General features: G+C 44.6%; 1 protein-coding gene across 4 annotated transcripts; it reads left to right on the top strand.

Annotated features, from left to right (window-relative positions):
• Positions 1-101,150: 101,150 nt before the first annotated feature.
• On the top strand, positions 101,151-931,441 carry XYLB (xylulokinase). 4 transcript variants are annotated; one of them, XM_069211089.1, is made up of 20 exons: positions 101,151-101,300; positions 143,325-143,407; positions 184,867-184,936; positions 232,832-232,912; positions 243,410-243,496; positions 247,184-247,312; positions 261,523-261,588; positions 264,578-264,650; positions 300,470-300,588; positions 340,589-340,670; positions 342,469-342,509; positions 348,985-349,100; positions 403,752-403,867; positions 417,054-417,127; positions 431,109-431,205; positions 665,783-665,841; positions 711,292-711,379; positions 738,226-738,320; positions 753,891-753,968; positions 929,427-931,441. In XM_069211089.1, exons 1-20 carry the CDS (start codon positions 101,253-101,255, stop codon positions 929,499-929,501), a joined length of 1,677 nt encoding a protein of 558 aa, XP_069067190.1. In that variant the 5' UTR covers positions 101,151-101,252; the 3' UTR covers positions 929,502-931,441. The 4 variants fall into 4 exon arrangements, 3 of the variants coding, with proteins under 3 accessions (XP_069067190.1, XP_069067192.1, XP_069067191.1); XM_069211091.1 differs by lacking the exon at positions 243,410-243,496; XM_069211090.1 differs by lacking the exon at positions 753,891-753,968 and having other exon boundaries at positions 929,427-931,439.
• The last annotated feature ends 54,842 nt before the right edge of the window (positions 931,442-986,283 follow it).

The raw sequence follows: 986,283 nt of genomic DNA, 5'->3' as shown, positions 1-986,283 counted from the left end.
CGTCATAAGAATATTGTTGTGGAGGAAGGCTAGCTGATTAATTCTACTCTGCAATAAGAGTTTCCTTCAGAAGTTGGAGGATGTTCAGTTTATTTCAAACTCTTCTACATAAGGACCAAAGATTCATGAAACTGCAGGCGCATCTTTGAAATGATCAGTGTGATCATCGTAAATGTGTCAGTGTAGTTTCCTGACATACAGATGCCACTTCACAAACAAAGACTGGGTCCTGGTGAAATGCAAGCTTGGCAGGCAAGTGATGCACATTCTGGTGCTCCAGCATGATTTGGCTTCTGTGAGCCATATGCTGATACGAAAAAGCCTGTTGAAGTTACATGGTGCCTAATTTCCTGGCCCGGTGGTAGAAGAATCGCATTTCCCAGCAAGAGTTTGGAGGGCATTGTTAAAAATGGGGTCTCTAGTTGGCAGTTGGTTTGCACCCTGTCCAAGTAGGCACCCTCACTCTAATCAGGATAAGGGAGATACCTGCTCAGATAACCCCTCCTCGCCCCCTTGGTAGCTTGGCATGAGCAGTCAGGCTTATCTCAGAAGCAATGTGTAAAGCATTTGCACATAACACACATCAAGACAGTGAAAACACTACAAAAGGACACCACACCAGTTTTAGAAAAATAGCCAATATTTATGTGTGTAAAACAAGACCAAATACGACACAAATCCAACATACAGTAATAAATATATGAATTCTGCAAGACTTACTCATAAATTACAATTCCTTGAAGTTGATAGCTCCACCTGGGGCTATCACGGCATCATGATCAACAAAATCAACAGTTCAGGGTGGGTGCGGCGTCACGGGCCTGCTACCATGTCGGGAAGACCTGCAAACAGTACCTTGAATTTGCAGGGTGTTCTGATCCTCGTGGTGAAGTCCGTAGAGAAGCATCACTGGCATCGCAGTGTCGGTTCCGGAGTCAGTGCGGGAGTCATCGGGCCCTTGAAGTCACACGCTTTGCAGGTCGAGCTCTGGGCTGAGGAAGTCAGGAGTGCTGGTGTGGATGGTGTCAGGGCTGAGGTGTGAAGTGAGACGCTGCATCGTGTGATGCACACAGTTCACGGTGCAGGTAGTGGCTCAGTGACGGTCATCCAGCGGTGTCGGTGAGACCAGGGCTGAGGTGTGAAACGGGACGGTGCAATGTGAGGTGTCACCAGGTCACAGTGCAGGCAGCATTGTTGTCGTTGCTGAAGTTCTGTCGTCAGTAGGCCCAAGTCGGTGGCGCGGATCGGGACGGGCTCTGTGCGGCATCCATGGGTCGCGGTGCAGAAAGGGCCGCTTATTGATGACACTGGAGTTGATGGTGCTGGTGATGGAAGGCTGGGGCTGTGCTACGGGATGGGACGGTGCTTTTTGTACCTCACAAGCAGGGTCCACAGGCCATGGTGCAGGCAGCAGCGCCAATGTCCGCAGGAGCAGCGTCATCGGGGCTGCCCAAGCTGTGGTGTAAGCAAGGCGATGCCGGAGTGCGGGGCCCACAGGTCAAGGTGCAAGCAGCAGCTTGGTGGCGTCATCAGATGGCAGCGGCGGTGAGACCAGGGCTGCAATGCAAAGCAAGGCAGTTTGACTCCGTGCGGCATCAGCAGGTCACGGTGCAGGCCAGCAGCATAGTTGATGGTGTCACATGGTTTTCTTGAACAGCACAAACACACAGTTCCCAGTGCTGTAGGCAGATGAAACTGAAATCTTTGATATCCTTGAGACTTCCAACAGGAGGCAAGCTCTACCCCAAGCCCTTGGAGAACTTTCTCAAGCAGGATACACGCAAAGTTCACCCTTTGCTCTCTTTTATGGCAGAAACAGCAACTGCAGGCCAACCCACCAAAGCAACACAGCAAAGGGACAGGACTCATCTTACAGCGTTTCAGCTCTTCTCCTTGACAGAGATTCTTCTTGATTCAAGAAAGATTGTAAAAGTCTGGAGTTTTAGGTCCAATACTTATACCCCTTTCAGCCTTTGAAGATCCTTCCTTGTCCAGGCCAAGCCCCACACACACACCAGGGGTTGGAGACTGCATTGTGTGAGGGCAGGCACAGCCCTTTCAGGTTTGAGTGACCACTTCTCCCTCTACTCTAGCTCAGATGGTTCATCAGGATATGCAGGCTACACACCAGCTCCCTTTGTGTCACTGTTTAGAGGGTATTCACAATAGCCCAACTGTCAAACTGACCCAAACGGGGAATCCACAAACAGGCAGAGTCACAGAATGGTTTAAACAAGAAAATGCCTACTTTCTAAAAGTGGCATTTTCAAACTAATGATCTAAAAAACAACTTCACTAAAAGATGTATTTTTAAATTGTAAGTCCAGAGACCCTAAACTCCATATTTCTATCTGCTCTCAAAGGGAAGCTGCTCTTTAAAGTTATTTAAAGGCAGCCCCCATGCTTACCTATGAGAGAGATAGGTCTTGCAACAGTGAAAAACGTATTTAGCAGTATTTCACTGTTAGGACATGTAACACCAATCAATATATGTCTCACCTATAACATACACTGCACCCTGCCCTTGGGACTACCTAGGGCCTAGGTTAGGGGTGCCTTACATGTAGTAAAAGCGAAGGTATAGGCCTGGCAAGTGGGTACACTTGCCATATCGAATTGGCAGTTTAAAATTGCACACAGAGACACTGCAGTGGCACGTCTGAGCCATGTTTGCAAGGCTACTCATGTGGGTGGCACAATCAGTGCTGCCGGCCCACTAGTAGCATTTGGTTTACATGCCCTGCGCACTTCTCGTGCACTTTACTAGGGACTTACCAGTAAATCAAAGATGCCAATCATGGATAAACCAATCAACAGTACAATTTAGGTAGGGAGCACTTGCACTTTAGCACCGATTAGCAGTGGTAAAGAGCGCAGAGACAATAAACCATCAAAACAGAGTCCAGTACACCATACAAACAGGAGGTTAGAAGGCAAAAAGACAGGGGAAACGCACCAAAAAGCTGCAAGGTTTAAAAGGCACGCTAACTCCTAAGCTTGGGAGAGAAATGCATGCGAAATAGTGTACAGCCCACACAGTAAACAGGAAATATTGCACCATATTCTGCAGCAGTCGCAAGCCAAATGATGATTGGCAGAGAAGTGGTGATGGCCAGAAAATGGGCAGATGGAAAGTGTGTCCCTTTGTGAATGATAGATGTGCCTGCATCTGTGCCCTCCACAACTCTGTCTGCATCGCCCTGTGCAAATTTTGTACATTCCAATATCTGTATGCAGAATATAATTTGCGCACAAGCAGGATATTTCCCTAAAGCATTTTTCTGGCTTTTGGATGTGTAGTGTTTTTTTGTTTCCTGCGTCCACACAGGTTCGAAAAATATTTTTGGGAATCAGGCCACAAAGATTTAAATCTTTTTCCTTCAGTTGAGCTCAAAACTCCTCGATCACTTAGAGAATTATAATGTCCTGGGGGAAGGGTACTTCATCATGTTTGTGTTTTAAATATGTGCTTATGCCTAGGTAAAAATAGATATTTGTGAGCTAATTAATGTCTTGCTTCCCGAATGTTCCTCTTTGTGAGGAGCAACAGCTTGGAGCGCTCCATCCACCATAATAATGTTGTGAGCTCCAGTGTAGCTAAAGATGCTGGTAGTTTTTCGGTATGGTATACACAGGCAGCATCTTAATATTTACATTGAAGTTCATTCAACGCAATTATTTATTAAGAAGTTTATTCTTTAGGTTATTGTTTTATTTATTCTAAGTAACCTGCTCCCAAATTATAGATAACTTGGGGCCTGATTTACAAAGCAGTGTTTCGGTCATAAACGTTCTATTGCAGAGTTTCTAACCGAAAAACGACTTTTAACAATGTACTAAATACATTTTAGGAGTGGTAACTTTTTACCAACTTATAAAATTTGTTTAGAAATATATAAGAAATTGCTGTTTGGAAGAGGTGTGTTGTAAGTGGCATTTCTAAATACCTATCAATGTGTATTAATGGTTATTACCGAAAAAAGAGAATGTAAACCTCTAAAAAAAAGTGTTAACCTCCGGTTGGGGTGGGAATCCATTCGCAAAAAGTGAAGTGATCCCTTGATGGCCTCTTTGTTTTTGTGAATTTTAAGAAAAGGCTGTTTGGAAGTAGGCAATGTTCCATGGGACCACTGAAAACTCTCAAAGAAACAAAAAAAAAAAAAAAAACGTTCATTTTAGACGTAGCCCTGTTGCCTCACAGGAAAATGTGCTCCGTTTTTAAAAATAAAAAATGCTACTTTATTGAAAGGCAACCACAGACTTGGTGGTCGGTTGACCTCAGCAGGCCAGCATCCCTGTAAAGGCCTGCAAATGGAGTGAGTTGCAATTTGCAATCCACCTCATTAATATCCATGCGGTAGTTCGGATAGCGAGACACTCCTATTTAGAATTCTAGTATATAGGTCGATTTTGAGACTCTCTGCTGGGTCCAAAAATACTGGTCACAAATTGCGACAAGTATTTTGCGACAAGTAATTGGTACATCTGGTCTTTGGATACGTGTACACAACACAGACAGGGAGAATTTCTGTAAAGAGGATCATCAAATGTATTATTGGCCTTGGTGATGCAGCTTAATTTTCTATTGAATAGAACATGTTTGAGCTTAGAAACTGAATGGAATAAAATAATTTATTGCAAAAACTTTAAATATATACATGTACACCTTTAAGAAGGGAAGGAGTTGTCAGTTAGAAGTTGCTGCTCACAAATCTTTGGGGATCAAGTCCAAGATATTGGGAGTTGTGGCAGAATGGATAGCCACATATTAATCTATGAGGTGGAATTACTGTTTAGTGAAAAGCATTTTCAATAACTTTTGAGAGGCAGCTTGTTTGCTTCAACCATGTTTGCCTTACATTTAGGTGCCCATCTCCTCTCTAAAATTAATTGAGTTATCTGACATGATATTGGTATTTAGGGAAGATACATCACAGTATTGTTATTCAGGAAGGGTTGGTGTTCTGGGAGGACTGAGGCCCTCATTACAACCCTGGCGGTTGGTGTTAAAGTGGCGGTATTACTGCCAACAGGCCGGCAGTAACAAAAATGGAATCACGACCACAGCGGAAACCGGCAACACATACAGCCACTTTAACACTCCAACCGCCACGGCGGTAGCAACAAACACCGCAGTGGTAACCGCCAACAGACAGGCGGAAGCCAATGTACCACCCACCCCATTACAACCCGCCCTTCCGCCAGCTATTCCGGGGCGGTACCAAAGCCACCAAAAGCACGGCAGAAACAGGAATTGGAAGGGAAACCACTCACCTCTTGACACCCAAGGAAGAACCAGGACACCATGGAGCCCGAACTATAGGTGTTACCCATGCTGGTGTATCTTCTCATCTACCAGGAGAACCAACGGCGGCAGCGACGACCACGGTGAGTACTGCACCTAGCACATGGGGGAAGGGGAGAGGAAAAAGAGAGTGACACACACGCATGCAATACACAACACCCCCACCCTCACCCCAACACCATACGGAGAGAACCATGCAGGGGCATCAGGTCAAAAACACACAGGCACCTAGGGGGGACAGGGAACGGGGGGCACCTCATCCGGAAGATGGGACAACACCACTGCTCATGGAGGGGCTCCATGCCCACAGCGATGTCCTGGGGAGTGGAAAGCCACAGTCTCTCAAGTGGGTGGGTTGCCCACTGCTTGGTCCTGGGGAGTGCAAAGCCACAGTCTCTCTAGTGGGTGGTTTGCCCACTGCTTGGCCCTGGGGAGTGCAAAGCCACAGTCTCTGTAGTGGATGCCTTCTTCCAGTGGTTCTGGAGGGGGCTTTGTGCCCAGTGTGCTTCATCCTGCCAAGGATAGGGTGAGTGTATGCATTTCTCCACTGGTTCTGGAAGGGGCTTTGTGCCCAGTGTGCTTCATCCTGCCAAGGATATGGTGAGTGGATGCATTTCTCCACTGGTTCTGGAGGGGGGTGTGTGCCCAGTGTGCTTCATCCTGCCAAGGACAGGGTGAATAGATGCCTTTCTCCACTGGTTCTGGAGGGGGCTTTGTGCCCAGTGTGCTTCATCCTACCAAGGATAGGGTGAGTGGATGCATTTCTCCACTGGTTCTGGAGGGGGCTTAGTGCCCAGTGTGCTTCATCCTGCCAAGTATAGGGTGAGTGGATGCATTTCTCCGCTGGTTCTGGAGGGGGCTCTGTGCCCAGTGATGCAGCACTTGGGGGGTGGCAGGTCACAGTCCCTCACCTGGGTGTCAGAGCCATGAGATTTGCAGTGACCAGGATGCATGATAGTCCATGGAGGCAGGGCTAGAGTCCATCTGGCGGCGGCTACGGCTGCACAGTGGTGGTAATGCCGGTGGGTGTGCTACTGTCAGCGGTGCAGGTGGTGGTGCTTGCGGCGGGGCTTGCGGCGGTGCAGGTCGCAGTGCTGGCTGCGGTTCAGGTGCCGGTGCTGGTGCTGCCAGTGGTGGGGGGAGGCTCCAGCCCTTATCCTGCTGCCTCGGACGGCTGCCCACTGGGGCTGCTGCTGCTGACAGTATTGGTGCGGAGGTGCAGGTGGCGGTGCAGATGGCAGTGCTTGCGGTGGTGCTAGCGGTGGTGCTGCTGGAGGTGCTGGCCGCGGTGCAGGTGGTGGTGCTGGCGGTTGTGCTGGTAGCCACCAGGCCTTCACCTGCAGGCTCGGACGGCTGAAGTGCCTTGGCTGGTGTTTTGTGCCCCTTCCTGCCCTTGGCAGCTGGTGGTGTCACCTTGGGTCTGGCAGCTGGAGTCTTTGAGGTGGCCTTGCTGGGTGGTTGTGGTTCCTTCCCCTTGCTGGATGCTGCCCCCTTCTTCACCTTGCCAGGTGGCAGAATTGTCTTTGCCTTGGAAGGGGTTGGTGGCACACTGGCTGGGCTGACAGGTGCCCCCTTTGAGCCTCTGATAGCTGCAGGAACCACCGCAGACGTGGACTTGGTGGCTGAGGTGCTGGGCTGGGTTTTGGCAACCCTGGCCCGAGGCAAAGGACAGGGGGGAGGGGAAGGGAAGAGGTCAATGTTTGGCAGGGAAAGCGTCTTAGATACATTGGGGTTGGAAGAGGGAAGAGGCAGTGGTTGTAGGAGGTGTAAGTCTGCTGTGTTTGGGTGGAGGTGCATGAGCTGGATGCTGTTGTGAGGTGGATGGCTGTTGGGTGGGTAAGTGCTTGCGTTTGTGTAATTAGAGCAGAGGGGTCACAGACACAGTGGGACACAAGGGATGTGTGCATGGATGTGGGGGTGGTGACTGCATGTGAGGGTTGTGTAGTGATGGGCGTGCTGGTGATGGAGGTAGTGGATGAGGATGTAGTGCATACAGGTGAGAGGGAGATGCAACTGGGAGGGAGGTGGACAATGAGGAGGAGGGGGACACAGTGGAGGCAGTGGATGTTGGTTTGTCTGCATGGGGATGGTGCTTGTGTGAGTGCCTGTGAGATGAAGTGTGGTGCTTGTGTTTGCCAGAGCCACTTCTGTGTGTTGATTTGAGTGAATGCTGGTCTGAAGGTGTGCTTGGGATAGGCTGGGGATGAGGGGATTGGGACTGGGTAGAAGAAGTTGGAGGGGGGAGGCTAGAGACAGGGACAATGGCTGCCATCAGTGCGGAAACCAGATCCTGAAATGCTCTCTGTTGGGCCGCCACATCAGAGTGAATCTCCTCCAGGTATGCATTTGTTTGTTGCAAAAGCCTCTCGAAACCCTGGATGGCATTCAGAATGGTTGACTGCCCAACAGTGAGGGATCTCAGGAGGTCAATAGCCTCCTCACTAAGGGCAGCAGGGCTGACTGGGGCAGGGCCTGAGGTGCCTGGGGCGAAGGCGATGCCCACCCTCCTGGCTGAGCGGACACGGGAAACATGCTGAGGGGCTGCTGGGAGGGCGGTGCTGGTAGGGAGATGGCGGCTGTACCTGTTGTTGGGGTGGGCACAGAGGTGTCAGCCACCGCCAGGGAGCTTCCATTGTAGGAGGAGTCGCTGTCTTTAATGTCCCCTCCTGTCTCCGTCGTGGTGCTCCCCTCGCCCACCCTCGGTGGATTCAGCCTTCAGGCCCATGTGGGATGCAGCTCCCTCCGTTGCCGGTGCCTCTGCTCCACCACCAGATGATGCTAATGCACACACGGACAGGGTGACAAAACAAAAAGGGGGGGATACAGAGGATACGCTTGGTCAATGCCAGCAACAACACTACTGTTGACATACACAACTCACAGGGAACAGCCCTATGCACTATTCCATGCACTACCAGTTATAAAGCTAGTCACCAGCCCATGGGGTACAATGCCTAACGCCATTAGCTGGACACCTGAAACCAACAGGACCCTGCCCAGTAGTTGATGCCTACTAATACTATTTGGGTTGGAGTGCTTCAGAGCCTGCCCAACAAGGGACCTACCCTGGCATGTTCGCCCTGGCCTAGGGGCACCCACAGTCCGCATCCCCACCCAGGTAAAACCTTAACACGTGCTAAGTCATGAATCTGAATTTGTACTCACCCCGTTCTGGCTGCTGTGATGCCCTCAAGCACCAATCCAACTCCGGATAGTCCACCGCCAGGATGCCGAACATCGGGGGTCAGGGTAGAGTGGCACCCCTTTCTTGTTGGAAAGCCAGCCCCAGCTAGGCCTCTGCCGTCTTCCTTGCCAAGTGGCGCAGGTCCTCACACCGTTTGCAGCAGTGGGTGCTCCGCCTGTCAAAGACCCCCAGGGTCCGCAACCTCCTTGGCGATGGCACGCCAAATACCCTTTTTCTGATGGGCGCTAACCTGCAGGAAAAATACAGCAGAAAAGGGATTAGTTGACCGTCCAGACCATCACACTCATGGCTAACCATATCCCTCCCATCCCCTGATGCACATATATTGACCACCATACATGCAGCACTCTGGCCAGGATGCCTTAGCCCCCCACTACATGTGGCTAACACACACAGCACTCCATACATTAATGGCCCACACATCATGCTCACAATGTACTCACCTGTTTGTCTGGAGGACCGTAGAGTAAAGTGTACTGGGGTAGGACCCCATCCACCAGTCTCTCCAACTCCTCTGCAGTGAAGGCAGGGGCCTTTCTCCAGACACATGAGCCATTGTCGCTTCCAGACACAGGTCCCTGCAGCACTTGCAGTGTAGTTCCTCTCCTGTTGAAGGTCAGGTAGCAAGTGAGTGAATACATAGAAAATGGAGGTCACGTACACGGCGGTGAGTACTGTCACCGCCGGCGTCCATCGCCATTGGCTCCTGGAACCCATAGGGCCCAATGATAACCAATGCGAGGTTGCGAGGCGGTCATCGACCGCCTACCGCAACAGCGCACAACGGCAGTGGAAGTAACTCATTTCTACTTGTCCCTCCTCACAGGTCCGGTAGCCGCCATTTAAGTGGGGCGCAGGCCATGGCACCTAACTGTCACATCAGACATTGCCACAGCAACTGACTCTCGGATTCACATACTGGTTCTGTAAAGGAAGAAATGCATCATTATTGCAATAGATGTGCGAATATGACCCTCTGCTCACTGTTTTCCTCTATAGGCTTCAACCGCTGAGGATGAATAGGAGATGGTGACATCCTCCAGTGTACAGACCCCTGGTGGACCTTGCGACAATGGAGGACAGACACATTATACTAACATACAGACTTGATCAGGCCACAATGCAAGAACTGTGTGCCCAATTGGAGCCAGACCTGATGTCAGCTATCCACCAGCCCACAGGTATCCCCCCTCTAGTGCAGGTCCTGTCAGTGCTCCATTTCCTGGCAAGTGGTTCCTTCCAAGCAACAGTGGCCATGGCTTCAGGGATGTCTCAGCCAATGTTCTCCAACGTGTTGACCAGAGTGTTGTCTGCCCTGCTGAAACATATGCGCAGCTACATAGTATTCCCCCGGGTGGAGGTATTGGCCACCATGAAAGCTGACTTTTATGCCCTGGGACATATCCCCAGCATCATTGGTGCCATTGATGGTACACATGTAGCATTTGTCCCCCCCTGGAGAAATGATCAAGTGTTCAGGAATAGAAAAAGCTATCACTCTCTGAATGTGCAGATGGTGTGTTTGGCGGGCCAGTACATCTCCCATGTGAATGCCAAGTATCATGGCTCTGTGCATGATGCCTTTATCTTGAGGAATAGCAGCATCCCATATGTGAGGGCCCACCTCCAGAGGCACCGGTGTGGCTAATAGGTGAGCCCAAGGTCCCTACCCAGTATATGTTGGTGTCTGGATATGGGGGTTGTCCCTAAGGGTTGGTGTGTGTCTAACAGCTATCCCTCGATATTTGCAGGTGACTCTGGTTACCCCAACCTCTCATGGCTACTGACCCCAGTGAGGAATGCCAGGACAAGGCAGAGGAACGTTACAATGAGGCACAAGAGAACCTTGGGCCTCCTGAAGGCCAGGTCCGGTGCCTCCATCTGACAGGTGGATCCCTGTACTACTCACCCAAGAAGGTGTGCCTTGTTGTTAGTTGTGGGGGAGGAGGTGGGAGCCCACCGCCAGTCCTCTGTACAGCTATCTGGTGTCTTGCAACCACGGAACGACCCTTCCCCCGTAGGTCGTTCTACCTCTTCCTGATGTCATCCCTTGTTCTGGGGTGCTGTCCCACGGCGTTGACCCTGCCCATGACTCTCCACCATAGCTCCATCTTCCTTGCAATGGACGTCTGCTGCACCTGTGATCTGAATAGCTGTGGCTCTACCCGGATGATTTCCTCCACCATGACCCTAGCTCTTCCTCTGAAAACCTGGGGTGTCTTTGGGGTGCCATGGATGTGGTGTGAGTGGTATGTGTGAGGATGTGTGGGGTGATGTGTTGGGGTGTGTACTGTGAGGTGCGTGGATGGTGTATGGGTGATGGTGTTTTGTGGCTCTGATTGAGTGGGTGCTCCTGGCTTGCCTCTCTCTGTTTGCTATCTTTTTTTCTCGTAGAAAGGGTTGTGGGTAATGTGGGTGTGTGTTTTATAGTGTTGTGGGTGTGTGTATGTGGTGTGTGTATGTGTGTCAGGTGAGTGTGGTTTGAATTATCCAATGTGGTGTAGTTTTGTTAGTGTGTGAGCGCGGCGGTGTGTACCGCCAATGGTTTACTGCGGTTGAAAGACCGCCGCAGTGATTCGTGGGTCCTGATACTGTGGGCGTATTTCTGTTGGCCTAACGGTGTGGGTTTTGCTTCTGACAGTTTATCACTGACCCTTGGTCTGGCGGACTTGTGTGGGTGTCTGTATAGTGGCGGATTTCTCTGTGTGGGTCATGATACCCGTAGTGATATACCGCCACTGTCATGGTATGTTGGCGGCCGTCAGCACGGCGGTAGGCGGCATTTACCGCCAAGGTTGTAATGAGAGCCTTAATTCCTTCTAAACTCTAATAATTTGCCAAAAAAGAGAAAACAGGTGGCCTACAATGATGCAGTGCCATTAAAATGAAGGAGTGCGGCGTTCAGAAACTAGATCACGTGACTAAGCTGCTGACCCCAAAACTGAAGACCTAGGTTAATATTCCTTGTTTCTATTATCTGGTGCCAACTAGACCTGTTCTATGTTGAAAATGTTTTCTCTGTTAAGCATTCCCCTGCTCCTTGTAAATGGATCTGTGGTATAATAAATACCTGAAAAGTTGTAAGAAGGTCAGGATAGGAACCAATATTTACATGTGGCACCAGTTTTTAGGCCTGGCTTGAGACAAGTTAAGCTGTTTTGCAGAGCTTCCACCACCAATGCAATAGTATATGGAAAGAAGGGTAACTGGTCAGCCCCCTTAGCCATTGTTTAGTAAAAGAGTCATTCACATTTTGATCATTCTACCTTACCGCCATTGGGTGCTGTTTCATTCATGATGTAGTATTACTATAGTAAAGCCATTTCTTTGGAATAACAACTATATAAGTTCAACTAGAAGGGCATGCTCTTTGCTTTATTAAACAATGGAGAACCCTGTAATGAAATGTCTAAGGATGTTTTGAGAGAACGTGTTGGTAGTGAGAAGGTGATGGGTGATGCTCTGTATAATATGGTTGAGATGAGGTGTGGAAATTACAAACAAAGAGTACTGTGGGATGTCATCACCAGGGAGTTTAGCCTTATCCTGGTAGCAAGCCCTTTGTGTTTTGCTCATGGGCTAATGAATGTTCTACAATGTGAATGTTAAAGGATAGGATCCTTTACTAGTGCCTCTCAGACATTGGTGCACATGGTAGGAGAGAGCTGTTGTCAGTGTGTGACATGGGAACTCCATCACAACCTAGCACTGTGGAAGCCTATGAAGCACTGCAGGAAACGGAAGGACCCCTGCTATATGAGAACATTTGCAATACTCCTACAAGCTATGAGCTGGAACATGGCTCTACCAGCTCTCTCCCAGGCTTTCCCCAGCTCAACAAGTTGCTCGTACAACATGGTGTTGAGTAGTCCAGACAGACATTTCTCTATCGCCAGGAAGAACAGAGCAAAAAGCAACAAGTATGGAGGCCTTTAACTTCTTGGTGATCTCTGAAGCAGAAGTAGTTTATGTTTCCCCAATTTCAGAGTTCCAGTGTGCCCCTTTGTCCTAGTGAGAAGTGCAGATTGAGTGATGTCTCCTGTTTTTTCCACTTTTTTTGACAATTGTATTTTTTTTTAAAACACCTTTATTTAGGCATTTTTATTCAGTAGCATAACATAGAGTTCATGGTAATAGGTGTCAGAATCATAAGTTAGAAAATTAGGGACGCAATCGCCGATTAGCCAGGCATACATAAGCAATACATTGTCAAGATAGTAAACAGATTGTAAATGTTGTAAATGTTGTAAATCCAGATAATTCTCACTCAGCACTGTTATCTCTCTTATATAGTGCAGAGTAATAACTCCTCATACCTCCGGATCCACAGAGTCCATATCTGTGTCCCTGTGTTCATTAAATGAGTCCAACATTGCATCCTAGGTTACCAAATCCCCATGACCTTATCATCTGTACAAGAGAGCCTCATGTGTTGTTCTTCAGCGACCCCCCCCATTCTACAACATCTTTCACTCCTAAGATCTCACTAGGAGCCCATGTTTCCATCAATCCTATCGCTATTCTACGCTTTGCAAGACGTAATGCCAGCTGTGAGAGCTTATATGAGATATTATGTCCTTTGGGCCTCCGTGCACCACTAGCAAGCTTATTTCACCAGACTGCATGCATGCTCCCAGTCTGAGTCTGCAATAGGTTCTCTGAGGTCTGCCTCCAAAGCCGCCCTCGCTTTATATTCCTGGTTTGTGTGATCTCTTGGAGTGCTCTGTAGAACAGAGAAATAAGGTGTCTGCTGACCTCCTGTGAGGCAACCCCCCATTGTCTTTGAGGTTGTAGAGGAAGCTGGTTGTGTGTACCACAGTTCCTTTGCAGTGTTTTCCAATTTGGCATGGTGTAGGAAGAGTCCCTGCCCTAACTCAGATGTCGCCTGTGCTTTCTGGAATGTGATGGCTTTTTCCCCAGAATATAGAGCCCCTGCTATAAGACATCCACCCTCTCTCCACTGCTCCGTGGACATGTCCGGTCAATGGAGCGGAAGGCCTCCAATTCCCATAGTGGTAAGTCCCTGTCGAAGGGGGCTCTAAGCAGTACACTCTTCACTACTGTTTCCCATAGGTGTAGTGTATGTCTAATCAGATAGGCTATCAAGGTGTCTGCCCGAACTCCCCTCATTAAAAGATGCAGAAGATGTCCTCTCTTGTCGATCCCTGTATGAGACTCTTCTCCCAGTTAATACCATTGGTAAGCCATCTGGCAGCATGCTGTGGATGCACTGCATAATAGTATAGTCATATATCTGGGACAGTTAGGCCACCCTCTTCTATGTCCTTTTTCAGTACTGATAAGGCAACCTTGTTATGTTTTCCTGCCCATATTAAAGAAATAAATAGACTATTTAGAGTCTGAAAGAAGTTTTTGTACAGTGGAAAGAGCGCATTTTGTATGACATAAAGACATCTGGGAAGGAAGACCATTTTTGCCACTGCTGCCCTCCCCATGACCAAAGGGGGAGTGTATTCCAGAAGGTGACAGATTTAGTGAGCTTCCGTACTACTCGGTCAATTGTAATTCGCTGATGCTCCATCGGCGTCCTGATGACCATGATGCTGAGGTATCGGAATCTCTCCTGTTCCCATCTGATTCCCAAGTCTGGTAATTGGTCTTGAGGTACCCAGACAGCCTCCCAAAGGAAATAGTAGTGTTTTCTTAAGATTTATCTGCAAGCCCGACACAAGTCCAGAATTCTCTAGGTGCTGCATTAGTACAGGTAGTGCCTCAGTAGGAGAGTGGACATACACCAGTACATTTTTGGCATACAATGGCATGACGTGACTTGTCTTGCTCACTCGTATGCCCCATGCCTCTAATTCTCTCTGTAATAGAATGGCCATAGGTTTGAGTGCCCGTGCAAATAACAATGCCCGTCTATACTGACAAAGCCTTGGAAATTTCTCCTCCCACCTTGACACAGGTGACGGGCCTTGTGTATAATAATGTACCCATTCCCGGAAGACTGGGCAAAACCCCATCTCTTGGAGCACTCTCAGGAGATAGCTCCATCGCACCGTGCCAAAAGCCTTCTTGATATCTAATGAAACGAGGCAAGGTCCTGATCTGACCCCTCAGTCTCATAAAATATGTGTGTTAAGCGTCACAGATTGAAGGTTGTGCTGTGTGTGGGCATAACACCACATTGGTCCTCATGGACCAGGGTAAGGACAACACCTTGCAGCCGTGCTGCCAGTACTTTGCAAAGGATTTTAACATCAGTATTGATCATAGTGATGGGTCTGTAGGAGGAAGGGTCCTCAGGGTCTCCCCCTGGTTTCAGCAGAAGGCTAATGACACTTGCGCACATAGTTAGGGTTAGGGTACCGAGACTTCGAGCTTCTGAAAAAACCTGCATCAATTTTTCCCCAAGAACATCAGGGTATGCCTGAGAAAACTCGGCGAGGAAGCTGTCACCTCTGGGGGCTTTAGTCCTATTCAGGCCATGGAGTGTTGCCCGCAGCTTCTCCAGGGTAAGATACATATCAAGGTCTCACGCATTGTCTGGTGCAATTTTAGGTGGTACCACTTCTGTGAAAAACCTTTCCGTCTTATCAAGACTGACCTCCCGTCCTGATATACAGAGTGGAAGTGGGGCACCAAGGCTGTCAGTATTTCATGGCGCTGCATTAGTTCCATTCCCCCCGAATCGTAAATCCACGAAATGGGTGGGATCTTCTGCTTTCACAGCAGTATCCATGCAGGTAGTTGACAAGACTTATCCCTCTCCCTGTGCAGTCTCTGTCTGTAGGAGGTGAGAGTATATCTATCTAGAGATGCCCATAGCCCTTGTAAATCTCATCGGATCTACATCACCTCACTTCTACTGGCAGCCGAGTTTCCTTTGTTAACTAGCTTCCGCTCTTGACTCTCAATATCTGAGACAAGTTGTTTCTGGATCCCACATGTCACCCTGATACAGGTGCCCCTCTGCTTTAAGGGCCTCCCACTCTATTGCCCGAGACCCGGTCGATCCTCAGTTATCATCTATGTCTGGAGTGCCTCTCTCAGTATCTCTTGAACAGGTTGATTACGTTAACAGGTACAGAGGCATGCACCAGTGTCGAATGGCATGTGGGTTGCCCCCCAACTCAAGGAGATCAACACCGGAGCATATTCGGACATGTCTCTTCCCAAGTGTTCCACTCTCTGCAGCGCCCTGGGTCGAGCCTATCCATTTGTTTGTGGGTGTAGTGTGCGCCAGCTATCAAGCATCCTCAGATTCTGCATGACTTGAGTCAGTGATTCAGTCATTCTGGGTTTGGTGCCAATTCCAGTGTTCATCTTGGATACAATTAAAGTCACCTGCCCATACAATGGGGGATCCTATACTATCTTCCAGTAGCCCTTGCAGTTTGATATAGATTTGCCCATCGTCTACATTGGGGCCATAAGTGCTCAGGATAGTTATGTCCTTACCATCTAACGTCCCCAGCACCCCTCTAGATCTGCTTCACTGTAGATTTGACAAAATGGTACCCCTGTGGCCACCAATATTACCACCACCCTGGCAGAAGAGGAGTATATTGTGAAAAATGTCTGTCCTCTAGCTTTTGCACTTCTGTGCCCACAAGGTGTACTTCATGTAGACAGGCTATTTGGACTCTGTGGTGTTTGAGATACGAGTGGACTCTATAACGCTTTATGTAATCCCACAGGCATAGGATATTCCATGTGAGAATACACAATTCCTCAGCCATAGTCATCTGTAATCCAGTGCAGGGCCACCCCTTTACAGGGTAAATCAATTGGAATATTGCTCCATTAAAGGAGCCAGCTATATTCGCACCTACCCATGCACAGTAGCAAGCATCATCCTCAAACATAAAATGATGAAAAAAATAATAACCAACCCCGGACAAGCAGCACAACAGCAACCCAAAATACTGTTTATCCATAGATCTTGATGCTGTCAGAACTAGCAGCCTAATCCTACACCCCCCAACTAATTCCTACCACTAAAGTGGGAAGGGATCCCCACATCCCCGCTCTGTCATGGAAATTGCTGCAGTGTACATAATTTGCTACTTCAACAGTATCAATGAACATTTGTAGCATACAACTGTACCTCCTCATACTAGAAAAAACAGTGGTGAAGAGGAGAGAACACCAGACAGATAGCTCTAACATCAGTCACTGGAAAATCCCCCCCACATCATACAGCAAGATCTTCTGTCATTACGGTCTACACCTGGGCCAATTCAGCATCTTCTGCCCCATCCAGTGCCACTGGGCAGCTTGTGCCATGGTGCCATCCTCCTGCAGCACAATACATCCAGAATCTTGGATGTGCAGGCTCTGGACGCCATCCTCTGTTGATCTTTCCCTGGACCTCCAGTTTGGGCCACGTCCCACGTGCGGAGCAGGCCATCAATTTCTAGGTGCTCACCCTAACCCGTGAGACCTTATCCCACAACCAGCGATCACTGTACCTCCTCTGGAGAATTGAAGAAGTGGGACCTGTCCCCCTAGATCACTCGGCGGGGAGCAGGATATAACAACATGTATCTGAGTCCCATTGACCGCAGTTTGCTCTTGACCGCTAGGAAACGTTTCTGGTTGCCTTGCACTTTGTGGGCATAGTCAGGATAGACAGATATCTTGTGATTCTTGAAACAGGCTTTTTTTAAACTTCTCTGGTGCACAAACATCACAATCCCTATCTCTTTAATTAAGGATGCATGCTATGATAGCCCTTGAAGGGGCCCCAGGCCAGGGAGGTGCCACTAATGCACGATGTGCCTGCTCATTGGTAAAGAACAGTGAGAGGCCCATGGGCTGCAGAGTCTCCTGGATCCAAATTTCTCTGTCTGTGTCCCCTGCGCCCGTGCAGGGAACCCAAACAGGCCAAGGTTATTATGGTGCGACCTCCCCTCTGCATTCTCAGCATGAACCTCCAGGGTCGCAGGTTTAGCTGTGAAGTGACCAGCTGTTTTTTGTGTGCCGCTATCTCTGACTGTAGGTCTGAAATTGACCCCTCTGCCCCCTGGACCCTGTCCGATACCTTCCATTGATCGGCATAGATGAAGTTTACTGCCAGGGCCCCGTCTCGATTTTTCTGTCCAGTTCACTCAGGATCCCTGAATAGCCACCATGAGTTCCTCCCTTGATGGTTCCTCCACTGAAGAGGACTCCAAGGGACCTCTTTGGCTAACCCTCTGGTGTGTTGGGCATTGTGCGGGCCTTGTCTGCACTCCATTGTGCCTTGACTGCTCCATTGTGTTCCCCTGTGGGGCTCCAGTCTGCTTAGTCCTGCCCATGGGGAGACTAGCTGCTCTGTGTCACCTGTCCGCCGCTGCACCAATGGGGCACCATGCACCTCAACCGAGTCTCACCCCCTCACATCTGTCACGCAGCAATATTATTGATCGTGCTCCTTTCTTAGGGGTCAGGTCCCCAGGACCACAAAGCACAACCAGCCTCTCTGGAGTAAATGTCACAGTACAGACCCCTGGGAGGGCTCCACTCCCTGGCCAGAGCCATGCAGCACAAACCCCAAGTGGGGGAACTCACCGGGCATCTGGAGGCAAGAAGTCCATAGGGATTCTGCAGACTACTGATGGGACTAGGGAGGGGCGGCATCAGTCAACACCTCTGCTGCTAGGAATTGTTACCCCCCAAACTCCTTAAGGTGCTTCTTTTTCAGAGGGATCCCTCCGGGCAGTTTCCCATTTCAGTACAGGTGAATATCCTATCCCTTCTTGCCCAGTAGGAGCCCCCTTTCCTCATCAGCAGCGGGGGACCCCCACTAGGGGCAGCGCCACCTCGACGAGGTCTGGGCACTTCTCTGCCCAAAGTGGTCTTTCCTCTGGGCACTCTCCCGATGTGGTAGTAGTCACTACTCTAACTTGGGGCCCCCTTGACCAGCAGCGACCCGAGGGCCCCACACTGCCCAGCACCGACATGTCTGCGTTCAGAAAATCCGCTGCCTGATTCAGTCCCCAGTTGGTGTCTGCTTCCTTGTCTCAGGGCCTAGAAGGCCGGATGCCGTTGTGTTGCATTGAGCTGCAGGCTAAGCTGCTGTGCAGCAGGAAAGTATCTCACAGTCCTGCAGCAGAAGGGAAAGGCAGGCCAGAGGATCCATAGGTTAGACCCTCTCAACAAGAGGCCCCGTAATTCCGGCCTCAATGAGGCGGCTACACAGACTGTGTCCCCTGCCGTTTGTCAACCCCCGACAGGTGGGACGGCTCTGCACAGGTCCAGGGGTCAGGTACACCATACGTCTGCTGCCAACCGGACCTTGTCCTCTGGGGCTATTGCTGCTCTTCGGACCACGTTGGCACGCAGATGGCAGACCGCTCTGCAAGAGTGGATGAGCAGGAGGCAGTCCTGTAATCCGCCTGTTGTTTGGGTCACCACAGCCGGAGGATTATGTAGGATTTAGCAGGGTAGCCGCAGGGTAGCCACAGAGCTGTTTAGGAACGAGTCCTGTCGGCCATCTTCCGTGGCCACACCCTCCAACAATTGCATTGTTACATACTGTTTTTCACTAAATTATTATTTATTTTCCTGAACTAACATGAGTTAAAACAAGAAAAAAATGTGAATAATTGTGATTCTCAAAATAGTAGTATGTAATCTAATTTCTCCCACAAATAATAGTAGTAATAACTATTCAAATAAAACATTTACAGCACCACGACCAGCAGAGGAGAAATGAAATTTACAAAAAGAGCCCTCTACTGGGGTCTAGGTCGTTCTTGTAAGTACACATTTGCAACTGTGTGTATGTGTGTTCTTGTAAGAAAGAAAGCGCAGGGGCAAAGTTTGTGTATGAAGGTGATGTCCAAGCTCCTTAGCATTGTAGAATCTGACTTAAATAATAGTAGTAATTTTCTGTATAATATTGGCATCCTTGGTATGATGGTTCACACCCCTTGCACAATGCTCACACAGGCCTAATAGTGATAATTCTTGGAATGATGTGGGCATCAGTGATATTATGCTGCTCACCTTTGGCACAATTCTGACCCTCATAAAATGATGCTAAATCTTGATTTGATACGGGCATGCAAGGTACCCACTTTGGCATTATACCGGCCATAGCATAAAGATGATAATTATTACCATATTGTGGGCATCCTTGACATGACTGTATCTACTCTTGGAAGAATGCTGCTCCTTGCAACTATGGCAGAATGATAGCTACTACTGGCACAAGGCCTTACCTAACATCATGATTGCAGTTCTTGGCATATGGTTGACATACATTTGCATGCACTACCAGTTACATGATTGTAAAGCTGTGATTGGTGGGAGATGACCATAGTTGATGAGTTAAGGAACAGAGATCACTTGCATCTTACTGTTTCTAGCACATCACAATAATTATTCTATACACTTATGCCCTCATTTTGACATTGGCGGCTATAGCCGCCAAAAGACCATCGCCGCGCCTACCATCCGTCCGCCATAATATGACCACTGCCGGATTTCCGCTACAAGAAGGGAAAAATCAGGCTGTGGCCATACTGGCAGATGGCAGTAAGGTGGTGCTGCTACCACCAGCAGCACCACGCCAGTAGACCGCCACCAGCCGTATTATGACAAATTATACGGTCTGGCGGTGTTCTGCTGGCGGGCAATGCTGGTGGTAGCAGCGCCCTGTCTCCTGCTGGAAGACCCCCTGGATCCAAGTAAGTCGGTTCTCTGACAGGGGAGGGAGGTGGGGATGTTGTGTGTGTGTGTGTGTGGGGGGTGTGTGCATGTATGTGTGAGTGTGTGCGTGAATGCGTGTGTGTGTATTTAGTGTTGGTTGTGTGCATGTATGAATGTGAGTGCGTGTACGTACGGAGGTGTGAGTGTGTGTATGTGTGGAAGTGTGAGTACGTGTAAGTATGGACATCAGAATGTGTTTCTGCATGTATGTTTTGAAGTGTGTGCGGATGTGTGTGTGAATGGATGAATGCATGTGTGTATGTATGTGTGATGAGGGTGTGTCTGCATGCGTCAATGGGGGCGTGGATGTAGGGGGGTGTTTGGAGAGGTATGGGGGGCCTCCTATATAGGGCCTACCGCCATGCGCCACTAAAACCATGGTGGTAGACAGGGACATAATCCCGTCTGGGGCACAATGGCGGCCGCCAGGCTGGACATAGTTATCTCCAGCCCGGTAGCTGCCCCCGCCATGGCGGTCAGAGTGGTACATTGGCGGGTTGGCTTCATCCAACCCGCCAATGTCATAATGTGGCGGTAAGTACCGCCAGCCTGTTGGCGGTACTACCGCCACATTAACACTGATCTCCGGGGTCATAATGATCCCCTTAGTGGCCTATTCATTCATCCTTTAAATTGTGCATTCACTCAAGCACTTTCATTCATGCCCTCTTCACCCATTCATTCATTTATCCATCAACTCATTCTAGCATTGTCCCAAAGCCAAGCCTGTTTTCTACAAGTCACCCTCCCCATCAAGACCTCAAACATCTGAACCACCCTCCAAACACCGGTTTTACTTGATTAGCATCAAACTATTTTTTTCACCCCAACAGTAATTTATCTACATTGACTTCATTAGCAGTACCTTCTCACAAACATTCATCACCCTTTTAACAATAGTTCACCTCCACTGATTTCAATGAAACCTGGCTACCCTTTCACTCTGACGTTGGTTCACCTCATTGACTACAACAGCATCACCTTCTCAGAACCTATTCATATTTCCAACAATCATGTACCTCCACTTACCTCAATGGGACAATCCTCTTAACAATGTTTTATCCTGATTTACTTTATTATCCTCCAAGTCGATACTACAGGCCTGTTAGTACCGGGTCCACTCCAGGCCTTCACTGTTTCATCATTTCAAAAATGGTTAATCGGCATTTACATAGTGGCTTTAACAGCAAAACATTTTTAGATTTGTCCTCAACTGCGCACAGCAGAATGTGTAAATGTTTCACCTGATTTTTTTCACAGGAGCGAGAGGAGGACGGGATGCTAGGTCCCAACGTCCCTATTAATCAAACTGACCCAACAGAAGCCAAAGCCAATCTCAATCGAAGGGGAAGATGGGAAGAGAAAAAAAACAACATCCGCTGATGACTGCGCTGCAGGATTGCGTCTATCAGGACAGTTCAGGCTCTTCCTGTGTGAATCAACAAATGTGTATCAGAAACAGTACTTAACAAGGAAGCAACTGTGTTGCTCAATTGTACTATACTATGTGCTATCTTCTACCTGTGTAAAACCCCTCTTTCGGTAAATGTAGCAGGTAGTGAGAACAACTGGTAAAATCATATATCTAATGATAAGACAAAAAAGGAAAAGAGAAATGTGTGTATAAATCAGAACAAACGTATAGCATTTCCTGTACTATCTCATAACACTTCATGCAGCATACCTCTGGTGTACCTTATGTCTTCTTCAATGTAGAAGGCTTTGGGGGTCATTCTGACCCTGGCGGTCATGGACCGCCAGGGCCAACAACCGCGGGAGCACCGCCAACAGGCTGGCGGTGCTCCCATGGGCATTCTGACCGCGGCGGTACAGCCGCGGTCAGAAACGGAAAACCGGCGGTGTCCCGCCGGTTTCCCGCTGCCCTGGGGAATCCTCCATGGCGGCGCTGCAGGCAGCGCCGCCATGGGGATTCCGACCCCCTTACCGCCAGCCTGGCTGGTGGTAATGGGTGTCGCGGGGCCCCTGGGGGCCCCTGCAGTGCCCATGCCACTGGCATGGGCACTGCAGGGGCCCCCTAACAGGGCCCCACCAAGATTTTCAGTGTCTGCCAAGCAGACACTGAAAATCGCGACGGGTGCAACTGCACCCGTCGCACCCCTTCCACTCCGGAGCCGGAATCCTCATGGAAGGGGTTTTCCCGCTGGGCTGGCGGGCGGCCTTCTGGCGGTCGCCTGCCAGCCCAGCGGGAAACTCAGAATAACCGCGGCGGTCTTTTGACCGCGCAGCGGTATTCTGGCGGTTCCCGCTTGGCGGGCGGCTCCCGCCGCCCGTCAAGCTCAGAATGACCCCCTTTATGTGGCATGGCTGGTGAGCTCATAGGAAAACAAACAACACATTACTATAATGTATATATGGTTTTAAACAAGTAAATTCAGAACCTAACTATAAAGTTCATGTTACCTTTGTTTTTTCCTAAGGTTTTTTTAAATTCTGTTTCCTAACTGTAACGTCCCTGTAACCTTTGTTTTTTTCTGTGAATTTCTATGTTTTTTTTTAACATATAGTAATTTTAATTTCTATACGTTAATCCAACCACTGCAGCAGATGGCCTTTGGCCGTGCGCTGCATCGATTGGCCACAGGAGGCCAACCCCTATAAGCACACAACCGTGCACGTCCTTCACCCCTGCGCAGAGGTGGTTGCCCGCAAGACCTGGCCTGCAGCCAGACCCCGCGACCAACACTCCCCAACCACCCAAACCCACGCATTGCACAGACCTTTCCCTGTGCACGGCAGGAGTTAGCCGCAGCTTCTCTGGGTGTGAGAATAGATGTGAGAAGGTGTATCTTGGGATGAGAGTGGCTGTCAGATTGTTTGTCTGGGTGTGAGAGTGCGAACATCAGTGTTTTAGTGGGTGAGTCAGTCTGTGCGCGGGACTCTGAATGGCTGCATGAGGGTGTCAGTTGGCCTGTGAGTGGGTGCGTGAGTGTCTAAGTGGGTCTGTGAGTGGGTGCGTAAGTGTCTAAGTGGGTGTGTGAAAAATTGATTGAAAGAGAGACACAAAGAGAGAAAGAAAGTGAGAGAGAAAGAGATATTTGTTTAGGCTTTAATATTTCATATACTTAAAATTAGATATTTTTGTTAGATTTAACAAAAAAATGGATTGAATATATTTTATAAAGTAAAAAAAAATTAATTAAAAAAAAAGGAAAACGAGTCCAGCTGGACTCAAACCCCCATAGCTCAGTGTGAAGGTCTACCACCTTTACACTGAGATATGGGGGTTTTCTAAATAGATTTGTTTTAGCCCTTTCTGGGCTTTGTAGAGAACAACATATATTTAAAAAGTAGAGACCCCGAGGGAGCCTTTAAGAGCTGCAGAGCTGAGTCCAAGCCACAGCACACAGCTATGTCCTGGGGTTGTGTAGGACGCTGGCTCTGTATATAGTATACTGTATATTCCTGGGGGAGGTAAGTAAAGTACAGTTTTTGAGGTAAGTAACAAACTTATGGGTTCAGTCTCCGGGGCATAGGTAGCCCACTGTTGGGGGTTGAAGATAACCCCAAACACCCAGCACCAGCAACACAGGGCCAGTTAAGTGCAGAGGTCAAACAGAAGCCAAAATAATATGGGGCCCCTATGGAGACAGGGGGTACTCAGGTTCCAGGCTGCTTGCAGGTAAGTACCTGCGTTGTCGGAGGGCAGACCAGGGGGGTTTAGAGGAGCACTGAAAGGGCCCCATGTAGACACCAAACATACACCCTCATCTACACTGGGGTGGCAGGGGCAAGCGTGCAAACAGGGTGTCGGGTTCCCAATGGAACTCAATAAGCAGGCCCGCAGGTCACTTAGGCGCTGCAGGCAGGGCACAGGGGGGCTTCTCGGGCAAGCCACTGACTGGTCGGCGAGGAGGGCTGTCTGCTGGTCACTGCTGCACCGGTGGTTGGTTTCTCTCGAGTCTGGGGGCTGCGGGTGCAGTACTTCTCCAGGCGTCAGATATCATCCTCCCTGGAAGTCCCGAGCAGGGGGCTCCTTGGGATTCCCTCTGCAGGCATCATCGTAGAGGGGTGGAGAGGTCAGCCCAGGGTGGGCACTTGGTCCGAATCGCCTGGGGGTCCTCTCAGGCTGGTTGGTTCCTCTGGACACCGGCCAGGGGCATCGGGTGTAGAGTCATTTTGGACTTCTGGAGTGAGGTGGGAGTCCCTTTAAAGATGGTTGCTTTTTCTTCTTGTTGGACAGGTCCGCTAGCCACGGGAGTTTCTTGGTCCTCAGTGATGCAGGCAGTCACCTGGAGGCTTTTCAGGGGTCGCTGGTCCTGCAGACCGCATTGCTTCTTCTTTTGCTGCTTTTTGAAGCAGGAAACGGGCCGGTAGGGCTGGGGCCGAGCCAGTTGTTGTCTCCTTCTCTTCTTTCCGGGGTTTTCAGCTCAGCAGTCCTTCTTCTTTCTTGAGGTTGTCAGGAATCTGAAGAACTGAGTTCAGGGTCACCCCTAAATACTAAATGTAGGGGTGTGTTAGGGTCAAGGGGCAGTAGCTAATGGCTACTGTCCCTGAGGGTGGCTACACCCTCCTTCTTCCCACTCCCTCTGGGGAGGGTGGCACATTCCTATCCCTATTGGTCCTACTCCTCCCAAGCAAGATGGAGGATTTCTCATGGAGGGGGTCACTTCAGCTCTGGACACCTTAGGGGTGGTCCTGGCTGAGGGGGTGACTCCTCCTTGTTTTTTTATTATCCCTCTGGACTTGCCGCCAACAGTGGGAGCTCGTCTGGGGGTGGGCATTTGCACTGGCTGGAGTGCCCTGGGCACTGTAACACCAGCCTGAGCCTTTGAGGCTCACCACCAGGTGTTACAGTTCCTGCAGGGGGAGGTGTGAAGCAACTCTGCCCAGGACAAGCTTTGTTTCTGACCACAGAGTGCACAAAGGCACTCACCCCATGTGGTCAGAAACTCGTCTGGAAGTGGCAGGCTGGCCTAGACCGGTCAGTTCTACACTACCAGGCTGGCTGACATACAGGGGGCATCTCCAAGATGCCCTCTGTGTGCATTTTTTTAATAAATCCCACACTGGCATCAGTGTGGGTTTTTTTGTGTTGAGAAGCTTGATACCAAACTTCCCAGCATTCAGTGTAGCCATTATGGTGCTGTGGAGTTCGTAATGACAAGCTCCCAGACCATATACTCAGTATGGCTGCCCTGCACTTGGAATGGCTAAGAATTGACTTAGACACTGTAGGGGCATATTGCTCATGCAGCTATGTCCTCACCTGTGGTATAGTGCATCCGGCCTTAGAGGTTTACGGCCTGCTAGAGGGTTGACTTACCTATGCCACAGGCAGTGGTTTAGGGGCATGGCACTCTGAGGGGAGTGCCATGTCTTTTCTCCCAACCAGCACACACAAGCTGCCAGGCAGTATGCATGTACTAAGTGAGAGGTCCTTTAGGGTAGCATAATACATGCTGCAGCCCTTAGGGAATTCCCCTGGCCACAGTGCCCTTGGTACCAGGGGTACCTTCTATAAGGTTCTTAACTGTGTGCCAGGGCTGTGCCAATTTGGTAAACAAAGGTACAGTTTTGGGAAAGAACATTCATGCTGGGGCCTGGTTAGCAGGGTCCCAGCCCAATTCCAATCAAAGCTGGCATCAACACTAGGCAAAAAGTGAGGGGGTAACCATGCCAACAGTGGCATTTTCCTACAGGTTGGCACCCCAGGACATTGTAGGAGCCTGCCCTTGGGGGTGGTGGTCCATAGGGCCATCAGAGACTCGAGGGGGGCCACATGGCCCTCCTCCAACTAGATCTTAGCCCCAGTGGGTGGTAATCCCCAGAGCGCGGGGGTCCCATAGGGACCCCCTTTATTTTTAAAAACATTTGCTCCAGGGAGTGGTGGTCCCTGGGGTACGGGGCCACGTGCCCCTGCTCCAACTACAGTCTTGCCCCAGGGGGTGGTGGTTCCTGGGGCAGCGGGGGGGCCACAGGGCCATCCGCTTTAATTACAAGTTCACCTCAGGGAGGTGGTGGTCCCTGGGGCAGCGGGGGGCCACAGGGCCACACACTTTAATTACAAGTTCACCTCAGGGAGTTGGTGGTCCCTGTGGCAGCGGGGGCCACAGGTTCCACACGCATTTTTTACAAGATCGCCCCAGGGAGGTGGTGGTCCCTGGGGCTGCAGGGGGCCACAGGTTCCACCTGCATTTTTTACAAGATCGCCCCGGTGAGGTGGTGGTCCTCGGGGCAGCTGGAGGGGCCAGGAGGCCCCCTCCACATATCACAATAATACCTTATTCCATTCAGTAGTTTCTGCACTATCGCTGTTCAAAATCTCCATGGAAAAATGAATGGGGAAAATGTGTTTTGGGTCCCCCCTTTTTTCTCAGCCACCCCCAAACAGATCACCCCGAAACTTTCCAGGCAGCAGCTGAAAGAACTGGCAAATTTGTTTGGAAAGTTTTGTGACGATTCGTCAAGCGGTGCCAAAGATACAGGCAACTAAAAAAATGCTTTTTGTATAGAAACGTATTCCTACCTATAACTACCAATTAAGACCGCCACTAGTTAATGCGTGTGTGTATATATAAATATATATATAGATATATATATGTATATATATATATCTATATATATATATTTACCACAAGCGGTGAGAAACTGCTCACCAAACAGCTGCACCAAAATCAGTCATCGATCGAAAGAGGCAGAAGAAACCAATTTCTCCAAATATAATTCATCAGTTTTATTGTCACTCCTAATCAAATCAACGCTGTCTCCACTAAAACATCTACGCGATTCGGCTAATTCCTTCTACTTGACATTGACAGCCCTCTTCGACACACCTACGAATACAAACCTAGACCCTCATTTGTTTCAATGATACACTAGTGCAAACTAACATGGCGCCCATCTTTGAAAATGTATATTGTTGAATGCAAACTGTAATGTCTATTGTTATGATAGTATCCATCTACATACCCGTGATGAAGGACGGCACATATTTAAAATAACAATGCATTATGGCCAAACGTTTTACATATATAGTCACAATGATAAATAATATTTAGTATTTAAATCAGGCCAATTCAAACTTATTCAGAGCTCTGTAGCTGTTGCAATGTTCCTAAAGGCAGAATCAACGCTTCATTTATACCAAAATGATCTTTTCGTTCACAGCTAAAGTGCCTAGTGCCTATTATGTCTATAAAGATATTAGAAAAACAATATGACTGGTAGCAGCAATATATCAATAAATGTCCATCAATGTATGGATTTGTCAATAAATAGATCACTGTTCATCATAACATATATACATATATATTCAATAAAGTTTTTAAAAACAACTGTTGCATTATCAAAGTGTGCAAAGTCGGTCATGTAATATAAGGTGCCTAGTGCAAAAGTGCTTACCCATCTATCTATATTGTATATTAAGACCAAAAATGCGTTATAAAAGAGAAAAATATTTGTAACACTTCCAGCATCTACATGTAAAAAGTCTACATATTATCAAATATTGTTCAGTAAAGCGAACTGTCTTTATATGGCACGAATGTGTAAACCATCTGGGATATCTTATGTCATAACTTGAGGAGATAAAAAAGCTAAATATATAACTAAAGGGTAAAGTCTTATTGATGTTGAATTGATTTCATCATGATGAATCATCATAGATGGACATGTAGTTCTGCATCAAGATTATGTCCCCATGGGTTTTCTGAGCCGAGCAATAGTATCATGTCGGATTCCATCCGTCTCAACTCCAGTGTTCTATCACCTGCCCTCGGACTAAGTCTGATCGATTTAATTCCATAAAAAGTCAAAGTACCACAATCTCCTGCATGTACATCCCAGAAATGTTTAGCTAAAGGGTAAGATTTATCATGAATTTTGATTGCTCTAAAATGTTGTAAAAATTTGATCTTAAGTTTATGAATGGTGCTGCCTACATATTTCTTCTGGCAGCCACATTCAATGACATATACAACATATTCAGTTTCACAAGTAATCCGATCTTTGATCTCACAATTTTTGCCATCAAATGTTCGGTAATTCTGTGTATTCTGTGCATATTTACAAACTTTGCAATGACCACATTTTCAAAAACCTAAATTTCTTTTTGTTAGCCATGACGTACTGTCCTTTATAGAAAAAAGGCTCCTAGTCAAATGATCTCCCAATGAGTGAGCCTTACGATAGGTAATTTGGGGATGTTGACCAATACTATCCTTAATATGAGGATCTTGTTGCAAAATGTGCCAATTACGTTGTAAAAGTGTCACATGTGTTACATGTTGTTGATCAAATTAAAAAAATAGTAGCAGAAGAGATCTTTTGATGTTCAAATTATCCTCACTGGGTGAGTTCTTAAAAAGCAATTCTTCTCTAGTTTTACTCTTGACCCTGTTCTGTGCATCAATCAAAATTTTAAGAGGATATCCCCTCTTCAAGAGTCTTTGGGTCATTGTGATGATTTCTGCTTCAAACCCATCATCCTCTGAACATATCCTGCGAGCCCGCAGGAATTGAATATAAGGTATGCCTTAGGATGCCCACTATTCCCATGCAATATAGAATTGTATGCAGTGGGTTTGCAGTATACTGTGGTCTGCAACTTATCATTCTTGGCTTGCAATAGAACATCCAAAAATTCAATAGTGTGTCTACTATATATTAATTCAAGATGTATATTTAGCTCATTATTATTTAACACACCAATATATTCCAACAGGGACTGTTCATGACCATCCCATATAAGAAAGAGATGATCAATATATCACACCCATAATACTACTTTATCCATGTAGATATTGTGGGCCTCAGACCAAGCTATTTCTTTCTCCCACCATCCCATATAGAGATTCACGTAGGTCGGAGCAAAGGATGCCTCCATAGCTGTACCCTGTTTTTGAAGATAATATTCATTATCAAAAAGAAAAACATTGTGTGTAAGACAAAACAGTAGCATAGACATGAGCATATTTGTATGATGAGAGAACTCAATAGTCTGTGTTCTTAAAAAGTATCTGCAAGCTTTAATCCCATATTGATGTTTAATCAATGTATACAAAGAAGCTACATCCATGGTGGCCAACAGATAGTTTTTGTGACACAGAATATTGTGTATTTTGGATAAAAAAATCATTGGTATCACATAAATAAGATGGTAATTCAGTGACATAAGTGCATAAGAAAAGATCCAAATATCTCGAAGTGTTTTCCAACAGGGATTGATTCATCCTAACAATGGGTCTACCTGGAAGATTAGATTTGTTCTTATGAATTCTGGGTAGAAAATAAATGCATGGAATTTTTGGAAAATCGATTTTTAAATATAAATACTCATCATGATCAATGAGACGTTCTGTGAGCCAACCATCTAACATCTCCCGTTAAATTTGTTGATATTTTGCAGTGGGATTAATACTTAATTTGTCATAATGATCAACATTGGTTAGTTTCCAATTGGCTTCTTTGACCTAGTTTTGTACATCCATGAGTAACCACTCTTATCAGAGGGCTTAATGATAATGGTAGTATTGGATTTAAGGGAGTTCAAATCTTTCCAATCCTTAACTGTGAAGTTTGTTAATCTAGATTTCTTAGATTGAAAGTTCGTGCGAAATTTGTCAATATCACCAACTACCAATTTGTGGAATGTGTCAATCAAATTTCCACTTGGTAGCTGAGGATTAAACTTACTCGAAGGTTTTAAGGAACTGGTAGCATGAAAATTAGTTATAAAACCCATCCTCTTTAACTTTAATATAATGATATCTGTACATACATTCTCAGTTATCTGTTGTTCGCCTACTGCCACTGCATTTGTTAGATCATTAATCAAAACCAATTCAGAAGAATCACCGATCTTAAATCCTGAAAAATGTACCTCACTAGTTTCACTATTAGAATGTGAAACCGGGGTTTTGCTGGAAAAGTGTTTAATCAAACGCAATTTGCGAACAAATTTGTATAATTCAATATGTGTCTTCACATTATCCCAATGGATAGTTGGACAAAAGCTAAGTATATATATAGTGCGTTACTACATGCACGCAGTATATTTAGCCATGATGCCAGAGACACAAAACAATAAAAAACCAAAAATATGCCTAGTCAAAAAATAAACAGAGGTGCATTAGGAACTTGTAGAGTGCAGTTTGCAGCAAATAACACTGTACTTTGTTTTGTTCCCTTGCAGGGAGAAGATCAGGAGAGTTCATAACATCCAGGAGGAAGGAAAAAGCATAAGTCAGATAAGTAGCACAAATAAGATGCAGGTTTTGCATTAAATAAGCGCGCTAGCGCATTACCAGGATTGTGTGCTGACTCGATACTTTATTTGTCTTTGTTTTTTCTTTTGCAGGAGTGTCGAAGAAAGCCACAGTGTTTCACCAGGATTCTAGATTCAGGAAGGTGTTCAAATGCGATTCTAGCAAGGCTCCTATCAAGATCCAGCCAGACAAGAGAAGGAGTGCAGGATGCAGAGAGTGGCGAGGAAACTTGAAGCACAGGCACGCAACGCAATGCAGGAAGCGGCTGCTACAGCAAACAACTAGAATGACAAGCAGCTTCCTGCCTATCGTTGCGTGGCACAGATATTCCGGCATGGCTCTGCCCCTGCCTTGCTTGGCTGGCCACACACAAGACCGTAGGCATGCCAGAATGTTGGGCATGATTTAATTGTGGACAGCATGTTAGTGGCAAAATAGTATAAGTGTTTTCTCTGAAGTAACTTGCAAGGGTGAACTGTTGATCTACTATCAAGTCACAAAAACCATAGGAAATATTCTTGTTGGGGAACCAAAGGCTACAGGGCCTCAAGGGTGAGCTGGCTTCTCAACAAAACTCGTAAACACAAAAATGCCACCGAGTGATTTTTTAAAAACATTTTCTTAATCTACTTTGTAATTTCTCATGGGTTCCAGCCTACTCCTAGACAAACACAAAAGTGTGATGAGATGCCCTCACACTCCACCAGGTGTCATGTTGCATCAGAGGAAAAGCTCACGCTCTTCAAAAATGTGGTTTGATGAAGAACGGGCCTGCCCCCTGAAATCACGGCAGTACTTATTATTAACTAAAGATTTGTGAAAGAAATTCTTAAAAACAAATGTGGTGCCTAAGACTGTCTTTTATACAATATAGGGTATCACTTGGTATTAAAAACTAAATTTGGCAAATAGAGGAAATAGTACCCCAGCCCCACTAAACCATCAACATGTTCCTGCCCGTGGGCTCAAGAGAGTTCATGGCATTTGTCAGGACGGACAGTGCCTCCCTGATTTCAGGGTGCAGGCCCGTTCTTCATAAAACCACGTTTTTGAAGAACATGGGGATGTCCTATGATGAAGCATGCATGACATCTGGTGGTGAGTGAGGACATCCCAGTACACTTTTGTGAATGTCTTACAGTAGGCTGGAAAATATGAAAAAATACAAAACATGATTGATTAATAATCATAAAAATCACTTGGTGCCTTTTCTGTGTATACCAGGAACTGCTGATCCAGACAAACCTTGGGCAAAAGAAATTCTTTCCACTGTTTTATATACAAAAGGAAAATATTAATCCGCAGTGGTGCAGGCAGGAATCCTTCTGTTGCAGTCATGCCAGACTTTCTGGTTAAACACAAAGGTCAGATTTACATATAATGAAAGTCAATGTAACTAATTTATTTAATCTGAGGTTATAGTGAAAACTGAGTATCACTCCAGCTGCCTGTATGTGCATTGGACGTTCCTGGCCCAGAACCACTGATGCAAATACTGTCTGAGATCATTGATGGATATTGTTTCCTGGCCCATTGATATGGGGAAACAGCCATTACAATGAAGCCTGAACCCAGCATACCATCACAACGAAGGCTTTATTCCGCATGCGATTACCACAAATGTATATATACCATTATGTTTGTATATATATATATATATATATATATATATACATCATTATGTGTGTGTACGTATATATATATATATATATATATATATATATATATATATATATATAACCAAGCTAGGGCCAGTCACATCCACCTGGTGAGGCCGGTGCACCTGCTGGGAATCCCCACTAGACACCAGGGATTTTATTTTCAGTATAATTTTTTGGGGAGCGACCCCTTGGGCAAGGGTCGCTCCCCTTGGGGGCATAAATAATGCTTTTTCCGCATCCCCTGGGGGCAGACCAGCTGTTTTTCCAGCCGATCCACCCCCTGGGGGGGGGTAAAAAACCACTAGATACAGAGGATTTTATTTTCTAGATTATTTTTTGGGGAGCGACCCCTTGGGCAAGCGTCGCTCCCCTTGGGGACCATAAACAATCCTACTTTGCCCCCTGGAGGCAGATCGGCAGTTTTTTCAGCCGATCTGGCCCACGGGGGGTCGAAAACCACTAGACCACCAGGGATTATGTTTACTTTATGTTTTTGGGCAGCGACCCCTTAGGCAAGAGTCACTGCCCAGGGGGCAATAATCTTTTATATGTTTCAGCCACCCCCGGGCTAGATCGGCCATGTTTTTGGCCGATCTCGCCCCCGGGGGGTCGAAACCCACTAGGGTGTGCCAGGGATTGTGTGGCATGTGTGTGTGTTTTGTGTGTTAGGGGGCACCCCTTGGGCATGGGTCGTCCCCCCAAAGGAGGGGAAATTAATATTGGCCATTTCTGCCTATTTTTTTAGGCCCATCTGTCACCGAGGAGGGCAGAAACCACCAATACGCCAGAGATTTTCTTTTTTGTTCCCCTTTTTTTTGTTTTGTGCTGGGGGTGCCCCCTTTGGCAAGGGTTGCCCCCTAAAGGGGGTACAGAGTTGTTGGCCATTTCTGCCACCCTTGGGGGCAGATTTGCCTATATTCTTTAGGCCCATCTGCCCCCAAGGGGGGCAGAAGCCACTTAGGCACCAGGGACAATTTCTAAGTTCTTGGTGGCGGGGTGTTTGTCAACTGTCGAAGTATTTGTGTTTGTGATTATAACAGTTTATTTTTTATTTTTGTACTAGTTCAAAGCTTTTGCTTCCTTTGCTGTGGATCCTTGCGGTTTTGGCAGTAGTTGTCCTGCGGTTTGCATAGTTGCATGTTTTAGGTAAGTGAAAGCAATTTACTCCAAAGGAGTATTGTTGACATGCATGAATGACATGTTTGTAGGTGGTGTACTAAATGTAGTATTGTGTGTGAAATTGTCCTTAGATTTGGGCACAATGATATTTGTGTTGTCATATGTCTAATTTGCTTTTTTCTTTTTAATGGGATATCATTGGTGATTGCTGTGTTTGTGCAGAGTAGTTGCTGGTGAGTAGCTTTTTCAGGCAAATAAATGGTATAGTTTTTTAGTACATAACTCTTTGTGATAAAGCTACACTTTGTTTATTACTTATTATAGTCTAGAGCTACTCAGTGGGTTCCCACATATCTTGAAGAGATGAAAAAGATTTTAGGTTTGACTTTTTTGATGGGGTTGATAAAGAAGCCGTCACTGGATTCTTATTGGTCTACTAGTCCCTTGATGGCAACGGCTATATTTCCTGCAACTATGACTCGTAATCGCTACTTGCTTCTTCTTCGTATGCTGCATTTTGTAGACAATGCTTTAGCCTTGCCACGTGATCACCCTGATTGTGACCGTCTTTTTAAGATTAGGCCTGTCCTTTATCATTTTGTAGATCGGTTTTCAGAGGTCTATGTTCCAGGCAAAGAGATAACTGTGGACAAGTCTTTGGTCCTTTTCAAGGGGCATTTAGTTTTTAAGCAGTACATTCCTAGTAAGAGGGCACGGTATGGGATTAAATTGTACATGCTGTCAGAAAGCAGTACAGGATACGTATATAATTTCCGGGTCTACACTGGTAGGGATTCCAGTATTGACCCTCCTGGTTGTCCAGCCACTTTTGGAGTTAACGAAAAAATTGTGTGGGAACTTGGTAGACGACAGTTTAACAAAGGTCACCATTTGTACGTAGACAATTTCTACACTGGAGTGCAGTTGTTCAAGGAGTTGTTTAGAGTGGACACTGTTGCTTGTGGCACAATCCATTCTAATCGGAAAGGCTATCCAAGGGAGCTTGTCTGTAAAAAACTTGAGAGGGGACAGTGCAGCGCCTTGTGGAATAGAAAGATCTCCACTTTCCAGATCACATTCCTCCCACTCCCAAGAAAGACTTACCCACTAAGAAATGTAGAGTATATGCCCGAAGAGGTATCTGGAGGGAGAGCCGGATGTACTACCCCGATTGCCCTTCAAAGCCTGGGCTGTGTGTGCCTGGCTGTTTCAGAAATTACCACACCAAGAAAAATTTTGAGGAAATACCGTGAGCGTAAACTGCCTATTTTATATTTTTGTATGTTCAGTTTCACGGTTGGCATTACTGTCATGTATTTAGTTAGAACTTTTTTGTTTGTAGTTTTGTACTTATTTTATAATTAGTGGTTAGTTGTTTATAAACGAAAAAAGTGATGGCGGTGTGCGTGGGGTGGCGCTTGGCTGGCGGTGTGTGTGGGGTGGCACTTGGCTGGCGGTGTGTGTGTGGGGTGGCACTTGGCTGGCGGTGTGCTTGGGGTGGCGCTTGGCTGGCAGTGTATGTGGGGTGGCGCTTGGCTGTCAGTGTGCTTGGGGTGGCGCTTGGCTATCAGTGTGCGTGGGGTGGCACTTGGCTGGCGGTGTGCGTGGGGTGGCCCTTGGCTGGTGGTGTATGTGGGGGGGCACTTGGCTGGCAGTGTGCTTGGGGTGGCGCTTGGCTGGCGGTGTGCTTGGGGTGGCGCTTGGCTATCAGTGAGCGTGGGGTGGCACTTGGCTGGCGGTGTGCGTGGGGTGGCCCTTGGCTGGTGGTGTATGTGGGGGGGCACTTGGCTGGCAGTGTGCTTGGGGTGGCGCTTGGCTGGCGGTGTGCTTGGGGTGGCGCTTGGCTGGCAGTGTGCGTGGGGTGGCCCTTGGCTGGCAGTGTGCTTGGGGTGGCGCTTGGCTGGCGGTGTGCATAGGGTGGTGCTTGGCTGGCAGTGTGCGTGGGGTGGCGCTTGCATGGGGTGGCGCTTGGCTGACGGTGTGCGTGGGGTGGTGATTGGCTGGCGGTGTGCGTGGGGTGACGCTTGGCTGGTGGTGCCAGCCATACGTCAGTCCACACATTCCCATCAGCTAGTGTGACTGCTGTATCAGGTATGTGGGCGTATGTAAGTGATGGGCCCTTGAGTGGCGCTGTCAGTCGATGCAAGTGTTGTAATGTGCTGGGCCCATGGCTGGTGGCGTGAATGGTCTTGTGCATGTCATGTATGAAAGGTGTGTGAATGGACTGTGAAACGGATGGTGCCTTGAAGCGGCTTTACAGCTCACGAGCTGTGAGTCATTGGTTCAGTTTTTGGCCTATCAGTTATTGACAGTGCATTTCACATTTGTGAAATCTCTTATTTATAAAATGTAATCTACTGAACCATCACTCACCCTCGTGCCAAATCCAACCAGTATGTGTGGTACAAATGACAAAATCTGCTCCGCTGTAATCAGACATCGCAGCGCACTTGTGACACGCTAGGTGTTTCAGGTGGGACGCTGATGATGAAGCATGCCACCAACTTGGTTGGTGGGTGAGGGATCTTTTTCACATAACCTAAGTGCGTTTCTTTTCACAATTTTAGTGTTTGGCACATCACGGACGTACGTGGACACATCAAAATTATATATTGCAAAACTACCTGTGTTTGGGGGGAGGGGGCACCTATGTTTTTGGTCGTGGGTGCGGCCTTCATCTAGGAAAACCTACCAAACCCAGACATTTTTTTAAACTAAACACCCAAGGAGTCCAGGGAGGTGTGGCTTGTGTGGATCCCCCAACATTTTCTTACCCAGACTCCTCTGCAAACCTCAAACTTTGCTTAAAAAAGTATATTTTCCTGACTTTTCTTAGTAGGATCACCGCTCCAGGACAAAATTCCTACTCCCCAGCGTTCCCCTCAGTCTCCCAAATAAAATGACACCTCACTTGTGTGGGTCCCCAAAGTAGAGTCAGCCTAAAGATGTATAAAAGAAGAATATGTCCTTATCAACTCGCTGTGCTATCCCCTGCATCTCTACTAGTTTTTGGCCTTATTCTGTTGCAGGCACCTGGCCCACCCACACATGTGTCCACGTTGTGTGTTGGAGCATTTTCTGTCGCGAGCACTATGCCTACCCACACAAGTGAGGTACCATTTTTATCGGGAGACTTGGGGGAACGCTGGGTGGAAGGAAAATTTGTGGCTCCTCTCAGATTCCAGAACCGTCTGTCACTGAAATGTGAGGAAAAAGTGTTTTTTTACCCAAATTCTGAGGTTTGCAAAGGATTGTGGGTAACAGAACCTGGTGAGAGCCCCACAAGTCACCCAGTCTTGGATTCCCCTAGGTCTCTAGTTTTAAAAAATGCACAGGTTTGGTAGGTTTCCCTAGGTGCCGGCTGAGCTAGAGGCCAAAATCCACAGGTAGGCACTTTGCAAAAAACACCTCTTTTTCTGTAGAAAAATGTGATGTGTCCATGTTGTGTTTTGGAGCATTTCCCATTTCCCGTCGCGGGCGCTATGCCTACCCACACAAGTGAGGTATCATTTTTATCGGGAGACTTGGGGGACTGCTGGGTGGAAGGAAATTTGTGGCTCCTCTCAGATTCCAGAACTCTCTGTCACCGAAATGTGAGGAAAAAGTGTTTTTTAGCCAAATTTTGAGGTTTGCAAAGGATTCTGGGTAACAGAACCTGGTGAGAGCCCCACAGGTCACCCCGTCTTGGATTCCCCTAGGTCTCTAGTTTTAAAAAATGCACAGGTTTGGTAGGTTTCCCTAGGTGCCGGCTGAGCTAGAGGCCAAAATCCACAGCTAGGCACTTTGCAAAAAACACCTCTGTTTTCTGTAGAAAATTGTGATGTGTTTACGTTGTGTTTTGGAGCATTTCCTGTCACGGGCACTATGCCTACCCACACAAGTGAGGTACCATTTTTATCGGGGGGCTTGGGGGAACGCTGGGTGGAAGGAAATGTGTGGCTCCTCTCAGATTCCAGAACTCTCTGTCACTGAAATGTGAGGAAATAGTAGTTTTTTAGCCAAATTTTGAGGTTTGCAAAGGATTCTGGGTAACAGAACCTGGTGAGAGCCCCACAAGTCTCCCCGTCGTGGGTTCCCCTAGGTCTCTAGTTTTAAAAAATGCACAGGTTTGGTAGGTTTCCCTAGGTGCCGGCTGAGCTAGAGGCCAAAATCCACAGGTAGGCCCCTTGCAAAAAACACCTCTGTTTTCTTTGAGAAAATGTGATGTGTCCACTTTGTGTTTTGGGGCATTTCCTGTTGCGGGCACTAGGCCTACCCACACAAGTGAGGTACCCTTTTTATCAGGAGACTTGGGGGAACGCTGAGTGGAGGGAAATTTGTGGCTCCTTTCAGATTCCAGAACTTTCTGTCACCGAAGTGTGAGGAAAAAGTGTTTTTTAGCCAAATTATGAGGTTTGCAAAGGATTCTGGGTAACAGAACCTGGTCAGAGCCCCAAAGTCACCTGTTGTGGGTTCCCCTAGGTCTCTAGTTTTAAAAAATGCACAGGTTTGGTAGGTTTCCCTAGGTGCCGGCTGAGCTACAGGCCAAAATCCACAGGTTGGCACTTTGTAAAAAACACCTCTGTTTCCTGTAGAAAAATGTGATGTGTCCACGTTGTGTTTTGGAGCATTTCCTGTCACGGGCACTATGCCTACCCACACAAGTGAGGTACCATTTTTATTGGGAGACTTGGGGGAATGCTGGGTGGAAGGAAATTTGTGGCTCCTCTCAGATTCCAGAACTCTTTGTCAGCGAAATATGAGGAAACAGTGTTTTTTACCCAAATTCTGAGGTTTGCAAAGGATTCTTGGTAACAGAACCTGGTGAGAGCCCCACAAGTCACCCAGTCTTGGATTTCCCTAGGTCTCTTGTTTTAAAAAATGCACAGGTTTGGTAGGTTTCCCTAGGTGCCGGCTGAGCTAGAGGCCAAAATCCACAGGTAGGCACTTTGTAAAAATCACCTCTGTTTCCTAAAGAAAAATGTGATGTGTCCACTTTGTGTTTTGGGGCATTTCCTGTCACAGGCACTAGGCCTACCCACACAAGTGAGGTACCATTTTTATCGGGAGACTTGGGGGAACGCTGGGTGGAAGGAAATTTGTGGCTCCTCTCAGATTCCGGAACTCTTTGTCACCGAAATATGAGGAAACAGTGTTTTTTAGCCAAATTTTGAGGTTTGCAAAGGATTCTTGGTAACAGAACCTAGTGAGAGCCCCACAATTCACCCCGTCCTAGATTCCCCTAGGTCTCTATTTTTGACAAATGCACAGGTTTGGTAGGTTTCCCTAGGTGCCGGCGGAACTAGAGGCCAAAATCCACAGGTAGGCACTTTGCAAAAAACACCTCTGTTTTCTGTGGAAAAATGTGATGTGTCCACGTTGTGTTTTGGGGCATTTCCTGTTGCGGGCACTAGGCCTACCCACACAAGTGAGGTACCATTTTTATCGGGAGACTTGGAGGAACATAGAATAGCAAAAGAAGTGTTATTGCCCCTTGTCTTTCTCTACATATTTTCCTTCCAAATATAAGACAGTGTGTAAAAAAGACATCTATATGAGAAATGCCCTGTAATTCACATGCTAGTATGGGCACCCCAGAATTCAGAGATGTGCAAATAACCACTGCTCCTCAACACCTTATCTTGTGCCCGTTTTGGAAATACAAAGGTTTTCTTGATACCTATTTTTGACTCTTTATATTTCAGCAAATGAATTGCTGGATACCCGGTATAGAATGAAAACCCACTACAAGGCGCAGCTCATTTATTGGCTCTGGGTACCTAGGGTTCTTGAAGAACCTACAAGCCCTATATATCCCTGCAACCAGAAGAGTCCAGCCGACGTAATTGTATATTGCTTTTAAAAACTGACATTGCAGGAAAAAGTTACAGAGTAAAACGTAGAGAAAAATGGCTGTTTTTTTACCTCAATTTCAATATTTTTTTATATCAGTTGTTATTTTCTGCAGGAAACCCTTGTAGGATCTACACAAATTATCCATTGCTGAATTCAGAATTTTGTCTACTTTTCAGAAATGTTTAGGTTTCTGGGATCCAGCATTGGTTTCATGCCCATATCTGTCACTGACTGGAAGGAGGCTGAAGGCACAAAAAATCGTAAAAATGGGGTATGTCCCAGTAAAATGCCATAATTTTGTTGAAAAATTGGGTTTTCTGATTCAAGTCTGCCTGTTCCTGAAAGCTGGGAAGCTGGTGATTTTAGCACCGTAAACCCTTTGTTGATGCCATTTTCAGGGGAAAAACCACAAGCCTTCTTCTGCAGCTCTTTTTCCTTTTTTTTTTTTTTTTTAAACTACATTTTCACTGTATTTTGGTTAATTTCTTGGCCTCCTTCAGGGGATCCCACAAAGTGTGGGTACCTCTAGAATCCCTAGGATGTTGGACAAAAAGTTATGAGGGCCTAAGCGAGAACTATTCCAAATAGGCAAAAAAAGGCCTGGCACAGGAGGGGGAAAAGGCCTGGCAGCGAAGGGGTTAAGGATGACCATGTCAACTCCATAAAATGACAATTCATAAGTGTTTCTGTTGTGCTCCTGGGAACAATGTCTTGCCACAGTATGGCTTTTATCACATTTTTGATGGCCCGCATATGTTCCAATACCCTCTTGTGAACCAGAAAAATCGTACTTCCTACATACTGTACGCCACAAGGGTATACGAGTCCATAGACACCAAAGTCACTACTACAAGTCATAAACTTGTTAATATATCTGACTTATCCAGTACGTAGAGAGTAAGTCTTAGTGTTCTCGCTTGCTCTACAAGTTTTACAATGGCCACATTCATAGAATCCATGTTTTTCTGTGAGCTACCTGCCCACATCCCTCCTTACATTCAAGTTGCTATGCACCAACATGTTGCTAAGGGATGGCGATTTCCCATATGTGACTGAAGGGTTTGTTGATAGTTCACTGCCATTCATTTGAGCTGAGTGGGATGGTGGCTTTGGCCATGCACAACACTATTCCCAGCCGAGGGTTTACAGTACAAAGAAGTTTGCATCTCTCCATCTTTAATCTGGATAAAAATATTTAAAAAATCAATTTCCTTTTTTACCTATTTTATACATGAATACCAAATTTAAATCATTGGTGGAAATGTATGTAAACAAATCAAATGAGGCATCTTTGGTACCATCCCAAATGATGAATACATCATCAATATATCTGGTCCACAAAACTAGGTGTTTACGGGGGCGCACCTTAGGGCACGAGTTATAGTTGCTTTAGATAACTCTAACTGTAACAGGTAAATTTCTATGGTTTTGTATGAGTAAATTCAGAACCTAACTATAACGTCCCTGTAACCTCTGTTTTTTTTCAGTGAATATATATATAACTGAAACTCCAGCCCTCGCCATGCACTGCTAATTACCCCACAAATTACGGCACTTATGACATCTTTGATAATATAATTTATGATATCAATGTAATATTTCCAGTAAAATGTTTGACAAAAAAACTGTGCACGGCGGGGGCGCAAGCTATAATTACCTTAGGGCACAAATAATAGTTACTTGAGATGCCTCTAACTGTAACAGGTCATTTTCTATGGTTTTGAATTTTTAGATATGAGCCTAACTATAACGACCTGCACCTTTGTTTATTTTATGAGAAGTTCTATTTTGTTTTTTAATTCTATTTCCTAACTATAATGTCCCTGTAACCTTTGTTTTTTTCAGTGAATTTCTATGTTTTTTTTTAATGTAAAGTGATTTTTATTACTATACGTTAATCCAACCACCGCCTTGGCCACAGGGCCTGGCCTGAGACCAGGTCCTGCGGCCAACCGCCCTAACCACCCAACCCCACGCCGCGCATGGCCAAAGACGGTACGTGGCGGAAGTTCGCCGTGGCCTGTATCTCTGGGTGTGAGAATAGGTAGAAGGGGGTTATCAGGGTGTGAGAGTGGCTGTGAGAGTGTCTGTCTGGGTGTGAGAGGGGGTGCGTCAGTGACTTAGTAGGTCTGTCAGTGGGTGTGTCAGTGTCTCTGTGGATCCAGGAATTGGTGCATGAGGGTTTCAGTGGGTCTGTCAGTGGGTGTGTAAGAGTCTGAGTGAGTCTGGGAGTGGGTGCGTGAGTGTCTGAGTGGGTCTGTGAGTTGGTGTGTGAGGGTCTGAGTGGGGCTGTGCGTGGATGCGTAAGGATCTGAGTGGGTGTGTGAGTGGGAGAAAGAGATTGAAAGACAAAAATTGAGAAAGAGAGTGAGAAGGAGAGAGATAGAGAGTCTTTTAGGCTTTGATGAATGATATACTTAAAATGAGATATTTCTGGACAAATTGAAAAGAAAAATTTATTTGTCAATTAAAAAGAGTGAGTTCACCTTTCAGTATGAACCTTGAACGTTTGAAATTTAAAAGAAATTAAAGAAAATAAAATGACCACGGACACACCTGGAACAGAACCCTCATCTTTCAGTGACCTTAAAGTCTAGGCTATAGGTGACTCCTTACTGTGATGCTTCAAGACACACCTATGGCAGTCAATCCATGAATATAACTGGAAAAAACTTCAATGTTCCATCACCAGGAATGTTTAACAGTCAAAACACTGGTAAATAAACAAACACACTGCCAAGCAATACTAGGATGTGACCCTTCAGCCTACTGAGTGACAGCACAAGACCTTGACCATTATGTCAGAAGTGGCTCTATTCCGCTCTGCATCCAAAAGTAACTATAACATTTGTCCAAATATCTTGAAGTAATTCTATGGAAAGATAATTGCAATAACAATCTCTCTCTTCCGTCCCTTCATGGGATGGAAGAGAGAGATAGAGAGTGATAGGGCCCTGGTGGTACCCTGAAGCCCCGTGGTCCTAGCCTGCTTCCCACATCCTGCAGGAGCCGACATTGCTCCCACAAGCAGGGAGCTGCTTTAAATAGAAGCTCCCTGCTTGCAGGAAAAACATTTATATCTGTATCCCAGCACGCATATTTGTGTGCAGGAACACAGATGAAAACTCTGCTTTCTGGCAGCAGGAGCGGTCTGAATGTTCCCGCTGGCAGAAAGCGGAGTGCTTGCTCTGACTTGGCAGGAGTAGTAAAATCTCTTGTGAAGTCAGAGCAAACAGCTATGACCCGGGGGTGGGCACTCCGGGACACAGCAGGAGCCTGCCCTGGGGAGTGGCAGTCCCCAGGTCCATCATTGGCTCCTCGAGGGGGGCGCACAGCCCCCCTCCAATGTGTATTGCCCCAGTTGGATCAGTTGGATCAGCGGAGGACCCAAGTCCCTAGATATCTATATATTTTGTCCTTAAATATCTCTAAAACCACTGAATGGATTTACACCAAATCACACAAAGCATGGTTTCTGGACCAAGACCTAGCTTTCTGCCAAATTTTGTGTAATTCTGTTCAGCGGTTTGGGCTGTAGTCATGTTCAAAAATTTGAAAAATCCCATTGACACAGAATGGGGAAAAGGTTTTGGGACCCCCACCTCCTTTCTCTAGGCCCCTGCTTGACAGATCACCCCGAACCTTTCAAGGCAGCAGCTGAACCAACAAAAGTATACATTTGGAAAATTTCATGAAGATTTGTCAAGCAGTGCCAAAGTTATTGGCAAAACAAAAAACGCTCCATCTATGGAACAAATGGTTCTGATTATAATTACCTACCGGCAACCGCCAGTAAGTGATATATATATATATATATGTATATATATATATATATATATATAGAGAGAGAGAGAGAGAGAGAGTGAGTGATATATATATAAATAGATAGATAGATGTACATGTAGGGGAAATGTCATTTTTAGGGTTTAGGGTGGGTATGGGTTTTTTCGGTGGTCATGGGTTTTTAGGGTTTAGGGTGAATTTCTATGGTTTTGTACAAGTAAATTCAGGACCTAACAATAACGTCCCTGTAACCTTTATTTTTTTCACTAAATTTCTATGGTTTTTTAACATAAAGTAATTGTAATTACTATACTTTACTCCAACCCCTGCCAAAGGGCATGCGCTGCAGTGGTTGGTTGCATGACCTGGCCTTGCAGCAGGCCTTACAGCCGAGTGGGTGTTTGAGTGTCTGAGTGGGACTGAAAGTGGGTGTGTGAGTCTATGAGTGGGTCTGAGTGGGTGAATGAGTGTGTGAGTCTGTGTGTGAGTGGGTGCCTGAGCCTCTGAGTGCATGTATGAGTGAATGAATTAGTGTACGAATGAATCTGTTTTTTTTTTTCAAATGTTTCCATAATTGCGTATATTTTGCAAATAATTCACAGACACTCGGGAATTTTCATAAATATCGTGAACCATGACGCACAATTATATTAAACTTATAATTTGTCCCTTAAACACACCCATATCACACCCCTGGGGTCAGGGTACCCTCACCCTGTGTCCTTATGCCACTTTCAATTTGAATTTTCACCCCCGCGGACACCGTGTCCCATGAAATAAAATGTTGGTTGTAGCTTTCTAGTCAGGTTGCGGTCAGCCAATTGCAATGCTTCTTTTCACATGCGTATTCACAAAAATCTGCGAATTTCGCAAATTATTCGCAGACAGCGATATACAAATGTATTTGCCTTTAAATATGTCCTAAACTGCTGAATGGATTTACACCAAATAACAAAAAGCACAATCTGCGTACCAGCAGCTAACTTGATCCCAAATTTGGTGTAATTCTGTCCAGTGGTTCAGGCTGTAGACGTGTTGACAGTTCCTATGGGAATTAACATGAGAAATGCAATGTTTTTTTAGCCCCCTTTTTCTTGGCCCGCTTGACGGATCACCCCAAAACTCCCTGTGCGCAACAATAATCACTGGGCCACTTTTGTGGAAAATTTCACGAAGATTTGTCAAATGGTTCTGAGAGCGTAATTTATATAATCTATATTAACATGAAATGTTTAGGAATTAATGTGTGATAATGCTGCATAAAAACTATAATAATAATTTTGCTTAAAACGTGCACCTGAAATGTGACCACGGGGAGTGGCCGCCAATGTATACGTAGACTAATAATGAGGTCTAAAATGTTTATATTGTGTTTGAATAAGTTTGTACTAATGACTGCATTATTGAATCTGTGCTGAAATTCTCATAGGCCTTAAGTTAGCATGAGCCGAAGCCTAGTCGCTTGGCTCTCATATTAAATGTATTTTCCTATTTTGAAGTGTGGTGACTCATAAAAGAACACAACCCTGCATGTTCTTTTTCCTTCAAGACGAATGTAACCATGTTAGATCCGTTCTCACAGCCTTTTCTTGTTTTCAGAATAAATGTTTAAAACAAACTGAAACAGTGTAGATTAATGTAATGTACAAGGTCATTCAAACCGGTGAAGACAATGGAACTGCTGACCAAAAGATGTGCAAAGAATTACAAAAAGATGAAATCATACCGGACGTGCCACCTCTGAAGACGTCAATTATGAAGACCAATCAAAGACATGTAAAATAATATGGGGTGAAGAGTTAGGTTACCTAATGTATTGTCTGATAGGTTAAAGATAGTGGGGTATAACAGATGAGCAATAGAATTTTGGGGGAATGTACAATGGAAAAGGGATAAAAATCCATGTCACTGGGAGTCATTTAGAATTAGGTAGGGAATGCTATTGATTTTATCCAGAAACTTTGTCACTCTGCTTGGTGACTTGTTGCTTTACTCAAAACCATCATCGCCCTTAGATTTGTCCATTTTACACTTTGCCTCCTTATGAGGAAAGTGCCCTTATGCCCTGGAGCTGAGTTCTGACTGACGGTGAATTGACTGATGTCCTGAAGACGAAGACTGAACCTGTGCGCTGACCTAAACTTTGGAGGGTAATTATGACAATGCAATTGTGATTTGTCTGTTTGCTTTTCCTTTCTTGGTATCAACTGCTTACTTTTGACAGAGACCTTATTTAGATGTTTTCCAAATTAGTGTTCTAAATTGTTTTGCATGAAGCCCAACATGCGAATACTAATCAGTGGTTGGACAGGTGTTCACCAAAACTGATGCAAATAGACAAACAACCAAGACTATGCTTTGTTGAACTGACGCGTTATTGACACTCTGTTAAATTTGATTTATGTTCACGCCGTGTTATGTTCTGATGTTTGTGATTCTCGCATTAATGAAATCTTACCAAAGTTGCCATATCGTGACTATGCTATTGTGTTTCTTGGTATTGAAATTAACGCATCTGCTTCTAGATTGTAATTAATAGGGAATAAAACTTATAAAATTCTATTAAACTGGTGTGATTATTCATGGCTGAAAGGTCATGGTGGCGTCTTGAAATTATTAATGACTTTGACTAAAGTGAAATGCATTGTTGTGATAAATATTGATGACATTATTGATGTATTGATTGACATATTGATTAGTTATCTCGTCCTAAGGTGTCTCTCAACTGGGTCAAAAGATTCATTGCCTTAAAACGAGTCCTGATGTGTAATAAATTATCATAAAGGGACGCGTTAGCAGTTCCAAAGAGCAAGTCAAAAAACGTTTGGAAACATGGCCCTTACTATAACTACCTAGTGGCGGCCTAGTGACGACCGCCACTAGGCCGCTGTGGTACAACACCACAATGAATGCTTGGCCATCCAACCTGGACTGTTCTCTATTTAGATACAGCACACTGTCCAAGTTCTTTATTTCTTATTTCATGATTCACAACTGTCAATACATAAATTACAATTAGCATACTTTTCGAAACTGTGAAGACTAACATAGAATTTTGTCAGCGTTATGGTCCTCTGGTATACTGGAGATCTGTTCAATTTTGAGCTCTCCAACACTGGGGGAAATGTTTCCCTCAAATGGGCTGTCTCTGGCTTTGGAAGAGCTCTTTTACAGGTAACCTTTGTGGAAAATTCCACCAGTGCCTGTATTGTGTAGTGTAATTTCCAGCACCAGAGAGGACACTGGAAAAGTACCCATACAGGGATCATTGTCTGTGCCCATATATCCTTTTTCACTAATATGCTGGGGGTATATACTAATATGTTGAGGACACACTACACAAAACATTCTGTGAAAATCTGGAATATCCATTTGGAGACAACTCCCAACAGAATGATTCCATTGCCAGAGGTGTAGGCTGATGCTCTCCTGGATTCTTGATTTAGCCGCCTCCACTTTAGGTCCATGGTGTGTTGGTGTTCTAATTTGAGGGTTTTCTTCATGTAGACTGTATCATGTACTGGGATCATTGTAGTAACAAAGCATATCAGTTAATTATTTATCGGTGACTATGCACTCTAATGATATATATGTATATATATATATATATATATATATATATATATATATATACACATTGGGCATATTTCTCAATCTTTCATGCAATGCAACTCAGCAAGCCATCTTGCTGTGCTGCACTGCATGAAAAAGCTAGAATGCATTGTATTTAACATTATACCGCACATTCCTGTCCTTTCCTAGCACTGGCGTACTTTTGGCTGCCCAGAACCAATGCAGACACCCTTGCGTCATGCTGCAAAGGTGCCTGAGTTGTAGCCAGGATTGTTTTTGTGAAGGAAAATATACCTTCCTGTAAAAAAACAATCCTGAGAGGCATTTTCCATTTTCTACATGTACTGCAGAACATGTAAAAAGAGGGAATTTTTTTTAGAAATGAAGATTTTCCTCCTTGTTACGACTCCCCTGGGGAGGAGTGGAATTGTGATGCATCCCCAGGTCTACCACTAATGGTACATCTGGAAATCCGTGAGTGGTTGCGTGGGAACACCTCCCGGGGCAGGGTAACAAAAGGCAGTGATTTGTGCTGCCTTGGGTAACTCCAGATTTATCAAGCCATTCAGGGCCACACAAAGGGGCCTTGCGTGGCTTGATAAATATGACTGCAGTGTTGTGTTGCCCTTGCGCCCCCTGGCGTGGCTCAAGCTTGACACAACACTATAAATAATGTGGGCTTTTGTGTGTTGATCTCTGTGTATGTCAACAATTCATAGAATATGACTACCAACCTAGTAAGTGAAATTTCTCAAAGCACAGGCTAAATGTTTCTCTTCTTTACAACGTCTGTGCTGTGCAAAGTGGAAGGTTTTACAGTTATGAAACAGAAAATTACAATTCATTAGAATGCTGGACAAGGAAAAGGGGAAGTTATCAGCCACAATATCAACTATATACATATTGTTGTACAGAAAATATCATCATCTAATTATCGTAGACCAAAATATTGGCTTTCTGAACATATACAATGTAAAGTATCAAAAACAGCGACACACAAGAATGGACGAAAATAAACAAAGCAATATAAATGTTTAATGGCACCTTTAACATGAACCTTCTATGTATACAAACATTCACTTAATTAGACAATTAATCTACAATTCAAAAGATTAATTCAAACTAATGCATTCAATAAAGACAAGGTTCACACATAATTGCAAAACTAGCAAAACTAAATAAATAAATGAACAAGTTACCAAAACAATCACGTTCATAATTTCTGCAGTTACACCAGAAACACAATAAAAAAAACATACTCACACTATAAAAAATGGATATAACAAACACCACTTGCTACTGCTGCCAAACCTATACCTTTGAAGATGAGCTTACGATTCTCCACCAAAGAAGCACCCACAATTATAACAGTATACTTTTTTACTTTTATATTATAATAAATAAAAAGAATCAGATATTTTAAAATCAAAATTAAATATAGAAACATAAATATTTATGCATAATATATTAATACTGCAAGTTCACCATCTCAAAAACAACCAAATAAGAAAATAGAAAAAACAGAAAGGCTATTTGTGAGAAAGTAGTCTCTTTCTAGCATGGTTACCCCCACCTTTAGCCTGTTTGTGAGTGTGTGTCAGTGTGTTTATAATGTCTCACTGGGATTCTGCTTTCCAGGATCCTAGAGCTCATAGTTAAAACCCTATTTGTCAGTACGTTTTGCCTGTCTCACTGGGATCCTGCTAGCCAGGACCCCATTGCTCATAGTTTGTGGCCTAATGTGGGTGTTGTCAGTAGTGCTTAACTGTGTCACTGAAGTTCTGCTAACCAGAACTCCAGTGCTTATGCTCTCTCCACTTCCAAATAACTCACCATAGTTTAGTGACTTCATATTCCTATTTCAGTTGGCACACTGGACCCCCCTTACAAGTCCCTAGTATATGGTCCCTGGGCACCCAGGGCATTGGGGCTCCAGGAGATCCATATGGGCTGCAGCATTTCTTTTGCCATCCATAAGGTGCTCTGACAAACATTTCTTCGACTGCCACTGCAGCCTGAGTCAAATAGTGCACACACTATTTCACAGCCATTTTCACTGCACTTAAGTAACTTATAAGTCACCTATATGGCTAACCTTCATTTACTGCAAAGTTACTAAGTGTGAGGGCACTCTTGCACTAGCAAAGGTGCCCCCACACTGTCCAGGGCCAATCCCTTGGACTTTGTGAGTGTGGGGATACCATTACACATGTGCACTACATATATGTCAATACATATATGTAGCTTCACAATAGTAACTCCGAATATGGCCATGTAAGGTGTCTAAGATCATGGAATTGTCCCTCCATTCCTAATCTGGTTTTGGGGGCCAATCCCATGCATCCTGGGTGCTCCACCATGGACCCCCAGTACTGCCAAAGCAGCTCTCTGAGGTTTTCACTGCAGCCCCAGCTACTGCCACCTCACAGACAGGTTTCTGCCCTCCTGGGGTATGAGCAGCTCAGTCCCAGGAAGGCAGAACAATGTATTTCCTTTGGCAGTAGGGTGTTACATCCTCTCCCTTTGGAAATAGGTGTTACAGGCTTGGGAGGAGTAGCCTCCAGAACCTCTGGAAATGCTTTGAAGGGCACAGATGATGCCCTCCTTGCATAAGCCGGTCTACACCAGTTCAGGGACCCCCAGTCCCTGCTCTGGCACGAAACTGGACAAAGGAAAGGGGAGTGACCACTCCCCTGTCCATAACCACCCCAGGGGTGGTGCCCAGAGCTCCTTCAGTGTGTCCCTGGCGTTAGCCATCTTGGATTCCAAGGTGTGGGGACACTCTGGAGACCTCTGAGTGGCCAGTGCCAGCAGGTAACGCCAGAGACCCCTCCTGATAGGTGCATACCTGGGTAGGTAGCCAATCCCCCTCTCAAGGGTATTTAGGGTCTCTCCTCTGAGTGTTTCCTCGGATTCAGCTTGCAAGACTCCTCCAGGAATCCCCTGCATCCTCTGCTTCAGCTTCTGACAGTCAGATCAACCGCAGACTGCTCCAGGAACCGCTGTAACTGCAACAAAGTATCCACGACGACTCCTGTGACCTGCAACCTTAGCTCCAGCCAGCATTTGCAACAGTTTCCAAGATGTGCACGCTCTGAGGACTCCCTGCCTTCAGCCTGCACCAGAAAAACCAAAGGAATCTCCTGTGGAGTGACTGAGTTACTTCCCTGCTCACGCAGGCACTCTTCTGTGACGACGACTGGTTCTCTGGGACTCCTCTCCTGACAAGGAGCATGCTCCCTGGAACACAGGTGGTGGACCAACATGACCCAGACTGTCCTAAGGTCCAGCTGTCCATATTTGGAGGAGGTAACAGCTTTCCTTCCCGGTTTGCGACAGTACTCCTGTGCACCACGTTATCTCCAGCTCCTTGGGCTTCTGTGTACTTCTTCCAAGAATCCTTTGTGCACGGTGTAGCCCAGGTCGCCAGCACTTTGGCGGCGTGGGACCTTCTTTTGTTGTGCTGCGCCAACCGCACTTTGTATCTTCTTTGTCCCCATGTCCTGGGACTCCCATCTGTGCTGCCTGGTCTTCTGTGTGCTCTCTTCAGTGTTGGGAGTCCCCTCTGCCTCCGCAATCCGAGTTAAGGCCCCCAGGTCCCTCCTGGGTCCCGGCAGCACCATTTTGACACAAACCGCGACCTTGCTTGAACCAAGGCTTGTTGGACGAATCCAGCAACGCAAGCAGCCTGCATCCAACATCTCGATGTGGGACATCTCCTGCATCCTACAGGAACCCGCAGCCATCTTCTCTGGTGCTCTTCTGCAGACTTCTTTTAACCGGAGAATCCACTTTTGCACCATCTTCTAGGTTGGCAGGGGCTCCTGTCCTTCCTGGAATCTTCTGTGACTTCTGGACTTGATCTCCTCTCTTCACAGGTCTTCAGGTCCAGGAATCCACCATTTGTTGATTGCAGTCTTGCTTGCTTCTTGCAATATCTATTATCACCTCTTGTAGTGTGTCCTGGGGAAACTTTCAGTACTTTACTCCTACTATCCTGGGCTCTGGGTTGGGGTATTTTACTTACCTATGGTGCTTTCTTGCCCTCCCAGCACCCCTCTACACACTACACTTGCCTAGGGGGGAATTTGTGATTCACATTTATCTTTCTTAGTATATGGTTTGTTTTGCCTCTAGGCATATTGAATTATATTGTACTTTCTACTGTTTGCACTATTCTATGACTATTTACTTACCTGATGTTGGTCTCTACTGTATATATTGTGTATACTACTTACCTCCAGAAGGAGTATTGTCTCTAAGATATTTTTGGCCTTGTGTCACTAAAATAAAGTATCTTTATTTTTGGTAAAACTGAGTATTGTATTTTATTGTGTATAAGCACTGTGTAACTATAGTGGTATTGCAGGAGGTTTGCATGTCTCCTAGTTCAGCCTAAGCTGCTCTGCTACAGATTCCTCTAGACAGAATAGGCTGCTAGAACACTGCCTACATTTCACTAATAAGGGATAACTGGACCTGGTATAAGGTGTAAGTACCTTAGGTACCCACTACAAACCAGGTTTGCCTCCATTGGTGGTGCAGCGGTGGGATAAGTACTTGCAATTGCTTTACCACTTTGTTACTAGTGCTTTTCACAAGAAAAGTGTACTCCAATACTTAGAGCTATACACAATTGTACCTAGTAGTAATATTTCACTTTCTAAAAAGTTCTTTAAAACTTTCAAAATAATTCAAAGATTTCTGAAAAGTTTTTTTTCTTTTCTCTTAAAATTAGGCCAAATAGTTTGCTAACTTTTTACTCTTCTCCCTAACCTCTTTTTTCACTATGTCTGTTGTAGAGGATACCCCATGGTTGTAAAAACAACTTATGAAAGTTTGAATTTCAAAAGTTTGAGGGGTCTCTGCTTAGAAAGAAGTTTAGGGATTGGGAAGAACCCCAACAAGGAATTTCTCTTTGCTCTTACATCTCCTCCTGCAGGATGACCAGGGACATACCACTGGTCAGGTAGAGTCAGAGGGGGAAGTAGAGGGAAATTCCACCCAGGTAGATTTAGGAGATCATTCTGAAGATCCAGGGGAGGGTCCTTCCACAGATCATTCCATGAACAGACGTCCTAGTGTAGCTGGTACTGGGAAGGGGTCACACAGAAGTAGGGCACCCTTCATACCTAGAGGCCAGGTAACTAGAGTTACTCAAGTTAGGGAAAGATCTGCCTCTGCCAATTCCCATGTCACCTCCGTCTCAGAGGTGTCACACACATCCAACCCAGAGGACCAGTCCCTAGATAAGGAACTCAGAAAGCTGAGGTTGGAAGAGGCCAGACAGTGTGTCCCTGTTGTTAGCCATCCTGGATTCCAAGGTGTGGGGACACTGTAGAGACCTCTGAGTTGCCAGTGCCAGCAGGTGATGTCAGAGGCCCCTCCTGATAGGTGCATGCCTGTGTAGGTAGCCAATCCCCCCTATCAGGGCTATTTAGGGTCTCTCCTCTGGGTGTTCCTCAGATTCAGCTTGCAAGACTTCTCCAGGAACCACTGTAACTGCAAAAAAGTATCCAGGACGACTCCTGTGACCTGCAACTTCAGCTCCAGCCAGCATTTGCAACAGTTTCCAAGGTGTGCACTCTCTGAGGACTCCCTGTCTTCACCCTGCACCAGAAGAACCGAAGGAATCTCCTGTGGAGGGATGAAGTCACTTCCCTGCTCCTGCAGGCACCCTTTTGCGACAATGAAGGTGCTCTGGGACTCCTCTCCTGATGACGAGCATGCTCCCTGGAACACAGGTGTTGGACCAACGTGACCCAGACTTTTCTAAGGTCCAGCTGTCCAAATTTGGAAAAGGTAAGAGCTTGCCTTCCTGGTTTGCGACAGTACCCCTGTGCTCAGCATCAACTCGAGCTCCTTGGGCTTCTGTGCACTTCTTCCAAGAATCCTTTGTGCACAGTGTAGCCCAGGTCCCCAGCACTCCATCCTGTGAAGCACAACTCACTGAGTTGTTCTCCAGCGGCATGGGACCTTCTTTTGTTGTGCTGTACCAACCGCACTTTGCATCTTCTTTGTACCCATGTTTTGGGACTCCGGTGAGTGCTGCCTGGTCTTCTGTGGGCTCTCTCCAGTGTTGGGAGCCACCCTTGCCTCCTCAGTCTGAGTTGAGGCCCCAGGTCCCTCCAGGGTCCAGGCAACGCCATTGTGACGCAAACCGCAACCTTGCTTGAACCAAGGCTTGATGGATGAATACAGTTACACAAAGAGCCTGAGTCCAACATCTCGACGTGGACATCTCCTGCACCATGCAGGAACCCACAGCCATCTTCTTTGGTGCTCTTCTGCAGTCTTCTTCTAACCAGAGAATCCACTTTTGCACCATCTTCTAGGTTGGCAGGGGCTCCTGTCCTTCCTGGAATCTTCTGTGACTTCTGGACTTGGTCTCCTCTCTTCACAGGTCTTCAGGTCCAGGAATCCACCATTTGTCGATTGCAGTCTTGCTTGGTTCTTGCAATATCTCTTATCACAACTTGTAGTGTGTCCTGAGGAAACTTTCAGTACTTTACTCCTACTTTCCTAGGCTGTGGGGTGGGGTATTTTACTTACCTTCAGTGTTTTGTTACACTCCCAGCGCCCCTTTACACATTACACTTGCCTAGGGGGGAATTTGTGATTTGCATTCCACTTTCTTAGTATATGGTTTGTGTTGCCTCTAGGCCTATTGCATTCTATTGTATGTTCAACTGTCTACACCATTCTATGACTATTTACTTACCTGATTTTGGTCTCCAGAAGGAGTATTGTCTCTAAGATATTTTTGAAATGGTGTCACTAAAACAAAATACCTTTGTTTTTGGTTACACCGAGTATTGTCTTTTATTGTGTATAAGTATTGTGTAACTATAGTGGTGTTGCAGGAGCTTTGCATGTCTCCTAGTTCAGCCTAAGCTGATCTGCTACAGCTATATCTAGACAGCCTAAGCTGCTAGAACACTTTCTACATTTCAATATTAAGGGATAACCAGACCTGGTATAAGGTGTAAGTACTTTAGGTACTCACTACAAACCAGGCCAGCCTCCTACACTATTGAATAATTTCATAAGAACACGTGAAACATAAAAACTACAAACCAGTAAGTATACATAAAACGATTTATTGTGTTTCAAATAAAAGCACTGAATTGTTAAAAACGGCCACATTTAAAATTTGACTTAAATATTTTTTACCTTAAACTATTTTTAGACTAAAGAAATCACAAAAAGCAGCCCAGATTATTTCACAAAAGATGAAACTTTTACTAACATGAGTGGGTTATAATTATTCCAAAAAACATACAATACATAAACATTCCCACAAAACAAGCTCAAAATATTATACAAATCAGTGCTACAGTCATCCCTGAAAAGTTACTGAACAAATTGAAAATGTGACAGACCATATTTACATGCCATCAATGACATTATCTGATGAGCGAGATGTGGTACAAGACTTCAAAACCTTTGCCTCTACTTCCTCAGTATCTGAGGGACTGCCATATAGGAATATGACCCCAGAGTTTCAATTTGATCGTCAGGGCAAATTTCAATACTGACAAAAGTTAAGCCTCACAATACATAGAAAAAAGAAAATGGAAGGACAAGTGACACCTGCTACAAAGACACTTGACAAGATAGACAATGCCCCTATTCAAACCCATAGCAAATGAAAGAAACAATGAACAGTGATGGGATTGAAAAAGGACTATTATTTTCTCGACAGCAAGCAGTGTAGAAGCTCTCACCCAGTCCCTAATATAGCACAGTACCCACTAAGGACCTGTATTATCACAAAGGAATTTACTTTGGGACTTTAGTTAGATGGCCCGGAACTAGTTGTTTTAATGTTTTGTATGGTTATAGGGTTACAATGTACCCCATATGCCCAGTGATGGAAAGCACCTTCTCATTCACCCTGCTGTTTTAGCTAGCTCCTCTTTAGGGTCGAGTATGCAAGTGCTCAGATTGTACTCTCTCTGTGGGCTTTTAACCACACCCATCTCATGCATATCAGTTTGGTTGGTTTGTGGGCTTGCCTTCTAAAATTCACGTCATTTCATTAGTGAAAAGCATGCTGCGTCATGTCTTTTCGGTTATTTAGCCCTCCTCAAGAGCACCGACAAACTACTGAAAACACGAGGCTCTGTGTTTTCCAAATAGCTTCTGAACTACTTTTTCTTTTTAAATCCTACGCAGCGCGATCTCGCTGGGCAGTAGTCAAGAGTTTTGCATGACATCGACCCTGTTACATGGATAATTGCACTTTTGCCGATACGTTTGACCGTGAGTGAACTTCTGTTTCCTTTTGTGTGTCTCCTTCACGCTCATAGCACCCATCGGCTGGCTTACTTAAAACTGTTTTACTTTTCATTTTCAGTTTATGTGACAAGAAAAGTCCGGTTAGGAGTTTACAATGCTAATAGCTCTAACTAGGTCTAATGCGAGATCTATTGCATTGCAGTTCCTTGTTTGTTTTTTTGTTCAAGGAAGGGACCCTCCACTCCCAGGCTTTGATATAGTTGCATTTCACTTAATCTCTGCATTGAGAGACACTGCAGCCCTTTAGGAGGAAAACCCATCAAAATGTCCTGCACACCCCGAGCCTACCACTTGCTGTGCAATTTCAGCTGACCTGCATGACAGTGGCCCCCATCCCACTGTGCTGTGCAACCAGGCAACTCCCCCATTGGAATGATGGTCCGAAGATGTATGGCAGTGGCAAAATACTACTGAGAAGGCCAGGAGTGGCCAACCATCTACAGGGGATCCAGCTAACAGCCCCACCCAGCAGTCTCTCACCTAGAATCTGGGGTTGCCATTCACAGGGGATGGGCATATCATACCAGCAGCCCCTGGCTCAGGCAGTGTATCACCACAGAAGCAGGCCTGAGCTCGGCCAAGCCAAACCCAGGCAAGCGGCTTCATCCGCTGTGAGCTCCTTTACCGGCTTGTGTGTGTTTTTTAGGGCTTGTTGGAGACTAATTTGCTAGGCAAATTTGCAGGAACTAAGCCATTTGGAAAAAGTGAAAAAGTCACAGACCTGGCTATACACTACTTAAACGTGTTCTCAGGAAACATGAGCAGTAGCCAGTAACACATATATAAACCCCAAACAAACAATTCAAATTCGACCAAACAAAAATCTTAATAATCTTTAGGACCCATTATATAAACCTACATAAAACCAAATGTACCTTATCTGCACAACAGATATCTGAGTACTTGCACAGTGTATCTTTAGAATGGGTCAAGGGTCACATTAGAGAACTGCATAACACTCACTTGCCACGTAAAATGTAAGCAAGGCAAATCACTGGCCAGCAGTTGGTCTCCCAGCTGGAATGGGATTAGGTCTCTAAACAGTAATTAGGCTAAGAGACACGACACCTGCTAAAAATGCATGATAAAGCCTTGAAGACAGGAGTTTTGCTTCTAATGATACAAGAGGCAGTTATGTCGGTCCTACTCAATCTGGCAAACCTCCCCTATCATTATTTTAAAAAAAACAAAAAAAACTTTATTTTGTTTTTTTGCTTCATTAGACAACAATTCAGGGAACAAACCTGCACCTAAAACAGAAATAAAACAGCAGAGGAGGTAGGAATACACATGCATCTGTTTACATAGGACAAACATATGGCACAAAGATATACATTAGGATTTTAAGTCATGTTGAGGTATCTGCAGTATTCCCTGTAGTATTTTAGCCATCTCCTCCAGACCCTGAAATATTTACCTGGGCACCCCTATTCCTATATGTGACCTTTGCAGCTGCCATTTGTGGGTCCAGCCCCTTCTTCCATTCTGCCAAGATAGGAACCTCTGGCACACCCCAGTGGTGCGCCACCTCCCAATTGTCTCCCACAAACAACAGGTAACATGTATTTAGGTTTGAGAGGGATGCTTCTCCCAAAACGTAACTGAGCAACATGTGACTAAGCTCCCTCACCAACCATGATCAGTATTTCTGACTGAAGAGCAGGGTAACTCCATAGTGTAGGAATCAATGAATCCCTTGCTTCCATGCAGCAGACACAGTCCGCGGACACCGCCTTCCTCATGTGATGCGGGTGGTCTCTATCATAGTAGACCCCATGAGGTATTTTAAGCTGGAAAAGGAACAGTCGGAACTTTATGCCCACTTCTCTCAGGCACATTATGGCTGCCTCCCAGGCCACGTCCTCCAGCTCACCCATGTCAGGTTAGTCAGTGTGCTTGGCTCTCAGCTTTGTCACTGTTGTGGGGGTCATTCTGACCCTGGCGGTCTATGACCGCCAGGGTCGCGAAGGACGGAAGCACCGCTGGCAGTGCTTCCAAGCCCATTCTGACCGCGGCGGTAAAGCCACGGTCAGAAAACCGGGGCCGGCGGTTTCCCGCCGTTTTTGCCCCGGCTGGGCGAATCCGCCATGGCAGTGCTGCAAGCAGCGCTGCCATGGGGATTCTGACCCCCTTACCGCCAGCCTGTTTCTGGCGGTTGTCACCGCCAGGAAGAGGCTGGCGGTAACGGGTGTCTTGGGGCCCCTGGGGGCCCCAGCCAGCTTTTCACTGTCTGCCTAGCAGACAGTGAAAAGCGCGACGGGTGCAACTGCACCCGTCGCACGCCCGCAACACCGCCGGCTCCATTCGGAGCTTCTGTGTTGCAGGCCTCCTTCCCGCTGGGCCTGCGGGCGCTAACATGGTTAGCGCCCGCCGGCCCAGCGGGAAGGTTGTAATGCCGGCAGCGGTCTTTTGGCCAGACTTGGAATGACCGCCTGTGTCTGGCATATGTTGTTTAGTGTCTTGCAGGGGAGGGAGATAGCCTTCAATTCTGACTCTTCTAGCAACAGTCTGCCCTTTAGGGTGACATGCTGAGGTATGTCCAAGCCCTTCAATTTCTTTGCTTCACAGGCCTGTCTCAGCTGCGCACATTTTTAATACTGGTTCTTTTTCTTGGAATACTCCCTTTGCATGGACAAAGAGGTAATCAATTCACCCTCTTCCAAGAGATCACCTATCTGGGCAATTCCCAACAGGTTCCACGCTCTGATACCATCTCGTACATCCATGCGTCTTCCTAGACTGGAGTTGCCTGCTTTATCCCTCCTTCCCAGCCTATGCTCCTAGTAACTTTCTTCCCGGCATCCAATGCCACATATGTTGCCGGTAGCAGCTGTTGAGCGCCCTTCCCAGCGTAGAGATAGTCAGTTAAGACAGGCTGGCAAACTGCATTCACTCCAGTCTGTAAGTGTAGTGATCTTGCGGTGCAAATAACAAGTCATTTATGGCTCCATGTGAGCTGCCCAGTAGTAGGCCCTTATGTCTGGGAGATCGATCCCATTGTTGTAAGGGTCACAAGCACTATCCCGGGGTGTTCACCACATCACAGCAGGGTTCTTAAGTCGCCCTCTAACTTGACAAATGTTGCCTTGGGTAGTATGCGGTCTTCAGGGGGTAGACTAGTTTAGGGAGTGTAATCATTTTAAATATAACTGCCCTCCCTAGCAGGGTAAGAGGCAGCCTATGCCATCTCTCCGTATCCGCCTGGAAATTCAGCACCACCTGTACCAGATTCCTGGTCAGACACGTCTCTCTGTGGGGAGTAGCGTAAATGCCCAAGTACTGGAAACTATGGGCCTCCAGTTGGAGCATCCACTGAAGAACTGTCAGATCTAACAGGCCAGAAGAATGGGAAAGCACTAACTTGCCCCAGTCGATATGGTAACCAGAGTGAGCCCCATATGTCTCAAACATCTGGAGGATCGTGTTCACCAGCTTGGTGACATAGAAGATTATGTTGTTCGCAATAGCACGACTTTTTCGTCACCCTCGTTGGTACCGGAGATTTTGAATCCTTGAATGGCAGGACAGGCATTGATCATAGCAGCTAGGTCTCTATGGTGAGGGCAAAAAGCAAGAGGGACAGGGGATAACCCTGTTGGGTGCCCAGTCTTATCAGGAACACAGTCGGCTGAACACTGTTTACTCTTGCTGCCACTATGCAGGATTGGTAGAGTAGTGAAATCCATTGCCTATATTTAAGGTCAAGTCCAAACTTTCTCAGCATCTGGTGAAGGCTGGGGCAGTGGATTGTGTCAAACGTCCTTTTTTAATCTAACGCTAAAACTGCATGGGATTCCGCCTCATGGCAAACCTCTGTCATCCAGTTATAGAGACGATGGAGGATGAGTCTGTTGGATCTGGAAGGCATGAAGCCCGTCTGGTCTTTGTATATAAGCAGGACTATCACCTTCAAGAGTCTGGTGGCCAGAATCGTGGCCATCACTTTTGTTTTGATATTTAATAGGGAGATAGGGTGCTCACCCTTGTATTGGGCCTCTTTAAAGAGGTGAGTCTTATATGGACCCAGCAGCCCAGAGTATCACTTCAAGAATTCAGCCGGGAGGGTATCTGGCCCCAGTGTCTTCCCTAGTTTCAATTACACGATGGCCGCCTGAGCCTCCGGAAGTTTAATTTCCTCTTCTAGCACAAGTCAGACTTCTGTAGGCACCACTGGCATGTCTACCATTTCTAGGTAGCCTCTATTTGTTTTGTGTGTGTCAGGGATCGGGCCTTAAAAAATGAGGCATAAAACTGTGCAAAGGCCGCTGCAATTGCCTTATCCATTGAGTGGGGATTCCCTGTCTCATAAGTGATACTCTGCACCCAGCATCTCTCTACCTCCCTCATACTTAGGAAGGCAAGCAACATGTCCGCTTTGTCCCCTGCATCGTAAAGGCAGTGTAGTGTGGCAGATTGCTATTTTTTTAACCTTCTCCTGTGCCAGGTCCCAATATTACCTCCGGAGCACCTCTAAAGTGTGGAGAATATGCAGATCTGTTCAGGCCCCCGGGGACTCCTTAAGGTCTTTGAGCTAAAGCTCAATCTCCTCTGTCTTTAAGTTTCCAGCCCGCACCCGGGGAGGGCACTTCCCTCCCACAGTAATCCAGAGAGGTGAATGATCTGACAGGTCTTTTGCAAAGTAGTCTGTTCTGTCCACCCCATTCACCTCACCTGCAGCAGCGATGACATAATCGGTCCTGGAAAAGACCCTGTGCATCCCTGAGACATAGGAGTAGGTCCTGTCCCTCGGATGCTGTCACCGCCACAGGTCAGAGAGACCCAGCAAGTTTGAAAACAGCACCAAATGAGTGGTCCTTGAGGGGACCATATCTGCTCCCAATCGGTCCAACCCAGGTGACATTACATCACTGAAGCCACCTCCCACTATATGTAAGGTGGCACCGACTTCCAAGTGTCTGTGTCATAAAGTGCAGATGTGGCCATGTCCAGACTACCACCCAGATATGGTCTTCCTTATCATGATTAAACTCTGATAAAAACATTCTAGCATATATCATAGCTAATAGGTTGAAGCCATAAAGTTGCACCTGGTCCTACCCGATCAGTCAGAATTTGTACCTTCTAAATCAACTCTCTTTGTCATTCATACCTTAACAGCAATATTGCAGCATGAAGATCTGAAACTCTAGCCCGCCATCTTACGCCTCGATGCTGAAAAAGTGTTCAACTCACTAGAATGCTAATTTATGTTTGAATTCCTGAGATGTACTGGATTGAGGAAAATATTACTTCCATTCATAGGACTAGTGTAGTATTGTGTAGTTGTAGTTGTGTAGTAGTAGAGTGTTATTGTATAGCTTATTTTCCCTTTCTATTATGTGTAAGTTATCTTGTGCCATTCTTGGTATGCTCCTCTACCCCCCTCCTTGGGTAGCATTGTATTGTGCGAGTGGAGATTCTAGAATAGAGAGGAGTGGAGAGAAGTGGAAGTCGTGGGGAGAAGGATATATTGAAGGTGGATGGAGTTTCTTTTATGGAAAACTTAAATAAATATATATATTAACATCCAAGGAAGTCCAGCGTTTATATTTTCCAGTGATTTAAGCAAGAGACACTACAATTTTGGTGACGAGGATGGGATGAACTCACAGATTATCTGCTGATTATCCTGAGCCCATGGCTAGAGTCAGTATCCATGGCCTAATCTTGGACTTTTTTTATTATAGTGTGGAATCGCCAAGGATGCCCACTTTCTCCCCTTCTATTTGCCCTTTTAATAGAATAATTAACTTGTACACTAACAGAATGCTAAGCACACTGGAGATTATGTATTAACTGCCACCCTCTAAAAATACCACTTTACATGAATGATCTAATGATCTACATTCAACATTCTGAGGAAAATGTCTCCCACACTGTCCATAAGGTCATCCTGTTTGGGGGTTCTCTGAATTACATATTAATTAGGACAAGTATAAACTATTCCCCTTAACATCAGTGATGAACCAGGATGAATATTACTACCCAATTCGGTTGTCACTAGACTCCATCAAGTAGCTGAGGAGACATATATCTTGCTATACTGATGAAATTCTCAAGGAAAACTTTGGTAGACCACTAATATATTAAAAACCAAAATTGAGAAGTGAATCTTTTCACCAATTTCAATGACAGGAAGGATATCCATAATTAAAATATGAATGATATAAAAGTTCTTATATTTATTTCTTAATATTCTCACATTACTCCAAAAGGTGCATTTCTGACAACCTAGATCTTGTCTCTGTCTCAATTGTGCAGGTAAAGAAGAGTGAGTATAATAATAACAAGACACAGGAAGATCCTTAAATCCTCATGCATACCTGTTTCCATCAACAAAAGAAAGGTATGGGTGAGCCACTATGCACTCTGAATTAATTCAGTTTTAAACTTTCCTGTCTTTTTATCCCATACGAGTGCCAGATAGGGGGGTATTTGAAGGTACTCGGACATTTCCACTTTGTATAATAGAATTGTGTACTTGCAGTAATTTGCACCCGTACTTTCAAGTTTGCACTCGTAGGTTCTGTGTATTTAAGGAGTTTCTTGTGTCTCATGATTACAATACATAATCTGTGAGGTTATCTGTGGTGTCTTGAATAAACCTTTGTGGGTCCCAGAAGACCCTCTATCAGTGTGACATAACCGCTACGATGGAATGTAATGAAAGCTTGGTTTGGATTTCTGGAGTTCACAGGTAGACACAGAGGAATAAAGACGTGTGATTTACAACTCATTGGCAGGTACACAGGCTGGGGGAAGACGCTACAGCTGTTGATGGCGATGGGATAATTAACCCGTAGAAGAAAGTGTTCTCCTGGAGAGTTTGCCTTGGTCCAAGCAGACTTCTTGTGCATGCCACGTGTGCTGGGTCCTGATAGGTGAAGCACTGGGTGGGAGACACAAGAAACAGCACTGGGGTTGTGCTTACTGAGCTATCCTATACCTGAAGTGGCACAGCATCAAAGTAACCAGGTGGGGGCTAAGAGCAACTCCAGAGGTCTCCAAAAGTGAAGAGGCTCCAATGGAGACCAAGAAGAAGGTCACAGCTTCAAAGACTGTCCTAGATGACCCGAAGGCTCAACCATCGTCAAGCCTCCGTGATGATGCAGATTCCCAGGGACAACCAACAGCATCTGACAGAGCTCCACCTCAATGTCAACCACTCCCAAGAGCAGTTAAAATGCTGCCACCTTCCTGAAACCACCATCACCTTTCTATACTGCCACAAAGCAAAATATTGGAGATAGATGGACTGTCTGGATAGAGACATTTGAAGATTTCATTGATGCACTTGAACAGACTTATAACAAAAAGATTCTCAAATATCTCAAAACTCTTCCTGGTGTGAAAGAAGTCATAGAAAAGATGCAGAGAACTGACTAAGAAGTCACATACCTTCAGATGAAGAATGTGTTAAATCTCAAGTTCAATACAGTATAAAACGTTGATTATGAATGATACGTTGTCAGTCAAGAGCGTCAAAGAGTTGGTGAAACAATCAATGAATTTGTGTAAAGACTCAACACACTCATCAACCACCGCAAGTTCAATGAGGTTAAAAATGGAGAAGCCATGAGGCTTAGAGGTATTGATGGATGCTAGTCTGATTCATTCAGACGGCAATTCTCAGAGAAACTCTTTGGGGCTTATTATGACATTAACTGAGGGTCCTCCTCCATCACAAATGTGACGGATATCCCATCTGCTGTATTATGATCCCATTACATTCTATGGAGATAATAATACGCTGGACGAGATAACTGTCACATTTGTGATGGCAGATACTTCTCCGCCAGGGTCGTGATAAGGCCCGTAGCCTGGAGCAAGTGCTAATGGCTACCAGAGCTGAGGAACAGCTGAGAAGCAAGCCACTGACATGGAGACCAGAGGTGCCCAGAGCAAATCAGTCATGAGCGTGAAAAGTAATTCGAAACAAAAGACAAAGTGGCACAAAGTGATGTCTACACATAAAAAGAAGTTGTGTTTCCTATGTAGATTATTGTTTTCACACAAAGGAAAGTATCCGGCCATTGGACAGATATGCATAGGCTGTGGTAAAGAGAACCATTTGGTGACAATGTTTAAAGCGAAGGAAAAGTATGTGCATCATGGCGCAAAGACAAAATGGCTGCCAGAACTTTCCAGAACCAATGTTCGATGCTCGCCCACAAGGCCAAGCGGTGAAATCAGTTGAGGCAAATAGATACTAAACAAAGTCAATCATCATCTAAATAATCGTCAAACTGTTCTTCCACCTTAATAATAAGTGAAAGTCAAGAAAGTGATTGTGCTATGTTGGTTTACCTCAGAAAAATGTGCACATTAGGGATGGGTCGCATATGAGGAAAATAATCAGTCAAAGAAAAAGTCGACATGTCAAAACAACATAATCATACAAACACTGCCCAAAGATTACATTAAAAATAAATGGATGTTCATTACCTTTCATTATCGATAGCGGTGCATTGATTAACATAATGCCTGAAGAGAAGTGCAATGGACTGTCCCCTTTACCACAGCTTACGACATCCAAGACCAAAGAGTATACTTGGGCTGCATCGACACCCATGAAGAGTAAAGGTTCATTTGAAGTGACAGTGAAACGCAAGAACACAAAGGTACAAGCACCAATCCATGTGCTTCAAAGTACAGCAACAAGTGCCTGCTTGCTCAGTTTCAACAGGCTGCTGACAAGGGACTGATTTCTGTGAATTACAACATGAATGTTCATTACAAAATAGTAAGTCAATGCCCTTGATTATTTCCTGGTTTAGGAAAGTTAACGACTATGAAAGTAAAGCTGCATATTAATGAAGGTGTCCGCTCTATTGTTCAGAGAAACGGACAAATTGCTTTTCATTTACAAGAAGCTGTTGAAAAAGAACTTGAATTGTTACTTAAGCATGATTGTTCCACTGGTCGAACACCAAGGGTTTCTACTATAATAGTAGTGTCTAAAAAGGCCCATGAAGGAGCAGTGTGCATATGCATTGACATGTACCAGGCAAACATAGCAATTGAACAAGAACAACATCTAGATCCCCACATTGCTGACATGATAACACAATTGGATGGACCCAAGGTCTTCTCTTGACCTGATTTAAATAAAGGTTATCATCAGTTAGAACTTGAAGAAAACTGCAGGTGTATAACAACCTTTTCTACATATGTTGGTCTGTTTAGATATGAGAGACTTAGGTGGTCATTCTGACTTCAGTGGTCTTTACCGAAGACCGCCGTTTAAGCGGGCGCTGAAAGACCGCCAATGATGGCGGTCTGAAGAACGATGTATTATGAGTCACCAACACAATACCGCCAAAAAAATACCAAAAAACGACACCATCGGCCTGAATGACAGCATGAAAGAGGCGTCTGCACCACCAGCACCGTCAAGCCGAGAACATCACGCCCTCCAAATCATGAATCACAAATCAGCACTGCGGTCTTAGCACTGTGGCAATCCATTGGAAGTCTGAACCGCTGCAGACAAAAAAGCACCTCTACCAGAACACTGCACCACATTGGACAATACCCCACACTTGATACACATACACACACCACACATACCTGACAACAGTCCTATAAAACACCTCCCCACACATACCCAGAATCCTTTGCACCCTGAAAGACTGACATAGCGAGGCAAGAGCACACTGACAGAAGGCACTGCACCTCGATATCACACGCAACATCACAATGAACATGCATCACACAACACACAAAATCAAGAGCAACGCAACATGCTCATCACCACTGAACACAAACACCACAAACCACAGGCACATCCTAGCACTCAAACTCACACCAACAAACAGCATACCCAGCATCGCTGCACAGCACACGCCCCACCACCCACAACACAGCCACCATGACACCACAAAGAAAAATACGATTCACAGACGAGGAGCTGTGGGTCATGGTTAAACAAAATTGGCAGAGTGTGTAGGAGGCTGGCCTGGCTTGTCAAACCAAAGGGCATTACTGTGAATTGATAGTGTCCTCCTATAGTAGAAAGTTATAGTAGTAGCAGTTTTTGCTTTAGCATTCTATGCCAATTTGATCTGCCAATACCCTGCAGTCAAATCAAAGGTGCTTAGATACTTGGCAGATGCCAGTGTATCTATGAGCTCATCTGCCCTGGGTATAGGGTGAGCGTCAGCTTTTGTTACCTGGTTGAGACCTCTGTAATCTACACAAAACCTCATCTCCCTTTTTCCATCTTTTGAGTGAGGGTTTGGTACAAGCACCACAGGAGAGGCCCATGGGCTTTCAGAATGTTCAACCACTCCTAGATCAAGCATTTTCTGAACTTCTTGCTTTATGCAGTCCCTGACATGGTCAGGTTGCCTATAAATTTTACTTTTGACAGGCAAGCTGTCTCCAGTATCAATTGTGTGTTCACACCAAGATGTGGTGCCTGGCACAGTTGAAAAGAGTTCAGAAAACTGCCCAAGGAGATTTATGCAGTTGTCTTTCTGCTCTGCAGTAAGACAGTCGGCCAAAACTACACCTTCCACTAAAGCATCATCTTCAGTGGAAGAGAAGAGATCAGGGAGAGGTCACTCTCTTCTTCCTGTCCTTCATCTGTTGCCATGAGCAGGGTGAGATCAGCCCTATCATAGTAGGGTTTTAGGCGGTTGACATGAATCACCCTAAGGGGACTCCTGGCAGTGCCTAGGTCAACCAAGTATGTGACCTCGCCCTTTTTTTCAACAATGAGATGGGGTCCACTCCATTGTCTTGGAGTGCTCTTGGGGCCACAGGCTCCAATACCCATACCTTCTGTCCTGGTTGGTACTAAATCAGAACAGCCTTCTGGTTATGCCATTGCTTCTGGAGCTCTTGGCTGGCCTGAAGGTTTTTACTGGCCTTTTTCATGTACTCGGCCATTCTGGATCTTAGGCCAAGTACATAGTCCACTATATCCTGTTTGGGAGCTTTTAAAGGTTGTTCCCAACCCTCCTTCACAAGTGTTAGTGGACCTCTTACAGGGTGCCCAAATAGGAGTTCAAAGGGGCTGAAGCCCACTCCTTTCTGGGGTACCTCCCTGTAAGCAAAAAGGAGGCAAGGTAACAGGACATCCCATCTCCTCCTGAGTTTTTCAGGGAGTCCCATTATCATTCCTTTGAGAGTTTTATTAAACCTCTCTACCAGTCGATTTGTTTGTGGATGATAAGGTGTGGTGAATTTGTATGTTACACCACATTCCTTTCACATAGCCTTCAAGTATGCAGACATAAAGTTGCTACCCCTGTCTGATACAACCTCTTTTGGAAAACCCACCCTGGAAAAGATTCCCAGGAAGGCTTTTGCCACTGCAGGTGCTGTAGTGGTCCTTAGAGGAAGTGCTTCAGGATATCTTATGGCATGGTCCACAACCACCAAGATAAACCTATTGCCTGAAGCAGTGGGAGGGTCAAGGGGGCCAACTATGTCAACCCCTACCCTTTCAAAGGGGACCCCAACCACAAGTAGCGGAATAAGGGGAGCCTTTGGTGTGCCACCAGTCTTGCCACTGGCTTGGCAGGTCACATAAGACTTACAAAAATCTTTCGTGTCCTCTTACATCCTATGCCAGTGAAACAGGGGGACAAGCCTTTCCCATGTTTTGATCTGGCCCAAATGCCCAGCCAAGGGAATGTCATGTGCCAGAGTTAGGAGGAACTCTCTCTACTGCAGGGGAATGACCAATCTCCTGGCTGCTCCAGGTTTTGGGTCCCTTGCCTCTGTGTACAAGAGGTTGTCCTCCCAGTAAACTCTATGTGAGTCACTGACATCCCCATTTTGCTGCTTGACAGTTTGCTGTCTGAGACCCTCTAATGTGGGACAGGATTGCTGTGCCACACTCAGCTCTTCCCTGGCAGGCCCCCCTCCACCCAAAAGCTCAGCAGTGTCTGTTGCCAGCTCCTCTGGTGAAGGTTCTGCACAGGGAGGACATTCTTCTTCCTCAGAAGTTGAATCATCTGTAGAGGGAGGGATAGTGGGTAGGGATTTACCCTTGCTACCCCTAGCTTTAGGGAGCACTTGGTCCATTGTTCCAGGATCCAAGTCACCCTGTCCTTTTTGCTTTTTGGCCTGAGTCCTTGTCAAAGCAAACATATGCCCAGGAATGCCCAGCATTGCTGCATGAGCCTCCAACTCCACTTCTGCCCAAGCTGATGTCTCTAAATCATTTCCTAGTAGACAGTCTACAGGTAAATCTGAAGCAACCACAACTTTCTTTGGACCAGTAACCCCCCCCCCCACAGTTGAGATTCACAACAGCCATGGGGTGGCTAAGAGTATTGTTATGAGCGTCTGTCACTTGGTACTGGTGACCAAGTAGGTGTTGTTCATGGTGTACCAGCTTCTCTATCACCATGGTAACACTGGCACCTGTGTCCCTGTAGGCCTGAACCTCAACACCATTGATTAGGGGAAGTTGCTTGTACTTATCCATATTAAGGGGACAAGCAACCAAGGTGGCCAAATCAATGGCACCTTCAGAGACTAACACAGCCTCTGTGATCTCCATAACAAGACCAACCCCAACTAAATTACCAAAAGTGAGCCCAGCTACTCCCTTGGATTGGCTATTAGTAGGTTTGCTCCCACCACCACTGCTATTACTAGGGGCACTAGAGGTTGCAGTAGGGGTTGTGGTAGTGGGAGGTTTGGTGTTTTTCTTTGGAAAACTGGCATCAGTTGTCCAATGGCCTTTTACTTTACATAAATAACACCAAGGCTTTTTTACTTGATTAGAAGAGGATTTGGACCCACCACCCCCACCAGAGTGTTTTTGTGGGCCTGATGAAAACTCATTTTTAGATTTGTCTCCACCCTTGTCAGAAGACTTACCATCCTTCTTCTTGACATCCTTGTCACCCCGTGTATGAACTTTTCTGTTCACTCTTGTTTCTGACCCATTTGTCTGCCTTCTTTCCCAATTCTTGGGGAGAGGTCCGATTTGAGTCCACTAGATATTGGTGTAACAAGTCAGACACACAGTTATTCAGAATATGCTCTCTCAGAATAAGATTATACAGGCTTTCATAGTCAGATACTTTACTGCCATGTAACCACCCCTTCAAGGCCTTCACTGAACAGTCATCAAAGTTTATCCAGTCTTGTGAGGACTCTTTTCTGGTGTCTCTGAACTTAATCCTGTATTGTTCAGTGGTTAAGCCAAATCCATCCAAGAGTGCATCCTTCAAAACTGCAAACTTATTGGCATCACTTTCTCTAACAGTAAGGAGCCTATCCCTACCCTTTCCATTGAAAGATAGCCATAGGATAGCAGCCCACTGCCTTTGAGGGACCCCCTGTACCATACAGGCCCTCTCAAGTGCAGCAAACCACTTGTTAATGTCATCCCCCTCCTTGTAAGAGGGAACTATCTTGTGCAGATTCCTGGAATCATGCTCTCTCACAGGATTACTATCAGGAATACTGCTGCTGCCACCATGGGGTCCAAACCCCAAACTCTGTCTCTCCTTCTCCAGGTCTATGGATTCCCTGTCTAGAGCCAGCTGTTGCTGTTTAAGCTTCAGCCTGGTCTCTTCCACTCTCAACTTTTTGAGTTCCCTTTCTAACATGTTGTCTTCAGAGTGGGTGTGTTGGGAATGCTTGGACACTGACGATATATTGGACTCAACCGAGGGAGACCTGTCCCTAACAGCTTGTACTCTAACAACCTGGCCTCCACGAACAAAAACATCCCTACTATGATGGGAGCTTCTATTACTACCAGCATTGCTAGGTGGTCTGCTAAGGGGCAGATTTGGAATAGAACCCTCCATGCCTCCCTCAAGAGGCCCCCCTGAGTCAGAGTGTGAGCTATCTACCATCTTCTCAATTGAAGTGCCAGCTAGGGACTTATCATTCTCAATGAGCAAATTAAATAGAAATTCTCTTGAAGGATTCTTTCCTATCACTAAACCTCTATCAATTCAGAGACTCCTTAGGCTCTTAAAGTTTAGATTGTCATAAGTAGTATTGCCCATTTTAAGAGAAGTTCCTACATCAGACATGATAGAAGAAGGTTTAGAGACAGTTAGAAGAGAGAAAAAGTTTCAGCACTTTTTAAAGAACAGGAAAAAAAAACGGTACTTTATTTTTATGACAATATGCCAAAAGTATCTCAGTGAGTACCCTCAGTATGAGGATGACAAATATACACAAGATACATGTACACAATACCAAAATTATGCAGTAATAGCAAAAGGAAGTAATGCAAGCAGTGTAAAGTTACAATAGATTGCAATAGGAGCACATAGGTATAGGGGCAACACAAACCATATACTCCAAAAGTGGAATGCGAACCACGAATGGACCCCAAACCTATGTGAGCTTGTAGAGGGTCACTGGGACTGTAAGAAAACAGTGAGGGTTAGAAAAATAGCCCACCCCAAGACCCTGTAAGGTAGGTGTAAAGTGCACCTATAACCCCCAGAGAGCACAGAAGTCGTGATAGGGGGATTCTGCAAGGAAAACCAACACCAGCAATGCAACAACAGTGGATTTCCGGACCTGAGTACCTGTAAGACAGTGTCGAGAGTGGGCAGGAGCCCAGGAAATGCCAGCTGAGGGTGCAAGGAAGCTGCCACTGGAAGGTAGAAGCTTGGTGTTTTGCAAGAACGAAGAGGACTAGGAACTTCCCCTTTGGAGGATGGATGTCCCACGTCGTGAAGGAGCTTGCAGAGGTGTTCCCACGCAGGAAGACCGCAAACAAGCCTTGCTAGCTGCAAGGGTCGCGGTTAGGGTTTTTGGATGCTGCTGTGGCTCAGGAGGGACCAGGATATCGCCACTTGGATGAGGAGACAGAGGGGGCGCCCAGCAAGTCAGGGAGCCCTCACAGAAGCAGGCAGCACCCGCAGACGTACCAGATCAGGCACTTAGAAGAGGAGTGAACCGGAGTCCACCCGAAGTCAGAAAAGGGAGTCCCACGATGCCGGAGGACAACTCAGAAGGTTGTGCACTGCAGGTTAGAGTGTTGGGGACCCATGCTTGGCTGTGCACGAAGGAAATCCTGGAAGAGTGCACAGGAGCCGGAGCAGCTGCAGATCACACGGTACCCAGCAATGCAGTCTAGCGTGAGGAGGCAAGGACTTACCTCCACCAAACTTGGACTGAAGAGTCACTGGACTGTGGGAGTCACTGGGACAGAGTTGCTGAGTTCCAGGGACCACGCTCGTCGTGCTGAGAGGGGACCCAGAGGACCGGTGATGCAGTCTTTTGTTGCCTGTGGTTGCAGGGGGAAGATTCCGTCGACCCACAGGAGATTTCTTCAGAGCTCCTGGTGCAGAAAGGAGGCAAGCTACCCCCAGAGCATGCACCACCAGGAAACAATCGAGAAAGCCGGCAGGATAAGCGATACAAGGTTGCTGGTAGTCGTCTTTGCTACTTTGTTGCGGTTTTGCAGGCGTCCTGAGCAGTCAGTGGTCGATCCTTTGGCAGAAGGTGAAGAGGGAGATGCAGAGGAACTCTGGTGAGCTCTTGCATTCGGTATCTGAAGAATTCCCCAAAGCAGAGACCCTAAATAGCCAGAAAAGGAGGTTTGGCTACCTAGGAAGGAGGATAGGCTAGTAAGAAAGGTAAGAGCCTAGCAGAAGGAGTCTCTGACATCACCTGCTGGCACTGGCCACTCAGAGCAGTCCAGTGTGCCAGCAACACCTCTGTTTCCAAGATGGCAGAGGTCTGGGGCACACTGGAGGAGCTCTGGGCACCTCCCCTGGGAGGTGCTGGTTAGGGGAGTGGTCACTCCCCTTTCCTTTGTCCAGTTTCGTGCCAGAGTAGAGCTGGGGGATCCCTAAACCGGTGTAGACTGGCTTATGCAGAGATGGGCAGCATCTGTGCCCATCAAAGCATTTCCAGAGGCAAGGGGAGGCTACTCCTCCCCAGCCTTCACATCTATTTCCAAAGGGAGAGGGTGTAACACCCTCTCTCAGAGGAAATCCTTTGTTCTGCCTTCCTGGGCCAGGGCTGCCTGGACCCCAGGAGGGCAGAAACCTGTCTGAGGGGTTGGCAGCAGCAGCTGCAGTGGAGACCCCGGAAAGGCAGTTTGGCAGTACCCGGGTTCTGTGCTAGAGACCCGGGGGATCATGGAATTGTCTCCCCAATGCTAGAATGGCATTGGGGTGACAATTCCATGATCTTAGACATGTTACATGGCCATGTTCTGAGTTACCATTGTGAGGCTATACATAGGTAGTGACCTATGTATAGTGCACGTGTGTAATGGTGTCCCCGCACTCACAAAGTCCGGGGAATTTGCCCTGAACAATGTAGGGGCACCTTGGCTAGTGCCAGGGTGCCCACACACTACGTAACTTTGCACCCAACCATCACCAGGTGAAGGTTAGACATATATGTGCTTTTTTCAGAAGGGAAGTATGAAAAACGGGGTGAATATGTAATGGTGTGGGTAAAAGTAGTTTGTATTTCACTGGATTTATCTGCTGAAGTACTGTGTAAGGACCAATGTATTTAGGATGGAACATATGTTTTTTCTTAAAGGTGATGTGACGAGTTGAGAGCCACACTTTATCTCCTGGCTTGTATTGCGGACCTTCACAATGTTTTTTATCATAATGTCTTTTATATTTTAGTTTCACTTTTTCCAGGTGTTGTTGAATTTGCTTTTGCACCTGATGTAGTTGTTGCATAGTATCTGAGACTGCAGGAGTAAGTGAGGTTTCTTGGGGTATTGTGATAGGTAATGTAACTGGGTGATACCCAAACAACCCATAAAAAGGTGTTGATCCTGTGGATGTATGGTAAGAGTTATTATATGCTAATTCAGCTAGCCAAAGCATTGATACCCAAGAAGTTACCGCCTTTTCTGCATAAGCTCATAAATATTGCTTTAATGATTGATTTAATCTTTCGGTTTGTCTGTCTGTTTGTGGATGATGACTGGTGGTTAGAGTGGATGTGACTTGTAATGTTTTACACCATGTTTGCCAGAAACGTGAGGTCAATTGTGATCCTCGGTCAGAGAGTATCACTTTAGGCAGTTCATGAGGGGTGAACCACTTGATTTAGAAGTATAATTGCCAAATCACTGGAAGTAGGTATTTTTTTGCAAGCAATGAAGTGTGCATATTTAGTGAGACTGTCTACAACTACGAGAATTACGGAATGATGTTGTACTGACGGTAATCCTGTAATAAAATCTACAGATATATGTTCCCATGGTTTATTTGGAGTTGGGAGAGGTTGTAAAAGTCCTTTGGGCTTTGAATGACTTGTTTTTGTTTCGGCACAGGTTTCGCAGTCTGTTACCATTTGTTTAACATCTTTTACTAGGGTAGGCCACCAAAAGTATCTTTGAATTAATTCAAGTGTCTTTGGGATGCCTGGATGTCCTGCTATGGGGACGGTGTGTAGCCAGTGAAAAACTAACTTACGTAGGCTAGTTTTCAGGGCAAACAAATGAGATTCGTGGAAGGGCAGGGCTTGTTTGATAGTTCTATCACGATTTGCTTGAACCCACTTCTGCCATTTCTCAATGGTAAAATAGTTACGGATGTTTTTAAAAAAGTCTTCAGTTTTTATAATACATAGAACCTTTTCTGGGGCTATTATGGCTTGTGGTGGTTGAGTTATGGGTAATATGGTAGAATCTTGTCTGGATAAAGCATCAGCTTTACGATTGTCTTTACCAGGGTGAAAGGTTACCACAAAGTCAAATTCTGCAAAAAATAACATCCATCGTAATTGTCTGGGTGTTAAGAGGCGAGCTGCGCTCATGAATTGTGGATTTGGATGGTCTGTGTAGACTGTGGTTATATAGATTTAGCACCTAAAAAGTAATGTCTCCATTCCTTAAAGGCATTACAAATTGCTAGGAGCTCTTTTTTGCTATTAAATCATTTTGATCTGCCTCATTCAACTTTCGCAAAAACAACAGAAGATGGACGGAATGCAGAACAAATCAAACATTTACCCCCAGTCACAGATCTGGGTTTAATCAATCAGTTTTTTTGCTTGCCATGCCATTCCAGCTCAGACCCAGCCATATGCAAATCAGTCTTGAACCTGTTCCCCATGGGAACCGTTGAGCCCGAATTGCCAGGCCAGGTCTTCCCTGGACCAGAAACAAGCATCCTGGGACCGGTTTCAGGGTTTCACCCTTTATCAGCCAGGCTATCTTTAATCTGGTGGCATAGCAAGCACGGGACCCACATCTCGGCATACCCTATCCACTTGGAGCGCCAAATGCAAAAACAAAAGAAGATGGACAGAATGCAGAACAAATCAAACATTCACCCCCATTCACAGATCTGGGTTTAATCCATCAGTTTTTTTCCTTCCCATGCCATTCCAGCTCAGACCCAACCATATGCAAATCAGTCTTGACCCTGTTCCCCATGGGAACAGTCGAGCCCCAACTGCCAGGCCAGGTCTTCCCTGGACCAGAAACAGTCATTCTGGGGCCGGTATCAGGGTATCACCCTTCATCAGCAAGGCTATCTTGAATCTGGGGGCATAGCAAGCACGGGACCCACATCTGGGCATACCCTTCCCACTTGGGGCGACAAATGCAAAAACAACAGAAGATGGACGGAATGCAGAACAAATCAAACATTCACCCCCAGTCACAGATCTGGGTTTAATCCATCAGTTTATTTGCTTGCCATGCCATTCCAGCTCAGACCCAGCCATATGCAAATCAGTCTTGACCCTGTTCCCCATGGGACTTTCACTACATAAGAGCCATCGGATGAAGTTGACCAGTTTCTTTATTGCATTGAGAGAGTACTGCACTTATTGCTCTATCAGAAGCATCTGCTTCTACAACAAATGGGCATTCGGTATCTGGATGAGCTAAGATAGGCGCTGTAGAAAAAGCTTTCTTTAAGGTCGAAAAGGCCTTATCAGCTTATGGGGACCACAAGAAGGGTTCTTTTTTCCTCAGCAACTTGGTAATGGGTGATACTGTTTGAGAAAAATGATCAATAAATCTGCGATAAAAGTTGGTGAAATCAAGAAAACATTGCACATCTCGCACAGTTTTAGAGATTGGCCAATTGGTGACAGCTTGAACTTTTCTTTCGGCCATGGTCATTCCTTGTGGGGTAAGTATTACACCCAAGAATTCAACGGGAGTGACATGAAACTCACATTTGCTCAGTTTGCAATATAAATGATGTTTTCTGAGGGCTAGAAGAATCTTTTTAACATGTTGCTCATGTTCCGCTTCATTATCGGAATAAATGAGAATGTCATCTATATATACTGTTGCAAAAAGATCCAAATATTCTCGCAGGACATCATTTAGAAAGAACTGAAAGGCTGCTGGGGGCATTACAGAGTCCAAATGGCATGACAGTGTATTCGAATAACTCAGACCGAGTTTTAAAGGCAGTTTTCCACTCGTCACCAGTTCTCATTCTGACTAAATGATATGCTACTCTTAAATCTAGTTTTGTATAGATTGTCACCTTTCTTACTTGGTCTAGAAGGATAGGAATTAAGGGTAACGGATACTTATTCTTTATCGGGATTTCGTTAAGCGCCCTATAGTCTATGCAAGTTCTAAGATCTCCGTTTGCTTTGGAGACAAAGAAAAGAGGAGAGGCTGCTGGAGATTTAGAAGGGCGAATGAATCGGTTAGCTAGAAATTGGTCTAAGTACTTTCTGAGATATTGATTTTCCTGTTCGGATAAGGCATATATATGACAACTAGGAAGTACGGCTCCAGGCATGAGATTGATTTGACAGTCATATGGTCTGTGCGGGGGTACACTTTCTGCTTCCTTTTCATCAAACATGTCAATAAATGATGAATATTGCAAGGGTAATACTATATCCTTCTCAGCGGCTGTGGCTACGTAGGATTTAATGGGAGTTTTAATGTTCATTGTCTTAAGACACTTCGCTTTACAGAAAGGAGATCAAAACTTTATCTTTTTTCTTTCCAGTCTATTTTGGGATTATGATAACTCAACCATGGCATTCCAAGAATCATCCCATACTGAGGAACATGAATCACATCAAATGTTATCAATTCAACATGTTTACTCTTTTGCATCTGTCCATCACAAGTTACTGACAATGGAAGACTTTGTAGGACCACTGGTCCTCCAGATAGTAGTTTGCCATCTACTGCTTGCACCACCTCTGGTGTTTTCTTTTTCTCACACAGGATATTCCATGATTGAACTATCTGTGTGTCTATGAAATTGCCAGTAGCACCAGAGTCCACTAAAGCCTTGCCTAGATGAACTTGATCTTGTACCTGTATCTCAAGGTCGATTCTTAAAGGTTGTGACCTTGTTAATTGTTGATTTTGATTTGTGTCTTGGGAAGGGTTAATTACTACACCCAAGAGTAGCCCTTCGTTACACCTTGGGTGTTCTAGTTTTCCTTTTTGATATCTACACTTGCTACAGTTCTTTTTGTTACAGGTATCTTGTTCTTTGGTTTTACTGGGCATTCTTTTACAAAATGACCCTTAAGGCCACAATACAAACATTGTCCATTTTTTCGGCGCTGTTCTTTTTCCTCTTTAGTTAAAGGTTGCCTGACTGCTCCTATCTCCATTGGTTCTGAGCTAACTTCATTATTCGGTTCTGGACCTTTACTCCTGTCTGCACGCCAAGTGCTTCTCTCAGGTTTTTTCCGTTCTCCTCTCCTTTCAGCAAGGCGATGATCCAATCTTAAAGCAAGGTTGATTAACTCTGAACAGCCAGTTGGTTGAGGATCAATTTGTGCAAGAACATCTTTCAACTCGTCTTTGAGACCTTGATAGAAAAGAGCGGCTCTTTTCTCCTCTGGCCAAGCTGCTTCCACCACTAACTGATTGAAATTAGCCAAATATGAAACTAAATCCCTATTTCCTTGGCGTAACTCTAGCAACTCTCGATCTGCTGACAAGGTAATTGCTCTTTGGTCAAAGACATTTTCGAACTTTTGCACAAACGTTCTCCAATTATAGAGTAATGGGCTATCTTGGCGAACTAAGGGAACTGCCTATGTGGCAGCATCTCCAGATAAATAGGAAATTAGAAATGCTACTCAGGATTGTGGATCTGGAAAGGTATTTGGTCTACAAGCTAATGGAGTTCAACTTGTGAAGAAAAGTCTGAACTTTATTGGGATCACCAGAAAAACACTCTGGTGCAGCTAAAGGAATTGGTGTGGGAACAGTGAGTGAAATGTTAGTTGGGGGATTCACTCCTGACATTTGTGGTGGAACAGAATGCCAACCCATTCCCAAAGGACTTTGTTCCTTCTTTCCCACTTTATCTTGTAGTTGAGCAACCTTTTCAGCTAAGGCGGCAGTGGTGTTCCTCGACTCAACCTAATCAAGTTGAAGCTAGAAACCACCATCCGTTTAACTGCCCTGAGTGTCTGCTACTCACTGCTTCAAATGCCTCAACACGGGGAAATCCCAGGTGAACAAGCAGGAACATGGAAACACCAGACTTCAAACAGAAAAGCTCCGGTCCTCACGAGATCGTCAGAATAGTGAGCAGTGAGAACTGGGCGGGCTCACTTAAATAGACTTGTGCCCAGCCCCATGTGCCACACCCAAAGTGCCCCACCCCAAGTGCCACACCCAAAGTGCCCCGCCCAATGTGCCATGGCCAAAGTGCCCCACCCAAGATGGCTGCCATAAAGATACTTGGGACCAATGCCATGAAATAAAGACACTGCGCACAGCGCGCTGCAGCAGCCACTAGACTTTGCAAATAGCAGTCTCTGGACCAAGACTGTGTGGTGGAAACAGTAATGCACGGACTCTGGCATCAGGCGGGCCCTAGAGTGCACGTGCAGCCATGGTGTTGAAAACAGCAGAGGATCCCAGTGACAGAAAGCCCAGCCCCGGAAGCAGGTCCACTAGAGGAGGAATCCCCTGGATGTCTGGATAGGGATGACGTACCTGGCCCATTAGGCATAAGTGGCCAGTCCACTACCATCAGCCTCACCCTGCCCACAACTGAAACCACCTCCCCTGTGGCATCCATTGCACAGCAGAGCCCACTTTCCCAAACCTGTGTCCCAAGGTCACATCAAACATCAGTGTGCCCCACAGTACAGGCGCATGAGTCAGCATTTGAATCCCAAGACAATGATGGTCCTGGTGTCAGTGGAAGGAGGCACACTGCACCAGGGGTACAGGCCCAGGGGGCAAGGGCCAGTGGGATGGCAATCATGGGCCAAAGGACAAGGCAACAACAGGACACAACTGGCCAGGAGGCCGTCTCCTGAGTCCTGGGAGCCTACCAACAATCCCAGGACAAGATGGGCCAGACACTCAGCATCTTGCAGGAGACCCAAAGGCAGCAGTGCAGCAGTGGCAGCTACTCAATGCCACCATGGTCTCTTTGTTAGGGGAATTCAAAGAACTCAACACCATCCTGCGTATGTACTCCACCCAACAGCATGCCCCATCCAGTAGTCACACAACACCACTATCCTCTACATCAGTACCTGCTACTGGAATGGAGGCCCAGAAGGAGGACCCACAGGCCACCAGCACTCCTACTCCTGCAGCTGAGGGACCCCCCCCGTAAAAGGGGTCAGCCATCCAGACATCCTGCAGGTCCTGAGGCAAAGAGCAATCCCCCCACCAGGAAGTGATCCCTCTCCTGAACTGTCACCCTTGTGTGCCACTGTTACACCCTGTTGGCTGTCCAATGCCAAGTTCCCACCATCCCAAGACTAATGGATACAGGACCTGTGAAAGATACAGCTGGACTACCTACTCTGATCTTCACCTAAACCAAGTCCCCACTCCTCTGGACTGTAATGTGATACACTCAATAAACACCAATTAGCACAAGATATGGTGCATGTGTCTTCATTGTTTAAAGTGGCATTTCTGTTTACAAGCAACAATCAAATATACATATCAGCACTACAAGAATGTCAAAGTGACAGATGTAGTAGGAATCTCCAGAAGGTCTGTAAGTACATCCAGATTGAAGTTACATCCAGTGGCAAGGGTGCCAACAGGCATATCAGTAATGAGCTTGCAAACAGACATGTGACCTGAAGAGGAAATATGACATGGAATTAAGCTCAATGTTGTAAGGCATGTAGTCCATATCCATACATCAAAAGCAGTAGAACACAAACACAGGATGATTGCCCCAGGAGCTATTATACCACATATGTAACGGCCTACATTGTCATTCACACATGTGTAGGGAAGTGAAGATATCACATAGGTGACATCCTCTACTGGTCTCCTCGAGTAGTCAGGAACAGGTAGTTGCCACACAGCAGCTGACAATGCAGCATGATAGGCCTACACAGAAGGACAACACTGATGAGTGACCCTTACATTAACCTAAACAGTCAGACTGAGGATCCAAAAACTCTGGTACAACCATATGGATGTTTTGTTATGGCACCAGCATTTCACACGTCATTGTTGGCAATGCATTTCCACTATCCCTCCTGGTACGTCAGCTACCTTTCAGGTTCAGAAACCAAGATGGAAGGCAGTAGTCTCCACACACACCTTCATGCATACAAAGTCTGAGTACAGACTAGTTTTACCAATACATAGTACAAGTGTACATGACATCCAAATCACACATACCTGTTTATCATCGAAAGTAGTGACGAATCAGGTCAGTCCTGTTGTCATGTGCCTCATCCTCGTCTGCCTCCTCCTCAGTATCAGAGTCAACAGCCTCAACCACTACTCCAGCATCAATGCCTCCCTCATCCAACAGTGAGATGTGCCTTTCCCTGGTTGATATTGTAGGGCACCACAGGACAAATGGAGGCAACTAAATCTAGCTTTCAAGTGGCTGAAAGTCTTCTCAATCACCCGCCTCGTCCGGCCATGTGCCTCATTGTACCTGTTCCACCCTCCTGTAGTTGCTTGTCTAACAGGTGTCATGAGCCAGGGCAGGTTTGGATATCTGGAGTCACCTGTGTGGAAAAGGAGATATTACGATAGGTAACAATGCTAGGAATAGTGCAGACTGTGTAGGGAGGGATATCAAAAGTCTGACATGGAGAGCAGTACACATACCTATTAGCCAGGTCCTTTCTCCCTGTAGCTGTAACATCAATGCAGGGCCACTGCTGTTCCTCAGGATGTAGGAATCACATACTGAACCAGGGAATTAAGCTGTTCCATGTGTTATGTACTCATCTGCAAGACACACCACGTATACATTGAGCGAATATGTACTCTTCCGGTTTCTGTAGACCTGTTCATTGGCCCTCAGCGGTACCAAGCTGATGTGAGTCCCAACAATGGCCCCTATTAAATGTGGGACATGTGATATGTTGTAGAAGGCTGTTTTAACAGTGGGCAATTCAGCACAATTTGGGAACCTTACGTACCTGTTCACATGCTTGAGTAGGGCAACCAGCACATCCCGTAACACCTTACTGAACTTGGGCTGTGACATCACTGCAGCCAGTCCCACAGTCAACTGAAACGAGCCACTGGCCAGAAAATGCAGGACTGCCAACACCTGGACTGTTGGAGGGATGGCATGGGAATTTCTCAAAGCCAGCACCAGGTCTGGCTTCCACTGGGCAACCAATTCCCTGATAGGCACATGGTTCAGTCGATAGGTCATGATGATGTGGCACTCTTCCATGGTTTCAAGATCTACTAGGGGCCGGTAGACTGGTGCATTCCTCATCACTCCATTTTGGCGGTATCTAGGCAGGGAGACACACAACAATCTAGGCACATCTCACAATTTTGTAAACTATATATGATGTACGACAATCATAAAATATTGGTCATGTAAGTTGGCTGTCATGTTGTGAAAAGACACATTACGCCACACTCTATTCCTACCCGGAAAATGCCACATAATGCCATACCTGTGGCAAGGGACATGTACAGAACATGTGGCGGTGTATAAACAAAGACTTTCCATCTGTTCCACCATACAGATTGTCTATAGAAACATAGGAAGTGACAAGTGTGGTGATTTCACCTGACAACCACTACATATGTGATTGTTCACAAAATATAACCTACATGAATCATTTTGTGACAACAGACAGGTAATGAGGCAGTGTGAACCCAGGACAGTCATGTAACATACTAAAATGGCATCTGCCTGTCCTGCATGCATAGGACAGATGGAAGTGACCTCATTCCACCGGCAGCAGTCGTCATGGCGGAAGGCGGTCCGAACCACCGTGCAACTCCTCATTGGTTAACATTGACATCTATTGGAAACTGGGACCAATGACGATCACAGCCGGGGCTGATGGTCATGACCGCTGCGGACTTGACTGCCATTTTGTTGGGGCAACCCCACTTGACTCTTGGCATTCAGGCAAGGAAGACCTCCACTTCGTGTGCTGCTGTGTCCTGAATCTTGGTGCCACAATGGCATGCACTGCAGGGAATAGGGACTCAGCCTTCACAGTTGAGACGCTTGAGAAACTGGTGGAAGGGGTCGTACCCCTGTATTGGAGGTTGTATGAGGTTCCAGGGCAACAGGTCATTACAACGTCTTTTGTCCAACATTTAGGGTGGTGTTTGACGGCGATTGTGTATGCACAATGACATGTGATGACTGATTTGGGGTTCTGCATGCCAGTATGTGTGTGGTGTGTGGTATATTGGCAATGTGCCTGGGCTATGCATGTTGTGTAGGTCAAAGGTTGCAGCTGTACTGGTATCATTTACATCATGTCCTCCATTTTCTCAATGTTTCCCATGCAGGTCAGTGCTCACCGGAAAAAAGGGTTGTGGAGAGCTATCACCAAGGAAGTGTGGACCCATGGGAGGGGTGCCCGTCGGACCCTGACCGCCCTAATGGCCCACCTACTGGCAGTGGCCTACCCAGAGTTGGATGGCGCTTGAGGGCAGCACAGCAGCCACAAGGGGGTAGGTGTAGACTGTTAGGTGACTTATGCATGGTTGTCTACTGTGACCCTCACTGGACTTGGGATTTACGTGGTCAGATGAAATTTGGGGAGTGTACAGTTCTGGTTGTCACACCAATCATGTTGAAGTGTGATACATTAGCTAAGTTAAGCCATGCAGGAACAGACGTGGTGGTACTGTAACACACATTCTACTGTACATATGAGTTACTCAAATGTACAGGCATTTTACTGGCTTCATACTCCATCTCTGTGTATGCTGTAGTTTCCCAAAGTGATCTTGTTGGCATTGTATTTGTGTATTCACAGGTATGTTTAGTTTACATTACAATTGATTTAATTGCAATATCAATGTAATGTAAATGTAAATGTAAATTAGCAGTTGTATAGCGCACTACTCACCCGTTAAGGTCTCAAGGCGCTGTACTCATACCGCTATGGAACCCCTCCTGGCTTTTCCCTGTGAGGCGCCCACTCCTGAGCACCCCCAGGGTGAAGCCAGGCATCCAAGCGCTGTTGGGGCCGTTGTGGAGATTAAGCAAGCTATTGCCCAGAGTTGCAGAGTGGGACCCATGAATTAGATTAGGCACCGAGGCGAGAATTATCTGGTCAAGGGGAATTGAGCCCAAGACCTGCCGAAGCAGGACTTGAACCCTGGTCTTGAGCCAGATCTCTGCTTCAGGGTCTGCCGCTCTAACCATTGAGCCACACTTCTCCACTGGACATCACTATCAATGGACATCTGTACCTAATGTAATCCACATATACCTGTAATTTTGGTTTGTGTGCACAGTTCCTCTGAGGTCAGATTTGTTACATTCTGTCATGACTGACAAGTAATTGGGTGTGTTCGTGGATTAAATTGTTGGATTAGTCAGTTAGCCAGTTGACAGGCATGTAGGAGTTTTCCATCAGGTGTCTATGTTGCAGGGATAAGGTAATTGGTGATAATTTTGGATATGGCTTGTAGGTCTCTATTGTTCAAGATTGCAATATAGGCTCTTGTTTTCCAGACAGGTGCAAATGTGTGTATTGTTTGTATGTGAAGTGGGTATGTAGGTTTTTACCATTTCCTCCCTTTCTTTTGCTCCCACCCTCCTTCTCTGTCCACCTCTGTCTGTGGGTGCATTAGCATCATCTGGTGAAGGAGGAAGGGCACTGGAATGCAGCAGCCCACAGGACCCAGGAAGCTGGCACCAGCGAAGCTGAGGGGACCAGCTGGATGGAGGGGGAGGGGAGCACCACAGGGAGACTGGGGGTAACATGACATCTGATTCAGATTCCTCCTCCGATGGCAGCTCCCTGGTGGTGGTGGAGCCATCTGGGACCACCCCAGCACCATATTTGCGCACCACCCCTTTACCAGCACCACTCTCTCTGTAGCTCCCCACCCAGTTGCCCATGCCAGCTCAACCAGTAGGGTCGGTGTCTCCTTTGCCAAAGGCACCGCTGCCCCTGCCCCAGTCTATTGTTTAAAACGTGGACACATCTTGAAATTTTAATAATTTTAGGAGTTTGGTTGTTTTACAATAGTTGGTTACAATTATTGACATAAAATTGGGTTCCGTTTTTTATGTTTTCTATTGGGGTCGCACATGACATTCGCTGTTTGCCTATTTTGGTTAATATACGAACAATTTTTACTGAAGCAATACTTATGGAGATAAATATTGCCATGACTAGTTCCATATGGGCATTTTAAATTATATAATCGAGTTGTCCGTTACGTTTATCCATATAAATGGTTCCTATTGGTGGTCAATCTCACTGACAGATTGGCAGAATTTCTGTTTTGAAGATATGTTTGGTATTTCCCAGATAAGTAATTAACATCTATTACTAAGCCACAGGCTGGAGATTTGTTGAGCATATTATTAGCATATTTGTAGATAGATGAACATTATTGTTTTGATTGTCATCTTGGTGCATGAACTACATGGGAACATGTCTTTTCCTCATCTAGGATCGGAAATATCAAGTATAACTGAACAAAGAAGTAGAATTGGGTCCCATTGAGAAGACTCCTTATGAATATTTTTGTTTGCAGTAAGGTTGGTGTAAGATTTAATATATCTAGTGTTAAGATATCATAATGATTTTCAGCTTAGAAATTCATTTGGCTCTCTTCTCCCCCCTCTTTTCTCTTATAGCTATAGTTATTATTGTTGGACTTATGAGTATATAATTGAGTAAGGTACTTATTTCTATTAGTAATGAGCATGAATACTTTGGGGATGATATGAGACATTATATTAAGTTGATCACAGTGAAATAATATATGGAACTTGGGGACTCATTCAAGTCTATACTTTATGCATGGTTGGATTAATTAAAAACACATTTCTATTTCTATCTCCTGAGCACGTGGTGGCCTTATTTTTTTATGCTAATTGATTACTAACTTTTTTTGTAATAATTGAATAATATTGATAATGGACATTGGCTGTTGGTTCTTTTTTCATAATTTAAAATTATTTATACTTATTCCTGGAGATTTTATATGTTCCTATACATTTTCTGTAACGTTTATAGATAGTGTACATATTGTGTTTGGGCAGTTTTGTAAATTAAGTTGGTAATACAATGTTTTGTGTTAATAATTTATCAGCCCTGAACAAGTCCATATTTGGACAAAACACGTGTTGGGCGAAGCTGCATATGGGCTGAAACTCACATTTTGTGGCCACCTTTCTGCAAGATTGGATTACCTTAGAAAGGATATATAGTGTTTTTCAGTGGGAGATACAATTTTGTGATGCACTTGTCTTTGTATTGTTTAGATTGTATATGTTGTCTCCAATAAAATGTTGTCGTGTATAAAATAATGGTTTTGTATGTTATAATAGAACCAACACCTCTGTTATGTATGTGTACATTAGAATTATAGATGAATAGGAATTTATTAGGCTTCCTCGCAGTTGAAATTGATTCAAAATACGTTTAAGCAAATCATAATTAGTGTGCTCCACTATTCCCTTTGTTTTTTGTTTATAGTGCTGGTTTTCCTTTATGGAATTCCAGTATGTGCGTTATGGCAATGATGTACTTTAGTGTATGAGCATCTGGAATCAGTATCACGTGTATAAAATTGTAGGAATGTGCATTCTTTGATTATTCAGTGTTGCCAATTGTCCTGCCCCAATCAGCCCTGCTGCCCTCAATGAGGAGGCTATTACCTCCTGAAGTTCATCTCTGTGGGGCAGACAACCATAGTGAATGCCATTCAAGGACTGGCATCCCAGATGCAGCAGTCCAATGCCTACCTGGAAGGCATTCACGGTGCTTTGTCTGGCCTACATAGATCGCTTCAGGCTCTGGACTCCTCACTGATGGCAGCCAGTGTCCCTTCATCTTCCATCCACCCTCCAGCTACCTGTTCCCAATCCACAACTTTGCGGCCTTCACCCATCCAGGGCACACCTACAGACCAGCATACATCCACTACAACAGACAAGCTGCGCAAAGACAAACATAAGCACCACAAATGAACCCACAGGCATGCACACAGACAACACACATCTGGATACACACCAGACACTTCCCGCACTGCCTCCCTTACAGTCACATCACCACTCACACCTGCCAACACTGCATCATCACACACTGGTCCTGCTAGCATTCCTGTCATACCCTCAGTCACCACAACAGCAGACTCACAGAAACCCACCCCACACACTGCACCCACACTCACCACGACCACCTTCTCGCCACCTTCAGTACACCCACCTCACTTGCACACACCACCCTAACAGTCACTCACACATCTTCCATTCCCTCTCCCTGCATCTCTACCCCCTTCCTCCCAAGACATAAACATGCACCCACTCACCCACCCACCATACACACACCACACACATGCACACATTGCACACACAATAATCCATGTACAGCATACCAATACGTCACACAAGCACTCCCTCTACCTCCACTCCCATCCCTCATTCATGTGAGTGCCCTGTGTACCTAAAAAAGTCTTCCTTGCCACCCTTGACCTCTTCCCTGCTCCTGTCCCACCCCTGTGTTGCCCCTAAACGTCATGACCCTCTGCCCCTCCCAGGCCCTTCCACCTTCCATTCCTCTAGTGCACCCTCTGTTTTTTCCCCTGCTCCTCCACCCAGCAATTCCAACCCTCCCAGAGCCAAAGCCTCCCCTCCCAAGCCGAAACAGGGACATCTCCCTTTCACATCCCCACACCCACCCCCAAATCCCAATGTCCAATTGATGCCCCTATGACGTGGAGGCCTTTTTGCTGTGGGACGTCAAGTTGGGGCCATGATATGTGGACTATGTGTTGTGCAGTTCTGCACATTGGACTTGCCATTTGGCACCCACTGTATATAGTTCATATTTATTATTATTTTTCTATTACATCTGCCTACATTGCTGTGGTTGGCAAGATGAGATGATTGTCCTGGTTTCCTTCTACATGATGGTGTGACATCTGTGCGCCAGGGTGTGTAAGGTCTGTGTATGGGTTGTGTCTGTGTTGTTACATGTGCTGGATAGAAGGGTTGTGCCATGTACACGTTGTTATGTGTCTGACTGTTTGCTTGTGGGATTGTATGGGGTGTTGTGTGCGTCCGTGTGTGCGGTACTGCATCTGTGGATTTCTTTGTATATTGGTTGTACGTGACATGACACCCGTCATTGTTTGTATATGTGTTCACTGATATTGATTGTGTGTAAAGGCTACATTCAACTTTTTGTGTGTGGATGTGTGGTGTTTCACGATGTGCCTATCTATGACTGTGCTGAGGTGTTTGTGGTCAAGTTGTCGTTTTGTGATTATGGGGTGTTGTGTATGGATGTGTATGACTGTGTTGGTGGTGGTGTTTGTGTGCGTTGGGCTGGGTGTTTGGCATGTATCTGCTTGGCTTTGTCTGTGCATTGGGTACTTGGCTTTTTCATATTTTGTGTGTGTATATGTGTGTGCTGGTATGGTATGTTTGTATGCGTGTGTATGTGTGTGTGTGGCCTTCGATGTCCGTGCCGGAAGTATGTGTTATGTGTGGGTGTGTATCACTGCCATTTGCTCCACTATGTGCTAGGCGGACTTACGGTTGTCATCTTTGTCGTTGTCACTGGCCCTGAAGGTGTATGCCGAGATACAATGCTGGGAGGACTTGCAGTTCGTTTGCCATGGCGGCCGCGGACGCGTCTGTGTAACTGGAGGTGAGTGTCTCCTTTTGTACTTTCTGTTTCTGACAAGATTTTTGACGCAGTTAGCCCATCCTGGATATCCTGGCAGTCTGGTGACTCATAATATGGTGGGCGAGACATTGGTTCCCGCCAGCCTGAAGTTGGCTACCGCCACCGGATGCTGCTCATCAGCAGTGGCGGTACTGGCGGTAAGTTGTCTGTGTTGCGTTGGGTTCACCGCCTTACTCGTTATATGGCGGTCTGCACCGCCGGCGTTGTGGTCCAGTTACCACCAAACTCAGAATGACCACCTTAGTTTTAGTGTGTCCTCAGCTGCAGTACTTTTCCAGGATGTTATTCGACGTGTCATACAACCTCCTGTTGTAAATGCTTTCAATTACAGCGATGAGATCTTCGTTCTAAAAGCTGCACAAAGGGAGCACGGTAAAGCTCTCAAGCAAGTATGTCAATTACTTAGTGATGCCAGTTTGACTTTGAAAGCTGACAAGTGTTAGATCAATAAAACAAAACTGAATTATTTACCATATCTTTCCTGATGGGGGCATGACGCCAGATCCTGCCAAAGTAAAAGCTTTGACAAACGCTGAACCCCCACAAGATGTTTCAATGGTACATTTATTTCTTGGAATGCCCTGTTACTGTTCAAGATACTGCAAGACTTTGCCACTGTTAATGCTCCATTACAAGAGTTGATGAAGAAAAATGTTTCATTTCAATGGTCAAAAGAATGTGAAAAAAGTTTCAAGAGAATCAAACATGTAATTGAGAATGTACCAGAAATGGTGTACTTTAATCCAAAGCTTCAAACAGAGATAGTGGTTGATGTTAGCCTGGTCGGGTTAGGCTCTATACTTACACAGCATAGTGGACGCCCAAATGCTAGACTGCATATTGTGGTCTATGCTGGTAGAAGTTTATCTCAAACAGAACGTGCTTACTCACAGCCTGAGAAAAAAAGTTTGCTCTGGTATGGGCTTGTGAACATTCCCATGTGTTCCTGTATGGAAAGCTGTTTAAGCTGGTGACTGATCATCAAGCTTTTCTGACTAACTTTAGCACTTCAAAAGCCTAGATGCCTCCTTGAATTGAACGGTGGGGATTTAGATTGCAAGGGTATGATTATACAATTTTGCATCATCCAGGAAAGGGTGAGAATTCTGCTGCCTACTTTTTGAGAATACCTATACAAGGTCATGGTACTCCATCCAAGACGTCTGAGGCCTACATCAATTTCATTGTCAAGTCAAATACATCAGCTGCTGTATGGTTAGCCCAATTTGTCACCGCCACAGGTCATGATGGTGACCTGCTGAATTTAAAAGACGTAATTACATTTCAGTCGTGGAACAAACAAATTCGACCTCTCAGTAATCATGTCGAATATCAAAATACAAAAATGTCAAAGATGATTCGTCCATAAATCAGGAAGGAGCTGCTTGCAGAGAGTTTGTGTCAAAAAGTGATTGAAGTGGCTCACAGAAGAACACTGGGATATTGTTGCCACAAAGGGAGCTTTCTGAAATCGAGTTTGTTTTCCATACCTAGATAAAAGAGTTGAAAAGGAACTCAAGGCCTGTCACATATGCAATTGTCTGTCAACCAAAGTTATGCAACATACTCTGAACATCTCAGAACTCCCTAAACATGTTTGCAAGAGAACAGTCATCAATTTATTTTGTCCTCTTGATAATGGACATAATTTAATAGTGATTGTAGTTGAATGCTCAAGGTTTCATTTGGTTGAAGATCTCTCATCCACAACTCATGAGCGAGTAATCGAAGAACTTGATGGTATCTTTGCAACATGAGTCATTCCAACCATTGTAAAATTTGACAATGGTCCTCCCTTTAACAGTTAAGAATTTAAATAATTTTTGGAACATCTGAACAAAAAGCATCAAAAGATCGCACCTTTGTTGCCACAGGCCAATGGACTTGTTGAGTGTTTTATGAGCACACTAAATAAACCAGGGTAGTGAGCAACTCCTGAGAAGCTCAATTTGAAAACAATATTGAATTCTCCTCTGAGCTTATTGTTCGGCACCTCACTCAACCACAGGTAAAAGTCCTGTGACTTTGATATTTGGGAGAACAATGACAAAATGTTACTCCAAAACGAGGTAAAGATGAAAACATGCCTCGTACAAGGGAATTGGTTAACACACAGAAAATGAAAATGTATGCAGAGAAGAAGCAACATGCAAAAGACATCTCATTCAGAAAAGATGTGGTGATCGCCAGACAGATACGCAAAAGAAAATCTGATGCCCCTTATGATCCTGAACCTTTTCAAGTGGTGTCTACCACAGGACACATGGTGACTGTCAAGCGCCCTAGGAAGTCTATTACCAGAGACTCTTAGACTTTAGTCCTGTGTTTCACTGGTCTTCAACTTGAGATAGTGAAAGAAAGACTGATTTTGAAATCTCAGTGACTGTTACTGGTTTCTTACCATCTTTAATAATCTGTGACCCTAAAGATGACTGTCTGCTGCTTTCAGTAACCAGATCGGTTTGGAGGACCAAAGCACCAAGCACACTGATCAAAAAGATATATATATATATATATATATATATATATATATATATATATATATATATATATATATATATATATATATATATATATATATTTGTCTTGCATGATTTAGAATGGACCCTTTCTGGCTCCCAGCAGGCTCCGTATCACTGTGATGAAAGCTTGGTTTAGAATGTTGGAGTTCACAGGTACATGCAGAGCAATAAGGATGTGTGATTTACAACTCCATGGGTGGCCTAGTCATCGTTGGGTACCAAGGCTGCAGGAAGAGGCATCACTATCCTGATTGAAATACAAATCCTTCATCCTTGATACTGTAATCAGTTCTTTATTGTTAAATTTAGATTCAACACTCAAGAGGAACATTTGTTTACATTTACCTTTTGTAATTACATACAAGTGTGATTGAGAACTTGGAAATATAAGTCTCTAATGGCCTAATGAGATTCACTGCAATCTATTGTGACTTGAGGTGAGCCAGCAGACCTAGATTGTTCTGATTTGATTTTTTCTTCCAAACACTAACGAAAGATAAGGTGAAGATATTGTGTGCACATACCATTAACTGTACAACCTTAACAATGCAGGATTCTTTTGGTTAATGCCAATCTCTGAAACATGGAGCAGTCGTGCTTTCCTGCTATCCTCACTTGTGGCCTCATTACGAGTTAGGCGGTCCGTGGACTGCCATGTTGGCATCGGGGGTCAGACTGCCATATTATGAGTTTGGCTATGGTGCCGCCAAATACTGCCAGTAGTCCATGCCGGACCCACCATACTTACTGTCAATCAGTATGGCAAGACCATGGCAGTCCTTCACCGCCGTGGTCAATGTCAGAGATCCCAACATTGGGATTGCCATCGCTATTACGACCTGCCTGACAGCAAAATTTTAAATGAAAATCTCATGGCCATGGAAAGCTTGACAGTCTGGCAGATAGGGGGCTCCAGGGAGGGCCCACGGGGTGCAGCCACACGGAGAGGGAGGCAGGGCCTATGTAGCCCCCCAAAGAATTGGGGTTCAAGGGCGCATGTGTCCTGTGCACTCATTGATTGGTGCATGCGAAACAGGCTGCTTATCGTGCTGACAGGTAGGAGAGCATGGCCAGCAGGAGCTCCATTTTACTGCCCCATGCCTCCATCCGCCTGTCACTCCAGCCCTGCATAGAACTCGTAATATGGCTGTCCTAGGACCATCTGCCAGGCGCCGTTCAAAGGACTGCCACCATGGTGGTCCCATGTTCGGACCGCCAAACTCGTAATGAGGCCCTAGGTGTTTATAATTTGTTGAATTTAGCTTACGATCACCTGGGACATCACTTGCACTACTGAGAAGAGGGATTAGCGGGTGATTACAGCAAACTGGTGGTTTATCTTTCTTCACTGTATGATAACCCTAGACGTAGTTTGCACTAATGAGAAGAGGGAAAAGTGGGTGACTCGCAACATTGCAGTGTCCACAACTCATTTTTAGATAGTTTCTTTCTCCTGTGCATTATATCCCACCATTAAGTTGATCACTGTCCAGCGAATGGGGTTTTAAAAACTGAGGGCTTATATTAGAGATGCTATATGTACAATTCCTTGGATTGACTTCGGTCTCTTTCCTTTTCCAGTTGGATATGACTTAGGCACTTACTGTATGATTAAAAACAACTTTTCTTGAGGAGAATGGCATATCATGTAGAGGACCAATATTATTAGGTATATATCTGTCCAATGGGAATGTAGTTGAGATACATGCTCCTCATGGTAACTAATGATTATGGGGTTCACTCGCAACTAATTTTTTTTAAACTATCAGGCATCTGACCGCTTATTGTCCACGGAATATGGATTAGTTCCACTAAATTTAGGCTCCTTTCCTTTGGTGCATCTTCCACTCAAAACTTTTGGAACTTTGAGTTTCCAGCATGTTTTCTTTCATGTTGTTTTGAAAACTTCTCCCCACGTTTTAGTTGGTCATCCTTAGTGCCTTGATGCTTAAAATGCCTGTGAATGCTCAACAGGCCTCCTGCATCAACTCTCTTCCTGTCAAGGACAAAGATTCTGTCAGGGAAAGATTTTAAGATATCTTCTCCTTGAGCCTTTGAAGAAGAGATTGCTCAAACTTGGCCCCGGAAAACATTTTAGTCCATGTTTCTGGATTTCTGCATGACTGGTGTAAATGTGCATTAAAGATTGTACTGTATACCCCAGGTGATCAGTTTTGGTGCACTTGCACTTTGAATTAGGACCACTACTGATGGCACCTGGTTTGTCATTTTTCAGTTATATTTGTTTTCAATTTCCACATGATCACCACAGTGTAATCAGTTCTGATAACTCTGTGCATGTTTAGGTCCTGGTAAATGCCATGGTTTCCATTCCGATCAGAGAGCTGTCTGTTTCTTGTTTGAACGTCCTAGGTTTTGCTGCCTAGTGCTCATTCCACCTCTATGCTTTTGCAATCCCAATTTTGAGTATTAGTATCAACCAGTATATGTAGAACATGACAGAAGAAGAGTCTTCATTGACAGTACCAATATCTACTAGAAGATTTTAATGCACAGCACTCTCCGTAGTGGCAAAGCACAGTGATGAATGGGTCCACTTGTCAGCAACTTGTAATATAGATCTCCGTCATTGTTATACGTTCCTATTATATTGCAGGAAGTGAGCTTTTTTTTTTGTTTGTTTGTTTCTTGATGTTCTCTTACTCTCCTACACATAATGCCCATGCGATCTGTACACTAACATGACAGATTCCTACTATGATCTGCTGGCCATTCCTACCACAATATACTACATGTTCATAAATGTATACAAGAACCTATATTTGTGTTATTTTTGCTTCATAGGCAATGTAGTACTGAATACAATGAAAAACTGAACTTGAGGTGACAAGGGTGAGTGGCGAGTTTAAGTTTAGGAACCAAATGGCTGTTCATCAACCCATGTTCGATGAAAATGTACTTTACTCACAGGGTCAGATGCTGGATATTAACTCAGAAGGGATTTATCCTCATTCTATTTATCCTACCAAATGTAGGTTGGCATTTTGTGGTTGTCATGGGTTGAAAGGGTGCAAAGATTTGGGAATAGATTCCCTGCATTTGGTATGATTTCTCCACCTCTGTGATCTCATTTGTGGGAGTGGCATTCTTGAGATTTTTTTGAAGGAACAGGGAAGTTTGTGCTTCCTTTGTATGGACTGGATATGGGGTCACCTGCATTAGACAAAGCAATTGTTCCTGTGGTGTACTTAGACTGATTGGAAGCTTACAGTAATAGAGTTTCCCATGAACATATATGAACAGGCATGATTTGCAACACAAATGGTTAATCTATTTAGGATTTCAATTTTCTTATATTCACATATCCTTGGGGATTAACAAAATCCCATGAGGGAATGCATGGAACTCTACGCAAAGATATTGATGTAGAGTTTGAGTAGTAGTCTTTGTACATGATGCATACTCCAGAAGATTGTCTGCATGCTCAACAATCCCCCGTAGTGTGCAAGGCAAAAACATGCAACAGAAGAATTAAAAAGAAACACAGACCCAGGACAGATGCTTACACTACCCTTTGCAGGAGTAATTCTCTAGGATGCAAAACTACCTGCAAGATATTTGTGCCCACACACAAACATGTGAGTTAGGGATACAGCATCACTCCCACAACCACACCCTACCCTGTGGCTATTCAAAGAATGACTAAAATAAACATTCCATCATACTGGCAGGATGTTGGAAGCAGAAATGTTAATCTGTAGGTGAAACTGCCAGCTGATGTTGATCAGCATCAGTCAATTTCTGTCATCAGATCAATTTCTGTGCATAGAAGTTTTATTGTATGTACAAATAATTCTGAGAATCTGGTCCAATATGTCTAATCCTAATTGTTTTGACAGGGAATTATTTGCAGATCCTAACATTATGATCTAAGACACGGCAGTCTGGGAGTGTTCAAACAAATGCTGCCCACTTGTGCTTCTAGGTACTTCAATAACCTAGAGAGATTTTAAAAAATGGGATACATTGCACAAATATGTGGAAAGAGTACTTCAATGTGGTGCATGTAGCTTGGGTAAGAATGTTGACTGCATGGATTTGAAAATGTTTAAGGAACAAGCCATTTTCTGCTCTTTCCTTCAACTGACATGAACTGGTAACCCCCATTTCTCCTTAAGATGTGGGAAAACTGCTATTTGAAGCTGGTGTCTCTGTCAGAGGTCAATCAAATGTACTGATCCTTCCATCACTGAGGAAATCTCCAAGTGTGTCACAGCCATTGCATCCCTCTTTGAGAGTTTGCTTGTAAAGAATAAAAAAGAAAGGTAAGCGGACCAAAATAAAAAGGCAATGATGCGGATTAATTCCCATGGGTCAAGAGTTAAAACTAGTGTAAATTTTACTGGGAAAAAAATGAAGATTGTCATTTTCTATGATGGGCTAGTACCACAAGTTATCTGGCACTGTTTCAGTGATGTTACACAGATGGCTAAGTGCAACATAACATGTTTCTATTGGTTATAGTTTTGGAGGGGCACATAAAGGACCTGCATTTGGAAAGAAATAATGCTCATGTATACTATGGTAGATTCTGAATGACAGAAACATAGTGGGAGTTCTCCTTTTGTATTTTGACAGATATAATCAGTACCTAATATTAGCCGGTGGTTGCAGGTGGGGCCCTATGTCACTTATTTTTGTGGACTGGCCCTTGTTTTTCCTCAACTGACTTTGACCCAAAGCAAGAGAGACAAATACAAAAAGGGGAAGAAGAAGAAAGAGAAAGACATAAAAACAGTGGCAAAAGGTGAACGCAGGGACAAAAGAGAACCAACAAGAGTGTGATAAATGGCAGGGATTGTCTGGTGGTGGGTGAAAGAGGCATCAGGTGGAATATAGACTATGCACCCTTGACATTTAGCAACCTGGCCTTCGATCGCACCGGTTTTGGGCTTCTGACAAATCTTTGGGCACAGGCACTTATTATTTTATAAAATAAGCCATGGATATATTTAGAACGTTATTGGGCTGTAGAATGTAGTACACCAGTCATAATTTTGTCTGATATAAGTATTGTGTCCTAAGAATTGTTTACCAAAATGTCACTCGATTGGAGCTAATGACAGAAAATCAACACCAATGGACAGCTCACAGTTAAAGAGGCTTCTTTGGTGAGCGCCCCATACACTTCTGCTGTGGATTGGGCTGACTTTAATGGCTCTCACACTCAGTGAAATAAGGGTCTACTAGTCATCTCACACCTGTTTCAAAGTGTATCATCCACCAACGAGTTAGGTGTTAAGGACAGAGTTGACTCAGTCCCCCTCTGAACTGGCCAGGAGTTTGGTGAGGGTGAAGTATTCATATACTCAAAAAAGTAGTCATCTTATCTTTTTAATTACACAAGCAAAAATAAATAATTAGAACATAAAACTAGTAACTAATGTAAATTCTTGTGTGAGGTGTTGACATCCAAAATTTCATAAAATTATTCATGTTCTTGGTTTGCACCAGTAACATTGACAGTATGCCTCAACTTTGAGTCGATAAAAGTGGTCCTTTTTCCAGAAGTTCTTTAGTCACTGACAAGAAATCTTCTTGGTCTCCCGCCACTGGTGGTGCCTAGCAGCTCATCCATTCCCCCCACATTAGCCCCTCACTCCTCCTGACTGAATGTTCCTCAACCTTAGGGCTCAGATTGCCGCCTTTGTCATCTGCAACTCACAGTGAAGCATTACCATCTACCTCATGTGCTCCCTTTCCCACCAACAGATCCAAATTGTGGGGGATCAACCAGCATACCGTTGTTGGAAGAAGTGCAAAGAGAGTTTAACTGACAAAAGAGGGTGGGGGTAACATTCCTGAGCCCTACTGTGAGCAAGTACTACATTGCTGTTTTTTCAGAGATTAAGGGCCAGATGTAGGTAGCAAAAAAATTGCGAGTCGGAAATTGCGAGTCTTTGCGACTCGCAATTTCCGACTCGCAAACAGGTATCCAACAAGAAGAAGCGACTTCATTTTGCGACTCGCAAATGAAGTCGCACCACAGATTGCGAGTCCGCTGTTTGCGGGTCGCTTTTTGCGACCTCGCTAAAAACGAACACGCAAATTGCGAGTGGGTGTCGCAAATTGCGACTGTGCCGCAAATTGCATGCAGGTGCAGCAGAACACTCTGGAAAACACTTCCACGCTCTTGATGATGACATCACTGCCAGGAAGTTGACAAATATACCTGGGAGGAGGGAGGACCACACCCATTTCCAACTGCTGAACAACCAACAGAAGGAACAGCAGCAACAATGGAGGAATCAGGCAGAAAGAGGAAAATCTAATTTTCTGAAAAGGAACTGGAGGTGCTGACAGATGAATGCTGCCAGCACCATGATCAACTTTTTGGAACAGCATCCCTCAGTGTGCCTGAGTTAGACAAAAGGAGGATTTGGATGGAAATCCAGGAGAAGGTGAATGCAATTGGGGTGAGCCACAGGAGCATAGACGAACTGAAAAAAAGATGGTATGACCAACGCTTCAGGACCAAGGAGAGGGTGGCAGAGTGCCTCCGGGAGATGAGGGACACTGTAGGAGGCCCATCTACTGTCCCACCACCCACACTCATGGAGGAACGAGTGCAAGAGACCCTGGAGCCAGAGGCAGTGTCTGGAATAGGAGAGCTGGACACGTCAGCGCCAGGACCATCAACCAGTGAGTACCATGAAACATGCATGTACACCCATATCTGCCATACCCCCACCCACCTAGTACACAGCAGCATGCACAACCAAAATAGCTCCATTTCAGAGTAGCAACCACCAGATTGGTGCATCATGGGCAATGTAGTCCAGTAGGCAGCTGATAGGCAACAGTTTATTAGGAAGTATACAACAGATGGTATATACTGACAGTGTGTTCCCTATGTCCCACAGGTCTCCAACAAGACACCACCACCAGCCACACCGTCCAGGGTGCGGAGGTCAGCCACCAGGCAGCACAGGACCCAGGAGCAGCCACCACAGGGACCTGCACCACCCGACCACAGTCCCCTCCAGATGCACCAGTGGCCATAGTGGAGATTGACCCAGCACCCGGATCCAGCCACAGTGCCAGCCAACAGGACACTGATGCACCACTGCGTCGCAGGCAACGTGTCCATGTCCCTGCAGTGTCCCAGGGAGATGTAGGGGACTCCTCCATGTCCGCCGCCGAGGCAGCACTCATCGAAGGTCAGTGCCTGCAGACAAGGCAAATGAGACTGATATCAGGGGCCATGCGGCGAATGAAGAGGAATGAGACAACAGGGCTGGCACAGGTCCACACAGAGCTTCAAAACCTGTGCAGTCATGTAGGTGACCTTGCACTCTCCATCAGGCAACTAGTGACTGAACTTGTTATGGAGAGAGAGAGTGCAAGACGCCGTGAACGCCAACTAATCCACCGTCTAGACCGCATGGCTGCCTCCATCGTCCGCCTGGCTGTGAATACTACAGGGCTGTCACGCCGCACAGTCAGTTTACAGGTCGACATGGGCCACTTTGCCAGCGATGTGGCTCGCGGCCTGGGACGGATAAGCCACGCTGTGGACATGATGGAGGCACGACAGGTGGCTAGGGGTGCGGCAGACACGCCGCAAGACAGTGCGGAGGGCTCTACTATCAGTAGTGCATCTGCCACAGACACCAGGGTCTTGCGTAGTGGCAGTGCATGGCAGGGATCTGCAGACGCTCCAGGCAGTAGCCATGCTGGGCGTCCCAGGCGTAGGATTTGAGCTACGCACTTACAAACAATTGAGGCACATGAGGTTAATGTGTCCTCATAGCAGATGAACATTTAGAGCCCCTGATCAATAGTTCAGTTGTATAGTTTTTTGGTTCACTTCATTAAAGTTCTTCTTTATTCCACTTCACACCTGGGCTCTTTGTGTGTGAAATTCATGTGTGTGGTGACAGGCAGCACATACCTTCCAAAGTATTGGTTTGCAATGTGGTTCCGTCTCTGTCTGCCTTGATTTGCAATCCTTCTATCCCCATGATGGCGATGTGGTAGCTCTTGCTCGTCATCCTCCAAATCTGGGTCTTCAGGGGTGAGATGTAGCCCACGTCTGGTGCCAATGTTGTGCAGTATAGCGCATGCGCCAACGATCTTGAATGCTGTTATTGGGGCATACTGGAGGGCACCTCCACTTCTGTGGAGGCATCTGAATCTTGCCCTCAACAGTCCAAAGGTCCTCTCTATAACATTTCGGGTCCTCCTATGTGCACTGTTGTATCGCCTCTCTGTCTCATTGCTGGGTGTTAAGTACGGGGTAAGTATCCATGGTCGTAGTGCATATGCACTGTCACCTGTTTGGCAAAAATGAACAATGTTAGCTGGGCATGGATGGGTTCCACATTGACCTGTGTGTATGTCAGCAAGGAGTATTCAGCTATACCTAGGAGATATCCGTCTCCAAACTCCCCACATTCTAGGCGTTGGTGTATCCCACTGTGCCTGAAAATGTAAGAGTCATGTGTACTCCCTGGAAATTTGGCTACCATGTCAGTGATGACATAATGGCCGTCACATACCACCTGGATGTTTAGTGAGTGGGTACACTTCCGGTTGCGGAACAGATATTCCAGATTTGCAAGAGGGCATATTTGTATATGTGTCCCGTCAACACACCCTATTACATGTGGGAAGTTGGCAATCCTGTAGAATTCCAACTTTGTGCTGTTGATTTCTGCCTCATTCCTGGGTAGGTATATGTATCTGGACATGTGTGTGAGTATGGCATCTAGGAATGCTCTGAAGAACCGTGAGAGTGCACTTTGAGATACCCCACCTGCCACAGCAATAACCCCCTGATAGCTACCCGAGGCCAAGAGGTGCAGTGAGCATAGCACTTGCACATGTGTGGGGATGGCGCTGCCGCGCACAGTCTGGCGTTGAAGCTGCGGATTGAGTAGATCTATTAATTCTAATATTGCTGCACTGCTGAGTCTGTATTTATCATATATCTCCTCCTCAGTTTGTTGGAAAAGTGTGTGTCTGGTTCTGTATATCTTCTCCTGTCTCTGGCTCCTCCTCCTCATCTGCTGTGCGGCGTGGGCTCACCTCCTCCTTGCTATCACATATATCTCCGCCATCTTGAGTAACCCAGGTGCCTTCTGGGTCTCCTTTTATACTTTGGTTCTGGTTACCACTTGCTCTGAGTTAGTGGTAAATTGGAAGTGCAAAATGGGCTTTTTGCGACTAGTCGCAATTTGCGAGTGGCTTTTTCATATGATTTGCGACTCGCAAATTGCAACTTCCTATTTGCGGGTCGCAATTTTTGCGAGTTGGTAATGGCTTGCGGCGCAATTTGCGATTCGGAAATGGGGTTTTTGCATCCCATTTCTGATTTTCCGGGGTCGCAAATTGCGATTCGGGATGTTTGCGACTCGCAAAATTTTGCTACATACTAATTATATTCCCTTTTTTAATGAGTGTTCATGAAGAAATGTATTGTCCATAATATTTATGCAGTTCACGACCGTGTCTTTTAATATTAATTTTTGCAGGGCATATGTACTTTCACATATTTACACCTCTTCTTGACAGTATGAAAACAGTGTGCCTTGAAATTACGTTTTATGTTTGGGTGTGTCAGTGGGTGAAGTACGGTAGGTGGGACCCAGCTCCATTGTCCACATGGAAGCCCCATCTTCAGATTTGGTGCTCATAGGGTTTTGTTACCAGGAATTGACATGCAAGTGTTTTTCTAAACTCACTAGCGAAGAAGTCTCCTACAGAACAGGGTTGGGAATCCTGCACAAAGGATCCCTGAGGTAATGAGGGCCTCAGTCTAATAGGTGTTTGGACAAAATATCAATTTGAAATTATTGGGAGTCAGAAAAATCGGAAATTAAATATTGTGACACACAAATATACTGATGCACAAATATCGCTAACAGGAATATTGTTTTTGAGGTTAAATAATATCATTGTAAATAACTTAAATGTTTGTAATATCACTTTCACTAACATAGTGGTTAAAAATGTAGATTTAAAATTATTTTAATGTGTTTTATTCAATACATTAATTTTATACTACTGTTGTTCTTAAAATATACCTTACATTTTTAAGTGATTAAGAGTTTTTTATTCATTTGTAATAGTAATTTATAGTGTCATAGCAGGTTCTTGGGTGGATAGGGTGGGAAGTTAACAGGTAACAATTAGCTAAAAATATTTAATACAGTTTATTTAATTATATGATTGATATTGGTCATGTAATTTATGTAATACTGGTTTATTTTTGTGATATGTTATTTGTGGGTTGCTAGGTTTGTATGGGATTAGAAGTTAAGTAATAATTAACAATTAATTATTGTTATTAAGTTATTTGATTTTAATTATGTAATTTATGGAATACCTATTTATTTTACTTATATGTTAGGTGTGGGCTGCTAGGTTTGTAGGGTAGGAAGGTAATTAAATAAACAATTTATTGTTTAATTGATTTTTAATTATGTAAAATATGGAATATTGATTTATTGTTACTAATATTTTAGCTGTGAGATGTTAGGTTTACAGGGGTATAGGGTGGGAAGTTAATTAAGTGCTAATTATTTATAAGTAAAATATTTAATTGAATTTTAAATATATAAATTGTGGATTACTTATTTATTTTCTATTATTTGAGAGGTCATCAGTGATGTCACTGACCATGTCTTGAGTGATGTAATATGTGAGGTCATTAGCCGTGCACTGCAGGCACTTGAGTTATAATTAGCTCAGGTAACTTTAACAGCTGAATTTCTATGGATTGTGTGTGTAGAATCTGAGCCTAGCTATAACATCCCCATAACCTTTGGGCTTTTCAGTGAATTTCTACGTTTTTTTAAATTCTGTTTCCTAACTATAATGTCCCTGTAACGTTTGTTATTTTCAGTGAAATTCTATGTTGTTTTAATGCTATTTCTTAATTATTACAACACTGCAACTTTTGGTTTTTAGTGATTTTTCATGGTAAATTTATAACTACATTTTTTCACATATTAACTCTTATTATATATTTTAAAACTAAAAAATTAAGTTTAAGTAACTTATATGGTTATTCTATAAATGCAATGCACTAAGTCTTTATTTTTATTAATTCACTTTATGGATCTGCAGATCCATTCTCAGCCAAAAGCGCACATTCAGTGCTAAAAAAACAACACATGTAATACAAACATATGCAACTGCAATTTCTATAAGTGTTTCACTACCTGTGTGTGGGTTTGTGAGTGGCTGTGTGAGTGACTAAGGTGGTGTGTGAGTGGCAATATGGGTGACTGCGTAAGTGGGTGTGTGTGTTGTTGTGTGAGTGTTTTTGTGGGTTTCTGGTTGGGTATGTGAGTGGCTGAATGGGTGTGTGAGTGGTTGAATGGATGTGTAAGTGGTTCTGTGTATGCATGCGAGCTCCCCAAAAATGTTTTGGGCAATTGCTTGCCCATGAAGAACATCTCAGAGACCCCTCCATCAGTCCCATGGGGTCAGGATACCTCTAGCCTGATCCCTTATATCCTATTTACACGTTGTCCCCCCTCCTCCCCCGGGCACTATGTCCCGATTTAGAAAATGGCAGCCACAACTTTTCTTTCAGGTTGTGGCCAGCCAATCATGGCATTGCTATTGGTGCGTGGATCACTCTGAATCTTCCCAGACAGCAGCTGATCTGACTGGTGGAATAGTTTTGTAAAACTTGTGAAGATTTTCCAAACGGCGCCAAAGTTATTGGCAAAACAAAAAAGTGCTTTTCCAATCGAAACTAGGTCCTAACTCTCTCTATATATATATATATATATATATTTTTTAACATGTTTAATGAAAATGCATATTTTCCACTAGTTTAATGTTATTCATGTCTACATTTATTACTGCAAATAGAATATATAATGTAAAGTGTAAAATAAATGTTTATAATTGTTATACTATTTATATTTATATGAATACAAACACATGTGTTTGTGTGTTTATATAAGTATAGATTTATATACAGTATTAAAGGGGAATATATTTAATTTACATTGTATTGATTGTATATATTTACATATTTAACATTTACTACTTTAAACTCTATAATAAAAAAAAAAAATCTAACGTTTTTGTCTATTTTTGGATGTTATCGTCAATGATATTTTTATGCTATTTTGTACTTACCATTATAAGTATAGGCGCACAGGATTGTGATAAATGATATTTCTGACACAATATTTGCCACAATATTGTATCAGAGATCCTTTAAAAATTGATGGTAATAGAAAATAGTTTGAATTTTTGACGAAATGCTAATAATCCATCAGAGGATTTCTTGCACATTTAACAATTGCTCCAAAATTTAACGCTATTCCATCCAGCTCATAATAGAATATTGCCAAACCAAATTTACCGTGTAGCCCTCAGCGGAAGCACTTCAGTTATCACAGATGCTGCTGATTTGAAAAGTTACCTATAATTTCCTGAACTGAGTCAGATGTCTGTGTTTTCTACTTTGGCGAGTGCTCTCAATAAAGTCATTGCTGCACTTTCTTCCACTTTTACGTGAACTGTGTTGGTTATAGCATTTTGCTGATGAACACCCGTCACGGATTGCATTACTTTCAATGAGTGATAAAAGCATAAATCTGTCGCAACCATATTAACTACATTTTTCAATCATTAGCGCATGGCTTTAATTGGACAGCAATAAGGAAAATGGTGTTTGCTTCTAGCTTGCCTTGGACTAAAATATACGCGTAAGGTAAACGGAGGGGGCTAAAAAGTTAAACTTTAAAAAAAAACAATATGTATGAAAGAAATGTAAAGGTCTGCTACAGAGAAAGAGCTGGCATGAAAATAATACACGTCTGATAATAAAATGCAATCAACAGACTTTTAAGTTTACACTGCGAGAAAAAAGGCGCAGACTGCTTTAAAAAGTAGCAGGTTTTGCTAGTTACTAATTTACTTCGAAAACATCCCCAGCAGGAAAACCGGGTGGACTGCAGTACACAGTTTGCTTCGACTTTCCGGAACCCAGTAGCAGCCACAGACTCTCGGTAGAGCACACAGACTCCACATCCTGCTTGGAACATGGCCTTTTCTGCCAAGTACCTGGGCTTCGACTTCAGCACCCAGCAGGTAAACAAATATGTTCTGAAAGCCCGGGTGAGGGACTCATGGGTCGTCTGTAGCCTGACGTGGCGATATTTGGGCAACACGCAGGTGTATTTAGTGGCGATTTTGAAAATAAGGCACTCAAAACCTTGTGACAGTAATGTCAATTGTTTAAAAAAAACGAGGCGAGAAAGCCGAGACATCTTGTTAGGGGCACTTTGTAACGTTTACTTCCTGTGCAGGAGAAGTCGGCGCGGGTTCTTAGTTTCAGTTTCCCATTCAATAAGGTAGGGCGGGGATACCAGGTTTCTTCCCTGCAGCTAGTGAGAGGAGTTTAAATTCTGAGTTAGTCCAAAACAACTGCCTATTGAATTAAGGGTAGAATAACAGAAAGATTCACAGAAATTAAGTGACACAAAGATCTATTCCGAAATGCGGCTAGCTGCGTGAGGGACGAGCTTCCTGCCAGCGTGGTTCTTTCCTCTGTTGACTCTTGCTTTTTGCTTCCTGATGTCTGGCGGGAGAAAGCACCAAACGACTGCACTGCGTGGAGTAGATCTGCCCTCTGCTGTCTCGAATACGGCGTATTGGAAACATTCAGTGCAGTCCGGCATATTTGTTTTTTGTCACATGATACATGAGATACTCAGAGAACGCGCATCACGTGACACGTCGCGTGTTTATTTTTTCGTTCACAAAACAATTTTTCAAAGTCCACCTTCAGACGTATTTTTGTGTTTGTCTGAAATATGCAAGTCATTCATGCGTTTGAAGTTAAATTCACTAGTAACTATTTTTTCTTTCTGAGCATTAATGTTTAAATGTCATCATTACCTTTTCCTCTTCAGACACAGTTACCCAGTTTTCAATTTGCTTATGCATGCCATTCCTGTGGCTTCAGGGTGCACAGGGTGCAGGAGTGACATTCTAGACTGTGAAATGTGTAGCACTCTGAGTGACACTTTCGTACAAATGAAAGTAATAACAAAAATTTGAGTAGTTTTCTGTGAGTGTTATAATATTGTATCTATATATAATCAAAAAATGAACATGCGACTAAAACGAGCCAGACCTACTGGTGTTGCCAGTGCATGTTAACAGTATCATGAAAGAGCACTAACGATATTATTGTGACTAATTAGACTTGAACATGTAGCGAGGACCAGTGCCTCATGGTGGTATACCGTGCGCTACGCTGCAGTAAAAATTGTGCTTAGCAGTGCTGCTGACGAAGCACACACTCACCAGATGCGTGAGTGAAGACCACAAGCGACCTCACACTCCTTTATTTATCCCTTTTTTGGCCGACCCCTGCCCTCAGGGTGAAATGTTGCAACATTGTATACTAGAGCCCAGGTGGGTTTCTTTCTATATCTCTCCCTTGTTTTAACAGGCCAATCCCAGGACCAGAAAAGAGGACAGAAAAAAACAGAATGAGAGAGAGAGAGAAGAATATGACATGGAATTCAGTTCACACATGACAAAGTAAGTCTCTTAGCTGCTGGTTGAGGGCTGGGTTAGGGTGAAGGCCATAATTCTGGCTTCAGAGATGGAGCTCCCCTTGGCCATCACAGCAGGGTTCTTGGGGGTATCTGACGACTTTTGTCGCTGAATTTACTTTTCGGATCCTGGTGGTGAATCTGCCCCAGCCGGTCTGACCTGGGGCCTGTTGGCCATCTCCTCCTCTTCTCTCTCACTGGGGATGTCTCCTGTCTCGATGTCTTCAGTAATGTCCACACGTTTAAACCACAATATGTTTCTGGTTACAGTACTTCCGCCCCTTTGGACGGTTACCATTGTTCCATCCATGTCCACCACCTCCATATTTCGGGTTTATACATAGTTCGGAATTTCCACCCTAGGTGTCGATCTTTTACAATGACTAGGTCTCCAACGTGGAGTTCAAAGGCCCTAGCTTGCTGCTTCTCACTCCCCTTACTGTTGGTGATTCGCCTCTTCTTCTGGGCCCTTTCAACGTTCAGGGTTTCCGGAAACCAGTCAAAGTCAGCCAGAATGCAATCCCAAGGTGGTTGTTTGAACAATAGTGCTGCTGGAGCACATCCAGTGGTGCTGTGGAGAGTTTGTCAGTATGCCCTTAGAAATGTGTGCATGCACCATTCTGCGTCTTCTCCCTGGTCTACTGTATCCTTAACACCTGGTTGAGAGTCCTCATAAACCATCCTACATCCATGTTGGCTTGGGGTCAGTGAGGGGAGATCCTTCGGTGTCGAACTGTGAGGGACGCAAGATAGTCTTGTAACTCTTGACCGTGGAAGGGAGGCCCATTATCCATATGGACCTCTTCGAGCAGACCAAACATGGCGAAGGTCTTCTCCAACACTGGCTTGACATGTTCGAACGCTGTCAATGTGATCAGCTCAACTACTGGGAATCTAGTTCAGGAATCAATCAGTACAGCGGTCATCCGATCGTTCGGGAAACTCCTGAAGTCCATGCTCAGATTTGACCATGGTTGTGTGCAGGGTTCTTTGGTCATTACAGTGGTCTGGAGCTGGTCTCCTGCAGTAATCTTACACAGATGACATCTCCTCACCCGTGCGTCTACCAGAGCGTCCATCCCTGGGAAACACATCTTGCTGCGTAGTCAAGCTTTAGTCTTGGTTGGCCCTTGATGTTCCCTGATGAGCCAGCTCGACTACTATGTCCAAGAGACAGCAGGGCACCTCTATTTTTGGCCCTGTGAGTAGGAGGCCGTCCCGGCTTTTTGACAGCTCACTCCTTACCTTCCACATTAATTGGCTTGCCAGGCGCACTTCGTGAGTGAGTGTTCAGGATCCTTCCAGAAACCGCTACCACTGTCTCCTTGCCAGTGCCTGTTTCACCTTTAGGAGGAGTCCATCTCTGCATCTGGGCTCCATAATCTCTGCCACCATCAGTACAAATCCATCTGTTCAAAGTCTTCTGTCTGCTCTTCATCCTCATCCGACCCCACTGATGCTTGTTGTTGCGGGTGTCTTGAGAGGTAATCCGCCCGGTTGTTGACCCCTGGCTGATAGATGACTTGGAACCAGTAAGGTTGCAGGAACACACCCCACCTCTCAATCCTCGTGGGTGGCAGGGTGCGAGTTGGGCTGTTCCTGCAAAGAGGGAAACCAGTAGCCTGTAGTTGTGACCTCTCGAAAGTCGTGATCACACAGATTCAGGTGGAAGTGTTGGCAGGCTCACCGGATTGCAATATCAATCGGGGCGTATTGCGTTTTTATTGCTGAGAGGGCCCTGCTTGTATGTGCCACCAGTGTCCATTCCTGATTTCTTCTCTTTTGCAGAAGAACCTCCCCAAGCCTGCATCCACTACCACCTCTGTTTTCCTCTGCGGGTGGAAGTAGGCCACGGTGGCTTTGTCCAACAGCTCTTCCTTGAGGGGCTGGAAGGACTTTCCACCGCTGGGCTTCATTCCCACTGGGCATCAGTCCGAGCGAGTTGTCTGAGGGGTTCCGCCATGGTGGCCAGGTTGGGGATGGATCTCCCACAGTCGGTTGCCATCCCCAAAAAGCTCCTCATTTTGGTGTGGTTCTGCGGGGCCGGATCATTTCAGATGGCCTCTGCCTTTTTGGGGTCTACTTGCAATCCCTTGCAAGAGAAGATGTATCCGAAGAAGTCAATTGAATTATGGTAGAACAAGCACTTTTTTCTGTGAATTGTCAGACCAGCATCGGTGAGTCTTTGCAGTGTCGCTCTTAGTCTGCCGTGGTGTTCCTCAAGAGTCTCAGAGTAAATGAGGATGTCATCGCTCAGGTTGATGACTCCTACCAGGCCAGAGAGCGTTTCATGGATGGTGTTTTGGAAGACTTTGGCAGCTGAGGAGACCCCCAAGCTCAGCTTTTTGTAGTACCTGAGTCCCAAGTGGGTGGAAAAGATGGTGATGTTGCAGCTCTCTGTGGTCAACTCCAGGTGGTGGTACCCCGAGTTGAAGTCCAGCTTTGAAAACCACTTGGCCCCCTTCAGGTCGGTGATAATGTCGTCCATAGTGAGGGTGATGTGACACTCCTACTTAATGGCCCTTTTAGAAGGTCACGTGCCCAAGCACAGGTGGATGGCGCCTGGCTGTTTCAGCTTCAGGGCAGTAACCAGAGGTGACACCCATGTGGTGGGGCCAGAACCCCTCTCAATCACCCTTGTTCTTCTAGGGCCTGTAGCTCGCGCTCTGCCACGGGCCTTAGATGAACGGGTACCCTCCGATGCCAGAGGACTGTTGGTCTGATCGCTGGGTCGACAAGAAGTTGGAATTGTTTTCATTTGAGCTTTCCCAGTCCTGTGTCTAGACCTGGGAACTCCTGCAGCACGGCGTTGGCATGTGAGTCATGGATCTCTTGTGGAAAGAACACCAGCTCGATATCCTCAGCAGTGAGGCATCTAAGAAGGGTTCCTTTCCCTCCTTTGGCTATGTGGAATTTTGCTTTCTTCGAGTGGCCGTTGCACGTCAAATCTACTTCGATTGTGTCATGGAGGGGCAGTGGCTCAGTCCCCCCCATAGGTGTAGGTCTTTGTTTTGCATGGTAGAAGGGGTGAGGGTGGGGTTGGCGTCAGTTGGTCATATTGATCCATGTTCACGATGTTAACTGAAGCGCCGGTGTCTATGAGTGCTGCTACTTGAGTGCCATTGATGTGCACATCAGAGATGGCCTCTTATTCTGCCCAGGCCTTCCTGCAAAGGATATAACAAAGATGTCCTCATCCTCTTTGTCTTCATACTGGGCGCCCCCAGGGTAGACCTCAGGGTCTTCAGCGGGTAGTTCACTGTCTAGGGATAATTGATGCAATGTTGCCGCCACTTTTCTTGGTTGTCCAGTGCTGGGCCAGAGTCTTCCACCCCTGCAGACTTTGGCAAAATGATTAGCCTTCCTGCACCTCAAGCAGGTTTTACCCATTGCTGGGCAGACACTAAGCGTCTTGTGTTTGAGCCCACAGTTCCAGTCATAGGGCTTCTGGGTGGTGGTTGGTGGCTGAGGTGCCCGGCATCCTCGGATGATGTCCAAGTGTTGTTGCTTCACCAGTGTCTTTTTGAGGCTTCCGCAGCTGCGGTGGGATGGCCTAGAGCCACTGCCAGGTCTTCAGTGCAGCTGTTGGATAGCTCGTGCAACCTGGACAGAATCAAAGGGTCATAGAGTGAAATCACTGGTTCCCGAAGGATCAGCTTGCGCATCAAAGTCGAACACCAGCCTTGGATGATCTGGGCCCGCATTTCCTTGTGTTAGTTTAGGCCCACATAGAAGCTCAGCAGCATCTGCAGCCCTGCCTAGAACATGTCTACGGATTCGGTGTTGGTCTGTTGAGCTTGGCGCAATTTAAAGCGTTCATAGTCTGGATTGAGTTGTGGGTCAAAGTATGTGTTTAGGGCAGCCACAGGTGCGTCGAAGTCATCATCCTCTCCTGTGCTGGGCAGTGTTTCGAACAGCTCATATAGTTAGTCGCCCCTAAAGTGCATCATTAGTGACCTTCTCAAGGCAACATCTTCCTCCCTCATGGCGCGGAAGTAGTGCTGCAGTCTTCTTAGCTAGTGGCTCCATCTCGATGCAGCTGTGGCAGGGTCGCTAGCTGTCTGAACAGTGGTAGTGGTGTTACAGAGGCATGGGACCCCAGGGTGTGCGCAGGGCGCGCCTGCTCATGCTGGGGCAGTGAGCTTATGTCTTGTCACAGTTCTCTGCTGATGTCCCTGGTGCCTGAGATCAGCCTTGAGGCGTGCAGCTGATGGGCCTTGTGTGTTACCTAAATGCCACGCCCCCCTGACTGGGGTGATTTGACCGCAGTGTCCCAGTGTCTGAAGAGGTCTCCAGCTATGCACAGTGCTTATCAACCGCACAGAGCAAACTGTCCTGCTGCCAGTGCAGCCTGCCTGTCCCTTCAGGGGGAGCCAGACCGCCTTTAAGGGCCTATGCAGCTTGGGTATGGCCCACAAAGTAGGCAGCGTTGAGAACAGAGGGAGTGGGCAGGGCCACGCGGACTGTGTGGAGGGCCACGTGGAGCTGAGGTGGCTGGGATTGCACACAGCTGTGTGCAGTGCTGTTGTCGGCTGTGTGGTCCTCGTTGTGCGCCAGCAAGTAACAGCCCAACCCTCTCACCAGTAGGCTCGCTGATGGTGGACGGGCCCTCTTCGGGCCAAGGTGCTGCAATGCCTGCAGCATAGGCAGACCTCCGCAGCCGCTGATGTCAGGGCCCGCCAGGAGAGCCCTTGAGTCAGCATCTCTCCACTGGAACAGACGAGCAACTCTGCCAATGCCACCAATGGGGAAATGTAGTGGCTCCAGCAGGCAATGGGCGTAGGTGTGGTGTCGCAGGGTATCCCTCCTTGTTCCCAGTATAGTGAGGGCCAGTGCCCCGCGTTAGTATGGCGTTCGGTAGGCCACAGTGAAAACTGCGCTTAGCAGGACTGCTGTCAATAAAGCACACACATTCACCAGATGCATGTGAGTGAAGGCCACAAGCAAACTCATGCTCCTTTATTTATCCCTTTTCGGCCAAGCCCGGATTTCTCGTGAAATGTTTGGCTCTCTACACATGTTTTTGTGAATTAAGCTTGACTAAGTTAAGATATGTGGAAGTTTAGTGGTCTTCAGAGTTTCTCAACCTGATCACTGCTTTTCTCCCACTCACACTGCTTTTATCTGTAGCTCTTTGTGTTAGCTACTTCTGCCCTCTTTTTCTTTGCATGTTTCTGAAATCCTCCATCTGCATATTTCACATCATCACCGTACATGCGAACCCTCCCAATTCAGGCGGTAGACTGCTGATTTCAAGGCTAGTCTGCTGCTTCCCGATTCCTGCATTCAGAAACCGGATTCGGAGATTGTAAAACTACCAAAAATAAAATGTTAATGTGTGTCATGCATGCTCCAGTCTCACCATACAAGAATTACCTCTGAAATCAAAGGTTAAAGCTTTGTACTTAATTTTTGGAGTGGGAGATAAGAGCATGTGACAGGATTCAACAATTTTATTGTCTGCAATGTTATTCAACTGCCAAACATGAAATGCTGATTGTTTGTTGCCATATATACCAATAGGCAGATTCAGGAAAGTTGTCTCTGCTCCAAAATAAGTCACTGGGGAAAATATATTCTCCCGACAAATGTAAAAAAATCTCCCACTTCTCCCTTCTAAAATGTTGGCATGTATGCATCACCCTCTTCTTCATAGCTGTGTTATCACACTATCTTGCATGTACTTCCTTGTATTTCCCCATCACCACACACCCATCTACTCTCTTTTTCCTCACCTGTAATCACTCCGTTTTCTGTTCTGGCTCTGTTTTTACTGTCGATATTTCAACAGCTTCACACACTTTCTTATAAAATGGAATTTACAGTTGCTAAATATCTGAACATCGTTGTGTGTGCCCTGCAGAGAGCCAAGGGTTTTGAGTTCTTCAAAGAGGCCAAGTGTTGGTCTGAACTCTCTCTGCTTTCAGTTTCAGCCATAGAGCTCCTGATCATGCTCCATAAAAAGTACACATCTATAACCTTGTCCAGACACTTATAGCCGACTAAGTTCAACTATGTACTTCTCAAAAGTCATAATGTTTTACAAAAATATTATAGAAATAACTTAATCTGGAAAATGCAAATTTATGCCCACAAGAGAGCATGGCCTAGAGGGCCGGGAGCCGCGGCACCAGTATCTGCGGACCGCATGCACGCCTGCCCCTACTCGGCCTATGGGGTGTGAATGGTCAGTAGTCGAAGAGCCGGACCTGGGGAAAAGCTACCACGGTGTTGACCCTTCGCCCCCCCATCCGTTGCAATCCACCACCACTAACGCCTGCATGCACACCCAGAACGTGGACAGGGAGGACAGAGAACGGGAGGGGCCCACCAACACTGCCCACAAGTGAGGTCTGACTACGGCCTTTGGCCTCATCCACGGTCCCAAGCACCCATCATGGCCACCTCTCTTGGCAAGGTCTCAGAGACGGTGAGAGACCAGATCAGCAGCCAGAAATATGCCCCACCAAAACATTGCTAACACTCCAGATTCCTGTAGGTAGTCACACCCGTTGCCAGGAGCCATGGACGAGGGGGTTGACTGAGCTCCTCTCAGATGGTACGGCTGTGACCAACCCCTGTTCGACAAGGACCACATACTAGAATCTCCGGTCTCATAACCATCTACAGGTGTTACACCAGCCACTGCAGCACCGTCTTTGTGGGAGGGGCGGTCGGAATATTGGCGACCAGCTGAGAGATGCCCTCAGGAAAATCGCACAAGCCCGCCAATAAATCCACGTGACAACTTCTATTCTCCGAAGCAATACAACAGCCTGGTGCCATGGCTGCGCCAGGAGGAACGCCACCACCAGATCACATGATAGCCCCCTCTGACATGGCACAGGGCCCAACTATGGAACGAATCCTGTAGGAAATAACAGCAGTGAGCTGCAGACTAGAGGGAAGGGACACTAACATCTCTGCCCTAGTGGCTGAGACCAAACCCATACGCCAGGACATTGCATCAGTGAAAGACCACCGCAATGTCATGCCAGACTGCGGCCAGGAACTTCTCTTCTTGTGTAGTAAAGTTATAGCTTTAGAGGTTAGGAGCCGAAGGAACAACACCCGCTTTTTCGGCTTTCCTGAGCAACTGGGGGGCACGAACATCGCAATGTTTCTTCAACAGGACCTTCCAGAGATCACAGAACTCACGTTCAACTCTCCATTGGAGTTCCAACGAGCAAACCGCATAGGCCCGAAGCACCCCCATCCTATCATTGCCTGCTTTTTAAGACAAGAACAGGTACGTCATCTCATTAATGTGGCCCGCTCCCACAGCCTATACAGCCACAAGGGACATGAGATACGCATCAGAGCGGACTTCTCTAAAAAAAACAATGATTGACGCAAGGCATTCCTATGCCTCTGCCCCCAGCTCCGCCAGCTAGACATAAAGTATGGCCTATTTGAACCTGCAAAGATGTGGATTACTAGCCAGGGCAAATCAAGAGACTTTTGTGACCCGAAGGATCTGCGTCTTTTCCTGGGCACGCTCCTGACTCAACATATGGACACGGAAGTGATAGCAAGCCCGACACCTCCTACTGCAACCTCTCCGCTGGCTCTGCTCCACTCGGTTCCCTGGGAGACCCACAGATACAACACACATGACTCTTACCACAGGGGTAGGGATCACCGCAAATCCTCCCGCCCTAAAGAGGACAGGGATCATATTGTTGACAGTGGCTACCCTCACCCAGCCCCAAGACAGGGACAAATTCCGCTCGCCTCTCAAACCTGGCCTGCCCTCGGACTGAGGCAGCAATGCTCTACTACAGGCTTCCTTAAACATCCCTGTACACCACAGAGGACGGCCTGTATCCTGGAACAACACCACAGCACATGGATACGTTTTATAATGCCTACTCTAAGGGTCACAGACCCTCTGCTTCTATGTTTTCTATACTTTACATCTGATGTCTACCATTTCCAGCTAGCCGAGATGCTTGTGACTCGCACTGCTCTTCTTGTTGCTTGCATGCTAAAGTGTACCCTCATAGACCTCCTGCCTGGGGAGGTGTAGAACTAAAATAATTGCATAAATAAGTTAGGCCATAAACCACGTATAGGAACACCAGATGTTCTCAGAACTTAAGCTACTGTTACTTACAAGTTACACAGATATTGAGAGGTCACAGTAAAAGGTAGACACATCTATCCTATATTTATCTACGAGGCAGGTCCACCCCATTGAGACCTATGTAGGTACTGCTTACGACACAGAGGGCGCCCGTATCTATGTCTGTGACAGTGACTCATGTCCTTAGGGGATGTAGCCTGCCCTTTAAGGAACACTTAATGCTGCATACCCCGTCTGTTACTATAGTTGCTTGTGCGGAATAGTAATACATAGTTGATTTCTAGATACACTGTACTGCGGGCAACTTGCACGTTGACCACACTAATGTCTGCTGCACGCTACGGCAATGTTCTATGCAGTTCTAAAATGTTTACTGTTAGGTTTACTCCAAGGTAACTATTAACCTGTGCTCCTCACCCCATTCTCATTCTCATTCTCATTCTTATCCTTATCCTCATCAATTGGGCACGCCTCGCCCCTCCTTACGACCCCCTCTTCCTGAAACACCAAATCCAGCCAATATATATCTTTGGGGTGCCTCTCCCGCTGGGCTGGGCCAGCCCGAGGCTCTGACTCCTCCAAGTTTGGTCCCGCAGACTACAGATTTGAGCCCAAGGGGCTTGAATTTGACTAGTATCGAACTACGTACCCTTTCTTCCCTCACATTCTGGCAGCTCCCCTCCCTTTCTCTTCTATTTTTTTTACCCAACCTCATCCTTTTATACCACTAACCACATCTCAAAGTAGACATCCACTCAACTCCTCTGTGCCTCTACAGTCACTAGTCTTACTTGTACTCCCTCGACCGAGGTCATTAGGGATCACCCTAACACACCTACGCCCCCATAACCACTATCCTTGTTTTTGCCCCCCCCACACACTTAGGGGGTCATTCTGAGCTTGACGGGCGGCGGGAGCCGCCCACCAAGCGGGAACCGCCCGAATACCGCTGCGCGGTCAAAGACCGCCGCGGTTATTCTGAATTTCCCGCTGGGCTGGCGGGCGACCGCCAGAAGGCCGCCCGCCAGCCCAGCGGGAAACCCCCTTCCATGAGGATGCCGGCTCCGAATGGAGCCGGCGGAGTGGAAGGGGTGCGACGGGTGAAGTTGCACGCGTCGCGATTTTTAGTGTCTGCTTGGCAGACACTGAAAATCTTGGTGGGGCCCTGCAGGGGCCCCCAGGGGCCCCGCGACACCCGTTACCGCCAGCCAGGTTCTGGCGGTCAAGACCGCCAGAGCCAGGCTGGCGGTAAGGGGGTCGGAATCCCCATGGCGGCGCTGCCTGCAGCGCCGCCATGGAGGATTCCCCAGGGCAGCGGGAAACCGGCGGGACACCGCCGGTTTTCCGTTTCTGACCGCGGCTGTACCGCCGCGGTCAGAATGCCCATGGGAGCACCGCCAGCCTGTTGGCGGTGCTCCCGGACCGCCAGGGGTCAGAATGACCCCCTTAATGCCTTCTTACTTTCGAAAATCATAGCCCTCTGCCCTCCACTGCCTCATGGTCAAAGTCCAGACATGATTTCCCTCCCTAAGCCCCGCACTGCCCACCAACTCAAAGTTCTGACAAGTAATGTTCATGGGCTCACCCCATTAGGTGAAGCACCAAAAAGTGCTCCCCTATCTTCAGTCGAAACGTGTTGATGTGGTGCTCCTGCAGGAGACACACTTGGATGACCTTGAGCCCCAAAAGTTGTGGCGCAACTGGGTGGGGAAAGTCATACACAGTAGCTACCCTAACCCCTCACAGTTGCAGGTTGAGATGGTTAGAAAGTGTGGAGTGGTGCTTCTGATGCACAAAAGACTACCCATAACTGTAGTCAGGACATGATCTGACCTTGAGGGACCGTATGCCTTTGCGAAGCTGAAGATAGGGGATAACTCAATGTGCTTGGGATCTATCTATGCCCCAACAGGCCTCAAACGTCCATTTCTACTCCATCTTAACTGGCTTCTTATAGAGATTGGAGCTTCACGCTATGTCATAGGCAATGACTGGAACCTATGATACATAGTACGGCACACCTAACAGAAACTTATTATGAATAATCAATAAATAATTAAACAAAGTCAAGCATCAACTTTTAATACATATTAGAAAAATCCATTCTTATTCAGTGTTCTGAATAGTTGTTCCTCATAAGTATACACATGTCTCCATAATGGTACAACTCAAGCCGTGTTTGACAACACCTCCATAATGATACAACTCAAGCCAACACGTGTTTTGTCTTGGGAAAACTCCAATCCAATCCCAAACGACTTCTTCAGGGCTCCTAATCCTCAAAAAGGTTGACCAACTTCAACCGTCATCAAACAAAGTCCATGAGATACCAATTGGTAAGTAGGTAGTGATCTATTGTCACACGGTTTATATACTCCAATGTACGGTTTCACACATCAAATGCAGGTATCGGATCCATGAATCAGTAAGTATCCGGTACACCAGTCTTTATTACACTTCCAGATCGTATCGAAATTCGAACACCATGAGCTCCACAAACCCCCAACAACGGAGAGAGAGAGAGAAAAGCGAGTACGCAAATCATTACGCCATGCGTTTTGGGGTGTAGCCCCCCTGGCTAGACTATCAAACATATCCTCTGCTATTTTATTTCTATCCATAATAAAGTGTCAAATTGTACCTAGGCTCCAGATCCAAGCAGCCCCCCCTAATTTAATGGAACTTTAATAGTGGGGTGAAAGATTGGGGTTATGTAGGCGCTCAGGATCATAAATGGCATAAATTCAGGTCAAGTAAGCAAGAAAGCAAGGAAAACAAGGGTGCCTGCACAAGGGAACACCCCCAACCCTTACAGGTTTGAACAACCCAACAAACAATGATACATAGTACGGCACACCTAACAGAAACTTATTATGAATAATCAATAAATAATTAAACAAAGTCAAGCATCAACTTTTAATACATATTAGAAAAGTCCATTCTTATTCAGTGTTCTGAATAGTTGTTCCTCATAAGTATACACATGTCTCCATAATGGTACAACTCAAGCCGTGTTTGACAACACCTCCATAATGATACAACTCAAGCCAACACGTGTTTCGTCTTGGGAAAACTCCAATCCAATCCCAAACGACTTCTTCAGGGCTCCTAATCCTCAAAAAGGTTGACCAACTTCAACCGTCATCAAACAAAGTCCATGAGATACCAATTGGTAAGTAGGTAGTGATCTATTGTCACACGGTTTATATACTCCAATGTACGGTTTCACACATCAAATGCAGGTATCGGATCCATGAATCAGTAAGTATCCGGTACACCAGTCTTTATTACACTTCCAGATCGTATCGTTGGGGGTTTGTGGAGCTCATGGTGTTCGAATTTCGATACAATTTGACACTTTATTATGGATAGAAATAAAATAGCAGAGGATCTGTTTGATAGTCTAGCCAGGGGGGCTACACCCCAAAACACATGGCGTAATGATTTGCGTACTCGCTTTTCTCTCTCTCTCTCCGTTGTTGGGGGTTTGTGGAGCTCATGGTGTTCGAATTTCGATACGATCTGGAAGTGTAATAAAGACTGGTGTACCGGATACTTACTGATTCATGGATCCGATACCTGCATTTGATGTGTGAAACCGTACATTGGAGTATATAAACCGTGTGACAATAGATCACTACCTACTTACCAATTGGTATCTCATGGACTTTGTTTGATGACGGTTGAAGTTGGTCAACCTTTTTGAGGATTAGGAGCCCTGAAGAAGTCGTTTGGGACTGGATTGGAGTTTTCCCAAGACGAAACACGTGTTGGCTTGAGTTGTATCATTATGGAGGTGTTGTTAAACACGGCTTGAGTTGTACCATTATGGAGACATGTGTATACTTATGAGGAACAACTATTCAGAACACTGAATAAGAATGGACTTTTCTAATATGTATTAAAAGTTGATGCTTGACTTTGTTTAATTATTTATTGATTATTCATAATAAGTTTCTGTTAGGTGTGCCGTACTATGTATCATTGTTTGTTGGGTTGTTCAAACCTGTAAGGGTTGGGGGTGTTCCCTTGTGCATGCACCCTTGTTTTCCTTGCTTTCTTGCTTACTTGACCTGAATTTATGCCATTTATGATCCTGAGCGCCTACATAACCCCAATCTTTCACCCCACTATTAAAGTTCCATGACTGGAACCTAGCCTCTGACGACATCCTAGACAGGACACACCCATAGAGACATGCAATAACTCAGACAAAGCACAACTGAGGGACATCATCTCAGACCATGGCTTAGTTGACCACTTGAGACTTACCCACCTTGCAGACAAGGAATACACCTTTCTGTCCCTGGTCTGTGGTTCCCAGTCGTGCCTGGACTACTTGCTGACCTCGCAGTCTCTGGTAGCCTCAGTATTGGACTCACGGATACTGGAGACAGCGCTCTTGGACCATGCCACAGTCCTAATAACATTGAACCTTGGCCTCACTTCTCCGGACCGAAAACCCTGGCGACTAGCCACACATCACTACTGAACTCCACATGGTAAGGCACATCTCCAATCCCATGTCTCTGCCTATTTACAAGATAACAAAGGCCCCGTTTCCTCCCAGAGAGCTCTCTGGGCAGCAGCAAAGGCTACTATGAAGGGGCGCATGGTGCAGGACTCTGCTGAGGCGAACAAACAGGCAGTGAGACATCAGCGAGAACTCGAAGACCAGATCTCGTCTTTCACCCTTCTTTACACGACTAGCCCCTAACTGCCCATACGTCGTAGACTAGAACAAGAGCGAGTAGCTCTCATTGAATTATATACAACAAAGGCATATTACGCAGTGTAACGGCTCAAGGCCTGCCACTATGAACAGGGCGAAAACGCTGGATGCCTTCTGGCAGCCCAGCTCCGACTTCTGGAGGTGGCCCAGGCAATGCCTGCCATCACCTCCTCCCAAGGGGAGATTCTCACAAAGCCGCAGGAAGTTGTAAACAAATTTGCTGACTTCTACAAATTACTATACACCCCAGAGTCAGTGGCTAGTACACAACAAATAGTGGCCTTCCTGGAAGCAGTGCAACTCCTTAAGTTATCGGCCAAAGGGCGGGCTCTACTGGAAGGAGAGATTAGCAAAGATGAAATAAGAAAGGCAATAACCAGCCTCACCTACCACAAATCCCTTGGGGAGGATGGATTCCGGCGCAATTCTACAAATGGACGGGGGAGGGGGCAACTGATTCCCCCTATGGGGCCCTTCTAGAGGCCTGCGGTGAGGGATCCTGGAGACCCTTCTCTAACAGAGCATTGATAGCAGTGATACCCAAACCTGGGAGGGACTCCCTTCACTGTGGTAGCTACAGACCCATCTCTCTCTTGAATAGTGACATTAAAATCTTAGCCAGTGTCCTTGTGGCCCGCCTCCGCATAGTCATACCCTCCCTGATACACCATATGTAAGCGGGATTCATCCCGGGACGAACCTCCAGGAATCACCTCAGGAATCTAACCCACGCCTTATGGGAAGCCAGAGACAGACCGGAGGAAGCCGTAGCCTTATCACTGGAGGCAAAAAAAGCGTTTGATCGCATTGAATGGAACTATTTGTTTGCTGTCCTTCAGAAATTTGAGCTGGGGGACCAATATACAGCCATGGTCCGTCTTCTATACGAGAACCCGACGACGCAGGTAAACTGTGGTGGCTTCCTCTCTGACCCCTTTCTGATATGCAGGGGGCCGAGGCAAGGTTACCCACTTTCACCCCTCCTATTCCTATTGGCTTTAGAACCGCTGGCGGCCACGCTCCGACTGTCACAACCCCTTATGGGAATCTGAGTCTTGGGGGGCAATCTAGAATCTACCTATATGCAGATGATATCCTGCTGAGAATAACGGACCAGAATCGATCCCTTTCAGTTTTATTGAAGATCATAGATGGCTTTGCGCTCCTCTCAGGCTGTGCTCCTCTCAGGCTATCGAGTAAATTGGGTCAAAAGTGAGGCACTGCCCCTCTCCACTTCCACTACAAAAGCTGCGGTCCACAGATACCAATTTCAATGGACGCCTTTGTGCCTGAAATACCTGGGTGTATAAACAGAGGACTCGATAGTATGGTAGCGGACAACCTGGATCCACTTCTCACACATCAGACCCACTTCAAATAACATCTGATGCGCCACTCGACAGGCAAAGGCCTTACCCTGCTATACAAGGGGCAACCACCCCAATCTTGACCACCCAACCTCATGATCCAAGCCATGCAGATGGCCTGGTGCAGGGCGCATAAACTACTGGGGACACATCCCCGCCTGCACAAACAGCCTCCCCTGTGGGGCAAGGCTGGTTTACCTATCTGTGGTTCGCCACTCTCAAATGGCCACTGTGGAAAGCGGCTGGTATATCGACCCTTGACCCATTAATTACGGAGGACAGGTTTGTGCCTTTTGAGCGCCTCCGAGAGAAAAATGGTCTACCTCCCCATCAACAATGGATACACCTACAGCTAATGCATTGCCTACGCCGTTGCCTCAGCGTGATCCCTGGGCCCCTGGCATCTTCCCCAGTGGTGTCCTATCTCACAACTTGGGGACGATCCAAGGGGGTGATTTCGGGTCTCTGTGAAGTCCTAACCAACCATGCTTTCTCAAAACCCCTCCCAGAAAGGTTACGCACGAAGTGGTCCACCTGACTGAACATAAACATAGAGGAGGAAGAATGGACGGACCTCTTAGAGGCACTGGACGTAGGACTACGAGAAGTGAGGCTGAAATTTTGCCTATTTAAGACCCTACATGATTGGCACTGGAAACCAATGAAACTACACAGGGTGGGACTGCTACAGCATGCAAATTGCTGGAAATGTCCGGCCCACTGCTGGGATATCACACACATTCTCTATGAGTGCCCCTTTGTTTCAGTCCTTCTTGGAGGAAGTTGGCAACATACTAAGCACAACCATACCTGTCCGATCTCCCTTGACAGCCCGCTTGTCTTACTCCATGACACTGGAGACACTCCAGAACTGTTGCGACCCCAACGCCGGCCTCTACATACGGCCCTCGTGATGGCCAAAGCTTGCATTCTAAGACACTGAAGATCCGCCATCCCCAGAGGAATGGCTTATAGCAATGATATGCACCGCAGCCCATGAAAGAGTCATATACGCTCTTCAAGATCAGATGACCCTTTTCACACAGACCTGGTCACCTTTCATTAATGAGAACTCTTAAATGCAACTACGGCTGAATACCCCACCCCTGCTATCGGTCAGTGGGAGAAGGAAGTTGTTAATCAGACCTAGCTCTAGCCTCCACCGGTTTCACTACCCCATCAATCTCACCATGCCCCTCCCCCAGCCCACTGACTGCATAGAGTGAGTCGCTCTCGAATGCGCATAGATAATTCTGCAGTTAAAGGACTCCCTGAGAAACAGAGACCTCCATGTATTCACTGCCTACCAAGCCACTCTTCCCACTACTTGCCTCAGCTGGCCTCCCCAACACCTATGCACCTAGTGGCTGACCATGAGCCCCACTCAACACAATCTCGGTAAGCTGAATCAATACCCCAATAGCAACTTCCCCCACCCTAGGCTATGTCCTATGACTGGACCACTCACCACCCCTTCTTCCATAGTCCTATTGATGGCTGCCCTTTGCTCATGAAGGGGGACCCGAGGTCTGAGTCTGAAGCTATGGACCCTGCTGCGGACACACAGCCCCCCACAACTGGACTCCGAAGTCTCTCTCTCACTCTCCATTGCTGGCTTTCTCTACCCAGCCGCCCCCAATCCCCCCACTTACCTTTTTTCTCTGAATCCCATTCTTATGCAATGTAAGACTGTTATTTCTATGGTCAATTTCCCCTTTTGGGGATCACTATGTAACTGTATTGTGAAATACTGTATATTCAACAAAAAATTACGACACAAAAAAATACAGTGCATATGATGCAAACACAAGCTTGATGAAAATATATTAAAACAACAATTTAGAAAATTCTAATACTCTTCGGTAATGTGAGCGAAAGTAAAACATGATGGCATTGCTGAAACATTACCTTGAGGCTTCTGCGCCTTTTAGCTCATTTCAGCCCAGGAGCTAAAGTGCACATCATCATCACAGCCTGCGACTGCAGTCTGATCCAGTGATGCAAGGGGTGCAGAGGCAACACCTGACCCCATCGTCTGATCACCCAGAACAGTAAAATATTCAAACTGTGCAAAATCGTTCAGACCGTGATCGATACCCAAGTGTACAGTGCGGCAATAAAAGACAGTTGCACTGAATCTCTCATACGAAGTGGACTGTGGCCCCTTCACAACACAATGGATCAGTGAGTGAGACGAGGGTCAGGAGGCAGCTTTGTCTTTGATACTTTGTATATAACTTAGTGGAAGCATCAGACCCTAAAAAACAAGCTGGGCCCAGGCTGAGACGGATTGATAACCAAAGCAACCAGTTACCCCTCCTCGACCTGGGCCTGGCCCACCCTCGTACTGCTTGCGAGTGCAATGCAGACCACATCCTCTCTTAGCCCTGGGGTGCCTTGTGCAATTCAGAGGCGCTTCACTAAGCATGACATAGCATTTTATTGCAGTGATGTGGGCACCAGTGCAAACATGCGTTATACTAATCCGTGATATGTGGCATTCGGCAGGGCTGCCTAGAGAGGCATTGATCAAGCAATCAATGCGGATTTGTAAAGCGCAGCTAATAATCTGAGAGGGTATCCAGTCACTAGCTTCTTGTTGGAATCAGTCAAAAAGCCAGGTCTTAAGCCCCTTTCTGAATTCCAGGAGAGAGGATGATGTTTGAGGTTGGAGGGGAAGGTCATTCCGGGAATTGGTGGCAAGTTAGGAGAAGGATCGTCCTCCACTGTAGCTTCAGTGGATGTAGGGAGTGTGTGCGAGGAAGGTGGAGCGCAAGTGTCTAGAGGGTTGGTGGAAGTTAATGGAGTGGTTGATGTATGCCAGTCCTTGGTCCTAGTGGGACTTGTAGGCTTGTATCACTAACTTGATTTGGCATCTCTTCTGGATGGGAAGCCAATGGAGGTTTCTGAGGTGTGAGGTGACATGGGTCTATTTGGGGAGGTCAAGAATGAGTCTGGCTGCTGAGTTCTGTACGGTCTGGAGTCTCTTCAGGAGTTTGGTGGTGATTCCTGCATAGAGCGCCTTGCTGTAGTCGAGTCGATTGGTGACTAGGGTTCGAGTGATGTTTTTTGCTGCTGCTGATGGGGAGACATCCGAAAATCCTTCGGAGCATGTGTAGGGTGTGGAAGCAGGCGGAGGAGACTAGATTGCGAGCGTGGTCTGTTGGCGTGGGTGTATGTCTGAGTTCGGAGGGCTGCCAGGTGTCACCCCATGGCGAGGTGTTGTTACCAAAAATCAGCATTTCTGTCTTATCCGTGTTGAGCGGCAGACATTTGTCTTTGATCCATTCGGAACACTCATCATGCAGTTGAGGAAGTTAGTCCTAGTGGTGGAGGGGTCTTCTGAGAGCGAGAGGATGAGCTGGGTGTCATCTCTGTAGGATATGCTGTTGAGGGGTTCTGACTATATCCGCCAGGGGCATCTCTTGATGAGTTTTTGGTGGAATACGGTATCAAACATTGCTGAGAGGTCAATAAGGATCAGGGCTGCTGTTTTCCCCCTGGTCAAGGAGGATTCTGATGTCACTGGTGGCACCAATCAGGGCTCTCTCTGCTGTGGTTGGTGCAGAAACCAGATTGGGAGGTGTCCAGCAGGTTGTTTCTTTCCAGGTGTTTGGCGAGTTGAAGGTTGATGGCTTTCTTGAGGACTTTGGCAGAGGAGGGGAGCAGAGAGATGGGGCGGTAGTTCTTGGGTTTGCTCTGGTCAGCGAGGGTTTCTTGAGGAGGGTTCTGGCATACACATAAACATAGAACCCCCTTCTCATATTTTATTTCAATATCTACATTCACTATACTCTATGAAAAGTAAGCATCTGTCAAATTAGTGATTAACAGAACGACCATTCTTATCTCACGTTATAAAAATATACTGAAATGACTACTTGCTTAAAACCTGTATCAACAAAGCCAATAGGTCTGGCTATATTGCAAGTGAATGTGTTTCTTCATTGACTTGGTGTGTATGTGATACTGCATGGCATACATGCCAACATTTTAAAACAGGAATGTGGGAAATTTGAAAATAAAATCGAAACATGTATTTTCCTCATTGAACTCTGTTGAAGCAAAGGAAATTCCTTGTTGGGGACAGCTTCTCTTCCCCTCAGAGTCCTTGCCTAGATGAGCAGAACAGCCCCCATGATTAAACAAGGTCTGACTTTCAAGGAATATTGTATGGTAATGTGAAGCATTACAAGTAAATAACATGGGAATAGATATGTATTTGTGTGGAAGCAAATAACTGTAGAGTAATATTGATTTAGGTTAGACGGTCAGGTGACAGTTCTACTGTCAAAGCAGACCTAAAATTCCATGTAGGCCAATGACTGCCCTCCTCCTATCTGTGCTGCTGCCAGAGAAAACTAACCTAAATTATCTAGTTATCTAATGCACTTTAATAGCATTCCAGTGTTATGTGTGTGTCCCAAATGTTCAAGCTTAAGCAGCTGGACACATAAACAAAATGATCACAGCTGTGTGGAGGGCAAATACTTTTTGTGGAATCACACAACTTCTGTGCAATCAAAACGTACTCCTGGCTGCCAACATATGTGCAGAGCTGAAGCCCCTCTCTAGTGATGCTCACATAATGATCCTCAGGTCCCCCTTGTCCTCGTCCCATTATCACTACTGAGGCATATTCACCTCGCCTGACAGAAAATAAATCAGGAAGAATGTGGTAAGTATGCCCCTAGGAGGGAGCCAATAAAGACTACATTCACCCAGCATTATGCCTGTTCTTCTTTTCTGTCTTGCGTCAAAAGAAGATAAGGAGAAGATGGATCCTATGGGGCTGGGTTCACAGCAGTATGGAGTCCGTCTCCAACAGTGCAGGAGGTGAAGGACAGATGACAACAATCTCTCTCCCTACTAGACTGGCAGTCAGGAGAGCATGGGATGAGAGGAAGACACAGCAGAGAATTGCTAAGCAGCATCTTCCTGATTGAGGCCATTTCTGAGTCAGTGATGTGCTGACGCATGCACGGACACTAGGCTAGGCTGCATGTGCGAGGAGATACCATTTTTCTCCCTTGTAGAAGGAGTGGGAGAGTATAAAGTCATCATAACTGAAGGTAAGTCCACGTAGCGGAATCTTGCTGGGCTTGATCTGCTATTGTTGCAGTGATTGATATGCTGTTTCTGTGACAAAGATAGGGAAATATTGCAGGAAAAGGACTCCTCTTTGTCAAATTTTCCTCCCCCTCCTAATCGATGTTCAGAAATTGAGGAGGATAGGTTGAAGAGACCCTGTTGGCGATGGCAACTCGGACACCTGTGACTCCTGCTTAACTGAGATCACTGTGTCTCTTCTGATTTGGAAGAAGAGGTTCAGGTTCTAGAGGAGCATAATAGAAAATATGTACTGTGTGAGATGTTGCCTTCACTGCTTTACCATGTAAAGAAGAATATGGGAATTCAGGAAGAGGAGCTTCCTTAAATGTCTGCCAGTGGATTGTTACAGCAGTTTCAAAGTGCCTCCCAGTTGGATTTTCCCATCCATCCCTTTATTTTTGGAGTTTTGAAATGAGAGTGGAAGGCTTCTGATAAATTTATGCTGCCATATTTTGAGGCCACATTGCATCTTTTGAAAGACACGAATCAGACTGTACCAGTCTCTTTGTCTATTGATTCTTATGTTGCTAGCCAGTTGTGCAGAACTTCCTTGAGGGAGGATGCCGTTATTAAGGATGTGGTTGAAAAGAAGATGGATTCAGCACTGGAAATGTTTTATTCTGGGGCGCATTTGGCTCTTGGAGCGGGGATGTATAGGTTTTGTGTTTCCCAAGCTCTCATTACAGACATTGAGGATTCTTCACACAGTGTTGCTTTTTTGGAGCACATTAAGAGACAAGTAGAATTCATGTCCGACATTGCTTTTTTAATTTTTTTTTTTTAAACTTTATTTTTTGTAAACAATCAGACAGCATAATATATCAAGGCATTTACTGGTGAGTTACATAGGCCATAGGAGTAAAGTAAACAGGATACCCGTGTGCATGTTATGATTCAAAGAAAAGCAAGTAACACAAGGAGTGGCATATATTAGAAATGAAATGAAATGTGTAGATTTATATAGTGCAGCTTATCAACCATGAGAGTATCCAGGTGCTGTCCATGGGCACGGAGAGATTAAGTTATTTGCCAAGAATCACAGGACATTGCGTTGATGTCAAGGCTCGAACTTGGACTGCTGCGCTACATCACCTCATAGGAGACATGGAATTGTGCAATACAGACACAGCAACCGCTCCGGCTACTAACACATGAGGAACCTAGGCAGACAATTACCCCGCCATCATCACCGCATAGTATCAGCCAATGCCAGCCATTCAGGGAAACGGTCCAACCAAAGAGCAGCAATATGTCCAATGTTTATCTCTGGTTACTACTTCAAGACTTCCTACCAGGCCAGTCTTGCCCTGGTGGCACCAGCGACTGGGTCTCTTGTGTATGCATATAGTTTAGTGATCATGCGTTGAGGGGACAATGTTTGTAGCAAGTACGTTAGGGGAGGTATCTCCTTGGGCTCTGCCAGTGACTTGGCCAGCAGGTCCCGCATTGTGTGGCAAGCCCGATAGCAGTGAACCCGTGCAAGCACATTAGGTGCCTCATGCTGAGTGCTGCCCTATTCCAGCTACGACCATTCACAAAGAAATCGCCCATGCATCTTACACCAAGCCTGTGCAGTTCACCCACCGCAGCTCTCCCCTGTCCCTGGGGGATCCACATGCACCACTCCTGCGGAATTGTACAGAAATAGAGCAGGGACCTATCTGGTGAAGCAGCAAACTTCTTCCACATGCACTGTGTTGTAGTGAGAAGGTCTACAGTACGAAAAGAGTGTAGGGACCTGGGAAATAAAATCCTAGGCAAAGACAGCGGGTAGTCTGTATCCCGCTCCAGCCCTGGCCGTGCAGCTAATAATGTGCAAACAAGCATTACGCAGCTCTATATTAAGCCTCCTGATCTGGGGCATTCAATCAACCAATTGCGTAAGGAAGAGTATGTTCCAGCATACCCTCTGTTGTTTACCAGCCCATGCCAGACGCACCAACAACGCTTGCAAAGTCCAAAAGAAGGAAGTAGGTAACAAAATAGATACGTTGGCGAAGAGAATCAGAAAGCCGTCTAGCACCACCAATTCATAATAGACACATGACCGCAGGGAGCGAAAGAGGTAAACGGATCCAATGCTCAACTGCCTCCGTTAGGCGCTGCACTGCTATACCATAATTCTCTAAGGTGTGTATGGACCTGCACGTCTAGATACCTCAACAAATCTGTCCTCCCCTGGAGTAGGTACTCCATCTGCACTCACGCCATAGCTGAAGTAAAAGGGAAAGTAAGGAATCAGTCATAGTTAATTCTCAGCCCGGACGGGCTACTGAATAATACAACCTCCCTGGTTATGTTCCAGAAGCATGTCATAAGCGTAAGTGGACACAATGAGGTTGTAGTGCGGGAAGTGCACACCGTGATGAGTATAATATTTGTGTAGTGCACAAGCCAATAGCTCCGCAACAAGTGCTTAAAGGATCAGTGACAGGGAACAACCCTGACAAGTCCTTCTTATAATGGTAATATGGTCCGACACTGTGCCATTGACATGCATGCAAGCCATCGGCTCAGTATAGAGCACCAAATCAGGTGTAGGAAAACATCTTCCACCACCAATCACCATAGAACAAAAAACAAAAAGCCCCATTCAACCGAGTCAAACACTTTTTTTGCATCTAAGAAGACTGCAGCAGCGTGCACTTCATGGTCAATGCAGGAAAGTGCCCCAAAGACAGTCCTGAGATTGAATGCATGACACCTGCCAGGTATAAAGCCAGCCTGCTTGGGGCCAAAAATAAGAGGAAGCAGGGGGTGCCAACGGTTCACAAAAATCGTAGTATTCAATAATGACAGGGTCTGGTAGGACGAACAGCAATCAGCTGGCTTGTCGGCTTCAGCAAGGTGACCAATAGTGCTTCCTGCATCATAGGAGGCATGTGTCCATCCTTAACCATTTCCTCATAAAGATTAACCACGTGAGGGACAAGCCTGTCCTGGTAGGTCTTGTAAAAGGCCACTGTCAGCCCATCAGTTCCTGGTGCCTTCCCGCTTCACCCTTTGACCATTGACTCTAATAACATACAGGTTTGAATTTGGCTTTTTTAGGTCGACACATGGATATTAGATTAGGCATGCATGGGACACAGCAACATAGCAGTATTATAATACAGATTACCATAATTATCCCACCTAAAATAAAACAAAGCTGACTAAAATCAGGAAGCCATCTGAAGAACCAGTCCCACCACCATTTTTTTACATCTTGTTTCATCCCATTTACCAATTCATACAAGGCTCCAATGTGAGACTAGATAGATTTAAAATGGTATAACAAGTTAAAACAACACATTCCTTTAAATTCTGAGCATCCATAATTGTATTTTAAAAGCAAATAAACAATTGCAGCCCTTTTCTGCAAGGCAGCTTTTCTAGTTCCCTGTATATTTAGTAATAGTTCTGCCAAAGCAATAGATGTGTGATTAACATTTTTGACTATTAAACCTGCTCGTTCATGAATAACCCAAGTATTATAGACAGCTAATCCGGAGACTCCTACCATAGAAAGACCTAAGCTCATATATTCTGATTTAGATAATAACTGAACTCCAGAGTCACGGTCTTCACTTAGTTGAACTGTTTCCTTTGTGTTTTGAGTATGTAATGCTGAATGCAATGGAAACCTCATGAGTCCTAACCACGTGAAAGCACAGCGCCCTCCTGTTATATTTGCTGGGATATAGGTGTAAGAGACATTACCACAAGAAAATAACCATCTGAGAGGGAATTTAACGTGCTTGATATGACTTGCAGCAGACATTACGTTGTTGCAGAACATACTATTATTTACATTTTTACACATTTTGTCAGTTCTACTCTGACTCAGAGTGCTTTGTTCCCATGAGGTTGCTTGAGTCTTTTTGAGTCACATTTGGTCATATTTACCAATGTTGTTGGCATCACAAGTTAAATTATAATAAACGTCACCGGCGGTGACACTGTAGGTAGTCACTGGGTTAAGGTATTCCACTTATCATCAGTTGTTTCTTGCCAAAACTGGCACTACTCGTAGAGAGAGAAATGAGTCAGGGCGTCACTGTCCTCGACCGCCCCATCTGGGTCAGTATCGTTAAATATTTGCAGCAATACACTAGCAGGATTTGGAATGGCAACTAGGCAGGTGGAAATGACATCGGTGGTGCTTTTCATATCGTCATGCAAAAATCCGACCTGTTAAGCACAGTTTGTGCCAGGTATGTACAGACGTTCTCTGATTTCTGAACCAGAGGTGTCGATCGGTGCTATCGGTTGGGCACTTCAGGGTTGGGGGCCAGCAATCTCTCCCGACCCCACTCAGACCTGCCTGAAACACTTCACTGGCTATAGTCAGCACTAAGGCACCTTATAGTATGATCTGTGAAAGAGACAAGTATGATTATTCTCGTTAGTAACATCAGCAGGTACATGTTCCCACTTTTACTTTACTGGTTTCATGACTAACAGAATATTGTCTTTTCCTTTTGCTATTATTTCCGCTGGTTCAGGGGGACAATTTGGGGATTCTACCCACACCTTAGCACCATGTTCTTATCAGTGGAGCCAAAGCCTCCCTCCCCTCGCACAGTAAGAAGGGCTAGGGCAGTTGCCTTTTTGACTATTCCTCCATTCACTGACTAATCACAATTTGAGCAATTCTGTCTCCAGCTTGTATTATCAAATCAGCTTCTCCACTGTTCAATAAGATTACCTTGATCTCACCTTGGTAGTCTGCATCGATTGCTCCCCCAAGACCTGAAAACCCTTGATTGCCAGCCCAGATTGAGGAGCAATCAATCCGAAATGCTGTGGAGGAATTTGTATTCCGACTCCGGTCTCAATAAGCACCATATCTCTTGGTTTCAATCGGTACATGTTCAAAGCATGCAAATCCAGACCTGCAGCCTCTAGGTTGAGAGCTACAGGAAGTACTGTCATTCTCCAGCTCCCATCAGGTTTGCGCCCGGGACACACAGGTTTATTCCATGCATTGGTGACCGGGGCCACCACCCCCGCTTCTACCAAATCCTGTATGGTCTTACTTATCTCCTCATGCCGTCCTGGGATCCGATACTGCTTCAAATGAACCACCTTGGTGGCTGGGGGCACCTTCATTGGAGGTATTTTCAAATGACCCACCCTCACTGCTGGCACTAAGATGTATCTCTTCGATCCAAATTGATAGCACCCATCTTGCAAATATAGAATCATCCCCGTCAGTATATCAGTTCCAAGATTATATTCAAAGAGGGACACTATCAAGACAGTGTATTCACGTTTTGTCGTTCTCCTTCTTTTCTTATGGACCTTGGCCTTACACTCTATAACCGCTAATTGTAACAAACTAGTCATACGTTCATCCTCCTAACCCCTAAATTGCTCCTTTATAATGGGGTCAGGGCTAAGTGTACAGAACTTCAGTGCTTCTCCTACATCCAGCATCGCTCCAGAAGCTCTTGTGCCAGACAATTGCACCATCCATGTAAGCAACGCTTCCCGAGGTCTTTGTCAAAACCTATTGATAATATCATTTATTTCTTGCTGAGAATAATCTTCTAGGGATTGCATCTCAACCCCATTTGTCGCATAAATATGGGCTGTGTACAAACCACCTTCTGCTCTTCTGACTCACCCTGACTATTATTTTGACAACACTCTTCCCCAGAGTCTGAAAACTCTGAAGAATCCCAAATATTACCATACCATTCTTCAGGATTCCAGTCTAGCCTTGCTTTGGCAATGGCTAAATGAACCTTCCTTTTATTAACTCTTACCTGTCTTTTCTTTTATTTATACTGTGCCACGCACACTGTGGCTTTCTCAGCCACAGTCTGGTAAATGTTGAGTTTGTCTTGCAACAATTTATTCTGACATGATAACATTGTGTAAGTGTTTTTGTCTTCCATTAACTGCTTTTCCATCTGTTCACGTTCCTGTTCTAACTGAATACATTTATCATGCATTTTACGATAAAGCACATAAGAGAATCCAGCCTCTAAGGCCTAAAGTACTCAATTCTCTTCCTTTTTCAATTGGCACTTTCTGCAATAAAGCTTATACATTTTCTGGCTCTGCATCTGCCATACACGCATTCCAGTTTTCACTCAAGCCAGCACAGTGAGACCACTCATTCGCAAGCATACCGTAAGGTGCTGTTTCCCACACCGGGATTCCATTTGGTATCTGGAAGACTGCTTTTGTCTTTTTGCCAAACGTTTTTCACTTTAATATTTTACTTTGTAACCTGCAAGTAACGCCAAAATGTATTGCTCTCAGTTAAACAAAGACACAATGCCAAAAGAATTCAGCAATCTTAGTCTAAATAATGGATTTATTAAGGCACTTCCCAAATATCAAATAAACGTCATACAAATATATGTGAATAAGCATATAACTCAAATGCAGCACAACATGTGTATATATAAAGATAAATGCATATATCAAGTGGTCAAGACTTAGAAAAAAATGTACAATGCATCAACAGAACATTAGCACATGAGCTAAATAATCAAGATTTAGAATACTTCACCAATTGGGGTTGACATCATCCTTACAAGCATGACTGGGGAACCCTTGGTTCAGTCAGGTGGGGACCCGATTGGGATCACAAATCAGATCCTGGGAAGCTCGTGCTCTCCACAAGCAAGCTCCTACCTTAGTGCCAAGTCTCCCCGTCTTTTATAGCTTAACCACCTCAAGAAGAAGGTTCTAGAAACCCCCTAAGCTCTGAAACAAAACGCTGGCTCTACTTCATCTGCGTCAAAAACACCCATAGAAACTGGCCAGGCTCCCAATGTTTGTTCTGAGACAGATCTACATTCTTCTGGTAAAAAAACTGTTTCAGCCTTGTGAACTCTTATCAAGTCTGCATCCTACATAATATGTTCCAGCACTGTTCGACTCTTCGCTGGTGAAGAAAAAAAACAAGTTTTGTAAGGAAAAACACCTGTGCTGCCCTGCAGCTGCAGCAGGGAACAAAATAGAGTCACTTGTACAAAATAGAGTCTATGGTCAAACAATGGTCAAATCTAAATAGCGTCACAGCACCATACTGTCTTCGTGGCAAGGCCTGATAAGGGCCACCAACATCGCACACGGCTGTTCACACTCGCCATAAATCCTCACCATTGCATATTTACCCACTCTGAGTGACATCATTAAATTCATCCAATTTAGTCCTGATTTCCCCCAGCAGAATCTGCTCTGCAGTCTCTCTGTGGGAATGTTCTAGGTCCGCTATTACCTACTCCAACCGCGACAAGTGGTCCTGGATCAAACAAAGTACACCAGCATGCTTGAAGATTATGACTCCCCTAATAGAGGCCTTAAAAGCTTCCCTGATAGTCACAAGCTTGTCGACAGATCCTACATTGACACAAAAGTACTTGTCAATCGCATGTGCAAGTTCCTCGTGAAACAATGCAACCAGAAAGTGGTCAGAGTACGTTTGCGGCATGTGCTTCCATTGTTGGACCCAGGGCGCAAAGCTCGTAGACAACAGCCAATGGTCAATGCGTGTCTGAATGTCATGCACCGTGGATAATGACCTAAATCATCAAATATCCAGCAATCGGCACTGATCAACCATATCCATAATAGCATGGACTGCAGCTGAGGGCCACTGGGGCAGGCCCCATGAACGATCCTGGTCACCACATAAGACACAATTAAAGTTGTAATAGAATTGCAGGTCGTCATAATTGGGGCCATATACCCCCACCAGGAGCACAGCTCAGCACTACAAAATGGCCCAATAGGTCTGCACAAACGTCTTGAATCTTAACACCAGAGTTGCACTAGACCCAAACCAGCACCACATGTGCATGTGCAGTGAGACCCACCATGTAGCAGTCGCTCCTCATGCGTGTCTGCATGAGTAACCTGCTTCTCCTGAGCCAAATGTGTTTCCTATAAAATGGCAACATCAGTGTTATGTCATTTTAAGTACATTACCACCTTGCAACCTTTCCTGCAGTTGTTCAATCACCTAACATTCCAAGTGAGGAAATTCAGCAGCAGGGGGCGACCAGCGCCAGTAACAACATTGGATGCAGTTTCAGCCATATCCACTTTGTGCAATCCGTACTCGCCAAACACACTGTGAACCATGCAACACCATCAGCCTTTGCCATTCTGGAATTACCGGTTGTGTAACACCCCAACCTTCCCCCACCATGCAGTGCCCCCTAACAAATAGCACAGCGAAGCAGCACCGCCCCCATACCAACCCAAAAACAGAACTCCAAGGAAAGCAATGTGGTGTACACATGGGGACAGAGTGTGCCTGGCGAGCGCCCCTGCTACACAAAGTCACAGGTGGCCACTCACAGGTATAGAATGTGCCAAACTATTCATAACTAAACTCAAGTGCATGCCACCATCACGCAGCCTACTGCAAAGCACAAGTCTAATCTATAATGCCAAGAGTGTAGTGTCAGTAGCTCAGGAACGACATTCAATCAACAGGAGCAACAGACATACCCACACATAAATGACTCACAAAAATACGGAACAGCTGCAATGCACCAAGGCTGATATCTGCAGGCATCCTAATAGCAGGCTAACCCACCTCCACTCGGCAAGACAGAGGAGATAGGCAGCAGGGCATTTTGTAAAACATAGCCAGAAGGGGTAATAACAAAATCAAAGGTATGAGGCAATGAGGCAATAAGGGACTCATCCCAGCCCCTCTAGATCCTGAGGGATCTCTGTCTCACAATCCTCTGACTTCGGGAAGTGCCGGTGAGCACTCGCTGATGCAATCTTCTTGAAGAATTGTTGAAAGTGTTTAGGGTCACTGAAGAGCTTGCCCTTCCCATCTGCTGTCACGCATAGTTGTGCAGGGTAGAGCATAGCATATCCAATTTCCGTTCCTGCAACTTGCATTTAGCTGGCAAGAATTGTCCCTGTGACTCCTGGACCTGCTACATGAAATCCAGGAAGATGGATAGTTCTGCGCCCTCATGGCGAAATACCTGCAATTCCAGAGACCGGCACAGCGTGGCGTCCCGGTCTCTATAGTTAAGCAGTCGTGCGATAATTGGGCAGGGCTTGGCCTCGTGGACCGGGGGGGTGCGAGGGAATGTTAAGCACTCTCCACAGCAAAAGTATTGGACAATGTCTCCCACTCTGGTAGGTTAATGAGTAATTGTTCCACATATCTCTCCATGTTCCTGACATTTGTGGTCTCTACTAGACCCACTATTCGGAGGTTCTTCTATGAGAGTGGGCCTCCACATCTTTAGTCTTAGCCTGCAAGGAAGAGAGCGCCTTCTCAAGTTGCTTCTGCTGGGCAGAGGTAGTGACATCTTCATCCTCTGCCTCCAGCATGCATCGTTCTACCATGTTTAGGTGCTCTGCAAGTTTGTCCATGCATTCTGAATTGTGGTCCATTCAAAAAGTCATGGCATCTTTCTTACCATCAGTCTTGGTGAGGCTAAGTTGCATGGCGGACAGGATCTGATGCAACTTGCAGTCCACCTCTGACCCTATAACATCAGGACCAGCCTCAGACGCCACCGTGCACTCCTCATGAGGCCTAAGGGCCTTAGCAGGTCAAATTGAAGCTTGGGCTGAGTCTTATCCATTTTGCCCATGGTGGCTAATTGCGCAAGTGCTGCAGGGAAGTGCAATGATTACAGGATAGCCACTACGCAGGGCAAACAATAGCAGCCAAGGCTGGAGCACATCCCACGCTGACATCCGGAACCCAAAGGGGACACAGAGCATAGGCCGAGGGGAAGGGAACCAGCAATTCGGTAATGAGCCCCAGCAGAGTGCACTAAGTGCTAGGAATAGCACAGCGAGTACAGACAAAGTCCTCACCTGTCCGAACAAGGTCCAAGGCCCCACACCACTACACAGGCCAATGTGAACCACCCATCAGGGTCCAACTCCCGCAGGCAGTCCTGCAGTTACACAGTGCAGGGAGCGTCTCAGATGGTTACTCTACAGTCCACGCCGCTCACCTCTGAGTTAGGACATTTCTCCCCGCAGGGGCCTGGCAGCTCCCAGCAACCCCTCCGCTTGATCGCAACTCCCACACACACCTTCAGTGGACCCCATGCTGACTGGCATGCCCACAGCAAGGCCACAGGACCCCGAGAGTAATATGGTGCACGCCTGCCCTCTGGCGTGTTATGTTGGAAAACTCTAAAGCCTAAGCCGATGCTCCAGTCTGAAGGGCGATCACCAGTGCCTTGTCGCAATGCCGGTACTCCACTATTCTGCCACCATCGAGGGGCCCAGACAAGGCTCTGATCTGACACCACAGGCCCCTTCGTCTATTCAGTCAAAAGCACATACAGTGCACGAGGGCAGAGACAGGGTAGCAAAGCCCCCTCAAAGAGCACAGAATCTTTCGGGAGGTGCAGGTGTGGCTCCGCCAGGCTCACAGTTGCTGCAAAAGGCCCTGCAAGCTTGCTCCCAATGCCGACCTCTTGGCGAGCTGCAAAAGGCAGCCGCAGGTCCTCATACATCATTTCATGGCAGAATTTTGGCAGCAGCAGTTGTACATCCGGCAGCCCTGTGCAGATGGATGTCTGTGGCGGCGTGAGGAGGTCTTGTGGCATAGGATGTTGCAAGGATTTTGAGAGTGGCCAAAAAAGCTCACCTAAGTGGTAGCCATCTTCATACCAAGCAAGCTCTACCACCCATGTCCTACATTGAGTTTGACGTGGTCAGATCCACTGCTTTATCGCAAGGAGCATGTGTTGCAGCACAGTGCAATCTAGTTTTTATAGACTGTTGCATGGACTCTGCGCGGAAAGCGTCTGCTTTATGGTTACCTTTTCAAGATACGCCAATATTTCTTCAGATTTGGGGTTCCTGTCCTGGATCTGTGTGCATCAAGGCACAAAGCCCAGCTTCCCAGGTTTTGCTCCTGGGATGCTCAGCAAGAGGCATGGGGAGTGGATGCATTGACAATTCCTTGGATGTCCTTCTTTCCCAATATATTCCTTCCAATATCTCAGACTCCCAAACTGTTTCCCTAGTTACTGGGGGAATGTAGGTAGATGATTGTAGTAGTTCCTTTTGGCTGAGAAGGGTGTAGTTTCCCCTTCTGAAGCCTCTGGCAGTTCACTGCCCTTTGTTCCTGCCACTCTATCCCTCACTTCCATGAGTATCCTATTCTCTTTCTACCCAGAGTCTTTATTTGTCAGTGTGGATATTTAGAGGTGGGGATTAGAGAGAAAAGGCCTGGCCAGGCATCTAGCTGTCTCAGTTCAGCAGTCCCAAAAGCCTTCTACCTTACTTTATCTTCTATTGTCACCTTTGAAATGAAGTTTAAATATTGTTCTCCAATTTCTTTGAGAAGGGTTTCAGAAGCATCTCTCTGCATCTACTTTGCAAGCCCAATGAGTGACAATTGGAGCTTTTCTGGATCCTTGGGGGAATCATTCAGACTCAGAAGAACTAAACGCTTGAGTGTGGAAGAGTTGTTTCCATTTCCAGGTCTATTGTGCAACCTCTCTATCCTTTGTTGGACCTTCCTTTGGTTCTGAAAACTTTGATTACTCACTCTTTTAAGTTCTTGGAGTCAGTGGATTTTAAACTTCTGACTCTCAAAGTAGTCTTTCTTGTTGCTATCACTTCAGCAAGGAGAACTGGAGAGCTTGGTGCTTTGTTGGTTCAAGAGCCCCTTCCTTTCCTTTCCTTTTTTGAGGATGGGGTTGTGCTCAATGATATCCTTCTTTTATGCCAAAGGTAGCCTCTCAATTTCACAAAGACCAATACATTATTATCCCTGCTTTGTCGGAAGGAGTAGAATCATCTTAAAGTTTTCAGTTGCATCTGCTGTTAGTTATAACGAGAGCTCTGTTGGTTTATATGGAACTATCTAAATCCTTTATGAATTTTGATTCTTTTTTTGTGTCCTTTCCAGATTCTAACAAATGGGAAAAAGCTTCTTTGTTGACCATTAGTCAATGGCTTAAACAAGCTGTTTCATTTGGGTACTCTTTAACAGGCTTGCCTCCTCTGGCAGAAATTCAGGGTTGTTCAACCAGGGGAGAGTCAACTACTTGGGTGGAGCTGAATGATGTGTCTATTGATTAAATTTGTCGAGCAGCCACTTGGATGACACTAAATACTTTTGTAAAACAAGTTGCAGAATGTGTTGCATGACAGTACTAACTTTGGAGTGGGGATACTGAGTTCAGTTGTCTCATAAACCTGTTGTGTTGTTCTTTAATAAATCACTATTGGATGTTGCAGTTGACGTTGGTTTCATGTAATTATTTTTCTGGGCCTGTTTTTCTATGAAGGCCAGCCAGGGTTGTTCTGGTATTCCTTATTAGTGATGAAGGGGTGTGAGGACAAGTGGGGAGTGGGTGTACTGTCTCATTTCTTACTGGTAATCTTCATCACTCCTAGTCCTGTTGTCCTCGTCCCATTCATCATGCCCTTCCCTCCTGCCCTGCTGGCCTTCATGGTGGCTTGGTAGTGCAGAAGGAATGCTGGGTGAGTATAGACTTTATTGGCTCCCTCCTGGAGGGGAGGGGCGGGGCATACTTAATGAATCATTATTGTTCATTTGTTTATGTCTGGCGAGGTGAATACACCTCATTAGTGATGAATGGGACGAGAACAAGAGGATCAGGAGTAATGAAGATTACTGCTAAGTTATGAGACTTTGTCTGGCAACAGCTGTGCTGTTGAGTCAGACCATAAAAACGAAGTTTCCAATTCCTCCCTGATGGTTTCCTTCCTTTTCTCACTTCCTGCTATAAAGGGGAAACCACACCCCCTTACCTCCTGTAACTCCTTAGCTACTGAAGCCGAGAATCAGTGGGAGGGAAGGATGTGAAACTGAATGTGATGGGGAAGAGAAGGTTTTGGAGTAAGGAAGTTTATCTGTAAGTAACCACCCATTGCCTCCTTGCCTCTCTACCTCGTCAAAGTCCTTACACAGATGAGCTGATACCAAAGCATGACATCGACTTCAATCAGACCTAATTTGAAATGCAGAAAAAACACAAAGTTTATTATACCAAATAAAGTACACAATATGATTATTTCATCAGTGTTTTGTCTACTGCACTCTTCACTGCCAAACCAAATTTAGCTGAAGTATTTCCAACCAATAGTCTGTAATGATGCAAAAAGGTGTTCGAAGAAGCCCAAATGGCAGCATTACAAACGTCCTGCATTGAGGCTCCCTTAAATGCAGTCCAGGTTGCTGCCATACACCTGGTTGCGTGTCCCTGATTTGAATTTGGAATATTCTCCACCTGGAACTGATATGCTGAAATTATAGCTGATTTAAGCCATGTACTTAAAGTGGAAGCAGAGGGATTAAGCCCCTGTCCGTCCATTCCAAATGTTACAAACAAGGCATTTGTCTCTCTGAAAGACACCGTCTTTGCCAAATAAATTGTTAAAGCTCTCTTCACATTCAATGTATGCATCTTATGCTCCTCCTTCGACCTGTGAGAAGGACAGAAGACTGGTATGGCAGATCCAGAGGACACAACTTTTGAAACTAAATGAGGACTCAGATGGAGAGTTACCTTGACCGGGAAGAATCCTAAAAAAAGGATCTGACACTAATAAAGCCCCAAATTATGTCATCCTTTTGGCTGAAGAAATGGCTATCCAAAAACTACAATATTTGTGAAAAATTGTAGATCCACCTGATCCAGTGGCTCAAAAGAAGACTCTTGCAAGGCTTTCAAAACTAATGGCAAATCCCATAATGGCACAAGATCATGACAACAGCCTATATAAAAAGGAGCGACACCCTCAAAATCTGGGTCTCTGACCGCTCCCGCTGCTCCCCATTGAGCTTTCAAAGTTGAAATGGCCAAAGTAACTCAAACCCTTTCTTAAAAAAAACTCGGGATAGAGATTAGTTGAACTAATTGTCCTGAGAACTGTTTCTTTGAACACAACTTGTTGAACATTTACCAATGACTAGTGTATGGTTTTAAAGCAGAGGCGCAAGCTCCTGTAACACTGGAAGGGGAAACCCCAGAGGTTTAAATCTACAGAAAATCAATGGTATCCACCAACATGAGGCGACTGCAAACTGGAATAGTTGAGGGAACCATGGGCCTCCATTCCAACATGGGACTACTAGAAGAGGCTCTGCCTTGTCCTTCCTTACTTTCTGCAATACTCTTGGTATGAGGGGAAGCAGAGAAAATACATATAGTAGACCCTCTGCCCAAATGAAGGACATTGAATCGCTTTGACAAGCCTTCTGACAGGGCATAATTGTGTAAAAGATGGAAGGAACCTTGTTCTTCTTCGAAGCAAAGAGGCCCACTCGAGGGAGGTCAGATGTCTTCACCAGCTGCTAGTATATCTGTTTCCTCAAAGACAGGGTTGACACTGACATGCAACTTGCTGAGATAATCTGCTGCCATACTTTCCCTCCTAGGAAGATAAACTGCCACCAAAGAGAGCAGGTTTTGTTCTGCCAACAAAAAAAACTTGTTGAGCTAACAGGTGTAAGGCTTTCACTGTGCAACTCCACTGATGATTGATTTGGGCTATATTATTCATGTTGTCTTTTCTCATCCGAACAGACCTACAATCCTCTGAGCAAAACTGAGAAGGGCTAACTGAAAATCTTTTAGTCCAATCCCATTGGATGAGGCCTTTGATTCTAGAGTTGACCATTGACCTTGAACCAGGGATTGATCTAACAGTGCACACCATCTCACTAGCCTGGCATCCGCATCACTATTTGTTAATCAGAATCCTGAAAGGGAACCCCAGTAAAAGATTTCCCTTCTTCAACCACCAGTGTAACTCCTGAGACACCATGGGAGTCACTGGAACCTTCTGCTCGTAATTCGCTGGTACTTGCCTCCAGTGAGCATGGATATGATTTTCTAAGGAGAAACAAATGCAATCTGGATCACGAACAATCATCACAGTAGACCTCATTAATCTCTAAATTCTTAATTAGACTGTGGCTGCCCTACCTGAGATGTTACAAGTCTCACCATGGCATCATCAAAGTTCTTGGGAAAGGAAAAATGTGCCCAGTTCTCTTTTAAAATCAGCTGTAGTGAACTGAAGTTCCTGTGTCGGATTCTAATTACATTTTCCTTGGTTGATAAGAAATCCATGGTGTTGGACCAATTTGTACACTTGTACACATGTGTTTTGGAGAATGAAGAAGAAGAAAGCCAGTCATCAAGTTATGGAAAAACTGGATACCTATAGAATGAATAAACCCCCACCAACAGTGCTAGAATCTTTGTAAACACCCATGGCAAGGATGAAAAATCAAAAGTCAGTACCTGAAACGGATAGTGCTCATGACCGCACAAAACGATAGGAATTTCTGGAATGCTACGTACACTAGAACGTGGATACCAAAAGGTTCCCCTTGTCTATGAGTGACAGAATCAGCTGGTGATTGTTTATTTTGAATTTTATGTGAGGCAAAAAATAAGTTTACACACCTCAGATCCAGAATTGGCCTGAAATCTCCTGTTGGCATCTTTACTGATACAGAATTGAATATCCTTTGTCTCTTTGGCTGACTGGCACTGGAACCGTTGCTTTCTTGTCCAACAGCTTTTGAACAACATTTAATAAAGCCTTTTTTTTCGCTGGAAGTGGGGTAACGCAGAAGAATTCCGGAGGCACTGAAAGGAATTCCATCCCATATCCTTCTTGGATAACTTGAAGAACTCATCAGTTATGAGCCGTGTCTTCCCATATCTGCAGACAATATTTCAGCCTTGATCCAAGCGGTAACACCATGTGTGTCTTGACACAGTCGGGAAATAAATGGTGGTTGACTCTGGCTTGAAAGTTGTTTCACCCAGGACGTGTCATATGTAGGGAGCCCTGGCTGCGTCCCCTACCCTGAAAGGGCTGACTATTATCCAATTCCCATGACTCATACACAACTGGTAATGTGCCACTATCGAAGAACCTGTGGCTGACTCAGCTGTGGAAAGAGAATCATGAGACACAACAGAGAGGAATCTGATGTGCTGTTCCATTGTTGCCAAAATCACAGCCATATCACCTCCTTTTTCCAATATCTCTAACAAACCCTGAAAATCCCTAATTAGAGACTGCACTCTTAGCTGGTATTAACTGCTGCTCGAATGGCAAAATTAGAGGCCGCATAAGACCTTTTTGGTGCCAAGACTATCTGCCTGTTTGCAGGGTCTGATGATGAAACATCCTCCAAGATTACAGCTCTCTGAGAAGAGAGCCCTACCATTAAGGGAATCCCTGCAAACTACAGAAGGACATCTCTCTGCAAATCCCTGTAAGGGATATGTCTTGGAGAGAAAGTGAGAAAAATGATGCCTACCCACCTATTTCTATTTAGTCATTATCACCTTTTTCACTGAATTTCAGAGATCCTTTTTATGATAACGTTGTGAGAAACTGGGTTGTTGTTTGGGGGTGTGAACCATTATCAAGCAACAGGCACAATGCTTGTGAGGGTGAACCACAACAGCCACTTAACTCTTGGATAGCTTGGCACAAAAGCAGTCAGGCTTAACTAAAGGCAATGTATAAAGTTGTTATGCTGCATACAAACAGTAATATAGTACAAACTCAGCACAAGAAAAATCCCACACCAATTTAGAAAAATGGAGTAAAAATATTTGATACCAAAACAACAAAAAACAATTTAAAAAAACAGAATTATGATTTTTTAAAGTTTTAAATGAAAAATAGTGCCTAAAAGATCAAAGCGCCAACCACAGACATATAGTCACACAAGAATGTGGCCAAATCAAAAGGAATAGCTGAAGGTGATCGAGTGCGATCCAGATACACAAAGTGGATTGGGCCTGGTCTCCGCTTAGTAACAGACTTAGAAGTAAAGTTGAGGAAAAATGTCTGGGAAGGTAAAGTGCAGTGGGGAAAAGCAGCCGGCAGTGTCTGAGGAGGAGGCAGCGTCGTCAGGGAGTCTTTGTACAAGGTTGCATGAAAATGTCTTTGTTCGGACTTAGTCTGTTTTTGGAAGTCGAAGATCACTAGGGGGACGAAGCTGCAGGCTATAGCATCACTTCCTTAGTCCAGGACTTTAGGGGTACCATTTGGAGCATCAGGGCTCACTGAGGCATGTTCCAAGTGTGTGTTCAATATGATTGGAGCCTTTTCTGTCCCTGAGGCTGTGATCAGGAAGCCAACCATCTAGCTTTTGGAGTCAGGCTGAAAGTCTTGGGTTGAAGCAGGAAAATAGGTCTCTAGCAGGTCTCCAGAGGACACAGGGCAGGCTTCAGGAAGGAGGGCGCGCTTCTGAAGTACACAGCAGGCCACGGGCAGCAGGTTAGTCCTCTGGGAGCCCTTGTACAGAGCTAAAAGTGAACTGAAGAGTGGGTTTGACAGCTCCATTTTTATACTCGGTTTACACACTGATTGGGAGAAAATTCTGGAGTTTTTCCACTACAGAGGTGAACTGGGTTAGTGTCTTTGAAGTTCAAGCAGGGCTGTGCACAGCTCAGCCCCCTCCATCCTGCCTTGGATGGCCCATCCTGCCCATCCTACCAACACCCAATCTCTCTATAGTGTGGTTGTCTGGGAGGAATAAACAAAGGCCAGCTGTCAGCTACACCTAGTCTTGCGACCCGGGTCAAAGGCTGCGAGCCCCAAATGGTTAGGACGAGAAAATGGAAACTTTCGAAAAGAGCCATTTTCAAAATTATGACTTAAAATCTGACTTTACCATTAATGAGAATTTTTAATTACAATTCCTATGACACCAAACAGGAAATATCTTTCTGCTCCCAATCAAAAGCTATCTTCTATTAAATGTAATAAGGTAACCCTATGTTATCCTATGAGAGATGTAGGCCTCAAAACATTGATAAACAAGTTTGTGAGTTTTTTACTACCAGGACATGTAAAACGTAAGAATACATGTCTAATTTTTTAAATACAATGCCTTCTTCCCTATGGGCTTTTTAGATCCTACCCTAGGAGTGACTTATGTGTACTAGAAAGGTTTTAGGCTTGGCAAAGGGTTTATTTTGGCAAGTGAAAATGGCAGTTTAAAACTGCATACAGGCTGAAATGGAAGCCCAAGACATTTTTTAAGTGGATGGCACAATAGGACCTGCAGGCCCACTAGTAGTATTTAATCTACCAACCCTGGGTATACGTGTCACTTTACTAGGGACGTATGAGTGAAATAAATATACCAATCAGGTTTAAGCCATTTTACCAAGTTTTAGGGACACTTTAGCCCGGGTTAGATGTGTGTAAAGTGCACAGAGTCCTAAGATCAACAAAAACTTAGCAGAACAGGAGCAGAGTGGGCAAAAAGTTTGACGGAGGACTACCCGAAGTCTGACAGGGCTAACACTGGGGAAATAAGTCCTCAGATTCATGTGCTACAGGGTGATCTGGAAATGCTGTATTAGGTCTTATGTAATTTAGGACTTCCTTCAGTCAGCCCCTTGAAAAACCTTCAGGTGATCTTGCTACCCTCATGATCATCAGGAGAATCTAAAGCTTTTTAGGGGAAGGAGGAGAGTTTCTGTCAGTGCCGTGTCATTTCCCGCAGCTATGCGGCTGAAAAGTAACAACGGAGTCTGACCACTCAGGGTCCTATAGCACGCAGCCGTGCCTCTCCCTCCCGCCCATTCACATTCCTGAGCGTCATTCAAATGGCATCCTACTCATAAAAAATATGCGAAGGATAATATTTGTGTTTATAGTGTGGTATTGGAGGAGCATGGTCCTAGAGATTATATTGGAGTGTGTTGTTGGAACAGGGAGGCACTAACGGTCTGGTTAATGAGTGACTTTTACTCCGAACAAAAACACAAGGGTAAAATACATTGTCATTTACAGCGCCAATAGCTCTAGCTCTCACAAATGCAAGACCTATTGCATTGCAAATGCTTGTTTAGCCTTGGGGACTGTCCTGTGGGAGGAGCTACTGCTCATCTACTTAAGGACTGTGACGGAAAAGAGTGGCAAGGAGGTAATGTGTATGGGTCAGTGTGTAAATGAATCAGTGGCTTTGGTGCATGAGTGAGCGCATCAATGAATGAATGAAAACGTGAATGCATAATTAATGAATGAGTACTGCATTACTCCACAACACCGAATGAGAATAAATAACTAAAATACTAAACATTGACTATGAGCAAATTCAGAGTAAGCTACTGAATAAGCAGCAATTGGCTGTAGATATAGTCGGTACTGGAAACAGTAAGGTATATCTGAAAATAATGCAATATTGTTCTAATGGAAAATGAGACTCACTTTCGTATTGATTGCACCGAAATAAAGCATCAACCAAACACTAGATCAGAGAAAGACTTTTAAAATTGTAAGTGATGATTCAAACTACAAATCCCTCTAGCTGAAAACTGGGGACAGAAAAGGCGACTTAAGACCCAGTAGTGTGTCACGTTGCCGTCTTGAATTTTTTAACAGCCTGGCCTGTATTTTTTAGCCCATGTAGTTAAAAATATGGTGAAAAGCAATGAACTCCTGTTTTTTTTCTGTGAACACATAAAGAAAATAGTTAAAAAGGACTTCAGAGGTGTCTAAATAATTTCAGAATTATTATTCGAGCGAACAGAGTGATAATTAACATGTTACAAAATAATCCTAACCGTTCTACACACTTTTTCCATCCAACAGTTCTTGAATGTACCGGAACAGCACAGCAAATGTCTAGTATTTTTTCCTAAAAAATGTGTCAACCCTAGTAGTGTGTGTTTTTTTTAAGGCGCTCAGAAAAGAAAAAGGGTTGTATATCTCTACCAAAAATAGTATTACGTAATATCACAACTTTGTAACAATGAACCAGTTCCATTTCTTCCTTAATGTGTAAGCTGCAAATTATTTCTTGAAAATATAAAAAGGACATTCATATAAGGACCCTTCCCTGCAGCACTTCTTACCATCTCAGGTAGTTTGCTCCTCCTTCAAACTGCAACCTTGAACACTTCCTTAGCTCTAAAAGAGAAACTCCGTGGAGCTGCTCTAAGCCTTTGCAACATCTTTCCTCTTTCCCTGAGAAGCCAACGGGATTTGGACACATTGCAGTAGCCAATAAAAACACATTTGTTCTGCGTATGTATCAACTAGTCTGCTTATAAACGTTCTTTGCTCTCCTTCCCTACGCTGTACAACTATAACATAGTTATGCTTTCAAATGGCTTCTCTTGCGTTGCATGAATTAGATTGTTTTGTAAAGCACACTTCACACCTTCATGTATAACTGTACTGTAGGAAAGGGTAAACAGTTAAAAAGTAATAAAATATAACGGAAATACTCTAAGCAATAGAGCTTTGGCTTAACGTGTGTTCAGCAATGCAATTACCTCCTCCTCCCTCTCACTTGGCTTGCTCACTGTGTGAGGATTCCATACCCTCACTCACCGCCACCAGTTCCTTAATCTAATAAAAGCCCCTCCCTTCCTCCTTACCTCCTGTTTTTCTTTGTTATCTCCTGAAGGGCAGATGTGGTGCGCCCGCCCCAGAATCCACAAAGCGAGTTTACCCTGTCTGTGGAGACCCCATGCAGGTGGGGCCCGGGAGCTGATGAGCTTTGTGGCAGGCGCCGCAACAGGAAGAGAGGTTTCCTGAGTGTTGCACTGCAGGCCTGTGCTTTGGAGGCCCTGCCAGGGTCAGTGGTCCTGTCCCAGTGCATCATCGGATTGCTGTGAGGTTTCCTGTTTTGAAGGGAGCAATTCCTCTCTAGAGCAAGGATTATGCAGTAAGGCTGTGAGAAGAGTTAGGGGCCATCCTTTTGCACATTTAGGACAATTCATTTGATTTAGACCATTTCTCAATGGACTTGTGTTTGTACTTCTTTGAAGCTCTCTCAAGGCTATTTTCCACAGTGCAGTACATATGATCTTGCTCCGGATAATAACATATAACGAGCTCAAAAAAACAATAAACAATAAGAGCAATTAAAGATTGCGAGAGGAAACATACGAGTAAGCTAATGGTTTGCAAAAGTGCATGACGAAATGTACACAGAATAAAATTATAATATAACTAACAACAATAGCAGAAACATTATTTATTAAAAAGAAACTATGTGTTTGCAGTCCACCACCTAAATGAAGACCCTTCTCTTAAGCGATCTTAATTACAGAATTATGATTTATGCAGTTAAATCAAACCAACTATTATGTTCGTCTGGCTAAGTCTCTAAACTTTGTTTTTCAAATGTCATTTCCAACTACTGGGCTGATACAATCTGTGAACTATGTGTCATTGTTTGGACACAGGTATTAATAAACTTATGCTGACTCATAATGATACATTTATTTAATGCAGAATCCACGTGTAATTAAGTCTTGTATCTTGCAGCTGAAAGTTACTGCCGTGGATGAGCATCTTAAAGTTGTCTACACCGACAGTGTTCATTTTGACAAAGATCTTCCTGAGTTCAGGTGAGGCTTACACTGCGTCAATCAAAATATTAAACAAGCACTGGCAAAGCCTATAGGTCTTGCCTTGACAGTGCGACTGCAAAGCTGTTGTCTTTATTTATTTATTTGTGTATTCATTGAAAGTGTGATCTAACAAATTGTGTTTACCTATGTATTTATTAATGAGTTTGTTGAATATTATTCAACACGTTGCAATCACGTCTGGTGACTGTCTTACAGTGTGTCAGCAAAGCAATTTTAATAACACAAAGGGCATTACTTGGGACACACAGATCATATAAGTTGTATAATATATCTGCAATAATCATCTGAGGACGACAGAAAACCAATTTACTAGCCTCTGCCTTGAACCGGCCACCTGCTCACTTTGCTGGAGGCAAGAAGACATGGGGTACGTGTACACGGAGGGGAAGAATGGCTCCACGAATCGTCCATTCTGCTTTTCAGGGGCGTAACTTTAAGGGGAGTGGGTGTTTGGGGGAGTTAGAGCCTCCTAATAAGTGCATTTTTTGATGAATCGTTGATTACAGGTGGTTTCAGTCAGCTATTGTGAGGTGTTTGTTGGATTTCGCCTGGAATTTGTACATACACACAGACAAAAACACACATACACTCTCCTTCTCTGTTTTCAAAGTCGCCATAAATGTTGGTTATTTTAAAAAATATTGTGTTTTCTCTCACTCAGTCTTCTATCAATCCGCATTCCTCTGTTTCCACTGCCCTTAGGCCCCTCTTATGCACCCTGCTTGTCCTATAATGATACATTATATAGTGTGTGATTGTTGGGAAAATCGAAGCTCTCACCCCCCAGTCTTACTGACCAAGCTATGTCCCTGCTGCTTTCAACAATGTTAGGGTTGACTTCTGGGGTACATCTGACTTTCTTGATGTCTGTGCAGTACCTGTTGTCTTTGTGAGGCTAGCAGGCATTACTGCTAAGTGTACTATAGCTGTTTAGTCTTAAAGGGAAACTCGCACCACTTCTACTGTACAGTTTCTGTGTTTGAGGGAAAACTTGCCAAGTTGCTGGCCGTTCTGCACCAGTTATTTGTGTGCTACAGCAGTCCTGTGTCTCTCATGACCGCATGACTTTAATATCAATGTGGAAAGTGGAGGCACGTGCATGTTTATTTTGCCCTCTGAATTTAGCCATGAACAAACAACTCATAACTTCTGACACGCTCTGCTGGTCGTGTTCAAAGTTCACCATTAAACATTTACCAGGTTTTGAAGCATTAGGGGGCACCTCCACTTCCCCATTTTGCTCAAAGCAGGGGGGAGCATATAACAATGTGAAATCCACTGGTGTAGGGTAATGGGAAGGGGACTGGTACGGTGTCCTATTCATTGTATGGGGGAATATACTCCTTTCACCATCATACAAGGAGCAGATTCTAAACTGTGCAACATCCAGTTGAGATATGGAGGCGAGATTACAGCATTTTTGGGAAGGGCAGCGCTCGCACTGTGCAAGTGCTACAATGGGGTGAGTAGAGCTGGTACAGTGTTCTTTGGATCTGTAAGTGGAAGGTGGGATTTAGGCATATATTGATTACCATATTTGGAAAGGGGCTGCATCTCTAGCCCAGAGGGAGCATGGGTGCTGAGAGAAGAGTGTCAAAGGGTAAGCCATGTTTAAGGGGATGAGAAGAGAGATGTAGTGAAGGAGAGTTTCTGGATTGCCGTAGGCCAGAAGGGAATCTAAAAATGGGTGGGTTTTTTGAAGGTCTTTACAGGGGTTTTTCATGGGGTTTCTAAGCGAAGTTTCTGCAATAGTTTCTTAATTGCCGTGTGCTGGGAGGCTTTGGGGTATGTAAGTTATTAGGCCTGGCGTGCTGGGAATAACTGCAGGGTGGAGGGCGGGGTGAAATAGTACCATTGTGAAAGAGCAAACTTAATCCCTTTATACCAGGGGATTATGTCTTTTGTAATGTAAGCCTCGGAAATATACAACCTAATATCAAGACTGTTTATGATTAAGACTCCAGGGTTTCCATTTGTACTGATTTTTACAAATAAATACAGACAGAAAACAATATAGTTTTGTCTGCATTTATTTTTTTTAAGTGTTGTTCTGACCATCAGACTCATAATCAGGGACTTAGATTGTCCTGTTTGGGAGCCTTCAGAGGCATGTCTCGATTTTAAGTGTCGGGGACGGTGGCATTAAGGAAGGAGGCAGCTCTAATTTTTCATGTCTAAGGACACCGAGCGGAGAAGTGGGTTGTGGATTTCCACATCTATGAAAAGCTGTAAATAGAACCGCTTGGTAGCCATATACATGTGGATTCTTGGACCGACTCAAAACTGTGAAGAATAGAATCGCTGCGATCTGAATTCACTTCTGAAGCTTAGCTGCAGTAGTGAATTGATCTGTATGGAGTGTCCTTTCAGCAGAAGGTAAATATTATTACAGGAATAATCTCTGCCTTACCATCTCCGCACTGCTCCTTCTTGTTGTTTTACGCATGGGTGCCCCCCTTTGCCTATGCTAGTTGCTAACGGACCACTCCGCACACAGTCACGCTGGGGTGGAGGAGACTGAGTGGTGAGAGCTAAAGAGCATCCTTCTGTGTGCGGGCATCTCACAGTTCCTACACCTTGAGCTGAGCTGATAAAGTGTTGAAGTTAGGACCAGGCAGAAACCGGCTTCCATTTAAATAATACATAATATAATAACCACGCCCAACATAATTCCCATGCTGAACAGCATTGCTGGATTAAAATAAAATAAAAATGAAGTGTGGTGGCCATCACGTGTGCAGACCAATTAAAAGGCGCGCAGCCTCCCGAACTGGCCACCATAATTAAGGATGAAGTGTGGCGATCCACTCTTCTCATCACTCTCACATCCTGCAGGGACCTCTGTAACTGCTTGGCAATGTAGACATGGTTAATCAGATTCTTTGTTGAATGGTCTGTATACACTTATGTTGCCTTGTGTATTCTTTTGTGTGGGAATACTCAACTGCCCATCACCAGACTGTTCAGGGCACAGAGATCTGCAAGCCTTTCATCATTCTCGTTCATGTCGCCATGGCTATGGTTGCCCATGAGTTTTTCAGACACAGTGTTGTAGCTTTTAATCTTGGCATTGAAGTCGCTAGTCAGTATGATGATGTCTCCCTCAAGGCATTTCTCCAGCTGCTGCTGTAAAACTGTTCTTTTTCCACTTCTTTGCTGCTGTCGTTTACAGGTACATAGTACTGGATAACATTAATGTTAGTACTCTTTTTCTTCGTGCGCATGGTCGCTGTGATGATTTTGGGCCCATGGGCTTCCCATCCAGTCAGAGCTTTGTTGGCATTAGCATCAGTGCTACTCCATGAGTGGGTGGAGCTTTCTCTTTCTCGTGACCAGAATACCGAAGCATTTCTCCTGGAGCCAGTCTTTTGTGTTTCGGACTGTGTCCATCTGGTTTCACTGACCAAGCCGGGTAAGGTTGTATTTTTTCATCTCTGCTGTCACTTGGGTGTCTTGCCTGTCTTGTACATGGTCCTCACATTCCGTGTCCCGATGGTGATGATCTTGGTTGAAATCAGGTGGATCAGCTTTGTGGCTTCCATTGATCTCTGACTTTCATCACCAGGCATCATGGCTCTCCGTGAAGAAAATTCTTCTCTCTTTTAGTCTTTTGGTTAACATTTCTGTAGCAAGGACTTTTTACATGGTGGGGTAGCTAGCCCCATGCCCCAACCGTCCTCCTTTCACAGCTGGGCCTGGGACGGGCCATGGCGGAATTCATTACGAGTAGCCTCTTAATTCTGATGGTGACCTTCCCCATTGGAATTATGAGTTCTGTGGGAACACCACACCTCTCTTACCTTTACTGGAGAATTTAACTGCTAAAAGCAGTCAAATCTCTAGGTAAAAGTCATGGTCGAATTGAGGTATTACTGGGGGGACTCAGAGCCTGAATCTCCAATTCCCCCAAAGATTCCTTATATCCAAGAAGGACCTCCGTATCAGATGCATAACAATCCCCTTCCCTGGGGTAACCCTATTTACCAGGCATTACATAACAGGGCCTATGTAGTTTTTTTGTTTCTGGTGTCTGGTGAAGAGTAGTGTATGCAGTTATAGAATAGAAATTCATCTTACAGGATGTATGTCAAATCTTCAATCCATGGTATTTTGACTGACTATTACATTGACTTGGTCAATTTACTATTTTAACTCCACTCCTACCTACTGTGGACACAGAAACAATAATACAATGAACTACTGGGTTGAGGTAGTGATCATACTCAGTTAGTGCCCAATCAAGGTAGGTGTCAGGTCAAATTAACATACCTCAAATTAATGGAGTTGGAGTCATGCCATGCACCTTTTAACAATATGAGTTGCAGAACCTATTCCTCACTCCTTCTCTAAGCTCAGAAAGTGAAGATAATTAAAATTGAAGTCAAATGTGTCTTGGTATATACAGTACAATCTATACATGCCTCCTAAATATTACATTGGGCATCTATTCAATCAATCTCATGATGTGCCAGTCCTGAACCAGGCACATGATAGACCATTAAAGAGCTGTGTGTGGAGTAGAGCGTCAGTATGGGGAGCTTCCATAGAAATTGTGGCAGGGCTTGCTTTGCTTCTGATATTCCTATTAAATATCATGCTGTAAAGTAAAGGATGAGAAAGAAACGTTACCATTAGTGTGTTGAAAGGGCAAAACATGCAAGAATATAAGGCAGCTATGGAATATAAGCATTATGAAAGGTAGAGTTAGTATCTTTGATATATGTAACAAGAAGTATTATAGTTATGCTCATATCCTTTAGCCATTCCTGCAGTTGACAAAGCTCTTCCCCCTATACCACTACAGCCTCCAAAGCTGCTCCCACTCTTTATCTCACACCTCCTCCTGAAACCATTCCTTGCCTCTTACCCTGCCCCATTGCTCGACCAGGCCACTCCATGCCTCTAACTACCAACATTCACCTCCCATCTTCCTTGTGTAACAGGATCTACCTTTTCTCTACCTTAACCTCATTAGATGCACCTCTGCTTCATCATATCATAATCATCTAAGCCCTTCCAACCCTTCATTCTTATCTCCTATATGTACAACAGTGTTTTGCTTTATAGCTCATTGGAACTAAGTTACATACATACTTAGAATTAATAATATTTGAAGAAACTCCTCTTGTTTTTGTAAAAAAAATGTAGATATTGTTTCGTAAGTTTATCCAAAGTTGCCAGTTGTTTGCTAAACAATTTGTGCTTATTTAACTTCTTCACATAGCACTGGCCTGACCACCAATTACATCAATGATTCACCAAGAACAGTTAAATGAGCAATAAGAGAAATTAAAATGTGGCAGGGATAGAAATTTAAAAGGATGAGACTCACAGGTCTCTGCATTGAAAAGCTGCCATACTTTATCATAGGGAGATCTCCAACCTGGTAGCAGGGATCTCCGCATTGTAAAGTATAGAGAAAAGTAAAAGTTTTTTCAGCGTAGAAAACATTTATAAAAATAGTGTTATGTTAATTATTTTAAACATTTGTTTTAAATGTTAAACCAAGGAAAAAATGCTACAGCACTATTAACTACATTACAAATTTTTAATGAAATACATTTAGATTATATTCATTTATAATAAATTATGTTTTGCAAGGTTACATTAAAAAATAAATTACCACCTAAAGTAAAAAAAAAATGTTTTATGCATTAATAATTATTAAAAGTGATGCATGAAATTAATTTACATTATTTGACATATGTAAAACATGTGTTGTACATTAATTTTTGAATGCAAAAAGGTTATTCAAATATTTTATAATTAATTTAAAATGCCCATTCATTTTGTGGATTTTCTAATATTAAATTATATTTGTTTCAATTTTAAATATTTTAAATCATTTTTTAAAAATTAACAATAATTTCTAAAGGTTTTACACTTAAGTCCCTGTCTTCATTATTTTCTGTGGGAGGGTGTTGCACTACAATAGGCTGGCTGTCTGTGGTGCTAGACCTACTACTGTGATTTTTCTGTAGCAACTTATGCTTACAAAATAGGCTTCGGCCCTTTTTTAGGATGCAGAGACATGTAAATCTACATTTTTTAGTAACTTTGCACGTGCATTTTGTGAATAGTCAAAACTAATAAAATTACTCAAAACTGTAAAAAGAAATGTACACATGAAGCTCACTCACAAGTGTAATTTACCTTTGTAAACAACTCCATATGTTTTGTGACAAATATATGGATCTGGCAATGCTTAAAGAGGACGTTTGCGGGAAGTCATAGGAATCCTAATTTATAAATATTCCAGGGGTTGGTTGCATTCTTTGATTGCTTGCAGAGATTGAGGCCTGCTCGGAACAGCTGATCCACATTTCTCTATTGACAATGGATAAGTGTGGACAATATGACCAAAATAAAATAGCATGTTGCAAATAGGCATCATGGTGTGCCAGCAATAGTCGATGTGACCGCTGTCTCATTTCTCCAGTGCCAAAAGGTGCAACTTCACATAGTGAAAGGTGACAGCTCTCACTTTGTGAATAGTTTGCTTGTGACAGGGACAGTTGGTGAACTTTCAATGATATGCAACCAAAGGTACTTTGAGAAACCATTGCTACTGTACAAATAAGAGGGTCTGCTCATTTGCCTCCCCCTTTTCCTTGCAATATGCCATTTCCCCACAATGATATGTGGGTTAGAAGAGTTAAAGCATAACCTCTTTGCTTTCCTTTCTGTTTTCCGTTACATTTACGTTTTTCGATGTGAATCCCAATTAATCTCGCTTTCAATTCCAACCAAAAATATTTCCTTTTGCTTAAGAGTTAATAACGACTATGTTTAAATAACACTTCCTAGCAATCTGGTATCTGTGTTCCACCTCTAAAGGAATAACCAGCTTTACCAACACAATCACAGATTATGAGTCGTGCAGAGTGACAATAACATGTTTCTGCTTGCCAGAAAAGCCCTTCCTGTTACCTTTCCTACGTCCATGTCCTTTTCGCTCACCACCACCCCACTCACAGGTCTCTGCATTCTTTTTATTGCCCAGAAAATGTTTGCATTAAAACCTCATGGAACTGGAATTTCCATAAGGTTTTAAAATCGGAAAAATCATGCAGTAATTACCTATGGGCTTTTACTTGTAAGTTCATAGTAGTGGTGTGGATTTATCGCACTTTAACAGTAAATTCACTTGCAATTTTACCACTACCGCACTACCATATAAATTGTAATCAGGCCCATTAAGGATTAAAAAACTGTGCCTTTTACATATCTTTCACTCAACAAGCCACATGCTTCTTTCTAATGCACTGTTTATAATTTTAGAAACTAATGAGAAGACCTGTTCTCCTTCTAAAGATCTTTGTACTTGATTAGATTTTGTGATCTCTGCTGTACCACTCCTCATCCCTACAAATTTGTTAAAGTGGATTCTCCATTGGATGTTGAATTTGTTTACAGAGACCAAAAGTGTACAACCATTGAAGTGTACAGTATCAAAACTCACCATTAGTCAGTCCTATGATTAAACTCCTTAGTAGTGATTGATTTTGGATTATAATACCCCAAATAATTTATAATTAACCTTTTTAATAGTCCAATCTACCAGGTGTCAATCTTGATGATCATTAACTAATAAGGTGTCCTTTCCTCGCCTCAGCAATCAAATTTGTTTGCTTTTCCTTGTTACCCTTTCGATTTCTGTCTCTTTCTACTTTTTTTCTTCTGTAGGGGGGCACCGCCAGCCTCACGGTGGCAGTCAGAACCACTGCTGCTGGGGTGGTCTGACTGCCACATTAGCGCCTTAGCGGTCGGACCTCCAGAGTTCTGCCTTCTCCGCCAGGATCAGTGATCCCGACAGGTTGATGGAGAGTGCAGGTCGGACTCAGCCAGGCCGGAGCTGCATGCAGCACCACCCTGCTGTTTATGACCTGGTTCTCTGCCAGTCTTTTCATGGCGGTTTTACTGCTGTGAAAAGGCTGGCGGAGAACAGATGCAAGGGTCCCCCTGTCCAGCACCCTCACAATGTTCACTGTCTGCTGTGCAGACAGTAAATAATGTGAGGGTGCTGGCTCACCCTGCAGGTGACAGCATTGCTTCTGGCTCGATTACGAGCTGGAAACATTGCTGCCGCCACTTTCCCGCTACCAGTCAGCCTAGCGGGAAAGTCTTAATGGGTCTGGCAGAGAGGTAGCCAGTGTGGCGGCAACCCCCCCCCTTGGAAGTTCGGTGGATGGGTCTTCCCGTCTGCCGAACTCCTAAGGAGGCCCTAAATGTGAATTCCTGATGCAGACTTTAAATTGGGACCTCTAGTTTAGCCAACTGATATTAGTATTTGAGGACAACATTAATAATAAACTAAAGAGATACACTCATCCCCCTCTTGAAAGACTTCTAGTATTTTGCATGCATTTGAGAAAATTGAGATTGAATATTTTGTTCTATTTCCTAAATCTATAAAATGCCTCTGTGATTTAAGATATATAATAATGCCATGTAACATCTAATAAATTATTAGTATTAGTGCATGCACATATTCAGATTCACCCTTTCTCAATTTTTTAAATATTTAGTTATTGATTTTCTGCATGACTGCAACTAAAACAGGTAACTTGCAGCCAGAAAACACACTCTGCCGAATAGGTACGCATGAGGTCTCCATGGGGTGAATTGCACCATCCAGTGCCACCTCACACATTCCTCCATGATCTCTGCGCCCTAACTCTTTCAAAGAGAAGCATGCAGGTTCTAAGTAGTCTGCACCATCACCCTAGGCAGATTGACTTCAATCCAGGTGTCTACCTAGAGGGCAGATCCTGGCGCCCTGGTTCTTGGTTCTCTTGGCCATAGGTTCACCCGTATCCTGGGGATATCACTGCAAAGGTGGACCATATCTCGTTAGTCAGGGGTGTGGAATTTATTAAAATATCTACTTGTCCAGGGGATCTGTTGCTTCTCAAATCTACTTGTCCTTTAAAAAGATCTACTTGTCCCTCTGGTGCCATGTAGTGTGGCAACAAATTATGGCAGCAATCTCATTATGTAAGAGCTCTGATAATAGCCTCTCTGATTATGCCAGGGTTACTACCATAGTAGGGCTTGAATACTTGCAGTTTCAATCCCTACTGTAGCAATTTCCTTATTTTGCCACCTTTCTGCAGATTTGCATACTGGGGCTGGAGGAAGCAGTAAGCAATAGTTCCAGGGCTGGAATGCCTTTGAGTCTGCAAACCTACTAACCTGCATGTTTTAAAGATTTTCACCAGCTTCTTTCTAATATTTTCCCATAATAAGAAAGGTTGGAAATTTACTCCTGACAATGGCAGAATTAGAACTTCTTCCAGGGTTGGGAAGAAAGTGGCCTGAGGGAAAATGAACTTGCAAACGCTCAATAGATTTTCACACTAGCAAATCTACACATGCGTATTTACCCATGCTAAAATACAGTTCACACATATTTTTTTGGGGTACGATTTACTGGTATACTTCTCTTGAAAGCCACTAATTCAAAGACATATACCATGGGTGCACTTTTGTGACTTTCTTTATGAATTTGGGGCCACATGTAGGTAGGTTCAGATTGCGAGTCGCAAATCCGAAAGTAGGATGGTGTCCCTGACACCATCTGCGATTCGAAAGGGGGTCGCAAATGCCCACCTCATGAATAATCATGAGGTGGGTTGCAATTTGCAACACCCTTGCAAATGGCGGCCCTCACAGGGATGGTGGCCTGCTGGAGACAGCAGACCACCATGTCTGTGACTGATTTTCAATAAAGCAGTTTTTTTTTTTTTGTAATGCAGCCCGTTTTCCTTATAGGAAAACGAGATGCATTACAAAAACGAAAAATTAAATGTTTTCGGTTCATTTTTTCAGAGCAGGCAGTGGTCCACAGGACCACTGCCTGCTCTGAAAAAATGTTTACAGTGACATTCACAACAGGGAAGGGGTCCCATGGGGACCCCTTCCCTTTTGTGAATGGGTTAGCACCCATTTGAAATGGGTGCAAACTGCGATTGGTTTGCGCCTGCAGTCACCAAACAATCCTACATTGCACTGCGAGTCGCAATTAGGAAGGGAACACCCATTCCTAATTGCGAGTCGCAAACCTGTTATGCGATTCGGTAACCAGGTTACCGAATCGCAAAACTGGGTTTGTGCATCGCGATGTGCTTTTTGCACGTCGGAAACAGCGAAATTCGCTGTTTGCGACATGCAAAAAGCTACCTACATGTGGGTCTTGGTCCCTAATTAGGTCTGGTGTTAACAAAGACATTTTGTTTTTATTAAACTTCTATTTCTCTCTCTATCGGCTGGCTTTACTGTGAGTGATCGCATTCTGATCTTCCACAAGGAGCATATTGGCACACAAAGTAGTTTTGTTCAGTGTCAGGAACTACAGTGGCAATCAGTGACGTAATGAAACTGGAGGGTGCCCCTTTGCAAAGAACATGGAGGAGCCCCCTCTTCAGACTCACTCAGGGCAGGTGCTGAAGGGGTCCGCTGGAGGGCGGCTGCGGGGCCTTTGTTATGCCACTGGTGGCAACGTGTGTTTTTAGAGTTCAAAAACTTTTGGGGGGGTTTTGGCCAGTGTTTGTTACAATGTTGAGGGCCTGGTAGCTCCCACAACAATAAAGTGTCACAAAAGCCATGTCAAAACAAGACACGCATTGATGAAACTAAAAGACTTATAAAAATATGTCAGATCAGTTGACTTTTTTCAGTGTTTGTTTATTTTCATGCTTCCCATAATCGTGTTGAAAATGGTGACACTGATTTTCCATTAGAAGTATTTTTGGGAAATACTAGCATGCATCAACACATTTTACTAAATGACACTGCAACGAAATAGCACCTAAAATTTCATGGTAGCAAAACTTTTTCCCTACTTGCATTTTTTCTGAACATTTTATTTTAAAAGCAAAGACTCTTCTCTCTTGCTTACAAGCCTCTGCAAACATTTGCATCTAATCAGAGAGCATTGTGGGAGCATTATACTTAGCCTCTTAGCCTAAACTTTTCAAACGTGTGTACACATTTATTTTTTTTGTACTGGAACCAACGTCAGTAGTGAAGCGTGACCTTAAAACATTTATTTACAGCACTCACCCTAATAATGAAGGCTTTCAAATAATGAACCATAAATACAAGTTACAACAGCATTATCTTTTGGAAACACATTACCTCAACAGCAGAGAGTTCCACTCTGTGTAAACTGGCAGCCAAAGGGTTTGTGCTGCAGAGGGTTGGGCCTACTTGTGCATTTATTATATGAGGCAGTTTGTGACTTTCAGGTGGGGGTTCTCACTCATCTCATCACCACCCTTTGCTTGTCCAGCAGGAGGTCCAGTGCTTGGAACTTATGACTGGCTGTGGGGAGGTTTATTCACATAACCAAGTAGGGCATTGTAAGTGTCTGTGGGACATTAGTGTCAATCAAATTTATGAGTGCCCCCAGGATATTATCCCAGTATTAATGGATTGGTGGTCATTAACATGCTAAGTGTATGAAATTACCACCACCTGCCCCTGACCTGGGGCAGCAAGACAGTAAATCTTATGAAGAAATCTAAAACGTATCAGGCATAGCTTATAATTAGAGGATAATTTTCCTGTAAGTTGGCAACAGAATGACAATTGTGTATTTGTGAGGGACTGTGAGATGTCAGAGACCCATGTTTGTCTGGCACTGGGATTGCAGTTTGGTGATCACAATTGCATTTTTCTATAGTGTCTGGAGACCAATTTCTTAGGTGTAGGCTTCTCAACTATACTCTCAAATGACCAAACACTGGCAGAGGCATAGGAAGGTGTGTGAAAGTGGGTCTGCATGCTGCTTGGAGTTGGAAATAGAGGAATGTATCTAGGAGGGTGTGCTTAGCATGAGCCGTAATTGCTTCCAGTGGTAGAAACCTGCCCTTGGGGGCTATAGCCGGGAAGTGCTAGAGATAGGCAAAGTGTGCCTGCACACACAGGTGGTATAGCTTGAAGTCTGGGGCTACCAGGCCACCCTGCTAATACGCCTGTGTTATGATTTCCAATTTCAATCTGGGCTGTTTGTCACCCCAGGCGAGTCGGGCAATGTGCATTTTTACACAGTAGAAAAATGGCTTATGGAGTTGAATGGGATTATTGCTGAACATATATAGAAGCTGGAGTAGAACCACCATCTGGCCAAGCTCAGGCTACCTACCATTGACAATGGTAAGCTGATCCATAGTTCAACCTGGGATTGGATGCGGCTCATTGCAATCCCATAATTTCCTTGTAAGACCATATTGATGTCCCTGCTAACATGGATGCCCAAATATTTCACGGAGGTTCTCAGCCATTTAAGGTGAAATCTAATACGCAATGCACAGTGCTTTGTGTTCCAAGAACACCTCTGATTCTCCCAGTTGATATAAATACCTGACAGGGCCTAAAATGTAAGGGATTCGCACACTAAGGAAGGGATGTTTGTACTAGGATTTTTAAAGTACAGGGTAATATTGTCTACAAATAGGGCAACCAGTATGTGACATGAATGAAAATGTAACCCTTTGTCACCATGCTGTTACCTAAGGCATGTGGCTAGGGGCTAAATAGTATAGTAGAAAGGGGGCAACCCTGTTGTTTACCCTGCTATATTGTCACAGGGCTTGACACTAAGCCTTTTTATCTATTGCGGATGAAGGGGCCTTAGTAAGCAGTCTAACTCAGTGCAGGTAGATGGGACCAACCCGTAATCTTTGCAGCAGGTAAAGCATATAGGCCCTCATTACAACCCTGGCAGTTGGTGTTAAAGTGGCAGTAATACCACCAACAGGCCGGCGGTAATTACCACCAAATTTTGACCATGGGGGAAATATCTCCGATAGACAGCCAATGTACCACACCGACCGCAAAGGCGGAAACAACAGGCACCACGGCGGTAGACACCTACAGCCAGGTGGAAGTCAATGTTCCGCCCACCATATTATGACAAGACCATCCGCCACCTTTTCCGGGGCAGTACCAATGACATCAAAAGCCTGGGGGAAAGAAACCTCAGAAGGTAAAGGACTCACCATTGGAGACACAGGGAACAACCACTCCTCCATGGAGCCTGAGCTTCATGTCTTCCCCATGATCTTCTACATGCTGCTCCACCACGAACACCAATGCCGGGGAAGACGACGACTGTGAGTACAGCTGCCTAACACACACGGGAGGGAGGGAGGGAGGAAAAAGAGAGTGACACCATACAGACAATCAGCTGCATTACTAATACATTTTTACCCCCTACTGTGGATGAATAATGCAAGGACAAAACAATTTTGAAAAAGTGAATGTAATGAGAGCAACACATCAAGATAAATAAGTGAGGCAAGATAATTGATTTATACATATGTACATAAAACGGGACACAGCCCAGTTCACAATGTACGTAGTCCACATGGCAACTGGCCAAAGTCCAAGGCCACACATGGCACCTGCCTCAACACAGAGAGAACACTTCAGGGGCATCAGTTGGGAAATAGGCAGGCACCTCAGGAGGATGGGGGGCACCTCAGCCGGCAGACGTAACAAGACCACTGGTTCTGGAGGGGGCAACATGCACTGTACTTGGTCCTGGGGAGTGCAAGGCCACAGTCTCTCGAGTGGGTGACTTGTCCACTTGCTATGGAGGGGACAACATGCCCTGTGCTTGGTCATGGGGAGTGCAAGGCGACAGTCTCTCAAGTGGTTGACTTGCCCACTTGCACTGGAGGGGGCATTGTGCCCTGTGCTCTTGATCCTGGGGAATCTGAGTTAGGTGAGTGTCTTACCCACTGGTTCTGGAGGGGGCATCATGCCCTGTGCTCTTGATCCTGTGGAGTCTGGGGTAGGTAGGTGTCTTACCCACTGGTTCTGGAGGGGGCCCTGTGCCTTGTGCTCTTAATCCTGGGGAGTGCAAGGTCACAGTCTCTCAGGTGGGTGTCATACCCACTGGATTTGCAGGGGGTAGGCCGCACAGCAGCCCATGGAGGCAGGATTACATTCTGTCTGCCAGTGGTGACAGCTGCTCACCGGAGGTGGTGGTGCTGCTGCTGGTGTGGGGAGGCTCCTGCCCATCCCCTGCAATCCTGGACGGCTGCTCACTGGAGGTGGTGGTGCTGCTGCAGGGGCTCCTGCCAATCCCCTGCAACCCCGGACGGCTGCTCGCTGGAGGTGGTGGTGCTGGTGCTGCTGCTGGTGGGGGGAGGCTCCTGCCCATCCCCTGCAACCTCAGACGGCTGCTTACTGGAGGTGGTGGTGGTGGTGCTGCTGCTGCTGGAGGGAGGCTCCTGCCCATCCCCTGCAACCTCGGCTGGCTGCACAACCATGGTTGGTGGTGGGGGCTCTGTCACAGTTCCTGGCCTATGCTCTTCCTGTCTGCTGATGCAGGCACCTTCCTCCTCCTGGCAGCAGGGGCAGGCTCTTAGTCTTCCTGTCAGCTGGGGTAGGCTCCTTTATCTTCTTAGCAGCAGCTGGGGCAGTCTCCTTTGTCTTCCAGGCAGCAGCTTGAGCAGGCTCCTTGCTCTTTCTGGCAGCTGGGGCAGGCTTCTTTCCCTTGAGGCTGCCTGGTGCAGGCTCCTTCACCCTCAGGACATGTGCCCTGGATCCTTTCCCACCACAAATGGGTGTGCTGACAACTGGGCCCGTGGACTGGGTGGCTGAGGTTCTTGGCTGGGTTTTTCCCACCCTGGCCAGATGTGCAGGATGGGGGGGAGGGGTAGGGAAGAGGTCAGTGGTGGATAGGAACAGTTTTTTAGGGACATTGGGGTGGGAAGAGGGAGAATGTTTGGGAGTGGAGGAAGAGGGAGTCTTTGTTGGAGGTGTCTGTCTCCTGATTTTGGGTGCAGGTGCACGGCCTGGATGCTGTTGTGAGGTGGATGGCTGTTGGGTGTTTGAGTGCTTGCGTTTGTGTACCTTAGGAGGGGGGACAGACACAGTGGGAGAGGACACAGGGGACGTGTGCCTGATTGTTGTGGAGGTGTCTGCCAGTGAGGTGTGTGTTCTGCTTGGTGTGGTGGTGATGCTGGTAGTGGATGATGATCTAGTGCATGCAGGTGTAGACAGAACTGGAAGGGAGGTGGAAGTTGAGGAGGAGGAGGGGGAAACAGTGGAAATTGTGGATGTTGGCATGTCTGCATCTGGATGGTGTTTCTGTGAGTGACTGTGGGATGAAGTGTGGTGCTTGTGTTTACGTGTACCACTCGTGTATTGTCTTGTGTGGATGCTCGTCTGCCTGTGTGCTTGGGATAGGTTGGGGTTGAGGAGAATGGGATTGGGAAGAGGAAGTTGGAGGAGGGAAGGTGGAAACAGGGGCAATGGCTGCCATCAGAGAGAAGGCCAGATCCTGAATCGATTACTGTTGGGCTGCCAAGCCAGTGTGAATGCCTTCCAGGAATGAATTAGTCTGTTGCATCTGGGCTGCCAGCCCCTGGATGGCATTCACAATGGTTGGCTGCCCTACAGAGTTGGATTTCAGGAGGTCAATAGCCTCCTCACTCAAGGCAGGAGGGCTCACTGAGACAGGGCCTGAGGTGCCTGGGGCGAAGGAGATGCCCACACTCCTTGGTGAGCGTGCACGGGAAACTCGATGAGGGGCTGCTGGGAGGGCAGTGCTGGTACGGGGATGGCGGCTGTACCTGTAGATGGGGTGGCCACAGAGGTGTCCGCCACCACCAGGGAGCTTCCATCGGAGGAGGTATCTGTGTCAGAACTGTCCCCTTCAGTCCCCGCTGTGGTGCGCCCCTCGCCCTCAGTCCCACTGGTGCCCTCACCATCAGTGGACTCTGACTCCTGGGATCTGTGGGATGCAGCTCCCTCCATCACCGGTGCCTCCACTCCTCCGCCAGATTACGCTAATGCACATAAGCACAGAGTGACAAAACAATAAGGGGGGGAAGAGACAAAGGATACACTTGGTCAATGGCTGCACCAACACCACCGTTGGCGTGCACAGCACCCTCACACACAGGGAACAGACCTACGCACTATCCATTGCACTACCAGTGATATTGCTAACCACCAAGGCATGGGAGGGGCACACACCGTCAAATGTAGCACACTTGGGACCCACACAGCCCTGACCAGTAGTGGATGCCTATGAGCTAGGTAGCAGGATTATCCCTTCAGAACCCTAGCCACCAGGGGACCTATGCTGCAATGTCAGGCCTGGCCTCGGGGCACCCACTGGCACACATCCACCACCCAGATACCACCCCACCAGGCGTAAGTAGTAATGATGGGCACTGCACTCACCCCCTTGTGGCTGCTGTGATGCCCTCTAGAGCCCATCCAGCTCTGGATAGGCCACTTCCAGTATGCAGGCCATCGGGGGGGGTCAGGGCTCGACGAGCACCCCTTCCTCATTGGGAGCCCATCTCCAGCTGGGCCTCTGCCGTCTTCCGTACCCAGCATCTCAGGTCCTCCGTCCTTTGCGATGGCACGCCTTATACCCTTCTTTTGATGGGTGCTGACCTGCAGAGGAAATATACACAGGATAATAGTATTAGTCAAACAGTCTTGCCTGTTACACTTCTGGCCCACCATACCCCTTCACATCACCATTTACACACACATGGCCCAGCACCCAACCAATACGCTGCCCAGAGGACATCCACCCACCCCTCTTAGACGAGGCTTTCACACACCACTCCATGCATTCATGCCACATGCATTGTGTCCACAGTGTAATCAACTGTTGGCCTGGAGGCCCATACAGCAGTCCGTACTGGGGTAGGACCCATCCCCCAGTCTCTTCAACTCAGCTGAAGTGAAGACTGGGGCCCTTTTCCCAGTCACACAGGCCATGGTAGGTTCCAGACACAGGTCACAGCAGCACATGCAGTGTAGAGCCTCTCCTGTTGAAGATCAGGTAGCAAGTGAGGGATGAGATAGAAAATAGCAGTCACGTCCGTGGCGGTGCATACCCTCATCGCCGGCGTAGATCACCATTGGCCGCTGTAACCCATAGGGACCAATGTTAACCAATGAGGAGTTGCACCGCCGTTCACGACCGCCTCCCGCAGCGGCACACAACGTCAAGGGAATTACCTCACTTCCACCTGTCCCTTCACACAGGACAGGCAGACGCCATTTCAGAGGGGGAGCAGGCACTGGATATTTGCTGCGTCACTGCTGAAATTTGGACATACTGGATAATTCACACTTACCCATTACAAGTTAACAGCATGCAAAGTTCTGTTGTAGCCCCATTGTTCAGTTTGTGACCGGCTCCTCACTCTTTTGCCCCATAGATTGCTACTGCTGCGGATGAATAGGCAATGGAAACATACCCCCGTGTACAGACCCCTAATATACTTGGCAACAATGGAGGACAGGCACATCATCCTCACCTATAGACTTGCCAGGGTCACAATCACAGAGCTGTGTGCCCAATTGGAGCCTGACCTGATAGCTGCTATCCATCAACCCACTGGGATTCCCCCTCTTGTGCAAGTTCTATCAGTGCTCCATTTCCTGGCAACTGTGACAGTGGGCTTGGCAGCAGGAATGTCACAGCCAATGTTCTCAGACGTGCTGACCAGAGTGTTGTCTGCCCTGATTAAACACATGTGCAGCTACATTATTTCCCCAGGGTGAAGATTTGCCCACAGTGAAGGCCGAGTTCTAAGCAATGTGACATATCCCCAACATAATTGGGGCGATTGATGGAACACATATTGCATTTGTCCCCCCCACCAAAATGAACATGTGTTCAGAAAGCATAAGAGTTTTCACTCTATGAATGGACAGATGGTGTGCTTTGCGGACCAGTGCATCTCCCATGTCAATGCTAAGTATCCAGGGTCGGTGCATGATGCCTTTGTTCTGAGGAATAGCAGCATCCCAAATGTGATGGCCCAACTACAGAGGCACAGGGTGTGGCTAATAGGTGAGCCCTGGTCCCCACCCAATATATGTTGGTGTATGGGTATGCTGTGGGCCATATGGGATAGTGTGTGGCTAAATGTTGTCAGTCAATATTGCAGGTGACTATGGTCACATAGCCATATAGCCATATCATGGCTGCTGACCCCTGTGAGAAATGCCAGGACAAGGGCAGAAGAACATTATAATGAGGCACATGGGTGAACCAGAAGGATAACATAAATTACCTTTGGCCTCCTGAAGGCCAGGTTCAGGTGCCTCCATCTAACAGGTGGATCCCTGTGCTACTCACCCAAGAAGGTCTGCCAGATAATAGTGGCATGTTGCTTGTTGCACAACCTTGCCCTGAGACACCATGTGCCTTTTCTGCAGGAGGAGGTGGCTGGAGATGCCCGCGTGGACCCTGTGGACAGTGAGGATGAGGAGGCAGAGGATGAGGATGAGGACAACAGAACATCAGTCATCAGACAATACTTCCAATGACACACAGGTGAGACAGTGTTACTTCACATTTCAGTGAAATTCTTTGGAATTTCAGTGGCACTGGTATGCTGTTATTTCCTACTTCTATGCCCAGTTACTGTACCCTTTCGCAATTCATTTTACAGATGTTGGTGACCTCACATATGCTCCTGGTGTGATCACTGCAGCCAGCTACAGGTCATTAACCTATGCTCATTTTCTGTACAGTTGAATTGCAATGTTTGTACCTGTTTAAATGAATACATACTTGAACAATTTGGTATACTCCATACTTCTTTTTTTTCAAGGGTGTTTATTGAAGTGCTAAAATATTGAGGGGCAAGTGCAATGGGATGGGGTGATAAGGGAGGGAATTCCAGGGTATTATTCCAGGCTGTAGCACAGGTGCATTGTCCAAGGGGACATAGGAAGAGGAGCAATGGAAGATCAAGGTGGACAGGGTGACAGGGTGGGACATAAGGGTGACAATCAGGAGAGTCTAATTTCCTGGCGGGGGTCTTGGCAAGTGTCTCTTGCTTCTGTCTGGATCACAGGGAACGTTTGCGGAGTGGTTCACCTTCTGCAGGGGGATGGGTGCTGGTGGCCTGTTGGTCCTGTGGCGGGTCCCCCTGGCCACTAGTGGCAGCAGAGGTGGAAGGCTGTTCAGATGTCTGGCTAGTGGCAGGGGCCTGCTGTTGTGTGACTGCCTCCATCACAATATTGGCCATGTCTGCCATCACCCCTGCCATGGAGACCAGGGTGGTGTTAATGGCCTGCAAGTCCTCCCTGATCCCCTTGTACTGTCCCTCCTGCTGCTGCCTGTTCTCCTGCACATTGTCCATGATCTGGCCCGTCGTGTCCTGGGAATGTTGATATGCTCCCAGGATCTCTGCAAGTGCCTCCTGGAAAGTCGGTTCCCTGGGCCTCCCCCTAGCACACAGCAGTCCTCCCAGTGCCCCTGGTGGCCTGTGCCTCTGTCCCCTGAACTGTGTGCCCACTGCCACTGACCCCAGGTCTTAGATTGCCTTGTGTGCGAGGTGTGGTCTGGGGTCCTAGTAGAGGTGGACACACTGCTGATTGACGTGTCCTGGGGACAGAGGTGTGGCTATGCTGGGTGGGTGCTGTGGTGGTGTCTCCTGATGGGGAGGCTCTGTGGTGGTGTGTGACTCGGCCTAGGTAACCGGCTGTCCAGAGGTCCCTGATGGGCCAGGTTGGTCATCCAGATCCTGAAGACCAGAGTTGCTGTCATCACTGTGGGCCTCTTCTGTTGAGGGACTGGATAGTGCTGGCACCTCCTCTCTGGTGACATTGGGTGGGGTACCTGTGGGGATGTAAATGATGTGTTATTGTTTATGTGTCTGACATATTGTGCATCCGTGGCTTGCCCTCTTTGGTTGTATTTGCCCTGGCAGCTTTCACTTGTGTAAATTGGTATATGGTGGGATAGCTGATTCTCTCTAGTGTACATGCTTTACTGATAGGTGTCCATGCAGGGCTGTGAGTGGTGTCCATGCATTGGTATGGCATTCAGGGCTTGGCATTGGGATGAGTGCGATGTGATGGTGGGGTGTGTGGGACGTGGTGGAGGGTTGGGAGTGAGGGTGAGGATGAGGTTGGAGGTATGTGATGGCATGCAGGTAGGGGGGGTAGTAGTAGTAGAAAGTTGACTTACCAGAGTCCAGTCCTCCTCCTACTCCAGCCAGGCCCTCCGGATGCAGGATTACTAAGACTTGCTCCTCACAAGCTGTTAGTTGCGGGGGAGGAGGTGGGGGTCCACCGCCAGTCCTCTGTACAGCGAGTTGGTGTCTTGCTGCAATGGAACGTACCTTCCCCTGTAGGTCGTTCCACCTCTTCCTGATGTCATCCCTAGTGCTTGGGTGCTGCCCCACGGTGTTGACCCTGTCCACGATTCTCTGCCATTGCTCCATCTTCCTGGCTATCGATATCTGCTGCACCTGTGATCCAAATAGCTGTGGTTCTACCCTGATGATTTCCTCCACCATGACCCTTAGCTCTTCCTCTGTGAATAGGGGGTGTCTTTGTGGTGCCATGGGTGTTGTGTGAGGTTTGTAGGTGAGAGTGTGTAGGGTAATGTGTTGGGGTGAGTGATGTGGGGTGCGTGAGTGGTGTATAGGTGTAAGTATTGTGTGGCTCTGGTTTTGTCTGTGATCTTTCTGCCTGTCTCATGCCATTGGTTTGTAGTCGTAAAGGGTTGTGGGTAATGTGGGTGGGTGTTTTATAGTGGTGTGAGTGGGTGGGTGTGGTGTGTGTATGGGTGTCAGGTGTGTGTTATTTAAATTGACCAATGTAATGTTGTTTTGTTTGTGTGTGTCCATTTTGAGCGCAGGGGTATGTACTGCCAGTGGTTTACTGCCATTGAATGTCTGCCGTGGAGATTCATGGGTCATAATGTGATGGGCGTTGTTCTGTTGGTGTAACGGTGTGGGTTTTGATACCGTCACTTTATCACTGATCTTTGGTGTGGTGGAAATGTGTATGTGGCTGAATAGTGATGGATTGGTGTATGTGTGTCATAATATGGTGAGCGGATATCCGCCACAGTGGCGTTAAGTTGGTGGCAGTTAGCATGGCGGTAAGTTGGATTTACAGCCAAAGTCATAATGAGGGCCATAGTCCCATTCCAACATATCAAAGGCTTTAGTGGTGTCCAAAAGGACACCACTGCCTTGAGTGGAGGGGCGCATTCATGTATTAGGCCAAACATAGTGCAGAGGTTGTGTGTAGTGGATTGCTTGGGTATAAACCCTGATTAATCTGGTAGGACTATCGTAAGGGGAAGCAGACCTATTCAGGTAGCGAGAATCATAGCCAATATTTTATTGTCCATGTTTATTAATAATAGAGGTTGGTATGAGTCATATTTATCAAGTGGTTTGTTTGGCTTAAGGAGAGTTGTGATAAAGGCCTCTATGCAACAGGGGAAATTTGCATTTCTCTAAGGCCTCTTCATACATAGCCATTTGACCCCGAAGCCTTGTGACCCGGTAGGCTCCTGTCGTAGTTGGACTGTCGCTTCTAGGCGAGACTGCTGGTTTAGGAATTACAGCACTTTTGTTTGTAGACGACCAGGCCAATCCTACAACAAGTTGCAACTGGTGGCCCAACCCTCCTGGCTCACAATCAGTACCTCACCAAAAACCCAAAGAGTAAAAGGTGATTTCTAACAGCCTTTACGCATGGACTCTAGAGTGCGACATCTCAGGGAGTTGTAGTTAAACTGAGATTACCCTCTTCTCACGTGAGCAACAAATCTCAGTCACACCCAGGCAATGAAGTAGATGCAGTAAAGTTTTCAATAGGTTTTATTAACAAGACTGCAATCTACTGTAAAATGCTTGAGCAACAAAGATTAAGATAATGAACAAAGCAAGAAGCAGAATGGTAAAGGTGAGAGTTATTATTACAAGACCCCGACAATACTGCAATAGCATGAGATGTAAAATATCCCTCAAACCCTAGCATGGAGGACCTAATCTCTAACCTAAAGAGAGCTAGGTGTGATAAACCTAATCTGCCAGTACTGTGTCCATGAGAAGCCTCCCCAACCTTTGTTGCCTTGGAATGAGGCCTCTAGATCAGACTCTGTAGTGACACGAAGGCTGGGTCTGCTTCAAGGTGACATGCAGCATAGATGGCATCAATAGCATCTGGTTGGAATCCCTCTGATAACCATGCCTGCGTGTGATTAGTTTATACAGATCTTGTAGGAACCCTGACACAGGTATGTTCCAAAACAATAGATAAGGCGGCATGCTTGGGGTAGCAATTGTATAAACAATTCCCTCCAAAAGTACATTATGTTCCTGTCACACGTAAGTGGGAAAGGGACATGATGTGAATACCTAAGTATCTCACTTAACTTTGACGCTGATAGTGATGCCTTTACAGAGTGCCACGGATAAACTAAAATCAAAACATTTCACTAACTATAAACATAGCAGCCATTTTGAAAGAAATAATTAAATAAATTGGCTAAGTCAGAGCAGGCTACGAAAGGTAAAAGTCACAAGGTGAGGGGATACAGGACTGCAAGCCAGAAGCCTAAGCTAAACTCCTGATTCCCATTAAGACTAAATAAGATCCACTACACCCTCCCCATTGCCGGAACAAGGATGACGGCACAGTGATGATGCCAGAGAAGGTTTATGAGTCCAAGCTAAAATGCTCTGAGCTAAAAACTAGTTAAAATCTTTTTCAAAACTAGTTAAAACAGTTAAAAACATACAAAGAGATAAGAAAGTCTACAATGTCAAGCACAGCAGACCAAAGCCAATCTCATCAATAAATCAATTTGACGTAATACTTATAAAACTTTAGAATAAAGCCAATGGTCAAATCAGTAAACAATAGTCATGATATTAACCCCTTCGCTGCCAGGCCCTTTCCCCTCCTGTGCCGAACCTTTTTTTGGCTATTTGGGGCAGTTCGCGCTTAGGCCCTCATAACTTTTTGTTCACATAAACTACCCATGCCAAATTTGCGTCCTTTTTTTCCAACATCCTAGGGATTCTAGAGGTACCCAGACTTTGTGGGTTCCCCTGAAGGAGACCAAGAAATTAGCCAAATACAGTGACATTTTTATTTTTATTTTTAATGGGAAAAAAGGGCTGCAGAAGGCAGCTCGTGGTTTTTCCCCTGAAAATGGCATCAACAAAGGGTTTGCGGTGGCAAGATCACCATCTTCCCAGCTTTCAGGAACAGGCAGACTTGAATTGGAAAACCCAATTTTTCAATACAATTTTGACATTTTACTGGGACATACCCCATTTTTACTATTTTTTGTGCTTTCAGCCTCCTTCCAGTTAGTGACCAAAATGGGTGAGAAACCAATGCTGGATCTCAGAAAGCTAAACATTTCTGAAAGTAGACAAAATTCCGAATTCAACAAGGGGTCATTTGTGTAGATCCTACAAGTGATTTCTACAGAAAATAACAGCTGAAATAAAAAAATATTGAAATTGAGGTGAAAAAAACAGCAATTTGTCTCCACGTTTTACTCTGTAACATTTTCCTGCGATGTCAGATTGTTGAAAGCAATATACTGTTACGTCAGCTGGACTCTTCTGGTTGCGGGGATATATAGGGCTTGTAGGTTCATCAAGAACTCTAGGTACCCAGAGCCAATAAATGAGCTGCACCTCGCAATGGGTTTTTATTCTATACCGGGTATACAGCAATTCATTTGCTGAAATAGAAAAGTGAAAAATAGCTATCAAGAAAACCTTTGTATTTCAAAAATGGCCACAAGATAAGGTGTTGAGAAGCAGTGGTTATTTGCACATCTCTGAATTCCGGGGTGCCCATACTAGCATGTGAATTACAGGGCATTTCTCAAAAAGACGTCTTTTTTTACACACTGCCTTACATTTGGAAGGAAAAAATTTAGAGAAAGACAAGGGGCAATAACACTTGTTTTGCTATTCTGTGTTCCCCCAAGTCTCCTGATAAAAATGGTACCTCACATATGTGGGTAGGCCTAGCGCCCACGAAAGGAAATGGCCTAAAACACAACGTAAACACATCACATTTTTTCACAGAAAACAGAGGTGTTTTTTACAAAGTGCCTACCTGTGGATTTTGGCCTCTAGCTCAGCCAGCATCTGGGGAAACCTAGCAAACCAGTGCATTTTTGAAAACTAGACACCTAGGGGAATCCAAGATGGGGTGACTTGTGGGGCTCTGGCCAGGTTCTGTCGCCCAGAATCCTTTGCAAACCTCAAAATTTGACCAAAAAAACACTTTTTCCTCTAATTTCGGTGACAGAAAGTTCTGGAATCTGAGAGGAGCCACAAATTTCCTTCCACCCAGCGTTCCCCCAAGTCTCCCAATAAAAATTGTACCTCACTTGTGTGGGTAGGCCTAGTGCCCACAAAAGGAAATGGCCCAAAACACAACGTAAACACATCACATTTTTTCTCAGAAAACAGAGGTGTTTTTTACAAAGTGCCTTCCTGTGGATTTTGGCCTCTAGCTCAGCCAGCACCTGGGGAAACCTAGCAAACCAGTGCATTTTTGAAAACTAGACACCTAGGGGAATCCAGGATGGGGTGACTTCTGGGGCTCTGACCAGGTTCTGTTACCCAGAATTCTTTGCAAACCTCAAAATTTTACCAAAAAACACTTTTTCCTCTAATTTCGGTGACCGAAAGTTCTGGAATCTGAGAGGAGCCACAAATTTCCTTCCCCCCAGCGTTCCCCCAAGTCTCCCGATAATAATGGTACCTCACTTGTGTGGGTAGGTCTAGCTCCCACAAAAGGAAATGCCCCAAAACACTATCTGGACACATCAAAATTATCAAATACAAAACGACCTGTTTTTGCAGGGGTGCACCTGCATTTTTGGTCCTGGGCTCAGCAGCCTTCTAGGGAAACCTACCAAACCCAGACATTTCTGAAAACTAGACACCAGAGGGAGTCCAGGGAGGTGTGACTTGCGTGGATCCCCCAATGCTTTCTTACCCAGAATCCTCAGCAAACCTCAACTGTAGCTAAAAAATCGCCTTTTTCCCACATTTATGTGTGGGATCACCGCACTGGGACACATTTCATACCACCCAATGTTCCCCTCAGTCTCCCGGTAAAAATGATACCTCATTTGTGTAGGTGGGCCAAGTGCTTGTGAAAGGGAAGAGCCAAAAACATGTCGATATTGAGGGGGAACAAAGGAGGTCCAAAAGGGCAGTTTGCAAAAAAACATTTTTAGGCTGACAAGTGCAGCAGAATTTTTATCGGTATAGATGAGACAATGCTGGGTGGTAGGAATTTTGTGGATTCCTGCAGACTCCGGAAGGTTCCATCACAAAAACGTGGGAAAAATGTGTGATTTCCAGCAAAGTTGGAGGTTTGCAGGGGATTGTGGGTACAAAAATGGTGCGGGTGCATGTGAAACACACCACCCTTGAATCACCCAGATGTTTAGTTTTCAGATGAGTCTAGGTCTTGTGGATTTTTCTACATGGCAGCGTCCCAAAGTTCATAAAGTGCAGCCCTCACCATTCCAAGTGGGACGATTTTGAGAGTAAGCCAAGTTCTCATGGCCCAAATGTAAAAGTAAAACCCAAAATAATCAAATGTCTTCTTGCTTGCTGTGGGATAAGATGTTTTAGAGTGCGGGGGAGATCTGAAAGACTGTTACCCCCTTTAGTTGAGGTGGGGGAGTAACCAGGTCCATACTGGTTGGTAGCCACCACCCCAATATTATTATTATTATTTTTTGAAAATTCTCTGGCATCTAGTAGACTTTCTGTCCCCCTGGGGTGTGGATCAGGGGTAATTGCCCCATCTACCCACTAGTGGGCAGAATAACTTTGGCCCCATTTATTTTGGGGTGGGGTATGGCCTTATGGTCTTACTTTTGGAGAAAAAAAACTTCCCTGGCCTCTGGTGGGCTTTCTGCCCCCCCTTTGGACAGATTGGCCTTCCAAAAATAGGCCCAGCTGCCCCCAATGGGGCAGATATGGCCAAGAGTAATGTGCCCCCATGGGGAGTGACCCTTAACCAAGGGGCTGCCTCCCTAAAGAAAACACACGCATACACACACACCAATTCCTGGTGCCTAAGTGGTTTCTGCCCCCATGGGGGCAGATTGGCCTAACAAAAACTTGCCTGAATACAATTTGCCCCCAGGGGAGTGACCCTTGCCTAATGGGTCGCTCCCCATCTCTAAAAAACCAACCAAACAAAAAAAAACATTAAAAAAAAATGCCTGGGGGCAGATCGGCCTAATAACAATAGGCCGGGCAGAAATGGCCTAAAATAAATCCCCCCCCGAAACCCCGGGGAGCGACCCTTGCCTACGGGGTCGCTCCCCTTGCGTGACATTGGCGGAAAAAAAAGATCCCTGGTGCCTAGTTGTTTCTGCCCCCCTTAGGCAGAAATGGTCTAAATACAATTTGCCCCCCAGGGGAACGTCCCTTTCCTAATAGGTCGCTCCCCATCTCTAAAAAAGCAAAAAATAAAAATAAAAAAAACACTAAAAACAATTTGCCCTGGCGCCTAGAGGTTTCTGCCTAAGGGGTCGCTCCCCGTGCGTGAAATTGGCGCTAAAAAAAAATCCCCGGTGCCTAGTGGTTTCTGGGGCAGATTGACCTAAAATCGGCTGATGGTGGCAGAAATGGCCTAAATACAATTTGCCCCTCCAGGGGAGCGACCCTTGCCGAAGGGGTCGCTCACCATCTGTAAAATAACAACAACAAAAAATAATCCCCAGTGCCTAGTGGTTTCTGCCCCCCTTTGGGGGCAGAACGGCCTAATTAAAATAGGCCGATCTGCCCCCCAGGGGGGGAAGAAATGGCCTAAAATAAATTTGCCCCCCACACCCCGGGGAGCGACCCTTGCCTATGGGGTCGCTCCCCTTGCGTGACATTGGCGCAAAAAAAAGATCCCCGGTGCCTAGTTATTGACCTAAAATCGGCCGATCGGCCCCCAAGGCGGGCAGAAATGGTCTAATTACAATTTTCCCCCCAGGAGAGCGACCCTTGCCTAATGGGTCGCTCCCCATCTCTAAAAAAACAAACAAACAAAAATAAAAAACACAAAAACAAATTGCCCTGGCGCCTAGAGGTTTCTGCCCACCCTGGGGGCAGGTCGGCCAAAAAACAATAGGGGGGGGGCAGAAATGGCCTAAAATAAATTCCCCCCCCCCCCACCCAGCCCCCTTCGGGCGCGACCCTTGCCTACGGGGTTGCTCCACTTGCGTGACATTGGCGCAAAAAAAAAAAATCCCCGGTGCCTAGTTGTTTCTGCCCCCCTTGGGGGGAGATTGACCTAAAATCGGCCGATCTGCCCCCAAGGGGGGCAGAAATGGTCTAAATACAATTTGACCCCCAGGGGAGCAACCCTTGCCTACGGGGTCGCTCCGTTGCGTGACATTGACACAAACAAAAAAAGATCCCCGTGCCTAGGGGCAGATCGGCCTAATAAAAATAGGCTAATCTGCCCCCCAGGGGGGCAGAAATGGCCTAAAATAAATGTGCCCCAGGTGAACGACCCTTGCCTAAGGGGTCGCTCACCTTGCGTGAAATTCACAAAGAAAAACAAAAACTCCCTGGTGTCTAGTGGTTTCTGTCCCCCTTGGGGGCAGATTGGCCTCATAAAAATAGGCCAGTCTGCCCCCAAGGGGGGCAGAAATGGCCTAAATATAATTTGCCCCCTAGGGGAGCGACCCTTGCCTAAGGGGTCGCTCCCCACCTCTAAAGAAACAAAAACAAAACAAAAAGAAAAAATGATCCCTGGTGCCTAGAGGTTTCTGCCCCACCGGGGGCAGATTGGCCTAATAATAGGCCGAACTGCCCCCGGGGGGGGGCAGAAAAGGACTTTAAAAAAAATGCGCCCCCTGGGAGCGACCCTTGCCCAAGGGGTCGCTCTCTCATGCCAATTTCCTAAAAAAAAAAGTAAATCCCTGGTGTCTAGTGGGCGTTTTAGCAGTCGGATTGCTTGCAATCCGGCTGCTAAAATGCTCAGAGAGACTTCAAAGGGAAGGAAATTCATTTCTCTCTGGCCTCCTCCACGTGATCGGAAGAGAGATGCTTTGCATCCCCTTCCATCCCTGCCTTGTGGGGGTGGGGGGAACTCTGTGCCCAGGACATAATGGTTGAGTCCTGGGAACACAAGCACTGTGCCTCAGGACGTAAGCATTACATCCTGGGCACAGAAGGGGTTAAAGAATGTCTCTGAAATCATGGAAAGGAAGTGCATCCAGGAATGACTCCACAACATCAGATGTCAGATCAGTCACCGGATTGGCAGATGGGTCTACAGAGCAGAAGTACGCAGCAGCCTCCAGTGCAGGATCACTGCAAAAGCAGTACCATACAAAGTGCCCGAAGGAGCCAGATAGTTGACAAGAGGTGGCTCTTAGTTGCCCTCCCGAAACAGCCTCAGTCTCATGGGACATGACTGTAAATTAACCCTCATCAGGAACACCAGCAGCTCTAGGCCATAAGTAGGCGCTGGTGGAACAGCAAGGCACACCGAAGGTACACATTCAAAGAGGCACTAGGTGCAATTGAAGACAGGATGCACACACCATAGGATTGTTCAGAATGACAATGACTAATCATGCTCCAGTTCTTCCAGCAACGGAGCACAAAAGAACTGTACCATGCGATCACGGCACAGCTGGGCTGGTGGTGGTAGTTCCATTACTCCTCTTAGTTGAGAAGGCACATCCAAAGCGTGTCAGGAACAGCAGCAGCAGTATCTCACCAATCAATGTCAAAGTCACCAGAAAGCCGCCAACACACACCTGAAAAGAATGAATGGATTGTCAATGGAATGACTCAGAAAACAGTCTGAAACAATTCCATACCCCACAGCCTTAAAGAAGTGCTCAATCCCCATAATGCTCAAGGTGTTTAATATTCTGGAAACTAGCACTCCAAAGTGCTTGGGAAGTTGGTATTTAACAGGGTTTGTAGCTCGGCTGATGATATTGCTATTTGGAGAGCATACGTTTCTCCAGCCGATGTCAACGCAACTCGTTCATGGAACAGTAGCGCATTTAGTCTGCTCAGCTTGTCATCATTTACATTAATAGTGTCAATGTCAGGTCACATTTATGCTATTCTTATTTCTTGTGGGGGGGGATATAGAATATGTCTGCAACAAGTTACAATCATAGAGACTGAAATTGCTTAGGCAACTCCCCGGTCTCCTACCGCAACAGCTCAGTTCGTTCAGAACCACATGACTTCCATTCGAAAGTACATGAGATGCTGGACAAATCAAAAGGATGAGGGTACCCTTTAGAAAACAGGCCAAGTTCGCGACCCCCGCATTGCAAAGGCCATGAAAGGACATCTGTTTGCAAATCATTGAATGACTCACAGTAGTCTCGCATTCACTTCCATTAAGAAAGACCTCTGTTTCGCCGTTCAAACGCTTGTAGTCAGAAGGCAACTCCCACTCTTCTTTAATATAGCTATCTCTTAGCCACTCCTATCTGCTCACAGAATGATGTTTCAATCATTTCATAAAACAAAAGTTGGAAATGGGCAGAATTATAATGTCATACTCTTGATGGACTTTCTGCAATTGTGAAAGGCAGCTTTTCTAACTTTTCTGTATGAAGCAATGTGAAACTCGCTTCCCATTTAGCCATTATCTGCTGTTCCCTGGATAAATTTAAAGCAGCAGACACATCACTACTGTTAATTTATTTCTGTGGAACGCAGCCATCTTTCGGAATCTGTGACATCCAACCTAACTGCATAGTGGAACGCAGCTGATTTTGTCCATGATGGAGAAGGAACATGTCATTCTGAATTGTGTTAATCGCAGATGACACTATGTTATTGAGTGTGTATATTCTGTGGACAGCATATTGATGCCATTATCCACAACAGCTAAAGCCTTTTCCAAGTTTTCCTTATCTATCTGCCTTAAACATGAAGCGGCTTCTATTTCCGAAAGCTTCCAGATCTCATTGTATATGGGTACAATAATCTCTTGGAGCAGGGCTTTCTGGGAGCTAGCAAGAAATCCTGCAAGTTCATTTCCTCTGAAAGGAGATAAAGATGTTCTTTAACTGCTACTAAATTGTTTGTCTGTAACCATTGTTGGCACAGTTTACCCAAACTGTATGTAGTAACTATACACAAATGTTGACCCGAGACAAAGCGAGGGTCAGGCCGGCTAGTCTTGAAGCCCCCTGAGGAATTAACAAAACACGCCTGACACCCATTTGTGTCCAATAACCATTTGCCTGGACTGGAAAGTGATGAAATATAGGTACTAGCTTGAACCGGTGCATCAAATTCTTCCTCCATGACATTTAGGAAGGATTGCCAATTGGTGAATTTGGCTGGTGTGGGATACTGGGCACATTCATTTCCTTCATTTTTGCTAACCTTAGGCAGGATGTCTGCTGAACTGTGTCATTTAAAAATATAATTTGAACAGGAACAAGGCATGCTCTAAAGAAGCCCTCCCTACACTGAATTTGCCAATCTTGTGTTCCCCGTACACTTTTCACATCAATAGTGTTTTTCCAGGATTCATATCCTCCAGCTGCAAGTCGGGACACAAAGGAATCTGAATGGATCAATTTAGTGTTTGTTAGCAAGATCTTCCTAATTTTAGGAGGTGGTAACTTGAAGCAATATGACTCTGCATTTGTAATGTCATGCCCAGAAAAGTGTGCACATTTATCTAAATGTTTTGGGTACACCACAGGTGGAGTTGAATAGTGTTCCCAGTGTGTGTAATTAACTACTGATCTGTGTCCGGTAGCTCGGTGGAGGTAGTAATGTCCCCAAAACTGAACATTTTCCCATAATTCTTCACTTCAATCATCACTTTCAAATACAGTGTAGTCTTACAGCTCAGCAAGGATTGAGTCAACTGTTTGAACATCCCAGTCATCAGAAACAACACTAGGTCTAATTATATCCGTCATTGAAAATTTGAAGAGATATGGAATTTGAATAAGTTCAATAGACCCTTATACATCAAAGGGAACTTTATCCCAACCAATCCCATCTGGAATTGATACTGCTGAAAAATACACAAGGACAAGTCTCTTTGGACCTTATGTTAGGAAAGATAGGGTGTTAAAACTTCATCCACTGGCTCGACCGTGGAGCTTTCAGGAAGAGAATTACCATTTATTAATAGAAACAAAACAGTCATGAAACCAATCCATAACAGAAAGGCAAGCAATGTCAGAAATATCCACAGATAGTTCCATGGATAAACTAAATAGTTATTTTAGAGCCATATATACAGCTTAATTTTCTTTGAAACAGTTTCAGTGCAGATGAAGTTGAAGTGAAGTCATCAAGGTTGCTGAAATAACCAGAAGCAGTCTGTGCAAACACAGGAGCCGGTGCATTACTGGAGGATGGATCCACTTCGCGTGGAGGCTCATGGTAAACAATGTTGTCTGTTTGTATCGAGTTGAAGTAGAAGACTGCCACATCTTGGACAGTTCTTGTTGGTGACGTGGTAACAGGAATCAGCAGAAGCTCATTCTCCGCCTTCCCTTGATCGAGGAGGCATTTCTAGCATTGTTGTACTTGCTGGTGTAGTCAGAAGCGTTGTTGCTTCTTCTTTGAAGATGTATGTCCTGTTGGGTAGTAAAAGGGGCCTGGGAACTACTCAAGGGACCTCGTGGTCTACTGTGCAGGATCGGCCACATGGTGTAGTTTGATGTTGTCAATGGAGACCAAGTGTTTTGCTTTCGAACCCGGGAGCAGTGATAGAATGACACTCCTAGTACCTTGTATTCCCAGGACTTGGACTGGTGCTTTGTATAATGGGCTGAATTCCTTCTTCACAGCAATCTTCTCACAAACCGGATCCTCAACTTTAGGAGTCCAGCCTGTAGATGTTGTTGTTCCTAAGGTGGCAGCATTGGTAGATGAATTATCATCACAAAATTGCTGAAGCTCTTGTAAGACAGTGAGATGTTCATTGATGTCAAAAGTTGTGTCTGCTGCCACCAAACCAGGACCATCTAGATCTACAACATACATAGGTATCCCAAAGAGGACCTCATAAGGAGTGGGTCCACCTAAGGACCATCTTGACAGATTTTTCAGTGCTCTCTGGACCCCACATAGGTGATGAAGCCAACAGCGACTTGAACCTAATACCCTAGCTGTTAAGGACTGCTTTCGAATTACCCTCGGGATGGTAGGGTGAGGAGTAATGGAGTTCAACACCCATTGTCCTAATGGTATCCCTGAATGCCTTAGAGGCAACAGCAGGGTTCTGGTCCAATGGAATGCTGTAACCGCATATGTAGCAATAAAGATCAGCAAGTCTTTTATAACAGTTTGAGCGTTAGCCGATTGTTGCAGCCATACCCAGAGGAGTCTATAACAAGAATCTACAGTTACTAAGATGTATTTGTATGCACCATCAGGTTGTAAGGGACCACAATGGTCCATGTACACACATTGTAGTGGCCTATTGGACAGTAAGAGGAATGTCTGCAGTGGGTGTTTGATGTTTGAGCCTTTAATTTGCTGGCAAATGTCACAGCAAAGGACATATTGCTTGGTCTGTTTGTATAGACTGGGCCACCATAAGCTTTTCTACAAAAGTGTTATTGTGGCCGCAACACCAGCATGAGCAGATGCAACACCCTTATTTGCTGCTTTGATGAGATCTATCCTCTGTTCTTGGTTGGGGATCATTCGATCTCCAACCACAGGAATTGTTACAAAGGCAACATTGTGTGCACTGATGTGCTAAGAATACTTTGTAGGGTATGCTTTTGATAGAAACTTGCCTTCCGCCGAAGATTTCACAGTAGCCAGGATGTCATTCCCCAGTCTCGTGTGCGAACGAGTCACTGCAGCAACAGAAGGCATAGCTACCTCGGATTTGGCCGCTTCATCAGCCAAAGTGTTTCCAATAACGTGTACTCATACACGCTGGTGACCCAATGTATGGACTACATGGGCCTCTGGTAGCTTATTGTTAAGTTCAGCCACCCTTCCCCACAGAGTTCTGTGTTTTATGGTGATCCCCTTTGAATCTCTGAACCCGTTCAATCACCAATTATTAAGATAATCATTGTAGGACTGGACACAGTAGTACGAATCACAGACAATCAATATGAGCTGTCCTGGTTCTCTATGTTCTAGTGCTAGAATCAGGGCTTTAAGTTTAGCCAGCTGAGCTGTATAGTCCCCCAGGGTCTGCTTGTAGGTAGTGTGAGGGTGGAATACACCATCCTTTGTCACTCTGCTCACGGCTGCGCAAGCGGCTGAATACTGATGTTTAGTACCTACAGATGGTTGTGCTAAACCATCAGTGTAAATGACAATATGGTCTCTGTCAAGTGGCAAGATGTTAAGAGGTGCAGGGTACTCCTGTTCATATTGGAGAAATTCCTCTGTCTGAAGTTTTGGATCAAAGATGTAATCAACATCAGTGGCAGTCAGGGAGGTTGCCCATTTAATCCAACGTGGATGCAATGCTTTAGCTTTAGGAACACTTGCTTTGGTGACAGCCTCTAGGGTGGGCACTGGTGTAAAGACAATAATGGGTTTCCCTTGGGCAAGTGGCCTGTCCTTGATTGCAGTCATCTGTACAGCAGTCAGAATTATTTCTGTGGGTGCAAAGCATTATTCTGCATTGGAGTATAAATGCGATTTATATGCTGTGGGCACTGTGTTGACTTACTAAAGGTGACATAGGTGAACCCAGTGGCACCAGCAATTATTCTGATGATCAAATTTGTTTTATTGTCACATGGGAGTAAGTGTTTTGCTTCTAGCATGTCTTGCTGCAAACCACTACGGATGTTTGTGTGTTCAATTGTCCATTGTCTGCTTGAGAAATCTGGTTAAATTAAATCATAAAGTGGCTTGATGCGTCGTGCATAGTCAGGAATGTAAGTTCCCAAAGTTAAAGAAACCAAGTAAAGACTGCGGTTTCTTTATAGTGTTTGGTGGTTGGAGTTGAGCAAATGTTTCTAAAAAGTGTGGGGCTGGGCTCTTGCCCTCGTGTGATAGCTTGCATCCCAGGAACAATACTCCGAGAAAGGCTATTTTAGTTTTCCTAAAATTTAATTTGTAGCAAAGGGCTGCGAATCCTACAAAGATCCGATCGACCATGGTTAGATGAATGTTGAGGTCAGCATCTGTGAGATAGATATCATCTATGTAGGGCAGTGCCTTGGTGTGAATATCATGCAATATGATGTGACACAGGCTGAAAACAACCCTGCACTATTCTTATGGCCTTGGAGCAAATAACAGAAGTGTTTTTTTGAGCCAAGTGAAAATGCACTCAGGTTCCGACTCTTATATGCTAAGTTCTGGCAGAAGAAACAGTTGGAAATATCCGAGGTTGTTTTGTATTTTGTACGCACTATGTTGTTACGTAGTGCGGTGCTATGTGAATTTTGAATTGCATAAGTGCATCTGTGACTGTTTAGATGTCTGTAGTCTAAGACTATTCTCTATGAATGATTTGGTTTTGCAACAGGTAATAACAGGTTATTCATTGCAGAGACAGAAGGCTCTATTACTCCCTGGTACTCACGCTGAGTGAGGATCTCCCTCCCTGGAGCTTTAGCCTTATGCTTAACAGGTTATTGGGGCTGAGGCTGTGGTGTAGACCTGATCGGTATTACATGGTGGGGGTAATCTCTATTCCATCCTACAAGGTTGCGGTATAGCACAGGTGCCTGCTCCAAAGCACAGTTGACAGTGTAGGCTTGTTTCACTGCCTCTGGAACAAGATCAGAGAAAGACAGCAAAATTAGATCTTCCCCGTGTGGTAGCTTACGGACGTGTTCCGGAGGCCAGACCCTTTTGGCTAATAGAATATCACAACTCAGTTCATTCCAGAATATTACACTAATGATGTACTCTATGTATCTCTCAATTGGATATTTAAATCATAAACCCTGTCGGGTGGAAGAACGGGCCCGTCTGAAGTCTTGACTGCAAGAAAGTTGCTAGTTGCTGTGCATCTAGATGATGTTTCAGAATCTGCGAACATATCGTGACATCTGCCGCGCTGGCCAGCAGGGTCACTGCCCATGTCTTGTTGTTCAGCAATGTTCTCACGATTGCTGGCATGTTTAATTGAAATTGCTTCCACCTTTTTCTTTTTAAATTGTGGCTTTTGTTGTGGAGACTTGTCTTCTTTCTTGTCTGAAGACCACCGTGAGTCTTTCTTCTGTTTCACTTAGTCAGGACGTTGCTCTGACTGGCCCGTTCTCTCGCTACATCTATCCGGTGTGTCCTGAAAGGAACAAGAGGGATGTGAATCAGTATATCTGTCAGGGGCTTTTTACTTTTCTCTATTTCTGAGGTTATATCTCCTTTCGGAGTTCTCCAAGTGTGGAGAGTCTGCCTTATGACTTTGCCTGACTTTATTTTGTTTTTGTTTATCCCAGCGCTTTTTAGAACACTCTTGTGCTTGTTTGGTACCTTCCTTAGGGGTGGTACTCTGAATTTCAGGCTTTTTTGTCTTACCTCCCAAACAATCTTGTCCTATACTAGTATAGTAGTAGTGTCGGAAATAAGTTTTGGTAGCTGTTTCTCCTGTTCCAGGTGTGGAATCTCCTAGAGCCGCTGGCGTATGGCCAACACTATTGCTTCCCCTTTAATATTACTGAGGAGATTGTGTTAAAGTTACACATCAGTTCATCGCCAGATGTAGGGATGGAGCAGCCCTGAGCCCATTTTGAATTTGTTTTAACACTACCAGCAAATTGGCAAGTGTTGGGGTACCATGTGTGGTAGTATATATGGCAGTGAAGACTGTACCGCATGTAGTGCAGTCGTCCACTGAGGGGACCATTCCGAATGACAAACACATTGTGAGAATTCTGTTTCTCCTATGGTACGTATGGGGAAACACAGCTTACAGCTGATTTGTTTTCTGGGCTATCCATAATGGGATTTCTCTTGTTTCATGGGACCTTACCCATGATAGAATGCACTGTTTGTGGGTTACTCCCAGTAACGGGCAATTGGTATCCAGCGGGTGCTGGTGGTGCTGGATGCGCTGGTGTTGTGTTCAAAGGTTGCATTACGAACGGAACAAGTCGAAGTCGGCTATATAATGTTACTTGCTCATTTTAAAGATTATGCAGATCAACTGTCTGTATGTTTTGTACACCGGGGTGTGGTGCATACGTGGCAAGCATTGGCCACGTTGGTCCGTCATTACCTAAGGGACCTAATCTCACGGGTTGCATTACTTGTGGTAGGGCACCATTAAACCAGTTCTGATGTTCCTGATAAATAATTGATATTTCAAGATACTAGTATGTTTGGTACCACTGTGGTACGTTTGCAACTCTGTATGTGTGGAATGTGTATGTTCTAGAGTCTTCTTCTGGAAAGTTAACCCAGGAATAGAATGTTTTGGTTTTGTAAGCTTCATTGACTTCTACAATGAGTGTGACATTCCTGTCCTCATGTGTTAAGCCATACCTTATTAGATGTAGTGTTAATGCATGTCTGACATTCTCTGGAATGTCGATGTCGTTAGCCATATTATGAAATGGGTCAAGATATGGAACACCAAAAAGGGGAGAAAAAGTCCTTTTAAGAGTTCAAGCTCGAACAAACTAGTTAGGTGCTCTGTGTTCAGCTGAGGAGGATTTTCCCAAAACCATGGACGTCTCTGTATAATGGTACTTAGGGTACCTGTTGTGTGTATGACAGAGATACTCAGGGCATCTGTAAGTTAGTGCCAAAAACACCATAATTGGTGGCACCTTGTCATAGTTGGATTTGCGCTCTTGGGCAAGACTGCTGGTTTAGGGATGACAGCACTTTTGTTTGTAGTCCACTAGGCCAATCCTACAAAAAGTCCCAACTGTTGGCCCAACGCTCCTGGCTCACAAGCAATACCTCACCAAAAACCCAAACAGTAAAAGGTGATTTTTGGCAACCTTTGCGCATGGACTCTAGAGTGCGACCTCTCAGAGGAGTCGTGGTTAAACGGAGATTACCCTTTTCTGACATAAGCAGCAAGTCTCCGTCACACACAGGCAATGAAGGAGATGCAGTAAAGTTTTCAATAGGTTTTATTATCAAGACTGCAACCTACTGTAAAATGCATGAACTGCAATGAGTAGGATAATGAACAATGCAAGAAGCAGAATGGTAAAGATGAGAGTTGTCAATACAAAGACCCCCACTATATTGCAATAACATGAGATGTCAAATATCCCTAAACCCTAGCATGCAGAACCTAATCTCTAATCTAAAGAAAGCTAGGTATGATAAACCTAATCTGCCAGAACCGTGTCCATTAGAAACACCCCCAACCCTTGTTACCTTGGAATGAGGTCTTAAGATCAGACTCTGTGGTGACAAAAAGGCTGGGTTTGCATCAAGGCAACGTGCAGCATAGATGATGTCAATAGCATCTGGTAGGAAGCCCTCAGTTAACCTTGTCTGCGTGAGATGTATATATACAGATCTTGTAGGACCCCTGACACAGGTATGTTCCCAAACAATAGATAAGGAGGCATGCTTAGATGGCAATTATATAAACAATTCCTTCCAAAAGTACATTATGTTCCTTTTGCACATGCGTGGGAAAGAAACCTTGATGTGAATACCTACGTATCTCACTTAACTTTGACGCTGATAGTGATGCCTTTACAGAGTGGCACTGACAATGTAACATCAAAACATTTCCCTAACTATAAACATAGCAGCCATTTTGAAATAAATATTTAAATAAATAGGCTAGGACAGAGCGGGCTAAGTAGGGTAAAAGTCACTAGGTGACTGGGACACAGGACTGCAAGCCAGAAGGCTAAGCTAAACTCCTGATTCCCATTAAGACGAAATAGGATCCACTATACTCCCAATGCCAGAGTGGATTTCTTCAGACTTTATGGAAGAACGGAGGAATTGCTGGTGAGCATCCTCTAATCACTCCAGAGCTATGGGGTCAAAGTAGGAGGCATTGTGTGCTGTCACAGGGTTAATCTGCGGACTATTAAGGAGGGTGTAAAACTGATAAAATTCTTGCAGTATAGCCTTAGGATCACTTAGAGGATCCTCTGCACCAGTAATGAGGACAGAGGTTTTTGCAATTGCCCAGGGAGGTTGCATGAGGTTAGCTAAGGTACAACTTGGCCTTTAACCCTCTATAAATGTTCTTACTCTGTGCTGCCTACCAAGGAAATTGAGCTCACATATTGTCCATTTCCTCACTTTAGTGACTTTAGTTAGTACCTGTGTCAGTATATCACAGGTGCCATTTCCCAATGCCTGTGTCTCAAGTGCCTTGATTTCTTCCTCCAGTAGATCCAGCTGGTGTTGTATATCCCAAAGGATACTTGACTGTTTAGCAATACACACTCCCCTACCCAATACCTTAAATGCCTCCCATAAAACACTTACACTCTGAACTGACGTCATATTCTGTGAGGAATATTCCCCAAAATCATGTCTGTGCATCTCTCTAAACACTTGGCATTGGATGGCAATCTCCAGATCTTCATCATTGGGCTAATATCAGGAACCTGGTTAACCAGGAGAACAGACAAATGATCAGATGGGATTGTAAGTAGACGGTAAATCTTAGGGACCCAGTGGTTTGAATCCTTGGAGCCCAGCCCATAGTCTAGACAGGACCATGTTTTGTGGATCGAGAAATAGCATGTTCCATCCTTAGTAGCGCGGAGTGTGAGGTGCATCGACTAATGCCCTGTCCACCATAGAAAACAGGATGGGGCCTATAAAGAAACTCCCAGTAGATCAGCATTGGGATTCAGGACGATATTGAACCCCTACCCAATTAATTCGTTTTGGAGGCCACCTGCATTAAATTGAGTGGATTTCTTTAAGCAGCATGGAAGCATGACCCTCCCCCAATCCACAAACTAAATTGAGTAACCCTAGAGTTATAAGTTGCCGTGTAGGGGAACACCTGCTCGGGAGTGAAGGAGCAAGGCAGACCAGCTCTAAGGAACCCAGGCATCGGGATGAATGTAATTGGCAATCACGTCATACCTTGGCAGGGATATCAATAACTAGGCTTATCTTTGGCAGCCTTCAACTTTGTTTCTCAGAGTAGGTACATTTCTGTACTAGCAACTACCAGAAAGGAGCATCAGTCTCACCTACTGGGCCTACAGCACAGCAATGGGTACCTACCCCCTCTTCAACCAACACACATAGAAAGCCCCTTGATCACCAGTTCTGCAGAAAATAACAGAGTAATCAAAAGAGAAGCCATAGGGTTTAATCAGAGTCATGCGATGTGAGGGGTGGTCAAGCATTGACCCAGTCTTCCTTGTGCTTTGAGGCCAATCAGGTGAATTCGCTAGCCTTTTTTAAGTCAGTTAAGCACTGGGATTTGCCACTGATCATGATGTGCAGCTTTGCAGGATATAAGGGGGCATACAGGATGACCACTGTTTGCAAGGATATTTTTGCCAATAAGAAATCTTGGCATGCAGCCTGAACAGCCAAAGTGAAGTCTAGGTAAATTGAAACCGCATCACATCCAAAGTTTGATCTTTCCGCTCCCTGATTAGTGTGAGAAACAGGTCTCTATCATTTTAGATAAAGAGCCTGGCAATGATAGGGCAAGCAGATACTCATAGAGGGAGGCTAGGGCCCATTAATCTTTGCACCCTTTCCACAGAGAATACCATATATATACAGCTGCAGCAATATGCTTTCAACATAGTCTTTCATCTTTCCCATATTGCCGTGTTCTAGGATGACAATGGTATGGAGGCTGTTGCGCTGGAGCCAGATTCCAGGATCTACATCCCCTTCCCTGCTCCCCTCAACTTCAGCGGCTCCAGTGGTCCTCTCCCCGGCCTGTTGGCCATCAGCTGTCATACCAAGCCTCCAATCTGGGCCTCAGCTGCTCATCCACCAAGCCACTTCTCTTACCCCTCACGTGCTGTCGTAGTGGATCTTGAGGAGCCTCCACAGGAGCCAACAGGAACTCTCGCTCTTCTCACAGTCTCGGCCGCACAGCTCTATTTCATGGCCATGAGACCCTCTGCTCCTGGTTTTTCTGCTCTTACAAGGCAACAAACACAACAATCTCTGCACCTCAGTGTACCATTGCCCCTGCTCTTGTATTTCAGTGGGATCGGCGATGTTAACAAGGATTCCAGATGGATTTGTTCCTTCGGCAATCAGAGCCTCACCTATCTATGGCCATCCTGAAACTGCGCTCTTTGGCGCCCCCTGCTGTCTTCCAATTTACTAGCAGGCCAAGCATCAGCACACTAACATTAGTCTATAGTGTGAATAGTGTGATGAGCGTGTATACTGCATTAATACTGTGACAGGATAAATAGAACAACATGCTTTTCTTAATTTGCAATGTGTTTGAATCAATGGGTCATTAAATGCACTGTTGGCATTGAAGATCCCCACCATGGCTTCAGAAGGTTCAGGTTAATCATTCATAAATCATACAAATGAATGGTAAGTGAAAAAATAAGTAAACAGCAACATTTGCTCTCAATGCTATAGAATTATACGCTTTATGTGTCAATTTGTATACTTCTCACTGGCACCTTGTGCATGGGAGAATGTTTATCTTCAATGTTCAAAACTTTCTGAAAACATTGATTTACCACAATGTGACTTACGTTTTCCTATTTGGCCATTTCCCGTCATGAATTCTGTTTCCCGAGAATAGATTATTTTTCAGAGAAACAGTTTTTTGAAGAATCACATAGTTTTTAGTTAGTTGGTTAGTTGCAGTTCTCTTTCATTTTCTTTTTACTTTGAGAGTAGCTCTCGGAGCAAATTCACTTTTTAAAGAATCAATTTAAATATTTTCAAAGTATTCGGTAAGAATCGATTTTTAGGCCTCTTTCTGTTGGCAGATATTTTTAAAGGCAAAATGTGTCTATTTTGCCGTTTGCTGCAGAACTATTTTTGGCCCAGAAATCTCCCAATTCGTTTTAGGGGAAATCAAGTTGACAGCATGTAGCAGGTACCACATTATTTATTCGAGCGTGCTTTCAATGAGGTTGCAGTTTGTAGGCACCCTGAAGTAGAAGAAAGAAGTGATATGTTGACATTTAATTTAATTCTGTATTCCATTTTCTGTCTTAAGCCAAAGTTCCCAACTATTCAAGCAATACATAGTGTTAGTAGTCTGTATTTTGCTCACTTATATGCCTTCTATTTTTAGGTAGTTAATGGCGGTAAGTCTCAGGAATGCAGTAGACTTTGCCTATGTGTTTGATTATGAAAAGCACAACAAGAACTACCCTCATCTTTATATCACTTTTCCCCAGGGAAACACTGCCCTGCCCAAGTACTTGGCATGAGCAGTGCAGGGGTCCCCCTGGCCAGCACCATCGTAGTGTTCACTGCCTGCAAACTGCGAGGGTGATGGTGCACCCAGCATCCTACAGCATTGATGCTAGCTTGATTAAGAGCCGGAGACAATGCGATAGAGTGTTGTCTCCTAGGCCAGCAGGTGGAAAATTAGGTTTCCGCCCGCTGACCTAGTGGGAAACTCTTAATATGCCCAGCAGGGAGGTAGCCACTGTGGCCGCAACCTTCTTGTCGGAAGTGTCCGCCGTACTTGTATGAGGCCCTTAGTCTGCTTTGGATCAAAGTCAACCCCTTGTTCACTGATGTAATTATAATGTTTACGTCCTTCTAATGAAGTTGATTGTATTTGTTCTGCAGAACTCAAGGTGGTGTTCATATCCATGAAGACAAATTGACAGTGACGTCTCCTGTACTAATGTGGATCAAGGTTAGCATTTGTTTTACTAAATTGAATGAATTTAAATAATTTGCTTCTGCAAACTGTATTGGTTGTTTTAAAAATAACACTTGTTTTAGTCAACTGGGGTATTAAATTAGCAAATATATCTTTAAAAAGTTGGCTTCCTTTTACTTAATTTTCTATAAGCTAATAAGTAAAACAAGGAACTATAGGCAATGTAACCTCCAAAATAGTAGTGTTTCAGGAACATAGAGCAGAAGAAGCATACCTAAAGAAACATAAATATTGTAGCGGTTTCTCAGATTAAAACTCTTCACGTCTGCACAGGTGACTGCAACTACGGAAAACTGCATTTTTGTGGTGTAATATTTAGGTATGTGTAGGTCTTGTTTTTTGATATGTAGTAGTGAGGGTTCTCAAAAGGGGTTGTAAAAAGAAAACTATAATTTAACTCGTTTAACCTGCTCAACTTTTAAACTTGTTTACTGAGGGGCGTAGTTATCAGTAGTGCAACTGGTGTAGTGGCACCTGGCTAGGTGGATTGAAGCGCTCAGTGCACCTCAATTATCATCATGTTTCACTATTTAACTAAGTGAAGAGGAGCCAATTGCCCTTGCATTCTTAGGGCCCTTAGAACCCCTACTATGCTACTGTATGTACCTCCGATGTTCAGTGTATTATGTACTTTTTTGTACGTGTATAGTTCTTATTTGAATAGTGTATCCAAACAAAGCAGTTTTTGTTATAATGAACTGTATTTGATTCTTGGTTCATGTAATACCAAAGAATGATATTAAAATTATATAGTAATCTACGTGATAATACATGTCATTATGTTATTTATTAAGTTGTTACTTAACACCATTACAATAAGTATAGTGTGAGGCTCCACTGATATATATAAAAGTTAAAAATGTTGAATGATCAAGTCAATCGATCAGAATTCTTCTTCATACAAAACTCGAGTTCCAATACTGTGTCCAGTTTACTGAATACAAAAGATGTAATGTCACAGCCTTATGGCTTCATGATTAAAACATTGGAGTTCTTTAAATCATTATCACAATTATCAGTACAAATTAGTAATATCCAGAATTACCCATATTAGTACTCATAGTCTGTAAAAACCATGAACCGCCCTCCGAACACAAAAAGTATAAAATAGTAAATCACGGTTACATGAGCACACGCTTAGAAAGTTTGCCGTTCTATATTCCACTGTCAATGTAAATTGCGTCAATATGTCCCTACAAAGCACATTTCCCAAACATCTTCAGTATTATAAATGCTAACTTTTTTAAGAGCTGCAGTTTTCAGTAAAACATCCTCTCTGACATTACAAAAGGGCAAATTCAAAACAAAGGTTAATTGGCTAAATTTGTATGAATGCACTGTCTAGAGTTTCATGGTTCACTCATTGTCTTTCTATGCTTCAATAAATTCCTCAATATGTATGAACAAAAAATAAAAGCATGAACACTGCTAACTCATATGTATTGATACCTCTCATGTACAGCTGCAGGATAGATACATCATACGATGCAGTAATATATTTAAATACCTTCCTGAATTCTAAGATTCAGAAATCTTGAGAGAATGAGTATTTAGCCATCTGGGTTTTAAATACTCTTTTGACAAAGATAATTGGTGAAGTGCTAAGATTTCTTCATTTTAGGATTATTTGTAATAAGGTTTATATAATAATTGGCCCAAGGAATACTTTTAATAAGTTTTATATATTAATTAGCACTAGGAATAGGTAAACAGCCCCTTCCAAATTAGATGTCTCAGAGGGTTGTCCTGGGTGATTTTTAAATTCAGAAAATTTATTCCATAGGCCTTATCAGCTAAAAAGTATAGGATGCTAGGCCCTAATTCTAAAAAGAACTGAGACTGTTTCATTATTTGAGATAAAGAGAAAGTCCACTGGAACATTTCAAACTTCAAGTTCGGTTGTCCTTGCATAGCTACCCATGCATAGTGAATCAAAGGATTAAGTTTAACTACATTTGCTTTTAGTGTCAGTTTCTCTTAGGGCCCTTACATTTTTATTCAGTTTCACAAGTGCAGAAGTCAATAAACTGACTTTTGATCACAAAGCTTATAGATACTGGAACCCAGACAATGGAGTTCTTTAAGGGGACTCCCAAATATTTACACATATTAAACTGGACAACCTCTGCATTTCCAAAATGCCATGGGACCAAATGATTATCGTAGCCCAAAGGTTACTACTTCAGTGTTTGAAATATTAACTTTCAGCCTGTTATTTATGGTTATGCCTCAAATGTGTTCAGCATAATTTCTAGCCCTATTGACCACTGATCAAGTATTACCATGTCATACGTTAGACAGTGATTGTGATGGTTATTCAATTTGAGGGGCAACACATGAGGTTCAGCCAACTTCTCAAATAAATCATACGTATTTGAAATAAACTTCAGAGGGCCAAAACACATCATTGTTTTAATCCATAGGCAATCTTATTTCTTATTGAGTGTAGTGTGTATCGTCCAACCCTTACCCGATCCAGGTGTTGATATGTTATTAGCAATGCCTCATCTAGCCACCATTTGCCCAGGTTGTGTCATATTAGTTTTCTTTTGAGAGCGTCGAATATGAAGGCCAAATCAATCAAACAAGTATTCAGTTTGTTTACTCTTTTACTTTAGTGTGTTTATGGACAAATATTGCAAGTGTGGATATATTATCAAAAGTGAAATGCTTTTTCCTAAAACCAGTTTGTGCATTATGCAATAATTCTTTCGATTGTTATTAAAACCATTTTTTGAGTAGATGACTAAATAAATCATACAAAGGAGTTTGCAATGATCACTGACAGCATTACTCTCTTATATAAATGGTCCTGCCAATATGACCAACATTTTGGTCTTACTTTGAACATCTCCCTCTGAAAGCCATTAGAGCTAGAACCCTACTTCAATGTAACTCCTTTTAGGCAGTTATCCACCTCTGATATATTATGAAGAAATACACAAGAGGGATCGAAAAAACAATGCAAGCCTCCAGATTCAGAGTTTACTGCTTCCTGGAATCATTTGTCATCCTTATGTTTTATTAGCTGGTGTATTCCAATCCTTTTTTTATCTTTATGGTGCTGTTTTGGTACCCAGACTGCTGGTATATAATCTTTCTTCATCACCTTCAACAGAATATTAGTATTTTAACTTGCTGGTGTTTTTTCCAACAGGGATAGTTTTTTTTTTTTTTACATAAGGCTGTTTTCATATTTGCCAATGACTTATTGAACCAAGTATTATTTGCCTCTATTTATTGAATTGAGATAATGTACGAAAGTAAGGGATTTTATAGTTAGATAATTCAAAATTGTGGCTAAAATTGCTTTCCATGTGGCAGCCATTTCTAATGATTTCAAGTGTGAACAAATGTTTTTCCAATTTGCAAGTACCCATCTGGTGGTTCCATTGATTTTAAGTGTGTTCTTTAAAAATGTACTTTGAGAACTAATACTCGAAAAAATATTATTCATCCAAAAATAAAACTGAAAAACTGAATAAAACTGAAATGTTGTGCCATCGGACCATTTAATCAATTTGTTGGCAACACCTGAAGTGATTACCTCTATTGCCAATGTATTGTTTAAATATGCCTAACATTTTAAAGAAGAAACTCAAAGGATAATGATCACACTAAATTATGCCTTTATTTCTATTTCACTTAAGCTTTCAAAATTAATTCCAGATATAAATGTATAATCCAATACAGCTGATCCACCACACGGATGGTGAATGTAACGTGCTGGGGCATCTGTCAATCATTTAGAGTATATAGAAGACATTCTTGCCATGTTGACAGCAAAGCTAAACCCTTTTCGTTAGATAACTGTCATTGGAATTAACTGGTGGAATCTCTAACTTAAAAATAATCAGATATTATCACCATATCATGTGTTTGTAATAAATTAATGTTGAAATCTCAAGTGATTTATAGTATATGCTTATATCTGTAAATAGGTGCTAATAACTAATCCATGTGTATTAGAAAGTGCAGCAGGATTTAGGGTTTGATGGATAATACTCCATCAGTCAGGGTGGCAGAGGATAATACCTCTGCCACCCTACAGTCGGCAAATTTAGAAGTCATACATGGCCAGCAGTCATATCTATACTTTGAAAGGAACTGTCATCACAGCTAAAAATAGTACCTGTAGCTCTTCCTTTTGGATCAGATTGTGCCTGTTTCCTATAACATTCAAAACATGGGATGCTAAGATCAATTGCATACCATGCCTACTGAAGACACAATTATCAAATACTTTCGTAAAACCATGCACAAGCTACAAAATCCAACTTGTAGTTCAAATCTCACTCTTTTCTACACATTTTTGGTTATTGGATCTCAATGAGGAATGATTAGGGGCATATCTCTGATCTCGGCTGAGTGACATGCAAGCATTATTTCTTCGATGTAGTTATCCGGTTTAGTTGGTCTAATGTGCCTGCTAGGAGGTATGCATTTTTAATACGCTCCTTTGTTCTATGTACTGTAGGCTAATGTAATAAAAAAGGTGCTGAAAATGTTATGTATATTTGAACACACAATTCCAAACCCCTACTCTTCAATGATTAATATGTTGAGGGAAAATAGGTTTGTTCTTCCAAATTACATTTATAAATTCCTTATTGCCACCTGTGAGACAAAAAAGCAGTTGATTCAATATGATCAGCTTGAAATTGCACCATAGGTTTTTGTGTGCAAAGTAATTAAATAATCTTCAATTTATTGAAAGCTTTCTGTGAACCTCGAGTTATATTGAGGATTAAAGTGTGTGATATAATTTTGTTCCCACCTAGATGGTGGATGAATTACTGTTTCAGTAAAAAAAAAAAAAAAAAAAAAAAAAGAGGAAAGAGGGTCTGGTGCATATGTGAAACTGTACAGTACATAGTTTTTATGGACAGATCTTAATTGTAGACGTAAGGCTACAGAGACTCTGTCCGCAAGGTATCTTTAAAGTGTCTGCAAAGGAATTTCCTTTTGGCAAGTTTCTGGAAGCTATTAGTTTGTGCAGAATTTTGAGCATTTCAATTCCTGTTACCTAGAAAGCAGCCTGTGGGCCTCATTATAAGTTTGATGGTCAAACCGCCAGACCGCCATGTTGGCAGTCCTGAAAAGACCACAATGCTGGCAGTCTTTCAGACCGTCCTATTATGAGTTACACAGGCAGGACCACTCGCTAACAAGCAAAAATGGCAGACTGCCAGCAGTGTGTCAGCCTGGAAATAGGTGGTCTGACTACCAGTGCCGTCAGCACCGCAACCCACCACCGAGCATATTATAAACACACAGTCGCTATGGCGGTCCTTCCATGGCGGTCAGCCAATGGCAGTCCGAACCTTGGCGGTTTGGGGTTAGCAAAGTAACAGACAACTGCACATTGGATGAATTTGGATGCAACACCGCTGACACACATTGCCACTGTGGACACACCTGCAAAGGACACTATAAAACACACCCCTTCACAGATCACAATGCTTTGCATTTCCACTGTGCGACGAAGAACATTGGCCACCATTTTCCCATTTTTCCATATTATCGGCACCCCTATTTTTTCTGCCTTCCCATAGAACACCCTGCACACACCTTTGTCCATTTACACCCTTTTGCACTTCCCCTGTTTAGTAAGTCACTTTCACTTTATTGTTTTTCCCACCATGTCACATTCTAAAAATCCACATTTTTCAGAAGATGAATTAAGGGTCATGATGGATGAAGTCATAAGAGACACAATTGTTTGGAGCACAGTTCCCCCATACTCCTCTCAGTAGGAAAATGTAAAAGTAGCACAGAATCTTTGACAGTATGAATGCTGTAGGCACCACCCTGAGCACAAAGGAGGACATCATGAAAAGGTGAAATGACCTCAGGGACAAGGTCTATTCCCTGGTCTCAAGGCACCAGCTGCAGGCCAAGAAGACTGGTGGTGGCCCTCCCAGTGCCTCATTACATATCTCTCCCTGGGAGGAAAAAGTATTGTCCATCCTGCATCCTGAGGACTTAACTGGAATACATGGGGGAGTGGAGTCGGGTAAGTCACAACACAAAAAAAGTCACAAAAATGCCATGTCGTGCATGCTCATAGCTCACCTATACCCACAGTCTTGTACCCCACCAACATTCAAGTATCTGGATGTTGACACTGTCAATCTGCATTGTTGGACCCAAGTACTAAGGTCCATCACATGCCATTGGTCCATATGGGGTCTGTATGTCTTTCAATATACAATAATAATCCAAGGACTCATGGTATGTCTCAACAGGTAAATGTATGCCCAAACCTAAGTGCAGTCTGCATGCTGATACGCAATACCCAACATTTGTATAGTGTTTGTAGAAGAATGAGTTACCTGACTGCAACTTCCAGGAGGCACTGTTCCTCTAACTCCAAACACCATGCCACTGTTCACTTATCCAAATACTCCTGCTTGGCAATGCCCAATTGACGTGTACTCACCTGGGAGGATACTGTTTGTTAAGTGTGTGAAGTAGAGGGACTGACCTGACTGCAACTCCCAGCAGGCTCTGTTTTTGTTACTACAAACACCAGAACAGTGGTCACTTGCCCAAATACACCTGTTTGTTGACTCTCAAATACTGTACTGTTTACTCACTTGGGAGGATATTTTTTGTCAAGTGTGTGACGTAGAGGGACTGACTTAACTGTACCTCCCAGCAGGACCTGTTTCTCTTACTGCAAACACCAGAGCAGTGGTCACTTGTCCAAAGACCCATGTTCCTTAACTCTCAATTGAAGTGTACTCACCTTGGAGAATAATGTTTGTCAAGTGTGTGAATTAGATGGACTGACATGACTGCAACTCCCAGCAGGCCCTGTTTTTGTTACTACAAACACAAGGCCAATGGTCACTTGTCCAAAGACCCCTGCACCTTTACTCTCATTTAAGGGTACTCACCTGGGAAGATACCATTTGCTAAGTTTTGGGAAGTAGATGGAGTGACCTGACTGCAAATCCAATCACGAGCACAATGGCCACTTGTCCGAAAATCCTTGTTTGTCAACTCTCAAATGAGGTATACTCACCTGGGAGTGATCAAGAACAGATCATGCCCAAATCAGAGACGTATCTGTCAACATAGCTCCATCTTGACTTGCTATCCCAAGATGACATTTTTGAAGACAAGAATGACATCTTACCCAGTGTAAATAACAAGTATTCAGAAGGCCTCAAGATGCCCCACCTGATTGGTATTGGCCGCAGACACAGTCACACTGCACTGCACATGATGACTTTAGTCACATATACAACAAAGTCCTGGGTTTGCTTGCATCACACTCAACTAGGCCTCCAAATAGGCAAAGCTATATTTTGCCTAGCCACTGTTTTGCCTGCACTGGTGGTAAGATGTCGTTTTCAGGTCATCCTCCACAATGCAAATGATCTGCACATTTCAGCAGCTGCTTTATTCAAAATGAATTGGCAAGCTTCATACATGTCATGTCAATGCACCCAATACCATGATTACTTGGCACAATAGGATTAATTGCAACTTAACTTTGTACAAGTTCTTTGCTTACTGTAAATCTAAACCGTTAAAGGTAGATTTCACAATACAACCAGTAACGTTTGTTTTACATCAACTAGTGGAGCTGCCACTGGACACACAGAGGCCACAGGACAGATTTCCACCACCCCCTGGATGAAGCCCTCAGTGAAGAAGACACTCCTGGATATCTGGATGTGGAGTACGGTTCTGGCCCATCTGGCCAACCTGGTCAGACGTCAACAGTGAGTCTCACTGTGCCCACAACTTCACCTCCCAGCCTGGTTGCCTCAGCATCACAGGTAACCATTCACCCCCCAACCTGTGTACCTAGCACAGTGTCTACCATCTCATGTCCCCCAGTCCTGGATCCTGAGTTTCAGCGCAACACTTCTGACAATGAGGGTCCAGGAACATGTTGGAGAGGGCACCCTGGCAAGGGCACAGGCCCATGAGGGTAGGGTGCATGGGAGGAATGCTGTAGGCCAGCAGGGTGAGGCCACTTGGGCTGCTCTTGGCCAGGACACCATCAGCCACTTCTTGGGGGTCTATCATGAGTCCCAAGATGTGATGGGACAGGGTTGACGAACTCCAGGAAATCAAGCAGCTACAGAGGGACAAGCACAGAGACATGCAGGAACATATGGAGGCCCACAATAACAACTTGGCCTCCATAACAGAAGTGCTGAAGGACATATATACCACCCTGAGCAGGGCTTTTCCACAACAGTCTACCCCTTCCTTTGGCTCTTCAACACCAGGCACATCAACACTGGCGCCAGCCAAAGAAAGCAAGGCCCTGCCAGAGGAAGAACGAGCCCCAAACACCCTTGCCTCTGTAGCAGCAGATCTCCCTCCCCCTGCCACAAGTTGGGACGTCCAACAAAGAATCCAGGAGGTGTGGATGGCAAGACACCTACTACTGCCAGCAAGTGGCCTCTTCTTAAAGGACATCTTTTGCATGCCACACATTCACTCTGTGGACGGTTCCTGAACCACCTACCAGTTCTTATGGGAGGAGTACTCTGGACTCACAATGGTGTGGCATCTACTCCAATGATTTTATTCACTATGACTGATCCTTCACTTAACGTTTTAGTTTGTTTCTGTCCAAAATGTATTTTCTTTATTAGCATTGTAATAAATTCACCAATCACTAACTCATTTTATGCTTACCTAAATTTCCCATTTAGCTATGTAGAGGTGTAAGACCATTTGAAGCATACAATTAATATACAAGATACTTGTGCAAGCAGGGATATGTTACAGGTACCAGAGTGTCCAGCTCAGGATTACAGCCATTACACGCCAACACATTAGTACAAGTATCTGGTCAAACCAAAAAATGTATTACAGTGTTCAGCACATAGACTGTCAATATGCCTGCAGTATTGGAAACCAAAAAATGAGTGACTCATAATGAGTAAATTAACATATTTACAGGTACAGACCTCCAGACCACGTAAGGTAGAGATTTGCCAGACATTGTCCTGTACAACAGGCAAACATTAAAGTGGTTGATGTCAGCAGCTTGAGCCTTATCACATACAACACCAAAGTAACCCAAAATCACATAATCCAAGATACTGACAGATGGCAGTACAACTGTCCCTGATCACAGGGACATCAAAATCCAATTCCCATGCATCTGGTTGTATGACACAAACATATGTCAGTGTTGTATATACAGGTCATACAAAAAGAATGTTTAGCCAATGTAAAGGAAACATGATGTGGTCAAAGGCTAGGACTACATATTTTATGACCACACGATGACACACATGATGCATCAGACACCCCACATTACACAAAACAAGTGCAATGGCTACTTCTGTACCTCCACCCAAACACTGTGCAAACTGTCTTGGTACAGGTCTCATACACCGAAACTCTGTGACCTACAATCCAAAAATAAAACAAAGAATATAGGATTGAAAACATACCTATGACGCAAGTCATAAAGCAAGCAACTGGAAAACAAAGCACATTGCAAGGAAACTGCCACAATGCAACATCATCAAGGTAGGGATGTGTCAAAAGCTATCTCATCCGGCAGCCTTTAGCTGAATATTGCAGAGTATCACCTCTCTGGCTGTTTCCAAAATGCTCAACTCAAACATTCTCACAACTACAGTCCATTGTAAAGTCACAGTCATAACATCACATCACATACACTCATGAAAAGTGTCTGTTGACGATATCTCCTCTAGTCAGCTCCTTCCTCTTCACCACTGTCATCCTCACTTGGCATTTCAGGAGTTACACCCGGTGGCACTGCAGGCTCCCCCTCCTCTGGGATGTATGGGATATTCCTCCACCGAGCGATGTTGTGGAGCATGTAGCATGCCACAGTGATCTGACACACTTTCCTGGGTGAGTAGAGGAGGGCTCCACCAGGTCTATCTAGGTAGCTAAATCTGGCCTTCTGGATGCCAGAAGCCCGCTCCACTGGCCTCTGTGATCTTCCATGGGCCACATAGAGGTGGACTCCCCCGGCATAGTTGGATTCCTCACTGATGTCAGCAACCAAGGACGATTGGGATATGCTGAGTTTCCCATTAAAGAATGGGATATGAGTGCAACAGTGAATCACTCACTTCATGATTGTAGCAATGCACACAAACAATCAGGACAGACGTGACTTACCAACCAGCCAGGACTTCTCAGGGTGCAGTTGTGACATCAGCTGGGGTATGGTGCTGTTTCGCGTTTTGAAGGAATCGTGCTGATCCTGGATAACGGGCACAGACATGTGAGATGTAGAGATTTGCCAAACAGACAACTTGCACGTTGATGGAATGGAAGTTGTTTCTGTTGCAATAGACTTGTTCAGTGGCCTGTAGTTGCACCAAGCCAACATGTGCGCCATCAATTGCCCCCACAACATGTGAGAGGCAGGCAAAACCATAAAAGTCAGCCTTCACATTGGCTAAATCCTCTTGTCAGGAGAGCCTGATATAGCTGCCAATGTGTTTCAACATTGCTGAGAGAAAATCCTTCAACAACAGACTGAACATGGGTTGGGACATACTAGCAAATAGGGCCACTGTATGTTGGAAGCACTCTGTGGCCAGGAAATGCAAAACTGACATGACTTGTACAATGGCTGGTATGCAAGTTGGATGACTAATAGCTGCCATCAGGTCTGCCTTTAACTGACAACATAAGTCCACTATTGTTTGCCTAGCCAGATAGTATAACATAATTATATGCAATTGCTTCATGGTTTGAGGGTCTGACAGTGTATGGTAGACAGGAGGTTGTTGACTCTTCCTCTCTCAGGGTACCTATGTGTGACAAGACATGATTTGTATTATTAATCAGTGTGTCCACAGCAACATACATTAAGCATTCCAATAATATCATGTGACAAAGCATTTCTGACTGGATCGATCTGACACATAGCAATCATTAGAGCTGGTAACTCCACAAGGTCACATGTGACCCCCAAGGATGTCAACACATGTGTCCACGACACGGATTTGGACGAAACTCAAAGATGTGCTACACTATTGCCCCATAAAATGTGACTGTATTTTCTGTCCGCCAAAATGACCGTTAGCAGTGGTGAACCATGCACTACTGTCAAAGGCCATCTGTGCTCTGCAGCACACTACACTGGGGGTTCTGTAGAAGGACCAACATGACAAGATCGAATTAGGATGTTTGCAATGCCACATTACATATATTGTAGCTGTGACGCAGTTTACAAAGACAAATACAGTATTTCAGGCGACCCAAATGGCGGATGCCTGACCTACTGCGCTGGACATTAGTAACCGCCTGTGACTGCCGATGGAAGTCGTCAGGGTGGTAGGCAGTTCCAACCGCAGCCGACACAGCCATAGGCTAATGTTGATGCCTGTGGCGGTCGAGGCCCAATGGCTGTGTCCGCCGGCAATGATGACTGTGTATGTGACCGCCATGTTGTGCACATTCGCTCACTTGACTCCTGACACTACAGCCAGCATCATCTCCACTACCTGAGCTGCTGTGTGCCACCTCTGGGAGAATTCATGTCACGTCCAGCAGGTAACAGGGACCCTGCCTTCTCTCCAGAGGAGTTGGAGAGGCGGGTTGATGTGGTTCTTCCCCTGTATGGACAGCTCCATGGCTCACCAGAGGAGCAGGTAAGAATCTCATAGGCACAATTGATTCTGTTCAACACCATCCTTTCCCTCCTCACAGGCTACAATGTGCCCCTGTGTGCCAGTAAGACTTCTTGTGTGCCTGTTGTTACAGTTTGTGTGACATCAATGGGATATACATTGTGCAGGTATTGGTGGCCTGTACTGTATGTTAAATTCAGTCACATTGTGTAGTGTGAGGTTTTTTGAGGTCCTAGATCCTCCTTGGGTTGGATGAATACAACTGCCATCCAATGACATCCCTTTCTTCATGATTGTTGTAAATTTTGGACAACATGTATGTGCATGACAGCATGAGCCGTGTATGCATCTTGTATGAGTCATTTGAGGATCTTGTAAGCAATGTATATAGTACCACAGATCTTCCAACTCACATCTGGCCTTGACAAACTGGTGTCTGGAATCCACATCCTGACTCACTCTGCCCTTCAGGTTGCCACACAAACCACATGCTGAATTGATGATGGCCACATGATGTTCTGTCATGCATGGAAATGTGAGTGTCATGTTTGTTCAGTATTCTCAACCTACAGAGACCAAGGGGTGCCAGTTGTATCTAGGCTGTGTGAGAGTCACTGTGGCTATGCAACTGTGGCACTGTGCCCACTCCCTATTGACCAGCAGATCCTGTCATGTGGACAATATGATGCTCTAGTGGCAAAACCTGCCCTGAATTCCTCAGTCCATTGACTAGATTAAGAATGGGTACTGAGGTACATCCCAGAAGTAGTCCATATGTGCATTTGGCCTCATTGTCAAAGTGTGTCTTTGAGTCTTGGCAGGTCCCTTACTCCCACAGCTCTCTTGTCACCTTCACATAAGTCATATTTGTCCTGTACAGTCTTATTGCACCAATGACAGTCCCACAGTGCAAACAGTGTGTTGATTCCTGGGAGGCCTTGATATTGGAGTCAGTACCTTGGTCACATAGCAGAAATCGTGCAGTGTATACCTTTGTGTGTTGGATGCCATCTCTGTAGGATAGACACATATGTCCAAAGGATTGTTATGTGATACAGGTACATACCACAGAACCCACCCCCTGAAGTGGCATGAGTCTGCATTTGGTAGGCCACATGTCCGCACCATGCCAGCCCCTTCATTGCAACTCATGTATAATGATAAAGTCTGTACTATGGAAGTTGCCTGTAGGGACTGTATGCAGTGAGTCAATCTTGCAGAGTATGAATGTGTTGATCCATTTAGGCCTAAGAAGTTTACCCTTCAGAAGCCACATATCTGTGTAGTGTTTCATTGTGGCCCACACAACAGTACATGTTGCTGGGAACATGGGCTACCTGATGTCAGAAGGCTTGTTTAGTTATTGTAGGCCCTGAGCAGGGTAGTGGGTTTGTCTGCAGATGTTTATGAATGTCTGTAGTCATGTCCCTGTACTTATTGGCTGTGTGCTTTACACTTGTGGTTTGTTAACAAATTGAACATTTCTAGCTTGGTGTTTCTGATGTGTAGGACTCAACTATCTGTGTGAAAACTTGTGATTGTAATCTCTTGATTTGTCTTTTGCATCCATGCAGGTCAATACCCGTCAGAAGAAGGACGTATGTAAAACCATCACCCGGAAGGTGTGGATCCTGGGCATCCACAGCTGAAGGAGTGCCCACAGTCGCAAGAGGCGGGAGGTCCTGAGACGCTGGGCCCGGAATATCACCGCGATCCTGCTCAGTCTGTCCTTCCAATGTGGGTGGGCCATATTTGTCCACCACCCAAAGTTCTATTCACACCCTCCCTGTTGTTCCCCACACAGTTGGCCATGTCTGCTAACCCAAGAGGGTCGGTGTCTCCTTTGCCGCAGAAAACTCACCCCCAGCCCCTACCACTGCTTCTCTGAGGGAGGAGGCTTCTGACCTCCTGAGGAACATCTCTGTGGGTCAGACTGCCATTGTGAATACCATCCGGGGGTTGGCCAGCCAACTTCAGCAGACCAATGCTTTCCAGGAAGGTATTCATAATGCCGTGTCTGACCTACGGAGATCTTTTCAGGCTCTGGCCTCCTCACTGATGGCAACTAGTCACCCCCCACATTCCGCACCCCTCCACCTCCTTCTTCCCAATCCGACCCTCATTCCTCTACCAATTCCAAGCACACAGACACATCTGCAGGCACCCACCTCAACAGCACACAAAAACACAAACACCCCAAGACACACTGGCACGCAGGCACTCAACCTACACCCACAAACACAACATCAGCCACCACTTCAGCAGACACCCCACAACCTCCACCGACCTACACACCAGATCCAGCATACCCACAGACACCACCACAACAGCCAGTGCATTATCCACCACACTCACCATACCCGCAGACACCACCCCAACAGAGACACAGACATCCACCACATGCCAGGAGATTATCCATTAAATCAAACTTCCACAGGAGCAGATGCCTCTTACCCAACTCCCTCCAACAGATGAGTGCTCAGACTTTACTGATTATCTGAACCCTGCATCTGCTAGGGGGAAAGGGGAATGGGAATAGAAAAAGAGCGACCGCCTCCAGATCCAGTTCCAGCCTGTGTTTCCCACTTGAAGATAGGATATTCAGTGTTTGCTTCTGTAACCCGCACCTTTCTTTTTGTTGGGATTTCCTTAAAGGAAGGACCTGCAGTAGGGTGATAAGAGCATAGATAAGTACATTCCTACTGCGCATTCAACTGTTCCGCCATTCACATTCACCCAATTCTATTGTTCTCCTAACTTGGATCTTTTGAGGGACTAGCCTCTCTCTAAGAGAACAATGTTAACTTAATATCTTCTTTTCTCCAAGAGTCAGAGGTATCAAAGGTTCTCTGGAGAACAGTTCAAAGGTTCACAAATATACAATCTACTAATGTCTTTTACAGGAAACGCAAACTCCTTCTCAAGGTTCAGTATTCTCAATCACAGTCTATAGGAATTAGTCTGAGCACTGAGGTTTGTCTCTGACTGGCAAGTCTGCAAGGCCAAGAGTTTTTGTATATATATGTACATATATAAATTGGCAAGTCCGGAAATCATACAAAATCATTCCTTACTGCAGTTGCTTGAAGTTCTGTTAAGCCAAAACAAATTCTCCTCAGTTGTTGGAAGAAGGAAGAAATTCAGCTTCTCCAAAAGGGAAAAAGTAGCTGGTGTGCACACCGTAACAAGAAAAATAATTACTCAAAACTGGAAGAATTCTCTAAGAAACGAAGCGCCTCAGGAACACTGTTCATTCTCTTCAAGATGGTAGTTGAAGTGCACAGCTCCCAGAGAGAAACAGCTGGAGGGAAGCTTCAGCATGAGACTAAGGTAGAAACACTAGAGCGCTGACCTCACAAGGATATGCGGCCACCATCTTGAGTGGCAGTTAAACCTGAAGAAGCTAGTTCTAAGAACAGCCTCTGCAACAGCCACCTGGAGTGAGGACACTGCTGCAAACAACGTGAGTAAAAGGAAAATGGGAATCGTTTTTGCTGAGGGAAAAACTTAACAACACTGACAATAGTTTTCCTGACACCACATCTCAAATACCTGTAGAAACCATCCCAACAGACACACAGTAATCCACCTCATCCATTATACCTGCAGACACCATCCCATCACACAGACATCCACCACTACAACCATACCTCAGACACCACCCAGCAGACACACACATCCACCACTCCATCACGCAGCACATCCAACTCCCAGCCCCGCAAGACATGCAAATGCCCATACTCACACAGACACAACCCACACAGAAGCATACCTCACACACCACACACTCAAGGCGTCTACACCAACAAACCAGACAACTACTCCCTCAATCTCTAAATCCCCAACCCCTTCTGCATACCCTCCCTGTGTTCCGAAGGAGAGTTTCTTTTTTGACCTTGCGATTTCCTCTGTTCCCTCCAAACGCCCTCCCAAACCCAAGAGGCCCTGGCCCACATCCCAACCCATCCTTTTTCACATGCAGGCCATCCCATGTCACACCTGCCCCCCTCCTGCAACCATCCATACCCCTCCCCCTTGAAGAAGCCAACTCCTCATGAGAAACAGTCCACCCCCCCAAACATACCCATCCCAAATCTGACCCCCGGATGATCCCTGAGGTGCCTGCCTGCTCACTTGATGCCCCTTCCTATGGAGGTTCCCTGGCAGTAATAGGAGTCAAGTGTGGGCACAGTACTGTGCAAAGACTTACAAACAGACTGGCGAATTGCCTTTCCTATTGTGCATTACCACTTCAATAAACCTGAGTTGTTGTTTTTCTGGGTACACATTTGTTCTGCAACTCATTTTCTACCTTTTTGTTGTTCCTGATTAAGTTATGTTGTCTGCCAACAGTTGTGCACGTTTCAGCCTGATTGCTAATCCATTTGCTGTTGTTATGCAAACCTGACTGTGTGGCAAGTGCTGGTGTCACCCAGGATAAGGGTAGGCGTTGACTGTATGGATGTGTGTTTGTTAATGCAATTGGGGTGTCATTGGATTGTGTTCTGTTTGGTATGGTAAGTATTTCATCTTGTGTTGTCCAATGTCAGCATGACTTGCCCCCCTGATATGGACTGGATATTGGTCTCATGTGTGGCAACTTGAGGTTTCTTTGTACAGACATGGAGGGTATTCAATTGTTCTAGCTTCCTTTGCATTTGACTGTGCATGTGTACATTTTGCTGTGTGTACCTTGGAGCTACTTCATCCAGATGTATGTCCAATTCAGTTGCAGTTGTGTGTGCTTTCTTGTCTTGCACTTCCACATTCTACAGATAGGCATGCCACTTGGCTCTAGTATTGTTTGTCCCTGCACTACCTGAAGGGCCAGTTCCTTTGCAAATGTTGTTTTAGGGATGAGTGCAAAGAGATATGTGTCCCAGTGCAGCATTCTTCCCTGAGCGTTCTTGATGCCCCCATCCCTATTGTGTAGGTATTGTTTGCATTGTGGGCGATATGTGGGTCCATTACATGGAAGTTTAATGGGAAGGGAGTTTGTGTTAAATGACACATCCATAGATATGTGTTTTGGATCTGATGACAGTCCATGCCATGTGTGCAATGTGAGGGTTTTCATTGTATTGGTGGATGTGATGTTGCTGAGTTGTTGGTGTTGTGCGACGCAATGTTGTATACACTTCACTGTCCCTGTGCCTAAGATGTGCAGATGTGTTTTTGTGTTGTGTGGCAGTGCAGTGTGAGTAACTTGCCCAAAGGGGGCGTTTAATGGCGGTGTATGTGTCCTTCTCTGTGAATGACTCCGACTGTGGATACAATTCACGTGTACTTGGAGCCTATAGGGTGAGCCCTGTATCATGTGGATGGCGTCGCAACGATCTGTTGTTGAGCGTAATGACACAGTAGGTGTGTGTACTTACTGTCGGTTGCGTCCACGGAGGTCTAGATTTTGGGCTCCCTCAATAAGCAGTAGCAGCGACTGAACATGTGTGAGGGCTCTCCATGATGACACAGAATGTGTAACGCTGCCTAGAAGTGAGTTACTCCCTTTATACTCTCTGTTTCCACCTGCTGGGACATGGTGGTTGGACCCCCACAGTCACAGGCTCCGTCGGCATGTTTGTCTTGCCTTGTTACCGCAGCAATGCCTGCGGAACCGCAGCAGTCTTTACTCCATAGGTCCTCATGTTTTGTATTACGGGGATTGGACCTCCAAACTTGTAATGAGGCCCTGTGTCTTTTTGGATTCAGCACTTTTTTTCTCTCAGTTTGGGTACCCGTAGTGGAGTATGCATCAGCTTCTAGGAGGACAACACTACCGATGTACCAGGACCAACAGAAATATTGGATGCCAAAATCTATCTTATATTTTACACTGTTAATAGAATGTATGCTGTATAGTAGCAGGCAACATCCACGGAATTTAAAGATATAATTAGAACCACTGGGTGTTTTATTTGTATTGTTTTTTTAATCAGGAGAGACGTTGTTTAGGTCTAAGTGATATACTTGATATAAGGAGATTACTACAGTAGGTTCACAGTTAGGATCCTTGATGACGAAAAAAAATCCTTTGTTCAATTATTGAGCAATAATCATAAAAGAACATTACAAAAGGAAAATCAGTGCAAGTAAACAAAGAAATGGACATCTAAAACTCATCACATACAGTAAAATCATCTCAGTACCGCTTATAATTAAAAACAAGTGCATACTTTGCTGATGTGGCAGCTTTCAAAATGTTGGTTATCAAAAGGGCCCAAAAAGGCATATTCCCCTTATGAGGGCCCATGGGAACCCCATCAGGTCTAGTGGCCTTGTTAGAAGGACTGGCAATAATATCGGAAGATAGTTCTTCATGCTCAAAATACCCAAAGGGAATAAACTGTCCCTCTCTACAGAAGGTAATGTCTCCTAGTTTCCTAATGAGTAAATCTGCTCAAAATGAGCCCCCCATTGTTCAGGGTTAATGTTGGAACCTAGACCCTCAGACACGGTCAAGGATAATTGTTTGCCGTTGACTATCTCCCAGAAACCATTAGCATTTCTGATATTGCAAATTTAGACCAGACCCACCCATGTTTCATCTTTTATAGTTAGCTTCCTACTCCTAATAGCCTTCTAGCAGGCTGCCCTTGGTAAGGTAATATTAAGCTAGTTTCTTGGCAGCACGTTAAGAGATTCACAAAGTTTATGATTGGTGATCCTACAGGATCGCTCTGGTAGAACAATTTAGAGCTTGAAAGGCATCTAAAATAACGGGTCCATGGGAGTATCAAAGATTAACAATTAATCCATAATCAGGGCCACGTTGGAGCCCACTAAGAAATTTAACATAGTTGCAATTGATATGCCTCTCCATTTAATCCCAAGGCCCTTATCTTTTGGGATCAAACCGGTTAAGCCAGGAGACGTGATCGGTCACTATTGGCGGGTAATGGCAGAAAGAGTTCAGTGGGATTATGGTCGCAAAAGCAGGATTCCAAAACACTTCCAAAACACTCTTATAACAGACTAGGGCCTGGATATAAAGATATAACCAATGTTTGTCCCTTTTCCTCAGCCTATGAAAGTAGGACGTTGGTTTGAGGGGTTCCCCATAATGTCCATCACATTAAGAAGTCCCGCGTAACACAGGGCTGTAAATGACCTCCTCCCCCTATGGTCACATCACATAGTGCAAGTTGGAATGTCCTTCGTCACAAAAGGGTCAGATGTGGTAGGGTTCGAACCCAGTTTGTCATTAAAATCGCCTCCCAATATCACATTGAAACAATTGAACTTGGAAAAGGATCTGGCCTCCAGGACCGACAGTACCTGAAATAAAGCCTCAATCTGACAATCAAGGTAATCTACAGGATTCCAGACATTAACAAGGAAAAAATTTAAACCCATTGAATAAAACAATCCACAGAATCTGAATTCCTCTGTTTTTGGTGGGAATGGTGATAACCGTGAGACATTTAGAGATATGGATCATAATGGCTAATCCACCCCGAGCTCTCTGTCCCAGTGAAGCAATAGGAGGGACTATAAAACATTGAAAGCCATCCCAGGTGATGGTCTCCCAGGCCCAGATTTCTTGGGACGTAACAATATCAATGTCACTTGGGATCCAACATCTTGGCCCTGATGCCAGCAATATTCCAGCAGATAAGCCTTAGAGGTACATTTTAATTTGAACCGACAACTCTAGGAGGAATACTAGCTAAGGATGGCCGGCCAATAGCAGGGCAACTAGGAGAATAGTCTGGGAGTTAGTCACTGTGATCCATTTCCGACAAAGGGAGAAATCTATTGGTGGTAGGTTCACATTATATCTCAGTATCCCCACCACTGGGGGAGATCTATAATGCCCTGTTTGTAATATGGGTTGTAAATGTCTACAAAAGAAGCCCAATGAAAGGACATTGACACTGTCCTCCATGGGGCGCTGCTTGTTTACATTATAAATTAAATGTCTGGCCAATCTTGGATACTTGCAATTAATCACCACACAAACCCCCCTCAAATGTTTAATTGTAGTGCCCACCTGCCAACCCTCCTCACATACAAAATATAATTATGTTCACTGAAGTTGAACTTTGAGTTACAACACAAGGAATTACACACTTTTTGTCAGCTGGAGGGTAAATTCCTTACTATTAGGGTTTAGTATTGAAACTCGTGTCAGGATAGCAACATAAGGGCAACATTCGGGGGGCTGATTGAGACAAGGCAGTGTCTTGACAGTCTGAGATCACACACTCTTCCCTTGGGCAAGACCCATAACAGAAGGAGTATGCAGACCCTCCTCAGTTCCCTTCTCTCCAAATGAGGGTGCCATGTTTTCAATGTGTGAAGGGGGCAGCTGAGGGATAACAACTGCTGTTTGCAAAGCGCACAAGGGTGACCTGATAGTTTTGGCAGCGGGAAACTTAGCCAAGCTATCAAGAAAGGTGAGAGATGCCATTTGTTTTGGCTGTAGTGGGGGTTTAAAGCTGGTATTAACAAGTTGTTTGATTAAAGCAGAGACAGCCATTTCTAGGTTATGCAATCTGTCCACTAATGGAGTAACCATGATAGTGCCCCAATCCAACCTCACAGGGATCCTGTTGGTTACCGAACAGGTGGAGCTTGCTTGAATTACAAGCTTGAGATTTTGCCTTGTCAGTTCGTTTAGGTTGGCGCTTCCTTTTCGTCGAATGGACATAGTCTCTACCATTAGAAATGTATGAACCATTGTTTGCTGCTAAAGGCTCAATCAGTAGGTGGCGGACTAGGTAGGGCTGTTGAATCCAAGGTACCAGGACAAGATCAAAGGCTAGTTGGATTTACTGGGGGTAGACTAGGGCCCTCCCCTACTTCCAAAGATAGTCATCTCTCCACAGGGTTGATTTCCTTTGATATTACCTCCACCACACATGCTAAGAAAGAATCCAATGCAGTACTGCTCATCTCTCCACAGGGTTGATTTCCTTTGATATTACCTCCACCACACATGCTAAGAAAGAATCCAATGCAGTACTGGTAGAGGGTTTACGAGAACTGTCCTTATCCCCAGGTAATTTATGCTTACTCATGCTACTCACTGATTAATTAAATCCTGCTTTTGGGGTAAAGCAGAAGTGGAACAATGGGCAACCCCTTATCGAGAATCCTCGCCTAAATAAATAAATGCGAACTCAGTCAAAAAATGTCAAGCAAAGGCCCTCTGGAAAATGGGGCTCACTAGTCATTGTTAGGAGCCAGGGCAAAGAAGAGTGGGCCAGCCTGACCTCTTCCAGTTGATGATAGGCGAAGAAGGGCCGGACATGGCCCAAGTGTGTCCAGTGCTGCAGGAGTTGAAACTCGCTATTAAGTGCTTATAATTGCATGCAGCTGCAGGTGGCCCCTAACTCCAGCTAAGGGCCCTTGGTGATGGTGGGGGAACATAGTCCCACCCCAGCCATGTGTCGGCAAAGCCCGGCAGTTTGTCCTGCCCTGCTGGAGTTGAAAAGTGCTTTCAAGCACTGAGAATTGCAAGCAGCTGTGGGTGGCTCCACCTCCTGCTGAGGGCACCCTGGTGATGCTGGAAGATGTAGTCCCACCCCAGCCAAGTGCAGTCAAAGTTGGGCAGTTAGCATCCTTAGTTTGAAAAGCTATAACCGGGGTGTGGAATTTATTAAAATATCTAATTGCCCATGGGACAGGTTGCTTCTTAAATCTACTTGATCTGTAAAAAAATCTACTTGTCCCTTTGGTGACATGTAGTTCGGTGACAAGTTATGGCAGCAATCTCATTATATAAGAGCTCTTAATAGTCTCTCTGATTTTGCTAGGGCTACTACTATAGTAGGGCTTGAATACTTGCGCTTTCAATCCCTATTCTAGCAATTTCCTTATTTTGCACCTTTTTGAAGATCTACATACTGGGGCTGGAGGAAGCAGTAAGCAATAGTTCCAGGGACAGAATGCCTTTGAGTCTGCAAACCTACTATCTTGCATGTTTAACAATTTTCACCAGTTCTTCTCAAATTTTCTCTCATACTGAGAAAGGTTGGACATTTACTCCTGACAAGGGCAGAAATAGAAGTTCTTCCAGGGTTGGGGGAAAAAGGTGGTTGGAGGGAAAGTGAACTTGAAAACCCTCAATAGATTTTCACATGAGCAAATCTACACATGCATATTTGCTCATGCTAAAATACAGTTCAAACATATTTTCTAGGAGTATGAGTTCCTGGTATTCTTATGTAAGTTCTTGTGAATTCATGAAAACCACTAATTCAAAGACATATACCATGGGTGCACAGTTTGCACAGTTGTGACTTTCTTTAAGAATTGGGTCCCTAATTATGTCTGGGGTTAACCAAGATATTTTGTTTTTATTTAACTTCTATTTTTCTCTCTATCTATGGGCGGGCTTTACTGTGAGTGATCAAAATTCTACTCTTCCACAGGGTGCATATTGGTACACAAAGTAGTTTTGTTCAGTGCCATGAACTACTGTATCAATCAGTGGCATAACAAAACTTGAAGCCCCCCCTGTAAAGAACATGCAGGGCCCCCTCCAGACTCACACAGGGAAGGTGCTGTGTTGAGGGGTCCCCTAGAGGGCCCCCCCGCACTGCAGGGGTTGTGGGGCCTTTAGTACGCCACTGGTGGCAATGTGTGCTTTTGAAACAAAAAAACTTTTTTGCTTTTTGACCGGGTTCATTACAGTGGTGAGGGCCTGGCAGCTCCCATAACAATAAAGTGTTACAAAAGCCATGTCAAAACAAGACACAAATTGATGAAACCAAAAGACTCACAACAGATGTTGGATTGGTTGGCTTTGCCAGTGCTTGTTTATTTTCATGTTTCCCATAATCTTGTTGAAAATGGTTACACTCATTTACCATTAGGAATATTTTTTGCAAATACTAGCATGCATCATCACATTTTTTTCTGAACATTTTATTTTGAAAGCAAGGAATCGTCATTCTTGCTTACAAGCTTCGACAAACATTTACATCTAATCAGATAGCATTCTGGGAACAATATTCTTAACCTCATATTGTTAAACTTTTCAAACAAGTGTGTACACTTTGTATTTTACTCAAACTACTGTCATTAGTGCAATGTTACCTTAAAACATGTATTTACAGTTCTTCCCTACTAATAAAGGCTTTTCATTAATAAACCATAAATACAAGTTCAAACAGTATTAACATATGGTGCCACATATTATCTCAACTGCAGACAGTTCCCTTCCCTTCCCTGTAAACTGGCAAGCAAAGGGTTTGTGCTGCAGGGGGCTGTGCCTACTTGTCCCAGGGACAAAATAAACATGAAAACGTGTTGCCCTTGACCCCAAACAATATATCCAAGGCGTTGGTGTAGGAGGCTGGCCTGGCTTATAGTGGGTACCTTGTGGTACTTACACCCTGTGCCGGTCCAGTTATCCCTTATTAGTAGAATAGAGGTGTTTCTAGCAGCTTAGGCTGATAGAAGGAAGCTATGGCAAAGCTTAGGCTGAACTAGGAGACATGCAAAGCTCCTACTATACCACTTATATCATGTAGCACAATATCATAAGAAAACACAATACACAGAGTTACTAAAAATAAAGGTACTTTATTTTTATGACAATATGCCACAAGTATCTCAGTGAGTACCCTCAGTAAGAAGGTAAATAATATCCACAAGTTATATGTACACAATCTCAAAACAGGTAAGTAAGAGTAAGAAAAGTAATGCAAACAGTGTAGAATTACAATAGGATGCAATAGGTGAACATAGGTCTAGGGGCAACACAAACCATATACTCCAAAAGTGGAATGCGAATCACGAATGGACCCCAGACCTATGGGAGCTTGTAGAGGGTCGCTGGGACTGTAAGAAAACAGTCAGGGTGTCCAAGATACCCCACCCCAAGACCCTGAAACGTAGGAGTAAAGTACACCTACTACCCCAAAAGGGCACAATAGTCGTGATAGGGGGATTCTGCAAGAACCACAAACACCAGCAAAGCACTGAAGACGGATTCCTGGACCTGAGGACCTGCAAGGCAAGGGGACCAAGTCCAAGAGTTGTGATAGTGTCCAGGGTGGGGCAGGAGTCCACGAAACCCCGGATGAAGGTGCTAGGAAGCGTCCTCCGGATGGAAGAAGCTTGGAATTCTGCAACAATGAAGAGGACTATGAACCTCTCCTTCGGAAGGAAGATGTCCCACGTTGCAATGAAGGTTGCAGAAGTGTTCCCATGCAGAAATACCGCAAACAAGCTTTGCTAACTGCAAGGGTCGCGGTAGAGGTTTTTGGGTGCTGCTGGGGACCAGGAAGGGCCAGGATGTCGCCCTTTGGAGGAGGAGACAGAGGGGGCGCTCAGCAACTCAGAGAGCCCCCACAGAAGCAGGCAGCACCAGCAGAAGTACCCAAACAGGCACTTAGAAGATTTGTGAACCGGAGCTGGCTCAGAGTCACAAAGGAGGGTCCCACGATGCCAGAGGCCAACTCAGAGGGTTGAGCACTACAGGACGGAGTGCTGGGGACCCAGGCTAGGCTGTGCCTGAAGGAAATCCTGGAAGAGTGCACAGGAGCTGGAGCAGCTGCAAATCACGCAGTACACAGGCTTGCAGTCTAGCATGGGGAGGCAAGGACTTACCACCACCAAACTTGGACTGAAGGATCACTGGACTGCAGGAGTCACTTTGATAGAGTTCCTGTGTTCCAGGGACCACGCTCGTCAGGATGAGAGGGGACCCAGAGGACAGGTGATGCAGTCTTTTGGTGCCTGCGTTAGCAGAGGGAAGATTCCGTTGACCCACAGGAGATTTCTTCTTGGCTTCCAGTGCAGGGTGAAGGCAGATGACCCTCAGAGCATGCACCACCAGGAAACAGTCAAGAAGGCCGGCAGGATGAGGCACTACAATGCTACTGGTAGTCGTCTTGCTACTTAATTGCGATTTTGCAGGCGTCCTGGAGCAGTCAGCAGTCGATCCTTGGCAGAAGTCGAAGAGGGAAGTGCAGAGGAACTCTGGTGAGCTCTTGCATTCGTTATCTGAAGAATACCCCAGAGGAGAGACCCTAAATAGCCAGAAAAGGAGGTTTGGCTACCAAGAAAGGAGGATTGGCTACCAAGAAAGGTAAGAGCCTATCAGAGGGGGTCTCTGACGTCACCTGCTGGCACTGGCCACTCAGAGCAGTCCAGTCTGCCCCCAACACCTCTGTTTCCAAGATGGCAGAGTCTGGGACACACTGGAGGAGCTCAGGGCACCTCTCCTGGGAGGTACTGGTCTGGGGTGTGGTCACTTCCCTTTCCTTTGTCCAGTTTCGCGCCAGAGCAGGGCTGGGGGATCCCTGAACCGGTATAGACTGGCTTATGCAGAGATGGGCACCATCTGTGCCCATCAAAACATTTCCAGAGGCTGGGGGAGGCTACTCCTCCCCAGCCCTTCACACCTATTTCCAAAGGGAGAGGGTGTAACACCCTCTCTCAGAGGAAATCCTTTGTTCTGCCTTCCTGGGCCAGTGTTGCCTGGACCCCAGGAGGGCAGAAACCTGTCTGGTGGTTTGGCAGCAGCAGCAGCTGCAGTGGAAACCCGGGAAAGACAGTTTGGCAGCACCCGGGTTCTGTGCTAGAGACCCGGGGGATCATGGAATTGTCCCCGCAATACCTGAATGGTATTGGGGGGACAATTCCAGGATCTTAGACATGTTACATGACCATGTTCGGAGTTACCATTGTGACGCTATACATAGGTAGTGACCTATGTATAGTGCACACGTGTAATGGTGTCTCCGCACTCACAAAGTCTGGGGAATTTGCCCTGAATGATGTGGGGGCACCGTGGCTAGTGCCAGGGTGTCCACACACTAACTAACTTGGCACCCAACCTTCACCAGGTGAAGGTTAGACATATAGGTGACTTATAAGTTACTTATGTGCAGTGAAAAATGGCTGTGAAATAACGTGGACATTATTTCACCCAGGCTGCAGTGGCAGGCCTGTGTAAGAATTGTCTGAGCTCCCTATGGGTGGCAAAAGAAATGCTGCAGCCCATAGGGATCTCCTGGAACCCCAATACCCTGGGTACCTAAGTACCATATACAAGGGAATTATATGGGTGTACCAGTGTGCCAATGAGAATTGGTAAATTTAGTCACTAGCCTGCAGTGACAAATTTAGAAGGCAGAGAGAGCACAAACACTGAGGTTCTGGTTAGCAGAGCTTCAGTGATACAGTTAGGCACCACACAGGGAACACATACAGGGCACATACTATGAGCACTGGGGTCCTGCCTAGCAGGATCCCAGTGACACAGGGGCTAAAACATACATACATACAGTGAAAATGGGGGTAACATGCTAGGCAAGATGGTACTTTCCTATTGTCGGCCTATAGGAATGCCACATTCCTGGTGTAACCTTTTTCCAGTCAAATATCAATGACTGTAAAAGTTTAGGTTGTACATTTTATTTAGAATTGTATTACAAGTACATGTTAACGTTGTTACCAGTTGTCCTTATTTATCGTTATGCCAAGCAAGCAGCAGGGTGGAAACATTTTGTTGATTGCCAGTTTAGAGTCGTAACTGCAATATGTGAGGTTTTGCCAATTTAGTTCATTAATGGCAACATTGGATATGTTGGCAGAGTTTTATTACATTAATCAAAAGGGAAATTAAAGTTGGGAGAGGAGCAGAATGTTTGCTTTGAACTAGCATTGAGATTGCTCAGTGTAGGTGTTGTTAAATGATTCCTCTCGAGATAACCACTCACATACAAATTTTGTTGATTCATGTCAATAATGTCATTCACTTTAACAATTGATTCAATCCCATTAATGTTGCTAATAGACTGTAATGACCTCTTTTGATCAATCCCTTTAAAGTAAACATCATCCAGAATGCGTAATAGAGATTTGTTGAATGACAAGGGTAATACATTTGTAGCAATTTAAGTGTCCATAATCAGATGAGATTGGTGAACTTGTACCAAAAGTTTGAGTTTATGATTATCCGGGTGACAAAATAATTTTATTTTATATCTTGCTATGTTAGTATCAGTGATACTTCCTTACTTGCTATTTCAATGACATCATAATGGGAGATTAATGATTCTATAATTTTGCCTCCGTATGTCCCCGTGTACTTTTTAAAGTACTCCAGTATGACTTTTATCTGTTTATCAGTGCCTGGCAGGGAGAAGTAATGTTACCCTCTAGCTTTTTTGTGCAGGGTTATTCTTACAAGGCCAAAAATGAAAATGAACCTCTGAGAGGTAACTTTAAAGCAGAACAAAATCTTTTGTAATACTAACACCAACTTATCAGGGGAGTATTGGAATACAGTTGCTTCTCCTAGTGCTTAGTCCTGAAGGCACAACGGTGTTGAACTTCGCATCCACAGTGTATAATGCTGTTGTGCAATTTCAGCTGCTGCTTTAAATGTATTCCTCCAGCTTTCCATTGACTTGATAAGTGAGTACTACTCTCCTTCCTGCACTCGTGTTGGAGTCTCCTATTCCTGGAATCCAGGAGGTAGCAAGTAGAGAGACCCCACCAGGCTGTATCACAAACCAAGACATGGACCGAAGACTCAGGGCCTGATTACGACATTGACGGTCTAAGGACTGCCGATGCTATGGCGGCGGTCAGACCGCCGTGGTTGCAGCGGTCAGACCGCCACATTACGAGGTTTGCAGGCAGACCCACCAACACCACCCCCGCCAGGATCTTTGATCCCGATAGGCTGATGGGGGATGCAGGTTGTAATCAGTCAGCACAGCTCTACTGATTACAATCTTGTTATCCCTCCAGTTTTTCATGGTGGTCCCACCGCCATGAAAAGGCTGGCGGAGAACAGGTGCAGGGGGCTACAGGATGAATGAATGAAATATGCATTAAATAGGCTTGCTTCAGTAAAGGCATTTATAAAGGATACCACCTTCCAGGTAGATATTACTATCATCCTCGAAATATCAACCTTGTTATATCATTCATCTTTTAGAATTTATTGGATACTTTTAAGTAAGCTGCTGAATCAGGGAGATTGTTTGACTTTACCAGACCTGTTTTGGCAAGGGCCTGTAAAGACCGTTGATAAATGTAAAACTGATTTTAGAGTGGGAGAAAAAAGAGATTGTAGTATTTGCAACTCAGACACTGACCTGTTATTCCCAAACAAAGTGTCAGTAACTATGCAGTTTGCATCCCATGGGCTAATTAACTAGAGTATACTTACAAGCCTCTGTGCATTTGGATGTGCTTATAAAAACAAATTGTATTCAGACCTGTAATGGGTTATTCCCAACGCTTACAGCACCATACCATATAGGTGGTCTGCATGTGAAATTATAAATCAGTAGTACATCACACATAAAATTCCTACATCTAATATATCCTGTGGCCTCAGAGAGACTCTGTACATACATGGATGAGAGGGATTTCTTTGCATACCTTTGACAGAAATGTTCTTTCATTATAATGTTCTGGAAATAGTCGTGAGCCACCTTGAGGGGGTATTGATTCCCGTGGAACCGGGTATTAGGACTATCAATTACGTATTATGTATTCATGGGGATTGAATTTATTTCGGCATGACAGGAGGTTGTGGTGTCATTCGGGAGTGCAGTGATGCCCTTTACTTGAATAATTACATTGCTTTACTTTGCAAACTGGGAGATGTGCCATAGTGTTGGGTTGTGGGTTATGAATATGTTTTTATATGATAACAGCTCTTTCTTATCTTAACCTTCTTTCAAATACATTCCTCTTTCTAAAGACAAATATGGTGGCATCATACTTTTCGTCCTCTGTTTGACAAACGTTTTACTTTAGTGTTATTCCAATAAGTGCATTAAACGTATAGTTTCTCTCTGGAAGTGTTCTGTTTTGTAAACCTGTGTTGTTGATTAAATCACAATTCTAGACTTCTCTCCTCTCTGTGTTAGAGGAGTCTAAACATGAGATATAATCATCAAAAAAGGCCATAAAGTTGTTACAACTGTATAGAGGTGCTTAAGATGGATTAGAATGCTTCAAAAAATAATCTTAGCAAAATTGAAACCTAGTGAAACCTAGGGGCTGATTACGAGTTTGGCTGTCCCAACGCAGGACCATCAAACTCAAGGGAGGACACCACTGCCATGGTTGTGGTGTACACCCCCCCCCCCCAAGCCTATTACAAGATTTCTGCTGGTCTGACTTGGCTGACTGGTGGAAACCTTGAAATAGAACATTCCATCCAGTCAGACTGGCTGGAACAGTGCTACGAGATAGCACTCGGCTCCCTTAAAGGAGCTGAGTGCTCTCATGTAGCACAGAGAGGGCAAGCCAGCACCCTTGGAATGGACAGTGCCCATTCCGAGGGTGCTGGGCAGGGTGGCCCCTGCACTGCCCATGCCCTGGGCAGTGCAGGGGCCCCCCTGTGGCCCCCAGTCCTTGTTATCCACCAGCCTTTTCATAGTGGGGAAACCTCCATGAAAAGGCTGGGGGAGAACAAGGTTGTAATCAGCTGCACTGTGTTCAGCACCACCCTGGCTGATTACAACCAGGACCGCCGTCAGCCCATTGGGATCTTGCATCCTGGCAGAGACGGCGGTCTGTTGGTGGGTCCGCAAGTCAAACTCATAGTGTGGTGGTCGGACCGCCACCACGATTCTGGTTGTATTGTGACTGCCAGACTCCTAATCAGGCCGTTAGTAAAATAGTTCATGCTATGGAACAATACATCATACGTTTCTCTTTGGTCCAATAGTAATTAGAGTGACTGGGGCAAACTAATATGAGTGTGCCCAAATATTTTGCATTAAAATTGTTTTTACTAGTGTCAATATTTTCAAATACCAGCAATCTGTTATTTAAATGTGTTCTTCCCAGTTGTACAGTGGAGCTGTTATCATTTTTTGCCTTAATTAGGCTCTCTGACAGAATGAGAAAAAGTGAGTGCCCAAATTACTACAGCAGTTCATGCAAATCAAATAAATGGAATCAACCAAATCCCATTATTAGTCTGTTGTGTTTTACATTACTGCTCACAGATGAATGCACCAACCAGATTCACTCATTTGGATGCCCTGAAAATTAACCTGACAAAAAAGAAAGTACTGTCAAATAATACAAGGACAGGGTCATGACAAATCCACAAATTTGAGAGTTCTGCTAGCAAGCTTACAAATACTTAAATAACCTGGCCAAAAGCATTCAAGAGCTCAAATTCACAATGTGACCCTTTCCAAATTAGACGTTTCTCTGCCTTACTAATGCCTTCCGTCTTGAAGTTTCATTCTTTTACAGAACAACCCCTTTAATCTAGAAATCTTTAATCCCAAATAGACCTCTGACACCTACAGAAAACTACTGAAACATAGCCAGAAGCACAATTTGCAGCACTCGTTCATAGAAGCAAAATGAAAGTGCTGTGTCTGTGCCTAATTCTGAATCCAGTACTCGTACAATGTTACTAAAGTATTTCACCATCAACCAAACCTGTGCAGACCCAACTAAACATCAGTCCCACCTTCTGTTGTTCACATCCTCAGCATATATATAGCCAACCTTACCTACTGATCATTAGCAGCCACATTCATATAAGTAAATAATCTCATACAAACCATGCAAAATCACTCCTCTATAATTGAAATGACACACCACAACAAATTGGCTGACTGTCTAAAGTAAAATAACCTTGATACCCTCATCCTCAAAAGCCATGGATTAACCATAAAAAGTCTTCCTGCCCCAATGGCTTCTTATTTATGTCCCTCAACCATGGCAATAAGATGGAAGATGGAGTAGCTCTCTTTCACAGAAATTCTCTCACCAACCAACAAGTACACATCTAGATGGTCTGTAACTTTTTATGTCTGGTATTTTAAGTGAATTCCGCTACCCCAAAGGGTGAATGCCCAAAATAACATATTAAAAATACCGCATGACATGAATTTTGTGTCAAAAATAGTGTTACCAAAATATTGTGGAACAGACTATCTAAGGTAAGAATATTTTATTTTGGTAATTAATTTAGTTGTAAAGAATATTGCCATATTTAATATCATTTGCTTTAATAGAATTATAATATATTGTTTTTTATTAATTAAATATGCTAAGTATAATTGTTATACATTTTTAATGTCTATTTTTCATTTTAAATGCGTAATTTCTTTTTTAAGTGTAATTAATAATTAAAAATGTGGAAATGGGTTATTTGGTTTGTAGTGGAATAAATGTGGAAGCTTATTATATTATAATCATTTTAATTGTAACTAGTTTTTATTGTTAAATATGCAATTGATAATTATGTAAATGTGTAACATTTTATTATTTATTTGTATTTCATTTGGTAATCTTAATTTTTATTTTTATTTCTATATTTATGTTAGTCATTTATATTTAAGTTGTGGGTTGTTGGGTTCACAGTGGATCAGGATCAGAAGTTAATTAAATTATAAAATAATTTATTTATATGTTATTTTTTTTTTTTAACTAAATATTCAGTTGACTATTTCTTAACTGTTTACTATTTGATTGTTATTTTATTTATTTAAGTTTAATTCTAAAATTACATTCTATTTTTACATTTTTATACTTTTGTCAGTAATTTATATTTTAGCAGTGGGTTGTTGGATAAGTAGTGAAATAGTGTAAGGAGTTGTTGAAATTGTATATTTTTAAAATAGTTGTTAATTGTAATTATTTTATTGATAATTATTTATATTTTAAATGGTTTATTATTAAAATTGTCTGTTTTATTCGACTTATTTATTAATGTATTCTGACATGCTTTTAATATTAGTACTTGTAAAATGTATGTTCTAATTTGTATTTAATTGTATTTGTTTAATTAAAGTAATATTTTAATTGAAATATGTTTTATTTTTTGGGGTGTTTGTGTTTTTCTGGGATGTAGATAGGGAATTGATTTTAAATGCATTAATTTAATTTAAAAACAATATTTAATATTTTTAAGCTTATATTATTTTAAAGTTTTGTATAAAGTAATTATAAGTTGGAATGGAATACATTTTCCGTAGGAAGATCAACATTTTCCCTTCTGTTACATATATCGACGTGGGAATAGTAAAATAACCCCTGTGAAGTTCATCACTTTCCCTGCTGTTGCTTACACTGGTGTGCAAATAGTAAATCTTACCTCTCCAAAGTCCTGCACTTTTCCCACTGTTGCTTAGACGGGAGTGGTAATAGTAAATCTAACTCCTCCAAAGTCCAACACCTTCCCTACTGTTACATACTGTGGAGTGGGAACAGCGTTGAACTGCCCTATCAGGAATTCAGGCACTGCCTTATGGGCCGCCTAACTGGGCCTGTCAGTGGGCTGGTGTTTTGTTGCTTCCGGCTGGGGCAACATAGGCTGACAAGTTAATATCAGCCTGCTGCTTGCAGGGCAACATATCGGATTGACAGTGGTGAAGTAGGACAGGGAGAGAGATCAACAGTGATGGGCAGCACTCATATTTAAAATTCTACCAGGAGACTTAGGCGAGGCAACTACAACCACCACAATGCTATGTGACTAATCTATGTCACTGTAATTGGACTGAGCAGTAGTGCACAACACATTTTGGGCAATGTGGCTTATCCAATCAGAAGATCCAGTGCTTCTGCGACTTTATGCTGGAACTAGTCATTGGTTTCACTTTTGGACGAGCTCGACTGAGTGACTCACCAACCATCCTCAGTGCTTTCACGTTCTACTTGACGGCTCATAATTCCTTGGGGGTGGGCAGGGTGGTTGCGGGGAGGGAGAGGGAGAAGTCCAGCTGGTGTGTTCTGATTGGCTAAATGCAGCCTGCTGGCAGGAAGGACGTGCTTTCAGTGTGTATAATAATTATTAAAATTAGAACAGGTATTGCTCATTTCACTTAATCCTGAAAACAACCATCTTGAAAGGGACCTGCAGTTTCTTTGGCTGATTATTCTCTTTGCTGCATCTGGTGCTTCCCTGCCTTGTCCAGCTGCTCAGCTGCTCAGCTGCCCTATGCTAGTGCAGCGGAGTCACAGGTACGTCACAGCTAAATAAGTAATCTATGGACACAAACCACTGACAATCATACTTCAGGTGCTCTGATAGTCATTAAGAGGCGCTGGGACTAAAAAGCTGTGCACATGCAACCATTGAAAATATTAGCCAACGCATTTAAATCATGCAACAAAGATATTGTAGAATGTGATAAACTGATGTCTTCAAAATTTTAAATAGCATATTCTTAACATGTGAAGCGCTTCAGCCCAAGATCTGTGAATTTATTAAACGTTGTTGTGAGAGCTTTCAAACATAACTTGAAAGCATTCGTTAACCTAAACTAAGAAAGATGTCAGGGGTCATCATGTAGACCTCAATTGATATCGCAGATAAGCACTGATGTAGACTAGTAACTCAATCACTAGACGTTATTGTACAGCGCACACCCTGAACTCCTATTTTTGAAAGTGCTCTCATAAACAATGAACAAAAAAAGAACAGGTTGGTTCAATAAAGTATTTGCCTAAGTTACACTATTTTGTCAAGCAGGGAAGCCAGGAATAAATCCCGATTATCCAGTTACATTGTATGTGCTATTCAGAAAGCAGATGAGCATCTTCGTCTGTCTTCTTTTGACATCCAAGATTAAGGTGGTCATTCCGAGTTTGACGGTAACCGGACCACCATGCCGGCGGTGGCAGTGAGACCGCCGCCAGGATGGCAGTGCAGACCGCCATATAACCAGTAAGGCGGTGAACCCAACACAACACAGACAACTTACCGCCAGTACTGCTACCGCGGACGAGCAGCAGCCGGCGGTGGTAGCCAACTTCAGCCTGGCGGGAACCAATGTCCCGCCCACTGTATTACGAGTCACCAGACTGTCAGTATATCCAGGGCGGGCTGGACGGCCATGACGAAAATCTTGGCAGAAACTGAAAGTACAAAAGGAGACACCCACCTCCAGGTACACAGACGCATCTGCGGCCGCCATGACAAACGAACTGCAAGTCCTCCCAGCGTTGTACCTCGCTATACACCTTCAGGGCCAGCAACAACGACACAGACGACAACCCTAAGTACGCGTAGCACATAGTGGAGGAAATGGCAGTGATACACACCCACACATTACACACACTGCTTTCACAGACAGTGAATGCCACACATACACACATATAAATGTACAGTACCAGCACACACATATATACGCACACACAAAATACTTAAAAGCCAAGTACCCAATACACACAAAGCCAAGCAGATACGTGCCAAACACACAGCACAGTGCACACAAACACCACCAGCACAGTCATACACATCCACACACAACACCCCATAATCACACAATGATGACTAGACCACAAACAATTCAACGCAGTCATAGATAGGCACGTTGTGAAACACCACACATCCACACACACCAAAAACTGTCTGTAGCAATGACACACAATCAATAGCAGTGAACACACATCCAAACAATGACACAGGTGACACATCACGTACAACAACATACAAAGAAATCCACAGATGCAGCACCAAATACACACACACGCACACAACACCCCATACAATCCCACAAGCAAACAGACAGACACATAACAACATGCACATGGCACTACCCATCTACGAGGTGCATGCAACAACACAGATGCAACCCATACACAGACCTCACACACCGTTGCACACAGATGTCACACCACCATATAGAAGGCAACCAACACAATCATCTCATCTTGTCAGCCACAGCAATGTGGGTAGATGTATTGGGAACTATGAAATTAAAATAAACTATATATAAAATGTGCCAAATGGCAAGTCCAACTTGCAGAACTGCAGGACACACAGTCCATATATCTTGGCCCCAACTTGACTCCTGACAGCAAATAGGCCTCCACGTCATAGGGGCATCAATTGGGCATGCCGGTACCTCAGGGGCTTGGGGGTGGTGGTGGTGGTGGGGGTGGCTTGGATTTAGCAGTCGAATGCCTCTGTTTGGGCTTGGGAGGGGGGACTTTGGCTCTGGAAGGGGTGGACTTTTTGCTGGGTGGAGTAGCAGGGGAAACACCAAAGGGGGCACTAGGGGAATGGGAGGTGGAAGGGCCTGGGAGGGGCAGAGACACATGACATTTAGTGGCAACACAGGGTGGGAGAGGAGTAGAGAAGAGGTCAAGGGCAGCAAGAAAGACTTTTTTAAGTACACAGGCGGTCACATGAATGAGGGATGGGAGTGGAGGTAGGAGTGCTGGTGTGACGTGTTGGTGTGCTGTACGTTGATGTTTGTGTGTGCAATATGTGCATGTGTGTGGCGGGTGTATGTAGGGTGGGTGAGTGGGTGTATGTGCGTATCATGGGAAGAGGAGGGGTGGAGATGCAGGGAGAGGGAATGGAAGACATGTGAGTGAATGTTGGGGTGGTGTGTGCAAGTGAGGTGGATGTACTGCAGATGGCAGAGAAGGTTGTTGTGGTGAGTGCGGATGTGGTGTGTAGTATGGGTGTCTGTGAGTCTGCTGTTGTGGTGATTGAGGGTATGACAGAAATGCTAGCAGGACCAGTGTGTGATGATGCAGTGCTGGCAGGTGTGAGTGGTGATATGACTGTAAGGGAGGCAGTGTGGGAAGTGTCTGTTGTGTATGCAGATGTGTGTTGTGTGTGTGCATGTCTGTGGGTTCGTTTGTGGTGCTTATGTTTGTCTTTGCACACCTTGTCTGTTGTAGTGGGTGTATGCTGGTCTGTAGGTGTGCCTTGGATGGGTGAAAGGAGAGGGGTTGTGGATTGGGAACAGGTAGCTGAAGGGGGCTCGGAAGATGAAGGGACACTGGCTGCTGTCAACAAGGAGGCAAGAGCCTGAAGCGATCTCTGTAGGCCTAGGCAAAGCACAGTGAAGGCCTTCTAGGTAGGCATTGGACTGCTGCATCTGGAATGCCAGTCCCTGGATGGCATTCATGATGGTTGTCTGCACCACGGAGTGGACCTCAGGAGGTCAATAGCCTCCTCATTGAGGGCAGCAGGGCTGACTGGGGCAGGAGCAGAGGTGCCTGTGGCGAAGGAGACGCCCGTTCTTCTGGGTTGAGTGGTCATGAGCAACCGGGTGAGGAGCTATAGGGAGGGGGGTGCTGGCAAGGGGGGTCGCAGACAAGGATGGTGCTGGGGTGGTCCCAGATGAGTCCACCACTGCCAAGGAGCCACAATCGGAGGAGGAATCTGAATCAGATGTGGTGGTAGCTCCAGTCTCCCCCATGTTGCTCGCCTCACCCTCCGTCCCACTGGTCTCCTCGGCTTCACTGGTGCCAGCCTCCTGGGTCCTGTGGGCTGCTGCATCCCCACTTGCGGGGTGCCCTTCATCCTTTGCCAGATGATGCTAATGCACACATAGACAGAGGTGGAGAAAGAAGGAGGGTGGGAGAAAAAGAAAGGGAGGAAATGGTAAAAACCCACACATCCCCTTCACATACAAACAAGAACCCATTTGCAAGCCATGTTCAAACGTATCACTGGTTACCTGATCCCTGCAACCTAGACACCTGATTGAAAAGTCCTACATGCCTGTCAACTGGCTAACTGACTAATCCAACAATTTAACCCTTTAACATACCCAACTACATGTCAGTCATGACAGGATAAAACAAATCTGACCTCAGAGGAACTGTGCACACAAACTAAATGACAGGTACATGTGGATTACTTTTGGTACAGATGTCCATTGATATTGCAGTTAACTCAGTTGCAATGTTAACTAAACATACCTGTCAATACCCAAATACAGTGCCAACAAGATCACTTTGGGCTACTACAGTATACACAGAGATGGAGTATGAAGCCATTAAAATGCCTGAACATTTGAGTAACCCATATCTACAGTAGAATGTGTGTTACAGTACCACCACTTCTGTTCCTGCATGGCTCTACATAGCTAACGTGTCACACTCCAACATGATTGGTGTGACAACCAGATCTGTAAATTTCATCTGACCACATAAATCCCAAGTCCAGTGAGGGTCACATTAGACAACCATGCAGAAGTCACCTAACAGTCTACACATAGCCCCTTGTGGCTGCTGTGCTGCCCTCAAGCACCCATCCAACTCTGGGTAGGCCACCACCAGTCTGTGGGCCATTAGGGGAGTCAGGGTCCGACGGGCACCCCTTCCATGTTTGGAGGCCGTCCCCAGCTGGGACTCCGTGGTCTTCTGAGCCCAGCGTCTCAGGTCCTCACACCACTTCCTGCAGTGGGTACTCTGCCGGCTATAGATCCCCAGGGTCCGCACCTCCTTGGCGATGGCTCTCCACAACCCATGGTTCTGGTGGGCGCTGACCTGCATGGGAAACATTCTGAAAATCGCGGACATGATGTAGATGCTACCAATACAGCTGCAACCTTTGGCCACACACAACATACACCACCCATGCGCATTGCCAATATACCACACACATAATATGCATGCAAAACCCCAGTCATCACATGTCAATGTGCACACACATTCTCCGTCAAACATCACACGAAATGTGTGGCAAAGGACGTTGTACTGACATGTTGCCCTGGAGGCCCATACAACAGCCCATACAGGGGTAGGACCCCTTCCACCAGTTTATCCAGCTCCTCAGCTGTGAAGGCTGGGGCCCTATCCCCTGCAGTACGTGCCATCATGGCTCCAACATTCAGGACACAGTAGCACAAGAAGTGGAGGTCTTCCTTGCCCGAATGCCAGGAGTCAAGTGAGCTTGCCCATACAACATGGCGGTCACGACCGCAAGGGTCATGCCCTTCAGCACCGGCGGTGATCGTCATTGGTCCCAGTGTCCCATAGGCATCGATGTTAACCAATGTGGAGTTGCATCGCGGTCCAAACCGTCTTCCGCCATGACGACTGCCGGCGGCGACATTAGGTCACTTCCATGCAGGACAGGCGGATGCCATTTTAGGATGTTACATGACTGTCCTGGGTTCACACTATGTCATTACCTGCATATCGTCACAAAATTATTCATGTAGGTTACATTTTGTGAATAATCACATATGTAGTGGGTGTCAGGTGACATCACCACACTTGTCACTGCATATGTCTGTATTGACAATCCGTATGGTGGAACATATGGAAAGTCTATGATTACATGCCCTTGTCACAGGGATTATGTGGAATTGTCTGGCTAGGAATGGGGTGTGGAGTAATGTGTCTTTCCACAACATGACAGCCAACTTAGGTGACCAATACTTCATGATTGTTGTATGTCATACTTGGTTCACCGCTTTGTGAGAGGTGCCCAGATTGTTGTTTGTCTCCCTGCCTAAATACCGCCAAAATGGAGTGATGAGGAATGCACCAGTTTACCGGCCCCTAGTAGATCTTGACACCATGGAAGAGCGCCTCATCATTCTGACTTATCCACTGAACCGTGTGTCCATCAGGGAACTGGTCACCCAGTTGGAGCCAGACATCCTGCTGGCTTGGAGAAATCCCCATGCCATCCTTCCAACAGTCCAAGTGTTGGCAGTCCTCCAATTTCTGGCCAGTGGCTTATTTCAGGTGACTGTTGGACTGGCTGCAGGGATGTCACAGCCCAAGTTCAGTAAGGTGTTACAGGATGTGCTGGATACCCTACTCAAGCATGTGACCAGGACCATAATGTTTCCACAACGTGCTGAATTGCTCACTGTTAAAGCAGCCTTCTACAATATATCACATGTCCCAAATGTAGTAGGGGCCATTGATGGGACTCACATCGCCTTGGTACCTCTGAGGGCCAATGAACAGGTCTACAGAAACTGTAAGAGTACATATCCGCTCAATGTACAAGGGTGTGTCATGCAGACAAGTACATAACACATGTAACAGCAAAATTCCCTTGATCGGTACATGATTCCTAGGTCCTGAGGAACAGCAGTGTCCATTCTATGATGTTACAGCTACAGGGAGAAAGGGCCTGGCTAATAGGTATGTATACTGCTCTCCATATCAGATGTTTGATAACCCTCCCTACACAATCTTCCCTCTGCCTAGTATTGTTACCTATCGTCATATCTCCTTTTCCACACAGGTGACTCCGGATACTCCAACCTGCCCTGGCTCCTGTTAGACATCCAACTACAGAAGGGGAGAACAGATACAATGAGGCACATGGCTGGACGAGGTGGGTGATTGAGAGGACATTCGGCCTCTTGAAAGCTAGATTTTGTTGCCTCCATGTGTCCGGTGGTGCCTTACAATACCGACCAGGGAAATTCTGCAAGATGGTGGTTGCATGCTGTATGCTCCATAATCTGGCCCTCAGAAGGCGCATCCCACTGTTCGAGGAGGGGGCATTGATGCTGGAGCAGTGGTTGGGGCCGGTGACTCTGATACTGAGGAGGAGGCATACAAGGATGAGGCACCTGACAACAGGACTGACCTGATTCGTCACTACTTTCAATGATAAACCGGTATGTGTGATTTGTTTATCATGTGCACTTGGACTATGTATTAGTGAAGCTAGTCTGTACTCATATTTTGCATGCATCAAGGTGTGTGTGGAGACTATTGCCTTCCATTTTGATTTTCGACCCTGAAAGGTAGCTGACTTCCCATGAGGGGTAGTAGAAATGCATTGCTGCCTATAACATTTGTGAAATGCTGGTGCCATAACGGAACATCCTTATGGTTGTACCGAAGGTTATGGATCCTCAGTCTGACTGTTTGGCTAAATGTAAGTTGGACTTATCAGTCTTGTCCTGTTGTGTAGGCCTATCATGCTGCATTGTCAGCTTCTGTGTGGCAACTACCTGCCTGTTTCTGACTACTCAAAGGAGGTGATCGGTAGAGGATGTCACCTATGTTAAATATTTACTTTTCTACACCTGTTTGTGAGTGACAATGCAGGCTCTTACATATGTGGTATAATAGCTGCTGGGGCAGTCATCCTGTGTTTGTGTTCTACTGCTGTTGATGTATGAATATGGAGTACGTGTCTTACAACATTGAGCCTAATTCCATGTAATTTTCCCTCTTCAAGTCACATGTCTGTTTTCAAGCTGATTACTGATATCTCTGTTGGCATCCTTGACACAGGATGTTACTACCATATGGATGTACTTGTACACCTGCTGGAGAGCCCTACTACATCTGTCACTTTGACATTCTTGTAGTGCCGATCCGTGTATTTGATTGTTGCTTTTAAACAGAAATGCCACTTTAAACAATGAAGACACATGCACCATGACTTGTGCAAATTGGTGTTTATTGAGTGATTTACATTACAGTCCAGAGGTTGGTTTTGGTAAAGATCAGAGTGGGTGGTCCAGCTGTATGCTTCACAGGACCTGTGTCCCTGATGGGAACTTGCCATTGGACAGACAACAGGGTGTAACTATGGCACACAAGGGTGACAGTTCAGGAGAGGGATCCCTTCCTGGTGGGGGGGATTGCTCTTTGCCTCAAGTCCTGCAGGATGTCTAGATGGCTGACCTCTTTTAAGGGGGGTCCCTCAGCTGCAGGGATAGGGGTACTGGTGACCTGTGGGGTCCTCCTGCTGGGCCTCCATTCCAGTAGCAGGTGCTTATGTAGAGGGCAGTGGTGTTGTGTGACTACTGGATGGGGCCTTCTGTTGGGTGGATGATGTATGTAGGATGGAGCTGATTTTGTGAAGTCCTCTAACATGGAGACCATGGTGGCATTGAGTAGCTGCCACTCCTGCATGGCCTCCTGGTGGTATTCCCCCTGCAGCCTTTGGGTCTCCTGCAAGGTGGCGAGTATCTGGCTGGGTTTGCTGGTAGGCTCCCATGACTCTGGAAACGGCCTCCTGGCCAGTCGTGTCCTGATGCTGCCTTGTCCTTTGGCCCACAGTTGCTCTCCCACTGGCCCTTATCCCCTATGCCTGCGCCCCTCCTGGTGCCACCAGGACCGTCATTGTTTTGGGATTGCAATATTGACTTATGCCTCTGTCCTGTGGAGCACACTGATGTTTGATGTGACCTTGGGACACAAGTTTGGGAACGTGGACTCTGCAGTGCAATGGGTGCCACAGGGAAGGTGGTTTCAGTTGTGGGCAGGGTGAGGCTGGTGGTGGTGGACTGACCACTCATGGCTGGTGGGCCAGGTACGTCATCCTTATCTAGACATCCAGGGGATTCCTCCTCTATTGGACCTGCTTCAGGCCTGGGCTTTCTGTCACTGGCATCCTCTGCTATGTGGCAGTACTTGGGAGACCTGTGGAATGAGAGGAATTGTTTCACATGATGGTATTGTACAAGTGATACACATGGTTGTATGTCATCATTGACTGGATTTGCAGGGATGTAATGGCATTGACAGTCATTAGACTACTGCTTGTGTTGCCATCAGTGGAATGTTGCAATGGTCCTATTTTGGCCAATAGTTGGTATTGGTCTTGCTACTGTCATTGTCATGTACTGATGTGCATTCCAATTGCTTGTTGGTGAAGGGGGTGACATGGTTTAACATGCAGGTGCAGAGATGTGAAGTGGATTCATCAGTCATGCAATGGTAGGGGGTGTTGCATTCTGGTGGTTGTAGTAGTTGCTGCAGTGTGGGGTATGCATGCACTAGGTGGGCCTGTGGTGTTAGTAGGGAGCTGTGGAATGCAAGTGTGGGTATTGGGTCCATGCTGGATTTGTGCACATTAGGGTGGTGTGAGGGGGTGAGAGTGTGGTGTGGGTGCATGCTGTGCAGGGGTACATGTTGGCCGGGGAGTGTAGTTGACTTACCAGTGTCCAGTCCACTAGGTATTCCCCTCAGTCCCTCTGGGTGTAGGATGGCCAAGACCTTCTCCTCCCACAATGATAATTCTGGTGGAGGTGGTAGGGGACCACAACCAGTCCTGATGATGGCGATTTGGTGTCTGGAAGCCATGGCCCATACCTTCCCCCCATTGGTCGTTCCACCCCTTCCTACTGTCCTCCCTTGTGCGTGGATGGTTTACCACAGCGTTCACCTTGAAGACGATCCTCTGCCATAAGTCGTTTTTCCGGGCTATGGATGTCTGCTGGACCTGTGCTCCAAACAGTTGCAGCTCTACTTTGATAATTTCGTAAACCATGGCCTCAACTCTTCGTCTGTGAATCGTGTTTTTTTTTGTGGTGCCATGGTGGTTGTGTTGTGGGTGGTGGGGTGTGTATTGTGCAGGGATGCTGTGTGTGCTGTTTGTTGGTCTGAGTTGGTGTGATATGATGTGCATGTGGTTTGTGGTGTTTGTGTTCAGTGGTGATGTGCATGTTGTGTTTCTCTTGATTTTGTGTGTTGTGTGATGCGTCTTCAGTGTGATGGTGCCTGTGATATCTCGGTGCAGTGCCGTCTGTCAGTGTGCTCTTGCCTTGCTAGGTCAAACTTTTTGGGTGCAAAGGGTTCTGGGTATGTGTGGGAGGGTGTTTTGTAGTGCTGTGGTCAGATGTGTGTGGTGTGTGTATGTGTATCAAGTGTGGGGTATTGGTATTGTCCAATTTGATGCAGTGTTCTGGTGGAGGTGCTTTTGTCCTGTGGTGGTTGGGATCGCCAATGGATTGATGCCATGCTAAGACTGCGGTGGTGATTTGTGATTCATGATTTGGTGGATGGATGTTCTCCGCTTGGCGGTGCTGGTGGTGCAGAAGCCTCTTTCACGCCATCATTTAGGCCGTCAGTGTTGTTTTTTTGGTAATTTTTCGGCGGTGTTGTGGTGACTCGTAAAACGGCGGTGTTCAGACCCGGTGTTCAGACCTCCATCACTGACGGTCTTCCAGCGCCCGCTTACACAGCGGTCTTCGGTAAAGACTGCCGAAGTCAGAATGACCACCTAAGGCTTTGTCTTGAATTCTTTAAGGATTTTAAGAGAGGTGGGAAACAGACAGCATTATCATTTTATTTTTCACAGTTTCACATAAGGCAAATCTTATAAGTGTGCCTCACTGGAGGCATAGCTTCTAAGAGTGCAGCTAGTTCAGTGGCACTGGATCCCACACTCCCACACTCTTGTGAGGGCCCCACCAAATCCTGATTATTGCTGCATTTCATGATTCAAACAGTGGCCAGAGGGCCCAGTTCCTTCCTTGCACCAGGGCCTATTACACACTGGCTATGCCACTCTGCTTCACTACAGATGTTACATATTTTTTTGGCATAGGGAGATTTGCCATGATTCAGAGAATGCTGACTCAAGCCTGGGATGCTTCCTTAAGTTTTCATGGTCAGCAGGTGATTCACCTTGGCCATATCACCTCCATGAAAGCTTGGCTTGTTTTGTGCTCGAAGTTTCAAATGGATCTTGAGCTGAGCCAGAGCCAGGCATGTGGCACAAGGACGGCTTAAGGTTTCAGTGGTGAGATTTGCCATGATTCAGAGAAAGCTGACTCAAGCCTGGGCTGCTTCCCTAAGTGTCATGGTCGGCAGGTGTTTCACCTTGGCCTTATTACCTCCATGAAAGCTTGGCTTGTTTTGGGCTCGAAGTTTCAACGGGGTCTCAACCTGAGACAGGCATGTGGTAGAAGAATGGCTCAAGGTTTGAGTGACTTTCCCACCTTTATATTTAGCCATCATCCATGAAGCATCTGCAACTGTCATTCTCACTTTCCAGGAGGGAAAGAGGAAAATGCCGTAGATGTAAGAAGATAAATCTATTAAGTAGGAGGACAAATATGGGAACCAGTAGGCTAGTATCAGCTCACACTCTACCAACCATGACAGCTTCCACAGATATAATTCCGCATCCACACCAGCTAACAACAGTTGGGACTGCTAATATTTTCCATTGCATATATTTGGCCTTTGGATGATCTTATAATGTATATGCTTGGTATAATGTTGTTACTGCTTGCCCTATGAGTATGGATTTGTTTAGAACTGTATCAGTAAATATTAATTGTTATGGTGTGTTATGGTGTGAGATTGTTATTTTTAGAACAGATGTACTGCACCTGCAGTCGGGGGTCTTCAACCGTTCTGTAATAAGAGCTGCTTATGAATGAATATCACCCCAAACTACTAATATAGTTAAAGTTGTAATTGTGAACACATTAAAAAAGATTACATTAATGGTCACTAAACACAAGATTACCAGCAATCATCATGTCAGTTTATCTGGCATGATTACCAGCATTATTCTAAAATAAAAAACTTTTTTGTCAATGTGGAATGCCTCTCTATGGTTAATACATAACAGCCATACTGCAATGCAGCTGACACCAAGGTAGTAATATTAGTGCTTTGTCTCCCCAAGGCCACATGATTTATCAGTGAAATGTCAGTTTCAAATGTATTTTTTAATTTCAACCATTTTTATCCACAAATCTGTTTATGAAATCTGAACTTAGACACATTTTTGTTTTGCTTTGACACACTGACATTTTAGTATAAATATAGTACTTTCACCAAGCAAAAGCGTCTTATGTAGTAAGCTGGGCTGCACACAAGAGTATTACCTACAGTTAGCCAGAGAGATACCAGTAGCTCACAAGCTACTAGTTTGCAAAACCTTCTCCAGATGAAGCGAAGCATGCATCATTCAATACGTACAGTTCAACAACAAGGCTGTCCTGGGAAACACTCTTGAAATATAAGTAAGCAAACTGTCAATTTTATAAACAGCATTGAGATGTTTGGTGTCTCAACATAGGAGGGATGTTGGCTTTGGTGTGTCTTCATTTAGTTGATATATACTTGACAAGTATAGATTTGTGCCTTTTGCTTCCATTGACAAACAATAAATATGACAAATATTAAGTAAAATAGTTATATATTGACTTGGGTTTTGGGTTGGCAATAGCCTAGGTTGTGACGAGGAACAAGATATGATTGAGAGCATGAAGATGCCTTAAGCATGAGAGTGCCTCACTGAAGGCACAGTCGCCAAACCAATAGCACAGAGTGTGATAAGAAGAGCAGGCATGTGTTGTATTATTTTTAAAAAGGAGGCAACATAATGAATTTCCGTCATGCATTTCCCTAACATTTCAAACCACGCGAGCAGCAATTAGAAGCCTGTATTTCCGCTTCCTCAAACACCATCAAGTAGATATGTCACAAAAGTCTAAGCTGCCAAGTGTACCAATGAGGGCCACATTTTCTTTAGTGTGGTGCTCTAATTTTTTAGTAGGAGCCACTTTTTTTGGAGGCCAGGACACTTTTATGTCCCAGTCTGACATTGAATGTGAATAGTAAATATAACCCCTCCAAAGTCCAACCCTTTCAATAATACTGGTTAGACCGAAGTGGCAGTAATAACTGTAAGTTCTCTGAAGTCTAATGCTTTCCCTTCTGTTGCTTAAACTGGAGTGGAAATAGTAAATCTAACCCCTCTGAAGTCCAAGACTTTCTCTACTGTTGCATACATTGGGATAGGAATAGTAAATATAACTCCTTCTAAGTCCAACACTTTCCATGCTTTTGGTTAAACAGATCTTAGATCTTGCTTAGATTGGAATGGGACTAGTGAATTGATCCCCTCCAAAATCCAACACCTTCTCTACTGTTGCAGTCATTGAAATGGGAATAGTAAAAGTAACCCTTCAAAAGACCAACACTTTCCCTACTATTGGTTAAATTGGAGTGGGAATAGTAAATCTAATCAGTTGTCGAATGCTTTCCCTATTGTTGCTTGGATTGGAGTGCGAATAGTAAGACTCACGCCTCCAAACCCCAACTGATCCTCTATCGTTAGTTCGATTGGATTTATATTGTTTTCATTATTGTGGTTTGATTTAATTTTATTTTTAAATACCTGTAAGCATTTATTTTAGAAAAATAATTGTTGATTCTTTTTGTACACTGATTACATTAATTTAATATATGGAACACATCTCCTGATATCCTACTAAGAAAATCTAAGGCACACTCAAAATTAATATCACAACCTATCCCAACAGGGTTATATGTCCATTATATACATAAGTATTTCACATAGAGCATAAAGTCCTTATTGATCTACAATTCATTCATCCATGTTTTTGATGGACAACACTTGCACCCATTAGCTGGACCCAGGCTGTACAAAATTAGGTAGACAAGTAATATGAAACTCACCTGCTACTATGTAAACTATAAAACAAACTAGCACAGTCATTGAATTATGTCATAAGTGATGCCATTAGTGGTGTAATTCAAGATGTCACCAGTGATGACATAGAAGATAACATGAATGATGTCATATGTAAAGTCACAAGCAGTGCATGCCGGGGGACACAAGCTATAGCTATTGCTGCTAATTATAATTTGTGTTTTTTAGTTCGAAACGTTAATATTGTCTTTGACAAATTCATCTAACGGTAATGTTATTTTAACCTTTGGTTTTTTTTCAGTGAATTTATAAGGATTTTATTTTTCAAATGAAAACAACTCTTTTTACCACACCTCAGTGCAATGTTACTTTAACCTTTGGTTTTTTTTAGCGACATATATATATATATGTGTGTGTGTGTATATATATATCTATATATATATATATATATATATATATATATATGTATATATATATATATATATATATATAGATATATAATTCACAAAAAACAAAGGTTACAGGGACGTTATAGTTAGGTTCTGAATTTACTTGCACAAAACCAGAGAAATCCAGCAGTTATAGTTATTTCAAGTAACTATAATTCGCAGCCTAAGATAACTGTAACTTGCACCCCCAACCATGCACAGTTTTTTTCTTCAAAAAGTTGACTTCTAATGTTTCATTGATATTTTTATTGATGTTATAAAAGTAGGCATGAGTGCTGTAATATCTGGGGTAATTACTCAAACTATAACTGCTGAATTTCTCAGGTTTTGTGAGAGTAAATTCAGAACCTAACTATAATGTCCCTATACCCTTTGTTTTTCAAGTGTTTTTCTTAGTTTTTTCAAATTCTACTTCCTAAGTATAACCGCCTTGTAACCTTAGTTTTTTCATTGAATTTCTATTTTAACGTAAAGTAAATTTAATTTCTATACATTAAACCGACCACTGCCATGCAAGACCTTTGGCCATGTGTGGCGGGGGTTGGCTGCAGGCCAGGTCCTGTGACCAACCCCCTGTGGCCATGCTGTGGTTGCAGGGCCTGTCTCTGTGAGGATAGGTATGCAAGGATGTCTCTGGGTGTGAGAGTGGGTGTGACAGTGTCTGGGTGTGACAGTGTGTGAGAGGGTCTTTGTGGGTCTGAGAGTGGATGTGAGACTGTCTGGGTGCCAGAGTAGGTGTGAGAGAGTGTCCCTGGGTGTGAGAGTGGGTGTGAAAGTCTTTCTGTGAGTGGGTGTGTGAGTGTCTGTGTGGGTCTGTGAGTGAGTGTGTGGGAGTGGGAGTTGGTTTGTGAGAGGGTGCGTGAATGTCTGAGTGGATCTGTAAGCAGTTGCATGAGTGTCTAAATGGATCTGTAAGTGAATGTATGAGTCTCTGAGTGGATCTGTGAGTGGAGTACATGAGTGTCTGAGTTGATCTGTGAGTGGGTATGTGAGTCTCTGATTGGCTCTGTGAGAGGCATGTGAATGAGTGGATCTGTGAGTGGGTGCAAGAGTGTTCAAGTCGGTCTGAGAGTGTCTCTGATTATTTTATGATTGTCATTTTTCTTTCTCTGTTTTTCTATCGCTGTTTGTGTGCTGGTATCAATTATTTAAACTGGTCTTGCTTGATTGTTTTTATATTTTCTCTATTGTTTTCATTTTTTCCTCATGATTGAAACCTGCATCTCTGTTTTGTCTATCTTTTCCTTTCCTATACGTGTTCATCTCTGTGTAGTTTTAACCTCTTCACAGAATGGTCCTTTTAACTGTATTCTGTTTTTCACATGTTGTTTGTTGTTTTTTTTATACATTATCAAACACTTTTGTGAAGTAAAGTTTTTCAAATTGTTTTAATGAGAATGGTCACTTTCTATGGGTACTTTTTCTGACTTTATATGACCCTGTCATAAGTGGCCACATAAAGAGGTACGGTAACAATGGTTCGTGAATGAGAATGCTTTTAGAATCTTTTGGCTTTTGAGTTATCTGGACCTTCATTACCAATTGGCCAGACTCAGGTATGCCTGTAGCAGGGGCCTTGAATATCTGATTCCTGTCTGTATCCACACACCTATGGATGGTGAGCTTCGAATGCTGGGTTAATATCTGCATGTTTTTCAAATCTCTGGGACTATTCTGCTGATATTTACTATCTTCTCTGAGTAAGTAGGTGCAGAGCTGCACCAAGTAAAACTGGGTGTGGTGTTTTCGGATTTGGTAATTTCGAGTCTGGAAACACCAGATCACATGCATTTTCCCCACTGACCCTGGGGTTTTCGTTTTGCCATACTTGTGATGAGGGCACTAGTAATACCATGTTAAAAGATATGACAAAAGCGTTCAGGTTCTTCATGTATCAGATTAATTCTTGTGAAAAGATTTTATTTTCAGAACTGCATACTGATTACACCTGATTCTATTTAATAGCCCTGTCTTTTTGTTTTAGTCATTAGATATGATTTTGGAAAAGATGAAGTCGGTTGGATTCAATGTTCAAGACGTCAGAGCAGTATCTGGAACAGGCCAGGTAGTGCACAGTACACCAGAATTTGTCAGTATGCAATTTTTCCGAAGTTTATTTTTCGTTTATACTTAAAAATAAAATAAAGAAAATGCATGAGCCAGTAAAATGTCAGCATATCCTGAAGATAATATGAAACAGGAATATCTCTTAGATTTTCTCTTCTGTTTCTTCATCTCATTCATTAGTCCTGTTGGAATACCACCTGTTGTAAACTTAGATTTTTGTCTCTGTTTACTAAGTGTACATTTTATGCCACACAGATAAAATACAGCATTCATTACAGAAGATTTAACTTTTAATTTGAAAATGCATATGCATGAGGCTCACATTCTCATGCATATTTACGTTATTACTTTGCTTTTAACAAAAGATTTCAGTATTCCATAAAATGGTTCAGGAAATGTAAAACAAATAATAGTTGCTATATTAAGATACACTTAACTGGGGCATGGCCAAGATGGCGGCTGGAGCGGACGCTTTGTAAGATCTCCCGCGGCCTGATAAATATTTGACAGAATATCTGGCTCTGCGTGGTTTTGGCACCTGTTTGTGGGTGCTCCCCTGGATGGTAAGGAGTTGATGAATGTCCGAGGGCAACACACTGCCTATCTTAAGGCGCGGACCCTGAGGTCGGGCCCACATGCACCAGGGCCCTCTCCGAGGCAGTGAGACGTGGCTGGGTGGAGGAGGAGCCTCCTGCCGTGCGGTGCCGGCGTTGCTTGCCAAGGATCGATTGGGGCCAAGCGGGCCAAGGAAGGAACGAAGGAAGTCCCCGCCCGGGAGAGAAGCAGATCAGTGTCCGGCTTCAGTGGGCAGGCTCGGTGGGGAACATGGGAGAGCGTTGGACGGCGCTAGGGCGCGCGCCTATGCCCGAATGTGCTGTAGGCCCAGTGAATATTGATTGATTACGAGGAGTGATCGAGACATCGCACTGCTGTACCGGTGAGCGAAGGAGGGTCTGAACAGGCTGAGGAGAACCCCTTGAGAGTGCAGCGCACTGCTGAGCCGGCTGGACCCCAGGTTGCTTGGTCGGGGTGATGGTGGAGCCGGCAGCGAGGGAAGGCTTTTCTGGTACTCCCCTGGGGCTGCAGAATCGGCAGAGGAGCTAGATTGGAGCAGAGCACCAAGTAGGGTTGCACTACAGTAGAAGGAGCTTACCAGCCCTCGCGGGCGGCACACATGAAGGATTGCAGTGGCAGGGGCTACCCTCTCCCACTCCTCCTCTCGGTGGGTCTGAGGCCTGATTGGACGCTATGTCCATAGAACAGTGAGTACTAAGTACCACCACCACAACGAACATAGCACTACGGCCAGGAGAAAGGATAGTGAGGTCCCGCACACCAAGCTGCACAGTCTACAGTAATTTGATAGCTTCTTCAAAAGACATATGGTGTCCGCAAGAAGTGCTGTGCCATCAGCAGGGCCTTCCCTTGGATTGCGCTACGTGAAGGGTCTGAGTGACGAGGAGACCCGCCCAGGACACAAAGGGCATAGATCCTGGGACCGTCCTGCTCTGACCGAAGACAAGTGGCCTAGTCTGGCACAAGAGTGAGTGCTAGCGCATATTTCACTGTAGACTACATTGGGGGTCGGATCCTTGGTGTGGGGCCAGGGCAGTGCGCAGAGTTGCTGTATACCACCACCGCCTGTGATCATGGTTAAGCCAAGGCCAACCAAGGTGCAACACAACGCCGAAGGGGATGTCTCTCCCCCCGTGGGTAGGATGGATGTCCAGGCCAACACCCTACTTCAAGTGAGTGAAACATTGCGCGCTCACTCAACACAGTTTGACAAGTTGCTACAGGCGGTGATGGACACTAAAACTTCGTTGGAGGGGAAAATTGACTCAGTGATACTGGAAGTAAACTTACTTCACAGGGGATCACCGTAAACTAGTAGATAGAGTCACCCTCATTGAGACGGCGCTCAGCACAGCTCAACCTCACATTGCCATCATGAAAACTTAAATACAGCGGATGGAGGAGGAAATCATCCATCTGCAGTGCAGGGCAGAAGGTGCAAAGGGCTGTTCGCGATGGAATAACGTCAGATTCCTGGGATTCCTGGAACGTGTAGAGTCACTTAATGCTGAAGTGTTTCTGAAATGTTGGCTGAAAGACACAGTGCTGCTGCACAATGCGCCCTCATCACTTGTGGTGGAACGGGCTCACTGGGTGCCTGGATGGCTGCCGATCCCGGGGGCTCCCGACCACTAATCGCATGTTTTCGCAACTACTGCGATAGGGACCAGATCATTCAGTGCTTCAGATCGCTAGGCCCATCCGAATGGACAACAGTGTCATCACAGCGTATCCTGACTATACTGGGGAAGTACAGCGTAAACGGGCCTCGTTCACGAAAGTTAAACAGCTACTTTGCGAAAGCAACATCACTTACTCACTTCTGTTCCGGGCTTGCCTCCGGGTGATCGATGGGGAGAGGACCCTCATCTTCCCGACCCCGGAGGACGCCTGGACCTGGCTTTATGCCAAGGGTCTGGTGGACCCTACTAAAGAGGATACTAGACAGGAGGGTCAGATCACCCCCTGTCCCCAAAGGAAGAAAAGAACTGGAACAAAGGCACACCCGTCAAGATCACAAGCAGAGGAAGATCAAGCACAAGTCCTAAAGGAGGCTAGTTTATTTGTGGGGCCGCAATCCTCAAGTCGCCGAGAGATTAGAGCTATGGACTCATGCTGTCTGCAAAGCAGCTCCAGCCCGCCTGCTTCTCCATTGATATGCGGTTCTCACCCCGCGCACAGCTGATGATATTTGAAGCTGCCTACTGTTGTGGCTAGGGTGTAATTTCATCGGACAGAGACTCACAGTAGAACACAGATTGACACATGCTCGCCCACACAACTTCTGGTGGAAGATCGCGCCTGGTCTTCTTGCTGCTCAGCTCTCATGGGCTAACACACACTTTCACCAGTCCTACATACTTGGCTAAAACCATATCAGATCACTGCCCTTTGATAGCTTCCATCCAATGGGGTAGAATGCCTACACGTGTCCCCTCCTGACGCCTACAACTGAGCCTGCTGCTGGATCCCCCGTTTCGTACAGAACTAGCAGAGCATATTACTTCTTACTTTACACTTAATGGGGGGACAGCGTCCTCACGGGCCATTGAGTGGGATGCACATAAGGTGGTGGTGAGGGGGGTGTGTGGGTCGGTGGCTGGGGAGGTGCGGCGCACATTGGCACGTGATCTGCAGAAGCCTGAGAAGGAGCTGCGTGATGCGGAATGTGGGATGGCATCGGGTATTGTGAAGCGGGAGGATCTCGGTGTGATACGTGAGAAATGGACTGAGGTTGATTCACGTCTGCAGCAGTTTGACTACCGCCACTATGTTCCTCGTATGCATTCTGAAGGGGACCGCTCTAGCAGGCTGTTAGCCTGGCTGTTAAAGGGCAAACAACAGCGCACTCCCATAGGTGCTATTCGACTAGATACTGGTGCCATAGTTAATACACAATCAGAAATCAACGGAGCTTTCAAACAATACTATAGTGCTTTATACATGGCACGCCCCCCCTCCATCAGAACAATTGGAGGATTTCTTTAAGGTGCTCCATCTGACTCGCCTCACTGCATCGCAGGTGCAGGACATGGAGAAACCCATAGACCTAGATGAGATTCAACAAGCTTTACCCCAATTAGCCCATAATAAAGCTCCGGGCAGTGATGGCTTACCTGCGGAGTACTACAGTACATTCTCCGTACAGACTCTCACACCATACCTGGACATGTTAAAAGAGGCCTTCAGCGTAGGTCGACTACCAGAATCACAACGGGAAGCGGTAATAGTGGTTCTCACTAAGCTAGGTCGCAATCCACTGGACGTCCGGTCGTATCGCCCTTTATCACTGTTGAATTGAGATTGTAAGCTATTGGGGAAGGTGCTGGCTAACCGCCTACTCCCATTGGTGCCATCTCTGGTTCACTCAGACCAATCAGGCTTTATACCTTCATTAACATACGATGCCTACTAAGGCTGATGGGGGATACCCCAGAACTAGAATACAAACGAGTAGCGGTATCGTTAGACATAGAAAAAGCATTTGATACTCTAGGCTGGCCCTTCTTAATGAAGGCATTGAATCGCATGGGTTTTGGCAAAATATTTATGCGGTGGATAAATGTCTTATATTCCGACCCGACAGCAAGGGTAAAAACAGGTGGGATCATATCGGACAGGTTTAATATCGTAAGGGGCACGACACAGGGTTGTCCCCTCTCGCTGATATTGTTTGCACTGCTGATCGAACCCCTGGCTGCGCGGCTTTGGAGTGCGGCTATAGAATGGGGCATACTGGAAAGGAATACACAGCGCATTGTCTCCCTATATGCAGATGACGCATTGATATACTTGCAAAATTACACTGAGTCCCTTCCGGACCTGATAGACTGTTGGACTTATTCGGGGACCTCTCTGGGCTGCATGTGAACTGGACAAAGTCCGTTGAGATTGATCCCGGAGTCTTAGCGTCCTACCGCTTTGGCCTGTGCTTTGCCGTGGTGTTATACCACTTGCAAATACCTCGGGATAAATATATACCATGGTGTCACAGACCTTAAACAGGGCAATCTGGGGCGAGTGATCAGGTCCATTAGAGGCTCTTTTCCCTTTTGGTGCTCACTCCCACTATCCCCGTTGGGCAGAGTGGCGATCGCAAAGATAATCATACTCCTGCGGCTACTGTATTATTTTTCTGCACTGCCTCTGATACTTCCTCGGTCTTTTTTCAGAGTCGTAGCTAGCCTGTTGACCGATTTGGTGTGGGGTAACGGACGTCGATGAATATCCCTAACCAAAATATACTTACCATTGACGCAGGGCGGATTAGAGGCTCCGCATTACGAGTTGCACTACCCAGCTGCGCAGATACATTGGATTATGCGCTGGTTGTAAGACCCCCTAGGCTCAAAGGCTCGGATGGTACATGCTTCCCTGGGTCACACTAATGTGCTGCAATGGTTACTTGACTACGACGGATCACCGCATTTAAGCAATATCCTAATGAACGTGGCTCGGGGGACATGGCGTCGGTATATGTCACTGGGGAACCGGACTACGCTATATTCACCTAGGATCCCCCTGATGGCCATCCTGAACATCGGGATGGTGGCTGGACAGCACAGACTGACTACCTGGCCCGCAAAAGGCATAGAAACAATAGGAGACATTTTTATGGAGGGTCACTTCCTGCCCTACGCGGCTCTGGCAAGTGTCCACGATCTAGGGCATGGATGGTTCATAGCATACGGTGCTCTACACCAACTAATACGTTCCCCATGGAAATGCGGGGAGCGTGAAACCCCAACTGCCCCTATTCTACATGAATTACTAGACGGTTTGGGCACAAAACTTAATATATCAGGGATGTATAGAACCTTGATGGCAAGACCGGAGCAGGCACAGGTACAGGCATAGACCAGGTGGGATGGGGTCTTGGCCGCGCCACTGGCACAGCGGGCATGGAACACAGCACTTGCTTTGACGCATGAAGCCTTCCGCAATCCTCGATTCAGATGCACGCAGTTTAAATATTTACACCAAACATACTTATCTCCGCACATGCTCCGATGTATGTTCCCTCAAGCTAGCCAGGAGTGTCCAAGATGTGGTGATCCCGATGCCACTTTCTTTTATATGACATGGGTGTGCCCCCAGTGCTGCGCGCATGGCAAAACATAACTTCAGTGACGGCCGATTGGCTTCGTCATCCACTATCTCCCGCACCTGAATCCTGTTTACTGGGGATCCGCCCAAGACCCAAAGGGGGGAAACAGGTGCACAGATGCATTGATTTAGAGTTCGTGTTATTTAAGTGCATCCTTGCGATGCAGTGGAAGGCGCCAAGTGTACCTGACGCGCACCAATGGGCGAGAGAGTTATTGCATTGGACTAGAGCGGAGGCGCAGGTGCTGCATTCCCTCCAAGATAGAGGGGTGTTGTTTAAAGGGGTAGACACATGGGTTTCCCTCATTATCCGATTGGAAATAAAGATGACACTCGACCACCTTGAGGCTCCAGCAGTTTTGCCTTCATATGGCAAGCATGCTCATAGGATGGTGTAGCACGGTGAATATGAAGTACACATTGGAGGCACCTAGGATGTTAACTAATTACCACACAGATATTGCTTTACATTTCACACATTGGGAACCATTGTAATTGTCCGTATTTGTAATATATACATTAAATGGGTGAAACGAAAAAAAAAAAAAAAACAATATATATCTATATATCTATATAAATATATATATATATATGCACATTCCCCGGTCCAGACCATGAAACAGTTTTCACTCTATCTGTGAGTATTCATGATGTGTTGCCCGCTCTGCCGCCCTGTCGTGTCGCCCCTCCTGGTCTCCCCCCCCCCGATCGCTCCTCCCTATTTGGAATGTCACTGCCCACCCACAGGCGATCTCTCTTGAGCAGTTTCTATATTACATTTCTGTATGTTTCTATATTTCCTTTTCTCTCATTTTTAGTTCTTTGATTATAGGAATTTTGCTTGCTACGGGTTGTATTAAATAATGCTGGTACGATTATGTGCACAGTAATGTTGTACCTGGACGAATATCCGGACTGTTATGTGATATAAAGCAATAAACAGATTTAAAAAAAAAAGAGACACTTAACATGTCACGGCAAATACTGTGTTTCTATCCACATTCCCAAAAAAGTAATTTTGATCTAATTACATTTCTTCTCTTCTCCTGTGTTAAACTGTCTCAAACATGTAGCAACAATTAATTAATTAAATGAAAAAAACAATCACTGAAATATTTACTAAGACATACATTGGTCTGCTCCATTTGAGTATGCAAATCAGGGCTTGATGCTAATACAATTAAAACGTCTTTCATAGATCTGCACCTGGATGTGCAACTGCAAGGGTGGAATAGTATGCGGTGTATGCTTATGTAACTTGGAGTTTTTAATGTGGGTATTACAAAATACCTATCACATTCACACATACTAGGTAGCAATAAAAATCTAAAACACACAAATAGAAGCAAGGCTCACAGCCCTGCGCCCATCCCCTTGCGGCCCTTTTCATTATGGTGTCAAACAACCTCAAGACTGCTTGAGATGCAGACCATCCCCCTCAAAATGAAAAATAACTTCACTGAGAAGGAGACAAATATTGTGATCAGTTTTGTTGCTGACTCTTCCATGCTGTGCTTCTGCACAGTCTTAGGCCCTCAATACCAGTGGTATGTTCATTCCGGTGGATCCAATTATAGCACTTACCAGCCCGATTCAAATTATGAGATCTGCGGTATTCCTGTGGGTCCATTCATGTTCACATAGTTGAGAAAATCTGGTGGAAAATGAGGAATTACTTGGGGAACTGGACCCAGAAAAACTGATTCTTCTGCTAATTCCTAATTTTTACAGAGGCAGACCTATCACAACCAGCTGAGGCCCCATGGAGGTACACATAGGAGAACCCCTTGTAGAGTCTCACTGGGTGTGATAGGTAAACAGACAGGTGATTAGTCATGAATGGAGTGGTAATGGCTTCCCAAGTTCAATCATGGCTCAACTTCTTCGAAGGGAGATGCCTGCAGTGAACACCTACTTGTTGGTGTGCCCTCTGCATATTTCTGTTTACGGGGCCTACTCCATAGTGTTGACTGGCTTGCTCAGAGACAGCCGTGCACTGTGCACAGCATGCTATCAGTGTGCGCAATGGCGCAACACAGTGTGACACACGGGAAGAGAAGTTCCTTCCCATCAGTACATGTCCAGTGTGGTGTTGACTATTTGGAGTTCCTGTGCTGTTGAAAATGTTATAGAATATAATCAAACTCATAACTTTAATTGAGAAAATATATCAATTAACTCTGTTTGCTGGCTGACTTGTGTAATGGTATTTGTGGTCAGAGAAGGCACTGCTTCCTCCTCTGTTACCCTTTCCTCCATGTACAAGACCAACCTTAGCTATGTTCTTATTGATGGTATGGAGTGATACACAGAATTGTGCTTTAGAACTTAACATGGGGGCAGTGTTTTGCTATAGCTTCCTTATGATGAAGATGGACATGTTGTATGATGTTAGGGAGAATGGGGTCCTCTCCATGGTTGATTGGATTAGTTCAGAAAGCAGATAATTTTGGGCTACTGAAGGGCACATATTTAAAGCCCTCCTTGGGTCTAAACAGTCCTCCCTGAGGAGCCATGAGAGAACAATTGAAGGACAGGCACTGCCTAATTCTTTTTCTGTGCTAATAGTAAAAGACATTTCACAGCAATCATGGCTTTCTATGTTGCTTTCCCCAGCACTCTCCACATGAGGCATCTTAGACATAAATTGAGAAGACAAGTCTTTCTGGAATTCTTTGGTTCATATTTTCTAATCTCATCTGGTCTATCCAGATTCCTATGAATGAAGCACACCCTGCTACCGGCAGGTTCTTTTTACTGCAATATTGTTAGACCCCCCCAACTCTTCCCCACGTGCAGTACTGGAAATTTACCCATTAGCCACTGGGTCTGCAATCTTCTCTTCTTCATATTTTTTAGAGCAATGTTCTATGCAATGCAGCAAAATATCTGGGCTGTTTAAGTTGGGGAGCGACTTTTCATTGATCAGTGGTGTTCTCTTTCCACTATTGTTGCCTACCGAACCCAAGAAAATATTTTCACCATGGTTGGCATTGTTTCATGGTTTTATACTAAAAGGAGCCATGACAGTCCTTCAGAACAGGGTAGTGGAGAGTTGGAAGATCTACGTCTGGTAATTCAGTGCATGTGCCTGATGGTATGCTTAAATAGTGGAAGGTGGCTGATTAAACGCTACTTTTGCCACCCCACATTTGGATTTAGCAGTACCTGCACTATAGACATTGTGCTGTGGCTGTGGCCACACTCCCCCGAAAGGTTTCACTGTGACATGTCCCTAGAGGAATTGTTTAGTACTTTACATTGATCATTAATTCGTTGTCGTAAGGGTCTGCTTAGTTCTGCACACACCCTAGCATCCACTTTCTCTGGAAAGATGGGGGTCTGCAGGTTCAGATGGGGGATTGAAAGTCTGCAAACTCCATAGGGGCTTGGTAGAAATTCCTTACAGGGTCTTAGATGTGGGTCTTTGGCTTTCCCACTCCCTCCTTACGTCAAAGTCCTAGAAATTCATGGTGAGTGTGGGGTTCAGAGGGAACAAATCAGCAACACTTCTGGGAAATGCCACCTTAGGGCCTGTGCCCGCTACTATCCATTTTTATATCGACCCTTAATGTTATCTCGTCAGGCCAGGGTTTCCAGATGGGCGACTGGCAAGAGGTGAGCAGGGTGTATATACTGGAATACTCAATGCCACTCTAGATAGCTGGCTAGGGACCCATCAGTTAAGATGAGAAACAATTGCTCCAGTGACTGGCAAGGTAAAAACAAAGGAAAGACATGGGCATACACAGGTCATGGCAATGCAGCACAAAACAAAGTAATCAGCATGACAGAGTTGAACTCTCAGTGCAGTTAAGAAGGCACAGATATAAAAGAACACCTACAGCATATCAAGTAATTTCTACATATCTTTTTAGCTTAGTGATGCTTTAGGTATGTCAAGGATGATTATCTTGACAGAACCTCTGAGCCCTGGTTCTTATCTATGTCCCTATATTTGCTTTACTATATCTGTACAGCTCTAGCAAGGCTAACTCACCTTTATGCATGGACAGATTTAAATCATTCATTAAACAAATGCTTTATTTGCTTATAGAAAGTTATAATATGAAAGAAGAATTACCTAGGGAGAGGTAAGGTTGTAAACAATTTCTGAATAAATGAAAAAGACAGTCAACCAGTGTTTTTTCTGAGCAAGCCTGGCTTTTAATTGCCTATAAATTGCTCCATAACCTAGTGCTAGAAGTATGGTCTCTTATCCTTTTACATTTCTGGTTTGAATTCTTCAAAATCTCTTTCTGTATGTTTTTAATGTACAGTTCCTGTTGAATGGTGGACAAAGCCTTTCATGAATAAAAGGTAGAAACAAGGATTACAAAGACTACAAATCTTGCACTAGCTGAAAGTGAGGACTTTTGCTTGTTGGAATCAAAGCAGTTGACCCAGTTTGAAGTCCTTGAGACCCAGTAACATTCTTCCTATTCAAAAATCAATTCTTAGAGTGAAAACATACATTGTTTCACATTTACAAAAAATGAATATATTGGGATGACATTTCTAGGCTTGTATTACATATCATTACTAAAGTACTGTATTTTTGGACAAAACTAAACACCGTCACCAGTTTCTAATTTTCCACTTTCACATCTATGTACATAATCCCATTATATGACGAGAAAGTGACTACCCTCTGCTTTAATGCCAATTGACAAGGATAGAAGTTATTTTTCACTATTTAATGTTTCTTTTTTGGAACGTTATGTTAGACTGCATATTATATGCTATGTAACCTATGTTTTAAAATATAGAAAAACAATGGTAAAATGTGAACAATATTTTATATTGCTTACAGCAACATGGAAGCGTATACTGGAAAAAAGGAGCCAAAAGAATTTTGACGAATTTATCCCTTGAACTTCCTTTACACATGCTTTTAAAGGTAACATGTTGGATCATTCCAACCAGTTTAACACATTCAGCTGTGATAACACCAGTAATTCACAGTAAATAATTCAAATAATACTTTGTGCTTCATAGCACTAAAAATGCCAATTAAAATAGCTCACTGATGCATTGTGAACAGAGAAGCATATTTTGTCGCTTTAACGTGCTTTGTAATGTTTATGCCAATGATTGTTGCTCTCAGAGATCATGTTCTAGTGATTAGGAAGCTATACATTTCCCATTTTAGTAATTGTTAGAAATGGGGTCTTTGGTTAGCACTCATTTTACCTCTTGTCTAAGCAAGTACCCTCACTATAGTCAGGGTAAAGGAGAATCACCCTTAGCTAATCCCCACTCACCCCCTTGGTAGCTTGGTAGCTTGGCACAAGCAGGCAGGCTTAACTTCAGAGTCTAGGTGTAAAGTATTTGTACCAACACACACAGTAACTCAGTGAAAACACTACAAAATGACACAAAACAGGGTTAGAAAAATAGGTACTATTTATCTAAACAAAACAAGACCAAAATGACAAAAATCCAACATACAGAAGTTAAGTTATGAATTTTAAAAGAATAAGAGTCTGAAATCCTTAGAAAACAGTGAGAACACTGTTAGCTTGAAAATGTACCTGGGTTGCGTCAAAATAACACCGCACGGGTGAGTGTGCGTCGGAAAAGGCCAGCGATGCATCAATTTCTTACTTGCAAGCAAGACCGTGTGTCGTTCCTCCTCTGGTCGGGTTGGTGTGCGTCGTTTTTCCCCTCCGCAGGAGAGCGATGCGTCGATCCGGACAGGCACCTCGGGTCCGGGCAGGCTTTGTGTTGTTTTTCCATGCCCAGCGATATTGTGTTGAAAATCCGGTCGCACGGTATCCCAAAACCATGCTGTGTGGGGTTGCGACATTATCAGCCTCCGGATTCGGGTGTTGCACATCGTTTTTTCCAGACGCGTGCGTCGATCTTCCAGCTGCAATGCAGGTGGAGTGTTGACTTCAGCCATGAAGCCGGTGGCGCTTTGTTTCACCGCCGCATCTCGGAAGGTGCGTCGAAAATGTCCCCGTACGGCGGTCTGTGCATGGATTTTCAGTCTTTGTCTGCCAGCTTCACCTTTCAAGGGCCCAGGAACTGGATAGGGCACCACTTGGCAGGGCAGGACTCTCAGCAGAGAGTCCAGGTGCTGGCAGAGGAAGTCTTTGATGAGACTTCAACAACAGGAGGCAAGCTCAGGTCAAGCCCTTGGAGATTTCTTCACAAGCAGGAATGGACAACAAAGTCCAGTCTTTGTCCCCTTTCACAGGCAGAAGCAGCAACTGCGGGATAGCTCCACAAATCACAATCACAGGTAGGGCAGCACTTCTCCTCAGCTCTTCAGCTCTTCTCCTTGGCAGAGGTTCCTCTTGAGTTACATAAGTGATCTATTTTACAGGTGTTTGGGTGCTCTTCTTATATCCATATTGGCCTTTGAAGTAGGCCTACTTCAAAGGAAAGTCTATCTTGTTTGTGAGATCCTGCCTTGCCCAGGCCAGGCCCCAGACACTCACCAGGGGGTTGGAGACTGCATTGTGTGAGGGCAGGCTCAGCCGTGTCAGAGTGTAAATGACCACTCCTGCCCTCCCTCCTAGCACAGATGGCTCATCAGGATATACAGGCTACACCCCAGCTCCCTTTCTGTCACTGTCTAGAGAGAGGTGCAAACAGCCCTACTGTCAAATTGACCCAGACAGGGAATCCACAAACAGGCAGAGTCACAGAATGGCTCAAGCAAGAAAATGCCTACTTTCTAAAAATTGCATTTTTAAACACACAATCTCAAAACCAACTTTACTAAAGGATGTATTTCTAAATTGTGAGTTCATAGACCCCAAACTCCACATGTCCATCTGCTCCCAAAGGGAATCTACATTTTAATCATATTTAAATGTAGCCCCCATATCAACCTATGAGAGGGATAGGCCTTGCTCAGTGAAAATCGAAATTGGCAGTATTTCACTGTTAGGACATATAAAACACATTAGTATATGTCCTACCTTAAACATACACTTCACCCTGCCCCTGAGGGTTCCTAGAGCCTACCTTAGGGGTGTCTTACATGTAAGAAAAGGGAAGGTTTAGGCCTGGCAAGTAGGTACACTTGCCAAGTCGAATTGGCAGTTTACAACTGCACACACAGACACTGCAGTGGCAGTTCTGGGCCATGTTTACAGGGCTACTAATGTGGGTGGCGCAACCAGTGCTGCAGGGCCACTAGTAGCATTCGATGTACAGGCCCTGGGCACCTCTAGTGCACTGTACTAGGGACTTACCAGTAAATCAAATATGCCAATCATGGAAATCCAATTACGCATACATTTTACACAGGAACACTTGCACGTTAGCACTGGATAGCAATGGTAAAGTGCCCAAAGTAACAATAACAGCAAAAACAGAGTCCAGCACACATCAACAACCTGGGAAACAGAGGCAAAACGTTAGGTGAGGCCACAGCAAGGGTGCCAAGTCGAACAGTCATGCAAATAGTATGATGCACCTTTCACAGCTTCTTCAAGCTACCTTAAACAGTGATGTGTGACTCAGTTAGGATTCAAAACAAACACTTGATAAACATCTAGTGAAAGATATTGTTTTTCAAGTTCCTGAAAAATGATAGATTTCACCCCTTTACAGAAGTAGGCCAAATAGTTCTAGAGGCAGGGTCAAATAGTCTGACTTTGTTTTCTAGTTGAGAGTCAGTGGGTTTCTATTCATTTCTTTTTGTGAAAGTCTCTAAATTTGTTCATTATCCGTTGATGAATTACCCCAACCTTTGTTTCCATTGTCTAGAAACTATTGTCATTTACATTGCACCTTACAGATGTTGCCAAGAACTAAATCATTTAGTGGTCATCGCTATATTCTAAGAGCATAACATGTTGTAGTTTAAATTGTAATCATTTTCTCATGACAAATAACAATCAGGAGTGTCTCAGAAATGATTATCCAAGAAAAAGGAATTTATTTTTCACTCGCTTAATGTTTGTCTCTCCCTACTGACAAATTGTTGTAGATAAAAGCTGCCAATGAATGTTTTGTTCTCTGGGCCGCCTTTGGGTGGTTCTTAATTTCAAGTTTACAATTGATTAAAAAATAAATGGTTTTATGTTTGCCTTTGACCGTGTACAGCACTCTTCTTCTGCCTTTTGGCTAGGTCTATAGAAATACCACATGCATGCATGTATACTGCTTACTTTTAGGTATTCAAAAGAGATCATAACACATCTTTTCCAATCTTATTTTCTATAACCAAGTACAGGCACAGACAGCAGATAATAAAAGCCCCATCTCTGTGTCATTACCCTTTTCTCTTTCAGAATGTAATCATTAATGCTACATGGATGTCTTACCCATTGTTAATTATAGGAATTAGGTTTGGAATAGTGAAGGTAATGAGATCCATGTTGAGTGCAATGAACTACAATGTATTGCCTCTGAAGAAATCAAGAAGATGATTGTGATACTGAAATTAACATTAGATTAGTTCATTAATATTGTATGACTTTTGGATTTTTGGTTTTATTAAGTTATCACTCTTTCGCAAAATATTTTTTGTGAGAGCAACAATAATAGAACGTTGTAAGCACTATGATGGTAGCAACATTATTATTGTGTATTTTATGTTTCTCATTGTGATTTTCTTCTTTGACAGTCTTCTTTTGCTATCAATGACAGCCCCATCTGGATGGATTCCAGTACCACAGCAGAGTGCCGGTTGCTTGAAGAAGCTGTTGGAGGTGCACAAATCCTGTCGAATCTTACTGGTTCACGGGCATATGAGGTATGATTTGCATAAAACGCACAAAATGTAATGTGAGTAATGCTTACAATAATTCTAAGTACTGGCAATTCCTGAAGATAGCATTCCAACCCACCGTTCTTGAGTTGGTTGTGTTCCTTTTCAGTGAGGTCTAAGTCTGGTAGTTCAGGCTAGACTGTTCGCATTGGAGAAGTGTTGAGTTTGATTTGCATGTGGGAGGGACCAGGCTGAGGTGCATTAGTGGGCAAAAGAACAAGGGGTTAGAATGCTGGCACATAAAAGTGATTTACAATGGTTAGACTTATTGCAAACATTCTCCCATTACATTTTGTGTGTTTCATGTAACGCCCTCACTGGCCAAGGACATAACCAGATATGGGTCCTGAGCTCACTATGCGACTGGAACCAAGCTGTACCTGGCTGAGGTGCATCAGTCAGTTTGAAACCAGTCTTGGGTTGCTTCTGGTCCAGTTTAGGGAGGACCTGGCCTGGTAGCTTGGGCTGGACTAATCCCAGTGCAGCAGTCAAGACTGATTTGCATATGGTTGGTCCAAACTAAGGTGTCATGGTGTACAAAAGAGTGATGGGTTAGAATGCTACCCCAAGCAATTGCCAATGGTTAGACTTATTGCAAGCAGTTCACCAATCACATTTTGTGTGTTGTGTGATCTGTATAAAAACACAACTGTTCAGCATTATCATGTATTGTCCTCTGTAATGATTTTTAAGTGAATATTTCATACTTCAGTTTTTCTAATCACTCTGGAAAACACAACCCATATGTAAATCTGCATCAGTGGCATAGCAAAGGCACCTGCAGCCCCTGCGGTGCTTGGGGGAGGAGGGGAGATCCAGGGGGCCCCCTTAGCACAGTACCCTGGCCTGAGAGCTCCTGAGTGAGTATGGTGGGGGGGCCTCCATGTACTTTGTAGGGGGGGCATCAAGATTCATTATGCTTCTGATCAGCATATTTTTTCTCTCATATCCTGTCAATTTGTCTTGAGGCCAAAAGGTTAGTTACCCTTTCTTTCTTTGTCTGATAACAGTATTTACAATTGGTGATTATTTGTGATTTTTATGTGACTGTGTTTAATATAGACCCACCCATTGGAAACAGGACAGAGATTATTAATGAGGGTGACAGCTATACGATACATTTTTTATAAATATGGGAAACATATCTCTCTTTTTTTAACTTAGAGTACTTAAGTTTGGCATGCATAATAATAGCTCTACCACTTTGCCATAAAAATGTATTCAGAGTCCATATTTTTAAAATCGAATTCTGGCAAGAAGACCACAAGCATAGATATTTAGCACAAGATAAATGTCAACAGCTTTAAGTTGTATAGATTTTAACTTAACTTTCTCTACAAGTATCGAGTAGACCTTTGAGTTGCTCAGTCCACTATCTTTGAATTAACGTTAAATTGCTATACAAAGTTTCCATTAGAAACAGGCCAAAAAACAAGCCTAAACACATTTTTTTTTTTTTTTTATTCTGCTTGCTATCCCAGGCCTGTAATCTGAAAGTCCTCTTTAGGTCTTGCCTACAGACAGCTTTAGCTGTTTGTTATAGAAAGACCTATTGTCTACAATTCAAGAACTTAATGTGGACTTTGGGTCAGCCCATTGCATTTCATTGGTGGCTTTCTCCTTAGTCTTCCTTTCACATGGCCTGCCTTTTCTTCCCCTATAGCATTACTTCTTTGCCATCCTTTTAATTGGATGACTTTTAGCCTTCCACTGCTTACATTCAGGAAATTATTGGTAATTGCGCTCCATGTGAGTGTATGTGTTTCCTGTTCTCTCCCTGTGTGCTACTTCACCCCTCATGACCCTGCCACCAGGCGCTTCCAGTTGCATTCCCCCAGCTTGTCCATTTCGTCCTTATCCCACCGCATTCTTCCTTTTTTGCATTTTTATCACCCCCACCAAGCTCCTAAATGGCTCTCCGACCCCTCCCTGTTCCCCAATTTCGTAGACTGTGTCTCCTGGCAGCTATCATCTTGCCCCTTCCACCACAATTGTTCCTCCTCCTCCCTTTTTGTCAGATAGCCCCGCAGCTACAATTCGCTGCTGGCATGTCTAAGTAATGCACTTTTGATGTTTTTTTATTCTACTTCTCCAAGACAGGTGTCCGAGATTTTGGAAAGGTAAATTAAAAAGAGAAACAACCACTGAGTCATGACGCATATGTGCATGCGTCACGAAGCATGCACACTTACACATTGTCACTGGGGCTTTATTTTTGTGCAGATACTAAGTGTCGGCAATAGCTATCGGTAAAGCCAAAAGGTGAGAAAATGGCTTTGACAATGTTTGTTTTCACACATGAAAATCAAAGACACACTATCAGTCTTTTCATATTTTTTTGCATTCTAAACCCTTGGATTTAATCTCTAGGCAAAGAGAGAACAGTTTACTGGAGATCTTGGTTCTGTTGTTTTAATAGACAGTCAGTAGGGCTGAAACTTTGAATTCACATTTCTAAATTTGGTTTTCTTTCAGATTTTAAATTGAGTCTGATTCCTTCCAGTAGGGTTTCAGTTGCTAAAAATACAAATAGGACAGGTGACAACCATCTCTTGTTCCTGTAGATAATTGAATGTAGGGAAAAATGCACCGTTCACAGAAGTACAAACCGTAGTATTTCTGAAAGGAATTCCAACAATTTAAATGAAGTGCGATCCAATGCCTTGCTAAAAAGGTACTTTTATAGAAAACTAGAATTTGAAATGTCTTCTCTATATCCAGGTTATCTACAGATTAAGGAGCCTGTGTTCTGTGAGCCATGCTAAAGATATAATACATATCCTAAATGTTTGTAAAGAATACCATAGCAAATATTGTGTGCTTAGCTTTCGTGAACAGCGGTACAAAGGGCATTTGTTTGGTTGCTAAGTATGACTTTCAAGTATTTCAAATATTAAAGTCAATTTTACCTTTAGGAAGGTTCCTGAGAAATTTTGGATAAAAATTTCTAAAGTATTTTTTATGATCTTTCGATTTCAGAAAGCATGTTACTTAACTTTTTTAACAGCCTTTTTTTTCTAAGCAAATATTGTCTGATCAGCTCTAAAGGGGCTCTTAGATGGATGTCAGAATTCAAGGAAACACCTTATAGACTTCCTTTTATTGCTCCTCTAACTGCGGAAATATTGATTCATATGTATTTTATACAGATTTCTGTATTGTTTCGGAGAGTCAACTTTGAGTCCAGAGTATGCAGCAGGATTACAGTAGCTGGACAAGACTAGAACGCACATAACTGGATAAAAGGAGTAAAGCTTTTCCAATACCGTTTAGTTATTGCCTTTTTTCCGGCAGACTTTTAGCTGAATATCAGCTCCATTTTCAGGGGTCCTGTGCATCACAGATGATTGTTATTTGCCCTCATGCTAAGAATATTAGAGATGGCTGTTTAAAGAACTATAGCCGGAGTATAATGAGTTAGCAATTTATAAATGTTTTGATGGCTACCCCGTCCACCGTATTATGATCTCCATAGACGATTTGGCGGACAAGATATTCGTCATGTTTGTGTCAGAGTATTTCTCACGCCAAGATCTAAATCAGGCCCTTAGACAGTTGCACCAGTGTGCCTTGTGCTTGCGCCCTTCAATATTGAACTTAATTCTTGACTACCTCAGACGCAAATTGTGAGATTCCAGGGCATAACTTACTGTGTCTTGTTGGGGGAGATTTAGGCATAATATGCCTGTTTAATTAGGCACTCTGTCTTATAGCAATAATTTATTGAATAGTCCATTGTAGATGACGTTGCTTGATGGAGGTACTCTATTTCCCATGCTTCAGTAGTCTCAGCTTGGTACTGGGTTTGCAGAGTCTGGAGGATTTTTGAATACATGGAAAGCTGGAAAGTGATATTCTTTAACACTATATTTATCTGAGGAGTAAAGATACAATCTGTATTTGGAGGTGACCCCCAGTATTTTATTTTCAGCGACATGGTCAGAGACCGTAGCTTGCCTAACTGCATTAAGAACTTAGTTTTGGCTCAGTCTAATGAAAGGAAGCTGTCTTGCTTTCATCAGTAGGCATTGTGAAAGCATTTGATGAACTTTGCTTGCCTATCCCATTCATTCTCCAGGTGAATGTGAACCTGGGTATAGTCTGTGTCATGCATATATTTGAGAGTGCTCTTGGTATTGCTGTAGCACATCACTGAATGACAGCATATAGATATTGATCAATGGTGGTGACAGAGAGGTGTCTTTTTAGCACTCCAAATGTCACTTTATGGATAGTTGGTGGAAATTGAGTGAATATATTTCAAGGCAATATCTGTGTCAGTGTCTATTCTGTTAGATTATGGGGAGGACAACATGGTTCACAGTATCATAAGCCGCTTAGAGATTGATGAGTATTAGGATGGCTTGCTTGTATTCATCATGGTGTTGAGGACCTTTTCTGTGTTGTTGTGAAACCTGACTATTGATCATGAAGGAGCTTTTGTTTGTCAAATTTTTGCTGGAATAATGTTGATTAGTTGGTAGTTCTCTAAGAAGTGCGAGTCTGCTCTCAGTCTCTTAAAAAGGTAAGTGACAATACTATTCTTAATGGGCTGGTACTAGTGCTCTTTACAAGGGATGCATTGACCAGGTTTGTTATTCTGCTTGTTCGAATTGCTTCATCAACTAGGGAAGTTTTGGCTCTCATAGATGGTGAGATGGGAAATGGAGAATAATGGATGGGTGTTTGTTCATGGAGGTACTAATGAGGAAGAGGGACTAAAGTTGCATAGAAGGTGTCAGTCAACATGGGAAGGGACATCGAGTTGCTTGTACATTTTATGAAGCACAGGAGTTATCCAATCTGTCAGGGGCATCAGTTGCTTCTGAGTAGTCATTTGACGGTGAGTTGGGTGGAAGCAACTGAACACAAAGAAAAGGTAGATGCTGCAGTTCGGCTGCATAGGTATCTCAGCAGAGTGTGGATTGCATAGGGATTTGAGGAGTTGACAGCAATGATTGGGTGGGTGAAAATCAACACCCTTGATTCAAATTTGCAGCAGTGAATAATCTATTTGGATCGGATGTAAGATCTATTTAGCTAAATGGTGGATAACATCTATAGTCTATAAACCTGACCTGGTGACAAACACTGAGAGAATAAATAGAGGCACTCTGTTGCCCCTGACTGAAGTAAGTGGGAGGAGGTGAGCACACTGCTGACAGAGCCTTTACAATCTTAAATATGAGTTAGCAGTTTACAAGGGATTTTGTGATTGTGTGACCATTTGCGCCAGTTCCTCTCTGCATCCACCTTGGGTTTAAAGTTTGTTGGTCCTGTGCTGTGAAAATCTTTACGTCAAAGACGTTTTGCAATGGATAATTAATCACATACTGGTTGGGCGAAATGCACTCACCCCACTTAATACTCTGAGGGAGAAGTATTCCTCTCTGAAAAAGATAGGGAATCGGATGGTGGTATTTATTGATGTGTAGGTAGACAAAATTACTGTGATCTATTAGCAGCAAAGAAACCTTCTACCAGTCCAAAGTGACAGACTGGGGGAAGTAAGGTAGTTTTTAATGCAGTTTTTTGAATGCTTTCAATAAACTATATAGAGATGTGTGCATGTGACAGTTCCACTGAAAATATATCTCGTTAGTATGTTCAGGAAGAGAGAGGATGAAGTCCCATAAGTGACAATGCATCTTTTTTTCCTAAGATAAATTCAGTGTGTGCCTGAGCCTTGTCAGATAGTCTAGTACATGGTTCAGCATTTTAACACTAACAGGAGTGAGACAACACATCTACAAAGATGTATTCCAAACAAGAACAGAAATCATGAACAGGCAAATGATACTGTGGAGCATCCTCCATGTTGTGTGGTCCTCTAAGATTATCCTATTTTAGGACAGTAGTTCAACTGCCATGTTTTCATTTTGTTCCCTGGAAAACTGCAAAACAGAACACTCCTAAAATTCACAACAATCCCTGTCAGAAACCCTTTCAGAGGGCAAAGGGGCAAGCAGGAGTTACTTTGCCATTCTGTGGTGGTTGAGGCCTTTTACTCCTTATGACCCAGGGCATTACTTACTATGAGCTCTGAAGCAACTGGGCTAAGTACTCCTTCAGCACTTGACTCTCAGTGTTAGTGTGGATCGAGCAGTGGATCGATCAGTCCAGTGCTTCTCAGGAGGAGGTAGGAGCAGGGTGAACACAAGCCCACAACTTGAAATGCATTCAGGAGTCCCCAATAAATGAATGCCCCATCAAGTGCATGGTAATATATAAAAGACAGCATCTATTTACAAACACAAAGTATAATATGGCGCACCACAAATAATACACACAGTCTTCTCAAGGCAGGCCCACTACTGTTCCCCGGGTCAGCTTCCCAAGTCCCTCTCTTCCCATCTAAGGTTGTGTTTTTCCCCAGCTAAGTGAGGTAACGTCCAAGCTAGGCCCCGCTAGTAAGTTCAAGTTTTAGAAGTTCCACAGTGGCGTGGTGAAAGTCAAAGTATCCTCATGCCCTTGCTCCTACGTCAGAGCATGTTCCGCCGATGGCCCGGTATTCAGCTTACTCACTCTCTTTGGAATGCCGGGTTGGAGGGTACAGGCGGAAATCTACAGCCTGGCGATGAGCAGAGATCTTGGATCCTGTGGTCAGAGCTGCAGGCTTCCACAGCGCTCCTCCGATTATACGTTGTCTTATCCAGGTGGCTGATTGACACCTGATCTGTTCGATATAAGTCAATAAGGACGCTCAATGAAGGACCACACGCCAATTATGAATACAATTTAGCTTTACTAGAATTTCAGGTAAATGTATGCATTTGGCACATCAACATGGTAGAATAAAAATAGCAATGAAAAGCATCTATTTATATATGAGTACACTACAAAGAGCATCCATGTATATATGAGCAAAGAGTTAATTGACAGATATAAGCTTTGATTAACTGTATACCAAAATGCGTCACACTACGATGTTCAGGAAGTAAAATATAAACAAGCTGAATACTTCAGATAAGCTTTGATTAACTGCATACCAAAAATGCATGTTTCAATTACTGCAGCAAGCTCACACTACGATGCTCAGAAAGCAAAATATAAACGAGCTGAATACTTCAGATTATAAACACAGTGCAAGCATAATAATGGAGCAGAGAAACAAAGGACTTTCATCCCTGTGTGGAACTTAACTTGGTCCACGAAATGCTGGGAAGCCCTCTACCGCCCGCTTGGACCTCTCTCCCCCTCAAGCATCACGGTCTCTAAACAGCAAAAACAGGGAGGCAGCGCTGCGCTCTGGGCCTGGAGACGGCAGCTTTCACAACCCCATCTGCGAGCTTCAAATCCCTCACCCGCAATTCAGTGCTTAAATAACTTGAAGCTTGGATTCTATCCCTTTCTGGCATTTTCTAGCTATGTTATCAGCACTTTTCTCTTGGCTGCTCTGCCATTCCCTAGCCATTGTTTTCATTCCATCTTCTCCCTGTACTCTCGTTCTCAAGGTTGAGACGGAGTCTCCTACACAAACAAGCTTGAAAATAACATTGTGAATTTTTCCACTTTGTTTGGGTTCCAGCAGGCATCACGCTCATCTACACTGCTCAAGCTAATTAACCCTTCGCGTCACAATGTCTTCCGCACCTTTCCCTATACTGATCATACGGTAAGGCTTCCTCAATCTGGCAGCAGGTCTTGGGTGCTGCTGGATTTGGGAAGTTGAATTGTTGCACCTCTTCCATGGGTCAGTGCCCTCTCCACAGCTGCATGCTGCTTTAAGGCAAAAGCCATCTCACTTCACCTGCCCCTCCTGCTGGCATATGGGGGATCATGAACCGTGGCACACAGGGCGACAGCCCCTTCAGGTCACAGAGCTGCACAAGGTGATGGTCCTGCTCTCATCATAGTAGTGCACAATGGCAATAGCCCTCAGTCTTTTCTTCAACCCTCTCCTGACCCGAGTCATGAGAAGTACCAATAAGGTTATGGCTCTCCTATGTTCATGGCGCTGTACCGGGCAACGGCTGTTCTCTTGTCACAGCAAGGCAGCTTATTCTTTACCGTGGGCTCCACTTGACATAAAGGAGTTGCAACAGCACACATGGACAGACAGCCCTATCGGTGCAGCAGCCCTGACGGACCTGAATGTTACACTCAGCTCCCAGGATACACTCTCCTGGATTCCCACTGGACCTTGGTCTATCCAGGCAATCTCCTTCTCCTCAAAGGGTCCTCTTGCCTTGGGTCAGACAAAAGGTGGTGCTCCAAGCTCCAGGCAAGTATTTTTGGTTATCTAGGGTGATGTCCCATCACCAAGCATGGAACACTGTCAGACCCTTGATCCTAGTCCTGATTACACCAGGTAGAATGTGTGCTGAGCCTCTGCATGCTGATGTACAGCTCAGGTTTGACAATCTGGGAGTCTCAAGCTCCCGTTTTTTTATAATCCATTTCCAGACACAAATGTAATTAAGGGCCAGATGTAGGAAGGGTTTTGCGACTCGCAAACGGCGAAAAACGCCGTTTGCGAGGCGCAAAAGCCTCTCCGCGATGCAGAAATGCATTTTGCGAGTCGGATCCGACTCGCAAAATGCGTTTCCGACTCGCAAATAGGAAGGGGTGTTCCCTTCCTATTTGCGACTCGCAACGCTATGCAAGTTCATTTGCAACCGCAAAAGCGGTCGCAAATGAACTCGCAGTTACCATCCACTTGAAGTGGATGGTAACTCATTCGCAAATGGGAAGGGGCCCCCATGGGACCCCTTCCCCTTTGTGAATGATCACAAAAACAATTTTTTAGAGCAGGTAGTCGTCCTATGGACCACTGCCTGCTCTGAAAAATACCGAAACAAAAGGTTTCGGTTTTTTTTTCTAAGTGCAGCTCGTTTTCCTTTAAGGAAAACGGGCTGCAGATAGAAAAAAAATAAACTGCTCTATTAAAAAGCAGTCACGGACATGGTGGTCTGCTGTCTCCAGCAGGCCACCATCCCCGTGAGTGCCCATACTCGCAATGGGGTTGCAAACTGCGGCCCACCTCATTAATATTAATGAGGTGGGTCTTTGAGACCCCATTGCGAGTCGCAGAAGGTGTCTGAGACACCTTTCTGCATGGCAAATTGCGAGTTGCAATTTGCGAGTCGCACAGACTCGCAAATTGCAAGTCGCAATTTCCCTTTTTCCTACATCTGGCTCTTAGTGTCTCTGTTTTGATGTTCATGTTTTGGGGTCGAGCACTCTGAGGTGCCCACTCCTTTGTTGTGCAGTCTGTCACAGCAGGACAGTCTCCCAACTTGATAACCCAACACACATGCCATGGCAGTGACTAAAAGTTCATACCTGATTGTCAGCCTCAATGATACTTGCATCAAAGGGGCACCTAAGAATTCCAGCCCTACTTCTTATGATTCCTTCATGAGCCCCATCTCCTTCCTGGGACATGCACAGGCCCCCTTTTATCAGTGACATTTTTCAGAATGAAAGTGCCCCTTTTGAAGTATTCCAAAGAACCTGGCTCTTTCTTCCTCCACTGTGTGTCCTACTCAGCTCTCAGGGAAGCCGTAGTCCACAAATCTATCTGGGGGAATCCTCTGCCTCCACATGTTCCACCAGCTAGTCCATAGGGTTCGCAAACTAGACCCACAGGCCTCATGCACTGTACCACTCCCAGACACTTGCACATCCTTAGCCCTGCAACCAAACCTGTGTGTAGTTTTAAAGGCACTGCTGCCTGGGCACACATGCATAACAGCACACCATGTAACAACATTCATGCAGGCCTCCATTCACTGCTGCCAAAGACATGTTAACAAGCCTTCATGCACTGCTGCCATAAACCTACATACATAACAGTGCTCCATGTTTGAAGACATGCACACAAGCCTTCATGCATTGCTGCCACAGGCCTAAATGCATAACAGCGCACTGTGTAAAGATGCATGTGTTTCCAGTCCTCCACTCATCCTGAACAGCTTAGCACACAGCAACAGAACTTTGATTGAGTGGGCCAGTAGGCCCCACTCCTGCAGAACTGATAAACCCGGCTTGGCCATGCTACCGACTATTCATTAAAGAAGTGGTACGCTGCCACCATTGTGCTCAGGATACTTTGCTTTTGGTAAAGGCAGTACCCCTTCACCACTTTTGGAAATGGCCCTTTCTGCAGGGTTGTCCTCAAACTTTTTGCCTTTCTCCTCCTATTTTTCTGACCCTCTTTTTGTTGGCTCAAGGACTCTCGGTACTTTACCACTGCTAATCAGTGCTTACGTGCATGTGCTCTCTCCCCTAAAACTTGATATAATTGGCTTACACCAGTTTGGCTCTTTTAATTTACCTATAAGTCCCTTGTAAAGTGGCATACCATACCTATGGCTTGTAAATTAAATGCTACTAGTGGGCCCGCAGCACAGATTGCGCCACCCACAAAACTAGCCTTTCAAACCTGTCTCAGGCTTGCGACTGCAGAGACTGCATTCACAGTTTACTGCCACACTGACTTGACAAGTCAAACTACTTGCCAAGGCCTAAACTCCCTTTTTGCTACACCTAAGTCTGGAGAGAGGGGTTGGTTTGAAAGGGTGTTGTGCTTCACTTGAAAGGGCTCTTTTGAAGTAACCCCCAGAACAAAGGCATTTCTTAGTATAACTAGAGGGGCTGTAGCCCCTTAATTTTTAGAGCACTTTTGGAACTTGGACCGCACCTCTGCCAGAGGAACTGCTGGGCTGCACAAAGGACTCATCTCGATTGCTTTTCTGCTTGTTGCACTGCTGCCAGCCTATTCCCTGAATTTGTCCCAGTTAAGGCATTGCTGTGTGTGCCCAGGAAGAACTGCCTGCTCCTAATGAGGATGGTTGTTCCCCTCCCACCCCCCACTGTCCGTGTGGGGGACGAGGAGAAAGGAGAAGCGCAGCAAAGGCCGGCAGGCAGGCTCCTCCTGGTGCCCCTGGGGGACAAGTGGGCACTCGCAGTGGAATCCAGAACCCCCCCAGGCTTTGTGTTGTGCTGATAAGATATGGGTCTGTTCACTGTTGGGCCCCGGAGCTCTGTACAGGGGATCCTGCAGCCCGGAGGAGAAGTGGGCCAGATTTCCCCTGTGACTCGGAGAAGAGCGGACAGCAAATAGGATAGGGCCAACCCTCCCCACGGGTACTTGGAGGAGTACCCCAAGTCAGGAGCTGCACCACGTGGATGTGGGTAGCTCTCCCAAGGTGGTCTTGCGCAGGGGGACCCAGAGAGGTCTCCCCTCCGATGAGAGAGGCGTGTGTGTCTCCCCCTGTGGCAGCATACCTTCGGGGGCATTTTTGTTTACACCAGCCACATGCGGGACAGGATATAGACCTCATTGGAGGCCAGGTTCCTGTGGCTGGGAAAGGGTACTGCACCTTGGAGCTCCTGTGTGGACGGGGTGTGCTTTACTTACCGTACATCGTGGAAAGAAAGCGCAGTTGCGCTGTGATCTTCATTTGGAAGGTGCATCTGGACGGCATGACATATTGGCCTTGGGTGCTTCTGCCCTCATTGTGATGTTGCATCTGTCATGACCTAATGTATACCCAACACCATTTTGTATTCTGTTGGGATTGGGAGTGCATGGTGGAACCTATATTAATATGCACTGAGTGGGTAATAATTTACGCTATAGGCACTATGGAAATGTTTCATTATGTTTGCGTTCATGATGCTAATGGTTTGACTACTGCCTGATTGGTACAGTATTACTGGTTCATGCATTTGTGATTCAGGTCGTTTTGGCCTAAGTAAGTGTTTGCAGTATGAGACCTATATATTTATATAACCTTGTGTGGAGTCTCTTTTGTGGTTTATTTATTGTCACTTTTGTGTGTGTCTCACACAAATGCTTTACACATGACCTCTGGGGATAAGCCTGACTGCTCTGTGCCAAGCGACGAGGGTAAGCATGGGTTATCTTTGGTGTATGACTGACTTGCCTGGACTAGAGTGGTGGGTTCTGCCTGACTTAGGTACATACCCTAGCCAACCAGAAACCCTATTTCTAACAACCACAATGAGGGTAGTATATTGTACACCCTTCCTGTTCTAACCAGACTGCAATCTATGAGAAAGGCCTAGATCATGGTGCACATGCATGAGCAGTGTTCGCTCACGACCAGAATGTATTACCAAGGATCCACATATCACCCCAGCTGGGGCACTTCAGGCAGGGATACACGTCTATTACCATGCGAGGGACTTTTCCGACCTAACAATCCCTAAAATCTGTGTAGCACCAAGAATAGTTTTAATTGTGATCTAAATCCATTATATTTTTTCACATGCTACTTTCTTATCATTAGATCCTCAGTTATCTGTTCCAATTCACATCAATAGAAATGGGATGTTGCTGTAAGTGGACAAATGGCAGAACCTTTTCACCAAAAAATATAGCATCCACCCTTCATGTAACTTTCCACTTAAATAGAACCATGAAAACTACACATCCTACAAAACTACACTAAAAATGGCAGAGGTCTGCTTTACAATAGCAATCATATCAAATTAAGAGGGCACTCCCAGGTAGTTATTCACCACGATCAAATAGAGTCTTTGATTTTACCAGGGGCCCTGTGAATCCACTTCAGTCAACTACCTGGAAGTGCCATCCCTCCTGCATAATATTGGTTGATTAATGCCTAACAGCAATTAAGCTGTCAGCACCTGTCTGCAAAATGTCACCCAATATAGATAAACAAGCCCAGCCTTCATCTCTGCTTCTGGTCACTGTTTCTCCACTGAGCTTAATTTACAGCACAGACAAAAGTCAGTAGTTAGTGTAACAGATCTAAGAAGTGCGATTGGCTGAGCAAATGTCAGGATTTCAAAGAGGTCACTAAGTATTATTATTATTGTGCTAGCCTTCTTTAGTATCAGGAAAAATGCACAGAATGAGATGCTTGCTAATCTCTGAATCTATCATAATATGGGAAATAGATTCCAGCCAATAATTTGCTAGGAGTTTATCGTGTGGCATTTGGTACCTGTATGCAAGTTTAATTTGGTTTCTTGGGACTTGATTACGAGTATTGGCACGGTGCAAACTCAACATACGGAATTTACATTACTGTGCGGTAACAATGCACCTGGACCCTACGGTTATAATTTTAAATCCTTGGAATGGTGAAGAATTGCTTGGGACTTGATTTGCCAGTCATAAAACCTCACTGAATTCCCAGTTTCTTGGGGGTTTAATGCATACATTTTCCGCTTGCTATGAGCAGGTGGTAAATGTATGCTGCAGTCTCTGTGTGGGGCAGGTTATACTACTGAATATCCACTCCCAGAATGTTGTGGTATAAGAATAGCAAGGACAAATATCGACAAAAAATTATAGAAAGGTCAGTGCATATAGAGAAGCACAGATTTACTATTCCTAACTCCACATCTTTGTATCTTGAATATATATATATATATATATATATATATATATATATATATATAAAATTGTAGGCGAGGTGCATATATGTGGAGTTAGGTATAGAAAGTCTTGACATACTTACCCGTCGATATTTTGCCCTCAGTATTGTGCTCCATCGATGTCAATATTCAGGGTACACACTTTTGGGGTAGAGGTGGAGGGAAGGGAGGTTGGAAGTTGGGAGGGAAGGAGAAGTTAGGTTCTAGTGGGGGAAGGGGGCAGCATTGTATGCTCCCCTCTGCAGGAAAAAAAAATATAGGGAAAGAGGTTTGGTGGCTGCTGCAACGAAATCCTCATACGATTTGTCTGGGCGGAATTACTGCCTGATAAAATCATTGCTAAAACACCTGTACAAACCAGGTGCGGCAACACTGGCCCACTCTGAATCAGGTAGAGCTGAATTCCATACAGAAATTCTGCTCCATGTAACTTGGTCCGCCTGACTTAAAATCAGGGGCCTTTAAGTCTAGTGCCTGGTAGGACAAAATAAGGACAGGATCAGCCGCCTCCACTGATTCTCCATTGCTTATTTATTCTGGAAGCAGATTTGTATAAGGAAACACGTCACGAGATCAGATCCATCACTGTTCTTAGGTAGAGACAATGACAAATTGGCCACTAAAGTCTGCAGACTCGTTTGCATGAAAATTGCCTTTTCGTGGAGTTGGGTGGCCCTTCTTGGAAATGATGAATGGTCCCATGTGTACTGCTGACTTTCCTTCTTCTGACAGACAGAATATCCGAAGTGCAATGCGTGGAACTTATTACCGGGAATAAATGAGACTTAATTCTAAGTGGATTTGCATTTCTTTTACAGCGTTTTACAGGAAACCAGGTTGCAAAGATCTTCAAGCAGAAACCTGACGCCTATGCACAAACCGAGGTCAGTCTTGCCATTTATAGAAATGTTAAGCTAAGTACGCCATTTAATGTAATCTTTAGATAACTAGGTTTTCACATAGTGCTTAAACTCGACCAATGCCTTGTTAGAAGTCAGGCCGCAAATTTAGATCACTGGGCAAACGAAAGTTTGCACAGGAGTCCGAAGCTTGAGTTGTGCAGTTTTTCCCTGACATATGTGACATATTTCCTGGGATAAAACTGGAAGAAAATCCTCTGGAAGGAGACATAACACAGCCATGCAGAGTTGCATGTTGTACCTCACTTTTGGTGGAGAAATTCATAAACAGGAGAGATTTAATGTATGGGGAACATATCCCACCAAGGGATAATTTTATTCAACGGATGTGGTAAATAGCCAAAGGGCTCTGAACAGCATGGAACAGAATCCAAGTCTATCTAGTGGTTTGCAAAGTTGCAGATGTTATGTTTGCAATCTTCCCAAAGGTTGATGGAAAACCTTTGCAGCTTCACAAAGTTTGTGACGTTTTTTGCTTTGGGACTTGCACATACAAACATGACTTTTCTGTAACGTCTATCTGTTTAATGCTGGAAATATGGTTCTGCGGGTGTAAGCTTTGCAGAGGAAGTTTAGGCCTCGTCCAATCTGCCTGCTCGTCCCATTTTAGTGCAAACACCCTTTTGTAACCGAAACAGGATTTCAAGCCAGGCACAAGTTGCATCTGACACAGGATCTTACTTGATGCAAGTGTTAGGTGCAGAGTGAGTGCATGAGGACTTTGCACATTCCATAACTGATGCGTTCATACGCAATTTATGTGTAATTCCACGTTACCAGGTTACAGCCTGTTTTAGAATCCTATGCAGATTGCACATTCACAAATACTGCCCCCTGTGGTAGGCGTTAATATTGGGTATGCGGTTTTCTATCAGGATTGTGGGTAATATTCGTGGCTTTACCGTTCTTTTCTTCCCATGTCCATTGTATCTAGCAAAGCGGTCCAGTTTGTGATCACACGAAGTTAAAGTCCACATACTTTTTCCAGCATGGAGGGTTGTTGCACATGTGCAAGTAAAGTGATTGTTCTAGCTTAGCTTGGTTGGCCTGTCTGCATGCCGTTAAGTGAAAACAATCATGCAATGTGGAAAGAAAATGTGTACAGGCAAAGGAAAACTGGGGGAAAGGACGAAAATTAAAATTGACTCATCGTAAGGCATATGTGGTACTTAATTTCTCATCCAATAACATCACAGTCTTTGGCATATGTACTCACGTTAACCTCCCCGGCACACACCCTTCCCTCCAAATCACAAAAAAGTCTACGGGCTCCCTGTCAACAAAAGACCATTTATTCCACCAGAGTACAGTTCAATTCTGCTTTGGTGTTGGAATGCTTTACCACATCCAGAAGCGCAGCTAATAGCCGCTCAGGGTAAAGACAAGTCACCATCACCTCTCTTTCTAAACGGCCAAGTTCCTGATCATTCCAATAGTAATGAGCAGCGATCGACTGGCTTGTACTTTCCTTAAATGGATTGTCCCGGATGACAAGATTGGCAGGCTTGCCACCCAAACCCTATCTGATCTGCCGAGAGAATCATCACGCTCACTTCTTCAACACCAGGTGTGTCTGATACTGTTCAATAGCAAGCGGTAGTGCAAAAAGCTCAGTTGGTTTTCATAGCAGTTCAGAAAACCACCCTCTGAACCCGGGGCTACTCACCATACTCCTCTCCGTGAACGTGCACCGCCAAGTGCCCACCCCTGTACTTATGTCCTGCTTCCGTGTATTTGCTCTGTTTAGCACTGCTGTTACCAAGACTACTGGTTCACTTCAGTAAGTATGAATTATAAACTGCCGACCTTAATCTGTAAAACTGTTGATGGCACTGCTGTTAAACTGCAGACCTTTAATTTAACAACATCTCTTTCCCACTGCCTTATTAACCCCTGCACCAACCTTTCTTGCCTCAACCCTCTCCTCTAATAACATCCAACCCCCATGTACTTCTCCAAGGTTCTTCTTCTGCAAGCTGTGAAAAAAACGTTCCGTTGTGCTGTGCCCCCCACCCACATTCAAAACAGCTCTGAAGGCCCCTTGCAGGCTGAAAACCTAACCTGTAAGAAAACCGCTGTTCAATGGATTAGTGGCTTAATTGTTCCTCCATAGAAACCCTGATGTGAATAAAGAGTAATCAAATTTCTCGTACACCAACAGACGTTCATTCATCTACCTAATTATATGATCACATCCAGAACTGATACTGCGCCTAAGTCGAGCTGATTGATTGCTCTCTGGCAGGAATATGTTTATATTAATAAATAAAATAGAAATACGTGCAAATGAGTACAGCCCTGCTACTGTGTTAACATAGGGCCTGATTTAGAGTTTGGTGGACGGGTTGCTCTACAACATACGTGATGGACATCCCATCCGCTGTATTACAAGTCCATTATATCCAATGACACTTGTAATATGGCACATGGGATATCCATCACATTTGTGTCTGAGTAACTTGTGTGCTGAACTCTAAATCATGAACTTTGTCTTGAATACTTGTTTGGGCCCGCCCACATTGCTAAGCCCTGTCCTGTTAGTGCCATAGATTGAATATGCGCTAAATTTAAGGTGATCATTTTGATGGTATTGATTTCAAGATCAAACATCAAATTGAATTCATTGAACGTCCTTGATCATTTGCCTGGGCATTTAGGTCCTGTGCCTATTTAAATATTGCTTTGTTTAGGGAATCTGAATGTTGTTCTTTCCTGTATTGTACATCTGCAATTCATAAACATTTTCATGATAGGACCACTCCTACATTAACACAGTCCAGTGGATTCCAGTTAGTATTTCTTCAAAATGTCTGCTCATGTTTCAAAATGTAATTTCACCCTGTATTAAGCAAGATATACTGATGTCAAATATTTACATGTTAAATTTGTCTGCATCTAGGAATATTAACAATGAATTTGTGCATTTCAGTAATGTGTCTGTTTTCCCTCATAGAGAATTTCATTAGTCAGTAGCTTTGCGGCTTCCTTGTTTCTTGGTGATTACGCAGCCATTGATTATAGTGATGGTAAGTCAGTCTATCAGATGTTATGTGTCATCATATTCTTTACTCCCCAGTATACAGCAACCCTACCAAATTAAACTGAAAGCCAAAAATGCCATTGTCTTGAAATTGCTGTGGAAGTGTGAAGGGCTATAGCAATTGTGCCCACAAACGCCCTAAGCAGTTGCATATCAGAGACTTTGAGGTCAGTTTTATTTTTTGGCACTCAGTTCATCTTGCACCAGGACGACAGAGCATTTTACTTTATCGCCCTGACAGAGGTCCCTACTGTCAAATTTATAAATGCCCGTCGAGCTGGAGGACATTTAATGCGTTGACAGGAACAGCCACAAAAATCCTACAGGCCGTTGATGAGGCACTTTTTGGTGGTATATGACTTTTTTGTAGCTCTCTACTGTTCTAGGTTTGGAGGGCCACCAAAAATGTTGAATCTGCAAGTATATAGTCCTTCTTTCTCGTGCATGTCCTTCCCCTGGGGACTCACAACACAATTGGATGGTTTTTACTCTGCTTTCAGCTGTAGGCAAACTCTTCTCATGAAATAACAGACTATCTTGATATTTTCTAACATTCAAATTAACTGAGAACCAGTGATGCACGTCTCTGGTTTGCATGCACCTTTTAACTTAATAAAAAAATTCTTCCTTGTCCTGTGGCCACAAGAATGAAATCTACCAAGATCAAAGGAGTTTGTTTTTTATTTCTAGCTCATCAGGTTGTCGAGAAAGGTCATCTGCTTTACTGTTTTGTTTCCCAGGACTGTAGAAAATAATGTGCTGAAAGCAGGAAAAAATAATGATCACCTAGGATGGCAAGGATGGGCACTCTTCATGGACTTAGGAAATTGCAGATTTTTATGATCCATCCAAAAGGCACTAATACCTCCAGTGAGCAAAGGCTTCTTTGATGACCAGAAGCTCTCAATTTTAAATAGTTTAATTCTTCTCTGAATTCATGCGGGTCCTGGAGTAGAAAGATACTGGGTGTAAGGCTGCTTTCTTCAGTTTACTGAAAGCAGCCTTTTTTTCTGGCCCATATTAAAATGGGATTCCTTACTCGGCGTGGTCCTTTATTGGCTTAATAATATCAGAAAAGTTTGGTACGACATTTAGGTACAAATTTAAAAAGCATGCCAATGTTTTGCATTTCCTTCACATTCTTAGGCTGGGCCATTTTTGCACTGCAATTAGTTTGTTAGGGACCATGCTGATACATTTTTCAGAAATACTAAACCTAAGAAAGTTACTTCAGAGACTACAAAAGCACATTTATCTAATTTAGCTTAGAGACAATGTTTTTTAGACACTATCCTGCTTCATGGAGTTGTATGTGATACTGCTATTTTCTAAGAAAATTAAGATATCAAAAAGGTAGATGACGACATAAGCTTCTGCCATAGGACTCTTACTATGGGGGTGACACTGCTGAGTTTAGGGCGGCAGCACCACAGCGAATGGGTAACTGAGTCAGTCCCACGCCGGATGGAAGTTGTCGGCCTGACTGCATCGGTGAGCTAGCAGCTCCTCACCCAAACCTAGAAGTAAAGGTGATTTGTGGCAGGTTGGAAACATGGCACTCTGACTCCTCAGAGAAGTCATGGTGGAACAGATCATACCACTTTTTCTCAGTTGCACAAAGTCTCATACATGCGAAGGCAGACAAAGAAATACAGAATAAGTTCCCATGCAATTACTGAAGTAACTGCATCCTATGATAAAAGACATGAGCTGTGATTAGTAGGAAGATGAAACACAATGATTTGAAGAATTGTTACCTACACCCTAATGTCAAACATGAAAGCATAGTAGTGTTAGCCCTTCTTCCTGTTCCAGTCTGTGGAAGGAGCCCTGAACCCAAACCTTTAAGAAGGCAAGGGTCAGCCTGTTGTTCTCATGGCAGTTCTCCCGGTTGGCTGGAAAGACAAGGTCAAGATCAGTGAAGCTGTCGACGAAGTGGCGCACAAAATGAGATGGATGGCTGGAATGCCCCCTCCACCTTTCTTTGGCCTATGTGGTGTTTATATAACAAAACATGTGTTATGAGAACAAGCCAGACGTGATAGTATGTCTATGGTTAGAAGGTTGACTCCGTAACTCTTGGATCGGCAATACTAGGTAGACTATTGTGTATAGACATGACAGCCTTGAGCAGGACACAAAGTGAAATGCGTACAAAGGACAGATTAATGTAGAACACAAACAAATATGTTTTCTAAGAAAGACTATGGGCCTAAGAGCTAACATATGGGTGCCCAATCTAGGTGCTAAAAGGAACACACAACACAGCCAGTATGTCTCAACTATGTTAATTATTAGCTGTTGATAGGCCTTCAAGACAATACATCACCCAAACACCATGACTAGATACACAAAATGTCATTAACGTCTGTTAAAGTTTATCCATCCATTGTCTTCCACCCATCCTCTCTTTTAATATTTACTATATTATAGGTTCCTTAAATCCAGTTGGTTAAAACTTTATCCGATTTGATTTTCTCTAGTTAAACAGATATTAACAGCAGAGGATAACAGTAGCAAATGGTGATTGTGTTTAATTCCCCATAGTTTATACAAGGCCTATAATTTCCTTCGTGTTTAGGAATAAAGAAGATAGGAGCCCCAGCAGGAGACTTCTTGTCACGATCTGTACGATGCTTCTCACCTTTGACTGATGAATTTGAATGAGCACACATTCTTCTGCTGGTTATGGATAGACCAAGATAAGGGCGACCCTTTCTAGTAGCCACGCTGCTGCTTGTCAGAAAAACGCCTAAGCAGACCGTACCCTCGAGAAGGAGTCCCAGAGGAAGAAAAAAACCAAAATATGGGAAAAAAACTCAAAACAGGAACTCCTGAAAAATAGGAAAATACTTGAAAAATACTTGAAAAAATCTCAATCAGAGCAACAGGAACTGGAGAAAAACACTACGAACAGGAGCGAAGATCACCACCAAGAGGAAGTGTTTGCAACGCAAAGCAGATCAGGACTGAGTGACTCATATACTGGAAGACAGGAAGTGACAACACAGTAAAGAGGAAAAACACAATATTGGATTGGGAAAGACCCATAGAAAAGAATGGTAAAAAAGTAGCAGTATAAGAGAAAAAGTCATGCTGGGAAAAAAGAACAGAAGAGGACAACATGAAACCCAGCAAGAAGACAGTATAAACCAGGAAAAAAGGAAAAAAGACAAGTGCACAGAAAACAAAAGAAAAGAAAAAGAGTCCACAACCGACAAGCAAGAAGAAATGCTATAGAAACAGATAAGAACGACACGACCAGGAGCACGGAAAATGCTTCCTGGAACGCATTGTCAATGTTGAGCAGAAACGCGGAGGACGGCGCTCCGATAATCGTAGTCGCGGTCAGACCTCTGCGGGAAAAAGTGACACTGTCGTTAAGAGGGGCGTCACACTTCTAGAACCTACTCTAAAGTACACCTGTATATTTACCCACTTGTATATTTAGTACTACACCTAGGTTTAAATGTATACTTTATTGGATTTGTGAGTCTAGATTTTTATGTCTCAACCACCCTCCCCAAAATCAGAGGGTGGAGCCCCTGCCACAAGATTTATGAGTTATCACTTGTAACTTTGCACAAGTAGGCGGAGGTGCTCACCGTGGCCCATGTGTCTCAATAGGAAAAATATATTAAGTCAATTATTAAATTGTATTAGTCTTTAAAATGATTAAAATATTTAAATCTACGTTATGAATGCAAATTAATTTTAGTATTTATTTTTAACCTAGAACTAATATCTTACACTTTTAGTGCAAATTAACCCATTAAATGAAATGTGATTTAAAAATAATTTAAATATATTACTTTAATTTCTAACTACATTTTAGCAACAATTAAACAACTAATTCTCCTTCCTCAGAAATATTTCTATTTTTGCTTAAAATGTAGTAATGTTTGTTGATTTGACTTAATTTATTTTGAACATTTTGAGAAAAGTTTAAAAGTTTAATCAAATTTGTTTTTAATTAGAAGGTTATTGTAAATCTACTAATCCAATGCTTAAAAACTGCTAGAAAAACAGACATTTGTTTGAGGTGAGCAGTTTTGTAGTGTCAGTGGTGTAGTAGAGTGTTCCCTGTAAAGGACCTATTCTCCACCTAAAACTTGTGAACTGCCCAAGGTTCGCTACTTCCTTTTTTTGCAAACAGACACAGACAGTCAGATACACACACACACATGTACAACTGTAAGACATAGTGACAGTCGACCCTGTGTAGTTATAGTTAGCTCAGAGTTTCCACAGCAAGAGTGTTTTCTGTTTCACTACTAAGTTTTGCTTAGTTTGGTTAATCTTAGCTAAACTTTCCAAAAACATCTATCCACCCCAGCTCCTTTCTGAAAAATGTTGTGCCGATTCTACATGAAGGAAAGGCCCCAAAACATCGATTTCCTATAATAATTCCCATAGAAATCTTTTCTCCCCAACTGAGGGAAACAGCTGTATGGAATTGCATCAAATTTGGCAAAAAATTACAACTTTACTAAGAAAGCATGCTTTTTGTGATTTGGTGTAAACCTGTTCAGTCGTTTTTCAGAAATTAATATTTGAAGAGGGACTCGGGTAGTGAATGAAAGGGTTAACTCTCCGAAAAAGTTAGGTATAATTGGACGGTTGTTCCTGCTAGAGTCCAGCAGTATTGCATAGATCGTGTACTGCAGGAGCTGGGCTTTCCCAGGGGGTTGGGCGAAGGGCCTAACCATAGACCAGGCTCTGCTAACAAAACCGGATGGTTGGGGTTAGGGTATGGCTACAGGCAAGGCCCTGTAGCCACCCTCGCTGCACACAGCTGGGGTCCTGGTGAGTTGGTCACATGACCTGGTTGCCTGCCAGGCTCTATGATCAACTCCTACAGTGCACAGCTGAAGGCAGTGGTTATTGGCTGTCTGTGATAGATCGGGTACAGGGCCTGGCCACAGGCGGGGTACAGTGGGGTTGGCCACACCTAGGGGTTTGTTACTGAGTTTTGCGATAGAAAATAAATCCTAAATAAACATTTTACACCAGTTTGCATCACCTTTGTGACTGAAAAGTGACACAAATTGTTACTACTTATGACATTGACGCTGTTATGAACATAAACAAAGTGGAACATTTTGTGTAGGGAACTGGGCCAGAATTACAAATTTTCTATTTGTTTAACAAAGACCCGACGGAAAGTATTGGGTTGGTATTTACAATCCAATGCAAATCGCAGTTTGCATTGGATTGTAATCCCAAATACTGCAGTGCAGTGCACTGCTTTGCATTACTTTGCTTCAAGGAGGTGTTCAGTTGGTGGCACGTGGGAGTTCCTGCGCATCCACTCATGGGTTTTTAAGAAAAATCATATCTACAAAGACCTGCAGACATAAATTTGCTCCAAAATCTAGCAACTCAGCTAAGGCTAGGGTAATGAGAAGAAATATTTGTTTTCTTCTTGTTTTTTTCCTCTTTGCATGTGTGTGCACTCTGCAGTAAATATGTAAAGAGGAAATTACCATTCATCATAATGCTGATCACAACGATGACACCTTTGCACTATAGTGCAAGGGTGTCTTTGTTGGCACACGGCAGCATAAAGCTTGACAGTGCAGGGAGAGAGGAAAACAGTGCTTTGTAGATATAGCATTGTTCTGCTCTCTTACCTTCACACAATGCAGCTTAGCAACTTCACTTGCTGCACTGTGTTGCATGATTTATTTGTAAATCTCTGCCTTTCAATAGAGGTCATGATTTTAAGGGAAATCCTTCAATACTAACATGTATACCCTGGGATTTGACTCAAAACATTACACTTTCTGAATGTAAGCGTAACAAGGAGAAATGCTTTTATTTCTCCACAAATAGCCAACTTTGTTTGTGTTCTGCATTTTACTACACAGTTACAAAAATGTTAAAGCGTTGTGATTGCACTAGAAAGGTCCCCTTTCAATGCAGACACATGCTTAAACCAATGTACACTCTTCCGCTATGATGCAAGGGTATCTGCATTAGTTAATGGCACCCAAAAATCCACCAGTGCTAGGGGAGAAAAAAAGGTAAAGTATCTTGGTAGTTATGATGCCTTCTCTCTTTTTGACTTTGGCGGAACACACTGCACCATGTTTGTATGCTGAACAACATTGTGCCAATATATTTCCTCTTTAAAATTTGCTAACAAACTTTAGCATTATGACTCGGACATGTCAAAAAGATAACTTGTTTTTCTATTTTTTAACCAAAAATTGTGCTTCTAATAAGAGCCTCATTTTTCTTTTTGAACTATGAGCCATAAGCACCGAAGTACCGCTTTTTTCTAATAACACATTTTATTGTTTTATACATGAACAGAAACACAAAAACAACAACGCAATTGCGTCTGCTGCCCGAATGAACCTGGGTTCGAGCACAGGGCTTTAGATATGAGATATACAATGGTGCATTAATACAATACCATGACATACAGCATCTAATCAGGCCTACAACAGCACAGAATGCATCTCACTGATAGAATATATTTGCTCCGTGACAACCCAGAGGCAGATAACCAGCCCAGCGCACCCTGAGATGTTCAACTGAAGAGCCCATCACAGTGTGCCCAAATGCGCTCATATTTATGCAGAACCTCACATGCCTTGTATACCAGTTTTTCTATCTCTGCACAGTAGTCCATGCCCCTTAGTCACTGTGAAACCATGACTCCTATGAATGCAGACATTTTAGGATCTTTTGAAGTTCCTAGTTATTTGGTTGTGTCAGGAATCCCCTCTTGAGAAGAAAGTAAAGGCCCTGGGGATGTGGTTCTTAACCTTTTGACGTCTGTGGATCACAATGTATTAATTACTGGAGCAATCACTGGTATTATTGGAAGCCTGAGAACCTGACCTAACAATTTTCAATGATTCGAAAGGCAAAACAATACACAAAATATATAGAAATAAGGATTCATCAAAGAAATACACAGATGATGAAATGTTTCATTTCATTCACACCAATATATATATATATAAATCAATATTTGAATTTCCATGGGAAGTTGGAGGTTTTCTAAATTCAATTGAGGTCAATCATCATCCATATTATATTCTGTTTTATTCACTTACGCTGTTCAATGTGAATTGTTACCCTCCAATTTCAAATTTCTTCATATTTATAATACGTTTAAAAATTTCCAGTTTTACATTCTGCTTCTTTATTTATAGGCACTTAATTAATCTGTAAATATGATTTCACTTTCTAAGCAGTTGTAGCCCCCTGAGTATGATTTGTGAACCCCCAGGGGTGCCTGGACCACTGAGTAAGAACCACTGCCCTAGAGGAATGAAGCAGTACCCTGACATTGGTTATATGAGTACCACAGGAGTACTGTGGGACCAAGGAGACACCAAAAAATAATAATACAAATGAAAGCAACCATCTGATTGGCAATTCGGGAAACGCTACTCAAAAAATAAGTCCACACTGTTTAGAAAAAGGATCATTGGTGTTCTAGAGAGGCAGTTTGGTGTGAAAAAAAATCACTATACATCATTGCTGCATGAAGAAGTGCACACCCTGGGGCACTGATGATACCACCTACATGCCCTAGCACAGTTTCAGCATCTCAAGGTGATGACATTATTGTGGCTAAACATCTGCAGAACCACAGTTACCCAAGCCTTAAAAAAGAGTAGATGGTGTGGCAGTTTTTCTGGCTGTCACTTAGGCAAAAAAACATGTGCAAAAGAAGTCATGTGCATCTATTGCAAGCAGGTGCTCTATATAAGTGAAGCTGGCTAGTAATTAATGGAAGCGAATGGGTTGCGGAAGCACCCAAGGGCTTTGCATTCCAAAAGCATAGCTTTTGATGGGGTGCACAAATGTGAAGCAGCAGATGGGGAACAGACTGTAGCAGAGGAAGGCCTGCATCAACAGCAAGAAGAAGAGAATGAGCAGATGGAGCATTCTGATTTGCATGCACCTCCTAAAAGTTGTAACCACTGGAGAAACCCATACAATATTTTTTCCAAGGCCAGGGAAGATCACCTTAAGAAAAAACACAGATGTGAAAAATAAGAAAAAGCATTGCATAAAAATATGCAAACTTAAAAAAAAAGTAGCTCAAACAGTAATAGAACATTTAAAAACATTTTTCAAAAAGTTAAAAACTGTGTAAGCTCAGTTCCACCTTATTGAACTCAAAATACTGCACCACACGTACCTTACGAGGACATGGCTATTCAAACTGGGGCTGACAAGCTCAGGGAGTTTCCTGCGGTGCAGCAGTGGCGTAGCGTGGGGGGTGCAGGGGGGGCCGGCCGCACCGGGCGCAACATCTGGGGGGGGGGGGGCGCGCTCGCACTCGCGAGTGCTAAAATCCACGGGTTAGGGGGCGCAAATTACTTGCCTTGCCCCGGGTGCTGACAACCCACGCTACGCCACTGCGGTGCAGTGCTGCTAATGTGGACTTACTATGCACCTTCTGGAACTGTCCAGTCCTATCACACTTCTGGGAGAGGGTGCTGAGGACTCTGGGGGCAATGCTGGACTGGAGGCACCCCTAGGGAACTGAAACTTGTCTTATTACATATTGCAGAAAATGTGGAGGGTAAGTGATGTCAGAGGACGCTGCTCTGATTGGGACTGCTTGTGGCCAAGTGTGACATTGCAAAGGAGTAGAAGAATGCTGGGACCCCATCCTGGGAAGGATGGACAAAGGGCATGGATTTCTGGATAGGGCTAGAGCACCCAGTATATCAGGTTAGGGGGTGGCCCAGGAAGTATATAATGATTTGGAAATACTGGGCGGAACACCAAGGGGTTTATACTGAACCTTGCCAGTCTAGGCCTTGGACCATGGACAATGTGTTACGCTCCTTTGAGATCGTACCACACTGAGGCGTAAAAGCTGGATTTTACTGACCTAATAGCCAATTGGCTTTTATGATAATATGGTTGAAGGGGCTATTGCTCTCTGTATTTCTGGTGACTAGGTATAGTGCTCGGAGCGGAATTGTATAGTGATGATGATGATTGGATTGTTTGTTTATCTTGTGTGTTTTGTGCCAGACATGGCACTTGTTTTGACTAAAATTCCTATAAAAAAGTTTTATAAAAAACTGTGTAAAAACAACACAAAATAAATATTCTGATATACTCTGTATCCAGTCTCCACTTCACGCAACCACAAGAGTAGGTCTGGTTGAATGCTTGCTTAGTTTTGGGCAAAATGTCTAGCCAGAGATCACACCTTGTGCCCAAACCCTACTGCATATGGCGTTACACCATGTGCAGTGGGGTACCCCACGTGAGGAAGCAATTACACATGGTGCATTTAGAGCACGATCACAACACCCCAGAAATCTACTCAAAAAACAAAAGTTAAAGTGACCTTATTGTTAGGTAAGAACAAATCCTTTAAATAATGTAAAGAAAAAACTGAAATTCAGTGGAAAGCAAAGGATAAAGTGATCTTGTCGTTCTGTACTAAAGTGACTCAAGAACTAATGTTTAAATACCGAGAAAACACAGAATGTTGCCAGTAATATTTTACTTAGCTAATTGTAACTTGTCATTTGAGATGTCATCAGTGAGCAGTCATCAGTGATGGCATTTAACATGAGTAATGTAATATATGATGTCATAAACAGTGCATGAGGGGACGGTCGCACTGAGTAGTTACAGTTAAGACCATATTTCCTTAGAAAACTGATTTTTTATTTTGCTAATATCTTTGACGGTGTTTCACGAATCTCTGCCAATCTTTTTTTTTAAAAATAAGACTCATTCACCTCAGCTTCTTCCTGGAAAATTTCAGGGTGATCTGTCAAGTGGGGGCAGAGGAAAAGGGGGAGTCCCAAAGCGTGTTTTCCCCATGCAGTTTCCTTTGGAAAATTGAACAGCAATACTGCAAAAATGGCTGAATGGAATTACATCATTTTTGGCAGAAAGCGAGATCCTGATCTAGAAAGCTTATTTTTGTGATTGCTATGAGTTGGTTCAGTTGTTTTTGAGATTGAAATGTATGTATATTTCACACCTCATAGGATCCATTGAGCAGACAGTTCAAAAGATAAGATCTGATTAGGTGCCATGACATCAACAATGATGTTGCGGCAGCCATTTTAGGACTCAGACTCAGTCCCCTGACCTAAAACAAAGGTACAAAAATATATAGGTGGACATTATAGGACTAGCCTGAGCCCCCAGGGCCCCCGATATTTAATATGACAGGACCACAGATCCGCGGATGATATAGCTATAACTCATGTCCTAAGTAACTAGAACTCGTGCCCTCTCCATGCACTGACAATTATCTCACATATTCCATCACGCATGACATGTTCTATGACATTATTGATAACACCACTGCAACATCTGAATGACATAATTGATGACAACACTGTGCATGGTGGGGCGTGAGTTATAGTTAGAACTTGAGGTATAGTTATTTGACATAACTATAACTGATGAATTTCATAGTAGTCGCCACTGGGTAATTATAATTAGGTCAGCACTTCCATAGGTAAGGTGCTTTTTGATTTGCTAAAAACTGAATAGTTTTGCTAATACATTTGGCGCTGATTGAGGAAACTTCACAAAACTTGCCAAAAAAGTTTCACTTCAGTTCCCTCCCAGATAGATTTGGGGTGATCCATCAAGCAGGGGCCGAGAAAAAAGGATGATCCCAAAAATAAATTTCCCCATGCATTGTCCATAGACTTCTGCCCGAAGCATTTTTGCAAAAACTGCTGAATAGAATTTCGCCACATTTGGAAGCTAGATCCTGGTTCATAGATTGTGCCGATTATTGTAAAGAAGGTGTGTCCCCCCTCGTCTTTTTTAAGTGGATTTGGCCTGAGGGGTTGGGGTCACCTGAGGACTATTAAAGCTCAAGGAGGGGGCAGCATGGGCTTCCTCCCCTTTTTATTGCATTTAACCCTGGTTTGGGGAAGCGTCCTCCCTCCTCTTTTTTAATACATTCGGTTCAGGAGATGGTGTCCCCAGTGCCTGTGAATGCTTGGTGAGAAGGGCTGCGTGGCAACCTTCTCCTTTTATTTTCATTTGGCCCTGAGGCATGGGATCCCTGGGGCATAATACGCCTCTGTAAGGAGGAGTTTGCTGCCCCTCCTCTTTCTACTTGAATTTGGCCCTGGGCGGATGGGTTCCTCTGGCCTAATGAGTCTCAAGGATGAGGGGTTCATCCCCTCCTCTTTTTAATGATATTTGGTCTGAGGAGATGGGGTCTTTGGGGCCTATTGAGGCTCGGGGAGGGGGGCTCTGTGCCCCCTCCCCTTAATATATATGTTTTGGCCCTGGGTAATGGGGTCTTTGGGGGCACTGTTGGCTTGGGGAAGGGGACTGTGCACTCCCTCCCCCAAGCATACATGGTTTGGCCTTAAGGGATGGGATCCCCAGGGCTGCTATTGGCTCGGACGGGGGGGGTGCATCTCCTCTTAAAGGGCCTGTGAGATTGGGCTCATGGGACACCTAATTTCTTGGGTAGCTATATGCCTCCCTCCTCTGTACAAATATAATTTGGCCCTGGGGAATGCAGTCTCCAGAGCCCAGGGTCCAATGACCAACCCAGCGCCACTCATGTGTAAGGCCATGTGCAGCATGGGGTAAGCTGCAGGGCCTGTCTGTATGCTCCTTGGTGAATCCCCTACTGTGCATGGCAAAAGTTCATGTGCAGTGGGGGTTGGCTGCCTGTGGGGGGTTGGGCACAGGGCTTGGCTGCAAGATAGGCCCAGGGGCAAACCCCCCTACATGCATGACCAAAGCCCATGCACAGCAGGGGTTTGCTTTACTTCTGGTAACAAAATTGTACTTTACGTAAACCCTAGAAATTCACTGCTGTCATTTGAGAGTTCATCATTGATGGCATAAATGATGCCACACAACATGTCACGAGTGAAGTAATATGAGGTCATAAACAGTGCATGGCAGGGGTGCAAGGGAATCTGTGTGGGTTAAACACAAGCTTTATACGATCAATAGATCATCAAAGCGAATATACAATAAATAATAAAATCAGAAAGTTGAAAAATACAAATCATTAAAACCATGTAAACAATACACAATAGAACAGCTGGACCCCACTACGACAGTTAAAAGGAAGCTTAACCACTCAAAATTAAAACACATTGCTGATAACAGAGTTACGTATGCGTCATGCTGCTAGCAAATACTTGCTGACAGCTTGTATTAAAACCTTAGAATGGTGAGTTTTTAAAATTCTCAATGCAGAGGCACAGTCTCTTATTCCCATTTCCCGGCAAATGTTACAGATCCACTTAGACCTGGGGGAAGAATAAGCGGGGCAAAAAAACATAAAATGTTCAACTGTTTCAGGTGTTGTGCCACATACGGGACATATATCGGTTGCTGTTTTTGTACCCCATCTACACATCAACGACTTCAGCGGCAACAACCCAAAACGGAATCTGGCATCTAAACTTTTGCCTAAGATGTCGGGTATGATGTCTAGGTATGGTTCAAATTGGGGGTACCATTTAAGATCTATAAAGAGATCAGCGAGTAATGTAGTCATACATAAGACCAGTACACTCGCTTCAGCATTTTGGAGTGGGCTTTCTCAAGTTTGTGGGGTTTTTCCCAAAAATCTCCAAGGCCCAGGTTGCTAAACCATTTAGATACATGTTTTACCCAGGGAATAGAGATTGAATTAGGGCACTTTAGCAGGTCTAAAAGTGAGGACTCATAGACGTCCAGCTCTGGAACGGTCCATAGCCTCACCCAGTATAGAAGTGTTCTTAAAGTGATTAGGTCGGCTATCCGTCTCAGGCTGAAATTTAAAAACAATGGAATCAGCGGAGTGCTGGAAGGGCAAGCACATAGAGCCCTCACAAAGCTATTCTCTCCAATGGTTAACCTATTGCAGTCAGAAAAGCCCCAGACCTCCGCACCGTAAACAGCAGCACCCTGCGCTCTGGCAGTATAGATCTTAATTGCCGGGGAGACAGTTTTTTATGTCTTACCTCGAAGAAAACGCAGGATAGAGGCTGCACCGTGCTGCAAACAGCCAACACTTTTATTTACCTGTTCTGCCCAGTGCAAGTTATCAGTGAGCCTTACACCCAAATAGTCAATAGAGCAGACCTTATCCAAAAGATCGCCTTCTAAGCGGATGATGCATTTCTTCCGCATCCCAGAACGGAGTGCCATTAACTTGGTTTTCTTGTGATTCAACTCTAAGCCGTAATCTCGGCAAAAATAGTTAAATCTATTGATAAGAATTTGTAGGCCCATAGGGGATTTGGAAATAGGGAGGGAATCGGCTGCAAAAAGAAGAATCGGAATTTTATGAGCGCACAGGGAAGGAGCATCATTTTGGCATGCCATTAGGGCCTGTACCACCTCATTAATAAAAATAGAGAATAAAAACGGTGCCAACACACAGCCCTGGCAGACACCCCTATTTATGGGGATTTTGTCTGTTAGTTCGCCTAGGTTGCCCCATCTAACTTGCGCATATGTGTCTTCGTGCAGTCTTTTCAAGAGTTGGATTATGTTAGCTGGAGTCCCTATTTTATGTAGCACCCTCCCATACCTTCTCCCTTGGAACCAGGTCGAAGGCTGATCTCAAATCAACAAAGGCGATATATAGGGGTTGTTTTGCAAGTGCTGTAGATTTCCAATACAGCACGGCCAGCCTGAAGACCTGATCCACTGTACTGATCCTGGATCGAAACCCTGCTTGAAGAGGAGAAAGGATCTGTTGGTCCGTGGCCCAATTAGTTAATCTGCCTAGAAGTTGCTTGGCGAAATGTTTTTGAAGATTGTCTATGAGACTAATCAGCCTGTAGTTTGCTGGGAGGTTTGCATTACCCTTTTTGTAAATGGGAATAATTTCAGCACCCTTCCATGTCGGGGGGATCTGCCCCCTTCAGTAATTTTGTGGGAGAGTGCATTAATATACCAGGTCCAAATTGCTGGCTCGGAAGTATACAAGTCCCCCAGAATTTTATCTGGACCTGGAGCTTTCCCAGATTTTAGCGAGCGGATGGCCTCAGCACTTTCTTCAATAGAAAAACAGATGTGGCCCTTATAAGTCTGTGGGCCCCCTTCTGTGGAGACCAAGCCGGGAACCACATCCAGGGTGGTGGGGGGATTACTACCCTCTTCCCGGCTAACGGGGGTCACAGGGGTGTCAATTTTATCATAAAGGAAGTGTTTGATCCATCTTTCAGGCTGTATATGGTTCCTTAGGCTAGTCCTACCCTCTTTCCCTCGCTTACAGAACAATTCCCAGAACAACTTATTATTGTTGGATTGTGTGGCGTCCAACAACTCCTGCCAGGTTGTTTCTTCCCAGGATTTTTTAGCTCGGGTGGTGGATTCCTTATAAGCACATCGAGCTAGTTGTATCTCCCCTGGGATCCCTTCCATAATGGCGTTTTTTAGTCCTGTCCTTGCCCTATGGCAGGAATCATCAAACCATGAATTGGTAGGCGAGGTGCCTCCTTGCTGTCTTGCTCCGACCTTCCTATAGAAGATACTTTGCAATCTGGTGACCATATGTTCGTGTATACATAGAAGTGGAATATCATTAGAATCACAGTCATGGAATGGGGCCAAGTTGTCTATAAAAGCTAGGTAGATTTCACATAACAAGTAGGGATTCGAGAGCACCATTGGCCACCTGACCTTCTTGGATAAGTTATTCAAGGTGGGAGTGGGGACCATAGTAACTTGGTTATTCAAGGTTCTACCAAAAACATCCCCTGATATGGAAAGTAACAAGGGATAGTGATCACTTTCACATCTAACATCCACCTTCATATCTCTCAACAGGGGCCACAATCTCACATCCACTAAAAAATAGTTGAGTACGCTTGTGGATGTGCCTCGTTTAAAAGTGGGGGCGGTATCCAAGTCAGAGGGCATACGACCATTACAGGCCCTAAGATCGTACTTCAGACAAAGAGAAGCCAACTGAGTGGCAGCACAAGAGTGACGACAGAAACGATCACTGGTCAGCTGTGCGATCCCCCATGTTTGATCTTCTTCCTCTGTGAGACCAGTTAATAACACAGAGGGTTCAAAAGTACAATTTACGTCCCCAGCTATTATCAAGTAAGATGTTGGTTGTAGAGTATCTAAAAAATCAAGTAACTGGTTTAAAATCTGAGATTCTACCCCTCGAGATACAGATCGGGCATAGACATTGATAAAAATTACATTAAAACTCTGTTGAAACGTAATTTGTAAACCCATCAGATCTGGACAGTCAAATTTTAAAATCTTATATTCGCATTGCACGTTTTTGTTTAATAACATCAGGAGACCCCCTTTTGCTCGACCTGTCGCCTTTACAGATGGTTGGGCAGCCAAGTTGAAGGAAAGAAACCCATCAATGGTGATCTTCTCCTCAGCCCACGTTTCTTGGAAGAGGCATATATCTTGGGTGTTTATATATGAACACCAATCAGTATCATCTAATTTCCTCCCAAGACCAGCTAGGTTCCATGGCATAATGGCTAAGCCTTTTATCTTGGAGACAGCACTAGGTAACTGGGAGTCGGTCTTCTCTGGAATTAACTCATTTGTGGTAGATCCTTCGAAGTTTGTCAAGAATGAGTCCTCTGGATTGACCCCTGAGGTTACTTCCTGAACTGTGGCCAGTCATACAGGATTGGTCTGAGTGGAATTACCACACCCCAGTTGGTTTCTTGTAACATTGCAACATATGTGACTATCATCTGGAGCCTGATCTCCTTCCTCTAATACTGTCTCTAGGGTAATACCACCCTTCCTTCGTCCCATTAGAAGGTGGGTACGTTCATTAAATGCAATGAGGCTCTCGACCAAAGTTCTATCATGGAACTCAATTGAGATTACATTGTGATTCAGCCCTAGGGGGCTCCACCGATTAACTTTGAAAATATCCGTGCGTATAACCGATAAGCAGTTCCGTTGGTGTCGTAGCCAGTGAATAACCTTGTTAACCCTGGACTCATGGTCCTCAATAAGCCCCGGTACCAGCTTCGGGACATAATTCAGGAAAAGAGTGTTGGACCCATACTTGGGGCCTTGAGCATTTGGCAGTATAAATGAGCCGCAAGGGGCTCTCTCTGAGGGAGTATCACAAGTGGAATCAGAGGGGAATATGGGTACGAGTGGCCTGCTAACATTACAAGGAGCACAGACCCCCTTGCATGGTAAATTGTCAGACACTTTACACCTCTTGGTTGACAAATAGTTTGAAGAATCTCGGGGGTGGCCATTGTGGGCAATGTGAATTGTCGTAGTGGTCCCCTCAATGGATACATTTTTATTGCCTAATTGCTCGGATGAGGGGTTATCTACAGGGCATACCAAATTCACGTCTGGGCCAACCCTGTATCCCCTTTTCCTTTGATGGTCGATAGCTTGACCCCCTTGTGCAGGCCAAGTGGATGAATTTGAGTCAATTACTATATGTCCACCCTTTGCCCCTTCATCTCTTGAGAAGCATTTGCATCTACACACTAGCCTTTCCTGGAGAGTTTTTGCCAATTGCAGCACCAGGGACCTAACTTCATCCACTCTCTGGAGAACGAGGGAAACATTGGGCTCAGTGGGGAGATGCTCCAAGGGGGAGCAGAGATGGGAACTAATGAACAAGGGGGATCCACTATATTAAGGTCAATTGCAGGTGGTTCGTGGGCCCTAGGTTTTTCATCCTCTTCAGCTAGGACCTCGAACCGATTCCTGCAGAGTAAATTTGGAATCAATTTTATAACAGGGCTCAATGGAAAAGCTGGAGTAGGTGTACTTCCCTCCACATCCGCTTGGAGGGACCCACTTCTGGATGAGGGATCGCTGGCCATAGTTAATAAACCTTTGGAAGGGAAAGGAGTAGTATTATAGGTTGTTTGTGGGACCACTCCACTGTTGGTCAAAGCAGGATCTGCGACGTGTTCCTTCATCTTTTTTTGAAAGAAATCTTGGATCCTCCCAGGGTGAACTAAAACGTTTTTTGGAGGCGGGGCTCCATTATTGCCCACTGTACAATTTAAGATTGCCTCCACCTCTTCAAATAACTGGTCAATCTCCTCAAAGGGTTTGTGGCTGTTTCCTTTGGTCTTAGTAGCTAGTTTTAAAGAGCTCTTTTTCTGCTTTTTACAGTCAGTTAAAGGATCCAAAGGATCCAAAGCTTTCCTCTTCCCCATGTTGCCGGAGAGGTAGCGACTACACAGTACCAGACAAGATATAAAATATTATGAATCTTACTTGGTGAATGAGTCAAGGAAGAAAGAAAGTGGGCCCAGCCCAGCCTCAGTCAACCGTAGACGGGCCCGTCTTGGCCCGGTCTTGGCCCGGGCACGCGCCTGCGCGCATCCCTCATCCAGCGAGGGGCGTGCCTTTTTGTAGCTGGAGTGGAGGCGGGCCGTGCAGGATGAGGCGTCCGTGGAAACCAGGCCAGTTTCTATGCGTCCCGCGAGGGGTGCGCCTTTTTGTAGCTGGAGAGGAGGCGGGCCGTGCAGGAAGAGGGGTCTGTGGCAACCGGGTCAATTTCAATGCGTCTCGCGAGGGGCGTGCCTTTTTGTAGCTGGAGTGGAGGCGGGCCGTGCAGGAAGAGGCGTCCGTGGCAACCAGGCCAGTTTCAATGCATCCTGCGAGGGGCGCGCCTTTTTGTGGCTGGAGTGTAGACGGGACGTGCAGGAAGAGGCGTCCGTGGCAACAGGGTCAATTTCAAGGCATCCCGCGAGGGGCGCGCCTTTTTGTAGCTGGAGTGGAGGCGGGCCGTGCAGCAAGAGGCGTCCGTGGCAACCAGGCCAGTTTCAATGCGTCTCGCGAGGGGCGCGCCTTTTTGTAGCTGGAGTGGAGGCAGGCCGTGCAGGAAGAGGCGTCTGTGGCAACCGGGTCATTTTCAGAAAGAATCTGTGTGTTTTTTTGAGTTTAGAAGGTTAAGTTGGCACCAACATAGGCACCTAACTACAATGTCACTTTAACCTTTGTTTTTTTCAGTAAATTTTTAAGATTTCTTTTAATGTACAGTAAAATATAATAACAATTCCTAACTATAATGTCACTTTATCCTTAGTTTTTTTTCAGGGAAACTATTTAGTTCAAAACTTTAAGGTGGCACTGACTTATTCACCTAACTATAATGCCATTTTGGGGGGCGGAGCTAGCCTGCTGGAAAGATGGCCATCAGTTTGTGAGGCTCTGCCGGACTTAGGGCTTTATACGTAAATGTATCCTGACGTGGCGGTGTTAGGGAGGCCCCCTGTACCGGGAGCCCTCCAGATTACTGAGGTGTCTTCGCCTGCTGCCGGATTTCAGTGGGATGACGCAGAGCGGGCTGGGCTGGGGCGGACCTGCAGTGGAGACCTGCCGTGGAGGCCTGTCCGGCCACGAGGACTGCTGTGCGCTCATGTGGGCAGCTGAAGGAGGCCTTGGTGCCCCGCAGTGCGGGGTGTGTGGAGGGCGCTTCCAGGGGGAGGACCATCAGCGGTCGCTTCGGGCCACGGCCCCCCGGAGAGAATTCTGGCCTGCCCTGGGCTCAAGGTACGCGGCCTGGAGGTGGCAGCCGCGTGGCCTGGATGGCTGAGCCTGGCCCGCGTTGGAGAGGCGCAGGTGGCTGTCGCGCTCTGCTCCTTTGGTGGTGGCTGGCGGGGAGGCCTAGGCACCCCGCGTGAGTGGGACGTGCCGTGAGTGCTGCCTGGGGGGGGACCTTCGGCGGTCGTTTCGGGCCACGCCCCCCGAGTACGTGACTTGGCCGGCCCTGGGTTTGGGGTGCCTAGTGGTGGCGGCCACGCGGTCTGGGCGGCTTGGTGGCGGCCGGGGGGGGCCCTAGTTCGGCGCTCATATCGGGGTGCGGGCCCCCTGTCATTCCATGCTGTGGTGCTGCTCGGTGTGGCCGGAGGCTGGGTCCTGAGCATTGGTTGCCCCGTTTCTGGACTGCTTGGCACTGGGCTTTGCTGGTGGGCCCTGGGGCCTTGTTCGCCGGCTGAATCGGGCCAGAGGGAGCGGCTTGGGACACCTGGTGCCGCCTTGGCCTCATTGAGGGTTTTTGAGGCCTTCTGTCTTTGGACTGTGGTGTGACCTTTGCTGGCTGCGATGATGGAGACAGTTGAAGATCTGATGGTAGTGTTGGTGGTGTGGTGGAGTTCCTTGGCGCCTTTGCAGAGTTTATTGAGTGTTTTGAGGACCTCTGACGCTCACCTGGCTTTGACTGGGCGCTGCCTGGTTGGAGGTGGTTGAGGGTTTTGATGGTGGCCCTGACTAGGGCCTGAGCTGTTCGCTTGAATTGGCTGGGCACTGAAGCTGACGATTTGCTGGTGGCTGGCTCCCCGGTGCAGTACATTATGGGTAAGGTGGAGCATCGGCAGGCGAAGCTCTCTTTTGATGGTGGTAAGCATAAGGGGGGCACCCCGGGGCCATCAACTGGAGAGGCCATCAACTGGAGAGGTACAGATGGAGGAAGGGGCCTCGGATACTTCGGTTCGGTCCATGTTTTTGGATCTCAAGAGTAGTTTGCCGGGCATCAAAGCCAAGCTGGACCACTTGACAGAGCAGATGGATCGCATCCGTGCCCGGGTGGATGAGCATGATGCCCGTTTTGAGCAGTTTGAGTCGCGCACCTCAGAGCTGGAAGACCAGGGACATGGTCAGAGAGAACGATTGCTACAGATGGAGCGGGTCCTGGAGGTTACCAGGAATAAGAATGAGGATTTGGATGCGCGTTCCAGCCGCAATAACGTCAGGATGCTTGGTCTTCCTGAATCTACGGACATGGGTAGAATGGAGGACTTCATGGAGAAGCTGCTTGCTGACTTGTTCCCGGGCGAGCTCTCTCGCATGCTGGTGGTGGAGAGGGCTCATAGATCGCTGGGTCCTCGGCCTCCCCCTGGGATCCCGCTGCGTCCTGTTATCTTCCGCCTCTTAAACTATCGTGACCGGGATAATGTGCTGCGACTGGCCCGTGAGCGCCGCCCAGTGCTATACAGTAACACAGAGTTATCTTTTTTTCCTGCTTATACTCCGACTGTGCAGGTGGCACACAAGGCATTTTTGCCGGTTAAGCGCTCATTAAGCTTGACAGTGGCTCGTTTTTAGCTTATTTACCCGGCGACACTTCGGATACAGTATGGTGGCACTCTGCATTTCTTTACGGACCCGAAGCTGGAGGGCAAGTTTGTTAAAACGCTTCCGTGGCGGGCTGTGACTAAGGGGACTGGTGATGCTGGTCCGGAGCGGGCGAATCTCAGTGACACTGATTGACTGCCTCTGCGCTGTGACACTGCTGGAACCTGGCTCCTATTTGGAGCGTTTGGTGTATTGGTTTTCATTTCCTTTTTTGAAGCTGCTATGTCTGCATCTTTGTTTTTCTTTTAGGCCCTTCGTCCTTTCCGGCCTGCCTGCTTGCAGATGGTCAGGATGGCTAGCTCACAACCCATGGATGAGTCCCTTAATCATGTTGTGGACCCCTGCATGTTCTTTTTGGGGGTTGGGTGGGGGTGTCTCTGCTTTGACCCAGTTGGGGGGGTCAGTGTGGGTGGGGGGTGGTGAGTTCTTTGGTTCGGTGTTTCAGTGTTGAGTGGAGATATTGTTCTTGTCTCCTTGGAGCGAGCAGGGTTGGCAGGCGGCGACGAGTGACACGCAGGTGGGGCATTGGGATAGGTTGCTGGTTCATGGCAGGGACTGATGGCGACAGTTAATTGTCTTATATGGAATGTGCATGGCTTGAACGATCAGCGTAAATTGAGGCTCAGGTCAGCGTCACCAGATCGATATATGTATGCTCCTGGAGACGCATTTGGATAGTTCTATGATGCATCAGCTGCGGGCTGGGTGGATTGGTGAATGCCATGGTGCGGGGTTTTTGAGCTACGCTAGAGGAGTGGCGATTCTGATATGTAAGGGGCTGCAGTGGCGTAATCATCGAGTGATCGTGGATCCAGAGGGGCGGTATGTGTTGTTGAATGGCACCCTGTTGGATCGGCCTTGTCGGCTGGTGTCAGTGTATGGCCCGAATGTTGATGACCCTGGGTTTTTCTGCGAGGTGTGGTGCCTGATTGATACACTGGGAAGTGGGTCTGTGATTTGGGGAGGCGACTTCAATGTTGTTTTGGATCCTGAGCGTGATCGGGAGAGTGCGACTAGGCCTTGACATTCTGCTGCTGCGGCTGCGGCTGCGTTAAAGACTGCCATGTGTGATGGTGCCCTGGTAGATTTATGGAGGGTGAAGCATGGAGATCATAGAGAGGGCACGTGCGTTAACTATGTTCATAATAGCTGGTCTCGCTTAGATCGATGGCTGGGCGCTCGGATGTGGAGATGTGGACGAGGTCGGAGGATCATTTGGCTCGGACCCTCTCGGATCAGTCCCCGGTCAAGCTGCGGCTTTACATAGCTGGAGCCCCGAGTGCTGCGTTTGCCTGGCGTCTGCCACGGGGGGCACTTCGTGACGAGGTGTTTCGAGAAGAGATTCCTGAGGCCATTGTGAAATTCCTTGCTGAGAATCGCGGGTCGGTAGATTCTGCGAGTAACGCTTTGGGAAGCCTTTAAGGTGGTCATTCGGGGAGAGTGTCTTGCCAAGCAGCATGGGGTGCTTCGTGCTCTGCGGCGGGAGCTAGCCTAGTTGGAGGTGCGGATTTCAGAGCTGGAGACGAAATTGGTGGCAGACTGGGTGAGCGAGACGGTGGCAGCTCTACGTGAGGCGATCTCCAGATATGAGGAAGCCGCTCACCGAGAAGTCTGTTTTTTCGATAAATATGCCTGGGCCCGGCGTTATGGGGAAGGGGACAGGGCGGGTCGGACTCTGCCGAATATGCGGCGCAAGCCTTGGGCAAGTGGGTATGTGACCGGAATTGACGGGCAGGGGGGTGAGCGGGTACTAGGTACGGAAGGTGTAATGCAGGTTTTTTCGCAATATTTTGCGGATCTATACTCTGCTCCCTCTGAGCACAACCTTGATGCGGCGCAGGCTTACTTCTCAGAGATCAGTTTGCTTTGGTTTGAGGAAGCTCATAGGGCTTATTTTGAAGAGCCTTTCTCAGTGGAGGAGGTCAAGGCAGTTATCAGTGGGCTTATTTTGAAGAGCCTTTCTCAGTGGAGGAGGTCAAGGCAGTTATCAGTGGCCTGCCTGGTGAGAAGGCCCCGGGTTTGGATGGTTTAACTCCTGCCTTTTATAAGGAGAATGCTGATATTCTGGCTCCTTATTTGTTGAAGGTCTATGCTGAGGCTTTGGAGGCGGGATCTCTTCCTGCATCCTTGAGGGAGGCACTGATTGTTTCGATCCTTTAGCCGGGCAAGGACCCGTACAGTTGCGATTCGTACCGCCCACTCTCCATGATCAACGTGGACAATAAAATTCTTGGCAAGCTGTTGACGTTGCGCTTGCAACCCCTGATGTCGCGCTTAGTGCTTCCTGACCAGTCTGGCTTTGTGCCGGAGAGGTCGACGATGCATAATCTGCGTACCTTTTTCGCGGTGCTGGGTGGCCTTTCGGCAGACGATGAGGCTGCTGCTGTGTTTTCGGACGTGACCAAGGCGTTTGATTCGTTGGCCTGGCCATATTTGTTCGCGCTATTGGGCAGGGTGGGCTTGAGTGCCCGATTTATTAAATTGATTCGCTTGCTGTATTCGGATCCGGTGGCACGGTTGAGGCTGAATGGTTGTATTTCAGAGCCCTTCCCTGTGGCTCGGGGGACTCGTTAGGGATGCCCTTTATCCCCGCTCCTATTTGCTATCGCTATGGAACCGTTGCCAGCTTATCTGCGGCAGCATCATAATCATAGGGGTCTGCAGTTTCGGCAGCGACCGATGTTGATCTCGCTGTATGCGGATGATATCACGCTGTACGTGCGGGAGCCAGGTGTGAATATGGATGTCCAGCTGACTGAGGTCATTCGATTTGGCGGCTTTTCGGGCATCACGATGAAATGGTCTAAGTCGGTGGTGCTTCCCCCTACTAGTGGTACTGTCCGCTGCTCGTTGCGGTATCCAGTCGAATGGGCGGAGGGCCCGGTCCGGTATTTGGGAGTGTGGCTAAGCTGCGATGTAGAGATGTTGTGGCTTGCCAATTATGGTAGGTTTGTGGCCTGGCTGGAAGATAGACTGGAGGTGTGGCGTACGCTGCCGCTTTCACTCAGTGGGCGCATTGGCATTGCTAAAATGGTTGTCTTGCTCAAGTTTCTGTATCTTTTTGTTAACCTGCCACTGGTGCTCACTGTGAATTTCCTTAGGAGGCTTAGATCTGCTTTTGTGCGGCTGGTGTGGGTGGGCGCGCAGCCTAGGATTGCCTGGGAGAAGCTGACGCTGCTGTTCGAAATGGGGGGCCTTGCTGCCCTCGATCTGGAGCTTTATTATTATTGCGCGCAGGCCCACTTCGCGTATTTTTGGATTCATCCTATAAGGTATCTGCCTCAAGTCGTGCCTGAGAGTGATTTGGTCTGGCCGAATCGCCTGCCGAGAGTCCTCAGATGTATGTCTCGGACTCGTGCGAGAGGGATGGATACCATGGCGTGCACTTCTATGGCCTGGGCTGCTTTGGTGCGTAGATCTGGGACAGGTGTGCCTTTTGCCCCTGCGATGCCGGTGCGGGACGTGGCAGACGAGCGGATGTCTTGCGATGTTCGACTGAGAGAGTTTCTTGAGGCATCTGAGTTGTCATTACTGGGGGACTGGTTTGTGAATGAGTGCTTGCTCTTGCCGGAGGAGGTGCTGTGGGCTGGTGCTGACAGTCCGGTGCACAGGCTATATTTACCGCAGGTTTACACGATGCTCTGTGTGCGGTATCCTGGTCTCCCGGCCGTGCCTGAGATTTGTAGAGCGCTCAAATTGATATGGCGGGGGCAGTCTCCGCGAAGGCTTATTACTCGATTGTATGGGTGCATGCAAGAGCAGCGGAAGGTAGTGGCTGAGGTTGCTAAGGCTAAGTGGGAGCTGGATGTGGGGGAGGTGCTTACAGAGGAAATGTGGAGGAGCTGTTGTGCGCATATGCGGATGCTGCCGCCCAATTACAGGCTGCGGCTCATCCACTTTTAATTCCTGCACCGGTTGTACTACACTCTGCGTAGCTTATGTGCTATGGGTCTGCGGGCTGATGCATGCTGTGAACGCTGTCATGTTCCGGATGCTGATTTTCTGCATCTAGCGTGGAACTGTGCTGAGCTGCGTGCCTTCTGGGAAGATGTGATGCATGCAATTGCCGGAATGACGGGCTTGGTTCTGCCTTTCTCTCCTGTGTTGGCGCTGCTTGGGATGCTGGATGGGGTACCATCGGCTTGGAGGCGTCTGGTGGGCATGTTGCTTCTGTTGGTAAAGAGAAGGGTGGCGATGTGTTGGGGGCGAGGCAGGGCGCCGCGTAGGGATGACTGGTTGGGTGATGCTGCGTTCTGTCACGAACAATTGTAAATCTTTTGGGAGCTGGCCCCGCAAACTCTCGTCCTAGAGATATTTGGGCACCTTTCCGCGCTTTTTTGAACTCTCAGGGCTGAATGGTGGGGGCTGCTGCGTTCTATGTCACGCCACATTCTGACATTGCTTGGATTGGTTGGGATATCCTGCGTGTGATGTATGTACCGCCTGATGGTGAACCCTGCTGTTTATGTTTGCTCTGCCGCCTCTGCTTTGTTGGTTGATTTGTGTTGGTTGTGTTTGTACCCCAGTGAATGCTCGCGTGGTTCTTCCTTGTGGTGTGCTTCTTGCGGCTGTATTTCTGGATGGCTGGGAGGCTGCTGGTCTTGGTTGAGCTAGATTTGCTGAGATTCTTGATAATTGTAATTTGCCTCTGGCGGTTCCTTACGATATTATAGCACACCACTGTATTTCCTTTGTTTACTGTACTGCTCACAGGGCGGTTACTGGTGTTGTATTGTAAATTTTGCATAAATAAAAATAAAAAAAACTATAACGCCACTTTAACATTTAGTTTTTCCAGCAAATTTCTAACGTTTTTTTTAATGTAAAGTATATATATATATATATATATATATATATATATATATATGTATCTGTGTGTGTATGTATGTATATATATATACAGGGAGTGCAGAATTATTAGGCAAGTTGTATTTTTGAGGATTAATTTTATTATTGAACAACAACCATGTTCTCAATGAACCCAAAAAACTCAGTAATATCAAAGCTGAATATTTTTGGAAGTAGTTTTTAGTTTGTTTTTAGTTTTAGCTATGTTAGGGGGATATCTGTGTGTGCAGGTGACTATTACTGTGCATAATTATTAGGCAACTTAACAAAAAACAAATATATACCCATTTCAATTATTTATTATTACCAGTGAAACCAATATAACATCTCAACATTCACAAATATACATTTCTGACATTCAAAAACAAAACAAAAACAAATCAGTGACCAATATAGCCACCTTTCTTTGCAAGGACACTCAAAAGCCTGCCATCCATGGATTCTGTCAGTGTTTTGATCTGTTCACCATCAACATTGCGTGCAGCAGCAACCACAGCCTCCCAGACACTGTTCAGAGAGGTGTACTGTTTTCCCTCCTTGTAAATCTCACATTTGATGATGGACCACAGGTTCTCAATGGGGTTCAGATCAGGTGAACAAGGAGGCCATGTCATTAGATTTCCTTCTTTTATACCCTTTCTTGCCAGTCACGCTGTGGAGTACTTGGACGCGTGTGATGGAGCATTGTCCTGCATGAAAATCATGTTTTTCTTGAAGGATGCAGACTTCTTCCTGTACCACTGCTTGAAGAAGGTGTCTACCAGGAACTGGCAGTAGGACTGGGAGTTGAGCTTGACTCCATCCTCAACCCGAAAAGGCCCCACAAGCTCATCTTTGATGATACCAGCCCAAACCAGTACTCCACCTCCACCTTGCTGGCGTCTGAGTCGGACTGGAGCTCTCTGCCCTTTACCAATCCAGCCACGGGCCCATCCATCTGGCCCATCAAGACTCACTCTCATTTCATCAGTCCATAAAACCTTAGAAAATCAGTCTTGAGATATTTCTTGGCCCAGTCTTGACGTTTCAGCTTGTGTGTCTTGTTCAGTGGTGGTCGTCTTTCAGCCTTTCTTACCTTGGCCATGTCTCTGAGTATTGCACACCTTGTGCTTTTGGGCACTCCAGTGATGTTGCAGCTCTGAAATATGGCCAAACTGGTGGCAAGTGGCATCGTGGCAGCTGCACGCTTGACTTTTCTCAGTTCATGGGCAGTTATTTTGCGCCTTGGTTTTTCCACACGCTTCTTGCGACCCTGTTGACTATTTTGAATGAAACGCTTGATTGTTCGATGATCACGCTTCAGAAGCTTTGCAATTTTAAGAGTGCTGCATCCCTCTGCAAGATATCTCACTATTTTTGACTTTTCTGAGCCTGTCAAATCCTTCTTTTGACCCATTTTGCCAAAGGAAAGGAAGTTGCCTAATAATTATGCACACCTGATATAGGGTGTTGATGTCATTAGACCACACCCCTTCTCATTACAGAGATGCACATCACCTAATATGCTTAATTGGTAGTAGGCTTTCGAGCCTATACAGCTTGGAGTAAGACAACATGCATAAAGAGGATGATGTGGTCAAAATACTAATTTGCCTAATAATTCTGCACTCCCTGTATATATATATATGTATATATATATACATATATACGTATGTCCCCTGTGCACTATAGACATCCAGAAAGTCTTTATAGTCATCAGGCAATCCTGTTTCGATAGGGTCATATACTTATAAACAAGTTAGGGGTTGTTGCATCAGAGAAAAAGAACAAAGGTGTAACAATGGTGCCGACGAAGTGAAGAATTCAAGAAGATCATGCCTTCTGACCGCTTGATGGTTGGGTCATGACAGTAAAGCCAGTAAGTCCTTGGATAAACCTCCGACCATTCATGATATTACACTAGACGTCTTTCAAATTACTGATTGTGTTACCCTTACTAGAGTTTCAGTCATAGAGATTACATTTTTGGAGGTGAAAGCAGTTCCATCAACCCCAAAAGTATACTCAAATCACCTCTTTTTAATGAATATATTGTGAATATATTGAAATGTCTAACACTTTTGCCTGAAGGACCAGAATCAACTTATGCTAATAGGCCAAGAGGATATGTTTAGTGAATTCAACAATTCCAAAGAAATAAATGTGATTTCTCTGAGGCAGATCTTTCTGAAACAGGAGCATTTCATGCTGACCTGACTTTCAGGACTGAGCAAACCTCATTTCCTTCTAAATACTAGCAATTTCATACAAAATGACCAAACTGTCAACAATATAAACACAATCTTTCCCAGTTTCTTTTTTCTTTTTCAGTTTGATACAAAGGTTTGCCCATGTTTCCAATCTTCATTGGTTCTTCCTTAAATTCTTCCATCAAAAATGTGTTGGCCTTAAACAATGAGGGACGTTTATGTCTGGGTCTTCGGTGTAATTCTAATCAATTTTTCATTGAATGTCTATCTGTAAAATTAGGTCAATCAAAGCCTGGGATGATTCACCACCAATAACTGGGCATTTTTTAGATCTTCCCTTAAACCTTGATAAAAGGAACCAGCTACCTTCTCACCAGTCCATGCATACAGTACATTCAGTGATGAGTTGCTGAAACTGAGATACATAGCACACAAGATAACTGGAACCTAGACGTACACTCAGCAGCCCAGTTTGAGCTTATTGCATAGTTTGGCTTGTCCAAATATAGTCTGGATGTTTTTGATTAAAAATATTACAAAGTTCCAACCAGTGACTTCCATTAAGTATCAAGGATATATCCCACAGCATAGCATCTTTGTTCATTTAGGACAGAATAAAGCCTACCTTTGTTTTCCAGCCAGAATATATTGTGGCTGACCCGCAAAAGTAGGAGTACATTTTGTGAGGAAAGCCTGGAAGGTATGTGGGTCACCTCCATATTTATCCGGGGACGCTAGTAGAGTGCTACCCTCCAGTAACACCAAAAGTTTCCTTCCAGAAATCATATATATATTTCCCACCTTTGCCATTGGTGTTGGTGATAATACCAACTGATTAATCTTTTTTAAAAGAAAGCTCATACCTTGCCAAGCTATTTCTAAGTCATCTGGATTTTAAGATATGGCATGAGCCACAACCTTTAAAGAATTCACATTTGAATTAATTTGGGCCTGACAAATTGTCAAGGACCGAGTTGTAAATCTAACATGAATCCAGCCATACCTTCACTGCTGTAAGTGTTGCCAATATACTGCTAAAACACAGTTGACAGTAAGGCGAGGATGGGAAAGGAAGAGAAAAAACACAGCTACTCACTCCATTGTCTCTATAGGTCTTGAGCAATGGCAAAATGGTATCAGGAGAACTTCTTCATGGTGGATCATGGCATTCAAAAGGTAAATGTATACTGCCTATCAGGAGACCTCTCTAGTGGTGAATGGCATTCAAGAGGTACTTTTACCTATGAGGCTGTGATGATTGTTGCAGAAGACCAGGAGACATTCCCACCAACCAGGCGAAAACAACGGGTACAATTATCTGTACCTGCAGAAAAAGTAACAGAAACAGAAACAGTCACAACACCTGCCAACCGAATAGGAGGAATAGGGATCGGAGAGTCACACAAAGGGAGAATAAAAGAAATGTATAGGACTGAAAGGCCAGGTGTAGAACTTTAAGTGGTTGTGGAAAACCACAGCAAAGTGCACAGTTATCAGACAGTGAGCTATTGAATTATGCACCTTCTTGTTCAGACCACCAGAGCTGATTGGAAAGCAGGAGTTAATGAGAAAGGAACTCCTACTACGGTGTTGTAACTCTAGATTGCTAACCTATCGCTTTAGCTGTCATCTGCTTGTCATCTCCAACTTCTTTGTACGTATATAGTGATGTCTGACCCTTCAAATTCCTGACATCTCCCAACACAATAAACTGTGACTACCATAGAAATTTGTGATATTTCGTGGAACAAAATATCTGTCAACAGGCTTTATCTTAGCATACTAATAATCAACCTTTAGGGCCTGATTTAGATTTCAGCGAACGGGTTACTGTATCATCAAGGTGATGGCTAGCCCATCCACTGAAATATAAATTGCATAGGAAATAGTGTAATTTATATTTCGGCGGATGGGATATCTGTCACCGTTGTGTAATTCAGACCCTTAATGTCTTATTGGCAATTAAGTGTGTTTTTCACTAGAAATAGGTCACCCCTGTTGTCTTAGCCATAACAATCAACTTATGAGACGTGGCATCTAACTTATCTTTTCCCGGTGACTCAGTCATACCTATAAACTTTATCATTTGGCTTGGCACCATAACCATCTCTGGTCAACTGAACATAGACTTTCCCACAAGGCAACCTTTGGCCTACAGTCAAAAAATGAAAAATATGCATAAATTTACCATTGGCGAAAGAATAAACACCCCCCTCCTGAGGGGGTCTACGTGAAATTCTCAGAGTACAGATTTTGTAAGGGTTTGTTATAGAGGTTCACTAAAACAACAACTCTTGAATTTTATGGTAGTGTGCGCTAGATCTTGTAACAAAATACCTGTTTAGTTTTTGAACCTGGTGTAATTATTCACTCTTACTGACTCATTGACTTAACATATGCTGTTCATTTTAGATCTACTGCCTTTAGTGTAACGTTTCATAATAACAGATAAGACCTATGGCATCTGATAAAATACATAATTGGCCATAATGCAAGCCTACTGTGCTAAGCATAAGCTTTCCAACAAGATATAAATTGTTGTATAAGCAATCTTTTCATTGGAAAATCACCACATCTACCCAATGAAAATGCTATAATTAAGAATTTCAGCATCAAAAGGGGTCAAGGCCACTTTCCAATAGTGCTTGATAAAGATGTTCTTCTGTTGATCACATAAGGTTTGGCGACAGCTGTGCTGTAAAGCCAGGCTAGTAATAGCTAAGTAATAAAATGAATCACGAGTAAAGTGGAATAGAATAATGGAGAAGGGTGAAAGAATGCATAAGAGCATTTTATTGCCAGAATAAATATAAAGGAAGTGGGAATTGGGCTTTCAGTGTTGATCGCAGTAAACAAATAAAATAAATGTGCTGAAACATGATGCCTCTTCAGGAAGAGGGTATTTATTTGAGGAAGGAAGAGTTTACTGTCCCATGTACATCATAAGCAGATGAAGAAAAATCTAAGCAAATGAAAATTCAAAGTAATGAACAAAGGGAAATGAATATCTTTTGCTTATCGCAAAATTATGGACTCGTGCAAAATTTGATTGATGGGCAGTGCTTAATTTGTAAATAACATTAATAATAAAAATAATAATTATATAAATAGAAATAAGTACAGGGGTCCAAAGTTTTTCTCTGAAACCTATTGCTGGTGCTGTTGAATGCTGGGTTGTTGAACAGTTGCCTAGTTTTGATTCTTCCTCCTGCCTGTTTCCTCCACACTCTTACACTTCCTGTCTCTCGTCAGATTATTTTTCATCCCTACTTTCTCCCTTTCTCACTTTTGCACTATCCTATTCTTCCCCCATCTTTCTTCCTTTTACATCTTTCTTCCTTTCTCTGTCATAATCAAAGTCTAATGATAAAAGGTCCTAATGATCTGAAATGAGTCCAGTTGCCTACCACTTGTAGAGCCCTCCACAAGTTAAGCACTGATTGATAAAGTGTGCTCGGGACATCAAATCCCTAATGCAGTTTTAATGATTTTTTTATATTACTGTGCTGATTTTATCTTGTTGATGAATTGAAAATAATTATTGATTTTATTAGATTTAAAGGGATGGGATCTAGTGATCTCAAAGGTTTCCAAAATCAGTGCATTCAGGGCCAGGTGTACAAAAATGTAGAACTGAGATTTCCTAATTCCAGAATTTGGTTGCAAAACAGTAATACATACCAACTTGATTCGGTATTTGCAAAGTACACCGTAGTCACACCCCTTCCAAATACTGAATTGCTAACGCAAATTGTAATTTGGTACCATGTTACAGAATCACAATTTGTGCTTTTGTACATTTGAAAAGCATTTCTGTGAATCGGTTCATTTCCGACCACAAAAATACTTTGTACTTATGGCCCATAGAATTATAGCTGGGTAACAGTGGAGAACTGGATGTTTTACATCAATGAGTTTTGAATGACATTAAATAGACAGTAAGAGTGAAGTTCAAGAAGTGTATGGCACTCAAAATAATCGAAGGTGAAAAAATCTGTTATTCACTTTTTACCCACCACAATGTTATAATATGTATCCCCACCCCCAGATCATATGGCCCTGCGTTCTACAGTTGTTTGCAGCTGGACAGAGGAACCATACATAGGGAAACGTCCTAAACAACGCATCCTCAACAACGTGGGCATTTCCCATGCAAGCGTAACAACTCTTGCCTGAACAACGACTGCCTTTTTCTCTGCCTTAACCATGCGTGTGCCAAACTACGCATATGCATTGTTAAGGCAGAGAGCAGTCTAGTGGATCGGAAGAGGACACGATGAGGTAAGTGGGGCAGAGGCAGGGTTGGTGGTAGATTTTAGGACTGGATTAAGGACTTGGGGCCAGATGTAAAAAGCGTTTTGCATGGTGCAAACTGCGAAATTCGCAGTTTGCGCCATGCCAAATGCGCATCCCGATGCACATTCCCATTTTGCGAGTCGGTACCGACTCGCAAAATGGGAATGCGAATCGCAAATAGGAAGGGGTGTTCCCTTCCTATTTGCGATTCGCACCGTGATGCAGAATTGCTTTGTGACCGCGAATGCGGTCGCAAAGCAATTTGCAGTTAGCCCCCATGTCAAGTGGGTGCTAACTCATTCGTAAAAGGGAAGGGATCCCCATGGGACCCCTTCCCCTTTGTGAATGCCGCCAAAACTATTTTTTCAGAGCAGGCAGTGGTCCAATGGACCACTGCCTACTCTGAAAAAACGAAACCAAATGGTTTCATTTTTTCTTTTGTATTGCAACTGCAATACAAAAGAAAAACTGCTTTATTAAAAAAGCAGTCACAGACATGGAGGTCTGCTGTCTCCAGCAGACCACCATCCCTGTGAGTGCAGGTAATCGCAAGGGGGTCGCAAATTGCGACCCACCTCATTAATATTAATGAGGTGGGTCTTTGCGACCCCCTTGCGATTCGCAGAAGGTGTCTGGGACACCATTCTGCATATGATTTTGCGACTCGGAAATTGCGAGTCTCACCGACTCGCAATTTCTGATTCGCAAAATCAATTCTTACTACATCTGGCCCTTAGAGTGGGTGGGGGTGTCAGGTAGTTTTTTTTTTAGGGGTGTAGTAGTGGGGTTAGGGAAGTTTATTTTTTAGGGCTTAGGGAGGGTGGGGGGTTGGGTAGTTTATTTTTAGGGGCAGAGTGGAGGGGCGGGGTCGTTTATTTTTTGGGGTGGGGTGGGGTGAGGTAGATTATTTTTTAGGGTTGGGGAAGGTTTAAGGAAGGGCAGGAGGAGGGAGGAGAGGAGGAAGGATTGGGAGAGGACATGGTGACGTAAGTGGGGCTGGGACAGGGTTGTGGTAGTTTCTAGCGGTGGGGTGGATTTAGGGCTAGGGTGGGTGGGGAGTCAGGGTAGTTTACTTGTTAGGGGTGGGGTGGAGAGGGTTGGGTAGTTTATTTTTTAGGGTTTAGGGTGGATGGGTGGGAGGGTCGGGTAGTTCATTAGGTGTGGGGGAAGGTTTTAGGGCTCAGGGTGGGTGGAGGTTTCGGGGTTGTTTATTGTTTAGGGGCAGGATGTTGGGGTCGTTTTTTTTAGGGCTTAGGTTGGGTGGGGGGTCGGGTTAGTTTAGTTATTAGGGGTGGGGGAAGGTGTTAGGGGTCAGGGAGGGTGGGGGTGTCTGTGTAGTTTACTTATTAGGGTGGGGGTAGTTTTGGGGGCCTCAGGGCGGGTGAGGGGGGTTGGGGTACTTTTTAAAGGTTGTGACACAACCATGTGTGCTGTTTCCACATATGCCTTTTCTAAGCATGCTTTTACAACAAAATTTGTTGTAAAGGCATGCATGGAAAACTCACGGTCTTGGCTCCGACCAGGTTGTTAAGGCATGCGTGGTTGTGTCATACAACCTCATACATAACATAGCCATCCATCATGGCCTCTTCTCTCCTTTGGAAATATAAATAAAATCCTGACCTACTGCCACCCATCCCAAACATCTTTGCATTAACCCCACCCTTCTAAAATTGATATGTTACCTGGGATCCCAGCCACACCTACACCACCCTCTCCTCAACTCTCCCCTTCCCCTCATCCAAGTATAAAAAAAATAATACCTGGCCTTCTTCCACCGACTCCAAATGCCCACTGTACCTTTTGCACCTAATGCTGTGCTTGCACTCTTACATTGAGAGCAGAGAGAAGGCTCTTGCTAATAGCCTGTCACCATTCCGCCACTTTGCTTGGATCTCTGGAGACCAGGACAAGGCGGTAGAACTCAGGGGTGATGAATGTTTCCCTGAGTGATGTCATAAAAGTGGGAAACAACTTTTGTTTTCATCTTTTCTTAGGTTGTAGCAGTGAACAACTGGATGATGGTTTAGATATTCATGCTAATGACCCACAACAACTGCATTTTGAAGAATGACTACATGAACGGGAAAGCAAGATAATTGTTTATGTCCTTGTTCTAGGTGCTGTCTGACTTAAAAATCAGTTTGTGGTATTGTTGTTTTAAGATTACTGCTGCCCAGCATGTGGCTTTCCTGACATGTAAACCGTGCTACCTTTAGCAAGACAAAGCTCTTGGCTTTCTGCAAACACTGATATACTGATTAGAAGCTGAACGAGCTAACAGGTCCTTTCAGTTTGGATGTGTGTTTGTCTAGTGTGCCAAAAAACGGAATTAAAGAGTTTATAGTTATACCAGTTAAACTAGGTTCTGCTGCCAAAAGTCTGACAGCTACTCTACAGCATCCGGGACTTTTTTAATAGCAGCTAGTTGAGAATTTTTTTATGTAACCTTTTCGTAGTGTTAGGGAATACATTAGCACTATGGGCGTTATGACCAGGGCTGTCTTGAGACCGGCAGGGTTGCAGTGGCAGTCAGAGCGCCGCCAATGTGGCAGTCCGGCAGCCACATTTCTCCTCTGGTGGTTGTGCCACAGTCAGACTGACAGCATCACCAGAGTCCCTTCCCTGCAGGCGATTACATGGCCGTAGCACCGCCATGTAAAGTCTAGTGGAGATGGGGTGCAGGGGCCCACCCCTGCACTGTCAATGCACTTGGCCCCCATGGCCAGCCCCATCGTTCTTTTCACTCTGCTTTGCAGACAGTAAAAAGTGGTATGAGTGCTGGTGCACACTGTGCATTGCAGCATTGCCGCTGGCTCAATTATGACCCAGCATCAATGTTGTGGGCTGTTTCCTGCTGGGCCAGCGGGCGGAAATTCTGTTCCCGCAGGCTGACCCAGCGGGAAAGTCGTAATGGGGCCTGCGGAAAGGGGACAGCACTGGCAGTAACCTGACCGCTGGAGTTTGGCAGACAGTCTTTTACATCCATCAAACTCATTAAGACCCCCTTTATGTTGAGAGCGAATATGTTGTTCTAGAAGAAAACTGCACTTTTGATTCCAGCCACTCCTCATGAACTGTTAAGTATTGCCAATTCACCACCATGAGAACATGTGAATTGGGAAAGGATCTAATTATATAGAGCCACATTAGAAATGCCCCAGTGTTGTGTGTGATAATTATTACACTTGATAAAAGCTGATACTGAAGAGTTCGGAATTTATCCTGTATGATAAATACCACCTATTCAGTGTTTTACCATGAAAATTGACATAATACAAACACTTTTGATGCTTACCACATAAAAATCTGTGTGTCATGTACTTACCAGGCATTTTTCACCAATAAGATTCCAGCCTGGTTTACCTGTTGAAATGTATCGCACCTGGTAAAAACACGGTAAGGTAGAGACTACTACGGGCCAGATGTAGCAAAGGTTTTTACCAATTCTGTGTCTATGGGAAAAAGTGTTTGTACATATGGCCCCAGGTCACATAAAATTGCAATTCCTGCTCAGACAGGTATTTTCGCAGTGATTACAATTTATAATGCCCATGGATTGCAGTGATGCTAGTGCAGTTTTGCACTGACAATTGTGGGTTACAAAGATTGCATAGATACAATTTTGGAGCTACATTTTCATTAATTTGACGGTCCCATTGGGGCAAAGTGTTGTTTTTGCATTGGTCCTTATTCAGTGCAAAAGTAATTTTTTGCACTTGTCAGGAGATGGTGGTGAAAAACTGTGCTGGCTGAAGTGCAAGCTGTGTCATCTAAAAATAGTGGTGCATAATTGTCCTAGGACCATTTAAATGAACGTTATGTTAACAAATTGGCACATTTTGGGATAATTTAGTCTGTATGCGAAACAAAGAATTAGGGACTAGCCCAGTGGTTGGGTAAAAGTACCAAAGATCACAATGCAAGCAAATACAATGGGCCATTAAGCTTCTGGTGAGGAATTAAAAGGCAGCCATAATTCGAGTGTGTAGGTCCCGCAGCTCCTATGGACCCTGATACCACTGCAATCACTACACTGTTGATAACTGTACTCCTGGATTACTGTTTTTGTTTCCCTTCCCATTTTTACACAGTGCTAGTTCAGGTCGTTCAGTGGTCTAAGGCATCTACTCCTTCAATGTGTGTTTGATCTCCTAGTCATAGGTTTGAATCCTGGTATGCCGATTCAGCCATTCATCCTTCTGTGGGGAATAAAATGAGTTTCGTTTTGTTGGATAACAAGTGTACTTTACATACACACATGGTATGCTATGTTATGTTTGGTACTTTAAAGACGTTTATAGCAACAAAGATAAACGCCGAAGATTTACCAAAGTAGACAAACTCTGTTCAGGTCTATGCATATACCCTTTGTATTCGTATTCATCCGTACACACCTGTGATATGCTGTGCTATGGTATTGCAGGATCTGGGATGAATCTATTGAAGATTCGTGAGAAAGTGTGGTCACACGATTGTCTACGCGCTTGTGCAGAGGGCTTGGAAGAGAGACTTGGACCGGCTGTTCCATCCAGTTCCGTTTTGGTAAGTAGGAAACACACATGTATCTACTACAGCCAAATTGTGTGTTCAAAACCATACAATAAACATCAGCTGTAACCCAAAACGTTCACGATTTGTGGCTTGAAAAGGCATAATATCAATTTCATAGCAAAACTGTTTTCATGTGCAGCTTGACGTGGGTGAAGGGCTTTAGTAAAAACGTTTTGAGTATTTCATAGCAGGGCAAACCGCAGTTGTGTAGCAAGTTCGCCATCTGTCTGTGCAGCTGGTTCTAACCGCCGCAGTCTCTCTTCAGGTAGATCCTGTTCCTGCTGTTCCAGTTTGAATAGAGGACATCTGTGCCAGCTAGTCCTATTTGAGTGATATTAGGCAACTATTGCCACTGCTATTCATTGGGTGGAAACTGTTCTTGGCGTTATAGCCTGCCATGAAGACAATTGTGACTAACAGAACTCATGTTTGTACCAGCAAACCAAGTGCCAGACTCATTGGGGCCAACAGCTGCTAGTTTACCGCTGTACGGTTGAATGAATTCTGTGAGTGTTATGATCAAGCGCTCTTGGACCCCAGCCTTATTTAGGTACAGGGCTATTTTGTACATTTCTGAGCGGGTATTAGGTGCTTTCCTTTATGTCTGCTCAGTGTGGCTGTTGTCTCTCTGTTTCTGTATCGTTGTTAAATCTCATCTTTGTCGCCCTGTGAAATGGATAACATAATTGACTCTACAATCTTGTGACACCCTCGCACTATTCAAGTGCATTGTTTGTCGATGTGATTACCATGAGAAACATATCATTGTAAACTGGTAGCACCAGGGCTAAGGTGACACCTGGAAACACACTAATGTGCATTCACACATTGTACATTTGTAGATGTATTTATTAGTTTTATAGTCATGGGCCGGATCTGATGGTTGTCCGAGCACTGGGAAAAACTGGAAAGAACCCATGAATCAAAGTAATCACATCAGATAGGGTACTAGTGACAGAGAAAAGACAAAGTTGACTAATGGATAAATTGGTTAATCCGGGGTGATGACTGAGGGTTGAATCAGTAATGGAAGTTGCTGGAACTTCAGTGATGAATCAATCAACTGTTGTGCTATTTAGGGAGACTCACTAATGAGAAAAAAACATTTAATGGGGTAGAATATTGTGAAATGCAGGGTGGGCACTTAGATCTTTTGTACTTTGGCAAAGGGAGAGGGCCTGGAGTGTGATACACACAGTAACCTCAATAGATCAGAGATACCATTAGGCTTCGCTTATGTGAGGCATAGCTTCCAAATAAATATGAGCCAAGGTGTTTTGAAGCAGGAAGAATTCATATACGTTGAAGTAGGCCTAGTGAGAGTAGTGGAGAGTTGGGAGAAAGAAGTGGGGAGGGTTGGTTATCCATTAAGGGAATTCCCTTTTCTGATGTCAAGGGAAAGTATTTGAATGATTTTACCTAGAGACTGAGCTACATTGGTTAAGCATCTCATGACAAAAAAATATTTATATTTATAAAGAACAGGTTGATGATCGTGGCTATAGATGTGCTCATGTAGACACACACACAGGCAACGTTTAAATGTCTGTTCTTTTAGATTTTGATTATACTGCAGTATGCCTGTGACTTTTGATATTTTAAGCTTCTGGCTACATCCCGGTTTAGCTGACTGTAGTGAAAGCTGATGTCATCTTTACAGGTACACAGCATCTCATGGATGGCTTTATACTCGCAAGTATCTTCTTCAGGCATTTTCATATGCTTGGAATATTGGCACCACCATGTGCCTAATTATGTATATCAAAGGCATACCTTAAAATGTAAGCCGCATGTGTTGGCCTTACCAGTGTTTGGAATATTTGATGGCGTGTACACTGCATGTAAATTAATGGTTTTAGTGACTTGTATAGCCCGACACTGGAAAGTGAATCACCACACAGCTCTTACAATTTTGCTCTCTATATTGCCATCCAAGTGCCTATCCTCCTCTTTCCCTGTTACACAACATGCATGATCACCTCTTTTTCCTCATCAAGCTCCACTCCCCTCCCCATCAGTGACTGATCACTTACTTTAGTCTCATTTTTTGCCCAATCTCTCATCTTTGTGCCTCATCTTTTCCTTTTTACTCTGTGTGGTCGATGTTCCTCCCATTCTTCCTACCAACCTGATGTTCTTTTTTTCTCCACCATCCTTCTTTCCCTCCTACTGCATGTATACGTATATATATAGAGCGCACATTATGTCCAGTTTCTTCTTTCCACTCTCATCTGCTTGTACAGGAGGGTTTTCGTCCACCATTCCTCTTCTGTTCTAACTCCCTCAGAAGATAGAATATGCACATGGGTTATACTTTAAAGCTCTTTGTGACTTCAGTTTGGTCAAAAACAGAAAACGTCTATTCTAAAATGAGATTCAGGCATTCACCTCAGTTCTTTATAAAATAAGCCAAAAACGTATGTTAAGAACATTAAGAGTCTAGTGCTATAAAAAAGACAGATCAGATGTTGGTACTCCTTTATCGTTTTCGTACATCGGTAATTGATTGGTGTTCTGCTCTGTACTCGGTACCCATATGAATTGGTTTCATGTCATGGACAGCGGGTACTGAGGACGTGGATGTTTCACACGTTCTATGGTCACAGACAATCCTCTGTTGAATCAATATTGTGGTATTGGGAAGAGCTCTTAGTCATTCCTGGAGGCCTTTCCTTGCAGGCACTGTGGGTAGGGTTACTGTGGTCAGGATCCGGCCACAGAGAGGTTTATGTGTATTCTGCAGTCATAGACCAAAGTCTATGATTACAAAACGTAGGACAGTCACTAAAAAATGGTCACCGGATAAAATGATTCTATAATAATATGAGATACTGACCCACGTTGCTAAAAAACATAAATTGCTGGGAAAACATTCTGTTGAAGGTACATTATAATTACCATCCAAAGTGCAAAACTCATTGCAAGTCATCAGTTGTGGTTAGGTTTAATTAAGTCCTAGGAACTCCTATAGCTTGGAGATTCAGTGACCAAGCTTACAGGCTGGTTCTCACTGTCCCTGAGTTCCATTGAAACCTAGCTTAAACTCCCATCTTCATGTTGTGACACTTATCCCCCTTGCCCCCAAATACTTAGTGTTTGTTGTCAGTATTGTAGAGTCAGCAGGAACAGATAAACAGGGGCTGGCTATGACTCAGGGGCAGAGCCAATGAGGGCAGTCTTTTAAACAAGAGGCAGGCTCACTTGCCTCATACCTGAGCCCACAGTGCACGTGTATTCTTTCAACTGCTCCCCATGCCATTCTCCTCACATGAACTCCAAGAAGTTGACTCATGCTCAAGCAGATCACAGACTGCTGCAATCCATAAATGCACGAATTTCATAATCAAGCTGACAGAGTTTGCTTGGGTTGAAGGAGCTCAACCACATCACATGAGAGCTTCAAAATTGTTTACCAATTAAAAAAAGATCATCACAGGAGGAGGACAATCTTAGTTTTTAAGGGTCAAGATGTAAGGCATTAGAAGAAGACATCTAAGAATTGACGAGTGACAGATGGAAAGAAAGTGACAGGTGAAAATGAGATGTTATTTTAGAAAGACCGGTAGTGAAAACTGAAAAAGCAAGGGGGTAAGGAAGGTGCATTGGGGAACCCAGTACCTAAGCCAATTACAGAAAAAATGACTTAGCCTAAGAAGATTATTAACAGTACAAACCATAGTGCAGGCTATGTAGTGCCTAATATGTATAACAATTAGTGCCAGGGGCCTTGTAAGGAGGCTGCTATCTCTTGCGCCACCCATTCCCTCTGACACCGCTGTCAACGACAACACCAACAAAACTGCTAACCATCACACTCATACAAGTGTGATAATTCAGAATATTCCAGACCCCCCAGAGCTATAATAATAGCTTGGGGCACAGGTAATAGTCATTTTAATGTATATTGTATTAATAGACAACTGTTGTTGTGTTCATCTCTAAATTAGACATAAAAGACCACCAGGTGGCAGACTGTCATAAGTGCCAGTGTTGACAATTAAGTGCCTGTGCTGAGCACCAGAAACCACTGGCACATATTGAGCACTGAGGTTATGCAGCAACCACAGGAAGAAATTACTTAGCCCAAGAACATCGTTAACAGTGCAAATGATAGAGCAGGTTATGCAACAACCTCTGCTTACCATAGGGGCAGAGGATGGGGAGAGAATGCCTGCCCAAAAATATGGGACCAAGTTATGCTCTTTCTAAGGTTAGGCGCAGCCAAGATTGTGGTGCTTATGGTCCATGGTGTTTACTCATAAAACTCAATGTGCTCTGAAGTTTATTTTGCTAACAACTAAAAGGACCTGGCTAGACAAGAGGTATTGGGCCTGTTTGTTCTGACATTCTGGCACTTCACGGATGGGTTATGCAACAGCTTCGGAGCTGGAAGGGATGCTGTAAGATAACCATGCTCCCAGTGTGCCAATGGTCTCCTTTGCTTTAGAGTTGGGTTGAGCATTTTTGCCAGGGACGATTTTGGTTTCCAATGCAACACCAAGTGCAGTTCTGCCAGTTCCTGAAAATGACACATTTCCATCTGGCATCTAAAAATACCAAACAGGTCATACTATTGTAAACGTCCAATGTACCTACATATATTCATCCTGAAACCATGAAACTGGCAACATCCATTTTCCTGTCCTTAACCCATACATTACTTTTCCATTGCTCTTTGGGAGCTTATTTATTCAGAATACAATAAAGGCAGTCTGTTAGGCAGCAATAAAAAAGTAGAAATGCTTTCCATGAGTGATCGTATAGGAGTGTAGCAGTTTCATCTCATATTGTTTCCATGGTGATCACTGATGACATATAGACCTGCTTCTGCATCCCCAGACACTTATAGTTGACTTTGTTCTTTTTAAATATTCTTATTGCTTTTCCAGAAAAGAGAAAGAAACATAAACAAACAAAAAAAGTGGCAGGTTTCAAAACATCACACAGTAGGCATTATTTGTGAGGGATAATTAAGACAAGCATTCAGAGACAATTGATAATGGACATCATCATGTACTGTCCTGTTATACATGGTGTCACAATAGTGAGGTCCGAGGTGACTGACTTTCACATTAATCCTCTATACTCTCGCAAGGAGACTAGATTTTTTCCTATTTTTGTGGCACCTTCTCCTGTGATAGATTGTTTCTTTTGCTAGCATGTACCAGTCCATGTCATTACTCCACTCCGACACTTCGAGGGCCCGGCCTGCCCTCCATTTCCTGGCTATGTTCAGTTTAGTTACTCCCAACCCCAAGGATAACCACAGCTTACCATATCTAGTTGGGGGATCGTCGCCCCAGATATTCAACATGCAGCATTTGGCTGAATCGGGCACAGTGTATCCCATTACATCTTTCATGATCTCCTTCATTGCCGTCCAGTATGGTCGTAGTTTAGAGCAGGTCCACAGCACATGGAGAAATGTACCCACTTCCCCGCACCCGCTAGCACATTTTTGTGGTGCATCTGCCCATGGCATTAAGCGCTGTCTGGGAGTAGTAGTATTAATGCAAAGTACACAATCGTTCTAGCCTAAACCCACTTTTAATGGTATTCTCCCGAAATGCACCCGTGGCCTCTTCCCATTCTCCATCCTCAAATACCCATCCCAGATATCCATTACGTTTTAAGCTCCTGTAGGATATCAGGAGAGCTATTAATCAGATTTTTATGTATCAGTGAGATGACCCCCTTATGGAGTGGCTCTGACAATATATGACCTTCCAAAGGCGAGGAGTCTTTGAGCAAACTATGTCTAGGAATATGTGCTGCTAGTGTATGTCTGAGCTGAAGGTACTTATACAACTCTGTGTGTCCTAGTTTATACTGACACCGCATGTAGGTGAATGTGAACATGTCCCCACCTTTCCAAACATCAACTAGTTTGGATATCCCAATAAGATCCCACTTTGAAAACCCCTGGAGCTTACCCACTTCGATAGGCTGTCGCACGTCCAAAGGGGAATTATTTCAGTCAGCCTTCCCTTGCACCCCAGAAAGGCAGTAGCCTCCCTCCAGGTATGTCACCATCTTGGTGCATGGTAGCAGTTGCCGCAAATTTGTCGCCTTATATAGTGACCCAAATAGTCCTCCTGTCCCCCAGGCTAGCCTCTCCAATTGGATCGCTATTCATCCCAGGCAGCCAATGCCCAATCATTAATTACAGTTAATGACGTGGCTCAATAGTATTTTCATATATCGGGAAAACCGATCCCACACTCATACACCCCACGCATCAGTTTCTGTAGGTTTATGCACAGCGGTGCAGTATCCCAAAGGAGGAGAATGAGTAAGGCCCTTTTTCTTGAGAAACAATTCCACAGGGACTTGATAAGGGGTATTTTGAAGGGCATAGATCATTCTGGGAAACATCATCATTTTGAACATCGTCATTCTTCCCAACAGGGAGAGCAGTAAGGCTTCCCAATGCTGTACGTCTGCAGCAAAGTAGTGTAGCATGGGGCAAGGTTTTTACCAGAGAATAGTTTGGGGTCTTTCATCACATATATCCTTAAGTACTTAAACCCTTGTTAAGTCATTGGCATGGGCATATCCTCTCGCAGGCATGGTCTATGGCTGGTGATCTACTGCATAAGAGTCTTCCCCCAGTTAATGGTGTATCTCTAGTATTTCCTTAAGATTTGTAGGAACTGCATCATTGTTGATATGGTTGTGGGGTCAGTAATGGAAAATAAGAAATCATCTGCATAGTAGGAAATGAGCTCTTTCCAAGTATCCCCCTACCCCCAGTTAATTCCTTGTGCTAGGGGCTCTTTCCTGACCCAGGAAGCTAACGGTTCAAGAGCAAGGGCAAAAGTCAGAAGGGATATAGGTCAGCCCTGTGTGGCCTCCCTTTGCAGGGCAAATTTACAGGATATCACCCCACTCACCCTGATTTCTGCTGTAGGACTCTGATAAAGGAGACATATCCAGCCTATGAAATTGGGACCGAACCCCAGTCTCTCCAGTACCACAAACAGATAGTCCTATTCAAGCATGTCAAAGGCCATGTTAGCGTCCATTGCCACTACCATGGTAAACACTGTGTCATTTGTTGCCCCTGCCATCACTCCAAAAACTCGACAGGATTAAGTCACTCCAATTTGACATGAAGCTAGATTGGTCTCGGTGTATAAGAGAAGTGATGATCTGAGGGAGTCTGTTAGCTAGCAGTTTGGCAAGGATTTTTATCTCTGCGTTGAGTAGTGATACCGGCCAATAAAAGTTACATCTGTCAAGGGGCTTTCCTTCTTTGTGCATGACCACTATTGTGCCTTGCCGCTGATCCTCTGGGAGCAGACCAGATGCTGTGGCTGGAAGCAAAATCTTAAGCAGACGGGGCTCCAATTTACCTGAAAACCCTTTGTAAAGCTCAATGGGGATACCGTTGGGTTGCTGTCCCTGATTCTAGCAAATGTAGGGCTTGGTTTAGCTCACTGGGTTCAAAGTCACTGTCTAACATCCATCTATGGTTGTCAGATAATTTAGGGACATTGATCTCACTGAGAAAAGCTTTTATATCAGTTATCCAATGGTTCCCCCCTCACGGAATAGAGGTCTTTGTAATATCAGGCAAATTCTTCTGCTATGTCGTCAGGGTTGGTCTTCGTCTATCCTCGGTCATTAGTTATCTGCAGGACCCAGGTATGGTCTTGGTCATGCTTTTCCAGCCAGGTCAATAAGTTTCCTGCCTTATTGCCTACATCATATAGTCTTCTCTGGGACATTTTGAAGGATGTCTTTGCCCCCTTCTCTGCTAGGTCCCTATATAGCCTCTGCTTCAGTCTAAGAGCATGTGTAGCATCTTCAGTCTTGCTGCCTGTTACTTTTATTTCTACGTTCTTGATTTTCTCTTCTAGTTAGTCATTAGTCAAGTTTTGGTCTTGCAAATCTCCCCTCTGTAATTAGGGAGAAAGTCTGGCACATGATTGCAGTTTTATAAACTTGTCACAATGTCAGTTCTGAACCGACTGACCCATGATTAATTTCATAATATGCATCAGTCATTTGGTGCAGCGTCTTCATGAGGGTTTGATCATTTAGGTGCCAGGCACTGCTAGGCTGCGGACCCGTGTTCTTCCCTGAGTCCCACCAGAGTTCAAGTTATACTGGCGAGTGGTCAGAGATTCCCCTGGCCAAGTGTTGAGCCTCAGCAATTCTGACCATGGTGAAGTTTTGTGTGAATATGTAATCTAGTCGTGAGAGACTGTGGTGTATCCGATACAAAAGATATATTGGAGTTCCTATGGGTGCTAGAGGCACCACATGCCTACGAGGCCAAGAGCAGTCATAAAGGAGGCAAGGGTGGTGTTAGCCCTGGCCATTTGTGTAGTTTTAAGTCTATTTATGTCTTCGGCCATAACCGTGTTATAGTCACCTCCCATAATTAAGATCCCTTCCAGCATCTGTAGCAAGAGGGTGCTCAACACTGGGAGCGTGATCTTCTGGTGCCTCAGTGGAATATATTTCGAGCAAATGCTGATAGTCAGGCCATCCCATGTACCAGTTTGTACGACATATTTACCCTGAGGATCACCCCAAGTCTTATGTGGAGTGAAAGGAGTGCTATTTTTAAGCAGTATCCCTACTCCTTGCGAGTCGGAGTTGAAACCCTTTTGAGCTGACATCTTATATCCACACCTAGACATGGTTTCACAGTAGTTACTGAGGCAATTAGTCTCTTGAAGTAATACGATGTTGAGGTTTTGCCTTTGAAGGTATTGCATTATTATCCTTCTCTTCTTAATCCCTCTCTTCAGCCAGTCTCCCAACCAATTCACATTCCAGAACAGTACTTTTGAACAGTTACTAATGCGCTGCATCATTGAAGTCTCCTGCATGTGTCAGTTGTCTTGTCCCAGCTTGTAAGTTCCAGTGCCCTGCATAGTATCTCCATAAGTTGGATCGTACCTGCTCTTCAACATGAACATTGAACTTCCCCCCACCCTGTCACCTTTGCCCACTTGCAAAGTGCCTGTCGCCCCTTTGAACGTGTTAGTAAAACTTTTAAGTGGAAGGGGGGAGTTTTACCAATCAGACAAAATTGTTTGTAGATCTCACCCATACCGAATGTGTGTTTGTGGTTGCCCCCACTCAGGGCGTGTATTATAGTTTTTGGTGTCACCTCCGTGGGTTAGTGACAGCCCCCCCCACTGTGTTTGACACCACACAAACCAGAATCCAAACAATGGCAGTGTTCAGTCTTCATTATTTTCAGAGTTCGGCCCAGTGTGTCCCCAATGCTTCCCTATTTCACTTGTGCTTTATGAATCGTTGTGGCAATGCACTGGGTCACATCTGCTGCTCTGCAAGGTCATGGAGAAGCCAATGCGTTTTCAGTTGCGGGATGCTGGGCACCAGCCTTCCAGCCATTCCCATGCCTCCTCTGAGGTGGCAAAGTGCCAGGTTTTGCCCTCAGCGACCAGTCTCAGTTTAGCTAGGAAATGCATCAAGTATTTCAGTTCTTTGACACAGAGTGTGTTTTTTAACCTTATTGAAGCTTCGTCCCTACTGTCGTACTTTAAGTGTTAAGTCTGGGTAGAGACTGATCGTTGTGTTTTCAAACTTTAAGTTTGGTTTTCGCCCAGCTGCCTGGAGTAGAGCTTTGTGGTCCCTATGGTTAAAGATACAGGAAATTATCATTTGTTGTGGTGCCCCCTGTCTGGGTAGAGGCCTGGGCTTCCTATGGGACTGCTCTACAGAGAAAAATTTGGAACGCCTCTGTGGTGTAGAGTGTTGAATACTAAACGGTCCACGAATAGGTCCATGCTAGGGCCCTCCCCATAGTCAGGCACTCCCATCAAGCATATATTGTTGCGCCTGGCCTTTCCTTTCACGTCTTCCAGCTTGGCTTGCTTTAGGATGTTGTCTTTTTGTAGGCAGTTGACCTGAAGTATTGATTCTGTCACTTTCATTTCAGTGTCTCTCAAGCAGTCATTTGTTTTGTTGACATTGGCCCGTAGCAGAGATATCTCAATTTGAAAGGAATCAAGGAATTTTTGGCTTCATAGTCCCTTTTATCCCTTGGATGGGTGCCTTCATTTCTTTGAGGGTCAGTTCCGGCATTGTTGCAACTGGGTCTGGTGCTGCATCTGGGGATGAATTCACAGATTCCTGCTGTGAGGGTGTGGGGATCCCATATTTATCCATTTTGTTGTGCTGAGTCAGCTTGCACCCCTTGCCTCCCACCATGGTGAGAGCAAGTCTGGGGGTAGTTCTATTCCACGGCTGAGTCTGTAGGGGGGATGTATGATGGAGCGGTATGCACCGCTGCATGCCAGGGGAAGGGGAGAGGGGCAGGGCAAACGCCCTTTGTGAATGCCCTCCAAACCTGGGACCTTTCAGAATTTGTGCCTCTCCCCCCTTCCCCTGCCATGCCTTAGCCTCTCAAGCTTTTTGTACTTGTGACTGGTCTACAGGCAGGCCTATTGAGTTAGTGCAGTGTCTAGCAATGCATCTCTCTGGCTCATTACCTCCTCAGTGAGGCCCTTTTGCTCCCTCAAGATTGCAGTGACAGGGCGGATGGACTGAGGGAGGCCCCTTGTGTCCCCCTGTAGTCATTGCACTTAAGCCAGTGTCTCACTAATAGTCTAGGCCCATCAGATGTAAGTAATAGTCTAGGCCCGTCAGGTGTAACACCACCGCCCAATAGTGAGTCTTTCTATCACTCCCCTTCCTTAGTGATTTGTACAGAAGACAACATGTGTGTTTCTGACCTCACCGTTCTGACCTAACAATAAGAGGGTTCCCAGCGGCCTATATGAGCATTCCAGTGCCACACTCATGCAGGACTCCAGTAGTCTCCTGATGGCCTCCACTTCACACTGTTCACAAAGGAGGAGAAGGGGTTGCTGCACTGAAGCAAACAGGCTATGCCCAAGCCTTTAGCAGTTCCTGTGGGCCCTCACCTCAATGTACACCTCCTTTGCGGGCCAGTCTCATCCGTGGCTCCCTTTGCTGTCTCTCGGTGACCGCATCTCGTGATCTCCAAATTGGTGGCTGTGGTCTCTCCCATTCTCAGGTCGGGCGCTGCTGTCAGTGTATGTAATGTTCAGCCCGCCTCTCTCGTACGGTCCTTGTCAGCTGGGTGTCCCCTTTGCTCCTCTCCCCGGGCCGTCGCCAAGTCAAACACAGCTGCCATTGCCTCCCCGAGCCTTGGAGCCAGTCAAGGCGACACAGGCAGGGCCACCTCCAGCCCTGAAGTCCCAGAGTTCACCCACTGCCTCATTGAGGTCCCCAACCACAGGGAGCCACCTTTCTCATCACGTGAGTCCCTCACTGAAATCCCGCAAATCTGCAGGGCTCCATGCACCTCAGTAGTGCCCACCTCTGCAGCATCTCTGGTCTGCAGTATTGGTCGGCATCAACCCGTTCAGCCCTCTTACATTGCTGGCATTTTTTTAAAGGGGCAGCAGCGGATTGAGGGTGGATTGTCGGACTAAAGGTTTAGTGAATCAGAGCTTCCCTAAAGAGCAGTAAGTTACTGTTGGAAAATGGGTTATTGGTAGGGCAGGTAGGTACCTACACCTAGCAACAAGCCACAAACCTCCACAAAAGTACAATTAGGTCTCAGTAAATTAATCCCAGCTCTACCCTTGGTAGCTTGGCATCGAGCGTCAAGGCTTAACTTAGGAGACAAAGTGTAAAGCATTCAAATATCACAAAACAGTAATTAAATAAAACACAGGAAACAGTTTAAAAATCCAAAACCAATTTATAAAAATAGCTTATATTTTTATCTTTAAAATGACACAAAAACGATTAAAATCGGTTCAGGGGAACCGGAGATATGAATTTTTAAAGTATTATTATTTTCTAGCGCATAGAAACAAAAAGTGCCAATCGGGTCATCTGGTTGCACCAGGACCGGGACAAAGTCAAACTTTCAGGCCGACCGCGATGGAGCCCTGCTCGGATACAGGTCGCGGGAAGCCTCGGTTAAAAAGTTACCTTCTGACTTAGTCTTTATTTTGAAGTTTTTCTTCACCGGGACGAACCTGCCAGTTGGATCCGACCTCCTGGAGCCCTTGTCCGGATACGCGAAGTCGGTTTCCTCGGTGGTGATTTCTACCTTCGGACTTAGTCGTTTTTTCGAGATGAAAATCCTTCGACCGGGGTAAACCTGGATCTTGATCCGACGTCCGTGGAGCCCTTCTCGGATACGATGGCTGGAAGGTCCCGGTCAACTTTTTACGTTCGGACTTAGTCTCTTTTTCGGATGTTTTTCTTGACCGGGACGAACCACGAAGTCAGGCCGGGTCGCGGTTGAGGCAAGCCGGCTAGAATTTCCGCGTCGAGTCGGTCACTTTATGGAGCTTTTTTCTAAAATTTCTCCAATCTTTTCCAAACTTCTGGGGCTTCACCCAGATGTTCTTTTAAGGTTCTTTTGGGGTCCACAGCTCACCCCAAGGGTCCAGAAGTTCTGTGATGGTCCTTGGGAAGTGCGGACTTCAACTCCCAGAGTGCACCTGGCGCAAACTCCTTTTTGGCCACTGGGCAGTGGTCAGCTGGTCACTTTTTCAGGAGTTGGTGCAGGGGACTCTGGTTAGCAATTTTTCACCTGTAGCAAACAGGGAGTCCCTCCTTGAACCAGTGGAAGCCAGGCAAAGTCCTTCTTGTGGTGAAGCCCAAGTGTGCAGCTGGTGCAGTCTTTCTGAGTGCAGGGTCCAGGTGCAGGCCAGGGGTCCAGCAGGGCAGTCCTTCTTCTCCTTGTAGTTCTTTCTTCTTGAAATTTGGTGGGGATCTGAGGCGTGGGTGCAGGTCTGCCAGTTTTATCCTTGCTCCTGGGTGAAAAGCAGGGGGGCCCTGGTCCTCCAATCAGGGACAGGGTCGTCCCCCTGTGATGACCACTTCCTGGGAAGTGTGGCAAAAATCCATCCCAGAAGGCAATAGTCTCTAAAAATCCAAAATGGATGAATCTGATTTTTGGAGGAGAGATCTGGCTGAGCCCACCCACTGGTGTGGCTAAAAATCATAAACACACCCCTCTCCTGCCCTCTCCTAATCTAATCAAGGGGGCACCTAGCTGTCTGGGGTTGCAGGATGTGGGGGTGTTGCTGGGTGCTCCAGATGTCCTTCTCTGCCTTTGAAGACCAGTTTGGCAGCCCTCCCCCTTCCTGCTTCCCCATCTGCTGAGGGGAGATTCTCTCCCCCAAGCACATTCCTTTGTGTGAAGTCAGGCCACTTCACACCTCATTAAAGTAGCCTGGCAGAAGCTGCTGCAGGCTGGCCAATCAGAGCACAGGAGCAAAAACAATGCAGAGCTGAAATTGGCAACTTTTTAGGTAAAGTCTAAACTTTTTACCTGCACTAGTTATATTAAATCCAACAACTGGAAGTTGTGGGATTTATTATAACAATCAATTTGATACCAAATTCTTGGTATGTAACATTTAAGGAGACTTTAAAATTTAAAATAAAGTCTGCCCATTCTAGCCTATGAAGGCCATTTACTTCAATGAGGGAAAAACGAATTTGGCTGTTTTTACCTCACCAGGGCTTATAAATCTATTTTTATAAAGTCCCTGCTTATAGTTACATGGCACCCAGCCCTAGGGGCACATAGGGCACACCTTAGGGGTGACTTATATGTAAAAATAAGGTAGTTTAAGACTTTGGAAGTACCTTTAATTCCAAAGTCGAATTTGCATATAACTTTAATTTAAAAGCAGCCAGCAAGGCAGGCTTGCTTTTAAAATGACACTGGGCACCTCAGCAATGCACCTAGGTGTGCACCACCTATGCTGTGGTCCCTAAACCTACATGCCCTACCATATACTAGGGACTTATAGGTAGGTTAACTTAGCCAATTATAATTAGCCTAATTTGCATATCCATTTTACACAGAGCACAGGCCCTGGGACTGGTTAGCAGTACCCAGGGCACCAGCAGAGTCAGGAAAACACCAGCATAAAGTGGAAAATGGGGGCAAAAAGTTAGGGGGCCTCTGCAATCAGCCCCAGTTTCTCACAGTTACACCCCGACTTTGACATTGTTTGCTATATAGGGCAATGCTGCCACTAGTGTGACTTCAATGTCCTAGACTCCAAATAAGTAGCGATTGTGATGCCTTCATTTATCCCTCTTGTATGAAAAAAAGTATGGGCACAAAGGGACTCTCCAATTCTAATTGTTTTTATATAGTGCTTCCTTCCCCTGATGGATTGCTGAAACACATTACGAAAAGGATAGCACCTTGCACCATGAGAGAATACTTGATTGGAAGAATGCTGTGTTTGCAGAAGGACCTATGTGGAAAGCTTTTTGTTCATGCGCGACTTGAGTGGTGCTCTTTTTTGTGTCCTGAGTGACTGTGCATACTGGTAAGGTGGGGCAAAGAAGAATGAGATGGAGTGCACAGTTTACATTAGTATTTTAATGTGAGGTATTTTGTAAGTCCCTTAAGGAATCTTTGGGTGACTGCCGAACCAACCACCTACAGCCTGCCCTGGATACAGCAGTCTAGAAAGAAGCTCTTTAATTTTGAAGGAAATGTTGAGGGAGAGGAGAGAAGAGATATCTCATGGATGCTCTGTAAAGTCATCTTTGGTATAAGCAGTTGTTGTAGCGAGAGAGTTTAATGCTCTAATGTGTCAAATCAAGAGGCTGATGAGGAATAATACTGGAACCTGCAGGTATGGTCAGTATCAGATCCCCTTTCGGAGGGCCAAGGGTCAAGCATGGGTTACTAGGCACAACTGTGCTGGATGTGGCTTTTTACTCCTGCAGGACCACGGCGCAACCTACTGTGTGTCCTGAGTAATTGTGCCAAGTACTACTCCTTTCAGCATTTGACTCTCAGCAATAATGTATGTTGTGCAGTCCAACACTGTTTGAGTGGGATGTAGATGTGAAGCACACAAAGGTGCAAGAATCAAAATACAAACAGAAACCACTAGAAGCTGATTGCCCAGTTGAATACTTGCTTTTATGAAAAAGTAGTATTTTAATATAAGCACTGTGAGGAAAGTGGTGTATTTTATAGTGTTGTTGTGAAACTTCACTGTGTTATCCATTCACAATACCAACTTGGGTTCAGTCAGGCTTGGTTGTAAAACCTTCAGCTCAACTCTGGGTAGCTGTAACTTCAGGCAGCAATGCTTAAACAAAGGAAAAATGTGAAGCATTTTAAAGTATCAGAATAACAAAATAAGGAAGTGACACATCACAAAGGAAATCTGACACCAACTTATAAAAATAGATCTTATTTTTATGAATTGTAGACACCAACATGAACAAATTCCAACAAAGGGTTCTGGCAATATAGATTTTCAAGTAAAATGTAAATCACTGTTTTTATTAAAAATGTCACCCACCATGGGTAACTACCACAGTTACAGGAAATTGGAAACTTTGTAACACTTTTGTAAAGTTGTGTCTGGCTATTCTGGTTCACTTTGGAGGTCAATCTCTGACAAGGAGAAGGTCAGGGAGGCCAGTAAGGAGTTTCTGGACAGTTACCTTGTCACCAAAGCAGTCTCAAGTCTAGTTGCAAGCTCTGTGCCCGAACCGCCTTGGACTATAATGGAGTGGTCCTGATGCAAGGGTACAGTATACTGAAGATGCTGATGATGCTGTGCGATTGATGGGGGACTTCTGGGCTGCTCCTCTAACCATGGTCTTGGTGGGATGACTCTGACCACGAGGAATCAGTGTTCCTCAAAGTCCACCAAAAGTCATGCTGCCACTGGATTGCTGGTCTCTTGTCACTGCAAAACGAGCAGTTCCCTAAGGTGAAGGCTAGTGTCCATCTTGGGCGACCAAAACTCTGATGACTCTCCCAGGTCCAGCAGACTAGAGTGCAACTTTTGAGCTTTGGAACTTGGTCTCCCTGGCTGCACGTCAGTGGTCAGTGGCAAGCAAGTGATTGTGAGCCAGGATGAGCTTTCTCAGCATTTGTGACCCTAGTGCTGTAACAGGAATTTAGCAGACTCTTGGAGTTCACCTCTTCTGTCTTTGCCTAATGAGCTACTTTTCCACAAGCCATGCAACGCAGGCACAGTACTCTCTTTGCAAACCCAAGGATCAGCAGATGCAGTCCTGTAGTGATCCTTTTTTGGTCCTCTCTCCACTCCAGATGTGATCTGATGTCTGGATTCTGCATTTATGTCCAGGAAGTGCCCTCGGGAATGCAGAAGTTACTAGCTAATGAGCTACCAGGTCCTTTCCCCCTGATGATGACTTCATGCAATGTGTGTTGGTGAAGAAAAGCTGTAGCCAGTTGATAACCTAGCCCAGTAGTCTGACTGCTTCAAGATGTTTGGCTAGTTTGTTATGGCCGATGAGTTTGAAGGCTCTCCACAAGCCCAAAGGTCCAGGACCCTTGTATCACCTGCATCAATCTTGCATCTTAAATCACTCATTGTTAGAAATGGGGTCTCTAGTTGGCAGTCGGATTGCACCCTGTCCAAGTAGGGACCCTCACTCTAGTCAGGATAAGGGAGATACCCGCTCAGATAACCCCTGCTCACCACCTTGGTAGCTTGTCACGAGCAGTCAGGCTTATCTCTGAAGCAATGTGTAAAGCATTTGCACATAACACACAGTAGCACAGGGAAAACACTACAAAAGGACACCACACCAGTTTTCGAAAAATAGCCAATATTTGTCTGTGTAAAACAAGACCAAAATGAGAAAACATCCAACATATAGTAATAAAAATATGAAATTAGCAAGAATTACTTCAAAGTACAGTTCCTGGAAGTCGATAGATCCACCTAGGGCTATCATGGCGTCGTTATCAACAAAACCAATAGTTAAGGTGGGCCCCGGTGTCACGGGCCAGCTACGCTGTCGGGAAGACCTGCAAACAGTGCCTTGGAATTACAGGACATGGTGATCTTCGTGATGAGATCTGGAGAGCGACGTCACTGGCATCGCTGTGTCAGTTCCGGAGTCGGTACAGGGGTCGTCGGGCCCTTGAAGACACACGCATTGCGGATTGAACTCTGGGCTGGTGAAGTCAGGGGCGCTGGCATGGATATCGTCGGGCTGCAGTGCGAAGTGGGATGATGCAACGTGCAGTGCCCGCAGGTTCCAGAGCAGGCAGCGGCTCGGTGAGGGGGTCCAGCAGCGTCGGTGAGACCAGGGCTGCGGTGTGAAGTGGGGCGGTGTGACGCGCGGTGTCACCAAGTCATGGTGCAGCAGGGGCATCGTCATTGCTGAAGCGCTTTCGTCTGTAGGCCCAAGTCGGATTGTGTCATGGGACGGGCTCCGTGTGGCATCCACGGGTCGCAGTGCAGGCAGGGACGTCTGTTGAAGACACTGGAGTCGATGTCATGGTGCAAGCAGTGACTCAGTGGCTCAGTGGCAGCATCAGTTTGTGGTGTCGGTGAGACCAGGGTTGTGGATCGAAGTGGGGCAGTGAGGCTCCGTGCGGTGTCTGCTGGTTACGGTGCAGGCCAGCGGCATTGTTGGTGGCGTCGCAGTGGTTTTTCTTCTTGAACAGCACAAAACACACAGTTCCCAGTGTTGTAGGCAGATGAAACTGAAGTCTTTGGTGTCCTGAGACTTCCAACAGGAAGCAAGCTGTACTCCAGACCCTTGGAGAACTTTCTCAAGCAGGATACACAGCAAAAGTCACCCTTTGATCTCTTCAGGCAGAAGCAGCAACTACAGGCCAACCCAGCGAAGCAACACAGCAAAGGGGCAGTACTCCTCCCCCAGCACTTCAGCTCTTCTTCTTGGCAGAGGTTCCTCTTGATCCAAAAATATTCTAAAAGTCTGGGGTCTTGGGACCACTACTTATACCCCTTTCTGCCTTTGAAATAGGCATACTTTAAAGGAAAGTCTCTGTTGTTGACAAGATCCTACCTTGCCCAGGCCTTGCTCCAGACACACTCCAGGGGGTCAGAGACTGCATTGTGTGAGGGCAGGCATAGCCCTTTCAGGTGTACGTGACCACTCCTCCCTCCACTGTAGCTGAGACCTCTACTTAGTATACATACTACACAAACTAGAATTAGATTATTATTTTGGAGGAAGTTTCTACTGCATTTAAATGCATTATTATGTTTCCTATCATTATTGTGCGTTCATGTGGTCAGGAAAGCTCTGTGTTGATGTACTTTTCTTTAAGCATGAAGATAGATACAACAGGGGTAACATTATCAACCGAAAAGACCATAGCCCGATTCAGGTAAGTTGGATTTAGGTTCTTAGGTTTCGTGTGGCCAGAAATAATCAGTGCTTGAAATGGAAAAATAGAAGTGCAGGTACTCTGTAGCAGAGTGCCAGCTTGATTCTGAGAAGTGTCAGTACTCTCTACTTAATGAATCCACCAGGAATGTGGAAAAACTGTGCCGACCCATTTTTCTCCAGGCCAATTTATGCATGGGATTTATGCATGGGATTTTCACTTCTGTTCTGATTAATGCTCCTGATTAATGATCCCTGATCCTATATACAGTCACAGGGTGTCAGGGATCTGAGACCAGGTTGTGTTTTCAGCAGTGCTTAATTCGAGCCGCTGGTGTCCTTTGCGGGGCACCGGCACTTACATTTGACGGCCAACACTTATTTTTGTGTGTCAAGACGGAAAGACGGAGGAAGAGGAAAACGAAATCTATGTGGAGAAAGGGAGAAAGCAGAGAGCTGCTAGAGTGAGCTGATGCGACAGAGAGTGGCTGTAAATGCATTAAAGAGGCCCGATAAGGCTTCAGGGTTACGCTGTCTCTCACTCAGTATTCCGTGCTCGTACATTTAATTCCAATAGCCCCGTGTTTTAGAGGAGAGCTTTGGACACCTGCACGTTGTTATTTAAAATTTAAGCAGTGGTTTTCAGCCTGGTCCTCATGCGATTTTACCGCCCTGTAACATCGGGCCAAGTGATCTCAAACCGTAGAACCCCACCTAGATATAGGTCATTTTTTCGTATCATTTCATAATCGGAGTGTGCTGAAATAATTGTGCTTTAAACCCATACGGTTTGAATTTAAAATGGTGACTGATGGGAAGAAGCCTTTAGACATACCGCAATAAGTTATCGGTATTTAAGCAAATGCCCCTTTCACTTTCCTCCATGTGTTTGTTACGTTATTGGATGCTCCTTCGTAGAAGGCATTCCATGCAGAATTTACATGAACGTTGCAATCTACGATTTCACCATTGGATGGCACTACCTTTCTAGTTTGAAAACAATGATTTAAACTATTGTTGTTCTTAATACATGAAATTAATTGAAGTCATACTCTCAAAACCACAGTGGAAGGAATGAAAGAGGAAGCTCCTGAGAGCAATAAAGAATTAAGAGCTGGTTGCTCAACAAACAATGTGACAGTAAACAGAAGAAACAAGTAAATTTCTAGTGGCCCTGCTGTTTTAATGTGGTGCAAGTACTAAATAAAGGAAACATTGTTTTGGGTCCTGCCCACTTATGCGATTAAGCTTGCCATGTGTGATTGGCCGGCAACTCTAGCTTTGTGAACTCTCTATGCGAAAGGTCATCAATATCCCTAAGGTACAAGTAAGTCGTTAAGGCTCCCGGGGAAAGAGCGGGATGCTAACAGGAGAGAATCATGGTTAAACAGTGCTTAACTTGAGTAGGTATTTTGCGGCCGGGGTTCAGCACCGGAACTCATTTCAGACCACGCAGGCTTAAATGAAATTCTTGTATTTAAGACTGGGCAGTGGCCTGACTGGTTCACATTTTACATGAAAGAACTGCTGCTACTGTTGAGACATTGCTGTTTGTGAAAGACTTGCCCGCTTTTTATTTCAATAATGGCAATACTGCCATGGCAAAGGGCATTTTCACACAAGGCATCTCTCAGACACTGCCATAGCCCAATCAGAAAGAGCCACTGCCTTGTCTCTCATTGGCTGTCTTGAGCCAGAGAAGGCTACGTCACCATGATGCTTTCTGTGTACCTCATGATGAACTAGTAGGGATTATCCGAATGGATTGGCAATGGCATTGTCAGATTTAGATGGTTTAGAACACCTGCCTTTTCAATTCGAAACTCAGGAAATGACATGTGACAGGGAAGTACTGCGTTGTGTCACCTTTCTTAAGTATCATACCTATATTTTGTTTTCTTTTGTAAATACTGGACTAAAAGTACCAGAATGCAAATAGAAAAAGCACTGGATAGGATACTCATGCAAATCATGGAATAACTCTAGATCAATGCATCTTTGCAGGCCTTCTGGTGCCTTACAGGAGGACCTCTTAGTTTTTACCACAATACCCCACTGCATCAATCTGAGTTAACATGCCTTTACTGGACAGTTGCAACACTCTAGCAAAGAAATAACATACTATAAATCATGGGTAATCTCAAAAAGTTTCCTAGGTGCCAAAAAGTTTGGTCTGTGATGTGACTGAGGGCCACATTGAGTCCAGCAGTGACAGGCAGGCATGGGTGAGGGGTGTTTGCAGATAATGTTGATGTAGTAGAAGTTAAAGCATATACATCTAGTGACTGAATAGCACAAGAAAAACTGGGATTAATACCAGCTTCCTGACTTTACTACCTTGTGTGACCCTAGGCAACAGTTTTATTTTACCCCACCTTTTCTTTATTATCATATATAAGAGGACCTCGAAATACATGATTGCAGGATGGGTGCTGTACAAAAGGTTTTCCTGTGTTTGATTTATAAAAGCTTAACGTTATAGAATCAAGAAACTAGGTTCCTTATGGTTCAACTCTCTCGTTCTGAAATGCCCGTTCACGTCAATTTCTCATGACCTCATTCAATACTGATTCAATCTTTATGTATACTTTACAGTCTTGAAAAAGCCCCAGGCAGATCTGCCACAAGGGGCGAAACAGGTGTTGGCTCTCAGATTCTATATCCACATGTCATTGCTCAAAACTACAATAAAAACTTCCTTGAAGCACCCTTTTTGACTCAACGTGAAATATATCACTATATATCTACAAATTTGGAATCTCACATGAGAATACATTGTGGGTTACACTTCTTTCTTTAAAAGCATAATGTTGTTCATGTATATTAAGAAACCAGGCCACACAAAGAATGCACATAACAACTGACTTGACACTTATTTCACTACTGGTATTTTCTAAATTTGTTTGAAAACTATCACTTTAAGAAAAATACTTCTCAATGCGCTAATATAACCTAATGTACTAAAGTGAGGCAGTTCTTTATGTTGATGAAATACACTTTCTGAACTCTGATGAAACTTTATCATATGTTTACACTTTTGCTGCAAGATGTCATGAAAAATTAAGGTGTTTTTAAAGTGGTGCAGGACTCCCTAGTTAATTCCTTTTTAACATCAATTAGCCTTTAAAAAACAGCTTGACTGTTTATTTATAATCTTTTTAACGTTTAGTGCGGAGTCAAGTAAATAGCAGTTCAGTGCTGCTGTTGAACTGGGGGGGCACATGTAAAGTTCAGAAGGGCCACATGCGGCCCCTGGGCTGCAGTGTGAGTATCAGTGCTATAAATGGAACAGTACCAGTCATTTCTGCATTGCTAACAGACTGTAGATCTAACAACTCCACTTCGAAGCATTGATTTTCAAGCCTTGAACAGTAAACTGTTTCTCCCCATGGGTTCACGCACGTGCCTCCCCACTCATTCTAGCATCCTAAGAATCTCCTCGAGGTATACTGAATCAAAGATTTATACATTGCAAAATTGTTCTTTTTAGGGAGTCCAGTAGCATGGTACACAATCTCTCCAAGTCAAAGTTTACCCCCAATAGTTTAGCCTACTATAGTTGTCAGACATCCCCAGAGGGGATATCCGACAGATTGTCGTAGGGTGGCACATGAAAGTCACTTGTGCATCCTGACTTCCTCAGCAAGGATGAAAACTGTAGAACATTAAAAAAAATACAACACATTTTCATAGCTGAAACAATTACTTATGCACTAAAATTGTAAGTGCAAAGTAAATACTTGTGAGAAATAACCAAACTGGACCCCCATACCGTAAACAATTTATGGACAAGACACTGCACACGCAAAGGATACACATACATTACACCTCAATTAATAATGAAAAAAACCTCAGTGGTTAACAAACAATTTTAAACAAGATGGTCCGGATAGACCCTTCAGACTGATTGACCGACTGGTCACGCTAGGTATGGTAAGGTATATGGGAGACTTTCCAACAGTAAATGCCCCCCCTATGAAAGTCTACGTTTCTGAGGAGATTGCAAGACCACTGAGTGAAGTCCCGCTAGGAGACTAGGAGTCATATTCATGTGGGAGATTACAATGAGGTTATGGAGAAAGATGGAGAAAGAATGGGCAATGAATAATGGGGTGGTTCAAGTCTGACTAGAGTGAGTGAGGCAATGGGATTGTGGCACATATGGAAGAAGAGACATCCACCAGAAAAAGCACATTCAGATGACTTGCCACTAACTCACTACTCCATGCTTAATCTGTACAGATTATTTTTCACCTTGTCAATGAGCAGACAACATTTCTGAGGTGGATATTCTAACTTGAATACTATAAAATTGTTTACCCATCTAAATGATAATAGGTGACACTAGAGGAGTAATGTCAAGCAGTAGATTGAACTTAGATTTGATATTAAAAATAATTTTACAATTTCTCACAACACTATTACATTAGATTACATTGCAGGGCGTCTTCAAACATTCATTAAAAGGTAGGAAGACTCCTGAGACAAATGAAAAGATCTAGAGAGAAGTCCAGTTTGACCCTGGAAATAACTCTGACCGATCTTGAGAGTAAATACATAGAGAAGCCAAATGAAGGATTACTTATGGAAACAGAACAAAATAAAATAAGGAATGTAAGGGTGCATTGACAAGGGAAGGGAGGAAGCCAGACAGAGTTGGATGAGGTATAAAAAAGCCTATTGGCTTTATGTAGAGTTTGTTGTACAGATTTTTCCATTACAAACATAATGGATATCCGTTTTGCCTTATTTCAAGTTACCATAGGATATAATACACTTGTAATAAGGTGGATGGTATATCTGATCATTTGTATTGGAATAATCTATCTGAAAAACTCTTAATTAGGTCACATGTAAAGCTAGGGACAAGAAAGGGAAGTTGCCAAATTGCTTCAGTAAAGAAGATGAGAAACCATAATGTATATGCGATTACTTCTGGGCAAGGTAACATTATAGGGCGAGGCTAAGGAAACATAGTTTATTTACCAAATTTCCACTCCAAACTGTACACTTTTGTGTGAGGCATTCACATCAAAGTCTGTAAAGGGTTTGAACCTTTCTAACAAAGAGGATCTGCTTAGATAACAGTAACCTAAGAAAAGAATGTTTGCGAAACATTTACTAGTTTTTAAATTAACATGAACTAACCTGAACAGAAGTGGATCCCAGAACACATGCAATGCATAAGTAGAATTTGGGAATGAAAAACTGCGAGGAGTTCTAACAGAAGCAATGATAAGGGTGATACCCAAATCTAAAAAAACAAACAATGGATCCTTTGTACCTTTTTAGAACCATATCATTAATCAGTGGTGAGAAGAAGATCTAGGCAAAGCTGTTGGCAAGCATGTAAACAAGTGTAATTTCAAAATGTGTACATTAAGTCCAAAGTGAATCCATGGTGAGTCACTCAACACAAAGGAGTGTCAAATGCTGCCTGAATGCCATAGTTAAAGCATATGCAATTGAAAGCCCACTGGGGCTACACTCCTTCATTACAGAAAAAGTCATTGTCTATACAGAATTTTGCTATAGGGTTTTGATCCCTTGATAAGGTAAATGTTGGCTTAAGGTAGCAACAGTTGTTTCTACTACTGTACATTGAACCTTTAGCTTATGTTGATGTCAATTGTTGAAATATGGAAAACGTTGACTTTGGCAGAGGACTAATACAGTATGACTAGGATTATATGGGCATGGAGTAGACAGGATCACATTTTTCTGCGCACTGGCGATAGGGCAAACCATATGGTAGATGCCATGTAAACCTAGATTTTCACTGAGTATTTTGGTATCAGAATATATCAAGAAATGTATCATTTCTATTCCCAATAAAGGATACGTTTCTGCTAAGATGAACTGACTACAGTGGAAGATAGAAACTGAAAGCTACGGATATTTGGCCATATACATAACCAAACAGACTGACCATTTCTCATTATATGACAAACTGAACTTTAATGGTTGTCAAGTCTAACAATGGTTATCAAAATTCAGAGGAGACATGGTCAAATATAGGTGAGCTTCCATTTTCCTGTTTGGTGAAGTTGCTCCATTCCAAATGGCTGTGCTGCCCAGGTTCCTCTATTGAAGTTCTGATGCAATTGTTCAATAAAATACAAACATTTTTAATATGAAATTAGAAAGCACCTAGGGTGTGCTAGGATTTTTTTTTATCTCTAATACATGGATTGGGGCGCGGGCTGCCTTGAAGATGTGACACTCTTTCTGGACAATGTAGCTAAAGCAGATCAGTAATTGGATAATTGCATGAAAAGGTGACTTTGCATTTAGACCAGCAGGAGATCCAATGGACCTCAATGGGACATTCTGTTTGGAAAGAATATCCTGGGAGGGATCCAGGGCAAAATGTATCAAAGGGTTTTATCCATTTTGTGTCTATGGGGAAAAAGCTTTAGTACATATGGGCCTCTGCCTGCAACACTTGCAGTAGACATAGTATATAATACAGCTAACAGAGCCTTGAAATACAATCAGCAGACTAAGAACAGTAAATAAAATAAAGGTTTTCGGAAATGGGACCTGGATGAAGTTCAGCCTCTCAAAGGCTGAATTACTGTTATTTGCCAAGAGCAGCAAGCAGCACCTAGTCTATAAGTGGCTGAATGACATGAACCTGGCCAGATTTAAACTCCACTGCACCCAATGCCAAGTCACTTGTATTCAGCCAGGATATCAACCTCACCTCAAGGAACGCTGACAAGAAATCAAAGATGACCCAGTAGTAGCTCTGTTTGCTAAATGAGTGAAACTTTTTTCTCCACAAATCAATTTCAGAACTACTGTGCAAGTCCTCATACTCTTGCATCTTGTTGATTACAGAACCATGCTTCATGGCCTTCTGGATTCCAAACTGTCCCTTTAGTTGAATCATATTCGCTGCAGCACGTCTCATCTTGGCTTGAATAATTATAACCACATCACACCCATAATTCTACTAGAAATCTACCCCATTCCACTGGCTCTTCTTGCCTACATGCACCATCTTCACAACCATTGGCATCATTTGCAAAGCAAATACGATGATCACCCCGCTTATCTGCCTGACAGTTTCCCCATCTTTGGTGAATCTTGGCATTTCTACAGCTAGGACACCATCAGACTGGAGGCAAAGAAGTGCAAAAAATAAAAAAAACAAGGAACCATGCCTTGTCCATCAAAAACACCCAGGATCTGGAACCACAAACCTATAGCCATCGGAACAGCATCGAGCTTTCTTCAGTTTTAGAAGTAGATGGTAATGTACCTCCTTAAAGAACACTTTCTTACAAAAAAGTAACAGTCCGCATCTGTTCCCAGAAGCCAGCTACCTTTCTAGTCATTTGTTCACTGTATAGTTGCCTTTGACAATGTTCAGCACTCTGCTGCCTTTTAGCTAAGATGACTGTTAGAAATTGGGTCTCAGGTTGGCAGAGGTAGCCCCCATGTCCAAGTAGGGACTACAATCCTAGTCAAAATATGTCAGATACACACTTTAAATTAGCCTGGCACAGAGCAGGCAGGCTTAACTTAAGAGGCAATGTCTAAAGTATTTGTGCAACACATACACACAGTAACACAATGAAAACACCACAAAAAGATTACATGCAGGCTTAGAAAGATAGGGACTATTTATCTGATTGAAACAAGAGCAAAATGACAAAAATCCAATGTATACTTTTCTCATTGTTAGCGTTTAAAGTGTGCAGTGCTTAAGGTTCTGAGTGTCAGGGGAACACTCACATTTTGCAGGTCATTTACAGTCACATCGACCGGGATGCATTGAGTGAGAATCAAGCAGTGGATTACTAATTATGCAGCTGTGAACTTATCTGTAAATCAGTGTCCAACCCCAACTAACATCGGTAATCCTTGACGGTTCCCTCGAGAATGGGGTACTGATAGTCAGCTGCCGATGAAAGAGTGCATGATGGCGACGGGGACCACATGGGCCCTACCTTGTACAGTTCCTTCTCAGGAGAAGTAGCGGGGCCACGGTTGAGCTGCCTGTGCCAGTGACCTTGAGGAATGGAGTTTTGGAGATCACAATCTCCTCCTCCAAGCCAAGGGTGGGGACTGTGATGAGTCGCTTGGGCCTGGTGTTGTGTGGAGCTGGAGCAGTCTCCTCTTGGGGTTGTAGTCGGGCCCTTATGCTGTCTTCACCACACTTGGTGCCTGAAGGCAGTTGATTATAGCAGCATGCTTCTGTCAATAAGAACTCTGCCACATTCATCCCTAAAGCGCAGGCCCTTTGTAGCAGTTGAACACAGAGCGGTGGCCCAGCTGGAGCTCGGGCAATCGCTGATTTTTACAACATGGAATCCTTGGTTAGTACAAAGCAGATTGCTGGTTGTTACCCCACGGGACTGTTCTTTTTTGCAGCTGATGCACTAGTTCTCTCAGAAACGGGTTCTGCAGCAGTGTAATTAAAAATGTTAATGAAGTCTTTGAATGCCATGAGACTTTGAGAAAAGGGGGCAAGCCAACATGACCTTGGAGATCACTTGGTGTAATTAATGCAAAGTCCAGTCCTTCCTCAAGCAAAATCAGGGAGCACCGTGCAGCAGGACAACAAGCAGAAAAGCTGTCATTTGGTGAAAAGCAATCCAATTGAGTCCTTTAGGCAGCTCAGCAGCCCTTCTGACAATGTCTCAGTCCCAGGTCGAGAGTGTCTGGTTAGATGGGGACAGGGCCCCAGTACTTATACCAAAAATTGCCTTTGATGTGGTGTTGACCTCAAAAAAGGGTCTTTGAAGTGCACAGAGATCTGTTCTTCCAAACCCTAGCTTCAGACAACCAGTAGGGGGTAATCATCCCTTTATAAGGGGACAGGCTTTTCCATATTGGAGTGTAAGTGTCAGTTCCCTTCCGCCCTTCCTGCCAAAAAAGGCCCATGAGAATGCAGGTGAATGCAAATGAGTACTTTGTCACACCCACCCTTCCTGTGTTTGTAGCTGTCTGTGGCTGTCTAGACGGAATGCACAAACTGTAGCTGTCGCCTAACCCATACATGTATTGGAGACAGACTGCAAGGCACATAGAGCAGTAAGAGCAGAGAAATGCCCATTTTCAAAAATTGCCATTTTTAAAATAGTAATGTTCAATCCATCTTTGCCAGCAAAGATGATTTGTCATTAAGATTGCAATTTTATAAAACCTGAACTGGCTACTTGTTTCTGATCAGGAATTACAGTTTAAAACCAAATTAAGCAATTCCAAGTGCTGGCCTTTAAGAGTAGTAGGGCTGACAACAGTGAAAAATGAAGTTGGGAGTTTTTCACTACCAGGACATGTAAAACCTAATAGTACATGTCCTGTCTTTTACTTACATAGCACCCTCCCCTACGAGGTAGCTAGGGCCTGCCTTAGGGTTGACTTATATATAATAAAAGGGGAGGTTAAGGCTTTGCAAACAGTTTTCAATGCCAATTGGAAGTGACAGTGAAATTGTATACACAGGCTCTGGAATGGCAGGCCTGAGACAGGTTTAAAGCCTACTTGTGTGGGTGGCGCAATGAGTGCTGCAGGTCCACTAGTAGCATTTAATTTACGGGCCCTAGGTATATTGTATACCACTTCACAAGGGGCTTAAAATAAATTAAATATGCCAATTGTCAATAAAACCAATGTTACCATGTGTAGGGGAGAAATGCACGCACTCTAGCACTGGTCAGCGGTGGTAAAGTGCTCAGAGTCCTAAGGCCAACAAAAAGATACAGCAAAAATGTGAGCCAAAAAGGTCGGGAGAAGACCACCCTAAGGTTGTCAGGTCTAACAATGACAAATACGTGACACATTTGTGCATACATACAAAATCTGCCAAGTTCCTGTTTTCTACAGGTGGCATATTTAGCATCTAAGGAGTTTTGTACACTTTTTCAACCCATCACTGATAATTTGCCAGGCCTTGTGTCTTGTCAGTTTTGTGAGGTACCTGCATTCCCATCCCTCTGACCCACTTACTCCAAAACAGACATTATCCAAAGTCAATACTAGATGTACTGGAAAAATCACTGTTGGCCACCCCTTCTTAAAAGCAAAGACAGGCACCTGAAATCTAAAAAATGACTGACTATATTAATATTGGTTAGGAGGATGGATAAGAAAATGGTCCTAGTAGCATCTGCTAAAATAGAACAAAATATAAAATAATGCCTGCGAATACCTTGTAGAGTCATGGTCTCCAGTATATATGTTAGAGTCACAGATCTCTAACTGGCCTTTACAGGAAAAGGGTTATGGATAAAGCAAATGCAGCTTTTTTGATACGTGCTCAGGGTGAGAAATTGGGTTGTTGGTTGAGGGTTGACACAACACTCACACTTTATTGACATTGCACCAACACACAACACAACCACAACAATTGACCCAACTACAAACTCAGCTACACAAACACACTCACACACACACAACTGCACACATCATGACAACGACCACCACACAACACTCACCTGAATGTTGCACACACCCAAACATACACAACAACATCAAACTCACATGCACGTTGCACACAGGAAAACACAACCACATCACCCACTCCAGCTTCCTCCACCTCGACCATCCGATCCAATCTCACATGCTGACTCACATACACAACTGGACTCACAATATCACAGGTACAAATTCCCTTGCAATGTGCACACAAAGATATTGTGACAAGTGTGATGCCATTGTTATTGTGATGCCAGCATTCATTTGGAAATGAATACTGACACCACAATTCAATTGTGTATGTGTGCAATATGTGTACAGTACCAGTATGTCCCCGTCAATCTCTGGTACAAATGTGTTCCCAACATATAAAATACCTGGGACATATATATATATATTATATATATATATATACGTATGCAGAGGTCCCAAGCTCATGTGGATGTGGAGTGCCCACACAATGTACAAAGTACATGCAGTATCCCTACCTTTGAGTCTGTGATGGCAAGGTTGTGTGTGCTTCGTGGTCAAGAGGCAGCAGTGATGGCAGGTGATGTCAAGTCAGGTCTAGTCCAAAACAAAAGTGGAAATGTGGGCAAAGCTATGTTTTGTGCCCCCCTTCCCCTCCAATCAGTCAACTCAGGTTTGGAGGTTGCACCACCACAGTTATCCTGGTGGTAAGGCACATCCAAATGTGCTCAGTGGTAAAGATGGCTGGGGTCCTGCTGTCAGCCCCTATTCCCAGTGCCGCTGTTGTGGAGGCTGGAGATTCTTGGTGGAGTCAGCGAGACTCGGGCGCTCTTTTACCTATGGTTGTGCCAATATCTAAATCGGGCAGATGGACCACCAAAGTGGCAGACGGGTTTCCGATGGAAAACCAGTGGCAGGACCGTTACCGCCAAGATCTAAATCTGGCCCATAGCCTCTTTTTTGGAAGTCGGGACAAAGCTGCAGGCTGTAGCTGACGAGAGCTCCATGAGGCCGGTTACCTGTTTTGCGCTGAGCGCTGAGCAGGATTTGCTGCTATGGAGAAGGATGTAGCAGGAGAATATAGCAAATTCACTACTATCGGTGAGCAGGCAGGTCTAGGTCTCCTCTCAGAACACTTTTTACTGAAAATTGTCCAAGTTTCAACTTTTTAATTTGGGCTATCTGGGTACATAGAGCACACTTCTAAGGGTCCAGGACTGGAGCGGCGCCAGTTGGAGGGTCAGAACTCACTGAGGCTGGGTCAATGTGGAAAACCTAGATTCAAGCAAAAAAGCAGGTCTCAAGCAGCATGGCAGTCCTCTGAGGGCACGGGACAGGCTTCAGCAGCAGGACAGTCCTCTTGGTGCAGTAGGGCAGTCCTCTGAAAAACAGTAAGCCACAAACCAGTCCTCTGAGAGTCCTATGCATGTCCAGAAGTGAACTGTGGGTTTTAGGGTTCTAATTTTATACCTGTTGCGAGCTTTGAAGTGTAAGAAACTTCTGCATTTCTATCCCACTGGTGTCTGGAATTTCCTGCCTCTCTGCCTTGGTGCCAGGATGCCTGGGAACACAAAAGGCTACTGTGAATTTATTTTTGTGAGTGCTGAGGCAGATGCTGTGAAAGGCAAGTGAGGCTGTGCATAGCTCTGCCCTCCTATCCTGCCAGCATGGCCCATCCTGCCAACATCCAGTCTCTCTTTTGTGAGGCTGTCTGAGGGGACTATATAAAAGCCATCTGCCAATTACACATAGTCATGTGACCCACAAAACAGGCTGCAGGCACCAAATGAACAGGATAAGAAAATACCAACTTTCTAAACGTGGAATTTTCAGAGTTGTGTTTTAAAATCTGCTTTCAACATTAAAAAGGATTTTAAATGACAAGTCCTTAGACCCCAAACATGAAATTTCTACCTGCTCCCAAACAAATGTGATCACGTACTAAATGTAATAAGGTAACATTGTGAGTTTTTTTACTACCAGTAACCGTAATATGAATATGCTGCACTTTTGTTGTTTGCGTCACAGCACATCTTTGAAAAAGTGTGGTCTGTGAAAACAAGAAAAGTGTGCTTTAATTGAAAGAATGCCCTGCCACCAGAGAAACCATGAACTTGGACTGCCTCCAGGGCAGCACAGTCAAGTGAAATATTCAGGAGCTGTTCCAAAGCTGCTCTGTGTAGGTGGCAACCCTCTTGCACGTTCAAGGTGTATTAAAGAAATCTGTGCTGTCGGTGCAGTGAGTGACTGCAACCACCTGAAGGAGGATATCTGGGTGGTCCATGGGACCCATTTTCTCCTCCCCAGAGGAATCTTCTTACGAGATGCACTTAAAATGTGTGCCACCTTTTTGTGGTGCACTTTCAGGGCGCCTCTTAAAGGCTTGTTTGCCTCTGAGCCCATGTTGGTAATACAGTGCGGGCGCTGAGGCAAAGTGATTCCCTCATTTGCATGGGGCCAAGCCCCTATGCAAATGATGGAACATCCTCTCATGGTAGCGCTACCTGTGTACCAACACTATCAGTATTACAGAACGGTGTAATACTGGGACACCCTTCTGTAATACCATTGGACTTCTGGGTGCCCAAAGCGGGGGCACACAGCTGCTGCGCCCCCATAGCAAAATGTATAATACGGCCCCAGGGCATGTAAAACTTAAAGTACATGTCCAACGTTTTAAATACAATGTTCCTATGGACTGCTTAGGACCTACTATGGGGATGGGTTATATGTATTAAAAAATAAGTTTTAGGCTTTTCAAAAGATTTAATTTGCCAAGCCGAATTGGTAGTTTACAACTGCATTCAGGCTGCAATGGCAGGCCTGATACCTGTGTTAAGGGGCTATTTAAGTGGGTGCACAATAAGTGCTGCAGGTCCACTAGTGTCAATTAATTCAATGGGCCTGGTTATATAGTATACCACTTTACTAGGGACTTGTGAGTAGGTTAAATATGGCAAATAGGTGCAAGACAATTTTACCACGTTTTAGGAAGCGAGCAGTATAGCACTGATTAGCAGTGGTAAAGTGCACTGAGCTCTTAAAACCAACAAAACGGGTTCAGAAAACAGGAGAGGCAAAGGCAAATTTTTTGGGGGTGACCCAGAAGAGAGGACCAGGGACGCCCACTATCATAGATTAACATGTACATTGAACATCTAATAAAATGTTTTTCAATAAAAGAACATTGTGTATGTACTTCATGTGCATAATTTGGGCTTGTCAATAAAATATAAACGGGTCAGTGCAGATTTTTTATTGCCAGCATCTTCACATCCAACCATTTAAGTGCTGGAAATGCGGTGGGACATAATTTCAGAAAGTACTTAGGGGTCATTCTATATGTTGCTGCATCAACATAAGTATGTTATTAAGTTGTCTGATTACAATTTAAGTCCCTGATCTAGATTTCGGTGGACAGGCTACTCCGTCACAAAGGTGATGGGTATCCCGTCTGCTCAAATATAAATCCCATTTTTTCCTATGCGATTTATATTTCGGTGGATGGGATATCGGTCACTGTTGTGACAGTTTAACCTGGCCCCCAAAATCTAAATTAAGCCCTAAGTCACGTACAAATCATATTGGTGATAAGTCGCAATATTCAGTCTATGGTTAATTTATTTGCAGATGTTGTTGTCAGCAGTGGATTTCCATCTGAGACAGGGTCTGGCAAAGGAGGTAAATCATGTCTTCTGAAATCTATCAGTCTCTAGAACAATGTGGCATTAGTCATAATGAAATTACTTTGTAACACTGCTGGACAAATGATTATGTTCGGAGGTTTAACAGGATAGTTTCACTGTCAGAGTATTTTCTTTTGATTATCAGTAATAGTAAGGATGCGTAAACCACACTAGGCAAAGCGCAAGGAAATTTGCTCTGGAGTTTCCTCATTTTTCTAGTTAATTTCAACAGAGCTCATAGACGTATACAGTTGTCAGAAAGCATCAATGGAGATTGCCAAAATTCAGCGGTCACTTTTGGCATATATGTGATCAAAGCAGAAAGGAGCATTTTATAGCCCCATCACACCACTGGAAACAGTGTTTGAATTGTTATCTCAGATGTTGGTGTTCACCTTGGCTTGTCCCCTGTAAACGCATACATCAGTTAATCATGAGCTGCTTCTTAAAAAAGTGCCGAGATTTTTAATACTAACATGATCACTGGATATGTTTGTATAAAGTACTTTAGTATTGGAAAATTGGCAAGTATTAGTGAGTGAAATCTTGCCAGGAGTGCGGTGGGCAGAGTTTGCAAGTATGGAAATCATATGCGAATAAATGTAATGGTGTGAGAGTTATTTGAGACCAATACAGAAATATATAATATGTGTCTAAGATATCTGTTGATTGGGCGAGTGTGGCTTCAGAGACATTGGTGGTCATTATGGCCCTGGCGGTCTTCTGACCATCAGGGTTAATGTGGCCGTATCACCGCCAACAGGCTGGCGGTGAGGCCGGCCACATTATGAGTGTGGCGAGTTGGACGCTGCCAATCCGCCACATCTCTGACCCGGCTGTCCACAGAGGACCACCAGCGGTATTAGGTCCCGGCCCACCTCCATGGTTTCCACGCAGGGTGCACTGCCACAAAAACCATGGCAGTAGTGCTACCTGTCACTGGTAGACAGCTCCCCACCCCCCAGCAAGCACCTGACCCCCCCCATCACCCCTCTACTCACATAGCACCCCAACACCCTGCTCACATAGTGCCTCCCACCCCTCTCCCTGCCTACATGCAGACACCTACACTCACCACGCATACATCCACTCACCTACACTTCCTGACACGCATCCAGTCACACTCATCTATACACACATTCACTCATACGCATACCACACATACACCACAACACTCAGTCGCATTCACACACATACACACACACATGCATACGCAGACACCACACATAACACTATCCACCCTCCCACCCCACTCCCCTGTCGGACGCCTGACTTACCTTGTCCGGCGAGGAGGTTGTCCGGCAGGGAATGGGAAGGACACCGCCAGGCCGTATTAATGGTCTTAATACGGCTGGCGGCGTCCTTCTGGCGGGCAGTGCAGGTGGTAGTAACGCCAGTGCAACACCGCCCGCCAGCATGGCTACTGCTGGATATCTGCCCAAAGTGTGGCAGAAATTTGGCAGTACCCATTATATGGCGGTCTTCTGGCACCTGTGTCTTTGGCGGTCTCGCTCAGAGGGCACCAAAGTCATAATGAGGGCCATTGTGTCTTAGGGTTCGGGCAATGAAATTCAGCAAGTCAAATATTCATCATGCATTGATATGCATAACAGTCTGATATCTGAAAATATCTTGATTTCATTTATTATTTCTTAACTTCTTTAGGTGATTTTTGTTCCAAGTTGGTTGTGTTTTGTTGCATTGGATTAAGGTGGATGATGTATTATTTTTCACTAATTTGGCCCACAATGCTAAGTTCTCAAGTTTAATGGTTCCATCAAGAAATATGCTAGTAGTGTCTGTTTTCATATGTGTCTTAGTTGGCTGTCTGGTCTTGGGTCGTACTGGTGAATCTTTGATCATCTTTGTTGGACCTGGCCCTTTCTGCAGGTCATCCCCAAAATGTTTTGCTTTCCTCCTTCCATTTTTCAGAATTAGTTTTTGTTGTCTTTAGGACTCTAGGCTCTTTACCACTGCTAACCAGTGCTAAAGGGCAGGTGCTCTCTGCTGAAAGCATGGTAATGTTGGCTTATCCACAATTGGCATATTTAATTTACTTATATATCCCTAGTAGAGCGCACTACCTGTGTCAGGTTCTGTAAATCAAATGGTCCTGGTGGGCCTGTAGCACTGATTGTGCCACCCACTTCAGTAGCCCTGCAAACATGTCTCAGGCCTGCCACTACAGAGGCTGTGTGTGCAGTTTTACCCTGCCATGTCAACGTGTCAAGTTAACCCCCTTGTCAGAGCAAAATCTCCCTTTATGATAAATATTTCACACTGAAGGTATGCCGTAGACAAGGCTTCTCCAACCAGTAGCTTGTGAGCTACTGGTAGCTCTCCATCTGCCTGTGAGTAGCTCTCTTGTGGGCAGGTCAGCTTACCAAATTAGAAACTTTTGCATGGTTGAATTAATATGTGTATAACACAATTAAAAAGTGTGTATTTGAGGCGAAAATATGTGTATTTTCAGAACCCATAATTTCAAACATACATTTAAAGCTGATATCGAATGATAAACCATGCAGCACTGGGAGACTTATTAGTGACATGATTCCCTTTGCTCTAGGGGGCATTGCAGCCATGGCTGTTATGTATTTACTCTTGTAGAGTTATTTCAAACTGACTAAGCTTTTTTTACATTACTGCTGGCAGTCTCATACTAAGGTAATCACGGGTGGTAATCTTTCATAGGTCGTTGTATCTAGGTCCTTGTAGCTGACCCGTGACCACTAATGTACTCTTGTCTTAAGTGTACAACACTAATAATTTTGGGAGCTAGGATGATTTTTGGGAAGCAAAAGTAGCTCTCATTAGTAAAAAGGTTGGAGACCCCTGCCGTAAACAGTCCAAGGGCAGGTTGCTGTGTATTTAAAAAGTAGGACCTACTTTTCAGTTTTACATGCCCTAGTAGTGAAAAACTCTTTTAATTTGTTTTTCACTACTATGAGGTCTACCCCTCATAGGATAACAAGTTGTAAGCTGTAATTACTGATTCAGAAGAAGTAGAGTTGTCATGTTTAGTACCTCTGGAATTGTAATGATAAATACTCTTTAATGGTAAAGTTGGATTTATTAGTACAGTTTTGAAAGTGCCACTTTTAGAAAGTTTGCATTTTTCTGGTCTTTGCCTTGTGTGCCTGCAGCCTGTCTCCAATACATGTCTGGGGTGACAGCTTGGCTTGTGCATTCCCTCTAGACAGCCATACACAATGGGAGCTTAGGTGTGACTTGATGGGCCCTACTTGGCTATTAACTGGTTTGATTGTGGGGGGCGGAGCTAAGCACAGACTCGCACTTACACCTGAATGGACGGTACTCTGTCCACTCACAAGAGGCCTAATGATCCTGTATTTTCACTCCATCCAGCTTGTAGCCAGGGAAGTGGAGGGAGGGGAGTCCCTGAAGTTCATAGCCACTGTCTAGCTTCTCCCACCTTCCAGAACCAGGGCACCAGATTATAAATACTGAACCTCAAACACTACCAACTCAGTACACTTATGGACCTGTGGATACTCTGCCAGGAGGAAGGACTGCTGTACTGCCAATCTGCTGAGCTTCTCCTCTGCTGGACTGATACACTGAAGGAGCTGTTGCTTTTCTGTTTTGACCTGCTGCCTGCTTCCCTCCTGCCTGGGGAAGAAGAAATGGGTCTGCATCACCATCTTGCTCCCAGGACCCTGGAGTGACTCAAAGGGCAAAATCTGCTGGCCACTGGATCTGAGCCTCATGGACATAACAGGCTCCCCACAACTCCTGAATCCTTCTTCAACAAGCTCCTGACCCCAAGAGGCACATCTTCAACCTTCTGATATCAAGCTTTTGAGCACTTTATGATCATGCATGGCCCACTTGCACCAGGACTGTGCCACTCTCATGTAGAATAAGCGTGAGCTGCCACAAGTTTGTATCTTGGCTCAGCAAGCATCGAGTCAGTCAGTTCACGAAGCCCGGTCGAATATTAGTGCCCACGAACACCACCAGCGATGCTCTCCTTGCTCCTCTCAAACTTGTTCCCCGTGAATGGGACTCTTGGCTCAACTTTGAGAAGGTAAAACTTCAGCAGGACTTGTCTGGGACTGTATCCGACCCACATTCCATTACGGTTGGCCTGAACGTTTTGATTTAACCTGTTCTAGCGTGACCAGATACCCCCAGTCCGCGCTTTTTTACTTTTAGGCACTATAAGTTTAATCTCAAAAAATTCAAATTTCAACTTCTCCTTATTGGATTTGTGTTGTTTTGCTCATTTTGTTTATTAAACTAGGGTATATTTTTCTAAATACGTGTGATATCTTTTTGTGTGGTGTTTTCACAGTTTTATTGTTTGAAGTGTTGCAAAAATACTTTACAAATTGTCGCTATAGTTAAGCCTAACTGCTCACTGCCAAGTTACTAGGGGGTAGTAAGAGGTCAACTCTTACTGTGTATCTAACGTAGCCTGACTAGAAGTGTGGTTCCTGCTTGGACATTGTGCATACCTCTGCCAAGCAGAGACCCAATTTCTAACAAACGTTCATAAAGATCTTCACTACTCATCTCATATTGTTTCCTCTATTTTCAATCTCAGACAGTGCCACTAGTGGAGCATTGACGAGTCCTGCTATGACTTTAGCTTACTAAATCTTATGTAGCGTAGCTATGCAACTGCCTCTGAAACTGAAGCTGAATCACTTTCAGCCATATAAATTATCAGTAGAAGTTGGCCTTTTCTCCTGAAGCATGTAAAAAATATAAGTGGACGGTTCTTGTATCAGTGTTAAAAGAGTGGAAAGCAAATGCCATGCACCCGATTTCTTCCATATCGTACTTAGGTTTACTAGATCAAATACAGTTAAGAAGTTGACATAGGCACAGTTTAACAGAATTGTTCAGTTCTCGACTGCACCATGGTCCAACAGAGCTAAGAAGAGGGTATTAAGAGTAGTAGTTTTTTTTGTTCCAAAACATGGTTTGGTATTTTGGAATAATATAGTTAAAATCAATTGATGTTGATAAAAGAGTGTCAAAAATCTTTGCAAATATTTCCTTTTTGGGCCTATCATTGTTCGTAATTGGTAGTCCATTGGCACATTTCCCACATATTTCCTAAACCTGGGATTAGGATACTGCCTTTCTGTGACTATGGAATAACTTGTTTACCACCAGTTGCTCGAAACAAGGGGTAATGAATTAAGGCCTATTTATGGCAAAGTGGAGCAGTGAAGCTACCATGATACAAGGTGGCCTGCATTGCAATCAGGATTGTTTTGTGCAAGAAGAGGCACCTTCTTGCACAAAAACAAGGCTTAAAAGCATATTCCTCTATCTATGTGTGCAGCACAATATCCTCTCTAGAGGAAGCATATCTTTTTGTCACATTCCCAGGTTTATCAGGTTTGGTAAATCTAGGAATGCGTAAAAACCATGGGAGTTGCTTAAAACACCCACACAATGCCCATGTAACGCCTCTCTTGCGCCGAGTAATTCAACACAGCAATTTGTGCTGTGTTGCATTACTTCAGATTTTTAAGCCATTTAAAGACACGCAAAGTGGCTTTGCATGGCTTCAAAAATCTGACAGAGGTTTGCGTCACACAAGTACCACGTTGCATGGTGCATGACGCACCGCTCTCATAAATATGCCCCTTCATCTCCATCAATGTGCATACCTTTTAGTAGGTTGGGCCAACCTGTCATAGAGTGTATGTAAATAGAATTTTCTGTGGTTCATTAGTATCTACAGAGAGTGAGGGGTTTGGAGACCCCCAATCGTGTTGCCTGTTAGAACGCCTTAATGTTTCATTACTGTAATAGTCTGCATTCTGTATTATTTTTCCCATCCTATTTCTGTTCAAATTTCTATTACTTTTTTTCTTTACAAGTTATTTATATTTTTGACAAATCCTTCTACTTAAATTTATTTTGGCATCCAATTTCAGAACCCCATTTTATTTCCAAGAGCTTATGAAGGTAACAATTTTGGAAGCCTAACTATGAAATAATGTAATGAATTCAATTAAATATAGATCATATTGTTTGATTCTTTCTAAATATTGCAGCTCTGCTGAAAGGAACATCTAGATTTTGTGAATATCTCAGGCTTAAGCAAAGCTTTGCTATATTAAAATCTCCATTTGATTTGAATGTTCTCTGGAGGCTGGTCCTCCATATCTGCCCGTGATCTTTGTATACCACTGTCTTTTAATGGGTTTGGAGGTGTTCATTATTAATACAATTGTGTAACCAAAACCTAATGATTAACAGGTACTAAAAGGCCTAAATAATGAAACGTGTGTTAGAAAAATAAAACGTGCACGTTTAAATTGTGGCTTACACGGTCAGCCACCATTCAATGTGATATAATAAATGACTATGAAAATGTATTTTGATTAATTATAACTAGAAACATTGACAAAGCATGACTAATATTATTGCACTAAACAACTAATCGCTTGATATTATTAGAAATATTTTATTTTATTTTTCATGTTTTAGCATTAATGAAAAAGCCTACGTTTTAGTATTTTCCAGAAGCACAATGTTTGAATGTTATGCTGATTTTACTGAAACACTTTGCAAACATTGTTTATTAGATATCCTGTTAAATGTTCACAGTGGAAAGCTACTGCTTTCTCTGTTCTGCTTGCACTGTACTTTCTTGTGATAAATGGCGCAAGTTAACAATGTGGTTTAGTTTTTGAAAGAAAGCAACCTTAGCTAAATGTTCTGTGTTGTTTTTAACAATGTTATTATTAATCGGAAACTGCCATCCGGAGAGGAGCGTAAAAACAACGAAGAAAGACACAACTGAAACCAAGTTAAAATTTATTTGGCTGCTCACTAACCCATCTCACAGTCTTGTCCAATAGAAGCTTAGCTAGTAACTATTGGCCCTTTAATTTAGCAAATTTCAGATGATGTCAGTTCAGTTCTATCTAGAGTTAGGTTCCGTTCAGTTCAGCTCTTTGCAGTTCTTATGTTTAGTCACATATGATTTTAACAGTTCAGTTACATTAGGCATACCATTACTGAACTGTTTTCCCTTTCAATGTTCCTAATGCTGATCTCTGAAGACCTGCTGTTTCTGTGCTCAGCTGATGAAGAATTTGCAAGCTGCTGTCTCTTTTAGGAGAGGTATAACCAATGTGCATTTTTTTAGAAATCCAACCGCATTTTTGTTAGAGCTATAGTTAGGTGTTTTTCCAAATTATTTTTTGTCTTATTTTTAATTTTTGCATGTGCAAAGCCCAGCTCACACATGCTTTCCAAATTAGAATTTGATAGGTAGGATGTAGAAACGTTTGTGCTTTTAAGTAACTAAAGGCCCATCTATTAAATAAAGCAACGGTGGACTAACTCCTTATCAAACTTGTGCAATTCAGCATTTAATGATACTGTTTGATTACCAGTTTTGCTTTGGATTGAAAATTAATTTAGAATGGAAAATTAATTCATGAATATGGTTTATAAAATGTTTTTTTTTTTCTACCTGCACTAATTCCTACAGAAGAAGTTGCCTATTCGGTGTTTTGTTCACATTATGACAAGTGCTAATATAACAGCATATGAAAACTGATCATGCAACTTTGAGTGAAATAATTCAAGAACACACAGTTACTAAGATGATCATCACTATTATGATTTAAATGTTTTCTTTGCACAAAGCAGGTGCTAAATCAAAGCCTTTTTGTCTGTGCTAATACATCTCTTCTGCAAAGTTTTTTTGAAAACAAAGGTTGTAATTTAAAGTCTACAACTATAACGATATTCCATTTATTCCTTAGGGATCCATTTCACCATATCATGTTCAACGCTATAACTTTCATCCCAACTGTAAGATTGTTGCATTCACAGGAGACAATCCAGGTGAGCCACAACAAATTTAATGTAACAGGTATTGGTGGTGTATGTATGTTTTTTAAAAAACATTTTTTGGTTTATTTTGCTCTTGACAGTGTAAAACAAAAACATTGTGGTAACACTGCCTATCTCGCAGGATAGTATAGCAATCAGTACTGACGTTCCTTATACATATATAAGCCCTCTTTCATACAAAGTAATTCGTGAGCACCAACATCATTGCCAACCCGACCTATTCCCGCTCTGGTGGGGTGTCTAACAAGCCCTGATATGCCCCTCATGTATGTTTTAATTTGATAAGAAAATTGTAATTCCATCAGATATTTTTTTCAGTGGCCTTTTCATCAATCATAACATTATCTCCGAGGTTTAGTTAATGGTTTATAATCTATTTAATTTTATATGTTTCCTCATTTTTAATAGCAGAAAGATTGCCCTCTTCAAAGAGGCATCATCATACCTGGATTCAAATCTTATCAGTCCCATAATTTATAATATGTTTTCGCGTTTACTGGTTACTTGTTTGCTAAACATGAATTACTAATAAAATATGTAAAAAGAATTTCAATTTCATAGTGATATAATTTCCCAATTACTATATTTAAAACAACGAAGTGCTATTTAAAAAAAATATCTAGTAAATGTTCCTAATGCTCGAAACTACAAGTACTTTATATTTAGAGACGTAGAAAATGGAGTAACGCCATTTTAACCTAGTATGTACTTACAAATGTCTAGCTTCCATATAACGAACCCTTTAAACTGCTAAGGATAAATGAAGGACAGTTATTAACTCAATGATTTTACTGCAGATTTGCTTTACTGTGCATGTCATACTTTTCAGAGTAAAGGTTTGCGCAGAGACAGTTTTCTGAATGGGGAGGCTGATCAATTGTGTCAACTTACAAAAATCTTAAAGGTTTTGACAAATCCCAGTTGCTGATTAAAGGAGTTTAGGGAAAACCCTCTCAGTAAGTGAATGTGGTGCACAGGAATTTCCTCCGGCTCATTTTTTACAGCAAGCTTCTTTTGTATATTTTAAAGCGTTTCATCCTTAATGTACCTATGAAATGTAGTATAAATGTGATGTGGAAGAGTGGGGTCATTTATAGTTAAAACATTTAACTCCAGAATGTCTTCTGGGTGTTAAAAATATTAACAAATATGGCCCAGGATCTTATTATGAAGTGAGGGGTTCTTTATTACTCTTCGTAAATTACAATTGCCTTCTTTAAAGATATATCTGATAAGGTCCCTGTGAAAGCATACTAACATTACACAATTTCGACATTAGCCAGGTACAGGAATGTGTGTATTAGGTCTCAAAATGTCTGCCGACCTGCTTGCAATGACCCATACGATTTATTGAGGCTGAATGGTATGAATCCATTACTTGACCAAAGTGGCGTAATTATTGACTGCTAAAGCATCCCTTTGAAGTATGAGCAATTCAATAGGCTTTAAAATCTTCAGATCTAGTTGTCATTGATGTGTTTGATGTCCCTTTAGTGTGTGTTTCTTTCTCTTGCGCTGAGAAAAAAACAAATCTTTCAGTGCATCCAAGCTTTAAAGTGTAATGCTGAAAGTTGTCATTCAAGTATAATTTTAGTAATGCCTGCGTTCAATTAGGGAACACTGTTCTTCTTCTTAAACTGATACATTCCTGGCATGTTACTCATCCTGTTTCTGAAGAGTAATCATTAGCTGTGGGCTACCATGTTGGCAGTTTTCAGTATAGTGGTCCACTACATATTGTTGTGTGATGTGCCAGCTTACTCCTAACCACCTCTGTTGAATTTTGCAGCATCACTGGCTGGAATGAGGCTAGAAGAAGGAGACATTGCAGTAAGTTAAAGTACTCTATGTTAATTGCCATACTCATCTGTTCAAACGTTGCTTCTTCCTAGCCGTGGAAAGTATTTAAGTGCCCAGTTGGTAACTAATGCTTACGTCCGGCTGTTAGTTTTTCCTTAGTACTCCCAATTCATGAATTCATTCTGACACTTCCACTAAAGCACAGTATCCGTTGATCACCTAACTCGAGGCACATGTAAAATTGCGAAAATCGACTCACTAGAATGGATCACTTTCCACAGGGATAATGCAGAACTTGCAGATGACAATAACACATATTAGATAAAATATCACAATACATGAGCTTCTGTCCACCAACAAGCCCATCTCTTGGGAAAACTCACCAGCTGATGACTGCAGTCTACAGATCGAGACTGCCAACAGCATCAAGAGGTCAAAGAATTGGCAAAAGGTGCACTGCACAAGAAATGATTAACAAGAAAGCACATCAAACAAAACCTGCACACTGACCTAACGAAATTATTGCCTTACTCTGGATTAGGAATTGGGGATGGGGTTAGAATGTAGCCCCCAGCTCATCCACATAGGATGATTCCTAGGATTTGAACCAGTGGCATTTATGTAAAAAAAGTACAATTATTACAGGCATTCATTGGCACCAATTAAAGTCTGAAACTGCCTTACGAATTGTTCTTACAAACTTACCCAATCGCTTCCTTATCTGAATATAAGTTAGCTAATTCATTCACCATCAATACATCAAGAGCATTGATTTTCACGTTTGTGTACCAAAACCAGCATAAATGTAATCTTTACATACTTACACTTAAACGTTTAACTGTTACATAAAACCAAAAAATGTACAAAAACCACTTTGAGGTGCAATACAAAAAAGTATACCTTACGACAGTGGCGGCCGGCAGCTTTAGGAGGGAGGGGCAGGAAGCACACCCACACACACACACACATTCTTTCACACACAGACACGCATGCACGCAGATCCATTAACAACACTCATAACATTCAAACATGCACGCACGCACCAAACATTCATTTTAAAAGTTCACACACATTCATTCTTTCACACACATGCATGCACGCACATCCATTAACAACACTCATACCATTCAAACATGCACGCACGCACCAAACATTCATTTAAAAACATCACACACACACACTCATTCTTTCACACACGCACACACATCCATTAACACTCATAACATTCAAACATGCACGCACGCACCAAAGATTTATTTTAAAATATCACACACACACACACACACTTACCTTCAGCCTCGAGGTCCCAGGAAGGCTGGGACTGCTGCCTTCCGGGAAGGGAGCAGTCCCAGCCTCGTCACAGAGTGGGATGGGTCAGTGAGACTGCTGACCCCACCCCACTCTGTGACGAAGTGTCACTGATTGACACTCACCCTGGGCGCTTCAGGGCTTAAACCTGAAGCGCCCAGGGTGAGTGTCAATGGGTGAGGCTTTCCTCGTCACCCAGGGAGGGCCTCGAGGCACCTTTGCTGAGCCGAGGAGGTCACGCCCATAGGAGCTGTGACCTCCTCAGCCCAGCAAAGTTCAGCTCAGGCAGCCAGTAGTCTGCGCAAATCGCACATGTCTCACTCCTGGCTGTCTGAGCTAAAAATGAAGAGTGTCTGTCAGGCTGACCTTTGTTCAGCATGACAGACACTCTTCATGAGGGGCAAAATGTGGGTGGGTGTGGCCCCTCTGCCCTAAAGGATGGGCCACGCCTTCCTTACGATCCCCTACAGTCCGCCAACCTTCCCTCCACTACTGCCACATATGAAGAAGGTTCACCCCAGAAACGCATCACATGCAGAAACTGTAGGATATTCCTAGGGGAAATCCACTTTAAGCTTCTATAAATCCAAACAAACATTCTGAGTAATGCATGGCATTGACTGGGCCTCGACAAAGACTGACATCTCTTAAAGATGGTCATCAATCACAAGCATGTTTCATGTTGTATTGGGCTCATCACTGTAATGAAGTGGCCTCTGTGTCTTGAAGACTGCATTCAAAAGATAGTGTTCTTGTCCTAGGATCTCCTTAGAAATAGGCGGCCTGACTTCCTGGACTTACAAACGTAATTAATAGCATCTTCATCACTGCTATAGTTTTAAAAGTGCCTCTCTTTCCAGGTTCTGGAGTGACCCATCATAGGTGATGTAATCATGTAAATCATATTTTTGTGTTGAACAAACAGGGTTTATCACCAACACATCACTTCTAGGAAAGGGTAGGCAGAGTAATTAATCGCAGCCATGATGGGAGAGTGAGCCTTCAGGTGCCTTGTCCCTTTTGGGCATATAATAGTCATGCATATTCCTTTTGTATGGAGTCAGTCTCTTTTGATGTTGTTGACTACATGGACTTGTTTGCATCCAATGCCAAATCAACATACATCTGATCAGAAGCTGATATTATGGAACTGTGTACATCATATTTCTCCCACACTCCAAAGAGCACGCTGTTGACTTCTGTATCAATTTCAACTCTGTTAGCTTTGGAAACCATAAGGCCTAAACTTGGATTGTGTCTGAATATGTAGTGTTGCCTTCAAGTAAAAGACACATTTATTTGAGTTTATTCTCGGGTTGACAGAATTTATTTTATTATTACTTATCAATACTATTTTAGGCCGTTATTAGGAGTGCCTCATCATTAAGTTTATACTACACCTTGTAAATATGGATACCATAGATTGTGCTATTTACCTGGTGTTGTAACCTGATAATAATGCATGCCTGACCCACAAAACCCACATTGGATGATATTGTCCATGAACCAATCAAAGGTTTTACCTGGCACTATTTGTGTGGAAGAGGATACAGTATTACTGCAAAAGCTAAGGGGAAGGGAGCACACTGCCTGGCATACCATCACACAATTCGCCCACCTGGGAGCAGCACTGCCAGAACACCCACATATGAAGTGTTATACTCTACTGAAGAATGACCTGCATTCTTAAACACGTTTCTAGAGATACACAACACTAGCTACACCAAAAATGGTGAAAACTAAAGACTTTTTAACTGAAGTGATTGTAATCAAGCTCTGCATTTACCACAATGCATTTGGCAGATTGTATGCTGATATGCAAGGCAGTGTACTCACTCCCTTTTTAAAACTGGAAAAGATGTAATCCAGAATCAGATGCCGACTGGATTACCAGCAATGTTGGAAGGAGGGTCACTGTGTTTAGGAAAACGTATGGTTCATCTCCTCCAATCCTCCAGAAATGTAAACGTCTGGGTGGGGCATTCTTGCATATTATTTACAATATCCGCCAGATAGGTTAATATGAGTGATTATATTATTCCATTAGTGTGAATGTCCCCCGGGTATCCATGTAACATAACTGAATCCCAGCTGGGATAACTCATTCTTTTTTGATTAATTGATTACTTAATTTATAAAGCTCATAGCTACCCAGTGGGTTTCCCAGCACAAGCCAAGCTACGGTAACCAATGACTAGCTCTCTCAGGACTAAACTAAAGGGGATAGCCACATTTTCAACAGCTTCCAGAATTCTAGGTGGGATTTACATTCTTTCAGACGTGGTGAGTGGTTGTTCAATAGTTTAGGACCGAAAATGCGGAAGGAACAGCCACCTTGCGGGCCCTTCTGACACTAGGGACCACAGCAAGGTTCTGATAACTCGACCTAAGCATACGCTGCAGTACATAATAGGTGACTGTGGAGCTCAGGTAGGAGGGGGCAGTGATGTGGAGACATTTATACATAAAGCAGAGTGCTTTCAAATGCACCCGTTTGTCCACGGGCAGCCAATGGAGAGAATAAAGTAAGGTGGCAGAACTAGTGAACTGAGCCGGGCAAAGTACGAGACATGCTGCTGCATTCTGCACTATTTGCAGGCATTGTAACAAGGTTCTTGTCACTCCAAGATAGAGAATATTACCGTAATCCAGCCTTGAAGTAACGAATGCTTGGAGTACGGTCTGCTGTGCTGTAAATGGAATACAGTATTTTATTATTTTCAGCCATTTCAAAATGCCAAAACAAGTAGCAGCCACCTTAGTTAGATGTAGCCACATTTACAGCTCCTGATCCAACCATACTCCCAGACTTTTCACCGACGCACCAGGGAGTGGGGGAGCAGCTAAGGATACTGACCAAAGGTGGGGGCATCTACAATGTAGGAGATTTACAACCAGGAGTACTTCAGATTTGTCCCCATTAAGCTTCAAAAAGTCTGCCACTTGCTGAAGACAGAGGGGAAGTGCATCCGCAGTAGATTGGTTCTTCGAAGACAGAGAGACCATAATTTGAGTCTCATCTGCATAAGAGAGAAGAGTGAGGCCAAAACTCTCAACAAGGCACTCCTGACATCAGCGTACCTTGCTGAGCTCTGGACTGATTTGAGTGAACCTAAAAGAAGCGACCAATCAAAAAGGATTCTATCCAAGCTAGCGCTTTGCCTCGTATGCCCAGTCCATCAAGTCTTTTAACTAGTATTTCATGATTGACAGTATCAAAGGCTGCACTCAGGTCTAAAAGCAGGAGTGCAGCTCCTTCTCCCTCATCCAATTTGTGTCTAAGGAATTCAGTGACCCCAAGCAGTGCAGATTCAGTGCAATAATCTGCCCGAGAGCCTGGCTGAGAAGGATGAAGTAGGTCATTCTGCTTTATAAGTTGTGTTAGTTGCACATTCACATGTTTTTCTAGCAGTTTCAAAAATATGGATAAAAGGGATATGGGCCTATAATAGGACCATAATTGTGAATCAGCATTAGGCTTTTTCAGCAAAGTGGTAACTAAGGCTGTTTCCCAGCAACTAGGGACTACTCCATTCAATACAGTTAGATTTAGAAGATGGACAGTTAATTCTAAATTTTGTTGAGAGAGCTTGCCTAAAATATCAAGGGGACACGGATCTAAACGGGAGCCAGATTTTGAATAGGTTCAAAGTGGATAATCAAAGTGGATAATTAGAGTTCTCGTACTACGGGTATCCATAAATTTGTGGGCCTTATGTGTGGTTAGGAAAGTCTTTCTAATGACCTTGACTTTATTGATGAAAAAATATCTTGTGATATCAATAAAATTAGTACCGTTGAGTAGAGCAGTAGTAAACAACTATTATTCAAGCACCTAGAGCTAGTTCAGTGTGTGTGTGCTATATAAATAGTTACCATCACATTCCTTGGACTCTTGATAGTGCGACAGCTCATCGGATGCCTCCAAATGAAATCCATAACTAGCACCTGGTGGCCTACACTGACCTGCGTTTACCTAGGAATTCTAGACCTGATGTTCAAAGGGTTTTAGTGATAGGAACCCTTCCGAATTGGTATATCACATAGCTTACAAACTCAAAAGCCCCTTTTCCTATATATGAAATGCATTTAGTGATTCAAAAAGTGTTTCATGAGGTAGGTCAAATTGTGACCCACTACAATTAGGTATTTTGTGGACCAACCTATTAGTGCTTAGATCAGTTTGCAAATTTCCAAAATAACACCATAGTTACAAAATACTGGCCACAAATTTCAACCAGTGTTTAGTACATCTGGCCTTGTATGATTAGCCCTTTGCTCTATGCAGTGATTAATTTGCACAAAAATAAATACAGTTATTCTTCAGGAGCCTGCCCTCAGCACTGCCGAATACCATTAGTTCAGAACACCAACCATGCAGAGCTTAATTTGAGCCAGTGGGTACCGATGTTTGGACACACACTTAATTGTCAACAAAGACACTTATGACAGTCTGCCACATGGTGGCACTGTATATCTAATTTAGAGGTGAGCACAACATCAGTTATTTTTGTACTTCATTGTACATTCAAAATGACTAATACCTGCTGCCCAAGCTACTCTTTTAGCTTTGGGGCCCAGATTAGTCTGAACTGTCGGAATTGTAGAAGTGTGATGGTTAGTATTGTATTGGTACTCTCAGTGGCACCACTAGAAGGGGCGATGAGTAGCGCAAGCTGCAGTGGCCTCCTCATATAGGCCCTGGCACTTTCTTTTTTTTTTTTTACAAATTAAACGCTGCAATCATGTCTAGTCTTTATCCCACCCAATGTCTATGTCTTTCACCACTCTACACTTCCTCTCTCTTTGGGTCACTCTTGCAGGTTCTTTTTCTATCCATGCTTTCTCTCTTTGTCACTGTTGTCCTATATTTTTCTTCCTTCTCCCTTCTATCTTTTCTGCCTTTCTCTCTCTTTTCTTCTGCATCAAAGTCTGATGTTGAAAAATAAGTCTTGTGTCCCAGAAATGAGTACCAGGGGTGCTCACCATCTGAAACGAATGGCACACATTAAACAATGGGCCAATTAAAGTTGTATTTTGTTCATGGCAGAGCACAGTGTCCTATGTATATTGCAGTTGCTATTATGTGAACGCATGTCTGTGCCCAGACTTCCACTTCCTTTGCCTTTGATCCAGGCTAACTTGGCACAGGGTATGTACAGAGAGAGCATAATGTATCATTTCATTCTCTTGGCAGGTCAGCCTGGGCACAAGTGACACCCTATTTCTCTGGATTAATGAACCAACTCCTGCTCTAGAAGGCCACATCTTTTGCAGTCCTGTGCAAACGGATTCCTACATGGCGCTCCTCTGGTAATGTCATGAACTATAGTAGTTAAGCGCAGATAATTCATTCTTGGTGTGTGTGAGCTGCTGGACTGTGAAGCGTCAGCACTTACACTCATCCCTTTGCAGATGAAGATGTATGGCTAACGGACATTCGGAGGGGGGCGTAAGTGAGCAGGGAGATGTGTGAGCAACACCTATCCGTCAGCGTCCTACCTCTCTGCTCCAAGTCTCCAATTTAGGAAACTCAATAAGGAAATCTCATGGCATGAGGCATAGTAGGAGGGATAAAGATTCTATAGTATTGGTATTAGAATTTAACAACACTGCCTTTTATCCCACACTAATAAACTCACCACTGTATAAATTTATATATATGTTAAGTAGTCACACTATAATAATTTATCTGCCGCCCATTATACCTGCTGTTTCTTGTTTTGTTTATTTTCTCAAAGTCACACCTATTTATTTACTTTTATGTTCCAGTTTCTCTTGTTGCCAAATATTTACACAGTACATTTTAATAAATGAACATTTAGTTAAAGAAAACTACATCACAAGTAAAAAAAAACTGTAATGAGCGGCAAGACAAAAGAGTTGGGGGCCCTGACGTATGAGTGCAGCGTCACTTTGCTTTGTTGCATCACTTGGAAAAGACAGGAACAGCTGCAGCCCGTCCTTTGCAGCTGAGGGGCCATGCCCCCCCCCTTTTGTCCCTCAAGAAGATTGTCTGTCAGGCTGAGCAAAGGGTAGCCTGACAGACACTCTTCATTTTCAGGTCAGGCAGCCAGGAGCTAGACATGCACTATTTGGGCAGGCTCCCGGCTGCCAGAGCTAAACTTTGCTGTGCTGAAGAAGTCACAGCCCTGTGGGCATGACCTCTTCAGCCTAGCAAACGTGCCTCGAGGCCCTCCCACTCATGATGATGAGGAATGTCACCAGTTGATTCGGATCTGGGTTCTTCAGTTTAAAGTCCTGAAGCGCCCAGGCCGAGTGTCAATCAGTGACACCTTGTCACAGAGTGGGGTGTGGTCAGCAGTCTCACTGACCCCATCACACTCTGTGATGAGTTGGGACTGCTGCCTTCCGTCATCGGCTGACCTTAGGTTAGCCAGTGAGGAAAGGCAACACTCCCAACCCTCCTGGGATCACCGAGGCAGAGCTGAAGGTGAGTGTGTGTTTTTTTTTTTTTTAATGAATGGTGCATGCGTGCATGTTTGAATGTTTGATAATGAGTATTGTGAATGGATGTGTGTGTACGCACATGTGTGAATGAATGAGTGTCAGTGTGCATGTGTTCCTGTGTGGCCTGCCTGCCCTCTCCCTCCTGTCTTTTCGTCCTGTGCTGGTGCACAATGGGCTGCCTAGCACCAACTCAGGCACCCTTGCATCATGGTACAAGGGTGTCTGCATTGCATGCAGGGTTGTTTTTGTGCAGGAAGGGACACCTTCCTGCACAACAACAAACCTGGGAGGCTTTTTTTCCGGTATGTGCAGCACATTCTGCAGAGAACAAAATACGAGGAGAGATAAAGGTATTTCTCCTCCTTGCGCCTCACCTGGGGAGGTGTAAGGTTTTGGCACATCCTCAGGTTTACCAGGGTTGGTAAATCTGGGGACGCCTCAAAATCTATGGCTGTTGCGTGGGAACACCCACTGCAATGCCCATGGAATGCCTGCCTTGTGCAGAGAAAAGCAACACAATGATTTGCGCTGCCTTGTGGCCTTATAGATATGCTTGCAAGGAATGTACCTCTGTTGCGTCACAAAAAGTGACGCCACGGTGGAGCAATGGGGTCATAAATATGCCCCTTTGTTTTTTAGTACACTATCACAAAGAACAATAACATTGTACATGCTATAACATATCAACTGAACCAGCAATTAACAAATGACAACTTAAACGAATGTAATAATAAATGTTTTTTTATTTAGCACAATTCTGTGTACCGTAAATGTCAGATCTTAATTTTACCGAAGGTAATGGCCCTAAATGTTTTGTCTTGAGAGGGTGAAAGGGTGAACGTGGACTGTTCGGAATGTAACTTGTGACATGCAGGTCTCACACACACCAATAAGTGCTTGACTCAAAGCGTAATTTAGCTTGCCACCGCGGATGCTACTGTATTAAAGGTTTTCCAAACGTGCTTCTTTCCCAACCTGCAATATTCTTAGCTTTCCCATTATTGAGACATCGAGAGATTTTGAAAATAATAATAACAAAAGTAACCTATTATGTATATGACTATCTAGAACATTGTATATGCAAATATTATTTTCCCGGTTGAAATCGGCACTCATTTTATCGACTCAGGAAGGATGAAAGGCTCAGTCAACCTCAACAGGATTTGAATTTGCTACCTGTAGATCAAAGAAAGAGCTCAGCAGCAACTGCTCATTTTACCGAGCAATCTTTCTAACATAACACATGGCTATTGTGACCTACATCAGTCATTCACATGGGTCCCAGAATGTAACTCTCCACTTCTCTGCATCCTGCACTGATGTGCCAGTTGAGAGAAATACACGCTGCTCTTTCGGTGGAGGTTTATAAAGACCTTCACCATGCATCACTATCCAATTAGTGACCCTCTCCACAGAGCTCTCTGGGCCCCTCTGTCTTGTCTTTCGCCATGCATTAATATCCTAGTAGTGAACCATTCACAGACCTGTGTCAATGGGCCTCTTTCTAGACCTGCAAGACACCCACATCCATTGAACTCTCATGATAAACCATGATACTGCCTTTGCATCGTGCACTAGCATAATGTCCACGAGACGTGCATGGAACTCTGGCAATGCACCTATCTTGATTTGCATCATGCAGTGCTTTCCAAGTATTGCGTCACTTAAACAGTTCTCACAATGCACCGCTATCCTGGCCCAGAATATGGATATGCATCCTATTAGTCAAAGCTGATTTGCATTGCACCATTTTATCTCAGTAGACGTTTATATGGCTCCTACAGTACGCCTTCTCACCCGTGTCATGTACTGATATTTCATCTTGCACTGGAACATTGTGGCTCCTACGGTATCAGTGATTCCTACATTATGCTTCTCTACGTATATCCTGCACTGGTACATCATGGCTCCTACGGCAGACCTCCTCTTGTCTCCTGCACTGGTACATCATGGCTCCTACGGCAGACCTCTTCTTGTCTCCTGCACTGGTACATCATGGCTCCTACAGACCTCCTCTTGTCTCCTGCACTGGTACATCATGGCTCCTACGGCAGACCTCCTCTTGTCTCCTGCACTGGTACATCATGGCTCCTACAGACCTCCTCTTGTCTCCTTCACTGGTACATCATGGCTCCTACAGACCTCCTCTTGTCTCCTTCACTGGTACATCATGGCTCCTACAGACCTCCTCTTGTCTCCTTCACTGATACATCATGGCTCCTACAGACCTCCTGTTGTCTCCTTCTCTGGTACATCATGGCTCCTACAGACCTCCTCTTGTCTCCTTCACTGGTACATCATGGCTCCTACGGCAGACCTCCTCTTGTCTCCTGCACTGGTACATCATGGCTCCTACAGACCTCCTCTTGTCTCCTGCACTGGTACATCATGGCTCCTACGGCAGACCTCCTCTTGTCTCCTTCACTGGTACATCATGGCTCCTACAGACCTCCTCTTGTCTCCTTCACTGGTACATCATGGCTCCTACAGACCTCCTGTTGTCTCCTTCTCTGGTACATCATGGCTCCTATGGTACACCTCTGTACTTGAATCCTGCACCGGTATATCAATGATTCCTACAGTACGCCTCTCTCCCAGTATTGTGAACTGATATATCAAGGCTCCTATGGCATCTCTCTCTAACTGAACTTGCATCTCATGGCTCTGTACCTGTGTTAAGAACCTGCACATCATGGCGCAAACATACGTTTAGCCTGCCCTGGTAAATCATGGCCCCTAAAATACGTCTCTCCACCTGGATCATGCCCTAGTATATCATTATTGAAGCATCCACTGGTTCTGAAAGGATACCTCTGACCTGATTTGCCAAATGCAATGATATCTCACTACTCCTCCTCATCTCCAAAAGCACCTCTGTTCTGACATGCCAGCGCGTTTGAATCCGAGTACTGACTGCGACTCTCAGAGCACTTTTAAAAATCATTTTGGCTCAACACATTCCTTATCTCTGAGTACAGAAAAAGATATTACCTGTTATTACCATTGTTTTTAACTGTGCTCTATAAAAGACGTCTATCTACAGACTTTAAGTGCTTGTATTAACCAGTCTAGAATCGGTAAGAAATAAAGTGAAGCTGTCGTACGTGAGTTGACGTACTAGACGCGGGGGACAGGGTTTGTCCTTCCTTAATGTTTATAGCCTCCTGACGTCGCGGCCAATCCGCATCGAGGATAGTCGTGATGTCAGGGGGCGGCGCGAGGCACAGAAAGAAAGCGGCGCGCGAAGACGCGACTCGGCGGTGCTCTCGCCGGCTCCTCGTGGGCCTTGTTGTTAGTGGCAGGAAAAGAATAAAGAACGGTTTGAACATAATGCAGCTGCCTCGCATCCTTCATTCTTGCCACTACAAATGGCGACGAGGGTCACAGCTTCTAACATGGCCCACGAGTGAAGCCCTCCATGCCTGATGGTTCCTGATGTCAATGGGGCGCGCTGATGTCTCCCCGCCGATGACCACGTGCACTGCTCTCGGTGAGCTGATGCTGGGGAGCTCCAAGCGACGATCTCTGACGATCCCTGCCACGTGAGGACCAGGAAGTAGGCCTGTGCCCCGGGTTTCCTGCCCACTTGTGCACACCTCATTGGAAGTGGCCCGTGTACTGGTGGTCCTCGGCTGTCCGACGTGTTGGGATATCCTCCCGCGCCGCCTAGGAGACTTCCATAGTTGCTGCTGCACCTATATCAAGTGGTCTCTCCGGGAGCGGAGCCCACTTTTCCGTCATGTCGCAGACCGGTCATATCTGCGTGCCTCCTCTCTTCCTGGACTCTCCTGGTAAGCCGTGCATGAAATGGAAGGGATGGCTGCGCGCATTTGAGAACTATATCGTCTCCATTGATGGTAAGGGGTATAGCCCCGAGCGGAAAAAGTCGCTGTTATTCGGACTGTTGGGGAAGGCGGGCCAGGAGGTTTTTGATAGCTTGCCGGTTTATGTGAATGCCCCTGGGGCTACAACTCCTCTAAATGAATACCAGGAGGCCGTTAAGCGACTTGAGCTGCAGTATGCTGAGGAGTGTAACATCATGGTGGGGCGCCATAAATTCGCACTGCGGAAACAGGAGGAAGGAGAGACTATCGAAGAGTACATTGCGTGCCTACGAGTTTTGGCCCAAGACTGTGAATTTGCGGAGATGACTGATACGTACATCAGAGACCAGGTGGTGTTCTACTGCCATTCGAAGAAAGTGCAGGAACGGTTGCTTGCATGCAGGAATCCTTCACTGAAAGAAGTGATGGCCATTGCAAAGGCAGTGGAACGCTCCATGATGTCTTCTAAGGAACTGGCGAGCACTAGTCAGGCTTCAAATGTGTTCTATGTGCAGGACAGGCATAAACATGCGCCCAAGACTCCAGACAGGGCGGCGAGCGATAGAGGGGGAGGCAGGAGGTCGCTCACTTGTTTTAGATGCGGGTCAAGGGACCACTTAGCGGACAGCAGGACCTGCCCTGCCTTGTCCAAAAGCTGTTCTAAATGCAGGAAGATGGGCCACTTTGCGGCCGTATGTAAAGCCAAGAAATACAGTACGGGCATGAGAGTGAGCTCGGTGAGCGAGAGTGACATGGATGCGGATGCGGACATCGTGTTGTCCATTTATGATGAGGACGGAAGAGTGAAGGGGCCCATTGGCTCCGTCATGATTGGTGCGGTTGAATTGCCATTTACGGCTGATTCTGGTTCCCCCCTTACCCTGATCTCTGATAGGACATTTGATTTGAAATGGCAGGATGTACGACTGCATGAGACGGATGCGAATCCAAAGGCCTTCGGGGAACACGACATAGTGATGAGGGGGTACTTCTGGGACTCCCTCACCTTTCGAGGGCGCACGGTGAGAACAAAGATATATGTAGCTGAAAAAGGGAGGAGCCTTGTGGGGTGGAAGGACCTGGCGAAGCTGGGTGTGATGCTAGTCCCTAGGGCAGAAGATCCCATAGTTCTGAGAGATGATTGGGTCAATTACGTGCAGCCTGAGGATTTGCATGAAGGATTAGCTGAGGTTCTCAATGAATTTGATTCCGTGTTCGAAAACAAGGTAGGGTGTGTAAGAGGTTTTGTGCATGCCATACGGTTGAAAGAGGGTGCCATACCAATTAAGCACAAGGTCAGAACGATTCCTCTTTCTGTAAGGGGCGAGCTGAAAGCTGTTCTGGATAGGCTGAAAGTGGAAGGAGTAATAGAGGAAGCAGGTGCATCAGAGTGGGTGTCCGCAATCGTGGTGTCCAAGAAGAAGAGGACAGGGGACATTCGGTTATGTGTTGACCTGCGATCCTTGAACAGAAATATCCTGGTGAATTGCCATCCTCTGCCCAACATTCAGGAGATATTATCTTCCACATCAGGATCGAGATTTTTCACCCTGATAGACCTGAAGTCCGCATACCACCAGGTATGTCTCACGGAGGATTCCAAGGAATTGACCACCTTTATTACCCCGTTTGGAGCATACCGATACGTCCGTCTTCCGTTCGGCCTTGCATCGGCCTCGGGCGTCTTCCAAAAGCTGATGGATCTTCTCTTCTGCGATATGAAGGGAGTTGAAGCCTTCCAGGACGACATTCTGATACACACGGAAGATGTGGAGGGGCACCTGGAACTGCTAGGCAGAGTGCTGGAGGTGCTAAAAGAAAGGGGGATGACGGTCTCCAAGGACAAATGCAAGTTCATGGAAGGGAAGATAGAATACCTAGGGCATGTGCTTACTCCAAATGGCATTGCGCCTAAAGATGATTTAGTGAGGGCCATACGAGATGCCCCTTGCCCAGGAGACAAGGACGCCTTACGATCGTTCCTGGGACTCAGTGAATACTATTCCAAGTTCATGCAAGGATACGCGACCACCGTGGAACCTCTAAGGAAACTGCTACGGAAGAACGAAAAGTACACGTGGGCGCAGGAACAAAGTGATGCCTTTGAATCCGTCAAACAGGCAATCGCCGCGGCTCCAATATTACAGCCTTACAACAAGGATCTCCGGAACGTAATCACGGTTGACGCTAGTGCCAAGGGCATCGGCGCAGTGTTTTGCCAATTTCAAGGGAAGAAGGAGAACACAGTGGCATTCATATCCCGATCATTGAACGAAGCAGAGAAGCACTACAGCACCATCGAGCGGGAGACGCTCGCATGCGTCTGGGCCGTGGAGAAACTGAGGAACTATCTGTGGGGCAGGGAGTTCGAACTGGTCACTGACCACAAACCCTTGATATACATGATGGACGGGGAAGGACGTGGCAATGGCAAAGCCAGCTCGAGGCTCCTACGTTTACTGTCCAAGTTGCAAGAATATCACTTCAACATCAGACACATCAAGGGTGGCCTCAACTGCAGGGCGGATTGCCTATCGCGCATACCAGTCACGGGTGAGGAGGACGCTTCCCTGGATGACACGGAATGCGAGGTGGCAATGGTTGACGCTACAGCCATGTGCGAGGGATCTATATCGGAGGAAGAGTGGTTGACGGCTCAGGAGAAGGACACGACTATTCGAAGGGTGATGGACCACATGACGTCTCGTTGGCCCCCGGTCCGGAACTTGCACGGAGCACTCAGGAGTTTCCAACAGGTCAGCTCAGAACTCACCATTGAGGGCGGCTTTGTGAAGAGACACGAGCTGTTTGTACCTCCGGAAAGTTTGAGAGACAAGTTAATCAGGATTGCCCATAAGGGTCACCCGGGCAGTACCGCTACAAAAAATCTCCTCAAACAGTACTACTGGTGGCCAGGGATGTGCAGCGACGTCTGCAGCTTCATTGATCGGTGCGGACCGTGCTTAAGGGCCGACAAGCATTGGAAGACGGCAAAAGGGGAGCTGCAACTGGTGGACATTCCTGCCGGCCCATGGAACAAGATTGCCATTGATTTCGCGGGCCCATTCACACTGCTACCAGACGAGTGTAGACATCTCATCGTCCTCACGGATTACTTCTCCAAATGGATTCACTACAAGTTCGTCAGGGAAGTTACCACTGAACGAGTGATCAAGGCATTGACGAAAATTTTCGCGATTGAGGGGCAGCCAAAGATCATGGTTTCCGACAATGGCACCCAGCTAGTGTCCAGGCAGATTACGGATTTTCTGTCCAGGTTAGGGATTAAGCAGGAGAAGACCCCGCTGTACAGCCCGAAGAGCAATGGGCAGGTTGAGCGGATGAATAGGTTCCTCAAAGAGGGCGTGCAACAGGCAGTCGCCTCCAATATGGATGTGAAAGCGTTTCTAGCAGACAAAGTACACACTTTTCATAACACGCCCAGTGAAGTTACGGGACACACTCCATTCTACTTGATGAGAGGGAGAAGATGCATGAGTGAGCTTACCCCCAAATTCAATAAGTGGTATGACATGAGGGAGGAAAGTGAGGGGGCATCTGATGAGAGATTGAGAGTCAAAGAAAGAATAATGGCTAAACAGGAAAGCAACAAGCGGTATGCTGACAATGTGAATAGAGCCAAAACTAAAAATATAGTGAAGGGGGATTGGGTATTGGTGAAGAAACCTAACAAGGTAATGAAAGGAGAGTCTGTGTTTCAAACCCCTGTACGGGTGCAAGGAGTGACAAGAGGGGCAGTCTGTTTGGAAGGAAGGGGATGGCGAAGCAAGGACGACATCATCAGGCTCAAGGCTGGTCAGGAGGAAATCATCATGAGAGGTAGTCGTGCGTGTGGGGCCGAAAGCACGGACGATGAGGATGAGTGGCAAGGTCATGGAGCCAGGGATGTAGTCAGTAGTGATGAGGAGTGTGTGAATACGCCTCCTATGCGAGAGCGAATCGGGCATGGAAGTGCAGAGCGGTGTGAGAAAGCATGGCGCGGCTTGACGGATGCCGAAGGACAGAATGGTAGCAGGCCCGAACCTGCGAAGAGCGACAGTCACAACGTGATGAGTTCTGATCAAGAGGATGCATGCGCCGTCAGGGTGGGTTCACCCCAGTATAATACTCCGAGTAGGCCAATGAGGCATATCCGAGCTCCCAAGAGGTTCGAAGATTTTGTTATGAGATGAAGCTCCATAAGTTCTTGTTCTGTTAAAAGGGGAGATGTCGTACGTGAGTTGACGTACTAGACGCGGGGGACAGGGTTTGCCCTTCCTTAATGTTTATAGCCTCCTGACGTCGCGGCCAATCCGCATCGAGGATAGTCGTGACGTCAGGGGGCGGCGCGAGGCACAGAAAGAAAGCGGAGCGCGAAGACGCGACTCGGCGGTGCTCTCGCCGGCTCCTCGTGGGCCTTGTTGTTAGTGGCAGGAAAAGAATAAAGAACGGTTTGAACATAATGCAGCTGCCTCGCATCCTTCATTCTTGCCACTACAGAAGCCTATCCAACCATTCATCAAGTCTCTATATTTTTAATACAAAGAGCTCAAGGAGGTGCAGGTGCCGATCCTCGTAAGACTGTGTGCTTGGTTACTGAATCTGCCCTGTGATTTCCCCTGTTCACTCCTTTAAATTGTAGTAAGTTAGCTAAGGGGGGTGATTTATCAGTTAAAACAAACCAAGCACAGAGATGCGTATTTAATATTTAGGGTATGTGGCCCTGTGACACTAAAATAGTTCGATATATTAGTAATAGTAATATCCTTACTGCAATGTCTGACTTATACTGCATATCACAGTTTCCACGACAGCAGGATGACGGCGAGGGAGAGGACATAATGTGTCTGCTGCACAGATCTACTTTTAACTTGAATACTACTAATTGCAACCCCAGTACGTTGTCAGTGACGTAACATGCTGATGAAAAATGGGATGCCCACCACAGCACACAATTACATTTCTAGAGAACAACTCATCTTCATACCCATCTTTGGTTGAAAATATGAGTATATTTAAATAGAGTTACAATAACCCCTGTGTCTCAAAGTGGGTGGCAGAACTCATAGCGCTTTTCGGTGCACTACATTCTAAGTGTTCCTCCCTCAAAAATGTAAAATATGTACTCATTTGTCACAGGAAGGTGTGAAAACCAGTCCCGCCTTGCTATGGAGGGACTGTTGGTTACTATTGTCAAATATAAGGAGATGGTGGAGCAAATGTCTCCTTCCCTGTTTAAAAACAATTATATAAAGGCTGTCATGTACTTGTATTCTACACTCTTCTGCTCCACATCCCAAGAAAAAACACAAAACAGTGCTCAGTAATGGAGGGGGAGGGATGCAAAACTCTTTTTTCTTGTGACTTTCAGGCTGTTCTGTGGAAAGAGTTGCAACTTCATGAAGTTTTGAAGTCTCATGCTTTCCGCACCTTTGCACAAAATTGTGACCTTTGTGACAAATTATGGAGCAAAAGGTAAATTTGCAGATAAATAAATCTACATAAATTTCATATTCACCATAGAAAAACTCTACAAACTATAAACTTGCACACTAAAGTCTTTGTATATTCTCTGCTTTGGCTGTGTTGATTTGTAGTGAAAATTGAATCACAATGTGATTAAAATTTTCTTGCATTTGTTAGAGCGTCTGACCTTATTTGGTAATTTGACATTAATTTATAAGGGGAAGCGTTAGAGGTTCAGTGGACCTTTTGACTACTCTCAGAGTAATTCCCACCATAAACTCAGTTCCGGTACAAATCAATAACAATATCAATCAATAACATCAGTAACTTTGGAGTCAATAATTTCCACGCACCATGACCCCTTTGCTATGAATAACCACACCTTTATGTAAAGCTTAGAATGTTTATTTCCCTATATTAACAATGCTAATAACACATAACTTAGTCTCAAAATCAAATGATAAGCATACAGAAACAATACAAGTTGACTGAATCTTCCAAAGAATCTCAATTTAATAAAAGCTTTGATCGCCACACATTCTAGAGTTACAGTACAAATCAATGGCAAAAATAACATCGCAAAAGAATTTGGCATACATCTAGATTCAGCAAAGAAAAGACATCAACTGTTGTTAATCTTTAGCAGGCATCGATCAGAGAGTATCCTAACTAACCTTCAAATTGGAATAGCATGTTTGGGCTTCATGCAAAACAATGTAGATCAACACAAACTTGGGAAAACAACTAACTATGGCTCTATCAAAATTAGTGGTTGGTACCCATGGACAAAGGCAAATAGACATATCAATCAGTAACATCATCTTATACCTTGCCTCAGTATGGTTCAGCAAGCTGTATCTGTCTTCGTCAACTGGACATCTGTTCTGTCAGCATAGCATCGGAATTCAGCATTAAAGTTCAAGATAGGAAATGTCTCTTCATGCAGTTCGTAAAGAATAATAACTATCCTCGCAGGACGGTTAGGAGTGTATGGGGAGAATGGCCTCTCTCCTCTTGGTGCAGTCTGGCTAAGTAAGATTCCCTAAAACTGCTTCCCACGTTGCTATTTGTCAAAGAATCGTACGTTTACGTATAGTCCAATGAAAGTAGAACCTCAAATCTAAGAATTTACTAAACCATTGTTCACATGTAGATGATTGGCTCCTCTTCCCCTGTTCCTGTTGTTGGGCTCGTCAGGTAACAAATTTTTATCAGCTCATACTCCAGTCAGTGCATCCATTGTCTGCTCCTGTGAACATTGCCTTTACACACACTAAGTTATATGAAGTATCCTTAGCTAGTACAGCATATTCTAGAAAGCAGTTCTCATGGGAAAGGATTCTAACATTCAGTCAATGCAATGGAAAATTACAATTTAATTCTCTAAGCAGCCATTTTATGATTCGTCTAAGCAATGCAGTTTGACATGAGGCCGTGCAACTAGGCCCAAGACCTTGCTAAATTAAGGCCTATGATTAATAAAGCAAATTCATAATACATAATACATAACCATTAACTGACATACTACTACATTGATCCAAACATAAGTTCGACATTTTACATTAATAAGCTGTTAATAAGTAACCTTCGTGATTATTGATGGTCACTCAAATAGGCACATTTTCAAACTCATGTATTATTCTTCTACGATAACTCATTTTCTATGCAGATTTAACACTCAAATTACATGAATATTCATTAGTAAAATTTCAGCGTTAGCACAATGCACACGAAAACATTGCGTAGGCAAAGGAAACTTGAACCTGGAAACTTCAGGAAAGGCAAAAATTGAGACCTTTGTATAAGATTCACCTTTATAAAAGACATTTTTCACACCCTTATGGAGTACCTTGGTATTCACCCTACTTCCCATCACCCGTATGGCAGCAAATATATTTTGTGACTAGCTGAAGAGAATAGATTTCACTTCAAGTAGCTTGTCACTGAGGCAAAAACAAGGTCTGCGTGCATGTAACCACGCCCTATGTTTTCTCCCTCCTTGCTTGAGTCGCAGGTCAAAGATGTCAGAAAAACTTTATCAAAGGATCAGGAGGGCAGGTAAATACCTGTTTAAGAGCTGGCCCAACATTATCTAAGAACACAAACACTGCCACACCTAACTGCAAGTCTTGGAACCCTCCTATTGACCCAGGAATGCACTTTTAAGGGGGTAGTTGAGGTTTCCCACACCAATGGATATGCCTCTGGATAGGGATGTGAAACTTTCTTCAAGTCTCCATTATCATCTATTAAAATAGGTGCACATGTAGCCCAGTCAAAATCTTTAGGATATATTATTATTGGAGTCTGTAGGTATTCAGATAGTAAAATAGCTGTCAGTTGATACTGTATGTTTGTATTTGGGCGGGAATGATTCAGCCTTACAAATCCTATAAACATGAATGTCTATTCATTGAAATGCCAGGGGTAGTTGAAATTACATCACACACCCTTTGACCTCCACTTTCATTAACACACATATACTTACACATACACAAATTCACACTCACATACCCTCTCTTTCACATAAGCACCCTTTATCCGTAAGCATGCACACAACATACAGCTAATTGTACCCCATTTTTATTACACTAATAGTAAACAATGCATTATTATTTACTATTAGTGTAATAAAAATTGACAGAAAGCAAAGAGTGTGGGACTCCAGCTAATGTGGCAGTGATTTTGCCACCTTTGAGGAAGGGGTCACAAAGGCAGTGCCAGGGGTCACAAAGAGTAAGCTATGGGTTGCAGCAGCAACCCCCACCCCTAAATTACACCCATGCCTATAAAGATGGTGTTATTACATTGTGTAAAAATCATGATAGTTAAAAACTTTCCATTTACTTTTATTTCTAAAAATTATTCTATTTGTGTGATAAAACTCAAAAGGGTATGATACCAGAATACAGAAACCTTTTTGTTGACAAAAGTATTGTATGCTAAATACAGTTTAGAAGCATAACACCCCACTGGGGTTATTAATAGAAAATCTACAATCAATGGAGTGGTCATTTTGTTGAGGATAGTTAAGCCAGTATATTTATGCCAAATAATGTTTTGGTTATTGATATTCATAAATACAAATCATCAAGAGGCATCAAAACCCTGGTTAGGTATTATATTAGCCTCAAAATGGCACCCACAGCATGCCAACTTTCTAGCATCACAAATAATATCACATATAAAGCACAACATTACATTATCTAGAAAGCAGACAATTGAAATGACTATTCTTTACAAATCGATAGAATGGAACCTCGAAAGAGATAAAATTTGAAATTACAGCACCCAATGTCTACACTACAATTATACAGAGTTACATAAAGAGTATTTTCATATGTTTGTGGACCATACTTAAAGAATGCTAAGGAGAAGTGCAATAATTCAATAAGAAAATATACAAATTAAGCATAAACAATAATCCAAGCAGTTACATTTTCAATCAGTGAGAAATTGGGCTGTTGGTTGAGGAGGGTGTGAGCCCTTCTCAAGCAGACGCCACAGTCACTGTCAGGGTGAACCATGCACGGTCATGAAAGTAAGCTGTGCTTAACCCTCTGGTTGCTTGGCACAAATCAATCAGACTTAATTTAGAGGCAATGTGTAAAGTATTTATGCAGCACACAAACAATTATGAAGTGAAAACACAACACAAGCAAAATCCCACACCATTTGTTTGAAAATAGATTACATATTAAAAACGTATTTGACACCAAAACAACAAAACGTCTATCAATAAACTTTTTAAAGTTTGAAGTGAAAACTAGTGCCTAAATGATCAACGCACCAACCATGAACCTCTAGTTGCATGAGACCAGGGCATGTTGGAAATAATGGCCGACCGTGAAGGAGCGAGGTTCTGATACACAAAGTGGATTGGGCCTGGTGTCCTCTTACCTTTGGATTTTGAAGAAATTTCAAGGAAAAATGTCTGAGAAGGTGAAGTTCAACAGGACAAGTCAGCTGATGGTGTCTGAGGAGGAGGAGCCATCATCGGGGAACTGCTGGATGAAGTTGTGATGAAGATTCCTTTGTTCAGACTTCTAAACCTGCGGCGGTCGGACCTCAGACATTGCACATTATGAGGTTGCTGGAGAGCGACAACATTGGCCTTGCCTCCCTTACGGGAGCTGAGGCGAATGCCGCCGCACTGTTTCTGCTGGTCAGCCTGGTGGAAACATCATAATACAACAGGGGGTAAGGCTGCCGGTATGATGGCAGCCGCCCCCGGGCTTGGCTGTTCGACGGTCAGACACCAAACTTGTAATGAGCCTCTTAGTCTTTTTTGGACATTGAAAATCTCCAGCAGGATGACGCTGCGGGCTGAAGCCAGTGCGAGCTCCACCAGGCCGGAAACCCCTTTTGAGAGGAACTGCTGCTACTGAACAGGGTTTGCAGCAGCAGAGAGGAACGTAGTGAGAAATGCCGCAAACTCAGGCTGACTGGCAGTGGACAGATCTGCAAGTAGGTAGGTCCTAGCCTAATCTCAGAGCACTTTTTAGCTTAAAAGTTCTTAGGGCCCAGGTTTTAGATTTAGGCTATCTGGCACCTTTAGCATCACTTACAAGGGTCCAGGACTCAGCAGGCACCACTTGCAGGGTCAGGTCTCACTCAGGTAGGGTCCAGTTGCTGTTTCAAGAAAGTTGAAGCCTTTTCTGTCTCTAAATCTCTAATCAGGAAGCCAACAAACTAGCCCTTGAAGTCACTTCTGAAAGTCCTGGGTTCAAGGAGAACAGCAGGTCTCAGCTGCAGGGAAGACCTCTGGGGCTCAGAGCAGGCTTCAGGCACCCGAACAGTCCTTCTTGGTGCAGCACATTAGTCCCTCTGAAATACACAGGAGGCCACAGTAGCAGACCGTCTTCTGAGAGTCTTTCAGCAGGTCCATGAGTGAACTGAAGAGTGGGTCTAAAGGTCCCTTTTTAATCCCTGGTGCCTTTTTTGAAGTGGGAGCAATATCTGTAAGCTTCTTGACAGACGTGTCTGGAATTTCCTGCCTCTATACTATGTATCCAGCCTGGCTACAGGAACAAAAGTCTACGGTGAAGTTGTGTGTGAGCAAGACCCAGCCTATTGATGTGTCAGTGGGGCTTTGCACAGCTCTGCCACCAATCCTGCCAGGATGGCCCATTGAGACATGTCCCTCTATTGTTTGGCTGTCTTGGAGGAGTATACAAAGGTCAACTGCCTCTCACTTCTAGTCTGTGACCCAGGAACAGGCTGCAGGCACTAAATGGTTGCAATAAGAAAACAATATCTTTCTAAAAGTGACATTTTGAGAATTTTGACTTAAAATCTGAATAGCATTAAAGAAGATATTAAATTACAATTTTGTATATACTAAACATGATGTTCCTACCTGTTCCCAATCAAAGGTTAGCGCACATTAAATGTGATAAGGTAATCCAATGTTATTCTATGGGAGAGGTAGGCCTCACAGTATTGAGAAACAAATGTGTGAGTTTCTCACTACTTTACCAGAGCATGTAATACCTTACAGTAGATGTCCAACTTTTTAATTACGATGCATTGGGAGTCTAAACTGTATACAGGCTGCACTTGCAGGCCTGAGACAAGTTTTGAAGGACTACTTAAGTGGATGGCACAATAAGTTTTGCAGGTCCACTAATAGCAATCCATGCCCTGGTTATATGGTTTACCACTTTATTAATTAAATATGCCATTCTTAGGGGTACACCAATGTTACCATGTTTTAGGGAGTGAGCACAAGCGCTTTAGCACTGGTTAGAAGAAGTAATGTGTACAGAGTCCTAAGGCCAATACATACAAAGTCAGAAAAATAGGAGGGTGAAGGCTAAAGGTTTGAGGAAAGACAACCCTGAGGCTGACAGGTCTAACACAGTCCATTAATAAGGTTGAAAGTGAAATGAATATGAGAATCTGTCCTATTACATCCAAACATAACAAGTAGCAATAATTTAGCCAAACTGTGTTATATGTAGAAAGGGGAAAGTTTGTACTTATACTTTAGTTGTAAAGGCGAAAAGCATTAAAAAATAACAAAAATGAAAAATTAGAAATGAGGAACAGGAGAAGGATGAAAGAGAAGAGAAAGCAAGAGAAAGAAAAGGACCAGCTAGCAGGGTATATTAAAAAAACTAAAATAAAACAAAACAGTGGAAACAATTGCAAATACGATATCATCAGATTGATGCTCCTGTGAAGCACAGAGAAAAAATATAACAGCATCAATACTGTTGATAAAATAGCTCACGTAAGAAAGAGAGTGATAAAAAATGCAAGCTCAACACATTTATGGAAGATTGACCACACTGTGCATGCCCTAGAATTTAGGAATTTAACAGCAACTGTGTAGATAGGTGATAATTAACCCTTTGATAGAGGGTTAACAGTGGCCTCCAATAGACGAAGGGTAAATGGAGTGTGTTATCTTACTGAAGTTTACAGAGTGATCACTGAAGCAACAGGGGAGTTGTTGCCACTTCTAGACATGAATATGGTCTGTAGTGCCGAAGTATAGTAACATACACGCCCAAATGTTCTTGAATTTAAGACAGCACTTTCTCTCAGAGGCTAGCCAACTTACTAGGAGATGAAGTACCACAACCTGATACAGCACATAATGCAGTAAGGCTCGGAGGGCGCTAATGGGCGCTATTAAATCAAGCGATAAGTCAGCAATTCAGGAAACTAGATGGGTACATATAGACATCATATGGCCTGCCAAGACAGAACAGGATATTAAGAAATGGGAGGGTCTCCTTGTAGCAGTTAAGAGAAAGGATTCCTCCTCTTTTTTGGAGTATTATAGAAACTGGCTCATGTGAGGTCCTTAGCCCAGTTGAAAATCATGTTACAATGACGGAATGGGTTGCTCATTTCACAAACCTGTACTCTCCTGAGGAGCAGCCTGAACAGTCTGGGCCAGGCACCTGTGATGTTACCACACAGCCCACCACCAGAGCATCCTCTCTGATATAAGGCCATCAGAAGAATATTAGTTTTGGTTTTGAAGAAATAAGACACGCCATTACTAAGATCGTGTGAAGAAAGCCACTGGGCTTAACAACATTCATGGGAACCTTTTCGTGGATGAGATCAGAGTATGGACCCCTTACTTCACCATTTTGTTCAATGCCATATTGCATGGGGCCCTTATTCCATCAACCTGGGCTGGAGCCAAGATTGTACCTGTCTGTAACAAGAGTTCTAGAGATATCCCCTCTAATTCTAGGTTGATAAGCCTAATTGACAGCTTAAAAAATATTCTCCAGGGTCAGCTTGAGTAGACCTCAAGTTTGGATGAATGCCTCAGTCATATTGCCCCCACTGCAAGCAGGGTTCAGGGAGTGCACTAGTACCCTGGATCAGGTGTTTCATATTCTATTATTTCTATTATATTACTATTATACTGGAAGTTCCTACAGTTAGGGGGCTGGCGATTATACTTGTTTGTTGACCTTAGGTAAGCATTCAACCTTGTTTCCCGCTATAATTTGTGGCAGACCTTGGCAGATGTGGTGTCCCGCTCTATCTTCTAAACATGATTATGACATTCTATGATAATTTCACACGTTAGGTAGATGGGGGAGCTGACTGATACATTTATGGTAAACAGGGGAGTCAGGCAGGGGTGCCTCCTTGCACCTACCTTATTTTCACTGTTCATAAATGATCTGGTAAGTATGTAGATTTGACTTGAATTGAAGTTTGAAAAACACATATTCTCTATTTGTGTTACTAACATTTTCAGATAAAGTAGGGCCTTGGCAACCATATTAGATCACATTTAATAACAACTTGTTTTGGTACAATATTATCTGTCTAGCCTATATTTATAACAAATCATATTTCATCATGCATTAACTGAAATATTCAGTATATTTTCCAGTTAGACCTACTAACCTGTAATGCAAATGCTATTCCTAAATCAACTACTTTGCCTTCCGTGTAGCATTTTGACCAACTAACAAGAAGACTTTCTATAAAACATATCTAGAATAGAAAAAGTTATAATTAGTGCATAGATTTAATAAATATTTGCCCATACCTACAAACAGAACTCTTTAAATTATTTTTTTTTTAAAACAAATGCATTATATGGCCCCTTTCAAAACCACAAGACCAAACAGTTTGATTTTCAGCAATTTTCATTTTATAAAGCCCTACTGAAATGAGAAAATATCTGTTATAAAGAAAAACAAAGTTTGGGTTGTCATAGCATAGCAGGCGGTAGAATGCAACCTCGACCAAACGTTACCCAGAATTTTGATTGTAATACCTGATCAAGCTCTGCCTACAAATACATTTGGCATTTGATCTATCTCTAACATCTAAGCCCTTACGTAGTGTGTATATAGAATTCACTTTCATACCCACTGAAAAATGTAGTGCAACCGTAATAGAAAAAGTTGAAGTGTCATTGATAAAATTGGACTCTAAAGCAAATGTCAAGGAAGATTAAAGCTTGATATAACATGTAAGGAAAATTGCAGGAAGGTCATGAAGTTGCTTTACCTCTTGGAACTAAAGTATCATAAAATCAATGACCAGTTGAGAAATTAAGCAAGTTCCTTTTTTCCCAATCCCTCCCAAAAATATTTCATTGTATATATTTTAATCATGTTGTTATACTATATAGGCAACATCATACATTTTTGTCAGTTAGAGAGCTATGTTAAGGTAATAGGCTTCACCACTTGACAAGATTAGACGGTCATAGGTGATGATATAATCGTCTGGGACAACAGTCCAAATTTATCTCAAGCCAAAAGCAGAGCAATAACTAGCAAACTCCTGAAAGTTTACTCCTCCAATAGCGTTTGGTCTTTTAAGATTAGTCAGTGAAATTCTAGCTTTGCTACCTTCCCATGAAAGGTTTACCTCTCAATCCACCATTTTTGTAAAGAAACCGTTTGGATTTCTAATAAATAATATTGATAATGGAAAATTTAAAACAGAGAAAATCATTATTGTAATTGCTTCCAATTTACTCCACCATATTAGGAGCAAGAGTAACCAAGTTTTCGTCCACTCCCTAACTTTATTTTGAATAGAACATAAAATCACATTTTACTGGATAAAAGTCCTTCTCACTACATACCATAATTGTAGTCAATTAAACTTTATTTCTTGATGCTCAATGAATGGCATTTAAAAAGGTTCTAGAGTTATTAGTATTTTAATGCCCCATCACCAATGTAGACTATTCTTGATCTGCCAAATCAGGAACCAAAGTATCAACATGCATTGCCAAAATCTTTCTATACATTTTGTAATCAAAATTAATTAAGGTGGAGAGTCTGTAATATTTACACAGAGAAGGATCATGGTCTTTATCAGTAGTAAGCACAACATAGTCTCCAAATAAGATCCTTCATTTCTACAAATAGAATTAAAATCTTCATATACCGACCAAGGCCTTTGTGCAAAACATTTAGGAAGATTAGACTTTAAAACCATCAGGATCAGTGCCTTACTTTTGCGAAGCTTGTTGAGAGCTTCATGTATGTAAGACAAATTTTAGGGCCTCATTACGACTTTGATGGGTGGGATACTCCATCACAAACGTGACGGATATCAAGTCCGACGTATTACAAGTTCCATTATATACTATGAAACATGTAAAACGGCGGGTGGGATATCCGAAACATTTGTGACAGAGTATCCCACTGCCAAGGTCATAATTGGACCTTATTTATTTTTCCAGTAACATCAAAATGTTTCTAAAAAGAGCCCGCAGTTTAGTGTTATGCTGAGGCCACAATCCAGAGAATAGAATACTTCAGAAGATTTTGTAAATCATGTAGAAAAATAGAAGTAGAAAAATCAGCATTTAAAAAAATGTTATGCCCCGTAACAAAAATATTCTTAGTAATGAACTCTTAGTATAAATACTCTTATTTTTAAATACTTAGCTACCAATTCTCCAGAGCAATTATGCAGAGTGATTACATCACCCTAAAATCTAAATTAATTTTCAGTTGAAAACTACAAGCAGTTTCCCTGGATTTGCTACTCAATTCCATTTTTCTCATAAGAGGCTGTTCAAGAGACTCGTTGTTGACTGTGGTAAGCACAGTTTTAAAAACAATATTGTTTAGTATAACAGTAGATCACCTCTCAACTGTCTTTTCTTTATTAGCATCAAGATGAATTTTAAACCTACTAGCAGCAGCACTGAAGGAGCCCATGTTGTACTCAGAAGGAAGTCTTTTTTATATAAAGTATTACATTTAAACAAATCAATGGTAAACTTTTGAAATTCTTCTTTAAATGATTTGTCATTTAGCAGGGAAATATTGAAGTACATCTTCCAGAATTAAAAGTATCAGAAGAAGTATCAAGGTCAACCATAATTGTAGCTTGAGCTGAAAATATGATCACTTTAAGTTCAGCGTTAAATACATTCTGGGTATATTTGCTTAAGAAAAAATGCTCAATATTCAATTGAAAATAATGAACTGCAGACTAGAAAGAGTATTCCCTAACCTCATACTGAACATACTCTATGCATCCACAAGTCCCAATCTGTAGATAATCTCTTAAATGTTTTTTGCACCAACTTCAGGAGGTACTTGTAGAAAACTAGTCAACAAAGGTGAATTGCTGCTTTGCTTAATTGTTTGATAAATATGGGCCTGGATGTAGATCAAGAAGTTCATTCCTTTTGTTAAAAGTCATTCTAGACCCATCATACAGGAAGAAAACATTTCCTTATTTACAAAGGTTGCTACTAGTAACGTTTCCTCTTTTGGTCGATATCTCCATCACTGGGGTGGAGATCTCACTATAAGAAAATATAGGGAAATTCAATTATGTTAATTATTAAAAAGGTGAAAAGCGTGTGTGTATGTGTATTAAATCAATACCCTTTCAGGCTTAGAGTGCAGCATAAATTATGCAAAAAAGAAGCAGAGAACTCTGGCTAGTTCCCATGTTTAAGTGGAAAACAAATCCATAGAGCACTCTACAACACTAGCAACACTCTAAATATGCTCACCTCAAATGTCTGTTTTCTGGCAAAGTGTTTCAGGCATAGGATTAGCACAGTGTCATCCAAACCAAGTTAGAAAGGGACAGAGGGCCTTATTACGAGTTGGGCAGTTGAACCACAACAATTCCAATATAGCAGTAGTGAGGCAGGCGTCAAGCTGGCATCCTCACCATTGGCGTATTATGATGGTTCCACTGCGCAGACTGGCAGAAATAATTGAAACTGGTCAGCCTGGTGGAAACAGTGTGTCGGCATTGGCTCATGCCGTCGCACACAGCACCCTCAGAATGCACACTCTGCCATAGCAGACAGTGGACGTTCTGAGGGTACTGTCAGGGTGGCCCCTGCACCACCTACGACATGGTCTTGGGCAGTGCAGGGGCATCCTGTATCCCCCAGCACTGAGATTCCACCAGCTTTTTCAGGGTGGGGTCCCCGCAATGAAGAGGCTGGTGGAAAGGGAAGTTGTGATCAGCATGGCGGTGCTGAACTCATCACCTCCGTGGCTGACCACAATTTTGACTCCTGCCGACCCATTGTGATCCATGATCCTGGTAGAGGTGGCAGTCTCCTGGATGACCGACCACCAGGATCATAATCTGGCAGTTGGACCGCCAGGATTGTGGCGGTCTGACCGCCACTGTAAGTTTAGTGGTCCGTGGATTGCCAAACTTGCAATTAGGTTCAAAATCTTTTGCCACTTACACAGCAAAGTGTTTAAGCAGAGGATTAGCAAGTGCTATCCATGCCAAACTGTAAAATGGCAAAAGCCTTTTACTTCTCCAGTCACTGAATTAAAACTTTGGATTGGTAAAATACCATCCACCAGGATAACCTGTAATGAATGAATGAAACAACTGACACATGTTTCACAGTCATTACAGCTCTTCAGAAAGGGGTATCTTTGTTCAGACACAAGGGAGCACTAAGTATAAGACAAAAGAATACCCTTTCAGGCTTATAGTGATGCATAAATTATGCAAAAAAGAAGCAGATAGATCTGAGTAGTTCTCAGGTCTAGGTGGAGAGCACCCTACAACACCTGCAACACTACACTTTCAGGCTTATAGTGCTGTATAAATTATGCAAAAAAGAAGCAGATAGTTCTGGGTAGTTCTCAGGTCCATGTGGAGAGCACCCTGCAACACCTGCAACACTCTAAATCTGCTCATCTCAAATGTCTGTATTTCTTGGTTGCACCCCCCCCCCTTAAATAAATACTGCGCCCTCCCTTGCCCTCTCCATTTTTTTAAATTCTCAGGAGCCAGTGCTTTGTTTTCTTTTAAATGTTTGACACAGATTTGTGGACCTTCCCTAAATTGACAGCAAAATGAAAAAAAAAAAATTGACCCCAGATGGGGACCTTTTGGGTCCCGACCACCAGGACTAGGGGATCAGAGTATCTGTTGCCTTTCCCCTTATGTCTTTTTTGTGTTTTATTAGGACTCAGGACAGATTCCCAAGTCCTAAGATGGCTGCCACCACTTCCTGGTTGAGGTGGTGGCAACCAATCAAATCTCAGTGGATCCTCAACGGTGTGATATATACAATTTATTTGAACTTTAATTTCTCCAAAGCTACTAAATGAATTTCCGCCAAAACATAATAAACACTCTTTCGGGACTAAGATCTAGGTTTCTGCCAAATTTGGTGGAAATCCCTTAAGCCGTTTGGGCTGTAGCGGTGTCTAAAGTTCCCATAGCAAAATGAATGGGGAAAATGCATTTAAGGACTCCACCTTATTCTAGGCTTCTGCTGGACAGATGATCTTAAAACTTTCCATCTGCAAACTAGCCAAAAAGTAGCACGTTTTTGTACATTTTTGTGGAGATTAATCATACGGGCCAAAATTATTAGCAATACAAAAATTAAAAAATTGCACTTTCTTTATATATGTGCAGGGTCATCGGCTCCTACTATGAAGGCAGTTTTGTTTGATGTGATTTGTGGATTTGTGGAGCATGACCTGCTTGATTTCACATGAGGAAAGGATTTCCCTGGATATTATTGACTGTGGGGGCTGAGAAAGGGATTGGGAGATGGGTATGGTACTTCTTCCCGTTGATTCTGGACCCTGGCGATTTCAAAGACTATAATGCACTGAGACAGCACTGTGCACAAAGGTATAACTAGGCCTCAAAGCTTTCAAAATATGGTTCTTTTAGTGGATATTAAATGAGTGCACCTGTGATCAAGGTTATCGAAGCTGAAACGTGTGTGGAAAGTGGAGTGCTGCCTTCTTTATAATTTAGTGAATTGCTGGGTGTTTCTTGGGATTTGACTACAGTGCTTTCTTTGTTTTATATATATAAGTAAATATATATATGTATATATTTATACATATATATATTTTACACCCACAAAACCATGGAAATTCAGCATTTATAGTTAGAGTTATTTCAAGTAACTATAACTTGTACTCTAAGGTAATTATAACTTGTGCCCTATCCATGTACTTCTAACTACCCCTCTAGTTGCACATTAGAACTCTGTAGAGAAACTACTGATCACTAAGGAGGTAACTGGCAGTGAGCTGCTGATGTTGAAGGTGCATGTTTCAGTCTGCATGTCAGAATGTTTTAATGAAATAGAAGAGGAAGATATTTGAGAACTGGTTTAAACCATGTCCTATTTTTTTTCTACAGCACTAACCATAATTTCTATGACAAATGAACCCCTTCATCTTGTTCCTTTCTAAATTAAATGTTTTAAGTTTTGCCAGTTTGATTCAATCAAGATGGCTATAGGTGTGCCACACTTTTGTCATAAGTTCGCCTGTTAGCGCTCTAGTTGTTCATTAGAACACTCTGGGAGGCTGCAGTAGAACACAAGGGAATCAATCAACTGACAGGGTGCTCTGGTGGAAGTTCATGTTTTACTGAGAATGTCAGCTTCATTCTCATATGGCTGAGAAAGATTGTGTGAATTTACAGAAAATCTCTTAACTTTTAGAGCACCTTCCATAACCTCTATGGGAAAGTCATGAGAAAACAGTTTTCTATCAAACTTGATTCATTAAATCCCAGCAGAAGGCCCTTTCATGGGGTAAAATCACCTTAGAACACACCACAATTCCTAAACTTAGTATGGTACCATCAACAAATGATTTATATTGTAACTAAAATCTGTTATCACCTTTTATACGTTCTCCTTATTGTGAACCTCAAAACCTGCCATTCAATACAATGCATTTCAAAGCCTGCCATCGTGTATATTGGCCCCAAGGTGGCTGCCAGAACCTCCCGGCTGAAGTGCTCACCATGAGATCTGTGCTTAGGCTCCGCCCAGATATCTGTATTCATGTTTCCTTTAATAACTCCAAAACTACTGAACAGATTTACACCAAATAACAAAAAGCATGATCTCCTCACCAAGATCTAGCTTCCTGCCAAATTTGGTGTAATTCTATTCAGCGGTTCAAGCTGTAGTCGTGCCTAAAGACCCTATGGGAAAATGCTTTTTGGGACCCCCTTTTTGTTGACCCTCGCTTGATGAAACACCCCAAAACTTTCAACACAGCAGCTGAACTGACTGTAGTACTAGTTTGTAAAATTTCATGAAGATTCAGTAAACTGCGTCAATGTTATTGGCACAAAAAAAAAACCTTTCCTATGGAAACTAGGTCCTAGCATGGGTGACCGCTCCCACAAAGCAAAAGCAAATGCAGTCTGCTTTCTGACAGCAGGACCTGTAAAATTAAAGGCAAATATGTGTGCAGGGAACAGAGATGAAAACGCTGCTCCAGCGAGCAGGGAGCTGCTATGAAAAGCAGCTGCCTGCCTGCCTGCTGGAGCAGTGCCGCCTCCTGCAGTAGGTGGGAGCCGGTTGGGACAGCGGGGATTCTAGAGGCTCCCCTCATGGTCTCAGATAACCTGAAAGGGCAGAAAAACAGAAAATAGGCACCAGAGCCAGCTTTAGCACTGGTGGCACCCCCTTTTTAGCAGCATTAGAAATAGATAAAGAGAAAATAGGGGAAAAAACATAACGTCCTAACCAATTTTATTCAATTTACATGCAGCTCCTTGATGACAGTTCAACACTCACTCTTCTGTATTAGTGTTGTATCTTATGAATCGCTGTAACGAAAGGATCTCTGTGATAAAAGAAATGAAACAGAAAGACACAAACAGTGGGCAAGAAAGAAGCAAAAAACTGGCAGAAAGCCAGAAACAGAAGGCAGTCAATGAGCAGAAAGGCAGAAACAGAGGGCAGGAAACGAGTATAAAATGACCAGAAAGGCACAAACAGAGGGCAAGAAATGGACAGAAAGGCATAAACAGAGGGCAGAAAGGAACAGAAAGGCACTAACAGAGGGCAATAAATGAGCAGAAAACGGGCAGAGAGTCAGAAACAGAGGTTAAGAAATGATCAGAAAGACAAAAACAGATGGCAAAAAACAAGCATAAAACGACGGAAAGGTACAAACAGAGGGAAGAAATTAGCAGAAAGGCACACACTGAGGGCAAGAAACAAGTAGATAAATGGGCAGAGAGGCAGAAACAGATGACAGGAAATGGGTAGAAAGGTACAAACAAAGGACAAGACTTGAGCAGAAATGTACAAACAAAAGGCAAGAAACAAGCAGAAAACGGGCAGATAAGCAGAAAAAGAAGGCAAGAAATGGGCAGAGATGGACAAAAAGAAGGCAAGTAACAAGCAGAAAGGCAGAAAAAGAGTGAAGAGGATGCAGGGTTTGGTGATTATAGGGGCTCTGCCGCCAACCCCCTCTGTTCACGGCAGGTTGTTTGTTCGAGGTTGGCTGAAGGGCCTGGCCACAAACCAAGCCCTGTTGTCAATCCCCAGCAGTGGTTGGATTAACTTATAGTCAGTAAAATTACTTTACGTTAAACAAACATAGAAATTCACTGAAAAAAAAAAGAGGTTACAGGGACGGTATAGTTTGTTCTGAATTTTCTCATAGAAAACCTTAGAAATTCAGCCATTATAGTTAGAGTGATTTCAAGTAACTATAACCCACGCCCTAAGGTAAGTATAACTCGTGCTCTTAGCATGCCCTGCTAATTACCGCAGATTTTACACTCATGCCAACTTTTATAACATCATTAAAAATATCCATGAAATATTGGCAGTCACATTTTTGAAAAAAAAACTGTGCATGATGTGAGCGCGAGTTATAGTTACCTTAGGGCGCTAGTTATAGGTACTAGAATCACATGGGCATTGTTTAAAAAAAAGGAAGGGGTCGCACAGAGCCCCCCCCCCCCCTTACTGAGGCTCATTGAACCCCAGGGTCCACCACCCCCCTGGGACTAAACATTTGTTATATGGTGCTGCCTGGACCCCCCCTGAGGCCCAGGGACCAACACTTCCCCAAGACTGAATCTTTTAAATAGGGGGGCTTGCAGCCTCCCCCAGATCCTGGGGACCAACACCTTCCCTGGGCCAAATTATTGCTAATAGGGGGTCTCACGGACTTGGGGACCAGCACTTCCCCGGGGCTTTATTTGAAACATTGAAGGTGGGCCACGCGGCACCCCTTGTGGAGCCATACATGGCTGCGTGGCCTGCCCCCCCCAAAAATATATTGTAAGGCCGGAACCCGGGGATGGGGTCCCCAGGCCAAAATCAACTGCAAGAGGGAGTGCCTCACGCCCCACCTACCCCAATAACATATAGGGCCTCATTATGTGTTTGGCAAGTGGCGGAGGCCATCTTCCCACCATCAGGGCCTGAACCACATTGCCGCATGGTGAACAGGGCCTTAACATTGCATCCGTCTCCTAATGTGGCAGTGCAGCGGGTACAACAGCACCCGTCGCACATTCCACTGCCTGTAATTTGGGCAGTAGAATGTACGACGGGGCTGTGCCAAGTGCATGGGCAGTGCAGGGGCCCCCAGGGCCCCCCGATACCCCATTCTGCCAGCCTTTCCATGGCGGTGTTGGTGGTCGGACCGTGGTGGCTCCGCCACGGTCATAATGTCACGGGCAGACCGCGACCGTTACCCTGGCGGTCTGGTGACCGCCAGGGTCATAATGAGGCCCATAATATGTATTAAGACCAGGCCCCCGTGGATGGGGTCCCTAGTGCCAAAATCAGCCAACTATGAAATATATGTGGAAACCTCCAAAAAATAAAGAAACATTTATGTCATTTAGCTAAGAGGAAGGACCCTGGTTTGGTGAAGATTTACATCTTTGTAGTCTTGTTGGACTTATGTTATCACAGAATTTTGGAGAAAGACGCACAAATAGCAGTCACATTGCCAAACGCACACAAGGTCACTCGAGACATTTCCTTGTGGTCCTCAACGCACCTCTACTGTAGAATACACACTGGACATTTACCCAAGGAGTCATAAAGAACGCCACTTGGGTGGATATTTTGTGCATAACTGTGGACCCTTGCTGGATAAAAGGGCAGGTGAGGTTCCTTTTTGGCCGAGTCACTCCCACAACTACTAAAACATCCGCACAGTCACTCAGATGCACTCAGACACTCATGCAGCCACTCACAGACCCACTTAGATGCTCATGCATCCACTCACAGACCCACTCAGACATTCAAACACCCACTCACAGACTCACCCACTCCCACATACCCACTCACAGACACCCACCCACTCAGAAAGACATTCTCATACCCATTCTCACATTCAAAGCCTCCCTCTCATACCTATTCTCACACCCAGACACTCTCACACCCATTCTCACACCCATAAAGACCCTCTCACACCCGTAGATTGTCACACCCACTCTCACACCCAGCTACACCCTCTAACACATATTCACACATCCAGAGAGACAGGTGCTGTGACCGTGCGCTGTGAGGGCCTTGCTGGTTATGGTGGTTGGCTGCACGGCCTGGCTGCAGGCCAGATCTTGAGGCCAACCCCCATTGCGCATGGCCAAAGCAGTGCGTTGCCCTGGGTTGGGTGGTTATAGGGGGTTGGCCGCTGGGCCTGGCCACAGGCAAAGCCCAGCAGCAAACTCCCACCGTGCATGGCCAAAGGTGTGTGCGGCAGTGGTTAGGAAATAGAATTTAAAAAACATAGAAAATTATTAAAAAACAAAGGTTACAGTGGTGTTTTAGTTAGGAAATGGCATTAAAAAAAGCATAGAAATTCACTTTAAAAAACAAAAGTTACAGGGAAGTTTTAGTTATGTTCTGAATTTACTAGCTCAAAACCATGGAAATTCAGCAGTTATAGTTATTTCAATTAACTATAACTCGCATCCTAAGGTAAGTATAACTCTCGCCCTCACCAAGCACTGGTAATTACCCCAGATATTACAGCACTCATGACAACTTCTATAAGGTTAATAAAAATATAAATGAGGCATTGTAGCAGTCAAATTAATGAAGAGAAAACTGTGCAGGGCAAGGGGGTGAGATATAGTTACCTTAGCATGCAAGGTATAGTGACTTGAACTAAGTCTAACTGGTGAATTTCGATGGTTTTGTTTGAGTAAATTCAGAACCTAACTATAACGTCCCTGTAATCTTTGGTTTTTTAAGTGAATATATATATATATATATATATATATATATGTATTCAAGAGAACTGGTGCATTATAATCGCACACCAAGGGCTGCACATCATCCAAAGACAGGCTCGTAAAAATAGTGAAAGACCACTAACGAGTAATTTCATTGGCTGCTATTTATTGAAAAGAATTGAAATGCATGTAAAATCGACCCGCAAAAAGTGGTACATAGGCACAAAAAGAAAATCAATAATGTGCCCACCATAAACAAACAAACACACGCTGTCCCAACCAAATGTCTACGCGTTTCGGCCGAAGCCTTCAACAGGACATTGGCAACCATTTTTACACTCAACTATTTAAACCACATGGTCCTTCTTTGTTGTTAACTGCATGACTCAAGAGAAGTACAAACAGAGCGGCCATTTTGTAACGTGGCAATTCTAGGTTTGAAAATAAGGGACTGCTAATCCTGTGCTCTGATTGGGATAGAGACTTCAAATATGACATTATATATTTCTTTCATATTGTACTGCAATATCACATATATGGTCTGGTCGCCTATAAATATATAAAAAGTAATTATAATCACAATTGATGATTGTTAAATACAAGGAAAGGAATATCCTATATATGAGTTTTTTTCTATTTTTCTCTTCCTTTTTCCTTTTTGCTCTTAATATCAACATGTTATCCATTTTTACCTAATAGTTTTAAAAGCCTGATACATAAATAAATAAATATATAAATATATATATTGTCAATTAATTACAATATATTCAATCTATATACAAGCTATAAATAGGTATCAATGTAAATTGGTGTATATATATATATATATAAAACTAGTTGCGAATTTGCACTGACCACTTGCAGGAGGAGCGCTATCGCTGAAGGATAGCATCAGATGGTTAATTCTTTTAGTAAAGCAAGCTACAGTGCTGACACAATGGGGTAATACTAACCATTTATTACTTTCCCTGTGTGAGCGCTGTTAACACATATTCACCCCCCCAACATTTATGTTTTTATTAAAGTGTTAGTAAACGTTATTATTAAAGATATATATATAATTAATTTAAAAACTGGGCGTGTTTTGCAGTACCAGTGGTTGTACATGTGTGATGGTTGACCTACTCTAAGGCTGAGCTAGAGTATCTTTAAGTCTGCTTTATACATGTAGGGCTGTATTAACCTTGGAAGTTTATTATTTTGTAAATTTCAATTGTCTTACCCTTTTCTGGGTATATATTTTGTATTAGTATGTCCCTCCCTCTCAACTGTGCAGGGAGGCATTCTAGTGCCCAAAAATCAAACTAGGTGATGCAAATTGTCACTCGCGCTCGCCAACTTAATGTTGCATGTGGCTCGCCAACTTAACGTTGGCAAGCCACACGTAAAAAAAACTTTGCCATGCTGCGGTCGTTGGAGTTTTCTGGAACACTACACTCCAAGTGGAACACGAAGTAAGCAAAACTCTGCAAACTCCACCTGAAGAGTGGATTTTTTTTGCCTACCCCTGCTTTGAAGTGCATGAAATATCCTGCTTCTCATTGCCTGGCTCCATGTTGGCTGGAGTGACAATGCAGGGAAGTTAGGCCCTTTGTGTGAAGGCAGATCACAGACTATTCCGTTGCTGCCTCTGGGGCTGTGATCACCTCTGCCTCTGATACTGCCAGCAAATGGCCCATTCAGGCACATCAAATCTCCCTATTGTGTGACTGTCTAGTTTCAAAATTGTAATGAAAAATTATACTTTACCATTAAAGAGGGCTTATCATTACAATCCATAGACACTAAACATGAGATAACCACCTGCTCCCAATTGAAAATTACAGCTCATTAAATGTAAAAAGGAATCCCCGAACTTCTTCTTTTAGAGGGGTAGGCCGTATAGTAGTGAAACAATTTAGAAGCTTTTTACTACCAAGACGAGTAGAAATTAAGAATATATATCAAACCTTTCAGTTACACAGCACCCTGCCCTGAGTGCCTAACTTAGGGATGATTTATCATAAAAGGGGAGCTTAAGGCTTGACAAGCGGGTTTAAATACCAAGTCAACATGGCAGTTTCACACTGTATTCAGGCTGCAATGGCAGGCCTAGGTCATGTTTTACAGTGCTTCTTAGGTGGATGGCTCAATAGGTACAGCTGGCCCATTAGTAACATTTAATTTACAGGCCGTTGGTATATGCAGTACCTCTTTCCTAGGGACCTATAATATGCCAATTGGGTATGAAACAATGTAACCATGTTTAGAAGTGAGACCAAATGCACTTTAGCAGTGATAAGCAGTGATAAAGGGCGCAGAGTCCTAAGGTCAACAAAAACAATTTCAACACACAATAGGAGGAGGAAGGCAAAAGGTTTGGGGGTGACCCTGCACAGAGGGCCAGATCCAACAGATTTAAAAAGAGCCAGTGCACAGAAACCAGTGTAGGTGCATGGGGATTGTACGTAAAACAAACAAAACAATTTAACAGTTCCGTATTGCAATGAATCAGCAAAAATATATAGTGATTGAGCCTGAGCCCGTACCGCTTAATGTGTTTTATAAATACAGTGGCTATAATGGTGTAGGTATTAAGGCCATCTGAATATGTTGAGCAGGGTCAGAATGTGCAGGAATAACACTCACATGAACAAATCAGGTGAAGACAAATAGGGGTTGACTACTGTGAAGAGCTGATTCTACATAGGACATTTAAAAAAATATATTATTAGAATTTTGCATACGGAATACATCAAAGACAGAACAACAATAACATCCCTGACACAGGCTTGTAGCTAGATTATTGACATTTGTAGCCATGGCACACAAATTTGTATAAGAAATAAGAAACAACACAGAGCACATCTTGAAGAGAGATAAGATCACAATCAGTAGTGTAGTAGTAGCCAAAGCATGTATAATCAGTGCACATAAGTTATATCTGAGAATGTGCCAATAAGGGGTAAAGCGATACTATGAAACAATAAACTAAACAAGGCAGCATAAATAAATTGCCACTGGCATGTCATTGCAGACTGGGATATTGTCTTAGAATGGTGTGTTCAGTGAGAGGCTGGGACTTCAAAGAAGCTATAGTGTGACACCAGCATCCACACCATGAAACAGGGTGTGGTACCCCGATAAGGGTAGGGCTGTGTAGGAGCATCTCATCATATTCTTCTACTGAGGATTCTCTGTTGAGACAGGGTCACCTTCCGCAAAGAACTGTTAATATTGTAATCTTCAGATCTATCATTGTGCATGTTAGGCATTGCACCAACCCCTCTGCTCCACCAATTTCAACTGGGCACTTTCACATTTTGACTATTTGTGTCTCCACCCTGAAGGGTAGAGCCTGTTTGCGACTTACAGTACATGAATATTTGCCGTTGGGCCAGGACACGGGCCAGATCAGCAAACTTGGAGATGATTATCTTGGTTTTGGATTTAGGAACCAGTCCCAATACAGAGGCTGATGTAGTCTTATCTAGGGTATGTAGCAGAGTCAATGAGGTGCAAAACTGTTTCCCAGTAAGACATGAGGGATAGGCAGCTGTTGGACCCAGCCCTTTTTACAAGGTCATTCCCAAACGTTTTGCCTTCCTACTCCTTCTTTTTTTTGAGCTTTTCTGTTGACGTTAGGACTCTGTGGACTTTACCACTGCTGATCACTGCTAAAGTGCATGTCCGCTCCCTTCTAAACTTGGTATGATTGGCTTACACCTGATTAGCACATTTAATTTACCTGTAAGTCCCTTGTACATCGGTATCCCTATACCCAGGACCTGTAAATTAAATGCTGCTAGTGGGCCTGCCACATAGCTTGCGCCACCCACAGAAGTAGTCTTTCAAACTTATCTCAGGCCTGCTACTGCAGGGCTTGAGTGCGCAGTGTGCTGCCACAGAGACCTGACATCTAAACTTGCCAGGCCTGGAACTCCCCTTTTACTACATTTAAGTCACCCATAAGGGAGGCCCTAGCTTGCCCTATGGGCAGGGTGCTGTGTATGTAAAAGGTAGAACATATGTCTTTATGTACTACATGTCCTGGTAGTGAGAAACAGCCTATCTAGTTTCTCAGTACTGTGCGTGCTGCCTCTCTCATAGGACTGCATTAGAAATGCCCTAACATATTTCTGTGTGGTATTATCTGATCTATGAGGGGTGGCGTAGGCATGTTTGGTATGGCTGTAATTGTCATGAGAAATGCTGCTCACTGGTGTAGGTGGATTTTTATTACCATGAACGAAATGCCACTTTTATAATGTGAGCATTTCTCTGTGCTTATGACTGGTGTTTTGCAGCTTACTTCCAATCCACGTCTGGGGCAGAGTGACAGGTGGGCTTTGTGCATACGTTTCGGACAGCCTGTACACAGAGAGGGTGGAGGTGTCACAGGAGTGCCCCTGCATACTGTATGGTCTTCTGGGCTTGGAGAAGGAGAAGTGGGGCAAGCCTGAATTTGTAAAGGCTGTGGCCTGGCCTCACACAAAGGGCTCGTTTACCCCTGCTGATATCTGGAGCCAGTGCTGGAGGAGAAAAGGGACATCCCTGGAACTAGTTAGTGCTTGTTAGAACCCTTTATCCCCCTTTATGGAGGCTGCACAAAATAAATATAAGTACAGTGGGTTGCCCCCCTACATGGGGAGGGCACTTTTGGACCAGGGACTGAATCTCTGCTGTAGGGGCTGCTACACTGAGGGACTCATCTTGACTTTTCTTCTGTTGTTGCCTTGCTGCCTGAAGCACTGGGTGGCCTTAAGGACTCACTGGAGGGCTCTTCTGTCTGTTTTCCTGTTGCCAGCTGCTCCCTGATCCTAATCTAAGTCAGGACCCTGCTGTGGGACTGCTAGCAGGAACCACCATATTTGCCCTATTGTGCTGGCCTTCCTGCCCACTTGCTTGTGTGTCCTACACCTAGAGTCCTCCAGGGGCTTGTTGGCTGGCCCCTTCCCTGTTCTTTTGGACTCTCAGAGGTTTAGAAGAGTTCACTGTTGCTTAACCTTGCCATTTGTCCCTGAAAATGGCAATTCTGGCCTTCAAAGTTCAACGTGTGTGCATCGCCTCTTATGGGACAATAAGAGTGAAGGGTGTATTCACCTCCCGTGCTGATCACAGCACTGCAGGAATCTCTAAGGTTGTGGCCCGACCAAAAATGTCTTTTGAGTGCATTGAATTTGTTGCTCCCTAAAAAGAGTGGTGTCTTGTCTCCTGCACTGTTGCCCAAGGGAACTCCCTCCCGTCCAAGGCCCTTCTTACTGGTGAGCTGCTGCGCAGAGGAGTGGTAGCCGTGCTGAAGGTGCATGTTCGTGGCTCTCTCTCCCTAGCGGTAGCCCCTCTGTGCCTGGTGCTCTGCTGTCGGCTACAGGAGCAGATGCACAGAGACGCGAGGACCCCTCTGAGAGCATCTAGAGAGAGCCCCTGAGGAGACACGGCCATGCTCTTTTAGGGGCGGCCTGACTTGGGAAAGGTCCATTTCCCCGTGATTGCCGGGAACTGCTACCCCACATGTTCGCGGGCAGCTGCTGCTCTATTCAGTCGGCCCGCAAAGGACCCAGCAGGGTCTCCTCACTGCATCATGTGCGTTCCACTCCCCCCCCAAACACATATCTGGGGGACAGACATTTTAATTTCTATGAGCCTCGAAGGGGGGGAGTCACTCTTCCTCCCTGCCGTACATTCACGGGTAGCGCTGTTTCCTCCCACCAAGGTAACGTGACCCGCGGGCCACGGAGAGCACTGGGTTCACCTACATTTGGGAGGCCTAATCCTAATCTTGGCCCACAAGAAGTTGTGCTTTGGGAAGGATTGCGAGCTCCCCCCTTTACCATATAATGCCTTTCTAGGCACGCAGATGCTTCTGTGCCCGATAGAGAACCCAGAATTATCATATTCTAGATAATAGGAGCACCGGAGCTCCTGGAGTGGGGTGGGTGAATCCCTGCCTACCGTGGGACCTGGAAGAGAGCTGCATATATTTGGGTGATAATAATAATACCCTGGCGGTTGGGAATGTTTCCTGTTATGTGCATTCACTATGCTGTCTTGGTCTCTCTAATAATATGTTTATTCTGCGATATGCATTTTTGGTGATAATGATAACCTGACTACTGCTTGTGTTGCAGAATACCAATCACCTATTCGCTTTCCTAACTACTGCTTAGTTTTGCATAGTACTAGTAACCTGTGTGATGTTCTGTCAATTGCTTGGGTAGCAGGATCTTATGGTTATGTGTCGTGTTTGGTCTAATGATGTTGTGTGCAATATAGTTTGTTTTTATATAACTTGTTGCTGTATTTTCTTTGTGGTGTATTTATTGTGTCACGGGTGTTGTTAATGCTTAACACATTGCCTCTGGGATAAGCCTGATTGCTCGTGCCAAGCTACTAAGGGAGTGAGCAGGGGTTATCTTAGGTGTGTAGCTCCCTTATCCTGATTAGACTGGTGGGTTCTGCCTGGCTTAGGTGCATACCCTAGCCAACCAGAAACCCCATTTCTAACTGCTGGTCCATGCCGTATGGTAAAAGCCCACATTAACCCATTGAAAAAATTTTGGCAGGCAGCTTCTGCTTCCATGAACATGGTATTAAGGTGGGAGCATGGCCAAGCAAGTGAACATGTATGGCATTCTGGCTTAATGCTCCTATTATCTTGTGCAGATCCTGGTCAAGAGCCGGCACAGAGGGGAGAAAGGGTTGCCCATACCTTCTGGCAACCCTCCTGACACTCCAGGCGCACTTACTGGCAAGTGACCTGTCTGGTGACACCCAGTTCTCCGACACCACTGCAGCCATGCCTCTGTCAACATGGCGGCCATCCGGCCTTCATCACCAACTACCATGGCCTCCTGAGAGGCTAACGCTTCCCCTACCCATGGCCAGTGCTCACCCGTCGCATTGAGAGACGCCTTCCTGCCGTCCCTGTTGATCCGGCTAATGATATGGGACACTGGAGTGCTTGCATCCATCCTGGTCGCCTGAAGATCCCCTCTACCCTTCGGGAATCCACCTGCAGCCCAGTCAGGGCTCCCCCCAAGGCTGTCCAATCGACACCTGAACTGGAGTCACACTTGCCCGGATGATATCTCCTCCTGTGTGACAAAACGCAGCGCTTCTGGGAACTCCACTGGAAAACCCCACAATGCCTGACACTTTATTGTTGCTGGACAGTGCCTGGGGGGCCATGGGCCTACAGCTGCAGATTGCCTGAGGGGTGTGACTGACGGAGGGGGACTGTATGTTGGGACTCCCCCCTTCCTTCGGTCTTCCTTCTTCCAACACTAAGGCCCCAACAACCATGGATCTGCCTTTCAGGGAAGTGATCCTCTGGCTGCCGCCCAAACACCACGGCTCCCTGGGAGGTGGCCGCCTCTTCATCTACTGCCTGCTACTACCCCTCCCCTCGAGAGCCTCCACTTGCTGCCCCCCTTGACCCTGACAATGCTGTGAAGCCGCTGGAGCTTCATTCGGCCGACCACGCAATCTACCCTTGGGGATCAGTCCATGACCCAATCTGGATTCCTTCTAGACCTCCTACCCAGCACTCACACCTGAGCTGTGCTCACCCGGGTAAGGACGCCCACAGACACCAAAACGCAGCGCTTTTGTGAACCCTGCGGAAAACTCAACTCACTTGGCACTGTATTCTCTTCAGTCATTGCCTTAGGAGACCTGCACCCCAGATCCATTTCAGTGGATTGCTTGGAAGGGCTGGTACAAGGGAGGGGACTGAGAGTGGAATCTGTCTCTCTCCTTTGGACTCCTTGTTCCCAAACCTAAGGCCCCCAACAACCACGACTTGGACTTTTGGGTGGGGGCCCTGGCTTCTGCGATTACTGCCCCCATGCTTCAGGCTCCAGTCAGAAGCCTACACACCCTGACACTGAGGGACTTCCCTGATGTGAAAGCTCCTGGGAGATGCAAGATACTGACTGAGGAGCCCGGCTGCTCTTATTCCTACGAAGCCACCCCATGCATTACCATCCCACCCATTACCACGCCATTACCACGTACTTCCATGGCGGCTGGAGCTGCCTGACTAGCCTAGGGAGACAATGTGAAAATCAACCCATCTACAGTAGCGCCATTCACAGAGTCTAGCCGGAACTTCCTATCAACTTTCTGCTACCTAGACTCCCTGCACTACACCCCCATCGGCACTGACTCATTGACGTACTCGGCTGACCCCGTCAAAAAGGAGAGCTCGGAAACCTCACAAATGTCTACACCAATTGTAGGAAAGTCACTCTTTTTGGCATGGTTACCCCCACTTTTTGCCTGTTTATCAGTTTGTTTAGACTGCCTTCACTGGGATCCTGCTAACCAGGACCACGATTGTGCTCTCGCCTCTAAATTTAGTTGCTTTGGTACCCTTCACACCCCACAATTAGCATACTGATGTACACCTGTAAGTCCTTAATAGAGGGTACTCAGGTACCCAGGGCATTGGTACACCAGGGGTCCCCCATGGGCTGCAGCATGTATTATGCCTTCCATGGGAACCCATGCAAACGGTGTCTGCAGGCCTGCCATTGCAGCCTGCGTGAAAAGGTGCATACACCCTTTCACTGCTGGTGACTGCACCAGGTCACTCTAAGTCACCCCTATGGTAGGCCCTCCAAACCCAGAGGGCAGGGTGCAGGTACCTGTTTGTGAGGGCACCATCTGCATGAGCAGAGATGCCTCTGCAAACTCCAGTTCCAAAGCAGTGGACTATGTAAGAGCGGGAAAGCCATTTTACCTGTGTACTGTCCACAGGTGGTCCACTTGCGGTCCAGCTACCAAATGGTAACTCTGAACCTAGGCAGGTTTGATATCAGACATGTTGGAATCATACCCATTACTAATGCCAGTATTGGTGGCATGATTCCATGCATTCTGGAGGCTCCTTAGAGGACCCCTCAGTATTGCTCCTAGCAGTCTTCCAGGGTTTGTGGGATCCCACGCTTCTGCAGCCCCTCAGACAGGTTTCTGCCCTCCTGCTGCTTGACCAGCTCAAACAGGGGAAAGCAGAACAAAAGATTTCCTATGGGAGAGGGGGTGCAACACCCTCTCCCTTGGAAATAGGTGTTACAACTCTGGAGAGTGGTAGCCTACCCACGCCATCTGCTTGCTTTGAAGGGCGCATTTGGTGCCCTTCTTGAATAATCCAGTTTGCATGAGTCCAGGGACCACTGGTCCCTGCTCTGGCGCAAAACCACACAAAGGAAAGGGGAGGGACAACTCCCCTATCCATCAACACTCCACGGTTGTGCCCAGAGCTCCTCCAGGTGGGCACTTGATTCTGCCATCTTGGAAACAAGGTGTGCAGGGGCCCCTGGGAGCATTTGGTTAGTCAGGACAGTTGTCTAACATCAGTGACCCCCTCTGATAGGTGGTCACCCTGCAGAGTGACCAAGCCCCCTATTAGGGCTACTTAGGGACTCCTTTGTGGGTGGGTCCCCAGATTCAGCATGCTTGACTCCACCAGGACTCATCTACATCGGCCTCTTCTGCTCCTGGCCACCAGAACTGCTGCTGGACTTCAAGGGAACCTAACAAACCTGCAACTCCCAAGATGACCTCACCTTGCAACATTGTTTCTTTGGCTCTTTCCAGTAATTTAAACATTTCCATGGCTTTGCATTCTCTGGGGTCGTCAAGACTTCAGCTGCACCAAAGAAGCAAGAAGGAATCTTCCTTGTAGTGAAGGAGTCACTCCCCTGGATCTGCAGGCACTTAGGCAATGACGACCGACTGCAGGGATCTTCTGACATCTGGCTCTAGGAAGAATCTCCAACAAAGGTGGTGGTTCTGAGTGGTCCTCTTGACCAGCTTTCTAATTGGCAGACGGTGAGCCCTTGCCTCTCATTGCAGGATGGTACCCCTGTGCACTGCAACTCTTGCAGCATTGAAGGCTTGTTGACTCCTGCTCTGAGGGATCTTCAGGCTCCAAGTAGCCCCCAGTCTCCAGCACTTCACCCTTGCAAGGTCCATCCCTCCTTTGCTGCTCCAGCAACGTGGGACTCCTCTCCAAGTGTGCTGACTGGGCCTCACTACAACTTACTGTGCCTGCTGCCAGTGGGTTGCCTGTGGGGGCTGCAACTGCTTTTGCTGGCTCTCCCGACTGCTGAGGGTCAGCCTGGACTCTCCTCCAAGGGTCGAGTCCCCTGGATCTTGCTGGTCCTCTTCTTCTCTGAAATCTTCTTCTGCTCAGATTTGCATTTGCCAAGGCCTGTTGGTGGTCCTCCTGACCACTGACCATCTGCAACCCGGTGACTGCCATTGGACATCATCTGCACGACTCCAAGGACCTCTCTGCAGCTCCTGGGCTCCACAGCTGATCTTCCTCTTCCCCATCGATCCGGATCTTCATCCACAGAAGGGTTGTTAGTGGCTCTGCCCCACCTGCACACTCCTGTGTGGATTTGACTCTTTATCCTTCTCTTGCACGTCTTCTTCTTCTGGAATTAACTGTGGGTTCCACTGGACTGTTCCTGGTCTTGCAATCTTCCTTTTCCAAGTCTCCTTGTTAGTCCTTGGGAAGACCAGGTAACTTACCTCTGCTCTCCGGCTCGCCATCTACGTACTCACCTCTTGGGGTCCGAGTACTCCCAGCTCCCCCCTAACTATTCTGCATCCTTGGGTGGTGGACCTAACTTCACATTCCATTATTTTAGTATATGGTTTGGTCCCCCTATAGGGCCCTAGCTATTTTCTGCTATTTCTTACCAATGCTTGTTGTTTCTATATGCTAATTCCAAATAATAACTGTGTGCATGTATGTATATCTATAGATATATAGATAGATAGATAGATACATACATATAAATATTATATATATATGTATCTATCTATCTATCTATCTATCTATCTATCTATCTATCTATCTATCTATCTATCTATCTATCTCTCTCTCTCTATATATCTATATATATATATATATATATAGAGAGAGAGAGAGAGAGAGTTTGTACTTACCTCCAGTTGGGGGACTGCCTATAAGTTATCTAGTTCAGTGCTATTGTAATAAAGTACCTTTATTTTGTAACATTGTGTGGTTCCTTTCATGTGTGATAGGTCCCTGTGTGACTTCTATGGTATTGCAAGTGCTTTACACTTCTCCTAGGTAAGTCTTGGCTGCTCACTACAGCTACCACTAGAGAGCCATGGCTTCCTATGCACTGTCTCACTAACTAAAAGGGGTTTCCTGGACCTGGTATAAGGTACAAACACCATACATCAGGCCAGCTTCCAACACCAATCACAGGGGACATACAGCAATTCACCACTAGCTCCATGAGAGGGCTGAAGTCCTCTGCTTCACCACACAAGAGTCCGTATCTGGACCCCCCTCGGCAATCCCAGACACTCTCCTTCAGTCCTCCTCTGCCCCCCTCCTGCAGCTACCACAGGACCGCCTAGATCAAATACTAGCAGTCATTGAAAATTCACGCAAATCCATGGAGACAGCTCTGGGGACACTGCAGCTGGAGGTCACAGAGTCACCCAGTCCTCCCGTGCATCTCCTGAGCAAAAGCACAACTCACCATCTAGACATTCACTGGGGCACCCCTCACCCTCTAACTCCCACATGACATCTCCCCCGTGAGTGCCTGGAAGATCCTGAATTCTGGGAAACTCAGGCTAACCATTTCCACGATTATTTGTAAAGGAATGCTGGCACAGCCTCCAACAGACTTCTTGAGTGGGATGTGTTCAGGATGGACACCTGCGGTTACTGTCTTCAGGCGATTGTAGGAGTATGCCAGGTATTAGACAAGGAAATTGAAGAAGTAGAGCATTGCATATCTTCATTGGAGTGCCAGGCTGAGTGGGATCCCTCCTTTCAACCCGCACTGGTAGACACTAAGCGGCAATACCCCTCCCTACGGGAACTCCTCTGTTCCTATACCGTTTCTGCCTTTGCAACTAGAATGCATATTAAGGGTGACAAGTCGGAGTGCCTCCTTGCGTGGCTTGTTCACCAGGAACAGAGAAAGACCCCCATCTTCGAACTGCAATCCCCTACTGGTACTGCATTACTGACACAATCAGATATTTTATTTGCTTTCCACAAATTTTACTCCTCTGTATATCACACACAAGGGAGGACCTCTGAGGCAGTGATCACAACATTCCTAGACCCCCCTCCCTCTGCCACAGATTGACTCCACCACCCAGGCAGCATTGGGTACTCGCATTACCTTTGTTGCCTGTTTCATGTACAAGGCCAAGCCCAGAACAGGTTTCCACCCTCAGTCTGCCTGATCCTTGACCTGGAGAAGGCCTTTGACACGCTAGAATGGTCCTACTTTTTCCACGTCCTGAAATGGATGGGTGTAGGTCCCCATCTGCTAGCCTACATGTGACCCTTAAATACTGAGCTGTTGTCCAGGGGGGCCGACTTATATTTGATGTACATGAGATCAAACGCAGCCCGTGACAAGAACGTCCCCTTTCACCGCTGCTTTAGGCGATAGCTATAGAACCCGTAGCAGCCCTTTTTCGATTGAGCAGAGACCAGTGAGTTATACCCCTGTTGGATAGGGCACATGCAGTGTCACTCTACACGGACGGTCTTCTGCTGTACCTGCGCAATGTCCGAACGGCCCCCACCTCGATCCTATTTGTCCTGCGGTCCTTTGTGGAGGTGTCGGGCCTCCGGGTAAACTGGAGTAAGCCATTGGCGTATCCATTCCATGCCAGCCTCCCTCCAGCAGATCTGATCATTGATGCGCACCCCCCTTCCCTTGAATGCTTCCACGGTGTGCTATTCGGGGGGTCTGCCTATATCATTCCCCTGCAGATCTATATGAGGGAAACCTATGTAAAGTGCTGACTTTGCTCAAATTCCTGGACTCCTACTGGATCAATCTGCCCCTGGCCGCCACGGAACGCATTGCTGTATCCAAAATAATAATGCTGCCCATCTCCTCTATATCTTTACTACCCTTGTGGTGACCCCTCCCAAGACATTCTTCAAGAAACTAGACTTCTTATTGAAGTTATTTGGAGCAGTGGACAATGGAGGGTCGATCTGAAGAAGCTACGACTGCTGACCGGGAGGGTGGACTGAGTGCCCCCTCTTTGAAACTTTATTTTCTAGCTGCCCAACTCCAATGGGTGACTAGGTGGCTTGTTGGTCACAACCTTAGAGAGACAGGCCATCAGTCCCCACCCCTGACCTCTACATTCATTGGTCACCTCCTTCTTCTAGGACCCACTCAAGACTGCCATGCTCCCTGCAAGTATATGTAGCCCGCAGATGTATTCATAGACTTTCTCCTCTCATGAAATGCTCCCCCCCTATACACAACTAGTTTCCCTGTGGTGAGCCTCCCGGGCTACCCAGGCACTTACACTACCAGTGTCCTACAGGAATGGCACAATAGCACGATCATTGCAGTCGGGTTCCTCTTTTCAGATGGCCATCTCCTCTTATTTCCTCAACTTCAGACTGACTATGACCTGCCTCTGGGCCAATTTCTCACACCACACCACCATCACCACCTTCACCACACCATTTTTGATTATGGGAAACCAGAGATGAAGAGCCACCCACGCACGCAGTACTGCACACTTTGCTAACCATGGGGAACGGACTCCGCATATTAAGTGGCTCTGCAAGGGCCTTCAGAGCCACACTAATATTTCACTTTCTCCTCTCTGAGCTAGCTGGGAGGACAAAGCAGGGGGGGTTTTCACAACAAGGAATTGCCAAGGTGCTGAAGTACCCACACACTGTTTCCAGGAACGTGTGTCATAAGAACATACAATTCCATGTACTCCATAGGGCATATCTCACCCCACCGCAACTCAACAAACACTTCCTCTTGGTGAACCTGGCCTGTCCTCATTGTCACGCAGTAGACTCCGACCTCCGACACATGCTGTGGGCATGCCCGGCACTATCGGCCTTCTGGCGCAAAGTCCATGATACCCTGCAGGAGATCAGAGAACTCACTAACCGCGACACCTGGAAGGCCTGTGCCCGTGGTGTCTTTAAACATCGAAAGAGCCAAGTTGTCCTTGCTCGCTATGCCAACTGGGCCACCATACTAGCTAAACACACACTAACACTAGACAGGAAGGCTCCTGAGGAACCCTCGTTGGAGGCCTGGCTCGGGCAATGTGAAGTGAGGGACGGTGGAAGGTGCTGCACTCTTCCAGGAAGAGGCCCCCACCCCTTCTTGCTGCATCTCACCATTCAACAACACTACCTGGACTTGGCTTGCCACTGAATCCCTAGCTCTCTTCTCCCACCCCCACTGTTACCTGAATGCTGTTACTGTTTGCATCTATATGTACTAATGTTCAATATTCCACCCTTATTGTAACGAACTCAGTTTCTCAGACCCCATAATCGAGACTGTATAATGCAACATCTGCTATCAAGGATCTAACTTGGGTGATGCTTGCTTATAATCCTTTCTTTTTTCCTCCTCCCTTCTCCCGTTGTTTATAAAATCAATAAAGAGAATGTTTAACAAAAACATGGTATTAAGGCACTTTGCAGTCAGGTACACCCTATTGAGATAATAGTACGGAATCAGCTAGCAGCTTTTGTTATGGGAAGTATGAGAAGTGTGAGTCAGTATATTCATCCAGTCATCGTACTTAAGTTTCCCAGCCCTTTGTTAGGGGCACAGCACTCTCAGAGGCCAGAAAAATTGCACTTGGCATGAGAGAGTAGAGACCTGTAAAGAAAGGTAATCGCTTGTGCCCTTCCAAACGTAGTGCAAATAGTCTTCAAGCAATTATGTTCAGGGTTTCTAGTTCCTCTCTGCCACACACCCCGAGAAAGGCATCCAAGAGTGCACCATAGAGTAAAAAATGTCATGGGGAGAGAGTGAAGTTTTCCATTAAGGCCTGGAAGTTTTGCAGCCGCCCATTCGGATACCAGTCACCCAAGGTGGCCATGCCCCTTTACTCCCCGTCACTCAGGCCCGCCAGTCCACTCGCCTTTCTGTGGAAGATGAAGTAGGGTCGTCAGAGGGAGGTCCCCCGCATAGGGGAGTTCCATCGTTTAGCATTGCAGCCCTCAAGCTCATGCAAATCGATGGAACAGAGGAGCGGCCCCTCCGAGCTGTCACATAAATGAGGTCCAGGTGTAAACAACAAGGACAGTGGGGTAGTGCGTTCTATTAGTTGACCCACCCCCGTGCGCATCCCTCCACTAGGGTTCACATTTCAGTTGTGCATTGAGGTAGTTAAGTTCAAAGTCCGGAAAAGCTAAATCACATGTGTCTGCACTTAGCTGTAATACACTGAGCGCCATCTGACATCTGTCGGGCCCCCATATAAGGCGAATCCACAGGCTATTCATTTTCGTGGAAAACAGATTTGGAGAGACAGATTAGGAGGGTGGTAAAATAAAAAAGAAGGTGAGGAAGGAATGTCATTTTCGATAAGGCAGCTTTACCCGTCACAGAGAGTGGGAGAGTCAGCCAGAAATGTGTGATTGGGCACAAAGAAGAAAAGGCTGCCCTAAACTTACCCTCTAACAACGGAGCTTCAGTATGGTACATGTTGATGCTGAGGTATAGAAGGTGGCTGGTTCCCAGCGGAGTGTCTGTCCTACTTTGGGGGGAGGAGTAGGGGGAGAAGGGCCTGAGATATTAGAGTCGGAATGCGTTGCATTATATTCCAGTTAATGCAGAGGCTCGAGTATTTCCACACTCCTCTAGCACTCCAATAGCTCCTTCAATATCTAACACTCCCACCTGGAGATAAAGAAGGAGATCATTTACATACAATTAAACATGGTATGTTGTTGCTAACCCTCGGGAGGTGGGAACCAATGTGAAATGTGAGGACCTGAGGCTCCATCGCTTTAGGAAAGAGCAACGCCGAGAGGAGAAAGCCTTGTTGGCCCCCCTTCTCTATTTGTCATGAAGCCAAGATAATAGAAGCAGTCTTCCCTCAAGCCAGTGGATTTTTGTATAAAAGGCATATCCATCCAGTTAATCCACATCCCAGTCCCATACTGGCCATTCTAGTGTATAACTAGTCCCAGCTTAAAGAGTTGAAGGCCTTTTCACTGTTGACTGCAATCATGAGGGCCTTTGGGAACGCATCCGGGGGGACTGCATGAAGTGGACCAGCTATCGGATATTGGGGACAGTATTAAAAGTGGGTATGTAGCCTGATTGACCCTCATGGACAAGAGTGCTTATATTGGCAAGGAATCTGCTGACAAATATTTTGATGAACACCTTATAGTCTACAATAGGACAGAAAGTGGTCTATAAGAATTCATTCCATCACTGGCTTATCCTTTTTTAGGAAAAGAACAAGGAAGGGAACAAGAAGGGCGTCAATGAATAGTTTGTTCAGGCTATGGGCAAGGGTGCGAATGGACATTGAGTAAAACTCAATGGGCTGACCATCCTTGCCATGTTTTTTACCCCTGGCAAGCTGCTTAATGGCTCCTCGCACTTCCCGAACCATTATTTCTAGCCCTGTAGAGGTTGCCTCGGAAGTAGGCAGCCTGTTGTACTTGGTGGAAAATTGTGCATGGAAGGTTAATGGGCTAACATGTTAATACAGCTTTTCACCGTTTTGCAGTATGGCCACACAGAGGGCATAGAGATGGACTATAATGTATTAGAAAAAAGGATATCACCAAGAAGGTAAATGAAGAGGGGTTGATCAATCAATCAATCAGGATTGAAAAAGCACGGCTAATCACCCGATAGGGTATCCAGGTGCTTGTAGGTCCCAGAGGTTTATTTGAACAGCCACCTCTTGAGGGCCCTGTGGAATTCCTGAAGTGAGGTTATGGTCCGGAGGTGTGTGGGGAAGCTGTTCCAGGTTTTTGCTGCAAAGTGAGAAAAGGAGCATCCTCCACTTCTGCTTCGGTAGATGTGGGCAGTATAGGCAAGTGAAAGAGAGGCAGAGCGCAGTCTTGTTGGCCGTTGGTGGAAGTTCAGGCGGTGGTTAATGTATGAGGGTCCTTGGTTGTGTAGAGCCGTGTGTGTGTGTGTGTGTGAGCAGCTTGAATTTGCATCTCTTCCGAACGGGGAGCCGGGGGAGTTGCCTGAGGTGGGGTGTGATGTGGGTTTGTCGCGGAAGGCCTAGGATGATTTTGGATGAGGTGTTCTGTATGGTCTGAAGTCTCTGTAGGAGGCATGCTGTGATTTCTACATGGAGGGCATTGCCGTAGTCCAGTTGGCTGGTGATGAGGGCCTGTGTCATGTTGCATTTAGTGTGTGGAGGTAGCCACTTGAAGATTTTACGTAGCATGCGCAAAGTGAGGAAGCAAGTGGAGGAGGCAGCGCTGATCTGTGATTTCATGGTGAACTTGTCAAAGATGATGCTGAGGTTTCTGGTGTGGCCGGAGGGCGTGGGTGTAGGTCCTAGGTCTAGGAATTTGTCTAGGTGGGTGTGGGTACTAGGTCTGATGGATGGTCTCATAGGCCCCTGATCGATTTAACTGAACTAAAGCCTCAACAATGCCATTATTTACTTTCATCCTTAGTATACCCAAGGACAGTAGAACAACAGTTCCATGCGAATTGCTGTCCTGAAACCATCGTATTTGTAATCAGGTATACTGTTTCATTCCAGGTAAGACTGCAGCTCTCTATTACCTGTAGTTTGCACTATAGAAGTACCACTACACACATACGTACATACAAACATACATACAATCATTACCTACATGCAGCAGTGAAATGGCAGTTGACAAAAAATTTGCCATTAAGGAAATTTTGTTGAGGAAATGACCAACCACTACTGCTTTTCATTCATCCAGGTATATATGCAAGGAAATGGAAGCGTCTCAGAGACCTCAACACTATCTACAGCTGGCAAAGCTCAAAAGTGTGAGGGGGCACCGTTTTCTGAAACAGTAAGCGACTTCAGAGAAGTTTAGTTTGTCACTCCTTCTCTGACAGGGAGAAATTCTAAACTTGGACTCTTGGAGGCTACCTGGACAGATCCGCTCACCATATGAAGAAGCAAGTAGAGGTTTTCACAGATATTGCTTATTATGAATGTCTTCATCTCTAACAAAGGGATTGTTATGGGGTAACATCAGTCTGGGTGGCCCCAGGGGTGTTAAAATTAGTTTGCACATGGAAGAGTGATTTTGCTTGATTACTGGCCTTTATAATATACTTGATGATGCGACATTTCTGTGTTGCCATAGTGAGTTCCTATAAGATAGAAGGTCAGTTCGATATGGTTCCTGTTTTTAGAATTTGAACACATCACATTCCGTTTTCATGTTCTCTCAATTTGAGTTCTTTCAATGCACTGGAAAACATTTGTTATAGGGCTTAGTTTTACTGTTTTACTCGCCTTTGAAAGATTTTGTGAGGATAGGGAGTGGTCCAGGTCTTTTATATTCTGTTCTAATATTTGTCTGAACTAATTAATGCTGTTACAGTAATTTAAGTGCGTTTTATCTCTGCTATTCTAAAAGCAATGCACAGTAGACTGTCATCCAATTTTGGTATTTTAGGATGGTAGATCCAGTCACGGAATTCTACCTGTTTGATAATGTGGACTAAAAAGGGATAATAAAATGGTCGCTCATATTGGGTGAAAAGAGAAGCCTAACTTCATCACGTTTAGCAGAGAGATCAGCTCTACACGGAGGCCTTCTTTGTGCTTGAGGATCTGACTTTGGAGGAGCAGGTTAGTTGCTGCAAGATTATTCATTTGCTACTTATTTGATTCGGAAGTAATGACACAGACTTGTGCGCGCACACACACACACACACACACAGCATGACATACCTGTAATTATGAAGGCCAGCCATTGACCATAATGAAGTGTGTATTTACTATTCTAAGTCCACCCGCGCTTTGTTTGTATGGAAGGTTATAAAGCGGACCAAGGCAAATATAACTGCACTTTTAGTTTTTGTATGCACTCGCTCGAAACACACACACACACGTATATGTGTATATATATATATATATGCCCCAAAAGATGCTTGCTACAAACCCTGGCAACAGCACAAAGAGTGAAGCATTTTAAATGGACAGAGGCCAAGAAGGTCCTTTGAGATTCAATAATGCTCTTTATGAGCTAAACATTGCCTGTAATAGCATTCTAATTGTAAGGAGATGAGTGATTGATTGTGCTGCTCGTATAAATCTTATCTAGGAATAGAAAAAGAGTGACAGAGTATGTTGATGATATCTAATCACTCATTCCATTATCTGATGTTAGTGGTCGATCATGCTGTCAGCATTTTTGGATAATGGATAGCTCTGTTCCCTCTAGCCAGAGGTTTGAATAAATACATACCATGTAGTTCTTTGAGACATCATTTAAGCCATAGTACCTGAAAAAAGCGAGCAGCGAACTTATCTGTGGAAAGGGGAGAGAGTAGAATAATGAAGCAGAAAGTTACAGGGAAAGAAAGAGCTCAGGCTGTCGCAGCAGCATTCGACTGATGGGAAAAATAATTCAGGACATTTTAAAGATCAAGCAAGTGAACGACACATTGTTCATTATAACAACGGCGTCACCCCAAATAGGCATTAGCACAAAGGAAATGGTAACATGTCAACTGTTAAGACATTCTTACGGAAAACATTACCTTCATGAGCTCCATAAGGACATTGGAAAGAGCTACATCGCTTCCTTCACACAAGCAGAAACATAGAGGCAAGTGCAAGGTACCTTCCATCACAGAACAGATAACACAAGGATGTCAACAGTGCAGTCTTCCTCAATATCAGAGCAGGTTCTGAAGTTGCACCAGCAGAGCACGTTTCTCCCCTCACAATACAGGTGCAGCTTGGACGTCAGCAGTGCAAGGTTGCCTCACTCACAAAATGAGCACTAGAATGGACCTCATCTATGGAGATAGGTCTCTCCACAGAACAGGTAAAGCATGTGTCAAGCAGTGCAAGATTCCTCCCTTAGCAGAACAGGTCCGGCATGGACATCAGTGGATCACATTTTCATCATATGTATAGAATGGATACTTCAAGGGCATAAACGTGCCAGGTGGTGTTCCTCCCCCTTACGGAATAAGTTCATGTTGGGTTCCAGCGGTGCAAGCCTCCTTAGGACACACACAACTCAAGCAAAATGGTTATCCTTTGTATTCGTTTTCTTTCCCCACAGCACTTGCAATGCAAGCTTTCATGTTTCATACAAAAAAAGCACAGCAAGGGCACCAGCAGTGCCTCTCTCGCAGTACAGATACGTCATAAATTAGATCAGTGTACGTTTTACTCGTGCACACCCAGCAGGTAGCCCATGTCCAATAGCAGTGCAATGTGACCTTCTTCACTGGACAGGTACAGCCTAGGCATCAGCAGTGCAAGCTTCCCCAGTGCACACAGAATAAGATTAATAGGTGCTTCAGCAGTGTAGTGCTTTCCTCTTATCTAGTTTCTAAGCACTAACATAACACAACAGAGATGCACTTCTGAGGTCAAAGAAGACTTTTATTGTTGTTAATTCTTCCCCAACCACAATATTTATGAATGACGAATTAGTAGCTTTCAAGTCCGCGTTAATCAAACAAAATATATCAGTTTGCAATATACACAGCAGGTTATATTTATAAGATATTGAATGCAAAGCAAAACAAATACTTCACCGTGTGGGAACTATCTACAGCTTCATCTTTCTAAGGTCTGCAAGCTGATGACCCCTGTCAGCCGCGAGAAAGAGAGATTCATCTACCCACACGGGATTGCTGGCAGCCTGCGCCAAGCTCCAGCACGAGGTCCGGCAGATTCGAATCTGACTCTCTGCAGCCTGTTACATTCGTTACAAAGGTGTGCCCCCTCCTCTCAGACCTGGGAAACTGAGCAAGCCTTTTGGAGACTGGCCAGGTCTCCAAGACTACTCCTGTTCCCAAGCTCAAGCGAAGAAAACAACACCCATGTACTCTCTCTTATCATGTCTAGTCTACTGTGAGAAAAACATCTTGGTTCTCTTGTGCAAAAACACAGCTTGGAAAAATACAGCTTGGATTCTCAACTGCAATGTCTAACTCCACGTTAAAGGCAATGGGCAGCTAACCTAAATATCAAATGCAATGTCTAGTGTCATGTCAAAGCCAATAAGCATCTAAGCTGAATACAAAATGCAATGTCTTATATCATGTCAAAGCCCATAGGCAGCTGAGCTGAATACAAAATGCAATGTATAATATCATGTCAAAGCCAATAGGCAGCTGAGCTGAATATAAAATGCAATGTATAATATCATGTCAAAGCCAATAGGCAGCGGAGCTGAATACAAAATGTAATGTATAATATCATGTCAAAGCCAATAGGCAGAATATCTAATAGCATGTCAAAGTCAATAGGTAGAATACAGAATGTAATGCCTAATGCAATGTCAAAGCCCATAGGCGGCTAAACTGAATACAGAAAGTAATGGCTAATGCCATGTCAAAGCCAATAGGCAGAATACAGAATGTAAAGTAATGGCTAATGCCATGTCAAAGCCCATAGGCGGCTCAACTGAACAAAACATACCATGTGCTACTGGTGAACATTGAGCAACTAATATGCGCAGTGGTGAAACACAAAGTCATTGGTCAAAACAAACTCCATCAAATGGCAGTACAAGCAGTCAAAGTGTCCTTCTTCGCAGAACAGGCACTGCAAGAAAACAATAGTCCAAACTGCCTTACTACACGGAATGGCTACACCCTGAGCATGAGTAGTTCAAACTGCTCTCCTTCTCAGAACAGGTCCAGCCCCAGCATTATCAGTGCAATCTTGTCCTCACTCAGACACTTAGTGGAGGGGAGATTCTGGCACAGTGCAAACTGAAACTCAGCGCTCCCTCTAGTTTTGATTGTGTATTACCTCATGGCTGTAGACTGTAGTCTGTTTGTTCAGTCTATCAGAATTAGTTTATTGGTAGTGCGTATGTTGGTGCTGCGGAGCCTGCTCTGAGCTCCATTTTCCTAGTCGGAGTTGTGTTGAGCATGGTGCTGTGGAGGCGAGGCTGTCACTTGGAAGCATACATTTCAAGATAATTTTTGGATTTACCACACATCAAACTTATTACCTTGGTGGTAGAAATGGCTGTTAACTTGATCCTAACTATCTTCTGTGAGCCCAGAATACCACCATCAATCTGATCTCTGGTTTCGGCAGAAGAGATCACAGGCCAGAAGTTCTCGAATCTCTACACAGTCTTCCAAGTAGGGACAGAATTTTGATTAAATGAGCCATTCGGATGTATAGATGCAACAATGCTGTAGATCCACCCAATACCTGGTTAAGCGGATTTCCTGTACTAACCAGTCAAAAATATGAGAAGCTGAGACAAAAACCTGCTAAGCTTCTCCTATGTCAGACTTAAACTAAATTCATTTACAGCCTTCTCTGTCTTGGGCAACTCTCGCTAGAACACCTTACTCCAAGACGTGTGAAATGCAATTAATCTCTCAACCTCCAGAAAGGCCCCAGAAACCTTCCTGTTTTAAGGCCACTGTGTAAAGCCCACACAATGAGATTTTCATAGGTGTTCTAAATGAGTCAATAAAGTAGTTAATCAACTAAACGAACCTTATTGCAGTACTGTACTGCATCATTCATTGTCGTGAACTTTATCAGTTCACATAGATGATGACACACGTATTTCAAAACATGTACAACCTATTGGCTGGTACATGAAAGTAAATTAAATTACTGTCTAATTTATTGTTTCATGCCAGGCTTTGCTCTGTGATATGACCATTAACGTTTTAAAGGGTACAGCAGCATAGGTGCCACTTGGGGGGGGGGGGGGGCATTTTAAACTGCTTTTATTGTTAGCAAAACTTTAACTATGCTCATTACAATTCTAAATTGCAAAGTTTGATAACCAGTTGTTCTGACTGGAAATAACATTTTGAAATTATTCAGCAGCATCTTTAATGTAAGGTACTACATGGTTGTGGAACCAATTTTATTCATTTGTTAAGATGTGAAAAGAGTTAAAGCCCCATGTGTATAGATAAATTACTGTGACACAAAGTACTTTTTGGCTACCGTATCTTTAGGTTGCATGGTCAAGAGTAAGTTATATGAGCACAGGATCTATGTGACACATCCAAACAGTAATGTGAGGTTGACACATGATATATCATTTTTTCTGTGCAGTCCACGTACAAATTCGTCATCTATCAGTTGCATCCATTGAAACAAATTTGTTTGCTTGCTAATACTTTGTAATTTAACTATCATTAGTCTTCCTTAGAAACTCTTGTTGCCAGAGTGGGCATTACTCCTTCCACTTCCGAAGCACATGTTATGGATACTCATTAAAAAATGAAGCAAGCTGATTTACTATCAACACCTGAAACCAAACAAATATACCTAGAACTACTGGATACAGTAAAACCTGCAAGAAATCCAATCTTTACAAAAACTTCACTGATACGATAAAATATTACATAAATAGTATTCTTAATTATATACCTAATCTTTGATGGGATTTTCAGATAGTGAAATAAAAAAGAGATGGTAAAGATTCAATTTCTATCAAAGCTTTGCAAGTTCTTCTTACCAAATCACCTTGCTTAGCCTTGAAATTAGAAATAAGTAGAAAGTCTATTTCCAAGTATATCTTGTAGCAATTAACTTCTAGTTTTCTCACAATTAATTTGAAGCAAACCTTCGAAACTGAGAAAGCTCACACAACACCTTCTGAACATAAATATAACCAAATAAAAGCAACAACGTAAGTACCTAAAGATTTCATTACTGTTAGACTTAAACCAAGAGAATGTGGATAATAAATACTACTACATTCAGAATCTGGAATAACAACACAACAAAACTTTCTCAAATGCCGGCACCCTTTATAGCTTATTTAGAATGAAATACCCTCCCAGAGATAGACCTGCAGGTTTCTAAGGAGAGAAATTTATGTATTTTACGCCGTGTGACATTTTCCGTATTCTATGAGTAACATGCTTTTTCAGCAAATGTATTTTGTTATTTTGACAACCTTTCACTATCTAGTTGTTTACAGTCATTCCTAGGGGAGATAGCATAGTGATTGTTTAGATCTATCATTTGAATTACTGTGATTGGAGTATGTGTTTCCCTTTTAGAGTTATGTTTTGTCTTTTTGTTATGTAAAGGTGTGTTTAGTTTACACAGAGGAGATAATTCATCATATACCAGCAACTATAAAGTTCTATTGCAGTTACTAATCCAGGGAATACTAAAGCTACAGATATGCGTAATTGTTCAAGGATCACAGCACTGAATGAAGAGGAAGAGGGAAGCTTATTAGTTTATTTGTTGATCGATAAAGCTGATATTTGCCTATTATAACACAATTAGCCACAAGGATTTAGTGAGAAGATTATGTAGTTGGGTTGGAAGCAGTGTGTCATCCACTTAAGAAGATAAAAATGCTGCAGCATGGGTTTTTGCTGAATGTATTGAAATACAGATTTCAGGCCACCATAATACTTACGAAGGGAGACATATTTGATTAATTCCAGCACAGCTAATAGGCTGCGTGGCATTTTTGCTGAATTTCCAAATACCTTTTATTCATTAATTCCTTTGTTTTGTCTGTTGCCAATGTTTCTGTAATTTCTGGATCTTCTAATTGTTGAGACTGCTTAGTCTGCTAATTATTGCATGTCTGCCCAAAACTATAGGCCAGTCTCTCTAATTACTCACTTTAAAATGCATGTCAAAATGTTTGCACATCCTATTTCTGAGTAGAACATTTCTCTTTACTGGCCAACCTGGATTTTTGATAGGTAGACTATCTTCTGATAATACTAAGCTTGTTTGGAATGTATGATCATTAACAAATTAAACTTCATCATCAATTTGCAATTGGTGATGAAAAAACAGCTAACAAAATCTCTTGAGCAATTTTCATTTGAACATTTGCAATTCTTCCACCCATGGGTCAATTATAAATACTTCATATGCACCTCCCTTGATTAGATGAAGTATTATTGGTTGGTCTTCCACCTTCATTAATTTGTTTAGGGGTATGGCATGGTTGTCCTTTACCTGCTCTTCTTTTTCTGCTATTTCTTAAGCGATTATTACTACATATATAATTTAGCATCAATACAATACTTACAAATAGGTGATTACCAGAATCAGTTCATTCTGCTATCTTATTATTCAGTAATGAATCAGATGTCAATATACGGAAAGTCCTTATGGATGTGCTGGTCTTTATTGTGAACCTAGATGCAAAAGGTTTATACCCTCAAATGTGCCCTGGACGTCTTGTATGCTAAACAATAATGACACTGTTGAGTGTCAGTCCCAAAACAAAATACTTTTAACAAAATATATTAAAGAGATACTTGAACTGCTCAGTACTGATATAATTACTTTACTTAAGGTGAAAATGCAAAAAGTATATTTATTCATATTTGGTGAATACAGACTTGGTTAACAAGAAGGGGGGTAATTTATCATTAACAAATTTACTAGTTATTCTTTTATACCAGATATTTTTGCTTTTAAGTGGTGCATTGTCTATGATATTATCTAATTATCTAATAATCAAATACTGATCCTCTAGCTGTATAATATATGATGTCTTTTGTATGTAACTTTCAGTGTTGAATTGATATTATATTGTCAGTAATATGATAATCTGTATATTCTATATTGCTTGTTTACTTAGGTAATACAGTATGTCTCACTTTACTATTTTTAATACTTAGTATCACTGACCTTAATGTATTATTCATGAACTCAATGTGTATTTTCCAATGGTAAAATTCAGTGTAATATATTTCAAAAAGAGTGCACTCATTATAGAATGTATCCAGTTTACATATACATGTGCACATTGTCAAATATTTATATAATTTTCTTTTTCTGACTTTAGTTACAAGAATGGTTCCTTAATGAGAGAAAGGATCAGAGATGATTGTGCGGAGGGTTCCTGGGATGAATTTTCTAAAGCCCTTAGAGCTACCTGCTCTGGTAACAATGGAAACCTCGGTAGGATCCTAAAAAAGAAGCATCCACTTTAAAGATAACTTACATTTAAGTGCACTGTTTCTATAGATATTTGTATAGGGCTTATCATAGAAGTCCGGCTATCTTATCAAACTTGACTGCATGTTTACCCAAGTTGGCTTGACTCAGTACAGATTCCATAAGTGTTATTTATTTTGAAATGCTGATAACTTTTTCTGGCTGAGAACTAAACTGCAGTGAGCAGAAGTGTAGGACTTCGCAAAAGATATTCTCATTTGTCAAAAGCACATTTTGCAAGGCTAAAAAAAGAAAATTACCCATTTAATTCTGATGGAGTAAATTAATGGTATGGTATGAAAAAGTATTATTGAACAACCCAAAAGGAGGAGGTAAGGTCACTGCAGAGTAAAAGTCGAAATTTAGATTTAATTTGAATTAAATTTTCAGCTAAAGGCCACATTTACCTACAAAAGCCAGAGTATGTGTTTCCTTAGTTTCTTTCAGTGCCAAAGAGTTCTATGGTAATGTGCGTTTTTTTAAACCAAAAACTGATTTTGCTTTTAGGCATTATTTAAGATTGAGGAGTGTCCAGCAATCACACCAACAGTAAGAAAACATATCAGGCATTGGCAAAGCTGTTTTATGGCATCCAACACCCGACCTATCTGCTTTGCCAGTGATTGGTATGTTCCGGTCTCTAGTGTAGGACCTCCTGCTTTAAACACTGGCTTTTTTGACCAGCCTCTTTCAGCAATTGACTTGAGACTTTCTCTTTCTTCTGATACTATTGACTGGTAGCCTCTATCTTTATACCACTGATGTAGTGCTTAAATTGAACTGCATGAGAGACTACCTTTACAACTTTAGGCTATTCTGTCCTTCCCTATGGCACCATCTGTATGTGTTTCTCCTGCCCACCACCCCCTACCCTTCATCCCTCCCAAACCTCTCTCTTTTACCTTATCAGTACCCCCAACTGCCAAACCCTCTTGTCCCTTCATTCTATTTTTCCTCTCTTACACTCCCTACTATTCCTCCTCTGTGCTCCTTGCTCCTCCCACCTGGTCTCCCCCCACTCCCACAGTGGCCCTCAGGGATGCATAATTCTTGTTTCTGGAAATGAAAAGCAGTCTATATTGAAGGATCCCTCGTCTTCAATACTATCCTCTTTTTTCCTGTTCTATGCCAATAGAAGGTGTGTTGGCAAGGGAACCTTCAATGTAGTCTCTCCTTTCTTTCTCTGTTATAAAAACTAAGGGACAATTATGAAGGCTCTATCAAAGGCAAATGAGGCATCTAATCAAAGCTATTGGCCTTCTTAGTGCTAGCTTCAACTGAAATTATCATCCATAGTGGCCACTGCTCTCAATCAACACTGGATATTTGTAATTGTTGGGGTATTTAGGGGCCCAAGTCTTCCAATGTTTTGGTTATTGTGCCTTTGTGCTATTTGGTTTTTGCCTTTTTTCATATTTTGTTTTTATTTGAGTCTACATCTGCAAGCCCTTTGTGTTGCTTGAATCTATAGTACAGGGAGAGAGTCATTTTTTGCATACTCCACTTGCATCCATGTACATTTAGGGTTCTTGTATATTGGACCTAGAGATGGTCCCAGTCCCCCTATAATTGTGTTCTAACTCATGTACGGCGGCCCATTCGAAGAACATTATCTACTCCTAGAGGCTGCAAAATAGCTCTTTATCCTGTTTGAGACAGATTGCCTACACTGGGATCTTGTGCTTGCATGCATCTCCCCACGGATCACACCTGATCCCACAGGCAGGTTTTTACGCAATTCATCCACACTCTTCTGACCATGGTTGACAAAAGTGCCTCAGCTGTTGTGATGACATTGTAGCTTAAATTCTTAGGACACCATCACTATTGGGAGCTGATGGAACCACCCCATCAGGCAGCCATAATGAATACTGGAACTCTATTACTGCTCTCAATAAACAACATCTAACAATAGCCCTTCATGGAGCAATCATGACTGAATACCTCAGAGCCAACATCTCTCCCAATGGCTTGCTAGTGACAAATGCACCACGTATCTTCTTCAAAGACGCCATCTTTAGACTTGAGTGGTTCCAGATCCCCTGGAAGTGTACAAGAGACTGGTTGCTCTTAATAATCAATACAATAAAACTCCTCTTTGAGGTTTTGATAATCAAGATCAAGATCGCAGCAAATGCCCTAAGAGCTGGATTACTGATCTCAGCCTACAAATCGAGACTTGTAGAGATCAACACAGAAATCAATGAACATAAAGATTTTATGAAGCAGCAAAAATTATCAAAGCTCAAAAAGGACAACAAAAAAATTGAGAGGGAGAAAGCCTACCTCTACATTAAATAGGATTTCTCAGTAGGAAGGGGTGATACCTTCTCAGATGAGAGTAGCAACTACCAATGTAAGAACACTTCATTCATTAAATGATGGCCGACTGGGCCCTCCCTCCACCACCTCTATATGGGTACCCTAAGGCCCCATATCTTTGTCTCTAGCCAATGTGTCCCTCCCACAATCCTGTTTCCCCAAGCCCTCTATTCTCCCTTCCCTCAACCCTTTAACCAACCTTTTTTAGGCAGAGGTTAGAGCAGAGGCTGAAGAAGAGGGGGGGGGGGGCAGAAACAGGTCCAGGGGCAACAACCAGAACCTCACAAGCAGACGAGGAGTCATATAATAAGAAATTGATTGTGAACCTATCCGCCAAGACACTCACAACAGAGGAGGGTTTGGGCATTGTTCCCACACCCAAATAGTATAAATTCCCGAAAAATTGTGAGTTCCACAATTTCTTTATGAAAATCAGGCTTCACGCCTTCTTTCATGACAAATCCATACCTGAGGTGACAGATACTGGATTATGCAATCCATCCAGATTCACTTCGCCAGCAGGGTTGACTCACACAAAATCCTAACTTTCGAATAGTCAGTCCTCAAAGACATAGGAGTATGACACTCTAGGCATCCTTCTTGCAACATGTTGAATCAGGAACTGGCAGCAGTAATGCATTGACTAATGATGATTCAATCACAATCAAAACAACTGACAAAGGCTGTGCAGTTGTCATCATTTCCACATCAGACTTCAATAAAGAATGTCTCTGACAACTGGCTGACCGGTGATATTACAGCCTGTTCAGCCAGGATCCCTTTTCAAGGCTTACTACTCCAGTCAGTTCCTTAGTGCTGACAGCTGAAACCCAGGGCTGGATAACAAAATTGAGGCAGAAATGTTGGTTAACACCCACCCCAAGGTCCTATACTTCTGCGTCCTGGCTAAAATACACAAAGGGGTTACCCCCCCTCCCCTGAGTAGACCATTGTATCAGACATAGGAACCGCTGTCTAAGTTTTGCAATCATTTTTCACAACCATTGGTTATGAAATGCCGCCTTTTTTTAAGAACACTAGGGATGTCATTAATGTAATTGAAGAATCAAACAACATCAGTAACATTGATCTCCTCATGAACCTTTACCCCAATATGCAACACTTCAAATGGTAGAAAACCCACCCCTGTCAGAAACCTGGTCCTCATCCATTCCCATAGGTTTCATTACCGTGCGGCCATGTCCTCACCAAACACAAGGTACTCCCATTGAAAGTACCTTTTCACCAAGTCTGGCATGTCTCTATATAGCTAACTTTGAAAAAAAAAACATTTATTGAGAAACCAATCCTCACACCAACAACATACTCCAGTGGCGTCGCTATATTAATGACATTTTGATTCTCTGGCTGGGAGATATTGATGAATGCCACAATTTGCTACACAGAGTAATTCCCTCAATCCATTTCTAAGGTTTACAATAAAGATCTCTGACAAAGGTATTCCCTTTCATGATTTACTTATCACCATCACTAATGGGAAACTCATGACCACCACATACAAAAAGTCAACTGACTAAAATAGGTTACTACTGTACGGCAGCCACCATCCCAAAGCCTTATGGGCCAATTTGCCCTATGGCCAGTTCCTGTGACTACATCGCAACTGCAGCAAGATTGCTGACTATGACCTACAGGCACAACAACTGACTTCGAGCTTAACAGCACTCCACTACCCACCATATTCTGTCATTATAGGACAGAAAAGGGCCAGGATCAACATCCAGGTGGCACTATTGGAACCCCACAGCAGATCACAGGACAACACCAACACCTGTGTTACTACTCTTACGCCTAATTCAAACCAGATACAGAAAATCATATGTAGCACTGGTCCATCCTACTGACAGTCTCACATTTGCGCTCAAATGAACACATAACAGGAAAGATATGATCGTCCATACCAGACCACGAAGGACACCTTGGTCTGAACAATGTGTCCTCGGGGATCTATCCCTGATCACAGGAGACTATCAATTTGGCCCCTTTGAGATTTGTAATCTGACTGAGTTCACAAAGAAGATTGTCCTTGACCAGACCCACAGAAGGACACAGAAAAATCATACAAATTGTAATGTCAGGAACTGTGTATACATTATCACTTGCCCCTGCACTAAAAGATATATTGGAATGATCACCACCCCTGTCAAGGTGAGAATTACTGAACATCTGAGTGGTATCCAATGCAAGAAATCTCCCACAAAAATTAACACCCAACTTCTCACTCCCTACCAAACACCCGATGATGTACACTGGACCATCCTTGAATCACATCATAACATAAACAAACAAAGCCTCTGTCGACAGGAACAAAATTGGATATTCAGTCTATCCACAAACAAAACCAGCATCAATGAAGATATCCCCTTGTGTTAACTTGAAAATTGAGGCACCCTGTATCTTACACCTGCATTATTGCAGTCATGACAAGGCAGCATCTGTGGTCCCATACATATCTTCCTTTAGTTATATATGCCATCTCATCGTAGGCTTTTCAATCTCGAGCCCTGTCCTGGATCGCTCTTGGGTACAATTTTCCTCCAGTAGGACCCATACTACCCACCCTCGACTAGAGTACAAAGGCGATACCCTCCCATTAGATAATTGCTGTAATTCCAAACCAAACACCCTCAATAGAGATACAGTGAGGCACCATACTTGTATGCGTTCCCCTTGTTTTTGGTCGATATCCCCACACCCACATACTTGTGTTAACAATTTCTATTCAGGACCAACCTGTGACAATTATGTCCTCTTGGTCTTTATTTTGAATATGAGGATTTGTTTAATTTTTTGGGAACTCAGTTTCTTTTATCGAAGTGATAGCCTCTATGGTGTTCTTTCTATTTTGATTTCAATTACGGCTCAGTTTCATTCTTCCCCACAGAGATCATTCCAATTTGGCCTCTGCTGCAGCAAGGATTCCACTTAGTTAGTACTCTGCACCCGCTCACTTTATGATGAGGCCCAGTGATGTGTCCCGACCTGCTTTCTCTTCCAGCGACTGGCCAGGAGCAGGAGAGTGAGAGCATACACAGCACCTGCTGGCCCCCGAGTGGGGACCTCCATGCATTTTACTAATAAGAGTCATTGTGAGATTTCACTTGTGTCCTCCCCAAGATGACGGCATACTTGGCACATCGAGTGTCAGATTTAAAATCTAGCTTGACACTGAAGACAATCACCCACACCTGTGCCTCTTCTCCAGGGTGGCTGAGAGGGTTAGGTTTCAGCTTTCCTAGTGTGCTGGATGCCGTGAGTACTTTGAATAGTTCTTACTTTATGTACCTTTCTCCACTATTCTAGTGCTGACTGTTACTTCTCTCTATTAGTTTCACTCTACAGCTAGCGCGGTGTCTGCCATCACCTATGGGGCCATTTACTTACTCAAATTGGGTAAGCTGTACCCCTTATGCAGGATTTTACTGCTTTTTGCATTCAAGATTAGCTACAATAGTTGTTATCCACACTCACATGTGGATGATGGGGCTTATATGTGTGTGTGTTTTAGTTATATGTCACATGTGTATCACTTGATTGTTGATTTATCTGTTTGTTCTTATATGCATTTGCACGCTTACTGACAAGTGTGATTCCACCTACGGCACAGATTTTCTACAATTGCCGAATGCATTGCTATGTGACAGTGGGATACAGAAAAACTTCCTTATTTTTAACTCTCACTGTCTATAGGTCTCTTTTCCATTGCAGGTTGGATTTTAGATATCATAAGGTATACCCTACACTTTGACAGTGACTTTTTGAGATAGAGTTTTGTTGCTAATTACCACTACCATAACCCCAGTCTTTGGTTGATTAGGTTACATGGTCCTGACGAAGTTCCCAGATCTGCAACGACTTTACATGGCACGAAACATGTTGATCCATGTTCTCACTTTCCTGTGAGCTGTATCAGATCATTGACAGTCACCCCTTGATTTTATTTGTAACAAGAGGTCCTACGTATTAAAACATTCAGGGTCTCTCTTAGTTATTGTATGCCACACTTACACCCATCTACACACAGCTCCTCCACTTACACTTCATTACAGCGTATTATTTTAAAAGTCCTACTGCAAAGACCCCCCCCCTTGAGGGGCCTGTTGGGCATTGCAGCACCGGCCCAACGAGGAGGTGCCCAATGATGAAACAGGACACCCATGACACCCATCTGGATGCATGGGGGCTCTTGTTTCTAAGCAATTAGATCCCCCCGACCTGCTTACTCAGACCAATCTTGGCCTACTGCCTGTTATATTTCCTTTTCTAATTCTTTTAGGAACTGCATACTGTACGTATATACCCGGGAAATTAGATACCTTGAGAGCTGACCTGAAACAAAAGACAAAACAGAACATGTCCACAGATATGTGCAGTGACAGCACTAACTTGCACATGAGATCTGTCATGTGCCTGCCCGCCTGCCTGAATATGTGTGCTGGCCATTGACACCTCCCCTCTTTCTGTTGCACAGCAAGATACCTAGGAGCAGCAGAAACCCCACTGAGTATATCTACATTTTGCCTCTTGATTGCACATCCTGCTTTCCAGTTAATACTTCCTCTACCCATCAAGTTTTTCTTCCAGTGCTTTTAGTTTGCCTTACACTTGCCTTCTAGAGCCCAAATGTCTTATTTGTATGAATGCCTGAAAAAACTCTATGGTACTCTATGGCTGGGAGGGATGCCTGACCAGGAACAGGAATTGGAAACTGATTTTCCTATCAAGGCTGGAACCAAGCCTAGTACACTGGGCAATAGTTGCTTCTCTGCCCTTCCTGGAAGGCAACCTTGTGGACTGCCCTGGAGAGAATAGGAGCTGCCCCCACTGGAGGACAAAGCTAATTTTCTTGAGATTTTAATTGAGCAGGACTCTAGCAAGTATGCCTGCCCCTCAGCCACAATAATGTTTAGCCACATTGGCTTTTCCTGAGTTTTGAGGTTGTGCTGGGACCATTCAAGGCCAGTGCATGACTGTGAGTCTACACATGACATTGACCTGTTTTACTGTACAAGGGCTCTTCTCACAGTTCTTGAGCAGACAAAGTTAATACAGCTTTTTTCATTGTACATGTGACACTTTGGGTATCTTGGGTTGCTGAGGCAAGGTAATTCTGGAGCTGTATGAAATGTGCTCTTTTAGCTGAATTCCTGGAGATTGTATGATCAGTACTTCTGGTAACCTTATACCTAGATATGAAAAGCATGGGTTTGTAAAGAGAGATAAGCCCACCTTTGCATTATAGGAATTATATATATAATTATGTATCTTCACAATATATATATGTGGATTTAGGAATAGTAAATCTTTACCCAACTCTATGCAGTTACCACCTCGATATTTTGTTTTTCAGTATTCTTGCCACTATGTTGTGACCTCTCAATATTCAACCTGTGATATTCAAGACTACAACTGCATCTGTTTAGAAGACATGGTTGTTTTCAGTCATATTAGGCAGCAGAACATGAGATACCTTAATAGGGCACTGGAAGCACTGCAGAAGGCCAAACTGACTATCAAGTCAATTGAGGGAAAGATAGGGTATTCTTATGTAGTGCAACCTGCTCAGTCCCTCATAGAAGGGATCTTTTACTTAAACATGGGTGCTCCTAGTGGGTTGATGTGTGAGATATGCATGTTACATTCATGGGCTATATGCTTGAGTGATCCTGTGATGTGTAAATGGCTTATGCCCAACATAAGGTGAAGGTTCTTCTCCAGGTTGTCTTTGCAGTTGTAACAATTTGGGTAGAGCTTCCCCTGGAAAGCACTCTAACAAACTTGGAAAGGGTTGGAGGATTTACATTCACATCATGATAGGGATGTATAGTTCACCTGGAACATAGCAAGGACCAGCACCAGTTTGAATGACTTGTCCCTGTCCTTTTACAGACCATATGACCATTTCTACCTCCACTTTATGCCCATATTTGCCAGTTAAGCTGTGTGCGGTCAATTTTACTGTATAGTAACATGGCATGTGATTGTATCATTTATGTGCAGTAAAATCATCCCAGTACATGATATCTGTATTTTGTCTGTTGAATACCAACACTGGTTGGTGCTTCTCACATGCCTCCAGCATCCAGGAAAGCTGTCCCCAGCACTAGTGGGCGTATGGTTATGACACACCTTTTGGTTGACCCAGGCTGCACTAAGTGCTGCCAGTATAGGAGAAATACTGAGGCTATCTCTGAACTCGAGTAGACTTTCTGGAAGTTCTGGAGAATCAGGGTTGTGTGAAATTGAGGTTTGTGTCCCCTTCTCTCAATGGTGGTGGGACCAAGCCTAGGGCACTAGAGAAGTCATTCCACTGTGCTCTATCTGGAAGCTGGTATGATAGTCTTCCCAGCAGTGGATAGAAGCCGGGCCACTTGTAGGTCAAACACAATAGAAAACTCACTAAGAACTGCTTTAAGGATGACTTGGGAAGCAAACCTGCATCTGAGCCAATAAGATCTGCAGGCAAACAGCCACATACAGCAACAGTTTTATTACCTAGAATCCACTGGGACCATTGGTGAGTTGGCACTGCTCAGTGATCTGCCCTACTTTGTTGGATCAAGTCTCACCCACCACTTTAGCCATGTACTGTAACGTGTGGATGTTACCTGGTCATCTGATTCCAGAAATGTTTTAAACATATCTCCAAGATTTACAGTTCCAGAGATAAATATATTCCTGGATGACAAAGTATAAACCCTTGATTTTTCCACTTTTGGTTCCCTAGTCTTGTAGGTACACCCATCGCTTGACTATTTTCCTTTTGCACCAACCAGTAGCAGTGTAGCACCTGTAAACATGCGGGCTGTGAGCCATTTAATTTCTGGGTGGTGGGCTATTGTGTTTTGAGGCACTATCACTGGAGCACAGTCTGAGATGTACTGGAAGAATTTGCTTCAACTCAGAGATACAGGAGTAACTGAGATCCAACCCCTGGTGTATTAGAGCAACAACGTTGACATGTTGAAACTCCTTAACTGAGTTGTGATGGATCCCTCTGTCAGAATCCCTGGGTTGCCAAAGGGAAAGAAGCTTGATATATAGAAGACCCTTACAATTAACTATCAGTGGAACTTGTGATATTACTTTTACGATTTTCTACTACTCATGATCAGATTTTGTAAGCAAGAGAAATATTGCTGCTTTCGTATGACACCTAAAAGCTACTAGCACTTTCTGAGTTTCTTTAATGCATCACTTCCCCGTGAACAAAGCTATATTTTGAAAGCCGTGTTTAGACTTTTATAAATTTGTGATTACTGTCCTGTACTTGTATCTGTTTCTAAGCTTGACTAGGCCTTGACTGGTCAAAGCAGTTACTCTTGGAGATTCAGAATTACAAAGGGAGGACTAGGTTATCCAGTTGGATTACATTAATACTTGAGTCTTGGGATATCATTTGTTGATTTCCGTCATCACCATGAATGACACACATTAACTACTGGCTGCCCCATGACTCAGAATATAGTCCTCACAGACAGAGATATTTGTAGCACACATGGTCAGGTGCACAGGGCCTTTGAAGTATTTGTTATCAATGTTTCATTCAAGCAGGATAGATTTCCCATTAGACACTACAATCATATGTTTGGGAGACCAGTGCCCATTGGGTACAACATACATGGGTGAAGGCTTGGACTTCATTATAATTGGTGTCCTAAATCCATGTATCTACTTAAATAAGAATGTCAGCATTTACAGAGTCCCATTTTCACAGCAATAGTATCACATACTCATACCACTACGTTGTTAATCTTTACATATTCATACCACTACAGGCATACCTTTACATGAAAAATGCATTTACACTATTAAAACAGCTGCATCCTAACACTCATCCTAACCCTAGCCTTTACTGTAAGTCTACCCCAGCACTGCGTATAGCCCTCCGGCACCAACCCTAATCCTAATATTTACCTAAACCTAAGATCAACTCCAACACTGATGCTTACCCTATTGTCAACTCTCAGGTTTTCCCTATCTTCACCTCATACTATTGTTATAAACCTAAACGTACATATTACTCTATCCTAAGCTTAAGCCTAAGACTGACCTAAACCCCACCATGAATTAACTCTCTCCCTTAGCCTATTCAAATACATACATCTGACCCTAAATGTAACCCTATTACTCCACCAGTAAGCCTGACCCTAACACCGTTGCAGGACCAAAAGTTTTCCTTATGAGCCTGCTATCAACCCTGCCCATTGCTTAGTTTATCAAATACCAAGGTTACCTAGTCTTGTTTCCACCTCATGCCACGTTATTCCTCCACCATAAACTTCCTGCCTCTTCATCTCACTCTTCCATTTTCTTTTCCATCCCTGTTTTCTCTCTTTGTCACTGTCTTCCTTTCTTTCTCCCTCTTCTGCCTTTCTCTTTCTTGCTGAGGGTTCAAGGTTTTGTGATGTAAAAACTAAGCCCCAGCCTCCAAAACCGAGTAAAATTAAGCACTGCAATCACAGTGAAGCATAGCCAAATCATAGTTTTACTTTACAGTGTGTACTTCTTAGAAACAGGTGGAAGGGTTGGTAAAAGAGTCAGTCATATCAGTCCTGTGGACACAACAGTATGTTGGATAGCCTGCCATTTTCCTGTAGTCTAGTCTGCCTCTGATTGCCTCCTAAATGCTATGCACATTGCTAGGTGGTACATCACTTGTACTGAAACTGCTTTAGTTCACCATAGGAATTTGCAATCCTCTGCATTGCAGTACTGTTTAATTTGTGTTATTGTTTCACAAAAGCAGAGTAATTTGTGGTGCTTTTCTTGGAGCAGCTGGCAACTGTTACAGAGTACCATGTCTGTCAAACCCTCACTCTGCCCGCCTTATTTAGAGACAGGTGAACTAGCAGCTTTCTGTCAATGGAGCCCCAATAGCCCCTGTCAATAGAATGCATCCTCCAACAGCCTGACTAAGTAGGGTCCATTAGAGGAAGGACATTAAAGCTAAACCCTATTCATGGTAGAAAGTGTGATTCCCTTTTTATGTGGAGCCTAGGCAGCCCGCATGCGCTGTCTACAAGACACGCTGTATTCTGTCTATGGACTTTAACCACATCCACTATTGCCATTCGTTCTTTGTTTTGCTTGTCTTAAATGCTTCTTTTTTTATAGTTGCATTTTACTAAATGTCCCTCCGTTGTATGCTTAGTTCCCTCCCACGTGATTTCACTAAGTGAACCTTTTTGTTGGTCATCATTCTAGGTTCACGCTTCCTCCTGTTATAGAGTTTGATGGCTCCTACTCCCTCCTCCTGTCTGGGTATTGTAGCCTTAATGGTCTTTTGAGTAACCTTAAGTAACTCTAACTCAAGACCTGAGGTAACTATAACTTATGCCCTCGCAATGCACCACTAATTAACCAACAAATTACAGCACTCGTGACATCTCTGAAAATATCATTGATAATATCAATGTAATATTTACAGTAAAGTTTTTGATGAAAAAACTGTGCATGGTGGGGGTGCGTGTTATAGTTACCTTAGCGCACAAGTTATAGTTACTTGAGGTAATTCTAACTATAACTGGTGAATTTCAATGGTTTTGTACATTTAGAATGTGAGCCTAACTATAGCGTCCCTGTAACCTTTGGGTTTTTAAGTGAATTTCTATGTTTACAAAAAATATGTTTCCTATCTGTAAAGTCTCTGTAACCTCTGTTTTTTTAGTGAATTTCTATTGTTTTTGTAACATAGGCAGTGATTGGCCACAGGGCCTGAGGCTAACACCCTATAAGTACCCAACCTTGCACCATGCACAACCTTCACCCATGTGCAGCAAAGTCTGCCCGCAAGTCCTGGCCTGCAACCAGACCCCACAGGCAACCTCCTAACCACCAAACCCCATGCTGTGCAGGGCCCTTTGGGTGTACGCGGTGGGAGTGGGCCACAGCCTCTATGGGTATGAGAATAGGTGTGGGAAGGTTATCTGGGGGGGGGGGGGGGGGAGTGGCTGTGAGAGTGTCTGTCTGGATGTGAGAGTATGTACATCAGTGTTTTCGTGGGTGCATCAGTGTGTGCTTGGGTCTGTGATTGGATGCATGAGGGTGTCAATGGGTCTGTGAGTGGTTGAGTGAGAGTCTGGTTCTGTGAGTGGGTGTGTAACTATCTAAGTGGGTCTGTGAGTGGGTGCGTGAGTGTTTGACTGGGTGAGTGGGTGCAGAAGGGTCTGATTGGGTCTGTGAGTGGGTACATGAGTGTCTGAATGAGTCTGTAAGTTGGTGCATAAGTGTCTGACTGGGTGTGTGAGGGCGGGAGTTAAAGTTACCTTGGGCGCAAGATTTATTTATTTGAAAGAACTCTAACTCTAAGTATATCTGCTAAATTTCTATGGTTTTGTATGAGTGAATTCAGAACCTAACAATAACATCTCCTGTAACCTTTGGTTTTTACAGTATATATATATATATATATATATATATATATATATATATATATATATATACACACACACACTTAAACCACTTAATACTTACCTGTACTTAACTTCAAAACCTTTACCACGCATACACCTTTACAATTCATGCCTTTAAGAAAAAAAAAAAAAAGAATACCTTAAAAACCTTTACTACGCATTTTTCTTTAACACCCATGCCTTTAGAACGAAATTAGTTGTAACGGTATGCGTGGTAAAGGCATATTCGTAGTAATGGCATAGTTGTAAATGATGTTTCCCCCACCAAACTGACCGTACTCCGTCTGTCAACCATTAAATCTGGCTTTCAAACCTAAACAATCATAGAACTAAAATGTGCTGTGAGGCTGAGTTAAATTAACATGTATTTTCGGTGTTATTTTTTTTTTTAGGTTTTTATTTTAATGTGATGGAGATTACCCCTGAAGCTATTGGGATTCACAGATTTAATGCTGAACAGCAGAAGGTAAATAATTTGAAATGTGTATGTTACTGTGTTTTGGAAAACAGATTTGGAAAGCACACTTCAATCTCCATAGTATCCTGCTAATTGGCAGTGAGATACATTTTGGGAAGCAATTGACTGTCTCGTTAGTTGGAAGGGCAGCATATTCTAATTGGACGGCAACACCATGATTATAGCAAGGAAGTGATCTTGAGCAGATGGTGATTGTGTTTAACAAGCTGAAATACCATTTGCATACCAAAATAGCCCAGTTAATAGGTAACTATTTTTAATGTTTCCTCATAAAATAAAAACAGAGGAACATAAAAAGTGTACATGGTATAGCCAGTGAAATGAGAAAGTGTAAGTGTGTGAGATTTGTTTTGTGGCCGTACCCTTCCTTCCTCCTCGGATAACCACTTCCTGAACAGCTCCATCCAGGTTAGAAAGAAACTGAGTTCTGTATAGTAGGGAGGCATGTAGATTTACTGAGGCTAGAATGATGCTTCCAAGGAAGATTCCTCATGTTCAGTTGAGCCATGGTACAATTTCCAAAACTTATGATTCCAATAACTTACATCCCATGGTGACAGGAGCATAGGTTTGGGGGAGGTGTGTGGTGTGTGACACCTCCCACCCTAAAGAAATACATTCTTGGCTAGAGAGTTAGATCTTGGGCTCAGAGTCGGGTATGCTATGTCTGTGTTGATTTCACTAAGTGGTTTTAACTTGTTCAGTTTTGGATCAGGAGCCTAAATATATATGAGCCTAGATGAACAAAGATTGTGTGTCTGTGTTGCATCACATTTTTGACACAGGCCAATGTAAACTCCTTTACGGTATATACAAAGCTATGCAAATATCAGGTTTAATAAGAAATAGTAACACAATGCAGTGCATTGCGCTGCCTTGCATTACCTTGCATCAGGTAGACTTACCCTGAGTGGTGCATGATCGTTTTTGTGCCTGCACCCATGGAGTTCGACACGAACCCATATATAGATAGGCCTAGATTTCCACAGATTTAGGACCTCATTATGAGGCTGGCAGGTCACAAGACTGCTAGCCTCGCAGTGACAACAGACCGCAGCTGTGGCAGTCTGACCGCCACATTACAGGTTTGGCAGTTGTACCGCCAACCGACCGTCATCACTGTCAGGATCCAAGATAGAACCTGATGAGGTGACGACAATCTTGGCACCCTGCTGATTACAACCATGTTCTCCGACAGCCTTTTCATAGACGGTTCCTCACCATAAAGAGGCTGGCGGAGAACAAGTGCTGGGGGCCGCAGGGGGATGACATTGGTACTGCAGGGGCCCACCACCCAGCACCATCAGAATGCACACTGTCTGCTTTGCAGACAGTGTGCATTCCGAGGGGTCTGGTCGACCCCCCTCTGTTCTACGAGGTAGCACTCTGCTCCTTTAAGGGAGCCGAGTGCTGTCTTGTAGCACTGTTCCCACCGGTCTGACCAGCGGGAACGCTCTATTTTAAGGTTTCCGCTGGTCAGAGGAAACCTTGTAATAGGGCGGGGGGATGCCACTGCCATGGCGGTGGTGTTCTCCCTGTGAGTTTGGCACATTGCGACTTCCAAACTCGTAATGAGACCCTTATTGTTAGGGTTGTGTCACTTTTTTGATGCAGCCCTGGCTCCCCATCCTTTTTGGTATTTATAAAGTCCCACAAATGTTGATTTGCAGCCTTAATTTGAGGCAGATCAATAATCAGTCAATCAGGATTTGTAATGCATGTATCTGGGCGCTTGCTGGTCCTGGATAAAGCAGTAAAAATGGGAGAAAAGCAAGGATAAAGAGTGAAGACTAGGAAAAAGCAAGGAGAAAGCACACAAAAATGGGGGGGAAAGCAAGTAGAAAGCAATGGAAAAGCATGGAGAAGGCACACAAAAAAACAGGGGAAAAGCAAGGAGAATGCAGTGACAATGAGGGAAAAGGAAGGAGATGGCACATGGAAAAAGGGGGGTTGCAGCAAGGAGAACGCAGTGAAAACTAGGGAATGCAGGAAATGGCACACATAAATGTGTGGTAAAACAAGGAGAAAGCAGTGAGAATGAGGGAAAAGCAAGGCGAAGGTACAGAAAAAATGGGTAAAAATTTAGGGCAGAGCAGTGAAAAAAATGGAAAAGCAAGGAGGAGGCACACAAAACATGGATGAAAAAGTGAGGCCATCTAACTGTATACTCTAAATAGGGCGGGCAGTTGGATGGCTTTCTTCAGATGGCATCTACTCTGTTGGGCCATCAAAGGAAGCTGTAAACTGACAGAGTAAATTTTACTTCATCAGTGTAAAAGTTGGCAATAGAGTACCTGTTCTCCAAATTCTAAATGAGCCCCAGAGGCCCAATTAATGCAATTTATTGCTGACCCTGCTCGTCTTAGGAACAGTTCATTCCAGATCTTAGTCACCTCACACATTCATCCTGTGGCTCTCTGCTTTGGTAGTTGGGAAATTTGAGATTCACACCCCCTGTGTCTCATTGACTAAGCTACTTCCATGCAGATTGGATGGCTTCTTCTTGACCCTTCCCAATACTGGTTCCAGTATCATCCCTTGTTCTCATTACAGTTTGTTTGGCAGGGCCTTAAAATCTCAGGAACAGTCCTTGAAAGAAACTGATGTTATCTTATGCAGCCACTGGTAATGATGACGGATCTGGTAAGCGTAGAATGTGCACTCATCATAGAGGTACCTTTTAGTGATGACTAAGGTGTTTCAGGAGAAATGGAATGCACTTGCAAATAATGAGAAAATTTATAATCTGGAGGCCCTTTTATCTCCACAGTGCGAATCAATTAGAGAAACAAACATAGGGTGTTAGAAATGGGGTCTCTTTGTACTCTGTCTGAGCAGGGACCCTCACTCTAGTCAGTACAATGGAGATACACATGTAGATAACCCCTGGTCACCCCTTGCTTGGTAGCTTGGCAGAAGCAGTCAGGCTTATCTCAAAGGCAATGTGTAAAGTATTTGTACCAAAACACAGTAATACAGTGAAAACACTACAAAATGAACGCCACACCAGTTTAGAAAAATAGGCAATATGTATCTAAATCAAACAAGACCAGAATGACAAAAATCCAACAAACACAAGTCAAGATATACATTTTTAAACAAAAAAGAGTCTTCCCCATAGACAAAAATGGAAACCTTGTTGTTACACAAAGTACCTGGTTTGTATAAAAAATAAAGCCACCCGGGCAAGCGTGCATCAAAAAAGTCAGTGATGCGTCATTTTCTCACCCGCAAGTGAGGTTGTGCGTCGTTTTCTGGATGGGACACCTCAGATCCATGCAGAATTATGTTAATTTTGATGGCCAGCGATGATGCATGTGAAATCCAGCCGCAGGGTGTTGTTTTCAGCAGCCACAAGCGGGTGTTGTGTCATTTCTCCAGCTGCGATGCAGGTGATGCATTGATTTCCCATCTGTGATGCAGGTGGTGCGTCAAATTCAGCAGTGAGGCGGGTGGCGCGTAGCTTTTACAGCCGCGTTGCAGTTGGTGTGTCTAGCTTCCTGTGCGTGGAATATAGTCCTTGTTCTACCAGCTTCTCATTTCAAGGACCCAGGGACAGGAAAGGGCACCACATGACAAGGCAGGAGTCTCAGCAGAGAGTCCAGGTGCTGGCAGAGGAAGACTTTGATGGCCCTGAGACTTCAAAACAGAAGGCAAACTCAGTCCAAGCCCCTGGAGACACTTCACAAGCAGGAATATACCACTAAGTCCAGTCTGTGTCCTCTTTCAGGCAGAAGCAGCAACTGAAGGCCAACCCAGCAAAGCACAGTCCCAGGCTAAGGGGCAGTACTCCTCCTCCAGCTCTTCAGCTCTTCTCATTGGCAGAGGTTCCTCTTGGTGTCAGTAGTAATCTGAAATTTGGGGTTTTGGGTCCACTACTTATACCCTTTTCTGTCTTTATGGATCAAATATGTTTATTAGAAATTTTAACACACAAAACAATACAGCTCTGTAGTAATCCTCCAATCATTTAATTAATGGCATGCCCCAAAGGTCCCATAACGTGCATTGAGAATTATTTAGCAGCATCCTCACTCACCCTGGAGAAGAACTTCCTCCAACCTACCGCGGCTCACATTGACCTCTGGGCAGGCAAAGCACAACAGTCTGGATCACACCGGGCAACCACATAAGGAATAACATAAAATAACCGTGCTTCCTCGCGTGCATGCTTCACCCTTCTATAATCCCCCACCATCACTGCTCCATTCACCATAATGCCCCTGCCCCTCCCATGGCCCCATGGATCAAGTCACTCTTCTAGGCCTCTCGGGTCAGCCCCAAAACTCTCAGATATGCTGGCCACGTCAGCTTAGTAAACTCTGCAGATAAAATCTGAACGAAAAATCTCCACAGCGTACAAATGTCACCCACTCTCTGTTTGGAAGCCAGAGTAAGCTTCTCCATCGCCAAAATGAACCACAACTTCTGTAGCCAAGATCCATACGTCGGTAGACTGTCCGAGCCCCAAAGGGCAAGAATCGTCTGCAAGGCAGCATTGAGAGCTAAAGCCATCTGTCGCCCCCTCAACGAACGAAGGGGGAAGGTGAGAGGATTGGGCGAACCCAGCAATACATACGATGGGAATCTAGGAATCTCCGTCTGGAACACCTTATTAGTGTCGTCTAAGACACTCGTCCAATATCTCTGTAGCTTGGGGCAGTGCCAAAGGAGATGTACCAATGTACCCGTGTTACCGCACCCCGTCCATCAAAGGTCTGGCTTATCGGGGTCCCATGCATTTATCCTTGCTGGAGTATAGTACCAATAGGAAGCTACCTTATATGCCGTCTCTGTCCCTGCAGCACAATAGGCCGAATGGTGTGTTCTATAGTATATATTGTCCCACTCCTCCTCTGTGAACTCCCTCCCCAGTTCCTTCTCCCATTTCTGCTGTCCCTTAGATTTCGGCGGGTGATCCCCACCCTGCAGAAATCGGTAAAGCTCCGATATCACCCGCTTATCATCCTTCTTTGTGATTATCCACCTCTCAAACAGGGTAAGCGGACGATCTATCAAAGCCCTATTCACCGGCATGAGGGCGCAAAGCCGCACTTGGTAGTAAAACAGTCTATCCGCTTCGGTTAATCGATACGTTTCTCGCATCTGATCAAAAGGAATCACCCCATTCTCATCAAAAAGGCTCCCCACCCTCTTGCAGCCCCCATCATAGCAACAGCGAAAACTCTCGACCTGTAAGCCGGGCGCAAAGTCAGGGTTCTCACCAATCGGTGACATAGGGGATGGAAACGTTGTCAACCCCTGCCATCGTGCCACTACGTCTCATACACGGAAAGTCGCTCCCGTGATCGGGGAGGAGTAGAGCCTGGGCGCCCTGTGCCGACGTCGGAGCCAGGGCTCTTTCCAGATATGAGACCCCACCACCGCCTGATCCATAAAACACCAATGTTTCTCAGAGAGCGGCCTACTCCACTCCAAAAGAAAGCGCAGCTGAGCAGCCTGGAAATACCGCAGAAGACAGGGAACGGCCAATCCCCCCCTCTTCTCTGGGGCGATAAAGTACATTCCTCGGAAGCTGCGCCGGTCGTCCATCCCAAATACATTTCAGAACCGCAGACTTGTTCGAGACAGAGGAGTCAGAGGAAGCGCCTGAAAGACATAGAGTATGCGCGGCAGCACAGTCATTTTCACCGCCGCCACCCTGCCCAACCAAGAGATTTTATGTTTCCCCCAGTTCCCGAGGTCCCGCAAAACCTCCCTAGTTAGGGTGGCATAATTCAAACTCGCTGTCTTTGCCGCAGAAGTCCCCAGTTCAATACCCAAATAGGGTACCTGCGACGTCGACCAAATGAAGGGATAGCGGGCCTTCAAGCTTTCTACATGGTCGGGAGAAGTGGACAGACTGCGACTTCAGCATATTCACACGAAACCCAGAAATCCGACCAAACTCCTCAAGGGCCCTCATAAGGGCTGGCAGCGAGATCATGTGCTCCGCAAGGTTAAGGATCACATCATCTGCATATAGGCTAATAAGGTGATGATCGCCCCCAAACTTAATGCCAGAGACTAGGGGGTTGTCACGAAGGTGCTGAGCAAAAGGCTCCATATACAGCGCAAATAGTAGAGGGGGAAGCGGGCACCCATGATGTGTTCCACGACCAACCGGAAATGGCAAGGACAGAGTTCCATTAACCCGCACGGCAGCCTTGGGTGAGCGATAGATGCATTGAATCCAGGTTCTGAATCAAGGCCCCAACGCATAGCGCTCCAGCACCTGAAAAAGATAGGGCCAATGGACCCTATCAAATGCCTTCTGTGCATCAATAGAAAGAAGATGCGCCTCCCTGCGCGATCTGCCAGTTTTATCTATTAAATGCAGAAGGCGCTTCGTATTGTCACTGCATTGCCGGTGGGGTATAAAGCCCGCCTGATCCGGATCTATAAGGCCCGGCATGTAGGGATTGAGGCGATGAGCCAAAATACCAGTAAACAACTTGGCGTCTATATTCAGAAGCGAGATGTGCCTGTACGAAGCTCACTCTTCTGGATCTTTCCCGGGCTTGTGGATGACCGTGATGGTAGCCTCCAGCATACTAGGCACGAGTACCCCGGACACACAAAAGGAGTTAAAGAGCCGCGCCAAAACCGGCACCAACTCCGGACAGAAAGTTTTATAAAAAAGTGCTGTGAAGCCATCCGGGCCAGGGGACTTCCCGCCCTTTAGACGTGATATCGCAGAAATAACCTCTTCCACCCTTATAGGCTGGTCCAAGGAGGCCGCCTCACGCTCCCCAAGCGGGGTAATTGTAATGTCCGTGAGGAAAGCAGCAGGATCCACATCACACCGAGCGTCCGCGGCGTACAATTCCCTATAGTACTCAGCAAAGACCACTGTCATTTGGTCGTCCGTTCGCACTTCCCCTTTAGAGGGGGAGCGTACCATCTTTATCGCCGTAGCGGAGCGATGCGCTCTCAGCCGGTGCGCAAGGAGCCTTCCACATCTATTGCTCCCAATATAGTATTTGTGTTTAAGCTGCACTATTGCATATTCTGCCCTATCCCAGTCTAGCCATTTCAACTGCTGGCGCGCCCTCTCCAGCTCTCTCCATACTCTAGGTGCACCAGTGTATTTATGGGAGCATTCTAAGGCCGCCACTTTTTGCTCAAGCACTGCTCTTTGTTCCTTCTTTGCTTTCTTATCGTTAGCTGAGAGCGACATTACTTCCCCTCGGACTACTGCTTTGAGAGCCTCCCACAGTGTCTCCAAACTAGTACTCCCATCATCATTAAGCCTAATATAGTCCACTATCGCGCGCCTCTGCGTCTCCTCAGCGGCTCTGCTCTGCAATATGGTATCTTTAAAGCGCCAACTCGGACTCCCCACACGCCCCATATCAAAACTGGCCTCCAGAGTAATAGGTGCATGATCCGTTAGGGCCCAGGACTCGATTGTGGTCTCACTAATTCGAGAGGTGAACTCCGCAGAGGCCAGAAAAAAATCAGTACGTGTATACGTCTTAGAGGCCGCAGAATAAAATGAATAGTCCCTAAGTGTAGGGTGTGCCCTCCTCAAAACATCCTCCAGACCACATTCAGCCAACCACTGCCTCCTGGCCACAGATTTTACCCCAGTCTGCCCAAAGCGGTGCCCAGACCTATCCAATTCATTGTCCATGAGCAGGTTAAAATCTCCCCCCACCAAAATAGCCCTGTCAGGGGTAATAAGCATTGGGGAAAGGCCTGCCTCATAAAGGTTTCTTGTTGCACATTAGGAGAATATAATGTAGCAATAGTAAAGAAAAAGGCCCCCACCCACATCCTGAGAGCCAGGAACCTACCCTGTACCTCATGTAGCCTAGCTACCACCTCACCAGGGAAGGCCCTTGACAGGAGCATCGCCACAACCAGCATGTTTCGTAGGGGCTGTGGACCAAAACTGCCTGGGGAACCACTTTGAACGCATTCTATATGTATCCTTGGACAATAAGTGTGTCTCCTGCAGAAGGCAGACATAACTTCCCGATCTCTCAAGACCAGACAAGACCGCCAGTCTCTTAGCTGGGCTGTTAAGTCCCCAGACATTCAAGCTTAAACACTTAAAGGACATATGGAGTTAAACCGACTACGCTTTGAGGGCTTGAGCCACTACAAAGGGGCAAGGGCCAAACCAACACTGGGGCGAATCCCACTCGCAGGGAACCAGCATGTTCAACATCTATATGAGTTCCAGAGGAAGCACACCAACACACCTTAGCGCACAACAGGTGCGTACAACAAAGAAGTCCTCCGACACACATCTCCAAAGAGGTAAAGTCTCGTCGGGGCAGTAGATCCACCAGAGTTCGTTGCATGGGATCCAGCGACTCCGCCACCCAAGCCCCTCTCCTGTGGTCCTAAGACCGAAGGTAAAACCAACACGACCCCAGACAACTGCAGCAGCACTGAGTCACCCATTATCTAGGTAATGGTCCCCGCAGCCAAGCTGCTCAATACTGGTTGTCTTTCCAACGCCTGCTCCGTCGTGGTGGGCCGCTGTTGTTTTCTCTTCCTCTCCTTCCTCCGCTACCGAGGGCGCCCCCCTCCAGCTTCCTCCAAACGTGCCTCCAGATCCCGCTCGGCCTCCTCCAAGTGCAGGATCCTCCTTGCCTCCAGCACCGTTTTCACCTGATGCCATTGGTTCTCCCACCGAAACGTAAGGCGATAGGGGTGACCCCAGGAATAAGATGCAGAGTGAGCCCGCAAGTGCTATGTGAAGGGTTTAAAGTCTCTCTGCCTTTGTAAAGTCCGCAGCGAGAGGTCCTGGAACAGCTGCAGCGCGTGCCCACGAAACTGGACCTGGGAAAGGTAACGGGTTCTCTGTAAAATGTTTTCTTTAAGTCCATAATTATGGAAACACGCTAAGATATCAGCCGGGTGACCCCCGGTCTCCCTGGGACGACCCACATGGTGAACGCGGTCCAGCACAATCTCCCTTAGGTCATCAGTGCCCAGAATCGAGCGGAACAACGCTGTAACAAACTCTCCAATATCTTCCTTCTCCGCTCCAGTCGGGACACCCCTAATACGTATGTTATGCCGCCGCGACCGATTCTCCAAGTCCTCCACTGTAATCTGGAGAAGATCCTGCTGCTCACGAAGACGTGTTATCTCCTGCTGCACATGTTTGACCTCCTCAACCCCGAGCGATCTCACCGTCCTCTACATTCGCCACTCGATCGCCTAGGGATGTGACCTCCGTACGCAGCTCCTTCATCTCTTGGGAAATGTCGCTCCGAATCTCTTGCAGATCTCTCTTGAGTGAATCAAACAAGGAGGCGAGAAATCCTTTCGTTACCGGGGCCTCGCCATCATCTTCCACCTCTCCACGATCCTCGAAGCCCCTCATCACCACCGACCCCTCAACCGATCCACTCTTCGTCGGATGGGATCTGGTCAGCATGCCCCTCACCGACTGATCCCTCTTGGATTTAGAGGACGCCATGGCACTTCTGCTCCTGCACCGACTGACTATTGGCCCCGGTCTCAGGCCTCATCCACCTCGTCACAGGCCTTGTCGAGCTGCAAGCACGTCGCACTCCCCAGTGATCTCCTCTAACTATTCGCCTCAACCAGAGCAGCAAAAGCAAAATTTCCAGGCCTTTACCTGTCGATCGGGTCCGTGTGCCATCGCTGCAGGCCACCTCTCTCAAGCCACGGCCCAACCTGGCCACACTTACCATGCCCCGTCTCGGGCAATTCCACCGCGGGCTGATCGCACCGCCGACTGGGAGCCCCACTACCTCATATCGGGGCACCTCCACCTGTCCTGGGCCCAGGAATGGCCGCTCTGGGCTCTGGAGGCCGGCCCCACCAGGTGCGTCCCGGAACCCGGCCCTCAGGCCCAGCGGCACCACCGCTGGACCCCGCCAGGCACCTCCGTTGGCCGCGTCGGGCTGCCCACGGCACCCGCATCTGCCGGACCGCACCACGCAGCCGTCACCACCGCGTTCCTCGCCCATCAGAGGCGAGCGCAGGCCAGGGCCGAAAGGCCAGATGCTACAGGCTCCCCGCGTCCGTGCTTGCTCTCCGGATCCCCTCCCTGGGACGCCCTTGGTCTCTCGCCTCCCCCGATGAACTGGGGGGGGCCCAGAGGACAACGATCCGGGGTCGCTATGCTTCTGATAAGGCCAGGGCGGCGGAGCTCGCGAAAACGCATCCGCTCACGCCGCCATCTTGGCCGCGCCCCCCTTTCTGTCTTTAAAGTAGGCAAACTTCAAAGGAAAGTCTCTGTTGTTCACAAGATCCTGCCTTGCCCAAGCCTGGCTCCAGACAACCACCAGGGGGTTGGAGACTGCATTGTGTGAGGGCAGGCACGGCCTATTCAGGTGTAAGTGAATACTCCTCCTGCCACTCCAGCCCAGATGGCCCATTAGGATATGCAGGCTACACCCAAGCTCCCTTTGTGTCACAGTCTAGTGGAGATTCAGAAACAACCCAACTGTCAGTCTGACCCAGACAAGGAAAACACAAGCAGGCAGAGTCACAAAATGGTTTAAGTAAGAAAATGCCCACTTTCTAAAAGTGGCATTTTTAAACTGACAATTTAAAAACCAACTTTACCAAAAGTTGTATTTTTAAATTCTGAGTTCTGAGACACCAAACTCCAAATGTATATCTGCTCCCAAGGTAAACTACACTTAAAAGATATTTAAAGGCAGCCCCCATGTTAACCTATGAGAGAGCTAGGCTTTGCAACAGTGAAAACCGAATTTGGCAGTATTTCACTGCTAGGACATATAAAACACACCAGTACATGTCCCACCTTTAACATACACTACACCCTGCCCAAGGGCCTACCCTTGGGGTGCCTTACATGTATAAAAAAAAAAGGTTTGGACCTGGCAAGTGGGTACACTTGCGAGGCTGAATTGACAGGTTAAAACTGCACACACAGACACTGCAGTGGCAGGTCGGAACCATGTTTACAGGGCTACTCATGTGGGTGGCACAATTGGTGCTGCAGGCCCACTAGTAGCATTGGATTTACAGAGCCTGGGCACCTCTAGTAACTATGCACTTACCAGTAAATTAGATATACCAATCAGGGAAAAAACTGTTACACTTACAATTTATCCAGGGAGCACTTGCACTTTAGCACTGGTCAGCAATGGTAAAGTGCCCAGAGTACAAAAAACAGCACACAGTCAAAACATGGGAAGCAGAGGCAAAAAAGACAGGGGAGACCACACCAAGGATGACAGGTCTAACACAGGGGCTTTTGTAGAAGATACACTATGAGCCAGCTTTTTACAAGTCTCTGGACATAAAATCAGAGATTCCAAGGGTGACAGTATTTGTGTTACTGGGAGCCCTAAATCTCTCTGTGTTGTGCTAAGGGTAGCCTTCATGGTGGAAATGTTTGTGTTCAGCTTTGGTAAGGAGCGTGCGAGCATAAACTGCAGATATCATGTGAACTCAAAGATGCTGCTACATGGTTCATGAACACTTATATGTGCAACATTGTGCTCTGCTGTGAGCAGATCAATGCACGTTAGATGTGGACTCATTTTTAGAAAAATAAAAACATATCCTTTCATAGGTGTTAGATATCATGGGAATGTAGAAAGAAGAGTTGTGACAGTAATTTCCAATGGCGGGCAGGTGCAGGGGCACATTCCAATCTGTGTCATCATGGCACTAGGGCATCAAAACACTAAGGGGGTTATTCTAACTTTGGAGGAGGTGTTAATCCGTCCCAAAAGTGACGGAAAAGTGACGGATTTACCACCAGCCGTATTACGAGTCCATTATATCCTATGGAACTCGTAATACGGCTGGTGGTATATCCGTCACTTTACCGTCACTTTTGGGACGGATTAACACTCCTCCAAAGTTAGAATAACCCCCTAAGTTGGTTACTCTTCTTATGGGTGGTACTCTTAGAGAAAGTTCATGCCTATTACGTTCTAAGTATCAGAATAAGAGAATCAAACTGCAGGCAAATGTACAGAGGTCTTCCTCTTTTGTGTTAGGCCCTTACCACGGCTTTTAAACTCACCAGGATATAATTGAGTAAACACAGTGCATTGATAAGCTGAGGATTCCAGGGTGCAAAGGAGGTCTTTTTCTCTTGAAGGGGAGTAAGGTGAAGATTCTTGCAACTATTTTCAACTGATCAGCTGAAAGTTGAAGGAACTGCTAGAAAGGAGATATAGCAAAGAGAATAGTATTGTTAATCATTAGCTTCTTCTATGGTGTCCCTTGAGAATATGATATAGAAGAGGATTAGAAACTATATCTAGTCCCTGGTGCAAATACATATGCAGCAAGGATGTTATGCTGTATTGACATGCTGGAATCAGAAAATAAGCCTCTGGAGTATTCAGAAATTGTAGGAGCCGTCTCAAGAGTGTTTCATGTTGTAGTTCCCTTGGGCACTAAAGGATACTTTCTGCCTGGAACTGCAGCAAAGAAAGATAGTTGCAGTGATTTTTTATATTCTACAAAGATCTGCATCTCACTGTCAGGTTTGAAAAACATGCTATTTATGTCTCTCCATCCCTTCTCGAGAACTTGTGGTTTTCCACAAGGAGGTCTGCAAATTTGCGAGTGAGGCTGGTAGGCTAGGTGTCCTTATTTTCTGATGTTTCTTTTGATGACTAAAGAGGACTATCCCTAGGTGTGGGCGAAGGATTGGAAATAAGACGCAGTCCAAACATATTCACATTCATGGGCAATAGAAATGGAAGGACAAGGGTTTTCTCATGCATTCAGCTCTTACATTTAGAAGTGCACATTACTATTTCCTATTAATGACAAGACAGTAGCTTCCTCATTCATCCAGGAAAAATGCATCATCCTGACATCAAGAATTTTTATCATTTCGTTCTTGCTCCTCTTAACACACTATGAACCACTTGAAAGGTTAGCCCCATGTTTTATGGTAAAGGAAGGACTGCTTATCTTCAAAAACCTTTAAAGTTAGATGACTCAGCTTATGTGACAAAAGGGAAGATTTTATTTTACAGATGCCTTTGTGTAGCTTAACCCATGCTGCCCCATGCTTGCAACTGAGTTAGCGTGCTTATTACAGTGGGGTAGGGGGATCATGCCCCTGTTCATTAGACCTTTTTGTATTGGCCTCTTCCCAGGGGGACATGAGGACAGGGGCCTGGCTTACCCTCAGTGCCACCGGTATCAGTCAAGGCAGTTCTTAATTTGTGAAAAAAAAAGTCCCTGGGCCCTTGTCAGGAGGCCACAGCAGCTTGCACCACCCATTGCTCCCACTAGTGCTGTCTATGACAGTACTTGCACTACTAGCCATTACACTCATACAAGTGTGACTATTCAGACTTTAAATATACATTAAAATGGCTAATACATGCCACCCAAGTTACTCTTATAGCTTTGGGTGGCAGGTATTAGTGGTTGTAATGTCCATTTAATTAGTAAACAACAGCTGTTGTGCTCTTCAAAAAATGAGACAAACAGCATCACCTTTTGGGAGGCTGTCACAAGAGCCAATGTTGGCAATAAAGTGCTGGTGTCCAGAACTGGAAAACACCAGCTCAAATTAAGCACTTGAGTCAAGGCACCCTCTGTTTGTTCAGTCCTGGATTGCTCCTCTTGCCTGAAGGTGTATGGGTGGGATCAAGTGGTCTTCGTTTCTTCAGCCCCCCCACTACTGATGTACGATGTTGCGGTGATGCCTGGGGACAGTCTCAGGCTCTTTTTGTCCTTTCTTGAGCAGATGGAAGGAACATTGGTCAGATTTAGGTAGGGCTCAGGCCTTGGAAAGGAGAACGTTCTCAGTTTGTGGTCATCTTGGTCAGCTATTGGCCTGCCCCGATCCTATCTTTTTTTCCCCAACCCATATCAGTGCTATATTAAAGTTTCTAAAAAGGTGTCTCTTTTGAAATATAAAACAAATAAAATATTATCTCCCATGTTTCCTTTTTATAACATGCAAGGGTCTAAATAGACCTCATTGTAACCCTTTTTCTTACATGTTCCTGTCTGTGCTCTGCAGGTTCCTAATTTTCCAAAGGAGGTGGAAGTGCGGGCAGTAATTGAGAGTCAGTTCATGGCAAAGAGGATTCATGCTGAAAGCCTGGGATATAAAATTAGTAAGTTTGATTGTTTTCCACTTTAACTTTTATTGGTAAAGTAGCAAAACAGACAGCATTCTACCATTATGGGCTTGGCATGTTTGGAGTTAGTGTTGAACGTTTGAGTTAAGGGTATAAAGATCATACTCCCAGTTGCTACTGGAGCCAATTAAATGTTGCGACTCATGAGAAGTTTGCCAAACCGTGTGTCAGCACACAGCAATTACTACAATATGGCTCCACTACATCTTTCTATTGTAAAGGCAAAGGGTGTGGCTTACAGCCAGGGATGCCTACTTTGGAACTGCGAAACCATGTTTTAGACTCAGTAGTGGCTCAACATCCCGTGATTCTGGGCAAACCACTTAGGGTCTGCTTAGAGTTGACCAGACAGGTCACAAACGTGACAGATATCCCGTCAGCCTTAAATACATGTGCCACTGGATATAATGCACTTGCAGTACAGTGGACGGGATACCCGCCACATTTATGACGAGTAACCCGTCCACCGAACTCTACATCAGGCCCTTAAACCCCATGTGCCTAAAAGAAAAATATGAATGTGTCCTTCTGTAATGTAACTAGTGCTCATGTAAAGCGAAACAATATGAATGTGACCTTGTGTAATGTAACTAGTGCTCATGTAAAGTGATCTAATACTCTCGGGTTGATTTTGTGCTATATAAAATGCAAAACATATCAACCTCTCCTTGAAAAAAAGATGTGGTGAGTTCAACATCTATGTCCTTGAAGCAGCTACTGATTTGTAGAGCTTCGGTTCTGCAGATAAAATGGTCCTGTTACTACTGTTGTTCCAGCTAAAATGAGGCATTGCAGCATTTTCAGGATTAGATATTGGCAAACTGTACCTAAAACATTTTAAAGGTCTATACAGATTAAAAAACAAATAAAACCAAACAATCATGACTGTGAGGCCCGTAGCCTGGATTTTTCATGAGATCCCCTTTAACATTCAGTGACAGGTGGAAAATAAATTTAATGATGGGTAAATAGGCATAAAGATTTTTAAACTCAGCATCATGAGCCCAAAGTGAGGTGCGTATGTCAAGTGCTTCCGTTTGAATATTTCTGATTACTTTTATGGGGCTGAAGGGTTGAGAAATGTAACTGTATAAACTCACAGCACTATGTTTCACACAAACAATACAATGAAACAAATATTTTTCAATATAGAAATATGGTCGTCATTGATATAAAGCATTATTATATACTTGTATCTAAAAATAAACATGGTAGGAATGTTTAGAAGATGCGAAGCATTTATTTTAAATGATTATTAGGTTTAAAAGATGTGTGGAAATTCCAGAATGATTTTCATGCAAAATGTCATAAAATGCATGTTTGCTTGAATGTATAGTTAAAAAGAGCAAACCTAGCTGTAAACGAAGGTGTGCTGTACAAGAGATGGTGTGGATGGAATATAAGAAAGGTGGTAGCTACAATGAACTTGTAGGTAGCTGAGTCATTCTTGCAACAGAATTTATACAAGGGAGTGTGCTTGTTTCTGTCCGGGCTTTGCTCTGAAGAGGTGTCGATTTGATCCCTTAGGAGGTGGAAGAGAAATGGAGATATACAGATCAGTATAACGATGAAATTCCAGATATGGCATATTTGGCGAGAGAACAGTTGTCTTCTAGACTAGTGCTCACACCTATTGTTTTCAAGTTGTTGATGTCATGGCTGCATGTGTTTCTTTGAGCATCAATGATCTAGTTCTTGTCTGACAGGAATGTAGTGTAATGGCATTATTTAATGCAGCATATTTTAAAAACGATGCAGGCATGCTGGGTGAGCCAATAGAGTTCCTAAAAAGCATAAGTGATCTGTTCATAGTTTCTGAGTCCCTTGATGAATCATGCAAATCTGTTGAGAATGATATTCAATGGTGTCTAATGATTGTCTGGGGTATCTTCAAGTAGGGTATTTCCTCCGTCCAAGTGCAGAAGAACTAAGGGCCTGATTTAGAACTTGGCAGATGGGTTACTCTGTCACAATAGTGATGGATGTCAGGGCCACCAAAATCTAAATCCCATTGGGTATCATGGGTTTAGATTTTGACAGACAGGATATCCGTCACCATTGTGATGGAGTAACCTGTCCGCCAAGTTCTAATTCAGGCCCTAAATTTTGAAAGGCTATTCTAAAAATAATTTTGGGATATATCCCTTAGTGACCTGCACAAACTCCTTTTTACAGGGGTTCAGTGTTCTGCGTGCTTTCTATATCCAGGTTTGAATGGTGAAGACCTTCAAGCAGTCAGTGTTGTTACCACGTTTCAACTAGAACTGCATGTCAATGTACAAAGTGATGGATCTCTGACTGTTGAGCTTTAGTCTCTCCATTTTAGAGCTTGGAGATGAGCAGTGACAGAATAGAGCTTTGGAGAATGCCACAGGTCAAGGGTGTATTCTCTGATCATTAGAGTTCTTTAGGATGAGTTGCTGTCAGTTTGTAGGCTGCGTACCATTGCTAGACTATGTTATCAAAATCCATTTGTGATGTGATGGTATTGATAAGGGTTTCTGGCAGATGGTGCCAAATGTTGCCTAGTGTTGGTGGAGTATGGGAAGATAGGAACACCATTATCAGTGATATGGAAGGAATATTCACCACCTGGATGGTTGCTGTGTCTGTGTTACACTGTGATCTGAATGCTAACTGGTAGTCATGAGGGAGGTGTTGGTCTTTATTTGTCATGCAATTCGGTAGTGGCTGCTTGCTCGATGCTTTTCAGGAGATGGGTGATTGAATGGTAGTTCGACTGTGGACGTTGCCATTTTATGCAGAGAGGGGATATATCTGCCTGGAGTTTTTGTAGGAGGCTGCTGAAGACAACGTGGAGATGTAAAATGGATTTTGTCTGTTAAGGAACTTGTATTGCGGAGGAGTTGCCCTGTTTGTTTTTCACCAATCATGAAACTGGATGGAATGCTTTTTCAGAAGCTACTAAATAAATTCAAGCTACTTGGACACTGGGAGCAACAAACTGCACTATACTTTTAGTATGGCGAGTATTTATAACTGGCACTTTAAGCGTGGTTTTCTTTTAAAAATCATTTTTCTGCAGAAACTGCTTATGAGAAAGAATGACTATTAAGTGCATCTCACCTATATTTAGAGCCACAGTTAAACATCAGTTTTATCTTTTGTTTTTCCAATGTCAAGCAACACCAAATAGTGAACAGCAGTGCCTTACAAAGCATTACTTTGTCTACATTTTTAAAACAATTTTTGATAGTGGTTACATTAGAATGAAGTGTAAAGAAGACAGTAGAAACATTTAGTTAGGAACCATCACCCTCTTGTGTGGGAGCGACTCCTAATCCATTGGAAAAGGTTTTAAGTTTATGTCTGTAGAGTTCCCACAATGTTTATTTGAACTCTGCGTTCACGATACCCGTAAAGGCTACAGGCAAAATCTAATATTAGCTGGTGAACTGGCCTGTTTCACTGAGGTGACTTCTCCTTTATTACTAGAGCCTCTTACGGCCAATAAGATTGTGGTGACAGGCGCACCATACTATATCTGAATGGTGTCACTGACAGCTCTTTTTTCCAAAGATAGACCCACAAAGTGGATGCTTTTTTCGGAATAGGCAAAAGCAATGTTCATCATGGACTAATGAGTTTCTTCCCATTACATGGGAGTCACTTGTTATCTTTTTCTGTCTGTGACTGCAGTGGGGACCCCAAACAGAAGAAACAGCAGTGGATATGGTGTTGGAGAGAGTGGTTCCCCTTATGCTATTTCCACCAATGTAGGTTCTGGACAGTACTTTTCTGAACAGCGGAGAAGTGACTTATTTGTCAAATGCACTGCTTACCCCTAACCTCTAATTGAGGCGTGGGGCTGGCAGGTGAGTGGACAGGACATCTGCCAATATTTAGCAGATGCCTCATTACCACCCACTTTGAAATAGGGCCTAAGTATTAATTAGATATTTTATTTTTTATTAATCATGAAATCAAGATTTCTTATTGCTTTGCATGTATAGACTAACTTATGTTAAAGATTTTTTGTAAAGAAGAAACTTACTGTCAAAATGTTTTTAAGCTCAGTAAGAGTCATGCTTTATCAGGAATACTCATATCCATTCTCTATATTTGAATAAATCTACGATTGATGGATTGAGGTTATTGGTTGTTTTTGTGTGCTGCCATAATGACCTCTTTCATACTCGATTTGGAATCTAAGTAGCAAACAAATATAAACTGCTTTCCTTTAAAGTTTGGCTCATAAGTACTCTTGAGACCAAGGTACTGATCCAGATAATATGGACAAATATATTTTGCGTAAAAGGATTGACCAGTTGAAAACTTCAGCTTTACACCTCTGGAACAGTAGTGTACCTTACTGTGATTGAAAAATTGACATTGAATCAGCGCAAGATTGAAAATATAGAGGGCCTAACCTCAGAGATAGGTACCCCTATTGTAGAGCTTGGGAGAAGAAAAAAGTTGATAGAACATTAAGTCAAGAAAGCTTTGGGGTAAGGGAGAGACGAGGATGTTTCTCCACATTTCTGTCAACTCCTCACCCGTAGCACCATCACCTTCACTATGATTAATCCTGTGCAGCTTCATGAAACAATCCTTGTGCAAATTGGTATTGTGGAGTACATTTAAGTAGATGATAAAAGCATGCTGAAAATTAGTACCCACCCATTCCCTTACAAAAAATGAATGGTAGCCTACCTTTGAATTTTAATAAGCTGCAGCATTTGAAACCCCCATTACTTGCGAATACTACCATTTTAGCCTGTAAATATAACTCCTTTTACTAAATCACTTTTGTATTCCTCTGATGCGCAAGTTTTTTTTGATAGAAGTGCTCAAATGAAGATTTGGTGTGACAGGAATATTCTTTTTTAAATAACAATGTTTTATTAAAGGTTTAGTCTGGAGTAATAACATCATTAAATCAACATAATGAAGGCAGGATAACATAGGAACTAAACAGTTTCAACTATCACTGCTTAAGTCTATGTAAAATGTCGTCATTTGTTATTACAAAGAACATACTCATAAGGACAAATCAAAGTACAGCCTGAAATGTATATAACAAACGTAAAAAGATACTAAAATAGAAATAGTATATATCATTTAAGAGACAGCAGAAACAGGCGAAGGAAGAGAAAGAAGTGAAAACAGGAATAGTGTCATAATTGAGAAAAATTTGTATAGTAAATAAATTAGTAAGAAATATGGAATGAGATACAAAATAGATTTCAAAATTAATACACAAAAGAGATCAGTAGCACATCTGTAGGAGGAAATTCCTTTCTGGAGGTTCATACACTTCATTTTATAAATTTTAATATTGAGTACAGAAAGATACATACAATAGAGAGTTAGACCTAACCAAAAAATATGTCCTTTAATATGTTTCGGGATAGACGACGGCATATTCCATGTTAGTACTGTGGTTTGCACAAACACCATTCCACTAACATTTTTTGGATAGTATAGAAAGAAAACTCTTCCACCATGAAGTGATTTGCTGAAAAGCAATGGAAATAAAAAGATATAATAACCTATACACGTTAAAATTGTTAGTACTGTCCACAGAGATAATTGCAGTCAAAAATAAATTTGAAAAAGTAATAGGTAGCTTTATTTAAAAATATAATTTTTTTAAACCAAGCTAGACTCCAAAGCTTCAGATATTATCACAGGATAATATTTGAAGGAGATCCACTTTTCATGACATCACCAATGTAGATCATCACCCATATTTATAATCGTATGTAATTTACAGGTAATCTAAACGCAATTTAAGGGCAACAACAATCTATTTTAAATTGAATATAATTTTGTTTCTAATCTTTAATAGAACAACATACAGACATGTCCTCTTCTCAGTCTGTTGTGACAGATGGTTTACATATTGGGCTAAGAGAATACTGTTGCTCTCTATAAACAAAGGAAGCTTTAGAATTGGTTTGCCCAAATATTGAGCCAGACAACATCAAAGAACAAGGACAAGATCTAGAGGAGGATCCCATATGAGAGTGAATTAAGTTTGCTATTGCTTTAACTATCGTGTATCAGCTTATGTGAAAAATCAAATTCATACAACAGCTCCTTTAGTGGCAAGACTAAATTACTTTCAGAGAAAAGTATTATACACCTGCCTGAAGCTTTTCATAAACAAAATAATTTTGAACCTGTATTGATTAATGGTATTATAAAAAGATGTTTTATTCGCATTCAATAAATCCACAGATGAGAAAAACAATGAGACATTAGTTATTTTCATGGTACACAGGACATACTTTACATAAATGTGCTTGATACCTCAGTATGATATACAGTCGAATATACAGTCGAAAAAACAGCCAACATGTGTTTCGTCTTAAGCAAGACTTCCTGAGGCCTTCTAATATGTAAAGAAAAATATATCATTGAATATCTACCAAAGAGAGGATCACACTACAAAGTAGGCATTCTTATCAACTGAAAAAATGAAGGATTAAACTTAGTTTTGCCAATAAGATGCGAAGTAATCATTTTCCAATAAGTAATAGACATACCAAACTGTTAAGTACAATATTACCAAGCCTCCCTGATAAGCAATAAATTTAGCAGATGTTCCAGATGTCAAAATCCACATCCGTAAACCCCAAGTAGGTTCGGACTGCATAGTTTCCGAAACAATATTTTTACAATACAATTAGTAAATACAGATTCACAATTATTTTGTTTACACGGTGCTCCAGACTAGTGTATATTGCTTTGTATGCTATTGCTTTAGGGCAGTCTCCATGATTTTACAGCAGGAGTGATGTCTGTTGTAGCAAGCACGCTTTGTGACCTTAAATTGACCACACTTTGGGGGGGATTTCAGTGCTGGTTGTACTCTTCCACTGGTGCATTTTGTAATAGTTTTAGAGGAAAGTATCATAAGCAATGATTGGGTTTGCAGTGGTTCCTAAAAATTTTACTTTTCAGATAATTGAAGTAATTACACTTTAGCAACATGTATTAGTTGGTCTATCAGCAGAGTTTTTCTTTGTTTGTTTTCCGCGTACAAATCAATAAAAATCCGGTTATTAAAAAACATTGTGTATCAGCGCTGCCAAGTGACATGAAAGACTGTTGAAAGTTGTTAAATGAATCAATGTTATAGTCATTCAATAACTCTGAAGCCCACAAGAGGTACAAACGTTCCTGAAAATGGATCTGTTATTTATTTTTGGAAGTTCAGTATGCCAAATATGGAAAACTGAAAGATTTCCCAAGTAGATTTTTTAGTGAGTATAGATTGATATAATTATACAAAGTTAAGAGAGTACTCAAGTTCAAGCAGTAGGATGTGGGGAAGAAGAAACAGGGAGATCTGTTACTGACTGGAAAATCATTTGAGATAAACCACTGCTTTCGGACCAGCCCTGATGTGGAAATCCAAAATTTGGGCTTTTCTGATCTGAAAATATTAATGATATATCTGACAGTACATAACATCATAATCTCAACATCTGCTTTATATAACCTACCATTTAACGTCCTGGTGCTTTCATATCTGAAAAAGTACCAAATAAAAAATGTATATCAATACCTTTCCTATGGACCCTGAAACATTTCACTCTACTGTTAGCTAATGGAGGTTTTTGCTGTGATGGCCATCAACAATTAATCCACCATGGCAACCTTCCCAGAATAAAAAGGGAGGGGGAGGCATTGACATTGGTGCCAGCTGACAACCACTGCAGTATTCCTGCTGTTCCTAATGTAGGCTTTCCTATTATGTAATGAAGATCACTCTAAAGTAAATATCTTCTTGTCAGAATCTCAAAAACGTTAATCTGTCCAAAGGGAGGATGTGTAAGAAGGAAGAAAATATTTTTATTTTCAGTTATTTGTATGAAGAAGATTTCCATTCATACAGTTTGGCATTTTACTTTTTAATTGCTATGACAAGGTATGCATTTATAAGTACCAAAATCATTTCCAGTTAAGGGTGAAACTGGATTATGATCTTCTCATTTGACTGAAATGTACTAAACAATAATGGTCCTTTAACATGGGACAGTACATTCACATGTGTCTAATTGTCTTGTAGATATTTATACATTTTCTGCTGTATACCAGTAGCACATGGTGTAAGGCACAGTATAACTGAGCTGCGGCTTAGTGCTTTATAAAATTACAGTTGTGGAATTCATCATTTTGATATGCAATTGCATAATAGGTATGTGGGTTGGAAAACTGATGAGCAGACTGTGGTGTGTGAATCCATTAACAGACCAGCCAATAGACAGAGTAGCCCACCTTTTAGCCGTATACTTTATACTTGAATGTACGTATAGACATTATACATCAGTTTTTCCTAAGGGCAAAGACTTACTTTTCAAAAAATGCTACAGACCAATCTTAGAGTGGTCTTATTGCTTCTTAATCCCTTTCTCTTTACTATGTACCTAGGTAGTTACGATGGGCCAGGCTAAAAAAGCAAAAGTGGGTCTGAGTCGTAAAAAGTAGTAAAATATATTCCATGAGATCAAGATGCCAATGACAATGTGACCTAATATTAAGAAACAATAAACAGATATGCTAGATCACATTATAAAAGTCTTCATCAACACTAAGGCCCTCATTTTGACATTGGCAGTAAAAACCCGCCTACTGCCGCGTTGACGGCCGCCAAAAGACTGTTGCCGCGGCTACCAGCCGTCCGCCGTATTATGACCACAGCCAGATTCCACCACAAGAAGAGCAGAAATCTGGCTGTGGCCATGCAGGCGGATGGCGGTAAGGTGGTGCTGCTGCCACCAGCAGCGCCACGCCAGTAGACCGCCGCCATCTGTATTATGACCATTAATACGGCCTGGTGGTGTTCTGCTGGTGGGCGCTGCTGGTGGCAGAAGCGCCCCGTCCTGTCTCCTGCCGGAGGACCCCTGAACGCAGGTAAGTTGGGGATCTGACAGGGGAGGAGGGGTGGGAGTGTTGTGTGTGTGTGAATGTTTGTGTGTGCGTGGATGCGGGTGTGTGTTGCGTGTTGGATGAGTGTGTGCATGTATGGAGGTGTGAGTGCGTTTATGTTGTGTGATGTGAATGCATGTCTGTGTGTATGTCTGAAAGTGTGTGCGGATGTGTGTGTGAATGGATGCATGTATGCGTGAAAGCATGTGAGAATGTGTGCATGCGTGTGTATGTGTGTGAAGGGGGCGTGAATGTATGGGGGTAGGAGGGCTTTGGAGGGATAGGAGGGCTACCTGGAGAGGAAGGGGGGAGACCCCTATCAGTGACAGGGAAGGAATTCCCTGTTGCTGATATGGCCTACCGCCATGATTTTTGTGGCGTTACGGATGGCACGGAAACCATGGCGGTAGGCTGGGTCATAATCTTGCAGGCAGAACAGTGACGGCCGCTGGGCTGGAGATGGATATCTCCAGCCTGGCAGCTGTTACCGACGTGGTGTTCGGAGTGGTATGTACCACCAGCCTGTTGGCGGTACTTTACTGCCATATTAACGCTGACTGCCGGGGTCGCAATGAACCCCTAAATCTCTCTGACTAAGGCAGGAAAGAAGCAATTGCAAAAAAGCCTATCTTTGAAGAAAAATCCCCTTTTATTTAATCAAAGCTTGATTTTGCTATAAACCATCCTGAAAAGCTTTTTGAAAAATTGAAAAGCACCACAAAACCCTGGGCAATGGACAACATTTTACTTACGAAGGAATGAACGATGTGAGAAGTTTGCTACTTTCCTCTCAGAACATTGAAAAATATTGAACTATCACCCAGAAGCTACCAGACAATACAGGTTTGACTAAACATCGTCCAAAAATGTAATACTTTGGGCCCTTCATTCAAGGAAGTATGATCATGGAAATACTTAAAACTATTGTTAAGACCAGCCACTCTTACCACTTCCTAGACCCTATCAACTTGCAGCTTCTCAAGGAGATTAGCTCAACAATTACTCTTTTTCACATTAACATTATAAAGATTTCTCTGGGAAAGGGACAAGTACCTGACTTTTTGAAAATCGGCCAGTAAAGTCATTACGAACATGGCGGAGTAAATGGAAGACCGCCGCAGCAGTGGCCGTCAAGCCACCTTCAAGATGGCGGACATATGTCCGCCGTATTATGAACCACACAGTAAACATGATCACAAAACAGCCATTTATTCGAAACTGACAGAACAATAGATGACTGAAAAGAGGCGGACCCACCACCAGCACCACCAGCCTGACAAAAATCCACCCATCAGATTACGATCCACAAATCACGAAAGCTGTACTTCCATGATGGAAAACCATTGCCACTGTGCTCGGCCGCGGTCGAATCTCACTTCGTTCAGAACACAACACCGCATTGGATAGTATGAATACCCCACACTGTCAGTGTCATTGCTGTGAATCATGGGTAAGCCACTATCTGCATTTCACAAAGCTGCAACAATACAAACATTAAAAACTAACCTCTGTGTCACACCCTGCAGAGTTAACCTTACCTAAGCCTACATCTGCAGGACACCAGAGACTGACACACCCCCTCTGGATGCAGGCCCCAGTGAGGACAAAACCCTTGGGTGTCTGGACATGGATGACAAACCTGGCCCAGCTGGGACCCCTGGTCAGTCCTCCACTTCCAGCCTCACCCTGCCCACATCGGCACCTCCCAGCCCGATGCTGTCATCATCTCAAGTAACCACTGGCAACCAAACCTGTGCCCTGAGGACAGGTCAATCAGTAGGGTGGCCCACAGTACAGCAACCAGAGTCACACCTCACCACCTCAGACAATGAAGGAGCTGCACCCACTGGGAGTGGGCACACTGTGCCAGGGGCACAGGCATGTGGGAGTAAGGTGTCTGGGAGGGGAGTTGTTGGCCAGAGGATGGGGCAACCAAGATCATCAGCAGACCAGGCAACCCTCTCCCAAGTCTTGAGAGCTTATGAAAGTTCCCAAGTAATGATGGGCCAAGTTATCACCATGTTGAGGGGCCTCATCAAGCTGCAGAGAAACAACCACACAGAAGTCATGGGGCAGTTCCAACAATACAACGTCCCCATGGCTTCCATAGCAGGGGTGCTGATAGACTTGAATTCCACCCCAGTTAGGTTTTGTCAACAGAAACTAGCCCTTCCACTAGCACTCTTCCATCTGCCCCTTCAACATCTGTGGCCACTAGGGGGATAGTGGCCCTACCTAGGGAAGGGCAGGCCTCAGACACACCTCCCTCCGTAGCTGAGGAACCCCCCGTAAACGTGGTTGTCCATCCAGACATCCTGCAGGAGCAGATGTCGAGTAAAAGTCCACTGCCAGGTAGCAGTTACCTGGTAGATTTCATGCACTATGACTTCACCCATCACTTTTATTTTACTCCTTTCTGTCAATCAATTATTTTTTTCACATGTGCACAATAAACTACACTGTAACACAGTTCCATCGTATGTCTCTTTCATCATGCATGTAAAGTCGCTATGCATGTCAATTATTGTCTTATTATCTTCAAATGTGTACACAACAGTAGTTTTTTATTGAACTACACTTTGCCAAGCTAGTGACCATGATGGGTTAGCATACTCGGTACAACCCATCTCTCTATCTGATTCCACATTTACATCACAACAATGGTAGTCCTTCACATACCCATTAGTCAATTGAAGCACTGATTGATGAGGTATGCCCTAGTGTTTCTAGCTTCCTATTCCTCTAATTCATCATCACTTGGCAAATCAGCATTTCCACCTGCATGGCCTGCTGCCTCCCCCTCATCTTGCATTAATTGTATCTGATGTCTCAAGGATAGGTTGTGGAGCATGCAGCAGGCAACTATGATTTGACAGACCTTGTTGGATGTGTAGGGAAGGGCTCCCCCTGACAAGTCAGTGCACCTAAATCTTGCCTTCAGGAGACCAAAAGTCCTCTCTGTCACATGCCTTGTTCTCCCATGGACCTCACTGCAGCGGACTTCCCCTGGGGTGGTTGGGTTCCTCACTGGTGTCAACTGCCAAGGACAGTTTGGATAGTCAGAGTCACCTGTGAGTAAAATAGATGTGCAACACAAACATGTATGTGGGACCTGCAACATAGTCAAGACAGAAGTCAGACACTGATAACACACATTACTAATGTTACTTACCAACAAGCCAGGCCCTTTCTATGTAGAGTCGTGTCACCAGCATTGGGACATTGTACTTCTGCATAATGAAGGAATCATGGACTGATCCAGGATATTGGGCTGTAACTTGAGAAATAAACGGGTCTGCCAGACACCACTTGAACATTGATCGATTGGTAGTTTTTCCTGTTCCTATACACCTCTTCATTGGTAATGAGAGGAACCAAAGCTACATGGGTGCTATCTATGGCTCCTATCACATGTGTAATGTGTCCCATAGCATAAAATTCTGCCTTCACATAGGCTAAATCCGCTCGTAGAGAAAACCTAATGTAGCTGTCCGGGTGTTTTGACAATGCAGACAGTACATCCTTCAAAACCATACTGAACGTGGGCTGAGACATCCCTGCAGTTAAAGTCGCTGTATTCTGGAATGGACCCAGTAGCCAGGATGTGTAGTACTGACATGACTTGTACTATGGAAGGGATGTGGTAGTGATTCCGATTTCCAGGCAACAAATCAGGCTCCAACTGTTGACAGAGATCCTTGATAGTGCAACAATTCAGATGATAAGTCTAGATACAATGCTGTTCTTCCATTGTCTCCAGGTCAACTAGTGGACTATTCACTGGTGGCCGTCTTGCTCTCCTCTTAACTATGAGTAAAGAGTTAAACACAGAATATAGAATGCTGCTTTTGGCCTATTCCATTCTCCTCTACCACCCCGTGATACCCCACATGATCTGTGTCAGTCCCCAGTTCCGGATCTTCCACCTCCCAACCCCCCGCAAGTACCCATGCCCCCCCCCTGCATAGTCATCCACCTCTCCCAGGTGTCTCCAACCCACCTCTTAGCCTAAGACTTAATTCCCCCCTGCCATTGTCAATACCATGGGTCCCCCTCCCACATCAGAGCCTAAACCAATCCCTCCGTCACCCCTCCAAACCCTCAGGTGCTTGCCTGTCCCATTGAAGCTTCTACCTGTGTTGGTCATCAGGAGCCAAGTAGTGGGCACACATTTGTGCACTATGTGCATACTGCACAGTAGATACGGACAGACCATGGGCTAGATGTGGTGTCTTAAATTCTAACAAGTTACAAGCAAATGACAGCTACGTTTGTCATACATTAATTTCCCTAGTATGGAGTTGGACCTGCCTGACATGGATTGTGTGCTTTGAGTAGGCAGTTTATGAGGGTGTGTGCAGTTACATTGTACTCCAGTGGTTTCATGTGTGTTGTAGGAAGAGAGTGTGTATGTTGGGTGCCTGTGGTGGTGATGCCATTACTTTGGTGTGTTCGCAGTTGTGGTGTTGTTGTGTGCGTAGGTGGAGTTGTGTGTCTCATGACTCATCCATGTCTCACTCTCACATATATCTCACACTCAAGTCAAACAGAGGCAGAAGATATGGCAAAAAAAATTATTAGAGTAAATACATCCCTGACCTCGAGGCATGACTTGCCAGAACTTGGATAATGCGACACACAAAGGACATTTTTGTGACGTGAAGAGTGTTCCACACTCCTCCCCTTGCTGCAGTAAAGTATGAAAAAGTCTTTGATACACATGAAAGCTACTAATAGCTAATCTATGACGCATAACTTATGGAACGCCAATACTGACAAGTCCAAACCACACGTGAGTTTGATGAGTCTACATGCTAAAGGAGTGGTCCATGTCACACATTCCTGCCAGGAACAGTTTGTCTTAAATGTCATTGTCATTGGTAAAGTCACCCATTATACCAGGCACAATTGACACCAGTAACTGTCCAACTTCGGCTGGTGGTAAGATCACCAAATCATCCCCACAGATCTCTAAATCCTGTGCTCCAGCTGAGGCGGCAGAATCTTGTGTTGTGGCCATTTGGTGTCCAAGGGCAGCCTGATCCACCAATGGCAGCTCATAGTCCGCTTCACGTACAAAACGCATCCTCATCAGACATGACTCGGAATGAGCCCCCACAGAGAACATCAAAAGATTAGAGTCTGATGTGAGTAAACGTTGCATGATAAGACACACTTTTACTGCACACTCAAACTGACACCAGTTGTATCAGAAAATGGGGTGGACACATTCCAATACCAGTCTGATGGCAATGACCAGTTGCACTACAGTTCTTCTAGGCGTGGTGCTCCGAAGTACAGCATCATCCGTTCACGACAGAATTGTACTGGCAAAAGCACTTTCTGTCCTCCTTGTCATGATGGTACAGCCATTGCGTCGGTATAGGTTCCAAATGCAAGATGCCATCCAAGCTTGCCAAGGTAATAGGGAATCCCCAGTCGGGCCACTATCTTGTAGCCTTTCATAGCTGCCTACTGGAATGTGATGCACACTGGATGTTGACTAAAGTTTTGAATGTGCCATATTTTTCAGCCCGTGAGGCTCACATGACACACATTGCATTTGTGCTAAAGTGAGGTATCTTTGTGGCATACAACATTGTCATGGAAAAGTATTACATTACACTCACAGTTTGCAATATGCACTTCCAAATCAGCCGGCACTGTAAGTGTGGAGCCGTGTAATTTGCAGTGGGACACTGTAGTGTGCCTTCAGATGGCAGCCTCCAGTCCCACTTTTGTGGACATGTGGAAGTGTCTTTACTCCACCAGCGGCTACGGTCCAATGCCTGGCTGGCGTGCCCAAGGTGGGTAAGTGTCTCCTCTGCTGCAGTCTCCTCTGCCCCTGCCCCTGTCAGCCTTGGTCCCCTCAATGACAGGGTATGTGTTCCTGTCTAACCCAAAAAAAATGTGAGTCTGTATGTGTGTGTGTGTGTGTGTGGTTTTTGGCCTACATGTTTTGGTTTGGCAGTATATGTGGTTGTGTGTAGTGCGTTATTTCCCTAGTGATGGGTGTGTGTTGTGTAATGTCCATGTGTGTGCTGGGGGCATGTGGTTGTGATGGTGTTGTGTGGTGATTGTGTTGCCTTGTGTTTGTTGCAGGGTTGTGTTTTAATGTGTGCCTGGATAATGTGTTTGTCTGTGTGGTGGGAGTCATATCAGATACGCTGTGGTGTGTTTGCTGGGTGGGTTGTTGGCTGCGTTGTGTCCTTTTGTGTTTGAGTGTGTGCGTTCCCTGTTGGTGGTACGTTGTGTTGTTTGTGTGACTTGTCGGATGGGTGGTGTGTTTTGTGGGTGCATGCCGATGGGTTGCTGTATATGCGGTTTGTGGTAGTGTTGTGTAGTTTGGTGGTGTTGGGTGTGCTTGTGCCGGAGGAGTGATTCTTGGGGTAGTTGTGTATGTGTTTTGGTGAGTATGGGATGGCCGTAGTATGTGAGGTATGTTTGTGCAGGTGTGTTTGTAGCTGTGTGTGGGAATGCAGGTCTCTGTGAGGTTAGGTGTGTCTAGCACTCGTCCCCCATTTCCAACTGGTATGTAGTGTGTGCATACGTACTTGGGTATTTCGAACAGTTGCAGGTAGCTGTGCGTACTTACAGTTACTGTTGTCCTGGGGGTCGCCTCCGCTGATTCCGGTGTCTCTGGACGAGCAGGAGCAGCAGGAAGACGTATAGTTCTGGTTCCATGTCAGCTTCGGACGAGTGTGGCTTTTGGAAGGTGGGTGTCTCCTTTAAATATGTTGGTTTCCACCTGGGTTTAGGTGGTGGTGTGACCAAAGCAGAAACCTTGGAGGGGTGCAACTTCGTAATCTGACCGGCGTCAACATAGCCTCCTCCAGCCTGCAGGTGGCTACCATAGTCCGCAGTGCTGTGTCCACAGTGGCGGTGCCAGCAGTGCATTGACTGTCTTCCGTGGGGAATCCTGCCCTGTTCATAATTTGTTGGTCTTCTTTGCCAGCCTGTTGGTGGTATTTCCACCTCCTCTGACATGATGGGATTTGCACCGCCAAGTTCATAAACAGGCCCCAACCCTTCCCATACGGAAAAAACTAAGGTAGATCCTGATGATCTAAATAGCGTACATTAGATGTCCAATTTATCATTCACAACAAGGGCACTTGAAAGCTGCAATGAGTCACCTGAAACGATTTGAATGAAAAATAACCTACTGGACAATCTGCAATCAGGTTTTAGGAGAAGTTGCAGATTAAACCTGAAAACAAGAATGGCGATACATGATGCTGTCCTTAAGTACTTCACATCCTATCGGGTAAATCATTCCCAGTGCATCAAATTGATAAACGTCTTGCCAGATCCATGCACTCTTCTCCAAGAAGTCCCTCAAAGCTGCACTCTCTCAACAACACCCTTCAAAATCAACATGGAACCACTTGCTACACACTCAAGCTGTCCAACATATCCTACATTTTTTATGCAGATGATACACACCTTTACTTCCAAATCACCCCTGCTAAAACATATTGTAGGAACAACCATAGTTATAGAGGAAATTCACTGTTAAATGACACTCAACCTCCTTAAAACTGAGTTCCCTCTGATTACTCCATGTGTTCTATGCCTGAACGAATCATGGCTTAACTCAATCTCTGTGCTGGACTACAAACCCTCCTTCGCGATGTGCGCTAAATCCTTTGGCTTTTATCTAAACAAGAACCTGAACTTAAAATCGCCCATCACAATAGCCAAAGGAGCACATCACCAGCAAAACTTACTACGAAGTATCAAAACATTTCTCCCTGCAAATGACTTTAAACAAGTGTTACAGTCTGTGTTGCAATCAAAACTATACTTTGACAACTTAATACTTATTGGAATCTCAAAGGTTCATCAAGCACTGCTGAAAGCATCACTACACTCTGCAGCAAGGCTGGTAGAAGGCGTACAAAAGTTTGAACGCATTACCAATAAAGCCCTTCACTGTGGTTCCCTAGTTTACTTAGTTCAGAAACTGATTATCTCCAAAGGATGACAACTCAGGCACACTAACACCCTCTTGTAGTGGGAGTGCATCAAGGGTTTCAAAGTCTTTCCCTGCTAACATCAGAATAATAACTAAATAATTACAAATACCCCTATTTCAGCGCCATCTTTCTCCCTGATAGTACAAGTTCCAAACCCATACCAGATCTAATACAGAGTGATAACTCTATCTAATCTTTGGTATGTATTGTAGTCTTCACCAGTGCTTAACTAGAAACGGTGCTCGGCACTGGCCCTTAATTGGCAACACCAGCATTTATGACAGCTGCCACACGATGGCGCTGTTTGTGTAATTTTAAGATGAGCAAGGCAACAGTTGTCGATTAATGCAATATACATTAAAACCATCTAATACCTGCCGCCCAAGCCACTCTTATAGTTTTAGGGGCCTCAAATGTTGTGAAATGGCGCACTTGTAGCAGTGTGATGGTTAGTAGTTGGGCAGGTCCTGTCACTGACAGCTCTGCCAGGGGCAATGGGTGGTGCAACCTACAGTGGCCTCCTGATGAGGGTCCTGCCACCAACTTTACTACAAATTAAGCTGTGGACTTAACTATAACCCCATCATGACTATCTTTCAGCTGCAATATTCTGTACAAAAGGGCCAACGGTTTGGAAGAACCTATGTAGAATCTGGTGACCATTCATTAATCGGTTTTTATTATTGAGATTGTCATTAGGTAGTTTTGTTTATCATGAGAATATTCACCAAGTGGCTTTTTAAATAATACATGTTTTTTTATTATTTTGAGTTTAAAATGCATTTCTGTATACATTTGTCTCATTTCCTCTTTTTTCCCCTGATACAATTAAAAATAGAAAATCTTTCTAAATTATGGTATTTCCCCCATATTATATGTATTTATAATGCGAATTTCAACCTGCTTTTCTACCTGAGTAAAGTGTTCTGTGCCTGATCCGGTCTTGTCCGCGCTGCGGGTGGACGGACAGACAGACGGGCGGATTGCAGGCGCAGGCTCTCTTTGAATGTCACCTTTTACACCTCTGTTGTGATATTCGAAAGTTATTGTTTGACTTTTTAAACTGTATAAAAAGAATGAAGGAACATATAAGGATTACAGATAAGTAAATAACATTAAGTTGAACGCAAAATACTGGATTTGTAGGGCTCAGAATGGTATTAATATTTTTCTTGCTACGGTTTGATTGCAAACCCTTCTGGATGTATCGTCCCCACGTAGCTGCACACTCTGTCCTTTTTTATATTGGCTTTGATGGATGAGGCCTTGTATTTATGAGGACAGTAACATGCTAACGAGCAGAATGCCAGGTGGTAAAATGTTAGGTTTCCTGCCATATAAAAGTAATAAATATGGTGCATGGATATATATGTTGTCCTGAAGGCTGTTCACATAATTCATAAGCACCTTTGATACACTTTGAATTTACTGTTGCCAGAGGTGAGCATTTAATTTATCCATTGCAACAGGCCACCCGACTGCATGCTTGTGAAAGCTGTTGGAGGAGAAAATAGATTTTGCATTTAACAAGCCATTATATCATCCCTGCAATGCCTGCTGCCTAGGCTGTGGTTATAAGCAAATGCCTGTGCCTGTTATGCACATAAATACTCGTAATGGATAAATGCTTGTATTTTTAAAAGAATGCTTTAATCGCCTACACTGACCATTGCTCGTTGAAATAATATTTATAAACTTAGCTTTTTAGTTAGTGGATAAATGAAAAAGATCACGCTTTGCAGGAGCACGTTCAGTCATTCACAATATATCTCTCTTAGCTTTGAGCCGTATATCCTGGCAGTGGTACGTCTAACAAATCCTCCTGGCCTGCCAACATTTCCTCTTGACCTCTTCACCCTTCCACAGCCCCTTTCCCTCCCTCTTTAAGTGTTTAGCTGTCATTAGTGCCCCCACTTGCAGTGGTACCTGCAATCACCCAAGCCCAATCACTACACTCTTAAACTATCCAACCAGGGGGCAGAGAGCCTCAATTTACTGGCCTGCATTAGGGTGTATGGCATCCTCTCCTCGAGGCGAAACACCCACACCCACCTCTCCTTCCCTTCGCTGTCCGCTTTGCCCTTCCTTAGACCCGTTACTCCGTGTCTCCATGTCTTGTGCGGTCCATTTTTATCACTGGATTTGAAAAGCGTAATAGATCCCCCCTGATGGTCTATGTGGATCCACAGGTGGTATACTCCTGGGCTGCATGCTAAAAAGACAGAATATTAGGTAAGGACAATGTGAATGTTAACCAGATAGGTGCAAAGTGTGCATATGAAGGGCAATAAATCCATTTTATTTCGTGTTGTTGAGTTGGTAGCCTTTAGAGATCTTGTGTGCCTCAGGAAACAGTGTTCTAGGTTTTGTCACACTGTGTGGGTTGAGGAGGTTAATGGTATCTTTGTGAGGGCTTTGCCTGATCAAAGTGGAATTTGGAATGTGTTGCCAAGGTGGACACTGTTTAGGAGTGTGGGGTCGATGAAGTTTCAGAAGAGGTTAGTGAGTACATTGGTGAAGTGTTGGGTGAGTGAATAATCGTACCCATAGCATTCCCAAATGATGAATTTTCACCTAATCACTTACATTTTTTTAGTGATTATTTCTTTATGTTTGTTTGATCCGACAGTTGTTCTTAGTTGTTTTTTTTTAATTGCATGGGCTAAAGGGGAAGATGTCTAAATCCTACATGGCATGTCCTATGACTTCAGTCTTTGAACCAGGGTGTTTATTCATCCCATATCCGTGATTTCCTTCTTCTACGGTCTGTTTTTGTCAGTTGGATGTCTGGTCTAGGATCTGGCTGATGTGTCTTTGATTGAACAAGCCTGGAAATCAGGTAGCAGGGCTGTCCCGTTAGTGGCATCTTAACATAAAACATTAAGCTACTGACAGCAGAGCTGTTTCAATGTCTCACACCACAACTAAATTTCTCCCAAGCCACACAAATCTCACAGGATGAGGACTGAGACAGAAGGGCTAACCGTCATATTGCACATCTCTTGAATGCACGATTAAACATGGCATAGATTACTCCAATTGTCCAGGATCACACTGCAAGTCAGAACCCCTCAGTAGAAACTGAGTGTGAGTGTGGAAGCCAGCCCTAAGCAGAGTGGCTGGTGGAAAGACTAGAACGTATCCATCAGGACACTACATCACTCCCAAACTTTATTAAAAAAACAAAACAACCAAGTCAAACCTGTGGGAGAGAACACATCAACCATAAACTATCACTGAGTCTCTTCAGGCAGTCCACCTGACATGCTACATGGAACAGGTACAGCTGGGCACTTGGCATCATGGCACCCCTCAGTTGTTTAACTAGACTGCTCTGGACACGAATAGCAGTGTAGATGACGTCCGGATACTTCAGTCGCCTGTCCATTACAAAGTTCGATGCAGTGGGGAGTCCACTTTACGCATCACTGGAAGGCATTCCGGCATTCCGGCTCTTGGGACGGCACACCTCTAAAGACAGCAGATGACCTAAGTGAAGAAACATTGTCCGTGAAGGGCTGTTGGATCCGGATGCCTAATGGCAGAGCAGCGCCATGCTTCCCTCTTGTGCCAGAACACTATCAGATAGGAGTCTCCTCAAGACCCTTTGGCGGGCTGCTATGGGACCATGTGGACTGTGCCGGGCCTATCGCAGGCCAAGCGAAGGCATCACTGAGGAACTGCCAACAGGACCACATCCCAGTCGTGCATGGAACGCAAAGGTAGTTGTCGTAGGGTCAGCGTGCTCGGCCTTCAGCACTCCAGTTCTCTGGCCTTAGTGCACTAGTCTTTGGGTAACCAGTCTCTGTTGGTGACCTCCGTGCTTTCTGGTGTCTTTCGCGGAACTGCCTCAGATTCATCTCTTGTGGCGGGATTCCTCTCTCACTGGAATTCCCTTAAGGCCCTTGCCCCTGGATTGCCACAGGACCATGTCCGAGCCTCGTGCATCACCAAGGTTAGATGATTTGAATGGTCTGGTCTGCCCTCGATGGAAGGTGTCCGGTTCATGGGGGCTCATGGCAGGTGTTCAGTTGTTCAGCCTCTCACGGTGTTGGGGAAGCCTTTTGAACATCGGACGTTGTTGCTGACTTTGGCTCCACTCGGGTGGTGCTGTGCTTCTTCAGTGTTTTGGGTGATGCACCTCATCAAGATGATTTCTTTTCATCTTTTGGCAGATCAACAGGTGGCGGTGTCTTCTCCAGCGAAAAGGTGTGGCCACCTGCGGTTCTGGCCTGGCATGTGCAGTTGGGACTAGGGATGCCTTCGTGTTCAAGCAACCGATGACAGGTGGCAGAATGGTAGCACTGAGAAGCATGGGACCTGGAGGCGGGTCGCGCATGCTGGTGGCTTACAGTTGGCCCACCCACGGATCTGTCTCCAGTGACGTCTGCTCACCCCGGTGGCTGTCTTGTGGTGATGGGTGCCCTCTTGTCTGCTGTCACGAGTCCTCAGTCCCATAGCTCTTCTCCTTTTGCTTGCGCACCTGTGGTGGTGTTGATCTCCGGTGTGACCGGTCTGTCACATCCTTTCTCCTCTTCTATTCACATTGTTGCATCGTGCCACATTCTCTTCTCCTGTTTCCTCCTCGCCGTGGCATTGTGCCACGGGTCGCATGCTGCACCTCATAGACCTTTCACTGCACCTCTGCCAGTGCATATTGCTCTATCGCAGCCTCTCGCAGGCTGAGTCCTGTCAGTAAGACTTGATTCACTCGCCTGACAGACCTCTTGCAGGTCTGGTCCATTCTGGGATGTTCTTGGTGAACCGCTCTCTGACTGGTGGGTCACCGTCTTCTTCTCTGCGTTTTCACTCGAGGGTGCTGCTGTTACACCTCGCGACTGCTCTGTCGTAGTGCTCGCTCCTGCCTCTGTCTCTTTGGCAGGGTCAGTCAGTTCTGCTGACCTGCTGAACAATAGGCCAATGGTGGCCATATTGTGCTGTGGCCGGCTGGCATGGCCTCTTCTCCCTGATGTTGCGTCACACTCTTGGAGGGCTCTCTGTCACTCCTGCTCTTGCCCATGTTGTCAGGTTTGCCAGCGCAGCTCTGTGCGCCTCTGACATTGTGTCTTTCCTTGCGGGTGAACTTTGCTGTTACCTCGCGTGCCCCTCTCCTGTCTTGCGGGGATGTCCATCACTGCTGGGGGCATGTGGCGCTCTTTCGGCAGTGGCGGCAGACAGACGGTAGGGGCTGCACAGGCCATGTGCGTTCTTCTTGCGCCTCATGTGGCGCTTGCCTCCATTTCCCACTTTTGCCGCTCGGCTGGGGTAGCTGCAGTCTGATTGCACCCATCGCTCTCTCTCTTCTGTGCTGTCACATTTAGTGGGTGTGCTGCTGCTCTTGTGCAGTCACTGTCTAGTGGTCCTGCTGCCCTTTCATCTGCGGGCACGGCACCTATCTCCGTACTGTAGTCAGTTTGGTTTGTCCAAAGCTTGTTGACTTTGAAAACACTAAAAGGGTGCAGTACCTCAGTTTAACTAGTGGATGTCACTGTGGCGCTGTTTTTCAGTTTAACCTCTTCTGTGCCTTGGACGAGATGATCTCGTCCAAGGCTACAGTTCCCCTGTGCCTTGGACGAGATCATCTCGTCCATGGCACAGGGGAACTTGGGGGCGCGCTAGCGCGCCCCCCGTGCACCCCCCTTCCCCCCCCAAGTCAAGGATGGAAGGGGAAGACCTTCCCCTTCCACCCCCGACCCCCCCACCCCCCCCCTGTGACGTCAGCGCGCGCGCGCGCGCGCTGATGTGTCACAGGGGCCTCCCTCGTCGCGCTGGAAGCTCTGCTTCCAGCGCGATTGAAAAAGAAATGCAAAAGCATTTCTTTTTCAATCACTTGGGAGGCCCGGAGGGGCTTCAAAGGGAAGGAAAAGTATTTCCTTCCCTTTGAAGTCCCTCCGAGGGTTTCAAAAGCCGGATTGCTTGCAATCCGGCTTTTGAAACCCCACTAGACACCAGGGATTTTTTTTTTTTTCATTGAAATTGACAAAAGGGAGCGACCCCTTGGGCAAGGGTCGCTCCCAGGGGGGCATATTTTCGGGAAGGCCTTTTCTGCCCCCCCTGGGGGCAGATCGGCCTACTATTAGGCCGATCTGCCCCCAGGGGGGGCAGAAACCTCTAGGCACCAGGGACCATTTTTTTTTTTTTGTTTCATTTTTTTTTTTTTTGGTGGGGAGCGACCCCTTAGGCAAGGGTCGCTCCCCTTGGGGGAAAATTATATTTTGCCCATTTCTGCCCTATTTTGATGAGGCCAATCTGCCCCCAAGGGGGGTAGAAACCACTAGACACCAGGGAGTTTTTTCTTTGCGTGAATTTCACGCAAAGGGAGCGACCACTTAGGCAAGGGTCGCTCCCTGGGGGGGAGGGCAATTTATTTTAGGCCATTTCTGCCCCCCCTGGGGGCAGATCGGCCTATTATTAGGCCGATCTGCCCCCAGGGGGGGAAGAAACCTCTAGGCGCCAGGGCAAATTTTTTTTTTGTTCTTTCTTTTTTTTAGAGATGGGGAGCGACCCATCAGGCAAGGGTCGCTCCCCTGGGGGGCAAATTGTATTTAGACCATTTCTGCCCCCCTGGGGGCAGATTGGCCGATTTTAGGTCAATCTGCCCCCAAGGGGGCAGAAACCACTAGGCACCGGGGATTTGTTTTTTGGCGCCAATGTCACGCAGGGGGAGCGACCCCGTAGGCAAGGGTCGCTCCCGGGGGGGGGGGGGGGTTGGGGGGGCAAATTTATTTTAGGCCATTTCTGCCCCCCCGGGGGACAGATCGGCCTATTATTAGGCCGAACTGCCCCCGGGGGGGGGGGGGCAGAACACTCTAGGCGCCAGGGCAATTTTTTTTTTGTGTTTTTTTTTTTGTTGTTGTTTCTTTTTTTAGAGATGGGGGAGCGACCCATCAGGCAAGGGTCGCTCCCCTGGGGGGGCAAATTGTATTTAGACCATTTCTGCCGCCCTGGGGGCAGATTGGCCAATTTTAGGTCAATCTGCCCCCAAGGGGGCAGAAACCACAAGGCACCGGGGATTTGTTTTTTGGCGCCAATGTCACGCAGGGGGAGCGACCCCGTAGGCAAGGGTCGCTCCCGGGGGGGGGGGGGGGGGTTGGGGGGGCAAATTTATTTTAGGCCATTTCTGCCCCCCCGGGGGACAGATCGGCCTATTGTTAGGCCGAACTGCCCCCGGGGGGGTGGGCAGAACACTCTAGGCGCCAGGGCAATTTTTTTTTTGTTGTTTCTTTTTTTAGAGATGGGGAGCGACCCATCAGGCAAGGGTCGCTCCCCTGGGGGGGCAAATTGTATTTAGACCATTTCTGCCCCCCTGGGGGCAGATTGGCCAATTTTAGGTCAATCTGCCCCCAAGGGGGCTGAAACCACTAGGCACCGGGGATTTGTTTTTTGGCGCCAATGTCACGCAGGGGGAGCGACCCCGTAGGCAAGGGTCGCTCCCGGGGGGGGGTAGGTGTTGGGGGGGCAAATTTATTTTAGGCCATTTCTGCCCCCCCGGGGGGCAGATCGGCCTATTATTAGGCCCATCTGCCCCCCGGGGGGTGGGGGGGCAGAAACCTCTAGGCGCCAGGGGAATTTTTCTTTTTTTTCTTTGTTTTTTTTTTTTAGAGATGGGGAGCGACCCATCAGGCAAAAGTCGCTCCCCTGGGGGACAAATTGTATTTAGACCATTTCTGCCCCCCTTGGGGGCAGATTGGCTGAGTTTAGGTCTACCTGCCCCCAAGGGGGCAGAAACCACTAGGCACCGGGCATTTGTTTTTTGGCGCCAATGTCACGCAGGGGGAGCGACCCCGTAGGCAAGGGTCGCTCCCGGCGGGGGAGGGTGGGGGTTGGGGGGGCAAATTTATTTTAGGGCAGTTCTGCCCCCCCCCCCCCTGGGGCCGGCTGAGCTACAGGCCAAACACCACAGGTGCAAAAAACACCTCTGTTTTCTGTGAAAAAATATGTTGTGTCCACGTTGTGTTTTGGGCCATTTCCTTTTGTGGGCGCTAGGCCTACCCACAGAAGTGATGTACCATTTTTATCGAGAGACTTAGGGGAACGCTGGGTGGAAGGAAATTTGTGGCTCCTCTCAGATTCCAGAACTTTCTGTCACCGAAATGAGAGGAAAAAGTGTTTTTTGGGCCAAATTTTGAGGTTTGCAAAGGATTCTGGGTAACAGAACCTGGTCCGAGCCCCGCAAGTCACCCCTCCTTGGATTCCCCTAGGTCTCTAGTTTTCAGAAATGCACAGGTTTGGTAGGTTTCCCTAGGTGCCCGCTGAGCTACAGGCCAAAATCCACAGGTAGGCACTGTTTTCTTCCAAAATTTTGGTTGTGTCCACGTTGCGCTTTGGGGCGTTTCCTGTCGCGGCCGCTAGGCCTACCCACGCAAGTGAGGTATCATTTTTATCGGGAGACGTGGGGGAACGCTGGGTGGAAGGAAATTTGTGGCTCCTCTCAGATTCCAGAACTTTCTGCCACAGAAATGTGAGGAACATGTGTTTTTTTAGCCAAATTTTGAGGTTTGCAAAGGATTCTGTGTAACAGAACCTGGTCCGAGCCCCGCAAGTCACCCCTCCTTGGATTCCCCTAGGTCTCTAGTTTTCAGAAATGCACAGGTTTGGTAGGTTTCCCTAGGTGGCGGCTGAGCTAGAGGCCAAAATCTACAGGTAGTCACTTTGCTAAAAACAGCTCTGTTTTCTGTGATATGTCCACGTTGTGTTTTGGGGCATATCCTGTCGCGGGCGCTAGGCCTACCCACACAAGTGAGGTATCATTTTTATCGGGAGACGTGGGGGAACGCTGGGTGGAAGGAAATTTGTGGCTCCTCTCAGATTCCAGAACTTTCTGCCACAGAAATGTGAGGAACATGTGTTTTTTTTAGCCAAATTTTGAGGTTTGCAAAGGATTCTGGGTAACAGAACCTGGTCCGAGCCACACAAGTCACCCCTCCTTGGATTCCCCTAGGTCTCTAGTTTTCAGAAATGCACAGGTTTGGTAGGTTTCCCTAGGTGGCGGCTGAGCTAGAGGCCAAAATCTACAGGTAGTCACTTTGCTAAAAACAGCTCTGTTTTCTGTGATATGTCCACGTTGTGTTTTGGGGCATATCCTGTCGCGGGCGCTAGGCCTACCCACACAAGTGAGGTATCATTTTTATCGGGAGACGTGGGGGAACGCTGGGTGGAAGGAAATTTGTGGCTCCTCTCAGATTCCAGAACTTTCTGCCACAGAAATGTGAGGAACATGTGTTTTTTTAGCCAAATTTTGAGGTTTGCAAAGGATTCTGGGTAACAGAACCTGGTCCGAGCCACACAAGTCACCCCTCCTTGGATTCCCCTAGGTCTCTAGTTTTCAGAAATGCACAGGTTTGGTAGGTTTCCCTAGGTGGCGGCTGAGCTAGAGGCCAAAATCTACAGGTAGTCACTTTGCTAAAAACAGCTCTGTTTTCTGTGACATGTCCACGTTGTGTTTTGGGGCATATCCTGTCGCGGGCGCTAGGCCTACCCACACAAGTGAGGTATCATTTTTATCGGGAGACGTGGGGGAACGCTGGGTGGAAGGAAATTTGTGGCTCCTCTCAGATTCCAGAACTTTCTGCCACAGAAATGTGAGGAACATGTGTTTTTTTAGCCAAATTTTGAGGTTTGCAAAGGATTCTGGGTAACAGAACCTGGTCCGAGCCACACAAGTCACCCCTCCTTGGATTCCCCTAGGTCTCTAGTTTTCAGAAATGCACAGGTTTGGTAGGTTTCCCTAGGTGGCAGCTGAGCTAGAGGCCAAAATCTACAGGTAGTCACTTTGCTAAAAACAGCTCTGTTTTCTGTGATGTGTCCACGTTGTGTTTTGGGGCATATCCTGTCGCGGGCGCTAGGCCTACCCACACAAGTGAGGTATCATTTTTATCGGGAGACGTGGGGGAACGCTGGGTGGAAGGAAATTTGTGGCTCCTCTCAGATTCCAGAACTTTCTGCCACAGAAATGTGAGGAACATGTGTTTTTTTTAGCCAAATTTTGAGGTTTGCAAAGGATTCTGGGTAACAGAACCTGGTCCGAGCCACACAAGTCACCCCTCCTTGGATTCCCCTAGGTCTCTAGTTTTCAGAAATGCACAGGTTTGGTAGGTTTCCCTAGGTGGCGGCTGAGCTAGAGGCCAAAATCTACAGGTAGTCACTTTGCTAAAAACAGCTCTGTTTTCTGTGATATGTCCACGTTGTGTTTTGGGGCATATCCTGTCGCGGGCGCTAGGCCTACCCACACAAGTGAGGTATAATTTTTATCGGGAGACGTGGGGGAACGCTGGGTGGAAGGAAATTTGTGGCTCCTCTCAGATTCCAGAACTTTCTGCCACAGAAATGTGAGGAACATGTGTTTTTTTAGCCAAATTTTGAGGTTTGCAAAGGATTCTGGGTAACAGAACCTGGTCCGAGCCACACAAGTCACCCCTCCTTGGATTCCCCTAGGTCTCTAGTTTTCAGAAATGCACAGGTTTGGTAGGTTTCCCTAGGTGGCGGCTGAGCTAGAGGCCAAAATCTACAGGTAGTCACTTTGCTAAAAACAGCTCTGTTTTCTGTGATATGTCCACGTTGTGTTTTGGGGCATATCCTGTCGCGGGCGCTAGGCCTACCCACACAAGTGAGGTATCATTTTTATCGGGAGACGTGGGGGAACGCTGGGTGGAAGGAAATTTGTGGCTCCTCTCAGATTCCAGAACTTTCTGCCACAGAAATGTGAGGAACATGTGTTTTTTTTAGCCAAATTTTGAGGTTTGCAAAGGATTCTGGGTAACAGAACCTGGTCCGAGCCACACAAGTCACCCCTCCTTGGATTCCCCTAGGTCTCTAGTTTTCAGAAATGCACAGGTTTGGTAGGTTTCCCTAGGTGGCGGCTGAGCTAGAGGCCAAAATCTACAGGTAGTCACTTTGCTAAAAACAGCTCTGTTTTCTGTGATGTGTCCACGTTGTGTTTTGGGGCATATCCTGTCGCGGGCGCTAGGCCTACCCACACAAGTGAGGTATCATTTTTATCGGGAGACGTGGGGGAACGCTGGGTGGAAGGAAATTTGTGGCTCCTCTCAGATTCCAGAACTTTCTGCCACAGAAATGTGAGGAACATGTGTTTTTTTAGCCAAATTTTGAGGTTTGCAAAGGATTCTGGGTAACAGAACCTGGTCCGAGCCACACAAGTCACCCCTCCTTGGATTCCCCTAGGTCTCTAGTTTTCAGAAATGCACAGGTTTGGTAGGTTTCCCTAGGTGGCGGATGAGCTAGAGGCCAAAATCTACAGGTAGTCACTTTGCTAAAAACAGCTCTGTTTTCTGTGATATGTCCACGTTGTGTTTTGGGGCATATCCTGTCGCGGGCGCTAGGCCTACCCACACAAGTGAGGTATCATTTTTATCGGGAGACGTGGGGGAACGCTGGGTGGAAGGAAATTTGTGGCTCCTCTCAGATTCCAGAACTTTCTGCCACAGAAATGTGAGGAACATGTGTTTTTTTAGCCAAATTTTGAGGTTTGCAAAGGATTCTGGGTAACAGAACCTGGTCCGAGCCACACAAGTCACCCCTCCTTGGATTCCCCTAGGTCTCTAGTTTTCAGAAATGCACAGGTTTGGTAGGTTTCCCTAGGTGTCGGCTGAGCTAGAGACCAAAATCTACAGGTAGTCACTTTGCTAAAAACAGCTCTGTTTTCTGTGATATGTCCACGTTGTGTTTTGGGGCATATCCTGTCGCGGGCGCTAGGCCTACCCACACAAGTGAGGTATCATTTTTATCGGGAGACGTGGGGGAACGCTGGGTGGAAGGAAATTTGTGGCTCCTCTCAGATTCCAGAACTTTCTGCCACAGAAATGTGAGGAACATGTGTTTTTTTAGCCAAATTTTGAGGTTTGCAAAGGATTCTGGGTAACAGAACCTGGTCCGAGCCACACAAGTCACCCCTCCTTGGATTCCCCTAGGTCTCTAGTTTTCAGAAATGCATAGGTTTGGTAGGTTTCCCTAGGTGGCGGCTGAGCTAGAGGCCAAAATCTACAGGTAGTCACTTTGCTAAAAACAGCTCTGTTTTCTGTGATATGTCCACGTTGTGTTTTGGGGCATATCCTGTCGCGGGCGCTAGGCCTACCCACACAAGTGAGGTATCATTTTTATCGGGAGACGTGGGGGAACGCTGGGTGGAAGGAAATTTGTGGCTCCTCTCAGATTCCAGAACTTTCTACCACAGAAATGTGAGGAACATGTGTTTTTTTAGCCAAATTTTGAGGTTTGCAAAGGATTCTGGGTAACAGAACCTGGTCCGAGCCCCGCAAGTCACCCCTCCTTGGATCCCCCTAGGTCTCTAGTTTTCAGAAATGCACAGGTTTGGTAGGTTTCCCTAGGTGGCGGCTGAGCTAGAGGCCAAAATCTACAGGTAGTCACTTTGCTAAAAACAGCTCTGTTTTCTGTGATATGTCCACGTTGTGTTTTGGGGCATATCCTGTCGCGGGCGCTAGGCCTACCCACACAAGTGAGGTATCATTTTTATCAGGAGACGTGGGGGAACGCTAGGTGGAAGGAAATTTGTGGCTCCTCTCAGATTCCAGAACTTTCTGCCACAGAAATGTGAGGAACATGTGTTTTTTTAGCCAAATTTTGAGGTTTGCAAAGGATTCTGGGTAACCGAACCTGGTCCGAGCCACACAAGTTACCCCTCCTTGGATTCCCCTAGGTCTCTAGTTTTCAGAAATGCACAGGTTTGGTAGGTTTCCCTAGGTGGCGGCTGAGTTACAGGCCAAAATCTACAGGTAGTCACTTTGCTAAAAACAGCTCTGTTTTCTGTGATGTGTCCAGGTTGTGTTTTGGGGCATATCCTGTCGCGGGCGCTAGGCCTACCCACACAAGTGAGGTATCATTTTTATCGGGAGACGTGGGGGAATGCTGGGTGGAAGGAAATTTGTCGCTCCTCTCAGATTCCAGAACTTTCTGCCACAGAAATGTGAGGAACATGTGTTTTTTTAGCCAAATTTTGAGGTTTGCAAAGGATTCTGGGTAACAGAACCTGGTCCGAGCCACACAAGTCACCCCTCCTTGGATTCCCCTAGGTCTCTAGTTTTCAGAAATGCACAGGTTTGGTAGGTTTCCCTAGGTGGCGGCTGAGCTAGAGGCCAAAATCTACAGGTAGTCACTTTGCTAAAAACAGCTCTGTTTTCTGTGATGTGTCCACGTTGTGTTTTGGGGCATATCCTGTTGCGGGTGCTAGGCCTACCCACACAAGTGAGGTATCATTTTTATCGGGAGACTTGGGGGAACATAGAATAGCAAAACAAGTGTTATTGCCCCTTGTCTTTCTCTACATTTATTCCTTCCAAATATAGGGGTGTGTGTAAAAAAGACATCTATTTGAGAAATTCCATGTAATTCACGTGCTACTATGGTCACCCCGGAATTCAGAGATGTGCAAATAACCACTGCTCCTCAACACCTTATCTTGTGCCCTTTTTGGAAATGCAAAGGTTTTCTTGATAGCTATTTTTTACTCCTTATATTTCAGCAAATGAATTACTGTATACCCGGTATAGAATGAAAACGCACTGCAGGGTGCAGCTCATTTATTGGCTCTGGGTTCCTCGGGTTCTTGATGAACCTACAAACCCTATATATCCCCGCAACCAGAGGAGTCCAGCAGACGTAACGGTATATTGCTTTCGATAATCTGACATTGCAGGGAAAAGTTACAGAGTAAAAAGTAGAGAAAAATTGATGTTTTTTTCACCTCAATTTCAATATTTTTCTTTTTCAGCTGTTATTTTCTGTAGGAAACCCTTGTAGGATCTACACAAATGACCCCTTGCTGAATTCTGAATTTTGTCTACTTTTCAGAAATGTTTAGGTTTCTGGGATCCAGCATTGGTTTCATGACCATTCCTGTCACTGACTGGAAGGAGGCTGAAAGCACAAAAAATTGCACAAATGGGGTATGCCCCAGTAAAATGCCAAAATTGTGTTGAAAAATTGGGTTTTCGGATTCAAGTCTGCCTGTTCCTGAAAGCTGGGAAGCTGCTGAGTTTAGCACCGCAGACCCTTTGTTGATGCCATTTTCAGGGGAAAAACCACAAGCCTTCTTCTGCAGCCCCTTTTTCAAATTTTTTTGAAAAAAACGAAATTTTCACTGTATTTTGGCCAATTTCTTGGCCTCCTTCAGGGGAACCCACAAAGTCTGGGTACCTTTAGAATCCCTAGGATGTTGGAAAAAAAGGACGCAAATTTGGCTTGGTTAGCTTATGTGGACAAAAAGTTATGAGGGCCTAAGCGCGAACTGCCCCAAATAGGCAAAAAAAGGCCTGGCACAGGAGGGGGAAAAGGCCTGGCAGCGAAGGGGTTAAAACAGTCTTTCCTCCTACCAGGCCTCGTTGGTCAAAACAGATGCTGTTGAGGAGCCATGCTGCCTTGGAGCAGCTCGTCAGGCTGATGTGGCCTTTGATTCCCAGTGTCTGGAGCTGCAGGTAAGTGCAGTTTTCTCTTTTGCAGTCTTCATTTCTTTTTTTTCCAAAAAACAGCCTTGTGGTGAGAAGGCAGGCACCAAGCTGTGGGGGGTCAACTGTGTTGATGCAGGCCATCGCGGGCCTGTGCTACGGGCCTCCCTGGCATCCCTTGTGAGCTTAGGGGGGCGGCCCTGGGCACTTTGTCTGTTCTTTTGTGCATGACAGCGCCATCTCACCTTCTTCTCTTCGGTGGGCGCAGTCTTGCCGGCACAGGGGGCACCTTTTCCATGTTTGTTGCTTGCTGGGGGTGGGGGAGGCATTACCTTGCAGCAGAATTGCCTCCTTTCCATCGGGTATGTGCCCTGATTGATGCACCCCTTGTCACTGTGAATCTCCTTACTTTTTCTTGCATCTCTGCATTACAGGCGGGGGCAGGGCTCTTCTATGCTGCCTATCGCGGGCGGGCCTCTGCGCAGCGCTCTTCCCGATGGGCGGCAGGGTCGCTGTCATCAGTCTGCAGGAGTCATGGCTCCGACCGGAGGCCTTGGTGGTCACACACTTTGCAGGCGTGGGGGTGCTTCAGTGTTGCTGGGGCAGACCATCTTGCCTCACTGGAGGTGTGCATCTGCACCCCTCCCTGGCACCACGTTTGTAGGAAGTGCAGTCTTTACCGTCTCCCCATGTGCAGGTCGGGCTGCGACGCGCCTTCCCCCTCGCAGCAGTCTATGTACCCGCAGGCTGCACAGCCTCTGGAGGCATGCAATGCCGGAGGGTGCTTTCCTTATACTCCCGGGCTCACTTTGTGCCCGGTGGGGGATTGGACAGTGCTCCCGTTCCCCTCTGTACTTTCAGGGGTCGCAGCGGGCGCCTCACCGGGGATGCTGACCTCTGCACCAGGTGGCCGTCCTGGTGCACCGGTGATCTTCGTGCTCGCCGTGGATGCCTTAGGCACAGGCTACTCCCCCCCCATGAGCAACGTTAAAGTTGCTGCCAGCTGCCATGTGGGGTCAGAGGCACTCGTCGCCATTGAAGTGTTGGGTGCCCTTCGCCCTCATGCTACTAAATAAGAAGACACGGATACATAGTATGGGTTCTTACTAATTGGCCTCCGGGCATGTGCGCCTGGCCCTTTTCATTAGCAGGGTCACATGACTGGTGACGGCTGTGTTGGATGGGTGTGGGGTGAGTGTGGAAGCCAGCCCTCAGCAGAGTGGCTGGTGGAAACACTGGAACGTGTCCAGCAGGACACTACTACGCCCTTCAACATCATGCAGAAACTTACGGTCTCGCTCTTTTTTCTCGCCTCCCACCCCTCTCCTTCTCCTATTATTACTCTCTCTTCCCTCTTGATGTATATATTTCTCGCTGTGTCTCTCCCTCTCTCTCTATCTTTGACTGTTTTATTAATGAAACTCTATACTGCAAAGGGGCTTGAGAGGGACTCTTTGAACAGGGCACGTTTGACCCCGCAAGCACAGAAAACAAGTACATTTGATCAACACTTTGATTGAAGGGCTACTAATAGCGTCAGCAAGAGCAGCCACTGAGGTTGTCACTAAGTCTAAAAAATATGTCAGCTGCTGGGCTCTAAGCAATCAAGGAGTGCCAGGAGTAGCGATTGGGAACATTGGGAGCAATACACAGGAATTTGTGAGTTTTCACAAAGATTAGCAAGCTTTTACGTTCCCACTCTAACTGTAAAAACTACTCCAAACATGGTTGATTTAAATATGGGAAGGTTCCCGAAATACCCCTCGTTAGAAATGTGGTCTCCGTGGGCAAGGTTTTCCACGAGGTGAAAAAAAAAAAAAACAGAGAAAACTATTTTTCCTTCACTATAGCCTTCGTATTCTACAAGTTTGTAGATTTTGATAGATTTTCTATTCTCTTCCAGGGGATTTTTAGAACCCAAAAATGTGTAAATCATGAAAATCATAGGCATACATGCATGCGTTTATAAGTTGATCATGTACTCATTTTCCAGGAATTTCCAGTGCGAATTTGAAAAGGAACACGATTTGCTACAGATGTCCAGACGAGGGCAGTAGATTCAAGCCCATTCAATTGTTTTTACTGCGAGCCCAAACATGATTTTCCTTGATATGGACCTAGTTAAAAATAGCACCAGATAATCTTTCTTAGAAATGATAGAGCTTATGATTAAAGTCTTATTTACTGTTCTATTCTCTTGACGTCATTTGGTTTGAGGGACAGTTATTCAGGAAAACGGTGTATTAATCATTTCCTCTTTGTTGGTGGGCACCGTGAGGGATTGCTTACTGTGGTAGGAATATCACAAACCTTTATTATCTTAGAAATGGGTGATTTAATTATGCAATGATCCTGTGAAATACCTTTTGTGTGGACCTTCTTACTCTGTGCATGCCTATCTCTGTTCCTTTCATTTTTAAAATGTCTAAATGAGTCACTCACACCTGCAAGCCATCTTTCCAAGTTTAAATGTGTCAGCGTTAAGATCTTAGTGAGGTTGTCACCAATTCAATAAACATGAGTGTGGGAAGGTGGTTAATTTGCAAAAAAACACAAAACAAAACAATAAAAAGTACAGTGGTCCGTATTTTGCACTGCTGGATGCATGAGAAGCCAAATGCCAAAGCTCCCTAGCCTGGATCTCACCTCATGTCTCTTTCTTCACTACCCTACTTACTCTTCCTGTCTCTTTATCTCCCTCCTACAGGGTCGTATTCATATCGACTTTCTCCCTTTATCATTATTTTCTTCATTTTCTCTCTCTCCCTTCTCCCTTCTCCTTTCTTCCATTTCTACTTGTCTGTCTCTCATTCTGGGCCAAAGTCTGATTATAAAAAATAAGTCGGGGTCTCCAAACATGAGTGCTGATCATCCCCGGCTGCCACCACCTGCACCCGTTGCCGCTTCTGCTCTGGCTCAGGAGTGTGTGTTTCTGTTTGGTATTTTTGCTCACACATTAATTAACTTGAAAGAAAGAAAACATAGGGCAGACAATGCTTCTTTCTTTCGGAGCTCTTCTGTCAGCAAAACATCCACTAACTGGGAAACATTTCCAGTTAATGTGTGCGCTCAAGGCGCCAAAGGAAACAGAAAGGTCCCGTCTGCGCTGGCACAGCACAGGCAACGCATTATGATAGCGTTGGTGGTGAGCGAAGTTACAAAGTACCTGAATCACAACATCATGACATTTTTTTCAACTTAGCAACCATCACAAATACGAAGGGGCACATTTAGCAACCAGGGGCGGCTCTTTCACAATCGTGAAGGAGCGTTGCCCCCCGGCTAAGAGCCAGGAGCTATAAAATAAAACAATATTTAATTATCATTTTATTTTACAGGCTGAGCTAGCAGCATGTGCAGGGAGGGGCGGGGCTGGAACACAGGAGGCTGGAGATGGGAGGGGAAGGAGATGAGAGTGCACCTAAGTGCGCATGTGTGTTTGGCCGGCTTGAGAAAATGCCCCAGGGTTGTGTCTGAGCGGCAGTCCATGCTGCTCAGACCAATCCTGGTGCTGCTTTCATGCTAGGTTTAGCATGAAAGCAGCACCAGGATTGCTGGGGAGCCTATGCTGGTGTCCCAGTGAATGCTGGGACACTAGAAGAGAAGAGGAGCATAACGCGGCTGGTGGCGTCCATGAAAGTAAGTCTTTTTTTTTTTTCAAATATAATTTGTTTTATTCTCCCCTCGTTCCCATCCTCCACCCACCTCCCCCCTTGAGATTTGTAGCGACCGCCGCTGTTAGCAACACTTTGTGTCGGTATAATACAAAGTGTTAATACAAACTATTTACATTACAGAGCAAAACTTTATTTGCACAGGAAAGTTGCCTGTAAAGTAACACAAATGCTCTTCAGGCTACATTCCAGTGTAAAGTAGTGCCGTTTGTACTACTTTGCGTAGGGTAGTACATGGGTCTTCCCACGTTATCACTCATGGGTTTTGATGCAAACCTCTATCTATTAACAATGGTAGATGAAGCTTTGCACCACAGTCTTTCTCAGTGAAGGCACTAACATTATATATGACACATACAATGTGAGAAAATATTTAAAGTATGGCTAAGAAAAGTGTTTTGTACTGGGAGGGATGCCTTCCAGAACAATACCTACACTAGACATCATGCACTCATGCTTGCAAATGTTGCAAATGGGTTTGTGTTGAGCTAAGCAGCCTGAAAGTGCGCCAGCGTTGAGGAAGAGAGCACAATGTCTTAGTATGTATGCTGCTGCTTTGCTCTTTCCTTCTAGCATATTTTTGAGCTGTAAATTAGTCAATCTCCCCTGCATGTGTGATGCACTATATAGTCTACTTCCACTTTATGAAAAGGTTTTAACTCTGTCTTAGCAAACCTATACTAGACATCACACACACTTGCATACCTCCTTGTATTATGATGTAAGGGTATGTGCATGGTGCCAGGCCGTCTAATTGTGCTCTAGCGCTGAGAAAGAGAGCGGCAGCACCTAATCTTCGTAGGTATAGCTCTGAAATGCTGCTTCCTCTTCGCACAGTGCGCAGCAACTTTGGTTCCCACATTTTGTTGTGCTAGAAATTAGTAATTTACTCAAAAATGACCCTTCTCAGCAGTGGAAGACGTTGCTCTAAATGCAAAAGACTGCAAAGGGTGGTCTGCTGCTGCTGCTCGGTATATCCCCTTCCACCAGCCACAAACCCAACCAAATCACATATCACCCTTCCCTCGGACAGTAAAACAGAGCCATCTATTAATTCTCCCTGACATCGTCTCTTTTTCACACTCTCTTTCCTGCTGCCCCCCACTAATATTCCTCACTCCATTCCAAGGCGTCAACCCAGCTTCTTCAAACCTTTATCTTCCCCGCGTACCCTTCAAGACTGTTCCCAAATGAAGAATGTCCCGCCCATAAGGGCATGGCGTCCCAGTATTTGGACAGTGTGTGGGTAAAACTTTGTCTTGGTGATGTTTCCCGACTTTACAAGTAAACACAAACCTTTAATTCACTCTTTTGAAGAATGAAATACTGATTTGGCCAGCCAGGATTCATATCACTCATTTGCAGGTTAGATACAGATCTCTGCAGCAGGTATCCAAAACTGCCACCCTCATTTGTCGAATGGTGTTACTTCAATTAATAACTGTCCAATGTGGTAACACACTTACTGCATTCACAGCATGTGGAAATGCCTCTTCATTAAAGCATTATCACCCAGGCACAGTAAGAAAATGTGCCCTAAAACATAGGATAGCACTGCAGTGGCATTACCTTTGTTTCAGCACTCTTTAAACCTGTGCCTCAGTGGTAAGCTTCCCTGACACCCAGTGATAACATTTGAACAATGTGACAGTAGCATAGATACCCACAGTATGGGCTAGTATTTTGTAATGCAGTGGTAATACTTCTGTTAGGGATACTGGGCTACTGCATTTACCAAGAACAATAATTTGTACCATTAGTTCTTAACCTTTGGTCTGGGGACCCTTGGGGGTCCACAAAGTCTACTCAGGAAGGTCCATAACCGTTCTGAAGATAAATTACTATCAACAGATTATTCAAGTTTATATCAATATAGAAGAAGGATATACAATTGACTATTTAAAAACGTTCTGTGAATGTGAGTGAATTTTAAATTAGAGCGTAAAGACAAGTTAGTATCCTCGGCTTGAGTAGTGGGGAAGTGCACGTCGATTAAACACATATAGTATAGAATTTCAGAGGTCTCAACTGAATTTAGAAAAGCTACAACCTTGCTTTTAAAATTTAGATTCTGTTTATATTTGTGAATTAAATCAAATACTTAATCGTTTGTGTATTTGTTTGATGATTGCTTATTGGTGTATTTTGTTGTGCATTGTTTTGTGGTCCAGATCAAAAATGCTTAGGCTGGGGTCCTATGCTCCAGTGATGACTTAGTGGGGGGGGGTCACCTCATTCGAATAATGAAACAGTTGGGTCCCCTGGTTCCAGTAATAATTAAGTGGTGGTCCACAGAAGTCAAAAAGTTAAGAAACACAGTATTTTACCATCATTTGCAAATTTGAAAATGTCACTATTTGACCATTAAAAGTAAACGAGCAGCTGTAGTGATGTCAACTGTTAGCGGCATCTTGGTGCATTTTGTTTCAGGCTTTACCTGATGGTAGCAAGTGCTTACCACCAAATTTTGGTTGGTAGTATTTTTATGGTGTATTTCCACAAGTTTAAGTGCCTCAGTGGATGGACCATGGCATTATAGGAGGCAATCAAACATCTATAACTGATTAAGTTATTTACTATGTTCGGCTTTGCCTTCCTATTCTGACTTTTTTGCCTCAGAATGCTGGATAACACAGCAGTAATGCATGTTTCCCCCCTTCAGCGTTGCAAAATTTGGAATATGAGGCATCTGCTTTTAGTGCTTTAAATGGAAAGAGAGGAGTACTGGTAGACACTGTCCAGTGCACCTGTTTGCTCCTTGAAAGTACCACTACTCTCCCATTAAATGTATTGTGGCAGTGCAGGCATCCTCCCTTTCAAATTAAAGAAGTACAGGTACTCAGTACTGGACAATACCTTCTCATTTTAAGCACTGTTTCCCCTCCATGAATTACGTAAGGTTTATCTGGTGCAATTTGTAGGTCAAAAATTGCCATATTTACTGATTTGTGCTTAAACTCTTATTTGCACAGGAATTCTGTTCACTTTCGCATTTAGAATACGGGTCTTACAAGTTCTAGATCCCGTGCATGCCTAAAAAATCTACTGCATGCACATTCCTAGTCAATGTGATCCCTCCCTCTTAAGCCTTACAATCCTAGAAAAAAAGTGGTCTATCTTTTCCTTTGTGAGTATTTGCCTTTCATAATACTATAGCAGTTATGCCACTTGTCCGACAATGAATGCCTTAATAATGGATAGTAATTAAAATTCTCCTGATATTCAAAATCACCACTGTACTTTAAATGGAGGCTCTGTCACCTGACCATGTCTTGACTCTTTCGCTTTTCACTTAACCGTTTCGCTGCTAGGACTGCGTTGCACTCCATGACAGGGAAAAGGCAGAAATGTGCCATATTTAGAAGAATAGGGCACATTCCCGCCTTTTACCCTGCGTTGGTGCAAATGTTGCAATCTAACACATTGAGTTTGAAGACCTAACAGGATGTAGGAATTTAGGTTTAGTTTCTGGGCTAGCAGTGGCAAATGGTGTCTTCTAAAAACATACTGAAACAGCTGCATAGGCCTCACTATAATAGGGATTATTAAAAACAAAGTTGAAAAGACATTCCGGTGCCTGTTCTCTAAGTTGTGTTTTGGAAAAATGGTGATAAATTGTGCTAGTTGGTCACGTTTCTTTGGTTATTCTGTTCCTAGTACACCTACAAGTACTCAAAACTTTCAACATTCCCATGACCACAGTGCATGATGAAAAACTATATAAATAGAGTCTGCAGAATTTTTAATAATCCTAGAAAATTGACAAAATAGAGTCTAGATTTTTTGAGGCGGACATAATGAGTGAGACATAACATAGCTCATGCCGAAAGAGTGGTAAATGGAGATTTTCTTAGCTTAAGTGAAAGAAAGTCTTGATTTTACTAAAGACACGGAGGCGAGTATTATGCTATCTTCTCTTGCTTTAATTCCAATAGCAGCCAAGAAAAAACTACAACTCCCAGAAAACCTGGCTGGGAAATTACCCAGTACATGTCATAAAGGAAACAACCAATCATGATAACAGGTGAGTATAAACATCTTGACTGAGAGCAACAAGTCATCTTTTCTTGCAGAGCAGTTAGTCAACTCTGAATAAAGGAACGATCAAAAGTAAAATAATGCCAGCCAACAGAAGTGAAAAGAAGGCCTCCAAACGGTATATGATGTTGAAAGTCTTTTCATCAAAGTTTGGATTAAACATGGAGTGCTGGAAGCATTGAAGTAGCGAACTCTTCTGCACAAAAGTAGATAGACCCGTCAGATCATCAAGTTTCGTTGTAGGAAAACCTCTAAGATGTCTGGTTGGTAGAGGTAGATGGACCTGATGAAAAAACAAAGGGAGGGTTAAAAGGAGAAAAAAGTGGTGGTATGATATTCGCCTCCGTGTCTTTAATAAAAGCAAGACTTTCTTTCACTTAAGCTAAGAAAATCTCAATTTTCTTACAAAACACGGAGGCTCCTATTATGCTAGTTCAAAGCATAGAAATCACTGAACTGGCAACATGAGAAACAGGTTTGCAATAGAACGTTCTGAAAGTTGAGACATTAGACCAATCTGCTGATTTGAGAATGTCAACCAAACTCAATCCTGCCCAAAAGGCCTTGGAAGCCAAAGCTCCTCTAGTGGAATGAGCCCCAAAGACAGCAATGTCAATACCAGCAAGGTTCATAATCCATTTCACCCAACGGGCTAAGGTAGTGGATGAGACAGGATTGTGAGGGGAAGTAAAAGAGACGAGGAGTTGAATTTCAGAAGGCTTTCTCAAATCTTTTGTTCTTGATATATACTCTCTCAAACAACTACCCACACACAATTCCGCATGACCAGGGAAATACGGATAAAAAACTGACATCAGATTAGTCTGTGTTCTTCTTCGAACCTGAAAGAAAACACCTGCAGGAGTATATTGTACAGAAGTTACATCCAAAGCTCTAACATCAGAAATGCGTTTGAGAGAAACCAGACAGAGGAGAATGGTAAGTTTAGCCGAAAGGAATTTCAAGGATAGGAGAGAATTAGGTTGTTGAGACAAAAGGAACTGTAAAATCACATTGACATCCCACATAGAATTAAACTTAGGTAAAGGAGGTTTGGCAAAACGTACTCCCTTTAACAGTCGTCAGATCAAAGGATGTTCTCCAATTGATTTGTTGTTGACTCGAACATGTTCCGCAGAGATCGCAGACCTGTACATGTTCACTGTTCTATATGCTTTACCCTGGGCAGCCAGGGAGGCTAAGAAATTAACGATAAAAACTACATCCGCTGAAAAGGGATTGCCACCCCTGACCAGACACCAACTATGCCAGGCTGACCAGGCTGATTTGTACACCTTGGTTGTGCCGGGAGCCCAGGCCTGCCGGATGAAGCTAGCAGCTTCTTGAAAATTCCTGGGGTTCTCCAGGAAGACCTGAAACCATCCATGCGACTAACTGAAGGGAGTGGTTGAGTACCAATTTGTGAGGTTGACCCTTGGGATTCAACAAAAGAGAGGGAAAGAGAGGAAGAAGAACAGGGAAGTATATCAGTAATTCGAGAGCTGATGGGAACCAGGGTGTCCCTGCCAAAAGGGGGTGATTAGTAAGATTCTGGTGGATTAGCGGCGGATCTGAGCCAAAACTCTGGATATCATAATGAAGGGAGGGAAAGCGTAATTCGTTTGGTTGGACCAGTCCTGTTGAAAAGCATTGAAAGCCAACGCTTGAGGATCCGGTCGCCAACTGTAGAATTGAGGGAGCTCAGAATTCAAACGAGAGGTAAAGAGGTTGATAGAGAAGGGACCGAATCTGGAAGAAAGGTGTTTGAAGATAGAAGGGTGAAGCTGCCAGTCGCTGGAGTCTTGAAGATACCTGGAGCACCAATCTGCGATTGTGTTCATGTTTCCCGGAAGGTACTCCGCTCGTAGGGAAATTTGATTCTGAAGACAAAATTCCCACAGACTTTTTGCTAACTCGGCGAGAGGTTTTGACCGTGTACCTCCTAGATGATTTATATACCGAACAGCCGAAAGGTTGTCCATCTGGAGGAGAATAGAACAACTTACCTTGTCTTTGGCGAAGGCTTGGATTGCAATGGAACCTGCAAGAATCTCTAAACAATTTATATGCAGTGATTACTCCTCTCTTGACCATAGACCTCCAGTCGAGAACTGAGCACATCTTGCGCCCCAACCAGTCCGACTTGTATCGGATTCTAAGACAAGGTCTGGTGCTGTAGAGAAAACTGCCTGGCCATTCCATGCGTCCAGGTGATCGAGCCACCATTGGAGTTCGATCCGAGAATGGTGATCCAGCAACACTAGATCCTCGTATCCGAAACCTTTGAGAAGATGTCAAATTTGTAACCGCTGGAGCGCTCGATAATGAAGAGGACCTGGAAATATGGCCTGGATAGAGGAGGCCAGGAGACTGATTATCTGGGCTAGACCTTTGATCGTAAGTTGTGATTTGTTCAGAACCGACAGTATTTCCTTTTTTATATGGGAAATCTTTTGAGCTGGAAGGTGAAGGGTAGCTTTGATAAAATCTATGAGAAACCCTAGAAACTCCATCTGACGAGACAGAATAAGATCTGATTTTTCTCTGTTGATGGGAAATCCTAGGCCCTGAAGGAGGGAAATACATTTGTCTAAGTGTTCCATCAGGATGGATCTGTCCTGATGTAGAATGAGAAAATCGTGTAAGTAGACCATGATCCTGACACCCTGAGCTCTCATGTGTGTCACCACTGGTTTTAATACCTTGGTGAAACACCAATGAGCTGAAGAGAGACCAAAAGGAAGGCATGTGAAGTGAAACAATTGGTCCTTCCATTGAAACTGAATTTCCTGAAGGGCTGATGGATTGGGATGGAAAGATAAGCATCTTGCAGGTCTAAACGAACCATCCAATCGTTTGCCAATAGCGAATCCCGAAGATGGAGAATAGTTTCCATCTTGAAGTGATGATAAACTACAAATTTGTTGAACATTTTTAGGTTTATAACTGGACGAATTTTTTTGTTCTTTTTTGGACTAGAAATCGCATACTGGTGAACCCTGAGGGATGAGGGGAGCATGACTCTATTGCTTGTTTGAGAATGAGGGAATGAATCTCGTGAGACAGCAAACTGTCTTGTTGTTTTAAAAACATTAAAGGTTTTGGAATACAATAGCCTGAAACCGTCTGCAGTACCCACGGGTCTGTTGTCAACATCTGCCAATTTGTTAGAAATAAGGCTGTCCATCCTCCCACTGACAATGGACAAGAAGTAGGAGCGCTTACCTGAGTTTTGTGAGCCTCTGGATCTGAAGCCACGTCTGAAGGAACGATTTCTCTGTGGGTAGAATTGTGGCTTGAATTCCTGTTGATAGGAAGTGGAGCCTCTGGTTTGGTTGACCGCACCCCTGTGGGTGTATCGGCCGGCAAAGCGGCTCCTGCCTTTGCCGGCTCTTCCAAAAACACGTGAGTGAAACAACTTTTGCATGGAAGACTGTGCTTTGTCCATAGAAGTAAAAGTGGCCACGTATTTACTGAGCTCCTTGATAAAGGAGTCCCAAAACAGCAGTCCGTTGGCCTCAGGTCCCACCTCCTTGGAGGCAAGGTTGTTTAATTTTGGGTCAATCATAAATAAAAGACGTTTCCGTCTTTCTTGCGCCATGGAAGCGTTTGTGTTGCCAAGGAAGCAAATCACCTTTGGGCCCAATTGGAAAGGATAACCGGGTCAACTTTCTTGTCCTCCATCCTGGCTTCTTCGGCCAAATCCAAAATTCTCGAGAGAGGACCCGAGAGATCCAGCAATCTGTCCTGGCAGTTGGTTCAGGCCTTGTCTACCCCTTTCTTGGGGCCCTTCCCAAACTTTGTAAAGAACATCAACATATTGGGATCAATAAAAGGAGTGGCTGTTATATTGTTGGGGAGGGAAGGTCTGGGGCATTCCGATTTGAGTCTATTACGCACTAATTTGTCTAAAGGTTGTCGTAAATTTTTTGATTCATATGCCACCACATGGTCACAGGGAGTCCATTCAGTGGAGTTAGGGTGACGGATAAGCGTTGGGCCAAACATCGTTGACCCGCAAAATCCAGTAAGGAATTATTGTTGTCATTTGACGTGGATGACTCTCCCAATAAATTCAGAGAAGTTTTACGCCTCTTCTCCACAAGTCCTGACCAGATCATTATGTCTGGGTCCTCCTTATCCGTGTCTGTATCACCCATGTCATCGTCTGTATCTCCCAGGCTGGTAATTTGAATGGGAAAGGAAATGTTAGAGGAAGTGGACGGTTGAGTGGAGGTATTTTTTAACGGAGAGTCCGCATTAGAGGCCACATTGTCTGCCCTTCTTTTCCTAGTTTTCTTTGAAGGGGCAGATGACTTATCAACAGACAATAATTTCCTGACAGAGGCTTCAAAAGTCTTAGAAAAGTCAGAAATTGAATTTGAAACCGCTTTTTGAACGGAGTCCTTAATAAAGGAATCCAAATCATCTTTAAAATGTTGAGCCTCTTCATCATCAGAAACATTTTCCATAATGAACTGTACAATAAAATGTAAACACTAATAATAATAACTAACGGTGAGTAATAAGAAAATTAACACAGGAACAAAAAGTGTCCAGAGAGGAAAGGGTTAAGCTGTGCACAAAGGCAGAACCAGGAAGTGGCTGTCCGTAAGAAAAAAAGCTGCCTAAATCAATAAGAGGCATGGCTGAGCAAACCTCCGTGTGATGAGGCTGGAAGCTGGAGAGGGCGAGGCAGGGTTTCCCCAGACGGAGCGAACCAGAAGGGAAACAGCTGACTGTGATACCGCTAAATGGAAGGGCTTGGAAATGCCCGAAGTGGTCACGCTTGAGAAGGTGTGTCGGAGACGAGAGAACAGCTGACAGACGCTCGCGAAGGGTAATTTATGTTGAAGCGGACGCGCTTGACGAAGCGTGACCGATCCTGAGGCACAGCTGAGAAGAACAGCAGATCGCTCAGAGCGCCGTGGATAAGCGTGCAACGAACAAGCCAGGCCTTTACGCAGCGCACGCTGAAGGCGCTCGCTTTAGAATGTTGACAAACTAAACACGGGGCAAGGAAAAAACAATGTTTTTTTAAACTAGTACAATTATAAACACTGTATAGCACAACAATACAGTTAACATGGAAATATAACCCTGAAAAACTTATATAATAATAGAAGTAGTAAGATAGTACATATCTTGACTGCGAGCAGCAAGAAAAGAGGACCCGTTGCTCTCAGTCAAGATGTTTATACTCACCTATTATCCCGATTGGTTGTTTCCTTTATGACATGTACTGGGTAGTTTCCCAGCCAGGTTTTCTGGGAGTTGTAGTTTTTTCTTGGCTGCTATTGGAATTAAAGCAAGAGAAGATAGCATAATAGGAGCCTCCGTGTTTTGTAATAAAATCACAAATCTGGCTTCCAGCAAGTGTGGTGGGCCAAACAGAAACAACGTTTTGAAGGCTTTTGACAAACATGATTAATTATGAGAAAAGTGTGATTTACAACATTTTAGGGTGTTTTGTAGTTGTCGAGAAGGAAAGCAAAAAGTATAGCCATGGATATCTGATTTTCAGGGCCAGGGTACTTCTGACTGGAAGTGGACACTCCAAGAGAGCAAAACCTGTGTTTGATAGTTTCTATTTTAGGCACTGCCACACCAACTAACTCTTAAACCATGGTTAAAGATTTGGCATTTCTAAACCCCAAGGTGTCTGTCCTCTAAGAGCTCCTCTATAGTCCTCTCCATCTTGAGCTGTGAGCGGACAAGGAAAGATACCTTTCAGCAAGAAGCTTGTGCGGGGTCCAACTATAGACCTTGTAGAGTGGATGGACAGTATGTGGCCTCATAGAGGCTCTCTCTAGCCAGCTCAAGAGTGTATTTCAGAGTTGAACAGTACCTGTGTGGGTACTATTCATGAGCCACAGGGCTAAAATAGTCTACTGTGCTCCTGTTGTAACAGTTGGGTCCACTTACCTGTGTTGTCCTGAAGCCTTCCTTCTGATGTAACGAAAACGGAACACCAAGTACACCCTTTTGGGACTTAACCCCAAGCACAGCTAGGCAGAGCAGTGCAAGGTTTTGTCATGAACGTGACAAGACCTACACAAAGTGCAAGGTATCAAAATATTGTTTAATAAATCAGTGTTAAGTCGGTGCTTTATCTTAACTAAATAAAAAGTCATCTTTTCTACACACAAAATGTAATACTCTATAGGGAAATATGACAGTGTGAATCACTACCTTTAAATGTACAGGGAAATCGCAAGCAAGGTTTCACAATGGTCTTACAATAACAAGGTTGTAAATACCTCTTTTAATACCATTAACCGAGGGCGAGATATTCACCGCATATGGTAAATACCTTCTAGTCTGAGTTTTCAACAGAACAATGAGGCATAAAATGCAGAAGTGTTTATCATAGTAAATTCTGTATGTTTTGCGTTTTTTTCGGGTCCTTTTCCCCCAGTGGATTTAATCAAGTTTGACTTATCAGAATTTATCGGGGAAAACTGCGAGGTCAATGTAGTTATTGCACATCTCGTAATTTTGATCCACTTGTAAACATGCTTGCACAGGGAATGGAACTTACCCCCTACTGAGAATCAAACAGAACCCTGCTGTTTACACATACATCCCTGCAGAATGTGGTTTACTGGAACACATAGCAATAAATATATGCTAAAGCAATAAATATATGCTAAAACCTACAGACATATTCTTGGTTGATACTGAAATTATGTGATCATGAGGTCAGAAGCCTGATTCCAGCAAGGTATCCTTTTGAGGTAGGTTAATTTAATACCCTTAAATTGCGTAATAGTAATATCTGCTATGACCAGTGTTTACAAGCAGCAGAAATGCAATATGCGGCATTAAACAAAATAACACTCCAGCATTTTTTGGCCAGATGCAAAATTTTGTGCGCTGTGTTTACATTTAAATAGCATTGCCGGTTTTGAAAGGCATCGCAGTACTTGCAAATAAAACATATTATTAGAAATCTTCTAATTTCAATTTTTTTTTTTTTTTTTGAGATGGCAGGATCCTTGCAGGATAGAATCTGCCACATTTTGATTAAACAAGAATGCTGCTGCTGAATATCACATGAACCTCTTCCTGTTTTTCTTTTTAATGAACATTGATGGCAGATCAGCAGCTTTCACATCTGATTGCTGACACATATGACACATTGCTATCTGAATGCGTTGGGGGGAGGGGGAAACATTTAGGAAGAGAGTGGGGCTTTAGCAATTGAAAAAGTAAATGCTGAAAAGCTTGTGTACAGTGTAACTGGAAACCACCTTGTTAGGACTGGACAAGCAGGAATAGTTTGCCTGAGCAGTCAGGCCAGCAACCCCAGTCCAGTCAACCTGGACCCAGCTAGCTGACGGGGAGGGCTAAAGCCCTTTTAGCCCAGTTGGCTGTGTGCGCCTGATACTAGCATGTGAACTAGAGGACATTTCTCAAAATGTCTTCTTTCTTAGACACTGGCTTACATTTGGAAAGCACAAATGCAGAAAAATACAATTGGAAAAAACACTTGTTTTACGACTCTGTGTTCCTCTAAGTCTCTCGATACAAATGGACCCACCCCGTTGCGGGTAGGCCTAGTGCCTGCAATAAGAAATGGCCCAAAATGCAACATGTGCAAAAACAACCAAAGATGGACGGAATGCAGAACAAATCAAACATTCACCCCCAGTCACAGATCTGGGTTTAATCCATCCTTTTTTTTGCTTGCCATGCCATTGCACGTCAGACCCAGCCATATGCAAATCAGTCTTGACCCTGTTCCCCATGGGAACTGTCCAGCCTGAACTGCCAGGCCAGGTCCTCCCTGGACCAGAAACAAGCATCCTGGGACCTGTTTCAGGGTATCACCCTTCATCAGCCAGGCTAGCTTGAATCTGGTGGCATGGCAAGCATGGGACCCACGTCTGGGCATACCCTTCCCACTTGGGGCGACAAATGCAAAAACAACAGAAGATGGGCGGAATGCAGAACAAATCAAACATTCACCCCCTGTCACAGATCTGGGTTTAAGATCAACAGGCTGTCGGTAATTACCGCCAAATTATGACCATGGTGGTGAGACCTCCCATAGACAGCCAATGTACCACACCATCCACCAGGGCGGAAACAACACTCACCACAGCGGTTGCCGTCAACAGCCAGGCGGAAGACAAAGTACTGCCAACCATATTTTGACCCTTAAATCTGCCATGTTTTCCGGGGTGGTACTAACGCCATCAAAAGCCTGCCAGAAACGCATCACAAAAGAGCAAAGACTCACCATCGGAGACACAGGGAAGAACAAGGCCGCTATGGAACCGGAACTGCAAGTCTTTCAGATGCTCATCTACGCCAAGGTCCACCTGGAACACCAACGCCAACGACGACGGTGAGTACAGCCGCCTAGCACACAAGGAAGGGAGGTAGAAAAACGAGTGACACACACACGCACAACACACACCCGACACACACAAACCATAGACACAACCAGCTGCAGACGAAAAACAATGGCACACGATACATGGCACAATAATGCAAGGACAACAAGAAAGCAGTAATGAGAATGTATCGATATAAACAGCTACTAAATAAACAAATTGTACGAGAAACAGATATGCACAAATGTACACAAAGGGCCACTGCCCAGTCCAATGTACTAAGGGTTCACATGGCCACAGGGCACAGTCCAAGGCCCAACGCGAATCCTGATGGTATCCGGATAGAACTGTGCAGGGGCATCAGTTTGCAAGTAGGCAGGCACCTGAGGGGGATGGGGCGTGGGGGGTACCTCAACCAAAGTCGGGAACAAGCCCACTGATTCTGGAGGGGGCTCCATGCCCATTAGTCTGTGCTGGGGAGTGCAAGGCCACAGTCTCTGTAGTGGGTGTCTTTCCCACTGGTTCTGGAGGGGACTACATGCCCATTTCTCTGTGCTGGGGAGTGCAAGGCCACAGTCTCTCTGGTGGGCGACTTTCCCACTGGTTCTGGAAGGGGCTCCATGCCCATTACGCTGTGCTGGGGAGTGCAAGGCCACAGTCTCTCAGGTGGGAAACATGCCCACTGCTCCTGGAGGGGGGGGGCCTTGTACAGCAGTCCCTGGAGGGTGGCCTCCATGGCTTCTGCTCGTGTCGATGGCTGAACTGTGTCACCTGGAGGTGAGGGCTGCACAGTGCCAGCAATGGAGGTGGCTCCTGGGGAGTGTCTGTTGGTGGTGAGGGCTGAACTGTGGTGGCAGGTGGAGGTGCCTCCTGGGCAGCCTCTCCTGGTGAGGGCTGAATTGTGGTGGCAGGTGGAGGTGCCTTCTGCGCAGCCTCTGCTGGTGGTGAGGGATGCACTTCCTCAGCTGGTGGTGGGGGCCCGTGACCAATGGTGGTGGTGGAGGTGTCACCCTGACAGCCTCCGCTGGAGTCAAGGGCTTCTTCCTCTTCATTTCAGGAGGTGTGGGATCCTTACCCTTCATAGCAGGGGTTGAGGGCTTCTTCCCCTTCATGGCAGGTTGTGTGTTACTTAGCCTTCTGGGCAGGAGTCAAGGGCTTCTTCCCCTTCATGGCAGGAGGTGCAGGCTCCTTCCCCTTCATGGCAGGAGGTGTGGGATCCTTAACCTTCCTGGCTGGTGGAGTGGGATCCTTCACTGACTTGCCACCACGACTAGCTGGTGCCACCACTGTCCGCATGGACTGTTTGGCCGAGGTGCTGGGCTGGGTCATTGGGACCCGGCTCTTACGGGCAGGACATAGTGGAGGGGAAGGGAAGAGGTCAAGTTGGGCAAGGAATAGCTTCTTAGGGATGGTGGGGTGGGAGGAGGGAGGCGGGATGGGAGTGGAGGTTGAGGAAGTAGTTGGAGGTGTATGTCTGCTGGATTTGGGTGCAGGTGCATGGGTAGTGTGCTGATATGAGGTGGATTACTGTTGGGTGCATGAGTACTTGCTTGGGTGTCCTTTGGGGGGACAGACAGGGTGGGAGAGGACACAGAGGACGCATGCATGGATGTTGTGGAGGTGTCTGCTAGTGAGGTGTGTGTGCTGCTTGGTGTGGTGATGCTGGCAGTGAATGTTGATGCAGTGCATGCAGGTGTGAGTGTGGACGAGATTGTGAGGGAGGTGGAGGAGGAGGAGGAGGGTAAGACAGTGGAGGCAGTGGATGTGGTTGTGTCTGCAACTGTCTGGTATTTGCGTGAGTGTTTGTGGGATGAAATGTGGTGCCCATGTTTGACTGTGCCACTCTTCGGTTTTGTCTTGTGTGCATGCTCGTCAGTGTCTGTGCATGGGATGGGTTGGGGTTGAGGAGACTGGATCTGGGAAGTGGTAGTTGGAGGGGGGACGCTAGGAACAGGGACAATGGCTGCCATCAGAGAGGAGGCCAGAGCCTGAATTGATCTCTGTTGGGCCGCCAATCCACTGTGGATGCCCTCTAGGAATGAATTGATTTGCCGCATCTGGGATGACAGCCCCTGGGTGGCATTCACAATGGTTGACTGCCCTACCGAGATGGATCTCAGGAGGTCAATAGCCTCCTCACTCAGGGCAGCAGGGCTCACTGGGGCAGGGCCTGAGGTGCCTGGGGCAAAGGAGATGCCCACCCTCTTTGGTGAACGGGCACAGGCAACTCACTGAGGGGCTACTGGGAGGGCGGTACTGGTGTAGGGGTGGCAGCTGTACCTGCAGCTGGGGTAATCACAGAGGTGTCCGCCACCACCAGGGAGCTTCCATCGGAGGAGGTGTCTGAGTCCGTGTTGTCACCTCCTGTCTCTGCCGTGGCGCTCCCCTCGCCCTCCGTCTCACTGGTTCCCTCGGCGTCGGTGGACTCTTCCTCCTGGGTCCTATGGGATGCAGCTCGCTCTGTCGCCAGTGCCCATGCTCTTCCCCCACATGATGCTAATGCACACATGGACAGGATGACCGAAGAATAAAGGGGGGAGAGAGAAAAAGGTAACACTGGGTCAATTACTGCACCAACACCACAGTTGGCATACACAGCAACGTCACACACAGGGATCAGGCTTGAGCACTATGCATTGCACTGCCAGTGATTTGGCTAGATGCCACGGCAAGATGAGGGCCACACACAGCCAACTGTGCCCCTCCTGAGACCCACCAAGCCCTGAATGACATGGAATACTAACAAGCTAGGTTACCTGCATTTGCCATACACACATTACCCTAGAGTTGATTTACGCTGCAATGTCTGGCCTGGCATTAGGGGCACCCACTAACTCACTTCCACCACCCATATCCCATGCCACATGCCAATTATTTTAACAATGCCCACTGAACTCACCCCCTTGTGGCTGCTGTGATTCCCTCAAGCACCCATCCAGCTCTGGGTAGGCCACCACCAGTATGCGGGCCATCAGGGGGGTCAGGTTCCGACAGGCACCCTTTCCTCGTTGGGAGGCAATCCCCAGCTGGGCCTCCGCGGTCTTCCGTGCCCAGAGTCTCAGGTCCTCCCACTGTTTTCGACAGTGGGTGCTCTGCCTGCCATAGACCCCCAGGGTCTGAACGTCCTTGACGATGGCATGCCATAACACCTTCTTTTGATGGGCGCTGACCTGCAGAGGTAATACAGACAGGAGAACACCATTAACCATACAATCCAGCCTGTCACACATATGGCCCACCAATCCCGTTTCCGCCTCCAATGGCCCACACATCGGCCGGCACACACCATGTACAGCACCACAAGACATTCCTCCCAATGACACGATGCTTGCACACACATCTTCATGCATCCTTCACAAATGCATCCTGCCCCAGGTGTACTCACTTGTTGGTCTGGAGGCCCATACAGCAGTCCGTACTGGGGTGGGACCCCATCCACCAATCACTCCAACTACTCTGAAGTGAAGGCAGGGGTCTTTTCCCCGGTCACACAGGCCATGGTAGGTTCCAGACACAGGTCGAAGCAGCATACGCAGTGTAGGTGTTCTCCTGTTGAAGGTCAGGAAACAAGTGAGGAATCAGATAGAAAATGGCAGTCACGTCTGCGGCGGTGTACACTGTCAACACCGGCGCAGATCCCCATTGGCCACTGTGCTCCATAGAGCCCCATATTATCCAATGAGGAATTGCACTGCGGTGCAAGACCGCCTTCCGCCACGACACCCAGCATCGGCGGAGTTACCTCGCTTCCACCTGTCCCTACATACAGGACAGGCGGTCGCCATTTTATGGTGGCGGACAATGGTCATATCAACCTTAACTGCATCACAGCCTAGATTAGCACATACCTCGCCATTCCCACTGTCCCATCACATAAATGCACTATGTACACTGAAGTTGTGGTTCAATTGTTCAAATTGTGACAGCCTACTCACTCTTGTGTCCCTTAGATACCTACCGCTGTGGATAAATAGGAGGAGGAGACATACCCCCGTGTACAGACCCCTTGTGGACTTGGCTACATTGGAGGACAGGCACATTATACTCACCTATAGACTGGACAGGGCCACAATCACTGAGCTGTGTGCCCAATTGGAGCCAGACTTGATATCTGCTATCTGTCATCCCACTGGGATACCCCTCTTGTGCAAGAGCTATCAGTGCTTCATTTCCTGGCAACTGGTTCTTTCTAATTGACAGTGGGCTTGGCTGCAGGAATTTCACAGCCAGTGTTCTCAATTGTGCTGGCAAGAGTTTTGTCTGCCCTGGTGTAACACGTATATCTACATAGCTTTTCCCCAGGTGGAAGATTTGGCCACAGTGAAGGCCGGATTCTATGCAAGGGGACATACCCAATATTATTGGGGCGATTGACAGAACACATATTGTGTTTGTCCCCCCCCCCCGCCAGAATTAACGGGTGTTCATGAATCGGAAGAGCTTCTACTCACTAAATGTGCAAATGGTGTGCCTGGTGGACCAGTACATCTTCCACGTCTATGCTAAGTATCCTGGGTCGGTGCATGACGCCTTTGTTCTGAGGAATAGCAGCATCCCAAATGTGATGGCCCAACTACAGAGGCACAGGTTGTGGCTAATAGGTGAGCTATGGTCCCCACCCACTGTATGTTAGTGTATGCCTTTAGGTGTCATCCACATAGCATGGTGTGAGGCTAAGTGTTGTCCCTCAATACTTGCAGGTGACTCTGGCTACCCAAACCTATCGTGGCTGCTGACCCCTGTGAGGAATGCCAGGACAGGGGCTGAGGAACGTTATAATGCGGCACATGGGCGAACCAGAAGGATCATCGAGAGGATATTCGGCCTCCTGAAGGCCAGGTTCAGGTGTCTCCATCTGACAGGTGGATCCCTGTGCTACTCACCCAGGAAGGTCTGCCAGATAGTAGTGGCATGCTGCATGTTGCAGAACCTGGCCCTCAGAATGCATGCACCCTTTCTGCAGGAGGAAGAGATGGGAGATGCCTCTGTGGCAGCAGTAGACCCTGAGGACAGTGAGTATGAAGAGGCAGAGGATGAGGATGAGGACAACAGAACATCAGTTTTCCGTCAATACTTCCAATCACACACAGGTGAGACAGTGCAACTGACCATTCCTCTGACTATTGATGTGTTCTGTGTGGCTGTAGCATGATGGCATTAACTTGCTTTGCATCTCAACTTATTGTCACCTATGGCTTGTCATTTTACAGATGTTGATGATATAACAACTGCGTACTGATGTGCTGACTACAGACAGATACAGGTCATTATTTCTATGCTCTCACAGTGTTCAGATCATTTGCATTAGATGTGACTGTTTCCATAAATGCAAATTTTCAAAACATAAAATACTAGTACTCAAGTTGTGTTCAAGGGTGTTTATTGTAGCGCTACGAAATTGAGGGAAAAGTACAATGGAATGGGGTGATGATGGAGGAAGGTCCAGGGTATTGTTCCAGTCTGTTTGCAGCACAGGTCCAGTGTCCAAGGGGAGCAAAGGCAGTTCAAAGTGGACAAGATGACTGCGTGGGACACAAGGGGGACCACCAGGAGAGTCTCATTTCCTGGTCTTGGCAGGTGTCTCTGGCTTCTGTTGGGTTCGTAGGGAACATTTGTGGGGTGGTTCACCTTCTGCAGCGGTAGGGGTGCTGGTGGCCTCTGGATCCTGTGACACGGCCTCCTGCCCACTAGCTGCAGCGTAGGTGAGGGCTGGTCAATAGACTGGCTAGTGGTAGGGGCCTGCTGCTGTGATGTTGCTTTCCTCATGATGTTGGCCATGTCTGCCAGCACCTCTGCTATGGAGATCAAGGTGGTGTGAATGGCATGCAAGTCATCCCTGATTCCCTGAAACTGTCCCTCCTGCAGCCACCTGTTCTCCTGAATGTTGTGAAGGATCTGGCCCATCGTGCCCTGGTAATGTTGGTAGGCTCCCAAGATCTCTGTGAGTGCCTCCTGGAGAGTCGGTTCCCTGGGCCTGTCCTGCCCCTGGCGCACAGCGGCCCTCCCAGTGTCCCTGTTGGCCTGTGCCTCTGTACCCTGAACGGTGGGCCCACTGCCACTGATCCCAGGTCCCTGATTGTCGTGGGAATGAGGTGTGGCCTGGGGTCCCTGTATAGGTGGGTGCACTACAGATTGAGGTGTCCTGGGGACAGAGGTGATGGGGGGGGGGCTCTGTGGTTGACTGTGAGTAGGCTTGGGTGACTGACTATCCAGTGGTCCCTGATGGGCCTGGTTGTTGGTCCAGATCCAGAATTCCAGAGTTACTGTCATCACTGGGGTCATCCTCTGTTGGGGACTGGTTTGACGTGGCATCTCCTCTCCGCTGACATTGGCTGGGGCACCTGTGGGGATGTAAGTGATGTATTATGCTTCATGTCTGTGACATATTGTACATCCCTGGCTTCCCCTCTATCGTTGGTGTTGCCCTGCCACCTTTTGCTTGGTATGGTGATGTATTGTGTGATTATTAGTTTCCCTTTGCTGTGCATGCTTTGGTGATGGGAGTCCATGCATTGGTATGGCATGCAGGATTTGGCATTGGGGTTAGTCATCTGCATTGGTGCAGTGTGTGGGGTGGAGTGGAGTGATGTGAGTGATGGTGAGGGGGTGTGATGGCATGCAGGTATGGGAGATGATAAGTGGTAAATGTAGACTTACCAGAGTCTGTTCCTCCGGCTACTCCCTCAGGATGCAGTATTGCTAAGACTTGCTCCTCCTATGCTGTGAGCTGTGGGGGAGGAGGTCGGGGTCCACCGCCAGTCCTCTGTATGGCAAGCTGGTGCCTTGCTGCCACAGAACGTACCTTCCCCCGTAGGTTGTTCCACCTCTTCCTGATGTTGTCCCTTGTTCTTGGGTGCTTTCCCACGGCGTTCACCCTGTCCACAATTCTCCACCATAGCTCCATCTTCCTGGCAATGGATATTTGCTGTACCTGTGCTCCAAACATCTGTGGCTCTATGCTGACAATTTCCTCCACCATGACCCTTTACTCCTCATAAGTGAAACGGGGGTGCCTTTGTAGGGACATGATTGTTGTGTGTGTTGAGGAGGGTGTGTTGAGTAATGTGGTGGGGTGTGTGATGTGGGATGTGTGAGGGATGAATGGGTGTATGTGGTGTGTGTGTCTAGTTGTCTCTGTGCTGTTCGTGTCAATCTCATTGCAATAATTGTTGTTCGTGTGGGTGTTTGTTTTATAGTGCTGTGGGTGGGTGTGGTGTGTGTATGAATGCCAGGTGTGTGTTTTTAGTATTGGCCAATGTAGTGTTGTTTTGTAAGTGGGTGTCCATTCTGAGCCTAGTATGTACCGCCAATGGTTTACCGCCGTTGAATATCCGCTGTGTTGATTTGTGGGTCATAATGTGGTGGCCGCTGTTTTTCTTGGTGTAACGGTATGGGTGTTGGTACTGCCACTTTAGCACTGCCCTTTGGGCTGGGAGATTTGTGTACGTGGCAGTATTCTGTCAGATTGGTGTGTGTGTGTGTGTGTCATAATATGGCGAACAGATATCCGCCACCCCGGCGGTATGTTGGCGGCCGTCACCGCGGTGGTAAGTGGGATTTACTGCCAATGTCATAATGAGGGCCTACATTTTTCCACTGAAAACCAAGCCTTTTGTCAATGTGCCTAACTGTGGATTTTGAGCCCTAGCTCACCTGGCACCTAGAAAAACTTAGCAGCCTGCACATTTTTGAAAACTACACACATAGGGGAATCTAGGATGGGGTGACTTGCATGACTCTCAGCAGGTTGTGTTACCCAGAATCCCTTGCAAACCTTAAACTTGACTAAAAAAAACACTTTTTCCTCACATTTCAGTGATGGAAAATTCTGGAATCTATTTGGAGCAATAAACTTCCTTCCACTCAAAATGGTATCTCACTTGTGTGCTTAGGCCTAGTGCCCGCAACCGGAAATGGCCTAAAACGTAACATGGACACATCAAATTTTTCAACTGAAACTGACCTTTGTTTTCTATGTGCCTAGCTGTGGATTTTGGGCCCTAGCTCAGCCGGCACCTAGAAAACCTTAGCGAACCTGTACATTTTTGAAAACTGCAAATCTAGGGGAATCGAGGATGGGGTGACTTGCATGGCCCCAAACCTTGATAAGAAAGTTAATTGTCCTTCTATTTCTGTGATGGAAAGATACTGGAATCTGTGGGTAGCCACAAACTTCCTTCCACCAAGAATTCCCCTATGTCTTCTGATAAAAATGGTACCTCTCTTGTGTGGCTGGGCCTAGTGCCTGCCAGAGAACTGATCAAACCAACGAGGGTCCCTTTGTGAGGACTCCCATTGATGTTAGTTTGATCCATTCCTGTTGCAGACACTAGGCCCAGACATACAAGTGGGGCAGCATTTGTGTTGGGACAAGTGGGGAAATGTTGGGTGGCAGGATATTTGTTGATTCCTTCTGACTCTGGAAGAATATTGCACAGACATGCAAGACAGATGTGTGATTTTCATCAAATGTTGAGGTTTGCAGGGCATTTTAGGTAAGAAAAATGTATGGGATACATGAGAGGCACACTACTCTGTACTTCCCTGGGTGTCTAGTTTTAAGAAGTGCCTGGGTTTGGTAAGTGTTCCTGGGTGGCCACCAAACACATATCCAAAAAACTGCAGCTACTCCTTGTGTTGATGTTGCCGCATTGCGTCTTGGGCCCCATACTTTTGCAGGCACTATGCCCACCCACACACGTGAGGTACCATTTTTGTCAGAAGACTTCGGGGAATACTTGGTGGAAGGAAATTTGTGGCTCCCTGCAGATTCCATTACTTGGAGAGATCCACACAACCCACCCTGGAGTCCCCCTTGTGTCTAGTTTATGAAAATATCTAGAGTTTTTAGATTTTCCCTAGAGACAATGTACACCCTGACCGAGAAAGACAGAAAAGACAAATGTTACTTCACAGACTTCTGTTTCTCAAGTGCACACGCATGATGGTTGGATTTGGCACAAGTGTGAGTGAAAGGTTCAAAATGTAAATTCTATTAACAAGAGATTTCACAAAAATGAAATACACTGTTAAAAAAACTGAACCAATGACTGACAGCTCATGAGCTGTAAATCACAATAAGGAACCAACCGCTTTACAGACCATTCCCACACCTTTCATGTCTGACTTACACAAAATCATTCACACCGTCAGCCTCAGGCCCAGCACATTACAACACTCACATCAACAGACAGTGCTGTTCCATGGCCCATCACTTTCATACGCCCACATGACTGACACAACAGGCATACCGCCTGGCAGCTTTTGAAGTGTGTGGACTAGTGTTTGGCTGGTGAATTGTGTATAGTGACCAGCAGCAGGTCACTACACACCCATCGCTGTCAACAGGGGGGGGCACAAAATGGCAAAACAATTGTTCTAATAATGAGAAGTGACCAAAAAGGGCGTCCCCGCACTCACACAGTTCAGTAAAATGGGGCAGGAGTTCATGGGGGCACCTCTGCTAGTGCAGGGGTGCCCTCACACACCGGTACCTGCACCCTGTCCTCTGGGCCGAGAGGGCCTACCAAAGGAATGACTTATAGTGACCTGGTGCAGAGACCTGTAGTGAAACCTGATGCATGCACCTGGTGCACGCAGACTGCAATGGCAGGCCTGCACAACCCTTTGCATGGGCTCCCTATGGTTGGCAGAATAACTGCTACAGCCCATTGGGATCTCTTGGAACCTCAATGCCCTGGGTACCTAGGTACTATGTACTAGGGACTTATATGGGAGGACTAGTATGCCAATTGTGGGGAAAAAAAGGTTACTAGCAACCACATTTAGAGGAGAGAGCATAATCAATGGGGTCCTGGTTAGCAGGATCCCAGTGAACACAGTCAAACACAATGACAACAGGTAGATAATGGGGGTAACCAAGCCAAGAAAGAGGGCACTTTGCTACAGTATATCTGTAGTCCAACTAAAGTGTTTTAAAGCGAGTAGTAAAGCCTCAATTTAGGCACTGTGATTTAGAGGATGTAGATGCAAGAACAAAGTTGTCCCATTTACTGTCTACTGAGTATGGTGGTGCTCTACAAATTTATCTGCAAGATAGTAAGAGCTGTATGGTTAGAAGATGGTCACTTATGAGTAGACTTGGCCAGGTGCCAGCCTTTAGAAATAAGGGGACACCAAATTATGTGAGAATGGATACTGTCCTATACCCTTTTTGTAATCACTATCTGTTACCTCTTGGTTATCAATTTTTTTCTGCAATACTTTTGTTGAGGAAAGGAAAATTCTACTACTTCTGATTTTTAGAGTTTTAAATATTCGCTGCATTTACGACCTGTTAAAAACAATTTTAGAATGTAATAACATGAGATTATGCTATGGGATAGGGACAGCGTTAGTGACTGTATTCAAGTGAACTGTTTGTGGCTTTTTACCGATTTTTATGAACCTAGCAATGACTGCAGAAGGTTGTAGGACTGCTGAGTAATGTATTGTCATGATAAAGTTGTACTGAAATATTTTTGAGTGTGGGAGTTAGGCTACTATAGAAATTTAATTTATAAATTGTATAGTGTATTTTTGTGTTTTGTTTGTGTTTTCTTGTTGGCACAACATCAAACAAATACATGAATTTTATATATATATATATATATATATATATATATATATATATATATATATATATATATATATATATATATATATATATATATATAGGGAATCTTCCCCTGGGCAACTTAATTTCGACTCTTTGGAAAAATCTTCATTTGAAAAATAAACATTATTGGAAAAATGGAGTGTACATTAATCAAAGCACAACGAGTGGGCATATTAAGAATAGCAGCCCCTGTGACTACAAGTAGTCATGTATTAGTGTTGATCCGGGACTGCTACCAAAAATTCAACTACAGGCGTCAAATGTGAGAAACAACCCAGGAAATAAAAGTTACTAAATATCTTCTGACTCAATTCCAGAATTCAAAGAATAATAAAAATATATGCTTTTAAGAAGGTTTTAATCACTTGGGATTATGAAATGCAAGAATTTGTATCATATCCATGTTTAAAAACGAAACAGAATGTTTGTGATCACTTAAGTTCCTCTGCCATGAAGGAGTGGGAATCATTCCTGCAATTTTCATACCCTGGACTTCGGATATGAAAAGAGAATATTAAAAATCCCCTTTCTGATTTTAACAAATAGCCTCAGCAGGCGTGTGAACAGGCTTAAAGACAAGTCGAGCTGGTGCCGTACCTAAACAATGAAAAGTGTGGTGAAAGGTAAAGATCAGAAAGAGAGGCTTTTCTGAAGTGCTTATTTATTAGCCACTTTTGTATGGTGATGCATATCGCCTTTCGGTAACTTCAGAGTTCTGATATTTAAGGAAGTCCAGCTTGGTTGGTAGAAGTGGAAGTCACCATCCAATTTACCAAACTTAGTAATTATGTCTGAAATTCTTCTGCACAACCCTTATTCCATGTAGATCTCAACTGAATGCTAGCCTGCTGGGCTTCATGTGGTTCATCGCTTAGGTTGGACTCAAGGAAGTTCCCGAGTGTCAGTCCCTACGCATACACATATCTGCCACTGTTTCATCCTCTGGAAAGACCCCTGGTTGCTTGATCCGATGGGTCAACTTCATTCGAAATGTATTGTATGAGCTGATGCCTTAACCCAGTCTGCATGTTACTGTGAGGCTCTGGTGAGAAAATATGTAACTGAAGAAGTCTGAGATCCTGTTGCTGCAAGTGATTTCTTTTTAACCAGGATCCATGTGTATCATGATGGTGTTATAAAACCTCCTGAATAAACAATGTGAAAATAAACAGTTCACATTCTGGAAAAATGACAATATGTTTTTAACTCAATGCACGATTTGCTAATCGTGGCGAAAAATGTAAATGTAATATTTATCCAGCCTTACTGAAGATAAACCACAATGCTGTTGTCTTTTTAATCCTGATCCAAACCAGCGTTCTAATAGTACCTCCATGCAGCAGTCACTTTAAAAACATCACTGCTCTTGGCAGCAACGTAAAATAAATGAAAACTCAGTATTTAAAATAGCTAGGAACAATTTTATTTGAGACGAAATAGAATGGTACTCAGACACAGTACATTTGAAACTCTTTGAAGAAAAGAAAATGTCTCATATGTGACAGTGCCCCTGCCATAAACAGGACCATCTGGAACATCACAGGATTAGTCCAATATAAAGTTGGAAGATTTACCCACTTCTGTGCTGAGGGCAGCTTGGTCACCCTCACACCCACTCGTTTTGGCTCCCCCGCACCATGCCCTCACCAGAGATGGCAATGAAAGTGCTTCCACTGCCACCCCTGACACCTCCATTGGAGATCTGATGACATCAGCATGCATGCCTCGTGCCAACACCATCAAAACACGCCAGGTAAGCCATTTGCTTACAGTGTGCCAAGGAGGAAGATAAGCTTTTCTCAAGGGAGGTATCGAGGAGGGCAGAGAGGCACCAGGGGGAAAGGAGGGAGATTTGCTTTCCCCAGTGCCTCTCTGCAGTGCATTTCTGCAGCAGGATGAGGCCGCGATCCTGCAGCAGGAATGCACCCACTAGCCACCAGGGATTTTCTTTTGTTTTGGGGTGCAGCCCCTTGGCCAAGGGTCATTCCCTTTTATTGGGTAACCTATTTTGGCCATTACTGCCCACCCTGGATGCAGATCAGCCATATTTTCAGGCTGATCTGACCCCCACTGGGGGCAGGAAGCCACTACACACCAGAGTAATTTTATGTGCATGCCCGGGTGAGGCTCCTTGGGCAAGAGTCACTCCTTATTAATGGACATTTATTTTGGCCCTTTTCTGGCACCCAGACAGGTCCAATAGTTGAGAATCCTTTCCTGGTACTTATATACTATATTTTTCAAGCCTAACTCCAACCTCAGCACACTATTAACTGTTCTCCTTGGAAGACTTATGGCCTCATTTAGAGTTTGGTGGATGGGATTAGTCCACCACAAATGTGACGGATATCCTGTATGCCATATTACGATTCCATTTTACCTATGGAAATTGTAATACGGAAAATGGGATATCCGTCACGTTTGTGACAGAGTAACTTCTCTGTCAAACTCTAAATCAGGCCCTTAATCATCTTTTCCAGATATTAAATTCTATAATCCTAAAGCAGTTAATATCTTTCTCCAGGAGGATTTCACAGGAACAATTGTACTATTTTCACATTTTATGTCTCTTTAAGCACTTTTACGGACTTATGCCCCAATTTCAAATCCATTTTAAGCAATGTACCACAATCGACCACACTCTGCTTCTGTTGATCATGATGTGTTTTAAAGTCCAGACTGTATTTAAACATGAGACCTAAATATTTGTAGTCCTTAATCCCATCTAATTGTACGATATCCAACCACCATTTATGATTTACCTTCTGTATAATTCTATTCGAAAAAAACATAATTTTAGTCTTAGAGACATTTATTATCCACTAATTTCTTCTGAAGTATTCTGCTAAAACATTTGGCTCTGAAGAACTGCAGCATTGAGATCAAATATAAGCGTGTCCTCTGCGTAAAACAGTGAGGAAAGAGCCTCCACACCCAATTTCATAGGAAACGAGCAAACCTTGGTTAAGGCTATTGATGCATCAGGTAAATAAATAGAAAACAGGGGGGCTAGTTTACACCCTTGCCTTAAGCCATTAGGAGCCTGTATCCTCCTTGATAGAGCACCATTGCTTCCCATTTCCGCTCTTCTCCATGACCCTTCATTAAGCTTGGTTATACGTTTTAGCAATCTGGGTGGAAGGTTCAACTTAGACATATATTCCCACAGAAGACCCCAATTGACGCTGTCGAATGCCAGCCATTGACAGATCTATAAATAAAACATAAAGAGGCTGTTTTATTTTAAAAGCATAGTCTTCAGCTAACAGTTTTAACATAAGACTTCCATATACTGTTGAGTGACCACTGCAGAAGCCCAATTGTACCTCAGGGAGTAGGCCCTCCTTTATTGTCCACTCCTCAAGTATACATAACAGTTTATGGCGTGCCAAATTTGGTAGAAGTTTGAAAATCTGTCTTACAATGAAGCAAGCTATTTTTTGTGTAGTTTGCTTCTTATATATATATATAACTCACATGGCCAATTTTTGACTTTGCACTCTGCCACCCTTACCACGGGTCACGTTTGGTGTGACTTCACAATCCTCAATATATTCAGTAATTTAAAGTCATATTACATGTGTACTTTTCGACCAGACCGTTCCCTCCATTCTGTGTTGGGTGCATTTCTTCATATTATTCTTGAAGAACAAAGACATGTCTCAAGGTTTCCTTAGTTTAGTGATTTGATCCTGTTTTTTTGTTTGCCAGTGTTAGCTCTTATGTGCCAAATGAATTGTGAGGATCATTTTCAGGCTATAACACATGTACTCTGGTAACCTGTCCTCATTTGTTGCTATGCCATTTGTTCGATGTGCACACAACAGTAAATGACATTCCAATAAATTCAAGCTGAAAAACTTGATCAAGAATTGTGACAATAAAATACCATTTGAACTAGAGCCAAATGATTACATCTGGCGCATCTGGAAGGTCACCTTATCCTCCACAATTTCGACCATTTGTGGCTACTGAGTGGAGGCACGATCAACATCAACAGTACAGAAGGTCAACTAATTTACATTGCATCTCTCTATAAATTAAGTAGCTGGAATACTTGTTTGAAGTAAGATCATTAAGCCAAGGTCTAATGAGGACTGAAGATAAAAGGCCTAATTCACAAAGGTAACTTACACTCTTGAGTAAGTTCACTACTTTTTGGTATTCACAAAGTGCCCTAATGTAGTAACTTACACTTTTGTGTTATCTAACACTTTTGTAGTTAGTCTAGAACTACACATGGCCACCCACTGATACTGTGTTGACCCACCTATAGAAAATAATGGCGATAGGGACTGACACCAAAAGTGTAAGTTACTAGAAAAGTTTTTGAGTTACTACAAAAGTGCAGTTTGTGAGTACTGAAAACTGCAGTTTATGGTTAGCACTTTGTAGTACCTTTTGTACTTCTACTGTAGTTCTGCAAAACGTATTAAGAAGTACAGATTTGGAACCAGGCCCACAGAGTGTGCCCTAAGAAACAAGATGGATGACAACTGAGTCTTGGGGCACTGAACAAATAGTGGAACCAGGAAATTTTTTAATGTTAAGCAGGAGAGATGATACAAGGAATGTTTACTTATTTTGAAAGCATCTACGTTTACTCTAATTGGTTTTCTTCTAATACTTTTTGTACAGTTACTCCACTCTACGTCATTATTTTATGAATACCTCTATTTTAAATTAAGCTACAATGCTATCCAGGGCCGCTGAAGTGGTTGCTGTACCTCCCATTTCTGCCACTCATATAAGCAGAAAATCATCAGATAGAGCAGTCTGGACTGCCAGGACCTACTATCATGTAGGTATGGATGGTGCTTGTTTTGGGTAATTGGCAACAGCTCACATGCTCTATAGGTGTGCTCCCTGAAAGGGAAGCATAAGGAGGCTTATTACTGCTCTGGCAGAACCCTGTGGCATCACTACAAGAACGCCATTATAGCCTTAGAACCCGCCGTAGCGGGCTCTACGAGCTATTAAAGGCCCGCTCCCCGCGTTAAATGCCCGAGCCGAAGGCGAGGGCATTTAACAAGGGAGAGGGACTTTAATAGTCGGTAGAGCCCGCTACGGCGGGTTCTAAGGCTATTAGAACATTCTGCCACTCAGGGCAGAATGTTCTATTAAAAAAAAAAATGTTCACTGTGCTTCTGTGAGGCTTTGTTCACAGCTGTTGCTGTGAACAAAGCGAACATTGGAATGTTGGCGCTGCGGCTTTTACCGGCCAGTAAAAGCTCGCAGCACTCCATTGTTTTCAATGAAGCCCCCAACATTCCAATGTTCTAATAAGATGATGAAATTGCCTTTTATTTGGCAATGAGGAGGTTAGTTTGCAAGCACAGATGTAGTCCATCAGATTTATCGAAAACCAGAGGTACTTGTAGTTTAAAGCAGGACTGCAGTGAAAACCGCTGGTAGGTTGGAGGACAAGAGCTGCACTCAGGTCTGGATAAGCTAAGAGGTCTTCACTTTTTGAAACCTTTCAAGGAACTTAGGTTGGGCTGCACATCATTTTCTTATATGTGCACATATGTTTTGCTACAGTTAAAAAAGTATCTCCTGAGTACTGTGCCTGACCCCGAGGAATACTACAAGCATATCGAATTTTAAATACCCTATTACCAAAGTATTGTAGCAAAAATACTGACTACCAAAGTGTTGACACAGCAACTACACATAGGTAAGTATAGATGTACTATTCTTAACTGCACGTTTGTGCCTTGTATTCAACTTATGTCAATGTTGAGGTGAGAATAGACAATTTATACCACCCAATTTTGATATATTTACCTTCACACTGTTTTACTTGTCAATATTCTGGATACAGTTTTTTTGTAGCACAGTGATATTCCTTAGCTTGTTATTCAGGTATGCAACTAGTCCTGAAACACTGAACTATTCCCCTGGAGATAGTTGATACTACTAGTTGTGTTCAGTCAGTGCAATATGGGGCTGGTAGCAAAGCATTTTCCAGCCCTGCTTTTAGCTCCTAGTTTAGGTCAACATTAGGATAAGCAATACAATAGGAGGGTGGTAGCCGGAGATCAGTTTCCCTCGCTGTACCTCTTCAATTGTTGCCTTTCCTGGTTGCCATTTTACAGCGGCATGTGGTTTTCTATGTAAAGTACATCAATGGCATAAGAATGGGTCTTGGACACTGCTGCGCATTGTTGTAAGGGTCGTTTGCAGCTTTATGCCATCCCTGTTTGCCTGGGAAAGTTATGTCTGTATTAGATTGTGGCGTTGACTTTAGAAAGGCCTTAACGGTGCCCTGAATTCATATGCGTGGCACCATCCTTGTAAATCATTGATGGAAGCTGAAAAGGAAAGGTTGGTGAGCCACCATAAATACTGACATCTGCACCGAGCGCGTGGTCTAGAAAGCTAATGTGCAGCAACATTCTTTCATTTTTATATTGAGTCAATAAAATGTTTGACACCCGGTAGAGAAGGCAATCCTTCTGACACCAACAGGTCAATAAACAGCTTGTTGTTTCCTCCTACGCATAAATGTAGAAATGTGCCTCCGACAGGCATTATCTAGAGTCCGGCGTGCTCTGGAGCAATGTTTGTGTTGCGCTGGTTGTTGTCTTGATAGCAGTAGTCCTTCACAACCACTGGCAAAGCCAAAAGGACTGGTCTTTGCAAGAATGCAACGTGTGCAAAAAAAAAAAAATACATAAAAAATAAAAAGTCGATCCCGCAGCGCAGGCACAGGAGCCCTGGCACTGAAGTACACTTCTTTTCAGGAGGTTGTGCACATGGAATCACACAATATAGACTCTCTCAAAGTGCAAGACAGATAATGGAGAAAGTGGACTTTCCAATTGCCACATGCTGTATGCAGCTGGGTGTGAATGATATTAAAGGCCACTCCTAATAAAGAGTAATCTAAATATTTGCTAAAAGGTGTAGATGCCTTTGTCTTTAATACCATCTACATTAATAGTTGTTATTGCACAGAATTACTTGTCATGTTTTTCCCTGCATAAGACAAAATAAAATAAACTGTTTCACTAGTGACAGCAGCGAATGTAAGGAAGTAATAAGTGCTTTTCTAATAACTAGCTGTTCAAGCAGTGACAAAACCAGGATGTCTGATTTTTTTAAAGTATATTAAACTGTTTTTTATTGATTGGGGATAATATGTGGGTTTTATAGGATGGCTGTGTGTTTAAATGTGGGAGTGAACCAATGACTGGACGAATTCCTGGATGAGTGAGTTGATGAATGAATGATGAGATTTTCTAGAAATGTTATACAGCTAGGAATTTGGCTCTCAACAAATTAAGATGCAAAGAGTCTGTTCTCCTCACCTGATCAAATACAGTAACAACTCGCCATCGTCATTGCATTTAACTCTTAGTGAATGCAAATGGAGGCTTGCAATCTGCTAACAATTGGCACCAAGATGCCAGTACTACATCAAGGATAAACTACATCATAACAAGGGTGATCTTTACACCACTAATGACAATGATTAGGCAAAAGACAGATATATACAGAAAATGGGTGATGTCAAGACATCAGTGTCCTCAGTGTCCTCCCCAGCCTGGGAGCATGCACAAGAGTACCCCACACACAGAGCTTGTAGTCAACTTCTTTATTCATCAGCGTACAATATTCAACTGTCTTCTCACTATCCCATACCAATAATGACCACAATTGAACACTTCCCAAATGATTGTGTAATCCATTCATTTAGTCAGTCAGGGCCTTGGGGTCCTAATGCTCACAGTCCTAAGACACTACATCTCCCCCCTTGTTAATCAAAAAGACACAAACAAAAAGACTTGAACAAATAGCAGCATTACATTTCTTCCATCAGCAGTCTAGGTGGTCGCACAGTTTGGCTGGACCATGTGATATGAGGTAGTTGAGCTGTACCCGGGGTTGACCCCGAGGGTACAGGGTCTAGTGTCTGATCAGGGATGTCAGGTGGAACAGCTTCTTCTGGAGCTTTAGAGGTCGATGACTGGCTGGACAGATGTTGGAAATGTGAACAGTCCCTTGTGATGGATTTGCCAGGATGGTGCACCATTATCATGTGTCCCTTGCGCGTCACAACTTTCAAAGGTTCAACATCAAATGGAGGATCTGTCTTTCAGTTGTGTTTTTTCTTGATGAGAACCCAGCCGCCCTCATTGAACACAGTCTCCTGAGTTCCACAACGTTGATCAGCATATGTCTTCATCTGATGTTCCCGAGCAGTCTCAGTTGCACAAACCCAGACACCATTCAGGTTCATTCAGGGGTCTACTGCAGCAATTTCGTTCTTATAGCCCTCCGGAACATCAGGATGGCAGGAACTTCATCCGTGGGAAAGAGAGGGGTTGATCGATAGGTACAGTGGGCTTGACATAATGTCTAACTGGGCTCAATTCCCTCCATTGATGTACGTTGGATCACTCGTTTCAGGGTCCCCATAAACCATTGTATGACACTGTTAGCCTGAGGCCATCAGGGTGTACTTTTCTGATGCTTGATTTTGAGAGTAGTCAGAAACTCCACGCTGTTATATGGCATACCATTGTCTAACATGAAAGTGTCTGGTATGCCTCACACTGCAAATATGTTGTCCAGCCGCTCAATAATTTTGTTGTGAGTTGTTGATGAAATGTCCTCCACCAGAGGAAAACGGCAATGCCTGTCAATGACCACTATAATATGGGGTCCGTTTGGCAGGGGCCCAAAGAAGTCTACAGCGACTCTTTCCCATGCATGAGCAGGAATATCAGACATGTTTACTGGATGCTGGGTCACCTTAGGAGACAGGCAGTTGCATAAATGGCACTCCTTTAATTTCCTCTCAACTTTTTCATCCAAGCGAGGGAACCACACTCGATCTTTCAAAGCCCTCTTAATGGCTACAATGTCACGATGTCCTCCATGAACGAGTTCAATACCTTGCTGTCTCAGACGCGCATGTATGACAATCCAGACCTGTTAGCACAATGCCTTCTTTCGTGACATACAGTTCACGTTGGACATTTCAATATTTTTGTAATTCAACATCGTCACTTAGAGGTTGAACACTCTATCTCCATGATTGTGCTGAAAATATGTTTATTAAGGCAAGTATGTCCTGATCGGCATTTGTAGCAGCAGCAGTCTGCTCGATAGACAGAGCTGCTGGTGTGCTTTACTTTACAATGAAGTTGATGTATTCCTCAGCAGTTTTCAACTTTGACATGTGCCGCTGTAAGGGTACTCGTGAAAAATAGTCTACGGGATTTTGATTCTTGCATGCCTTGTGCACAACTATAGAATTGTACTCTTGTAAACGCAACCCCCGCCTTTTAGTGTGAGGGGTCATCTTGACCTTTAGATTCCTGAAGATGATGAGCAGCGCTTGGTGGTCGGTGACGATCGTGAAATGCTTTCTCTACAGTAACACATGAAAAAGCTCATAGGCCCATACTACAGGAAGATTCTAATTTTCTGGCTAAAAATAGGCATGTTCTGTATCTGGCAAGCTTCGACTGGGGTATGCAAAAATGTGCCACCGAGCATTTGGATGCTCCCAGCCTCACTAGGCTCACATCAATCATGATCTCAGTGTGCAGTTTTGGATCAAAGTAAGCCATCTCAATTGCGTTTTCAATTCCATGCTTTATGCTTTTGAAGCTGCGGTCCCATTCAGAGGACAATCATCTAGCATCCTTTCTCGCCTGGATTTTCGTAAATAAACACAGTACACACATAGCTTGGTCTTACACATATTTATTCCTCTGTGTGCAAGCACAAACTCAACATTTTAAACATGAAATCTATTCACCACACCTTCTCACTTACGTCACAGTTCTATGGAGTCCATCAGGAACCAAAACGGCCCTGTCATCGCTAACTCACAAGACACTATGAGGGTCATTATGACCCTGGCGTTCTTCTGACTGCTAGGGTGAAGGTGGCGGTCCGACTGCTGACAGGCCGGCAGTGTGGAGTGCTGTATAATGACTGTGGTGGTGAACTGGCTGCAACACACCCAGTTCACTACCTCTACTGCCAGGGCAGTCAGACCGCCGGGCCGGAGATTAGCATCTCTGACCCGGCAGTCCTGCAATGATCGCCGGTGGTATTATGAGTCTCCTTTCTGCCAAGGACTACGCCAGTAGACGACTCCCCACCCCACTCCCAACATGTAGGAGCCCCCACCCTCACCATCCAAACACTAACCCCCACTCCCATCCAAACACTAACCCACACCCCCGAACCCTGTACTTACCCCCGCATACACGCACACAATCCCCACCCTCCCATTCACGCACAGACCTGCAGAAATGCACATACTCACACATTCACACTCACAACACCCATTCATTCACATGCAGACACGCTCCCACCATACAACACCCCCACATCCATACTCGCACATAGACATGCACACATGCACTCACATCAACACCCCTCACCCCCACACCACTTTATACATAGCTCCCCCTCTTCTACCCCCTTGCATACATGCATACGCACACAGACACCCACACGCACCACGCATACACTCATTCACCTACACTTACATTCACTTCAACAATCATACAGGTATTCACACTCATGCATCTATACTCGCATTCACCCACACACATTCACACACATATCCATACTCGCATTCACTTCAGCATTCATACACTCATTCACCACAACACTCACACTTGCATACAACCATGCATACACACATTCACACACACACACGCAGACACCACACACTCACACTTACACACACACTTCCAACCTTCCCATCCCCTTCCCCTGTGGGACGCCCACACTTACCTTGTCCGGCAAAGAGGTCGTCCGGCAAGGAACAGGAAGGGGTGCTTGCCCCGCCATCAGGACATTGCCAAGCCGTATTACTGGTCATAATGTGGTGGGCAGTGTCCTACTGGTGGGGCGCTGTGGTGATGGAACCACCACAGCGCCTCTGTCCACCAGCATGACTGCCGAAGGATTTCCTTCCAAATTGTGGTGGAAATCCTTCAGCAGTCGTGATATGGGGCGGAAGACCGCCAGTACCAGCGTTCTTCTGTCGCCCGTGGCATCGGCGGCCTTAGGAAAAGACCTCCGATGTCATAATGAGGGCCTATATCTTCCCCCTTCGAGAGATATAACAATTCCTCAATTAATCTTCTTGGAGCTCTGAATAAATGACTAGCTCATGTCCTCCGAGGGTGGAAAGAGAAAAGAGAAGCATCCATGACTGATGCTGGTGATGTAGGGCTGGACCCTGTCAGAGGGCGCTTTGCAGTCTCAATCAAACAAGTCTAAATTTTGACATTAGGAACTGGTGAATGTTGAGGCACATGTCTGAAAGTCCACGCAGATGCGCACTGCACCTCCACTGTCCTTTTTTGCCACCATTACTATTGGCAAGACCCATGCTGTGGGACCAGTAGACCGCTTGATGATGTAGTGTTTTAGCAAGGCTGTTAGTTCCTTCTTCACTGCTCCTTGCAGATGAAATGGTGTTCTGCGATGTTGCTAGGCAACGGGCTGGATATCTTCATTAATGTGGAGTTGCACCTTCATTTTTTTGAGTTTTCCTATGCCATGAAACTGGGACAGGATCTGACTCACAATTTCAGATTGTGTATTTAGGTTGTAATTGATAGATATCAGTCCCATGTCTGCAGTGGTTGCAAAACTAATAAGGCACCCATTGGATGTAGTACCTTGAAGAATGTGGATTGGGGCCTGCACAGACGTCTTTTTATGCTGCAAGGTTCCAGTAAACGATCCTTGAACCCACAACCGTTTGGAAGCAGCACAGGTGTACACTTTTGTATTGGATGCTGTGAGCCTCTCCCCATGTGAGAAACTGTTCACCTGGTGAACTGCTATGATGTTGATCCATGCACCGTTGTCAATTACAAAGGTTATGAGCCAACTGTTTACTTTTAGTTTGATTTTGGGACAGTGTCCATAAGAGTTGTTTCATTGATTCACTTGTTTTTTTTGTTTGTCCTCTTTCTACGCAGCAATGCCGACATGTGCATGTCGCTCTTTTTTAGACATCATCATTGCACATTCACCTTCTTCGCTGTCACCCGATGATGACGTTGTGTGATCCTTGCAGGATGAACTTGACGATAATCTACTTTGTTTAGTTTCCACCTGTCGCAGCTGAGGTTGCCTTTTGTATTTGTGGCGTGATGAGAGTACTTCTAGAATCTTCTGGCATCCATTTTCTCATCTCGGCATCGCACACTTGGATTCTCTTTTGCTTTTTAAACTGCTGTGAAGTAGTTCTCTTTTCTGCAACCTTTGCAGATCTGTCCAGAGGCTGGACAATTGCTTTCATTTGCAAATAAAAACCCTCATCGGAAACACAGTCTTTCTTTCTTTGAAGATGTTGACTTACAGGCATCTGCTTGGTGTTTACTCTTCATAACTAGTGCCGATTCACTTGTAGTGGTTCCTGCTTCCATGTTGGTGCTTGTCGATCTGCTAGTTCCTAGGCTTTGGCAGGCATCGGAACCTTTTGTAGACAGTGTCTATCGCAACATGCATCTTGTGAATAAGTCCGACAAGCAACCATCAATGATTCTGAGGTGCATGGCTTCTTCATTGTTAAGTTCACTGAACTTAGAATGTTCGATGAGCACATCAAGTCTCTCAATAAACTCATACATCGTCTCACCAACCTGTTCTCTCGCTTGATTGAAAATGGACCTTTCATAGTCGACGTTCGACATCAAATTGAACTTGGCTCCTAATGCTTCTTTGATCTGACGGTATGACATTGTCTCAGTCTGTGAGATTTTCTTTATCACTTCTTTCACTCCACCACCAGCAACATTTTAAGTATTTAATGATTTTCCCATCATTTACTTCTTCCAGGGTGTCTATGAAGCCATCGAAAGTCTTGATTCACATGGTCCATCTGGTGCCAATATTCTGCTTTATGGCGGTGTTGAATGGTGGCTGAGGTTTAAAAAATGGGGCAGAACTGTATTCCATGCCTCTGGTGGCAGCTATGGGATTTCTTTGCTCTCTTGAAGACTTTTTGAGTTGTACTGATGTTCACCAGCTGTCGACTTCCCCTGTCTTCTTGCTCTCACTCTTGAGTCATCTCACCCAATTTTGAGGTTGTACGGCCGGTGAGTAATTTCATTTCTGGTTGTTGGTGCTTTTGATATTGTACCTAGTTATCACTGAGTTTAGCATTCTCTTGGTATGAAGAATGGGTCGCCATTGGTGTGCAACACTGTGTTCTTTAATCCTAGCCAGCAAGTCTTGGTGGGCTTTTCCAATGGCGCTTCTCTGTTAGGGCTTCAACTTCTCCAAATGGCCTCTTATGGACTGGAGTGGAGCTTGCATTCCACATATGCCAACTGCAGGCTTCTTTGCACCACCCTGGGTGCATGTGGCACACACAAGCAGCTTGCTATTTTCTTGCAAACTCTCAGGGAGAGCAGTCTTGTTTATTCAGGGCATGTATCCCCTACTCATCGCCAGTTGTCTTGTCCTCCTGAGCCCGGGAGCATGCCCAAGAACATGCCACATACAGAGCTTGTAGACAATGTATTTATTCATCAGCCTACAACATTTAACTAAATTCTCGTTATCCAATAACTGTTAATGACCACACCTTAGCACCTTCCAGAATCATTGTGTAATCACTTCATTGTCCTAATGCTCACAGTCTTAAGACACCACACGCAGTATGTCAACAGTAACCACCATGCAAAGAATTATGAGTTTAATTTGAGGGAAAGCATTATACCAGAAGTGGGGACTTTCACACAATTGGTGTTTCCTGCATGCCAATAAGTAGCTCCATTACAGCCAAGAATTATCAGCTTTATGGCAGGAGGAAACATTATGTAAGGGTGTGTTACAGAATGCCCTGTGTGTCCGCAGTTTGCCAGGCCCAGTGTTATGGTAAAAATGCAAACCATCAAGCAATGGATTCCCACAGTATGATATGACATAGTCCCATTTTGGTAGGACCAGCAGTATGTCAGCAATTGGTGCCACCCATGCTATGGTTTGAGACAGTATGCCACAAGCTATTACTTTTATGCAACGTTAACATTATACGTACTGCTCACCATTATACCATAGGTGCCCATATTACACTAATAATTACTATTATGCCAAAAATTAGCACCATTATGCTAGGCTAATCCAGTGCTTAATTTGTAGAAGAATATGTTCTGGTGCCCAAAGGTGTGCTCAGAATCCCGTGACCGGCACCAGCGCATGAATACATAGGTTGCATAGCTTATAATCCAACTCAGGCCTCTTAAATCGACTACCAGACACTCCCTACTCACTGATGTAGTTTCCTCTTTCTCCCTTTGTGATGTTTTTTTTTTGTTTTTCTCTTCGTCTTTCTTCCACCATAATGCTTGTTACCTCTCTTGCTAACGGGATGTGTCTGATGAGAGACAATAAGTGCCATCCCCAAAAATGAGTGCCGGTGGCCCCCAAAGGCAACCACGAACTCACATTAAGTTCTGTGCCCAACATAATTCCAGTAGTGTGATTAATCCAGTCACTGCTGTCCATGGTATCTCAGGAATTACCACCAATATGCTAGCATCAGGATTACATCACGGAGTCACTACTCTTATACCATGGATGCATACATTATGCCAAGAGTAGCCACTTTCATACCAAGAAATAATGCACAAATGCCAGAGGTCGACATCATCATGTCAGAGATGGCCCAGGATGCAAAGAGGAGGTGTGTCACCAGATGCTAAGAATTGTACTGGCATGGGTTGCCTGTTACTGCTGAGTCTGTGAGACATGAGATGTTAAAATAGTGGGGCATGGCAGAGAACACTGTAGCTGTGCTAGACGGTGCACGGAGCTCAGTGATTCGGCGACTCAACAGCCTGGTTCTGGTCCTGAGGGATGCTGTTGGGGCCTGGCTGCTAGGGAGCCACACCAGCAGCTAACTGTACTGGCCGGGCACGGGCAATTGAGAAATTGGCGGCAGCGAAGGCAGCAAAGTAAGTTTAGTTAGCACAATTTTCCTCCTTGCTCGCTGCTTCGCTCGCTGCCTTTGCACTCTTTTGGCCCACCCACGTACCCGCCAATGCACCACCATGCCAAAATTTAACATTTAAATCTATTCTCAACCTGTCATCTGAACTTGGCCAGGCCTACTGTGACACATGGGGTAGAGAGGAACGCAGCACTAAGGCCAATACCTAAGAGACTGCGGTGTATTGCCAGAGGGTGTGGAGGCAGCTCAAATTAGTCAGGTACGGTTTCCACTCTCCTAGCATTTAACTGCCCATCCACCTATCCACTCCACCCTCTTCGGTTCTGCCTTCCAGCCAGCTTCTGCCCACAGCACCACCCCAGTGTTACCAGCCAAGCCTCAAACTGGATTCCATTGGCTTTCAAGTGGGCCTATCAACTGCTAACCTGCCAACCGCTAACCTGCATATGATTTTCCTGCTTTCTGCCTTCATATTGAACCAGCTTCCGCAGCTTTCCAAAATCTCACAAGGCTGCAGGCACAGTCACTAGCTAACCTTCTTGCATCAGGCAGCATGTGCAGAAGAACACTTTCCTGCTCTCAATATGAGATCTGGTAGAACCAGAGGCCATCTCCCAGTGGTATGAAGAAGAATAAGAAGGCAAAATGCCCCTCCCAGTGTGGCAGCGAAGGACTAGCCCACCATTACTAGTCACACTGCGCTCTTATGCCCAGAAGAAGTCAACCCCAACACTTTGTTGTAAATACCACTGACTCACACTAGTTAAAAGGACTCTTTTCCCTTTCAAAAGGACTTAACAACCAAAATGCACCAACCCAAAATACACACAATAAATTATTCTTTCTTACAGAGCAAGCAGCAGCTATCTTCACATCGAATGCTAATATTCCAGGGTTAGCATCTCCCCTGGAACCAACTTTCCTCAAACAAATCATCTCATGTGGCTTTGCACAAGGAGTGTGTGACAAACTTGCTTTCCCACTACTAAATTCTAACTACTCAACTGGCGTAGTAGAAGCCGAACAAGTTCCTGATGCATCCATCAATGGAAATGGATCGATGAGCAGAATCACCCCTTTTCAGGACCCTACAGGATCGGAAAATCTTTTTTGTGCCTCAACAATCAGAACAGAAAAGATCAACTGCCATTTACAGCTTTTGAGCAAGTACTTACATGCACAGATCAAAAAGATGTCCTATTGCAGTCACCTGACCGAGAGGACAGTGGAGAACTTTCCCTCATAATCAAAGCTATGGAAGCCATGAAAGCCACAGAACTTGAAATGATCCAACACTCATGCTGTTTGCCTAAAACTCCCCTTTGGAGTTAAGAAATTGCAGCACAACAAGTCCCCAGCCGGACTAGTGTACTAAAATGAATTTCCAAGAGATAAACATTAGTAGTACTGTCCCTGGCAGACTAACAAAATCAGGTATTCTGAACCTAAAATTACCTCAAAACTCATCTTTGCTAACGCCAGCAGAATGGGAAGCAATGATAGCTACATACAGTGGAAACCGGCTAGAACTGCCAACCTTACCCAAACTGAAACTCCTGAACTGCTTTATGTTAGCACCATGCAAAAACCAACTGAAGCAACAGACCTGGGCAATTTTGCTAAGAACACTTCCGCTAACCGTTAAGGCTCTCAACTCTCAGTCCATGAAAATGGACACTCAGATCAAGTTAGTTAATACCATGGCAATTTTTACCTCCGGGATCGACACAAAGATAGCAAATCTAAACTGTTTTATAACTAAATCTCAAAATCCAGTAGAAATTGTGCAACCGATTGGTTCTTGTGCCTGTTAAAAAACCTGGATAAACTGGAGTCACTTCCTGCAGTCGTAAGTGGTATCGTCAGCGACCTCAAGAAGGCCTCACAGCCTGCTAATCCGGCAAACTATTCCACACCGGAAACATCTTTGGCCATAAAAGGCCCCAAGGGACTAGTCTGTTCCTCTATCAGCACACGAGGCAAAAGAAAGCACGCCTAAATGCTGTCAAAGCTGCACCTCCCAGGAGCAGCTAGCTCCCTTAAGCACTGTAGCCCAGGCAGAACACATCCCAGGAGCCTCAGCAAATCATCTCTAAATAGATGGGGGTCATCCCTGAAATAAGTAATAAGATCTCTGACATGAAGCAGGAAACAGAAGTCATTCATTCTTGATCAACAATCAGTAGGTCCATGGAGGAAGACTCAGCGCAAAGCACGAAAACAGAAGGTTAATTTTCCTGTGCAGAAAAACATTTACTCCTTTATCAATAATTCAAATTGCAATTCAAACCTATGCAGCAAAAGCACCCCTGAGAAAAAAGTAATAAACTCTGACCAAGATTCGGTCAACCACTTGGCAACTCAAGCAGCTAACTCTGGAACCGAAAAGCGACACTGAGGTATTATTGCAAAAAAGGAGATAAAAAGAGTTTGAAGAGCATATGATCAAACATCAACCCAAGCAGGTTATCTGGATACTACAAAACCTCTGATGGGTATCATTACAGAAATAGAAGACAAGGAAACCCTCAGCGCAGGTAACCAAGCAGCACTACAAATACCAGGCTGCCCCTCTGACCCAGCAACAAAAAAGGAAGCGCCCGCCCTGTGACTAACAACAAATCACTAGAGGCAGGAAACCTTAAAAATAAGCTTGGAAACAGAAAAGGAGATGCTGGAGCCATTCGTCAACCCCAAGGGGACACTTAAAGCCCAATTCAAGAAAAAATAGGGTTCCAAGACAGTACCAAGCCAGAACCAAGAATAATTGGACACTAAACTGCCACCTCCTGGAAGAGCACCTCCGCAGATCCAAGTTATCCAGAGCTATGCCAGTAAAATCAGGGCCTCACTGTATGGTTCTAGAGATTGACAAGTTATCCTAATGTACCCAGAATACCAGTCGAGAGGTCTCTTCCACTGGGTCAACCATGGCAGCATCCTCAGTTTGCTAAGGCAAATTCCAGACACTGAATTCAACCTACATTAGGACACAGCAACAAGTCCACTGAGGTAACGTAGACAGCATCTGTAGCCGCTAACAAGGTACTAAAGAAAGCGGAGACATTCATAAACTGGGGGATACTGGTGTCACCCAACAGAGAACCAACATATCCCCACTTTCTATAAAAGCACACAACAAACGATTGCCCATCTGCCCCATATGCACCCAAGCTTGGTTCTAAGAAGCACGCTTAGTAAATCACCTAAGCCCCTTCCTTCTTACTATCTCCCAAATAATCAGATTACCAATAGAGGGCCAACACAAGTCTACGACTGGAGCTGGATTTCTGGAGCCCTAAATCAACCCAAAAGGCAAGCATGAATATGCTCTGCAGCAGGAGTACAGACTAGTCAGTCAGGCAAGCTCAAAATCTGCTCATGAAACATCAACACCCTGTTGGACAAATTAGCAGATAATGAGACTTTAGGCTTCTTACTCTCTTTTCAGATCTTCCTGCTGCAAAAAATATGGCTGAAAAAGGTTGTCAGGATACTAGGTTACTTTGATAACATAGTCCCATCCACAAAAGAAGCAACTTACAGTCATAAATGTGAAGACCTAGCAATTTAAGTCCAGGCTGCCCTGAAACCAGCAACACTACGAAGCTGTCAGTATGGAACGGCCTGCAAATTGTTCAAATCATTTTAAAGCAAGGCCCACGGTCACTCAATCTGGCGCTTAGACCACATTTTGGTTGGTCCAAGAACATTCTCAAAATTCTGCCTTTAAGTGTGACAAAATGGGCCGAGAGTTTATTAAAGAAATGGAGTTCTTCAACTTATGAGCTATCAACAGCCGCTTTCAAAGTGACACCCCACCCTCCTTTAAATACCATAATAATAAGACCTGCTCCCTAATAGACTTTACAGTGCTCTATGTTCCACTTAGTCATCTTGTTTCTAGCTTTCCAATTATGCCAAGGAATGAAAGCAATCACCCACTGCAAGTGCTATGCCTTGCTCTCTCTTCGAACAATCGTACACCAGAACAAGCAACACAAGGCAAGTGTTTTATATGGTAAATAATAAGAAATTAAAACGGTTATCGATAACAATCCATGATCTGTCGGAATCAGCTAAAGGCTCGCTCATGAGAAAAGAGCCCCCTGCACTGTCTGGGAGCAATTTACAACACAATATGCTCTGTGCAACAAAATGGCTCCAGGAAGAACCAGGAGCTGCTTGGTCGAGAGTCTGAAAGCCAAATTGACTAAGGCTAAGTCTTCCTACAGAAAATACTTCTGGGATCAAAAAGGAAAAGCAAATAAAAATCTGAGTGCTAAACTTCAGCATGACCTAAACTACAAAAACGATGAAAAATTCTGGAAGATCAAACAACAGTTAATATCTAGGAGGAGAGCTGGTATGAATATGTTTCAAAACACTTTGGCCTGCAGGGGGTGATGTAAATGCTGCACCTGGGTAAGACTGCAGAATACCAAGCAATGGCTCTATTAGAACCTCAAAATACTGCAAGTGAAGCCCAGGTCTCAAGTCTTCGATCATCTGGGCAGAAGCAATTGAGCATGAAATCTCGAGCAGCCACGGAGACGGAGCACCAGGCCCAAACAGCATTCCAGTAGTTGTCTTTAAGGAGAACACATAGGTGGTCATTACAACCTCGGCGGTCTTTTAACAAGACCGCCGAGGGACCGCGGTGCGGAAGACCGCCAGTAGTGGCGGTTTGCCGCTCAGCGTATTATGACCGTTGGCTGCCCTCCGTCGTTTTTCCAATGGAGAGCCGCCAACAGCCATACTTGCGGGCGGCGGGGAAGTGGAGGTTGCTCCACCTCCACGCCAACAGAACACCGCCCAGCTAATCACGTCCTGTGATTCTGCGCGGCAGTGTTCTGTTGGCGGTGTGGTGTCGGCGGAGCTGCCCCCATGGCTCCCGTCCCCTCCCGGCGGATCGACGGAACAGGTAAGTCGATCGTCCGTTAGGGGAGGGGGGTGTTGTGTGTTGTGTGGGTGCATGGGGGTGTGCGTCTGTGTATGTAGAGTGGGGGTGTGAGTGCGTGGATGCTTGCGGGTGTGTTGGGAATGAGTGCGTGTATGTCTGTATGGATGACTGTATGGATGTGTGCGTGTATGTCTGTATATGGGTGTGCGTGTCTGACTGAGTGTGTGGATGTAGACATGTATGTTGGTGTGTGTGCGTGTATGTGTGTTGTAGTGCCTGCGTGCGTGTCGTGTGTGTGTGAGTTATGTGATGTTGGGGGTCGGGATGGGGAGGGGGGCCCTGCCACCTTTGGGGGGTGGCAGGGGTCGTGGGGGTGTAGGGGAGGGAGTCGGGTGGGGGTGAGGGGTGGGGAAGACCTCTATGAGTGCCAGGGAAGGAATTCCCTGGCACTGATAGGGCTTACCGCTATGGATTTCATGGCGGTTCCTACCGCTGGAAATCCACGGCGGTAAGCCGGGTCGAAATACCGGCAGCAGTATTGTGACGGCCGCCGGGCTGGAGACCCAGGTCTCCAGCCCAGCAGTCGTCTCCGCCCTGGCGGGCGGAACAGTGAAGCGGCGGATGACCATGGCGGTAACCGCCATGGTCATAATACAAAAAAAAAGACCGCCAGCCTGTTGGCGGTCTTACCGCCGCTTTACACCATCCGCCAGGGTTGTAATGACCCCCATAATTTTGGGTAAGACACCTACAGCCAGTGTATGAGAGCATAGTCACTTTAAATACCTTCCCATCCTCATAAAAAGGCCCCACCATCTCTCCTCTCCAAATTATAAAGGCTGCAATGGCTCTGACCCCTCAAACAATTGACTCATAGCACTCCTGGACGTAAAGTCAAAATATTTCTATGGATTTATCCTTGAGGAGCTATCATCATGAGCAATGGAAAGGAGTCTGATTCCATTCAATCAAACTGGGTTCACTAAAGGAGTGGGAACAACAACAAACCTGCTGACTCTATGATCAACACAGGATAACCAACCAGCCACCCAAGCTCTGCTTTATAGATTACGAGGCAGCTTTCGATCTAGTGGATAGAGGGAAGCTGTGGAGCAAACTTGCAAGGTGGAACATACCAAACCCATTGCAGCAAATCCTAATCCTCCTTCACACTGACACTAGGGTCAGAATTAAGGTAGGTGATGGCACTCACCTGCCTAGAAAGGTCCTGAATCACCAAGGGCTAAGGCAAGGGTGCATAGTAGCTCCCACTCTCTAACCTTTTTTTGGCAGATCTCCTCATCGTTCTAGCTCAGGTTAACTCATATGCTTCTGAATTGGGTATCACCTTGCTGCCATGCCTGATGTACATGGACGATTTAGTGCTGCTTAGTGGTACAATAAATGGCCTTCGGAGGCTCCTGAATGCCACAACTTAGTAGTCCACCACCAACGACATGGATAATAATTTGAAGAAGTCAAAAATCATGATCCATGGCAAATCATCATTGAACATCCATCAGTGGCTTTTGGCAAAAGACAAAGAAGAGGTGGTACCAGAATATAAATTTCTGGGTATGGTATTTGACAGATATTGCTTCTTTAAACTACATTTATAGCTTATGTGTCTAAAAGCTAACTCCCTCACCACAGCCTTAAAATGCTTAAAGACAGCCCTAACATCACCCACACTTTTACCTCTTCTGAAAATAATTCAGGCCAAATTAGTTCCAACCATTGCTTATGCAGTGAAGCATTAAGGGGCAGAGACGCCACCCATCTGGACAAAGTAATCATCAGACCCTTTAAGTCAGTCTTTTTCTTGCTGTGCCGTTCGTCCTCAGACCATCTGCGTCTGGAAATTGGCTTAATCAAGCAATCTATAGCAATACAAGGAGCCTTCATCAGACTTTGCTACAAGTTAAAGGAGCCAGCAGCGGAAATCTGAACTGTCATCTTTGGGAAGAAATTTGCAGCAGAAAATCAGCCTCTGGCCAGAGATTAACTTTCTTGTTCTCTAGGTACCCTTGGCCTAACTGCTGAATGGGAGACATCTACCAACTACTCCCTAGTTAAGGCCATCATCAATAAAAGAATCAACCAACATACTCTGCTGGCAGATAAGGACTCATTTGTGCTGAGATGTCACGCTTGGCTTACAACAGCGTCAGATGAGATGTTAACTCCTCAACTGTATCTGGGAACAGCCGTCAAAGCCCAGACTAAAGAATTGTTTCTGAAATATCGTTTGTGTCGACCATCACTTTCCACCCTGGAAATGATCTTCCTGGAAATGATCTTCCTGGAACTGAGGTTTGACGACTTTGCGGTAAATCCCCGGAGACCATGGTTCACTAAATCTGCATATATGAAGTAAATCTGAACGATCGAAGAACAATATTAAGACCAGCACTCAATTATAGGGGATTACGCCGCTGTAGGCTGCCAATTATAAACTGTTTCAACTCTTCAGATATACAGCTCAAATGCAGACTGACTAATTATCTGATCAGACTCTGTTGGAAATGGCTCACTCTACAGGGTCATCCCCAAGCCTTTTGCCTTCTTACTACTTTTTGCTGCATTGTTGCTTGTTGCCCTTAGGACTCTGTGCACTTTGCCACTACTAACCAGTGCTAAAGCGCTTGTGCTCACTCCCTTAAACATGGTTTGATTGACATATACCTGATTTGAATATTTCATGTATATGTAAGTCCCTTGTAAAGCAGTATACCATATACCCAGGGCCTGTAAATTAAATACTTCCAGTGGGCCTGCAGCACTTATTGTGCCATCCACTTAGGTAGCACTTTAAAACTTGTTCCAGGCCTGTCATTGCAGCCAGAAGGCAGTACCCCACTGCCAAGTCAACTTGGCATTTAAAGCCCCTTGCTAAGCCTTATACTCCTCTTTTATTACATATACGTCACCCCTAAGGTAGGCCCTAAGTACCCCATAGGGCAGGGTGCTGTGTAATTCAAAGGTAAGACATGTACTTGTTAGTTTTACATGTTCTAGTAGCAATTCCCAAATCTGTGTTCTTACTACCGAGAGGCCTACCCCTCTCATATGGTAACATTGGGGATTCCTTATCAAAATTAATATGTTGTAATTCCTAAATCAGAGGTGCTAGATATATCATGTTTGGTACCTATGAACTTGTAATGATAAACCCTCTTTAATGGTAAAATCGGATTTTCATCACACGTTTGATAATTCCACTTTTCCGAATTTGGCATTTTCCTGCCCTTATCCCTTTGTGCCTGCAGTCTGCCTTAGGTCACACGACTGGCTGTAACTGACAGTTGGGGCTTTGTTAATTCACCCCAGACAATTGCACAATAGTGGGAATAACCAGGCCTGAAAGGCCTTTTCACTGGCAGGATGAGGGAAGGGGGGTGAAGCTGAGCACAGCCCCACTCACATCTGAAAGGCTTGGGCCCTGCTGCGACACAGTAGGCTTAAAACCCGGCATTGTCAGGGCTGCCAGCTAGGAACCAAGGTGGAGGAGGCAGGAAAGTCCTGGAACTTCAGAGAACCCTTCTGAAAACTTTGCCCAACTTCTAGGAGGAGGGCACCAGGGTTTAAAAATAGGGCTCTTAGGTCTGCTCCTCAGTTCACTAGTGGACCTGTAAAAGGACTCTCTGAGGACTGTCTGTTGCTGTGCCCTGCTGTGCACTCTGCCAGACCTACTGTGCACTCTGCTGCTGTACCTGGAAGGACTGCTTTGCACCTAGAGCCTCCATGGAACTTTCAGAGGCTAGCCCTGCTGAAGAGTCCTGCATCACCACCTGCACCCAGGACTTCAGAAGTGACTCCAAGGGTTGTTAGCTTCCCTTCTGTTCCCAAGTCTCAGGGACATCAAAGACTTGAACCATCTGCACTTGGAATCTACAAGCTGTGAGTCTGCCCTGCCTTGGAAGTGGGCCTAAGGTACTCTACCTTCTGTGGTGTTCCTCGGAACTGCTATGAAGCCTTACAAAACCGTGCCACGCAGCTACCTGCCTCACTGGACCCAACACCGGGCAGCACAAAGCCCTGCAAAGCCTTGCCACGCAGCTGCTAGTCCATCGGAACTGACACATAATGATGGCAAGCCCTGCAAAACCTCACTGCACAGCTCACCAGGATCGATGCAAAGCAACACTAAGCCCCTCAATGCATCACCAGACAGCTTTTCGGAGCCAGATGACGCAAATCCTTGCAAAGCAATCCATGTTCCAGGATTTAAGGTACTGAGTTCAGCTGACCCAAGTGGGTCCCTGAGTTCAGCTGACCCAAGTGGGTCCCTGCTCCCCATGCTCTATAGTGGATGGCCTGAACGTGTGACTTTGTCCCGGTCCAGCACGAACAGATAACCACAGTTGGCACTTTGCACTTCTATGCGCTATTTTCACCTAAATATTTAAAATTGCATATCTCGGGATCTACATATTGGATTTTTATCATCTTGGTCTTGTTTTATTTATAAAATCATAATCTATTTTTCTAACCTGGTGTGGAGTCTGTTTGTGGTGTTTTCACTGTGCTACTGTATGAGTTATTGCACAAATACTTTATACATTGCCTTGTAAGTTAAGTCTGTCTGCTCTGTGCCAAGCTACCGGAAGGTGAGCACAGGATAATTTGGGTTGTGTTGTGACTTACCCTGAGTAGAATTGTGGTCCCTACTTTGACAAGGTGCATACATCTGCCAACTAGAGACCCATTTCCTAACAGACTCAACCAGAAAATGAATCACCTAACAGACTGCCCAACATCTGTAGAGAACCATGCACTCTGAATATGCTCCCAACACAAATCAACATCAACCTAATCTCTGTATTGTGACCACTAGTGTCACATAAAAAGGCAGGAGCTAATGCGATGGAGCACATGAGTACAATGATCTTCCTCACACAAAATCTGGTCTGCGCTGCTACCTTATCAAAACTGAAAAGACTCATGTTGATGTTGCTTTGCCTTGGTATGCACACCAAGCACTTTAACCTGACTCTATTTTTTTCAGTTGCTCCTGTTTGCACTTACATGTCGAAAGTTTGCACAAATGTCTCCTTTTTTTAAAAGTTTTTAGGAATGTATTTTTAGTGAAAGATTTTAGTTAAGTAGTACTTGAATGAAAATAAACTTGAAACTTGAGATGCTAAGAGGGCCTCACTATAATAGTGGATCAGAGGGATAATCACGGATGACTTTTAGGGGTCACAGCTGCGACCCCTGACTTGCCCATAGCGATCCCTGGCATTTCCCTTGCGACCACTGGCCTAAGAGGAAGCAGTGGTGCAGAACATCATTACATGTGGAAGATAAATAGGACTTCCAGCCCTATTCAGCTTGAGCGCTGGATTGACTGGCATATGCTTCTGGGAGTACCATGAAGCTAACACCCTCTTCCACCTTTGTTACATATGGACATTGTAGTTTGTAGATTGTCTCCTGCTCAGAAGGGTTGAGGAAACCGATGGGACAGATGGTGGTGGCAGAGGGACAGGAGTCTGCTCTGAAATGTATTTTAGCTAACATCTCCTGCTTCCTAAATTAATTCTCTACGAAATACTCTGCATTCTGCTGCAGGGAAAAACAACAGTAGCACTAGAAGCGAAGATGGGAAAGACAGTAAATAAGATTTAGGCCCTCATTATGACCTCGGTGGTCGTCAGAGAAGACCGCTGAGGTCCTGCCAGACCGAAGACCGCCAGTGTTGGTGGTCTTCCGCCAACCATATTATGACTGCTGCTGACCCTCCGCCATATTTTGGTCGGAGAGCTGCCAGCAGCCATACTGGCGGTCGACGGTGCAGTGGAGGTTGCTCCTCCGTCACCACCACGTCATCAGAACACCGCCCACCGAATTACATTTCAGTATTCGGCGTGGCGGTGTTCTGGTGATGAGGTGCTGGCGGCGGAGCAGCCCCCATGAAACCCATTCCCTCCTGGACGAGCACTGAGTCAGGTAAGGCGATTGTCCGACAGGGGAGGGGGCTGGAGGGGTGTTGTGTGGTGTGTGCGTGAATGGGGGTGTGAGTGTGAGTGTTTAGAGGGGTTGTGTGAGTGTGTGTATGTATGCAGGGGGTGTGATGTGTAGGGTAGATGTATCGTGTATGTATGTTTGCATGTGTGCATGTATGTGCGCGTGTATGTGTATGAGTGGTGTGTGCGTGTGTGAGTGGGGAGTATGTCTGGGGGGGCCCATGGAGGTCAGGGGGAGGGGAGAGGGCCCTACCACCTTTGGGGATTGGGAGGGGGGTCGTGGCTGTTGGGGGATTACTCTGGGGAGGGGGAGGGGAGCGGGGTAGACCAATATCAGTGCCAGGGCAGGAATTTCCTGGCACTGAAAGTGCCTATTGCCATGGTTTTCGTGGCGGTACAAAAACCTCGGAAACCATGGCGGTATGCAGGGTCATTATCCCGCAGGCGGGCTAGTGACGGCCGCTGGGCTGGAGACCGTTGTCTCCAGCCTGGCGGTCATCACCGCCGTGGCGGACGGTGTGGTACATTGTCACAATTTGGTGGTAATTACAGCCAGCCTTTTGGCGGTGCTACCGCCAACTTAACACCGTCCGCCAGGGTTGTAATGAGGGCCTTAATGTTTTTAAACCTATCTTAACCTATAACTTTGCTGCTGAAATAAAAAATAGTAGAGCAGCAAATTTGGCCCCATTAAATATTTAATTTGCAAAGCCTTGCACACAGGAACCCCATCCCATTTCCCTCTCCAGTTCTGTCACAGCAGTTCATCATGTGGGCAGGTGCAATTGTTACAAAACTGTAACAATTTGGAAGTCTCTCAGAGGGCGTGTGAGGGTTCATATAATCATACTCCAGCATACCAAGTGCCCACCCAGTATACCTGCAGCTGCCGCTCAGTGAGAGTGATCACCATTTTGTACTAAAACTGAGAGGTAAATAAGGGGGATAATTGAAGGCGAAAGTCTCGAACCTAGCACAGGCTAGACATAGTGTAGATCCTGGAGCATGACTGTACTAGTATCTTTCTTGAGCTATTAAAGCTCTGCAACTAATTTAACTCACACTAGGCAGGATTGCTGTTTTTATTTTTATTGTATTCAATTGAATCCCATCCTACTGAGCGAGTGGGAAACACAGGTGTGAGAGAAATAAAAATACAAGTGCTTTAGAGGAAAATTGTGCTTAACAAGCAGAGATGCATTTCTGTAGAGGGATTTTTTTTACAGGAGGGATGAACCTCACAGAAAAATGTGCTTTACAGTAGGGAGTGGATTGCAGGAGGGAGGTACATTGCAGGAGACATGCTTTACAGGAAGACGAGTGCAGGCTCTTTAAAGAACATTAACTTTACAGGAAATTGTGTTTTAGACAAGAGAGGTGCTTTACAGAGAGGGGTGCTTTACAGAAGAGGGGTGCTTCAAGTAGAGTGAGGAGCTTTCGAGGAGAGGGGCACTTTAGACAAGATGGATTCTTTACTGGAAGGGGTGGTTTAGATGTCAGAGTTTATTTACAGAAGGATGATTGGGGAACTTGACTTTTCCTGAAAAAAGGTTCCATATTGTACCTGTTATGTGGGAGAGAGGCAGGCTCTGTTGCTTCCTAGAAAATACCAGTTGTTTTATGTTCATATGTCTTACACAAATACTGCCCATGCTGTATCTTTATGCACCAAAAAATCTGTCACTTGTGCTTCCTGAGTTATGTATTTTCATTTTGTGAAGGAAACATTCTCAGGTGCTGCTTGTACAACGCCTTCTTGTGTCTGGAAATCTTGCAATGCTGGTTTGTGCTCGGTGTGATGGAAACCTGCAATGCTGCCCCTGAATATGCTTTGTATGGTGAACATTTGCACTTGCACAGCCAGTAGTGTACTTGGACTAGGTCTAAGAGGAAAGCTTACTTTACTGATGCACGTAAATGGCCTGTATTTTATCTAGGGCGATTGTGCCCACCTGCCTGTGGTTTGCCTATTCTGTGTTTATATTAAACTTGGATCACTAACTGTGCAGTTACTGTTGTGAAGTTTGTACTTTCGTTGCATATGTCATACTTATTTTCTAAGTGGGAAACCTCCTGTGTTGTTACCTTCACCTTTTCATTATGATGCAAATGGCCATATATTTTTGCGCTAACTTCAGCAGTAATATCTGCTCTCAGGTTTAGGATCATACATAATGGGGAAGAGGGACTGAACCTTCAGGGCTGAGGTTCAAGGGACTGGATGTCAGCAAATGACTCAGAAAGATGGCAGTGAATGACACATGATGAAAATGAGAGAAATGAGGAATGGTGAGGCAAAGGAAGAAAGAGGAGTATAGAACAAGGAACAATAGAAAATACTAAATGTATGAAGGGGAGGGAAAAATTGAGAGTGAAAAGAAAACGTAAAGGGAAGAAAAAGAATTGTAGAGTGAGAAAATAAAAGGCAAAGGAGGGACTAGGGGAAAGGCATATAAATGGAAAAGGCAGGACATGAAACAAAAAGGTGGTGAAAAAGCAAGTTAGAAAGAAAGTAGGAGAGAGCAAGATTCTAAAAAGAGCTTTTTGTACTGATATATTAGTGCACGATGCAAATTAATACTGAGTTGCTCTGCTTGTTTTGTTACTGTATTTTCAGGGTGTATTTCAAGGTGCATTCTCAAAACTCTAATGAAATCTACTTACTTTACTACCTGTGTATGCTGTGGCCACGGAGGTGTGAGAAATCATTAGGTTTCAGTATATAGGATAAAATAGCTGTGCATTATAACAGCTCTCTGAGTGTTGCAACAATGTGTATACAATTCCTGACGTAAGACCAAGTGAAATGAAGACTTCTCAGCATACAATAGTTGCGTCAGGGAATTTGATGCATATTTAGGTATTTTCGTGATTGTCCGGCATTTGGAAATAGTAACTGAGCATGGTTGCCGGTGGTAGGCTGTTTTTCGGCACATAATGGCTAATCCCAGACATTTGAACTCTCACTTGGACATTCCAAGTTCTAATCAGGCACATATGTTTCTATTTGGTCCTGTTGTCACTTTCTAGAATTTTACATCTGGACCTGGAGAGGTTATTCATTTAATCCTAGTATATCTACACAGCTGTGTTTGTAATGTTTGAGCAGCAACTAATCAACTCTTCAGTCCAATATAGTTGCTTTTTTATTATCTAATATTTAAATGAGCTTTCATTATTGTAGGTTTTTATCAGGGAAGTCACTTCTGTGATACATACCATCAAGGACAAAGGTCATGTGATGTCATCACTTGAAAAGATGTATGATGTCACATCCTATGATGTCATTGCTACCCCAGGCATATTGCTGAATTGACGTCCATGGGGATAATGTGAGGGTGAGGAACGCAACAACATGAAAACTCACTCACAATTATCCTCTCTCTCCCTCTCTCTCTGGCTCTTCTCTGTCACTCTCACACACACGCACAAATACACACACACATACACAAACACACCCACACTTTGCAGTCTCAGGCTTTAGAATTTTAAAGGACATTAAACTCAAAATCTGCAAAAAGAAAGCAATCTCACTAGACAATACTTCTTTTCAAAACAAGGTCTTCAGCATTAGCAAAGTGGCACCAATAAGTAAATAAAAATACACAGAAACGAGAAATGCAAAATAGTAACTCCAAATGAACAAACTGTTATAACAACACTAAAATTCAGCTTTGCTTTAAAGACACACCTACTCAGATTTCATGTAAAAAATACAACCCTGTTTCCTACAGTTAGAACCCAACAATCCGCTTTATAAAATATAGTCTTTACCACCAAAATGCATTCTTTGTCATGGATATTAATATTTTCCTATTTCCATACACAAAGTGAAGGAGGTAGCTAAAATGATAACATGCTCCCACAAGCACCGCATGCATGAGCACGCCCTTTCCAAAAAACAATGTACAAGTGGGCCAGCACACACCGGAGCCCACACAACCCAAATGTCACTGATCTGAACAGTGGCCTACATAGATGAGCCCATGTGAGACCACAAACCTGATGTGCCCAGTGGGAGAAGTCCCATCTTCCAACAGACATTTACTAGCTTCTCAGTCCATATCATACTCCTGAGAAATATGTATAAAACACAATAACCAGTAGCTGTGTTGATTGTATTAGTTCTGGTCAAAAGCTTAAGCAGTCTCCTGCCAGACTCAAAAACTACTTGTTTTCACGCTACTGCTTCTTTGTGTTGCTTTTCTGTTTTGGTGAATTTACGTTTGTTATGCACTACTTGAATCAAGTCAATTGGTACTCAGTGTGATTCTGCACAGTGGTTAAATTACATGTTTGTGAATAATGGCCTTTGTGTTAGATCACTTGTGCCAGTGTCAGTGACTTCTGGGGGAAGTTTTAAAACTACATATTAAGATAAAAATAATTCTGAAATTATTTGTTATTTGGCAGATCAGAAGTTAAAACGCACTGCACCTCAAATTTGAAATAATGTAATCCACAGACAGTGACGTAACGAAATTTGAGGTGGCCCCCTTCAAAATGCATGGAGGGGGCCACCACTCTCCAAACCCAGTCAGGAGCACTCAGCCAGGGGTGCGCTGTCCATGCACAGTGCTGGAGGGGGCCCCTCTGGAGCTCGGGGGCTCCCCTGCACAGTAGAAGCTGTTGGGGTTATTGCTACACCACTGTCCAAAGAGCTTCTTTATACTTAAATTACCGGGGTATGGCCACCTTCCGGTATTCCTAGCTTTGCCCTCCCTTAAAAGGTAGTCACATGCGATGTTTTGCAGTCTGCTCAAGGTTGCATAAAGCATTGTCAATGTGAGCAAAGGAATAGTTTCACTATTACAGAGTGCAGCCTTAGCTGCCTTGTTGTGCTATTCTATATCTTCAAATGTTGGTGCAGGGACCTTCCTATATTTTTGGATAAGAGTACTTGAGGGGACACTATGTAAAAATATCAGGGCTAAATCAGAGAGTTTTTCATAATTTAAGCCTACTGTAGCTTGTTGTATTCCCCTTAAATCCATCAAGAAAATCATCATTCAGAGGAAGTTAAAGTTCCAATATCAATTACGAATGCTCGCAATTTTAAAAGACCTAATAATTATATTTTCAGTGAATACATGTGTTGTTCAGAGTCATGAAATGCAAGATATTATCAGCTAACATGACATGAAAGCCAATTACATCTTAATTAGGCTGGGCATTCACGTGCACTCGTCGTCCCTGTGGTTCACTAGAAAAAAACTGATCAACATGAATGTTATATTTCGGAGCACAGGTACACAGGAGCGGCTCGCAGGGCGCGGAAGAGGCGGGCGGTGCATGGGGTGGGGAAATAAACATTAAATGTATTAAATTTAAAAAAACACCTACCTTTTCCGCCGCCATGCCGTGCTGTTCCTTTATTTGCAGGCAGCCACAAGCTCCCAGCCAGCTCTGCTCAGAGCAGCATCAGGATTGGCTAGGAGCGCCCAGCCAAGGTGCTCCCAGGCAGATTGGGAGCCTGTGCAGGCTCTCTCCAGCCCAGCAACTGGGTTGCTGGGCTGGAGAGAGCCTACTGCCCATGTGTGTTTGGCAAGCCTGAGATGCATGAGACGGCCGGCCAAAACCACATGCACTCTAAGGGGGAGTGCTGTGCACTCCCCCTCACTGATCGCCACCCCCGTGACCCCGCCCCTTTAAAAGGAAACGATAATAAACAAAGTTTATTATCGTTTCCTTTTAAAGGATTTGCAGCTGCCGTGGCTGGCGGGGCCGACTCTCCTTCAACCTAACGGGGGTGCCGCCCCTGTTGGTGCATTGTTCGATACTGAAAATATTCTACACCGTCAATGTATAAAGAAGTGTTTCTTTTCTTATATGTTTTGTTTTCTGTTTACACTCAGTGAGTGCCTTCTCCACAAATATCTAGATCCTGCCAACTTAATGCCCTCTCTGCTTTTTTTATCGTCACATGGAATCCTTTGCGACCTCTGTTCTCTAGCCATACTTTCACCTACTTCAAAAAAAAGGTTTTGGCCTTTGCATTGTATTGTATTTGTGTTTATAAACTGCCAACCCTGATAATATGCTGCTGTGCTTTGTAGAAAGGTAGAATGCTCCTCCATGTGGAGTGGCATGGATGGAAAATGTAACTGTCATGTGGCCTATATGGGCAAAGTCTATGTTGTGAAGGAATACCAAAGTTGTGCTCTTACCTAGTTTTGTTGCTGCTGGAGGCCAGGTCCTGCAGCCAACTCCCTGCTGCACATGGCTGACCATGTGAAACAGTAGGTTGGATACCTGCAGGAGGGCTGGCCGCAGGGCCTAGCTGCAGAACAGACCCTTTAGCCAACCACTCACTGTGCACAGCCAAAGGCAGGCAAAGTTGGGGGGGCCTGAGGGAGTTGGCAACCGATGGATAGTTGGGTGCAGGTCCCCTGAGGTTGTTGGGCATATGCTCAACGTAAAACATGATCAAAACATCTAAGGAATTCACTGAAAAAACAGTGGTTAAAATGACATTATCACTAGGTATGGTAATACGATTTTAACAAGTGTATGCCCAGCTTAGAATATAATAAAAACACTGAAATTCACTGAAAAAACAAAGGTTATGGTGAGGTCATAATTAGGTACTGTAGTAGGATTTTAAGATCCGTGTAAAAAATACAACGGTACAGTGGAGCTGCAATGAAATAGATGTACTTTATTCCAGGTATCTCTTATGCCATCTCGTTGCTTCGGTCTCCTTCGGCAGAATCCCCCTAACCGTCCCGAACCCTCACCACCTTCTTATTCCCCACATTCCATAATCGCACTCACAAGATAGCCTAGATATAACACATTTCCCTTCCTAAAATAAAAAGGATAAAAAAACAAAAACAAAATGAAACTACATAGGCACAAGTATACAGAAGAAATAAAGAACAATGACAAACAATTAACATAATTACAGAGTATGCAAAGCAACTTTTAACATGTATAATATTTATTTTCAATTACACAATGTCTCTAAGTTTGAATGGTAGAACACGTTTCTCGCATTAAATTTCACTCTAGAAGCGACAGAATCCCTGTTCGCTACATTATCCCCATAATTCCTTTGATCTCCAGCCACCATTACTTCTTCATAGGTTTCTTCCGATGCCTCATCAGAGACAGGCTGTCCACACTCACTCTCATTTCCCACACTCTCAACAGGGTGCTCGACTTCATCACCAAACCTACTCTAACTTGTTACAAGGTGATCACAAAATTTCCCTTCCTTAACATCACAACTGTTACCACAGCATTTCGCCACCCTTCTCACATTCCACACTTTGCCATCCTGCGTAACCACACTATTCCATAACACCTTGACTACCTTGACAGCCCTTCCAAACTTGCTTTCAATCTTTCTTACAAACCCTGGCTTACGTATCTTAACCCAATCCCCAACCACAAAGTTGGGTTTTTTCACCTTCCACTTTCTGTCGTAAAATTCCTTAATCTTTTCCTGTTTGTCCTTGACCCTTTCTCTGACTTCTTCCAAAGATACATTTTCCCATTCTTTGCTCTGCTTCTTCTTGAACCACCATGGACATAATTTCGACACAGGATTTCTACCCCTCAACAACCTGAAAGGACTTACACCTGTTGTGGATTGTGGAGTAATCCGATAATTCCATAACTTTTCTCTCAATTTTTCCTTCCACAAACCTCCAAAACTAGGTGCCCAAATAATACTGTCTTTAAGAACTCGATTAAATCTCTCCACTTGTCCGTTGCGTTGAGTCTCATACAAAGGAGTAGTAATATGTTTAATGTTGCAATACCTAAAAAAACTCTGTATTTCAGCAGCAATCAATTGGACCCCATTATCCGAAATCAAGACTTCTGGGTAACCCTCCCTGGCAAAAATCTCCTTGAAAAATTCTATTACAATACCCGCTGATATACATGGAACCATTTTTACCTCAGGCCACTTGGAAAAATAATCTATAAGCACTAAAGCATACCGGGCATCAGCTGGAAGAGAATAAAATGGACCTGTAATGTCAAATCCCAATTTCTGCCAGGGAGAAGTCGGCCAGGAAACAGGTATCAGAGGTGCAGGTACAGTTCTTAACATTTTTTCTGCATTTACACAAATGTCACATTCTCTGACCACCCTGTCCACCATTTTGTCCAATCCCGGCCCCCAAAAACATCTGCGTACCAACCGTTTCATATGTGACATACCTGGATGCCCCTCATGAGCTATACTCAAAATGGTCTGCATCAAATCTCTGGGAGGAATGCACTTCCCTTTCTTGAACGATGTCTCGTTTTCTACTTCCAGCTCATCCTTAACCTTAGCAAACGGTTCCAATTCCACAGCAAACGTACCTCTACTGGGCCAACCATCTCTCACATACTTTATTACCTCCTGCAATGTCTTATCATTCTTCACGCAATCCATCCATTCTTCCTCCTTAATGCTCCCAAACTCTACAGTCATGTACCCTGACACTGTGGAAATTACTTCATTCTCCAAGAGCCCACGAAATGCACTGTCCTACTTAGTTTCTTTCTGTGGAAGTCTTGACAGACAATCTGGCACAGCATTGCTTCTTCCCGGCACATATTCAACCTCAAAACAATATTCCTGCAACCTTGACACAAGTCTGGCAATGCGAGCTGTGGCATTCCAACCCCCGCCTGGAGAAAGAATACCCACCAAGGGTTTATGGTCCGTTTGAAGAATAAACTTCGTACCCCAAATATAGTCCCTGAAGTGTTCAGCAGCCCAAATACACGCTAATAACTCCTTCTCAATCACTGCGTATTTTCTCTCCGTGTCACTGAGAGTGCGTGAGGCAAACAAAACATTCCACCTGTCCCTACCACATCTTCGAGATAACACACCTCAAATCCCATACATGCTCGCATCCACCGTTACCACACATTGCGCCCCCACACTGAAAGGTCTCAAAGTTGGTGCCCCCACAATTTCCTTTTTAATTCTTTCAAAGGCTTCACTTTGTTTCTCCGCCCATATGTACTGGGCCCCTTTCCGCGTGAGTTCTCTCAAGGGTTCCATCTTTGTAGCAAAATTGTCTATAAACTTACTGTAGTACTCACATAACCCATTAAATGACAGTAATTTCTCCTGATTATCAGGAGCAGGAGCATTCACAATAGCATTCACTAAAGACTGTTTAGGAACCACACCATTACCAGATATGGTATGACACAAATATTCCACCGATTCAGCAAAGAACTTAAATTTATTTCCTTAAGAGTCAACCCATTCTCCCCCAATATCTTACACACACTCACCACATGTTATTTGTGCTCTTTTTCATCCCTGGAAAATATCAATATGTCATCTTGAAAACATTTAACATATTTGCCCATGTCTTTAAACAAGTGAAACATTGCCCTTTGAAAGACTGATGCCGCAGATGCTAAACCAAAAGGCATCCTCTTGAACTGGAATAAGCCCTGTGAGGTAATAAAAGCCGTAAGATGTCTTGAATCCTCTGTCAACTCTATCTGATGGTACACTGATCTTAAATCTAGAGTGGTGAAAATGTTGGCTCCTTCTAACAGGCTGATCACCTCGTTAATTTTAGGCAAAGGGTGACAATTCCGCGCATAACCTCAGCGATTTGTCGGGTTTACGGGTCAACACAATTGGAGAAACCCATTCGGAGGATTTGATTTCTTCAATTACATTATCCTCTACCATCCCTCCCAATATACATTTGAGTTCTTCTCTAACACTTATAGGCACATTCCGGAGTTTTTGTATAACAGGTTTAGCATTAGATTTAACCTTTATCTTATGGCTGTAATTCACCAATTTGCCTAACTTTTCAGTGAACACAAAAGGAAATTTTGAGATGATCCACTCCTTGTTTCCCAAACTTCCTAGTGCCAATACTGGTTCCTTGCTTCTGAGGTTCAAGATTATGTTCAATTTTCCTTGATCCTTCCAACCCAGAACATTCACACCTTTTGTTGCCACATACAACTTAATATTCTCTTTCCTTTCCTTAAACACGATTTCCAACAAACCCCATCACGTCAGTCGTCGTGCCATCATAACACTCAGCCACAATGTCAGGTTCATTTAAAACAGTCATGTCCCAAATTCCTTCAAACATATGTTCAAAATAATCTTTCACCACAATTGTCCATGGCGACCCCGAATCTGCCATAAGCACTATCTTTCTTCCTGCCACAAGCACCTCACACATCGGTCGTTTGAATTAATTTCCATTTCCACTTCCACTATCACCACTCTTCAGTGACAACACTGTGCCACAAAGTTCATCACTTTTCACCTCACTACCCCATCCCTCCATTTCACGTCTCCCAGCTTTCACACACGCCATTTTCCCTCTCGACATACTATTACGTTTTTTAACATCTCTACATACCCTTGCAAAATGTCCTACTCTACCACAATTCTTACACTCCTTTCCTATTACAAGACACTGAGATGACGAAGCCAAGTGACTCAAACTACCACACCGAAAACAAGTACATTTTTCCACTCTGTCATACTTTTTTTTTTTTCTATCACACTGCCGCTGGTACTGAAATTACTATTGGAATTCACTTTCATAGCTCCTACAACATCCACTTCTATATTACCAACTTTGTCTGACTCTTGCACAGTTTTTATCCATTTTTCTGATTGCTCTAACGCCTTAGCTGTTGTAATAACCTCTTGTAATTTAGGATCCCCCATAACCCACAAATGTTCCTGAATCTTCCTACTCTTTACGTGCACAATAATTTGGTCTCTGATAATTTCATCAGTCATTTCTCCAAAATTACAGTGTACCGATAACCCACGCAGTGCTGTCAAAAAGTCATCAAAAGATTCTTCAGGATACTGTGTCCTTGTGTAGAATTTATATCTATTCAAAGCAATGCTTGGTGTCGGTATGAATCTATTCTCCAATCTCAATAACGCTTCTTTAAACACATCCACCTCTCCATCACCTTGTCCCAGCATAGCAACAGGTGGTAACGTTCTGAAAATCATTTGTCCCTCCGAACTTAAACAATGTAGCAAGATATTTTTTTTTCTTTTTTGGGACATGTTTACATCATCCATCGCCTTCATATAGGTCAAGAACTCTTCCTTCCATCTGGACCAAGGCATAGGAGGATCTCCTTTTGTTTGCAAAAATTTCGCCTGCGGTTCAAAGTGCATCATCATTTTTTTTTTAGAGCAATTCAAAAAAATAAAATATTTAAGTGTGTCACTTTTAACTATCCTTCTTCTTTTTATTTTTAATTTAAAAAAAAATACAAAAAAATGTATGCGTAAACTCAAATTCAATTACAAATTATTAACTATTGTTCCACTTAAGAGTCTTTCTTCGACTTGGATTATAGTGCACACAGTCCTCTTTCTATTTTCATTTCAACAGGAAAACTTAAAAACAGGAAACCGGAAGCTCCACACCGGAATCTCATAAGCTCCACACACTATTCAGCTTCAGATGAGGTAAGCCGCTGCCATTAAGTTAAGTCCAACTCACGGCTAGTATATGTTAAAATACGCGCACAACAGGGCAAGTTGCTTTTAAATACAGATCTTGTACAGCAGTGTGTGTCATAAACACTGCAGCACATGTTATTCGAGCAGCGCGTCTTAAATTCTGTGACACGTGTTAGTATAACAGCACGTGTCTGACTAAGCGCGCTACACAGCCACAGAACAAGAATGCTGCTGCGCAATGAACCACGGTGTGCGTGCAGCGTATTTTAAAATTTGCTTCCTGAACGGCTAACACACTGCCGGTAAAACAAATAGTAAAGTAACTATAATTATAGTTACCCAGTCCTTCTTCAAATCAGTGTCCTCCACGTCCAAATATTATCTAGAGCCAAGCGCCTTCCGAACGGAATAAAAACAAAGAGTGAGGCAAAAAAAAAAACGTCAATGACGCGTTCAGGTCCGAAATGGAGATACAGTTATAAAAATATCTCCAAGTACTCGTCGCCACTGTAAAAAATACAACGGTACAGTGGAGCTGCAATGAAATAGATGTATTTTATTCCAGGTATCTCTTATGCCATCTCGTTGCTTCGGTCTCCTTCGGCAGAATCCCCCTAACCGTCCCGAACCCTCACCACCTTCCAATTCCCCACATTCCATAATCGCACTCACAGGATAGCCTAGACATAACAATACGTAAAAAAAAAACTAGAAAATCACTGAGAGGCTAATGTGATGTTATATTTAGGTGTTGAAATGAGATAAAACCTAGCATTTAAAAACTAAAAACCACAGAAATTTGCCAGTTATAGTTTAGTGAACTCACTTTAACCTGCGCCCAAACATGTACTCTTTATGACATCACATGTTAAGTCACTCGTTGCATGTTTAATAACATCATTGATGACATAATTGGTGACATCTCAAATGACATAATTGACATCACTGTTGACTCCATTCATTGATTGTGAAAGTGTGCTATAGGTGTTGTGGATTGGAAGTAATTTAACAAGCTTCACCTGTCCCAAATTTTATATCACCAATCAATTGATAACGAACATAAACTTGGTGAGCATTCAGGGCACATAACGTATCTGTCCTCTCACCCACATTTGGTGGAAGTTACACTCTTTTTGATGGTATTCACAGACCTAACAAATAAAATGCCTCCATAGACTTAAATGTGGTCACCCTTAAATATCCTCCAAAACAGTGTTAATTTTTTATTCACCTTAAGAGGATAGCTGTCTGAAAGACTTGCCGTGACCTGCAACTTTGAGTCTAAAGGTTGACAGGTATGCATTTGCAACTGAGTAGACAAATTCAGCCAGACCCTATGGATATCCCTCCATAGTTTAGTAAATTACATTACACATCTTCCTGAAAGGAGCAGAATGGTGTACAACGTTAGAGCCAAGCTTAGAAACATGCTGTAGGTTAAACCATTTGTATATGGGTCACCTCTACATTCAGCGTTATTCAACAACATGTAATGATTCAAAATATTTAGGGAAGTGCTGCAAATAACATCCATGCCTTATAAACCTACACATTATTCATAATTTGCCCATAGCTCTGTGTGACTCCTTTTTAACGCAAGCATGTGCCCATCTATATTCTATTGTCAACAGAAGCGTTAGTTATTCTCACCGATTTTTGGTAACAGGCATTAGTTTTAATCCACAATCTATTTTGAAATGTGCCACTGCAACCTACACCACGCACATCCAGCCTTTGCCTTTTTTGACATGGAGGACTGCTTGCACACAAATCTTTACTGGTAGCTAAACCATGAACTATATAATTTTTGCCAACCTCACCCTGACTTGCCTGCAGGGGCTTCTCTTTTTCCATTCTATATAGTCACAGGATACTTACAGTAATTGTATGCTGCATGACTGTAGGCCCATTACTACCAACATTCATTTTTTAAATTATGTAAGAGTTGTAGGAGGGCATAGCAGAATCATGGATGTGATGTCCAAAGTACTATCATTTCTGATGCCATCTAAGATGTCATGAGTGTAGGAACGTGGATTATTTGTATGTGGGGTAGTCACCTTCAGCTAGTAATAATACCTGTTAGAAATGGGGTTTTTGGTTGGCAGTCAGGTTATCCTCTGTCCAAGCAAGAACCCTCACTCTAGTCAGGGTAAGTCACACACAATCGAAATTATCCTGTGCCCACCTTCTGGTAGCTTGGCATGAGCAGTCAGGCTTAACTTAGAAGGCAATGTGTAAAGTATTTGTGCAATAAATCATACAATAACACAATATAGCACCACAAAAATACACCACACAGTGTTTAGAAAAATATAGAATATTTATCTGGATATTTGTAGGTCAACACAATAAAAGATGGAATAAGAATGTGTAGAAATATCACTGAAAGGTGATATAAAGTGTCTTAAGTCTTTAAAAAGCAAACAAAGTCTCTTTCAAGCACAAAGTACCTGGTTTGAAGTGGAAAATCCCAGCAGAAGGCAGCAGAGGAGGAGATGCGTGGAAAAATGGTGTGCGCGTCGGTTTCGCCCCTTCACACACGGACTTGCGTCGTTATTTTTCACGCAGGGAGACGTGCGTCGTTCTGCGGGAAGAAAAATGGTGTGTGCATCGGTTTCGCCCCTTCACACACGAACTTGCATCATTATTTTTCACTCTGGGAAGACGTGCGTCGTTTTCCGGCACTCGGGGCGACTCCATCTATGGTTCGCGGGATTACCAGATGCCCCAGGGTCTGTGCGTGGATTCCTTGCGTCGATCCGGGAGGCTGTGCTTTGAATTTTCTTTCTCACGGCAGGCGTTGCGCCGATTTCCTCTCTGGAAGTCGGGCGGTGTTGTCCATGCGAGGCCGTGCGTCGAAGTTCCGGGCGCACCGTAGGTATCGCGTCGAGCGGCGTCTCTCTGGATCGGCGTGCGGCAATTTTCTCACTGCGAAGCAAGCTGTGCATTGAATTTTTCAGCGCACAGGGAGTCCAAATGAAAAAGAGAAGTCTTTTTGGTCCTGAGACTTCAGGGAACAGGAGGCAAGCTCTATCCAAGCCCTTGGAGAGCACTTTTGCAGACAGACAAGAGTTCAGCAAGGCAGCAGGCCAACAGCAAGGCAGCCGTCCTTTGTAGAAAGCAGACAGGTGAGTCCTTTGAGCAGCCAGGCAGGTCTTCTTGGCAGGATGCAGGTTCTGGTTCAGGTTTCTTCTCCAGCAAGTGTCTGATGAGGTAGGGCAGAGGCCCTGTTTTATACCCAAATGTGCCTTTGAAGTGGGAGAGACTTCAAAGAGTGGCTAAGAAGTGCACCAGGTCCCCTTTCAGTTCAATCCTGTCTGCCAGGGTCCCAGTAGGGGGTGTGGCAGTCCTTTGTGAGAGAGCAGGCCCTCCGCCCTCCCAGCCCAGGAAGACCCATTCAAAATGCAGATGTATGCAAGTGAGGCTGAGTACCCTGTGTTTGGGGTGTGTCTGAGTGAATGCACAACTAAACCCAGACAGACGTGGATTGTAAGGCACACAAAGATTTAAGTGCAAAGAAATGCTCACTTTCTAAAAGTGGCATTTCTAGAATAGTAATATTAAATCCAACTTCACCAGTCAGCAGGATTTTGTATTACCATTCTGGCCATACTAAATATGACCTTCCTACTCCTTTCAGATCAGCAGCTACCACATCAACAATGTATGAGGGCAGCCTCAATGTTAGCCTATGAAGGGGGCAGGCCTCACATTAGTGTAAAAATTAATTTAGGAGTTTTACACTACCAGGACATATAAACTACACAGGTACATGTCCTGCCTTTTACCCACACAGCATCCTGCTCTAGGGGTTACCTAGGGCACACATTAGGGGTGACATTTGTAGAAAAAGGGGAGTTTTAGGCTTGGCAAGTACTTTTAAATGCCAAGTCGAAGTGACAGTGAAACTGCACACACAGGCCTTGCAATGGCAGGTCTGAGACAAGGTAAAGGGGCTACTTAAGTGGGTGGCACAACCAGTGCTGCAGGCCCACTAGTAGCATTTAATCTACAGGCCCTAGGCACATACAGTGCACATTACTAGGGACTTGTAGGTAAATTAAATATTCCAATTGGGTATGATCCAATGTTACCATGTTTAAAAGGAAAGAGCATATGCACTTTAGCACTGGTTTGCAGTGGTAAAGTGCGCAGAGTCTAAAAGCCAGCAAAAATTAGGTCAGAAAGAGAGAAGGAGGAAGGCAAAAAGTCTGAGGATAACCCTGCAGAAGGGCCATTTCCAACAATACCCCAATCACTAATAGGTCCAGTCAAGTCTCAATAAATTAATCCTTGCTAAACTCTCGGTAGCTTGGCAACGAACAGTCAGGCTTATAATATCACCAAATCAGTAAATAAGAGAAAGATACAACACAATTAAAATCCTACACAAATTTATAAAAATAGAGAATACTTATATTTTTAAAATGACACCAAAATGACAAAACTCCAATGTACTGAACCGAAGATATTAATTTTTTTAAGATTACATTTTAAAAAGTACATTCTAGTGCCTAAAAGTCTAAAGTGCCACTCATGGCTATTCGGTGGCACGTGGGTCGAACAAAGTGAGCGTTCGGTCCTGGTCAAAAGTTGACTTTCTTACTTCGTCTTTTCCTTGGATCTTTTCTCTCAATGGCAAGTCCTCCGGTTCCTTGCATCTGGTGTTCGATTCGACGATGGCAGCCTGCTGCAGCACAATGCTGCGGTGAGCCCCTTGGAGGCTTTGTTCTTGGTGATGATGGCGAAGGACTCCTGAGCTTTCAGCAGGACAAACCAGTACAGTCAGGGCGATTTGTAGCTTGACTCTTGACATCAAGCTGGTCTCCTACTGGAGCTTTGTAGCAAAACTTTGTAGAAAGTTTCCAAACTTACAGAACTTGTTCTGTCTGAGTTCCTTTGGGGAAAGTAAAGGTCCACCAGCTTCAGCCAAGGGTTCAGGAACTCTGGATTGCGTCTTGGTGGCCTGGACTCAGTTTCCCACTATGCACCTTACGTTCCAGGAAACATCCAGTTACCACTGGCAGCTGGGGTGATTCTTCTTTTGGGCTTTGAGGTGACTTCTTCCAGCTCTGTTGTACCTGTTACTGATCAGGGAGTCCACTCCTTTCCCTTTGAATCAGGCACAGTCCTTTTGTTGTGGATCCTTGAGAGTTAGCAGGTGTAGTCCCGAGTGCAAGTCTTCTGAGGTGCAGTCTAACGGTCCAGCAGGGGAGTCTTTCTGATGTTCCAAGCAGTGATCCGAGGAGCTCCTGCAGCTCTGCAGTATTTATCCTTCATTCTGGGCTGGCATAAGAGGAGACACTCCAACAAATAGGTTCAAAGTTACCTCCTTCTGTATGACCATTTCTTGTGAAGAATGGTATACTTGTGACACAGAATGCACTGTTTTCCCAAAAACCACAATATAAGAAATTCTCCTCTTGGAGTGTGTGACTGTGCAACCCAACCCAGAGGTGTGGCTAATATCTGACTACACTCCCCATCCAGCCCCACTTCTAATCTAATTAGGGGGCTCCACCCTGGCTAGGGATCAAGAAAGTGGAGGATGGACTTGGTCCTATGACCTCTGTTCCCCCGTCTTTGAACTCCAGCTTATCTCACCATAACCCCTCCTCTCCCTGGCTTCTACAGGAAGCAAATCTCCTCCCACAAAAAAGACTGTGTTCTTGCAGCCCCATACCTCTTCACACCTACTCAGGCAGCAGCTTGGTTCAGGCTGTAAAATGCTGACCAGTCATAAGGGGCTGCTACAGGGCTGCTTTGTGTAACTTTAGGATAATACGTTCTACAACCACTTTCCTGTACCAAGTTGTTAGATTTATTGTACCCATTATTTTGAATTATATGTCTAGCTAGCTCCAATCAAAAGTTAGACTTTATTTAAGTTTAGTAAAGCCTACCAATGTTAACCTATGGCGCTAGCTGCACTACAATAGGGAAAATGATGTGGGCTGTTTTTCCCTACCAGGGCATATGAAACATATTTTATGTTGTCCCTGCTTTTCATAATAATGCACACAAATCTCAGAAGTACTTTTAATTCCAAAGTTGAATTTGGAAATATTTGTAAGACACAACAGCAGTGCACACCTAAGTGCATTAAGTCCACTGCTGTCTCTAACCAGACATGCCCTACCATCATCATCATCAACACATAGCTTTATTCGGTTACTTTCAACCATAAAAGCAAAACAACCAACAATTGAATAAAAAAGGAAATAGGAATTAAGTTAAAAAAGGATAAGAATAAAATAAAAACATATATTTCAGCCTTAAAACACATAAAATTATTTTCCTTAGAAAGAGCACCTAACCCCCTAATACCTAACATTTAAAATAAACATGGGGTTTTATTTCAGTCTAGGTGTATAGTTAAAATTTAGCAACTAAAACACTTTTTAAAAAAAAAATTGGTCCTCATCATCATTTTTTCCCCAGAAAATTAGTACGTATATGCCAAGCAGCTACAATATACTTGCTAACCGCACAAGATAGAGGGAGAGAAGTTTCCCTCATCATGATCCTTAAGGCAACAATACAATGTCTTACCCTCATATTCCTGCACACCGGTCGTAACCACTTCCGTCGCGCAATCAAATAAGCAGGGCATATAAACATAAAATGTACAATAGATTCTGAAATGTGATTACAACTTGTGATTGGGGTCGCGCTCCGTGTACTGCCATAGGATTTAAGAGTCAGACAACCATATCTGAACTGAATATATAGACTCTTACTTAATGGGTCAAGAATTGTATCCATAAATGGTTCCAGATACGGGTACCATTTGAAATCAAAAAATTGTGAAGTCAATCTGCCGTGTGTTGAACACAGCAGGTAGTTTTCCCTGACATATATCCAGTAAACAGTTTTCAAATGACTGCTGATCCTTCCTTATACTTTCTGGATGACTCCAAAACTCACTAAGACCCAATCTGTGAAACCATTTTGAGATGTGGTTAAACCAGGGAATGGTAAGTACATTTGGTCTATCTAGAATGTCTTGAATAGACTCCTTGTATGTGGATAGCTCTGGGGTGGTCCATGCACGGACCCAGAAAAGCAATGGTCGTAGGGCAATTACATCAGAGATGCGTGAAAGGCCAAGGTCCCAGAACATAGGCAGCAGTGGGGTACTGCGAGGACAGGCCAAAGTTGACCTTACAAAGTTGTTTTCCCCCACTGCAAGCTTGCCAGTGTTCGAGGACCCCCAAATTTCAGACCCGTAGACCGCAGCGCTCTGTGCCTCTGCTCGGTAAATTTTAATAGTTGGAGTAATCACTCTCTCAGAGGTAGACTTGTGAAAGCGTAAAATGGCCCCAGCTCTCTGTGCCAGAATAGCTAAACTTTTATCGATTTGGGCCCCCCAATGCAGGTTGTTACAAATTCTCACCCCAAAATAATCTATGGAGCTTACCATACCTAGGGGGGTACCATTATGAAAAATTGAGTATCTCTTAGTGGGGCCACAACCCAGGGTCATAAATTTAGTTTTACTATGGTTGAGTTCAAGCCCATAGTCACCACAAAATGAACTAAACTTATCCACAAGTACCTGGAGACCCATAGGAGTTCTGGAGATCAGGAGGGAGTCATCAGCAAATAGCAAAATTGGAATTTTGTGGTTGTTCAAGGATGAAGCATCATTTTGGCAGTTGGTAACGACTTGCACCACCTTGTTGATAAACAATGTAAATAGCGTTGGGGGAAGAACACAACCCTGGCGTACTCCTCTCCTGATATCTATTTTGTCGGTGAGTTCCCCCTGCTTACCCCATCTGACTTGTGCAAATGTTTTTTCATGTAATCTTTGAATTAAATGCACTAAATTTCCTGGGATACCGATTTTATTTAATACTCCCCATAGTTTCTCTCTTGGGACTAAATCGAATGCAGATCTTAGATCTACGAAAGCAACATAAAGTTTTTGCTTAGATAGGGTGACATACTTCCAAAATAGTAATAACAGCCTAAAGACTTGGTCCATGGTGTTAGTTTTAGGCCGAAAACCGGCCTGTAAGGGGGATAAAATTTGGTTGTCTTGGATCCAATCGGTAAGCCTATCTAAGACTTGCTTAGCAAACGTCTTCTGAAGGATATCAATTAGGCTGATTGGTCGATAGTTTACAGGTGAACCCACATCACCCTTTTTGTGAATCGTTATTATTTCTGCGCCACGCCAGGAATCTGGAATAGGGCAACCAGCTGCTATAGCATTAGACAATAAATTGATGTACCATGCCCATATCTTTGGTTCTGATTTAAACAGGTCCCCTGGGATCTTATCTGGACCAGGGGCTTTGGCTGGCCTCAAAGAATTAATTGCAGCGGTTGTTTCGGCTAAGGTAAAAACAATGCTCTCAGTTGAGGTCTTGTTAACAGCCCAACACTCATCATATCCAGGGTCCTTCAGAGATTGTGGTGCAGGTAGAGCATAAATTCCAGAAAAATAGGACACCCATCTTTCGGGCTGTATGTACATACCAATGTCATCATTGCCCCTTTTCGAACTAGAGGTCAACAGCCTCCAAAAGGAACTATCATCTTTGTATTTGACTGCTGCAAGCAGCTTCTGCCATATCTCATTATCCCAGTCTTTTTTTGCTTGTTTCAGGGCATTAACATACCTACGTCGGGCCTCTTTAATAGCCACTTAGGTAGAGTTTTTTACAGCCTCGTTTAAATTAGATCTTGCTCGCACACAATCCTGAATATACCAATCCCTACGAGGGGTGTCAGCGGGTCTCGGTTTGGAAGGGATTTCCCTATAGAAGATACCCTGTAGGGAATCCACCAATTTATTGTGGATAGCCATAATGGGAATATCAGAGGCTTCTTGTTCCTCATAATCTGCAAAGAGTTTTAAAAAAGATGAATATATTTCCCCAATCAAATACGGGTTGGATTCCACCTTTGGCCAGCAGACCCGAGAACGTCTATGATTCAGATAAGGGAGTGGGACGTTAGTGGTCGTTATGTGCTGGACTCTTAAAAATGCATGGTTGGTCAGTACAAGGCACAGAGGATTATGATCGCTATCCAAGCGAGGTAAGATTTCCATGTCCAGTGAACTTGACCATAGCCTAATGTCCACCAGAATATAATCAATAGTACTAAAGGAAAGCCCTCGCTTAAAAGTGATGGCTTGCTCTGAGTTAGATTTAGTGCGGCCGTTACATTCTCTCAGGCCATATTTCAGACAGAGGGAAGACAACTGAGATGCAACACAGGAAGCGGGCAGAAACGCCGTTTCCTTAGATTGGGGAATACCCCAATATTCGTCCTCCTCAGTAGTCAGATTGCTGATGGTGTTGTCCAACACAAAAGAACAATTAAAATCACCTGCTATAATCAGAAGATCTGAAGGGTCCAGAAGCTCTATATAATCCGTCAGCTGGGTGAGAACAATTGATTCTGACCCACAGAGAACGGATCTTCCATAAGTATTCAGAACTATCATCCTGAATCCAGGTCGGAATATGAGTTGGACACCCAACAGATCATAGGAATTAAACTTTATCATGGAGTGGTCACATTCTAGCCTATTGTTCAATAAAATCATTAACCCTCCTATCTGTCTTCCAAAGCCACCAGAAGCAGGTTGGGCAGCCGAAAAATAGGTTGTAAAGCCTTGTATGGATAACTGTTCTGCAGATCAAGTTTCCTGAAAAAGACAGATATCTTGTTTATTAACAAGGCTTACCCAATCCGGGTCATCCAACTTTGACTTAATTCCTGCAACATTCCAAGATATAATATTAATTTTGGGAGGCGTAGACATTGACTTAGTTCTCAATAAGAGGGCAGGAGATGGAGTCCCTGTAAGTTGACACTCATCATTTACTATTTTAGGAAGTACTGTGCAGGGGGCAATCAGTCAGTCTAATTCAGGAAGTAAGGGGGAAAGATTCACGGATTTAAATGTTGCAGAGTTATCTAAAGAAGAAATAACCCCAGCTACAATAGTTCCAGATGTACAACATCCTCTACATAACGGGGCCCCAGGCGGCTGACTACTAAGTCTAAGATTCGATTCCCTACCTGTACTTAATATACCTGTCCGTGTATCAAAGGCCAGGAGATCATTAACTAGACTACTATCGTTAAAAAGAATCGAAATATAATCAAATTCCGACCCTAACTGATTATATCTATGGGCCTCACGTATATCAGACCGGATAACAGAGAGACAGTTCCTCTGGGAGCGTATCCAATGAATGACTTTATTAATTAGAGAGTCACTCGACTCTCTGTTACCCTGAGGTAGCTTTGGCACCCTAGTCAAATATATAATGGTATCTTCCCTCCTCCTTCTTAACCTTCCCTTGAGGTCACAGGGCTGCGAGAGTGTCAAATAATCAGGGTGAGTGACTGAACGGGGATTAACACAACAACTTGCTGCAGAGGGCGTTCCTCCTGGGTTTAACTGAGAAGTTTTTGGGCGAGGACTACCTTTGTCCCCCCGTCCAAAGATGGATCCACACTTGTTTACACCTAGTTTTGGAACTTGCTCCTGGGTAGAAGACATGGTCTGACAGGCAGACCTACCATGCCTTGGGGAACTTCCGTTACTTCCCTTAGCAAGGTTATGTGTAGAAGAAGACGTCAATTTATCACCTACGGTAAGAGGACTAGAGTTTTTTGTTTCCATCAATAAATCAGAGGAAGGAACAGACTCATATGGCACAATGCAATTACAACCAGACTTTTGAACATAGAGTCCAGCGATTTTGTTCGTCAAAGATATCAACAGACACTTAACGTCATCTAATTTCTGAGAAATGATATCCAACTGAGAAGCTTCGTTGTTGCCCATCTTTCCATCCAGAGAGTCTTTGTCAGTTCCTTCTACAAGTAAGGTTTGTAAAAGTCCAGGACTTACAGAATTAGAGGACAAAACCGAAAACCTATTTGAACAAGGAATGATAATAGGAGGCGGAGACGTGCACCTCAGGTGAGGTGCACCTTCTACAGGTAAACATCCATTTGTTTCCACCGAGGATGGTTAAATCTCCAAGAGTGAAGGAATTACCCCCTGGGAGTGGGGAGGAGGGTGTAAATCGGCCTTGACCTCTACTCTATGCGTCTGTATTTTTTTATTAAAGAGATCAGGAATTTTTTTGGGAGGAATGGTACCCGGTATAGAAGGGCCAACAACAGAAGGGCTCCTCAGTATAGCCTCAACCTCTTTAAACAATGAATCAATTGTTTTGAATTGCTGTAGATTTGTAGTAGAACATCCCTCCACTTTCCCAGCAGAACGTTTCTTGGGTTTTTTAACCCGAGACTGGGGTGCTGATACATCATCGGCCTTCCTCTTCCCCATATCGACTATTCAATCGCCCAGCTAAATTGTTTCAAACACCTACCATATACTAGAGTCTTCCAGGTTGGTTGTCTTTGCCAATTACATTTTTACTAATTACCATATACCTTTAAAGGACAGAGCACTGGTCCTGGGCCTAGTTAACAGATCCCATGGCACTTTCAGAGTTAGTAACAACCAGCACCAGTCAAACAATTGGGGTGATCATGGAAAAAATGAGGACTTTCCTACAATGGGTAATGCCATCAATTATGTTATTTAACATGTCATGTGTGATTCAACACGCAAGGTCAGAAACAGTGCTTGAAAGGGGCCCAAGTTATGGTTAGTTCACTAAATTACAACAGGTGAATTTCCATGTGTTTTTATTTTTTAAACATTAGTTCTTATTTCATCACCTACTTATAACGTCACTTTTATCTTTGTTTTTTTTTTAGGTAATATATGTTTATTGAGACAAAAGGGAAAAGGGTAAAAATGTGTAGGTTTAATACTTACGAATCTTTTATTAAATGTAATACTAAATACTAAAATCATAAAAGAAAAAAAAAAGAAAATGTAACAAAGTTGAATGAAAGGTAGAGAGAAAACATATGTTAACACTTCCAGGTTGACATAAATGTAATCCAAAATTAGGGCCAGATGTACAATGAATCATTTTGCAAATAGTGGTCACAAATCGCACATTGACTTTTGTGAATCAATTCTGCAAATCAACCTTTGTATTAATAGGCTGGTTCACAAAAACACCATTTGCAGTGGGTCACAATTCAACATTCCTCATCAATATTCATGTGGTAGGTCACAAATTACAACTCACTTCCATTGGATGCCATCACAGTGATGATGGACTACAGAGGTTAGCAGGCCACCATGCCTGTGATCGCAATTAACTAAAGTACATTTTTAAAACACTGGTTTTCTTGAGCGGAATGGTTACGCATTTAAGGAAAAAAATATTTTTTATAAAAAGTTTTTTTAAGAGTTGGCAGAAGTCCTATGGATCACGGCCACTCCCAACAAAGTTTTTTTTCACTTACAAAGACGAAGGGGTCCCTATCCCACAGGAATCGCTTCCCCTGTGGGAAAGGGTTACCACCTATTTTGAGGAATCAATAACCTATCAATGTTTTTAATCCGAAATTGCTGTTGCAAACATTGATATATGGCATTATGAATCACAATTCAGAATGAATGCCCTAAACACCCACTTTTGAAGTTGCAATTCGGAATGCATTTCTAAATCCATTTTGTGATTCAGTAACCTATTGCTGAATTGCTGAATTAAAAAAGCAATTAAATGATACCAAGCCCTCTTATTTATCAAATCACAGGCTTAACGACTGCTAAATCACTTTTGTACATCTGGCCCCAGGTGATTAAAAAAAATTACATCCAAACGTTGTTACGTAAACTGATGTATAGTAGCAGATATATGATGGCTTGGTAAATTCAGAAAACACCAATGCGATGACATTATGTGATACTTTGTAATAAGGTGTTCTCATTTTTTAAAATTTTTCACTGCTCCATTAGATTTTCAAAATTCATAATATCACCTTAATTTGTCTTAGGTTCCACATTTATGGGAGTTGCAGGCCTCAGATGCCTATATTGTGGAGTTGAGAGACCATCCCATGTGTGCATGAATTTCCATTCTACCAATGTAATGGCTGTTCATTCTAGTGGAAGTTCCCTGAAAGAGAGCAGATGGGGCTAATGACTTCTCTTTAGAGAATACTAACAGGCAAGATGGAACCACTTATGCAGTATTTTATTGTGTGCATTTATCTTGGGAGAGATGGTAGTAAGCAGAGAACACACATATGATCCTTACTGTATCGTGGGGATCGAGAGAGAGGCGTCATCTGGACCCCCATTGTGTATCTTGTAGTTCTACATTATAGCTGTTGTGCTCTATTTAATTGAGTTGGGATTAGGTTCGATGAGGATTCCTTTACTTTGCCCTGAGCAATCAGATTACATGAAATATCAAGGTGGCAGCCCATCAATTAGAGATAGTTGGGTGGAGATATGTGTGACACTATGACAACTCACTCTGATTTACTCTGAACACTGTGCTCACTCTCAAGGAGCTCATTATCAAGAAAACTAAGCCATCTTGGTACCAGCTGTCACTCTAAAGTAAAACCATTAATCCCTGAAAGCAACTTCAGAACTGCTTTTTAGGCTCTATTACTCTTGCATCTCGATGTTGGCAGTGCCCTTCACCATGACTTTCCAAACTCCACATTGGCACTCCTGAAGTGGCAGCATGCCTCATTAAGTGCCTGAAGAAATATGGTCACAAACCCGCATTGATTCAACCCCACTGACTTCCTTTGCCAGTATGCACCATCTTATAACCAGCAAAATCATCTTCAAAACCATCACCCTCAACTCATCTGCCTAAATGTCTGACAGGGTCACCATCTCTGTTGCTTCTTGGCACACACACAGCCAAGACACCATCAGACTGAAGATGAAGAAGTACAAATAAAAAAAAACAAAGCAACAGGCCATTTCCCTCTAGGAGCTGACAGACACAATATGATTAAGTAACACTCAGCAAACCAGCTACTACTCCTATCATATGTTGACCGTGTCTTTGCTATTGACCTTTTACAATGCTCTGCTGCCTTTCAGTTAAGTTTGCTCTATATAAATACCACATATCTACATACATGCATAACATGTTGGGGAGAGAGCACACTTCACTTAAGACCTTTTCTGTGAGAACCAAGGTGATCTATTTTGGTATTTACAGAGAATCTTCTCCTGTTGTGAGTGAATTACGTAACACCATTTAATGGTATCAATGGATTAATACAGCATTGAGTAAGCACGACATTACACACTAGAAGCCAGGGACAGGTTAGGGTTGTGTGACCGGTGCATCTACACCAGGCCAGACCTCGGGGGACAGAGTGTTTAGACATAAAATGAGTTTAAAAAGCACCTGCCCAGAGTTCCATGTGTGTCCAGCAGTTTCCAGGCAACAATAAAAATGTCAAGATAACTCTGTTGATTAATGTTCTGGCAGTTTCCACTCACAGTAAAGTAGCGCAGAGGGTTAATATGCCTGCAGCAAACAACGTATACCTTGCAAATAACCCAACTGTATTTTATGTGGATCGCTCAGTAGGTTACTGGATTTGTCATAGAGATCTTTTTGTTACTTGCAATTCATAAGCTACAAGCCTAATATAGCATAGTGATCTATGGCCTGTCATCAAAGAGCTGCGTGCAAACTGCATGGTATAGGTTAGAATAGTATGCCCCACCCCCTCATTCATTATATTAATGTTGCTAAAAAGGTTAATTTGGGTAGAAGTACATTCTTAATATTAAAGCCAACCACTGTGACACGTTTAAAATCCTGAGTTTGTGCTTCTCCTGACCAAATACTTTTAAAATATACTGCCTACTAATACAGATGACATGATTGCTACACCTTTTAATCATCGTTTCATGTCAGCATTGCCTAAAGAGTTATTTATACACGTATGGTTCACTGGCTCTGTGTAATGTTTGTGATGTAAACTCCTCTGACATCCTACACTGGTATGAACAAATTAAATGTATGTTAGAGAGGGGCTATGGAGGGGTGAGGCGCATTGGTGAAGCATGGTAGTGAGGGAATTCATGGAGAAGGAGTTTTTTTGGGGAGGGTGGACAAAGATTGTCGCCCTGCTAGGATCTAAAGAAACAAGGTAAAAGGGCTATACATGCAGTGATCGAAGTTACTAAAAACTGACCTATCTGCATATAGCATCATCTCAGCTTCCTCTTTAGCATTACTAAATTAGCAAAGGTGTCATGTCTTTTTTTATTGCTGTATTATATTATATACTCATCATAACAGGAGCTTCTTTGCTAATTTATGCTCATAACTTATTAGAACGCTTCTGTATCTTACTTGGGAGCACAAATTTCATGTTACAATGCCAATCGTTTCTCAGTGTACGCTCTTCTCAACAGATACGAAAATATACATTTTTGTAAGCATTTTTGTGCAATTTAATATTTTTGCTGGCTTGAAAATAGGAAAGAATTTTTAATTAGAAGCACATTCAGAACAACCTTTTTAAAACGTGAAGAATTAATGAGCCTTGCTAAATTATTTACTATAATCCAAACGTAAGTGCTTCACTAAACATGAACATTAGTGATTTGGAGATAATATGTAATCTGCTTTATAAGCTTTTTCCCGCAAATCTAAACCAATTTATCTTTGTGAGGCACAGGAAACCAGAACTAATTTGCTTTGAAATAATATAGCAAAGGCAAGTTTTCCACAATATGTTATTTACTGCATCAAAACTGACGGGAAAGAAACTCGTCAATATTCCTGGTTGCTGAGGTTGGCACAGCTGTAACGGGGAATATGCGTGAAGCTGTTTGACATGGGGGCATCTGGCAATATCTGGATGCTTTTAATGTGCAACGCATGAACTGAATACTAGAGCTGAAGCTATACACTGGATGAAAGGTTCAGGCTATGGCCGAGCAATGGATGGAGTCAGCCACCTCGGCGATACAGCTGATTGGTTAATCTCCTCGCTCAACATGCCCCAGTATCTGCCACTAATTAAAGGCGAGGTAGTCTCGACTGGATTCATGGAATACTGGCCTAGTTCCTTCTGTCTGTTCAGCATCGTAGTGGCAGCAAGACTGCTACCCTAGTTTATATCGCTGGAGGCATATTTATTATTATTTTGCGCAGCGCTACAGAAAGGGAACTCGCTGCTCTGCATTACGTGATGGGGAGAGAGCAGAAATGCGTCTTTTTTTTACAAATATGTGGAGCATTTCTGTTCTTTCCTTGTGCTGGTGCATTGTGTGCTGCCTAGCACCAATGCAGGCATCCTTGCACTATAGTGCATGGTGCCTTTGCTACGGGCAGAATTGTTTTTGTGCAGGAAGGGAACCTGGCCAGACGCCACCTCCCCACTGCACAGAGGTGAAGGTTATGTGCAGCTGGGAGTTGGATGGCTGCAGCAGTAATAAGCCCAGAACCTGGCCACAGGCCGTGCCCTGCAGTCAGCTCCCAGCTGGGCATGGGCAAATGGTTGGGTGGGATTAGGCATAGGGTCTTGCAGAGGGTTGGGTGGCTGTGGAAGGTTGGGCACAGTGCCTGGCCAGAGATCAGGCCATGTGGCCAAAACTCATTAACGTTAAGACAGACATGAAAAACAGCAATATTATTTATTTAGTATCTAAACTTCGATCAAAAACGAAATGCTGCAGTTTGGTTGGTGAGCAGCCAGCTGTTGATCTCTCGCTGCCTCAGTTTGTTTACCAACAGAAATATTTATCCTGCATTTTATGCAATTTAACTCAATATTTGCATAAATAGAGTTGACATCTCTTGCTTGGGTGGCAGCAACTTCAGGAGCAGTGTGGGAGAGTGGGGACCGGGTTAGAAGATGTTGAAGCTCTCTCATCTTCCTGACATCTTCTCCTTGCTTATTAAAAAGAGAGGAGTGCCAAGCATTAAGATGTGTTATCAAGCCCAAAGTTCCAAAAGAGTAATGTTTTAGGTATTCTGGGAAAACTCTCTATGGCACAGGTTGCAGGTTACTACATGTGCTGAGACTTTCTTTTCCCCTGTGCATTGGGAAAAAAGTCACATACAATGGGCTGAAGAGAAGTTCTTGGCTCCTCCTGTTCTTCCTGGTCCTCTTCGGCGCCTCTCTTCTCCAGATGCCATTTTTAATACTTTTTAAGTGAATCTCCTAAAGATTAGAGCAAACACTAAAAAAGTGTCAAGAGACTGGAATGATGTGTATAGACACAAGTCAAACTTGATAGCACTAGTCCTGGAAAGTCCTCAAAATGCATCAATACAGTAGTTTGAACCAAACAGATGTGCTTTTATTGTAAGTCATAGATTCTGTGATACAATTTTCTGGCACTGTGAAACCTAAAAATGCAGAAACCTTACTAAAAACTACACACAGTCTTGGTAATTTGTGCCTTTGAGGAAACCCCTAGTTCAAACTGATAACAAAAGGACCACTCCATTGTAAACTCAATTTTTTGTAAATCATCCGGGTCTGTTGGGACTACTACGGGGCCCATAAAAGAAAGTAAAGTCCCACAGGAGGATGAGTCACTCTATTATTGGCTCTATAGGGTCCTGCTGGAGACTGTGGTATCTTTAGGGCATGAAAAATAAAGTGAAAGCAGACCTTTGATTGGCCATTAAGAGAACACTACCTAAAAAACAAACCCACACCCTTTCAAAACAGCCTCAAATAGTTTTCCTCACCCCCATTACCAGACTGATGTTTGAAAGAGGCAGTTTGATGTAAATATAGTCACAGTCCATTTTAGCCTCACAAAAACCTGAACACCAGGAAGCATCAAACACATCATCCACCAGGCTTATCACAGGTGCAACCTCAGAAGTTGACAACATTATTGTCATTCCATCCACTTCTTCAGCACCACAACAGCCAAGACCCGAGAAATAATCAGTGGTGTAGCGGTTTTTAGAGCATTCAGTTGGGCAAAAAAAATGGTAGCCTATGCTTTGTGCAACCAGATGCTGCTTAAAGGAAAGTATGGACAATATTCCATAGGACCCAGTGGGATATGGAAGTACCTAAGGGTTGACTGTGCATCCAAACACCATAGTGTGTGATGAGATGCAGAAGAATCAAGGAGTTGAAGGACAATGGTCTGTTCCACAGTAAGTGTTGCATCAACAACTGGAGGAAAGTGACAAGAAGATGCTGCATTTTTCAATGTACTGAGGTTACTGCCTTAAGATAGTGGCCTCTGGGGAAACTAAGAGAATATTTTCTTTTTTATAAATATATTTTATTCGGAAAAGAAAGATAATTAATTACGAACTATGGTGAAAAGAGAGATCAAAAAAACCATTATCCCATTCATAACAATTAAAATGCTTGATGCCTTACATACCTTTTCACTAAACCATTACCAAGACCGCACATACAGAGCTACCTCCAGATGATAAATAGATAAAAGTTTGCCCAGCCACTGCTGACATGAAGGGGGCCATGGATCTAGCCATGCAGATGCTACACAAAGTCGGTATACAGCCATTAACATGAAAATGAAAGCCCTTTGTGTCTTCCCCCCTCTCTCTGAAACCCCTAAAGCCATAATGTCAGGGGTAAGCTCTACATTGTATCCTACCACCCTCTTTAGCACCTGCTGAATCTCCTCTTTCACTGACGAAAATTTAACACAGGTAGCGAACATATGTATGATATCTACTACAAATACTCCACATGTTGGGCAGTGGGTTCCCTCCAGCCTTCCCAATTTAGCTATTTGAGCGGGGGTATAATATAAATCATATAGGGGGTCATTCTGACCCTGGCGGCCGGTGACCGCCAGGGTCACCGACCACGGGAGAACCGCCAACAGGCTGGCGGTGCTCCCAAGGGCATTCTGACCGCGGCGGTTCAGCCGCGGTCAGAAAGGGTAAACCGGCGGTCTCCCGCCGGTTTACCGCTGCCCCATTGAATCCTCCATGGCGGCGGAGCGTGCATGGGGATTCAGACACCCCCTACCGCCATCCTGTTCATGGCGGGAAACCCGCCATGAACAGGATGGCGGTAGGGGGTGCTGCGGGGCCCCTGGGGGCACTGCAGGGGCCCCCGTAAGAGGGCCCCACAAAGTATTTCAGTGTCTGCTTTGCAGACACTGAAATACGCGACGGGTGCAACTGCACCCGTCGCACCCCTGCAACTACGCCGGCTCAATTCTGAGCCGGCGTCCTCGTTGCAGGGGCATTTCCGCTGGGCCGGCGGAAATGTTTGAATGGCCGCCGCGGTCATTTGTCGGCGGTACCTTGGCGGACGGCCTCCGCCATCCGCCAAAGTCTGAATGACCCCCATAATGTCTTATAATGCTCTGCTTGTAATGCGGAAGGCATTAGCACAGTATATCCAAGCTCCAGGGATTCGTAAAATTGAATACCCCCTAATTAAAATTGCTTTCCCACTTCTTACTATACTTCTCGAGATTGTTAGATTGTTCTGACATAAACATTGAGTATATGAACCTTATTGTTACTCGAGTCCTTTCTGTTACATTCTCCAGAAGTGAGTTCTTTGGAAACCCCTGTATCCTCCCAGCTTTTTTGCTAAAAAAATCTATTATCTGCAGGTACTTGAAAAAATCCCTTTGCTCCAGTCTGTACTTCTCCTGGAAATCCTCAAATGTTCTAAACCCTGACCCCTCATAAAAATCTCCGAGCCTTCGGACCCCTTGGATGGCCCACTTGGCAAAATAATAATCTTTAAATATCTCTGGCAGGGAAGGGTTATTGTCTATTAGCGTATAGGATTAAACCTCCCAAGTCCTGCTTTTTTCCGCCAAGGACGCCAACATTTAAAGGCAGCTTCTAGTACCTTAAACCAAACTTTCTTATAATAACGGAGTTTCACAAAGACCAACAGTCCCCCGTTAGCTATTGGACCAATTAATAATTCTTAGATGTTTGGGCAATATTCTGCCCCTGTCTTACCATATTTCCCCACCATCAACGGGCGCATATATTGGATAGCCGCTGCCATCTGAAACAGTTTTAAATTTGGGACAGACCATCCCCTTTCTCTCTAGGCAAAGACATTAATTTACTCGCCCTTCTACACTTACCATATGCCCATATAAATCTAGTTACCAACTGATCCAGGTCCATAAACCAAGATTTTTCAAAAACTAGTGGAATTGCCCGTAAAAGATACAACACCTTGGGCACAAAAATCATTTTAATCATATTACATCTTCCCATTATAGACATATGCAGGTTATTCCATCTGCTGAAGTCCTGCTTAGCTTTCCCTAAAATCGGGTCCAAATTTAAGCTGACTATCTCCTCCACCCTGGGGGCAATATCTATACCTAAATACACAGCATGGTCCACCTTGCGAGAGTCTTGGGAGGTCACGTATTTATTCACCAGCAGCTGGGTTTTCTCTCTATTTAATAAATGCCCAGAAAACTCCCCAAATGTACTCGTCTCCTTCTCTATTTCTCTTAACACTTCATCCGGATTGGCGGTTTTAACATCTATATCGTCCGCATAGGCCAAAACCTTAGTGTCCCATCCAAACCTATGAACTGGCAAGATGTCAGAATTCCCTTCTAGATGCCTGAGCAAAGGATCAAAATATATTGCAAACAACGATGGGGAGCATGGACACCCCTGCCTAGTGCCTCACCCAATTTGGATACAATCAGATTGCCCTCCCATTAACTGTATCCGAGCAACAGGAGATATATAAATGGCTTTTATTTCCCCTAAACATTTTTCCCCAAGACCATAAATTTCCAATACTTGCCAGAGGTAATCTCAATTCACCCTGTCACAAGCTTTCTCCGCATCCAACAATGCAACCGCCATAGGCTCTTCTGCCACATCTGTTGCATCAAAGAGCGTAATGACCCTTCTAATATGATCAGTGGTGTCCTTCCCAGGAATAAACCCATGTTGATTTGGCACCACTAACTTCTCGATAACTGTAGAAAGCCGAACTGCAAAAAATTAATTTTAACATTGCTATTTATTTATGTAATTGGCCGATATGAACCCGGATTCTGCAGCATCTTCCCCTTCTTCGGAAAAACTATAATATTGGCCGAAGCCCAAGACGGAGGAGCTTTACTGCCGTTTTGCACCTGGTTGAATATTTCCAGCATCAAAGGTAGCAGTAGAGCTCTAAAGCATTTAGCGAACTCTAAAGGAATTGCATCAGGTCCGGCGGCTTTTCCCATAGATAGTCCCTGTATTGCCTCTTCCAGGTCCCCCTTACTAATTCCATGCCCCCAAAACTCCTGTCCCTTTTTCGAGAGCTTACCGGTCTTTATAGTGCTTAAAAACCCAAGCATTATTTTCTCCTCTATGGGGGGAGTAGGTTTACAAAGCTCAACATAATACCTACGAAAAACCTCTCTGATCCCTTCAGTGTCTGCGATAATCCATCCTTGTTGATCATTAATTTCTCTAATAACCCCAGCCACCATCTTGTGGCGCACGCGTACCACCAATAGACGACCGGTCCTCTCACTATATTCATGACTTTCAGAGCGCTTGGCAAGGTATTTTTCCGCTACTTTTTTTGCTAAGATCTCATTAATTGCTGCCTTTGCTGTAGCGATGTTCTCCAGAGTGATATTCGGATCCCCCCGATAACGAGATAAAATGACTTTCTGCCTCCCTGAGTTTTGAGTATGCCCCTTTGACCAGTGCTTGGACACACTTCTGTCTACTGAGGCTAAAGCTCAGGGTAGCCCCCGTGTCCTAGCCTTTAAAGTGTCCCAGACAATCTCCACCGGAGCAGTCCCCCAGTTGATTTCCAAACATTCCTTTATCCAAATATTCATATGGCAATGATATTCTGGATCATTAAGAAGCCCTCTCTCAAAGGTCCACTTCCTCTTCTCATATTCAAAGCCTTCCAGATTTACTTCCAATATTAATGGGTTATGATCTGCCATAAACAGTGGATATATTTCCATGCCAGCCCCTATTAATATTTTGGGGGAAATTAAAAAATAGTCTAATTGAGCCAACATTGCATGGGGGCAGAATAATACGTATAACCAGGATCAGGTTCACAGAGCTTTACCCAAGCGTCCACTAGCCCTAATTCCTTCTGCACACTAGAAAGAGCCTTATACACCCTGGGTTTGCGGCTGTGCTACCTATTAGGGGTGGTATTTAACATATCAGTTAGCCCATTCCAGGAATCATTAAAGTTCAGATCTCCACATAGAATATAGGGGGGAGGCCACTCTGATAATTCCACTGACAGATAGTCCATCAGAGATGGATCATCCACTACTACACCATAGATAGAACACAGGGTATAATGCTATAATGACGCTCTACGGTCACCCATTTTCCATTTCTTTCTGCAGTCTACTTTGTAAACTTCAGTTTACTACTACCATCTAATATCACAACCCCCTTGGTATAGACATGCCGTTCAGTGCAGACTACTACCTTCATACCTAAAGAACCTAAAATCGATCTATTGCTACATTCTACGTGCGTATAGGCAATATATGTCTGCCCTAAGGGTTTTCAAGTCTTAAGCAACTTTTTGCCTTTTCCGGGGATTATTTAACCCGCATATATTAATTGATGCAATTCGCAATCTAGCCATTTATCCATTAAATCTCCTTGGGCAGAGAATATTTTCAATGACCAAGGAAGAACATTTCCATGCAGAACTTAAGGATTTGTGGAAAAAACAAAATTCAAAAGGATAAAATAAGTTAAGACAAACAGTAGTCCTAAACCGAAAAAAAAACTCAAACCTATGAAAACAAGTCAAAAAATGTATGAAAAATACAAAAGCACAAACAAATAAATCATCCAATCTCTTCTACACATAACTAGAGGTTGTGTGTTGACTGGGTCCAGGTGGATGATTTGATCTAGTATCATAAGAGATTCATAAGAGATCAGGCTTTTGCCCACTCATGTGCTGCATACGGTTGTATGCCATCTGCAGAGGTTCTCTTTACCTGCAGAGCAAGTTACACATCCTGAATGCATAATATGGCCCCAAAACCCTGTAATCCAATGGAAAAACTAAGATTAAAATGATGTTATAGTTAGGAATGGTAAGAAGACCGTAGCTTGTGTAAAGAAAACCGTAAATTCACTAAGAAATGACAAAGTCACCCACGAGCTAATGTTTAAAAGTGAAAAAACACTGAAATTTACTAGTTTTAGTATAGTGAACTAGCCATAACCTGCGCCCCCGTCATACACTACTTATTATATCAGTCAAGACGTTAAATGAATTAATTAATAACTTCACTGATGACATCTCAGATGACATTCTGTGAGTGGGATCATATAAGGCTTCAGCCCCCACTTTCCACAGCCTGGTCTTTAAACTTTTTAATGTCACAACCCGCCCCCTGGGAAAATTTTAATTGACTGCCCCCAAACTTTTCACAAATATTCTATTAAATTGGCAATGTTTAAATATGTCTAGACTTAGTTAAACATTGCAGTTACGTTATTTTACTGTTTTAAAAATACAATCAAATACATGATGCCAAACATACTATTTTGGTCAAACAGGCCTTACTAAGTGAGGGTTTTGAAGAGTATTTGGAGTCCCTTCTCTTTTGGCACATATTCCCAGCTTGAATATAAATGACAAAATGTATTATTGATGCCCCATTACAGAGTGGTTCACTGCTGCTCATTTTTTTCAGCTTAAAAGAAAGCCCTTTTCTCAGCAAAATGCTTCTCTAGGCCAGTGCCGGACACTTCCACTAGGATCACTTGAGGCCCCACTATGGCGCCCCGTTCCCACATTTTGAACACCCCTGAAGTAAATGCCTTGTGTACAATGAGATGATATATTCTTTACATGTTAATATAGTCCTTCAGCCATTGAATCAAGCTCTTGTTATTAAGTTGTCCTCTGTCTAGGACCTGGATGGCGATTGTAAAACTCTCTTGTGATTACAGCTTCAGTTTGATATGATATAGGCCATCTGACATCAAAACCGCAGCTTGATGTCGGAGAAAACACAACTTGTGAGTCTGATAAGGAATAATGTCCTAATATTAGCAATGGACAGCTTTCACAAATATTAGGTCTCACTTGTCCTTATTCTGCATCATCTGATTGTACACTAGCAATATGGATTTATGCAACATACCTAAATCAGAGCTGTGGATGCAGCCTCTACAGAGCCAAACAATGCTGCATACAGGCCATGATTCCAGATAATTTACCCCAGTGAGTAGCTTGTCATAATCGTTGAATAGAAATATAAAAACCACAAACCTCTACATAATCTGAATTGGGCATGACCATTGGTATACCTTTGGGAATCTGATGTTACCTGCTGAGTTGGATACTGCTGGAAAGAAAACATTTTGCTTATAGGTCTTGCATGTACAAGAGCTATTGGCTTTGCAAATGTGTTTTAGTCATGTTGTTCATCACTGTGTCTGCTGTTCATTGGAGCAGCGAAGAGAGTTGTAGAGTGCTGTAGAGTGGAGTGAAAGAGAAAGTCATGTATTGGAGTGCCATAATGTGGAGATGCGTAGAGTGACGTACACTGAAGTGGCACAGAGTAGAGTGGACTGGTGTTGAGTGCATTGGCGTAGAGTGTTGTAGAGTATAGTGGCATAGAGTGCAGTGGCATTGAGTGTAGTGGCATTGAAATCAGTGGCATTGTAGGAAAGTCCTCTTTTTTGCCCTGGTCACCCCCACACTTTTTGGACAGGTACTGGTGGTTACTGTCTCTTGGCTGTGCCCTGGGTACTGCTTACCAGTCCCAGGGCCAGTGCTCTGTGTAAAGTGGATATGCAAATTAGGCTAATTATAATTGGCTAAGTTAACCTACCTATAAGTCCCTAGTATATGGTAGGGCATGTAGGTTTAGGGACCACAGCATAGGTAGTGCACCCATAGGCGCACTGCTGAGGTGCCCAATGTCATTTTAAAGGCAGGCCTGCCTTGCTGGCTGCTTTTAAATTAAAGTTATATGCAAATTCGACTTTGGAATTAAACGTAGTTCCAAAGTCTTAAACTACCTTATTTTTACATATAAGTCACCCCTAAGGTGTGCCCTATGTGCCCCTAGGGCTGGGTGCCATGTAACAATAAGCAGGGACCTTATAAAAGTAGTTTTATAAGCCCTGGTGACGTAAAAACAGCCACATTCATTTTTCCCTCATTGTAGTGAATGGCCTTCATAGGCTAGAATGGGGAGACTTTATTTTAATTGTAAAAGTCCCCTTAAATGACAGATACAAAGACTTTGGTATCAAATTAATTGTTATAATAAATCCCACAACTTCCAGTTGTTGGATTTAATATAACTTGTTTTGTAAAGAGTTTTAAACTTTACCTGAAAAGTTGCCAATTTCAGCCCTGCATTGTTTTTGCTGATGTGCTCTGATTGGCCAACCTCTGGCAGCCTGGCCAGGCTGCCTTGACGAGGTGTGAAGTGGCCTGGCTTCACACAGATGTGCCTGTGGGAGGGAATCTCCACTCAGCAGATGGTGAGGCAGGGAGGGGGAGGGCTGCCAAACTGGTCTTCAAAGGCAGAGAAGGACATTTGGAGCAACCCAGCAACACCCCCACATTCTGCAACCCCAGACAACCAGGTGCCCCCTTGATTAGGTTAGGAGAGGGTAGGAGAGGGGTGTGTTTATGATTTTTAGCCACACCAGTGGGTGGGCTCAGCCAGATGTAACCTCCAAAAATCATTTTCAGCCATGATCGATTTTTGAAGAATGTTGCCTCCTGGGATTGATGTTTGCCACACTTCCCAGGAAGTGGTCATCACAGGGGGAAGGACGCTGCACCTGATTGGAGGATCAGGACCCCCCTGTTTTTCCCCTAGGAGCAAGGATAAAACTGGCAGACCTGCACCCACACCTCAGATCCCCATCCGATTCCAACAAGGAAGAACCAAAGGAGAAGAAGGACTGCCCTGCTGGACCCCTGGCCTGCACCTGGACCCTGCACTCTGAAGGACTGCACCAGCTGCACACTTGGGCTTCACCACAAGAAGGACTTTGCCTGGCTTCAGCTGGTTCAAGGAGGGCTCCCTGTTTGCTACAGGTGAAAAATTGCTAACCAGAGTCCCCTGCACCAACTCCTGAAGAAATCAACCAGCTGACCACTGCCCAGTGGCCAAAAGTGGAGTTTCTGGGAGTTGTAGTCCACACCCCCAAGGATCATCTCAGAGCTTCTGGACCGTAGGGGTGAGCTGTGGACCCCAAAAGAACCTTAAAGGAACATCTGGGAGAAGATCCAGAAGTTTGGAGAACTTTTGAAAAAAAGCTCCATAGAGGGACGACCCGCTGCAGCAACTCTAGCCGGCTTGCTTCAACCACGACCCGGCCTGATTTGCAGGTTCGTCCTGGTGAAGAAAATCTCCAAAAAAGAGATCAAGTCCGAACGTACAATGTTGACCGTGACCTCCCAGCCAGTGTATCCGAGGAGGGCTCCAAGGACATCGGATCAAGATCCAGGTTTGCCCCGGTTTAAGGATTTTCACCTCGAAAAAACGACTAAGTCCGAAGGTAAAAATCTCCACTGAGGGCTCCCACGACGCGTATCCGGAGAAGAGTTCCAGGAGGTTGGATTGGACTGGCAGGTTCGTCCCGCTGAAGAAAATCTTTAGAAAAGAGACTAAGGGGGTCATTACAACCCTGGCGGACGGTGTTAAAGCAAACAGGCGGGCAAAAAAAAAAAAAGGAATTATGACCGTGGCGGAAACCGCCAACAAAGACAGCCACTTTAACACTCCGACCGCCACGGTGGTACAGACAAGCAGCGCGGCGGTCACCGCCAACAGACAGGCGGAAGACAAAGTACCGCCCACAGTATTACAACAGGTCAATCCGCCACCTTTTCCGGGGCGGATTCACCGTGGATAAAAACACGGCGGAAACAGCCATTTAAATGGGAAAACGCTCACCTTAACACACTCCACGAGGAAGGAGGGCACCATGGAGCCGGAACTCCAAATACTCCCTGCGATAGTGTTCCTGCTCCTCTACGATCATCAGCAACGCCGCTGCCGAAGACAACGGTGAGTACTGCACCTACGACATAGGGTAGGGGGAGGCAAAAGTCAGGGACACACACACGCAACACTTCCACCCCCACCCCGACCCTCGCACACTACAACACACAAACCAATGCATTTCCAAACATCACAGTAACAACCCCCAACCCCCCCGGAAGAATGCAAAGACAAAAGGAAAGGAGTACAACCATTGTAATGTATCAAAATACAGTAAGCTAATATATACAGATATATATCCTCATTCAAAAATTTATACATCACGATTAGTAGTGCAGGTATGCACCATTCAATGTACGTGGACCACTGGGCCCAAAATGCATTTGCGAGGCCCACACACGATACCTGTCCAGAAACGGAGAGAACACTGCTGGGGCATCAGAGTGAAATACAACAGGCACCTCAGGGGGAAAGGAAGGGGGGGCACCTCAGCCGGATGACAGCACCACGCCAGATCCACGACGGGGCTCCATGCCCATTGATATATCCTGGGGAGTGCAAAGCCACAGTCTCACAAGTCTTTTCAGTGGGTGGTTTGCCCACTGTACCATCCTGGGGAGTGCAAAGCCACAGTCTCACAAGTCTTTTCAGTGGGTGGTTTGCCCACTGTACCATCCTTGGGAGTGCAAAGCCACAGTCTCACAAGTCTTTTCAGTGGGTGGTTTGCCCACTGTACCATCCTGGGGAGTGCGAAGCCACAGTCTCACAAGTGGATAACAGTCTACACTGGTTCTGGAGGGGGACTGGTGCCCAGAGTGCTTCATCCTGTTAAGGACTGAGGTAGTGGATGCTGTTCTCCACAGGTTCTGGAGGGAGACTGGTGCCCAGAGTGCATCACTCTCCCCGTGACGGTCCCAGTTCCGTCACTGGCCCTGGCGCATATGGGCTACCGTGCTCGATGTTGCAGTGCTTGCCCTGTTTAGCGGTGCTTGCCATGGCGGTCTTTGCCCTGTTTAGCGGTGCTTGACTTAGCAGTTTCTGACCTGTTCAACGGTGCTTGCCATGGCGGTCTTTGCCCTGTTCAGCGGTGCTTGCCCTGTTCAGCGGTGCTTGCCATGGCGGTCTTTGCCCTGTTCAGCGGTGCTTGACTTAGCAGTTTCTGACCTGTTCAGCGGTGCTTGCATGGCGGTCTTTGCCCTGTTCAGCGGTGCTTGACTTTGCTGTCTCTGACCTGTGCAGCGGTCTTTGCCATGGTGGTCCCTCATTGCCCAGCGGGGCTGTGGCTGCCGGGGCCCTCCTGGGTACTGACTCTGGCGTGGTCTCCTGACCAGTGACGATTGGACTGCAGTGACGATGGGACTGCCCTCCTGGACACTGACTCTGGCGGTGGTCTCCTGACCAGTGACGATTGGACTGCCCTCCTGGGCACTGACTCTGGCAGTGGTCTCCTGACCAGTGACGATGGGACTGCCCTCCTGGGCACTGACTCTGGCGGTGGTCTCCTGACCAGTGACGATTGGACTGCCCTCCTGGGCACTGACTCTGGCGGTGGTCTTTGACCAGTGACGATGGGGCTGGTGGTGGCGTCCTGGGCAGCGGGGATGATGGCGGCCTTCTCCGCCGTGCTGCTCTTCCCAGACTTTGGTGCTTTCTTCTGCCCCTTCCCCACCTTGGGAGGAGTCACAGCTGACTCAACACTCCCCCCGGGACCCTTGTGAGCGGCTTTGCCGGCAGGAGTCTTCCCCCTCTCCCGTCGGGCACTGTCCAACTTCTGGTGCTTCACAGGGGGGGGGACTGGCTGTGCTTTGGCTCCGTGTCACACTGGCTGCCCTGGTGGCCGGTGCACTCCACATACCTCTAACAAGCACCACTGGTACCTGAGATTTTTTGGGTGAGGTGCTAGTACGGGACCTATGAATTGGAGGGGGGGGTGGGAAAGAGGTCAACGTTGCTCAGGAAAAGTTTCTGACGAACACTGGGACGGGTAGCTGGAGGGGGTCTGGGACTGGAGGAAGAGGAGGTGGTTGTAGGAGGTGTAACTTTTTATGATTTGGGTGCAGGTGCATGTTCTGGAGGCTGTCTTGAGGTGGATGGATGTTGGGTGCGTGTGTGCCCGCGTTTGTGAACTTTGGGAGGGGGCGTCACAGACACACTGGGAGAGGACACAGGGGACGTGTAAATGGTAGTGGGGGTGGTGAGTGCAGGTGAGCGGGGTGTGGTGGTGGGTGTTCTGGTGCGAGTCCTAGTGGCTGTAGTGGTAGTGCATGCAGGTGAGAGTGTAGACGACACTGGGAGGGAGGAGGGAGACGACGAGGAGGGGGACACAGTGGAGGCAGTGGATGTTGCTGTGTCTGTATGTGGGTGATGCTTGTGTGAGTGCCTGTGGGATGTGTGGTGCCTATGTTTGCCTGAGCTTCCCTTGTGTGTTGAGGTGTGTGCAGGCTGGTCTGATGGTGTGCTTGGGATAGGCAGAGGTACAGGGGATTGGGTCTGGGTGGAGGAAGTTGGAGGGGGGAAGCTAGACACAGGGACAATGGCTGCCATCAGTGCTGAGGGCAGAGATTGCAGGGTTCGATGATGGGCAGCCTGACCAGAATGAATGCCTTCCAGGAATGCATTAGTGTGTTGCAACTCCCTTTCTACACCCTGGATGGCATTCACAATGGTAGACTGCCCAACAGTGAGTGAGCTGAGAAGGTCAATGGCCTCCTCACTGAGGGCAGCAGAGGTGACAGGGGCAGGGTTTGAGGTGCCTGGGGCGAAGGTGATGCCCACCCTCCTGGGTGAGCGGGCACGGGCGAAGGCTGAGGGGCTGCTGGGAGGGCGGTGCTGGTGGGGGGGGGGGGGGTGGCGGCTGTACCTGTAGAAGTGGGGGGCACAGATGTTGCCGCCACCAGAAGGGAGCTCCCATCGGAGGACGAGTCCGTGTCGCTGGTTGCTGATCCGGCGACCACCGTGAAGCTCCCCTCGCCCTCCGTCCCACTGGTGTATTCAGAGTCCGTGGTGTGGCCCTCCATGGCCATGTGGGATGCAGCCCCCTGGTGCTCCGGTGCCCCAGTACCTCCGCCTGATGATGCTGATGCACAAAAGAACAGGGAGAGCACAAAAAAGGGGGGGGGGGACGACGACAGATGAAAGACAGGTTGAGTGAATGGCTTACCGCTACCGTTGGCGGACAATACAGACACAGCAGCCCCCTGCACTACGCCGCGCTGTTGGGCTCTACAGATGCAGTTCCTGGGATATGGCCTACATGGCTATGGTGGACATCTGCACACATAGATGACACAGGGGCATGTATACCTGTACTTGGCACTCTACAGAGGTGGGGTGGAGTGCCACATGGCCTGCATTATGGAGGGGCCTAGCCTACGGAACTCGCCCTGGCCTAGGGAATCCCACAGCCCTCCTCCCCCACCCAGACCCCTCCACTGCGCGCAAAGTCAGCAGAATGAGAGTGTACTCACCCCCTTGTGTCTGCTGTGATGCCCTCAAGCGCCCATCCAACTCAGGGTAGGCCACCGCCAGGATCCGGAACATCAGGGGGGTCATGGTGCGACGGCACCCCTCCCACGTTGGGAGGCCATCCCCAGCTGAGCCTCCGCTGTCTTCTTGCTCCAGCGGCGAATGTCCTCCCATCTTTTACGGCAGTGGGTGCTCCGTCTCTGGTGGACCCCCAGGGTCCGGACGTCCTTGGCGATGGCACGCCAAATATCCTTCTTCTGGTGGGCGCTGACCTACATGACATGTACAGGGAAAGAAGAGATGTCATTAGCAACTGCACCGTCGAAGTGAGTGGCCCACATCCCTACCCTTGCCATGTGGCACATGCATTCACAGTCCTTTGTGCTCGCAGAACTCTGCCCCCTTCCTTCTTACATCCAGCCCTCTCCACCCAGCCATAGCCCATACAACTTGCACCCTGTGTACTCACCTGTTGGTCTGGAGGACCGTAGAGTAGCGTGTACTGGGGGAGGACCCCGTCCACGAGCTTCTCAAACTCCTGTGCAGTGAAGGCAGGGGCCCTTTCCCCAGACGCACGTGCCATTGTCTCTTCCAGACCGAGGTCACAGCAGCACTTGCAGTATAGGTCCTCTCCTGTCGAAGATCAGGTATCGAGTGATTGAACAGATAGAAAATGGCGGTCACATCCGCGGCAGTGACGTCCGCGGTGGTGCGTATCATCACCGCCGGCGCACTTCGTCATTGGCTTCTGGGACCCATAGGGTCCAATGTTAACCAATGCAGCATTGCGCAACGGTCTTCGACCGCCTACCGCGACGGTGTACAACACCAGCGCAGTTACCTCACATCCCATTGTCCCAGTTTAGAGGTCAGGCAGCCGCCATTTCAGGTGCCCACATGGCTTCATTTTCAACTGCGTCACACATACCTAGGCCTGGACTCAACACACATACAGACAACTTTTTGGATTTTGTTTCGTGTTCTGTGTAGCTGTGGGTACATACCTCTGAGTTGCTTGACTCTGTGGTCGCTGTTGTCCTTCCTAGGCACCATCAGCTGGGACATGTGAGGAGATGGCGGAATCCTTCGGTGTACCGACCGCTGGTGGACCTGTTGACAATGGAGGAGCGACATTTAATCATCACCTACAGGTTTGACCGTGCCACAATTCAGGAACTGTGTACCCAGTTGGAGCCAGACCTTATGTCACCAATCCGCCATCCCACAGGAATCACCCCTCAAGTGCAGGTGCTATCAGTGCTCCATTTCCTAGCAAGTGGGTCATTTCAAACAACAGTGGCCATGGCATCAGGGATGTCCCAGCCTATGTTTTCCAACGTGTTGTCCAGAGTGTTGTCTGCCCTGCTGAAACACATGAGGAGCTACATCGTTTTCCCTCAGGTGGAGGATTTGGCTACTGTTAAAGATGACTTCTATGCCCTTGGACATATCCCTAACATCATATGTGCCATTGATGGGACCCATGTAGCTCTGGTCCCCCCCACAGGAGTGAACAGGTGTACAGGAACCGGAAGAGTTTTCATTCCATGAATGTACAGATGGTATGTTTGGCAGACCAGTACATCTCCCAGGTAAATGCTATGTTCCCTGGCTCAGTGCATGACGCCTACATCCTGCGGAATAGCAGCATCCCTTATGTGATGGGTCAACTCCAGAGGCACCGGGTGTGGCTATTAGGGGACTCTGGTTACCCCAACCTGTCATGGCTATTGACCCCAGTGAGGAATCCCAGGACCAGGGCAGAGGAACGCTACAATGAGGCCCATGGGCGGACTAGGAGGGTGATCGAACGCACCTTCGGCCTCCTGAAGGCCAGGTTCAGGTGCCTCCATATGACAGGTGGTTCCCTATTCTACTCACCAAGGAAGGTGTGCCAGATCATCATCGCCTGCTCTATGCTTCACAATCTTGCTTTGCGATGCCAGGTGCCTTTTTCTGCAGGAGGATGGTCCAGATGACGGTGTTGTGGCAGCTGTGGAGCCTGTGGACAGTGATGAGGAGGAAGCAGAGGAAGAAGACATTGACAACAGGGACTCAGTCATACAGCAATATTTCCAGTGACACACAGGTGAGAACACTTTCTTGACTACTACATTTACTTTCACACTTCTACCTTTATCCTGTCTGTCTATTTCAAGCAGTATTTGGTAACTGAGTTGTACATTTCCATTACGGTTTCACAGGTGTGGTTATCAACGTGTGTCATCTGCTTGCATCCTTCATGGACTTGTGATGTGTGACATAGGTATGTTGACATTACATTTTGTAATGGATTTTGTCATTGTCATAGCTAATACACATTTTCTAAATCACAGACTGACTCCTGAGATTTTTGTGCTTCAAGGGGGTTTATTGAAGTGCTAATTATTGGAGGGGGTGGTAAAATGGTGATGGGTGATGGTGGAGGAATGTCCATGGCAGAGTCCAGTCTATTAGTCTCACAGGTGCATTGCCCATATGGGCATAGGAAGTGGAGCTGGGGCAGTTCCAATATGGATAGGGTTACAAAGTGGGACAGTGGGATGACAATCAGGGTGGTCTTATTTCTTGGCGGGGGTCTTGCCATCGTGCTCTGTCCTGTTCCTGGATCTCAGGGACCGCTTGCGGGGTGGTTCTCCGTCTGCAGGGGGTGGGGTGCTGGTGTGGTGGTCCTGTGGCGGGGCGTCCTGTCCACTAGCGCCGGCGGAGGTGGTGGCCAGTTCATCGTCCATGCTAGTGTCAGGGGCTCCTTGTTGTGCCACGGTGTCCCTCATGGTGTTCTGTATGTCCTTCAGCACCCCTACGATGGTGCCCAGGGCGGAGCTGATAGTTCTGAGTTCCTCCCTGAACCCCAAATACTGTTCCTCCTGCAGACGCTGGGTCTCCTGAAACTTGGCCAGGACCGTAGCCATCGTCTCCTGGGAGTGGTGGTATGCTCCCATGATGGAGGAGAGGGCCTCATGGGGAGTGGGTTCCCTTGGCCTGTCCGCCCCCTGTCGCACAGCAGCCCTCCCAGTTCCCCTGTGTTCCTGGGCCTCCGTCCCCTGGACCGTGTGCCCACTACCACTGCCCCCAGGTCCCTGTTGTTGTTGGGGTGGTGGGTTATCCTGGGTTCCCTGTAGTGGTGGACACACAGCTGATTGACTTGTCCTGGGTATGGAGGTATGGGCCCGCTGGGTGGGTGCTGTACTGGTGTTTCCAGAGGGTGGAAGGTCAGTGTTGGGCTGTGCCTGTGCGAGGGGAACCGACTGTCCCGAGGCCCACGATGGTCCGGGCTGGTCATCTGGATCCAGTTGACCAGAGCTGCTGTCATCACTGTGGGTCTCTTCTGTGGGTGGGGTAGAGATGTCTGGACCCTCCTGTCTGGTGACGTTAGGTAGTGGTCCTGCAGGGGTGTAAAAGCAAGATTATTGCATCTGTGTGTGTCATGGTGTGCAATGGGTGGGTGAGCGTGTACCCCAGTGCTAGCATTCCTGTGTGGGGCCTTGTGTGATGATGATTAGGGGGTGTTATGGGTATGTGCAGTGGGCATGCTTTAGTGATGGGTGTCCATGCTTTGTTGTGTCATGCAGGGCTTGGTGTTGGGATGGGTGGTTTGTGTTATTAGTACATTAGTGAGGAGTTAGAGTGATAGGGGAGGGGGTGAGGGTGGGGGTGTGTGATAGCATGCAGGTAGGGTGGGGGATATGATAGTTAAGATTTGACTTACCAGTGTCCATTCCTCCACAGACTCCACCGAGGCCCTCTGGATGCATAATGGTCAAGACCTGCTCCTCCCATGTTGTTAGTTGTGGGGGAGGAGGTGGGGGTCCGCCGCCAGTCCGCTGTACTGCGATGTTGTGCCTGGAGACCACGGAACGCACCTTCTCCCGTAGGTCGTTCCACCTCTTCCTGATGTCGGCCCGATTTCTTGGGTGCTGTCCCACTGCGTTGACCCTGTCGACTATTCTTCGCCATAGCTCCATCTTCCTTGCAATGGAGGTGTGCTGCACCTGTGATCCAAGTAGCTGTGGCTCTACCCGTACGATTTCCTCCACCATGACCCTGAGCTCCTCCTCGGAGAACCTGGGGTGTCTTTGCCGTGCCATGGGGTGGTGTAGGTGATGTGTGGGATGGTGTATGTGGTGATGAGTGTGGTGATGTGTAGTGGTGTGTGGTGTTTTGTGAGTGGATGTTGTGTGGGTGATGGTATTGTGTGCCTCTGTTTGGTGGGGTTGCCTATGCTGTGCTCTCTCTGTCGCCTTTGTCTATAAATTTTGGTCGTAGGGGTTTGTGGTTGATATGGGTGTGTGTTTTATATTGTAATGGGTGTGTGGGAGTGGTGTGTGTATGTGTATCAGGTGTGTGTAAATCGAATTGTCCAATGTGGCGGTGTTTTGGAGATGTGTGTGTATTTTGAGCGCGGCGGTGTGTACCGCCAATGGAATACCGTGGTTGAAAGACTGCCGCTTGGATTCGTGGGTCGTAATAGCATGGGCGTGTTTCTGTTGGCGTGACGGTGGAGGTTTTGTTTTCGCCAGTTTATCACTGACCTTTGGTGTGGCGGACCTGTGTGGGTATCTGAATTTCGGCGGATTCCGAGATGTGGGTCATAATAGCTGTGGCGGATTTCCGCAGCCGTGGCGGTGTATTGGCGGTCTTCTGCACGGCGGTAAGCGGCTTTTACTGCCAATGTTGTAATGACCCCCTAAGTCCGAAGGTAAACTTTTGCCCGAATCCTCCCGCGGGCTGTAGCCGAGCCGGGCTCCATCGCGGTCGGCCTTAAACTTTGACTTTGCCCCGGTCGAGGTGCGACCAGATGACCAGATTGGCGCTTTTTGTTTCGAGGCACTAGAAAACAATAATTCTTTAAAAATTCATATCTCCGGTTCCCCTTATCCGATTTTATTTATTTATTTATTTATTTGTTTTTGTGTCATTTTAAAGATAAAACTATAATGGGTTTTTAAGCTGTTTCCTGTGTTTTATTTAATTACTGTTTTGTGATATTTGAATGCTTTACACTCTGTCTCCTAAGTTAAGCCTTGCCGCTCGTTGCCAAACTACCAAGGGTTGAGCTGGGTTTAATTTACTGAGACCTACCTGGACCTAAGTGGAGGTTAGTGGCCTATTGCTAAGTGTAGGTACCTACCTGCCCTTACCAATAACCCATTCTCCAACAGGCATACAATGCAGTGTCGTAGGATGTAGTGGCTTACATTAGAGTGATGCATAGTAGAGTGCAGTGGCGCAGAGTGGAGTGGCGCAGAGTGGAGTGGCACAGAGTGGAGTGGCGCAGAGTAGATTGGTGCAGAGAAGAGTGCCGTAGAGTAGAGTGGCATAGAGTGCAGTGGTGTAGAGAGCAGTGGTGTAGAGTGGTAAAAAGTAGAGTGGTGTAGAGTTGAGTGATGCATAGACAGTGGTGCAGAGTAGAGTTGAGTGGCATAGAGTGCAGTGGCGTACGCTCAGAGTAGATTTGAGTGCTATAGAGCACAGTGGTGTAGAGTAGAATAGCATGGAGTGATGCAGAGTATAATAAAGTGCCATTAAGTGCAGTGACATAGAGTGCAGTGGCGTAGAGTGGAGTAATGCAGAGTAGAGTGGTGTAGAGTTCAATGGCATAGAGTGCAGTGTTGCAGAGTAGAGTGCTAGAGTGCAGTGGTGTAGAATGGAGAAAAGTGGAGTAGAGAGCAGTAGCATAGAGTACAGTGATGCAGAATAGAGTGCAGGGAAATAGACCGCCATTGTGTAGAGTGCATTGATGTAGAGTGAAATGGTTACGATTAGAGATTACAAAGAGTGCAACGGCATAGAGTAGATTGTTTCAGAGTAGAGTGAAGTGGCGTAGAAGGGAGTGGTGCAGGATAGAGAGCAGTTGCTTAGAGTGGCAAAGAGTATAATGGCATAGAGTAAAGCGGCAGTGGCATAAAGGAAATTTGAGTGGCATACAGTTGATTGGCGTAGAGTGCGGGGGCATAGAGTAGATTGTTACAGAGTAAACTACATTGCGTTGAGTGTATTGGCCTGGAGTGCAGTGGTGTAGAGTGCAGTGTTGCAGAGTGGCTTAGAGTACAGTGGCACAGAATGGAGTTTTGCAGACTTGACTGGTGTGGCCTATAATGAAATGGTGTAGAGTACATTGGTGAACAGTTTAGTGGTGCAGAGTAGAGTGACAAAGAGTGCATTGGCATAGAGCAGAGTGGTATGGGGTAGGGTAGGGGCGCATAGCATGAAGTGGCATGGACTAGAGTGGTGCAGATTGCAGTAGGATTGAGTGGTGTAGAGTGGAGTGGTATAAAGTTGAGTGGTGTAGAGTAAAGTGCAGTGGTGTGGAGTGGTGCAGAACAGAGTGGAGCGGCGTAAAGTGGAGTATTCATGATGTGGTTGCACACTTCCTTTATAGACAACACATTTTCAATTGAAATGACCATTGTATTTGCACAGACATACAGTTTTCCCAATAACACTATACAGTGCACAGACAAATATGTCTGGAGCTTGCATCACCTAGTTTAATGATTTATTTTGATCATATTAAAGTATTTGTTTCCAAAACACTACAAAAATAACAAAAAAATGTGCTTCATTTGTGCGTTCATAATTCTGATGTATTCTGAAATACTTACACAGTTCATTTAAATGTTGCTGTGTGCTTGAAAAATACTCTTTCCTATCCCTAGTATCTAGCAACATTGTCACATAAATCCTCTCACTTTGAAGTCAGAGAAAGAGAAGTAAACAAGCACCCATGGAGGGCAGCGTCTGACATTTGACCTCAGTCTTTGAATGCACAGCAAATGTGGTGAGATAAGAATAAGGTTTAAAGGCCTGTTTAAATAAATCAAGTGCTTGGAAGAATACCATAAATATGGCTTAGATAACCAGACTGAACATGGAGAACCTAAAGTAAATAAAGCCACCAAATCAATCAAATGAAAACCCATAAAGTGTGAGTTCCAAACTACAAAGCTAGTGGTAATCAATGAGTGGAATGCATTCCTTGGTTAACTTTCTGAAATATTCCAAGATGTCTTTTGCAAACCAGACAGCAGTCTGGTAGGATGCAACCTAAAAAGGACTGCAACAGCAGACCTGCCAACTCACACGGGGCCACTGTGTGTCACATGATTTCGACTTCCTTCACCTGTCACTGGGTGAGGAGCCGAAATCACACAGTGACAGGGGAAAACGAGCTGAAAACCACTGTAAATAGTGGAATTTCAGTTTGTTTTTGGAGGCAGTAAGTAGCCGATGTCCTCGTCAGATACAGTAAGCGCTATATAAATATAATTACAGTTAGGAGGTGTGAAAACACACCACAACCATTGATGTTAATTCAGCAAAATGCCAGGGGTAGCGGAAGTGACATCACATGTTCTTTGACCCAATGACGTCACAGGATGTGGCATCATATATCCTTTCAGGTGGTGACATCACATGACCTTTGTCCTTGATGGTAGGTATCACAGAAGTGACATCCCTGATAGAAACCTACGCTAATGCAAGCTCATTTAAATATTAAATACCAAAAAAGTAACTATGTCAGACAAAAGAGTTGTTTAGTTGCTGCTCAAACATTACAAATAGCTGTGTAGATATACTAGGAGTAAATTGATAACCTCATCAGGTCCAAATGTAAAATTCTGGAAAGTAATCACAGACCCAAATAGAAACATAAGTGCCTGATTAGAACCTGGAATGCCTACGTGGAAGTTCAGATGTCTGGGATTAACCATCCTATGCCCAACTACCTGCTAAGAACTGCGAGCATGTGCTGTTACTATATCCAAATGGCAGACAATCACTAAAATACCTAAATATGCATCAAATTCCCTGACATCACTATCGTATGCTGAGACGCTATCATATCACTTGGGCTTACATCATCAATTGTATTCACGTTATTGGAATATTCAGAGAGCTGTTATAATGCACAACTAATGTATCCTATACAACTTTTGAGTTTTCTCATAAGGCACCTCATTCCTGACAGACAAAATACATTAGCTCATCGGTGCAAACACATCTATAAAATGATTTCAATTTCAAGGTTAGCGTTTTGCCTTGGTCTCCAAATACTGAAACCTTATGATTTCTTACACCTCTGTCCTGGCCACAGAATACACAGGTAGTAAAGTAAGTAGATTTCATTTGAGTTCTCAAAGTGTGCCTTGCAATGCACCCTGGAATTACAGTAACAAAACAAGCAGAACAACTCAATACTGATTTGCATCATGCACTAATATATCAGCACAAAACATCTCTTTTTAGATTCTTGCCCTTTCCAACTTTCTTTATAACCTGCCTTTTCACCACCTTTTTGTTTCATCTCCAGCCTTTTCAATTATATGCCATTCCCCTAGTTTGACTTTTAGTTTCTCACTCTACTATTCTTTTTCTTCCATTTACATTTTCTTTTCACTCTCAATTTTCCCCTCCCCTTCATGCATTTCCTATTTTCTATTGTTCCTTGTTCTATACTCCTCTTTCTTCCTTTGCCTCGTCATTCTTCAATTCTCTTATTTTCATCTATTGTCGTTCACTTCCATTTTTGTGAGCCTTTTGCTGACATCCAGTCCATGAAACCTCAGCCCTCCAGGATCAGTCCCTCTTCCACATTACTTATAATCCTAAACCTTAGAGCAGATATACCTGCTGAAGGGAGCCCATAAAAATATTTGGTCATTTGCAACATAATGAAAAGGTGAAGGCAAACACACAGGAGGTTTCCCACTTAGAAAATAAGTATGACATATGCAACAACAGTGCAAACCTCACAACAGGTACTGCACAGTTAGTGATCCAATTTTCATATAAACACAAAATAGGCACAACACTGGCAGGTGTGCTCAATTGCAAAAGTCACCCACATGCATCAGTAATGTAAGCTTTCCACTTGGACATAGTCCAAGTACAGTACTGTCTGTGGGGTCAACAGTTCACCATACAGAGCAGATTCAGGAGCAGCATTGCAAGTTTCCATCACACCGAACACAAACCATCTTTGCAAGATTTCCAGACACAAGAAAGCATTGTACAAGCAGCACCTGAGCACGTTTCCTCCACAAAATGAAAATGCGCAACTCAGGAAGCAAAGTGACAGATTTCCTGGTGCAGAAAGGTACAGCATGGGCAGCATTTGTGAAAGACATGATTACGTAACACTGGTTTAGCCTAGGAAGCCAAATATCCATCCTATCCACATCTCTGAGGCCAGGATCCGCCCAGCCATCAGAAATTCAGCCAGGCGTCTACAGTCCTCTTACACATGCTGTAGTGGAACCCTGGGTAATAGTATGCAGTCAGGGTAGAGAACAAAGGCACCGTCCACCAAAGGTGCTCTTGTCCTTGAGCGCATAGTAAACACTACATCACTTGGAAAACTCAAGTCCCCCAATCATCCTTCTGTAAAGAATCTCTCTCCTGCAGAGAAAATCGAGCACCTCTGTCATCTAAACCACCTCTTTCTTGTAAAGAATCCATCTTCTCTAAAGTGCCCATCTACTCTAAAGTTCCTCATTCTCCTTGATGCACCCCTCTTCTGTAAAGCACCACTCTCTGTAAAGCACCTCTCTTGTCTAAAGCATCATTTCCAGTTAAGCATCCTGTCCTCTGATGCCCACATTCCTGTATGGCATCTCACTCCAATAAAGTACACCAACTTTAAAGTACACAGCCTCCTGTGAAGCACGTTCCCTGTAAGCAACTGCTCTTGTGTAAAGTACTCTTCTATTGTAAAAAAAACTCTCTTTGGTAAAGCACCTTTGTTGTTGTATCTTCTCCAGAAAAGACACTTTCTCCTTTGATGGACATCTGGCTGGTAAAAACGTATGCTGTGCAAAATACTGCCATCCTTTAAAGCACCTGTTATCTAAAACACCCCTCACATACAAAGCCCCTCTGCCAAGTCAATCAAATTTCTCATAATGTACTTTTCCCTATTAAGCTCATGTTCTTTAAATAGTCTGCACTCGTCTTCCTGTAAAGTATGTCTCCTGCAATGTACCTCTCTCCAGTATTTCAATTCCCTACTCATAAGCACGTTTCTATGATATACCTCCCTCCTGTAAAAAAAAAACCCTCTACAGTAATAAATCTATGCTTGTTAAGGATGTTTGTCCTCTAAAGAAGCACTTCTTGTATTTTTATATCTCTCACACTCGTGTTTCCGACTGGCTCAGTAGGATCGGATTCAATTGAACACAATAGAGATTAAAACATCAATCCCACCTAATGTGAGTAAAATTAGTTGCAGAGCATTAAGACTCTCTCGGTTCTGCACTAGGTGTGTAGCCATATACAGAGCTTTCTAAGCCACACAGCAGCTGCAGGTATGCTGGGTGGGAACTTGTGCTGGAGTATGATTATATGAACTCTCACATGCCCTCTGAGAGCCTTCCAGATTGATACAGTTTTGTATTACATGCACCTGCCCACGTGATGAACTGCCGTCGCAGAACTGGAGAGGGAACTGGGATGGGGATTCTGTGTGCAAGGCTTTGCAAATTCAATATTTAATGTGGCCAGAATTGCTACTTTAATTTTTTTTATTTCAGCAGCGAAGTTAAAGGTTAAGATAGGTTTGCATTTTTAATCTTATTTACTGTCTTTCCCAACTTCTCTTATAATGCTCCTGTTGCTTTTACCTGCAGCAGAACGCAGGGCATTTCCTAGAGAATTAATTTAAGAAGCAGGAGATGCTAGCTAAAATACATTTCAGAGAAGACTCCCCTCCCCCGCCACCACCCTCTGTCCCCGTCGGTTTCCTCACCCCTTCTGAGCAGGAGACAATCTGCAAACTGCACTGTCCATATGTAACAAAGGCGGAGGAGGGTGTTTGCTTCATGGTACTCCCAGCAGCAGAGGCCAGTCCATTCCACCACTGAAGCAGAATAGGCCTGCAAGCCCTGCTTACTTTCTACTTGTAATGATTTGCTGCACCTCTTCTTCCTCTGAGGCCAGGGGTCACAAGGGGAGTGCCAGGTGTTGTTAGGAGCAAGCCAGGGGGCGCAGCTGTGACCCATGGAGACCCCTTGAAGACAGGTTTGTCAAAAAAGAACTGAATGCACCCCATCACCTCCCTATTGTAAATCAGTCTTGCTTGCATTTCATGTTCATGCTACTATACACAAGAATAAATTAAGAACTTAACAGTCCCTTCTTGCTGTACTTTGCTGAATGGTCTGCTACGTCCTATGCAAGACACTAGTCCTGTACTGGCATCAAATTGTTGTTTGTATTCCTGTTTTGGAAATGGTCCTTTTAGAAAGGATTATCCGCAATCTTTTTGCCTTCTTCCTCCTATATTATCTGATCTGTTTTTGCTGGTTTTTGGTACTCTGGGCACCTTACCGCTGCTGACCAGTGCTCAAGTGCAGGTGCTCCGTGTGTAAATTGTGATTATGATTGTCCCTATCAAACACTACTAGTAGACCTGCAGCACTGATTGTGCCACCCACGAGTAGCCCTGTAAGCATGTCTGCCATTACAGTGTTTGTGAGTGTAGTTTTAAACTGTCATGTTGACCTGACAAGTGCACCCACTCGCCAGGCCCAAACAGTCCCTTTTAGTATATGAAAGGCACCTGGGTAGCCCCATGTGGAGGGTGCAGTGTTTTTAAAAGGTAGGGCATGTACTGGTGTGTTTTACATGTTCTGATAGTGAAATACTGCCAAATTCATTTTCCACTATTGCAAGGCCCATCCCTCCCATAGGTTAACATGGGGATTTTCTTTACATACCTTTTAGGTGCAATTTCTCAGTGGAAGCAGATAGAGATGTAGAGTTTGAGGTCTCTGAACTCACATTTAAAAATACATATTTTAGTAAAGTTGTTTTTTAGATTGTAAGTTTGAAAATGCCCCTTTTAGAAAGTGTGCATTTTCTTGCTTAACCATTCTGTGCCTCTGCTTGGTTGCTGAATCCCCCTTAGGGTCAGACTGACAGTTGGGCTGTTTGTGAATTCACTCTAGACAGCAAGACAAAGGGAGCTGAGATGTGTTCTGCATATCCTGATCGGACTTCCTGGGCTAGAGTGGTGGGAGGAGCTGGCACCAGCACTTAAATAGGGCTGTGTCTGTCCTTACACAAATCAGTCTTCTGTCCCCTAGAGTGTGTCTGGGGCCAGGACAGGGAGAGGCAGGGTCTTGGACATTACAAAGACTTTCCTTTGACATTTGCCTACTTGAAAGGCAGAAATGAGTATAAGTATTAGACTGCTGACCCACAACTTTAGAACACTTCTGGATCAAGAGGAACCTCTGGCAAGGAGAAGAGCTGAAGAGCTGTGAGGAGGAGTATCCCCCCTTGCTATGTGTGGTTTGCTGGGTTGGCCTGCAGGTGCTGGTTCTGACTTAGAGAGGACAAAGACTGCACATTGCTGTGTATCCTACTTGTGAAGTTTCTCAAAGGGCTTGAACTGAGTTTGCCTCCTGTTGAGAAGTCTCAGTGGCATCAAAGACATCATCTGGCAGCACCTGGGCTCTCTTGCTGAGACTCCCTGATTTGCTATGTGGTGCTACTCCAGACCCTCAACCCTTAGAAGGAGAAACTGTTAAAACCTAAGTGAAAATCCACACACTGGAGCCGAGCGTGGCTTTATAGTTACTGTGCGTCTGGAGGATTTTCCACGCATCGTCCCTGGGCGCCAAAACTTCAACACCACTGCACGCACTTAGATAAAGCATTTGCAAGAAGCTAACAATGCACATTAGCTATTAAAATAATTAACACAAAAAAATAACAAAATACTTCCATCTACTATCCCCCACCATCCTGGTGCTCTCCCATTCAAAGGTATGGTGTGTGGGCTTTTCAAAATATCTGCATACTTAGAGTGTGGCCCTGGAAGTGAATCACTCTCCTATGTAAATTAAGTTCTGTCATGCTAAACTATGTTTTATTGATACTTACACAGTAAAACATTACAGGGCATACTGGAATCGTGGTTGTAGTGCACCAAATTATTTACAAAGGCTGACTGAATTAGGCAGCACGAAATGCACATTATGTGGCACATTCTGGCATTATTTTCTCTGTGGCTCAGATAAATACTCCTCATCAGTCCATCAATTAGGGACATTGTTACGGTTTGAGCATTAATGATTGAGCAATACATTGAACTCTTTAGTGATTGTTTATTATCACCATACTGCAATGAACAGCCGATAGATAACTTTTGCAAAGTGCCTAACAATATATTGCTCTGTATTTTCAGTAACTTTCAACTCATTTCAGCTATAAACTTTTTTGTTGACATCTACAAATTATGCTGTAGAAGATGGAGTATGTGTAGGTACATCAAATTAATAGTTACGTGGAAAATATCATAGCTGCAAAGCCACATAATTCCAATTGCCCGGATTTTTATCATCTGGTATCCTGGAATTAGACAAAACACACGACCACTGAAAGAAACATAATTCAAACTAGGAGGATATAAAGAACAGTTTGGGGTTTTTTTTAACATAGGAAACCAGGTTGGGCCTAGGCAAGTAGTTCCATTAGCTGGGAGCCAGAACAGAAAAGGTGCTGCAACTTATTTTATCACATTGGTATCGGAGGACATTGATGAACACTGAAAGTGAGAATGCAGTACCCTTCGGGATGGTACAGCTTCAGTGTATCTTTTGGAAATCTGACCCTTACAGGCACATAGGACAGTACTAAATGTGTACAAGTTATGAAGAAGCAGCCAATAGAGGGGTGATGTGGTCAATTATTTGCTCCTCCAAAATGGACCACTTCCAGATGATGGCTGCTTTTCTGAATTTGTTGGGATTCACTGTGAATGGGCCAAAGTTTTAACTGAGGCTCACATAAAACATGCAATTTATTAAAGCAATCCTGAGCACAGTGGCATTCAAGGCTTTCCATCTGCCCTAGAATGTCTGGGATATGATCCAGGCGTGTTGAGATCAGTCCTGAGTCTTGGTGGGGATGGCCGAGGGGCTTCTTGGCCTCCTGGCCTTATGCATCCTCCTCATCCTGGCCACATGTATCCTCCTCATTCAATTGGCCCAACTGGGCATTGCAGTGGGACCCCAAATCCCAGTGGACTGCTTCTCTGACTCCATATAGGCATTGAACTAAACTGTACAGGATTGGCAGTGGTGGCTGGTTAATGCCAACTTTACCTGTGACAGGTCTCTCCTACTTCCACACCCACGGCTTACAGTGGTGATAGATACATCACTGCTGGGTTGAGGAGGTCCGTTCCGGGAAGTGGAAATCAGATGCATCTTGTCTCCAGGGGAGCACCAGCTCCATGTTAACCTGCTGTATCTTGAGGCAGTCCATCTAACCTTGAAAGCCTTTGCACCATTCATCAGAGGTATGAGGCTTCAGATCCTTATGGACAACATGACTGCCATGTGGTAATGCAACAAGCAGAGCTTAGTGAGGTCCTGGATTCTGTGCCAGGAAGCACTTCACCTCTGGGGTGGCAGGATCACCATGACATCTCCCTGGCTTCCAACCATTAAATGGGGTCCCTGAATGCCACAGCAGGTGAGCTCAGAAGGTGTTGTCTGGCAGACCATGAGTGGCGTCTCCAGTGCAGGTATTCGTTGATCATTCGGGTACATCTTAGCTAGATCTATTCACCATCATCGAGAACACACAGTGACAACTATTTTTTTTAACATGCAAAAAAGTCATGGTAGCCCAGGAGAGGAACAATTTAAGGTGGATAGTCCTCGGTCTCATAATCTGCTACCGACAGGCCCAGAAGCAGCCCCCTGTAAGCCTGTACGCTTATTCCACTTGGGCCCAGGCCGCTACAATGGGGATGGCGAGAGGTGTGCCTTTTCTAGTTATGTCAGGATATGAAGTTGGTGTTGATGGATACATTAAAAAACACTTCTGTCTTGGCAAACAGGTCCGGTGGGAAGGTGACTTTACCAACTCGGTTCTCCAGGATGTTTTGGTCTGAGTCTACTCCTTAGACCCACCACTTTTGGGAGGTATTGCTATGGTTTCCATACTAAAGGTGAGAAATATAAGTTAGAAATATCTGTCAGAAGAACAAGGTACCTTTGGTAAGGCTAATGCATACTCTACCAGACCGCAGATTCCTCACAGTTCTCCCACCTCTCTTTTGTGTAGAGTGTCTTTTTTGATGGCCTTCAAAGTTCTCAAGTTAATGATGGGCACACTATTTTCCACAATGTGTGTACTGTTTGAGACTGAGGGCACAAAAGGAGAAAGATACAAGAACCTGGCATAAGCATGCAGGGGTGAAGCTGATATGCGGCTCCGCTTTATCACCTCTGGGGCAATACAGAGTTAACTCTGAGCCATACTGTGCAATCTGCAGTTAGATAGAGTACCCACTGGAGAGGGCATTATCGAAGGTAAGCATGTTTTTCTTTAGGATAGGAACAAAGGCTTCCAATAGCAATCCATGATACCTGTGATAGTCACAAGTGTCCAAGCACTTTGCTTGAAACTTTCTGTGAAGTCACACTTGTGTTAATATTCCAAGTTTCCCGTGTGCACCGTTTGTGCTCAGGTTACAATTGAACATGTGATAATAACTTCACATGTATGCAGTTGCACTTTCTATGTCTCTGTAATGGAAGTATTTTCCTGGACAAAGCTCCTTGTCTCAAACACCACCAGTTGTGGAGGTCTTCACTCCCCATACCCACCCTGGAAAACGATTTACTTCTACTCTTGAAAGGAGTAATAAACTGTTTATTATAAATGCCTTTGGCAAGAAAAAGGTGTGGAACCTAGTGAAATCTTGTAAGTAGGGGGCAGCAAAAGTATTTAGAGAGAGTTGCAACTAGTGAAAGTTCCCCCTTTTTTTTTAAATCCGCCTGCGCAGCAAAATTGGGCACAATTTCTGCCAAAATTTACTGCAGAGGTGAACCTTTAAGAATGGCGGTTTTGGGCCGTTTCTCGCTGTTCCTGCACGTTGTTTGGTTCCTCCTTACAAAGTGTGCCCAGAAAGAACCACTGACACTGCCTACGAACCGGGAACCACGGAAGATACAAGTTTGCCCATGCCTATTTGCAAGCGTTCCTCCAACACCACTCCATCCGCATGTCAAGGAGGCCTGACAGTGAAATCTACCCGAATCCCCTTTAGAGAAACTTACCAGAAGTCATGTTAAGCTGAGCACCCACATTACTAGAAATGTCAATATAATTATTACGTAGAAGATCGAAAGAGGCCCCAAATTTTGCGCTTTTTAAAGTTTCAATGAGAATATACCCCAGTGCACCATTCGGGAACATGTAAATATTATCAATGTTTACAAGCACAACTTACATCTAACAGTTTTGTGTTTTTCCTTAACAAAGCATGTCTGTTGTCCAGTTTGATCGTGTCAGAAGACGCAAGCTGATGTGAACCAATCGCTGGAGCAATAAATAATTTGTCCTTTTTCGGATAGATTGAGTTTTTGATAATAATCGGCCTTTACACAGTTGTACAGGTGCATGTACAGCAGGTTTAGCGTTTTGTAATGGAGGGCTTTGTCATCCTCACTCGTCCATGGACGGATTGCTCTTTTCGCGGCCGGGTTTGAGTTGCTGTGCGTGCTGGTGGAATGTTTTTTATTTTTATTTTGACGAATGGAGAATGCGGTTACGTCTTTCCGTACCCTGACCTGCTTCAAGGCGGAGACGTGGGTTCAGCCTTCGCCATGCGCGCCATTGGCTGCTTTGTTATGAAGTGTCAGTGTTTGTCACTCCGAGTGATGAATAGATATCCAGCTTCGCGGGTGCAGCGCTTCCTCTCGCTGACCCTCCTGGCTTTTTCTTTTCTGCTGCCGTTGTGACAGTGAGGTGATTGTCACAAACTATAGATGAGTGGGGCTTTAGTTTCAACTTCAGAAGTAAAAAAAAAAAAAAACTCAACGTTTACAGTATGGTCGATGATGCATATGTACGCAGTTATTTTTATTAATACACGCCGTTTGTTAGATTGCTCCAATATTGAAATATTCATTCTTTTTTTGTGATTATTAAATTCATTTGATATCCGAACTGTGTATTTAGCAAGTGTACTCTGCTTATCCAAGTGTTATTACATCAAAAACGAAATTATAATTTACTGTACAAACATCAAATCCATTTACATAACCTCCATTTCGACCCTCTTTCTTGACATTTCTTCACTTTTTTTAATAAACGTTCTTGCTGCAATTCCTTACAGAGATTATACATATACTGTAAAGAGGAATGCAGGAGCTAGTGTCCACAAACATATGCTCGAGGTTAATCAAGATTGTACTTTGTTGGATGTAGAAGTTCTGCAGAGTGTGAAGTCATCGAGGTTTCGGTCTAAATATGTACTTCAAAACCTAATGTCTTTCATTAATGTGCTAGAACAGGGAAACAACATTTGTGCATGTCTGTGTTTGGGCAGAAGTACTTGGGGACAGCAAGGCTGTCCCCAAAATGTATAGGAGAAATTCTGCTTTGTATGGAGCTGCCTGTTGTAATAGAGCTTTTGAGGTGTGGTGAGAGCATCATAACTTGAGCTGATAAGAGTAAGTTGCCAGAAGAAGCAAGTGTAGTGTCGATGCTATGCAGGCGGCAGGCTCAAAAGGTACAATGGCCTAGGCAAGCAAATAATGTGGGCGTGGCGAGCACGCGTGTTCAGGGCCCAATAACTACACAGACACCAGCAGATATGAAGATGCGAGCTCGGCTGGGTTGAAACTGCCCCTGTTCCTTCGTTTATTACTTTGATACATGTGACCCCAATGGCAAGCCCACCGGGTCACATACATGGGTGACGTCTTATTTTCACCCATGGGGATTGGGATCTCGTGCCCTGCCCCACTGTGCGCACTCCTTGCGGCACAAGTGTGACACTACATTCCTCCCTTATTTCAAAATAAGTGAAACAACATCACACTAATGCTTCAAATCCTTTCCATCAAGTCCAAGTCCTTAAAACCTACATTAACCATACATTATGTGGTGCCTCAGTTGAGTCGATGAGGGTTCATTGACCCGCAGATGGTACCTGGTCCTTTCGCTCCTCCCCAGGGGAGCCGGTTCACTCTCGGGTGCCGGTGAGCAGGTCGGGCTGAACCTTCAGGCTGATGAACCCCTCTTCCTTCAGGCAGGAGACCTGCAGGAGATCTAGCCTTCAAGACAATGTCTCCATTGTGACTGATCAGTTCGTCAGCTTCAGTCTCTGTGTTAGGGGAAGGAGATGTGTGGAACGTCTTGCAGTGGGACACATTCCTGGATACCACTTGGCCCCCTCGTCGGGCGGTTACGTTGGTGCCATGGACAGAAGTGAGGGTCCACGGAGATCATTCATACGGCAACCAAAACTTAATGCCAGTGTTCCTGTGGTTTAGGAGAACCAGGTCTCCCGGATGGAGCATTGGGTGTTGGGCTCTGCGTCATTGGCTAGCTTGGACTTTGGGGACGTCTGATGCCTGGCGAGGACGTTTGCATGGTCCATGGGTGCCGGAGTCCACTTGAAATTACGTGGAATGGAAACTTGCACCACTCTGCCCATAAGCATATGTCCCAGGGCTTGCCCCGCGGTGGAATGTGGCATCTGTTGTTACTTCCGTTGGAAAGCATTAATTGCCCAGTCATATGGTTGGAGGTTTGCATGAGCAATTCAGATCACCTTGTTGATGGTCCGCATGAAACATTTGATCTCTCCATTGGCTTGTGGCTACCAAGGACTAGTGCGCTTGTGTCGAATATCCTAGCACTTAAGATACTCAGCTACCTCTTGACTTTGGAAGGAAGGTCCATTGTCAGTTCTGAGTTCTCTGACCAGCCAGTGAGTGGCCATTATCTTCTCTAGTCTGGGTAGCACCTCGTGAGCCACCAGTGAATATATAATCATAACCTCCAGGTATGTGGGACAGTCGCTGATAACTACCGTGGTGTGTCTGCCATCCGGGAGGCTGCCGAAGTAAAGGCTGGCACAGATCCAGGGTTGCTGCTGCCCTTTCTCGGTTATCACTGGCGCTAGGTTTGATGGCGCCCCAGTAGCCTGACACCACAGGATGCCTTCACCAGAGCTTCAACTTGCTCATCCATGAGCGGGAACTAGACTTTGGCATGCAATCTGCTTTTAGTCTTTACCATGCCTTGATGGCCGGCGTGAGCGAGTTGGATCACTTGGGCATGGAGTCCGGCACGGATGACCAACCTATGCCCTCTCAGCAAGCATCCATAAAGGTCACCATCCAACTCTTGACGGACATGATATAGGCTTTCCATGCTACGTCGTGCTTCCAGTGTTTTCTGAGTCCAGCTCTCCTTAAACCAGTGCCACTGATTGTTCTGCTCAGCAGTCAGGGCTTATTGCAAACATTTGTCAGTGGCCAAGACTCTCTGTATTTGGTCCAGGGAGATAGGCAGTGGATGGAACCTGTCCACCACATATCTGACATACTCCTCAGTCTCTTGGGCTTCCTCTTTCTCGTCTGGAGCCGTGGCCCTGAGGTGTCTGGATAGATAGTCCGCCTAGTTGGCAGACCTAGGGCGGCATTCCACCTGACAGACATACTCCTGCAGTTTTGGCAGCCACTTTTCTATTCTTGGGGGTGGCTTTGATGCAGTTCCTTGGATTAGGGGCATTAGAGGTCTTTGGCCGGTGGTGAACACAAACGGTTGGCCGTAGACGTAGAGATGAAAACGCTAGCACCCCCAGTGAAATGCGATGGCCTCCTTCTCAATCTGAGAGTACCGTTGTTCGGTGTCCGTGATAGATCTGCTCACGAAGGTTACCGGAGCCCACTCTCCTCCTTCTGGTTCGCTTCATCAGCACCGCCACTAGGCCCTTTGGCCCAGTGTCTACAGCGAGAGTAGTTTCTTTTTGTGGGTCATAATATAGAAGAGTGGTGCACGCAGACAGAGCTGTTTTGGTTGCCTGAAACGCTCGCTCTCGGGCATCTCCCCAGTGCCAAGGCGTTGAGGACTTATTTAGCTCATGTAGCGTTTTGTCAGGGTGGTCAGGTCAGGGATGAACCTCCCACAGTAGTTTACCATCCCTAAGAAGCTGCGGACCTCAGACACTGGGGTGGGTGCGGTAGCTTCATTGATATCGCGCACTTTCTCGGGATCCGGGGCATCCCTTCAGCTGAGAATGTGTATCCAAAGAAACTGATTCGTTGGGTCAAGAATTCACACTTGCTCTGGTGTAGAGTGAGTCTGGAGTCTTGTATTCTTTGAAGCACTCCTCGAAGTCGGCTATTATGTTCTGGGATAGTTTTGGCATACATCAGAATGTAATCTCTGAAATTTATTGTGCCTGATATGCTTCATAGGATTTCTCTGATCGTGGTCTGTATAACTTTGTCGGCACTGGAGATGCTGAAGTTTACTCGGCGATAACGCCTGAGTCCAGTGTGGAGGAGAAAGTGGTTATGTATTGTGATTCCTCCATCCGGTGAGCTGATGATACCCAGAGCAGAGTTTGACCTTTGAGAACCAGCAGGCTCCACTTAGTTCTGATAGGAGGTCACCTATGGTGGGTGTAAGATGCTGTTCGCGCTTGATGGCTACATTGGGCAGTCGCATGTCCACACATATGCTTCAGTTTTTAGGCTACTACAATTTGTGAGACCCACAGGGTGGGACCGGACACCCTCTCTATTATTCCTTCTTCTTCTAATTCGGTGAGCTCCCTCTCCACCTGTGGCCTTAAGTGGAATGCAATTCTGCAGTGGCTCAGAGCCACTGGCCTCACTGTCTGGTTGATGTGGAGTGTTATTTCCTTCCATTCCAGGCTGCCAGGTCCTCTGAACACATCAGGGAACTCCTCCAGCATGTGGGTCACTCCTTTCTGATGAACCCCTAGGGTGAAGGTAACTACCTTCAATGCTTCAGCCGTTCTGCATCCCAACAGCATTCCGTGTCCATCTCCGGTGACATAAACGACTGAGTTGCAAACTTCTGCTCCATGGTTGATAGAAGTTCATCCCCTGGGCATGGCCATTGTGGTGGTAGGCATGGCTCCTGTCTTTACTAAGACAGGAGCCATGTCCTTTGGGGTTGTGCACCAGAAAATGGCGCTGCACTGCTTAGAGGCAATTTTTCTGCCTCTAAACAGTGTATCGCTATAATTCGGCGCACAAGCCCCGGTTTGCCACACGCCTCCCCCGCCCTGTTAGCGTCCTTTCCAAGAACGCTAACAGGGCATTAGCCCTCGCATGCACGCAACCTAGGCTTCATCTTGGACTCCACACTCAGCATGACTCAGCAGGTCAATGCCATCTCCTCTTCCTGCTACAACACTCTCCGCATGCTCCGCAAAATCTTCAAGTGGATTCCCGTCGAAACCAGGAAAACTGTCACCCACGCCCTGGTCAGCAGCGGATTGGACTACAGAAATGCCCTATATGCAGGAATAACAACCAAACGCCTAACAAAACTGCAAAGAATCCAGAACGCATCTGCCCGCCTCATTCTGGACATTCCACGCCGTGACCACATTTCCCCCCACCTCAGAGACCTTCACTGGCTACCAGTGTCAAAGAGGATCACTTTCAAACTCCTCATCCACGCACACAAGGCCCTCCACAACACAGGCCCAGCCTACCTCAACGACAGACTCAACTTCCACACCCCCACCCACAATCTTCGCTCCACCAGCCTCGACCTCGCCTCCATCCCCGCATCCGCCGCACCACCACCGGAGGAAGATTCTTCTCTCACCTAGCCGCCAAGACCTGGAACTCCCTACCGCTCCACCTTCGCCAGACCCAAGACCTCTTGACATTCAGGAAATGCCTCAAGACATGGCTCTACGACCAGTAGCTCCCCCCCAGCGCCTTGAGACCCTAACGGGTGATTAGTGCACTCTATAAATCCTTGATTGATTGATTGATTGATTGAAGTACGCTTTGAGCACTGTTATTAAGGTTGTGTGTGTTCTGGGGCTTTATCTAGGAGTGTCTTGGAGATTCTGTGCAGTTCTTTGCCTCCTAGGTGGAGAATCATGGCCCTTTTCCTGTCATCTTCTATCTTCATTGCATCGAAATAGAGCCTCACTCGTTCTACCCAGTCTTTACCTCCGAAGACCTGTGCGGACGGGGCACCATCTATGATGAATGGTTCTTCCGGAGGTATGCTGGACATTGTGACTCGGGGGTTGTTCTTTTGTGGTGGCATTGATTGTGGTTTGGCCTCGGGTCTTCCTCTCTCTTCTCTGTGCAAACTTGTGTGCGGAATGGCTGAGCTCCTTCCCCGTCTTTTAGATGCGCGTGCGTCACTTGTTTCGTGTCTAGCTGGTGCATACTTGTGCTGGTATGTGAAGGCGCTTTTCGTTGCCGCTGCGCTTCTTCAGCGGTCCAACATGTATGTGTGGGGGCAAGTGAGCGCTTATCCGCCAATGACCACTGAGCTCGTGAGTTAATTCTTTCCTTTGTATCATGAGATAAACTGTGGCCGCACATCCCTTACAATATGTATTTTCTCACCCGGTGGGCAATTTGGCAGCTTGATGGGTGCGCGTTCTTGGGTGTGGTTTCCGCCGAGTCTGGCATGATCATGTCAACGTTGCACTGCGTCACTGAGGCCCAACCGTATTGACTTCGCTCTGGCACCACTCTTCTTGCCGTGCGGTATCACATGCAGGTGCTTCGTCTTCTCACGTTTCTCTGACGGGGCCATCCCGCCCTCGTTGCCAATTTGTAGTGTTGATGCTATGCAGGTGGCAGGATTAAAAGACAGTGGCCTAGGCACGTAAATAGTGCAGGTGCGGCGGGCACGCGGGCTCAGGGCCCAATAACTACACAGACTCCAGCAGGTATGAAGACGCGAGCTCAGCTGGGTCGAAACTACCACCGCCCCTCCGGGTCTAGCTATTTATTAATTTGACACATGCGATCCTGCGGGCAAGCCCACCAGGTCACATACATGGAGGAGGTCTTATTTTCACCCCCATGGATCAGGACTTCGTGGCGTCTCTACTACAGCAAGGAAAGAAAGGTGCAGGAGAGAGAGTAATGTCCAGCTCAACAATAATGTATTCTAGAGGCCAGCAGTGTGATTTCATTTTCTATGATTTTACCTGGGATTCATTGTTCTTTAGGGGCCGCAGTGCAGGAGGACTACTGACTTGCTCCAGAAGAGACACCAGTGCAAATCTACCCTGCCCGCCCCACAACACATTTAAGGGCCTCAATCAACCCACACCGGTCCAGTGCCCGACAGAGCCAGGAAGTCTCAGGGCAGGGCAATCCCACTTAGCTCTGTGATCTGGTGCCATTTGGTTCTTTCGATAGTATTGACAAGACTGTTTCATACTATCCAGGTACTGTAGCTACTTTCACTTGTGACGGTGCTCTAGTATCCTGCTCCCTGTCCACACTAATTCTTTTTGTGAGTTTGCACACTTGCTAGGGTGGGACTTCATCCCCCAGCATTCACCGAGTCTTCTCCTTGCCTGCACTGATTCTTTCTGCATGTTTGTACATTTGCTGGCAGTGAAGCCCAGCATAGATTGGGAAACATCACTTACAACGCGGCAAATGCAACGCAATGCATTTACCACAATGCCTTTACCACGGATATGTGTTTACCACACATGGCTTTCCCACGCATGTCTTTACCACAAATATACCTTTACCACACGTCACTTTACAACAAAGTTCGTTGTATAGGCATGAATCTTAAAGGTGTATGCCTGGTAAAGGTTTTACCCTTAAATATAGGTAAGTATTAAGTGGGTTGAGTGATATGTATATATATATATATATATATATATATTATATATACATATCGAAAACAGTTCCTGTCTTTCTTCCTATTCTCGCCAGTCGGAGTCGGTGTACAGCTATGGGCGCAGGACCCGTAATTATATTACACACGCTGAAAAGTTTCAAATAACACCAGCACTCCAGACAGCTCCAATTGTACTGTTTAATGACTTACATCAATGGCAACGCGTTTCAACCATTGCGGTCTTCTTCCAGCCAAAGTCTTTTACAGAGGCCCCATCCCCCATAGAAAATATATGCTGAGTTTACTAGACCTAAAAGAACTATATCTAACAAGTAAATACTACCCTAAATCATCACATTCAACATCTATTTACACATTTTTCCCAGTTTTTGATTTTAAATTTTTTTAAATTCTAATTTATAATTTTTTAAATTTTTGAATGTTTTTAAAAACAAATAGAAATAAAAATAGAAATAACTAATTGGATGCTGCTCCTAGCATGTTTTCTAAAAATATATCACACTAAATCACACAAATCAGCCACAGCATTTAAAGGTAATACATCCAATAATAACATCATATCCATTTGTATAACTAAATTATCACATCATTAAGGCCACTAAAGCAAATCTGTATTTGTAAAAAAAGAAAAGGAGAAAATATATCCTTATAATATTCCTCGGGTGCGCCTGAACTACTTTGATGTAAGCTATAAGTAACCACGTGATTTCAAGAACTCCAATCTCTCATAACCAAAATTTTACTGGTAATTTTACAAAACTAACCCACATGAACAGAAAGTTTCTCATCCTGATTCAGACCCCATGGGTATGTGCTGCTTAAGCGAATTATGTACTCTGATTCCATCCTGCTAAGGATTCATTCCCTGTCGCCTCCTCTTGGGGTTAGCAATGCCCTGCCAATGCCAAAAAACAACATTTTATGAATTTGGTCACCTTGTACTTTGTTACAGTGGCGTGCTACCGGATAATTCCTATCATTATTTTTAATCGCACTCCAATGATCCAAGATCCGTTTTTTAAAAGTAAAAATTGTACTTCCCGCATAATGCAGGCAGCAGATGACATATATTGCAAAATCAGAGTTGCAATTCAGGATTTGTTTTATCTTGATTTATTTTCCCGTGGGTAATAAATAGGTTTTTACAATTTACACTATTTTTACAAGCCTTACATTTGGCACACTTAAAGAAGCCTTGTTGGCTATCTACAAAGGTCTCTCTTTTTTAATTTAAATAACTATGTACTAACATATCCTGTGGAGAACTACTCTTCCTATATGTTACGTTCGGGTAAGGACTGCCAATTCTGCCAATTATCCTGTCTGTTCTTATGAGATGCCAATATTGTTTCAAAAATGTCACCACTTGATCTGAACAAGCATTGTATGTGCTGATACATCTCAAAGTTTTCACATTTTCCTTTCTACTCTTAGGCACTAGTAAAGTCTCTCTTTTCACCTTTGCTACTTTCTGACATACATTCTGAATTACTTTTATTGGGTATCCTCTATACTTGAGACTCCCTATCATATTCTGTTGCTCCCGCTGAAAAGACTGGGACGAGCTGCAATTTCTTTTAGCTCTAAGTAACTCCCCATAGGGGATACTCCACTTTAATTTCGGAATGGGATGACTCCGAGCATGTAAAATGCTATTCCCTGCCGTACTCTTCCTGAAAAGGTTGGCCTGCAAAGTATCCCCTTCCACTGTGACCACTACATCCAAAAATTCCATACTATGCCTGGTTTTTTTTTATGCGTAAATCTCAAATTGAAATCATTGTTTGAAATCCAGTCTAAAAAACTGGTTCAATGCTATCTCCCAAATCATAAAAATATAGTTGATATATCTGGTCCAGAAAATTATATGTTTGAACTAATTCTCATTTTCATCCAACATCACATATTGTGTCTCCCACCATCCCATAAACAGACATGCGTAACTTGTGGAACAAAGATTTCAGTCATGCACAGCCTCTCAGTGAGTAAAGTGGGGAGGGGGGGCACACTGCATCACATCCCAACACCATTACCCCTTTGCATGCTGGTCAATATAGTACATAGTTTCATGCTAATTTCAGTGTTCATCAAAAATATTTACCAAAGCTGGTGCGGCCATTGCTGTATCTCTACTCACATTTTTCTGGATTATTCCATCATCAGTAGAAAATTATTCTAGGGTTGCAGGACATGCTGCCACAAATTACCTCAGGTGCCAGTACCATTCCAGGCACGCAGGAGCTCCAAAGCTTGTCAACTTGTATACTCAGGGGAGCCTTTTTAAACAGTAAAGAAGGGTAGGAGCACAGTGCCTCACATTCCAGTGCCATTACCCCTTTGCATGCTGGTCAATGTAGTACATAGTTTCACGCTAATTTCAATGTTTGTCAAAAATATTTACCAAAGCTTGTGCAGCCATTGCTGTATCTTTAGACCTATGTGTTTCTGGATTGTTCCGTCATCAGTAGAGAATTAATCTGGGGTACCTGGACATGCTGCCACAAATTTCCTCAGGTGTCAGTACCATTCTGGGCTTGCAGGAGCCCCAAAGCTCGCAGCTTGTAGGCTCACAGGACCCTTTTTAAACACTAAAGGGGGACAGGAGCACACTACCTTACATCCCAGCACCATTATCCCTTTGCATTCTGGTCAATGTAGTACATAGTTTCACTCTAATTTCAATGTTCGTCAAAAATATTTACCAAAGCTGGTGCAGCCATTGTTGTATCTCTAGACACATGTGTTTCTGGATTATTGTGTCATCAGTAGAGAATTAATCTGGAGTTGCTGGACATGCTGCCACACATTTCCTCAGGTGCCAATACTACTTTGGGCATGCAGGATCTCCAAAGCTCATCTAGGCTCACGGGGGCCTTTTTAAACAGTAAAGGGGGGGTAGGAGGCAATATACCTCTATCCCCCCTTTACAGTTTCTCAGTGAATTGGCAGAGTGACAGCAACCATTCACATCTATTAAAGAAGGATTTTTGTGTGCGAGTGTCACCACTGTCTAACACAATGTATGTCTTCCTTTTAGTTCTGTGGCCAAAAAGACAGTTAGGGTTATAAGACATTTAAATGGGTATATATAGTTTCCATTTTACATTTCAAAATGTTGTTGTTTCTTGGTCTCAGTACTGGATTTACGTGTGCTTCTCCTTTTTTCATCTCATTGTTCACCTTTCTCTTTCTTGTTCTCATAAACTTCTGTTTTACTCCTTTCTCCTGGGACCTAGTCTTCAGAATAGGGAGACTCTTTCTGGGTCAGGACCTAACATGTGAGAACCACCAGCCAAACAAACTCTTATTTTTGGATCACTGTCTCATAACTGGGTATCGGGCAAACTTTTCTGTTGGTGGTTTTTATTGTCCGCTATAATAACTTGGGGTAGCAGATGTTGCTGTGTACCTGGTTTTGTCCTGAGATTTGGATGTTTCTTTTGGGAATATACTAAAGACATTCTGTAAAAGAAATAACTATGATGAACAATGCCCCGGAGAGAAATGGTTTATACTTTTTCCAAGTTTCTAGGTGATGTTGGTTTTGCATATAGACAAAATTCGCTTTTTCTGTGTGCAAGTCAATCATATACTATGTAATAATATCAGCTTTCAGTACTAATCTACTCATGTTTAACAGAAGACAGAATAAGTTGCCATAAAATCAGATTTAATGTGATAAGTCAAAAAAAAAAAAATTTCAGTGGCTTTTTAATAGTCTGTAAAAAAGTTTTCTTCAACCTTATGGATATATTTGTAGAAATCGTGATATAATGGGTATGGATTTGGGGGTTTTGACTTTAGTAATGCTCTTACATTGAAAGACCTGCAATTCGGGTAAACAGCCATGAAATACGTATTTAGCCAGCAGTATTCATGTTGAGAATGGACATACACAAGGATGAATTCTCGCAACTCATGCCTTAGAAACCGCAGTAGCAGACTTTACTGGCCATTAAAGACCTGCTCCTGCGTTAAAGGCCCAAGCTGAAGGTGAAGCCCTTTAACAAGGAAGAGGGCGTTTAATGGCCGGTAGAGCCCACTTTGGCTGGTTCTAAGGCTATTAGAGCATTGGTCCCTTTCACAACAAAAACCCTCAACCACTTGAAATGTGTTAAGAGGACACCACCGAGGGGGCATAGATTGACTGTCCGCAGTTTTACGTTTCAGGAAAATAAACAAAATCCTCTAAGTTGGAAAAAAGACAGAACTCACTTTAAAATAATTTTTTTAAAAAGAATGAATGGCTCTGCAACTGAGAAATCAGGGTGAAGACATGTAGCAAGCAGACGTCAATTGCTTAGTGTTTTAAAAAGGACAGAGGCTTTCCAGAATATACGATAGAGAATATTGTTGCAGTTCGGAATGCACACGTTGCATGTGCAACAAAATATATTTGGACATGTTTCTGGTTCATTATTTACTTTTTTGTAAAGTGAACATGCATTTTAAAAACAATGGAAGATATATTTATTAAATAAACGTTTTCATACACATACCTTTATCACTTGCAGACAATGGCAGCTGCCGTTAAGTGTAACAGCTCTTTTCACGCACTCTAACTTGACTGTGAAGAGGTGTTGCAGAGGGCATATTTCACGATGCTTAAATAATTTCCGGGGTTCACCGGACCTTACTGAGATGAAAAGCATGTGTTTTACATTCCAGCAAAGAGATTGGGCCATTTTGCTGGGCATGCCCTTCTGAGAAGGGAAGTGGAGATTTTGTATATAAAGACAGGCCCATCCACCATGTTGATTAGCTACGCAAGTTAGAAAGTGTACTGTTTTTAACAGAAATGAGGTATGTGAGGCACTCTGCTTCGTCAAAGAATAAGGAGGCTTGTGAAGTGTCAGTTTCATTTTGAGAAAAATGACTAAATGATTGGAAAAATTGTAAGAAGCACAGTCAAAAGGTTTGCATTTTTAACAAATTTTTTATTTCAGCAACCAAACGGAAGCATAAATTTGAAGGAAATTAAATTAACATCGTAAAAAGGTATTTTAATTTTCCCTTTTCTGTCCTTCTTTTCTTAAATTAGCAGTCGGAACATATGCAAAAGCTGTAGAAAATATGTTGAATTGATTTTTTCCTATATCTAAAAAAAAAGTGGTACTAAAGGGGAATTAAAGTAGCTGTAGAAAAGATAGCTATTTGCAATCCTGAACACAATTTCTAAAACAGGGATCATGACGTACACATACACAGAGAATATAAACAGAAACAAAAGGCAACTATGTGCATAGCAAAACAGAATGTATTGTATTACAAACATCACCATGAGCTTTATTCTAAAATCAAAGTACTAAAATCATGAAATACAAAGTTTTACATTTACAAGTTAAACATGCACACTAATGTGTTTGAGGAAAAACAAGCATTACAATGCATTAAAACCATCGTAAATCATCTGTGCTAGTAAGATTTCATTTCAGTAAAAATTGTACATTGCTGTTAAATGTGAAAAATTATTTTCATTTTGTGATCTGTGCTGCTCCCTGGTATCCTAAATGAAGAATTGTCTTCTATTTCTACACAGGTTTGTGCTCTATTCACGTATTTTTCAGATCTGTCTTTCTTGGTACTGTCACCAGTATTTGCTAATACAGTGGACCAAACAGTTCTGTCTTTAGATAATGCTTTCCAGTAACTTTGCACACTGATTTCACTTTTGTGGCCAGTGATTGCCATTATCTGATGTGCTTCAAAACCATTATTTGCAAGCAATTGCACAACTGTATCGAACAGCCAATGGTTTGTGTAAACGCTGCTTAATCCTGCTTCCCTGCTGATTTCTTTCATTAGTCCTCCAATAGCATTCTTCCCAAGAGGCCTATTGAAATACCACAAAGAGGCACTTGCAGCATCAGACACAGTAGGTTTCCTTGGTTGTACATTGAAGCAACTGCATTCTCTGGGCAATTTTGAAATATACAATTTCAAAGATTTCACAAGACACATAGCACTGTCTGGTTGGGCATAAATGTGCCCTCTGTTTTGATATTTAAGTTTCTCATTTACTTCCTTATGATATTTTGTTTGTTCATTAAAGGTTAACATTGCATACTCTTGGTTGTTTTAATCTATAAGGAATGTATAAGCATTTTTAGGCAACTCTTGTAATTCTTCCCTGCCACCTCTTGTAAGGTGAAGGTGGGTGTCAAGAAAAAAAAACTTTGCACTGCAGTGAAATAGGTTCATCACAGTCAAAGATACCACAGTGATTTATCAGTGACAAGTCCTGTGCTGATATAAATTAATTTCTAATACGGACATCTTTGCCTTCTCTACGTTGTTTTTTTTAAATTGCTACTAACACATTGTTAGCGGGTGCAAATACAGCATCATGCATGATAATAACAGCTCTGCTAAAGGGTGAATTTTTAATTTGTCTATTTAGTCCAGTCCTTATTGATATAAGGCTTTGATTACTGTTAGAAATGGGGTCTTTGGTTGGCAGTCAGGTTACCCCCTGTCCAAGCAAGGACCCTCACTCTAGTCAGGGTAAGTCACACACATTCCAAACTATCCTGTGCCCACCCTCTGGTAGATTGGCACTGACCAGTCAGACTTAACTTAGAAGGCAATGTGTAAAGTATTTGTCCTGGGGGTTACCTAGGGCCTACCTTAAGGGTGACTTATATGTAGAAAAAGGGGAGTTTTAGGCTTGACAAGTACTTTTGAATGGAAAGTAGAATTGGCAGGGAAACTGCACACACAGGCCTTTGAATGGCAGGCCTGAGACATGGTTAAGGGGCTACTTAAGTGGGTGGCGCAATCAGTGCTGCAGGCCCACTAGCAGCATTTAATCTACAGGCCCTGGGCACATATAGAGCACTTTACTCAGGACGTATAAATAAATTAAATAATCCAATTTGGTAGGATCCAATGTCCTCATGTTTAAAGGGAGACAGCATATGCACTTTAGCACTGGTTATCAGTGGCAAAGTGCACAGATTTGTAAAACCAGCAAAAACAATATCCAAAAAGTGGAGGGAGGCAGGCAAATAGTTAGTGGTGTCCACTCTAAGGCTGTCAGGTCTAACAATTACTATAGCATTCCTCTTTAGCATTTCTTACCTCCACATAAAAATGTCTCAGAAGGCTGCAAAGTTCAGGCAGTGGTTGCATCTCAAAATCAGGTACATGCCCATTTTCTACCAACCGGTCTCTAAATATTTGAGTTTTCCTTTTTGTTGCTGTTCTAGTCTTGGTTTCAGCCCTCTGCTGTTCAAGTATATCCAGTTTAAGTGCAGCAAAGTTTTAGTGGCGATTTTCAGGCATCTCATTTTGTACTCCAGCTGATTTATTTACCCATATATATTTATTACCCATTCATCAATGGAAATGTGTCCAAATAAATTGAAAGAAATTTGTTGAGGCTTTTCCAGAAACTAAACATTCCTTGGAGGATTTGCCATTGCTACTGCTAAGCTCTTCACCTGATTCTGACTGTTGGGTTAACTGCACTTTAAACAGTAGAATGGATTGCCAGTGTCAGTGTGTGGAGTTTAACTTGTGGAACAAAGATTTCAGTCATGCACAGCCTCTCAGTGAGTAAAGTGGGGAGGGGGGGCACACTGCATCACATCCCAACACCATTACCCCTTTGCATGCTGGTCAATATAGTACATAGTTTCATGCTAATTTCAGTGTTCATCAAAAATATTTACCAAAGCTGGTGCGGCCATTGCTGTATCTCTACTCACATTTTTCTGGATTATTCCATCATCAGTAGAAAATTATTCTAGGGTTGCAGGACATGCTGCCACAAATTACCTCAGGTGCCAGTACCATTCCAGGCACGCAGGAGCTCCAAAGCTTGTCAGCTTGTATACTCAGGGGAGCCTTTTTAAACAGTAAAGAAGGGTAGGAGCACAGTGCCTCACATTCCAGTGCCATTACCCCTTTGCATGCTGGTCAATGTAGTACATAGTTTCACGCTAATTTCAATGTTTGTCAAAAATATTTACCAAATCTTGTGCAGCCATTGCTGTATCTTTAGACCTATGTGTTTCTGGATTGTTCCGTCATCAGTAGAGAATTAATCTGGGGTACCTGGACATGCTGCCACAAATTTCCTCAGGTGTCAGTACCATTCTGGGCTTGCAGGAGCCCCAAAGCTCGCAGCTTGTAGGCTCACAGGACCCTTTTTAAACACTAAAGGGGGACAGGAGCACACTACCTTACATCCCAGCACCATTATCCCTTTGCATTCTGGTCAATGTAGTACATAGTTTCACTCTAATTTCAATGTTCGTCAAAAATATTTACCAAAGCTGGTGCAGCCATTGTTGTATCTCTAGACACATGTGTTTCTGGATTATTGTGTCATCAGTAGAGAATTAATCTGGAGTTGCTGGACATGCTGCCACACATTTCCTCAGGTGCCAATACTACTTTGGGCATGCAGGATCTCCAAAGCTCATCTAGGCTCACGGGGGCCTTTTTAAACAGTAAAGGGGGGGTAGGAGGCAATATACCTCTATCCCCCCTTTACAGTTTCTCAGTGAATTGGCAGAGTGACAGCAACCATTCACATCTATTAAAGAAGGATTTTTGTGTGCGAGTGTCACCACTGTCTAACACAATGTATGTCTTAGTTTAGTTCTGTGGCCAAAAAGACAGTTAGGGTTATAAGACATTTAAATGGGTATATATAGTTTCCATTTTACATTTCAAAATGTTGTTGTTTCTTGGTCTCAGTACTGGATTTACGTGTGCTTCTCCTTTTTTCATCTTATTGTTCACCTTTCTCTTTCTTGTTCTCATAAACTTCTGTTTTACTCCTTTCTCCTGGGACCTAGTCTTCAGAATAGGGAGACTCTTTCTGGGTCAGGACCTAACATGTGAGAACCACCAGCCAAACAAACTCTTATTTTTGGATCACTGTCTCATAACTGGGTATCGGGCAAACTTTTCTGTTGGTGGTTTTTATTGTCCGCTATAATAACTTGGGGTAGCAGATGTTGCTGTGTACCTGGTTTTGTCCTGAGATTTGGATGTTTCTTTTGGGAATATACTAAAGACATTCTGTAAAAGAAATAACTATGATGAACAATGCCCCGGAGAGAAATGGTTTATACTTTTTCCAAGTTTCTAGGTGATGTTGGTTTTGCAGATAGACAAAATTCGCTTTTTCTGTGTGCAAGTCAATCATATACTATGTAATAATATCAGCTTTCAGTACTAATCTACTCATGTTTAACTGGGCACATATAGAGCACTTTACTCAGGACGTATAAATAAATTAAATAATCCAATTTGGTAGGATCCAATGTCCTCATGTTTAAAGGGAGACAGCATATGCACTTTAGCACTGGTTATCAGTGGCAAAGTGCACAGATTTGTAAAACCAGCAAAAACAATATCCAAAAAGTGGAGGGAGGCAGGCAAATAGTTAGTGGTGTCCACTCTAAGGCTGGCAGGTCTAACAATTACTATAGCATTCCTCTTTAGCATTTCTTACCTCCACATAAAAATGTCTCAGAAGGCTGCAAAGTTCAGGCAGTGGTTGCATCTCAAAATCAGGTACATGCCCATTTTCTACCAACCTCTCTTTAATCTCTAAATATTTGAGTTTTCCTTTTTGTTGCTGTTCTAGTCTTGGTTTCAGCCCTCTGCTGTTCAAGTATATCCAGTTTAAGTGCAGCAAAGTTTTAGTGGCGATTTTCAGGCATCTCATTTTGTACTCCAGCTGATTTATTTACCCATATATATTTATTACCCATTCATCAATGGAAATGTGTCCAAATAAATTGAAAGAAATTTGTTGAGGCTTTTCCAGAAACTAAACATTCCTTGGAGGATTTGCCATTGCTACTGCTAAGCTCTTCACCTGATTCTGACTGTTGGGTTAACTGCACTTTAAACAGTAGAATGGATTGCCAGTGTCAGTGTGTGGAGTTTAAACACTCAGCTGAGAGAGCCTATACCAGTGAATACAGATCTCTGGAGCTGCATTGTCTTCAGTGGAGCTCTCAACATTCCAATGCTCTAATACTAATCTGTGCCTTTCCATGACGCTTACAAGGTAACCTAATATTCTCATTTGATTATTCTCATCTGATATAAGGATGTAATAAAGACACATTCCCTCTTGGTGAGCAGAAACCGATGTCAGCACTATTACAGTTCTGGATTAACAATGGCCCAGTAATTAATATCGGACAAAAGATGTTAAGATATTTTGGGAAAGGATGTGGAAAAGCTAAAAAGTGGTTTTCATTTATGCCCTGCACGTGGAATCACGTTTTGAAATAATTTTAAAAATCTGCATCAGTACCCATGTAAGTGATAGAAATATTGAATTAGAAAGTTCAGAGCCTGCTAATTAAAATACTAAACAACTAACCAATACCAAAATTGATGTGCCACTATGACTTTGTGCTTGATTATGGGTGAATAAGCAATACTAAAATTTGGCAATTGGAAGATATTGGTGACCTGGTTGTAGAGTTCATAAATCTTCTACTATCCAGGTGATCCGAGCAAAGTTGCTCTGGTTGCTGGGAAACACGAGTCGCTCATTTAGTAGTATTTAGACTGACAATAATAATGCGAGCAAGAGGTAGTTTAACCTATTGAAGTTATCTTGCCCGATGCAATAGTAAAGAAATAAGAAGGCTCCAAAGAGGCAAAGAGGTGGTCTCTTTTTCCTTCCTATAAACCTTTGCAAAATAGTGCCATTAGTCACATAGAAGATGCGAGGGGTATGAAAACATTAAAATTACACAGTTAGTGTATCTATGCTGGTACATAGTGTGGTGAAGAAGTCTATGAAAAGCTGATGCATTGTCCAGTATGCCAGGCACTGCTATAATGCCACAAGTTCATCATCTCTTTTCATTTTGACCGACTGGTCAGTAAGAGAGGAGGCAATAAATGTCATAGGCCTTTGATAGCATATATCCTCAGGAGAAACATATGCCTGTCAGAGGGAGCGTGAGTTAAGGGTTGATGACGATTCCTAAAGGCCTAGCCACCTCAACAGAGAATGAATACTTAATTTTACTTAGTTTTGATGTTGACCACTCAAAGTTTGAAAATTAATACTAAATTAGAAGAGCAAAACACACCAAAAAAGACAGTTAAAATATTGACATCAATCATTTATTTAAAACTAAAATCTGGAGGAAAAAAATCTTTAACAATCAGAGGTACAAGTATAAACTGTAATGCACCATGAACATTGTAACTTTGACAGAAACATGCATTTCAGGAAAGGAATGAAACAGTTTCATGTGAGGATGAACAAAAACAACATGACTGAAATCTTGGAATGATGCAGTACAATGAAAGCAGTTGCACTTATAATCGTTGGCCATATTGACTTGCTGAAGTAAACCATTGCTGCGAGGAGTTAGAAAAAACTGTGCATCAGTTGCTTTTGAAGGTTTGCCAAATACAATTATGTTTGGTCATGCTCATCAAAGTTTACAATGTGCCCCATACAATTTATATTCAGAAAGAATACTTATTCTGAGGAATGCACCCAATTTCATATATTAACTCAGGGGGACTTGAATTTGAGAAAAACATTAAAGGCAGATACAATATCTTGCCTACTTGTAGTATTATATGAAGAACTGTGGCCCACAACATGAATGGAGCCATTCCTTAATAAATGTTTTATGTGAAAATTACGGGACAAGTTTTGAAACAAGACTAGCCCTAAATAAGTATGACTATGAGAAGTCAATAAATGCAGCTAGATGCTCTTCATGTGTTATATACTTTTCCCAAAAACTTTTAACACACTTGAATAATCAACACATAAGGACTGGGCAAAAAGCTGGATTTTGCTATCAATAAAATTATATTTTCATTGTCCCAGTTTTGGAGAGAGTCCACAATAGCTTTGTCAAAAACCTTCCTAAGGGCATATAAAAGTGCTACCTGCATATATTTTCTCCGAAGCCCTTTTATGTAATGGGATCAAGATGCGTATTGAAAAACTAGGCATCTGACCCAACCTCATGTACTCTCTATAAACTAGGGCAAAAATGCTGGTCAAGTATCTGGATCTTTTTTGCAATATGAGATTACTATTTTTTTTCAAATTTATTGATCAGTACGTAACCAGCACCTAAAGGAGGATTTCAGTCAATATAAATACCAAGTTAATGAATGCATGTCATACAGCAGCTCAGTCCATAAAATCAATATAAAGTGTGTGCAGGAAAAATGCCTGGTGCAGAAAATATTATCAAATCGTGTAGTACAGAATAAAATATTACGAATTTTACAGCTTGGTTCAAAGTAGCCAAGCACTTACAATAAAACCTATAGAACCTAGCAAGATTTCACAAAGTGCAAAATGTTCAATACAACCACCCAATAATGGCTGCCTGATCCATAAATTGCTGAAGAAATGATCTAGTACACAACATGGCTTAAACACTCAAATATGCTTCTACCTATGAGCAAATGTTTACTACTTCCCACCTATATTTTATTTCTAATTTGTCAGGCGTTTTGGCTATGCATCTCGAAATCTACCTGCACTGGTGAGAACCTCGAAAGATACCCCACCCATCTGGTAAAGGCTTCTTCAAATACTTTAGTCCTCTTCATATTGGCCTGCCACTGATCCAGTGACAAAATCTCTGTAGTTCTCCATTTTTGCAATATTATTTAATGGCTTCAAGATGCTCTGTCTCCAAGAACTAGGCATCTGACCCAACCTCATGCACTCTCTGTAAACTAAGGGGAAATTACTCCCCAAGTATCTGGATCTTTTTTGGAATATTGAGATTGCTATTTTGTTTGACAATTGAGCACCTGACATTTGCATAGATATGGTTAGTTTAAGATTTAAGAGTAATCCAGAACTCCTTCAGAGTGTTATGGCGCCATACTTGATGCTTCTGTAAATAATATTCAAAGAACCAATATTTGTAGAATAGCATTGTTTAAGATAACTTGTTCGATCATAATCTGAAATTGCCACATTTCTATACCTTGTAAACATACCAGTAATATCACCAATAATCCTCCTATTCAATATGACTCCCCCAAGTTTAAAAGGTTAGTTAATAAAAATAAACATGAAAAAAAGAAAATGATAAGGAATGTTACAAGGCCAAGATTCACCAACCTTAATGAGCCTTAAAAACAAAGACTCACACTCAGAAATGGAAATATAACAGTGTTTTATTTAGGAGCGTGCAATGATCTTCTGGGTTATGTACACAAATATTTGGTTTGTAGAACGCTGGACAAAATCTCCAAAGGATTTTGGATCTGTGTTGGATTTCTTTCCTTTTGGCATGTCTGTTACAGCTGCAGGGCAATACTTGATAGGGGATACAGGATTGCCAAATTTAGAAAAGAGATTGTGGCAACAACAACTCACTATGTGCAGATTGGCACAGGTAAAGTCATGGTAACAAGGAGAGGGCAACATTTCAAATGAGAAAAATGCTGACTAGCATCGGGAGGGATGGATGGAAGAAAACCCTGAAACCAAACCAATGGAGATCAGTTAGAGTGCAACAGTAATAGAAAATAGCTGACAGACTAATGATGGGTAGAACTGTGTGTGTGTCAAAAAAAAGTTTACTTGTGTTTACAACCATCTCTTCCTAAGGGACAGGTAAAAAAATTTGACGGACTAAGGGACTAAGGCACTAGATAGCTTAGCAAGCACGGTGCACAAAACATTCCTATCTTTAGTAAAATTAATTTGCTGCTTATGTCATGTCAAAGGTTCCTCATTAATGAATAGGAGTCTGAGGTTGTTCAAACTGGACGTGGAGAATGAAGTTAGAATCAGTTGGAACAGACCGCTTACACCCCAAGATGATCGATACAGGAGCTTGTTTTTCTTTGTGTCTGCCATACCTGAGGCACATATTCCCTCCAACACCCATGGAAGTTGCTTTTATATTTAGTTAGATATAGGAGGGCCCAGTTTCAATGAAAACGAAATTGAATTGTGACAATTGGGTCCATGCTCGCCATAAACTGAGGAACTTCAAGGCAGTATCCAGTGAGGAAAGCATTAGGCTGGTGCACTGCTACACTACAAGTATGTCAAAGTAAAATGTCCTCTTTACTGACATTTACCACCTCTCCGACATCTGTGCTCCTTCCAATCCCTGCACTTATCACAACCCTTTAAAAACAACTCTAAAGCATTATCTTCCAAGGGTGTCTGTATTTGAAAAGGTAGACTGTGCAATTTGGAAGGATCTAGCCGGAACCATCATCAGTTTAAAAAAAATCATGAATAAACAACAGGATATTCATGGTCAGTAAAATATTGGGATAGAAATGCAGATACAGCCCAAGCCTTCCTCACCACTTGCCACTTTGGAGAGGTTAAGTACTGACAGCTACTGTAGGAATCATTACTATATCCTAGGATGCTCATCACAGCATGTTTTCAACCACTGTCACTTTAGTGTGGCAGAACTGACCTACTTGCCTGCTTACATGCTCACTAGCCGGGTAAAATGCAGTCTTCTGAGTGCCACTGAGTTTCCTCACGTCCATTGTACTATACCTCCTTCTTAGGCCCTGCTCGAGGTGGCCAAAGTAGTCGGACGTTGTGATAGCATGTTTGGGAGGTCTGCCTTAGCATTGCTTCCTCATTCTTGACTTTTTGACACAACATTGCAAAGAAGTGTCCCCATCTAGAAAGTATAAACTGATACCTCTCCAGAAGCCTCTTCCACTTTGGCCAATCCTTTCCCATCTCATGACACTGTGATTTCACTCATTCAGAAAGCCCTGTGGTTAGTGTTATTACCTACTCATGCAAATATGGATTAACCCAGATTTGAAAGCAGTGTTTCCTTGCAGATTGGAATATGAACATTTATCACTATGTACAATAATTTCAATTTTGACGTCTTTCAATTTTCCCAAAGAGATGCTGCTAAAATTGAGGATTGTGTTTGCGTTCAAGTGTCGACAATGAGTAGATTCACTAAATTGTTGTGCACCAAAGGAGAAATGATATACTCAGAAAGTAGAATCTCTTTTCAGGAAGGCCAGACCCAGAACCTGTTTTACAATTTTTATTCTGCAGATCCGTGTAGAGGTTCTCCCTAAATATACGGAAAACTGCAAAATCTGTGCATTCATCTGGGTAATAGACAGATCAATTTGACTGTTGTGGCAAAGGGTAAACCTAATGTGCTAAACACCGAAATGGTTGTAATCTTGTGAGTATTAGCAAACATCTGCAACTGTCATCCCACTTTCTCCACTTCTAAACTTACACTTAGGGCCTGATTACAACTTTGGAGGAGGTGTTAATCCGTCCCAAAAGTGACGGATATACCACCAGCCGTATTACGAGTTCCATAGGATATAATGGACTCGTAATACGGCTGGTGGTATATCCGTCACTTTTGGGACGGATTAACACCTTCCTCCAAAGTTGTAATCAGGCCCTCAATAACAAATGTGAAAATAGAGAAATACGAAGGGGGCAAGGAAGTTGTTAGAGAATGTATTCTTCTCATTGAAAGTTATCTACCTGTAGAAAAAAGGCAAAACATGGATAGATATCCTGACCGTATACTTGTGAATGCTTCATTCTGCAGACAGCAGGACTCAGTTTAGTGGGCATACCTACACTTTAAAATGTATGAAAATTGTATACTTGCTCGCTGCACTGTGGGGCATTTATGAATTGGGAAAGAGCTGTACTGTATGTTGGCCCTATATAGGCATTCATCTGGATGTCGGACAGTCATGACTATTCAAGTGTATCGAGCCAGTGGTAACCTTGGGTTTTGATGATGTTCATTCATAAGTAGGAATAGTTTAGTGGTGAGGAGCATAGAGACAGAAATTAAAGAATTGATTAAAAAACATCCGGTCCACCCAAACACAGCAGGAGCTTTATCTAAACTAGCAGCTGCTCTGCTTGCAAAGGATTTATTTGGTGACAGTGATAATTTGAGAGGGCTAAAGTGGATATGAAAGAACATCATTATCATTGTTCCCATTTTCACACCGACTAGAACTGCCTATTAGAATTGTGTATTCAAATGGGTTGTTAATTTCTGTAGCAATAATGAAGATTGTATATCTAGACATGAAAAATTATTTTCCAGACACAAAGCCTGCGATTCACAATCTCAGATGCTTTTTGATTGCAAAAGGTACTTTGTGAGTCGCAAATGTCTTTGTGAGTTGCACTGTATACAGATCCTGGTGATTCAGAAGTACGAAAGTACCCCCCCTTATGAATTTCATTAAAATGTATCAATGTTATCACAGTAAATGACGCTGCAATATCTTCCCAACTCCTATAAAGGGGTGGTATGACATTCTCAAAATGGAAGCTGCCCATGTGGAACAACTTCCAAATTGTGAAAGCAAATTTGGACATTGGAGGGGGTGTACAGAGGTCTTGGGGACTAATGCATGCTTTCCCAGTGCCCTATATATCATGATAGTTTGAGTGCAAAAGGTACTTTGTGAGTCGCAAATGTCTTTGTGAGTTGCACTATATACAGATCCTGGTGATTCAGAAGTACGAAAGTACCCCCCTTATGAATTTCATTAAAATGTATCAATGTTATCGCAGTAAATGACGCTGCAATATCTTCCCAACTCCTGTAAAGGGGTGGTATGACATTCTCAAAATGGAAGCTGCCCATGTCGAACAACTTCCACATTGTGAAAGCAAATTTGGATATTGGAGGGAGTGTACAGAGGTCCTGGGGACTACTGCATGCTCTCCCAGTGCCCTATATATCATGATAGTTTTTTTTTTATTGCAGCCCTCTCTGCAAGTAAAAATACTGCAAATGTGAGTCCAGGTTAGGAGGTCAGCTATCCTTCTCAGACTCCATTTCTGCATTCCCCTTCATGGGATTCACAAACAGAAATATTACCTCATGAACGGCCATGTTTGAATTTCATGTTTGCACTGTGACACATTAGTACATACTAATTCGCCAATCAGACTCCGTGCAATGACATCGACTGCTTTGACACCATTGAGTGGTACCTTACAACCTATGTTTTTTTAAAGCTGTGTTGGTCATGTAATGCATGCAAAATATTTTTGTCAAATCTACAAAGGGGAATGTGTTCCACGGGGACCTCTTCCTATTTGTGAATGGGTCACCACTACCTTTGTGTAATCAGTAATGTGTTAATATTTTGGTACCTGATTTCGCTTGCTAAACTTTACTACATGTCATTCTGAAATGGTATTTAGAAGGGACGCCCTAAACATGCCCTATCCAAATACCGATTCGGAATGTCATCTTAAGCCAAAACTTCGATTTGGTAAAATGCTACCAAATCTCAGTTTGTGATTGTAACGTACGAAAAGGCCTTTTTTCAATCGCAATCTGCCGGATTTTGCAAATCAGACCCTTTTGTGAATGTCATAAACCTAAGCACATCTGGCTCTATATGCAACAAATACTTTAAGCTTTTAATCAAAATTTGGTGCAGGCTGGAATCTGATGATTGTAGGTTATTTCTCTTCCCATTTTTGTATTACTGATGTTTACTACCTCATTGGGATTACAAATCTCGCAGCAACATCGTGTGGATTTGTTTTTCTCTTGCATCCTATACTGAAATTCCGGACAAGAACAGGAGAGAACTGGTGCAGGAAACTGCTTTATAGGCTGTCTCCCAAAAGCTTGCAATGGGGAGCAATTCCACCACGTCGGAGTTATGGATGGCAATGGATTCGATGTTCTGAGGAGGAGGGGAAATTCCAATCCACTCATAAAGGGCCCCTAAACATCCCCTCTGTCCAAAACCTCTAGTTCCCTGTGATCACCCTCCTGCTACAGTGTGATGGCATTAGCTGATTTCGAATTCTAACGGTTGTGTGGAAATACATTTGCGCACTAAATTGTGTGTTGTATGTGTAAAGAGGCAGGGTACAGACCCTGGCTGCCCTCTCTCCCTTGTCATGGAAAGTACTTCCAGTGCTTGCTGTTTCATTCACTTTGGTGTGTTGACCACATACCTCAATAATTTCCAGATATATTCTGTCTTTTATTTTTAGTGCCATATTATTCAGGGCACTAGGTGCTTTTGACAGTTTGTTTAATACAGTAAACAAGCGAATGTCCTTGGAAAGCCCTTGTTTTATTCATAGCCCCAGCACATTGTCATTCATTTTTGCACACTGAATTGGATTCGATTTACATTAAGCTACTGACCCATGATAAGCCACCTAAATCAGTATCACCCTTTAGGGACTCAGCCCAATGCACTAACTTGACTTTTCTTCCCCACCAGATTAAAGACTGATCAGGGAACAGTCTGCCAGTTAATTTACAGATCTGTTGTGACAAGCACGTCGCCACCAGGGCACTGTTGAAAATATAGTACTCCCTGGAGAATTTTATGTAACCATCTGGGGTCTCTGAAATTATGCAAACATCACTTGGCGAAAGCACTTCTTAACATCATGTATACAACACAGCCCACTTTAGAAACAAGCTCCTGGCTTCCAGAAGAACCTTATTATCAGCCCTTGCCCTGTGACGGGAGGTCGGGCGATCTATGCTGCACTGTGCATTTTCTGTACGTTTTACGTTAGCTATACAAAGCACCTTTTCATTCCATTTATTAATCATCGTAATATTAGTCATTTCAGGCTAGCCTTCAGTTTTTTGATGCAGTTGTCGGATGATGAGACAAGTTTACATGTTGGTTAATTCCTGAGATCTGCTGTCTGGCCCCCTTGCACAATGCACTTTGAATAAGCTGGCACTATTGATTTAATGGTAGTGTGATATTCTCGCTGTAACTGAATGATTAATTTATCTCATCTGTTTTTATTATGTATTTTTATATGTTTTTAACATACGTGTATTGTTCTTACTTTGATGGATGCTACATGCACCCGAATAAAGTTATTTTGACTGGCAGAGCAAGCTCCCAGTGTGATTCAAGTAATTACAAAATCAAACTGCATTCCCCAGTTCTGCAACGATATATGTTCAATTACAAGTATTGGGTCTTGGTAATGCCACTTTGCTAAAAACAAAACATCAAAGATGATAGTTAGGTTAGGTCAGATAAATTCTCATATTTTTAGGTGTTTCTTTTTTTTTTTTTTTCTTTACAGATTTCTCTGTCTAACTATTGTTTCATCCTGCAGGAGACAAGCCTAAAACGCTGTGTCTCGGGCACTAACGGTTTTACCATTCACAAATCCTCAGATTCGGTAAACCAGAGTGCTTGCCAAAGCTAAAACCATTTTTTAAAAAAGTCGAAAGTCTATTTGACAAATTGGATAAGATTTTCCATTTCATTAAACGGGGTTAGGAAACTACTATGAGTTGGTTTTTGGAAGGGGCTTGTTAAGCACACCCCTTCGAAATACTTATTCTTTTGGTATTGTTGGAAATTGGGTTACTTGTTGAAGGGTGTGTACCACTACTCCAGCAGCAACCACAAATCTTGTCAGGGTGAGATACAAGCAAACCCCAAATTAACCTGTTCCCAATCCTCTGGTAGCTTGGCACAAAAGCAGGCTTAACTTAGAGGCCATGTGTAAAGTATTTATGCAGCAGTTCAAACTGTAGTAAAGTGAAAACACCACACAAGAAAAATACAACACCAATTAAAAAAATATAGTAATATTTAATACATTATTTGAGACCAGACTGACAACAGACCAATCAGTAGAACAGTAGATATGCAATTTTAAAGATTTCAGGTAAGTATAGCGCCTAAAAGCATAAAGTGCCATTCATAGTAATCTGGCCATGCAAAACCGAGTGAACGTGACAAGTTCAGACCAAGCACAATGGCGTGCAGGCCATATAAAGGGACCAGTTAGTTCCGCTTAAAGAGTTACCTTCAAAAGTTCAGCATGATGAGTTCCAATCGCAGTGGAGGGGCCTCAAAGAGCAGGGAGAGTACTGTGGATGATCATTGCTACAGTACAAAGAGCAGACTGGGTGTTGCAGATAGTCATCGCTGTAGTACTAAGATCCTGTGAAGGGTTATTGGCGGTCACTGTTGAAGATTCCCATTGGTCGTCATCACGGTCTGTCGATGCTCTATTGCGAAGTGCAGATCACGCACTGCTGGGCATCACTGGCAGTCGCTGTGGCACGATGATTTGGGTACAGTGCTGGTGGGCAGTGAGGGAAGCAATATCTTGGTGCAAACAGGCCGTTCATGGTTGCAAAGAGCACAAAAGTTTAAGATTTCTTCTTTCTTTGAGGGGGAGATCAACTGAGGCAACACAAAGGGTTCAGGACCTGAGGGGCACCTCTTGGGGGCCTGGAAGTCACTCCAGCAGAGGCCAGCAGGGCACAGGCAAGTCAACTTGCAGATCCAGCCAGCAGATTAGCTGGGCAGATGCAGGGAGTCTTCCGGAGCTTGTTCTGTCACTGTAAGTCTGAACAGGAGGTCAGTCAGCTGTCCCTTAGAGTCACTTTATGGTGAATTGTGAAGGTCCTGCCTTCCTTCTCTGCCCTGCAGCAGGCATCAGGAGAGCAGAATAGCAGGACAGCAGAAGGACTGCCCTTCTTGCAGCAGTGCAGCCCTACAGTACTTCTTCTGTAGTATCCACAGGTCCAGATATGTACTGAAGTGTTGGGTATGAGGGTCTACTATTCATACTTAGTACCAGCTTTGAAGTAGGAAAAGTTTTTGGAGGTTTTTACCTCCAGAGGTTTCTGGAATTCCTTGCCTCATTACCCTGGCCCCAGCTTGCTAATATCAAACCATTTATAAATGTGCTCAGACTGAGGCTTTATGATGTTCAGGTGTGGTAGGAGACATCTCCTTCCTCTCATCAAGTCAGAGATAGCCCGTCCTGCCAGCACATATTCCTCCTTTGTCTCACTGCCTGGGAGCAATACACAAAGACCAACTCCCAGCTCACCTAGTCACGTGTCCCAGAATACAGGCTGCAGGAACCAAATGGTTAGGGCAAGAAAATGCACATTTCCTAAGAGTGACATTTGAGAATTGTGACTTTAAATTTGACTTTACTAGTAAAGATGATTTCAAATTATGATCCTTTGGACACCAAACTCGACATTCCGAGGTGCTACCAATTGAAAGTTAGCACTTATTAAATGTAATAAGATAACCCATTGTTATTCAATGGGAGAGGCAGGCATTGCAGTCTTGCAATACTGGAAACCAAATTCAGGAGTTTTTCACTACCAATACATGTAAAACTTAAAAGTAAATATTCACCTTTTTACATACACTTCACCCTGTCCTGTGGGCTGTTTTAGGGCCTATCATATGGGTGACTTATATGTTTTAATAAGGAATGATTAGGCCTGACAAAAGGTTTATTTTGCCAGGTTGAAATAGCAGTTTAAAACTGTACTGGTAGTTTTTTAAATATGTTTAAAAGGGCTGTTTACGTATGTGGCACTATCAGTGTTGCAGGCCCATTAGTAGCATTTCATTTACAGGCTCTAGGTATATGTACTATCACTGTACTTACAAGTAAATTAAATGTGTCAATTGGGTGTAAGCCAGTTTCATCATGTTTAAAGGAGAGAGAACAAGCACTTTAACACTAGTTTGCAATGGTAATGTGCACAGTGTCTTAAAAGATAACCACAATGGGTCCAGAAACCAGGAGGGTAAAGTCAAAACATTTGGCAATGACCCTGTGAAAAGGGCCAAGTCTAACATGTCCATCAGGTATGTATTGATGTTTTGTGGCCAAACGCTGGATGCAAAACATTAATATTGTAAACCACCCAAAGGAGGTTGTAACCCATTCGCAAATGGGAACTGGTCCTACTACATACTATTAAAAAACGCTAACTTTTAAAAAATGCTTACTATCAAAAAAGTGTTTTGCAGATCATTTAACTTTTCCTTTTAAACGCTTCCTGTTTTCCATTTAGGAAAACAGGCTGCATTTAAAATCAGGTTACTTTATTGAAAAACAACCACAGACATGGTGATCTGCTGACCCCAGCAGGCATCCATGCCTCTGATTGTAGCCAAACATAATGGGTTGCAATTTGTGACCTCCCTCATTAATATTTGTGAGGTAGGTCGCATTGCGACCCACTACGATTCTGTATTTTGTGAACCAGCCTATTAATACATAGGTTGTTTAGCAAAATACAAATGCATTTGCTAAAAATCAGTGTGCAAATTTCAACTACTTTTACAGAGTACATATTTAATACATGAGACCCGTTGTATTGTATTTCTGTTTATTTAGCGCCTCTTAACTCATTGTGGGGCACCAAAGCATATTATCTGACAGATAGTGCACTACACTGTGGGTAAGTTATTGCTTGATGTTGTGCTTGCTGTGTGCCTGTGAGAGAACTGTTTTATTGTTACTGTTAGTGAGCGGCCAGAATATGTCACAGTGCTTAGCAATGTGATGGAGGAAGGATAAGTGAGAGCTATGACACGTTCTGATTATATAGCTAGCAGCCAGCAATATTTCACTATCCAGGTCCTTGTTGAGTTTATGGTGATGACAGACAATTTTCAATCTCCTTAGTGTGCTTTGTGCAGCTGCAACCCCTGGCTTGGCCCTAGGCCTCAAAGGAAGCAGAAGTGCAGCACAATATTGCGGTCAGAAGGTAAACAGGGCTTGTAGCCCTATTCAGCTTCAGTGCTGGAATGGACTGCCCTATGGTGCTGGAAGTCCATGTATCAATCGTCCCCCTCTGCCTTTGCTACAAATGGACATTGCACTTTGCAGATTGTCTGCGGCTCAGAAGGTGTGAGGAAACCAATGGGGACAGGATCTGTACTTTACAGAGGGTGTATTTTACAAGAGTGTGGGGCATCAGGGGAGAGGAAGCTTTACTGGAAAGGGTGCTTTAGACAAGAGAGGTGCTTTACATAAGAGGGGCGCTTCAAGGAGAGTGAGGAGCTTTAAAGTAGAGGGGTACTTAAGAAAAGAGGACTTCTTTACAGGAAAGAGGTGGTTTAGACGAATGAGGTGCTCTATATGCCCTGCGGGTTCTTTACAGAAGAAGGGTGATTGGGGAGACTTGTTTTCTCCAAGTGCCGTAGTATTTACCATGAGAACGAGGGCACCTGTGAGGGGCAAAGCCTCTGTTTTCTACCCTGATTGCACACTATTACCCAGGATTCCACCACATAATGTGTGAGACGACTGTAGATGCCTGGCTACTCCTGCTGGAATAGCTGGTTGTTTGGAGAATGCTGGCTTCATAGGTGTGGGTTGGTGCGATATTTGCTTTCCTGGATGTGACTGGTGGGGGGATGCTTGGTTTTGCTACTGATACTGCATTTTGTTCTTCTGCCCATTAATTCATTTGTGTTTTGTGCATTCCTCTGTACAATAGGCACCACAAGCACTGGTATTTGAAAGTCTGCTTTAGAAGACTGGGGGGAGACAGTCCCGTTGAATTGCATGATTGCGATTCTTTCCTACCTATGTGATCCTTTTTTTCTTGTTTTTATCTCCTGTGGGTATTTACTGTGGTAATCCTCTACAGTATCTTATGTGTGCCCGATAAAAAACAATAAAGAATCTTTACAGAAGGGTTCAATTTTCGACCTGTTTTGTGTGAGAGTGGCAGGCACTGATGTTTCCTAGGCTGTACAAGTTTTATGAAAAAATGTCTTTCACATATGCTGCCCATCCTGTACTTTCCGCACTAAGAAAGATGTCACTTGTAGTTTCTGAGTTTTAAAGGAAACATGCTTAGGTGCTGGTTGTACAATGCCTTCTTGTGTCTGGAACTCTTTGCAATGCTGGTTTGTGTTCGGTGTGATGAAAACCTGCAATGCTGCTCCTAAATCTGGTGTGTCTGGTGAATTTTTGCATTCCACAGCCAGTTCTGTACCTGCACTGTGTCCAAGAAAAAAAGCTTACATTACTGGTGCACGTGGGTGACCTGTATTTCGTCTGGGGCAATCCTGCACACCTGTCTGTGGTGTGCCCATTTCATGTATATATGGAACTTGCATCACTAATTGTGCAGTATCTGTTGTGAAGTTTGTATTGCTGTTGTGTATGTCTTACTTATTCTTCAAGTGGGGACCTCCTGTGTTGTTGCCTTCACCTTTTCAGTATGTTGCAAGTGACCAAATATTTTTTATGGGCCCCCATCAACAGTTATATCTGCTCTCAGATTTAGGATCATACTTAATGTGGAAGGGGGACTGCAGTTCCAGGGACTGGATTGTCAGCAAACGACTCACCAAGGTGGCAGTGAATGACACATGATGCAAATATAATAAATGAGGAATGATGAGGCCAGGAAAGAAAGAAGAGGACAGAACAAGGAAAAATAGAACATAGGGTACGTATGAAGGGGAGGGGAAAAGGTGAGAGTGAAAAGAAAACATAAGAGACAGGGTAAGAAAAGAATAATAGAATGAGAGAGTAAAAGGCAGGGGAAGAACTAGGAGAAAGGACAGAAACAGGAAAGGGAGGAGATGAAACAAAAAGCAAGTTAGAAAGAAAGTTGGGGATGCAAGATTCTATGAGACCTTTTTGTACTGATATATTAGTGCATGATGCACATCAAAATTGTGTTTTGGTACTGTAATTCCAGGCTGCACTGCTAATCATATTGCAAGGTGCACTCCGAGAACTCTTATTACTTTACTACATGTGTATACTGTGGCCATGACAGAGGTGTGAGAAATCATTATGTGTCAGTATGTGGAGACCAAGGCAAAATGCTAACCTGGAAATTGCAGTAGTTTTGTAGATGCACTGGCACTGGTGAACCAATGCATTACATATGTCAGGATTGAAATGCCTTGTGAGAAATCTCAATTGTATAGGATAAAGTAACTGTGCATTATAACAGCTCTCTGAATGTCTCAATAATGAGAATGTATGCAATTCATGATGCAAGCCCTAATGAGATGATTGTGTCTCAGCATGTGATAGTCATGTCAGGGAATTTGATGCATTTCTTGGTATTTTCATAATTGTCTGTCCAGGTCGTAGGCTGTAGTTAGGCATATGATGTTTAATCTCAGACATTTGAGATTTCACTTGGACGTGCAGGGTTCTAATCAAGCACTCTTGTTTCTATGTGATCACGTTCTAGAATGTTTACATCTGGACCTGGTGAGGTTCTTAATGTTCTAATATGTCAACACAGCTATCTAAACAACTCTTTTGTCTGATTTAGTAACTTTTTTATTTAATGTTTAAATGATCCTGCATTATTGCAGGTTTTCATCAGGGATGTCACTTCTATGATACCATCAGGGACAACGGTCATGTGATGTTATCACCTGAAAGGTTGTGTGATGTTACATCCTGTGATGTCATCCGGGGGTCAAAGGGCATGTGATGTCACTTCCGCTACCCCTGGCGTTTTGCTGATTTGACACCCATGCAGTGCTCCACATGGGTATCAAATCGTTTGAATCTAAGAAGGCGAAAGGTAGGCCATTTAAGGACAGAGTTCCGCCTGAATTGTCTGCATTTCAGCCATCTCATTATGAGTAATGTAATAGGAGTTGTAGTTTTTAATATAGTGGATACTGAGGATGTGACCTGTAGAGGTGGACTTTCTCAAAGTCCTTAGTGAAGCCAGTCAGACATATCTCTACATATATTGAGTGCTTATCCTCTTTGAGAGTGAGTGGTTTGGTAGTAGTGTAGGCATGTCCTCAAAGAGCTCTGCTCTATTAAGATAACAGCCAGTTGGGCTGGAAAGCTTTGATCAGAGCTGCCAAGTGTATATTAAAATATTTACAGGCTGGGAATCTCGACTTCAAATTATTGACTGGACAGAATACTGTTACAACAATATTGAGGGCCAAAATATTGAAAAGTAAGTATTCCCTACTACGTTAATTATAATATGTTTTCTTGTTCTATTGAAAGTGATGTTATTATATTGGAATATATTATACATGCTTCACCTATAAACTGCTGATACAGAAGGAAAGGTAGAGCTTCTTAGGGATATTTCTTAACTTCATAATGTTGTTTACTTCTGGGCAGACTGAACTATTTTCCTCTGGTGGTAGTGGATAAGGCAACATTCAACCAGATGTTTGCCAATGTTTGGATTTTATGTATGCTTATAATAATTATGAACATTTTGCGTTGCTGTAAATCACCACAGTTTAAAATTGCTGAAGTAATGTTAGTGCTGTTGTTACCCACTCAATTTAGCAACCTCAGAATGATGAATCCGAATCCTGAAGTTGTTCAGGAACACAGGTCAGCACTCGGCAGATTGAACTATTCTCCATTTTTCTCTGAATGTATCCATGAAAGTGCGGGAGAGAAAACTTGGTGAGAGAAGCCATCTTTTAATGATGCTAGCATGACAATTGATTAGAAAAACCTCACCCATCTGTTTGCCAGACTCATCTTGGGTCTCTGATTTTCCATGGCTTCTCAAGGATCTTTGATTTTACCAGACCTATCTTGAAGCTCTTATCAGGACTCTTCTTGATTTTCTGTTTTTTGGGGGATCACCCGGGATTGCTGGGATCCCAGACCTCACCTTAGATATCTGTTTTCTAAGGGTGCAACGTCTCTCATTTCTAAATGCACATTTCCTATTTCCGAATTTCCAGAGGTCATTATGTATCTCTGATTCTCAATACCCATCTTAGCTTTCTAATTCATCATTCATCGACTTTAAGTCCACATTAGACTTTGTACCTTACCTTGATGTTGTCAAACCTCCTTTGACCAAACAGCTTTATGTTAAATTCAGATACTGCATTCTCCTTTCAAATGGATTTTGCAGAAAATCGAATTCTTTAACTCTGCCTGCTAACACGAATTGTCCAGCCTGTGGTGCAACATTTGAGACAGTTGACCATGTTCTTTTATTGTGTAGCATATAAAATCCATTGTAGGAAATAGATAGCACCTATATGCTGTTCGTTTTTCCTGACACATTATCCATTGGCCTTAAGAATTATGAGGACGGATTCTAGAGAGGTATACATATTTGGCATATCCAGATTCCTTCAGTCTAGGTGGTACCAGAGGAAGAAACTATACCTACAGAATGACTCATTTCTAGCGTGAATGCTGTTTGCACTGTTTCATAAATCACTATAGATCGTAGAACCACACATTTTTATATTGTTATTTGTTTTTAATGTATTATAATACTGAACGGATAATGTATTGTGTGAAAGTATCTGGGCAATTTATATTGATTTATTTTAGTGCCTCCTAGCTTCAAATTATAAAACTGAATTATATATTGATTTTTATATTTTTTTATATAGCTTCTGATGTAATGTGAGTCTTTTAATTTATTCTAATGTGTTCTTGTTATACTGCATATTGCAGAATTCATATATGTTTAAAATTGTTCCATTTCAAATAAATTAGTTTGGCTTTCTAATTCTTCAAGGCCCATTTGGAACTTTCATTCTACAGGACTAATGTTGCATTCTCAGTTTCATTATTTGTAGTTCAGTTGCAGCATTACTAATTGACATCAAATATATGGGAATAAGTTTTAACCCTGTTCAGATGAGCTGCTCCACCAAAATGACTAGGCCACGTCTCATCTGCATAGGAGCACAGACCAGGTATGGCACTCTTGTAACAGTGGGCTTGGGACCGATGTCTTTGCACCTGTGATTCACTGTGTTCTTTTCCATAGAAACGTGACCTAGCAATTCAGGTTGCTGCAACAGAGAGATGTCGAGACTAGTTAGCATTTGTGTGGCCGCAGTTCTTTGTGCTACTCCCAGCATCCAAATGAATCAGTGCAAGTCATGCCGAAAGTGTGGGAGCGGATCTACATATTTCAGGTTTTAAGAAGATAAACAGACACTCATTTTGAGTTGGCACTCAATTCCGTTGGGGCCGCTAACTCATAGGAATTGTACATTTCTTATGGAGGTTTCGGCTGCCGTAAACAGCCGAAATCTCTATGCGAAGCCTCGCGAAAAATGAGGAATTGTAGGTGTAATCAGACCGAGAAATACTAGTAGTTCTTTATTTTTTAGTGGATCTTCAGTATCCGAATCCTAATGGGGAAGGTTTTCTCAACCTCTGGAGTCACCGATACCTCCTGTATTGATTTGTCCAGGGCTGGAGATAAACAAGTCAATTTTCAGTGCCACTGATAATGAGGGGCATAGAGGATTGTAGTATAAAGGGTAGAAAACACCATTAAATGTCATTCAGTTTCTAACCGTATGTACACCGGCAGAGTCTGTAAATCATACGGATGTGCATAATGTTAAGGCATTATGGCTTGCATTTTGAGTGGCGAGGGAATTTATTGCGAACCCAATGAGCAGTGATCTTTACTTATGTGTTGGCATAATGTACACACTGCGTTTACACTTGTAAAATTACACTTCTTGTTAATCACCCTGTTGTATTACACATTTAGGCGGTCATTCTGACCGCGGCGGGCGGCGGTCGCCGCCCGCCATGCGGTCACCGCCGAATGACCGCCCTGCGGTCAAAAGACTGCGGCGGCCATTCCAACTTTCCCGCTGGGCCGGCGGGCGACCGCCAAAGGGTCGCCCGCCGGCCCAGCGGGAAAGCCCCTGCAACGAGGAAGCCGGCTCCGAATGGAGCCGGCGGAGTTGCAGGGGTGCGACGGGTGCAGTGGCACCCGTCGCGATTTTCACTGTCTGCTAAGCAGACAGTGAAAATCTTTGTGGGGCCCTGTTAGGGGGCCCCTGCACTGCCCATGCCAGTGGCATGGGCAGTGCAGGGGTCCCCAGGGGCCCCACGACACCCGTTCCCGCCATCCTGGTTCTGGTGGTGAAAACCGGCAGAAACAGGGTGGCGGGAAGGGGGTCGGAATCCCCATGGCGGCGCTGCAAGCAGCGCCACCATGGAGGATTCCCTGGGCCAGGGGAAAACCGGCGGGAAACCGCCGGTTCCCCTTTTCTGACCGCGGCTTTACCGCCGCGGTCAGAATAGCCCAGGAAGCACCGCCAGCCCGTTGGCGGTACTTCCGCGGTCCCCGGCCCTGGCGGTCATGGACCGCCAGGGTCGGAATGACCCCCTTAGTGTATAAAATGTTCAAAACGTAATGCACGAAATATTTAAATGGTACGGCGGCTGAATTAATTGTATATTTTATGTATTTGTGGAAACATTTTTGCTAATACAAGCATACCACACACACACCCACCCAATCGAGAGACAAACCCACACGTACACACACGCACGAACACATACATACACACACTCCCATACTAAAATACATGGCATGCTACATAAATTAAAACATTGGCAGGGTATAACCTGCATGCTGTTAAGTTATTTTGATGCGAAAAAATACATCTTCAGTAATGCTATTATCACTGAGGGAAAACATTTTAAAGGCTAAATGGGTAATCTTCATTAATTGCAACTGCAATTAATTTGCTTTTATGTGAGTGGAACACATTTCCCACGGACACGAGTATCATTTAGATAAAATATGCTTTAAAACTAATTGTATGGATTATGTTGCTTGTAAACTACAGGCAAACTCGTATTCACTCCACGAGATTAGGTTCTTGTTGCAGTGTGATTTTTCCGGCGCACTTGAAAAATCATGTAAGAAAGTATTTCAGTACCCAGTTTTGTGGAATTAAAAAGGTCAGTTTACTTACCGGCACCTAACAACCCAGAGCACATCCATCTTTCCCCTCAAATGTCAATTTACTCTTATGTAGCAGGGATGGAAAAAGGTTTATATGTATTGAGTCGAACACTCAGCTAAGAAAACACAGTGCTCACTAACTAACTATAATCCACCGTATTTTAACATTTGATTGGTGAGATTTTCTTCAATTATGCAAAATCTGCCAGTGGAATTTCAACCAGTATTCTGTTCTAAATGAGTGCCCCACCTCCTATCTCACCGGACTCCGTCGCCTTTACTTGAGTCGAAATCTAACACAGTCTTCCATCTTGATTCCTGCACAAAAGCTGGCATTGCATGCAGTCTATTCCTCTGTTGTCTTGGGTTCTGATCCAGATGTTGACACTTTGGCTGGAAGGGATGATAGTGGACACATACCGTGCCAGAAATACTTGCCATATGTCCCATAAAGGGATCGTATCTGGACCACACACACTATTCACTATGTCAAAAGGCTGATGACTGCTACAGTAGAAATGTTCTTCATGCTCTCTTTGCCTCTTCTCGGATTTAGGTCTGCGCTAAATGTTGTGCATAAGTTAAAAGCTAATCTGGGCCTGAACCTTGCTCTCAAATACGTTCAAGGATGGACATCAGATATTTTCGAATCGAGGAAATATGGTGGAAAGTAAATATTGCCACAGTCTGCCTGTGAGTCGTGCACTGAAGCTAAGTGTGAAATGAATAGCATCTGCCCTATTGGTAATACCTACATGTAATAAACAAGGGGAATATTTATGAGAGGCTTACTCCACCGGAGCATCACTGTTTTTGCCGCTCCAGCGGTGCAAGCCTCTGAACCATATCTATGAGACTACACAAAGCAACTTTGCGTGGATTTGCATGGCCTCATAGATATGGAGTAAGACAAAACAGTGTAAGTTGCTGCGTTGCCTTGATATGTGCCACGGAGACGTTCCATGGGTGTTGTGGTGGCTTTCCCATGCAACACCCATGAGTTGTGAAGCTACCCCAGATTTACAAAATCATGTAAACCTGGGGCAGCACTGCAACCTTACGCCTCCCCAGGGCAGGCCTAGCAAGGAGAAATATTTTAATTTCTTCTCGCATTTTCCTCTTTCCAGTTGTTCTGCATTCTGCAGCACACATAGAAAGAGGAAATGATTCTCTGGGTTGCTTTTATGCAGGAAGGTGCCCCTTCCTGCACAAAAACGTTTCTGCATGCAACACAGGCACCCTTGCACCATGGTGCAAGTGTGCCTGCATTGGTTCTAGGCAGCCAATTGTGCACCAGCACCTGGCTAAAGGACAGGAATGCACCATATTTCATAAATACACTGTAGACTTGTGGTGCTGCCCTATGCCAGTTCCCCATAAGTATGGGCCCAAGTTTTTATTGACTACATTTTTGTGCATCATCCTTCAGTTTCTTTGTGGATTTTGCAGGGGTATGAAGGATCAAGTTGCAAGCCAGACAATTGTTGTACAGCACTGCTATGCAACCCAGTCTTTTTTTGTGCTGTATGAAAATTCCAGTTTATTTTAATACTTTGTGAGGAAAAAAGGTTGGCTACAATGAGTAATTTGTGTCCCAAAAACAAGTTCTGTATAAAATGCATTTTAAAAACATACTTATAGCACTTAAAAAACTGCCGGTGTAGTGGAGGTATTGCCTCTGCCACACTTACCTTGGGCAGAGTGCTACAATTTAAATATCTGTGTAACTTTGTTATAAAATTGTTGGTCAATTTTAACCCTTGCCAACTCCTGCTTCTATGATGGCAGCTGCTATTGGTAAAAAAGAGGCTGACTGTCTCTGTTCCTGCTCCCATTACTCCACTGCATGCCCTTCTATGCTCAGCTCTCTCTCAGTTACCTCTGCCCATTATGATACCCACACTGAGATGGGTTCTGGAATTGGACCTCCAAACTAGTGGTCCATCTGCAGGACCCAAATACAAAATGTACCTCATGCACTTGGAGTTTTATCAGAGTGTGTCCGTCATGATTTGCCTAGTGACCCTACACAAAAGAGACACCCACAGAAATGGTATTGGATCTAAATTAGGAAATATACATAAAAAAGTGATGGATGGAATGCTTGAATTAATCTCAGTCACTTGCAATTAATTGAGACTGCATCCTAGTCAATAGCTATTTTGCAAAACATGCCAACTCAGTTTAAACACAGGCATATGCAAATCATTCTTGAACCTGCCTCAGCAGGAACAGTCCAACCTGAACTGCCAGGCCAGGTCATCAATGAAGTGGAACACAAGCAACCCAAGACTGGTATTGCCCAGATTTGGGCTTGTCAGTCAGGTGTAGTTTGCTTCCAGTAGCATAGTGATCACAGAACCTATGGCTGGGCATTACCCATTGCACTTAGAGTGTCACTGAAATATACACACCAATGATGGATGGTAGGCTTGAATCGGTCTCTCACAAGCAACACAAGATTGATTTAATCCTGATTGGCATTTATTAGTCAGGTGTAAATTGGTCAGGGTGAAACTGGCCGTAAGTTGCTTTTGATCCTGTTCAGAGAGGGCCTGGCTTGACAATTCGGGCTGGACTATTCCTATTGCAGGGCCAAGGCTAATATGCATATAGTTGGGTCTGGGCTAAGGTAGCATGGCAAGCAAAATAATGATTGAGTGGGATCCGACCAGTGGCTGAGATTAATTCAAGCGTTCCACCAAACACTGTATGACACCCTAAGTGTGACCGGTACGTCCAGATGTGGGTCCCCTGATCACTGTACTACTGGAACCAAGCTTCTTTGACTGATGATCCCCAATCAGAATGAACCTTTATTGGAGTGCTTGTGTTCCAGTCCTGAGAGGGCCTGGCTTGGCAGTTCAAACTGAGCTGTTCCTATTGGAGTATGACCAAAGATAATTTGCATATAGATGGGTCTAATCTGAGATGACATGGCAGACCAAATAATGATGGCCTGGGATGTGACTTTAGTAGTTACCAGTGGCTGAGATTAATTCAAGCATCCCACCCATATCTATTTTTCTTACTGAATATTACCCCCTTAGTGTAATGAATGTGCCCGGAAGAGGGTCCTGTGCTTGGTGTGCCATTGCAACCAATCTGCACCTGACTTTTGAGCCCCAATCAGTGTGAAACCAGTCTTGGTTTGTTTGGATTCAAGTCCAGTGAGGGCTCTGCTTGGCAATCTAGGATGGATGTTCTTAATGGAGCAGGACCAAGTCTGATTTGCATATAGCTAGATCTAATCCTAGGTGGGATGGTGAGCAAAATAACAATGGACTGGGATGCAGCTCTGATTAATTGGCAGTGGCTGAGAATAACTCTCACATTCCAAACATCGCTTTTTTCTCAGTTCAATGTGATGAACTAAATTAGGAGGCTGTCTTACAGAATTTCAGCCAGCGTCATGTCCAGCAAATGGTCATCCCAATGGCTCCCCTGTTTTGAATTATGCCTTCCTCTGCCTTCAATATAATCTGGCAGAATGCAGACGCAGGTAGAAAGGGTCAGGCAGATATCCTGCCCTAAAACAGGCCATGAATCTTGCCAACTCTAATTTCAGTTTCTTCTGCTACATTAAGCTAAGCGTGCAACAGTAAAATCAAGTTCCATTCTTCCTCTTTCCAGTAGCCTCCAAGTGCTTGAAAAATATATTGTCAATATTACTGAATTGAGCAACAAAGATGGCCAGAAAAATGACCTTCGTTGGAAAAAGCAAAGGACCAAGACAGAGGGAAAATGCTCATTACACCACATAGTATAATTTAGATACATTATAAGGAACATTTTACAATGGGAGCACAGGAGTAAAGCGAACAAATAGAACATTAGTGCCTTTTGTTTGCAATACTTATGTTTTTTGTGCCTTTTTTGTGAGCAATGTGTCTAGACTTCCAGAATGGACGTGAGGACTTATTTCATGCTAATATATAGCCCTAAATGCCATTTTTGCATTTTTGCATGATTTCACGTAATTATGCAAATACAAACGACATGCATTTCCCACATATATGAACACTTTCTGACATCACTGCTTCTGTTATGACTAGTCATCCCCATGACAGAGTTTCCTTAGGTGATCAGTGGGTACACTTTTGACTTTGGAATCTGGGTCCTAACCTATCTCATGCATGTAACTGAAAATTGTGTAATACTGGCTAAAAGTCTTATTCTCCCTGTACTTGCAACTGTATATACATAAATTGCAAATCTGGTTCCATCCACAATCGATGATCTGTGCTCAGTTGCCTCCCAGATAGTTTCACGCTTTATAAATATTAATACATATACTTCTCAAGTCTCGTCCTATCTTCCAAAAGGTAACTTTTTTATTCGCTTTCTAGAAAATATACTTTTGAATGTCAGACTGATCTAAACCATGCGTCATCATTTTTATCACGGCTTGGTAACCGGCTTCAGCAGCGCCGAAACTCTAAGTGACCTCTGCATCAAAAGTTCTGATTTTCTGCAATGAAATTGGAATAGTAACTTTAAATTACGTCCCGTAACTTTAAATTACGTCCCGTATCTCTTAAGGCCCGTTTTCCAATTGCCCAGCCATGTGGTCCGTGCATACTCCCAGTAATTTAAACAGCTCAGTTTCTGGGTTTACCTTCAAACAATTTCATTTCTGAATCCCCAGTACAATGTCTGGCTGAGGTCTTAGTGTGGAAATCAACCCTTTCTACTTTTGTAATGCTGGATTGAAAGTTAGATATATGGTCCCTTCTCAATATTTCACTCACAGGATTACATGCTAACCGTAATAATGTAAGTCAAGTGAAAAGAAAAATATCAAACAAAGAAACACTAAAACCATTTTGAAAGGCAACTTGCAACATTAAAGGTAAACATACTAAAGCAACCTCTAAAAAATAAACACATTTTACTTTCAAGTAACATACAGAAATGCAAATAAATGCACTATCATATTGGTCAGGTGTCATTTATCAATATATTTAATGTTACTTATGTAACTTTTAGGTAACTCTAAAAAATTGCTTTAAGAAACTGAGTTATTAGTTGAGGTGGGTGGAAGCTTTACTCAGGCAACAACCACAATCATTGTCAGGAAGACCAACAAAAGCAAGTAAATGAACTTATGCTTAACCCTCTGTTAGCTTGGCACAATGCAGTCAGGTTTAACTTAGAGGCAATATGTAAAGTATTTATGCAGCTCACAAACAGTAATAAAGTGAAAACACAGCCACACCTGATGCTCCCACATATACATCTTTCATTGAATGCACCTCTCCATTTTTTACCCTGGCCTCTAGAGGTATTTGCCAATACCTATGACTGTGCAAAGTGGCTTGTGCCATTGTTATACTACACCCATTAAGAACTTCCCTCTTAATGGCCAAGTGTGATGTCTGCAGGTTGGTTAGGTGGTCATGCCACCTGTGAAGGGTGTCCATTGAGGATGTGAATTGTGCATAACATCTGGCACTAGCAGCGAGGAGACAGTCCCTAGAGACCTGTAAATGTAGAGTGGTGCATTTACCTTCTCTGCCAGTATCTGGAGTTGTTGATGATGGGCCTATCATCATCTGTGTTCATGGCCTTGTTGAGTAGCATCACAGTGCACACTGTCTTTATCTTATGTGGTTTATTTTACTGACAGACATAAGTACCACTTAAATGTGCTTATGGTTCCCCTGATTGTGCAAAATACTTTTTGGCTTGTTGTGTCTGATCTGCTCTGTGGTGGTTAGTTTGTGTACGTGTCTTTACTAGAGCAATGCTGCAACCTTATGGGGAAAAATATCTGTCCCTTTTTGTAGTGCATTATTGAATTGGTTAATAGTAATCTTGGTAATGTGCGGCGCGTAGAAACGGAAGCAATGTGGATGAAATGCTGTAAGAAGAGCATATTATTATCATTGATGTTATTTTTATTGCTTTTATAATAATTAGTAGCATTGGTATTATTATGCACTCGTGGGTAACGTCAAAAGGCAGAATGAAAAATATAAAATGATGAAATATTTACAGTACATAAACAGCTCCCACCAAAAATTAAGAATTTATACGAACCTACTATCAATCGTTAGCCTTCGTAACTTCTATGACTAGATTTGAAATAGTAAATTAATCGGGTGCTGCATATGAATGTGGCTTGTTCATAGACTTTAAAATATATCAAAACTTTTGCCTGGCGATATGTATGTTTAATCACTATTCTGGCAGACTTTTTTCGTGTTTGTGTTTATAGTATATAATTTCACATTCATGTTGAACGTGTGTAAGACTCTCCTGGATGGAGTTGGAATGGGGGTTCTACTATTTCTTCATTTCTAGTAAACAAACTCTACATACATCTAAATTTCCACCTGTGTCTTCGAACAGAAATGATCTTCAATATAGCAGCTTAGTGCTGGGAATCCAGGAACCTTTTCAAAATTGAAAAGTTTTGTATTCAAACCTGCCAGCTTGAGAATAATTTCCACCATGAGAAATGAGAACGTGCTGTGGACAGAGTGTGGCCATAGGACGGGCCAGGCTAGTGCTTTAGAATATTGGCCGTGACTGGGTTGCTGAGCAGCCGTGTCTGCAGTCCACAAAAAACCCACTTGGGCCATCTCCCCGTTCCTGGGGCAGGTACAAGGTCCAAGATGAAATAGACTCCCTACAGTGCCAATTCTCTACGAATGAACTAAAGCCCAAATCAATGTAAGGATTTGGAGCCCATATTGCTGTATACAGTGTTTCTTGTGTTTATCCCCATGGTGGCGGATATAAACAGCTCAAATCCACTTTGAAGCAGGTGGTAAATGGATGTGGAGGCTCTTTTGACAGACATGGTGCTGGTGGGCTAGGTGCAGCAGCCTGCAGCAGCCCCAGTCCACCGCAGAAGGATCTTCTCTGGTGCCTCTGGGTCCAAGATCACCTTGTCTGATATTTGCAGACCCAGTAATGCTGCATCTGGACATACGGGGTGAATTGGAATACCCTGGAGCAATAACAGCCCCTCACCCCTACCTAACCTCGTTGCCTTTCAACCCACCAGGGTGCCGTTTGAGGCCACTCCTAATGATGGTTTCAAAATGGGCATTAGGATTTGTGGGTCTTATTTCCGAATTCTGTCATACTTCAGAAAGAGTGTAACATATGTATATTTTTATTTTTTGCAGTAAAGTTACAACAAACAAACCAACACATTGGGCTTTCGGTTGACACAATTGCTTTTTGCTGTGTCATGTTGTTCCCACTGCCAGGTTATACGAAATACCATAACTGACTTATTAACAGCAACGAGCTGTTCTGCATTTGGGGAGGGAGTCTTGTGAATGATAAATTATGTGTAGGGAAGTGCAGAGCGTGGCCTCTTTTGTGGAATCATTTCCTCAGGTCCTGGCGGATTTGTTTTAAGCAGTTCATTACTCAAAAACAAACACAGGGTTCGCAAGGCAAATAATCCCCTGGTGGTTTTTTAGCTACCTTAGACGCTCTGCTGGTAAATGGAAGATGGAGAAAGCAAAATCGATGGTCTAGTTTGGGTTCATCTCCCATTGTTTAATAAATGCCTGTTACAAAAAACCACGTAAGAACAGTTAATTGAAAGCGATAATTTAAATAGCTGAGCTGAGAAGTTTTAAGGGGTTCTTTGCTCAAGGGCCTGTTAAAAGCCTGTTTGATTTTAAAGAAAGATTCTGACCCAAGGTGCTGCACTTCAAATTTATATTCACATAAAGGTGTTGTCTTTTTCTTAAATTAAACCACCAGGGGGGCTCCTTCACTATATCGGAGCGTTGTCCCACTGGCTGAGCCAGAAACAGAAAAATAAAACAACAGCTTTTAATCATTTTATTTTTCTGTTTCAGGCACAGCAGTGCAGGGACATGCGGGGCTGGGCCATGGGAGGTGGGGGGGGGGGGGGAAGGGGACAGTCCAGCTATGTGCGCATGTGTGTTTGGCCAGCAGTCTGATGCTGGCTAAACACACATGCACACTTAGGTTTCTCCAGTCCGGCTCTATGTACAGCCAGGCTGGAGAAACAGCATAGACCCCAGGCTTGTGTGCCACTTGGACCAATCCTAAAGCTGCTTACATGCTATGTTTAGCATGTAAGCAGCTCCATGATTGCTGGAGAGCCTGTGCTGGGCCATCTCCCTGAAGGTAAATTTGATTTCTTGTATTTTTTTATTTTCTCCCCTCATGTCTGCCCCCGCCCCTCCCCTTGTGATTTGTATTGGCCGCGGTTGTAAACCAAACCAAGGATATTTGTAAATTAATTTGTTGCTTGGAAACTCATTTACAAGTTTCGGGGTTAGGAGTGGGATTGTGGTCTTTATTAAGTGGGGTATCACACATAAATAGCTGAAGAACCACGCAGCTTGGGTATTTATCTCCTGTATAATGTTTGCTGCCCTGAAGAAATGTACTTTAGTCAAAGCAGGACTGCAAATGTTTCAAGGAGGGGAATGGGGTGCAGATGACCACAAATGTAATGGGAATGCTGTAGGGCCAGGCTCCTGGCAGTAAGAAATACATGGCCTGTGGAGAAGAAAAGTTACAAGTGGTGACGCCCATCTATGCATCATTTATGTAAGCAGAATGTTTCACATGGTAGAAAACCATCATGCACAATTATGAATGCGTTGTACTCCAGAACATGTATGGCTACTGTGGATTTCATGATGCAGTCTTGGAATTCTTTTTGAATCCTGAGAAAATTGGAAATCTATTACAAACATAGGAGTGATGCAGTGGGAGTAGAACTCTGACTTTTCCAGTCAAGGCTTTGTGATTTAAATCCACTGAGTTTACAAAAAAAGGTTCAATCATCTTCAGAGTGGCTTTGAATACTAGATAATTAGGCAAAATGCTATATTTGATTCTCGTTTCAGTACTGGTGAGATCACTGGCAGACTAACTTAGCATGGTTTCCTTTACTTATTAGTTTGCCAAAAACTACTAAAATGTTATGGCAATTTACATTAAGATTATGTAATGATATTTTATATTACTTTTTGTTAATTTATTATACATACATTATGTTAAAATATGCAATTTTTTGTACCTTATTTCAAAGATATACAATAGACATTTAATCACCCCTTGGAACACCATGTGGATCCTCTCCATAGCACTAAGCAGCACCCGAAGGAAACATTGCAGAAACCAAATTAATGTAAAGAAAGCATCTCAGTGCTTTCAAAACTCAGAAACTAGTGAACACGCACAGGTTGAACACAGAATTTGTGATCTTGGTACCCTGGAAAAGTAGAGCGTGGAGCCACTGTCAAAATTCGACATATACAAGTCAGATTTCTGCTAGGTACGTATGAATCAATACATTTACTCAGAAAGCCAAAAACTTTGTTTGCTACACACCTAAAGATCTAGAATAAAAATGTATTTATTTTAGTTTTATTATGTATCACCTTGTTCTTACTCCATTTAGTGGTCTTTGTAGGGAGTCTGGACTCACATTACAATATTGCTGGCATGTCAGGGAGAATTGTTGTGCTCCTAATTTTTTGGTCGGGGAGCAGATGTTGTATTTCTGGGTCTTCCGGAAAGTGATTGTTGAAGGCATAGAAGGTGCAGTCCAGGTTGTCTGATAAACCCAACTATACTGGAATTGTGACCTGACAGCATCTTCTGTGAGATCACTTGGAATGTCATTGAATGATTGTAAACCTGTAATGGACAGGGTCTTGCTTTATAGTACACTGACCAGAAGAGAGGTTGACAGTGACATGGATCAGGCTTAGGTATCACAGCTGTTAGCAAAGCATATTAATAGGTGGGTTTCTTTGGACAAGTGTTCCAGGAGGATGTGAACTTCGATTGATTACAGTAGGTGGGTCTTGACTCCCTTGTCCAACTCTAGAAAGCCTCTTTGCAATGTGATAAGTGTAGGATGCATGTTCAAGAACAAAGAGCTGTTAGAAATGGAATTCTTTGTTAACAAGGGAAGGCACCTAAACCAGGCAGGGACCTTCACTCTAGTCAGGGCAAGGGAATTACACACCCAAGATAACCCCTGCTCACTCTCTTGGTTGTTTGGCACAAGCAGTCAGGCTTATCCCAGAGCAATGTGTAAAGCGTTTGCATAAGACACACAACACACGTGACGCAATAAATACACCACAAAGAAAATGGTACAACAAGTTGTATAAAATATAAAAATCAACTTAATGCACAAAACATCATTAGATCAAACATGACAGGTATCAGTAAAACCCTGCTACACAAGCAGTTGTCAGAACATCACATAGATTTCTAGTACTCTGCGAAAGCAAGCAGTGGACTGGTAAACATATAGGTAACTGGTATTCTGTAACACAAGTAGTAGTCCGGTAGTCATTATCACCAAGAATGCCCATGTCAGAATGAACATATTATCGGGAATGCGAGCACATCATCAAGAATGCACGTGGAGTAAAACCTTCCCCAAATGACAAGTTATCCTCATCACCAACATAAATGTGCATATCATGAAAGCATTTCCATAGGGCATCAATCAATCAGGAATTTGTAAAGCGCACTACTCATCCGTGAGGGTTTCAAGGTACTGAGAAGGGAAAGGGGGAGGGCGGGGTGAAGGAGCCGCTACTACTCGAACAGCCAGGTCTTGAGAAGTTTCCTGAAGGTAAGGAGGTCTTTGGTCTGCCGCAGGTGGGTGGGAAGAGCGTTTCACGTTTTGGCGGCGAGGTGCGAGAATGATCTACCACTGGTTGTAGTTTTGCGGACGCATGGGACGGTTGCGAGGGTGAGGTCGGTGAAGCGGAGATGCTGGGTCGGAGTGTAGAAGGAGAGTCATCTGTTAAGGTATTCTGGTCCGGTGTTGTGCAGTGCTTTGTGAGCGTGGGTGAGGAGTTTGAAGGTGATTCTCTTTTTGACTGGGAGCCAGTGCAGGTTTTTCAGGTGGTCTGTGATGTGGCACTGGCGGGGGATGTCCAGGATGAGGCGTGCGGAGGCGCTCTGGATGTGTTGCAGCCCCTTCTGGAGTTTGGCAGTGGTTCCTGCGTAGAGGGCATTGCCGTAGTCCAGCTTGCTGCTTATGAGGGCTTGGGTGACTGTTCTTCTGGTTTCGTGGGTATCCATTTGTAGATCTTTTGGAGCATGCAGAGGGTATTGAAGCAGGAGGAGGAGATAGCGCTGACTTGCTAAGTCATGGATAGTGAGGGGTCCAAGATCAATCCTAGGTTGCGTGCGTGGTAGGTGGGAGTCGGAGTGGTTCAGAGAGTGGCAGGCACACCAGGAGTCATCCCATGCGGAGGGGATGGAGCCAAAGATGAGCACTTCCGTCTTGTTGGAATTGAGTTTGAGGCAGCTGCTCTTCATCCATTCGGCGATGGCCTTCATTCCTTTGTGGAGGTAGGTCTTGGCGGAGTCCCTGGTGAGGGAGTGGATCAGCTGCGTATCGTCACATAATCTTAGACAGTCCTCCCAATCAGCAACTGTAGACCCTGAAAATATGCATGTCACCCCAACAAAGTAAGACACAAAATCAGGTCCTGGAAACGCAGTGGGCAGGTTAGGGTGAGAAAGCACAGAAGTTACCAAAGTATCAACATTCATAAATCATCCCCACAGTGGACACAAATCATCTGCAGTGTCTACATTTGCACCAGTCCATAGATACAGTGCTTCTGCACACCTATTATAGGTTATGCAGCAATTAGGCATCCACCACGGTGGGCACAGTGACTCCTGTGCCCCTCTAACCGTAATTAGGGTAGGGGATGACCCAGCAGGGACGGGACCTCTACCGAGGATTCTCTCCCTGTCTTGCGGGCTGGTTTCCGAATGCCCCCAAACTGAGGTATGGCCTGCAAGCAAAGATATGGCACCAAGCGGTAGCAGGGGGCACACACACCTTCCACATTAGCAGGGAGACTTCTCCTGTTCTCCCCACGGGGAAATTAATGTACCAGGTCATGGGGACCACTGCCAGCTTCCGCTGTGGGGGGGAGACCTCTCCTCCAAGGAGGGCATCCAGAGCCCTCCAGGGGTTCTGGAATGCTCTGTTCAGTTTCCTGGAGCTGTTGCCTTCACAGCAGCAGCTTGGCGGCTCCTATTCACAGAGGTTAGCTCCTCATGTAGGTGGGGCCGCAGCAGTGTGTGGACTCCCGACCCTACCGCTGTTCAGAGCACCGTGTCCTTCAGGCTCCAGCAGCAGGAATGAGTCCCTGCTTGGGACCTGGGGCACCACGGGGAGTGCACTTGTCTGTGAGCTGTTCCCTGTTCCTAGCGACCTCTCCCAAGTCAGACGGGGGGCATATGCAGGGTGACACGGGTGCTTCCTGGTGCAACCCAAGCAGGCAGGGATTGTAGCCAAAGTGCTCTTCACACACTATAAAGAAAAAGAATGGAGCACTCTTTGCGCTCTACTGGCAATCATGCAAGGAGCACCCGGGGTTGGCAAGAAAGCTCTCTCATTGGAAATAAAGCACTCCTCACGGGCTGCTGCCCTTGGGGTGCTTTCCACGCACTCCAGAAGGGGCCAAGGGGGCACTCCACTCATGCCACTTCGAAAACAGCACCAGCAAAGTAGAAATGCAGGGGAGACAGGGGGCTCACCACCCAGCCCCAGGAGATGGATGCATGGAGGCAGGAGCCAGCAAGCAGGCCAGCACAAGGGGCCAGACTAAGCAGTGGCAGTCCTTCTCGGTGGCCTAGCAGGTCACAGGTCAGCACAACAGGAGAGCAGTCCACAGGGCTGTCCCTGGCGAGTCGTCCTAGCATCATTCAGTGTCCAGTTTATTAGTCCAATTAGTGTCTAACAATGTGGGGGACAACCACTTATACATATACTTATTTTGCAGTAATGCCCCCTTTCTCCTCCAGCACTGGCTTCAGACATCCATAGGGGGTAAACAAGCCCCTTTGTGTGAGGCCAGGGTGCAGCTTTTACAGATTCATGTGTGCCCCGCCTCTACCGCTCCCAGCCCAGGAAGACCATTCAGTAGGCTTATATACTCTTGTTATACCTCCACCATCCCTATGCACAGGTTGTCTGAAAAGTATGCACAAAGCTCAGCTGTCACTCTGCCTCACACGTGGATTGGAGTCAAGCTGCAAAACACCAAAGTGATAAGCACAGAGAAATACCCACTTGCTAAAAGTGACATTTCTACAGTGGTAATAAAAAATCCACCTACACCATTCAAAACATGCCTACACCACCCCTCATAGATCAGACAATACCACTTAGACAAAGGTTAGGGCATTTCCCATGCTATCCTTTGAGAGGAGCAGCACTCACAGTAGTAAGAAACTGAATAGGCTGTTTGTCACTACTAGGACATGTAGTACATAAATACATATGTCCTACCTTTTACATACACAGCACCCACCCATAGGGCTAGCTAGGTCCTACCTTAGGAGTGACTAATGTGTATTAAAAGTGGATTTCCAGACCTAGCAAGTAAATTTAGATGCCAGCTCCCTGTGGCATTAAACTGCGCACACAGACCTTGCAGTGGCAGACCTGAGACAGGTTTGAAAGGCTACTTCTGTGGATGGCACAAGCTGCACTGGAGGCTCACTAGTAGCATTTCATTTGTAAGCCTGAGTTATAAGGGATACCACTGTAAAAGGGACTTACAGGTACATTAAATAAGCCAATCATACCAAGTTTAGAAGGGAGAGCACATGCCCTTTAACGCTGATCAACTGTGATAAAGTGCCCAGGGTCTTAGAGCCAACAAAAAGAGCTCAGAAAAATAGGAGGATGAAGGCTAAAAAGTATGGGAATGACCCTGTAAAAAGGGTCAGTTCCAACAAGAGCCCTTTTGAAGGAAGGGAATTGTCTCCAAATCCTGTACATCTCACTGAAAAGTTGGAGTTTACATTTTTTATTGTTTTGCTTAGCCTTCTGTGCTATAGTTTTATACTTTACAATTCTTGGGGGAGGGGAGGAGGTTGGAAATGCAGTTAAAAGAAAGAGGATAGATTGATCCTTTACCAAAATTACAGCTTGAGTGAAATGTTCAGTCAGAGTATTAGAGTAGATCAGCTGAGTTCTTGGTCACGACAGATCAGTCTTTAGACCTGTGTGGATTTTTCTCAAGATATTTTCATGAAGAAGAGGTAGGGGTTGAAGTTCCACAGAAAGGAGCCTTGAACATGAAGAGTTCTGTGGCAATAATATTTAAATCTTTCCAGCGAAAAAGGGTGTCTGCTCAGGCAGATGATTGTGGGCATCTGGATGGCTGGTATGGAACCGTTTGGTGAGATACTGCAATGCACAACCATGTAGGACTTGTACTTTGGAATTATGCTAGTTATTTGTTGGAGGGCAATGAGGGACAATATGTACTATGTATATATGATATGGTTGCTTTACACCTAGAATGAGACCTGCCTCATGCTTTTTGAACTTGTTGGAGCCTCTTAGCAAGGAGGTTCCCTCAGATACAGTTATAGTAGTTCTTACGAGAAATGACCAGCACCATGATGAGTTTGATCGGTTGAGGTAGGTGCAACATGGGCATGATTGAATGATGATTGTATAGATAGTAGAAAGCAGTTGTGATGATACTGATGATACTGAGCAATGGGACAAGGGACAGGTATAAGTCTCAGATTAGAGTCTTTTTGTGAGAGAGTTGGGACGAGGACACACTAATAAATCACTAGACTAACCTGAAAATCTAAAACATGTATTAGTCTTATGAGTGTACATGTAGGACCCCAGGGTATGGTTATATATGATCGCTGACAGCGGTATGTCCATATGGAAGAGAGTATTGGAGCCAACACCGAGGCCCATATTTATTCTTTTTGACGCAAACCTGCGCCAGCGCAGGTTTGCGTCAAAAATATTAACGCCGGCTACCGCCATTTCAACCAGCCGGGCATCATATTTAAGGAATGATGGAAGCCGGCGCTGCGGCCTGGTCAGCATCAAAATAAATTACGCTGACCGGGCAGGGAGACATAGGGAAGACTGGGGGTTGTGCGTCAAAAAATGGTGCAAGTCAAGTTAGAGTAAAAAACCTTGGCTCTAACCTGACTTGCGCCATTTTCTGACTTGTCTTAGCAAAGACAGGAGTCATGCCCCCCTGCCCTATAGCCATGCCCAGGGGAGCATGGCCATTTGGCACAGTGGCATGTAGGGGGGCCCACGTTAGGCCCCCTCTGCCACTTAAAAAAATAAAAATTATACTTACCCTACTTACCTGTACTTACCTGGGATGGGTACCCCCATCCATGGGTGTCCTCCAGGGGTGGGCGAGGGTGGCAGAGGGTGTCCCTGGGTGCAGGAAAGGAGACCATGGAAATGAGCCCACAGGTCCCTTAACGCCTGCCCTGACCCAGGTGTTAAAAAACGGTGCAAATCAGGCAGAGCGCCATTTTTTAAGGCCCGCCCCCTCTTGTGCATCAAAATGACGCGGGAGGATAAATAAGGCGCAGATGCCTTAAAGTCATTTTTTGCACGGAAACGCCTACCTTGCATATCATTAGCGCAAGGTAGGTTTTTACGTCCAAAAAATAATGCAAATTCCATAACTTTTGCGCTGGATGGGTCCAACTCCAAAGTATAAATATGAAGTTAAGTTTGTGCAGAATTTGCATTAAAAAATTACGCAAATCTGGCGCAAACAGTATAAATATGCCCCTGAGTCCTTTGGCACTAATGCAGAGGATGATGGTAAGGTTAGAGGTAAGATGCCAGATTTACCTGGTTGGTTCAGTTGATCCGAATGTAGGAGCCATAGTGCCTTTTCTGTAATGTGCAGAAAGTTGGATAAAGAGAATGGTGTGATGGATGGTGTCAGAGAGATTTCAAGGCAGTTTAGAATGCAGGGCTAGCCAAAATATCCAGAGACTTGAGCAACCCATCCTTGGCAACTTTGACTGAGATCTTCAGTTCTCGATTGGGTGAGTCAAATTAAATTTCCTCACATGCCAAACAAAGCATGCAAAGTTTAATTAACAATAGAAAAAAAACTAGTCTGTGAGTCACATAGTGAACTGGCCAGATTTCACCCAGGACATCTGTACATACCAACCATGTAATGCATCAGCAAAGCAAACATTTATGCACTAATACTCGAAAGTTTCAAATAGGGTCAAATGATTTATTCTTAAAAAGTAGAAGTAGATATCTATTTAGAGCTCATGAGAACAACCAAAATTATCTTCAAATAGTAATTATAAAATGGAAAATTATGGTTGCTCAAGTTTGACTTCATTTTCTCGGATCGGGAGCCAAGAGATCGGCAAAGTTCGACTTCAGAGGTGGGCACTTACTATGGGGAGGATTAACATGGGTGAAACATTTTAATATAACATTAATACATACATTTCTTTTCAGCAGTTGAAAACCTGGCTGGAAGCCATAGGGTGGTGGTGTTTAAAAAAAAGTAGGCATAAAGCGGTGAATCTTGCACTGATTTAGATATCTTCGTTTGGAAGATCAGGGGTAGAAGAGTCGCATCTTAGGAACATTTTGTAAGGCAGGGTTATCAAAAATATGTGATTTTGGGGGGTATGCCGTCTTAATCAAGGGAAGTACTTATGAATTTCGAGTGATCATCTTAGAAATGCATTTTGTGTATAGAGGAGACTTTTTCAGTGATCTAAATTGTGCTGGGCTAAACATTTTTGCATCTGTTAGTTTCTTCTGCTCACAGACCTGATTTATAATTGGCAAGACCAAGGTTGACAACGATTGTCAGATGTCACCTATTCGTGAACAACTATATTTGAAGCTTCATGCAAGAAGCTGTTGACAGTGAGCAGTGTTGCGTTATTCGATATTTATATGTAGTTGAGAAGCCTGTAAACTAAACTTTGATATGACTGCTAAAGTCCCTCTTAAGTAGATTTACTGGTCTCCTGTATGCACAAGAATCCACCGTGCCCCATCCTAAATGGGAAGTAATATTCAATGGTACACAGGAGTGAAGGGTCGGCTTTAGTGCTGGTGGTGCCGGGTGCAACAATCATTTTTGGCGCCCCATCCCCCATGACCACCTCCTCGGATTCCCTCACTACCACCTGGCAAAAGTGCCCCTCATCTCTCCATTGCCCTCTCTCACATACAATTTATTTATTTTAAAGCGTGCGTAAAGGCTGGTTTTAGTATTCCACTCAGCTATCCACATAAAATACAGATCTATTCTTTGCAGACAGCATATTAACCCTGTGACCTACTTTATGTCAAGTCAAAAATGTTTCTGGACAAAACGTCATACCTTTCTCTAAAAGGAACATTAACTACAAGAGTTGAAAGTTAATGCTCAACACAGCGCCCCCGCTCAGGTCATCACCCAGTGCGGCCGCACCAGTCGCACGCTCCTAAAGACGGCCCTGTGGGAGTGCTTCTACATAGTGACGATGGTTATCTCTGATCGTGGATACCCAGTCTCACTGGAAATACCTGAATGTGTGACTTCACTATGCTATATTACTTAATGTGAGCTAGTAAAATCCCCCAAATAGTTTGCTGCACGTTTCATTATTTCAAGTAACTTTAGAGCTTAACTTTTGGATTGCCTGCTGCTTTTGCCCACACATGTATAGAGAGCTTAGGAAACAAATTACCAAGGTAGAATAACTGAGTACTAAGACGTGACCTTGAGGAAATGTTTACATACTTGGCTGGTAGTACACTACTCCAAAAAGGAAAGTGCCATGAGTGAGGCTTTGTTAAAGTGATTCAACTGATCACACTGTTCCCAGAGGCAGCAGGTGTGTGGTGTCTTGTGGTTCTGTGTCCATGATCCAGTTTGTGCTGTTCAAGTCTGTGTAGAATGAAATGTGGTTGTAACATTCTTTTGATGTTTTAATTACTGTTAAGTGGCAACTCAGCCTACATTTGGGGTCCAGTGTAGTACAGTAATTGTTGACGAGGGGAGATTCGGCTACTAACCTATAGCTAAACGGTTATTGTTTGTCTGACATAATTATAATACCTGTTCAGTAACTGCCTGTCTTCCGTCAGCATGCAGCCACACATTTAATACAAGATGCTACGAAGTCCTTCCTCTCCAGTCAACAGAGCCTCCCAAATATCCTGCCCTCCCAAATATCCTGCCCTCCAATACATGTAGTTGCGTTTATATAGCTCTTCACACCTCCGACAAGACACCAAAGCAACTTAGCAGATGGGTACAGTGCTACACCATGGTGGCTGTAATGTAAAAGCGTTGAAATTGCTAGCTGTCTTATATGGGAAGCATTGTGGTACTGTGCGAGGGTGACCATAGAGGCACTCCTATTGTGAAGTAGTTTGCCGCGCCTTCACAGCTGATTTGAGAATATGGTGTCATAGAGCACATGCATTTTACATTAGGTTATTGTTGATCCTGCCTATCAATGTGGACTAGTTGGGTTTCGTCTTTCACCCATCAATAAAAGAGGAACAGTTCAGTGTATACACTGGATACAGGAAGTCACGATAATGTTTTCTTACAAAAACATGTTGGAAGAATTCAGCCAATTATTGTACATGATATCAGGCAGGCCACAGCTTGTATTGGTTATAGGCAGTCATGGTATTTTGCCTGTGTAATGCCTCTACGACAAGGCTATAGATACTCGTAGGTCTGAGAAAAGTCAACAATGGGTGACATATAGAGTTCAGCAAGTTATGATTTAAAGTAACCTACAGGTAGGCAATGGTCAGACACAGCCATAGTAAGTGCTCTTTAACTACTACTCATGAACGGTAGAGTTGCAACACAGAAGAATGCACATGGTCACTGGCAATCCAATATTCTCCTGCAACAGGATGAGATAGACTCAAACAGGTGGAAAAAAAACCAATATTGAACACATCTCCATTTGGGAAAGACAAAGGGGGTAGGAGCTACTAGTAAATTCCCTCAGAAATGAGAAATTACTGGAGATCAAAAATTCTGGGTCGGATTCCCCCCATAATCCGTTGTTTTATACTGGAGTTTTACTAGCCATTATCTCTGTGGTTAAACAAAATGGATGCATGGTGTTCAGGTGGATCTGGTAGTTCCATTGGGGCCAAAAACAGCAACTACTTGCCTCACTGGAATTATGAGGGGCCATGTAATTGAGGACTGAGGGTCATGAATCTACATAGTCATTGTTTCACACACATGAATTATGATGAATGAATGAACAGCATATGTATAAAGTGCGACAAATGCCCTTGCAGGGTTTCCCAAAGGTGAGCTAGGATCAGGGCCCAGATCAAATTAGTTGGAAAGCCATTTTTGATGTCCTTTTGTCTAATTTTTGTTACCTCATGTCATATAAATGTAGACTTAGGTTCTCTTTATAGGACCTCCTTCCAAGAAGGAATATTCACCTGAAAAGAAAAACCAGAGAATAGAGATCTGGTTTTGGCTGCATGTGCACACAAAGGGTGTATATGTGTGTGTGTATTGCAAATGGGGAAACAAGATAGTATCACAAAGAGTCTGTTTGGTCCTGATGAAAGCTTTGGATCCCGTGGTGGACCATTCACGGGCTGAAACATGTCCACCTAAGGGGGACAAGGATGTCATAATTGAATTTCCTTTTCTCTACTGTTTATTTTAATCATCTCTCCTCCACCCTTCAATAAGTTTAGAGTGTACTTTTGGTAGGTGGTAGGGATTTTTATATGGATATCCTTCATTTTCCCTGATTTTCCCTATCTTGTTCCGCTCAGTCGGATGACGAGGGCACACCTGCCATTAGAGTATGCTTTTGCTAGCACAGGATGTCCGATGAAGAGGTATGACATCAAGGAGTGTGTGAGGCCACCCTGAACCTTTTTAGCAAATGCTTTGCGTTTTTCAACAGTGGGACACCAGGAGTTAGAAACCCACCCACAATAGACACATTTCTCAAGTACTTGGGTGGTGGAGCCAAAAATTGGAGTTCTTGTCTTGTTTATGAGGGGACGTTTGTTCTTTGTGTGTTAGTTTTAGTTTGGGAGAGCACAAATCACTGCCCTATATACCTCTCTCCTTCCCTCCAGCTCTGCAAGATAAAACAGTCGTTATGTGTTTGAAGTATTAACATTAGTGTCAAACACCTTGAGAATGATGTATAACAATTCCTTCATAGAGTGGGAGATTTGAGACTGTGCACCATTGTCTGCAGTGTGGATACCGTCACGGTTCAGCGCGTTTCCCGTAAATGGTCCAGCCTTGGAGGCCTTGCAGAGTGTATCTAGTACAATTTCAAACATTTTTACATTTTAGCAGTGTGGTACAATGTAACAAACAACCTTAATTATTTCAAACGAATGAAACGTGGCTCTGATGTCTATTCCTCTCTAAGTCTTACTCTTGCCCACCTCCCCTCCCCTTGGGGCGTCCCAAAAGGAGCGCCACCTATCTGAGGTCCCTAAGGACAATGAACTTGGCCTAGAGACTGGTTGCATCTGACTATTCAGCCAGAGGAGTCAGCATCTAGGTGCTCAGTTTTGCATTACCCCCAAGAGTGTTTCCACTGCGAGCCATGCACTCAGTAACGGCTTTATTAATGTTGTTGTCGGACTGTCCCCTTCACCAGCATGCATGCGCTTTGCTTGTTTCTGACTCACTTTCTTGTCACATGGTATTGTACGCACCAGTTTACCTTGCACTGCAGCTCTTTCCTTCTTGACGCCATTTGTGTGTGCACAGAAAGTGCTGCGAAGGCACGCCAAGTTGGCATTAGATCACAATGAAAGAAAATACCGCCTCTTTAAAAAAAAAAATATATATATATATGCGTTAGCTTTAATCCTGCTGGTACAACAACACTGCTGCTTTTGTGTCTCATGAAGGTTTCGCCGATTGTAAACACTTCGGTCCAGATTTACTAATATAGTCTCTCTCTTTGAGAAAGCTCATCGTATCGTTACCTTTTTGACTTTTTAGAAAATGTGGCCCTTCATGTTGTGAGCAAAATTACCAGAAGAACACAACAGAAACAGGCTTGTAGTGATGTACAGAGTTTCAGAAACACCTAAGGGCTGCAAAATAAAGAAACTGCACGTTAGTGTCAAAAATGACATTGTATGTTATCTTTAAGGAGCACAGTCAGGGTGCTCAGGTCTTCAATTTGAGAATGGTTTTATTGAAAGTTTCCTTTTTGATGAATAAGAAAACTCGGCATTCAGAACTGTCTAGTGTGTCATGTCTCTGCATCCCGATCAGTTGAGACAGAGCCAGGCAGCCATCTCGCCATGAAATGCAACCCATCAATCATCAGATGCTGGCACGGAAAGAGCATCAGCAGCAAGGAGATTGTGGCAGCAAATTGCAGCTGAAGCAAAGCAAAACTATTCTAGCGCGTCACACCAGCATGTCAAAAGAGGTGTCACCGTCACGTGATTTTCGGAAGCTTGCTTGGAAGAGAGGCTGGAAGTCAATAATGGAAATATGAAGAAACGCGTCTCCACTGTCGTCCTTTTTATTATTAATTCTGGCCTTTAAGACAGCTTTAGCCTCTTGCCATGCTATTGTTTTTTTAAAATCACATATAAGGTGCACACATCGGCCACATCCTTTGAGAAGTGAAATCCTCATTCGCATTTTGCTTCCACCCACCACAACATACAGCATGGGTCAGCCCACTTTACTCATTGGCTCATTTCAATCTAAGTTACTGCACCGAGTTCACTCACATCTTCATAGCCACCTAAAATAGTTTATTGCTTTCCAGTGACAAATTTGGTTGAAAGAGTATTTTTAATATTAACTTTAAGTACTGGCTTTTTATTTTCCCTACTGTTCCGATACCCTATTAGATAATGATGTATTTTCCACCTGCTTTTTAACCATTGCTATCATGAAGTGTTTAAGTTATAAAGTGTTTAAGTGACATCTTTACACTTAAGCTGCCTGCAAATTTTGTGCTTGGTTACGTGGTTTTGTATTCTTTTCTTCCTCACACATAATAATAATAATAATAATAATAATAATAATAATAATAATAATAACAGTGCCTAATGTGTGCTGGTGTTTGCAGGTGCTTGCTGGTGCTTGCTTGGCTCCGGCACTTATTCATGAGGTTCGCCACATGCTAGCGAGTCTATCTATTTTATAAGCAGTACGTTTTTTCAATTCCATATTCTTTAATTTAGAAGCATAATGAATTGGCCAGGCTAGGCCATCCTTCAGCTTGAAGCAACCTGGAATAGTTCAAAATGTCACGTTTGTGAGTGTGTGTGATGGTTAGCAGGTAGTGCTGAAACTGGCATTTGGCAGAGCTGTTTGGAGAAGTGTTGGGTGTGAGTCGCAGTGGGCTCCTGAGAAATGTGTTGTGCCCTGGCAGTTACTCTTTCACAAATCAAGTCCTGATAAAATGCATCAAACATAAAATGGGGTTAGGGCAATGTAACGCGGGAACAAGGCTCGGTCGCACAACAATTATATATATATGGCACAACTGAAAGAGGTGGTATTTAAAAAAACTCTAGTAAAAGTTCCCCATTAGAAAAGGTTTTTTTTATTTTAAAATTTGTATTGAAAGCATATGGTGGCCACATTTGAGTAGTTGCATGTTTTATTTTCTTTTTACTGCTTAGGCATATGCTTGCAGTTAAAAATAAAAGCAATAAAACAGTGCACTAGTGTTGACACTGTTAGCCTTAGGGTGGTCTTCCCCAAACATCTTGCCTTGACTCATCATGTTTGGCTGAATTAGTTTTTGTTGGTCTTAGGACTCTGTGCACTCAACCACTTGATAAGCAGTGCTAAAATGCTTGTGCTCACTCCCTAAAACATGGTAAAGCTTTCTTAATCCTGATTGGCATATTTCATTTACTCATAAGTCTGCAGTAAAGTGGTATGCCATATAACCAGGGCTGATACATTAAACGCTACAAGAGGGCATGCAGCACTCATTGTGCCACTCACTTATGTAACCCCCTAGAACATATCTCAGGCCTTCCATTGAAGCCTTTGTGCAGTTGTGTCATTTTGATTTGGCAAAATAAACCACTCGCCAAGCCTAAAACTGCCCTTTTATTACATTATTGATGATGAATGATCATATTTATAAAGGCATAGCTACTCTGAGCAGTGTCCCGGTGCTAGAATTCAGAAAGCCAACAAAGAGCCGAGAAGCCATCAAAATTATGATTTTAATAGGTAGGTTTTCAAACCTTTACAGAGGGCCAGTTCATGTGGGATCCTTTGCACTGAATGGGGAAGTCGATTCCAAGCAGCCCCGGCCAATACAGTGAAAGAACAGCCACCACATCTTGCCAAAATCTGGGGCTAGAAAGAAGCGTGGCCAAAGTGGAGCGTAGGTCTCTCATGGGTGCGTAATGATGGAATGGCAAGATAAGATCTTTTGAGAGTTGAAGATGAAAAGGCCAATAAGTGATCATAAAGGCTTTGAAGAGAATTCTGTTCTTTAAAAGAATTTGTAATTTTCACTGATATCTGATCTCTCTGGGAAATTGCCAAGATTAGACGGGCTGCTACGTTTTTCACAACCTGTACCTTTTTTAATCAACCTATCTGGTAAGCCGAGATAAAGTCCATTGGCAAAGTCCAATCTGTATGTAGTGAGCGCATGCATCACAGATTTATGTGTAGACCTTGGTAAAAAATCAAAAAATGATCTCAGAAGGGCAAAGCAAGGCACTTCTACAGAGTTTATCTGGGAGATTAAAGATAGTTTACAATCAATTTTTACCCTCAACTTCCTTACCAAGGCGGCTGGCTTCAGAGGAAGTGGCAGGCCTAAGTACCAGCAGTTGAGCAACCATTCCTCTTTTACATGACCTAACAGAAGGATCTTAGTTTTATCTTCATTACAAAGCATGTGGTGAGGCTTCAGCCAATACATAGTGGCAGGAAGGCCAGTTTTCAGTTTCTCCTGAGGGGATGGGAAGGAAGTATCAACTGAGAGTAGGAGCTGTTTGTCATCAGCATAAGACTTGTTTTTTAGGCCAAATGAATCATAAACTTTGTCATTGGGGCCATGTATTTGTTAAATAGAGTTGAACTCAGTGATGACACTTGGGATATACCAAACCGCAATTTCTTTGCAGAAGAAACAAAAGGAGCCAACCAGACTTTTTGCTCTCTCTCTTCCAGAAAATATTTAAGCCATCCTTAAACTTGATCACAGTTCCCAATCTCAGAGAGACATTGTAATAGAATTGCATGAGAGACCATATCAAATGCCATCGACAAAAGGATCAAAATAGCACTGTCTGCTTTGTCCAGCATTACTGTAATGGTCTCTACAATCTCCAACATTGCAGTTTTGGACTTTTTTTTAGCACAGAGATCAATTGAGCGCTTTTCCAGCTGCTCTGTACATAAGCTGAGGACAATGAGTTATTGAATTGTTGAAGCAGTAGTGGTGCAGTTATTTTTCCCGCCACCCGCAACATTGCCTGGGGCAAGGATCATGCGGACAACCTGATAGAAATGGCTGCAGATATTTGAGCCAGGGACAAAGCAATAAATTAGAGCAAAGTGCCAATCACCAATGCTTGTAAGCAAACGCTGTTAACCTCAGCAGTCCTTCCTGTTATTGATCTAACAGGCAAATCTAACTAATGTAAAAGTAAAGTGGTATGGATGTTTTGAATTTTGTCCTCTCACAGCTTGTTGCAGAGATCCAGTGAGCCTTAAATCTTTGGGTTGCAAGCTTGGGATTCAAAAAGGATTTGGTAATTTTAAAAAGTTAATGAGCAGAATTATTTGCTGAGTTGATAGGATCAGTGAAATAATTCTTATGAGTTATTTTAATAGCTTTGTGATTCCGTGTGAGGGCATTTTTATACACTTCTTTATCTTGAAAGTCATGGTTCCTGTGCATACGCACTCTAAATCTTTGCATATAAGTCAGCCCTAAGGTAGACCCTAACCAGCCTATAGGGCAAGGTGCATTGTGCTTACAAAGTTAGACATGTACTTTTAAGTTTTACATGTCCTGATAGTGAAAAACGAATACATTTGTTTTTCACTATTGTGAGGCGTACCCCTGCCATAGGATAACTCTGGATTACCTTATTACTTTTAATGAATGCTAACTTTTGTTTGGGAGCAGATGGAAATGTCATGTTTAGTGTCTATAGAACTGTAATTTAAAATCCTCTTTAATGGTAAAGTTGGATTTTAAGTCAGAGCTTTTAAAGTGACACTTATTGAAAGTTGGCATTTTCTTGTCCTAGCCTGAAGCTTGCTTCCAGGGTCACCTGACTAGGTGTAGTCGGCGTTGACTTTTGTTAATTCCTCCCTCACAACCACACCATGTAGGACTGGGTGTTGTCAGAATGGTGGGCGGCGCTGTGCACAGCTTCACTTACACTTTAAAGACACTCCCTCAACACATATACCAAGAACTTCACACTAGCCTTTTGTTATTCCAGACATCCTGGGACCAGGGTAAGGAGGCGGGGAATTCCAGGCTCTTCTGTGGAGGAAAACTCCAGACATTTCTTTCACTTCAAAGCTGCTGCAGGTATAAAATTACAACCCTCAGACCCACTCTTGAGTTCATTTCTGAACCTGCAGTGGACTCTCGGAGGACTGCACTTCTGCCTGTTGGCTGCAGTGTACTTCAGAGGACTGCCTTGCTGCGCCACGAGGACTGCCCCGCTGCCTGAAGCCTATCTTGTACCCTTAGAGGATTGCACAGCTGCTTGAGGCCTGCTTTTGTGCTTGAACCCTGCAATTTCAGAGTGACTCCAAGGGCTATTTGGCTGGCCTTCTGACCAGAGCCACAGGGTCATTTTGGTGACAAATAATTTATTAAAATTGACTCTAATGTCCTAACTTGGTGTGGGATTTTTCTTGTTTTTTGTTTTCATGTTCTTACTATTTAACTGCTGCATTAATACTTTACTCATTACCTCTAAGTTAAGCTTAAAGTGTTTTGTGCCAAGCTACTAGATGGTTGAGCACAGGTTAATTGAGTGTTTTTTGGGGATTTTCCCTGACAGAGGTTGTGGCAATAGCCCAGTTTCCCACAACCAACTTGCCAATGTCTGACCAATTGGCTTTGCCAGTACTTGTTTGGCTCTGTTTAGAATAGGACATCAATACAAATAAAATAGAGCTGTTGTTTTTAGTCCTGGCCTAAACTCAGGTTTCACAGCCTTCCCAGCTTCATGTAATCAAAATAATTCATAAATAAAAAATACATACCTATATAAATACGTAGAGTAGCTTAAGTAAGCTCACATCATCTGCTGGTCATCCACTGATCTAATCGGCTCTATCATTCACATTTTGCCTCTGTCCACTAGAGCATACAACATAGGACAATGTGTCACCCCCTTCATCCGTAGGCTCACTTATGATTTAAGTGTTGGAATTTTCACGATCACCTGTGAACATCTTTTTAAAAAGAAGTGCGCTTTAATGTCAGGAGTTGTGGACCATTGATTTACATTGCCAATGCCTTTCCTTGCCATTCTTTATATTTAAAAATAATATTTTCAAGTAATCCTTATGCACCTGAATTATGTCTTGAGGTTCGAGTCATTACAAGCAATCAGTATATTTCATCTGCCCCAAAAAGAATCACATTTCCCTGCAAGTAAACTAAAAAGGGTGTTATTACATCTGCCTGCTTGGAAACACCCATTCTGTTAGACTTATATGTTGTGGCCCATTTTGTAGGTAAAGTATTTATTTGCAAACCTATGGCCACCATGTTTAGGTGAAGTTTCCTTGTTTTGTGCTGCATACTAGCAAAACTAATAGATAAATAAAATAATCATCGTACAAGGTTGCCAAGGCCAAACCTACTGATTTTTTCAATGCTTGTTTCAATTGCTCTCAGCTTCGGTGTAAGTGTTATTCTGTGAGGCATGAAGTGGCATTTTGCCCTTGCCTAGGCTTTGAGAACGAAAATGCACATTTGCTGAGTCAATTCGGTTTTCCTTTGTTAAGCTCTGGTTTTCCTTTTGGTCTTGCTTTGCCTTAGAACTGGTTCTAGTTTATATCAGAGCCGCAAAGAAGCACACATATTAACCAAATGAAACTGCAATTTTTTTCTAGAATCATTCCTTGCATTTCTTGTCAATGGACGATCAGCAATTCTTAGACGGATGGACTGACATCAAGAGATGGACATTACTGGTCCAAGCTGGTGATGCGCCTAGGAAAGCATCAAGTTATCAAGTATTACCCAGGAGCAGCTCGTTAGTGAGACTGTTAGCTCAGTACACGTGTACTTCCGATCTCCGGCCAGCCACCAGTAATGCATTTGTTGTATTTTTCACGGGCAGCTTTTATTTTAGAACGCACTGGGCCTGACAAAGAAGGTTGCTTTTTAGCAAGGCCATTAAACATCCATGAATAACTCTCTGGCACGATTCTGGATATGGATATATATCCCATCTTTTTGCAAGCAGATTGTCATTTAGATTTATTGTTAAAAAGAATAAGGTATCATAAAGCCACATTAATGGGCTTGCCGACATAGTACCTGTAAAAACTTTGCAACTGCGATGGGGTACTTTCTCCTCCAAACCCTTGGTCCACCCACCTGATTGAGAGGTGGGTGGAACTTCACAATCTCAACGATGACACCTACTCTGGCTCCTTTGCCAAGATAGTGCTCGGACGAGCCATCGTTGGTTTTGTGGTTCCACCACCCACCCAATTTAGAATGGGTGGTTGAATGGCCAGTGTTCACTGTCCATCACTGCTGGCTAAAATCTTGCAGTAAGGGACAGTGACATGTTTAATTTACCCCCGTTCAGTGAGAGGCAACTCCTGGAGTTTTCATTTTTCAAATACAAACTCTGGGCGTTTGACAAACATCTGTCAATTCTACTGTACCACCCTTCACATTTAACACATTGACAGGAACTGTTGTGATGGCGGTTGGTACTAATGACTAGAGATGTCCGCCAGGCCAGTTTTCCGCTGGCAAAAAATGTCATTAACGTCAGTATTTTTAGCCGCTAGACATGTCTGGCGCCTAAATATATATTATGGAGTTAAGTTTGCGCCGGGTTTGCATAAAAAATAAAAAAATGACACAAATCCGGCAAAAGCAGAGCATAAGTATGGGCCTTAGAGTATTAGGATGCATTATTTGTTTGTTGTGGCCATCTTTTTCTCGGGCGACTAGAGCATGAAAGTTCTGGAGGAGTACACCCAGACATCAGGATATTCCGGTTAAAAAATAAATACGCCCTCATAGTGGAATTGAAGACCTCTAAACGGGGACCATCGGCTCTGCTACAAAAATTGACAGCCATCATGCAATCAATAGAGTAGAAAGGATGCCATGAGCCCTTGTACAAGAATGGAAAAATTCCCCCCCCTTGACCACTGTTGGTGCAGTAAAATACAATGATCAGGGTTCAATGGGCTCCTTAGTGCCCTGGGTCCCAGTGCCACCCCACATGCTCCACCAACGGAGCTACACCCCAGCATGCAATAACAATGTCCTATTCAAAGATGAATATATCTTTAAATACGTAAAGGGCACTCAGAGATTGTGCCTGTGGACAATACATTTGTTTTAGAGACTTTTAAACAATGTATAAAGAAAGTCAGCACAATTGGTGCCAGAATAGACATTGGGGACAGGTGGGCTTAGTGGAGGGTATAACTGAAGGCTGTAAGCAGTGCGTTATTTGGATGTGTTAACTGTGTTAACACTTGGCCGAAAGCCATGCACTTCATCTTTGGTGTGCAGGCAGATTCGGCCTGGGGCATAGAAATGGTGACTATGACATCGCTGAAAGAGGTACTTCTTGCTGTACACAGCAGATGGCCATGTGCAGCAGACTGCATCCTTCTTCCTCATATACTGTGCTTTCTGCCTGCAATCTGCTGTACATGTCTAAGGACCGGGCATAGAGGCTTCTCGTAGCACGTAAACTAAACAGTGTCCAGCCAGCCTTTGAGTTCCGTGGGCAGCCAGACTGTGCACAGTATCTAGTGTTACTCCTACCTGCTCATGTGATGCCCATTAATGACTCTGGCCAGGGGAAACATTGTCATAACAAACACTAAAAATAGCACTAAAAAACATTTTTAAATTGAAAGTTATTACTGTTTTCTCGGAATAAAAATAACACCCGTTAAAAAAAAGTAGAATACCCCTAAATACGGCAGGTGAAGGAACATCATGGTATTGAATACCCACTTATGGTGACCTACCCGACCAGTACATTACTGTTGACTTCAAACAGATAACATCACAGATGTAATTATTATGATATCATTGGTGGGAGCTAAGCCCCCACAGAATTTATTTTTTCAGCCTTGCAAGTGGGGCTTCAGTCAACTGTCCTGGCCATGCTTCTTCAACTGACAAGAGAAGGAGGATCTCAGCAGCTCAAACCTGCTCTTATTTCCTCTTTATGAGGTGTGTAGTAAAAAGACTACTTTGCCTATTGTTTGCGACACTCAGGAATACTGTGGTTATTGAAAACAGCAGGCTCAAGACGTTTGTCAAATGTGTTTGCAAATTTTCCGGGTATTCAATAATCTTTTAACTTCACAAGGGGTGAAAAATAAGGTGACCTCTTGAAAACCATAATTGTGGCAGAGAATACAAGTTCAGTGTAAAAGTTCTGTATTATTTTTATGCAGTCTGACTGTATAATAAGTGGTGGAGAGAAGTTGTGGAATCCAGGGAACAGTTAATATTATCACAGCTCATCTAAAAAAAAAAAAATAGGGTGAAATTGACCATACGTGACAACTGGCAGTGTTATTTTAAGTATTTTGGGGCCCTTGGCATACATATGTTGCCCCCCCCCCCCATTTTCGGACCAACATTTAAATGTATTATGTACTTCCTGGTAATTGAAGCACCCCAAATCCCAAACTATACCAAATAATGTGTTAAACTTTCAGAAACTAGGTCACACAAAAATAAGGTAACCTTGCTGAGGAGGACAAAAATCCTTACGATGGCACTGGTTAGAGACAAACAGGGTAAGAAATGCAGACAGAAAGTGGGAGAGTGGTTTAGATAGTTAAACAGACATAGTAGACAGAGGTCAAATAAACAATGTTATTTTTCCCACAGGCTCTTGGAAGGTAGGGGCAATAGGAAAGTGTCCACTTTGCCTGTGCCTTAAAACGTCTCTGATGAGTGGTAAATGGATCGAGCAGAGCGGGCTGATTGTAGAGATGTTTCGGCCTGAGGGCTCCTCTGCTCATTCAGTCCTTAAAGCCCCCATCAGGGAGCAGCACACAATTTGCTTGTGGGAGGATTCCTGATTTTCTACTCTCTAGAAATAACGGTTCTTTGTGCTTTGCCAGTCTCTGAATTATTAGAGTATTTCAAAAGTTTTTCTTCAGAAATATTGGTAAAATATACTGGGCTTATTCAGGAGGAAAAACATTTTAAAAAGTATGTGTGTTGAGATGCATCTCCGCCTGAAAGTACTTTTAGTTTTGTTCCTAGTAGTACACCTGAAAAGCTGCATCATGCGCAGCTTTGAAGGCATACTACTGAGAATTTCCTTGGACATGTTCAAATGGGTTCTATTCACCCCTTGGCAAAATTCTGTATGGCATAGAATCAGGGACATCGTAAGGATTTCAGGGGCCCTGGGTCAAACATATTTTGGGGCCCCTCTTCGGAACAGCTTGTAATTTATGATCCATTGTCTGATCATTAATGTCCTCTTTGGCCAAGTCAGGGAAAGAGCACAGGCTCATTGGCCCAAATTCTAAATGTGTTTACATCTAATAGGGATAGTGGCATGTGTTTTCAACATTTTAACACAGCAACAGCTAACTAATATTTTAGCAAATAATAGCTGTGACCCCCCCTCCCATTTCTCCTCTGCGAGATCCTGTTTTGCTTTAAAAGAAATGTATGGATGTTGAATGAAATAGCAACACGAGAGATCTCTGCAAAATGTATGTAATAGACTCCAACAGATCACCCACACTGAAAATAAATGATAGATAAATGATATTTAAAACAGTTTGTGGAAGAATTATTAAAGGACATCAGGACAAGATTCTCTGCAGAACAGAGATGGCTTCATGGGTGGGGGGAGAGGCTGAAAGGCTGGGGCCTGGCCAGTGCCGTAAAACTTCTCTGCATAGAATTCCGTATAGGGGAATAGAGTGTCCTGTGTAAATGCATGTTTTTTCCTCCACAGGAAAAACAAGTTTCTTTGTGGAGAATGGTCTTCCTCATCAAATGTGAGTTGCACCTTTTTCCTTCCCATTCTGGAAGGGAAGTTACTCTAGCCATTGCCTGGAGTATTTGTACAACCATTTATGGGAAGGGCAGACGCCTGGTCGAAGTTTGGGAGGCCCACAATCATGCATGACCTACTCTTCGCAATAAACTTATGTTTACTGCTAGACAAAATACCCTCTTAAATAGCGCTGTACGACTTTTTAGTCAATACACTCAAAACATTGTGCTTTAAAAACACTTGTTGGGCACAATTCGATAAACATACATTTATGTTTCAATAACCATCTATAACTCTTCCTAAAAATGTTTGAGCTTAGTCAATGCTGTATTGATTGAAATGCGCATCTAGTACGAAAACAATTTCCAACACTATTTTAATCTCCCAGTAGTGCACTTTGAGTAACTATGATGTAGCTTCTAGTGTTAACCTCCACTGAGACCGAAGCACATGGAGTTTGCACTAATATATTTTCTGGCTCAAGGGTAAAATAACATAGTCATTACAGACATGTGTTTACAGTGCGGCAGCACGCGCCTTTGTACCGCTCACAGTTTGAGCCTTTAAAAATATTGAAACATACATTTTGCACTGCTGTCATATTTTTAGATCTATTTGCTTTATGTTTGGTCTAACACTCTCCATTTCTCGAAAGTATGGGAGACCCCTCTACACACCCTCTATGTTAGACCTGACAGCCTTAGGGTAGTCACCCCTAACTTTTTGCCTGCCTCCCTCCACTTTTTGGACACTGTTTTTGCTGGTTTATAGACTCTGCGCACTTTACCACTGCTAACCAGTGCTAAAGTGCATATGCTCTCTCCCTTAAAACATGGTAACCTTGAATCATACCTGATTGGACTATTAATTTACTTATAAGTCCCTAGTACGGTGCACTTTATGTGCATAGGGCTGGTAAATTAAATGCTACTAGTGGGCCTGCAGCACTGGTTGTGCCACCCACTTAAGTAGCCCCTTTTTCTTGTCTCAGGCCTGCCATTGCAAGGCCTGTGTGTGCAGTTTCACTGCCACCTCGACTTGGCATTTAAAAGTACTTGCCAAGCCTAGAACTCCCCTTTTTCTACATATAAGTCACCCTTAATGTGTGCCCTAGGTAACCCCTAGGGCAGGGTGCTGTGTAGGTAAAAGGCAGGACATGTACCTGTGTAGTTATATGTCCTGGTAGTGTAAAACTCCTAAATTCGTTTTCACACTACTGTGAGGCCTGCTCCCTTCATAGGCTAACATTAGGGCTGCCCTCATACACTGTTGAAGTGGCAGCTGCTGATCTGAAAGGAGCAGGAAGGTCATATTTAGTATGGCCAGAATGGTAATACAAAGTCCTACTGACTGGTGAAGTCGGATTTAATATTACTATTCTAGAAATGCCACTTTTAGAAAGTGAGCATTTCTTTGCACTTAAATCCTTCTGTGCCTTACAATCCACGTCTGGCTGGGCTTGGTTGACAGCTCCTTGTGCATTCACTCAGACACACCCCAAACTCAGGGTACTCAGCCTCACTTGCATACATCTGCATTTTGAATGGGTCTTCCTGGGCTGGGAGGGTGGAGGGCCTGCTCTCACACAAAGGACTGCCACACCCCCTACTGGGACCCTGGCAGACAGGATTAAACTGAAAGGGGACCTGGTGCACTTCTTAGCCACTCTTTGAATTCTCCCCCACTTCAAAGGCACATTTGGGTATAAAACAGGGCCTCTGCCCTACCTCATCAGACACTTGCTGGAGAAGAAACCTGAACCAGAAACTACATCCTGCCAAGCAGAACTGCCTGGCTGCTCAAAGGACTCCCCTGTCTGCTTTCTGCAAAGGACTGCTGCCTTGCTGTTGCCCTGCTGCCTTGTTGAACTCTTGTCTGGCTTTGAAAGTGCTCTCCAAGGGCTTGGATAGAGCTTGCCTCCTGTTCCCTGAAGTCTCAGGACCAAAAAGACTTCTCTCTTTTACTTGGACGCTCCGTGCGCTGAAAATTTCAACGCACCGCTGGTTCTGCGGCGAGAAAAACGCCGCACACCGACGCTGATCAACGCGACGCTCTTGGGACGATCGAAAATCCGACGCACGGCCTCGCAAGGACAACGCCGCCCGACCTCTAGAGGAGAAATCGATGCGACGCCTGCCGTGAGATCGTAATTTCAACGCGCAGCCCCGCAGATCGACATCCAGAGGAGAAATCGACGCGACGCCTGCCGTGAGATCGTAATTTCGACGCGCAGCCCCGCAGACCGACGCGCAGCCGGAGAACAAGCAGGAAAATCCACGCACAGACCCGGGACATCTGGTAATCCCCGCGATCCACAGAAAGAGACTGTCCGAGCGCCGGAAAACGACGCCGACTTCCCCGCGTGGAAAATAACGACGCAAGTCCGTGTGTGCTGGGGAGAAATCGACGCACACACTCTTTTTCCACGCACCTCTTCTCTTGTGGCCCTCTGAGGAGATTTTTCCACTCCCAACCAGGTAATTGTGCTTAAAAGAGACTTTGTTTACATTCTAAAGACTTAAGACACTTTATATCACTGTACTGTGATATTTCTACAATTTTCCATTGCAACTTTATTCTTTTTGACCTACAATTATCCTGATAAATATTATATATTTTTCTAAACACTGTGTGGTGTATTTTTGTGGTGCTATATGGTGGTATTGTATGATTTATTGCACAAATACTTTACACATTGCCTTCTAAGTTAAGCCTGACTGCTCGTGCCAAGCTACCAGAGGGTGGGCACAGGATAATCTTGGATAGCGTGTGACTTACCCTGACTAGAGTGAGGGCTTTTGCTTGGACAGAGGGTAACCTGACTGCCAACCAAAAACCCCATTTCTAACACTCTACTATTCCAACATCTGATTCCTTTCTTATGTTTAAATGTTTTTTTTCCATTTGACCTTGTTAGGTCGCGCGTGCAAGCACTCTGGCCTGTTGTAATCTATCTGTGGGCTTTTAACCACGCCCATCACTATCACTCGTTCATGGGCTTGCCTTTCAAAAATCATCTGTTATCATTGGTAAATGCTTTACGTTTGTCCCTCTTTGGGTCAGTTTTGTTACCGCCTTGGCCAACGACCTTGTTGCATGGATAATTACATGTTTGTCGATACGTTTTACTGCGATTGAACTTCTTTTTCCTTTTGTGTCTCTCCTTCGCGCTCATGACGGCCGTGGCACTTTGAATCAGCTTGCTTACGTCAACTGTTTAATGCACGCTCTCTGTTTCAGATCACTTCAATTACAGTGTACTTTTTATCATAGCTTCAAGTATTGTCTGTGACCACTAAGGAGCAAGATTGAACACAAATGTAAAATGTATGTAATAGCCCTCCCACCCCACTCACCACTCCCCTCATTTCGCAAGTCATTCCTCAGATATTGTTAAGCAGTCCAGTCACTCGTGTGTTAAGGCCTGAAATTTGGCTATCCATGTCCCCCTGACGAAAATCTTCTTATTAAACAGGAGGGAGCCCCTGAAGAGGAATATGAACTCCACTTGCTCCTGTACATCCAATAATTGACTTCATAGAAACATTCCTTTGTGTAAGAAGCAGCTGAAGACATGAAGTAATCAGTGTTGTGAGACTTGCCCGTATTGTACTCCATGCATAAGTGATTTAAACATGTATAGTTTAAGGATTTTACACATTGCTGTTTTTAATTACAGTTCAACCCTCCTAAAATTAAATGTCAATGAATAGATGAACTGTTTTTTTCCTGACATTTCAGTATAGGGTAAATATGCTACACCTTATCAAAGAGCCTTATCAAAGAGTCAACTCCGTTTAGATTATTTTTGCCTGGATTAGAAACTGGTAATCCTAATGAGTCGTCCTTCCTCCTCTCGGTTCTTACGGCCCTCTTTCTCTCTCCTTTCCTGAAAGCCTTCATCAGCTATCTGATAAAGGAGTTTATAAATGCAGAAAGTTAGTTACTAGGGTGATGATAGAGTTTATAGAGAGGTACTATCTATTTTCAGTAGACTTTGAAAATAGCTTGGGGAGGTAGTGTTTAATTGAGATCATAGAGGCAGTGGCAACCAGTAATTTTTGCAAGGAAGGGGGCGGTTGGGATGCACATACACACACATATACACTCACACACATGCATTCACACACACACCCATTCACAACACTCACTCACAACAAATTCATACATTTACACATACACACACGTACATACCAAACATTCAAAAACTGAAAATGTACCTGTCCTGCAGCTCTGAGAAGAAAGCCTTGAAGGTCCCAGGAGTATTGGGAGTGACTCTCACCCCTGGGCACTTCAGGGATTAAATGTGAAGCATACAGGTCTGAGGCAATCGATGACCCTCCCCCCCCTTATCACGAGGGGGAGGGCATTGAGGTACCTTTGCCAGGCTGAGGAGGTCAGGCCCACAGGCCTGTGAAATTCTCAGCTGGGCAAAGTTCAGCTCAGACAGCCAGGAGCCTGCACATTTAGCACATATTTAGTTTCTGGCTGCCTGACCTGAACAAGAAGAGTGTCTTTCAGGCTGACCTTTGTTTAGCTTGACAGACACTTTTCCTCTCTTGAAAAGTGTGAGTGGGTGTGGCTACTTTACCCATATGGAAGGGCCACCCATGCATGAATGAATAACACTTACGGAGTATGGAATGGCACGAGGAATGAAATGAGCAGGTAATGAAAATTTGAGGCATGCAATATAGTAAGTATCCATCTTGCTGGTGATAGTAACAGTGTTTGTTGAGAATTCAGAAAGTCCTATTGTCTTGGGGAAAGTGAAACGAAAATACGCATCTGATTTCAAAGGTTGGTTTAAATATACTTTATATGTCGCCTTTGTTGATCTGCGTTCTGCTTTTGATTTGGTCCCAAGAGATAAGCTTTGGGGAGTGTTAAACAAAATAGGGGCACCACCCGATATTATCCATCTATTGATACGCATGCATGAAGGCACATATGCGCAAGTAAGATGGGGTAACCAAGGTGAATTGACTAAAAATATTCCCATTAAAAGAGGTGTCCGTCAGGGATGTGTGCTTGCACCACTTCTGTTTTCTTTATTTATCAACGAGGTGGTCCAAGAATTAATGACATGCCAGAATGATGCTCCCACCCTAGTCAATCAGAAAATCCCTATTCTTCTTTTTGCGGATGACTCTATTGATTTCAAAAACCCCCATGGGTTTGCAAATTCTTGTGGACAGATTTAAATCATTCTGCTGGAATTTTGGTTTAGAGCTGAATTCGAAGAAAACGAAATTGATGGTACTTCGCTCTGGCCCTCGTAAGAAATGTACTATTAGGTTAGATGGAGCTATTTTGGACCAGGTTAGCTCCATTGACTATTTGGGTGTGAGACTTACAGATTCACTCCTTTGGGAGGAACAAGTTGGCAAGAGTGCTGGGCTTTTGAAACATCGGGCAGCATCCATATTGTGCCTTTATAGGAATACGATCGCTAAAGTTGTGTCTCCAGCAGTAAAGATTTATGTGGCTAAGGCACAGGGTGCTGCTGTTTACGGCGCAGAGATTTGGGGCATGTCAGATAGCAGTAGGATAACCATAATCGAGAATAGCTTTGCACAGGCTTTATGTGCTTGCCCTACTAGCACCCCATTAACCCCCCTATTTTTAGACCTAGGGTTTAAATGAATGGCTGACCTAATTATCTTACGGCCTCTATTATATTGGGTGAGGCTTTGGATAGTCCCCGAACTGGCCATATATAAGTCCTCTTTATTAGAACTGTTAAAAAGCCCCAACTCTATGTCCATCCCATGGATCAAACACGTATCCAGTTGGTTTTGTACGCTGGGATTGAGGAATTTTTGGGAGAATCCCCAGCAACTTGTGAAGTCCCATGTAAAAGCACTGAAAGGAGCTTACTGGTCCCACATACGTAATAATTACATTTCCCAAAAATCGAATGGTCATTTAACTAATTTGTTTATTGATTTCAAATGGTACCCAGAGTTCGAACTATATTTAGATATAATACCTGATTTACTAGGCAAAAGTTTGTATGCCAGATTTCGATTCGGAACATTACCTTTGAAGGCCTTGATGAGCAGATGGGGACCCAAGTTAAGCTCTGACATTTGTCCTGCATGTGGCACTTCTTCTGAAACAGTAGAACATTTTATGTTTTTTTGTCTCGCTTACTCAACCCCAAGGTTCAAATGGATTCGCAAAATCTGTCGGGAATTGAATTTAAGGAAATATGTTTTAGCTTTGAGGATTTTAAAAAGCCATAATTCAAATGTGACAATTTATGCAGTAAGCAAGTTTTTAGTAACGGCATGGCGCATACGCATCTTTCATTTATAATGATTTGACATTTTTCTAAGTTAAACAAACATGGATTTTATTCTTTTAAATTTTGCCATTATGATGTTTATTTATATTTATATTGTATTGTATTGCTTTGATGGTCTGTTGGCCGAATAAAGCTTATGTGTGAAACTGAAATACACTCTCCATTAACATCACACATCTTTTCTTATTGTTGCAAGCCTGTTCAACTCCACTAAGGTCCATTCAGTCTGGGCTGGCCTGTTATAATCAGCATCACCAGAAATATGCAGCATGGGGGGTGGGTCACAGTATGCGGCAGGGTTATGTAAATTATGCAGCAAGAAAAGGCAAATTATGCAGCATTATGTGGCACATTTTGTGACAATATTACTCCATTACTTAGTCATTTTTAAACTCATTAACACTGTCTGGGCATTAGTTGTATCTTATTATTACCAGTTTGACACCCAAGTATAGCAATAAGCTCCAAAAAGATGGCCATTCAAACTTTGCAAAGGGTCTTCCGCTCCACAGCAGCACATGTCATTGTGTTTTTAATAACTTTCGAACCATTTGAGCAAGAATTGAAATATTTTTTGTCAAAAATCTGCAGATTATGCAACAGATGATGGGTTATGTGGCAAATGGGGCAAATCCAGTTATGTGAAATTTGCCACGGCCACACTATCGCAAAGTCAAGTGGCCCTGAGTATAATCAATTCTTGCAATGCAAATGGTAAGGAGGCACTCTGTGGCATGTGGTTAAATCTTATTTTCAAGTTCATGCTTCTTGGTTGAAATTTGGAGTTGACTACTGGAGATGACTGGCCATTTGGAACCCTTTAACATCGTTTGTTATTCACAGGAACACCTTGTCCATATCAATTTAGCAACTCCTTAAAAATATTTATCAAGGGTGCGAGATGCCATGGAAAATACAGCAACTGTCATGTCCTGCAGCTAGTAGATAAAGTATTCTCCTGGAGAGCATGTAGTTAGTTCCCTCGATCCATGTTAGTCTGGAATTGGAGGGTGCTGATAGGACATATTGAAGTCCTTAAAATATTTCACAAGGATCCCAGAGGATTATGCTTTCGAGGTAATCCTTATGGAATTCTGAAAAGTTTTACTCATTGAACTTGTGTTGGATGGATGACAAACTGTGTGTTAGGTCTGAAAGAGAATGCCTTATTTTATTTCTGTTCTCTCCTCCTACTGCTGACAGTTGCCAGTACTGTTCTGTAGGATTTTTTTCTTTGTATATCTTATATCTTCAGGCATATTGATATTTTGTTATTATCAAAGTATGTTTACATATAGCTTCCAGCGGAATAGATATAAGACATCCACTGACAATAGGAGTTGGGAGTAAGAGACTGCTTGTGCCAGCCTGGATGGCCTTGTTACTGAGCAGTGATTGTGACTGGCCAGGTGAATCAGGGTATTTGGCTGAAGTATGCCGAAAAGAGTTAGATGGAGGTCTTTGGGTGCTTACAGAGAGTGTATGTGTAGCAGCAACCTTTGTTGAGTTAGCTCATATATGCTGGTCAGAGGCCACATTATTCCCTCTAATGAGTTCACCATCTTTAGGGGTGGAAAGAGTTCTCATTAGGACAAGAGTCTCTTTAGAAGTTAACAGAAGGTGCCCATACTAACGCGCAGATGCACTTATCTGGTTGGCTTCTTTTTATGCCATTTTCACCACCTTCACCAGGGAAAAGACTCGACAGTGTTGGAGTGAGAGTCAGCACCACGGAGTCAGGTTGGCTCCCGCAGCAGTTGCAGTAGTGCCCATTGATTGGGCAGAGAGCCATCCAAAGGCAGGACTTTGGGCTAGCAACAATGTTGAGTCTGCCATCATTCAGTAAACTCCAGGAGCAGGGCTGGGTAGACCTTTTATAGGGTGGCAGGGATAATAGACATAGGCCCTCATTATGACCTTGGTGGGCGGCTTCAGCCGCCCGCCAAGATCTGACCGCTGGGCGGCCGCCAATGCAGCCACACTCCTGCCACGGTCATTATGAGATCCCTGCTGGTCCGGCCGGCGGAAACCTGGTTTCCGCCCGCCGGCCCAGCGGGGATCTCAGCCGCAACACAGGAGCTGGCTCCAAATGGAGCCGGCGGTGTTGCGGCCGTGCGACGGGTGCAGTTGCACCCGTCGCGCATTTCACTGTCTGCATAGCAGACAGTGAAAAGCTGCATGGGGCCATGTCAGGGGGCCCCTGCACTGCCCATGCCAGTGGCATGGGCAGTGCAGGGGCCCCCAGGGGCCCCGCAACTCCCCGTACTGCCAGCCTTTTCCTGGCAGTTCAAAAAGCCAGGAAAAGGCTGGCGGTCGGGGACTCGTAATCCCCTGGGCAGAGCTGCAAGCAGCGATGCCCAGGCGGATTATCACCGCTGGGGCAAATGTGGCGGGAAACCGCTGGCCCCGGCGGTGCAACCGTGGCACTTCCGCTGCGGTCAAAATACCCAAGATTGCACCGCCAGCCTGTTGGCGGTGCAATCGCCAAAACAGCCCTGGTGGTCTTTGACCGCCAGGGTTGTAATGACCTCCATAATCTCCTAATGACCAGCAATAATAAGGTAAGGAGACAAGGCTGTTAATGGAATTCAGAACAGAGTCCAAAGGAAGATGGGGGAACTTGGAATTACCAAGAGCTGAAAAGTGCAGGAGAATACAGTGGTCAATGGAGACCCACTGGATTGGGCACACCTAGCCTGACACAAGCTCTCAGTCTTCCTCCTGCAGGCAAGTAGGTCTCTGGATTGGTATGAGGTTAGCCCTTAAGTTGGGAAGGAAGTGGAAGGGTTAGTAAAATATGTGCAGGGGAGAAGCACAGATTTTGGGAAGGTCGACTCTGACAGAAGCTTTCAGTCTTCTTAATGCAGGGTTTGGACCATTTTCCAGACACTTCATAAGAATACACACTGATTCGTTTGATACAGGACACAGGAAGTCCATGAAAGTGACTGGACTTGAACTGTGATATTCTAATAAGTCCAAAGAATCTCAGGAGTTAATTTTTATTTTCCACACTAGATGAAGAGTCTGTCACACCGCCATCTACTTAACTTCATTAAACACCAGGGATTACACACCCACCACATCATGTGCCCCCACCCCTATGGTATTCTTACCCGGAAGCATCCTTTACCTCAGGATCTGGGGAGACTGCATGGATAACCAGGAGTTGGGTGGGAGTGCATTAGGCACAATGAGCCACTGGTGGACAGTCCACTTTGGAGTGTCTTCTCCTACTACCTCTAAAACGTGAATGGGCCTTGATGATCTGTCCATGGGACAGAGGGATTCATGTGGGGGTGCTAAGAGGGCAGCATCTCCTGTCACTATGTTGTAAAGTGATCCTTTTGGTGGGCAGGGTACATCGTGTAGTCCTCAGCTAAGTCCTTGCTAAGAGCTAGCCCCGCAAAAGAGATCCAGCAAGCTGGCCTATGGCAGTTAAATGTTTCAAGCAGATGGTTGTGACATCCAATTGTGTGCTACACCTTGGGAGTTTTTGACAATCCAAGATGCAAAACACAGAAAACCGGAAAGAAAAAGTGTGGCAACAAAATCAGCATGATTTCATAATCTACAAAATGAATTTTTATTTTTAGGAATTACAGAGTCAAAGGTAGAATATCTGAGATTTTGCACCTGTAGCTGGGTGGATGGTTGAGAAACTGGGTAAAATTGTGGGCAAAAAGCAAAACTTACAAAATCCAGCCATTTCCTAGTCCCACCTATGCAGTGGAATTTGTGGAAAAATTTCAAAATCTGCTCCATTGGAAACCAATAAAGGGGGTAGATTTGGTGGCCATACGAGAGCACAAAACCCATCTGTATTCAGGCTGCCTGTGTCACTGTGGGCTCTAAAACACAGCCCAAGGTTACCCACGCCCATCGCGATGGTCTTAGTCCTATTGTTCGAAACATTGCCATTCAGATTGCAGGTATTTCAGTTTTCTGATAAATAGGAATTCTTCTGAGGCCTAGTCTGAATATATTTTTGACATACCGTCTTTTATGTGCCTGCGCTAGTCATCTCACAGGAAGGTGAAAAAGCATCATAAAATAGTGAATTCATGCAAGGATTGGCATTAATTTCCTGCTGAGTGAGAAAGAAACATTTGCTGAACCTAGTCAATAATGAGTGACTGCACCTGTGAGACATGTCATAGTTTTAACTTTAAAGGCCATCCAAAGCACTTGATGGTATAATTTAATAGCATGAGTGTGTGTAAGGCTCTTAACCTTTCTAGAAGTAAATTGGGGCAACATAGGCCATTGGTTCTGAATATGAATTGGGCAGAATTCAATGCGGAGAATCCCGTCTCCTGGAGTTACAGATACCACCCAGTATCATCTCATTGAATTACAACAATTACAGGTTAAACCCCTCCGAATGGGGAATACCTGCATGATATTCCCTACTCCAAAAGATGTAATACTCATATTTACCAGATACTCTGAACAGGTGATAATTGTGTGCAAGTGCTACTGTGTTCGGGGTGGAGATAGAGGGAGGGGAGAGGGAGAGATAGACCAGGATAGTTTTCAGGGGGAGCGTTACAGGCTCCCACCTTGTTAGAGAAGAAGCTTGGCAGTGACTGGGGGAATGAGTCTTGGGTGTTGTTTTACATCGAAATCATCATACTTTTTTACTGACCTGGAATACCGGCTGGTAAAATCAGGTCTAACCTTCCCACATCTAGGAGAACTGGTTGTGGGAACCCCAGGCTAGTAGTGATCTGCTAAAGTAGTGTTCCTTCCGAGGATTCCGCTTCACCAAACTTGTAATCAGGGCCATAGAAGGCATTTGTGCACTAAGTAAGGAACTTTTGAATCACAGCTGAGCGCGTATCGTTTCAATGCAGCACATTCTTGCAGTCGCTGTTCGCCAGGGTTACAGGGAGTGGGGCGGCGTGCAGGAGGGGGAATATTACTAAACATAAAAAAAAAAAAAAAAAAAAGACTTACCTTCGCTCTTAGCCTGTGCCTGCTCTCTCCAGGCCGGCCATACAGTGCCGGGCTGAAGAGAGCACAGTGTGCATGAGCTTTTGGCTGGCTCGAGACGGCTGGCCAAACATACATGCGCACTGAGGGGAGTTCTCTGTGCACTCCCCTCCATGGCTGTCATCCTCAATGCCCCGCCCCTTTAACTACAAAATGATAATAAACTCAGTTTATTATCATTTTGTAGTTAAAGGTTTGCAGCTGCTGGCGGGAGTAGCCGCCATTCCATTCTTTAACCTGTTCTCAGAAGAAAGGGATCAAAGATTTATAATGTACCACAAGAACAAACACTGCACTGGCACTATGCATATTCACAAGTGCAGATCAATTCATTTTCACACGTAGCTATATATGCTTAGGACTTTCGAGTGTGCATTCTGGCAGAATACTAGTTTTTGTACAAGTCAAATATTTCCGTGACCACTTTACACCATCTGCAGTTTTGCTCGTAGTGCAATAGAACATTGCGTTTGTTGCAGAAAAACACGAGAGTTGCAGAATCATTTGCAGGTTCATTTTGCAATTATATCATTTGAAATCTAAAAGATAAAAAAGAATCTACCCTAAAAACTAAGACAAAAGTTTTAAAACTGAATTTTTAAAATAGCTTTTTGAAATATGGTTATATATTGTAAACGTGTTAAACTATTAAGGGCATAGAAATAATGGAAAAAGCAACAGTATGTCTTTAAATTTGCCCGTGTTAAATTTCTGATGTACACCAGATTGGAACATGTTTTGCATTCACCACTGAAAATCAAGAGGAACTTCTTTGCTAATTGTGTGCATAAGCTAAATTCGTCATCGTATTGTCTGTTTTTTGGAAGTAAAACATATGCACGGACATGGTTTTGGGCGCTGCCTGAACCTTGACATCTTGTGATATCTACCTTGGGTCATTTTCACTGAACAGACTTTTATCTGCTGCCCTTTACAAAATAAAAGTAACATTTTATTTTTAGTCATTTGTTGGGCGATTATAAAGAAAAATTCATGGTGCTAAACAGCTCACGGAAAATTTATGGTACTAAACAGCTAAACGAAAATACATATTGAAGGGGGCAAAATGAATTCCAGAGGAGTGAATGTCACTCAGCTTAGGAGCACCTCAAAGTATTTAGACAACATAGGCAAAACATATTGGACCTCATTACAAAGTTAAAATTACATATGTATATGTATTCATGTGTGAATCTACTTTTGAACGTAGGCCTCCATCTATATTTTTTGCCAGTTACCATTTCCAAGTGTAGATTTACACCTAAGTGTGGACTTACATGTCTTCTCCCCCTGGAGGAGCCTCCTACAACAGGATTTACATTAGTAACTTTTTACTCAGAGGTCTTCTCCCCCTAAGTAGAGGAGCTCTCTGCACAGAAAAGCTAGAAGAAGGAGAGATGGAGGTCTCTGTCTGTAGGTTTGTGAAAATAATTTTGTAGTGCATTAGTAATAATACTTTAGTATACATCACATACTATGAAATGCAGTTTGTGAACAGGCCCCACATTTTATGCCCCAACCCCATATTATGCCACACATGTGAAGAATGTGCTACTTTTCCCTGTAAGGAAGAGGTAGAAAGGTTTAATTAAATGGTTATATTTTAAACTGTCAGTCAAACTTAGTAGCCACATTTAAATCTAATCTGAATCAGTGCAACTTCATGTGAAGTTTCTGTAAACTCGAAACAATTCATTTTGTGATGTTTGTAATCATGCCTTTATTCGCCTGGTCTATGAACTGAATCACTTCTACTCCTAATGTTGTCAGTTAAGTAAACTGGGGAACAGATAGATTAGTGCATGATCAAACGTGAAGAAAGTTCAGATTTCATCATAGGTTTCTTAGTTCCACCAATCTACAGTTTACGACCAAGTGTCATCATTATCAACACAATGCTTTGTACAGGTTTGTCTTTCTAGTCTTAAATAATCAATGTATAAATGGCGATTAGTTCCAAAACTTCGGTGTCGAAGCTGGACACTGAGAAGTGTACTATGGCGAGGCAAGTTTCGGCCATGAGTAGTAAAATGAGGGAGTTGTCGGAGTGTGCGAATGCTGCCATGTTAACATTTGAAGTCCAGAACTGAACTGAACCATGACGATTAAAAGAAGTTTATTTCGGATAAACATAATCATTTGAAATATGTATAATCAGTCACTTGAAATAACAATATAATTACATTTGTAAAAAAATATTATACAATTCATAAAATGTATACAGATTAGCTCATGAATACAGGTTTATACAAATACAGGTTGATTCCGTGAATAGAATGCAGAGGACCGTGAACTAAGCGTTATGGTTTTCCCTCCTGTGAAGATAAATACCAGCAATGTGCTCATTATACCAGCATTTTGCCTTCCCTCCACTGCATCCTACGCTACTGCTTCAAAGGATGGTGGTATTAACCTGGTGAAACTCATTTTTTCAGACCGGTGGGAACTGATTTAAGGAGAGTGGCTGCTTTGCAAAAACGTTTGCAATACCAAGAAATGAAGGATCTTCTTTTGCCAGACTCTGGAAAGGAAACTCACAGTAGTAGGAAATGTCTGGTGGGACACGGATACCCTATGGAAAGCAAAAAGAAACTGTTTTTTTTGTAATAGAAACGTTTTATTATTTCAAATTTCAATACAAACATTACAATCTGTTGCTCATTCAGAAGAAGCAATAAGTATAGGGTCCTTTCCATGTATCCCATGTCACCACGCAGTTATGCCCTGTCTGGCTATACATAAGACGAGGCCTGTGTTCCAGCGTCATCCATCAAGGCCATGGTATGTCAGTCATTTATTCCACACTTTCTGTTATTTGTGAGGTCATCTCCCTGCTGTGTACACTGTGTCTTCCATCTTGGCGCACCAGTCCATGCCATAGCATTCGGCCAGGTCGTTAGAGATTGAGCAGCCAGAGAAGTCCATTACCTGGCTATGTCTCTCTTTGCCACAAGTGTGCCTAGTCCCACCAGGGCCTTACCCCCCTGAGGGCCACCCAGCAGACCTATCCTGGGTTGTATGTCAATATGTGTGCCAACTAGGTGGGATGGGGGTTATGATTGTCTCCCAGTACTTGTAAATAACAGGACCATACCATGTAGTAGAAATCCTTTAAGGGTCATGGCATGTGGCACGGGACGGGGAAGCCTGCAATTGGGTCCTTCACAACCAAGGGGGTGTAAGATATGCCATGGCTGCTGTAGGTATTTGAATTGTATAAGTCGGTCTCGCTAAAAAGGCCAGCAGACGGGGCTCCAAACAAGCCTCCCTCCAGACTGCCTCATCCAGTTTTCCCACCCATATCTCCCATTTCACTTATACGGGACTCATCAGGTCTGGGGAGTTTGATATGAAGAGAAATACGTAGAAGTTCCCCCAAATCAAGCTGATATTGGAGCGGGGCGGGGAAAAAGACAACAAAACATACCAGAGCAGAAAACAACCCACGTCCAATTGAACGCTCTCACACAAGAATACTAGATGATAATAAACGGTCAAGTATATTGATATAGCAAAACATGACTCTAATTTAGTTTAATTATTCAAAGTTTCCTGATACATTTTTCAACATGGTTTGTATACTAACAAATATCAGGCTGCCCAACCCCTCAGAAACAGTTAAGAAAAAAATCTTACACCACTTACAACCTCAGTACATACCATTCACACTCAACATCTCACACTCCACTACATACCCGTTTAAAACATAGATACAATCAGTCCAATTTTTTTATATCGGACTAAAACATAATAGTATTATGAAACAGAAATTCTCAAAGCAGATATGTAATACATTGATAAACAATTCAATGTCCTAGTTTTACAATAATTGATTATTTGGACAATAAATGATGTAACCATAGGATAGAATCAATTTAGGTCCAGCCAACAACTCTGTGCGGTGACCGTAGGACAGAGAAACAAGTGCTGACACGCGTTTCAGTGTCTGGTGATCATTAGACCACCCAACTTCTTCAAGGCATAAACAGATGCATCAGGTATAGAATGAAAACACTAGTTGCAGGGACAAGGGAGCAACCCACACCAAAGATCTAAGAAACAAAAAATACATAATTGAAATCACAAGAAAACATCTGCGAGTCTTTGTAGCTACCTGGACACACAGGTGTGCGAGTTCAGGTGTGAGGGAAAACAGTGAGGCAACTTACCAGCACATAAACACAGACACACTCAGATCATCTGAATATCCATCACCTTATAACCTGAATGTTCATCCCAACAATTACGTGTCTGAGTGGTTAACACAAACACAGCCAAACACAAAAAGAACAAGTACTGTCACCAAAAAACATAAACTTAAGTATACTCCCATTATTCACCACCATCACTAGTATGCAAAAGCTCACTGATATGATGCCGTCAAATAACATCACCAATAGACATAAATTTGAACATCCATCCAGCACTACTGTGCACAAGTTCCCTTGTTTAATGTCGTGAGTGTCCATCACACCAGTGGTAGTGTATATACACATTCTCAGGTACCTGAATCCCATATGTATATGCCTTAATATCTCTGGCTACTAGGAAAACACGCTCCCACTGTAGATATCGGACTTTACAAGATAACACAATGTCAATGAGCACTGTCCAGACTTTTAAAACGTCCTCCTAAGGGATTGGGCTGCCTGATATTTGTTAGTATAAAAACTATGTTGAAAAATGTATCAGGAAACTTTGAGTAAACAAAAGAAATTAGCAACATGTTTTGTTATATCAGTTTATTTGACAGTTTACTTTAGTCTAGGGTTCATGTGTGAGAGCTTTCAATTGGAGGTGGGTTGTTTCCTGTTAGGAGTTTGGTATGAAGGAATGTGAAATCCCTCCCCATCCCAGATGACCCATGACCAAGCATAACTCCAGTGGGCTGTACTCTGGGACGTCATTCAGGTCGCTCATATATACTTGAAGTGTGTATATAAGTTGGAGGTAGTGGTAGAACTGGAAGTTGGGCATATGAAATTCCTCACGGAGGACCTGAAAGGATTTAATAGACATGCAGCTTCAGACATCCCCAGTGCCGATATGGTCCCAGCCCCTGATGCCCTCCAGTGTCCCCACCTGCGAGCCACCTGCCCTCCCACAGGAGTCTCCAGAGTAATTTTGTGATCCCACTCCATACTCGGAACACCACCTGGGTCGGCTCTGGGATGACAAATGGTATGGGAGCCCCATAAAGAATAACTGTAATGTTGTCAAAGTCTAGTAGGGCCAGTTCTCCTTGGTACACCGGGTCCTTCCAACACCCATGCATCTAGTTGTTGATGGTCAGAAGCCAGGCAGCCCGGTAATACAGGCGTACGTCAGCAATCCCCAGCCCCCTTTCATATAATGTGCAAATGCATTTGCCAAAGGCTACTTATGGGGGTTTGCATGCCCATATACAGCATCTGCCCATAGCTGCTAGAGACATAAACCAGGTTTGTGAATGTGGAGTGGGTAATTTTGTAAGGCGTACAGAAAATGCGGAAGTATCATCATTTTAAACAGGGCTATTCTACCCATACGATTTAGGGCAGTTTGTCCTATCAGACCAGGTCTTATAGGGCCCTCTGCTTTAACGGGCATAGGTTGAGGCTCCAGCTGAAAGATGGGTCCCAAGAGACATGAACCCTGAGGTACTAAAAACTCAGTCTACGCATGGGAATCATGGGGTGCCAGCGATCTTTTTACTTTCAGGCCAAATGCCTCTCCAGCGGTCTGAAGGATACAAAGTAGGCAAGATCCTGTCTTGGCCAGATGTGAGAGAAACAATAAGATGTTGTCTGCATATAAAGTTATCCGATCTTCCATCCCAGTTGGAGACCCACACTTGGACGTCACAGCAGACTCAGCCTACTAGACGCTCAATCACCAGCACAGACAGTAAAGGGGACAAGTGCAACCCTGCCTTATCCCCTGCCGACCCAGGAATTTTGGAGATAGAACGCCGTTGAGGCACTCATGAGGCTGTGGAGAATCATAGAGGACCCTATGTAATCCCAGACTTTGGCCCCAAACCCCATACTGGTGAGAGCCTCTTTGAGGAAGGCCCAGTGCGCTGACTCAAACTCCTTTTCAAAGTCTATCAACAGCATCGCTGCTCCCCCTGCAAGTGATCTGATCCGGGCCAATGCCAGGTGCATCCTTTGGATGCAGTGCCTTGTACTCCGAAGAGGGATAAACCTACGTTGATCTGGGTGGACCAGTTAATTTATGACCCATATAAGATGGCTATCCAGGGGTTTGGCATAGAGTTTGACCTCTGTATTAATGAGGGAGATGGGCCTGTGTGGGGCACAATGGTGCGGCAGCCTTCTGGGTTTCGGCAGGATGACCAGAGTGGGAAGGGGTGCCTCAGTTAGTTCTGTAAATAAATTTAGGATGGGGAGGATTTCCAGCCAGAGAGGCCTGTAGTATTCCACTGGGAACCCATCTGGGCTGGGCATTTTGACAGAATTGATGTCCGAAAGAACCCCACCCACATTCTTAAGTGTAAATGCATGTTTCAGTGCTGACCTCTCCATTGCAGTCAGACAGGGTATTGTGATGTTCGCGACTAAAGGGGCAATTGATTTGCAGTCTGGGTGTACCTGTTCTGTGTATAGCTCCTAGTAATATTGCGTGAAGACCACAGAGATCTCTTTGGAGTTTTCTACCATACTCCCTGTCCATCCAATATGCAGGGGACCACCCTTGACTCAGCCTCCTTAGTAGCTAACCAGTTCAGGAGTTTACCGGACTTGTCCCTTCATTCATATGACCTCTGATCAGATGCTCTTCAGCATTTCTGCACTTCCTGTAGGAACAACTGCCAGAGGGATGACATATCAATTGCCATCCGGTCCGTTCAGGTGTTTGGGTGTTCTTTCTCCATGCCAGAACAGAGGGTTCTAGATGCAGAATGTGGGCCCTGCACTCACGGTCCTTTCCCTTGGTATGGGAACACACTATTCCTCCCATTGTGTTCTTGCACCTCCCCACCCGGTCGAGTCCATGATGCCTTTGTTAAGGTCTAGGAATACTTTCAGTTCCAAAGTCAAATATTCTGAGAAGTGTTCATCAGTGAAGAGCCAGACATTAAGTTGACACAGCAGGCGTTTCCCAGTGCCTAGTGTCTTAATGTGAAGCATCACTAGTGCGTGGTCTGAAATTTCCCAAGGGAGGATCCACATCCTAGCTGTGTACATAAGGTCTGCGGTAGGGAGAAACAGATAGTCCATGCTGGACAGTGACCCATGTGCTGCTGAGACATGGGTGTATTTGTATTGGTCAGGGTTCCTGATGCGCCATGAGTCGCTGAGGCCTACCTTGTTGCCCAGTCCGCTAACACCCCCCCCCTTCGCGATGGGCCACCCGACGACCTGCACCAGTCCTGATTGTCATGATGTTGTTAAAATCACCCTCCACTACTGTCACCCTGGGTGGCAAGGTGCTGAACAACTTTCTAAGGTTCTGCAGTGAGGATTAATGTGTGTGCAGCAGGGCATATACACTAATTAAATTGAAGTGGGTATTTTCCATTGAGCCCTCTAGAATCAAGTATCTGCCTTGGGCATCTCTAGTGACCTTGGTTGCCACCAATTGTACGGTTCTGTGTAGCAGAATAGCCACCCCTGTGATCCCTGAGTGTAAGTGACATAGAACATTTTGTCTTACCCTCTGTGGGGAAGGAATTGACACTTGGGCCCTGCAGATGGGTTTCATGGAGGAACAAGACAGTTGGGCTGTGCCAATGTGCGAATTGGAGTATGCCCTCCCCTATTAATCCTACCTAGAAGCCAGTTGACATTCCCTGCCACAATGGACAGAGCCCCCATAGGAGTGAGTGTGGTTTACATAAGTATATCTTGTGGTGTGGTGGCCTCCAGGCCTGCCTGGAGAGGCCATAGTAAGGAAATGAAGGGAATGACTCTAGATCATATCGTATGAACACATAAGGACCTGTCGATGCATTTGAATCTATCGAGCAACAGTATGAAAAAACAACGAAAAAGGACCAAAAAAAAGACATGACCCCTAATGCTGTACTTTCCACCCCAAAGAAGCATCTGTCACTCAGTCCCAACATAAGCTTCCCCCTGATGGCCCAAGCCTACTAAACTTTGAGCAAGGATATTGTGGTGCTGACGTGCAATAAATTAGTGTCTGGTTCCGATAATGACATGTCAGTTATCATTAAGGTTCAGTGTTGATGGCCTGTCCTTGGCTGCCAGCCGATCTGTGCCAGGTCACCTCACCCTCCTCGGATCCCTCAGCCATTAGATGGTCCTTCTGCTCCCTGACAGAGCCTGTAGATGCACCTCTGTCTATGTGACCTCCTCATCTTTGATGCGATCATTTCTGGCACCACTTGTCCTTTGCCCCTGCCAGCTCATTGTGTTTGGTTTTTGAGGAGGTTGCCAGGTCCATGCCTCCTCTGGGGCATCAAATAACACAGATTTGTAGTTGTGGATTACATCCAGCTGGGCCAGATAGAGAAGAATATATGGCATTTTCATGCCTCCGTAGCTTTTGCTTCACATGATCATAGGATTTGCGTCTTGTTTGAACAAGGCAGGTGTAGGCAGGGAAGATCGGTATGCAGCCTGTTTGGAACATCAATCATCCTTTCACTCTGGCGCCCTTCAGGATGAGGTCACGGTCCATATAATTTAAAAAAACATGTGATCATCAAATGGGGGGGGGGGGTCCCCAGAGGAGGCTTCCGGGTCAGGGATCAATGGGCCTGCTCAAGATGAAGCAGGGTAGAGGTCATTAGTGTCCATCCACCAACGTAACCATTGCTCCAAAAATATTTCCAGTGGCGAGCCCTCGGCCCCTTCTGGGAAATCGTTAAAGTGAAGGTTGTTGCGGCAGGCCCTGTTTTCTTCATCCTTTGTGCTTTCTTGCAGAGATTTGGTAGACTGGGAGAGGCAGGCTACCTCCGAGGCCAGGTCTAGCATGGTGTCCTCCATCTCTGATATCCTCCCTTCTGCCTCAGTCATGCGATCTACAGTTTGACATAGATCTTGACGTAGCAGGAGCACATCTATGCCTACCTCCGATATTTTGGCCTCTAGTGCTGCCTTTGTGTCTTGAATGGCTTGTAGTATCACTGCTGTGTTGTCACCAGAAGGTGGGGCTTCAGTTTCCTGACCACCACTGTGGGCTCCTGTTGCTCCCCCATCTGTGCTGTGTACTTGTTCATCTTATTTTGGGCCTTCGAGGCCTGATTGCGGCCCATTTCTCTGAGTCCTTTGAGCAATCTGGTTGCAGAGGGATGCCCAGGGTTTGATGCCCAGCCAGATTAGTCCCCAGGCTTGTTGTCTTTTGTGCATATATGGCGGTGTCCAGATGAGGAAGGGGGGTCCAACCCTCTTGCTCCAGGGGAGCCAACCTGGGCAGCGTAAGCAGTCAGACCCCGGTGTCACAAGCAAGGTATCACAGTCTACAGTCTGCTTGGAGGATGATCAGGCCAACTTTCGCCCAAAGGCTGAACTTCACTGAGACAACCATTTAGAGATGTAGGGAGTGAGTAGGGGAGAAAGGCAAGGTTCATCTCCACTGCAATCCTGGGATTGCCCCCATAACTGAAAAGCTTGCCTGAAGCTTTTCCCTCAGCATCACTGCATTGGTTGTAGCTGTGTTGTGGGCCAGGATCGCCCTCTTATTCGAAAGAGTGTCTAGCCTGTAGTATCTGCCTCCCTTCTTCCCACTGGCTCTGGGACAGTTGTTGCCCCCGCCCCCAGCTCCACTGACTTCCAGGGAGGGACTCCGGGTGCCTCCACCTCCATGACCACAAGCACTGCGGTCTTTTACCTGGGGGGCCCAGTAGGTCATCTTGGAGGCCCGTTCCTGCTACTGTTGCCTTCTGCGCCCCTCACCCTCCATAGAGGACCCATTCAGAACACCTCCTGGGGCCAGGCCAGTGTCTCCTCAGGCCAATCCAATGGGGGTCAGGATATATGATGGGCCGCAGCAGCATGGCACACCGCAGCTGTTATGCGGTGGGGGCAGGCCAGGCTTTCCTTTCACCACTATCTGCCATTTTGAAAGACTGCAGCATCTTGGCGCCACCACTGAAATCCCTGTTCTTCAGCCATGCATGGTTTTGCAGGCTTGTCTGAAGTTTTTTCAGCGGGGGTCTTCAAAGGTCCCGCACTGGCTATATGGGACACTCCAGCACCAGAGGAAGATCGTCAGTCTGAGTAATCTAGTGGTAGCTCAGGAAAGCAATCTTTTAAGGCACATATGTGGCATTTGTAGGGCATGCAGGATATGAAAACATGCTGGGACCCCCTGCAAGCTGCCCCACCTTAGAGTCCTCTTGGCCTCTAAGTTGCAGAAAAGCTGGGTGTTTTGTTTTTGACCCATATTTTGATGTTTGCAGGGCATTCTGGGTCAGAAAATGTGCCGGGATCCACATGATCCACACCACCCTGGCTTCCCAGTCCTCTGTAGGTTTCAGAAATGCCCAGTGTTGGTGGGGTTCCCTGGGTGCTGGGTGACTGAAGCCCAAATACTGCATCCATTGGCTATGGCAAGTGAGAGGAAACTGGCATTTTACTAGGTGTAGTTTTGTGATATGAAGTGGCAGGGGGAATAAACCCCACCTTTTTACCTCCCCTTTGGGGCAGAAATACTGTCCCTATTTCTTTTCTCATTTTTTAGCCTGGAGTCTGTTGAGATTTTTGGTCCCTAGTTGAGGGCAAATTAGTGGTTGATGCCCCAATCTGCCCTCAAAGGGAGGCAAAAAAACGGTCTTTGGCCTAGTCGGCTGCATGTGCCTGAATGGAATCACCTCAACCACATAACTTTTTCAATTTTTTCCCTCATGGTGGCCTTGTTTACTTTCTGCCCCTTGGTGGGCTGATTGGGCTGCTTATCCCTATCTGTTCATCCCAATATGGGACAAAAAGCCCACAAGACCACAAGAGAAAAAAGTAAGTAACAGCATTGAGTGTGGTGCTTGCCTATCCTGGCGCCCGGCTGCAGCCTCCAGCCCTGGGCACAAGCCTTTTTGCCCTATAGGGGCAGATTGAGGGGTTCACCTTCCAATTTTCCAAAGCGGCAAAAAGCCCTCTAGACACAAGGGATTGGCATCCAGAAAATAAATGTTAGGGGGCTTTGGCCGGTAATTGCATCAGTTCCTAACCATGGATACCCAATAGTCTCTTTTCCATCCAGGAGAACTATAATGGGAGATTTACCTCCTCTCTTCTGGCCCATAAGTTGAAACTGTGGCCAAAGGAACACACGGTTTTTCTCACCTTCCATGATGTAGCTACGTAATTCAGTCTCTGGGACCTTGGAAAGGAGTAGAGAAACTGGGTTCCAGATATTAGTGGTATCTGATGCCAGGATTGGCTGGCACCAAATACTTTATTGTTATTTAAAAGAAACCTTTGATAAAATTACACATCAGTCACACTGTCCCTTTGTACTGAGGTGCACTGTAAACTAGGACTGACCAGCACAGACTTGGACAGTGCACCAGATTATAAACAAAAGTGCTGTGACAGTTTATGCCTGTGCTGAGGACAGTGCATTATTGAACAACAGGGCTTCAACCTAAAACCATAGCTCCCTCTTTACATTGAGCTGGATGGACCTCTCTATGAAGAGAGGGAAAGGCATTTCCCTGCAGGTGGATGCAGTGTGTTACAGTACCCACCTGCATCATTAGGGGCAACTTCGGGGATCATTCTTACTGGGTGCCACCTACATGTCATGCCCAATATGTGAACCTCCTAACAAGTTCTTTGCATCTGTGGTCGTGTCTGTAATGTAACAATTTCTGTAGTTAAGTATCTGGTGTTTAGAGTGCTTCATGTTCTCCCCACCCTCCCCCCACCCCCAACCAGGGGTTAGAATAGGGCTAAATCCCCCAATCAGCCTCACAAAGGGGCAGAAAGACTGTTTGTGTTCTATGTTTGAGACAATGCCAAGAGAGGCTGGTTCTCATCCCATGTTCTTTTTTTTAAATGCCTATATCTGCCATCTAGTGACCCCCTCCTCCCCCCTACACTCCCACCCCCATTTAGTGGATTGGGCAGCTGCCCAGCTCCTGCTGCCTATTTGCTGCTAAAATACAAAAGTGTAGCTTTGGCTAAGCTAATATGTCTGGCTTATAACTGAAAATGTATGTTGTTTCGGGGCAGGTTGTTGACTCTAACACTGATTTCATGGTAAGCTTTCTGCCCTGAATTCTCCGCCTTATTGGTCTGTTTTTTATTTTTACATAAGTGTCATTCAACTAGACCCTGCTTGCAACTCTGACCTTAATTAAATTCCTTCATCCCCCTTCTTGATGTTTTTTTCCAATTTCTCCAGTGCCCACTGGTTGCCTCCTATAACTGGGGACTTTCTGATCATGTCCTTTTTGTGTCCCTCCCACCTTCATGGTTGGTCCTTCTGGTTTGCAGTTATGTTTGCTGCTCGCACCTGCCATAATGCCCACAGTGCCTGCCTTTAAATGGCTGGAGGAAAGTGTCCATGTTGCCTATCCAGCAGGGAAGATCTCTGCCATGTATTGTCCATGATGTCATCATATAGGATTCGGTACACATCCATCTTCACTTGATGTTTTTTTGCTGTTCTTCTTAAATGTATGAACATTTTGACTAGATCCGAATTTTAGATTTATTATTCTCGTTCTATATCAGGGAAAGCATTTCACATCTACACTTGCATCCCCGATTCCAATAATGATTCAGTGGGGTTCCCCGGGTTTCGGTAATGATAAAGCGTGGGTCCACAGAAGTCAAAAGATTGGGAACCACTGCCTTAGATCCTTCTGAGTTTATCTTAACATAGGAACTTTTTACTGGAAGGGTACGCCCTCAGTACAAATCAGCACACTCACCTCCATACCAGTGTGCGAGGACGTGCGTTGTGCAAGATTACACGGTTGGAGTCCCCACCCAGGGGATGGTAGTGGCAAACCAGTCTTACTATGTGTCCTCTGCATAAGTTTCACCTTTGTGCAATGCAGGAAATGTCTTTACTTCACTGAATTGGATGAAAAATGATTAAATCTGGCCCTTACATTTCCTGCGTTTTTGCGCTTCTTCTATAAAAACTGAACGCTGAATTTTAATATGAATGGTTTGACTGTTGAGTAGGTAACTAATTGCTAGCTATTCCCTTGCTTTTCTGAGTCAGGCCACTTTTCCGATCAGTCTCATTACCCAATTTTCATGCACCGTTGTGCAGTGCATTTTGAGGTATGTTTCTTAATAGATGTTGAACTTTGGAAGCATGTGGATAAGATCATTTGGTTTATTTGACTGCAAATGATGTGTTTCGTTACAGGTGAGTGAGAGGCAAGGAAAATATGTAGATACATGAATGTTGTTGCACTAGTAAGCTTTTTTCTTAATTTTTATTGACTTTCAGTTTTTTACCTAGGCTACTTCATTTTACAGAAATAGGAAGTATGCAGTAGCATCACTGGAAGCATTTAGTTCTCAGCGTGAAAATAGCAGAACGTTTGTGCTTAGACATTGCTGTTAAATCGATGTTTCAGAAAGTATTTAAAAATAGATTTCTTTTTCATCCTAGTGCCAAGGACAAGAATTTTAGCTACTGGAGGAGCATCTTGCAATCAGGAAATATTGCAGGTATGTGCAGGCCTCGGAATTGTCAGATATTATTTTGAAACGAATTCATATGTTACTTGATGGATTTAATTGGGATTGTGTCAGGAGCTTTATTAAGTTAAAATGCTGGGTCGGCTTTCAGGGCACAGGGAAAGGCAGTGGTGGGCTAGTGTTAGGGAGGTCATTTTATGGCCAAGTTGTCCTATTCTAACTACCTGACGGCGAAACAGGCCCAATAGAGCAGGACGCGCTTTACTGCCCACACTTCAGCACACTATGTGAGTCAGTGCACCAATAAAGTATAAACACGAGATCTTTGGGGTTAAAACAAAGGCAGTCATTAATCGAAAAATTGCACTAACAAAATCACACCACATCAAATATAAATGTTTTAAACATTGTCTATTTTTATGGAGAAAAACAGGTGTTAGGCATTGGCTTCAGCTTACTCCTTGTTTAAGTGGTGCCACACCCCTCTTCATATGATCACAGATAAGCATGCATATTGAACACCACATCACACTTGCTATTCAGGTTTATCATCGGGAATGCAGCCTGCTATATACATTCACTGAGCACTCTTTGAGACTGCCAGACCCTGAGGTATGTTGCCGTTTCCCAAGTTTATCTTCACTGCCTTTACAACCTATGACCAAGACTGTTGGAATTATGTTGCAATGGAGGACTGAATTATGAGGCACGGTTGACTAAATTATGCTGCATAATGGATCACATTCTTTCGCAGTATGAATTCTCTTTTTGATCGTTGTAACACACTTTACTACTGTCTGGCTGAAAGTTTCCTCTCGTTTGATGCCCGTGAAACAACAAACCAAAGGTACTCAGGTACTCTTTGACTTATTTTGTACCCAACAACATAAAGTTAGTGTTAAGGATTCTGCTTGCAAGGGATGGATTCGGGTGCATGTGCATTATCTTAAAAGCTGTATTCGTGTTATGACAACATCTGCCAGTGCAGCTGGGTAAGAAATGTTGAAACTGCATGCATATCACACATTAAGGTGCTACAGCGCTCCATTCCATGCTCTGTCGAATAATAATTGCAGGAGCATATTGAAAGCTATCTGAAGGCAAAGCCGTTTGAGTCAGTATCCATGAAATTATCAACAGTAGAGATTAAACAGTAAATGCTTGATTGCCATTGGGATATTTTCTTCCACAATGTTTAAAATTGAAAAAGTAAGGGCCTGCTCTCACAGCATCCGTTCTGTTCTATAAGCTTCTTTCAGACAACTGAAAGGTGCGGCATATCTTTCTAGAGTAGCCAGTATTGTACCTTGGCAAGCCATAGAAACAGGGCCGGACTGACCATAGAAAAAGTCCAGACTGACCTTTTTATTCCATCAAGCATGTCCTCGTTGGGCTGGAGCCATTGGAGGCTGAGCTCCTGGAGGGCAGCAGACACAGAGTACTTTGAGAGGGAGGGAGGGAGGTACGGAGACGGATGGACACAGGCCTGGTTCCAGGAATTTCTATCTAGATGAGCCAAAGTTGCATTCAGGTGGGCCAATGCAGGCTAAATTTAGGTCAATTCTGGTGGTAGCCTATGGGTCCTAGACTTACACTTGGACGTTGATTCACCACAATACCAGGGGTGGCGGAAAAGACATCACACATCCTTGACATTAATTACATCACAGGAAGTGACATCATATGACCTTTGACTCTCAATCTTCCTACAAAGTGGTGTCACATGGCCTTAACTCTGATGACATCACAATTATTGACATTGCTGAAGTTATAAAAACCTTAATAAAAGCATGACTAATATAATAACACAACATAGAGAAATGTCTGTTTTAGTATTCACTTGTATTAGGTTGCTGATGTGATATGCAAGGAGATAACTCATCGCTTCTCTTAGTATCACATGAAAAATGATGTGCTCATATGAAGAGGATAGCATAGCACAAAACAAATAACAGTAATGGGAACCTAAATGTTTTATACCACAAATGGTCATTATTTAATAGTTTTTCTACCGTATACTGCAATGAGAAAAATTATTGCTAAATAATAGGGAGAGAAAAAAAGGGATTTAAATAAAACAATAGTAGTTATGTCTACATGTTTTAATGTAAAGTTGACCATATACAGAATGAAGCTATATTATTGGCATAAAATATTCTTTACTGTTAATACATTTTGATTTAAGATCACCTGCAAGGTTCTATATCACTCATGTGAAGCATAGAGGTGAAGGTTTTAATCATACCCTTCATTTTTAATTTATACACAATAATGAAACATTGAAACAAATTGTTTGAAATTTTTTAGTTTTTTAGTTTATTTTTTATTAACTCAGAAGAGTGCACATAGCACTGCTTCATTTATTAATTTGATAAAATCTACCGTGTAATATCCCAGTCCCAGGAGAAGCTGCAAAAAGTAAACACTGTTCATAAAGACACTGTTTGCCTGCTTTTCTTGGAGTTGTGGCTGGTGAGTTTTGAATGTGGTAGGCCATAATGCTTGCTCTGAATTGTAGAGAATGAAGCGATCAAGTCTGATATCTTCAAGAGAGGGTTTTGCCGGGTCTCTATTGATGAATATTTTGAAAATAATGGGTCTAAGTGCATTTTAAAGCAGGTTTCACAAATAGATTTGCTTTTGCTAAAAAGCTATAGGTTCTGCTCTCATTACAAATTAAAGTCTTTCATGATGTGCCAGGCCAATTTAACCTGATGCTCCCAAGAGTTCACCCCTTTTTTCCAAAAATGTGCTAGCGGTGCTCCCATACACCAAAATTACCTCTATTGTGCTGGATACTGCACATTGTCATAGTGCCCAAATATGCCTTTTTTGTGATCCTTAAGTCCAAAAACTACATACAATATGCCACTGCCAGAATTTTGCCATTAGTGCCACCCATAATCATGGGTGATCTTAATGTCAAAAATTATCTCTTGTGTAACGTGGCCAGCACTTTGTCGTAATTGCCCCCCTCCTGTATGCTATTGTTAGCCTCCTTTATGCCAAAAATGATCTTCAATGTGCCTCCATTTTGACCAGGGCTAGCCCCTGTGCCAAGACTTTTCTGCAGTACCCCGGCAAATTTCCAAACTTGCCATTATACCACAAATTACATCGAGTAGGCCAATTCCAGCATTTTGTCATAGGTGTCCTCTTATGCTAAGCATAAGTGTGCCCGTGTCTGCTACCCTTTTGTCACTGGTGCTTGTCATACGAAGAACCCAGTATTCCAGGACACACAAGCATAACACCACATTCTCACTCATGCTCACTTATATTCACTCATTAACAACACACTCTCATTCACTCTCAGCAAATTGCTCTCATGTATTCTCACAGTTGTGCTCACTCATTCATTCTCACCCAGATAATCTCATGTTTTTGCAGTCACTCTTTTTCTCACTCACATTCTCACGCACTGACATTTAGGGGCACAATTACTAAAAAAATAGCAACATACAGCACAGCATCCAAAGTTGCTACACTGTACTACATCAGGGGAAGACAGCATTATAAAGCCATACCTACTCAGATATATCACTGCTACTCTATCCTTCAGCATTCCTTTGCACCATGGTGCAAATGTATGTGCATTTTGTCTAGCATACGGTTTGTACTTGACAGTTAACCTTCTATTACAAAGTGCAAAATACAGTGCCTAGACAAACTTTCATACTTTTCACATATTGGATATGTGCTTTATAGTGCATATGTAGCTATATGTGCTATATGTAGCACTGTGGTATTCCAGAAGGGGCTGCAGACACTTATCCGGCCACTTCGATAATGCTGATAATGCTGGTGCACCTGCAGAACCAACCTTATCTTCAGAGCGCATTCCCTTATTTGAAAGAGCATGGCCCCATGCACATGAGAGAATCACTTTACCGCTGTGTCCGCCCCGTTATATGAATGCAGAACAGAAGAAAACAGACAGCATGTATTTTCTAAATGTGTATGTAATGCAGCTTTAGGCTCTGGGGGTTGAAGGACCACACACACTGCTTCTTCTGAGCATGGATTTTCAGCTATGTGACCTCTCATTGTAACATAACACCTTGTCAAAGCTAGTCTTGTGCTGTGAAATGTAAAAAGTAAACAAACACTGTTTAAGAAATGTGACCAAATAGAATAGGTAAAATTTTGCGTTTGGTTTTAATACAGCTGTGTAAAGTATATGTTGCGATGCACTCAGATACTATCTGTTTATTTGAAAATAATATTTTGTTTGTGGCAAAATCTTAGGAATATCCATATTATACATTGAATTAATTATATAGCTCTGAGGTAAGTTTGGATAATTAGCATTAATGCACTGTGTGTGTATATTGCCACACTGCATAACCCATGGTAGCTGTTTATTGAACTGAATTATGATCAGTCCCATTGCGAGTAGTTGTGATAAGACAAAGAGTAAGATCACTATAACCAGGGCCTCTGAAATTATACAGCACAGGACTATTAAATTATACAGCAGGGTCGAATAAATTGTGGAGAAAGAAAAAGCAAATTATATGACGTAATGTGCCACATTTTGTGATAGTATTGCTTCATTATTTTGATTTTTTTTACACTTGTTAATACTGTTTGATCTTTGGTTGCACCTCATTAGTACAAGTTGAACACCCAGCAATAGCAATAAGCAGCTGAAAGTTGACAAGTCAACCTTTGCAACTGTGTGACAACACCAGTTGTAGCACTTTTCATCACTTTTGATCAGTTTGAACCACAAACATGTTTTTAAATCTGCATATTATGCAGTAGATGATGGATTATAGGACAAATATGGCAAATCCATAATTATGTGCAGAACACCACAGCATCAAAATTACATAACTCCAATGTCCCTGTCTACAATCTGGGAATGTGCAGTCTACTGCATTGAGATACTAGAATTTGAAATGCTCACATTTGTAACCCTACTGAACTGTTGAGAATAAATTGAACCCAGCATCATATCTTAAATTAGATAAAGTGGGTATTTAGTTTACCACAGCATCTGGAAGAGAACAGAAAATAAACTTTAGTAGGCATTGTAATTCCACATTTACTCTTAGCTAATGGTCAGACATTTATGATTCCCTTGCGGCTGCTCATCCTATGAGGAATGCACTGCTACTAGCTGAATAGTATAATGTATGCCTCATCTTACAGTATGTTATTGCTGGCATCATACTGATACTAAAATACATAAACACTCTCAGAACCCCCATACAGAAACATACATAATTGGGGTCCAGAATGATGCTCACAGCCGTGGTGCCACTGCACGTGGTGCATAATTGGCAGATAACACCCTGTCCCCAATCCCCCAATACATACCGCCCAACTGAAGCTTGCCTCAGACAGGAGCTAGGATTGCCACAGGGCCATTTTCGTCCGGCATGAATATTTTAATGTCTCAGCCAAAAGAGAAAATCACCAAAACGTGGCATTTTCTCCCGTTTCAGCGCATACTTGAAACACTACTTATAAAAACAATGCATTTTAAAATGTATTCTAGAGGTCCCCTTATGACCCCTGACTAGGGTTGCCACCTAGCCGGTGTTCTTTCCGGCACTACCAATATTTGAATGTCCTGACAGGTACAAAAATATGCAAAATCACCTAAAGCTGCTTTTTTGGCCTTTATCTGTGCATAATTCAAAGAGCAAATATAAATAGAAAACACTTCAAAAAGTTTTCTGGAGATGCAAAGATTTCTGACCAATAAATAAAGTAAGTACAGACGGAAGAGTCATGTTGCAAATGAATACATTCCATTGTATTCATAGTCCTATTTAGAATTATGTCCAGGCCTTTGCACCATTGTAAAACTACAACAAATGGCCAGTACCTTTCTTTTGGAAAAGTGACAACCCTACTCCTGACTGATAATGTAAGCAACGTGAAAAACCATCACAAGGTTTGGCAGTCAATGGAGGGAGCAATTCTCAGGTTCTCCAAAGCCTTTTCTGCCGACTGGGAGGGCCAAAGGTCATGTTTGAGAAGGAGAGAGAGAATGGGTGGTGGATGGAAGAGAGACAAGTAGCGAGCAGATAAAGGGATCCGGCGAGTTTTTGTCAAGGCTGGTTCTGGTTCCTCAGTTTGGCCCTGCATAAAAGCTGCTCAAAGTTGGACTGGACAGAAAATAATCCAGGCACCACAATAAAAGTGCCCCTCATTCGTGAATTAGCTAAAAAAAGGGGCCCATGTTTGCAAATGGGGGCAGTTATGAACTTTTAGAATCGCAAAGACACCACGTACAAGGGTTTTGCAAGATTTGGAGGATTGCATGGATTTGAGCTTTTTTTGCAGGCAGTTTATTTTAATATGAGTGAAATAAACACTAAAAACTGTCCCAGCTGACCCTAAAACAGCCCCACAAATATACATAAAAGTGCCCCACACACTAACCTGTCCGACCAGCCCATTTGGCACTGTCTGATTGCACTATAGACCAGTTCGACCCTAAAGCGGCTTCCTTTTATTTATTTAGTAGTGTAGCAGGTCTGAGAAATTCGGATATTTAAAATAGTAGGGAGACGCAGCTGATGTCTCGTAGCAACTGCCTCCTCCCGAGAAACTCTAGATGTGTGCAAAGAAAAGTACAACCAGTGCTGTGTCCAGAAAAAACATTGGGACTCGCTGTCCCACATTTAGGATGCAGGGGTGAATTTGGTTTGAGGTTAATAGGTCGTCATACCTCCTCCCTACGAAGGCAGTACTTCAGTAATCAATCTTGTCATCAGGACATACTAGCACACTCGAACAGGGCGACATATGTACAATGTTTGAGTACCCTCGTTTCTCATTAGGGCTGCTGCTATTCTAATAGACAATGCCAGCACCTTTCTGCAAGGTTTCCATCCTATTAAAGGACAGTACCAGCACTCCTCACGATTGCTGCAATACTTCTAATGGATTGTAGGGCCCGGGATCTGTACATCATGGCACGTCATGTGTCTGGCGGGTTTGGAGACTTTGTATTTTCTTCAGGAAGAAGGGATGGTCCAAGCCATGATATTGCACCTGGGTTCAAAATGATCATTGGGGATTGGTGTGTTTGTTAGTTTACCTGTGTGTGTAGCCATGGGTATGGGGTGAAGGAAATGTTATTAAGAAAGGCATTTGGACCTTCATATGTGCACTTTCAGTGCTGCATGGCCCTGCTGTGGCAAGCCGAGCATGGATGTGAGGGATCCTGGAAGTCAATGGCCTCCAAATGAGTCGAATGAAAAGATCCAGGAGGAATGAAGGGATGGATGGTGAGTCACTAGGCTTTATTCAGTCACACAGGAACAATCCCCCCTAGCTCTTCAAGCTGTATACCAACCCTTGCAAAGCACAGCAAGGCTCAAAGGATGAAGAGACGTTGCTAGATTTGGACCCAACATTTCCTTCAGTAGGCACTAAGCGGGTGTCGTGTCATGGGTCGAGTCACAACTAATGGCTGCCCACCCTAACGGTGATTTCAGGGCTCTATCTGGGTCCTTAGTTCTCCACAATGGAAGAAGATTGGTACCCAATAACAAACTGTGGCTGAAATACATTTCTATAGGTGTTACACCTTCTGGGCTACGTCAGTCATATTGCATCACTTAACTGAAGCGAAGAGACTTCAGCGAGGAGAGATTGCCTCAGACCTGCTCACATGATGTAGCTACCTCCTCACCTTCTAACAAATATAGGCGTACGGCTCTCTAGAGATTACTCTGTAAGGGAGGTATGAAGGAGGTGTATGTACACGCATTCATGCATGCTTCTGTGGGCGTATGTATGTGTGTGTTTGACCAGCCCTCATATTGTTCGTAAAAGCTAACTAAGTCAGACAAAACAGTCTCTGCTGTTCCCTTATGTGTTTAAGTAGTTTCAAGCGAGTGTATAAAAAAAATGCACGCACTGTCATATATACTTAGGTTCACTGTATGACTTTGGGTGTGTGTGTGTCTGTCCCTAGGTGCGTGAGGTGCCACATACATTATTATATTTCTTGTGTGCAAGAGAGCCATGGCTGCTCATTTCGACATCTGCCCTGCCACATTATAGTCTTGTAAATAGGCCTCCCAGTGTGGGTGACCCAGCGATGTTCATGTTTGTACATGTGATCCGTTATTTAGAAAATAATGATGGGAGGTTTCCTGGACCCCCAAACGAGGCTGGAAGCACTATGATTGTTTAATCATGTGACAGGATGTGGTTTTATTAATACACGCGTGGAGCAGGTTTGCGAGCCAGGTCCTATAGAGATTAGTAGCGAACCAGACCCACACCTGTAGGAGCGGCAGCTGAGTGGGTGAACCAAGGCTTCAGAAGATTTGTAGCTGATTTCATCAGAGCTACATAAATTTAATAGGGCAGTACCAACAATTCTCTCTCTTGTGCTGGCCCCATACTCTCCCCTTATTGTTTAAATACTTCACCTATTGTGTAAACATCTATTTGTCACGTTCTTTCCTTAGTGACTTGCAGTGCCTTATAGAAGGATGGAAAATAACATGCCAGAAAAGTCAAATAATATAAATAAGTGGAATACATATGGCCTGGTTGTGAATTCTGAGCAATATTTTCGGCTGAAATCTTCACATTGAATTCCTGCCATTACCAGTTAAAACCCCTGGAATGGGAAACAACTATGGCAACCCTCATTTAAAGGCATAATTCTTCACTGTATTTTGGTTTTGGAATGAAGGGTGGTGGGAGGGAGGGGGTTAACACAGACATTCACATCTGCTCCAAACAGGTGATATATGTCTGCAAGGACTCTTGCTCGGGGCGTTGGAGCAAAGGAGGGCCGTTTAGGTGAAACTGTTGCTGGGCAGGGTGGATAAGTGCACGCTCCCTCATGCTTGACTGACAGTAAGGGGGAAACAGAGTACACGTTCAGGCTGCAATAAAGTCCTTTTCCACTGCAGTTTTGTCGCCCGGAGTGTTTGGCTGGTAAAATCAGGTCTGGGGTTCAGATGCCAGTGGACTAGACTACTGCCCCATTTTCAGTGGTGTAGTGCAGAACTGGACACAGAAATTCTTGTATTATCATTCGGGTTTTAGAAAGGCTTAAGGCTAATTTTTGGTAAAAAATATGCGTGGCTTTCACATTTTCTGTTCAGCTTTTTGTGTAAATCTGACTACAAAGGGACAGTGTGTCGCCGTTTGATCGGTTCTTGAATGATTTAATATGTTAAGATCTCGCAGGTACAGCTGTCCAAAGTCTACAGTGGAACTCATACAGCGGGAGGCTTTTTAAAAACGGCCAGAGAAGTAGCACGACCTGTGAGTTGTAAAGAGTAAACCTTTGCAAATGTTTCAGAGAGCGACTGTTGTCCATACTCTCAGAAAGGTCACTGCAACTTTTGAGGTGATCTCCAACCAGTACTATGTAAGACTTTGTTACATAGTAACCTGTAAAGCGCATCTGTACCTTGAGTGACCTTGCGTTATAAAAATCGGTAAAATAGATGCAAATAAATAAGTGATCTCTAAAAACACCTTTCAGAGAGTGAGATAGTTTTCTGTAAGGACCAGCTGTTATTGAGAGAGTCTCGAATACAAAAGACTTGACTGAAAGTTTCTCTGCTTGACTTAATAAGTAGAATTTGGTTGCACAACATTTAGATGTCGGCTGCAACCAAGGGGAGAATTCGCTTGCTTCCCTCCCAAAATTAGGTAAATATTCCTAACATAGGCATAGCAGGAAATCACAAAGTTTTTTTTCAAGGACTTGAAATTCAGACGTAGGTCATACCTAACTGAAGAATGAGATAAGACATATTACTTACAGAAAATCTTTGTGAACCGAACCCCACGAAAGACAGTAACAGTAAACCCCTATTACTTCGACGCTATGCTTCACTGATATTTGGCAACTGTGGGACCGTGCCGCAGAGAGGCGCTCGCTGATCGTTGCCGCCTGAGCTACGGAGGTCTTACAGAAACAGAGCTATATTTTCTAATTATATTAGCTAATTACAACAAACAAAGCAAGGATTACACCGAAGAGCATGTTCTAATATACTTTAAGTTCTGTAAAATATGCCAGTTGATAATAATTTTTGTTTTGGCCCTAAAATAATTTTACTCTAGGCTTTCATATTATGTTTTTCGTTTATTTAATTACTGCAAGAACATACATGTTCTATATGCATATATTTATCACATTTGTGCCACTATACGATTCCATAGTATTTTTGGAATATGATTTCTGCTTTACCCTTTTGCGATTCTCACTGACTGTAGTCAAAGTTGTCAGTGGCCCTTGTATTTAGTTGTGTTTTGAATTGCTAAGTGGTGCTGTCACAACGGAATAGTGTATTAATAGAGTATATCTGGTAGAGAGAGGCTTTGCTACTATTGTATATTGACCTTTTCACTTCTTTAATTTTGCTTGGGTACACGGTGGCCCTTTGCTTGACTTGACGTGGCTGTTGTGTTTGGAGGTATAGTTGGTTGTTCATTTATTTTGATGTAGTGTTATGGATGTGTTTGTTATATTTAATTTACATCTGCTGAAATATTGATATGCGGTTGATGAGAAGATTTAAATGTGCTTTTGAGATGGCAAATGCTTCGCCAATTACATGGCTTGGAGCTGTCTGGTATACATATTGGTGTCAATGGCTGTCTAATGTGTACTATTTCAGTATGCTGAAGTATGAATATGTCGTGATGAAAGTGCCATTGGGTTGTATTAGAAATGGGGTTTCTAGATGCCAGTGGTTTGCACCCGGCACAAATAGGTGCCCTCACTCTAGTCAGGGTAAGGGAGTCACACACTTAAGATAACCCCTGCTCACCCCCTTGATAGCTTGACCTTAGCAGTCAGGCTTATCTCAGAGGCAATGTGTTAAGTATGTATACACATACACACAGTACCAGAGTGAAGACACTACAAACGTACTCCACACCAGTTTAGAGAAATAGCCAAGATTTATCTGAGTAAAACGACCAAAATGACAAAAATCCAACATACACAGGCAAAGATACACATTTTTAAAGATTAAATCCCAATAATGTACTGAAAAACACAATAGCTCCAACTGGGGCTATCACAATGTCATTAACTGAGTCGTTCCCAACAGTCTGACACCACTCGTAAGGAAGTGTGGCACCGGTCACGGAGCCGCACGGACCCCCTGGTACAGTATCTTTAAAAACAATGAAACAAAGACGTTGCATGGAGTCAGGGAGGTGAGGCATTGGTTCCTTACTGATACCATGGAGGTGAGGCATCGGTTCCTTCGGTTGCAGGGGAGGTGATTAGGCGTTGGTTGCAAGGTGTCGGTTTCTTATGATCCGCCAGGGTTGATGAATCCAGCAGGTCAAGATGCAAGCGGGGGCGATCTCACAGGCTACGGTGTGACCGATGTTGGTGACACGGCACTCGGGACTCACGATGTCAGAGGCACTGCTGCAGGTTTGGGCCAGCGGTGCCGGATCTGCTTTGCCAGTCGCAGTCATTGCACTTCATTGGAGACCACAGCTTTGGATGCAGGTAGCGGTGCGGAATCAAGCAGTGGTGCCGGCTATGGAGTCATCCGGAGTCGTTGTGCCTGGTTCTTGTTTTTCACCAGAACTCATTTCCAAGGGACAAAGAACTGAATTTGGCTCCACTTGGCAAGTCACTACTCTCAGCAAGAAAACCCAGATGCTGGCAGATGAAGTCTTTGAAGTCTCTGAGACTTCCAAGAGGAGGCAAGCTCAGTTCAAGCCCTTGGAGAACCTTGGAAAGCATGATGTAGAAAGCAAAGCCAGTCCTTTCACTCCCAGGTCAGAAGTAGCAGCAGTAGGCCAGCACAGCAAAGCAACAGGCACAGTGGCAGGTCCTCCACAAGCGTCTAGCTCTTCTCCCTGGTAAAGTGTCCTCAGTGTTCTGAAGTTGTGGAGTCAGCAGTCCAATACTTATACTCATTTCTGCCTTTGAAGTAGACAAAGGAAAGTCTTTGTAAGCACAAGACCCTGCCTCTCCCTGTTCTAGTCCCAGACACACTCCAGGGGGTTGGAGACTATTGTGTAAGGACAGGCACAGTCCTATTCAGATGCAAGTGTCAGCTCCTCCCTCCACTGTAGCACAGGAAGACCCATCAGGATAAGCAGGACACACCCCGGCTCCTTTTGTGTACTGTCTAGAGTGAATTCGCAAACAGCCCACCTGTCAGTCTGACCCAGACGTGTATTCAGCAGCCAGGCAGAGGCACCGTATGGTTAAGCAAGAAAATGGTGAGTTTCTAAAAGTGGCATTTTCAAACTTACAATCTAAAAACATCTTTACCAAAAGATGTAGTTCTCAATTGTGAGTTCAGAGACCCCAAACTCCCTATCTCTATCTGCTCCTAATGGGAAATTACACTTAAAGGATATTTCAAGGCAATCCCCAGGTTATCCTATGGGAGAGATAGGCCTTGCAATAGTGAAAAACAAATGTAGCAGTATTTCATTATCAGGACATGTAAAAGACACCAGTACATGTCCTACCTTTCAAATACACTGCACCCGGCCCTTTGGGGTAACTTACATGTAGTAAAAAGGGAGGTTTGGGCCCGGCAAGTGGGTGCACTTGCCAGGTAGAACAGGCAGTTTAAAACTGCCCACACAGATACTGCAGTGGAAAGTCTGAGACATGTTTACAGGGCTATTTGTCAATCAGTGATGCACACCAACCATTAGCATATGACTTTCAGGCCCTGGGCACCTCTGGTGCACTTTACTAGGGACTTACTAGTAAATCAAATATGCCAATCATGGATAAACCAATTATCAAAACAATTTAGACAGAGATCACTTGCACTTTAGCACTGCTCGGCAGTGGTAAAGTGCCCAGAAAAAATGAAGTTCAGCACAGGTTCATAACACGAGGTCAGAAGCCAAAAAATAACAAGGGAAGTCACGCCAAGAGTGGACAGGTCTAACATGTGTCCCCCCTGCTGAAAGTGGGGAGAACTACCCAACCTCATGGGAGTTCTCATCACTAAGGCCGAAGAACATGGACAGACCATCAGCATTGGTGTGTTCTGTGCCAGGGCGGTGTTCCACCATAAAGTCCATTCCCTGTAGGGAGATGTACCACCTCAACAGTCTAGGATTCTCACCCCTCATCTGCATCAGTCATCTGAGGGGCCTGTGGTCTGCCTCAACCTGGAAGTGTGCCCAAAACAAGTAGTTTCTTAGGTTCTTCTGCCCCCAGACCACAGCAAAAGTGTCCCTTTCTATTGTGCTCCACTTCTGTTCCCTGGGAAGTAACCTCCTACTGATGAAGGCTACAGGTTGATGTAGGCCCTCTTCCTTTAGCTGTGAAAGCACAACTCCCACAACATGATCTGAAACATCTGTCTGCATCACAAATTCTTTGGAAAAGTTTGGGGCCTTGAGCACAGGAGCTGTGCACATGGCCTCCTACAGTGTGTCAAAAGCAGACTGGCACACCTCTGTTCATATCATCTAACGTGGCTGCTTCTTGGAAGTGAACTCCGTCAAGGGAGCAACAATAGTGCCATACCCCTTGTTAGAAATGGGGTCCTTGGTTGACAGTCAGATTACCCCCTGTTCAAACAAGGACCCTCACTCTAGTCAGGGTAAAAGAGAATCACCTTCAGCTAACCCCTGCTTACCCCCTTGGTAGCTTGGCAGAGCAGTAGGCTTAACTTCAGAGTGCTAGGTGTAAAGTATTTGTACCAACACACACAGTAACTGAATGAAAACACTACAAAATGACACAACACAGGTTTAGAAAAATAGGAAATATTTATCTAAATAAAACAAGACAAAAACGACAAAAATCCACCATACACAAGTCAAGTTATCAATAAAAATGCAAAAAGAGTCTTTAAGTAGTTTTAAACACACACTAGCGCTGCTAGCGTGAAAATGTACCTGGTGCGTGTCAAACATAGCCCCGCACGGGCGGGTTGCGTCAAAAATAACCCCGCACGGGCGGGTGTGCGTCAAAACTAACTCCGCACGGCAGTACGTGAGTCTGAAATCCAGCCGCATGATGATCCGAATTCCCCGCAGCGCAGGTTGTGATCTCCCAGCCTCCGTCAGCAAAGCTGCGCGTTGTTTCTCCTGCTCCGTGCGTCAATTCTTTGGTCGCGTTTCCTGCGAGCGTTGTTTTCTCAGCTGCGGAGCCGGCGGCACGTTGTTTTTTTAGCCGCAGATCGGAGTCGCGGCCATCTTTTCCCTGCACAGCGCTCTGTGCATGGATTTCCTTGTCTTTAGGCTGCCAACTTCTCCTTTCAGGGTCCCAGGAACTGGATGGGCACCACAGGGCAGAGTAGGAGTCTCTCCAGAGACTCCAGGTGCTGGCAGAGGGAAGTCTTTACTGTCCCTGAGACTTCAAACAACAGGAGGCAAGCTCTAGATCAAGCCCTTGGAGATTTCTTCTCAAGATGGAAGGCACACAAAGTCCAGTCTTTGCCCTCTTACTCTGGCAGAAGTAGCAACTGCAGGATAGCTCCACAAAGCACAGTCACAGGCAGGGCAGCTCTTCTTCCTCAGCTAGTCAGCTCTTCTCCAGGCAGAGGTTCCTCTTGGTTTCAGAAGTGTTTCTAAAGTCTGTGGTTTTGGGTGTCCTTCTTATACATAATTTCTCCTTTGAAGTAGGCCTACTTCAAAGTAAAGTCTCTTTTGAATGTGAAATCCTGCCTTGCCCAGGCCAGGCCCCAGACACTCGCCAGGGAGTTGGAGACTGCATTGTGTGAGGGCAGGCACAACCCTTTCAGGTGTGAGTGACCACTCCTCCCCTCCCTCCTAGCACAGATGGCTCATCAGGATATGCAGGCTACACCCCAGCTCCCTTTGTGTCACTGTCTAGTGTGAGGTGCAACCAGCCCAACTGTCAAACTGACCCAGACAGGGAATCCACAAACAGGCAGAGTCACAGAAATGGTATAAGCAAGAAAATGCCCACTCTCTAAAAGTGGCATTTTCAAACACACAATCTTAAAATCAACTTTACTAAAAAATGTATTTTTAAATTGTGAGCTCAGAGATCCCAAACTCCACATGTCCATCCGCTCCCAAAGGGAATCTACACTTTAATCAGATTTAAAGGTAGTCCCCATGTTAACCTATGAGAGGGACAGGCCTTGCAACAGTGAAAAACACATTTAGCAATATTTCACTGTCAGGACATAAAAAGCACATTACTATATGTCCTAATTTAACCATACACTGCACCCTGCCCTTTGGGCTACCTAGGGTCTACCTTAGGGGTGCCTTACATGTAAGAAAAGGGAAGGTTTAGGCCTGGCAAGTGGGTACTCTTGCCAAGTCGAATTTACAGTTAAAACTGCACACAGAGACACTGCAGTGGCAGGTCTGAGACATGATTACAGAGCTACTTATGTGGGTGGCACAACCAGCGCTACAGACCCACTAGTAGCATTTGATTTACAGGCCCTGGCACCTCTAGTGCACATTACTAGGGACTTACTAGTAAATCAAATATGCCAATCATGGATAAACCAATCACATACAATTTTACAAAGAGAGCATATGCACTTTAGCATTGGTTAACAGTGGTAAAGTGCTCAGAGTTCAAAACCCAACAGCAACAGGTCAGAAAAAATAGGAGACAGGAGGCAAAAAGATTGGGGATGACCCTGCAAAAAAGGCCATTTCCAACACCCCTTGACAAATCTCCTGTAATCACTGGTGAGTCTTACAAAGTCCTTCAACTCAGTCTGGGTCTCGGGGATGCCCAAGCCAAAATGGTGTCAGTTTTGGCTTACAGGGGGCGCCACCTGGCCGCTACCTACATGCTGTCCCAAGTACACCACAGACCCCTGCCCTATCTGGCACTTACTGGCCTTAATAGTGAGGCCTGCACTCTGCAGGGTTTCTCAACATTTCCTGGAGGTGGTGCAAATGGTCCTCCCAGCTGGAGCTAAAGACAGCAATGTCATTTATGTAGGTAACACTGAAGTTCACCAACTCAGCCAGGATCTTGTTGACCAGGCTCTGGAATGTGGCAGGGTTGTTATTCAAACCAAAGGGCATGACACAGAACTGGTAGTGCCCCTCTGGTGTTGAGAACGCAGACCTCTTTTTGGCCCCCTCACTTAAGGCAATTTGCCAGTACCCAGACGTCAGATCATATGAGCTGAGGAACTTGGCAGCTCCCATCCAGTCAATGAGCTCATCAGCTCTGTGGATGGGGTTTGCATCAGTCCTGGTGACGACATTGAACCCCCGGTCGTCAACACAGAAGTTGAAGGTGTGACTCGAGTGGGGTAGCCTTAGGGACCAGAACCACTGGGCTGGGATTAGGACTGCTGGAGTGCTCAATCACCCCTAACTCCAGCATCTTAGAGACTTCCTCCTTGATGCTGTTTCTCACTCTGTCAGTCAACCTGTGAGACTTGTGCTTAACAGGCAGTCTGTCTACAGTATGAATGTCATGGATGCACCAGAGGGTAACCTCAGGGGTAAGTGAGAATAGGGTGGCGAACTGCCCCAGCATCTGGCGATAGTCCCTCTGCTGATCTAGGGTCAGAGTAGGGGAGAGGTTCATACCCTCCACTGACCCATCCTGAGGAGGTCAGGGAGAGGTTCGCTCTCCTCTTCCACCCTATCATCTTTGACCAAGAGCATGGTCAACTCAGACCTCTCGAAATGTGGTTTGAGGAGGTTCATGTGCAGGACCTTCAAAGGGTTCCTAGGAGTCTGCTTGTCCACCTAGTAGGTCACATCACTTTTGCGCTACTTCACCACAAATAGCCTAGACCAATGGCCTTGGAGAGCGCAGGGCTGTACTGGGGCCATCACCCACACCTTCTGGCCAGGCTGAAACTCAACCATAGTGGTATTCGGTTCGTATCAACATTTCATGTCTTCCTGGCTAACTTCCAGTTTCTCTTGAGTGAGTTTACGGAAGCGGGCTGTCTGGTTCCAGAAGGCCAGCATGTAACTGAATACATCCTGGGGTGGCTTCTTGGGAGCTTGATCCCAGCCCTACCTGACCAAACTTAGAGGCCTTCTCACAGGTTGCCCATACAGAAGTTCAAGAGGGCTGAAGTCAACCCCCTTCAGTGGTACGTCCATGTAAGCAACAACAGACATGGTAACAAGATGTCCCACTTACACCTCATTGGTTCAGAGAGACCCATAATAATGCACTTCAGGGTACGGTTGGATCTCTCAACCAACCCATTTCTTTGGGGATGGTAAGGCGTGATGAACCTGTATGCTACACCACACGCCTTCCACATGGCCTTCATGTACAATGACATGAAATTGGTACCCCGGTCAGATACCAACTCCTTGGGGAAACCCACACGGGTAAAGATCCCCATCAGTGCCATGACTACTGTGGGCCCAGTCACTGTCCTCACGGGGATAGCTTCCGGGCACCGAGTGGCATGGTCCACCAAGACCAGGATAAACCTATTGCCCATGGCTGTTTTGGAATTCAGAGGCCCCATAATGTCAGTGGCCACCCATTCAAAAGGGGTGCTCTCAACATTAAAGCTTTGAAGGGGAGTCCTGCACCATTTCCCAGATTTCCCACTCACCTGGCAGGTCTGGCAGGTCCTGCAGAATGAATCTGAGGCCTCCCCCATGTGGGGCCAACATAAGTGGGTGACAAGCCTGTCAAGGGTCTTGTCCTGCCCCAAATGACCTTTCAGTGGCACATCATGAGCCAGACCCAGTAGTAAGGCTCTGAAACACTGGGGTACCACCAGCACACGGACTGCCCCAGGTTCAGTGACCTTAGGCTCACTATACAGGAGATCCCCCTCCCAGTAAATCAGGTGAGATCCAGAGGTGTCACCAGGTACCTGGGCCTCACCCTGTTTCCAAAGGCCCTCAAGGGTAGGGTATGCTTTCTGCGCTTTGCTGAACTCGTTCCTGGTGGGGCCACCTTCCTGCTGCTAATAAGTCAGCTCAGACAGGTCCCCTCATTCGGCCACTTCTTCCCCTTTAGGTTCGGGGGTGTCCCATTCAGGTTCAGCCTCCTCCCAGACCGTGGAAATCTCGGGAGAGGGTCTGCCGTGCCCCTTGCCCCTCCCCTTCTCAGTAGGCCCACCCCCAGTCTCTCGCAGAGATCCCGTGCATGTGATGTGCTGCCTCATAGCCCTGAAACCACCTGTGTATGCTATCCTCCTTAGTATACTCTTTCCTAAATTCTTGGGAAGGTGCACCCTTCTCTCAGGCTGCACTAACAAAATGCTGCCACCATCTGTGCGGGACCTGATTTTTTAGATCCAGCTCCTTCAAGCTCAGCTAATGACCTAACATAATTCTCCATGGCCATTGCCATTTTCTTTGCTTCCATCTAAAGCATCAGTTTTTCAACCTCCAAATGAAGCCTCCTTTCTGCTTGTCTGTCCCTCAATTCTTCTTGGGTCAGACCCTTGGAAGAAACACTGCTGCCTGCCTTTGAGCATGCTCTTTCCCCAGCAGGTCCTGGTTATCCCCCATGTCACCATGTATGCTTTGCTCCTCTACATCCACAACAACATTCTTCTCCTCTGTCGGCCCAGCAGCCTTCTTTGCTGCCAATAAAGCCCTCAGTGCCTTTTGCAGCTCCTTCTTTTTCGTGAGGGTTTTAATAGGACATTTGAGGTCTCCAACCTCTTCTGCTCTAACACTACTTCTGCAGCTCCAACTGCTGGCTCACCAGACTGAGACATGTTTGTGGGTAACTCAGAAGTTGCAAAGTATCAGGAAGGCAAAGAGAAAAAATCCAAGAAGGGGGAAAAACATGGTCTGCACTATGAGTTTAGTGTCCACCAATCACTGTATGTCAAGTAGAAATACAAGTCTTATCCTCTCTGCTGATCACCAATGTTAAAAATGGGGTCTCTAGTTGGCAGTTATTTGCACCCTCTCCAAGTAGGAACCCTTACTCTAGTCAGGGTATGGGCGTCACACATTTAAGATAACCCTTGTAGCTTGGCACGAGCAGTCAGGCTTATTTGAGAGGCAATGTGTATAGTAGTTGTACACACACAGTAGCACATTGAAAACACCACAAAAGTGCTCGGCACGAGTATAGAAAAATGGCTAATATTTATCTGAGTAAAACAAGAGCAAAACGACAAAAATCCAACATACACAAACAAAGATACACATTTTTAAGATTAAATCCCAATAAACGACTGAGAAACACAATAGCTCCAACTGGGGCTATCACAACATCGTTGATGGAGTCATTCCCAACAGTCTGACGCCACTCGCGAGGGAGTGTTGCGCCACTCACAGAGTTGCATGGACCCCCCAGGTACAGTGCCTTTGAAAACGATGAAACAAAGACTTTGCATGGAGTTGGGTAGATGAGGCGTAGCCAGAGCCAGTGCGGCATTGATTCCTTACTGCTACTGGGGAGGTAAGGCATCGGTTCCTTACTGCGAGGCAGGGAAGGTGAGGCATTGGTTCCTTGTGGTTGCAGGGGAGATGATGTAGCATTGGTGACACGGCATTGGTTCCTGCGATCCGTCAGGGTCGATGAATTCGGCAGGTCAAGACGCAAGGGGGTGACCTCTTGGGGTTGCGGTCACACCATGGGGCCACAGGCATAGCAGCAGCGTCAGGTGTGACGGACGTCGGTGACATAGCACTCGGTACTCAGAATGTCACTTTAGAGGCCCTGTGGCGGCTTCAGGCCAGTGGCACCAGATCTGCGTCATAGGTCACCATCGTTGCACTTCAGCGAGGCCCACAGCTTCAGATGCAGCTAGGGGTGCAGAGCCGAACAGCGGCACCGGTTCTGCAGTCATCTGAAGTAGATGAGCCTGGTTCTTCTTGTTTTTCACCAGAACTCACTTCCAAGGGCCCAGAAACTGGATTTAGCACCACTTGGCAAGTCAGGACTCTCAGTAGGAAAGCCCAGTTGCTGGCAGATGAAGTCTTTGATGTCCCTGAGACTTCTAACCGAAGGCAAGCTCAGCTCAAGCCCTTGGAGAATCTTGGAAAGCAGGACATAGAAAGCAAAGTTCAGTCCTTTCACTCCCAGTACAGAAGTAGCAGCAGCAGTCCAGGCCAGCAAAGCAACAGGTGGAGTGGCAGGTCCTCCTCAAACATCCAGCTCTTCTCCCTGGCAGAATATCTTCAGTCCGGTAGAGTTCTGAAGTTTTGGGGTCAGCACTCCAATACTTATGCTCATTTCTGCCTTTGAAGTAGGTAAACGTCAAAGGAAAGTCTTTGTAGTGCACAAGACCGTGCCTCTCCCTGTTCTGGCCCCATACACACTCCAGGGGGTTGGAGACTGTATTGTTGAAGGACATGCACAGCCCTGTTCAGGTGCAAGTGTCAGCTCCTTCCTCCACTCTAGCCCAGGAAGACCCATCAGGATATGCAGGACATACTCCAACTCCCTTTCTGTTACTGTCTAGAATTCATGAACAGCCCAACTGTCAGTCTGACCCAGTGTGTATTCATCAGCCAGGAAGCGGCACAGGTATACTGTGAAAGCTGAATTAATTTTTAATAAATTTATACTGATTAATGGTTAAGAATTTACATGAAAAATGTGCCTTGGAGAATGTGCCCACTTTAGTGGCCACCATGAGGCATATAAAAATTAATAAGGAATTCACATTTATAGTTAGATTATGTGCACATGTAGATTAAAGTGTATTTTATGGGTTATACTAATATATTAATGTTATATTTGTTTAGCTAATGTTGAGATTGATTAACTTTAGGAGTTCTGGGCCTAGTTGACCAAGACTCATGTTAAGTTTCATGGCATAAATAAATGTTTGCAAATGTCTTGTGAAAGCAAATAATTAATGTTGTCCATTTTTCACACAGCACTGACCAAGCGATTTGTAAATGTCTTAAAATTTCTCATGAGAAATGCTTACTGTAATTCTCTGTAATAGATGTTGATACATTGTTATTTCGATGTGTGAGAAGCTAAGGTTCTCAGGAGCTGACAATAGCCGCACTGACTTCAGCCGTAATGTGCAACAAAAGTAACCTGACAAAGCTGACGATGGGAACGGGGAAGAGGAGCCAATCATGGACGTGTGAAAGACTGTCTAGGGATATTTTAGATTTAGGATTTAGGGACTATTGGTCCTACTGAAAACGTATGATTTCCTGACCAGTGAGGGCATGAGACAATGCTTTAGGGAATTTAGGGGGTCATTATGACCCTGGCGGTCGGTGCAATAGTGGAGGGAGTACCGCCAACAGGCTGGCGGTACATACCTCCACTATTATGACATTGGCGGTTTGGCAAAAGCCAAACCGCCAAGTTAACACACCTCCCGCCACAGCGGTAACGACTGCCGGGCTAGAGACTACAGCCGCCCATTGCATTTTGACCCCTCCCACCGCTATGGTTTCCGTGGTTTCTGTACCGTCATGGAAACCATGGCGGTAGGCACTATCAGTGCCAGGGAATTTCTTCCCTGGCACTGGTAGGGGTCTCCCCCACCCCCCTCCGCAGAGTCCTCCCCCACCCTCCCTCTCCCGACCCCACCACATATACACACATATACACACATACACGCACATACATACACACCCATACACACATTCACCCACGCATGCATACATTCATACACACTCACAGCATCACGCACGAACATACATCCAGGCACCCACACAATCACACAAACACAACATGCACGTACACACACACCCATTCATGCACACACACATTACACACACATGCACGCATTCAAACACAGTCACACACACCCCCACACATGAACACAACACCCCCTCTCCTGTCGGAGAACCCAACTTACCTGCTTGCAGGGGGTCATCTGGCAGGAGACAGGACATGGGGCTGCTGCCAGCAGCAGCGTCCGCCAGCAAAACACTGCCAAGCCTTATCATGGAACACCAGTGCCACCTCACCGCCGTCACCGTAGCCGGAATTCCACCAGCCTTCTGTCGGAATTCCGGCTATGGTCATAATTCGATGGACGGTCATTAGCCACGGCAACGGTATGTTGGTGGCTGTCGCAGTGGTGGTAGGCAGCATTTGCCGCCAATGTCATAATGAGGCCCTTCGTGTATCCAGACCATACCTTGCAGAGTTGTTAGCCATTCTTTTCTATTCTTGTCCGAGTCCTGTTCGTGGAGCACCGCAGTTCCAGATGCCTTTTTCCCCTTTTATCCACCCTCAAAGAGGTATTGTGTTAATGCTGATTCCTTAGCTTGATGCCCTTTTATGTGGTTCAGTTAACTTAGAGCCCAACCGTGGCTAAGCCATTCCCTTTTACTGTCCCGTTGCTAAAGCTGACCAAACGGATGTCCAAATGACAAAGAGAAATTCCATCTTGCTGATCTGTTGAGGAGAGGTATTATGAAATGCTATTGCTTTTGCTAAATGTTTATTCTTCTCTTAAGTACCGACAACTATTTTGATAGAGTCCTAGTTAGATGTTTTCCAAATTAACTTTTGACTAAATTCCCTTTTGCATGAAGTCCAAACATGATTTTCTAATTGGAGGGTTAGTTCGAGTGTCATTTGCTTACAAATGTAATTAACAAAGAGTTGATTTTGTTCACCTGTTGAATCTAGATGTATGCTATCTCTGTTGTTCAGTTATTGATGCTATTACTTTGTGCGGTAACTCTTGAGTGCTTAATTATCAATGTACTAGTTAAATTGAGATTCTTTCAACGCTTTGGTCAGCCTGTGTTGTTTGTATATGCTTACCATTTGGTTTTGAGACTAATCTACGTGATATTAGTATTGTTATTATAGGGAAATAAACTTTCAAAATGTTACTAAAAGGCGTGGTTATCGATGGCCACATGTGTCATGGTGCGCAAAGATTACTGTCTCAAGTCTATGAAAATTGATGTGTTGTTCATGTTATGTTGTCACTAACCAGATTTTGAGTAGGGATTGTGTATATGGTACAATCACTCTAAACTTAGTCAAAAGGTCAATCGAACCTCTATTACATCCCCTTATAAATAAATTACCAGTGAACAAATAAGGTCAGACGCGCTCACAATTCTTAAGCAAGAACATGCCCACTTTCCAAAGGTGGCATTTTCAAACTTACAGTCTCGAAGCCAACTCTACCAAAAGATGTACTTTCAAATTGTGAGTTCAGAGACCCCAAACTCCATATCTCTATTTGTTCCCAATGGGAAATTACACATAAAGAATATTTTAAGGCAATCCCCATGTTATCCTATATAAGAGATAGGCCTTGATATAGTAAAATACGAATTTAGCAGTATTTCACTATCAGGACATGTAAAACACACTAGTACATGTTCTACCTTTTAAATACACTGCACCCTGCCCATCGGGCTACCTTGGGCCTACCTTAGGGGTGACTAACATGTAGTAAAAGGGACAGTTTGGGCCCGGCAAGTGGGTGAACTTGCCAGGTAGAACTGGTAGTTTAAAACAGCCCACACAGATACAGCAGTGGCATGTCTGAGACATGTTTACAGAGCTACTCATGTGGGTGGGACAATCAGTGCTGCAGGCCCACTAGTAGCTTTTGATTTACAGGCCCTGAGCACCTCTGGTGCATTTTACCAGGGACTTTCTAGTAAATCAGATATGCAAATCATAGATAAACCGATTACCAATCCAATTTATACAGAGAGCATTTGCACTTTAGCACTGGTCAGCAGTGGTGAAGTGCTAAAAACAGCAAAAACGAAGTTCAACACAGGATCATAACAGAAGGTCAGAAGCCAAAAAAACAGGGAAAGCCATGCCAAGAGCTGAAAGGTCTAACAGGTTGTAAATGTTTAGTCAACTATATGGCTTGGAGTCTTGCTGTATGTATGATGTTGCCAAGCGTTGTGTCTGTAGGGAACTACTGCTGGAGAGGTCCAATTCATTCTGTCTCAGTGTTTATCTGTTGGAATAATACATATTCCTATTTTGAGAGGCCGGGGGAGGGTTATTTTTATTGCAGAATAAATATGGTGCATGCTGTCCCTTCTAAAGGCTCCTCTATCACAACCTCACTGTCAACGAGCGTACTCACTGACTTACGTTTACTTGCTCATTTGTAGCACATAACGGGTATGGTCAGATGACTATCTCTGCTGAAGTCTAATAAGAGGTCAGGTTAACAACTCCATCTTACGCTCCTGATCCTTTCCATGTGGAGTGCAGATCAGTTCCCTGAATTTCTTGTTGTAACTTGTTGTATCTTCACTTACATAGCCTAGTCCAACCTCCTGGTACCGATGATGGTATTCAAAATGAATGTCACACAAATGTAAGTTGACATCTTGTCAGTTGTCATAGTGATCCTGGTGACTTTAGGGTGCCCTAGGCCAAGCCAACATTACATAAAGCTCAAAGCAGTTAGAATTCTTATGATGAGCACAGACCATCTTTCAGCACTAATGGCTGTGTAACAATAAGCATTGCTTGACCCTTTGTGTAAACACATCCCCTACTAGCATACCACTTGTGCAATGCTCATGGAAAAACCAGATGATGGCGAAACGAGTCAGACATCACAATGACCTGACACCAAACACAGCAGCCTCAAGCGTTCTCATATAAGCATCAATAAAAAAGACAGAAGGATGCAGCCAGGTCTATTGACAGCATAACTGTGGGTTGATGAAAAAACACAATCATTGAGATGAGGTAAGGCACGGCACAATGCAGGAAATGGAAAAATTGGATTGCTTGAAAGAAAGTACAATAGATGTGCAGCAATGAAATGCATCAACTTTGAGAACTCAATGGAGCTGAATATCTTGAATAATTAAATATACAGTTCTTCTCATCAGGCGCAAGTCATAGGATATTGTAACTGGATACTCATGTTTGAAGAGGGAGAGGACCCTGCTACCCGGATGACTCACATGAACATTTATTTCAATGGCTGTGTTAGTAATTCACACACTTTTCAAGCAGTACTCAAAAAATAACCTGTAGTGGGTGAGGAAGTCCTTGGATGAAGGAGGCCAGTGTTTCAAATGAGCAAGTTACAAGATGGGGTAAAGACAAAGAACACAAGAGACCAGATGGAGTTTATTGTAAGTGCCAGGAGGACAAAGGGTGCAAGCTTGATCGTATCCTCTGAGACTTTACTTAAAAAGACAAAAAGGGTGAAGATTGAATGTTTGGATTAACCTCAGCCACTAGTAATTAATTGGGTCACATTCAAGTCCATTGTCTTTTTTTGCCTACCATGCCACTCTAGACCAACACCAGCCACATGCAAGCCAAACGTGATCCAGCTGTAATGTGGACAGTCCAGCTTGAACTGTCAGCGCAGGTCCCCTAAAGTTAGCAACACAAAAAACCACAGACTCATTTGGGCCTTGTGGGCCTCATTACTGAGGTGCAGCATAAATTGTTTGGCACAGTGAACACAGGATCTATGTATGTCAGACATTTTGCAACCTGAGACAGTAGATATCAAATCTGTCACGTATGTTACACAGAACAATAGGGGCCAGATGTAGCAAAACGCCAATTTGCGACTTGCAAATTGCGAGTCCCTGTGACTCGCAATTTGCAACTCGCAAATTGGTATGCAGTACGGTGTCTCAGACACCGACTGCGACTCGCTATGGGGTTGCAATGACCCACCTCATTAATATTCATGAGGTGGGTCGCTAATTGCGGCCCCATAGCGAGTCAAGGCACTCGCAAACATGGAGGCCTGCTGTCGTCAGCAGACCTCCATGTCCGTGACTGCTTTAAATAAAGCAGTTTTTTTTTTTTAAAGTGTAGCCCGTTTTCCTTAAAGGAAAACGAGCTGCACTTAAAAAAAAAAACGAAACCTTTAGTTTCGGTATTTTTTCAGGACAGGGAGTGGTCCCTTGGACCACTCCCAGCCCTGAAAAAATATTTGTGGTCCATTCACAAAGTGGAAGGGGTCCCATGGGGACCCCTTCCAATTTGCGAGTGGGTTACCATCCACTTCAAGTGGATGGTAACTGCGACTCCATTGCGGTCGCAAATGGAATTGCATTCCACTCCAAATCGCAAATAGGAAAGGAACACCCCTTCCTATTTGCGATTCTGAAATGCATATTGCGAGTCGGTCCCGACTCGCAATATGCATTTCTGAATAGCAAAGAGGCTTTTGCGCCTCGCAAACGGCGATTTTCGCCGTTTGCGAGGCGCAAACCCTTTGCTACATCTGGCCCTAGGTGTTTAGTTTCAGACAGCCAAAAAATTCTTGGAATAGTGTAACAAGATTGGAATCACACAGCACATTGAAACTGAGGTGGCAAAGAGCCCACATCCTCAAGCCCCAACAGAGCTAATAAAAATTAATTTCCACAAATCTTATTGGCATTAAATGTTATGCATCATTTTCATCTTTTGGGTTACACTGATCTTGCAGGGATTAACTTCAAGACCTTGATAACACCATTAGGTCTTGCCGTTTATAATGAAGAAATGTCATTCACATTTTAATGCCCTCCAAAAAGCTGCAATCAGCACTTTTCTGATACCGACTGCAGTGTATCATGTGATTGCTAGAGGCCCCTAAAGTTAGAAACCAGTGCTTACTATAGGAGGTTGAAGCACTTTGAACCCTTACTGGAGATCAAATTACCATAGCTTGTTTGTTTTTCAGAAAACCACATCAAGGCAGGCCCAAGATATTTTCATTGCAGGGATGTTGGAAATGGCCCTTTCTGCAGGGTCATCCCCAGACTTTTTTCCTTCCTCCTCCTCATTTTCTCACCTTGTTTTTGTTGGTTTTAGGATTCTAGGGGCTTTACCACTGCTGACCAGTGCTAAAGTGCAGTTGATGTGTACTCTAAAGCATGGTGACATTGGCTTATCCACAAATGGCACATGAAATGTACTTTTTAGTCCCTAGTAAAGTGCACTATGTGGCCCGTCCTGTAAATTGAATGATACTAGTGGGTCTGTAGCACTGATTGTGTCACCCACTACAGTAGTCTTTCAAACATGTCTCAGGCTTGCCACTGCAGAGCCTGTGTGTGCAGTTTTGAACTGCCATTTTTAACCTTGCAAGTTCACCCACCTGCCAGGCCCAGCCCTTCCTTTCTATTATATACAAATCATCCCTAAGGAAGGCCTTGGTTAGCCCCAAGGGCAGGGAGCTGTGCATTTAAACAGTTGGGCATGTGCTTCTAAATTTAACATGTCTAGGTAGTGAAAAACTGCTAAATTTGTTTTTCATTACTGCAAGGCCTATCTATCCCATAGGTTAACATTGAGATTACCCTGAAACATCCTTTAGGAATAACTTTCAATTGAGAAAATATAGAAATATGGAGTTTGGTGTCTCTGGATTCACAATTTAAAATCACAACTTATGGAGAAGTCACACACAAAGGGAGCTTGGGTGTGACATTTGCATCCTGATGGCCCGTCACCAGGCTGATGGGCCATTAACTGGCTTGATGGAGGAGGAGGGGGGCTGAGCTTAGTCCTCTCTCACTTACACCTGAAAAGGGCTGTGCCTCTCCCCACACAAAGGGCTGCATAACCCCCTGTAGAATGCCTGGAACCAGGAAATGAAGGGAAGGGACCCTGTAATCTTCAAAGTCCTCATTTGAAGTCTCCCCCACTTCAGAGGCATATTTGGGTATTAGTGCTGGACCCTTAACCCCACCTAATCAAAACTGCACTGGAAATGAAGACATTCTGCCAGGAAAAAGGACTGCTGTGCTGCCAGGAGGGACTCCCACTTTGGAACTGCAGTGCTGTGTTGGCTTACTGCTTGCTGTATGCTGTGCTGTAGGAGGGACTGCCATGTTGCTACTTGCTTTACTGTGTTGAATTGCGGCCTGCTGCTTCTTGCCTGGAGTGAGAAGGACTGGACCTGTTCTCTACATCCTTGAACCAAGCTTCTCCAAGGAATTGTTGGCTTCCACTCGTTCTCTGCAGTCTCAGGGGCATCAAGACTGCCTGCAACTCTTCTGGTGCTGCTGGACTCTGCCATCTGTGAATCCTACCCTTGCCTGAGATACCCCTCCAGTCCTGGGCCTCAGAAGTGGGCTCTACAGCTGATTTCTGCAAAAACTGACACATGATGTCCTCAACGTCCACGCTTTGCTTCATCAAAGGTATTGTTTCAGCAGACCCTGCTTGGGTTCTCTAGCTGGCCTACCCTCCATTGTGGTCGGCCTGAACTTTGGATTTGCACTGGTTCCTCATGGCCTCAGATTACCCTTTGACCGCTAGTGACTTCTAAGCATTGTTTTCACATTTCACATTTAGCGCCACATGTAAGAATATTATGTTTTGCGACTCGCAAATTGCAAATCTTAGCAACTTGCATTTTGCGACTTGCAAAACCTGATGTACAACAGTGTCATTGACGTTGTTTGCGATTCCCCATTGGGAATGGCTGCCCTCACAGGGATGGTGGCATGCTGGGGACAGCAGATCACCATGTCTGTGACTGCTTTTAAATAAAGCATTTTTTTTAAAAATGCAGCCAGTTTTCCTTAAAGGAAAATGGGATGCATTTCAAAAACAAAAATGAAAAGTTTTCTTTTCATTTTTTCAGAGCAGGCAGTGGTCCGTGGAACCACTGCCTACTCTGAAAAAGTATTTTTGCTACCATTCACAAAGGGGAAGGGGTCCCCTGGGACCCCTTTCCGTTTGAGAATGAGTTAGCACCAGTTTGAAACTCGTGCTAACTGCGATTATTTTTTTGACCGCATTCACGACCACAAAACAATCCTAGATCGCACTGCGACTCACCATTAGGAAGGGAATGCCCCTTCCTAATTGCGACTTTCAAACCTATTTTGCGATCCGGTAAATAGATTACCGAATAGCAAAATAGGGTCAGTACATACCAAAATGTTTTTTTCCTGTCAAAATCGGGCGTTTGCGACAAGAAAAATGATACATACATCTGGCCCTTAGTCTTTAAAAATGTATATCATGACTTCTACTGAATGGATTTTTGTCAATATGCTCTATTGTTCTAAACTTTTTGTTGTATCTTTCACTGTGTTTCTGCAATTAAGGGTTGCACAAATACTTTATACATTGCCTCTTAAGTTAAGCCTGACTGCTGTGTGCCAGGCTACCAACAGGGGAGCACAGGTTAATTTAAGGTGTGTACCTGACTTACCTTGACTAGGATGGTGGTCCTTCCTTATACAGGGTGCATACCTCTGCCAACCAGAGACCTAGGGGATAATTTACAAGCCTCTGGCTCAGGGCAGCGCAGCACATTACATTGCTGCCTTGCTACACAGGGAAAGGGCAGAAAAGCGCCATGTCTATAAGATACAGCGAATACCTGTTCTTTTCCCCTGCGCTGGTGCACAATGGACTCCTTAGCATTAACGCAGGCACCCTTGCACCATGGTGCAAGGATGCCTGCATCACATACAGGATTGTTTCTTTTCAGAAAGGGACACCTTCCTGCACAAACATAATCTATGGAAGCGTTTTCATCTTTCTATGTGTGATGCAGAATGCAGCACACATAGAAAGAGCAAAGAACGAGGAGAAATAAACATATTTTGACATGTTCCCTGGTTTACAGATTCTTGTAAATCTGGTAATGCGTCAAAACCTATGGGTGTTGCATGGGAAAACCCACCAAAAAGCCTATGGATCTCCTCCCAGATGCAGTGTAAGGCAACTTAGTGACTTGCTGTGCAGCGGTTTTTTATACCATAAATACAAGGCCTTGAAAAGCTATGCAAAGTGGCTTTACGTGGCCTGGTGCATCACAAAAAGTGAGCACCGGTGGAGAACAGGACTTGTAAATAGCCCTCCCTCCCTCCCAATTTCTAACATGTCATTTAGATAGATTAGGTATGGTTAATTAAGAATAGAAGGTTAGGTTGGTTAGGTTTGGTAGGTAGGTTAGATATGACAAATAGTTTAGTTGTGGTAGGATAGGTATGGAAAGTATTATGATATCGTGGGGTGGCTTGGTGTATTAAGTATGGAAAGTGAGCTGGTAGGTTATAACAGGTGAAGTATGGTGGGTGGGTATGTGGGAAGGTACAGTAGGTAAAGTAGGCATAGTTGGTATGGTAGTATATGGTAGGTAGGTATAGTAGCTAGGTAGGTATGATAAATAGGTTTGATAGTTTTGGCAGATGGGTTTGAAAGATTAGGTCTGGTAGGTGGGTATGACACGCTAACTATGCATGTTGTATTAGGTAAAGTAGGTATGTTAGGTATTATAGGTACCTCTCTGTAGTGTACACCAGGCAAAACATAACACGGGTCCACTCATTCTTGCCAGCTTATCACTCCTTATCGGACCAATAGGGATCTTAGATCCAACAATCTTGATCTTCTAGTTGTTCCCAGAGTCAAGAGAACAAGAAGTGGAGGTCGCTCATTCACATATCTTGGACCTAAACTCTAGAATGCTTTACCTATCGAGCTGGGAAGGGACAATAACTACATGAGTTTAAAAGGAAATTGAAAACCTGTCTCTTTTCTTAAGTTTTCTGCTATTTGATTCTGCTTTCTGTACTCCAATCAGCACTTGAAGCACTGGGAAGCCCATTGGGTAGACTTGTGCTATATGAAATCAGGTGAATAGAATCAAATTATAGATAGGATTAGGGGGCTAGATATGGTGGTTAGGTAGGTATTTTAGAGTAGGTATGACGAATAGACTCGAACGTTATGGTAGATAAGGTATTGTGGGTAGATAGGTGTGGTAGTTATGGTAGGTAAGTATTGTAGGTTTGTATGACAAGTAAGTATGCTTGGAAGATAGGTTTGATTGGTATGATAGGTTAGGTATGTTAGATTAGGTATGACAGTCGGTTACGTAGATAGATATGGAAGACTTCGCAAGCTAGCTATGGTAAGCATGTTATGTTAGGTAAAGTAGGTTAGGTATGGTATGTATTGGAGGCAAGTAGCTAGAGTATTTAAGTGGGTTGGGTAGGTATGATAGGTTGGGTGTGGAATTTATGGTTGGCTATTTATAGTAGGTATGGTAGGTTAGGTAAAGTATGCTAAGTGTGGTGGGTATAGTAGGTTTAGGTTTAGGCGTGATAGGTAGGTACGATTGTTTGAGATAGGAAGATTTCATGGGTTAAACATGGTCGGTTAGATATGGCAGTTTAGCTACAGTATACACAGTTACTAGGTATGGTAGATTAGGGACGGGTTCATAGGTTAGGTATGGTATGGTATAGTATGTTAAATTCGACATAACATCATTTTCCCGATGCCTTGGCTACAATTGATAGCATTGTTAAGGAGACCCACAACCACCTACTGTTACTATTAAAGCACACATTTTTGCCTATAGAGTGGTTTATTACATAACAACATTGTAATCAACAAGCATTTCCAATGTATTACATCAAATATATTTTAAATTGACGTTATCATTGGTTATGCTTGTTGTTTACAGTTCATAGCACGTCATTTATAACACGTCCAGTCATGTAGTACAAAAAATAATAGCTCATTAACACAATTGCTTGTCTGACTTTCAGTCTTAATTGTTTACAAAGGGTGCCTTTGCTGAATTAATAATGCAATTAGCAAGTCTGTGTTGTACCCTTAAAGCCGAGTGTTACGAAATTGAAACTAAAGATGACGTTTGTATTGATAGTAGTGCACTTATAATGCAAGCAGTTAAGTATCGCACAGCAGATACTTTCTTAGTGGGCTAGTATTTACTTTGCTCTTTGACAAAGCCTGTGTCCCAGCACATCTTAAACAAGCACTTGCAATGCCAATAGTTCCGCTTTGAAGAAATGTTGTATGGTAATGTCAAGCAATTCGAGTAGATAGCATGGGAATGGATATTTATTTGTGTGGAAGCATACAACTATAGAATAATGTTGGTGCAGGTTAAAAGGCCAGGTGACAGTTGCATTGTCAACTCAGACCAAAACATCCATGCTGGTTAAGACTGCTCTCTTTCAATTTGAGCTGCTGCCAGAGAAAAACATCATACATTATCTAATTTAGCTAAAACTTTTAATTGCATTACAATGTCTTGTGAGTGCCCCTGAAAGTTCAAGCTCATGCAGCTGGATAAATAAACAAAATGATCACAGATTTGTGAAGGGCAAGAACTTTTTTGTGTAAGCACACAGCTTTTACTCTATCAAAAATGTACTCCTGGCTCCTAGCCTGTGGACTGAGCTAAAGCCCCTCTCCTGGTGATTCTCTCATAATTGTCTGGTGACAGCTCTGCTGTTGAGGCACACTATAAAAAGTATGATTGAAAGCTCAGAGAAACTTCCCATTATATGTTCCTGAATAAAATCCTGAGATCGTCATCATCCAACTTAGGCCCTCATTCTGACCCTGGCGGTCGGTGATAAAGCGGCGGCCAACCCGCCAACAGGCCGGCGGTCCAAAATATGCAATTCTGACCCTGGCGGGAACCGCCAACACAGCCCGCCGCATTAACACTCCGACCGCCACGGCGGAACAAACAAACAGCGCGGCGGTCACCGCCAACAGACAGGCGGCAGACAATGTACCGCCCACCCTATCACGACCCACCAATCCGCCACCTTTTCCGGGGCGGGAGCCCCGCCGATAAAAACACGGCGGAAACAGACTACGAACGGGAAAACGCTCACCTCCACATACTCCACGCGAGATTCCGGCAGTATGGAACCCGAGTTACAGGTCATCCCCGCACTCCTATACCTACTCCTGTACCAGGAGCACGCCCGGCGGCGCGGAAGACATCGGTGAGTACTGCACCTACGACACAGGGGAGGGAAAAGATTACCGGCACACACCCACCCACCCACACCCACTACAACACACACATCAATGCATTCCCACAGATCACTGTCACAACCCACAAACCCCCCCCTCCGAAATAATGCAAAGACCAAAAGAAGAGATCTTAAACGGGCAGATGTATTGAAAAATGGACAGCAGTAATCCAAATAAATAAATAAACTATGTACAAAATATATACATCTACTATATGTAGTCCAACCACTGTCCGTGGACCACAGGGGTCCTGAGCAAAGGGGCAAGGCCCAGTCCCACGACAAGAGCTCCACGGAGAGAACACTGCAGGGGCATCAGAAAGAAAAAAGGACAGGCACCTCAGGGGGAAGGGGGGGCACCTCAGCCACTTGAGTACACAACGCCAGATCCACGAGGGGACTCCATGACCACTGGGCCATCCTGGGGAGTGCAAAGCCACAGTCCATACAGTGGGTGGCCTGCCCACTGGGCCATCCTGGGGAATGCAAAGCCACAGTCCATACAGTCCATACCGTGGGTGGCCTGCCCACTGGGCCATCCTGGGGAGTGCAAAGCCACAGTCCATACAGTCCATACAGTGGGTGGCCTGCCCACTGGGCCATCCTGGGGAGTGCAAAGCCACAGTCCATACAGTCCATACAGTGGGTGGCCTGCCCACTGGGCCATCCTGGGGAGTGCAAAGCCACAGTCCATACAGTCCATACAGTGGGTGGCCTGCCCTCTGGGCCATCCTGGGGAATGCAAAGCCACAGTCCATACAGTCCATACCGTGGGTGGCCTGCCCACTGGGCCATCCTGGGGAATGCAAAGCCACAGTCCAAACAGTCCATAACAGACTCCACTGCCACTGGAGGAGGCATGTTGGCCAGAGGACATCCTGCAGCCCTGCCCGAGACAGATCCTGCCCTGCCACGTCTGCCAAAGGGCCAGCGGTTCTTGCCTGGAAGGGCCCAGTTCAGCGGTTCTTGCCTTGAAGGGCCCAGTTCAGCGGTTCTTGCCTTGAAGGGCCCAGTTCAGCGGTTCTTGCCTTGAAGGGCCCAGTTCAGCAGTTCTTGAGACGGCGGTCCCCAGCGGAGCGGTGCTGGAGACGGCGGGGCCCAGTTCAGCGGTTCTTGCCTTGAAGGGCCCAGTTCAGAGGTTCTTGCCTTGAGGGGCCCAGTTCAGCGGTTCTTGCCTTGAAGGGCCCAGTTCAGCGGTTCTTGAGACGGCGGTCCCCAGCGGAGCGGTGCTGGAGACGGCGGGGCCCAGTTCAGCGGTTCTTGCCTTGAAGGGCCCAGTTCAGCGGTTCTTGCCTTGAAGGGCCCAGTTCAGCGGTTCTTGCCTTGAAGGGCCCAGTTCAGCGGTTCTTGAGACGGTGGTCCCCAGCGGAGCGGTGCTGGAGACGGCGGGGCCCAGTTCAGCGGTTCTTGCCTTGAAGGGCCCAGTTCAGCGGTTCTTGAGACGGCGGTCCCCAGCGGAGCGGTGCTGGAGACGGCGGGGCCCAGTTCAGCGGTTCTTGCCTTGAAGGGCCCAGTTCAGCGGTTCTTGCCTTGAAGGGCCCAGTTCAGCGGTTCTGGAGACGGCGGTCCCCAGCGGAGCGGTGCTGGAGACGGCGGGGCCCAGTTCAGCGGTTCTTGCCTTGAAGGGCCCAGTTCAGCGGTTCTTGAGACGGCGGTCCCCAGCGGAGCGGTGCTGGAGACGGCGGGGCCCAGTTCAGCGGTTCTTGCCTTGAAGGGCCCAGTTCAGCGGTTCTTGCCTTGAAGGGCCCAGTTCAGCGGTTCTTGCCTTGAAGGGCCCAGTTCAGCGGTTCTTGAGACGGCGGTCCCCAGCGGAGCGGTGCTGGAGACGGCGGGGCCCAGTTCAGCGGTTCTTGCCTTGAAGGGCCCAGTTCAGCGGTTCTTGCCTTGAAGGGCCCAGTTCAGCGGTTCTTGCCTTGAAGGGCCCAGTTCAGCGGTTCTTGCCTTGAAGGGCCCAGTTCAGAGGTTCTTGCCTTGAAGGGCCCAGTTCAGCGGTTCTTGCCTTGAAGGGCCCAGTTCAGCGGTTCTTGAGACGGCGGTCCCCAGCGGAGCGGTGCTGGAGACGGCAGGGCCCAGTTCAGCGGTTCTTGCCTTGAAGGGCCCAGTTCAGCGGTTCTTGCCTTGAAGGGCCCAGTTCAGCAGTTCTTGAGACGGCGGTCCCCAGCGGAGCGGTGCTGGAGACGGCGGGGCCCAGTTCAGCGGTTCTTGCCTTGAAGGGCCCAGTTCAGGGTTCTTGCCTTGAAGGGCCCAGTTCAGCGGTTCTTACCTTGAAGGGCCCAGTTCAGCGGTTCTTGAGACGGCGGTCCCCAGCGGAGCGGTGCTGGAGACGGCGGCCATTCTATGGCCAACTGCTCATTGCCTGGTGGTGCCCTCCTGGGCAGCGGGGATGGTGCTCCTTCAATGCCCACCTGGGCTGTGGGTGGTGGGGCCCTCCTGGCCAGCTGGGCTGGGTCCTCCCTGGGCAGCGGCTATGGGGGTGGGGGGCTCTCCCTGGGCAGCTGTGATGGTACCTCCCTGGGCAGCGGCTATGGGGGTTGCGGGCTCCTCCTGGGCAGCTGTGACGAGTCCTCCATGGGCAGCAGGCCTGCTGCCTGACTTCTCCGCCTTGCTGCCCTTGCCCTCCTTAGTCGGGAGTCTGTGGCCCTTTCCTCCCTTTGGAGCTGTGGCTGTTGACGGTGGCTGGCTAGTGTCCTGGGGGGATATAGAACCCGGGCTCCTGCGGCGGTCCTTCCGCCTTCTGCTCCTCTTCCCAGGGGGTGGGCTGGCTGTCCCCTTGCTGCTGGGCGAAGATCCAGACCTGCGGGCTGGTGGGCTCCAATACCCCTGCACCCTTGTCAAGGGGGCTGCAGGGCTGGTGGTGGCTGAGGTGCTCTTCTTACCCCGACGAGAAGGAGGGGGGGGCTCAGGGTCAGGAAAGAAGGTAGCAGTAGAGAGATAGATTTTCTTGGGACAATGGATAGTGGTAGGTACAGTGGGTATGGGAGTGGAGGGAGAAGATGTGGTTGTAGGCGAGACAAGTTTGCTGTCTTTGGGTGCAGGTGCAGGAGCGGGAGGCTGTCGTGAGGTGGATGGCTGTTGGGTGGCTGCGTTTGTGTGGTGTGGAAGAGGGGGTGACAGACACAGTGGGAGAGGACACAGGGGACGTGTAAATGGCAGTGGGGGTGGTGACTGCACATGTGCGGACTGTACTGGAGGGTGTGCTGGTGATGGAAACACTGGCTGATGGTGAGGTGAATGAAGGTGTGAGTGTAGACGTCACAGGGAGGGAGGAGGGAGACGAGGAGGTGGGGGTCACAGAGGTGGTAGTGACTGTTGGCATGTCTGCATCGGAATGTTGCTTGTGTGAATGTCTGCGTGATCTGTGGTGCTTATGTTTGGATGAGCTGCTCTTGGGTGTTGAGGTGTGTGCAGGCTGGTCTGATGGTGTGGGTGGGACAGGCAGAGGAACAGGAGACTGGGAGGAGGGAGTTAGTAGAGGGAGGCAGGAGACAGGGACAATGGCTGCCGTCAGTGCTGAGGCCAGAGCCTGGAACGATCGCTGATGGGCAGCCTGACCCGAATGAATGCCCTCCAGGTACGCATTGCTGCGATGAACCTCCCTCTCCACCCCCTGGATGGCATTCAAAAGGGTAGTCTGCCCAACAATGAGCGTTCAGAGGAGGTCAATGACCTCCTCACTGAGGGCAGCGGGGGTAACAGGGGCAGGGCCTGAGGTGCCTGGGGCGAAGGAGATGCCCGGCTTCCTGGCAGAGCGGGCACGGGGCGAACGCTGAGGGGCTGCTGGGAGGGCGGAGATGGTGCGCTGGGTGGCGGCTGTACCTGTAATGGCGGGGCGCACGGATGGTGCCACCCCCGCAAGGGAGCTCCCTTCCGAGGACGTGTCCGTGTCGCTGCAGGGTCCAGTCGTCCCCGTTGTGGAGCTCCCCTCGCCCTCCGTCTCACTGGTCCAGTCAGACTCTGTGGCATGGCCCTCCTGGGCCATGTGAGATGCAGCTCCCTCCTGCCCCGATGCCACTTCTCCTCCGCCTGATGATGCTGATGCACACAAGCACAGAAAGACAAACAAAAAGGGGGGGGGAGAGAGAAATAAAGAGATTTTGAGTACATGGATCACCGGTACAGTTAGCGGACATGACAGACACAGATGCCCCCTGCACTAAGTTGCGCACTTGGGGTCCGCTACGCATTCCGTGGAACATGCCCTACACGCCTAGAGTTGACAACTGCACCCATGGATGACACTGCCCAGGGATGGCTGTACTGGCACACTACTGAGGGTGGTGGCTGGGGACACAGGGGCTTACGGGGGTGCCCAGCCTACAGATATCGCCCTGGCCTAGGGGGACCCACAGCCCTCCTCCCCCACCCAGACACCTCCACTGCGCGACAACAGAGTAGATTATGCTTGTACTCACCCCCTTGTGTCTGCTGTGCTGCCCTCACGCGCCCATCCAAATCAGGGTAGGCCACCGCCAGGATCCGGAACATCAGGGGGGTCAGTTGACGGCAGGCACCCCGCCTACGTTGGGAGGCCATCCCCAGCAGAGACTCGGCGGTCTTCTTGGTCCCGCGGCGGATGTCCTCCCACCTCTTGCGGCAGTGTGTGCCCCGTCGATGGTGGACCCCCAGGGTCCGGACTTCCTTGGCGATGGCACGCCAAATCCCGATCTTCTCATGGGCGCGGACCTATGTGACACGTACAGGGAGGGAGAAATACCACGTTCAAGTTTGTCTGCATTTTCGTTGCCAGTGGCCCAACGCCCCCCATCCCCGCCAGACCCCCGCCATGCCCCCCGCCAGGCCCAACATGCCCCCCATCCCCGCCAGGCCCCCCGCCATGCCCCCCGCCAGGCCCAACATGCCCCCCATCCCCACCAGGCCCCGCGCCATGCCCCCCGCCAGGCCCAACATGCCCCCCATCCCCGCCAGGCCCCCCGCCATGCCCCCGCCAGGCCCAACATGCCCCCCATCCCCGCCAGGCCCCCCGCCAGGCCCCCCCGCCAGGCCCAACATGCCCCCCATCCCCGCCAGGCCCAACATGCCCCCCATCCCCGCCAGGCCCCCCGCCATGCCCCCCGCCAGGCCGAACATGCCCCCCATCCCCGCCAGGCCCCCCGCCATGCCCCCCGCCAGGCCCAACATGCCCCCCATCCCCGCCAGGCCCCCCGCCATGCCCCCCGCCAGGCCCAACATGCCCCCCATCCCCACCAGGCCCCCCGCCAGGCCCAACATGCCCCCCATCCCCGCCAGGCCCCCCCGCCAGGCCCAACATGCCCCCCATCCCCGCCAGGCCCCCCGCCAGGCCCCCCCGCCAGGCCCAACATGCCCCCCATCCCCGCCAGGCCCCCCGCCAGGCCCCCAAGCCAGCCAATGGCCCCAAATCCATATTGAATTAAACTCACTTGTTGGTCTGGAGGACCGTAGAGTAGCGCATACTGGGGGAGGACCCCATCCACAAGTTTCTCCAACTCTTCTCCAGTGAATGCAGGGGCCCTTTCCCCAGGCGCAGCAGCCATTGTCCCTTCCAGACCGAGGTCACAGCAACACTTGCAGTATAGGTCCTCTCCTGTGAAAGTTCAAGTTGCGAGTGAATAAGTAGATAGAAAATGGCGGTCACGCCCGCGGCGGTTCGTACCGCCACCGCCGGCGCCCTTCGCCATTGGCTCCTGAAACCCATAGGCTTCAATGTTAACCAATGCGGCTTCGCGCCGCGGTCTTCGACCGCCGACCGCCGCGGTGTGCCACGCCAGCGCATTGACCTCACATCCCATTGTCACACTTCACAGGTCAGGCAGCCGCCATTTCGAGGGTCCACATGGCTCAATTTCAACTGCGTCACACAGGCCTAGGCCTTGCATAGCCACTCAGACACGCCATTCACTGCATAGAGAATCGTTTACTGTGCAAGCTGTGAGTACGTACCTGTGGGTTGCTTGACTGTGTGCTCCATGTTGTCCTTCCTAGGCACCGTCCGCTGGGTTTGGCGAGGAGACGGATGAATCCTCCCGTGTACAGGCCGCTGGTGGACCTGTCGACAATGGAAGCACGCCACATTATCCTGACCTACCGGCTTGACCGTGCCACTATACATGAACTGTGTGCCCAGCTGGAGCCCGACCTGATGTCCCCCATCCGCCAACCCACAGGGATTCCCCCTCTGGTGCAGGTCCTGTCAGTACTCCATTTCTTGGCAAGTGGGTCATTTCAGACAACAGTGGGAATTGCTTCTGGGATGTCTCAGCCCATGTTTTCGAAGGTGTTATCCAGAGTGTTGTCTGCCCTGATGAAATACATGAGGAGCTACATCCTTTTCCCTGAGGTGGGCGAATTGGCTACAGTGAAGGGTGATTTCTATGCCCTTGGACATATTCCCAACGTCATTGGTGCCATTGATGGGACCCATGTGGCTTTGGTTCCCCCAAGAGACAGGGAGCAGGTGTACAGGAACAGAAAAAGTTACCATTCCATGAACATCCAGGTGGTGTGTTTGGCTGACCAGTACATCTCGCATGTAAATGCCACATTCCCTGGGTCAGTGCATGACGCCTACATCCTAAGGAATAGCAGCATCCCTTACGTGATGGAACAGCTAGAGAGACACCGTGTATGGCTATTGGGGGACTCTGGGTACCCCAACCTGTCGTGGCTACTGACCCCAGTAAGGAATCCCCGGACCAGGGCAGAGGAACGGTACAATGAGGCCCATGGGCGTACTAGGAGGGTGATCGAACGCACCTTCGGCCTCCTAAAGGCCAGGTTTCGGTGCCTGCATATGACAGGTGGATCCCTAATGTACTCACCTAAGAAGGTGTGTCACATCATCGTGGCCTGCTGCATGCTTCACAACCTGGCTTTGCGCCGCCAGGTGCCTTTCCTGCAGGAGGATGGTCCAGATGGTGGTGTTGTGGCAGCTGTGGAACCTGTGGAGAGTGAAGAGGAGGAAGACGACGGGGATGAAACAGACAACAGGGACAGAATCATTGCACAGTACTTCCAGTAGGACACAGGTAACAATTCAAACATAATTCAGTAAATGTAAACTACTCTCCTGCATCTCTGCTGCCTGTCTATTTGCCCCAGTGTATGATGACTGAGTTGTGGCTTTTCCCTCCCTATTTCAGATCTGGGGTTCCCACTACGAGTCCTGTGCTTCGTTTCCCCATGGACTACAGCTTTGTGGCAGCTGTTTGTTGACTTCACTATGTACAAGGACATATTTGCACTGTCATGTCAATTACAATATTTTGAAATCACAGCCAGACTCCAGATAGTTTTGTGCAAAATAGGTGTTTATTTCAGTGCTCAAAATGGGATGGGTGGTTTCATGTTGGTGGGGGCTATGGTGAAGGAATGTCCATGGCAGAGTCCAGAGTAACAGTCACACAGGTGCATTGTCCATAGGCCTGTGGAGAGATGGAGCATGTGCAGTTCAAGGATGGACAGGGTGACAATGTGGGACAGTGGGATGACATCAGGTGGTATCCTTTGCTGGCGGGGGTTTTGACATCCTACTCTGTCTTCTTGCGAGATCTCAGGGACCTCTTGCGGGGTGGTTCTTCTCCTGCAGGAGGTGGGGGTCTGGTGGGCTGCTGTTGTGCGGGGGCCTCCTGTCCACTAGCGCCGGCGGAGGTGGTTGGCTGTTCTTGGTCCAGGCTAGTGGCAGGGGCCCTTTGTTGTTGTTGAGTGTCCGTCCTGGTGTTGATGAGTTCCTGCAGCAGCCCTACCATGGTAACCAGGGTGGAGGTGAGGGCTCTGATGTCCTCCCTGTACCCCCGATAGTGTTCCTCCTGCAGTACCTGGATCTCCTGGAACCTGGCCAGTACCGTCGCCATCGTCTCCTGGGAGCGGTTGTATGCTCCCATGATGGTGGTGAGGGCCTCGTGGAGAGTGGGTTCCCTGGGCCCGTCCCCCCCTGTCGCACGGCTGCCCTCCGAGATGCCCTGTTTCCCTGGGCCTCTGCCCCCTGGCCGGTGTGCCCACTACCACTGCCCCCAGGTCCCTGTTGTTGTTGGGGTGGTGGGTTATCCTGGGTGCCCTGTAGTGGTAGACACACCGCAGATTGACGCGCCCTGGAGACAGAGGCATGGGCCCGCTGGGTGGGAGCTGTGCTGGTGTTCCCAGAGGGGTTTGGGTCAGTAGTGGGCTGTGGCTGTCTGAGGGGAACCGACTGTCCAGAGGTCCCCGATGGTCCGGGCTGGTCATCAGTGTCCAGGTCGACAGAGCTGCTGTCATCGCTGACGGCCTCTTGGGTGGGGGGTGTGGAGAATTCTGGGCCCTCCGTGGCGGTGTGTTGGCGGTCGGGTCCTGCAGGGGTATAGAGGTATGGTTATAGTTTCAATGTGTGCCATATGGGTGTATCTGTGGGTTCCCGTGTCCCCAAGTGCTGGCATTCGTGTGTGGGGGCTTTGGTGAGGGTGGCTTGTGGGGGGGATGTGTATATGCATTGGGCATGCTTTGGTGATGGGTGTCCATGCTTAGTGGACGCATGCAGGCCTAGGTTTTGGGATGTGTGGGTTGTGATGGTGAGACATTGGCAGGGAATAGGTGTGCTGGGGGTGGGGGTGAGGATGGTGGTGGGGGTGAGGATGGTGGTGGGGGTGAGGGTGGGGGTGAGGATGGGGGTGAGTGTGGGGTTCGAGGATGGGGGTGAGGGTTGGGGTATGATTTGGCATGCAGGTGGGGCGGAAGCAGTATTGAAGCTTCAACTTACCAGAATCCATTCCTCCGCCGACTCCTGCGAGGCCGTCAGGATGCAGGATGTTCAAGACTTCCTCCTCCCATGTTGTAAATTGTGGGGGTTGAGGTGGGGGTCCTCCGCCAGTCTTCTGCACGGCGATGTTGTGCCTGGATACCATGGAACGCACCTTCCCCCGTAGGTCGTTCCATCGCTTCCTGATGTCTTCCCGATTTCTGGGGTGCTGTCCCACAGCGTTGACCCTGTCGACAATCCTCTGCCATAGCTCCGTCCTCCGGGCAATGCTGGTGTATTGGACCTGTGTGCCGAAGAGCTGGGGCTCTACCCGAACGATTTCCTCCACCATGACCCTGAGTTCTTCGTCTGAGAAGCGGGGGTGTCTTTGGGGTGCCATGGAGTGGTGTGTATGATGTGTGGGGTGGAGTATGTGTAGTTAAGTGTGTTGAGTGTGGTGGTGTGTGTTGTTTTGTGTGTGGATATTGTGTGGGTGATGGTGTAGTGTGCCTCTGTGTGATGGTGTTCTGTGATCGCTGCTGTGTCTCTCAGTGCTTCTTTTTGGATTTTGGTCGAAGGGGTTTGTGGGTGATGTGGGTGTGTGTTTTATATTGTATTGTGTGTGTGGGAGTGGTGTGTGTATGTGTATCAGGTGTGTGGAATTCAAATCGTCCAATGTGGCTGAGTTTTGTTCGTTTGTGTGTATTCTGACCGCGGCGGTGTGTACCGCCAATGGAAAACCGCGTTTGAAAGACCGCCGCGTGGATTCGTGGGTCGTAATGGCATGGGCGTATTTCTGTTGGCGTGACGGTGGAGGTTTGGTCACCTCCACTTTTCCACCGACCGCTGGTCTGGCGGTCTGTTGTGGCTGTCGGATTTTCGGAGGTTTGGCTGCTGCGGGTCAGAATGACCGTGGCGGATTACCGCGACCGCGGCGGAATTATGGAGGATTTCTGACCGGCGGTAGGCGCCTTTTACCGCCGAGGTCAGAATGACCACCTTGGTGTCTATCCAAAGATGCCATTAGTCTAGGCTATGAGGACGCTGCTTTTTTTTTTATCAACGCAGCAACAATCTGCAATTGTTTTCCCTCCAGTTGATGCTCAGAAACTTTATTATGTCTGTTAGCCCGCCTCGCTCCACTTTTTGACACTGTTTTTGCTGGTTTTAGGACTCTGCACACTTTACCACTGCTAACCAGTGCTAAAGTGCATATGCTTTCTCCCTTAAAACATGGTAATATTGGCTCATACCCAATTGGCATATTTAATTTACTTGTAAGTCCCTAGTAAAGGGCACTGCATGTGCCCAGGGCCTGTAAATTAAATACTACTAGTGGGCCTGCAGCACTGATTGTGCCACCCACATAAGTAGCCCCTTAACCATGTTTCAGGCCTGCCATTGCAAGGCCTGGGTATGCAGTTTCACTGCCACTTCGACTTGGCATTTAAAAGTACCAAGCCTTAAACTCCCCCTTTTCTACATATACGTCACCCCTAAGATAGGCCCTAAGTAACCCAGGGGGGCAGGGTGCTGTGTTGGTAAAAGGCAGGACATATATCTGTGTGTTTTATATGTCCTGGTAGTGGAAAACTCCTACATTTGTTTTTCACTGCTGTGGGGCCTGCTTCTTCCATAGGCTAACATTAGGGCTGCCCTCTTAAACTGTTTGAGTGGTAGATTCTGATTAGAAAGGGTAAACAGGTCATATTTAGTATGGTCATAATGGTAATTCAAAATACTGCTGACTGGTGAGGTTGGATTTGATATTACTATTTTAGAAATGCCACTTTTAGAAAGCGAGCATTTCTCTGCACTTGAAATCCTTCTGTGCCTTAAAGCCTGTCTTCAATCCACGTCTGGGCTGGTTGACAGCTCCCTTGTGCATTTCACCCAGACAATCACAAACACAGGATGCTCAGTCATACCTGCACACATCTGCATACTAAATGGGTCTTCCTGGGCTGGAAGGCTGGCTGGTCTGACACTTACATTTCAAAGGAGATTGGCCTGCCCTCACACAATGGACTGCCAAACCCCCTACTGGGACCCTGGCAGACAGGATTGTACTGAAAGGGGACCTTGTTCACTTCTAAGCCACTCTTCGCAGTATCCCCGACTTCAAAGGCACTTTTAGGTATATAAACCGGGTCCCTGACCCTACAAATTTAGACACTTCTAGATACTTCAAGATACTCCTTGGGACAGACACACTGCCCCAGAACCTGCAACCTGCCAAGAGGAACTGTCTGGCTGCCCAGAGGACTCACCTGGACTGCTGTTCTGAGAAGGACTGCTGCCTTGCTGTTGCCCTGCTGCCTTGATGGCCTCTGGCTCCGCTGAGAAGTGCTCTCCAAGAGCTTGGATTGAGCCTGCCTCTTGTTCCTGAAGTCTCAGGGCCAAAAGGACTTCATCTCTGCAAAGAAATTCCTTGTGCGGCGAAAATCGATGCACAGCCTGCCGGACTCGACACACAGCCTGCCACACGGTGAAAGAATCACTGCATCGCCGACCTGGCAGGATGCAGCCCGGCTCTCCGAGTGGAGATCGACACAGTGCCAACGCTGCGACCGGAACTTCAATGCACAACCCACCGAATTGACGCATCGCTGAACCGAACGACGCAGCCAAACTTCCAACGTGAAGAATCAATGCAGTGCATGCCGTGCAACAGAAACTCTGATACATCGGCCACCGGATCAATGCAAACCCTCTGACTTTGTTCTGCACGTCCAGGTTTTCTCTGCATCGTACCTGGTCATCAAAAAACCCCGCATCGCAAGCAGGATTTAAGCCTGCTATCCAGAACTCGACGCAAAGCCCTTGCTGCATGGAAAAGAATGGACGCATCGTCTGTGTGCGCCCGGAAATCTGACTCAAAGGTGATAATTAACCGAGACTGTGCCTTTATTTTATGATAGGCTTAGTTGCAATGTTCTTGTGCTATCAGAGTCAACACAAGCTGGCTATAAAATGCAAGCTACACTCATGTTGCATCTACAGTTTAAAAAAAGATCTATTTGATCCTATCACATAAATCTATCACATAAATCTGACAGGGACACAGATGGGAAAATGCAACCATCCTGTAAATGTTGACAGACAGCCTACCGGAGCAATGGTACAGCAGGAAAAACATATGACAACCAATGGCTGAAGAGAGCTAACTCAAAACCAACTCTCTCTATTGACTTATTTATATATTTTTTATGAGCTCTTGCAAGAGACAGGGAAAGCGGTCTGTACGGAGACATAAAATGCCATCGCCTGCACCCAATAGACTCCTAAAGGTAAATGTGCTGACTTAGCATTAATGATTGTTTGGGCTGCTAATCACTTTCAAATCGTGCAAACCATGGAATAGATTAGTGGATTTTACTGTGGCTCCCTCAGGCTATTCACACACTGAGTGAAATATGTTAATATAACAACCGATATTTCACTCTATGAAATTGTGTAATCCTTGAGAAAGTACTTTGTTCCTGTGATTAACAACCCTTGTTTGCCCAAACATTTGAGAGTGACCTGATATATGTGATGTGATCCCTTAACACTGCCTCACTCACTGCCAAACTCCTGAAGACATTTGCACTGTTACAGTAAACTGGGAAAGGTATCCCACTCCATTAGGTATGGTGGGGAACTTTAAAAATCCACCACCTTTGAGCAAGCTCAGGGTGCAGTAAATAACATCAATGTTTAGGCAAGACAGGGACCACAACACCTAGCCATCCTTGGAAATGGGTAGTGGGCTACCAAATACGATGCTGGACAAAGCAGGGGTGCCAAGTGAATACACCCTCATTGTTTGCAAAGTGGAAGCTTACAAATAAAGCCCTAGTTTGGGCAAAGCAGAGGTATAGCAGATAGCCAATCTAGCCTTGTGTATGGCTGGTGGCTACCAAAGACATCCCACCTGAGGCAAGACCTGTTTCTGCCTCGTGATGTCTGGGTGCATTCATGCTAGAGTACAAAAAGTGACCAAAAAGTGACATTACAGAAAAAAAATGAAGTTTAGGGTAAATTATGGTGGATTGGCCTTTTAATAATTGGTACATCACAACACCGAAAAGATGTGAAATTCAAAATTGAAGATACAACCATAACTCCTATTGTCTCAGTGCTACATAATTGGCATTGCTGAAGCCAGTAGTTTCTCTGCTGTAAACCTTTATTTTTGTGCTTTTATGAATGTTGGTTTTCACTTTCTCTGATATTGTACTTTTTTTTAGGTCCTCTCTGATGTGTTTGGTGCACCTGTGTATACTATCGACACAGCAAATTCAGCTTCCTTGGGTTGTGCTTACAGAGCAATTCACGGTAAGACCCAGTAACAATGTAGAAACAAATTCCTGAAACTATACTCTGCTGTCCAATGAATTGCACTCTTGTGACTTCAGAATCAGAGAAAATAATTTCACACACTCTCCTAGCATCACTATACTGTTTGGATGGAACACCACAGTTTTCTGGATAAAGATGAACCAATTTTCCTATTCTGTGTTGCCAGGTCCGTTTGTGCACAGTACTAAGCTTTCTACAGGGTTATTCCAAAACCTTTTGCCTCTATCCTCCTATTTTTCTGACGTTCTTGTGTGGACACTTTACCACCACTAATCAGTACTAAAGTGTATGTGCTCTCCATTAAAACTTGGTATGATTGGTTTACACATGTTTGGCAGGCATATTTAATTTACCTGTAAGCCCCCTGTAAAGTGGTATACTATATACCCAAGGCCTGTAAATGAAATGCTACTCGTGGGCCTGCAGCGCACATTGCACCACCGACAGAAGTAGCCTTTCAAACATGCCTCAGGCCTGCCATTGCAGAGCCTGTTCATGCAGGTTACACTGACATTTCGACCTGGCAAGTGTGCCCACTTGCAAAGCCCAAACCTTCCTTTTTCTTACATGCAAGACACCCCTAAGTTAGCCCCTAGATAGCCCCAAGGGTAGGGTGTAGTGTATTTAAAAAGTTGGACATGTACTTTTAAGTTTATCATGTCGAGGTAGTGAAAACTCTTAAATTAGTTATTTCACTATTGCAGGGACACTCTCTCCCATATGTTAGTCTGGGGATTGCCTTAAAACATCTTTTAAGTGTAATTTCTAAATGTGAAAAGATAGAAAAATGGAATTTGGTGCCTGCGGACTCACAATTTAAAAAGGCATATTTTTGTAAAGGTGGTTTTTAAATGGCAAGTCTGAAAATGCCACTTTTAGAAAGTCAGCATTTTCTTACTTTAACCATTCTGTGTCTTAGCCTGCCTCCACTCCATGTCTGGTCTGTGTGACATTAGGTGACAGCTCCCTTTGTGCATTCCATACAGACAGCCATAAACACAGGATCCTCAACTGCCCTGGATACCAATGGGTCTTCTTGGGCAGGAAGGGTGGAGGGGCTCTCACTGACACTTCAAAGAGCTAATAACCCCCCACAGACCTCCTGGCAGACAAGATTGGGTTGAAAGGGAACTGGGGCACTTCAAAACCACTTTTTGAAGACTCCCCCACTTCAAAGGCACATTTGGGTGTAAGTACTGAGCTTATGACACCATATGCAAGGAACACTTTTAGTCTGAGCACATTCTACCAGTAAGAAGGACTGCTGGGCTGTTTTGTCTGCTATGTAGGCCTTCTCTCTGCTGCTTCTTCCCTCGGAGTGAGAGGACTGGATCAAACTCTCTGCATCCTGAAATCTATAGTTTCTCCAAGGGCCTGACTGAATTGCCTCCTGTTTCTGAAGTCTCAGGGACATGAAAGACTTCACCTGCATCTTGCCACCAGCACCTGGACTGCTCTAATGCGAGTCCTGCTCTGTCAACTGGTGCCAAATCCAGTCATGGGCCCTTGAAAGTGTGTGGTGCTGCCACACAAGACAGGATGCAATGACACTGTAGCGTCACTTGGAACCTGCATATCTAGATGCAGAAATGCCACTTTGCCACGGCCTGCACCAAAGCCCCAGACACCGCTCGCCGACAGTGTGATGCAACAACCCCGACTTACAACCTAACCCTGGCTTAGCCGATGCTCCACCGATGCATCGGAACCAGTACTCCTCTCCTCTGGACTTTGACGTTGCCCGATCAGAAAAACTATGCATCGCCTGCAAGTGCGACGCATCCGCTCCTCTGAATCAATGCATCGTCACCAAGCATCGACGCAACAAAGGTACTGTCAGCGGGTCTGCGTGGCTCCTGTACCCAGTCCATGCTCCATTGCGGTTGGACTGCACATTTGGATTTGCACTGGTCCAGCGCTACCAGATTGTTCTGGTTGGAGCCATTGACTTCTTTGAGGATTCATAATGACTTGTGTTTTCTAAACTGGTGTGGAATCCTTTTGTGGTGTTTTCACTGTGTTACTGTGTGTGCCCACAAATACTTTACACATTGACTCTTTAGTTTAGCTGACTGCTCTGTGCCAAATTACCAGAGGAGGAGCATAGGTTAGTGTGTATCTTACTTGACATTACTAAGATTGTGATCCCTATTTGAACAGAGTGCAAACCTCTGCCAACTAGCGACCCCGTTTCTAACAACACTGGCAATTCTGTGGGTGCAAGAGTGCCTGCATTGGTGCAAGGCAGCACATTGTGCACCAGTGGTAGCAAAAGGCAGGAATGCACTGTGTAATGTTAGATACAACACATTCCTGCCCTTTCCCTGTTACGCAGCACAGCAAGATGAGTTGCTGTGCTGCATTACTTTTTGATAAATGTGCTTTTAAATTTGTTTAACAAAATGTTACAGAGGTACTTAGAATATTTTCTCAATGCAAGCAAGATCACAAGGGCAGAGGCAGGCTGCCAACGTGAAAAATCCACTGTTGACCAGTCGTTTTTTTGGACTTGATAATCCAGTGGTACATGGTCATAAAAGAAAGTGTTTTTCCCAGCCACCTTTGATAATATAAATAGGCTACACCATGTGCAGATTGGACAGTAATATAGGCCATCACTGAACACAATGGGGGCATGCAAGGATGTGTTTTGAGTCTTTGTCTGTTTTACCTATCAGTGACCTTGATGCCTATTTAAAAAGTGTGGGGGCGATGTCTTAATTGTTGGCTCTGCTTTGCTGCCTGATGTGTGTAGACAGTACAGGTCTGACAGCTAAGGTGGAAGACACCCTTTCCAAACTTAGAGGTCTTTCCCATCCTCTGTCATGGAAGCAAACCTTCCTAAATCCAAGATAACATCTCTCCAATACACAGGGATACTCAAGTTAGTATTAGTATGCATTGAGCAGTGTTTAATTTGTAAAAAATGAAATAAAAATAATAATAAGTGTCAGGGCTTTCTTCAGGAGGCCACGGCAGCCTGCACCACCTGTTGCCCCTGACATTGCTGCCAATGGCAGTACCAACACAACTAGTAACCGTCACACTCCTACAAGTGTGACAATCCAGACTATTCCAGGCCCTAAACCCTATCATAATCACTTGGGATGCAGGTATTAAGCCATTTTCAATGCATATTTTATTAATAAACAATTATTGTCATGCTCATAAATAAATAAGACAAACAGAGTTACAGTGCTGTGTTGAGAATTAAGTGCTGGTACCGAGCACTGGAAACCACCAGCTCAAATTAAGCACTGCCTTGAGCTGATCCTTTCATCAAAAGGCATGAGTCAGGGCTGCCAGTGTGGTTAGGTAGAAACTGAGACTGCTTTCACTTACTTATCTGATGCGGGAAGCTTCACCTAAGGGCATTTTTTAAAACTCATGAATGTATCAAAGGCTTTGATAGAAATGGGGTCTTCCCCCTGTCCAAGCAAGGACCCTAACTCTAGTCAGAGTAAAGGAGAATCACCCTTAGTTAACTACTGCTCACCCCCTTGGTAGCTTGGCACAGAGTCTAAGTGTAATGTATTTGTACCAAAACACACAGTAACTCAGTGAAAACACTACAAAATGACACAACACAGGTTTAGAAAATAAGATAATATTTATCTAAACAAAACAAGACCAAAACGACAAAAATCCAACATACACAAATCAAGTTATTAATTTTAAAAGCAAAAGAGTCTTAAATCATTTTGTAAACAGTAAGAACGCTGTTAGCTTTGAAAAGTACCTGGGTAGCGCCAAAATGACACGCACGGGCGAGTGTGCGTCGAAAAAGGTTAGCATAGCTAGATTTCTCACCCGCAAGCGAGACCGTGCGCCATTTCTCCTCCTCCGGTCGGGCCGGCGTGCGTCGTTTTTCCTCTCCGCAGGAGAGCGATGCGTCGATCCGGGCAAGAACTCAGGTCCGGGCAGGCTTTGCGTCATTTTCCCGCGCCCAGCAAGGTTTGCGTCGAAAATCCTGCCGCACGGTATCAACAAAACCACGTTAAGTGGGTTGCGATATTATCAGCCTCCATCAGCGGGTGTTGCACGTCATTTCTCCAGCTGCGTGCGTTGATCTTCCAGCCGTGATGCCGGTGGAGTGCCGATTTCTGCCGCAAAGCCGGCAGGGCATCGTTTTTCAGCCGTGTCTAGGAGGGTACGTCGATATTTTCCCCGCACGGCGGTGTGTGCATGGATTTTCAATTTTGGTCTGCCAGCTTCACCTGTCAAGGCTCCAGGAACTGGATAGGGCACCACTTGGCAGGTCAGGAGTCTCAGCAGAGAGTCCAGGTTCCTGGCAGGAGAAGTCTTTGATGGCCCTGAGACTTCAACAACTGGAGGCAAGCTCAGGACAAGCCCTTGGATATTTCTTCACAAGCAGGAATGCACAACAAAGTCCAGTCTTTGTCCCCTTGCACAGGCAGAAGCAGCAACTGCAGGATAGCTCCACAAAGCATAGTCACAGGCAGGGCAGCACTTCTCCTCAGCTCTTCAGATCTTCTCCAGGCAGAGATTCCTCTTAATGTCCAGAAGTGATCTAAAGTCTGTGGTTTGGGGTACCTATCTTATACCCATGTTGGCCTTTGAAGTAGGCTTACTTCAAAGGAAAGTCTCTCTTGTTTGTGAAATCCTGCCTTGCCCAGGCCAGGCCCCAGACACACACCAGGGGGTTGGAGACTGCATTGTGTGAGGGCAGGCACAGCCTTTTCAGGTGTAAGTGACCACTCCTGCCCTCCCTCCTAGCACAGGTGGCTCATCAGGACATGCAGGCTACACCCCAGCTCCCTTTGTGTCACTGTCTAGAGAGAGGTGCAAACAGCCCAACTGTCAACCTGACCCAGACAGGGAATCCACAAATAGGCAGAGTCACCTAATGGTTTAAGCAAGAAAATGCCCACTTTCTAAAAGTGGCATTTTCAAACACACAATCTTAAAACCAACTTTACTAAAAGATGTATTTTTAAATTGTGAGCTCAGAGACCCCAAACTCCACATGTCTATCTGCTCCCAAAGGAAATCTACGCTTTAATCATATTTGAAGGAAGCCCCCATGTAAACCTTGCAACAGTGAAATCCGAATTTGGCAGTATTTTACTGTCAGGACATATATAACACATTAGATGATGTCATACCTTAAACATACACTGCACCCTCCCTTAGGGGTGTCTTACGTGTAAGAAAAGGGAAGGTTTATGCCTGGCAAGTCGGTACACTTGCCAAGTCGAATTGGCAGTTAAAATCTGCACACACAGACACTGCAGTGGCAGTTCTGAGCCATGTTTACAGGGCTACTAAGGTGGGTTGCACAACTGTACTAGGGACTTACCAGTAAATCAAATATGCCAATCTTGGAAATCCAATTACACATACATTTTACATAGGAGCACTTGCACCTTGGCATTGGATAGCAGTGGTAAAGTGCCTAGAGTAATTAAAAACAGCAACAATAGAGTCCAGCACACATCAACAACCTGGGACACAGAGGCAAAAAGTTAGGGGATGCCGCCACACCAAGGATGCCAAGTCTAACATGCTTCATCTCATGGAACGCACTTATCAACTTGACAGTGGTATGGCATGAAGCCGGATCTAGAAGGTATGCTACATTGAGTTGAGCTGGAACTTTGTGAGATTAACCTGCAAAACATGAGTCTAAATCCTAGTAATTTTGTCCTTAGGGTAGCAGCAGCGAATGTTAATGGGTTGATAGTCCTTTTACAGAAGGGAAGGGATGGCCTAAGTATCAGGAACAATAGATAAGCAACACATTATCCTTAAATTTGTATTGCAAATAAGCCCATCTATTAGGTACGTGTACTAACTGTAGCCATAGAAAATTAATGAAGAAAAACACGTTAACTTGCTATAGGTTCAGAAAGTAGTTTGATGTAAGTTGAAAACTCCCCTCCTGGAAAGTGTCTGTCCAAAATATGTAAGTGGATAATTTGTTTCATCTTATTCTGTAGTGGGAAAAGAGCAAGGCCAGGTGGCAGAATACTGCAAGGGCCCTTGCTGACAGAGAAGCTGATCTAATTATATTATCTTCCGAGGGAACATGGGAGCTCACATTCACTCGATGAGCAAATGCTAACTTTGATAAACGTAGTAGTAAACATTAAGAAACTTTGTGTACATAAAATCAAGAGACCTTTGACATTTAAATTTCAAATTGTGTAAACTGAGGTGATTTTTCAGGAGATACCTATAGTTGGTTTAGACATTTATATTAAGTGTTGGACAGTTACATTTTGCAGTTATCTTGAATATTTTAAAATATGCGTTTTAATGTTGTTTATGCTCAAACAGAAGGAATCCAGTATAAAGAAATGTAGGGCGCCACCGAGCCAGTTACCAAGATGGCTGTTTAGAAAACGGGATCTGCCGGCACATCACACAATCTGCAATACCTATCCACCATTCATCCTCATAAAAGCAAAAGATAGTATGCTGTGGCAATTATGATCACACAGAAACAACTGGTGATGGTTCTGCAGGTGTGCGACCAATGCTGATGAGGAGTCCCACTTCTCTTCTCCTCAATGGAGGCGTACAAGACACAACCATTTCTTGTCTGGGCACTTGGGGAGGAGCCCGGGTGCAGTGATATTGGTAGCAGCCTGGGCCCTAAGGTAGAGAGTAAGTGAGGTTATGTATGGAACGAGTGCCAGGAAAAAATCCAGTGGCACACGGGCTACGTGGTCATGTGAGGAAAATGACTTAGACATTGGCTCCTTCTGGCAGATTGCCATGCCCCGAACTAGTGGTGAGACTGGGTAGTTATGTGCTGTGAGGTCTGTTAGCCCAGTATTGCCCATGATTACTGCTGGTGAAATGGAACTGAGGAAAGTGAGATGATCTGGCTGGCATGACCTGGTGAGGGTGATGAAGTATGCCACTTCCTAGGTGGGCACTGAGAGCATGAAAGATCCTCTGGGAACTTCTTTGGGTGGTGCAACTGCTCCACCCCCATTGTGCTGGTAGGCAATCAGAGCTAGTTAGGCCAGTAACGGTCTCCCTCATACTTACAGTGAACGTGCCTCTGAACATGTGGCTGCAAACATACGACCAGTGACATAGTATGAAGTTGTGCTTGACATTTTCCAGTTCAGTATTCATTGTAGAATTGATGACATGGCATGAGAATATAGAACTTTCTGAACTGGTGCCCTAAACACATGTTCACACTCCTAGTGCAGCTTTTGTGTAGCCATTGCTGACCTGGCTGATTTGCTCTTTACACAGTCTGTAAAGGTGACATATGGCTATCCAAATTGCTGTTCAATGCAGAGTTGGCAAACGTTTACTCACAATATTTGATAAGAAAATACACCCTTCCTATCAGAATGCACCATATGAAGGAGCAGCTAAATATACAGCTGAGCCACATAGATAAATAGGAATCTTGCATCTTGGATGGAGTGAGTAACGCAACTGTGTGCAATGAAAGGCTTCTCAAATTAGAGAAGGTCCTTTAGGAGACTTGGGCTAAAAATAAAAATTTGGAAGCCAGATGTCAACATAGCAACTAGGGGCTCCTTGGGTCCCAGAAACATCAAAAACTGGCAAGCTAGATTTGTGTATGGAGAATCTACTACTCACAGTCTATTATAAGATGCAATGTTTGGTAAGGTTTACTGTTGAAAGGGCTTTTTGTCCACTGGCACCATGGCCTGCTTCAGGTCTCTGTCGCAGCCCATATTTGCACACTTCCTTCTTCCCCAACCTTATGATGACAGTTCAGGTTGGGCTGACGAAACATTTCTATAATTGCATGTAGATACTGGAACATCATCATGTAAGGTAGATCAAGAGGCTGCAGTGTCGTAGATGGAGGTTATTGAGTAGTAGTGCATACAATATATTTTCTTAGTGTACTTGTACCCATTCAAGAAGTTTTTTTGTACTGTGACCTCTGGTGATTAGTTTGTTATGAGCGGAAAGGCAGCCCAGATTACCATGAGAAGTGCTAACAATGCCATATGACCTGGGGGAGGCTTCTCCATGTTTAGCTTTGAGATTGATCATTGCTCTGCTGAGGCACAACTTGCGTTTTACTGTCTCCCTCTAGTGCCTCCTTTACTACACTTGGAGGTTGAGAGGGAGATTTTGGCACCAGCCCCACTGAGGAGAATCCTGCCAGGCTCTGTTGCAAATTGGGTTATTGGTTGATTGGTGTGTGAACCTTAGTCAAGCAGCAACCCAGAATCCTAGTCAGGGTAAGTGTCAGGCAAACCCTTAATTAACCTTTACTCAAGTTCTGGAAGCTTGGCACAGAGCAGTCAGGCTTAATCTAGATGCAGCATGTAAAGTATTTGTGCAACACTTCAAACAGTAAAACTGTGAAAATACCACTCAATTGGCTTCCACAGCAGGTTAGAAAAAGAGATCTGAATTTAACAAATTAAGGAAGACCAAAATGACAATAACCCATTAAGTAGAAATTGAGTTATAATTTTTTTAAAGAATAAAATGTAAAATTGCACTTAGAAGCAAGAAGAGCCAACTGGTAGTGCTGGACTGGGACAAAGTCAGAAGTTCAGGTCGATCTCAATGGATCACAGGTCGGCTTCAGGGATCCAGTTGGACCTGATGAAGTGAAAGTACCTTAAATCCTGGTTGCGGAGCATTGTGTCAGTTCCAAACCATGCAGTAGAGGGGATGCATATTTTTTTTCCATGCAACAGTGTTGATGCAGTGCTTCCAGAGATGCGGCACAGTTAGGGTGCCAGTTCCTGCTGCGTTGACATTGAGGACCCAAGTGCCTCTGCTTGTTATTTGAAGACCTGTGTTGAGGATGCACTGTGCATTTGAGGCAATGCATCGGTTCTGCTGAGCACAGAGGCTGTGATGCAGAGATTTGGTGTCGTTGAAGCTGCCGTTGACAGGGATGCGAGGACCTTGCACCAGGATACGCATTGCAGTGGCAGTTCCAAAAGCGATATGCTGGTTCTGTTCCACACAACAGTAGCAATGCAGAGATTCTGCTGCCACTGCATAGGATGTGTTTGTTCCGCTTAAGCAAACATCTCAGGCCTACTTCCAAGGTTTCCGGACTGGGGTGGCACCACTTGGCAGGGCAGACTCGCAGATGGCAGAGTCCAGGTGCAGGAGCATGGTGGTTGGAAGTCTTTTATGTCTCTAGACTTCAGATCAGGAAGCCAGGCAGCTAGCCCTTGGAGTCACTCTGGGTTCAAGTGATGCAGGTCCAGCCCTTCTGACCCAGGCAGGGAAGCAGCAGGGCAGCACAGCAAGTAATGTGTCCCGCAAAGCAAAAGTTCAGCAGAGTGGCAGTCCTTGAGCAATACAGCAGTCCTTCTTCCTGGCAAAGTGTTCACAGGTCCAGAAGTGTACTGAGTTGGTGGGGTCAGAGGTCCAGTACTTATACCCAGTTGGGCCTTTGAAGTGAGGGAGACTTCAAAGGCAGGCCTTTGAAGTGCACAGAGGTCCTTCCTTTCCTGCCCTGGATCCACACTCACAGGGGGATATGCAGCCCTTTGTGTTGTGGACAGGACACAGCCTATTTAGGCTTAAGTGAGGCTGTGGCCAGCTCCTCCATCAATATCTACCAGGATGGCCCATCAAGTCGCCCCTAAGCTCCCATTGTGCGTGGTTGTCCAGGGGAATACACAAAGTCTAATTGTCAACCATCCCAGCCAAGTGATCAGAGACAGGCAGCAGGGACCTAACAGCTAAAGTAAGAAAATGACGACTTTCTAAAAGTGTTATTTTCAGTATTTCAGTGTAAAATCCAGCTTCACATAAGTTGTGATAAAATTGTGATTCCACTAATAAAATTGTGATTCCAAACTCAAAATGCTTATCTTTTTCCAGATTGTGAATTACACATGTAAGATGTAATAAAGTAGACCCAATGTTATCCTATGGGAGATGTAGGCCATACAGTAGTGAAAAATGACTTTGGGAGTTTTTCACTACCAGGATAAATAAAACTTAAAAATACATGTCCTGCCTTTTAAATGCATTGCATCCTGCCCTCTGGGTTGTCCAGGGACTACCTTAGGGGAACCACGCATGCCTGAACAAAGTGATCAGAACAACAACTGCGTTGTTACCACTAATGCCTTTCCCATGAACGCCTTAACATTGATTTTTTTGTTGCAAAGGCATGCCTGGTAAAGGCATGTGTGGAACGGCATGCATAGTTCCAACATTCGACCCCCCTGACCACTCACCCATTCCCATAAAACAATCCTACCCCTACCCCCCACCCACCCCTAAAACAATCCTACCTCGACTCCCTACCTCACCTCTAAAACCAATCCTACCCTCACCCGCCCCTAAAACAATCCTAACCTGACCCCCAGCCCCTATAAACTAAAACTGCCTCCACGCCCACACCATCCCTAAAACCTAAGACTACCCCGACCCCACCCCTAAAACCTAAAACTACCCAACCCCCACCACGCCCCTAAAAAGTAAAGTTACCCAACTGCCCACCCCGCCACTAAAACTACCGCAACCCTCCCACCCAGCCCCTAAAACTTAAACTACCCCAACCCCCCAACCTCACCCCTAAAAGCAGAAATTATCCCTACCCCTCCTTCCCACCCCTAAAACTACCGCAACCCCACCCCTGAAATCTAAAACTACTCTGACCCCCATCCCGCCCCTAAAACTACCCCATCCCCCACCCCACCTCTAAAACTTAAATTACCCGACCCTAAAACTACCCCAACCCCCACCCCTAAAACTATCCTGACCCACCGCCCCTGCCCCTAAAAACTAAAATTACCCTGATCCCCCACCCCACCGCTAAAAAACTAAAACTACCCTGACCCGCCCTTAAAAACTAAAACTACCCCCACCCCACCCCCAAAAACTACCCCCATCCCTACCCCAGCCCCTCTTACCTGACCGCCTCTTCTCCCGATCCTGAGTCTGTTTTCCTCTGCCTTAGCCACACATGTTCGTTGTTAAGGACATGCGTGGTTAAGGCAGAGAAAAACAGAGTTGTTGTTCACGAAAGTGTTGTTCCACTTTCGTGGGCAATGCATCTCATTGTTTAGGAGTTGTGGTTTAGGTTGTTTTCCGTGACTGATATGTATAAAACGGAAAGGTTTAGACCTGGCAAAAGGGTTATTTTGCCAGGTCGACATGGCAATGAAAACTGCACACATGCTCTGCAATTGCTGACCGGAGACATGGTTATAGGGCTACTTAAGTGGTTGGCACAGTCAGTGCTGTAGGCCTACACGTACAATTTACAGGACCCGGGCACATGTAGTGTACTCTACTAGGGACCTATAGGTAAATTAAATATGCCAACTAGGGATAAGCCAATATTACCAAATTTTAAGGAGAAAGCACAAGCACTTTATCATTGGTTAGAGTTATAAAGTGTACAGTCATAAAGCTAGCAAAACAAGGTCAGAAAAGTGGAGAAGGTAGGCAAAACGTTTGAAGGAGGACCACCCTAAGGCTGTCAGACCTAAAAGGCTCTATGCCATTGCCTTTGTAAATGTAGTTGAGTGCATGAATCGGGCATGGCATCGACCGGTCAGTGCTGTTGACATGGGCATTGGAACCCAATACTAAGTTTCAGCCAGTGCTTACTTTGTAAATAAAAAGGTGCAGGTGCCCAAAGCCCTCTTCTTAAACACGCGGCTGCCGCAATTAAATGTGAGAGCTCTGAATAATGAGGCAGCTTAATCCTTAAGCCATCTGGGCCTCTTTAATCCATATAAAGCCACTCCCTGCCCCGTCAGCTCACTCCTGCAGCTTTCTGCTTTCTTTCATTGTGACGCTTTTTCGTTTTTTTTTTTGCTCCGTCTTTCCCATATGAGTCTTTTGCTCCCAGCAATTGCTTGAGGCAGAAGACTAAGCGCCGGCCCTCAAAAATAAGTGCCGGTGCTCAGCACCGGAAACAACAAGCACAAATTAAGCACTGGTGTCAGCTGATTGGTCTAGGGCTCACATGTATGAAAGATATCTATCCAAAGAATACATTCATATCCATTACATACTTCAAAGTGTTGAGGAACACATCCTCTTCCCATATAGCTTGTGGAGCTACAGCAAATCAAGACAGACAAGCAACTGGTCATAAACACTAGCCCTTATTGGTTATTTCCATGTCTTTTTGAGGGACATTCTAAATAGTAACATTATTGTATGCAAACTGGAGAAACATTGCGCTAAAACAAATGTATTACATTATACATTTTTACATAGGCTATGTTACATTCCTGTTGAATTTATGTCTTTTCGTCTGGATGTAGCCATGCCGTGTGTTTGGCATTGCTACACTGAGGTGGACTTCATGTTTTTAACATGCTGCTATCATAATTAGTAGAGGCTTTTTAGGCGTGGTGTCTGAAATGTGAACCAAGATGTGAACCTATCCCCACAATTAGCTCCCATGGATATGCTAAAGATCCGGCAAGCTCTATCTGTAAATATGTCGCAAATGCACTATTGCTAGTCTGTTAGGTTAGTCTGTCTTCTTTCTAAATTGCAAGAATTTTACATGCATTAGAAATATATCCAAGGTGGGAAACTGTTTCGTGTAGACTGCTTATCTTATCTCCAATTACCTGTTTCTGAGCAAGGCTAGGATGATAAAGATGAGTTTGAGTGTGTTTTTGCAGTGGTTGAGGGGTCTATGGGGCAAAAAGGGTTATATCTCTAAGACTGACTTAGAGTTGACTACCTCTCAGGATCTTTTTTTGCAGAATGTTTTTACATATATCACAGGAGGTTGACCACAACTTAAAAGGCTCACGAGGGAGCTTCAAAGCTTTGGACAAATTTTGTCTGAATTTGCAGGTAAAAATTATTTCTGTTGACTAGTTTATTTGCACCAACAGTTAACTCTGCGTGAACGCATTATCAAGATAGCTCGTGAGGGGCATCTAGGTATTCCCACTACTTAATTCTTATTTTGGCTAGGGATGGACAATCCAGTTGGAAGCATTACTGGTGTTTGTCCTGATATATTGTTTCTGGCAAGATTTGGAAAACTAATGAAAGACCTCTGTTTCTTGTTCTATTACTTAATGGACATTGGGGTAAGATGATTTTGGGGTTTTCCTACCCCTTCCAGTTACTTTGTTCTAAAAAAGGGGTTTTAAATTTCAAAATAGTTATTTTTCATTTTTTGAGTCTCCCAATACAAAGAATGTGATAAGCTTCTTAGAAAGTGTGTTTCTCCTCCCCCAGGGAGATAAATACAGACAATGAAACTCATTTTGTCTCCCATGAAGTGTAACAATTCTTGAAGTTTGAAAATATGAAGCATATTCAGGTGACTATTTACAGTCATTTTGCTAAGGGTCTGGTTGAACGGGCTGTTTCTTGAAGGAGAGTGTGCAGTCTGCTTTTACAGCTGGTCTTAAGGTCTCAAACTTTTTAAAACAGAACGTGTGGGCTTATCTTTCCACTCTTCAAGCAACTACAAGTCTTTCACCATTCCAGTTGTCAGCAGGGACAGACCCTGATTTAGGCATTGTTCTTAATTGGTTCAATTTGAATTAGTCACAGAATGGGAATTGGGAGAAGTTAGTCGGTAAAGTACGTGAAACGGTTCTTCTCAACCAAAGTTTACAATTAAGGGATTTTGCTTTCCAGAAAACATGTGAAAAAAGTTGATTTTTCTTTCGGCAGCTGGGGTTTGCTCAAGAAACCTTTCAAAAAAGGGGAATTACAGATGTTTTCTTCCTGCTAGAGTAGTAAGGGTGAGTAAAAGTTCTGACTGTTATCTGGAAAAGGGTGGAGGAATAAAAACGTTTTGGTTCCTATCACTCATACACAGGCTGAAATATATAGAAGTACTTGCTTGGGTGGTGTGGATTCCTTTTTAGATTCCACAGATTCTATGTTGACAAGTGAAGTTCGGATTTTTGGTTGCAATATTATTTCCTCCACTAACCACGTAATGTAGAAGGGGCTTTTGCATCTCATGTTGGTCTAAGCTTGAAATCTGGTGAGAAAATTGTTATGCATAACGGACACCTAGCATTGGATCAACAGACATTGGCCTTGATTCCCCAAAATGCCAGGCATAGCGGAAATTAAATTACATAACCATTTACCCCAAATACAGCACAGGAAGTGACATAATACTACCCTTCACCCAGTGATGTAACGGAAACTGATGTCACATGACTGATGGCATTAAAGTAGTGACTTCATTGATGTTAAAGATTGACTGTTAACTTCAAGGGAAATAAAAAAAAACAGCTGTTAAACAGATAACAGTTTCCTTTATCAACCATAGATATTTTAAGCAGAGTTCCACCAATATATGCCAGGGGTACTACTGTCATGTGCAATTATAGCCCAAAATGCCTGGGCATATACATTGTATGCTAATGCATTCGTCAACATTGCCCTCTTCCCATACCAGCATTTTGCTTCAATATATGCAAATATTCTAAAATGTAAACCCTAATCTATCTGCTATCTTTCAGATTTGATAAGAATAAAATAACTGTATGTTATTTATCATTTGATTAAGGAAATAAATAATGGTATTGAGACCTTATAACAACATAGGGGGTAATTCCTAGATTGGCGGGCGGCGGTCGCCGCCCGCCAAGCGGGAACCGCCAGAAGACCGTACCGCGGTCAAAAGACCGCGGCGGTCATTCTGAGTTTCCCGCTGGGCTGGCGGGCGACCGCCAGAAGGCCGCCCGCCCGCCCAGCGGGAAACCCCCTTCCACGAGGATGCCGGCTCCGAATGGAGCCGGCGGAGTGGAAGGGGTGCGACGGGTGCAGTTGCACCCGTCGCGATTTTCAGTGTCTGCCACGCAGACTCTGAAAATCTATGTGGGGCCCTGTTAGGGGGCCCCTGCAGTGCCCATGCCGGTGGCATGGGCACTGCAGGGGCCCCCAGGGGCCCCACGACACCCGTTCCCGCCAGCCAGGTTCTGGCGGTGAAAACCGCCAGAACAGGCTGGCGGGAATGGGGTCGGAATCCCCATGGCAGCGCTGCTTGCAGCGTCGCCGTGGAGGATTCCCTGGGGCAGCGGGAAGCCGGCGGGAAACCGCCGGCTTCCCTTTTCTGACCGCGGCTTTAACGCCGCGGTCAGAATGCCCCCGGAAGCACCGCCAGCCTGTTGGCGGTGCTTCCTCCATCACCATGACCGCCAGGGTAGGAATGACCCCCATAATCTGCTACATGCTATTTCATGGTAATGATGCATGTGGCAGAAACTTGAAATGCATATTCTCAAAATCCACTTCCCTCTTGGTAACATCCCCAAGTTTATCCCCAGCTTCTAATATCCAGTACAATCTCCACATGTGCTGTCTCAGCCTACAGTACCACTCCCCCAGAAACCTTTTTTTATCATTCACAAAGGCTAGAGAGGTCAACTGGATTCCCTTAATGAATGGGTTAGCACCTCCTTTGCAGGGTTGGTAACTTTTCAATAGTTAACAACTATATTTGCGGTTGCAAACCATTGATACAGTGCTGGCTGGATTGCAGTTTGGAAGGGATGCCTTAAACAGGCCCCTTTCGAAGTTTGATCAGTATCTATTTCTAAACTCATTTTGCAATTCGGTATCCCTTCGTCGGATGGGTTTAGCACCTACCACAAAGCCATTTTCTGTTTTAAGTCCTGTGATTTTGCGAATCACAGGGTGTATGGCCGCAAAATTGCTTGGTACATCTGGCCTCTAGTCCTTAGATGTTCGTATATGGCATTCGTAGCATATGGAGCATTGAAACGTACACTTGTTTTACACATTTTGAAAAATGTATGTTTCAATTTAAAGTATTTAAGCAGACAATACCCTTTTTTAAAAGCACACTGCATGTGTTCATCATTGATATGTCTTCCATGAAATTAAGCATACAGAAACGGTAAGCCATTGTACCATTCAACTTTCTTCATTAATCCCACATTAAAAAAAAGGTAAAAAAGATGAAGAACAAGGATCCTGAAAATGATTCAGCTCCTACTGGTAGTTGAAGCAATGTTTACCTTTCATTTATGTTTCTCTCTCAGACTTTTACCTTTAGGTCCCAGGCCTAACAGAGAAGGGGAGTCAGGTGGACTCTGAATGGCATGCTGCTTCCACTCATCTAATTAGCTTGGCCTTATCTGAAGAATTAAGGTTGGATTAATGAAAAGTGGTGTGCAGCTATAGGAAAACCAGCACGAAGGCATGTACAGCTGCTAAGACTTGTTGGGAGGCAACTTCTCAGGAGGCCAACGTATCGTAATACCTCTAGGAATATGAAAAACGTGATAATGGAATGCTTGAATTAATCTCAGCCACTGGTATTTATAAACCCTCAAGGCTCACCTGACAGAGCAACAGTGAGCAGTCCTCTTCTACCTCAAGTCATAAAACAATACAAGGCATGTAGGCTAGTATATACCGTGTCCCATGGACCCCAGCACCCACAACCACTTCTCTTCTCAGCAAGGCCATGGCCCAGTTTTGGCCTACTATGTACCAAAACCAAAGTACAGGCAGAATTACCTGTAGGTGGTCAGCCTTTTTTTTAAATTGTCATACTTTTTCAGGTAAACAAAGTGAGAAACAGGTAAAAATTTAAAGCAGATTCCCCAAAATCACACAATTGCGTTAAGAGATCAGGCCACGATAATAGCCTCCTGCTTCCTATTCTATGGTAAACAGTTACTTAGTTAAACTGGAACCAATCTCCTTCCTCAACTGTCAGTGCCATTCCAATCTCTAGGAACTAACTATCTTAAATGCTCTTAGAAAAGATGATAAAAATGCAGTACCCAACAGTTACTTATTAGCTGGGCCCAGAGGGACTGTAGTCCCTGTCCTGCATGGCACCGTAGCCACACACCACAGTATGAATATCATACACTTTCAATGTTTTTCCGAATAGTTTGCTTTATTGCAAATAAAGCAAATGATGCCTACCCACGAGGTAAAGGGATTTAACAAGGTTTGCCTAATTGTATTCACTGGTGAAAATGTTATTAGAACTTACTCTGTTCTCCTAGTTATACAAGTACAACTGCACCTTTACTTAATGACATCCTTACCACAAATATTAGTTATAGTGCTTAGAAACAGAAATGAGGCATGAGGCACTATATAAAACCACATTATTAAAAAACAAGTAGAAGGATGTCTAGCCCTATGTCCATGACCTACTCTGCTTGGACAGACTGAACCTGCATAAACAAACCCCTTTCGCAGTTGTGCCTTTCAACATTTTCTGTGTTATCATCACTGACAAACTAAGGCAGATTCTCTTTTGCTCCATTGTATTTGTATAGCACACTTATAATAAAAGAGACCACAGCACCGTAAGAGCACGCAACCTATTTTAAGCACAGTGAGGTAGTTGCCAGCTCAAGCTGTTTTAACAGATCACGATGTTAAATTATGATCTCCTTAAATTAGCCCCTTCCTCTCCCAGAAGGGATGTTCACATCCCCAGTATGCTTTCTTGGGCCTGGGCAATGAGGCACCAGTGAACACAAAACAATGCAAGAATATTGCACCATTGTATCCAGTGTGCCCCTAATAAAGCTGGCAGGAACATGCCTCAGTTTTCGCACTGAGCTGAAGAAAGTGGGCAAGGTTCATGGAAGCCCTGTTTAACTTAAATTCCTGGTACTGCTTTTGCAATCCCTGAAGGCAGCGGTTGCAAGGGCATGGCCAGGGGTCGCAACTACAACCCCAGGAGACCCCTAAATGATGTCCATGTCGGTCCACGACATCATTCAAATTTTCCGATATTGGTAATAAAACTAGTATCCAACTCTCTTGTTCACGTAGCACTTGAACTGTCAAATTACCTGACAAGTTGTTTGATTATGATTTGTCTTAATTCTTCTTTGTTTGTGAGGGGAGAGGGATACTGTAAATGTAATACAGTATCTTATTTGTAAGGCGTTAGTTGTGGTTCACTTATTTCTTCAATGTTGCTTAATTATTTGGGAATATGGAGTGCTCTGGTCATTCTACCATTTCTAACAGTAGCCATTACTGCTGCTGACTGCTCATGTGAACAGTACTCTCCATATCTCAGTTGTTGTGAATTGTTTTCTACAAATAAACCCATGATCGTCTCCTCTATGTTTGTTCCCTCACTATCGCTCTACCACAAGATCCTTACTGAGGAATCCTGAGCAAGCGCGGTTAGAAAGACCAAACATGAGTTGTGTGTCATCCACATAAATGAGACATTGAGCCCCTGCGTGAGGGGTTAGACTGGGAAGAAAACACATTTACAGACTGAACAGGAGCAGGATAATAGCAGCCATTTCTGGACAACACAGATCAAAAAGGAAATTGTTTACAAAGGTTTTTTGTAAAGATTATGCATAGTCATAAAATATGGCATTTTAGGGGGTTAAACATAGTCATTAGGAAGCATGTAGGTTGTACCCTTGATAATAGTGCAAAACAATGATATTGCTAAACATATATGCTTAGAAGGAAACATCTCTTCTAGAGAGAGGGTCTTGAATTACTTTTAGATGAATAACGATCACTAGTTGCATTTGCTGCTTGCAGTTCTATGCAGAATACAACACTTCAAATATTTAGCTTGAGAGAAGGGTAGGTGGAGACCAATGGTGTCATGCTTGCATCCACATGCCTTGTCTCATTGGTGACAGAAGGGATATTCTGAAATGCTAAGTGGTTGTGAGTCAGTTGAAGCTGGGATGGTACTAATTGCTGACACTTGTCTTTTCTCTACAATTTGGCGGCAAGTGTCTACCCACCATCTGGGAGAACAACTCTGCTTGCCTCCTGCTCACCTTGTCTCTTGCCTGGCTGTGTCTTTTTCCTGGCCTGCTGTGTACTGCTGACTGCTGCTCAGTGAGCTCTGTGTGTACCTGTGGACCTGCGGTGGTGGTGTTGTATTCTGCCTCCTTTCATTTTGGAAGTAGCTTTGTAGATTTGGCACTTTCCAGTGGTAGTGTGTGCTGACTACTCACACACAATTATCCTGGTGTGAGAGGGTGAGGTGCGAGGGGGTGATTGTATGGTTCACATCAGCTTCATCCTGTAACCCTGTTTTATCCCCAGCATGGTACAAAGCTCAGGATTTTTACCTTCGTCCTTCTAAAAAGAATCTTGTTGCATTTGGCCATTTTATGAAAATGAAAAATCTTGTAACATTATAGCAAATTGACAGTTCCTAAACTCCGTTCCCATTACTTTTTAGAATATTTAGTACAATGTTTAGCTTTGCATCATGTTTACCTTTGTCCTTGCCCATCACTAGTATGTCATCTTGAAAGCATACTGTCCCCTTGTTTCCTTCAAATAGCTGATGCATCAACCACTGGAAAACCGCAGCAGCTAATGCCAAACCAAACAGCATTCTCACAAATCTGTAGCAACCAAAAGGAGTTTCTGCAGTCGGAGTGTAGCGGAAGTTGATGATAGGCCAAGGTGAGATCTATGGATGAAAACCACTTAATTCCCTTGGTCTGAGCAAGTTATTCATTTATCTTGGGCAAGGGCAATTTATCAACCACAATGCCCTTGTTGAGATCTCTCAAGTCTATGTATAATATAATTTCCCCACTGCCTTTCTGTGCTACTATTGATGGGGCCAACCACTCAGGGGACTCGACCTGGTCAATGATAACATTAGTGACTAGATTGTTTAACTCAGCACTAACGTCATCTCTTAGGATAAATTGTATACTTCTCATCTTGTGACAAATAGGTTTGGCATCTTTTTTAGGATGATCTTATGTGTCAACCTAATTAACTCTTCAATCTTTCCTGAAAAGGCTTGTGAAAACTGTTTTTGCGTGTGAGAACCAACCCCCTCTTCTATACTCTCTGCTCACAAAACCTGCTCTATACTATTAGGGTTTAAGGTACTTCCTAAAGCTCTTTTGTCCATCCACTCAAGAACTGAAAGCTTTTTTACAGCTACATATAGTTTCCCTAAAGCTTCCCTGTTCTTAAACTAAAACTTCAAAGTCCTATACCCCACCACTGGTACACTTTCAGCAGTGAAGCTTTCAAGATGAACATCAGGAGGTAGCATTTCTCTGCGTAACAAGTTAACAAACTTTCATTCCCAAACCAATTGGTCAACAATAGTGAAGGGAGATCCAGAATCCTCAAAAATTTAACGTTTTTCCCCTCCGATTCTCATGTGACAATTTTTTTCCTTGAATTGGTGACCTAGTTCGCCATGTAGTAAACTATGCTTAAACACCTTTTCCATTATTGAAATCTTACTTACTAGAAGAGTCTGTACCAGATATTTCAGCTACACATTTCAAACTTTAATAAAATGTCCTACAATCCCACCCAATAAACATTTCAATTTACTTGCAGGACAAGTTTTACTAGAAGCAAGATTATCTTGACTTTCACATCTAAAACATTGGCCAATTTTCTTTTTCACTGATGCATACGCATAGTGACGAGGTGGCCAAGGAAGAGCTCTCTGGATGAGAATTGCAAATGTTTTTGAGAGATAAGAAATACACTTTCCACCAATGCCCAAGTGTACTTGATAAGAGGGAATAGGGGTAATTCCACCAATCTACATAAGTTCTAGGATTTCCGTATCATGCGTGAAAGTCACCTTGGGGCATAAAGTGTAAGGTAAGAATCACAGGGCCTGATTTAGATATTAGTTGACAAGTTACTCCATCACAACGGTGATGGATTTCCCTTCCACAGAATACAAACTCCATTAGATATAATGAGATTTATATTTCGTTGGATGGTATATATGCCATCGCAAGATCTAAATCAGGCCCAAAGTCTTTTATTGGTGGACAGGAATTGATTTGGAATTAGAAAGGTATGTCAGCAATTGTAAGTCCTTTCCTAATGCTGATAAATCCCACGATGTTTTCAGCTCACCACTTGGGGCTACGGACAATCCAGAAGGTTCATGGGAAGCTTTGGCCATTGACATTCTGGGGTCCATTCTTAATTGTGATGGAGTCCCCAAATATGTTATGGTCATTCTGGATTTATTTTCCATGTGGCCAGAGATAAATGTATTAGCCAGAGTACCTTCCCGAAGATTGCTTCTGTCATTGAAAATACTTTCCCAGGAGTGTATTTCCAAATCACTTTACCACATACTACAATTTGTGTCTGAATGTTTTAAGCAATTTGGGTCCGAGAATTGAGTAAAACATAAACATATTTCACAGTATCAGTCTGCTAGCAACGGTTCAGTTGACTGCTTCAGTAGGTGATAATGGGAAGTGTGCAAATTGCTATACATAGTGGCAAGCATTGGGAGAATGAACCCAATAGATTGATTTGGTCTGACAGGATCACATAAGCATTGGCTGGTTATAGCCTCTTTAGAGTATTGAGAAGTAAAGAGTAATTCATGAAGCATAATGCTGCTTGGTTATCCAGAAACCAGCAGAACGAATAGTCCTCTTCTGTTGCTGTAGATAACATGAAGAAAGCCCAATAAGTGTACAAAGAGTAGCATGATCAAAAGCACAGTGTGAACAAGGTAATGTTGGAACAGTGGGATTAGAGGCGTGTCACGTTGGCAGAAAAAAACAAGAAGACTCAGAGTAAGTTCAGCAAGTCTTTGCAAGTGACCCAGATATTTTCCAGTTCAGCCATGTTAAGCCATGACAAGATCTGGCGTTTTAGTAAACTGGCCAAATGCAACAAGATTCGTTTAGGGAAGGACACATGTAAGAATCCTGTGCACTGTACCAATGCTGGGGGTTAAACATGGCTGTGGGATGAAGCTGATGTGAACTATGAAGGTGTACCCAGTGAATGAAGGAAGGTGGTAGATACAGGCACTCATCATGAATCTGCAATACAATCTAATCACAGTGTAAACTCTGGGAATTGTTATTATGCTCCCATGCAATCTAATCGCACTATGAGACTTGGAAGGGAAGTTGTACAACCTGGAAGATTTATGGATTTTATCATGGGTAATGCAGACTGCTCCTTCTGTAGTTATTGTTACACCTGGAAGATTTAAGGATTTTGTCATGGGTGATGCAGACTGCTCCTTCTGTAGTTATTGCTCCAGGGTATTTAAACCTGTCCTTTATGTTTAGTAGTTGTGGTAATTGCCTTGTTGGTTCTAATACATTGTAGCAATTTTCATTGAGTTATAGTTATATGTTTCCTTATTTTTAATATAGCAATTATTGAAAAGTGTTGTGTTGCTTGCATCCATGTTCCTTTTTGTCTCCTTGTTGACAGTAGGGGCATTCTAGAATGGTAAGCGGTTAGGAGTCAGTTGATGCTGGGACGATACTGATTGCAGACACTTGTCATGTTACTGCACATAAACCTCTACAAGTTAACTGAACTTGTCTTGTTGTGTAGCCATTTTAGCTGTAGCTCCATGCCGGTTATTTTAACACACTAGGCCAAGCTGCTGTGCACTCTAAATTAGATATATTTTATTCGGCTTCATTTTATTGTTACAGTAGCCACTTTTACGGTCTTGTTTTATTTGCTGTTTATCTAATTGTTTTTGCCTAGGCCAGCACTCTATTCTCAAACATGACATTGTTGCTCACTCTGTGCTTCTTCCAAGGCTACAGCACGGTACATTGCTGGTGAATGTGGTATAAGTTTAGTCTCCGACATTCATAGAAAACACACATCCTTACATAGGGACATTTTCTCAGAAGATCAGTTGTTTTAATATAAAACACTTCCCTGTCCCATACACGTTAGAGCAGTGGTTCCCAACCTGTGGTCTGGGGGACCCCTGGGGGTCCGCAAAGCCTCTTCAGGGGGGCCGTGACTGCTTAGAAAATTAAATAATATTAACAGATTAGGTCCCCGACTTTAGGTAATGACTCAGTGGGGGGTCCCCCCATTCCAATAATGGTTCATTGGGGGTCCCCTGGTTCCAGTAGTGATAAAGTGGGGGTCCACAGAAGTCAAAAGGTTGGGAACCACTGCGTTAGAGGGAGATTCCAGCCAGAGAACCACTACTGTATGCTGATTGCCAAATGCTTCGCTATAGATGCTAACGCAGGCTGCAGGCCTTTGCTCAGGTATGGGGGATGATGTCTTCCCAGGGGAACCTGAAGGGCAGAATTAGAGCTTAACATGTTGTGCTCTATCATTGTCTAGTTAGGAGATAGTCTGTCAACTGTAGTGACAATATGATAGCATTATTTTTATGCTTCGCTTTTCTCGTCACCGTTTTAATACTGTCATGCTGTGTCTTCCTGGTTATTGCAGCTCATTCTTTGCTATCTAAGATGCAGTTGTTTTATTAAACTTGTTATTGAAACATATACTGCCTCTGTTTGTCATTGTATATATGAGACTAAATGTAACTGAGTGAAACGGATGAGACCTGAGTGACCATGGCTTCCCTGAAAAAACAATTATGTCATGCGCCCGGCTGCCCAGTCATCCCAACCCTTGGGTGGGGATGAGGTCCTGCTAGTTGGTCGGAGCAAAACCCGGATTGGAGTGACAGGTGTCACCTGCAGTGGGTCCGACTCAGTCACCCAAACCGCGGGCGTTCTGCCACTCAAAATCCAGTAGTCTCTTTAGAATAATGAGAGCCTACGCGACAGTCTCTTCACTACATTCAAGAGTAGGAATTAATGCCTATCAAAAAGGCAGGGAGATGATGGTTACCTAACACTACATACCTTTGTTGCACCTGGGACTTTAGGCTAGAAAATGGTTTAAGTGGTTGGTGTGTGGGAAGAAAGAAGAAAAGAGAAAGGAGAGACACATCATTTTGTTAGCCAGTTAAATTATATGAATGTTTCTAGATATACCTTACTTATATATTAGTGTGATTCACACTGCATTTGTGGCGCTTCTCTTCTTGTGCTCAGAATTTGGAATTTGGAATGATTGATCTCAAAAAGTTGGGGGGACTCTAAAATGTATTAAATTCTTTTAAATGTCTGCATTCTTAAAATCCTGAGAATATCACTGCTAGATAGTATAGGTCCCAGTTTTATATGATTGGGGTTCATGGAATAATCCTCTTCCCAAAACGAGAGCCCAGTAATATGGCCAAAGACACTTTAAAATCCAAACTGCTGCTACGTCACTATACTAAAAAATTAAACAGCACAACAGAATGAGCCTGTCAATCTGCCATTCAAGAAGCAAAGCTCAGGTGGCCTAGCTTTCGCCATTCTCACACTTTTTTGTGAAATATATCCCTCAGAATGCTCATGTGAGCAATATCTTGTTCTTTCAGTAAATAAGAATTAACTCACTTGCTTCCTTATAAACTCGTACCCGTTGCTGAACTAAAAAAAACTACAGATATGTGAACACCAGTGCTTAATAAAATAAGCTGATAGGAAAGTGCAGCTGCCCATATATTTTCTTAGGAGTTAACTGCTAATATGTGTTACTAATAATGCTACAGATTGCTACCTCCAGTGCCATGTATTTTATTCCTTAGCTTTACCTGACATAGGGCCTGAGATATATCTTGACAGTGTTTCCACAAAGGTGGGTCAACTGTGGACTCGAAAAGACCATCAAGTCATCGGTGTTCCGCCTGCAGTATTTAGATGTTACAGCTCGGCAAGAGGTTGACTGGTGATGGATTGCTGACAGAGGGAGAAGGCAGTGGGACCCAATGGACTTTGTACAATGGCAGGGGCTGTAGAATAGAGGTACCCGCTGTACCTTAGCCATAGGTGTCCCCCTGCAGTACACACTACACAACACACCAAATACACCATCATTCATTAATAGTCCAACACAACACATGCCGAAAACACACATTGACATACATCTATGACACAACCATTGACATACATATATCCATGACATATACCCATGACACAACCATTGACACTGAACCCTCACATGCCACAACCACAGCAACCAACACAACTACACACTGAGCTACACAAACACACCCACATACAAGCACAACTACACACATCACAACAGCACCTACCACATAACAACACTGGCCTGAATGTGTCACATGGCAACACAACATACACTACAATATTGCTCTCACATGCAAGTGACACACATACAGACACAACCAAACCAACCACTCCAGCTTCCTCAACAAGTCAATCCACACACACACACACCCACACATGCACGTACTGACTCACATACACAACAGATGGTACAAACCTACTAGCACAGGTCCCCTTGCAATGCGCACACATGAACACTGTTAACAAGTGTAAATGTAACACTGTGGTGCCAGCCTTCATTTGGCAATTAATACTGACTCCACAATGATGTGTATATGTGAGTGACGTGTGTTATGCAAGTGTGTCCCCAGCCATGGGTGAAACAATTGTCTCCTTAACATATGGATGTCTCAATGATTAAAAAATATAACTGTGACATGTATATGCCTGCAGTGGTCCCAACTACCTGTTCAGTGCCCACCCAATATACCCTGGCAATATGGCATCCCTACCTTCGAGTCCGGCGATGGGTGGCTCATAAACTTATAACCCACTAATAAACATAAACTACAAGTACTAGTTTTCAATAGAAACAGGAGTTGGTTTGTTATCTGATGGCCATGGGGCATCCAGAAACATTTATATTGGGTTGGACTTAGTCTGTTTATTAAATATAAAGCAAGCCTCACAGCCCTATCCCAGACAGTCACCCCCCCATCACTGAATGGTTCACTGGGCTCTGTGCAGGACAGGGGACATTTGTCTGGGCCTTTCTGACTAAAAATCAACCAATGGTAAGCAACCAAATGATTATCTTTGTTTGAGGGCCTGGTGGGGTCTTAGCGAAGCTTTCCCTGGCAGTTGCACCATTGCCACTCTGGAGGAATTGTCATTCCAAAAATGAAAAGATATGTATGACCCTCACCTCAGTTAAATCCCAGTGCAGTAGAATGAGTCCCAGTGCTGTGCCCAGTCAAAAACCTGCTCAGATTAGGCACTGTGGATGTTAAATCAAAGCTAACATAGCTGAGAGCAGAAGGGAATTCTAGACATGCCTGACATCATAATAATAAAATATATACATGTATCTGCACTTTAAAACGTCAATTGTCTATGGGAGCTGTGACTGAAAGTAGCTTAAGGGCAGCTTGAAATATACCCTAGGGCACTAGAACCATGAACATTTTTTCGGAATGTAATAGTAAACTTTTGTTAAAATCGAAGATTGTTCACCATTGGTATGGACTTTTGTGCTGTACCTCTTTATTTAAACTGACTAGACAGATGTTTGGATGAAGTTATACTGAATTATGTATCTGAAAATGGAGTGATCCATAACGAAAGTTGGTACTCTAAATAGAAAGCCATTGTAATATGTGCATGTTTAAGCGATGGCTTAAAAGGGACATTTTATGATATGCTAAGAAGGGAACTTCAAAATGCAGTGACAGAAAATGTTAAGATTAGCTGTATACCAAAGATGGGTAGCCTGTCTACTGTGAGCAACCTGATGGGATCCTAGGGAAACGACAGTGATCTGGCAAGCCAAATGAATCTGAAGACATTGATTAAGGGGGGGGGGGGGAGAAAAGGCAGTTTTGCAGTTTAACAGCAATGTAGTTGCGTCCTGAACTTCAGACACAGTAGAGATAAAGAATTGTGCTTTATGTATATGTATAGACAGTTTTCTCTCTGTGACATTGTCGTGATAATTTATAATCGTTAATGTTTTTTTCGAATAGGCCTGTCCACGAAAAGCCTTCTCTTGAGAGCATAAGTGGGCTGATTGACAACTATCTCATATAGAATGCCTGTAGCAAAATGTAATAGACCGATTGACTGTAACAACTATAAAATTGCTAAAAGCTAGAACGGACCATTCACGTTTTCCGTCGATGTCTAGAACAGAGAAGCATCAGAATAATATATTAGTGCTCCAGCTACTCGTGTCACTTTCTCTACTGGGTTTTTCAATCATTGATCAAATTGCAATTGTTATTTCAGGTCTTGTTGCAGACACTGGCCTGTCATTTTCGGATGTTGTGAAATTAGCACCTGAACCTAAACTAGCAGCGTCACCAAATCGTGAAGCGGATCAGGTAAGTACTTATAGAAGAGGTGGTGAATCAACTTTTCTTGTGTTAAAGATGTAATGTTTATAACATAGAAACATATTCTGCAAACTGTACATTATGGCTGTTGACCGCAAAATGACGTAAGACCAGTGCACTCTTGAAAGAAAAAGAAGATCTGCAAGGAGAGAGTACTCTCCTTTTGTAGTGGAATACCTTCAGAAGTGAGAATAAACTGAAAGACTTTCTTGTAAAATGGCAAAGAAAGTGGCTAATGATGGTCATTTTTAATTTGATGGAGCAAGATTGCCACTATAAATCGCCAGCGAGCCTGCCCTGCCAAACTTCTGGTCTCCTCCTTTAGAGGTGAGGGAATTGCTAATTGTGACAGGTTGGTAGTAGAAATGACCATAAGGGGTGTAGGGTCAAAGAGAGGTGTATTAACAACACCACAGCACAGTCCAACCTTTCTCCTTCACGAGAGCTCACAGTCCTCGAATACAGGTGATGGAATGTCATGTCAGCATAGAACATTCTATTGTGCCAAGAACACTGAGGGGCAGGGGGGCAATGACAAGTAGGAGAAACCACCTTAAGGATATCACACTAAGTTTCCATTGGTGGAGCCTCATCCAGTAATGCCAGTGCCAGCCTTTGGCCTGACCGTCTATCCACTACTGGACTGCCAAGTCACAGTGGTGCGCCCCCTTACCCCCACCTTTATATAGGGCTGCACATCTGTCAACGATTTTTCCATTAGCAACTTCTAGAAGGAACATGTTAAAATCTCGTTAAATACAAGGGGCTGGGACTTTTGTCCTTTGTAGGCAGAGGGTTTGATGCTACATAGCACAATAGGGTGCCAAGGAGGCCACTTCAACATGACATCCCGCCGCTTGGCAGTTAGCAGTAATGAAAGTGTAACCTGCCACACCGGAGGATGCACTTCATACAGAAATCCCAGTCAAGCAAGGAAGGATCTCTAAGTATGGCAGTTCTCCATAGGCGGGGTTTGGGAAGGATGGAGGGGGGGAGAACAGGACTTCCTCAGACTTTACAGACTTTCAAATATCTTGTTAGAGTGCTACTAGGGGTAATGATAAGGATCCGTTGTTACTTTTAAACAACACGCTAAAAATCTTTATAACTCTTTATGTAACACTCTAGTTACCTAAAGGCTATGGATAAAATATCCTTCATCATATGGATGGATTGGTTCAGGGAATTATGAGGGCAGATTCTTGCCCAGATGTATATTTCCTCACTATTTAGAGGATTTACCATTATCACCTCTCTCCACATCAGCCTCTTTGTCATATATTGTATTCACAGACAGGCTGGCTTTTCTGATCCTCCTGTTTGAAAATAGAATGAAACAAACATGCTGCTTTGTACAAGGCCATGCCTATGTATTCCCTGCATATTCGAGAGCTGAGTTTCGTTTTAAGTTTTATCTCATGGCGCCATGTACCACTGTCTTGAAGCAAAACATGCAGTTGTTATCCCAGAAAGCAAGTACTTCGGCAAGCCATCATATGTCAAAGCGAGGTTCCATTACCATGTAGGGAAAAAAACTTCCGGCATGGCAAGGGTAAATAATGGACTCTTTAGCACAGGAAGTAAAAAATACGAAAAAAATACCGTCAGCAGAGACACCAAACTTGTCAGCTCCCTATTCCAGGCCCCAGAGAGGCAAACGTGTCTACACTGTTTCACTGGCCACACAAGACACACACACTGTCTCCTTAGCCCCCACCCCCCCAGCCGCAAATGGTATACCACCCATGGTGTTCCTCACATCCCTTCCCTTGCTTTATAAGCATTCCGGTTCCCCCCTTTCTTCGTCCTGGGAGGCCAAATGGAAATCGTGCCCCTCTGCAGCATCAGCCTAGCCATACGCAGAAGAGGATCGGGAGCTTAAAGCAGGAGTCTGGACACAAACATGAGTTAGAATGGTAGTCGAAGGTAGGCGGAAGAAAATCTTGAATGATGCATGTATGTGTGTATGTGAACTGGTGTGTGTGCATACCATCTCCCCAACCTGGTAAAATACTGTCTTCACATAATTGTAGTATTTCTCAGTAAGTTGTGGGCATCCTTGGCAGGATGCCCACTACCACCTCTGGTAATATGTTGGCCTTTGCATAGAGATAATATTAATGAGCAACGTTTGGGCACCTATACTGTTCCTGGAAGAAAGGTGCCTGGAATATTTTGGTCAACTATTGCACAAATGTTAACCTTGGCAAAATAATGGTAATTTCTTGTACAGTGTGTGCCTCCATGGCACAACGGGGGTTCTGTCAATACATACTAAAAGCATCCATTTCTTAATGTCTGTGATTCTTAGCACAATATTGCCACACCATTTGGAATACTGGCTCTAGTATTATGGTGGTAGTTTATGACATGTTATGGGCACGGCTGCAATTCCTGGCATATTGTGGAAATCCATGCACAGCAATTCCCATCATTGACATATTTATTGGCCCTGGCACAATGGCTGTAATTCATGGCCATGGTTCAATGGTAGCTCTGGTAGTATGGTAACATAACTGCCATACTGCGGACATTCTTTTCACTGAAGTGGTAGTACTTGACATTCTGTGGACATCTGCAGCATAGTGGTGCCTCCACCTGTTACATTACTAAACCTCGTTGGGCTAGGTGAAACCTATTGTATTTCTAAATGCTTGCATGTTGCTCGGACCAAAATACCAAGAAATGCCATAGCCTGTAATGTGAATGCATTGGGTTTTTTCTATTTTAAAACAAACCTTAGAGAAACTAAAATCAAATAATAATAATAACAATTGAAAAAACACAACACTGGTAATGGCTGATAATGTACCAGTGCACTGTTGCAGCAGTAATTATCTGTTTGGAACTGCATTGAAGGCAAAGTTTAATTTGAAAAGCAATCCTAGAAGTCTCTAGAGCATTCTCATTTTACTCAGCAACTAGCAGAGCATGATGTGCTCAGGCGAACAGTGAACGCTAAGCAGAGGCAAGCGCGAAAAGCCTTTGTAATGTAGAGATACTGATTAGCCCATTGTACTTGGTCTTTGACACAGATATATAATGGTGTCCCTTGCTAGGTAGATATTGTCTCTTACGCCAACTGAGACTGGGACCTAGGGGCTTTTTGTTGCACTGATGGAATTATTTCATTTTTAAGTATGAAAAGCCAGTTTTTCAGTGGCACTAAAATTCAGTGCATGGGGATGAGGGTAAGCAATATCTTTTAAAGATAAGCATTTTCGTTTTGAAAATGGTCCACGTTCTCAACAACATTTGTAATATATATGATTCGTCATTTTATGTGCTTAAAAGTGGGAGGTCTCGGGGGACAGATGCAATTGCTCATTTACAAAGTCTGCTTCCTGCTTTCCTCCTCCGATGCAGCAAATAAAAGTATAGCAGGTTCCATGCAAATTGTCTGCACTGTTGCTTTAAATGTACACCTGTCTTGCTGAGAAGTGATGGTACTGTCTTTCAGTGAATTTGATAGCTCTTCTAAAAGGTGCTGCTGGTGCCAATTAATGGCAATGCAGCCGCGTGGGTAAGTTCTGGTACTGCCCAATAGATTGTATAGCAGCTCTGCCGTTAAGTCTTGGTCATGTTGCAATATAAATATGCCGACCGTTTAAAATGTGCCACTATCAGTTGATTATAAACATGGTGTTGCTGAAATATTTTGTACATCGACAACCTACTAGCTGCTTGTAACCTGCGCCCCTCCATCGGCACCCCAGCTACCCCCTCCCTTCTCCAGCACTACTGTGAAAGTAAGTTCTGTAGCAGATGTTCTGTTTATTTTATTGTTTTCAGCACCGCCTAATGCTACAAAATAACATGGAGGAAAACACTGAAAGTCTGTGCCTTTGTCTAATCTCATTAACCCCTGTCCTTCAGTCACCTCACCCCTTTTACTCGTCATGGGACTTATGAGTATCCCCAGTAATCAAGATGGGGCGCTTCAGGATTATAAATTGTATTTTACCCAGATATTTCAACAGCTGAGTGCTGCAGCTACACTCATTACCCTAATTACTTGTAGTCCCCGTGTTTTCCACTAGTGGTGAGCAGTAAACTCCGCCAGCAGAGCTTGTGGACTTTTGCCCACTCTGTGAGGCAAAATATCCGCTATCACCGCGTGTCGGAGTTTGCCACCCACCCCTTCTCACTATGGCCTATCTGTGGTGAACAGTGGACATGCACAGTAGTGCATATTTCTACTGACTCTTTATGGCTTTCGCTGTCCCCTGCTGTGGTAACAGAGTCCTTAGTGCACTGAATGTGTTTGTTACTCTCTGCGCGCCCTCGGTTTTTGTCGGGTTACATGACATGAGAATATCTGCCCCAGAGTGGCTTTGATCTGTTCATCAAAAGGTAGGTGGTAGGAGGAAGTGGGAGGGCCGGGAGGATGGCGGCGCGCAGGGGCTTAAGTGTCAGGTGCAGACCTGGAGCTAAGTGAGTGCTCAGGAAATTGTGCATGCGGGTGACATGGAGAGCGAAGAGGAGCAGCATGCCATGAGCCTGTTGTGTATGGGATTCACCGACCCAGGTGCCATCCGAAAACCCTTGTGTTTGGCAAAAAAACAATATCAATGAGGCCATGCCACTGCTCACCAATGAATGGCCAGGCTTCAACTACAGCAGGTATGAGGCCATGGACAGCGGTGGCCCTTGTAGGAACAGTGGTGAGAGCATCGGCTTCCGGAGGGAGACTTTGACCCCCCCACCAGCCTTTTCTGAATTGAAGTAGTGGACAGTGAGGTAAGTGGAGGCAGTTTCATGTTTTACAAGGAAAAAGTAGAATAGCAGGAATCTACAGCCTGTGTGCTATGAGCAATCGGTAGCTTGTCAGTTTCAGCACACCCATCTCGCATCACTACATCTATGTACAGGCTCAAACACACCAGCAACTTGCTGAAAGCCATTAATACACTTCAATCAATCAATCCGGGATTTGTAGAACGTGGCTATTCACCCATGAGGGTCTCAAGGCGCTTGTGGAGGAACTTAATACTGGATCACTGCATGTACACACACCCTGTCTCATCTCAGGCACAAACCAGTTGCAAGAGACCGACCATAGGCTAGTTGGTACACAGAAGAACTCAGGCTGATGAAACACCACTGAAAGCAGCTAGAGCCAGAAATGAGAACAAGTCAAGACACCTCAGGTAAAGACATCTTTAAATCAGCTCTACGACACTACAATCAGCAGATACCTAATACTAAGTATAGAGCTCTTTTAAATCACATTATCACTGGTGCTAACAGCAGCAGGCAAATGTTCACTATCATCGAAGAGTTCACATTGCCTCCTGTTGTCTCCAGCAACTCTTTCACAAGACCTTTGCAACAAGCTCTCAGAATTCTTCTGTAATAAAGTCACCTTCATTTCCGGCACGTTTTACCCTCAACTAGACCCTGTCACAGTTGCAACCCAACTTCCCACCATGTCAGAAGAATGAACTTTGTGGCCAACCAACACAACAGTCAAAATCTCTAATGCAATGAAGACCATCCACTCAGGGGCTCCATCTGACCCTTGCCCCCACCACTCTTCCCCAAAGGACTCCTACCACTAGGCAAAGCACCAACACACATCCTCTATGCCTCAATCGACTTTGCCACATTTCTGGACACCTGGAAACATGCTACCTCGTGCCCCTGCTGAAGAAGCCATCTGTTGACCCGGACAGATCAACCGCAAAACTATATCCTTGCTACCAATCCAAGAAACTAATCAACTGACACCTGACTGATCACCTTGACGCATCACAATCTGGATTTAGGCTCAACCACAGCACAGAAACAGTGCTTATTGCCGCCACAGACGACATAACATGATCCTCGACAGATAAGACATGGAAGTCCTCTTTCTTGCTGACCTCCCGGCAGCATGTTACATGATCTCACATCCCATCCATATCAGGCGCCTGCACGAGATTTGCACCAAAACACCAGATAGCCGCTGGATCTGCTCCTTCTTAACGGATACCTGCCAAAATCGTACCCACACCCAACACCCATGGCAAGAGCCTCAGAATAATCATCAACAGCAAAACAGACATGATGGCACAAGACAACACTGCCACTGTATACTACTTCCACACCCTGAATATGTTGAGAAAAACTACAAATGGCTCCCATGCAGCACTAACAAAACTGCACTCATGCCATAGTCACCAGAAAATTGAACTATGGGAACACCTCTGTGCCAGGATCACAAAGCAACTCTCAATAAGACCACAAACCATCTAGAACTCAGCAGCAAGGCTCATCCTCAACCTCCCACAGATAACTTACATCACACCATACCCCAGGGAGCTTCACTGCTCCCCACACACAAATGCTCTCATTTCAGGCTCCTGAACCTCCCCTTCAAGATACTACACAACCAAGGCCCTTCCTACCTGAACAGTCACATCTCCTTCCACCAACCACTCAGACACCTCCTCTCTACAGGACTCCAACTCACAAACATCCCATGTATACACAGAACCATGCCAGGAAGATGAACATTCTCTTACATCCCTCTTAAAGTGTGGAACGGCCTCCCACTACACATCCGAGCCTTCTACTCTCATCTTGATCTCTGCAAGAAGCTGAAGATCTGGCTTTTCAATTATAGCAAGAAAACCCTCACATAAATAGTTGATTTACAAATACACGTAACATTTCACCTTCTACCCTGTACAGTTTCTCTTGTCTCCCCTATCAGGGCTTCTATTTGTTGACCAAAATCCCTCCACTGTGGTGGTGGACATTATAGAAAATAAAAAAAATTCCAGATGTGCACCAGATGGTTACCTAGAGGGGACAGTACCATATTGACCCTGCTTATTTGAAATTTGCAAAACCATAATAAAAATATTAAAACACCACTCCACACATGTTGAACAACCATGTCATCCACTACAGAGATTAGTGTAAAGAAGCTTTCAATAAAGTTAATAAGAAAGGGGCAGCTTGTTTAAAATTTAGCATTTCCAGACAGCACACTAGTGCTTCACTTCAGGTTGGTAAGGCTTGAGTGTTTTATTTGAGGGAAACTGGAAATTGCCCTTTAGACCATGTGACCTCTTTCTCATGTGGTGCCTATGGTGAAATCCATCGGTAAGGAATTAAAAGTTCTGGCTAGAACTAGGCTGTGTCTGTTGGGTGCCTTCTTATTTATGAACATTATTTTATTTGAATGAGTGCATTAGAGCCGATTAATACCTTGAACCCTAGTGAAAATGCTATGTATGACACCTGATAAGGCACAATATTTTGGGGTTCATTAATCATAGAGTGCAATAAACAACGCATATAACAAGATTGTTGGGAATAATACACAGATGTTGGTGCTTACGGAACTAAAATCTACATGGTCTGGTAAATACCAGGCACCTTATCCTGATTAAATTCAGGCTGGTTCAACCTTTCAAAATTTAATGAAGCAGAAGATATTTTATTCACCTGGTAATTACCTAATGTGATAAGTACCACCCAATTCGGAATTCCTATTCCTGTGTAAATAGGGATTTATGCAAGGGTCAGAAAATTCTGACCAACTCGTAATTAGGGCTTTAGTATTGTCCATTAGCATGTAGGGAAGTTTATGTTCTCTTAACCTCTTAATTGCACAATGTTTAATAAACTGCACATTCCAAACGTAGTTTATTTATGCATTATTGGCCTGAAAGTACGGTAGTAGGATTTATATAATTTTGATTTAGAAGTTGTATGCAAGATGTGAAAGTATATAAAGGAATGTTGATTGGAACTAATTATGTCATACTCTTACTGTTGAAATCGATAGCTAGCTCAACCTGTAAAAGAAAGGTAATGTCTAGCGTTAATGTCCCTGAGGAATGGAAGAATTGTGATCATCTGTTTGTAGCGAGGGTATTTCCTTTTTAGATCCTTATCAAGTTTGTTTTTATATCCTGAGATGGGTACATCTGAGATGGGTATATCTTTAGTCAGTATTGGTGTCAGCCCTTAATGGGTTTGGAGGATGGCTGACGTGGGCGGTGTCAAAAAATGTTTTACTAGCCCTATCTGCTGCTTTCTAGAGCGTCGACTACTTTTTCATCAAGTGACTAGAGGAACTACACTTTTTCCAGCAGAATTGTAATATTAAATTGTGCAGATGGTGCTGTAAAACCATGATCAGGTGAATCAGCTTAGAGCTGTAACACCTGCGTCTCGGATAGTGCCATATGTGAACCACATGCCAAGGTTCTTGAGCGTAGCTATGATTGGTGCAGCAGGTGCAGTGGACCCGGGGCCCAGAGCTCTGAGGGGCCAATTGAACCATGTTAAATGCTGTATTCTACTACCCCAACACTAGTCAAAGAGGCCATTTACCGAGCTTGCACCAAAGCCCACTTGCTTTGTTAGTGGCAAGGGTGTCTCTTGATGTTTATTGTGTTTACAACACCACATGCTCCTTTGTTGCAAGAAGCAGGTTTTACCTTTTTCATGTATGCAGATGGCACTCAGATCCTGTTGAATGCACATGCAGATTTTTATTTTCAAGGGACACAGGTTAATGATGACATGAAGCACTCAGTCATAATTAATTTTTTCAACTCAATCGCCATGAAAGCCTGGAAAAAACATCAATTAACATGATTAGAAAAAGAAAAAAAAATAGTATTGCAATCTAAACAAATCATACAAAACGTTGCTACCCAAATTCATTAAATTATTATTCTAAAAAATATTAATGCAGCTAATATGGATGCTTACAAGGGGAGGAAAGAACCATACTGCTTGTGGATACTTAGGGCAACTCTAATAAAGTTTGAAACAGAAAAACATACCTTGGTAGTTGCTAATTGTTGTAAAAACAGTAGAGCAAGTTGATGATGTCTCGTCTTAGCAGCACATAAGCACGGAGCTAGAAAGCACTTCTGGGGATAAATATAGAGAATGCACAGGCATAAAGTGACTAGTGCTTTGGTGCTGACACTTATCACAGAGACATGTAAAAACAAACAAGATAATGCAGGATGCTTAATTTAGTGAGATAAAACGTGTGCTCTGAGCTTTGAATAAGCATCAATGGGGTTCAGTTTCTTTGGTGGTACTAAGAGCAGAATAAACAGCCTACACTGATTGCACCTTCTGCTTCCGTAATTCATCTTCATAACTAAAATTAAGTCTTTTCAAAGCCTCTTTGCAAACAGGTCTCAATAATACAGGAGAATTATCATAATCGGGGGCACCCATCTCGGTAAAAGTGTGCTTCAGGTGCGAAAACCATGGTGTTTTGGCCACGTGATCAATTGCTAACACATCAATAAACAATAACCTTGAAAATCGAGCATCAGGAGACAGTCAGATTGTATACAACAGAAACAAGGATCGATTCAAACAAAGTTTTTTTTACCATGGATCAGACAACAATGAAAAAGAAGAGATACCAACATAAATGATGATACGTAATAAATATATATAAGGTAATAAACTGATCATCCAACATAATTAAAAGTAGGTGCTCCAAGTGACGGCACAGTGCAAGTGTTGTGCAGTGAACCATAGAACAAGAGAAACACATGCCACAACATGGAATATGTGTTTTGAATATATACATTGGTTCTCCACCTATAGGACACATAAATACATCAATGGAAAACTCATTGACATGGACATTTGGGTTTGAACATCCAACGCTGAAGGTTATGGGTAAACTCACAAAAAGTCAAAGTTTTGATCCCCTCATGAAGAATTATATGAGATCTTCATCAGGACAAGGGACCGTAGCGACCTAAAAGGTAGAGTACAATGACTGTCACTCATACCCTACTCTATAAACCTTTCCAAAAAAGACTGAAGACATATATAGTGTTACCTAGCCAGAAAAATCTGGATCCTACTGACAAACAAAATGAGTATAGAAATTTGTAAATGAAATGACTCGTGAGTATCAGAAATGTTTCCTAATACTAGTAACATAAACCAAACAGTGATGAAGCTCACATAAGGTCTAGGGGCATGCAACAACAAATGGCGTGTCATGTTACAATGGACAAAGAGGCCTGGACAGCACAGAACCCTCTTAAAGTACAACATGATGATGCCAATGACCCAGAATGCCGGTGTGGCTTGCAATTAGACTGTCATGCAAGTCGAGCGCATGTTTGTCTTGTTCTATGGCTCACTGTACTGCACTTGCACTGCACATACTTTTGATTATGTTCAGTTTATTACCTTATCTACGTTTGTTTGAATATACATTTCTTATAATCTTTTATGTTGGTATATGTTCTTTTTACATTGTTGTCTTTATTGAACCCAAGGTCAAAAACATTGTTTGAACAATTCCTAGGAGAACACCCATCGAATTCCCTTGTTCTTGGAAATCTGGGGTGCCCCATTTTGTGTTACAGACACACGTGGGTCACACCTGCTTGGTCCTCAAGATAATTTAACTCAATTTTGTCATGACAAACAGCATTTGCCCTTCTCTTGGGTACTGGGAGAAGGGTGTGCATATAGATATTGTCAGCTCTTTGAAGAGCTGAAGTGTTGTGACTACTTCAGACCCCAGTCCCATATAAGGCAACCAGCATACATTTAGATTTATAATTATGATTAAGTTCTCTCACTGATTCATGGGGCAGCCTGACTGCAAACCTGAACACTACTTCTATTGATCTCACAAACTGCATCTGTCTCAGCTCAGTTGAATATCCCCACTGTAATTCCGCATCAAATGGAATACCTAAATAATTGAAATGTTTGACCCTGTCGATCTTGAACACCCCAATCTTATGTATTTTAACCTTAGTTTTTGGTGGACCACAAACCTTAGTAAACGTTTTTGACATGTTAACATTTAAGGCCAGATCATTCATAAAATGGACAAAAGAGTACAACAGGGTTTGTAACCCATTTACTGTTCACGCAAGGAGAGCAGCATTGAGCAAGATGACCGGGATTGTGCACTTTGCTATTTGCAGCATATCCTTTGTGTTGCTGGCTAAGAAAGTCTGTAAACCATTGATTTAAAATTTGAAGAGGAAAGGGGCCAAAATGCACCCCAGACAAACTCCCTTATTTATTTTAATTCAGAAGGTTTTCGATGTAGAAGATAGAGGAGGTCTACCAGAGCATGTTCAACCCCGAGGCGCCTCAATCCTCGCCCACGTTTTGACACGGCTGAGTGTGTCAAAAGCCGTTGGTCCATAACACCCATATGAAAGACACCTTGCCTTGCTTTCGCATACTTCCCTACGGTAAGGGCAAGATTGAGGCACTGCTCAACTGTCCCCTACACCATGGTGAACACCAAACTGATCGTCTGAGAGAATATTATTTTCATTGGCCCATGACTCCAGCCTAATCAATAAAACCTGTCCCACAATTTTCGATGTTGAATCAAGTATTGAAATTAGGCGATAGCAGGAGGGTTGCTGTTTATCTTCTTTTTTAAACATTGGGACAATAAAGACCTCTTTCCAGGATTCCGGTAACAACCACCTAATAACCGTTCATAATACATTTATTGTAAGGATTCCCTAAAGATCAGTATTAGATTTAAAAATATCAATAGGGACATAATCGGGCCAGGGGCCTTCCAGAAGTAGTATTATTGACTGCTAAAACAACACCATCAGTACCGACAGAGTGACTCAAAGCAAGTACTGCCCTGAAGGCTGGAGCAAAACCCCTGTCCCCCTTGCCTGCCTTAACCTGCCTACCAGAGTCATAGATCTTTTTTGAAATGGTCCTCCCATCTTTCGGCTCTGAATGTGTGACACAAATTTCAACACCTCATGATTTGACAAAGGGGGTCTGTTTAGTATAGTCCAGAAGCTCCTACTATTCCATGTAGGCCCAGCAGCTTATATATATAATTTATAAGTATATGGGCAGACTTCATTTACATCTTCACTGCACCTAGGATGTGCCTTTAGTGCATTTTAAGGGATCTATATGCAGCTGAACAAGCTTTGTTGAACCACCTCCACTGGTGGATGGCTGTTGAATACCTTTTCACTAAAAGTCTGCCTGAGACGGTCTGGCACAAAGAGCTAAAGCCTTTGAGGATAAAACACAGATCCTCATTTAGGGCCAAACATGCACTGAAAGCAGGCTTGAAAGATTTAACTGAACACTGGAGAACGGGACCGGGGTCGAGATGGGCCCATTTGACATGTAGTCCTTTAGTGTTGCTAAAATGAACTGGGCTCACATCTATCCTCTTAGAGGCCTTGCACGAATCCAGATTCAGGGTTAGCACAAGAGGATTATGATTGCTAATACAAATAATATGTAATGCAAACTTGAGTCTGCCTGCCCGGTGGCGGTCAGAAACACCGCTCCTGTGGCAGTCTGACCTCCATATTAAGACCCTGGTGGTCATTCCCCCATGGTTCCGCAGTCTATGCCAGCATTGGTGATCCTGACGGATTGACGGCGGATGGAGGTTGCAGTCATTTAGGGCAGCACTTCATGCACCTGATTACGACTTTGTTCTCCACCAGCCTTTTCATGGTGGATTAAACCACCTTGAAAAGGCTGGCGGAGAACAGGTGCAGGGGGCCACAGAGGGACCCATGCACTGCCCATGCACTTGGCATGGGCAGTGCAGGAGTCCCCCTGCCCATCACCATTGAATTTTTCATTGTCAGCTGTGCAGACAGTGAACATTGTGAAGGTGCTGATGCACCCTGCATGCAACAGCATGGCAGCCGGCTTGATTCTGAGCTGGAGACAATGCTGCCGCCAGTTTCCCGCTAGGCTGATGGGTGGAGACCTCGGTCTCTGCTGTCAGCCCAGCTTGAAACCTCCTAATAGGTCTGGCAGGGTGGTCGCCGATACAGCAGCGACCCCGCTGACTGGAGGTTGGCAGACAGGTCTTCCTGTCCGCCTAATTCAATAATTAGGTCCTAAATCTGTTGAAAACAAAATAAAATCTATTGTGTTAACTGATCCATTACCATTAAAATTAGGTATATTGAGACTAAAAAATGGGTCTATGTCCCAAGTGAAAACCAAATTATTTTTTGAAATCAGGTTATTCAACGTATCCCCACAAGGGGAGTGACCTAAATGCGTAATATCCTCATAAGCCATTTACAAACCACATGCCCGCTGGCCACTAAGGGCCTGATTACGACCTTGGCAGAGGGGATTACTCTTTCCCAAATGTGACAGATATTTAATCTGCCGTGTTACAGGTTCCATATGATATAATGCAACTTGTAATATGGCGGGTGCGTTATCCGTCACATTTGGGACAGAGTGATCCCCTCTGCCAAGGTCGTAATCAGGCCCTAAGTTTGCATAACGAAATATTGAAGTCACCTGCCCAAGTGATAAACAGATTACATTTTAGATTTTCACTAAAATTTGTAACAAAATCCTTAAGGTGCACCACCAATTCCATGTTCCTATTATAAAAAGTTTCATACTAGAAATGAATTCACATAAAATGAACTGAACTTCTACAAGAAAAGAGGAAACTTTGATACCAAGTTGTAGTGTTAATAACTTGTATCTTGGCATGTAAAACTTTTACCAATATGAGTAATGCCAGGCTACCTTTTCCCCACCTGTAAGTAAATAGAATTGCCAGTGAGCAAAAGGAGGCGAGACCATCAACTTCAAAGTTCTCCACAATCCAGGTTTCCTGACAACAAACTAAGCCATATTCAGAGATTAAATTTACCAAGTCAGAATTAGTAAACTCAGAACGTGCTCCAGAAATATTGCATGTCAAGCTTTTTAAGCCCGCCTGTCACAATGGAAGGGAGTGAAACAGGACGTACAAGAGGGGGTGGAGCCATCAACGATACGTCATCTCTAAGGATATTTGAGAGAGATGGGGTGTCATCTCTGGGAGGAGTTGGGAGGAGTACGGTATCTTACACAGACAACACTCAGCTCATCCTCCCATTCACCGACGACCCCTCCATCACCAGAACCAACTTCCACAGATGCATGACAAGCGTCACTGTCTGGATGAAGAACAACTGCCTGAAGCCGAACACAGACAAAACATAAGTACTTATCTTTGGCAACAGCAGCAACACATAGAACAACTCCTTATGGCCATCAGACCTAGGACATGCACCCACACTCTCCAACCATGCCAGAAACTTCAGAATCATCACTGATAATAAAGTCACCATGAAATCACAGATCAACTACGTATCCTACGGCTGCTTCCTCACTTGGTGCGTACTACATAGGACCTTCAAGTGGCTACCCCTACACATGAGACGCACCATGATGCAGGTCCTTATCACCAGGTGACTGGACCACAGCAACACCCTCTAAGTAGGAATCACCACACACCTCCTACAGAGACTTCAGACTATACAGAACTCTGAGGCCAAACTCATCCCCACCTTCCCTAATGAATCCACATCACCCCCCCACCACAGGCAATTCCAGTGGCTCCCCGTACAGAAGAGATGTCAATTTAATCTGCTGACCCATGTACACAAGGCCTTACACAACTAAGGACCCACATACAATAACCACCACCTGAACTTCCACCAACCGTCGAGAAGGCTATGATCTGCCTCCCCTTCACTTGTCCATACTCACTGCATCTACCTAAGCAGAAGTAGAGGAACCTCCTTCTCTCTCATTGCAGCAAAAACCTGGGACAGCCTCCCCATGCACCCCCTGACCACCAACTCTTGACTTCTCTTCCAAAATTCCGAATGGCACTCAAGACCTGGCTGTTCTAATGGGCCTCTGGGACCTGCAAGTGCCTGGATATCCTATCAGGTGTTTAGCTGCGCTTTATAAGTCCTGATTGATTGATTGATGAATAAGGTAACAGCACCGGGATTACACAGAACTCAATGAATATTGGTAATAGTAGCCAGGGCAGCAAAGTAGTTTGCTACCTGGACATTGAATATAAGACCCTTCTTTTGAGGACGGGTGGTGGTGAAATTTGGGGTCAGGAGTTTTGGACAATAAAGAAAACCCAAGGGATGGGCTTGAATTCTCCCAGTCATCGTGGTCAAACAGTGAGACAATTTAACAGGCCTCTCACAACCTCAGTTTGTTTTTAAATTGATCACCATACAGTTTTCTTTTGAACGTTTACAACCATAACCTACTCAGTTAACCTTTCACAGATGAATAATCTCCCCAAACAAATCAGATTTCAACCTATGCACAAATGTATGGTTTCCTCTTTTTTTTGAGTGGGAAAACAAAATGACAGATTCGAGGTTGATAACATAGGGGGTACATTCAAGGGGGAGCTCAAGAGTTACTCAGTATTTAAAATTCATAATGTGAAGCCCCTCTTCCTGAGCTTCTGGCTCACCCTCAACCGATTAGTGGGCACTGCCATCTCATCCGTGCTCACCCTCCCCGCCGAGGCAATATGCCCCACCAGAATACTGCAATCTCCTTATGGTCTTTCACATTGACACACTGGCTTAGTAAGCAAGGGGCTGGGCATGGTTTTAGTGTTGTTTTTAGAATGCTGTGGGCAACTGCCAGTGCTAGTCAATAGGCTAATTCAACATCAGCCTGATCAAATTTTCCAACCTGACCTCAATGACCTTTAGTGCTGTTTGAACAAAGTATTGAGTTTTAAATTTCAAATTACAGAAATATCGGAAAAACATCATTGTGATACAAAAATGTTGTGATGCAGAAATATTGTTGTCAAGGACAGCAGTTTTTCCGGTAAGTAGTAGTGGGTTCATTAATTTTGTTGTTAATATAATTTCAATTATTTAGTTGTAAAATATTGGGTTTTGATTATATTTATATGCTGTAGTTCATAAATTAATATTATGTGTTATTACTACTTGTATAATTATTAATAATATTTTTAAATATAATTTGTAATTTTAAGTGATTTATAATTTTTACTTTAATTGCTAATAGTAATTTATAGTGTTGCAGTGGGCTGCTAGGTCTGTAGGGGTATTGGTTGGAAGTCAAATTAAGTTATTATTTAACAATTAATTAGTAATTTATAATTACTTAATTGATAATAAATATGTAAATAGTGTATTCATTTTGTTTTGTAAGTTATATATTTGGTGTAGGCTGGTGGGTTGTAGGGGTAGAGAGTGGGAAGTTAATTAGGTAACACCGAACAATTATTAAAGTATTATTAACTATTTAATTGATAATTCTGTAAATTGTGTAATATTTATATTTTGTAAATAATATATTAGGTGCAGACTGTTGGGGTTTTAGGTGCATCGGGCCAGAAGTAAATTAAGCAATAATTATTTATAAATTCATTCATGGTTATTTAATTTGTTATTAATTATGTGAATTGTGTGCTAATTATATTTTTAAGCGATATATCAAATGCAGGCTGCTGGGATAGCAGGGGCATGGGGGAAGTTAATTAAGTCGTAATTAATTAACAATGGATGATTAATTTGTTAATAAGTATTTTATTTACTCTTATGTTAATTCTGGTATACTTATTTATTTTAGGTATATTTTAAATGTGGGTTGCTAAGTTTGTGGGCAGTTAATTAAGTAATAATTAAATAACAATCATTTTTAATTGATAACTATTAAATTGTTTAACAATCATGTACATTTTCAAATTGTTTTTTAGTTTTATATTTATAATTGTTTTGGTTAATTAATAATGTTCATATTGAGAGCTTTAATTTTGTTGTAAATTAACATGTTGTGTGTTTGAAGTGAAATACTTTCCCTATTGTTGCATAACCTGGAGTGGGAATAGTAAATTTAGCCGCTCCGAACTCCAACGCTTTCCCAACTGTTGCACAGACTGGAATAGGAACAGTAAATTTAATCCCATTGAAGTTCAATGATTTTCTTACTGTTGCACAGACTGGAATAGGGGTAGTACTTTTTACCCCTCCAAAGTCCAATGCTTTCTCTACTGTTGCACAGACTGGAGTAGCACTGTGAAGTCCAAAACTTTCCCTACCGTTCCCCAGAATGGAGTGGGAATAGTAAATGTCACCTCTCTGAATTCAAATGGTTTCCCTACCGTTGCACAGGATGGAACGGGAGATGTAAATAGACTGACGTGGGAATAGTAAATTTAACCCCTCTGTAGCCCAACGTTTTCTTTACTGTTATACAGACTTGAGTTAAAGTAGTAAATGTTACCTCTCCAAAGTGCAAAGCTTTCCCTTCTGCTGCGCAGACTGGAGTGGGAATAGTAAATTTAATCCATCCAAAGTCCAAACTTTTCTTTACTGTTGCACAGACTTGAGTTGGAGTAGTACATTTTACCTCTCTAAAGTCCAACCTTTTCTTTACTGTTGCACAGACTTGAGTGTGAATAGTAAATTTTACCCCTCCAAAGTCCAACACTTTCTCTACTGTTGCACAGACTGGAGTGGGTATAATACATCTTACCACTCTGAAGTCCAACACTTTCCCTACCGGTTCTCAGACTGAAGTTGGAATAGTAAATTCCACCTCTCTGAATTCGAATGGTTTCCTTACTGTTCCAAAGACTTGAGTGGGAAATGTAAATCTTACCCCTCAGAAGTCTACTGCTTCCCCTACCCTGGAACACGCTGGAGTGGGAGTAGTAAATATGACCTTTCTGAAAGCCTACACCTTCACTACTGTTGCATAACCTGGAGTGGGAATAGTATATTCCCAGACTTCAATATATTAAAAAAAAAAAAAAAAGTATATATTAGTATTACTTGTTTGTTTGTTCAGTGTTATATTATTTGTAAATATATTGTTTTTAAAAAAAAACTATAATATTTTTAGTAAATGTTTTTGGATTTGATAGTGTTTTATATTTAATGAATTTGGTAATTTATTTAGTATTTTGCAGTTGATTTGGTCATGTAGATCTGTATATAAATATACACATATGGTTATATATACATATACATATCTATGGGATCTCTAGGAGACTTTTAATTCTCAGTATTATGTTGATGATGTTAAATGAAGATGTGTTTCTAATGAGGATTTGCTCTTAATTGGTGCTGGAACCAGTAGAGCCAGACTTAAAATTGAAGAATTACATTTTTTATGTATTTATTCATTTTTACACACTGTGTCTATTATATTATAGATTAGAATTGATTGCACTTTAACACAAAGCACTTTACCAACATTGGCGGTTCGACTGTAAATCGTTTTCTTTTACATTGATATATATATATTTATTCATCATTTATACATGAGGTTAACTTTATTTATTATCTAATTGGTTGGAATTATTATGAGACTGTTCTATGGATGATAGACATATTGCGAAGGCCATTATTTTGATTTCCATAATTTATATATGCCAGTTTAGGCTATTATCTTGAACCTGAGCTGGTTATAGTCATTATTATTTGCATTTGGCATATTTAATTGTCTTTGCTTATATATGATAGCTATTTATTGATTTTAAATTGGAATTTCAAATTGGGGTTGTTGTTTGGGTCAAATCATGCATTAATGCCAATATTATATTTATTTATATATATATATATATTTATGTATATTTATATATTTATATACTTATAATTATATGATATATCTTGCCAATTGATTTCCCGGGAATTAATAATTATCTATGTTGGAACAATTTTTAATCACCAATAACTATATAATCAATATGATGATGTTTTTCTCCAATATAGTTTTATATATATCTAACATGTTGAAAGATGTCCGCCGTTTTCAGCATATACACAGTGTCACTGAAACAAATAATGGACTGTGTTTTATAAATAGATGTGTGTAAAAATGTCTGCCAATGTCCAGTTGAGGGCGTTTGCCGAAACGCGTAGACATTTGGCCGGGACAGCGTGATTGTATCATTTTTTAGCATTATTTCTATTAAAATACAGCGGATGAACCTTTCCAGAGATTTCGTGGATGGTCTATTTCTCAGCTATATTGGATCCTTGGGACATTGTGCAGCCGTCCGGTGTTTTTGCTTTTCACCGGTTTTGGGACTATATATATATATATATAGATATATATATATATAGATATATATACATACATATAAAAATAACCTACTGGCAGTCACCACTAGGTAGTTATAGTTAGGACCATGTTTTACATAGCAAAAACTATTTTTGACTTGCCGATATCTTGGGCACCATTTGACGAATCTTCACAAACTTTTCCCAAAAAAAGTGGGCCTGTGATTCTTGTTGCGCGCAGAAAGTTTCGGGGTGATCCGTCAAGTAGGGGCCAAGAAAAAGGGGGCTCAAAAACATTGCATTTCCCATGGTAAATCCCATAGGACCTGTCAACATCCTACAGCCCGTACCACTGGGCAGAATTACATTAAATTTGTGCTAGCTGCTGGTATGCAGATTGTGCTTTTTGTTATTTGGTGTGATCCCGTTCAGTGATTTAGCAGATATTTAAGGGCAAATACAGTTGTATATCTCTGGCCGCGAATATTTTGCAAAATGTGCGAATGTTAGCAAATACTTGTGCGAAAAGAAGCATTGTAAGTGACTGACCGCAACCTGACTAGAAAGTTACAACTGCTATTTTGTTTCCCCAGTCCCTGGGGTGAAAATTCGAATTGAATGTGGTATAAGGGGTCAGGGTGAAAGTACCCTGACCCCCCGGGTTTGATATAGGTGTGTTTTGGGGAAAATTATAGGTTTAATATAATTTTGCATCACAGTGCGCACAAAAAGTTGCAAATTATTCGCAAAGTATTTGCGATTATGGAAAAATTTGAAAGAAAAAGCACAGACTCATTCATACATATATATGTATGTTTCTTTATACAAGTGTATATTTATGTATAGTATCAGATACTATTTGAAATTATTTAACTTACATTATTTTAATGTTATATGTTAAAATATTTAAAATTTAGGGGCATATTTATACTCTGTTTGCGCCGCATTGGCATTATGCTTCTTATGCAAATGCGGTGCAAACTTAACTCCATATTTATATTTTGACGCTAGACCCGTCTAGCATCAAAATATTGGAGTTTGCATCATTTTCTGGATGCATGAACCCATCTTGCGTCAATGAGATGCAAGGTAGGCCTTCCCATCCAAAAAAGTACGCTTCTCCATGGTGCCATATTTATCCCCCATGCTAAAATGACTCACGGGAGGGAGTTGGACCCAAATAATAGTGCTGAGCTTTATTAGCGCCATTATTTAATGCCTGGGTCAGACCAGGCTTCAGAGGACCTGCGGACCCATTTCCATGGTCAAACAGCATAAAATGGCTCCACAGGTGCCCACCACAAGCCCCAGGAACACCCCTACCCGCACCAGAGTGAAACAACATGAAGGGGGACCCCATTCCAGGTAAGTGGGTAAGTATAGGTAGGTATTTAAAAAATAAATGTCTTAGAGCTATTGGGGGGCCCTGACATAGGGCCCCCTGCATGGAACTCGGTGTAATGGCCATTCCCAGGGGACACTGGTCCCCTGTGCTGGCCATTGGTGTGGGGGCCATAACTTCTGTCTTTTCTAAGACCGGAGTCATGTTTTTGGATGGTTGTGCGTCTGGAAATGACCCAAGGCTGGTTAGTGGCATTTGTTTTGCCGCTAACCAGCCTAGCGTAATTTTCTGTCACACAACCTCCTTTTCCCATACCGCAAACCCCACCCGGCTAGTGTCTTTTTTTTATGCTAGCCCAAGTTTAGCGCTGGCTTGCGACATTCCTTAAATATGGCGCCCAGCTGGTGCTGTAGAATGGCGCAAGCCAGTGCTAAACTTTTTGATGCAAAACTGCGTTAGTGCAGTTTTGCATCAAAAAACATTAATATGCATCTTAGTATTTTAAACTATGGCCCTCATTATCACTTTGGTGGACAGGAAAGCCCATCCGCCAAACTCCCAGCAGGGTGGCCGCCGCCATGGTGGTGACCACCTCGCCGGACCTATTAGGAGTTTCCGAAAACCTCGGTTCCCACCCGCCAGCCTAGAGGAAAACAGGCTACAGCATTGTCTCCAGCTCGTAATCAAGCCAGCAGCAATGCTGTAGCCCACAGGGTGCACCAGCACCCTCTCAATGTACACTTTCTACACAGCAGACAGTGAACATTGCAACAGTGCTGGGCAGTGGGACCCCTGCACTGTCCATGGCAAGTGCATGGGCAGTGCAGGAGCCCCCCTGCGGTCCCCTTTGGCCCCCTGCACCTGTTCTCCACCATCCCCCCTGCAAGCCTGAGCTTGAGGCTAAAGCTTGATACCTGTTTGGAACCTGAAGTTTGCAACATTTAAGGCTGCAGATGATTGTGGAGATCAGTCGAACATCTGTGGAAAGCCAAGTTGTGGGCACAGAGAAACCTCCAACTGACCTCCTCCAAAAATGTTCTGAATGCACTGTCCCTCCTTTCAGCTTCCTTCCTGCCTCCCAGATGACTTGCTCCTGATGCCTAGTCCCTAGTGCCAGGCAGAAAAGTAGCATACTCCCTGCTGTGCAACAATACTTCCAGCTCCTGTGGGGCGAGTGTAGTGGCAGTGCTCCCCATCCCCCTCAGACACAGAAACAGGCAAAGAAGGAGAAGCCCCAGCCGCAAATCACCAGTTTTGACATGATAATTATAATGAGGTCCTTTATTTGTCTGTAGAAGCCACTAGTAGTTGGATGCATAAGAATTGTCTTAAAGTAAATTCACAAAAACAAAGATCTTATTTCCTCAAATAAGTCTAACTTTTAGGACTTAAAGCTATGGCTGAGTAGTGTGGGCCCCACACTTTGGCTAGTTTTAAATGTATGGCACTTGGGTGATCTTGTTGTTTTCCTTTAAGACTTTTTCGAAGAGGTAGACTTTTTGTTCTCCCTCTATAAGATTCTATTTTTCAGTGTTTTTGTACAACTTCAGCTACATTTCTGAAACTCTGCCTATCTAGGCTTTCCCAAAAACCACAACAGATCAAGAATGCAGCTTCAGATCGTATATTGTTTGATCTGAAGAAGTGTGACTGTTGGTCTGCAAAAATTCCTTCAAATCTCAATGTATCACGCACAGACTTCTTTTGGGTGCATCCCTTTTTCCTGACACATACAATGCACTGAAATCATCCCTCACACAAGGGGGTATTTATATCGGGGAGTTTGTGTTGCTTTTGTACAAGGCAACATGATACATGCACGAAGCAAGCCCCAAATGCGATTCATGGAGCCAGTAAAGGTCATTTTGTGTGGCCCTGAATAGCTTCACAAATCTGGAGTAAAGCATGACAGCACAAATTGCTGCATTGCCTTACTTTGCCCTGGGAAGGCGTTCAATGGGTATTGCATGGGTGTCCCCATGCAGCTCCCATGAATTTTGATGCTTTGCCAGATTCACCAGAACTGTTAAACTTGGAAATGTGCCAAAATTCTACTCCGTACCAGCGTGGGCGTAACAAGGATAAATATATGTTTTCCCCTGGTTACTTCCTCTTTCTATGTGTGCTGCATACATAGAGGAATATGCCTCATGCTATTGTTTTTGCTCAGGAAAGTACCCCTTTCTGCGCAAAAACAATAATGCATGCAAGGAAGGCAGCCTTGCGACATGCTGCAAAGGTGGTTGCATTGGCACTAGGCAGCTAAAAGGACACCAGTGTAGGGAAAAAGGCAGGAATGCACCATATTGACGTAAATATGGCACATTCCCGCCGTTACCCTGTCATGCAGAGCAGTGTAGCAAGGTGACTTGCTGCCCTGCACTGGGTGTCTTTACCATAAATATGCCTCAAGGTTTCGTTTGTCTCTGATCTCCTATTTCCGGTGCCTAATGCGAGACGGTGGATGATAGGTGGGTGGCTTTTATAGTCTGTGGACTCAAGCTGTTGGAAAAACATTCACTTATCATTAAAACTAACCAAGAACCATCTGCTGTTTAGAAAGAAAATTAAGACCTGACTCTTTGTCAAATAGAATCACTGCCCCTGTGCTGGAATACCAGCATATTTCTTCGACATCAGGAGACCCTTTGAGGTGAATGCTGTGTTCAATAAATGCTAGATAGATAGATAGATAGATAGATAGATAGATAGATAGATAGATAGATAGATAGATAGATAGATAGATAGATAGCATTTTGTAAACCAGAGTACTTTAAAACTTCTGTTAGCATGTTGGACAGTTTTCCATCCATTAGTAAATGTAAATACTCATTATTAAGAACCATCACCATTTTTTTAATAGGTCAGAAATGTTGAATTTGATTTGGATTGAAAGTGTGAACATGTGAATATGTAACAGCGTACTGCACTTATTTTTCTAGAAATGTACCTGTAACATTCCTTTCCAGGGAAACATTATTCTTCATAAAATTTTATGAATTATTGAGTGGCACTTTAGGCAGATTCATCTCTCCTTTCCGATAAGTGGCTCGTGCGTTAATTGCGAAAATAGAAAGCTAGCAGAATGATGAACATTATGTTTTAAGGCGAAAAATTATTTCATTTCGTAGAGGGATTTTTTTCGGACATGAAAGTAAAAAATAATTGTAGTTGTAAATCACTGTGTTTTTGGAACATTGCTTCCTTTTGAAAACTATGTAAAGATTTGCTCTGAATGTACTGTAGATTCTTGGGTGGTACCTATTACCGGACGATAGCACCATTCCTGTTAAGCTGTACGCTGTGATATTGTAGAGGATTTTATGTACAAATATATTCGGCTGTACTGAATGACCTTGAAGGTAGTGAATAACACGTAAGAAGGAGGAAAATGTCATTGTCCTGATGTTGGTATTTTGTCAATTGTTTAAGATGGGCACATTTTTACTTAACTGGTGTCCTTTGTTGCTGAGAATGTTCCTTCTCGTTATTTCCTGTGCACTGCACCCATTGTTGCGTGCGGGGAGGTCATGCGGTAACCCACAATGCAAGCACATGCAGCCTGTGACCTACAAAATCTGTGATGTTTGCCATTCAAAAGATTTGTTTGATATAAATGCAAAAAACGCTCTTTGACTGGTTACCTTTGCAACATTTTTGTGATGCAACTGTGTAACACCCGAAAATGGCCAACCAGTCCCCCATGGTGACATGAATTGTGCGTGTATGTGTTGGCGGAGGAGTGTCCTCAGCCAGTGCTTAGTTTGTGCTTGTTGTTCCCGGTGCACCGGCGCTTATTTCTGAGGGCCGGCGCTTATTTTTCTGCCTCAAGCATTTACTGCGAGCAAAAGACACATATGGGAAAGACGGAGGAAAAGAAAAATGAAAAAGCGTCACAATGGGAGAAAGCAGAAAGCTGCAAGAGTGAACTGAAGGGGCAGGGCTGGCTTTGAATGGATTAAAGAGGCCAGAGATGGCTTCAGGCTTACGCTGTCTCAGTATTTCGTGTTTACACATTTAATTGCAGCAGCGGCGTGGTTAAGAGGAGGGCTTTGAGCACCAGCACGTTATTAATTACAAATTAAGCACTGTCCTCAGCACAACCCCGTGCTGACTTCTGGAGAGACACTCAAAAAGATGGGATATTATTGCACTTTATGCGGAAGTATTGTGTGCACCCTACAGGTCCCTATTTTGCACTGGTGGTCTTTGTTTCACAAATTTTGATTGAAGGGAACAAAACAGAACAATACAAATGAGAAGAAAATGTGGAGGGAAGAGGAGACGTCAGGATGACGGTAGTGAAACCATTACACATCCACAATGAATACAGTCCTGAAGGGAACAGAGATACAAATCACCTGTCGGACGTTAAGGCTAGAGCCCCTGAAGGGAACCCCAAAAACGCAGGGATCTATATTGGGAAGTATATCATGTTAGGACATGCAGGTACATAGTTACTGGGGAGGTGGATTATGTGATGGGCAGGGTGAGGTACCTGTATACGTGTTTGTGGTTGTGCGTCTGGGGAGGGGAGAAGAGCGTGAGTGGGAAGGAGAGAAAGGGGGATGGGTGTGGTAACGTGTGAGCGGGGGGTGCCTGCTTGGGTCCGTACAGTGGGTACCATGGGACATGAGGCAGTGCATCCACCAGGCGTACTGATGGAGGGAAGTGGACCAAGGATAACTGTGTGGCATCATGGAGGAAGGGCACCCAAATTTTAAGGAAGGTCTCAGATCTGTCCTAAAGTTTGTAGATGACTGGCTCATGGGAGGCCGCTTGGTACATTGCCGAGTGCCATTCATCATGGGAAGGGGGCGTGGTGGAACGCCAGTGATGTAGTATACATATCTTGGCTGTAGCTAGTGTCGTGTTTAAGAGGTGACTCAGTGGACGCGAGCGGTCCGGTGAGTTTGTAGGGTTGTTTAAAAAGATCAGGGGGAGAGGAGTCACGACTGGTAGGGCCTCACTCAGTGTGTTCCCAACTGCATACCAAAAACATTGTATCGAAGGGCGTCTCAGAGGATGTGTAATGGGTCACAATGGGCCACAGTTCCCATAGGGCCACTCCTGTCAGGTTCACGGGGGTCCAGTGCCAGTAATGCAGTATTTTAAAAAGGTAGAATTTCAAGCATGCCTCCGTCACCCATGGCCAAGTGCCTCTAGGAGTTCAGCCCAGTCTTTCTGCTTAGTAGTTCAACTGCAGTCTGAGTACTTGAGGTGTGATGATTTCCAACGGAGTTTATAGTCGGATATCTCCGCACATGTAATCACGCACAACAAGGGCAATGCCTCGCTTTTTTCCAAGTTCACTCAGTAGCCAGAGAGCACTGCAAGTTTAGTGACAATATCCAACATGGCCGGAAGAGAGTTAGGAAGGTGCATAGGGTAAGCAGTGCATCCTTGGCATGGAGCTATACTGTGGACTTCCCATTCTGGTATGGGGGCGCCTGAGATGAGTGGGGATTGGCGGATGGAGACTGTGAGAGGTTCCATGGGCAGAAGGAACAACAGAGACAACAATGGGCAGCCCTGCTAGGTCCCTCTTTGGACCAGGAAGGGGTCAGAAAGAAAGCCACCACAGTTTACCTGTGCAGTAGGTGTCTTAAAACTAGCATATCTTGGCTATAAATCTCTTCCCTAGACCAAATGTCGCAGGGTAACAAAGAGGTACTCCCACTTGATTCTGTTGAGTGCCTTCTTGGCATCTAGGGAGAGGGCAAGGGCTTTATCCTGCAGTTCTCTGGCCGACCACAGGGTGTGGGTGCAGAGGTGGTTCCCGAAAGAGCTGCTGGGGATGAACCCCACCTGTGTATGGTGAATCAGGGAAAGAATTACTTTCCAGAGGGAGACCACCAAGCTCCAGCAAGGATTTTGATAACCCTGTTGAGCAGGGAGATGGGCCTGTAGTTCCCACAGAGTATGGGGGTCCTTTCCCTACTTTGGCAGGATTGTAAGCACTGCTCTATTAGAAATAGAGCCTAGGGAGCCCATACGCTCAGCCTCGCTGAAGGTATCATAGAGGGAATCTACTACGTCTTCGCCCGCCCACTTATAGAACTCTGCAGGAAGCCAATTTCTCTGGGTGCCTTATGATAGGCTGGAAGCCTAGAAATGGTCTGCACTATTTCAATTGTGCTGATTTCCCCATCAAGTAAGTCCCTACTGGCTCGTTCAGTTTAGGGAGGTGCATGATACCAAAGAAGGCATCTAAATGGGCAGGCTCTGCCATCGTTTCCAGAATGTAAAGAGCCCAATAGAAATCTGCAGATTCATTGACAATGTCTTGTGGGTGGGGGAGAATAGCACCGCCTGCAGATTCAATAGCTATTATTGCAAGCGCTGCTTCCTGCTGTTGCAGTTGGGCCTCCAACAGACAACCCACATTCTTGCCCTGCTCGTGATGCTGACCCTTGAGCCAGTAGGGGTGTGTACTCAGCCTTGGAAGTGAACAGGGTGTTTTTGTCCATGGGGGCCCACTCCAGGCAGTGGCATGTAGGTTCTATGGGGTCCATGATATATAGTTGTGTAATAGTCCCAATCTCACTCTCCAGGTTTTTCTGTTGGATCAGTCTCTGGGTGTTGGCTAGGGCCGCATCCCTCATGAGTAGGCCACGGGTAGTCACCTTTGCGGTTGCCCACTATGCACTTCCAGGAGGTTCCAGTGTCTGCTGCTGGTGTTGCCATGCACCTACTGTGAAACACTCATCCCACCCAGTCCTGATGCAGTTTTTCGGACTCCAGGTGTGAGTCTCCTGTTAGAGGGCCACGTCTACGATTTTAGAGTACTGATAGAACACCACCTTCTTTGACTTACTATAGTGTGTCAGGCCATTAATGTTCCAGGCAGTGGTTCACAGGGAAAAGGAAGCTGCAGGGGGCCAGAGCAGCCATATGGGTAGTGGAAGAGGTAAACAGTGGAGGATGCCAATGACCTTGATGTGCAGGGAAGCAGTGACCATGGCAGTAACAAACAAGTCTCAGCTTTCAGGGTGGAAGAGTTTCAGCAGGTACCAAGATTTGTTGCGGTCCTGGTCCTGTGTAAGGTCTACCACTGCCAGAAGGGTCTCTTCCCACCAGAGCTCCAGCAGCTGTTGGAGGTGATAGGAGGAGGGGTCATGCTTTTGGGTCCGGGGAGGGGGGTAGTCCAAGGGGGCATGGTCCATAGTTTGGTCAGAGAGACCTTCCAGTAAGAGGCATAGTGCATCCAGTTCAAAGAAATCCTTAGACCTGCCATCTTTTGTGGTCCACATACAAGCAGATTTGAACCTGATGTCCAGTTTTCACAACTGAGACTAAAGAGCCAAGAACTCCTTCCTCTTGTCGTTGGTCTACTGAGAAAAAGTCAGCGTCTATGCAGATCTCCTGTCCCTCAAAGTCATATGGGCCATGGGAGCAGGTAGTAGTCAGGAGTTGATGCACCTCCTCATTTCAAAGGAAGCAGGCTATGACTGGGCCCGCCTTTCCCAATGAGCCCTGGCAAGGGAGGGCCTATGCAATGAGCCCACTGTGTCCCCAGGGAGAGGAGAGACGGTGAGCCCCATAAGTGAGGGGAGGAGGCCTTTGGGGAACTTCTTGACATCTGTGCCCTCTGCACATTCCAGGAATCCAAAAAAGTGTATGTTGTCTCTACGGCTTCTGTCTTCCAGGCCCATGAGCTTGTTCCATAGGTATAAGAGTTCCTGGTCCCTGTCCGGTATGGTGTTAAGCCAGTCCTCCACGGCCACAAGACAGTGCGCCATCCTGTCCTGGCTCAGATGGACTTAGGGCCAGATGTATCAAGCTCCCGGTTTGCATTTCTTAAATATCCAATTATAAGAAATTGCTATTTCAGAAATGTAAAATGGGATGTATGAAAATTGCGAGTCGGTAATAGCGATTTCTTAAAATTTGTTTGCTATTTGCGAGTTGCAAATACCGAATCGCAAAAAATAGCGAACCGGTATTTGCAAATCGCAAATTGAAAAAATGGCAACCTGGAACATCCTGATGACATCACAACCAGGAAGTGAGTCAGCCCATGCTGTTTTCAGAAGTCCCACCCACAGGAGCAGGCAGAGAGACCCAGCCAAGCACCAGAGAGGCAGCCTTGAGAGCCAGCCAGAACCAAACAGGATTATGGCTACTGATGGGAATGTGAAGGAGAAAGGAGACAGGAAGCGCAAGCTCAAATTCAGTGAGCAGGAATTGGAGGTGCTCACCGAGGAGGTGGTCAGGAACCACGACTAACTCTTTGGAAAAAACTCACTACAGGTACCAGAGAGTGAGAAGAGGAAACTGTGGTCAGACATCCAGACCAAAATATGAGCAGTGGGTGTTGCGCAGCGCTCCGTCGAGGAGATACGCATGCAATGGCACAACTTGCGTTCATGTGCCAAAGAGAGGGTAGCCAGCAGGCTAAAGGAGGCAAGGAGCACCAGAGGAGGACCACTCACCCAGACACTGTCCACACCAATGGAATACATGGTGGAGTCCACACTGCTTCCTGAAGCTGTCAGTGGTGTCACTGACATTGATACCTCAGACACACCCAGCACCAGCAAAGGTAAGGCCAGTAATGATTTGTTTCCACATATGTGCATGTACAATTGCCCCTTAGAAAATGGCTATTGGCACTATGCAGTGTGATAAGTTGGCCATGCCACATCTTACATACAACACAACAATGCCTTATGGGAGTGGTGGTCCACACCCCTAAAGTGCAAAAACCACATAAATAGCAAGATAGTTTTAAAACAAATAGAAAAACAACACAAAAGACTCTAATTGATACTATGCCAGTGTACATTTAATACTATTACGCAACTATTTGAATACTATTAAAAAATGACATGCTGCACATTGTTGTTGCAGTTGTTCCGGGCCCTGACACAGCAGAAGCTGGAAATGTGGGGGATAGCGAAACTCAGCCACAGTCCGACTCAAACGCCAATGAGTCCCTCATACATGCACCAACCAGCCGCAGGAAAAGAGTGCTACATCTCCCTGAGTATAACCTGGACTCTGATGAAATGCCGGATGAAGAACCCACACCACCCCCAGAGGCTAGAAGCACTGACAGACAGCAGTCCCTGTCCCAGCATCAGTCCAGTCCCCTCTGGAGGTGTCGCAAAGCAGGCAGACAATGCACAGAGGAAGGTGAGGGCCCATCACTCTTTGGTGGCATTGAGGCTTCCATGCTGAAAGCGCAGTGCCTGCAATGTAAACACATGAGGTCAATGCACAGGCAGTTGATGTCAATCAATCATAACATGGCAGCAATGCACAGGCAGATTGAGTCTCACAATGACAACATGGGATCAATGGACAAGCAGGTGGATGCACTCAATGAAAACATGGGATCAATGCACAAGCAGTTTGAGTCTTTCAATGAAAACATGGGATCAATGCACAAGCAGTTCGAGTCTCTTAATGAAAACATGTGCAAGCTGCATGAGGAACAGCAAACAGCAGCAGAATACGCAAAGGAGATGACAAAAGCCATTAGGGAACTCTGCACTGTGATGCAGCAGGAGCATGTCAGCCAACGGAGGCCCCATCCCCAATTGATGGGCAGGTTGGATGGGTTCTGCACATCTGCCAATTGGCTCACTACCACAACTGCCTTGGTATCACAACGTGCTGTGGGCATACAAGTGGAGATGGCACATTGCAGTCGGGACGTTGCATGAGGATTGGTGCAAATAACCGATGTTTTGGAGACAATGCAGACAGCACGGAGTGCTACAAATAGCGAACTTGGTGGTGGGGATAGTGAGGAGCTCTCTAGCCTCAGCAGTCTCACAGCCCTGAGATGGATCCTAGGTGTTGCAGTACCAGACACAGTACTGTCTTTGAACCTGCTACAATAGGTGCCACTGAGGCCACTGAGCACTCAAGTAATGTTGAGGGGTACAGGGGACTTGCATAACATGTAGTAAAGCAGTTATACTACTCGCACATGTTTGTGTATGGTGCATAGCTATGTCTTAATCACCCATACATTACCTGAAGTCAAGGCAATAAAGATGCTACCTCCAGCAATACATAAAATAGATGTGGTATTTTCATCACTTACATCGGAAATAGTTGCACGTGATCTCAGCACGTCTTTGTCTGCCCTCTGCTGCACTGCTTCTGTCTGTAGCCCACCTGTAGGGATCACTCTGACTGCTTGGGGTATGTAGGGGGGGGGAATGAGGCCATACATCAAAAAGGGAGCTCCAGACCCAGAGGTGATTCTAGCTGTATAATTTGAGGGCTTGTTCAACGGTCCTACCTTCTGAGAGTCAGCATGGGCTACAGGAGTGTTGTGGGGTGTGAGGAACACCACAGTCAGCAAGGGTGGGTCCAGTGCCGGTCCGGGTAGAGTCCATGTGAGCAATGCAGCTCTGGGGAGGTCACAGTTGTAATAGGCCAGCCGTGCACTGCAGTGTGGGATGTGACAGTGTAGTAGCATGCAAATCAAGAGGGGTGGCTGCACGGTCCCAGGTAGGGCCATGATGAGGGGCCAGGACGGCCTCTTTCGGTGCTGGTTGATTCTGTAGCAAGCCCCCATTGCAGCAGCACCCCTGGTCATGGGGCACAGGTCCCATTGAGGGGAATACACCCTGCTCGGGAGGCGGAGAAGGTCTGCGCAAGACACGAGGCCCAGAAGGAAGGAATAGCATGATGGCCAGGTGCTGATCATGCGCCGCGGTGCAGGAAAAGCAGTTGGGCCCTGTCAGTTTGGAAGTAAATTGGTATGCACGGTATCAAGGACTGCAGGGGAAGAGAGGGGCCCTGGGGCCAAGGCACTCACCAAGATGTGCAGTGTATTATGTGGACAGTGGGAGTGTGTCCAGGCAGGCAATGGAAGGGCTGTGCAGCATGGTTCAAAATGGCAGTATGCAGAGGCTTCGGGCTGGCCCGCATGTTCATTGAGTGAGTGGCCATTCATAGGTACTAAAAGGTGCTGTCGGAGAAAGCCAGAGGTCCTCCAGGAGCCACTCACGAGCATTGCCGAGGCTTTAAGTGCCAGGAGAAGTTGGAGGCACCTCACGTAAGTCAAACACTGATCGGGTGGCTGATGCTGTAAATTCAGGCTGCTGCATCCCTCAGCTCATCAGGCCCAAGTTCGCAGCTCAGGTCGGAGCAGCCGTGTCCTCAATCACAACATTGCGGGAGGGCTGCATCGGGAGTTAGGGACCCCGCCGCAAGCTCACGGGCAAATGGGATAATGTATGCTGGCACCCCAGCAGCTCCGAGTGCCCTGCTGCCATCCCTTGGAACACTCCGGCGCACGGAGCTCGATCAGCAAGCAAACATCTTCACTCATTGCCAGATCACACTCCGCACTGGTGGTCTTTGAAAGTGGTGGGGTGTAATACATGTCTCAAATTTCAGAGAGCGGAGCGAATGGTTCTTCAATAGGGGTAAATTCTATAGTGGTTAAATTCTACAGTTAACTTGCATGCACAGTTCTCAACCACTCACTCTGGCCGACACCAACCAATCTCTGATTCCTTGTAGTGCTGCATCTGAGAAGTGATTGTAATCCTTGCCGTCCACTTTCGTCCACCCCATTTTAGTGTTTCTGTGCCCCGCATCCTCCATGTTCTCACACCACTTTCTGTCCTGCATCTGACATGCCTCTGATTCCTTTCTGGGGGTTCAATGTCCCCCCAGACACTGCAGACTTTGTGGCTCCGAATCTATGCTTTTCAGACCCCCTCAGAGAAAACCATCCACTCTGGCTCTCCCCGTGTACTGCCCACAATCTAGTCTGGTCCCAATTGCTTGCCAGCCTCCATCTACATTGTCCACAGAGACCAGTGTCTATTTTGTGCCACATCAACCATGCCATTACACCAAAACCTACCCAATAACCGCCCTGTCCTCACAACCTTCACTGCCATACAGCCATACTATCTCTTTACTGTATGCCATCCTGCATTCCCAATGATCCTTTACACAGTATTTCTAAAGCTGAACACATTACCCTTTCAGCTCTGAAAGTGTAGAATCAACCGCTACCTAATCCAGTCTGCCAGTCAACCCAACAGGCAGTTGCAAAGAAAGCTCAAAAGGTACTTTTGCAGCTGTTACTAAAACGTTTTTCTCATGTGATTTAACTGAAAAACAGTTTGCCATTAGAGTGGCAAAAACTTTGATGGGAGTTAACTGGCATACAAAATTGTCTTCTACAATAAAGATATGATTTTTTTTTGTTCTACATCCTCTGAGCAACACCTGCAGACCTGCATCAAGGCTTAGCTTACTTCTGATGGACCGGCAATTGGGAAGATAATTGACAGGAGTTACAGGATTACCATGGCTAAAAATATCAGACCTGCCAACTTTAATTAAGATTTTCACCACATTGAAGTGGATATGGGATCTAGGAGGGTGGAGAGGGGGTGTATAGAGTAGATGTTGGATTTGTAGACCCAAACAATCATGGAGGGATGTTTGAGCGGACTGGATTTTATGCTTGGCTTTGCCATTCCAAACCCCCCCAGAACAACAGACAATAGGCATCTAAAGTTGCCTTCCTTTTCTTAGGAGGCATTCAAAATTAATACTGGATTTTAATTTCTCAAAGCCTCAGAATGCGATCCAGAAGCATACTCTGTGTAGTGGTTTTCATCAAACCTTGTGCTCACTGTCTGCCACTGGGTGACAGTGTGAAATGCGCTAATATTGCGTGAGGGAGCAGATTCTGGATATTAATTCCAACATATTGATGGTAATAAATGTAGATTCAAAATATAAAAAAATAATATATCAAGGATGGTAATATTGAAGGTAAGTACATTCTTTATTTTCTCTACATCACTATCCACATTTAAAATAATGATTACTTCAATATTGTGGCATTCACTTTTTTTTTGTATAATAATTAATTATTTTGTTTTTAAAGTTAGGTTGTTATTAATAATTGTTGGAAATGGCCCTCTCTACAAGGTCACCCCCAAAACTTTTGCCTTCCTCCTCATACTTTTTTGCTGAATTAATTTTTATTAGCCTTAGGACTCTGTGAGCATTATCATTGCTAACCAGTGGTAAAGTGCTTGTGCTCTCTCCCTAAAACATGTTCAGGTTGGCTTATACCCAGTTGCCACATTTCACTTACTTGTAAGTCCTTTGTAGAGTGGTATACCATACACCCAGGACCGGTAAATTAAATGCTACCATTGGGCCTGCAGCATGTGTTGTGCCACCCACCAAAGTAAAACGTGCCACAGGCCTGTCATTGTAGCCTGAATGCAATGTCACACTTCCATGCCGACTTGGCATTTAAACCCACTTGCCAAGCCTTAAAATTCAATTATATTACATGTAAGTAACCCCTATGGTTGGCCCTAAATAATCCACAGGGCAGGCTGCTGTGTAAATAAAAGGTAGTGCATGTACTTTTAAGTTTTTCATGTCCTAGTAGGAAAAACACGCAAATTTGTTTTTTACTACTGTGAGACCTACCCCTCCCACTGGATAACATTGGGGATCTTTTTATTTTTTATCTGTTTATTAAACATGATAAACAAACGGCAGTACATTTCTCTATTAAAGATTTTATGCTCATTTTACACGCATATGTTGTCTTGTACAATGCGGTTTATATTGTGACGTACTGTAGTGCAACATATAACTGTATAACTTGTGATTAAGGTCACATTTGAGTTCAGAGAATATATGAGCGGGCATCTGATGTGGTGCGGACAACGCTTTCCTGTGGGGTGGGGGTGGCACATCTGTTGTATATGTGAACTGTGGAACAGGAGCTAAGGCTGAGTCGGGGTACGCGCAGCACTAAAAGTGGTGGGGTCAAGTCCATATGATAACTCCAGGGGGTCACTGTTGGGGGAAGCTCATTTAACTTAATATTGTTGCGCTACTGGTGGATGTGATGGTGTCTGGGCTGGGTATATGGAGGATTTCAGGGGGTTATGCAATGTGGTGTTTGGGACTTATGGAACTGTAATGATAAACCCTCTCTATTGGTAAAGTCAAATTTTTCATTACAATTTTGAAAATGCCACTTTTAGAAAGTTTACATTTTCTTTCCCTCTTTGCACCTGCAACCTATCTTGGGTTGCATGACTGGGTGTAGCTGACAGTTGAAATTTGTGAATTCGTCCAAGGAGGTCGCACAACAGTGGAATTAGCTGTGCCTCAATGGTCCAATTAGCTGGCTTGATAGGGTGGCTGAGCTCAGCACAGCACGACCTGCACCTGAATGGGCTGTGTCCGGCTCCTCACAATAGGGCTAATGACGCTGTATTGCCAGTGCAGCCAGCTTAAAGCCATGGCAAGGGTGTAAGGAAATTCCAAGAGCTTCAAAGAGCCTTTCCATAATATTCTTCTGCTGCTGCTGTTACCTGCTGTGCTGCTGTAACTGGAATGATCACTTCACTGCCTGGAACCTGCCTTGAACCCTCAGAAGCCATCCCTACTGTTGAGCCCTGCAACTTCACCTGCACCCAGGACTTCTGGAAGTGGCTCCGGGGTCGGGTTTGGTAGCCTCTGGTTCAGAGCCGCAGGGAATTCTGCCTTTCAGATATTTTCTCTTCAAAGTTTTTCTAAGTTTGAAGGTAAGCGCTGAACGGCCTGAACCTCGCTCCATTGCGGTTGGCCTTAACTTTTGGCTTTTTCCTGGTCTAGCGCAACCAGATATCTGCAGTTGGCGCTTTTATCTTTTAGGTGCTAATTTGAACCTTAAACTTTACAAAATTAACTACTCCTGTTCTTATGATTGGATTTTTGTGGTTTTAGTGTCAAATAATTGCATAAAAATTATTCTTTTTTTCTAAATCAGTTTGGGATTTTTCTTGTGTTGTGTTTTCACTTTATTAATGTTTGTGTGGTGCATAAATACTTTACACATTGCGTCTGAGCAAAAGGTGACTGCTTTTTGTGCCATCTTAATTAGGGTTGCGCACAGGTTAAGTTAGGGACTTTTTGTGGTTCACCCTGCAAGGAATTGCAGCTGTTATTTGACCACGGCTCACACCCCAGTCAAACAAAAAACACATTTCTCACAATAATGTAAAATATATTATAAATATTTTAACTTTAAAATGTTTATTTTGTTTGAGCTGTTTTGTTTTATTTGGTGATTAGGTGGATAGTGGTTTATAAAAGATGTTTTTGTTATTTTTCTGTGTTTTAATCTTTTTTTAATTAATATATTTAATCATTGTATTAATTTCTTGATGTTTAGACTTTTTTACAGGGTTGCGGATTTCATTGGAGTACAGGGTGGGAAGCTTTGTAAACTAAAAATAGTTAACTGTTGATAATTATTATTATTTTTTTTTAAATAGTTTATTAACGAATTATAATCTTTCAAAATAATTGTAATAATTAAAAATGTCAGACAAATGTACATTCCCTGTTGTTAGTTGGATTGGAGTTTGAATAATATTTCTGACCCCTTAAATATTTGCAATTTCTCCAATGTTAGTTGAATTAAAGTTAGAATAGTAAATTAGACCCGCTTTATTGATACACTTTTAAAATTGTATTAGGACTGAAGTTAGAATAGTAGTTGTGACTCCTCAAATACATGCACTTTTTCCAAGTCATTTTATTTGGAAGTAGAATAATACATCTGAACCCACCTAAATATGTGCACTTTGTTTAATGTGAAATGGAGTTAAAACTCTAAATCTAACCCCCACCAAAATACAAGCACTTTCACTATGTTAGTTGGATAGAAGTTTGACTAGTAAATTCGATCCCCAGTTTTTGTTGAATTGCAGTAAGAATAGTAACTCCAGCCCCACAAATGCATGCACTTTCCCTAATATTAGTTGGATTAGAGGTGGAATAGTAAATCTGACTTCCCCAAGTATATGCGCTTTCCCAGCATTAGACTGACTGGAGTTAGAAAAGTAAGCCTGACCTCTTTAAATATATGCACTTTCTCAAACATTGGTTGGATTGGAGTTAGAATTGTAAGTCTGCCTCCTCTAAATATATACACTTTCCCCTGTTTTAGCTGGACTGGAGTAGTAAGAATAGCAAATAAAAACCCCCTCAATATATGCACTTTCTCTAATGTTACATAGACCGATGTTAAAATAGTAAATCTGACACCCATAAAGATATGCTCTTGCCTGATGTTAGTTTGACTGCAGTTATAATAGCATGTTGAACTTCCAAAACACCTGCGTTTCTCTATATGTGTGTTTTATATTTTTATTGAATGATATGAATGATTTATTGTTTTATGTTTTTATGTATGTTGTTGTTTGAGTTTGACAGTTTTATTAGTTAATTATGATTTTTTTTTAAATATAATGTATTGATCTTTGTTAGTTTCATTTAAATGTATTGTTTCACATTTTCATAGACTTTCAAAAACGATTTCATATTTTTAAGAATTCAAAATTATTTATATGTGGAGACATTTAATTTATATTTTTATTTTAAGAAAAACATTGTCAAAAGTATTTCATTTTTTATATTTCATCAAAGTTATGAGACAAAATTTTTGAAAAGGTAAAAATTATATTATTTTCTCATTATTTGTAAAATAAGACATATATTTCTAATTACATTTATTTTTGATTATGTTAATTATATTTTCATCCATTCTTACAATGTTTTGAGAATTAAAATGGATTAGATATATCTAATATCTTTACGTTCAATTATCAATATTTTTACACTAAATTTTTATTTTTAACGTTTTGTAATTTCCAAACTTAATTTGAAAAGAAAATATAAATATAATTTAAATGTTAGTAGTATTTATTTCTAAACCCACAGTATTTTTCTAGCACAATATTTATAATTGATGTTTATGCTATTCTAATCAAATGTATAGGGTTCTCAATGTTTAGGTAATCAGTGTTTTGACCCTGCTATTACTGAAGGTCGATCTTGTTGTAGTCCATATTCTGGAGTACAAACTCCTGACACAGTGGCACCGTGTTAGTTTGCAGGTCTGATATATCATGAAGTCCTTTAAAGAGAGGGAGATTCCACACTTATGGTCTAAAATCCAGGATGTCTCCAAACCATCATTAAGGAGCAGGTAGCATTATCAAGGGCGGGCTGCTTTAGCCCTCACCCCCACCCTACCGTATGGCCCCGAACTCCCTCAAGGCACACCATGCAACTGATGGCACTGAGGAGTACTCCAGGTCTCTCAAGCTCTCCCTATACCGGCTCCAAACAGCCCTGCTTCCCTTCCCTTCTGGGTATGCTGTTCCTCCTCACAGTACAATGCACCAAAAGAAATACTACTTTCAAAATGCCTGTCTATTTAAATCACATGCTGCTTGTGAATTGTCTATCTTTGTGTGAGGATGCACCCAAAAGGGTGCATCCTCTACACAGAACATAGATTGCTGGTACTGCAGTAAGCCAATAACAAATGAAGTTGTACAAATTAGCTTATTTAAAAGATCTTCCAATAAGGAACATTTAAAGAGTCAAAGTGGGGCCTCTGAGAGAATAGATACAAACCACTTGAATATTCTTAATGAGAGCTTTGTTGCTAAATTTAATACCTGATGAGGCGGCTGTGAGAAACTGGAATATTAGTTGGGTTGAATGTAATTTCTAGGTTCAGTAATGGTCTGAAAGGGGTATCCAGCTGTGCCATATTATTGCCTGACACACGCCTGTGGCTGGGGATGACTCCTGGCCCCAGCTTAACCAATTGGGAAAGAGTTCCCAAGGGTAACCCTACCCACTTTTGCAGCAGTTTCTGTGTAACCTACTGCAAGCAATCCCACAGCACCTCTCTCTACCTAATCCAGCATGGCAGAACCTATCCTGCCTTGTGCAGAGCACTGTGTCCACTCTAGAGGTGTAGCTTGGAAATTAGCAAACCCTCCCCTTTGGTCACTCAAAACTGGCTTTGGGGGCAACCCCTCTCCCATTGGGACTGGTAGCTGGCCAGCTAGAAGGGCAATGGAGAGGACAGGTACTGGAGTGAGCTACATCTGCCTGTAACAGGGCAGGCATATTTCAAGATAATTAAGTACATGGGCAATATTCAGCTGGTCATCCTGTCAGAGGAACACTTTCCCACACCCAAGTCCTTTTCTCAGCTCTAGGAGTCAATTCACACCTCAACCACAAGCTATTCAGCTCCTGGATGACAGTTAGTAGCTCATACAAATGGACCTTTAGAGGCTTTTGGCAGGTAAATGCCACTTTTTAAAAGTACTCTTATAAAATATTTGTTATAAATCATACCTTATCAATGAGTCCAATTTGTAAAAAATAACTTAAAAAGTACAATAATTATTTTTTTATCTGGTTCATAGATGGAGCTAACATTATTTAATGTTAATATTAATACCAAGTGCTTTCATATGGACCAGCTAACCCTGCTACAATAAAAATAGCTTTTTAGGCTTTTTTACACTAAGGACGTGTTTAACATTATATTTTTACATGTCCTACTTTCAGATGCCATGCACCCTGCCTTATGGGCATTTCCGGCCTAATCAGGCGTTACTTGTTAATTTTTAAAAGGATGGCTTAGAGGTTTCTTTGAGAGGTTGAATTTACAGTTTAAACCTGCATAGCTAGTTTCATGGTGGCAGCCCCGCATTCATATTTTGTATTGCCACTTTAGTAGTAAAACAACATGTGCTGTAGTTCCCTAGTGACATTTAACTTAGAGGCCTTGGGTGCACCTTGTACCATACATTAGGGAATTGTAGTTAAGTTAAATGTGCCAATTAGGAGTGTAGTCCTTTTCGACATGTTTAATGGGTCAAAGCACATGCACTGGGGCCTAGTTAGTAGAGTCCCAGTGCAAAAACAAAAAACAAAACAGCAGCATCACGTCCTAAAAGAATAGGGTGATCATCAAAAAGGAGACTTTTTTTACAGCAGTCACAAAAGTGTATACATTTAATTGACCTACCGCTCATGTTATTTACATGCTTGTAAATTGCATGGCTTTTAATAATTTATTTCTAGTTAAATCATTACATTTATTGTATTTTTTTCCAATTCACTCTAATTCTCTAAGCACTTGAAATGTAGTGTGGCCAATTAAGGTCTAAATAGGTTCAAGGCTGTAGTTGACTCATTTGCTGACATTCCGCATTTTTTATATCTTTCTAAATATTTATGCATTTTCCTGAAAGCTCAGTCTTTAAGTAGGCTTTACATAACTCTGATAAATGCTCACTTAATGCAGAGCTGGAATTTGAAGCCTTCTTGAGCCATCAGAATAATCCTCTTTTTTTAGCAGTTGTGCTGCACACATGCTCTGCTCCCCACTCCCCTTCTCTATGTTTCTGCCACTTGCTCTCCTCAAGGACAACATCTAGAAGCAGCCTCATCCACCAGTCGCTTCATAGAATTGTACATATTGGTGCTTCACAGGAGGACTATTTATTCTCGATGACGGCAAACATGGTTTGAGTTATGTCCGCAATTCGTTGTATGATATTGCCCTTCAGATATCCACCAAGTAGTTCCAAACATTACACAATTAATCAGATAGAACTTTAGATTATTGTTTATGTTAACTCTGGCTATTATATGTATTTTACAGTCCTGATAAATAATGTACTATCAAATCAGCATTTTTAAACATGAAGTGCCCGATACTGTGCCCAAGGTGGAGAACATTCAACCAGTAACCTAAGTCACCCAATCTCTGCCAGGGCTACGTATAGAAAGGAAGGGTAATGAAGAGTTTGCAACTCGTTGATAATGAAAGAGGCTCACCATTAATGCATGTAAAAACTGTGAACGTGAATCAAAAAGTATACCTGAAGTCACCATACACTATAAAAGGTATTCCCTTTTAAACAGTATTAACCGTTCACAATTTAGGTATAAGGTTCGACCATAAATCACAGGCCTACAAAAAAGACAAAATAGCTTGCATTATAAGCCAAAATGTGGGAGCCATCCATTCGGCACACAAAATATTGGTAAAGGCACACTGAAGACAAGTATGAAAGTCTATAGGATGAAAACAGTGCGGCGGACACTAATGGTGCAGACTTGTGTGGTTGGCACAAAATGACCAAGGTACATAGATAGAGACCCAGCTTTTAGAATCCTATTGTGTGAGAAAAGGCCTCTTGTGACATGGTTATCCCACACTTTGTGCCTGGTAAATGATGTGGTCTAGAAGGTGTTAGTGCCCAGGGCCCCTGCTAACCTGGTTCCCTGGGCTAGATCTCTTTCTCAAAACTGTTGTGATGCATTGGCACAATTGACAACACCTTCAACTGCCACTATAAGTCCCTAGTAAATGATACTTAGGCACCCAGGGCAAGGGGTACTATGGGTAGGCCCCTGAGGGCAGCAGCACAGATTGTGCCACCCTCAAGGGCCATGCATCCAGATACTCCCAGCTCTGCCACTGCAGAGTGTTCTAGTGCAATCCTAAAAGGTAAACACGACATGGCACACTACCTGTGTATCCTGTCCACTACACACTGCATGCAATTTAGGTAAGTCACCCCTCTGGCAGGCCTTCCAGCCCTAAGGCAGGGTGCATTATTCTGTATGTGAGGGCATAGCTGCATGAGCAATATGCTCCCACTGTGTCCTGGGACATCATGAGTGAACAGAGCAGCCATTTTAAATACATGTGCTGGACACTGCTCAATAAGAGTTTTACAGCTACACGATGGCTACTTTGAACCCTGGGTTGTTTGGTATCAAACAACTCATAATGATAAATCCAAACCGTTACCAGTGTTGGATTTATTATAAAATGTACCCAGGGGTCACCTTAGAGGTGCCTCCTGCAAAAGCTAACTACCATGTCATGGTTTCTGGCTGGTCACATCTAGCCTGCCACCTCCAGACACAAGTCTGCATCCCAGGGGTGAGGGCCTCTGCCCTCTGGGTTTCAGAACAAAGCCCTTCCTGGGTGGAGGTGCCAACTTCCCCTTCCTCAGGAATGTGCATCTTCCTGCCAGTGAGCTTCAAAAGGCTCGTCACTCTTGAAACTCAACCCCCAGGCCTGCTGCTAGCAGCAGATGGCTGCCCGGTTGGAAACCCCCACTTTTGGTGGGAGCAATGGTGGGAAAACTAAACAAAGGACAGGAAGAGCGGCCCCACCTAGTATGCACCACCCCCAAGGTGTTGCATGCGAGGTGACCTCTCCATTTCATTTTCCTCCATCTTAGATGGAAGGAAAATAGCCAATCAGGTATAGGGAAGTGACCTCTACACACCTGAAGTGGTCACTTAGTTGGTGTAGCCACCCTAAAGTAGATGGGCCATTGGGCACTACCAGGTTCCCCCTAAAACACCCACTAAATACAGTATTTAGTAAGCATCCCTAGACCAAGAACTCAGATTTGACGGACAAAAGAAGACCAGCACCAAGGAGATCCAAGGCACGAAAACTGTGGACCTGCTGCACCAAGAAAAGGTGCCAACCCCTGCCTGCTGCACCCAGGACCTGACCATCACCGCTGAAGAGCTGCTGGAAAACTGGACAAACTCTAAATAACCCCAGAGGACATCCAGGCTTCACAAAGTTCCAGAGAACTCCCTCCAGAGTGGAGGTACCACTCTAACTCCACAAGGAACCAACAAGCCAGTGAAGTCCACTTCACTGACTGGATGCTAACTTCAGAACTGGATGCTACAGCCAGACCAAACTTCACACCAAAGACTGCTAGGACAAACCCTGCCAGTGTGCCAGATTGGTGGCACTGTGCCCTCCAGTGGTTGAACTGTTCTAATACCCTGTGTGTTGGTCACCTGACTTTGGACAACCTGAAAAACAGACTGTAAAAGGACCAGGAGGAAGCCCCAGTTGAGGCACTTCAGAAACAATGTGGACCTCCTGCCATAGTGCCCCCGTTGTCTTGCAATCAACCTTGAACCAACCTACTTCCTGCTTCTGAGGGCATCCTTACGCACAGTTCATGGCTCACCGATTTGCTCTGCACCCAGCCGCCCTGTGCCCTGCACTGAGGATCCAGCTGTGTTCTAAGGGTCCCCCACCCCTTGCAACCTCAGCACTCCAGGGGGACCCCCAGGATTCACTGTTATATTTACCTGTGCAGTGCTTTTACAGGTGACCCCCGCAGTGGCCCTGCACCAGCTCCAGAGACCTTTTTCTGCTGCTCCCGCTGCAACTGGGAGCCACCTGAACTTCTCCAGCTGGCACAGTGTGCCCACCCACAGCCTCGACCAACCTACAAAAAAAAGTTGGTAAACCTACTGTATGATTTTATATGGATTTTTAAAGGTTATCCTCCATTGATTCCTATGGTGCATAATTACACACAAAAAGACTATTTTTATTAATCTACAAAAATTCATATCTCAAAAAATACTTAACCAATTTTGATGATCTTAGTCTTAAAAATTTCATAACAATCTGAAGTATGTTTATAAATTGGTCTCAAGGTATTCCTTTGAGTGTATGAGTTGCAAGATTGATGCTGTGAGTGCAACAAATGCTTTGCACTTTTTCAAGATTGGCCTAAGTGCTCGGCCAAGCTACCGTAAAAATTAGAGCATTAGGTGGTCTTGTTTTTACCTTTGTAAACCGTGTGGTTGCCTGGACTCCCTACACAGTGTGCCTAGCGTTGTACACTACATAGAGGGCCAGCCTCCTACATATTGTGTCTGGGCCTGCAAAGTCCACTAACAGTCTTCAGACTTAAAATTTGTCTGACATGCATATAAGACATGATCCAGCTTTTTCTGATCTCACTCTGGATCAGACTACACAAGACTTCTTCTACCAACCTGTACTTAGACTTCATTGGTATATTTGATTTTGAAACGAGCCATTGGCAATGGCATGTGGACAAAATCGTGACCTCTGGGGGAGTCCTAACAAAATGGGTGCATCAACTGGCATAGATATCAATGTCTGATACTGCCAGTCAAAGCAAGCACAAATCATCATTAGTGCTGGGGAGGGCACCTTGTTTATGAAACATCTGGCAGTTAAGATATAAGTTAAGACAGTTAAGGCTAAGATTTACTGTTCACTTGCATTATCCTTGCCTCACGCCAGTGGACCCGAGGCAATGCAGGTGCTGAAGTGACATTTATGAAGCCCTGCCAATCGAGATTGGTGTGGTTGTGTGTCATGTTTTCAGGTGGAGAATAACGCAATGCTGGTTTTGCACCTCCTTGCATTACTCTGCTTCAGATAGGTGTTTCATGGGTGAAGCAAGGACTTTCCTATGCATCCAGCCATGTGTTTTGACACACAACCCCAGATTTACTAAAGGCAGTACAACTTGGTTTGCGTCAAAATGTTGCACCCACATGACAGAGGGGTAACAAAGAGTCATACCTTTATTGCTCCTCCTTACTTACAACAGTGCTTATAAATGTACCCAGCATTGGTAGCGGACAGCTAGGATTCTGTTTATCGGTGGCCTTGTTTGGCTTTTGTTTGTGAGCTGCAGCAATGACATCATTGAATGTGAACTGAAAGCCCCAGGCCTCAACTTCTTCACTCCTGGTTCCATGACTGATAAAAGCTTTCTCATCTGTCAAAACATTGTCTCCTATGACACTGTTAGTTCCTGTGTATCAGAACACCAACACTCGTGCAAATAACTCTGAAATGCCGCAGCCACTCTGTTAGAAACTGAGTTTCTGGTTGGCTAAGGTATGCACCTAAGCTAGGCAGAACCCACCCACTCTAGTTTGGGTGAGGGAGTTACACACCCAAGATAACCCCTGCTCTCCCCCTTGGTAACCTGCAGGAGAAGTCAGGCTTATCCCAGAAGCAATGTGTAAAGTGATTGCACAACACACACAACACATGTTAAACAATAAGTACACCACAAACGAAATACAACACCCAGTTATATAAAAATAAACTGTATTGCATAAAACATAATTAAACCAAACACAACATGTATCTGTATTACCCTGCTACCCAAGCCGGTGTCAGAACATTACACAGGTTACTAATACTTTGCAAAAATAAGCAGTAGTCAGGTAAACAGATAGGTTCCTGGTATTCACAACACAAGCAGTAGTCAGGTTGTTATTGTCACAAAAACAAATTCACATGTCAGAATGAACATACTATCATGAATGCTAAAACATTATCATGAATGCTCCCAAACTGAAAGCATTCCGCCCAGGTCATAACTGAACCTATTAGGAAAACATTCCCATAGGGCATCTAATGCAGGTCAGGAAAAACAGTGCAGTAATATATTGAGGGCTACAGTGGGGTGTAGTGCCTAGGCGCACCTTTTCGACTAAATATAGTAGTAGAAGCCCACCCTGCCCAACAAGAGGAGCTTCTGCACTCCTATTACCATAAATGCAGAAAAAGAAAGAAGGGGACTCAGCAGAGACGGGACCTCTGTCGAAGTTTCCTCTCTGCCCTGAGAACCCAATGATTCTGCTGCTGAAAATGAGTAGAGGGATTTACCCTCAGCAACCACAGCCCAGGCGACCACCGGTACTTCCACTGCAGGGGGCTGGTGGTAGTGATAAGGAGGACAGCCTTCCTAGGTAGAAGGTGATCCCTCTCCTCACACAGGGGCCACCTCCAAGAAGCAACCATCAGCCGGGTGGGGACTCTATTGAGATTTCCTTCTCGTCTGGAGAGGCACAGGAGTACGCGCATCTTCCTGCATCCTTGGAGACCGCACGCCTTGCTTCACAAATATGCGGCCAGGTGGGATGAGCCTCCAGGCTCAGGACCCCACGTCTTGGTTGTTCAATTTGGGCTGCGGAGGTGACTCTGCTCACAAGTAAGTGCCTGCCGGAGCCTAAGGGGCACCAGAGAGAGAGCTCCTCATCCTTGCTACACGTTGCCGGGGGGCTTCTTTGAGCCTGCCTTGCTTCGGGGGAGGGGTGGTGGTGCCCAGTCAGTTGAGCACTGTAGCACTCTTCACGCGCTATAAAACTTATAGTGGAACCGTGAGACGCTCCCCCTATGGCTTATATTTGGGAATGATCACATTGGAGAAAAGCGCAGTTCCAAAAGTGCTCTAAATGTGGGGAAAGACCCCCTGTACTTATACTCATTTTGCGCAGTCTCCAAAAAAGGGGAAGGAGGGGTTCCAACCAATACTGACTGGTTCCAGGAGTGTCCCCTTTCTCCTCCAACACAGGCTCCAGACATCAGCGGGGGGTAAACAACCCCAGTGCATAGCCTTTACAAGTGTAGGTGTGTCCCGCCTCTCCCTCTCTTAGCCCAGGAAGACCATTCAGTATGCAGGTGCACCTCTGTGACACCTCCATCCTCCCTGTGTAAAGGCAGTCTGAAACATATGCACAAAGCCCAGTTGTCACTCTGCCCCAGACATGGATTGGGGTCAAGCTGCAAAACACCAGAGTCATAAGCACAGATAAATGCCCACTTTCTAAAAGTGGCATTTTTATAATGGTAATAAAAAATCCACCTATACCAGTAAGCAGCATCTCTCACCACTATTACAACCAAAACATGCCTACGCTACCCCTCATAGACCAGATAATAACATTTAGACATATGTTAGGGCATTTCTAATGTAATCCTATATGAAAGGCAGCACTCACAGTAGGGAGGAGCCAGATAGGCTGTTTGTCACTACCAGAGCAGGCCACACAACCAGGCACAGGTCCTGCCTTTTACCCACACAGCACTCTGCCCATAGGGCTAGGTAGGGCCTTCCTTAGGGGTGATGTATGTGTAGTATAAGAGAAGTTCCAGGCCTGGCAAGTACATTTAGTTGCCAGGTCCCTGTGGCAGGAATCTGTGCATGCAAGCCCTGCGGTAGCAGGCCTGAGACAGGTTTGAAAGGCTACTTCTGTGGGTAGCGCAAGCTGCGCTGCAGGCCCACTAATAGCATTTAATTTACAGGGCATGGGTATAGGGATACCACTGTACAAAGGACTTATAGGTAATTGAAATGTTCCAGTCAGGTGTAAGCCAATCATACCAAGTTTGGAAGGGAGAGCACATGCACTTTAGCACTGATCAGCCGTGGTAAAGTGCCCAGAGTCCTAACGTCAAAAAAAATAGGAGAAGGCAATATGTTTGGGGATGACCCTGTAAAAAAGGCCAGGTCCAACACACTCATTGGCTCCATTTTCTTGTTCTAAACCCAAGAGACTATTCTTACATCCCTAGCAGGCAAGTTTCAAGATTCTCCTGCTGTCCATGCCATAAAGTGCAGTGTTTATGGCCTCCCAGGCTCCGATTCAAATCACTTCTTATATTTTATGATATTCTTGTAGCCTTTCCTTCAAAGTTTAAGGATTTGCTCTCCAGTGAGACTTGCACGTTGAGACTTTAGCACTCTGGTTAGATCCTGCTTTTAGGCGGAAGTTATCATTGAACCAATTTAGTTCTACTAAGAAAGCCAAACTTGGCTTTATATCAAAAACTAATTCCTACTTGAAACCTGTGCAATCAAGGGGAAATGTATGAATTCCGTAAAAAACAAAAAACTAAAGCATTGCATGTGGGATGCAGTACACTGCCTACTTCTAACGTTTGGGATCCTTCTCAGTTTCTCTATGTATTAGAATTCATGCTGCAATAGTATGCTTTCAGTACAAATCCTGTCCTAGACAGTTCACACTTACTTTTCCACCAAGGTGCATCACACAGGTTCACACGTTTCTGCACCAGCGTAGGGGATGACTCTAGCAGCAGGCCAGTCTTAGTAGATATGGCTCTGCATTGTGTTTTCTTCACTTTGAACAGTGCAATGCAATTTTTGATATTGGTATGCGTTCTGTGAAAAGTTAGTAAGGGGCTCATTACGAGTTTGGGAGTGGAACGAGCCAAACGCCAAAATGAGGCGGCTGTCAACTGGGCTGCCCCACCCTCCGCCGTTTTTGTGATGTTCCCATTGGATTGGGCCGACCGGCGGGAACATCGTATTATGACGTTGCCTCCGGTCAGCCTGGTGGGAACAGGGCAATGATATTGATTTCTGCTCCCTTAAAGGAGCCAAGGCCAGTACTGTAGCACACCAGGACCCTCGGAATGCACACTGTCTGCAAAGCAAAGCAGACAGTGTGCATTCCGAGGGTGCTGGGCATGGGGTCCCCTGCACTGCCCTTGCCAGAAACAGGAGTTGTGAATAGCATGGCGGCTCTGAGTTCAGCACCGCCATGGCTGACCGCGAATCCGAACGCCTTTGGCCCGTCAGGAACCATGTTCCCGGCAGTGACGGTCGTCACCTGGCGGTCTGACCGCCACGGTCACAATGTGGTGCTCAAACTGCCGCTGGAGTGCGGCGGTCTGACCGCTACTGCGAGTCTGGTGGTCATTGGACCACGAGACTCATAACAAGGCCCTAAATTTGGACTATAGTTGCCCGTTTAGCTTACTCAGCCCTTCAGCTGCCACCAATGTTACAAACTGGTCCCTGTTTATGCTGCTTCTTCTTCACTTAATACCTTTCTCAGGTAATGCCCCAGGCTTTCTTCTTTAACCAGAAATTACCAGTTAGGCACTGTTAGAAAATTAGTCATTAGTTTTGTGGCCGGCACAAGTAATGGGTCTACATTTATCCTTCAGTGGGAACCAAACACCCCATTGTAGCTCTTGACTCTCACAGAGTAGTGAATCAGAGCATTCCAAGGCCTACTCAAGGTGGTGGTATGGGCTAGCAATCCCCATTCACACATACACAGTAATAAAACTCAATAAATGATTGCCCAGTCTGTGCTTTTTCTTTTGAAACAGGAAAAAAAGTCAATTTATTACACACACTCCACTCAGTACTAGGCAGCAATTTACAAATATACTTAAGCAGATGGAAATGCTTCTTGGTGTCATTACGTAATACTCTTATCCAGCCCAAAATGAGGTCTAGATCAGAAAATCACATGTCAAAATATTCACTTGTATGAAAATGCAATGATTGAATATAACTTTCAATGAACAACCTTCAGATGGTCAATAAAGCATATCCACTTTCGAACATGAGTGGCTATCAGCGTCATTATGTTATTAAAGCATTCACTAGTGTCAATATATATACGTGTCTGGGTGATTTGCATACTCAGCATGACTTTTAGTGTGAATAACCCAAATTAAGCATAGCCCTCAAAGGGCATCACATTTATAATTGCAGCACTTCAATTATAGACTTGCACCACTAGAGGGTATTGCTCTTTAATCATAGTCCCCATAGGGCATCAGACTTATAATCAAAGCAATTCTGTCCCTTCACCCATAAGGGGGGGGTTTGCAAAAACACTTTAAACAACCTTTAGCATAATACATTGCAAGTCAACATAGCTCCTGAAGAGCACCACAGTTATAATAACCACACGTGTAATTACAGCCTTTCACCTCCTAGAGGGTGTTTGCACAACATGAAAACCGTCTGTTGACCAGCATCAGACCCCAGATACTAGAGCCATAGATTGGCACCTAGAAAGTATAGCATTTCCAGCTGCAGAGCACATGTTCCAGGCAGGGGAGTGCTTAAACCCTTGATGGGTTATGATTTCAGAGTCTCATCCAACTTAGGGTGGGGACTCTGGTAATCCTTTTGGGGTGAGGCTCTACTCTCCTGTTGCAGGGCTACACCTCCGGTGTATCCTGAGTTGCTATATCATGTCTCCACCCCTGTCCCAACCTCCCTGCTCAGTTTTCTGGGATAGCTCAAAATGGCGTCACCCAGGAGTCACTTGCCATATGTGCTCTGGGGGTCTCAATCCACCCCTCGCTGACATCACTGCCAGGGCCTTCCCCAGCAAATCTTCAGTAGATCTCTCCTCCTGGTTTGGCCGCAGATGTCTGGACTCCCTCCTTTGTTTAGTGGCCTGGGGCAGGCCCTCTTCCTGGCATAGGATGACAGCTGGCTAATTGATGCAGAGAAGTCTTCCCCACCCCTTTCCTTTTCCGGGGCTGAGTTAAGCCCTGTTAAGTGCTCCTTTTGTGTGGGGAGGCCTTTGTTCCTGCAGCTGGAGAGAAAGTCTCAAACCCAGGCCAGCAGGGTTATAAAAGGCCTGGGCTCTGATCCTGAGCTGAGAAAGGGAAATATGGCATTCCTGGATGATCCATATGCTGTACAGATATGTTTTTGGACTTTATAGAATTGTTCTTTTCAAACAGGTTATACTGTACATCAGTGCAACTCTGGCATCTGTAGACCAAAGGGGTGCAGAGATGCACCTATGGCAGCCCTACCCATAAGTGTATAATGGAGTGTCACTGCCACAAAACAGTAAACCACACTGACTTTCCCTATCTGTGTACACCCACATTATAAGGCCTATTCAAGGTCAGTTCCCAACCCTGCATAGTCCCTTCTGCGCTAGGCTCCTGTGCGCAGTTTCAGGGCTATGAACGACAGGAGTCTCCCATGCACAGTCCTCACACATGTGCACACACATGTGCATATGTGCTCACATGTCCCCACCCAAGTGCCCCTTACCCTTTGCTGCTCCACTTCAGCCTTATCTTAAAAGGCAGGCACTGGCAGTAGACATGCACAGTTCATTTGCCATGTCTTCACTGTGGGTGAGTTCAAGGTTATGAGGCTCCGCCCCACTAAAAGGTCTTAAAACCAGGCGATCAAAACATGACAAATCCAGGTGGTTTAGAAGGTCAAAACCACCTTCTCACAGGCAGTGCCTGTAAGTATATGGTATGCACCCATGTTAAGATGTGCCTGTGTGTGTGTTTGTGCTGTTGTTAATGTGCTGTTTTGTGTATGGTATACTTGAAGCAGAAGTGGAGAAAATGTCTAAGAAAAATCCGTTAAGGGGATGAAGATGCTGATTTGTGGACTCATCATTTATGCTTGAGTAAACTGATTTTCTCATCCTTGAATTTTGTGATAAATATAAGCACTTGTAGCGGGTTATCTGGATTACGGTTGAATAACTTTAGAGCAGGTCTTATAACAGTTTTTCTCTAGAATTGATGGGATCATGGGATCTTGTCGTCACTAAGAGATGCATTTACAACTTGCCTGGTCATAGATGTGACTTCGGCGTTGAAGGTTTGAGGATAAGAGGCTGAACAAATGTCCATTGGAGAACCAGAATGTTTTCGGGCATTCTTCTTCAGAAACAGGTCTGAGTTTATATAGGACTATCACCTAATCTAAAGAGTTACGATTGTTGTTGTGCCTGTCAACTCTGTGAAGAGGGTGAGGGTTAAAGGACTCTCTTATTTTCCTAATGTTTTCATTGAAGTTTTTGGATAATGAGCCTACCAGCTCTTGCATTGGCAATCAATCCATGTTAGTGACTGCTGTATAATAGAGCAACTCAACAATTTTGAATAGTTAAAAAAATGTTTTAGCATGTAGAATATGTGCATAGAATATTTGAATATGTTTCTTAGCTTTCCTTATGAAGTAATTATGTTTCTGCATCTCTTTAAGAAATATACATTCTGATTCATACTTTTCACTGCATATTCCTCACTTTGTGAATACCCCAGGCGCCAGACTGGACATGAATAATTTTCATATCATTGCTATGTGCACCAGCAAAGTGGCATTGTGCCACTCTGTGTTGGCTCTGTCCAGTCACGTAAGTAGCATTGAAGTGCCTTTCTGCAAATTCAGACATGGATCTGAAGCTCACTCACAAACTCTCTCTTCATCTTTTACAAGATTTTTTGCTACAGTTTCTTTACTGTGTGCCAGGGAACATGTCCCCATGTAAAACCACGGGATTTCAACCTTGTAGGGACTTTCAAAAACAGATGTCTATGACAGATCCCTACAAGGTAAGCCTTTGCTGTGTAAGATCATTGCACATTTTGAAGGCTTGTGAGAACTGTGCCCAGTTGAACCCCAAGGCAATCCAAATTGGGAAACACAACTCTGCGTCATAGAACACCAGCACAAGATGTGTATGTTCCTCTCCAAATCGAAGTGCAACAGTATCCCCAACAATTACACCCCTTTTAAGGCAAGGGAGGGGTTATGGCTTACAGGTAACGTCAAGGCTGGCCACCCCAACAGGTCTACATTCTTTATGAGTCCAGGGTCTGGGATCCAGATACAATTCTCAGGCCAGCAGTGACAACGTGCTGTCCAGTCCTGCATCCCTTCCACTTCAGCTTCCAAACCAATTTAGTTTGCCCTTGGCGGTACATGGGGACCCTGTAGGAGGTATTATAAGTTATTAACCACGGGTGACAGAGCATTATATCTGACAAGTGGGACCCCCAGAGAGTCCAAATGGTTTATACCCTTTCATTCCTGTCTGACCCACTGCATATTTCACCTACATCAGAGCTAGGTGAGCCAAGGAGCATTTTCTCTGTTCCCTTTCCGCCTCACCAGTGTGCCTCATGTGTTCATGAAAGTGATGGCGGTGGCTGCCTCTTCGGTTGCAGTGGCAGGGAAGGGTCTGTGCAATCTACACCTCCATGCATACACATTGTGTGGCAGCAGTTGATGACATTCAGCCTTCCTCCCAAAGTTGTGAATGTAGTTGTGCCAGCCAGGCACCCATCTACATAATCTGTCTACTCTGGGTGCTAGAATAGATTTGTGGTTTGGTTTGGCTCCCACATTATAGACCTACTACTGGCAAGGCTGATGCATATCTTGCTTTGTATTCTGTATTTAGCCCTGCAATGACTTGTGGTGGGCACTATTAACAGGTATTTGTTGGCTCCTTCTGATTTTTGGTGTTTACCGAAGCAGACATCCTTGTTAAAGTCACCTTTTTGTGATGTGTTTCATAAACATTTAGTACATATGTTTCACCTAAACCCTTTGCAATGCCTGAGTGGGGTCTGAATTTATTTCTCACATTCCATGTGTACCCCATTTGAGCTCCTGCACAACTGTCCTTTTTGTCATCTGACTCTCAAACCAGTCTTTCTCATTGCAATAACTCCAGCTCGTGACTTGAGTGAGCTTCAAGCCCTTTCAATCCAACTGCCCTATACCACCCTTTTTTGACAAACTGGTGTTATGAACCAGGGCAGTGTTTCTGTGGGAGGTCATGACTCCCTTTCATATCAGACAATACATTACTCTTCTGACATCCTTTGACCCAAAAAGAGCTTTGAGCTTTTGAATCTATTATGCAAAGGACCACCAGGTGAAAGATCAGCCCTTTGTACTGTTCTCTGGGGCAGTGAAAGGCAAGACTGTGCAGAAACAGACATATCATAGTGGATACTCCTCTGTATTAATATCCGCTACACACTGGCTAAGAAGCAGACCTCCTGTAGTCTGAGGGCTCATTCCACCAAAGCAAGGCTGCTAGCACTGCACACATTCCGAAAGAATTAGTTCCTTGACAGACCGGTCAGCTGGGATGGGTATTTCTTCTGTTCATTCCTGCAGGATTTTTTGGTATGAGCTATTCCACAGACCCACCATGTTGGGGGGTACTGATGCTGCATCTATTAATAAGGCAATGAACCTGAGTTTAGAAGTATCCATCAGAAGAATAAGTTACATGTCTTCCGTCTCACTCTTTCTGGTGGATGCTCCATCTAACCTCAGATTGCTCACACCCTCCTACCTACTCTTTCTGTGGAATGGCTACTTTTCTACACATGAAAATGTTCTAATCTAAGATTGACACACTGGCACAAATAACAGATCAGTTATTGAGTGCTGCATCTGAAGGTGCGGACATAGTCAGGAGAGAACTGACCTCAGTGCAAATGGGTGGCACTTGTAAGCCACTCTGATATCACCTGCGGGGAGAGATGAAACTGACATGGAGCCACACAATGGCACCTCTCAGCATTTGGGAGCAATATTATGAAAAATGTCCAGATCCTATGTGGTGCCTGAGGGTATTCAAAAGGTGAGAAATCTATAGTTAGATAGATTCTGGATCCACCAGAAAGAGAGTTACCCAACAAGATGTCTCTTATTCTTTTTCACCAAAGTCTTATTTTTTTTGTATTTTTTCTTCTTTGAGGGCCTCTGTATATCGGGTGCTGGTAAGATATTTAGTTTTCCTAAGCTTAGTTTCTATAGGACCTATTTGGTTGAGGGTCACAGCACGGAGTCTGTCAAATTCTTTTGAAATGCTTCTCATATCTTTCTAAAGCTTGGTAGTTTTCTAGCATTTCTATAGTTTTCAATGTATTCATGTGGGGGTTATTAATATGTTTAGTCAAAATGGTGTTTTAATTACATCAAGTGGTACTGACCTGATGCCGCTTGGCATCTCTTTTGTCAATTTCATTATTGTCACAAATTACCAGGAAATGATCAGACCACTGGGGAGAATGAAGGTCAGTGGCTAATAAAGAGGATAGCAAAGTATCTAGCAGATGACCAGCTTTATGTGTGTCAGAGCTCTCTAGTGGTAGCTGTGGGGCACAGCCAAGACTTATCTAGGAGAAGTCTAATGCACTTGCAGTACCACAGCAGTCACACAGAAACTTATCACACCTGAAAGGAACCACGTAGTGTGGTATAAATAAAGGTACTTTATTATAGTAACACTGAAGTAGATTACTTATAGGCAGTCCCCCAACTGGAGGTAAGTACACACTATATATATATATATATATATATATATATATATACACACACAGTAATTATTACGAATTAGCATATAGAAACAACAAGCATTGGCAAAAAAATTGAAAAATAGTTAGGGCCCTATGGGGGCAAACCATATGCTAAAATAGTGAAATGTGAAGTGATACCCCCAGTGACCAGGAGAGCAGAGGTAAGTACCTGGTCTTCCCAAGGACTAACAAGAGGACTTAGAGAGAGGAAGATTGCAAGACCAGGATCAATCTGTTGGAACTGAACTGTGGATTCCAGGAGAGGAGGACCTGAAAAAGGAGGGGACAGAATCTGGTCAACTCAGGATTGTCCAGGAGAACAGGAGCCACTATCCTCTCTTCTGTGGTTGAAGATCTGGGTCAACAAGGGAGATTGAAGATGAGCTGTGGAGCACAGGAGCTGCAGAGAAGTCCTTGGAGTTGTGCAGATGATGTCCCATGCTGGTCGCTGGGTCGCAGACAGTCAATGGTCAGGAGAACCACCAACAAGCCTTGGCAAATGCAAGTTGGAGCAAAAGAAGAGTTGCTGAGCTTAAGGGGACGAGGAAGGTCCAGGGGACTCAACCCTTGGAGGGGAGTCCAGATGGGCCCTTAGCAGTCTGGGTCACCAGCAGAAGCAGTCACAGCCCCCACAGGCAACCTACTGGCAGCAGGCACAGTACATTGCCCCTGGAGAGGTGTCCCACGTCGCTGGAGCAGCAGAGAAGAGACTGTCCTTGCAAGGATGAAGTGCTGGAGGCTGGGGCTGCTTGGAGCCTGAAGATCCCTTGTAGCAAGAGTCAACAAGCCTTGGTTGCTGCAAGAGACACAGTGCACGGGTGTACTGTTCTGCAAGTAAAGGCAAGGGTTAACCGTCTCCCAAGTTTGACAGCAAATAGAAAGGACCAAGGGGACCACTCAGACCTACAACCTGTGTTAGAGATTCTTCCTGGAGCTGGTTGGCAGAAGATCCCAGCAACCAGTTGTCTTATGCAGGTGATTGACTCCTTCACTCCAAGGGAGATTCCTTCTTGCTTATTTGGTGCAGCAGAAGCCCTGCTGACCCCAGAGGATGTACAGCCATGGAAATGTTGCAGTTGCTGGAAGGAGACGGAGAAACAATGTTGCAAGACGAGGTCGTCTCTGGAGTTGTAGGCTTGTTTGGTTCCTGAAGAGTCTAGTTATGGTTCTGGTGGCCAGGAGCAGAAAGGTCATTTCAGAGGAGTCATGGTGGAGTCTTGCATGCCAAATCTGGAGACTCTCCCACAAGGGAGTCCGTAAATAGTCCTATCCTGGGGAATTGGTCACTCTGCAGGGTGACCATCTATCACAGGGGGTCACTGATGTCAGTTACTCATTCTGACCAACCAGATTCTTCAAGGGACCTCTACAAATCTTGTTTTCAAGATGGCAAATCAAGTGGCCACCTAGAGGAGCTCTGGGAACCACCATTGGGGTGGTGATGGACAGGGGAGTAGTCATTCGCTTTCCTTTGTGTGCTGGTGTAAGGACCCTGGGTTCCTGGACTGGTGCAAACCAGATTATGCAAGGAGGGCACCAAATGTGCCCTTCAAATCAAGTCAGTGGTGTGCGGTGGCTACCCCTCCCCAGTTTTGTAACACCTACTTCCAATGAGAGGGTGTTGCCTCTCTCTCTCCCAAAGGAAATCCTTTGTTCTGCCTTCCCCTGCTTGAGCTAGTCAAGCAGCAGGAGGGCAGAAACCTGTCTGAGGGGCTACAGCAACGTGAGCTACCCGCAAACCCTGTAAGACTGGCAGGAGCAATACTGGGGGGTCCCCTGAGGAATAATACTGGCATTAGTAGTTCTGACATGTTTGATACCAAACATGCCTAGGTTCGGCGTTACCATTATGTAGGTGGACCACATGTATGACCTGTGACCAGTACACAGGTAAAATGGCTTCCCCATACTTACGAAGTCCAGTACATTGGAACTGGAGTTCGTAGGGGCATCTCTGCTCACGCAGCGGTGCCCTCACACAAACAGTCACCTGCACCCTACCCTCTGAGCTAGGAGGGCCTACCATAGAGGTGACTTACAATGTCCTGGTACAGTGACAAGCAGTGAAAGTGTGCACACACCTTTTCACGCAGGCTCCAATGTCAGGCCTGCAGACTTAGGGGGTTATTCCAACTTTGGAGGAGGTGTTAATCCGTCCCAAAAGTGTCGGAAAAGTGACAGATTTACCACCAGCCGTATTACGAGTCCATTATATCCTATGGAACTCGTAATACGGCTGGTGGTATATCCGTCACTTTACCGTCACTTTTGGGACAGATTAACACTCCTCCAAAGTTGGAATAACCCCCTTAGTTTGCATGGGCTCCCATGGGTGGCATAATACATACTGCAGCACATGGGGGACCCCTGGTGTACCAATGCTATGGGCACCTAAGTACAATAAATACTAGAGACTTGCATGGGTACACCAGTATGCCAGTTGTGCGGTGTAAAAGGTACCAAAGCAACCAAATTTGGAGGAGAGAGCATAATCACTGGGGTCCTGGTTAGCAGGATCCCAGTGAAGACAGTCTAAACACACTGATAAACAGGCAAAAAGTTGGGGTAAATATGACAAAAAGAGTGACTTTCCTACATGCTCCATGTGTAAATTGTGATTATGATTTGTTATCCATGATTGGCATATTTGATTTACTGGTAAGTCTCTAGTATAGTGCACCATGTGTATCCAGGGCTTGTAAAGCAATTGCTGCTAGTGGGCCTGCAGCACTGATTGTGCCACCCACATGAGTAGCCCTGTAAATATGTCTCTGACCTGCCATTGTAGTGTCTGTGTGTGCAGTTTTAAACTTCCATTTTGACCTGGCAAGTGCACCCACTTGCCAGACCCAAAACCTTTCCTTTTAGTACATTTAAGGCACCCCTAACGTAGGTCCAAGGTAGAACATGTACGGGTGTGGTTTACATGTCCTGATAGTGAAATACTGCTAAATTTGTTTCCCCCTATTGCAAGGCCTATCTCTTCCATAAGTTAACATTGGGATTGCCTTGAAATATCTTTTAAGTGTAATTTTCCGTTGAGAGCAAGTAGATATGTAGAGATATGAACTCACAATTTAAAAATACCTTGTTTGGTAAAGTTGTTTTTTAGATTGTAAGTTTTAAAAAGTGGCCATTTTCTTGCTGAACCATTCTGTGCCTCTGCCTGGCTGATGAATGAAGGTCTGGGTGAGACTGACAGTTGGGCTGTTTGTGAATTCACTCTAGACAGTCACACAAAGGGAGCTGAGGTGAATCCGCATATCCTGATGGGTCTTTCAGGGCTAGAGTGGTGGGAGGAGCTGACACTTGCACCTGAATCGGGCTGTGCCTGTCCTTACACAATATAGTCTCCAACCCCTAGTGTCTGTGACCAGGGCAGGAAAGGCAGGGCGTATGCACTACAAAGACTTTCCTTTTAAGTTTGCCTACTTCAAAGGCAGAAAAGAGTATTGGGCTGCTGACCCCACAACTTCAAAACACTTCTGGATCAAGAGGTGATTATACCAAGGAGAAGAGCTGAAGAGTTGTGAGTACTGCCCCTTTGCTGTGTGTGCTTTGCTGGGTTGGCCTGAAGTTGCTGCTTCTGCTTTGGAGAGGACAAAGACTGGACTTTGCTGTGTATCCTGCTTGTGAATTGTCTCCAAGAGCTTGCCTCCTGTTAAGAAGTCCCAGGGACATCAAAGACTTCACCTGCCAGCCTCTGTGTTCGCTTGCTGGGGACTTTGACTCGCCAGGTGGTGCCCACTCATCGAACCCACCGGATCGTAAGGAACCTATGCCTCACCACGGGCGTCGCATCACCTCCCTTGCAACCTTAAGGAACCGGCGCCTCACCTCCCCTGCCTCGCAGTAAGGAACCAACGCCTTCCCTCTCCAGTAGCAGAAAGGAACCAATGCTGCACCTGCTCCAGCGATGCCTCACCTCCCCGACTCCCTGCAACATCTTTGTTTTCTCGTTTCTAAGGTACTGTACCTAGGGTCCGTGCGATTCTGTGACCAGCACCACATTCCCTCGCGAGTGGCGTCAGACTGTTGGGAATTACTCCGTCAACGACGTCATGATTGCCCCACAGGAACTATTGTGTTTCTAAGCTCTTTATTGGGATTTAATCTGCAAACATTGATATTATTGCTTGTGTATGTTGGACTTTTGTCATTTTGGTATTGTTTTACTTAGAAGATTGGCTATTTTTCTAAAACGGTGTGGTGTCCATTTGTAGTGTTTTCACTGTGTTACTGTGTGTGTGGGTACAAATGCATAACACATTGGCTCTGACATAACCCTTACTGCTCGTGCCAAGCTACCAAGGGGGTGAGCAGGGGTCATCTTAGGAGTGTGACTCCCTTACACTGACTAGAGTGAGGGTCCCTACTTGGACAGGGTATAAACTGACTGCCAACTAGAGACCCCATTTCTAACAATGATGATAAGCGGTGAGGATAGGACTTGTGCTTGCACCTGACATACGGTGATTGGTGTACACTACTGTCTTAGAGCAGACCATTACGTGACCACATACTGCTTTTTCATTTTGGCTTTTCTTTGCCTATCTGAAATGTTGCAACTTTTTGAATCTTATCCACAATCATGTCTCAGTCTGGTGAGCCATTATTTGGAGCTGCAGAAATAGTGTTTGAGCAGGAGAGGTTGGAAACCTGCACTGTACCTCAGCTCAAAAAGTTCTATAAGGAGTTCAATTGTCCTGATAAAGGCATCAATAGGAAGGAGCAGCAGCAAAAGATGCTGAGAGCCTGGTTGGCAGCAAAGGAGGCTGATAGGCCAACAGAGGAGGAGAATGTTGTGAATGGAGAGGAGCAAAGCATACATGGTGACTTGGTGGATAACAAGGATCTACCTGGGGGAGGGCATCCTCGAGGGCAGGCAACAGTGTTTCTTCCAAGGGGATGACCCCAGAGGAACTGAGGGACAGACAAGCAGAGAGGGGACATCATTTGGAGCTTGAGACACTCAGGTTGGAAGCAGAAAGCAAACAAAAATGAAATGGAGCAACAAGAGAGGGCAAGAGCTCTTGCTCTGGAGGAAAATAAATTATTTTTGGCTCACAAGTTGAGTATAAGGGAGCTAGACCTCAAGGCCAAGCAGGCCAAACCCAGCACAAATGGTGGCAGTATACTTCCAGTGCAGTCTGAGGGGAGGGTGCACATTCCTAAAGATTTAGTGAAGGATTACAAAAGGGAGGATGACATACACTTGTGGTTTAAGGGATGATCCAGTTCACCATGTGAACGGGGTCCCTGAGGTACACTGGGGGCAGGTCTGTGGAAGCACTTTAACGTGGAGGGTGGGAACACCGTGACAGCCCTAGGGGATCCACAGGGACTCACCTACTCTAGCATGAAGGACGCCCTACTCACTAGGTATGGTCTCACCCCAGAGCAGTACAAGGAAACGTTTAGGTCCTACAAGAAGGTGAATTCCCAAACTTGGCTAGAATGTGTTGATTATTTTTGCAGAGCACTGGGTGGTTGGTTAAAGGGTAGCAGGGTAACAGATTATGAGGGGCTGTACAGTTTGGTTGATGGGAGTACTTGTATAGTCTTTGTTTTCCAGAGCTGCATCAGTATCTGCTTGACAGCAAGCTGACCTTCCCCAGGAAGCTTGCCCAGGACGCAGACTGCTAGGAGAGTACCAGGGTCCACAAGAGGCATGGGGGTGACTCAGCCAAGGGTGGGCAGGGTCCCCATCAGAAGAAGTAGAGGTACAAGGGTAAACAAGGGGAGTTCTCTAAAGGGCCCCAACCTTGTTCCCAGGGTAAGGATTCCATTTGACCAGGAGTGAAGAAGAAGCCTTTGATCTCTACAGGGAAGCCGGCAGAGAAGGGTCCCCGCAAGTGTTATGCATTTGATCAGGAGGGTCGCGTGAAGGATGACTCCAAGTGGCCCCAGTGGACACTGGCACCCACTGGTGCACAGTCACAGGGGTTGACCAGTGTAGCACTTGGGGAGGAGCTGGTTCCAGGAGAAGGGTGGAAGTCAGCTGAGATTACCCTTGTCTCACTAGGGCACAGTGAGATGGCCCAGAGGACCCTTGTGCCTGAGAAGTACATGCACGTGGGTGACCGTAAATGGACAGATGGTGGAGGCTCTGAGAGACACAGGAGCCGGTGTGACAACTGTCAGGTGTCACCTGGTTATGAAGAGCAAGTGGTCCCCAATGTGTTTCACTAAGTAGTTGCTGTTGACAACTCTGAGCGCCAGTACAAGTTGGCACAGTTTCCCTTTGAATGGAGGGGGGTCTCAGGTTCCTTCAGGGTAGCTGTGAGTCCAACAATGCCTGTTGCATGCGTGACCACTTGGTCAATGGTAGCCAGTAAGGGTGATCAGGAGGACCTGGAGCATGAAAGAGTGGCCCAGGTTCCTGCCAGGAAGAGGAGGTGCAAGATGCATGAGAATCCTTCCCCAGAAGTTTCCACAGTCCAGGAGGAGGTGAAACCTGAGTGGGGCGCCCTGGAACCTACAGGGGAGCAGGTGGCCGAACTGGGGGGTATGCCTGAGATGTACAATTGGCAGCAAGTTGAGGTTCCCACCAGAAAGGAGTTCTGCGTGGCGCAGAATACATGCCCTTCTTTTGAAGGTCTGCAGCGATAGGCTGCAGACGAGGCAGCTGGCTAGGAGTCTGGATCACATTGGATCTACTGGGAGAATGGACTCCTGTATAATGAGCCTGAGGTTGCTGAGCCTGGGGCAGCACAAGTGCTGACGGTACACAAGCGCTTCAGAACCTTCCTACTGGGTCTGGCTCAGGATGTGTATTTGGCAGGACATTTGAGGCAGGACAAAACTTTTGAGAGGATTGTCACACACTATTACTGGCCCCAATTGTGCAGGCACTCTGATGCACATTGTAGGTCTTGCCGGAATTGCCAGGCAAGTGGCAAGAGTGGGGGGAGATGCAAGGCTCCTCTCCAGCCTTTCCCTGTCGTGAACACCCCTTTTGAGCCGGTGAGGATGGACATTGTGTGGCCTCTGGACCCCAAGACAGCCAAAGGCAACAGGTACATCCTGGTCTTGGCAGACCATGCCACCAGGTACCTGGAGGCTATCCCTCTGAGGTCAGTGATGACAACTATGGTAAGCCGGGCATTGATGGGCAACTTTTCCTGCATCTAGTTGTCTGAGGAGGTGGTATCTGACCGGGGTACCAGCTTCATGTCTACCAAAATGAAGTCTCTGCGGAAGGAGTGTGGTGTGTCCTACAAGTACACCACTCCTTACCACTGCCAAGGAAATGGGTCAGTTGAAAGGTTCAATCATACATTCAAGGGCATGATTATGGGTCTGTCAGAACCCACGAGGCGTAAGTGGGACGTCCTGTTGCACTGCCTTCTCTTTGCATACAGGGAGGTACCGTAGAAAGGACATGGCTTAAGCCTCTTTGAGTTGCTGTACGGGCACCCTGTGAGAAGACCTCATAGTTTGGTGAAAGAGAGCTGGGAGAAAGCTCCCAGTAGGCCACCCCAGGACATATTTAGGTATGTGCTGGCCTTCAGAAACCAGACTGCGCATTTGAGGAAACTTGCTCAGGCGAGCCTGGGCAGCAAGGCAGGAAGATATGAAACAATGGTATGACCAGAATGCCACTCTGGTTGAGTTTCAGCCTGGCCAGAAAGTATGGGTCATGGTCCCAGTGGAGCCTTGCGCTCTCCAGGATAAGTGGACTGGGCCTTTTGAGGTGGTGGCGCACAAGAGTAACCTGGTGAACTTGCAGTCTCCAAGGAACCCTTTGAGGGTCCTCATGTGAACCGCTTTAAACCACACTTTGAGAGGTCTGAATTCACCATGCTCTTGACAACAGATGATGGAATGCAGGAAGAGAGTGAACCTCTTCCTGACCTCCTGTCTGTCTAAGAGCAAGATGGGTCTGTGAATGGTGTGAACCTCTCCCCAACACAGCAGAGTGAGCTCAGTGGGACGAGGAACGCCGACACTCGCACCTGCCCAAGTCAAAAAGGAAGATCATCCTGGAGTCATTCTGAAGTCATCTGATGACTTCAGCTGGGCTATTCCTGTAATTATCTGGGGAAGTCATCCCAAGCCATCCTGAAGTATGCCTATAGGGCAAAATATTTAAATGAGATGACTCTAGAGTCATCACAGAAACTACTCCAGGATGGATTCCCGATTACTTCAGTAAAAAAAATGTGATGATCATTTACTACTGCAGGATGACCCCAGGATGATTTCTGAATTAGGCCGGATTACTCAAGGATGGGCTCCTGATTACTTCAGTGGAAAACATGTGAAGATCATTTACTACTGAAGGATGATTTCAGGATTAGGCTGGATTAGTCCAGGATGATCCTAGGAGTATTCCAGGATGGGGCTGTATTATTACAGAATGATGTTGTGATGACATAAAAATGAGGCTGCACTACTCAAGGATGGCACCAGGATAACTTTAGAATGAGGCCATATGAGGACTTAATGATGGAGATGTATTACCCCAAGATAGCATCTGGCTTTATTACTCCATGATGATTTCAAGATGGGGATGTATTACTCTACAACAGTGGTTCTCAACCTTTTGACTTTTGTAGACCCCCTTTTCATCATTACTGGAACTCGGGTAACCCACTGCGTTATTGCTGGAATCTGGGGGGCTCCCCGATGAGCCATTGCTGGAAACCAGGGTCCCCAGCTAAGCATTTACGATTTGAGCTGCAAAACAATGCACAGAAAATACAGAAACAGGCATTTATCAAAAAACACACAAATTATAAAATGTTTTATTCATTCACAAATAAACAAAATCAACCTTTTAATAGGAATGTTGGTGCTTTTCCAAATTAATTTAGGTCACTCATCGTCCATATGATACTATATTCTATTTGATGCAGCAATGCTGCCAAAAATAAATCAGAGGATTTACAGTTGTACATTTTGCTTCTTTATTTTAATAAGTTTTATTAGTCTGTTAATATTTAAAAAAAATTAAGTAGTCGCAGTCCTCCTGAGCAAGTCCGCACCTCGACCAAAGGTTAAGAACCACTGCCCTCAGATGATCCTGAATATTAATGGGTAAACCTTGTCTGACATACTGTGGAAGTTAAGAATTCCATATGTTAAATAATTTTGCCTGCAAAGCGGATCATGGCCACAAAGAATGCAAGTATCTGCTTCATGGCAGCGGTGACTGGTTACTGTAGAAGTGTGTAGTGAAAGTGGTTTTGTCAAGGGATACGAACATCATAGTATGGTGAGTGGTTAAAGTTAGTGGCGGAGATGAGATAGTTGTTGGGGTCATTACTCTGTGTTTGGATGATAGTCTAACTGATTGGGGCTGAAAGAAAGTGCTGTTGCAACTGCCTAAAGGGAAGTGAACGGAGTGAGTGACTGGTGTAGGAAGCGGTGCCGGAATCATGTGTCAGTGGTGTTCTGAAAGGATAAATGGTGTTAGGTGCAACAGAATGTGTGTTGTGAGGGGTCAGTGAAAGGGTGATGGAGGAAGGTGCTTTTGCTTCTTGTATGTATTTAGTGTCTCAAACTTGTGTAAGTAGATGATGGGGAGTCAATGGTGTAAATCAGTGCAGTGAGTGGGTTATCAGTTTTGCTGATGTTGCTGTGTAGTATTCAGAGTGATTGAATGATGCTTTGTGAGGATGTTATGGTGAGATGAGCGATTAGTGTTGGGAGACAGTTATATAAGTAGTGTTATAAGTGAGTGGAATATGCTGTTAGCATGTGGATGACTGAGCTTTGCTGCACATGGCTAAATTACATTAGGGGGTGAATGCTTTGAACAGGTGGTTGCATGTACAGTTATGGGGGGTTGTTGTAGACGACTGATGAATTAATTTTGTAAGAAATTAATTTTGCAAGAGGGGGGTTAAATTTAAGGTAATCTATGCTGCATTTAAGGCATGGACCCAGGTTAAGCGCAAGATAGGTATAGGACGAATCTGCTACTACACTCCCTTGTGGATTACTCCCACGTTTCCGGCGATATTTAAAGACCACTATTGTTTGAGGTGGAGTAACCGGGGCATTCATAAAGTCGGGGACCTTTTTCATTCTGGCAGCCACTTCAAATCATTTGAGGAACTGAGTGTGGAATTTGCGTTGGAAAAAACTGACTTTTTTAAATTCTTACAGATTAGAGCTTTTCTACTAACTAGTATGACCCAAGGTTGGCACATAGACAAGATTAAACTAATGGAAGTTTCACAACACCCCACTAGCTGCGGCATTAAAAACCTGTATCCGTTGCTTCTAAATGCTATATTGGATGACCAGGTTTTACTTGTTAAAAAATGGGAAGGACGGGTTGGAGCTAAAGAGATAGATGTTTGTGAATCTATGGAAATGGCACGGACTGTTTTATTGTCTGCGAGCCCGCAAGCTCAACATTTTATGGTATTGTATAATTTATATTATACACCTGCTAAGATTGCGAGCTGGGGTAAAACGATGGGAATCATGTGTCCACGATGTGGTTGCCCGAATGCAGATCTCTGTCATATGTTTTTTCAATGTGTAAAACTGGAAAGTCTGATTACCGGGATATCCGATATATTGAAGAAAATCTTGAAGCAGACTATCTATCTGACACCTCAAATGGTTTTGCTGGGAGTTGATCATGCAGTCTGTAATAGTCGAGATAGATATTTCCTGTTCATAGCACTGTCGGTATTTCGCAGCTGGATAGCATCTCTGTGGCGTGATGTAGAACCCCCACGATTTAATCAATGGTTTTCACGACTTTTATCTATGTATCACTTGGAGAATAGCCTGTATGAACTAAAAGGAGCAGCGGCCGGTAAAAGACTCACTAGAGTTTGGGCACCCTTTTCTGCATGGCTCTCGGGGCCTCGAGAATATGTTAATTAAATAAGTAATCTTATATGAGATCTTTAAAAGCAGAAACTATGACTATAGATTTAGAATAGAATGCATGTTTCCCCTGTATGACAACATTGATGTACTTACGACTTTTTTATTATTATTTTTGTTTCTCGTCTTTTATATTGCAAACATGTAACCCGCTGTGTGTTCTAAATAAATTTAAAAAAAGAAAAGAAAAAAAAGAGGGGGGCGCTGACAGTTGTGTGGGAACAGTGAGCAGTGTCGAGGGTGAACAAATATCGAGTTAGTAGTGTGCGCATGTGAAGTCTAATAGCTTCAGTGATGGTGAGTGAGGGATCATGTAAGTGGGTGACTTTTGGTAAGTAATGTTTCAAGTGAATGTGGGTGAACAGGGGTGTTGTGTAAGATTGTGAGCATGTACTAAGTGAACTGTGGATTGAGTAGGTTAAAAGGCTGTGGTTCATCACATGACATGGTAAGCACTGCATGGTTAGTTATAGCATTTTGATTGTGTGGTTGCGCTTCAGTCTGTGAGGGGTGTTGTAACTACTGGGAATGTGTGTGGATAAATGAGGTAGTGAGTGAGAGGCTGTGAATTATGATATGCCGTTTCATACTCTTCCTGCAATGGACGCTTCTAATTTTGTGTTGTGAAAGTTGACTTGTGAGTGAGAAATAAAATTGGCTGTGGAGTGTAAATGATGTGCAAAAGATGCAGGGAGTAGGCTGGAAGAGAACAAGGGAGATAGAGGAGTGTGGTAAGAGGATAAGGGCTTGCTACGAAAGGACAATGTATTGCTTTGTGTAGGTATGAGTGATGGAGGTGTATAGAGCAAGGTGCATACACCAAGGATGTTGCAGGATTGATACACTGCTGATGCAATACCTTTTTTGGAAAAGAAAAACTGTTTTTCCATCACTGGACCGTACAGTGGTTCAAAGCAATTTAAACTAGACTTTAGAACAATAGGTGGGGGTGGACACCACATGCCTCTGCAACAAATCACCACATGATCTACCTACGTGCATACTTGCAAAACCTAGAACATGGCTCAAACACATTAGCAACACCAATAGCTCTTGCAAAGGCAAGACCTATTGTTTTTTGCCAATGCTTGCTTCAAAAAGGCAGTCACAGACATGGTAGCCTCCTGAATGCAGTAGGCCACCATCCCAGTGAGGGTCTCTAATCGGAGTAAGCCACAATTTGCAACCTCATGAATATTGAACTAACAGATCAGATTGCGTCCCACTCTGAATTAAAAAATGTAAACCAACTTATTTGTGCATAGATCAGTTCCAAGAATTATTTACTGGTCGCAAAAATACTAGCTGAAATTTGCAACCAGCATTCAACGAGCAGCAAATAGTACATCTTATTATCCATTCAGCTACTAAATCAGTGTGTCCAGCCAGGGAAGAGTTGGCAACCGTCACCACCTTCTCCTGAGTCCTGAGATAGACAAGAGATCTGGCTACTGCGACTGGCGAGTGAACCCATGCAATAAATACTTTGCAAGGGAGCTTCTTCATGTGTGGTGGAAGCATACAGAGGTTATCACAAGGAAAGTCAATAACAATGCATGTCTTAAGGCTACAGAACAAAGTATGGTGGCACTCTGCAGTGTTTGTTCTCACACAAGTCCCAGCTAAGGGTTCACTTACCACATACTATGTTAATGATAAGGGACTGGTATGTCCAGTAGCTACCTGTTAACTTGCACTCTTTGATAGCCACCAACTCCCAGACTCTTTAGTAACACACCTCAGCTCTTGGTCTTTGAATGTTGCAAAAGAAGGATCCATTGATCTTGCAATGCTGCTTCAACTTTGTATTGAAAAGTGTGGAAGGTGGAAAATAGTTTGATTAGAGATGGAAACTGGACTTATTTTCCTGCAAATTAACAGAAGACCCTCCTAAAGTTGTCATGACTTCACTTATGGATTCATGCCAAACACCCCTTTTTCAACCAACCCCAATGCCTGTTTACCATACCTTTTAGCCATCCCACCATCAATTACTGCTGTCTGAATTCAAAGCCCTTCATCGCAAACTCATTCTTCTGAGATTGGTAAATGGATTAAGATGCAACAGTGTATTAGTAACAGTATTTAAAAGATAAAGTAGAATTGCATTTAAAAAAAATGCCATCGCCTGCTTCCCCGTCACCACCTGAGGTCTTCAGTCACTTTAATGTGCTAATTCTGGCCCCCATCATCACCCACAGTAATCAAATGTTACTCAATCATAGCACTTGCCTCAACACATAGTGTTATCTGGATCAAGATCCACACTATCATTTTTCATCTCAATCCCACTTTGTGATTTCTTGTTAAGTTATTGTGGGACCAAAGCCATTGTTTCAAATTATGTAAACAGAATGCTATTTAAAGGGTTTGAAAACCTACACTCCCTCAGAAAATGGCTCATATATTTAAGGAAAAGGCTTTGGAAAACCTTAATACACAGTCACCTACCCGAAAGTACTCCAACCTGTTGATTTTGCTAAATTTCTATGTATATTATACCTACTTATAGAGGCTTTCAGCTGTTCTGTTGTTGCGTCATTAATATTTTTCACCCACTCACTGTAGCACAAAGCACAGGGAGTAGGTGAACCTACTGCAGCCATTAGCTAATTTCACTGTGAATGACAGCATTCTTCCTTTTCACTAGAAACACATAACCAAAGTAGTTCCTTAAGAGCTAACGACTACCATGGATGGCAAATTGTGCTTTTTGAAACCAAAAATACTTTTGTTTTTAGCCGATTAATTTTTAGATTGATGCGTGTCTAGCGGGTTTTTTGCAAAAAACAAGACAAAATGAAAACAATGACAAAATCAAAGGGATGGCAGTCATGCCTTACTGTTGCTGTTTCATATTTTAGAACATCCAAACCCAGTCAGGAACACAAAATTCACTCAAAAAGTTAGATATACGTTAATATTTAACAATTAAAATGAGGGTGATACTACAAACACTGTCACTAGGTCACAGGGTTAAGGCTAAGCTGGGCAGAGATAGGTCTCCTACAGGATTTTTATAAATTTCAGGACAGGGCAAGACCACATGAGATTCCGCCCGACCTATCACTTCGTGGCCCAGCTGTGACCATTGTAAAGCAATAGCTTTATCCTATGATCATTGCACTCATAGATCAGGCCTGGATTACAATGTGCAAACACGATTCAGGTGAAGGAGTATGAAAGAACTGTGAATAAGGAAGGAAGGAAACAGAAAGAGATGGAAACCATTAAGTATAGGTGAGAAGGAAAGACTGATAAAAAGAGAGAGTGAGGAAGGGGAAGAGATTGGAGGGTGAGCCAGAGAAAATGACAAGAGGAGAGCGAACTGGGGAAAGCAGAGCCTGGAGTGGAAGAAAGGAACATGATGAGAATGAAAAGAGGGGAAAGGAGAGGGGGTAAGGGAAAGGAAGAAAAGAGGACCTAGAAAAGAGAGCATTAATGGGGACAGAAAGGAGAATGGAAGGGAAAGACTGAAAAGTGAAAAGCAGTTAGTGAGGGGAGTGTAAAAGCAGAGCTTGAAAGGAGAATGGATAGTAGTAAAGGGGTGAGGTGAGAAGCGGAGGAAAAAAAAAAGGTGATAGTGAGGAAAAAGCGAGAAAGTGTGTATATCGCTCCTTCATAATACATACAGTAATAAAATATGTAAAGCTGAAGAATGACAGGGCTGTATCATTCCCGGGCCTTCCTCGCCTAATGTGTAGCTCTGCTTTACAAGGCACGCAATAGTGATTCTTAGGTGATTCCCAGACTGCTAGGGTTTTTTGTCATCAAAGGATGTTTTCCTGGCATTAGTATAGGTATTCTGATAAAAGTGTCAGTGTTCCCATCAGAATTTTTTGGTGGAGAATTACGACGATGCTTTCAGATACCAAATCCCACTGCTACGTCTTTCGAAATGAAGTCCTACTTTCAGATAGACTCCCACACATGCATACTTTTGCATGAGCAAAGCATGAAATTTAACTAAGTCTGCAAACTGGTGTTCAGAGGCGAGCTCATTCGCGCCCTTAATAGTGGTGGGAGAGCCACTGACAGCTCAAGGCGGGCTCATGTTAGATGCCTGCTCTGGCTCAGATCAAAGTCCTCGTGAAACCATGAGCCAAAAAGGAACTGATTTTTCACACCAGGAGATGTGGTCTGGTGGCTAAAATGCCAACTCTGGTATGTAGGGAAGCCTGAGTGCAAGGAAGGAAGTGCCCCTGTGGCTGCTGTTTGAATTGGAAAATACAACAATAATCAAGGGTCAGTGGGCCCCTTGGTACCACTGTACCTGCTGCAACAACTAAAGAGACGCCCTTTGTGACAAGGTCCTGATCTGAGCCTTGGCATTACATTTTGTGTATACAGCCTACTGTCCCTGTGCTGACAAAAAAAAGTTTAACAGTCTGTGTTGTTGCCCATGATTCGCGCTATATGAAAAAAGTGGTTTCTGGCAGTCACCAACGCTCTGTTCACATATGGCAACAGTTAAAGTCAAGGTATTACTTTTGATGGGAAAAGATATACCCATCTAGTGGCCGAATTGCTCTGTGTGAAATCATGTAACTAGGATTAATCCCAGTTCCTTAACTGTGACCAAACTGTGATCCTTTGAAAATACGTGTTATGCATTATCAGTATGTGAGAAAGCAGCTTCAAATACTGGATCTGCGCTGCACAAAAACCTCTCCTGTTTGATTAAAATAACTATAATGTTGCCCTATGTATTATAAGAATCAATGCCACATATAGGGTACACATGACAACGGACTTGCCTCACCTCACTAACTAGCATTGTATCAGAGCAGGGGCAGTACTGTATGTTTCTCAGTCCATGTCACTTTACATACTCATGAATGCAGCGGTATAAAACGATGTTCTAGTGGGAAACACTTTTGCATGTTAAATATACTTATCTTGGTATAAAAACGTTATCCCACTGCAGCAAAATTGCTGCATGATTTACATACACCTTTTTTCAGTACTCGGCTCCTGTGTGAGTTCTAACAGCCAGCCACTCGTTTCTCTCAGCCTCGGTTCTCCCTTTGTTAGCTTCCCCGAGTTTAATCCCCCCACGGAAGTGCCTCGTTCAAAAGTCCGTGCGGGGCTCCAAACAAAGTCACAGTCATGCAAGCCCACGGGTTTTGGGGGCCTACCCCCATGTCTTAAAAGTACTTGAAAACATGCTTGTTGAAGATCACTACGAAGAGATGGGCCTGAACATTTTACACCCTGCGTCCACCTCTTCCAAATAAAACAATACATTCAATGGCTGCATTTAAATGGTGGTTCCCGCCTTTCAAACAAAGAGCCGTGCTTGCCAAAAACCCCAGAGGGTGGAAAAGAGGTGGGAAATCACACCCGCCTCTCCCCGGTTTCCACCTCCCTAAAAAAAATACCGAACAAAATGGAACAATGCCTTCTCCTTCCCATCTCTAGTGAGGAGGACACCGGATTCACAGACTGGCACAGCTCGACACTTCACCACTTTCTCTCTCCCCTCACCCTCGGTCACAATCGAGCTACACTTCCACTTCCGTTCTGATGCAAAACAGGTAGATAGGAGAAACAGAAAAGGGGCGACAACAAATGTGCGGTGCAATAATTAAACTGTCGGCCATCAAGCATTGGCACAGACAACCTGTTCCGAGCTTATACCTACAACATCTTTGCAGATGTGCACACCATCTTTAGTAGCCTTTATTTTTCTTGTTTGTGCAAACTATTGTGGAAGCAGGCGAGACACTAAACAAATTACTATTTGTGTTGAAAGTACAGCAGTTTTATATAGCAAATACTTGACCGAAAAACGTAAACGCGCTTTACGTGAGAACAAGATATTTTGACATCTGGGAACCAGGCGTTACAATTTTTTGGGGGAACAGGGAAGTTACGTGATTTACTCACACAATGTTGAGTAGAGATTGGGATTTGAACCATAAAGTTGATGCAATGCTTCACTTGGAACCATATTCTTTTAATATAACTGCCATACAAATCGTTGTGGAACTGTGTATTCCTTTGCTATAACAGCTGTATTAGGATTTTTTAAGAGTACCTAAAATGATTAGTTTTTAAAAAAGAAACACAAAAAGTTTGTAAAGTTCTGCTACTTTATTACTATTTAGAAGTTACATATTTTTGGGATTATCAATAAATGTAAGGGTCCAATAATTTAAATCATTCTAATAACGTAGTAATGAAAATATATACACATGTGTATGTGTGTAAACACAACACAGATATATATATGTATATACACACACATACTAGGCAGTAGATGGAATTATATGCAAAATAATAATTTACACATATATAAACAATTTTCTAAATGTTTACCCTTAGAGATGCAAAATAAAAGCACTCTCAATATAACAAACTGTGATGTAAAGTTACTCCCAATGTACTCACCTCAGTGTAATGGCCCCAGATGTAGAGCACTGCAAAATAACTACTCATTCCTATTTGCATGCATTAGCAAACTTGTGTAATCAGATACTTATCCTCAAATCATCGGGAACAATCTTGTGTTGTGAAGTAATCAGAAAGTCATTTTCAAATCATCATCAAGGCCTCAAGAACAATCCCACCTTGTGAGGTAATCAGGTAGTCATTTGCAAATCATCCTCAAATCATCAAGCCTAGTTTCTACAGTTTTGCTGATGACTTCAAGAGCTGGATGATGTCTGATGACATGAAAATGACTTCTGGAGTAGTTGGATGATCATCCAATGACTCTGGGATGGCTTCTAAAGTAATCCTGTTTGACCTGGGTGAATACGGCTGTGCGTGCCCTTACATAATGCAGTCTCCAACCCCCTAGCGTGTGTCTGAGGCCAGGGCAGGAACGGCAGAGTCTGCCTACTTCAAAGACAGAAATTAGTATAAGTATTGGACTGCTGACCCCACAACTTTAGAACACTTCTGGATCAAGAGGAGACTCTTCTAAGGAGAAGAGCTGAAGAGCTGTGAGGAGAAGCTGTGTGTGCTTTGCTGGGTTGGCCTGTACCACATCCCTTCAGTGCTGCCCTTTTTATAGCGAGACCGAACAGGAATGTATACCTAATAATCAAACTCATTGGGCCCATCCTTTCATAAATATGTTGATGTTCCGGATACAGATTATAGCTCACAGAGAACACATTGTTCTGTACATCAAATCAATGTAAATACTAGCCTACACTTGGATTTACCAAATGCGAGCTGCCTAATAATCTCCCCTGAGAAGTTCTTTTCTTTTCCCTTTTCAGAACTTTGATTTCAGCTCTTACTCTTCTTAATGAAGAGAAGAAATTGGAGGAGGCTTAGACGACAGAGTTAAAAACAGAAACGTTCACTGAATTATTGGAGGCTCTTCTCGGCGGGCTGACTTTTGTTTATTTACCTTTAGAGGATGCTCTAACGCACTGGTGGGTTCTCTGCGTTCAAAGAGATCCCTGTCAGGCAGCCGACGATCTTTGAATATGATGGGCAGCCATATACGAGGGGGGCAGAGAAAGGGGGGAGAGGGAGAGGGCGGGTCATCCTGTACACTCTAAGGTAAATTGGCCCAAAAAATATATCATGAAAAAAATGTGCTAAGAAAATATTTTCTATAGATTAATAATCTCCCAACATAATTATTAATTTTGGGGCCGTTTAACATAAATATTTAACAAGTAATATGCACTTAAATGTTTAAAAAGTGACCAGCTTTTAAGCCGATGTTAGTTTCTCCTGCCGCCATTGTACTTGGCCTCTTCTGACAAGATAGCTCTACCTTTTAACCAGCATTGTTTCTTCCTATTCGGAATGCAAGTTGTTTTCTTTCTTAGAACACACTTTATTTGAAAATACAGGGCTCACAATTGCAATTTGTGTTTTAAATCTCATACGTATCTAGCTCGATGTCATAAAAGCAAAGGAACACATACTATGATATTACTCCTTTCCGGTGCAAACCTAATGCAGTTCGCTTCAGACATGACATTTTAAATTACCACCTTTCACTTTGGTATCCAATACATTCAAAACCATCCAATTTTCCATGAATTTAGAGAAGTTATTAAACCCTTCCAATTTTGTATTCATTATCATATCAAATTTCACACGAGTGAGTACCAACCAGTGTGAAACGGGGCCAATGGTTTATTGCCATATGGGTGTACAACAGACTTACGTTGTTATGTCTGTCAATTATTAGGGCTCATATTCAAGCAGGTACAATTCTTTGGGTTGAACTCATACTACCTGATGGCCAGAAGCTTGAATCCCAGCAGGTTGCTAGCTTGGATCCCAACAAGGTCGAATTTGCCTTTCATTCTTGCTGGGTTGCTTAGTTTAATACACCTCAGATTAAAAAAAAAAAACACTTTGGAGTTCAGAAACATAATGAGGGAATCTATTATCTTATAAGTACTTAAAACATGGAAAATAAACGTGTTGCCATGACTATTTCCTTTCTGCTTTCACTGTTCATCTAAAAAAACACAGAGCACAGGAGGTAAAGCCAGGTTTCATTTACGTTTTTTAAACTGTACCTTCAATTTTACCCCCTGCACTCCCTTTCGTTGCCACTGCTGGCTTTGGCACCATGCATTGTAATGTTAGAACCCAACTGTAATAAGTTACTACAGCAGTGCGGCTGTGTAATTTCTTTTTTATAGGTGACTAGGCACGTCACAAGTTGCCTGTAATAAAGAAATTAGAGATGGGATTTTATTCATATTTTATACTTAGTTTGAGGTTTATGTATTATTATATCATTACAACACTAGGGCTAGACCAGCGCTAATAGTTTTAGAGGTGGTTGTTAAAACGAGTTTGTTGTCGTCCAGTTGCAACCTACGTCATGCCCAGTGTCGTCATCAGTCATGCCCGGTATTGTCATCAATTATAGCATTTCAGATGTTGCAGTGATTTTATCAATGATGTCATAGACCATGTCATAAGTGATGTAATATGTGAGGTATTTAGCAGTGTATGTCAGGGGGCAAATTTTAGTTACTTTAGGGCACAGGTTATAGTTACTAGAGATAACTATAACAGGTGATTCTTTTTTTTTAGTTTAAAAAATTAAGTTGTCCCTGAAATTTTCATAACATTTGTTTTTTTTGGTGAAGTTCTAAGGTTTTTGCTTTTAAAGGAAGGTAAGATACAATAACAATTCCTAACTAAAACCCCATTTTAACATTTGTTTTTTCCAGTGAATTCCTAAGTTTTTTTAATGTAAAATAATATTTTAATACTATATGTAAAGCCAATCCCACATTGCGCACAGCCTCTGGCCGTTCGAGGTGTGGGGTTGGCAGCTGTGGCCAGACCCTTCGACAAACCCCCTGCAAGGGCCCTACCTCCCACTGCACTCAACATTTAGCCGAGCTCAGTGAGTAGCTGGATGCAAGGCCTGTTCTGTGGTGCGGACCTGCGCCCAGACCCCTATAATTGCCGTACCTCCTGTATCATATGGCCTTCTAACATTCATAGTGTGTGGTTGGTCTCATGGGTCCTGAGTGCGCAAAGGCAGACTTACTGACTTTGTCAAAGACTCACTACACCTTTATATAAAAAATGTGATCATTGGCTTTTAGAGGTGAGTATATCAATATATATAAAGCAGATTTATCATCTTTCTCCAACAATTACCAATATTTTGAATAAAATGTGTATATTGGTAATTCACATAATGCATGTTTAATAACAGCGAATATTATAAAACATTTAATAAAGTTGTATTTTCAAACATTGTTTGTGAGTCTTTCTTTTAACTTAGCTTTTGTGGGCTGAAAAATGTTAAAAGAAAGACTCAGAGGCATATTGCTTTTTTAATACAATCAACATGCCTTCAAGTCTCAGTTTCAACATTTTTCAGACTACAAAATGGAATCACAAAAACAACCATAAGAGGGCCTTGCATTCCAGCTGAAAGCACAGATCTCCTGCTAAGAAAGCTTTATAAAAGTATGGTAAGTTCTCCTCGGGTCATGGATTTAATCACCAAGGAGACTTACAGTATTTATAATGATGGTGCTGCTGCACTTCCTGCACCCTCCACAACATTTACAAGAATAATTGGTGTTGTCAAAGTCCTTTTTTGGGCACCATCGGGAACTAAAATTACTTACATAAAGCCCTCGCAGGACAATAAGGGGTGCTCCCTGGAAGAAGCAGTGAATATGAAATGAGTGACTACACCACTCATTTCATAATCACTGCTATGCCCTGTTCAGTTTTAAGGCATCACTGGGAGCGTACTTGTAAGCTGCCATTCTCTTTCTCAATCCCTACACTGTCTCTTACATCTTTTTTTATTAACTAACTCAGGACAGGGAACTATGTCCCAGGGTCCTGTAATCGCTGCCTGCAACATTTTACCTCATGGTGCAGGCAGCCATTCGGAACGCTCGCTCCTGCACGAATCTTACTCCTGTGGGACCAAGCTGACCGAAGGAAAAAAAGACCCTACTCCAATTAAAATTCTCTGTTTTTTAAATTGGGTTTGAGGGACTCTTGTTAGAGTCCCTCAAACCCATCAGTCCAGATATTCAAATATTTTAGATCATTATATTTATTTTTCTATATTCACTGAAAAAAACAAAGGTTAAGGTAACATCATAGTTAGATGAATTTCTCAGTGACAACGTTAACATTTTTACCTGAAAAAAACCCACAGAAATTCACCAGGGAATATTAGCAGCGCTAAATATAACCTACACCCCATCATACACTGCTTATAACCTTACATATGACATCACTCATGACATGTTCTATGACATAATTTAGGACATCACTGATGTCGGTACTAGCCTTCCCCTGAGTCCTCTCCCCAGGGAAATAACTATATTCAATAGTGTGTGGGAATGGATTTCCCTGTCCACTCACAGCTCTCCCCAGCATGACATATATATACAGTAGTATTTAGGGAAAGTTTGTCTTCTGCACTATTACGTATCTCCAGGACAACTTGGATATACAGTACGGTGGAGTGAACCAGGTGCATCTGGTCTCATCCCTTTCCTTGGAACAACAGCAATATGTAGTGCTGTCTGGAAATGGAGTAATTTCTCTGCTAACAGGTGCCTCTACTAGAGTTTGAGAGGAACGTATCTCTCTACCCATAACTCTTCTCATGCTGACAGGTATGCATAGTAGGCTTTGGGGAGAAACTGCCATGTTTTGTGAGTCAAGTTTCTTGCTTGATACCTCTATGTAGTATAGTGTGTAGAGTGACTGGCCTGTCACTTGTGATGTGTGTCTTGGATAATGCTTGTGCAAATTAGGGTGTGAAAAGTGGATTACCTTTGTGGTCATAGCTCTCCCCATCATTAAAGAAGTACAATTAAAGTACGGAGTTGAAATTAACTTTATGCTCATAATTATATCTTGCATAACAACTATAGAGGCTATGATATGAAAACACAATGCCCTCTCAGCTGGGACAACTCCCCAGAGTAATAAGTGCAAATTTTGCTGTGGGTAGAGACTGTCTCTGCTAATACCTCTCTTCATGATAATGAATGTCAATAGCAGGGTATAAAATTGAGTATTCTTGGATAACCAGTGTGCACATTTGAATGTAAGGGTACCCTTACCTCTCTCTCAGACATGCATGTGTAGTACAGTGTATACAAAGACTGAGCTCTGCGCTGAAACGTCTCTCCAGAGTGACAAGCACATATACTAAGATGTGCAAAAGAACTGTCCTTTCTACCAGCAGACATCTGTGCCAAAACTTGCCTCTTGTGTATAACTTTTTTTTCTACAGTGGGAATAGGCACTAATCTCTCTGTAGTACCCTAAACAAACATATATGTATAGCAGAACAGTTACAGTTCCTGAAGAATGAACTGTCACTTTGTCAACATTAATAGAATGTAATAATTTTCAAATCTTTAAAACTAGTAGGGAAAGCAATCAGTAGTAACTTCAAACATTTTATTTAAAAAAAAATTAACAACAAAACAAACAATTACATCAATAATAAGCTATAAATGTCACCAAAATGTCATCATCAGATTCAGATGAACAGCCTAGTGCTGTTCCTACAACCCAGCCACCTCAACCTCCCAAAGCATCCTTGGTGTGGCAATTTTTTTAATGAGGCCAGGTGGGCAAAAAGTATCTGCTAAATATGTGATATGCAAAAAGGAGATCAGCAGGGGCAGCAGGAACAAGCAATACAGCATGAGTACCACAGGGGTCTGGCAACATTTGAGGGCCTTGCACCCTCAACACCTTTCTTGGGCTGCATTAACCATGCTGCAGATCCTGGGAACTCCTCAGGGGCTTCCATATCTTTTGAACCTGGTGACACTGCCTGCCCAGGTACTCACTGCTCAAGCAGATAACAGCCCTCCTTATATAAATAAAGCACTTTTTTACTGCTTCAGTAAACAGATAATTTTGTTATCCAAAACAAGTAAAACTACACAGAACAAGCTCCTCCAAGGGTATAAATATTGCTGAAGGCTCATCATTAGTGAAAATATTTTTTTCCTGACTTTCTACACTGTTACTGTTCCATCTTTCTTCAAAACTAAACAATTTTTGTTCTGATCTTCCATACATTGTGTGACATGGTACTTCTGTTTTTCAGAGCTTCTGTTTTCCATTTTCTGTCTAAGAAAGTCAAACCAATTAAAAAAGATAAAGTTGCATACTGATCAGTAATTGATAACAATGATACATCACTATATTCTCTGAAGATTGTTACATTTTTCACACACATTCACATATTTGTATGTACTGCACCACCAGCTTCATGTTTCTTTCTGTCCCTTTCTGTTAACAAATTCCACCCCCTCAAACACTGTATTTTTTGTCCACAATTAAATAATATCATGACTTCTAACATGGTTCCATAACAATTTGTAAAGTAATACATTACTATTTACAATCCTTTCCTAACAGCACAGTGTTTTGTTCTAGAAATGAAGTATCTCCACTCACCCTCTCATAAGGCTGAAATATGTGCACAGTAAGGTTCATGAAAACACTAGGGGGGTCATTACAACCCTGGCGGACGGTGTTAAAGCTGCGGTAATACCACAAACAGTGCGGCGGATAAAAAAATGGAATCATGACCCTGGCGGAAACCACTAAAAAAGACAGCCACTTTAACACACCGCCCGCCACGGCGGTACAGACAAGCAGCGTGGCGGTCACCGCCAACAGACAGGCAGAACCCAATGTACCGCCCATAGTATTACAACCCGCCAATCCGCCACCTTTTCCGGGGCGGATTCACCGTGGATAAAAACACGGCGGAAACAGCTTTTGCAATGGGAAAACGCTCACCTGAACACATCCCACGAGGAACGAGAACTCCATGGACCCGGAACTACAAATACTCCCTGCGCTTGTCTTTCTGCTCCTCTATGACCAACATCTACTTAGGCGCCGAAGACAACGGTGAGTACTGCACCTACGACATGGGGGAGGCAAAAGTTAGGGGGACACCCACCAAACACCCCCACCCCCAACCTCGCATAATACAACATACACACCAATGCATTCACAAAAATCACAGTAACAACCCACAACCCCCCCGGAAGATTGAAAAGACAAAGCGAAATTCGGTCAAACATTGTAATGTGGCAATATACATGTCATACAAAAATATACAGAGATATATATGAAAATCAGTCATAAATATATACATTACGAGAAGTAGTGCAGATCTGTACATAACAGTGTCCGTGCACCAACAGTCCAAAAATGCATGGGCGAGGCCCACAAAGGATACCTGACCACAATCGGAGAGAACACTGCCGGGGCATCAGATAGAAATACTACAGGCACCTCAGGGGGAAGGGAAGGGGGGGCACCTCAGCCGGATGACTGCAAAGCCAGATCCATGACTGGGCACCATGCCCATTGATGTATCCTGGGGAGTGCAAAGCCACAGTCTCTCAAGTCTCTACAGTGGGTGGGTTGCCCACTGTGCCATCCTCGGGAGTTCAAAGCCACAGTCTCTCAAGTCTCTACAGTAGGTGGGTTGCCCACTATGCCATCCTGGGGAGTGCAAAGCCACAGTCTTTCAAGTCTCTACAGTGGGTGGGGTGCCCACCGTGCCATCCTGGGGAGTGCAAAGCCATAGTCTCTCAAGTCTCTACAGTGGGTGGCTTGCCCACTGTGCCATCCTGGGGAGTGTAAAGCCACAGTCTCTCAAGTCTCTACAGTGAGTGGGTTGCCCACTGTGCCATCCTGGGGAGTGCAAAGCCACAGTCTTTCAAGTCTCTACAGTGGGTGGGGTGCCCACTGTGCCATCCTGGGGAGTGTAAAGCCACAGTCTCGCAAGTAGATGCAGGTCTCCACTGGTTCTGGAGGGGGCTTGGTGCCCAGACTGGGTGAGTCTCCCCGTGAAAGTACCTGTCCTGTCACTGTCCAAGCTGCACATGGGATAAGGATGCCTGATGTGGTGGTCTATTCATTCCTACCCGGTGCCTGCCCTGTTCAGCGGTCTTCACCATGGTGGTCTTTGCCCTGTTCAGCGGTGCTTTGCCATGGCGGTCTTTGCCCTGTTCAGCGGTGCTTTGCCATGGCGGTCTTTGCCCTGTTCAGCAGTGCTTTGCCATGGCGGTTCTGGACTGTTCAGCGGTGCTTTGCCATGACCGTCGTTGCCCTGTTCAGCGGTGCTTTGCCTTGTCGGTTCTGGACTGTTCAGCGGTGCTTTGCCATGGCGGTCGTTGCCCTGTTCAGCGATGCTTTGCCAGGATGGTTCTGGACTGTTCAGCGGTGCTTTGCCATGGCGGTTCTGGACTGTTCAGCGGTGCTTTGCCATGGCGGTTCTGGATTGTTCAGCGGTGCTTTGCCATGGCGGTCGTTGCCCTGTTCAGCGGTGCTTTGCCATGGCGGTTCTGGACTGTTCAGCGGTGCTTTGCCATGGCAGTCGTTGCCCTGTTCAGCGGTGCTTTGCCATGGCGGTCGTTGCCCTGTTCAGCGGTGCTTTGCCATGGCGGTTCTGGACTTTTCAGCGGTGCTTTGCCATGGCGGTTCTGGACTGTTCAGCAGTGCTTTGCCATGGCAGTTCTGGACTGTTTAGCGGTGCTTTGCCATGGCGGTCGTTGCACTGCTCAGCGGTGCTTTGCCATGGCGGTCGTTGCCCCGTTCAGCAGTGCTTTCACATGGCGGTTCTGGACTGTTCAGCGGTGCTTTGACATGGCGGTTCTGGTACGGACATTGGTGTGTGGCATGACGTTCCCTACACTGGGCATTGGTGTGTGGCATGACGTTCCATCATAGCCCACCTGGGCTGTGGCAGCCGGGGCCCTCCTGGGCACTGAGTCCGGCGGTGGCGGTGGTCTCCTGACCAGTGACGATACTTGTGCCCTCCTGGGCAATGACTCCGGCGGTGGTCTCCTGACCAGTGACGATACTTGGACCGTCCTTGGCTTTGACTCTGGCGGTGGTCTCTGGACCATTGACGATACTTGGGCCCCCCTGGGCAATGACTCTGGCGGTGGTCTCTGGACCAGTGACGATACTTGGGCCCTCCTGGGCAATGACTCTGGCGGTGGTCTCTGGACCAGTGACGATACTTGGGCCCTCCTGGGCAATGACTCCGGCGGTGGTCTCTGGACCAGTGACGATACTTGGGCCCTCCTGGGCAATGACTCTGGCGGTGGTCTCTGGACCAGTGACGATACTTGGGCCCTCCTGGGCAATGACTCCGGCAGTGGTCTCCTGACCAGTGATGATACTTGGGCCCTCCTGGGCAATGACTCTGGCGGTGGTCTCCTGACCAGTGACAATACTTGTGCCCTCCTGGGCAATGACTCTGGCGGTGGTCTCCTGACCAGTGACGATACTTGGGCCCTCCTGGGCTGTGACTCTGGCGGTGGTCTCTGGACCAGTGACGGCGGTGCTGGCGGTTGTGTCTCGACCGGCGGAAATGATGGCGCACTTCTCCGCCGTGACACACACAACAGGCTGGGCAGACTTCCTCTGGCCCTTCACCACCTTTGGGGGAGTCACAGCTGACTCTCCAATCCCCTTGGAACCCATGTGAGTTCTTTTCCCACCAGCAGTCTTCACACGGTCCCGTCGTCCACTCTCCAATTTTAGAGCCTTTACAGGGGGTGAGATGCCAGTGCCTTGGCTCCGGGTCACACTGCCTGCCCTGGGGGCCGGTGCACTCCACAAACCTTGAACAGGCACCACTGGTATTGGAGGCTTTTTGGCTGAGGCGCTACGACGGGACTGATGAATTGGAGGGGGGGTGCGGGCAAAAAGGTCAACTTTACAGAGGGACAGTTTCTGACGAACACTGGGATGGGTAGTTGGAGGAAGCCTGGGAGTGGAGGAAGAGGAGGTGGTTGTCGGAGTTGTCACTTTAGGTGTTTTGGGTGCAGGTGCAGGTACTGGAGGCTGTCGTGAGGTGGATGGATGTTGGGTGAGTGATTGCCGGCGTTTGTGTACTTTGGGAGGGGGCGTCACAGACACACTGGGAGAGGACACAGGGGACGTGTAAATGGCAGTGGAGGTGGTGAGTGCAGGTGAGCGGCTTGTGGTACTGGGTGTCCTTGTGCGATTCATTGTGCCTGTAGATGTGGTGCATGCAGGTGTGTGTGTAGACGAGACTGGGAGGGAGGAGGGAGAAGAGGAGGAGGGGGACACAGTGGAGGCAGTGGATGTTGCTGTGTCTGTACGTGGGTGAGGCTTGCGTGAGTGCCTGTGGGTTGTGTGGTGCCTATGTTTGCTTGAGCTACCTGTGTTTGCTGACTTGTGTGCATGCTGGTCTGTAAGTGTGCTTGGGATGGGCTGGGGTACAGGAGATTGGGTCTGGGTGGAGGAGGTTGGAGGGGGGAGGCTAGACACAGGGACAATGGCTGCCATCAGTGCTAAGGCCAGAGATTGCAGGGTTCGCTGAAGGACAGCCTGACCAGAATGAATGCCCTCCAGGAATGCATTACCGTGTTGCAACTCTCGTTCTACACCCTGGATGGCATTCACAATGGTAGACTGCCCAACAGTGAGTGACCTGAGGAGGTCAATGGCCTCCTGACTGAGGGCAACAGGGGTGACTGGGGCAGGGCCTGAGGTGCCTGGGGTGAAGGTGATGCCCACCCTCCTGGGTGAGCGGGCACGGGGCGAACGCTGAGGGGCTGCTGGGAGGGCGGTGCTGGTAGGGGAGCCCCCATCAGCGGACGAGTCCGTGTCGCTGCTTGGTGAACCGGTGGCCGACGTGAAGCTCCCCTCGCCCTCCGTCCCACTGGTGCATTCTGAGTCCGTGGTGTGGCCCTCCATGGCCATGTGGGATGCAGCTCCCTCGTGCTTCGGTGCCGCTGTACCTCCGCCTGATGATGCTGATGTACAAAAGGACAGGGAGAGCAGAAAAAGGGGGGGAGACAGTAGAAAGAGAGTTTTAGTGCATGGCATACCGCTACCGTTGGCGGACAAGACAGACACAGCAGCCCCCTGCATTACGCCGTGCTCCTGCCCTCTGCACATGCAATTTCTGGGATATGGCCTACATGGCAATGGTGGACATCTGCGCTCATGGATGCCACAGGGGCAACTATACCTCTACTTGGCACTCTGCTGAGGTGGGGTAGAGTGCCACATGGGCTACATTATGGAGGGGCCTTGCCTACTGAACTCGCCCTGGCCTAGGAACACCCACAGCCCACAGCCCACCTCCCCCACCCAGAGCCCTCCACTGCACGCAAAGTCCGCAGAATGAGAGTGTACTCACCCCCTTGTGTCTGCTGTGATGCCCTCAAGCACCCATCCAACTCCGGGTAGGCCACCGCCAGGATCCGGAACATCAGGGGGGTCATGGTGTGACGGGCACCCCTCCCACGTTGGGAGGCCATCCCCAGCTGAGCCTCCGCCGTCTTCTTGCTGCAGCGGCGAATGTCCTCCCATCTCTTATGGCAGTGGGTGCCCCGTCCCTGGTGGGCCCCCAGGGTCCGGACCTCCTTGGCGATGGCACGCCAAATGTCCCTCTTCTGGTGGGCGCTGACCTACATTACATGCACAAGGAAAGAGGAACAGTCATTACCAACTGCACCGTCGTTGTGAGTGGCCCCCTCCCTACTCTGGCCATGTTGCCCATTCATTCCCATGCATTAATGTTCTATGAACTCTGCCCCCTTCCCTCTTCCAACCAGCCCTCTCCACCCAGGCCTAGCCCATACAACGTGCTCCCTGTGTACTAACCTGTTGGTCTGGAGGACCGCAGAGTAGCGTGTACTGGGGGAGGACCCCGTCTACCAGTTTCTCCAACTCCTGTGCAGTGAAGGCAGGGGTCCTTTCCCCAGACGCAGCAGCCATCCTCGCTTCAGGCCGAGGTCACAGCAGCACTTGCAGTGTAGGTCCTCTCCTGTCGAAGGTCAGGTATCTAGTGATTGAACGGATAGAAAATGACAGTGACGTCCGCGGCGGTGCGCATCATCACCGCCGGCGCACCTGTTCTTTGGCTCCTGGGACCCATAGGGTCCAATGTTAACCAATGCAGCATTGTGCCGCGGTCTACGACCGCCTACCGCGACGGTGTGCAACGCCAGCGCAGTTACCCCACAATCCCATTGTCCCAGTTTATAGGTCAGGCAGCTGCCATTTCAGGGGCCCACATGGCTTAATTTACCTCTGCGTCACACATACCTAGGCCTACACTCAACACACATACAGGAAGGGTTTTGTGAGTGGTGTAGTCTTTTGTGTAACTGTGGGTACATACCTGGAGGAATTATGACTGATTCGTCGCTGTTGTCCTTCGTAGGCACTGTCAGCTGGGACAGTTGAGAAGATGGCGGAATCCTCTGGTGTATCGACCGCTGGTGGACCTGTTGACAATGGAAGAGCGACATGTCATCGTCACTTACCGGTTTGACCGTGCCACAATCCAGGAACTATGTACCCAGTTGGAGCCAGACCTGATGTCACCAATCCGCCATCCGACTTGAATCCCCCCTGACGTGCAGGTGCTGTCAGTGCTCCATTTCTTTGCTAGTGGGTCTTTTCAGACAACATTGGCCATGGCATCAGGGATGTCCCAGCCTATGTTTTCCAACGTGTTGTCCAGAGTGCTGTCTGCCCTGCTGAAACACGTAAGGAGATACATCATTTTCCCTGACGTGGCAGATTTGCCTACAGTGAAAGGTGACTTCTATGCCCTTGGACATATCACCAACGTCATAGGTGCCATTGATGGGACCCATGTAGCTCTGGTCCCCCCCACAGGAGTGAACAGGTGTACAGGAACAGGAAGAGTTATCATTCAATGAATGTCCAGATGGTGTGTTTGGCAGACCAGTACATCTCGCAGGTAAATGCTATGTTCCCTGGCTCAGTGCATGACGCCTACATCCTGCAGAATAGCAGCATCCCTGATATGAGGGGTCAACTCCAGAGGCACCATGTATGGCTATTAGGAGACTCTGGTTACCCCAACCTGTCCTGGCTATTGACCCCAGTAAGGAATCCCAGGACCAGGGCAGAGGAACGGTACAATAAGGCCTATGGGTGAACTTGGAGGGTGATCGAACGCACTTTCGGCCTCCTGAAGGGCAGGTTCAGGTTCCTCCATATGACAGGTGGATCCCTATTCTACTCACCGAAGAAGGTGTGCGACATCATCATCGCCTGCTCCATGCTTCATAATCTGGCTTTGCGACGCCATGTGCCTTTTCTGCAGGAGGATGATCCAGATGACGGTGTTGTAGCAGCTGTGGAGCCTTTGGACAGTGATGAGGAGGAAGCTCAGGAAGAAGACAACGACAACAGGGAGTCAGTCATACAGCAATATTTCCAGTGACACTCAGGTGAGAACATTTTCATGTTTGACATTACATTAACTTTCACAGGTCTACCTCTATCCTGTCTGTCGGTTTCAACCACTATTTGGTAACTGAGTTGTACCTTTCGATTACTGTTTCACAGGTGTGGTTACCAACGTGTCATCTGCTTGCATCCTTCAAGTACTTGTGATGTGTGACATAGGTATGTTAGCTTTACAATGGGAAATGCATTATCACACTGTCATTTATAATACACATTTTCAAAATCACAGACTGACTCCAGATTGTTTTGTGTTTCAAGGGTGTTTATTGAAGTGCTAATTATTGGAGGGGGTGGTAAAATGGTGATGGTGGAGGAATGTCCATGGCAGAGTCCAGTCTATTAGTCTCACAGGAGCACTGCCCATCTGGGCATAGGGAGTGGAGCTGGGGCTGTTTAAGTATGGACAGGGTAACAAGGTGGGACAGTGGGTGGACAATCAGGGTGGTCTCATTTCCTGGCGGGGGTCTTGCTATCTTGCTCTGTCCTGTTCCTGGATCTCAGGGACCGCTTGCGTGGTGGTTGTCTGTCTGCAGGGGGTGGGGTGCTGGTGTGGTGGTCCTGTAGCGGGGCGTCCTGTCCACTAGCGCCGGCGGAGGTGGTGGGCAGTTCATCGTCCTGGCTAGTGTCAGTGGCCCATTGGAGTGCCACGGTGTCCCTCAAGGTCTTCTGTATGTCCTTCAGCACCCCTACGATGGTGCCCAGGGCTGAGCTGATGGTCCTGAGCTCCTCCCTGAACCCCAAATACTGTTCCTCCTGCAGGCGCAGGGTCTCCTGCAAATTGTCCAGGACCGTCGCCATCGTCTCCTGGGAGTGGTGGTATGCTCCCATGATGGAGGATAGGGCCTCGTGGAGAGTGGGTTCCCTAGGCCTGTCCGCCCCCTGTCGCACAGCAGCACTCCCAGTTCCCCTGTGTTCCTGTGCCTCCGTCCCCTGGACCGTGTGCCTACTATCACTGCCCCCAGGTCCCTGTTGTTGTTGGGGTGGTGGCCTCTAGTCAGCAGACGCGGGACGATGAACGTCGCGATCGGTATTCACTTAAATTTTGTTTATCGTACTCAGACATACATACTCTGGATCTACTTTGTGTATGGGCACGATTTTGAGGACCCACAAAAACCGACTATATGGACTTAATTTCAACAGCAACTACCAGCTAATATTCAGCTTATTTCCTTGTATAACAATTGGTATCATCACGCTCCGCAGTGAGATAGAAACGGACGGAAAAATCATTGCTCTATAAAAATGCTAGAAAAGACTCCTCAAATTTCTTGACTGCATTATCAAAAAATACATTACAAACTCAAAATTAATTTGACAAGAAGATTTGGCTGCTAAGACTAGACCACTATTGAACAGTACCACTGGGAACGGCCCTGAGGAAGGTGGCCCATAATATCATAAAACACCGAAACGCGCGTAGGCCTTTGGTCCCTACGGTACCACTTCGATAGAACCACGTCAGCATTATCCTTCTTTTTGTGTACTAGATTATCAATATTAATGTATTAGAACAATTTATATTTATATATCTTTATCATTTAGAATTGTTTTAGCCTTATTATGTTATTAGGATTAGCTTCACTGATGTTATGTTCCTCTTGTAGATAAGACACCTCTTTTTATTCGTTTAGTTTAGTGTGCATGTGGTATGTTTGATTTAGGTACTTTGTCTGTCTTTCATGAAATAATGTACATCTTTTTATGATTGTATTATCATTGAATAATAATAATAAAAAAAAAAAATTCATATAAAATCATGTAATAGGATTATTTTATCTGTGACTAATTGCTTGAGTACAGCAGCCTGATATCAAGAGTGTATAATTGGTCTGTAATATATAGTTATTATTATTTAAAACTATAGTGTTGTTTTCTTGAAGATGATGGTATCTTCATGTTCATTCGAGTAGCTCTTATAGTAGTTTTCTCTACATTGGGATGGTGGGTTAGCCTGGGTTCCCTGTAGTGGTGGACACACCGCTGATTGACCTGTCCTGGGTAGGGAGGTTTGGGCCCGCTGGGTGGGTGCTGTGCTGGTGTTACCAGAGGGTGGAAGGTCGGTGTTGGGCTGTGCCTTTGCAAGGGGAACCGACTGTCCCGAGGCCCACAATGGTCCGGGCTGGTCATCAGGATCCAGTAGGGCAGAGCTGCTATTGTCACTGTGGGCCTCTTCTGGGGTTGGAGTGGTGTTGTCTGGACCCTCTGGTGTGGTGACGGTCCTTCGGGTTCCTGCAGGGGCATAAGAGCATGATTATTGCATGTGTGTGTGTAATGGTGTGCAATGGGTGGGTGAGCGTGTACCCCAGTGCAAGCATTCCTGTGTGGGAGCTTGTGTGATGGTGGTTTAGGTAGTTGTATAGGTGTGTGCCGTGGGCATGCTTTAGTGCTGGGTGTCCATGCTTAGTTCTGTCATGCAGGGCTTGGTGTTGGGATGTGTGGTTTGTGTTATTAGTACATTAGTGAGGAGTTGGAGTGATAGAGGAGGGTGTGAGGGTGGGGGTGTGTGATAGCATGCAGGTAGGGTAGGGGATATGATAGTTAAGATTTGACTTACCAGTGTCCCATCCTCCACCGACTCCTGCTAGGCCCTCAGGATGCATGATGGTCAAGACTTGCTCCTCCCATGTTGTTAGTTGTGGAGGAGGAGGTGGGGGTCCGCCGCCAGTCCGCTGAACCGCGATGTTGTGTCTGGAGACCGTTGAACGCACCTTCCCCCGTAGGTCGTTCCACCTCTTCCTGATGTCCTCCCTATTTCTTGGGTGCTGTCCCACTGTGTTGACCCTGTCCACTATTGTTCGCCATAGCTCCATCTTCCTGGCTATTGATGTGTGCTGTACCAGTGAGCCAAATAGCTGTGGCTCTACCCGTACGATTTCCTCCACCATGACCCTGAGCTCCTCCTCGGAGAAGCGGGGGTGTCTTTGGCGTGACATGGGGTGGTGTGTGTGATGTGTGGGGCAGTGTGAGTGTTGATGTGTGTGGTGATGTGTAGTGGTGTGTGGTGTTTTGTTTGTGGATGTGGGTTGGGTGATGGTGTTGTGTGCCTCTGTATGGTGGTGTTGTCTTGGCTGTGCAGTCTCTCTGGCCTTCGTCTCTAATTTGTGGTCGTAGGGGTTTGTGGGTGATGTGGGTGTGTGTTTTATATTGTGTTGGGTGTGTGGGAGTGGTGTTTGTATGTGTGTCAGGTGTGTGTATTTGGAATTGTCCAATGTGGCGGTGTTTTGGAGATGTGGGTGTATTTTGAGTGCGACGGTGTGTACCGCCAATGGAATACCGCGGTTGAAAGACCGCCGCGTGGATTCGTGGGTCGTAATAGCATGGGCGTGTTTCCGTTGGCGTGGAGGTGGAGGTTTTGTTTTCGCCAGTTTATCACTGACCTTTGGTGTGGCGGACTTGTGTGGGTGTCTGAATTTTGGCGGATTCCGAGATGTGGTCATAATAGCTGTGGCGGGATTCCGTGACCGCGGCTGTGTATTCGCAGTCTTCTGCAAGGCGGTAAGCGCCTTTTACCGCCAATGTTGTAATGACCCCCTAGGTCTTGTATAAACAAATTGCAGATGCTTTGTTTTATAATTTCAGAAACACTCCCTCTTTTACTTACAATGACATACAGATTGAACATAACAGTTTTTAACACAATATTCAATACTTGGTGATATCTCTCCACATTCTAAAGTGTATCTTTCGAAAACTAAATTGATAAATATGCACCTCTACAAATAGCCTTTGACTCACTAAACCTTATATGAAATGCATTTACCAAGAGTAGTGGACTTACTGCCACTCCTCAACAAAGATCATAAAGTTTATTTCTAATTACCGAAACTTGGAGCTGTTTCTTATTTACAGCTGAAGACACCAGTCTGTCTCAGTTCTATATTCAGTAACTTCTGCTGAGCAGAACTCCATCAGGCTTTCTTCTCCTCCAAATCACTAAGAATAATGTGAGCTATCCCTGGTTCCGCAAAGAATCACATCACAACATTTCTTGTACCACGCAATAAAAATGGTTGCTATTGGTTGAGCCTTGGCCCTTTTTGTTTCACTTCTCCCAATATGATCACGCAAGACTCTTGCAGGATCTTAAAAAATCCAGTGGCAAGCCCAGTAATTTTCTATGCATGTCTCGTGAGAGGCTCACAGGATTGTCAAAATGCATTGTGGCAGGCTCAGTATTTTCTCCTCAGGTCTTGCGAGCCCCTTGTGAGATCACATGTGTCCAAACAGCAAACTTCATTCCTGAAGTTTTTGTGCTACTCTTGCGGGAGTCTTGCAGAATTGCAACAAAATTGTAGGTAAATAGTTTGTGGATGGAGTATCCCCTCCACTGAGACCTATCTACTACATGACTGGTGTGCGCAGTTGGGTGTGGGGATAGACTAGCCTCTCCACACAGACCTGTGTCTCAGATGACAGGTGTATGTAGTAGTGTATATGGAGGGACTGGCCTCACCAGTGAGACCACTCTCTTTGATGATGGGTGTGGCTAGTAGGGTATGAGGAGAGTGGCCTCTTCCCTCAAACTTCTCCCTGTTTGTAGTAGGGTGTCTGCATGGACTACCCTCTCTTTATATACCTCTTTCTCAGATATTGCGAGTTTGTAGCAAGGTATGTACATGGACTGCCCTCTCCTTCCCAACTTCTCTCTCTCAGAAGACAGGTTTGCATACAGGGTGCATGGAGAGAGACTGCCTCTCCACTAAGCCCTTTCTCTCAGATGATGGCTGGATGTATGAGAGTGTATACATAAACTGGCCTCTTCTGCCAGACCTCTGTCCCAGATGATGGGTGTGTGCAGTAGGGTGTGTACATGGAATACCTTCTCCTTCTAGGCCTCTCTCTCAGACGGTGGGTGTACGTAGTAGGGTGCTTGGAGAAAGACTTGCCTATCCAGTGAGACCTCTAGCTCAGATGACAGATGTACGTAGTAGTGTGTATACACAGACTAGCCTCTTCTGTCAGACCTCCATCTCAGATGATGGCTGTGCATATTAGGGCATGTACATGGACTAGCCTCCCCTGTCGGACCTGACTCTCAGATGACAGGCATGCATATTAGGTTGTGTACATCAACTGGCCTCTTCTGTCACAACTCTGTCTCAGATGATGGATGTGTGTAGTAGGGTGTGTGGAGAGAGACTGGCCTCTCCTGAGGGACCGCTCTCTTGGATGACAGGTGTGCATAGTACGCTCTCTAGTATGCTTTGTCCAAGGACTGTTCTCCCTGTTAACACCCCTCTCTTTGTTATTGGATGTGCATAGTAGGGTGTGGGAAGAGAGTATGTCTCCTACTCCTACAAAGTGTGCATACTAGAGTGTATTCAAAGATCACATACTCCTTTCTATTGATCATGATCCCGCGAGTGTCCTGCAAGATTTAAACTTTTTTGGAAAGTAGGAGTTAACAATGTACTCACCACAGTATTTATCACTTACAAACTTCCTCTTAAAAACAATGACCACAATATAAATTCCTACTAATAGAGTGTATTTAGAACTCATCTACTCCTTTTTACTATTCACAATCCAGTGAGAGCCCTCTGAGATCGTAAAAATTAGTGAAAGACGATATACATTTATTTTTATCACAGTAGTTATCATTTAAACACCTTCTCTCAAAATCTAGGGGGGCAGCATGCCTTTCTGTTGCCCCATTATATAGCTTTTTTACTTCATTTCCACAACACCTTGAATTTCTCACAATATACAGTTAATTTCTAACGTTCCAACAGCCAGCCAATCAGAGCGCTCGCAAGACTTGCGGGAGCCCCTCGCTTCCATGAGAACGTGAATGCTAATGGCAAAAGCAGGCCTCTTGACAAATCACAGGGCTCCTTTTTTTAATTTGCACTCTTGTGGGAGGCACATGGGACTCTTGTGACCAAGTCTACAATTATTTGTTACCCTTTCTTTCTCAAAAACTACTGAACGGATTTACACCAAATCACAAAAAGCACAATCTCCGTACCGCTGTGTTTATATGATGGTGGCTGAACCTCTGTCTGCCTCAACAGAGTAGCGTCTGCTGTGGGAGCAGTCTGCCGCTGCTAATGCGGCGGACTCCAGTACCTACTAACAGTACTCCTCCGCCATTAGGGTGGCGGTTTTGCGCCAAGCACATTTAGATTCCACAGTCATGCTGGCATTCTTCTGGTGGCAGATTCCTGACGGCAGGAGTCAATTGCAGGACCCGCTCAACATTGTACAGTGGCTGTTGGATGAATGCCAGCAGCACACACCTGATGTATATTGGCCAATTGTGAACAACTACATACCACACTATAAAACACTCCATTTGAGACCTTGATCCTTTGCTATTCCACTGCAGAACCCAATTTTGCTGCTGAACTTGCCACTCAGAAGTCAGGTTGTTTTATTTTTTTCACTCCCTTGTTAATTTTTTATTTATTCAATTTTTTAATATTCTCATTTACTTGTGGGACACTAATGTATTTTCAGTCATAATGGCAGAGAGGATAAATCCACGTTTAACAGAGTGAGAATTGTCAGTCATGGTTGAGGAAATCATTAGAGTAGAGCCACAATTGTTTGGAGCCCAATTGCAAAATACACCCATATCTCAGAAAAGGCAAATGTGATCCAGACTAGTTGACAGAGTGAATGCTGTAGCAAACAACCTGCACACACAGGAGGAAATTAGGAAGAGATGGAACGACCTGTGGGGTAGAGTGCATTCACTGGCCTCCAAGCATCATCTGGAGGCCCAGAGGACTGATTGTGTTTTCCCCAGTCTCCCTTACAACATTTTCCTTGGGAGGAGAAGGTCTTTCAGATCCTACATCCTGAAGGCTTGAAAGGAATCCCTGGTGGAGTAGAAACAGATAAGTTAGACTTATGCATGTCCCACTAAACATAAATGTATTTTTTGCTCTTAAGTCAGCTGAACGTAATGTGTTTTCCACCTTTGTAAAACTTAAGAACAGATTGAAAAATCACAAATCTATTGTCATCATCAGATTACTAGCATTAGGGTGCCAACACTCTTTTTACTACTGTGCAATATGGGTGGTTATTGTATGTTTTCTTTGTTTATCATTTCTTGTATTTGATTGTTTGTATGTTTGAATGTATTTTGTTGTAGTTAACATAATGAGTTCAAAACTCCATCCATTATACCATGAAGGTATGGTGATTTTAAGTATTTTTTTACATTTAACACATTTGAAGTCTGTCACAATTTTTTATATATGTGCACATCTTCACTGCATATATTTTACTAGGAATGTTCAACTTACAATTTTCCATGAGTTGGAAATGTCAAATTGAAAGGAATACAACTAACATGATACCTTGTTTTTGTACATGGAAGATATGTTTGCAATGTGACCTTGGTCATTCTCTCTTTTGTTCCACCTATGCACACATGTCAAAACGTCAAGCATTTCTCAAACCACATTTTATGCAATTAATAAAAAGTGGATTATTTCATGTAATTTCGTATGTTGTCACTTTCTTGTCATTTCATTGAAGTGATATATTTGCTTTCACAATTCAAAGTATGTTGACTTGATTTTATATTGTGTCAAGTTGTATGCAGAATATAAGTAGTAATGATAACAACTTTACTTAGCAAAGGTCATATGATGAACAATGCCATTAATCCTACTAAGTTGTAAAATAGTCTGAATTTTAGCCTGTTGGCTTTGGAATAATTAACTTCTCATTTATCCTCTATACTGAGGTTAAATATGTGGTATCCTTTGTGTACACTTCCTGAGTAAGCTCTTAACATGCTTTTTTTTAAAGTTTGCCTGTGTGTATTCTGTAATGTATGAGTAATAAGCAAAATAACCACTGAAAGGTCTTGATATACTATAAATAACAATTTATTAATTTTAGTTTGCTTCACTTGTAGCACAAAACACATTTGATGCACAATCCAGACTTTTACAATGTATTTCCTTGTAATTCAAGTTAGGTCCTAAACTCAGAGTGTGTGGATGACCATCTGTCACCGAGGATACCTTCACTCCAGACCAGGACCAAGCCTTCAGTGAGCACTCCTTCCTGCAGGGCTGGATGATGTGGAGTAGCCTGGTCCATCTGGTCTGTTTGGGCAGAAGCTCCAGGGAGCCTCACTCAGCCCACACCTATACCTCCCACTCCAACTGTAACAATACCTCCACCAATGGACACATCCTTTACCCCAAGCTGTGTCACCAGTCCTGGCTGCTTTTGAGCCACCACCACCACCACTACCTCCAGTTCAGACATTATCCAGTGGAATGGGGCACACTGGCTCAGGGGCACAGGGTAGTGGGTGTAGGGTATGTTGGAGGGAATCTGTGGGCCAGCAATGTGAGGCTACTGAGTTCACTGTCACCCATACCACCATTGAGCAAGTCTTGGGATCCCTACAAAAGTCCCAAATCATGGTGGGCCAGGCCCTCTCAGAGCTCTAGGATATTAAGTAGTTGCAGAGGGAGCACAACGTAGAGATGTAGACTCTAAACACTTATTTGAACTTCCTGACTGGGGTGCTGTTACCATTTACCACCCTGCAACGGTGGACCCCCTCATAGGAGGGAATGGTCATCCATACCATCAGGAGTGTATGGCAACATCACCACCAGCAAGATATGACAAACCTAATCTCCCCCAGTGTGTGACTACCATTCACTCTGTGGACTAGATTTGGACACATTTACCTTTTACATGCCAGTTGTATTTTTCACATTGGACTTCAACTATTTTGCCTTTAAAATAATTGTTTTAATCACCATAATTGACTCTTTTTTTGGTTTTCCACTTTGTTATTTGGATCACCCATCATATATCAGTTTATTTGTGTTTGTAAAATAAAATCTGAAAACACAAAGTCAAGGACTGGTGTTGTACTGTATTTGTTCTGGTTTCCACTTTTTTATTTCTTCCTTTCTTCCTTCCATCATTACTTTTTTAAATGCAAATAATCAAAATGTTTTTACCTAAAAAAGCTATATTGAGTAAAGTATCTCCCATGTTAAAAAACTTAACATAACAAACACCACAATATTAATATATTATTCTCATACATAAGTGAGTAAGAATAGCTTGGCAAATTTAAAAGAATAATTAGAGCACATGCAGAAACAAATAGTCTGTGTCATTATTTTTTCCAGAACTTAAAACCATGGAAGAACGGGATGTAATCATATAGATTCAATAGGCAAACTATTTTTGATTCATGTCATCAGATGGAGCTAGACCTCATGCCTCAAAATAGGTATCCCCCATTAATAACATCAATAGTAAAATTTATGGCAGTACATCATTTTGTGAACACAGGATCCTTCCAATCTACTATGGCAGTATCTGGTGGCATGTCATGGTGTGTTACAAGAAGTCCTTTCTTCAATGATGGGAGACATCAACAACTTCATCAAGTTTCCACGAAGTGAGGATTTTGCAAGTGTGAGGGAGATTTTAATGCTTTGGGTGGCATAAGTAAGGTTTGCACAAGGTGTACGATGTTGTGTTTTGTGTATTGGCTTGTGTTAAATGTTGCCACAAGATCTATCACTTCCAAAGGACTGTTTTGAGCAGGCACATGCCTGCCTAAGAAAAAAGAGGTACCTGGATTTTCTCTGTTATGAGGGACAGCTGTACAAAACATACCACAATTGATGAGTCTGTCAGGCGTGATGCTCCATCACATTTGTGAGGAGGTTATATTGGCCCCTATTACAGGTAGCATAGCACACAATGCACTTATGATACAGTGGATGTTTCTTACTTCACACTGGTGTGTTGATATAATGGCTAAACAATAATGAACATCTGATCCAAAATGACTAAAAACATAGGACAAAGACAACATTTCTCAACAAAAAAAAATCATATACATGTTTTCACTGCAAAATGCAAGTCAGTTCATGTTAACAGTTTCACTTGGCTTGACATCTTACTCTTTCACAAATGTGCAAGCAAGCGAGTCTGTTTCACCAAACATGAATATAGTAGGCAATCATTTTTTATTGAAACAGACAGGAATGGGTACACATTAGTGATAGAGTTACACACATCCCAAACAACATGTTTATGTTCTTTGTTATGTCCAGGTGATAAATCAATGTTGAAGCAAATGAGTTATTGATAGGGACTTTTGCAGATGGACAATGTACATGGTACGAAGGTTTCCTGCTAGATATTTATTTTTGTGACATGAGTTCATTATTCAAAACATACAACCTGTATCATTCATGGGGGTTAAACAATTAGGAGGGGAGCAAGAGGGTGCGTGGAGATGGAATTCTGGGTGGAGGACAAGGATGCAGATGGAATAAGTCCTGTTGGGTCCGCCACCACTTTGAACTGGTCGTATGTGGAGGTCTGTGAAGAAGATATTTAGCTGGTGGCCTCTGTTCCAGTCTCCTTATACTCCATGCCACTATGTCCATTGGTTCCTGATGTCCTCTACCTGATACACAGTGGCCAGCTGCTTTGCCTCCTCCTGGCCAACGTCTCCTATGCAAGTTACTGAAGATGCTGAATAGGCACATACATCATTTATATTCTATCTCTGCAACTCAAAATGATGTTTAGGCTATTCAGCAAAAAAATCTAAATTTCTAATTTTCACTTCTGAGGCTCAGAGCTTGGAGGGGGCACCTTAGACAAGGGTGTGACTCACAGACCCCAGTAGCACCAGGAGAGTTGTAGGCAGACTTCGATGTACCTGAAAGACTGTAAAAGGACAGGAGGCAAGCCATCAAGCCCTTGGGGATCACTCTGGTTGAACAGCAGAGTCCTTCTAACAGGGTAAGAAAGCAGCAGGCAGCAGAGCAACAAGCATAAAAGCAGTCCTTTCAGAAAAGCTGTCCAGTTGAGTCCTTTGAGCAGTAAAGCAGTTCTTCTGACAGAGGTTCAGTTCCAGCTCCAGAAGTGTCTGATTGTATGGGGTCAGAGACCCAGTACTTATACCCAAAACTGCCTTTGAAGTGGGGGAGACTTCAAAGAGTGGCTTTGAAGCTCACCAGTTCCCCTTTCAAACCAGCCCTGTCTGCCAGGCTATCTGGTGGGATGGGGGAGTGTTATCAGTCCTTTGTGTGGGGTCAGATCAGTTCCCTTTGAAATGCAAGTGTGAGTCCCTCCGCCCTTCCTGCTGAGGAAGACCCATCAGTATACAGATGAATGCTGGTGCATTTGAGTGTCCTGTGTTTGTGGCTGTCTAGAGGGAATGCACACATGCAGGTGTCACCCAGCCCACTCAAGACATGTATTGGAAACAGGCTGTAAGGCTCACTGAGCAATAAGAGCAGAGAAATGCCTGATTTCTAAAAGTGACATTTCTAAAATAGTAATGTTAAATCCGACTTTTACTAGTAAGGAGGATTTATCATTACCGTTCCAAAGATATGAAGCATGATGTAGTTACTTCTTTCTGATCAGGAATTACAGCTTAAAAGTATATTAAGGAATTCCTAGTGCTGGCCTAAGAGAGAAGCAGGCCTCACAATAGTAAAAAATGACTTTGGGAGTTTTTAAACTACCAGGACATGTAAAACATACAAGTACATATCCTGCCTGAGACATGGCTAAGCGGCTACTTATGTGGGTAGCACAATCAGTGCTGTAGGCCCACTCGTAGCATTTAATCTACAGGCCCCAGGCACATGTAGTGCACTTTACTAAGGACTTATAGGTAAATTAAATATGCTAATTGAGTTGGAGCCAATACTGCCTTGTTTAGGGGAGAGGGCACAAGCACTTTAGCACTGGTCAGCAGTGGCAAAGTGTGCAGAGTCCTAAAACCAGCAAAACAAGATCTGAAAAATGGAGGAAGGCAGGCAAAAAGTTGGTGGAAGACCACCCTAAGGATGTCAGGTCTTACAATATATATTGTTCAGGAGTTATGCATGATGAGCATCATGAGGTTTGCTGTGTGTTGTGTATGCTGCATACCAAAACTGAAGACTCCACCAGAACAGCAGAGCTTCTACCACAAGTGAGGAGGCTCTCTGCGAATCGCTCTTTTGGTGTTTCTTTCTCTTCAAAGTGAAATGACTTACTGTCACTGTTACTCATGCTGTGAAAGGATATGTGGCAATCTTGCTGTGAAAGGAAACTCTTTATTCTAGCACACCTCAAAATGTAAATGTCTGTAAAGGAACTGGGCAGATTTTTCAGAAAAAATCAGAATTAGGAAACCACAAATGTAGCACATGTTTTTGTAATTCTGAAGTGTAATGGAAACAAATATTTAAATACGATCAAAACAAATCAGTGCACTAGGTGATGACATTTCCACACATTATTGTTTGTGGGCTGTATACTTTTATCAGTAAAACTGTATGTCTGTCCAAATGTAATGGGTATTTCATTGCAAATGTGTTGTATAATTCCAGTGCACTACCACACCATGCATGCTCCATTTTGTGCCACTCCACGGTGCTCTGCACCACTCCACACAACTGTACTCCACTCTGCACCACTCCACTCTGTCACTGCACTCTACACCACTTCAGTTATGCCTCTCTACTTTACTTCTGCACCACTCTCTTTTATACCAATGCACTGTATGCCAATGTACTCTGCACCACTGCACTCTATGCAGTTGTACTCTATGCCACTGTATTCTATGCCAATACACTGTACGCCAATGCACTCTGCTCTGTACCACTCAACCCTATGGAAGTCCAGTTTACGCCACTCTAATCTACTCTGCACTACTGCCCTATATGCCACAGCACTCTATGCCACTGTATGCCACTGCACTCGATGCTACTGCAGGCCGCTGCACTCTACCCTGCACCACTCCAATGTACCATGCACTTCTCCACTCTATTCCACTTCCCTCTACTCTGAAACCATCGACTCTATGTCACTGTACTCTACTCCACTCGTATCCACTCTGCCCCCACTCCACTTACGTCAGTCCGCTCTGCGCCACCCACTGTACAATGCAAAACTCCACTCCAGCCACTCTATCCCACTATGAACCACTCTACACCACTCTACGCTGCAACACTCTGTACCTATCCACTCTCCACCACTTCACTCAATGCCAGTCAAGTCTACACCACTCTAATCTACTCTGTAAGAATGCACTCTATGCCAATGCACTCTACGTTACTCAACATCACTTCACTCTTCTCTGAAAACAATATAATCTATGCCACTACACTCTATTCCCCTGTACTTCACTCTGTACCACTCCACTCTAAACAACTGCACCCATTCCACTCTAAACAAATGCACTGTGTGCCTCTCTACTGTACTGCCTCTCTACTGTACTCTGCCAATCAACACTGCACTCTATGCACTATACTCAATTCTGCAACACTCTACTCTACACCACAGTACTCAATGCCACTCTATTCTACTCTGCACCACTGCTCTCTATGTTACTACTCTCTACGCCCCTCTATTCCATGTCACTGCACTCTATGCCAGTGCACTCTAAACCATTCTACCCCACTGTACTCTACGACACTCTACAGCATTGCACTCTCCACCACTGAACTCTCTGATTCATTACTGTGTGCCACTGCACTCTATGCCACTTCATTCTACGCCACTGCACTCTACTCTGCACCACTCTACTGCAAACTATGCCAATGCACTCTATGCCACTCTACTCTGCATCAGTCCACTCTATGCCACTGTACTCCACAGCACTCCACTCCTCACCACTGCACTCTGCTCTACTCTGCACCACTCTACTCTGTCACTACACTCCATTCCAGCCTATTCTAGGCTGCACCACTCTACTCTATGCCACTGCCCCCTTTGACACTGAATTCGGTTCCACCTTACTCGGCACCACTCTGTGCCATTGCACTCAATGCCATTCTACATCACTGCACTCTGCACCATCTCACTCTATGTCACTGCACTCTATGCCACTGTGCTCTAGGCCACTCTACTCTGCACCACTCTAATCTTTGCCACAGCCTTGTACGCCACTGCACTCTATGCCACTGCACTCTCTGCCACTCCATTGTATGCTACTCCACTTGTTGTATAGCTATTTTAGCCATGTTTTAGGCATATTATTTTAGCAAATTAGGCCAGCCATTGGGCACGTTAGCCCCAGTTACGTTTTATTCAGCATTGCTTTATTTTTCTAGCATTATCTACATTTGTGGTGTTGTTTTATTTTCTCTATCTGTTTGTTCTTTTGCCTAGGAAAGCATCACGTTCTTAGCACTGCATTCATTTCACTTTGTGGTTTCCCCAAGGCTGCAGTCAGATAGGATTGCCGGCAAAAGTGGTACGCTGTGCCTCCGTCATTCACAGAAACATACGTATCCTCACGTGGGGACCTTTTCTTAGAACATCAGTTGTTTTCTTCTCTGTCCCATACATGTTAGAGGGAGATTCCAGCCAGATGCCCATGACTGCATGCTGATTGCTGAACACCTTCGCTACAGCTGCTTGCTTAGACTGCCGAGTCCCTGGTCTACATGGGGAGAGTGACTTTTTAGACAACAGGCTTCTTTGCTCAGGTATGAGTGTTGATGTCTTCCCAGGGGTAAACCTGAAGGGAGGATTAGGGCTTATCAGGCTAGGCTCTAACATAGCCTAGGTAGGATCCATATATAATTCCTAGTGAGAGTATGGTAGGCCTTTTTTGTGTTACACTCTCCTTGTCACAATTTAGCTTTTAGGATCTTTTATCATCCTTGTTATTTCAATACATGCCATTTTATCTAAGATGCAGTTACTTCAATAAACCGTATTGGACTATACTCTGCTTCTGTTTGTCTTTGCATGTGTGAGACTAATGTATCTGAGAGAAAGGGATGAGATCTGATCGACCACGATTCCCCTGAGGAGTCCTCACTGTCATGCGCCCTGTTGCCACAATCATCCCCACTCTTGGGTGGGGATGAGGCACTGCCAGTTGGCCGGAAAACCTGGGTTAGGCTGACAGGTGTCACATGGTGTGGGATTGTACTCAGCACCCTACACTTCAGGTGATTCTGCCGCCAAAATCCAGTAGTCTCTTTAGGATAATGAGAAACTACACGACACTCTACACCACTCTACTCTGCACTATTCCACTCCACTACACAACACTCTATGCCACTCCACTCTACTCTAAACCATTCCAGTCTATGACACTTTACTCCACTAATGCCATTCCACTAAATACCACTCTACCCTGTGACACTCTATTCCTAACTACACCATTCCACTCTACAGATATTCTTCTCCACTTTAGACAACTCTCGCCATGCCACTTTACTCCATTTCATGCCACTCCACTTCACTCTACTCCACTCCGCTTTACTGTACAACACTCTTTCCCACTCTACTTTCCTCTGCAGCACTCTACTGTATGTCACTATGCCAATATACTCTGCAACACTCTATGACACCCCACTCTCTGACACTCCACTCTACTCCATGATAGTCCACTCTACTACAGAACACTCCACTACACGGTTCTCCACTCTCCAACACTCTACTTTACTCTATGACACTCTACTCCACTCTTCACTACTGTACACTATGACACTCCACTCTATGCCACTCTTCTCTATGCCATTACCTTTCAGCCATGCTCACCAGGGGCCACAGTCATATACAACAAAGTATTCGAGACCTGTTGGTTTTGCTAATGCATGTTTTTAAGAGCAATTGAGCTGTTACTGTGAAATGTTTTTTCCATGAAATGTAGTCCTAAACACTTGGAGAATGGCAAATCAAGTCTAAAATATGCCAGAATTACCTTTCTTTTGTGTAATCATAAGTTTGGAGAAGTATTTGTGGGACTTCCTCCAAGCTATTGATTTTAAATTTAAAATCTATGTTTAAAGATGAGAATTTCCAAAGGGAAACCAACATGACAACTCACATCCAGTGTCTACTATTTAAATGTACAATCATGATTTGGAAGAGGACATGAGCAAAGCTGCAAACTAATTATAGGTTCTTTCTCTTATATTTGATGCCCTCGACCATAGGGTTCTCTTAGAACCACTGGAGTTGATGAAAGGGCTGTAAATGGTGGAAAGGTCATTTCTGGAAGACAGGAACAGTTGTGTGGTCAAGAACAGATTTAATTCTCGGTGGTCATAAATACAACTTGGTGTCTTGAGGGCCTCTTCCCTTTCGCCTACCTTATTGAATATATACATTCAACTTCTATTTGAAATGCTTATGTATCTTGGGCTGCATTCTCCTGCGTATACAGATGACAACAGGCAATCTTTAGGCTGATAAGACACACCCTGTTTGATATTACTGAGCTCCAGTGTCATTTTTTGTTTTCATTAGGCAATCAGTCATTTAGAACTGTGGGCATGATTTAGAGTTTGACAAATGGGGTACTCGATCACAAACATGACAAATATCCCATCTGCTGTAATATAAGTGCATTGTATAATATGGCACTGGTAATACGGTAGATTAGGTATCCGTCACGTTTGGGATGTAGCATCCCATACGCCAAACTGTAGGTTGTTTAGGTACAAAATTTTAATATGTTAAAACACTTAATAAAACACTATCAACACAGAGTAAGCAGAAACGAGTGAACATGTAGAAGCAACCTAGTACCAAGGAATCTGGAATGTGAGGAGGGTGAAAGGCAGCTTAAAAAATGTTTAAATCTTCCACCTAAGAATGGTAAAATATTATTATAGTTCAAACATTTCTATTTAAGTCCCTGTCAACATTCCAGACCTTTCTAGGTATGTATGGATCATTTCTTTTATCAGTGATCCAATGATTAATAGAGAACACCTGAAGCCCCAACATGAACAGCACAAAGGAAGGGGAAACAAAAGGTGGAGGTAGGAGTTGGCACACCATTGAAACATGCTCAGTTTTGTAGCATCGCTCATTGCCCTTTTCTGAATGAGTGCTTCAACTGAATAGGCAAGTTCTTTACCTACAACTTTCTGTGTCATTCCTAGACACTGGTCTCCCAGGAAGAAGAGGGATAATGGAATGGTCACCATATTCAGCTGTCCTTGAGGAAGATGTTTCTGTTCTTGAATTACAATTTGCACTCAAAAAGAAAATGAGCTATGTTTTCCGTAGACTTCCAATTGCAAACACACTGCTGCTGACAAGTCTTGTTCCAACAAACGTTTTAGTCATATGAGTGTGATAGGGTAAATATTGCCAATGCAAAATTTCAATTACCTTCTATTACTTGCACAGTTGAAAGGCATTGTTGATGTTGAAAATGCAGCTCATGGAATGCAACACATAGACCCAAAACCAATTGGACAGTCATGCTGTTCCTGATGGTTGAGTAGAATATATTCATCCGTTAGTAATTATCCCCCCTGACTTGAAGGTGATCTGTAGGAGAAGACCATCCGGAGTATTAAATTCAATTTACTTGCTTCATGGTCTATCTGATCTTTCAGAGTGACTTTGGGTCAGATTTATCAATATTTGGCACAGTGCAATGCAGCAAGGCAACTTGCTGTACTGCCTCAAATGGAGAGGGCAGGAATGCACCATATTTACTAACATATGGTGCGTTTCTGCTCTCTAACTGCACTGCCACACTATGTGCTGCCTACCACCAACACAGAAATCCTATCACCATGGTGGGGTTTTATTGTGCAGGCATGAACACCTTCTTGCACAAAAACAATCCTTAGATATTTTTCCTATTTCTAAGTGTGTTGCACCATGTGGCACACTTAGAAGGGGGAACCAACAAGGAGAAATAAACATTTTTCTCCTTGTTCAATCTCTATTGGGAAGGCATACAATTTTGACACATTTCCTGGTTTACTACTTTTGGTAAATCTGGGAATGTGACAAAAAGCATGAGTGGATATATTGGAACACCCACTCTCCACCCATGTAACTTGTTTCTGACTCAGGGTAACACAAGGTAGTGACTTGCACAGCCTTATGTTACTCTTAATTTTCCAAGCCACACAGGAGCACACAAGGTGGCCTGGTAAATATGATTTAAGGATTGACCTTGTGTTTCCCTTGCGTCATTCTGTGTGATGCAAGGGCAATCCAATCCTTTGATAAGTCTAGGTCTTTGTTGTTAGGATTGATGAATTTCTCTGAACATTGATCAATCAGGTGGGATGAGTATAGTTTGCTATTTTTGTTTTTGTTTTTAGTGTTTGTGGCCTATTATTGTTGGCTTATTTCAGACCTTTCCTGAAAAGCAAATCCTGTCACTTTCCTACTACAGATAATTGTATCTAATAAAGTATCTTGGAGTTTGGAATAAAGGGTAGCGTTTATCTGTCTACAGTCCTCCTTTTCTGTAAATCCTGTCTTACAATATCCTGAGTTTTCCAAGACTTTTAGATTGTTGACAGGTGGAACTGGTACTGGGTTGGTTGCAGTCTTTTTCAACGTGTTTGAAGATCGGGGTCACCTCATCCAGTTACTACGACAGAAAATCCTCTCACATTTTTTAAAATATTTTTTTTACTGTTTTTTAAACTGTTATTATTGGACATTATTTCCAATTAAGGTCATCAGAGTTCTCCAGCCCCTCTGACACCATAAATGTCATCACCCCCACACAGGAACTCTGGGACTCCCCAGCAGATCTCTTCCACAACAAGCTATAGAAAGTTCAAATCCCAATCCACTGACCTCTTCAGCCATCTCGACCCCACGGACGAGGAACATGAACACCCCCTTCACCACAACAGACCAGCTCATCACGCAAGACAACTCAGCCATAATGATCTCAGTCCACTCTGAAACACCCACAGACCCATGTCCTCACTAAACTTTCAACCTAGGGAGCAAGACGATCAGCAGCGAGCTCTTCACCATACTCAACACGTTGATTACCACAGCCACATTCCCCGAAGAATGGAATCTCACAGAAGTCAAGCCCTTATTCAAGAAACCATCCACCGACCCCCAACAAACTCAAGAACTACTGCCTTATCGCTTTGCTCCCCTTCCCCGCCATAATCCTCAAGAAGGCCATCAACCAACATCTCACAGAACACCTGGCAAATCACTTTCTTCTAGACACTTCCCAATCCGGATTCTGCACCAGCCACAACACCAAAACTGCCCTGATGGCATCCACAGATATCATCAGATCCCTCCTCGACCAAGGAAAAAAAGGCTTCCCTGATCGTCCTCAACCTTTAAGTAGCGTTCAACACAGTGTCACACCACAACATGATCAAAAGGCTCCACAACATTAGAATCTCAGGAAATGCCCTCAAATGGATCACCTCCTTCCTCACAGGAAGAACCCAGAGAGTCCACCTCCCGCTTTTCACCTCTGAACCTAAGAACAACATCTGTGGCATCCATCAAAGTTCGTCCCTAGGCACTACCCTGTTCAACACCTACAAGACTCTCTTGATCGATGTCGTAAGATCACATGGACTAAACATCATATCCTGCACCAACGATACCCAGCTTATCCTCTCACTGTCAGAAGACCCCTCCACCACACAGACAAACTTCCACAGGTGCATGACAAACATCGTCGACTTGATAAGAAACAACTGTCAGAACTCAACACAGACAAGACGGAAGTGCTGATTTTCAAAACACCTTTCCATGGAATGGCGCCTGGTAATCTCCTGAACTGGGAGCTTCATCGACTCCGACCGACCACACCTGCAACCTCGGCATCATTCTGGACAGCAAGATCACAATAAGGAAACAGATCTGTTAGAAATGGGGTCTCTTGTTGGCAGAGGTATTCACCTTTGTCCAAATAGGGAACACATTCCTAGTCAGGGTAAGACACACACAATCCAAATTATCTTGTGCCCACCTGCTGGTAACTTGGCACTGAGCTGTCAGGCACCATAAAAATACACCTCACAGGTTTAGAAAAATATATGATATTTATCTAGTTAAATTAAGCTCAAAACGAATGAAATGATTCAATAAGCACAAGTTGAAATATCACATTGGCAATGTTAAAAAGAGTCTTCGATCTTAAAAATCAACAGTTGTCTCTTGTTTGCACAAAGTACCTGGTTTGTGTCAAAATTGCACACACGGAGCCTCAGAGGAGGAGATGCATGGAAAAATAAGGTGTGCAGCAGATTTTCTGACGTGGCACAGATGATGCGTCGTTTCTTTCCACACTGCAAGGGGCTTTGCGTCGATTTCCGGTGCGCAGTCTTGGATCCTCACTACAATGCGGGGTTCTTTTGACGCCCAGGGATTATGCGTGGAAATCCTGGCTGTGCATGACAAAGTCACAGGCGTTGCATCGATCTGGTAGAAGTTGCGTCAAATTTTCTGTTGCACGGCAGGTGCTGCGTCAGTTTTTCACTCAGGACGTCGGGCTGCACCATTTCGGCTCGGCTGTGCGTCGATTCAGTAGGGCTGCACACCGAATTTCTGGTCGCAACACAGGCGCTGCGTCTATCTTCACTTGGGAAGGTGGGCTGCGTCGTTCCAGTTAGGCTGTGCGGTAAATTCCTTGTGGCAAGGCAGGCTGTGCATAGTTTCTGGCAGGCTGTGTGTTGATTTTCGGGGCACAAGAAATTTCCTTGAAGAGATTAAGGTGGTCATTACAACCCTGGCGGTCGGTGTTAAAGCAGCGGTAAGACCGGCAACAGGCCGGCAGTAAAAAAAATGGAATTATGTCCGTGGCGGAAACCGCCAACATAGACTGCCACTTTAACACTCCGACCGCCACGGCGGTACAAACAAACAGCGCGGCGGTCACCGCCAACAGACAGGCGAGGACAATGTACCGCCCAAACTATTACAACCTACCAATCCGCCACCTTTTCCGGTGGCGGATTCACTGCGAACAAAAACACAGCAGAAACAGGACTTTGAAGGGAAAACGCTCACCTCTGAACACCCCACGAGGAACCAGGATGCCATGGAACCAGAGGTCCACATTTTTCCAGCCCTTATCTTCTTGCTCCTCTACCAGGAGCACGAACGCCGGCGGCGAAGACCACGGTGAGTACTTCACCTACGACACAGGGGAGGGAAAAAACAGTTACACACACACGCAGCACGCAACACCCCCACCCCCACCCTCACCCACGACAACACACACACTAATACAGCATGATACATTACAGTTACACCCCGCAATCCCCCTGGAAGAATGCAAAGACAAAAGGAAATGAGGTGAACGATTGTAATATAATCAAATTCAGTATTAAAAAAATACACATACACTATTTACAAATATATACACCAATAATATTAGCTTCCTTTGTGTGTTGAGGTGTGTGCATGCTGGTCTGATGGTGTGCTTGGGATAGGCTGAGGTACAGGGGTGTGGGTCTGTGTGGAGGAAGTTGGAGGGGGGAGGCTATAGACAGGGACAATGGCTGCCATCAGTGCTGAGGCCAGAGTCTGAAAAGCTCGCTAAAGAGCTGCCTGACCAGAATGAATGCCCACCAGGAATGCATTGGTTTGTTGCAACTGCCTCTCTACACCCTGGATGGCATTCAAAATGGTAGACTTACCAACAGTGAGGGACCTGAGGAGGTCAATGGCCTCCTCACTGAGGGCAGCTGGGGTGACTGGGGTAGGGCCTGAGGTGCCTGGGGCGAAGGTGATGCCCACCCTCCTGGGTGAGCGGGCACGGGGCAAAGGCTGAGGGGCTGCTGGGAGGGCGGTGCTGGAGGGGGGGTGGTGGCGGCTGTACCTGTAGATGCGGGGGGCACAGATGGGCCCGCCACCGCAGGGGAGCTCCAATCAGAGGACGAGTCCGTATCACTGGTGTCAGCTCCTGTCCCCGCCGTGGAGCTCCCCTCGCCCTCCGTCCCACTGGTGAAATCGGAGTCCGTAGTCTCACACTCCAGGGCCATGTGGGATGCAGCTCCCTCCTGCTCCGGTGCCACTGCTCCTCCGCCTGATGATGCTAATGCACAAAAGTACAGGGAGACCACAAAAAGGGGGGGGAGACAGAAGAAAGACATGTTGAGTGCATGCATTACTGCTACAGTTGACGGACACAACAGACACAGAAGCCCCCTGCACTACGCCACGCACTTGGTGTCCACTATTCAATCCCTGGGACATGGCCTGCAAGGCTATGGGCGATATCTGCACACATGGATGTCACAGGAGCCTGACTAGGTGTAGTTGGCACTGTACCCAGGTGGGGTGGGGTGCCACAGAGTCTGCCTGAAAAAGGGGACTTAACTAGCACACTCGCCCTGGCCTAGGGGAACCCACAGATCACCTCCCCCACCCAGACACCTCCACTGTGCGCTGAATCAGCAGAATGAGAGTGTACTCACCCCCTTGTGTCTGCTGTGATGCCCTCAAGTGCCTATCCAACTCCGGATACGCCACCGCCAGGATCCTGAACATCAGGGGGGGTCATGGTGCGACGGGCACCCCTCCCACGTTGTGAGGCCATCCCCAACTGGGCCTCCGCCATCTTCTTGCTCCAGCGGAAAATGTCCTCCCATCTTTTACGGCAGTGGGTGCTCTGTCTGTGGTAGACCCCCAGGGTCCGGACGTCCTTGGCGATGGCATGCCAAACATCCTTCTTCTGGTGGGCGCTGACCTACAGGAATTGTACAGGGGAAAAAGAAAAGTTATTACCAACTGCACCATCACAGTCATTGGCCCGCATCCCTACCCTTGCCATGTGGCACATGCACTCACCGTCGTTTCATGCACGCCTCATTCTCCCCCACATCTTTCATCCACACCTCTCCACACAGGCATTGCCCATACAGCATGCTCCCAGTGTACTTACCTGTTTGTCTGGAGGACCGTAGAGTAGCGTGTACTGGGGCAGGACCCCATCCACGAGTTTCTCCAACTCCTCCGTGCTGAAGGCAGGGGCCCTTTCCCCAGACGCACGAGCCATTGTCTCTTCCAGACTGAGGTCACAGAACCACTTGCAGTATAGGTCCTCTCCTGTCGAAGATCAGGTATCGAGTGATTGAACAGATAGAAAATGGCGGTCACGTCCACGGCGGTGTGCACCGTCACTGCCAGCGTACATCGTCATTGGCTCCTGGGACCCATAGGGTCCAATGTTAACCAATGCAGAATTGCGCTGCGGTCTTCGATCGCCTACCGCGACGGTGTACAACGCCAGCGCAGTTACCTCATATCCCATTGTCCCACTTTACAGGTCAGGCAGCCGCCATTTAGAGGCCCACATGGATTTATTTTTAACTGCGTCACACATACCTAGGCCTTGGCTCAACACTCATACAGGCAAATTTCGGGTTATGAATAGTTTTCTGAGTAAGCTGTGTTTACGTACCTCTGAGTTGGTTGACTCTGTGCTCGCTGTTGTCCTCCGTAGGCACCGTCCACTGGGACATGTGAGGAGATGGCGGCATCCTCCGGTGTACAGACCGCTGGTGGACCTGTCGACAATGGAGGAAAGACATGTAATCATCACCTACAGGCTTGATCGTGCCACAATCCTGGAACTGTGTTCCCAGTTGGAGCCAGACCTGATGTCAGCTATCCGCCATCCCACAGGGATCCCCCCTCAAGTGCAGGTGCTGTCAGTACTCCATTTCCTTGCAAGTGGGTCATTTCAAACAACAGTGGCCATAGCATCAGGGATATCCCAGCCTATGTTTTCCAACGTGTTGCCCAGAGTGTTGTCTGCCCTGCTGAAACACATGCAGAGCTACATCGTTTTCCCTCAGGTGGAGGATTTGCCTACAGTGAAAGGTGACTTCTATGCCCTGGGACATATCCCCAATATCATAGGTGCCATTGATGGGACACATGTGGGCTTGGTCCCCCCCGCAGGAGTGAACAGGTGTACAGAAACAGGAAGAGTTACCATTCAATGAATGTGCAGATGGTGTGTTCGGCATACCAGTACATCTCCCATGTTAATGCCAAATTCCCTGGCTCAGTGCATGATGCTTACATCCTGCGGAATAGCAGCATCCCTTATGTGATGGGCCAACTCCAGAGGCACTGTGTGTGGCTACTAGGTGAGCACCTGGAACCAATTCAGTGGGAATACTTGTCTGGGTCTGGGGATATCCCTAAGAGTCAGTGTGTGGCTAACAGTTGTCCCTCGCCATTTGCAGGTGACTCTGGTTACCCCAACCTGTCATGGCAACTGACCAGTGAGGAATCCCAGGACAAGGGCAGAGGAACGCTACAATGAGGCCCATGGGCAAACTAGGAGGATTATAGAGCGGACCTTCAGCCTCCTGAAGGCCAGGTTCCGGTGACTCCATATGACAGGTGGTTCCCTATTCTACTCACCAAAGAAGGTGTGCCAGGTCATCGTGGCCTGCTGTATGCTTCACAACTTGGCTTTGCGATGACAGGTGCCTTTTCTGCAGGAGGATGGTCCAGATGGAGGTCTTGTGGCAGCTGTGGAGTCTGTGGACAGTAAAGACGAGGAAGCAGAAGAAGAGGATATCGACAACAGGAACTCTGTGATCCTGCAATACTTCCAGTGAGACACAGGTAAGAAGACAAACCTGCCTACTACATGTATTTTAACACTACTACCTCTCTACTGCCTGTACTTTTCACCCAGTGTATGGTCACTGAGTTGTCACTTTCTCTTACGATTTCTCAGATGTGGGTCCCACTGTGTGACATCTGCTTTGTTTCCTCATGGACTAGAGCTGTGTGACATAGGTATGTTGACATTACCATTGAAAGAGAATTTTGTCACTGTAATTGCTAATACACTAATTCGAAATCACAAACAGACTCCAGATTGTTTTGTGCTTTAAGGGTGTTTATTTAAGTGCTCAATATTGGAGGGGGTTGTTAAATGGTGAGGGGTGATGGTGGAGGAATGTCCATGGCAGAGTCCAAGCTATTAGTCTCACAGGTGCATTGTCCAAAGGGGCATAGGAAGTGGAGCTGGGGCAGTTTAAGTATGGACAGGGTGACAAAGTGGGACAGAAGGATGACAATCAGGGTGGTCTCATTTCTTGGCGGGGGTCTTGGCTTCGTTCTCTGTCTTTGTCCTGGATCTCAAGGACCATTTGCGGGGTGGTTCTCCATCTGCAGGGGGTGGGGTGCTGGTGTGGTGGTCCTGTGGTGATGCCACCTGTCCACTAGCGCCGGCGGAGGTGGTGGGCAGTTCATCGTCCAGGCTAGTGTCAGGGGCCCCTTGTTGTGCCACAGTGTCCCTCCTGGTGTTGGGGACTTCCTTCAGCACCCCTACAATGGTGCCCAGGGTGGAATTGACGGATCTGAATTCATCTCTGAAGCCCAAATACTGTTCCTCCTGCAGCCGCTGGGTCTCCTGAAACTTGGCCAGTACCGTTACCATCGTCTCCTGGGAATGGTGGTAGGCTCCCATGATGTTGGAGAGGGCCTCGTGGACAGTGCGTTCCCTGGGCCTGTCCTCCCCCTGTCGCACAGCAGCCCTCCAAGTTCCCCTGTTTCCCTGGGCCTCTGTCCCCTGAACAGTGTGCCCACTGCCACTGCCCGCAGGTCCCTGTTGTTGTTAGGGTGGTGGGTTATCCTGGGTTCCCTGTAGTGGTGGACACACTGCTGATTGACGTGTCCTGGGGACAGAGGTATAGGCCCGCTGGGTGGGTGCTGTGCTGGTGTTTCCAGAGGGGGGAATCTCTGTAGTGGCCTGTGACTGTGTGAGGGGAACCGACTGCCCCGAGGTCCCAGATGGGCCGGGCTGGTCGTCTGGATCCAGTTGGACAGAGCTGCTGTCATCACTGTGGGCCTCTTCTGTTGGTGGAGTGGACATGTCTGGATCCTCCTGTCCGGGGACATTGGGTAGGGGTCCTGCAGGGATGTAAAAGCATGATTATTGCATCTGTGTGTGCCATGGTGTGCAATGGGTGGGTGACCATGTACCCCAGTGCTTGCATTCCTGTGTAGGACCTTGTGTGATAATGGTTTAGGGGGGAGTATGGGTATGTGCAGTGGCCATGCATTGCTGATGGGTGTCCATGCTTTGGTGTTGCATGCAGGGCTTGGTGTTGGGATGGGTGGTTTGTGATATTGGGACATTTGTCGGGATTTGGAGTGATGGGGGAGAGGGTGAGGGTGGGAGTATGTGAGAGCATGCAGGTAGGGTGGGGGATGTAATAGCTAAGATTTGACTTACCAAAGTCCATTCCTCCAGCTACTCCTGCGAGGCCCTCTGGATGCAGGATAGCCAAGACTTGCTCCTCCCATGTTGTTAGTTGTGGGGGAGGAGGTGGGGGTCCGCCGCCAGTCCTCTGAACCGCAAGGTGGTGTCTTGAGACCACGGAACGCACCTTCCCCCGTAGGTCGTTCCACCTCTTCCTGATGTCATCTCTATTTCTTGGGTGTTGTCCCACTGCATTGACCCTGTCCACTATTCTTCACCATAGCTCCATCTTCCTAGCTATGGAGGTGTGCTGCACCTGTGATCCGAATAGCTGTGGCTCTACCCAGATGATTTCCTCCACCATGACCCTGAGCTCCTCCTCAGAGAACCTGGGGTGTCTTTGCCGTGCCATGGGGTGGTGTGGGTGATGTGTGGGGTGGTGTGTGTTGTGATGTGTGGGGTGATATTTAGTGGTGTGTTGTGTGAGGTGCGTGGATGTTGTGTGAGTGATGGTGTTGTGTGCCTGTGGATGCTCGTTTGTAGATGGTGGTGTCTCTCTCTGGCCTTCTGTTGCAATTGTGGTCGTAAGGGTTTGTGGGTGATGAGGGTGTGTGTTTCATATTGTATTGGGTGTGTGGGAGTGGTGTGTGTATGTGTATCAGGTATGTGTATTTCGAATTGTCCAATGTGGTTGTGTTTTGTAAATGTGTGTGTATTTTGAGCGCGGCGGTGTGTTACCGCCAATGGAATACCGCGGTTAAAAGACAGCTGTGTGGATTCGTGGGTCGTGATAGTGTGGGCGTATTCCTGTTGGCGTGACGGTGGAGGTTTTGTTTTCACCAGTTTATCACTGACCTTTGGTGTGCCAGACTTGTGTGGGTGTCTCACTTTTGGCGGATTCAGAGCAGTGGGTCATAATGACCGTGGCGGAATTCCGCTGCCGCGGCGGTGTGTTGGCGGTCTTCTGCACGGCGGTAAGCGGCTTTTACTGCCAATGTTGTAAAGACCCCCTAAGTCTTTTCGGCCCTGAGACTTCAGAAAACAGGAGGTAAGCTCAATGCAAGACCTTGGAGAGCACTTCTCAGCAAAGGCAGAGGCCAGCAAGGCAGCAGGGCATCAGCAAGGCAGCAGTCCTTCATAGCAAAGCAGTCCAGGTGAGTCCTTTGGGCACCCAGGCAGTTCCTCTTGTCAGGTTGCAGGTTCTGGTCCAGAAGTGTCTGATTTAGTGGGGTTAGAGACCCAGTTTATATACCCAATAATGCCTTTAAAGTGGGGGAGACTTCAAAGAGTGGTTTTGAAGTGCACAAGGTCCCCTTTCAGTACAGGTCTGTCTGCCAGGGTCCCAGTAGAGGGTTTGCAGTCCATTGTGTGAGGGAAGGCCACTAGCCTTTGAAATGTAAATGTCAGACCCTCCACCCTCCCAGTCCAGGAAGACCCATTCAGTATGCAGATGAGTGCAGGTGTGATTGAGTATCCTGTGTTTGTGGTTGTCTGGGTGAAATGCACAAGGAAGCTGTCAACCAGTCCAGCTCAGATGTTGATTAGAGACAGGCTGTAAGGCACAGATGGATTTTAGGTGCAGAGAAATGCTCACTTTCTAAAAGTGGTATTTCTAAAATAGTAACATAAAATGCAACCTCACCAATAGGCAGGATTTTCTGTTAGCATTCTGGCTATACTAAACATGACCTGTCTATCCGTTTCTGATCAGAATCTACCACTCAAACAGTGTATGAGGGTAGACCTAATGCTAGTCTATGAAAGGAGCAGGCCTCACAGTAGTGGAAAACAAATTTAGGAGTTCTCCACTACAAGGACATATATAACCCTTAGGTATATGTGTTGCCTTTTACCTACATAGCATCATACCCTATGGGTTACAGAGGGCCTACCTTAGGAGTGGCTTATATGTAGAAAAGGGAAGTTTAAGGCTTGGCAAGTACTTTTAAATGCCAAGTCGAAGTGGCAGTAAAACTGCACACACGGGCCTTGCATTGGCAGGCCTGAGACATGGTTAAGGGGCTACTTATGTGGGTGGCACAATCAGTGGTGCAGGCCCACTAGTAGCATTTAATTTACAAGCCCTGGGCACATGCAGTGCACTTTACTAGGGACTTACAAGTAAATCAAATATGCCAATTGGGAGTGAACCAATGTTACCATGTTCAAGGGAGAGAGCATATGCACTTTAGTACTGGTTAGCAGTGGTAAAGTGTGCAGAGCCCTAAAACCTGCAAAAACAGTGTCAGAAAAGTGGAGGGAGGCAGGCAGGCAAAAAGTTGGGGGATGATCACCCTAAGGCTGTCAGGTCTCACAAGATCCACGAAGTTTCATCTGCCCACTTCCTCATCCTCTGCATTCTGTGCAAGATTTTCAAGTGGCTCCCTATCAACACTAGATGCACTATCACACAAGCCCAGGTCACCAGCCGACTGGAATAAGGCACCGCACTCTATGCAGGAATTACCACGCATCTCCTCAAGAGACTGCAGGCCGTACAAAACGCAGCGGCCAGACTCATCCTAGACCTTCTCAAGCAGACCCACATTAACCCCCACCTCATGAGGCTCCACTGGCTCCCCATACAGAAGAGATAGCAGTTCAAGATACTGATACACGCCTTCAAAGCCCTCCACAACCAAGAACCAGCAAACATCAACCACCAACTCAACTTCCACCTTCCCTCCAGGCACCTGCGCACTCCTTCCTTCTGCTTTTCCCACACTGCTCGCATCTGCTGCAGGAACAGTGGAGAAAGGTCTTTCTCCTACCTTGCTGTGAAGATTTGGAGCAATCTGCCACTTCATCTATAAACCTCAACCTCTCTGCTGGATTTTTTAAAAAAAGGAGTCAAGACCTGGTTATTCGACTGAGCCCTTTACCAGCACTTCACTGCCTGGATACCCTCACGGGTGAATAGAGCATTCTACAAATCCAAATTGATAATTTAATCAGTGACAGTGACCCCACAATTACACAAAAACTGGCAAATAGACCATTAAAGTTGAGAGTTTGTAGTCAATAATAAGAAATAACAGGGACAACAGTCTCTGGGGGGCATGCACAATGAGGGGTGTGGTGAAGTCATTTAAGAGATAGTATTTGTGCAGGGATGGGTGAAAGACAGATGAAGGCCAGAAAAGGTCCAGGGGTCTGTGATTGTCGTGGGTGGGTGTGGGGGATGGTGGGCCGAGCTCAGGTTGTGGTAAAGTGAGGCGAGCGGGTGTGCATGAGGAGCTTGTCCGTTGGCCAGATGGAAAAGAATGGGAGATGGCAGCACTGAGTATGTGTGGGGGGATTGAGGAGGAGGTTTGTGTGGTTGGTGGTTGCAGGCGGGGAGCTTTGGGGGTATAGGCGAAGTCTGGCGGTCAAATAGTGGCAATAAGGGGTGACTGTTCATAATGTTTAAGAGGAAGCAATTACGTGGGCAGGTCATTGTTGCGAACAGACTGTAAACAAGTGGTCTAGGAGTGTGTCCCAGGTGGAGGAGATGGGGCACTGGTGGAGGCTGCGTGCCTTCTCCACCAGCGGTGGACAGCTCCCCACCGGGCAGCCAGATCTGGTACATATGTTGCTCTCCAGTGTAATGTGAGGGCTCATTAACCAGAAGGAGTGCAAGGCTGGTGAAGCTCGCCCTGACCGCTGTCCTCTTGCCTCGCTTAAAGATGCCCAGGGCCACAGCTTCCCATGAATATATATCAGTGAGTTCCATGACTTCTCAGAGGGTGTCATGAAGGACCAGTATATGAAAATGGCTTGGCATAACCGTAGCTAATGCTGTGGTTCTGCTGACGGTGTCTGGCAATAGGGGCACCTGAGGTAGGCAGTGAGCAAATAGTGGTTGAGTTGTTCAGGTGTCAGGTATTCCCTATGAAGGATTGCGAACTGTATGCTTCTGAAGCATGCACTGTGAAACAACCGCTGTGTAAAGTCTAGTGCCTTTATCCTTTTAGAGTTGTGTAGGGCCCGTTTGAAGTCATCTTCCCACTTATCTTGAAGTGTTGTCAGAGCAATCCCTGTGTGGCCTCTCAGGGCTTTCTACAGCCAGGTAACTAAACATCTACAGGATCCTATATGCAGTAGGGTGTGCAGTACTGAATGGGTTTGCAGCTCCTCTTTGGCCAAAGGCCAGAGAGACTTGAAGATATGACACAGCTGATGGTATGTCAGGTACCTATCCCTGGGGAGGGCATGATCAGTCATGAGTTGGTCAAAGGAGAAAGGGTGAACCCCGCAAAGAGGTTGCCCACCATGGATAGGAAACAGTCGTGCAAAGTTCACTTTAGAGTAGGAGCCTGGGAAACATTGCAGGCCCTGCAAAGGAAACGCAGACGTGTAAGGCAGGACCCGGCGGGTGAGTTGGAAGACCCTCTTTAGACAATTACAGATGATCATTACCTTGAGCGCATGGGGAATATGGAAGGATGTGGATGGGAGAAAACACTGGAGTGCAGTCTGAGGTAGGGGCCATATCTAGCATGTTTCCCCCATATAGCGCTCTGCAACCAGCCCAAGACCCATTGAAGCTGAGCAACCAGGAAGTAGAGCTCAAAGGAAGGGGCACTGAGACCTCCCTCACCTACCGGGAGCTGGAGTTTGTGTAATACAAAAGCAGCAGTGTTTGTGACCCCATAAGAGGTGGGGAGGGACCAGGAGCAGGTTGATCCATCAAGTGGGGGCCGAGAAAAAATGGGGTCCCAAAAATCATTTCCCGATTAATTTTCCCATAAGAGGTTCAGACACAGCTACAGCCTAAACTGCTGAACGGATTTATAAAAAATTTGGCAGAACGCTAGATCTCAGTCCAGAAAAAGTGCGTTTTGTGTTTTGGTGGAAATCCGTTCAGTGTTTTTTGAGCAATTAATTGCCCAGGGACTGTGCATATCTAGGGACGTGAAAGTTCTGGAGATTTGATTAGTCTTCTCCACCTCAACCATGAAGTGGTGGCAGCCACCTTGGACTCTGGACTTGGTCAAGACTAAAAAAACACAATAAAAGCCACAAGGGGTCCTCTAGGCTAGGTGGTGGGATCCTAGGAGGACCCCAACTGGGCCAAAACCTTTTTTTTTAAAACTCTTACTGCAAATCCACGGAGGATCTCCAAATCTGCTGCACAATTTCTTTTTAAAAAGTGCAGTCTCCCACGCTTGTTTTTCAAAGCCCCCCCATGTGGCCCTGGTCCTAGGGGGAGTAGATATTCATATTTTGGGGAGGGGGTGTGCATAGCCCCACCCCCTGCACCAATTTTGGCCTGACCAAACTGATAAATGGGAACGAGACATGCGGCCCATCTTCCTGAGCTGACTTCAGCCCTGGGGACCCTATGCCCTTGGGGCGCAGCCGCATATGTGAAGGGGGAGGCCCTGTGGCCCCTATTCCTGGGCTAATTTCCATCCCAGTGACCCCATACTCTGGGGCCTGACTGAATTGTTAAAGGGAGAGGCAGCACGCTGCACCCTTCCCTGGGCAAATTTTGTCCCTAAGGACCCCCATCGCCTGGAGCTTGGCAGTATATGTAAAGGGAGAGGGGGCCATATATGCCCTCCCCAGGAGGCATTCGCCCCCGTGGACACCATTCGCTTGTCCCGGCCATATGTGCAAAGGGGACAGGGGCTGTGTGGCTCCTCTTCCTCAGCTATCAATAGTCCTGGGGACACCATTCCCCTGGGCCAGCTCATAGGTCATGTCCCATAGTGGTTTCCCTGCCTCTACTGGTAAAGGGGGAGTGGGCATGAAGCCCCCTTCCACGAGTCGAGTTCAACCCCAAGGACCCCATCCCCTCAGACCTGGTCGCATATGTGAAGGGTGAGAGGGGCCTGTGGCCCTCCCTTCCTGGGCTGATTTCAGCCCCAGGGACCCCATCCCCTGGGGCCATCTGAATTTGTAGAGGGACATGTGCCCCTCCCTCCCCGGGTCTTTTTCAGCCCCGGGGACTCCATCACCCGGGGCCAGGCCATATGTGCACAGGGGAGAGCGGCTGTGTCCCCCTCCCCTATCTGAGCCATAAATGGCCCTGGGGACCCTATCCTCCAGGGCAGCCTCATAGGCTATGTCCAGGGGTGCCCACCTATGAACTTATGAGCAGGTCTGTGTTTCGCGTTGGGGGAGCAATTTCAAATCACCCACTAAGTGGGAGCAAACACCAGCCCGCTCCCACTGGGCGGAAGCTTAAAAAAAAGCTTATACCTGACGGGGTGGACTTTAGATCTGTTTCCCTGCCACACAGATGTGGGCAAGGAAAAAGATCTAACTATTGCTCCCACCCGCAGGGACCAGCATTATTAGCTGCTCACTGCAGGCGTAAATAATGCCGTGGTCCCCCCCCATGCCCTCAACAATAGTGTGGTGGATGCCCTGGGTGGCCACCAGCGCACTCACCCATTGTTAGCTGGACCCAAGGGGACTTGGTCCCCAAGGCCAAAATCGGCATTCGGATGGGGGCTGTGTGCCTCCATTCCCCCTAAATATGTTTACTAGCCCCTGGGGATAGGGGCCTCGAAGCCAAAAGCGGCTTGAGAAGGGGGACCACATGCCCCCTCTTCTAAAAACAAATGCATCAGGCCCTGGGGGATGGGATCTCCAGGACCTAAATTGGCCCAGGGAGGGGGGCTACATGACCCTTCTCCTTGAGTATCGTGCCGGCATCCTAGGGATGTCGTCAATGAGTCTGAAATGGGCATGGGGGGCTACGTGCCCTCTCCCCTTAACTTTAATTAGTGGCTCTGGGGAATGGGGTTGCCAGGGTCAAAATAGGTTGAAGAAGGGAAGGCCACGCAGCCTACTCCCACCCACCCACGCACAAAGCCAAAGGCCATGCTTGGTGTGGGGTTGGCTGCTTTTGGGGGTTTGCTACAAGGCCTTGTCGCAGGACAGGTCTTCTGGCCAACCCCCCACTGTGCACAACCAAAGGCAGTGTGCAGCGTGGGGTTGGCTGCATTTATGTTAATGAATGTTAATTAAATATTACTTAAGTTAAAAAAAAAAACCTCAGAAATTCACTGAAAAAAACAAAGGTTAAAGTTATTTTATAGTTAGGTGACATGTTCAGTGACAAAGTAATGTTTTATCTCTTAAACTCTAAAAAACACTAAAATTCACCAGTTATAGTTATACTCATTTCAAGTAACTATAACTCATGCCCTTAGGTAACTGTAACTCACACCATTGCCATGCACTGCCATGCACTGCTAATTACCCTGCACATTATATGACTCAGGGTACAAGTAATTTTTGAACTTGGAGACCTGGCCTCAGTAATTTCTAGAAATCATACTTCGAAACAATGCCCAACATTTAGAAACAAGTATAGACAAAACAAATGCACAAATATTGAAATATTTTGTTTAATTTACAATCAAATATAAACAAATGTTTTTAGAATTTCAATTCTGCTTCTTAATTTGCACATACGTTGCAATTTTACTTTATTCATTTTAATATCATGTAATCTTGTAAACCAGTCGCAGACCCCCTAAGTAGGTTTCACGGACCACCAAGCGTCCTCGGACCAACGTTTAAGAACCACTGTAGTAAAATATTCCGGTTTACCTGCTGACGTCATTATGGGCCAGATGTAGCAAAAAATTTGCGAGTCGCAAATGGCCCAAATCGCAATTTGCGACCCCGCAAAATTGGAAATGGGATGCAAAAAAAACATTTCCGAATCGCAAATTGCAACGTGAGCCATTACCGACTCGCAACTTTTGGGAGCCCATTGTGCAGCTCGCAAATAGGTAGACGCAATTTGCAAGTCGCAAACCATATGAAAAAGCCACTCGCAAATTGCGACTAGTCGCAAAAAGACCATTTTGCACACCCAAATTACCACTAACTCAGAGCAGGTGGTAACCAGAACCAAAGTATAAAAGGAGACCCAGAAGGCATCTGGGTTACTCAAAATGGCTGAAATATATGTGATAGCAAGGAGGAGGAGAGTCCACGCCGCACAGCAGAGGAGGAGGAGGAGCCAGAGACAGGAGAGGATATACAGAACTAGGCAGACACTATTCCAACAAACTGAGGAGGAGATATATGATAAATACAGACTCAGCAGTGCAGCAATATTAGAATTAATTGATCTACTCAATCCGCAGCTTCAACGACAGACTGTGCGCGGCAGCGCCATCCCCACACATGTGCAAGTGCTATGTTCACTGCACCTCTTGGCCTCGGGTAGCTATCAGGGGGTCATTGCTGTGGCAAGTGGGGTATCTCAAAGTGCACTCTCACGGTTCTTCAGATGTTTCTTAGATGCCATACTCACATACATGTCCAGATACATATACCTACCCAGGAATGAGGCAGAAATCAACAGCACCAAGTTGGAATTCTACAGAATTGCCCACTTCCCACATGTTATAGGGTGTGTAGACGGGACACATATACAAATATGCCCTCCTGCAAATCTGGAACATTTCCTGCCTACACTGCCTGAGTCTTCCATTGTTGCTGCACTTCCGCCAGGTGGTTGCTCAGCAGTTAGAAAAGGGTGTGGTCCTCCCTCCTCCCAGGTGTATTTGATGTCTTCCTGGCTTTGATGTCATCAGCAAGAGCCAGGAAGTATTTTTCAAACTGTTTTGCTGCACCTGCATGCAATTTGCGATACCCACTCGTAATTTGCAAGTCCGTTTTTAGCAAGGTTGCAAAAAGCGACCTCGCCAACAGCGGACTGGCAATCTGCGGTGCAACTTCATTTGCGAGTCGCAAAATGAAGTCGCTTTTTCTTGTTGGATACCATTTTGCGAGTCGGAAATTGCGAGTCACAATTACTCGCAATTTCCGACTCGCAATTTTTTGCCTTCCTACATCTGGCCCTATATTATTATGCATTTTAATTACCTCCACAAAGATCACAGTAGAGAGAGTTGGAGCAACAATGAAACACAATAGTATCAACGCGACAAAAGGGAGAACTTGCCCATTTTCTGTGCCAGCATGCATACTGCATTATTTACTTGTTAGCCAATAGGAAAATAAAACAGTTGAAGAATTGCTCTAGCGCACTCAAGTTTTGCTGCCAGGCTTTTTTCATAATAAACTGTCTGCAATTACAAATTATTCAGCCCTGAGCCTTTTCACAGCACCTGGAACAGTTGTACAAGTCATTGTCTCTGTGCATTATTCCTTGGGCACACAATGGGCCAACTGCCAGGAGAGCTTGGTTATTTATACAAACGGTTATCATAGGACCGGCCATTAAAAATGCTCAAGGCGGCAAGTCAGTTTGTCTTGCTTTGTTAACAGGCTCCTTGGTTGTCTGGCACAGATCTCCATGGCGTTATCTGCCACCAATTTAAGTAAGTGGACGGTCTTTATACACCTCAATGAATGTCACACCGAGTTTAAGCAGCGTAGTGTGCATACATTCCTGGAAGTAAATGCGGTTCCACAGTGCCTTCGGACGCTCTTCATGAATATTAGGCATCTTGGGAAAATGGGGGTAGAGAAGCCATTTGGAGTGTGCAAAGGCCACGAGGGACTTTTTCACCGGAAGTGAAAACAAGCGTCAGGGATTAAAGTCTACAAGCTCACCAATGTTAGATTGGCACGATTTATTAAACTTGGAAACGTGATTTAGAGAAATTCATTGTGTTTCTTTTTTAGGAATTTATATAGCAGTTTTATCGCATATGTTTATCAAACCATTGGTTTTCCCTTGGAACACCAGAACTGGGTGTTCGATGAAAAAAGTAAAGGATTCAGCTCTAGCAATATTAAAATTAAGCTCAGTTTCATTAGTCCATTATAAACGGAAATGCTTCGGTTGTTGCTTAATTAACCAGAAAGGGATAATGTTTAATACTATCTCATTTTGTTCATGCTAATTGTATTTCTGCCATTTCACGGGTTGTCAGATTGTTGCTTGTGGTATGTAATCACGAAACTCTAATGAGTATAATTTATTTTGCAACAATAAAGATTGTGCCAATTATGATGCTCTGTGAGTCAGGGCCAAATAGAAAGTGCCTGTAAGCATGTAAAGGCCAATGTGCATATCCTTGCAATGATTTTTCTGCTGTCGTAAAAAGTCTTGTAATGAAGGTGACAGGTTTTAAAAGGAGCCCCCGGCTCTAGTTAACCTAACAGAAGTGACTCAATGTCCATGTGAGTCCACAGTCTCCATCTGTGCTGATAACAAGAATGTCGTTTATATCTCACAGTTACGACATAATAGATCTGGCGCTTGCAGGAGCTGTAATGTTTCTATGATGAGCTTTTGACGCATATGGGATTGTTTGTTATGCGGTTATACTTTGGTTGAATTGTGGAGGTAAACGAGAAATTGGTCGCTCACTGTAACTCCATTACTAAGAGACATGACTTCACATTAAAGAAGAAAGGCATTGCGTCTTCTCTAATACGGGCAAAAGAAAGAAATTGCGTTATCAGGCATTATTTTACAACCTTTTTTTCAACATAAAAAGGCACTCACAGAGTTCAGCAAAGCATTTCCATTCAAGGATATTTTGAAAGGAATTTTGGATTTCCTTAGTGCAGATGAAGTGCATCGTTTACTGACGAGTAATTCCATGACTGAGTCCTTATCTCGCCCTGATAAATCACACAGTGAGGCCCATATGCCTCCAATCACAATAATTCCCAAGGTATAAAATCCCCTCCCCAACTCCTTACTTCTGTTCTGTACCAAGCCCAAACACCACACATTTTGACTGCCCGAAAAGGGTGGGAGGGAGAGCCTGATTAATCACAGCAAGATAAGAGCTATCACTGGCAAGTAAATGCTGCATAACCCCTTTGTCCCTCTCGCTGTGATGAATCGCATTGTGAGATGTACCCAAGCCAAAAACTGAACCTGGACAAATGCACAGAACACGCAAACACAAATTCCGTCCATAGGCAAAAAACTGTTTGCAACACAGAAGCCAGAACTTATGAACCAAACAAATCCAGAAACTCCAGACCCTGGACCACCCGATAATGAGTCACAAAGGTAGAAGGAACCACCCAAGTGAAAATCTCCTGCAATGAAGCACCTTATAACTCAGCAACTGAAACAGACATGCCCCTAATAGACTTCCTCTGGATCAGCAGAGGAGACGGCAGACCAAACTGCTTATATTCCAGCAGAATCACAGTCTGATCCACCTGCTCAAGGTCTTAGTCTAAGGCTTACACCCCTTCCGGGCAGGACCAAAACTCACTGATAAAGCAGAGGAGACCCGAAACTCCTTCACCTGGTTCGGGTAGATCACAACTGCCATCTGCACAACAAGCAAATCATGTACCACCTCTTTAGGAGTCTGAGGATCTGGAAGAACACCAAAAGAATCACTTCCTGCTAAAGATGAAACAGAATTCCTTTTGGGCACAAATCCTGGGCCCAACCGAAGAACAACATGTCCTCAAACACTCAAAAGAAAGAAGACAAACCGGACAGACTGCCCAGCTCCCCAAAGAGGTGGGCGGAAGTCATGGCCACCAGAAAGAACACCTTCAGTGTCAGAAGACATAATCCTACTGAAGACAAGGGCTCAAATGAGGTATACTGCAAAGCACGCAACACCAACTGCAGATTCCAAGAAGGACACACCACTTGCATGTCTGGGCGCAGATTTGAAAAACCCTTATAGATGCTGCAGACCAGACCCTGATCATCTACCAGACCACCCCAAGGGGACCGGAAAGCATTACCAACTGCCCACTGAACTTTAAGAGTGGCAGGACTGAGACTAAACTGAAAACCATCCTGGGGAAACTCCAGCACCTGAGAATGAGAAACAGAAAAAAGAACCAAACTCTTCCGATCACACCAAGTTTCAAATGTCTTCCAATGCTGCCCATAAGTATACGGGGTAAACAAGCATCTGGAAGACTGTACAGAAGAAGAAACAGAATCCAAGAGACCCTGCAACATTAAACCCTTCTGTTTAATTTCTGAGCTGTCAGCTTGAGTTTTGCCAACTACTGAACCTCAAGACATGGAAACCTCAGGAGAGACACAACCATTGGGAGCGACCACTCCAGACTCCCTTTCATCTCAATCTGTAGAGGAAACCAGATAGAGTGGGATCATGCCGGGCCACCAGAACAACCTGAGCCCCCTCCCTCCATATCTGAATCAGAACTTCTGGAATCAAAGGATATGGAGGTAAAGCAAACATCAGACCCCCTATCCAAGGACACGGGAAGGCATGTACCTTTGAGTCCTATCCCTCACATCCATTGGAAAAATGGGGAAGACAGTCATGAAATGGCTCGCAAACAGATACACTCGGGGGTAACTCATAGCCGACACACCCTGGAAAACACCCGGGGAGAAAGGCAGAAGTCCTGAGAGGGCGGAATCTCCCCGCTCAGTCGATTGGCCTGACAATTCAGAACTCTCTAAATAATGACGGCCCTCAGAGAACCCACAGTCGACTGATCCCACAGGAACATTTGATCGACATTTGCAGACAAATACAGCTCTTTTGTCCCCCATGTTGATTGACATGGGACTTGGCAGTGGTGTTGTCCATCTGAATGATGACATCTTTGTACGTCCACCAAGGAGAAAAGGGAAGAAAGGCCAGATGAATCACCTCCAGTACCCTCCAGTTGGAAGATCAAGCACTTGGCCCCCTAACCTGGAGAGTCCCCGACCAGGCTCCTCAACCACTTTCGCTGGCATCCGTAGTGATAATCATCGAGTCTAGAGAGAAGAAGGAAAGGCCTTTCAGGATGTTAGAAGGAAACATCAACCAGCCTAGTTCCTTCCACATCTCTACTGTAACAGAAAGAAGACACAGCAAATCCTAAACATGTGGATCCCACTGCCTCAGGATGAACCTCATGAGGGCATTGAGGTTCCACCGAGCCCAGGGCATCAAAAACATTGGGTCTGCCAGATCGCCCTACACCTTATCCAGAGTGACACCACCTGAAAAGGCACCAACAACAGAGTATGCAGATGCGAAGGAACCTTTAACACCCTCAAATCTGGCATTGTCACGATGCCCAGGTCTGTACAGAACCAGGCCCCAATGAAAATGCTACCCTGAGTCAGAACCAGCTTCTTAGTGAACCAGCTCTTTACATTCACTAAGAAGCCATGAGATGACAGAAGAGCCAGCACCATCTCCATATGTAAACAAGTCAGGGGAAAAGGTGCCCTCTTGACCAAACAGGCATCCAGGTAAGGGAAAATAGAAGTCCCCAGCAGATGTAGAACGGCCATTATGGAGCCAGTACTTTGGTAAATACTCTGGAGTGGACTTCAGTCCAATTGCAAGAACCTGGAACTGGAAAGGCGTTGACCCCAATGCGAGCCTTTGAAACCTCTGATGACTCGGATGGGCAGGAATGTGGAGATGTGCATCCTGAAGATCGATTTTTGCCATGAAGTCTCCAGGAGATACCAGAGTAATTAGTTGCTGTAGAGACAGAATCTTGTTTTGCATAGACGCCAGTCATTTGTTGAGGTGTTTTCGATCCAAAACAGGCCAAAACTCCCCTGACACCTTCTGCACTAGGAAGAGGATAGACTAAATCCCCTGGCTGCTTTGATCTAGTGGCACAGGGGTGATTACCCTTTTCTCCAACAAGCCCGGGATCCCAGCCAGCAGTGCTTCCTTCCTCACAAGATTCTTTGGGACAGAAGTAGGGAACACCCCGTATCAAGAGGAGAAGATGCGAAGTCCATAAGATAGCTATGCTGCATGAGGCTCCTCACCCACTTGTCTGAGATGGAAAGCACCCATACTGGAATAAAGCTGCCAACCCTTCATCTACAGGCCTTGGGTCCAACAGACTGCTGAATTGAGGGCCCCACCTTGGAGGTACCATCCAAGTGCCTGCCCCTCATAGGCTGAAACCTCTTCCTACAGATTGAATAGGAGCCATTGTCCTTCTGAGGATAATCCATGGTCTCTCTGGTCTCTGAGTGATTCCAATTCTTTGATGACTTGTCAGAAGAGGACATGGAGGACCAGGTTTGTTTCTTATCCCTAAATGATTTCCAGTTCAGACCATCCAAGCACTCACCAAACAACTTGCCACCTCAGATGGCAATTTAAGAAAAGAAGACTTCTCCACCAAATCCGCTTTTTAGTCCCACAACCAGAGGTTTGGTCTAGCCATGATAGGGGAGCAGGATGCCACCGAAGCTGCCTTAACGATATCCGCTGACACATTAGCCAGTAAATTCGCCTGTTGTTCCATATGGATTAGCACATCCGTCACACTCAAACTCTCCTGCTTGGTTTCTGCCAGAACCTCTAAATCCTTCACCAAAGAATGAGCAGCCAAGGCACCATATAATGCAGCTCTAAGAACCACATTAGGTGGAGTGAAAGACTTCTTCAGTCCACCATCCACCTTGCAAGCAACATGATCCGAGAAAAAACAGTCATCTTGATTTAATGAAGCATGACCAATGAGAGGGGCCAGGATGGAATCAACCTTGACTGAATGTGGAAACAGCTTATCCCCCTCTTCCAAGGCATAGATATTTTAAGAAAGAGGAATTTGGCTATGTTCAGGCTCTTTCCAAGATCTGAAAATTGCCTTGTTAATATTGGGGTGCAACGGCAAAGCCAGCGGCAAAGGCTTAGTGAACTGTGGAGTAAGATCTTCAGCCACCCCCTCCACCAGAGGCAGTGCTATTCCAAAATTGTCTCTGCTATGCACCAGAATGTCCACCAATTCCTCCCTGGATACAAACTTTCCGCCAGGCACCACGTCTCTCTGGCACTGTCTCTCTTAGTCTCATGATTGGAGGACAAGGCTTTAGTGACCACAGAATCAATCAGTGGCTGCACTTCCAAGGCTGACAGGGACACTGAAGCACTAGCCAAGGCACCACCAGAACTCCTTGCTGGCACATCCTGGTGATAATCACTCCCCTCCTCAGAATCAGAAGACTGTGAGCTTCTCTTCGCAGTACGTTTCTCCATCGAAACAATACAGTAACCTACAGGCCAAAACACTCTCAAACTAGTATAAAAAAGGTGAGCATTGGATAAAATTCCCTCCCAAAATCTTCCAACCTGTAAAAATGCTTAACAACTTGCCAATCCAATGCCACCTGAAAATACACTAACAAAAAGGGAAATCCCTATGCAGTAGAAAAACACCAGCAGGAAGGCTGGCGTAAGACTCTTTTCTCACAAAGCAGATAAAACTAAGACTGCCTTAAGTATGTTTACTTTATAGCAGCAAAGCCGATCAGCCAATTGCCCAGGAGTCTGTCTCTTGGGCAACCAAGACACACTCCCCAGCCGGCCAGAGGAAAGCAGCGCAGATCTCCGGCACAGCAAGATAAGAAGGAGGAAGAATGCTTCCATCTGCTGTGTTGCAGGGAGACAGGTCACTCTCCTACCAGCCCTAACTTACCATCCAGGCCAATCCCTGCAGCAAAATCTCAAGTATCAGCTTCTCAGCCAGGAACAAGTCGGCATGCTGCTGAGATCGCAAGACAGTGTTGTGCACCCCTCAAACCCTTTGGCACTGCGCAGCAAGAAGGGAGCCAAATAAAATGCTGGAGCACCCGCACCATGTCTGCCCGTATTTTCATGAAGCACAAAAAGGAACAGGAAGTAAGGGAAGGGAGAAGAGGGGGGCTATGGAGAGATGAAGGGCATTTTTGCTGGGTGGTAGTGAGGGAATCGGAGGAGGAGGTAATGGGATTGGGAGCACCAATAATGATTGTTGGACTGGGCGCTAGAGGCACTAAAGACTGTGACGATTGGTATGTGACAAGGTGAAGTAATAGTGTGTCTTTTTTTGAGTGTCTTGAGAGAACGTGCTAATTGAGGGAAGAAAGTGCTTATTGAGGAAAGAAGCGAAGGTAAGGTGACCTCTACTGTTGCACGTATCTTACACACACACACACACCAGCAATCTTTTGACTGTCTATGTAGGCTACTGTCTTAGAGCGACAGCTTAGCCAGTAGCAGAGATTGTATTTCGTTGGATGACTGCTGCTCAAGCCCTCACTCAGGTTATAGAGGACAGCTCCGACGTAGGATCAGAGACTGAGACAGCAGATACTGAGACAGCATCTGAGGGATAGGACAATGGTGCAGACTCTGGGAGTGATTTTTCAGTAGGATGAGTTCCATTCAATAACTCCTCTTCCAGTGATTATGAGGGAGATGATGAGGACAGTCCTGCTGTACCTTTGCAAGTACAGTCTGTGCAGCTGGACAGTAGCGGGTTAGCCCAACCCAGAGAGCAGGTGCATGTGGCGGCAAGCACAGCAAGAGTGCTCTCTTAGCAGTTCCCCAATTTAGTTCAACCCCAAATTCCACTGCCCAAATTGTATTGTGGAAACATCAAAATTATCTATCACAAAACAACCTGGTTTTGTAAGGCAGGCACCTGCGTTTTTGGTCCTGCGCTCGGCAGCCATATAGGGAAACCTACCAAACCCAGACATTTCTGGAAACTAGACATCCGGGGGAGTCCACAGAGGTGTGACGTCTGTGGATTCCCCAAAGTGTTCTTACCCAGAATACCCTTCAAGAGTGAAAGGTTGAATTAAAAACTCATTTGTTTCTTGCATTTGTCACACAATCTACAGGAATCTGCTGGGATCCACAAAATTCCTACCACCCAGTGTTTCCCCACCTGTCCTGTTAAAAAAGCTATCCCACTTGAGTGCCTGTATCTAGTGCCTGTGTCAGGAATAGATCACCCCAGGGTCAACAGTTGCCCTCATGTAAGGTCAAACATTGACCGTTGTGTGATCTATTCCTGACACAGGCACTAGGCCTACCCACACAAGTGAGGTACCATTTTTATTAGGGGACTTGTGGGTTTGCTGGGTGAAAGTAAATGTGTGGCTCCTCTGAGATTCCAGAAGTTTCCATCACCGAAATGTGAGGAAAAAGTGTTTTTTTTGCCAAATGTTGAGGTTTGCAAAGTATTCTGGGTAACAGAACCTGGTAAGAGCCCCACAATTCACCCTATTCTGAATTCCCCTAGATGTCTAGTTTACAAAAATGTATTGGTTTGCTAGGTTTCCTTAGGTGCTGTCTGAGCTAGAGGCCAAAGACCACAGCTCAGCACTTTGCAAAACACAGGTTAGCTTACTTTGGGAAAATGTGATGTGTCCATGTTGTGTTTTGTGGCATTTCCTGTCGCGGGCACTAGGCCTACCCACACAAGTGAGGTACCATTTTTATCTGGAGACTTGGGGGAATGCTGGGTGGAAGGAAGTTTGCGGCTCCTTTCAGATTCCAGAACTTTGCAGCACCGGAATCTGAGGGAAAAGTGTTTTTTTCCAGATTTTGAGGTTTGCAAAGAATTCTGGGTACCAGAACCTGGTGAGAGCCTGATAAGTCACCCCATTATAAATTCCCCTAGTTATCTAGTTTTCAAAAATATATAGGTTTGCTAGGTTTCCTTAGGTGCCGGCTGAGCTAGAGGCCAAAATCCACAGCTAGGCACTTTGCAAAAAACATGTCAGTTTTCATTGGAAAAATGTGATGTCTCCACGTTGTATTTTGGGACATTTCCTGTTGTGGGCACTAGGCTTACCCACACAAGTGAGGTACCATTTTTATCGGGAGACTTGGGGGAAGGCTTGTGTTGAAGGAAGTTTGCGGCTCCTCTCAGATTCCAGAACTTTGCAGCACCGAAATCTGAGGGAAAAGTGTTTTTTTGCCAAATTTTGAGGTTTGCAAAGGATTCTGGGTAACAGAACCTGGTGAGAGCCCCACAAGTCACCCCATCCTGGAGTCCCCTAGGTGTCTAGTATTCAAACATGCACAGGTTTGGTGGGTAGGTGCCGGCTGAGCTAGAGGCCAAAATCCACAGCTAGGCACTTTCCAAAAAAACAGATTTCAATATAAAAATGTGACTTGTCCATGTTGCGTTTCCTGTCACAGGCATTAGGCCTACCCATGCAAGTGAGTTACCATTTGTATCAGGAGACTTGGGGGAACACAGAATAGCAGGACAAGTGTTATTGCCTATTGCCTTTCCCTACATTTTTTCCTTCCAAATGTAAGACAGTGTGTAAAAAAGACGTCTATTTGAGAAATGCCCTGTAAATCACATGCTAGTATGGGCACCCCGGAATTCAGAGATGTGCAAATAACGGCTGCTTATCAATGCCTTATCTTGTGCCCATTTGGGAAATACAAAGGTTTCCTTGATACCTATTTTTCACTCTTCATATTTCACAAAATGAATTGCTGTACACCCGGTATACAATGAAAACCCATTGGAAGGTGCAGCTCCTTTATTGGCTCTAGGTACCTAGGGTTCTTGATGAACCTACAAGCCCTATATATCCCGCAACCATAAGAGTCCAGCAGACGTAACAGTATATTACTTTTGAAAATATGACAATGAAGGAAAAAGTTACAGAGTAAAACGTGGAGAAAAATGACTGTTTTTTTCACCTCAGTTTCAATATTTGTTTATTTTAGCTGTTATTTTCTGTAGGAAAACCTTGTAGGATCTTCACAAATGACCCCTTGCTGAATTTAGAATTTTGTCTACTTTTCTGAAATCTTTAGCTGTCCAGGATCCAGCATTGGTTTCACACCCATTTTTGTCACTAACTGAAAGGAGGCTAAAAGCACAAACAATAGTAAAAATGGGTTATGTCCCAGTAAAATGCCAAAATTGTGTTGAAAAATATGGTTTTCTGATTCAAGTCTGCCTCTTCCTGAAAGCTGGGAAGATGGTAATTTTAGCACCTGAAACCCTTTGTTGATGTCATTTTCAGGGGAAAAAACACATGCTTTCTTCTGCAGCCCCTTTTCCCCATTTTTCTGAAAAAACACAAATTTTAGCTGTATTTTGGCTAATTTCTTGGTCTCCTCCAGGGGAACACACAAACTCTGGGTACCTTTAGAATCCCTAGGATGTTGGAAAAAAAGGACAAAAATTTGGTGTGGATAACTTTTTGGACAAAAAGTTATGAAGGCCTACGTGCGAACTACCCCAAATAGCCATAAAAGGGCTCAGCACATTGGGGGGGGGGGGAGGCCCAGCAGCTAAGGGGTTAAAATTATTCCAAATTATCTTCTCCTAATCTCAGCTGGAGAACATCGTTCCTCTTTGACCTGAAAATAAAAACAACTCACAATCAGAGTAAGTTAAGAAGGATAGGTTAATCCTAGCCTTCATGTCTTTAATAAAATTCGGATTTTCTTCCCATCAGGTGAGAAAAAAAATCTGTATTGTATGTTAAGACACAGAGGCTAACGTTCTACAAGATCATTGCCCATCCAGGACATTACTTATTCCATTTTCCACAGGCTTAAACTAACAACTTAAACACCTGAGTAGCTGAATGCAATATAAATTGCAAATTACCACCTGACACAAAAGCTTTAGAAGAAGAAGCCCATCTGACTGAATGGACTCCAGAATTATTCACAGTCACCTCAGCCTTCCACACAACCTCCTATACCCATCTAGCAAGTATTGTCTCAGAATGGCCTGCCTATGTGGTTACCAATAGGAAATCCGCAACTGAGATACTCCAGTTTACTCTCCTCTCATAGTCTCTCAAACCAACCACCACAATATCATATTGCTATCAAAATATTGGTGAAAAATAGTCCTTGATAATTGTAGGGAACAGGAGTACTAGTTGTGGGGGAGTGAGGACCAATCTCAAATAATATTGACAAACCTTGTCAGGGTGAGCCACAAAACTCACTGAACTAACCTTTGCTTAATCATCTAGCAGCTTTGCACAAAGCAGTCAGGCTTAACTTAGAGGCAATGCATCTAGTCTTCATGCAATACTCAAACAGTAATCAAGCGAAAACACAACACAGGAAAAAGGCCTAAGCCAATTTAGAAAAATTGAGAATATTTTCTTAAATTAAATAAGAACAAAACAGCAATCAGTGTTATGAATTCATAAAGTTTAAAGTTCAAAATAGCACCAAAAGTGTTAGGTGCCAACTGCGGTCATCTGGTTGCGCTTGCCCGTGACAAATTCAAAAGTTAACATTGACTGGAATAGAGCACGGGTCGGATACAGGTTTGTCATGGTGGAAAATGTTACCTTTGGACCTAGCCTCTTGAATGAAAGTTAAGAATTCTTAATGGAGTAAGGCAGCAGGCTGTGGCCAAAGAGGGTGCGCCAATATCTACTAGTAGATGTATCATATTTTAAGTGTTTGTATTGCAGCCCTGACAAAGTTAACTCGAACTGAATGAAACGCGTTGGCTGTGCTCTATGTACTATTGGTAAAAAGAATAAGAATGAATAAAGGAGATGTGAAAGTAAATTTCTGGACTTGAATTTGAAATTAAACCAGTTACATTATTCTTGTGCACTGTCAATTACAAGGATTGGATATTTGGCCTCCATTGGGGATGCATCTTGGAGCAGCGGGTGCATTTGGTGTTGTGCACACAGTAGGACTATCTAAAGGACATTTGGCACATGTTGGAGGGAGGTGTCGTGTTATTGGGCTTGCTCCTTTTTGTTCTGTGGAAAACCTTTATGGCCAAAGAGGGCTCTCTGTCATTAAATGGCCACTAGATGAGGTGGATAAATTTGAATTTGGTGCCTAGAGAAAGCCCAGTGCCAGCTGAATCCGTGATGAGCCTTCGTCTGGTGTAGATTTCTACCTTCGGACTTAGTCACTTTTTTTGTAAACTGAGGCCCATATTTAAGCTTTTTTGAGCGCCACATTTGGTCATTCTTTGACGCAAAAGCGATTCTAACGTACAAAATTTAATTATATTTTGGAACTGTGGGCCACTTTTACATTAAACAATGACGCAAGTGTGGTGCAAAAAAGTATAAATATGGGCCTGAGATTCTTCTAGTGGGGCAAGGACGAAGGCTGTAGCTAAAGAGGGCTCCACTTAGCCAGACACCATCTATGTGAGGTCCCGCTGGATCGGATTTGTTGCTTTTGAGAATATCATAGTGCAAACACCCAAAATATTTGGACCAGCAGGGATGCACCTTTGTCGGATTGACTTGGCAGATTGGATTCCAATCCTCCATCAGTTCTCAGAGCAACCATTAAAAAAGGTTTCAAGGCCCAGGTTTTAGGAAACTTAAGGAGGATTACACTATGACAACTTCCAAAGGTCAGGGTCCTTGGTACAGCATTTAGGGGTCATTACTCACTGCTGCAGATGCCAGCAGTAGTGTCCTGAGCATGTCCAGTTCAACCTGGTCAGCTGAGAATGCAGAAAAAAGTCCTCTTGGAGCTTGTTGTATTCTGTTGCCCAAACAGAAGGTCAGCCAACCAGAGAACTAAAACATCATTATTGGAAATGACTATCTTTTGCATGGTATTCCCCCAGCTTTTTGCCTTCTTTAACTGAACTTGTTTTTGTTGGCCATAGTAGTTTGCCCACTCTACTCCTGCTTACCAGCAGTAAAGTGCTTGTGCTCGCCCTTTAAAAATGGTAAACGTATAAGTCCCTGGTATATGATACAACATGTACCTAGGGCCTGTAAATTAAATGCTACTAGTGGGCCTACAGCATTCATTGTGCATATCCCCTAAGAAGCACTTTAAAACGTGTTACAGGTGTGCCTGTAGTACACTTTTAAACTGTCATTTAGATCTGGCAAAGTAAAACTTTTGCCAAACCTCAACCTTCATTTTTAATACTTACAAGTCACTCCTAAAGAAGGCCCTGAAGGCTCATATGTCAGGGTATGTTGTATTTAAAAAGTAGGGCATGTTTACATAAGTTTTACTTGTGCTGGCAGTGCAAAAATCCTAAAGCTGTTTGTGACCATTGTAAGGCCTATCTCTTTCACTGATTAAAACTGGGATACCTTATTACATTTAATAAGTGCTAACTTCAGATTGGGAACAGGTAGACAAATACTTCTTGGTCTCTTTTGAATTGTAATTCAGAATCATCTCTAATGCTAAAGTGGGGTTTGAAGTTACGATAACAAAAACTACACTTTCAGAAAGTTGACATTTTATGTCCTAACCAACAGTGGCTTCTTCCCTGGGTGCGGAGGTAATTTGACTTGGAATGGCTCTGCTGTGCGGGTCGTGTATTTCTGCGAGGTAGAGAGACAAAAGGGGCCTAAGTGTGAACAGGATAGGCCATATTTACTGGATGAATGGGGAGCATCTGCACCCAATCTCACTTGCACTTCAAAGGGTTTTGCCTCCTGCACCCACAAAAGAATCTGACCCCAGGCCTGTCCTGCCTTTTTTCACCCCCAGACAGTTTGCGATTAGACAGGGGAAGAACTTCCAGTACAAGATGTGAGCCCCCGCTAACACACAAAGGCTGGCACAAGGTATAAATATATAGATCACCAGAGCCACTCATCAGAACGCTCCTGGATGTGCAGCAGTTACAGAAGGGCTGCCCTGCTGCCAGAGGACTGCCCTGCGGTTTGAAGGCCTTGCTTTCTGAGAAAGAGGATTGGACCTGCTTGCCTTTTTCCCAGGCTAACCAGAGTGACTCCAAGGCTCAGTTGGCTGACCTCCTGTGTGAGCTACAGGGACACAACAAGCCTCAGAGGCCTCCTTGCGACTGCCCAGCTGACCTGCTGCAACTGCACCTGCCTGGATCTGCAACTGAACCAGCCTGAGCCCTGCCGGCCTCTGATGGAGTGAGTTCTTTATGCCAAAGACATGCCTTTCCAGGTTCTGAACCTTTGGCTGGCATCAGAGTGTACTCCTCTTGAACAAAATGTTAAAATCCTGAAGTTTTGACTCCTTGCGACCTCAAATAGTCTTGTTTGTGCCAAGATTCTGCTGGCCGGGACGACCGGTAATGTGAATTTCCAGTGAGACCTTTTCTTCACACTAATGACTGGCTACACAAGACCTGCACTTCACACTACAGCAATAAGAGCCTGCAACGATGGCCAACAGGAAGCTACAGAAATGACCGGCTGTAGCTCTGGATTGGCACTTTGTGCTACAGCAGCAATGACCTCGACACCTGGCCTGCTCTTTGCTCTACAGCAACAGTCATCTGTGATGCTCAGCCTCCTCCTCAGAGCCTCATCCAGTGTGAACGGAACTCTTTTTCCCAGACGTAAAAGATAACTAACCTAATCTGATCCCTGTTTCTGACCTGTGCTCCACTGCGGTCGGCCTGAACTTGTGGCTTTCTCTTGTTCTAGCATGACCAGATGACCGTGAGTGGTGCTTTGTGCTTTTAGGCACTATTAGTTCCTTTGAAAAAAATTGAAATTGAATGTCTCAGGTTCTACTGATTATATTTTTGTTATTCCTGTATCATTTTATTTATTAAATTTACTCTATTTTCCTACTGTGGTTTGGGATTTTTCTTTTGTTGTGCTTTCACTTTTTTACTGCATATGTGCTACATAAATACACCTTTCCTCCAAGGTAAGCCTGACTGCTTTTGTTTCCAAGCTACCCAAGGGTTAAGCAGAGGTTAATTTAGTGGCTTTTGTGGTTCATCCTGTCAAGGATTGTAGTTGTTGCCCGAGTATGGCTTCCCCCCTCAACCAGTAATCCAGTTTCTTACAGTTGGATATTCAATATGTTTGTAAACAAATCTGTCCAGAATGGTCGCCAGATCTCATGAATCATGAGAAATATTCTTCAAACCAACCTCCAGTCACTCGCATCCTGGAAGTTTAAAGAAAATAAATCTGCATCTCAATTACTTAAACCAGGAATATGTTCTGCCCCCACCAAAATTCCTTTTCTAAAACAATACTTCTAAAATATCTTTGCTATCTCTATCAAGCTTTTTGGCCTTGTACCCTTCATCCTTTTGACATAACAAACCACTGACACATTGTCCATGCCTAATGTAATCCAACATTTGCTCTTATCCTCTGTAAAGCAAAGAACTGCAAATTAATCTGCTAGCAACTTTAAATAGTTTATGTGTAAGTTGCTCTCTTGTATTGCCCAATGACCACCTGCTGACAGTTCTCCACAATGCACTCTTCCACTGGCTAACTTGTATCTGACATTATCACAATTTCTCCAAAGATCGCCCTGCTATTCCATGCGCTCACATTCTCTAGCCACCTCTGTAACTCCTCGCTCAGCTCCTGAAATAATCTTATCTTCTCTCAGTACTTCATTCCTTTCCTTCAGTGTGCTGTCTACAGCCTATGCAAGGCACGATAATGAAGTAGTCCTGGAAAGATAGCCTGAATGGTTGAGGGTAAGACTCCTATAACATTTGTGAGCATTCTCAGTTTAATATTATCCATTCTCAAAATCCTCATAATCTCCCTTCCTAACCTCTTCACTTTCTTGTTGGGTACCCTTAATTCACTTATCATTGTTTGAACAACAAACATAAGAAAGTTGAATTGGCACTAAACAGGATTTCATTATGTTGGCCACAAAGGCCAAAAACTCTACAAGTCTCACCATCATATTGGTATGATCTATTAATACTGGAGCTAGGTGGAATTTAAATTACCCTGAGTAATCGGAGTAAATTTGGTAATTCAACGTTATTTTTTGATGCAGAAATACTGATAATAACATGATTACATTCGCTCCAGTTATTAAGAGTAATTTGGTGGGGGGGCATCTACAGTGAGAGCACATTAACAAGAGCAAGCAGTTGCTCTCGCTCGCTATTTGTGTCTTATTGCATTTAGTGCTGTTTCATATCGTAAAATGCATCCTCAACACAAGGTGCATTTTGTGCTAACAAATAGTGCTAAATGCCGGAGTAAGTTGTGAGGAAAGCCTACCTCAAGTGCACATTTGATGTTCTCTTGCATGTAATGCTATTTCTGATCACAAAATGCATTCTCGTGTCCATTTTGAACAGGACGGGGCATTTTTGCGCCAAGAAAATAGCACCAAATACAGAACTTATTGTGTAATTCCACGTATTCTTTCAGATTTTTTTTGTAGTTCCGCATGATCACTCTACACATAATTATGCAAGCTGTGCCACCCCCAATTAATACCTTCTGTGCCATAACTAAAACACTGACCAGGTAAATTAACAACCTTACCCCCCAGACCTCAGCCAAGAAACCAACAGAAGTAACACCTTTGTAAAACTCCAAGAGGCCAATAATAACATGAAGGGAAGACATTTGAAAATCCACAATATCCTTCTAAAATGAAACTGGAGAAATGTTTGGTGTGATTTCCAAATAGGTGTTGTTAGATATACGTGTTTGAAGTCTAACCTATTCAATCCAATCCCTCATTCTTAGAATATTCCTCAAAAAATGTGTTTCCTCCATTTTGAAATGATGGTAAACTAGCAAATTGTTCGGTTCTCTCAGGTTTATTGCAGGAAGCATACCTTTTCCCCTCTTTTCTATTGGAAAAATGTTGCTTAAAAATCTTTTTCACCATTTGTTACCTCTACAAAAGACTCCTTTAGCGACAAATCCTTTACCTTATGTTTTTGTGCACAGACCATTTTGGGGGTGACTCATAATCTTAGGCTGCCTGAATCTCAGATCGGAACTGATATTATACTATCATCTCTACTTGCTGTCACCCCTCAGGTGACCTAAGCACCCTGCCCCAGAGTCCCTAATTAGACACTGCAGCATACAGCAACAGAGATCATAGTTTTGTCCACCAAACCACTGCTCCGCATAAATAAATATGTGGAACTGCATCTTTCAGAGGCACTCTCATGCAAAAAAGGCTGAGATCAGAGAGAACACTCGGTGACAGCTGGGGCACATACCCCATGGGATGACAAATTTGCCTAACCCAACATCTCAAGAGACCCCTCAGTCCAAAAAGTCTTCCAAAAAGGGTGATGGTGGTTCAGCAGTCACAAAGGAAGACCTGCCGGCTTACTTAGTTGATTTACATGACAAGATCTCAAATATGGTGACCACGCAAATGCAGGCCATTAAAAATGACCTAGCTTCGTGCTTCTCTGAAGTCACAGAGGAAAGTCAAACACTGGGGGATTGAGTGGCAACCAATGAGAGTGATATTATGGCTATGAGCCAGGAGCCCTAGAAGCTGCAGGGAGCAGGCTCCAAGGCTGAGGATGAAATCCAGATATTATGGGAGAAGTCTGCAGACCTTGAAGACAGGTTGAGGTGTGACAATATCTGCATTCAAAATGTCAGGAAAAATTAGGAGGGTGACAGTGAGGTTCAATTTTGCAAATTAGTGTTTCAATTTGTTCTTCAAGAAAGTGAAACCTGCGATATCCCTACCATTTGTGCCCATGGAGTCGTGGCACCCAGACCTGCCCCGGTTCCAGACCAAAATACAGTACTGCTAGGTTTCTCTTGGCTGAAAGACAGACTATAGAGGGAGGCAAGGAAAACAAAACAGCTTATCCTCCAGGAAAAACACATTAACCTTTACCAAGTCATCTTGCAGACCACTTTAAATAGGAGACACACTCTGTCCTTTGTGGCGGCGGAGCCGTGTAGGTGACAGATCTGCTACCGCTGGGCCTGTTTGTGTTGTGGCTCCAGATTGATGCTAATCACCAGTTAATAAAGGAAAGGAGTGGTAATCGAGATTTAAGGGTAGATGGAAAAGACGTACTGCATCACTTTGAGCGACATGCTAGTGACTTGAAACCTCTCCCATGTGAAGCCACAGCTTCAAGCCTATGGCTGGGGCTCGTAGAGTTAAGCATAACAGACTAGATGGTAGTGTTCTGTTGCTCAAGATTTTTTTCCTCATGCTTGTGGGGGATTACTATGTTATTGTTGTTGGGGTGACATTTGCAGTGGAGGCTTGTTTAGTCTACTTGGTGGGCCAACTCAGCCAGGTTGAGCATCTCTCCAGAGGTGATTTGGTATCTCAAGAGTTACTTAGGGTAACTAAGGGAGCTCAAGAAAGGAGGCACTGTGTGACTCATTGAAGCGTTGGTGACATATTGGATTCCTTTCCTGCATTGAGGATTGTTGGGGGGGAGAGAGGGGTTTTGGTGGGTGGGAGAAGCAGGGTGTGAAAAGGCGACGGTGCGGTTTTGGTCACAATGGAGGGTATCTGGTCAGCAATCGACTAGAGCTCGCCCTTGGGGTGCATGGCGCACATTAGTGGTAAAGTCGGACACCCCATATTCTCAGTGCAATTGGAAAATTAATATGTTGGAATGTAAATGGTTTAAACTCTCCAACTAAGCTCCATAAAATATGGTGGGGACTTCAAAAAGCCTTTCATACATAGAATATTTGCAGGATATGCACTAGAGGGGGGTGGATACTTCCATTGGATATAATGGAACTTGTAATATGGCGGGCAGGATATCCGTCACGTTTGTGACAGAGTAATCCCCTCCGCCAAGGTCTAAATCAGGCCCATAGATGGACTGGAGAATAATCACCAATATGATACTGACCACAAAACAACTTTTAGCACTGTGATGGGTGTCTTCTATCATCCCTTCGATGCAGGACTAAGCAAGTAAGCTGTGGACATTGCCATGGAGAAGCTTTCATGGGGACTTGTTGATATGGGCCATAAATCTGATGTACAATAGCACCCTCTTATAGATTATCTATAGGGCAGGGATCCGGTCTACGACTGCCCTAAAACCTTAAGGGTCCTCCGTCTCTGTAGAGTGGGAGAGTCCTCTACATGTGCCTATATCTGAACTGTGAGATGATAACAACTCGGTAATACACATTGGGGGTCATTCCGACCCTGGCGGTACAAAACCGCCAGGGTCGCGGATGACGGAAGCACCGCCAACAGGCTGGCGGTGCTTCCTGGGCCATTCTGACCGCGGCGGTAAAGCCGCGTTCAGAAAATCGGGTCTAGCGGTTTCCCGCCGGATTTCCCCCAGTTGCCCAAATCCGCCATGGCGGCGCTGCAAGCAGCGCCGCCATGGGGATTCTGACCCCCTTCCCGCCACCCTGTTTCTGGCGGTTTTTACCGCCAGGAACAGGATGGCAGGAACGGGTGTCCTGGGGCCCCTGGGGGCCCCTGCACTGCCCATGCCAATGGCATGGGCAGTGCAGGGGCCCCCTAACAGGGCCCCAGCCTGCTTTCCACTGTCTGCCTAGGAGACAGTGAAAAGCGCGACGGGTGCAGTACACCTGCAACACCGCCGGCTCCATTCGGAGCTGGCTTCAGTGTTGCAGGCCCCTTTCCCGCTGGGCCGGCGGGCGCTAACTTAGCTAGCGCCCGCTGGCCCAGCAGGAAAGTTGAAATGGCCCCAGCGGTCTTTTGACTGCGGAGCGGCCATATGGCGGTTACCGCATGGCGGGCGGCTACTGCCGCCCGCCGCGGTTAGAATGAGGGCCATTGTATCTGCATAACTTTTCTGATGGGGAGGGGTTGAGGGAAGTGGGGAGAAGGGAGTGTTTTTTCTTGTATTATAGAAAACTCAATAACATTTCTTTTGTAAAAAAAGGCTGACTTAAATGCAATCGTCATTGCCTCTTCCCCAGAGGCAGGTCAAGTTTAATCACAAATGACATCATAAATCCTGCTGACACGAAATAAAAGTACCAATGCAGGCAAGAGCCCATCAACTAGTGTTCTGGAATGAGGGAAATGCAAAAAACTGAATTAAAAAGATCACCAAGATGGTGCTTGACTTCCAGTTGATCACACAGTGGAATCTCCCACTGTTCAGGAGCTGAAGGCAGCGAACATTGGTACTCTAACTCAACAATACTGCAAAAGCAAACACAGTATTAGTGAAGGGCCACACATGCTTTTCAGGATTGCTTAAAGAAGATGGTAAAATAATCGGTAATCAAAGTCAAGTTGCTGCTAGGTCACAGAATAAACTTTTATACTACTTTCACAGGGGTACTCACACTTTAACATAAAATAGGGTCGATGAATAGGACATCATCTCCAACTCCTTATCTTTAATAAGATGTTGATTTTCTCTTTCTAGGGTGATAAAAATTCCCATTTCAAGGTAAAACAGAAAATGCATGTGTAAAACCCCACAAGACCTGCCCGCAGTATAGGCCACAAAACTGAAAAAAAATGTCCCTAATTCCATGACACATGACCAGCCAGCTGCTTTAATGATGCCACCAAGCCTACTCCCTGATAACTATGCCTTAGAGGCCGTGGGTCCTTGTACTGAAAGTGCCCCACTGACACACACCCATGCTACCCTAGATGCATGAGCCACTGAACTAGGGTGGAGATGGCAGTGAATGATTATAGTACCTAACGGAGATAACGTTTTTGAATTAAGCCTGGGTGACTGAGGTCTGGTCTTATATTCCTGTAGGATGCATTTAATTATGCTCAGCGTAGTACTTGGAAATACGGTTAGGTGAGTAAAGGAATCCTGTCTTAATTCAGAGAGAAAATAAACTGAAGCAACAGACCTTTGAGAGACTATGACTTGTTTGAGATAGAACAATGGTGAAAATTGAGAACTCTTTTGGGAACTAACTTGATGGACTTGAGGCAAAGGAAAATACTGAGCTTAGTTGGTAAATGTTTAAGGGAGAGGGAACTATTGGTTAGCCATGCATATTAAAATACGGTATTAGTACTAGACACGTTCTGCATAAGAGTGAGAAACAGATTGATTCTTCCTCACAAGACATACAAGTGAACCAGTAGACCGAGAAATTCTTATTGGCTGGATTGCTGACGGCATTCCTGCTTTGCACCTCTTTCAACCCCTCTTCGAGTGAAAAATGTTTGGGAGAAGCAGGAAATGGAGGACGATCTACCACCAACATGAGGGAAAAAGTGGTTGTTGAATCATTACGTCAACAGGTACAATGTACAATCTTTCAACAAAACCAGAAACCCTGTGTGTACTAAAATCCCACTTGCTAGAGGATTATGCTCAGTCTGGAAAACAAAAGACCCTAGTGAGTAACCTAAGATTCTGATTTTCCTTATTCTTCATTTCTGTTCCCGTATGATTAGCGTCCTAAATGCTGTCTCCAGCAGCAGTGCATCCCACTCTCCATAGGCGTCCAACACTGAATGCACATCACCTTTGGCTATGTGCAGCTTGGGTTAACTGTATGGCCAGGCCTCATACCAGGCCCTATACCCAGCACTCTGTAGGTGGTCAACACCAACAATGCACCTTCTTCTACCATACTCACTAGGGGTTGGCCACAGGAGATAGTCTGAGCCAACTCTCACTGTACCCAGTCTTTCACCATGCCCTGTGAGGTCGGCTGCAGCACATGGACTTCTGGCCCTGCATCCAACTCTCCCCAGGCAGCAATCCATGCTATTCACAGAACTCAGACAAGCACTGTATGGTTGGCCGCAGGGCCTGGATTGGCTTGTTCTGGCCTGAACCTGGATTTGTAAATCAGCTGCCTCATGAATCCATAATGAATGGTAGGCGAAAAAGCTCAATAGTTCAATGGAGTACCTTTATTTTTTAATTGGATTTGCGAATCCTCCATGGATTTGAGAATCCATATAAGACGCACCCATTAACAGACCCAATGCTCTAAAACATAACATTTTCATAACTCTTCATAATATTGAAGCAAAAATATCAATGATAACACATTATGACAGCATGTGTATTTAGGTAAATATATATTTACTATATTGATTCCAAATCTACATACCTTACTGATATTTATATTATCAAGGTTCATATATGTGGACACAAGTAAACCTCTATTTACCTACGTAAATGTACCTTGTTGATAGTTTGATTGACAATGTTTTTTCTTTTATATTATGGTAGCACAATATTAAACACTCATGATTTCGGTACCACACCCATCTACATGTGGTGAATGATGACACCAGAAGCCACATGTAAAGAGCTGAGAGGTTTAAGATAAAGATACAACATTGTTGAAGCCAGTATCTAGCCTTACAGGATAGCATATGCCATTTGTGAGCTGTTTGAGTCAGGACTTTGAATCCTGACCAACTGGTGATAGTGTGAGAGGAAAGAGGAGAAAGATCCTAGTATTTGAATGTGGATGCTCCTTCTTTGAATGGTAAGAAGCCCTTGGTGGTTGAGAGTACTAAACATTATTGAGAGGTCAAGCAACAATATTAAGCATCATTCACACTCATTCCAGTTGTAGTTCATGAATCCATAAATTGATATTCCAAAAGAATATCTTTATGAATCTTTTGGATATCAAAGAATTTAAAAATGAAAATGACAAGCAAGAACCAGGAAATGAGTGGAAGAGATTAGCATGAAGCGATAAGCAACGCTAATTTAGAGCACTGTGTTCACATATGCAGGAGCAAACTGTAAGCGAAACAAGTTGTTCGAAGGCCCTATTAGAGGAAGAGCATCCACTAAAATGTCTGGAGAGAAGGTATCTGCTAGAGACTTCTAGCTGCAGATTCCTTACCTTTGAATTTCCCCGGCGTCGGACTGAATCTGGAAACTTTTGCTCAAGCAATACCCCTGCATGCGTCGTTAGGTGGCTCTGTTCTGCTTTGTGTGGCATCATCTGCAAAATTGGTGCCAGAAGTGATGTCGCGGTCACCTATATAGGTGCTACCCAGGCGCACGGGCATCCGTTCTTTTCTTTACATGGCAGTTAATGCAGATCCGGAGAGAGCTACTGCTTTGTTACGTTTTGACAGGCCTCTTTTCAACATTTTGTCAAAGTTTTTCTTGTTTGTGTGTCAAGATGTCATCTAGGAAGGCAGGGTTCAAACCGTGTGGTGCCTCTCATCAGGTCATGTCAGTTACGGATCCTCCCCTCCTCTGCCTCTGGTGTCTCAAGCCAGACTCAAAACCATGCTCAGGCTGCCATGCCAGGGCAATGAAAGCTTTGGGGGATCGGTCCCTAATGATGCCTGTGGCCCTGCAGCCAACGAAATTGTCACGCACGACTCCTCAGAGAGCTCAGTCCCGGTCGAGAAGGAGTTCGCAGGACCACCTCAGGAGCCCCAATCCTCTTTCTCACACTTGAGGTCCTCGGGACACTTGGGGAAGAAGCACAAAAAGAAAAAGAATTCAAAGAGGACTTCGACTTCACCTTGTCTGTCGGCCAACGAGACGAGCGGGGAACATCGGCATTCCCAGCATGGTTCTGCGGAGCCGTTGCCCAGTTCGCATCTGCGCATCCCCCCCCCTGGTTTCCAGAAGCTATATTGACACCCTGTAAAATAATAGAATTTTACTAGGCCATACGCCTTCAGGCCCCACAGTGTCGGAGGAGGCCCAATCAGGTTCCGTGCCAGTGGTTTTGGCCTTGGTTCCGATGGGGTCCCACGATTTTGACTTCGGATCCGGACCGGTGCCTGTCATACCTAGGTTAACTTCTCTGGTGCTGGTCCTGACGCTGATGCTCCTGGTGCCCACTGGTGGCACCAGCCTCATTCTGATTCCAGATGATCCAGAGCTTGAATGGCTTCACATGACACAGAGTTCTGCGCCAACAGCACCAGAAGGTGCCAGATAGTTGCCTGAGACTTATGTTTCACAGCCAGGCATGAGACAAGATTATGAGGAGTCCCTGGATTCTTTAGATCACCAGTAAGAAAGATCTTTGGACTGGTATGAGGAATTAGGAGAGGCCAGTGGTCTGGACAGCTCTCCAGATACTAACTTGCCCTTCCACCCCACTGTGGCTACGGAAGAGAGAGCTTCCTATGCAATGGTGGTGTGTAGGACAATAGAGGTCATCAACCTTGAACTGCCCCTAGTGGCTGTCAAGATGAACATCTTGACTGAAGTACTTCAGCTTGGGGCTTCTACTTCCGAACCCCTTCTGACCATTAATGAAGCACTTACTGGCATCCTGCTGTGAACTTGGTCCAAGCCCAGCACAGGGGCTCCTGTTAAAGAATGATTGCCTGCCTCCAACGCCCTGCACTGGGCAACCCTAGTTTCCTCAGCCAACAATCAATCAATCAAATAATTTCTTATGCGCACTACTCACCCGTTAGGGTCTCAAGGAGCTGTTGGGGGGGGGGGGGGGTTTCCGGTTACTGCTCAAAGAGCCATGTTTTAAGGTGCTTTCTGAAAGTTAGGAGGTCCTGGGTCTAGCGTAGGTTGGTGGGGAGGGAGTTCCAGGTCTTGGCGGCGAGGTGGGAGAAGGATCTGCCGGCAGAGGTGGTGCGTTGGATGCGGGGGACTGTAGCAAGGGTGAGGTCGGCGGAGCGGAGCTGTCGATTTGGTATGTAGAAGTTTACTCGTAAGTTGAGGTAGGCTGGTTTAGTGTCGTGGAGGGCTTTGTGAGCATGGACGAGGACTTTGAAAATGATCCTTTTGTTGATGGGCAGCCAGTGTAGGGATCTGAGGTGGGTGGATATGTGTTTGTGGCGAGGGAGGTTGAGGATGAGACGTGCGGCTGCGTTCTGAATTCTCTGGCGTTTTCTTTGAAGCTTGGCTGTGGTCCCTGCGTAGAGAGCGTTGCCGTAGTCCAGTCTGCTGCTGATGAGGGCGTGGGTGACTGTTCTTCTTGTTTCTGTAGGAATCCATTTGAAAGTCTTGCGTAGCTTGCGAAGGGTGTTGAAGCAGGAGGATAATATGGCGTTGATTTGCTGGGTCATGGAGAGAGATGAGTCTAGAACGATGCCAAGGTTGCGTGCATGGGTGGTGGGCATTGGGGGTGGTCCAAGGGTGGTGGGCCACCAGGAGTCGTTCCAAGCCATCTTGTTGGGGCTGAAGACCCCATCCTTAGAGCTTGATAGTTCAAGCCTCAACTTATGGTGCATTTCCTTCCGCTTCACTGGACAGGATGTCCAAGAGGCTGGATCATCTTGGGAAGATGTTTTCTTTCACCAGCCTGGCACTGTCAGCAAACACCTCATGCTTATTGAGCCATCTCTCACACACCATTTGGGATACGGTTGCGCAAGTGTTGCCTAAGGTCCTGGAGGAAGCCTGGGCCACACTCTCCCAAGCAGTAAAAGACGGCAGGGGCACAGCGAAGTTCACCATTCAGTGTGGATTGGATCTGACTGACTCACTGGGCAGAGCAGATGCATCAACAGTGGACCTTACTATGCCATGCCTAGCTAGACCATTTGTTTTTCTTGGAGGATGTCCAGGCAAAACGTATGGACATGCCCTTCAATGAAACTCGCTTGTTTGGTGAGAAGGCAGACTCTGAGCTGGAGCGCTTTAAGGACTCCCGGGCTACGACCAAGTCCTTGGGCCTCTCGGCGACCCCTCGTCCACTGTCTGCCTTTCACCCCTTCCATGGCTACAGAAGGGGGGATACACTGCACCAGCCCTATGCCAGCCACCGTCCTACGCAGCCACCCCAGGCTATGCAAGGACTTGGGCAGAAGCCTCAGAGTCCTCCTAGTTTGGTTCTGCTGGACCATGCTTGCCCAGTTGGAGGGAGAATTCAACATAATTTCTTCCATTGGCAGTCCATCACATCTGAAGCGTGGGTACTGCAGATCATTCGGAAGGGCTATGCCCTGCCTTTCCAATCCTTTACTCTCCCATACTGCCAACATTCAAACAGCTTGTGGAGGATCATTTGTCTATGCTCCGAGAGGAAGTTACGGCTCTCTTGCCTAAGGGAGCCATCCATAGAAAGGGTTCCAATATCAGAAGTAGGCAGTGGTTGTTATTCCCCATACTTTCTGATACCCTAAAAGAACAAGGGTCTTCACCCTATTCTAGACGTATTGACAATAAATCTCTTCCTCAAGAAGGATAGTTTAAGGTGCTCATGTTGGCTCAGGTCTTGTCTGCTCTAGACCTAGAAGACTGGTTAGTAGCGCTGGACTTACTGGATGTGTATTTTCATATTCCCATCCTGCCGGCCCACAGGCATTCCCTGCAGTTCAAGGTAGGCTATGAGCACTTTCAGTTCACCATGCTGCCATTTTGCCTTACAAGTGCCCTTCGGGGTGTCACCAAGGTGATGGCAGTGGTCACAGCTCATCTGCGCAGGTCAGGGGTTTCAGTCTTTCCCTTCCTAGATAATGATGACTGGCTTTTGAAGGCGAGCTCACAACAGGCTAGTGTTTCCCACCTCCAGACTACAGCGAACCTTCTGCATTCACGGGCGCTCACAATAAACATGCCGTAGTCACACCTGATTCTCTCTCAGATGATCTCTTTCATAGGAGCTGTTCTGAGCACAGTGGAGTTTCGGGCTTATCCTCCAGAGCAGAGTCCAGGATATTCAAGTTATGATACCGATGTTTCCGCCTCTATCCTGGGTTTTGGTGAAACTACATTTTAGGCTGTTGGGCCTCATGGGCTCCTGCATCCTGCTGGTAAATCATGCCAGATGCACGCTCTGCAGTGGAACCTGACGTTCCAGTGGGCACAGCATCAGGGAAATCTCTCCAACATGGTCCAGATCTCGGAGGGAACTGCGAAAGATCTGCAGTGGTGGATTATGAACTGTGATTTGGTCAGAGGCAGACTCCTCTACCTTTCCCAACCAGACCCCACAGTAGTGACAGATGCATCTCTTCTGGGACCAGGTGGCCTTCTGAGAGAGGTGGAGATCAGAGGACTCTGGTCTCTGCTGGAATCCAGGCTCCACATTAACCTGTTGGACCTACTAACATTGAAGGCATTTCTTCCCTCTGTCAAAGAAAAGTTAGTGCAGGTGTTCACGGACAACACCACCGCCATGTGGTACTGCAACAAGCAGGGCGGAGTGGGGTCGTGGACCCTTTGCCAAGAGGCCCTGCATCTCTGGACATGGCTGGAACTGCAGGGCATGGTGGTTCAACACCTAGCAGGTTCTCTGAACGCCAGGGCGGATGAACTAAGCCATCAATGCCTAGTGGATCATGAGTGGCGTCTACATCCGGAGGTGGTGCAAGGTCTTTTTCAGCAGTGTGGAGAGCCTTGGTTAGATCTATTCGCCTCTAAAGAGAACGTGCAATATCAGCAATATTGCACGTTGGAGTTTCCAAGGTAGCAATCATTCAGTGACACTTTTTGTCACAAATGGAGCTCTGGCCTCCTGTACTCCTTTCTGCTCATCCCACTCTTGCCCAGAGCTCTCAAGAAAATCAAGAACAACTGGGCCCAAGTAATCCTTGTGGCTCCAGACTGGGCACAGAGAGTCTGTTATCGCAAGCCTCTGAAGTTGAGCATCAATCCTTCAATCATGCTGCCTCTTCAAGAGGATCTTCTGTCGCAGCAGCAGGAAATGGTTCTCCACCCGAACCTGTCAACTCTCCGCCTTCATACATGGAGATTGAGCAGTGACAGTTGACAGTCTTCGACCTTCCTCCCAAAGTATGTAGTGTTATTTTAGCAGCCAGGCATTCCCCCACAAAAATGGTATGTACCTGCAGTTGGCAAAGATTTGTAAAATATTGCACAGAGAAGTCTTTAGATCCTCTTTCTGCTTCTCTGCCTGATGTTCTTCTTTTCATTCTATCTCTCACCTAGCAGTGCTTTGCTCTGGGTGCTGTTAAGGGCTATCTCTCTGCTCTATCCGCTTTTCTGCGGCTGCCTGACCAACCCTCTTTATTTAAGTCCCTCATTGTAAATAGGTTTTTAAAAGGGCTTGTACATATGTTTCCCCCAAGCTCTTTATCATGACTCAGTGGGATCTTAATTTAGTTCTCACAGCCCTCATGTGTGCTCCCTTCGAGCCACTACACATTGTCCCTTCCAGATGCTTACCATCAAGACAGCCTTCTTAGTGGCAATAACATCTTCCAGGAGGGTGAGTGAGCTGTAGGCCTTGTCATCCAAACCTCTATACCTCACTGTATTTCCTGACAAGATGGTGCTTTGCACCCATGCCTCTTTCCTCCCAAAGGTGGTGACCCCATTTCATTTGTGACAGACTGCCACCATGCCCACCTTCTTTGTTCCCCCGCATCCCTCTAAGGAAGAGGAGCGACTCCACCGACTAGACCCAAAAAGAGCGTTGTTGTTCTACCTTGGCCGCACAAAGAGTTCCAGGTGGAAGACCAACCCTTTGTGGGATATGTGGAAGCAAAGAAAGGTCGAGCAGTACAGAAATTAACCATTTTGTGCCTGGATATTCTCTGTATTAGGATTTGCAATGCTCTACTAAAAAAAAAGAAGCCCATTCCACCAGAGGAAAAGTTGCGACCATGATGCTAACACATGGTGTCCCAGACCTGGACATCTGTCAGACAGCAACAGGGGCATTCCTGCACACATTTGCCAAATACTACTGCCTGGACAGTCAGGTCCACAAGGGTGGCCATTTTGCGTGTGTGGTCCTGCACGACTTTCTAGTTTGAAAAAAGTTGTCCACAGCCCACCACCAGGAGGATATGGCTTGGGTATCTATTCAAAGATAAAGGAATCTGCCGCTAGAAGTTTCTATCAGATGAACAAGTTACTTACCTTCTGTAATGCATTATCTAGTAGAGACTCTATCTAGCTGCAGATTCCTTACACTCACCCATGCCTCCCCACTCTGTAGACTCATTTGATAGGGTCAGAGTGATCTTTTTCATGTTTCTAGTTTGGACACACCTAGGCACCAGTTCTTGTCATGGCTTGGAGCTACTGGTGTATAAAGTCACTATTGAAGTAACTGATGCCCGCGCACCTGGATGGTACCTAGTTAGGCAGCCGCAATGGCACTTCAGGTGTCAACAAGGCCAACAACGCCATGTGGAACCGAACGGAGCCATCTGACTGTGCACAGAGGGGTATTGCTCAAACAAAAGTTTCTGGATCCAGTTTGATGCCTGGGGCAATTCAAAGATAAGGACTCTGCAGCTAGATAGAGTATCCACCAGATAGTGCGTTACGGAATGTAAATAACTTGTTCTTTTAGTCTATTAGGGAATAATTTTATTGTAATTGCATTTATATTGCACTTACTAAACCTGTCAAGGCGTTTACATTTTTTTACAGCGAGTAATATGCTACTTCAGAACCTAAGATTAGGGTTAAGGGAAGTGTTTATTGTTGGTTATTGATAATAGTCCTGTGACTCCATGCATTCAGTCCTCTTTCTTTGTGGTAGATTAACTTAATAGGATGTAAGTGTGATCATTATAGTGGTCTATATTGGTTGGTCAGATGAATAGAAAGGCTGGCAGAGATTAGATATTGTTAGATTGGAGGGATAGGGATTTCAAGGCCTATGAAATAAAGTGCTTAGCTATTTCCTGAAATACAACATCAGAGATTGAAACAGAAGTGCATGCAACTATATACAAGGCTATACTCAGATAAATGTGGCATGCAGAGGATGTATGGTAAGGAAATAGTCATTCTGAGGAAAGGAAGAAGAGGAAGCAATCAAAAACTGTAATGCAAGGTAAATTTGTCAACAAGGCTTTAGGAGTTTAGCAGAAGGAGGCTTTCTAAGATATGAAATATGAGGATGTAAAGCTTTAGAAAGAAACAACATTAAGCTGTATTCTGTGGAATGGGAAATTTATTTAAACATGCAAGTCTGAGTGTGCATATCATTTAAACATTAAGATCCCAAGCCTGCTCTGTAGTAAGGACCTTTTAAACACATTCTGGAGTATCTCAAGCTATGCCAAGCTTGACAAGGGATCTGTATGCTGCACACAGGGAGGTGGTGGAGACTCCTTTTTTTATGGGAAAAGTCTAATTTAATGACCTTTTAACTGGTTGTTCTACTATCACTGCACTAAACAGTTGTTTTCCTCATTGAAAATTAGTTATTTTGTATTGGCTGTGAGCATCTCACGAACACAAAGTCAGATTTATAGTCCATGGTACCTAATCACATTCTAGGTTATTTTTACTAAAGGAACTTGCTTGTCCTGGCCCATTTTGCAGGGTCATCCCCAAACCTTTTACTTCTTCCTCCTATTCTTTCTGACCTTTTTTATTGGCTTTAGGACTCTGGGTACTTCACCACTGCTAACCAATGCTAAAGTGCATAGGCCCAAAATGTATTGGTGATTGGTTTCTCCATGATTGGCCTATTTGATTTACTAGTAAGTCCCTAGTACAGTGCAAAGTGTGTGCCCAGGGCCTGTAAATCAAATGCTACTAGTGAGCTTGCAGCACTGATTCCACCACCCACATGAGTAGCCCTGTAAGTATGTCTCAGGTCTGATATTACAGTGCCTGTGTGTGCAGTTTTAAACTCCCATTTCGACCTGGCAAGTACACCCACTTGCCAGCCTCAAACCTTCGCTTTTATTACCTGTAAGTCACCCCTAAAGTAGGCTCAAGGCAGCCCAAGGGGCAAGGTGCAGTGTATTTAAGGTGCCCTGCTTATCCTGATAGCCCATGGGACTGATGGGTCTTCCTTTTCTAAATTGTTGGGAGGAGCTGACACTTGCACCTGTGCCTGTCCTCACACAAAGCGCTCTCCAACCCCCTGGAGTGTGTCTGGGGCCAGGGCACGGAAAGGCAGATTCTTGCGCACTACATAGACTTTTCTTTGAATTTTGCCTTCTTCAAAGACAAAAATGAGTATAAGTACTAGACCTCTGGCACCACATGTTAGGACACTTATAGACTGAGGACATTCTGCCAGGAAGAAGAGCTGGATGCCATAGGAGCAACTGCCACTCTGCCTGTTGCTTTCTTGTGCTGGCCTGCTGCTTGGTGCTTCTGTCCTGTGAGTGAAAGTACTGGACTTTTCTTTCTACATCCTGCTTTCCAAGGTTCTCCAAGGGCTTGAACTGAGCTTGCCTCCTGGTAAAAAGTCTCAGGAACATCAAAAACGTCACCTGCTAGTGCCTGGGCTCTCCTGCTGAGAGTCTTTACTTGCCAAGTGGTGCCAAGTTCCTGGGCCCTTGGAAGTGAGCTCTTGTGCAACTAAGAAAAAAGTAAGCACCTGAACTCCAGAATGACTTCAGAACCGGTGCTGCTCTCCGACTCTGTGCCGCTGCCTTCTCCAGAGCTGTGGTCCCCGCTGAGTGCAACAACTGCAACCTGCAACACAAGCCTAAAACCAATGCAGCGTCTTCAAATACCCACCACAGCATGAGTCCCAAGTGCTGTGTCACCAACGTCCATGACCCCCGACTCCGCCGCAGCACCTGTGGTCCTGTGGTGTGATCACAACACCGCAAAGTGGATGTCTCGCTTGTTGGCATGCTGGATCCATTGACCCCACCTTGTCGTAAGGAACCAATGCCTTGCCATCGATGCTGCATCACGTTCCCTGCAAGCTTAAGGAACCAACGCCTCACCTGCCCTGCCTAGCAGTAAGGAACCAATGCCTCACCTCCCCGGTAGCAGTAAGGAACCTACACTTCAGCAGCTCCAGCAACACCTCACCTCCTGAAATCATTGCAACGTCTTTGTTTCTTCATAATTTTTCAGGTTACTGTGATTGGGGTCTATGTGACTTCATGACCGGCCCTCACTCCCTCACGAGTGGAATCGACTGTTAGAGATGACTCCGTCGAGGCGTTGTAGTAGCCCTAGATTGAGCTATTGTGTTTCTAAGTATTATACCAAGATTAACTCTTTGAAAATTCATAGCTTGTTTATTTTGGATTTTTGTCGTTTTGGTCATGTTTTACTCAGATAAATACTGACTATTTTTCTAAACTGGTGTGAAGTACTTTTGTGGTGTTTTCACTTTGTTACTGTGTGTGTGTACAAATACTTTACAGAATGCCTCTGAGATAAGCCTGACTGCACTTGCCAAGTGACCAAGGGGCCGAGCAGGTTAATCTTAGCTGTGTGACTCCCTTACCCCGACTATAATGAGGGTCTGTACTTGGACACAGTGCAAATCACTGTCAACTAAATTTCTAATAGACTCTCAGATACAAATGAACCTGGTGTGAAACATCCCAAGTGTATGTTGTATGTGGTTGTGTTTGTTGCCCATGTGGTACGTGCATTTTTTGTATGAGTGACCCAATGTAATGGCGGCCTCTGGGTTTCCTGTGGAAGCCCCAGGCCTGTTACTTTGCAGATGATGGAGGTGACATGTATTACCAGTCAATGGAAGTGTATTGCTGAAATTCCTGAGCTGGAAGAAGGGGACCTACACTTTGAAGTGGGGACAGAGGAGACATGGCTCATTTAGCAATTCAAATAGACCGTTTATTGAGGTGTTATCTTAACTCTTCTCTATTTGTGCCAAGAAAGATAATAAATTCTTTTAACAGTACAAGTGGGATCAGATTCAGGCCCTCATTACGACTTTGGCAGTCTTTTTAAAAGACCACAGAAGCCACTGCAGCCAGCATACCGCCAGTGCTGGTGGTATTGTGCTCTCCCTATTAGAAGTTTTCATCTGGGCCAGCGGGCGAAAACAGTGTTTTGGCCCGCTTGCCCAGCAGAAAACTCACCACAACATTGACACTGGCTCATAATCGAGCGTGCAGCAATGTGGTGGTGAGTTGGGTGCGACAGCACCTGTTGCCATTTCACTGCCCGTAATTCAGGCAGTGAAATGCGCGACGGGTCTGTCCATGGGGGCTACTGCACTTCCCGACGCCCCCTTTCTGCCAGTGAGACCACCATGCAAAGGCTGGCAGAAAGGGACTCATAATCCCTAGGGCAACGCTGCTTGCAGAGCTGCCCTGGCGGATTGCGACCGCCGAGACCGCCAGGCTGTCGCCAGGTGGCAATCTAGTAGTGCCGGCGGTCAGACCGTGGACCATCTGCCACTGTCATAATAGGATGGTCAGACCGCCCTGTCTGCGGTAGTCCGACTGCCACACTCATCTTAAAACGAGTCTTGAGACCGCCACAATCGTAACGAGGGCCTCAGTGTCTTACTCGTAAAGCTGCACTACTCCCGCTATATGTTGCAGCAGTCAGCCCAACAAATGTTGTCTCACTGGAAAAATGGTATCACATCATGGGCCCAATTACGAGCCTGGCAGTCACAGGACCGCCAGACTCACGTGGTGGCAGGACCGCTGTGGCAGTCCAACCACCACAGTAAGAGACCCACCAACCTACCACCATCCCCACCAGGATCCAATATCCCGATGGGCTGATGGCAGTCTTGGTTGTAATCAGCCAGGGTGGCGCTGAACTCAGCACCGCTCTGATGATTACAACCTTGTTCTCCACCAGCCTGTTCATGGCATTTCCACCACCATGAAAAGACTGGCAGAGAACAAGTGCAGGCGGCCACAGGGAGGCCTCTGCCCACGACATTGTTGTGGCCAGTGCAGGTCCCCCCTCCTTAGCACTGTTGGAATGCACACTGTCTCCTGTGCGATGACATTAGACTTGGCTCCGTGTGGAGCTGACTCCAATGCCGGCACACATTTTCTACCAGGCCGACCAGCGTAAACCTTGATTTCCGCTAGTCAGCCCTGTGGAAAACTTGTAATGTTGCTCGTGGGGACCCCGCCAGCACTGTGGCGGTCTCCTCATCTGGAGTTTGGTGGACGGATGCTTCCGTCCACCAAATTTTTAATGACCCCCTTTATCTTTATTTTATTCTTGATTGCATGCCATGACTTGGAATAATAGAAGAACGGTTGAAAGAGTTGCATTTGATTTTTTGTAAAAAAAAAATCTTACATTTTGGGAGATTTATTTAACCATCCAATGTGTGCATATAGTTTATGTCAGATTCCGTATCACTTATCTACCACCCGGTTAAGAGGAATAATGAGGTCTTAAACATAGTAAGTGATGTAAGAGGTGGAAGTTAGATATCTGAGATTCTAATCTTTTTGCAGACCAAGAGATTAGCTCTCAGATGCCTGAGGTTACAAGCACAATGATGTGGCTTGCCATACGTAATGAGATTCACTTATACGTTTGTGCCCTCTTTATGAGTCATCACCTAAATTGGATGGTGTCAGTAACAGCATTTACTACTCCCATCAGAATTAGGAATTTATGAAATTCCGTACAACTATTTACTTTCACAGAAGCATTATTCAATGGTTGAAAGTCTACCATAACAAGAGATTTAGGGGGCCGTCAGACCCCAGAATTATTGATTCCCTGGTGACTTCTCATTTCTTAGTGAATCCTCAAGGGCAAGTTCAAAATGGGCTGGATTTTTCCCAACCATGGACTTACTGGTACCTCAAATATAGGTAACGACTCAATGGAGAAATACTGTAAAATCTGGGGTTCCCGTAGTGAATGATTTGTAAAGAAATAGGTGCAGGGGCCCACCACTAATGTTGCCTCTTTGCAGAATACCTAGGTTGCCTAGTCTTCATTCGTCCTACCTCTTCTTTCTCCCTCCACCCTATACTTCCAATCTCTTCAAATCTTGCAGGTTCTATTGCATACCTACTTTCTCCCTTTATAATTGCTTTTCCTATTTTTCTCTTCCTTATGTCTACATTTCTCTCTCTTGTGTAAGATCAAAGTCTATTGATAAAAAATAAGCCTGTGTACCAAAAAATTTGCGCTGATGTCCATCACAGGCACAAATTAAGGACTAGGATGCTGGCTAGCAAATGACCTTCCCCCGTAGCATTTATCCTATTTTATTCACCCTCCCTTTTGTGCCCTGAACATTTGGTGACCTATAAATGAATCATCCCCTTCAACTAATCTGACCTAATATTAACTGTAAAAATGACCCTCTCAACCAAACTGAAGTATTGTGAAGTTACTTCCTATAAAATGTATTTGAAATTTTCAGCTGCTTCCGAGCAAAGCTATCTGTTGTTCAATAGCGGAAAACAGGCCATGACTTTGGGCCTGATTATGAGTTTGGAGGTCCCAACCCGGGGGCACCAAACTTGTGTAGAGGACACCACTGCCATGGCGGTGGTGCCCCACCCTATTACAATGTTTCTGCCAGTCTGACTGGGGAAAACATTGAAATAGAACAGTTCTATGAGATAGCGCTCAGCTCCTTTAAGGGAGCCAAATGCTATCTCGTAGCACAGTGGAGTCAGTGCAGCACTCTTGGAATGCACATTGCAATGATGCTGGGCAGGGGGGCCCCCGCAGTGCCCATGATATTGCGGGGGCCTCCCTGTGACCCCATGCGCTTGTTCTCCGCCAGCCTTTTAATGGTAGAGAAGAGTTCAGCACCGCTCTGATGATTACAACCAAGACCACCGTCAGCTCATCTGGATCTTGGATCCTGGTGGAGAAGGCAGTCAGTTGGCAGGTCCACCCACCAACTTTGTAATTTGGCAGTTGGATGGCCACAGCTGTGGTGGTCTGACCGCCAGTGCTAGTCTTGTGACTTCCAGGCTGGTAATCAGGCCCTTTGTCTCACCTAAAACCATTGAGTGGTTGCCAAGACAGGCTGCAAAGTTTTAATAGTGGGCTTAAAACACTATTTAAAAAATGTGCCTTATACATTACTGAGAGCGTAATCCAGAAAAGCTGTTTGGTAGATACGGTTATCTATGCCATCAGTCCTGCACTGTAGCAGTGAAACACTGAGCACTCTCTCGCTATGTAACATTTAAAGGATCAATGACACAATCCTGTGGGAAACATTATATTGCTATCAAAGTATTATGTCAAAATATTGCGTTTCTATATTTATAATGGTAAGTACCAAAATATCCCCAAAAAATGTTGTTGACACTATTATAATCCAGAAACATCCCAAAATATCATTTTTTTAAACAAATAGAGTTTAAGGTAGTAAATGGCAAATATGTTTTTATATACATTTACTATAATGTATATTAAATAAATTACAAAAATATTTAATACTATATAAAATGAATAGGTAATATACACAAGTAATAATCAAATAAAATTAATTTTAATAAAAAATAGCATTACATTGAGAAACATTTACATTTAATTCAACTACTCACCATATTAACCTACAAACCCAGGAACATACAACTAAAATGTAACTTAACTAAATCAGTATAAAATTATTTACATAATTAACAATCAATTAAATAATTAACAATGTCAAATTATTCATAACTTCTATTTTTAACTGTAATAAAATTCCCACCCTATGCCCCTACAAACCTAAACCCCCACTAATACTATATAAGTTAAATACATAGGTAATAAACTGTTACCATAATTAACAATAAATTATATAATTATTTAACAATAAAAAATAATTACTAATCATTTTTTCATAATTTAATAAACTCCCCACCTTATACCCTTACAGCCCCAGCAACACTAGCCTAAAATAGAACTTACTATAACTAACAATAAAATGAATTTAAATATGTATATTGCATAATTGCTAATCAATTTAAAAATACTTACCAATTAAAAATAAATCAATACTGCATCAGTTATGTTTATGATTTACAAACCTTCCCATCTCTTCCCCCTACAAACCCCGAAACCCTCTACAACACTATAAATTATTAATAACATTAAAATAAAATTTAAAAAATCACTTAAAATTAAAATACACTTTTAGTGGTTATAGCAACAATACTAACAACTAAATTTACTACAGTAACTACAATTCATAAAAATAATTAAAAAACAATATTTTTACAAGTATAGGATTGAAAACTATTAAAAATAAGGATATTCTTTAAAACGATATTATTTATCCAAAAATGTATATTCTTGACAACAATATTCTACTACAATATTTTTGCATCTGAATATATTTTTTCTGATATTTTTAAGTTCAGATATTTTTAACTCCATGTTTTGTCCTAATACCACTTTTAAAAAGGCAACTCCACTTCTGCGCTTTTTTTTATATATATCTTATTGAGACTTAACTCATATGTGAATATATAACTGTTGTGCATCCTGTTTTAAGTCTCTATATCCGCAATTATGTTTCATAACGTTTTAGCAAGTCAGTAATTTACAAAATGTTACTGTAAATAAGTGCTTAATTCTCCTTTGCAAGGAGCAGATGTTGAACACTTTGGTTACAACCTGGTGATTCCATTTAAATAATAGAATATAGTTTAGCCCATATCATAAGACATGTATTGATTTAATTCAAATAATCGTGATTAGTGGTCAGGCTAGCTTGTAGGCCAAATGTGGTACTTGTTGACCTACTGGAACATAGATTTTTGGCGCACAAGGTAAACTAGGGTTTTTTGTTTATGCAGTGCTCCCTTTACACTCAAAAAAGGTTGATATTTCTAGGCTTTTGTTATAATTTGGCACAACCACTTGGTGGTGTGTTTAGGGCCTTTATCTTATGGAAGCAGCCAGCCTGCCTTTTGTGGTCAGGTGTATGTTTCATCGTTAGCTGCAAAATCTCTGTATTTATTGAGATTAGTTTACTTTTTTCCTAGAATATTTATTTAATTTTACCCTGCTCTTGGTTCTCTTGCTTAAATTTATAAGCAGTTCTTATATTTATAAGGACACCTGACATCTTGAAACTTATTTGGAAAACAGGGATACACAAGTTTGGAATCATTAACTGCATGATATATGTAAAGCACCTGCAGGTTTTCAGATCTGTAAGTGAGATCCTCATAAAGGAGTAATAAAGAATTTAATTTGATATGTTAGAAAGAGAAATGCTGAGCTGTGAAAACCTCTTCCAGAAGGCCACATGGCAAGCAGGCACTGCTGGGCCCAATCGTGGGGGTTGAGGCTTTTACTCCTTATGTTCCAGGGCCAGACCTACTATAGGTCCTGAGCAACTGGGCCAAGTACCCCTTCAGCACTTGACACTAAGTGGTAGTTCGGGTCGAGCAGTCCAAGCCTTCTTGGGGAAAATGGATGCAGGGGTGAATACAGACTCAAAACTCAAAGTATGTTCAATAGCAGCAATAAATGACTGTCCAGTCAAATACTTCCTTTTATGACAAAAGTAGTATTTATATACAAGCATAAAATGGAATACTGCATACACAAACCATGCATAAAGCTCCTCAGAGGTCGGGCTCTAGTGTTCAATAGGTAGGTCCCAGAGTCTCACTTCACTCTCACTAGCGGTAGCGGTAGTGGTTATTCCCCATTCACTATAGGTGACTTTCAGGATAGGTCATTAGTAGTCCAAGTCTCAGAAGTCCCACTCTGACTCTCGATAAAAGTCAAATGCGTTCCAGCACCCAAAGTCCTCTGTAGTGGAACAAATATCCACTGGGGCCTTCTGACTCTGTGAGCAGTTATTCTTACTCCTGTGATGATGGCGCAACCAGAGTCACCACGGAAAGCAGCTGTTGTTGATGATTAGTACTCATGGCTGAGTGTCGATGGCGCCTGCTCTGGGAAAGCAGTAAGTTCCTGTGATCCTTCCCATGGATGGGGGTGGGTTGCTCTGGTTCTCAGTTGGGGCTTGGTCCCTCATGGGTCACCATGGCGGCTTCTCACCATGATGATGCTTGAATCAGGGAATGGCCCTTCTCCGTCCTTGTGGCACCACCTGCCATCCGGGGTCACCAACCTTACTCGGCACATGAGCAACTACCAGATCGGCACGATACTACCTTCACGGTGGCCCAGCTTTGCATATGGATGTACCAACATTCCGTCACATACAAGCTATGGCCTGATTGGCATGACGATAAACTTCACGGTGGCCACACCTGGCACATGGGGTTGCCGACTTCACTCCACACATGGGCTGCGGTCCTCACAGCTAACTTCATATGGGGTCGCAGACTTGAGCCTGCACACAGGTTAAGGCCCGATCTGTGAAGCAGCCGTCTCCTGAAACCTCTCTACAGGGATACACTTACCAGGATCCCCCACTGCACATTGCTCCCTCTAGCACTCACCTCTTCCTCACAGAACACACTGGTCTTGACAAAAAGGCAGGCACTTGTGCTCCAGGTGCAAGTGGTCTTAGATGTTCCTGGGTGATGTCCCTTCATCCATCTGGGAGGCTGGCAGACCTTAGCCTCCACTAGTCTTACAGAGCTTCTCCTCCTTGCCCAACCTGACTGGCTGCTTGGCAGTTGGCTATTTTGGTGACCTCAAGCTTCCCTTCTTATAATCCATTCGCAGACAGCAAATGTGATTTATGGTCTGAGTCTTTGACATTTGTGGTGAGGATCTGCTTCCTTTTGAAATACCCTCTCCTCTGCCCTAGCCTTCCTCCAGATAGCAGTCTGTCACAGCAGGAGCAACTCCAAATCTGACAGCCCAATCACATGAGTGACCAGAGGTTGACACCTGGATATCAGCCACAGTGATATGTGTATCATACGGTTACCCAATGCCCCCAGTCCTAATCTTTATGATTGTCTTATGAGTCCCATCTCCTTCCTGAAATATGCGTAGGTACCTTTCCAGTGACCTCTCTCTGAATCAAGGAGCACCCTTTGAAGTGTACTTGTGTGTACAGTTCAAAGGAATGCAGCAATCCATAAATCTGTCAGGGGGAATTGTTCTACCTCCTCATGCTCCCCCAGTTAGCCCTGGGTCTCCCAAAATGGAACCCAGAATCTTCCATGTATTGTACCATTCACAGGAACACATACACCCAGCTCATGTATAGAATACACATGCACTCCACTGCTCTACATACAAACTTCATGTAAGCCAAGGGTGAGTTGAGCACACAGCAGCAGAATTTTAAATGAGTGAGCCTGTAGGCCTCTCTCCAGTGCCAAGATAAAATGGCATGCTCACTTCTGCTAATCACTACACAGTAGGCTGCCCTCACTGCACTTGTGCTGCTCTAATCATGGCAAAGGCAGTCACCTTTCACCACTATGAGAGTAGTGCTTTATGCCTCCCTCCTGGTCCAACAAGACCAAAATCCGTGAGACAGGTCTGTTTCATGGCACCCACTCATGATCCGTGTTCACCCATGGCAACCGAAATCAGCACCATGGATACAGACATTGTTGCAGGTGGGGCGCTCAGGGCAGGAGTACATGTCCGTCAAGATGCAAGGGGCATTTTTGTCCCAAGAGGGATTTTGTTTACTGTGACTAGTTGACTTTAGGTCTGCCAGTGCCTTTGCATTTGTGCGCTGTAACCAGAAGAATTCAGTGTGTTGTTTTTAACTCGTTTGGACTGTGGAATCTGCATTGTTACAGACACTTGCATGTTAAGGGCTCACGTTCATCTTGATGCAGTTGGGCTACAGTTACTGTGAGAGACTGGGGAGGCTTCAGATGTGGATCTGGGAAGAGATGTGATTGGTCACACGCCCTGCTCTTATGGTTTTAAGGTCCCGTTAGTGGAGTGCACAACTTCAACTAAAGTCTGCCGGCGTATTTACCTAGGGAACTATTCCCCCAAGAAATTGACTGTGTGCTGTGTTCCACGAACTGATTCCAGCATGTCTCTTTGGCCCTTTATATGCTCTGGAGTCACATCCGGAGGTAGAGTTGCAGCTGAGATAACTCGGTGCAGCATGGCAATACTGGAGAACTGTTTCTGGTGAAAAAGTTTCTGGATCCAATCTGGGGTTGGTAGACTTTTATAAGATGAGGAATCTGCAACAAGATTATTTATTGACCATAACTGTTGATATCTTAAGTAGTTTTTTCATTTCCTGCTTCTACATCATCTAGGTGAGTTTTGTTATCATTGTGTCATCGACCACTACTTTATCCCTTACAAACAAGTATTAATTTTATAAAGACTTCTTTTAATCTACCATTTATTTTGATTTCATTTTAATTGTATTTGTACCTGGATGTAATTGTATATATATTTGTGTACTTTGCCACCCTAAGTACCATCTCTTCAGTGTTTGAGACTGACTTTTCATCCAGTTAAACCTGGCAGGTACCCTCGGATTGAATTAGGAAAAGTGCCCCATTAGTACAACAGGTGCCTGTTCCCATTTTTGTGTTCCCGAGACACTGTAGGATTTCAGAAGGGTCGATAGATAACTGCACTGTCATTCCAGTAATAACGAAAGTGTGGGTGCAAGGTAACACTTACTGAAAGGAAAAGCATTGTTTCCTTGTTTGAGTGAAAGTGATCCTCCATGCAAATCACTTTGCTGCATGCATCCTCCATATAATTGAAGCGTGTTTATGGGCAAAAAGGCTCTAGATGGATGAGCATCCTTAGTGAGTTGGTGTAAATTTAGCCTCTGACCTGCAAAGAAGTTTACCTTTATGAAGAGTACATGGAGGGTTCCAGGAACCTTAAGAAACCTGTGGCTCAGAAGAGGTCAAAAGGGTGCAAGCAACGTCTCTACGACTACAGTCACAGGGTAGCGGGGGCACTGGAGCAATCATTGCAGATGTAGAGTCAGGGTTTAGCTGCGATTGGGTCAGCTTCAGGAAGATGTAAAACATAGGTTGCACTTCCGCTCAGTGAGTAAATGCTGTGTTTTTCTAGCAGCTGACCTAACTCCCTATGTGGAGATCAGATATATTTTGGATTGTGGGTCCAATAGTCATATTCCTTCATCAGCCTCTTAATTCTGATGTGGCAAGTAACACGAGTTACCGAGCCACTTCGGAGATGTGACAGTCAGAGTGTTTCCGTGTGAAACTCCTGGGAAAAACGAGAAAATCCCATTTGGAATCGGATATAGATTTACCGATTGCTAATTCCTCACTTCTAAGGCTACCCTCAGGGTCCAATTTGTAATGGCCTGGATTTTCCCCAACCTCTGAGTTACCAATACCTTTGACATTGGTAAGTCCGAGGAACGGAAAATTTAGGACCATTTTGTGGGCCACTTATAATGAGGGACCTATTCTGTACTGGCGAATAGAGTTTGGATGGATACTGACAGACACCTTGGCTATGCACCTTTTCTACCTTTTCTGGCTTTGAACCTGAATTGCACACGAACAGTTATTTACCACACACCAGAGAAGCTATCTGTACTAACAGAACTGTCATCAAAACCATATAGATTGATGTTCTGCATCGCTCTATCCTTCCTTTCCTGCACTACCACGCTTGAATTGTTGCAAGTCGATATGCTACACTATTAAGCAATTCAGTAAATAAATAGACTGCATAATAGTATCAATTGTCAGGTGTGCACCACCATGAGTAATTCACAACCCTCTTTTTGATGCTGAGCCTGGAATGCAGAACTTACTTTGTGGTTTTCCACGAGCTCCTTTGGATACAGTGCAGTAAATCACAATGCCTTTTTACATCCTCAGTGGCCCAGTCTTTTGGCATTCACTGCAGGCTCGTAGCCATTAAACTGTCTTTCTCATCATTTCAAATTGAGGATTGCCGAGCACTGTCAATATTCCTTAAAATGTAGTTTGTCACTGTACCCTTCTAGGTCAGAATCATCTTTGATTCCTCCCGCAGGGGATTCCCCTGTATAAGACGCGATTACCTTTTATTTGCTCACAAATAATAAGCAATTGCATTTCATCGGCTCCTTCAAATTGACAGGGATAAATATATCGCTATTGACATTATCGTTAGGTTGTTAACCCCTCGGCGCCACTGTGTTCCAAATATATGACAATTTCCTCTTAAGCACTGTTTTCAATCAGTATTGTGGACAAAGTTACCTGCTTAGCCGGGCGCATTCTCTTGTTTCATTTTCTGCAACCTCTGTGGCTCCTGTTTTTTTTTTAACATGGAGACCTACATCCATCACCTGGTTCGAAATCTTCTGTTTAAGCTGAGCAGTTTCTAAAGTGGATTTTTCCTCGTGCACTTTCAAATACTGATTAACGTGGGTTTGCTTTCGAGAACAGAGTTTTATGCGAAATGGGCCATTGTAAAGAAGCTTTATTAATTTTAAATTGCTATACCGAAGTCAACAATATCGACTTAAAAAAAATATAGCATCTGCCATATCCCCTGCCACTAGATCATAAAGGTCAGAAAAAGTTTACTAATCTTAACTCCGCGTCTCCTACCTTGTGGTAGCCATAAAGTGGATGCAATATCTTTGTCACGCTATTGATTGCATGCAGCGTAATGTCCTCCTTCCTAGATGATATTTCCATCAGTGGCAGCTGGTGACATATAAAAGTGGTGGGGAGAAAAAGTGTGGGATAAGTGCCCAGTGGCGAGCGAGCGTGCATAGTGAGTGAGTCTGAGCATCATAAGGATGGTTGGGTTCTCCCCCCCAAGAACAAATTTGAAAAAAGAGTTGGCAAATGGGGCATTTTCAAGTTGAGAAAGCAAGAAGGTTATTAAAGCAATTGTGAAATTGTAGTTATGACATCAATAGAGATTTCAATGGGCTATTCCAAGGCCTCAGTGACTGTGCCCGTGTGTGTGTGCCTGAGTGTGTGTGTGAGAGAGAGAGAGAGCAAGAGACAGAGAAAGAGATGGAGAGAGGGAGGGAAAAAGAGAGAGCGAGAGAGATGTCAGTGCAGCGGTCCCCCATATCACTCAGGGAATGGACCCACCTCCTGGTTTCCATCAACCATATGCCAAGCTTGTGTCATGTGGGAGCAAGGGGTCTCCATATCGCCCAGGAAATGGGGTCACATCAAGGTCTCTATGCCCTTCATGGTGTGTTTGTGTAATGTGGGAGAGGAGGGTTCCCCCATTACTCAGGAAATGGAAGCACCTTGGGGTCACCAGCTTCTTCTGCTGTTAGTGTAACCTTGTAGCAACAAAGAACCCCTCAGGGAATGGTGAAACCTTGAGGTCTCCATGAGTTTCAACGCATGTTAGTGTAATGAGGTAGCCAAAAGGCCCCACCTCCCATCAATAGACTAAAGTGGTGGCACCTCTTCATCTGCTCACAGTACACCTTCTTGAAATTATGGTTATTTCAGGTTTCCATAACCTTTAGGTCATGATTTTACAAACAGGTAACTGCAACACTATGAGTATAACGTAGTTTACTCTCCATTAACATAGCAAACATAGGAATGGAAATCTTAAATTCAAATATACAACATACAATATATTTAAATTTAGATATTTATTATAGCTAATTAAACATTCAGTTCGCACATAATATAATCAACATAGAATCAACCAAAAAAAAAAAAAAATTATAATACAACCCCCTACCCTAAATGAAACATACATATATGAAAACATAAATAACATACCAGTAAATACGCAAAAATAAACAAATAACACAGAACCAACAAAATCACAAAATAATATACATACAAATTTACAACCGCCTAATACATGAGAGGATATTTAAACCGCACCATAAAGTTACTGCTTTGATGCTACAATTATGCGTTGTAGTTTGGATTGTATAAATTTCAACATAATAACAGCCAATTCTAGGTTATAATTTCCTGATTCAAATTCTCGTGTTACTGGCCTGATGGTAGCCAATCCTGGTCAGGGCTTCAAATTTGCCAATTTCAAACACTTCATGCCAATGTTCAAGACATGCCAATTTACAAGCCGACGCGCGTTTCGGTGAGTGAAGAAAAATATAAATACACCTTTATCAGGACTTTATGATTCAGTATAATTGGCATACGTACATCTTGTAATCTGCCTATCAAAGAAACATCAAAACTATTCATTACAATTCTTTGCATAGGGGGAAGGCTCGAATCATGTCAGATTTGCAACCAGACCAACTCAAGTGACTTAATTAAGAAAAAACACCGATAAAGTGCCCAAGATCAAAATCTATAAAACCAATGCTTAATAAAGGTAAATAAATCTAAAGATCCAAGGAAAGCACCATTAGTGTCCAGCAAAATACTAGATAAAGTGCAGAAATAGAATCACCTATAGCCTAAAAGTGTTGGATTACCACCGAGAGAATCTAGTCAAGAATAGTAAAAGACTAGTTTGTTTATATTCAAATAAGATAAAATACCTTAGATATGAAAGGACTTAGATATCCCTTACAGGCTGGATTAAACACTCTCCAACTTCAAATTTGTAGTCCAAAATGAAGGAATAACACATGGATATAGCTAAATGAAGCTATGCTTTCTCACTCTAAAAGCAAACATAATGAAATCATTAGCTTGCACAGGGCAGAAAAGTCCACAGGATAGAAAAGAAAAAATCTGCTCATATGTACAATCGCTAACTACAGATTTACCTACAAGTTCACATGGTTTAAAAAACGTAATCCACAGAGGAAACCCACAAGGATACCAAACTGGTAGGGAACAACTTGCTAACTGCAAGGGAACAGGGGGGAGTCATGAGCCAGATAGAAATGACACAATCCAGACGGTATAAAATAATTCAATCCACAAAGGTTCAGCAAAGCAAGCCTACCAGTATCAGCAGGATCCAGGACATATGACCAGCACGATGATCTCTCGAGGAGCAATAACCCGTACTTCCCCAGCTGCCTCCTATTTAAACCAAATCACCACAGGTGATGCGATGAACATAGAAACAGGCCGGTAGGGGCCATCTAAGGAAATGGTCAAACATGCGCCATCTTAGAACCGTCAAAACAGCATGAAATATGCCAAAATCTACAGAGAATAAGAGGTACAATCAAACTGTAGAGTCATAGCCATATAGTAGTGGCAAAAGGAAATAACCAAAAATAAAAAATATAAAAAATAATGGCCAATTCTAAATCAAACCAAAGAGTAGATATCACTTACCAGCACGCCCAAAACAGTGGGCGCCATCTTGGAACGTCAAAGTACAGGGTACTCAATGTCCCAAGGGTAGGCACAAAATGGGTTAGTAAAATACAGTACGTATCGTGTATATAATACAAATCGATAACATAAGGTTTTATACGAAAGAACCGAAAACAGTTTTATCATATAAAGTGAAGAATTCACTTCAAAGTAAGATAAAGGGCCACTACAGGAGAGCACAAAGCAACCCTGTGGTAGGCACCTGGAAAATTATTGACCCCTCAGGCAATCCTGTACATAAGTACTCAGATGGCATTGCTCCAAGGGAGATCTTCGTTCAGGCCATTCTCATATGTGTTTAAAGAAAAAATCCAAAACACTTCTTTCTTTTTCCTTTGTTTTTCAGGGTCCACATTGTTTCTTGTCAGTACTTTCTCAAGAATAATCCACCTGATATCTACCTCCTTGTGGTTTAAAGATAACCAATGAGCAACTAGGGGGGCGTTGATCTTTTGTGTTCTAATCGCAGATTTATGTTCCGTTAGCCTAGTTCTAAATTCCCTGGAGGTCTCACCTATATATCCCAGGTTGCAGGGGCAAATAATCAAGTAAATTACATTTTTAGATCTACAATTAGTCATGTCCATAAATGGGATAGTCTTGTCATTGAATGTAAACTCTTTTGCAACAATGGCTGAGTCACAGGCGTGGCATTGGCCACATTTGTAATTGCCCGTAACTGGATTAGATCCTGTTAGTGACTTTTGGCCAAAAGTAGATACAAAATTGGTAGCTGATTTCACCAAATGGTTCCATAGGTTTTTGTTCCTCCTGAAAGCGAACAATGGTTTTTCAAGTTTATCCGCTTCAGTATTGGAATTCAAAATGTGCCATTCTTTGTTAATAATACCCCTGATTTGATTATTCAGGGTAGAATGGTGAATCACACAGGCTAGCCGGTCACTGGTCTTGCATCGTTGTTTTGAAAACAGGGCCTCACGGTTGTAAAACTTGGCTCTTTTTAAGGAATCTTTGATGGTTCTAATCGGATAACCTCTCTGCTCAAATTTGCACGTAAGATCTGCGGCATGTTTCAAAAAGTCTGCCATGCTGGTGCAATTTCTCCTTAGTCTCAGGAATTGTGAAAAAGGAATAGACTGCTTCTGGTTACGGGGATGGAAACTATCAAAGTGAAGGAGCGTGTTCCTAGCCGTGGGTTTAGTGTATAGGGTCATAAGCAAGTGACCTTGATAGTGTTTGATATACACATCCAGGAATTCAACCAAATGATGGTCGTATTTAATCGTAAATCTGAGGTTGCTGTCACACAGATTGAGCCAACTGTAAAATTCTAGTAGTTGGTCTTCACTGCCTTTCCAAATGAAGAAAACATCATCAATAAATCTACTCCAGGCCTGCACATTCTCATAGAAAGGGGCCATTTCGTTGTAAATGAACTTGTCCTCGAATGCTCCCACATATAGGTTCGCCACACTAGGTGCACAGGCAGCACCCATACTGACTCCTTTGATTTGATGATACATTTTGCCATTAAAATCAAAGTAGTTATTAAATAGTACAGTTTCCAAACATTTCAGAATGAAACTCAATGCTGGATCATCTCCCCGTCTGTTTAGATATAGTGCTACAACATCAATGGCTTCTTGCTGGGGTATATTCGTATATAAAGACTCAAGGTCCATGGTCACCAGATATTCCCCATCAGGTCTATATTGCAGGCCCTCGATCTTAGAAATGAAGTGGCCTGTGTCTCTGATGTAAGATGGTAAAAGGGCTACCATCGGTTTCAGAAAGGTATCAACGTACTTTGACAATGGCTCAATGGCCGAGCCTATGGTGGATACAATCGGACGCATAGGTGGATTACCGGCGTCCTTGTGAATCTTAGGTAGACCATAGATAATCGGGATTCTAGTATGGACTGTAGTCAAAAAATCACATTCTTTCTTACAAATAACGCCCGCTTCTAATGCTTCTAGATTCGTAGTTTTGATTGATCTCTTCAATTTGATTTCAGGGTGGCCTGGTATAGATTTATAAAAGACCGGACACTGCAACATGTTTTCCATATTGTCAATATACAAATTGGTGTCTAGAATAGCTATACCACCCCCTTTATCACATGGTTTAACAGTGATAGTCCTGGTATTTTTAAGACTTTTTAGTGCCATGCTTTCATCTTTGCTAAGATTGTACCTGGATCTTGGGGCATGTAGAAGCATTTTCTTAATTTTACTAGTCACTGTCCTCTCAAATATAGCTATTTCGGAACCCAAAGCTTCTAACGGGGGAGTAAACGTAGATGGCAATTTGAGTCCTGATCTGCTAACAGTGGTAGTAGGGGGAGACGATGAAAAAAACCTTTTTAGTCTCACTCGTCTGAAGAATGCCTGAAGGTTTCTCATCAATTCACATTTATGTATGTCTGAATTCGGTACAAAGGACAAGCCTTTCGATAACAAGCTGATGCAATGGTCATCCAAGGTAATTTGACTCAGATTAAAGATCGGAATCTCCTTCAGTCCCTCCAATACTGATTGCGTCTTGTTTGTAATGTGTGGTGAGATTGTTCTGAGTTCGGGGGACGATTTCCCCGATTTTGTCTGAATCTTGATCTGTGATTGAATCTGCGGTGACCTAAAAAACGGGGATTCTGTTGGTACTGTTCCGAATGATTCAGTCTATTGCCATATTCATCGAATTGATATGAACTACCCTCCCCTTCAGATTCAGAAGTATCGGAAAACGTCACCACTTTCTTAGGAACCCACTCCTGTCTTTCCTGTGGTATGGAGGATTGTTTGTAGTACTGGTCAGCAAGATAAGGATATGTCCTCTCCCGGGTGAAATACCTGATATCTTTTTTCAATTTGTCTGATTTCCTCTTTATCAAATATATATTAAATGATTCCAAATCCGTATTTATCTCCTCTAGCTTTCTTTTGGCTTCCTCCACAGATACTGCCTGCCTGAGCTTGCTTTCGAGTTCCTGAATCTCAGAAAACAGAGAAGAAGCTACTTCTCTGGCTGTTTCTATAATCAACAGCATGTGATCACGAGAGCATCTATTAGAAATAAGCGACCACTTTTCGAGGAATTGTTTGATCTCAACAAAGAGGCCTGGAATGTTTCTTATTCTTAGGCCGTTTGGGATAGTACCAGCCTTAAGATATTCTAAAAGAAATTCAGCGTGTGCTTCAGTCCTGCGGGCTTTCTTTTTTAAATTGAGTAAATTAAGCCAGTCATTGTTCAGGCTGTTGGAAAATAAGGACTCTGAACTCGAATTGGTACTGGTGCCCACTATTCTTGAAAAATCCTCCTCGGTGAACCCAAAGGTTTTAATACTCTCCATCAAAGAAAACAGATTAAACTAACTCTAAAGAACTTATTGAAAGAGAGAAAAGAATATAAAAATAAAACAAAAAATTGGCCCAAAAACAATATAATCCCAAATGAAAAAAAAGAAAGAAGGTCTGGTGCACAGAAAGACCCAAGATAAATAAAGTAATCAAACGAACAAACCCTGACAGCAGAGCTGTAAGTAAGCAAATCCTCGTATCTAAACAGGGTCCCTGAGCTAGATACAGAGAGTAACACACAGGGAAGCAATACTATGAGTATAACGTAGTTTACTCTCCATTAACATAGCAAACATAGGAATGGAAATCTTAAATTCAAATATACAACATACAATATATTTCAATTTAGATATTTCTTATAGCTAATTAAACATTCAGTTCGCACATAATATAATCAACATAGAATCAACCAAAAAAAAAAAAAATTATAATACAACCCCCTACCCTAAATGAAACATACATATATGAAAACATAAATAACATACCAGTAAATACGCAAAAATAAACAAATAACACAGAACCAACAAAATCACAAAATAATATACATACAAATTTACAACCGCCTAATACATGAGAGGATATTTAAACCGCACAATAAAGTTACTGCTTTGATGCTACAATTATGCGTTGTAGTTTGGATTGTATAAATTTCAACATAATAACAGCCAATTCTAGGTTATAATTTCCTGATTCAAATTCTCGTGTTACTGGCCTGATGGTAGCCAATCCTGGTCAGGGCTTCAAATTTGCCAATTTCAAACACTTCATGCCAATGTTCAAGACATGCCAATTTACAAGCCGACGCGCGTTTCGGTGAGTGAAGAAAAATATAAATACACCTTCATCAGGACTTTATGATTCAGTATAATTGGCATACGTACATCTTGTAATCTGCCTATCAAAGAAACATCAAAACTATTCATTACAATTCTTTGCATAGGGGGAAGGCTCGAATCATGTCAGATTTGCAACCAGACCAACTCAAGTGACTTAATTAAGAAAAAACACCGATAAAGTGCCCAAGATCAAAATCTATAAAACCAATGCTTAATAAAGGTAAATAAATCTAAAGATCCAAGGAAAGCACCATTAGTGTCCAGCAAAATACTAGATAAAGTGCAGAAATAGAATCACCTATAGCCTAAAAGTGTTGGATTACCACCAAGAGAATCTAGTCAAGAATAGTAAAAGACTAGTTTGTTTATATTAAAATAAGATAAAATACCTTAGATATGAAAGAACTTAGATATCCCTTACAGGCTGGATTAAACACTCTCCAACTTCAAATTTGTAGTCCAAAATGAAGGACTAACACATGGATATAGCTAAATGAAGCTATGCTTTCTCACTCTAAAAGCAAACATAATGAAATCATTAGCTTGCACAGGGCAGAAAAGTCCACAGGATAGAAAAGAAAAAATCTGCTCATATGTACAATCGCTAACTACAGACTTACCTACAAGTTCACATGGTTTAAAAAACGTAATCCACAGAGGAAACCCACAAGGATACCAAACTGGTAGGGAACAACTTGCTAACTGCAAGGGAACAGGGGGGAGTCATGAGCCAGATAGAAATGACACAATCCAGACGGTATAAAATAATTCAATCCACAAAGGTTCAGCAAAGCTAGCCTACCAGTATCAGCAGGATCCAGGACATATGACCAGCACGATGATCTCTCGAGGAGCAATAACCCGTACTTCCCCAGCTGCCTCCTATTTAAACCAAATCACCACAGGTGATGCGATGAACATAGAAACAGGCCGGTAGGGGCCATCTAAGGAAATGGTCAAACATGCGCCATCTTAGAACCGTCAAAACAGCATGAAATATGCCAAAATCTACAGAGAATAAGAGGTACAATCAAACTGTAGAGTCATAGCCATATAGTAGTGGCAAAAGGAAATAACCAAAAATAAAAAATATAAAAAATAATGGCCAATTCTAAATCAAACCAAAGAGTAGATATCACTTACCAGCACGCCCAAAACAGTGGGCGCCATCTTGGAACGTCAAAGTACAGGGTACTCAATGTCCCAAGGGTAGGCACAAAATGGGTTAGTAAAATACAGTACGTATCGTGTATATAATACAAATCGATAACATAAGGTTTTATAAGAAAGAACCGAAAACAGTTTTATTGTATAAAGTGAAGACAACAGACACAACAGGAAATTAATGCACCTCCCAGTTCGCAGTGAAATCCATGTCATGTTTGTATAAACTACTCATGCCAAACAGCCCCCAAGAAATAGTGGTGTCTCCATGATCTTCCAACACACCTGAAGATTTTTGACCTTTTTAGGACCACCAGCTTCGCGGTGAAGGTCAAGACCGCAGCTGCTGTGGCAATTTGACCACTACATTTAGACCTTGGCGGTTAGACCCTCAGGGTACCGCTTTCCCGGCCAGGATCCATGATCCGACGGCCTGGCAGTGGCGGAGATCACAATCAGCCAAGGCGGCACTGCATGCTGTGCTGCCCTTCTGATTACGACCTCGTTCTCCACCAGCCATGAAAAAGCTGGCGGTTAACAGGTGCAGGGGGCCACAGAGGGGACCCTGCACTGACCATGAACTTGGCATGGGCAGTGCAGGGTCCCCCTGCCCAGCACCATTGCAATGTTCACTGTCTGCTGTGCAGACAGTAAACATTGTGAAGATGCTGGTGCGCCATGCAGCAGCAGCATTGCCGCTGGCTCGGTTACGACTAAGAACGGCCATGCGGGAAACCTCACCTGGCCCCGGACACGGTAAGGATTGACAGATTGATAGCTCTTTCTCGATTCTGTGGGTGGTGGTGCATGGGCGTTCTTAGTTGGTGGAGCGATTTGTCTGGTTAATTCCGATAACGAACGAGACTCCTCCATGCTAACTAGTTACGCGACCCCCAGTGTGTAGTAGTATTTGCTTTATAGAAATATAGATTTTTGATCACACATTGTTGTCCGAGGACTTTTGTATTATTTGGAGAAAGTTTGGTTCATATATGTGGTGTGCTGCAACCACACTCGGACCGCCCTGCGAGTGAGCCTTGGGATTCCCGCATTTGTTTTTGGGGTGTTTTAAATATATATATATATTAATATATATATATATATATATATATATATAGAGAGAGAGAGAGAGAGAGAGAGAGAGAATTTATTCAAAGTATTAAAATAGAAGTTCCAAATATAATAAGAATGACCAGTTTTAATTAGTGATATATATTTAGCCCATAATACCTTCTAATTCCAAGGGTCTTCTATACATTACAAGGATAAGATTTCCCTCTCTACTATACTCAAGCCCAAAAACGATAGATCTTAAAATACTGTGATATAATAAAATTCATATCATTCCATACATTTTATAATACATCAGTAAATTTCACAGTTTAAAACAATAATCTAAATGCCCTTCGAGGTTCACTTATATAGGGAGCCGTTGAGATGTCCTTTTTTGACCTAAGTTTCCATGCCAGCTGTAGAAACCTAGCGACCGCTAATGTGATTAATTCTCGTGTTTCATTTTTCATAGCCCTCATAATCTCCCACTAGTGTCTTGCACCCATAGCTCTACATAGTGGTAGGATCCAGTTTTTGCGCGGTTGCTCGGATAACGGACAAAAGAAGAAGAAATGTGCTTCAGTCTCACTTTTATAAGAGCAATAAGAGCACTGAGCAGACATATTTGTGGCCTTATCCCATTTAACCATATAAGATCTCAGGGGCAACACCCCACATCTGAACAGGATGTAAAGCCGCTTCGCCTGGGGAGGCATTATTCCATAAAGGTAGGGCTCAAAGTGCGGTATACATTTATGCAATAAAAACAGGGCAGATATACTCCCTTCCTTCTGGTCACTCCATGGCCTGAAGGTTACATGCTGCCAGTATTAGTTTTTTCAGTTTCTGACTATCGCTTCTTCTAATTGAGTCAGCGTCGTCCCACAGTTCGCCCATATTGACTAGGTTGCCTAGATTTTTTACATATTTTAGCCAGGGCGTTCATGTTTGGGGATCCAAAGCTACAAGTTCTGCAAGAGAATCCCTATAAGGGGAAAATTCCCCTGATGACCATACCCTAATCAAATACAGAAGAGGTTTCAGAGAAGTTATTTGGTGGATACTATTGAGGCATAATTCATACCTCAGAGGAAGAAGGGGTACACTTTCGGGAAGGTTAAAAAAGGCCCTAAAGAACTTATGCTCCATTTGCTGTAATACATTTACATTTGAGAATCCCCAAATTTACACCCCATAGATGGAAGCAGTTGCAGCTGTGGCTTTGTATACTTTTAAGGCTGGTGACACCGGACCCCTATCTAGTGCCTTATATCTTCTTGCTATGGCCATTGATCTGCAGTAGAGTATGGTCTTACTTTTCTCCAGTTGAGGCCCCCATTTCATTGTTTTGGAAAGGCTTACCCCTAAATAATCAAAGTTTTTGGCTTGTTCCACTCCGACCTTACTATTTTCATGTCACCTTCAAAGGACCAATGCTGATTTATAGCCGTAAACTTTGATTTTGTCGGATTGAGCTCTAAGCCCCTTTCTGTGCAAAAGTCAGTAAAGGCGTCCAGCTCTCGTTGAATGGCCCATTGGTTTACTTGATATGAGGAAGGTACCATCTGCAAACATAAGTAATTGACGGGTGATCCTGCAAGTTTAGGTCCATCATGCCTGCATTTTTATAGCCACTTCATTTCCATTTATATAAAGGCTGAACAGTGTTGGTGCAAGAAAACAACCTTGTCTAATTCCCCTAATAATGGAGATCTTGGCTGTAAGATCCCCCCCCTGTTCCATCTAACCCTGGCGTAAGTATCCTTATGTCGTGTTCTCAATAGCCATACAAGATCCTTAGGTATCCTATATGATTCTAAAACCTCCCAAAGTTTGTCCCTTGGGACCAAATCAAAAGCCACTCAGGGATCCAGAAAAGCTATCTATAGATGGTCACACTTCAATGTAATATATTTCCAGGATAATATCACGAAGCGAAAGACCTGGTCCAATGTACTAACACTTTCCCTGAAGCCTGCCTGGGCATCATCAAGGATTAAGTTATCATTAAGCCAGGACTGGAGCCTCATCAACACCTGTCTACAGGTGTCTACAAAATATTTTCTGGCTTGTGTCTATTAGGCTTATGGGCCTATAGTTATGTGGTTCATCTCTATTCCCCTTTTTATTTATGGAGAGTATAACTGCTCCTTGCCAAGATGGTGGAATCCCCTCTCCCTTCAACATGGCATTGCTTAAAGCGTTAATGTATGGAGGCTAAATCTCACTCCAATGTAAACAAAATTATGGAAAGAGGTGTATTTTTGACGGAGTACTTTTACCATTTCCATTCTAACTTAAAGAAAATCAGGGAAAGTGTTGGCTTTTGGAGGGGTTAGATTTACTATTTCCACTCTAATCTAAGCAAGAGTGGGAAACGTGCTGGTCTTTAGAGGGGTTAGGGAAACTACTCCCACGACAGTGTTGATAAAATCAGGGGAAGTGTTGGACTTTAGAGGGTTTAGCGTTACTATTTCCACTCCATTTTAAGCAACAGTAGGAGACGTATAGGACATTGAAGGGTTTAGATGTACTATTCCCACTGCAATGTAAGTAAAAGCAGGGAAAGTTTTAGACTTTGGAAAGGCTTGATATACCATTCAAATTCCTAATCATATTAAAAAACATTTAAATACCAAACAGTATAAAACAATTAGAGGATATTTAAAATAACCAAATATATAAGCATTATATTATAAATAAATACAATTAAATGTAATAGAAAAAATAAAGTGTAATACAAAAATAAGTTAAGAAGTATAAAACGAAATAAATACATTTAAAAAAAGGACACCTCCCACAACCCCAAAAAGCATCAAAATAAAATAAACTATAACTACAACATTCTTAACATTAGGATACTAAATAAATAAAAAAAATACAGTTAAGACATATAATACATGCAGAATTAATTAAAAAAGATTGTAAAACGTTTATCGTTAAATATTAATTATTATTAATAACACTTAAAGGAATTAATGATTAACGAAAATGCAATATTGATTGATATAACAATCAATTAGTTGATATACTTAATTATCAAGTAATATTTCAATTAACCTGAACAGCTCACTACAAATATAAAACAATAATAACACATTTTCAGAATGTCCAACACTATCCCCTGCAAACCCAACAACCACTACTATAATAGAAAGTAGAAATTAAAGTGTAGTAAATTGAACTCCCACATGAGATATTACAAAATAATTGTAACTAGTTAAAATAATAATTAACCAATTAAATGATTGACATGATTAGTTACCAGACCAACTCTAAATAGTCTTTATGTGGCAGAAAGAACCATAAAAGAGAATACAACATGTGACTCGCTGAAATTATCACAGTGCAAACATTGAGGCTCAGCAGCAGTTTTGACAAGAATTACATAACATGATTCATAAAGTAACTTGTCATGGAGGAGGGTATGCTAGCAACAACAACCAAGTAATTTATTTATTAATGGGGATGAGTTCATGTAATAGCTTAAGCATTAAGAATTAAAAACAAAACAGCGAATAAATAATCTAGCCCCTCCTACAAAAAAAACCCTCAATTTTCTGTGGCTCATTAGGACAACTAATGACAAATGGACATGAATAAATAAAACACAATTAAAACATTACTTGCACATCATGTTTCTCAGTCTCACTTCGGCTGAAATTAATTTATAAACCATTAAACAGGCAAATTCTGATTTCAATAATTGGAGGTGAAGTAAGGCAAGCCTACACCTTCCAATATTCAGAGGCCTAAGTAGTGGGATTAAAAACTGTTTCCTGTGCACAGTATACAAATTGCAAAAAAGAAGAACTGCAGCTTGGATTGTTCAGACTGAGAATCACAAGGACATGACTCAAGGCCCTTTTCACCATAAATGTCTCCTGGATGAGAGACCAGAAGATGGGCTTGATTAAATCTAAACCAAAGCAAATAGAATCTCATATGATGGTCTAATATAAAATATAAACAAATATAAATTTGGTTGACAGCCACTCTCTTTTTGCTAAGCTCTTAGACTTCCCTTATCCTTTCCCGCAAGGTGAGAAAATCTGTCTTAAGTTGCTCTTTAGCGAAAGTGCTAATGTCACAAGCACTGGTATAACATTTGGGCCTCCCCATCATATTAAATTGGTCTTTTGCAAATTTCAGCCAAGAGATTTTACAGGCATAATCATGCAGGAGATAGTCAATGATCATATCATGGCTTAGAAGGGTGTCGCATTCCGACCAAATGGAGAGCCATAGCATAAGTGGCACTAGCTTACCACAATGTTCCAAATACAGTAGGCCTAGTTATGTATGGCAAGGATAAGTGGGCTTACTGGTGCAAACAGATAGCAGTCCTCTCACAAACCATTCTCAATGACCTGCAAGTGTGAGGAATTACAATACCCCCACCTCCCTGCACTAAACATCGCAACATAAATGCGTTGTGACTTATATATATTGATCATCACCTCTAGGGGTTTAGAGTCCAGCTTCCCAAAGAACCTGAAAACTGCCTCTACGGTTTGATCAAATAGGGATTTCTTTACTTTCGTTAGATGTGCCCAATTCCACCTGTTATTAAAAGGTACCTCCAGATATGTGAAAGTTTGTACATGGTGTAATTTAGTCTTGTTAATGTAATGAAGTTCCATGTTACTAGAAAAACACCCACATACCATGGTATGCATTTTTCCTATATTAGTTACCAGACCTAGGTCCCTCACAAACAAGACAAATTTGTCCAATAATCTCTAGAGGCACACTCCACTCCTTACTCTCACCCTGGGAACATCCATCGTCTCCAAAAGAGAAAAGGGGGCAAAACACACCCTTTGGTCACACATCATGCTTGATCTTAATCTTGCATTCACCATTGGTCCCATACCTGATGCACCCAGTGACCTCCCATTGATGTTGGCCTCAAAAATGCACTATTGGGACCTCCACACCTATATTCTCCATAACTTCCCTTGATTGACACAGTCAGATGTGCAGCTAAGGCCCATAAATGCTAAGTGTAAACAACTGCTCTTCACCATGGTATACTTGCTGATAATTAAGTGGAGGTTCAGGCATTGAGCTATGGTACCTAGAACCTTTCTGAACCTGTATTGAATAGTGGAAACAATACCTTTTTCCTTTGCTCATTGCTGTAATTGGTCTAATAAAATTCTGCTCAGTACCTATGCTGTAGAATTGATTAGAGAAATGGGTCAATTGCAGCAAGGGCCAACTCTGTCTCCTTTCTTCTAGATGGAGACAGTAATGGAATTCAGCCACAACTTATGGGAACCTACGGTGACTGCGCTACTTACTACATTAGCAAATAAGGTACCCCATAAATCTTCATTATCTTTAAATAAATCGAGTGCTGCCCCATCAGGACTTGGGGCCTTGTTTCCTGGGCTCAGTTCAATTGCAGATTTTACATCCCCTAAAGTAAAAGGTGCAAGGGCACTGATGCCACGTATGCGGTCAGCCAATGTTGTAATACAATGGCTATCCGGCTCAGTGCTACTGTCATACACCATTGAGAAGTGTTTGAAACACATACGTGGGGGTGGTCCTATCCATAATAGCATTGTGACAATCTCCAAAAAAACGGGGCATTAACAGTTTTCCAGAAAAAAGCAGTTGTCATTTCTTCTGCTGGCCTCACTTATTTGCTCTGAGGCTTCCTGCTTTAAACTGTCTTCCTCCTCTTAATCACCTGTTTGTAATTCAACCTACATAGCCTCACTTCTTTCACACAGCTAGGAGACTTCTTGAGAGCATATATAAAACATCTCTGTGCATGACAGCAGGCTTCATCCAACCATTTCTAACTTCGGTACCCTGTGTGTGACTTTGTGATGGTTAAGAGTTCAGTCATGGTTCTGCAAATCACCTTGTATGCCCTTAACAGGCAGATCCACCCCAAGCTTACCCAATACTTTGCTAAGAGAACGGTCCGAGTCACAAATGTATAAAATATAATTCACATAAACACTTGATTTACAATAAAAACAATAATTTATGATTCAAATATCTTGTTGCCCTTTTCCCCAACAAACTCAATAAACAACTACTAAATAATAAATTAGTGCTAAAACTATAAATAAGTTAAATTACACAGTATAAATTATAAAATACACTTAAATAATTAAAACAACAATTGATCCATAAAAAAAGTTTACATAATTAATTACCAATTAAAACGTAATTAACATACAGAAATGTACTTTAACATAAAAAATAATAACGTATATTTTAATCAACTTTCCACCCTGTTGGCCTACATACAAACCAACACCCAGCTAGTAAATATAAATGAATAGCTAAATGTCAATAATGCATATTACTTACAAACTATACTAAAAAAGAACAATTATTATAATAATGTCAATCCCTAAAAATAATATAATAGCTAATATATATTACATGAATTAAAAACGATATTTAATTAGATAAGTAACCAACATTATATATAATGATATTTAAAAAACGATATTATATACATTAAAACAGATATTTTTACCTTTTGTATTCAGTCCATCGATATTTTTGACTTAACAATATATTTTGTTGCACACTATTGTTCCATACAGTCATTTTGAACTTATAGTTTGGTCATTCACCTTATAGGGTGCTCAGGCTTTGATTCTGACTTAATACCCATGCTTATACACAAAACGTTGTTGTGCTTTGTGAATTTGTGCCAGCACACCCTTTCTGAGCCTTTGGGGAGAACCTCAGTGTCCCCCGAGACTGGATGCTTTTTAGGGACACCATGCTGCCTTAAGAATTCCCTCAGGATTGTCCTGAATACTGTGCCATCACCATTCCACACTGACAAATGGGTGTTTCAGAATCCTCCTGTTTAAGGTGCTGCCCTGAGGTAAGGCAAACAGTTTGCTAAAAATGCAAGTATGCTATAAAAATGTGATATCATGTAAGCCACTGCACATAAAGGTATGTGCTGCCTACCAGTCTCAAACACAGGTGATAGGAGGAATGCTTGCAACAGTCTAACCACTGACAATCGCTCAGGGTAGCATTCCAGCCCATCATTCTTTTGTGCACCATGTCCCTTCAGTTTGGACCCAGCCATATTAAAATTAGTCTCTGCCATGCTCCAGTAGGAACAGTCCAGCCGAACTGCCAGGCAAGGTCCTCGTTGAACCGGAACACAAGCAACCCAAGGCCGGTTTCGCACTGTTCAGTGGCTTTCTTCAGTTGGGTTCGGCTTGTTTGTGTACTTCAGTGTGAGGCCTACCGGCATCAAGAGGAGGGTACCAGAGTACTCAAGGCACATTTCACATTTTGTAAAATTATGCAGTGAAACATTTAATTTATTAGGTTGTTCAACAATATGCCAGCGTGCCCATTTTCTAGCACCTCAAAGTGTTTGTGCACCAAAAATATGAAAACATGGTGTAGATGGTTGCTTCACTAGGTTTGAATAACATTTTTGCCCGTGTCGACAGTTCCTGTGGGGTCAACAGTCTGGTGGACTGTTATAGCATAGGTGCCTTCTTGCCCGTTGGTCAAATTAGTTCAGAGTTCCTCCTTGATCAGGTAACACAGAGACACACCAGAGGCACTTGAAATAATTGGCGGCTATTTCTTTCCTGAATAAAAGAGGTTTATTACGAACTAGAAACAGCAAGTGTGCATTGATTTTAAATTCAGGACCAAAGTGGCAATAAACTCTGAACACACCATCGAGGGTCCTCGGGTGAGGTGATTTAGAATAGGTCTTAAAAATATTGATTTCTAATTCACTATTTACTTAATAAATATGAATATTGTTCAAACTTTGCAATATTGTTAATTAAACTCATCAACTGCAATTTATTATGGCATAGCTATGTGGGTGTTTTTGTAGAGCATTGTATTCATTGATGTGCATCTTACGTATGTATGTAATGCAAACCACCAAAGCTGTTTTTCCATGCATATCCTTTTTTTGTAATGACATTGAATAGGGTTAGGTGACTATATACCTCAATATCATAAGGGAAACCAGATTCTAATCCTAGGCGTTCTCCTAACAATTCCTTATTTGAATATGTGTTAGCCAAATTGAAAACAGGCAAAGACTACCACTCCCAGAATGCATTGTGTTGTTGAGGGCAGTGCAAAATTTGAAAATGCTGTCTGCAATGATACGAAGTAACATGGTAGCCTTAGAAGTAGATTTCAAAGACCAATTGTGTTTAATCTTTGCACTTCTGATACACTTATTCATTTATCATAACTTCTAAACACGGTGAAGAGCTTTTGCCATTTTCAATTTTAAAATCAAAATAACTCGTCTTTGTTTTGGACCCTGCTCACAAATTCCAGCCTATAGTCCAACCTTAATTTGCTATTCTTAATTTAGTTATAATTTCATTCATTACAAACGGATAACTTCTACATCTAGCTCTCCTTTGGCTCGTGTCCCCCTAAATTCCTTAAACCAATCTCTCAGGTTCTTGTGAGCCCAATAATAAAGATTTACTACCTCTCTCTTACCTCTGTTCTGGTCCCCCTTTCTTGGAAGAAAGTGATTGTACCCCCACCGCTATCGCAAACGAGTGCATATTCTATCATATTGTGGAACTATCCTCCTATTTTTCTCCTTTGTACACTTAAGTCAATGAAGCTACTGTTAATGCTAAATTACTGGCTTTCATTGAAAATCAGTCTCTCCTTGATCCCGCCCAGGCAGGCACAGAATTGGTACTGACTGCCATTTTAAATGATTTTTGGATGACTTTGGATGCAAATGCATCCATTGCCTTGTTGGACCTTTCTTCAGCGTTTGGCGATGTCTTCCACTCCCTTCTTGTCTCGAGGCTGAGGGATGTGGGAGCGAGTAACAGTGAACTACAGTGGTTAGACTCCTTAAAACGGATAGAGAACAGGCAGTGCCGTTACCCCAATCTGTTTGATTTGTAAACCATTCAGTGTGGGGCTTCACGAAGGCTCGACTTTTCGCCCAGCTCTCTTTAAAAGGGTCATCCGGGGAATTATGCTACACTTGATCTGAAAACCTAGCTGACTTAATCAAACAAACCAACATCTAATACACCGCTTGTTGGTGATTTTTAGAGAGTTGCAGGACTAGGTATTTTTTTATCTACACTGGTTGGCCTTCTAATGAATGCTTGACAACTTTGTCTCAGTTAGTTAGAAGACATGGATTCCTTTTCTTTTGTTATTCTGAGTACATAACTGATGATTAAATCTAATCCAGAAAAAGACAGTCAGGAACAAACGAATATTTTTAAGAATCCAGAGCACAAGATCCGCATTTCAAAAGGGCCTGCGAAATCTCAACCTGGATACCTGAAAATAAATTCAAACTAGATCGCGAGAAAACAGAAGTGGTGTTTGGGAGATCCTGCAACCATTGAGCCCAGGCATTGTGGCCATTTTGCAGAGGCCTTCTTCCAGCCCCCGGTTGTTTGTCAGCTCTCTTTGCATCCTTGGGTAGCTAAGCTTTCTACCTCCTGCTATCTTGTACTCTAGGTTCTTATAAGATTCTTCTGTTACTGCCTTCCTTGTAAATCAATCAAACAAACTTTGATCTTCACAATGCAGTCTATTTGAGACTGTCCGAATTTCCCATTCACTAAATGCAAACCTTCCAGAATCTTGTGGCAAATTTGATGATGGAGTTGTGTTGGCACAATCATATCTCTTAGGACTTGCGCGCCCTTCGTTAACTTATCGTGCAAAAGGGATTTATTTTCAAAGCCCTGTGCATTTGCCATAAATTATTGACCAATTCAGAATGTCATTTTCTTTGTGCTCCCATCATACTTCATTTACCTGCATGTCTGTTGACATCTAGTTCTACCAACTTGGTGAAGGTGTCCTGTGCGTAAGACTGGGTGGGCATTCCTTTTCAAGAAATGGTCCCAGAATATCGTGAGATTATCATTTGGCATTCATTTAGGCCCTCAATACGAATAGCCTCTTTATTCCAGTGGGGCCAGTAACAGCAGCCACCTCAGAATTATGAGATCTGCGGAAACACCACTGATCTCTTTGCTACTGACTGTAGATGAAAACAGTTGAAATCTACATTTGAAATTATAGGAAAATGAGGAACTATTTGGGGGATCCAGACCTGGAATTATCGATTCTCCGGGTAATTTCTCATTTGTTAGTAAATTTTCAGGATCCAACTTGTTATGGGTTTGATTTTCTGTACCCTCCCATCACCCCATCCCTTGGCAGTGCTAATTCTGGGGTTGGGGAAAACCCGAGCCATTTACTAGACCACTCATAATGAAGGTAATTGTGTCCAGTCCTAAATATTGTTTTCAAAAATATCACCTAGTATTTCTGTGGATGCTATTCTGCCTAAAAACCCTTGATAGTCAAGGTTTTGAATACTGTTCATCCACCTATACAAATAATATCTAGCTACTATCTTTCCCAAAAACCCTTAAAACCGGAGTCTTCTAAGCTGTAGAAGTATTACCTTCTTGTCTGATTTCTGTTTAGTCACTAACTGTGCGAGGATACGTAAGTGGGTTGACAGTCTGTCCCTCTACAAGCTATGTTCCTTTCATTTATTCAGTATGCTGTTTCAATTACTTGCCACACATTGAGATGTCACATGTTTGAAGCCAAGGCCTGTGTGGGCCTGTCCAATTTTTTCACCTAGACGAAGGGCAAAGAGTAGTGCTAAGCTGTCTGTGCAGCAGCTTGACCTTGATCATCTTAGGTAAAGAACGTTCAATAGTTCTTATTTGACACTCATTTCTCATCCCTCCCATGGGCTGAACACACCTGGTCCTCCTAGCTTGCAAACAGTTGCATACCGGCAAAGAACTGGCCCAAAAGTGCTGCTAAAGTACTGACAAATGTTCTGCACAGCACATGCAATTCATGTCTGACCTAGTTATAAAAGTCCTGGTCACTCACCCTCTTGCATTCCCTCCACTACGACAACACTTGACCTGCTGGATAGACAAAGCTGTCCTATGCAGACTGGATGAGTGGGAGACTAATGCATTCCTGGTGGTCACCTGTGTCATGGTCTGGAATACTGTTGCTTGATAGATCTCAGGGGTACAGTGTACCTGTGGGTCCCCATTCCCTGAGGCATGGCCAAAAATCTTTTTTTAGCGAGGGGAGTGTATGACTGTCTGTGAGTGGGAGCATGAGTGTGTTAATGGGTCTGTGAGTGGGTGTATGAGTTACTCTGTCTTGGTCTTTGAGTGGGTGTCTGAGTGCCTGCATGGGTCTGACAGTGTGTGTATTAGTGTATGAGTGAGTGTGTGAATATATATATATATATATATATATATATATATATATATATATATATATATATTTTTTTTTATCAGCAGGGTTCGTGACTCTGTCACAACATTACAAGGGGGTGCTGCGCTGAGCACCACGACGGAGTTGTGACTCAGCGCTTGTGGTAAAAAAAAAAGGTTTCTAACATTTCAAAGTAATAAAGGTCCCTCAGACACCCATAAACAATCCCCATGTGTTCAGAGTACCTCTACCCTGACCCCTTTTAGTATTTTCTTGCTCAGATTACACCCCCCAAGATTGTGCACAGTCCAGAACATGGAGGCCGCAACTTTCTGCACGGGTTGCGGCCAGCCAGTCACACTACAGCTTCTGCCAAGCTGAGAGGCGACGCTCTGTGCAGGAGTCACAACGGATCTGCATCCCAAATTTGTGTTCCACTTAATTACAAGAAAACAACTGAACAAATTTACACCAAATCACATAAAGGTCACTTTCTGGACCAAGATGTAGCTTTCTGCTTGGTTTGTGTAATTCTGTCCAGTGGTACAGGCTCAATTGAATATTCAAAATTCCTTTGAAAAATGAATGTGAAAAAAGTGTTTTGGGACCCCTCTTTTTCTCTGCCCCGGTTGATGGATCACCCAAAACTTTCCAGACAGCATCTGATGTGAGTGTCATACTTATCTGGAAAATTTCGTGAAGATTCATCAGCTAGCGCCAAAGATATAGGCAAGCAAAAAAAACGCTTCTTCTATAGAAGCGTTCCCACCGTGACCAGTAAAACTTTCAAAGTCTCCAATGAAGATGATGTACACGCTGCTTAAAGTAATTAGTGGATGTTTATTTCAAAAACTACGTGTTAAGATGGTGACCACTCTTTCATTGGCGGGAATACATTGTTTGGTCCTTTCTTGATGTTTATTTTTGTTCTCCAATTGGTATTTGTATAGTTCAGTGACACAGCCACCACATGCGTGAATAAGGCTTAGTGCCGAAACGTGTCGCAGGGCCTGGATGCTTTTGAAATAAACATCCACTATTTACTTTGAGCAGCATCTGCATCATCTTCATTGGAGATTTGAAATATATATATATATATATATATATATATTTACTCAACTTGCAGATACCCTTAAAATTGTCTGGCTTCACTGGTTGATAGGCTTGGTTAGATTGAAACAGACGTTCCTGGACTTTGTGATTCCTTCTGCCACTCCTACCCCGGCACCCTCCCTTATACCTGACACCAGCGTGGCCAGTGACATTCCAGCTCCAGCCAAAAATGACCCCGAAATAGCTGCTAGTGGGCTCCCAAAAAGCACCTCACCACTAACTCCTTGGGCTGTGCCATCAGTGGTCGGGACTGCAATGTTCCTTGTGCCAACTCAGATTCTAATCCATCAAAGAGTTTCATGACCAATTTAAGAATACAGTGTGACACTGGTTAGCTCATCATTTAGGTTTCTCTCTGAAGTGCTTCCACAGTATCTTGTTGGTTCGACCTATGGGCTGGATTGGGTCTTCTGCAACTAATGCCTGTTGAGGCTGTCATCACCAACTTTAGATAACCATTACTCGCTGCTTCTCAACAATGACAATCTTTCACTGCGGAAGGAAACATAAGTCTATTACCTTTAGGTTATTTTTCGAGGCTCTTCATAAGCTGGTATGGTATAAACCATGCTATGAATTCACAAATCCCACCCCAGGGGGTGGATTCCAGTATACCCTGTAATACTCATATTAGGCTCTTGGCAGATCTAAATGGCTTGGACTGAAGACAACAGCATATAGATGAACTGAACCGCCATACAGTGGGCCTGTACCTTCTTGGGCTTTATCTAGTTCTGTGTTTTTTGGTCGATAATAGGTATATTATGTAATCCTTTACTTGCAGTCAGCCCAAGTGTACCCCTGAGGGAGGCACCTTAAAACCTGCTGTAGTCTGGGCGTACGTTTAGATTTTAGAGTGAAACAGATTTGTTGGAATGTGACAGTTCTAACCTCTAAATTGACAGCTGAAGATTGGCTTTCTTACATTGCTGGTTTTGACCATATTCTGCTACAAGAAACCTGGTGTCTGGACCACTCAACATGGGAAAGACACAAAAGTTTCTGTGTGACTGCCCGTACATCTCTGAGAGGCAGAGCCAGTAGAGGTTAGATGATTTTATCTCGCACACCATGTATTTTTAAGATATTTTCGGTACCCATAAAATACACAGGGATACAAATTCTGTGGGTGGTACTCCCCAGTCAATTACATTTATGCCTTAATAATTTTTACAATGCTGTGGGTCCTAGTGATTCTCCAAGTAATTTAGAGGTTTTTTTTTTAATGTATCCTGTCTTCATAAAAGGTTTATGTCCTTAATCATTTCAACTTTCTAATGGGTAGATTTTAACACCAAGCTGAGCTCTAGCCCCACTGTACTTCAGCCCTTCTAGGTTTTTCTGGAGCTTTGCACTTCAGCAAACTCGGATTGCAGGGATGAAATGCTGTATACATTTTTACTCGGTCCAGGCCTGTACACTGGAATGGAATTAATTGGAGATCTTGATTCTGATATTCCTACTTTTACTGGTGGGGATTAGGCTCTGTTACTGATTACATTTAGTTTTTTCCCCTTATTGGTAAGCTAACTGAATCTATTGCTATCTTGTCTAGTGCCTTTAGCGACCACAATCCCATTGAGGTTACTTTAGTTCTTCCTGGGTCAGCTAACTCTCCAGCTGGGATTGGCCCTATAGCCATTTCTCCACATGATCAAGGGTTGCGGCTTAGGTGGTGGGTTGTTGATTTTGCTAAATTTGTCATTTTGGTGATAAGATCCAATGTACCACCAGTCATTGAACACCTGTTGTTGAAAACCAAGTTCAGTTAGGTCAGTCTCATGGCTTTTGAGTCCCTAAATGCCCAGATCGAAAGTGGTCTTATGTGTCAGGTGGAACTTCGCAAAGACCCTGAACCTGGTTGGTTTGACAATGAGTGTAGGCTTGCAAATAAGCGGCTGCAAGAGGCATTAATGTCCGTTTCCAGTGATAAAACTGCTTACAAAACAGCTATCAAGATTATAAATAGGAGATATGATAAAGTTTGATTGCATAAAGACACTGGAAGCTCTTGGAAAATCAACAATTGCCCTAAGATTACTGAAGGTTTGACTGAAGGCTTGGAGTCCAACATCAGCGCTGAGCACTGACTTAATCATTTAAAAGCTGTTTACTCTTATAGAGGCCCCAGAGATTGTAATTCAGAACATTTATCTCAGCTTTTCCCATTGACAATTACATTTGAAATAACCAAGGTATGGGAGGTGATCAATGATAGTCCCTTGAGGAATGCACCTGGGCTGACGGAGTCATACAAGCAGAATATGGAGGTTTGGGCTCCCGTCATTACAAATGTGGTTAATTCTGCTAATAGTGTCTTTCTGAAGTCTTGGCACACAGCTGTGATTGTCCCTGCCTATGAAAAAGGCTGCAGAAATTATCTATGCTGCTACAGACCAGTTTTGCTTCAGGATTTGATGGTCAAAGTTATTGGGCGTTTCGCCCTAAGCAGGATTGAGGAGTTACCAACCAAGTAATTTCTCCTGTGCAATATGGGTTTAGAGAAGGGCTTGTCATCACAGAGCAATGTCGTAACCTCCACCTAGTCATCTGTATGTAAATACTGGTAAAAGGGGATTTGCTGTTTCTTTGTTTTGTGAGCCTAAATAGCGCCTTTGACAGAGTTAACCAGAGCAAGTTCTGGAAAATTCTTTCTGATCTAGAGCTTGATGAGGACTTGGTTGTCTTTCTCCGGGCCTTACGCTGTGAAGTATGTGCTTCTGTTAGATATGATCCGGGAGGGGAGTGTACTGACCTTTTCAGCTACAACGAGTCAGCCAGAAAGTGTCCTGGCTCCTATTTTATTTTTAGTTTATATAAATGGTTTCAATGAACACTTACAAACCTCAAGGAATGACATGCTGATGATTAGGTCATCCACTGTCCCGTCTGTGCTCCATGCAGACAATGCTTTGCTAATGTCCCATACCCCAAATGGCTGAGGTCCTATACCAGTAGTTTTGTAACTTTGATGGATGACCTAGTTCTGGATTCTAATATATCCCAAAACAAATATATGGTTTGTGCCCCCAGAATATGGAAAGAGGGTTTGTTTTGGATCACAGGCAGATGTATTGAATGAGTCACTGAATTTCCATATTTTGCATTTGTGTTTGAGCAGAAATCCTCCAAGTCACCTTGTATAGCCAACTGGTGCCTATGCTTTCACCATTGTATGGGGGCACTGTTTGACTTTTCGAAAACAGTGGGCAACAAACCAGTTTTGTCCCCATTAGAGGTTTTTCAGTGCACATGTTTGCCAGCTTTAATATATGTGCAGGAGTCTGTAGTCATCAGGATGTTGCAGTGATGCAGGCAGAAGAGAATTATTTTTGTCAGGGTGTCCTCGGCCTACCACCCTTGACCTTACACGTTTTCCTTCATGAGGAGTTGGGTATTTCCTATGTGGCTGATCTGAGTAAGGTGGCTCCTCTAGTTCTCTGGGTCTCTGTCTGGGCTAATGAACACACCTCTCTTAATAGGAAGATTATTGGTGATTGTCTGAACTGCAAGAAGAGGTTGAAATATGTGAATTCCATGTCAAAAGCTATTGACTGGGGGAATGTTTTTTTCTCCACATTCTCTCACTAAAGCTGACATCTTCTTGACCTAACAGCTTTTTATGAACCGTTGGTACCTGACAAGGGAACAAGAGCAGCTGAGGGTACCCCTCCTTTGAGATTATACTGTTTTCCATACTACAACTAATCTTGAGCAGTATTTGATCTGGGTGCTGAGCCCTTGGGAAAGATCACTTCTAGACAGGTTTTGAGTAGGGACTATAAGAACCTTACTGTGCTTTCCACTGGACCAATACAATAATGGTTCTGTTTTAGTCTACCCCTGTGATGAGTCCTATGTGCAATCCTTTGCACATTTTGTTTTTTTTCTCTAAATATTATGAATCATTACCCAGAAAGTTCTTAAAACCTGTCCTTAAATTGTATTAATTTCATCATAGGAAGCCTGCCTTGTAGTTTTTTACGTACGTTACCAAATATCTTCAATTGGAAAAGCGTTTTTGTGTTGCTACTAACTTTGTTACTGTTTGATGAATCTCTATGAAATTTTCTAAAAAGTTGCCACGTTTTGTCTAGATTAGCCATGGAAAGTTTTGGGTTGATCTGTCAAGCAGGGACCGAGAAAAAAAGAGGGTCCCAAAACGCAATATCCCCATTCATTTTCCCTAGACTTCTTTAGGTGGGACTACAGCAAAAACTGCTGAACGGGATTACAGCAAATTCAGCAGGAAGCTAGATCTTCGTCCATAGATTTTGCATTTTGTGATTTGGTGTAAATCCTTTCAGTAGTTTTTGAGAAATTAAGGTTGAAAATTAAAAGAGGCTGTCACAGGAGCAGCAAATTAAAAATAGAGCATTTTGATTGGCCCTGTGAGCTTTATTTCCTTTGAGTCATCTTGCTCCTGTGGAAGTCAGACTCTGATGAGAGCGAGTGCTGTGATTGGCTGCCAGCAACATGAATGAAATGTTGCTGACAGCAATTATAGGACTCGGGGACTTAGTCCCCGGTCCTGAAGGGGGGGCAGGGTAGAGCTACCCTGACCACCAATGCCCCATGGGGGGGACCCAGCGGGGCCCTCCTGGGATGTGGAGAAGGAGTTTGGCAGGGCTGTATGAGGCTACTTACTTTGAACATTAAGAAAGGTAGAACTAATCCATGAAAATATACTGAAGGTAAGGCAGCTCTACATGGCCCAGGTTAAATAGCAAAGGTTTGTATCTGACATCTTTGTCATCTTCAGAGGCACCATAGAAGACTGTCCGATTTCTCTATCATTTCTGTTCACCTTGGAACCCCTAGCTGCAGCCACATGCCAGAGAGAGGGAATTAAAGTGATACATACTCCGGTTAGACAATCAAAAGCTCTGATGTACCCAGATGGCATTTTGCTCCCACTCCTAGACTTAAATTCTTCATATAGATGGCCTTAATCTGTGACTTTTCAACATTTGTAGGGTATAAGCAGTGCCTAATTTGAGTTGTTGGTTGCAGGTGAGGACCACCAGTACCCATTTTAGGGACCTGCACTTACTTTTCCTCATCAGACTTTGACCTGGAGCAAGAGAGGGAAAAAAACAAAAGGGGGAAAGGAAGAGCAAGGTAGAAAACAATGGCAAGGGGAGAAAACAGGGTTGGAAAAAACCTGTAAGAGTGAAATCAACAGCCAAAGAATTTCTGGTGGTGGAAAAAAGAGACAGGTGGAATGCAGACTATGCACCCATGGTATATGGCAATCCCGACAATCATCAACACCTGCTGTGGGCGTCTGAGGAGTACTTTGGGCATCAGCACTAATACCACTCAGTGAATGAATGCTATAAATAATAATTTTGTCAAGAAGCAACTTAGGGGGTCATTCTGACCCTGGCGGTTCGAGACCGCCAGGGCCATTCTGACCGCAAGCACCGCCAACAGGCTGGCGGTGCTTTTTACCGCCGCGGTCGGACTGCCGGGGCCAGCGGTTTTCCGCCATTTCTGCCCCGACGGTTATAATCCGCCAGGGCAGTGCTGCTTGCAGCGCTGCCCTGGGGATTATGACCCCCTTACCGCCAGCCTGTTTCTGGCGGTTTTCACCGCCAGGAAGAGGCTGGCGGTAAGGGGTGTCTTGGGGCTGCACTGCCCATGCCACTGGCATGGGCAGTGCAGGGGCCCCCTAACAGGGCCCCGGCCAGCTTTTGACTGTCTGCCTAGCAGACAGTGAAAAGCGAGACGGGTGCAACTGCACCCGTCGCACGGCCGCAACACCGCCGGCTCCATTCGGAGCCGGCTCCTGTGTTGCGGCCTCATTCCCACTGGGCCGGCGGGAATGTCAGAATGGGGGCTGCGTGAGTGCGGCCGCATGGCGGGCGGCGGCAGCCGCCCGCCAAGGTCGGAATGACCCCCTTAATCTTATATATATATATATATATATATATATATACAGCGAGACAGAGAGATAGATGTGTGTGTGTGTGTAGAGAGAGAGAGAGAGAGAGAGACTGATAGTAGTTGCATGGAGCATAGAGATCATTGTTGCTCATGGATGAGGGTTGTTTCAACCCATGATCAAGCAAACAATAACTGTGGCCCAGATTACAAAAATGGTGGTGTCACCACACTTCAATGACCCTTTTAGCAAGTTGTCCATTACCATATCAAAACACTAGTGCTCAACTTTCATACAGACATATCAACATTTGTATGGATTATAGAAGACTATACCTAAAAAGCCCTAAACTAAAGGCAGACACATTTACAGGAAAATATAGACTTCCACATATGAAGTCCAAATATTCAGCTCACCAACCGTCACAGCTTGCATACTTCCATACCCTTCATGGGTACACTCACTTTGGACACATATGGAAAGGACTTAGTACACTGCCCTCCAAGTCTCTAGTTATAAATCTCTGACTGGGAATCCGCCAATATGCACCTGAAAACAGACATTTCCATTCATACCAAAGCTCCTAGATGGTGCCACAGTGTAATTCTTGTTGGTGCAGGGAAATTTACTGGGTAGACTGGATGAATGTGGAATTACTGCCGGTATAAATCCTAGCATGCAAACAGCTTTTTGTCAAAAGCCTAGGCATAGCTGAAGGTGTGAAACATAATATGAGGAAACCTGGAAGCTCTGCATGTGCGCATTTGTAGATTTGTGTGCGTTTTGCGTACCTGTACTTGTGTTATCAGTTTTCTTGAGTGCCTGCATAGGTGTTGTCTGTTTGCTCCCTAGTCTCTCTTTGGTCTCAGAGTGCATGGAAACCCGTAACTGCCTGCTTGGGAGCACACGCCCCTTTATTGTGTGTTGCTTGATGTTCACGCACTAGAGAAAAAAGCCATCCCTATTGACCTTTGACTTGGTCACTGGTTTTCATTACAGAGGTTATTTTTGCTGCTAACAATAGTTTCAATTAATTATTTATTGGAAGAAATAGAATACATAATCATGCATATGACTGAATATTTTAAGATGAAGCCTCAGCATGTTGGCGTGTGACCTCCGAAATTGGGCTTAGGTGACATATAATAGGACAGTGACATCTACTACCCCCAGAGGTCGACTCAAATCTTTTGACTCAGACAGGAGTAATAAGATCATCAAGTCAAACAATATGTACTAATAGCAATACACAACAACAACATTCAATAAGGAGTCTGTAATTTACACATCATTATCTATGTGGCCATAAATCTCAAACTCATTTAGTAAAGTTTAAACATTTATTGCCCTTATATTACCAATGCTAGTGTGGTTCAGTAGAGTTGGGTCTAAGATATCTGAACTGTTAAAATCATAGGTTAATGAACAGAAATAACTTGAACTTGCACTGACTAACTTGAACTCAAATTAACCTACATTATCTAAAACTTTGCCTAATTAAAGTCCCAAAAATCACTAGCTGGACTTCCATTGAACAAGGCTATGCGGTGTGACAGTGAACAATCAATTGAATTACACTATTTCTCCAATTTGTAACTTTCCTCATGGTTTCCTAGAGATAGGCCCATTTTGGTTTCCTCGAGATAGGAGCTCTTCTCCAGACTGCAGTTTCCGCAGAATATTAACATTGTAGAAAACAGCACCTAGCATGATATTTCAATTAACATTATTTCCTACCAGACACTAAGACCCATACTTAAAACTTTCAATAATTTATCACAAGGAAGTACAGAATGAACAGTGTGAAAAATGCAGTAGATTTCCACTGTGAGCCTTCAATGGGATAGCTAATAAACAAAGTTTGCAAAAGAATTTTAATGAAGGTAGCATAAAATCTCAACATTGTACTTGTGGAAAAATACTAAAGCTTAGGCCTTTTGACTAATGCTAATACATAAAGAAATAAAACAATTTTAATATTCAAACTATAAAAGTCTCACAATTAGTTTTAAATTATTATCATGGATTCCAAATCATGATCAGTACATTATTTAATCAGTCAATACTAATTTCAAGTCATCAGTTTTATTCATCAAACATTAATTCTCTTTTTTCAGTTCAAAAGGTTATGATTCATCAAAATATGTTTTCAAAGTTATTTATTATTTCACATAGAACTCACTAGGGTGGACACCATGTCGACCACATTTCAAACATGCAGGTTTTACATTTCTAGCATGATTTTCTCTAATTAAACTCTTTTAGTACACCTCATTTATATGATTTGTTTATTCATATTTTGTTAATAGTGTTTACTCTTTAACATGCACCGCCATGGCTGTTGCGTTAGTAGATTAATTGATACATGCATTATCTGTTCCTGAATGTTTTAAATGTTGAATGATGTATATTTTTACATAATACATTATTTCTGTTTTGCAGCACTACCAGCCACTCTTGAAAAGGTATTCTGAGCTTGAACGGAAGGTGGTTTTGGGTGACTCTGAAGGTCACTGAAGATTTCTTTAATACACACCACTGTGGATTTGTTTCTGAAGCAGCGGTCAAATGACAGGATCCACTTTTTACAAGACATTGAAGACAATCAAAATTGTAGAACTTAATAAATAGAATTACCCTTCTTATGCAAGGTGATAATTCTCAGGCCACTGGTCTAGTAAACTCATCTTTAAGGCTGGCCACTCATATGCTCTGTCTAGTCTTCTGTAATTTGTTGAGCCAGCTGCTGAAGGTGTGGTTTCACATCCACGAATACTTGTAAAAACTACGTTTTGATAAAGAAACCCTACATCTTTACTTTATTTTATTTGTCAGTGCCGATATAAACAACAATGACACACACTAAAATCGCAATTTATACAAAAGTTCCATTAAAATACATACTACAATACAGTAGAAAACATAGGACATCCTCAATAAAGTGCATTTACTGAATTATATAGTTCACAATCCCATGTCAGTGCTCTGGCATGTAGATATCAAGCTGAGGGAAGACATTTTACAATTAAAAGCATAACATGGGTGTTGGTATCAGGATTACATATTTTTAGTGCAAGAAGGCTCTGCCTTATTCCCATTTTTAAACAAAAGGGGCTGATGCACTTGATTCACAGTTTTTGAAAGCAGGACAAGTAAAAAGAACATGTATTTCAGTTTATTCATTTACTCTACCCAGTGGTCATTGCTTATTCTTTAGTTCAGATGTTCGACCATGTGCTCGTGGAGGTAGCTAACAACTCGTGGAGGTCACTAACAACAGTGTCTCCATCCTGGAATTAATCTATAGTCTTCTAGCTAATGAAGGTTGTATGTAATCCATATAGTCCTCAAAGTTAAATTCCAAACTTCATGGTCAAAAACGTATTTGTCACCTAGCCCACCTTGGTTGTTGAAAGACATTTCTCTCTTTCGCTGCATGATAGGTGACTGGAGTGGTAATTGAGGTGTTATGCTACTACTTCAATAAGGGCATCTCTGATTGTGAGGTTGTGTCAAGTACGGTCTCACGGTAAACTCTACTATCAATACATGGTTGTGACTGCTTTGTGTATTGAAATTCAGCTTTTTCTATGTGAGATATAGCATTTAATTATGTACTCCTCCTTTCAGTATGTTTAAACCTACATTACACTTGTGGTTGATTCTGGAGCTTGCACTGTGAGAAGGATGTTGAGAAGTATGGGCTGGGGTTGGGGAGAGAAGCCACATCTCTATGTTGGCACTATGGGAATTGCATGTTTTGGTGCCGATGTTCTAGTCCCCACAGTATAGCACAGGCTTGTCTGTATAATGGGAAATACCAAGGTGGTGGGCATTTGTTCAGTTGCACCATCCGTTGTGCCCAAGCAGCCTACCTCCCCTCTATCCGGAGCACAAAAAGAAAACATAGGGTTGTGGCGAGACTCCTATAATGCGGTGTTGCTTGAAAGGTTTTTTTCAATGGCGAGCTCATGGACAGTACCTGCCAATGCAGTGGTATGCCACGGGCGCAACTGCATGCAAGGGACAATGGTCCCTAATTACTATTTAGGTAGTAAAATAAGACAATAATCAGGGTTTAGTGGACCCAATTGTTGTATCATTATAGCTGCCCCATGGGTAGTGAGCCGATCTATGAAAACAAACTTGTTAAAAGGAGGCAAGAAGTCCATTAAAGCAGCCTTTGCTACTAAATTACACATATCAAATCCAAGAACATCCCATACTTAGGCGGGAGTGTTGCACTCATTTGTTGTTTGCCACCTTTCACAGAGAAAGATACAGGTCATTTGTTTACCTTTTAAGTTTTGCCAGAGGTCCAGATATGATACTTTAAATACAAATTTAAATAAAATTATTTTCATTGTAACATGGCCTTTCTGTCTTTGTTTACTTTATTTATCAATCAGGGGTCATTAAGTCAGTTCTAGAACATTTTTTAAAGTGTTTCCTTTTAAAATTGCTGTTTAAAATATGTATAAATGAAGGGAAATACCGGCTTTAGGTGATTTTCTTGAATTTTCTTATGGCTGAGACATTAAAATACTTGTCATAATGGTAAAAAACTGGCTGGGCAGCAACCCTAATTGTGTGGTCGCAATTTTGGGTACTGCACTATATGTCAAAATCTGTGCAACAGTCCCATTGTGTGTTGAATGACTCACTAGTATTTTTGATGGTTATTATGCACATGCAGGATACAGTCTATGCTGCATTTCCGGTGGTAGTCATGTGCCTCCTTCTGCTGTGGCAGTGATCTTTGATGCCAGTGGGTGGCAGGTCAGCTCTAAATTGATGACTGTTCGTTATTTTAGTACAAGACTATGCCAGGTGATGCTACACTATCCAGGCATATAGGTACAGGACATACACTGGGCTTGTATACAAAGTTCAGGATGCAAAAGCAAAAACAACAAGGTGATGAATGGAATGCTTGAATTAATCTCAGCCACTGGCAGTTATTTGGGCCGTACCATAATCCGTTGTTTTTTAGCCCACAATGCCACCTCAGTTTGGACCTAGCCATATGCAAATCAGTCTTGACCCTGCTCCTCATGGGGAATAGTCCAGCCCAAACTGTCCGCCCGAATTGTCAGGCCAGGTCCTCCCTGAACCAGAACACAAGCAACCTAGGACCGGTTTCAGGGGCGACCTGGCTTGGCAGTTCCAACTGGAATGTTCCCATTGGAGCAGGGACAAGATTGATTTGCACATAGATGAGTCTAAACTGAGATGGCATGGTGTGCAAAATAATGATGGACTAGGATGCGACCCAAGTAATTTCCAGTGGCTGAGATTAACTCAAGCATTCCATCCATCATTTTTTGTATACTTTAGTATGTCACCCTAAGAGGAATGGGTATGCCCAGATGTGGGTACTGTGCAGACTCTGTCACTGGAACCAAGCGAAATGCAGCTGATGAGCCCATAACTAGAGTGAAACCGGTCCTGCGTTGCTTGCATTCTGGTTCAGGTAGGATATGGCTTGGCAGTTGGGGCTGAACTGTTCCGAATTGAGCAGAGGCAATACTGATTTGCATATTGCTGGGTCTAAAACCAAGGTGGCATGGTGTGCAAAATAACAATGGACTTTGATGCAGCACAAGTAATTACTAGTGGCCGAGAGTAATTCAAGCATTTCATCGTTCACTTTTTGAATGCTTTGGTATTTCACCGTAAGTGGGACAGGTAAGCCCAGACATGAGTCCCGTGCACTCTGTGTCACTGGAACCAAGCTGTACTCAGCTGATGAACCCATAACTAGGGTGAAACCAGTCCTTGTTTGCTTGTGCTCTGGTTCAGGGAAGACCTGGCTTAGCAGTTCGGGCTGGACTGATCCATTGGAGCAGGGTCAAGACTGAGGTGGCATGGTGTGCAAAATAATGTTGGACTAGAATGCACCCGAGTAATTACCTGTGGCTGAGATTAATTCAAGTATTCCATCCATCGCTTTTTGTATGCTTTAGTACACAAATTTGAGCAGCAGAAGGTGCTCTAAATACACTGCCATTTGTTTAAAAATGCTTTTTCCATTATGGATACACACACAGGCAGTTCGTGTAAACCCAAGTGCGATAAAAAGCAATTTCAAGCACCATTGCACTGAGGCAGCCGTTGCCAGAACTCCACCCCTCGATTATGCTGTGGGGATGAGGACAGGATACGTGGGCGAACAACAGATGGTGTGCCTTGAAAACAGGTAGATCACTCTTTATTCCACAAACTACTGCTCCTCCTTTGCTGCCCTGTAGAGGCTGGAGCAATGGCACTAAAATATGTGTTCTGTTGCTCCCACTATCCCTTTCTCTTTGCAGCTCAAGCCACAACTGTTAACGGTGGCCTGCGTGGCCAAACTGCCACATTGCATCTGCTCTCTCTGCATGTTTAAATCCTGCGTAAAATACTGTCCGGTTGTTTAACACACGCAGCTAACTGGTGCAGTGCTTTACCTATGCAATGCAGCACATCTTGTCCAAATCTTGGTGTAGCCCTTGGACGTCCATGCACTTAAATGGGCTTAGCTGATTTTAGCATTCATCAGGCCCAACATCCATCCATTTTCACTATCAACATAGAGTAATAAGTAAGAAAACCCAGTTGCCCGACTGTGCCTCACACACCCAAGTTCAATTCTTGTTCAGATGACTCAGCATTTTTTCTTTCTGGCTCCTTCAATGAGTAGCACTGGTCAATGGTATTGCTTATATTTCAGAACCTCAAGAAAATGAGTTTGTGTGCTCAAAAATATTCATTCTGCCCCTGCCTAGAATTACCAAGTAGGGGAAGAGCAGACAAGGTTTTACTGTCCTTATCATCCAAGACACGGGGAACAATATATTGTTCGACCTGCTAAGCAATATATTCTCCTTCCTTCTCCTACCCTCACAACGCACCTCCTGCCACCCCTACCCTTACCAACCCTGCTCACCATTCAATTCCTGTTCAGAGCTGTTCTTGAATGTGTGTCTATCCCTGTGTAAAAGGGATTGCACTATAGGCTTCTGGCCAGTGAAACCGCTTCCACCCAGTTATTCCTCATTCCTTCGGAATTACCCCATAATAGCACGGTACCATGTAGCTAGGTGTTAAGAACTCCCAAATGAACAGTATTCCAGTTGCAGCTACAATTCCACAAGTTTCTAAGTATTTGAATGGTGTCCAATGTGGAGGAGAAACCTTAAAAGTGGACCAGGTGTGAGGACCTGTCAAAATATGGGGAATGGCGTGATAAGTGTGCATGCGTGCCAGCGTTTGTGCGTCCCATTATTTGTGAATATGTCACTTTATGGTGATACATCTGTTGCTTCAAACTTATCTGAAACAATAGTTGTCTGCCACTCTCTTAACCTTTTGACTTCTGTGGACCCCCACTTAATCTTTTCTGGAATCTGGGGACCCCCACTTAATAATTAATGGAATCCGGGCACCCATACTGAGTCATTATTGGAGTGTGACCTAAGCAATTTCGATGATTCCGAATGCAAAATAATACACAAAATTACAGAAACAAGCTTTCGTTAAACAAATACAAAAATGCTGAAATATTTTTTATTTCACAAACAAATTTAAAAAATCAACATTTTACTTTCATTGAGAAGGTTAGAGCTTTTTTTTTTTAATTCAGTTGAGGTCGCCCATCACCCATACTGTATTCTGTTTGGTGTACTTGCAGTGCTCCCACAAATCAATGTGAGGATACCAACTCAATTTTTAGCCTCTAGTTTCAAATTGTTGCACATTTAGAGAATGTTTTTACATTTTCAGTTTTACATTTTGCTTGCATATTGATATACACTTTAATAATCTGTCAATATTATTTAACTTTCTGAGCAGTCGCAGACCCCCTGAGTAGGCATCACAGACCCCTAGGAGTCCTCAGACCACAGGTTAAGAACCACTGCATTAGACAACACAAACATGGTTGCTGATAACTCTTGCCTGTCTTTTTGCTGTGCACTGTGTAATACTGCATTTTTTAAATGTGTCTGTTTGTTGCGTGGATATAACTAATGGTCAGATTTTCCTGTACCTGCAAATTCTGATACAGTCATGATAAGAAATCCTCCGCTGGTCATATGTGTTGTTGACTGAAAGAGTATGAACAGAGCCAGCACTGGCAATACATTTCAATTACAATGAAACCAACCAAGAATAACGACAGAGAAGATACTCTCTCTGCAAGGTTTTTTAAGCAAAATGTAGTGAGTTACAAATAACCATCAATTAATGAAATCAATGTATCCTCAAGCAGTACATATTCATATAATTATGTAGTCTGATTTGTATGTTATACGGAAAAAGATGCAAAATATAACGAGATACAAAGCACAGAATATAAAGTAGATAGGTTCAATTAAGGAATTTCCCTAATCTTAATAAAGTTCAAGAGGAATCCAGAGAGCAAGGTGATAGAGTCAGAGAACCCAAATTAAGGTTCTCATGGGTGAAACAGGAATTCAAGGATGAAGCTCAACATCATAATAAGGGGGATTGGAAGATTTGAGAAAGGTCTTCTCTCAGCAAAGTCAGGACAGGATCTGCTAGCTATTCTAAGAAAAAATATAATTAGTACACAGTCTAGAGTTCTGGAAGCTCTGTCCCACTGACTCCTTCTACCTCCTTCTACCAGTCCAATCGGAAGACAAAGAGCCTGAGTTAGATCTTGGCAGAGAGAAGAATTCTGTCACAAACATGACGGATATCCCATCTGCCATATTATGATCCCTTTACATACTTTGGAAATCTTAATACGGCAGATGGGATATCCGTCATATTTATGATGGAGTATTCTATCCGCTGAGATCTAAATCAGGCCCACAGTTCCTTGGGAGAAGGTGGCTCCCGAGGTTCCCAGCATAAAACAAAGAAGGTGCAGCTGTCCGGCTTTAAAGATGGTAACAGTCAGTCTTGTCTGGTACAAGAGATTCTTTCACCTTCCCATTCTGCCAAAATCTAATTAGACAAGCTAAATCTCACAGCTTTCTAGAATAAGCAATGACTATGAGAGCAAAGATGGTAACCTACAAATACAATTAGCATGATGGAATACAATGATTATAATAAGTTTAAATGTGTGGCTCTTACCATATGTAAATGCAGCCACCTAACATTAATTGATTAATATGATGCACACAGATTAACATTCTTATTGAAAACGTGTAGATGAGATGCACTAGTGCATGAAATATTAAATTGCCGTGCACCATAAGCATCTTGTGTTTTGATGATCCTTCTTTTAAAGGTGTACATAGAATAAATGGTAGTCATATCACAGGATTACGTCATCATAAAATTAATTTGAGACAGCTCCCTAATATGTTTGTTTGTTTTAGCATTTGCTAAGGGTGCATTTTTGGGAAAGAAACCCTCACCAAAACCAATATGAGTTCCTCACAGCATTTGTTTTTACAGAACAATTGTCCTGCATAAACAGTTTTATCAGAAAATTTTATATTATTTTATTTTATGTGGGGCTTTTGTAATATGCTACTGACTATCATCTGAATGCTTCTCAGTGTTTTAGATATGGGTGCATATTAAAATGAGAGGAAAGTGGCATTATTGTACTATTTTCTGGAACTGGTAAGGGAGAACCATTCGATCACCAAGCAACAGTGGCACGAACTGTGAGATAACCTGCCATTGACTATGTCTGCCATTGAATGACAAAGACTTAATGGAGTTACAGTACTGATAGCCTAGGAGGAGAGGCCTAGGCATCTGACTAAACCACAAGTTCACCACAAGTGACGCTTAGTGAAGTACACATGCCTGTGTAATACAAAGTGGTTGTTCACTTATTTCGGTAGGGCATTGCTCCATACCAAAAGACACTATGGCCCTCATTACAACATTGGCGGTAAAAGCCGCTTACCGCCGTGCAGAAGACCGCCAACACACCGCCGCAGCAGCGGAATTCCGCCACGGTCATTATGACCCACAGCTCGGAATCCGCAAAAATTGAGACACCCACACAAGTCCGCCACACCAAAGGTCAGTGATAAACTGGCGATAACAAAACCTCCACCGTCACGCCAACAGAAATACGCCCACACTATCACAACCCACGAATCCACGCGGTGGTCTTTCAACCGTGGTATTCCATTGGCGGTACACACCACCACGCTCAAAATACACACACATTTACAAAACACTACCATATTGGACAATTCAAAATACACACACCTGGTACACATACACACACCACTCCCACACACCCAATACAATATAAAACACACACCCACATCACCCACAAACCCCTACGAACACAAGTGCGACAGAAGGCCAGAGAGAGACACTACAATCTACAACCAAGCATCCACAGGCACACAATACCATCACCCACATAACATCCACGCACCTCACACAACACACCACTAAATATCACCCCACATATCACAACACACATCACCCACACCACCCCATGGCACGGCAAAGACACTCCAGGTTCTCTGAGGAGGAGCTCAGGGTCATGGTGGAGGAAATTATCCGGGTAGAGCCACAGCTATTCAGATCACAGGTGCAGCACACCTCCATAGCTAGGAAGATGGAGCTATGGTGAAGAATAGTGGACAGGGTCAACACAGTGGGACAGCACCCAAGAAATAGGGATGACATCAGGAAGAGGAGGAACGACCTACGGGGGAAGGTGCGTTCCGTGGTCTCAAGACACCACCTTGCAGTTCAGAGGACTGGCGGCGGACCCCCACCTCCTCCCCCACAACTAACAACATGGGAGGAGCAAGTCTTGGCTATTCTGCATCCTGAGGGCCTCGAACGAGTAGCTGGAGGAATGGACAAGGGAGGAGCAAGTCTTGGCTATCCTGCATCCTGAGTGCCTCAAAGGAATAGCTGGAGGAATGGACTCTGGTAAGTCAAACCTTAACTACTATATCCCCCACCCTACCTGCATGCCATCACATACCCCCACCCTCGCCCTCACCCCCATCACTCCTACTCCTCACAAATGTCCCAATATCACAAACCACACATCCCAACACCAAGCCCTGCATGCAACAACAAAGCATGGACACCCATCACCAATGCATGGCCATTGCACATACCCATACACTCCCCTAAACCATCATCACACAAGGTCCCACACAGGAATGCAAGCACTGGGGTACACGGTCACCCACCCATTGCACACCATGGTACACCCAGGTGCAATAATCATGCTTTTACACCCCTTCATGACCCCTACCCAACGTCACCGCATAGGAGGGTCCACACATGTCCACACCACCAACAGAAGAGGCCCAAAGTAATGACAGCAGCTCTGTCCAACTGGATCTAGACGACCAGCCCGGCCCATCTGGGAACTCGGGACAGTCAGTTCCCCTCAGCAATACAAAAAGATGATGGACGGAGTGCTGACAATGCAAACACTCACCCCCAGTCACAGATCTGGGTTTAATCCATCGTTCTTTTGCTCACCATGCCACCCCAGTTTGGACCCAGCCATATGCAAATCAGTCTTGACCCTGATCCTACTGGGAACAGTCCAGCCCGAACTGCCAGGCCAGGTCCTCCCTGGACCGGAAACAAGCATCCTGGGACCGGTTTCAGGGTATCACCCTTCTTCAGCCAGGCTAGCTTGATTCCAGTGGCACAGTGAGCAAGGGACCCACGTCTGGGCATACCCTTCCCACTTAGGGCAACTTTAGCAATACAAAAAGATGATGGACGGAGTGCTGACAATGCAAACACTCACCCCCAGTCACAGATCTGGGTTTAATCCATCGTTCTTTTGCTCACCATGCCACCCCAGTTTGGACCCAGCCGTATGCAAATCAGTCTTGACCCTGTTCCTACTGGGAACAGTCCAGCCCGAACTGCCAGGCCAGGTCCTCCCTGGACCGGAAACAAGCATCCTGGGACCGGTTTCAGGGTATCACCCTTCTTCAGCCAGGCTAGCTTGATTCCAGTGGCACAGTGAGTGGGTTCCCCTCACACTGGCACAGGCCACTGCAGAGCTTGCCCCCTCTGGAAACACCAGCACAGCACCCACCCAGCAGGCCCATACCTCTGTCCCCAGGGCACGTCAGTCAGCAGTGTGTCCACCATTACAGGGAACCCAGGCTAACCCACCACCCCAACAACAACAGGGACCTGGGGGCAGTGGCAGTGGGCACACCGTTCAGGGGACAGAGGCCCAGGGAAACAGGGGAACTGGGAGGGCTGCTGTGCGACAAGGGAAGGACAGGCCCAGGGAACCCACCCTCCTCCACGAGGCCCTCTCCAACATCATGGGAGCGTACCATAATTCCCAGGAGACGATGGCAACGGTACTGATCAAGTTTCAGGAGACCCAGCGGCTGCAGGAAGAACAGTATTTGGGCTTCAGGGAGGAACTCAGATCCATCAGTTCCACTCTGGGCACCATCGTAGGGGTGGTGAAGGAAGTCCTCAACACCAGGAGGGACACTGTGGCACAACAAGGGGCCCCTGACACTAGCCTGGACGATGAACTGCCCACCACCTCCGCCGGCGCTAGTGGACAGGAGGCACCGCCACAGGACCACCACACCAGCACCCCACCCCCTGCAGAGGGAGAACCACCCCGCAAACGGTCCCTGAGATCCAGGACAAAGACAGAGAACGATGCCAAGACCCCCGCCAAGAAATGAGACTGCCCTGAATGTCATCGTTTGTCCCACCTTGTCACCCTGTTCATCCTCAAACTGCCCCAGCTCCACTTCCTCTGCCCCTTTGGACAATGCACCTGTGAGACTAATAGACTGGACTCTGCCATGGACATTCCTCCACCATCACCCCTCACAATTTTACAACCCCCTCCAATATCGAGCACTTAAATAAACACCCTTAAAGCACAAAACAATCTGGAGTCTGTCTGTGATTTCGAAATAGTGTATTAGCAATTACAGTGACAAAATGCTCTTTCAATTGTAATGTCAACGTACCTATGTCACACAGCTCTAGTCCATGAGGAAACAAAGCAGATGTCACACAGTGGGACCCCCATCTGTGAAATCGTAAGGGAAAGTGACAACTCAGTGACCATACACTGGGTGAAAAGGACAGACAGTAGAGAGGTAGTAGTGTTAAAGTACATCTAGTAGGCAGGTTTGTCTTCTTACCTGTGTCTCACTGGAAGTATTGCAGGATCACAGAGTTCCTGTTGTCGATTTCCTCTTCTTCTGCTTCCTCGTCTTCGCTGTCCACAGGCTCCACAGCTGCCACAACACCTGCATCTGGACCATCCTCCTGCAGAAAAGGCACCTGTCATCGCAAAGCTAAGTTGTGAAGCATACAGCAGGCCACAATGGTCTGGCACACCTTCTTTGGTGAGTAGAATAGGGAACCATCTGTCATTTGGAGGCACCGAACCTGGCCTTCAGGAGGCCGAAGGTCCGCTCTATAATCCTCCTAGTTCACCCATGTGCCTCATTGTAGCGTTCCTCTGCCCTTGTCCTGGGATTCCGCACTGGGGTCAGTAGCCATGACAGGTTGGGGTAGCCAGAGTCACCTGCAAATGGCGAGGGACAACTGTTAGACACACACTAACCTGTAGGGATATCCCCAGAACCAGACAACTATTCCCACTGATTTGGTTCCAGGTGCTCACTTAATAGCCACACACGGTGCCTCTGGAGTAGCCACATCACATAAGGGATGCTCCTATTCCACAGGATGTAAGCGTCATGCACTGAGCCAGGGAATTTGGCATTAACATGGGAGATGTACTGGTCTGCCAAACACACTATCTGCACATTCATCGAATGGTAACTCTTCCGGTTTCTGTACACCTGTTCACTCCTGCGGGGGGGGACCAAGGCCACATGTGTCCCATCAATGGCACCTATGATGTTGGGGATATGTCCCAGGGCATAGAAGTCACCTTTCACTGTAGGCAAATCCTCCACCTGAGGGAACACGATGTAGCTCCGCATGTGTTTCAGCAGGGCAGACAACACTGTGGACAACACGTTGGAAAACATAGGCTGGGACATCCCTGATGCTATGGCCACTGTTGTTTGAAGAGACCCACTTGCAAGGAAATGGAGTACTGACAGCACCTGCACTTGAGGGGGGATTCCTGTGGGATGGCGGATAGCTGACATCAGGTCTGGCTCCAACTCGGCACACAGTTCCAGGATTGTGGCACCATCAAGCCTGTAGGTGATGATTACATGTCTTTCCTCCATTGTCGACAGGTCCACCAGCGGTCTGTACACCGGAGGATGCTGCCATCTCCTCACATGTCCGAGCGGACGGTGCCTATGAAGGACAACAGCGAGCACAGAGTCAACCAACTCAGAGGCTTCGTAAACACAGCTTACTCAGAAAACCATTCATAACCCGAATTTTGCCTGTATGAGTGTTGAGGCAAGGCCTAGGTATGTGTGACGCAGTTAAAAATAAAGCCATGTGGGCCCCTGAAATGGCGGCTGCCTGACCTGTATAGTGGGACAATGGGATGTGAGGTAACTGCGCTGGCGTTGTACACCGTCGCGGTAGATGGTCGAAGACCGCCGCGCAATTCTGCATTGGTTAACATTGGACCCTATGGGTCCCAGGAGCCAATGACGATGTACGCCGGCGGTGACGGTATGCACCGCCGCGGACGTGACCGCCATTTTCTATCTGTTCAATCACTCGATACCTGATCTTCGACAGGAGAGGACCTACACTGCAAGTGCTGCTGGGACCTCAGTCTGGAAGAGACAATGGCTCGTGCGTCTGGGGAAAGGGCCCCTGCCTTCAGCCCGGAGGAGTTGGAGAAACTCGTGGATGGGGTCCTCCCCCAGTACACGCACCTCTACGGTCCTCCAGACAAACAGGTAAGTACACTGTGAGCATGCTGTATGGGCAATGCCTGTGTGGAGTGGTGTGGATGAAAGATAGGGGGGGAGAATGATGCGTGCATGAAACGACAGTGAGTGCATGTGCCACATGGCAAGGATAGGGATGCGGGCCAATGACTGTGACGGTGCAGTTGGTAATAACTTCTCTTTTTCCCCTGTACAATTCATGTAGGTCAGCGCCCACCAGAAGAAGGATATTTGGCGTGCCATCGCCAAGGACGTCCGGACCCTTGGGGTCTATCACAGACGGAGCACCCACTGCCAGAAAAGATGGGAGGATATTCGCCGCTGGAGCAAGAAGACGGCGGAGGTCCAGCTGGGGATGGCCTCCTAACTTGGGAGGGGTGTCCGTCGCACCATGACCCCCCTGATGTTCAGGATCCTGGCGGTGGCGTACCCGGAGTTGGATGGGCGCTTGAGGGCATCACAGCAGCAACAAGGGGGTGACTACACTCTCATTCTGCTGATTCAGCACGCAGTGGAGGTGTCTGGGTGTGGGAGGTGGGCTGTGGGTTTCCCTAGGCCAGGGCGAGTGTGCTAGTTAAGTCCCCTTTTTCAGGCAGACCCTGTGGCACCCCACCCCACCTGGGTGCAGTGCCAACTACACCTAGTCAGGCTCCTGTGACATCCATGTGTGCAGATATCGGCCATAGCCTTGTAGGCCATGTCCCAGGGATCGAATAGTGGACCCCAAGTGCGCGGCGTAGTGCAGGGGGCTTCTGTGTCTGTCGTGTCCACCAACGGTAGCGGTAATGCATGCACTCAACATGTCTTTCTTCTGTCTCCCCCCCCCTTTTTGTGGTCTCCCTGTACATGTGTACATTAGCATCATCAGGCGGAGGAGCAGTGGCACCGGAGCAGGAGGGAGCTGCATCCCATATGGCCCTGGAAGGCGATACTACGGAGTCTGATTTCACCAGTGGGACGGAGGGCGAGGGGAGCTCCATGACGGGGACAGGAGCTGACACCAGTGATACAGACTCGTCCTCTGATTGGATCTCCCTTGTGGTGGCGGCCCCATCTGTGCCCCTTGCATCTACAGGCACAGCCGCCACCCACCCCTCCAGCATCGCCCTCCCAGCAGCCCCTCAGCCTTTGCCCCGTGCCCGCTCACCCAGGAGCGTGGGCATCTCCTTCGCCCCAGGCACCTCAGCCCCTGCCCCAGTCACCCCTGCTGCCCTCAGTGAGGAGGCCATTGATCTCCTCTGGTCCCTCACTGTTGGGCAGTCTACCATTTTGAATGCCATCCAGGGTGTAGAGAGGCAGTTGCAACAAACCAATGCATTCCTGGAGGGCATTCATTCTGGTCAGGCAGCCCTTCAGCAAGCTTTTCAGACTCTGGCCTCAGCACTGATGGCAGCTATTGTCCCTGTCTCTAGCCTCCCCCCCTCCAACTTCCTCCACCCAGACCCAATTCCCTGTACCTCAGCCTCCCCCAAGCACACCATCAGACCAGCATGCACACACCTCAACACACAAAGGAAGCTCAGGCAAACATAAGCAGCACACATCCCACAGGCACTCACGCAAGCATCACACACATGCAGACATAGCAACATCCACTGCCTCCACTGTGTCCAACTCCTCGTCTCCCTCCTCCCTCCCAGTCTCGTCTCCACTCACACCTGCATGCACTACATCTACAGCCTCTACTTCCACCACCAGCACACCCACCACCACACCCCGCTCATGTGCAGTCACCACCCCCACTACCATTCACCTATCCCCTGTGTCCTCTCCCAGTGTGTCTGTGACGCCACCTCCCAAGGTACACAAACGCAGGCACACACCGACCCAACAGCCATCCACCTCACGACAGCCTCCAGCGCATGCACCTTCACCCAAAGTCACCAAACATACACCTCCTCCAACCACAACCTCTTCCTCCACTCCCAAACCCCCTCCACCTACCCGTCCCAGTGTTCCTAAGAAACTTTTCCTGTCCACCCTTGACCTCTTTCCTCACCTCCCCCAACCCGTCAGTCTCCTTGGGCCCGACTCTCCAGGTCCCAACCTAGCACCTCAGCCACAACATCGGCGGGACCAGTGGTGCCAGTAGTCACCGGATTCGGGAGTGCACCAGGCAGCAGGGCAGCCAGTGTGGCAAGGAGCCAGAGCACGGACCGTTCCCCACCTGTCAAGCATCAAAAGTTGGCTAGTGCCCGGCGGGAGAGGAGGAAGACAACAGCTACCAAAGCCGCTCCCAGGGGCACAGGTGGGAGTGTGGAGTCAGCTGCGACACCTTCCAAGGTGGAGAAGAGGCACAAGAAACCCGGCAAGTCTGGGAAGATCAGCATGGCGGAGAAGACCGCCATCATCCCCGCTGTTCAGGAGCCGGCCAGCAGCAGCCCAGCTGCCCCAGACTGGACCGCCAGCAGCAGCCCCGCTGGCCCAGACAGGACCACCAGCATCAGCCCCACTGCCCCAGACAGGACCGCCAGCAGCAGCCCCGCTGGCCCAGACAGGACCGCCAGCAGCAGCCCCGCTGCCCAGGAGGGGACCGCAAGCAGCAGCTCCGCTGGCCCAGACAGGACCGCCAGCAGCAGCCCTGCTGCCCAGGAGGCGACCGCCAGCAGCAGCCCCGCTGCCCCAGACAGGACTGCCAGCAGCAGCCCCGCTGCCCAGGAGGCAACCGCCAGCAGCCCCGCTGCCCAAGACAGGACCACCAGCAGCTGAAGCGCTGCCCAGGAGGCGACCGCCAGCAGCAGCCCCGCTGGCCCAGACAGGACCACCAGCATCAGCCACGCAGCCCAGGAGGAAACCGCCAGCAGCAGCCCCGCTGCCCCAGACAGGACCGCCAGCAGCAGCCCCTCTGCCCAGGAGGCGACCACCAGCAGCAGCCCCGCTGGCCCAGACAGGACCGCCAGCATCAGCCCCGCTGCCCCAGACAGGACCACCAGCAGCAACCCCGCTGCCCCAGACAGGACCACCAGCAGCAGCCCGCTGCCCCAGACAGGGAATGAAAAGAGGAGTCCAGCCAGTTGACTTCCTTAGAATGCCGAATTAATGAGATGGCTGTGAGAACTCCAAACCGGAAGGCCTGGACCCTAAGCCTCCCAATAATTATAATCCTAGATTAATTAAAGGTGAGTTCCCACTTCAAAAATTAATAGTGATAAGCACAATGCTTCTGTAGTTGTTAATTGCATCAAGGAAAATAAATCAGTTCCATAAGTTTGTAGTCCTGTTAATTTATGACAGTCTTGAGGCTGAAATTAAGTTCCAAAGATCAGCAACATAATAGTCCAATCAACTAATACCAAGGTTGGAAAGAAATCAAGTAGCAATATTCAATGGAGGAACAGCCAACACGTGTTTCGCCCCTTTAGCGGGTAGGCGGAGGCTTTTTCAAGGCCAGTTCAGAGCATAATGAGAAAACTTCTGGCATCAATTGTCACAATTGTGAATAGAAATCTGAAGTTGCGGTAAGCAAAGGAAAAAACTGCAGAGAAATCACCGGCGCGTCCTGCGTTAAATCGCTGCCCCAGACAGGACCGTCAGCAGCCTCGCTGCCCCAGACAGGACCTCCAGCAGCAGCCCCGCTGCCCAGGAGGCGAACGCCAGCAGCCCCGCTGCCCAAGACAGGACCGCCAGCAGCGGAAGCGCTGCCCAGGAGGCGACTGCCAGCAGCCCCGCTGCCCAAGACAGGACCGCCAGCAGCTGAAGCGCTGCCAAGGACACCGCCGCCACAATCACCACTGCCAAGGACACCGCCGCCACAAGCACCGCTGCCAAGGACACTGCCGCCACAAGCACCGCTGCCAAAGACACAAGCACCGCTGCCAAAGACACCGCCGCCACAAGCACCGCTGCCAAGGACACCGCCGGCACAAGCACCGCTGCCAAGGACACCGCCGGCACAAGCACCGCTGCCAAAGACACCGCCGCCACAAGCACCGCTGCCAAAGACACCGCCGCCACAAGCACCGCTGCCAAGGACACCGCCGCCACAAGCACCGCTGCCAAGGACACCGCCGCCACAGGCACCGCTGCCAATGACACCGCCGCCACAAGCACCGCAGGCCCATGAGCGCCAAAAGCACTGACGCTACTGAGGCCGCCACGAGCAGGATGAAGCACTCTGGGCACCAAGCCCCCCCCCAGAACCAGTGGAGATTTACATCCACTACCTCTGTCCTTGGCAGGATGAAGCAATCTGGGCACCTAGCCCCCTCCAGAACCAGTGGGGATTTACATCCATTACCTCTGTCCTTGGCAGGATGAAGCACTCTGGGCACCAAGCCCCCTCCAGAACCAGTGGAGATTTACATCCACTACCTCTGTCCTTGGCAGGATGAAGCACTCTGGGCACCAAGCCCCCTCCAGAACCAGTGGAGACTGTTATCCACTTGAGAGACTGTGGCTTTGCACTCCCCAGGATATAGCGGTGGGCAACCCACCCACTGTAGAGACTTGTGAGACTGTGGCTTTGCACTCCCCAGGATTGAACAGAGGGCAAACCACCCACTGTAGATACTTGTGAGACTGTGGCTTTGCACTCCCCAGGATTGAACAGTGGGCAAACCACCCGCTGTAGAGACTTGAGAGACTGTGGCTTTGCACTCCCCAGGATTGAACAATGGGCAAACCATCCACTGTAGAGACTTGTGAGACTGCGGCTTTGCACTCCCCAGGATTGAACAGTGGGCAAACCACCCACTGTAGAGACTTGAGAGACTGTGGCTTTGCACATCCTAGGATATAGCAGTGGGCAACCCACCCACTGTAGAGACTTGTGAGACTGCGGCTTTGCAGTCCCCAGGATTGAACAGTGGGCATGGGGCCCCCTCGTGGATTTGGTGTTGTGCACTCAACTGGCTGAGGTGCCCACCCTTTCCCTTCCCCCTGAGGTGCCTGTTTTATTTATATCTGATGCCCCTGCATTGTTCTCTCCATCATGTTCGGGTAGCTTGTGTGGGCCTCACCCATGCAGAGTGGGCCCAGTGGTCCACGAACTTTAAGGGTGGAATACCTTGGACTAATATTCTTGGTGTATATATTTGTAAATGGCATATGTATATTATTTGACTACTGAATTTTAATATATTACAACCGTTCACCTCATTTCCTTTTGTCTTTGCATTCTTCCGGGGGGTTGGAGGGTGTAACTGTAATGTATCATGTTGTATTAGTGTGTGTGTTGTCGTGGGTGAGGGCGGGGGTGGGGGTGTTGCGTGTTGCGTGTATGTGTCACTGTTTTTTCCCTCCCCCTCCTCTGTGTCATAGGTGCAGTACTCACCGTGGTCTTCGCCGCCGGCGTTTGTGGTCCTGGTAGAGGAGCAAGAAGATAAAGACTGGTAAATGTGGAGCTCTGGTTCCATGGCGTCCTGGTTCCTCGTGGGGTGTGCAGAGGTGAGCGTTTTCCCTTCGGAGTCCTGTTCCCACCGTGTTTTTTTTGCGGTGAATCCACCCCGGAAAAGGTGGCAGATTGGTAGGTTGTGATACTGTGGGCGGTACATTGTCTCCTGCCTGTCTGTTGGCGGTGACCGCCGCTCTGTTTGTTTGTACCGCTGTGGCGGTTGGAGTGTTAAAGTGGCTGTCTTTGTTGGCGGTATCTGCCACGGTCGTAATTCCATTTTTTTCCGCCGGCCTGTTGGCGGTCTTACCGCCGCTTTAACACCGACCGCCAGGGTTGTAATGACCACCTATGACTTTTTGACTCTGACACTTTTTCATATTAACCGATGCAGGTGCTCTGTTAACAAGCAACTACAGACCAATAGGTCTAACTTCAGTAGTTTTGTGCAGTGGTCATTTATTTATTAAGAAAAACACAAATATGTTGCAAAATAAAAAGAAGAGATACCTGTCATAGCCATTTGCTTGCCATACAAATTTGGAACTTTAAAAAATATCAGCATCACTTATAATTTTAATAAAATAATATAGTGGCTTCCTAGCCAAAGTGTACGTAGGACAATTATACTAACTTTTTTGTTTTAATGCACAACACAGATGATTCTTATTGATGCAAAGAAAAGATAATGTTGGCGTTAAATTAATTACTGCAACTAAAAGACATAGAGGCATATTTAAGAAAATAGGCGCTGCACACAGTGCAGCGCCACTTTTCTTGCATCCTTTAGCGCCACCCTACCACCATTGTGTGTGCGCTGTATTTAAACATGGTGCAGAGTATATGGCAATAGAGTCATTTGTTTACACTATTAATGTACTCTGCAGGAGTAGCTCCAAAATTTTGGTACCACTCCTGCAGAGTATATAGGGGCCCATTGTATTCAATGGCATGTCCACTGCTAAACAGTGCTAAAGTGTTTGTTCTCTCTCCCTAAAACCTGGCTTGTTTGGCAGATACCCAATTGCCATGTTCAATATACTCATAAGTCCCTAGTAAAGTGCACTACATGCGCCCAGGGCCTGTAAATTAAATGCTTCCAATAGGCCTGCAGCACTGATTGTGCCACAGACTTAAGTAGCCCTTAAAACATGTCTCAGGCCGACCATTGCAAAGGTGTGTGTGTGCAGTTTAAACTGCCATGTTGACTTGGCATTTAAAACCCCTTACCAAGCCTTAACCTCCCATTTTATAACATATAGTGAGGCCCAAAGGGAGCCCTGAGTAGCCCACAGCGTAGGGTGCAGTGTAATTAAAAGATAGGACATATACATTTAAAGTTTTTATGTCCTAGTAGTGAAAACCCCTCAAATTCATTTTTCATTACTGTGCGGCCTACCCCTTCCATAGGATAACATTAGGAGTTCCTTATTACATTTAATCAGCTGTAATTCCTGATTGGAAAGGGGTAGACCCATCATGTTTAGAACCATTGGAATTATAATGATAAATCCTCTTTAATGGCAAAGTCAGATTTACTGCTGCAATTTTGAAAAACCACTATTAGAAAGCTGCCATTTTCTTGCTCTTAGCATTGTGTACCAACAGCCTGGCTCCAATATACATCTTTAATGGGGTGGCATCTGGGATTGTGCATTGAATATATGCAGCTGTTAGAAATTGGGTCTCTAGTTGGCAGAAGTATACACCATTGTCCAAGTAGGGACCACAGTCCTAGTCAGGATAAGCCACTACACAACCTAAATTATTCTGTGTTCACCCTCTTGTAGCTCGACACAGAGAAGGCATGCTTAACTTAGAAGGCAACATGTAAAGTATTTGTGCAATAAATCATACAGTAAAACAGTGAAAACATCACAAAAAGTACTCCACACCAGTTTAGGAAAAATAGATAAAAATTATCTGAATGAAATAAAGACAAAATGACAAAAATCCAATATGCACAAGTCAAGCTATCACTTTTTAAAGGTTTAAATGAGTCTCAATCCTTAAGAATCAGTGGTTGTATCCTCGTAACACACAGTACCTGTGATGGGTCAAAAATAACTACGCAAGGAGTGGCAGAGGAGGAGATGCATCAACGATAAGGTGTGGGTCAGATTTTCACATGCGGCACAGACAATGCGACATTGCTTTCCATGCTACAAGGGGATGCGTTGATTTACAGGAGAGCAGCCCTGATTCTGATGAGATGCATTGAAAAATAAGGTGCTGCGTTGGATTTTCCAGCACGGCACAGGCGAAGGGATGCGTAGATTTCCAGGAGCACAGCCTTGGTTCCACACTGTGATGCAGGAATATTTTGTCACCCTGGGATGATGCATTGAAAATCCTTTTAAGCGCTGGTAAGAAAGAGCAGGAGCTGCATCGATCCGGTAGGTAATTCAGTGGTTTTTCAGCTGCGAGGCAGGGGTGCATTGATTTTTGCAGGAGTTACGTCGATTTGCCGATGCACGGGGATTTTCTTCTCGTTGGTCAAGTCTTTGTGGCCCTGAGACTCTAGAAAAGGAAGCAAGCCTCAATCCAAGCCCTTGGGGAGCACTTGTGGGGAAGGCAGAGTTCTTCCAGCAGTCAGGTATCAGCAGGCAGCAGGACAACAAGCATGACAGCAGTCCTTCTCAGCAAAACAGTCCAGGTGACCTCCTTGGGCAGCCAGGCAGGTCCTCTGACTGAGTCCAGGTGTAGGTCCAGAAGTGTTTGATTTGGTGGATTCAGAGAGCCAGTATATATAGCCCAAAATGCCTTTGAAGTGGGGGAAACTTCAAAGAGTGGTTTTGAAATGCAAAAGTTCCTCTTTCAGCCCAGTCTTGTCTGCCAGGATTCGTGTGGGGGAGTTATCATTACTTTTTGTGAGGGCAGGTCACTGGCCTTTGAAGTGCCAGTGACCTCCCCAGGGAGTCCCATTAAATATGCAGATGAATGCAGATGTGCCCTGTGTTTATGGCTGCCTCAGTGAAATGCACAAGGGAAGTCACCCACCAGCACAGCCCAGATGTGAATTGGAGGCAGCCTGTATGGTACCGTTGGCAGTAAGTGCAGAGAAGTGCCCACTTTCTAAAAGTGGCTTTTCTAAAATAGTAATATTAAATCCAACTTCACCAGTAAGCAGGATTTTCTATTGCCATTCTGGTCATACTAAACATGACACAACTACTCCTTTCACATCAGAATCTACCACTTAAAAGCATAACAGGGCAGTTCTAATGCTGGCCTATGAGAAGAGCAGGCCTCGTAGTAGTAGAAAACAAATTTGTGAGTTTTCCACTACCAGCACATATAAAACACATAAGTACATGTCCCGCCTTTTACTTACGTAGGACCCTGCCCTATGGGTTACCTAGGGCCTACCTTAGGGGTGACTTATATGTAGAAAAAGGGAAGTTTAGGGCTTGGCAATTAGTTGTAAGTACCAAGTAGAATGGCAGTGAAACTGCACACACAGGCCTTGCAGTGGCAGGCCTGAGACATGGCTATGGGGCTCCTTATGTTGGTGGCACAATCAGTGCTGCAGACCCACTAGTAGCATTTAATTTACAGGCCTTGGGCCTCTCTATTGCACTTTACTAGGGATTTACAGGTAAATTAAATATGCCAATTGGGTAGGAGCCAATGTTACCATGTTTAGAGGAGAGAGAGCACAACCACATTAGCACTAGTAAATTATGGTAAAGTGAGACAGGCAAAAAGTTGGGGAAGGACCACCCTAAGGCTGTGAGGTCACCCCCCCCCAGCTGAAAGTGGGGAGAGCTATCCAACCCCTTGGGTGTTCTCATCCCTAAGGCGGAAGAATCTGGATAGACCATCAGCATTGGCATTGTCATCTCCAGGGCAATGCTCCACTGTAAATTCCATTCCTTGTAAGGAGATGGACCACCTCATGAGTTTAGGATTTTCACCCCTCATCTGCATGAGCCTTCTGAGGGACCTGTTTTCTGTCTGAACCCGGAAGTGAGCCCCAAACAGGTATGGTCTCAGCTTCATCAGTGCCAATAGCAAATGCTACTCTTTCAATGGCACTCTACCTCAGTTACCATGGAAGTAACCTCCTGCTAATGAAGGATACAGGTTGGTCTAGGCCCTCCTCATTCAGTTGTGTTAAGACTGCCCCTATGAAATGCTCTGAAGCATCCGTCTGCACTATGAGTTCCTTGGAGTAATCAGGAGCCCTGAGCACAGGTGCTGTGCACATTGCTTCCTTGAGGGAATCAAAGACTTTCAGGCAAGCCTTTGTCCAGTGCACCAATCTGAGGCTGCGTCTTAGAAGTCAGCTCAGTTAAGGGTGCTACAATGGTGCCATATCCTAACAAATGTTGTGTAGTAGTCAGTGAGGCCTACGAAGGCTCTCACTTCATTTTGGGTTTTAGGTGGTTGCCAAGCCATGATTGTTTCAATCTTGGGCTGGAGGGGCTGCACCTTGCTACCACCTAACAGGTGCCTCAAATGCACCACGGAACTCTACCCAATATGGCACTACTGGCCTTGATTGTCATTCCTGCCTGTGGCAGGGCCTGAAGCACCTTTTGGAGGTGAAGCAGGTGCCCCTCCCAGCTGGTACTGCAGAAGGCAATGTCATCTAAGTAGGCAGCACAGAACGCCTCTTTATCAGCCAAGACTCAGTTAACCAACCGTTGAAAGGCAGAAGGGGCAATCCTCAAGCCAATGAGCATCACCCAGAATTGTAATATCCCTCAGGGGTTGATAACGCTGACCTCTCTTTTGCCCACTCAGTCAAGGCGATCTGCCAGTACCCTGATGTCAAATCAAAGGTTCTGAGGAATTTGGCAGCACCTAGTCTGTCAATGAGCTCATCCGCTCTGGGGATGTGGTGTGCATTAGTCTTGGTGACATAATTGGGGCCTCTGTAGTCACACAGAACAAAAGTTCTGGTTTGGTGCCTGGTGGAGGAGCCTTTGGTAGCAAATATTACTGGGCTGGACCAGGGACAGTTAGAGATGTCATTCACTCCTAAAGCTAGCATCTTGGCAACTTCCTCCTTGATACTTGCTCTAACCCTGTTTGACAACCTGAAAATGTGTTCTTTATGGGAAGACTGTCTCCTGTGTCCATGTCATGGAGACACAGATGTGTGAGTCCAGGAGTGAGGGAGAACAGTGAGGCAAACTGTCCCAGCAACTGGTAGCAGTCACCCCTCTGCTCTGGGGTCAGGGAGTCAGAGAGGGTGACACCCTTCACTGACTCATCACTTTCCTGTGCAGAGAGGAGGTCAGGAAGAGGTTCACTCTCCTTCTCCACACCGTCATCTGTCACAAGCAGCATGCTCACTTCGGACCTCTCAAAGTGAGGCTTGACTCTGTTTACATGGAGCACCCTGAGGGGGTTTATAGGGGTCTGGGTGTTCACTAAGTAAGTTGCCTCCCCCTTGCGCTCCTTTATTTCATATGGGCCAGTCCGGCAGTCCTGAGAGCTCTGAGCTCCACTGGCTCCATGACCCATGCTTTGTCTCCAGGTTGAAACTCCACCAGAGTGGCACACTGTTCATACCACTGTTTGAGTACCTCTTGACTGGCCTCAAGGTTGCTTTTGGCCTTTTTCCAGAAGTGGTGCATCTGGTTGCAGGGAGCCAACAGGTAGCTGACCACATTCATGGGGGGTTTCGTGGGAGCTTTCTCCCACCCCTCCTTGGCAATGCTTAGAGGTCCCCTAACAAGGTGGTCTTGGAGGAGTTCGAAGGGGCTGATCCCTACTCCTTTCTGGGGCACCTCCCTGTAGGCAAAGAGAAGGCATGGCAAGAGGAGGTCCCACTCATGCCTCTTGTCCTCAGATTGGCCTGCAGTCATGCCGTTCAAGGTCTTTTTGAATCTCTCAAAAAGACCATTGGATTGAGGGTGATATGTTGTGGTGATCTTGTAAGTTACACCACACACATCCCACATGGACTTCATGTATGTAGACATGAAGTTAGTGCCTCTGTTACATATTATGTTTTTGGGGAACCCACACGGGTAAAGATCCCCATCAAAGGTCTGGTCAACACAGGTGCAGTCACCATCCTCAGAGGGATTGGCTTTGGGCAGTGTGTGGCATGGTCCACAAAGAGTAGGATGAACCTGTTGCCTAGGGCTGTCTTGGGGTACAATGGACCAATGATGTTGATGCCCACCCTTTCAAAGGGTGCCAACAATGGAAAGTGGGATCAGTGCAGCCTTCAGCTTTATCCCTGACTTTCCACTGGCCTAGAAACTGGGACAGGACCTGGAGAATGTATCTGAGGCTGTCTTCATTCGGGCCAATAGAAGCAGACGACAAGCTTGGCAAAGGTCTTGTCTTGCCCTAAATATCTTGCCAGGGGTATGTCATGAGCCAAACCCAGTAGGTAGGCCCAGTAACACTGGGGGACCACAAGCACATGGGTGGTCTCTATACCCAGAATCTCAGGCTCACTATATAGGAGATCTCCCAGTAAATCAGGTGATCCCCAAAGGCTTCACTGGCTGCATGGGCTAAGACCTGTCGCCTCATGCCCTCAAGAGAGGGACACTCTTTCTGCGCTTTGCAGAATTCCTAGCTGGTGGGCCCACCCTCATCTTCACAGTTAGCAAGCTCAGGTAGGTCACCCAGGGCAGCCATGTCCTCCCCGGTTGGCTCAGGGGCCTCCTTCTAGGGAATCTGTCAACCTCCACCGCAGGAACTTCTGACACTAGGCTGCAGTCTGGGCCATTCTTATAGACTCCAGACGCCCTTCACTCCCCTTTCCATCAGCCATTGACCGTGTGGTCATACAGACCCACTCAGGCAATCCCATCATCTCCAAGTGAGACCTGAGCTCTACCTCCCTCTAGGTAGTGTGCTCTAGGTCATTGTGCAACAGATGCTCTATAGGCATAGCAGGACTCACAACTACTGTCAAAGTACCAGAGACTCCCCCCCACTCAAAGGGAACCAGAGCCACCGGTAGATGGCTCTCGCAAATGTCAGTGACTATGACTTGGTGGAATATGTTCAGTAGGACCTGCTGTGCTGACACCACCTGACACTTGAGAGTTGTCATGCTGGCTCCTGTGTCACACAAAGCCTCCACCTATAGTCTATTAAAGGTGACCCACTGCCTATACTTAGAAATATTGGCAGGCATGTGGGCTTTTGGCACCATATCTGCATCCCCCAGAAACACTAGAGTTATCTCTATCTTTTCTCCAAAACTATCTGGGACTACCTCCTCCCAGAGCCCTGAACTAGCCAACCCAGGTGTCTGCCCACCACTGGGGGGTTGTCCCTCTTTGGACATTTGGAGTCACCCTTAGAGTGACCATACTTGGAACACTCTGTGCATTTGAGTACAAACTTCCCTGTGCTGTGATCATAGAACCCTTTCTTCGTAAGATCAGATTGGGACTGGTTACCACTATTCCCTTGGGAATTATTTTGGAGGCCTTTAGAGGACTCCTTATTTTTACGTTTTTCTCCCCTCTCTTTCTTCTTTTGGGAACCCTGACCACCTTTGTGGGTCACCCCCCCACCCAGATACCCTTTTGGTCACTCTGGTGCTAGCCCAGAGGTCCGCCTCCTCAGCAAGCTTCCTGGGATCAGTCAGCTTACTGTCAACTAGGTGCTGGCGCAACTCTGTAAAGCAAATACTGAGCATATGCTCTCTCAGGATTAAATTGTACAACCCAACATAATCACTGACTTTGCTACCCCACACCTAGCCAATTCAGTGCCTTACTGGATAAATCAATTAAATCTACCCAGGATTGGTTGGGGAGCTTGTTACTGTCCCTGAATCTTTGGCAATACTTCTCAGGGGTCAGTCCAAATTTGGCACTCAAAATGGCTTTCATTGGAGTGCACTTGTTGTGGTCCCCAACCTCTAATGTCAGAAGTGTGTCCCTCCCAAGTGTTGGCTTGTGTTTCCACAGACCCGGCCCCCATTGCTCTTCAGGAACCCCATATGCCCTCAGGGCAACTTTATAACCAGCAAAACATTTATCAGTGTCATCTCCCACCACATAACTGGGCACCAAATCCTTTGGTATAGGAACCTTCTTGTCTCCATCAGATACTATATGTATGCTGCCACCATCGCTGCAGGATTCAGACTGCCTAGCCTTGAGCTCCAGCTCTTTCAGACTCAGTTCATGAGCCAATAGAAGTTTCTTCTCAGCTAAGGCACTTTCAGCCTCAGCTTTCCTCTCCTCTGCCTCCATTTTTAGTTTTTCGAACTACTGTCTGAATTCTCTCTACTCTCTCCTTTCCTCTGTGGTCAGGCCATGATTTGAGACACTGCTTCCTACCCTCACAGGATGCACAAATCCAGGTGTGTCAACCACAGCTGCTGTTGGTTGTTCCTCGGAAGAGCCCCTCTCAGGATCCCCCAACTCATCATTTTCTTTGGTGCGGGACTCATCCCAGGCCGCCCTCAGCGCCTTTTGAAAGTCTCCCTTCTTGGATGCTCCACAGGCAGGTACCCCCCATCTTTTTGCAAAAGCCCTTCAGGTTGGTAACTGTGTATTCCTCCAGCATAGCCAGGTCAAACTCGCCAGCTCCACTTGTGGACCCAGCCAGAGACATGATGTATAGAACTAAAGATGCAAAGCAGGGAAGATTGCAGAAAGAAAAGAAATGGTCTTTAAATGTGGGTAGGTAGTGCACATGTAGTTATTGTATGGCACTGCACAAACACAAGTCCTATCCTCACCGCTGATCACCACTGCTAGGAAGTGGGTCTCTAGATGGCAGAGGTATACACCCTTGTCCAAGTAGGGACCACAGTCCCAGTCAAGGTAAGTCACTACACAACCTAAATTATACTGTGCTCATCCTGTGGCAGCTTGGCACAGAGCAGGCAGGCTTAACTTAGAAGGCAATGTGTAAAGTATTTGTGCAATAACTCATATAGTAACAAAGTGAAAACATCACAAAAGGTACTCTACACTAGTTTAGGAAAATAGATAATATTTATCTGAATGAAATAGGACCAAAATGACAAAAATCCAATATGCACAAGTCAAGATATCACGTTTTAAAGATTTAAATGAGGCCTAATCCTTGAGAATCAGTAGTTGTACCCTTGTAAAACACAGTACCAAGGATGTGTAAAAAATAATGACACACGGGGTCGCAGAGGAGGAAATGCTTTGGAAAATAAGGGGCTGCGTTGGATTTTCTGGCATGGCACAGACGATGCGTTGTTTCTTCTATGTTGCAAGGGGCTATGTTGATTTCCAGGAGTGAAGCCTTGCATTGTGGGTATATTTTGACGCTCCGGGATGATGCGTTGAAAATCCTCGACAAGCAGGTAAGACGGAGCAGGACCGGCATTGATCCAGTAGGCGATGCAGTGATTTTTCAGCCCCGTGGCAAGTGGTGCATTGATTTCTGCAGGCGGTACATCGATTTTCCTATGCACAGGGATTTTCTTCTCTTTGGTGAAGTCTTTGTGGCCCTGAGACTTCAGAACAGGAGGCAAGCTCAATTCAAGCCCTTAGAGAGCACTTGTGGGGAAGGCAGGGTACTTCCAGCATAGTCAGCGGTCAGTAGGCAGCAGGGCAACAGTCCTTGTCAGCAAAGCAGTCCAGATGAGTCCTTTGGGCAGCCAGGCAGTCCCTCCGACAGAGTCCAAGTGTAGGTCCAGAAGTGTCTGATTTGGTGGGGTCAGAGAGCCAGTATATATATATATATATATATATAAAATGCCTTTGAAGTGGGGTAAACTTCAGAATGGTTTTGAAGTGCACAAGTTCCCCTTTTAGCCCAGTCATGTCTGCCAGGATCCCTGAGGTGGGTTATCAGTACTTTGTGTGAGGGTAGGCCACTGGCCTTTGAAGTGTAAGGGAGAGCTCCTCCAGACCCATTTGATATGCAGATCAATGCAGATGTGACTGAGTGTCCTGTGTTTATAATGGGTGGAATTGGAGACAGGCTGTAAGGCAGAGATGGCAGTAAGTGCAGAAAAATGGCCACTTTCTAAAAGTGGCATTTCTAAAATAGTAATATTGAATCCAACTTCCCCAGTAATCAGGATTTTCTATTACCATTCTAGCCATAACAAATATGAGAGTATATATGGGCAGTTCTAATGCTGGCCTATGAGAGGCGCAGGTCTCACAGTAGTGGAAAACGGATTTGTGAATTCTTCGACTGCCGGGACATGTAAAGCACATAAGTACATGTCCTGCCTTTTACTTAGATAGCACTTTGATCTATTGGCTATCTAGTGCCTACCTTAGTGGTGACTTATATGTAGACAAAGGGGAGTTTAAGGCTTGGCAATTAGGTTTAAATGCCAAGCCGATGTGGCAGTGAACCTGCACACACAGGCCTTGCAATGGCAGGCCAGAGACATAGTTAAGGAGCTACGTTTGTGGGTGGCACAATCAGTGATGCAGGCCCAGTAGTAGCATTTAGGCCCGTATTTATACTCCGTTTGCGCCGAATTAGCGTAGTTTTTTTCGACGCAAATTCGGCGCAAAACGAACGCCATATTTATACTTTGGCGTTAGACGCGTCTAGCGCCAAAGTATGGGCAAATAGCGTCATTTTTTTGCGTGAACGCCTTCCTTGCGTTAATGAGATGCAAGGAAGGCGTTCCCGTCTAAAAAAATGATGGCGACGCAAATGCGTCGTATTTATACTCCCGAGCAAAAATCACGCCCGGGAGTTGGCGGGTCAAAAAACCCCACATTTGCGCCACTATTTAACGCCTGGGTCAGGGTAGGCGTTAAGGGGCCTGTGGGCTCAAAATGAGCCCACAGGTGCCCTCCCCTGCCCCCAGGGACCCCCCCTGCCACCCCTGCCCACCCCAGGAGGACACCCAAGGATGGAGGGACCCACCCCAGGGACATTCAGGTAAGTTCAGGTAAGTATAATTTTTTATATTTTTTAATTTTTTTTGGTGGCATAGGAGGGCCTTATTTGTGCCCCCCTACATGCCACTATGCCCAATGACCATGCCCAGGGGACATAAGTCCCCTGGGCATGGCCATTGGGCAAGGGGGCATGACTCCTGTCTTTACTAAGACAGGAGTCATTTAAATGGCGTCTGGGCGTCGAAAATAATGGCGCAAATCGGGTTGAGGCGATTTTTTTGCCTCAACCTGACTTGCCCCATTTTAAGACGCCCTAACGCCATTTTCCCCCTACGCCGGCGCTGCCTGGTCTATGTGGTTTTTTTCCACGCACACCAGGCAGCGCCGGTCTGCTAGCGCCGGCTAACGCCATTCCATAAATACGGCGCCCGCATGGCGCTTCAGAATGGCGTTAGACGGCGCTAAATTTTTTGACGCTAAACTGCGTTAGCGCAGTTTAGCGTCAAAAAGTATAAATATGGGCCTTAATGTATAGGCCCTGGGCACCTCTAGTACACTTTACTAGGGACGTACAGGTAAAATAAATATGCCAATTGAGTAGGAACCAATGTTACCATGTTTAAGAGAGAGAGCGCATACACCTTAGCACTGGTCAGCAGTAGTAAAGTGAGGCAGGCAAAAAGTTGTAGGATGACCACCCTAAGGCTGTCAGATCTAGCAACAGCCCCACACAAAGGAAGCTTAGATGTGACTGATGGGCCATCCTTGGCAACATGGGAGGGAGGAGTTGGTCACAGCCTTACACTCACATCTGAATGGACTGTGCCTTGCCCGCACAGTAGGCCCTAACAATGCTGTATTGTCACTCCAGCCAGCTTGGAGCCAGAGCATGGGAGGAAGGGAAGTCCTTGCACTTCAAAGCCACTGTCTAGAAGCTTCTCCTACTTCCAGAACCAGGAAACCAAAGTATAAATACTGGACGTCAACTACCACCAACTCAATACACTTCTGGACTTGTGGATACTCAGCCAAGAAGAAGGACTGCTGTGCTGCTACTCTCCTGGCTGATACTCTGAAGGAGCTGCTGCCTTGCTGTGTTGACCTGCTGCCTCCTGACCTCCTGCCTGGGGAAGAAGAACTGGACCTGCGTCTCCATCTTGCTCCTTTGACCATAAAGTGACTCAAATGGCTAGTCTTCTGGCATTTTGATCTAAGCCTTACGGATATAACAGGCTCCCCACAGCTACTGGACCCTTCTTCAATAAGCTACTGACCCTAAGAGGTGCCTCTCAGGTCCTGTACTGTTGGAAGTGTTTTTTGGCTCCTACAGTCAAGCTTTTGACCACTTCACAACTTCAAATGGGCCTTCTCGCACTGGAACCATGCTACTCGCACAAAGAATCAGCACAAGCCACCAGAAGTTTATTTCAAACATCACCATTTGCGACACCGAGGCTCCAGTCTACCCGTCCTCAATGCCCGGTTGGGTCTTCACACCCATGGACAACTGCCAGCAATGCTGTCCTTGCTCCCGGCCAACTTCTTCCCCTCAAAAGAGGTTCTTGGCTCAACTTTGAGAATGTAAAACTTCAGCAGGGCTTGTCTGGGACTGTATCTGACCCATGATACATCGCAGTCAGCCTGAACTTTTGGATTTCACCTGGTCTGGTGTGACCAGATCGCCCTGGTTGGCACTTTATGCTTTTAGGCACTACAACTAATGTTAAACTTTAAAAGTTCATATCTTGACTTCAACCTATTGGATTTTTGTTGGTTTAGTCTTGTTTTGTTCATCAATTAAGATCGATTTTTCTACTATGTGTGGTATCTTTTTATATGGAGTTTCCACTGTTTTATAGTTTGAAGTGTTGTACAAGTACTTCACACATTGCCTCTAGAGTTAAGCCTGACTGCTCTGTGCCAAGGTATGTGGGGGGCGTGATTGAGTACAGGTTAACTATTAGTGTGTATCTGAGCTGGAGGTGTGCATGTGATCAGGCAAAATGCCATCACTCAGTGCAAGACAGCCAGTGGCTGAAGTAGGCTAAGCTAAGGGCCCATACAGTATGCAAATGCCCTCAATCTATGTATATATTTTTTGTGTTTTTATACCTGAATTATTTTGAATACATAAGGCTGCAAACAGATAAACCTCTGTATGATTGAGTCCTGGTACACGTTTAACAAACCGCTCCAGTTTGCATGTTGGAACTGTGCGCAGGTCAGAGGAGCATCCCTGTGGGGCGAGTTTAGTCCTGTTATGCACCTATTACCTTGAGGGGGTGTTCCTACCCCTTTTTTATAGTTGGGCTGAGCTCATTTTTTCAAGTGCATTAAGCAGAAGCAAATTTTTCTAGGGCAGAAACGTTGCTGGTTCCTCCACTGGTGCACACAATTCAGTTCAATTAATAGATTCCCACCATTAATAATAATACAGTGCATTTTTTTCTAGAAGTCAACAATAGTATGCTGCCAGGAATTAAATCATTTTTAATAACTGTTAAAACTAAATTAGTAATACAGGATTTGATTTTAGATATGGATGCTGATTTAATGTTTATGAATGAGTCATGGCTAAGAAAGTTCTTTGGTCCCACTCTGGCAATCTCCTCCTCTACAGATTGTAAAATTAAAGATCTTGATCAGCAGAATAAATCTAATGGGAAGTTAGTGATCATTTATAAGGGCCATGTGGCAATTAGGGTTGTTCCAAACACATGACTAATTGCCACCAAGCTATTGCCAATTAATTTTTCTTACACAATTTTGTTACATCCATCATTTTTTCTCAACCAGCTACAGTACTGCTGATGGGGTTGATGATCAAGATTCTGGTGCAGTTTCATCAAGGACTTTGAACAAATATACACAGGAGGGAATCTATTTAATAATGATGTTATATTTTTTTTATCACAGTCCTGAACACTAATCAGTGTATTGGTACAAAGCCATAAGAGAAAAAAATATATAAATCAACCAACATTATTACAAAAAGGGGGAATTTAACACTTACTGTTGCAAAGGGGTTAAGCCAATTTAGTCTACAAGATTGTTTTGCTTTTGGGTTACCTGTTTTAGTACCTTTACTGTGAGTGGGTCTTATTAACTGAACTCGCCCCTCACGACCGCAGCACCAACCTGCTGCCTTCTGCCTCTGCCCCACGACCACGCTGCCGTCTGCGTGTTCGAGGCCCTCCTCCACCCGCAGGCATCCTCCTGCGCCTCATCCCTGGTGGCTAGTGGGCTCACTTGACCCGAGTGCCGCTTCCGCCGTCCCGTAAGTTTGTTTTTCAGCTTTTTTCCGCTTTTCTGCGCCTCGCCGCCGGCGCTTTTTGCCCCATTGTGCCCCCCTGATTGCTGTCTCCCCGATCGTATTTAGTGCCAGTATTGTGTCCATATTGTGTTTTTTCCTGCATTTGTGACAGTTTTTGCCCGATTTCTGTGCCTTTCGCCCCTTGTGCGCTCCTCGACCCCAGCCGCTGCTTCCCTGCGGCCCCGCCCCCCTCGCGCCCCCATTTGCCGCTCCCTCCCGCCTCCCGCCTCCCAGCTGCTCCTCCCTCCCCCCTCCCTTCTTAATGGCTGGCGCTGCGCGTCGCCAGTGAGCGAGTTCGGACCTGGTTCAGGTCCTGAACTCGCCCCTCACGACCGCAGCACCAACCTGCTGCCTTCTGCCTCTGCCCCACGACCACGCTGCCGTCTGCGTGTTCGAGGCCCTCCTCCACCCGCAGGCATCCTCCTGTGCCTCATCCCTGGTGGCTAGTGGGCTCACTTGACCCGAGTGCCGCTTCCGCCGTCCCGTAAGTTTGTTTTTCAGCTTTTTTTCCGCTTTTCTGCGCCTCGCCGCCGGCGCTTTTTGCCCTATTGTGCCCCCCTGATTTCTGTCTCCCCGATCGTATTTAATCCCAGTATTGTGTCCATATTGTGTTTTTTCCTGCATTTGTGACTGTTTTTGCCCGATTTCTGTGCCTTTCGCCCCTTGTGCGCTCCTCGACCCCAGCCGCTGCTTCCCTGCGGCCCGCCCCCCTCGCGCCCCCATTTGCCGCTCCCTCCCGCCTCCCGCCTCCCAGCTGCTCCTCCCTCCCCCCTCCCTTCTTAATGGCTGGCGCTGCGCGTCGCCAGTGAGCGAGTTCGGACCTGGTTCAGGTCCTGAACTCGCCCCTCACGACCGCAGCACCAACCTGCTGCCTTCTGCCTCTGCCCCACGACCACGCTGCCGTCTGCGTGTTCGAGGCCCTCCTCCACCCGCAGGCATCCTCCTGCGCCTCATCCCTGGTGGCTAGTGGGCTCACTTGACCCGAGTGCCGCTTCCGCCGTCCAGTAAGTTTGTTTTTCAGCTTTTTTTCCGCTTTTCTGCGCCTCGCCGCCGGCGCTTTTTGCCCCATTGTGCCCCCCTGATTGCTGTCTCCCCGATCGTATTTAATCCCAGTATTGTGTCCATATTGTGTTTTTTCCTGCATTTGTGACTGTTTTTGCCCGATTTCTGTGGCTTTCGCCCCTTGTGCGCTCCTCGACCCCAGCCGCTGCTTACCTGCGGCCCCGCCCCCCTCGCGCCCCCATTTGCCGCTCCCTCCCGCCTCCCAGCTGCTCCTCCCTCCCCCCTCCCTTCTTAATGGCTGGCGCTGCGCGTCGCCAGTGAGCGAGTTCGGACCTGGTTCAGGTCCTGAACTCGCCCCTCACGACCGCAGCACCAACCTGCTGCCTTCTGCCTCTGCCCCACGACCACGCTGCCGTCTGCGTGTTCGAGGCCCTCCTCCACTCGCAGGCATCCTCCTGCGCCTCATCCCTGGTGGCTAGTGGGCTCACTTGACCCGAGTGCCGCTTCCGCCGTCCCGTAAGTTTGTTTTTCAGCTTTTTTTCCGCTTTTCTGCGCCTCGCCGCCGGCGCTTTTTGCCCCATTGTGCCCCCCTGATTGCTGTCTCCCCGATCGTATTTAATCCCAGTATTGTGTCCATATTGTGTTTTTTCCTGCATTTGTGACTGTTTTTGCCCGATTTCTGTGCCTTTCGCCCCTTGTGCGCTCCTCGACCCCAGCCGCTGCTTCCCTGCGGCCCCGCCCCCCTCGCGCCCCCATTTGCCGCTCCCTCCCGCCTCCCGCCTCCCAGCTGCTCCTCCCTCCCCCTCCCTTCTTAATGGCTGGCGCTGCGCGTCGCCAGTGAGCGAGTTCGGACCTGGTTCAGGTCCTGAACTCGCCCCTCACGACCGCAGCACCAACCTGCTGCCTTCTGCCTCTGCCCCACGACCACGCTGCCGTCTGCGTGTTCGAGGCCCTCCTCCACCCGCAGGCATCCTCCTGCGCCTCATCCCTGGTGGCTAGTGGGCTCACTTGACCCGAGTGCCGCTTCCGCCATCCCGTAAGTTTGTTTTTCAGCTTTTTTTCCGCTTTTCTGCGCCTCGCCGCCGGCGCTTTTTGCCCCATTGTGCCCCCCTGATTGCTGTCTCCCCGATCGTATTTAATCCCAGTATTGTGTCCATATTGTGTTTTTTCCTGCATTTGTGACTGTTTTTGCCCGATTTCTGTGCCTTTCGCCCCTTGTGCGCTCCTCGACCCCAGCCGCTGCTTCCCTGCGGCCCCGCCCCCCTCGCGCCCCCATTTGCCGCTCCCTCCCGCCTCCCAGCTGCTCCTCCCTCCCCCCCTCCCTTCTTAATGGCTGGCGCTGCGCGTCGCCAGTGAGCGAGTTTGGACCTGGTTCAGGTCCTGAACTCGCCCCTCACGACCGCAGCACCAACCTGCTGCCTTCTGCCTCTGCCCCACGACCACGCTGCCGTCTGCGTGTTCGAGGCCCTCCTCCACCCGCAGGCATCCTCCTGCGCCTCATCCCTGGTGGCTAGTGGGCTCACTTGACCCGAGTGCCGCTTCCGCCGTCCTGTAAGTTTGTTTTTCAGCTTTTTTTCCGCTTTTCTGCGCCTCGCCGCCGGCGCTTTTTGCCCCATTGTGCCCCCCTGATTGCTGTCTCCCCGATCGTATTTAATCCCAGTATTGTGTCCATATTGTGTTTTTTCCTGCATTTGTGACTGTTTTTGCCCGATTTCTGTGCCTTTCGCCCCTTGTGCGCTCCTCGACCCCAGCCGCTGCTTCCCTGCGGCCCCGCCCCCCTCGCGCCCCCATTTGCCGCTCCCTCCCGCCTCCCAGCTGCTCCTCCCTCCCCCCTCCCTTCTTAATGGCTGGCGCTGCACGTCGCCAGTGAGCGAGTTCGGACCTGGTTCAGGTCCTGAACTCGCCCCTCACGACCGCAGCACCAACCTGCTGCCTTCTGCCTCTGCCCCACGACCACGCTGCCGTCTGCGTGTTCGAGGCCCTCCTCCACCCGCAGGCATCCTCCTGCGCCTCATCCCTGGTGGCTAGTGGGCTCACTTGACCCGAGTGCCGCTTCCGCCGTCCCGTAAGTTTGTTTTTCAGCTTTTTTTCCACTTTTCTGCGCCTCGCCGCCGGCGCTTTTTGCCCCATTGTGCCCCCCTGATTGCTGTCTCCTCGATCGTATTTAATCCCAGTATTGTGTCCATATTGTGTTTTTTCCTGCATTTGTGACTGTTTTTGCCCGATTTCTGTGCCTTTCGCCCCTTGTGCGCTCCTCGACCCCAGCCGCTGCTTCCCTGCGGCCCCGCCCCCCTCGCGCCCCCATTTGCCGCTCCCTCCGCCTCCCGCCTCCCAGCTGCTCCTCCCTCCCCCCTCCCTTCTTAATGGCTGGCGCTGCGCGTCGCCAGTGAGCGAGTTCGGACCTGGTTCAGGTCCTGAACTCGCCCCTCACGACCGCAGCACCAACCTGCTGCCTTCTGCCTCTGCCCCACGACCACGCTGCCGTCTGCGTGTTCGAGGCCCTCCTCCACCCGCAGGCATCCTCCTGCGCCTCATCCCTGGTGGCTAGTGGGCTCACTTGACCCGAGTGCCGCTTCCGCCGTCCCGTAAGTTTGTTTTTCAGCTTTTTTTCCGCTTTTCTGCGCCTCGCCGCCGGCGCTTTTTGCCCCATTGTGCCCCCCTGATTGCTGTCTCCCCGATCGTATTTAATCCCAGTATTGTGTCCATATTGTGTTTTTTCCTGCATTTGTGACTGTTTTTGCCCGATTTCTGTGCCTTTCGCCCCTTGTGCGCTCCTCGACCCCAGCCGCTGCTTCCCTGCGGCCCCGCCCCCCTCGCGCCCCCATTTGCCGCTCCCTCCCGCCTCCCGCCTCCCAGCTGCTCCTCCCTCCCCCCTCCCTTCTTAATGGCTGGCGCTGCGCGTCGCCAGTGAGCGAGTTCGGACCTGGTTCAGGTCCTGAACTCGCCCCTCACGACCGCAGCACCAACCTGCTGCCTTCTGCCTCTGCCCCACGACCACGCTGCCGTCTGCGTGTTCGAGGCCCTCCTCCACCCGCAGGCATCCTCCTGCGCCTCATCCCTGGTGGCTAGTGGGCTCACTTGACCCGAGTGCCGCTTCCGCCGTCCCGTAAGTTTGTTTTTCAGCTTTTTTTCCGCTTTTCTGCGCCTCGCCGCCGGCGCTTTTTGCCCCATTGTGCCCCCCTGATTGCTGTCTCCCCGATCGTATTTAATCCCAGTATTGTGTCCATATTGTGTTTTTTCCTGCATTTGTGACTGTTTTTGCCCGATTTCTGTGCCTTTCGCCCCTTGTGCGCTCCTCGACCCCAGCCGCTGCTTCCCTGCGGCCCCGCCCCCCTCGCGCCCCCATTTGCCGCTCCCTCCCGCCTCCCAGCTGCTCCTCCCTCCCCCCTCCCTTCTTAATGGCTGGCGCTGCGCGTCGCCAGTGAGCGAGTTCGGACCTGGTTCAGGTCCTGAACTCGCCCCTCACGACCGCAGCACCAACCTGCTGCCTTCTGCCTCTGCCCCACGACCACGCTGCCGTCTGCGTGTTCGAGGCCCTCCTCCACCCGCAGGCATCCTCCTGCGCCTCATCCCTGGTGGCTAGTGGGCTCACTTGACCCGAGTGCCGCTTCCGCCGTCCCGTAAGTTTGTTTTTCAGCTTTTTTTCCGCTTTTCTGCGCCTCGCCGCCGGCGCTTTTTGCCCCATTGTGCCCCCCTGATTGCTGTCTCCCCGATCGTATTTAATCCCAGTATTGTGTCCATATTGTGTTTTTTCCTGCATTTGTGACTGTTTTTGCCCGATTTCTGTGCCTTTCGCCCCTTGTGCGCTCCTCGACCCCAGCCGCTGCTTCCCTGCGGCCACCGCCCCCCTCGCGCCCCCATTTGCCGCTCCCTCCCGCCTCCCGCCTCCCAGCTGCTCCTCCCTCCCCCCTCCCTTCTTAATGGCTGGCGCTGCGCGTCGCCAGTGAGCGAGTTCGGACCTGGTTCAGGTCCTGAACTCGCCCCTCACGACCGCAGCACCAACCTGCTGCCTTCTGCCTCTGCCCCACGACCACGCTGCCGTCTGCGTGTTCGAGGCCCTCCTCCACCCGCAGGCATCCTCCTGCGCCTCATCCCTGGTGGCTAGTGGGCTCACTTGACCCGAGTGCCGCTTCCGCCGTCCCGTAAGTTTGTTTTTCAGCTTTTTTTCCGCTTTTCTGCGCCTCGCCGCCGGCGCTTTTTGCCCCATTGTGCCCCCCTGATTGCTGTCTCCCCGATCGTATTTAATCCCAGTATTGTGTCCATATTGTGTTTTTTCCTGCATTTGTGACTGTTTTTGCCCGATTTCTGTGCCTTTCGCCCCTTGTGCGCTCCTCGACCCCAGCCGCTGCTTCCCTGCGGCCCCGCCCCCCTCGCGCCCCCATTTGCCGCTCCCTCCCGCCTCCCGCCTCCCAGCTGCTCCTCCCTCCCCCCTCCCTTCTTAATGGCTGGCGCTGCGCGTCGCCAGTGAGCGAGTTCGGACCTGGTTCAGGTCCCGAACTCGCCCCTCACGACCGCAGCACCAACCTGCTGCCTTCTGCCTCTGCCCCACGACCACGCTGCCGTCTGCGTGTTCGAGGCCCTCCTCCACCCGCAGGCATCCTCCTGCGCCTCATCCCTGGTGGCTAGTGGGCTCACTTGACCCGAGTGCCGCTTCCTCCGTCCCGTAAGTTTGTTTTTCAGCTTTTTTTCCGCTTTTCTGCGCCTCGCCGCCGGCGCTTTTTGCCCCATTGTGCCCCCCTGATTGCTGTCTCCCCGATCGTATTTAATCCCAGTATTGTGTCCATATTGTGTTTTTTCCTGCATTTGTGACTGTTTTTGCCCGATTTCTGTGCCTTTCGCCCCTTGTGCGCTCCTCGACCCCAGCCGCTGCTTCCCTGCGGCCCCGCCCCCCTCACGCCCCCATTTGCCGCTCCCTCCCGCCTCCCGCCTCCCAGCTGCTCCTCCCTCCCCCCTCCCTTCTTAATGGCTGGCGCTGCGCGTCGCCAGTGAGCGAGTTCGGACCTGGTTCAGGTCCTGAACTCGCCCCTCACGACCGCAGCACCAACCTGCTGCCTTCTGCATCTGCCCCACGACCACGCTGCCGTCTGCGTGTTCGAGGCCCTCCTCCACCCGCAGGCATCCTCCTGCGCCTCATCCCTGGTGGCTAGTGGGCTCACTTGACCCGAGTGCCGCTTCCGCCGTCCCGTAAGTTTGTTTTTCAGCTTTTTTTCCGCTTTTCTGCGCCTCGCCGCTGGCGCTTTTTGCCCCATTGTGCCCCCCTGATTGCTGTCTCCCCGATCGTATTTAATCCCAGTATTGTGTCCATATTGTGTTTTTTCCTGCATTTGTGACTGTTTTTGCCCGATTTCTGTGCCTTTCGCCCCTTGTGCGCTCCTCGACCCCAGCCGCTGCTTCCCTGCGGCCCCGCCCCCCTCGCGCCCCCATTTGCCACTCCCTCCCGCCTCCCAGCTGCTCCTCCCTCCCCCCTCCCTTCTTAATGGCTGGCGCTGCGCGTCGCCAGTGAGCGAGTTCGGACCTGGTTCAGGTCCTGAACTCGCCCCTCACGACCGCAGCACCAACCTGCTGCCTTCTGCCTCTGCCCCACGACCACGCTGCCGTCTGCGTGTTCGAGGCCCTCCTCCACCCGCAGGCATCCTCTTGCGCCTCATCCCTGGTGGCTAGTGGGCTCACTTGACCCGAGTGCCGCTTCCGCCGTCCCGTAAGTTTGTTTTTCAGCTTTTTTTCCACTTTTCTGCGCCTCGCCGCCGGCGCTTTTTGCCCCATTGTGCCCCCCTGATTGCTGTCTCCCCGATCGTATTTAATCCCAGTATTGTGTCCATATTGTGTTTTTTTCTGCATTTGTGACTGTTTTTGCCCGATTTCTGTGCCTTTCGCCCCTTGTGCGCTCCTCGACCCCAGCCGCTGCTTCCCTGCGGCCCCGCCCCCCTCGCGCCCCCATTTGCCGCTCCCTCCCGCCTCCCGCCTCCCAGCTGCTCCTCCCTCCCCCCTCCCTTCTTAATGGCTGGCGCTGTGCGTCGCCAGTGAGCGAGTTCGGACCTGGTTCAGGTCCTGAACTCGCCCCTCACGACCGCAGCACCAACCTGCTGCCTTCTGCCTCTGCCCCACGACCACGCTGCCGTCTGCGTGTTCGAGGCCCTCCTCCACCCGCAGGCATCCTCCTGCGCCTCATCCCTGGTGGCTAGTGGGCTCACTTGACCCGAGTGCCGCTTCCGCCTTCCCGTAAGTTTGTTTTTCAGCTTTTTTTCCGCTTTTCTGCGCCTCGCCGCCGGCGCTTTTTGCCCCATTGTGCCCCCCTGATTGCTGTCTCCCCGATCGTATTTAATCCCAGTATTGTGTCCATATTGTGTTTTTTCCTGCATTTGTGACTGTTTTTGCCCGATTTCTGTGCCTTTCGCCCCTTGTGCGCTCCTCGACCCCAGCCGCTGCTTCCCTGCGGCCCCGCCCCCCTCGCGCCCCCATTTGCCGCTCCCTCCCGCCTCCCAGCTGCTCCTCCCTCCCCCCTCCCTTCTTAATGGCTGGCGCTGCGCGTCGCCAGTGAGCGAGTTCGGACCTGGTTCAGGTCCTGAACTCGCCCCTCACGACCGCAGCACCAACCTGCTGCCTTCTGCCTCTGCCCCACGACCACGCTGCCGTCTGCGTGTTCGAGGCCCTCCTCCACCCGCAGGCATCCTCCTGCGCCTCATCCCTGGTGGCTAGTGGGCTCACTTGACCTGAGTGCCGCTTCCGCCGTCCCGTAAGTTTGTTTTTCAGCTTTTTTTCCGCTTTTCTGCGCCTCGCCGCCGGCGCTTTTTGCCCCATTGTGCCCCCCTGATTGCTGTCTCCCCGATCGTATTTAATCCCAGTATTGTGTCCATATTGTGTTTTTTCCTGCATTTGTGACTGTTTTTGCCCGATTTCTGTGCCTTTCGCCCCTTGTGCGCTCCTCGACCCCAGCCGCTGCTTCCCTGCGGCCCCGCCCCCCTCGCGCCCCCATTTGCCGCTCCCTCCTGCCTCCCGCCTCCCAGCTGCTCCTCCCTCCCCCCTCCCTTCTTAATGGCTGGCGCTGCGCGTCCGTGCCGGAGGCGCGCCAGAAGCAAGCCCGTCTGCGCCCGTCCGCACCTGTACCGCGCCCAGCGCCACCCCCCCTGGTCCTCGCGCCTCCCGCGCCCACTTCTCGGCCGAAGAGCTCCGCGCCCTCAACCCCGGGCCCTCCACTGAATGCTTCCGGGCATCCCCGAAGCTCCTCAAGACCTGGCTCTTCGAACGCTAAACAGCCTCTCCACCCCCCCTCCACCTCAGCGCCTCGAAACCCTAACGGGTACATAGCGCGCTTTATAAATACTATGATTGATTGATTGATTGATTACTCCTGGTAATTTCATGGTAAATGGACTGTACATGTTTACTGCCTGTGTCTGTTTTTTAAGATAAGGCTGTTGCAATGCAGCTCGGGTAAGGGTAACTGGGCTGGTTAAATATGAACATGTGCGCATGCATGTGCAGGCTGCATGTGAGGGACTACCAATATGTACAGTCTGGTAGCTGCACATTGGTTACATGCCTGTGACAGTTTTAAACTGCAAATTCGACTTGTTAAAATACTCCCTTTTGAAAAACCTAAACCTTCTTTTACAAGATTATTAGGCCACACTTAAGTAGGCCTTATTGCCATAAAGGCAGGTTGCATGATATTTAAACGTAGGACATGTAGAGTTTAATTTTCAACATGTCCTTATAGTGAAAGCTATTTTCACTGTAGCAATGCTGTTTGCTTCCAAAGGGAACCACTGGGCTAAATTTGTTTTATTTTATAAATACTACATTCTGATTGGTAGTAGCTAGAGAAATAACTATAGTACTCACTTGTATAATTATTTAAAATCCAATTTAATGTTGAAATCAAATTTTGTCTACCTTGAAAAAAGACACTTTAAAAAGTTACCATTTTCTGCCTAAAGCGTGTACGTATTCAACTGTCACTTAGCAGCTGGATGGATACTCTATGATGAGATGTGAATTTGTCAAGGAGCTCCGATGATGTCCGTCTTCCTCTGAAGTGACTCGATGATTAGAAATTAGAATAGTTCTTTCAAGTTTTGAAAGTTTAGTCTGCTAGAGTTAGTTTTAAAAGCCACAAGTCACAACATGTTCTAAACAGATTTTTTATAAAACAAATTATGTTCCTGCTTTAAATTCCCTAAAGGCAAATGGTTAGGGCCTTCTCCTTTGATCTAGTAATGCATTTAAGAATAGTTTGTTATTTGTTCACTGTCACAAAGTACTTTCCTTTGCAAACATTGAACTATTCCTTCTAGTGAAAGGAGTAGAGCTTCAGATCAGCTCTCATACCTACTACTCATGTGTATAACATACCTGCCTTAGAGCAATGACTCACACTGCCTCACTCGGCCCCTTGAATTTGACAATTTCACGGGGGGGTTGTGAGGGGCTCCTAGCCCTAAGAGCTTTATTCTCCAGAGACCTCCATTTCCCGATAGCCGACACAATGTTGCTTGGAGCCCAAGACCCATGAAGCTAAGTATGTGGTAGTAACCATGACTAGAAGGATTACTGGTATCATAGCCACACTCAGTAAATCCTGAAGAATACTGAGAATAAACTAACAACATTTTAGCCATAAAAGGGTTTGACTACAGAAGGTGCCTCTCTAATTAAGACCATGACAACATGGTACCCCTTAGTTTTGGGTAAGTTGTAGGACAGAGAGTGCATGTATTCACCTTTCTCCATGTGTACTGTTTTGATCTGTTGTGTTTGTATGTTTTATCACTTTGAAAACACCACAGTCATAGTATTTGCATGCATGCAAATGGTGTATGCATACCTGATAGGTTTTTATTTCACTATATTTATATAAATCTTTAGGTTGCATCCTCTTTCGTCTTACTAGAAACTGCGGTATGATAAAAAAAAGTGTTCCCAAAATCGCCCCTGTGTGTATGAGTACATGTAGCAGCTAGGTAGGTTTCAACCTTAGCCCTGATGATGACTTCTGACCACCATGGGAAGTACTACAGATTGAATCAGGTAAGCAGTGAGGATGTATGAGTCATAGTCATTAGGCATTCCTTTTATTTTCTTTTTTTATTTTACCTGATGTACCCACACTAATAAAATAAATATCTTTGAACTTACCCTGAGGCAATTTTAGAGCTCTGGATCCCTCTTCTTTCCAGTATTACTTTATTAATAATTCCATCAATGAGGAGGTTGAGTCTGTCTTGGCAGCACTATCTTTCCAGGACGGAGTAGAGTTACCTATGATGAAGCATGCCACAATAAAGCAGGAAAAGTATCTTTATTCAGAAAAATCTGGTTCCATATAACCCTGGGCAAAATTTAATTATGCCATCATAAATTACGCCACTTCATGCAATTGTGCACCATTCATGGTAGAACATTAACATCAAAGGTGCAATATGCAGTAAAAATGTAGTGAATTGTGCAATTCCTTGTAAATTGTGCTTGAAAAAGAGAACACGAACGCCTGTTGTTTACGGCGCTGTTTAAATGTGTCCTTATGTCAAAAACTGATGCGAGGATGCATTTCAAGCTAACATAAAGAGTGAAATGACAGATTTGTATTTCATGTAATTATGTGTAATTGTGTCATAACTTTGTGTAATTACACAAAAGGAAATTACATGCGTGTAGTATGGATGTATATTGCAAGAACTTAGAATGGTAAGATTACAATACTAGGGCTGGATTGGTATGTTATGAGGGTTGGTGATGAGGTCAGAGGAGTTGTGAAGAGCTGGCAGTTGGACGTATTGGATGGGGTCTCTGTGTTGGAATAAACTACATTTATTTGGACCATGATCTACATCTTCTTTTTTATGGCTACTTCACTTCAGGATGGGATAACTGGTTTTGTTTTCTTAAATAACCTGTGCTACCTACTTTGTGTACAGCTGGTACAGAGGCCTCAACAGAGAGTTTCTGGATTTCTCTAGTGTGAAAGAGAGGTGAGCGTTTTCCCCGCTATTATTGTCGTGGGAGGAATTTATTTTTTCTTTTTGCTGGTGCGTAATAATTTGTATTTCCTTTGTGGGTTGCCCGTTTTCGAAGAGCGTCTCTATGGGAACACTTAGCCTGGTGTGCCGCATGTAAGTTTCTCCGTGAGTGTTCCCATGAAGACATGCTCAGCGTCACTGGAGCCGCTCAGCTGAACTGTTTACATTTCTGTAATCACTGCGTGTGCTGAGCCGATTCCATAACGACGTGCTTCAGCGTCACTGGAGCCGCTCAGCGGAACTGTTTACATTTATGTAATCACCGCGCTGAGCCGAGCGCTAATCTCCATAGCAACGAAGGCCAGCGTTGCTGGAGCTGAAGATCAGCTGTGCCGGGCATGTTTATTTAGTAAAAAACAATTGCTTCCTGCCGTCGACATATATTGAACTGTATTTTTCTTATTCAGCAGGCAATTACCTCACCACAACGTTAATGTCAGGCTCACCCTCTCTCAACCTGTACGTATAGTATTGCACCCTCTCTCAACTTATGAAAAAAAAGTTAAAGGCTGCAAACAATAAGAATAATACTGGACATTAAGATATAAGGAGGAAGCACTGGAAAATAACCTGTGGAGGACACAAATATATATATATATTTTTTCTTGTTTTGTGTGTGGGCTCACATTTTATTTGTGCTTCCCTATCTCTGTTTTCACTATGCAGAATGTCACTGCGCCCCCCTTTTTTCTGGCATTACCTGGAGATCCACCTATTAAATGGCAGAAGTGGAAGAAAGTTTTTGAAAGATATGCCAAGGTCTGTGGTGCATCACTAAGTGTCGAAAGAAAAACTGCTTTACTTTTACATTGTCTAGGTTCAGAGGGGCAGGAAGTATTTGACAATCTTCCGGATATAATTGATGAAAATCTGAACGAATATGAAACTTGCATAGAGAAATTAGATAGACATTATATTCCCAAAGTAAGTACCATACCTGAAAGATATCACTTTGGGAGGAGAAACCAAGAGGAGAACAAAACTGTGGAGAGCTATGTTACAGCGTTAAGAAAATTAGCTTTGTCTTGCAAGTTTGGACCTTTGTCAGAGGAAAGGATCAGAGATCAATTTATGTTAGGCTGTAACATAGAACAAATAAGAGAAGAAATTTGGCAGAAAGATGATCCTTCACTAGACGAAGTGTTAGTACTGGCTAAAAAATTTTAACACTCTCTCATTTGTTTGGAAACGGTCAAGAAGGAGGAAACAAAAGATGACACTGTGCAAGTGATTCAGAATTTTACAGGAAAAAAGGAAACACAGAAACGTACAAAAAGGAGAAAAAAAGTACTTTTCAAGGGAAGTGTTTTTGTTGTGGCAAACAGGGCCATATGGCCACCGACAAAAACTGTCCGGCTATTAAAGTAATATGCAATTTGTGTAAAAAGAAAGGCCATTACTCCAGTGCGTGTAGGACAAAAAATGGAAAAGGAAATTGTAGTGATATGTCAATATACATGGAATGGAATGTGGAATGTGGAAGGGAGAAGGAACCGGGAGGAGTTGAGAGGAGATCTGGTGGAGTGGAGAGAGGAGATAGCTGGGAGTTACTTGTATGGATTTGATCTATGTTTACTCAAATAAACATTCAAGAATTCTACGGTGTTATCGATTACCACATATTGGCGACGAGTGAGGGATCTCTGCGCAGGGGGCAGAGCGAATGCTGTAACTCCCAACCCCTGATGGAAACTGCGAGAATAATTGACTACGAAGGTGCATGGATGAACAGTAGAGGAGCAGAAGATTGAAAAAAAAAGTAATTTATTACATCTGAACCCAATCATGAGTTTACCAATACATTATAAATTGACTGGCAACGTTTCATGTGCCTCATTTTTTCTTTTTTTTGTTTTTGCCATAAATATTAGTGCATGGTCGATCGCAGCGTAGCGTAATCGCAGACCGTATCTGAAATTATATTTTTTTTATTGGATTTTGCCTCTTTTCGAAGAAGTCGTAAACTACGGTTGCCATTGTGGTGTTGGATTTTAAAAATAAACAACGCGAGTCTGAAGCGGCGTTGTTCATGCGTTGTATTGAATTCTTTCAGCGCGTTCCACAACTCGTGAATGGAGTGTGCTGAAATCAGCGCGCGTCGTTCACGCGTTTGATTCCCTTCAACGCGGACGATTATTCAACACATAATAAATTTGAACTTGCGGCAAGTGGAAGAATTACCTTTTTTCTTTTTGAAGAACGAACTTATGAATCGACATCTCGGTCACGCGTATTAATGCTGGAAGTATCCCACTAAGAAACAGAGAAAGGACTACGGAAGTGAAGAGACTGCATAGAACTAGGAAAAAGACTATGGTTGGTTATAAGGGTATTACATCACAATAATAGAATATTTTAAAATGTTATTCTGGGAACATTTACAATAGTTTATTATTTTAGCTTATTGCTTTAAATTATTATTTTAGATTGTTATTTTAGTTTCTATTACAGGGATGGCAGAACAAAGTACTGCGTCACCACCATGCTTTTTACCCTTACCTGGTGAACCAACAGTAACATGGAAAAGATGGAGGAACATATTCACAACGTACTTATTAGCTATTGCGGGAGACAAATATAACCCACTTAGGAAACAAGCAATTTTATTACACCACTTGGGTGCAGAAGGTAGAAGAGTTTATGATGATTTGCCAGAGATACCTCTGGGCATGGGGGATGGTCAACCCGCAAATGTTTATGAAATGTCATTACAAATGTTGGAGAAACATTTCACTCCAAAAATGAATACTGTATTTGAACGCCATAAGTTTTTTTCTCGCATTCAGGGTCATGATGAGGATATAATGTCTTTTGTTGCGGCTCTGAGAGGCTTAGCAATAACGTGTGACTTCCGTGACTTAGGCGATTCCTTAATACGTGATCAGATAGTACGCTGTACGAACAACAAGAACATTAGAGAGAAGTTACTGTCAATGGATCCATCATTGGAAGAATCAATACAAATTGCTAGAAGTATGGAGCACACAGAAGCGTGGATGAGAGAAATCGATATGACAAAGAACTGTATGAAGGACTTCAATAAAGAAAGGACGGTTGAAGTGAATGAATTCAAGTTAAAGAAGCGGATGGAAAACATTGATAGACCTGTAGAGAGGAAAAATACAAGTATTGTATGCTTTAGGTGTGGGTGTCCGGGGCACATAGCTTCGAGCGCAACATGCACAGCACGAACTCTTACGTGCAGAGTGTGTGGTAGGAAGGGTCACATAGCGAAAGTATGCAGATCAAGGGGTAAAATGTTGACTAACAATATAAAAACTGTGGATGACGTAAAAGAAGTTAGTGAAGAAATTGTACTCACAGTTAGTGGTGAAGGGGAGTCTAATTGGAGAAGTATAGAATCAGTGAATAATAGTAATTTTAAAAGGGAAAGTCTTGGGGATTTGCAAAAACCCCATTGTGATATAATTCTAGGATTAACACGTGTAAGAATGTCGGCAGACTCTGGAAGTTTGTATACACTAATACCTAAGGAAGTGTACAGAGATACTCTGAAGAGAAATCTTGAGGACCTACAAAAAACTGATGTGAGAGCTGTTGGTTATGGGGGAAAAAGAATTGAGATTCTTGGGATGAGTTGGATGGACATCATATTTAAAGAGAAAGGAGTGTATGGTAAGGTATATGTCAGTGATGAAGGATCAAATCTATTGGGGTGGAGACATCAGAAGGACTTGTGTATTGTTGTGGATCCAAATGCTAGTTAGCCGGTTATGATAGTAGAGCGAATGGATTGTGTAGAAAGTCAAGTGGTGAGTTTGCAGTGGTGCACAAATTTAATGGAGAAATTTCCTGAGGTTTTTACTGATAAGCTAGGAAAACTCAAAGGCTTCACGCATAAAATTATTTTGAAGAAGAGTGCAATACCAGTGGTACATAAAGTAAGACCTATACCATTTTTAATGAGGGAACCGCTCCAACTAGAATTAGAAAGATTGCTTAATGAAGGCATAATTGAGCCGATTGAATCTTCAGAATGGTTGGCACCAATTGTTGTAGCACCAAAGGATAAGGACAAGATTTGTTTGTGTATTGACTTAAGAGATCTCAACAAAAATATTTGGGTTGATAGGCAACCTTTACCCAATATCAATGAGATGTTGAGCATGATGGGAGGTGGTAAAATCTTCAGTGTCGGCAGCATATCACCAAGTCAACTTACATGTTGAGTCTCGTCATTTGACTTCTTTTGTGACGCCGTTGGGAGCTTATCGTTATTGCAGGATGCCATTTGGCCTTGCATCGGCATCTGCCGTCTTTCAACGTATAATGCAAAATATTTTCCAAGGTTTAGATAATGTATTATGTTTCCAAGACGATTTCATAGTGGTTGGGAAATCATTTATGGAACATGACAATTTATTGATGGAAGTGGTGAAGAGGATTAGGAAATTTGGCTTGACAGTAAAAAAAGAAAAATGCCAATTGAGGAAACATTGTGTGAATTATTTAGGACATGAAATATCGGCGAATGGTATCAAGCCAAAAAAAAGCATAGTGAAAGCTATTAATGAAGCTCCTGAGCCTAATACTAAAGAGCAACTAAAATCATTCTTAGGACTGGCAGAATATTGCTCTACGTTTGTGCATAACTTTGCAGACTTGGTTGAACCCTTAAGAATGATATTGAAGAAAACCGCAACATTTGAATGGGGAGATGAGTGCAGAATAGCGTTTGAAAAGATTAAGCAGTCAATTGCTAAGGCTCCCACGTTAGGGCATTTTGATGTAAAAAGGAAAACTATTGTAATGACAGATGCAAGTAGCGTGGGACTGGGTGCAGTCCTATTGCAAATGGAAGGAAATGAAGAAATAATCATTGGATTTGCGTCCAGGAGATTGCAGGGTGCTGAACGATCGTATTCGGCTATTGAAAAAGAAGCACTGGCCTGTTGTTGGGGTATAAGTCACTATAGATATTATCTCTGGGGATTGCCATTTGTGCTTCGCACGGATCATAAACCTCTAATACAGATTTTTAAGTGTGGTCGGGGACTGGAAGGTAGCATTACGCCTCGTATTTCGAGATGGTTAATATCAATCATTGAGTTCAATTTTACGGTAGAGTATGTGAAAGGTGATAGGAATGTATTGGGTGATTGTTTGTCACGCATGCCAATTGAGGGTGAACAGGTGGAGATATACGAAATGTTTGGAGAGCAGATACCAGGGATGGGTGAACCGGCCTTGGAACAAAAAGAATGGGATGAGGCTATAAAAGAGGATGTAGAGTATGATGAACTAAAGAAAGTAATAAGTGGTTTAGATGAGAGGGCATGGCAAGGAAATGTGAAACAGGACATGGAAGTTAAAAATTAATTGAGTGTGCATGGAACAAAGATACTGAGACATGACAGGATTGTTCCTCCTGTAAAGTTAAGAGGAAGGCTTATAAAGATTGTGCATGAGGGACACTTGGGAAGGAATTTACTAAAGGAGGCTACGGCAATTTTATTGGTGGCCTGGAATGGACAAGGAGGTTGAAGCTGTTGTAAACGATTGTCAAGCTTGTAGTAACAGTGATAAAACCAAAGTTGTCAGGCAACCGCCTCTGGGGAATGTACATTTTCCTGATAAACCATGGGAACAATTAGCTTTAGATTTCCTTGGTCCAGTAGAGAAACTTGTTAGGAGAAATCGGTTCCTTATAACTCTGGTGGATTATCACAGTAAGTGGTTTGTAGTCAAGAGTGTGGAGCAGATCACAACAGTTAAGGTCATTGAATTTCTCAAAGAGGTATTTCTAGAAGAGGGTGTACCCAAGATTATAATTACGGATAATGGAGTACAGTTAGTGTCTTCAGCCATGATGAATTTCTTTACTAAATTAGGGATTAAGCATGAGAGGGTGGCATTGTACCGACCACAAGCAAATGGTTTAGTGGAAAGGGTGAACAGGATGGTTATGGAGAATATTCAACCATCGTTGGCCAATGGACTTAATTGGAATGACGAATTAAACAAGATGCTGTGGGCACATAGGATAACTCCTCATTCTGTGACTGGTGTGTCACCCTTTGTAGCTCTTAAGGGTAGGGAACCGGCGTCAAAGGAATCTCCGTGGTGGTTGCAAGAGAAGAAGCAGGTGTGGGTTGATCGTGAATGCATGAAGGTGAGAGTTATGGATTCTCAAGAACGTAATAAGATACGTTATGATAATAGGAGAGGTGTGAAGAATGTCAGTGTGGAGAAGGGCGATTGGGTGGGGGTAAGGAAAAGCAGTATTGTAAAGAAAGGTGACAGCAAATTTAGTGAACCTCAGCGAGTAGTGAAGGTAACCAATTCAATCGTCAAATTAGAAAATGGTAATGAATGGAGTATGGGACAATTGTGTAAGGTAAATGTAGTTTAAGATATTTATGTTTATGTATCGTATATAGATATTTTTGGGGATGTGTAAAATTGTACATAGTTGCTGAAGTTCTTCTTTAATGTATTTGCAATTGAAAATTTGTAAGGGGGAAGATGTGTAGTGATATGTCAATATACATGGAATGGAATGCGGCCTGATAATTTGGTTAAAACACGACTAGTCCCCAAGAGTTAAAGAGATAGTATCCCCTTTGAGGGATTTATTAGCCGTTGCAGTTGAAATTAGTACTGTTAAAGGTCTTGTTAACATAATAATTGTAAATTTATATATTAGACCTGGCACCCAAAGGACCCAGACCATCCAGATGAGTTCAATAGTAGAATTTCTTAACTGCTTACCTATTGGGCGGGATATAATGGTTGCGGGCGACTTCAATATGCAATTGAACCGCGGAGATGGCAATCAGCAAGAGGGATCCTAGTTCACAGACCCATGGGATAGATCAGGGCCGGTGCAAATTACATCTAAGAAAGAAGGAGGAGCCCTAGACCTACTGGAAGACCTAATAAAAATAAAGGGATTAAGAATAGTAAATGGGAATACCAGATCAGACAATCCGGCGTCACCTACATATAGGAGAGGTGTATATACTAGCCACCTGGACTATGTCTTAGTAAATGACGCCCTCTGGAAATCCCTAACTGACATGATAGTTCTCCCTCGCATTGATAGTGACCATCTAGCCTTAAGTACCTCCTTTTCCACTATCTTATTTAGTTCCAAGACACTATCAACGTGGACTTCAAATAGTGCCCTCATTAGGACCAATGACCGTAAAAATGTGAAATGGGATCGGGTTGAAAGTGATGTAAATTTCCAGCTAGCGATTTATAGAACAGTTGCAACAACACTTTCCCCCCTGAAACATACAAATATCAAATTGGTTGATTTGGTCTATCTTCATAATATCTTGGCCATCCGACTAAAACCACACTTTCAGACGGTAAGGAGGCGGACAGAGACTGTGATTAAAACCTCTAGGTGGTTCTCCAACTCCTGCCGTCAAGCTAAGATACACTTACTGGGAGCACTTAAGGAAGGGAATTTAAGAGAGATAAGGAAGAGCAGGACTGTATACAAAGATGTACTTAAAAATGCAAAAAAAAGAATGGGCGAATAGGAATTGGAACAAGATTGGAACAAGATGGTTGTGGCGCTCCAGGAGAAAGATCTTAACCTATTCTGGAAACTAGTGTCAGATAAGAGTAGCCCTCAAGAAATGGAAAGTTACCCTGTCATCCAGCCAGAAATTTGGATGACGCACTTTTCAAATATATACAGAAAACCACATACCAATAGCACTATTACACCCCTACTAAAACCTAATGATCCTGTTGGCAATACCCTAACGTGGGGGAGTACAACACCACCCAAATTTGACCTGGACTTATTCTCCATAAAAGAAACAACAGAGGCTCTCCAATCCACACGCAAGGGAAAGGCCCCTGGTCTTGATGGTATCCCAGGAGATTTATATCTTTCTCGTCTGACAACGTGGTCATTGTATCTAAACGCACTTAGTAACGAAATACTGAGGGGGGGAGGACTCCCTACTACATGGCAAGGAGCAGTTATAGTCCCTATTTATAAGAAAGGGCCAAGGGAACAACCTAACAACTATAGACCTATCAGTCTTATTGATGTTAGCCAAAAAATCTTCGCTAAGCAAGTGCTGAACAGATTACAGACATGGATAGATGATGCCCAAATTCTCTCAGAATCCCAGGGAGGCTTCAGAAGAGGAGTGAGTACAATAGACCAGGTATTTAGGTTTAACCTCCTCTGCTGGAAATACCTGTCATTCAACAAAAGTCAACTGTATGTAGCTTTTATCGACTTAAAAGCTGCTTTTGACATGGTACCTCGGGATACATTATGGGAAGTTATGGAGAGTTATCAACCCAATAGCGAACTACTAAGACTGATTAGATATCTCCATGAAGGGACTTACGCTCATGTACGTTGGTCAGATAGTGGCGACCTAACGGAAGCCATACCCGTCAATAGAGGGGTTAGGCAGGGCTGCATCTTGGCACCAACACTATTTAACCTCTACATAAACGGTGCTGTGGACCAATTGCTACACTGTAATCATGATGCCCCTAGATTAGCTGGAACCCCAGTCCCTATTTTAATGTTCGCCGATGACACCTTACTAATTTCAAGAACACCTATGGGCTTGCAAAATGAATTGGACACTTTTTATAATTTTTGCTCTAACAGAGGACTTGAAATTAATTCAACAAAATCTAAGTTTATGGCCTATAACCCACACAAACTATTTAGGGGGAAAATGATGATAGCAGGCCAACCAGTGGAGAGAGTCAGACAATTTGATTATTTGGGGATTAGGTTAAGTGACGACCAACGTTGGTCGGCACAGATTAAGAAGAGTCTGACAACACTTAGGCAAAGGTCTATAGTGATAGCTAAGAAAATAGCTAATACTTGTGAAGGGGAGATAACACCTGCCATCACCGTTTACAAATCAGTGGTAGTAGCGGCCTCAATTTATGGTGCCGAGCTTTGGGGTCATACCAACTCTAGGTGTCTGACCACTGTAGAAAACCGGTTTATTCGAAATTTCCTAAAGTTGCCGATGAGCACCCCTCTCACTCCACTAAGATTTGATTTAGCCCTAAATGAAATACACAATGAAATTGCATTAAGACCCCTAATGTAAAGGATTTATCTTTGGTCCTTAGAGGACCGGTCCATTCTCCATAAAGCACTAGATGAATTTCTTGCAAATGACAGCGTATTAAATATCCCTTGGTTCAGATACATCAGAGATACGTGTAAATTTCTCAAAATGGAGGAGGTGTGGAGTGCTCCCCACAATTTGGCAAAGGGAACAAAGGAACGTGTAAAAAGGTGTTACTGGGAGAGCATTTTGACCCAAATTTGGTTAAAAAATCATGGTAGTCTGACTTTGCAGTTCTTAGACCATAAATGTAGTCCCAAGTTCGAGGCCTATATGGATAATGTAAATCCTCCATATACCAAAACACTATTTATTACATTTAGACTAGGGACTCTTCCGCTTAAGTCATTTACAGCGCAATGGAGACCGGAGGACTGCAATTCAATATACTGCCATCATTGTCAAAAGACAAAAGAGTCACTCGCGCACTTTATGTTTTTCTGCCCTAGATATTTGGTACCTAGGAAAAAGTGGATTGCTCCACTATGTAGGGCTATTGGGATAAGGGAATGGAATACGGCATTACGACTCCTAACAACTGATACAAATGATAAAATAGTTTTTTCTGTGGTGGGATATCTGCGAAGTGCATGGTTACTAAGAACAAAAGAACTATTATAAATGTGTAATTTTAATACATTGGTTCTAGACTATATTCACTTAATACATCAGTTTTTAACCGGATGAACCTAAAATCTAAACGGTCTGGATTTTAGTTTAAAGAATAATGACGATTTGTATGTTTTATAAATATATGACCTCACTATTTAATTAGGGTTCTTAAAAAAAAAAAAAAAAAGTAAATTATGCAATTTTCTTCTTTTATCTCGGATAACAGAGACAAATGTTAAAATTGGTCACTCAGCGGCAAGGTTCTTGTAAAATACACAGGTGACACGAACTAGAATTCTGATAATCATGTGCTTCTAATGTCCTGATTTTAGATTATATTTAATTAGTTTGATAACATTTTAATTAATTGAAGTTAAATTTTAACAACCTAATACTTTTATATGTCTTTGAGATTTCGTAAAAACAAAAAATGTTTAAAAATAACGTTGTCTATACATTCTTAAAATTTTTAAAGTGCTATGCTTCTTAATCATGTTATGTCTTGTATTGTTTACTTTTATGGCTTATAGCCGAAATAAAGTTATATATGGATGGAATGTGGAATGTGGAAGGGAGAAGGAACCGGGAGGAGTTGAGAGGGGATCTGGTGGAGTGGAGAGAGGAGATAGCTGGGAGTTACTTGTATGGATTTGATCTATGTTTACTCAAATAAACATTCAAGAATTCTACGGTGTTATCGATTACTACAGAAATGTTTTTGAAGTTAAAAATGATTTGGATACCAATGATGCGGATGACTTTGATTGTAGCCAAATAGTTCTTCAAGTTGGAGGAGAAAGCAGAAAAGGTCCCATCGATAAAGTCATGGTAGATGGGGTAGAAACCAGGGTGTTATTTGATTCTGGAGCAAAGATTACGATTGTTTCAAAGGAATTTTATATGGGAAAACTAAAGAACAAAGTAAACTTGTTTAAACCGGATATCACACCTTATGCATATGGGGGTGAACCCATCAAGCTACATGGATACTTATGGGGCTTGCTTGAGTTTAAACATAAATTTACAAATGCAAAAATGTACCTCTCCAAGTAAAGTGACAGTGTGCTCAGTTAGTTCCATCAGAAAGACTTGGGGGTAATTCTTGATCCTAATAGTGATCCCCCTGTGAAGATGAAGTATCAAGTTATGATTAATATGATTGTGGACCAGGGAGTGTCAGCTAATCAACAATCCATGAACAAAGTTGAGTTTGTTATGAGATTAAAATCGAAAGCTCCTTTGGTTTTTCAAGGGAAATTGGGGTGTCTCTGACATTATGTTCACCATACTTGTCTGAAAGAAGGGGCAAAGCCCATTTGCAGCAACCTTCGGGGTGTACCTGTGGCAGTGCGTAAAGAAATGAAATTGGAACTGGAAAGACTGCAAAAGGAAGGGATTATTGAAGAAGTTGAAGGAACCGAATGGTTGGCACCAGTTGTCGCAGCCAGAAAGGCGAATGGGAGTCTACGCCTATGTGTGGACTTAAGAGAACTGAATAAGAATGTGATTGTGGATAAGTATCCTATACCTAATATTTCAGACATGTTGTTGTTACTACAAGGTGCAAACGTATTTTCTACTATAAATTTAACATCAGCATACCACCAAATTAGGTTAACTGAAGAATCTAAAGACCTCACTGCATTCATCACACCATTTGGAACATTTAGGTACACCAGACTGCCTTTTCGATTAATATCCGCAGACTCGGTGTTTCAACGGGTTCTGGAAAAGGTCTTAAAGGATGTTGTGGGAGTGAGGAATTTTCAAGATGATGTTTTAGTTTTTGGGAAAGATGATATTGAGCATGAAGAAAGGGTCATTAGAGTGTTGGAGAGGCTGCAAGAATATGGGTTGACTATCAAGATGGAGAAGTGTAAGTTTTGTAGAAACTCCATAGAATATTTGGGACATACGGTCACTGGTGATGGTGTATTCCCAAAAAAGGAATTAGTAGATGCCATTGAGAATTTACAGTCACCATCTAATAAGGAAGAACTGATGACAATTTTTGGTATGGCTGAGTATTATGGTAAATTTGTGAAGGATTTTGCAGAAATATGCGTGAATATGAGAAGTTTGTTACGGAAAGGGGTGGAGTTTGTATGGAGTAAGGAGTGTGAAAGAGAATTTGGAGAGATAAAAGAGAGATTGGTTAATGCTCCCAAGTTAAGAAATTTTAACCCCAATATGCCTTCGGTCTTAATTACGGATGCTAGTGCAAAAGGTTTAGGGGCTGTGTTACTACAGGGTGATCATAAGGACAAACAGGTGGTCTTGTTTTTGTTGCGAGCATTAAAGGATGTTGAATTGAACTATTCGGTTATTGAGAGAGAGGAGCTTGTAGTGCACTGGGCCATGAGGAAGCTTAAGAATTTGGTGTGGGGAAGTCAATTTGAGGTAAGCCACTTTGTGAAATTTATTTTTAAAAAGGGGTGCATGCGATATCTAGCAGAATCATGAAATGGGTGGTGTCACTGCAAGATTATGATTTCGAAATTAAGTACATTCCAGGAGCACAAAACAAGGTGGCTGACACATTATCAAGACTAGTGCAGGCAGGCGAGTCGGAAGAAGAAAACGAAGTAGATTTGGATGCCAAAGTGGTATGTAAGTTTGAGGAAAATGGGTTTGATGGAAGTGTTGTGATGAAGGAAAGATGGCGAAGAGAATGTGAGTGGGATGGCACGATGATGGAGGTACTATCTTTAATAAAGAAAGGTTGGAAAAACAGGAATGAGGGGAGTTTAGAAACTCAAATTTTTGGCATGTCAGAGATGAGTTGTCCTGTAAAGATGGGTTCTTGTTCAGGGGTACAAGATTGGTTCCCCCTTCCACGTTGAGGCAGGAACTTGTTTCTCTTGCCCACTCGGGTCATCAAGGTATGTCAAAAACAAAAGGAAGATTGCGTTTGACGTATTGATGGCCGGGCATGGACTGTCAGGTGGAAAGGTTGGTCAGAGAGTGTATACAGTGTGTCATGAGTGAGAAAACTGTGACACCCAGAGTTCAACCTATGGAGATAAGAGATCGCCCCACTCAGCCTTGGGAGGAGGTAGCTTTGGATATTTTAGGTCCTGTCTGTGGAGCAGGTTGTGATATGTATCTGTTGATGCTGGTTGATCTGTTTTCCAGGTGGCCGGAAATTAAGTTTACCAGGAACATTGAGACTAGACATATAATTGGTTTTCTGAAGGAAGTGTTTGGGAGAGAGGGTATTCCCAAGAGTATTCTCACTGATAATGGTGTACAGTTAGTGTCTAAGGAAATGAAGCAAGTTTTTGACAGACGGTTCCATACGACATAAGAAAGGTGCACTAAATCATCCCGAAACCAACGGCATGGTGGAAAGGTTTAATAGAGTGCTGAAGGAAACCATAGCTTTGGCCTAATGTAGTGGTCTGAACTGGAAGAAAGAGGTAATTAAAAGGGTTGAAGCATACAGAGTTTCACCTTACTCCACTACTGGGAAAACACCTTTTGAATTACTTAAAGCTAGGTGCCCCAATACTTTTATATCACTGAGGTGGGTGAATGATATGGAATCAAGGACAGGTGTGTTAGTGTCAGATGGTTGTTGGAGACAAAGTGAACAAGAGAAAATAGAAGTTCGCAAGAAATATTTTGATCACAGGAAGTCATCACGGGTAACCAAAGTTGAAGTAGGAGATTGGGTACTAATCCGTAAACCTGTGAACAAAGGGAGAAATACAGAAAAAGTCAAAACTGTAAGAGTGGTGAAACTGTTCAACAATACAGTAAGAACGGAAGATTCCAAGATGTGGAATCTAAATCATGTGGTGGTACTCAAATGTAAAAACGTGTGGGATTAATTGTACTGTGAAAATTTCTGCTAATGTAACAAATTGTTTAGTATTCTTGTACCCATTTTGTTAAGTTTTTTTTGTTTTTGTTTCTTCTCCTTTTGATTTATAATGGGGGGAGATGTGTAGTATGGATGTATATTGCAAGAACTTAGAATGGTAAGAGTAGAATACTAGGGCTGGATTGGAATGTTATGAGGGTTGGTGATGAGGTCAGAAGAGTTGTGAAGAGCTGGCAGTTGGACGTGTTGTATGGGGTCTCTGTGTTGGAATAAACTACATTTATTGTGACCATGATCTACATCTTCTTTTTTTATGGATACTTCACTTCAATTAGTTTTGCGCCTCTAGTTCCACTGGGACTCCAAGTGTCTGTCACTGATATAGATTACCACACTCATTATGAGATAATCTGAAAACCTTTATATGGAGTTTTACTCCAAAGAAATCCTGAGACAACAAGTGGCAAATGGTGCATTTTGAAACCCAGTGAATCCAAAACATTGATTACAAGTAGAATGGA

This window comes from Pleurodeles waltl, chromosome 10 (genome assembly GCF_031143425.1).
Source record: "Pleurodeles waltl isolate 20211129_DDA chromosome 10, aPleWal1.hap1.20221129, whole genome shotgun sequence".
Classification (NCBI taxonomy): domain Eukaryota; kingdom Metazoa; phylum Chordata; class Amphibia; order Caudata; family Salamandridae; genus Pleurodeles; species Pleurodeles waltl.
The sequence above is the reverse complement of the archived record's forward strand: the minus strand, read 5'-3'. Positions and strand labels throughout refer to the sequence as shown.

Coding starts and splice junctions, on each gene's coding strand:
- XYLB (XM_069211089.1), top strand. CDS start 101,253: ATGGCCTTTTCTGCCAAGTACCTGGGCTTCGACTTCAGCACCCAGCAG. Junction 101,301..143,324: donor TCGACTTCAGCACCCAGCAG/GTAAACAAATAT, acceptor TGTATCTTGCAG/CTGAAAGTTACTGCCGTGGA. Junction 300,589..340,588: donor TTCCATCCAGTTCCGTTTTG/GTAAGTAGGAAA, acceptor TTTATTCCTTAG/GGATCCATTTCACCATATCA.